The sequence below is a fragment of the Columba livia genome, chromosome 9, assembly GCF_036013475.1.
Source record: "Columba livia isolate bColLiv1 breed racing homer chromosome 9, bColLiv1.pat.W.v2, whole genome shotgun sequence".
Taxonomy (NCBI): domain Eukaryota; kingdom Metazoa; phylum Chordata; class Aves; order Columbiformes; family Columbidae; genus Columba; species Columba livia.
The window spans coordinates 16453873-17594239 of record NC_088610.1 but is presented as its reverse complement, the minus strand read 5'-3'; the positions used below and the strand labels follow the sequence as shown (position 1 = coordinate 17594239).

General features: G+C 39.7%; 13 protein-coding genes and 4 long non-coding RNA genes across 83 annotated transcripts; 9 read left to right on the top strand and 8 right to left on the bottom strand.

Annotated features, from left to right (window-relative positions):
- Positions 1 to 71600: 71600 nt before the first annotated feature.
- IRS1 (insulin receptor substrate 1) lies at positions 71601 to 386026 on the bottom strand. Of its 5 annotated transcripts, XR_010474710.1 has the most exons (6): positions 381248 to 386026; positions 289043 to 289141; positions 200684 to 200847; positions 88898 to 89074; positions 84645 to 84838; positions 71601 to 82419 (listed from the first exon to the last, which is right to left on the bottom strand). XR_010474710.1 is itself a non-coding variant. In XM_065074021.1 (2 exons), exon 1 carries the CDS (start codon positions 384868 to 384870, stop codon positions 381271 to 381273), a length of 3600 nt encoding a protein of 1199 aa, XP_064930093.1. In that variant the 5' UTR covers positions 384871 to 386025; the 3' UTR covers positions 333495 to 334546; positions 381248 to 381270. The 5 variants fall into 5 exon arrangements, 1 of the variants encoding a protein (XP_064930093.1); XR_010474707.1 differs by lacking the exons at positions 71601 to 82419; positions 84645 to 84838; positions 88898 to 89074; positions 200684 to 200847; positions 289043 to 289141 and adding exons at positions 333495 to 334546; positions 337581 to 337725; positions 340037 to 340208; XR_010474708.1 differs by lacking the exons at positions 71601 to 82419; positions 84645 to 84838; positions 88898 to 89074; positions 200684 to 200847; positions 289043 to 289141 and adding exons at positions 333495 to 334546; positions 378063 to 378108.
- Positions 386027 to 388113: 2087 nt separating this feature from the next.
- Positions 388114 to 411671, bottom strand: LOC110361143 (uncharacterized). Of its 2 annotated transcripts, XR_010474711.1 has the most exons (4): positions 406511 to 409366; positions 393438 to 405945; positions 392624 to 392945; positions 388114 to 391677 (listed from the first exon to the last, which is right to left on the bottom strand). It is a non-coding gene; the product is annotated as an uncharacterized LOC110361143 (long non-coding RNA). The 2 variants fall into 2 exon arrangements; XR_010474712.1 differs by lacking the exons at positions 393438 to 405945; positions 406511 to 409366 and adding an exon at positions 411437 to 411671.
- Positions 411650 to 442479, top strand: RHBDD1 (rhomboid domain containing 1). Of its 9 annotated transcripts, none has more exons than XM_065074034.1 (9): positions 411730 to 411781; positions 414038 to 414125; positions 419446 to 419964; positions 421447 to 421579; positions 422046 to 422134; positions 423756 to 423806; positions 427751 to 427870; positions 438491 to 438570; positions 440035 to 442479. In XM_065074034.1, the coding sequence occupies exons 3-9, from the start codon at positions 419532 to 419534 to the stop codon at positions 440116 to 440118; spliced, it is 990 nt and encodes a 329-aa protein (XP_064930106.1). In that variant the 5' UTR covers positions 411730 to 411781; positions 414038 to 414125; positions 419446 to 419531; the 3' UTR covers positions 440119 to 442479. The 9 variants fall into 9 exon arrangements, with proteins under 9 accessions (XP_064930107.1, XP_064930108.1, XP_064930111.1 ...); XM_065074038.1 differs by lacking the exon at positions 438491 to 438570 and adding an exon at positions 412936 to 413067 and having other exon boundaries at positions 411744 to 411781; XM_021292097.2 differs by lacking the exon at positions 411730 to 411781 and adding an exon at positions 412047 to 412215.
- Positions 442480 to 448631: 6152 nt separating this feature from the next.
- COL4A4 (collagen type IV alpha 4 chain) lies at positions 448632 to 519647 on the bottom strand. Of its 2 annotated transcripts, XM_065074020.1 has the most exons (48): positions 519044 to 519373; positions 513611 to 513811; positions 512169 to 512208; positions 510043 to 510120; positions 499322 to 499456; positions 498558 to 498602; positions 496937 to 497053; positions 494128 to 494196; positions 493869 to 493904; positions 493027 to 493089; positions 492513 to 492548; positions 492309 to 492350; positions 491283 to 491363; positions 489151 to 489204; positions 487881 to 487940; positions 487206 to 487250; positions 486080 to 486133; positions 482381 to 482450; positions 481111 to 481215; positions 480379 to 480543; positions 479765 to 479857; positions 479280 to 479443; positions 478502 to 478574; positions 476952 to 477058; positions 476220 to 476403; positions 475372 to 475440; positions 474132 to 474236; positions 473293 to 473511; positions 472238 to 472399; positions 471440 to 471610; positions 470436 to 470579; positions 469645 to 469752; positions 469207 to 469385; positions 467930 to 467993; positions 466253 to 466327; positions 465698 to 465805; positions 465258 to 465365; positions 461231 to 461302; positions 460323 to 460451; positions 458371 to 458478; positions 457344 to 457499; positions 456590 to 456688; positions 456294 to 456302; positions 455283 to 455414; positions 453051 to 453167; positions 452131 to 452319; positions 450073 to 450359; positions 448632 to 449456 (listed from the first exon to the last, which is right to left on the bottom strand). In XM_065074020.1, exons 2-48 carry the CDS (start codon positions 513664 to 513666, stop codon positions 449193 to 449195), a joined length of 5046 nt encoding a protein of 1681 aa, XP_064930092.1. In that variant the 5' UTR covers positions 513667 to 513811; positions 519044 to 519373; the 3' UTR covers positions 448632 to 449192. The 2 variants fall into 2 exon arrangements, 1 of the variants encoding a protein (XP_064930092.1); XR_010474705.1 differs by lacking the exons at positions 448632 to 449456; positions 450073 to 450359; positions 452131 to 452319; positions 453051 to 453167 and adding an exon at positions 519629 to 519647 and having other exon boundaries at positions 456294 to 456688; positions 519044 to 519131.
- On the top strand, positions 480537 to 489130 carry LOC135580246 (uncharacterized). The gene is made up of 3 exons (XR_010474713.1): positions 480537 to 485593; positions 488519 to 488762; positions 488879 to 489130. It is a non-coding gene; the product is annotated as an uncharacterized LOC135580246 (long non-coding RNA).
- Positions 499720 to 582458, top strand: COL4A3 (collagen type IV alpha 3 chain). 4 transcript variants are annotated; one of them, XM_065074018.1, is made up of 53 exons: positions 499720 to 499747; positions 504106 to 504197; positions 533014 to 533070; positions 535746 to 535835; positions 537511 to 537555; positions 538037 to 538081; positions 538377 to 538439; positions 539182 to 539235; positions 540057 to 540083; positions 540645 to 540722; positions 541625 to 541687; positions 542181 to 542216; positions 542334 to 542375; positions 543830 to 543907; positions 545422 to 545484; positions 545754 to 545810; positions 547833 to 547877; positions 549289 to 549342; positions 549731 to 549772; positions 551060 to 551147; positions 552193 to 552228; positions 552553 to 552717; positions 553657 to 553749; positions 554602 to 554697; positions 555051 to 555121; positions 555961 to 556149; positions 557059 to 557227; positions 558106 to 558198; positions 559272 to 559376; positions 560259 to 560356; positions 561734 to 561884; positions 562016 to 562129; positions 562860 to 563027; positions 564176 to 564265; positions 564612 to 564746; positions 565459 to 565557; positions 565938 to 566027; positions 566394 to 566533; positions 567611 to 567737; positions 568021 to 568101; positions 569063 to 569161; positions 570154 to 570204; positions 571149 to 571334; positions 571823 to 571953; positions 572372 to 572444; positions 573593 to 573664; positions 573781 to 573900; positions 575294 to 575392; positions 575998 to 576210; positions 576703 to 576880; positions 577860 to 577974; positions 579296 to 579468; positions 579734 to 582458. In XM_065074018.1, exons 3-53 carry the CDS (start codon positions 533056 to 533058, stop codon positions 579816 to 579818), a joined length of 4890 nt encoding a protein of 1629 aa, XP_064930090.1. In that variant the 5' UTR covers positions 499720 to 499747; positions 504106 to 504197; positions 533014 to 533055; the 3' UTR covers positions 579819 to 582458. The 4 variants fall into 4 exon arrangements, with proteins under 4 accessions (XP_064930090.1, XP_064930089.1, XP_064930088.1 ...); XM_065074017.1 differs by lacking the exons at positions 499720 to 499747; positions 504106 to 504197 and adding an exon at positions 518797 to 519151; XM_065074016.1 differs by lacking the exons at positions 499720 to 499747; positions 504106 to 504197 and adding an exon at positions 519237 to 519432.
- Positions 582459 to 585562: 3104 nt separating this feature from the next.
- Positions 585563 to 609344, top strand: MFF (mitochondrial fission factor). 9 transcript variants are annotated; one of them, XM_065074025.1, is made up of 10 exons: positions 585566 to 585786; positions 588471 to 588709; positions 590330 to 590547; positions 591427 to 591599; positions 592466 to 592554; positions 596499 to 596573; positions 600084 to 600242; positions 605564 to 605626; positions 608250 to 608334; positions 608689 to 609344. In XM_065074025.1, exons 3-10 carry the CDS (start codon positions 590331 to 590333, stop codon positions 608818 to 608820), a joined length of 993 nt encoding a protein of 330 aa, XP_064930097.1. In that variant the 5' UTR covers positions 585566 to 585786; positions 588471 to 588709; position 590330; the 3' UTR covers positions 608821 to 609344. The 9 variants fall into 9 exon arrangements, with proteins under 9 accessions (XP_064930096.1, XP_064930099.1, XP_064930101.1 ...); XM_065074024.1 differs by lacking the exon at positions 588471 to 588709 and having other exon boundaries at positions 585563 to 585786; XM_065074027.1 differs by lacking the exons at positions 588471 to 588709; positions 596499 to 596573 and having other exon boundaries at positions 585563 to 585786.
- Positions 606666 to 610616, bottom strand: LOC110361126 (uncharacterized). Its single transcript, XR_002417495.2, has 2 exons — positions 610153 to 610616; positions 606666 to 608553 (listed from the first exon to the last, which is right to left on the bottom strand). It is a non-coding gene; the product is annotated as an uncharacterized LOC110361126 (long non-coding RNA).
- A 43-nt stretch (positions 610617 to 610659) lies between these two features.
- MRPL44 (mitochondrial ribosomal protein L44) lies at positions 610660 to 613796 on the top strand. Its single transcript, XM_065074041.1, has 4 exons — positions 610660 to 610919; positions 611217 to 611685; positions 612083 to 612261; positions 613464 to 613796. The coding sequence occupies exons 1-4, from the start codon at positions 610753 to 610755 to the stop codon at positions 613633 to 613635; spliced, it is 987 nt and encodes a 328-aa protein (XP_064930113.1). The 5' UTR covers positions 610660 to 610752; the 3' UTR covers positions 613636 to 613796.
- Positions 613797 to 629702: 15906 nt separating this feature from the next.
- Positions 629703 to 663923, top strand: AGFG1 (ArfGAP with FG repeats 1). 13 transcript variants are annotated; one of them, XM_065073985.1, is made up of 15 exons: positions 629703 to 630180; positions 639450 to 639543; positions 648383 to 648498; positions 649033 to 649195; positions 650103 to 650259; positions 654953 to 655069; positions 655698 to 655769; positions 656632 to 656841; positions 657671 to 657854; positions 658507 to 658586; positions 658865 to 658957; positions 660501 to 660548; positions 661954 to 662112; positions 662730 to 662815; positions 663180 to 663923. In XM_065073985.1, exons 1-15 carry the CDS (start codon positions 630014 to 630016, stop codon positions 663237 to 663239), a joined length of 1806 nt encoding a protein of 601 aa, XP_064930057.1. In that variant the 5' UTR covers positions 629703 to 630013; the 3' UTR covers positions 663240 to 663923. The 13 variants fall into 13 exon arrangements, with proteins under 13 accessions (XP_064930057.1, XP_064930056.1, XP_064930062.1 ...); XM_065073984.1 differs by having other exon boundaries at positions 629705 to 630180; positions 662724 to 662815; XM_065073990.1 differs by lacking the exon at positions 654953 to 655069 and having other exon boundaries at positions 629705 to 630180; positions 662724 to 662815.
- LOC102095146 (thiamine transporter 2) lies at positions 639553 to 675285 on the bottom strand. 7 transcript variants are annotated; one of them, XM_065074010.1, is made up of 7 exons: positions 675146 to 675285; positions 674392 to 674467; positions 672992 to 673148; positions 669922 to 670726; positions 668382 to 668574; positions 667726 to 667867; positions 663179 to 667155 (listed from the first exon to the last, which is right to left on the bottom strand). In XM_065074010.1, exons 3-7 carry the CDS (start codon positions 673139 to 673141, stop codon positions 667033 to 667035), a joined length of 1413 nt encoding a protein of 470 aa, XP_064930082.1. In that variant the 5' UTR covers positions 673142 to 673148; positions 674392 to 674467; positions 675146 to 675285; the 3' UTR covers positions 663179 to 667032. The 7 variants fall into 7 exon arrangements, with proteins under 7 accessions (XP_021147801.2, XP_064930085.1, XP_064930082.1 ...); XM_065074011.1 differs by having other exon boundaries at positions 674392 to 674464; positions 675146 to 675284; XM_065074008.1 differs by lacking the exon at positions 675146 to 675285 and adding an exon at positions 674771 to 674910.
- Positions 674933 to 702354, top strand: CCL20 (C-C motif chemokine ligand 20). Of its 2 annotated transcripts, none has more exons than XM_065074014.1 (4): positions 674933 to 675269; positions 700545 to 700659; positions 701431 to 701508; positions 701807 to 702354. In XM_065074014.1, exons 1-4 carry the CDS (start codon positions 674933 to 674935, stop codon positions 701832 to 701834), a joined length of 558 nt encoding a protein of 185 aa, XP_064930086.1. In that variant the 3' UTR covers positions 701835 to 702354. The 2 variants fall into 2 exon arrangements, with proteins under 2 accessions (XP_064930086.1, XP_005505966.2); XM_005505909.3 differs by lacking the exon at positions 674933 to 675269 and adding an exon at positions 694221 to 700296 and having other exon boundaries at positions 701807 to 702344.
- On the bottom strand, positions 677202 to 688281 carry LOC102084357 (thiamine transporter 2). Of its 9 annotated transcripts, XM_065074001.1 has the most exons (7): positions 688128 to 688271; positions 686538 to 686673; positions 685329 to 685483; positions 683173 to 683977; positions 681461 to 681653; positions 679759 to 679900; positions 677202 to 678534 (listed from the first exon to the last, which is right to left on the bottom strand). In XM_065074001.1, the coding sequence occupies exons 3-7, from the start codon at positions 685476 to 685478 to the stop codon at positions 678355 to 678357; spliced, it is 1470 nt and encodes a 489-aa protein (XP_064930073.1). In that variant the 5' UTR covers positions 685479 to 685483; positions 686538 to 686673; positions 688128 to 688271; the 3' UTR covers positions 677202 to 678354. The 9 variants fall into 9 exon arrangements, with proteins under 9 accessions (XP_064930073.1, XP_005505965.2, XP_064930072.1 ...); XM_005505908.4 differs by lacking the exon at positions 686538 to 686673 and having other exon boundaries at positions 688128 to 688281; XM_065074000.1 differs by lacking the exon at positions 686538 to 686673 and having other exon boundaries at positions 685329 to 685494; positions 688128 to 688279.
- Positions 702355 to 712491: 10137 nt separating the features above from the next.
- Positions 712492 to 732528, top strand: DAW1 (dynein assembly factor with WD repeats 1). Of its 3 annotated transcripts, none has more exons than XM_065073978.1 (13): positions 712492 to 712665; positions 714094 to 714166; positions 716618 to 716762; positions 720107 to 720165; positions 720856 to 720978; positions 722631 to 722730; positions 724603 to 724710; positions 725704 to 725810; positions 728253 to 728355; positions 728761 to 728875; positions 729972 to 730048; positions 731308 to 731470; positions 732109 to 732528. In XM_065073978.1, the coding sequence occupies exons 1-13, from the start codon at positions 712626 to 712628 to the stop codon at positions 732141 to 732143; spliced, it is 1248 nt and encodes a 415-aa protein (XP_064930050.1). In that variant the 5' UTR covers positions 712492 to 712625; the 3' UTR covers positions 732144 to 732528. The 3 variants fall into 3 exon arrangements, with proteins under 3 accessions (XP_064930050.1, XP_064930052.1, XP_064930051.1); XM_065073979.1 differs by lacking the exon at positions 712492 to 712665 and adding an exon at positions 712676 to 712952; XM_065073980.1 differs by lacking the exon at positions 720856 to 720978.
- Positions 732529 to 736762: 4234 nt separating this feature from the next.
- On the bottom strand, positions 736763 to 809792 carry SPHKAP (SPHK1 interactor, AKAP domain containing). Of its 5 annotated transcripts, none has more exons than XM_065073974.1 (12): positions 808976 to 809792; positions 791746 to 791848; positions 785651 to 785761; positions 759353 to 759412; positions 756416 to 756550; positions 753155 to 753410; positions 749139 to 752874; positions 745758 to 745931; positions 743867 to 743953; positions 741829 to 741881; positions 741560 to 741744; positions 736763 to 738941 (listed from the first exon to the last, which is right to left on the bottom strand). In XM_065073974.1, exons 1-12 carry the CDS (start codon positions 809032 to 809034, stop codon positions 738798 to 738800), a joined length of 5103 nt encoding a protein of 1700 aa, XP_064930046.1. In that variant the 5' UTR covers positions 809035 to 809792; the 3' UTR covers positions 736763 to 738797. The 5 variants fall into 5 exon arrangements, with proteins under 5 accessions (XP_064930046.1, XP_064930047.1, XP_064930045.1 ...); XM_065073975.1 differs by having other exon boundaries at positions 741560 to 741723; positions 745758 to 745934; positions 808976 to 809788; XM_065073973.1 differs by having other exon boundaries at positions 745758 to 745934; positions 808976 to 809777.
- On the top strand, positions 806838 to 972804 carry LOC110361139 (uncharacterized). 7 transcript variants are annotated; one of them, XR_010474699.1, is made up of 11 exons: positions 808532 to 808664; positions 869149 to 869218; positions 955473 to 955783; positions 956750 to 956875; positions 961960 to 962119; positions 965358 to 965604; positions 966326 to 966422; positions 966545 to 966611; positions 967587 to 967636; positions 968927 to 969020; positions 970339 to 972804. It is a non-coding gene; the product is annotated as an uncharacterized LOC110361139 (long non-coding RNA). The 7 variants fall into 7 exon arrangements; XR_010474698.1 differs by lacking the exons at positions 808532 to 808664; positions 955473 to 955783 and adding an exon at positions 806838 to 806946; XR_010474702.1 differs by lacking the exons at positions 808532 to 808664; positions 955473 to 955783 and adding an exon at positions 806838 to 806946 and having other exon boundaries at positions 956750 to 956896.
- Positions 972805 to 1043993: 71189 nt separating this feature from the next.
- Positions 1043994 to 1131195, bottom strand: PID1 (phosphotyrosine interaction domain containing 1). Of its 3 annotated transcripts, none has more exons than XM_065073981.1 (3): positions 1131038 to 1131195; positions 1096190 to 1096336; positions 1043994 to 1045957 (listed from the first exon to the last, which is right to left on the bottom strand). In XM_065073981.1, exons 1-3 carry the CDS (start codon positions 1131065 to 1131067, stop codon positions 1045481 to 1045483), a joined length of 654 nt encoding a protein of 217 aa, XP_064930053.1. In that variant the 5' UTR covers positions 1131068 to 1131195; the 3' UTR covers positions 1043994 to 1045480. The 3 variants fall into 3 exon arrangements, with proteins under 3 accessions (XP_064930053.1, XP_064930055.1, XP_005505939.1); XM_065073983.1 differs by lacking the exon at positions 1131038 to 1131195 and adding an exon at positions 1127344 to 1127471; XM_005505882.4 differs by lacking the exon at positions 1131038 to 1131195 and adding an exon at positions 1097276 to 1097327.
- Positions 1131196 to 1140367: the final 9172 nt, after the last annotated feature.

Genomic DNA, 1140367 nt, shown 5'->3' with positions numbered 1-1140367 from the left:
TTATTTCTCACTGGATGAGCTGCCTGTGATAATGACCCTGCAGTGTGATACAAACTGAAATTCAAAGAACAAAGTTAGTATGCAATATGGACCTAGAGAGGTTTGCTAACACAATCCTTAGCTGCCTGCATGCCTTTTACACATTTTTTCCCCCTTCCTTGACACTGGACATTGTTTTACAGCAGGTCCCTTAGTCAATTCCTTGCTCAATCAATGATGAAGAGTGTTACAGGAGTAATGACTTGAGCATTCTTCTCTTAAAGCTCCTAATAGTTTTATCAGCAGCTACTAGAAACAACAATATGCATATTGCCATGAATTCTTAACTTCTGTGTATGAATATCAAAATCGAAGTATACTTGACAAGTACAGATGGTATCATTTTTATTGCCTGTTCTTACTCTATTTTTTTCCTATATGATTTTTTTTTTCCTAAAAATCAAAATATAATAAAATTAATTTATATTGCTAATGTCCCTGATTGGGCTCTGCAGTAATCTTGTAGTGGCAGTTGCTAGCTATTCCTGCTCATGGTCAGCCTGACCAGCCATTCCTCACTCTGGTATACAACCCTTAGGAGGTAAGAAGGAAGTTTCCTGGAAGGTTAGTTTTCTGTGTTTTTATTTGTGCAAGTTTAAAGCCCTCTCACTAATTATCAAAGGAGTCATGCAATCCTGTTGAATTACAGTATATGCACCTGTGAAACGTTCTGCTAGATAAAACAGATTCTCTCAAGTAAAACTGATTGTACTAATGTTAAAATCAGCTTTGTCTGTGATGGGGTGAAAAACTTTACATTAGTGTGCAACATTTGTTTGAGGGCATTCACAGCTTGTCACTAAATTAAGCACACCCAGGTGTGATAAAGCTGCCAATCTCAGCAGCTGGGTCTCCCTTGGAAACGGGGAGCTGGTCTTGTTAAGGGCAATGAGGCTCAGCTGTTGTGGGAGTGCACAAAAGAACCTGTGGGAGTACATGAGGCTGCTTTTGGCTTGGTGGGAGAGTGCAGCCAACGTGGGTGCCTTGAAGGTGAGGGGGTCTGGGAAGCGGTTGCAGTATAACAGAAAAGTTATACTATAGAGGTACTTCTCTCTAATGTGGTAAGTTAAAAATCTCCTGCTAAATTGCTAAGACAGCCTTTATTCTACTTTTAGGGAGAGCAGCAGATGTGGACCAAGAACCAAGTCACTTTTTTCCAGAGCAAGGGAGAATTGCAACAGAGCACCTGTGAGACTGAGAGTGAAGGTAAGTCAGAGATCTGTTAAAGTTGCTTACTTCAGGCACTTAAGATTCTTATCTTAAAAGGCAATATTATATAAAAATGTACTTTAGATTTGGTGTTCATTGGGGGCCATATGTGATTGTTGTCATGATACTTTTTTTTCCTTAGAATATCGGTGATGTATGATGTTTCCTAGGGAAACAGCTTTTTACCACTATTGCTTGCACTTCTCAGAACCACCCAGCCTATTTTTATTTTTCTTGCACCTTTCTGGTTACTTCTGGATTGTTTTGCTTTAGGTCCTTCCATACGTAATTCAGAATGCAAAGGATGCTGAAGCCTTGTGTTTTTTAATTAAGATGTGTACATTTAACAATATATACTATAAATTTAAGAGAAAAATAATGAAATTCCTCTGCTTGAAAGAAGGAGGGAAGGAAAAGTAGTGGTGAAAAAACTTATTCTATGGAATATTCTGATTCAAAAATAAGAACATCTCTAAAACCTTAAAGTTATGTGGTATGAACAGAAATATGCTCTAAAAAGTAAGGCCTCTAATTGAATCTTCATTATCTAATGTTGTGAGTATAAAAAGGTAATTAATTCAGAAAAGTGGTGTTATCATTCATTTGAGGTAGTTGAAGTGGATTATTAATGTTACAGCTGTTTTATACTATCAGTGATCTCTCAACTGTGTGAGTTCTTCCATGGTTCCTTTTGTCAGGACTTAATCTATGATGTATAACACATAGTAATGGATCGGACTTTTGGTGGTTTACATATTGCATATGGAGGAAGTGCTACTTTGTGAGTTAAAACTTTAGTTATTTACAACATTAGTAAATTCTAAAAATGACTTAGTTTTATCTAGTTTAGCACAGGACTGAGCCTATGTAGCTTCTCACAGTACATATGAATAAAAGCCAAGGTTTCTTGTTAAAAAGAAATTTTACAGAAATCTGAAAGACTTCTTTTTATCATGTTAACCTTTCTATTACTTTTTGTTGTTTCTAGCTTTATGGAAGTACTTGATCTTTTGTAGGATTATGTGGATTCTTACAATTTATCTAAAAATCAAATGTTTCAAAATTCAAGGTTTTTAAAAATATTATTCAATTTTACTATATGGTGTAATTTTTATGGGTCTTGATTTTAAGATTTGTGCTAAAGTAATTAAACTTTATAAAAGTCCTTATTGCAAAATTGGAGTATCTACAATATCAGTGCAACTTACACTGAAAGGCCTCAAGATAAAGACATGGTTCAGCCTGTTTGCTTGTGGGTTTGGGCTGCATATCAGTCTAACAGGTAGGAATAAAGAACCCACCTCATGTCTCTACCGGTGACTCACTCTGCTGCCTCTGCTCTTCAGTTTCCTGTGTGTCCTAAAATGGTAAAAATGACACTTTGCCCTACTTTGAAAAAAATCATTAGATATCTGACTGCAAGCCTTCTATAAGAGTTGAAATTATTTTCTAATGCTTCATAAGTATATGCATAAGAACAAGCCACAAGTAGTCAAAATAGCTGAATTCTGTAGGATGTAACATATGGCAACTCAAGAGTCATGCTTTTATGTTTTGCTATCACTTGGTAAAACTTTAGCACAAGTCTAAAGAAATGATGACTGAATTATCTTCTATTTCAAAACCTCTCAGCCATTCTGGAAAAGACACAAGTTCATTGAGATCCCCACAGTAAAAGAAAGAAGCCTGGAACCACAGAAATGACAAACATACAGACATCAGCACAAAATAACTGACTTGAAAGAGATTAATATCACAAATAGGTAGGATTGAGAGCTCTAATATTAGGTCATCTTGAAGTAAGTAATCAAATAATAAATTTCTTCTTGCTAATGAGTGCAGGCTGCTTTCAGTTACAAGAACAAGATTGTAGTGATGTGTTTGGCCTTTTTATTTTAAAACGTTTACAAAGATTGTCAAATGTAGGGCTTGACGCTTTCTTTTTTTTGTCCATTAATAAATAACAGAATAGGAAATGTGTATGTTAAGCCAAGCTCAAAACTACAGCAGATAAATGAACCATATAGCAAAAAGACAATAAAAATGAGATCTCTAACAGCCAAATCATTGGTTGGTAAACACAGTTCCCAGTACAATGCTGACCTTCACAGTAATTTTATGCTTTTGTTTCTTCACCTGGAGCAGAGGGGGCCAGAACGGGGGAGGAAGATGAGGTCTCTTTTGTACTGATCCCTTGCAGTTTCACCTCAGTGCCTAATGGGCTGCCAGTAGAACTGCTGAAGCTCTATTTCAGAAAGGCAGATGCACCTGCTAGAGCAAGGCTTTTCCCTATGTATTTCCCAGTTCCCTGTACACAGGGATACTCTTTAGCAGAAAGCTAAAATCTGTGATAGCTGTGCAACGCATTAAGTATGAAGAAATACCTTGCCAACTGCAGTGCTTGAGGCGTGAGTTTCATTTAATGAATCATCCTTGCAGTGTGTCTAGCTTCTGATTGTTAATACTAGCAATTAAGTCACCCAGATTTTTAATGGGAGCTTTGAACTTAGTTGCCTGGGATCTTGATCTGGTATTATGACAGTCTTTGAACAGAAATCCCCTAACCCCATGTGCTCTAGTGTTCTCCCTGTCAATTAATGAAGTAATTATCTTGGGTGACCATGAATCTGGAATGTGATATTACGGTAAGGCTGTAAAGTAGGCAATAAGACATCATGCCTCAAAGTATATTAGGAGTTTGGGTAGCCAAAGTCTGCACAAAAAGTATGTCACATTTCTGCCAATAATTTTGGTTTGTCCTCAGTGATCCCCTAGTGCTGTTTTTTTTTCCCCCCAAATGCAATACAGTTGCCTCAGACCCTGAAGTCTAAGTTACAAAAGGTGAGTGCAGTGTCGAATAGGTGTTAATCAGACAGCATGAACGTTTTCTAAATTTTGAGTTGAATTTTTTCTTTGCTTGTGTGAGACTAATGCCTCCTGTGTCCATGAGGTAAACACACAACTGATTTTTTCAGAAGTAGTGACTGAGTCTCACACACTGTAGCTGGTGCTGGCTTGCCCTAGGCAGAGAACTGGTGCACAGGCCAAAGGAAGGTGTTTCGCATATTCAGGCTTTTTTTTTTTTTTTTTTTTTAATAGCGAATTCAGCTGGAGTAGATATACGCACATGTATGTGTGTACATAAATAAATGAATGTATATGCACACACAATGCATAACCAGCTCAAGAAAAATCAGTGAACCACCCAACAGAACCAGAGACAAGAGAATGTGGCAAGTAGGGCATACAGATCTGTGGGTAGCTGAGGAGTGACTTCTTTCTTCAGTTTCCTGAGAGACATCTTGACATAGAAACAGAAGAGATCCTGGCTCAAACTAAGGAATGGGTTGGTGGGTGCTGTTAAGAGGGTTTGTTGCCATGCATAGACTTTCATGAGTTTTGGGGCTTTTATAGTTGTCTCTCACTTCTAAACAGCATCAAGTAGACCTCATTACTTGTTTATATTTATTTTGCAAAATACAGATCTGACTGGCAAACAACTTCTATCTTCTCAAAACTGACTTTGTGGGTAAAATAATGCCAAAAGATTGTGGTTTATTGTTAGGGGGATTATTTTTTTTTTTTTTTTAAGGGTTCTGGGAAGTGAAATGCATCCTAAATCTAAATATGACATGCCCAAATAAGAAGTTTAGATAAAACTGGGCATTCTAAAAATACTTGAAGTTGGTCTCACTACTGTTAAGGGTAGTTTCAAGAACTTCTTGTGTTTGATAACAAACTGACTTGTCTAGTATTAGACCTGGGGGCAATATCACTTAAACCTGATAAAGTAAAAACACAACAATTTTTTCTGTACTGGCTTGTGAAAGAAACAAAGAAAACTGTATTGATACTGAACAAAAATCAGGCTGTAGATGAAGGCAGTAAGTTAAGCAGTAACTATTAATGTTGAATGTTTTTAAATCCAGGATCAGGTGTTTTTAATCCTGTCAGCAGGAATTACACATGAAGATATCTATATACATCTTTAGTTGCTCATATGGTTTTAATTACTATAATGTTATAAAGCTGTTCTATTTAAATAATTTGTCATAGTTTCATGAAGACACCGGTTTGTGAGGGTTTGGTCACTAAGCATGAGCATCCATGTAGTAAGAAAGAAAAAGCCATCTTAGAGGTGTAGAATTGATGTGGCACCTTTGGGTTTGAAATTTCAGAGGATACATTAAAATTAAGAACAAGTGAAGAGAACTACAAAATTACTCTAAGTATGAGGACATGCTGTATATTGAAAGATGTCTGCTTGGTCTATTAAATTCTCCAAGTGAAGGTTAAGATGTGACTTACAGTAGTCAAGTGTCTTTATAGGGAAAAATAATAGATAGCTCTTACATTCACCTGGCAAAGGCACAGAGAAATCCAATGGCAAAATGAATCTATGTAAATTCAGACTAAAGATAAGGCAGTTTCTTATCAGTAAGGGTTATTCATTACTGGAACAACTTACCTAGACAATGTAATGGTTTCACCTCCACTTAGAGTATCTAAGGTATCACTGAAGATCTTAAAAGAAATGCTATAACTCAAATTATGGTCTTGAAGCATAAATTATTAGGTGAGGTTCATCAACCTGTGTTCTGCAGGAGGTCAGACTATACTGTTGTAATGGTCCCTTTTGCCCTTACTATCTATGAATAAGTAGCTGCCAGTAGGATTGGTGGAGGTATAAATCTATCTTAGATGACAATATCTATTGAGCTTGATGAATTTTGTATATATGCTTTATGGATCAGCCAAACAAAATAGCATGAGCACTTGACTGGCTCTCCGTGTAGGAAAAACTTATTCTTGTGGATTTTCTAAACCCCTCTTGTAGTCAATCCCAGTCCCTTAGAATAGTAAAGGTAGGAAAATTTCTCTGTTATTATCAACCTTGTTTGTTTAATTCCACAGAACTACCTAGTGAAATCCTAGTGAGGCTGCTGGCATGTTTACAGCTATCTGCTAAACTATTGCAGGATGATGGAATCTGAAGGACAGCTTAAAATATCAGTAAAAACACCAGATGTTGTATGCAGATGAATGTAATGAATTAACTGATGTCAGTTACAATTGATCGTTAGTGCAATAGCCCCCAATTTGCCGATACTTTAATAATCAGTAATGCATAAATATCCTTACTGAAATCAGTTGGGCTATTCATGTTGTCTAGTAACTTCCAGGAGCCTTATCTCTTATTCTATTTAAATAACTAAAAGATCTGACCTTACATAAACTTGTAGAGATTTGCATCCCCTTACTATATCAGACTCCCAACACTGGTACAAGAAATTCCAGTACTAGTGGTGATGCTTCTGAAAGCAGAGCTCAGTTCTATCTGTATTCTATTGTGAACAAGGAGTTCAAGGAATACTGCCTCTTAATGCATGATGGAGCAACAGATTTCACCAGCTAAAGATATAGAGGTCTCTTTAGCAAAAGAATTGTTGGCCTTGAGTGTGGCTTTTTTTAAAAAAAAGAATCTCAAAGGACATCATGTTCTCTTTAAGGTCAAACTGACATGACCAAAAAAAGTCTAGATGAGTTACATGAAAAAAAAGATTGTGCTCTCTGTACAGATTCCTTAAAGGAGTGTGCCAGGTTTGACATAACGGAATTCAAAACAAAATCTGACTCTTATTAACTGTAATTAAAATATGTTATTTGTGTCAGCTAAGTACATAATGCCCTTAAAAGATCGGTATCTTGGGATCTGCCAAGGTTGAACTGTCTCTATAGCAAAATCTGAGCGCATATTTCAAAACTTACTAGATCCCACTGAAAACCTGTTAAATCCTGGTAATTCAACACATACTGATTGTCACATTAAATTTAAAATAGGTAGTTATTTCTCTAAAATTATTACAGTCCATCCAGCAGGAGTAGTATATGCTGATTTAATTTGTGACTAGCTTAACTCTGCATCTGATAGCTACATATAGGATGGTCATACAGGCTACAGAACAGTCTTCATTTATTATGTTCTTCTAACAGTAGACTTAAACAATGAAACTTCCCAAGAAAGCTGGTGTGGCCTCAGCTGTCCCTGCTCATCAGGGTGATGTTTGTGAGTGCTGCGGACCCTGGCAGGGTTTGCTCCTTCTTCTTTGTGGTGCCTGCAAGACAGAACACGGTGCTGGGCAGCAGAGGCAAGAGTGGGGTTACCATGCTGGCCTGTGAAAGCAGTGACAGCAGCACTTGCCGTTCCGGGGTGCTCTCTGAGCCCTTCTGCTGTGTCACCCGAGTGGCAGGTACAGTCCTTGGTACCTCAGGATGTGGCTGGGGACAAACAAGGTTCAGAGGCAGGCAGGGCTTGCTCTGGAGCTTGAGGACTGCCTTGGTGCATTTGAGCTGTTATTCTATTGACCATTACAGGTGTGAGTAGCCTTTAACATGGTTTCCATTTATACCTAAATTTGTTTTATAAACAAGGGTAAAATTATTTAGTCCTAAATAAATCCTTGTTCTTCAGGCTGATTTGTAATCCAGAGGTCATCTCAATCAAAACTGAGAGCAATTTATATTCATTTCAGTCCAATTCTGAGTGCATTCCTTGAACATTTTCTTTCACTTAATTCAAGAACTGTTGTGAAATTTTCTGTAACTAATTTAAAATCACTAACTGCATTGCTAGATGGTGTTCAAATGTTCTTGAAAAGTCCTAGAGATAGATTCCTGCAGTGTTAGAACACTGGCCAGGGCTTTGTTTTGAAAAACATAGCATGTTCTTGTATTGGAATGAGGCATGCTCATTTATTTCATGACAGAATATGGGATTTGAGGATGGAGACCAATGTGGCAAAAGACAGGTTTTCTAATTAACTCGTCTCCAAACCCTATGGTAGGATCCCAGCCGTGGCTTGTGGCAGCACTCTAAGGCAGAGTTCTGGCATGCTGAAGTTGACTATGTAACAGTCTTTTCTAACTCCTTTTCTAAATAGTTTTACTGTGGATGAGCCCTTTTGCTCTAGGAAGGAAGTGATCAGTAAGTCTCAAGTCAATAAGATGAGTGTGCATGTGATATCTTTTCATGTAACTAAAATAGTTAGCTGTAGATAGTGACAATTGTTCAGAAATGCAAACTAGACTGAGGCAAACAAAGTGTCACTGCGGAATTTGAGGTAAATAGAAAGACATTTGGCATAAATGAGCTATTTATAGAAAAAGCAATTATTCAGCCTCTTTTTTTCTAATAACGTTTTATTAAACTTATAGATGGAAAAAATCTTTGCATAGTATACAATCATTCTCAGAAGGGATTATATCACAAGTGTATTTAATAATGTATATTGTTGCATTACACATTTAGAGGACAAATGGTCCTTTGTAACAAGTTTCCACAACATTTAGTGCAGCAAGAAAGGGCAGGTTTGTGATGTTGAAGCGAATGAAGGTGAAAGACATTATTACAGAATTATTTGATCAGTGATTATATGATCCTTAGAGCCACACTTAATTGTGTTCATGATCACTTCCTTACCTGTTTTACGGAGATGGGGGGAAGTGGGGGGTGAGAAGGAGCCTTTACATTTTTCTCCTCCAAAGCGATTGTTGAGCAGTTAATCATATTATCTCTTGTCACTGGCAAACTTTTGCCATAATGGGGATCAGTGCCCACTTTAAAAAAAACAACTAAATCCTTGGGGTAGTTTAGCATCTTGAAAGATGAAATTCCTGACAAAATAAGGACTTAAATGAAATGTAATGCAATCTAGTTAAAGAAACAATCTGTAGAAACACAGAGTTTCAGCCACTGAAGCCAAGGGCAGCATATCGGTTTTATCCCTGTAGAAGGAAGATCAGGCAGCTAGTTTTTAGATGCAGAAGGTTAATTTTGCATTACTGCGGTTATGTAGAAATTTGGTGAGAATAAGATAAAGGTTTGAGCTGCCAAATTAAACAGAACAGCTATCCAAAAGATGTCAGTGTTACTTTAATTTATCTACTACTTTTTAAAAATAGTTCAATGCTGTTTCTTGATGACTGAGGAGGAATGTTCTAACTTAGCATCCATACCCATGTGTACAATTTATCTCTAGATTAAATTTTGGAGTAATAAATCTTCTAATTTGAAAACTTCAGTGTAAATTAAGCTAAAAGTCATGATTTTAAAAAAGTTTCCTATTTAGCAAGTGTTTTGATGTTGAGTCACAGTGTTGCATAACTGAGCAGTAGGAAGAAAAAGAAAAAACATTACCCGCATCTACTTTTATTTCACCTCACACTTTTTTTCCATCAAGCTTGAAACTTGTGACATTCCTATACAGCCTGAGTAACTGGGCTGCATTGTGCAATCACAACGCTGTATGGCTGTAAGTGGGGCAGAAGGTAATTGCTTATACAGCTTCAAGAGGCACGGCAAGGATGAAGACAGTCTGTCTTTAAAGGACTCCACCAGACTGCAGGTGCCCAGAAAGAGTTGACAAGAGCAAGGAACACGGTCATCTTTAAATATAAATGAGAAATACATTTTCAAAGAAATACACAAGTGAGAATTTTGTTTCCTTTCTAAACTCTTCTAGCTATGTAATCTGATTAGGCACTTTGAAAAGCTGTTTCAACTAAGCACGTGCATCTTTACACTTCAAAATACTGAAGTTTTGCTTCTATGATCGGGGTCCCCTTTTTGTGTCTCCCCAAAGCTAAAGTCCTGTTTGAAAACAGAATATAGGTATGATGTGAGAATCACATGCAAATTCTACTTGTGACACTTAGAAGACAATGGGTTTTTTATTATTCTTTGCATGATCACTATTTTTAAAAGTGAGTTTAAACTGTGTAACAGCTGTGGAGTGTTGGTTTCTTCATTTGTCCAGACAGGCCACTGTGTGTCTTCCAGCTATGATAGTCCCCTATTTAAGAGTTAATAATTTTCATATAAAGATATTTTCTACCAGAACATCTAGTGGCAGTTTCTTGGTCTCCTAATTATTTGTTAGATGAATGGATTACATAAATATACACTATAAATAGAAAAACAATTGCCATGGAATGTTCTGAAGAAAAGAGGTAAAAGGAGTAATAGAGGTAATTTCCAAGGAAAACTTTTAGCTGTTTGGGATGGGATTGAAATCTTGCCTGAAAACCAGGAACTGATCATCTGGGAAGTGTCCTGTGAGCTTCTGAAGTTCCCATTTCTGGACTTACTGTGATGTGGGATGCAATTTCCCTGCAAAATACAGGCAAGTGACATCCATTCCATAAACCAGATGACACTGCAGACATTTTAAAATAATTTTAAAATCTTTGGATGAAATCTGGATACTGTCAATGTATACAAAATACTTTGTGGAGTGCAGGTTTGTTTCACACACACAGAAAGCTAGCTAAGCCCAGTTTTCCATCAAAAATAATATTTAGAAAGTTATTTTGCTGAACATAAGCAACTTATAGTAAAAATTGCTATAAAAACTACACACTTTATCAGGCCTAAATAAAAGCATTTATCTTCTATTGCATTATTATATATCAAAGATTAATTTTATAGCTTTTGTGTCTAATTCATTGCCATGGTCCAGTACAGTAAAATTTAGTATGAAATTACCCTTTCTGGTAGAACCATTAAAACAATGCATGCCAGAGTTTCTCATAACTTTATAACCACTTTCCTGGTCTGAAAGGCAGAACTTATTTTCTTATCCTTCTGAAGTAGCTCACAAGGTAATAACTGCAATATTTTGTATAATTAGACCAAACAGATTCCTCCCCTCCCCACACTGACTTCTTTCTCATGGCTTGTCATTGTTTGTAATCCTACAGATCAATATCTTGTAGCTAAATATGTTGTTTTCAGGCCAGTAATGAGCAATTGCACAGTGTATTCTGTAAGGTGAAGTAGAAAACATGAGAAATTGGAGTTCAAGCAGCAGATGAATATAAGTCTTCAAAAGAGTTGGAGAGGAAATATCAATAAATATCTGCCTGAGGTCTAATTTTCAGAACAGCAGTAGAAAGAGAAGACAACTAGTACTAAAAACTCACCTTCCCTATAGGGCACATTTGCTGATCTGTAAGATCCACCCTCCTTTCCCAAGGTGGGATCAGCTGTGCCTCTGCTGTTTCTGCCTGTATTTCTTTGCTGTAAAACCTTGCAGTGAAGGCTGCTTCAGTCCCTACTGGATGCACAGTCCTGCATTTCTGAACTCTGCCTTTTGACAGCTTTTCTTCAAGTTCTTTGGTGTCATTTTCATCAGCTGAAGCCTCTTAGCCCCTAGACCTATCTACTATGGGAATGGGAAGATTTTCTTTCTTGCCACAGTTCAACACATCTTGTCCTTCAGTATTTTTTTTTTTTAAGATTAAACAATTAATTTTTTTCCCCCCTCATGCTGTATTTTTCTAGGCCTTGATTAGTTCTCATTGCTTTTACATGCTCTTTCTAATTGGCCTAGATAATTCTTATGGTCTGGCCACAGTGGAGCTAGTCCTTCCCCTGTAGAACCTGCATGATCAGTAGAGCAAAGGGACTATTTAGGTAATTCACGCTTGCAATCTGCTACAACTCCCTGGTTCTTTTCTACAGATCAGTGACTTGTATTGTTAATTCTTTTTGCTGAAGAAGAATACTCATTCTGTTCACCTATTGAGTTGTACCTGTGGTTTTACTTTTTTGTTTGTTTAGAATTCGAACTTTGAACATCCAACTTTAAGTATAGTGAGTAGTACTAGAGCCAGTGTGAACTCTTGCAGAACTCTGCTTTGATATATACTGACAGTGAGCAACTGGCAGCTGCTCTCTGGGTATGATTTTCCAACCACATTCAAAATCCTTACTAAATTCAGGGCATGACATCTCCTGCTTCTCCTCTGTCCATAGCACCTGTTATCTAAAACAAATCATGTCAAACCAATCCATTTCCCTTCTGTTACAGGATGATGTCCAATGTGGATGTGTCAATTGCTGTGTTATCTTCTAAGTATTTCTAAAGGGTCCAAGTATTTTGCTGAACATTGAAGTTAAGAACGCTGATATATTTTCTTTCAGCATCCTGTCTCTCTTAAAACATCTGTTGGTATAACCGAGTACAGTTGCAACAGCATTCATATTACAAAGAATCTAGAAGTTTTGCACAGGGATGGATGTTTGACAGCAGCATTCACTTGCAGAAAGGACAAAGCAGTCCTTACGGCTGCTTCCTGTGTGTGACTTTATGCAGGGGCCTGAACTTACCAGCACCATAAGGAGAGTTCAACGTTCCTCTGAAGCAGCAGGTGCTAGCTACAACTAGGTGTGAAGCAAAGCCTGAACAATAGTTGAGTGTGAGTCAGTAAAAGCCATTTACAGCATGGTAGGTTTTCTTAATGCCTAATGCAAATCTTTAATTGCACAAATAAATAATCTGAGCTAATGCTATTTCTTCAGGGCTTTCTTCTCCCCTAACTGTGAGTTTAGTAAAAATAGTCCAGTATGCTAAAACACATTAAAAGGCTATTCATTTTCTGAATGAGTTGCTGTCAGTTTCTAAAATAAAGGGCAAAACAATGGCAAGAACTGAAGGCAGAGTATAAATGTTGTCTCCCATATTAAAGTAAAAATACTTTTTTGAATTCCACAGATTAACAGCTGTAGCTTATGTTGTGTACAGACAAGATGACTGTGTATGCTTGTCTAAAAGATTTCTTTGTGTTTATATAGAGGTGATAGAAGTGCCTGAAAATATATTACAGAGCTATAAGAGGAGGCAAAATTGATTATCATCATCTAAATGCTTCTACACTTGGCAAATAGGTATTGTATTATATATTTGCTAGAAAGCTTATATAACTCATGTAATTTGGCTTTCTAATTGAAGTGATTTTAGAAATTGCACTGATTTGTGCAACTGGATTCTGTTCAGCTACTGAGAATTTTGTATAAAATAACCTGCTTCACACTACATTTGAAAACTTCAAGTTTAAGTAGTGTTACATCCAATAAAGTTGCTGCTAGTTACAGACACTGTTAAAAGCTGCCTCAGTAAAATGGCTTAGATAATTTAAGAAAAATGAAATGGATGTAGTCCAAAAAAGCCAAAGATAGGACAGGCTGTGGGTGAATAGGTAGAGCCAATTTCAGTTCTTGGATATGCTTTGTGACTTCCGATCATGCACACTAGGGAGCAGAATTTGGGCCAAATAGTAAGTATTTAACTAGAAAATTGGATATAGAGAAGTACAAAAACAAGAAAAGAACAGCTGGCAAACACATTCTGTAAAACAAATTGAGAATGAAGTTGAAGACAATGCACTTGAACAAAATAAAACTGAATTATTGCATTCATTTCTTGAGTCTGTTTTAAAGGAAATTTGAGCACAGGGGGAAAATAATATACCCTTAAACACTTTCAGGAGGAAGATGATGTCATTATTGAGATTCAGCTTTGTCAGTATAGCCAATTCAAATACCAAGCTTCCATGAGGTAAAGTGCACTGTGAGAATAGGTACCTATAGGAGAGGAAGAAGTCAAGAAAAAACTGGAAATGAAAACCAGAAGTCTGATATGTAAATGTCTTGCACAGACTACTTATTATAATAGCAGAAATTCATTGCTTAACAGCAATAAAATACAGTAGTGTTGTTACAGATCTCGAGGGCAGGATGAAAAGGAAGATCAGTTGGCCAGCAGTGGTATATAAAATGGTTTGAACAATGATTGTAGGACAGGTCAATTATCCTGAAAATACTAAAAGGGGAGAACAACCTAGGAGTGAAAAGGATTAGTGTGAAGATGCTTTATTTTTGTTAACCAGTGAGGCTATATAAATCACTTATTTTTGGTCACTTTCATGTAGAATTTAGTAGATGGTGCTTTAGGACAAAATGGAAGATTGTTATTCTCGATTGGCCTCTTTGTGTTCAAAAAAACCTCAAAATCAGAGTAGATCTATGTTTTGATTGTCCTTTCTGTGCAAGGCAAAATAGCCCCAAGGAAATAGGAAGAGATTGACTATCATTGATTCAGTACAAAGCAAGGTTTGTGCAGAGCAGTTGTATCTCTTATTAAACCAACTTATTCAGCATACAGGGATGTTCTGTTTTGAGCAGTTTGCAAAGTGAGGTTATTCTGTTGGTCTGCTGCACTTGCATCCAGTGGACTTGGACATATCACAACGAATCTGTCCTAAATCCCAGCAACAACTTTGGAAGTGAAAGGAAATTCTCCTTGCCTGACTTGTTCCATTTTCCTCTTTCCTGTTTTGGCACCCTGAATGCTCACAGATAACTTGTGCTGATGTCCATGTGGTTTATGCAGTGGGTGAAGCATGTCCCAAGAAAATCTAGACAACATCTGATCATGTATCAGACTCCTACCTTCTGCTGACAGTCATTGACTACTCTGGAATAAAGCACGCTATTGTGTTCAGGTATAGAACAGGTCCTGTATTTGTAATTTGCCTGCTAGGAGCCTGGTATCTGTTAAAGCCATTCCTTGTCTAGTAGCATTTATCCCTTCACTATCTTCAAAGACAATTTCTTGGGAAAATGGAGCACTGAGGCATGCCACTACTTTACTGCTTAACCAGGATATGGCTTTGTGCATCATGTAGGACTCATGTGGCGTTCATTCAGCTCCTTGCTGTTGGTAGGCAAAGGGGATGTATGTTGCATGTATCCTCTGGTTAGTCTAGGGGAAAAAGAGCATGCCCATACTTAGGAACACTCCAAGTCAAAAGCCTGAGCTTGGATTCCTCTCGCCATAGGAAGGCACGTAACAGAACTTCTGAGCTTTCTGTGCTTTGCCCTAGAACCTGGCTCTCACAGCCTCTTTGGAGAAACTCAATATGGTCACAAAGCCTTTCTTTTGCAAACTGTCGTCTTACAATCTTCTTAAACTAGTAAATTACATACTTTTCCTTTTTAATATGAAACAGTTTAGTTGGACAATTTGATGGAGGGAAGGTACATAACCATTAATGACTGGATCAAAGAGAGTAAAATGAATATGCAGTAGGCATGTGTTTTTGTTTTTAAATACTGTTTGATAATCTTTTCATTATGGGACACAGACTTGTGAAACTTTTCCATAATGTGAAGGTGTAATTGAAGAGGTTAAGGAATTTGCCTGAATGAGAAGGAAACTCAAATTACTGAAGTTTAAAAGAAAATTAGAAATATTCCATTAATCTGTTTTATTGCCATTTGAATAATTTTAAATAAAGTGTGAATCTTCAAAACCTATAGCTCCTACTTCATATGTCCTTTTGACCTGGCTGAATCCAGAACAGCCCCACTAGATTAAGCTAATGGTCCCTCTGAACTAATACCTTGCCTTTGACAGCAGCCAGCCAGCAGTGCACGCTGAGAAAAGGAATATAAAAATAGGGCAAACATTTAACAGTACTTGGTGTAGACTACTAGTTTTTGGCAATCTGTAATTGTCCTAAAACTAAGACTTCATTTGCACCAATGTTTTTAAATAGTCCTTTGGGGCTTTTCTCTATGAACTTGTGTAAATGATGTAGAAGTGAATGCTTCTTTGTTTCTCTGTTGGCATTCAATGATTTAATAGCGCTTTTTTTTTTTTTTTTCTAACTTTAGCTGCATTGTATGGAAAAGGTGCTTCCTCTGCTTTTATTTCTGAGCTTACCACCCTGTATTTTCATGGCTAACTCCTGATAGTCAGGTGTTAACCTCATCCACCCCTTCAGTATTTGAAAGTCCCATTACATCCATGGCACTTTCTTCCAGCTGTTCTACCAGAGTCTTAAATTGTTGAGTTTCTCTTCACATGGAAGCTGTTACGAATATCTCAGATTATCCTCGGTACTCTTTTTTTTTTAAGTCTTTTCTGAGATGACTGTAACTACACAAAGTATCAAAGAGAAGCTGCACCACAGATTAGCATAGCAATGCAATGGCATTTTCTGTTTAGGTTCATTACACTTCTTATTGTGCTTCCACATCTTTTTGCCTCCTTGAGTGCTGCTGAGCATCAAGCTGTATTTTCCACACAACTATCTACATAGAATCCAATGTAATTTTAATGTTATAGCTAATTAACCAATGATGAATTCTAGTGTATTTGTTGCTTTCCCTGCACGTGCAATTTTACTTCGAATTTGATTTGTGACTTTATTGCTTGAGATCATTAAATCCCTCTGCAATTTTTGAGTCATTTTGATACCTGCCCAACTATTTTGTAGAGTAACTTTTCTCAGTCTTGAACACTTTTTTTTCCCGAAAAGATTTTGCATAGATTTTCTGGCAATTGAGCTTCCTTTAGAGCCCTTAATGCTGCTTGCTCTTTCAAGAGTACTGTGAGAAGATGCCTTGTCACTTGTTCAATACAATCTTCAGGTAACTCTTAAATTTGGGAAGCATGATATCCCTTTGTAAAAAGCATTCACAGCTCTTGCCCCTTGTATTAGTGTGCTAATTTTATTCTTATTGTTTCAACCATTTGGCCACATGTCAGATTTCCTGCTCCAGATATTTCTGGGTCCTGCCTGGAGTCTTCCTGAAAACTGGTGTCCCACTATTTTTTCTGATTGTAGTGTGGATCTAGGTGGCAGGTGAGGAACAACAGAGTGTTGATGCTGTACCGTCAATGTCAGTTAAGCATTAAATCTTGCCTCAGTAATTCAGAGTCAAGGGATCAGTACCTAAGCTGTTTTTGCAAGATAGAATGTGATGGGGAAAGACTAAGTCTTTTGGATTTCCAGCCTTCTTACCTTCTGTTATCTTCACCATTCACTGGTGGGCTTTGCTGTAGTTTTTGCACACTATTATTTGTTTAAACTGAAGTGCAGCACTTTAAAGACCTCTCCCCACCCCAAGCCATACAGGGGGACATTGGCTGTCTGAGAACCAGTACACTGTACAGACAAGAGAGGCAAGCAGTGCATCAGCAGGCCTTGATGTTCAGAGCAGGAGCAAACCGAAAGGATGGAGACACGGAGCCTACTGACAACTTTATTTGTATGGGAATTGTTATTTCTTTGTTGCCTGAATATGAACATTCATGCTTTCAGACAGCACATGTATTTTTATAGTTTCTTGCTTACAGAAGTTAAAGCATAGGCCATGCATTTTTTTGTAAACCTCATAAATGTGATTTATGTTGTTCTTGGATTTTTTAGCATTTTCACATTCAAAGCTGCTCTTGCTCACCCTTTAAGTAACCTTACCTCTGGTTCGCTAAGAAACATCTCTGCTTTATTTCTTTCTTGACACAAGTTTTCAAATGCTGAAGTCTTGCAGACAAACTCAGATGTCACTTCAAAGCACTGAAAAGGATCACCAAAATGATCACTGCATTTTATGACTGTTAAATGTCCGGTAGCAGGATAATACTTCCCCTGTGAGCACCTGGAATTTGAGTTGTTGCTCTTAGGGAGTAAGTGATTTTTCAGCAGATGGAGCTTCCATGAAAATTGAATTTAGAAAGTCATCACCTTTGTAATGGTATAACTTATTTGTCTGTCAGCGTATATACCTGCATTGTATTAACCAATGTCGATTTTCTGCGGTGTCTACACACAACTGAACCAGTTAAACTAATTGGCAAGTAATAGAAGTCTTACCGCTGTTGGTGTTTTCTTTTAACTATCTTATCTCATTTGATAGTGAAAAAATAAAAAGAGTTAATGGCTAATCATCTTACTATAATTGTGAAGGTGGAATCTTAGCAGCATCTGGTTTTAATCCTAGAATTTTAGTGGGAAATACTTCCTTTGAGCTATGGCTTTTGGCAGGGGAGGATGCCTCCCTAATACAAATGTAACTTGGTCTAATTCCTTTAATGTACTTGGAAACACCTACCTTCATGTAGTGCATCCAGTATCTCTACTCTTGCTTTATACTTTTGCAACTGAGAGAATAATGCCGTTTTCCTTTTTGTTTTCCTTTTTGTTTTCCTTTTTGTTTTCCTTTTTGTTTTCCTTTTTGTTTTCCTTTTTGTTTTCCTTTTTGTTTTCCTTTTTGTTTTCCTTTTTGTTTTCCTTTTTGTTTTCCTTTTTGTTTTCCTTTTTGTTTTCCTTTTTGTTTTCCTTTTTGTTTTCCTTTTTGTTTTCCTTTTTGTTTTCCTTTTTGTTTTCCTTTTTGTTTTCCTTTTTGTTTTCCTTTTTGTTTTCCTTTTTGTTTTCCTTTTTGTTTTCCTTTTTGTTTTCCTTTTTGTTTTCCTTTTTGTTTTCCTTTTTGTTTTCCTTTTTGTTTTCCTTTTTGTTTTCCTTTTTGTTTTCCTTTTTGTTTTCCTTTTTGTTTTCCTTTTTGTTTTCCTTTTTGTTTTCCTTTTTGTTTTCCTTTTTGTTTTCCTTTTTGTTTTCCTTTTTGTTTTCCTTTTTGTTTTCCTTTTTGTTTTCCTTTTTGTTTTCCTTTTTGTTTTCCTTTTTGTTTTCCTTTTTGTTTTCCTTTTTGTTTTCCTTTTTGTTTTCCTTTTTGTTTTCCTTTTTGTTTTCCTTTTTGTTTTCCTTTTTGTTTTCCTTTTTGTTTTCCTTTTTGTTTTCCTTTTTGTTTTCCTTTTTGTTTTCCTTTTTGTTTTCCTTTTTGTTTTCCTTTTTGTTTTCCTTTTTGTTTTCCTCTACACTATAAACTAAGTACCTTGTGTAGATGAGATTCTTAGGGATGTGGTTTAGAGGTGGGCTCAACTGTGCTAGGTTAATGGTTGGACTAAATTATCTTAACGATCTTTTCCAACCAAAACGATTCTATGATATTTTTTGTAATCAAGCATGTTTTACAAATAACTGTCAAGAACCATGTTTCAGAAAAAAATGTGGCTAACCAGTGGCAATGTTTTCAGTTGCATAGTCCATTTTAGTTTTGTGTACAATTCTCAGTCAGCAGTCTATTGTAACTTATGCAAGTTCAAAGTGAGTTTAGATGCTAAGATGAAAACGCTGCCTGTAAATAAAAGAATCAACCTCTGTCACTTAGGTCACTGCTTACTAAAAGTGTAATATTTTGAAAAACAATACTTTTGAGCATTGTCTTCAGTCTTATCAGTGCTTAGTTGTACCACTTAAGATATAATTCACACAATTATTTGAGCTAAATACTGTTTGTTTTGTTGATGTCGACATAAGATGCTGCTTAGACCACCTAGAATCTATAAACACACTCTCATCTTTTGAATTTACTGGGTGCAGCTGAAGGTACGACTTGATCCTGTGGGATTTTTGCTGAGCTCCAATTATTTTAACTTACAACTTGTAAACCAAATCATCAGGACATGTATGACCTACCTACAACATAGATTTTTTTTTTTTTTTTTTTTTAAAAGATCCATTTTATTCTGTTTCTTAAGTTAAAGCTCTCATTTCTAATATTTAATAGAATCAATTAATTAGGAAATATATTGAGAGATAAATGGCCATGCCAAACATGTCCAGTGTAATTCAAATGGAAATTTCTTATGTGCACACAGGTGTAAGATATTTGCATACTGTTAATATATACATAACGTTATCTCCCTACTCTTCTAAATGAAGTTCCCAGCTCTGTGTAGACATCAGCTACAGGTTCAAAGAAGCAACTATTGCTTTGAAAGGAGCACGTGGCATATGAAAACTATATGCTAGGTCTGCTCTTGAATGTTACAAGCTCTCAGGGCAGCACCCACGGGAAACAGCATGAGGCTAAGAGAGTGGACAGGCTATCCCAGAGTATCTGGGCAGAAATGATACTGTGGTAAAATATTAACTTTCTTTATGGTGGGTGTATTTAGCACTGTCTAGTTTTCTCCCCTTCTGATGACAAATAAAGATCTGACTTTGGTCTGAATTGTACTCCTACATACAATATCTTGTGTTACCTGGATGATATTTAGGTCTTTTTCACTTATAAATAGTTGCATGACTGGAGGATAATTTTATACTAAAAAAAAAAATCTCAATGTTTCTGGGAGCCCCCGCCCCATTATGACTGGGAGTATAATTTCAAAAGTAAATTAACTGTTATTCTATCCAGAATTCACAGATTCATTTTGCCTATAGCATGGTGTGCCAAGAAAACTTTGAATTAAACAAAACATAGTCTGGAGTGATGCAGAAGATCTTGTCCCCACTTGCAGCAGTCGATCAGCAAGCCCCCAGTTAAACAGCGTTTTAGCTGTGCAGGTTCAAATTCCATGTGTTTGAACAGAAAATGCAGAACTTGTTTTTGCATTCTTCAGTGAAGATACAGAGTCCAGACTTTCTGTGAGTGAATCCCAAAGAAAAGAGAGGTTTTGCGTGGGGTTTTTTTGGTGGTGTGTGGTGGTTGGATTTGTTGCTGTGGTTTGTTTTGCTTGTTGTGTTTTTTTTGTTTGTAGTCAGAGTAATGCAAATTCAAAGCCTCAGAAGTATGGCTGTGTGCTTCTGTTTAAAATGCTTTCACCAGGCAATAATGGCAAGGGTCTGGAAACTAATAAATATAAATAAATATAATGGAACTAAACATAAATAAATAAAATCCACCAAACACCACAAACTAAAGACACCTAAAAATAACTTTAAAAAACCCTGAAAAGAACTAAAACTAAAAAAAGGCATATGTTTACAGCAGGCAAAAATCTATGGCTAATACAAGAAGCAGGGCAGAGCTGAAGACTCACAAGATACCTGGCAACTGAGGGTGGGCAATAGGGAGGCAGCTGGAGCACTTTCAGAACTGTACTGTCACCTGCTTCCAGAAAAATATCCTGCCACAGCTGGCTGATAAAGGGGTGGAAAAAATTGTTGTTGGTCAGTGAATGTGAATAGTTATAATAGAAACTATCTCAAGATGAGATTCTTCCTGCACAAGCATCTCCAACATCACACCTCCACAGAGCTGGCCCAGGGCTGTGCTGCCAGAGGCCCTTTGCCTTGGATGAGGGAGAAGAACCCAGCTCCTTTTTGCACCCTAGCTATTGTCAGCTTGTCACACTTCCCTGGGACAGAGCCTGGTGAGATCAAATCAGGCAAAAGCATTACAAAAATGAGGGTGAACTTTTGATAGGAGAGACTCTTCCCAATCTGCAGCCCCAGGATGCCTCACTATCCCCTTGTGCAAAATGTTTAGTAATACTTCTTATAATTAGCACAGAGAATTCTTCAAGTGACATGCCTGATTGTCAGCTGTCATATGCTTCTGTAATAAAGCAAACAACCACAATGACTGGGCACTTTGGCCAAAAATTATCTGATTTTAAAATAATAATGAAAAAAAGCTGGATTGGGCAGAGTGTTTATGTATGTGCATAAATCCAAAAGATTTTATTTTACCTAAGTTTTGTTTTCTTCAAATGATAATATTTTTGGCCTGTGAACTTTGATTGTTTCATAAGGCCACAAGGGTCCACTCTGACTATCCAGGCCAGATTCTTACACAAGGCACAACACAGCTTCACAGGAATTGCTGTAACAACTCTTGCCTGTGGTTGAGACTGGATATTAATTTTAGAGTAATAGGGAACCCTGACTCTTCTGAAGTCTTTAGAAATAACATTACAGCCTTGGGCTTCATAAAGGCAGAGCTTTTTCCAACAGGCTTAGGTGAGTCAATAAAAGCGAGACATTGAACGCTCCTGGCTCTTTGAAACTTTAATCTTCCAGTCTCGCATGGGGGATGGGATATATTTGATTGTCATTTATGTAACAGTTCCTATAATAATTTCTCTGTAGAAAACGTATCTTGTTTTCCAATAGAAAAAAGATCAATCTGTGTTGTGTTTTCACGAGCTTGTGTTGGAGCCCTCAACTGTCAGGTGCTTTTACTGAGTACAAGGGCTTGGAAGAACCGACCAAGCTGCCCTTCTGTGCTTGGGTCACCCTCTCAGAAATCATGGTGCCAAGGTATCATGTAGGACAGCTGCAGCTCTTCTCATGCTTTCTGAAGAAAATCTCTCTATCATTTCTGTTCTCTATGGTACAAAGCCCTTGATACAATCTAAACCAAGTAGTAATTGCATAGTTCATAAAACAAGTGGGGATGAAGAGAAATCAGGGTATGAGAAAAAAAGAAGTTAAATGATGTAAGAAACTTGGTTGTCTCTAATAATTTAAGATTGTGGATTTCACTTAAACTAAAGTAAATTTGCTATACTGTCCTCTTGGTTCCCCATTATTATATTATGACAGATATAAGGACCCTGAATATCCTCACTTTATACTCCCGAGTACTGCATGTCTCCTTGATCAAATACTGTAGTTCCATTAAAATATTTTAACTTCACTATCCAGAGAATCCTGATCACATTGTGACTTGCTACAGCTGTCAAATCACCCAGGTCTTTTCTGCTTCAAGGTTATCATCCCTCATAGTGAATATGGCAGGTGTTTAAGAACTGGTAGCTGCAACTGGTATAAGTTTTCTATGGAAGACTGAGAAAACAGTGATGCTCTGCTGGTAAAATTCTGACTTTTGTTATACAGAATTTTCCCCTAAAGAGCCTGACTGATCTTGTCATGGTATCACCAACATCTCACTTGAAGGCAGGCAATAGCATTAAAATAACATGGTTTGCAGCTACTGTGTAATTGCTGTAATCACAATTGTTTTTCCCAGGTAAGATAAACCCTAATTTAAAATCTTTTTATGACAAACTGTTTATGAATCTCTTTTAATACTTTTTCCTCTTTTTCTAGCATCTGTCAGGAAATAGGTGTTCCACTTTATACAGTAATAATTCTTCAAAGTACCAGATTACTGCATATAATCTGCTAAGAAAACAGATTGTTTCACAATAACAACTAGCCTTTTATAATATAGGGAAGACACCTTTATCAGTATTAATGATACAACTCTTAACTGAGACTGACAACTGCTTTATCTGTCAGAAGATGCTAGAAGAAATAAATACGGAGAAAATACCTTTAGGCTTAAAAAAAAAAAAGGTGAGATCTTGATGTAACTGGAGATAATGCAAAAAAAAGTCCATAGATAGACTGGAATGCATAGTGTCACAGGAGGATGCTGTTTGACCACTGCTTGAATTTGGTATTCTCTGTAGTCTATTAAAAAAACAAACAAACAACAGCAACAAAAACCAAACCAACCAAACAGAAACAACAACAAAAAAAAACCCTGGACTATTTTAATCTTCAATCATAAGGGTAGAATGGCTAAAAAGCAACAAAATCAAGCTGTTCCATGGGCTGCAGGACTAAAGAAATCTGATGCTCCTACATTTGTCTCCCACATGGATTATGAGATGCATAATGAGTGAGCTCATTGTGCCATGTAGCCTTAACTGGGCACTCATAGGGTTGCTCTCTGGCACCCATCTTCTTATTTTTACTGAATTTGTAGAAACTCAATGTCTTTGGGCTCTCTTTTGAAATTGTTTAGTGAGTACAAAGTTACTGGGGTAGACCAACATACTTATACACACAGAATGATTGCATAAATCCCATTTCCCTAAGAAACTAAACTAAAAAAACTGCATTCCTAGAAATCCATATAGAGCAAGCCCCAGGCCCACTGACGTCTTTCCATTTGGTTTTAGTGAGATCCAGATTTGGTTGCAGAACTTTATCCTCAGTTGGAGTGGTTGCATGCTTTGGTATTGGTAGATGTGAAAGACATTTAAAACCATGACACCAGCTAGCTTAAAGCTTAATTAACTTCAGATGTGAAATCAGTGCTTGGTTTTTTCCTAAGTCCACAAAGGCAGTGTTAGAGATGGGCAGTCAGACTCTGAATTGTTCACTGCTGCCCCACAACATGGTCCACAGTGTATAGCAGAAGAGGGAGCCTCTTAAGTATAAGAGGGACCTATGTTTAGATGTACTTGGTGGCTCTATTCTGGACTAGTTTTTTAACTGTGCAAGATAAACATAAAGCTATGTTGCATACTGACACATTTTTGGCTTAGAAATTAAAAACAGTGGAAGCAGCAAATTTAACTACCTTGAACCAGGGAAAAAAAAAAACAACAACACAACAGTGCAGCTTGAGACACATAGGTATTGAAAAAGAGGGTTGGAGAGGAGATGCAGCGGAGGACCTTGGGAGACTTGCAACTTTTTAAAAGAGCAGTGTGGAGGCCAGGCAGGCTACTCTGGGTACATAGCTGGCACCGGATGCTTGTTGTCAGGCAAATAAACCAGTAACCACTCTTGACTCATACTTCTGCATACAGAAGTCTGATATTTGCAACTCTCTTCACTCCCCGTGCTCATAGCCAGTGCAAGAGTAAAGCAAAGAGCTTGCACCATAAAAGAGAAATACAAAGAAAGCATTGTGATATATAATTTTCATTTGACCAGGAATTATAGCCCTCCTTTATTCATGCAAAATGTTGGAACAAATAAAATTTACAATCTTTTGTTGTATTTGGAAAAGAAGAGTCTTCTCTCTTGGAACAGGATTGGAGTGAGAATCAAGAAAGCTGTGAATATCATGTACAAAAGGACGAAGGTGGTATCTGTGTGAGTGGGCTTAAATGACAGGTAGGAGGCTATCTCCTGCAAGGTAGCTTGTAACAAAAAGAAAGAAACAAAACAATCCCCTTTGAAATCCCCATGGGCACTTGTGTAACCATATAACACATCATACTTGTTGGCAAGTCCCAACAGTGGTTTTTAGCTGGCTGTTGAGTTTGTATTTCAGTGTGGCTGTCCTCCTGGGGCTCTGTGTGTCTCCACCACATCTGCTGGGTCTCAGCCACCCTGTAATTCTCTGGGTCAGACCTTACATATGCATGGGGTGCTGGGTGCTCGCAGTGGTTTCCCGGAGCCTGCCAGTTCTGTTGTGGGGACTTATCACAGTGCTGCTGCAGACAACATGTACCATGTTAGTTTTGGCTTCGTCTGTGTCTTGGGTACAAAAATACAGTCATCATCTCATGTCTAGGAGGCTTGCTTGTGTTTCTATCATGGTCTGTTGTATTATGGCACTTTTGCCAGAGTCCTTTTCTTTGACTTAGCTTTGACTCAAGCTTTAGTCAGCCTTTTGCCTTTCTGCTCTAGCAATTCCATGAAAGCATCTACACTGTAGGATATCTTACTGTGGTGAGGCTAAGTATGTCTTTGGCAAGTGCAGTCAGGTTTAAGAACTATGCATGGATCCACGAAGAAACCCAGAGTGACACATGTGTCCTAGTGCAGATATATTAACTTGATATGTTAATGTCTGTGGAGTTACATATAATTAAACAGAAGATGCATCTAGGCAAGGCAACCTCAACACACTGGAGACATAAAAATATTAAGGCAGCTTAGTATAGAGTGAGTTACTAAGTAAAGGGCTTGTGACAGCAAAGCAGCTAGGGCCACATGAACTCCACAAGCAACAGGCTCCCTGCAAAATGGATTAACGTCTGCTCTAAGGAGGGATGCTTAGTGTAGCCTGAGGTACTAAATCACTTTGAAGATCTTGATGTACGCACTACCTACTTTAATGCAAGCTAACGACAGTTGAAGTGTTTCAACAACCCAATGTAGACATGGCACAAAGCAATGCAATAAAATTCCCTAAAGCAGTGCAATAAAATTCCCTTCTTTTCCAGGCCATTTGTGGTTGTGTTGGCAGGTAATATAATCCTGGAGGTGGAAAAATTACTGTATTACCAACAGAAATTGAGAGGGGAGGTCAACTAACAACATCACCAGCATTTTTATTGCAGAATCAGCAATTACAATACGGTTCTCTTATTCTGGAAAAATCAAAGTGTGGATACACAGCCTCAATCCCAGGAACGTGCCATTCCTGAGAGCAAAGAATTTCTTGTTCTTAGCATGTGAAATCTTTTTGCATAATTAATTTTGTAAAGGGTTATTCAGACTTGTAGAGTGAAGCCTGTGTCCCTTGTTTCTCACTATATACCTTATTTTTTCAACATATTTCAGCACTAGCTATCTGCATTTGGGAGAAGTAACTTCATATATTTCAGCACTATTTATACATTCATAAGACTTTTAAGTGGAATTTTAATAACTTACTTAATTTTATGTTATCAGTTCCATGATGCCTTCTGCAGGATTGTATTTCTAATTGCAGTTCCCTGATGGGTTCCATGTCAGGGTTTCTTGTAATTACAATAAATTAATTAAATGATTGCTATTAATGATTAGATAGTGCAAAGGGAAAAAGGCATTTTTTTAGCCTGGTGCACAGAGGACTAGGGACACAAATGGTTCTGATGTGGCAGCTGAAGACTCCCTGTTTTGTCATGATGGAGCCAACACATTCTCCTCTATTCTGTCTTCAAACAGCAAGGGAGATCATTAGGTTTTGGTAACCTTGGAGGGTGTACAGGACATTTGCTTTCCTTACTGAGAACCTCCAGATAATTGTGAATATCATAAAAAATAAAGATTCTGGCCTGGGAAAAATAATACATGTCCTACAAACTTGTGATTTATCATGGTAAGGCAAACACTGAATGCCTTTTGTCTCTTATTTTCATACTTTGAAGTTAAAACGAGGACACCACAATTTTACCAGGAGTTGGACTTGATGATCCTTGTGGGTCTCTTCCAACTCAGGACATCCTATGATACCTTCATGTGAGTGTAATAACCATGTCCTGCCAGTCCATGTTATCAGCTAAGTGTATTTCTAGTAGACTCCAACATTTATTTATAGTTTTTCATTTCATCTAGTTCAATTATCTTTGAAAGCCTACACACTCAGTACTGAAGTGGTCCCTGAAGCATTGATTTAGCCCAGTGCATTGAGCTATCCATGCCAAAAAGGCTTGATGTCTAATCCATCCTCTGTGGAAATGGAGCCAGAGAACAGTCTCTCCTAGTTACAGATATGCAAACTGTTAGCATTGGGCTTGTAGCATCTAAATCATACTACTTTTCTTTAGAGACTTGAAGGCCTAGTCCAGCAGAATGATTCACTGACCTTTCAACAATGTAAGGGCAGTTTGGGTAATATCTCTGGTCACTTAAACTAAATTTAACATGTTTTCTTAAAAGTGAGATTTGAAGTGGATCAAAGAAAAGAAGGAAGGGAACAGAGGAGAACCATGGTCACCTAAACTAAGTGATGTGTGCAAACTGCCTGTCATTCCCACAAAGTTCAAGTGTGTGCTGGAGTGTGAGATGACGGTCCATATTATTCTAGCTGTGCAGTGAGAAATTATGAGTCAGGAAATACTACATGTAAACCAAAGGAAAATATACCACTATTTTTCCACTTAATTATATATGAAAATTAAATTTAAAACTTTTCTAGGTTCTGCAAGAAATAGCTCTAAAACAAAACCAAAGCCAAACAAACAAAAAACTAATGAAAAAAACCCCAAAACAACCTGAGCTGGTGGCTGCCTGCCAGTTATACCACTTTGATTGATCCATCACTAGAACACCTTCTATGATCACATAAGCTCATCTGCATTTCTAATCTGAGGGGCTTAATATTAAAGTGGTTTCCATAATAACAAAATAATCATTGAAGTGATTTCTTAAGAGTCTGGAGGGAAAAAAAAAAAAAAAAAAAACACCACCAAACACAAACCACTGATAATTACAGTATTTGAGGTTAATTAGTTGGAGCTTGCTTCCTTTCAAGTTGTATACATTTTGTATTCTCTAAGTATGTGCATAAATGGTGCAGCTTGTGAACTTAACAAAGTTAAACTCCTTCCTTCTGATTTATGTTTTCAATTTACTCTTAGACTTGTATGAAAAAAAAGTCTGCTAGGCTAAAAGAGAGACAAAAGAGAATGACTGTAACAAATTAATATGAACCAAAAACAAGAGGACAAAAACACTCCCAGGTTCACAGAGCTAATCGAGAGAAAGGATGGATGAGCCTTGATTCCTTATACACTGTCTTTAGACTCTGCACTGAGCCTGATGTGGCAATAAATTCCGATGTACTAAACACAGTAGTGTCTATAATATGGGAAAAATCATCTTCTGCCAGTGGTCTGTTTTAGTTAAAGGTTCAAGTTATCTTGTGATCTTTCCATCAGCTCTTGGGGACAGTAGTGAACTTCCTTGGTTTTTTATATTATTTCAAACAAGCAGAACTCCCAGTATGAATCCTGAGATAGTAGCAGTCTGGTAGAAGTTGGAGGCAGTTGATTGTGCTTCATTGTAACACTAATTACAGGTGTGGGAGAAAGAAGTTTGAATGGAAAATATGAGCCAAGTCATGGATATGTTTCATTTTATACCCTGTAAGTTGTATGCAGCTTGTATTACAAAATTAAGTGGGTGTGCATAGGCTTACTCATCACTGTGGCCTTATCTGTGTTCCAAAGCTTAGCTGTTCTGTGTTCTAAAACTTTTATTGTATGTTTACCTGTATGTTATAATAAATTGGATTCTTCTGGAGTCCAGAAGATGGCATTGAGTCTGACTCCTCAGGGCTCTCTTGCCCATTTTGAAGTTCCCTTCTGTATTTTTATAGTCAGACCATGCAATCTTAGTGATTCACTGGTTTAGTAATTCTGCAGGTTGTTTTTGAATTGTGCTTGTAGGGAATAAGACTATACAGCAGGAAGAAGTATACAGCAAAACTGCAGTCAGAAGCAGCAACCTGCAGATCAGCTGCACTCCCTGGCAGACTGCAGCTTTCAGTTCATGTTAGATGTTCTGTGCCATAAAGGACATTGTCTTCAGGATAGCCATCCCTAGCCTTTTAACAAGTCAGAGTAACTTAGGCAGTCTTGCATCTGAAATGCCAGAGCCACAGGTGCCAGCCAGCTATGTCCTGGTGCTCACCAGCGATGTTGAAAGAGAGAGCAGTGTACTCCTGTGATTTGTGTGCCCAGCCTGGCCCTAAAGTGCTTCCCTGTTACCCATGGGAAAGTTGAACTGGCTGGGCTGCAAATTCCTGGACCTGCCATGCTTACTAAAGAGCTTCACCCCAGGAGACTGTCTATTGTTCCTAGCTAGGTGATATATGAATAACATCAGGATTTTACTGCCTGCTATGTTCACAGGACCTTAAGGTAGTACACAATTTAGAAGAAAAAAAAAAAGGTTATGACTTGTAGCCAATGAAATTATGTGATCCTATTCTTACTTTTATGTAGGTGATCAAATTTTAAAATAGGTACATTCAGGCAAGTGACTACAGCAACTAAATGCTTTCTTGCTTGACAAATGTGTCTGGCTTTGAAATGAGATCTCTGAATTTCAGTGACAAAGGGTTCTTGCTGTTTGGTTTTAATTGTTTGTTCTGACCAGTCAATTAATGGGAGACCTAAGCTTTTTCCCAGTCATCTAAGGATGTTCTGGTTGAAGTTCAGGTGAAGACTTCTTTTCTTTGATTTACTAGAGCTGTATATGAATAGAACTATTTGCCAGGAAACTGCAAGTAGGCAGAATAAGCAATTTTCAGAGAGCTGTTGAGTTGAAGCAGGATGCAGACAAGATGAGATCTTGTTCCCCTGCAGCCTGAGCCTTTCCATATAGAGGTGAAAGTGATCAGAAGCATTAAACACACATTATCAGAATTTAACTCTGTTTCACGCCTGTAGGGCTGAATATAACTAAGGGCGATCTGGCTCTAGCTACATTTACACAGGCATACATTCATGGTTCATCCACTGAAATCAATAGACTTCAATGTAATTTACATTCAAATCACTGCCAAAGAGACCAGACTCAGGACCTACGGTTTCGACGTACCTCTTGAGAGTCTGGCCAAGCCAATTTTTGCATGGATTTTCACCTCGCATAGCCCCATTACATTCACTAGGACCAAACAAATGTAATTCAGTGAAAAGCTGGCACCATGTTTCCTGAAATGCAGCCTGTGAACTCGAGTTTCTGGGTGGATAGGCACATAGTCTAATTCCTTTTCTAAAAACTGAATGTAATTAATCATGGAAACAGAAGACATCTCTTTTTCCCCACTGGTATTTATAATGCTCTGACCCTTTTACACAGGGATAAGAGTTTGCTTTTGTGTCACTACTTAAAAACTTTCCTTCCCCACATTGGTATGAACATCTTGTGTCTTTCAAAAAATAACTAAATGTATTAGCACGACTGAAGGAGGCATTCATTTCATACTTTTTTTAATTAAAATTACTAAGTTTGTTGATTCTTCAGAGTGTTTGATACTCAGGAGATGAAAACTAGATCACTTCCATGGCCCTCCAGCTAACAAAACAGTTTAGTTAAATATTTCTTTATCAGGCTTTTGTCATTAGACTAACACATTTATAGTAATTCTAATCCACCAAAAGGTGCTACTTCATAAGGCAGAAATACTGTCCCATAGCTCTGCGCAACAAAACAAATATATTATGCAGGTTGAAATAGATGTAACTTTGGAAGCAGTTATTACAATGTCACAAACAAACATCACTTGGCAGCTGATTGCTTGCATGTTACTCTTTCTATAGATTAAATGAGGTTATACCCAACACGATCTATTTTATTTTCTCCAATTTTCCTAGTCGAATACAAGGTCCTGACAGAAAGTACTTCAGACTTTGTGTTGTGGGATGCCAAATAATTTTACCTTTGCCTAGCTACGTAGATTTTTTCATATCTGCTCTCCCTTTGTTGTTGTTGCAGGTGCAAAGTCGCACCTGCTTATTTCTCTGCCAAAGAGTGCAAGGGATTGTGATTGTTGTTGTTGTTTTGGTGTTTGTTTTTGTTCTGTTTGTGTGTATGTGGTTTGTTTGTTTTGTTTTCTCTAACTCACTGTGTAACAGCACAGCCCTTTGCACTGTTGCCCCTTCTTGGTGTGCACATGGAGGGAGTGCCCAGCTGGAGGATCTCCCTCTGTCCCCAAGGAAGGCCAGCGCTGCTGCTGGCTCTCCAGGCTGGCAGTCGGCACACAGACCTAGGAACTGTCATACCGTGGTAACATGCACAGGCTGCTCGGAGTGGCAAAAAGAAGCAAGCCACAAGATCAGCCATCAGCAACTGTAGTTAGTCCCATGGAGATGCAAATACGTTAAAAGGTGTTGCGTCACAAAATAGGGGAGAACAGGGCTTCAAAGGATCCAATTGCATTTTCTTGGAGCATGTCTCCATTGTGGGTGCAGACAGTTTCACTAAAGAAAAATGCTGTTCACACCTTGCTGATGCAAGGTGGTACCATCTGCTGGGTCCTTCCAGCTTGTTAATGATAGGGAGCCCTTACATTGCTTGACAAGACCAGAAATTTCACCAGTCCCTTATACAGGGTTGACTTCCTCTCAGCTCACACATTAAGCCTATTTGCCTAAGTGGCTAGATTTCACATTTGAGAAACGCAACCACATAATTTTTGATGACTGCTCTCTGTGGCTTTCCAGTGCTTTGGGTGCTGGTAGAAATCCAAGCATAGGCAAGGTTGTTCTGGGTGGCTTATAGAAGTGAGATATCACAGGACTCTTGAGATCACATGTTTTGGCTACATGAGAATAGGTGCATATTTTCCAGTTCCATATTTTATTCTTGAAACATTTCTATCATATTTGTAGCCCCACAAAATCAAAAGTTTGGAGACGGAAATGCTGCAGTTTTGTTGTTTTGACTCTTTAAGCTGTGCACAGTCTGTTTCTGTGGTCCCGGTTTAGTTACCTAGGAAACAGCTGCAGAATGGAATTTATTTATTCTGTCTGAATAAGTGTCTGTGTTATATACATGAGGCTTATCCTGCTTGTGTCTGTGGAAAATCAGTGAATGCTTTTAGTACTATTAGGCTGGTACCAGGTATCTCCAACTACATGAGAGCAATTATTGGTACTACCTAAATGGTTAACAAAAATTGTCTGCAATTCCTAAAAGAGAAGGCTCAAAGAGAAGGTTCAAATATATTATCAAGCATTTGTGACGTTGGGTCGGACAGGGCAGCCACAGGAGACCACAGCTGTCTGAAGCAAAGAGGGACCAGAGTCCAACTGGCCCCTTCCAAAGAAGATAGCGGCATGCATCTGGAGCATGCTGCGAGGCGGGGGGGCTGCCGGCAGCTCTCCAAAGCTGGAGGTATGGAGAGGATCAGACATGGGGTCAGATCTCCTTGTCCATATCACACTCCAGCAGCCAAGATAGTGAGTGTGTGAACTCAGTCAGCCCTGTCCCTAGGAGCCCTGGTAAAACGCCAGCTCTTGAAGGAGAGGATTGGGCAGAAGTCCAGGTGTTCTCGTATCCTGACTTTGTTTAGCTGTTACTGTAAAGCAGAGGGTAGTGACCCACTCACAGGCTGATCTGCAGGCATCTCCCCTTCTTTCACCTTTGCCCACGCATCCTCATCACCCCCTTCCATGCACAATGCCACGCCACGTGAAAAGCCTGTGTTTCTAGGCTAGAAGATACTTTCTGATTCATGCTGGCTCCCAGTGGGAACCATCACTCTGTTGGCTCCTTGCCTTCATCTATTTCACTTACTTTTTTGACAAGAACACAATGTTTTCCCAGAGTGGCTATCCCAACGTGCCCTGTGAACTTGGGGAAGGGAGAGAAGATCACCAGCCTGTTCCTTATCCTCATCTTTCCTTGCTTTCCCAGAGCTCCCAACCACAATGACCTCCACATGGTGAACCTCCACTCAACATCACACACTGGTACTCTCACACAGCCTGACATATACTGGTGTAGGTTTCATGTTTTATACTGCAAGGAAAAGTTAAATGGCAGACAAATTACAGCCCAGGCTTCATAGGGATTCTTTTTAAATGGCCATTTAGGCCTTGTTGGTAGTGCAGGAAGGGCTCCTCCAGCTCCAAAGGGTGATTGTGTGTGTAGCAGAGATGCCTATGTGTGGCCTTGGAACAATGCTGCTGAGGTTTTTCACTTCTGTTTCCCATTGTAATTAGTGTAGTTGGTATGAAGACAGAGCATCTACATCTACTTTTAGTAGCTGGTGTAGCTGTGGTTGCACTGGACACCAGCATTTTCTAAATCAGGGTAGTCTCAGCTGGATTTGGGACCTGAGTCCCTGAGGTTGAAGCTACACCTCCCACCTCACAGGCAAGGCAGCCCTACTGACATTGCACCCTGGAGTCAGTTGCAATTGCTGGTTCCTGCAATAGAGATCAGGCTTTTAGCTGCATTACTTTAGCCAGCGTGTTGGGACAAAAGTCTTCTATGGCAGTAGGGTTCAGTTAGATGGCACGGGCAAATCTTGTGTGAATACAAATATTTTCAAAGAATTTAGTTATTTTAATAGTAAATAACCCTTTGACTACCCACTTCAAACCCTCCCACTGGATGCACCAGGTGCACCCCTATTCTGAGATCATCCCAGCTGTGTTTTAGATTGGTGACTTTTATCCTCCTTTCATAAACTGTGATGCTGTTGCTAAGTGCAAAGAAGGCTGCTTGTTCTGCTCTGATTTATGCACCATGTAGTTCTGATTTTAATAGGATTAAGCAAGAGGGAAGTAAAGGCAAAATGTGGCCATTTATTGTATTTACTGTGTGTGTATCTTTATTGTAGTGTTTTGGTATTTCATCCAAAGATCATAAAGTGCTTTATAAAGATGGTAAAATTATGAGCTGTACTTTATGACTGACTCCAGTTAAGAGAATTTCACGGTGTCATATGAAGAGTCAAGAGCAGGAGAGACTCCAAGGTTTTTAAACTCTCCATTCCCCCTTTAATTGGTATATTATTTATTATAATTAATATAGGCTTTTCTTGATACTACATTAGCATAAAGCAATTCAAACTGCTCTCAGAAATAATTTTTTAAAAGCAGAGGAAACTGTTAAACTCATAGTGTGAGCATACAGGAAATTAAATCATGTAAGAGGTTTATGAATTTAACAGATGGCAATCTCTCAGCTCTTGGTACACAAGAAGCTATGAGTTTTTTAGGATCTTTATTTGAGAGGAACTCATTACAGCACTAGCGTGGAGTGTTCTTAAGAAAATCTTGCTTTTGCCTCTAGATGGCTCACCTGGAACTGTCATTGCAAAAATGTTCTCCAAAAAGGAATTCCTGCAGTATATTCTCATGCTATGATGATTTGCTTTTCCAGCAGCAATGGAGAGTCAATCATGTAAATGTATTATATCTGTGTAAAAACGTTCTGCCAAATTGTTTTGCCTTTTATAAGAACAAGAACAACAGATGGATTAGGGAAAGAGCAGATTTATGAGTAAAGTAACTTTCTATTAGTCATTATCATGAGTCACATCCTAAAATATCTTAGGGAGGGCTGTCTTTCTGGCTATAATAAACACTTTCCAGGTGCAATCCTTACTGTGGGGTGGGTGATACGTTAGGCAGTGATCACATAATCGTCTGTCTATTGTATTTTTGGCCTGTAAATAAGAAATGGCATTTTACTCGGGGGAGTAGGATGCAGGCTGTTGTATGTAGTCCCTTCAAATTATATAAAAATAATAATGAGTAATCTGTATTTAACCTAGTAGCATATAAAAAAATTATGAAAGTATTTGGGGAAAGAGCTAACAAGTTTTATTTCTCGTAGTAAGCAATATGGTTCATACAGATTTATAAAAGTCCAGATTAAAGTATATATTTCTTATGCCTATAATAATTCCCCCCAAAAATGAAAAAGGGTAGCTGGTGGCTGAGAATGCAGTAAAACCCACCCAGATTCCATGAGCAGAATTCAGAAAGGGCTATGTACACATCGAAGCTCACAGGTTTTGTGTTGTGAGAACTGCGGTGTTTAGGGGAGTCCTGTCACAGCCTGCAGGATAATCTGAATTTGATTTAGAGTGCTCAGGGGATGCAAAACCATAGGAGCAATACAGAAGTGACTGTCCTTCTCTAGGCGCTCCCAGGTACCTCACTGGAGTGTGAAATGACTTATTCAATATTTTTATATGCTATGTATTTGGGGTTTTTTTTAATGGTTCTTTAGGGCGAGATAAAAATCAACAGGAAAACTTGCTTACGTCACACCATTCTTCTGACTGCAATGGAGACTATTTATCCCTCATCTGCAGAACAAGAGCAGCCCCCTGTTTTTTGGTGGCGCCCCGCACTATTCTGCTTGCGCATTCCACCTTTGTTCTGTGGGAGGAACTCCCCTTGATGTCGTGGATATGTATTCCACACACCAGGCGAGTGCAGAGCAGGCTATCGACAGCCTCTGCACTGCAGCCTGGGGAGGAGAATATTTCTCCATGTCGTACCTTGCATTTTAATAGTATTGAGAAAGTAGAAATCTGCCTTTTCTGAAAGGGAGAGAGTAAATAAAGCATAAAAAGAAAGGTCAGATGATGAAGTAAGGATTAAATTAATATGTTGTGGGTTTTTTTGTAATTCTACTATTTAGTCACACCAACATCTGAGTGATATATTAAATGTTAAGAATGCAGCCTCAAATTGCATAGAGGAGACAGAGAGATTCACCAGACACTTTAAGCGAAGAACCAGGACACACAAATATCATGATGCATGGCCAGAACTATAGTGAACTGTGGACAGGACTGAAATGTCTTGCAAAGTCTCTCCTGCCTCTCTGGTGCATAACTTTTGGGGAGAATTTTGTTCATATAGAATCAAAACTGGAAAGAAAAAAAAAAAATCCTGGCTGAAAACTGACTCCATCCATCTCAGCCAAATTACTTGCTGTAAACTAGAAAAAAAAAAAAAAAATCATCTTCAAAACAGGTTGTGCCTGAGTAGCTATTATGAGCTTTGATAAATTTGCGTCCTTAGAAACAACACAAATTTGTTAGGGTGGTTCCATGATGTATATCAGTTTGCCTAGGTTGTACATCTTGGTCACAAGGGTTTTTCCACATATGCAGAACTCTCACGTTCTTTCCTCAGAATCTGGACTGCCAAGCTCCTACACACAGTGACATTCACCTCAAAAAAAAATTAACTGTCACCTCTGCCTTAACATAGGGACATAACATGCAGTTCAGTCCACAGACCACGATATGAAAGATGCTAGATTTTTGTGTCTCCCAAATGAGATGCTGAGAAACACCACCCAGAAGCATGTCTGCTGTGGTGTGCGTGTGGTGGTTGGTTGGTTGATTTGTTTGTTTTCTGGTGGAGCTCCACCAAGATGTGAACTGCAAAGCCCAGTTAATCTTTGTGGTGTTTTCTACTTGCTCAGGTCTGTAAGTTACAGTAAGACTGAGGTAGGCTCCAACTGGAAGTGTGACGTGTTTAGGAGAGGCCATTTATTACAAGAAATTCTACCTCATCCCCAACTCCCCCAGCACACATCAAACCTGAAATCAGAACAACCCTACTGCTCCTTGGCAACCCCCTTACAGTTCAGCACAACTAGCAAACCCAGCTCAAGAAAAGCCCAGAGCTACATTAACACAGAAATCAAATATGTGGTGTTGGGCTGTTGTGTGGAAGGGAGGGTCCCTGTAGGTCAAGGGCAACGGCAACAGCTGAGCAGAGATGTGGCTGCCTGCACTGTCACTACTGTGCCTTTTGTATGTACATAAAACTTTGGTTTCCAGGGGTTTGCAGGCACAAACATCCCCCTGACACCCAAACAAATAATCAGAAATAAATAACTCATGAAGCTGTTCAGAATAAAGCCAGAGAATGGCCATTCACAGAAATATGCACTACATCACTCCTTCTGACTGTGTGGTGATTCATCACCATTTCCCTTCTCTTGCCTTTTATTCTTTTGATTATCTTTGCTCAGGGATCCCTTAAACACTTTCCACCTAATTTTAGATACTTTTTTTGTTTGAAACACTAGATCTTGGAAAAAGCCCTTTTCAATAGGAGTATTTCCTATAAGTAGGTCACCGCAGTAAAGGGGTTAGACATGCAGCCTTTGCTCACAAGATACTTTGCTTTCTAAAGCACTTAACACTGCTTTTCAAAAAAGAAAGGAAGGAAAAAAAAAAAATGGAAGAAAAAAAAAGTTGACCTTTGTCTGGTGCTAGGTGAAGTGTCTTTCTGACCAGCTCAAGAGAGAGACATTAAATCAGTGATGTATAGAACTATATTTATACTCTGAATAAATAGACTAAAAATATCCCTTCAAACAGGGTAAGCTGTAATTTTAAATTGTAGCAGTTCTAAAGAGCTTTCACTGATATCAGACACTCCCAGGCTCCAAGCAGCAGGGTACTGCATTTTAATCAAATAACTGTGAAACCATTGCCACAAAATTGCAACCAAAATGTTTGTGTAATGTTATGTAGCTACGGAAACAAACTTGGGCTTCTACAATTACCTTATTAACTGGTTCATAGCAATGGGCTTATCGTAGGGTTTTGGCTGAAGTGCATGTTAGGCTGTGCAATTGCTCCCCTCACCTCAAAGATGAGTAAAACCTATGTGGATTCAGGAATGGGCAGGCATGAAGTGATTATAGGGCCTTATTAACTTCAGATTGATTAGGAACAGAACAAATTCCTACTTTACCATTAACAGCTGGTACTGGTAAATCAAAGGTTCTTGAATGCATACAAATGCCACATGGTGTTTACAACAGTATTTCTCAACTACTTTATGATGTAATCTTTCTTTTCAGACCTGCTTCATTTCAGTTCTAGCTACTTAGGGTGCAAGTATAAGTACAACCTCCTGGTTACTATGTATTATGCACCTCAGAAAGCATGACAAGTTCATAGAATCATAGAATGGTTTGGGTTTGAAGGGACCTTGAAGATCACCTAGTTAAAACTCCCCTGCCATGGGCACGGACACCTTCCACTAGACCAGGTTGCTCAAAGCCCCATCCAATCTGGCCTTGAACACTTCCAGGGATGGGGCATCCACAGCTTCTCTGGGCAGCCTGTTCCTGTGCCCCACCACCCTCATGGTGAAGAGTTTATTCCTTATATCTAATCTAAATCTACCTTCTTTCTGTTCAAAGCTATTACCCCTGGTCCTATCACTACATGCCCTTGTAATAAGTCCCTCTCCAGCTTGCCTGTAGACCCCCTTCAGGTACTGGAAGGCTGCTGTAAGCCTTCTCTCCAGGCTGAACAGCCCAAGCTCTCTTGGCTTGTCTTGTCTTCTTCTTGGCCCTCCTCCAGACTTGTTCCAACAGGTTCATGTCTGTCTTATGTTGGGGGCACCAGAGCTGAATGCAGCACTGCAGGTGGGGCTTCATGAGAGTGGTGGGGGAGAATCAACTCCCTTGACCTGCTGGTCATACTTCCTTTGATGCAGCCCAGGATACGCTTGGCTTTCTAGGCTGCAAGCACACATTGCTGGGTCATGTTGAGCTGGTCATAAACCAACACTCCCAAGTCTTTCTTCCCAGACCTGTTCTCAATCTGTTCTCTGCCCAGCCCGTATTTGTGCTTGGGGTTGCTCTGACCCATGTGCAGGACCTTGCACTTGGCCTTGTTGAACTTCACGTGGTTTGCACAGGCCTAGCTCTCAAGCCTGTCAAGGTCCCTAGGGATGGTCTCCCCTTCCATCCAATGTGTTGACCACACCACGCAGCTTGGTGTCTTTGGCAAAGTTGCTGTGGGTGCACTTGATCCCACTGTCCATGTCACCAACAAAGATGTTAAACAGTGCCATTGCAATACTGACTCCTGAGGAATGCCACTTGCCACTGGTGTCCACTTGGACATTTAGCCATTGACCATAACTCTTTGCAACTCTTTGAATGTGACCATCCAGCCAATTCCTTATCCATGGATAAGGAATTACTCAACTATAAGTTACTAGATTATTGTCACGGAGGTACCCCGAGGTTAGTTTAAGGGACAACAGGGTCCAAAACAACTTTTATTAAACCGGTGAGAAACAGGGTTTTAATACTCCAAAGTGACTTAAATAAAGGTTCAGATATCAGTTGAGGAAAATTATTAAGGGGCAGCAACTAATCAAACAGGCGGTCCACAGTGTGCATTCACGTGGCTTCACTCAAAACAATGCCGGAGCCGGCCCTGAGTCCCGGAGAAGTACACACTTGCCTAAACACGTACTCGTAGTGAGTACAGGAAGTGTACACTCGTGATTCTGCAAGGGTAAATTTATAATACACTCGCAATCCTACGAGGGTTAATTTACTTACACGTGCAAATGTGCACGGAATATTACACGTGCTTATGTGGAAGCACGGGAGGAAAATACACTCGCGATTCTGCGAGGATTAATTTATACGTGTGCAAATGTGCACGGAAAGTTACACGTGCATATGTGCACGGAAGGAAAATACACCCGCGATTCTGCGAGGATTAATTTTACACGTGCTTGTATTGAGCACGGAAAGTTACACGTGCATATGTGCACGGAAAGTGTAAATATACTCTCAATCCTGCAAGAAGTTTTACTCACAGCCGTGGCAGCGAGGCAAGCACTTCATCCTGGGGAGGGGGGCTCCCGGTGGCAGCATCTTGCTCGTGCTCTGAGAGACCCGCAACAATGGGTGGAGTCTCAACGAGAATCCCGTTTTTATATTGGCTGATCAGATCTGACTGTAGGCATTCTAGAAGCTTCTCTGCACCCCCACACTGGCTGTGGGTGCCCCTGAAGCCTCCAAACATCCCCCACACTGGCCGCAAGTGCCCAGCAGCTCACTGGTGCCTCAGCACTCCCTTCTCCTAATGGCCCTGGCCAGGGTGCTCTGGGGCCAAACAAAAGAAGCTGTTAGCCTCAAGTAGCAGAGAGAGAGGGAGATGTGCCTACTCCTTCCATACTGAAGGAGGGAGGGGGAGAGAGGGGGGTTTTGCATTCTGCCACAATTATTTTAAAAAAATATGGATTACATTTAAATTAATCTATTTACAGAGGCTTATTTATGTTCTTCCCTACCAAGCTCCATTTAGGCTTTATCAGGAGCTACTGACATCTAGGAGTACTCAGGGATCAGGAGCTCCCTCCATCCTTTTCCTCCTCCTCCATGCCCTCAAAATTTTGGTGACAAAGCACCAAAAATATTTGTGTGGACTACACTTTCTTGCCTTACAGTTTCCCTAAAACAAGACAGTTTAGTACAGAGTATTCATTTGCTTTGTGAAAAAAAAGCAAATACTAAATGAGACATTAAGTTTCTGCTGGGGATAACACAGGGCTATATTTCAGATTAAATCCACTCTTTATGTACCAGTAAGCAGTTTCAAAAGCCAAATATTCTATAATCCAGTCATGCAACAAATGAGTTTCAATATTATTCCACTATTTTTTTTCCTTTTCTAATCTGACACAAAATGTCTTAAATATCTATTGAAATCTTCCTGTATGGAGGTGGAAGGTAGAAGAAAATTGCATGTTGATGAGAGAATAACTTTGCATGATGTTTATTTAATGAATCTGTATTCAAGATTAAGAATACCCAGGCTCTAGAGTGGTGGCCATGGAGGTGCTCCCGCAGGCAGCAAGGTCCCAGCTCTGCCTGGCTGGCTCCCAGGGAGGCTTGTCTTGGTTTGGAGCTGGAGGGGGCTGGCAGCTTCTGATGATCAGGGGCCTCCTCTTGTTACTAAGCTTCCAAGAGAAGTACACAGCATGGGTAACTCTGCCTAGTCACAGTGCAAGCTGTGAAACAAAAAGTAACCCTCAGGCTTATTTTCATTGCCCTTTGGAAGCTGTCTTTCTGTTATTTGCAAAGTGTATGGATTAGCTGGTTGAACTCTCTTTACGACCAACTCATGTTGTGAGATGCCCTTGCCAAGTCATCTGCTTTCAGCAGATAAGAGGTAGCAACATGCAGAGTCTTTACCAGAGACAATTCTTCAAGTAAATGAGGTACCGGAGGTTCACCAGGCTCCACTCTTATCCCCAGAGGACTGCGTTCATGTCATCCCTTCTGCTTTAGCCTTAAGCATATGTCAGAGAAAAAGTGCTTGGTTATACTTATTTCCTATCTCAAGAGAGTAGGGAGCAGAACAGAAACTTCTTCTTCGCTCCCAGCAATATGAATATCAGACGTCACAGAAAGCCTCTGGAAAGCAAGGCATACCTGGGGAGCTCTTGGGAAAGTAAGCTTCTGCAGAAGGTCTGCAGATGGGGAGGCAGGAGAAACCCTTTGCAGAGCATCACAGAGGGATGCAACGAACTGCTCTAACAATTGCACTTCGAAGTCATGTTGTGGAGTATCAGGTAGATACTATAGTACTTGTTTCTTTACACCTGCTAAGGCAGGCAGACTGAGGGAGGACTACGAGTGAATCCAACACAGATCATGCAAGCCTGGTGTGGGACAGGGGTTTGTAACATGTATTAAATGCCCACCTCTGCCTGCCCTCGTGGTCAGGCCAGAGACCTGTCAGGAAGGTGGTTGCATGGCAAGGATATTGTGGCTGAGAAGGGAGCTATGTAGTGAGACCTGAAAGCAAAAGTCAGGGCAGTGGCAGTAATATCTGAGATGGCCATTACCCAGAAAGGTTTAAATCTTAGTACTCTCCCTTCTATGCCTGTTTTTCTCATTTCTGCCAGCAGCAAGAATTGACTATAGTTTACATTTAAATCTGGAAGAAACTAAGCATTAGCTCTTGGGTGGGAGTCAGAGAAGCTGAAGATACACATTGTTCTGAACCCAATATAAGAGCTCTCAGCACAGTGCTGATACCAAAGTCCAGTAGTGCTGATAAAGGTCCATCAATTTCAGTGTGCTTTGAGTATAAATGTACTCTGACTATAAATATTTACATCCTTCTCTTTAGATGTGGAAATCCAACAAGTGGGTCTTGATCCAGAAATAGGATGAGAAAAAGGAATTATTCATGACAGTTAGAAAGGATTTGTGTTTATGGTATTCACAAACTCATATTGACCAGTCATAAAACTGCAGCCCCTAAAAAACAAGTAAGCCCTACCAATTTCATATGGAAAATATGAAGACTTAGACATTAACATGAAGACTGTTTTGCAAAGCTGAAGTTAAGCATTAACGCTAAATCGAAACATTCAAATTCTCAGTCAGGTTCCCAAAACGTATGAGATTGGTTACAGTTTGGGATTTTTTTTTAAACATAAAGATTGTAGAGGTGGTTGTCTTCTAATTGCGGATTCTGAAATTCAGATTTTCAAGATTTCTCTGCAGCCAGAAGCTTACCTTTTCAAATGTGTAATGTGAGATTGTTATCATAAATCCAGGAGTTTAGACCTTAAAGAAAACATGAAATATTGTCAGGTTTATGATAAAAATCACAAGAGCTGGCAGCACTGCTTAAGCCTGCATTTTCTTAGCTTTCCTATGAACACAAACCACATCAAGTTCCTAAGGTTTTCCTGGAAAAGAGAATTATGCCAGGAAAATGCTGAGCCATTTGCAATGGTGATATTCAGACTGGTTGTTAATTTCAAAATTGGTTGTTAGTCTCCATAAATAAAATACTTAGTCTGTTGTGGTTTTTTGTTTGTTTGTTTGTTTATGTTTTGGGGTGGGTTTTTTTTGTTTGTTTGTTTGGGCTTTTTTTTTTTTTAAGATTTGAACTTCCACAATTACCATTGACTTCAGAGTCTTGATTGCTGGCACCTCTAAAAATCACACTTAGACCAACTTTTGTTTGTAGTAAGGACACGAGATCAAAAGTCTCTCCATCCCATTTTCTCTTTCTGACAGTGGTCAATAACCTTACTGAGAGCGAGCAGGGCAGGCACGCTTCAGTGATGTATTCCTCCAGAAACAAGCAGATCAGGAACTTTCTGAGCCACAAGCATCACCAATGCATTTTTTACAGCCCCTGATGGATGGTTCTTATATCTTGTGAAATTTAGGTATCTTGTACTACATGTTGTGTGAAGAACCTGCACTGGTGTTCCGAGTAGGCAAAAAGATGACCTAGTTCTATCACAGAAGGCATGTCAAGATTCATAGGTTCAGCTCCTAACTCTCCTGCAGCCATGTGGTTAAGATCATTGAAGTAGACACTAATTTTTCACACATGGGTTGGATTCCCTTTGGATCAGAGGATGATTAGAGTTGTGACATCTTCTGCATGCTTTTTAAGATCACATCTGTATCTTCAGCAGCCACGCTCATCTTCCCACATATCTGCTCTCTATTACACTGGCATCTAGTAATGCTTACCAGATGCAAGCACAGTATGTACCAAGAAAGAGAAGAGTTACCTAGGTAATTCTGTAAGAGAGAACCAAATGCACTTTTTCCTTGGGCTTATGCACCCCAGAAATTCTGGAGACAGATGCATTAAAGTAAAACTAGGGCACTTCTTACTTATGAAAGAGTAAATTGTTGGTGCTGTCATCTGCTTCACAAATTAGAAAGACTCAAAGAAATTTGAGACAAGCAGAAGCTACCTCTCCCTATAGATGCTGGAACATTGTTTGCCAGCCTTACAGCCTCTGAGTCTTTTAAGCAGGATTCCTTGTGAATATCCACCATAAACCTAGCCTGTTAGCCATACTCATCCAACTCTATGAAGACAAGAAAATTTATAAAAGACAATAGATAACAAAGTTAAGTGCCAGAACACATGTTACTCTTAAGAATAACTCCAATTTCTGAGCAGGTTTAGCCTCTAAGGGAGGCATCCTCTGACAGCATTCTCTACACCTGGCCTAGGAACAAATCTTGCTCAGAGCCCACAAAGCTCTTGGGCAGGAGAGCAGCCCTTCCCACTCCATTGAGGAGCAGTGACAGCAAGCTGTCATGGTGCCCAGCAGGGAAACAGCATCCTGAAATGGACTGGGACATCTGCAACGGGGCAGGCACACTTCCCTGAGTACATCTCTGTGAAAATTAGTGGATCTCACTAAAATTACTGAATGGGCCTTTGTAAAAGTTTAGTGTTGCTCCCAGGTGATGGAAGGATGGCATCTCCCAGTCCTGTGCCATCAGCTTTCTGCTTTAGGCTTTTTTTTTTTCCTAACAGCTTTCCCTTCACTCAAAGGCAAGCTGAAATCATCCAGCATGACTGGTGTGGGTAAGCAGTCAAAATCTTTTTGCAAGGACTGAAGAGACTAATTTCTGTGAGTAGTCTGACTGTCAGTTTTCATCCATGCCTGTGCACATAAGGAGAGACTCTGGCTGCATTTTATTCATGATAGAAAGGAAGGGTTTGTAATGTAGATAGACGATACCTTCTAAGGTAGTCACTCTGGGACATTTGATCATGTTAGTCTCAGTGTTCTTTTATAATTTTTTTTTCTAGAGTCTGGACTTATTTTATGTGGAGGTCAGAGAAATGGTTGTTTGCAATGAAAGTATGAACAGCAAATGTCACCAGAGAAACTGTGTGTTTAGTATCTCAGTTATCTACCTATGTTACATGAGGTTATTCTGGATTCTTTCTTGAATATACATACCCATGCTACCTCCTTTGGAGTGAAGTGTTAATCTTGGTTATGATTCTTAGCCTGAAATTATGAAGTTGTCTTCTAAAAATCTGGAAAACTCGTTGAATGTATGGTCACAGGCAGGCTGCTGGTTGTTGATTCCACACTAAACCTACACCAGATAGCACCCCTGTGGGTCACTATCAATGATTCATACCCACAAGCCCTGGGCTGTACAGCCGAACAGCTCTAAGTTGTTTATTTAAACTGTTCCTCTCTCATCTGTGGTAAAATGTTCAGCCCAAGAGATGTAGAATGGGAAAACCACCTTATTCTGTTGTGGATGAGCTACTACACTATGTAGTATTGTACATCAGCTGTGAGGACTTGTAGTGATCCTAGAGTTCATGGTTTATTAAAGATTGCCAAAGAACATGCCTGAAGTACTGTTTATCTGCCATAAATTATTTCAAGCACTAGTGCTGTAGGATTAATGTTCTATGTAATATTTTTATATAAATATTATGTTTATTGCTAGTAGCTTGAATAGAAGCAATGCATTCAAAAATTCTGGAACTCTTACAAAGGCAGCTTTTATTTCAGGAATCTATTTAATTGATTCATTTAGAATGTTTGCTGTAGATATATTTAAGTATGACTTAGATGTCTGTAAATGGATAACAATGAGCCAAAGCGTGCTACTGAAATTAAATTTTTAAATGCAGTGGCTACTAATGATGTGTTTTGGTTTTGTTTGTTTGTTTTCTTTTTGTTTTGTTTTGTTGTTGTTTTGTTTTATGGCATTTATTCCCCCTCATCAGGCCTCTTGGAAAAAAGAGACAAAATGCATGGGGAGGCATTTCCAGTTCTAGTGATTTCACAGAAAAAGTATAAAACATCAGAAGAGCAATGAATTATTTACTAAAAATAAATCTGAATTTTCCTGCAATTTCCAGCACAAGATAAGATAGAAAATGGCATAGGAGTTGTTGTGTATTAACCAGCTTTTTTCTTTCAATATTGACACCTGCCTTAGGCAGAGATCCTCTAAACACTTACTGTAATTTTAAGTTCAAGCATAAAACCAGTCACAAAATCTCTCTAATGGGAGTATTGACATGCTTACAGTTAGAAACACAAATATGTTTCCAGGCTCATGCATCTTCTGAAAAAGAGAATTCCAGGCTTTAAATCAAGACTGTATTTCCTCTTGTATGGCTGAGGAAATTAGTGCTAGATTGCTGTTCTGGGGAAACCATCTATAGAGTTATTTCCAACATCACTCAAATTGTGGGTCTTATTTTTCTTGTTCTGTGGTCCTTCGTGAATATTACCATATGATAAGAGTGTTTCACATGAATGTCAGTAAGGAAATGGCATGGTCATAAAAATCAGCTTTGCGTGCCTGTAGCCCTGTGCTGCACAAACAGCACATCTATCTCATTAGTGCATAAGAAATCAGTAACTTACACATTGTCCACAAGCAATTCTAAATAGAGTTTTTCAGTTTGTGCCAATTGAGTGGTTAATAGTGTGAGAGTTGTAAATCAGCACAAAATGTTATTTCCAGTGAGAAAATCTTATAAAGTCCCTTGGTTATGACTGCTTTGAGGCTACTCACTAGTGAGTGTGAGCGAACACTGGCAAATTACAGAGAGACTGAATTAAAAAAGGTGGCTTTACTTCTTGTTTGAGAGCCAGCACTCACTTCAGGAGTTGCTCTATATTGGGCTTCCAATCAAGAGACCCGGACCTTAGGTTTAAGACCCACATGGTGCCATCATGCATGATGAAGTTCTTAGCAGAACTTTTCCACAGTTCCTGAACTTCTACACAGTGCGTAGTGTCCTCCAGCACAATTTCTGCTTTTGAAGGGCAAAAAGTAGAGACACCAAGAAGCTAATGTTGTCAAGTAAAAGCCAGCCATGATCTTCTCTTGTGGGTGAAAGGAACTCACAATATCGTCTGTTGGCTTACATTTTATAATAATTTGCAAAAGTTGGAAAGTTACAGTATGACAGTCATACTAGAAGAGGACACCAGTGTGAGCCAAGGAATATTTTTGTTTGTCAGTCACAGCTGGCTTCAAGAAATCACCATCAAAGAATGGAAAGCTGAAATTGCCATTGCTTTTTAGTGGAGAGCACCAGCCTATAAACTTGTACATGAAATGCAATAACATATGACTTTTCCCCAGGCTTTTTCTCTATATCGCTTCCCTCTGTTTGTGCAAGACAGCCCCCTGCCTGGCATCTTGCATCCCATCAGGAATGCTTGTGTTCACACCCTCGCTGTGGTGAGCCCGGTGGTCAGGTGTGAGGGAAGTGGGGGGAACCTGAAGGGCTCTTTGGTGATGGTGTCCGCACATTTTGCTGGGGCTCCTTACATATTTTTTTCATTACCTTTTTCCTTACGTGAGTGCCCTAAGAACATTAGAAAATTTGTTCTCTGGGGAAAAAATTCTACAGGAGGGACAGAGTTTTCTTTAGATGGGAGCTGGAATAGAAGAAATGTCTTAATTCTTATTGGTTTAAAGTATTTGAAGTTCTCTTTGAATATTTTACTTTCAGTCATAGCAGTACAAATGATAGGTCCTGTTTCTCAGATAGTTGATTAAATATATAATAGTTGGATTACTTTTTGCCATTCATCATGTAACATTTGATTATTAAATACCTATAACTTACATTCTTTGCAAATATATAAATTGAACTGAGTTAATATTTGTTACTAACTGCAACTGGGACAAACGCATTATTTTGGAATTTAGATAAGTGTTGCATATATTATGCATACTTACCGGGACTTGACACATTGCATATGGAGTAATATTTCATATTCTGTGACAGGACTGGTCAGTTTGTTTAGGAAAGGACAGCGAACAACAAACTGAGTGGTTATTTCCCTATCCTTTCCATGAAGGATTCTATTTAAGCACTAATATTTTTATATTTCTTCTAAATGATTCTCCAAATCAAAAGCTTCCTACTCTGATAAATGTGTTTTTCCACCTGAGGAAGGTTTTTCCTCTTCTAGTCTGCATTTTGTGTGTTTGGTTGTTACTGAGACCTACACAATGACTTAATCAATACAAAGTACCCTCTAGGCAATGAGAGACCAGAAGAAAGTGCAGCATCATTAAGCTGAATTACAGACAAGCACTTAAGGAGACGAATTTTGTTACTATAAAGCTTCACATTTTATAGCTGTGATGACTGAAAATGTTTACAAAGCATGCATGGTACAGTGGTGGAAGAGGAAGAAGACTGAGAAAAGTCCTCCAGTTGAATGGCAGCACACTTCCGGTGTATGTTGAAAAACAGGTTGATGGCTGAAAACCAGAGCTCTCCTTCTTAGTGTCTGGAGAGTCACTGAGACACAGCCAGCCCACAGAGCTCTTCCCACAAGCAGCCCCCCAGCCTGGGGCTGCTCAAACACTGAGCAAGAAATGCAGTTATCCTCTGGTGTGAAAATGTCACCTCAGATGTGAAATTGAATGTTGGTCACCAAGGAGAAGTGCACAGGTCCCCAGGGACACCTTACAGATAGATAAGACATTTCTACTTTAAATACACAATTGTCTCCTGTTTTCTCTGTTTGTTTCTAAAGAGCTCTCACCTAGCTGTTGAATATTAATAGCTGTGATGATTTCTATTGAAGCAATTTGAAAAAGTCATCAACCATTCTGTAAAAAGTTGCTTGTCTGATTTTCAACATCCTCCCAATCAAGTTTTCCTTTTCTGTTACTTGAAAAAGAAGTAGTTAAATCATCCAGTTCATCCAAAATTCCCATGACAGAGCATGCATGTATCATCCTTCCTCATCTGCCTGCCTGTCTGTCTGCCAGGATTGTTTATGAACACCTTCCCAATAAAATTGAGGAGCAATACTGAAATCCCTACCTCAGTTGATGTAGCTTTTGGCTCATCTCCCTTTGTGGGAGATTAGCCTTCTGCTCAGGATAGGATCATATATTTAATCTTTATGGTTTGCAGCTGGCATAATTATTTAAAGCAAAATACTGAGTAACTTGCAAGATAATCTTAAACAAAGCACAAAGCTGGTCTGTGAACTAGAGCCTTCTTTTGTCTTTAAGGTTGTACAGCTGAAGCAGAAAGATGTCTTCATAAGCATAAAAGTCTCCTACCAACAAAAACTGTTTTATTCTAGCTCTCTTCCCCTCTACAAAAATATGTGGGCAATGGCTCATATATGTGTTGAGCACACATTTGAATTCCCCATGCAAAGAAATCAAATGCCTATTTCTAAAAGGATCAGGGATGTTGTCCATTTTGCTAACTCCATGTAAACCACTCTATCCTGTTCGTGCAGAGAGAGCAATTGCATGTTGGAACTGCGTATCTGCATTGCTCATGAATTTATAAAGGCAGATCCTTATTGGGAATTGAATGACTGGATAAGATTTTTGGGTGAGTTTTTCAAAACTGTTTAGCATTGGCTTAACTTTGCTTCAGTTGACAGAAATCCAAGAATTCATTATTGACTTACAGGAGACCAAATTAGGCTTGTGATTAATGTTCTGGAAAACATTTTTTTCTTGGTCATCACATGCATTCAAATTGTGATCCCAAGCCAACTAGTAGCCTCATGTATGTTGAAAGATGTGGCTATGCCCTTGGGTCTGGACCATCCTCTTCATTTCTGTCGATTAAACTGTATTGTGATTAGCTAAAAATTTTTTCTTCTCATCAGTTAATGACCCTGCGCCCACTGCCAGTTACTTATGAGCTTCCGTCCTGGGGAAGGAGCAATCGCTGGCATGGAGTCTGGGCAAACCTACAAAAACATGGATTCATTAGGGGAGGAACGGAGCTAAATGGATTTTTATCCTCTCATTAGCACTGGTGTAATACCTACCCCTCGGAAAACCCCTCTACACATTTAGTTACTTCCAGCTTAGAACCAGAGCTAGTCAGGGAGTGTGCAGGAGATTTCCCAGTTGCAGAATCTCACACACAGTTTGTAAAGAGCTGCAGAAAGCAAATGCTTCTGCCTGTGCCCTGGATCTTGCAGGCCACAGTCTAAATGATTATGATGCTCTGGCCATAATTGAATGCTTGCTTATACACACAGCCATATACTTTAGAAAACATACACCTAAATAACTTTTTTTTAATATAACTAACTTGGTATAGACAGCTGTAGTTGCTATACTATTGGCAGTTAACCAACAGGAAGGAGAAATGATCTGTGTTGGTCTCCTGTGACACAAGAGGTGCCCCATAGAACAAACTGTTAAGATACAATTCTTGCTGTGAAAATGTTCGGGTGCTCTCTGACTAGGCAATGCACCCCAAGAGGGAATGAAATGCATTGTGTGTTTAAACACAAGCACAATTGTTATTACTTATTAGCCTCACAAGCTATGGCATGTCTTTTTTTTCAGCTTAATTTGTAAAAGTGAGTCGGCTTAACAATATGATCTGAAGGATCTACAGTGTGTTAGAGCTGTCAACGTCAGTAAATATCAGACTTTGAATGAAATAACTTAGTTTCCTTACATTATGAAGGCAGGGAAGCCTTAAGAGGGTTTTGTTATTAGAAAAAAAAAATAAAATAAAAAAAAATTCCTAATTTCTATCTGAACGTTGGTTTTCTGTTCTGTTTCTGTCACTTTAAAATGGGTGAGGCCTGGTGAGAAAGAGGACACAACAGGTCCTATTCAAGTAGGTGTTCTGCTGGTCAATGCAAACTCGCATTTGTGTCAAGGTCATGGGAAAGGTCAATGACCTAATTTGTTTTCCTGCTCTCAGCAGAGCACTTCATGTGCTCTAGAAAGAGAAGAGAAAAAGGCTCAGCTCTTACGGGCAATGTCCTAGCACTATGAATAATGCCCAGTGTCATCCACCAAACCAATGTGCAGAAAGTCTCTCCTTTTCTACAGCTGTGAATATGACAAGTCCCTAGATCTCACTGCAGCCATTACCATTAATCCCTTACCAGCAATATGATGTGTGGAAAGATTACGGTTCCGCAAGGAATCCTGGTACAACAAAATGCATGTTTAGCAACTTTCTCAGAACTTTATTCATATCTGGATATTACTTGATCTATGTGAAGTGGATGTACTTAAACAGGGCAACACTATGAAAACACCTCTCAATTCTAGAGGAATTTGCTGGCATTTAGACTGAGGAAGAGAGGGAGTACCTTGAGGATCTCCTAAAAATTCCCTAGAATTTCTATGTGTGTCTTCTGTAAATCTAGCCTGATGTAAACAGAAGTGGCTCAGTCTGTACCTTGGTAGTTCTTCAGATTTCAGATCAGTTGCACACAACAGCTAAAAAGAAGGCTTAGCACTGTCAGCCCGTCAGATACTCAGGCACAAGGATTAACCCTCACTGCATTGACTTGTTACGCTCCTGTGCTGAATAGCATTAGAGTGAGGTAAAAAGTAAGAAAATGCCCAAATCACCCAGCATTTAGGTTGTAGGTGACATTTCTGCATGCCTCTGAGATGCACTTATTGCTTTCCCAGCACATCCTCCCCCAGGAAGGAGACCCTGGGCAGGGATCCCTCAGTAGCCCTTGTGATGCACAAAGTGGGGGAACAGCATCTTCCACCACACAGTGGGTCACAGACCAGGAAAAATTAACTAGCAGTTCAAGGCAGGTCTTTGGCAACTCAGGCTAATTAGAAATGTTGTCTATTGACTTTGCCATTAGACACCCCAGCTTTTGCCACTTTAGGGGCATGATCTTCTCTAGTATCAGTATTGCTTACAGTCTGCTTCTCAAATCTGGGGTTGTTTGCCATCTGTGAGATTACATATTTATGTAGATAGACTAAATAGCTTACTCTGACACACTGCTTCCATTTCTATTGTGCTAGTTTATAAATTTGCATGGTTACAACACTTGCTAATTCAGTGTTAAGAATAACATCTTTAGACACAGACGTTAATATTACTAACTCCTGCCTCCCCAAGTATGGCAAGCAACTATTAGTAGCATTAGTATTCTATTAGCAGACATTGTTCATAGAGAATAAAATTCACTTAAACTGAAGCTGACTGAAAAAGGTAATACATGCATTAAATATTAATATAATTTTCTCATGAAAATATTCAGAGGACACATCAGAATTGTCATTTCGCTTTCCCTTCTGTTTGTAGAATATCTGTGATCATAATTTTCTTCCATTCGTTCCTTATTTAATGAATTGATGATGAATATTTGGAAGTCAAGCTGTGCTGCTCAGTTGTTATTCATCAGAGAAGTCACGCAGTACTTTTTACATATTCAAGCATTTATGAAGCATATCCTCACATGTGCCAGTTTAAAATTTTGTTTCCACAAATTCTCTGTGATGCAGCTTTGAAGTTCCTCTTTTAAAAACAGTTGAACACAACTTCTAAAATTGACAGAAATTGTGCATTTGGGGGTGCATTCAGCAACACAGATTCTGCCAGATGCAAACATCCACGTGCAGGACTGCCCTAATAAAACAGTAAGACAGTGATAGAAATGCGTATCTTCCAAAGTGGCTGCTTGTGTTTAGAAGTTGAATTGTACTCTGTTTTTATGCAAATCTAGGGAGAGATTTACCTCAGATAACTGTAGCATTTCCAAAGGGCTATTCATTGCACCCTCTTGGACATCTCTGGATGCATCTGTCTCTCTGCAGTGAGTAGTGAGGCAGCACAAACAACCAGCTTAGAGGTGGCATTTTTAAATGGTTAATGCTGAGTTAAATGAATGTGGCTAAACAGTGCATATCTCAGGTGTTGCAGTGGTTCATTGTAGCATCCCTTGAAAGCCAAAAGTGAAGCCACTTGTCAAAAGTACTGCTTGACATAGAATTATCAGCATGTGCTTCTCTGTTTTTTTTCTGTTAAACTGGAATTCCTAGGGGATTCTTGTTTATTTATTGAGCTTTTCAAGTTCATATGAAGGCATTTCTGTGTACTTGCAAATTTATTTCTGTGTGGTACTAAACACTGCTTATTGCACTTGTCCAGACTATTTCAGCCTCATTATCTGAAAGTATTGGAATGACTTGCAAAATTTAAACCACTTTTTTTCTTCCTTTGAAAAAAAATCTGAACTTGCTATATATTCAAACTGAGCAATGGGGCTTCTGACTTGACTAAACAACTCCAAATTAAAGATATTTTAGAGTCTCATAGAGCCTCTGAAAGGAGTAGCAAATAATATTTAATCAATGCTGGGAGATATAATGGGAAGTAAGCTCTACAACATCTCTGAATATTATTGCATGAGGTTTTCAAGCACTATTATCTTCAGGAGCACTTGAAACATTCATGTATTTAGGCAATTGATAATTCTGGAGTGCCTCTCAAAATAATATTGGATTTTTCATTTAAGGCTTTTCAGAGCAGCAGAGTACTCACTCCCAGAACATCCAACATCTGTAAGGCAATTTAGGCTAACAACCCAAAAATAGAGGCACTGCTAGCCAATATTAAAAATGTAGATCTTAGCTACATTGCAAGGAATCTGATGAATTGTAGCACAGTGCACACCAAGATACTAAGCACTGATTTTTTTTTTTTTTTTTAGAACAGATGAAGCCTCATGCTGTTGAATCTTCATATTCAAATAGACACATGAGAAATGCGCAGCATTTAGCACATTCCTTCAGAGCAGTAACTCCAAGGGTGAGTTAAAATAGCTAGCATTATTTCTGACTGTTAGACAAAGATATACAACGTGAATATATTTTTGCTATCTCTCAGTACAGTAAAACACATTTATAGGGCTGCTCTGCTTGTTTCCTTCAAAGAATATGCAGTAAAATGCTTTCATTTGCAGTGTGGGCAATTGTAAGGACCGCTCACCTGCAGATCAGGGATTCTCTGTGCTGTACAAACAAGGCACAAGGACAAGCTGTCTCAATGGGATGAAGCAGACAGGTACTGTGTTTGAGCCTCCCAGTACTGTTCCTTTTAATAAGCATTTAGTTTTCTGTACAGCATTGGAATCTGCAACTTGCCTTTAAGAGTAACACAGAATTGAAAATGTGGCAAGGACCTTACAGACATTAGCAAGATGCATCCTGGGTCCCAAAGGGCTTTCAGCTTCACTAGACAACACAGCAGCTTCAGGGTGAGCATCAAAAGAAAGGCAGCCAGCCTGTCACCTGTCCTGATCACGACTCTCTTTTGTTGAATCTCCGTATTTTGATTAATTCCTTGTATTTAAATTCTACTGACAAACATCACCGCTTTCTTCACTGATTTTGATGCCTTCTTTTAAAGGCAAGTCTATTCTAAAGGGCTGATAGACTAGGAGCTGATAACTCCTCAAACAATAATGATTTCATGAGCTGCACAAACAGTGTGAAGTATTTCAGAAATAATGAAAATCTTTTTAAGGGACCATCTTACTTTTTTTTTTTTTCCATTAAAAAAAGTCTCTGGCTTTCAGCATTAGACAGCTAAACTGTAACTTTTAATCTGATAAGTTCCAGTCTCCATTTATTGCAGAACTAGGAGACACATTGGTTTTGCAGAATTTATCCACTATTCACAAGTGTTTAATGTTTGCAAAGTTGCTAGGTTGGCCAATGCATCTGCACAGCTATTTGAAGAGAGTTAAAGGCAACTTTAAAAAAATGCCTTATCTCTCTACTATAATATTATTAGATGCTCTATGGGTGCGTTATTGCTTGTCTAAAGTTATTCCATTCCAAAGACCTTATGTGTTGTCCTTAAGACACTGCTTTCTTGGGATCAGAGAGATGGCAGCAGATCATTGCCTTCCTGAATTAAATATTCAGTAATGTTTCTCAGCTCCCTCTGCCCCTCTTTTTCTTTACATCTCTCATTTCTAAGTGCATTTCTTGTAACCTCAAGACTGCTTAATATAACTGGCCAGAGAACAACTGTTCCATTCTATGATAACTTTAAAGGTCTCAAATTCTTTTTGTTCCACCCTGGAACAGACCAAATATGGTCTTTGGAAAATAACGCATAACAGAACTGTTGCATTTGTCTATTTTAAATTAGAAAAAAAAAAAAAAATACATTTTTTTGAGTCACTGTTTTTTCCTTTCTCTCTGGTTGGAAGTGATTTGCATCTAAGTAATTTTCACATTTAAAACTTGTTGAATCTGTACTTCAGGAATTTTTATGCTTTGACAATGCAGGCTAATCCATGGAAACATACTTAGTCATAAATTTATGGCCATCTCTTCTGTTTCAACATTGGGGATGGTCTAGTTATGTGAAAGGACTTCTGATACTTGCTGATGCATCTTCCAAGTGTGATCTCTCTCTCTGATTTATTCACTGGTTTTTACTGCAAAGTCCTTGTGTCACAGGTGATTATACCATCCTGCCACTTAAGGCAGTCTAGGACTCTTCAGGAAGAGCCTTTCCCTAGAAGTTAGCGGGGAAAGTGTCAGCCTGTTCGTTAGTCCTGGTGTATGCCAGTGTGTGTCACTCCTCACCAGATTAGAAATGAGATTAGAACTTTCTTAGGACTCACAATATTCTGTGATTTCTCTCCTGTTTGCTGCCTGAATGTGGGCTCTTCAGGCCACATACTTGTTTGTCTCACTTGTGCAGACTCCTGGCTCAGGGAGGGGTGGTCTGTGTGCTCCCCGAGGGTATCTGAGTGCTGCTGGCCTGGAGATACCACCAGAGCTGCTGGAGCAGGTGTCTCCTCCAGCTCTTTCTGGCCCAATGTTTTCTGCACCAAAATTTGAGCACACCTTGCTCCTTCCACTTCATCAGACACCCCCCAACCACCCCCAGTAGCACAAATGACTAACCAGGCCCACACACACTATTCAGTTTGCAGAAGGGACTTGTACAGCTGCTGTCTGCCATTCCCAACCCAAGCAGCAGTCCCAGGATGGAGACTGACAGGGGAGCCAAAGCGTCGACATATTAGCACAGTTGCACTCTGTGCAAAGATATGACTCTGCCTTTCCATTTGCCAGCATCTTCTTTCTGACCTTTCCATTGCTGGCACGTCTCATGGGCTCAAAGTAGCTCCCTGGACAGGTGGTTTAAATGCTACTCACAACTGTTTCTCCACGTGGGGTTGTGAGGCTTTTGTTTGCATGCTTGCTTGGACCTAACATTAGAAGAGGTTGGAAAGCCAACTTCTAAAATAAATCTTCCTGAGTGTATTTACTATGTATGGCAAATTTACACACATCTATATAATGAGGTGTGGGAGCTTTGCAGTGCTTCCCCACAACATGTAAGCTCTGTCTCAAAATGGCCACATGTATAAATAAATGTATACTTGTAAAACTGCAGTGACACTCATTGATCCTGTTACACCAAAGATTCACATGGCAGTTTACTGTGTTTCTGTTCTGGTAGCTGTATTCTTGCATAATTTCTGACAGTCACCTGACCTTAGTGTTTTAGTTTTGTTTGAAAAAAGGGGTGGGAACTTGGCCTTATTGACGTCAATGGTAAAACCCCCATTAAGTTCACCAAGAGAAGATTTTAGTGGCCCTTTTATATAGCTCTAAATGAGGTGTTTTTATATGTGTCTCCAGCAAAGCAGGCTTTTGCATCTCTAAAGAGAGCTGTGTTGGAAAGACAGCACAATGCTACCCACTGTAAATTATGTAAGGGGATTAAAGGTGATGGACCACAGACTTCTAAAGAGAAGCAAAGTGTGAGGGCTATTGTGCTGAAGTTTGTAGCACATATGGGATTCAGGCCAGGGCATGACCACATAGCTTTCTCCCTGCTTGCGTGAGTGATACTCACCAATGGCAGGAGTGTCTCATCAGGTCTTTGCTAAGGTTACTGATTTCAGAGAATGCAATAATGCATCTCTGATGGTTTCCCAAGAGATCCTAGATGGCAGATTTATCAATTGATATTAATTGTGCAAATTCACAAACCCTATAAATAAATGCAAACCTCTCCTCTGCTGCATAAAGAATAATACAACCAGAAGGACTTCTTTAGTGCAGGGTTTTCAGATGCAAAAAATGTGTATTTTGGTTTCAGTGCAAATGCTGATCTTCCCACCAGGCCCTGTTGTAGCCTAAAACACACTCCCCTGCAAGCAAGACAAGGGATCAGGCAGATGTACCTATGGGAAACATGTCTGTAACTGCAGACCCCACCTTGCAGACTTGGGAAGAAATTAACAAATGAAAGCTGTAGGAAACATCTTACATGGCTAGTGCACCAAAAACAATACCTGAAATCTTTCTTGCTTATCATTTGGCTATTCCTACATGGTGTCAATTTGAAGTTGGTCAGAATAACCTAAAAAGTGTAACAGCTGAAGAATTTATTGTGCATTCACTGGGAAAAGAAGGAAAGATGGCACTGAACTAGGTGATGAGAGAGAAAAAAAAAGACAAAGTTTGTGATTGCTGCTCACAATAAATGGCTTTGTACTATGGTGTATTTCAGGGGTGTATTTACCTTTGTCCTGTGTTCCACTTTGGATTACAAAGAGAGAGAAATTAGCAAATGTTTAAGCACAGATGATGTCTTTGTGGCAGAACACAGTTCTACAGAAATACTGAGACATGTGACCAAGTTAAAAATGTTTATTCCTACGCTTCATGTCACTGGAGTTTTTCTAAAATCACTAGAAAAATCCAGAAGTAGGTGCCAAACATGATTTAATAAGTAGAATATGTTATTGCTGTAGAGATATATCCTGCTTAGATACATCATTTAACTAAATGGGCAAGTAATTGCATTATGGAAACACTGTGACTGGATGGCTATGGATACTCACTATGCTCACTGCTTTGTCTTAAGATATCTCAGCACAATTTAGCTGCAAGACCTTTCAAGCTTGGCAGAACAAAAGCCATTACTTGGAGTCACTGCCAAAGTGAACTGTGGAGTCCTAAAGTTCTGTAACCATACTTTGAGGGTCCTCAAACTTTAGCTACAGAAGATGGAATTCAGCTCAGAGGCAAATGTGTGTGGAAGTGCACAGGCTCTGTCTGAAGAGGTTTACTGCAAGAGACAACAGAATTTGTGGCAGCAAGATGTCAAGGTTGTCCCTCACACATACAAGCAAATGACCATGATTTTCCCTTTATATCTTTAACATTATGAAATAATGAGCAGTCATGAAATAATCTTAATCAGATCCTACTGGGGGATTTTCCTAATGCAGAGTCCATGCCCCATGCACACACTTTGTCTGTACAGCCAATATTTGCAGAAGTCCTGTTCTGACTCCAAAGGAGTGACCTTTGTGGGGAAGAGCTGGGGGGGCAGTGGGGGCCCAGGGCCTGTCTGCATGGCCACAGGGCCTGTCTGCATGGCCACAGCCAGAAGGAGCTCAGGATTCCCTGCCTAGTCTGAGCAGCTGGAAAACATCAAGTCTAAAGGTGTCCTTCAGTTAATCATGCACTGAGCCACATGTCTTGTAGGGTCTGTAGTGGTTTCCTTAAGAGATCTGAGGCTGAAGGGCCCAACTTCTTTTTTCACCTAGGGATTTTTATGCCAGTCTTGTCAGATAAAACCTCCATAGTTAAAGGCTTACTAGCTGCCTGTTTTAAAAGATCTTCTGGAACTTTTAATAGATGTAGTTGTTCCCCAGAACCGCTAAAAAAGAAAAAACAATCCTGTAGACTACAAAACACAGTTCTGCATTGCCTAGGGCTGGAGGTGGCCACCACAAGTACTTTAGATAGCTGGGAGATGAAAGACATATCTCACAGCAGCAGTCAGTGCTATAAAGGGTTGCCCCAAACTTAGGAGAATAGAAAATAGGAGAATATAAATAGAACTAAAATTTAGCTATCAGTAGTATGTGAGGATGATTGCTCAACTGATTATGAAATGCCATAACTTCTTAACCTCGTGAGTTGCTTCATAAAGACTTAATGGGAAGAAAATTCTGTTTTTAGAAATCAGTTTTGCTGCATATTTTTGCACAATGTGTGTTAAAAGCCAAAAATATTGACCGACATCACTGTGATGAGGCAGACTACCAAAAAACACTGCAGAAAATAAATACTTGGAAGATGATGGGAAATATATTTGGGCCAATTTCCTTTTTATTTATACCAGTAAATTTAGGAGTTAACTCCAATCAATAATGGCATTAGAATTATAAAGACAGGAAACTAATGGGAGATAAATGAATTGATTGAAGCTTTTATGCACGCTTTTACTGATGCAGGAAGGTAAAAAGAAAATGAGCTCTCAGAAACAAAAATAGAAATATGAAATTGTGACATAAATTAAAATCTAGAGAAGATTGGCCAGAAAAATGCTAGACTTAAATGAGCATTAAAACAGCACCAGCTTGTTCCTGGGGGTCTCGTGCTATTTATTGCATGGTTTGCTAATGAAAGGTGCCAGACTCACTCTTCTTACTGTATAACAACACACCAAGGGGTTCTGGATAGAATACAGGATGATACTAGGGTGTCTCAGAAGCACAGGCAAAGCCAAATAATGCCATCTGGTAGCCAGGTTTCAGTGAGTAAATGCAAAAGCTAGCGGAAGGTTATGACAAGCACACCAAAGCTTAATAATGCAGATACATTAATCCCTTCTCCCCTGCCTGATTACCCCAGCAGAAAGTCTGCACCTGCCTGTTCTCTGTAAGTGAATCAATTTCTGTCATGTGTTTTTTTGTGTTTGTTTGGTTGTTTTTTATTTGTGTGGGGTTTTTTTTCCTAGGCATGCTTGTAAAGCAGTTAGCATGTTTTCAGTATTGCCCAAATAATAAATTAGCAACAAAATAGAAAAAAAAAAAAATCTATTACCTTGAACTCTATCTTCCCAAGGTACACTTTGTGCCTAGAATTAATTTTATGCAGGCAAAGTATACTCTTAAGCAAACAAGAAAAAAAATTTGTCTTCTCTGAGAAGTTTCACCAGGTATAAATATGGCATAAACAGTTGTGGTTTTCCTTGTGGTCGTTTGGCACAGTTCACTTCTCATGTCTATTATAAAAAAGTTTTAGTTAAGTCTTGGTGCTCTGACATGCTTGAAGGCCAGTGGAAAGGCTGCTGCACTTGCAAACCCCTACTTCCAGAAGAGTATTAACCACATGTTTCGAATCCTAGGATCCCTCATAATACAGTATCAAGACCACGGTGAAGATAGTTTGTGCAAACGCTCATCCTACTTTAAGTGCATCATCTTGTACCTGACATAGGAGGGTGAAGACAGGGTTTCCTTCCAAAGGAGCTGCTGGAGAGCAAGATCTGTTTGACTCTGGTGCAAATGGTACAGAATATTGGCTGCCATAAGGGATCTGTTAACTGTCTTGCTCCAAACCATCAATGTCATCCAGGGCTGGCCCTGAGCACGTGGTACCTGAACTGCTATACAGAGCCCACAATCCCTTCCCCTCTGCATTCGAGCCCATCTTGCTTCCCATGCACTGGCCACATGTCACTTGCCAAGCTGCTCCTCTGCTCTGAGCTGCCATTTGGCTGCCTGACATGCACAGTCAGGGCAGGGACCAAAATAAGCTGAAAAGCAGGTAATCCTCCCAGGACAGCTCATCCTCCAGGGATGGAGAGTCATTGTTGAGCTAGTCTGTGTTTGGGGAAGAATAAAAGCATGTTTTAACTTGTACTGGGAAAGAAGGAAAAAAATGACCATGCTGTGGCTTGAAGAGATGTTCTAGCCTCTGTTAATGAGCAGATAACATAGAGTGTTTTCAGGTGGAAACCTAAATCCATAGTGGTTGATTCTGAAACTGGCTGTGGCCCGTGCTGTGTTGTTCTCCATCAAAGGCTGCTAGACCACCTCCATCACTGGCTGCTGGAGAAGGAGATTGGGCCCTGACCGGAACAATTACATTCTCAGTATTCACCCCCTGAAGCATGAACCCAGACTAAACAAGAAACGCAAGTCCCTAGCAGAAACACCTTCACTGCACTTTTTTTAAGGCTCAAACTGTCCTTGTCCAAATGAACTCTTTGGTAGATGTAGATGCATCAAAGCTGGTAGATGGGCTGTGAGATCACATAATGGGAACCTGGGAGACAGGTCAAGAACTGTTCAGTGTACAGAGGTAGTGCCTACCTATGGCAAGCTTATTACCCTCACCTCTGCAACGTGTAGAAGCCTGTAGGCAATAGAATAGTGAGGTACATACTGGGGTGTCTATAAGTCCTTTAAATGTCCCCTCTGGCTTGCTGGATAATGCCCTTGCACATACTTGTAATTAAGAGTGAGAACTGAGTTGAATACTTCCTAATGATAGAAAATCATTTTGAGCTAGGCCCTGTTTTTTTAAAAAAGGGAAGGCTGATGTACCTGCCTGGAGAACATGTGCTCAACTGGAGCACATGCAGCAGGCAGAGCAAGCCAGGAAGGTGCCATTCCGAGGGCCCTGGGTCTGATGTGGGCATGTGCCCAGCAGCTGTGAGCTGGCCTCTGCTTTGGCCACTCACCCTGGGGGCTCAGAGCACTTGGCAGGGCTCAGGACCTGTACTGCTCTGCTAACAGGGCTCACACTTGGCACGTTGGAAAGTTCATCAGCCAGGCCTGAAATTCTGTGTACGGAGGTAACGTTCTGGGAAAACGGAGCTCTAGGATAAGAGACTCTAACAATTTTGTACAAAACGTGCCCTTTCAGCTAGCGGCAAACAAAGAGTATGTCCATGGCCCAGTGCTTATCAATGAAATCCCTGGGTTAGATGAGCACAAAATAAATTTCTTCTGCATTGGTCTGCCCAGCTTATTTAAAGCAAACAGTACCCTTGCAACTTCTTGCAGGTTATGTTTGTTGTTGGTTGAGAAGTCATCTGACATGAGGTCCTCAGTGTTTGTGAGACAAATTTTACAGAAAAGCATCCCAGGAAGGACAGTTTTGGACCTTGCAATTAACTCTGCTTGAACATCATTCATCTTTAGGTTAGCTACCCCAGCTGGATTTCAAGAGGTGATACCATAGCGCTTTACTTGGAAATCACGCAACACTGAAGAGAAACAGAACAGAAACCTGTCTCAGAAAACATACAACATTCAAATACTTCCAGGATTTTTATTGATAACCTGCAAATACAAATAAGCTTGTTCTGGAGTATCTTGACGTATTCAATAGGTTCTGACTCAATTGTGTTCCAGGGGAGCTGCTGTAAGGCATGGAGAAGTATGCTGAACATAACTATTATTCTCATCATGGAAAAAATGTGATATTTCTAACCAACCTATGTACTTCCATATCAGGCAAGAGCTTCTGGACATGTCACGTCAACATATGAAAGCCTCTCATTTTCTGCCAGAATAAGTGGAGGTAGTCCTGCATAGTTAAGTTTCCTTGGCACACACTTTTTAATCTATCTAGCACAATGTATGTAAATCTGCCCATCTGGGACATTCCTCCTCCCCTCCACACTTATATACTCTCCACACTAGCTTATGTTCAAACCAGGGGTGCTCCTGCAGCAGCCGGTTTGTCAGCACGCTAAGCTCTGCAGCGTGACCCCATGTGGGTTGTACAAGGATGGCTTACACCCCTCTGTTTTCCATTTGGGCCTACATCCAGCTTGCCTCATCCTTTTGCACCTATTTAATCTGGCTGTCTGAAGTGTAACAGACTCCCGACGTTATTGCCCAATGCCCTGGTCATGTGTTGCTCTGAAAACACTGAAGCAGGAATTGATGGTTGAGGTGTCTTTAGCTCAGCAGAAACTCTGGAGTCCTCCATGAAGCATTTCAGTGAAGCCGAGGTGATGGGTGGGAAAAGGCAGCAAGGCTGGGGAGGGCAGAATGACATATTTTTTGTTATTTTAAACACATGTACTTGACTTGATTCATAATGTGATTTGGGTGGGAAGCACAGCTGGGAGGACAGAGGGAGAGGCTTATTTTTGTTATGAAAATATGTGCTAATTGTGGCTTAAAGCAGGGAGAGAGGGTGGGACGGTATATGATGGAGAAGCCACCTGCAGTGGAGGTGGGGGAAGGAAGAGAAAAAGGGCAAAAGGAGACTACACTTTTAATATCCATTAATTTAAAAGATACCTATTTCTTCTCTAATGACTGAATACTAGCTAGCCAGGCAGTCTCAGAGCACTGAGTAACTCAGATTCAGCTGTGATTCTGGCAGTAGCTTTTATGGCTTGTTTCTAGCACCTTTTATTTAGACTCGTGTGAACAATTGTTTTGGGGTGGAATGAAATGTTTCAGTCGACCCAAAACTGACATTTGTTTTCACTCAGTCTTCTAAAAAGCATATTCTTTCCCTTTCAGGCATCAATTTGTATTATGTTTGTGTTTGTTTAAAGCCAAGTAGTGGAAATGCAGGGAAGCATGATCTAAACATGCAAGAAATTGGAAAAAGTTCTCTTCTTTCTCAACAGTAAAAAATCCAGGAATGTCCACATCACTCTCCCATGTTGAAAAAGAACTCCCTTGGAGTCTTTTACTTTCTGATAAACTTTTAATCCTCAGACTATAGGTGATTCTGAGTGGCAGGGTACCTGGCCGGGACTCTGTATTAAGTGCCTGACTACATATTGGTATTGATGCTGATAAGAAGTCAAGCACCCATTTGCTGCACACGTTGGGTATGTGTCCAAATGTTCTGCTTCTCAATAGCTATGGCAGAGCTCCATCTAAAACAGAATAACTTTATTAAGAGAGACCCATAGCGTGGTGTTAATTAAGCTGACATTATTTGGCAGAGATAGTTCAGGTGACAACTCAAAGAGCATTATTTGGCTTAATAAACTAATTGCTGCTGGTCTGAGAGTTTTTTTGAGCCTTGCTTTATTTTTATCAATACCCAGAACAGAAATGTGGGTTACTAGCACAACATTATCTAGGGGCCTCAGATGCAATCTTGTCAGGATGTGCTTGGAGGGGTTCTACCACAAGTGCCAGGAAAGATACATCTTGTTCTGCAGTAAAACCGTATAAACTCTAATGAGCCTGGTACCTCTTCTGAAATAATTAAAGAAGCTCCACTGCTTCTAACTGGTATTCTAGTTTCCCCTTAACCTAAACAATTCAGTCCTGCTTCTCTGGAAAGGGTTCTTAGGCCAGTGACCCTGAAGAGGAAATACAGCAGGAGATCTATATACATATAGATATATAGTCTTTAAAGTCTTATGGGCAGCTAAAAAAGCAGAAGGGCTCATAAGTCCCATTGAGTACCTTCTGCTTTTGCCTTTGAAAAATCCTCCTGTGATCCCAACTGCATTGTTTAGGTGTCCAATACTTTGAAATCAACTCCTAAAAACCACTTTATCCTTCACACAGTAAAGGGCAATATTTTATCCCTGGCTAAATGAAAAAAAAAAGGCAGTTAAGGAGCAGATGAAAAGTAAAATTTGGGTTGCTATTCTCTCAATTCCAAGAACCAAGAGGGGGTTTTTGTGAGGGAGGAAAGAAGGGAAGGAAAAAATTAGGGATTTACTGATATACTGATTCTGATCTAGTTGAAGATGTCCTGGCTCATTGCAGGGGTAGTGGACTAGATGATCTTTAAAGGTCTCTTCAAACCCAAACCATTCTATGACTGTATGGCCAAGTTTTTCCTACTTTCACACTCAAGTTCTCATTATCTGGTCCTTTATGTGAATTATCATTAACCACAACCTGACTACTTGATTCTGGTTACCCAGTAAGCACACTTAACAGCCTCTGACAACACTCACAACCTGCCTGTGTCTACTGGGACAATTTCAGTATGAGAAACACTATACAGAATAAAACGCTTCTTCAGCTCTTCTGATACTATCTGTCATGAAAACACAATAAATAGATAGATATAGCTAGGATTAATACACAAAGTCTCATAGAAAACATTTTTCTTAGGCATCGTGAAATGTTCTGTTAATTTTTTTGTTCTTCACACCCAAAAGTTGGCCGGAGGTGCTCTTGAAGAGCTTTACAGTGAGCTTCATTGAGCTCTACAGTGAAAAAAAGCTCCTAAGGGACCAGGCATGAAGCAATATAGAGGGTGAGTCAATTAGAAAATCATCCGTGTCATGCGATGCAGGAAGTTCTGTGGCTGGTATATATACTACAGTTTTCCCATAAATAGAAGTGAGGAAATTGTTGCTCTAAAACTTGAATGTGTAACTAATTTGAGCGTGATCTCACAGAGGGTTGTTGTGGAGTTCCTACTTGTTATTATTTGGTGATTAAGCACAGCTTGTACATCTGAAACTCTTTGTCTATTCATTCCGCTTTTAGACTTGTAGCAGCAGATGCCATACCAATTCACAGCAGAAGATGATTCAAGCCGAGATTTCTCTCTATTTTGGGGATTTGCAAAGGCTTCTTCAGTCCTCATAATTCTGCTCATTAATTCCTTGACTGCTGTCATAAATCTTGTATTGCGCTGTCATAAATCTTGTATTTTGATAACTCACTCATTATCTTGGACAAGCAATATGCAACCCTTGGCAGAGCTCAGGACCCATCTTCTATATAGCAGATAGAAAGCAACAAAATAGCTGGCTTCTTCACAGGAAATTCAAGCCTAATGTATCTACACTTTGCTTTTCATTACCCAGAAAAAGGTTAATTCTTGGATTTCCTAGGATCAGTTCTTTTTTTCAGTTAGGCTGCATTTTACCCTGGTGTACTTTCATTTCACTTAATGAGAGTTACTGTTTTCCCCTGAATAGAAGGGAATCATTAATCATACATTGTAGCTTCAAACAAAATCCACAGACACTTTCGTTATGCTAAAGAAAACCCCCCTTCCTCTCTGAAGGCCCACATTTCACAAAAGGTTTCCCACTACTTGGAGACTAACTGGAAATTTGTGTCTCTAAAGGCCATGGACTCAAGAAAATAAATAATTAGAATGCCGCCATCTGTTTAAGTTAAAAGTGATATAATTGTTGAGGTTTGTGCTTTGATGAACACAAACAAGATAAATATTTTTTTACGTACTTCAATATGAATTTTTAGTCAAGAAAACACACACTCAGAAAATATTTTCCAGCATGAATAAATGTTAAAAGTTTCATCTTTGGTGTATAAATTGTAGCAGACATACAGAAACCGGTATGAGTTTATCAGGTTATTTCATTTTAAATTGTAAAGCATGTCTGACGAAAATATGGTTAACCAGGAATACCAATAGCATCAATGAAGGCCAGCTCTTTTAAGGTACTGAAAAGCAAGCACTAACCTATTTGTCTATCACTTTGCAATCAAAGTTTCAACAGCAAAACTACACAATCTTTTTTTCTGGAATCTTGACGTTACAACGAATTGATTTTTCTCACATTAGAGAGAAAAAAAAAGGGGTTTATCTAAGCTCTTACATCTCTGAAAGTCTTCCTAAATCTCAAAGTCACTGTCCAAAAGGCCTGATTTAAAAGGGCTGCACAGTGCGCAAGGCCCTCGTTGTTAAGGTGCAAGAGAACAAGTTACTTGCATGCTACCAGTTATATGCTATTGTCAGTTTTTCCATTTGTTGTGACAAGGAACATGCTTTGATTTGGACATTTTTGGTCTTGGCCACAGCTGTTTTATCTGTTTCACTGGTGTTAATGTAGGTAGCTAAATGATTGCTATAGCACCAATATTTCTAACAATGATGAAGCTCAGAACTAAATGATATAATGAGTTATTCCCCAAAAAGTCCTGAGTGTAGCTTCTGAGGGTTTGCAAACCAGGTATCAAGTGATGTTTATGTACCCACACCACAGTAATCCACTTGGAAATCCAAACCCTGATAACAGAAGTTCATCTTTTACTTTCTTTTAGGTCAAGTAGAAGTACTGCTGAAAGTATTGGAGAACACCCTGTTTTCTCAACAGAAATTATATGTCCCCATACTGTCCTAAGGCTTTTTCCATGTCTTAGATTTTATGATTGACAAAATAATGACAGCTGTATCCCTTCTAATTTCTTAAGGGAATGCAGCCAACACTACTCAAAAGGACAAACAGCCAGGGTTGAAGGGAGAGAGCTTGCATGGTTCAGGAAAACAAGCGGTGTAAAAACTTCCTGAAAATATTCAACTAAAATATAATCACTAAAACAGCTTTGAAAGGAGGGAGTTAAGTTACTGAGTGTGGCTGTGATCATTCTCCTACTTTAAATTACTCTGGTACAAATGAAATGAAAGAGGACCTGGACTTTGCTAATTAACTACCCTACCCATGGGCTGATCACAATACGTGCCATGTAAGACCCCTGCAAAAGCAAAATTTATACACCTAGAAATGACAAGTGTGCGTATTAAAACCATTTTTGCAGTTTACAAGAATAGTAAAGTTCTTTGATAGATAAGCAGGAAAATTATAGTGTGTTTGGGGGGTGTGTGGAGGAAATTCTGCATACATTTAGAAGTAACGATTTAGACAACACTTCCTCTGAATTAGTTCATTTTTAGAGAGAACAAAGGGTTTGTCCTGCTGGGTAGCTTTTCAGCAGGGATGCCCTGCCTGCCTTATTTCAGATCTTCAATGTTATGTGGTTTCAATTAGTGGCAACACTTGCAAAACTAGTAACACAGACATTTTGGCATGAAATCTGACTCCAAGGCGGTGAAGGGTACTTAAGATCTACTCAGGAATGGGTGGAGAAATACAGTATATTTGAAACAGTGTTGATCATTTGTCATAATGGTGTCACTGCTAAAAACCTGGCTGTATTTTTGTAGGCCTGGCTTTTCATCTTTTGCCTCCCTGTTTAGAATTTGCATTCTACTTATCTAGCATCCCCATTTCCTGTCTCTTTTGTCACCTGTCTACTTACTAGGTCCTCAGTTAAGTTTTTCTTAAGGCTTTTTGGGCAGTCAAGTGTCCCAGCTAAACATGCTCAAAATATTACAGGACTTCACTTTTACAGAGTCCTCTTCACTTTCAGTCTTTTGCAAACACTAGTTGCAATAAGAACAGCCCTGCATTGTCATGGACTGACTGGTTTAATAGTCTGTCGCCATAACGTTGTGAAGCAATTACTATAATGAAATATCCTTTTTAAGGCAAACGTTAATTCCTTTAACTTTGCAGTCAGGAAAGCTGACTTCTCTTGCTATTCCACATCAATGTAAGTGCCTCTTGCAATATATCTGCTGACAGAAAAAAAGTCTGTGCATGAGTCAACAAAGTTTCCCAATCCTACTTATCCTAGATATCTTGATAGGCAGGTGACATTTTGATGAGCAAAATATCAAATGTCACTGCTGTGGTGATAGGCATATATAATATTCCAAATATCCACTGAAAGAGAAGTGTTTTAATACAGGAATGAAAAAGGCAACTGCTTGACAGGATGTGAACGTGTATAGCTATAATATTTTTAGCATTATAGTCAATAATTTGTCTCACTAGCGCATCTTTCATGGTGCTAAACTATTTTTTACCAAGACTTTCTTATATACTGCTCTGGTATGGTGATTGTCAACAAACACAGCATACCTGAAAGGAGAAGACAGCACAAAAATGAGGACTTCTTTTCAAGAGTTGCAATCTCCACTAGAGGACTTAGATTTGCTTCAGTGGCACTGAAGGTTGGAGATTAAAAAGGACCCTAAAAATTGCCATTATGTGTTTGTTTTGCTTGCCTAATGCTAGCAATAGAGTTTGCAAAAATCTTGCTTTAAAATCACCACTCATTTGGCAATGTTTCATTTTGATACTTGTGGTTGCTCTCAAGCTGAAACAAAACTTAGAGGCTGCAAATGGAAATGGAGTGGAAGTGTGACAAGTGCTGCTCATATCAAACCCCCCAGTGTTCATCTGCTGAGCTATTCACATGTCTGGTCAACAGCGTTTCTTTTCATCAGCACCCACCCCAGCCTTGCTTGCACAGCCATTCAGCCTGACTCTCACTTGCGCTCGGAAGCAACAACTTGAACTGAGCGAAGGAGGAGGGAGCAGAAGCATGGGACATGGTTAGCATCTCTCTATCTGATCCACTTAACAGAAATGAGAATATGAACGAGCAGTTAGGCCACTGTCATCAAACTCATATGCAGTGTAGTTATTCTGATTTAGAGCTTGGATACCAAATTTCCCCATACTTCTTCAAAGCCTCTGCAATGGAAGCATCTTCATTTGGTAACAGCCCTTCTTTTTCTATGACAGTAAATCCACAGTGATCCACAATCATACAAGCAGGCTTTTTCCCAGTGTCATTCAGACGGCTTAATAGCTTTATTGCAATTCTAGGAATAAAGATGATCATATTTCACTGACTTAAGAGAGCAGGTTTAATTCACTGTGCCATTTGCCACCATCCTGATGGGCCTTTTTTGTGTGTGTGATTAATACATGTATTAATGTTAATAAAACACAGAGTTTCCCAGATGTAGACATGGCCCCTTAATCCTGCCCTGTTCTGCCGAGCATAATCATTTTTACAACATGAGATCACTTGCACCAGCGAAGTGCATTATAACACCTTTTGCTGTTATCTATACGAACTGATGATCCTAACAGAATCCCAGCAGTGCATTTAAACTTTATTTCCTAGGTTAATCAGGCTAAAAGACAGTTAGCCAAGTTTCCCAAAGGGGGACTTCTTTACATTAAAAAAAAAAAAGGCTACTGGAATTGTTCATTACCAGAAATTTCACTCATTGAGAAACGAAAAGCAACAACACTATTAAAAGGGTGTTTTTGTCTTATAGTGGACAGCACGGCACACCAAAAAAAAAAAAGAGAGAGAGAAAAAAAAAAGATAAATATTTTCTGAACAAAGAAGTCAGGCGAGTCCCCCTCTTTTTTGATCTTTAATCCCTTCTCTCCCAAGTAGAATGGCAAAGGAGCCCTTCTCTCTTTCTAATAAATAGCTAGCAAAGGAAGGCATTCAATGCTATGTCCCTTTGATCAGCACAAAGCTGTCAGCTCCTGCTGCTTTTTTTTCTACTAGCTCTTGTTCCTGGTTAAAAGTGGAAGTAATACCCCCTGAAAGAAATACCCTAGGTGTCCTGCAAATCATCAATCCTATTTTTTTGCCTTGTTGTTTTTCAGTGGCCCACCCTCCTGGCCTGAGCACCCTCCTCACTAACACCCCTCTTCCTCTTTCCAGCCGTTTCCAGAATACCAGTTTCACTTGATACACAATTCAATGTGCCAGTCTGACCTACTGGGACCTTGCTGTCTGAGACTCTACCACTGCGCAGACAGGGGAAACCTTCCTTCTAGCCATAAACAATGTTTACTTCCAGACATTTATATTTCTGTTGAGGAATTTTAAAATATTTCTTAAACACAGCAGAGGGATTTGGGGAAATTAGCTTTTGATAATTTATAACAGAGCTCTAATTTAAAGGAAAAAAAAGCACAATCCAAACAACAAAAAAATTACAGGTTGTGCTTGACCGAGTGTCTGAGATCCCATTTTGCTCCAATCTTCAGGCTGCTGCGTTTCAGACGACATCATTGCAGCTCAGCAGTAAACAGTTTGCAAATATTGCTGCTTGCAGACAGGTCACTGCGCATTTTAAAGCAGGCTCCTTGTTTACTGCTCAGATTATCTGCAATCTGCATTTCTGCTCCTCACAGTGTCAGGATCTGAGATACAGTTTGCAAATATTATGCAAGGGAAATAATTCACAAAGGCAAACAATTACAATCAAGTGTAGAACATGAGACTGGTTGGTAATGGGAGACCAGGGTAGAAGCTTTGGTGCCTGTGTGTGTAAAAGGGTTGCGGGGGGGGGGGAGCGGGGAGTCAGGAAAAGCAACTGTACAAAATATTATTACTCGACAATGTCATATTCTTAGTGACATGTAATGATGTTTAAATACTTTGCCATTTTCCCCCAGTGACTGCTGCACTGGGCGTGTTCTATGTGCCTATAGAGAGATGTTTTTCAAAAATCAGGATGGAGTGAATGCCGCTCGTTGTTCTGGCTGCAAAATGTCAAACTGCAGTGGAAAGAAATACAGCATTGCAGTGGTGGTGCACTGAGGCCCCCGGTAGGAAAGCAGGAGCTATTAAGTGGAAAATTCCTGCAGAGGACGTGTTTCCATTTCTAATGCGAAGAAAGAGGGTGTTGTTTGAGGCTGGCAAGTCTGTGGAAAATACAGAAAACACAGGGAAGATGAGAAAATGACCTCATTGAACTCTGAGAACTTAACCAAACAAACAGCTTCAGCCAACATACCACATTCTCGTAGTGCTTCTGCCCAAACAACAAATTGACCTGTAAATTATATAATCACCCTGTGCCCCATGTAAATGTGGGGACGGAGCAGGGGGTCGTCACTGAGCAGGAAAACCTGCTGCATTAGAAACACTGTGCAGGGGTGAGCTCCCTGTGCCCAACACCCCACCACCTTCCCAGCCCAAATGGAGTACTCACATGAGGTTCAGGTTTAATTGTGCCCTGAATACCAGCAGAATGATGGCACTAATTGTTTATTATAGTATGAACTATTTCGGTACAGCATAAATTTTCCATTTCAAAGGATCCTGAATGCCTGCAGGGAAAGGACTAGGTTTTGTGAGCAGAGGGTGGCCTCTGTAAAAGTTGGTGGGGGTTTCATCGTAGGGCTGGTTAAAACTGCATTCTTTGAACCTGACTCGGGGGGCTCTGGGGAGCATGTTAGGGTCTGTGTTTCCCCCTATAGAGGCCCCCTGTAGCATTGACTTGGACCGCCTGAGTTACTATTTTATATCAACTGAACAAATCCTAGTGTAAAAATGCAAGGGCTAACCAAAGGCTGTGGGTTCTTCTGTGGTGGTTGTTGCTGTTGTTTGATACAGCTACAGCCTGGCAGAAAAGGAAGGTGTATGCCAGCATCCCCAGCATCTGACTGTGCTGAAAGGTTTGATTCACTGTACAAATGCTTGCCTCAGTGTATGGCCAATAACTAACTAATTGAACATAAGAGAAAGTTATTAATTGGCAGAATAGCTGATAAACTGTAATTCATAGTTTACAATAATGTTACTTACAGACCAGAAAAGGGCTTTTGTGTTAACTAAGAGTACATTTGCTGTGGGGACGAGTTCTTTGCTACCGTGTAATTCCAATGTGTACTTTTAAGGGATAGGGCTGCTTTTTTTTTTTTTTTGGATCTTGTTCACACTGTTAAAATCCTGTTCTCTCCCAGTTGCAGATGTTTTTATGCACATCCAGAACCTGCTCTACTGTCCAGCATTTTGCATGGACTTCACTTTACCTATGATAGGCAGGGTAGTAGATAGCATTTATATAGCATAACTATATAGCATATGTTATAGCGTAACTATCAACAGATAAAGTATTTGATCTTGAAGGTGGGTCTTTAAAGCATATGCACAGGGATGGACAAGGTTCAAATATCAGCAGCAAAGAAAAAGCAGCTGACACAAGGCACAAACTACAAATGCACCTTTGAATTTCACATAAGCTACTGTCGAGACGCAGTGGTGTGATCCATTCTATCATTAGATTGGGCACTATTAGCCATGAGGTATTAATTCAGAACGCCTGAGCAGCTGTGAGGATCTCACTAGATTCAGCTCTCAGCTTCCCTCAGCAAAAATTTTAGAGCAAGATAAAGCGAATTAAAGGTGGTTGCTGAGGAGAAAGTGAGACCATCCCAAACTTGATCCAAAGCTGAAACCTTTGCTTCTTGCAGGTGTGTGTTTTCCTTTTTTGTTTTGTTGGTTTTTTTGTGGTTTTTTTTGTTGGGTTTTTTGGTGGGTTGGTTTGTGGTGGGGTTTTTTTGTTTGTTTGTGGTTTTGTTTTGTGTTTTTGTTTTGTTTTCCCTGTTTGATATCTCCCTCAATATCTGGAACATAAGGCAAAAAATCACAGAACTACATACCACAAAAAAATCTGTACATACAAGACTTTCAGCTTTGTTTTGCAGACATACTTGAAGATGTTTGGACAAAGATCAAAAAAAGTGGGTGAAGACTGGGGCACACAGCTAAATCAAACTGAAGTTCTCCCACAGATGTTAAGTATTGCTTTTCAAGGCTCTAGATGCCACTTATTTCAGGTATGGAGGAGGTAGTGTTGTAGTAATACAAACAGGAAATAACTCTGATCTATGTAGCTCAGATCTGAAAACCAATTTGCCCTGAACCCAGCACTGTTTCGGTTTAACCCTAAATGCCTGCATCCTCTGCAGCACCTGTCCAAAAGACGCTCAAGAGCTCTGCAGCGTTCTGTTATTCCCTTTCTGGGAATGTTTAACCAGGGCAAACTATATAGTGCAGCATTTCTGCACGATGCCATGGATTCTGTTTCTCCTTTCTTTACGCTGTGTAACTAAGGGGCACTGTAAGGGGCGCATAACTTACAGACGGGAACTGCTTTCTCCTCCACACTCTGACAGGAAACAAAAAGCTCCCAAAAAACTCAAAATGAACTTTGTGTATTGCAAAAAGAAGCACTACCAAAACAAAAGCGTTTACCGCACCTAATAAAAGGGAAAAGGCAGATTTTTGGTCATCCTTACCTTGTGGCTACAAATAGCAAGAAAAAGAGAGATGTGAGGAGCACTTTGTGTATCGCTAGGCCTCTGGAGTTTAGTACCCTTTGCAGGATAAACTTGTCTGAGGAGTGCAGGGCTTTGTTATGTTTTCTCTGCTTTTTATAGTTTCTTTGTCTTTTAACTAGCAGGCTCAGCTCATATCAGAGATTTTGTTTTGCATTCAGTTTAGAAGACTTTAGATATCTAAAGAGAATTATAAGAGACTATTTTAAATTAAAACTTAGACAAATCTGAGTGATGAAGTACAAACCTGAGATGAGGAGACTGCAGGGAAGCCATGTCCAGCTCCTGCCAATGCACCTCAGTCCTGCCCTCAATTACACTTTCAGAAGTGTGCAGACATGCCTGGTCAAAGTAACCTGTGCAGGAGTTTCATGAAACACAGAAGTATGTAATAGAATTAACCTCAAAATTAATGCTTTGTGAGTTGCCCTTCTCTGCATTGCAGTATCAAAAGACATGGAGTAAAAGAGCCACAGAAATCAGTGAACAAGACTCTGCCTTTTTTTCTTTGTTCTTTTATTTTAAATAGTCAGTTTAATCACAGTTGGGAAACGCGAGCTGTCAGCGTGCCCAGCCTAGATTCAGCACTGTCTACTTGTTCTGACCATAGCGGAAATAGGATACTTGGCCTGTGACCACTGATGGAAGCATTGAATCCCCAGGTTTTTACTAACATTGGTCATAAGGCTCTGGTTTCCTATGTTTTATGAATCGTAAGAGCTTGAAAGAAGTTTTGAGATCATGTGAATCAGTCTTCCTCCTTGTTTAGCAGTTCAGGTACTCCCAGTTTGGACAACTGGAGGATGAGGACTGCAGGACATGCTGAAGAGTAAGCTTCCTTTTTTATCTGGATGCAGAAAGTAAGCCTGTTGTCAATGGTTTCATACTGAGGCAGAAACAAAAAAGGAAACTTCACAGTAGGATGTATGCATAGGACTTGCATGGATAAAATGTGTGTAACCTGCCCCAGCACTGACAAGATGGAGACCTTTGTCTGTTTCAGTAACCGTAGCTCAAGATGTGAGTCCTGCTTAGGAACCAGAGAAAGCAACAAGACTCATCAGGTGTTTAGAAATGATGCCTTGGGAAAGCATTGGGCTTTCAAGTGCTTGACGGGCAGCTGCAAAGAAGGTAATCTGTGTTTTCCATGTCCGTTGGAACAAAAAATGGTTCAAATTATAGTAAGACAGATTTATCTTGGACTGTGTTGAAAACCTGATGTTCAGTGATAGGAGGAGGTACAAGTACAAAACTGAAAGCATTCACCTGAATGCAGATCCTCCTACATACCAGAAGAAATATATAAATCAGTCAAAGTATGGGTCAGTTTACACTTGGAAGAAGGTTTGACTCAACTAGGGGTTGAGTGCTGCTTAGCTAGTTTTGACGCAACTGGGTGGTGCCACCTGTTCATGGAAAAAGCGTAGTGGTAGAACAGGCCCGACATTTGAGAACGATGGCATGGTGGTGGCTTTGGGAGGGTTTGGACCTTGTTGTTCCCAGCTTCTTGAAAGATTTAAGTCACAGTTGACCTCTACAGATATATATAGATATGTATTTTTGTTACAGCAATTGATCTGGCAGTGCAGAGTGCTTAATTAGACTTTCTGCAGACCAGTCTGTTCACAGTGCGAGAGCCTAACCATTAACTGAAAACAAGGCTAAAATTTGCCTCCTCTGTTGAAACAGTTGGTTTCAATATGACATCCTTCAGTTTTACACTAGTAAAGCTAAGTTAAATCACACATGAGGTAAGACAATAGAGATACTAGATATCTGAGTCAAGATCAGTCAACCTCATGATTTCTCTTACCTAAATCTTAAGGAAGGCTCCTCAGAAATCATTAATTTCTACAGTGTGTATTACTGAAAGAAGTCCATGGGAATCAGGGAGAAGCAATAAGGAAGGCTTTTAATATACTTCCTTTTCTGCTTTTGGCTGTGATTCACATAAGTAATGAGTATGATGCTAAATTTGCTCCATCCAGCATAGCAGGAATGTTACCTAGTGTCCCTAACAAGTATTTAGTCTGATTCAGCTCCATAAGTCCTTCTACCACATAGAGGATAATTGCACACATGAGGGCACACCAAGACACTCAAGCTCCACTCCTCTGGGCTTGGGGAGAAACAACACATTTAAACATTCCAGCTACAGTTCCCTTGGCAACGTACATAACAACAACTCAGTAAAACTATGGGTTTCTGTTTTCTTAACCCTTCAGGACATGGACTGGAAACAGTTCAGTCAAACAGATATACTCAAATGCTTTTAAATCCAGCAGGCCTTTTCTCCTCAGAGAAACAACAGCAGTTGAATTCCATGTCAAATTGATCTCCTCCCCTAGCATTAAAGGGTTTAATTCAAACACACGCATGTTTCATTAGCAAACCCTTCATAGAAGTCTGCATGAAAACAGACAGTAAAAACTAATCCCAAACCACCCATGTTTCAAATCATTATAAAGTTCCTGTGAATCAGAGGACACAGAGAAAAATACACAAGAAATTGTATAAAGGACATAAGTACTCTTAAGAAACAAAACAATTTGTGTATTTGTATTTGTGTAGATTATAGAATACAATATTGTTTCTGTTAGTTATAGTAATAATAATGTCTACAGCAACTTTATAGTGATTCCTCCGGGAAATTAAGATACTTCGTAAATATTAACTGATACTATGAAATGATCAGTTTTACACTATCTTTGAGAAATACTTGAGATCTGCCTGTGAGTTTATTCCACTGCCCAATCAGCTGGAGTTTCTTGTGACATTAAGGACATCTGCTCTTTAGCAGTGGATGTTCCTATTGCACAAAAGTGTGGAAGAGGAACCTCCAGCTGAAAGCATGTGCAGGGTGGTAGAAGTCACCAGACCTCACCTGCACTTCACGAAGACCTGGTGTAGATTTTGGGCTGTCACTAGTAGGTAGAATTAACTAACGTGCTTACAAGGCCTCAGTTAATAGCTGCAACACCAATGGTATTCTGCAGGTTTCTTTCAGACAATGGTCTGTCCTCTAGTGTATTCCTCAAAAGTTTAGGTTTATGAAAGCATTAAAACCCTTACCCTAGAGTGGGGTCATCAAATGATGGGCAGTGATTGCCTGAAGAGAACTTACCTTGCTTCCTCAGCATACAAGTGACCTGATCTAGCTTTTTAGCACAGCAAGTGAAACCATCAGTACCTATGATAAACCTATAACTATTCCTTAACTACCAGTGCACTGATGCATGCTTGCTTACTTAAAAGAAGGGATTGAAACTACAAAACTAAATCAGGGATCAAACAGATGCCAGTGCAGTCTAAAGCAATTACAGTTCATAACCCAGCTTTTTCCCCCTTTCTCCTTATAAGCTTTAATCTTTGTTATTTTCAAAAGGAGCCTGCATGACCTTCTCTTAGATCTTCTATCCCCTGATGGAAAGGCACCTTGTCACATTTTGTGGCTTCAAGCAGGTACACGAAAGAGTAAGTACACCTGCAAAATTGTTGAAGGCTCTTTATCCTTAAACTTCTACTGTTCAATCTCTCCAGCATTGTTGTTCATCAATGGAGAGTGCTCACCTTCTCCTCTGCAGCAACTCCTATGTAAATCTCTGGGAAGAAGTTCCCTCTGCCCCCACCTCTACGCTCTGCCTTAGTGCACAACAGTTTGTTAAAGATTATGCAGCATCCTCGCTAAAGCGTGGTTGCCAGGGCGTCCTTGTTCCCTAGCCAACTACTATAGTAAAGCTTTACTGGCAGCCATCCAGCTATGCTTCATTTAGGAACCTCTGCAGCAGTAAAGGATGTGTTTTCCCAATTTACTGGAGAAATAAGTCAGTTTATTGCTTGTCTCTTAAAGATCCTAAGCATTTGGGGAAGCAGTAACTTTTCTCAGAGGACTGTAAGACAGGGAGCCTCTCTTCTCCCTATTCTCCACAAGTCAGAATTTGCATCTCACTGTAGAGAGCTTGGATTTTGCCCTAACCCAGCTAGTGTGGATCCTAGACACGTCAGTGTGGCACTGTGCCCTGGCCAGCACAGGCACAGAGCCACACATGGCGATACCTTCCACGACTGGTAGCTCTTAGTTTTTTTATGTGCAATATATTGTCTTAGCATGGGTTGCTGTTTCTACATATCCTAGTTCATACAAATCCCAGCTAACAGTGCTTTTAATGTCACATTTTTTAACGTCACATTTCCTTGGGCCAACTGCATTTAAAATGGAAGGAGTACGACACCACTAGATAGCCACGAAAAGGCCTTGCTTGCCATTTCAATTAGTGTTAGTGACACCCAAAGATGTAGCAGTGCTATGGCCAGTTCCAGGCTGGACTTCTGCCCAGTGGCTTGAATGGGCTTTGGTTACAGCAGCTGATTGCAGGACACATGGTGCCAGCAGCAGGCACAAACGGTTGCCATTGCAGTAGGACATGTCCCGAGAGAGCAAAAGGCCAGTGCCAGGGCTGAATGAAAAGCCAGAAGAGGGTCACACCAAGAGGACAGCTTGACAGGTCTTCATTGCTCATGCTATGATTATCCCGTCCGTTAAAACCTCTAGGGTGTCACTGCTTTTGAATTTCTCATTGCTAGAACAATTAATCAGGTGCATTTGTGCCCTTAGTGCTATCTCATAGTAACTTTATAGTATTAGTATTCATGCAATACCAGATAAAGAAAGGAGGGAGGCATCCAGGTGGAGGTAGGATTTACTGGGTTATATATTCGTGCTGTCTCCAAAGCAGAATGAGGTTCCATACACTAAGGAAAGGATAATTTAGACCCAAAAAAAATCAGTAAAAGGCAGATGCTACCATTACTTCAGCTGTCATTCATACATCTAACAACTTCTATCTATATGTCAGTTCTTTATCTGAGAATTAATCCAACCTAAACCACAAACTCTGGAATAGCCAAATGGAACAGGCAAGGAAAGTTTCCTTTTTCAAGCTCTTTATTTTGAAAAGGTAAGAAATAGAGCCTTGTGTTTAACACCAGGAGAGCTGCCTAAGTTCCATATTTTAAGGTCTCTTTACAACTTTAGACAATTTGTTATAATTGCATAATTGCATTGATAACAATTTTGCTAATTTGGGCAGCAGTTTACAGTCAAATTCTGGCACATGCTACTTACATGTTAGCTTACACTCTGGCCTTAGCCAAGGAGAAGCCAACCAGATTCTCCAGACAGGTGAAATCAAGACAAATGAAAAACCAGATAACGTTTAAGGTTTCTTCCTGCAGGATGGGTAAGCCTCACTTATATCACTATTCTGAGACTGCAGGCACAGTTATTGAGGAGAGGCCAGGTGCAAGCCAGGTCTAATTCCCAAAACAGAGTAGATTAAAAGGTACAATTGCAGATCTAGTTAGGGAAACTTAACAAAGTTCGTAACCAGTGAGCTGAGAGTGATATGCATTACTAATGCATGCTAATATGTACTCTAAGACTACCTTAGCTATCACGTAAATGTGCTATATAATAGAAGTGGCTGATCCCAAACACATATATCACACTACTTAACAGACTACATTGGATATATATGTATAATTATACACAGACATAAAAATACATAGGAATTATATATGTATGTGTAATGCTTCTGGTTGCTAGTACCTGAACTGTTTGTGCTCTGGTCTCATTAGGGGAAAGGACGTTGTAGTTGCAATTCATTAGATCTTGAAAGGAATAGTAAACACCGTAGCTGTGTTATTAGGGAAATATATGAGGCCAGAAAAGCAATGTGATAGCAAAAGAAATAATGGCAGATGAATTATAGAGGTACATCAAGCCTAACCCTGATACCACCCAAGAAGGCCTGATCATCAGTATTCAGCCCTCAGTATTGCACCTTTCGCTTTGGTGTTTCAGACCTAAAAAAGAAAGGAAGAATTTGGCTTTTGTTCACTGTGTGAAAGGGGAGTGTGTAGCTCCTCACACAGTCCCGTAGGACATGCAGAATTCAGTGACTTGCTCTATACAACCTTTCACTGGAGGAATGTAGAGGCAGCAAAAGTATTTGTGATACTAATTAAAGATTAGAAAATCCTCATTTAGGAAAATGCTTCTTGGCAGGGTATTTCAAAATAACATATTTCTGTCCAAAGTGATGGAAAGGGCTGTATTTCTCAATTAGTTAGAGAAAAGGGGATTAAAATTCACCCTGGTTGGGGTGAAATGGGTTACAAAAATGAGACATAAAGCATTTTACTTCTGTGCCAACAAGAGACCAAACTAAAGAACAGTCCCTTAAGGACTGAAAAGTAACAGACATCTACTCATAATAAAGTCTCATTTAATGTAATAAGCTATTTGAAAAATTGGTAGCTCTCTTCCTAAAATAAATCAACAAAAAAAGTCTTTCTTTGTCACAATTAAAAAAAAAAAAGTGAAAAAATTATAACCAATATTGTGGTTAATTGGAACGTCACCTATAGTTACAGCATCAAATTTTACCAAAAGAAAGACTTTTAAAACTGAGATAATATTTTGAGACCATGTTGTACCCAAAACTTGGAACTTTTGACCAACTTCATTTTGTATGGACCTATGGACCTTGTCAGAGTAGGAGGGGAAAACAAACAAACAAACAAACAAACAAAAAATACCCCAAACAACATAACAAACAACAACAAAAACCACAAAAATAGCTAAAAAAATATTTTAAAATAAAGATAAATTAATAGAGTATCTGAAAAGAGCTGCATAATTTACAGTTTTTACTGATGAAATGTAATCCACAGAGCATGAATTGATATTAATAAGTGTACAAAATAACATAATATCCCTCATGGTATATGGAAACGTTGGCTATACTTATGAGGTTTTTTGGAAGTACTGTTGTCATGGTTACCATTAAGCTGTCTGTATGTTTTAATATGCCCTATTTTGTAAGGTTGAGGTTCAATTCAAGTTCATATGAAGCAAATCAACTGAAGTTTTCAGATGTAGTCTCTAATTTGATGTGCATCTTTCTCTTAGAGGCCAACTTGAAATGCTTTTGGCACGATTTTTAAGTGATGTCAAACGCCTTCACATGCAGCAGAAGTCAATGCCCTGTGTGCAGTGACTGAGTCATGATTAATCTGCCAAATGGCACAGGCCATAACAGACTTGTTTTAAAAAGCTATAAACCTGTTTCTGTTGGTATAGAGAATGGTTCTGTGCTCTTACAGGCTGAACCCAACCACCATTAAATGTACAAAGTGTCATTCTCTCAGCAGCATGTGTTTATTTGTTCGAAGCTATAGGAATGCTTAAGTGTAATGTTGTAAAACAGAAACAAAATTACTGTGTGTATCATCGATAATCCAATACTTTTGGCCCATTGAAATGGCAAACTCCATTTCCCCTTTCCTTTTGTGTATTTCCTCAGGTTCAAATGTTGTGGGAGGGGGAATGAAAGGCATTTTGCCTTTTGTAGTTCATTAAAAAGCATGGGGTTCAAACAAAAGTACTGAGACTCAGCAATAAATTCAAAAACTCCTAACCAGGGTAACTGAGAATTAGCTCAGGTAACTCCACGTGGGGTTTGCATTACACACAGGGTCACACTAATGTGTAAAATATCGTTTTTGCTTTTCTGTGGAAACAGATGGCCCTGCTCCTCAAATTAGCCTCTTTACCTTATTAGCCTTCAGAAAATTCTTTTCACCACCTCCGACAAACCACCTGGAACTGCAGAAGACTCCAGGAATGGCTCTTTCCTTGCCTTCCCTTTTCTGAATTTAGCTTTAGCTGAGCAGTGTGGCAAGGAGGTGTTGATCATCTTTGTATTGCAGTGCACAGAAGTGAAACCTGCTCATAGGGAAAGGAACTTTTGTGGTAAAGTTTCAATATAGCTATAAGCATTTAACATACAATTTAGAATTAATTTTAATAGCTCCTACTTTTCTCTTTGGTATGAAAATGAGAAAGTTCTAGACCAATGTCTCTTTGTATTCTAGGCTCATCTTTTGCATAGTCTTCCAGCTTTTAAGGCAAGCTAGCTGCACCCACTGTGTTCCCCATGGCAGGTCTGGCTGACTTCAGCACTCTTCTCGTAGAAGTATTCAAAGACTGGATTATTTTCCTCTTGATTGCTGGGCTGTTAGTTTCCTTCATTTGCTTTGTTGCCTTAATGAAATGGTCCCTGGGGACATCTCGCTGCAGCGGGGTGACCCAGAAGCATCTCTTTTCAGGTTGTCTCTACTCACTGATACATCTCACAAGTGCGCAGGATGCAATTGTTAATAAATTCTTGCCCTTTCCAACAGCTCCACGAGATTTCTGAGTCACTAATTTACTCAAAAAAGAAAAAATGAAGAACACAAAATGCAACATAAAACACAAGGAGAACCAGGTCAGCATTTGTGTTGTAGGAATATGTGTGTTATCACGTGTGCCTATGTGCACGTATACAGTTGTGTATCTGTCACGTGTGTTGGTAATGTCACAGAGACACGTAATAAATGTTACCATGGGCTTTAGAAAACACTCCCACAACCTACCTGCATATTATTTATTAAATTTATTCATTTATCTATCTTCTGGGGACCCATTCAGACATATAAGTAGAGTTGAGACATCTCTGGATGGGTGTGTATTTGTAATCAGAGATACTCAGTTTTATTCTATTTTTTATCAGACATCTCAACATTATTTCATTATTTGATTTCACAGTGTGCATTCTTTATGGCTCTTCACCTATTTTGATACTAAATGGGCCAGTAAATTATAAGCTTTATTGCCTAAGCATCATCAGAGAGCTGAAGATGACTTGCAAGCAAATTGGATTGAAGGAGGCCTCTTTGGTCCCCGTTTCCAATTCCAGTGTATGTTCAGATGAGTAGAAAATGTTTGCTGCTAACCTCAATGCACAAGTGATCCACTTTCATACACTTGATGATGTGGTCTCTGATCTATGGAAAGAGGAAGAGAGCTCTGAGACTCCAGATGTCCAGATGTGCCTATTTGTTATGCTGTGGGCTCTAGATACCTGGAACCATGCAAAATAGCATTTCAAAAGTCACTTTCTAGGTCACAGCATGAGATTGTAGTGATAACATCTCTAAACAGGCTGCCTTTGAAGAGAAAGGGTCACCTGCTTTTGCAGCATGTCAGACACGGAACTGATCAAGAGACTGGCATGGCAGGGTAAGCTGCCTCCTCTAGGATGTTTACATTATAGATGTGTGAGAATATTTTTATCATGAGCCCATGGTTTTAAACAGGTTATTAGGAAAGTACCAGCAGGGGGGCAGAAAAATAAAGACTGCCTCTCAATCTGTTGATTAAAATCAAATAATTATTTAGAGCCTAACTGATCAAATTTTGTAATTTTTTTTTTTTTTAAGTAGTCCTTATGCTGCCCGCTTGATGTTAAGTGGTAAAACAGTACAGGAGTGAAAATATCCTGGAGCCCTATATCGTCTTCATTATCTTCACTGAAGTGAGTGGAGAGGTGTGAAATTCCAGCAGAGAGGAACATGCTGTTTTAAGAGGAAGTGCTGACATACAGGCTACAATTAGACAAAAAATGACTGCTGACATTTAAAAATCATTACAGAGAGGAAATTGTGAGTGTAATTATGCCATCATTGACACTGTTCAAGTGTGCTGATACATTTTTGCTGATCAAAATCAAGTGTTTATATTTGTAAATAGAATGCACTTAGCAACTCTATCAATGGAAATGTTCTAGCCAAGAACTGAGGAAAATGGAGCCAAGTCACTTCGATGAAAACTTTTTTCCTTTTGGTTGATTTTCAGTATTTTGATTTCAGGATTGTTTCTTGCTAACAACATTGTTTCTTGTCATTCAGCATTTTCAATTACTGTTTGACAGGGTTTTGTGTGTAGGGTTTTTTTGCATAGAACAGTAAGAACGGCCATTCTGGAGCAAGCCAAAGGTCCGTGTTGCCAATATGTATCCTGTGTTATCCTGTGTCCAACAGTGGCCAACAGTAGATGCCTACAGAAGGATATAAGAGAACACCAAGTATAAAATTATATTGGCCAGACCAGTCTTCTAAAATGTGCTCAGGGACTTTACACACTGCTTATAAACATCAAAATAGTGCAGTTTTTCTGACTGGCTTTAGAAATAACCTGACAGTGGAACCAGTGCAAAGGGAGACATGATGTCAGCAAGTGGCAAAATATGTAAAAGTTATATACTTGGAGGAGTTTTTGTTACCTGTGCTAGTACTGAATTCTTGGTGCTGCATTATTTAACACAGTTCTGCCTTAAACCCTGTCACAAGTCATATGACTTATATTCCATGACAGGGAAAAGTGACCAATTGATGATACATACAAATGCTCAATTAGGAACAGGCAACATAGGTGGAAGTGTATGTTTCTGGCTGATTCCAAAACCAGATTATTTTTTTTTATTCTTGGAGATATGGGAGATTATAAACTTCATAAATGTGAAAGCAGAAGTGTTTATAAAGCCTTTTGAGGGAAGTAAAAAAAAAAAAAAAGTCTTGGCTTCTGCAATAAAACGTCCAAAACAAAAAGTGTCTACAAATGCTAGTCTTCCTGAGGATAGCAATTTGTTCACAGTATGCTGGAACTTGTTTATGGCAGAAATTAAGAAAAAGACTAAAAATGAGGACAAAATAAAGCATACTTATAATGAGATACTTCACTTTATCAAAACAGTTATTCTTGAAGGCTGTGGTAGAAATATAGATATGAATATTGAATGTCAGCTTCTCAGGTTAAAACTAACTACTCCTCAGCCTGCATCTACTGAGCTCTAAAATTCCCCTGAGTATTTCTTTGTTATTTTTATAGGAAAGAAATATAAAAATTGGTTTGTCTTTGCCTTTTCTTTTTTTTTTTTTTTTATTTTGCTGTTTATTGACTTTGCCCTTTGAGAAAGGGGATTTTTTTCAACCCATCTATTAATTTTCTGGATGTCCTCCTGCAACCAGGTTTTCTTCTTTTGACATTGGGTCCATCACTTTCCATCAGTGTCCGTGTTTCTTGGATGTCAAAACATATAACTGGTCAAATTGTGTTACCAGAATAACATCAAGCAACTCCATAGTTACTGCATCAGCAAAAGAGCTCATTTGATAATGTCATTTTATGATTGGATGAGTACTGTAATTCATTTTTAGAGTGATAATGATTTCCATGTCAAAACACAGAATTCTTTGTGCCATTAAAATAGTAGAAATCAGTAGTTAGGGAACAACCCATATTGAGTGTCTTGAGAGAGGCCAGTCCCACAGGTATTTCAGATGACTGCTTACTGCAGCAGGGAATACTGAAGAACCCATGAAACAGCGGGCTGCACAAATAGGGAATAAAACTTTACTAGTATATAAAAATCTGACCAAATAGTATGATACTACTGTGCTTTATAAGATTTACTTAGAAGGCTACTTTCATCTTTATCTCCTGTTTCACTAATTCATCCCTTTCTAGATTTTTTTTCTCTGAAAAAAAAGTTTTCCATACATTGTCTTTCTGGAAAGCTCATTCAATTACTGCTTAAAACAAGCTGAAGAAAAAAACATTTTCTTGTTCTCTGCTAGTTTTTGAAAGACAGAATTTGAGGAAAAATTCATCTGTGTCTGCACATTACACGGGTGCCACACACTTTCTCTTTTTAAATACCTTATTCCAAAACAGCTTGAATCCTGGTAAGATCTAATAATTTTTTTAGTCATCATTCTCTATGTGTATTTGAAAGACATTACTCTGTCTGAAATTCTACTAAATACAAGATTGACAGGATATTGCTGAGTATTGGGACTGTCAGTTAGTTAAAGCCTCATTCCTAACTAAGGGAGGCAAACACAAACCAGTGCAAATGAACAACCCTGTATAGTCCACCAAATTGCAAGGGACTCAGCACCAGTTCAGGATCTGGCCCTGAAATCAGAATTGGAAGGGGCTGTGAGAGGTCCTCTGGTGCATCCTCAACAAAGAGTCAAATCTATATGTTGTCTTAGCTTATAGCATAGTGGTGATTGTATTTTGTGGAAGGTGTTGTTGGTTGGGTGTTTTGTTTGTGTGGTGTTTTTTCTTTTATTTTAGTTGTTCTTTTTTTTTCTTTTTGTTAAGACCATGATGGGCATTCCACAACTTCCTGATGAAATGTATCCATCTCCACTTCTGAAGAGCTTTATCTAAAGCCTAACCTGAATCTTCCTTGACATCAGCTCTTTGAATACCTACCATGCAGTTCTTTTTGCAGTAGGAATCAGTCTTTGAGGTTAGCCTCCAGGAAAGCTTCTAGCCTCTGTAACACAGCAGCCTGCATTTTCTTCACTTAACAAACACAAGCAGTGCTGGTCTCAGAGTCTTGCTGGGTGCTTTGTGTGAGGCAGAAGGAAAAAAAACACTTCCCCAAATGAAACACTGCATCAGCACTGAAATGAGGAAAAATACTGTAAGCAATTAAAAAAAGCAAGTCCTTGAAGACTGAAGGGTATCTCCTTATATTGTCTACATTTGACAGTATACCATATACTTTATGCTTTCATTGCAAAACATTTTGTCAGTCTCTCATTTGCCAAGACATTGTCACTATAACATAATGCAAGCCATGAGCTACTGCTTTGATAGCCCAATTCTGTCAGTTGTCTCTATTTAAGCATAAAGGCCCCTTTCAACAAAAAAAAATTCAAAAGAAATCTATTTTGCAGTCTTTCCTCTGACCACTCATCAGTGAGGTGTGAGCTTCAGAAGTTGTGCAAAGATGAGTAAATGCTAACATTGAAAAACAGCTGCAGTATTGTTTTCTTGGACTGTGTATTATTAATAAAGCCAGTACAAACAGCAAGTGTAGTAACAGTGTTCAGAAGAGTGATTCTACTGAAGGACTTCGTGTATAGCAGTAGGAGAGACTATGTAGTAGTAATAGGAATCAATGCAATTTCATATCAGTTTGTTTTGATAACATGGAATGATCTACCCTGTCAGGTTTCAGACAGGGACCACATTTAAAGCCCTTTAATCTCCATTGTGAATAATAATCTATCGAGGTTGTCCTTTCTCATCACCATACCAAGGTATGTGATCTACGAATGCACCTAAACAAGATAGTATAATCATTAAAACAATGGAGCTCTACTTCTTGATACTACTGCTATATAAATGTAAAATAATAGTAACAGAAAAGCGTTGCCCAATTTTAGTGAAACATACTGTAGTAAGAATAATCATTCTTTGATCTGTTCCAGTTTGAAAGGCTTCAGCTGAGCCTGCAACTAAGTTACAGTCATAAATGAGACTCGAAAACTGTTAAATCTTTCAATTCCATGAATATAATATGCTATTTCTGCTGTACAATTAATTAAATGAATATATGACCAATGTGTACATAAAAACATGCAGTAGCAAGTCTGAGGATAATGCTGGATAAAATAAGAACAATTTAAATTGTAAAATATGATTTATCAACTAAAGATTTTCAGCTATAAAAAAACCTCATTCTCTTCCCCCACAGTCAAGTACCACCAAAAGGAAGATCGGGAAATCTCAAAACATGTGAGCAGAATATCAATCCAGCAGAGAATGGCACGAAACAAGAAAGGTAAGATACTATCCAAATTTGATGGTTGAAACATTTTTTTCTTCTGAACATACTGCTAATTAGCACTATTTACTTGGGTTTCATTAGTTAAATTTCAATTGTTATATGTGTGAAATACATTCTGCAGCCTGTAAATCTGTAAAAATTACATTGTTAATTGGGATAACTTTGTGACCATTTTGTGATGCCTCAAATCAGTGAAACAGAACTGGTGACACTGAATATGCACTGCTGGTACACCTTGATAGAATTGAAATGATTAAGTAAAGTATAATCTTTTAATTACTGAGTTTTAAACACTAGTATCCATAAACCAAGAAATATAGCAGTATTTGGATCTAATATTATTTTAATGCTTTGTGCAGCAATCGCTTCTGGTTAAGCAATTGATATTAATTATGTAAGCATGAATCATTCATACACCAGGGCTTTATGTCCATCACACCAGTGAAGCAGGTTTAGATTTAGACACAGACGCAGTTGGCAGAAGCAGCACTTGTAGTGCAACAGCTCAAGAGGCTTTGATGGTTTAATGTCAGGGCATTTGTAAACCTGGTAGGTTTACCACATCCAGATAATGTAAGTCAGCATTGCTTATAGACATTAAGACACTGGCATTGCTGGTGAAAACTGTCCTACCAGAGGGACTGAAAGAACAATATTGGGCACTGATAAGGCTTCAGTCCAGTGATGAGCACATGACTTCCAGAAAGTTGATAAGTGACAAGGGAAAGCACTATTAGCTAAGAGGTCTGAGAAGAACCAAAAAAAATCTAGAAAATACAACTTAAAATGTAAGATTGAATAAGTGGAGATAATTAGTGTGCTGAAGAGATGACTGGAATAACAGTCTGCACACAGAAAAGGCTGGTGTGAAGAAACATGCTTAGACAGTAAGAAAGGTGAGAACAACATAATTGGCAGTAAGAAAGACTCATACTGGGCATTAGCAAAAGCTTTCCAATGCTAAGAACCAGCTCAGACACAACGTTTTTTTGGGGAGGAGCTATGGAGATGCTCTGTCGCAGAGGTTTTAAGAACAGGCTGGACTAATGTCGATCAGAAATGAAGCAGATGTGGCCAGGCCTACACTGAGGCAGTCCTTAAATGACCTCATACATCCTCAGTATCTTAGAGTTTCTAAAATGCAGTAAGTGCTCTGAATTCCCGCTAATCTAGAAGTTCTTGCTTCCCTGCTGCTCTGCACCCTCAGAAGGGGTGGCATTTCTGTTGGGACAATACACAGCTCCCTAACACATGAGCTAAATTGGGGCGCTTCCCTGGTCAGTGTGCTGCTGCCCAGCATACAGTTCTGGATTATATTATTAAGCAAGGCTGTAGTACTGACCTTTTAAACACATAAACCCTAATTATACTTAGGCCTTAACCATGGTGTATAAGCTAGAACTTAAAAATACCAAGTTATTTTTCTGTTGGCTTCAGTGACATCCTCAACAAAAACTGAAATATTTTCCAGCTGAGGTGTGAGAAAGCTGGATTGCCCTCCCCTTGCAGAAAGGTAACTCACAAGAGATTCCATACACAGGTGTGCAGTCTTAGACCAAGGTAAAGCTGATGCAGATGCATGATCTCCACTAGAACCTATTTGCCAAAGTAAAAGGGTGGGATGCTGCAGATCTTTCGCAGCCCTGGTTATGGTTGTCTTGAAAGTTTTCATTGTGCTCTTCAAGTAGGCCACTCCACAAAGCAACGTTAAAATTGTGCTTCAGTGTGATCCTGAAAGCGGATTCACATACTGTGCCTTGCGTCTATTTTAAGAGCAGGCTCTTCCCTGGCCTGCATTACAGCACCACGCCAAATTCCCTTCAGAGCTACTTTAAAATGGTGTTATCTCTTGAGCTTATAGGTCTAGTAAGTGACTGAAATTAAAATTACAAAACAACAACAAAAACAAAACAAACAACAACAAAAAACCAAACCAAAACAAACACACAAACCCAAACCAAACAATGACAAATGACTAAGAAAGCCTTACAATCAAAAAGGTATGGCGCTTTTTGGGTTTTGCTTTTGTTTTTTGTCTGCATTTAATTCAGTATTTCAAGACATAAAATGAAGATTTGGGGAGCAAAGTTCAGAGGTGGTATAAACAATTTCCTGGCATCTCTCTTTTTTCTTCTTTAAGAGAATGCCTGGCTTCCTGCTGAGTAGAACAACTCTGGAGCATCACAGGAGAGATGCACCAATCTACTCGTGTTACTTGGTTGGGCAATACAGTGCTTTATTTCACTGCGGCTGAACATCTCTGTCTTTGACAGCCTGTTTTCAGCAGTCACTTTGTGCGTGAGGCCTTAGAAAAGCTTTTCTAATGATTGTAGAGCAAGCAGGAATATGCCATGAGTGTACTGGTAGGTAAAATGAATAACTATTCTGGTTTGATTCTGGAAGGCTGGCTACAAGTACTGTAGGTGAAGTTTTCAAAATATGCCTTAAAAAAAAAAATATATCCTTAGCAAGTGCCTCTTGAAAGAGTAAACAGCCAAAGTGGCTTCGCTTTGTGCTTCATTTGCAACAGTTATCTGACCCAGCCTCACACCTCCCAGCCTCTAAGTCGGTAACAGGTCACCTCAGCCTCATGTTACACGCTGTAACCTTGCCCTGCCATTCATGCTTAATGTGGTCACAGCTTGATTTCTTATGGCATGCTGGGACTCCTGGCCAGATTTCTTTGCCAACAGGGGAGAAAGTCAGCTTGACAAACTGAACACTTCCAGTGCAAGCAAAGGAAAACAGTGTTGCTTTTTACTCCAAAAATATATACACACACACACACAAACGTGTGTGTATATATATATATAGACACACTCATATATACATATGTGTATAATATCTTGCTAGATTAATGCTTCTTTATGTTGCATTTAAGACTTACAGTGCTGTTCTGAGAGAAAAGCAACCGTTTCCCTTGTCAGAGAGCTGCAACTCAGCCAGTCCATTCAGTATGAGAACGCCAAGTGAGCCATTTGAGACGTGTGATCTTTCAGCTGCACAGCATCCCATTCATCATATGCTTCAAAAACACAGTATGTAGAGCTAGAAAAAACAGGAGCTGCAGAGGCAAGGAAAAAATCAATTAGCAGGAAAGCCCATATATGAAATGGGCCCGCACGGAATCGCCCATTGCCATTTTGAATTTCCTGAATTTTTCTCTCTTCTTTTGGGTGATCTTGGAGCACATTCTCTGTATTAGGATGAGAGGAAAGGAGTCTTCTAGTCCCCTAATTATACACTGGTAATTTAACAGAACACTGAAGGACTCAAAGTATACAAAAGTAGCACTAAGCACAAAGTTGGCTTTATATCCTTTTCTCCACACCCCCTGCCCCACTGCCCCAACAAAAATTTCAGATATGGCAAGCCTCAATGTTAGGAAAGAGGCTGTTATAGTCTGCAAATAGTTTCCATCCTGGAAGAAGGCGCACCCAATGGAATTTAAACACACGCTGCAATCTCAGTTACAGTGGCATAAATTAGGATCAATTCCACTGAGGTCAGAATAGTTATATCAGTGTCAGACACATGAGGATTGAGCCCAATTAACTGCAGCAGAGTTAATTCTCATCTGCTTTCCTGTAAGTCACAGCAGGATCTGGCCCCTAGTTTTCAGCTGGACTCTGTCCACATGGTGGGCCAAATCTGGCTTTGAATTTCAAGAGAATAAAATAAATTTTATTGGACCTATTCCCAATTACAGTAGTGCAAATTTAGGCCCAAAGATTATTTAGAGTTCAAGCACTGCACAGTGGCCAGCAGCTGAGGTCCCATCAGACTTTGGCCCAGGTGGACTGGAACAGAGTGCAGACTGCAAAAGCATTTCTGTGTGATTTGAGGTACCATGTTTCAGACCTATGTTTGATCACAATTATTTCTCACATGGATGAAGGCAGCAATTCCAGAAACAAATCGGACATGTGGAATGCACTTATCTACCTAGTTCCCCTCCCACCCCCGAGAATATTTTTCAACTTGCAAACTGCTGGAACCCAATCCTCATGTAATACAGGAAATGTGTAACGGTGATACCAACGACCTTAGTAAAGTGCAAGCTGTGAATAGCCCTGGTAAAGCTGAGCAGCCAGAAAAGACTAAAATGTTGGTATGCGAGCTGTCCATTTCTAGTGCAGGTGAATGGCTTTTAGAAACATTTAAACCAGTTGGAGTACACTCAACCCAGTCTTTGAGTAATGGAAAAAAGAAAGAAGCAGGGCAATAAAACATAAGAAGTGCAATGACCACGTATACTAACATTAACAGCAAAAGATTCTTCTTTCAATGGCAGGAGCAGCAATACAGGCAGTGGCAGAGCTTAGCGAAAGGCTACAGAAGCACTGATGTGGGCCATAAAATGGAAATGGGCACTTGAGGAGGAGGAGACCGCCCTGTTTAATGGAGAGGAGGGAGCAGCAGCAGCTCGCCCTTTCTCCTTGATGGGTGACGGCTGCCTCCTTCCTGCAGCAGCTCCATGCAGCTGGGTGCTCTCCGGTAGGGCAGTAACTGAGAGTGAGAAATGTAGCTGTATACAATCAATTCCTTATTAAGCATTCTTTCCCATTATTTAAGGTTGAAGTGATGCAGAGCTTAATGAATCTCTGCTTTCTGACAAATAATAAATATACCATACAAATGAATTTCAGAGGGAGTGAGACTCTTCCTGAATTTGAATGGAATTTAGCAAATAGTCCCAGATGAAACAACGCAGGGAAAAAATTAAAATGTCAAAACACTTCATTTTAGCATTTTCAAAATTGAGTGTTTCATTCTAGCACTGCCAAAACACTTCCAAAAACTTTCAAAACAAAGCTTTTTAGCTGTCCATTTCAAAAATTGGCCTACATTTAAAAAGAAAAAAGCTTTAATATGTGTGAAGCAGACCAAGACAAAAATCAAGCCATTCCTTTGAATCTGAACTAAATATTTTGGGTTGAACAAAAATGATACATTTCCTGATTATTTTTCATTTTGCCAACATTTTTTAAAAGCTTGATTTGACCAAAACTAAAATACAATTCTGAAAAAAAAAATCGTTGTGAGATAAAACTATTGACTAAACATTCATGCATTACCAGACTCCAGTTGTAGGTAATCTTCTGCCCAACTAACGCCTTTGAGTTAACAGAGCAGAGTCAGGCCCATTACTTTACAAAAACTATTTAAGCTTATTGATTTATTTTTTAATTGGAAAATCTGAAGAGATTTCTTTTTATAATAGTGAAATAACAAAGGTTCTGTCTGAAAACTGCCCGTCAGAAACACTTCTCTAGCCACACAAATGGTAGGTGTAGACACTTGAAGACATGGCTGTTCTCTATGGCGCTGTATCGCAACCAGCCTTCTGCTCAGCCCCATCCTGGACCTGGATTTCAGCCTCAGCTCCTGGAGCATCCCCGCTGCCCCAGCCTGCCTGTGCTCAGGCCCTGGCCTTGCAGCAGCAGTGGAGGGAGAAATCAGCTGTCACCTGAATTGTGCCTCACAGGCAGCATTGCTGCCACTGCTGCAGAAGCTCCCGTCCCTTCCCATGGAAGGCAGTGAGGAGGTGGCAGCTGGGAGCCCACTCACAAAGAGCCTGGAGATGAAGCACCAAACTGCCATCCTCCCGAGAGGTCCGGCAGCAGCACTCCAAATCAATAATTTCAGCTAGGAAGATTTGGCTTGCAGGTGTTTGGCTTTCTGATGAATAGCTCTGATTTTCTACAGAAAGCAGATACTTTTTTGTGGAAAAAATATTCTCAAAAAATCCAATTTTCTCTTTAAGGAACAGATTGAGATGGAAAATTTTTGACCTATAAATTCAGCAACACATGTGATTTTTTTTTTCCCCCCCCCCCCCAGTCGTTTCTGCTTATCCATTGACTTGCCTTGCTACGGAAAATTGCACAGAGTGTCACCAGCTCTGAGCCCAAAACATTGCCCGCTTTCCCAAGCTCCATCCATGGGCTTAAGTAAAGATGTTTCTGTCTGTGGGCCTTGCTTTTTCTCATATACCAATCCCCCATCAGAGGTACAACAACATAGTACTGTATTGCATGTCACTGCATATTATGATCATGTTCCCATGTCAGCTAATGGAAAAAAAGGTTGCTTGCAAGGACCTGTAGACACAAAGAGCACAGAACAGGTCACCAGGAAAGGGGAGTCAGATTTCGTAGCTATCGTAGAAGTATGAAATATTTTATTACCAATACACATGTGCGGACATTCGAGAATTTATTTGCTTCCAAAATAAAAAGCAAAGACATATTATCATAATAGCAAAAGAAATTAATCTGTGTTTGGGATTTGTTATGATTCAATCAGCAAAAGAAAGGAAATCCAGGGTCAGAGAACACCCCCTCCCCACTGTCTATCACAACGGGTTACCATCCTTAATTTTACCCAACTGTGTCATATTGTGACCAAATATTGGAGGCTTGATCCTCAGCTTTGAAGTTTTTCTCTTTTGTGGAATTGAACCAGAACCACAAAATTTTTGAAAACGTGGTGCTCGACTGAACCGAATGCAGTTTTTCTCTGTGAAAGAAAAACCAAACAGAAAGATTTTGCCCTTCCAAGGGATGGTTTTTAAATTGTCTTTGACCCTTTTTCTTCATATTTATATTGGCTCTCATTGTTTTATTAAAATGATTCAATTCAAATGATTATTTTTGTTTTTAAAAGACAAATATGGAAACTTTGATAATTTTTTCAAATATCTACTGCCTTTAATAAATGCTTTCCAGATTTGGCTTGACATTCTTACAAATTTCAGGATTATCTGAAAATTAGTTCAAGTAATACTTTGGCCCTGCTTTTTAGTATTTTGATGTGTCAGTATTAATTGATTTTGAGTGTTCTCTTTAGGAACACTTGATATAAAATATAGATTTTGGAGATCAAAATCAAATATACAGATATACACCTATGTATCCCACAGAAATTAGTCATAAAAGTATAATGTGTGCTCAACTAACCAAATACAAGGAACACATCTTTCATTACTTTCAGAATTCTGTTGACCTTAGTGATGATTTTCCTGAATAAAGAATGTCCACTCTAGCCACAGTAAAACTTACTGGGTTTAACAAAATATTTTAACAAAGCTATGCCTAAATTCAAGAGACCTTCACAGAGGGAGGTTTTCAGGGGCTGATATGAACAAAGAAAGTTTTCATATCAATAAATACGGTGGCATCTGCCAGGTAAAATGCTGTAGTAATCCTCTGGGTGCTACTTCCCTCCCACTAATGTGTTGGACAGTTTAGATTAGCACCATATGCCTGTTCATAGAATGAGCTGGAAACATAAATACAGAGAGAGAGAAAGAGAGTTCATTTTGCAGCCTTGTTTTCCCTTTATTCCTGCTGTCCCTGGGCTAAGAGTGGGTGGTATCTACAGAATGATGGAGGAGGAGGAAAAGAGCCCCAGGAACAAGTGGAAGCACTGAGTGAACAGAACTGGGGCAGGGGGAAGAGAAAAAGAAAGGCAGGGAAAGAGTTATGGAGTAATTAGGGGAACTGAGGAGATAGTGGTGTTCAAAAATGACAGCAGTATGTCAGGACAGGGAATGGTTCCTGTGAAAATGTGGTAAGGAAGAGATGACTTATCTGTACATCTGGAGAAACATGGGTAATGACAACAGCACAGGAGGGAGATCTGGAGTGAAAGGAAAAGAATCAGGCAAGCATGAGCATCAGAGAAGTTATTACTCACTGTTAGAGAGCCAGAACAGGGCCCGGTGTGCCATGCTGCTCCTATTGCTGTGCCACAATGTGAGGCACAGGGAGGGAAAAGAAGGGAAGTAAACAACTTTGCTTTTAAGTCAACAATCCAAGCTTCAATCTAGATCCCCTTTAGCTCCTTCTTAGCTCTGAATGGACAAGTAAGTCTGACTTACCTGGCCATGGTGCAGGTAACCTTGCAGCCTCATCAAAGAACAACAGGTGTATTTAGGGAAGCTCTTTCAGCTGCTTTCTGATAGAGGCTTTCATTCCCTCCCATGGCCACTTTATGCCCTCTTCTAAACTTGCCTTGCCTTGCCCTCACATGGGTTCACATGAGTCCTCATGGGCTCAACAGTGTTTCTCTAATGTGGGCTAACAGCAGTCCATGGGAATTATTTATTACGAACTAGGTGAAATTAAAGTTCTTCTTTCCTTTGGGAAATATTTGTAGAGAGATCATTGTGTGGCATCTGTAGTTTTCAAGTATCCATATGCAGGATGAATTAGTCAAAAATCATTCCCTGACACTGTGTTTACACTGTAGTCTTCTTGGCAGAAAAGATTGTTTACTTATTTGTAGCAGTATAGCAAGACCTTTACCCTATTGTTTGCAAGCTTCAGCCAGCAGATGAGAAATAAAAAAACTACTTCAAATTAATACTTTTACCAAGCTCATTTATGACTGAATTAAATTAAAAATTCAGAAATGAATGTCAGAATTAGCTTGCACTGTGCTTCATTGTCACCGCTGTATTAAAATCTATGGTTTTAGGCCTGTCCACTTTGACCTATGTACCTCTTCATCAGCAGATGAGTTACTGAGTTACACAGACACTGAGATTCAGATAGAACTCCAGAAAATTGGCTCTGAACAATTTCTATGGATGGGCTTCTTTAGATAAAGGGCAGTGATGAATGCTCTGTTATATCAGACACAAAGATGTTTTCTACATGGACAGACACATGAAGTCTCCTTACATTGTTTTTTAAGAAGAGCTCTGGGCTCGTATGTTATTTGTGAAAATGGTTCCAACTTTTTTCCTCATGGCTTTTGTATTTGAGAACCTAGGACTAAGAGCAATGTTCTTTTCAGCCTTTAATGAAGAACTATGTTCCTAACAGGGGAGAATGCTGGAGTAAATAGTATCAAAGTAAGCAAAATATTTGCAGGTCAGCACATTGGTTCTGTTTTTAAAGAAAATGTGGGCTAGAAGCATTGCAGACAGCTTTACTGCAATCCATCGCTGGTAAAATAATTACAAAATACTCATAGTTACTCAATTAAAAATGCCAAAATTCAAACTAAATGTTATTCATAACAAATGGCTGAGCTAGCTGAATCCATGGTGTGACAGTGACAGCTATAATAAAAATCAGCAATGCTATGACATTTTTTTTTTTTCTTTTCAGAGAATTCATAATGTGTTTTTAATTAGAGGGAATCTAGTTTTCAAAAATCCTGGGATATTTCAGCGTAACCAGTTTGCCGCTGCCTGGTCCACTTACGGCAGCAGAAGTGGAGCATTAAAGCGGAGCCTGTGTCCCAGGGCCTCCAACCCCCAAAGTGGGGCATAGCTTCAATTCCAACATTGCAGGTTTTCCTGAGGAAAAGGTATCCTAAGAATAAAAATTGTTTACTAGACTGTAAATGAGAAGGTCTAACTAATGGTCCAGAATACAACGAACACTCAAATCTGAGGAAATTTCAGGCTCAGAGCTGAACTGCAAAGAAATAGAAGAATTGTACTTTTTTCCTCAAAACTGAAGGAGGGCAGGGATTCAATATTTTGTCTTAATCCTTGCTTAGATAAAATGGACTCCCGAGAGTTTGGCTTCAGTTCTAAACTAGCAGTAAAAGGGACAAAAAGGAGTGAGGAGAAGGGAAGTGATTTTCAACAAAGTTACTCCTAGCAGCCTTGCCAAAACCGTGCAGTGACATAGCAAGGTACAGTATAAAGACTGAGTCAGCTTGTTGGCTGCAAGATTTCCGTCTGAAGGCAACTGACTTTTATTTGGATTTCTATGTTCCTGAAGCCAGCAGGACTGTTTCCTAAGACAGCACATGGGGTAAGGGGAATAACAAACATGAACTGTGCAGCTGTCTGCTCCTGAACGTTCCCCAGAGCACAGAGGCTTGCCTGACAACAGAAGGAGCAGCTGTAGAAATTATTTGCACTCAAAAAATCAGTATTTCAGGAAATGCTAAGAGATTTACATTATAATACATAAAGTAATTTGGAATAGGAAAAATCAAATAAGGCTTGATTCTAAATTTTAACCCATTGTCCTTGTTTTACTCTTCACAGTTTAAACTCTTCTTGGTCCACAACCACAAGTCTTCTATGCCTATGTAAAAACCAAGGGGAAGCTTTTGACCTTAGACAGGTGTAGGACTCCAAGCTGGTGGTTCCCAAGCAAAGAAAATACCAAAGTCAAATCAGAGTCTATGTATCTTTGCTTAGGAAGTTCAGAGATAAAGTTTCCAAGTGAGAAGTGATATCTTACAGTCTTACACAATGACTTTGATCCCACTGACTGTTAGGCTATGATGGAGTTTGCACAAATGATGTTATTTTGTTAAGGTGCTTAGATATACACACTCACAAAGTGACAAAACTGTACCCTAATAAATCACTTCAATAATAAAAGAATTAGAGAATATAACTAAGATCTTCTTCTTAGGAGTGGTCCCATTTAGGTCAATGGTATGATTTGCTACAATAAGGGTTTAGAAGATCAAGTCTGTCTAACAACCATTTGTGCTCCTTAGGTTTTATCCTCAGATAAAATAATTCTCTAGCAACAGAAAGAAAATGCCACATTGACAGGTAACCCAACCTATTTCCAAACAGCATGCCAAGTTACTGACTGCTTGAGTGTGACATTTGACTGCAGTTGCTTTCACACTTTCATTTATTCTGCTACTCTCACCAGTGCCCTCTTCCCCCTGTGCAAATTCCTGCAGGCACACTGGCATGGAGACTGTCACACTGCTTGTCCTCTTGTCATTCAGCCAACACCCCAAGACTGACCCCAACCTAGGTGGTGGCTCTACACGCTACCTTCTGTGTGGAAAAACATGGCAGGATGACCCTTACCACTGTAGCAGTTACTACAGCAGAAACCACAAAACTGTTAATTGTTACTGTGAAAATATATCCTTATTAAGACACCAAATGTTGAGCCTTCTGCAATAATTTTAAAGTTATGCCAAGTAACCTTCATTACAGTATAATTTATTAAGTATAATAATAGCATTAATATTAATCAATTTTACAGATTGTCCCTAAGAAATGTTCAAAGGGAAACTAAGATCAGACTGCAGATTTTGGCATTTCCCAGTAGCCATAAGTAACAGGGTCTTTTTTAGGCAATGGTCTGTCCATATAATAGCAGTTTCACTGTAAGAATTTATAACCTGCTTCTGATCAAAGTATTGCAATATCATCCCGTACTTAAGGATTTTTGTCAGACGCAGTATGTCAAGCTTTATTTTAGTTTTACTTTTTAATAGTTTAACTTGCAACTCAGAGAGGCATTTTCTTAAAACCAAAGAAAAAAACCCTCCCTTTTGCCATGAGCAGCACAGACAGAAGAAAGGTTATCAGCAACATTAGCAAAAACATATCTAGGGTCATCATCACAGAATCTGGTGTGTTAGATATCTTTGCTAAAGAAAGTTTTCTCCAAGAACCTATGCAGAGAATTAGATTTCTAGAAAAGGGTACCAAAGGGAACAGCTAAGAAATAAGATGCCAATAACGGGGCAAGGCTTAGGTACCTCTTTGGTTCTTTCCTCAGGGACTTCTCAGATGTGAACTTTCTCATGGAGTGGCCCATCTGATGCGGTGGGAGAGGATTTCAGAATAATCAGCAGTTTCTTCTCAGAGCAAGAACTTCCTCACCAACTGAGTGCTCTGAGCACCTGGTAACTGGCTGAGAGACATGTTCTCATTCTGCTAGAACATTTCAGCCTGGTCTGAATAGCAAAAGAGTCACTGAAGCAGATAAAGAAGTATTGCCAACTTGTTTGGTACACTGGGAAATGGTGATTCAGATATCTGTTTCAGAGTGGAGCGGAGAATGTCTAGGGAGACAAAATAACAGAGCGGTAAAGTAGTGAGGAGCCAACTCCAACCACTCAGGAGCTTCAGCATGAGTCAGGGCACCTAGAAGTTAGTTAGCTGATGGTCAGTGTTAAAGCCTGATCTAAAGGGACCACAAGGGAACAACAGAAGGACAGAGTTATCTGTGTAGATGTACTGTGAATCCTCAGCAGTGTCATGCTCACATGAAACCTCATGTCTTGCAGGAGGGTTCCTGCTGCTTCCCATGGTGACTTAAAGGAAAAAGTTCATCAAGGAGAGTATGCGACCAGGGTGAGTCTAGAAGAAAAATACGTCATCATCCAGTGCAGATCCATTCAGACAACTCCAGCCAATGTGCCTACCAAGTTGTAAGATGAATGTGGGGAGAAATACAGTGAATAGTTTCTGGGTTAGGCGCAGTAGCACTGTAACATCAGCATAGTATTTCACATAGCTTCTGATTAGCATAAATATGTTATCACGGAAAAGTGTTGCTGTAAATCTTTAGAATTTAGAATTGAAACATTCCTTCTATTGCCTCCTATGAATGACGTGATGCAGAGCAAGGCCTGCTGTTGCAATGAGATAACTCAAATGCTGTGCACGCACACTGGAACTGAGCTTTCACTCTCACGTCTCTGTGGTACATGAGAAGGAAATAAACTACCAGGAAACGATAACATTGACTTTCAGAGGAAGAAATGCAGCATAAAGCCATGAAGTTTTGCTAGAATTGGTTAAGCTGGTCCTAGAGCTGTGTGAAGCTTACAGCTCTGGTTTACCTATGCTTCAGCAAATTTCACCAGTAGGCTGGTTTGCTTTGCTTGATTTCCCAGCAATGAGTTTCAGATTTACACGTGTTGGAAAGTCAGAGCTAGTGCTGAACCTAGGCAAATTTTGCACATCCCCTTTTCCCTTGCACATTATCAGCATGTGGTTAATCTCCTGCTGTTTCTGATAGTGTAGAGGAACAGTGATATCATAAGCTCAGAATCATCACACAAAATGTTTCAAGAGAAACAAGGAAAAAATCCTAGCGCTGACTTCATATAATCTGCTGCCACAGCACTTCCAAGGTCATTTACCTGTGCCTAGAGGCAGAATACAAGAGTTTTTGTGGATGAAGGACTTGCATGGCTGGAGGGATCTTGAAAGCTGCAGATCTATGCCCTCCAGCCATGAGCTTCTCTTTGTAAATACACTGCTCCTGTCTGCCAAAGAGCAGGCCAGGGGGCTGTTCTGGTGGGACAGAATCACCTGTGCACAGAGCTGTGCCAGGGTAACAGAAGGTGCAATACTGTCTGCTTAGTTACATTGTTTTTTGCACATGAACACATGGAATCATTTAAATCAGTGTTATGTTGGATCACATTGGGGCTGGATCAGGTAGAATTACCATCAATACCCCCTCATGCCATTGTACTGTTTTAACAAACAGAGCTCTTTCAGCTTAACTCCCTGCAGCTTCTGTGTGTAAAGAACCTTTTCTCAGCAACTCCTGTTCTAGCCCTGCAGGCCAGAAATGTGACTGGAAGCTGTCACAAGCAGGACACGGTGGCTGGTGTAACGCACTGTTCTGACACAAGTGTCAAGTAGTTTCAGCATGTCTCCTGGAATAGTTTAGGGCTCCATGTGCAGTAGTTAGCACAGCTATAGCCTGAAGTGGAGGCTTCTCCTTCCTCAAAGATTTTTGTTCCACCCATTCTTCATGTCCCCCACTCACAGCCCTGTAGGACCAAGAAAGTGCTTCTGGAAGAATGTTGCATCTTCCAGCAGCTGCCTGTGAACAAACATTGCAGTTACCAGCCTGCTACAGCAGCTTCAGTATGTAATAGCATTTCAAATCATCATGCTACTTTTTATCAAATGACTATATCATACATTTTGCTTGTACGAAAAATACTATTCAGTGAGAGAAGTAACCACTGGAAAGAACATTTTTAAAAGAATGTTTATATGTCCTAAGAATTAAAGAAAGTATATGACATTTTCCTTATCTATAAGCAACACAAAGTCAAGTAAGGTAATGTGCCAATAACGATCAAAATCTTGTTGAAAAATGAACGTGAAAGCTCGACTTTATAATTCATATTCCAGATTTTCTGTGAGAGTCAGACTAGGCTTTAAGATGTATCATTTGTGCAAGAGAGAATAATTATTATTCACCTCTTTTTCTGAAAATTAAAATCCAGAAGATGTACACAGGTAAACAAGTTTTCCTATGTCTTTGCTGCAGGAACTGAATCCATTGATTCTATTAGCTGTGGACTGTTTTCCTGGCCACTCTCCCACAGTGTGGAGAGCAATTCAAATCACGTTTCCTTGAACACTTAACAGCTGGCAATTGCTGGCTGCAGACTACCTGCCATGACAACACTGTGCATGCAAACAAAATACACAATGCTATACACCTACTTACATATACAGAACAGAATAGGTTACGTTTATCCCTACATTAATAAGTATATCAGCTTTCACAGTGCTGGAATGAAGCATTTTATTGCTTCAGCAATAAATTTACCACTATTTGCCACTATTACTGACTTTGCAGGATACATTTCACAGAATCACAGAATGTTAGGGATTGGAAGGGACCTCAGAAGATCATCTAGTCCAATCCCCCTGCCAGAGCAGGAACATCTCCATTTCTTGGAGAATGAGCAGTGGCTTCCAGTATCTTTGTCTACTGACAGTGCAGCAATAAAAATAATTGATCAGATGAGTACTGAAAAGGCAGTTCAAATGTACTACAAGTTTCTACCTTGACCATTCTAGCAATATAGACAGGAGAAATGTATTCTGTCTGTCTGATCACACTAAGGATATGGATCTCATACTGATACTAGTGTGGTGGGTACAAGAACGAATTACATTTGCATTTGTTCTGCAATGGTAGTTTCTTTACTTACTGCTCGGTTTTACCCCATACTGAGAATGGGTCCTGTGAAATCACAGCAAAGCAATGCTGTAGCACCTCAGTAGGCATTAAAAGGCCATATAAGCATACAGTGAATTACTGTGTAGTGCAGTGAATAGGAAACTGAAGTAGCTTTGAGGTGGAAGATGGCTAATGAAGGAAAAAAGAGTTCAAAATGGAGAAATCTAAAACTTACTTCTTAAGCTTAGCTACCTTTCTGAGACAATACCAAGTCCCTCCTTTAAAGGAGACCTACAGGGACGGAGTGATCTTCCCAACAATGCCAACACTAGGGCTTTGTGGTGAAGGCAGCCCAGCCCAGAGTCACATATTACCAATTTATTTCTTGGTGTTCAGCAATGGTCTCCATTAACAGTACTTAGGATCCTGGCTTAAGGCTGAATTGTGGTGAAAGCTGTGGCCTGCTCCAGAAGTGGTGGTGGACGTCACTGCACCCGACTAACCGACTGTCCTGGTTACTGCTCTCAGAGGTTCCAAGGTAAGGGTGTTTAATTATCAACTTTTCCATTAGAAGAAGCAGCTTACATATGTGCACAATGCCATGGTTCCCTGGTCTGGCACAGGCATGAGGGACTCTCCCCTGCCTGGTTCATCAGCTGCCACAGCTGCCCCCGACAGGATCCAGCCAGCTGTGGGATGTGATTCTGTGGTATTACAGAGTACTGGGTCTCCTTGGTGCTCCCCACCTCTCCGACATACACTAGCTAGGGAAGCCACAATTTGGATGTGGGTTCGTACTTAGAACTGCAACAAATTGCTGTCAATATTATTAAAAAATGGGTTAATTAAATACACAGTATGAATGGGAAATAATATTAGAGGTGACACTTAGACCAGGAGGCCTTTTTCAGGCTGTCGAAAAAAATAGAACACAGTTATTTTCCCACAGCTTGGAGAAGGCCTCATGTCCTGAATGTCATCTCTAATCTTGTTTTCTATTTCTAGTGTATATTACACCATGCTACAAGTGCCACTATAGTTAAAGTGGTGTCAGTGTTTCCATTTTAAACCCCTATTTTCAGAGGTTTGTAACTCAACCATAAAAATTTTGCTCTGGGCTGAAACTTGGCAAACAAGTTATAGGACTGAAAAATATTCAATTATTTTCTTACGATAACTAAAAATATATTTTAAAAGCAAAATTATGCAAGCCATTAGGCTATAAGAGAAACATGCAACATGCGGAATTTGAAATCACTCCAATTTGGATAATTCTTACTGGGATAATTCTAAGCTTTTTTAAAAAATTTAAAATATGGACATACTACAGTGGCATTTTCTTTATTTAAGAATGGATTGTTATACAATCAGGTTAAATCATTTGAGCTTTAAAAGAGTGAGTAAATATTTATATGACTGGGTCAATAATTGGCATTTTATAAAGGCATCCAACTACATACTTACATGACAAAGTGTAACAACACTGCATCACAGACAAATCAATAACATGCTTTTAGAAAACTTCATAAATGTAGTTACACAGGCCAACAATCTGCAAGGTTTCTTCACATAAAAAGGGCCTCTGTTTAGCTAAGAAAACCTTATTCATGCAGAAATTATCAGATCTCGTTCATCTGTCTTTGTTTTTTCCATGTGTCGTGGTAATGAAAGAGTTGTGTATATGGTTTGGCTAAGCTGGGAAAGATATGATAGATGGCTACCGAGGTTTGAAAGCACGCTATAAGACTGTGGAAGAATTATTTAAAGTGAGGCAAAGGGGTTCTGGCAAGGATCGTAGTAATATCATAAAAATATGACTACTGGAAAATAACCAGGAAATGCTGCAGGTGACTGAGGAGGTGACAAGCATGGGAATATCTCATGATTTGGAACATGAGAAATAATACTGAAGCAAATAATAGAAAAATATATTTGACAGGGAAGTGCCACTAGAAGTAGGCATTTAATATGTACATGCACTTTGCACTTATTTTCTGTGCTGAAAGACACCAACATTTCAGTTGACTAAGACTTTGATTTTGCAATTGGATCTCCACCAACGAATCCTTTTGGAAAGTTTTCTGGAGAGGACTATCTGACTCAGAATGTGCATATGAAGAGCAAGAGATTACAGTAATTTTCTTCACTGAGGTCTAAATAAAAACTGTGAATGGTAATCACTTTGGGAGTATTGCAAAATTAGCTCAAGGAGCAATCCAGAAGTGCTAATAAAATCAGAGAATAAATTTCTCTTCATAGCAAACTAGATAAAAACATCTTTGGTTTAAGGCATGTTTGTAACTGTCTGTATATTCTGTTGATCTCTAATGCATAGATAATTGTACTACAATTTAATTAAGACAAGTATCCTATCATTATTCTTTTTTCATAGCCTGGCTTGAATCATGTTGTAAATACCAGTATTAGCTATGCTTCAGGTGTTCTCCCTAATTTATTTATCAATAAAAAATTTATTTCTCCAGTAAAATCTCCATTAATGTTTATGGGAATTGTAAGCATGTATTCCCCTTACTTAAATAGCTAAGTTGTCTTTCATATCTTGGAATTTAAGACAAAGATTCCTGTTACGTGTATAAGTAGTTTGGTATAAGTTTTATTCAGCATAAAGATTCCATTGTCTTGGCACTAACAGGAAGATTCTCAACATTACTCCTGTTATCTAATCTACCTCCTTACCCCTCCAGGTGTCCCATTAACTTCAGTTACACTCCTGGAGTGAGGTACTACATGGGCCATGATATCTGATGATCTGATCCTTGACTGTAATTAAAAAGAGGATTATTCTTCTATCCATCTGTAAAAGGAATACTTACTTAGCGTCAGCTGCATTCCTGACTCTTACAGGAAATGTTGTATCTATTTCATAATTGACCTGGCTTGTAATGTTTTAAGTGGGTAACTGCTGAAAGACTACAGAAGCTATTTTTGAAAACGTGACTGAAAGCTTATTTCTTTGAGAAAAGAGAAATGGAAGACTCTAATCCTAATATAGTACAGAGTGAAAGAAATATCTGGGATATTTCACTCTTTTAATATGCTAAAACACAGGAAAGTATGCACACTATGGCCCAAATTCCAATCATGAAGAGCATTATTGGGTTTAAAGGGACCAGATTTTTTTTTTTTTTTTGATGTCTTATTCCTAGGTGCAGTCTCAGCACTGTGCAGCTCTCACTTTAACCACTGCAGCTTTCAGGAGGAGCCTCTCCATCTTTCAACATGTAAACATTTAGTTGTCTGAATTTATGATTGTTGGTTTGCCAAGAGATAGGAGGCAAACCTGGGCTCACAAAAAAGATGGATCCCTCCAAACACACAGTAAACACTTGGTGAATGAAAAGGCACATGACACCACATTTTGTTAAGGAATTTACAGCAAGTGACCTGACACTTTTCACAGTGGCAGCAACTGCATTATTCACTCCGCATAATGAATTGGTAGGTTATGCTGATCTAAAGAGGGAAGCTATCAATTGTGTATGTCCGGGCCATCTCTCCCATTGATTTTGTAATGAATGATGAATATACATTTTGGGAGGGAGAGATTGCTGAGGAGGGAACTTCATGTGCAGAAAAAAAAAATGTTAAAATAGCCTAATCAATTAGGTACGGTTCACAAATTGATACAGGATAACACTGCAAACTACTGTGCTTTAGTTGTGGTCAAAGAGTCAGAGTGAAGATGTCACACTATATCTGTATTAATCTTTCCGTGGGTTAAACATGAGCCATTGCATCAGCCCAACCATGAGAAAACTGTTTGGTATCTCAAAATCACGCGTCTTTGATGCTAACTTGAAACTCGTTTGCTTTGTTCACTGATAAAAACATTGTAACAATGCACTAGATAGTAAGAAGGTCACTTGTCATTTTAAGCCTGGTAACAGGGTTGAAAGCCATGTAGAATAGCATTTTAGGTAACAAATAGCACACTTCAGACATAGACTTAACCCATCTTAAGCATCAGTAGAAGACAGTATGCCCTTGCAAACAGGTAGTACATCCACTTTATGGATGCAGCCTGTGCAGAGGTTTATCTTTCCATCTCCATGACAGGCCTTTCAGCCTCTCACTGTACCAACATTTGCCACAGGGTGAAGTAACAACACATATAACCAACTTACTCAAATACTCAGCTTCAGCTATGCAGTGGTGTTGGGATGGACAATCTACACAGTGTGTTCTAACATTTATTCCCAACCAAATCTAGAAGGCTGCTACTAAAATGCAGCACAGTTCCTCAAGCGTGACTCAGGAAAATGACCGCTCCCTCCACGCAGCTCTCCACTGACTTGACTGCAATGACACAAGAATGATGGTGGTTGGCGTAACAGGGTCATGCCTGGGACAACATTTCCACAGCACACCAGACCGGGCAGCAAACAGCACTGCTTCAGTTCTTCAGGAAGGTTCTCTTTAATTTCAGGTGGGCTGAAGAGCTTACATATATGTGCGTGTGGATGTTTATAGATGTAGAATATGCACAACTTTCATTTCCCTCTTTTGACTTCTTTGGAAATACAAGCAAAACAAGTCTTTCAGAGTGACTCAGAAATGTGTAGGTGAGAGATCTGTCAGATCTTAATTGAAGGGTGGAAAGTGCTAAATTCTTACAAAAAGCATTTATTCTCCTGTAATGGTTCAGGCAAAAGAAGTTGTGTGACAAAAGCTCAAAAGCAAAGACATATATTCTCATCTGGACAAGAGTGACTTGACTTAAAGGACTTTTGCCTTAGTGCAAATGAAAATCAAAGTCAAGCACACTACGAGGACATGAAACCACTTATTTCAGTATATATCAGGGTTAACTTGTCTGATATCTACAATATCCTAAAAAAAAAAATAAAAATCCATTCTCATGTAATTCACAGAGTCCTTAAGAGAATTTGAATTGCTAAATTAAAACTGATGAAGCTGCATAATAATCTTCTACACTGCACTGTTCACCTTTGTATGCTGCAAATATCCGAAAAGAGGACATGTCTGGGGTTTTGGTGTGGATTCTTTGGGGGAAGGGTGGGGGAGTGGTGTGTGTTTGTCACAGTCTAGCCACCTGTGCCATGTCACTGCACACACAGAAAACAAGGCAATTCCATGTGTACCTGTACCACCTATTCTTTGCAAACCATAAAAACATGCTCATCAGGGAGTCCCTGCAAGGAACCCACAAACACTGGAAGCACTTTAAGGTAAGAGATCAGATCTGTGAAAATCCTGGCAAATGATGATCTTTCTCCAGCTGTGGAGCTCTGCTTTACATACTTTTCAGGGGCACATTGGATGATGACAACTTTTAAGTTAATATTTACTCTCACACTGGACCAAGGAGTTCTACGCAATTTGTAAAGAAAGGATATGATGAGCTGCGGGCACAATCTGGATTTCATTGACTGGAAATATTAGGCACATTAATGATATCTTCAAAAAGAATTGCTGCTCCTTAAAATAAGATGACCCCCCTCACATTGATGCAAATCAAGAGTAACTCATCTGAGGACAGTGCAGTTGCACTGATTAACAACTCTAACAGCAATGGAAGGTAAGAGAAGAGAGCTATGTGACTCCATCACGGTTTAGGTTTTTGTGTGCCCTATGACAATGTCACATAGCCTCAACTCTGCAGAAAGTAACTTCCCATTATTATACTTGTTACCTGCAGCTGGACACCAGCAATCTTTTTTAATTACAGGACAGCGGATCCCTGAAAAGGTATTCGTATCTACTGGGACGACAAACAAATATTATCAGTCTTTCTTACCAGTGAAATTAGTCAGAAATGTTATTAGTTTCAGTATGTAAGAATAGGTGCAATACTAACTGAGTTTTCCTATGTGTAAAAGGCAAAGAGAATAAGCAATATTCACTTGAGGACTTGCATTGAGCTGAATAGGAAATAAACTGAATTGTTTTCTGGTTTCCACAGTCCTAATTCTGTAATACGTCACTGTTTTCCTTGAACACAGGTAATTTGGGGAATATGGGTTTTCTTACTTTGAAATTTGTCTTTCTCAAAGTACTTTGTTACTGTAATGATACCCTTGTTTCCTAGCACATGTTGCTGAGTTAGAAGAGCGAGTACTAGAGAAGGAAAAGAAAGAGAGGAAAAAAACCTAAATATCATATTGAAGTTTAGAAGCCTGGAAGGCAGGAGAAGGATCATCACAGGATCCAACTCCAGAAAAATCCTTACCTGTTAGTCAAAAGTACACAGCAAAGAAATTTAAGATGGTTACTCTAAATATGCATAGGTATTTGTCCTGTGAGGTGGTATAGTAGCAGCTACAGGCTCAATTTATTTTCATAAAGCAGACTAATATGCAAATTAAAGTTTATGGGGAAGAAATAATAAAACAGACAAGATGGTGTTTATACCATCCAAAGAAAGAATGAACTGTAACTACTGGTGCATCTTTTCACATGGGAATTTGGGCATGGGAGGAAGGAGTTTGTTATTTGTTTTTACAGCTCTACCCCATTTCATAAACAAACTCCCATAAGATTATAGTGCCAGCCTCATCATATCTCCATGGAGAAAGTTTGTAAACCTTTGTTTAAGAGTTTCATAAGAGCTCTGTGCTATTTAGGTTTCCTTAACAGTGTATTTATGAAGTTAGATAAATCCATTCTTCTGAATTAAACGAAGTAGTGAAGTGTGCAGGAGTCTCAACTTTCACTATGACTTAATTTCAAGCTTGGGCTGCAGTGCCCAAGGTTAATTCCCCAGTGGATCCCTGGAGTTAAGAAAAGGAAATGAGCACATTTCAGAGAAGGGGTAAAAGTCAGGGCCAAGGCAACTACTTTAGGTAATACCATACAGGAGGGGGAAAATCCTTGGGAAGATGGCTAACATGTTCCTCGCACTTTACTTTTACTTAACACTTTAGTGGCATCAACTACAGCCAGCTGAAGTCATCATTAAAAAAACCCAACACAACAACAACAGATTGGGCCTTTCAAAGATCTCTTAGCCTCTCCTTGACACTCTGAATATGTGTCAAATATTGTCCAGACATTTTATTTTGTTAGTGTTTTGAGACACTCTTTACTTTTCAAGATTAGATACTATTCCAAAAGCTGCACTCTAGCTTGTGGTTTGAATAATTTTGTGAATTGCTGTGGCTCATTTTATTCATAGGGTCAGAGCAGATGATTATAGTCATCTCTTTTGCCCTTAAAAGTTAAACAACCCTATGCTAGCCAAGAAATCATAATGTTTCTAGTGGTAGAATTCTTTTTAATGAAACATCTCAGTAGTCTGTAATTTTCATAACGTGTCGATGAAAGTCAAAACATGATGGAAGTTCCCTCTGTCTCTTCTTAAAGAACACCCCCTCTGATAATGTATTTTGTATCAAGGCAGACATCTTTTCCCTCAGGACAGAGTTTTTAACTGGGGTGTCATGAGTGCACGATGCCAAACTTTTCTCTTTATTGACCAATGACAGAAACCAAGGGAATGGCAGAAAGATGCGCAGGGCAGGTTTAGGCTGGGCATCAGGAAAAGGTTCTTCCCCCAGAGGGTGGTGGACACTGGAACAGGCTCCCCGGGAAGGTGTCACGGCCCCAAGCCTGACAGTTCTTCTCAAGAAGAGAACGAACACCACCCTCAGACACATGAACTGTAGGGGTGTCCTGTGCAGGGACAGGAGTTGGACCCAATGATCCTGTGGTTCCCTTCCAACTCAGGACATTCTGTGATTCTATGAACTCACCACATAAATGACAGCACCTCTTCCCATAAACCTTTCTTTGTTTCTATCCATAGACTTTTATATTTATACCATTACTAAAAGTTCTGAAGTTGAGATTTTAAACTACTAAAAATGTCGAATTTAACAAACACAAATTTTATATTACCTGGTCAAAACCAAACCTTCTGAAGTGATTAAATGATGGAATAGAACATAGTAGCATAGAATGAACTATATTTTTGATGTTATTTCACACTAACAAATTAATATCCTGGATTCTAAAATATCTATTTGAAAAAGCACAATTGTTTGTTTTTCATTTCCTTAAAACATGAGGAAAAAAAAAATCTGTACATGCAGTAAAGTAAGATGTGAAAAGATTTCATTCTGCTTAGTCTAACTCCTCAATCTGTGAATAATTTTGAAGCTAAATGGATTAATTAAAAAACAATTCCTCCATGACACACATTTAAAATGCATTTCCCCTTTCTTCAGGTCAAATGAGGCAGTTTTCATTGGCTGTGATATTGGTAGAGCTAAAAAACTATAAATCTAGAATAAAAAGAAGGCTGTTTCCACAAAAACAAACAAAAAAAAACACAAAAAAAGGACAATCATGTACATGCATAAGTATATCTATATAAATGCTGCATACAAGAAAAGAGATGGGATTGTATAGAGAAACCTAGAAAAAGTCTGACTCTGCCTGCTCTAAAATGGCCCACATGCAGCTGATGAAATCCCTGCATTTGTTTTCCAGGAAAAATTGAAATATTTGGAAATTTCTTTTCATTCTAAATTCACAAATTTCAAAACGTCCTGCAGCATAGACACTTCAAAAAAAAATTTCCACATTAGGAAACATCAAAATGAGTTTCAAAATTAACACAATTCCTATAGAAGAATAAAGTGAAAACATCAGCATTTTGAATCTACTGATGTGAAAATTCTATATCCTTTTTTGTGTTTGTCAAAATCAGTACATTACGGTGAAACCTTTCTATATTAATATAAAATTATTTATTATATATGGATATAGGTTTCATATATATTCGCACATATATTACAATTGAATGTCCTGCTAGAAAATGTTAAAATTGATTGACGTGAAAGACAACGTTTACAGATCACACATTAGATCTGATCAAACAATCCTCTTTTACTGGGGCAGTTACGTGACTAAAACTAGTCCAGAATATTTTTTGAGTCTAGAACAACTAGAGGAGCTGGGGAAGTTGCTGTTAACTTATATACAAATGGTATGGCGATAACCCCTCTGCCAGCCAGACCATTGGGAGCAAGTGGAGGTGTCTGTTCTTATGTTTTCTCTCTGGAGCAACTGGGTAGGACTCGAAAAGGGTGGAGAAGAGACAAATTTTGATCATAAAATACTCACTACAGCAAGGGAGCTCATGTGTCCAAGCAGCTGAGGTAGCGATATTGAGTTTTAATTTGCTGCTAATATACAGCTGCATTGAAAGAAACAGAAGAATCATGTCTGGGCTGTTTTCTCTGATCCACAATCGCAACGCTGCGCCCATCACTGCCAGAACATTTCCTGGACTAGTAGTACAGTTTACACACTGTCCTTCCTTTAGATTTGTGCTTTGAAGTGTTAACCTAGTAAAGTAAATGTTCACTCTGCTGCTGCTGCAATATATTGCCGTAAATTAGGAAGTCACCAGTGAGCAATCAGAGCTGATCTTCCTGCAGCATTTTGTAACTTATTTTGTATCATCATTTATGCAGAAGCTAGATTTCTATTATTTTATCTATCTAGCTGCTACTAGAAATAACTTCACAATGAAGGAAACACTATGAAAATTTCTGATAGCTTTTCCTCCTGGGCATTACAATAGATTTGTTCTGGAATATGCAAGACTCTGGGTCTCACGGGTCTGTCAGCCGTTATAGTTGCTTGCTGTGGGTTTCCCCGATGCTGCACAGATATCTCATCTGTAGACCATACTGTAAAATTGCACTTTATCTGGCAAGGCAGCTTTGGTCAGTTAAAGACCAGGTGAACATCTGTTGGTTAATCAATAGATAAGTTTCACAGCATCCAAGAAAGAAAAGTTTCTCACTCCCACAGCCCAAATCCATCCTACACCCCTGAGGCACAAGAGCAGAGTGGTGTTACAATATAAAGAGAGCCACAGTGGATCACACCAAAGGTCCACTGAGCCTAGGACTTGTCTCCAGCACAGTTTCTAAGGAGCTGAGCAGGGAAAAGCAAGAAAAGGGCATGTAGGTGTGACAGTCCCCACAGGTTCTCCCACATAACAACTGGTTTTAGCTGCAGGGATTTTCTGAGTGGCTGCAGTTTCTGCAATTTAATAATTCTTAACTGATTTCTCACACATATGGCTGTGCAATCTCTCCTCGAACCCATGTAAACTTCCGGCAGCCTCCGTATCCTTTGGAACAAACTACAAATCTACTGCCTGTTGCATGAAGAAACCAAACTTCATTTGCTTTCTTTTGAACATGGGTCCTACTAGCTTCATTTGCTGGTCCTTGTTTTTTGCGTGTGAAAAGAGAGCAAAGAGCCAATTCTTGCCCACTTTGTTTATTCTGCTCAGCAGCTTGCAGGTCTGTCACATCCCTTCTAAATGGTCCCAGCATATGCAGCCTGTTCCTGCTGTGGAAGTCATTCCACCCTCCTTGCGCTTCTGTGGACATCTCCCAGTTGTACCACCTCCTACTGGAGATGAAAGGACTGAACTGCACACACTGTTCAACATGTGGGTGAACACTGATTCATAGGGTTGTTCTCCAGTCTTTTTTCTTACGTAACATTTACTCAACTATTTGGCTGTGACTTGTCACTGTTTTCATTGAACTATTATAATCCCGAGATTGTAATCCTGAATCATAATGGTCAGCTTAGAGTCTATCATTTTGTATGTGAATTTAGGATTGCTTTTTCCCATCAAAGTCAGCAATGGTATGAATAATTTTAATTAAAAATTTCCTTTTAACTTTAGTCAACATAATGAGACAACAGTAAATGGATCACAACCATCATAAATGTAAGTGGAAGCATCTCTGCTTATTTAACAGATTGTGCTAATTTCAATAAAGAGAAGACTGGGCCATTGAATTACCAGCTGCTTATGGGATTTTGCTGAATCCCGTTTGCTCCCTAGGAATCTGTAGGCATGGCCATAGGCACCCTGAGAGCTACAGCACAGCATGTGAGAGAAACCATCATCAAAAATGAAAGCCTGGTGCTGGAAAGAGCCTAAAGAATGTTAGAAACTCCTTAGTATCCCCTAATTCCTAAAGGTTCCCTAGAAATCTCAACTGGATTAGTAATGGATAGATGCTAAATTGGGAGGACTGGGGCAGTGCTGGATTCCCTACACCCATCCTGTCCTTGTTTCACAGAGGCATCCCATCCTGCTGCACACAACGAGCACACCAGCCAGGGCAAAAATGGCAGAGCAAACCGTGTTTCTGCTACTTAAGGAATAGTTGCCACTGTTCTCTTCGTAGGTTCTGTAAACATGCAGCCATGACAGGGAAGAACAAAAGATCTACAGTCTTCATAGGTGAAAGAGCTTCCAGTCACCATTGAGCATTTCTGTACATCCCCTTCTCGATTGCTAAGTAAACACCACAGAAAAAAAAAATAAAATAGCTTTTTCTAGCCTTCTCTCCTACCATGCAATAATCTAGATGTTAATTTATAATAACATGGAGAAGATGGATGTGAAAGTTTAAGTAAAAGAGAAATAGGAGAACAGATCTTGCAGAACAGGAGCTTAGTGAACAGGAACATGATATCTGTAACTCACTATTCTGAGAACATGAACATTAAATGGAAAAATGACTTCTAGGAACAATTTGGAGGCTGTGCCGGTATCAGTCGCACTCCCTCACTGAGGAACACAGGTACAGAGCACAGAGCAGTAAACACGTGGGCTTCCACTACCCTGCGCATTTTACTCGCTACTCCTACACTTATATTATTTAAAAAAGGAGAAAAAAGGTCTTCTGCTCTGTTTTTACCAATGTAAATACCTTGTATAGAATGTAGGTTTGTCCCCCTTTGCCCTTCTGATTTATAGGGGTGGGGGAAATGAATTACGGATTATGAAAAGGAATAAACAAAAAGAAGTGTATGAAAGCAAATGTGGCTAAGTACCCTGATTGTCTAAATTGTTATTATTATCAGGAAATAGCTCCCTTTTAAGACTAACCCTAATTGGCTGCTAACAACAGTAGCTAACAGTTTCAAGGCAATTAATAATATTTTAGAATAATTAGATGGCTAATATATTACATTAGAGCACACAGTAAGCAGAAGTCTTGCTAATTATATATATTATTCTCCCTACTTTACTTATTAAAGGTGTCTGGCTTTCAGATTAATTCATTCTTGCTTTATTTTTTATTTTTAACTTTTTTTTTTTTTAAATCAGTGTAACTAATCCTCCCACACACTATTGTAGCATTAAAGCAGAAAGATGAAGATGAAGCACTGAAAGAAACACGAAAAAGAACATAAAGACTTAGTTCCCCATTTCAGAAGCAGTTGCACAAAGTAAAGACTTATGATGTGGGAAATTATAGAGAAAGTGCAGAAGCCTGAGTCAACGTTTATTTGAACAGCTTCTGCCTAATGTTGAAAACATAAATCTCTACACAGGGGTAATCATATCCAGATCATCTTGATTTTCAGAACAAAGCAATTCTGACAAAAATATTACTAAATGTCTTAAATGATTGTTTTTCCTGTTTTCTCCAGAAGCAGAGAGAGGAGGCTGCCTTGGATAAAGGGACATTTCTTCCACATCAGGAGCTAATCTTTCAGGAAAGAATAGCAATGAATAAATTGCTTACAGTCAAAATCTTCTCATTTGTACTAGCCTATAACTACATTTCACTCTCAAATATTTGAGCATGTCTATGTGCTCAGCAACTGTCTGCTGCTGTGATTGCACAAGTGAATTACCTTCACTGGAAGCCAGAATATACAAGTTTCCCTGCCCTATGTACCAGGAACACACTGTGTCTTGCATTTTTACCCCCAGGCTCAAGAAACAATTCTGAACTCCCTGAGAAAACAACCCTTATTTCAGAGAGAGGGAGGAGGAGGAAGCACGTCCTCTGGTGCAGGGTCGCACACACACACACACGGAGCACACGGCTCAGGCCTCTACCCCAGCTCTGAGAAAACCTGCTCCAGTTTCGAGTGAGGCCTGACCAGCGCTGACTGGCTCGAGTGCCACAGCAGCACAAGGGAACACGAGCTCAGCCCAGCCCTTCGTTACCCCAGTGCCTCTCCTGCCTTTCCCTACCCGTTTGGAATCCGCTTTAGGATCCAGTAGGAGCTGTTGGGCATCACGAAAAACAACTGCTCAGTGAACAGAACAAAAGCACAAAACGGATGGTTTCAGTGTGGGGAATGTCTCAAATATCGGACCAAGGTCATGTTTTAGCTGTGAGGTTGCTGTTAACATATACGAATGGTGTAGCAATAACCATTGTCTATACTATTAAATATAAAATAAAGCCTTTACATCAACAATGCCTTGTGAGATTTGTGCAAAAAAGCACAGTAAATGCCCATGCCTGTTAAAGGAGTATATTTGTTTGTAAACATTCAGAAGGCACGCGTGCCCATCCCCAAAGCAGCATGCCCCTTAATTAAGTATCAGCATGGATTCCCAGACAAGCAGCTCTGTGCACAGCAATCACCCACAGCTTACCGTGTGCACACGCTTACTGTCTTTTGTCTTAGATCATGCCGGTCAGACACACAGAACATCTCTTTGTCCTACGTTTGCACCATGTTTACAAGGACGCAGTCTTTTTCCAAGACTAAGACTTCTCAAAATATTGTTCCGCCACTTTTCTTTTCCGTATTGTAACCATGATAATGGATGTTGGCTCTTGGGAACCAAGACCCAGGCAGGGCCATATGAGGCAGGTTAATAATAAATGAATACAGAAATGCTTCCTGGCTCTCTGAACATTATTTGTTTTATTTCTGTAGTAACTAGCGCACACAGAGGTGCTATATATTGAGATTCTCCCACCTTTCTGAAAAATCTTTGCACTTATGTTTTAAGTTGCTCAAGGCATTTTTTTCATGTAGTACTATGTAGCAGACAACCAGTTCCTTTCCTCATCAGAAATCCAAGGGATAGTAAGTAATACTGTAACAGACATCTAAAAGTAAAACTTACTAGTAAATTCCACTCTGATGTCTGCAGTCATTTCTCTTGGATACTAATTTGTAAAATTTTTTTCTTATTGTTTCTATTTAAGTCATTGGGGAATGCAATACTAACATGAGACATTTAACACACACATACTTATCAAAAAATAAATATATTACCAGTTTGTCGGAACATGTTGCAGTACGTACCCTGCTCCAGAGATAAAGACTAACCTTGGCCTGCAGATCACAGGGCAGCTCAACAAACTGTTGCTTTGTACCTTATCTGTCTTCAGTACCCACACATGGTCCCTTAGCCTCAAGCCAGCTTCAGAACTTTCCAGCCATCACAGAATAAAAGAGCAGTGCAGGCTTGAGGCAAGTGCTCAGTGGTCAATAGAGTGAGCAGCAGCTCCCTCCAGCCGAAAAACCCTGCTTTAATATTGTCTAATTATGGTCTTCTGAGGACTGATGTGGCAACAGGAAAAGGGGATATATTTATAGATATATTACATACACACCCTTTTGTGTAGGATATCAGTTTATCTGTATATTCTTCTCAAAAAAATGGGCAGAATCCAGTGAAGATAATGATGGAAAAAAATGTCCTTTCCAGTGTCTCCCATCATTTGGCAAATGCTCATTATTGAGCTGCCAGCAGAGAAGGGAGACCTTGTCCCCACTCCAGCCTCAAGGGCTGCCATGGGGCAGTGATGCTACCAGCTTCCCATTCAGCAAAACCTGAGAGAAGCATTTTATGCTTCCATCCCCTGGGAAACAGGCACCAGGGCAGGAGCACAGCCTTTCTTGCAGGCACAGAAGCCTCTTTTCCAAACAAGCAGAGGAAATGCCAGGTTCGGGGTTGCCAAGTACCTGATTTCAGGGTTCATTCTGTTACTGCATATAAATTTCTCTGGTGTGTGTTTGGCATGACATGTTATCCTAGACAGATCATATGTTCACAGATTGCAGAGAGTGTGTGAAAGCCTTTTTTGCTGTAGTTATTGGGCGAAGTCACGTCTGTTACCTGGTACTCATGCAGAGAAATCTGTAATCTGGGAACAGATGGTCTGGCTGAGTGAGTGAGAAAAAGAGAGAGAGACACTGTCTGGAAGACTGCAGAGTTTTTCACTCAGAGGAGATGAAAGAGGAATGAACAAACCCACCACAGCATGACAAAAACATGAAAATATAGAAGAATGTCAGTCCTGAAGGTCATTTCTTTAGAATTTGCCAACTGTCTATGCACCATATGTGCATATCAACACACCAAAAAGAGCCCACCATCCTGTTGCACAGAGCGGGAGGGAGCTCAGACAGCCAAACACTGCAGAATTGTAGATTTACCATGTAGAAAAGTGACATACTCTGTAGTCTAAGCATACAGCCTGAAAAGAATCCGAAAAAAAATACATAGCAACTTCTGCTCTGGATTTTTTACAAAATTTGATAGCAATAGACCAGAACAGAAAAATTCACATCCTAGTCAAGCACTGCCTTTGCGGGATATGTTTGAGCTTGAGACTTTTTCAACAACTTGAGAGATGCAGACCAAGCCTGGCTTTGGAGTCAGGGCGCTCCTGGAAGTGGTGACATCTGCCATCAGGACAAGCCTATCCTTCCCAGTTACATGAAACTGGCTATCATTACCAAAATGCAGTATTGCACTACTTCAAAATAAAATTAATTGGATCTAACTTTTCATAAGATCTTACTCAGCGTTCCTGAAAGTGGGAATTTTGATAATCAATAGTCTAACCAAAGCTACAAGGTGCTGCTCTGCTCACGTGAGCACCCACCTTGCTGGCCTGGGAGCCCACATCTCCAGGTGGGAACTCTGGTGCCCAGAGGTGGTGTAGCACACCTGGCTAACACAGGCACAGGTACCGTTGTAGCTGTGACAGCATAAAAGTCACCAAGGTTGAAAAAACTGAGCTCAGAGTCCTGTGGCAGCAGAGTCCTAGTGATCCCTCAGTGGCCTAGAATACACCCCCCCAGCCATCACCCATGTCAGATAGTTCAGTGCATCTCTGCTGCTTCCCCGCAGCTGCCATTGCATCCTTGGCCAGAGGAGACATACCCTGAAGAATAAGGGCCTCTTGCATTCAGGTGAAAACTCACGACCATCCCAAGCCCTCTGTTCCCAAAGATGTTGTTCGGGATATTTCAGCCAGAGGGAGAACAAACAAAGCCCCACACTAGAGATCAGCATCCCAGCGATGGCAGCAAGAGGTCTGCAGCGAGGTCTGGCAGGGCCGTGCAGAGCAGAGCGGGCAGGAGGAGCTGAGGGATCATCCCGTCAACATTTTGCTCCCAGAACCAAGATGCCTGTGTGTGACAGGCACTTAGGGAAAGCTGGACCTAGTGACAGAAGCCCTTCCACCCTGTGAATGACACACTGCAGGGACTCTCAGCATGGGCTCTGCTAAAAGCTCCTCGCATAAAACCTGTCCACAGGAGCAGGAAAGAGAGGAGAATCAAGACGTGTCTCTGGTGTAAATCACTGGATGAAATCGGTGGTATTACCCTCACATAAAACTGATTCTAAAAGATAATCAAGCCTTACTCTAAGAGGATGGTTTCACTGGAAAGGTGAGGGGTTGCAATCCCACCAAATTATGGTCTTGAATGAGACTGAATTTTTAGCCCTTTCAGCTACAGCTGAAAACTCTACTTGTAACACCTCAGATGAAGCCAATTTTAAGAACACTTCAAATTTTAGCCAGACAAGATTTTACATTTGGGTGCTATCCAACACTTCTATCTTTTTTTTCACAAGAAATCCGCATTGTCAGATATAGACAAGTGTACTGTATTTTACTATTTATTCTTCCAGCAATGTGTCAGTCAATTTGCAGAGTTAATTTCCAAATAGGACCAAATATTTTTTTGCATTTCAACAGAACTGAATGACTTCATCAACATCCCCTTTCCCTCTGCTCTTTCTGTCCCAGGGAATGGCAGCAGGGGAAGAGCAGAGTAACAAGATCCAGAATTAAACACGTTGCCAGTGGAATGAAAAAATCTATTCTTTGACAGTAACAAAGTGGTCTATAACACCTCGTGCCTAAGTTACTGAAGAAGACAACATCCTTTTGGTCAGTTTGTTATTAAAAGTTATTGCTTGGTGCCAAAAGCTGGCTAAGACACTCTGGAAAAGTATGAAGTATCTTACAGGAGAAATTAAACAAAATATCTCATTGTGCAATATAAACCAAAGCCTTTGACTGCAGCTTTATGTGTTTGCCAAGTCAATTATGTAGATGGTGATCATGCAAACATGCAAAAAGGGCAAATAGCAGCTTAAAAGCCCAGAACAAGCGTCTCTGCTCTTCCTCTAACTTGTGTATTTTTACCCATTTCTGAAGCAGGATGAATCCCTATTACCTGGGTATGACAATGGCTGTGTTACTTCTCTTTTCCTCCTCCACAGTTGTAGAAGACAGGACTCTGTCTTTAAGGAACAAGTTTCCCAGCCTCTAAAAGTCTAGTTAGGGTGCAGGGAAGTTTTTATTACGCACAACCAAGTGGAATTGGACACAAAGCAAGACAGATCTCTTTCAAGAAGTTTCAAACGTGGCACGCCACCACTGAACACAGGACACGGTACTGGGAGTAAAAACTATGTTGTCTGTTTTCTAACTGGGGGAATAGAGCTTCTGAAGCTTCACAGGAGCTGCAGCTTTCAGAAGATGAGAAAATGACTATGAGTTCACACCTTGAGGGTATTCACATACCTCTCTGATGGCTCTCACTATCCCCTACACTCTTTAAGCCCTAATTCAGACAATTGTGTGATGTTCACCTTCTACCTGCAAGCAGTGGGTGTCAGCAAACAGAACCCAGTCAGATGGCAGAACTCTGCAGGGAAATGGTTGGTTCAGAAGCACTGTGATGTTGCTGGTAATTTGCTGTTAATTAGGCAGTGGGATTACATACATCTGAGTATTGCATGCTCCACAAACATGAAACATAAAAAAGCTTCATTTTCAAACAAAAATAACAAGGAAGCAGAAGAGCCATCTTCAGCAAAAGCTGAACAGTCTCAGTACCTGAGCTGGTGACTGGGACCCAGGAAAAGACACTCGGAGAGAAAGAACAAAAGGACCCCAAATCAACTCTAGATAAGCTATCACAATTTGACAGACAACAGTCCCCCAGCCTGGGCCAATACCATAAAAAGTGGACGGGAGTGTGCCACGAAGGACATGAAAAAGAGAGTCCTTGAAGACTACACAGGACAGAGCGGGGAGGACAGCCCCCAGGGACCGGTTCAGCCTGCAGGCACGCTCAAGCACAGGCCAGGACAAGGCCAGACTGGGGATGGTGTCACTGGAGAAGGGTTTGTACTTGCCAGCAGAGTGGGTGCAGACGCCGGGCCAGCGGACAGCTCTGCTACGGAGGATGAATGTGCTGTCAGTCCGAAAGCAAAGGGCATATTTACTGTTTTTAAGTTCGACACTGGTGCCAAAACCAGCAGGTTCCAGTTGCAAGAGTGAAAAAGCACCGAGAGTTAATAAATAAAATGCACGTTTTTTATAAAGTGTGTCTCAGGTGTATCCTCTGTCAAGAAAGGGAAGCCCAGGCATGTCATACCACTGGTGTGAGATGAAGGTGAAACATATTTTGGAATAGCAAGGGGATGGAAAAAAGGCATAAGAAGTCTGCCATAGGAACACAGGTTTAGTGAGAGTACAGACCTGGATTGAAAGAGCCTAAACCAAAGCACGAGCTGTGCTATCTTGTTGCTCTGGAAATAGTAAGAGAAGAACCAACAAAACAGATGTCCTGAACAGATCCTGATCGGGAAAAGGGACAAAATTCTTTATTGTTACTGAGGGGGATAAAAAAAAAAAGAAAAAATAAAAAGAGACAAAGGGGTTAAATAAATAAAGAAGTAATAGAAGATCACCTTCCATTATCCATAGGGAACAGATCAGGGACATCAAGTGATCAAGTGTTTATTTACTTTTGTCATGGTCAGTGGGTCAGCAGACAAGGTCTCAGGCAGGACTGGAAGTTTCATCGCTGTCCCAGGGCAGCTGTACTGAAGTGGGGAATGAAGAAACCCAGGGTCAAAAAAATGGAAAAAGCAAAAGGTTTCTGAGAATCTGTGTCTGAAAGTTAAGTTTGAAAGCAAAAAAGCTAATGGGGCGAATTACCTACAAACTGTTCTACTAACAAGCTATAGCAAAGCTACTAACCTATTAGACTGCATAATTTGCGCATGAGTCTAAGAGGACAGATTGGGCTTTGCATCACACCTTGCAACAGCCTCTTCTGGCACAAGCATATTGGAAGTAAACCTGGGAGGCGCTAGAAGAGGAAGGAGTTGGAGGGCCTGGTGTTCTGCTGCTCTGACATCCCTTTCTGCAATGAAGCTCAGCTCTCCTGATGGTTGTGACCTTGCGTGTTCAGACCGGACAACTCATGATGCTGCTGAAGTCATTTTGGTTATACCCAGTTGTAACAACAGAGTGCCTGGCCTTTCACTCCTGCCACTGTCCCATGGAAATGCAGCAAAGCCTGAGGTTCTTAGAAAACCTTAGTTCTCTTCACACCCAAATTTTCTGACATGCAAGTAACAAGAAGGTGATTTTTCTGAGGGTACACAGTAGCACTGCAAAATATGGTGTAAATACAGAGGCCGACAAAATACAATAACCATTAGCTTTCCAGTACTTTCACAATCCTTAAGCTAAAACATGAAATAATTCCTGGACTCTTTATACCTGTTAATAGATCACACCTGGGTAACCCCTTAAATGCTGTATTATTTTATCAGTCAGTGCAACTTTGGTAGCAATTCTGACAGATACAATTGTGAATGTAACAGCCGGACGTCAAGCTCTTCACCACCAGTGCCAGCCACGCGTGCACACAAACACCCTGCAAGACTGTACACACGCACTTGAGCTCAATACTTGTTGTTTATAAGAAGTTACGTGCCTCAGAGTATAACTCCAACTCTTGGCAGGTCCTGGTGAGCCTGGAATCTGTAGAGGTTTCATTTTTTGGTGCTGATGATAGGCATGGGTTAAATTACAGAAACTGCAATTGCTTTTAACACTATTCAAGGGGAACGTTTCCAAAGAGATGACTGTTGCAAAAGCCGACAGCAATGTCTCTTCCAAAGTGTTTGCCATTTCAGACAACTCCAAGCTGCGGACATTTAAAGTGCAACAGTTTCATTAAGAGAAAAGAACCTGTGTTTGGTATTGAGCAACCTCTGCAGATCCCAGCTGCGCTCAGCACCTTGCAGGGCCAGCCCTAAGCAGTTTGTCCTGGCACATCTGGAAATTAACAGCAAGACCAAAGAACAAAATTTCTGTCCAAGTTTCATTTAGTGTAGGTTTGCATTGAAGGCCACACCAAATCCACCAACAAAGCAATCTTTTATTTCCTACACCCTCTTTATTTGTATGGTGGAAACTCCACTCATAAAACAATTATTCTAGGTGCTGTGCAAACACAGAAAACAGAGATGATCCCATCACAAAGAGCTATTTTATCTGCATCTCCAAGAAGAGTGAAAACAGAGAATGTCTTAAGCAAACAGGTAATCATAGACTCTGGTCCCCAGCAGTTGCACACTGGTGAGTTACTGGGAAAGTGTAATGACTGGGTGCTGGATTTCATGGGGTGCTTCAAGGCATTTCAAACCTTTATGGAATAAGTCGAAGTCTGTGTTATTTACCTAAATTCATTCAGTTTAAATCAATATAATCCAGAAGATATTTGATTCTCCATGTCACTGTTGAAAAACTTTAAGTTTAAATACATGTTTCAGTGACAGAAATTGTCTCATACGTGGCAAAAGCTGCTATTTATAACAGTATGAAAAAATTAGCATTTTCTAAGACTTCCTGATTTTATATACTCCCCAGAGGTGTCCAGAAAAATCTGCTATTCTGAAAAAATCCACGAGTCTCCAGATTACAGCTCTTCTTACCAGCAGTGCACAGCAACTGTTTTCTGAAAGATGACAAACTGATAATGATAATTCATTTAATATGTAGGATCTGAGCTGCTCAGGAAGACACAGCAATCATGAATCCTCATTTCATTTTGTGGGATAACACATCAATAGCAAATGAGAAATTAAGACCTGAGGTGAAATCTTTGATGGTAATACTAAAGGAAAAATGAGATTCACTGAAAAATAAAATGATGGTGATATGGAAAAGAGTAAATAAAGACAAATTATTCAAGAGAACAGGTGTGAATGTGCTCCTAGCAGACAGGACAGTACACTCTCCTCAGCTCATGGACACAGATCGTAAGAAGACACTGTGGTACTTGTGGCCAGTAGGAACACACAGTGATAAGTCAGTTCTCACTATTAATTTGCAGCATGTTCCAGTTCTGAGCACCCCCCACCCCTTCATGCTTCAGCATTTGCTTTCATCAAGGCCTTCCCAGGCTTCATATGAGAATCCACAGAACAGAGAAAAAGAGATTTTGCTGTCTCATCCATCATACATTTAAACTCACCCCACTAAGATGACAGAGACTATAACAGGATTTTATTCTTTTTCTTGAAGAGTAGGAGACAACAAAGCTTTGTGCTTTTTAGGACCCTGCCCTAAGTGGCAGCCAGTGCAGGGCTGCACAAGCCAGGGAGAGCAGAGAGATGATACCTTACCTCTGCAGCTTTGCAAGCTAAAACCCCTACTGACATGAGTATGGTCAGTATTTTGTGTTACTGTGGTGACCCCTCCTCTGTTCTACTGTACGCAGCTGTGGTACATTGTCCTCATTCAGATAACAAATCATTTCTAGCAAGAGCAAACTGTGAAGCATAATACATGCTCCTTCTTTTCCAAGATGAAGTACAACTCCGCTCACCCTTCTCACTTCTTCACAACATTTGGTGTCTGCTATTTCCCCAGCATTTTTGTAAAGGTGGCCCATTTAAACCACCCACAACTGCAGTGAGGACAATCATGGGTTTTGTATCAGATAGGAAAATATGGAGCTATTGCATGTAAAGGACCAGTAATATATGGTACCATTCACAGAACAGGCCATACAGAGCAGATTTTGCTCAACAGCACTATAAGGACCAGGACCTATATACACACATTAGAGGCACGGGTATTCTCACCGAACTTATCCAAGTCAGAACAAGTCCTGCAAAGAGAACATTGCACCAACTGTAGTTGGACATGGAGGTGTCTTTTGAATCTGCTGTTTGTTTGTTTACACTTGTTTCAGCAACTTATCTTGAGCTTTTAAAATACTGTACTTCTAAGACATTACCACAGTTCTTACTATTACAAAAAGCCAGTTTTGGAAGACCCAAAGATCACTCTTGTCTGCAATGAGACAACTAAGGTGGACTCTGTAGTGATGTTGGGGTTCATGTACTGAGTTTAGCTGTGAGAAACATGAATTCAATCCCAACTCTGCCAGTATCTGAGGACAAGCCCCTAGCACCCCTTCCTTGGCTGGTGGGACTGTGCATTCTCCAGCACTGGTGAAACAGAACTATGTGTTTGCACAGCTCCTCACAGACTCTGGTAATAATAGCAGTGCTGATTAACCTAAGAAAACAGCAGGCATGCAAAAGGAGAGCAGAATTTTTGCTACATGCAGGATTTCGCTTGACTCTTCAAGAACAAAGCTTAGCCTTTCTTCAGGGAAATTAAATCTTCCAAAATCTTTTCTTACCTGCTATACTGTTCCCTCCAGTCCTATTCCTATTGCAGCAGTATTGTGAAATTGCTGCTTCTACAGCCAGCATAGCTTACCACTCACCTTGCTGAAAAGCATGTCACAGACATTGCTTCAATCTCTGTAGTCACTCCCTACAATCTTTTATTACTGAGCAGTGCTGGCTCTTCCTGAGCTAAGGTTGTGATTTGTCCATTTATTGATTTAGTTTTATTCCCATCCCCTTTTTGAAAGATATACCTGAAAATGTAGCGGGTGTGAATAGCTCTGCCTGTCCATGGCTCAGGACACAGAATGACACCTCCTGATCACAGCCCAAAAAGATCGTCTTGCGCTCTCTGTTGCCACCCTGGATGGCAGCAGCACATATGAGTGAGTCCCCGCAGGGCTGGTCTCACAGGGTCTGGGAAAGCAATCCCGTGTATGGCAACATTTGAAACGTTGAGACGCATGTTGACAAAGTTGTTTAGAACACTATTAAACACATTAGAATGGAAGTCTTTCCAGAACTATCCCTCTAACTATTTGTATTCAGAAAATAATCTGGAGTGGTGTTGATCTAAAAAAATATTGTCAGACTGCTAGATGAGCTACAAATATCTAGTTCATCTCCACCCCCCCTTACATTCCCATCAGAAGGGAGCGGGACTCCTCTCACGCTCAGAGGGGAGCTGGGTAAGACGCTGGGTAATTCAGTCTCTAAGCACACACAGCCCGTGACATCGTGGCTGAGCTTGCCAGCAAGCGTAGCAGTTGTGAAAAGAGGTGTTTAACCCAAGTGATGCAACCTGCTACAGTTCACTTGGTGTCTTGCAGAGACTGTGGCTTCAGTTCAAAGCATTACAGTCCCTGCCCTGAAACCAACTCAGCCCAAAAAAAGAAAGAGTTGTTACAACAACGCAAATGGTGCCAGGATTGCACAGAAGGTTCCAACGCATTCTTTGTTATCATTATTTTTATTTCTATAGCTCAACAATGCCCACTGTGGGAATGCATGGGGACCCACTCTGATTTCATCTGCACTACTAAGAGTCAACGAAGCAAACTGCCAGCACAGCATAAACCGGGATAACTGATAACTGTACTGACATGACAATAATTTTATAGCCAGGTAGCACCTCAAAGCTCCAGCCAAGCCTGAAGCCCTGCTGGCTTGGCATTACACAAACGCCACAAAGGACAATCCTTGTCCAGGCATGCTTACAAACTAAACAGACAAGGCAGGCTATGTGTAATAGGGGAAAAAAAAAAAAAGGAATTAAAAGTCTGGCTGAGGGTTACACCAGCCAGCCAATGGCAAAGCCAAAAATAGCATCCAAGTTTCTTTGTCTACTAGTTGTGGCAATGGGAACTATGTGGCCCATCAAGAGCCTGATTAGTCCACAGTCTCTGGCAAGACCTACTTAAAGTCCTTCACTGACATTTAGGGACGTTATTTGTACTCTGCTCTATTTTGCTTGCCTTCTTTCTCCTCAGAATGGAAAATTTTTCTGTGAAGAAAACTGGAAGGAGCTCCTTCACATGAGTGAGGGAGTTCATGACTGCTATGGGATGAAAGAGGTGAATAAGTAACTACCTAAAAATCAATAAAAATAATACATTTTAATACAAAATATTATCCCTCTCAATGTTCATAATTGTAACTGTCAATTATCAAAATTAGGATGGAAGCTATTGTACTTTTTAATTTTTTACTATAAGCACATAGAGCTAAATGCAGTCTATTACTCACAGCAATATGAAGAGTAGCAGTCCACACAAACATGAGATTTTATGTAAGTCAATACATAGTTTTGAAAATAAGAGCCTATATTTAGACCAAAAATTTCTTTTTTAGGCCCTTGCTTAATTCTCAGGTGGCATGGCAGACCATAATGAGCATAGATTTAACAGCTTGACATTAGGCTGCTAATTTAGAGGGATCACTCTCATCCATACTGGTTACATTAGGGTGCTGTACGCAGGATTTTGAAAACCACTCACCATCCATCAAACTCCTCTCTTGCCATTAGGTGTCTGTAACCTGAGGTAGAACGAGACCAGCACTGAGACTTTTGGCAATCTCACCTGAACTGGGATTGCCGAATGACACAGAAGCAACCAAAGGATCTCTATACCCACTACTTGAGGACATGTGAAACCCAACAATATCGCTGTCAAACACGATACATATAATCCTAATGACTATCTGAGAAGTAATTACTTTATTTATGGTAATTTCTTGAATAAACCCATGTGCATTATATAGAAATGGAAAAATCAGGCCTCTTCCCCCTATATTCTATTAAGCATGCTTTAAAAAAAACCATACATCTTCTGGTTGCCAGTCATTTACGGTAAATGAGATTTGAATCCCAGACTCTGGAGTGCAGCCATTTAGGATATGCAGCTTTGGAAAGTATTTTCCACAATGAAATCTCCAATGATTTGAAGGTACCTCACATTAACCTAAAGCAATTTATTAGTGCAAAAACCTCTAAACTACTGACATATCTGGTCAAAGAAAAACACGATAAATCCAAGGCTGGGATTATAGTCATTATCTTGTGGTGAGAATGGGATTTTTGAGAAGCTGGGGGTTTTTTTGATCAATCAACAGAGTTCCTCACAGTCCAAAATGAAATTACAAATACTTTCAAGAGAAATAGGTGTCAACTCAATGCACAGGTTTCATGCGGTACAGGGGTGATTTGGAGTAACATGAATTGTTTATGTGGAATAAGCTGACAAGTCATGTCAATGAGCTATCTGGAAAAAGTCTTAACAGAATCTGATTTGCAGAATTGGGCACTTTTAACCAGAAAGTATAAGGTTTATGTCTACAGCTATATCTTTATAAACCAAAGCCTCCATGAAACATTATCACATTCTACGTTTTGTAGAGAGGGGCCCAGAGATATAATTAATCTGTAAAATTCAGACATCTGAGATTCGTGCAGCCAACAGTTTCCTCCTACCCAAAACAAAAGCTCATACGTGCTCCAATGATGCAAGGAATTCAAGTTATGACAAATCAGCTGAGCCATGGTAACTGTCTGGGTGAATTCACAGGCCTGCTGCAAGTTTAATTCAATTTAATTTAGCCTGCTATTTAAAAGCAGGCTAATCGATTTAATTAACCTGCATTACATTGCCTTTGCTGCTACTTAATACCACGCAGAAATAAATATCATAACTTGGACGATACATGATATCTTGTGAAACTACAGCACTTAAATTCATTTTTTAGCTAGATGTCTGATGTTGTGTCTATATATAGGTGTCACACATTTACGACAAGATGATGGAAGACTGTAGACACAAACTCTCTGAAATTTTGTTTGAAATCCAGATCCAGAAATACAAACAGATTCTATTGTAGCTTCAGCTCATACCTGATGTTTAATGAGTCCTGTGTTTCCAACAAAGCTGAAACCAAACCCCTTATTAGTTGAGAGAACTTAAGCTCATTTTGTTTTCTCATAAGCTATCTATTTTTCTCTCGCTATGTCTGACAGCTCTCCCTTTTCTGGTTAATGCATTCTGTGATGGTACTTTGCAGAAGATCACTTGTTTTATTCCTCTTTTAGGGGTTTCAGTCACAAGGAAATATCCTTTTGTCTTTCAGAGACAAGGCTGTTCTGATTTACGTGTAAATACATTTGCATTCATGACAAATCTTAAGTGGGGAACTCAAGATGGCACTAGGCCCAGTATAGGATGCACCTACAGGAAACACGTGAATTTCCCAGCCTCAGTGCTTCCCAACCATGCCCATGTTCTCATGCTATCAGCAGCCCAAAAGAAGGCAGTAGCTGAAAACCGAGCCTTAAGATTGGCATTGTGAGCAATTCTCAGCACAGCAGGATAGGAGATTCATGGGCCTGTGGTATTAATTGAGAGTGTGGCCATACATACTTGACATTTTAGAGTGTTTTCCATATCTTCCATAAGCCATAAGCTATAGAACAACTTACTTCCTTTCTGACAAATCTATTTACACAGACTTCTGCCAGACCACTCAAGGCTGCATTGGCTTATTCTACAGATAAGTGAATGCTTTGAGGACTTCCCACTGAGGGGAAGAAGTGTGAAGACATTATTAGAATATGTTTCGATAGTTTCACCCTCTCTCACTGCCTGTTCTTCAGTGAAGGATGTCAGGCCTTACATTCTAGGACCTTTTTCATGTCTATCAGAGCCTGATTCTCCATGCAATCAGCAAAGGAATACTAGGTGAAACATCACTGAAATCAATAGCATATGAACATAAATGGAAGTCCAAATTAAATTTTGATATACAAGAATATATTCCTGCACATTAGGCATAAGATGAACAGCTGTTTGGGTTTGGAGACAGTACAACCCTACTGTGGGCCAGCTTCCACGCATGGTCACGGAGAGAAGGTGCGACTGACTTGCTAGTACAGTTGCTGGGTCATCCCAGTGTCAGGAACGCCCTGCCCCTGCACCAAAATATTAAATCCTGAGACGCGAGGTGGAAAAAAGCCCCAAGCACTAGCTGTGGCCAAAACCTCAGAAATCAACCCTTCATTTGAAAGGAGCATAAAACAAAACATTGTACATTCAGGCTTTTTTTTTGTATGCAGCTAACTCACTGTAATGAGGTTAACCCAATGCTTAGCCAAATTCTGCAGTCCTTCAGCTCAACAAACTCCTTTTGAAACCAGAAGGAATTGTTGTTTAACACCCATCCACTTAGCCCTAGTGCATGAGGGCAAAAAAGAGCAAGGTTTCCTCAGAACAGAAGACAACTATAAGAGAATGAACATAGAGCACCTGGACTGAGGGACATCTGGTCTTCCGGCAGATGTTAAAAAATGCTGGAAGTCACCCATCCTCACTAAGTTTGTTTTCTCCCTTGTATCTGCGGGCCACTATAAGCAGGGGAGAAAATAATTACTCCTCTCCACATATCAGGCTTGTCCTGATAAGACAAATATTTTGTGTGATGCACTGTTGCAGAACTCAACCATGCTATAATTAGTGGCTGTGAAGAATCAACTCCACAGCTGTCAGCACATCCATCTCTATCTTCCAAAGGGCTATGTGATATGACTTGGAAAAATACGGACACAAAGGAATTCTGAGTAAGTTATTTCAACTCAAAGTGAAATATTACTCTGATAAGAATACCACAGTTCAGACCTTTGTAATACTTAGCCACAGCAGGCCCAGTTTAAGGCATCTAAACATTAATTCTAAAAAATCCTTGTTGTTTTGAAAGTTGCATTCCGTCTTGTACTACCACTTTAGCATGATTTTGATTGAACATAATCACTGACCTTTTTTTTTTTATAAAGTACTGCAGAAAACGACATTGGCAGTAATCTGCAAATACTATTTTAATGACCTGCCAGGGCAAGGAATTTCCTCGCTAGGGAAACCTGAGTCTCTGTCTGGCTGATATAAAAGCAGAGACTTGGGGAGCTCTGGACTCTTCCTCTGCTAAGACGGTGCAATGGCTGCTACAGAACTGGGGAGTGTGAACCAGGGCTTGGGTTCCCCAGCAGCCTCCATGGGGAACCAGCTGTGAGCCTGGCAGGGAACAGGCAGAAGGCAGGTGGGGCTCCAGAAACCCCCCAGCTTTGGTCCCTTTAGATAAAACCAGACTATATTTGCAACACAGTTCAGTCTTGAAGGCTCAGCAAACAATATGTGATTAAAAATTTTCTACCAACCCTGCGCTGTGTTATTCTTAGAGGCAACTACAGTATTTGTTAAATTCATCAGATTTAATCACATCCCCAGACCTAGAAATAATTTGAACCTGCATTCAAACTTCATAAAGCATTTAAGAATAGTGGAAACAAACTAACCAAAAAGCAATAACAACCAAAACTTTAGAAAGTGACTTTAGGACAAAATTAGTGATTTGGGCCAATTGTTATCTATCATACATTGTCCCCTCTGGATATTTGTTATGTTTCTAGATCAACTGAAACATCTTAAGAAGCATGTCTCGTATGTAAATTATCCTTGCATTCAACCCACTGCTAAAACCAAACTAACACAGTTGAACAATAACATGTAATATGTATATATAAATATATATACAGTAAATTGCCATGAGAAAAAGGGATCAGAAAGGCTTTAAGTATTGAAAGAAGCCGTGAGATAGTATTGGTAAAGGTGCGAGACTTTTGACTGAAGAGTCATGTTTCAAATGCACATGTCAGTACAGTTTTTCTTTGTCAGCACAATTTTTCCTTGTCAGCACACAAGAGTTTATTAGCTGTCGTGCAAGCTAAATATAGCTACCTATAATGCCCTATAATGTTCTCTGAAATATGAACAAACATGTTCATTTTAATAATATTCACTCCCTTCACAACACCATCACAATCAAATACCCACATTTTCACAACTGAAATTTAGAATCTGATTCTTCCCTGACTTAGGTGCCATGCTGTCGCTTGGCCTCGGCAATGGGCATACAAAACTTTCTCATGAGAAAAGCTTCTTATCTGCTTTGCCTGAGCAGAGATGGCTATGGAAACAGAAGAGCAGTGGTCTACATTTAAAGCAAGGGGTGAACCAAAAGTATGGAGTACGACAGTTCCACTGTGATATCTCATTGCATCAGGTTTTGTATTGTCTATGGTAATTCAGCTAAACCACACAAAGAGGGCACAGAAAAAGGAGGAAACACAATGAGGTTTCATTACAAGGTCACTATTTGCCTGTGAATATGATCTATAAAGCCAGTAAATATGATCTATAAAGCTACACTCGTTTGCACATTAGCAAAGGTAAATAATATTGAAAGATTTGAAGGAATAGTTCTGTCCAGCAGCATCTTACTGATGTACTCAAAAATGTAAGTTTCTCAATCACTGACCTTACTAAGAGTGATCTCCCAGAAATATATTTTGCCTCAAGCAACAGAGGCTCCAGATGCGATTCTGTTTTAAATGCGAATAATATGACGCATCTAAAGCAACTGTGAACAATAACTATTGCACTTTCTTACATGGACACTAGCAGAAGTTTTGCCATTGACTAACATCTGCAGCTCAATACAATTTTAGGCAGTCAATGTTGTATAATATTTTTTCAAGTCAAGGACAACATTTGCATCAGGGGTAGCACAAAATTCAGAGCGGAGTGGCCACAAAAGCATTATCACTACTCACATCCAGGAAATTAGATACCCTGACACAGTTTTGTGACAGTGGGTATTTAAATAGCTTGAATAAGATCTCCCTCAAATCTACTAAATCCTTAAGGAAAATCCCAGTGAGCATCACTGGGGGGTATGTAAAAAAGACAAAGGAAAAAGGAAAGTAATCGAGCATTGTGAGCATTTCAATATGTTCTAATTCACTTTAATTTTAAAAACTTAATAAAAATTGCAAATAGACATCCAGAAGGTTGCCTAAACTGTGCTAGAACAGACTAAGGTTAGTGTGAATTGGATAGTTTTACTAGTTGATGAAATTATTGTCTCATCAGACAAGTCAATTTTTCACATTTTTTATAGCTCACTCAATGCTCTTTTTGCAATGAAAAGCAGAAAAGTGGATGTGGTTAAAGCTTTATGGTTGTCTAATATTTGTGCCTTCAGTACTTTTAATTATTTTAGTAGGCGAGGTCACTGCTACCTCATAGTATTTGAATGATAATTTCTTCTTTACAATAAATCCTTTTTTAAAGAAATATTGCCATAATTTGCTTAACTCCAAATTAATACAATAAAACATCCAAATATCCAGTATGTTAACCAAATTAATAATAGAAAAACTAAACCAATCACTACACTGTAATTTAACTGAAGCTATAGAATGTAACTTTTCTGACTTGTTAATGCATTGGAAAACACACACGCACAAACAAAAACAAAACAAACAAACCAAAACACACACCAAAAACCAAACCAAACCCAACGACAAAACAACAACAACAAAAAACCAGAACCACAAACGTGATTCAGAGAAAGGTTTTCAAAATGTCTGCCAAGCTTCTCCACCCTGGGCTGACCATCACCATTAACTACTAACAGACAATAAATGTAAGCTGTTGTAGCACATAATAAGGCCAGGCTGCATTGTCGTAACCACTGCAAACATTAACAAGCTCTTTTTCCTGGGGCCTCAATATTAGCATTCCCCATGATAATTTCAAGGTGATGAAGTGAGACATGCAGGCTGTAATACCAGATATGGGTTGAGTGGTTGAGACAGGCCCATAGAATTGATATAGACTGGTAAGTCTTCTTCAAAATTATGTTAACTGATGGAGAGACCATTACTAGATTGAGTCATTATGACTGGTTAGGAAGTTAAAGCTCAGGGTTGGTTTAAGTTCCAGTTGTAATTTCTTTTTTGGCAGAGAAATTATGTTCCTCTGAGAAACAATCTGCTCCTAAAATGTATTGTTCTATGTTACCTATAGAACACCACAGGTTTACATGATATTATACAGGTAAATAGGAGAAAACGATGGTTCAAATTTGACGTTAAACAGAATACTGAAAGCACGCAATAGTGGTGGAAGCAGGAAGAAGAGATGCATTTTATCAATAATGGGTCAAGAAACTAGGCTGAGTCTAGGACTGGGTCCCACTGGACTTCCTTCTCAGGCCTTATTCCTCTTACAAATTCCTGAACACACCACCACAAATAGCCTCTGATTTGCCCCATGACTGCAGGAGGTTAAACTCACAACACAGGTGACATCCACAAGAAATAGGTCCAGGTGATGGCAGTGCACTGATAACTCCCACACACTTTTACATGTAGCCACTTGCATGAAGTTCATTTAAGGTAGAGAAGCAGAGTACAAATGTGCCATAACCAGACCATGAGGCTTCTGCAGCATCTGCAGTGTGGTTCTCTCAGTGCTAAGCAGCCTGGAAAGAGAAATGTTCAATGCTTGTGGCCTCTGCAGTTATCCTTATGAGCTGGATTTCCAGTTTGGCTCAGTCTCTTGGAGGCCCAATGTAAATGTGGCAAATAGGCGGTTAAGAGCATTCAACTTTAGATCAAAATCCCTAGCTCCACACTGTCTGAATTAGGGCTTTTTCCAGCCTTATAAAGTTTAGTCATTCATTTCATTCAGGACTTGACAGTATGTTAGGGAAGTCAGAAGACAAAGTAAAGGGAGAAGAAGAAAGAAAAGGAGAATAACACCTGTCTCTGCAGCTGGTCAACAGGCAGAGCTTTAATGTGCTGCCTGCTGGGAAACAGGGATGGTCTCATGTTACACTGAGCCTTCAGCAAAGGATGGAGTTTGCAGAAAGGAATCCTGCAACTAGAAGATGTGAGGCTTGGGCTTCAGCCAAAAACAATGAAGAACAGCATTAAATGAAAAGTTCCATAAGTCCAAATGCATTCAATCATTGAACAACACACAGCTTTGTGGTTTGAAAGAATTTAAAAAAAGAAATTTAAATCGTCACTGCAGAGCTACCAGTTGTTTCTGATTTTGAAGAATAATCACTATTTTACCCTTAACTACCTCCAAATGCTTCCCAGAGTGACCATAGTCACCCATAAACAGACCTAATATCTTCATTTAGGAAGAACAGACCAAGCCTGATAAAAGCTGATATGCTACACTGGAAATTGCTTTAGTGCCTGAAGCAGATTTTCATCTTTCACAGACTAAATTTACCCTAGTAAGCAGCACCAGTTTTGCTTTAGGTTACATCCTTAGAAGCTCATTGACTAAAATTGAAAAGTCATTGAAAAAGATTGATACCAAAAGGATAATAGAGAAATATAAATAATGGTATTACAGGAGACGTTTAGAGAGTATAATCTTAAGAACAGCAAAGAAAGGTTGTGGCAGAAAGCCGTAGAATAAAATAAAAAATAAGACTTGAGCTGAAAATCCTAAAGCAGTGAAAGCTGCATAGGTCTACCTCTGAAATGAAACAATGGAACAGCAAGGACAGGACTGCAGAACGTCTCACAAAAATTATGAAAGCACTACAGAACCAGGGAATAAAATCACATATTAGAAGCCAAAATGGTCTCAATAACACTGACTGCTAGAAAGGGATACAGGTATGTACAGGAGCAGATCAGTACTGACCTACATTTTCAGCAGTAACTTCTAACAAAGAAGAGTCTTTTTTCCTAAGGGATCCAAAGCATCTTAAACTCTCCCTCATTTTGGTAGGACATGAGAGGACTGTAACCTTCCCTGGCAAGGAAATGGGTGGGGGACATACCACCCCCAAAACGTTGTTGAGAAGTGAACTATTGGAATGACAATTTCACAATTTCAGGAACCTGACAAAACATTAAGGATTTAAGAAAGAGTTATTTAAAATCCTGTGATTTTTGGAAGGGTACTTATTGGATGAAGTAGAGTTTGATGTGCTAGAGTTTGAAGAATTAGTAAATATTTTAAGATCATATACAGGTAGAGTTTTTATTGGCCCATTCAAGTGAGGAACAGGATTCACATTAACAAGGCTATTTGCTTTATGGGGTTTCTTATTTTATGGCAGACAATAATGATCCTTTGGAATAAAAAAAATCCATAAGCTGTATTTCAGCTCTTTGTTTTCAGGTTCATTGCTAGAGATTCAATGACCTAAGATCCCTTTAATCTTTGGTTTTATGATTCTATTAAACAAATGATAAATAAAAATTTCCTCTAGACACATAGGGTGGGGGGTGGAAATCACCAAAATACTGGAAAAGGATCCAGGTTTTCAGTCAGTTGAAACCACCCTAATTGGCTGGCATGTTTTTCTGCACTTATTACAGTGAATGCTGCCATCTGTTTCTTACTTCAAAAGAAATAGTCAAAAAGATAAGCAAGCTAACAGAGAAGTAAGTCTTATCATGCATATAAAATATTTTAAAAAGCATAGTATCCACCAGCTCCCTGTGGATAGAATATTTTCAGTCTCAACATTATAATTACAGTTAGAAAAATTGTGAGAGCCAAATATTCAACCAGCTTCCATTTGTGATAATGGGGCATGTATGGATGAGATCATTTTGACTTCAGGTTTTCCATTACTCACTTTAGGTTCTACCTTTTAAGTATCACAGTAAGGGTGCTGCTTTGTGGTGAGCCAGGCTGTGCACTGCCCATCCATTAGATCACAGGTTGTTGACTGAAGATACTGAAAATTTTGCCAACATAAAGTGTCATGTTTAATAGCCCCAAGGGATTTCCACTAAGCAACAAGAGCAGCATGAAAGAAAAGACACATGCAATGTTAGGGTAAAGAAAAAGACACAAGAGAGAGAACATACATTCACTTCCACTAGACAGATAATGTATCATCAACAATGTCATCATCACAACTGATGAAATATGTATCACACTGGCTTTTTTCCAAATTATTGAGCATCATAATGAAGTATTGATACTTTAGGACTTCAGCATTTAATTCCATCAGCTACTGCTTGACCCGAGAACCAAAAAAAATGATTCTTTGAAAAACCAGTAGCGTCAAAGACCCCTTGCCTATGCATTAACATTGGACATTCACTTACTTGAGTGCTTGCAGACTATCCAGTGTAACACAGTCTATTATAGCTGTACTGTAAAGGCAAAAACCTGTGCCAATCTGTACAGGAATAGCCGTAATCTGAAAAGTCATGGAAAGAAAACTATAGCATACAGGATGTGCAATAAACCATGGTAGCTACTACAGTCAAGAAGTGACAACAGCATAAGTATGAAATGCAAGAGGGTGTTTCACTCACATGGAGCCTATTACGTATCTTTTCGTCCTGGCAGTGCAGTGGAGAATGGTGAGATTCACAGCTTCTCTCCATCCCATCCTTTTCCTGTCTGACCATGGGAACCCAAATCTGAATTTGAATAGGTTTGTATGAGACAAGGAGAAATAATAGATTTCTGCTGTCTGCATCTTATGGCAGGAAATAATGGATCCCATTGCTACAGGGAACAAAAATGATTTGCAAAAAAACCTGGGCTTGTATCATTCCAGTTTTGTGTTTTGTTTCCTGAAAGAACTTAACAATTCACATTTATGCTTTGCTATTTCTTCATATGCCAATGATAGTACCATAGTATTTCCTGGTTTTACAACTGCCCAAATAACAGAAGCATGAGAGACATGGGCCAGGGCTGATACACATACCCACCAGTAATTCCTTTCACTTCTATCTATAAGTCACAACAAAACAGGCAATTTTAGAAGAAACACGATGCCAACATATATTTTTACTACAGGATGTCCAGACTGTGGAGGTACCTGCTCAGGGTTTAATTTAGCAAGCGGGAAGAAAAAGAACAGAAAACAACACAGGAGCAGGGAGGTGGTGAGGGGAAAAACAAACAAACCAACCACCAAAACCAACAACAACAAAAACCACAACACAAAACCCAAGAGGTGCCTAACAGTTCATCCACGAACATTTGCCATCAGATCCCGTGGACCACAAAAGGTAACAAAGAAAGAACACATGAGCCTCAGACCAGAAAAAGAATCATGTCTTGACAATGTCACAGCTCAGCTTACAACCGTGACTGATGACTACAGTTTGTGTTTTTCATCCACTTTCTAAAAAAGAAAAAAAAAAGAAGGTACACACACACAGATTGTGGGAAACAGGAGAAGGGCCGCGAGCTGACGCGATAGCTGCTGGCTGTGCTGCCTTAAAAGGGAAACCTGAGAAAGTGCAAGAACAGCAGCACTTGAATCGCACGGGCAAAGGAGGCGCCTGTGCTATCGCACAGGAGGGCACTATTGCAGCCAAGGATTCAGCACAGTTCGCAGGCAGATGGACCTTTGAAAATACAGATAAATACAGGAAAGATATTTGAACCTATAAAACAGGGTACAAAAAAGCACGGGAATTCAATCAGCTCCTCTGTGAGCTTTGGTGACTACTACACAAGCTTGATCTGTCTTAGGGAACTGTGCACTAGGATTCCTAATACAAATAGTTCTTAACCTAAATAAAACAAAACAACCATAGCTTGGACTAATACATCTTTGGCTTCTAAAAGTGTCATCATTTTCCTGCCAAGAGAGAATACTTAGCACCTTCTATTATCAATAGGAAAACCTTAAGTTGGGCAGAGCTGCCTAACTCCGCTTGTCATAAATATGTCTTCTGTGCTACCAGAACAGTTTTTTGATAAAGTAATTGGCAAACAGCCTGTTTATACTGGATAATAAACAGCAAGTGCTGGAGGGTATTTAACACATAATGGATACATGCCACAGAATGCCATGCCCACTGCATGACAGCCACTAAGGAAACTAGCTGGGCATAAACTCTACAGTTTTTCATGGAAGGGAAGAAATGTCATTTAAGGTAATGTGTACAAGTGGTCAAATCAGTGCTGACAAAGACATTTGCTGACAACTTCAGCCCTTTTTCCAATTACCAGCTGTTTGCAAACAGACTACTGTTGTGTTTGTTATTGTAATTGTAGAACAGACAATTGAAGTGCCTGAGCCAAAGCCCCAAACTCTCATCAGCTTCACTGGGCTATGGGAAAGGGCTGTAGATGAACAAAATTTGCCCAAAGAATTTGTGAAATATTCACTTGGACTCTTTCCCATCTCTTATTTATGCTGTGTAACTGGTCATTCACATCATATAGATAAATTTTTTCTTCCAGACTAAAAATATTAAATCATTTAATTAATAGTTTCATAGCAAATAATTTTTACATATGAATGAGCAACCATATTCACATGAGACTAAAACAATGTGAAGAACAGTCATCATCCAAATGTTTATGGCAGTATAAACTGATACCAAAAGGTTGCAATAATTCTGAGATGTTCAGCATCCAAGGCAGTGTCTGCAAGTGTAGCTTCAGCCCATTGAAGAAGCCACTGCATGGATCATTAGTCTGAAGCAGAAGTAGTCTCAAAACAGACTGCGCTGAAAGCTGATACACCGAATGTTGAAATCAACAATTAAACTGTCCTTCCCATAAATAGAGGAAATCAAGCACCGGGATTAAACATGTAACTGCTTCCTTTTTCAGGATCTGGAATTATATTTTCTGCCTCTATAGGGAGAAGTAGTTGTCTTTATAATTCAGCCTGACTATAGTCTGTTATGGTTAACAACAGTAATAACATATCTGTTCAAAAGTACTCTAGGAAAAATCCTTCAGAGGATTTATCATTTAATAGTGAGATTATGATACACTTACCTTTACAGAATAACATCCTCTTTTCCTAATCCAACTGGCTTTTAATAGATTTGTCTGAGGACACATGGGACATGCCAGCTACAGAAGGATATCCTAATCTGATCCTTAGCATCTTCTAAATGTCTTAAGCAATATGGATCCTACCTGCCCCTCTCATTTGAGCACATCAGAAAGTTTCTCCTTGATATTCAGGCATTTTTAAAAAATATTCCCCACCTCTTCTGTTTATACAGTAATTTTTCTCCATCTTGGCCTTCATCTATTAAATAGTGAGCGTTAAGATTAGATTCTCATAACCAGGGTGTCATGAAGCAATCAATTTTCTTTAATGGGGCACTGTACAGAACAGTATAAACTACAGTATGTGTGCTGCAGAATTACCACCTACCAATGCTACATGTATGTGGAAATGTTGGACTACCTTTCCTTTTTCCCTGAAATTCCTTCTCCTGAAGCATACCTAATGCAGATCAGATATTCTATCATTTATATGTTGTCTTGCATAAAAATCCCTTTCCAAGAAGCATCTCATAAATACACGTTATTGGCCTCAAAGTTTGTGAGCAATTTGTTGAAGCTCTGAGCAACCACGAGACGCCTTGTGGCACACCACGAAGATGTTTTCTATCTCTTGATTCTGATGTTTATTTTTCAAGTATTGAATTAGAACATTTACTACAAGGAGTATATAAACACAATAAAATCAGTCATCTGTTTAACATAATAAATAAATCTAAGCTATAGATGTGCTATTCAATTTACATTAATTTGTTGCTTCTTGATACTATCTTGATAGCAGCAAGTAACAAATATGAAGAAAATAACATTGGTTTGACTCTTCAATGTGATACACAGAAACATTTTTATAAACTACCTCAAGAGCTCAAGGAAAAAGGAACTGGCAAATAACGTAGGGTACGATGAGCTGAGCCAAGAATGTGACTTTGGACTGTTTCCATTGCGGTTTTCACTTCAGAGTAATTTGTATGATTTGGAAAGCTAGCAATATAACTCTGTGTAGGGATGGGTTATTCAAGGTAACCTCTATGTTTAAAGGATGAGGTATCTTTATAGCCATGGACCAAAAATGAGGTCACATGCTACAGCTACCTAGAGCTGGGAAGGAAGACAGAGAATCCACTGTTTTTATTTTCTCACATTATCTTGTACCATACAGAGACATGTATTTTACTGTTCTTAAAATACATAGCTATTAATATGCTAATGGCATGAAGAGCAAAACAGCAAAGCCTAATAAAATGTCCCTCTAGCTGAAATGCTAACTTTTCATATTCTTTCTGCGTTCACATCGAATTCCTCAAGAAATGCAGTGAAGTAGAAGCATAAGACTGTAATATTTGGAACTTCTAAAATAGACTGGATTTGAATGCATTTCTAGTTCATGTGGCAGTCCAGCCTATTTAGTGCTAGGTTTTCTCTGTGATAGATCTTCAGCTAATTTATAGAAAATAGCTAGGAATTTTTAAGCTACTAAAAGTTAGAAGTTGTGGTTTGTACATAAAAACACAGTAACTGTGGGCTCTATACAGTACATAAAGATAGGACTACCATTCTTTAACATGTCTGGATGTAAACAAAATTTTCTCTAGCACAGAACAAGTGAAAGCTGAAAAATGTAAAATTCCCCGAAGAACCCTGAAATCAGCCCCTACTGGAAGGTTTACAGTGGGACCTTTTGAAGTCCAGATCCTCATCTGTAATGAAGTTTCAATGAAGGAGGTAGAAATACCTACTTTACATCAATGAAAAATTGGACCTTTAATTGCAAGGTCAAGATAATACAGACATTAAATTCTCATCTTACTCCCCACTGCTTGCAAAGAATAAAACACTTGCAAGATTTCTACAGGACCAATCTAGCATCAGTTCTGGAAATCATCCACACTTACAGGATGATTTAAAGAAATACTCATAGCGTCAAGGTCCCTAGACACCTTGATGCCCTTGGCTAGAAGCCAGGTGAATAAAAATCAAATAAAAAAAATTAGAAATAATGTAGCATTGTAAAGGAAAATTAAAGGAATGATTAAACAGTACTAAATAAATAAATTAGTAAAAATAACTAGCACTTAATAAACAAGAAATGTAATTTCCACACACTCCTTGCCACCTCCAGTCTCCCCACTCTGCCCCAGCTTCTTTTTTCAAAATGGTTCAACTGAAATTTTTATTTATTGCTTCAAAACAATCTTTCAATTTACTGACATTATCTCAGTGACAACTTCAATGATCTTCTGGCTCATTCCAACTTATAAAAGCTAAGAGATATGAAAAAAGGTCCTGAACCACACGGGCCTTGCATGAAAGAAATCCGTAGTACAGATGTTAGGCTCTTTTCACAGCCCTGCTCCTCACAAGCCTGTACCTCACAGAAGTCCTGGGTGGAAGAAGCGGCATCTGGGGCTGGTGGGACATTGCACTAGAACACCAAGAAGACAGGAGCATAGCTTTGTGTCCCTAGAATCACCCAGGCTGCTGTACTGCAGATCCCAACTGGGATAACATAAGAAGAAACTCAGATACAGGATGAGTTAAAGATTAGAGCGTGCATGCACAAACACACAGCTTGGAGTCACCCAGCCATCTCCCTACCTCTAGCAACGGGATGCCAACCTGGGCGGTGCCTCTGGTCAAGTACAGGCCTCAAACTTACCACAACATCCCAAAGCTAAGTTTTTAGATACTGCTGACCATCAGGCAACTTTCCCTTAAGCTTCCTTTTATTTCTCATACATTTACTACTCAGTAAGACTTTTCTCATTTCAAACTTCCTTTAGTAATAGCCTTTAAGTTAAGTAATTTCCCAGATACATTTTGCTTTTGTCCTCCACAGACACTCCATTATCTTTCATGCACTGTATGGGATCTCCAAGATTGCCCTTCCTTTTTCTCATCTCCACCTGACAAGAACTAAGTGGGTTTTGGTCTGGACAAGGACATGTAGTTCTGGCGACACGATGCTTTCATTACCTGATGCTTACTAATTGTGCTGAAGGTTTTATGGAGAGAAGAAAGTCTGATTTTTACAAGGGGCAGGTTAAAGTCCACCGGGGATAAAAGGATTTATGTTGCTCCAGGGAACGTTCAATGCAATAGATGTAGCCTTTGCTAGATCAAGATTTGACTATGAACTTGATCTGGATTGCTTAATTGGTACTTAAAATCATAGGGCTTCTTCTGGAAGACTATTTTCTTCTTAGATAAATTATTGAAATTGCTTTTTATAATGAAACAAAGAATTCAGCTAACACAGAAGTCAGTTGAGAAAATATTTTATGCCAATAGAGTGTTATCTAAGATAAATAAAAGCAACACTGCTGGACAGACAAGCCAGAGCACATGCTCTGCCAGGCACAGCAGCTTCCTTTATCCTTCTTGCCATGCAGCAATGCCACATGGGCAGGACTCAGCAAAATAGATAGACCAAAGTCCCTGTAATCCTTTTAGAAGGCTCTTGGTATTGTTTGAGACAAAGGAAAAGAAGATTTGTGGATAATCTCAGCTCATCTTACCTTCAAATGCCCAAAAGGAAAACGTGACTGTAACCTACCACATTTTACGCACACAAAAATCCCCTTGTTCTTTGCTCTTTTCTGGAATTGTGTAGGTCAGGCAAGTAGAAATACCATGGTGGCTTCTGGCCCACCGGATTTTTTCAAGTGCATCCAGCTTTTCCCCAACTGACCCCACTGGTGGGCTGTGCAGACTTGTGCTAATAAATCAGAAAAAATACTGTTCTGTTGTGATTAGAAACCTTTGATATGTTAAAATACAGCAACATATCTGCAGTTTGGTTGTTTGCCCTAGAGGTTTACACCAGTTGTTATCATAAGCCTTTCATTTCCAAAGCTGGTGCAGGAGCAACCAGAAAATAAACCAAACTGTCCAGAAACAGCCAGGATCTTACAACCTGTGAAGCAATGTAGCACTAAGAGGAGCTGATGCTGCCTTGCCTTCATTTTTTTTTCCTGAAGTCAACAAATAACAAGTAGAAAAAGCACTGACTGTCAAGTCTGAACGGAAGAGCCGATCAATAGTCAAGCTCTCTCATCTTCAGTATGTTCACTGAAAGTTCTGGTTTTTTTAAGGAAAGTTTCCCTGTTCTTACATAACCTTCGACACCTTGCTACAGCAGGCTACGTGAGGGAACAAGATTAACAGATACAAGATATTTTTACTGCTTCACCCAAAGATTCACAGAATTTTCTGGGAATTTTAACACCATTCAAAACAATGTGTGATTCTTCATGTTGCAATCAGTGCTAGGAGAGAATTCTACATAGCCTCTGAGTGATTTGTACTGAACAATTTTACATAATTTAACATTCATCTTCAAACTAATAAATCTACTAAATCATTTTTTGATAGGAACCAAAGTACTGTTATTAAATATCTCTGCAAAATAACAGCATTATCAAAGCGGAAGTCATTAAGCTGCTATTCCTACCAGCTCTTATGTATGTTACTATGAATTTAGCCACGACAAATGCTTTCTGAGTTAACTTACAGGACATATATTTGTGTCAATTAGCACAGATTATATGATCGAGGAACAAGATCAGTGAACCATAATGAATATGGTCAATGTATCTGCCCTAAAATATGGCATCTATTTATCTAAGTGCAATATCTCAGCTTCATTTACTTCATATCACTTCCTGTTTCCCTCCCTTTACTAAGCATTTATTAAAAACAATGCTAGTGTAAACAAAGTATGTATCATGTTTTTAAATGAACTTCTTACAGCACTGTTACCCACTGTTCCTATAATACTGTTTGCTTGCCTCACTACCATGAGGATCCACTGTTGATATTGTTACCAGCAAGTCCTCCAAACAATCACTGACTTCAGCTCACAAGAGGTCCACCACAAATGCGAAAATCTGTAGCATTTTCCCCACACTATACAGCTCCACCAAAGCAGATAGAGTGCCAGCTGTGCAGATCCGTGGCCCAGCCTGCAATAAAATCCTTTTTCTTCTCTACGACAGCTGTAACAATGTCAGAGATCCTTAGATACAGAAAACCCCTGCGATTTCGCTAGTGAGGGAAAGCCAGCAAACAGTCCTGTAACACAGAGTACCGTGGGCTGTTAGTTAGTCCAGGGTTCAAGAGTATAAGCCACAGGAGAAAAGTACTTGTGCCAGTTTTAAAGGTAAACAATGCAAAGCCTTCTGCCATGCATTAGGCACCAAAATCAGATCCACAGCCACATCCACATCACCCCAACTTCACCAGTGGCACTGGAGATCTGAGACTCAGTGCTGAAACCTCGTGCAGAGCTTTGCATCGACCGGGGGCAGAGCAGCTTTGTGCAGCTCCACATGGGAACGCTTTCTGCAGACGGAAGCAGCAAAGCTCACGTGCATGTCTGCCAGCAACATTCTGCCAGCCCAGGTCTGAGGCCAGAGCCTCTGCCTTTGTTGGCTTAACAGGGTGAGTAGCATTTACACAGGCAGCTGAAGCTGGGGTGAGAAGGGTAAGATCACCTCAACATTGGATAGGAAGATCTGTGCCTTGGAGTCACAACCCATACTGTAAAAATCACAAAAACACACGAGTCTGGGATTTCTTCAGTTTTCTGCTTTCAAGTCGATTCTCTAAGTATGCTACTGCATTTTTTATTCTGCTGTTACTCATAACATTTAAAAGCATCTTCCTTTGAGCTCATATTTTGAGATACAGGTCTGATTCTTGAAGGGGGCATGCTCATCACTTCACAGGACGTCATCAAATACACATAAAACAAACAGACATACCCCTAACCATCAAAAACTTGAAAACTTTAGTGACAAAAAAAGCATCTGCATATATACATGCAAAAAATCTTATTACACAATGTCCTTATTTCAAAACATAGCCACTAACACAGAATTAAGAAAATTTACCAGTAAATCTGAGTGTAACCATTCTTGTGCAAGGGAAGCAAAACAACTTCCACATGCTCAGCCTGCTAAAACACATTGCCAGGTACTTGAGAGCAAATCAAGGATTTGTTGCTATTGAGAAATGAGGTATGTACTCTTTGGAGCCAAAATGGTCACTGGCGAACAGTAAAAACCTAATAATTTCCATATTTATTAAGTCATCTATTGCTATTTACCCCAGAAATCATTGCACGAAAATAAATAAAAAAAAAAAAAACACAACAACAACAAAAAACCCAAACCAAACAAACCAGTACCAACAAAGAAACCTATTTCAGAAATCCTGATGTATGCGGCTATCCCCTTCTATGTTCTTCATAACGGACGTAATGAAAACTCACACACACACACAAAATTAGATTTCCTATGTTGTTATTTGAATAATGCAGAAATAAATTATTATAATCAGCTTATCTATCCTTTTCATTTTTTCTCCTACTGTCGCTATTTCCAGAATTTCTTGATTTAAACAAAGAGAATGACAGGTTATTTTACAGGGTGGAAAATTAAAAAAAAAAAAAAGAAAAAGGAAAGGAAGGGGAAGAAATCTAACAAAGAAAGGACGACGTACATGTATCTTTATCTTTCCGCGGTCAAAATAAAAAAACCTTTTTTTCTTTTAGTATTTCACAATAGTCTGCCAGGTCTGTTCTAGTCTCAGTGTACACATTACTTCCATTAGCATTAATAACTGATGTGTGCTCACATCAAAAGAGCACACTTTACTTTGTCAAGTCTTAAAACTGGGCAACAGATTTTAGAAAATGTAAAAAACTTGGAAAGGCTTGGAGACAAGTGGAGCTGTACATAACAGGTCTATTAAGGATAGTAACGAATACTTAGCATACCTAAAAGGACTTCACACCAGGGGTAGAAGGCCTAAATAAATTATGCAAATGAATGAAAGAGGACTGTAAAATCTTCATATTACAACACGAGGAGTAAATAGTAAAAACTGCATATAACGTTAAATTATTGTATTTAAAAGCAAGCAACTGAAAATAGCCCAGAGAACTTTTAAATATTTACAAAATAACTTATTCTGAAGAAGGATGCTGCAGAATGAAGATATTAAAAGTATCAGACAGAACTCATGGTCAGAATTGCGTACTTTTCCAGCCTTCAGTTCAAGTCCCACATGGTTTTAATCCAGTTATTTACATTCTTTGTTTCCCAGTTTTGTCTTCTGTAGTACAGCAATAATTTTCTCACATATATCAATGTACAGTCAGATACTTCAACATATGCAAAAACATTTAGGTCTAGGGAAAGATGAATAAATACAGATATTGATGAGCAGGAAAGAACAATAGTCAGTTGCATAGCATATCACTGTGTAACATGGCTTTTCCATTTAAAAAAACCCTTGTTGGCCTATAGGGCCCTGAGTTTACATGGAGATATGAGAAGTTTAACTGAGGATCTGTTCTTCAGATTTTGAAGATGCTGTCGCACAGCCTTTCGTTAGAGTTCAGGTCTACTTGATTTTTAGCCATTTTAACTGATTCCCTGAACAAGTCCCAGAAACAACAAATTTCTACAGAACAGCATAGAGTAAACTAATTGTTTTCATTTCTTTCAGTGAGCTGAGAACCTTACTTCATGGCACAGTAGAACCCTTAACATTTTTAACATGAAGACAACAAAGAGTCAGATTCTGAATATTATCTAATATTATCTATCAGGACACTTTGAGATACTCAACCACAGAACAAGGTTGTAGAGTTGCCTGAAAGATTTTGGTACATCCAGTGTGAAGAGCTTTAGTAACGTTCCCAGTTTCACACCACAATTGATTAAAACAAGCAATTCCTCTCCTAAGTAAACTGTGCTGAAGAGTCACAACATCAAACTCTTTCTTTAACTGAAACATCTTTCATTTTTTTCTTCTATTTCATCCTCAAACAAAAGTATTTAGTTTGGGTCAATCAAAATATTTGCAATTCAGGTTTGAAAATGCTTCATTACAGTATTGAAGGAGGCTTTTAAAAAATTATTAGTTTTACTAATATTAGCTTCCATTTCAAAGGCAACAGTGGTTCCAAAAACCCTGTAGAGACTTTTCTCTTTTGTCAATTTCTTTCAACTTTCTAAAAGTTGACCCACTGCTGAAAACAATGGAATGGCTTTGCATTTCCTCCCAAAAATGTTCAGCCAAGAAATTTCCATCCATCCAGATTAAGGATAGTGGGAACCTTCAATCATAGAGCATTTAAAAAATACTATCAAACACCAAGCAAAATATCAATAGTGCTTTTTCTACATCAATACGGCCTGCTTCTCTTCATATACATTTAAGAGAGCAGAAGCAGTCTACAGATTATACTTTCCCAATGACAACCTGTACACAAGACTTACAAGCTTTTATTCTAAGACAATTTTTTTTTGGTAAGAGGCCTATACACACACTGCTCCTTAATCTTTTCCTGGAGGCAGTCACATGTAAGACTAAAAAAGTAATGAGCCAGTCAATAGGCCTCTCAAGTGCAAAGTAAGTACCTACATCTTTTAGTAAGTCTAAAAATGCAGTTCAAATTTCAGAACACAGTATTTTTCTACACACCTACTACCTAATCCTGAAAGCAGCTAATTTGCCTGTGAACACTAATTGCTTCTATCCATGATCCAAGCCTTTTAAGTTTTGACATGGCTATAGCTTTGCTCCCTTCTTATTTATGAGACATATCAGTGTTCAGAAAGCTAGCCTCCCCTAGTCTGTCGCTACCTTGGACATAAGAGTCCATACAGATCCCGATGACAAACAGAAACTAGTTCTGCAAGAGAACCAAAATTCTCATTTTCCTCCATCCTACAGACACATCCAGAGAAGTTTCTAGAGGACCTTAGATTCTTAGAGGACCTTAGAGGTATCACAGGGCAGGGTGCTCTCAGGCCATCCTACTGAAGGCTAGCTTGCTTCCAGTGTTCAGTCTACCCCATGTGAATTATTAATCAGAATATAAAACATACTATAAAGTATTTTAGCTGCAAATCCCTCAGTATACATAGAGGACTGCAACTGCAGAGAACCCAGCTTGATTGCAGAAGCATGCAGAGAACACTCCAAGGAAGCATCAATATTAAAAGCCTTCCACTAACAAGTCTTACACATTTCATTTCAGTTGTAACCTTCTGCATTTGTAATACAAAGAAAATTGTTCAGGTCTAATTGGGATACTACAAAGAAAACTTTTCATACCCGTTTAGAATGAAACTAGATTTTGAACTCTCTGAATTTCCAGCAGCTACATATCATTGTCTTGATGAACCCTTTACTATAGGAATGCCACGCAGGGAGACCGAAGTATGGTCTTAAACAGGTTTCCAATGAGATAAAATTTCTGAAAGCTTTCCTCCTCCCACAAACACTTGAAGCACCTGCTAATCTAAGTTAGCAGGTATAGCTGGTTACAAGAATCTACCTGCATGTTAATAGGTTCAGGGAAAAACATAGTGAGACCTATATACAAAAGATCTACCTCCATTATGCTCTGCAATACAGCTATAAGCTAAAGATGCTGTTCCATGGTATTAGCTCCGAAAAAAAGTCATAGTACAACCAGAATCTGGTAAAATTTTTGTCAAATTATTAAGCAACAGCTCAGTGATGGAAGTTTGACAGACATGGCCATTCAAGCAAACTCAATATAACAGCGTGGTGTCCTCACATGCCACATAAGATTGGCACATTTTCTCAACACAAAATTGCACACACAAGTAAATCTGTAAGAGCGCTCTTGATTCTAGAATTCTAGAATCTATTATTTTTAGGAAAAATTAGAATGCAAACTCTAAGCAACAGCTTCAGCAGCATCAACAATTGGTACTAGTATGAGTGCTCAGACAAAGCCTATGTTGCATTGTGTGTACATGGAGTAAGCAAGGGATCACAGTTTGCCCTATATGCTAAGGAGATGTATGCATTATGCATAGTGTGCTCCCCCAGCAGTTGCAAACATAAGGAAACTCCTTGTGACAACGGAGTTCACCCCTGTCAGCAAGAATATGCTATGTGGGCATTTCAAGATAGTCGAGAAGTATCCCTTAACTAGTTGTGTACTGGCTTTTCTAGAAGTTGTGTTGAAGAGAATGCCACACTTAACCAGATTGAGTTCGAAGTCCAGCAGCATGGTGTCATTTGCAGGATGCTGACTACCATGTGTCTGTACATGTCTCCTGCACACACCACCTACTGCTTCAGCTGTCTCGAAGTCTTCTGCATGGGCCATGGAACAGGGACAGGTTAAGGGAACCACAGTATTGCCATTATTCAACCATTCGCAGGGAAATCTTGTTACAGAATAATTAATTCAGACAGAACACCCAGGCTTGTCACAAGTCTCTCCACACCATCAGTGAGCAGAGATATGCAGCAAGCTGCTTTCCTCATCAGAGTGGAAAACCCACTAGATTTTATTCACAGCTCTTGCAGCATTTGCTGGAGGTATAGCACCAGTTTTAATGTTGCAGAGGAATACAGAAATTATGTATATGGATTTGACAGCCTTGGTTCTTCTAACCATAACATTCAGGAAATGCACTTAAGAAAAGTCCCTTTCTCTTGTCTTGGAAAAATATGTAATACATGATTTTTTTCAGCAAAGGAAGTTTTGATGGTTTCCTGGTGAGATTAATTAAAATGAGTCCCACACCAGAACTTCAGTGGGACACCAGCATGAATCTCCCTTCAGTTTTGCAAAATAGTTCTACAGTTCTTTTTATGAGAGTTATGCCATTTGTAGCTTTGAATGCCAAGACATCAGTGATGAAATTTCATCCTCTGAATGCCAGTAAAGAATTTGACATATACAATACTGCCAGCTGACTAAATGCACAACATCCTTGCATGCTCTGACTTTACACTGAGATATCAGAAGTAATAAGAATAGCCTAGATGGACATGTTCTGTTGGGTTGAAAAGTTCTCTTAAAAATATAAGATCCAGGTTCTGAATCTAGGGGACAGTTCCACAATTAAGTTCAGAAAGCAGGCAGGTGCTCTCCTCCTTCTGTTTCTGTGTTACAGGTCTACTCCCACTTCCGAAAAGAAGCCTAGCAAACACATGTATCAAACTCCTATATACACATAGGTTTGCTAGTTAGTCATTCACCATCTCCTTTCTAGTCTGATGCACAACTTCCCAGAATTCTCTGGAATGAGTGTCATGGAACAAGCTGTTATCTGGGAATTTAATTGGAACACTAATTTCCCAGTTATCTCAGAAGAGATTAGCTGTGCTGCTGCTTTGCCATGGAGACCAGGACTCCAAAAAACAGACACAATTCAGAGTATCCAGTCCCTATTGCATGTTTCTGGTGAAAAAGCTAATTGTCAGAATGCATCTTCCTACTTCCAGAGACCTTTTCCACACCTCCTTTCCCCAGATGTTTTCTCCACATGCCTTGCTTGGCATCACAGTTATACCTGAGCATCTCCTCCCCAATTTACCGACAAAGTAAATTTCATATTGAGTTTTAAACACTCCCCTATTTCCTGCAAAGGTGGGTACAACTTTGAGGTCTCATTAGTCAGCTTATGACTACACATTCGAATAACTGTCACGATGAGGACCACTGTGTACCACACATGGAAGGGATAGCAATAAATGGCATCACAGTTCATTGAAATATTTGCTTCTGTATGCATAGACTTATCAGGCAAACCTAAGGTCCACCCAGTGTTTCTAACACAGATGAATCGTGTGCAGGTGCATCCATAAGGCCTGCGAACTGCAGAGCATAAGCTACTACTGCCTTGGGGGCATACTCTGTTTATGCAGAACTCCCAGTGGAAATCAAGGTAGCAGCAGTTAATTGCTATGTGTATTTTATAGGAAGCTGGGATAATTTTTCAATAGGTAACATATGCTGCACTTTGCAGTGACGTGGTACCTAGACTGCCACAGATCTCACTCAGGCAGGTGTGTTGGGAAAATGATGACAGTGTAGATGGGAGTGTGCATTTGGCATAACATGAGAGACATTTTTTGTTTTCAGGCATGCCTGTTCACCAAAGATTAACTACAAACCTTCCCATAGTCAATATCTCCAGTTGTCTTCTCACGCAATCACCACATCTTAGGATTCTTCTCATAAAACAAAGTAAATTGACCTTTTATGGGCAATCATGTTTTCTGCCCCTACAACTCTTGCCAGAAAACTGCTCAAGAATGCCTATAAATATTTTTTCTCATTTGCAGCCTAAATGTATTCATGGTCAATCCATATACTTGTCCCTGTGCCAATGCTGCTCTTCAGCCTAAGTAGTTCTTCGTTGTTGTTGGTTCTATGATAAGTTGCACTGACGACTTTTTCTCTCGTTTCAAGGAAGTAGATAGCATTGAAGATAATTAATACCTCAAATGAATATCTTAACATAGGAACCAGGCTCTTCTACTAAGCATTTACCTTTGAACTGTGGAAAGTGAAAACTAGAAATTTTGCAAAACTCAAAATTAAAACTAAATTATTAATTGTGAAAAGTCGTAAAATACAGGGAGAGGAAACTGAAGTTTCAGAAGAGAAAAATATCTTTCCACAAAATATTTAATTAGGTGTTTTTATACTCTACTCTGCCTCAATGTTGATTAGGATCCCCATTTTTCTATGTTTAAATGCAGAATTATTTCATCTGGGGTGAGATTTATTCCAAGGGCATTCAGAGACACCATGTGCAGAAAAGCTACATGATGTACTGACCTAATCATCACAGCCATGTTCCCTATACATTGCCTGCTTGGTCCACTTACAAGACACGAACAAGGTGTGTACTGGCTCTGGATAAGCAGTGCTGATGTTCTGATGCTGGTTCCAACTTTGGAGTCAATTCCTAGCTCCAGTAAGCAATCATAGGGCAATGCAGCAGGCCTGTTGTAAGCTCAGTTCATGGGATATAGATTTCATTTCCTCAACTCCTTCTTTACATCATTTAGATTGTTGTCTGAGTGTTCATCTTTTCTTCCTATCATTAATGTTGTCCTGATTTAATTGTTCAGAAACTAGTTCACTACTCTTCACTGTGAGGGTGGTGAGGCACTACCCTGAGAAGCTGTAGATGGCCCATCCCTCGAAGTGTTCAAGGCCAGGCTGGATGAGGCTTTGAACAACCTGGTCTAGTGCAAGGTGTCCCTGCCATGGCAGGGGGATGATCTTTAAGGTCCCTTCCAACCCACACCACTCTATGACTCCATTTTGACAGTAAAAATGCCACCTCCTAATGAATACTGATATGTCACAAACAGAAAAACTGTACCAAATTCATAGTGTCATTCCCTGGTGCACACTTCACTGCCTTAGAGGAATAAGCAGTACAGTACTAAAATAGCAAAGATGTGCTCTATGCTTTTAATCCTCCAGTTTACAGATTAAGTCATGTGCAGAACACATTCTCCCAACACATGAAGGACTTAGAATCAAAAGCTATAGCTGAATAGTACATAGTAAACTGATGGGGAGCGCTGGCAAGGTTGCAGGTTCACAAGAAAGCATTAGAAAGCACCTCTGGCTTTGCACTGACAGGAGCGAGGGGGTATCAGAGCAGGACGCTGAACACTCACTTGCCCCTTCCCTAGCCCTGCAGAGTACTCTGCACCTGAGCTTTACCTCTGAAGCCAGCAGACTGGCACCTCAAGAAGCAACTTTAATGCAGAAGTACTTCCTTGTAGGTGCTTTTCTGTTTCAACTTTGTGTAGAAGGAGCCCAGATCACCAGCTTTTAGATGGTTAAAGGTAGAAAAGAGAAATCCCACCTTCAGAAACTTCTGAAGATCTTATTTGCACCAGCACTGCATCACAGGTTCATGGCTTACATCCATTTACTTATTAGTGTACATTATCCCCCAGTCATACTGACTATGACAAAACTTTAGAGTCCTGAACCTTAGTTAACTGAGATCAAGAATATCATGAACAGCATGAATTTAGGATATGCTGTCGCTTAATAATTAGACTAATTTTTCATTGCCTGTGAAGAGTGGGAAGAGTTTTTATTGGAACCACACATGTTGCTAGCCATGAGGGTTTTGTTTGTTTGGTTTTTGGTTGTTTGGGTTGGTGGTTGTTAGGTTTTTTTGTAGGTTTTTTGGTGGTTTCTCCTTCAAAATCCATACAGAGCTTGGAACTCTCTTTGGCTTAGTGCACACTAATGCTCAAAGAAAAATACAAATGAAATTCAATGGAAAAAATTTTTATAGCCTGCAAGACTTATTTTTGCCTGTTCAGATGCGTTGTTCCAGATAAAATTACTTTGCATCAAGGAAAGAATGAGAAACAGAAAAGTCATTTGCAGAATTCTAATGCACCTACAAGGATGATCCTATTAATCAGCTTTCACAGTATTCCCAGTGACCTTTTTCTTCCCGTCACACTATTACCACATTACCGCTGGTTTTAAATCTTCCTTCCTGCATCACTGAATAGGAAGAAAATAAGTTAGTTTAGAACAGGCCACGACCCCAAGTATATGAGAAACAAGTGCTGACTAATGTTGATTTATTCCCTCTGAATCATGTTAACATTACTCTCCAGACCCCATCACTTCAGCTTGCAGTGACACACGCAGTGACTGCAATCACAACCTGACAAAAGTACTGGAGGGTAAAGTCAGGTCTTTTCTAATAGCCGTCTGTCTTAAACCAGAAAACACATCTTTGCAGGCTAAATTTTCTGTTAAGCATAGTCCATCTCCCATTAGCATCATAAAGGTATTTCCTGGTGGTCATGTCAACAAGACTATGGATTATTCCTATGAAGACAAACTTGAGGAAATTCTTAAAAGCTAAAAAAATCTTGCTAAGGAGGAGTTTATGCACCATAAAATGTTTTAAATGAATCATGTCTCACGGAAGTTTTGCATCTGCTGGTCTCATTTGCATGACCTATACAGGGATGTGACACCATGAAGAGCACTTCTGAAACAGATGAGCTGGGAACAAATAAAGACTAGTGGGTTTAACAATGCTTCTGACTGCATAAATAAAATTCTTGGAATCACATTAGTTACCTCATCTTAGTTGTCTTGGTTTTCTGTTCAGAAAGAAGAGATGCAATGTTCACTTCCAGCTGAGTTTTACAATACGATTAAGATGAATCAGGTGCTGAAAATACCCCTGAACCAGACCAGGATTTTTTTTTCCTCAGGATGTTGTGTAATGGACTGAGTTGGCAATTCTGCAGAGAATTTCTGTGGCATCCTGCTGGACTACACTTAGAACTTTTACATTACAAGTTTTCAGCATACAGAAGCAATTTTTCTTTGTAGATGTGATGAAAATACGTCCTCTAAAAGTGATGGACTCTAAAGTTACAGCTTCAGAGTCAGTATTTCAAGGGGATATCAAACTAGACTAGATTTGTAGCTACGATTTTTTGTTCTATGGGCACAAATATCTGAGAATTCATAAAATCCCTAAAAGTTTACATCAGAGATGTAAGTCTGTTAGACTGCAATGCAGCCATAATGATGTGTCAAGGTTCATCTGAAAGGCTAGAACTGATAACAGAAATCAACACCTCCATGTCAGTTATCACCCATTACCTTTCAGGCCCTGGTCCAAAATTCAACCCAGATTGCCACATAAAGCGCCTACAATCCTTAAATGGTGCACATAAAAAGTGAGGTGCCCCAATATAAGATGACAAAACACATACCATGCACTGATTAGGATACAACTGCTCCTTGCAAAAGCTCCTGCACTTGACTCTAGACTATACAGGAAGCATTTCCCTTTCACCATGATACACAGATCAAATATTTTCCCTTGGGTGCTAACATCAGTCCTTTCAGAAAATTTATAAAGAAATTGTAGCCCTATTTAAATACATTTTTCTGCCACTGGAAGAAGCCATGCCTCTTTTATTCAGAATCTTCTTTCTGTCATTGACTTGAATTCAGCCAAGGAGGAAGAAATTCACATTTGCTACCTCACAGCGGAGGGCTCAGGCCAGTAGGTTTTAAGTGAAAATTCATAGAGGCTCATGCACTGAAACAGCCCATACAACAAAAATGGATCACAGCGCAGAAAGGGAACTCAGGATTCCTGAGCTGGGCCAAAGCAGCTCTGGGGAAGCAAAATGGAAAACACCCAAAGAATATTAGAGGCATTAAAATCTCAGAGAATTACTATCTCTGTTACTAAGAGAACTTGATGATCCAAAGATTATCATACATCATAATTCCATCACTATCGTCAGACAGCAAAAACATGTAAATCCCAAACCAATAACCACTGCACATCATAATTTTCAAACTTCAGGGCTGCTGTTGTTAGACAACTGCATCTATGTTTAGTCACCGAAGTAAAAGATCTGTTAAGTACCAATTCATCTGGAAATCCCATCACATTTACTGTGAGGTAACACTGCTGCTTACCTCTGAAAATCAGATTACTTGGTTAGACTCATACCTTTCAAATTAGCTGTGCAGATTTAAAAGTGTTCCTCATCAGGTTTCTCATCAGGTTCAGTCTTATTCCCGCTGAGTTTCATGATAAATGTCTCAGAATCAATTAACTCGATGATTCTGAACAACTAATGACATACCAGACCTTTCTAATCCTGTTATTTGATACAGAAACCTCTCACACAAACAAGGAAACACTATCACATACTGCAGAGCATGGCTATGCATCTCTTTTTTGCTCCTTGATATTGAGCTTGTTAAACATCAAAAGGCTTGATCCAGTTCAGAAACAAGCACAAACTAATCATACAGATTCATACAGGAACATTTAGATGCAAAACTCCCTTATGCTGGAACTGTTTTTCAAAAAGATATCAACTTTGCATTTGACGCAAAATAGTGATAAGGTTTGACAAAACGATGAAGCACTGAGAGCATTTTGATCCCTGTGTCTGCCAGTCTGTATGAAAATCTGTATCTTCTTTTGTACAAATCACTTCCTAGTTTGGAATTTATAGGATCTTCACCTCTTCACACCTGAAACATCTGTATTTCCTTTCTAGATCCACTTCTTCACATCCCTAAGAATGACATTCAAAAATCAATATACAGAAATATATTTGTGTTCATACATATGTGCTTGTATATATTTATGAATATATGTATGTACACAAATATATACACTTATATGTGAACATGAACACACATATGAACCATAATACCACCAGAATGAACATAATTCTGATTACCCATTACACCCATAAAAATGCAGAGTACCCTTTCTGGTAGGAGCCATGGTATGATACATTTACAGGTAACACTTTTTCAAAACCAAAGTGATGCTGTACCAGTAGTAACTTAATTACATAGCAGTCAGCTTCCAAAGAAACTAGAGCTATTCTAAAATGTCATGAAAAACAAGTGTGACTTTCAAGCTAAAAAAAGCCACCTTGTGGAAAAGAGATACATAAAAATACGTGCTAGAAAGAGCCTTTTGAAAAAGAAAAGTTCATATAGACCAGAAGTAACTACTGTGTCTTTCATTCTCTGCGCTCTCCTGTTAAGCTTTTGTACCTGGCTTACATCATTTATGTCTCAGCAGGGACGGCAGCAGCCGCCTCTCTGAGCCAGCGGGACAGAGGCTGTCCCCATGCCCTGTGCTTAACAGCCTGCTTGGGCCATCTGGAGGATGGGGCTCTGGGAACCCCCTGCCACCAATCTCCCTCCAATTTTATTTAAGGTTATGATGTAGGACACCCCAGAAGCTCCAGCTTATCATTCTTCCACTCTTCAGAAGGAAATAGTATTGAGTTCCCTGCCTATCAGGAAGCCCGTCTGTGGAAGCAACCTACTAAATCTTCCATCACGGGACTCCCATTTTAAAATATCAATGGTGATTTTTTATCTTTGTGAGGAAACGCTCAGGCACTATTGGAAGTCTCTAGTGAAAAATATTTCCCACTTTTAAATATCTAACATTTTATTGTTAAAATATTAATAGAAGTGAGGAAATGTCAACAGAGACAGTGGCTCACGTTTTGTTAACACTAACTCCAGGACACTTTCTCAATGGAGACGGCTGCGCAGTCCTGATAGAGATGCCACAATAACAGTGACGTGCCAACACACAGCAGCTCCCCTCCAGACAGGGAGCCTGCTGTGTCAGGTGCTGTACGTTCACTATACATAACAAGGAATTTACAGATTTAGCTGTGATCCTTGAAAAAAAATCAAAAGGCAATTTGTTAAGACACAATAGTTCAACAAATGGTGTGAGATCCCCTATTTATCTTTGTGAAAAAATGCTTTCTTTTTAGATTGTAGTAAAAGCATTTAAATAATTCTGAAGCTATTTTTTAATTAGTCATTAATCAGCATAAAGAACACAGGTTCATCTTTATAACCCTGTATAACAGGTAATTAGCACAGAAGTATTTTCAGCTTCAGTTAAAACAGAGTTATAAGCCAGTGTCTGCTTTTAGAGCTACTTTAAATTCCTTTTTAAAATCTCGCAGCTGTGGAAAGGTAGAGAGTAAACACTTTCATTGACAGAAAAATCTATTTTCTGCAGTCTGTGTTATGCGAACAGATGTGTTTGCAAGTGTGTCCCTCTGTATCTGTTTGCATTTGACTGGATCTATGGTAAAGATAGAAACATTTGGTATAATCTAAACAAACATTTTCCATACACTTCCAGAAAACAAAACAACTCGTTTTCAGTGTGCACATTCCTAGAGGTGGCAGGTACAACATGACAGACATGGGGCTAAAGCTCGATAACGAATCCTGGCTCAAGTAATCAGGCTGTGTAAGCTGAGTAGTACAATCTGGTTTAGCTGTGCATATTATCAGCCAGGTGCAACCAACACCGAGCTGCTGATACCACGTGTCAATCTCACTATGGATTTCCTGGTGTGCACTAATCCATCTGTTCAGTCTCTGCACCACATGCCTGTTTCTTTGACCTGGGCCAAGGTATTTATATTGCTTGGGCCAGGTGACACGTTACAACGTAGTAAGTGCTTCGGTGTAGGCTGTCACATCCACACAGCCAGCTGTATGGGACAATCTCCTAACTGGTGGCAACTGAAAAGTTCCCATTGACTAAAGCAAACCTGGATCTAACCCTCCACCTTCAAGGAAGAACCTGCGCAGCCACCATCAGGTGGTGTTTTTCTCGTCAGGCTGCAACACCCACTTTTGATACAGATGGTAACTTAACACACATTTTTAAAACAGAAGATTTCTTACTACAGTCCTCCAACATTTTCTGTTTATTATAAAGTATGTGTATGCATGTCAAGTATCATGCATATGAAAACACGTATGTGTTCACTTTGGCAAGAATTACCAGATACACATGAAATCCTAACAAAATGAAATTAGATACCTAAATTTAAATGACCATAAAGCTAAATATTAAAGATGAACATGACAAAAGGCAGGCCCAGCACTGCAGGCAGCTACTGTGCCTCGTGCTCAGCCCACCTACCTCCAGGAGGAATTGCAGACATTCCAAACTGGGCAGGATTTGGGAAGACACCTTCATTCTAGCCCAAGAGCCAACCTGCAGCATGCTAACCCCATAGCTATCGGGTTTTGTTCATTTTAACCAGCCATACAGTCCTACCAGAGCTTTTTGTTTGCATTTAATGACTTTCTTTTATTGCTACTTTCATAAAAAGGGGAAGTTTTGATTGCTGACGCAGCCCATCGCAGCTGCTGTAGGCTTAGCACATCCATGGAAACAACTTTTAGCTGTTCATTATTTATGGGGCAAATTTTATCCAAAGTGATACAAAGCTGCTCATTTAGCTTGTCAGCAAGTTTTAGACAGGTTTCTGAGTGTCACAGTCATCTGCCACAGAGAAGACTGTTACTAAAAATGTATCAATAATAGTCCATGAATATTTGCAATGCTAAATAGCATATTGAAGCCTTTTTTCTGAGAGAGTGTATCACTTCTTTTAATTGCAAAGGGCATACAATAAATCTTCCATGTGTAAATGCAAACACAAAATTTTCATAGAAACCAATTTAAGTAAAGGATTAATCCAGGGGGACTAGTGTGATTATTTTGGCAAAGAGTATAGTGCAAAAAATAGTTTTTAAATACAAGTTCAATTTAGCAAATTTTTCCAACTGTAAAAAGGAATAGAAAATAAACCATTTAGGCTTTTTGGTTCAAATGACCTTTCTTAAAAAAAAAAAAAAAAAAAAAAAAAAGTTTTAAAAGGATAAAGCAATAAGAAGATGGAATGAAAGATTTAGTGTCATGACAAATTAAATGTTTCAAGTCAACCCAAAACATTTCCAGGCCAGAAACCATACAGAAATATCCTGTAATTCCATAACACTCATGAATAATACTGAAATAGATAAGGGTTATAAATATGAATACATTTGCAAAATGCAACACCATACTATTCTGAATCCGTTATCTTGATTTACAAATTGTAAACGTGCATTTTGTTCTATCCATTCTGTAGTTTGGTTCAAGTGTAATGCAACAATGCAACTTTCCATTGAAGCATTTGAAGAGCTTATTCTAGCATAACACAAAAAGGAAAGAGCCAAGTCTGTAGTTTCAGAAAATTATTTTTAGAGCAAAATAAGACTAATGGTTCATGATGGCCTAAAAGACAATTCTGCCTGACCCTCTGACTGCTTGTTATGGCTTTACTCTGGACTACTAGTAAGAAATATTGCTGTTACCAGCTATTCATGAAGCAGAACATGCCTAATATTTAGCCCCAAAAGGCATCACTGCACCCACAAAAGCTGTAATCGCAGACAAGTATGAAACAGCATCATATCCATTCAAAACCTACCCGCTACTGCTGCTCTCCAATGCAAGGAGGTGAAAAATCCCAAGCATCTTGGAGGGAAAGCACTAAAGTGGCTGGGAGACCCTGGAGCAAGGCAGGGATTGACTGGAGGCACAGAGTAGAGCAGATAGCTGGGAAGTGTAAACAGAAGAGGAAATATGTCTCCTTGTGCCTCCAAGAAGAGACACTTTATTCTACAGTAATGAAGAAGCAAGTTCCTGCCAATACAGACTAAGAACAAAACATATAGAATGGCCCTATTTGAGGAATACCTATCTAAATTATAGCTAACAAACAGACAAATGCTTCTAGAAAAGCCAGCCTCCATTCATGTGAAAGTATCAATGGCAAAAAAGAAGTTACTGTAAGGATGGCATATGGTAGAAAGAAGGAGCTTAATGCAAACAAAATGCTGTTAGGAAACAAATGAAATATCTAGGCAAGAACAGTCTGGACTCCACTGTAATAAGTTGTGATACACCAGTGTGAAGTTGATGTTAGAAGAACTCCAGACCCACGCAACACTGATTACTTTAAGAAGTATGGAAAAGAAACTCCTTGAAATATACAAACTGTAAAGAAATACTGTGGGCATATTTTAGGGTATCGTACATTACAGGAGGAAATGTAGACTTGAAAGACAGAAATCTGGGAATGAAATTTCATCTCAGCACCACTACAAAATTACTCAGCGAAGGTGAAATCCTGCCTCAGTGTTACCAAGCCCACCACCCACTTCCCAAGGAGCAGCTGAATCCTTCCCTCAGACTTGGCTTACAGCATGGGATGGGATTGCTGCCTCTACACTTTGTCCCTGCAGTGGAATAAGGCAAGCAAGGGTTTCTCATGCAGTCTTTCTGTCTAGAATACTTTCAGATCCATGTCCTGCTTATTGAAACCTACCCCAATGCTCATGCAGAACTGGTCTAATACACAGTTTCACTGTAGGCTTCAGGAGGAAGTACAGGCTCCCTGTATCATGTCTTCCTTAGCCACATCAAATGCAGTTGCACGAGTTCCACCTTGCTGGAAACCACAGCTATTTTGTTGTAGAGCAAATGTCATTCTCAAAAGTAAATGCTATCTTGTAAAATATTGCAATGCATACATCACCTTGTATGGTGCCATTGAATGGTTGCTAAAGACATTTGTAAGAAACACTGTGCCCTAACATACCAATCTTATTTCACCCCTGAACAGCTCCTTAGAGATAAGAGAAGAAAAATTCAAATGGTTTGGTCTTGCTGTGAGACAAGTCAATTCTATAAAAGCTCTGCCTGTCTGGGAATGAGGAGACCAAGAAAAACAAATACCATAGGTAGCCTGGAAACTCAAGAAACTCCAGGGAGCCACTGAGGTGGAGTGTCATCTGACAAGGCAGCAGGAGAGCTGGGGGGCTATAAACACATACCAAAAAAGTTGGGAAACAATTGAACTGAATTCTGGGCACCCACAGAGAGCATGAAGTAATGGGAACCTCAGAAGGTTATCTAGCTAGGAATGGTGAACAGCAGCAAAACAGAGCTATGGCAACAGAGCCCAAGGGTATGAGCTGGGGGCTCACCAGGAATGTCACACTGTAAGGACACACACAGGCCAACGGGGAAGCAGCTTTGTCCAAAATGAATTATTACATACGGGGGGCTGGAATCACTCTGTGGGTTCTGCCAGTGAAATTCAGGCTTACAGTTTCACTCCCATCTCTTAGGACATGTCTACATTACATATCTGGCCTGAAGCCTGAGCTCAGGGGCTTTGGCCTGGCCAGTCTCCCAACCGATTGCTGTTAGAGTCCAAATTAGCACACAGCCAGCACGCCTCCCTGCTGAGAGGAGGCAGCTGAGGGGCGACAGGCAGCAAGGAACAACTTCTTAACCCACTTCTCAGCTCCATTCAGAGTCCAAGTGTAAGAGTGCTCCTCCTCAGCTCCAACTCAAAGTCAGTACGGGTAAGCCCAACTCCCCAGCCCATGGCAGGGCAGAGGGATTGCTTTCCTTCCGCCAGGTAGAGCTGGGAGGCACCGAGGAGCTCGGCTGTACCACCTCTCGCCTGCTGCTTTCTGCCCTTAATGCAAATTGCTGTGTTGACATTGCATCAGGGCATCTGAGCACACCTCAGGTCCAGGAAGGCTGGACCTTTGCTTCTCAGAAGAGAAACCTCAGTGTCACTGACCAGGCTGAGGGCAATAACACTATTTATTTAACAGTGTGGACGGCTGGTAAATGGCGACATAAACATTGATTCAGGCCCAAGCCAAACACAGAATTCAAACCTGGCCCGAGTGAGGCCCAACTTACCAGTTATTTCACTCTGCCAAGAAAGCAGACCAGCAAAATTAAAGAGGAATGAACTGACAGTGGGAAAGCACAGCTAAACAAAAGGACACATGTACAACACACCATCACTGCTACAATGGACGTAGTACAAAGCAAGCCTACAAATAGTCTTCAAATCATGAAGATACTGGTTGGGCACATATATTTAATTCATATCAGGATATACCACAGCTGAATTAGCATTGACTGCTTCCACAAACTATTTGATTGGGTACAGTGCCCAGCAGCAAAACTGCACACTTTCCAGTTTCCAAAGAAACCTCTCCAGCCTCCTACTGCATTTGCCTTACCTTTTGACTTTCTACCAAGTAAGTTAGCAGACAAGAATGTTCCCAATAAGAAAAGAAGAATTAAATGTTGGAAGAATGCTGATACAAAGTAAATGGCAAATTAGTGATGATAAGCTTTCAAAGAAAACAAACAAACAACAAAACCAGTCACACACTAAACAAAACCACAAAAAAAACCTCCAAGAAACATAGCGTTACACAAGGGGTTTGATAAGCAACATGCGACCATGTAAACATTTGAATCTGGTTGACATGCATCTTATTTCAGGCTTTAAAGTGTTGTAAAAAACTGTGTGTTGGGTATTTACTGACCGAGAATAACTCAGTGAATAACAGTGAAATAACAAGCCAGTTTCAGAAAATCATGATGTTTGCACAGGATTAATGAACAGAAAAGATGTAAAAGTCACCAAATAAGTTATTTTTTTAGAAATTATTCACTCAGCTCGAGCCGTGATAATTAATTACAAAATTAACAGGCATGTGACAATAGGCTGATTAGATTATAATGTGCCTAACCTGAAATACAATTAATTAAGCAAAGACAATTGTGATAACAAGTAGCTGAGTTGTACAATTAAATTAGATCTTGTCTTTTAATTATAAGAAATTGTATCCTCACTAGTCTGTCCGACCACTCTCCAGGCCAATCACCACACTGCAAAAGAAGAGACAACACATTTTCACTGAAAGCATATAGAAAATAGAAATTCTTGTCAAAGACCACACACTGAATCTACAAATAGCACGTCTTATTCACTGGCCCCAGAGACTGAGTGTTAAATACAGATACTATGGATCAAAAAGACATTTTAAGAAAATAGTATACCCAAGGTTAGTAATTGTGTTTCCACTTGCAGAGCAGACTGCAAGGAAGTATGGTAATGATGAGAAATTTATCAGATAGAAATTAGGTATGCTCTCATTAGCCAGTGTACAGTATATCACACCTTAGTTCTATTTAACTGGTCAACATGAAGCAAGTTTACTACGATGGTTTCTTTTGCAAGAATTAAATGCAGCTAACTACAATACTTTCATATTAGATGTTGGAAACCGTCTTTCTTTAAGACTGACCATATACTCAGTGAAAATTTTCTCCACAGAGGAAGGGAAATGCACAAAAGAGAAAAAGTGAACAGCACCATGATATCAGAACTAATAAAATCTGCCTTCTTCAGCTGGATTCTGCTAACTCTTACGGATTTCTCAGAGTCTGGGACATTTATAAAGTATTTCTCCGTCATGGACACCAATGTCAAATAACATATGAATTCAGCATGTAACCTTTTGCATTGCTAGAAAACTCACAGGACAGAATTATGAGTCCTCTTTTATGTATACTTCTTTCATCTACTACTCAAACTTTTGGGAGACTATTGTTTTTCTGATATCTCATCCCTGTGAAACTGAAACAAACCACAAAGTTCAATCATGGAAGCTTTATTTCCTTAGGAGACCAGACTGCAAAGAGGCATTGAGATTCACTTGCTGCTGAAATTCTCACTCCATGTTCCAAGCTTTTCGGTTCATTCCTGCGAACCCAGGCAACTTGAATATTCACCTGAAAATCAGGAGTTTGGGGTTCTGGTCACATCACAAACTCAGGAGCTTCACAGATTCATTAAATGTCAATGAAAATACAACACTGTGAAGCAAAGCAAAAATTTGAAATGCTAGCACTAAAATCTCCACTAATAAAATATCCCAATATATTTTTGGATAAGCGCCATTCCTATGTTGCAAATTCACAACTATTTTAGGTTTTTGACTTTTTTTTTTTTTTTTTTTTCCCAAGGCTATCAACTCCATAGTTTATCTTGGGGATTTGCTCATTTTGATGCTTTTTTAAAATGTATCTGCCTTTACACAAATGTTGGATATCTCAGTTTTGCTTACACATTTAGTTCTCAGATGACTTGCTCCGATAGTGCCGGTAATCTGTGAAATTGAAATATGTGACAAAAAGCTCATGCGAAAGCCATTCAGAAATAAATCAGAAAAGTGGAACCAAGGCAAGGGACGATGACATGTCTATATACAATTTACAGAAATACAGAAAGCGTTGGTGGCCTTCAGTTCATCAGCACTCTCAAATACAAGGTGTGGGAGCTGGTTTATAATTTAACCTTACCCATTTGCTCCTGTAGCCGCTATGGCTCAAAGGGGATGCAAACTCAGAAAAAAGCCAGGAAGACTAAAGACATCAGGAGGTTCTGCAGCAGTACTAGAAGAGCTGCTGCAAAGAGCTTCTGCATCTCAAATGACAATAGAAAACAAATTATGATCCCCCTTTCCTGTGTTTACACAGGGCAGAGGATGGGGAATAAAAACAAATTCAAAGAAATGTCCATTAATAGAAACAAACATGCAAAAATATAAAAAGCTGAGATATTAGATTCTGTCACAAGTTGGTCTTCTGGAAATCTGAGATCTTCAAAATCATCATACTTCTTAAATTAAGTGTGAAAATTATTTCGCGCTGAAATAATACCTCTCCATATTTTGGTTTTGGGGAGCATAATTTTCACTTGAAACATCATTAAAATGAGAAATGCGTCATTTAGACACTGATCAATGGACATAACATTAATGAAATAGTGCACCTCATTTTTCTTTTTATTTTGACATTAAGAGTCTTGTGACAAGCATCTAGAGAGAGACAGTGCGCACTCTATCAATATTATCTGACGATGATGATCTTTCTTTGATAAATGCATGAACTAAGAAATTTTGGTATTTCCATGGCAACTTTAAGTCTTTGTTTGTCTAGTAAAGAAAAGCATAATCAGGAAGATCAATAGCAGGTCAGCTTTCTTTACTTGCACATAGGAAGAAAGAAGATGGAAAGAGTGAGAAATATGAAGACTGCCTACTTGACATTAACATTTTTAGTACGATAAATGGATTTCTAGCTACCGTAAGTACAAAAGTTACATGCTTCCTTTTGTATGAAACTTATAACTCATATCCATTCCCTGACCACTAAATTTTACTAAGAGCAATACAATTTTTTTGAATATTTGAGAAAGTTAAACAGGACATCGTTCTGCCAGGCTTCAAAGGAATAATGATTATTTAAACCAACTGCTAATTTAGTTCATAAAGGACTTAAACAGCAGGTAAAAATATTAATTACTCATTGTGAAAAATTAAAATTAAGTCCAAGAGCTCAAATATTTCTCTTTAAAATTAATAAGAGGAGGAGCCTGCTTTAGATATATTTTATGAATAATTGACCTAGCAGACTGGGGTATTACTTGTACTGTTGTAGATGATCACAAGAGCATGTTATCCCTGGAAAAATAATTAAACATAGCATCATACTCTTACTACAGCTCAAGAAAGGGAAGGGGTACACTAGAGGCAGGAGTCTTCAGTTTGATGGAGGACAAAGCCCTCATGGTTTAAAGGCTATTTTTTGTATTCTGTACTACCCAGTGGCAAAAATGCACAAATTGTTTCTGAAAGAACAGATCTCCCTCTTCCTATGTAAATACACAGAATATCTGGAGGAGAATAAGAGTCACTTTTTCTCTGTTACCTAAGGAATGTGGAGCAGAAGAATTCTGAAAGGAGTGGTGGAGCGAGATTGCTGATCCTCAGCCTCAGCCTCCCTGTACCAAACCAGGTTCAGAGCCTCCTGGGAACACACTGAACCCCACATTGGATCTGATTTCATGGTTTGCAACACAGGGCAAGAGCTCCATCCAGGACTGATTTACAAAGAAAACTAAATGGGTGATCTCCTTACTACCACTTTTCCCACTTGACTTTGGAGCTTGAAATACCGGTGCAGTTTGTTTCCCTTCACACATGTCACTGAGGCTGCATCTTTCCCACTGCAATTACAGAGGTAACCGATTGCAGGGAAGGATACACAGACCCACCGTGGTTTGTGCAAAGTCTTCAGTTTGCTGAGCTTTCAGCAGGCAGGCGAGCTGGGCTCTCACAGATCACCAGGTGTTTCAGTTCTGTCCAAGCTCAAGCACCAGACAAATTTCTGGCTAGCTGGCAGCAGCAGAGCTCAAAGTGAAACAGCAGCAGAACAACAAATGTTAGGGGAGCTTTCAAATGTCTGTCAAAAACCAGAGTTGGGCACCTCCCTGATGCACTGGAAGTAAAAGAGGGGTTTGAGAATGGAAGTTTGTAGTTTAGGAACTTATATTTACATTCAAAGGATGCATACCCTCCAAACCACTGCTAGTGGAAACTTAAGCACCTCATAAAATAGTTCTAAACAATGCAGAAGTGATCTAGCCATTTTACTACGCTTGTTCCACCAGAGCTGATTTACCTTGCTTATGCCAAAAAGGAATTCACACGCATCTATTTGTCCTGTCAGGCATGCATTCTTATCACCAGGATATAGCTGTTTGTTGTGTCTCTTCCACCTCCTTTTTCTGAAGCTGTTGTGCAGGCATTTCCACCCACCATTTGGACTACATTAGAGACACCATGCTTAGGTGACAGAGAGCCAAGGCGTCTTGCTATGGACCTAAAAGCTTTGCTCAAAGCTTTGTTCAAGGTTTGCTCACCTGAAAGGCTAATGCCAGTTGATTCAACTGTCAATGAATACCTGGTTATTACAGCTGAGCACACATCATTCCTTCAGGTGTTGTTAGCCCCGATGGGCCATATATTCTAGGGTGGGACTTTGAACTCTGTAAAACCCTACTTGCTGTTGCTCCTAACCCCTGCACAGTGGTTATAGACCTTCTTAAGTCCTTTTGTAGAGTTTTGCGCTTAGGGAGCTACATTCTGTCTGAAACATCAGTATTGCTGAGCTTATTGCACAGTCAATTGAAAATACTGCCTGTTGTTCCAGAGAATAACTTGGATTCAGACGGTAGGCTTCATAGGTCTATGATACCCAGGGGGATGAGCTGTGATAAGCAAAGAATAAACCATTCTATCTGAAGTTGATGAAGTGAACACTGTTCACATATTTCTGTGTCTCCCAAGAAGGGCAACACATATGCATTTATGAATTCTTCATTAAATGACAGGCGGGCTGTGGGGGGGAATATCTTCGTACCATCATACTGGTGATACAGACACTATTACCGTAATGGCTGTGAAAGTCAGGGCTCTATCTAGCAGAAAACTTCCGTCAGCTCAGTTAGTTGCTGTTCAGTTGTCTCTGCAGGTAGGATGATGATCAGTGGTTGTAGCTAAAGACACAGGACAGTTCATTCACTTACAGATCTGTTAAAGCCAAACACAAATACTAACAGTCAGGAGAATCAAGCAGATTGCAGATGCTCCCTAGAGAATAAAGCCTTCAAGATATTATGCAGTGATGGCTACTTGGCTAAAGAAATAAACCAGTACATGATTTGTATAGCTCATATTAAGGTGTAGGGACACGTCCTCATATTCCATACTCAGAAAAGTCCAGACAAACATGTCTCAGCCTGAAAACCTCTTAGAAACACAGATGAAAATGACTTTCCATCATCCAAAAAGTATTCACACCTCAGCAAGAAGCTAAATAAGGACACTGTTCTGGGAGTGTCCCAGACACTGAACTATTGTTTTTAATCCTCTTACTTAAATACGCACAAGCACAGAAATCTCCTAAGGTGCTTAGCACTCTATTTGACAGAAACAATCCATGCCTGTACAAAGGTAAGGGGAAAGGAACCCAGCAGACATGCCTGCATTCATGAGCAGAGAAAGTTCCTGGGCTGGGTGAGCAGCGTGCAGGCACAGAGCAGAGCAGCACCCAGGGTAGAATGTGTCCTGCCTGTCCCACAGCCTGGCTGGGGGTGGCTCGGGGACTCACACCCAGATGGGTTTAAGGTCCCACTGGGGTATCATGTGCAAAGCTAAGCTGGCCATCCCTGGCAAATCTGCTCAAGAGCCACAGCACAGAGGGAAATCATCATAGGAAGCAGATTCTAGACTAACAGCTAACTCTCTTTTATTCTTTTGTTTATTTTTTTATTGCTTTTTGTTACTGAAAAATGTCATCTGAACCTGGCAGAATTCCTGCTTGCAAATTCTGCTGCACAAAAGCAGCTGGATCCACCCAATATATCACTATTTTCCAGAGCAACTCAAACAGCAGCCAGAGCAAGGATAAAAGCACAGTTCTGTACATCTGTTTCCTTGTCTTCTTTGCCATTCTTTTTTTTTCCTCTTTCATTCTTTATATTTCATCCTCATTCTTTACCCATCATATTTTTCCCTCCTTTTTGCAATTTCACCTCCATTGCCAGCTCATCTTCCCTACCTGTGATGCTTCTAGAGTAGTTCATGCACAGCACAGAGCCACCCTGTAGCTAGTGCTATGTTTATTGGAGGCACAAACTTTCCTCTTGGATGCTGGCTTCTGCTTGGGCTTGCACCAAAATAGCAGTCTGGATTACTGAGATAAAACAGGAGAAATAAGTAAGACCAAACCCAGGTGCACAGGTGCATGACTTCAAATAGTAAATATGGTTTATTTGTTGTTTATTTTTTTGTGGTGGTAGTGGTGGTGGTTTTGTTTGTGGGGTACTTTTGTGGTTGGTTTGTTGGTTTTCTGGTTATGTTTGCTGGGGTTTTGGTTTGGTTGTTTGGGGGGGGGCTGGAAAGAGGGAAAGGATTTAGTTTGCTTGGTTTTAAACTCTTTTCTGTAGCTATAATAGGTTAATATTAGGAAAAGCAACTGAATACACATCCATGAGCACTTACAGGGTCTGAACGATACAATTTAGGGAAAACACATCATGCAAGACTTAAAAAAAAGACTTCATAAGTCACTACAAAGTATTGTCAAAACTTGGGATTTTTTAGCTAATTTTAATATTCTAATTTAGTTCTTCTACCTCTACGAAGATTTTTCCTAGGCCAAATTCTCATTGTGAGCCTGAGAAACAGCAAAAGTACATACAACTATGCACCATGAAGACATTTGTGCAGCTTTGAAAAATGTCAGAAATGAGCAGAAAATAAGATACGTGTGATGAGACCTAGAAAATCTGTTTGTTCCTGGTAGCTACTCCTTAGAAGCCATCAGCAATTCTGTTAAACCAAACATCAAAGGTCTGAAATTCCACAATGACTTTTGATGTCGGCACAAGTTCAGTAGTTAAAGTTGAAGACTTGTCACATGAGGAGTTTATGCCAATTATAAAGCATAAAAAAGAAATCACACACATGCAGGCATATGTTCATTATTAAAACAAGTCCACCAACTCTCCTTCTCTTCTGAATGTTTGGCTTATGTTATGAGAAAAGAAAGAAGAAAAATAGCTCCAATTTTCAAGGTAAAATGCTTGAAAGAAACAAATAAATGTCAGTAGTTGCTCTGCCTACATGTATAGTTCTTTCTGGACTCCTTTTTCTCCTGAACCGCAGAGGCACATTCTTCAGCTTAACCCTCACCTTAACCCACCCCATTTTTCTGTAATTTATACTTCTTTTCTCTTCAAATAAAAGGGCCTGGTTTTCTCTTTTGTATACCATTGCCCAATGGAGAAGTTGATTTCCCATGGTACACAATGGCATCAAACAATTTTCCCTATGCATTAAAAAAAAATAGATGACAGATTGTCTAAATTTTGCCTATTATGCATCTTCTAACTGCCCCCTAATACTGCTAACACTTCACAGGGCTGTAATTATCCCCTAATGAGTGAGCTGACTCTCAGTTGGTGCAAACTGGTACAGCTTTTTGAAAATCATTTTCCAAATGTTTTCACAGGCAAAAGCTATAATATCTTAAAGTTTATGGGTATATAAAGTACAAAAGTCAGAATAGATAAGCTGCAAAGCAAAAATGCAAACTGAATCAAGCCAAATTTCTCCACTTCCAAGACAGGTGATAGAGCAGGGTAGGGAGGTCTGTGTTTACCCAAAATGATTGTTAATGTACTCATTTTTAACCTCAAGTGAAATTTTCAAAACCATCATAACAATTTGGTATCCAAACCTCACTGCTTTTCTAACAGTTGCTTGTGAATGTCTTGCTGAAACAGCTTTCTGCAGAATACTGATGTATTAATATCTCACAGAAATGGTGTGACGTCTTCCCAAGACAGGCAGATTCCTGTTGGAAACACGAGTGGTTTCCTTCCACCTTGCCTGATATGCTGCTGCAAACCCACCTTCCCACATTCCGCATCGGACAACCACCTTGCCATGATGACCAACAGAACAAACCAGCAGGATAGTGCTTTGAAGCCTTCAAATCACAGCTGCCATACTCAGGGCTTCCCAAATTCCTGCCACAGATTTTGGAGCCTGACAGCCATCAAGGCTCCAACCTGAGCAACCCTCTGAACTTCAGGGAGCTTCCCAAGCTGCTTCCAACAGGACGGGAGCTTCCCAGAGTGCCCCAGGCAGCCATAGCAGAGCCAGAAGTCAGGAGTCATGACAGCTGCTGATTGTTTCATTTAGAAAAACTCAAAACACTTTTTTTTTTACTATTCCTGAACTGAAAATTTCCCCATTTTCCTTTGAGTGGAAAATATTGAAATGTCACTTTTTGTTCCAATTCAGTACAAAAAACATACTGGAATTCATGTCTCCTCTAGCATCCCTCCCCATCATAAAACTTCTGAGTCTCAGCTAGTTCTTCTGGTTTCAATGCCCTTATGCCTTTGAAAAATCACCCTCAGAGCTCTCTCTGATGAAACAGTAAGAGCAAGCATGTGCAACTATTCAGTCAAATACCAGATGTTTAAGTATTCTCATAATATTCAACACACAAATATCTGTTCAAAAGTTTTGGTTCACAGTATTATAGGAATGACTCTTCTTCATACAAATACCCATATTAGAATGCTGGAAAGATAATTCATGCATAAATAAGAGCATTTATGGTTATTCATTGTTTGCTTCATAGTGTTTATTATTCTTCTTGTAAAACAATTTTGTTTATCAAGCAAATAACAGCCTGGGATTTCTGTGACCAACCACACACTACACATAATGAACAGTGAATGAAGCATGCAGCCAATGTAAGTAACAATTTGGAAACTTATTTCCCCAAATTGATCTGTAAACACTTACAAAATTGTACCAAAGTTACTCACAGAAAAACAGTGAAAACTAGCTGCTAAACACTCTACTACCAGTTCTTTGACCTGCTTTAATAAAAAGAGCACACACCAGTGAGAAACGGGCTCTGCCACCTCTCCCCACTACCAGGGCTGTGAGAGGCTTTTCCACAGCTGCCTCTGTCTCCCACTGCTCCCTGGATCGTGGGAGCTGCAAGGCTACTGAGGAACATGCCATTTGTGCTGGAAAGTATCCTAAAGCTTTTGAAATCCCAGCTGCCACAGGCAGCTCTTGGGAAAACAGGATCCATACAATCTTAGTGCAAAATTGTGTCACCACAAAATAACACAAAAGGTTTTTGTGCCATGGTAATCGGATCCCATCTACAACATTCGCTTTAAGACAAATAGGAAGTGATGAATGAGACTCAAATTCTTTTTGGTATGCACCAACAGCCTGGATTTCGTTAAGACCAGAGATATGGATAACGAACGCAGCAGCCGTGGCTTCTTTTCCTATGAGCTGTTTTGAGTGGTTCTCCTTTTAGTATTTCTTTAGCAATGAACTCAGGTCTGCTTTTTGTTTTCTGGGTAATTGCATCACGTAGACTAAGATGAAGACAGAGGCCAGGCAAGGGGCAGCATCCTTTCTGTGAGCATCACACTGAGGGTGATGTGACAGTGACATCTCTGTGCGCTGTGCTTCACCTGCTGGCAACATCCATTCCTGGAATAGTTACACGTTCTTGGCCTCACATCTTTCAATACTGCTGAAGAACCTGGAGAGCCTGCTGGCTTTTATCAACAGATCAATGGTGCTGAGCAGTGCATAGGATTATGCCCTATCACATGCAAGAACCACCCATCACTAGCTAACATTTCTGTTTGCTATCCGAGCCCTTTCAAAATTTTTTCCCCCCTCATTTTCAGGAGGGGAAACCACAGACATTCCCCTTGCACTGGGAAGTTGTAAAAGAGAGAAAACCTGTACGAGGCAAAAAAGCAGGCAATGAGACAATGGGCTCATGAGCTCCTCTGCCTCAAATAACACCTGAAAAGTCTTTGGGGAAAAAAGAAGGGGAAGCAGAAATCGCATGTTTCCGTTGATCTTTGGAAGCCTTCCAACTTTGACTTTTCAACTGATTCAGATGCATTGCAGAGTATTAGTTATGGGGTTTAGGAGGGACATGTCAGGCTCCAGAGAGGCAAAAGCAAGCTGGGAGGCTGTTTGGCCCACTCTGTGCTGACTTGTCTTGAACAAGGAGAAGCAGAGTGCAGTCAGAATGCAGCCAGAATGCAGCCCCTGCCCCACCGGGTCCACAGGCTCCTCCTGCCAGGGGTCCTGGCAGCCTCAGCCCAGCCCAGGAAATTTAGGGCAGCATGTCAGAAGTTCAGCTGTGACTGAGCCTTATGTGTCCCATAGGAAACATGAGCAAATTTTCTATAATTCTGAGAAATGCACATAGCTGTCCACACCACAAAAGCCTCAGAGGATTATTTATCACAAATCAACAAGTCTATCCCAGAGCTGCAGTCAGAACGGCTTTGAGCTCAGTCGCAGCTCACCAGAGGCCTCAAACAACATCAGTGGCATATCAGAGAAGGTTTTGGTTAAGAGGGGATAGCAAAACTTTCACACGGGCTTTCCCAAGAGTTGGCATCAGTTTTTAAGCAGTTCTTCTTATGACGACCCCACAGAAAGTATAGGAATAGAGCGTAGGAAGTATTTTTGCTGCTTAGCATTTTACACACTGAAGAGTGGCTCTAGTCCCTTGGAAATTTACAGTTTAAGCCTTGGATTGTCAAGATATTATCAAGGCATATATCTGCAGCAGCAGAAATAACACAAACACAACATAAAACTTCAAACTCAAAATTTGGGTCACAATCAGATATTAGTTAAATATATTATTCAGCAACTTTGACAGATTTAATCATTTCACTGTAATGTAATATATCTGTTATTTTATTGCTGAAAGAATTATCTGTTGAAATGATGTTGTGCAAGTATTTTTGAATGTTCATAATAATATTAGTCAAGACCAAAACAATTACTATAAATCTAATTATTCTAAGAGCTGAAACACTAAAGGTCGCTAAGCCTGGCTGTTGGCAACTACATTTATTTACTTTCTGGTTTTTGACAAGTGACTTTCAGAAATGTCTTAGGGGTGCTTTCATTTTCAGAACTGTCCTGTTATGAGATGCAAAGCATGATCATTCCATACTGCCATGCAGGGCAGCTTCACAAAGAACGTTAACACTCTTTCATCGTTGACTACTCAACCCACTTTCCCTAAAGGATGCTATGCTGCTACTTATTCACTTCTACAGCTTATTTTTTTCCCTGGTATTCTGCTGCTCAGATTAGTGTTTTCTAAGGTGTTTCTAAGAGCAGAGAAGTTCCCTGTTGACTTGGAGCATTTTTGTTCTTTCCTCAGGAAGCCACTAAATTGGAACACTTAGTGTACAAAATTAGATCCTATGCCCTATTTAATATGTGTTTATGTTCCATCAGAATAAAGAAATGCACTACAGATAGTGAAATTCTGTTCATTAGCTTGTATTTATGATCACACTGCAGCTGTAGCCTTTGGGCTAGCTGACATACTTGAAGTGTTTTCTAAAATAATAAGTACATTGGAGAAAAACAGATTAAGCAACATGAAGCCAAATTCTAAGACAGTTACAACAAATGTTACCCTTATTTATTCAGTTAACTTCCTCAGAGTTGAGCTGACTTTAAAAGCAGAATTTGGGCTGCATACTTAAAAGTATGCTAATACATAGAAATAGAGCGTAGTACTGAGCTTTCTGATATTGTATAGACTCCCACCAGTGAACCCACATGACATAACACAATCCGTCATGTCACGAAGACTTAACAGCACAGGTCCAATCCAATCCAGTTGGGATTATGCCTAACCCAGGAATCTCAGCAGGGCCTATAGTTAAAGAGCCCTTTGCTGCCGGGATGCAGCCCTCGGTGACCTGGAACAGGAACAGTGCCACCAGTGCTGTGCTTCCCCTCTCCTTCCACCTTCATGCAAATGGAGTCAGCTCAGGCTCATTTTCAACAACTAATTTAAACTTGTTCTAAACTCCCAGAGGTGTGATCTGCCTTTTTGTTGTGCAGCAGTCCTGGCAAACACTGGCAGTTCAAGATGCTGTTTCAGGAGAAATACTGCCTAGTGGTAAACTAATGTCAGCAGTGATTGCTACAGAAAAAAAGGACAAGTCTATGAATTCTTGCAGATGATGTTAAACATGTTATATCTTCAAAATCAATTGACCAAATGGTAGAAAATGCCTGAAATAAGATTGCCTAGGAAACAAGTTTATTAAATGAAAGAAACAACAACAAAAACTATCATGCAGTTTCAAAGGCAGTAGGGCTGAACCACACAAGCGCTACACTGAGCCAAGCGCAGTGAAAGCACAGCTGAGAGCATTGGTACGTTGGCCATCTATACTGGCCAGCCACTGGAGGAAAGCTATCACAAGTGCTTTGACAAGGAGTCTCCACATTTTTATGACAAAAATAACAAATTTAAGTCTCAGGAACACTAGATATCACCCTTGCAAGACATGACTTTCCTATGATTGCTCTCAGTACCTTGTCATCATTTCTGCCTTCTTCCTGACCCAGGTGTCACTCCATCTATCCAAGCACTTGTCTCACTCCGCTGCTTTCAGCTAAACAACTTCCACCCCAGGTCTCTAACTCCTTAGTTGTTCTCATTTATGGCTCATCCACAGTCTTCCTAACTGTGTCATTTTCTTCCAGCTTATCCCCCAACAATTACTGGTTCCCGCTTGCAGTCTCAACCTCATCTTGTCAGAAGTGAACTTGCCTTGTCATCCAGCCTCAGCTTCCTCCTACCTTGCACAATCCTCAATTCTGGTCTCCTCGCCCTCATCCCACCAGTTCTGCTCTCTTTTTATCCTCGCTGTACCAGAATCAAAGTTTCCTATGGGATACGCTGTCCTACATCTACGCAGTGAGGAGAGGTGATCACAAGGAGAACGAGCACAGCACCTGGATGCCCTGGGGTGATGCTTTGGGCAGCACTCAACCTTAGGTGAAGTCACCTGCTTGTACTGAGCAATTCTGAACCAAAATATTTTGATATTTAACTTTGATCAAATCCATACTCTAATAGGTCAATGTTCTTGAAGGAATAGTAAAAGCTGTCCTTGATGTCCAAACCACCTCTGCCATTTCTGAAGTTCTCCTGAACACATAAAAGCATTTCAGTAGAAAATAAAGAGGGCAAATTCCTCTAACTTGAATGAATGAATAAATATTAGGAAAGGATTTTGGCTGAAATACATTACAGAAAAGGGGACACCAACCAATCCCCCCCCCCCACTCCCATTATTAACTCATCAAGAATACATTTATGGTGGAATTCAGAAAGTCCCATGAGAGAATCAAGGTTTTAAGAACAACTTCCCAGAAGGTTCCCTAACCTCCCCACACCCTGGGATGAAGAATCATAGGACGTACTTTCCTGAATGGTTTTGTGGAAAGTCAGACTCAACGGCTTAAGACAACCTTTCCTTGTTCCAAGAAATTCAGCCTATAGCAAACACTCAACATGATTTTTTTTTATCCTAACAGATAACGTAATAAGCCACTTGTAAGGGAGAATTTAGATGAAGAGTGTTAAGCAATCTTAAATATCACTGTTGCCATCAGGTCTACCAAAAAGATGCAGAAGAAAAAAGACAAATTCAAGAAAGAGAGGAAACAGATACTACGTGAAATCACCAATGGTTTTTGAACAAGTCCCAGACTGCCAGGGATCATAGTATATGGACATAGTATATGGACAATGTACTGTCTGGTAGGTTAAACTTTAAGAAATCTAACAGTAAATAGTGTCAGCATCACACACGTACATATCAGCTTCTTAGTCCAAATGGCCCATGTTGGCATTTGTAGGCTTCTATTTCATTAACAGGCAGAAAAACCTAAAAGGAACAAGATATTTCAAAAATCTCTGATCAGTCCCAGTACTGCCAGGGATGAGATGACGCTGTGACACAGTTGAAGTGTATCCTGGATGCACAATACGTAAAGATGTAGACACACTAATCACCAGGAGAAAACAAACAAAACCAAAAAAAAACCACAACAACAACTTAACACAATACACACCCATAAAAACGAAACAAAAACCAAACCAAACAAACCCACAGGTCAGGTTCAAAAGAAAAATCACTAGGTTTGTCCATTGCCTCTTTATGTTTGGCAAATATATGAGTGTTTCCTGGAGATACAGAGGTTGTGCTCAAATGTCAGGTATTGTAAGACCTACTGGACTTTGTAAGAATTAGTGGAATGGTGAAAACTCCAGAGGCATGACTACGAAACAGCTGAGAAGAAATCCAATATGCTTTCATTAACATCTGACTAACTTGAAACAATTCATTAGTATTTCAGATAGAAAACACACTCATTAAAGATTTAGCTGAGACATAAGAAATCACAACAGGCATGTTACAAGACCTAACGCCTCACTAGCAAAGAGCAGGTTTAATATTCCTGATGTTTTTCAGACAAAACAAATGGGGACCAGATGTTATTTTCCTCTTTCCAGTAGAGAAAATAACTGAAAGTTGAGTACACTGTTGTGCTTGAAAAAAATATTTTCTAATCAGAGACTTCTGGTTTGCTTCTTCTTAAGAAAGCTATTCATGCCTCTGGATTTGAAACACCTAGTACTGACAGTGTAAGAGTTAGTCCAAAATTTACTTAAATTCCCTGGCCTTCCACCTGCACATCATAATTTGTGGGGAAAAAGCTTCTTAAATGGTCAGTTTGATTTTTGAAATATCTTGTTCCTTTTAGGTTTTTCTGCCCATTAATGAAATAGAAGCCTACAAATGCCAATATGGGCCATTTGGACTAAGAAGCTGATATGTACGTGTGTGATGCTGACACTATTTACTGTTAGATTTCTTAAAGTTTAACCTACCAGACAGTACATTGTCCATATACTAGCATGTATGAAGATCCTTTGCATACGCATGTGTGGCTAAGATTAAAATCCTCATCTTCAGCCCTCAAATGCAGGCAAGCGGTGAGTATAACAATGTTGTCAGCAAAGACTATCAGCGTGCCAGTTAATTACAGAGGCCTACATATTTCATATAGAAATACATTGTATCCTGAAAGGAAGGGAGACATGCAAAAGCAGTAGCAGCTTAGTCAACAGCGAACAAGAGAAGCGCTAGACGGCAAGCTGTATGATCCACCAAGCCTTCCCTACAACACCTCTGGCCATAAATACCTGTGTGCATAAGCACTGGTCTCCAAGGGGATTCCTGTTCATTACACAGCCCCTCAAGCCTTTCCACGTCCTTATCTGCCCCGGACCTTTCTGGCTTAGACTGGGGGCTCTGCAGGGAGCAGCCCCCGCTGCCTGCACAGCACTCAGCACGCTGCCTGTCCTCTTCCATTTGAGATCCTTCTGCTGCTCCCATTGCCACATACGGGTGCAAAATAAAACAAGCTTGCTGACACTTCTGTGTGTATGGCACTGTGATGATTGTGTGGCAGGAAACTTATCACATTCTGTATGTACTTGTGAAAATCCCAGTCTCTACGTGCTGGCATTTATACGTATAACATTTTTAAGGAGGCCAGTTGATTACCAAGGGGAGGTCACAGTGCTCTGGGTACAGAGGACTATCGTCCATGCAGAACTACATGACTTTTTGACCTTCTTCACTTCAGGTGCTTACAAAACTACAATGGAGCCTGCTATCTCATCCCTGCTACCACCATCTGGAGCCCTTTCCTTTTTTTCATGTTACTCCAGAGACCCTCTGGTATTTTTAGGAATATCAATTTACTCTTTTCAGAAAAATATCTGTGGGAGTATGCCAAAGAAAGAGTCCACAAACCTAACAGATGCATTATGTGAAGACACCTTGCAGCCATTAAATGAGGTGACTGCTCTCAAGCCCATCACTTCCCACTTCTTTTCACATCATCATGATTTTTTGACCTCTCAGTCTATATCCTTTAACAAGGATTTAAAGACACTAAAAACAGCACAACACTCTCTGCCTGTAGTCTGCCTTAAATCTTTTCCGTTTTCCCACTGTAGTTTTCATTTTATTCTCTTACTCTTATTTCTAATGGCTTCTTGGCATCCTGTTTCCTAACAACATACTATTAGCACTTCTCTATTGTAATCCCCTCTTTAGCTGCCTAACCCAACATTAGTATTAGCATCAGCGTTATCGTGTTATCATGTAACATAGCTGCATGAAAAATTACAACACTTGTGCAGCAATTACAGTGTAATTACTTAGTGCCACTCAATGTGAAGTGCTGCAGTAATAGGTTGCGTAACCAATTAAAATTCTTAATTCTGCTCACATAAGAAACCTCTGAAACAATGTCACCATAGAGGTTTCTCAATCCTGTCTGCGACCGATTTGCACAAGTGGCGTACAAAAGGGAGCCAAAACCTGAGGTCTGATTCGTTTTTCTACTTCCTCCAATAGCATGAACAACATACTACTGCGGTCTTGTGAACTACCACAGTTATTAAAACTCATTTTAATAGGGGAAAAAAATGGTTGGAAAAAAAGAAACAAACAAACACAACAATGTTAGATGACAAAATTTATACTCTCCAGGCATGTCCTTCAGCCTTAGACACAGAAATCAAAAAGGAAGACTAAGTTCCTTTTTTCCAGCAGACTTTTATAATCAAGTTACTGTTTATAAATATAAATTGTATCCAAATGAGAAATGACTAAGCATTCTGTTGCCTATTCACGTGACTTGTGCAGTGTCTAGACACATCTGGAGAATCTCTGCAGCAGGCTGTTTTCATACATGGGACGGTTTTCTTTCTTGAATAAAAATGTTTTCCATTTTCCTGCCACATATTTGCTAATAGTGTGGAAAAAGTAATACATAGTATTAATTATAACACAAATACAACAATAGACTTGTAATCAATTTGCACTGGTTAAGAGTTAGTTAATTTCTTTACAGAGTCCGTAAGGTTCACATGCATCATACACAAATCTTATTATTCAGGAAAACATGAAAGATGCAAATTGCAGTTATCTTTCAAAAGGCAGAAACTCTAGTTTATAGATTTTCATTCCATGGTAAAGTGCCTGCACCTGTATTTTTTTATTAGAAAATATATACACACACACAGAAGACACATATATAATTTCTAGAAAATAGATACAAGTCTAAGTAACTACAAGATTCAGAGTCTTCAGTTGCTTCTGAATTCTTAACCTTGGATTCCCAGTTAGTAGCAGCAAGGAGAGAAAATAGTGGAGATTTTACTATCCATACCAACTTCTTCAGTGGTGTCAAACTCATTTTCACCGGGGGCCACATCAGCCTCGCGGTTGCCTTCAAAGGACCGAATGTAATTTTAGGGCTGTATAAATAGAACTACTTCTACATTTTCATTAAAATAAAGGAGAGAAGTAGGAAACTTAGTATCCACCAAATAAACTTTAGGATTGCCAGACATCAAATGAGGCAACATAGTTTGTAGGCATGTAGTTTTGTGGGGTTTTTGGATTTGTTTATTTTGTTTGGAGGGGCTTTTGGGATGTTTTTTGTTGTTGGTTTGGTTTTTGTCTGTTGGTTTGAGGGTTTATTTTGTTTTGTTTCTCTTCAGAATGACATAAAATCTGGAAAGGAAAATTTGTTTTAGGAGTGTTTAATGGAATATATCTTTTTACTTTTTGGTGGTGGTGGGTTTTTTTGTTTTGTTTTGGTTGGTTGCTGCTGTTGTTTTTAATATCCTATAGGGATATAGTTCAACATAACTTGGGCTAGGAAAAATATAAAGTTACCTCCTCTCCATCCTCCCCTCCATAACAAACAACTTTGAATTGCTTGCTTTATTTGCTGTACTGCTTATGTTAAATAGCACCACATTGTGAGGGGTCCCAGGGAATTAAGAGTGGCCAGTGGTGAGGAAAGCTGCTACTGCATGTATGCGTCGCAGAATCAGCCAGAAGAATTTAATCGAAGTTAGATTACTAATTTTTGATTTAGAATAGGCAGTCAATATCTGACTAAATCAGAAAGTATCGGGAAGACTCAGGACAATTACAACAGAGAAAACCTTTCTTAATAAAGTTCTTCAAGAGAAATAGTAATCCTTCTCTATAAATTAGGTGCTGCTTCTTGCACAACACCAAGAACAAATTCAAATCCTAGCCCAATACATTACCTCCTTTTGTTTCTAAAAGGATTTTTAGCTGCAGAATGACAACAGGTCATAGTATTTATATCGCTTGCAGATCTATGAAAACACAGCAATGGCTGATGGCTAAAAGAGACTTAGAGAATTAAAAAACAGATTGAGACTTCATATTAAGTTCCCTTAAAAAAGACATTAAGTTCAATCTCTGTGTTAACTGAGTAAAATAAAAATTCTCATAAATGGGTGAAGACTCAACTCCACAAGTTAATTTGATCAGAAAATTGTAGCCTCTACATTTTAAAGTGATCAGCTTTTCCCATGGCTCAAGGCAACCCAGAGATCACTGGGACTAAGGAATCAAGTGCATTGCTTTAGTTTATAGAAAAACCTCTCTGTTTTCCTTACAGAACAGAAAGACACAAAAATAAATTATTTGGAATTCTGTCTACTGCAGAGTTCAAGGAGTTTGGATATGTCTCTTCCTTTACTGTTTATTTCTGAAGAATTATATTCTTAGGTGAACTCTCTCCTTGTTGCTCCCTTCAGTGTCTCAGTATTTCTTCAATTTCCACCTTAACCTTTAGTTCATTTGTCCTCTGGTCTCTGTGTTTTCCTGAAAAGAGCTGGCCTAAGTGTCCTTCTGACTCCTCCTTGTCTTTTGAAGTATACTGCTGCTCATTTATGCCTCTAACCAACAACTCTTAATTAGGTGCTTATACATTTTTCCCATTCTCAAATCAGGCCTGGGGTTAATAGCCTTTTCTTTGATTCTTAATACTAAAGCAAAACTATGTCCCATCTCCAGCCTTTATGGATCTGCTGCCTTTGACAGTTACCACAGCAGTACATTATTTATTTAGTACTTTATTGCCTTTACATTATTTAGAAAGCATTTTCAGAAGCTGGGAAGCTTTGCTTCCCATAGACTCCTCTGGGAGCTGCAGAACCTGGTTGGTGTTCTCAACCGCCATCTCCTACGTTCTCCCTGCCTTGTCTAGGCAAGTTGATTTATTATTCTTACTCCATTCCCATTCAAAAATGAAGGGTCGAGACCTCTGGACGGACTTCTGTGTGTTAGGTGGTATTTCAAGTTCCGAAGTGAAAGAGTAGGATCCAAGCTTCCCTAAAGAAATTCACACTCATTTTGTCACTAAAGGTCTTTGGATGCATAAAGTTCCACTTTTTTGCATGACCAGAACATACATTCTGCAGATGCTAACAGGACTTCTCTGCTTGGGGCCTAGCTCATTATTGGGCCTACTCATGCTCCTGGTAGAAGTTCTTCACCTGTCTCCTGAGGAGCTGCATGTAATAAGCAAGTTATGATGCTGACTAGAGACACTCTCATGGAAACTGGTTTGAAAAAATGGGGACCACAACTCTTTCTTTCAGCCACACAATGGGAAGTGGTACAGTCATTATCCAAGACAGAGTTCAGTATACAGCTTAGTTTGAAGACGAAAGATGGAGGGTCAGGTCCCAACCTACCACCTGCCAGGGCACCTTCAGCACATAACTACAGATGCACAGTGTCCTCAAGCACCTGTGAAGAGCTGTTGAAGCCATGCCACTTTGGAAGAGTTAGCATTCATTTCACTAGAGAGAGACATCACAGTAGTGTGAACAAGACAGCAGTCTCTGAGAAGGAGCTTATCTGTATTTCAGTTATTCCTTAGAGAGTATTTCAATCTTCAATCCTTCCTGTTTTTTCACTCCTGTTGTGTGAAAAAATTTGCACCAAAAGGAAACTCTTCTTTCCCACATCAGTTCTGGTCTGTCCTAAAACTCAGTCTCAGTGCCAGCAATCTCTGAACTGAACACTGCCACATAGACATTAAATATAAGATTAAAGTCAAAAACGAATGTGTTTTCTCCCCATGACTTCTACATCTGTTCTTTATATGTCTTGATAACTTCCTCCAGCTTTTGCAATTACATAAAGAGAGGATCCATATATGAAATAATCTTACAATGTTCTATCTGTATTTTTAAAGCTTCTAAATGATTACAGATAACACTTGTATTTTGCTGTATGACAGGCACAGTATTTCTAAAGGAAAATTTGGAAAATTTCATGAAGTTATCAAAGAAACATTGGTATTTGCAATCAAGAAATAATTTTCTGCAAGTTACCCTGAGTTAACAACTCAAGGTCGTCTTCTGCACGCAATGTCTTTAGGCAGTCCTAGGTCAAAGTGAGGTAAAATATTTCTCTGATTTGTTCCTGCCCATATATCTGACTGGTGGCAGACATCAATAGCAGAGAGACCCATTAATGTTGAAATACTAGATTACAACCTGTGTTTAATTTGTTTTGCCTTTTTTGTCTGATTGCATTAGGCTGGCCTTGTTGCCTGAAAAATAGGCAATACCTTAAGTCTTCAGTTGAGCTTGATTTGCTATTTCTTTCCCTTTCCAGCTATTCATCCATGTGCAAAGTGATAGTGTAAAGCCATACAGAATCAGTACTTACATTCCCTAAGCGCATTTTACATGTATAGGGTGGCAAAAAAAACGCAGGCAAACAAAACCAAAGGAAATCTGCAACATCAGTTTTAATGAACACTAAGAACTTTTCAGTATTATTCCACAATTCAACATTCATCATTGGGGCAGATAAAGATATCACTGAGTAACTGGAGCAGATTTCCATGACTAATGTTGTGACTTGAGTCTCTTTTGTTTCCTTTCTCCTTTGGTGCAAATATGAAAATAATTTTTAAAACAAACCCAAGAAAAGCAGTTTTCTCTCACATTGAAGTTTTCAAACAGCTGCTCCCCTGAGGCTTCAGCAATAGCCCATTTATAACATAATTCAACTAGAGCAGTTAAGTGATGCTGTTGTACAGTTTAAGTGCCTTTACTAATTTTCCTGGCCCTGGGGGTTTTGTGTCATATATTTAATTTGAAGCTATATAAATTTCAGAGAGCAATCAGAAACATATTCCCTAAGGAGTGCAGGTGGACATCTGGACAAAGAGCTTCCTTTCATAAATACACACCCTGCATCTTTTGGTAGTCACTTTTGCAATAATCTCTACATTCTGTTCACTCTCCTTATTTAAGAACCTGCTACAGACTTAAAAACTAACACACATTACAGATATATTTGTGCTATTAACACACTTTCATATTTATGATCAAAAACACACGTGAAAATGAAATTAAGTCTTTTAGTTGGCAGAGTCCAAAAGCAAACAGTCTTCCTAACGCTGTGAACCCCATGGCTGAAAGCCACACACAGACAGCACTACCTCACAGATAAAAGGATGAAAAGTTCTAAGAGTGGTTTGCGGATTTCCTAGGAAATCCATCACGCCACTGTGGGATGATGGTGGGTTGGATGTGTGGTTCTGCGCCAGAATAACCCAGCAATACAGATCTCAACCACCCTACCTCATTCCCACCTTTCCACAGTTACGCATTTGGACTACCTAGAACTCCCTGGGTGTCTCTTTGAACACCAAGTGGTTCACCATGACCAAAAGGCTACTGAGCTAGAATACAACGAGCATGATCTTAAAAAGGACATATTCTAGTTCAACTGTGTCTTGTTGAATTGGTGCAGAGTTAGTGTAACACAAATAGCCAGAATACCCATTTCCTCTGACAACAGCTAAAACCATAGCAGCTCTGCATTGCTGTATTTTCTTCAATATGCTGGATACCTAGAAGGTGGGTATCCTACAGTCCTAGGCCTTGAGGACTCTTCAAAGTAGTAATGGAAGAAAAGGAAATAATTATTGTATTTATTAGCTTCCAAAGCTCAGTATTTGTTATATTGTCTGAAGTGGAATCTGGTGCCACCCTACACAAAGTGTACACTGAAAGCTTGGACTCAAGGATATGCATTTAAGGTATTGGAAGGCCTAAAATGTTAACGCTGCCTCTGAAAGGGGAAGGACAAATAGGTCAAAAAGACTGGCAGATACGCCAGGTGATTGTAGATGTACAGTGTTGTAGCTGTACAGACCCAAGGAAGCTCACACAGATGAGATTACTTGCACATTAAGAAAGAAGGCCAAATAGCATTCAGCCAAGGACTGTGGCAGATCCAAACAGAAGAAAACAAGATGGGAAAACTGTTTTCTGTTCTTCAGTTACAGCAACCCAGTAGATTAGCAGTATCCAAATAGAATATTAATACACACAATGAATTTCATGACCTTTTCTGTTTTCATTTTAGAACCATGGTAAAACAGATGGGCTCTCCTGCATGCCCTCTAGGTCAATAGATTTGTTGAATCAAAGATAGAGAAAATGCCAACAAATGCCCTTTAGTCACTTTCTGTGCTTCTCCTCAGTCTGCTGTATTTTTATTTTATCCCTTTAAAGATATAGCTAAGCAAGCCTAAAGTACTAAAGTCTGAGTATAAAAATAACCAAGCTTTGGCAATCTTCCATTATCCATATTATAGGGGTGAAGACAATTTCAGAACTAGAGGGAACTCCTCAGGTGTCAGAGAGCATATTGAAAGAGGAGGAGGTATGGGTTGTTTGTGTGTTTTTGTGTGTGTGTTTTTAATATACCTGCAATAGTTCTGAGTAGCACTGGCCTTTGAGATTAGCAAGAACCAGTATTTTTCTAAAGCAGCTACAACATTTCTCTTCATCATTTCCCTTTCCCTGGAGATGATATGGGGTCAGATCAGATGAGACCAGAAGCATGAAGGCTGAGATAGCATGAGAATAGCTGTTCTTGCAACAGGAGAAGTGAAACGCATTCAGAAGTCACAAGAGACGTGGCAGCAACACAAAATGTCCTTTTCAATTTAAAAAGTTTATTCCTTTTGGATGCAGCTGTTCCAAACTTCTGGGAACTTACTTGAATTAAACGTTTTAGTGTTATAAAAACACGCATGGTATCAGCCAGAATAAAGCAAGCTTGATTATTTTCCTTTTGAAGTTTAACACTAACACCATCTCTATGCAGGTTGTTTTTAAAATAATTATTTTCATGAAATAATGGTAATTTGTTCACTGAAATAACTGGGGAAATCCCTGTGTACTTCAGTGAGCACTGACTGAGGCCTCCAACACCAAATTCTATAATTTTAAAGACTTGACCCTGCACCACTAAATGTTACTGGGAATTATGCCATTGGCTTCAAAGGGAATAGGAACAAGCCCTAAGTAAACAAAACTTCTAGTTATTACTCCAACGGGAGTAATCCTGTCAGGCCACAGAATGTGCCTATATAAGCCAAAAATTCAACAGTGCTCTCTAAATTATATCCATACACTTTGTATGAGAGCACTCTGTATTTCCATGTGCACAAACCATTCAAATGTGTGTATCAGGCAATTCTACAGAAGAAAGGCACAGGGCACTTCTAAGAGAGCTTGCTTATGAACCTTCACTTGTGTGCCTGATGGGTTCAGAGCCCTTTCTTAATATTATCCCTCCAAAATATACATGCACAGACAGAAAAGGAAGTCTCTTCATGGATCAAATTGCCACAAGCATGTCACAGGAGTTCTATAATTGAACTCTCCCCATCTTCTGCCCTCCCCTGATATGAAATAAATGGAGGAGGGGTTGGAGCTGCATGAGATTTTTTTCCTTAGCAGTATTATTTTGACAACACCATGGACTGATGTGCTCACAAATGATGCAGATTGTGAGCCCACTGCCTTAAGCAGAAAAAGACAGAAGAAAAACCCATTTGCAAACACAATTACTTTGCAGGCTGGAGCTTGATATCTTTGCAATAGTGTTCATTGCCCACATAACGACACATGGCAGAACATCGAGACAGACGTGGCAAAAATCTGTAAGACTCATACCTGGAGTCTATGACTGTAGGTATTTGAAACTGGGATTTGAACTCTAACAGTGGGAAAGCAGTTATCAGTGCTCTAGAGAAGGTTCCAACAAGCAGGTAAAGCTGGGGGTGCTCAAATTACATCCCAAATAAAATAAGCATGTTTTAAAATCACTAAGACTCTGGTTTCCTTTTTTTTCTTCCTCCACTATTATTTCTGCCTCACCCTCACAACCCCAAAAGTCACCAAGGTCACAAAGCTTTATTGAACAGACATCTAAACTTTATTTGAATGCAATTTCTGGAATCTAGGATGCTGAAACAACCCAAACCTAAAATACTTTTGAGAAGTCAGGCATTACATTTTGTTTTTCTAAATCAAGTTAACATTTCCTCCACTTTACCAACTTCCACAAGGCTCAAAACATCTCCAGAATTCTGAACATTCAGCTTTCTTTTGGATTTCCCATTTCACTACAAACATAGTGTTATCCTGCACAGCAAAGGAATCAAGGATGGATTCAGTCCAGGATAAACTTTGAAAATATCTCATTGTGGGATTTTCCTCCTCATTTCAGAATTCATGACTGTATTTGAAAACCACAGATATGCAAAAGAATGATTCTTCTTGGTATGAAACAGCATGTTCAGGTTCAGCTTTTAACCTAAAGGAGTTCAAACCTGGTACTAACTTTTGGCATGAAGGGCAGTGATATCTAATATGCTGAATGAGTAGAAGAAAATCTTAGCAATACAGGAGAAAGGCAGAGAAGCACCTTATATATTTCTGAAATCATTATTTGTTAGAAAACAGGCCAGTTCATCAGGGACAGAAAAGAAATGCAAGAGGCTTGAATTCAGCAGCTTAGAAGTTAAACTTTAACTAACTAATGAGTTCCAAGAAAGACAACGATGGAGGCTACTAAATTTTGAGACACCTACTGTACCAAAATCCAGTCCTTTGCCAGAGATTCCTGCTAGGTTATTGATTCAGTGAGAGTGCAATTTTCAAAGGAAATTAAATCCTCTTGGAGAAGGACAGTGCCAAAACTGGTAGATAAGGATTATTGTAAAAGGAATTGAACACTGGAAAGAGAACATGCATCCACCCTGAACAGAGGGGATAGCACACAGCTGCCTGGAGGACAAGAAAGGGAAGGAAAAAGAAAGAAAAAAAAAAATCTTGTATGATGTTATCTGAGAGGTGAGAAAAGTGTGCTCTCATCTGGGGGTTATTATTGAAAACAAAGAACATGATGGACACACGCACATACTTTTCAAAGGAAGTTGGCTTCTCTTCCTCAACAAAACACCAAGGTCTCCACTCATACCAGTTTTATTAATCAAGATCTTGTTGGCTGACAAACCAGCTCAAAACCCCTCCCCAGCCCTGGAGGTATTTGCTCCGCTGGTAAGACAGAGGGCAAGGATTTCCCCCCAGTAACTCTCCAGCTGAACCAGCTGGAGGCCTCCCATGGCAGGAAGTCAATTTATAGACTCCTGACACACAGCAGCTGCTGTCAAAAGCTCCCCACAGCTTTCGAAGCCACATTGACCAGTGTGCCACCACTAACTCTTTATTTTAACAGAATCTTGAAAAAGACAAGTTCATGCCCAAGGGTTCAGAGACTTCTAGGGCTTTCTCTTTTCCATATCAGATCGTCTGTATAGAGACTATTACCTGAAACATCTCTGTGGATCTGCAACTCCTGCACTTTACGCCACTCCCGAGTGGTAACTGCTCCCAAGTCCTCTGTTCGATCACCTCCCTAATACCCATGCTAAAGGCAACACTTCACAACTAAGTGTCAGTTTGGGCAGCTGAGCTCAGGGAAAAAGGAACAAAGGACAAATAGAGGAAAATTTCTGTGTAGGCTTGTATAACTATCACAAAACCAGACAAGTTTAAACTGCTGTTTGAAGGAAGAAAGTTGGGATTTGGCCCATTCCGTAGTTCTAAAACCAGCCCATGCTGCCTCCCTACTTCAAAATAAATCCATATATTGATATGGAACTGCTTATCATCCATGTATTTTACTAATAGTCTGAACTTTGGATTCCCCCCCATCATCGGGCATATCCACCAGTACCCCTTGCATTACATCTTCAATGGTATCCCAACCAGACACATTATTTTTCTTGGAACATAATGATGCAAGAACCTGAAGAATTCTAAGAGTTGCTAATGCCTTTTTCAGTTCTGCAGAAGTCAGAAAGATTTTATCAGCTGGCATTTTTCATTATTCCCATCTCAAGGAACAGCTGCTTCCCCCTCTGCTGGCATCCTGCCAAAAACCAAAGCCACCATTAACACAGAACTGTCAATAACCCATAGACTTGAACCTGATAGAGTAATCAGGGAGGATATCATCAAATCAAGTCCTAATAAGAGTGATAAGTAATTGGAATTGCTATACCAGGTAAACGAAGAGGAAATATACCTGAAATCATTTAAACCAAGTTTGTGGAACACTGATGAAAACCTATCATGCAGGGCAGAAATTTTCCATGCAGGCATTCCGCATTAGGGCTGCTATTCTCTGTGTCATGTTCAATGTGCCAATTAGATGAGAATGTTTTCTCTCCTCACACCTCTCTTTAAATACCACAATTTTTCTTCAGTAATATACTAATTTCAGGCAGGCTCTTTGGAGATCACAGTTTCCCATAGACTGACCTAAAATCTTCTGAAAGCACCCAAGTGTCAGGCACTGTTGAGACATGCGCCATTAAACTTGATCAGGTAAATGGCCAGCTAAGGTTCCCAGCACCTGAAGCTTTCAGAGAAATACCTGTGGACCCTGCCAGAGCAAGTCACTAGCAAATACATGGTCAGAGTATGCTAGAAACTCCTGATGCTGTAGACTCAATTTCTTGCTATCCCAAAAAGACAGCAAGGCCCTTGCAAAATGTTATATGATCTCGTTCTCTGCAAACTTCTCTATTTTAACGTCCCAGCCTCTGTTCTTCTCTTTCCTAATTGTTTTAAGTCAGCTAAGCCCACTCTCCATCATTGCTTTTGTTCCATTCATCCTTCACTTCTTTTAAAAAAACAATTCCTACCAAGAATCTAGTTACTACTTTTCCTGGCTCTGATAATACTCTGCCACTGTAAGAAATAATGTCTTTTTTCACCTGCTTCTACTTCAGTTTCTTCATCCACAAAAACAAGTACACAACTTTCTGACTATACTCACAGTGTCTACTACTTTTGGATGAGACTTGTTCACAGTGTTATTATTGTAATTTATTACATCCCGTCCTCCCTAAATACCATTTTCCTTGCCGCAAACCAAAGATCTCATTTTCCTGGCATCTAGCAACCCTGCAGTATCTCTGTTGACATCCTGCCAAGATCTTTGCAGGTTCTCAGCAAATCTGTTAGTCTCTGCTGGGGCCAGCTGCTGTCTACAACCATCACACATTCTGAGCTTCGTTCGATTAGAAACACCCCTGAATATACTACGTGCTTCTGACCTCAAGGGTAATCAGATAGAAAGACACTTCTGCCAACCATTGCAGAAACTTTAGCTCATGAGTCCTGAAATTCAATTTGTATAATATCACAATGGGTGAAAAGAGATAGGGTCAGAAGAAGAAAGGAATTTTCATCCAAGTCTTCTTAAAGATTCAAGCTTGGCATCATGTCCAGAGACATTTATCCCACCCTCCCAAAGAAACAGATGAAATCTCAGAAGCTGATGAGACTTGAACTGTTACCAACTTTTAAAAAATGCCTCAGAGCTGTCAGCATTCCAGGTCCGATCCATCACAGACTGCAACGTATTCACATGATTCAGCATTGTTTCATGAGATGTCAAATTCTATACACATCAAGAGATTTCCTTTTGTTTTTTAACTGTGGAAAGGTTGGATTGTTTTTTCTTTATTGGCCAGCTAGGCTGCTCTGTGTGATGTGAAAGAAGACATCCAACATAGTACAGACGTGCCTGAAACACCAGGCTGCCTAATAGAGAGGTAACTGTTAAGCTACCTGGTATCCACAAGGTCAGCTGCAGCTACACCTACTGAGTCAGGCTCCGGAGTTGAAAGAAGCAAAAACTGTCCCTCAAACCCTAGATCATAAAAGCACATAATGTGACATTGCTTGTGAAAATGCAGGTGCTATGAAAACCAGTGGCTCTAGAACTAGATGAAAACTGAGCAGGACTTTAAGGGTCAGTATGGTGGATTTACATGCCTAACCTAGCAGTACAGTATCTATGTTCTTTATAGGAACTAGCCCAGAAGACCTCTTTCTCTGCAAAAAACATACATGTAACACAACATGGATTTTTATCATTTGTAGCTCAAAAGAAAAAAAAAGTGATCCCCAATAAGCTGAGTAGTGACAACTACCTATCATACTCAAACCAAAAAGAAATGAATAGCCAACACCGAGAAAACAGGTGCACACACACTCTCTAGTCATTGCCAGGGACACTCAGGTACTACAAACACCCACAGCCCCACAGTTTCAAGTCCAGGGACACTGCAGCTTTGTAGCTATTGCTGGGATACAGTTTTAAAATGGCCCATTTGTGGCCTTTAAAGTAGCATTTGGCTTCAAGGTAGCATTCAAGGTAGCATTTGGGTACTCTTTTGAACTAAGACAATTCCAGTATAAAACCATGGACTGCAGTTTTTCCATTGCTTGGATTGTAGGGCTGGATCAGACACCCCTGTGTGCTATTCTTTCTAGAAACCAAGTTTTGGCAGCTCTACCTCACCCCCTGGTTATTGTTGTTTTGCAAGCATATGAAAAATGAAAGAGGCTATAAACAGCAACTGAAGGAAGAAGCAAAGGGACTGAGCTAGTGGCTGGAAGGATGTGAAAACACTTGCTCCAGAGATGGGCTTTGGATGTTCTGGTTCCATGGCTCAGGGTGTGTGGATGCCACACAATAGTGAGGTTGCTATCAGCACTGCTTGTTATTATGGAATAGCACTTATTGCATGCTCCTGCCTAATGTGTCAGTGCTTAAAGCTGCATAGAGACAGCAACTTCCAGAAAAGTTGGCTTGATTTTTATCTTTTAAACAAAATTTAACAAAACTTTCAGATCAGCCATAACGCTTCACCACAGTCCTTTGTCATCACACTTTTTTTGCCTCCCTTTACTATTTGTCTCCCTCTTATCCCATGCTCTGTGTTCCCCAACACCTCATCCAGACACATGAAGAAGAGTTATTCTCTAGTTTTTGGAAAAAAATGGAGAATTACCAGCTGAGAATCTCAGTGGCAAGCGTCACAAAAACTGCATTTATACAGCTGTCTCCAGATCTTCAGGAAGCTCATAGCCTTACATATTTGCCAAATACTTCAAATGGAAATGCAGTATAGTTAGTGATGCAAAATACATCACTAGTGACACTACCAGTTACAGTGCATAATCTTAATACATGGCATAACAAACTGCGCATCAGTGCATCGCTGGCACCAGCTCTTGAGCCCTGCTGTGTATGTGTACCCTGTAGGTACGATGACATCATTTGTGCTAAATACCAACTGAACTCCAGACCTCAGTTCTCAGCTGACTGAACAACCCCACAACATATTGTGAGGGTACCAAAGGACATGCACATGCTCAGTCAACTCACAAACCTTTGCTGATGTGACTTCCCTTTCAATCCACATTACTTCCAGCTAGATAGCATTTGTCTTTTTGGAGAAACAGACCAGGCAAGTGAATTAAGGGGAAAAGACTGTACCTTTCTATAGTGCTGTCATACTGATATCATGAGAGTCAATGCAGAAGTGGGTTTAACCTAAGTCAGATGCAAGAGTGAAGTATTACTTCTGCAGAAGAATGCACATTGTCACTAGAAAATGTTTCATCTACAATAGCATAACTTACTTTGAGGAATTATATTTTTTCAGTGTCTAGGAAATAAACTGTTTCTTCTAAGTGATGATCTATTCTTAATTTAAGCAGCTCTAATGTCATCTTTAAGGTAAAATTATACCTAGAGAGTAACATAGTAGTTTTTGTATATTCTTGTAGACTCTTGAAACACTGCATCTGGAAGCATCAGGATACAAGCTCTTAAAGGAGTGCTGTTGAACAAGTCTGATAACTGTCTAAAAATAACTTTCACAACTTCAACAATTAAGCACTAGGCTAGAAGTTTGACTTTTTCACGTCTCAGACAAACGCAAGGCCGAGTGGCTTCATTTGAGTCTGACCATGCCAGTGTTCACACAGCTATTATAATAGGATGCACATGTGCATTTCTACTCAAAATTTGTTTCTATTTCCTTGTGACAGTACATTTAAAAAACAATACATTATCAATACTGCTGTACAACTAGAGGATAGTTCAGAACACATCCATTTACACAAGTATTTAATTTTTCTGGGCAGTTTGTTCTACACATCGTTTGCCACCCTGGGGGATGCTGACTCAGCATAGGCGCACACTCAACAGCCAGGACAACACAATTTTTTAAAAAGGTGGTTATCTCATTTGTTGGATCGATGCTTTGTTTACTGGCTACTATTTTCCAATTTTTCTTTTATAATGCCAGTGCTACTTTACTGTCCAGATACAGACAGGTGCTTAGAAATCCATAAGCACAATTTTTACAAAAAATATATTAAGGAAATCAAACTAGTGACTGTGGAGGAACGTGGCAATGGTATTCGACACAAGAGACTCCCTGCACAAGTAAACAGCATATTACAAGCTGCAGATTAACAGTAACATTGCCAAGGAAATCCCTTTTTTAAGGTTTTGTCCAGGGAAAAATTTAGGGTTTAGTTTTAGGTTTTATTCCAAGGTAAACATCTTTTGTATTAATTGGCTTTTTATACATGCAAGATCCTTCACCTGGCAGAATGTCAGCCACAGCAATATTTTTCTCCTCATCTGTTTTACAAATATTTCTCTCAAACATTTATGCACCTGAAAATTTACTCAGTTTGGTAAATTCTTGGTTCATTTTTGTTTCTCTGAGAGAACTTTCTCTGAAAGTTCTGGGTCAGAACTTTCCAATTTGATTCAGTGATGTTCATATGCTAAGTTTAAACATGTGCTTAGATATACCTTGGATCAGGATTTAAGAGAAGCAGCTATGTGAATATGTTTGTATATCCAGCACACCCAACTTATTCTCTGTTCCTCTGATCCAATCAGAATGAAAACGCTCACGTTTCAGATAAATTGTTCCAAAGATTTTAAGCGTATTAGGAGGATGTCAATCACACTAATTTAAGTCATCCTACTGTGCAAAAGAAATTGTTCAAAAAAAAGTCATGCTCCCTCTCAATCAGAAAGTACTATAAAGTAATCTAGCGTAACCAATTCAGAAAATATCAGACCCATAGCTATACAGTGTAAAATGTAGTGTTGATAAGATGATTTTTAATTAGAATTTAAAGCTCATATTGCAGTTACTCCATGAGACCCATTTCATCTTTAGCGACCAAGTATTGAAAATTAAAAATTTGCTGTGTGCATTAGTTAATAAGTCAAACACCATGAAATTACAAACGTAGATATGAGGGAGAATCCCTTACTCGTTAAAAAAAAAAAAAATCAAATCTAGAAAAGACTATAGACATATCAGGACCGATTGGAAAGGTTTCATTAAAACAGGTGTCTGTGCCTTATTCTCCTGCTTGACCCCCTCCCAATCCCCTCAGCAAATCAGAAAAACACCAGAGGCAAAATTTCTCAAAAGAAGATATTATCTGGGAAAAATGATACCTTATGAAATGAAACAAGTTCTATTTTCCATTCAAACTACTTTAATGTAAACAGGAGATATTACCATTTGTTCTAAAAAATGAAAGTCAAAATAAAATTTCTCTAACCACTGCAAGTCCATTCCTCTCTAGGGGTAGAGCAAGTAAGGAGAAGCGAGATTTTTGGTTGAGGAGAGTGCAAGATGCTGGGGTCCACCCCAATTTAGGATATACCTGTATGCTATATTTTAACAAATATCACCTTTTAAACTATATTTTAAATGTATCTTTCCATGAATATGTAGTTTTTTTAATGTAAAAAGGGTAAAGTGAATTATTGCAGATTAAACTTAAACTGAAAATCAAACTTTGGTTCCTCTTTCTTTTATTCTTTTCCACTTGTACTCACTGACAAGTTTTCACAGGGCTGAAAACAACAGAATAAGGAAAAAAAATATTCAGGGGGTCTGAATTCACCCACTCTAGACAATATGCAAAATAACATAGGCCTATACTCCTTCCAGATTTCCATCCTGCGATTGAGATAGTTTTAGGCAAGTCTGGGTCAATTACAAACAATTACTTACATTTAAACAAACATCAGGACACCATTAAGTAGAATTTGATTACAATGTCTATCCTCTTAAATGCATCCCCCTTATTGATATAATCTGTTTGCACATTTCAGAATCATATGCTCAAATTTCCTTTTGATCAGGAGATTTAGTAGCTCTCTCATTGACAAACCTCAATAATTTGTCTGGTTACATTTCAATATTTCATATTGAAATAGTGCTTTCTAAAAATCATAAACATCCCAGGTACATGATAAGAAACTGAAAACTTTGCTTTTTTGAAGATTTGAGGTTGAATCTTAATATAATGGTTACAGTAAAATCCAAGTTTCATAATGTCAGAAACAGGAAATCAAGAAATGATTGTTGAAGAGCCTGCTGTGACTTGGAATAAGACAAGCATAGGAAATCTCATTTGGGGAAATGTGATAGTTTAGTCTAACAGAAAACAGTTGGAGAAACTCATAAGACAAAACTGACAACATGAAAGGAAATCTCTTTACCTTCCTTTCCCCCCTTTCCTTCTGTCTGTACAAATAAATAGTGATTTAAATTAATGAGAAAACACTATTTTCATTCTTTCCTATCTGCTTCCAAAACATATAAAAAGAGATTTATTTTTTTCCCCCAACTGTTTCCCCATTCCTCAGTTTGTTCTGTAGACCCTTTTCTTGCACATTGGGATTCAAAAAAAAAAAAAAAAGTGGATATAAGAAAAGGGAAAAGGACTGAACAGAGGAAAAACCCTTCCCTGATGGATAGCCAGCGCTTCCTCGTTTTAAAAAGTTGTTTAAATTGAATGAAATTTTGTATTCAGAAAACTCTAGTTAGTAGGAAGCAAATCTTGCAGCAATGAAAAGCGTTTTCACCAGTGTTACAAAATAGCATTAAAAAAAAAATCCTTAGGCAAAATATCAACTCCTGCACTGGCTCTCTCCATTGGGTTTGGCACTTAATGTCCACTGGGAAGTGCTAATTGTAGGGCTGCTATGTCAGCATCTGCACCTGCCTTGTACCGCAACCTCCAGCTGCCTCAGTGAAGAGAACAAAATTCCCAGATTCAGCCACTCAAAGATTTTGACATCTAAGGATAAAATACATTTGCCGTTTACGAGCTGGCACAAAGCCTATGCACTATTTCAATTCCAATCAAGTCTGTTAGGATTTTTCTAAGTTCTCTTCTGGGTCTTTCCACAGATGTGATTTTCTTCTTCCCGGAGTAGGTTCCTGTACCTAACGCAAGCAAGCATAAACTCATAGGGAGATCTCGTTTGGTTTGACCGCATCAGAACATTACTGACTGCTCTCTGAGATCAGTCTAGCTCTGAAACTTTAAATATAGTTACTAAATATTGAAAACACCTAGGTCAGCAGACCTTTGTGGCTTTGCAAATTGACTCACATCTTTCTTTCCAATTTTCTTCCTTTTTGCAACTTTAAATGCCTGTGAGGGGTTCTTGTCAAAGTGTGTCAGTGGCAAAATCAGGGCACCAGCTTGTTAAATAAACAATCAGCCCCTAAGCCATTCCAGAAAAGGGATGGGATTTCTCATACTTACATCTTTTGTGAGTTAAGGTTTATTTAGGTTTTGAATCCCTTAAGGCAAGCGTGCAATGTGTAAAGCAGAAGCCTGTAAGAAAAACATTTTACTCCTGCTGCTTACTGAGAAAGAACAAGGCTTTTAGAACAGATCAGAATGCCATACTTCATTAAACAGCATTAGCTGTCCTCGTCTGATAAACTTTCGCCTTTATTTTTCAGTTACATTCATTTGTATCTATTTTTAAAAGGTCGCTTAACTTTCACATCAGCAAGACAGTTGGAGACCAATGGCGTTTAATGCTCATGCTGTACAAGGAACACCCAAACGAAAGGAATTTCTCTCCCTTTTTTATTTTTCTTTGGAGTCTAAGAATGTATAGGTATTATTTAGAAATAGTCCAGGCTGCGTAGTTAAATGTAACTGTTCTGGAAGAGACAATGAAAAATTACAGAAGGAAAAATATTTCTTTTTTTAAAAACACCTGGGTTGCACATACTGAAGGTTTTACTTAATTACCCATACCTAGATACATGTAAATGTACAAACAATGTTAATTTTCCATATGAATGCAAAGGTTTTCAGAAGGATGCAAACAAACCTGACGCCAGAAACCTTTCCCTGTTCCAGATTTTGTTAAAAACCTGACACTCATTTTAATGAAATGACCAGCTGAAGGTCACAAAGCTTGGAAAAAAAACCTTTGGACCCATTTTCAAGCAGCCACAGCTTCTCATTGCCATTAGAGATGGGTGTGAAGTTGGAGGATATTCAGAGCCAGGATGGAACCATAGAGAGGAAAGCAAAGACAGTCTGTGGGTCTAGATCTGAACTGCACTGAGTTCAAAGGCACATGGATCCCAGCTGTGTCTAAGAGCCCCTTTCTAGATTGACAAAAGAAAGGTTACTGAATGCCAGTCAAGTTGAAATGTATATATGAGGCAAGTTGAATTAAAATGTTTTTTATTTGAATACTGGGGTAAAATTTACAAGGTAGGAATTAGAGTTCCATTGTGACCTCCAGCAGAATAGCTGCATCTCTTACCATGTTCAGTGGAAGTTAATGGTGACCCACCACAAGCATGATGCAACTATGCGGTCTTCCTTGTGGTCAGGAAAGTAATTTAATTGTTTTTGTTTTGCAGTAAATAAAGCAAATTGTACCTTGTGCAGGTTTGGTGTGTTTTTAAAGGAGCAGAGAACACAAGTGGTTCTGCAGGAAAGGAAAATATCTATACATTCATTTCATTATTAAGGAATACCAAGCTTTTCTAGAAGTTTCCCCAGTGTCTCCTGTGACCACTGACTAGCTCAATACTGCATTATTTTGTGAAAAACAGAAAGAAACTTTTTATAAAGTTCACCACAATTTGTTACTGCTCAGTAGGAACATAATCTGGACTTCTTGCAGTGCTGTAACCCAATTTAATTTCCCTGTCAGAGTGCTTGATGGATGCGTCTATAGAGTTTTCAAACAGGAGATAAAACTTCTTACTACTGAAGGCAGAAAGTACTTTCTTTCCCTTTCATTTGCTATACACAGGTTCAACCATCGTCTGCTCAGGAAAAGCACAACCACACCTATGTGTGAATGGGAGATCCCTCTGAAAATATATTAAGGCATTTTAATAACAATAGGTTCATGATTATTCTTCCCAACTGTGCCAAATATCTGTTTTTCTAAGCCCAAATGCAGGTAATAACACACTGTGTAATGACATTGTGCTATTATTTACATGTATTTCCAATTTGTATAATAAATAATTTAATGTTTTAAATCTATAAAACTGAAACTTTGGAATTAAACTTCTACAAATTTGTGATAGATTGAATAGATTTTGCTGATAAACTGGTTTCAAGGGGAACATAGCTAAAGGCAACAGAACCTGACACAGAGCTGGCGGACAGAAATATCTGGATACACACATTTTATGCGTAAAGTATCATATCACCGTTTTAATTCCAATATATAGTGAGTAGAGGTGAGACCCTACTATTCTCCATGGAAGACAACAAAAGAGCAAAAACCAGCATCAAGAGTACCGCAGGAATTAAGGGCACAGAGAAAGCAACACCATAAACAGCCTGGGACATTGAAATGAGAGCAGCTTTGCCTTTAATACACTGATTAATAAGAAATCCAAGTGATTGCAAACAGGACCAAAAGGCAGAGGTGAGAATGTGAAGAACAACAGTCTCCTGACAGGTGTGTACCACCCACACACGCTGTGAAAGCTCATGTGGGAGGGCAGGAGGCAAAGCTTCTGTCATCAAACCCAGAAAGTCATCAAACACATGATCCCAGCATCAACCTGTTCCCATCCCACCTGTTGTGATCAAAAAGACACAATGGAGTAATGACACTGTATTAACTGAACACAAGTAACCATTTCTCAGAACACTTTACTGGAAGGTATAACACCTTCATGATCACCTGGTCATAACTTTAAAGCAAAAGGGCAGATTTCAAATCACAAACAAAATTCATTCCAGGAATTTGCTTTCAATACTCTTAAATGTATTTTCCTATTTTCTTGAATATTCCCCAGGACTTTAACTATTTTCTCTGAACCCCTTCAAGCACTAAATTATGGAATGTGAAAGACACACACACGGTTCACTCTTCCTTACAAGTTATCTGCTGTACATGTTCTCTAATAGAAGTGTAAAACCCGTTTGATACAAGTTTATCTCAATAGAGGACAAAAGAGGATGCTGGAGATGCATGTCCACTGTTCTGCAAGTACATCTACACGTACTACACCAACTTCTGTGTCACTATCAGTACCTTCATTTCCTTTGGGTGAATAAAATCATGTGACCCAATCTCAGGGTCAGAGTCACAAAACCAACATCTGAGGTGTACGGTAATGCCATGTCTGCCATCTGAAGGAACAGCTGACCATGCTGAGCTATTGTTAGACAAGTTCTCATATAATTGTGCAAGGTTTTGTTACAAGAAAAAGAGAAACAGATTAAAAAAATCATTGAGTTAATGCGAAAACACTGAGTAACAGCATGAGGAACAAGTCCTATGTTTATCTACTAAAGCAAAGAGCAACTGGCACCATAGGTAGAAATCACAAGATGTCAGATGTTTGTGGACACTTCTATCTTGCCTTTTGCCAGTTTAGCACCTGGTTTAAAAGTCCATGCCATGACTAAATACTACACTGATCTTTCCTCAGCAACACACACCAATTTCTATAATCACTGAGTGCTGCCCCAATTCATGAAATTAACCCCTTTTATTAAGGACTCAGACATTCACTTAAGGCTGGAGCAGAGGAGATCAGCCTTTGGTAGGAGTCCAAAAACAAGGATAAAATGGAACATGAAGGTGTTCTGCTCCTCTCCTCTCCCCCTAATCCTCTTCCCCAGCCCAACAGCAACACTGAAACTGAATGCAGATCACACTCCAGGGATATTTTTAGGTTTTTTTTAACATCCAAGCAAATATGAAGTAACTTTGCCTGTCTCAGATCTGTGTCTAATCTTTTAAATCTAAGAAAACACAACCCATAGCTTTACATGTTATTTTACTCCAATTGGAATGAACTCTTAATGAGTCACTGAAGAGTCCAGTTGGCTTCACTGGCTGTTAGATCAGATGAGGATCTCTTGCTTTAATGCGACATTTGCAAATATCTTCATGAAAATCATAAAGAAGGCAATGACTAATAAACAAAATAAAATCCTTCTCACTGAGACACTATTTCATCAATAAGCAAGTTAATTGCTTTGTGGAGAGGAAACTTTAAGGAGCCCAAGTTCTAAGTACTGTATATGGAAGTCAAGATACAAGACCAAAAATTATCACGTGTGTATATAGAAACACTGATTAAAAAATAACATATTACTTGGAGAACCTCAGAAAATGCATGCCATATGCACAGAAAATCCTGAAAAATGTATGGTAGATGCTCTGATTTTCATACCCAAGCAAATCTTCTCAGAAGTTGAGCTCTTGCTGTGCAAGCAAATCATATTCATCTTTTATGGTGACATTTCAGTGTCTCCAGCAATATATATGATTGTGAATATAAGGTGTTCCTCTTGTTCTCAAAAAAAAAGTCCAGTGCTCTTCGTGTCATATTTGCTTCTTCATTAATATATTGCCAATATAGAATTCAGCATATCAACAGCTGGATAATCTTCCAAACTTCTTGATATGGAAATAACACTGAAAGATGGCTAGGTCACTAGATTCATTGCATTAGAGATGATGTTGCAAAATTGGAAATCTTTTAATCAATTTAAGAGGCTCAATAAAGTTTGACCAACAGTCAAGGCTGAAAAGACTATGAAAAAAAAGGTAGTGGCAGAAAACAAGACACCATTGATTAAGGTACTAAAAGTAGAGATTTCTCTCTCACAATACCCAAGGGCAAAACATTTTCAAAATTAAAGGCAAAAAGACAGTATGAGATGGCAATTTCTCAGTTTTCCAGTGTAAACTGAATTAGGTATATGTATGTTTTCTTTCTGCCCATAAAACCTACCATCCCCCTCACCCAGCCTTCTGCATACTTTTTGGTTTTGTCATTTCCAAAGTATTTTGCCCTCCACTCCCACTGCTCTTCCCATTCCAGACATTCAGACTTGCTCTCAGTTCTCTTACTCTTTCTCTTAAATGTATTTTCTAACACACCTCAAATCAGAAATTGCACAACCCAATTCCTTCCTTACTATATATCTGTCTTAATCCTGAATCAGTTGAGCTTTCCTCATTTAGGTAAATGGGAATCAGTTTGGTACAAGGAGCGTGTCCTGCATGAAGGAGTATAAGACAGCTCTTCATTCACAGATTGTGCTATTTCAATATAAATTTATGTTTCATTTCTATGTAAGAGTGATCCATAAATTACAATTTAACTAACAAGAGATCTTGTTAATTAGGATACATTTAATCTGAAATAAGAATAGCCACACAGAACTCCATAAAATAAAGGGGTAAAAGAAACCAGATTTCATTATTTTAGCTCAAATATTGACAAATACTCACTTTGAAACACTATTAGGTATATTCACAATGCTGTAAAGACAGTACTTGCCACAAATAATATTATACAAATTCTGTAACTTTCTCAAAATTAAATTGAATTTTGCTATTGATTTTCCATACACATTTGTGAAGCTGTATTCAATCCAATAGATAAAACTTGAAGTATACTATTTTCTACACTTATTTCAAAAGTCAACAATTATCACAATGTACCTAGAGCTTAGACATAGTGAATCCATATTTATGAAAAACATACTACTTCAGATTTGAGAAGTAAAAAGCAGATATCTGAAAGTAAATAAAGAGTACATTAACTAGTTCAAAATCCATCAATATACGTGTAATATTTTTAACCATTTTCCCATGTCCTAGTTAAAAATTTAGCAGCTTTATTGCACTTTACATGGCTGGTTATTCCACAATTAGCACCAAATTAATATTTTTCCTTTTACAATGCCAACAGCCATCATAAGAAAAAGCTACACTACAAATTAAGAATGGGATTTTACAATAGACAAACACGGGAGTCAGTTCTAATGCATTTGTTGCTGTTAAAAAATATAAACATTTACAGTCTGTGCTAAATAACTTTACTGCTGAATTAATAGTACTCCTTACTCATACGCAACAGAAAAAATATTGTGAGTATGGCAGTAAAGTCAAACACTTCAGTGCAGCAAAGGCTGACACATTCTAAGACCTCCCTCTTGTCCTCCAGAACACATGGAGTTTTTGGGCATCTTGAGATCTATGTGCACTGGGTTCGGCACTGATACCCTCCACTATGCACCAACACATGACACAGCAGTTTAAGAAAGGCATCCTTATGTCAGAAATTAATTACACTAGTTTGAGCACAACATCCAAGTACAGCAGCTTAGTAGACCTGCCTCACCACCATACAGTAAGAATGCTTTGGTTAACAAATTCTGTCCTGCTACAAAGTTAGGAACTGGATATACTTAACTACCAGGGCACATTTTGCCAGCTCATCTGTCCATGGCAGTGGAAATTCAGCTTGGCCATGACTACAATCTTCATGTGTTTTTGCAAAATACCACGAAGCATTTACAGCTTGTATCAATAAACATTTAACTGTTTGTGTTGATTTTTTACCTTGTCTTGCTGCTGCCAATCCCAGTAGTACTTTGTAGCAAATGCAAGGACATGCCCAATTTGTTCTCATGAGGAAAAAAAAAAAGCCACAGCAAAATAAACAATGCAACAACAAAGCAAGAAATCCGAAGTCTTACCTTTCCTGAAGGCAACAGTAACTTCAGGATCAAGCCTGTGTGAAAGAAGAAAAGTATCTGATGGTGGAATCTGTGAAAGACCCACTGGAAAGGTTCTTTTTCCGCATCTTAGTAAACAGACTATTCATGAAGGTCCGGGCTGTGCTCGGTGCATAGGAAAGTGCCTGTCAAAAGAAAGAGAAAAACATGTTACACTTAACTGAGTGAACTCTGTTCACCATGTCCATTAGAGAACGGGATCCTCAACTTCTTGAATTCCTTCAGCTGCCATGGATGCCACCTAAATCATTTAGTTAAGACAGGATGAGATTCTTTTCTGTTCTTTCTTGGACAGGGTTATAGTTGTCATCTCTTGACACAAGAAGTCTTGGTAATTCATAAACCCCTGCTATTTACTTCCTCTTAATCATATAAAATCATAAGAATTGTTTACAATGTCTCATCAAACAGGTCTGCATGCTGTGGGTAATACTTAAGTTTGGCCTAAAAGTTAATTTAACATACAAACCAAACCAGATTTTCTTATAGCCATGAAGTATTGGCTAGTAACCTTGTCTGGCAGGAATCCAAAGTTTAGATCCCTGCACCATATCTCTTACTTGGTTTTAATTTTATGATTTAAAGGCATCCAGTCAGCCTCCTCTGAGATAACCATATTTCTGTGGTGCTACAAGATAGAATGACATCCTAACACAGACAAATACAAATGCTACTGCTCATCATGTCATAAAAACATTCCAGGACTGGATTCTAGGCTTCTTCTATAATCAGACTGAAATACTGCAATTTCTCTCATTTACAAGCTTTCTAATTTTTTCAGCCTACTTACCAACACATTTTTCAGACTCCCACTGGCACTGAACATTTTCAACCATTTCTTTTTTCTAGATGAGGAAAAGCATTTACTCCCAGCTTGCTGAGTGTGTGTGTGTGTGTGTGCACGCGCGTGTGTGTGTGTGCGCGATTCTGGAAGTACCATTTCATGAGCACTGAAGATCATGTGAGACATCACAGGTTCAGAACCTTGGAGTCCTGCTTGCTCTTTTCTGCTTAGTTTTGTGTCATGGAGAAGGATGTTGTATTAGAGTTCTGACACTAAGATTTGTTCCATTCACGTTGGATATAATGGTTCAAAGGCAGACCACCACAGGTTTTGAGGGCTTAAGTGGGACCTCAGGCCTTGTACTGGCCCTGAACACACAGATCAAAGGCTTCAGATCTGCACCTGTACTCATATTGCATAAGTCCTTGTAAATATTGACAAAAATAGAGAAGTTTGCTTCTAAACCAGGCAAAATGTTGCTACTACCAACACAAATACATTGCATTGAATGTGAGTGCACATGAGCATATTTTATATGACCATCTTCAAACAGCTTAGAAAATGTTTTGTATATTGAGTTTCCTAATAGCTTGACTGCCACATATACTACAAGAGGAAGACACCTTCTATTAACAGTGGATACATGCAATTGCCACTACTGTTAGATGAGATAGCAGAATACTAGGAGAAACTGAAATTGGGCAACTCACTGTGATCTGGTTCCTGAGCTACCCATGGTTATAAGTCAATACAACAAAACTAGTATTTACTGCATTACTTCTGACTTGCTCAAGTGTGAATAAATCTGGAGTCCTGTCCATGTGCCTAGAAGATTGATATACAGAAGCACCCGGTGGACCACATGACAAAGCGAATTTAAAGTTCCTTGTAGTGCTCAGCATCATAGTTCTACAGATGTAGATCCTGACTTGCTGCAAAGAAGCTGATCAGCCCTTCAATGATGGTTCACAAACCAGAGGCAGATGGGTGACAGTGCGATGGATATGTTCAAAATGCCCAGGCACAGTAAGCTGGCACCACTTATTCCTTCTAGGAGATGGTAATCAATGCAAATCTATGCATTAGTTATGAGATGTTTTAATTCCAATAATAAACATTCTGTGATTGATGAATTTTTCACAGCTGTTGTCTACATAGCTGTTTAATTAGAGCATGCTGGCAGAGGCTGTTAATTCTTCATCAAGTTGCCGACTTCAGTGCATTCCACTTTCTGCAAGGGAGAGCGACAGTTGGTAGAATGACTTGGGCGGCTGGTCAGGGGACCTGACATTTGGCAAAGGATCAACGCATTAGATGACAAGCCAAATTCCTTTAGCTTCCTAAAAATACTAGCAGCCTGACAAGCAGAAAGTGCTTTAATTGCTGGTGCTACTGTCTTTGATTTTCTGTTATTGGTGGGCACTGGATCTAAGTACACAGGAATGTCTACTTCATGATACTGTTGTGTTCCCAAAGCAGAGCACCAGCGAACCATACCCTACCAGCAAGGAAACAAAATCAGCCAAAAATTCTGGCATTTGCTTTAAGTATTCAACCTTCTGAATCCATACAACTCCCTTGCTGGAATATTCCATCAGGCAAAGGGAATCCCTATCTGGGGTAAGCATCATGTGACATATGCCTAACTGGGGCCTTAGAGATGGAGATTCCCAAATGAGTACAAAACAGGGGGAGCCAACACTACTCCCCCATTCAGGCATTTAAGACCTGACGCAAAGAATTACATCCAGAGGTCAGCAGGATGCTTATTTTCATTCACTCTGTGCCTGCATCACAAGTGCCAACAAAACTTCCAATTGTGAATACTGCTCCTGTACCAAGGATGTCTATCCATTAAAAGCAAAATTTTCCACGTTTACTCCACACACACCACCAAATAGTTTTTAAATGCTGTCAAGTTCAGCAATATTCACACTGGACGCAACCTAATTACAACTCCCTGAGCCAAATGGACATCTAGGACACTGACCTAAAACAGAAAACACAGTTCCATTTAATCTGCAGAAGAGAGTTAGAAAGCTTCCTGTAATTAACCTTGGTTTTGCCTTACAGAGGCTGTTACAGACTCCAGACTCTTCACAGTACCAAAATGTTCAGAATTCAGTCCCAAAACTGGGTCCCTGAAATCAGCCAAAGTTCTTGCAACAGACAAGTAAAACCCCTTATTGTATTGCAGCTGCAGGGAAGTTACCTTGCCAGCAGCATAATCTTTGATAGTGAATGGCATGCTCAAGTTCATCCGTTTGTAATTATAATCATATTGAAAAGTTTATGAAAAATTAAAGTGTATCTGCTTAATAGAGTAATTTTTACCTTTTCAGTTCTGCGTGTTTAAATCTCAGTGTGACACTAAACAAAGTTTTTGATTTCAACTAAAACCGAAAAAAATGCAAAAACTTTTCCCACTCAAAAAAAAAAATTCTCATTCCCTTTTTCAACAAGAAAATTACTCTATAAAAATCATGACTTACTGCTCATTGAGTAATGCCAACATACAGAAAAATACCTGTTTAAACCAACAGTCTTTTGGCACAAAAGACAAAAGCATGAAAATCTGAACTGCTGAAAATATAATCAAAATGCCACTGGTTCAGTGTAACCATATCTGAGGAGTAAAGGCATTTACAAAAACTAAACAGTTTAAAGTAAACTCAGACAACCTAGTATCAGTCTTTTAATGTGATGTGCTCTGAGCCTCCATAACAGAAGTCCTCTCCTTCTCAATATCCTGGCATTCCAATACGAAAGGTTATCCCAAGTCAGTCTGCTACACTCATTTTATTTTTCCTTCTCCATGATAATTTTCCTCATCAGGGCATTCATCTCTGTCACTTCGAGAGGCAAGAGCCCCTGTACCACACCACTGAAAAAGGCTCCCACTCCCAGCCAGTGTGACATGACCCTGGGACCACGTGCCCTGCTTCACACAAAACACCACAACTACCCTCAGGGGTTATGGTTCTGTACATGCGGTACATGCTTCAAAATAATGAATTAAATGAAATACTAGTCTCAGCACACACTTAACCATCCAGGTATTAGACATTTTGTCCAAGGTAGTGTCATAACGCCCTCATTTTAAAGAAAATTAATTAATAAATGCATAATAGATGGTTGTCACAAGGGGCTTAGATGTCTCCCTCCCTCATCCCTAAATCTAAAACATACAAGACAAAAACCTAGATTTAAATCGAAAAGAAAGATGCTTAAGACAAAATGATTTTCTAACCAAAGAAGAGATGGCAAAACTTCCCCCAGTTTTAGGAATATTAGGGTTTTTAGGCAAAGTCAGCATTTCACACCCAAATATGAATTGTACATATGAATGAAAAGCAGAGAGCCTGACCCTGTAAACAGTTCTTCCAGAAGTTTAGCATTTACTCAGTGCAATCTCTTTGCATACTTCATGCTTTTATTTTCTGAACAGTTGAGAAAAAAGAAACCAAGGAGGAAAAAAAAAGAAAGCTTGAAAAAAAAAAAAGTCAAGAATAAAACCCCACAAAAGCAAAATGAAGGGGATCATTTATTTGCTAGGAACTGATCCTCAAGAGGCAGCAGAAACCAGTTTCCTTGGTCACCAGGTATCAATTACAATATAAAGCATAACAAAAGAAACCCATGAGTACAACGTGGCACATGCTTCACAATTTTTCCATTAAGATCACAGGCTACTTAGAGTTCATTCTTATGATTCCTATATTGTCCAACACATCATTTAATACATACCAATATCTTCATATAAAAACTAGTTGTGCACTGTCTCCTACATAAGCTCTGAGATTACATCCATCTCCTGGTTTTCCTAAATGACTTAGTACACAGTACACCAGATATAAATGGAATCTTGAAACCAAAGAAATCACCACTTGAAAAAAAAATAAAAATAAAATAAAATTAAAATCTCTGCTAGATAGAAAATTCCAAAGATCATAACACTTCATATTACCTCTGCTGTCCTTCATGGCCTCCACAAATACAGGTTTTAGAACTCCTATGATAAATTGTGGGACAGTGATTATTCAGGAGACTTGGAAACAAGGATCTCCCATGTGCCTACTGTTGCCTTTTAAATCTACACGCTTATCACCTGTCCAGAAACAGTTGTTTTTGACGGAACACCAAATTTTCTGTGTAAATTGGAGGGTAAGGCATAAAGATTTTTCTAGCAATCATTGCTGTACAGGCGTGTCTTGATATCTTTTATTCTTCTAGCTGGAGAAGCACGAGAGTATTACTGATAGTGCCAAGTCTCAAAGAAGAAACAGGCCTGCTCTCGAGGTGCAAGTTACTGCTCCATGTCAGCAGCCCCAGGACAGCCAGGGGACCGGCAGCCCCCCGCATGCAGACCCCCCTCTGCCTCCGCTGCCATCGCCCCTCGTCTGACCGGGGCTAGAGCTGGGAGCAGCGACATCGCCTTTCCCCAGGATGGGATTTCTCATGTCCCTTAGGGCCATTTTGTCACACTGCTACATAGCATAAGCCAGAATCATGTTACTTGCCATGCACTTTTCAAAAGCGTGACATTCCTCATATCCTTGTATCTCCTTATTTTATATTCCCACTGCTCATCTAAGCCAAAGTTAGTGCAGGAAAAAAAAAGTAAGTCTGATTATGCTATATAGCATTTCAGAATCATTAGGTGTCAATACTAGCTTGACAGATGAGGAGAGGGATAATACATTTTTAAGTAATTTTTGGTTCATTTTTTTATATGTCTATCAAGATAAAGGTTACAATGGTTCAATTTTTAATGCAGTCAGGCCCTTCCCTACCTAGTTGCTTTGTCTGCACTGAAACATGAACTTTCTTCTCACAAACCACAAGATTTACAGTATTGCATGAAATTTGCAGAGAACTTAAAGGAAGAAGAAAAGAAGAGGTAAAAAGAACCACACACACACACCAAAAAACCAAAGACAAACAAAGATCAGACTGAAAAAGCCCAAAAAAGCCACCATTCTTCCACATCTTCTGTAACACACCAGGATGAGAGGCAGAATTTTATAGTCTTCTTACGGCAGCCATTGGAAGGCAGAGCTTTTTTCCCCTCTCTCTGTGGGACTACCAGTACAGCTGTGCCCTCAAAAGTAATACTTCTGTTGTTTCATTCCCTCTTTCAGAGACAGAAAGGAAAAATCCAATAATCATCCCAAATTCTGAACTCCCACAGGAGGGTAAAACAGCCTCTGAAGCAAATTTGCTAAGAATCTGAGTTGAACACCCACAGATCCAGAAACACCCTAGTAACATTTTGAGGAAAACAATTTCCAGCTTAAAGACAGATTTTGCAGTAGCACAAGATTTAGAAAAAACGCCTTCATGAAAGCAATCACTGTTTGCAAATACCAGACAACAAAAACTCAAGGCCAAAACAAAAACATGAGTTCATCCATTGATATTAACGCACATCAAAACATTATGTGAAATCACAATTCATATTCTTAACACATTGAGACTCTGACTCTAAACTTTCATGCTGGACAGAGGGGGTGAGATAAATTCTTTTCAGTTCCACTTGTGAAAGACTCCACAGATTTCAAGCAACTTCTACACGTACAATGCAGCACTTACTCCACAGGGGGCCAAAAACCTACTCCAGTTGCTACCATATATTAGTATCACTCCCTCACCTATAACAGAGCTTTGGTGCTCTGACAAACAGTGCTGAAAAGCCAGAGACAACCAGTTTGTCCCTGGATGCCCTCCTTGTACTCTCACAGTTTACAAGAGCCCTCTCTTCCCATGGATGTTGCTTGAAGTCACTGAGCTTTGTGAGGAAATCCCCAGTAAATGTGTGTAAAGAAAGGCAATAGTGAAGAGATTGTCAGCATACAAACCTTGAGTAATTCCTTTTGCTTCAACGGAGTTGCTACAGACTTAAAATAGTGCAAGTGGAAAATTAATTTTTTGTTCTAGAATTATCATTAAGCTAAAGTGGCCATTCTTGTTATTCGCTATTTTCTTTGGAATGAGGCAATATTATTACTTTGAAGCTTTTCTACATACAAATGCCCCTTGTACAACCAAAATATTTCTTTTGAGAAACCATCATTATAATTTTTGCTTAATTGAATTTGTCAAATTCATTACTTCTAACATTACCCAAAGTTACCTAACATACCAAAAAACTCTACCTGATTTTCTTGGTATAACACAGAAGCATTCAACTGAAAAGACAGTGATCATAGCATCTAAAGGTGTCATAGTGAAAAGGAATAAAGGGAACACAGAAACAAGGACAGCAAGAAATCAAAAATCAACAGTTACTTCCCACAATTATCTATTATAATGGGAACTCAGTTCAAACCACTACCAGATGGATATTACATGCTGCACAAACTGGCAAAGTTGACACCCAAACATTCTACATGTTAGAGAAAAATATTAACAGACCGGCTTTCATGCATATATATTAAAGACTTCCAAAAAATGCTACTCTTCTAGAGGGAAGTGATAACTCAAAATAAAGTTCTATTTGCAGGTGTCATTTAATATATTTATGTGGATTTATTAATATGCAAAGAAGAAATATACCATTTGAGTATTTAAACATACTCATATGCCCATGTGCTTGTATGCAGACTTTTTTTTTCTTTTTTTTAAAATATCTTTTCTTCATCACTTCCCCCCACCAGCTCCCTCTTATTGTATCCAGTCACAAGAGTTCAGTCTGAAATGTAGGCTTTCACCCATGCCATATAAAATACAACGACCACAAGCCATATTCCACTCTCAGTTACGCAGATTCAACATTTAATGTCAGAAGATTTGCACCAGTGTAAACCAATAATAGATTTTGGCTGCCCTGATGGACCTGATTTTGGCAGGTGGATGGAACAAGATTGGAAAACTGTATTTATTTACCTCAGGAAACTAGAATTCACATCCAGCTTAGAAGAGATTTGAAACAAGTTTTATGGTCCAAAAAGCTAATCTCTAATGGAATTCCCCACAGCATAAAATCAGTATAAAGAAGAGTCTTGCACAATTCATTTTTATACCCTTAATCCCTGCTTAGAAGAAGTCCAGGAACAAGCAAGCAGGATATTGCAGAGCAGAGCTAAGGTGTACTGGTAGCAAGGGCACTGGGGTAGGACTTGGAGCCAGCGCTACTGGTTGTCAGCCTGTCTGCTTGTGGAGGGCTGGCCATTCCCCAGGGGCTCCCCAGAGCACTGAATTAGAGATACAGCAGCAGGGAATGGGAAGGGAGGTAAAAATAAAGTGCCCTTTGAGAGTTTTTAATAAGCCTGACAAAGAAATCATGCAGCTTGGGAAGATGTAAATCACTTCTCAGCTGAGAAGCTTGTAATTTATGCAATATATACAGCTATTTCAAAATTGCCATGGAAGTCATTAGGAACAGAATTTTTAATTCAGTAACAAATTCAATATATGATGTATATAAATAAAACATATAAAATTGGAGTGAAGACAGAATTTCAATCCCAACACACCATTAAACTGCAAGTAACAATCAAGCTCTATACTATCATCAGAAGGTGGGCTGCTTCTTCAAATTAGTACCCCTGGGAAAGAAAATAACACATATCCAAAAAGGAAACTGCAAGCCAGTGCACCCTGAAGGGTTTAAGATCAGCCAACAGAGGATCACTGCAGTGAGGCAGAGTTACAGCATCAGTGGAAACATAACATTACTTCACCAAAACAGATATTTAATACTTGATAGCCAGAGCCCCCTATGAAAATGAATATGTTGGGAAAATAAATAATAAGCCTGTGTTTTAAGATATGAGATGTAGAGCAGAGGAAGATACCTGTAGGACAGCAACACAGAAAATGCAGCTAAGAGGAACATGTGGCATTAACAAGAGCACTTCAGAGCTTTGCTCCAAGTTGCAATTGGAGCCACGCTCACAAAAGTTTAGTGTCTGAACTCATTTAAATAAAAAGCTAATTAGTAGTACTTGGATGGTGACTGTCACCCACTAAGCAGTGATGCATTGAGATTCAATGTTTAAGTCAAGAGATTCACATGGATTATGCAGACTCAATTCTATTGAGAAGAATGGTGTGAAGTTGTTTAAATGAGCTTCCGTAAGACATCTTCACACTGCAGCTAAGATCTGGGGGTAGTTTTGCTTGACAGGGTTTTGCACCAACTCAAAGTTCTTTAGCTTGTCAGCATCGAACAACTCCAGTGCCATCAAGTCAGAGCTGTTCAAACAAGTGATCACAATGGAGCTGCTGAATTTATTTCCATGCAGTAAGGAAAAGCCTGTAGCTTCAAACTACGTAACTTAATAGGGTGGGCAAACAAGAACACTTAACAGCAGAGGCAAGCCAAAGAGCTTAGCTGGGATCAACGAGCCATTAGAGCTGACTATACACATTTGAAAAAAATATTACATAAAGTGATATGTATCTAAGGTCACTGTGGGAGCCAGGAAGTAGTGCCAAGACATTCTTGCAGGCTTCTCCCTTCCTTGGCTTGCCCTCATTCACGGCCAGAGAGCCCAGCCTGAGCCAGGGCTCTGTGCAGCTTTCTCTGGCTCACCCACCTCTGACAACCAATGGGTCATGTTGCAGAGTCACTTATATTTAGAAGAACAGGTGGGCAGCCACATTCCAAATTCAATCAACTTAACACTTTATATTTCTTCATGGTTTTCATAATTTTAATTAGCTTACTGTTGCAAACCAAGGGGTGGGCTACCCCAGCCTGCTAGAAGTTACAAATGTTATTTCTCTACAAACACTAACATTTTTCTTCTCCTTACGGGCGTAATTTTTAATGCATAATTTGCATGCACTGGCTTTTCTTTCACCCCACATGAAGATTTATCAGTGAAGAAAGCCCCAAACTCATGCTAAAATTAACTTTACTATGACAGAGAAGACAACAGATTAGCATTATTTTTATATGCAGAGCTATGTCTTAACCCCCATACCAAACACTGTCATTTTCCCACTTCCTACTGGGAATTCAAAAAGGAATTTGTTATCAATGTAATAACAAAAAGTTCAATCCCTAGAAACTGATGGACACCATACCCTCCACTAGATATCTCCACAAAGGCTAGGGAGCCATCGTGGGCCTCCCAGCTCCCTGTATCTGGAGATACACCCTGGAGATTCTCCCACACCAGATGACGAATTAGACCAACATTTCTCAACATATCATCCCACCAGGCTGGCAGAGGCCAAGAACCTCTCCATCCCCAGGCTGCCAGCATGACACGTTTCAGTAGCAGAGCATCCCCAACCCACATGTCTTTCTGAGAGGTCCAGAGCCAGACAGCACAGCCAGAGAGGTGACAGACACGCTCATCTCACCTGAGTGCATGACAGCAGACACACCAGCCAGCTCTGCTTGTTAGCACAGTCCAGATAGTGGTTTCACTGTTTTTATTCTACACTGGGCGTTATTTACATCATACTAAATATTTGGAACTGATAAATGGAGACAACAATGAAGCTAAAGTAGCCTTTTCACATGAAACTCACCAGCTAGATACTGGCATACAGTAAGGAGTAGGGTATTTTTTCCTGCCTGTATTTAAGCAACACCTCTATAGAAAGCACAACTGGTGCTTACAGCCAAGACTAACTTTCTGGTCTCAGAGATCTTTTTAATGACACCATCTCAGGTCCACTGTGGTAAGTTGCTTACAAGGTGTTTATGCCCTGTGGGAACTCCAAAGTCTAACTGATGGCTACTAACATTTTCCCCTCCGCATTTTTAAGTCTGAGGTACGATCATCCTAAAGTGTTGACAGAAAACTACAGGTGACGGTCTCCATTTTGACTCATTATGTTTTATGTTAATTTAAAATAATGTATTGGTAGTAAATGTGTTCACAAAATGACCTGGTGAGGGGGCGACTCTTCCCATAGCCCTGGTGACAAGTAGGGTTAATGTCAGCAATGTAAAAGATAATTAATCTTATCTGTCAGTGCAGCTGCCTCACATAATTTTGCCCTAGTAGTGAATATTGCATATCTTTGCCAAGCCAATTTAAAGGAGCAGAAACAGAATACTGCATTCAGATGTAGTTTGCTATGATCACTTCCACACTCAGTGCAGTGAATTCTTTAAATTCATTAATTCAAAGCTTTCTGGAGGTTTTTGTTCTTGTGAATATCTGAATAAAGCTGGTAAATTTACTGCCTCTGGTGACAGAAGCCTCTTTTGGGCCTTCTAATAAAGGACTTGGCCTTTGGAAATCAAGGTGAAGAATCTAAGTTTTCATCTGAAGTCTTTGCAGAAGATTTTTAAAGCAACACCCACGTGGCATCCAACTCTTCAGACACTCTGTGAGACTGGACCTTTGGAATTCTCCTACTCTTGATGACGTATAGTGTTAGACACTAACGTAGCCAGTGAAACTGATTTCTAGCATGAAAAAGAACAATTTCTAACTGGACCCACCATCCTGATGGAGCTGTTCCCCAACAGAGAGAAAGTTGCACCTCTATAAACCGCTCCATGAAACGTAAAGGGGACTTATCCTCCTTTTCACCATGCAGGCATTTATTATTTAAGAGAAAGGTGTAACGAAAAAGGCAGAACCCTTGAAAAAACGGCTTTGAGTTGCAAACTTCATAGACTCTCCCCAGAGGAGCCTGAAGCTGCAGGATCTCTAATGACTGCTACTGTTGCTGTTCTGCAGGAAGGCAGATACTGAGGATCCCAATCCCCATGTACTCTGGGCCATCCTTTGAGCCGATCGCATTTCACTTGGTAGCATATTTCTTTTCTATTGTATAACTGTGCAAAATACTGTGGCTAAGGTAAAAAGGAAAAAACTAAAGTTCCAGGGATGCAGAGTACAAAGGAAAAGTTTAGAAAGATCCAGAGATGAGGAATACAGGAGAGGAGAAGCTAATTAGGATTTAACCTATGTAGCTCCAGTAGCTCTGCATAGAACTACAGAAGTAGACCAGAAAACAAGAAATTACCATCAAGGAACCAGAAACAAAGCAGCATGGAAAAGTGCAACAAATGCAAATCTATTACCTGCTGGGTGGCCTGCATCCAAGTTAATGGAAAGCAGCAATTGGCTAGGTTTTAACAATTACTTACGTTTATGTTCCTTAGCTAAGTGGCAGATTGATAAGCAAAACTAGCTTATGGAGAAAGTGACAAATTCAGATTTTAAGGACATAATTCAGAACATATTTGTGAAGCATTTACAGGGAAGGTCACATTCAACATGGCAGCTTTGGGCATTGCTCCTGCAGGATTTAATGCTGAGCCCATGAAGAACAATGCTGACATCAAAAAGTTTTCTCACAGGTATATAGAGGTGCTGATGGATCCAGGTCCTGATGCAGACATGAAGCCATGTTCCCAGTGTGAGAGGACTTCGACAGTTGAATATAAGCACTGTCATAATGCTTGACAATTCTCCCACACTGTTTTGCTGAAACATGAACTTTTCACAGCCGAACAGCAAAAGATTAGCTAGCACCAGGATGCAAAAGTGGCCTGACTAGCACTGTAGTTCCACAAGAATATTAACATGCAAGAATAGAGTTAAAAGAAAAAAAAAAAAAAAAAAAAAAAAAAAAAAAAAAAAAAAACACACACCTTCAAAACATATATAGGTATCTCCTGCCACTGAGAGTGTGAGGTAATGCAAACAGGAAGCTTGAACTGTTAGAGAACTGCCAGATATACAAGACACCAATTAAATGCTGTAGCATTGCTACTGCAAAACACCAGACTCAGGAAACTGAAAAACCTGCTAAGGAAATACCTGGGCCTTCTAGAAGCAACTCACAACAGTAGAACCCATTAAAAACACCCAAGAGTATGTTAAGACAACAGATTTCACTCTCCCCCAAACCCCTATTTCCAAGAACATTTTAACAATTCTAGCTTAAACTAGCAAGTATCTGGTATAGTTAATATTCCTGTGAATATTTTATAAGCTAATTACTGAGGCCCAGATATTGCCAGAGCTATCAATCAATTTACATATTTGGGAAAAGAAAAAAAAAAAACACAGGCACTAGGAGTCTGTTTTTCTCCTTCATCAGAGGCCAAGAGTTTTACTGATGATCTGGTCCAGAAGGTATCTTTGCACAGAAAAATCCCATTCTTAGGAATGGTAATCCCATTCTTAAGAATGGTAATTTTTACAAAAAATAACAAATCTGAACAAACATGTCTTCTAAAGCAATGTCATGTTCTAGGTTGAGAAAAGGGTCTCCCCTCTACTGGTACCTGCGGATGCAGAACTCTGATCCAGGCATAGGTGAATGACTTTGACTTTCATCACTTAACTGAGGTAAAGACCACCAGACCCTACGTACGGCTGGGGACTTGGTCTAACGTAAGACTACACAAATGGACAGGAGAGATGAGAAGGCATGAATACAACTGAATGATAGAGGTTCCTCTCACCCAACTGTCATGGCCAGTGTTTATTCTAGATTGATGTACGTGTATTTCATGCTATATGCAGATTAGCCTGCAGAACTCTCAGACTAGAAGATTACCAGGAATTATATGAAAAAAAGAGCTATTGCATAGATAAGCACAGTAGCCATTATCCCTTTAAATATGATGAAATTTCATTTTTGAGGGGTATGTTTAGGAGCCTGAAGATGCTTCTTATGCAGGCACATTGTTCTACATTCATGTTCACTGAGATTCATTTAATGTTTCTAAAAATCAGACTCCACACTTCTCAGAAACACACCGTGACTCTGGATATTGTTAATATTTAGATGGCTCCCATCACAGCAGTATTATAGCACCTGGCAAACATTAATCACAGCACCCTGTGTCACTGTAAACACATTGCAGCTAAGGAAATGTAGTGCAAGAAGCACTCATCCAAATAGGAAATCCACGCTAAAGTAGCAAATTGATCCAGGGTATCCCAAATCTTCCACTAGTTCTTAAACCATTTGATTATACACCTCCTAAACTCTTGCGTAAACTGTGATATTTGATTCACATTTTTCAATGTAGATGAAACTAAATTCATTCTTAACTTCATATGCAATAAGAATACATTACAGTACTTTCATATGTACATCAAACAATAGGCTTCCAGAGAAAAATGTACCAAGTAAAAATTATTTCCTCAAAACTAAAAATAAAACAGATGAGGAATTCTCTTGAACAATGAGAATTGGCAATTGTTTCTCTCCCAAAACAAACCACTTACATTAAATAAACAAGAGCAAAACTGTGTCTGTGACTATGAAAAAACAGGAATCAAATGTGTTTCTCAGAAACCACCAACAAAATGAGAAGATTATGAAAATTTTGTTGATTAACAAAATATGATGCTGATCAAAGATTTTTGCTTCTCAATTTGATAATGATAGAATAGTTTGATCCCACAAAATAAAACCATCTTCTGTCATAACTTGCAGCTTTTGTCCTGTGCACGTAGGACAGTAAAGAGATGTCTGCTCCTCAAAGTCATTACAGAAGGTAGCAACACCTGAAGCATGTGAGATTTAGTTTTGTCCATACCAGAAACCAGGGACATTATTTACATACATGAAGTAGCAGCAGCGATTGCCAAGAATTAAGAAAAAAAAAAAAAAAGGAGAGACTAAGAATGAAATAAAAGTAATACGAATGAGGAAGCAAGGGCTGTGCATAAAGTAGTCTGCGATCTCACAAAGGATCTCACTTGGCCAGACTTGTTGGAACACACACAGAGTAACACTATTATTTAAAACCGCGTATTATTCACCAACGTCACCTTATTTGTGAAACAGAACCCACAAAAATATGAGAATTGCAGCTGAATCAAATGCAGCCGTACTATAAACACTGCATTTTAGCAGAGCCAGACTTAGATGTGTCTGGAAACCCAATGGAAAAGGAATCTAGTAAACAGTAGACACAAAAATTTCAAGTATTTGTTACATTATTCCTTTGTTAGCAAGGATTCTAGTCCAAACAGGACCTGACATTGCAACAATAGCTCTTAGCAATATACCCAACGTGAATCTATGACAACCAGGTAAAATAAATCTTGAGGTCACCAACCATACAGGTGTTAGAAAGATATTTAGGCCTTTCTTCTGCTATTTGTGACAAAGGAAGATAAGACCTCTTGACAGAGTTTGTACTCCAGGAAATACTGCTTTCCTACATGGGCAACAGTTGAATGAAAAGTTTCCAGCTTCTTCCTCATTTACCTCAACCAGAAAACATTATAGGCATGGTTCTATCTTACCTTCTGAACTTTCATTTGAACCTTTTTGACTTTGATATTGCCAGACTGTTGTTTGGAAAGTTGTGAATAATCTTTAGTCTCACTATTCACACAGAAAACAACTTCAAGGAACTAAGACTGCTGCCTTTAGGGAGTCTAGGATAGTCTCTTTCCATTGTCTCACTCAAAAGTTTGCCAGGTCTCTGAGTCAGATCTGGTTTTGCTCTGTCTTTCAGAAAAGAACTCCCAGCATGCATCAGGAATAATTTAAGAACATTTCAAAGCATAAGGAAGAAAATTCCTACTTAATACAGGTGCCTGCACACATGAACAAATAGTTAAATTTAACCTTATTCCATGAAGGTGGAAATCCATCTGCATAATTTAAACCTTTATTTCACACTTTATAAATACATAACGTGTAAGAAGGAAAAAATATCAGGATACATACTAATTGTGATTAGCAAAATGAGATTTTACCACTTCAAAATGCATTCTCTCATATGTATTGCATTTGCTTTAATGTTCTTGGGAGAATGATAATAGACTAGTTATTGGAGGGTTTTTTAAACTAATATCATATGCAAAATTTGTTGATGAATAATATGAACCGACAATCTGCATACAAGATGCAGATAACTAAAATGGATATTTAGAGTTAAAAGGTATCTGAACTTTGTAATGAGGACTCAGAAATTACATACCAAATCTTACATATTCATGAAAATAATTATTTCATAAGGCAAAAAGGAATATCACCTGAACAGCACATTCCTAAGCAGATGGAAACATGCTAATAAGTCTGCTGGGACAGACAGTGAATAACTATGATCTTGGACAGAAGTCACGTTTTCTGTCCTTTTAATAAGTCTAAACTCCCATGACAAGAAATGCTTCTCATCCACAGAAGAAGCACAGTCATCACAAGCTGCCCATAAACAGGCAGAGGAAGGACCACACCATTTCAGAGTTTCTGTTTCTTTGCAGTGCCCAGTTAATAGTGCCCATTATACTGTTCCTGTGGTACTGGTGTGGAAGAGTTATATGCCTAGTAGGGACTGAAGTCACTCTACCAATTCATGTTACCTACTAGCTGACCATCTACTTGCAGAAAGTAGTACTTACTCTTGTAACAGTTACATTAGACCAGATGAAAGACTGGATATCCCCTTCAGAAATCTGAAAGAGATATTTTGAGTTCTATCATTCAGTAAAAAAACAGTACCACATGTAAAGGGTGGATTTGCAAAGTACAAAATTCTGGCTGCAGTTTAGATCATCTTCCCTACTCAGCCACACTTTTATTCCTGAGGTCAACATTTAGCATGCTCAACATGCTTCAGTGAATAGAACAGACCTCCCACAGAAATGATAGAAAAAGTAAATGTAAGCATGAAAGAGAAGCATTACTACAGCACAGATTGCTTTCAAATTCCTAGCTTAATCTAACATTTTAAATCAAAGTTCCCTGAATATTATCTGCAAAGCTATCCAGGCAAATCCTGAAGTTAATACTTTGGAGGAAAGGGGTCTTAATGATGTGTGGGTATAAAATTTCCACAGACACTCATACATTTGCATATACATACTTAAATGCAATCAGGCATTAGAAACAGTTGAGAACATTCTTCATGACACCAGGCGGTTGTATTTCAGACAAATTCTGCAAGCTTGATGTATCAAAGGAGCGCTACAGTAATATTAGAGCTGACCATCTCAATCCTCCCAACTATAATATTTTCCACAGATACCTGGTAAGCTTTTTACTGCTTTTGTAATGGGATGTTGATGAATGAATACATTATTCCCCAGAATAAAATGCTGCGTGTTAAGGCTTTGAAAGAGGTACAATTGGTAATACAGAGAATCTTCTATAAGCATTCAAAAAACCTTGGAATAGAGATTTTGTTTAGACAATAATAAAATTACCCAACTCCAATAGCATCTCCTGTGTAGCTCATAGGATGTGAACACAGAGATTACAGTGGTACAAGTTTTTTTTCACTTAGAACAGCCTCTGAAACCAGGAGTTCCACATCCTCTCTTGAACTTCGCTTCCATAATATCTGAGTGCCAGACAATGCTAAAACTGCAATACCAAGGCAGGAAAAGCACAAGGAACAACCACATGACTGACTGTTGGAAGCCACTTACCACGTGTCAAAGTGCAATGAAGTTTTTAAACAAAACCTCCAAACTTAAGTGTTTCCCTGAAATACACTAAAAGACTTGTCCTGCAGGTCTTGTAGGATAAAACTTTCCAGAGTTCTGGAGAGCTACAGGCAGGCTGGAAAAAAAGCTCTGCCTGGGTTGTGAAGTGACCATTTACGTGTGTCAGCCTAGTGCTGAAGACGTGCTAAGATAACCTCCAGAATCTATTAATTGGACACTCTGCTGCACTAACATACTTCTAAGCTTGTAACATGATCAATTCAAGCCTGAATCTCCTTCCAAATGGTCATATAAAATATATACTTTGTTCTACACAGGAGTTCCACTGCAAAAAGATGGCAGGATTACAATCTAAGGTCCAGAGTCCTAAGAGCAATTTAAAGTCTAATCCCCATCAGAGTTGCATATATAGTAATCAAAAAACTACTTTCAAATTATTCACCTCTAACACACATACTGGAAAAATCTGTGAAAAAATTTTCCTGGCAGGAAAACCAACATTTCTATTTCTGGTAGAACCAGAGACAATGAATAAAAAAAATTAAAAAAAATAAAAATTAAAAAAAAGTGTGTTGTAGCCACTTAGCACTTCTTCATTGCAGAGTGGCACAAACTCTTTTACAGACAAACCAATCATTATGCAACTTAGACCCAAATCTGAATCCAAAAAACAGGCGCGATCTTCTGTGTGAGTGTCCAGGGTCCGTCTCTTACAATCCAGTCCTTTTCTATCAGGTAAAATATGATTACAAGACTTTCAAACATGCCAGCACAAACTAGAATTGCGTCTGTGTTGCGACTGTTGAATGTTTTTACGAATGGGTTGGTTTTAAATTCCCTTTATCTCTTTAGCTACACAGTCTTTAAAAGGTGGTACTTCCAAAAATGAAACCTTACTGACAATAGACCTGAAGCTGAAATTTGGACATCAGATGTTTAGCTTGTGTGCACTCGGCAATCTCTAACTCACAGGCTTCTCTGTCTGCCCAAAGATCACTCCCAGCCAGCCCTGGGAAAGTGCTGAGGATGCTCTCAAAATTGACACATTCATATGTTTGATTAAAATCTATTTCAGATTGTTGCCTTCTTTGTTAAGACACGATAGAGGTGGTTATGTACAGATCCGAGACAGTCATGACATTTCCACAGCTCCCTCCATGTCAGGTATAGGAACTGAACTTCAAGAAACAGAGCTTAACTCAAGCTTGAATGTATTCTATGTGCATTTAAGCCCAAATATGTTTCATGTTTTAAACAGGATTTTTAATCAGCAATAGATGCTGCTACATTCCATTAATTTCTCTACTGAGAAATAAAGTCAGCAGTAAGCTGCTAATTGAAAACACCTACCTCAATTCACTCAAAAGCACCGTTTTATAGTGGAAAACAGAACTTGCTCCATATGGGAGATGAAATAGGAGCTACAGCTCAGACACCTTCTCCTAATCTATAAAAACACTTGTGATACTTTGGGGTTTGTCTGGAACTGTGGGATCTCTCTTCTACTGAATTTTTTAAAGAGGGAAAATACTCAGTAGCCCCTACCTGGGGAAAGGGCTGCCCACAAGCTGGCATGTGATGATGCTATTGCCCCCCATGACGATCTCCTGCAGAGGAACGGGCAGTACTGCTCAAGGCTCTAAATTCCTGAACCATCAGATGTGTTTAGAAAAATCTCTAAAACCATTGAACTCTAACTGCTGTCACACTGTTTATTCCCAACCAGAGCACTAGCACAAGACTTTCACTCCACAAAGCCAGAGCCTGATGGTCATTGAACAGTGTGACTGTTCCCCATGAACCACAGTCACAGAAACACCTGTGACAAATGGCTGGAACTCACAGTGCTCAATAACCCTAAAAATCTTTTTTTTTTTTTTTTTCTTTTTTTTTTTTCTTTGTGTGGGGCAGGGGGAATAGTAACACACACATATTTGTTTGCAAGAAAATATGCCTAGAGACAGTTGCTAAAAGTTTCTTTGTTTTCCCTGCAGTAAAAAAGTGACTTACCTTTAATCTGTCAGCAGATGTTTATTTCCTTTTTGCATTCTAATGCATTGAATTCTTTACTGTGGCAAGATTAGCTATGTAAAGAGACCTGCTCTTACATGCTAGACCTGCAGGCTGTGAGACACCCTTTGTGTTTGAGACAGGTCAGAGGGGAGAAAAAAAAAAAAAAAAAAAAAAAAACACAAAAACAAAGCCACCCTCCAATTCTTTCCTCACATTGTCAAGATCACAGTTTAAGGACATTCTCTAGTAGCAAAAGATTCATCTTTTACCACCATAACCCAAATTTCAGATGTTAGATTGATTTTAGTTTTGCTGGGACAATGTCAATCCTGCACAGGACAGGGAAAGTGGAAATGAGTTGGTTGTACTCTGCAATAACTCTGGCAGTGCTATCAGACAACTGTAGCTTTACAGGCAAGTTACAGCAATCCAGTTTGCTATGCAGCTTCACGTTCTTCCTGCATCTAACACCAAATGCTCATTAGTATGAGGGAAAGATAGGCAGTCTAGGTGCATTCATTCTGAAATTCATCTTCAAGAACTTATCTTTCTTAAATAAAAACTTGGACAGAATTGATGAAAGCAGTGAAACAGGGAGGAAACAGCAACAGCAGGAGGTACCATGCTAGCTGGAGATGTGCCCACTCTCTTCATTTCAACTGACTCTGCATAATCTTCCAGCTGTTGGCCCCACAACTTAGAGCAAAACCAAGATTACTTTTTCCCCTGTTCATACTTCTAAGTTCAGGAGAATCCGTGTCCAGTGACAAAATTCACTTGACACCACCGAGTCTTCTCCTGGTATTCGGCAGATCTCACGCAGCGAGCTAGGTACCACCAGCATTCAGTACTGCCTGACTTGTTAATTGTTGGCTGACCAAGCTAAATTATAGTAAAAACAAAGTTCACAAACCCTTGCAAACCTTTCAGCAAACCATATCTCATGTCTGTAGCAAAAAGTCAGTGACATGCATTTCACATTTTCATAAATTCATGCAAGATAATGCACTGTGAGAAGAATTTTCAGATTGTTAGATCATGATATTTTCAACTAAAAAACTGATGTACAAATCTGTTGTGCAGTTTAATTGGAAAGAGATAATCATTCATCTGAATATTACATAAGATAACTTTTTACTAAGTAAATGCAAAAGCAAATATTATTTTGTAAATATGAAGTGAAAAAGAAACCATGAATACTGAAAATAAGAGGACACAAAAGCCACAGGTTTTACGGGCACATATGTATTTTGTCATAAGTAAGGTCATAGTAAAAGGCCTGAAATGAGTTATGATTGTGTTCTGAGGTGTTCCTGTCTCCAGAGCTCTTCCACCTTTCAGCCAAGCTCCTCACCTCTCCCCAGATGCCTATACCCTTTGACTTCTTTTAACTTCAAGCTTCTTATACCACCTGGCTGGGGCTCCATCTTCTGAAGGAGCAACATTCTTATATCTGCCCCATTTGGTGTTGCCCTATTGAGCGCAAAGGTGTGTGTCTTGTCACCACACACTGCCATGGTCCAACCAACGGCTAAGACTACTCCGTAAGTATTTTTTAATTCAAGAATTGTGCTTATCTTTTGATCATTGATATATTTTGGGAAATGAATTCAAACTCTTGAATTACTCCCTCCGAGCAAAGAAGGGAACTATTCAGTGAAGAGATCAGAACGTTCTTAGCAGCAGTGTTTGTGCTCATTTGTCTCAACCAAGACTTTTATTAGGATGAGTCTTTTATTGCCAGTTTTTATGTCATCACTGAATCTGGGCAAGAAAGTATTTGGTCTAGCTGCCCAAAATGCTGTCTAGCCTGTAATTAAAGGTAGTAGTTCACAGTTCTAGTTGACTGCCAAGCATACAGGGATCACATACATGGAAATTGACTCCCCCCCTTAAAAAATTAGATGTAGCTAAATTAAAAGTAAAGAAAAAATAATCAGATCTTATAAGGTATGAATCAGAGGTAATTTACAAAAGGGAGTAGATGTTATAAAACATTGCAGAGCAGGGGGTGAACACACAGCCTGCTGTAGGTTTGCTTTTAAGATGGTTCTCAGACCACAGAGAAAATTGGACTCCTGGGTGGGCAACACACAAGCGGCATGAGAATTAGTCAAAACTCCAGCAAGAGAGCAACAGCCAGTGAGCCTTAGAGTAGTCCAGGATGACTGTACAAATAACTCCGTGATGAAGCATTTCTGATGCTACGATATTCCTCAGCTTCCTCTGTGGGAAAAGACTCTGCACACTGACTGGGGAACTGAATCTCTGCTGCATAGCCAGGGAATGTCCTGAGTTTTTTATTTCATTCATTGTGTGGGTTTGTTTGTTTTTAATGGTGGTGTTAGTTTGTCATTAACACACAGCAAATCCAAGGATTTATTGCTTATGAGTAGCCCTGATCAGTACTGTAACCCTCATTAAGAATACCACATATTCAAAAGGTAACACAGTTTTTCACACTGACATTTCTCAACCCTTCATAAAAGTGGGAGGAGTTCCTAGTAGATGACTTGTTAGATCATCAAAAGGAAATGAAAAAAAAAAAAAAATAAAAATAAAATAAAATCACATGTTGTCGTTGTTCTCTAAATATTTTACTCAGCTGCCACCCTCGCTGTTCTGGAGTTACACAAGTCTTCTAAGAAGTGTCTCAGGTCTAATCCCCAGAGTCCCAAACCTATGATCCCCTTTCTCCCACCCATCTAAGACACCTCAAAGCTGAGTGAGGCTTTTCAGTCCCTGCCCATTTACATATTTATCTTGCTTTTCTGCCTGAGGCCCTTTCTGTCACAAAGCCCATGAAAGCTTCATTTGAAAAATCCATGAGTCAGAGCAGGACCAAGACGAATGCTATCCTTGGCTTGTCTTTTAATGGGCTCCACAGATAGTTTGGACTCAGAGCCCTTTTACTACTACTTAAATCTCTAAAATAAAAAGAGTTTTAGCCCAAACTGAGTCACCTAATTCCACTGTTTGTAAGAGGGAGACCTTCCCTTCTAGTAAAGTGCAAATCCAAGAGCCATTACATAGTACCAGCAATGACATTTACTATTTATTATGTACTGTGATATACCACATAAGCATAATAACAGAAAATGTATTAACATACTATTACTAAACAGTAATTTTTTTTACAGTGCCAGAAAGCAATATTATATAGACCACAATACTATGTTAGTTACTATGAGAATTGCCATCCTGAATTAGTTTGAAGGTCCATCAAGCATGGTATTGACTGACGCTAGTATCAGATGTTTAAGGAGGGAGTCCCTATGGGGCCAATTATAGACTAATTTACCCATCAAGGAAATTCCTTTTTAAACGCCATCAATTATCCCCTGAGGCACAGGGATTTATATCTCTTATGTTTTTAATCCTTTCTAACATAACTCTAGGTTATCTTATTACGCTTATAAACGTTTAACCCTTTTTCAAAGTCTACTAAGCTCATTTTACTTAGTAAAACAATTTTAAATTATGCATATCTGTCTCCAAATATGTGCAGATAAAAACAAAAATCTATGTTAACTGGAAAACTGTTAACAGGAATTGCTTAACAATCCATCATCTGTATAAATGAGAATTCAGCAATGATGAACATTCAACTTAATGTGTTCCAGTAAACTTCTGTGGATTAGATAAAAGCTGCATCTAGAATGGCAAAGTTGATCATCAAATGTCAAAAAAAATCCACAAAAAACAAAAACCAAACACCAGTCTTCGGTATGTGCTCAACAAATACCAGTAAGTCTATTTTTGTGAGTGTTTTTCCTATGTTACAGTGCCCCATACATCATCCAGCTTCTCAACACAGAATCACAGATGGAAGTCTGTTTTGTCAGACCTGTAATTCAACGATTTCATGGAAAGTAACACACAAGACTGCTGTGGAATTCAGCAAGAGACCCCGCGTTCACATGGAAAGCAGAGAAAATGTCTTTGGCATCCCCCTCGGTGGCCCCTCGACAGGAAGGCTATACACTGCTAAAGTTTCCTGCTTGCTGCAGAGCTGCTGGAAACACACCGAGGTAGGGAGGCATGGGAATCAGTGGACCACATTAACAAGCACTTTCCTAGGGAGCCTTGGGAGCTGAACAAGAAAGGTTTATAAAAAACAAGGCAGACGTCCTGCCTGCTTTGTGCATATAACAGGACACAGGTCACATCATGGGATTCAGCAAGGAAAACTGCATGCACAATAGGATTTACCACCTGACTAAACTTAGTTCTGGAAAACTGCTATATTCAGATCTGGAGAAAAATCTGAAATGATCATATAATTAATCCAAAATACACACAAAAAAATAGTACTTGCCCTTTTTTTAGTAGCTTTGAAACAGTACATCAACTTTCTAAAGACAGAAGAGGGATTCTGGAGCCACATTAAACCATTAACAACTTTTCCTCCAGGTACATAAGGCTACTGGGGTGGGGGAAGGGTTTTCTGGCAACAAGTTAAATACTCTTTGAGGAATAAAGCTCAGCTCCCCTCTGACTGCTGCGACTGCCAAGTTTTTCAAGTGTTTCCTCCTACTTTCCTACTTTTACCCAGGGAGCCTGACGGATGTGCAGCTACCGTTCCTAGAGGCCATTCACATCTGAACTACCAGCTCCGTGCAGGGCTGCTCTCTGCTCTCCTGTGCACAAACACAAAAGTGAGAGGAGCCTCTTCCCCACCCAAACTTCAATCAACCTGCACCAACATCTTCTGACAGGCAGGTAAGCACAGCAGAGACAGGTTTTGAAAAAGAGGCACATGTCTTTCTCCTGTGCCTTCTTACTGTGAAGAAGTTATTCCTAGCTTCTGCCAGGACTCAGGTAGACTCCAGTCTTGTCCACAGTTCTCAGAGGCCAAAAGTTAACATAAAACCTCCCATAAAATGCCTGTCTTTCTAACACAGCACACACAACAAAGTGTGAATAATCGATGTTATGGGTCACCAGGTGAAGAACCAGAAGTATTTCAGTCCCAAAGGTGAATTTATCCTAAATGTTATAACCTTATAGCCATTGTTTTGTTTGTTTTCTTACTTGGTTTGGGTTTGAAGTTTTTTGTTTGTTGGGTTGGGGGGTGCAAGGAGGACACACAGCAGTTAGTGGATTTTTAATAAAAGCTAAAGAACTAGATCCACCAAAGAGCGATTCACCAGGAGTTGGAATGATATACAGTTGTCACGGAAAATCCAAGTTCACATTCCCATGCTCAAGCAAGCACAGCAGCAATCTGAGCCCAGGTATCCTATATCACACTCCAGTATTGCAGCCAGGAGTCTACAAATTCTGAGGGTGGAAGGATGCATCGGCAGTACCTCACACCATCCGTGCTGGCTCTGTTATAAGCACTCCAGTCCTGACACGCTTTTCTTCAGCTGAAACCATTTCCTGCATTAGAATAATCTAAGGATAATTTCTCTGAAACAACACTGGGTTTTTCTAAGCAAAATCTATCATTAAGCAAAAAAAGATTGACCCAGCATGAAACTAAAGCTTTAATTCTGTAAAGGCAATAGGCGCAACTTTGGAAACAATATCAGTGGAATAACATAGAAAGGATTTTTCTGTGGTTTAGAACTGCTAGGACAGAATAGGCCATACCAGCTCTGATGGTGGGACTGAGCAGGGGAGCATAGAAGAATCTTCCTCACACAACAGACCCTCCCTCTGTAGTAGGTACGCACAGGCTGCTTGTACCTGGAGTGCTACTCACCGACAAGACAAAATACAACTAAAGCAGCACTGCCACCCCACCACCCCCAAAGAGAAGTGCCAGGAGCTGGAGGATGCAAAACAGATGCCAACAGAAGCAAGATTATGGCTACCTGAAATGTCACAGGCAACTCCAGATACAGACAATGTTTTGTTGTTCATCGACAGAACGCTATTCAGGTCAAAAAGCATTTCAGATGCAGCACACTGCCATTTCTGGAAAGTGTCTGCTGGCACTCCAGGATTTATTCTCTCTGAAGCAGGAAGAATATTATTTAGGAATGTCATTATTCGCAACATTTTGGAGCAATTCAGTGCCAAGATTTTAAAATATAAATAAATAAATAAAAGCCCACGTATAATTAAATCTCTCCCTTCCACAGCCACAGTGTTAAAAACAGAGGCAAAGAGGTGCAGCCAGATTCCAGTCCCCCGAACAAGGGGTCACTGGCAGGCACAGTTCACCAAAAATGCTTTTCGAAAAAATCAGAATAAGCCTAAATATTATTCAGTTCCTTAGTTATTGTTGCTAGCAAATAGATTATATTTTGTTGCTGGAAGACTCAAGATAAAACACCTGTCCCTATGGGATATCATCTGAATCCTAGCTGCTCATCAACCAGAAATATCCTTGTCTTTCAAATACCTGACAGAATGTTTCATTCCCCAGCAGAAAAATTCCTTCTCTGGTCGTAACACGTTTCCTAACAGGAACGCCACACTCCCTCTCAACGCTTTGCTAGGCTTTCCAGTTCACACACGTTCACCACGACTCCACGTGTTACTGTCTCTGAGGGTCTTTAGCAAGACGCTATGCACTGAACTAGGGCACCCAAGACAGCAATCTAGTCACCCTAAAAAGTCAAGGGAACTTTCTCTAGTGACACAGACTGAGCAGCCCAGAGGCAATTCAGAGACAATTTTTTTACGCATTTGTTACAGAAATACCCTAACACATTGAGGCTCTTGACTGAAGCTTCTCATTAAAGCTCTTAAATTAACCCACAATGGATGAAGATCTGAAGTCATACAATATACACCTGCTAGAATCCTAGACAGCAGCCTGTCAAAGAAAATCAGAAGTCCTAGCTGACTAACCATTACCTTCTAAGGAATTTCCAAATAAAAAATAGTCTGAGATAGCTTTTTAGAAGGGAAAACTTGCAACTCAAGTAAAAAGGGCAGTCAGGACACCTGACTGTAGGACACAGAATTCTAAGGAAGCAAAGGCCAAAAGTGTCCATCAAGGAACAGAGGGAAGAAAAAATTATCATGAGCAGTCACAACAGTTCCAACTCCCGTGCCCACAGAGCCAAAACAGTGTCCACATGGGCCAGGCGTGCAGGAGCTGTTCATGCCAACGGCACATCCCTGAGCTCCCGTGCAGCCAGACCCCGGCCAGCCAGGCAGTCCCAGAGCCACTGCTGCTCTCCCCAGCATGCACAGCCAGCGATGGGACAGCTGTGGCACTCGGGAACACGCTCTGGCACTCACCTGGCAGCAGCACTGTAGCCAAACCGCAAGAGCGGACTTGCGGGAAGGACCTTCAAAGCCTAGAATAACATTTTCCAATTTGAATATAGTTTAATTTCTGTGATAACCTAGAGAAATCCATGAAGAGTCTGACTGATGAATTGTGGACACTGTTTGTAACTAGAAACTACAGCTGTTAGTGAGATACATCCAAACCCCATACAAATTCCCACTCTTTTCACTGGAATCAAGTATTTGAACTGGGATTCATCCTTCAGTTCCCCAGACCTGATACTAGCAGGAATTGCACAGAAGGAGGTAGTTTTCACCTGTTGAAGCACAGCCACCAGAAACAGGGGGAAAGCATGGGCGTGAGAGAGGTTCCACTAAATATCACTTCCAAAACTCAGTATTCACAGGAATTAAATCAGAGTGCCAAAATAGCTGGTTTGTTGGCATTTAGACCTAATCCAATGCCTCTCCTTCCAGGAATAACATAAAATTTTAGTGGATAGACAGCCCTACTGCAGCATTTATGTCTATTAGCTTTCAACCATAGGAACACCAGGATTTTGGTTCACTGGACTGTATATTTCAGAGTTAACTTCACATTCTGCATTCTGGTAGAAGTCAGTCAAGTTATTGCAGGTGTATTAAAATGACTCGATCAATGTGTGCTGAGCAAGGTTTTAATTTTAATAGCATGGTGTGCATGGTATAGCAAGTTTTATCTTATAGCACTCTTGGCTGTTATAATCTTCATCTCATTGGCTTTTGAAATGCAAAATACTTCAGTTTTCTTCCATAAAAATCTTCTGATGTACCTAAAATTTTCATTATATTTTTGAAGGAGTTCTCTACTTAAATTTTTATTGAATCTTCAAAGAAGATTCCTAAATTTGTCCTTTAATTATATATGTAGCTTCCACAGATTTCTTACCTCTTAGAGTTCATTGTTCATGTTTCGAATTTTCATTTTCATCACCCCCCAGATCACTTAGAATTTCACCAGAATTTCATTCTAATTGATAAATAATACTCTCCTGATCTAAATTAATTTCTGCAAGCAATCAAAAAGAGTGAGTGGCATCAGGCTTTGATAGCAAATCACACTAGCGATGATTTAAAGAAATTTGAAATACATCTAATCGTATCACTCCATCTCGCTGTAGGTTACCTCACCTCCCCTGAATCCTTACTAAACTGAACAGAAGGTGGAAGCCTCAGACACAGCAGTAGAATTCCCTGTAGTAATCTAATAAAAAAAGCTAAGACTAAAACATGATGAACGTGTGGTTAGCACTGAAGAATAAATACTTTGGTAGTTTAAAAGGCCATCAGATACATGGCGTATGATACACAGAAAGTGGGCATCAGATAGGATGGACCAAGGCAAACTGAATATCAGAAGGTAAATACCTGGGGGGCCAGGGGGGTGGAGAGAAAAAAGAAAAAAAAAAACATAACACAGAAACTTCCTAAAAAACAAAATAACTGAGATCTAGAGGTCTAGCCCTGCAGCTGAGATCCCACGAACCTACAGACTGAATGACATAACTTTGCATCTCTACACTCCTCAAGAAAAAAAAACAACAAATAAAAACCAAACTGAAGTGCCATGAGTTCAAAACTTCTGTTTTAGCTCATAGCAAGACTATGAGACAAAGTTTTAACTAAAATAAGTAGTGAGCAGGAATGCTGGTCTCTTCTCAGCCACACCAATCTCCTTTCCGTTGTCTCATTCTGGAAGAGTGGGGACATCCAAAGCAAAACCTCCTTCATTTCCAGCACAGCAGTTACAAGCAGTGGTCCCTCAATGAGTGCTGCCATAAATATACCTTTTTTTGGACTAAGGCACAACTCAACAGAACTGTTAGTGATTCCAACACCATTAGCACATGCGGGGAATCCAAACAGGTGAGAAGGTGAGAACAGGCTGATGTCAGAAGACCCACATACTTCCTCACATGTTACACCTCAGGCACCGGCACCACTGCCTTTCTCATGCTTCTCATACCCACATCCACTAGGATCAGTGCCATCTGTCTTTATTTAGGGCAATCTAACTTAATTAAATGGATATATAGAGATGTTCATAAAGATGAACAGATTATATTAACATCTCCTACAGTACTGGAAGCTTCATTTAAAACCTCTTTTAAATTTATCCTTCCTTTCAGGCAACTGAAAAATCATGTTTAACAGAAGCTGAACACGCTAGTCAAGCTCAGGAAAGGTGTGGGGTTTTTTTATTCTTACTTTCCACAAATAACACCAGGGCAGAGGTGGACATTAGCAGCCACACAAAACCTCTGTATGCCAAAACTTTCCTTCTTCATCAGAAAAAGCTCCTGAGAGCATCAGGAACATGAGCTTGTGAGGAAACAGATTACTGAGATGATACCGTCAGTTTCCTTTTAACTGTCTCTAAGCCTGTAAAATTCCAACATTTTACAGATGGTAGATGTGGGGTTTTCACACTGAAACAAAATTCAGTTAGAGACAGTCTTCCCAATTCTATCCCCTAGTCTCGTTACCAGAATGCATCTTTCTTTTTAAATCCAATTTACTCATGCCACTAACCAATACAGAATGCTGTAGTGATGAGTCATAAAATAACGGGTTTTTTAATAGAGAATTTTCATCAGTCATGCACATTTACAGAGTGAAAAGGACAACTCAAGTGCAGTAATTTTCTATGAAAGCAGTACATTAGCTGGTCTGCACATGTGCATTCATTCACCTGTTTTAAACTGACTTGAGTCATTCTTCTGTCGAAGTGGTAAAAAACAAGGCCAACTCCATTCAAGTCATGCCACCAAATAGTCCCTTGTTAAGTGTCAAATCCAGGAGAAACGGGGAAGCTGTGGAAGCTGCAGCAATGGAAGAATTGCCAATAAACAGGCTGGATGATGGGGGCTCCCTGGAGCTGCCTGTAGCACAAGCAGCCTCCAGATTCTTTATCTGAAACCCAGAAGCATCTGGAAAAAGCCACATTTCAGTAGTGCAGTAGAAAGACACCATCATTCCTGCTGCTTATCTGCAGGAATCTCCTGGGAGTGCTTCTTCCTGCATAAACTGTAATTACAGGAGCCTAATCAGTAACTTCCATGTTATGTTTCATCTTGTTAAATGTCTACATTACTTTCAATCCTTCCTTCTCATAACAGATCTGACTGAATATGTAGGATGAAAATAACTGAAGAAACAAGCAAGGGCTCCCCTTTAAAGGGAGTGGGCTTGTTTCCAAGGCCACACAGAAAAATAGAGGGACATAATACTGTAAATGAACGAAAGCTGCAGTCACCTAATACATCTGCAGCAACTGTTTTGGCACCATGTGTTTGAGCCAACTAAGGCTTTATTAAACATCATTTGTATATACAACTTTCTTTAGTGACCTACATATAGGTTTCCATGATATAGTGGCTGCATGTGGACTGGGGAAAAGTTTGAATTATAGAAGCACTCCCTATATTTAAAAATAATAATAAAAAATAATTTTAAAAAAATAGTCTTCTCTGCCAGTCTAGTGAAGCAGCCAAATTGGAAAAGCACCTGGTATGAATTCCACAGCAGTATGTTATGCAATACCTGTTCGCATATATTCTGCGTTACATTGAATCCCTAAGGAACAGTCGTGTCCACCGTATTTATCTGCTGCCGTTTGGAAGACAATTCTTCCCAGCTCTCAAAAAGAAAGTAGAAAGGGAAGCTAATATTTATTCTGTTCCCTTCTAGATATCCACTTTTCAAACAGAGACCTCCTTTGTCACTGTTCAACCAAAATACACAGCAAGGAAGGAGAGGGGGCTGGCGGGAACCTGAATGAAGTTTGTTTTGTTGCTTTTTGTTTGTTTGTAGGGGTTTTTTGTCATTTTGGTTTGGTTTTTTGTTTGGTTGGTTTGGGTTTTATCTTTAAGATTTTTATACATTTACTTAATAGGATATGTATGTGTTACAAACTAAATTCAATACTCAGTTCAAATAGGAGTTAGTCTCAGAGACATCAGATACATATTGGGAGAGTTTTATCAGAATTTATTTTTCACAGCAAGGTTTTGGAAAAATCTGGCCACATTGCCAGTGATATTGTTACTTTCCCTTCTTTTTCATGAAGTTGCACATTAGCCAGAATCTTGAACCCATCTGTGGAACAACCTCTACTGTCTGAACAGATTTGAATCTACATCTTTCAGGTGAATGCTCCAATGTCTCCTAAGAAGCTGTCCTATGAATATTTAAATAGCAATTTTGCACTGCTAGCACCAGAAAAATCCTTCCCTAATCAGACCTTAAGTGTCTGTGGCCTCTTTATTGTTGTCCCATGCCCTTTCCCAAGTCTAAAGGGAATAAAATGAAGACAGAAATCTCAAACACAATCTCACAGCCACCCATGGAGACATCCTGCCAACCTGAACCGCATCTGGAAAACCGCAGGACAAAATGAGTTCATCCTCAGCAATTTGCGTATAAAAGTGCTTAGCTCATGTTACGCCACCACTCACTACACATTCAAGTTGACACATACTCAAACTGACCTTTGGGCTTCTAAAATTGTAGAAACACCTTCAGATTTCATAACGCTCAAGACTAGAAGACCAATTCAGATGACATCCAAAATATCCAGTGCTGTGATATGCCAGATAAGTCAGTTACTCGCTGATCTTCACCCAATATCTAACACTTTGAGTTGATCGCTATTTCCCCCATCGCTTTCCTTTCTCATGGAGTTCCCAGCTCAAGCCCATGCAGCCAGCTGAGCCTTGGGAAGGGCACAGAGTCAAATATGTGTTATGCAGACACTGCAAAAATGCCATCTATTTCACGATACTTTGCATCCCAGGATTTGCTGTAACCTTTCTATGCAGCACAGCATAAAGCAACACATCAGGGGCATTATACAAACGGCATCCAGGAGCAGAAAAGCAATCCAGACCATCCCATCAGATAAGTCGTTTTGGAGCTAATACAGAGATAATACTAAGGGTCTTGGAGAATGTCAACAATAATCAGAATTTCCCTGGATGAATTACTCATAGGAAATACTTCTGGAGTGAGAAATTCCAACAGTTTCCAGAAATCCTTGTATATTACCTGGTTATTTATATATACCTGATGCTTAGCCTGGTATGAACTATTATAGTAGCTGCAACATACAACCCAGGGAGCATTTTTCTGCTTTCCTTAACTCTGCATTTACACATTCATTCTGGAATTCAAAATGAAAAAGCAAGATTGATATGGGACTCAACCCACCTCTTCTTTTTATCAGATTTGTAAAGTTATAAGGATGATTACTCTGAAGGACAGCAGGGCAGCTTCATGTGTGCAGGTGGAATCTGCCCTTCTGAGCCCATCTCCATTGCCGTTCAAATCAGCAACCATTGGATGACAAGTTATCATAAAATAACATCCAAGGGTCAAGTTCTGCACTCAGATACCTCAACAACTTTTATCTCGATTAAACCCTGTGAATGCAAATATGAAACTGGCTTGTGGACATTTTTATCACAGTAACTTTCATCAGAAGCACAGAATTGCTATTTGGTTATTGATTATTGGATAACTTTCCACATTGACTACAGCTAGATTCAAAAGGGTAGGCATGTAAAAAATAAAGCAAGGCCAGACTAGTGAGAAGTCGTCACAGACAGCAGCACAAAAGCATTAAATAAAACAATGTTGTGCTGAGGAGTTCTGGACGTAGCTCTCCTAACTCCGAGGCTCATAATCACATTCTCCATTACAGATGTAAATATATTTATTTTGCCAATAGAGTGGCCATAATAACACACAATTGCTTTTGACACCAGCAATAAGTTTCTTGGCTTTCTCCTATGATTAACAAACAGAATAAGTCTCCCTCACTTTCAGACATTTAAAAAAAATCAATTTGCTCAAGCTTATTTGAAGTGTACTTAGCCACAAGCTGTCCTTTCTCACATTACACCATTCCAACTACCACCAGGCAGAACTTCAGAGGCTTTCACTCAGCAATTATAAGTCTTTTATTTTTGTATTATAATTCAAAATATTAACCATCATTTCCCTCTTAAGCAGGAAAGTGAAAAGACTCTGGCTGCCATGTATCTATAGACTAAATAATGCCCAGGAAAGTTAAGTTGCATTTGTGTTCCATTTAATTTCATTATTTTCCAGTGCTGCCATTTGCCAATAGGATGTACTTGAACAGGAAGATAAAACCCATGTATAAAATGCATTTTAGCATAATTAAATGATGATAACTATAATTAATATGCAAATAAATCACAGGTTAGCATCCCAACAATGTATGAAGTAATATTAGGCATGGATTAACTTCATACCCAGAGACATTCGTACCATTTAGAGAAATGTTAGTCATGTGTCAGTCAGTCCATGTCCCTGACAGTCCAGTGTGATGGCTTCCATGAGCAGCATGTGTAGGCAGGACCTATTTTACCACAGTAGCTTTACGATATGTTGCTGAGTGTTCTGTGTCAAATCAAGAATGAAGTCTCCAGCCAAAGACACACATACACACACAAAAAAAAGTGCTAGTCCCTATTGACTGTGGAGTGCAGGCTGGCACAGGGATGCCATGGTTAGTGATAAATAAAGGAGTGGAGTACCCGAAAGTCTCTAGCTGGAGCAGCTCCACAGGCTGCATCCATGGCTGCAGCACCAGAGGGGCCTGACTGCCATTCCCACTTCAGTGACTTTGCATCAACCAAGGATGGTGTCGCTCCCCACATGCTGCAGTCTGTAATGGAAATCCTAACTGCATTCTTAGATTTCCCTGCCTAGCGAATCACAACAAACTGCATGTCAAGCATTATTAGACACGAGCAGAGTACAGAAAAAAATGACAACAAGCTACGTTGCAACCTGATGCAACCACATCTTAAATATCCATGTAGTATTTTACACAGGCATGCAAGCACACACTCACCCAAAAAAGGTACAACAGCAATGGAAAAGGCTCACAGTGTACAAGAATTAAGGGTTGTTAAATGAATCTAAGGAGTGGCAGGTTCTAAACAAAGACAAAGATGTTACAGATACGTCACACAATTTCTAGTTAAACTATGGTACAGTCAAACTCCTGAAAAAGGATGTTGCAGATACCAAATTTAATGTAAGTTTAAGGGGAGACTGCACAAGTTAATGAATAAGAAGGCCCAAAAGGTTATTAAATAATAGAATTCATCTCTGCTTTAAAAGTCTCCTGAGCAGCAAACTTTTGAAAAGCTATCAAGTGTTCCGACAAAGCAGTCTATTCCTATGTACTTGCTCTATTTGCAAATTCTTTATGCATCTGCTTGTGGTCACCGCCATAGACAATAACTAGGCAAGGTGAACCTTTCATCTGAAATTGTATAGCTACTCTTATGTTTGTGTCCCGACAACAGTAGAATTGTAGAGCAGACTATCATGACAGTAGATTAATCCAGCATGATCAAGTAGAGCTGCAGAAATATGTCAGTATGGGCTTTAGCACAGAGTTCACATCCAGAGCAAATTAGCAAGTGGCCAAGAAGCCAGGAAAATCAGCCAGTGCTAAACTCAGCCCTGCTGGACCGGGTGGCTTCTGCCCACCCCACCCCCTCTCCAAAAAAAAAAAGCGTTCAGCTTTGGTACAATGGAATCACAGACCCAACCCAGTATTCTTTGTGAAGCATTATAGGAGAAACTGTAAAAGCACATAGAAAACAGAAGTAAAAGTTAAGACATGAGAGGTAAGGTGGGTTTTTTGTTTTGCTTGTTTTTTAAAATCAGATCCTATCTTTGAAGTGAGGATTTAAGACTCTCCCCATGCATCATTTCTGGCAAGTGCACTTATAACAGCTTTTTGACATTTCACAGCTATACTTCAGCAAATACTTCAGACTGTTGGTGATTATTTATTGTTAGACATACATCAACTGCAGAATGTTTAATTTCAGTACAATATTATTCTGGGAAAGGAGACCTGAACATGGCCTATACTGCAAAACACTACAGATAGCTCAATAAGGCAAGCAGAAGAGACTCCATGATTTACCTCTGTAAACAGTTACTGCAAACTTTTCTACTCTGTGTTCTTTTAAATCATGATGGCCACGGCCATATATAAAACTGTATATTCCCGTGCATCAATTCCTACCTGTGCAGATATATTTAGTATTCAAATCAGTCAAAAGTTTAATATTCTGCATCATTCTATGAAGCTGGATCCTGCATTCTGACATAAATGCTTCTGTAAAAGAATCTAGAAGATCTATGCCAGTTATCAACATTGCCAACCGTGACTATGGAAAAAGGAAAATTTTAAAAAGTCACATGACTTTTCAACTACCGTGCTGCTTGACCTTCTCTGCAATCAAGACTTCAGGCTGCTTTCTCTGGAAACTTCGTTTCTATGTATATTTGATACCTCAAGCTGTTTCTTGTGTTGTTTGTTTTCAAAGCAGAAGTGAACAAGAAGGCAACAATAACTGGTATTGTCTGAATAGGAAGTTGTACTCTCACATAGTCAAATAAAAAACCAAATGTGGCTATTGCTTACACATTATTCCTGCTAGAGGCTCACTCTGGCTTTCTCCTGTGCAATGGGAATACTGTCATTTGCTTCAGTGGAAGTAGACATGGATCTCTTTGGCAGGGTCCACTGAAGTCATAAGAAATCTTTCAGTTGGCTTGGACTTTGTGTTATTATATATAACACATTTCAGTGCAATTTCCTGACAATCTGTGCTATTATAAGTCAAAATAGTTTTGCCTGAACAAGACTGCAGACCAACATATTTCATTTCTACAACCTACAACTGAGTTATCCACTCCAGTTAGGCCCATTAATTACTACAATAACTGATGCCAGAATCATTTAGTAATTTAGTTTATTATAGGATAATTATTATTGTAAAGATAGCATAGCCACAATTCTAGCTCTATAAAAACTGCGTAAATCCCAGATTGAGATGGCAGCATCTTCTAACACCAGCTATGGGAGATCTAGCCACAAAGTAGCAAGTGTCTTCCTGGGGGTGGCAAAGTCACAACAACAACAGAAAATGTCCCTCTGGCACCATCTTTCCTTGTTGCTCTGGGGTGTTGAGATTGAGCAAGTTCCCCAATTGCATGATAAGCAACAAAGATGCTGCCAACGGTCTCACCCTGTGCCTGCTTCCAACTTCACCCTCCTGCTGCTGTCCTGGGAGATGGAGCAGCAGTGACCTGGGCTGAGGGATGCCAAGGGAACCCTCCCCACATCCCCACTGCTCCACCTGCCCCAGCCAGCAACTCTGTCCTGGCTGCGCAGCACCACGCAACACTGACAGATTTTGACCCTCAAGCAGGATTCTGTTCTCAGGGCAAGACACCCTAAGCAACCTTGAGCAGCCTGGAGCGAGCCCTTATTTAGATGTATGTTAACTTTTGGGTGCAAAAGGTTCATATGTACACATGTCACCCAGAAGATAAGCATTTAGATATAAAATGGTAACAACTGGATGTTGGTGACAGGTAGTAATTTGTGGGGTGCAGAACACTCCAAACCATGCCCCCAGGTAGCAGCCTGTATAAACAAAACCTGGACCAAAAACTGGGGGCTTGGTAGAGGCTCTCAGAAACAAAACCTTAAGAGTAGGAGTACATCTGCAATCCTCGACTGTCATCATTACACTCATTTCTAGCATGATTCCTCATAAACAGGTTTCTGAAAATGTGGATTTCAGAATCATCTCCTGGATTCTAAGGAAGAAAATGCTCTGTTATCTGCTTTCCCAAAGGCAATCAACAAAAGCACTGCACATTAAGTACTTTACTACCTCATGGCTAAAACTCCTCTTCCTTGCCTTCTTCAGCTCTCCACAAAAAGCAGATGGTGACTATCAGGCATAGTCTTGGAAGAAAAAAGTTGCTTTAGTAGCCAAAGCATTATCATTCCTTTTAGCCTTCACCGCTATTTCAGTATCTTTCATCAATTAACATACTCTGCCTATTAAGAGACCCAGGAACAGCTACAGAAAACTGCACTCAACTGCTTGGACTTGGTTCTTTGCCATTCCTTACCAAGAGAAAAGAGAACTGTGATTAGCTAGCAGGGAGTTCTCTTTAAAAGAGAAGATTATTTTATTTATGTATGAAATGACTGGTGTTTATGCCATGGATCCTACTCTTTGTTTTCCTACAAAAAGAAATATTTTCTTTTTCTTGCACTAAATCATGCACGCACTATGCAACCTGGCCTTCTTTCCAGGGACTTGACTGCATTTGCATAAACAATAACAGTCTAATGTTTATCAAGTCATTATTTCTTCATGAAAGCACACAGCTGTACAAAAAGGCTTTTTTCTCCTTGGAAAAATTCAAGTGTGTTATTAAAAAAGGAAACAGTTGCATGATTGTAGATCTTGTAGATTAAAGATCATCAGGGCTAGCAAATAAAGCAATCAAAATATAGAAAATTTATGGAAAGAGATAGATTTTCACTAATTTGCTACTTGTTCCTTACTGCACAAAAGCTGTATTTGCATACAAATATAATTCCAGATCAGAAATAAAACTTTACCTGTTGTTTTTTAAAACAAGTCAATTATGAAAAGGTTATTTAAATAGGAGACTTGCAGTGGTACTATAAAATAGTAAACCAGTAGGAAATTCTCAAACATGTTTGCCTAGAGCTTTTATAATTGAGTCAGTTTGGGTCAAAGAGCAACCTCTACATTTTTTTCTCTCTGTATTGTCAGTCTTCCCTTCATTATTATATCCTCTATATTCCAAAAAGGGTACCATGCTAAAAGCACAGAAAAAGACATCATAACTGTATGCAGATGAAAGTGATGGAACTTATGCACAAACTTCACTTTAAAAATATTTAGATTTCTCATTTAACAATTTCACAGCCTGCAATTTTCCATGAATTCTGTGAAGGAAATTGTTAGTAAGGGTTGAATGAGGACTGAAAGTATATTATGCTTCTGCTGTCTTCTCCCACCTTACTGGTGAAGCTTCCTTCTTCCTTGAGTACCTGGGAGTCACTCATATATATAACACATTTTTCAAACACTAACCTACATGAGTAGGTTAGTAATTGTATTTAAATGTAGAGCACATTTATACCTGCAAAAAACTAAAAGTAAACAATTGACTATCGAAGTTTATAGTATGCACTTCAGCTAGGCAATAATGTTGACACTCATCTCATTGGCTTAGCTCTTTATTTTATGGAGAAAACACGCAGAAAAACACACTCCATTTACCAGTCCTTTGGGAGATTTTCATTACTGGCCTTATATAACAGCAATTGAAGATAGAAACAAAATATTATTTAACAAGGTTTTATATGACAACATAAAGAGTGACTGCTAGTTGAGTGTTGATTCAGACATATTTCTGCCAAGGTCACTTCCCTGCCAAAATATACCTCCAATATCCTTACATGAATTTTATTTTTAATAAATAACCACTAAATGGTTGTATAAACAGAGTAAACTGTAGGTAACATTATAAAATGCAGTTTATAACGAATATCTGTTGCAGCAACATTAACCAATACCTCGCACAGACTAACTGCAAGTCAGTGCCACTGTCACTACCTTGTTGGTTGGTGGCAAACCAAGTGATGTTGGAACACATCAGTGGTTTCCCTTGGTGAGAAATCTACATCCTCACCCCATCAGCTTTCACAGTCTGAAGTATCCCTCATGTTTGTACTTTTCAGACATTTGGCTTTGAAAAGCTTACAATTTATAAAGGAATAGCCACTGACCTGGAAAGTCACTATGGCAAGGCTCTTCCCTATACCCTGCCCAAAACATAAACATTCTTATATGGAAGCTGTGTGGTCTGAAGTTTAAATAGGAGTCTAAGGTAAATAAAAATTAAAAAAAATTAAGTTACCGACTCCTTGTGCGACCTTGGGCAAGTCTTTCAACACCCTTATCCTTCAGTTCCCTAACCGTGTAACTAAGAGTGATGGAGAGGGCTTTGTGAAGGTAATTGATTGATTACTGTTTGCAAAGCCTGCTGAGATGCCACTGGGAAAAGCATTAAACTGTATGTGTTCAAGAGGATCGATGTATGTTATTACATTATCATTGAAATAATGGTAAATACATTGCAAAAAAAAAAAAAAAAGAGGAGAAAGGAACAGAAAAATAGTTGCAGGTCAACCTGCAAAAAAGGAGTTCTCTTTGGCACGTTATGTCTGATGTTGCAGCAGCAGTTAAAGAAAGTATAAGGAGACCCTTTTGTAAGACAGGCTCTGATGCCAAGGGCACTCAGCACCACCCTCACTCTTCTCAAGGACTTAGCTGGGAGCCACCCATTTCAGTCCACACAGTGGTGACCATTCAGACAATTTTCTTCAGGTAAATCACCCAATTCCCTCAAAAAGATGCCTTGTGATTTTCTTGGTACAAAATCAGTTTTATTTTTTGTGCTTTTCTCTACCACATGTATGTTTAGGTAGATTCTGATTTCCCACCTATGCAAATGCAAGGGGCATTTTACACTTTTCTTAAGTACTGACACATTTACGACTGCAATATCTCTAAAATGTCATTCAGCTAAGATTGATTATTTGCTGCACAGTGAGCGAAGGAAAGAAAAAAAGGAGCTGTCAAGCATTCTTGCTTTTCTCTTTAAGAAGGAGGGAAAATAGGCTTATCTTTGGAAAGACAGACCCTTTTATTAAAGGATGAAATGAACACTGAACAAATAGCACATGGAATTCCAGATATGCTGATACTAATGGAAGAAATAGTTAAGACAGCAGAAAGAAAACTTGTATTTTCAAAGACTTCAAATGCATTTGTAGAGGTGGGCATTTTCCTGGTGAGATTCCATTAACTGCCTGGGACTTGAAGACACATGTGGTCCGTTTGCATCATGGACTTAGCCCATTGCCCCTCCCCTCATCCCAATTATCAGGTCATGCTTTTCTTAATTTATTCCATTTCTCAAGCTTCCTCTCACATCTTAAAATAGTACAGTCATTCCTACTGCCCTTTGGCCAGTGAACTTCACCACTGCAAATTAGCAGTATAGTCTATCAGTATTCTGTTATCTGCTTGCTCTGCAATAATTACATAATCAAGATCTATAACAAGCTACATAGAATACAAAGGTGCCTTTCCTCAAATATTTATCTGTCAAAAACAAATAAAGACAGCTGCTTTGACTCCCTGTGACCCAAAAAATTGCAGTATCTGCTTTGACAGAATAACAGGATTCCTTTCATTTCTGGTGTTATGAAGCTTGTTAAAAAAAAAAAAAAAAAAGCCGAGGACCAGTTTCTGGTACCTTTATTGACAGAAAATAGCATTGAAATCTGAGAATCTTCCAATTGACTTTGACAACTTGCAGAGTAAGGCTGTTAAATTAACCAAGTCACATCTGTGAATTCTAAACAAAGACCTCAACATACAGTTCGATACCTTTGCCACTGCTGTTAGAAAACATATCTATTTACGTATTAAACTTAGACATTTAAATAGATTTATAGCCTGTTCTAACAATAAGAATGAAAAGTTGTATCTCCAATTAATTAAAAAACCCCTATAGAGCATATGTTTTATAGACCCAGATATTAGCCAAGATATGGGCATTTGCAGCACAATTGTCCCACTAAACCTATAACATCACCTTTAAGTGGAGCTGACAGTTCTTCCCATCTGTGGTAAGAACTCCACCTGCTTAACAGTAAAAGCTGTGGTAAAAAAACTCACCTCCTCCTCCACCTGTCTCATACAAAAACAGCCAAAATGTGCTCCACTTAGAATTTTTTTTTTAAAATGAAGTAATGTCCATTGAGGACTGAATAAAAACTATCACACTTCTTTTGCACAGGACCATACAGTTGATAGGTGGCCCAATATGTTTTAAACTAGAGCTATGTAAGAAATCAGATCAGCCAACTCCCAATATTTGACCTTGATTTTATATAATATATCCAAAGATGGATTCATTGAAATTTTACAAGGACTTTGCATTCATTTTCCCATTTTTTGTGGGTCACACTCAATGGCCATTATGCTTAGCTTAGGTTAGAATATTGTGTCTGCTTCTGAAGCACATTGGCTCTTTCCAACTCTAAATAAACCACTGAAAGACTGAAAGTTGTTGCAACAACTGGAAAGGGGTTTTGCATTGTGCATTTGATGCAAACTGTGGGCTTTAGGCAAGGCCAGGGAATTAGGGGTTTATTTATATATACAAATATATATAATTTTAAAGGTGTGAGGATCCTGTCTCACAGGCAATATTTGAAAAGCTGTCTAACAATCACCAGAAAAACAGTAGGTAAGATGAAGGAAAAAAGCTGGAAACCAAACTGCAGTGCTGTGTGGCAAATGCACATTCACAGCAAGTCCTGTGCAATCATTAGCGACAGCTGGCTGCCCAGGCAGCATCCCCTCTCCTCAAGACCAAAGCCACATTGCATTTTCCAACTCTTGCTCACAGTCCAGTCTGTATGAACATTATGGGAAACATCTATCTATCCATAGGCACTGAATCCTTCAGACTCAGGGATGTATGTATACTCTCCTAGCCCCCTGCAAAGAATGAAAACCCAGCCCTTCAGTACAATATTCTAATTTTATGTTTAGCGTAATGTGATAAAGCAAATGCTGCTACCTTGAAAAGCCATGGAAAAGTTCCCACACAGTTTTGAAAGCATCTCTTTTCCACACCAGCTTTCACAGCCACGCTCCTCCTCCTTCCTCCCAGGTTGCAGCGTGCCTGCCTGCCACTCACAGCTGCTTTCAGATTCCTGAATTAGAACACAGGTGGAGCTCAAGGCACTATACCGTGATCATTTCAAACATTACAACCTGTGTGGGTTTTGAACACTGGCACTGGTTCCAGAGGTGACTGTTAAAAGTACTAGTAATGGGGGAAGGCTCTTTAAGAAACAAGAAAACATGTTCGTATCTTCTCTTTAGAGTATTGTTTTTCACTCTGCATATTGTTCAATTAAAACAACAACTTCAAAGTATCAATGTATAATAAGCATCAGACAGAGGGAAAGGAGAAGATATGAGAACTTAATTCCAAGCTGCTGTGATTTGTCTTCATAACAAACTCAGGAGAATACAAGTCTTAAGGCTCTTTGAAAGGACAGTTTATCAAAGGTTGCGATTTAGCCCAGTTGGCTGACATTTTAACTCTCCATCCAAGCCTGACCCTTGGCAGACAACACAAGTTTCTTTTTCTCCTCAGTGAGGTATCTGGTATTCCTTCTGAGCATTCAAACAATTACACCTAAAGTTAACTTTTGCTGTACAGAACGGAATTATTTTGACCAGATAAACTACAATAAAACAAACAGGCAAGTTCTAATTTTAAAGCATGATATAAAGTTAGTGCTAAAGCTAAATGACAGTTAACATTCTCCTCACAAGACAGTAATTTCCTGAAGGTAAGAGCAGCGTTTGCAGCCTCAGACTCACCTGGTGCAGAAAGCAAGGGCCAGTGGCAACTGGGGCTCCTCAGGGCTGGGCCAGGGCAGCCCCAGCATCAGGCACCAGCACGAGGCCAGGCCAGGCAGGGCTATGGCAGAGCTGGGGACCAACACCACTATGGCATCACTCAGAAAGGGAGCTATGTTCTGGACTGGGCTTAAATAGGGTGCCTGGGCTGAGGGGCAGGTGTGGGGAGAGCCCAGGTGAGACTGATCAGGGTAATTAAGGGCCTCAGGTCCTGCCCATAGCAACCTGTTATGGAGACTTCCAGAGAGCAGGTGTGAAACATGGGCTGAATCTCACCTTCATTGTCCAAATGTAGCAGCTATCCCCTCAGAGCTTCTAATGACTCCCAGTTTTAAAACATTTTTCCTCATTTCTCCAATGGCTTTGCAATTATGCCTGATTTTGTAGGCATTGTTTAAGCCTGACAACTAACACGCAAATTTGACGTTGAACACGGAATCGGTTAAGAGAAGCGGTGAGATGGAAAATACAGAAAACACCTCCTTGCTTATACAGTGGATCCCATGCCAATGGAGAGTTGTTCCCAAAACTCTTCTGCCCTTTGAAACCACTTAAGCTATGAGACTTCCACCAGCTCCCTCAGGAGGTAATTTGACATCATATGAAGTGACGTTTCCTGATATTCAGCCTATATTTTTTTTGCTGAATTTCATGCCTTTATTCCTAATAATACACCCTCCAGCCATCCTAAAATTCTACTCTCTTCTTAACATTTGGACCCTTGCAGTATACTAGACAGTTCACATATCCTCTTTAGTCATTGTTTCCTCATTCAGATATTTCTTTTGGAAAACAAACTTGGCAGCGATGAGAAGACAGCTCTATTACCATCAAACCTCCTGTGAATGCAACTGGAAAAAGCTCCTCAGTTAAGTACTTCAATGTGCAAATAACACACTTTGGAGTTAACAGCAATCTCTAGAGTGGTGATTCTCAGAAGTTCTGTACGTGGAAATCTCACTCTGGGACAGAGAAGGAGCTTGAACCGGCTTAGGAACTGAGCATGCAGATAGTGCGTTCTCATCACTAAAGCACACGAGTTGGATTATCTGAAGCTACTTCTGGCTCTGCTATCAAACTACTGTGTGGTCTCCCATGCCTTTGTTTCCCTATCTATCAAATGGGTTTATGGGAATTTGGCTTCTATTTTTTTTTCCTCTTAGTCTTTCATTTGAGTTTCAGATTTCAACCCTGGGACAAGTAAAAAATGGAGGGGAGAAGAACACTGCAGAAAAGAAGTTCCCGGCAAAATGCCTTGAGACTAAAAGCAGGAGCTGATGTGCCACGTATACAGTTCAAATACTGGAGGAATTAAAAAGTTCCTCCTGCTCACTTGATTAGGAGGAAGCAAAATACTTCCCAAACTCAAGGAAGAATTTGTGACAAGGTCTGTCAAAGGTCTGTGGTGTGGTGCTAACATCCCAGGTTTGACTGGGCAGTGAATATGAGAATGGAAATCTTTCAAACGATATGATGGACTGCTTCCTTGCTCTCCATCCAGCACACAAGCAGATGTAAGTGGCAGCTGGGGCATGATTAGAATACCTTGTTTGGAAGCATTCTTACCACTTTCCAATTCAAAAGACCAAAGGCAGATACCTAGTCCATGTTCAGTCTTCAATCCCCATGTGTTAGAAGACATTACAGGAGCAACGTTAAACATGCACAACCAAGAAAAATTACCATCCAGTAGTAGAGATAAGACCTAATCCAGGAGTTTCGAGCAGTACATGTTTAAGTAAGGAATTAGCACTCCACATGAGTAATGCTTCAAAAATGGAATCTCAGAGGAGAAAAACGTTAGAACAGTGCAAAATGCTCCCAGTTCAGTTAAAGATGTTAACGAGTGTATATGTAAACATGAAATTTCAGAGGCTCTGAAATTTATAAACATATTCAGATGGTTACAGTTATGTTTCTCTGTGATTATGAAACACAAAGTAAAATTGTGATTCAGCAGGGTATAACTCAGTTTCTTCAGTTTCTGGAACCAGAAACTGGACAAGCCTTTAGCTTTGATACAGCATTAGAATTTTAACCTAAGGGAAATTTTTCACAATGAGAACTATCATCCACCAGAATAATCTCCCCAGGGAAGTGATGGATTCCCCAACACTGGACACTTTCAAGACTCAGCAGGACAGGGTGCTGGGTCATCTGGTCTAGACCATGCTGTTGCCAGGACAGGCTGGACCAGATGATCCTGGAAGTCATTTCCAACCTGGTGTTCTATGATTCTATGAAACAGAATTGTATGAAATGAATTCTCCTTTTGATAACCCTGCTGTGATGATTATGCACACTAAACTATCAATAACAGAGACACAGACCCCAAAACTGGAAATATAGAAGACTGAGGTCTGACCCCTCCTACCTCAGAGCCTGAAAAAAAATTCCTTCTTAAAACTGATTTATTTTTACAAGAAACAATGACGATAGAGTTGTGATCAAGCAGAAGCACTACAATACACACAGCAGGCAATTCTCACCAAAGATTAATGTTCCTCAGAAGGTAGAGAGGATTTCTTTTTTCTGCTATTAGAATTCTGCCTCCCTCTCTTCTTTGGCAACCATAGAAAAATGGCTTTTCTCAGCTTCACACTCACCATGGCAGAGGTTCAGCCAATAAAGGCAGAGAGTAACTCTCATAGTAAAAACATAGCAAAAGGCAACTGTGGATAGTTCAAAGTACAAGGGGAAAAAAGGCTGGGCCAAACATAGCCAGTTTAAAGACAGACTCTGACCTCTAAGCACAATGTATTTTGAATACTAATAAGGGTGAAGCTAAGCAATTCACATAGCTGGCAAAAAAAAAAGCATCATGTGAGCAAGCTTATGTGCTCTCTACATACACGTACTCATGCATACACACACAAACATATCTGGAGAAAGCGTTAACCTGAACAAGATTCCATTATTAGTCTAAGACGTCTTTAGCAAAACTTCCATTATGTTAAAAGAAAAAAAATGAAGCCACAAACCAGCATGCCTGTCAAACAAATGTATAAAACCAGCATCAACCCAGTAAAACACTGAACTTTGGTGTTTTTAAGTACTTTGCTGAATTAAGGTGGAAGAAAACATTTCAGAAGTTTTGAGCCCTATTCTGCTGGTTTTAAATGTTGTACTTAAAACTGTTTGGCAACATCTGAAAAATAAGATCCCTATTCACACTTATAATATTATAAGTGGCCTGGGAAAACTCAAATAAAACTAATTAAATGTCATAGCTAATTTATTTAGTCACTTCTTGCAAGTGAAATGAAAGAACACATTTAGTGCATGAACTTGTACATAAAAAGTCATCTATCTGTAATAAAACTTTTTTTTAAATCTCTTGAGCTGGACCCAGCTGCTTTTCATACATCTATAACAAACCTTGTGTCAAATGAACTGCTTATACATTTTTCTAAACAAGCCCCACTTTACTTTTTCCAATGAGTCCAGACAGATGGCAAGAAAACACTTCAGTGTCAATCTGGTGAAGACCGTCACTGAAGTGCTTTTGCCAAGAAAAAACAGACTAAACATGAATGAGGCCAAACAGAGAAGCTTGTTTTACAGGCTGGAGGTACTAAATTTCTCTGGACTTACAGAAATTCAATAGTAGCTTTAACATGCTTGTAAAGAAATGCTTCCCCACTTTCCTGTAGCACGTAGCAACCATATTCTAATTGGGGCAGCAATGTCCAGTCCACATCAGCAAGAAGGGGTAATACATTTCTAAAAACATAGGCAAGGAAACATTTATTTTCTTTCTTTCTTCTCTTAACATACACAAAAGTTTCATCACCCCTTGTAACGAGTATGTTTTCCATTAAAAAGAACAAACTTCATTAATCTGCTTACAATGTTACAAAATAAGTCGCTTCTATTGAAAGATCTTACTGTTGATTTTTTGAACACTCAGAATTAAGAACACATTGTTACACGTGTATCAACTCCAGACTAATCTCTCTTGAGCCTGCTTTTTGCGAATGAAGCTAATAATGCCAAGAAAAAGGAAAAGAGATTAGGGAAGATCCAAAGTAAAAATGCTATTTGACAAGGTGCTAGGTTTTGCCTACAAGACATTACTCAAGTTTGCTCTGTCTAGTATGCCTTGCACCTGAGATGCGGTACTTTCCAAGTACAGCAGTGTCATTGCTTATCACTTGCTAAGACCTGAGCAGCTCAGTAATCACTGAGGCAAAATTAGTCTAAGTGTAGCATATAAATCGGTTATTGCCTCAGGACGTTTCAGACAGGTTCATTAGGTCCTTGGCATCCAGGCTTCAACAACAGTGAAAGGATCAGTTAAGCAAGAATTTCAGAGTGTACAATACAGTTTTTAAAACAGTGAGTCACATTCAGTTTAAAATTTTATCACAGGAGAACCACCATCAGTTATCTATATGCCTCAAACTTGGGGCTTTTTGTAGAAGACACTCAAATACTGTTTTTATTGGTAAGTCTGAGATTCTCTTTCCTACGAATTGCTTGACAATTTGTAGTTCTGATTTAAACACACCTAAACGGCCATGAGAAGAGAGGAAATATTATACAAAGTGTTCATGCGCTATTCACATTAACACTGCCCTCTTCAGTAACTGCTCGAGCTGTTGTTGGGTCAGGATTGACATATAGACTTTTGAACAATCAAGGCAGAATTGCATTGAGCAGTTTCCAATGGTCAGAAAGATGCAAAGATAAAATGGGCTCACTGTATTACATTCTTCATGGCTTTCATCTTCTTCAGCTTTTCTTTTGTAATGCTCTTTCCTCATCTCGTCTTTTTTAATACAATGGCTTGTAAGTATTTTCCAATGACACCCAGCCATTTGAGGATGAATGGCCAGGTTCCATGTCCTCTTCTGTACATCTTAAGCAGTGGTCCAAACTTTCAAGGAGGCCAGGATGTTGGATGGGAAACATCTGGACACCCAAAATGCTGTGTGATGAGCACTGCTGAGATTGTGGCAACGTCTGGTGGAAGAGTAGCTCTTCAGAAGAGTCTCACCCTAATAATGCTGACAATTATTTTAAAGTCTAAACAACTAACAACAGACTGAATTATTTGCCCTGACTAGCTCATTATAAACTGGTGTTGTTTGCCTTATCTCCCCACAAGAGTATTTAGTTTATCAGTATATTCGCCAGACACTGTCATTTTATGCCAAAGCAGATACAAGTCTAAAGAAAAGGATCTAAAGATATAGATACAGATAAGTAATCAGGGATCAGTTTAAAAGATATTTCCAGAAGACAAAGCTTCAAAAGATGCTGTTAACTAGATTGCTCTGTGGTAAGGACTTTCAGTAAACAGATTATCTCTAATAAGCTTATCCTGTATTAAACCACTAATGAGTTGATGCTGTGATAAGACTGTTCTCAAAGGCAATGAATTATAGACAGACAATTGCAGGAAGGGAGCACAACGAGCTTTCCCTTCTCCCACACTGCTACTCAGTGGCTGCCTGCACACGCTCTAACTGCTGATGAACAAAGACATGTAGGTTGACACACCAGATAAGTAGTTTTGGTAAAAGCTGATCAAATTAAGCACTAGAAAATTGTTAGGACACTCTTAAATCCACCTGTAGAGTTTCCAGAACTTCACAGCAGCATGGGAAGAGCAAATCCAGTCAAAACTGCCTGGGAGAAGCAGAGTTTTCCTGCAGATATTTCATTGTGGAACAGTGATGTCACAGTTCCACCAAGAAACACTCAGAAGTCAATAACTGTATTATGATAATTGCAATAACTGCAAAACTCATCCAAGAATTGCAGTATGATTTTCCTTTCACTAAAATCTTCAAATCAACAGAATGAAATGATCAGGAGTGAGAGGGCAAAAATGACATGAACAGAAGTTGCCACAAAAGTCCAATTCAGTCAAGTCTATGGCATTTACAACCATTTCTTTGAGCTGAGAGATGCATTAAGACTCGCGTAAGTCATGAGCCTGCTTCTAATTTTCATAATGGAAGAGGTCACACTGTTTCTGGGGCTACAAAGCATTCAGTTCACAGAGAAGTCCCTAGACATGCTGCATTTGATTTCTGAATACAGAAAGAATCATCCAATTTGTTGAAAATGCTTCTATAACTGCAATAACAAAGTCAGCATTGATACAACATCATTTGCTGTAAGCTACAAGGAAATCATTCCATCATTTCCAGCATATGCCAAAGCATAGCTGATTTATGAAAAGGTCAGGGAGCAAAGAAATTCTCAAACCAGTGTAAAAACAAGTGAAATAATCAGAAGGATGTCCAGCTAAAAAGAGCAGTAGACAGGTACAAGAAAGAAAGAAGGCTGGTGAGCAGAAAGATTTGGGAAAGTTGAGGCAATTACCCATTAAGGAGTAAATTCTTGAGTCATGTTACAAATAGGCATGTCCTACCAAATCTAAGTAGGAATGTGCCAATTAGCAGAGCAAAGATTCCACTTCTGAGAGTATCTGGCTGTAATGGTGAATCTTGGAAGGCTAAACCGCAAGGTTGAAGCTGTGCACTCAGAGGATGGTACCAGAGCTCCGGCCAATTTTCAGGGCACCTTTTCCAAGTCCGATTAGGCACACAGCTCTAATGATGGCTGAGAGACTGGCTGTCACGCAGAGTGGTGAAAAACAGCTTAGTGTTTCCACAAGTTTTCACTACGCATTTTTCCACCCTCCAGAAAAAGCATGTTTGCTAAACACAAACCATGTAACCTTGTTGTCATGGATAATGCATTAATTACATAGTTCTACAATTAGCGGCTTCAAGTTAAAAATAAATTAAAAAGTTAACAGGTTTGCAGGCTGTCACAAGAAAAATCCACAAAGTGTTTCTTTCTGTTTATTTAATCTGCTTGTGAAGTTGCTGTGGAAAGAGAAAAATAATGATGCATAGAAAAAAAATCCTCCTGAGAATCCAGTCATTGATTAAAAAAATGTTAATTAAGAATGCATGCTTTCAGAATGATATCTACTTTGGCATGCAAGAGAAAAAGCATCTAAGAGAGAATTAAAGGCAAGTCCCATGATAAAGATGCTTTGGTTCAGATTAAACTGCTAAAAGCCTCAGACTTTAAACACTGTAGAAAAAAAAACATACCTACAGATACCAGAGGGAGTATTAGCATTGTAGGGAAAAAACTCTATACAATGTGATAGCTTATAATTGCAAAGATGGTGGAAATAAAAGGTTCAATAAATCATTTTTCTTCCAATGTTTTTACCTTTCAGAGTTTACTCCCTTTTGGCTAAGTACTTAGTTAAACTTAGGCTGTAGGATAACAAATCTTTATTCTGCAAGCTTCACTGTCTGGCAAGTTGTTGGAGAATGAAATCTTGATCTATAAATTTGCAAACTCAAAACCTACATTTCTAAAAGTACAACACATACCCTGAGGCATTTAAATCCCACAGCTGGTAGGTCAGACCTAAGTGTTTCTGTCATACTCTTTACCTCGAGCACACACAGGACAATACGAACCCCCTTCCCCATAAAGAGAATATATCAAAAAGGACTATCAAGATCCAGGAGCCGACTGTTTCCCCAAAGAGCGCAAGGGAAGGGGGAACATGCTTCCACACACAAGAAGCAAATTCAGGCTTATGAGTGCATAGAAAGGACCTATATAGACAGATAAATACTGCAATCTGAGAGTGTTTGAATGGAATTCCACTGCTCTCCTGAATCTTATATTAACACAGTACTGTACCAAGAAGATTAATAGCCTCCTGCACACACTGGTTACCACATACCACATTGTGCTGACAATCCATACACATTGCACAAGCGAAAAAGGAAATGGCTGATGCAGAAAACATTCCAAGGGTTTCATATTTGTGGAATTTCTCTTTCACATTAGGCAATTCCTTTATTTCAGTAATTCACAAAGAGGTTACACATGCATCCTGAAAGGGCAGACTCAGCCAAAGCAAAATGCTCATGTGAGCATCTTTATTTAACATCATAGACATAAAAACATTTCCAACCATGCTGGCATATGCTCAGTATCAAGTAGAAATGTGCCCCATCTTTTCTTTTTCGCTTCCTGAAAAGTGGGCAACAGAGCCACAGAGCGGGGCTGGCTGAGGAAACTATGCAACATATTGATTCCCCGAATTTCCTCAACATGGGTTTCTGTGGAAGTCCTATCAGCAACTCTGTCTGGTTTCTCAGTGATTCATCACCGTGCTGGCCCAGGACGCCAGGATGATGCAAGCTACACTGGGACTTTCAAGGAAGCATAAGGAGCATTGGCACAAAGCTCTCCTCAAATTTCAGATATTGGCTAACTCTCTTAGACCCTTCCAAAAGCCCCAACGTAGACTTCACATTTTAAGCACAGGTAAACCTTGCCTTCTGAGCATTAACTACTGCCAAAATAACAACTGTTGCATATGCTAATACTCCTTTTGAGAGTATCGGTGGACTCTGGGGAAGCAACCAGAGACACTAATATTGTTTATAAAGCCTGGGAGTAGTGAAACCAAACCCTTGCATCCAAATAACTGTAAACTTTGAGCTCAGAAGAAAGAAAAATAAAAACAAAATTTTCTTTCTGGATCTAGGTCCTTCCTTTAATGAGCTGAGCCCAAACCAGATCCAATGGTCTTTCCTGTTACTGACAGCAGATCCTGCTATAGAAGCAGGTTCCCCCTGAGAGAGGAGTGAGGTTCCAGAATTTGGGCAAGTCTCTACCTCTGAGGATTTGACTTCTCAAACTCATATAGTGACTTAGCAGGTCTGTACGCAGGTATGAAAGTTTTTCATAATGACACTTAAGGAAGTGAGAAGAAACTTGTTAAGATAAAGGGCACTTTTAACCGAGGCGCATAGAAATAAAGCATCTTCAGTCCAAGAGAATGTAGCTGAAATACTCTTGAATCAACCTTGTCGGGGGGAAAAACGTGGAAAGTTGCAAAATTCATATGCAAAAATGCCAAGTTAGAAGATTTCTGGGGCTGACTCTCATAGGCACCTACACTCTTGTGCAGTATTTTGTATATATACAGGAAATTTCAGTTTAAGCTCAGCCAGTAAAAAATCCTTCAGTATTGCCACACAGCTAATGATTTTCCTTGATTCTTTTTCCTTTCCTTTCCTTTCCTTTCCTTTCCTTTCCTTTCCTTTCCTTTCCTTTCCTTTCCTTTCCTTTCCTTTCCTTTCCTTTCCTTTCCTTTCCTTTCCTTTTCTTTCCTTTTCCCCAAAACACCATTGCCTCTTTTTTCTCACTGAGAACTATGAAACAGAGGCCTAAGTTTCCAGATTCTTCTACTAATGAGTTGCGGGCATAAAAAAATTCACTTTGAACATATAACAACAGTAAGGAGGAAGAGGGATCACAGTCATAAAACCCCCCAAATACGTCAAACTTTCCAAAAAAGATCAGACATTAAAAACATCAGTAAGGAAGTTAAGAAGTCTAGAGTATGAAATCCAGACCCTTTCTCATTTTTTCCTCAGTTACGGTCTCCAGATCTCCAAATAATATTATATTATGCTATAATTACACTATAATTTCTTGTAATGCTCCTCATCACGTCTTACCTCATCTACCGTGTTAATGAGCAGAGACACAACTTTACGTTACAATATTTCCTGAACACCTTAGTACTGGATATTTTCAAGTAAGCAGTTATTTCTTCATGGTTTAAATGTATACAAATAAAACAATCTTAAAATTCCTTGTTAACTCTGCATTAGTTCTTCTTCTTTAATTCATTCAGACAGCTAAGAATAGCATATGGGATAAGCAGATTCAAATGTATGCAAATGTATATATACATATTTACACAAATACAGCTGAGGTTGAGTAGATGTGATCCAGCAGAATGGATAGGAGACAAAACCTAGCTGCCAGCTTTCCCTGCAGTAATAGCTCCCAATGGCACAGGGAAAACATGAACTAGTGCCATCTTCTCCAAATTGTGAGCATCATTTCTGGTGATATGACCCTAAAACTGCCCATTTTCAGTGCCAGGACACCCACTGCACTGATATCAATATCAAGCTGGTTTCTTAATGCCTCACTTTTCTGACCCATCTCACCTTAGCTAATGGAGTTCGCTGCTGGGGGTGGGGGGGCAGCCCTGTGCGTGCCGGGGCCCAGGGAGGGCAGCAGCAGCCCTGGGTGCCGTGGGTCCCACCTGCCCACGGGAGGCTGCCCGAGACTGCTGACCAGCTTCGAAACATGTTTTCTCTTAAGGGTCAAAGACCTCCATGATTCTACAGACAAAGGAGAAGGGGAATACAGGGATTTGATGGAGATTTAATGCTATTTAAGGAATTATTTTCTTTTATAAGAAAGAGGGTTTGTTTGGTTGTTTTGTTGTTTTGTTTTGTTTTGTTTTGTTTTAAAAAAAGGCAGTGTGATTTTTCACTGTTACAATATTGCTAATTAAGTTGATTTTTTTGGTTGCCTCCCCATAGCCAGGGGGCCACAGGACTACACCAGTTAGGAGCACAACAGGAATCACAAAGGCTTGATCATGGCTTAAATGACATCTGCTAGCACAGGAAAGATCTCTGATACTTAGTGGAAGACACCACTACTCGCACTCCCCTGTGAAAACCCCACATGCATCTGCCACAGGCTTACTTGCTGGCACTCCTCACACCACCAGCAGCTTTGTTTGCTTTGATTTGCATCTCCTTTCTTTACTGCTGCTTTTTAGATGGGTCTTCTAGGGCACCCCTTGTTTACCAATCATTATGCTTCTAAAGTAATTCTGAAACGAATCATTCTGGAGTCAAAATTATTCAGACACTGTCTTTTTTTGTATTGCTAAACTGATTAGCTAAATGGCAAATGAAAACCATTACCTCTACCTTCTGTTGCTCTGTGGAGTGTGCCATACAGTACAGCTCATCTCAGATCCAAATGAGAGAATGTCTTCTCACAGGATTGTTCTGTGACTGCTGAGATTTATGTACCAATAAGCAAAATCAAGAAAATGCCAAAACAATTGCTGCTTAGTACTTTTTAAATGAAAAGCCATGAGGAGGACAAATATTTGCATCTCCTATTCTCACCATTCCCCTTTACCTTCTCTAAAACCTCAGCAATTTTGTCACAAGCAGAGACAGCAGTGATGTTAACGCTGGTAACATGAACACACTGAGTCAGCAAAATCGGAGGTAGTGCAAAACCTTTTTCTCCTCCATGTTGTTTAGAATGAAACAGAAAGGAAGGAAGCATGTGTCCTTTCCAAAGGTGCTTGCTGATCCAACATACCAGCAACACATCTTCTGTTAGCAGTAAACAAAGCTCTTAATATTAAACAAAGCTACTAAAGGGCAAAAGAAGTAACTGTTTACATAATACTTAGCCAAGCCAAGAGGTAGAAGCATGAGGAAAGAGACGACATTCCCCCTTTCCCAGCAAGACATCCTCCTCTTTCTGCCCTCCGCCAGCCAAGCCCGCAGGTCTCTGCTGCTGGGTCTCTTGTCACACACAGGAAGATCATAGGGCAGCTGGTCCTTTCAGATGAAAGAAGGCCACTGCCTGTGACTTGTGAAAAGTCATGTGTACCTACAGGACCCAGAAGGATGGAATGCCACCACGTAGTTTGTCCACAATGCCAGGACTGGCAAACAGGACTCAGCTTTGCCTAATGCATGCAAACAACACAACCACCATCTCTAGCCTTGGCACAGCATGGCCATCCCCACCAGCTGGTCAAAACTCTTCAGAGTCAGACTCTAGCAGCAACAAGGCAACGCTGCTCCTTGAAGGGGCAGCAGCACCAGAAACATCTCACTTTCTTTGCTGGGATACCGATGGCTTTGCAAGATGCCATTTTGGGTTACACAGCAGCTTCAGGGATGGTAGACTGCCTGGTCACTCAGCGGACGCTACAATCCATTCTTGGCTTGGGAGAGAGCACAGTCATCAGTCAGCACACACAAAAAAGTAAGGAATGTTTGAGAAAAGGAACACCACAAGACTGTCTTCTGAAACTGGAAAAGTTGTAAATTCATTCCTTAAACTGCTGTCATGATTTAACCCCTGCTGGCAACTGAGCAGCACACAGCCACTCAGTCATTCACTCCAGTCCAGTGGGATGGGTAGGAGAATCAAAAAAAGTAAAACTCGCGGGCTGTGATAAAGACAGTTTAATAGGATGGCAAAGGAAGATATAATGTTAATAATAATAATAAAGAATAAACAAAGTTAGTGATGCGCAGTGCAATTGCTCATGACCCGTGCTCATGATCCATGCTCAGCCTGTCCCTGAGCAGCGATCCCCGTGGCTCACTTTTCCCTAGTTAATATACTGAACGTGATGTCATCTGGTATGGAACATCCCTTTGGTCAGTTGGGGTCAGCTGTCCTGGCTGTGCCCAGCTTCTTGTTCACCTCCAGCCTCCTTGCTGAAAAGTCCTTGACTTGGTATAAACAATGCTTAGCAACAAACAAAGCATCAGTGTATTATGAACATTTTTTCTCATACTAAATCCAAAACACAGCACTATATGAGCTCCTAAGAAGAAAACTAACTCTGTCCGAGCTGAAACGAGGACAAATGCTTTTTCCAAAGAAGTTGACAGCTTTGTTCTGCCCTCAACACCCCTTCTAACAGGCAAACTCAGTGGCAAAGAGAAGCTGCTTTTAATTATATGGCTCCAGAGCTTTGTTGCCCCATGAGAAACAGCACCAAGTGATTTTCAAACCTATGAAAGAAAACTGAGGCAGGAATGGCCTTCCCCTGCAAGTTCCACCACAAATTCCTGCAAGTGGGAAACTAAATAAAGTATTCAGGAAATAAAGTGAAATGGAAAAGCTGAAATAAAATGTTCAAGTTGATATGAAAAAATGAAAAGGAAGTGTTAAAGTCAGAAAGTGCGATAGACTGCAGATTTTTTTCAAAATCCTCCAAAAATGCTTTGCCAAAAGGTTTGCCAAAAGTATTTGGTGCCAACAAATCTGTATTTGAGGGGGAAAAACAGAATGATCAGAATCATTCCAGCCAGTTTATACTGTAAAAGAACAAAGGTACTTTTAAAAATGTTATGCTCAATGACAACTTCCTCTGCGCTCAAAAGCACTAGCCAGTTATCATCAAGGCTACACCAGAAATGCAGTTTAGGATCACATGGAAGATTAATAGTTATCATGAATCTTCATGGGGTTAGTTAGTGGGGTTCCCCAGGGGTCAGTGTTAGGTCCAGTCATGTTCAACCCGTTCATCAACAACCTGGATGAAGAGACTTAGCGCACCCTCAGCAAGTTTGCTGATGATGCCAAACTGGTAGGAAGGGCTGAGACACCAAAAGGCTGTGCTGCCATTCAGCAAGACCTGGACAGGCTGGAGGACTGGGCAGGGAAGAAAGTAATGAAGTTTAACAAGGGCAAGCATAGGGTCCTGCACCTGGGGAGGAATAACCCCAGAGACCAGTACAGGTTTGGAGTTCACCTGCTGGAAAGCAGCACTACAGAGAAGGACTTGGGAGTTCTGGTTGACAACAGATTGACCATGAGTCAACAATGTGCCTGTGTGGCCAAGAAAGCCAACAGTATCCTGCGGTGCATTAGGAAAAGTGTGACCAACAGGTTGGGCGAGGTTCTCCTCCCCCTCTACTCTGCCATGGTGAGGCCCATCTGGAATACTGAGTCCAGTTTTGGGCTCCCCAGTTTAAGAAGGACAAGGAATTACTGGAGGAAGTCCAGCAGTGGGCTATGAAGACGATTAGGGGCCTAGAGCACCTTTCTTATGAGAAGAGACTGAGAGAGTTGGGTCTGTTCAGCCTGGAGAACAGAAGGCTGAGAGGAGATCTCATCAGTGTTTATAAATATCTCAAGGGTGGGTGTCAAGAGGATGGGACCAGACTCCTTTCAGTGGTGCTGGACAGTAGGATGGGGGGCAACAAGCACAGACTGAAGCACAGGAGGTTCCATCTGAATATGAGGAAAAACTTCTTTACTTTGAGGTGCCAGAGCCCTGGAACAGGCTGCCCAGGGAGGCTGTGGAGTTTCCTGCTCTGGAGACACACAAAACCCACCTCGACACACTCCTGTGTGATCTATTCTAGGTGAACTTGCTTTAGCAAGTGGGTTGGACCAGATGATCCCTTCCAATTCTAACCATTCTGTGATTTTGTAATCCTGTTCTGATGAAAACATCTTTCCATATTCTCTGATTCTTTTTCCAGTCTCACAGCACGTGTCCCAACTATCCTCAGGGCACACTAGAGCACTAGCATCTACTGCTATTACAATGACAGTTTATAGCTCTCTGTTTATACTAAAAATATAATTTTGTTGATGCTGCATGATCTACATTTTAAGACTACAGGTTTCTGGGTACTGGCACATATTTAATCACATGTTAAATCAGACAGTTGCACGCTCCCATCTGTGCTGCACAAGCCTCTAATCTTTGTTGGGTAGGTAACAGTTTTATCTGACAAATATTTTTAGAACATAGCAGCTGACCTACCATTTATTACCATCTCCCAAGAGGGATTTGACCTTAGGACCTCATGAAGTTCTGTAGCTGCTACTGTTTCCACAGATCCTGCTTCAGTCGTGAACAGTGTGACAGAATTGACTTTTCTAAGAGAAATATACCTTTTTTGTTTCCAATTTCATAGGAAAGCAATTGGAAAATACATCTGTTAATTTTAAATCAGTGTATTGAAAGTGTTCATAATTTTCTGCCACTATATATATTCCTACTATATGTTTTCATTTAGTTAAAAGCACAGGCATATGCCATAATTTCCAAGGAATCGAAAAACATCCAAGGAATAAAAAGGCAGATATTAAAGTCAGGTTTACTCTGTCAGAGTGAGAGGAGTGGGAATTGGGAATAGACCAGCCTTGATTTCTAGTGGGATTTTATTGCTGCAATATCAATGACCTTGATGATAGGGAAGAGTAATACTGAGGTGTTACTACCTACACAACAATCTCAGATTGGACTTACTGTGGGCCACAGTGGCAAAATCTGACACTTAATCTCCCTCCATTTTCTCAGCTGTAAAACTCTCATAATAAGTATTTAATTTCTTAACTACCTCCTGAGCATGTTCAGTAATGTTAAAAAAAATTAAAATGCCATGAGTTTTAGCAAAGGAAAAGTATCTAATGCCTTTCTCTCCCTGATAGATAGTCTCACCCAGTTCTGATTTTCACACTTCTGTCCCCTCACTCATTCTTTCGGTCCCTCCAGATTGCATTTTAGAATAATTTGTATTAAAACTGGACATTATAAACTTTTTACTATTGTCACCCAGTGACAATAAGTTCTTGTACTGGAGTTCTACTCTTTGTATGGCATTTTCTGAAATAATATGTAACTGGTTTTCAGATATAAACTGCCTGTCTCCTACTTTTCTTAGGCCTGAACTCTAAGTTCTTGGGCAGAACTCCCACTGGAAGATTTTGCATTTCCTGTGCATGTCAGTTGGCTGATACCAACTCCTGTGATGGGACTGAAGAATGTGCTGACTCTGCTGGGCCCAAACGCTTCTTCACTGAGCAATCTAAGGCTCTACCGGTTGTGACAGGAGGTTCAGTTCTGTGATTTCCACTGCTTCCCAAGTCCATCTGGGCCACAATTATATTGTGAACCATCTCTTTTCTGTTTTTTTGGCATCTACAGTTATAGCCTTTGTAAGAGCAGCTTGGTGCAGATAATCAAGCCAGTGAAAACAGCAATAAAAATATGACTCAAACATTAGCCCTCACTTTTCTTTTTTGTAAAGAAAAATAAAGCTTCAGCCAGAGATGGGAGAGATGGGCAGTGTAGATCTGTACTAAATAATATCAACTAGCCCATCTTCTTCTTGTTCATGTACCATTTGTACCTTGGTTTTGAGGGAGGAAGAACAGGTTATTGTTTTTACATTGCATATACATACTCCCTGAACAAAGGTAGAAGCTTGGGAGTCACTTTTCGTTGCTGACAAATTCAAAAGGCAGAACAGCAGGTGACTGACTAGCTCAACAAGCCTGTTTTCCAGAGATACAACTAAATGGTTTTGAAAAATCACACCAGTAGGAATCACTAGGTACTTTGGACTTCCAAGTTCTTGAGTTTGATCCGAAGCCTGTGGCAGGCAATGCAAAGACTGTCCTTGACTTCCACAACATTTACACTGAGCTCCTTCTGAAGAGAACGAACAAGGATTCAGGAACCCAAATTTAAACAGTCCTGCTTTTCAAAATCTTGGACTATATCTTACCCTTAATTCACTTTTCTCTGCTTACAGAGCTGGTGTGAAAACCTTATGGCATGTCTCCACTATACAATGCAGAATTCCCTGCACCAGCTGGTGTGAGTACCCAGCATAGCACCATGCTGAGCCATTAGCTTGAGTCCTGGGAGCAGTATAGATATATTAGCATGGCGTCATGCTCAGGCTAATGAGCTCAGGCTAGCTCTGCATTATACCGCTTTGTTCCAGAGCTAGCTCCTGTGCAGCTCTGCACAGCCCACACGGCAAAGACTAAACCTGTCTCTGTGCTGCTGAATGTTATCTGGTCCAGGTGTCAGAATCCTGTTCCTGCAGATCCGCTGCTGTTTCAGTGACATTTCTTTGTCTAAACACTCCAGTATGCAAAAGTCTCTGTTCCTAAAATGAACCTTATTTATCTATCCACATATTGCCATATACAAATAAACAGAGCACCCGCATCTCACCGCATTTCCTGTTCTATCCTGAATACTTCACATGCTTATATTGTGCCTGAAATATGGAGTTTTGAATGAATCCCAGTAATCGTCAGTTAGCTCATGTGCCTTTAGTTTTGTCTGGAGAGGCAAGAATTCTGCATTTTAGTTTCATAACCCAGGTCAAAACTTTGTTTCTTTAAATGAAACCTGTGTGTTCTCTCTGTTGGCAGCAGTTCATCTCTTGAATAGAAGGGAGTTGATCACTGAAGTAGAAAAAATCTCACTGGCAAGACAGGTTGACTGACAGCCATTGTGGTTAACTAGAAGATTTCAATTGTTACGTATTTCTGTGTCATTCGCAACAGTGATTATTAGGGGGACATGAACATATATGTACGTAACTGTATTTGTTACTTAGCAATTATACCATGTCGTCACTCTTAAGAAATTTCTTTCTTCCTGCTTACCTATTCCAAGTAACCAAACATATGTCTTTGATCTGCCTGAAAGGATAAGTATCTTACCAAGGGTTTGAGCACATGAATAGCTAAGCAAAGCTCCTGACACAGCAGAAAGCATTTGCACACACCTAAGTATAAATGCTGAAATGGAACGACTAGAATAGAAAACACTGAAGGGAGCAAAGTTGTAATTACCAACAGGAGCAACATCCTTTCCTCATCAATCCTCAGGCATGCTTACATTAAGCCATAAAGGGTTAGATGATTCTGGAGGGATAGTCTTTCAGGATTTTTTGTTTAATTCTTCGGAGCTAAATCATGCTTTTCTTTCCCAGGGGTGCACAAGACAAAGAAGAGGCCAGATGGAGCCCTCTTCCCCTCCCTACCACACCTGGGCAGGGGCCAGCCACAGCACGGTGCCCAGGGGAGCATGTGGATGCTGGCAGCTCAGGCAGCAGCCCTGGGGAGCGCTCCCAGCCCTGCCGAGGCTCTCTCAGCTCTCACCCACAGAAAGGAACCGGCGGCAGAAGCAAACACTCCTTCTGTTGTACAGCCATGCGTCAGGGCACCTCCACCCTCACTGCAACACTTAATACATTCAAGGGCCACAATTCACCCCCTTTCAAGCACTGACATCTTTCCATACTGCAGGCAGCCGTTATCTGGTGAGCTCTCTGGAGCCAGTCATGCCTCCAAGCACAAACACGGAGCCATAGCAGAGCCCCAGGGGATGTGCCAAAGGAGGACGATATGCCGAGCTCGCAAAGCCGCAATGGCTGCTGCCAGCCATGCTACCCAGGGACAGGGTTGCAGGTTCCCAGCAGGACACTTCAGAAGGTGCAGCCAGCAGCTGGAAAGACTTCAGAGGCATTTCCTGTGAGAGAGGGACAGCACTTGCAAGGGAAACACATGAGACAAGCTTCCAGGGCCACAAAACATCTCCCTGGAGCCCTAATAAACAAAGCAATTTAGGCCAAGAGGGCTTTATTCCGATCCGCGACACAGCTGCACAAGTGGCAGCACACTGCAGGGCTGACAGGAGAAACAGACCCAGCGCAATACACCAGTGCTGCATCACCCCACCTCCCCACCACAGCTCGGCTCCGGTGTCAAAGGTGCACTGTGCAGTTCACTGACTCCCAGAGTTAGCCCTGCACTCCTCATCATGATGGAGCACACGTGAGGGAACATACATGGAAAGGGAGAACACAGGTAGCAGGTCAAATCATACTCAGGAGGAGACCACCCTGCGGCTCGGCAACAAGGGCCGCCCTTGGCAGAAGCACACAAAACATCGTGCTGCCCACAGAAGACAGGAACAGCCGTTATTATAGCTACATCATATGCCGCTTTAAGGAGATACATATGGTCCCCATGCAGAGTCAGTCAGACCCACCACTTGCTGCAGTGAGAGCTGGGAACTCCTGAGACCCTTCTGGACTGCCAGAGGCACTGTGGGCCGAGCACAAACGGGATCGGTGCTCTGCGTGAGAAAGCTTGTTTACAGCGATCAGCTGCAACTTTACTGTGCAGTAAGAAGAAACCAAAATATAAAGAAAAATAAAGAGACAGCTAGAGAGTGCTGTGATATTTTGTGTCATTGATTATACTTTCTCTTTTCGTTTTCTTGTCATGTCACATAATGGAGATACTACTTTAAGCCAAAAAGAGTCTCAGAGTCCGTGCTGACTGTAAGAGAATAAAGACATCCTGTCACTCTGCCCTCATTTTAGCACTGATTTCACTAACCATGTTATTCTCTGCACAGCAAAGTGCTGCAGCCAAGTTACTTGGTACAATTAGTCTCTTCTGTTGGAGAAGTGGCTGCAGCCACTCTCCCAGTTCTCTCTTTTTCACAGAGGAGTACTCTATGAGTACTATACTTCACATCTAAACCAGAGCAGGGCTAGCACTTTTCCTCACGTAAACAATACTGTAACAGCCACTGCAGTGAGTACCAGCAAGCACCGGTACCTCACGTCACAGCTATAAAATTCCCGCCTGCTCCTCCTGAGCAGCAGCGCTGGCAGAGTCTGCAGGGCAGCCACCCCAGGGCTTGGACAAAGACCCTGCTCTACTTTGCCTGACTTCTTGTTTCTCTAGAGAGGATGAGGATGTTTCACAGGCTCTTTCAAGTACAGCTAAATCAAATGGACAAAACACATCACAAGACAACCTGGGAGGCAGCCATAGATCTCCAGCTTGACAGGAGCTTGAAAGAATTCCCAAGTCTGGATGGGAAATTGCTCAGTGCACTTCATTTGTGCTCAAAGATTCTCTTCACACTGCCACAGCATGAATTTCACCTATACAGAGCCCACTACAGGTTTTGCACTGGCATACTTCAGGCCCCTTTTCCTTTCTATTTCCTGATGCCTACTCAACTTTAACAAAAGTTTAGCACCTGTGTAACCTTTATATTCTGCAAGAGGCATTATGGACAGGAGCCAAGTACATCACACGGCACCTCTCAGGTGTGTTACTGACATGACAACCACGCTGATCACATTTGCACACCTGACTCCAGGAGTGAGGCTGCAGACCTGCTAAAGGTGAGCAAACCCACCGCTGTCAGCCAGAGCCTCCAGTGCTCTGCACCTTGTCTGGATCTCTGCTCACTGAGAGGGGCCTGACAGAGCAGCCACCCCATCAGCATCTCTGAAGGCTGCCCCTGGCCACTGGCAAGCCCAGTCCCCACAAAAGGAGCTGCTGATGTGCAGGTGACAGAAGAGGAACCAGTCTTAGAAACACAGCATGTTGTGGTTCAGACCTCTGCCCGTCCGACCAAATCCAATGCCACCTTCACATGCACAAACCAAGAGCATGTTCAATTGTTAAGAGGTATCTGGGCAAGGAGACTGATGTACAAAAGGATAAAACTCTGCCCACCCAGAGTTCACCAGGAAGGGCTTTTTCCTGTGCTGTGATTATTTGTTAAAATTAAAAATAAATCTGTTTGCTCCCTGTTGACAGCATCATCACCCCTATTTCCTGTCTCCCTTTCCCAAAGACCCTTAATAGCAAAGGTATTTCACAGGCAAACGTTTCTTTTTTAAAAGGCAGAGCTCATCTTTTTTTAGAACCCAGCATCTATGCCAAGACTTCACACTGAGCTGAATGCATTACAACATCTACCAAAAGTGCAAAATACATTTTAAATATGGTCAGGCAATACACTGAATAGTTGTGGTTTCTGAACACTTGCCAGTTTTAGTCAAAGGGTTGTGTTTTTTTTTTTTCCCTGTGTAACTTATGGGCACGTTGAAAAAGATATGTGTAAAGTGTTCTTGCAATCTACTCTATCAAAGCAAGTAGATTTGCAAATGCTTTATTCACGGAAGCACACCCCATCCAGAACTATCCCTATATTTCCCTTACTCGTGAATGTTGTTATTCCTTTTCAGCATGAAATACCACATAAAGAAGTTATCTTTGACAGTTCCAAACACCAAAGTCTAGAACACAAGAATCTGGTTATTTGGGGCAACGGTATGCTGTGACGAGCAGGGTAAAAGATACTAAGTTTTTATTAATTTTAAAAAAAGGATAAGTTAGCCCCTCAAAAAAGAGCAGGAATCACAATAAGCAAAATCTAGCCTGGGATGAGTCAGAATAACGTGAGTGGTTTGGTTGCTAGAATTACCTGCAAGTACTGATTTGCAGACAGTACTGCAAGCACCAACCAGATATAATCATGATCTGGACCTTTACTGAATCTCAATGTAATCTTGATTTGCATTTGAAAATAGGTTGGGATTATTTTTTTTTCCCCATTACGTTTTAGTTATGGGCACTTCTGGTGAAAAAGAGCAAAGAGAAAAGCCAACAAAGCTGCAGGCAGCCTTTGTGAAAGAGACTGAAACAGGATCAGGGTTCTCCCTAAGGAGAAAAAAATAGCTGCAGATGAGTAGAGTAAGAGAGAAATCTAGACGAAAGCAGAAGGCAGCTTAAAAGATTTTTAAAAGCCTAGCAGCAAGTACTACTGGAACCCTGATTTCATTAGGCAGATCAAAGACGACAGATCAGAGGGTGTGAAACCAGAGCGGGTTGGTCATTTTCTAACAAAGTTATTTTTCAAAAGAAAATGTCAATTAGCTGAAACCAAAGCTTTTGGCAGGAATATACACACTAACTTTGTCTGGAACATTTTCTTTGGTACCAGATGGAATTTTTGATCAGAGCAATCATGTCCCAAGCGCAGCCAACGACCCCATCACTAGGCCAGTGCCCTGGAATAGCATCCAAATCCCTACACCAAAGGTGAGGAAATCCCCAAGCTAGCAGTGACCCTTGGCAGTGAGTCCTCATGATCTCACACAGCAGCCTGGGGATGACACCAGCTCCAAAGAGCTTCATTCCAATGAACCTGTGCCCAAACTTATCAACCCAGGTGCTCTGCTGATGTACCCGGATCATTTTCACCAAAAACAACTCACACCAACGCTGTCTAGTATCTCTGCACCCACCTTCTGGCAGGAACTACCTTGAGTGTATCTGGACCCCAAACTACATCCAAGCCACTGGCATTCTCATAAGTGGGACAGACATCTGGAAAGACCCATACATCTTGATATCACTAATTGCTTCGTTTAAATTTTGTCACTTCATTTTGAGAATGTTGCTAAAATGCAAATTATATTCATATATTTGCTTATCCACATAAAATTTATTAAAATTCATATTAAACAAAAGTTATGAAGCTAAAAAAAAATTTCTCATGATGAAAACAAGAAAACCAAGATGAGATTTTACTTCACTTCCTTACTCAACATTTTGTTCACAGCTACATATTCGTGTGAATGCTTTGCAAACACTGATTTTCCATCTGATGTTCCATCTGAGCTCTACAAGTTAGAATCCAGTTCATGGTCATACCACAGATATATTTTTATATTCTCTGCATATTATTTTCTCTGTGTTTTCCAGTTTCTACTTCATCTTTCCTTCCAATTGTCCAGCAAGCTCTACCAACAAATGTTATGAAGTTGCCCTGAACAGAAGACAGTTATGGCTCACAGCAAAGGTGAGATTGCATGGTAGTTGAGTACCAAAAATGATCCGGGGTGCACGCAAACAGCCCAGGAAAGACTCAGTATGTGTACAGAGAAAAAAACACCTGCAGATTTCTTCCCTTTCTTACTCAAAGGTGTCTGGATCCCATGATTCTTCAACAGGTAGAACTCCTGAGGATTCATTGCCCTGAGCTGATCCCAGGCCACTGACTGCATTAGCCACTTCCTTACATTTTGAAACAGTACAGCTGCTAATTTAAATAACAGTATTACTCACTCCTGCAACTTAGCATGCTAGTTATTTAACAGCATAATTTACAGTTGGACCATTAGTCAGCTATTAAATTATGCCTCATGATAAAATAAGGTTCAGATCTACTTCTTGAACAAATATGATCAAACTTAGGAAAAGTGAAACCAGATGGGAAGTTCTGTTGCAAAATTGTTGCAGAAACAAAAAAAGGAAAAAAAATCAATGGTGTAATTTTGATGAAAATAAAATTCAGATGGAATGAGATAATGTGCAAATTATTTGGTGAAAAATACATCTCCAAATATGATTTAAGAGACATTTCAGTGCCATGGTTACACATTCAATTTCCAAAACCATGAAATGTTCCATTATTGTAATAGCTTTGATTGGCTGTGATTCTGCCAGCAAAACTACTACAGTATTGTTATAATGACAAATTTTGCTGCAAGCAAGGGCTATTATATAAGAATGACTCTTTCAGATATTTATAGAGAGTTTTTATCTATTTTTAAGAGGTTATAATGAGAGAGGCTGGATTGAAAACAAAGAAAGAAGGAAAATTGGGGCCAATGAATATAATGCTCTCAGTTAGCCCAAGTTTTTAATATTTTAAATTGTTTCAGGACTGTAGAAAAACACAGAAGGAATCCCTGGCTTTTACTGTTTTTCTTTAAAATGTGTGTTTTCACCTCTCTATTATAACTATTCCTTCCTTCCTTCCTTGCTTCCTTCCTTCCTTCCTTCCCCTGTTCCCACTTTTCAGCCACCTGATAATTTGGAAATGAAAATACATTTTCCCGTTTTCTTTCTTTTTTTTCCCCATTACTGGACAAGTGCCAAGAAAGAAACTATAAATACATTAGTACATTAATATTTAGCTAGCTAGCTAGCTAACCATCCATGTATATAGATAAACATTACTTAGATGTGTACTTCTGAGTCAAAATTAATGACAAAGGTCAGGAAACGTCAGACAATCCCACCATAATAAGCCTCAGGAAGAATATCTAAGAAAGGTAATACTACATATGAAGTGCAATAAAAATTTAATGCGGAGACGTATTTTCATTTAAATTTCACAAGTGTTGTGGGAAATACCTTCCATTATCACTCCTGAAACCTGAGAGCAAAACCACCACTTTGTGCTAGGAAGCTCAAGTGTAAATTTGTAAAATAAATCCTCTTTAGTCCTTTAGGGATAAACTAGATTAGTAGACAAAAGCAGCAGAAGTAAATATATAGCTACAAGTACATGCAGCAACAAATAAAGGCAACAAACAGGAAGGTGTATAATTACAAGCAACAGTCTGGTAAATTATATGTTCTTTTCTTTCAGAATATGATCAAAAAAGTTCAGAATTAGAATCCACTAATGAAGATGTTAATGGATTTGTGACAATCCCAGAGAACAGGCTTCATTGTGTTCCGCTCTCAATCTGCTTCTGTCGGTATGTTTTATTCACCAAGAATGTACCTACTTTTAATATCTAAAGGGAGATGCTGTATCTGGCCCAGTGCAGCCCTACCATAGAGGCAGAAGTCAGGCATCCACCCATCGACTATTAGTGCTCTTCCTGAAATGGCCAGGAAAAGATAAAGGCAGAACACCCTCACAGCTTTTGCTGTTCTCTCCAGATTGCCAAGCATGTTTTAAGACTTGGTGAGCATAAAAAGCACAATATACTTGGTGAAAGTCATAAATTTGCTCTACAGACCTGTCTCTAAACAAGTTTCCTTTTGAAACTACCCTATTGTGCGGTGGCAAGTTAAGGTGGCAATTGGTAAAAAATATTGCCAGAGAAGTAATTCAAGAGGTCTCCCTACCAGCCAGGTCCCTGTGTCCCAGTGATAAAGCATCAGAAGCCCTGAGTGTACAAGCACCCAGCACACCCCTGGAGGCCAAGGAGTCCCGGGGAACCGCTGTTTTTTTGCAAGGTGCTGAGCTGTCACATTGTCACCGAATAGTCAGAGGCAAGAACAGCTCTGCCACTCTTCACAGGGCTCTCACTCGCAGCCTGTGGCATGCTCACGTTCGTGTAAGTCTGGGCACGCCTACACCTCTAGTACCAAACTTGCTGGATCGAGCCCATCTGTTGTTGCCTTCTTCATTTTGTGGCTGTTTGGAGCCTGGACAGACAGCTTGCTGGGCCTCTCAAAAGATGGTGTAGGCAAAACAATGGCCTGCAGGACCAGTACCAGATTTATAACACCATCACCATGTGTCTCCAGTCAGAGCACACAGCATGTATGTTAAATCCAAGGAAGAAGTCTCTCATTAGACATTTCCAGGCACATCTTAGGCCTTTTGGACACACTTTTATCGCTCCCACCAAGTATTATGCACAGCTAGAGTCTTGGCAACAAAGTCCTTGTATTCACAAGTGGATAAGTATGAAAATTGTTCCACTAGTGACTCTGCACAGACACTCCTAACTACATTAACAACAATACTACCTTTTCACCCTACAGAGGGCTTAAATTAATAGATATGCATCCCACCTGTGTATTGTAGTCACAACCTACTTGGCTGAAGTGGCTACTTCAGCTCTTCACTGAACATCTCATACCACTGTTGCACACAGAGCTGAGTCAGCTTCCCTCTCAATGCCATGCTCAGCATGGCAACATTGTGGGACCCTGGAGGATGATGGCTTTCTGCACTGCAGGCTTTGAGAGTAAATTTATAAGATGATTCAGAATATGAGTAATTCCAGAAGAGCCTCTAGATTCATTCCCATCTGCCCTACTCCCACAGTACACTCAATGTGTTTCTTCCCACTCACTAATAACAGCTCTTGCCTCCTACATGCTATCAACACCTGACTGTCTTTTCTCACTGCAAAACAGTAAGCTCTTATAATGCATTCAAAGCACAATTTTGTCTGACACATTTTTTTTAGCTAATTCTGTTAAGGCTTTTTTTTTTTTTTCCTCCCCTGTTAGAACTGTTTCATTTGTAGGATCAAATAATGTCTCCTGCCACATCTGCTATCATCCCATTATTCAATATACAAGTCCAAAGCCTGCTAAAGGTTACACACCTCCCAAAGGGATTGTGTTTTCCCACATACACAGAACCTGACGAGAGAACCATGACCAGAGAGGTACCCCTCCATTCATCCCTTGGGTACCTGTTCGACATGCTGTGGCAAGCGAAAGGCTGGGAACTGATTCCTGTGTAGGCAACTCTTCCGATTTCCAACCTTGCAAATGAAATTCACAGACATCAGGCAGTACTTTTTTCTTCCCCTTGAAATACTTCTGCATCTTTCCCTTGTGCTTAAGTCTTTGTAGTCCCTATAGCCATCTAATAGTCCAACAGACTGGGTTGAAATGAAAAAATAAGACGGTGAGAACACAGTTAACACTGTCCCTGACCATGCTTGATACAGATCATGGCCCTACTCCAAGATATGGAGCATGTTTCCTTTCTCAAGTACCACTGTTATGGTGACTGGGACTCCTGGCAAGCCACAAAGGAATCTAGCTAGTCAGAATGCTTTAATGCTGTTTTAGGACCATAAGGAATCAGAAAGTTCTGCCAATATTTTTTTTTTTTACAATAAAAAAAGAAAAATCTGGACAGCAACATTTCCACACAAGCTCTATTTTTAAAATGTTCACTTTTCCCACCTAATGAGTAAGATCAACAAGGAAAAATTGGAGAAGATAGAAAAGCTAGGTTTGAAAATTTTCTGCATATGGAATTAAAAGTTTCAAAAAGCTCCAGGCCGACTGACATTGCCATGCTAGAAAAATTGAGAGAGAAATACAGGCCAGTGTGAACTCTAATCTTAATATTACTGCAACTTTATCCACATATTTTACCATGGTTTCCTAAAGAAGTAAGGCTCATACAGTCACATAAAGCCAGCTTGTCTGTGTCTGATTATAAATTCCCTCTCCTCCAGTAACTTCTGAAACCATTGGCCAGTTTTAACCAACTTTGCCAGAAAAGCAGAGGTCTCAGAAATAAACACCTCGCATTTCTAACAGCCCGATAAGTTAACACTCTCAGAAGAGCAAGGGCTTTCATTACGCTCCCAGTAGGAAGAAGACATGTCCTGGAAGCTTAGGGGCAGCTTTCTGTTATCTGTTTCACACAGTTCCGATAGGTGGTGAATAGACACAATGTTGGCAAACAGGATAGCTACAACAGGCACTCGCATTACATTACACACAAGACCTTGGCTATCTCCCATCAGCTAGACGGAGACGAAAACAAGGGAAGAGAGACATCCAGTCTGGTAAGTCCAGCAAAAAACTGTCACTGATTTCAGCTAGTTGGGCACAATGGGCCCTCAGTAATAAAGTGAGCAACTCCATCCGCTTTCTAAGGCATGTCAGAGCTGCGGGGAGATACTTTTGAGTCAAACTTTCCCAAAGCTGCCTTCATTTGGTTCCATGTTATTCTGTAGCACAAACTCAGCAAGTGCACTTTCTAGGCTTGACATCTGTGCTTGCAGGAGAGGGAAGCCAGCACTCGGGTATACACAGGTGTTGATGTTGTAAAGCATGTGTCCAAAAAGCTGAGTATACAAAAAAGAAGTGCCCTTTGTGCACTCTTCTGGGAGCTTGGAGCCACATTAGCAGCTGCACAATGGAGGGAGATTAAGCAAGAAGATCAGATAGGTCAGTTAGATGTATAAGTAAGTGAACAACCTCAGTTCTAAACTTTCTGTGGGACCCGGGTTCTGAAAGAGCACAGAGCTTCACCAGTTTCCCTGTTTATTTGGAATTATGCAGGTTTTCCCACAATGAGGATTTTCTAGCTCTTCTATAATCAGTGCGATACACATTCTCTTATGAGGCAGTTATTTCCTGTTTGGTTAAATACGCTCATTTTTTATTATAAATTCCACGTGTTTGCAACCACAACCAGCTGATCTCACCCCTTGCATATAAATCTCTGCAGACTTTAATCAGGTGTAAGAATTAACGGGCTCTACATTCACGTACACAGGGGAGAAGGAATACAGAGAAGATGAGCATCTCTCACCCCCACCCTCTAACCATGCGCGCTCACACGGCTGTGCCAGACAGCACTGAGCATCCACCCACCCACCCCAGCACATGGTGGCAGCACCCGGGCCCCTCCTGGCACGTCCTTCAGTTAGCTAGGACTTAGGATACTCAAATATTTCCACAGCATGCTGTAGTTTCTCCCTCGGTTGCAAGAAAAAGTTGCAGAACAAGCCAGCAATCAGGGCACAAACAGTTTTTAATTCAAAGAAACAAAGCTGAATTATTGAAAGTATGTGCTGAAGTTGTAGCAATACAAACAACTGTGCGTGCACCTCTTCCTCATTATATTGTGATTTCTTCCTCCATTCAGTTACGCTCCTCCTGAGCCCTCCCACACTGGATACTTACAGAATTCCTTTCTTACCTATCCACACCTTCATTTACCATCCCCTCCCCCCATTTCTGTGCGTCCCTGCTCCTCCATCCAGAAGTCTCTCCCATCCCTGAGACATAGCAATGCTCTCTATGTACCCAGAGTACCCAAGCTCTGGATTTCCCTGTCCCACTAACTACACCAGGCATAGGAATTCTGCTTTGCGATTATATACCTATGGACTTTTGCTACCACATGAAGGAAGAAGTTTCTCCATCCACAACTTTTCTATTTAAAACTTCCCTGTGTTAATCTGGACACAACTTTGTTCACTTGGGACACTGGTTAACCTCTTGTTGGGCTGTCATATCTCAGACAAGCTTTCATACTCCCTTACCCTGAAAGCCAAACAGGCAAGTCAACACAGCTTTAGGACACTTGAGAAAGCGTGATTGCTAGTTATGGTTCTGCCCTAATGGCCCTCTCAGTCCAGCGGCCACCTCAGGCCATGGCGGCCACCTATAACCAGGATTTGACTTCAGTCAAAATTATGCAAGTCACTTAAGCTTTGCAAAGAAAGCCAAAAAAAAAAAAAACACCAACGCTTCAGCACAGCTTCCAGTGAAAAGGCACGATATTGTTGCAGCATGAGAACAGTGAGAGAAGTTCCTTGTCAGCAGTACAGAGGTGGGGAACAGCATCCCCGCAAGGGCAAAGGCCTCCACACCTCTGGCATATTCCCTCAGAGAAAATGTGCTGTAAACTGCAGTTTCAGAACCAACACATCCCACCCTTTGTGACCCTTCACTGTTTTGCTGGCTACCTCAGTTCAATGTCATCCCAGCTCCGTGCCAGCAAGTGGGGTTCAAAGTACCCTTTGACCACTGAGAACTGCTGTTCCACACAGACTTTACATCAACACAGACCTTGATAGAAGCTGCTACTGCAAACTGAAGATAGCACCTCCAGAGATAAGAAGGAAGAAAGGCTACAGGAAGAGCAGTGTGCAGTTTCTGTTTTTATAATGAACAAACAACATGTCTGATTAGATGCTTTTTGTGAAGAGACTTGCGTCTTTTCTGCATGCTTCCCTAAAGCAAACAGACTCTGCTGTAGAGGAAAACCCCAGAAAACTGCCAGCCATGATTTCTTACCCTTACAAAATAATAGAACATCAGAGCATTGCACGGTCTCTGTTTTCATAAACACAGTTGTACAGTTGATTTACACAACATAAAATTAAACTTAATTGAGATTTCTTTGTTTTTAAATGGCAGGATTTCCTTTTTAAGTAACTCTAGAATAATCAAGCTTCCAGAGCTTAGAATTGGCAATTCTTCTGCCAGTTTTTTCACCCTCCGCGACAGTGTCTCTTCAGATCATCAGGAGCACTGTTACTCATTCCTGGGTAATGTTATATTTTGGGACACTGACCTGTCTTGGTTGTCTGGGCAAGGCTGAATCTTCTGTGCTCTAAGAAACAATCCAAGCCCCTGAATGCATTGCAAGGCAGACAGGTGTTTTAAATCTGTTAGAAAATTCTTCCATTCTGTACAGATTACCCTAAGTATACATTTATTTAACTTACTAAAGTATTACAGATAATCACTATAATTTTCTTTAAAGACATAATTTCAATCTCCATTTAAAACCACTTTATTAGTTTACCATTTAAGACATACTCAGCTGAAGCATCACATAAAATTGCTAGTGTAGATGCAAATGTCTTCTAAAAATTGCCAAATAACACTGATTTGTCATATAGATACATCAAACAAAGAGTGGGAATTAGTAGTTTCAAAGTATTTTTGGCATGCTTTCTTAGCAACAACATTTGTTTTATTCCAAAAATTAAAAAAATGACAAGTATTTAGTCTTGGGTACAGTGGGTTTTGTCTTTTTCACACTTTTTGCATAAAGGAAAGATATCTGTTACATGGTATTTCAAAATATTAACAATATCTCTTCCACAAACATCCATAGCACTGGACAAGAAAATCAACTTTTCCTCTGAATTGTATCCACAGAAGTTGTACAAACCTAGTAGGAAATCACCATCTGAGCCTGCGTGGCTCTTCCAACATTTCCTAGGACACCAGCGCTTAGTACAACAGGAATAGAGGCTATTCTTTTCCATGATATTTTCTAATGTAACAGAGCTAACATGCTATACTTGCTCTAAGTCTGAAGGATTCAAATAACAGAAAAGTGAGGAGGCAAGCGAAGGCAACCAAACCCTATCACCAACCCAAGAAAAAGGCCAGTTAAAAATGCACAGATCTGCTGGAAACAGTATTCCAGAAACAAGCATTTTCCAAGGGAGTTTTAAGTCGTACAGGAGCCAGTGATATGTGGTGGCAAGAAAAGCCTCCAAACCTACAGGAGGAGCTGCTGATGATTATACTAAGAAGGAGTTAATTTAAAATGTGAGAACAGCAGATAAGTTATTTATCCAAGATCTTTTAACTCAGTACCATAAGGAACATGAACATGGAGTACTCTGTCAGGAGATGTATTAGGTCCAGAAAGGAATTTGTTAGTATTGTACATCTAAAGCCTCAATGTAGAGGCAATGTTTAGAGGCAATGTTGCTCTCTTTGGCATCTAGTAAAGTCATGAATACAATAAAGTTCAGAACTTTAATGAAAAATCAATTTACAAAATCACAACAAGAACATCTATCATGTGGTTTGAAAAGGGCTAAACACCTCTGCTGTAAGCACATGATAAATAGCAAGGTATCAGATGGGGTCTACTGAGATTGCCAAAGTAGCAATAAAATAGTTCAGGTCTCCTTTAACCCTCATCTTTCTCAAAGAGAATATGAGGCACCTCGTAACTTTTGCAGTGGGTATAAGGCAGGGATTGCAAACAACAGCAAAAACTGGTCTTGCAGTAGAACTTTTTTGGAAACACTGGCCCTTTTTCCCAGAAGAATATCATGATAGTTTAGTCTCTGTTTTCCTAATGTTCTATTTTCCAAAGCTATAACAAGAGAGAAAAGCCTCAAACTACTCATGAGGATCAGGTGCCCCCAAAAAAACCAAACAACTATATTTGGTTGAAAAAGCAACTTTGATAGAAAATGCTTAATCCACCTCATAATAAAACTGAGGCACTCAATTTCACTCAGAGGAAAAGCTGAACCAATAAAAGCAGGTGGAAACACCTACTGAGAGTTCCAAAGCCTGCAGTGCCTCAAGATGCAGCATCTGCAGCATGAGCTGCAGATCAACTTGCTTTTTTAATGTTGAGGCTACAGACACACCTTTGCCATGTGAGAGGACCAGCTGAACTGATTCATCCCAAGAAGATGGGCTGGATGGTCAAGCCTTTAGCATGTCAGTCTGCAGCACGGTAATGTGGAAACATTGTTCCCCTGTCAGTGAAATGTTTGGGGCTTTTGTTCAACACAAGTGTTGATAACAGCATCTGCATCCCCAATAAACCCATTCAGAACTGTTGGAATAGCTGTCCATAAAACAGAACAAAATCACAGCCAGCAGAAGCAGATGAAACTTCACAGAAATGGTGGCAAGTGCCCCTTAGGCAGCAGTTCCAGCACCGATGGACTCAGGGATGACACATTTGCTCACACAAATCCTACCAGAAACATCTGAGTGGGTCTTAAAGATACAGGCGAACGAGGCAGTTTCATTTCAATCATACCAATCTTTCCCTGCCTAATTTTGGCTCCTTTCTCTCAAATTTCCCAAATTTAGGCATTTTCTAATAACTCTAGAATATAAGTAAGCCTTTTGGCAAGAAGTATGTATGTTCTTCAAATCCCAGTCTCAGTGTTTGAAACTGTACAATCCTAAAGCCTCAACCCTACAAAGGATTCCATGCTGTGTTTTTCGAGAATTTTACTGCTTCTTAAGGAGTCCTTAAAACTATCTTCATTGTTTAAAATACCTTTCCTCATATTCCTGTTTCTTTACCATGTTACTGCTGTCTCCACATTCTAGTAGAAAACCACTCTCGACATTCCTTTTCCAGAGGTGTGGAACCTATAACAATTAGCAGTTTCTGCTTGTCTCTGCCCTGCCTCATTCTTTCCTCCCCTGACAGTTGCTGCTTATAAAAACCTGTCCAATGCTTAAATCAGTTACTCAAAAATAAATTAAGTGCAATTTTTTAATGGGTACTCATTTGAGGAAAAAAATTATTGCATTCTAATATGTTTCATTTGATGCAAAGCAAGAGTATTTTAATAAATAATTCATATTGACAGAACACAAAATTTATTGGCCTAATACTTTTAGAAACACGAATACAATGAGACAGGATGTATGCACGCACACATGTACTCAGCTGTATTGTATTTTCAGAATCCCATTATTACACTATTCCTTATCATCTCTGATCTATGAGAGTTCCTGCCTGCACAAGGATAGAAGAGAGATTTCCTGCTAATGTACCTCACAGTAAATTAGATAAGGAAAAGCAGAAGAGAGCATACCATATACTCCTCACTCTGTAATTTGATCAGTTATGCAAATGCAAGTAACACCAAAAAGTAAAGATTTATGAAAAATTATCATCTGCAGTTCTGTTCCTTTCTAATTTACCCTGAAAAAAATAGGATCCATGGAGAGAGAACCGCAAAAGTGGGTCTATATTGGATATATACGCTCAAGCAAAACCTGCAAGTTTTCTATATGGCTACAGTTCCAAAGCACTGTCCAAGAGAAAAGGCTGAAATACAGGCAGTCCACAAACACTCCTAGCACAAGCAAGGATCCTTGCAACCCACAAAATACATACACATTTTAAAGCATTTAAAAACCATAGTGATAAATTAATTATTTCTGGAAGCATAAGTCAATCCGTGGGCACCACTTGAATTCTGACACTGGGCAACAAGATGAGCAAGGTCCACAGGCAGAACAAGCATGCAAAGAGCATCAGTGAACATGGGCCTGGGAACAGGCTCTATAAACTGAACATGGCACTTTGAAATCCTCAAGATGCTGCTGAGTTGTGAAGCATATGCACTCTGCTCCCTACTCCCAAAACATAAAATGCATCACTACACTCATTCCCAGTACTCGCTTGGCCAAGGACCTCAGTGAGAAGAGCGTTAAGTCCCTGTTGAAAATGCAGATTTGCTACAGAAACTCTATAAAAAGTAAAGTAAATTTATAAAAAAGTAAAAAAGCAAATGTTTCTTTCATCTGTTCCTATCTTCCTTATTATTTCAGTGTAGGATGTAGAAGAGTAAATAAATCTTATTTTATATCTGTGACACAATTCCCAGCTGTGGTTTCCTCAAGCCCTTCCAAAGCAGCTTTTTTGGCAACTTAAAGTGATTTGGCATCATCATAGTCACAGAAAATATATTTTATTCCTGAAAGGATTATTCAAAGTTTAACTGGTTGTTAAAGCACCACATCTGCTGAGACTCTTAGAAACTGAACCCTTAGAGGACTGATTCTCTACTGCCTGATGGACACCCCTCACACACGTTACGGACATTTCCTCCAGTAGCCTCTGTTTGGAAACTGGCAGCTTTTTTTCTTTTCTCCCACCCCACAAAGCAATTATCTCTGCGAGAGAGAGAACTGGAAACCAATAACTTGTCCAGGTCACTTAACGAAATGATGGACTGGGCATGGGGTTCCTGCGATGGTTGCAGAGCACAGGCTTTCCACCACCAAAAAGCAAAGGTACAACAATAGGTAGCGTGGCAGTTTTCATGACTGGGATGCTTGTTCACGTGAACCGTACTGAAGCCCCATTTTCAAGTGCCACTTAAATTTAGCAGCCATAATCCACCTCTGAGTCTGGATCCTCCTATGCTGAACCTAAACCACTGCTATGGGGTAAAATCCATTAACATCCTCAAACAGTGTTTCCATTGAGACTGTGACACAAGAATATTTCTATTTCTTTCTCTCCTGAATAAGGACCATTTACTTTTACAGTGCACCTCCACCGTTTCCCACACATTTACCAGCTGAAGAGAGAAATGCTCAACCCCATCCTGAATTTATCATCACAACACCTGCTCTCTGTCAAAGCTCACTGAGGTCCCCAAACAAACCATCGTCAATGGGCCTCCAACCACTTTGCAACTTTGTGTTGCTTTTCAGCACACCAGGCATATCCCAAACAGTCTAACCCGCAACCAGATGGTCAATACATAGGGGAAGACACCCACTGACTTTAAAAGCAAATAAACAAACAAATCAAAACTACCAGTACTTAGTATTTGTTTAGTGTTGCAGCATTTAGGCCAGGACCTTTAAAAAAAGAAAGCCTGAGAACACATTCACAATGTAGGAACCCATTCCCAACCTACAGTTTATTTCTGCCCACAGGTTGAGTGGGGGGCAGGGGGACGAATAAATCTAAAAAGCAATTCCTCCCCCCCTGCTCCACAAATGCATTATTCATAAAGCTGGGGATTTTTTTTATTACCTGGGGATTTCATTTTTATTATGTTCAAAGGATTGTTTCAGTGAACACTCACTCCCCTGCAGGCAAATATGTGGGGTTTTTTTACACTGTAGTATAAATTACAGTGAATATCTAAATAATACCGGCAAAACCTCAACAAAATCAAATAGCCAAAAACATTAGGGACAAATTGCCCTTGCACAATTTATTCCATTGTTTGTTGGAACTCCATAGAGAATCTGGGGCCCCTGGTATAGTGGATCTAAATTGATTTATTCTTGCTATCAAAGGGGAAGTCCATAAACTACTCCTTTGCATAAGTTAGACCTACATTAAAAAAAATCCTAAGAGGCTACACAAATGGCTATTCTTCCTTAACTTCTGAACAGAATGATTTCTACAAAGAAGTGAGGAGCATTAAGATATATATAGTTATTCTCATAAATCTGATAAGTGAAGAGAAGGAATAACCACATTTTAAAACACACAGAGAGAAAATGGTTTTTTACTCTCATCAGAACATACTTCTGATGCTACCTCTGCTTGTTGTAATCACATTTCCAGCCTGAATCACAAATACTCCAGTAATCTATCTTGTTCTGAACAGCCAAAATATTTATTTTTATTTTGACCTCCTACTAGGTGCCTTCATGGGAAAACAAATGGATTCTACTTGGGGCATGTCCATTTGTGCCTGTATCCCAGAAACCTGAAACTGGGCCAGCATTCTTCTGATTGAATAAAGCTGAGTTGTCTGGGTTAAATCTGTTGTCAATATGCCTCGCTTATACAGTGAAATACTTTCTTGTTAAGCAAGACAGAGATTTACTGTAGGCAAGATATGGACTTCAAATGCATCTGCATGGAAGGGAAGAAATGTATTAATTCTTTAGGAAACACTGGATAAAAGTGCCGTATACCTTAGCAGGAAGCTCTTTTTCTATGAATAATCATGATCTTGAGTCAACAGACTTTGCCTACTTAAGCTATCTCTCTCATCAGAATCCAATTATAGCAAAGCCTACAGAAAACAGGTTTGGCACACTTTAATATTTGGTATTGATGTAATTTAGCTCTGGTTTTAATTACAGTGGGGAGCATTTTATCAAGAGACAGACTTCATTTGTTGGACTTCGAATTGCCTTTTTCCTTATTGTCTCTGATCTCACTATCTGGGTATTTCTGCCACACTTATTGCTGCAGTTTTAGGGGTTTCACCCATTTTACTATAAACTTCTTTACAAGAAAGAAATCAAACTCAGCTTCTCGAAGTAAAAAAGAGAGAACTCAATACATTTAAAAACTGGGCTGGGGTTTCTGTAGCAACCATTCCACAGTGATGCAACTGAATTTGACATCAAAGAACAAATGTAACAAGTCATCCTGACAGCTGACATACTTGCTGTAAGAGAAGTGCATACATATATCTGGAAGAAAGACGGATTACCCTAAGTAAAATGAGCATTTTATTTAGTAATGCACGTATACTGTATCATCCTACTTCAGGCATCTTTTCCTCCATCAATGTGCACAACTGCCACAAAAATTAGCTGAAGTTATCCACAGAAACTGAGAGGAGAATAGACCTCTTTATTTAGTTTTCAGATGTACAGAAGAATTCTCTCATTTTCCATTTAATGATATACAGAAGATATATGGAAGTAATTTTCTTTCTTCCTGCTGAATTTGGCTTTAACTCTGCAGCTTTACTTTTTACATTCATCGAAGGGAATGTCATCTCAACAACCCAAAATAGTTACATGTATTTATAAACTATATTTAAGGAGTTACCCCTGGTTAACAATATGCACCTTTCAGCTTCAAAACCTTAAAGCCTGACAATAGGAAAAATTTGCTACACTATGCTCCCAAAATACAAATTGGACACGTTGATAATCTGGAATGTTTGCTGAATTAAAGGGGGATTATGAAATCATAGCAGTGATTAGAATCATACACTGCTGAAGGCAGATAGCTGGAGTGTTGAAATTTCTAAAAAGGAAGCTGTCAAATAGTAGGAAGCAATTTGCAATGATCCATAGCTTTGTGAATAAAATCGCAAACCTAGTGCTCTGTTAAGCTCCAAGAAGTGATAAAATTTGAATTCAGAGTTTATAACTCCAAAACAAGTCCATTTCATGGGCTGCCACAACTCCTAGGAAAACGTAAGACTTCACAGAGATAAAGGAACATTACAAACTCACTGTAACTGAAACACAGTTGCCAGTGTTTCTTCAAGCATGATAAGGCATGACACACGGGGGAGTCTGCTTTTAAAAGTCCCTATTGGTATTGCTAGATGTCAGATACAACTGTTCTGTCCAAAAGAGAAACATGCGGCACATCCCTCTCCAGTCTGAACCACAAGAACTGTGCAATTTTTTTGCTTGAGGTAGCATATACTTGTCACTTGCCTCTGATATGGAAAAAGAAAAACTCACCTGAAAATTGCAGCTTGTGCTTTTGAGTCTATTTGTTGATGAGTTTTGCAGGTAATTTTACAAGCCTCTCCCCTGCCAGAAAACACAAAACAGTATAATTCAATTGCTGGCATTAAAGAAAAAAGGTAACTAATACTCATTTTACAGACATTGGGAACAGCCCAAAGGTCTTTGCACAAAACACACATGGTAAAAGGATCAACTGAATTTGGGGTGTATGTAAAAAACAAATATTTAGAACGCAGTTAGAAAGAAACCTTGTTCAAAATAGTTCAAGTGCTTTTCAAATGTCATTAAAATAAAAACTTCTTTAGATTGCAATATGCCAAAGACCTTGTCAGCTACACTGGAAAAATGTATGCTCTCCTGTATAACTAATGCACCTGTAATAAGATGTCAAGTGAGCATTAGCCCAAAAGAAAAAGCTTATTCTATTCACAATGGTCATTTGTGCAAAACTCAATCCAAACAGGCTTCTGACAAGAGACATCACCTAATGATTCAAAGTTACAGTTTTAGCATACCTGCCTCCTGAACAAGGAAACACCTTTAAATTTGATCCCTTAACTGAAGAACCTGAGCGGCAACAACAGTGAAAGTGCCACGTCAGCACGTGCAAGGCTTCATCCAAAAAGCAATTATTTCACTGGAGCACATAGCAGGCACTAGCTATGGTGGGTGAAGCTAGAAAGAGGCCAACAAACATGCTGCAGCCAAGGTTTCTGACTCCAGATTTTAGTATTATATACTAGCCCAGGCAGCTGCTTCCTTCCCAGCTGCCCAGCTTACCTGGGCTGTCCTGAGTCAAGGCAGACACTTGCCCTGTGGCATTAGCAGGCACTGTGGAACCCTCTGGAGCCTTTCCTAGCCCACAGGCAATCACCCTGGCACCAGGAATACGTTGTAGCACGTTTGTGCCTGATTTGGCCCGCAAGCTCCAATCTGCAAGGAAGGTCGGAATAAACCTATCTCAGCTCCTCCCGAAGTCTGGCGTAAAAATATCACTGACTCCTCAGCAGCATCCTCCTCAACAAGCTCACATACATTAAAACACAATTCATCTTGTTCACCTGAGGACCTGAATTGCAAGAACTGTGCCAACTAAGGTATCGATTCTCTTTGTGAAGTTTGTTTTGAAAGGCATGGGTCTAAGGCCCAAATGATCTGGAAAAAGCCATAAATGTAAGGCCACTGTAATTAAAAAAAAAAAAATGCTCTGTAGAGTTGGGACACCCAAATATTCAGTTGGACACACGGGTGATCATAAAGCCCTCTAGTCCTCTGCCCTACACAATTCCCCCTACCACTGATCATCCCCTTCTGACTTAGCTTAACCAGCTACAGCTTTGGCTGCCAGTGCCTTGGCTGCCAGGGCCATGCCGACCAGGATGCAAAAAATTCTTCTCTCTCCTCCCATCATCTACAACATGGATGGCTGACTTGTGCAGGGAGAAATGTTGTGTCCAGCTAAAGAGTCAACCGGCAAGAACATCAGAGGATTTGTTTTGGCTACACTACAGTAGACGAGAACTGTCTCCCAGCTTGTTTGTCTTTAAAGAGGTTGAACGCATCTCCTCCTGAGCCCCTTGCATTCATGGGAAATGGCCAGCACTCCCAAGAGCCAGAAAAGAAGAGGGAAAAAAAAACAAAAAAGAAGAAAGAAAAAAGAAAAAAAGAAAAAAAAAATCAAAAAAATTAAAAAAGGACAAAAACAAGCAAGCAAGCAAGCAAACAAACAAACAAACAAAAACCCACAACCAAAATACTATGGCCCAGTTCAATTCCTGGACCACCAGTTGGCCATCCCAGATATGAAGCATCAGACTCTTATATCCTGTCCTCCATCTAGGACTCACTGACCTCACCCTCCACAAACTCTGTCAGCCCAAGGCTAACAGGTGCTTTCTGTACATTGAGATTTGTCCTGTCACAGCTACACCAAGGACTACCCTGCAGCAGTGAATCTGGGCTATTAGTCAGTGTAAACACAGCCTTGATAGGGTTGTCCCAATTTACATAAGGACATCAAGCCATTCTCCCTAAGTCAGTGATATTTTAGCATTTCAGCAAGTGCTGGATTTTAAGAGCCAGGATCCTGCAAGGTTTCAAGCAGTCTCAGAACTTCCCTGAGCTGTGAAGGGGCATTCCCAGCACCTGGCTGGCTCCATTACAAATGATGTGGTTGTATGTGTACAGGGAGGGAGAGACTTGCCAAGCTTCCCCTGTGTTCACTTTTACTGCTGCCATGCCCCAGGTAATGCAAATGCCATGTAATTTGAGCATTTCTGTCCTTATTAGTTTATGTTCCCTATGATTTCCTTTGCATAGCTGACATCTTGGGTAGCCTGAGGCCTGCTTCATGTGCAGACTTTATACCCATATAACTAACAACGCAAGGTGAGTGGCTTTTCTATTTCAAAGCAATTCATTCAACACTGCCTCTCAGGCAGACCCAGCTATGAGGGTGCCTTGCAGTACTGCAAAGCATTCCTCCTCCCACAGAGACAAACCATGCCACCATCCTCACAGGCCTGCAGCGTGTGTGCTGGGGGTTCGCAGCCCCCGCCAGCTGAGCACTTGCCTGAAAAAAAGAGCCACAGTTCTGTTGATAAATACTTTTGAACTACACATTCATAACCTCGGCATCAAAATGTGGCTGTGACATTTCCTTTTGTTTGCCAGGATAAATCCCTTTGTGCCTTGAGGGGTGGGAGAAACAGCATTCAAAAGCTGCTTCCTCTGATCCGGCCAGGCCCGCCAAGTGTGGCCCTCAGCCCCGCCACTGCCCCAGGCCAGGCAGGGTCCCCACAGCCCCGGCTCAGCTCGCCGGAGGCACGCACCCGCCGGAACGGGAAGGCCCTCATTGCACTCAATTGTTTTCCTGAATGCCTTTATGAACAACAGCGAAAGGAAATATTACAGCCTGGCCGGCGGCCAGGGGCCTGCTTGGTGCTGCAGCGCGGGGCTGGGAGCAGCCAAGGCAAACACGCTCCCAGCACTGCCGCAATTTTCGCCTGTGTTTCAAATTAACCGCTGCTCTCCAGCCCCGGTTTCCAGACCAGGGGATCGTGGCCCTTTTGTTTCTAACATGGCCAGTTAGTTACAGCACTGCTGCCAGCTCACCTTGGCCATCCAGGCACCCACCGCTGGGCCTCCACGCTGGGCTAGCCCCAAGCCCCACTGCCCCCTTGGGCCCCACTGCTGGATGGGCAGGCAGAGCACAGCAGCCAGCTGGGGCAGGGGGCAGCTGGGGGAAACCATGTGCCCCTCAGAGCTACATGCAGTTTCACTTTGAATAAAGGCCCTTCTGCAGCTTGGGAGGTAGAAAAATAAAAGTAGGTTCCCTCCCGTAAGTGCAGTGGGGCTGTGGGAGGGAGCACCCCAGGACACAGCCAGCCATGCCTGTGGAGCCACCATGAACCCCGCCACCCAGCCCCAGCAGGACCAGGTCCTGGGAGAGCCCGGCAGCAAGTCTGGACTCCTGCGGTAGCCAATGGCTCTTAGTGACAGGGGGAGAGGAGGATGAGGGCAAGTTATAGTTCTCACCCTTGCCTGGGCTGCCTCTACCTGCTCATCCCCTGCCTCACCCTTTCAGGGAGATATAAAGAGTATGGCTCCAGGGTGCCCCGTTCGACCCCCAAAACAGCCATGTCCTGGTCACCAGCCAGCTGCCCATGGAGCAAAGCTGGGCTAGGATTTCACCTTTTGAGATAGGCACAGTGGGAGCGCATGTGAAAGCAGTTAACTGTGCAGCTATTTGGTCACAGGAATTTACGTGCTCAGCTGCCGAAACAGAAGGTTGTGTGGTGAACAGGAGATGTTTAATAGATTTGTAGCAATGGGTGGTGGGGCTTTTAAATGTGGCAGTCTCTTCAGCTCCAGAATGAGAAGCACAGTGAGTTCATATCTCTAAACCCATTAACTTCAGAGCAAGGGCAATAGGGTAAAATCTGGCATGGGGCAGAGGCAGAACCAGCCATGCTTTACTCTTAAATCCAGTCATCAGTGGGATCAGAGTGGCACACAGGACGGCAGCTCACACGCTACCAGGAGATCGTTCCTCCCATCGTTTTCCAAACTCCACAGGCAAAGTTTGGGAATCACTATTTTACAAGCCTCGATAACATCCAAGAAATCTTCCAAGCACTACTAGCAACATGTTTTGAGTTTGCAAGAGGCTCTGTCACAGAGAGAGCTCTCTAAAAAATAAAAATTAAGGGGATCAAGATAAGAAAATAAATACTGCTGACCTAGCATTCCATTCCCAGGGTGAAACTCAGGCAAATCAAGCATTTCCTACAGCTCTTTGCAAACATTGCTTCTTTGGAGGCGGGATGAATGGAGCAGTGGACTGGGACTCAGGACACCTGGACTTCATTCCCAGCTGTGCCACTTATCTGCTGAGTAACCTTGGGATATCACTGTAACATGACACTGAAGTCCTCAAAATCTATGAATGAGAAGTGTTGCGCAGGAACTAGGCTATTTCACCATCTTCCCACAGCACTGACATGCAATCCTCTGTCACAGCTGGCATTTCTGTCACAGCTTGCTTACAGTCCTAATCCTGCAAAGAGTTCTCTGTGGAAGGGGCTTCTAATAGAGCAGTTCTGTTTGCAAGAAATGAGTCCAAAAGAGATGGATTAAGCCAGAGGCATACTTCTACCTGGATTTTTTATAGAGTTCTGTTCCATGTTACAAATTAAAATCCACAGAACCAAGACAGCATTCCAATTTCAGACACTCACTCTGTGGCACTGACATTGTTGTCTGTGTTTCTGAAGTCCCATTCACATGTGCAGCGATAGGAAAAAACAATAACAGTAGGTGATAACTAGATCTGTTCAGTCAGACAAAAGTACCAGTCAGATTCAATTTCTGTAAACCACTAGGACTTTTATGCCACTGGGAACAGTATCCATATGGCTGTAACACCAGCTTCCCCCATTCTCAGGTAAAAGCTTCACAGAACACCCAAAAAGGGAGAATCTGTTCAGTCCTGCCATATATTGTGCGCTATAGGACACCTGTTTTCAAGTCAATCCTTGGCTGAAGCCAGTGAACCAATGTGCCTTATACAGTAGGACTGAGGCCTACATTTTAAAATCTTGAAGAGACACTGAATTGAGCTTTATCATCAGGACAGGATCAGTTCAACATCTGAATCTCCCAGGAGCCATATACATGATTTATCTGTCTGAAGGCTTGGAATCCTACCTAGCCTAGGAAATGGAGCCTTGGACAGGCCACAGGACATATATCTTACCTTACGGTTTGTGAAGTGCCCATTGCCAAGTTCCTAAATGTTGAGCTTCAAAAATATCACTCAGAAAAAGCTAAGAATCACAGTTATCTAACCCATAAATATGAAATCCTTCATGATCTCTACCAGACTGGAATAACCAAACTCTTTTGTGACAAAACCTTTTTTTCTCTTCTGAAACCAATTCAAGTTTTTCATAGGTTTAGAAAGTGTGTTTCTGGCCAAGGTAGATAAGTCACCAAAACAGCAATGAGGGGCTATGTATACAGTTATACAGCATTGTAGATAATTTTATCTATTTGCACAAGGTTATTTATTACCTGAACATCACTGGCATGCACAGACTGGATGTAACTAAATCATTCGACCTTTTTTTCCATGTCTGCAAGTTGTCCACACATTGCAAAATTCTCAGATGCATCATGAAAGACCATATAGGTCTACATCTCAAACAGAAAGAAGTAAAAATGAATGTCAGATATGTGCCTTCAGCTGCAACTCCTTCACTGTAAGAGAGGATGGGTGCATCACTTATGTCATATCTCTAAGTTAAATGAGCCTTTCATTCAAAAGCAAATCTTAAGGCTGATATGCCTTACAGAACACAAATTCTGAAATGCATAGATATTCACTGGTAAAACCCTGAGTCACAATTACTCCTTATATTACCATCTGCCCTGGTGGAATTTAAAGAAGAAAATACAAAGAATGTCACAGACTGTAGGAATAGAAACATGTTCAGTTTGTTGTTGTGGCACTGTACAGGGCTTTGCCAAAGAATATACTCACACATGTGAAGCTGAGTATCTGGAACCTGTGAGATCTGCAAGTCTGAAGCTGGAAACATCATCAAACACAAGGAACTCACCTTCCAGAGCAAATCCCCTAGATGGGCTGCGCTTCTGCTGAGTTCCCAAAGTCTCCTGATGCAGGACAAGCCACTATCGGTCAGCCTGAGATCTGAGGCTCCAAGAGGCATTGAGATCACGTTCCCAAGATAGCCATACACCAGATGCAAGATTATATTATTTAGCAAAGCTGCAGCAATTCAGCAAAAATGCATGTAATTCCAAACATTTTAGCCTCAACAGATATGTGTTTGTAGACCTTGGCATCACTGGAACATTTCCAAACTGTTCCACTCCCATCGGCTCTGTTCATCCCAAATCTGTGGATTGTACTACACCTCTGACATACAGGTACACACAAGATAAAGAGAGCACATTGGAATAAGGTTATGGCCCAAAGTTTCAGTGGCATGAATGACAGAGGCAAATGATTAGATTAGACCTGGATCCAGCTGTGATGTTCAACAGGTCCTGGCTGACACGCTGTACTGAGAAGTGCTAATAGGCGCAGGCAGATGAAGAGACGCAGAAGAGGGAACTATCGGACTCCCCAGTAAATGCGTCCTTGCCGAGGTCATGAACAAATCACCAAGGTTATCCCTGTTTGTGGCATATCTAGAGACATCTAAAATAAGACTATATGAAAAAGGCTAAGATAGAAGAAGTTTATGTTTTATTTGGAGAGTATTTAGAAAACCAAACAGGCAAAGGGCCTTGTGGATCTGCTGACCAGCTCCGCCTATTAGAATAAAAAGGAGTTGTGGGTGTTACTAGCCCAGACTAAGAAACATCTTTACCTTGAGGCATCAGTGCTTAGAGGCCAACAGGGCATTTCAAGTCTTCCCCTTAAGTACCAGTATGAAAAAGAAGAGCAATTGATGAGAACAGATTTTTTTTGGTTGCACGTCCCAACAATGGAGCAAACTACATAATCTTTACTCAGGTAAAAGCCACAGACTTTAATTCTGCACATCATGGTAGACTATAGTGAAGTAAAAGAAAATGCTCCTGCTTTATTCTGAAATAGCAATCTGGACCTCATTTGATAAGAGAGTAAAACATGATTAAAGTAGTAAATCTTAAAAGATCATGAGGTAACCCTGCTTCTTGTCTACTAGAAGGGAAAAAAAAAAAAAAAGGCTGCATGTTACATTGCAGATTGTATTTCATCTAATAAAAAAGTTTTGTTGTTAGTCCACAAATACACAGAATGTCACGGGGAAACAATTTGTTCACCAAAACTGGTAGCAAGGAACAGCAGGAAGGAGTATAAGTTATTAAACTTTGGTTTGCTTCTGTCATTGCAGGAAGGGAAGAATTGGCCAAGTCAGGGCTATTTCCCAGTATGGCACAGGGACTTTGATAGCCAGCTGGTAATACATTTACCAGCTATCTAGTTTTACCAGAAGTGTCTTGACCTGAGCTGACTCATCTGTGTCCCAGGAGGATGACTAATCATTCTGATTTACTGTGCTGTGGCCTGCTAGCCATTTCAGTGCTGTTTACATTGGTTCCAATACAATATTTTATACAGAGGCAACTAGGTTCTCTATAGGCACAGTTATTTAAACTAGATTCAAAACTAAGAAGAATTCACCACCAAGCATCCACAAAATTGAAATAAGTACAAGAGGACACTCTGGGCAACCTTTGGAAAAAAGCTGAAACTTTAAAGGGCAGGCAGAGTCACAGACAAGCTAATAAGCTAATTAAGCCTGAAGTTAGTTGATAATTGAAGGCATCTTCCAATGAAGTTACAAAATCCTGAGGACTGCATGTAGTCTACAAAGAACCCACATGATTATTTTTTACAAGGAAGCAGTGGAGCACTGTGTTAAGGGAAACAATCTCAATTCTATTAAATTAATAGCTCTTGATGTTGAACACACTAGAAACCATGCTGTGGAATTAGCAAAAAAAGGCCTCTTGAAAAAGCCAGCTAATAGTTTGGAGGGTGTGGGTCCACATGCCTTCATTTGGGCCAAAACCTTGTTGTAAATGAAGCTCTATTCCAAAAAAAACCCATACTTGAGGTGGGCATCACTGCCCATATGTTGTTTTCATGTGATACTGCTATCACCATCAGGCAGCAGTCAAGAAAATTCCATTTGTGAGACTAAAGTAGACTAAGCAGAGGACGCAGCAAAGCATGAAAAAAGAGGTACAGCACAGCTGACAGAGAGCATTTTCCAGAAGCATCTAAAATCCACATGCTCAGATATACAGCAGCACCTCACTAACTACAGTAGTTTGGCTATTCCCACTAGTATTACTCTTGAGATTCCACACTGATTTTACAAATAAAGACACTGATTACATTTCTGCAGCAGACTACCATATTGCTGGATTTTCTGCCCCAGAATTTTATCTAGGAATGGAAGGAAGATGATGATTTTGCTTGCCCAGAACTCCTCTACTACCCAGTCTCAATATATGCACATTGTTCTTCTGAACTGGCTCTGAGCCCAAGGTGGAGAAGTATAACAATGCCCTCCACTCCCGTCCCGGCACACCAGGGTGAGAAGTGCTGTGGGAAGACAAACGGTGGGAAATGGGCAGGGAAGAGCTTTGAGTTTCTGGTGCAGGCAGAGGAACAGTGAGAGTTGGAGATAGGGTGGTCTCTGGAGCAGAAAAAGTTGCAAGTCAACATGGGCAGTTTCTGTTGAGGCACTTCTAACCAACCACCTGGTTAAATGATGGGTGTGTATGCACAAGAGTGTCCAGCCAAGTCCTTTCACACATCACTGCAAAGCCCCTTCACACACTGTGTCTGATTCTCCCTTTCCAGCACAGCACATCCTGTCAGCAACGTGGCTGCCGAGTGCCTCAGCACCTGTACTGTGCTCTTGGTAACACGCAAGCAACCTCAGGCCAACCATGTGTAACAGAGCGAGACTTTGTGTTCAGTTCTGTGCACAAAAGGGCACTGAATACCGCCCTCTTTCCCAAACCCCAGCTCTGAACAGTTCCTCCCTAAACAGCTCCTATACAATTAATAAGTAGTAAAAATGTCACTGTCATGAAAATCAGCAAGCTTGCAATACAAAGATGGGATGTACTGTGTTAAGGGCATCACTTCTCAGAGGAGAAGCACAACTTAACCCAATAATAAAAACTCCTTCAAATTAGTGGGAGGTGTAACAAATCCCACACAGAGCAGGACACAGCACAGGCAAACACTGACTCCCCCAGGTAGCCCTGGATTTCAAGCACAAGGGGCTAACTTTTCTGCTCCCTTTGAGCATATTAGTCAGAAGTTCTCTCAAAATCACCTGAGTAGTAGCTAAGTCTGCTCTCTGAATGCAACCTAGGGAAGAAAAAGAACTTCTGGGGATAAGTATCTTCCTCAAAAATTGGAACAATAAAAAGTAATTGCACCAAATCCCTATCTTAACCTCAAGCTGAGGGCTTTTATTTTATTTTGCACTTGTTTCTTTGAGGTCTGCAAGGAATCCTTACCTTTTACTTCTAGAAAGGCTCCTTTCTTCACCTGACCTTCTATTTTTGGCCAAAATAGAAACAAGAATTTTCAAGCCCAACAAATTCAGAAGAGTTTTCTCATACCGATCAACACTTTATGTTGTTCGCACAGACTTTTTACACAACACATATTGCTACTTGCATAGTCAAAATCTTCACAAAAACATAGATTTTTCTAAGCAGATCTCTTGTTTATAAATTAATTTGTAAAGAGAATAATATATTTAAAGAATTTGCCCAAAATTTGTAACTTCACACTCATTTCTGAGAGAACTGAATTGCTTATAGTGGCTTCCACGTAGAAAAATAATATTGATACAAACAAACATCTGCTAGCTGCACGTGAGAAACACTGTTTTATTACACTGAACTTTGTATTGTCAGTGATGTTACTAGTGACATCTTCAATCACTGATAAAAAAGAATTTGTATTTTCTCAACTCACGCTCATGAAATGGTCTTTTCAAGTGGATCTGTCATTGTGGTTTCCTGGATTTCTTCAGCCTTGCTGGAAACCTTGTAAATTCCCATGGCTCATGGTAAGCTAAGGAAGGAAATAAAAAATAGTAAATACCATTTCAGTGGTGTAAGCCCTTTTCTGCTCTTTTTTGGCTGAGAGTGCATTTTGGGAGATTATTATCGGCTTTTACACAAACTTCAGAACAGTTCCAGCTGGGAATCCCTCCGTATGTCCATTTTGCATCCTCAGTTAATCTCCCACCAAACCAGTCTTCACTAAAGATATATACTGGTAGACTAACAACTGGGTGAATTAAGTGGGTCTGAGCTGCTAGTTTATTTTACAGGAGTACTTGACAATATCAATACAATCAATGAATGAAGCAACAGGAAGGAAAATCACTCTTTAATATCACATTACTTCCTACAGCTACAGAACAGAATGTGTGAAAGAAACTATAAAATAAAATCAGATTATCTGTTTCCATGTGCAGTGACCAGATACTTAATATCTGTTGTTTTTTAATATTATTGTAGATGCTTGAAACACTGGAAACAAAACATATACAGAATATTTTTACTGCACAGAGGAACAACTGCAGGAATACCAGAGTGCTGAATGCTTTCTCAAGTTATACCTCTTTTTGCACTCAGATCGCATACTAAAATTGCTTGTGCTGCTTACTGTTTGTATTGCTGCAGGTGAGATCAGAATGCAATCCAGCACAGTTGTGGAGAGCATGAAATACACAACAAGGACTATTAGTTACTGAGTCCAGTTTCACTTTTCATAAAGCACCTAACTGTCTCATATGCTGTAAACAATCCCATGACTTCTGGAGAACATGAATAATAGTGGAAGGATCCTGCCCTCTGAACAGAAGATCCCAGATTTTGCTGCAGTTTTTCCAAGAAAAGACATTGGAAGAAATTCTGACTGGCATAATGCTGTTAGAGGAATATTGACGCTGAGTTGACCTGGTAACAGCACTCAGAACTGGAAAAGAGATTTAAATGGTGCATTCTGGTGAGGGGTTCAAAAGTCAGAAGTCATAAACCAAAATAATTGTGTATACCGGAAATGTAAACTATTTCACCCAGGGTCAGAATAAAGAACTCATGGAATTAGTTGCCAAGTATGAACATGGAAACAAGTACTGCAGTCTAAGTGGCCTGGAGACATCTTGGCACTTTTATGGAGAGAGAAGGGATTAAAGGATATAGTGACAAAACAGAAAACTAGGAGTTAAGAGAAACTTAAGGGGGGACAAGCCTGTGAGGTCAAGTGGCATTTTCATCTCCAGACATTTCTTCTATGTCATTCTTCCCAAAGACATCATGTCAGATTGAATAAACAATCACTAAAGCTTAGATGAGGAATGGACTTCTACTGGATTAAAACAAGGACGAAGCAGCACTATCTTTTCCTTTGCTCCATAATAAAAGTAACTGCTAACAAACAAGAACAGACTTCTTTATCTATATACAGTGCCATGCATTTGACCCACTCAATCCAATGTAGCACACAAGGTTTTCTCATATCAGCCTCTTCCTGTAACCTTATCTTCTCCAGTTCCATCAGAATACCACAACTGACTAGATAAAAAATTAAACTGATATAGCTTCATGTCAGAACACAACACAGCTGTCTAATGCACACTTCATTGGTGGCACAATTCTTAAAGACCAATAGTATTTCTATACTACCCAAGGAATTTGCAGTATTAGCATGGGCACGTCACATGCAATTGCAGGACGCACATGGAACTACCATAATATCGGTTTAAATGGCAAAGCACTAATAAAGGCACTATTTTAGACTTTTGTACCCTGCTCTCTTTTTAGAAGAAAACCTGTTCCCAGTAAGAGGTTGCATCAGATATGAAACCATTTCAATTGGAAGCTACATACCTATATAAAAAAAGATGTGTATTTTTCATTTAATGTGTCAGGTATTAAAGCAAGACTGTAGTAAAAGTTCTTACTATCTGACTCTTCTAGAAATTGTTCATAGAAGTGAATTAATTCTTTTACATTTTAGGTGCTTTCCTTTGCCTCTTGCACATGTTGTCACAAACTGCAACAGCTGAAGGCACAAAGATTTCTCTAACCAGCTTTGTACTGGTCTGTCCCCAGGACATGTGAGAATCTCAACTATTCTGTGACACTAGCTCACTGCATTGTGCTGTGTCCCAGTTTGTTGAGTTGGGCTCTAATTTCTTGGTCTCCAATGTGCCTACGAAAATAATACCCAAGAAGGAGAGTAGGTAGATTATGCCGGGGTGATGCTCATCATGGAATTATGAGTACACTGGTAAAACTGTCTTGCAACCTGACCTTCCTAAAGAGCATAAACCCAATCTCATTTTCCAGAGACAGGCCCAGCTGGATACATATCATCATATAATCCCACAGCCATTTCTTTTCCAAAAGACTCAATAATGCTTAACTGGGTTGTCTCCAGATCTTGCTTGCTGACAGGCTTCCTCACAGGCAGAGGCCCTGGATAGATTTTGTACCTTTCTAATGCTGAGGAAAGTCCCCAAGCGAGCCTGATCCATGGCAGCAGCCAGTCAGGCCAGACGGACAGGGATTCTTCAGCAATACAGGAGCTTGACTGGGAGGTGATTCAGATCAGAAGAGTGTGGTGCAGGCCCACATTCAGGCAAGGGGGTTTGTCCAGAGGTAAGAAAGATGTCAATGTTTTTCGAATTGCAGCAGATCTATAACTGGAACAAATCTTGGCACTTTTGGAGCATTGCAATCACTTTATCAGAGGTCCAGTCAGTTTTTACAAAAGGCCTAAAAAAGATTGTGTCTTACGCATTTTGCATAGAAACCAGCTCCAATCCTGGGATGTGGCATTAAAGAACGTTCCTCTGACTCTACCCACGGAGACAGCTTCCCAAAACCTTTCAGCTTTCAGTTACCACTTAAAACTGATGTCAAAATCTTTGCAAACTGTTTATTAAAATAGGCAAAGGTTTGTTTGTTTTTCCTCTTTCATCTTCTTGAAAACATTATAGAATAACACTTCTTTAAAACACCTCTGAGCTGCCCTAGAATTTCAGCTAACCTACATTTGTTTCTATCCAGTGTTAGTCTGACATCCCCTGTCTCCTCTGAACCCCATAGTACTATACAAAATGCCTTCAAAACTTATCTAGGTTTCATATAACAGAGAAACTTGCTATTTTGGAACTGATAAAAAGATAATTCAAATTGTAATTATTAACCATTTACCTCTTGTAAAGCTTACCCTTTACAGCATAAAGCCATTCTCTCAAATTCGAAATTTGTTTTGTTAAGCCTAATTTGGCTTCTAATTTAGTCTGCAACTGATTACTTCCAACATTCTGACATTTTAGGGCATCAAAGCTCTTCCTTAATTGAAAAGAACAATTAATTATAGCATAGTATACAATCAGAAGCTACGAATTGGTACTATTTTGTCTTCTGAGAGACCTGCTATAGAGACAGAAACGTATTTGTGGATGGATACTTCATAGAAGTAGATGCAAGATGCAGTTCACCTGTCTAGAACTTGTCCAGTCATGATTCTAAAAAAAATTACACACAGACACCCAGGCAGAGATTGAACAAGTTGAAGGCGGCAAAGAAAGATTATCATCTCCTCCTACTACAGTACATGGGTCACAGACCCCACACATCCTACAGATTATCCATCTGATAGTGTAAGACCCCATAAGAGCAGCCTGCAGGATGCACAGTGTGCTGCTCCATACGCACCCTCCATGCACACGGCCTGTCCAGCAGCCGGGAGCACGAGATTGCCTGTGCCTGGGGAGCCGTGCGGGCTCAGGGCTCAGCACAGGGCTCAGCACAGGGCAAGCAAATGGAAATGTGGGATTTTTCAGTGTTAGCTCCGAGTTCACATGATGTGTTTAGGGTCTCACTGCTGCATAGGCTCACTCCTATCTGCTCTGGTTTGCCATTTTGGTCCAAGATTTTGTATGCTCTGTAGAGATATGTCATTAATGCAACAACTCTCATGAGCATTCGTCTATATAGAAGATCAGTGCTCAAGCAAAACAAGTTACTATCCTCCCTGAATCCTCCCATACCATTGCTATGGTAAAGCAATTTGGAACAAAGGATTTGAAGCTCATTATTCAATAATGAGTGTCATTCAGATTTCAAATTCTGCCTGGTTCTGTTAATTACATGTCAACGATTTTTTTTCCTCCTTTTTCAGCAGAAAAATAAGGTGCTGCCACTGGCAGTCTGCCTGAAAGGTTCAAATGTCAGGGCAGTAATTTTGAATAGAATGGATTTGATTCAGCAGATGCAAGAATAAAAATAGCTATTAGAGATTCCCTGATAAGTTGCTGTGACAGGGAAAAGCTTAGAACTCCTTTCACCCACCCGCCTGTGTGACTTTGGCTCTGTCCTGAATGGTACAGCACAAAACACAACACCAGAAGAATAAAATACCTGGCCTAAACTCTCTGTGGCTTTTCCTTTGGCCAGGACTAATGGTTCCCTCCTTCACTTTTTCAGCTGAGGGATTGACAAGGGAGTATCATGGCCCTGCTTTGGCCAAGTGCTGAACACAGTGCACGAAGGGGCAGAGGGTGGTGGGCCGCAGCCAGCAGGACATGATCCTCCTGCATCAGGAAGGAAGCCCAGAAAGGGTAGTTCTGCTACTATGAGGCAGGAACTGCTATTTATATATTAATTGCAGTTAGGGGGTCAGAACAGGGCTCAGATCAAGCTGCCATTGAGCACCTTGTCCACTCTAAGAGCACACAACAGTGACTCAAGCTTCTGACAACCCAGATGTATATCTGACTTCAGTACCTCACTGATGCTTTAATGCACCTTCTATATTTATCTTATATATGGCTTTTAACAGCTCTTTCTTGTCCAGGTTATATCAAAATAAATTTCAAACACAGGAATGATTCTGCATTGGATAGCTAACACACTTCTGGTTTGCTACTTCTGGCTGTCAATAAAGGTCTGAAGAGGCACTGCATCTCATCCCTCCTGAAGGCTCAGAGACACACCAGGGAAGCAAGCAAAATTGCAAAAAATAAAATAAGAATAAAACAAAAAAAACAAACAAAACAGCATACCCCACAACTTTAAATACTGGAAATACGCAGAGAGCAAAGAGAAGGTTTTAAGTAGCTGGATGTTACTTAGCTCAGACAACCCAATATCATACAGCTTCAAGTCATATAACTTCTCCCATGAAGAGAAATAAGTGTCCCATGGCATTTCACTATTAACAGCATTTAAGGCAAGTACAAGAGAGGAAGTATCCCCGGGGGAAAAATTCCCCTCTTAAACATGTTCACCTTTTTCAGCATCTCTTTTATCTGGCAATTTATGAGGACAGCATGTAACCTGACCTGCCTCTAAAGAGAACACACATTGCCACACATTAAGTAGCTACTTCTGATGAGCAGTAACAAAGAGGTGAGGGGCTTTCTCCCCAGCTCCTCTGGTACCCTGGGCAAACAGCCTCTGAAGACTCCCTAGCAGAAACCTCCACCCAGGCACAGCAAAGGGGCAAGGATATTTTGCCTCTTTGGACCTCACCTTCCCTACTGTAAAAAATAAGAAGAGACATCCTGACCTTCACTGTAAAGCATTTGAAAGAGAGAACTGGTAAATAAGAATTAGTCATCATTGTTCAGTGAGGATTCAAGGAAAAGGTGAAACCAGGGTTATAGAGATAAATAAGATGACTTTAAAATTCTTGGAGAAGACTGCCCCAGGAGAGGGATATTTGAAGTAAGGGGCTCTGTATTCTCTCCCTCCTCCCCTGGGGACAATGGCATCAGAAAGTAGCAAAGATGCTGACTCTTCCTCAGAACTGCATGTCTTCACCATAGCAACTGGCAAATAAATATTGTTAAATTAAAAACAGACTGGGACAGGTATGTCTCAATAAACACAAAATAGTGATGCTGTTTGGCCATTTTGTTAACCACTTCATGTTTCCTTAATACAATCATTCACAGGCTGCCTGAGATCTTTATTTAAAGAGCTGTGAAAGGCACCACAAAACCAAAAATAGGACATTTAAATAGTTTAAAGCTTTCCTTGGAAAAGTACCTAGCTGCATAAGACCAGCTCATGTGTCCAGAACTGTCACATGGATAAAGAAGGTCCTTTAAACATTGAAAGAATGTGTCCTGTCTTCCACCATTATGCATTTTACTGACCTTTTATGGTTGTCTTCCACTATTTCTACACATGTGTTTTCTACCTACCATTCTCAAAAATTCTTCCCCACCAATGCTTTCAGTTCTCCTGCTATCTTTTGAGACTTTTGCCCTAGCTGAACTGTCACACTAACCTGGCTTCTCCAAAGGTGCTGCCTGCAGCTAGTTCTGTGCAGAAAAGCCACCAACCTGGAAAAGCAACAGGGAAGGTTCAATTAAAGGCAGTACAGAAGATGTGCTTCATGTGTGACCTCTCTCCTGCTCTCCAATGACATATCAGCCTCCTTGATTATACCTACAGATAACAGCAAAAACAATAAACGACACAAGAGAAAACGACTTGTCAAGATAGATCATGACCTGTGCCACCAATTTCCCTATTAAAGGGATGGTTTTGGTTTTTACTAGCACTTATTTTCCACTAGGGATGTAACAAGGCTCAAAATTCTCAATCTGTTTCTGTTGTCAAGAAAGAGATCACTCTTCTAACTTTTATTTCTGTGGTGGCATACAAGATTAAAAACAAAATTAATGACCAAAATCCTTTTGCCACCTGAAAGGACAGAATTTGCAGTCGAATATTTCCAGGATCTTTGATTTACAGCTCTGCCTCTCAAAATGTGTTTTTTCTTGTCTCATTTGGGTATCCCCAGGCTTTTCCAGGCTCTTTCTATCTCTCCTTTTCTTTTTTTTTTTCCCCAGACATAACCAAATGACACAAGGAGAGCAGCATTACCTGTTCCCATAAAGATGAAAGCCCCAGGAAAGTAGTGTATTTAACACCTTTCAAACAACCTAAAGAGCTTGAGAAGATGAGGAGAGAGAATTCTCTGTCAATGCATATTGCTCCACAGAGACCTTACAGCAGCCTTCCAGTACCTAAACAGGGGGCTACAAGAAAGCCAGAGAGGGACTTTCGACAAGGGCATGTAGTGATAGGACAAGGAGGGGTAATGGCTGTAAACTGAAAGAGGGGAGATTTAGATTAGATATAAGGAAGAAATTATTCACCATGAGGGTTTTGAGGCACAGGAACAGGCTGCCCAGAGAAGCTGTGGATGCCCCATCCCTGGAAGTGTTCAAGGCCAGGTTGGATGGGGCTTTGAGCAACCTGGTCTAGTGGAAGGTGTCCCTTCCAAGTCATTCTATGATTCTATAAGGAAAATCAACTAATGTCCACTGGCCTTTAGGCTTACTCGCTCTGGGTACAGGCTTATGCCACTGCTCACCCAACATGGTCTGAATTAAATTCCATGTAAAATGGTCAGAATCCTTTTGCACAGGGTCTTACCTTCCCAAAGGAGACAGCCTCTGTCTACTCATCCGTACGCAGATTGCCTGTACTTGGCTCTGCACACAGAGCCCTAAGAAAGTAATTTCAGAAACAGTGTTCTAGATTTCTTAAACAAACAGTATCCATTGGAATAGTTACTGCCAAGGATTAAAATAATGCCACAGTGATTTTTTCCAGGCACTCAACAATACAGCATTTTTTTTCATTCAACGGCCTTTCATGTGACACTTTTATATAAAAATGTTTACAGGAAATAGCAAACTTCCCTTTTATTCTTCAGGTTTTACGTACCTCCATAAAATGCAAATGCTGAGTGAAGTCATTGAACTACCTGACACTTAAAAATGAACACATCTAAGTATCCTGCTTAAGATCAAATGGTGGCTCCCAGCAGCTATACGGATATTTCAAACACTGGATAACTGATTTTCCTCCTGGCTTCCAACTGCCACTTTTAATGAGGAGTTAAACAGTGAATCTTTATTAGCAAAGACTGTGGGCATTAGGGGGTCAGACAAAGGTGCTTTCCATTTGCACTTGCGCAGTGCCATGTCCAAGCCTTTACCTTTGTGCAGACTTTTAAAACTTGAAATGAGGACTGGGGACTGTCACAGAGACAAAACACATCGAGGAACACACAGTCCTGCAGCATGCCGGAGTCCATGCACTTTCTACCAGACCTGTAAGAAATCTGGCAACAGCTGCTGTGGAGTGCCAGCCAAAACAACAGAATCCACTTCTGCAAGGGCTTTTCCAAAGAAATGAAAATGGTTCAAATCATCAGAGAACTTTCAGAATTCTCCCATCTGAACAGTTCAATAATGATGTAAAAAAGTCTTTGCATTCAGTTTTCCCTTCCTCACATCTTCCCCCCAAAGTTTTAGGAGGGGTGTTTGTCCACAAAAGTGAAAGCCAAAAGGCCAGAAAGCCTCAAAAATAAGTTCACAATGAACACCTTCAGTAGCAGCACATACAGAGAGAGGCACACTGAGCCTCTGGCACAACAAACCTGAAGTTCCCAAAGCCGAACTCACTGGACGCTGTCTGGTGAGGCAATTTCTGTGGTAGACTCTTAGATTTCCTTCTGTGCTGGGCAAAAGACAACACAAGGCCCTCCAACTGAGTGGAAGCAACTCATAAGCAAGCAGCAAAGCTCTCCTAAAAAACAGCTTTCCTAAGAAGGACCTATAATTTTCCTCTTTCATTCTTGGCAGAGAGTTGTCAGGGCTGTGCTTCCCTTCCTTCTGTCCTTCCTTGAATATGGGGTGGTTTTAGTCAAGTGATTCTATCATGGTCTTTTTCCTCTCATTAAAGAAAAAAATCCAACCTGTCAGCACACCGACTGTAATCACCTGTGAGAAGAGTGAACAGGAGCGACTCAGGACATGCCATGTTGCTTGGCCAGCTGATGAGGAGGCTACATGTCCTTGGGCTACACTGGCTGCCCAAGGTGTGTGTGAGTGCGCACCACAGCGCTGCCACTCAGCCTGTCAGGGACACAGGGGTACTCCGAGGGGTACAACTGCTGGTCGGATTGCACGTGTACTGGCTGTGTGACATGATGTCACCTAAAAACTTTGGGACAGGAACAATCTGTTGGGGCAGGAATTTCTCCCATGTCCTTTGCTAGCGGAGGAAATTCATCACTAAGCTACACAGAGGGTACAAAGAAGCTTCAGGCTCCCCTCAATGTCTTTCCCTCACTGCCAACTGTGGAAAGGGAGCAGTAGCTAGTAAGAAATGGGGCTTAATATTTTGCCATGTTCCTTATCATGGTTTTCTCCCCCTAAGGCCTTATCCCAGTTACTATGGGAGTAAACTGTCAGTTAAGAAATGCTGGCAGTTAGGAGTCCTATTGCTGTAGGGCTGCTCTGTTTCTCAGTGTAAATAGTCAGTATATGTTACATTTACCATCAGAGCTGCAGTCAGACACAAAAGCTACACTTTCAGCCTCACAGCTGCAAGGGGAGATCCCACACGTCTATGCAGAGGTGACTTTCTGGAGGGGATGCTGAGGTATCTGCTCTTGTGTCTCCCTGAGAACACCCAGGCAAAATACAAGGTTTCCAGGTAGCTGGGATAGAATCTGGTTCTTTTGCACAACAAAGCCAACTGACCAGCAATATGAAGTATTAGACATTTTAATTTGTCAGAATTTATCCAAATAAGATGGTGTCAATTTGAAATTACTTGTTCCAAATCTTCCCTAGATCACAAGCCAGTTAAGCCAGGCCCCAGCCTGGATTCCCACTTCAAAGCTGATGATCCTAAAACTGGAGGTCCAAAACCAAATTAAAAACCACCAACAAGAAAATTTTCTACAAACCAGAAACTGTTTTCCACCACCTTGGAATGTGTTTCATTGAATGTAAAAATGAGAATCTTGGCAAAGATACCAGAATTTTATCACTTATTTTTTCCAGAGAAGTCCTGCAATATTTATTACCTGCATAGGATGAGCAAAATGGAATTCATTCTAACATTTCATCCAGAAGAGAGTTCATGAGAAAGTAACAACATGCTTTTTAATGAGTAGAGCCAACAGAAATTTGATTGCGACTTTGCCAATTCAATTTTTTAAAAGCTTATCCATTTGCAGTCATTGTAAAGTTCATTTCCTCACACTCAGGGCGTGCACCTGACCACACAACCATACTGTACTTTGAAGTAAGGGTGAGCCTGCAGTCAGACAAACAAATTGCTTCAGCTCACATCGCTGTTTCTGGCATTTTTGTCTTTCTTCAAGAAACAAGTTGGATAAAAGCAAATCTCTTGAGGGGAAAAATATGTTTCCATTTAGTGAGGGACCATCACTTTATCCATCCTCAGTCTGAGAAATGAGCAGCGTTGAGCTCTAGGACAAGAAAAGGAATGCACAAATGTTGAGCTCTCAGATGAGCAGCATTTCTATGGGAAGGCAGGAAGAGTACCAAAATGCAAACAAATGACCTCTGCAGCCCACATGAGGTGTAGTGCATGGGGTTTTCAAAGCAAGCACATCTTGGGTGTACAACAGGAAAATCATAGTTCCTTTTGAAATAATATCCAAGAAAACTGACAGGACTTTTAGAGCCAAAAGTCCCACTGGGGGAAGAAGAAGCACCGCAGGTTACAGGAGAGATTCAGAGAAGCCAGGTACCAGAGAAGGGACCCAGCACAGCTGTCTGGATTCAAGCAAGCTCTGTCATACATAGTCATATATAGTCACCTGCCCTTTTGAAACAAGCCCCCACTCCCAGCTAGAAATAGGCCTGTGGGATGAAAGAGGGGGAGAGGCAGGCAGACAAGGAGGAACTTCCCTCCCCCTAGCCTGTGCTCGCTGGGTCTGCAGGCACGAGCAGGCCACAAGGGCTGTGAAGCAATAAAATACATGACTAGCTGATGACATGGTAGAGCTTAAAAATAACATTGCTGATTGGAAAACGTCAGTGTCCACTATGCAGGACACACTCTTTGGGCTAACCGCAAAAAGTTTCAGAAGTTCTCTGTGGAGAGAGTCTTGAAAGGTGGATAGTGACAGCAGATCACTTGGGAATCTTGTTGGTTTTTTCCCCAGGTTTATTCAGTCATCCTGAGGGTAGGCTGAAAATACCTCAGAGCTGCAAAGGGATAAAACACCGAGGCCTCCAACATCTGCATTTCTACAGATAATTAGACATTATTAAAGTGTTTAACTATACAACAAAGGAGCTCAGGAGAGCCAGAGCATCCAGGATTAAAATTGTTCCAGAATTTGGGCATGGTATATGGCTGAAGAAAAAGCCACTTCTACACAATCCAAAATATATTTTAATAAAATAGTTTGGGAAATATCTTGTTACTTTGCATGCACTGAATAATGGGTAGTTTCACAACTTCCAATGCCCATGCTTAAGAGAAGCTTTTACAAACCAAATTCAATGACTTCTGCTCAAGGGACTCTCTTGCAACACTGCGGAACATGCAATATCCACAGGTATTGCAACATCTAATTGCAAAATAAAGGCTGTTTTCCTCCAAACCTCCTCATGTACTCCTTTCAGCCAATGATGACAGTGTTACACAGGGATAGTTTTCTTTTGGGCTAGCGAGCTGAATCAGCTCAATAATCATCTGACAGGCGCCCAACACATCCAACTCAAGGGAAACAGCAGAATTGCAAGGCCAGGAGCTAAGAAGGGGAGTAAGGCCTCTGCTGCCAGTAGCGCTGAGCTACTTCTCGCAGCTACTTCTGACACTGCAGTGATATTCACAAACTGCTCAGATGTCTCCTTGGCTAAAGGAGAGAGTTCTGTGAGTCAGTATTGTGCCCAGGATCTCCGGCATGGGCAGGAAAGCAATGCTGCACTCATCATGCACATTATGGCCACAGTTAGAAAGATCAGGGAAAGGCAAAGTTGTCATGAACATACATTGGCCCAGAAAAAACTACTCTCTGTGAGTGACAAGCTAACAAAGGGATCTTTTAAATAAGTTTGGAGATCAAATACAGCAGTTTGTGACCACTGACCAAAGAACAGTGGGTATCTTGAAACAACTGGACAATGCAAGGTTTACTGGTACCTCTTCCCTTTCCATTCTCAGCTGGCCTCATGCTCTGATCACCTTTTCCATGCACACTCCCTATTTTTCCTCTATATACACTAGCCAGCTTCTACCTCTTTCTCCAGATTCCATGTCAGAATCATTGGGAATGAAGCATCACTGTGCCTAGTTATAGAGAGACAAAACGTGCTATTGAAACAGCTGATGTGATAAAGTGAACTTAGCCCCTGGTGATCGTAGGGGAAAAAAACGTATCTTTCGGAAGAGTTCAGAGTGGGACCCAGCTGAGAGTCAAAGGGCTCTGGAGCATCCCCTCGGTCCACGGGTCAGTGACGCAGCCAGGCTGATGCTGGCCGGCAGCTGCAGGACTCCTGTTCTCCCATGCTGTTATCCTCATCTCTGCCTCCCAGTCCAGGTGCCACCTGTGCAGCTCAGCCCATTCTGTGGCGGGAGCGCCACTAATTATCCAGTTCAGCTCATTGGCATGGCAGAAAACTTAATGTCAGTTGTTAAGACTTACAAAGTAAGCAGGCTGAGTAAGCCATGGTGGTGCACCAGAGCTGATGCAGCGAAAGCAGTAGGAGAAGGCAGTGAGGGACAGGAAAGAGCAGGATTGCTGCCTCTCACCTGGTAAACTGAGCAACACCATCACACTGCACGTGACATCTGCTGGTGGAGCATGTACTGGGACTCTATTTATATCTCTGCATAATTCTGTCACTTGGCACTCAGGCACCCCCAAATAAGAGTGAGAGGAAGAGGTTACCTGATCACAGAATGTTAGGGATTGGAAGGGACCTCGAAAGATCACCTAGTCCAATCCCCCCACCAGAGGAGGAACACCAAGATGAGGTTACACAGAAAGGTGTCCAGGCGGGTTTTGAATGTCTCCAGAGTAGGAAACTCCACAACCTTCCTAGACAGCCTGTTCTAGTGTTCTGTCACCCTCACTGTGAAGAAGTTTCTTCTCACATTTACATGGAACTTCCTGTTCCATGTTTGTACCCCTTGCCCCTTGTCCTATCATTGGTTGTCACTGAGAAGAGCCTGGCTCCATCCTCGTGACACTCACCCTTTACATATTTATAAACATTAGTGAGGTCATCCCTAATACTTGATCAATCAAGTATTTCCTTCAGCTGCAGTTCTTTTTCCTACAGGAAGCCCTGGCTTGTACAGGCCACTCAAGAAGCAGACATCAAAGGACTCCTCTATCACTTAGGGTAATAGACTGTACTTGAACTCTACTCAGTGAAGTGAAACTTCTTAAGCTGAGAGCTGAAGTTAAATTTGTTATTCCTGGCTAAGAGCCCAAGAGGAAATGGACCAGGGCAGAAGTTTGTTTGCTAGATAGCAGTGAGAGATTGACACATATAATAAGCCACAAAAGCAGGGAGAATAGAAAGAGTAGCTGAAGCTACTGATTGTTCTAAGATCTACTCTTAATGCTGTATTGGTTATGAGACCTACTTGTAGTAATTGGCAAATAACAGAAAGCAGAAAGCATGAAACATCAGTAAGAAGGAGTTGGAGCAAAGATTCTGCACGAGGCTGATTTAAAAGAATACGAGGAAAAAAGCACATAATCAGCCACATTAGGTCCTTTGCACACAGTAGTTGTTATTTCACAAGCAGACTGGGATCAAAGATGCTCCTTCACTGATGACACACTGTACTGACAGCCAGTCCTGTCCACACTTAGCATTTCAGACCATTGTGTCCCCATATCCCGCCCATCAGTGTAAAAAAGGTGCTGCAAGGAGCTCTTGGTTGTTTGATAACATACACTACAACATCCGGCTAGGATCCGACTGCAGGGTGCTGTCCTGTAGATCTGCTTGCCAACATGCCCAGAAGTATGTAAGCTCATGGACCCTCTGCCATCCTGTGGCAGACAGCCTCAGGCAAGCCAAGCTCTCAAAGCTAACAAAATGTGGACCTTGGTGAACAGCAGCAAAATTTGTTTCACCACACCAACATTCTTTGCTATGTTTCTCAAAATAACTGCACCTAACTGACAATCACACCTTATGCAAAACCATCACATGACCTTCACCCACTCATCTTCCAGGTGGAGTTCAATTAAGATATCATCTTCTAAATCAAAAATCTGAAGTTGCATTTTGACTTCTGGATTAACAAGGGCTACCTCTTTATTATATATTAACAGTAAAAATATTCCTTTGTAGCATGCTGTTTCGGGGTTTCCTTTAATGCAAAAGCATTTACCAAAAATATCAAGAGACTCAGTCTCTGCAGGCATTTTAAAAATATCTTTTTTTCCACTTGACTAGGCCTGGAGCATAGTTTAAAGAGCTGATTAGGTATATAGATTTAAGAACAACTCCAAATATGAAAAAGTGCTACTGAGCACATTTGGTAATGACTCAACCAAAGTTTGTTGCACGGATTTTGCAACATAGATGAATTTTAAATATTCTTATATCCCGTTCATTGGTATTTTGTTCCTTTGGTAAAACATTTTGTTTGCAAAGGCTTCGTCTAAAGGTTAAACAGTCCACATGTAATCTATGAATGAAACAGAGAAGCATGCTTAGATGTCTGGTCCCAACTGCCAGGGTCCCATACCTGCCACTACCCTGCACAGACACTGGCAGGTCCCACAGTACACTTGGCACATGGTCCTTTCCTTCCATGTGGACATGGGAGATTGGGATCCAATCATCAGGCCCTCTACAGACGCAGAAGAGTTTTCAGCTGACTACAGATATTCCTCAACTTAAAAAAAACAACCAACCAATCAACCAAAAACAAATGAAAAAAACCCACCAAGACATAAGGAAGCATCCTGTGGATCAGTGAGAGGCCATGAGCTGCCAAACTGACCCCTACTGGCTCTGCCACACACCACAAGATGCAACTCAAACACTGTCCAAATGCATTTCCTGTAGTTTCCAACTGGGCCTTGGAGAGATTGTCTCTTGGGAAGGAAAGATTAATCAGTAAGCATTTATCTATAATCATGTAAATAGGCTACTTGGACAAATTTAGTAAAATAAGAATAGCTAATGAATTATTTGTGTACCATAAGAAGACAAAAAGTAAAAAAAAAAAAAAAAAAGAAAAGAAAAGGAGGGAAAAAAAAAAAAGAGAGCAAGCACCCTAAAGAGAAATGGGAAAGCAAGAAATATTTTTGCTTTCTGCACGAGAACTACAGAATAAATTATATGTTGTTGATACATTGCTTTCGGATTCTCACCCAATAGCTATTATGATCAAATCTACAGCAACTCTGTATGTAAACACAGAGGGAACAGGGCTGGTGGAAACTGTTTGGTTCTTCAAAGCCAAAAGAGCTGTAAACAGGTAACATCTTTACCTTTAAATTAACAGTTTTAGCTAATGGGGCTGTCACTTTTCCAACTGCGAATCACTGAAGCATTCGCCCCCTGAGCCCAGGGAAAAACCCTCCAGAGACCATGAGTCAGTGAAAGAAAACTGTTTTGGGTCCCATGGCAAAGAAAGTACTTTGCACTCAAAAATAGATACATTTCTTGTGGGAAAAAACCAGCCCGGCTCCTTCCTCTCCCATAGATAATAATGCAAAATGTCAGACACCTCCCAGACTCTGTTCCCAGGAGATCAATAGCATTGCAATGATTACTTTGGTAGTTTGTTTCCTTAAAGGTTGTGTCCAATTGCAAATCATGACCCAACAGCCACCAAATACAGATAACTGCTTACGGGAGGATGAGGCGTGGGACATAAGGTTCAAATCAATGTTGAACTGCTACGGCTGCAAAAAGCAGCAGGATTTGGGCACTTGGAAGACACAAAGCTGGGGTGGGAAGGCAAGGCCAGGAGATGGGACAGGTTGGGTGCAGGAGAGGCGGCAGTGCCTCTGTTCAGTGAACAGCAGCAATGGGCTCCAGAGCAACAGGGAGGAGCTCATGTGCAGGAAAAACCTACCCACTTGCTTGTGTTTGCACTTAGGCAGCAGAAAGCCCCTGAGATTCATTTACTGTGCTGATAGTATGTCCTATAGGTTGAGGGCTGTACAGAGTGACAGTGGATCAGTGTGCTGCTAAATCAGGTTGGCTCAATTTGGGCTGAAACAGTAATGTGGAGTGAAACCCCTTTACTCAAAGATAATATTCAAGGGTAAAAAGTACGCCATGTATACCTTCTTAATTCAAAGGCTTTCAAGCAGTGGGTTCAGTGACCCTAGTGTAAGAGCACTTGCCACCTTTGCACATTAACAGCTCTGACGGTGCTGCAGAGCCACAGGAGCTGCAGCGCTCCTGGCCGTCCCATCTGCCACAGCACAAAGCAGCATAGGTGAGCCCAAGCCCCCTGGAAAACTGCAGTCCCAGCACAGCCAAGCAGAGGGTCCAAGATCATCCCACAGCATCATTGCAACACCACTGTGTCATGCCACAGCATTGCAACACTACATAAGGTCACAGCTCATCAGGTGCTACTGATTCTCAACCCTTCTTGGCCCCTCAGCACTGCACATTACACCTGTATTAACTTTGTGCTGAGTCTGCAGACAGTGACCTCTGGACCACAGACAGAAGCATGGACAGATGCAAGGACACTTCCCAGAAGTTATTCTGCTACATTGTTCTCTTTTCATTGGATAATTCCTACGTTAAATACCCAGGAAAAAAACCAAACAAAAACAAAAAAAACCCACCAACAACAAACAAACCACGCACACACATCCCAGACAGGCAGTTAAACTGAACTCCAGGCTGTCTGCTACCACAGCAGGCTCTGCAAAGCTCTTGCAGTCCCAGGGGAGTTAGGAAAAGGGGGAGGAAATATCACAAGAGATGGCTTTGCTTACATCATTGGCACAGACACACTTGTTTACATTGGATTGGCCTCATCTAAACTTTGCTGGAGGTTGACCATAATATTTACAAGCTAAAAGAACAATTATGTAGCTGAGAGCAGCTAAATGGAACAAAACAAAACCAGAGAGGCAGAAATCATGTCATTTGTGAAAGCCAAAAAAACAAACTGAGCCATCAGACCACACATCCTCCCCACGCTATATAAATTTACACCACAGCACTATTTGTGCTGCTTCACTGCAGTATGGATGTTCTTTGAGTTTATAAACACTTATGGTACTTATGTGCTCCATGTACTGATTTGCACCATAAAAATTTATATGAAAGGATATTTCCTATGCCTCATCTGTTTGTTTACAAAGTCTACCTTTAAAAGACCAATATTCTTTCCTTTGGGGCCTGTTTACAGCCTGCACCTGTGACGGTTTCTTCAGTTTGAATCTCATGGGCTGTATTTATTACATAACTGTTTTCCCTCTTTTAGACACCATTAATCATTCCTCTGCCAAGATCTTCTTCCCACACCAGGCTTTACTGTAAATTCCTTGCATTTTTGTATCATGATGTCAGTCCAGAAGTGGAATAAAGATAAGAATGGCTGAAGATTTTCCATCAAATGATCCCTTTTCTCCAAAGCTATATATAAAATAAAAACCTAATACTCACTATGGAATTCGGAATGGACCGGGTTTGGGGATTTGTGGCCCTCTCATATTCCATTTCCTTATTTCCTGAAAACCAAGAGACCATATGCAAAATGATTTTGGAAAAATGACTGCAGAAATACAGAGACCAAAGCAAGCACAACATGGCTTTCTAATCGATTGTAAGCAGCTAGGAGAGTATGTAAATTACATCTGCAAATGTTTTGAAAATAGTTTGTCAACTATGCTTGAAAAATTATGAAATTTTTTTCACACTTTTCAATGTTTGGAAAAGTGAGATTGTTGCATACATTTAACACTTGGGTTTGCTACTGTAAATTATTTCTTATGTTTTAGAATAGCAAAAAGAGAAAAATGCTGAGACACAATTTCCATCAATTTGCATGTTTCAGAGATAGGATGGAATCTGATTTTTTTATTATGATCTTCAGTTTTTGAAAGAAAGAGAATCCTAATAATCTGGCAAATCACTATTCTTGGACAAAGACTCAACCTCCTGTGGCTTTATTTGACTGAAACACTCAGAGTAGGGAGCTTCCAACTAAGTAAAGATCTCTGCCCTGTTTTGTCATAACACTAACACTGTAAAGAGTAAAGAGTCCGCGTAACATCATAGCAACGTATCACAAGAGCTGTGCTGTAACATGTCTGCCTGTCTAATATCAGCCTATAAAAATGCCTGGGCAGCTTTGCTCTGCTCTTGGAGTGAAGAAGAGAGCTGTTCGGGCAGAACAATATTTGTTTTATTGACAGATTTTACTGTTATCTGTTACCCACCAGTGGGCTCCATTTGCAGTTTTCATCATAGAGTAATTGCTTATTAGAGACATTAAAAGGTTGTTTATTTGAAAACTATTATGCTAATAAGGAGCAATCATATTAGCAAGGTGTGCTCTTTACAACTTTATTTGTTTATCCTCAGGGACTAAACTTCTGAAATGCCAAGCCTTTTGTTACATACTGAAAGATGGGAAAGTAAAACGTCTGAAGTTTGTTTTTCACATCTGAGAAATTCATTCAATAATAATCAGTAGTTTTATTGCCATCATAAATAACAGGAGCTGTCTCTGACAGAAAGATATTCATAGGATTGAAGGCCTTCTGTACACAACCATTTACTTGCTAAGCAGCCTGGAAAAATTATGTTGCTGCTGTATTTGCATATTTTCTTATTATAAATGATACCATAGTTCTAATATAGCAACGATTATGAAGCCCAAAGGAAAGGAAGAAACTAATTGTAGCACAACTTCTAAGACTCCAGGAAAGCACCTGTTTCGCTTATCCTTTGAGCTTTAGGGAGTTTCTGACCTCGAACTCACCAATAAACTCTTTTTATGATAACCTAGATGGGATTAGTTATATTTACACATCTCAAGATGTCTAACAAACCAAAAAGTGCTTACAGCACATTCACACTCTTGCAAGAAAATGCCTTCACCGTGGTAAAGCTGAAAGTTTCGCCATGCTGTTGCTATTTATTGTTTTGCTGTGCTGGGGGTTATTTGTACTGTACACAGCATACTTTTCAGGCAAAAATTAAGAAAGCAGTCTTACAGTGCATAGTGCTCACAAGCATAGAAGAGCTGCAGTGATTTCAACCTGACGACATGCCAAAGCAGCAATGCTTATTGTTATTTATATTGCAGTAGCACACAGACCCAAATTTGGGATCAGAGCCCAGTACTACTAGGTGCAATGTAAACTTGTAGGTGAAGAACCTCCTGACCCAAGAAGCTCATAATCTAAAATGATTTAAAAAAACAATCAATGATCAAAAAAACCAAAAACCAACACTAAACCAAAACCCAACAAACTATTCAGGAAAAAAAACAAACAAAACAAAACAAAACAACAAAACACAGAAAGCAAAAAGGAAAGAAGTGCAAGCAAATAGCAGAGCAGGGGAAAAAAACAAGGAAAGAACTGTCATGGGGACTAACCACACACAACTCTGCTCACCTCCTGCCTGCTGGATCCCCTCGGCAGTAACTGAGTATAGGATGAGGCTTTGCATTAAGTAATCAGGCAAGTCTGTGTAAAAAGTAAATGAAAATAGGCAGGATTTTGTCATAGAAATATACAGACATTAAGAACAGTAAGTGCCATGGTGTATTTTCAACCTCCCTGTTTCTATGTACATACAGACCCACGTGTGCTCATGTATGACTCATGATATCGTTAAGGTTAATTCAATCTCATTGCAGTATAAGCAAACCACTGAAAAAAGAGGTAACGATGAAGAGAATCAGACATATTGTATCAGAATCACATCTGTCTGTGGGCGGGAGTCCAAAGCCAGCAATTCCAGTGTATTTTGGAAACTCTTAGACCTGAAATTGGGTAAGCACACCACTACCTGAACTTTCACTTCATTGACCTCAGATGAGGAATGAGGGGCAGAAGTAGATGAATTCTTAAAGCAAAACTAAAACTCTTCTTGCAGTAGTCTTTATAACAGCAATGGCAAAGGAAAGAGAAATACGTAAAAGACACAATGCTTTGTTCTGAAGCCTCAGCCACTTTTCAGAAGAGACCTATGACTCTACATAATACTTTACAAATCAATGCTTGCTTCAAAACATGTCTTTTGACAGTAAAACTTGCAGATCTGGCAGTCTCCCAGTCCTAGCGCTGCTTTTGTGCCAGAGAAGTCTCCCTGAGTAAAGGCTGCTTTACTTCACAGCAAGTCCAAAAAGCTCCTAGGGCTGAAAGCCTGGCTAAATATCTGTGTGCTGGGTGCCCTTCCAGCCAGCCCCTGCTCTGCCAGGCACTCAGTCCCCTCAGCCACGCCAGGGGATTCCCTTCTGTGCCACAAGAATACCCTGCATCTGGAGTATCAGGACAAAAGCCAGTTTTAGACAGCTGAGAGCACACCAGGGCATGCAAGGTAGTCACAGTTTTCAAGATATCATTTCAGCAACCTCTTAAAACAGGTCTGTGCCCATTAAGGTTCATTCTTCAAGTGTTTACTGTAAATGGTGTGCCTGTGCATACACTTCTTACATGCACTTCAGCAGGACACAGGGCTCACAACACACGATCCAGCAGAACCAGGAGCAGGACAGTCCTCTCTGCTTATCCCCCCTGCCCTGGATTTTGCAGGTTGCTTTGTTTCACCCTGCCAAGACACAAGGGTGGCAGCCTCGGGGCAACAGCTTTCCAAACTCTTCCTCAGATACTTACATCAGCTGGCAGAAATTCCTCAGAGATGGCAAGAGGGCTAGATATTTACAAGTGGTGTTCACTTTGCTGGAATAGCATGTGCAGTCAGCTGCATGTTCTCTTCATCAAAACATCTTGTGATCTGAATATCCTTAAACCAGTACCCTGTGTCTCTTGTCCCTCTTGATCATCTTAAAAAAAAAGAACACTGCCACTTTATGGTGTGGTCTTACAAGCACAGTCTTGTTTGTTAGCACACAGTGGGAGTATGGGATGGCTTTGTGAAGAGCTATCTATTCCAGCAGGTTTATATTTGAAGGTGACAGTAATGAATGGGCTCAGCCTGTTCCACACCAGCACGAGGCGAGTCCTGGGCTGAGACAGGCAGCATGGTGAGGCAGATTTGTGTCCACTTGTGCTCCAACACCACAGCTTTAAAGCCTTTCTCTTGGGCTCTCCCTCACTCCAGGTTGTTGCTACGGGAACTAGCATGTGGGGGGTTGTTTTCTTTTTCCATCTCTAAGCCATCAACTGTAGCTCTGGTCACAGCTTAACTTAGGAGAGCTGTATGTACTAGCTTCACACACAAATGACTACAAGTGAAAAAGTATCAGCAATGCCACAGCAGACTGGAACAGACGAGCTGAGACTTCGTAACGTGCCCAGAAACACTTGAGGGGAGCTCCAGAGGCCCGCGCTCTGCATGTGTGCCACCAGCTCTCGCGGCCACTGTGCTCAGGGGCTGCTGCTCTTGCACAGGGCATGATGGAATGGGAACACCTTCCTGCCTCGCACAACCACCAGCAAAAGCAGCTTCCTGCTCCTCTGCTTTGTCTCTCTGCAGATGTTAGATGGAAAGGCAATGACCCACCAGAGATGTTGTTAGTCTGCTGGGACATCCAATGTGTGAAGCATGACATACCTGAACAAGTGCAATGAGCCATCATGGCATACCTCAGAATTCAAAACCATAATTTTAATTTTTGCCCAGTAAGGTAAGTCTTCCACAGAACACATTGTTGAAATTAACTTTCTCTTTGTTCTCCGCACGTTCCAGTTTCTGTTTTCTTCCTTTTTTTTTTTTTTTTTTAATTTTATTTTGGAGTAAGTCATTCCTAGTGCACAGCCAGAACATTGCAGAGAAGGTGGAGATTTTTTCTAGCTGTTAGACTGGACCACACTTTGTAGAGCAGCCTGCAACCTCACAACTCTGGCTTTGTGTTACTGCTCTGCCTTCCTCTTGGGGATCAACTCAGCAGCAGTGTTTGGGTTATGCCCTGGATATAGAATTAGTTCTTCTCCACTTTTCTGTTCCTGCAACTCCATTAAATTTCCACTGGGCATTTCAAAATAACATTATATATGTATACACATATATACACACACAAACACACACATAAAACAGAGCTCTTAAGAGTTTGCATCCTAAGAGGAAGCCAGCATTGATTTCTTTAAACTCAGAGTGACTCCTGACTTATGAAGGAGGTCATGTGTCTGAGAAGCAGCAGTGGAAATTTGTCTTTCAGTGTTTCCTTTTATCACTCATCAAGGTTCTGGAGTACATTCACATCTCTCTAAGGGCCCTGAAGAAGCTTTACTGAAAAGCCTTGTTCCCATTAGCAAATCTGTGAAATTGTCTGAGAGACTGACATATGGGAATACAGAGAGATGCATCACATTCGCTGATCCTTGCTACCCAGCTTCCTAGCTGCAGCGCTTAGCTCCCATACAGCATCACTGGGTGTTAAAGCCTTGATATTTTATCCACTCTTTCACTTGTCACAATGCAGAATGAGTCTGTGAAGTATCAATATTTTTAAGCAAACACATGAACTCCCAGGACTGAAGAGAAATCTGGCAAAGGTGAGACATGACAGTCTAGGTAATGGCCTGATCTACCAAAGCGGTGAGGAGCTCAGGTAGCACACACACTGCAAACCTGCAAATGTGCCCCTCATGTCCAAAAAATAAAAGGCTACTGACAGAAATCACCTTGTTTGTGAAAATATTCTGAAATGACATCATCATTCTCTATATTAGGGAGATAAACGATCCAGTTTTTTCAGCCTCCCTCAAACTTTATCACAGACACAAAGAAAAGGGGAAGATGACAAAAAGAAATCTACCTGAGAAGCCACCTATTTTTAACTGCCTGGACCTCTGAGACACAGTTCATAGACATCTCCTCAGCACCATTCCCCTTCTTGAAGACACCACACTTAGGCAGTAAAGTATGTAATTTAAGTGAGTGCCAAAAAACTGGCAACTCTGCATTTCTAGAAGAGTTGAATGCGGTGTTGGGGCTAAGACACAAACTGGCACCCAGGTCAGGTTGCTTGTGGTGGTGGGTTTCTTTCATTTTGTTTTTTTTTTTTTCAAGGTCAGAATTGCTTAAAGAGGGTCTCTGGAGATGAAGCTTGGATAATTGACTTGAACTAACTAGGACTGAAAGAAATATGTTCAAAATGTACCTATATGAGGTTTGGTTGATAAACTCCCAGGACAGAAATGTCCTTTGCTCTTTGCATTTAAAAAAAAAGAAGCAGGAGTAGGGAACAAGGGAATTTCTATTTGGTGGGTGATGAGACACAAAAACAATTAGAAAGGTTGCTTTTACTACTGTCAGAGTTTCGGAGGAGATGGATCCTTGTCTTGTTATCCCAAACATCTGGGGCTCATGAGCAAGAACTCTATTTTGTCCTGGGCAGCAGAGTGGTTTTCAAAGCTGAACACCGAATGCTCAACCTCTGGTCACCACTTCTGCCGGCACCTGCCAGAAAAGTACTGGCCCCTGTACAAACTTCTGCAAACAAAACCTCTCAAACAGTGACAGCAGCAAGTGAGCATATTATAAACAGTGAAGAAACACTGAAAGGTTCTTTTCTACGCAGAAAAAGCTGTTGTCAAGTGATTTATTTTCCCTGCTAAATTGTATAGTAAAAAATCAATTGCATGTAAAGATCACATGACTGGGAAGGAAAAGAAGCCTCTCATTGAAAGCTTTCATTTGCCCTTTATCACACTGTTTTGCTTGATATTCTATAAATAGCTCATATGTGCTGTTTTTCCTTTTGGCTTCATAACTATGAACTGCTTGCTCACTGGCTTTGCAGAGTCTGAAGAAAATCTCCAGAGGATGCTGTAAGCATATTTGATAGAAGCTCACAAATGGATTAATTTCAAAGCAGGACTCAGTTGGCACATTTTAAAATATGTAATAATCAGAGCTGTTTGTAATAGATTCATCTCCTTCTGCAGTAGAAATCAGGAATCAGAGTAGCTTGGTTTCTGCAATCTGATTTTAGTTACAGTTAAGCTGCAATCTATTTTTAGTAACAAACTGTTTCCCCAAGACAGATTCGGCTGCTCATTAGCATTGGGAGTCTTCTCTACAAAAAAATATATTGTGAAGTTTCCTTTCAGCTCCGTGTAGACCAAGCCATTAAAACACAAAATCAGTTCTGCAAAGAGAGAGGAGATTTTACTATCCATCTTGTCGTTGATGGAAGATAAAGACACTGGAAATAAATTGTCCCTTTTCCCTAGATTTTTTGCTTACTATCAGCACACAGTTTCCTTCTAAAAAGGCAAGAAAATCTGTTAATCTGATACATATGTTAAGATCTTAAGGAAAAGAAGCATAATTGAAAAATGGTTCACATGAAAAAGAGTAAAATAGCAGTTGTGTTGAATTTGTGATTTTATACCACTTAACTACTTCATTAAAACAGGGGCTGGGGGAGTCCTCTGCAGTGACCCCTCTAGATGGGTCAGCAGGCAGGTTGAGGTCCAAATCATTGCTTTTACCAACTGGTCTTTCCAGAGGGAGTTTAATCTGCTTTGCTTCCCATTTCACCGCCAGTGCCAGTCCCTGCTGCTGCAATAGCAGCGTGTTTTGACATATTAATCGGTATTCTCCAGGCCACTATCTCTGCGCCACCCGTTCAGGTAACCTCCAGGCACCCAGACTTGGAAGGCTCCGATTTCCAGCATCAGAAGTGCCAGCTTGGGTCAGGCCAAGGGCCCCTCTCTCGCCTCCCCGAGCACCAGGAGAACTTGTAGCCAGCCAAGCCCATAGGCCATGAATGCCTGTTCTCCCAATGTGCTTGGTTATGCTCATTAGCTCTTAAAAGTTACCCACGGCAAGCAGAAGAGATTTACTTTGGCTCACTCCTATGGGTGATTAAAAATACCTCCCCTACAGCACACTGACAAACATGAGCAGATGGTGATCCTGACACAGAGCAAGCTCTCGAGTCATGGTCCTGCAAAACACAGCTCCTCGTGCCCTGAATTCTGGGGTAAAAGATAAACTTGCTTCTGCAAAATATATGCTTTACTAAGATGAATTCTACTAGCTGCTCAAAGGAGCTAACTCCAAAACCGCCAAGTGTCAGAGTTCAGATGTGCCATTTGGCAGATTTGGTGTGCTGTGGGTTTGTTTTTTTCTAAATTCTTTAGCTACTTTAGCTACTATTAATGAAGTGTCATGTTAGAAATTTTGCTCATTTAAATTATTTTCAAGGTAGTCAGCTTATTGCCTGCCTAAAGCTTCAAGTACTAAAATGTCCTGACAGTTCAAGGGTTCCAAGAAATGGTAAAATTTAAAGAAATTTACTCTTAACTGCTTTGAATTCCCAAGAGAATGAATACATTTCCATACAATTTTCAATAAAGATGTTTTTTTTTCCCTAAGAACAGTGTTTATTTTGGTTATGTTCAACCACCATTTTCATACCGAAAAACAAGAAATAAACCCCAATTTACTTTGAAGTATGAATGCAATCTTAACTTTAATTGTTGTTATAAAAACACCAGTGAAACGGGTATGAAAATTGTTCAGAGCAATTGGTAGAGCCTTTTCAGGAGCCAGTGCAACAACTCCTCCAATTCACACTTATTTACACACACAGTTGTCACATATATGGGTATGTTTGATTTTGGAAATGCATTAGCTGATGTAAGGGATGCAGCCTTCATAGATTTTTTTTTACTGAAATCACACTAGCTGATTCAAAAATTCTTAACGCTTTTCCTGTAACTAACCTCAGCCCTTCTACCCTGGAAGGTTTCACAGCTAATTGCCCGAGCCAACGCACTGACTTGAGGGAGAGATCTGCAAATTATGGATTTCAAAGAAAAACGGATATCATTTTATATTAAATATTAGTGATCTTGCAGGCAACAGCACCCTTCTGCTTTGTATTTGCCTTGTTTTGGTTGCCTTCATCCTAACTGCAATGTTATTCCAACAGGAATTTGCGTGCTTTGCCTCCCGGTGATAGTATCTATAGTAGCACCACAAACGGCTCTGCATTCCTGGCATATTTGGTGGCCTGCATCAGCCCCCTTTGGAACAAAAGCTCTTGTTTTGAACCCATCACTGCACACTGTTGCCTGACCTGTCTGCTTCCTTCTGAACGTCTAACAAATGACAGATCATTTTGTAGTTTTTAACAGATCTAGCCTCAGGAAACTCATCTGACATTGCCTAAATATGAGCTACGTTTGGCATCCAGGTTTGGTTTTGGGTTTTTTTTTCATGTACATCACATTCTCCAACACCTTAGTACCTAAAAGACAAAGAAAATTTAGACATAAACTCCAGCTGTGGGAGGATTTTACTTGGAACAGAATCTATATATGTGCAATTAATGCAAGTCTAGGTGTTACTTGAACAATTCCAAATGCTAATTAGGAATCCACATACACAACAACTGCATATGGTGGTTTCATTTGCAATGTCTGGATATTCAATATGGCCTACCTTTTCACACCTCTAGTATCTCCTGCAAAGAAATAGCACCTCTTTCTGCCCACACACAAGCTGCAATGCTGGCTGCAATGGGGCAGAGGACAGTGTGTCTTCAACATAATCCCTGTCACAGACAAACAGGGAACAGAAAGGTCGAAACCTTAGATACAGCCCTGGTGACTTTCTCTGCTTGCTAGGCAGACAATTTTGGTAGGAACAGAGAGTAACAATTCTGTTTTGAAAAGCAAATGAACAAATTTAATCCCCAAGTACCTCAAGTATCAAGGCAACGCGTTCCTCCTCAGAAGAAAAGAGATCTTAGAAAAAGAAATCAGATAGGGATATTGAAAGGACATCCAGTCCATCTCCCAGGTTGCAAAGTAGGAACAACTATCTCCATGTCCTTTCTGAGAGGTATTTGTCTAACCAGCTCTTTAAGACCATGACAGATTTCATAATCACCCAAGCAACCTTTTCCAGTGCATTGCTTTGGATAGCTGGTTCCACCCTCTCCCCTGCCCCCGCCTTTTTTTAAATGCCTTCTTTGACTCTTTTCTACTGCAATTTAGTTCTATTAATTCCTGCTCCTTCTACTGCAGAGCTTTTACTCTCTATAAGCAACATACTACTTTATTTTACAGCAGCCTTTTCTGTATTTGGGAGACTTCTGTAATATTTCCTCTGGTGTTTTATTCTCTACACAATACAGATTGTTTCAGTCCACCTTCAAGGTTTGTTTCCTAGTCATTTGATCATTCATATTTCGGAGCCTCTCCAATCAGTCCACGTCGTTCTCGAATCTACCATTCATCTTGGGATGTCCTCAGGGGACCTTATTATCACATATGAAACCACATTTTTCCAGCCAGGTTTTAAAATGACATCTATTAAGCTGAGGGTTGTGTCTTCGGTGCACAGTTAACTTGAGTTATTTGCACTTGAGTTAATATCTCCCCAGTTAGCCTCACGTCACAGAGTCGCAGGAACAGAGAAGCAGAAGGAATCGCAGGAAATCATCTAGTCCATATCCCCCCCTCTGAGGCACAATCAAGTGCCATATTATCTACACTGTTTTTAAAAGACTCCAGCAGCAAAGTCATCATGACCTCCCTAGGCAAACTTCAGATTAGAAATTCTAAATCCCCATCTGCCCATTCATCCCGGGATGTCTCAGGGAGTTGTGTGCCCACCTTACCATGTTTTCATGATAGATAAAACTAGCCTAATTTGCTTACGAGAATTTTGTGTGGGACTGTGTCCTGGCTTGTCTTTGGAAAAAGGTTCCACAAGATCTACTAGACCTGGAGCACCAGTACATAGTGGTACCATTATAGTTATTTATCATATTTGTAAGGACAAGAAAGATTTTTAAAGTATCATCTTATTATTTATGCCATTATTCATCTTCCATACTGAATAAGCATTAGCTTTCTCTAAATTCTCCACGGCTTCCTTCCCCTCAGCTGCCCTTGCATTTTCGAACATAGACAATACATTTACTTTATTGACATCATCAGGAGACTCCACATTTCTTACAGAGAATGACAGATAGTTTAATATTTGTAAATTTTTCATACTATAGGATATTGTATCAAATCCTGCTGATTTGCACAATTTCTCCTATCTATCAAGTACACGTGTCCTGTTCTTTTTCAGTCCTACTTTTATTAAAATTACCTGTTTTAAGCATGTGGTCATAACTCACCATTTCTGTGGTGGGTGAAAGGAGAAAGACATTAAATAGATCACCTATTATTTGGTCATTTCCACATTAAGTAATGAACTTCTACTTCCTTCCACTTTGATTACTCAAGTATTTCCTTGCTATTCTTCCTTCCTTGGCAGTTGCAATTCAGTTTTAGCCTGAGCTTTCTGACTTTTCCCTACATGTCCCTGAAAGCTGTCATATCAGTTCTCAGCAAGTACAAATGCCCCTTTTCCGTTTTTTTTCCCCCCAATGGAGTAAGACATGCTCATCTCTCACTGCTTGCCCTCTCTTTGGGATCATTAGATGAGAGCAGTCACACTGCAAAATGACCCTTGCATTGCACAGAGGGATTGGATTACAGAGCAGAATAACTGTGTTAGCAGCTGACAAACCACGTTAAATCAAGCTGTAGCCTATGTGACCAGACAAGCCAGTCAGTTCAAGTAAAAACAACCACCATCCTCATCTTAAAGGCTTCTGCATTCGGACAAGACTTGAACTGGGACAAAACTGAAGTTACGACTCAAACATTCTCCATAGTCAAGACAAGCCAAGAGAGCACTATGATGAGACAAGAGCGGGTATTTTCCTTCAACTCTGTTGAAATAAAACAAAAGCAACAGGTTGTACAGCAGCAACGGAGACCTCACTGCCTACTCACATTTGAGCTCTCATGAGAACGAAAAGGAGGAAAAGTTTGTCCCTCTGAAGTTGCTCCCTCTCTGCTTTTACACAAGATCCTCTGTCGCAGAGGGTGCACAGGAATGCTCTGAGCCCACAGAAAATCTTCACCTGTTAATGAGACAAAAGCTTTCAGGCCAACTCAAATGAAACTCGACAAAGCATAGTAACAGATGTTAAATAGGAACAAGGTGCAATAAATATTCTGCAACCTTAAATTAACTAAGAGCATTGCAGGCATCTTGCCGGTAGTTCTGTGCTTCACTTAGCTCCTACAGTCATTCAATCCAAAGAGCTTCAATGGAAAAGAAAATAAAGTCTTCAATCCTTAGGGAAAAGTCACAGTGTATCTCTAGAAAGCATGAAGCTGCAAATCTGAAAAGATGCCAAAGTTGACAGTTAACTGCCACATACTACTAAAGTATTTTTTCCCCTTTTTCTTAAACTCTTTCTTCCCATTGCCAGGCCAGACTCAAGTCTGGAAGTCAGTGAATGAATTCCACAAGTACTACAGTTTGTACTTTCTCAAACAGTTTAAAGCGGAGGTATCAGATTTCACAGCTCTGTGAGGAGGCTGGCACAACTTCAAAGCCCTTCTGAAATATCTGTTACTTTATTCTGAACAGACAATAGCCTCTCCATAGTGAAGGCTGAATCAGTCCTTCCCTTCCAAAGCTGATTTTGACATAGCTTCAGCAAAGTAACACCAACATGTCTGAAATTTCAAGACTGTATGCCAAGGCAGAACTTACCTGTAAACTCTGGAGCAAACCAGAAAGCATTTGAGATCTCTAAAGTTTTAAAGAGATCTTGGGCCTGTCACAACATAAAAATGGGTTGGGTTCAAATCCCATATTGGCTTCAGTGTGCTAGTCCTGGTGGAAAGCAGGTGCTTTTTTAGTTACTAAAAATAACTCTCTATTACATTATCAAAACTACATAACCTTTAATTTTTCCTCTTGACTGTAGTTAAATTTTAAAGAGACAAATATATCAAACCAGAATTTATAAAGACAGGTCTCATAAAAGGTTCCTATCTTGGATTCATTCAGGTACAGCTATTTTTAAAAGACATAATTTTTTCCTTTCTCCTTCGATATTAAGCGAAGTCAACTTTCATAGCTTCCTGCATAGATAAAACATGCAGGATTTTGTATACTTTTTGCCAATCGGTTTACAATCAAAGCCTTTCACCCAATCTTAAGAATGGTTGCAAATGTCACATCCCATAAAAGCAAGGGCATGCCAGAGAAAGGGATTTTTACTAGGAATAACAAAATGAAATAAGAAATAGGAATATATATAAAAATATATATAAATATCTCAAGAGCAGCAAAACTGACTAAGCAAATACTGTACTGAGAATACCCTTCTAAGCTCCAGGCCAATGGAAAATTTTGATTTACAACTGTATCATGTGCAACAGAGCTGCTACAATTCCAGACATGACAACTGGGTGATATATGTCATTTCCCATGTTCTTATATGTTCTAGTATTTCAGTTATTAAATGACAAGCTGAGAAACAGTAACACAGAGACAAGTGACAATAAAGCTGGTGAAAGGATGGTCAAAATTTGTCAAAGTGTGATGGAAACTATGGGACAAACAAAACATGAGCTGCATCGATGGTTGGAAAAAAATGCACCACAAACCACTTGAGAATTTGAACCAAGGACAAAATGAAACACTAGACACATTCATGAGGCGAGATGGCTTATTTTTGGGTGATCCTTGATAGAAAAGCTACAGTGAAAGGGAAAGGCCAGCTGAAAGCATGGCAGTCTAATGCTTCATCATTCCCTCTCCCTCTACAGAACCTACTGGAACAAACTCCATACAGGGGAGAAACAATCTCAGCATCGCTGCTTAATCATAGCTCTCCTTGCTGAAGAACAAGGGGAAACAGCAGTAAAGTTTTCATGGAGTTTATCAGGAAAAGGAACTTACCCTGATGACTTAATCCCCTTTTATCCTGTTGATCTGGTGCCTTGTACCTGCACTGTGCAGTGCAGTCCGTGGGTGACAAACTGTTCCCATGGCTTTCCCTCTGCCACTGCCCTCCATACTGCGCTCATTTCATCAGAGTGTTTCATTCACAGAAATGGGGGGAGGAGACTTCTCACCTAAATTTGCAGCTGGCTTTATCAACTTGTGCTGGTTTTCCTCTGTGGGGCCGGGCAGGTTTTGGTTGCTGAGGAATCCACCCTGCTCTGTCATTCCCGCCCATGACTGACATTAACTCTATTAATAAACTTCAGGTAGATTACGAGAAGTGTAGAATCTGCCTCTCAGAGCCTCAGCCTTTAAACCACTTAAAAGATATGAGCTGTTCTTAGGTGATGCTACCAAATTTGGGAGTCTGATTCCAGTACTGAATGCAAAGCTGATAAGCTCACTATTCAGTCCATCTCTTCCCCCCTTCTTTTCAATCATCTCATCACATAACCTTTATTTTTTCCTAACTTCAAATTCTGCAATAATGCTTCAAGCTAAACTACCCAAACACTGTAAGGTGAAGAATCTGCTGTATGTTCTATGAGGCATCCTACAGTCGCAAAATTCAATGGCAAAATGGAAGAAGAAATGTTGATGGAAATCTAGTTTGCTTTCTCTGACAAGTCCTCAAAACCAGCAATGGGGGAAACAAGTTTCAAAAAAAAAAAAAAAAAAAAAGAAGACAGAAAAAAGGGAATTATCTTGAGATGACACCTAAAAATTAAGGTAGAATCTAAAAAGATAGCAGGCAATATACATCAGCCACAAACCACAGTACTTGCTGGAGTTTAAACTTATTTAAATTAGGTATTCTGTCTCATCCCCAAATGCAGGGTCTATGGGACCATATATTTTTGAGCTAACTTTTTCCCATGAAACCATTCCCACCCCAGTTCAGAGATAGGCGTTATGGTCAAGCCATATTTCTAACAACACTGTTTGGTTTGGCAAGTTTTAGTGTGGTTATTTTGGCAAACAGATACTTTAGCCTAAGCTATTTATTTGGTCCCAGTACATTCTAAATTATTTTGATGAAACTTCAAGGGTGATATGAAGGGAAAGTGGTAACCAGTAAATCACCTGGCAAGTCCCATAAAGGACAGGTCTTGATGGCCTCACCCTGACAAAGAAACAACACTAGGATGCTGATCTGTTACAAATTTGAAATGCTTACAACAAAAGCAGGTGTTCTTTTTATTGCAAAAAAGCAAGGAAATATATACAGCACAAAGAAGAGTAATATGACCCTACAGCAATGCTCACCATAGAACAGAAGGGTCATAACTCTTAATAGCAGTCAGCACTTAAGTTCATAAAGTTATTGAGGCGGTTCTCACAGCATTCCTCTCTACTCTTTTTAAAAATTGCTATTTATGTGCATGCACAAATATGTGCACAGACACACACTTTTAAGAATGTGAACTATTAACTTAAAGGCAGGAGTTCAAACTCAGCAGGAGGAGAGGATTGTTTCTTTATCAGCACTATCTCCTTTCAACAGAACAAAACAGAAAAAGCACTGCAAATTGTAATATAATCAAAAGAAGACAGATTTAAATCCCCAAATGAGGCACGGTAATTCACACAAACATGATTTGTTGTTTGTTTTAGGTCTGTTGCTCTTTAATGCTGCTGTAAGAATTGCAATATTTTTCCTGAAAATATGAATTTTTGCGAGTAATTCACAATATCCAGGAATGATACAAATCACTTTTTATAGTCCTGAATACCTGAAGAAGTTGGTTTCAGAAGCACAGAAGTAGCTGCAAATGGCTTGGTCCTCAGAAATGCACCATAACCTCAGAGTGCAATGTAACAGACAGCATCTGTCATTGCCTTGCACTTGTGGAAATCAGGCCGATTCTAATGGCTGGAAATAAAAAATAAAGATATTTTCTATGTCTGTCACATTAAAGTAATTCCTAATTACATTATAAAAATCTCACCACTTTAAAAAACAATAAATATAAAATTTGTAGTGTTTAGTTCTGATTTGTATCCGTATAGTTTTTCCCACTAATGTTCAGATGCACCGCTCCAGCTTTTGAGCTGCCCTCAATAAGAAATGCAGACATGAAATACCTGCTTTTCATCTTCCTCCAACCCAAATGCTGACTGCTCAGGAGTTAAGAATAGCAGCAGCAAGCTGATAGAAAATGAGGAAAAGGAGAGCATTTGAAAATTAATGCTCAGATTCACGGTATTATCAGAATAGGCTGACTGACAGCTATGATAATCTCACATACAACTACAGGAAATTTCATTATTTAATTTCTTTCATTGCACATAGTATAAGTAGGAAGATGAATTAATATGCAATGATTACAGTTAAATGTAAATATTTGGCCTCTTAATTTTGTAGACATTCTTCAGATATCATCTAAATGGGTATCCCTCAAATCAAAGAGCAATAGAAGAGGACTATCTAATTTACTAAGCAGCCTGCTATAGAAGCAAGAGTCATACACCGACCTCTGTAACACTGACAGAGATCCAAGATGGGGATCACCTGCAGGGAAATAACTCTACACTTACCTTGGTTCAAAGAAACTACTGAACTGTATCCCACCTCACAGAAACAGGACTATGACTGAAACTGAATCCTGGGTGAATATTCAACATACTCTGAAACACAAATAACATTTCCTCCAACAGATATTGATCTTTAAACACATCCCATAGAACATGTGCATCACAACTACAACATAAAGCAAACCATAACTTGAGCCCCATAAAAAACCATCACTTCATGTAATCCACTAATTAATAAATGCCTACTAACAGCTTAAAACTGTTGTGGGATAAAAACATGATTGAGTTTGAGGACACTTTGTGACTTCTGTTGAGCTCGTGATCACTGCTGTTGGAGCATTTGTTGGTTTTACACACACATTCATACACACACACACACACACACACTTTATTAGACCCAGTCACTTTCTGATGCTTCTCCCATTTCCTCTTTCCTTATCTTCTACAGTGCAGTTCCACCTAATTCCCTTTTTCCTTCTTTTTATTTTCTTTTGAATAACCTTAGGGTTTTTTAGGTTCTTAAAGAAAGAAGAAAATAAATACAAATAATTTACATCAACCTCTGCATAGAGAAACACCATTGTTATGGATGCTGTCGTTCGCTTCCAGCAAGTCACTTTCTTTCAACAAGCTGCACTTTACCAAATGACTGAAAAAACGCATCTTAAAAACTAATTAATTAGCTTCCAACAAAATATTTTTTTTTCTTTCTGTACTTTTAAAGCTTTTATCTACATTTTCCTCTTTAACAGTAAAATTGTTTATAGTCAAATTGCATTTCTGTAGGCATGGATTTGCCAAAGCTTTCGATACAGCCCATTCTGGATGCACGAGCAGATAGGATGGATCCCGCCTGGGAAGCTGCCATGGGCTCCAGACAGCATTTGAAGCACAGTTATGCAATGGATGCCTGGGCAGCCAAATTATCCCGTCTTTACAACAGAGCTTTTTGGTAGATGGGTAATTCACACAGATCTGTGCTGGTGTCTGTATATAGAAACTGCATAACTCGCTGGACAAGGCGCAGTTGACTATGTGCTCAGAAGTTACTATATACCGACCACAGAAGTGGTCACTGGGAGTAGTTCAAAATGTTTTACAAGAATGCTTTGATGCTATCCAGAGCAGTCCTACAGGCCAGTAGCTAAACTATAATTATGTTAGCTGGATCGGAAAGTCAGGGTTGAGTTGCAAGAATTCCCTTCTCAGTTCACCCGTTCCAGACCCTGATCAAGGCCAATGTACTTTTGGGAAAGTTCAGTTGAGTGAAAATGTAAGGCTACAGCTAAAAACCTCTTGGGTTCAGTTTTTATTTTAAAATCTAGGTCACGTCACTCTAGGAGCTGTGGCAGACGTTCCACACAGGTGCAGAGGACGTGGGTATGCTCTATACACAAGAAGGTACAAACAAAGAAACGTTTACAAAAATCTAACTGTACATGTTAAAAAAATATTAACATCAATTACTTATAAGTTTGTCTCTGGCCTGGCTACCATCTGTGACAGGGATTTTCTTATGCAGTGAAACAAGGGCAAAGTAGAGATTTAAACGCTGCCTGGAGCACACAAGCCCTATGTTTATTCCCAGCAACATATTCATAAATTATAAAACCGAAAGAGGACCACTTTGAGTGTGAGGGCTATAGGAATTTACTTAGTCATGACATGTTCTGCCTGCTACTAGAACCAAAGCAGGCATTCAGGAGCTTGCAGACAAAATTCCCATTTGTTTTACTCAGGTATGTTACCACTGTATACCTGAACACCCACCCTAAACTCCATGCGTCAGGGAGGAGTGATTAATTGCACTCAGGTGGTGCCATACAAGAGCCGGGTTGGGTGCAGCCACTGCCAGGGCAGCAGACCTGTCACAGCATCCTTGCAACACCCATGACCCATGGGGAGGGCCACCAATCAGTGACAGACAGCAGTGACCACCAGCTGAGCCCTCCCATGGCAGAGTGCACCTTGCTCCTGAGGTCACTTCAGCTGAGAGAATATCAGATAAGGCCATCAGGGAAGGATCATCCATGTGGTGTGAGTGGGGTTTAAGTTCAGCATCCATGCTCTACTCTGATCATACCATTTCTACGGCCAAAGATCATAACTGTGCATTTTGTCAGGCTTTTTCCAGTCTTTGTTTGTTATGGTTTTTAACCCACTGTTTCCCTGCATAGACACGTCTCAGCTTGAGCCTAAGGCCTGGCTTTCACCTCCTTCAAATTTTGCTGGCATGAGGAAGGGTTGCTTCCATTCTCTGCTCTCTAAACTGGTTCTAAACCAGGGCATAGACAGTAAACAATAATTATAATCTGGAAAGTCTTTATTTGCTGTGTACCTCATGACATTGGTTTATGGAAGTGTGTGCGCAGCATACTCCCAACACCAACCCATGTACGGTTCCCATTATCATACAAAAAAAGCTGGCAGGGAAGCATGATTTTTTTCCCCTCGTCACCTAACAAAGAATCCTTATGTCACTGTACTCCCTTTAAGCAGCCTCATTTTAAGCCTTACTGTTTAAAGAAAACACAACGCAAACCATCACTCTAATATCTTACGGACCGCTTCACACAGCAGAGAATTATCTTCTGTTAATTCAGCTCCCTCTCAGAAATGAACATGTTCTTTTTCCTGTCTTAGGAAGTCCAGATACCTTATTGTGTCTGTGTATTTCAGTTCACTCTTCCATACCTTACCCTGATTAATTTTGGCAGTGACAAAGTTGGAGAAGTAATTTAAAATTATGATCATATGGAAGTGTTGTACTTTACTGCAGCAAAATGAGCACTCCTGTTTTAACTCTCCCGACCTTTCATTTCCTGTGAAGGGGCACAGGAGGCAAAACTTGTTTCTGAAGGCATGGCCTGTAGAGTTTTCACTGTTTTGTTTTCAAATTATTTTCCTTCATAACAAATGAAAATGCATACAGTGTTACACTTAGAGAGACTGCGATACAACCAAACAGCTGCACTGAAGATAGAATTAGACTAGAACACTAAGGCTGTTAAATCAAAGAAAGTCAAACAAAATTTATCTTTGTCGACCTTAAAAAACAATAGAGAAGAAACCAAGGAATGCAAATTATAGGCATGAGAAATCTGACTCTTGTCTGCTCGGTGAAGTTTGCTTTGAAAAAGAATATGCAGAAATACTGAAAACAACAAAATATGCAAAGATGACAAAGGGAGAATTTGAGCACTTTGGGCTTGTAATTTATTTCCTTTGAGTTTCATTTCTTGTTTCCTTCTCATTACAGCTATTGAAATACTTTTTAGGGAAGTATTATAACATAATGACAGTTACTATGTGAGTTGCAAGTCATTCATGGCTTAACTCCTCTTTTTGAGAATTGGCCTTCACTGTTTTCAAACTAAGCATGTACTTCCTGTGTTTTCCCAAAATAACTTCTGGTGAACAATGGAGCTAGAAAAGCTGCTGATTGCTGGAAAGTGACACTCGAAGTGCCTACACAAAGATCAAATGGGAATTTATTAGAGAGCACCTATTCGAATGTCTATAATGATGTGATCAATCATTGATTCTTCACTGACAAGCTTCTCAAAGTGGTTTCTGCTCTGCATGCACACAAATGTAATAAAGCAGCAAAAACCACCAACTAACCGACAAAAAAAAAAAAAACAAACAAGCAAACAAACAAAAAACACCCCAAAAAGCCATTAAATTCTTAAGAGATGTTGATCACAGCTGTCCTTAAAAGATCTAATCTATTTGACATCGACTTATATTACTATTATATGTATGACAAATACCCTGTTAAGAAAATGGACTGAAAAACCCACATCACTGTTATGACAATGTTATTTGCTTTGCAATGATACACAATTATTTTACAGTGATGGACGTCTCATTAGAAAACAATTTCACTGCATTGCCAGCTAGCAAGGTGTGTAACACATACACTGTGTGACAGAGACTCTCTTTAGATCCCATCAAGAAGAAAGCAGCATGTTCCATGAGCCGTTAGTTTTCTAGTTTCGTGCTTCTTTTCTTCTAAAGCCAGAGTAAGTTTAATAGGCTGCTATGTCTCAGGCTGGAAGGGTCCGCCTTTTGAGTAGTGTTGTTACCTGTGCAACCATGTTCTAAATTGTATTTATTAAATGATTTTAAAAAAAAAAAGTGAGTTCATTTTATATTTTGGAAGTCTTATTTCAAGGGAAATCATTCCACATATCTAGTCAGGAACAAAATGACTGAACCAGGCAAAATCCACCCAGATAGAGCCTTTTAAAACCAAAATAATTCTATAATGTGGAAAAACAGTCTTATTTTCTCAAAAAATTTATGTCCCTCTACTCACACTAAAATTGGAGAGGCTGCAGTTTCAGGATCCACTGCCTTTGGTGGCAATTTCAAGTTAAGGATTTCACACTTTCTCCTTTTCTTGGGTCATTTAAGTCCAAGTCAATCCAGTGACACTGCTCACAGTACGTCTCCTAAAAGTTTTCCTGGCATGTTGTGGTAGTGTCGTAGCAGCAGCTGTGCAGAGGGCAAGGTTTCATTAAGCCAATGCTGTCCCCAAAGTCAGCATACAGCAGCCAAAGAACATTCAGGTGCTAGAAGTGCTTCACAGAAAGAAAAAAATAGTTTCAGGAATGCATGAGTAGCTCACCAGTAAGGTGAAGAGACAAGGAGCTTGGCAATAACAAGCTCCATCCTTAAGATGTCCATAGAAAGAGGTATTAAGAGGAGGAAGAGGACTTACTCACTGTGACCAAGAGGCTTCTGTTTGGACAGGGCACAAAGTCAAGACATTAGCGGAGAAGAGCATCATATCTTCAAGGAAACTAGCTCTCACCATGAAACTACTGGAAAAATAACCAGACATCTCAAAGCACTTATATATTTGTATAAAACCATTCTTAACTTAAGGACATAATTGCTTTAAGCTTCTCTATTTAGTTTATAGGCTTTGTGTAGTAAAGATCACTTTAATGAATTTTCGGCAGGTATTGCACTGGTCTTCCCGAATAGCAGTGGTTTCCTGAGTCAGGGTTAAATGTGGCTTCCATTAATAGATTACAAAGAAGGGGTTTTGAGAACTGAAGACCTGGCTCAAAACACTTATCTTCTGGTGAGAACACATTGACTGTACAACAGTTATAATGAAACCCAAGAGAGGACGTGACTGCTGGACTAAACACAGAATGAAACCTTCCAGCAACCAAGTTTTCTGAGTACGATGATATTAAGAACAACAGAGGAAGCATTGAAGTGGACACTAAAATCCAGAGAGATAAGAAGGGCTGGATACCACTACTCTTCTGCAATAACCAAGTTTATGTAGTTTCTTTACAAGCATTTTTATGCTGCCCAACACTGCAGGAGTTGAGTACTTCTTATTCTTCACATACTCCTCCATACAACTTGGTGAAGAAGGTAAAAATCATTTTCATTTTGTATACACAAAACTAAGGCAATAATATTAAAACATTTGTCCACATTCATACAACGTTTTGGAACAGGTAAGAACAAACAGCTCACTCATGTCTCATTGGTAGCTCAGATTTTAAAAATAACACAGCAGGCAGAAGTCTCTTGATCTTTCACATACATGTGTCATGTTCAGACCCTTCTCCTTATCTTTCACCTCAGATGATCAGCCACATGACTGGGAGACTGGTGATGAGCCAACAGACTGGCAGGCCACTTCACACAGCGAAAGCCTGACAAGGAAGAAGCCCAGGCAAATTGTTTCCTGGCAGATTTAGGAAAGAGAAGTTCAGATTACCTTTTCCTGTGGGATCCCGCTGAGATGGCACTGGCCGCGTGGTTGAAGGAGATGGACTGCATGACTGAGGGACGCTGGCAAGAACTCCCCCAGCGGGCTGCGTTACGGCAGTAACAGATGCACCATGAAGAAGCTGAAATTAACGTCAAACAGGCCAGTGACAAAGGCACACTGACAGTACGAGCAAGATGACTCTGCCATGTAGCTGAGGAAAGCCAGATATTGTGGTAAAACAGCTGGCTAGGCAGCACAGCAACACCTTCCTGCAAAGGCCTGCAGTCAGTGCACGGGCCTTCAGGCTGCTCTGGAGAAAACAGAATTAATTTGAGTTACTGAAACCACAGGAGTATCTAGAAGTTGTTAAGAGGACAACCTTTTTTCCTCTGAAGTTAGTCATGGGTGTATTTAAAGGACAAATAAACACTTTTTGGCCCTTCACAGGCTCAATCCACATTTTGGGTTGAGACTGGTGACCACAGCAACTGGACACTCATCTTACTTCCACCAACCCTTTAAAAACAAAAGCCAATGACTTCTTGTTGATTTCAGAAGACATGGCCTAAGAAAAAATGAAAAATGGCAAGTTTGCCTTGCACCCACCTCAGCTGACTGAGAATCAGGATACGCGAGAAATTTTGTTGCTGTTCTCAAACTCCTGCCTTAATCGATTTCCAAACAGCGGTTTAAAAAAAATGAGATGCTGTTCTAAATTCACCAGCTGAAGGTGAAACAAGTAGATTGATCCATGGTTATAATTATAATTTCTTCTTTCAGTTAATGTTCAAAGAAGTAGAAAAACAGAGCACTACCGCTATGGTAAGGAAACCTAACATGGCAGTACCACTGTCCACAATAATCTGAGGAGAAAATTCCTCACATTTCAACTTTATTATACTTTACTGACAATAAATAATTCATGGCATAACTGACATTGTATTCAGTCTAATTAATAATCAGTTATTAAAAGAAAAACCCCCAAACAGGAGAGCGAGACACAGGAGGGGTCCCTTCCCAGCTGAGCTGAGGGCCCCTCAGGTGCCGCCTCCCCAGCCCTGCGCCGCAGGAGGGACATTTGGCACCACTTCCATACCTGGAGGGTTCAACCATGACATCAAACAGCCGATTTGTGCCACGCTAATTGTGAATTCTAAAAATAGATCCGTAAAAGAAAGGCAGAGATTGTGACTGATACAGACAATATACTGTAATGCCACAAGCCTTTGGGTAGTCAGACAGAGCTGTAAGGCAGAACTTTTCAAAAAGTACTGGAAAAAAAAAAATCAAAGACATTATCTGGTATTTTAGATTTTTTTATCAATTCTGTGGCAGCCTTGTTGCTTTAATGATTTTTCCTTGCAACACTCTACCCTATAAAAATACGGTAGGCGAGTTCTCTGGTCAGGTGTATTTCCTCTAAATAATCAGCGCTTCAGTTTCCACATGTAGAAGGATCCTTGCAGCCAGAGGGATACCCACCCAACAGAGCCTTTCTGTAGGTTGTGCAGCGCTCCGGGAATTCCCCAGCAGTCACTTTTCCATGACCCTTGGGTAATGCAAAGTATCAATTTTCAAACCATCTACCAATTCAGATCAGGAGTTGAGAACAGCACAGAACCTTTTACAGAAAACATCTCACCAGTGAGCTTTGTGAGGGGCAAGGGGATGGAGTTCCCCTCCCTCCAAGAGGCCTTGCACCCAGCTTCGCTGTCTCACAGTGCAGGGGAGAGTTCTGGGGTTGTTTCTGTAACATCTGAGCCTGCCCACTGCAGGCATACACTAACATTTTATTACCTCATTGCTGATAGTCCAAATGTAGAATACAAAACTCCACCCTGAAATAATTTTTATACAGAAGTTACAATAACACCTGTTTTCTCAAGTAGCCCTTGATTAGCCTCCACCTTTTGCTCTTAAATATGAATGTTCTTTCAAAACATGTATTTGGAAAGAAGCCAGTATGACAGATCATGGTCCTTCCCATCTCAGATTCCTCATTTCACTTCTAAGAACAGTATCTATCACCTTAGAGGTACAAAGACAAAAAAAAAAGAGCTCTTCCACAAACTGAAAGTCCTGAATTTTCTTCTACTCTTTTCCATTCTCTGTCCTACAGCCTGAAGAATTTCACACAGGCATCCGATAAGTTCACAAACAACTTATTTACAGTATCTTCAAAGTCACAGCTTAATGAAATTACTAATAGGCAGGTAAATACAAGGTGAACTGGACAAGGGTGAACACTCTCACTTTGCACCAATGAATTAGTCTCAAGGCTTGCAAGCTGAAAACAAAACAACAAAATAACAAAAAAACCAAACATCAGCTGCACCCAAACATGGGTTGGAGGTCACACAAGAGATGGGTAAAAGATTCACCCTAACTTCATTATTTTTAGTATCGCTTCTTTAAACTAAACTATCTTCTGTGGATTAAGCTGCAGAATGAAGCACTCAAACATCTATCCAGATTGATTCAATTAACAGTCGACACGTTGTACTTAAGCTGCTACCAAGTACTAGTTTCAGCTACTCAAGAGCAAACGTGAAAGCTGCTCATATTGCTGCATTAATCTGTTGCTGCAGAGTTGCTTTATGTAGCTGAAATATGGCAAACACTAAGTTGATAGGACCCATTTAAGCACATAGTACTCATTACACAGCCCTTCAGTGTAACAGAGGGCATGGATAATAGCTCCAGCCAAAAGTCAGCTGGGAGCAAGATGGACATAGAACCTCAGTTCTTAAACATGCCGAAAGTACAGCAACAGCACTAGAAAATGCTTATAAACAGGGCCTGAATTTCCTTCTTGCTTTCTGAATGTGTACTTTTGCTGGGAAACAAACAAACAGACAAAAGACATATTTTATATACTAATTAAAGAGGTTAATATCAAGGACTAGGAGGATGAAAATTTACATATTTAGAGTTCCACAACATACATGTCAACTCAGCATCAAACTGAGCTTGAACACAGCAATCCTTGCAAAAACCCAAGTGTAAAGTGTTGCTTGTGCTCCTGGAAATTGCCTCAAATGGTTTTTCCAATCCCTTTCATTTTCAACCAATAGCACTAATAAACGCATTCAGTATAGTTTTTGAGAACTGAAGCTGCCCCAGTAATGAAGCCAGAAAATAACTCAATAACCAGAAGCTTCCACTTGAAAAAAATTCAAAGGAAAATAAACTCTTGAGCATCTGATTTTTACAAGCTGATATGGGACTGATCCCATTTGCTCATTTTCAAACTCAAAGAAATGACAACGTGTTCTGTGGCAGGCAGAATAAAAGAATTCATAAAGGATAAGATAGGATAGCACCATATTTTTGAGGCATTCACGCTTTAATTTAAAAGTGTTTGGTTCATAATAGTCTATTTATTAAAGTTTGCAATTTAGAAGAATAAAAATCTCTGCAATAAAAGAATCAAGAGTTTCAGGTTTGGTTATGAATGCATTTTGCTTCAAAAGCCTTTTCAAAACATTTTCTAAACAGGCATGTTTAATTTCACTAGGAAAAAGATAATGATTAACATAAAAACAATGCACGTTAGCGTCATTAGCAAGCAGTTTGTCTGGCCATACATTACGATTAACATGAATGGAAACCCACCAGATCAGCACCATCCTCCCCCCACCATTCCCTTCCACAATGACCATCACCAATTCCTACAGTTTTTTAAAATTCATATTTTATGAATAAAATTTCTTCAGAGGTATCACTGTGAAATACTTCTATAGGATTAAATGTATTCACTATTGCCTTTTAAAACTTAACAGCAGCTTCCAGTACCTACAAACCTATTATTTCAGTAATTGCTAGAGCATCCAAATTATCTGAAACAATACAAAGCACAATGCCCATAAAATACTGTTCTATCCAGGGCACTTTAACATCAACACCAGCTAATATTTAGCAACGAACTCAACACAGTGAACATTTATGTTAATTCATTAAGCAGGAGAAGGCTGGGGGCAAAGGGGTTTGGGGCGAGTTTTTATGGTTTTACTTTAGAACATATGCAAGTTTTCATTGCAATTAAACCCCTTTAAAAAAAAAAAAAATAGAAGATCTTAAGATAAAATGAAAATGGGCAACTTAGAAATTTAAATACTGATCTGACGCATGTGTCTCTTTTAAAAGCAAGCACTGTCTTCTTAGATATTAATGGCTCTCTGGAAAAATACACACCAATGCTCATCAAGAGCAACCAGATCAACCTGCCCCCTCTGACATAAAAACAAGGCAAAGCCTCGTGTCTTTTACTGACTGGTGTCAGCCTCTTTGGGAGGAGACCGTTCTGTTAGCACCAGGCAGGGTTTCCAAAGGCAGCACCCGGGTGGCCGCGGGTCCCTCTCAGGCTGCAGCCTCACCTTGCAACACCCTCTCATCTGCCAGCACCACCACTCAAGCAATTGTTGCCAGTGATCTGGAATGATTTACATGCTCTTAAGCTGCAAGTCCTTTTTGAGTTGACAGGGTCCAAGTGGTTGTATATGTGCAATAATACCAGCAGATCTAAAGCAATGGTGAGCCTCCCACAAAAAGAGAGGTGAAAAATAGCTGTGCAATGGCCCCTTCACCTGTACTGCAGTCAGAAGAGGACATTATGTTAACCGCAGCCTAACCACAGACACCATAAACATCTCAGGGGAAAAAAACCCCTTCTTTGAGGGTTTGACAGCCTACCTGCAGGGAGAGCTGGTGCTTTGAGCACCTGCCTTTTCCTGATCACAAGAATCCTGTCAAATGTGCAGTGCTCCATGGAGGTGCCTGGCAGGAGTAGGAGGAGGGATCAACAGGGACCTGACATGGCTTTGAGTCCAATTATCACTTCAACAACCTTTCAGTGGGAAATCCGCAATCTCAGTATTTTTCACAGTCCCCAAAGGAATTAAGGCTCTGCAAATGCTACACACAAAAGAATTTCTATCTGCATAGAACCAGAGTGGAGCACAGGAGAGTCGCAGAAGAATTCTTCCTCATCCTTCCTCTCGCACCGATGTCCAGATAATCATCTGGGCTATTCTTTTTAAATTTTATGCTGAAGTCTTGGTATGGCTTCCAGTGATTTCACTTGCTGTGAACTCTTCCACCGACTTTGTGGAAGCAGGGCTGTATCCTGAAGATTCTCCAGAAAACTGAAACAAGAGCTTTAGTGAAATAATTCAAGGAAGCGTACTCCCTACTACACCTAATTACACTTGACTTTATTCTTAAGTTACGGTGATTCATGGCCATTCTCAATTACACACAATGGAAACACCAAAGAAACATGGTGAGATAATTTGAGATATTTGAGACAGTTTACCAGGAAAATAAAACCCCCAAAAAAACACTACAGCAGATAAAACAGTATCTAGTTTATTACATATAGAAAGAGATTTCCAGAATTTACAAACACCCACATTTTCATTCCAGGGAGTCAATTTCAAAAGTTCACCCTTTTCTGTTTTCATTTTGTTTTGTGGTTTTATGTTGGTTGTTGTTGGTTTTTTTCTTTACAATATATACAATGGAAGACTTTGATTTATTTATTCTGATTTTTTTTGTCAGTTCCTGTACAACCAATGAATTCAAGTTGACATTTGTAAATACCATGTACAGTAATGTTTGTCTTCATTGTAGTTAATACAGACTACTATTTTACAAGGAGTACAAAATTATTTTTCTTTTGGAAAGAACTCAGCTCAACATCAGGGTTATCTTACAACTGATAGTATCAGTAAATATGACTGTACAATCAAGGCCCAGGGACCAATGACTCATATTATATTATTTTCTGAATTACAATCTTAAAACAAGAATAGTACCCTAATCTATTCTTAAAAGCCTTGTTTTAAGTAGGTTTCCCACTCTGTTTACAACAGAATATAGTATACCTCAGTTCCACATCAAAAAAGATGTGCTGTAGGAAAACTTACATTTTAATTAAAAAAGTACATGTATAAATCAAAACCTATGTTAAATATTTAATACTCTTCAACCAACATTAAGTTTTGTATGCAATAATTTACAATGATGATTTGTCATACAGGTTTTCAGCAGCAAATGAAGTTGTGTAAATGTGCTAGTAAAATACCCATTCTCACCATGACATAGTGGTGGGCACATCAGTTCTTTGTGGCCAGCTAAGTCCTTATGGTAGAGGATGAAGTAAGAGACTCATTGTCCAGGTGTCACAGTGCTTCTGCTTGGCACAACACGGGATGTGCAGCTCAGTCAACTAACTCCTGAGGTTTGTGTAAAGTAAACAAACTGAACTGGATGCATCGTACCCATTTACAGAGGAAGAGGAGGAGGAGGAGGTGAGGTCCTAGTTGTGATAGCATGAAACATTTATAGTCTTGATACCCATGAGTTAAAAGAAGGATTTGCTGAGGTTGTATAGGTCATCATTCTGAAATTGAAAGAGAAAGAAAATTAGCATCATGGGCACTTTAAAAGCTTTTCTGTAATTACTTCCCTCCCCTTCCTTTTCTTTTCCTTCAAAATAATTCTCATCCAAACTGAAAACGTTAGTACCTTGCAAAATTACGGCATACCCCGTTGAACTGTACTCACGCATCTGAATCCCAGAAGTATTTAAAACAGATGTTGGCAATAAAATTCAAAGCAGTCAGAAATACATTTAAAACTTGCAAGAGATTCACCTAAGCAGAAACAATTTAAGTGTCCATACTGATTAACTCTGACAAGCTCCTGTGTCAAGAGAAAGAAAAGCTCAAACTATAAGGCTGCTCTTGGCGTTTTTACCCACTACAAAAAAGATTCATTAGATATCAAGTCTTCTTGTAGGGCCTTCTGGCCACCTGCAAACGCCACGGCTTGCATGAGAACGATAACCAAGGAATGGAACATCAGGGGTGCAGCATTACTACTCTCTAGCAACATAAAAATTAAAAAAAAAGATTGTATTCAGAAAATCCTGTTAAAGTCCCTGAATGTATCTACATTTTGCTTCTCTCTCAAAGAGAGGACTGGGTATATCATAAGGTCCTGCAACCCTAATCATGCCCAGCACAGGTTTACTGGGGAATACATGTCAGAAGCTGCCTTTGACCCTGTCCCACCAGTCTTCCCCAACTCTTGGCTCCATCCTCCAGTGCAACTCGCTCTGTCAAGACGACCTCTTAACTCTGCTTTTCAGCTGATTTTACACAGGCAAGTCATCAGTACAAGGACTCTAATCACGAGTGACACAGTGCACAGCTCGGAGCTCTTGGCGATGACCCGCCTCCTGTCCCACCGGCAATCCAGGGGCAGATGCTTCAGCCCCAGCGGGGCAGTGTCCCTGCTGGAGGACACAGGGCTGAGCTCACAGTCCGGGGCACCACAGGGTGCTCCCGCGGCACCCAAGGCCCTGCTGCAAATGGCTGCATGGGCACAGTGTCCTCTGCCCGCCTGCCATGGCATCGGCCATTCCCAGCCACTGGCATCAGCCACCGGTGCCAGCCACCCCCCGGCCACCACAGCCCACAGGCTTGTCCTCCTCTCTGCACACCACAGTTGCACACAGCCATACCCACTGGGGACTGAACAACATGAAATGAATACTGGTTTTGTTTTCACTGGGGTTAGAGGACTACCAGCATTTACATTTCAGGAGTTTCACCTAAAATCAGATCAAGCAAGACTTAGATTTCACATAAAAGTGTGTCTATTTCTATATTCGATATTAACTGTGCTCCTGAAAAGATGGGTAAACACTGTTTTCCTCAGTACAAATAAAGGCTTCCCATAGACACGCTGAAGTAAAAAAACTGAAAAGACCTCCTGTCTTATATTCTTTAATTGCCCAAGAAACAGAATTTACTTTGTGTGGTCCTTCAAGTGAAAGGAAAGCCTATCCCTGCAAATGATGTGTGGTATGCTGTGAAAACTCCCTGGAGAATTATCTCACAGATCTCTTATTTACTTTCAACTTTCTTCAGCACTCACATTGCGATCTACTGGAATGTTCCTACCCAAATATCTATATACAGCTTCACATAGCTTTGCAGCTTCCAGCTACGCTGGACCTAAAATTAGCCAGTAATGCCATACTTTATTAATAAAGATGAGCGACAAAGGAGAAATGTCTTCATTTAAATGGAGGAGCAAAGTGTGCGTGATTTGCGTGCTGTGTATCCAAGGCGAGTGTTTGGCCCCGGCTCCCATCGGCAGGGCGGGAGGAACAGGTGGGTGCCCCCCCATGGCCCCACCTGCCCTGCACGTCCAGGGCAAGCAGAAAGAAAACGAGGAACGGCTTTTCTGCATCACTAGGCCTTATTTTGCTAAGAGATTTTAAGTACATAAATAACAACTTGCAGTATCAGGGCCAAGTATTACACCCCTTCACTAGTATTCATGTCATCTAAACTGAAATACACCATGTATTAAACAAAATGGCCTGTCCAATCCAGCTCCTCACCCATTCAACCAATATGGCGAAGACGTCACTGCAACCACTACTAGCAGGCATTTATTCCTGGATTCAGAAACCAGAAGAGCAAAGGAAGAGAGGGACTAACAAGTCTGTTTGAAAAACAAAACACTTCCTAGAGGAATTCACTAAGAAAATAATTCTGAGGAAAGCCACAGTTACAGAAATCCAGATACTCACATTTCAAAGTCCTGCATGTGTGTAAGAACAGCAAAAAAACACAGATTAAAATATCCAAGAGTCTGAGACTTGGGGTGAAAAGCCAGAGTCATGTAGGACACGACCTGGTACTGCTACAGTTCATCCACAAAATAAAAATTGTGTAACTGAGAATGACAATCCATGCTACTATTACAGGACAGTGGTGCCGGCAAACAGCCGTAGCGAGAGCAAAGCTGCTTCTCCGAGGTCATTGGAAATACAGTCAACCTATAAGGCCTTGGATCCAGGGAATTCTTGTTTGTGTGTAACTTACACCCAAAGGCCCCATTCTCAATTTTAGCATATAAATGCTCTTTGCTGGACTTAAAAGAATATTTCTTATATTTTTGAGAAAACAACCTTCATCTCCTCTCTCCTCAGCGAACTATTACAGTATATTTCAAGGCAAAAGTACCTTATTGAGAATTGAAGTCATCGTCTGGATACCTCATTGTTTCTTATCAACAGCCATCAGCATTTCCTTAACAACATATAAAAACAGTGCAGAAGTGTTTTAATAGAGAGTGCTAGGACTGCAGCGAGCTGAGGTAAGGATCATTAAAACTACTGACATCACTGTTGGCAAGCAGAGAAAAGGGAAAACCTGTGTTTAATCTATTTCCTATTCACCACAAGTTTCAGCTGGAGTCCCCAATAATGCAGTTTGTGGTTGACTTTATGGAAAAAATTAGTGATGCAAGAAGAATGTACCGAAACAAATAAGCATCTTTAAAAGTTACTATGAGGTACCTTTGACAAGCAGTCTCTGTTCAACATCTGTTACAACACACATGCAGATAACACTCACGCACGTTCCAGCTGGCAACGCCTTCTTCTCAAATCTATTAGTCCAGGCTGGATACGACACAGTTCCTATTACAGTTGAACTCCCATTCTTAAATCCAGTAACTAAAAATGAGTTGATACTTCATTTTATTTCCATTATTGGGGAGCTGGAGAAGGAGAAAAGTACTTAAAATTTGAACTCTCTAATAGTGGAGTTTCTAGACAATCTAATAATATATCTTTCCTGAAGTTAACAGAATTTGCATACTCAAAATAGATGTGTCATTAAAATATACTTGAAGTGTAATCCTTACTCCTTCCTTACAGACCATTCTCTTTGAAAAGTAATCATGGAGGAACAAATACATCAAAGGAAATGAAAGCGAAAACTAGAGCTATTCTTCAAGCAAAAGACTTTCCAATAGCCAACTTAAACTTCTATTATTTGCTATTAAGGGCCAATAATGTGTCTTGTCCCTAAAACACGAATAGAAATGTCCTTTTAAAGGGTCATTTCACTTCAAAACAAGTAAAATGATGTGGAGTTGCTGTTGAAGCTCCTCAATCATTTCAGCAAATAAATGTAACTACTTTGTCACTGATTAAGAGGGCAGGGCAAACTCTGGTTCTCAAACAGCAAACCTGCTCAGCACGCTGTGACCCCCTTCCTGTGTCAGCTGGACAGCTGTTTAGGAAACAACTCTACAAGTAACAGAGTCAGGTCAATGAAAAGATGAGTCTTGACTGAAGAAAATGCAGATTTTTCCAGACCTACTGAAGGAGGATCATTTCCCAAGTCAGCCATCAACCTCACTAAACTAAACGTATTTTCCAAAACTGCACCTATCCCACCAGCATCTCATTTGAAAGGATGAGCAACTAGGACTGGTTGAAGACTCCCTGTCAAAGCTCCTAGTTATAAATAAAAGATTTTAAAAGTAAATGCATTTGTTGTTTACTTTAGGTTCATGCAGAGTATCCTATTCTGTCTTAAACAGTGATTTACTGCAAAACGAATGCATCTACCTAGGAAAAAACAAACAAACCGCTCAGTAACAAAAGCTCCAAATAAAAAGATAGCCATGATGGAAATACATCAGCGGGCTCGTGCAGAATCTTGCAAGTCGAGGTCTGCGTGCAGCCTGGGCACCTTTCGTCTGGGCAGGTATAACCAACTGTCTTTAAAAAGCTGACACAAAGTAAACACATTAAGGACTCCTGAAAAACTCATTTACAGCTCTTGTCTTGGTGACATTTGCATGAGTCATCACCCAATTACAATGAAAAAGTGCACACCTACGTAAAGCTGAAGTTATCCACGTGTTTTTGCATTAACCATACGGATGATCGTAAGTAGTGTCTGTTTACATATTTCTTGGCGTTACTAACGTGCACAGATATGGGAAGTATCCCATTCAGATAAATTAAAAACATCGACCAAAATTTCTTTTCAAAGAGATGCAAATATGCTGTACCGTTTCCCCAGCCTCCCAGGAACCATTAGAAAAGTAAAGGATCGCAAGCAGAAACAACGGTTGCTCTAGTCTGTTAATTGCAGCCTGAGTACTAACAAAAGGAATTCAAAATAGAACTAAACAAGGTAATTACAACATTGCTATTTAACTTGACAAGCTATAATCTACATTTAATAAGCCTAGATAAGCTTTTCTTCATTGTACCCCAAAATGCCTATTTCAGCTTTCTTGTGAACGTCGTAAGAAGGGAATTACTGACGATTTGGTTTCACCAAGTGCTTTCCTATCAGGCCAAGTAACCGGATTTGTTGTTTTCATCCCCTTTTTCTTCTTCATATGGGCAATCATTCACTGATGGAGATATCTAAGGACCAGTAATAGATGGTACAGTCTTTCTGCTGTGAGTTCAGGCAAAATTCATTCCCTTCATGTATAGCACTGAAAAAAGTCATCCTCACCACCCAGGAAGATTTTCCTCTTTGCCCCAGACACAGCAGCTGACCTATGTGCTGTTAGCAATTTAAACATACACAATTAAATTGGACCAAACTTGAGTGCACGGAAGCTATGCTCATATTGTATCAACTAAATTACATCAGCAGTGGAGCTCAGCAACATGTAACACTCAGTGTAGCTACCACATAATCCGAATAGATCTCAGCTGCTGCATTTTCCTTTTCATTATCCTTCTGTGAATTTGTATTTCACATGCCTTTCTGGCAGCGTGGTCTGGTTCCCCATTCCTGCTGCCAAACGTTGTCACTTTCTCCTGTGCTTTTCTGACCCGACTTTATAATGCTCATTTTCTGCCAACTACCGTGAAACTGTTCTCGTGATACACGCTAAATTGTGAGAGTTCCACCTGAAAGCAAGGATCCACACCACTCAGCTTAGCTGGAGCCATTCTGCTCCCAATGGACAAATACAGGGAAAAAGAAGAACAGACGGAAGAAAAATGGCATTTAAAAGGAAGCCCCGCAGGGGGATAACCTGGCCGGCTGACCTTCTCTTTGAAATTTTGCCAGTGCAAATTAAGTAGCTTGTCTGCAGCACTTCTGGCAGCAGCGTGGGAAGGAAGTTCTGCCGTGATTTGGGATGAAACACTTCCTCAATTCCCAACAGCAGCGCATTCAATATCAAAAAAACGATAACAAGGAGGTGCTGGAAAACACATTCTGAAAAACACACCAGGAAAATAGATGAGGGGATAAGAACAAAACAAATATCATAAAGCTGACAAAATTGTATTAATAACAACAAGTTTGGAAAGCCAAGGCAAAAGCAAGGCATCCATTATTTTGACAGTGTTTGCTATGCCTCAACACAAAAACCATACCGTACAGCAGAAATAACAGTTGAAAATTAGAGGTAGTGCTTTAATAAAGTAAAATGAAAAGGTCTCTGGCAAAAGGCAAAAAGCCATAGAAAAGTTTGGTACAACTTAAAGCTGGACTAGAAAAACAATCATTTAACCGCAGATCTTGCTCATCAAACAAATTACATCAACTGCTTTGACCCACTGTTTTCTCCTTTGTGGACCAAGAAGATAACAAACCTTACAAGTCTACATCATCTGACATAGATGTTTCAGCAAGAATGTATTTTCATGTACATCCCCATACATTCACAATTTACTTCCAGTTTCTAGTAAATTGCACTTACTTGACCTGACCTTTTTAGCTCCTCTTTCCCTGCTGTAAATTGCAAAACTTCTCTAGGTGTCATACGGCATTTTGCACTTCCCACCACTTCAAACTTGACGCTCAGAATCCTTTGACACTTCAGCTGACAAGTGACATCCAAAGCATCAGCCATGCTCCAAAGTTCTTCAACAACAAAGTGCTGTGGTTGGGGTACACAAACCAGGGGCAGGTGGCCAAGCACAGAGCCGGATGCAGAAACACCTGAAATCTGCTTCTGGCTTTGATTTGCTATATAGTTTTACTCAAGTTACTTCATCTTGGTCTCACATAAAACAGATAAGACATCTATCCATCTATTCTCTACCTGAAGTTTTCTTGGGAGGAGGAAGAAGTTATGATATCTCAAACGCACACGGTCACTATAACATCTAAGGAATTGTGTTTGTGCCTTAATCTTCCAATATCTCAGTGTCTTGACTGAGAACTGCGACCAGGCAGAAGAGTTCAGACTGTGCCGGGGGCCAGACAGCCGGGTGGTGTCTGGACGGTGTCCACATGACGGCAAGTGCAGGGCAGCATCTGGACAAGGTGCTATAAATAGAATATCAAGCCAGCCATACAGTGATGAGAATAAAAAGAACTGAAAAAATAAAGCTTCATTCCCTGAACAGCGCTTACAAACTGAAGAAGAATATATTGTACGTGGGAAATATTAGTTTCTTACTGCATGGTCTTAAACTACAAGAATGCGTAAGGGTGGGGGCAAAAGTATCAATGGTTAAGAAAATAAATAACATTTCAGAACTTTGTGGCTGTGTATATTGCCAAGCATTATTCCACATTAAAACAGATTTATAAAATTAAGTAAACTCTACATGCAAATAGAATTTTTAGCTGGAAAAAGAAACAAAATTCCAACATACAAAAATAAGCCTTTACTGGAAGGGCAAGAGCTCTACCCTTTTACTCCCACTGATTTAGCAATCAAGATACTCTGGACTGCAATGGGATTAACCTCAAAAACAACACTGACCACTTTAATGAGCTCAGGCATAGTTCATGCCTAAACTATTCATTGTACCATTTAAACACTGAAATACTTGTTTGTATATAGACTAGGTCTTCAAAACAATTGTCATACAATTTATTTCCAGAAACCATAGTAACAAGAAAATAGTAAATAGAGGGTAATGAAACACCACAAAGGAAATTTAATTCTGATTCAAAACAATGGAGTTATCTCAAGTTTGAAGCATATGGACAGAGGAAGCAGAACCTGGAAGGCTCCGGGGAAGGGGGGGCCCTATTTGGATACAGCTGTGAATTAAATCCAAATTATAAAGACCAATCACACAAAACAAGCCTTTTACTGCTGTTTCTTTAGATTTTCATTCCGTGAAATCCTAAAAGCCTGAATGACTGCCAATATTATATTTTAAAGTTACTAATAGCTTAAATGAACTAATCTTCACTTGTTCAGTTGCCATGATTTCAAACAGGAAACTAATCAACAGCCACATCAATTATCTGATATAATTTTAACATGAATGTAGTGTTATGAAACTGTATAATTACACAAGCAAAAGTGAAAGTAGGTAAAAGTTTTTCTCATCCCAGAATTTGCAGTCAGACATTTTAAATTGATAATTCTTACTTGAATTCTTTAAAAAAAACACACATGCCAAGTGGAAATTTTTCTCACGTAATAGAAGTTTTTTCACAACAGTATCAGTAAGAATCTCACTAGATGATAGCTACTGTGTTATTGTGACACATAAATCTTCCATCAGCTGTCAAATCTAGTATTAAGGATAACCCTTTAGAAGCTATAAGCCAATTGCAAATTAAAAGTGCACACACTACAGATTAAAGTCTTAGCATGCACACAAAAAGGATCTGTACATGATACCTTATCTCATTAAGATGTCTTGGTTAATCAGTGATTGAAACCATCCACTAAACATTAACCCTGACAAAATATATCAAAATTCAGCCTTATCCCACTGTATGGCTGCACTATATAATCTCATAAAATGGAAAGTTCTCCACGTTCTCATAACCCACAACATGACCATGTGCCATCAGCCAGCCAGTCTTCTTAACCGAGAGAGGAACTTTAACTGTCTTGGACTGCTGAGAGCCTCAGCAATTACAAAAGTAATTGATGCTACATTTAAACCTCTCCCCAAAATAAATTATATTAATCATCTTCTAAAATCAACTTAATTCAAAAAGTTACTCAAAGCACACATCCTCAGAACAAGATCTCTTCCTGAAACATGAAGTAGTTTAATATTACACTAGTTAAGCTCAATAATGGTATTAAAAATGGTTTGACAAAATAGCATCTGACAAGTAGTTATTGAAACTGCTAGTCTCACTGACTGTAGTAGTGTTTAGATCAGTGTTGATGATGGAGCACAGTTTCCTTGACATCCAAAACTAGGCACACTTTTGGCATTCAGCAGTCCCAAAAGGAAAATGTGCTATAAAGAGAAGCAAGCAGGATTAGAATAAAGGATGACCTTTGGCATGCAGAAGTAAAGGTTCTCAAGCCAGATTACTGAGTTGAACATCGCCTTGTGCTTCCTTTCACCATCAGCTCTTCCACCAACTGCGTATCCCACTGCTCAAGTCAATGTTATGGTTCAGGCACGCCGCAGAAGAGCCATTGACTAAAATACCCCCAAAATAACTACTCTAGGCACATAAATAGTCTCTTTTTATTCCGAATGACTGCTCAGCAGATTGCCCAGCTGGCAGCAAAACATAAGCCTGTCAAGGGGCAAAGATGTTCATCTGCCACAAAATAGAAATACAGTCAGCACAAAACCCAAAGATAGTGAAGTGACTGAAGAGGAAAGGGGGTACGGACAGCACAAGTAACATGGTCACCCAGAAGACAAAATATGTCATGCCATACTCAAGAAACCTTTGTTTGCACTGGTTTCTTTGATCTGGTTTCCTAAAGAAATGTAGCAGTGGAGGAGCCAAAGGCCAGCTCAGAGGTGTAAGACAAACCCAGAGCAGAGAGGGCTGCGTTAATTACACTGCTCACAGATCAGCTGTTTGTATAAGAGTCTTGCTTGGAGCAGTGTTTTGTCAGTACTGCTGCTATGTTATTCAAAGAATGTATTAAATTCTTAAATATTACATGAGATTTAATGGATTGTGTATCACATGTGGGAGGTCAAACACAGAGGATAATGCTCCACTCAGCCTTCTAGATATAACCTAAAAACCAGAAGCCTGCATTATACTTTAAGGAACAAGTGCAGAACAAACATGCCTGAGATGGGAAAAAGAAGCTTGAAAAAATCAGAGGGAAATCTTAAAATAAATTTTAAAATAATATACATTAAAAAAAAATTAAAAATGGTGGTTGTGACAAGCACCAGTGCACTTTTCAAGAAAGCTCTTGTCACTCTGATCTTACAAAGGCAGCCCAAACTACAATCAGACTGCAACCGAGCAGCCAAGCCACTGATGATACCTGGTAGTAACTTAATGCTAAAGTCAGTGCTCCACAGTACGGAAGTTTTAAAGTACAGTCCCTTTTAAAACCTTTTCTGCTTTCAGAAGCTATCTATATTAAATTCTCACTGTATCCCTTGTCCAGCAGAATATTGCATTTGGTTTTTAAGTTCTTGAGTGTGTTTTGAAACTCCCTGCAGCTCCAGTGGAAGGAACTGCGAATGTCCTTGCTACAGTACGGACAACACTCGAAGAATGACAGAAAGTATCTTGGCTTCTACTTTCCATCCATATCGTCACGCCAGAGCCAAAAATACTCTGAGTCTAATTTTAGATCCAGTTCCCTCAAATGAAGGCTTTAATTAAAATAAAGCTAGTACTTTTGTTATAAAACTTCAATTTTCATGGCCTTTTCGGAAAAAAAAAGTGTACACGGCATGGCAACCAAAGAGATCTCGGTCTACATTATTTTGTCCACCTGTTTTCTAGTAACAACAGATTTTTCATATTATTAAAAAGTTTTTTGAAGGTACATTTCATCATACCTTAAAGGAATTTTCCAACCTAATCAATTCCATGATTTTATTATTTTAAATCACAAAAGGAACAAAATAAAACTGCTTTGCAACTATGTAGCCATATGGAAAATACATGTATCTTGCAGCATAGAATTTTGTCAGAAGGTATATTGTTTACCGCACTTTTCTGTACCATCAGCTTTCTACTCACCACATGCACTGTCCAAAATATAAGAGTGTAACATTGCCGCCTCTAAGTATGAGCACACACAACACGGAGCTGAAGTAGGCTGTGGCAGCATGAAAAAGGAAGTTGAATTGCACTACTAGAAGGACAAAACCCCAAATCAACCAACCCAAAACACAAGCAAAAAACCAAACAAAAACCTCACAATCAACAACAAAACCTCTGAAAGCAGGACAGTTCCCTACCTCAGTTAAAAAACAAAACCAAACACCCACCCCCAAACTTCCATATTGTCAGACATGATTCTCACTTCAAATTCTGAGGACTCTTAGAAATAAGAATCATCCTGGAAAAAGGAGAAGGGAAAAACAAAGAACACTTGTTTTCTACAGATGAATACATCCTACATTGGTAATGATTGTTCTCTATTACATTTTCTGCCCTCTAAATAATTACATATTCACCTCTCTTTAAAAACATTCCACTTTTCAAACTTACTTCATTTCTAGTTACCAACTATGAATAATGCTTAATGCAATGTTTAATTTTAATTAAGAATCATGACAATTAGAAGTCAGAGATTCTGCAGTACCTGTGGGCATCTTGTTCCATAGAGACAATAGGAAAAAATACAAACACAGGAGTCCTGGTATTTCGGAAAAATAAAACAACCTTTCAAACTTTCTCTTTTGTCTGTGACTCTTTCATAGCTAAAAGTGCTAGGTGCTCGGAAAAGGGTCAGTGGCAGCACACAGTGGGAGCCACAGCTTTAACTAATAATAACAGAAAGCTGTAACAAGTTCTACTGTAAATGCAGCTTGGCGTTTTTCAGCTGCTTGGAGTATTGACATAACAAAGCATGGCTTTCAAACAAACACAACACCTGAAACGTAGCGATGACTCCCTGCCAAACTTCAAGGTCACTTCAAAATCTGCAAAACGACAGAACTCTCCGAAGTATTGGCTGGAAGGGATGAAAAAAGAACAGTGTTCTCTCGCTGAGGATGGTTAAACTCTTCTAGATAAAGCTTTCCAATAAATTTCAGCTAGAGGGGATTGGTAACAAGAATGGGAAATTTCAGCCTTAAGCACTGCAAGTTGTCAAAAATATGGGCAAATTAGATATTCTGCTATTTTACCAAACAAAACATAGACAATACAGACATTCACATTACTTTTTAATGTGAAAATCTTGTAACATACCTTTTCAAAAGAATGAGCAACTTAGCTAAAATACCCTAAACTTCCTTGAAGGGCACAACATAATGATTATATGAAAGCTAGCTCATCTTATGACAATCAGATTTTTGCTAGCACAACCTTTGCAGAACTGTAAACACAGCTTTTTATTAGAAATAACACAACCCCCCTCTTTTGCTACTATTTTTATTTGTCAAGTGTCCAAGTGCCTTCCAGATGGACTTAAGAATACATCCACATGATTCCAGACTCTTCTTTCCCTTTCTGTGCTCAGATGCTTTCTTGTTGCTGCTTTACTACTTCTCAGCTTAAAGATACGAGAGAGGAGGAAACAACCTAATTTCTCCACACTGTTCTTTCAGTCTGAGCAATCTTACGACAACAAAAAGTAATAATATACTCAGATGTGTGTAAAATTTCAAAGCTGTTTATTTTAAATGTTGAACTGGCCACTTTGGCTAGATGATGTATATGAAATATAGAAATATTAACCCACTTCACTAAACAAAAAGCCATGCTTCATCGAAAGTGAGATGACAAAATTAATGGAAATATAAGAAAGAAGAACAAGGGGTTTTGGAAACACCTCACAGTTGCAATTTCAATGCAGAGATTAAAGCAGGGAAGAACACACATGTCTGCTGACACTTCACTTTAAAAGGTCTAAAGAAGAATTCTCCCTTCACTTAAGGGTTTATAAATTACAGTTACAGGAAAACAATGCTGCCATCTTCATTTACAACCACCCCCAGATGTAGTAACCAGTAGTAACAAACAGATGTGAGCAGAGAGCGGGTACCTGAGCTGTGGCACCTGAGCTGCGGGCAGGGCAGGACGCACTGCCCCCCACTCCCATCCCCCTGCACCACCTGCTGCTTAGGAGCTCCACCTCTCAGTGCAAGCATTTCTATAAGCCACTATTGCTTTTCTTGCTTTTATTTAAGAAACCAATACGCAACCATAAACAATATGTTCATAAAATTATAATCTATATTCTGTAATATGTAAACAAGTACCCGTTAGAGGCCACAGATGAGCAAATTATTAAATAGAAACAGAAAACATCTACCTTTTCCTTTTCCATTTGTTTATATTTCTAAAGCATCCACTCCTTAAAATATTCTCCACACAAATCAAAACATATTGTGCCCGAATGAAGGACAAAACAGCAGCAGAATTTTTAAAAACATTGCATTTTCTGCAGTGCTATGCAAATCAACCTTCAGTCTGCAGTCTGAGCAGATCGGGCACTTCAAAGGGTGCAGCACCCAGAAAGGTTCCTGCTGGCAGGGAGCAGGGACGCTCCCCGCCCTGCACAGGGCACCCACACTGCCACCCAAACAACCCTGACACTGACATCATTTATATCCGTGTGCTTTTATGTGAGCTAGCCCACCTTTTGCCTTTGTTTGCCACAAAACACTTTTTATCCCTCTCCCCCTCTCTCTATATGCTCAGAGGTACACACACAGAGATACATACAAGTATATACGTGTGCACACATAACTCTACATATGCAAGCGCTCTTACTCTGTTGATATGTTAGCATCAAGCCAGATTAATTTCAGCATTTCCTTCAAACATCTCCTGTATGTGCCAACTTCCATGTCAGTACCAACTACAGATAAAACTTCTTTGCACAAATTTATTGATCATTAGAAACCACCACACTCAAAACAGATGATCCAGAAGCTTTCAAAACACTCATCACTCCTGTCCCGAAGCAGCTTACAGACTAATCCTTTGAGAGATAAAACAGAAACACTAGAATCACTTAACAGTTGAGGGACAGTCTGTGTGTGACCAACAGTGCTTCAAAATGTATGAAGTACTTTGAGCTCGCTTACCTTTGCTTCCATCTGCCACAAACCAGTGTTCAAATATAATGCCGTAGCCTGCACTATGGCAGTATTCAAAAGAAGCGAGGTTCGGCAAGAGACTAGGGCTCCCCAAAAGGGGAAAACAGATGTGGTTACAAACATGCAGATGTAATCTACTGTATGTCTGCAGACTCTCGAAAATAAAACCACACAGAACTTGAAGCTGGGATATCAGACATTTCAGAAATAATATCAATTCACTGTTTGCAAACCTATCTGAAGTCAACAGGAACTTGTGATTTTCTTTCCTGTGTATTCCCAAATTACATGTAGTTGCAAACAATCTCAGCTACCACCTTACAAAATAAGCTGCTGCTAGCAACTAACTGAGAGTTGGTAACTCACTTGCATACAGTGTTTCACAAACAATGTTTCTAGTAGTTTTGTTGATTTTAATTACTTGATAGAGTTTCTATTTTAACTTAATTAAAAACAAAAACTTGAAGCCCCTCCATCTTACAGGCTATAAAGACTACATGAAAAGAGCAGCCATTTATAAATCGGTGTAACATGGGTATACCAGAAGGGAACTCATTACTTGCTTTGACTTTGAAAAGAATTTATCTGTTGTTGGGATTAAGTTACAGCAGGGAGGCCCCTCCAGCCCCTTGTCACCTTCTGTGGATCTGGCCCTTCTCCAGCTCAGGAAGCGAACTGAACTCCCAGCGCCACAACGTGCAGCCCCTCATGCAACACCTACTTCAGTTTTCAACTTACCAGTTGGGTGGTGAGAAGCCAAAACTATTTGAATTAGTCTTTAATTATATTATCGTTTGTGGAAAATAGTCATTATAATTTTGAAAGACCATTACTAAACACTCTTTATTCACAGTGCAGAACAACTCCAACCAGTCCTCCACTTTACACCTTTGTGTCATCATCTCACGTGTACCCCTCTTTGGAAAAAGCAGGTCCTTGGGGTCAAACCACCAGACAAACACGAAGCCCCAGGCTACAATACCAAGTTAAAGCGGGGTGTGTATGCGCATGTGCCAACATGCACGCTTCAGCAGCTGGTAAACATCTGGACATGAACCACCACACAGCAGCTGTAGCAAATCAAATTCCGAAACCTTGCTGCACCTCCTATATGTTTTGGTATGCACTAACAATTATTTCTACACTACAACTAAACAAAGATCATACAGAGTGTAACCAAGCCAGATAGCTCTTCCAAAGGAATAATTACATTAATGTTTGAAACCCATAGCATTGGGTTTTCTAATACAGTGCATAATCATCAAATGAGGGAGTTTCTTTTTTTTTTAAGCAAAAATATAGTGTTAGTTCTGTTTCATATATAGCAAGATATTTGTATGTTACTAACCACATAAAGTAAAGAACAAGTAAGAGTATCATACATGTCACTAATATGACCATTATGCTGCAATTTTTCTAGTTACCACAAATATGCAAACATTTGCATGAAGAACTCTGAGTTATACTAAGAAGAAACATTAGTTCATGCCACTACAAAACAAAGCATTAAATAAGATTCACACCAGATAAGTATCCGACACCCATGTACCTCAACTTTCCCGAGCAGTGCTTCTGCCCAGCAACTGCTGACTGACTGTTCTGTTATATACCTACACACATCTACCAGTAAGTGTCCTTATCAACTGAATGCAACACTTGAGAGAGCCAGCTATAATTACTCCAGATTTCAAAGCAGGTCTAACAAACAGCCTGCTGGCTCTTCCGCCTGTCCCTGCACATCAGTTGGGAACCATCATTGTAGATGTATCTATATTTGTAATTTTGGAAAGACTACAGCTAACCCTCAGCTAGTGCAACTGAACTGCAAATTAATTTAAAAAAAATATTGGGATAAAAATAAAAGGATGGAAACTTTTGACTTTCACTGTATTTGGTTTTACACCATTCACAGAATATTTTGAAGGAATTCAACTTAATTTTTCTTCCTGTATCAGCCAAAGGCCCTAACAAGGCACTGAGAATAACTATCAATATAAAACATCACAGCCATACAGATATTTTCATTTTCCTTAAGATTCAAAGTCAAGCCACCATGCAATTATATTGCTCTCTTCTATAATTAGAAGATATGATAAATAAGACTACATCGCGCCAGCAGGCAGCCCCAGCACAGAGCAAGGGTGCGCTCGCAGCACAGCTGCCTGTGTCTTTTCCCGCAGAGCTTCCATGAAAACCAACCCCGCCAGGTTCCACTGCTGGCTTCTTATGTCAGACTAAAGTTAGAAGCCAAGTTGAGCACTACTCGGGGCTGGGGGGCGAGCGGGTAGGGAGGGGATTGGGCAGGGAGGTGTTAATACAAGTGTGTAGCCAAGTAAGAAGATGCAGGGGGAGCTACCCTTCTATAACTAATCTAAATGCCAATTATAGCAGACAATTTGGACTACATATAAAACCCCACAAATCTCACAGTTTGAGGTAACTTCCAAGGAGGTGTTAAAGTTAACTTTGAAACTAAACAACAAGGCTTTTCACAACAAACACATTATTGCAGAACACCCAGGAAAGGACAACCATGCCCATCAAGGCACCTCGTGATTCGTGGGAACAGGGAGGCTGTAAGGATTATGTGGATACTTCACATATTTCTCCAAGAGTAACAGAAGGAATTTTCTGCTCAAAGAACTTCAGAGATGAGAACTTGACTATACAAAGTATCAAAGGCAAGATTTAGCTAGCAGCTTCAGTAATCTCCGCATGTGTCCGGGCTCCTGTCACTCCTCACTGCGGCGGCTGGATTAGTGAGGCTGCCACGGGAATCCCACGATGTTTGAGGTTCTGCAGCACTAGCCACCTTCACCAGGGAGAGGACAGGGATCCAGCCTGCAGACAGAGGCTTACAGACTTCAGCACTCCATCCTTTCATTAAAATAATTCCTCCACTCTAACCTCAAATGCAACAGATAGGCTGCCATCCCTGCACTAGCCAGAACTTAAAGCACAGTTTAGATTACAGTTTATCAGATGGTTTTCTCCCATTCTAATGGGCTCCTTCTACACTCAATTCAACCAAGCTGCATCTTTTTGTTCATGGTGACGTACTGCAGCTGGCAGCAGCAGCTGGGGACAGTAGGTCTGTTTGTCCCCTCTTTCTGGCTGGTTTGGAGCTGCATGTTTTCCAGTGCGTCTCCAATGGCTGTTGCTGATGGCAGGATGCAGCTGCCCAAAGAGCCTTCCCGACGTGCTCTGTTATAGCAGTTACCTCATTATTAGAGAAGAGTATTTCAGACAGCTTTTGCCAGCCTTTCAAAGCTAGATCACTAAGCAAAGCTGCACATCCAGCTGCCAATAGGAACACGTATATATTAGGAAGTTGGATTGGATTTCAGTTTCTGCTCTAGAAATACAGTTGGAAAAACTCCAGCTTCCATAGAAACAGATAAACTGAACAAAGTTTTTACAGTTTTCTAGGCTGTGAGCTCTAGCTCTCTTCCTTCAGACATGATCAGGCTGCAACGTTATCTGTAAGCGTCCAGCCACACAAGAGTAATATCTGTGCTTTAAGTAGCAAGGCCACTTGAGTGGATGTTGAGAGCACTGAATTCAGCACGGTCGGTGTGCAGTTTACAGCTTTACTCAGCCAAAGAGAGAGAGAGCCCCAGCATCCTGCACCTCCTCTCCTCTTGTGCTGCATTTGTTAAATGCTCTCGGCACACTCAGACATGTACAGTCAGCTCTCCTTGATCAGAAGCCGTTGACATGTACTTGTATGCACCAGAGGGGATCAGATGGACCTCTGCTCCCTTCCCTGTGCCACAGAGCTGGGATCCATGTTACCCCCAGAGGGTGGCCAGCCACCACCAGAACCTTGTCCCTGCGCAGATCCAATTGTAGCAATATAATATTTCAAGGAGTGGCAGAACTACCAATGGACCAGCAAATCAATATACGGGGCTTTATACTGTGGCCTTCCTTAAAAAACAAGCAGGTTTGCAAAAGACTTCATTCCCCCACTTCCTTCACTCCTTACAGCCGATCAGTTCCAGGGAGCAAAAAGAAGTCACAGAATAAGCTACACCACCATCATCCTCTTTCCCCGTCACTAGAGCAACGACATGGTAATAGAGTGGGAAACCCAGTCTCTCCAGTCACTCAGGCAGGCATGTCCTAAGAAAGGACAAAAAGCAAAGGAGGTTTGATCAATATATTTATTTTGCCCTGTTGCATGCTGTGACTGGAGCCAAATCAGCCAAAACCCTAATACTTGTAAGCATGGGTCAGTGCTCATCATGTTACCAACCACTCTGTTTGTATTCTTCCAGGGCTTTTATTTTCCACCCATGAAGAATGGCTTTTAGATCACCTCATCAAAATCATTTAATGCAAATTAAAAGATTATAAATTACTAAATACAATACAGATATTTAGGAGTGTTTTCACTGCACTGGATGAAAACACTAGACTCTCAAAAATGGACAAAAAAGGCATAAAGCTGGATTAACCAGTAAATATTAAAGACTGTAAAGAATAGTAAATATGGACATTTATGATGTACGTATTTCATAATTTAATAAGAAAGTATTCTCTTGGCCAAAGAAGAAAAGCTGGTTTGGTTTTTGTGTTGGTGGTACATTGTTTGGTTGGTTGGCTTTGGTTTTTTGGGGCGTTGTTGTTGGTTGGTTTGTTCTGAAGTTACTGAGCAAACTTTACTTTATACACTTCCATTCAGTATTTAGAAAAAATATAAAATCCATCCCACCCCCCTCCCTCCTTCCCCAAACAGAGGCTCTTTTTCTTTCTTCTAAATAGAAGGGTATTGCTGAGATTTACAGTCTCTTTCAAGACTTTCATATAGTTTAGGATTAATTTACACTTTGAGCTATGAAGTTTTGCTGCAGAGGCATGGGAATGGAGGGAGGGGACATGGAAGGCAGGAAGAAAGCAGGATAAGCTCTCACCCGGCTCATAGGCTCTTCCAAGACATCTATGCCCCAGCAAGAAAAATTCAGTTGGATCCATCCACATGAGTAACTCCTCTTGTTAGTATAGCCTTCTTAGTCAGAGATTCTAGACCAGCTTGACACTGGGCTAAGATGAAGCTCAACTATGTCCAGATTTAGATATAACCTAGCTTTTTTCATTGACAAACTTTTCCTGCAGGACAAAATACATTGCAGAACATTACATTAAAAATGGGACATTTATTTCTCTTGTAAGAAACTGAAGTTAAAAATAAAACAAAACCCCACCACTTTGGAAAGGAATGTCCTCAACATTTTTTCTATTTTTCTTATGCCATTTTTAGCATTTGTTAAAAAAGTTATTTTTTTTAGCCTTGCAGTCTCTCCAGTCTTAAAATTATGCAAAAACTCCAAGTTCTCTTTATTAATCTTTTAGATGATTTCCACCCAAATTAATTCTAAAAATATAACAAAGAAAACCACTAACAGCACTAGGCTCACCATCTTCCAGTAACCAGTGGTTACCACCCTACAAGCCACTGCCATACTGAAGTTAACTTTGTGAGGATTTAAAAAAACCATATTTACTGGAAAATAGTGTAATATACTATCCTAGACTCTAACAAAAGAACTACTCACATTCTTCAGATTATAATTCAATGCCTTCCAGCTGTTGGTTTTGCTCTCATTCACAAGGAAGGTCCACCCACTATTTGCATCAATATGCAGCGTTGGTAACTTTGAGACGAGGGGGGTAAGGGCTATGAAGGACTCAACATTTCTCAAAGCACACTGGGACATAACCAAAAACCAAGGAATATGTCACACTGATGAAGCAATTACAAGTTTGTTTGGAGTCCTGTTGCATAAACAGCAGTGTACCTGCTTAGCACCAGGAACTGAAGGCAGCAAAGTCTAAATAAAATCTTATCACTAGCAGCTGAGCAGTAAGCTCTCCTTGTAATCTGGAAGGAAAATTGTGAGTGTGACCCAGATGAATCACATTCCCAGATGGACTTCCCAGTATTTTTTTCCTGGCTAGAAAGAAGGAAATTTTTTCCAGCTTACTATGAAGCAACAGTCCTCTCAGCTTGCAGTACCAATGAATTTAAGCAAGTAGATCAAGATTTCCCTTGGAGGTGCAGTTTACTGAACATGAAAAAAATAAAGAGAAGCTTCATGACTCCCATCCAGCCCTGCCATGAAGGAGAAAATAATCCTGAGTGAATGACAAAAAGATCCCACGAAGCCTGAGAACTCAGGAATATAAGACCCAGCCTGACCCCAGCTGGGTCAGACTGATGATTCATCTAGTCCAGAATACAGTCAATCCAAGGGGGCAGCAAAGGTGCTATTTAGAGAGAACCCACAAACCATGTTCTGTGGTCCATTCCCCTCACGCTCTACCTGCTGACCAGGAACTCCCTAACCCTGCTTTGAACCTGCCTACCTGCCTGTTTTCAAAACATCCTCTGGCTGCAAGTTGCGTAAGTTCAACACCTGCTATGTAAACAGATACTTTCTTTAATCTGTCTTAAACTGATTCCCAACCAGTTTCATCAAGTGTCCTGTAATTCTGGTACTGCCGGGTTTCTGTCAACAAGAGCCAGTGTTCATGTTAACTACCAACTTCATGATTTTGTAAACCATGATCACATTGACCCTCTCAGCCTCACATCTTCTAAATGAATCATTTTAAAGGACACAGCTGCACACCAGGCAGCGATACCATCCCCTCAGACTGAGGGTTGCCCTTCTCTGTACCTTCTCTAAACTAAAGGTACTAACTGCACCTTCTCAAGCCACGGACACAAAAACTGCACCCAGTGCTCAAACTGTGGTGGGCATGCCAATGTTTCAAATACCAACAGAACTATACCTTTTTCTTGTCCTCTGTACATTTTTCTGATGATACCAGAAGGCACTGCCTATGGTTTTCTGGCTTTTTTTTTTGCCTATTGCTGCTCCACATTGCAGACTAAATCTGGAGAACTGTTAATGACAACCACAAGGGCTCGTCTCCAAGTTGCAACCCTGAGTTCCAAGTTCAGCATCACACAAGCATGGTTTAGTATAATTTTTTCCTTACTGGAAAAAGCTTACATTTAAAAACCTATGTGTACCTATGCTGACATTGATCTACTGCGTTTTTGCCCACTTAGTTACATGACAGCCTTCTGGAATTCCTCAGCACTGACACAGCACCTAACTACCCAAAAGTAACAGTAACAGCATTTTTCATCAGAACTGGAATTATTTCGAGGTTGGTGCAAGTTAAAAAAAAGAAAATCAAGCTGTTGGTGTGAGTGATGTCCAGAAGCCATGGGGAAGGTAACTGAGATCAATCAAGCCCACTAGCGCTGGTTTTGTCACTGTGGGAGAATTATCAGAGGCAGGAGATTTATCCAGCAGGACAGAAATGAGGTGCAAAATTTAACCAAAACAAACAAACAAAACCAACCACCCCCAACACAACACACCTCCATGACTGATGATGGAGAACAGCACAAAACCTGCAACAGATTGTTCATAGAATTGTAGACTGTTTATGGATGTCACCACTTGACCACAATTCCGGAGGAAATGAGATCTCTTGTAGTACTAACCCTGGACAGCCAGACAGCAGGGTTCCTAATGTTGGTTTGTATCTGACAGCTCCCAGTCCTCACTTTTACCTCACATTGAACAAGGACAGTCCAGGAGATCTTCAAAACCACCTTTCAAAAGTTAAAGCAAAAATCTAACTAATACTGGAGAAAAAAAATTCTACTTTAAAAATCACACTGAAGATTGAAGCAGGATTCTTCTGCTAAAGAACTCTGTATTTGGGCAAAGCTGAATCACCACAATACCAACAGAAATTAAACAAAAACTTACTCATATTGGAGAGCTACATCAGCTATCACATAAGAAAATTAAAGACCAACTGTAAACAAAAGCCTTAAGAACTTCTGTGATTAATATAACATCTTAAGAAAGTAAGTATTTTGGCTCAACTGCATCCTAAGCAATGTTATACCACCATCTGAATCATCGTCTATCATGTGCAGCATTGCCAAGGGCTGTCCCCTGAAACATATCACAGAACCTTCTCGTGCTAAAAGTGACAGATATAAAGTTAAAAGAAAAATTACTGGTAATTTCCACTTCTGGATATGGCTGCAGTAAAACAAAACCAAAACAACAACAGTTGCAAAAATTACCCCACACCTTTATTCAGACTCCAAAGTTAATTTTACAGGAGATTTTTTTTTTGCCAGACTTAGTAGAGCTGGCAGTCTGTTTCAGGTTTGTTGGCACAGACTGCTTCCTAACAAATATCATATTTGTTTTGTATTTTTAATCTTCAAATATGTTTATACATTGCATGTAACAATTAGCATATATTGTGCTTACTTTAAAAATGCCCTAAGCCTTCCCCAAAACCAAAGAACACCCCTAACTTCCAGATTACAGAATGCAAATGAATTTCCAATTCCAACAGATTTTAGTTTGAAATCTACTTTCTCTGTCTTCCCCCTAATGTGTGTGTTGGGATTCTCTGAACGTTTTGCTCAGCACATCTGTTTTCAGAGGTTCCTGTTCTCTAAGAACCTTCCATCTGGGATCAGGTGATGGATAGGTACTGACTTTTGCTTCTTGAAACTGTGAGTGCCAAGCAGCCTTGCAGCAGCCCAGAACAACCACTTTGGGAGTAGCTGGTACCAACGGGGTGGTATCTTCTGCAACAGAAAGCACTGCACTTTGGTCAAGGCTACTGAAGCCTAGTCTGTAATTTGTCCTCCAGAGCAGCTTCCATCATCTTTTTTTCCCAGTATTAATGTAAAATAGGACATAATTAATAATAAAGGGAAAAAACCTATAAAAGAAGAAAACCTGCTTTTGGTCATCAAATCAAACTTTCATGCGCTGTCTCTTAAATAGCAGTTTTTTGTTTTGTTTTCCTGCAAGTCAGTTAGTCAGAAGTAACAAAACATGCCCAGTAACGAGTATGGCAAAGTCCCGCTAAATACGCAGAAGCTTTTGACCATGATTAGCAATGACCGCAGCAAGCCCTCCCTTCAGTACAGCGCAGACTACAGACGTTGCAAGTGTGCAGCCATGCAAAGCGACATCGCTCTTCTTCTCAGCTCTACTCTATGAGGCACCTGCTGCTCCAGGTTCTCCATCCATCTGTCACCAAATAAGCTGCATGATAAAAAACACTCCAGGAGAAAGGAACAAAACAAAAAAACTTCCACTCTTAAAGTATGAAAATGACTTTGCTATTAGTAACCCACTTCCACACAACAAGAAATAAATTTCTTTCCGATCCTTTCCTGCCTGAACGCTGGAGTGAGAGTTATGTTTCAGCTTCTCTCCTCTTCCTTCACCAGCATTAGTGGCCAGAGGGCTTTTCTGAGGAGTCACAGCTGCCTTTCGGTTTCCCAAGCAGATGACAAAGGCAAACCAGCCTGTGGAAGGAGCAGGAGAGTTCCGAACAGGAGCAAAATAAAGGCTATCAAACATGGACAGCATCAGTAAGTTTGGGGAAGAAGAAAGAAAAGAAAGGACTTGTGTAATAAGGAATTTTACAAGGTGGATTTTAATGCTGTTGCAGTGCCTACTCAAGGGAGAATAGCTTGAAGCGCTAAGCTGCACAGTTCTATGCGTTGCAGCCTCTCAATCTTGACCACAGAATCAGCAGCTCCAAATTCCTCTGGTAAGTATCTGGAAAGAGCAAGTCAGCTGCATTACTATTTCTCCACATAATGTGTTTTTATTTTCCAATTCTAAATAGAGAATGGTGTTTGCCTCAACATCTAAGTAAAAGAATTTTAACATTATGAAAGGATATACTTCTCTTAGGAAAAAACCCAAACATTCCTACCTATATAAATTTCTATCTTCCACTTTCCATATAATTTAAATAAGCTTTGTGCTCAGAATAAGTCTGTTTCCATTTTTAAACAAAAGGTGCAAATAGTTCATTAACATGAAGCCATTCTCAAATGCTGTTGGCTTTCATCCTACAAATTCTTCCCTACCTTGTCCAACTTCTGTGCACTTCAATCACACATCAGAAAACCTTAGATACAATTTCATAAACTGAAGAAAACATTAAAATTCCACTGAAAACTTCACCTTGTGTCTGTTGTCTTTTCCTTATGAACAGTTTAAGTCTTAAGAGGCAAACCTCTGAAAACTTAACACAGCTTCTACTTCAGTTCTTCAAGTTTTATTTTCCTTACAACTTTTGTATGTAGAATCTATTTTCAAAATATTGTGAAGCCTGTATACACAACAACAACTTGTAAGCAAGTAAGTTGCCAGTATACACATATTTGCAATACTAGCACGTGCTAACTCTGGTTTTTGGTTCTTTACCCTCCACATCCTGAGTTCATTTAACTTAGTAAAGCTGAAAAAGACTACTATAATCACATTTACCTTGGCATTTACCTTCCCTAAAAAGCAATCCCCCCCACATAAATCAGAGGCAACAAGTAATTTACAATCTGTTTAAGACAGGCAAGGGCTATGTGTCAAACATTACAGATCATCTCTCTTGTCCAATTCTCTGCTCTATTTATTAGATCAAATCTTTTGGTTTCTCAAATCTGCATTTGCCATTAAAAACATTAAATTCCCTTTAAAACATAGAGTACTTAACAAAAGAAAACTGAGGAGCTGACAAATGAAATTAAGATACTGCCTTAAAGCTGTGCTCATAACTTTGATACTTCTCGTTTCATACCTCCATACACAGGGACAAAGAAACATTCACAGCCATTTTACAGGCTCTGAAAGGCTTCCCTGGAAATGTTTGAGCTGAACACAGTCCATCCTGCCCATCTTCAGAGGTCCCTTTTCAGTGGTCAGTCTAGTCTCAGATCACAGACTAAACAGCAGGATGGAAGATGTATTTATCCTCAGCTGACTAGTAGTGGTTACGTGTTTTCACTTATATCTGTTCTATTCCACGTGAGCCAATTATTAATTTGAGGTTCCCTGGACTGGGACTTTCATCTATTAAGGCATTAAGTTATTAAGGGAGATGAGACACACGATGATGACAGGTTAGTGCACCTACGATGATTATCTGTTATCCTACATCTTTTATGAATTGTTCATACTTGACTACAAGGTAATGAACACAGTATAGAAGACTAAACTTAAAACAGTTTAATCCATGAATTTTCAGCAAGACCAAACTACACCATTCCGTCAATCCTTTAAGAGTATCTCGTAGGTAAATGATAACAGGTTTTGCTGGTAGGTCAGTAAATCCTAGTTATCAAGCTTCAGGAAACCTATAACATTTACGGAGACTGCATAATAAGAGATGTGCCAGTACATGTTGCTGAAAAGATGCTTCTGCAACTGAAACAAACACACACTCTTCACATTCCAGGCACAGCTTGGCCTACAGGCACCAGTGGCACTGATCCTGTCATGAATTAAGCTCACCGAGGTGGAGCGCTGTGTCTCCTGCTACAGATAACCCTGCCACTTGTTCCAGTGCAATATAAGGCATGTGATCTGCACAAACCAAATGCAAGATTTGATGGTCTAAGGAAGTGACATTTTGTAGCATGGGATAGGAATTCTAGCACTAATTTCAAAGAAAAAAATAATTACAATGTAAAACAAATTGCCGAGTTGCAAAAGAAACAGTATGTACGTTGCCAGTGATAATTAAAAAAATATTGCACATGCACTGTTAAAAAGGAAAGTTAATTTAGTGTTTATGAGGACTGTGCTCCCTCAAGTCTTGTGCTGCTTCAGGAGAATGCAATCCCCCACTTACCCATGGAACAGGTTTGCCTCCAACAGCTGATGCCTCCTACTTGCTCAAAGCTCTTTCTGGCCTCTCCAGCAGCAGCAAAAACAAAGCTGTCAGTTGTCCTGGCAGCCAGCTTTAGCATGTAATCATGTTTTAAAAACTGTAACAACTTAGAATACTAACAGTATAAACCTTAACAAAGAGGCTCAAAGGAGAAATGAAGTGGCGGGAGGTGCAGAGGCTGCAGGCTCCTGCGAGGGCCCAAACCTGGCCCTGTCCCCTGCGCTCACTGACCAGGCGTGGGGCAGAGGGCTGTGACAAAACCCAGCCACACAGGCACTGAGGTGTTCTCTTCACATCTAACCCTCGTAAGTGACACAATTCCGCTTAAGGATCCACGCCAGTGGAATAGGTAGCACCAAAAAGGATTTTTGTTCTGCCTCTCAGTGAGCCACCTCAGCCCTTCCGTTAAACATATCTGTGAAGAGAAAGCGAAGCTGGGCAGCAAATAAACCTAATTGAACAGCTTTTCTGTGCTTCCTATGGTGTGTGTGACCGTACAGTTCTTGAACTGAAGCATTTAAAAGTGTCTAACACCACCACAACAGAACACATTCTAAAAGTAAATATCTTATGATTTTTAAGCCACAAAAAAAAAGTTAAAAGGTTGATCTAGAAATATTTGTAGGTTAACTTAAGGAAGGCAAGAAATGGGACCACAGCTGAAGTAAAGGAAAAAGGAAAGCTGCATAGAAAAGTGAGTGTCCATTAATTCCCAGCTTTAAATTGTCCCCCACAAGTGTAATGGGTAGATTCTCTGTTAGTTCCTCTAAAATGGTTTATCAGACTGATATAGGCAAAGAAAGCTGACATGTACCCTCCAGCCCCTCAGGCCATCTACTCACAAGACACAAAATAGCCTTCTACTGCTTCTCTGAACACTTTGAAATATTTTTCCATCATTTACGTGACCTCATCCTTAAGGACACTTTTGAAAACAACATTCGATGCTTTCTGACTCACAGCCAGTGGTTTCACTGGCAGCCAAACACGTGCACTCCAAAACACTCCACAATCTAAATTGCAAATACAGTACAAGTATATCAAGTTCCCTTTACAGCTTACGGCTTCATATGTGAGTGGAAAAACCACTTGGAAATAAACAGAATCAAAGCTATACCCTACCTTGTGGAAAAGACTTCAGTTATACAAGGACTGTGAATGTTTTGTCCAAAAAGATAGCCCAACTGTCTATTTGTGCTTCAATAAAGCTAAGCAAACAGCTTTCAGCAAGAAACAGAGGGGATCTTTTACTGGCAGTGGGTAAAGAACCTGGTAAAAATTCAAAGTAAAAGGAAACACAGAGGGGAGGAAAAAAACCCCAAAACCTTTTATCCCCTGAAATACAAGATAAAATAAAAAAAAAAAAAATCTTCTGTTTCAGAATGATGGGTTTGGCATCAAAATTCTTAATTACCCTCGTATCTCCTCTCTCTCTTTTGCCTTTCTGAAATTCTAAGCTGATTTGAGAGCTCTCTGAACTTCTTCCCCAAGGCAAAGACACAAAGCAAATTTGCACTGGAAAACCACCCTGCCTCTTCTGCATGGCAGAGCACAGCTGTGGAAGGAAAGGGTGTGCTCCCTTTGAAGTCTCATTATTAGCCCTTGTATCTGTCAAACACAGCTCTCCCTCCTGCACGGCTTGAGTGATCGCACTGTGCATTTCGATGCCTGTTGCTTGTCTGTACCAGCTCCCTGACTTGTGCTGTATCTCAAGTGCCACCAAAAGAGGAATCTCCCAGACTATCTGGCTTCATCATCCCCGAAATCACAGAAGATTTACATTTAGATGACTGTGATCACCAAATTTAAATGCTTAGAAGCTCTTTCCCCCTCCTCAAACTGCTACAGTTCCAGGTTGTTTTACGGGGAGTGACTTGGGTTGGTCTCAGCTCTGCCACACAACGAAGCGGGGGCACGTGTAGCTCACAAGAGGTTCGCAGGGCTCACTACACAAGCCGTGTAACCACTGCAGGGAAAAAAGGTCATTTCCCACTTGCTTTTTAACAAAATACCACTTGATGCTAAAAAGGATCCCACTCCTATTAGATAATGAAAGTCGCGCATTTTAAAAAGATCGCTGTTGAAACAAATCACAGGGCAATGAAAGCAATCACACACGTGATTCTAAGTCAAACACAGAGGAAAGGAAGCTGGTGCACACATCATATGCCTGGTTACAACTCATATGATGTAGGCTTGAAAAAATCCCACTGCCAGCACTTCTGGACAAGTTTAAGCAGAAACAGCTACCAGTATGGAGAAGGGGGAGAAAGCCTGATGACTCAAGTTCTGTGAACAAGGTAAGGCTTATTGATTTGGGGTTTAAGAAGAGTTTGAATCTCAGCAGTGGCAGAATATGTTACATATTTGGACAACGCCCAGCCAGCGCTGTACAGGAACCAAACTGATAACCAGTGATAATGGCATAATTCGTATTGTTTGCACTGCAACAGCACACAGGAGCCTCAGACACAGCTGAAGGCCTCATAAGGCCTCACTTTACTGACCACGGAACAAACAAAGTAAAAATGACAGTCCCTGTCCCAGCAGACCTATAAGGAAAGAAAGAAAAGAGACAAGTACATACATCAGAGCGTAAGGAAATAACAGCATAATATTTCTTGACGTGTCATGAGCTGCATGTACAACCTACCAAAGGCCACAGTGGGGCCGTTTCTCACTGATGAATGAACACACGGCTGCAATCACATAACTATTCAACATCCTTCCTATACCTACATCAGAGAACTACCACCCCAACTCTGAGACCTTTAACTATGTCTAGCAGACCAGTGCAGGACATGTAACATTAAAAGAGAGAGTGCTTGGAGCTGGGTTTGGGGGCTTTCATTCCCCCTCTTCTCTTGAAAGTCACCATCATCACAAGCTATAGAAATACATCCTCACTATTACGAGGCAGCAGTTTAGCATCTGGATGGCCAGAAGCTGAGCAACGGGTTCAGTGGCATGCCTTCTATCAATTCCTTCATGGCCAGAGGCCTTAGATGATGTGGATAGTGCTTCCAAGCTCAGCCCGCGGAGTCCACGGCAGAGGTCAGCTAACAGGCATCCCATATGCGAATCTGTAGGTTTCTCCTTTCTAACTAAAAATTTCACCAATTAACTTTGGTCTTTGGGGATGGCTCTTTATTTGGCATTTCCTGAAAAGATCCAGAAGGTTTTTCTTTGAAGCTCATTATTTTTCCCTCCTCTATCCGTCTAGTCCTGGAACATGAGGAAAAATCTTTCTTTCTCCTTCTTTGAAACAATGCCTTGAGTTTTCATCATTTAATCCCTGTTACAAAAAACAATTAAGTGCACACCTGTTCCTAACTCTCAAACAAGTTGTAAGATGGTAAAAAGTAAAAATCAAAATACTTGCTTGTAGATCTGAGAAACAAAACCTTGAATCTGTCTTGTGGCACAAAAAGGTGTGTCCCTTTCTAGCAAAGTAAATTACTGATCTATTCCCTGCAATTCAAAGTCATATAATGGGCAAGGTAAACTACCAGTTCATCTGTTTGTGGACAATTACATGCTTACAAAATAAGCCTCAAACATTTTATTTGTTCTACTAACTGTTACAGGGAGTTTAGTGTGACACATTTCCAAAGGAGCAAGAGATTGTGCATTTCCACAAGCACAGAGAAAAAAGATATCCTTTCGGTACAGCTATTCAAGAGAAAACCATCAAAAATAACAACAACAAAGCCCTAATCTCACTATAGAATTCAGCACAATCACTCCCATTTCTTTTAATAACTGGAATAATTCTTAAAAAAAAAACCCAAACACAACAAACACAGAACTCTCCATAGCCGAAAGAGAGAAAAATTACTAGAGTAATTAACACGCGTAAGCACAAATTTAGGTTTCTAACCAGAGGTGCCCAGTGCCATTTCAGTATCCCTGACCTAGCAGGTACGAGACAGGACCATGTAAGGAGATGCAGACCCTTCTGGAGCTGGGGCTGAAAGCTAAACAGGAAGCCCAGGAGCTCCTAAAAAATGCATTAGACTAACCATAAAGGATGAGATTTGGCTGCTTAACATCAAATGAGTTTATACAAAAACAAAACAAATGAACCTTTGTGCATAAGGCTCACTTCCAGCCATTAGACTCAGAAAGTTTCACGATCCTAAGGCAGGAAAAGACCAAGCCCCTTCTGCTGCACACCACCAGTATAATGCCTCAAGACAGTTATCATCCTGCCCCAACAAAATGAGCACTCTGAAAAATGAATGAAAATGTCGCAAGCAGAAAATTATCATGGTTTCATGTCTACTTGAAGCCAGTACAAGCCTGTCCTGCTGTTGCCTTAAGTGTTCCCACCTACTTTACACAGCATCACCTCCTTTGCCCAGGCACAGGGGACCGCACGGAAGCATGATGAATTGGATCTGAATTAAAAAATCATTTCTCCCCTGTCAAAGGCGGGTTACTTTTAGCCTGCATTAGGTCCCTGATGTAGCTGCCTGCTCAGCTACAGGAATGCTTGTACATGGACGAAGGAGGTGGCAGCATGGGAGTAAGAATACTTCTTCAAAATGACGGCCTAAAAAGCAGCAGCGACAGGATGGTGCACAAGCACGCCCGACGCCTCGTGCAGATGCTCGTGTACGAGCCCCTTCCATGCTCCGAACTGACAGAGCACAAACTGTCCCTTGTCCAGAGACACGTCTGTAACCACACCTGCCCAGGAGCCCATTCTGCCTGGGAAAGAAGAGGTGCAAATCAGACAGTGTGTTCAGCTCAGCAACCTGATTCAACACAGGAATCTAATGTCACACATTGTGATCAGAACCACCAAGGGCTTACAGGGAGAGGGGGACAATCTGGTTTAGTCAAATGGAACTTGAGCTGATGACTGAACCTTGAATGGCTGTTCATATCTGTGGTCCACATAAGTAAACTAAGTCACTGAACTTACCCTAGTTAAAATTATACCCAGTTGTTAAAACAAACAAACAAGTCCAACCACAAACAAACAAAAAACCCATCACACACCACAAAAAAAAACAAACCTGATCTGCTATGAAATGACTGTGTCTTCCCCAAAGGTCTCAACGAATCTTTCACTCTGATCATTTTTTTTTTTGCCCAGACCTGTCACTATTATGTATAATATTAACATGCTTGTATTAAGATAACTTTCTTAATTCACAATTCTTCTTTCTCTGTGCAAGGTTGTACACAGGCCAGCCTTTAATATCATAGCATTTTTTTCTTGCTTAATCAAAGCCTTGTGTGTGAGGACATTAACACACAACAACTTGGTATTATTCAGCCAAATCAGAACACCCTATGTTCAACAAACTGATTTTACAGATATATGACATACACATCAGAAATATTTTGCAAGTGATTTTCATCTTAAATCTCTGATTAGCCATTTTCTCTGGAAAACAATGCTCTTGGGCAGATTGGCTTAAACAGCACAAGGTACACAACTCTCCAATGCACACACGCACTTCCACAAGAAAGAAAGAGCTAGAGAAAATAGGAGTTGAATGGCATACACTATCAGCTTTTAAATACTGATAAAGAACCCCCGTTAAAGAGCATTTCTGAACATACGGCAGCACTAGAGCCCTGCAAACCCCACCTACTTCCCTCTACTCTGCTTATACTACCGAGGAAACTCCACTCCAGTGAAGTCAATGGATGTTTTGTTACCAGTTCTTAAATGATAAAATACCTTGAACAGTGTGCAAAAACATTAGCAAAGTCACCTCTTTCTGCTGCCTTCGAGATAATGGTACAAAGGACTACCTGGCTTAAAAATGTAACTGTGGTAGACAGAAATCAAAACTAAGCCAGTTTTTCCAAGGCACTGCAATTCAAACTGTAAACAGACCCAACAGCAACAGTGGACACAAGGAAGAAACCCTCGGGAGATGTGTCTCAAGCAGAAGGTAAAGCTACTTCAAAAGCCAAATGTCTGGGCTGGGTGGCCCTTGGAAAGGAGATGCCACCACACAGCACAGGTGAACTGAGCTTGCACCAAACATCTGAAACAATACTTCAAACATCTCGGTCCAGTTTTTCTTATGCCTGGTTTCCATACCATTGCTAATAATAAACTGCCAGATGGCAGCTGAAAAGAGTGTGTTGTGTGACCTTCAGCTGCTGAAACAGAATGGGTTTGGGGGAATCCTGCCATTGACAGGCAAACACATCCACTAGAAAATGCCAAACATGTGCACTGCCAGAGCTACTCAAGGTGGAAGAAAACTACTCATCTACCTGGGCTGATGGATTTCCATGAGTCTGTGAAGAGGAGGAACATAACCTGAACACACTAAGTCAAGCTCATGCAACACAAAATTTAAGGTTCTTTTTCCAAAGATGCAAGAAACCTATGGCTGTGTTTTCTTCCATGTTTTTTGGAAACATCCATGACATACCTTTATATTAAAAAGAAAAAAAAAGGAGAAAGAACTAAGATTCCCTCACTTCCTTGCTCAGCAAATACTCATTGTTTGGATGAGCCACTAAATTAACTACAGCTGTAGAGAAAATGACTCATTAAACAGAACAATCAAAAATTTCACTGGAGAAGGGGGTGGGAGGAGAGGTAAGAAGGAACTTTAACCTTCCCCCTCTCCTGCCAAATAAATGACACAGTAATTTGGGAAAACAAAACACAAACACAAAAACAAAACAAAAACAAACAAACAAACAAAAACAACAACAAAAAACACCCCACAAAACAAAACCACCACCAAAACAGACCACAGTAATATTTCTTAATAAATAAGACTTAACACAGAAAGCTACAGAAAACAGAGACAAAGAAAAAAAATTCCAAGCTACAGATGACTGTAGTAGCTCTTGGAACATTTTAATCCCCCAACTGTACTCAAATACATCTGGAAGCGTTGCACGGCGCAGCGGAAAGGCAGAGCAGAGCTGCCTCTGAGAGGGCACTTCCTAGTGTGGAGAGTAATGCTACACGTTCAACAAATTGTTAAAAGCAAGTTTAGATTTTACAATCATGCATCTGCCGGACAGCACGTGTTCAGTTTTGTATCAGACCACAGGAGACAGAGTGCAAACGATTTTTTGATGAAAGAACAAAATATTTTCTTCCACAGAGTCATCTGAGTTGCTATGAGATCAGTAGGAAATGTTTCAGGGAAACTGATGTTTCCTTCTGCTGGAGTCAGTTACGTATTGAATCCTCTTATAATCGCTAAATTTGAAGGGGAAATGGGGGCAGAAAGGTGGGAACCCTGCCTGTTTCTCATATGACACCTAGAGCAACTACATCAGAAGGTCTCAAAGACAGCTGTCTGAAGCCTTTACATGTATTTTTCATTTTCACCTGAAAATGTTTTCCACATACATATGACCTTGTCTAAACCAGAAAGGCTAATTTGTCAGTGTGGATTTTGGTTTTGGTGCTAAAGGTTTGTTTGAGAATGTGACTAAGACAAACAGCTGAACTAGTGTGAATAGTAAAGCAGCAGGTGCAGATTTGCCAGTAAAAGATGTCTTTTCTCAGACACAGCTTACTATTTTTTACCTGAACCAAAACAAGCTATAATGGAGAAGTGGTTTTTTTTTCAACAGCATAAATACACCTATACTGCATTCTCATTTAAAAGTAATACCCCCCCGGGTGACTGAAGCAGCATTTCGACCGAACCTGCCTGAGTCTAACCCAGCAGCCCGGCAAAGGCTCCTGGGGCTGGGGGTGCAGCTGGTGCTGGTTGGGATCCCACCTGGCTGCAGGCGCAGTGTCACAGCACTTGTGCACACAGGCCACTTCAAACAGGTTTTGCAGTTGGCAAAATGAGAACCCAGACCAGAAGTAGCGGTACAAGACAACTGTGGTTTCAAGGCACTAATCCCATAAAGTTTTAAATAGTCCAAGTCCAGACTGGGGGGAAAAAAAGTTTAAATGATGCCTGAAAGATGAGGTTCTAACTAACCTAGGAGCAAGCTGTTGCCTAGATAAATGGTTCTGCATTCCCTCCTTAAACACATTTCCAAGCGCTTCTTTGCACTATTGCCTGTGAGCAACCACGGGTGATGCCAAAACCAACTCTCCATAGGAGCACATGGTCAAGGAGACAGCAACAAGGTGGCCTTCAATCACTAAGCTGATGGCAAAGCTGCACCCGGCACTCTGCTTCTGAAGTGGAGCGATTATTCACAGTTATCAGAGCTCTTTCTGTCATAAGTCCCTGCATGAACTGAGCCTAAAGACTCGGAACAGACACAGTCGCAGCAATGGTAGAGGTTTTAAGTATGACTATGGGATATGCAGATAAAGCCAGAGACATGAAAACAGATTCCAGATAGTGATTTCTATCACTCTCGACTTCATAAAAACAAAAACCTTCAAAAAATTACAGTGAAGATTAATAAGAAGCCACCATAGGAGTGTATCAGTTAAAAACACAAACAGGTTGCAAAGCTCCAGAAACAACAGGAGTCCTATAACACAAAGGCTATCATTAGGTCTTCTGTAGTCCTGTTTATTCTAAGCATATAACAGTCCTGCTAATAGTCTTTTGCTTTTACCTGTTCCTTACATGTAAATGCAAATGCTGAAATGTGACCCAAATCCATAAAGCACAATTAACATCACAGGAGTTATTTGATAAAGGAATAAAAGTTGATGAGCTACTCAAAACACACACAGAAGTAAACAAGTTTGAATTGAGACTGATCAAACGTCTTACCAGTCTTCAGGAGAAGAGTTTTCGGAAAAGATGAAATACCCAAGGTAGGAGATAAATTAGACATTGAATTACAGATCATTTTGTAGCACTTTAGAACTAACTCATTACTGTAGCTAATTAAAATTAATGGGGACTTGCTATTAATTCGAACAGAACAGTGTAGTAACAGCTTACAGAAAAAAAATAAAAGGAAAACAAAGGCAGAGGGACATACTCTAACATGAGGCATGTTGCCTTAGCCCCATCGACTTCAAGTAGACACAGCAATTTTTATCAACTGAAGATTCCTTTCTTTTCCTGCCAAGATGAGAAATGCTTCAGAGCACACTCGTGTAGAAGGATCATCATCCAAACCTTTCTCCAAAATACATTTACACAAATGTTACCAACAACTTCCACAATTTTTTCTTCTAATAATTCTTGGCACATCACTGCTTTCCACTGCTGCAATCCCACGTTATCAGCATAAGTAACTTCATTCATACCTATGTTTAAAATTTTAGAACTGCCTAGCAAGCTAAGAGATTATGAATCATTCAAGCCATTAAGGCCCAATTACATCAACTGAAATCTGAGCTTCAAAGCATTATTCCAATTTCTCCTTCTGCTCACTCAGCCCCTGCACCTCTTCGAACACAACCTGGTCTTCTCTAGGACCCACTAACTAGCCAGTCAGTTGGCACAGCCTGCCCATCACTCTCGTCCTTCAATGAATTTAACAACCACCTCTGTACCTGTGACTTTGTCCTCTCACCCTCCCAACCTCCTACCATTTCATGAACTGTGTGCTCCTCCTCCTCTGGATCAGACCAAGTCCTGTAACCAGGTCTCTTCTGTGCCTACACTTTATTTCTGCGTGCTCATATCAGTTCAGATATATTTAATTATCATGTATACACTGACACTTGGCTTCACGGTGGATTAATTCAAATTAAAGTGATTAAAATAATCAAATTTAGATTAGCACATGAGGAAACTTAACTTTTTATGTTCTTAATGGCCATTTGCAAAGTGCGATAACCACTAAATCATGCTGATCTGCAGTATAACCTTTTAATTTAGCATTTGGTATAGTCCCTAGTTAGACAGTACCATTCGTGTATACATATGCAGATTCTTAACATAAAATTAATGACCAATACAGGTCACTATTTACTAGCTGGTTAAATTTGATAGTTATGACTTTTCAAACTGTGCTTGAATGAAAATCAGGATGAACCTGCAAAATAGTATGCTCTGTATTTAGTTAACAGTTACCTAAAAACGAACAAAATACCCTGAACACGTAAAGAAGTTGCTTAACAAAACAGATCTTGCATTTAAAGACAATTCTTTTTTTTTTTAAACTCCTCTTTATTTAGTAGGTGAAGTTGAGTGGGTTTGGCTACTACAAACTTCAAAATTTCAGATTTAGTAGAGTTTTTGGTTGTTTATTTTTTGCTTCTGTTTTTACTAAGAAACTTCCAAAAGGAAATCCATTTTCCTATCTTTTCAGCTGACCTCACTCAACTCTGAATAAACCAGTCATGCAATTACGCTGGTCACATGCTAAAATGAAAATACATTTCTCTGAACTTCTACTGAAGCAGCCGCTTCCAAAATGAGTTTTTCGCACTTCAAACCCCAATTTTGGATGCCTCACCAATCACGTTCACTAGAGCAATGGTTTTATTTCCTCTAAACACTTGACAGTTAAATTGATTGAAATGTTTGTCTTAGTTTAGGCAATATTAGTATATGACAATATATTAAGTTCCGAATGCCGATTTATTTTTGAGAAAGCAGTAAGGAATTACTTCAACTTGAACCACTGCACTTTCTCAACCTCAGCTTGCCTTCTCCAGGTATGTGCTACCACCATCTCGGGGTCAAAACAGAATTTAAAAGAATTGTAAATATTTGCTCTCTTCATGGGAAAGCACTGCATAGAGAGGAGGGGGAAAGAGAGGATGTGCAGATAGGGAATTGCAGCAGAATAATTAGAGAGTTTATCAAGCTGGTAAATGCCTGTGTAGGCAGTCCCTTTGCTCTAAAGGGTATTTCCTAATTAAAAATATGCACCTCATTTTCCAGAGCCTTCCTACTGAAGAAACATCTCCCACCACCGCCCAATTAGATCGAACTGGGTGGCTGGCTGGTTTTGTTGTGTGCATGATAATACAAAGACTCTCCAAGTTCCTGCTCAACAAAGGCTTGTGTGAAACAAGCTTTGAAGACACAATAACATTCCTCTTGCGAGTTTCAAGCCCGGAGGCTAAAAGCACCAAGTAACTATTCATTCTTCCATCTTGAGACACATTCCTAACAGAGTTCAAAGGCCTGAAAAAACATGCCCTAGCTACGTGCCTGCACACCTTCTGAAGGGCTTTTCCCTCCTATCAGAGTTTGCTCGGGAAAGAAGTTTCACACAGAGAAGAATTAAGTGTATTTGTGAGTTTTGTTTCATTTTTAAGAACCCTTAAATTGTTTAAAGTACTCAAGACAGTCTTGCATAGAAATCGATCAGCTACGTTAATCCATTTAAGAATAAAGTTTCACCATCTACCTGTTTAAACTACAAGGTCCATACCTAGCGCACCGACAGCAGCAGATCCCAGCTCTGTAGCTGCTGCTGCCACGGAGCAGCCGTGCGAGGAAGAGCTGTGTGTGCACAGCAGTCCTAAGAGCAAGGGGGATGATTTGGAGCTGTTTGGTTTCCATCACTGCTCTTCTGTTTAGTTTCATCTGCCTTTGTTTTCATCTCAAACTGGTAAGATAGATATAAACCACACGTGGCTATCCACCCATATTGAGATATCCAAGGAATTCAAGAACATTCTGCATCACGTTCACCAGATGACGATAAAGTCAACAAAATACAAGATTATTTCCAAAATACTGACACTAAAACAAATATTAACTTTCAATGAGAAAAATATTTACAGTTTTCAACCTACAGCTTCCTAAATAAACTGAATTCCTCTTTATACATGTTATTTTGCTGTTTCTCAGAAATCTGCATGCCATTATCTACAAAATGAGGGAATACCAACAGTCACTAAATAATACATCAGCCTAACTATAGTTGCCATTAACTTGTCTGGAACCAGCGCAGAGGAACAGCAGAAGCAGGCAGGTGAGAGTAAAGGCAGGGGGCGAGACCCCCCTTTTCGGTAAAGCGAGCTGGTGAGATCTGCCCAAACATCTCGCAGGACCACACCCCAGATGTGCCAGCCAACCTGCTCCGTGAGATTCCTGAACTACACACGGTAGATAGCAAGTTTCCTTTGTTTGTAATGGTTCTCCGTACAACTAAGCTTTAGAAATGCTAAGGTTTCCTTACCTGTATTTAATTTTATGGATGTGATCAAGCAATGAATTATTTAGTACTCATGCACTTTATTTTTCAAAGGACAACTACTTATTATTCTGCAGTTTAGTTGCCACTACTTAAAAAAAAAAAAAAAATGAACTGTGTTCTGTGATACAGAAAATCAAAAGTGGATCAAGTGCTAAAAATACCATAACACAGCAAAGCATGAAGGGATGGCAGACTGTGCCTGTGCTTTGCAAGTAAGTCAAAAAGAGAAATAGGGTAAAAGTAGCAGGTTAAAGAGAGGCAATATTTTCATTTTTAGCAAAGCACTTCCTACCTGTACAAGATATATTTTTCATCCTCTTAAGGATTTCAGTTAGCCACTTGAATTTTCACCAGATGAAACTGGTTGTCTGAATTTACCACTACTACAAAAAGGTAAGAGTTGTTCATTTTTCCTTTCATGCAGCCATCGTGCAGATCTTCGTTCCTACCAAAACAAGCAATACATTACCTTACTGACACCTGGGAGCCATTTCAAATGCTCTGCACAAGCTGAGCTGTCCTACCTCTTTCAAGGGCCGTACAGCTGGGCTACGTGCTGTTGGCCACCCCCATGAAATACAACTGTACTACGAAAGGAAAAGCCTCATGGATGTATTCCAAAGTAGAAAAACAAGCAAACAAAACCAAAAGAGAACATTGTCTTAGCCTCAACTGACTAAACAACTTGTTAGTTTATTTCCTGATTATTCCACAACATTCTGCTCCATAAATGCCACATTTTGCTATTTTGAAGTATCAAGTAATTCAGAATTACGGGAGAGGAGTCAGCAATTATGACAGCACAAACCCTTCTGAGGAAAGGAAAATTACTCCCATCTTTCAGAGAGTGTTTGGCCAGCATCTCCATCATTTACCTACAGTGCCTGCAGGAGTAAGAAATGGAACAGCCATCATTTCAGCAGAAATGCCCAAACTGTACTTCTCTGGGTATCATCGTTAGAGAACAAGTACCATGAAAAAGCCCGTTGTACCACACCAGCATGAAGGCTCTTGCATACCACGTGCATCACAGCCGACACTGACTCCTAACACCCTGACGATCACTTGTATAGGAATCATCAAATTAAACTGGGAAGATACTGGAAGTCCACAGTTTGGTAATTTTCACGGTATTTCAGCAAAGTGACTGACGTTACCCTGTGCTGGGGCACCAGCACTCCCCTGGGGTGCCACACACACAGGGGTCTCCGAGCTCCCAGGCCGTCTCTGAGCTGAAAGGTCTCCCTGCCGCTTGTTCCCTGCTCCTCAGGGGTTAAAATTTCCTTTTCTAAGACAGCAATCTTCTTTTCAAAATGAAGGCCAGCTCCGCTCAAGATGAATTACCATCCAGTGTTTTAATCTAAAAGATTCCCTCACTGATACACATAAGCTGTCGCTCTAGATGTCTTTTTGCATCTCTTGTTCACCGCGCAGGGCACGGCAAGCTTGAGTCAGAGCTGCAGAAGTCACAGCTTCAGCCACGGCGCTTCCAGCTCCCACCTCCCTTCCACTCCTCTGCTGTCGCTACAAACTGATGAGCGGCGAGAGCCCAGCTGAGACATGCTGTAAGAGGAGCAACAAACCCCAGCTTATACCTCCCATCTCTGCTTCCTGGGGCTCTTCTACTGTCTCGATCAAGACACACGTCTTCTCCACAACTCTAGGCCCGGCATTTAAACCTGGATGTTAATAGTGATGCGCAGCCAGTATCTCATGAGGAAAATGAAGGGGTTTTTGGGTTAAGTCTACGATTCAGTGAAGTCAGGGCAGAAGGAAGCCATACAATCCCTGGCTTATTCTCCTCCACTCCACATGTTTGAGCTTTTAACTCCTTCAGGGAACTGTGCCATTGAAGGAAATCTCCCATGCACAGACTAGTTACGTATTTTATTGACTGGTAAAGCAAGCTTATGGAGTTCCTGCCCCGCAGTTATGTCTTAACAAACATTTGTGCACCATACTGAAAACCAGACCACTGAAACTGAAGAACCAAGGCTGACAGATACTTCACGTTTTTTAAAGCAAGCTTGTCCAATGCTGAGGTGCCCTTGTGGGTTACAAATATCCAGCCTACACAGATGGGGAGGGGAGAAGAAACAGAGTCAATTAAAGCTGTAGATGTTCCCAGACTACAACCTTCCTGCATTTTATAACATGTATCACCAGACAGTTCAAATGTACAAGTACACTTCAACAGCTCTACCAGCTGCAAAGCGTACAGTGCAATTCCATTCTTCTTGAAGTGTATCTTATTTGAAAATTTAACAGGTAAAAAAATGGATTTTTACAACAGTGGACAAAACGTACCCAGGGAAATCTTCTGTGATACACCATGAGAACGGTACATCTCACCCACGGCTCAGGTGGCTGACACCAGATCTTCTAACTAGACTCCCAAATTATTACAAGCAGTTGAACAAACACAAACTTTCACTGTCTCACCTACCTGATCAAAAACTACTCTGAAGAAAATACACTTTGCAACTACCCAAGGTTAAATCTCTAATAATAGTCTTCAGATAACATGACCTAGATATGTCAAACATGATCAGAGAGATATATATCAAGACATCTTTTTGTTAGTTAAGAGTGCCAGGTTTATTTAAATCTCCTTTATCTGTTCACACCTTGGCTTTTGTTAGATTCCCCATCGTTTCTGCAAGAGGCAAGTAAAGCTGTTAAACTGAAGAATCCTTCTTTTTTAAGTTACCAACGTCCCTTCTTTCTTTATTACCTCTATCTCGTGTATTCAAAACAACAATCATCACAATCACCATTTATCAAAAACCCAGAATGATGTAAAAGTAGAATAATGCCATTCACTCTTATGAACAGGTACTCTTACATATCAGGGCACACACGATGACCAAAAGCCCGCTTCTGGCATTGACAAATTGGCCATTCAGATGTATTTAATATTAATATATTTGTGTTGCAGCTCCCATACTAAGTGAAAAACGTGAAACCTGCTGTAACAAGCCACAATAATTTTGCCATTTGAAATTTCCTCTTACAAGATATTCTTTAAATTAAACAATTTTAAGGAAATCTATACTTACTAATCCATAAGATAAATTATGAAACTAATGAACCTCATTTTTAATTAAATGTAGAACTGTCCAAGCAGTAGAGTGTAAAGAACTAAATACTGCAGTTAAAAAACCTGTGTGAATGTAGTTCTCCTTTCATTGTATGTATTTTATTAAAGCAAAGGGGTTTAATGTTAAAATTCACTCATTCTTATTTATTTTACACTTAATTCAGATCCCTACCTGTGGTTTATTGCTGTGGTTGTGACAAGGATGCTACAAGACAAAGAATTCAGGAAAGAAGAACTGGAGAAAAATTCTGCTTACCTTACTATGCACATCACCCTGTTAAGGTCAGCAGAATATCCAAATAATATTAAAAAAAAATCCAAGAAAGGAACCCATGTACCTCCTAAACAGACTGTCTGTCCCAGTAATAAAGATGAAAGGAAAAATAGAGAAGTAAATTCACCTCCAGAAAAGTGCAGTCCATGCAAAATGGGCGCCTCTAGAATAAACTCTCTGTGTATATCCAGGCCCTTTGCATTTCCCCACACTCACCCTCAAACTTTCACGTGCAGCCATCGCAGCTCCCTTTAGATCACCAACACTTTGCCATTCTCTCCACCCACAACATCGTACCACAGCTTCTGTGTCCCCCAGTAATGTCTGTCTCTCATTTCTACCTCCCTTCCATACCAGTCTCGACAACCATTCCCAGCCTGTACCTCCAGTTTCCCATTATCTTATCTCAGCATCCCACAGTCTCTCCTCCGGCCACAGCACAGGTCCCATGAACACCATCTCCCCCTGCTTCCTCCTGTCTCTTAAGAGTGCTGTATTTCCTAACTCTGACAATCAAACGCAATAATTAGTTCCCAATGAAGCATGGCACAGAGGGAAAATCTAGTATGAAATTAGTTTTGGAAGAGAACATCTATTTCTCTTCCACATCACTGGACACCAAAATATTTTTTCAAAAGCATATGTTGACTAGTACCTTTCCTTACACAATAATCAGTACTGAACAAATCCACTTTCAGAGCTTCAATAAACTGAAAAACAAACAAACTTTTTTCACAAACAAGCTCTTATATAGTTGCTGCAACTTGTTCAAAAGAACATTCAAGTGCTTTTCACTTCCTGTACTTGCACCATATATTTATAAAGTCATTAAAACTGTACAGCCCTAATGAATATGAAAATTACAGCTACCATAAAGCATTCCTGAAACAATGCAACATACTGAAGGAATCGGTCAAATAACATTCCTGCTCCACAACTGCTCACTGCATTTTATTTAAAAGTTGCAATTCTCTATGAGCGTTATCTAAGGAAATATATGATCTCTCCACAATTGCTAGTTAAAAATGAGCATCATCCTTGCCCTGCTAAGTCCTATTTCATTTTCAAATTTAAACCACGCTCAGAAATCAGTTTAAACATTGACTAAATATGAAACCTGTGTGCTAAAGAAGTCCAGATAGTACTTCGTAATCAACCAAATTGGTTTATAAATCATACAATTCCAATTTTTAAGCCAGGAAAACAAAAAAGAAAAGTCCTAAGAAACTTGTCATTAAAATCAATGTGGGGGTGGGGGAATAATCAATACTACCATTTAATGTAGCTAGATTAAAGGAACTGATCTACTCTCTAAATCACAACAAAAAAAATATCCAACAAACCCTCAAAACACCTGAAAACATTAATTATAGGCTTGTGGTCTCGTTAAAGAGGAGAACTGCTAATACACAGGTATGTGGAGACACAGGCTCAATTTCGGCAAATAATTAGATACGGGGAAAAACTGGTGTGTGCATAAGTAAGAAATGCACTGTTTTGTCTAAAGTAACACCCATAAAGCATGGAAAACTTTCATAATTTCCTGGTATTTACCTTGGTCCTGGCCCAAAACTACAGAAACTTCTTTCAGGTCTGGAAACAACCTCCCCAAAAACCTTAATTTAATTGTACACATCTTCTTTTGGCATTTGTTGCATTTCAGTTTTTCCACCTTAACTTTTTAACTTGAGGAAACAAACCCAACTACTGAAAGCTGTTAAAGAAATAAAATTAAAAGCAAACAATGTGTCCCCCCCCAAAAAAAAAATCCAGGTATATTATACAAGAATTACATGAGTAATTTTCTGTTAACCATCTTGTATTTTCATGAGACTAAAACAAATGTTTAGCTCTTCCCCTCAGAAGTGCTTTAACTGGAACCAGAAAAAAGACATAACAACCACCCAGATGCCATTGCACTGTATTCCCATTGTAGTGTATTCCATTTTCTTACATCACCAAAAAAACCCAAACCACCCATGCACTGGGTAAAATAGGCATCATTAAATCTGCGAGTGAGCCAAGTTTCCACTTGCTCACACTACACATATTCTATTCGCTGTTATTAGCACTCACTTTCACGAGTTCTTAGACTCATCAACAAAATGGAAATGAGGCAGGGGAGTAATGGCTTTGCTTTGAAGATTCGGAGATCAAAGCCACATACCTGGATTCATGCTACTATCCTGCTACAGCCTTTCCTGTTTCTCCGGAGCCAATGTCTAATAGTTTCCTTTTTGGAATATTTTTTGACTATGTCCTCAGAACACAAGCTATCAGCGGTTCATCTTCAAAACCCCTGCTCATTCTAGAAGCCTTCTCACAACAATCCCCAAAGCAGGATCCACAGCACACCCACAACTGCTGCTCATTGCTGCATGCAAAACTTCAAGCAGGAGGAAAACACCTTCCAGCAGCAGGGCTCTCCCTGCGCCCCAGCTCTCGCCTCCCTGTCTCCATGCCACGGGCTGCTGCTTCCCAGCACGATTTGGCCACTGCAGTTATGTGGCCTTCCAGCTACAGTGTGAAAATGCACCCGGCAGAGGATGCAGGCACCAAGCAGCCACTGGCCAGCCTGGGCACAGGCGGCAGTGCGCAGCGCTCTGACACAGAGGGAAGCGCCTGAGCAAGGAGCAGGCAGGACTGTGCTGAAACTGCTGCACTTCAACAGGATCAGAGAAGAGAGCTGGACAGAACAGGGCAGAGCCAGCTAGTCCCAAACAGCCAAGAATACATGACAGCGGAGGCAATGGGATTGCAGAGTGCAGAGGAATGCTGTGGGTGCAAGAGAAATGTTTTTTAATTACCTTTGGAAAGCAATAGGATTATTTCAGCCAGTATCTTTAATGTTAGGTGAAGTAAGCACATTTGAAAGAGGTTAAAGTATTTCAGATTATAATGCCTCCGTAACTTGAGGGCAGCGGCGGCAGAAGACAGTGGAGCAGGGAAGAGGAGTTAGCTAGCTTGCAGCAAAGCAGCAACAATCATTTTACCTATTAGGAGATGAATGGCCAACATTTGGAGCCCTTGTCTTGTGGTCTAGAACAACAGAAAACTCCAGAATAGATAAAACAAGAGTTATCCAGATAGTTTGGGCCTTTGGGGTGGGGTGGAAGGCTGCTCTATGGAGAGGAGGAACAAAAAAAAAAAAAAAAGAACACATGCAGTCCCTTTGCCACTTCTGAGATTAAAAGTATAAATAATAACCCATGGAAGAGATGGGGAGCAAAGAAAGGGTACTTAACACAGCCTTCCCCATCCCTTGTTCTGATACCTGCAGCTTCATCTCTCCCTTCCCAGGTCGAGATGTTCTCTCTGCTGTACCTGCAAACATACCAAGGTGGTTTTCCTTCCTCTTGCACGCTGCTCATACACCAAGAGAAGAAACAACAACGGCAGCCTCCCCACTCTCAGCAGAGCCCAAGCAGCCTCACCTGCCAGGAGGAGCAGGGGGAAGCTGAGGCTGCGGCAGCACCGCCTGCCCAGCTGCTGCCGGGAAAGGGCCGGCAGAGCTGCAGGGGAACCAGAGAACCCTCACGGCACATGGAGTTCTCAGGAGAATGGCTTAGCTGAAGGTGCTCAGCTTTTTTTTGCTGTGTGCAAACAGACTGTTTGTAGGCCTGTAAATCACTCACCTCCAGGTGGATTTTCCCAAGAATGGCATAAGTCATAACCTACGTGGGCCAATTCCTCTGCCAAACTTAAGTTCCACCTCCAACACGAAAAAGCATGAGGACAAATCAATAAACAGCTGTAAAAATTGTTTAACACAGACAAAAACGTGGGTTTTTTTCCCTTGACACACTCAACAACATATGAGCTAGTCACACTGAATTTTTTGAGGAAAGTTTCAGGCGAAGGGGAGAAGTCTACCCTGGGAAATAAGAGTCCAAAGGGTTAATGTTTGAGAACGCTACAAGCAACTAACACAGTTTCACAGTGGGAAGGGAAAGGGAACAGCCATGGCTACAAACTCTACATATAATTATAACCTGGCTCTTCCCCTGCCTCCCAGAAGAAGCTGTGCTTGCTCAGTCCAATCCTAATTTTGGGAAATAAGAACTGCCATCAAACAGCAATTACTCTGTTAGAAACTATCTTTCACAATGCTGTTCTGAAAAACATCTGCATATTTTTCAGCATGATCTTATATCAGGTCTTTCACATCCTCATCCTCCACTCAACGGCACAATCACAGCAGGTGTGTCTACCTACCACCACGACAGAGAACATTGCCACAGCTTTTATGTTAAAGACAACACACAGGATCAAGTAAGTTGTCTACTGCAAAAGTAAACAGTGTATTTGGAAAAAAACTGTGTAAGTAAACAGTTATGACCCTGCTCCCCTCAACCTGCACTCTCATACTGTTGCACACGTTTATAATTTATCCACATGCTGACAGAGGATTTTCTCTCACATTTGTTCCCTCAGTCTTAGCATATAACAGGGCAGGGGGTGGGGAAAGTGATGCTCCTAACAATGTGACTTATAGCACAATAAGCCACATCCTCTGGCAAAAATCTCCTCCCAGAGAGTTCCAACACTGCCCTAGGCAGACACAGATTTCTAAAGTAAGGAGAGGGATCTCCAAGACAGTCTAGACAAGCTCTTGCAAGCACATCCCAGAATAGAGAAAGGGTGTGGCCGTGTAAATCTGCTCACAGACAATGTACTGTGACAGCCAACACACTCCTGTCAGATATCCACAGAAACAATCATTTCCTACCTGTTACCACTTGAACCAGGCCAGCAAAATCTGCTCTTATCTTAAAATTTACCTCAAACTTTAAAATTACCCTGGTCCTCATAGGTCACATAAGATTAACACCTAGCATTGCATTGTTCTACCTGGATAACTGCAGCAACCCCTAAGCAGCAAATGAGAAGAGGCTGTTTTGCTTTTTTTTTCAGGTTATAAGGATGCAAAATGTATAAAAATGGTGAACATATGATCCCAGGCATCTTACCAAGAGCAGCCCTCAGCATTTCTTTGAGCTGAGTGAACAAGCAACACAAATAGTAAGTTTATCACACTTATGAAGTAAAAGGTGGTATGAAATTCACCCCTTATACCGTTACACACATTCATAACAACTACTCATACTACTGTGTTTGTTGCTGCTCAAGTATGTAGAAAACTGCTAAAAATCAAGTGTTGCAACAAGATTAACTGGGTAAGTATCTACTGCTAGTGCTTGTCTGCACCAAAACAACCTTCACTCACACAGGTGCACTGTACTTTGTGAGCTCTAAACAAGATTTGGTATGTACAGCATAAAGTTTCCACGTACCAGAAACACCGCAGTGCTTGCAACTATGCTGCTACTCATCTTACACGCCTGTAATCAATGTGCAACAGCCTGGCAGAAGTTTTTCCCAAGTTAAAAATGAAAAGCCTCAAGGAAAAATAGAACACATCAGTCAACGTCAAAGACACAGTTCACACAGCCCATTTCTTATGCAGTTTGTAACACTGTTGTGAGCATGGGACAGCCGTGCTTAGTATCAGCTGAAACACAAGTGACAGATAAAATGCTCTGAAGGTTTTGAAGTTTGTTTTCAAATTCAAAGCACCTTCTGAACAAAACTGAATTAACACTCATCACAGCTCCGAGGCAGATGCCGTTAGCCGTGTTTTGCACTTGGGAAAGCAAGAGCTGGCGTGGCCACAAGAGTGACCAAACCAGGATTACAATGGGAGTTGCCTGTTTCCAGTTCCATGCTACACCTAACTCGCTTCTCTCCCCGACACACACTTTTGAAACACACCTAGTTCCAAAAAGTAAAGAAATGTGACAACAGGGTAAGCACAGTACTGTGTCCCCATCAGAAGAGGAGCATCCAGGTGTGCTCTGGAAACAACCCCGCCCATCCGTGCAGGTGTGGGCCAGCGGTCGGGACACCCGCAGGGACGCTGTGCTCCCGGATGCTTCTGCCACTAAAACATGCTGCAGATATTAAGGCAAAAACGCACGACGCTAATACCCTAACGTGTCACAGCCACCGCTGCTCTCCCGGAGGGACAACACCGCCAGCCCCGGCCGCCCCACGCTTTGCGAGCCCGCAGTGCCCGCGGGAGGGGATGGCAGCCAGCAGCCCTGGGCCGCCGCCCCCCGGCCCTCGCCCCTCACAGGGACGCTCGGGGCCGTTCAGCTCCCCCCCGCCCCGGGCTCACCTTCCCCGGCGGGCACTCGACTCCTACATCTCCTCCCGCTTCTGGAAGCTGATGCTGGCGTACGCGCTCAAGTCGTCGCTGGCGTGGCCGCTCCCGCGAGGCTGGCCCGGAGCCTTCGGCGGCGGCTGCTTCCCCCCCGGCAGAGCGGCGCCCTCGGCGGAGGGGTGCAGGTGGTGGCGGCGGTGGCTGCAGTCTTTCACCAAGTCCAGGTCGATGTAGTTCAGCCCGTTCTCCAGGGCGGGCGCGGCCCCCGGCTCCCGGCGGGCAGCGGGGGCGCCGGCCGCCTCCCCCGCGGCGGGCCGCAGCCAGACGTTCTCGAAGGAGGCCGAGCTGTGGCGCTTCACCTCCTCGGCGCCCCCCGCGCCGCCACAGGGGAAGGGCGCCCCGAGCCCGCCGCCGCCCGCCGCTCCGCGGGCTGCGCTCGGCGTGGACGAGAAGGTCTCGGAGCTGTGCCGCCGCCGGCCGCCCTGCGGGTCGGCGCGGATCACCTTGGCGCTCTGGTTGCGGCCGGGGCTCAGGCTGACGCGGGTGAAGGCGCTGCCCGCGCCGGGGCCCCCGAGCAGCGAGGAGGAGCGCGGAGGCGCCGCCGACAGCTCGGCCGGCGGCCGCGGCAGCTCCGGGGAAGCCGTCGGCGCCGCCGCCGGTGGGGGCTTCTCAGCGGCGGAGCGGCCCGCCCGCACGTCGGCGTAGCTGAGCAGGAGGGCGGGCGACGACGGGGAAGGGCTGTCGGCGCAGTCCAAGCAAGAGCCCCCGGCGGCGGCGGCGCCCCCCAGCTGCATCGTAACGTAGTCCCGGCCGCCGGGGGCCGCTCCTCGGCCGGGCCGGGCGGTGGGGGCCGCCCGCGCGGCGACAAAGGCGCCGGGGCAGGGGGCCCGCGGGGGCCCCAGATCCATGTTCATGTACTCCTCGGCGCCCTCGTTGCCCGGCGGCGGCAAACCCAGCCCCAAGGCGGCCGAGGGGAAGGCCGGCTTGTCGCCGGCGATGAACTCGATGTTGACGTACTCGCCGGGGCTCTTCGGCTCCGGGGGCAGGAGCAACGGGGGCTGCTCCCGGGCCCGCGGCAGAGTGCTGGCCTTGGGGCCGCCCAGTGACAGCCGCGTGGGTCGCGCCAGGCGGCCCTTGTTGGTCTGTACGGCCGTGTCCACCTTGCGCGGGGGCTGCGCTTGCAGCGAGGGGCCACCGTCGGTGCCACCACCAACGCCACCCAAGCTGTCGCTGCTGGTGGAGGAGGATGAGTCCTCAGCCGCGTAGAGGAGGCGACCAGAGCCAAGAGCGATGCGGGGCTGGGGGCTGCCCTCCTCGCCCACTACTGCCGGCCCGCAGCCACCCCGCCGATGCACGTGCTTGAAGGAGCGTGGCAGTGAGAAGTAGGAGTAGATGGGTTTGTGATGGGCTGTAGCAGCAGCCTCCTCAATGCCTGGCTGCCCTGCACCCCCGAAGTAGCAGTCAGGTGGGGTGCTGGTGGTGGAGCCACTGGCTGGGGACATGTTGATATAGTCACTGCCGCCACAGGGGAGCTTCCCTTCGTTGCTCTCCACTGAGAGTTTCGGGTGGTGCCCAGCGCCATTTGTCCAGATCTTGCCATAGCCCGCAGAGCCACTGTCAGGGGAGTAGCTGCTGCTGGGGGACATCATCATGTAGCCATTGGAGTCCACCGTGGCTGGAGGGTGGCGGCCTCCCCTGCCAGGGTTGATGATCTGCTGTGGGGCCGACACACTCTTAGGGCTCATGGGCATGTAGTCACCACCCTTGGGAGGCCCCTCACCACTGGGCACAGGGGCTACACCAGGTGACATGGGCATGTAGCCGTCGTCCATGTGCGGGGCAGAGTTGGTCCGATGATGGCCACTGTCCAGGTGGTGCATCTCTAGACACTCCTCTGGGTAGGAGTGAGTGGGCACAAAGGCCGAGTGCCGGCAGGAGGGCAGCCGGCTGCTGCCACAGGGGTAAGAGGGCAGCATCTCTGTGTACTCCTCAATGGAGGCCACTGAAGACTGTGAGGGTGTCTTCTGGTGGGAGATGGTGGGCGACGTGCCTGCAGAGTGAGTCCGCTTCCTAAATGTCTTCTCCAAGTCAGCAACCTCCTCGCTACCACCTCGAGGCGTACTAGGGTAGCGGGGCTGCTGCTGCGGGTGGCAGGTGCGTGGGATGAAGTGGCCATTGGGGGCTGCCAGGCTGCAGCAAGAGGGGGTGGCCTTCCCCCCCATGCAGATGTAGTTGAGCTCTTCATCGCCCCGAGCTGGTGGGGTGTGTCCCAATGAATCTGGGGTCACACTGCGGAAAGAGCTGCGAAAGTCACATGGGCTGGAACCATACTCATCAGAAGAAATAAATCCACCATCGCTAGGGGAGCCAGAAACTGAAGCACTAGACCTTCGTGGAAACAGGCAGTCTGATGTGGAGCCGTGGCCACTAGTGCTGCTGGATGACAGGCTGACGGGACTGGTGGCTGAAGGAGAGCAGCGCGAGGAAGGCATTGGGATGGACCGGCTGTGGTTGAGTGGAGGATGGAGCCTGGAGTTGCCACGGTGTCTATGCGAATGGGTTCGGTTGGCACTGGGACTAACTGGGCTACCATCCACAGAGGCAGGTCTTGACATCGTGCCCTCCCCGTCACTTGATGCCCGAACCCGGAAAGAGCTGGGTTTGCCACCCGTACCTCCACCCCCACCACCGGCAGGAGAGGTGGCCGTGACGCTCTCAGTCCTGGACCGGCGACTGAGCCCCACTTGGCTGGGTGGAGGGTTGTTGACATGGTGCCTGCTGCGAAGGGGCACAGAGATGGGATTGGAACAGTTTGAGGAGGACTGGCTCTTGCTGCGGGGCCGGAATTCCTCACTCATGGCTCGCATGGCCTCCAGGATGGTTTCATGCATGTTCTGCGCCACCACCGAGTCATCCACCTGCATCCAGAACTCACCGGGCCCAGTGACAGCCGAGCGCCCCACCTCAATGAAGAAGAAGTTCTCAGAGTGACCACAGCGGCGGATATTGAGCAGCTGCAGCACCACAGCAGCCGCATCTGAATTCAGTTTCACAAAGCTGATGGTCTTGTTAGTCAGGCACAGGCGGTAGATGCCAATCAGGTTCTTTGTCTGGCCTAGGCCCTTAGGCTTCAGAATTACTTGCCAAACTTCCTTAAAAGCTGGGCCAGGGGCTACCTCACCATAGCCATCCTCACCTGCTTCCCCCAGTCCAGCGCTGCTGCCTCCAAAGGTGACATCGCTGTGGTGGTGGTGGTGGTGGTGATGGAGGTGGTGGTGGCCCTTGGCCCTGTTGTGCAACTGCAGCAGTGCTTGGTACCAGCTCTCCTGTTCAGGCTCGCTGTCAGCTGCAATGGCAAAGTGCTCGTCCTTGGTGTAGAGGGCCACCAGGTGCTTGTTCTTGGAGTCAGCCCGTTTGTTGATATTGAAGCAGCTTTCCAGTGGGATGGAGCGCTTGGGGGCCCCTGACTTGTGTCTCCATTTCTTCTCATTCTCGTAATACTCCAGCCGGGCGGGTCCAGACTCGCTGGCTGCCCTCAGTACGAAAAAGCGTTTATGCATGCTCTTGGGTTTGCGCAAGTAACCCACCTTTCTGACATCTGAGAAGAAGCCCTCGTTGTTATCTGTGGGGCTAGCCATGATGAGAGGCGGTGGAGCTGCTACTGCAGCTAGCAGTCCACAAGACCCCAAAACAGCCAAGCCAGTCGGAAAAGGCAACCACCTAAAATAAAATTCATGCAACAATTAAAAAAAAAAAAAAAACAGGAAAAAAGGCAAAATAGCTCAGGATCCCCTTTTGAGGGTGGGACGGGGGAGGGACAGAAGCAGGGTGAGAGCAGCTGTTCAGCGGCAGAAGCAGCTTCCAGCACCAAATCGGAGTTTGCGTTGCTGTTTATGCCCAAATCACCCCTAGGTGGGTAAGCGTGCCCTTAAAAAGTCCAGTCCCGATCAGTCCAGACGAAAGTCTCGTCCCAGGAGCAGCCGCCGGGAAAGAGAAACGCATCTTCCCCCGCAGGGTCGGGCTCCGGCGGGGCCGGGTGCGGGCGGGGGTCCCTTCCTCCGCTCCCCGCACCCCTTCCCCGTCTCAAGTTTGCCTCCGAGAGTAGCGATTTCTGTTGCAGATTAAATATCCTCTTGGGGGCGGAGATTGTTTTGCAAAGTCCGGGGTTTGCACCCAAAAATACACGCTGCTTTCCCCCTCTCTTCCCCTTCACCCGAAAAAGAGAAAAAGCAAAAAAAAAAAAAGACAAAAAGCAGCCTCCCACAACACAATCCCCTTCTTCCCCAAATATCAGCGCTGAGGTTGCTGCTGCTGCCGCTCGTGTGCGCGGAGGCGGCTGGCGACCCCATTCAGTCCCATCTCGTTAGGCGGAGAAAGTGCCATTTCCACACGCGGCAGCCCGGCAGCGGCGGGAGGGGAGGCAGCCCAAGTGCCGACGGAACATCCTCTCTTCCTCCTCCTCTTCATTCCAGTCGGCAGCGCCTCAGCGGCCGGCGGCGCGGCCCCCTCCCGTGCCCCAGGCCGGCGGGGGAGCGGGCACCGCCGCGGCGACTCCCTCTCCGGCGGCTTCTTCGCGGAGTTTCCCGGCGCCCCGCACCAAAACAGGCGGCGGGGTCGGCGCTCGCCCGTCCAGCCCCCTCCGCCCGCCGCCGCGGCTCAGGCTCACTCCAAGGAGAACAACACGTGACGGCGCCAGTGCGTGGACCATCCCCGGAGCCGCCGCCGCCAGGCTCCCGGCCAGCCCAGCGCCGCGGCCCCGCGGCCCGCCCCGGCGCTCTCCGCCCTCCCTCCCTGCCCTCATTCAGCGCGGCCGCGGGGGCCGCCACCACCGGGCCCGGCCCCGCTCCGCACCACCCGCCGGGGGCCGCGCCCCCATTGGTGCCGCCGCCTGTCCGTCACGGCGGCGGCGGGGGGCGGCACCCGGCCAGGCTGAGGCGCGGCGTGTAGTAAGGAGGCGTAGACGCCATTCAGCGGCGTGTTATTTATAACCGCCGCCGGCAGCCTCTGCAGTGGCGCGGCTTGCGCCGCGGCGGGCCCGGCGGGGCGGAGAGCGTCCTCCCGCCGCCCTCCCCGCAGCCCTTGTCGTCGGCTCCGCACGGCGGGGCAGGCCCGAGCGTGGGGCCGCCGCCGGCGTTAACCGCCACCCCTCGGGGCGAGGCCGCCGCGTAGGGAACGGGGCCGGCGCGGCTGCAGCGGCTGGGCTGGTTCCTTCCCTCCCTCCCGCCACCCGGGGCCGAGCTGCTGGGCGGGCGGGCGTGCTTTTTCCGCCCGGCTGGGGCTCGTTCCGCTCCTCGGCAGCCGCTTCCGGCGAATACGTGTCCCGGAGCGGCGCGTCCTCCGCGCTGCCGAGGGGGTCGTTCCCCGCACAGAGCCCCGGCGAGGAGCGGGGGCTGGCCCTGCCCCGCGGCGTGCGGCTGCGGAAGGGCCCCCGAAGAGCTTCCCCCGCGTAGCGTCAAGCAGTTAACTACATTTCCCCGCATCATTATATGCTAAATTAAACTGAATAGTCAATGCAATCTGCTGTTTACAGGGCTGAAATGTACCGTACGCATAACTTCTACCGCTTTAAGTAGGAAACAAGTGTTGCGAGCTAAGTCTAAAAAAAAAATTGCTCAATGCTGCCATCTCCAGGACAGTCCAAAATGGTCCCTGTTCATCTCTGCAGTCACGAGAGAGGACCTGCTTCGACGTTTTACCTTCTGGGGTCGTTCTGTTTGGTGATCTCGGACACCCGCTGCAATGCCGTCGAGTTTTAATTTGCCCTTTGCCAGCCCTGCCCTGCCAGAGCTGGCTGCTTCCCCCCTGGTTAGAGGTGAAAGCATGACAGCAATGCTGCCGCCTTCTCTTAAGGTTGAAATGCAATATAAAGTGATAGTTTTGTTTAGATTTATAGAACAAGTAAGTTAAAGGCTTTTCTAATGCATCTGCAGTACAAAGCATGTTGTCAGGGAGATTGTGGCTGTGCAGTTGAGACCAGAAGTTAGCTGGTCAAAAGGTGAAAAACTCCCCTGAAACGGTTGCAGAAAAAATATGGAGAACCTAGAAAGGACAAGCAGCAGCACTGCAAGCCACCCCCTCATGTCATCCTATAGTTAACACCATAAACCACAGCACTGTGTAAAGGTGGTTACCAAACACAGGATGACAACTTGTAATGTAGGAGCAGAATCTAGCTGGTAAGACACAAGAAATGAGAATAATCCACGCTGTAACAATAATCTACATCATCTTCTCATTCTGTCTTCCACTCTGTAGAGTTTGTCATGACAAAGCCAAATATTTATATTGGAAATAAATGTTATACATACTTTGAGATAAAGCTTACTACAAAACAAACATATTTCCATCTTCAACACAGAACACCAGGAAGTTGCTCCCGCCTCCCATGTAATGGAGCTGCCAGACAGAAATGCAGCCTTAAGGCATTTTGAGATCAGCTACCATGGCTGTCACTAATGACAAGGCATGTTTTGGGGGCAGAGGGCACCCTCACCCCACACACGTTACACTGTACATGCTCAGAAGGTCCTGTGGCAAGAAGACAGCTCCTAAACCTCCTCTCCCTGTGCCTCCACAAGCATGGGAACCCATGTTTGTGCACATAATAGATGTAGCAACTGTGTTTTTTTAACCAAATATTTTGCACATAGCAGGTAAGGTTATTAATATTAAACAACAACTTGTATTGGCTCAGCCCCATTCTTTCCCTTGGCAAGTGATACACATGTAAGTGGAATGATCTTGATGGAGGGTAATAACCACCCAATTTGGATTGTGTTGCACGAGGGAACATGGATTTGAGGGGAACCAGAAGTGTTTTCAAACTTTATATACAGATTCATGTCCTTCATTCCAGCAGAAATAAGAGACAAAAACTAATATTTTCAGCATATTTTGAAAACTATATTTTTAGAGATAGTTTGCATCACACCAGGTCACATCTTTCTTGCTCTTAGAGTTCCAAAGCTCTAAAGTACTGCACTTCTCTGTAAAGTCCATAAATGTGCAAACCAGCACACCAGAGAAAACATACACTTGCTTTTTCCATTTAAATACTTCCCCTGCTTTGACAGTGAGCTACTGAGAATTCAGGTTGGACAATTAATTGAAAAGGGGTTCACATACTAGAATATCCTGGCAGAAAATCAAGACATTTCTTTCCCTATATAAATACCCATGGCTATCACACATCGCTATCTCTCTATAGGAAAAATTCAGTTTCAATAAACATGAATGAAATGTAGGTTGCTATTTTAGTATCCATGTCCAAACCCCAAAATCCATACAAGCAAGTTTCTGCAGTACCCTTCATCTCCATATTCAGATCACACACCTCAGAACATACTGGAACTAACCATTCTTTTGGAGACAATATATTCCTTTACCTCCTCTACATCAAATTAGAACAGAACAGATAAGGATCAAAGTTCTGATTTTTTATCTGCCTTAGTAAGTGGCTGAAGATGAATTTAGCATATGGTAATGCCATGAGGCACAAAATGCTCAAAACAATTAGTTCCTATTGTGTCACTACTGAACCTGGCAGAGTAGATATGTAAGGGCCATGAGATAACCAAAACTTGTGTTTTGGTGATCCTGCATTGGCAGAATGGCATCTCAGGAAGGCCACTGTGAGCACCCAAAAGTAATTAAACATGTAGTGCTGCTCTAAATTACAATAAAGACTAGTTTCTCTTGAAGCCACCTTCACCTGTTCACACATAGACTCTCAGATAGCCGCAAAAAAAAGAGGGTTTGGGTAAATGAAAAATGGAGTGAAAGCTGGAGTTAAGACTAAACACATGCCCTTAATGCAATAAGAAAACACCACCAATTTTCATTTACCTTTTCAGGTGACACTCATACACTGTTGGTTTTTCTTTTTCTCCACTGTCAGCTGCTTTTATTGCTCTTTTTTTTTTTTTACAGCCTTTTTCTCTCCTCTTGACACATCTCTATGCACTTCGCTCAGTTTTCTATGTACCTGACTGCTCTGTTAAAAGGGTGTTAGTCGTCTTCTTATTTTCTTCTCAACTTTTAGGGTCCACTGAAAGTCTAACTCAGTAGGACAAAAACCAAAAGAAACATTCCCCAAAGGCAAGGTTTCATCACTGTAAGCCTGTAAGAAAAGCAGCATGACGACTCTTTCATCAGCTTGGTCAATTCACCCTCCAGACCCAACTGACTGACAAAGTTTCTTAGTGTAACCCCCACTCCAGCTCTTCCTGAAACACTTGATCTCATCTTCCACATCCAGCTCCTCACTTAAAATAATTGTGAAAAACTCTACTTCTGAACAGAATCTCATGAAAAAATAAACAGGTCAGGAAATCAAAACTTTCTGAACATTATTTTCTTCCATTTCCTTCTGAGTTTGAGTCAAATTGTCTAGCAGGAGAAATGAGTCACTGCAAGGGAAGGGCAGCTGGGTGCCAGGGGCAGTGACCTCCCCAGGGGCAGCCCACTCCTGCTGCACACAAACAAGGTGAGCAGAGCAAGCCACTGACAGAACCCAGGATCACACAACAGGTGAGGTTGCGAGGGACCTCTGGACATCATCCAGTCCACCCTCTGCCCCCATTTTAAGCAGGGTAAAGCACAGCAAGTTACTCAGGTCCTTATCCAGTTGGGTTTTGATTACCTCCAAGGATGGAGATCCAACAAACTCCCTGGGCAACCTGCTCCAGTGTTTGACCAGCCTCACAGCAGGAAAGATTTTTTTTCTTACAGAATTCCCTGTATTTCAGTTTGTGCCCATTGCCTTTTGTCCTGACACTGGGCACCATGGAGAAAAGCCTGAGTCTGTGTCCCTCCCATCACATGGACACAGTTATGTTCTGGCCATCATTCCAAGGTTAATTTGATTGCATATTTTATTTATTTAAGCTCATTTGCAGTATTTGTTTTTCTACATTCAACATTAAGGATGAAACTTGTGTAACTCCTCCTTCAAAAATAGTGTAGTTGACTCTAAACTAGTTAAATCATTACTTAAGTAAACAAGTTGTTTAACTTCTCTGTTAAAAGAATGGTAGTAATATCATTATTACAGTGGAAATGCAGAACAACAGATCTTATGGCCCTGACTTCTACTGTCATCTCTTTTAGGTAAATCAAGAGCACAGATGGAATGACTAATTAGAATCTTCAAATGTATTACATTATGAACAGTAAGCATATCTGATTATTAGCAGCTGTATTCCACTGTATCACAGTAACTAGAACTAGAAGAGTCTAAGTCATCATTTCCCCACCTCACTTGTTAGGATTGTTTCTATAGTGTATTCTTCACCTCATGTATAAAACAGTTCTACTCATATCAGCATTTAGAGCACATACATCCATTATATGAAATATTTAAGTTATGTTCTAGTGATCGGTTTAACCAACTTTGCTCTTAAACACACTATTGAGTCATACAGATTTTTTTTTTTTTTAATTTTCCTACCTCCCTGTGTACCTTTGTATGTCTCTGAAGCAGCCAGAAAAGACCAAACATCATTCCTAGGCTTTCCATCAAGGAATATGGATATCTCACTGAAATATCACTACACTAACAGGAAGCTAAGCAATGCTTTGGGATAATTCCCAGACTACACTGATCAACCTTCAGTTCTGCATCTATTATCTTCAGATTTCCATCTTGTAATATGTTCAGAAAAGGTTTCAATGCTTCCCAGGCTTTTTTTTTGGCTTTAATTTTGTCTTCTTCTCTACAGACAAAATTGCCTGGAGCATGAATTTCAAAAGGGAAGTTACAGAATCTTTTATCCAATTTATAATAATTTTTGTCTGTGCATGGCTTAAAGCAATGGTCTCAAGCAGTTTTTGACTGAGAAAAGGAGTTTCATAAGTCCATGGGGTTTTATTTTGTTTTTTACCTCTGTGGCAAAGTCCACAGTGGTACGAAAATGAAAGCCAAATAGAAGGTTTTGCCCATGGTTACTTGGTGATAGCAGCAAGTCTTGATCTTACTGAGAGTCAGCTTTATTTCATCTTTTAGGTGTCGTAGTGTTTAATGAATGATAAATAAAGCAGAAGGTAAAGTGCATGCTACTGCCTGCAGTGGTATTTAGCAATTACTGAAGAAAAGGAGAAGAGGTGTTGCTCCCTACCAGATCCCATAGGCCTTCTGAGGCACAAATCAGCTCCTGGTCTGCAAGTGAATGGAGCCCAGCAGCGCTGACCCATCTGCTCATACTACGTGCCATTGGGGTGAGTTAACAGCACTTTGGGGTCTGCTGTTCCAGAAACCGCATGGAAAGCACGTGGCATGAAGTCAGAGATCCTTCCCTTGGCCATAAGGAAGCTGCCGGTGACCGATCATCTTTGCTGCTAGTCCCTGTGCTGCGGTCTGCTCTCAGGGCTGATTGCTTCCAAGCAGGACATGCTGCTGCTGTTGGATCCTTACTGATTCCTTGGTTGTGTCAGCCAGGAATGGGGGACTGAAATAGGATAAGAGAGAAAAAGAGTAAGCAATGGTCTAGAGAAAAAGAAGTATTAATGTGTTTTTCAAAGAATTTAGCAGTTGAGCTTATCTAAAGACCTGGCTTATATCCAGTGACAGGGAACAAAACTTATTGATTTTTATCAACCTGAGAAGGCACAGACTAATTTTGCAGGCTCCAGCTGTGATTCAGGGTTCCTTGAAATTTCTCTTGTGTGATAGGATCAAGCTTAATGATGGCCTGCTGATCATAAATGCAACATACTTCCTTGGTCTGTGTTCTTTCAAAGGATTACTAAAGGTTCAAAGAGTTACAAAAAACCTCGTGCTACTATGTGATGCTGGGCAATAAAATGGAAAGGACAACCACATGCAGGAAAAAGCAATTCTGAATTTACATATTCAGTGACGGGCTCTCAGTTCATTATGGCCGCTTTCGAAGAAGCTCTTGGAATTGTAAGAGGTAGCTCTATGAAAACATCAGCCCAATACTCTTATGCAAGCAAAAAGAACATCAGGAATTATCATGTAAAGGAGAGAACACAAAATAGAGAACAATATTTTTTAGCTGCATCATCTATTGTGCACCTTGTCCTTGCTTACTGTGGAAAAATTCTACTTTCTGGTCTTGAAAACAATACTAGAGAATGGGAAAAAGATAAGAGTAGATACAAAGACAGTCTGCTAACTCAGTTTGAACGAAGATTTTTCAGGTTGGAAAAACAGTGCCTGAGAAGGGATGTGACAGATATCCAGAAATATCGTTACTAGCATGGAAAAGGTGAAAAAGACTGCTTGTTCCAATATAAAAGATAAAGGACATAGACTAAAACTAGAGGGTTCAAAACAAATACAAAATTACTTCTTCAGACAATATCAGTGGCCCCAGGAAATAAATCACTGTCACGTGATGTTGAGACTTGACAAACCAGTGAATTAAATACCTGGGGAAAGCCTGTGCATACGATAAAGACACCACAGAAGTTCAGAGCTGCAGGAGGCTGTTGTTGTTATGAGAGATGGTCAGTGGAGTCCAACGTTCAGCAGGTTTTGTCAGACTAAAGAAACGTTGATATTCCAAAGCACAAGCTCAACAAGCTGTATCTCAGTAATCCTCTGGGCACAAGGCACAGCTTAAGAGAGGCAGCACCAAGTCCAGGCTCTGAGTAATCTCCAGAGTTAGAGCATAACAAATGATGAAGCAGTGCAGATGAGGACATCCCTTCCCATCTTGCAACAGTTACTGCATTGTACTGTTTTAAAACACTAAAGAAAAAAGACAAAATAGTTTCCTTCATCCAGGGAAATTCATAGGAATATTTGTAAAATTAGTTTTCTACATTTAAGAAACACACTGAGTTGCAAACAGTGATATTAATTTTACATTATTTAGAAAGGAACATTGAGGAGACTGCCAAATATCCTTTTAAGTTACTGCAGTAGGGAATCCACTGACTTTTTTAAAAGAGCTATTGGACAGGGAATGATTCAAAGTACAAATTAAATTACTTGCTTAGTATGGTTTAGGAGAGGTATGGGATTCTATCTCAGCAGTTTCTGGGATGAGACCCAGAAAACATCCATGTGCTTTGTGTATGATGCAAGCAGCACCAATGTAGTAACTTCAGTATTTACGCACTCTTCTTCAAACCTTTCAAACAAAAAGCCTTTGTGTACGGGAATCAATACCCCAGAAAATGTCATCATGACACCTTCCACAGCAAATGGCCTTTCTAGGATGGTCTGAACTGGACTCACCTTGGAATCACCTGAACTGGATGCAGCTGTTACCAGTCTCCACCTTTACCACTTCCTATTTGCAGATTTCTGCTCCACATTTTTAACTAGTACCTCCATAAGGAGGCCTAACATCAGGGATCAAGAAGTTGTCTGGTAAAACACTCAGGCAGAAGTTGTCACCCAGCCTCTGTTTTTCCTTTGTTTTCTAGATGTACCTGTTGCTGATTCAAGTACTGATCATTAGCTGCAGTTTTTCAGAGAGCCCTCTTTGAACTTTAAATATGGCATAAGTGCACTTATGTATGTTAATTCCTATGCTTTATGTTTTAGTTTGCTCCAGTTGCCAAAAGGCATTATCCGCATTGGGGAGGATTTGCAGGGTGGATGGGGGGTTGTATGAAGCACAAAAATATATATTTACTTTCACATATGCGCACTGGTAAGTGTGCCTGCAAGCTGATACGCTTTACCATGCAAAGTAAGGCACTGGAAGAATTTAAATCCCTTTTTCACATTATTCATTTTTCTTCGTATTTTCAGGACTCAAAATTTTCATGACTGATCGCAGACAAAAAGCAAATTTAGGAAATATTAGACAAAAATGATCAATTGTTTTGAGTTCTGTCTGCATGAAAAAATAACCCAAACTACATTTGTCTTTTTTACCACTATTCAAATGTTTCCTTTTCTAGCATGCTCTGAATAGTCTAGTCAAAACCCATTAATTTCTCTCAACTCCTACTTAGTGCAGGTTTGTTGTATAAAATGGAAGGCATCACATGCATTTAAAATGTTACCACAGTAATTACCACTTAAATGATACAAGCCAAATTAGAACAGTCATTTTTGGGAACGTTGCTGAAGAAACTGATTTCAGCCTAATGGAAGTTAATAGCTGCTACTTGGCACATTCTTATTATGACTGCCTAAATAAGGTCAAATTTAATTAATAGGTCATGAGCAAGAATATTCTCAAAAGTGATCCTGGTCCCTGCAAATACTTTACAGCCCCAGGTGAAGGTGCAGAGAGGAAGCCCTGCAGGGACTCCTCCAGAAGTACCACAGTCCTGTGTGGCCATGGACAATGCCCCCCAGGCCTGTGCAAACACTTTGGACATGCTGAGCACCCAAAATGGCACCAGCCACCCAAGAATGGGCACCTGCCCCAAAGCATTTCAATGTCCTGGTTGCCCCGAAGAGGTGATTTCTCAGATGAGAAATATTGATCTGATTCAAGAGCACAGAATTGGGTGTGAAGTAATGGGGTTTAGGGTTTAAAAGTTCAGGAACGCCAAACAAAATGGATTATGTTTCCAGAAACACGTCAGTGGGACTCCAATCAATGGAAACTGCTCTGTTCAATGGAATATTTAGTAATGGTAACAGCAACTTTTCTTTTTTTGTAAAGACAAATGACCAAGAAAAATCAACTGTGAATAAATCTTAAGTTTACCTGCCTCCTTAAAATGTTATTTCTCTTTACATTTTAGTATGTCAAATGTTTTAGACTTAAGCAAGAAAATCAGACACTTGGTCCCAGAAAGACATTAGTTTTGCCTTGTAGGCTAAAATTTCTAAGATTTTTTAAAAATCACTGTAGAATTGTACATAGATTAAATTACTGAAATACTCAGAATTAATTTATGTGTCTAAGATCTACCAAGTTTGGAAAAGTCTGTGATGAAAAATGTGTTTTGTTCATCATCTTCAATCCTCCATTGGAGGTGGTCTGAATTAGAGATGACTTTAGGACTATCGTAATAAAGGTCTGATTTTCATGTTTTACCACAGAAGCAGGCAACTCAAATACATGCAGCTAAAAGCCATTTACCAAGCCAGTATGTACATTTATTCCTAAATGAATCTGCTGAACAGTGCTGTTACATAACTTGTTTCTAGCAAGTACTTTGAAGAATAGTTATTTAACAGATACTGGAACTTCCTTCCAAAATTGCCTTTCGAGAGTTTTGGGAGCTTAATCATAGAGAAACAGATCGTTCTTTTTGAATATCAGAAACAAGAAGATAGGAAACAGCCTGTCATCCAAGTACAGTGTTGACCTAGCCATAAAACAATTATTGAGCCCATTTCTTTAATGTAAAAAATGGGGCTTTTTGTATCTCAGCCCAAACTCCATTTCAATAGTAAATTGGGGAGATCCAAGTTCCTGTTAATTCCAGGGCCAAGGTAAACTGTTTACCCTGAAAGCGTTCCAGCAGAAAAGTGTAGTAGATCTAGAAAGATTTATGCACATTATCTGGAAAAGCTGTATTAGTTGAATTAAGAAAAATCTCATTGAGTAGAATGAGACAAAGAGACCATTAACATTCACCTAATAGTTTATTTTTATTTTTTTTTTTAATTCTGATAGTCTTTTAGCAGACCTATACCATGTCACATCCAATTTACGAGCCTCTGAAGTCACACAATGAGGATAAAGGGGCTCTGCTCTTTCTGCAGGGGAGTTCTCCGGCTCTTGCATTCTCTCCTGTTTCTCAGCCAGGATCTGCACTCACACCCGGACATGCATCTTAAATCCTACAGCTATAATTGTAAATAAAAACTATCTGAGGAACTGCTATTATTGTCAACAGCAATTGCTCTTCTCAAAAATTAAGCCAAGTTATCTAAATTAAATGGCATCTGATCTTCTTACTGTGTATGCTAAAATTAGAAAAAAACAAACTTGTTTCCTAATACTGTACTGAGCATGATGTAGGTAATACAAAGCAGGATTTCCATCTCTTTCACAGACCAGTCCTATACATTTAAATTAAAAAAATGAGCTGACAAATCCATTTTCTTAGAACAAAAATAACATTTTTTCCTTAACTTTGGACACCAAAAGCCAGATATTTAAAGAAATCCAGGTGCCTAATTCTCATTAATTTCAAAGAGAACAGAGACAGTTTCCTGTAAGAAATATTGCCCATAAAAATGCTAATAAGTAATCTGTTTTGCTAATTCTAATATGTAAAACAAGTACATTTCTTATTCCTTTTGCTATGCACTCACATACAGCCACATATGCAAGTATTAAATAATAGTATTTATACATACAAGCTAAATACATGAATACAACATTGCTCTAGAGTTATTGCTATCGGGTGATTTTTAGTGCTGAAAATTACTTTGCATCTGTTTGACATGCGCAGTGCTACAGCAGCTTCAACCATTTCATAGTCTCTACTGACAAATAGGAGAATGTCTCCATGCTTATTACCCTCTGCTAGCTTTTCTAACCACTTTAACATATTAATTTTTGAGGATGTTTTAATTAATTTACATAAATACATCCTCTCCTCCTATTTTGTTATTAGATGCATTACATATCTATCTATCTATATATATTTTTACAAAGCATTACTGGGCATTATTAGTAGCTAACACATACCAGGCAACACACTGTCTTTGCCGTATGGTCCAAAAAAGAGAGAAGCTATCTGCACACTGTTTCCATGGTCTCCTTATCCAAATGTACATGCTGGTGTTTACACTGAAAGTACAGTGAGCAGCTGTTTTTCACCCTGGACATGACACCAGTTATGGAGAGGAGGGTCTCAAAGTGGGTAACATCTGCATTTTTTTCTTATATGGACATGGAAAAAAAGCCTTTCCCGACGGATGGATTTAGGTAGCCAAAAAGGAACCAGAGTCCAGTTAAAAAAATCTGGGAGAATCAGGATGATTATAAAATGGAGAAAGGGGGAGAGCAACTGGTGAAATTGGTTGCTTATATCTGATTTGCAGGGCTTCCCTTTAGATAACTCCCATGCGATCAGCAGATGCGCTGCGCAGCCCAGTGCACAGACTGGCAGGACTGTGCTTTTGACTTTGCACCCTGTATTTGAGAAAAGCCAGAGCTAAAGCTGCAAAACTCAAGGGCTGAATTGTAGAACACAATGCTGAGGTTTCCTCATGCCATATAGTTTGTACATACAAGTCTATTCCCTGCAGGAATCCTATCTTAGTTCTTTTTTTGAGGGCTCTTAGCTAAGGACCTCACTTCAAGTAAACAGAGTAGTTTCACTGATTTTCTCACCCAAGTTCTCCCCAGGTTCGCACCAGCTGAATTTATCAAGCTATGTAATTGCTTCTGTATTTATTGTTTCATGTTACAAGTACAAAACTAATGTAAATACTGTGAAGTCAAATATCCAACTTAATTCAGTATATTTTGCACCCTATCATTTCCTTGTTGTTACTGTCAGCATTTATAGAGGCTGGCTTCAGACACCCCTTTGGTGTCCACTTGCAGTTCCTCTGCTTGCTTCCTCAAAGATAAGCCTTCAGGACCACACAATTTTCCAATTTGAATATTGTTACCAAAAAGAAAATCAGAACATGCTACTAAGGATATGCCAATTTCCACAGATGACTATGTCTGCCTTACTTCTTCCCCCTTTCATAAGATTAAACTACAAATGCAAACATAGTAGTTAGACTGATTTCTCTGTTTCCTCTATTTCTAAAAATAGAACCCAGGAGATAGGAACGGATAAATCCTGAATTTCATATAGGGACAGGATACCTCTTGGGCTTTTTAAGCCTCTAAAAATTATTTAGCAGTGATGACAGATGCAAGACTGTCATCTCAATACAATGAAACCCTCAATTTATCCATGCTATCAGCAAGTCTCCAATTATATAGCTACACAGTTGGCTGCTGAATTAATACTTTCCTATAGAATAGTTATTAATAATCTCAGCTTCTGTTGTTTAAAGCAGATGTTTCTGGCCACACAATGACAAAGATCAATTCAAACACATGAACAGAGTATAAATAACATCTTCCTGAGTCTGCAGAACAACCTGAAAAAAAGTTAATGGAGAGGTTTGCTTCCCCCTAATCATCTGAAAGGGTTATTGAGTCTGGAACTGAAAGATAAGTTAAACTGTTGCCCTCAGTAATTACTTCTATGTGGAGAATTTCAGCAGAAGCATCCAGCTTTTGTTCTTAACCTCTAGTCCAAAGCCGCCCATGTGGTGGGAAAAGTAATAAAAAAATTAATATCCCAGAGGAACTCATTCTCATTATGAAATACTTCTGTATTTAACTAACTTCAAATGTCTTCTTTTGACTTTAATTAAGCTACTGTAGAATATCGAGTTCCTTATGTTACATTAGACTGCTACAGCAAACTTGGTATAAAACGGTCCAGCTTGCTGAACAGCATTAGTGTCCTGAACACATGTGCCCCAAGGTCCTGCATAGATGTGCTCCAGCAGAGTAAAGCTTCACCCATCTGCCACCACCTTGTCCTGATTTCAGCAGGAACTACCTTCACTACCTTCCTTCTATTGCCAGAGAACTCCAAAAACCAAGAAGGGAAAAGACTGTAGTCATGCCCTCCCTCCCACCTGAACCTGGTGACTCCAATACTGGCATTGGTCACTTAGTAAACCCATTGGTTACTTTATAGGTGTCCTCTGCACAAGGTTTACAGCTGACAAACTGGATTGCAATGGCTACCTCTGCTATCCAGCTGGAGATGCTCCCTGTGCTTCTTGCCCCAACAGAGCAGCAGTACAACATGGATGCCTACCCCACAGTTTGTAAGTCCTGTGTTTTATAGATATGACTTTTGCACATCAGAACTCATACAGAAAGCATGCCTATATGAAATAGGTGTATTATTTGAAGTCTTAGGACTTGCAAATGAAATATATCTGTTTAGAAGTGCAAAACCTTCACCAGAGAGTAGAATCATAGAATTGTTTCAGTTGGAACAGACCCTCAGGATCATCAAGTCCAAGCATAACCTAACTCTGGCACTAAACCATGTCCCTAAGAACCATATCTAAATGCCATTTAAACACCTCCAGGGATGGTGACCCCACCACTTCCCTGGGCAGCCTGTTCCAATGCCTGACAACCCTTTTCATGAAGAATTTTTTCCTAATATCCAATCTAAACCTTCCCTGGCACATCTTGAGGCCATTTCCTCCTGTGGGGGTTTGCTAGGGGAACTGGAGAACTGCAGTGGGTTCGGTGGAAGCACCCTTATACAGCCAAGATGCATTTTTAACCTGCGATGACAGTCTTCCTTGATAGCTGCGTTCCTCAGAAACGAAGTGACCACTGTCCTGGATGAAACTCCACTGAGCAGGAAAAAAAACAACTACCCCCCAGCTCTCCCCCCAAACCTGTTAGCTTGAAACTCCTCATGCAGATGAAATTAGAATGACCACAAATTCAGGTTTAAGTGTTAAAATAATTAACCTGTGCCTTCCCACAGCAACAGTTAATGGGAACAAAGGACAAAAATACAAAAGTAAGCGTGAAGTAGGAGCTAAGAAATACAGGAAACACTCTAAAGTCAGACATCACATAAGCTTGGCCCATACATATGCCTCCCCTTGCCTTGTGAACAGGAGAAATCAGGCCTTTGAATTCTGTGGTTTCTGTATTTGAGAACTGGGATACTATGCTACTAGCTGTGATTATAACATTTCATGTGGGTTTCGAGGTCGTTATGCACACCCAAGGTCTTTCACTATAGGAGCACACAATTCCCACTGAAGTCACTTCACTGGGAAGAGGGTCAGATATTATTCAGTCCAAGGAACATCCCCACTCTTTCGCATGCTTGTCTTATTCAGTTGCGAGTTGGACTATGCACAGTGAAGACTGCAAAAAGCAGAAGCCCACTGCGCAGCTCCTGGCTAAATCCTTTCCCACAATTACATGAAAGGGAAATAATTTCAGCGGAATCAGCAATGAGTTTGATTCAACATCAGTGCAATATTCAGTAAGTGTAGTCTTTAGTGCAGAGCGCGAGAGACAGATCTGTTGCCATCAACCTTAATACTACCGATTACCATGCAATTTGTTGAGTAAGCACTGTGTAAGTGAGCAAGTCAGAAGCATATCCTCTGAATAAAGATAAAACTACATCAATATGCCATTAAGATTACGCTAGCAACCTAAAAATATTTGTTAAAGTAGTAGAAATTCAACCATATGAAGCTCTCTTTCAGTTCAATTCTAGCACAAAAATTCTCTGCAGAGTGACCATGCAAGCAAAGACCGCGGGATCGTATAAACAACAAGCAACAGTTAGGGTTTGCACATATAATTGCACCTTTGTCATCTCCTGATGTTTATGAAAAAGTGTATTTTTTCCTAAGATATTTCAGTCCTTCAAAAATGTTTGATTGTGCTTAATTTCAGTCCACTAAGGAATGCCTTTGTGGGGACTACTTTCTCTAAGAATGATTTATCTGCAAAGCCAAAGACTTCGCACTATTACATGAGCAGATGACTTTCATCATAACATAGTGCTGAGTTAAATAGCTCTCAGTAACCTTCCAAGAAAACAAACAAGAACACATTGTATATTACTATTCTGAGGTTTGTCTACACAATACTAACAATGCAACATGACTGAAATGGGCAGTGCCACTTTCCATTTGTTGAAAATGCAAGTGGCAAAGGACCTGGAAAAGCAGTGCTGGCAGGGGTCACCTCACTGAGCTGTTTTCAAACCTTGCATAATTAAGTGGATGACACAGCCATTAACTTGCATATGGGTTTGTATATGTCAAAGCAGACCAGCTTAATCTAAAGGTAAATTCAATAATGTTATGCTGAATCGCAGTCCAAAAAAGCCTGCAAAAGCCTATGATTATGGGTCAGCACATCCGGCTTCTGATTTGATGTCAGCTGCTCACCTTTCTCTAACCTTATCCCCCGCAGACTTTCTAACTGACTATTACTAAGGATATTTTACAGTGTCATGTTGCTGACTTTCACTGTGCAGTGAGAAATACCATCACCTTTGCCAAATTAATCTCAAAACCTCTTCAGTGCACCTGGAAAACTAACATTTTACTTTAATTTCCTAAACCTGCAGTAAATTGTCATCTCACATCAGGAGGACATGAATGGAAATTATAGGAAAGCTTGTTTTTCCTTTCAAGATAACTATTTCATCCATTAGCCAGCATGATCTCTGGAGTTTGCATGCATTTCATAACTGCACTGGTGACAAAAAATTAATCATTCTTAGTGTACCTGTGTGGAAAAAAAAAAAAACAGCAGAAAATTTTGCTTATGCTATATAGGAAATCATTCACACTGTGTGAGATTTCCTACTTTACTGACTTTTATTGTTTTTCTATTTATTCATGTCTCTGTATTTGACAGGTTAGTGTCTCACTTCTGGTGTTGATAGGCTGAAGCTTGTTTATGCTTTTGAGTAGGGCAGTCCAAATCTGCCAAAAAATAAGGACAAAGTCTGTTGAGAGGCTGTATCCTTCTGCATAAAAATAGAAACTCTCTCTCAGCTTGGCTTTCCATTTGCATCAGAAAACAATCTCTTCATTAGAAACATTTTGTAATCTTAAATGTTTCTCTAAGCTCCATACTAACTGATTCTTGTTACAAAACAAACAAAAGTTATAATTTACAACAGTGAAAGGTAGATAATAATGGTAGTACACTCAGTTATTATGTCATTTCCAAGTACATAAAAAGGATATGAATGGTTTGAACACCCATATACAATAGCACACTTTTCTTCATGAGAGTAAATGAAGTTTTTCAGCACAATGAACATCTCAGTGCACCACAAAGACTTACTTGATAGTAGAAAAAAAAAAAAAACATGGAGAATTTCATACCTAAATATTTTAGGAACACTGATCAATTAGGGCACACCTTGGAATTGTTCACAGCATCCTCAGTTTTTGAGAATTACATGCTTTAGGCTGATGTACAAGAAAAAAGGAATTACTATTTGAAATAATATGCTAGCATTCACCAATTTTTAAAGTCTATTTAGATTTGTAAGAGCCTCAAAAAAAGTAGCTATTCAATACTGGAGTTATGCATTAAGATACATAACACAAAAGATCGGTTTTAGAACTGTACCAATTATCCCACTGATTTCACCCCTCCTGCCACATTTAGGGAAAATGGGGCTTAATTATAGAAGCTAGCAGCTGTTGTAGATCCATAATACATATAAATAATACACCAAAAGACTGAGGGGCCTTTTGGGGTTACTATTTTAATGAAGCAGTATCACAGTTCTAGCTTGTTCCTCCATTTCCAGTGTATGTATCAACAGTAAATCTAATCAACTACATGCGGCATCACTGAATAACAGACAAAACCTACTGGGATGTAGCTGAAACCAGTGTGAATTTAGAACTATACCATCCATAGCAGAAGCTGCAAGTTCTGAGCAGGGACTGGGCTTGTTGCATGCATCATGGCCATTTCAAAGTATCAAGTAAATAAGCATCAAGCAAATAATATTAAAGTTCAATAACTCAGTTATCAATGTGACTAAGCACAGCTTTCATAAACATAATAGATCCATGCCTGCAAAGCCTGATAGTCAGTTTGGTCTTTATTACTTTCAGCCAAAAAGCAAACCTTCATTATCACTTGAAGTCCACCTGGTTCTCAAAACGGGGCTTACAACACCTGTGCTGCCATTCCACAATAGAGCACATTTAGTCCCACCTCATTGTCATTTTTGTTAGATTGGAACTGCCCCCCAGTCTATCTGTCTCTCATTAACAAAGCCTACCCCATTAGTAACCAAAAGGGCTTTCTCATATATGGCAGATAAAGAGAATGTGAAGATATTTGCTGGATATCACACTGTCACTGACTCCTATGTCCACCTCAGTAATGCAAACCTTCTATAAGCATCAGTAACTGCATACACACAAAACACGTTTTGTTGCTTCCCATGCAGGCTCTGGTTGGCACATGCAGGAGTCTCATTCTATTTGTGTGAAAGTTTCATATTTTTTCCCCATTACTAGTCCCCACAGCCCTGATTGATAGTAGACCCAGCTGTCCTTTATAATTACATTTTAATGACTTAGGATGGTTGTTTGCATTTTGGCAACTTGTTTAATAGTGATGACATTTAAATTGTCACAACTAGGCTTCAAAGTTATCAATTTATTAGATGATCAGGAAACTTCACACCTATGCTGGTACAGTTTTTTGGCTGCAAACTCAGTAATCCATCAGCACACTGATTTATATGATGAAGGCTATTTCATAGGGATATGCTTTAGTTAATTCAGCCCTGAAGGGAATTAACTTGCACAAATTAAAAAGGTTCTGTTTACTTATTTATTATTACTTTAGATTGACAGATGCTCTAAAAACACACAGATTGTGTTTTATCTTCTGTTGCTTTCTTCATTTCAGTATATTGACTTTTCTACGCATACATCTTTATTTCTTCTCCTTCTGCAAATGAACCTGGGATTTGCAGAATCACATCCAATTCCTTCAGAGAAACACTTCTCTGATACATCAACAGAAGTACTCAAATACTGCATAGATTATACACTTGGTAGATTTTTCTGCTAAGTATTTCAACAACAGCACCCCCCAATGCTGCATCAAAACAGGTATTCAACTTCTTATATAAATGCAGAAGTCATGAATAGCAGAAAAATTAACCCTGATTTCCTGTTATGAATATCAGGTTCAACCATTATACTGTCAGAGCTGCCCACATTCTGCTTGTTTATCCCTCTCCCTGCTTTCCATTTCCAACCCAATGGTTTCAAGTCTCACCAAAGCCTCCTGCCCATCTGTCTTTGACCTACTGTCTAGGAAAAGAACTTCCACATGGTACGGGCCAATAAGGCTGAGCGAGCAAGCTCACAAATCCACCAATGCGCAGAGCCCCAGCTGCCCAGAGGGTATGGATAAAATGATCAGTGCAGGACAGGCCTCTTAGACAAACTTGGTATCTTCTGCCATGTCTCCAGCACCTAAACTCAGCTCTGGGATTTGCATGCACACCCTTGGCCATTCCCATCACACGGCAAAGAGCAGCTCTCCTCACCAAAAAGACTGACTGGAGGTGGTGGACCTGCAGCCCATACTTCTGGCATATGACACTGAAACTGGTCAGTTGATCCAGAAGTTACTGGGGGAGACCAACATGCAGGTAATTGCCACACATGAATTTTTCAGGAAATCAACTAAAATACACTTAAATACATGGCTGGTGATTGATATCAACATGGATATGCCAGTCATCACTGGGGAAAGCAGTTCAGGCAGGAGGGGGACTGCTCCTCACTGCCAGGTCCCCAGTAGCACAAATGCCACTGCTGAAAGGCACCATGCAGGTGCAGGGTAGCATCTTGTAAGCTAACACCTACCTCAGGGACTTGGCCCAGTAAAGGGTCTGCCATATAATTTTTCATCTGAGAGAAAACTGGTTTTTATACACAAACAAGAGAAAAAAAGAATCTAATGAATGTAGTTCTCTTTACATTTTTGACTGGCTTTTCCTCCTTATCAGTGGTATTACCTTCAAGCAAGCAATCATTAAGTAAACTGATCTCAAAGAAAAGTAATTTCAAGTACAGATTTCTTCCACTGAATTCTCTGGAGTGCCCACTCTGTAGCCCTTGGGTAAAATCCAGCATGAATTTATCTCAAGAATAAGTCGATGCTCATTAATCAAGTGAAGGCCTGGCTGAAGTTTTCACAAGTGGCTGCACAGAACGCTGAGTCACCTTGTTGTAACTGATTGAGGTACTCTGCAATCACAAAAGCCAAAAAGCTGCCAGAGATTATTATTTTACAGACAGAAAGCTAGTAAAGAGAACAAGGGAAGTAATTAAAAAATACATTTCTCAACCTCATTGGACATAGATAAAAATTAAAACACAGAGCGAATAATCAAAATAAAAGTGACATATAGCAGAAATATATTTTTCAGCTGCTGAAAGAAAAAGCTGCACACAGACTCAAGTTTTTAGGAGAGGATGAAGAGGTCCCTGGGGCAATGCCCATGGGAGTTATTTGACTCTGGGAAGTGGGAGGGTTAATTGCATTAATGGCTGAAAAACTTGCCCTTCTACCTAGAAAGCTGGAAGATCCCCAGAAACCTGAACAAGTCCTAGAAGGTTTGCATAAACACCCACGCAGATGGCTGAGCACTATCTTTATGCCCTTGTCTGTGCTCATTCCATGCCAGTTGCAAGCCCCCTGCCCCGACCTCTGCTTTGTTCCAGAAGTGGCCTTTGAAGTGTGAGATTCCCACTGTGGAGATGGCTGGTGGGACAGGACAGCCCAGGGCTGTGGTACTTGTTCTAGCTGGAGCTGTACTGTCTCCTCTCAGCACACACAGGGAATGGAGTGAATCCTGCCAGCTCCAGCCCCACCCAGCCCCAATCTGATCCCAAGCCCCCAGCCTTGTGATTTTGTTTAAAGAAGATTAAAGACCTCTATCAGCAGAGGGCTGACAGGCAATCATCTCCAGCAGAGTGGAAAATAAACCAGAATAGCAGGACAGCAACCTGTTGCAGCAGTTTGCACAGGCACAGCACCATGACATACGGTTTCTCAGCCTCAGCCGCGTGCGGTGAGAGGCAGGCACAGAGGTGTCACATGGAGGCACCTCCCAGTGCTGCCCCAGGTCTGAAGGAGGGCTTCCCATGAACTTGTTGATGCCACCACCGAGAGGTACTACATCTGTCTTCACACTTCTGGCTTTGTCCTAGGGAGACCAGTACACCTACAGCAGCCCTACCACAAAAACAGGTGAAACTTGCTATTTGAAAACAAGCTAAAGACTGATGCTTATTTCCAACACATACACAAGTGTCATCCCCAAACAGACTCACCAGTTATTTCCACCCAGGTGCTATGTGTAACTTCCAGTATACTTTAAAGTTAATCAAGAAAAATGGCCTTCAATTTTTATTTAAGTCCACTGCTTCTATTTCAGATCTGAATAAAGCATCATGCACCTGAAAGCTTGTCTACCTTTCCCAGCTACATTAGGTGATCAAATAAAATATATTTACCAGAAAACTGTGTTTTGCCAGGTTAGAGTGAAATTTCTGTTAAGCTAAATCTGTGTAATACCCAGCTACAAAATACAAGCTCCCAGATTCAGTGATATTCAGTAGTTTTACTTAAGTTTGATTATAAGTCACACATCATTTTCTATGCTAAAAATGCTTAAATGCTTCATAATAAGTTTGATCTTCATTTCATTTACCTTTCTACTACAGCTTTATAATTTCCACTGAATGTTTTAAAAACAGACTAATAATGAGAAAAAAAATAAAGTTTCGGTAGAACTTACCAGTTTTTAATCATAACTTTCAGATTCAATGTCTTTAATGGCATATTCGCTCCATTCCTTCTAGGGGACAAGCAATGCTAAGGGGGCCCAGTTCCAAGGCACCTGAGCACGGGGTAGAGGGTCCAGGGGTGGCAGTTGAGCCCAGCCAAGGGTTCAGGTCACAGACCAGGCCCACGACAATGAGGCAGGTTAGAGGCAGAACCAGGAGAACTAGACAGAGCCATCATCCCACAGAGGCCAGGCCCAGCTCAGCAGGGCTCAGAGGCAGAGCAAGGCCAGAGTAGAGCTGAGACTAGCACTGCTACAGCCCTGCTCAGGGAAGAAACAGAGGCCTAGGGCTCACCTTAAATGGAACCCATGGGCAGAGGTGTGTGGGAGGACACAGGTGATGCTGGTCAGGACAACTAAGGCCCATCAGTGCACTCTGGGCCATGACAGGTGCCTTTTCTAGGCTTAGTGTCATTAAATAAAACTTAGTATGTTAAAGATAGCTTTAGAAAGTCCATTAAGTTAAAACAAAGAAAAAACAAATAATCAGCTACCATTTCCTTGTTATACCATACTATGCCTCTTCTCTGAGATTCCAAGGGAAATACAGCTTCTTTCATCGTATGAAAACAGAAATAGAAGGACTAAATCATGTAATAAAATTTTAGGACCAGGTTTCCAGTGGTATCAGCCCATCTTCAAATGCTTCCCCACCCATGCTCTGCCTCTCCACCTCCCTGCAGGGGACATGAGTCAGGTTGGTGAGTGTATACACTGCAGAACCAAAGTCAGCATAAAAAGACAAAAAGCACGAATTCTATTCATATATCCATGAGAAAATACAGAGCAAGAAAAGACTTCCAAAAAGGGGCTTAATGTAATTTCTGGAGAAATTCCTTTACTATCTTTGACAAATCCCTCCTTACAAGGAGTGCCAGATAAAGCCCTTCAGTATTGCCTCTGGATTAGCCCAACTTTGAGAGCTGGGAATGTGGGAGTACTACAAATGGACACTTCACCTCCCTGGGGGAGCACGCTGCTTCCAATGTCCTGGCATCCTGCAGGCTAGTGGAGGACACAAAGATGTCACCAGATTATTGGTATATCCTTTCTATAAAGCAGTTAAAATTTCATAAAAAATTGGATCAAACCCCATGTTTCCATAAAGGAAAACATTATGTGAATGCTTTATAGAAATGGGAAATAATAATAAAATTTTCACAGCTACAGTATTAACAAAAATTCCCTGCCAGCAGCAGAATACAGTTTAACTTCATGATTTGTATAAACTGTAAGTGATGAGATGTAAATTATGTTGCCACTGAAAAAAATAACTGTATTCAACAGAGTATTTTCTGCCTATAGTAATATTTTGGTTAACAACTTTCAGACTCTTTTAGTAATGATTATTTAACATTCCTCTGGTCAAGCAAAATGAAGATAGATGTTTGCATATACATGTTTTAAAATAAATTTTAGATGACAGCAAGTTACTCTCTTGTTATTCCATAGCCAATAACTTTTTACGTTATAGTTTGCCTTCACCAGTGATCTCAAATTATGTTCTCTTTGATTTTGATATCTTTTTTAGAAAGCTCTTTAGTTGTATAGAGGGATTGCCTGGTACCATCATCTTGGCACATTTCACACATTCATTTCCTGAACATTAGCTTTTGGTCTGCTCTCTTCTGATCACATGCAACAGCTCAAGCTTTTGAGGATGAAAAAGCTTTGGTTTAACTGGAGTGTCTCAATGCAATGTGGAAGTATCTGGATAAGCAGGAGGTGACTAGATGATCAAAGGCCCCTTTGGCTGAAAGTGTTATGAAACCTTTTTGATGTTAGTCCATTTCTTCTAGCCCACATTCAGACCAATACACTCTTTTATTTTCCACCAGATGTTTCTCCTGTTTCTTCCGGCAGACTGTATGAACAGATCAAGAACCTCCAGGATATATTCCTTTTTATCTCTATAAGCTGGAGGGAAAGCATCTACATTTTTCACTCCACTTGTCCAAAGTGTATTATAAAGTTACAGTGTTGATGATGATGGCAGCTGAACTGGAGAAAGTGCAACACTAGCTAAAGAAAAGTGACCATGAGTGGGCTACACAGCAAAGACAACATTACTGCAGATCAAAGACTGCCAAAGAGTAAGCCCTGAAATTCATACAAAACTGTTGCTATCAGATTGTATTTCAGTTTGGATCTCTCAGAAGGGCTCGCCTCCACAGTTTCCAAAGTGTTGCGTTGTTTTCAGAACCAGAATGGTAACAGTGGTGCAATAGCTGTATATAAACTAATAACATGTTTAAACCAATCCTTTAATCATCTGTAATTTGTTAATTTTCTGTCAGACTCATAATATTCTATGTATCAAATTCTGGATTACTGCTTCTCTATTCTACTATTTGTAAACGCTGTCATGTACTGACAGTCCAGGGAAGTCACAGCTCCTTTACTTTATCCTTTGACATTCTTCTTACTTTTGAAGGCTAGTCCTAACTAGTTCCTGCAAGATTAACATAAACAGTGTTTCAAATATGCTGCTATCAGATTCCCAGCATTAATTTAAAAATATCCTTTAGATATGGATCTAATTTGCATCCATGTATTCCATAGTAGGCTGTTGCCTTCCAATTTTTTCATGTTGAAAAGCCTCAGTATAAATCTCAGAAAAATGACTGAGACCTACTCTACTGCTCCTAAAACCTGTTTAAACCTTGTGTTATTAAGCAAAGGAAAGATCTCAATGTCACTTTTTCATTATGAGTCAACATATGACTAAGCTGCATGTTTACACTGATAATAGGTGTATTATAAATATTTACACAGATTATATAGTTAGCATTAAGGCGTAAGCAGTGCTAACCCTATGCGTCACTCCTGTGCTACCTGTACAGGGGTTATGAAAATTATGTTTTTGTTTATTTCTTCTTTATTTTCTTTCCAAGTATTGAATTCTCTTTAGAAAGAGCCAGGCATAACTAGGAAACAGAACCTATACTGTTAGTAGTCACTTGAATCGAAAGGGATATTGTCTTATATGAACTCAACTAACCTTTTATGTGCCAGCCCTCCAGCCCAATTAAATTGCTATTCTTACTCAAGAACATATTTCCTATTGAGGAAGACCAGTAATTGCACATATGGGACGTGTAAGAGCAAGGATAAAGGAATAAGTTTCATCAACATTTGACTTTTTCCATTAAAAAAAGCTGTAGTTTGTGAACAGTATTTCTCATTTTATTCAATTTTATTGATAAGAAAAATGAACATTCATTCAAAAAGGTAAAAGAAATCCATGAGGTAAATAGTAGCATGAAATTAAAGAAAGAGAGCAGCAGGTCTGTTGTTTTATTATTTTCTAACCAGCTACTTATGTAAGCACAAAATAATTCAAAAGATCTGGGGTTTTCTAGCAAAATTTGTGTAGAATAAGAACAAATATTCAGAACTTAATGGGTATCAAATCCCACACTTGGGTAAAGAGTACAAGAACAGTGTATTTTGTTTTGCTTTTTAAATGTCTCTACATATGTGGCCCATTATTTCCAGCATCTAAACACATAGTTCATTTACTTAGCCTCCCACTTTTCCTGTGATTTCTATTATCCCTGCCATATCAACAAGGACCTGAAAAGATGAAATATTAATAAACACTTCCTCAGGTTGACCCAGGCAGAGAACTAGGAATGAAATCCAGCTCTTCTAGGTCCCAGAAGAGAATCACAACCTGGCGATTTCTACATCCAGTAATAAGATCTTGACCTGTACATAAACACTCCATCGCTAAGAATTATGGACTGGAATTATGATTGCATGAAAATGGAGTACATTATTACAGAAAATGGTGACAATTATAGAAAACGTCATGTATGTTAGAAAATCTACCAGTCTAGGCATGAATAACTCCCACATCCTGTGACTTCTATGAATTATTATTAGCATTAATTGAGGTAACAGATCTAAATGTGCCAAAACTACGGAGCTTAAGATAACGTGTCTAAATGGTGGCACACACTGAATCCACCCTCCTCTTTTGGCTTCTGTTCATTCTTGGAACAGAAGACTATGCTGAAGTTGCTTGTTTTGGCAAAGTTTGCTCCTTTAACTTGATCTCCACCCTATTTCTAGGAAGTCAGACCCTTTCATGCCTGCCAGTCTGCTGAGCTGTGTGCTGGTTTTGGAAGGGCAGAATAAAATTTTCTTATAAATTCTATGACATACTTGTATGAACCACCACAAGATTATATGAAACCTAAATGCCACATAAATGACAGCAAAATAGAGCCATTTACATGTAGCTTTGGCTATGGATTTTGTATGATTAATTTCTAGTCACATATTTGCACCATCGGTTTGCCAACATTTCCATGATAACCTATTATTTTAGCCATTTATAATTTGCTCAATGTACTCCCTACTGAATCTTAATAACAAAGCTCCCAGCCTAGATATCTGTATCAAATTCGGGGAGTAATATTTAACGCCAGTGACTAATACCCTACACAAGTGAAACTATGTTCATCTAACTGCCTTTAATGCATGAAAAAACTAAAGTAGTCGAACTATTAAACTTACAGAACTAGCTACTGTTTTGCATGTGCACTATGGCATTTTCAAAGGGAATATAATTATGGATTTTAATGGCAAGTAGTACTAGTAATCGGTATTTTGACAGATGTCGTTAAACGCAATCTAAAGCCTTCCGACAGGGATTGGGCACCTTTTATCACCTGTCCCGGTGTGTAACCAAAACGTTTTCACTGAGTATCCGGTGTGTTATCCACCCGCTCTTGCACACTCCCTCATCTATCTTAACTTGTATTAACTCTCTTAACTTGTATCTTAATTTGTATTCGCCTCAACGCCCTCCCACAGCCTGTACTGCAGATAAAACTCACAGGAGGGACTCGCCCCCTCCTCAGTAATTACCTCAGCTACTGGGCGGAACTTCCCTGAGCGACGCGGCGGCACTAGGCGGTTGCCGACTGACAGACGGCCTCCTGTCGGCCTGCCACCCTGGGGCTGTGCTACTCTCCAGGCCTGGCCACTATGCGTCAACTTTAACGCCCACGCCACCCTCGCAGCGGTGCCGAAAGTCTCACCGGCCCTGTCCCCTTGCCATCCTCCGTTCCCCTCACTGACCGACTGACTGACCGTCCGACCTGCCGGCCGCCCCCGGCGCACGCGCGGCCCAGGCACCGCCCCCCTCGCTGCTGAGTGGCGGCCGCGTCACGTGGTGCGGCGCGAGGGCCCGGGCTGCGGTTGCCGGAGAGCGTGAGTGTGGAGGCGGGAAGGGGAGGGGGTTCGGGCTGCCGGAGCGGCCGCTGCTCTTGGCTGCTGCCAGCTCCGCAGCCGTCTGCCGCCGCCTCCCGGCGGGCCTGGGCCCCGCGCCCTCAGCCCGCCGCGACGGGGCCCGGGGTGGCCGTGGCGGCGGCTGCCGGGGCGGTGTGAGCACCCCGGCGCCCGCGCCTCCATGGCGGAGGGCGGGAGTCGGCCGTGGGCTGCGGCGGCCGTGAGGGGCGCAGCCCGAAACTGGGTGTGGTGTCCGGAGAGCCGCCGCCCTCCTGTGCCGACGGCTGTCCGGTACGCCGAAACGAAAGCGCCTCAGAGGCGTTTGCGATGGGGAAGGCTTCCCCCGAAGCCGTGGGCTTTCCGGAGCCTGTCCCTAGCGAGCTGCGCAGCACCGGGAGCGGAGTTGGTGGAAACGAGTTGAGTTTCAGAAATAGCAAAAATGCTTCATATTTCGCACTAAAAACTCAGCGTGTCCTCCGGCCCCGTGTCTGGGGTTTGCTCTGGCAGAGGCAGCTGAGGCGGCCCCAGGAAGGGGTGCCCGTGCCGTGACACAGGGCCGGGCTGTGGCCGCCGGTTCCCGCCGTCCGGCCCCGCTGCCCGTGTTATCAGGAAACTGCAGCGGCACCTTAGTATGTGCTGCGTGTTAACTCCGGTAATAATGTTATTTATTTATTACGTTTCAGTAGTATTTTTGCAGGTTATGTAAATAATCGGAGAATTAAAAAAAAAAAAATGACCAGAACTAATATATCTTTCTTTCCTGGTGAAAATGGTAAAAAAAGCAAACAAACAAACTCAAAAACATGAAATAACTTGTACCTGTATCGAAGGAGAAGCATTAACAATGTACCTCAACTATATTTGTTAAACTTTCTTATGTGTATGTAAATACCTAGTTTAAGTAATTCAAATGTTTATAAAATTTATTTAATGATGCCTGAGTTGGTTTAATTTCCTGAGATAGTGCAGTGGTGTTCTTTGTGGAGTTGCATTTTGTTAATACAAAGAGATGTGAGGTCTTGACGAGAATTAACATTAATGCTAGAAAGTATATATTTCTGAATGGTTTATATATTTAACTAATATTATTTAAAATGCGTTGCAGTAGGAAGTAAGCTTTCTGTCCTTTCTCCTAGAAACTGCAGACAAATTTTCCCTCAAAACAACACAAATGCTAAACTTCTAAGAGCCTTTGTGCTTCACCCTTCTGAAATGGAGTCAGGGAAGCATGGGTTGTTTCATTTTAATTATATTACAAAATTCTTGAGGTAAATAAAGGAATATGCTCTTCTGATTTAATTGTCCATTTTTAGGATTATGCAAGTGTTAAGTATTGCAATCAAATTGAAAAAATCAAATAAAAACATCAAAACCCCTGACCCTAATTAAAGTAATTAAACATCTGTGAAGTTAAAGCTCTCTGTGGCCTTATCAGAAGTTGACTATTGTTCTGATGTGTCTTTATTTTTTAAGCTGTGACCAGACCTCACCTCCACTAGTACAGTGATATAACTATAAATAGTCACGCTGATTCTACTTCTCTAACTTGCATTATGTGTAGATGCATCTTAGCGTTTTGAGTGGTAGTTACTAATTACTCTCTATTATGAGATGAGGATAGAAAGAATATTTATCAAAACTTTGTGTCACTTTCCTTCCACAGAACTGGGAAGGGCTTAACATGTTCATTATCTGCACTCAAAAAGTTATGACAAAATAGTTCTAAGTGACTGCAGAGGTTCAGCAACAGCTGATGCTTCTAAGAAATAAATTATCTATTGAAATATTATTTTTCTTTTTAGCTTGGTCAAAAATGTTTATCTGTTTGATTACATGTGGCATATACATTTAGAAGTAGAGAAATCTCTATGGTGCTTTTAGGTTTTCTAACAAAAAAGAAAAACAACAACCAAAAAGTGTTAACACTCTTATGGTTCCCGTACAGATCCTGAAAGGATTTTTTTTTTTCAGTGAAGGAAAGCTTAGCAATTTCTAAGGAGAGTTGATAAAATGTAGACTTTCATAGGTGTAAATTATAAATATCTATGAAGGCTCCTGGTTTTTCTGTCTATTCTGCACTAAGGTGACATACTGATTTGTCGATTGCAGCAGAATTTCTTTTATATAGAACTTAAGTAAGCAAAAACTACTCCTTTTGATAGTGTATTTATAATCATCTTCTTGACTAGAATAAGGTATAACAATTAAAAGGATTTTTATTAGATGGTTCTGTTTCAGGAGCTGATTTCTATTGTGCTGTGAAAAGGCTGCTGTGATCTTTTTCTCCAGAGGAAGAACTAGAGTGTCTCCAGTAAATGTGTGACAGGTAAATCCCGTTCACCATAGATTAGGCCTTGGCTTTGAGGCATGTTTACAAACAGCTCCACAGGGATTGCCTACCGAAGGTAATGGAGAAACAGGTCAGAAAGACATGTGTTTAGTGGTAGATTAGTCACATAATAAATACATTTTCAATAATTGCCAGTATCACAATATAAAGAAGTTTTCAGTGATTGTTGTTCTGATTTTTCACAAGCTGCAGAGGTTTTGAAGACTTTGTTGCATGAAATAACATTTCTCATGTTGCTACTAGGGTTTTTTTTGGACCCTTTTTTTACTTCTGTCATTTATTCTTCTTGCAACTTGGGATCATGGGCTTTGTTAAGATTCGAGCTGCTTAAGTCATGGTTGTTTAATGTCCAATGTGTGAGTTGTCTGTAATGTGTTGCATCAGCTTGAAGGTCAATCTGGTGTCTGAAACGCTTAATGTAATTTCCAGAAAAAGTTTTCCTGTCCATGCTTAGTCAACGTTGTTGACTCTGAGGGAAGTTCTGACAGAGGTAATGTGGAGCTGATTCTCGCTGTACGTGGTGGGGCAGTAGCTCCTTAGAACTGAAGGACTGTTTGGACAATCAGTCTGATCTCTGCTGGTATTAAAACTTTCAAGTTTCTGTCTCCCTGAGAGTGGCCTGAGGAAGCCCATTGGATCTCCATGCTGTGTTCTTGTGTGGCGTGAGGAAGTTTTGTGTGTTATGAGTTCAATGTCATTGTAGCTGAGTGAGTAATCTGAAGACTTTGAATTAGAAGTGGGTGCCATGTAGGAGGTAAAATACAGTTATCTTAAACACATTTTAGAGATAGTGTTAGTAGTCTCAAATGATGACAGAGAATATAACTGGTCTGCATAATGATAAGCCTTAAAGAAAAGTCCAGTGGATACTTGTTCTGATGTTTAGCTTTCTATATTCATTCTTATTAAATATGTGATAAATATATATAAAGTAAATTGATTTCTTTTTTGTGAATGAAAACATTAATCCAAAATTGTCAAGGCTTCCAGTGATATTACAAGTTAATAACGATAATGAAACAATTTCAAGAACTCTGTATTTTAATTGAAGGAGGCACAGGTTGCAGTCTTCCAGTATTTTTCTTTCTAGATTAAATAGCAGTAGTCCAACTACCGAGGCAATTAGAAGTTTAAATGCATAGTGTCTCAGACGTTCATACTTAAGATGTGGGGCAAAGTATGAGATTTGATCTAGTCCGTTCCATTCTTTCCTTTGGAACCTGTCTCCTTGTACAAAAGCATTGTTGGCATGTATTGTTCAACATGTATATTTCAGCATGAATAGTATTTGTCACAACCTTCAGAACAAAATTCTAAGTTTCAAGTTGAATTTTGTTAAAGCCTTCTTTTTAGTGGTGCTTTGGAGGATTTAAGAACTATAAAGCTTTTTCAGATTTCCTGCTGAAGCAGACATAAGAGGCAGAGGAACTTCTTATTCTCACAGAAGACTTTGAAGGACATTTCATATAATATGTGACGTATTAAAGACTTGGTGATGTAGCTTTTTATGCAGTCATTTTACATTGATATTTACTTTGTGTTGTTTCCTTTCAGCAAGGTAGTTATGGACTTAAATGATTTTAAAATATTTGTATTACAAATGTATTACTTCTCATACCAAATTCTGAAGTGTGTTTTTTCAGTTTAGAGTTCAGTATTCCTTTGTGAATGAAAGCACATTATACCCTTTAAAGGCACATTTTATTAATCCCTAAGTCATTCTTTATGAAGTAATTACTTTTACAATTAGGTCAAAACCTTGCCTTTTGTTATGAACGATGTAATGGAATATACATTTCAAAGCTTATTGTAACTGACAGGTTGTGGTTGACCTTCTCCTTGCATACATATTAAATATAAACAGGATGATTCATTATGTTTCAAGTTTTTGAGTTTTTTCTTGTGTTGGTGTGGTGGTTTTGTTTTTTCTCTCCTGTTGTGTTGTGCCTTCCTTTTTCCATCACCTTCCAGAGTTTGAGGGCAAGAGTAAAAGGGTTTACAGTTTGTTCTGCTTCCTTTGCAGGATTCTTCTTTTGCCCTAAAGACACTATTCCTGTTTCGATCTTTATTTGGATAAGTCTTTATATCCTGAGACTGTATCTTCATAGACAAATAGTGTGTGCCTGTTGAGGGTTATCTGTAGTGTGGGATGGTTTATGCTCAGGACCTGTTATGTGCTTCAAGTATTTTTTAAATTGGTGCAACTCTAATCTGGACATGTAGGTTGAATGCCCGTTTTTTTTTCCCAGCACACTGGGTTCTTTGCTGGAATATGTATTCTGGTTTAGTTTAGTCTAAAAAGAGACTAGTTCACCCACACTTGAGCCACTCTATGTGTGACTTTTTGTGTGTGTGGTGGGGTTTATTTGGTTCGTTGTTTTGTATGTTAGTTTTAAGGGGAGATTGATTGTTTTAAGTAGAAGGGTAATGGGCTGGGCTTTCCTTCGCATAAACATAAATCAAAATATTAGGGTAGTTCTGTTGGTTTTGAGGGGAACAAGTGTACAGAGAGATTCTTTTCATTTAACTTCAAATTAGAGCTATAGGAAAGGCAGTTTAACATTTCATTTTAACTTGTATTTACTAACATATTTACTTTGTTACGTGAATTTTCAGTAATATGAAGTCATAATATTTTATGGTTGCCAAGTGAGCAAGGGGGCTGTCACTGTAAAATACAAGTTTAAATCCTTTGTACTTGGTTAGTACAAAACAAACAGACAAATTCCGAGAATTTTTAGTTCAGACATTTATCTTGAGTAGGTGACAAAAATGCAGACACGTGGCAGCCTAGATGCAAGACAAATGTCCACTTCAAGTCTGTTCTGGAAATTTGTACATTTTGAAGTGGGTGGCATGTTTTCAAAAAAGAAAAAGGAATAAGTGCTTATTTGTTTCAAGCCTCATTAGACTTTTAATAAACAGAGTAGAGGCTGAGTAAGAATGTTCAAAGAGTTGAAAGTCTTGTGTATTTCAAGGGAGTTGCATTCCAGAAGATTCTCAAATAACTACTGTTTTCTTTCTTATATATTTTTCATTTATAAACAAACATATAATGTAGCTGACGCTTTTGATTACTCCCAATAATGGGAATGGCTTATAATACTACTGTAATCATGGTGTAAACTATTTCCAGTCATGTTACAAGGTTATGGTACAGATGTGCTGTATGAGGGTTTCTTTTCCTAGGTACATGTGTCTTAAAAATATGTAAATTTGGTATCAAAAGGAGGGGTGGGGGGAGAACCTTAAAAAGTAAGACATTTGGCAATTTGAAAATTGTGGTATGGCAAGATTTTGGAGTTTCCACATAACTTGGGTTTAAATTATAGTGACTTTTAAATTCTAACAGTTTTATGTCACCTGTTCTGTGGTGGGGAGAAAATTTAGCAGTGTCAGTGGTATGAGAAAAGTCAGAGGTTTGGGCAGATGCACATAGGAACAGTTTAGGGATGTACCTGGGATTGGAGCATGTACTGTGGAAAGAGAGATTGACATTGACTAAACATTTGGTTATCTAAGTACTTTTTTTAACATTGACATGAAAAAAGTCAAAGGCTGACTATGCTAATTACCATCTGCAACAATCAATTTACACTTTAAGAGGTCGTAGCTCATTTGAGTTTTGTAGGGACTACAGCTGTGGTCTCTAGTTAAATTGTGAGGATTAGAAACTGTTTTTTAACTGTAGTTAGAGTTACATGTTCAAGAAGCCTGATATAAAGTGTGTTTCTGCTATTTACACCCTGTTTTGGGCAAGACTTAGACATTATCTTTCATCTTTGAGATTAGACTATGGGAAAAAATACAGTGAACTTTCGTTTAATGCTTCAAATACATTTACTTGCTTTCTATTCTGCTACAGTTGTCTTGAGGATTCTGGCATGGCGTGTTGTGGGGTTTTTTTGTGGTGTTTTTGTTTGTTTTTTCTTCCTTGGAGTGCTATAATAACCATAAATGCATTTTAGAGATAAATTCAGAGACTACAATAACTTAATTTGATTAATTAATCAGTGCCACTTCTTGTGATGTGTGTGAGGAGGTATGTGTTCCTTTCACTTACACCAGGTAGAGGAGGCAGTCTGGCCCTTAGATTGTGTTCTTTAATTTCAACCCTGTGCAGGTTTCATAGTTCTTTTTGCCATTGTAGTAAGGTGTTTGCAGGCATACCAGTGGTCTGTAGAAATGTGCAGTTTGGTAAGTCCTAATAGACATAATGTGAAATGTTAAACTTCACATCTTGAGCTGTTGTCCTTTTCTCTTTACAAAGGTGTAATTTTTTTTCTACTGTCTTCCAAAAGTATTAGATTGTTGCTTGCTTGTCTATTAAAATGTTTACAGAGGAAGCATTTGATGTGATGATTGGAAAGGAATTTAAACTAAATAAAAAGTATATTAGCAACTAATTCTAACAATTTTATAATATAATGGAGAAGGTGATGAATAGGGTGTTGAGATGTGGGAGAGGGTCCAGAGGAGCCACAGAAGTGATCAGAGGCTGGAACAGCTCTGCTGGGAGGACAGGCTGAGAGGGTTGGGGTGTTCAGCCTGGAGAAGAGAAGGCTCCAGGGAGACCTTATTGTGGCCTTTCCATACTTAGGAGGGGCAGGTAAGAAAAATGGGGACAGACTCTTAAGCAGGGCCTGTTGTTACAGGACAAGGGATAATGGTTTTAAATTAAAGGAGGGGAGATTCAGGCCAAACATGAGGAAGAAGTTTTTTTACAATGAGGGTGACTTCTAGTCACTAGTAAAGCACTTAAAAGCTTGCATGTAGGAGTTCTTAGGTGTGTCTCTGTTACTTTTTGAAATTGTAACTTAATTGTCATTCTTGGCTTGTGTTGAATATTTGTGAAAGATGGAAGGATGATCTTGAAAAACATTATACATGTAGTAATGATGTGACGCATGAAAACTGAGATTCTAGGGAAGAACTTTTAACTGGTTTCCTTCCTAAAATTTTAGTAATTGTTAGTGAATTAGGATATTAATAACATGCCTAGAACACCCAGGATTTTAACAGATGAAGTAAAGCCTGTCCAGGGACATGAAAGAGAGGTTGCAGACTTCTTTTTCTCACAGTGCTTGTCCAGTTTATCGTTTATCTGTATAAGTCCCTTTTATTTGTGATTTATGCTAGTTTAAAATTATGGTTCTTCCCCTCACCCTGAATTTTTGTTCTGATAAAAAAAAAAAGTCTCAGTTGATTAGCTTGAAGAATTTGCTTAAAAAGCAGTGATGAGCTTGAAAACACACATGTATATGTATAATAATGCAGCTATCTTTTTTTCTTTCAGAGTGTCCAAGGCTCGTATGGTTTTGAATTTGAACAGAAGATTAGAAATCTGAATAATCTTCACGTTTCTTTGATTAAGAAGTAACAATGCAACGAAGGCAGGGAAGAGTCAGTGCTGGACTACTTTTGCTGCTTTATCAAATTTCTCAAGTTGGACTCCAGAACATTCCCTCTGTTACCCTTGGGGTACTTGCACTGAATATTTTTCTCTTTCTGAATCCTGTGAGACCTCTGCATGAAGTGTGTATCAGTGTCAATGAAGGCTTCTACAAGAGGAACTGGCAGCGTTTATTGCTTTCTCCTGTCCACCATGCAGATGACTGGCATTTATACTATAACATGGTTTCCATGCTTTGGAAGGGGATAATGCTGGAAAAAAAGCTTAAGAGCGTATGGTTTGCGTACATAATTGCAGTATTTTCAGTGCTCATTGGGGTTGTTTATATGATGTTGGAATTCGTGCTTGTGGAAATCCTGGATGATCCTTCGTATGAAATGAATTGTGCTGTAGGTTTTTCAGGTAAGGCACATACTTAGTCCAATTTATATATGTAAAATTAATATTTAAAGTTAGTATATGGCAATATTTGTTGAATGCAGAAAATGGAGATATGTATATCCATAGGCATGTGTGTTAGTGTTGTGTCAGTGATTTTATTTTTTTGATTTAAAGCATGTACTCTGGTTATGACCATTGTGGTTGATTTCATGTTCTTGTGACCAGCAGTCTTTACCTAAGAACATGAAAAATATGATTATCCCAGTACAATCATGTTTTGTGTTTAATGTCACTGACTATTTGAAGTCTAAAGCTTTTAATTTTCCAATGTCAATAATGCTCATTAGGTGAGTTATTGAAAATCCTATCACTTTACTATGAATGTTTCTGAACATCTTTTCTGGTAACAGCTGTGCACTTTACAATTCTTATCTTCAAATTACAAATTATTCATGCTTGCCTTTGGAGTGACTCCAATAGATTTGCTTCTTCTAGAAACATCTAAGCACCTGATTTTGGTCATCTTCCAGTAATGGTCTTGTGTTTTCATTCAGGAGATCAAAGTTGTGAGTGAATGAACTCCTGTTTAGAAAAGACACCTGTAGTTAGTGGAGCAGTAGCGCCACTTCCCATGCCTTATGGCAAAAGGGACCAAGTGACTGAGCAGCAGTGGTACCAGCAGGCAGGGCGAGCACTGGTGACAGGCTAGAGGGGGTCCCCATGTCATTCCTTGCAAGAGATTCATGCCAGCCATGCTATCATTTTTTTACGTATATCTGTATTGATGTTCAACTCTGCTATCTTTTCCATGTCAAATCTTTTACTTGTGCATTTTTCCAGATTTTTTTTTTTTCCAAACAACTGTGTGAGCTTTCTCTTGAAAGGAACATTTTAAAAAACATTTTGGAAGTTACAGTAAATCATGTGAATTCATTCTGTCACATTGGCTATTGCTTGCATGATGAATCAGTTGCAATTGGATGAATCAGTCAGTTGGAAATGGATGATTATTTATTGTCATTAAAAGTGATTTATCTACTTTTTTTTCAGAACAAAGTGATTCTGGAGTATATGTAAGATGACTTCCATTAATTCAGAATTTGAGCTTGCTATTGAGCTTCACATGCATCTGTTTGTCTTGTTTTTAGTAATGGCTTTTCTCAGCTCATGAAACCTTTTAGTTCTATAATTTTGTCAATTACTTCAATTAGAATTCCCATTTAAAAATTGTTTGTATTGTTTTGAATACCAAAATAGCTACAGTGAGTAAGCATCTGAAAAAGCAACTTGTGTTATACATATATGTAATTTTTAATTCTTCTCTTTTTTAAATAAGTTACTGAAAATTGTCACTGAAAAAACGTCTTAGAACTGTTGTTCCAGCATGCTTTGTGGTGCTGTGAAACTGCATGGTACTTCCATTTCAGTAGTTACATGATTTGCATTTCTTTATTATTTAGGCACAAGTACTTCTCTCTTTATGTGATTTCTTCTTGTTTGCAGGAGTCTTGTTTGCTTTGAAAGTTCTCAACAACCATTACAATCCAGGAAGAGTCAGCAGTGTCCTTGGTTTGCCGATAGCCAGTAAATATGCTTGTTGGGTGGAACTGGTGGCTATTCATTTCATCTCTCCAGGGTGAGTGCATTTAATATTTCAAAGTTAGGCGAAGGGCTATCTTGAAGTAGTTTGAAATTTATAAGGAAGTATGTGTAGCGTTAGCTGGCATCCAAATTGAGTGTTGAGGTTACAGTCTGTTTTCTTCCTTAATATCCTCTATTTTGACCACATTTCAAAATGTAAAAAAAAGCCCTGAAATACTGTGCCCAGAAGATATGGTTAAGTATTTGAGGGAAGCTAACAAAAGTTGATGGGCAAGGAAAAGGGACATGTGATTTCAGCAAAGGAACTGAACATACACTGTAGTGCCGAGGGCCTCATTAGCAAAAGAGCATTCCACTGTTTGCTCGCTATTTCTGTCTACTGATAGTGCAGTAGAAAGTAGGTTTTTATGCTTTCACTTGAAACTAAATTATTTTGGTAGACCCTACCTAGACATTTCAGTGTAATTCTGTGGGTTTACAAGACTTTTCTTTTTTCATAGGACTTCTTTTGCTGGGCATCTGGCAGGGATTCTTGTTGGATTGATGTACACTATGGGCCCTCTGAAAAAGATCATGCGAGCCTGTGCAGGTACATAATTTTGTCCAATTTGTCAAATCTGTGTAAGAGACGCTTTTAGCTGCAAAATTCAGTAGGTCTTGCATATAGACATTCGAGTCATTCCTGCAAGCTTTTGGGCAGTTAAAGATATGCTGATTATTAAAGTGAAAGCAGAAGAAAAAGATCAACTCTTTTTTAATTAAACATGGATGGTAAGAACCAGTTAATGTGTCTTTCAGATATTTTTACTTAGAAGTACCTTTTACCCTTCTTTTTAAATGCTTAGAGAAAATGTTTCACATAAGATGTCAATGAAAACGTCACTTTAAATGAAGCGTGATGAAGCCACTATATTGATTTCTTCTACTTGGGTCCATTTTAGTGGAAGTCCCTACAATTTGAAAAAGGTTCTGGGATGCCTGAGAAATTTTTATTGAAATTCTGAAGCTTTCCAACAATGTATTACTACAGCTTTTCGTATTGTAGTTATACTTCTTTTTAAAAAAATATTTTATCTTTAGACATCTTTAATCTAACAATTGTTTTAAATATAGCCCTGCAATTTTTTTACATGAACACTCCCATAAGTTTCAATGTTTTAATTGGAAGTCTAAGCCATCTCATGACAGCTGTGCTGGGGTTGGTTCTCAGAATATTTGGTTTTTGTGTCTCACTACTTAATATGTTGAGTACTTTATTCATGACTATGCCATCAAGTTGACCACGGATATGAGGTTTGTGTAGTGGGAAATAATTTGTTTAGATGTATCTGCTTTTCACAGGAGGTTTTATCACAGTTTGGTGATAGTCTGTAAGTTGTGTGTTAAGCAGTTTTATGTGGAAAAATAGAAATCAAAGCATCAGATTTCCTACCCCACTGGTGTGAACATACGTAAGGTATCATGTTAGATGTTAATGTTGCATGTTTTTGTGTCCTGGGGGCGCTCTGATGGCTTTTAGGACAGTCAGGCATCAGAGCACACTGCCTAGGGAGGTTCTGCAGTCCCCAGCCTTGGATGTTTTCAAGATGTGACAAGATAAAGCCCTGACTGAGTAACCTGGTCTGATCTCATAGCAAACCCTGCTCTGAATGGGAGTTGGGCTTGGGACCTCCTGAGGTTCCTTCCAAACTGAATCATCCCGGGATTTTATGATAAAACCCTTGGTACTGTTAGTGAAATGTGCTGTGGAGATCCTGCTGCTGTGAAGGTGGTTGTGTGACTAGGACCTGGAGGACTGTTCCAGTACACAGGTCATCTTTTCCTCCTGTGTAGCACAGCAGAAACAGTGCAGTGTTATTCCAGTCCTCAGTCTTCTGTGTACTCACCCATTTTTACCAAGGTATGGTCTCAGTGCAGAAATTATTCATATATGTTCTGGAGAACATTTGTTAGGTTGGTTTGCGTTTTTCTAGTCTACGTGGATATGTTGCTTAAACACGGCACACTACTATAAAAGCTTACTACTAAAAGCTTACTAATACTATATTCTCTCACTGCCAAACAATTCATAGATACACGTGGTTTAATATTTGTATCTTAAGTAACAGACTCTGAAAGAAAGAGTGCTTTAAATTTGATTTTTGTATTTTATGAAGAAAGATAATGTGATTGTTTTATTCTACTAGTACCTGTGGTGTTCTTATATTTAGGTGGGATTTCTTCATTCGCTGACCCTGCCAGGCCAAGGGACTACTATTCAGGTAAGTACTCTCACCCACTTAGCTGAAAACTTTTTCCAGCTTTAAAAATAGGGACATCATTTTTACTAATGATTGAAAAGCTACAGAGGAGCTTGTTAAATGGAAACATATGTAATATACAAACTATTCTGCACATACGTGTATTTGCTAAACTTATTACTTTTCTGGCCATGTATCACCTTTCCTTTTTAGGGAACTGTATTTTGTACAAGAGGCTTTAAACCGCAAATTAAGGTCATGACTTTATAAAATGCTACCCTGGGGAAATACCATCCCTTTTGCAGAAGGTGTATTGGGGGGAAGTTGTGTCCATTGAAAGCAGCCCTTTGAACCTTGGTAAATCTGCTCTGATGTGTCAAATTTATCTGTTCCATTCTGGGGTGGTGGTTTTTTTTCCCCCTCCTCTGACAAGGAACTTCTTCCTTTGAACACTTTCTGTAAATCAAGTAATTTACACATAAAAAGCCCACCCCTCACGGGAAAAAATTCAGGCCATCTTCACAGTATATAGATGGATAGTTGGAATACTGGCATGCTTTGAATGTACCATGTTTGATTCACTTCTCATGCAGAAAATTGAGTCATTGTATGTGGAGTGTGTAGAATAATAGGTCTGAGAGGGAGGGTGAGAAGAGGAGGCAGCTGTGAGAAGGGCTGCGTGTTGGATCAAAGCTAAGGGATGCCTGCTGTATCTTATTTCCTACAGTGATTTATAGTCTCTCCTAGGCAGCTGCTGTAAGAACAGGATAAATATATATAGCGATAACTTCCTCAGATATCTGCCAGTGTGCAGTGACTTGTGGCTTAGATGTGTACTCAGCAGAAAGTTTTATGAGGGAATTTTGCCTTTAATAGCCCATGATAATTCTTCTTCCATGAATTTGTCAAAAGCATTTTGAATCAGCATGAACTCTTTTAACACCTACAACATCACGGAAGAATTTCACAGTTTACATCCTGGTGTAGAATCTGTCATTTTTATTTGTTTTGAACCTGCTAGCCACTAATTTCATTTGATGCACATTAATTCTTGCCTGTGAAGGGAAACTAAATCTTCATTCTTTACGTACTTCATATTCTTTATGGTTTTATAGATGTCAGTCCTATATTCACCATACTCATCTTTTCTCTCGTGTTGCAAAGTTGTAGTCTATATGGTTGCATATATGAAAACAATTTCATACCTTTGATCATTCTCACTGTTGTCTGATATTTAGTCATGCAGAGTTTTTTATTTTTGATAGTAATCAGTGAGATGTACTTACGTGAGCCACAGTGAGCCACGGTTAGTCTTGGGCAGTCCCCGAAGTGGCCAGGCTGTGGCGGTGAGTCCTTGTGGACAGAAAGGAGATAAAGGAGAGTCTTAACCTTAATTATTCTGTCTTCCAAACTTGGATTTAGATGTAGCTACGTATTATTTTTTTACACTGAATTAATTTCTCCAAAATGACGTACAACTGCAATTAAAATATATGTATATTTATTACGTTCATTCCCTGTGTCTATACTTTCTAATTGTCTTTCATCCTATTTGCTGAATTCTTTATGAAGGATTTAACCTTTTGCTTGATGTATGAGATATGTAATAAATTTGGCCATTTGTGATTTAAGAAAACTTTTTATAGTGTCATAGGTTAATGATGCATATACAGTACATCCTTACCTTGATTAATTTTTCATTTTCTGGTATTGCTGATTTATTACTGTCTTAAAATACCAATTTATATAGAAAAATAGGTGAAGTTATTATCAGAACAGATTTTAAGAAACAGTACAAGGGAACAGCTTTAGAAGAAAAAATATTTGAAGTGTAATTTTAACACATTTAGTGTTTAGTAACTGAATTAGTTTTTCTCTAAATGCAGTGCATGAATAAAGTATTAGGACATTTATTTTGATTAGTAGGAACACCTTGAACATGTCGATGTTACTGAACTGTTTATTCGTAAAATAAAGATTATGGCGTTCTGAGCACTTATAACTTGATGACAATGTGAAACATCAAACAAACAAAAATTTACAGTCATAGAACAAACTTAAAATACAACATCCTTTTTATTTCATCAGATAATGACAGGCTTATAGTACCAGAAGTTTTATAGTCTTCCTACATGTAGTTTTGACGCCTCCAGAAAATAGACTTACAGCTGAGGAAATGTTCGTTCAGATTAATGTAATGCAAAGGGGAATGAGGGAAAACATGAAGATTGCTTCCAAAGTGTACATATGTATATATAACAGCTAAATGGCAGCCCGCAGTCAGTTTTATTTTTCTGCAGAGTCACGTCTCTTAAGTGTAGCCAGTATGACTTAAAGACTTTTAACGTTTGGTGTAAAGATGACTGTAATTCATACAGATTAAAAAGTAAAAATAATCTCTTCTAAGCAGAAGAATTGCTGATCATTTGAGAAATGGTGGAATTTCAGGTTACTGGAGGATAATACAGAGTGTTCACTGCAGATACATGAAAATTCTCCCAATGTCAGTGGTATGTTCCAAAAATGAAAAATTTGCACACAGATGGAATTACTTTTTTCCCCTCTATACGTGTATATAATGTATATATGTATACATGCATCTGTGTGCACTTACTCATGCATATAAAGTACATGTAGGTATATTTGCATGGTACACACAGAGGAATAGATGTGTTCCTGTATAGAATAGTGTGTAGTTACTCTTAAATTTTCCCTGCCTTTCCTGTATAACTTTAAGATAGGATATTGCTATTTTCATTTCTCCTAAAGTTCTAGAGCTTGGGATTTTTTTCTTTAACACAGTATTATTTTTTAAAAAATAAAGTATTTATATGTCCTCGCTTCGTAATTTGTGCTTGTTACTAATCGCACAAACTTCACAAGAAGGTTATATATGGAATCCATATAACTAATTAGATAACTTGAGACTGTCATTGATGCTAATAATCTGAAGATAAAGGGAAATGGTGTGCTGTATTTGTTTCCTACAAAAATATTTCTAATTGTATTTGTGTAATATTTTGTATTAGTTGGAAGAAACTGGCTACATTTGGTCCTTCAAAATCCCCTGTCCAGCTGTCTGGAAGAGAAATTAAAATATCACCCAGAGCTTTGTATTTTGAAGATGCAAAAATAGAATAGAAAATTGGGAGTTTTCTCCTTATTTTTCTCTGTTTAGATTTTTCTGTGCTCAGGCAAGATCACGTTGTGTTTAAAAGAAGAGATTCTCATTCTCCAAGTATTGTTTTTTCTTTTAAATCCCATGTGTTTGGGTGGATGATGGTTTGTTTGTGCTTGGCTTTGACCGACTTTGCAAATGGTCAGAAATTCTTGGTTGTCAGCGGCGCAGGCAGCACACAGTGATTGTGACATTAGGTGTGATTTGTTTGGGGTTTTTTCTGAGCAGATGTAGCTGTGCAATAGCACAATATTAGCTGGATATTACTGCAAAAATTTGCCAGAACCTTTTCCTAGGCATTTCTAGGTCCAAACATTACTTGCATTTATGATGACATTGGCGTGTGTTATTTATGGACACTGGGCGGGGAAAAAAGCCTGAAACCTACCTGTTTTGTTGTTGCTGTTCTAGTGACATTAACAAGTTGCCCAAGTATTGACAATTAAATGTTAAAAGGAGCTGGTGAAAAGTGTCTTTCAATTTCTATGTGAAACTTCTTAATAGTTGCAATTCTATGACACTTCTAACAATTATAAAAATCTGAGATGTTTGATCCATGTTTTTTTGTTTGTTTGGGTTTTTTCTTCTCTCCTGTTATCGTAGTCTGACTTTGTAAGTTAGAAATTGATTAATGGCATATATTACATAAATAATCGAATCCTAATAATGTTTTCTTTCCCAAATTAAAATATTTTGCGGAAGAAAGGTAGTGTAAAGATAATATCTGATTTTACACTCTTACTGAGCAGCAGCAGTTTATTCTCTTTGTTTTGTATTCCATTTACAGAGTATTATGGCTATCCAGGCTATCAGTACAGCACACCACGGAGCTATTATGATTATACAGGTGGGCTTTCTGAAGAAGAACAGCTTGAAAGGGCAGTGCTGAACAGTCTTAATGAAAGAGGTAGGAATTTTATTGCATTTTGTATTTTAAGTGATAATTCATACTGAGAAAGGGAGTGGGGGTGAGCAAAGGGAAGATGTATTGCTCATTATTTTCAGTAGTTTGGAAGTGTCTTTGGAAAGAGATGGAAGTTCTCTGGTAGCATTTTCAGACAATGCAGTGTGGGGATGTGGTATCATTTTTTTGGTGTAATTGCATTTATTCATAATTGCTTACTGTTTGGTTACCTTGTTACTACTATAGCAAAAGTAAAATAAAAACACCTGAAGTAAACTCAGTTGCTGTGCCAAAAATACCTTACAATACTCTAAAAAATAGTATGAAGTGGTATAATAGAATAAATTATGTTGTCAGTGTTGAAACTTTCTGTGTGTATATTTTTGCTTTTTATACAAACTTAATTGACAAGCAATGTACTATTCACGTTGTCTGCCTTAAAGGAAGCCTATATTACAGTTAGCTGAAAGACCGAAAAAAAGATAGAAATGTTTAGAAATAAAAATGGTGTTTGTTTTCAACTGAAATTTATTATTTAAATTGGTATAAAAGACATTAATTAGATATATTATCTATCTTTTTGTAACGCAAGTGAAATCAAGAGGGAAATAATACTGTGTTTAATTTATTTCTCAGAGTATGAAAACTTCAAGGCTTGAGGGCAAATCTGTTTAGTAGTACTGGCAGCACATGATTGGAGCTTCATGTGTACAATTTACATCACACAGTTATGCAAAATTTTTAGATTGAAGTGATAAAATAAAGGGCAGAAGCAAACATAATATCTGTTGTCAGGTATAGAGTTTTTCATATCAAACATTGCATCCGCTTTAATCTGTTACACGTTAATATGGATTCTTCTGGGAATTCAGCCAAAGGCTTTAGGTGCTCCTTAACTTAAGAAATCTGAACGATCTCTTTTAAATTTGATGAAGCTGTAACATTTAATCTTAACAAAAATAATAACCCGACTGAATATCTTATCAATTTCATTTTCCTTGTTCATAATCTTGGTATTCTGTCTTCCTGGGTGCAAGGAAGCATTCATTGGGAAAAAAGATACAGAAGCCTCTACTTGTAACTGCAGCCCTTGAAATGCAAAGCACCATTCACAAATATCCGCTCAGAAAATTAATTTTCACCACTGTGCTATGGCTGTCAGAGAAATACCAGGCAAAATATGAAAATTAGTATCTTGACAAATCTTCATCACTTTTACTTTCACACCTTCTATGATCCTGTTTTTTGTTACATGTGCTATCTGGAAGATGGTTTTAAAAAGGCAGCAGATGAGGCAAGATTGTGATAGGAAAAGGCTGTATTGGGTCTGAGTAGCAAGGTTTTGATAGTGTGGGGTCTACAGAGGTGGCTTCTGTGGGAAGCTGCTGGAAGCTTCCCCTGTGTCTGCTAGAGCCAGAGCCAGCAGCTCCAAGACAAACCTGCTGTTGGCCAAGGCTGAGCCCCTTAGTGACAGTGTTAGTGCCTCTGGGGTAGCATGGTCAAGAAGGGGAAGAAACCCAGGCATCTGCACCCAGAGAGGAGTGAGAACATGTGAGAGCAACAACCCCACAGACACCTAGGTTGGTGAAGAGGGAGGCCAGGAGGTACTTCAGGTACTGGAGCAGAGATTCCCCTGCAGCCCCCGGTGCAGCCCATGGTGAAGCCGGCTGTCCCACTGCACCCATGGAGGTCCACGGTGGAGCAAATCTCTGCCTGCAGCCCAAGGAGGACCCCACGCCAGAGCAGGAGGATGCCTGAAGGAGGCTGTGACCCCATGGGGACAGGAGCCCAGGCTGGAGCAAGTTTGCTGACAGCACTTGTGGCCCTATGGGGACCCAGGCTGGAGCCACCTGTATCTGAAGAGCTGCACCCCATGGGAAGGACTCACAGTGGAGCAGTTTGTGAAGAACTGCAGCCCGTGGGAAGGAGGAGAGCATGAGGAGTCTTCCCCCAAGGAGGAAGGAGCAGTGGAGACAGTGTGTGATGAACTGACCACAGACCCCGTTCCCTGTCCCTCTGAGCTGCTGGTGGGGAGGAGGTAGAGCATTCGCAAGTGAAGTCAAGCCCGGGAAGAAGGGAGGGGTGGGGGAAGGTGTTTTAAGATTTAGTTTTTTTCATTATCCTACTCGGATCTGATTGGTAATAAATTAAATTAATTTTTTCCCCAAGTCAAGCCTGTTTTGCCCGTGATGTTAATTACCAAGTCATCTCCCTGTCCTTATCTCGACCCACAAGAGCCTTTCTTGTATTTTCTCTCCCCCGTCCAGTTGAGGAGGAGAGTGCCAGAGCAGCTTTGCTGGGCACTGGCATCCAGCCACGGTCAACCCACCACAAAGACTTCTCCAGTTTGAAAAATTCATTAACCTTTTTTTTAAAAGCAAATACAACTTTTGCTTTAAGTTTGCATCTCTTGTGACAGTCACCTAGAAGGCAGAAGTGCAGACTTCTAGGGAAACTAGGGGGTTTTAAAATGATTTTTTTAATAGTTATCTTCATTTTTGTGTTGAACTTTGTTCAAGTGTAATTCTGTCTAACCGTCGTTCAACATTGGGAAGCTAGAAACTTAAAAAATTCTACAGCAAGATTATTACTGTAATATATTTGTTCTAGAAAAGTTTGCAGTCTGAGCAGTCCCATTTCATTCAAACTGTACTGAAAACCTTAGAAGATAATGAGAATCTTAGCTTTCTATTTGAATCAATAAAATAGCATTTGGTTGATCTGGTTTGTCAGCAGAAGACAGTGAATTAGTTACTGTTCATGCCGTCTTATGAATTCTTAAAAATTAACATCATATCAATAAGCTGTCTTACCTAAGGACTAGACTTTGGGAAGGAACGGGTCTAAAATGAGCTTTATTGTAAGGAATATTTTTATTTTACTGTCATTTTTGCATGACATTTTACATAGTTTTTAACATTGAGCTTGAGAAAGAAATCATTGAAAGCTGTTAATATTAAGCATGCTGAAAAGTTATCTGAAGAATGAACCATGTTTGTGGGTTTGTTTTTTTCTCGAAATTATAAAGGAAACAGTACAAATAAATGGCAATATCATGATAATATGACTAGATAATATGCACTTTAAGGGCTTTCATGTATCAGTGTGAAATACTTGCAGCTTTCATTTGTAGCCTTAAATAATCTACATCACTATAGCTAAGTATTTTTTATCTGCTGCTTGTTTCTAAAGAAAGGTAAGTATTCAACTATAAGAGGGAATATATTCTTATTTGGAGAACACCCTTTGGAACATGAGAGAAGATTTAAATAGCATCTCTAGGTATATCTCGCTGGTAGATAACTGTAGCATACCAAGTCACGTTTTTAACTTCAGTTTGAGACAACAGCATTTCTTAAGACTATGGTACTGTTTGGTTTTGGTGCTCATTGTAGTTTTTAAGCCTCACAGATAAATGAAGCTGAAAAATGTATCTTTGTATATTGTTTCCAATATAGTTGTGTGTGATCAAATATCTACATAGATCTTGTTTAGAGTGGTTTAATTTTGCGCCTCTTTCTCCTTCCTGCTGGAGCGCTTCAGTTTGGAAAAGCAAGGCTTTAGAGATGATTTCATAAAATAGTTCCTTAAGCAGCCTGCTTAAAAGTTAAGCTTGCCTAAAGGCAGATGCCTTATTTCACAAAGAAAGTAATAAAGAGCATGTAATGGATCATGTTTTAGTTACAGAAAGGATGAGATGAAATTCACTGTGCTAACAAGCAATTAGGATATTCTTCCCTGTCAGTTAGTTTGAAAAATAATTAGCTTGAATGATCACTGTCCTTTGAACACAATACATTTTTCCCTTAAGAATAACATTTGCAGTTGCTTGCAATTACAGGGATGATATGGAGGTAATAACAGGTACCACAATAAAAAATGTAGGGTGCTCTTACCTTATTAATAGTTGTGTTTTTTCTTTTCCATCCATGAGGTTTAAACCATCCACAGTTGCTCCATTCCTTGGACAAAAAAGTGTTGTAGTAATTTTGATATACATATATATATTTTTTTTTCAAATGCAGTTATTAGGGTTTTCAGCTCCCATAATGTACCATCATGGATTTGGAATGTTGATGCATTGTTGTAAGTCACTGTGTTAGTATCCTGCTAAGCTATTACCCGAGTCAGTGTCATAGTACAGACTTTGCTGGTATCAGTTGTTGTCCACAACTGAAAACTAATTTTTGTTAAAACAGAGGTTGAATTTAAGCTCAGTAGTTACTCTTCTATAATCCTGTACATGTGTCATCTAAACCCACCGTACAGGTACTGAATTGCTGCTTATTGTGCATTCAGGCATCCCTGAACTGCCGTTTTAATACTATATCCTGAGCATTTCTTACGTCATAATTATAATAGGTATCTAATGCAACCAAAGAAATTACTAGGCTTGTTTATGGGATTTATTTAAGCATCATGTTTAAGACTGTCAGGACTGTCATAATGATTTAGGTCCATTTACTGAAAGGAAATGTTATTTGTATTCTTTCATTCCCAGTTTTAGATGTGTTGCCTCAAACAAAAATCAGTTCAAACAGTGGTGTTGGTTTTTTTTTTCTCCAAAGCAGTCGGGGTTTTTAAAAAAATTTCATTCCTATTCTCATAATTCTCTCTTGATTACAAGTTGCAATAATTCTTCGTTTAGTTAAGTCAGGAAAATAATTTTGGATTTAAGAGATCAAAGCTTTCGATATTTAAACTATATGATTTCACTGTTACGTTAATATCTATGGCTGCCATTTTTGTTTAATACTAGTATGAGCAACTTTCCTTAATGTAACCCCAGTAATGCCATAGCTCTTATCCGTTGTTTACTTGCTATTGTGCTCAGAAGAAATATCTTGATTAGTGTGGGATGTGGATTGGGATTTTTGTTGTGGTGGGTGTTGGGGTTTTCTGCGAGTTGAACTCTGAAGCGTCTGTGTTTTGATCCTGTCATGGTAGGAATCCCTTGCGAGCTCATGTCTCTGCACAGAGGAATTTTCCTCGTTTTTAAACACATACGTGATAGTCTATAATCTCTGATTAAAGAGAAATACCTGTAAGTCTACTTATAGATATTCCTCTTACATTTTATAATGAAACTCTCTATATGCATTTCCTTAGTTCCAATTTAAAACAAAAAAAAACCTCTTCAGGTTTTTAGATGGCCAAGTATGGGCTAGTCATAGGTACATAGGCAATGTATCAATAGTTATGAAATATCTAGGCGTTTGGCTCACCTTTTCTTTGCATTTTGGAGGGTTCCCATTTTTGTTTTACTGAGTCTGGACTTTTTGCTAGTAGTCTATGGAATTTGCCAAATCCAAATCAGTACATTTTTCATTTCTGTACAGAAAGTGTTTGTGTCTGCTCAGCGTACAGTAGCAGACCACTTGCAATGAGAAACATATCCAGAATTCTATTATAAATGTTCACTGAGCGTTATCCAGAATTCTATTACAAATATTTAATGACTGTATAGCAATATTCTTCCTTCTGTTGCTTCATAAAAATAGTGGCTAATGTAGGATAAATCAGGTTTACTGAAGATTAGAACCAAAAATGTCCTGATTCTCTTGATAATGGCCGTAAAAATAAGATAAAACAAAGCACTACTAAGCCTTTCACCATGAGCTTGTTTCTTAAAATGGAACCACAACCAATTAGCACCTGTGAAATACCATGGTATAAATAATAGTTCTTTAAAGAACTATGCTTAAGCTTTGTGCTTAAAAAAACTGCACTCATGTCTTAAGTTTTGAGCATTTTAGTGAGAGTTTTGTTGTTTGTGGTGTTTGATCGGTTTACTTTATTTTTTTTTAAAGCAATGCTAACTTGGCTCAGATACTAAAGTGCAGATAATAGTTTAGGACTAATTGTGCTTGGTTCAAGAAGATACATGGGGTACTTGATCATTGTGCTTAACTTTTAAATTGCATAAAGACTTTGTAGAATTAGCATAACTGGGGAAATGAGTTTCTCCTTTGTTTCCACTGTCTCTTCCTCTTGTCCTCAGTGCTACACATTTTACGTCATTTCTCCTACCTTTAGGTGTGTTGTTTTTATATGTGAATCAATGCAGACAATTCTAGGAGAGGCACGATCTGCTTTCAGGAATAGTGTGTGGAGAGCATTCCTGCAGATGTCTGAGGAAAAATGTGCTAAGAGAATGCTTTTGATGGACAAATCAACACCAGAAAAATGTTGTGCAAACTGCTAGTTATGGTCTTTAGTAGTTTGAATTTTTTGCCTTTTCTATATTCTGTCCATTACTCAGGAGTTCCCCGTGCATACTTTCTCCTGCCTTTGAAACACTTCCACATACAGAAGAAACTAGTTCAGCAGTTTATTAGTAAATTGGAAGACCTGTGTTCTGTTGAAATATCATTAGCAGAAACTTTTTATTGATCCAATGTACATTTATATAAAAGTTGGTTACGTGGATGGCTGAGACTATGTTCCCGTTTCTCTCATTTGCCTTTCCTGAAGAAGTCCTGTCTGTCACCACAGACAGTATTGCCTGTAGTTTTGGGCTTACTTGGATGCAGTGTTCCCGAGTTACATGTTACAGGGATTAAAAGGCAGATGCTATTAATTTAGAAACAGGGCTTCGTTCCGCATGGGTGATAAAGTGTTTGCACTTCTCTTTTTTTCATAATTTTTCACTTCAGTGATAATATTGAGTAGTTTAGAATGTAATTTCAGACAGAGTTTGACCCCCTTGTACAATGTGTATTTCAAGACTCTTTTGCTCTGTTTTGTCTTGGTATTATTTGCCTCACTCTGATTTGCCCTGGATTGTAGCACTGTGCTGAGGTTACTGTATTCCGTATTTAACATTCGGAAGGTGATGGTTTCTTCTGCAGTGCAGCACATCTGTCATTCCGTCACATGCTTTTTGGAAGCACTGCCTGACGAGTTAACTTCCTTCGATCTTTAGGCAACACGTTGACAGGGACATAGTTGTTCTTGGGTTCTGATTGTTGCTACGAAAGATTTTGATGTAAGAATTTCCATAATGATTAATTTTGTTTGCATTTTAAAAGTATATAGTACTGACACAAAGTATTTATTCAGATTTTCATGCTAAAATGTGTACAGTATGCTGATTTTATTTTTTTTGAGACTTCCTAAATAGGCAAACGTTTTAGAAGGTGCTGCCCATGCAGCTTTCCTTTGGATGGCTTCCTTCTTGCAAAGGTTTCAACTGCCAAAGACAATTAAAATAGGAAGAAAATGCTTTATTAAATAAATAGTTGAATCTTTGGTAGCTAGAGACGTTTTTCTTATATTCACACTACATCCATTATAAAAGCATAGTTTGCCTATGGAGGTGGATGCTGTTCTTGGTATTTTGATCCAAGGTGTAGCGACAGAAATGGGAGTCGTTGACTTCAGTGGTATCTGGATTTTTTTCCCCCCCTCAGTAACTTGAACGTTTTCGTAAAGGAACCAAAGTTGTTCCTTTCCCAGTGGGTTTGGCAGGGTCCCCTTGCTGGAGAACAGGCAGTTGTGCTCACCAGCTGTGGGCATAATCAGAAGCAGCTGTGTGGGGGCTGCGTAACAGGACTTTCTTCCACTGTGGAGAAAGTGGTGGTTGCTGTGGAGCAGCTCCCGTCTGCGTTAGTGTCCCCAGCGTCCAGCGGGCGTTCTCAGTCCTGGCACTGGGAATCAGGCATTGTTCAGAGTTCCTTTGTTGTTGGGCGGCTTTGTTAGGCAAGCAGAAATGCAGTCAAAGACAAACAAAGTGCTTGTTTACCATTTGTAATTATATGTATATTAAAATTCTTATGAACATTAACAAGCTTACTTTGGGGATGCTGCTAGTGGTAAACTAAGGTCAATGAATGTTCCAAATCTTGGATTTACCCATGATTTACTATTTTAACTCTTGTTGTTTTATCGTTGGATTAATTCTATAGACTGAATGTAGTTTATATTTTGTTAATTGGGACTATCTTAAAAATGATGTTCTGAATCTTTCTGAATAAATTTCTAGTAGTTTCAAGAAAACTATATATCTCCATATTATGTCTTATTGGCCAACATTGTGGCTGCATCCTTGTGGTTCTAAGGCCGTCTGTGTCCTGGTTTGCTTCTCTTCTATACTTTGTTTTCTGTCTGGAGTCTCTACCTTGCATTTACATTGGTAATTATTTTGGGCATTACATAGATTCCCTGTTGAAGTCTGCAGCAGTAGGTTTTAGGATAATGCTCTGAAGGAATACATAGGACAATTTTGTCTTTTGTAGTCAATCTAATGTGACTGTGCAATCTTGTAGACAGACAGGAGCAAGCTCAGCTTGCCCTGAAAGCTGGTTGGACATGAGCCAGCTCTGGTCAGCAAAGTCTTAGTTTCATTAGCTCAAGAAGTTCTGCGAACACAGTTACATGTACCAAGCTTAAGTACAGACAGATGTGATCCTTTCTGTGAAGGATTTATTAGACACCAGCCTCGGCTGGGTGGTTCAGATGTGGTTCACAGAGCGCTGCAGGATGGTCCTGAATGTCGGCACTTGTTAAGCCTTTCAGTGGCTCGGCAGAGGATGATGTAGAACCGTTTATATCCTGTAGTATGTGAAGAGGTGTGGCTAGCACCTGCATTTGATGAACCTGACATGACTTAAATCTAATTTCAAATGTGTTTTTTAAAGAGGGAAAAATGGTGATCCAGACCAGCATAACTTGGTACTTTTTGTCTTTATTCATTCAAGTACTTACATAGCTTCAACTTATGTTTAGTCAGTTTTCAAGCAGATTGCTATGACCGATGATACTATAAAGGATGAGTAATAAGTTTAGTTTAGTACTTTTAAAATCAACTTCATGTGAAGCAACATTGGGATGAAAATTAGAATTTAGTTGAAAAAATAAATATCCAGTTAGGTTTCAGGATACCTTTAACACCAGTTTTAAATGGAAAAACAAAGCCAGTTTGCCTTATTTAATAAAGAAGTTACTGTTTGTGTTTAAACAATTTGCCAAAATCATTTGTGATCCTGATGGTATTTGGGTTTTTTGGAGTTACTAGGGCTCACTAGGTAGCACTTTTTTCAGTTATTTGAAGATTAATATAGATTTCATTTTCATTTTCCACTTTATTTCTTTAGATGAACAAGTTAACTGAATAAACCGAAGTGTAAGGTCTCTTGCAGAGCGTGAGCTCAACAGGCAATAATTGATACATTAGGGCAGAAGCTGTTGTCAGATTTGGATGTTGGGATCTGAGCAAGTGGTCTGCACGGCTCTCTGGCTCACCTGCGGCAGTAAGCACATATTTCTTAGTTGTTTTTTTAGTTCAAGGGTTTTTTTAATAGTTTAAGAATACAGAGCTTAACAAGTCCTAAGGATTTCAAACAGGCTCTGTGAAGAGGAAAGGATATTTAAGTTCTGGGTTTAAAAATTGTCATTTCTTAATGGCCCTTCTAACACCAAACCTCAAGAAAGAATACCAGTTTAGTTGTCTTAGGAAACTTGATCAAGAACAAACAAAGGGAACAGTCAAAGGAAAATACAAATCAATATATAACTCTGCAAGAGGAGGAGGGATCGAAGCAGAAAATTAGTGTAACTTCACAATGTAGTATTCACGTCAGAGGGATAAAAGCTGGGAGGAAGTTGACTTACACAAATTTAATGTCTTTGTTCATAGTAAGTTTTGTATCGCAGATAATGGCAGAATGGGCAAGGTCTTCCAAAGAGATCGGGACAGACTAGAGAGCTGGGCAATCACCAGCCTAAGAAACTGAACAGGAGCAAGCGCAGGATTCTCGCCTGGAGATGGGCTGATCCCGGTTACACGGGCAAAGCAGGAGCCAGAGGCTGGAGAGCAGCCCCGCAGAACGAGATCTGGGCTGGGGGCTGAGGCAGCGACTCATGGTCTCTATGCAAGTTACCAGTGTCCTTTTAACAACTTTTTCACTTGAACTAAAGTTCATTATTTTGGTGATACGGATACAGCAAAGATGAGACTTAGAGGCACGATTAAAATAAATTTTAAAATCCTCATGTAGGAAGGGATTAAGAGACCCATATTTAGTCTTAGCCATCTCTTCTTTTAACAAAACAAATTATCAGGCCTTTCGGAGGGCATGGTTTTGTGTGTTTCTCAACTTTATCATCTCTTCTTTTAAAAATGAGAGACACTGTGTCCAAGATTGTCATGTGCTCTTCTAACAATCCAGCTGTATCTGGATTCATTGCATGTTACTTTCATTCTGACTTCACCAGCCACAACTAATTTCCTGCTAATTTGATTATTTTTTCTTTGTCAGCCGTTCCAAAGCACAGCACAGAAACAGTAGTTAGACTGATATTTCTCTTCTTCACCAGTTTGTGTTCAAGTCTGTGGATGAAGGATATCAGCACCAGGAATAATAGCTTGCTTCATATCATGACAAAATTATTTCATGCATGAACATAAACTTGAAGGGCAGTGTTAGAAACAATAGTGTGGGTTATAAAATGTGCTCTGCTTGGAGCTGAGTAGGAAAAAAAATGGACAGTGGTAAGTGCTAAAAGCCAAATCTGTCAGACTGTATAGCATGTCTGCATTTTGTAGAGGGGAAAATGAGGGAATAAAAGCAGATTTGCTGTTTTGTAGCTTTTCTTCAACTGTAGTTCCTCTCTGGCTTCTAGTGCAACACAGAACAGTGGAAAGGCTGCTGGGAGTGTTTCTGTGCCTCAGCTCTTTCTGGAAGCCTCCTGGTCCTTCTAAGGTATGAGAGGAGGAAAAATTGTGTTGCGCTTGCACTTCCTTCCCTTAGGAATCTCTGTACAGCTCAATAGATCAGAATGTAGTTGGTTACACTAACCTTAAGCCTTGACTGCTAGTTGGGTGGAAGGCGTGAAAGAACTACAGCAACCCTGGGCATTTGACTCCAGCTGCTCCCTGCCCTCCAGTTTACTTCTGCCAGTTCCATATGCATCAAAAATAGCTGGTTGGAGGACGCTCCTCTGGGTGCAAAACATTCTCTGTTTTCTCAGCTGAGAGGCACGTGCTCGTTCATAGTGGGGGGGAAATAGTAAAAAAGGAGGAGGATCGGTGTTGTCACCTTCATTTCAGGCTGTCTGTGATTAACCCCATTTCTGGTTTTGCGTGCTGGGTCACCTTTGAGGCAGTGCTTGATATGCCTATGGGGGCTGTACATTCAGACTAATGTACTGTCGTGCTTAACTACACCAAGTATTTTAGGCATGATAAGCATTTTTATTGAACATGTGGATTAAAATGCTTAAGATCATTAAAGCTTTACCTGTATTACACTAATACAGGTTTATTTAAACTAGTTGCAATTACATTGATTTTCTTGTTTTGGTCCAAAGCCCTATAATTGTAAACTTACAGAAAAAATAATCAAAAGCAACCCAACCCAGTGGCACAGAGTGCCAGGGCAGGTGTGGAGGGGCTCAGTCTTCCGCATTCACAGAACACAGTTCTAGTTCACCATAAAATTAACTTTGTGCTGTGTGATGGTTAGAGTTGTGTTCTAACATTTTTGTGCTACATCCTTTGGATTTGTCTATCATCAAATGTTACTGAAGTATTTAAAATACTTCAAATACAATCTTAAAATCCATTACTCTTGAAGTTTTTGCTGACGTGCTGAAAAGATCATGTTCTTTTTTTGCACAGGCATCCAGGTGCTGTTTCAGTTGTAGCAGTGGCCTAACTACCATGTCTGAACACTGGCTTGTACATATTTTGGTTAGATCAAGTGTTACTTCATTAATATTCCTATCATAATTGGAAAAAAAAAAGTGTCAGGGAACTAATTTGGTTCAAAGGATGATCTAAATATATACATATGTTTTGCAGTCTGAGATGCAAAACCAAAAGCTGATTTTGCCAGAAGTAACAACTGAGGACATTTAAATGGTTTAACAATCTGGAGTACAATGTATAAAGTAGGAATCACGAGAAATGTAACCTCCCAGGTTAATTCTTGTTAGATATTTGGGTGTTCTTTTGGTTGTGGTTTGTTCGTTTGGTGGTGGTTGGTTGTTTTTCAGTGGCTTCAAAAGCAGTTGCTGGAAGTTGTGATTGCCCTGGAACCATCAGAATTAAAAACATTCAACTCTTTAGTTTCCTTTTTGCTGTGATCCTTTGGATTACAGGATATACATGCATTTTTCTCATCATGCAGAACAAAGTAACAGCTGTTTTTCTTTGTGTCTTGTAGATTTTGGTGGAGCGACGTATAATAATGAGCGGCGACCCTATGGTTTTTGGTTTCCACCTGAGCGCCGTTCAGAAGAGGAAATAAGAAGGCACAGGCTTCGTAGGTTTGAGAGACGATGAAGTTGGCAGGTGTTGAAGTAAAGTGCTATTCGGAGTTATCAAAATATTTGTAAATATATTTGTAATCTGCAGATTCATTTGTAGTCCCTTTTCCTTTTTTTTTACTGCTAGTTGCAAAACTGCAGAGGGTTTTGTGAATTTGTGCTCCAAGTTGGGACTTGCATAAAAAGTGTGAGATAGGAATCAAAATGTGATCTTTGGCCATCTTAATGCACCTTACCTATGGCAGAAGACTGATGGTTTTACCAAACTGGCTTGGTTTTGGTTTTTCTTAAGTTCTTTTGTGCAGCTTCAAGAACTCCTTGGATTTTTGACTGTGGATATTCTCAGACAACAGGTTTTCTTCATCCCACACAGATGGAAAACAACTTTAAGTTTTCTATAGAATTTTAAACCTATGCAATTTTTCCTTAGAAACTGTGCTCTGTTTATAACCTTCCTTTATCTATGGTGACCAACTGGGTTTGGGGTTGGCATGTGAAATGCCACTTGAAAAGATTGCTTTGATGACAACACCTTGATCAGATGAGTCTAGGCTTAAGCTCTTCCAAACCGTGTGAAAACCAGGTGCAAGTGTCCTTATCCTAAGGAATTATTTAATATGACCTTCAGTGTTGCAGTCTTCCTTAAAACATGCCATTTTCCCTACAGCTTGTATGTGATAAAACCAAGTTGTAACTACTTATGATTTCCTAAAACCTTTCTAATATTTATATTTTAATTCAAAAAATGCTTCCCTTTGTGGAGTTGCAATAACTTGTTAGTTTTGTTGAAAGGGAGGTGGATATGCCATACAAAGAATATATTTATTTAATAACTTATACTTTTTTAAAGCGTCTGTTTCACTTCTTAAGAAGGCTTGGAAATTGTGTTAGGTATATGCTGTTCATGAAACTTTGGAAGTTGTGCTGTTTCTCTGTCAGTGTCTCATTTGACATCCAGTAGCAGCCGGCAGAGCTCGCAGACCTGCGGAGATCTCACCTCGGCACAGGCTGCCTTCAATTCTTCTTTTCTAAAAGGGGTTTCTCTACCCGACTCCGGAACACTTGACAGGAGACCAGAGAGCTCAGCTGTCGCTTTGGGCAGACCCTCCACTGGCCGCTTGTCACCCAGAGGCTGTCCTGCTGGTGGCACATCTGCCTATTCAGTGCCGTTAAATAATGAACCTGAAGGCTTCTAGTTCTGGTATCACTCTGAAAAATTACTCATTGCCCAGGCCCTTTTTCCTCGTAATAGAAGAGATTCTTCTGAAATTTGGGACGCTGTTCCGTAACTTTATCAGTCCTGGAGGGGTGTGATTGCACAAGAATAATTTGATGATTGGCTTTTGGCACAGAACTGTTGGAATCTCCTCAGCACTGATTTAATAGAGCAATAGGATGAGCAATTTAATGGTTTATTTTCAGGTACATGTGGTCACCAGTCTGTGCTTTATGAAGTCAGCTTCTCTACGGAGTTATAGTTTGAATGTAAAAACATAGTCCTGTATTTTTCATATGGAAAAAAGTCCTGAAACTAAGTTTTTGACTATGCTCTTTAAATAGAGAGTGCACCTTCTGGTTGTCACTGATGTAAGCAGGGGAAGCTGTTGTTTGCTGAAAAATGCACGAGCAGTTCTTCCTCTCCTGTGCCAATCGCGCTTTTACCAACCTCCTTACACCTGGTGTTGTTTCTGTGCCAAGAAGCAGCACATGATCGTTACACCAGCTGTGGGGCTCAAGCTTCTGAGTGCCAGAAGACACAGCTGCAGCGTGACTTCGGACACACTCGTTCAGGTAGAGTAAGAACACTGTGAATATTCTGCAAAGTGTTTTCTGGATTCTAAGACACTTTGTACATAAGGAATGCTAATTTTTGTTCTGTTCTTGGTTGTTTTATTCTATTGCTACTGCACACAGAAAACCAGCAGATCATTTTATAGCAGACTACCTTTTCTATGCCCAGTAAAAATAAGTATCAAAAAACTGCATACAGTTTGCATATTTGTCTCAGTGGTTAATAATGATGTGTAAACGAGGAGGAAGTATCATTGTTTCCTCAGACTAATCTTCTAATGCTCTGGTCAAAAGTTTCAGAGTAACTTGCTGTGCCTGTTAAGCTCTGTTGTTTTAATTCTTTAAAACCACTGGATTAGCCACCAGTCGGTTGAAAAATATACTTAAGTAAAAATATAAAAAAAACATTATTACAGTTTTAAAAGCATTTGTTTTTGTAAAGTGAGGTTAGAAATCCTTGCCTTTACATATTCACCAAAAATGTCAGTACTAATTGTTCAGCTTTTTTGTATACAAAATTGAAATAAACATTTTTTTTTTAACCTTTAAAACTGGTTTTCGTTTTAGTAATTAATAAGGCATATATTTTAAATTACTGAGCGGCCACCCTATTGTCAGAAATGAAGACTCATGATACCAAGGGTCTAGATAGATTATGGTGAGACTAATTTTGTTTCTTTTTAATTTAGTGGATGTTTTGGGATTGGATTATTGGAAAGTTCTGGTGCTTGGTAAGTTTATTAACAGAATGATTCCTTAGTAGGATTGTTAAAACTCCATGGGTTCAGGTTTCCGAGCACCGATGGTGGTAGGTGTGAGCTGCAGATGCGTTCCTGACAAATGCTCTGGTGCACTTTGTCTCTTCAGGGACAAAAAACAAGGGCGATCCCACAGCTGAGTGTCCCGCGTTGCGCGTTCTCTGGCACTGGGTACTGCCTGACTGGCTCTTCGGTAGAGTGAGGGTTCTTTAAGAAAAAGTAGTTTTGTATAAACCATTTTAGCATCTGAAGTTTGATTCCTTTGTTGCAGGAGTTGTGATTTCGTGTGAGTTTTTCATACTTTTTCTAAACTCTGTGATCAGGTACCGTGTAAGAAATTCCACCCCTGTCATTAATCTTAATCAGCAGACTTGTTAACAGGCACATTCTTGAAATTTAATGGTTGAATGACCTAACATTACTGCTAATAGAAAGGAGTTTCTCACAGTCCAGAATTAAGATGTGGTGAAAGAACTGGCTGTTTAACTTTTGAAAGTCCTTTCCCTCTTCTGTTTTGTCCTTAAGCACAAGCAAATTACATGTTCTTGCTTTTTTTTCCTGGCAGTACCACTTCTAACGGGGGATAAAATGCCCTTTAAAATACCGAGAAAACGGTATTCATATGTGTTCCACACTACAGTGGGAGGAATTGTGCTAGATGAGTGAAGGTGGAAACAGTGTCTCAATAGAGGCTGCAAACAAGATCAAAATCTGTCCTGCCCCACTTAAATTGACATCTTGGTGCAGGGAGAAGTGTTTGTGGGGCAGGGGGGTCATGTCACTTCTGCTCCTCCTGTCAGGGAGCTCATTAAGCCTGAAGCTTTGTTTTCCATGGTTCCCTTTCAAACAAGGTTTGCTTGTGTGCTGAAAATCAAAATCAGAATTTCATGGTCCATGTTTAAAAAGTTTGACTAATGCCACCTTATTTAATTTCACATGCACCTTAAAATCACTTCAACAACTCTGTTGGTTAAAGAGTGTAGTAGGAGACAGTGAGGGGACTGGCCACTTCAGAGTTTTGCCTTTGAGTTGTTTGGTTTTGTTTGAAAGGGAGAATTTAACTCTCTCATCATTAGATAATATTTATTCATACTGCATATATGCAGCTAAGGAAAAAACAGCCTAAATGTTGGTTCATTAAATTAGTGATACATATAGAAGTCCATGGAATGGTGATGTGTCTGGGGAGAGAAGGAAATTCTTTATTAAAACAGACCTTGCCAGAAGACTTATTTTAATTGAGCCAAGAAAGTCCCGGTTTTGTTAGCTCTTATGCTAGAAAAACAGAAAAGAAGAAAGAGCCCGTACCTGATAGAGGCAAAGTCTTTGTATCAACAGTTGTTATGGCAGATGACTTAGTTTTTATTTTTACATGTACATTAAGAAGCTTAAATTGCAGATGACAGAGCAAAACAGCTGTGAGCATTGTTAGTCCAAGATAGTTATTCTGACCAAATGAAGGCAAAATGACTTTTCTACTCTGTAATAATTACACGATTGGAAATGCCTGCAGGACTAAAGTAACTTGTTATCCGTTGTTCTCTTTAATTATGACACCCACACATGCTAAGTGTATATACTGTTAAATACAAGAATTAACAACTGTCAAACCTTTAAGCCTCTTGCTTGTATCTGGACCATGGAACTCAATAGGTGTACAATGTCTGAAAAGTGCACAGCAAATCTGAGTGAAACTTGAATGAACGGCTTAAAAAACAGTTGAGGCACAGCTGCATTGGTGATGTGATGGGAATAGGTGTTGCAGTTCATTTTCATTTCTGATTCTATGACTGAATTGTAACAGTTTTCACTTAGCACTGAATGACTAAGTGTGAATCACACTTGAACAAAAGAGCTGGCTGACATACTCGTGTTTATGTGCTGTAGCTTCTTGAAGGAGTGTGCAACATGAAGAACGGAATCGTTCTATGGTTTTATTATAAGCCACTAATTGTTTCCTATGTATATTAAAAATAAATGTGTTTTTTGTATTTGTTACCAGTTTTCTGAAGGCAAGGAGATGTTATAACAATTCTGAGCTTTCAGTTGTAGAACTCTTTTTTTTCTAAAGGAATATCATGCTTTCTAAAAAGTTTAAATCTTGTAATAAATACTGACATCCATTTGCTCTTTCCGAAACTGTGAGAATTGGAGAAAGACCATTTGCCATGCAAATTTAATACGGTTTGGGTATTTATGTTTACATGATGTACTCAGAATGGTGAAGCACTTGGTTTAGTAAAGATTGAGCATACATATGATAGCGGTCTTCTGCTGCATGTGAACAGTGAGACTCCATCTCTTTTGTCCACTGACAAGAAGAAATTGGGCTAATTTGCAGCAAAATGCATGTAAGCAAAAGGTTTCTAAACATGTATAATGTGAACTTTTCTAGTAAGCTAGGGATATTCTGGAATTTCCTTCTTTAGTCTTTTTGGAGCAGGTTAAACAAAGCTCTGTTTAGGGCTGTTGAGCAGGTAAGCAGTAAATGTTCTTGCCTTAGTGGAGAATGTTGGGTTGGGTCTGTCACCAAACTGTTCCTTTCAGGACCTGTAAGAGCCGTCGCTAAGTCACTTGGTGTGTCCATGTTTTCCTTCCCCATGGAACAGGTCAAGGAACTGCTCCTAAATCGGTGCAGTATTAACTATGGAATGACCTGTTTGCTGACTCTATTTTAAACTCAGTAACTAAGTACCCAGTTCTACATCTGAGAAGGCTATTATGTATTCTTTTGCCCAGTTAACAGGTGGATCATGTTGTCCCTAAAGAGAGAGACTCAACCATCCTGTTAACAATGTAACTCAAGTGGTTTGGGCAAGAATCTTTCATTTACATGAGTACAAAATGTGATTCAGCAACGTCTGATAAAACTTTAAAATATCTGGTGTGCAAGGGTCAAACTTTCCATTTTCATTTTGTCCAGCAATTTGAAAAAACAGCTTAGGTCAGAGCGGCACTGACTGGAAAGCTTTGCTGTTCAAAGCAGCACTGAAGGACGTGCTTGTGGAAACACATTTTCCTGCACGGGACCAGGGGCAGCGCGGGTGTGTGTGTGTGTGTGTGTGCCGCGCGGGTGTGTGTGTGTGTGTGCCGCGCGGGGGTGTGTGTGTGTGTGTGTGTGTGTGTGTGTGTGTGCCGCGCAGGGCATCTGTTGGAGGAATGAAGGTAATTGTTTTGCTGCTGTTTAGAGCTGAGGCTTCCGATTGCATTGGACATAGATCATTCATTTCTTTTTCACTGCTGCGTTTATCTACAGACTGGAAATCCGGAATGAGCAGTTAGCTTGTAATTTTGTCTCATGTGTTTTGTATTTCTGCTTTGCTTAATCTGTGCAAAACATTTAAATATGTGAAATCTCAAATACTACGAAGCTGAAGTCTGTCATCTTTTGAGGAGTGTTCGAGCACCATGTGGTCAAGCACAAGGTCAGATTTGCTACGAGGTGGTGGTAGATGCTGAAGGCTGTCGACATGAATACATTCATTCTGGAATGATAAATATGGAGTTGGTTTTTACTTTACACTTACAAAATATCACCTCTAATTGAACTTCACTTTACTGGATCTACACAAGATGCGACACTCCTGAATGCAATAGTAAGGCTAATTTGGACTACAAGGACGAGCACAAGGCCATCGCCTTTAGGAGCGTTTTAACTCTGATGAACAGTTTCAACAATTGCTTTTCAACCTAATATCATAATTAGGTCCCATATGAATAATTTAGCAATTATTTTCTGCTTAGAGTCACTGGACACATGATTACAGAATTAAAGCATATACTGCTTTATACTTTGGTCTTAGTTGCTTTATAACATTAAGCAATTTATCTATTATTTTATTTTGAATTATAATAGCATAGTATTTCTGACAAAGGCCTTAGAGTCAGCTATGCATGAAACAGGAATTTGCCCACCTACTAGATACTCTATCAGTGGCAGCTCAACAATACAGCTCCTGTACCGTATGTTCTTATAGAATATATTAAAATGTAACTGGCACAGGTGCAAAACCTTTGTATTGAAGTAATAGGAAAACCCAACTGTTTTACATGATTTTTTAAAACCAAACAAGCAAGATGGTAAAGTGCCATGAAGTGACTTATTTAGATTATCAGCTATCACACGTTTTTAAGATTTTTCTGTGTACTTGCTCAAGTTGAGATGAACACAGATTCAATTCCAAAATCCCATTTTATTCCATGTTATTTTTGTCCTATTATGACAAAGCTTGCAGTAACATAGTGTATAAGGGCTTCTGTACTGCAGTTAGTACCAAGAGCTATGCTGTAAATATTCCCAGCAAAGCATCTGCCTTTCTCCAGAGCGTTTCTAACCTGAAAAGAGGCTGCAAATGAGTCACAAGGAGCTGGTGAGTACTGTCAGGAAAAGCTCATGAGACGTTCATGTGGAATTACCTGAATCCACTGAGGCAACGGGGACATGACCTGAGGAAGGTGGGTATTTGTCTGCTGCGAACACCAGTGGAAGCTGTCAGCCCATTGTGGTTTTACTTGTGGCCTTTTTGGAAGCAGAGTTTGCACACCTTAAAGAACAGCTGACTAAGGCCCGGTCCTCCCCTTCACAGGCTGCTTTCTTCTCACAGGGGTCAGGTCTTAAGCTACTCAGCACCTCAGAGAGTCACTGCTGGTTTTTACTTCAGTCTGGAAAGCTGGTCTTGCCTGTGTGTGGGATGCTGTCTGAAGCAGGACAGGATTACATTCTTTCACCCCATTGAACGGTGGGGATTGGTGCCTCCTCAAAAGCTCCTGTGGCATGGCTGGTGTGCAGCGTGCAGCTGGCATCACCAAGGAGGGAACCGAGAGGTGTGTCCTGTCGTGTGGGACCAGACGGGAAATGTTGCCCAAGACAGGTGGGGACTGGGACGTGCCCCAGGAGGACTCTTGATGCTCTCCCGGGTGAAGAGCAGGGGGGTTAGTTGACCACCAAGGAGGCACAGCACATTAACAACGTGTGCCTGGTTTTGGCAGAAGGAAGTTGCGCACTCATGTATTTCCACTTGAATGGACTTACCCTCTGACTGCTTTATTTTCCCCTGGCTGAGACTGGAATGTTTCCTTCCTGCTCTTTGAGTTTGGGTATCCAACTTTTAAATTGGCTGATCAGCCCATTTTACTCGTGATGGCTTCAGAGGGAGTTTTCTTGGAATTAGGATTCCTGGACATGGATGTTGCCCTGAAAATCCTTTTGCTGGGGGCACCTTTCTTGGTGAACACAAATTGAAATTAACAGCGCTGGAAAAAACATCTTATTCCATTCTAGTAAAATGTAGCTTATTGAAGTGGTAAAAGGAGCATTTGTGACCCTTCTGCATGTGATGAGTTCTCCATTTGCAAAATGTTTTCAGTAGTTTCGCCATAATTCAAATATGCATTTAATAGCTCTGGGTTTATAGCTGAATAAAAGAGGTATACATGTGTTTATCATTTTAAAGAGGTGATTTGTGCTTTAGCGTATAAACATTTTAACAATCAATGCTTTAAAACATGAAAAACATTTCTAGAGCTGTGATTCCTTAAAGATCTTAAAGCTGATGGTTCTTTCTTTTTTGGTGGTCTATTAAAAAAAAAAAAAATGGCAAAAAATGAAGAAAATGCATTGGCTTCAAGTTTAGACAATTGTTGTAACGCTTCTTAACATCATCACTCGGATAAGTTCACCCATTTTACCACCATGCCACTATTTCTTTACAATTAATATTAGAACCTGCTTTGTTTCTTCAGCTGCTTGGATTGGAGCTTGATTTAATTTAACTGCTCTTAGAAATTAATTGCAAATGTAAATATAGCTTTTTAAGGATTTGTTATCTCAGCTAATTTTATTTTCTTACATAAACTGCTGTTAAATGGATTTGCAACTTTTTGCTTATGAAAGCCCAAGTAACAGTTCTTTTGCAGTTTGGTTCAGTACTGCAATGGTAAAAGACTTTGATCTTCATAGTTTTTATTATGAGGTTTTTTTAACAATTACATTTTCCCCTGCCCTCAGAAACAGCATGTGTGAGTTTCTTTAGCTTGGGAAATCCAGCTCTATGGCTTTCAGACATTTCTATGTTTGCACGTCTGTACCTATAAGGATAAATATTTATAATATAACATATAAATGCACATACTTTTCTTGTTATAAATGCCATTTCTAACAGGAAGTCCATCATCTTGCACACCATGTGTGGTTTCCTTGGTATTCTTGACTTGATTCAACCCTCCAGGCTCACCTTGTTACCTGTATATTGTGGCAGTAGGCTCCAATGTGCCAGAGTTTAATTTTTTTGAATTAAGTTGTTAATGGTAGATTTACTACCTGTAGATGTGTGTACATGGGTGGGTGAGGCTCAACAGATCCTTCATCTCTGTCTTGTGTATCCATTCAAACAAAAAGAACAGTGCTGCACACCTTCAAATATATTCAAATATTAAATACTGTTTAAACCTGTAGCACATTGTTCATCTTCATGCAAGTCCCCCTCCAGCAGGTTTTTCTTTGCTTGTTAGCCATGCCTCAGGCATACCTGGCACCTACTGATCTTTTTCCTCTGCTCTTGTCCTTCTTTAAGAGTTCCTGACAGGGGGGCTGATGCAAACTGCAGCTCAGGCATCACTGTTGTTAGCCAGAAACTGTATTCGTTAGCAAAGAACTGACACGTTCCCCGCTGACCCTGGCATTCAATGAATGGTGCTGATCTGAAGTCTTCTAGGCAACTGCCAGGTGACATCAGAGACTGTCCACCACCCTGATCACCAGATCCAGTGTGCTGGAAAGAACAATGAAAGAACTTGATAACTGTGCATGAAAAATAGGTGAATTACATTAATCTGTCGTTTTCTGACTTGATTTGCTTTTAACTGCACTATTTTTGGTGATCTTAAATTGGAGTAAGTCGTCTTTGCTGGAGAAAATCTGAATACGCTCTGTGACGAGTTAATCTCAAAAGTCTAGAGCAGCTCACTTATTTTTCTGGTATTTATCAACTGAAGAAAACAGTAACCCAGGTGGATTCTGAACAATGCTGTTATCTAAACTAGGGTAAATGTAACTGGAGGATGGCATTAAAAAGACCTGGATCTCTAACTCTGGAAAGTGTGTCTTCGTGCATGAAAATCCCACTGTTTATTAAAAACAAGCAAGCAAAATCTTTGTAATTTTAAGAAATGTGTAGCGTAAGTCTATGACTTCAGTCTGTATAACTACAGCCAGGTTCTGCAGTTTGGAACTAAGCCTCATCTTGTTTCTTTTTGTGAACTTTCCTTTTTAATGTTTGCAAGACATTGGATAGTTTACTTTTCAGAGCTAAAAATATTTGAACCTTTGGAACATGAAACACTTTATGAAAGAAACTTCTATATATGATCATGTGCCTGGACTCTTACCATCAAAAAAGAATATCCTATCCAAAGACTTCTCCAGTTGAGCGGGCAGGGAGGAATTGACTGATCCTGGCTGTGAACGGCCACCGCCTGAGCTGGGGCCTCACACACGGCACACCTGCTGATGTATGGCTGGATTTCTTCTTCAGAAAGAGGTGTCATTGGCAAAGGAGCAGCACTGGACAACCAGTAAGACTTATCATTTCGACTGGCATAGTAACAAACTTGGTTGATGTTACAGTAAGCAAAGGGCATGGTGTTAAATACGGGAAGACAAGATCCTGCCAGACCTGAAAATAATAACAAATGATGCAAATTACTCCACTTCTTTCTAGGTAAGTTGAGAACAATATTCTGGCCAATGTTGCCATAAACCTATGTAACAGGAGTTATTCACAGATCTTAAACCTCCCAGGCTCTTTACCAAAATGGCTAGTTATATTGAAAACAAACTTTTTTTAATAACAAGTATCTTCCTTTGATCAATAATATTTGTGTCACAATCTGGTATTTAAACATGATGTAGTTTGTCACCATGGGAAACAGTTATGATAACAAATTTCTTAGCTGTGCAAACACTGAAAAATAAATTAGGCAAGAGGTGGTGCCTGGTTTAAAGGGAGATAAGCTACTTACGAACTCATTAGGAGCAGTGAGAATCCAAATGCCAATGCTCGTAAATAGAAAAATTTTGTGAAGTGTGACAAGCAGTTGTACCAGTGTGTTAAGGTAAGTCTCAGTAGCTGTTCTATGGCCTTCCAGAAAGGTCTCACAGATTCTCAAAGTGAAATAAAAGGATTGAGGGATTTTGCAGAGCAAATCCTGCAAAATTCTCATCAGGCAGACATTAGTGGGAATTAAGAAAGGACTAGTACATACTTCAGAGGTGAAATTCTTCTCCTAGAACTGACCTCAGAACAGTTTCATGATGACCTATTTAGTTAACAATAATAATCACTGCATATATGTTCTGCCTTGAACTTTGTGCTTGATTTGTTATTTCTGTAATGCCTCAAAACCCTACTGCCTTCTTTAAAGACATGTGACATTTCTATACAGAAGCCAGTTTTGTTTGTCACTGGTAATTTTCTATTCTGATCTGGAGTAGCTTGAGTAAGGAAAATGCCTGCAAAAAGAATACACTGGTTACAGGAAACAAGGACTGACTTCTCTTTGAATTTTATTTTCACTACTGTTACAAGGTGTTCTCTTCCCAACCGGCTCTCCTGGGGAATGCCCAATAGTGAAAACATTTCAGAACAACACTGCTGTACTAAAATCTCTCTTCTTGGTACTCTTTTAAGCATATCTTTTTTGTCCAGCTTATTAGGTCCTTGATCTTTCCTCCTAGGAGGCTTCTCTGCTTCTTGTATAATGAGATAAAAAGAATTCAGGAAATTTCTTCTGTGCAAATTGGAGCCAATCAGTTCCTCACACTGCAAGTCAGGTTGCTTTTTTAGACAGCTAATTTTAGTTGGAACAGTAGAAGACTTAGAAGAAGTGACCTAAGACACCAAAAGGAGCTGTCTTTAGGAGAAATTTGTCTCTGTCTTTTCCAAAAAAAATCATCTGCTGACTGATTCTGCTGCATGCATCTTCCATAATTTTATTTGTAAAGCTTATATATATTACTGAACTGTAACCATCTACTTAACCAGCTCTATTTCCCAAGTTGCTCTACAGTAAAAAGGAGAAGACCCTCCAGGGAGCTATTTCAGAGTAGCCAAATGAGATTTCTGACCTAGGAAAATCTCACCGGTGAGTTCAAAGACAGCCCTACTTGACTGGCCAGGGTGAGTGAAACAAGTCACTCACCTCTCCAGCCTCTATTCTAAATTACTTAGAGAAACATTTCATTCAACTGCATAGCAGCAAAAAGCCATTTTAAATGGGTCGCATAACAGGGCAGCATAACCAATATAATTGTGATCAGTGTAAGTTAGTTTTGAGTCTGTAGAAAATAAGTGAGGATTCTATCGTGTGCTCCATTTGACTTTTCGTTGTATAGATCACACTGTATTAGAACTTAACTAGGGCGCAGTTATGTACCACAATACATACCAAGGTCTTGATTATGAGCTTTCTCTTGTCCTTCCAGGTACAGCAGACTATAGCCAGTCCATAATTTTGGCATCCCCTGTGGACAGAGTGGTTCTCTGTCTGACTGACTGTGCAGGATGAGCAAGAATCCACTCGCAGATCTAACATGAGGGCCTGGTGGTCCTGGGATGCCAGTCTGGCCAGGTGGACCTTATATATAGGAGAAAAGGCAAAAGGAATTTACTTGTATGAACACATAGCTAGTGTGAACTTTTCTCTTTTACTATATTTAAGTGTTCAGTAAGGAGTGTCTGACTGAGTATAATACAACTTCACAGCTTACCACAAGCAATAAAAACATCAGTAGCCTCATCTTACCCTTCTGCTGGGAGAGCAATGAGCTAGATTGCCACCGAGTGCTTGTCAGTTGGCTTTTCTGTTGTGCCTCTGCCCTGTGCACTATGGACTGAGAAATGAACTGAGGTGGGCAATGATTTCCCAAACCTACTAGGATGACTTGTCTGGACTGAATTTGAATCCCTTCAGTAACAGTCGATGCCCTTTCCTCATGTATGTATTAAATCATTAATTTATTAAACAGTAGGCACAGTTAAAATACAATTTTAATTATTCACATAGTTGCTCCATTAGCCCTGACTCAGAAATGTATACCTATTGACATATGGTGTTTAAGCGTGTGTGGTTATTTGCCTTTCTGGTCAATAATGGATGCTGAGATAAATTCTCTTCCAATAGGTCTTTTTATGTATTATAAAATCACTCACAAATGTCACATCAGTGCTTAAATTGGGAGGGGTAAAGAAATGTCATGGTATCTCAGGCTAGAGATGGATGTATCCATGTGTGAACTGGGGGAGTACAGCTTAGTCTATACGTCATCTCACACTTCTCTTCCCCGCAAAGTCACGTTCCATTCTTACCTTGTGGCCCAGCGTACCCTTGCTCTCCTACATTCCCCTGGTCACCTGGTGGTCCTGGTGGCCCCGGTAAGCCATCTTGACCTGGCAGGCCACATGCCCCTTCTTCACCTTTTCTTCCTAGATAAATACGAAGTATGCACTTTCTGTTTATATGGCTCCATTTAAAGGTTATAGATTGTCCAAACACCCACAGCATGTAAAGGGCCAGTCAGCAGATCTGACAGCACCAAGAAATGACGCTTTGGGACAGAAAGATACAGAAATGCTCTTTGCTGGGAATTGTATTTACAGCTTCACATTGTGACCACAGTAGTAGCTCAGAGGTGCAACTTCAGCAACTGCTGGAAAGGTTTTATGTCCTCCCTATAGAACTTGTGTGATTTACAGCAGAAATGAAACCACTAACAAATATTATCATGACAAAGCCCCTTGCAGAATTTCCATCAGTACCATCTGTACCATGTAATGAGTTATAACTCATCCTGTGCCAGTCCTTCATCTTTTAAGACTCAATTCAACAAAGTCTTTAAATGTGTAGTGAACTTCCTGTGCAGTAATGTATATATTGGAGTACCTACAGAACAGAGAGGGACTGCAGAACGGGACTACATCCAGTGGGGAAGGGTAAAGATATTTTAGGCTCCTGATGGCCTCACCTTTCTGTGATTTTCATATGTATGTGCATTTTTATACAAACAGATAATGAGGTGTGGCCATTACAGTAAAAGAGACATCTCATATACAGGGCACAGACAGCAATGGTCCCATTGACTCGCTGCTCTAAACATAATTGGAATTGAACAAAGTTATACTTGTCAGATATTAATGCCCTCAGCATTATTTTACCTCTTTTGTTAAAAAAGCTCACATGTGAGTATGTTTCTCTGGCACCACAGTTGTTTCCATTAATGGTGTGCTTCATTCCTTGCAAATTTTGCTATTTAACCTGCAGACTGAGTAATTCAAGGTTGTCTCACAACATTCAAAACTTCCTCATGCTAATTGTTACTAGATTCATTCTGAAAATCTAAACCAGTCAAAACAATTTAACAGCTTTTCGAGGTTGGTAGCACAGCTATTTTGCCAAAGCTCAAGTACACTGAAGTTCTAGTAATACACTTTTCTTTTGCCAGTAAAACCTCCAGTATGCCTTCTGAGCTGGGAAAAAAAAAATTGAATTCTGCTATCTTAATGAAAGGAAAAGCATTACTAAGTGTTTCTTTTATAAAACCAGTGCAAGTATGTATCATTGTATCATCTGGTTTTACAGAAACTGCTTTAATGCTATATATAATGGAAACACAGCAATTCAACCCCAGAAACAACTTTTAGTTGCCAAATCAATTAAGATCTGTAAAACCAGATAGTTCACTGAAAATTGCCTCATGTTCACTTTCATGAGGGGAATGAGTACTGCAGGGAGAAAATCACAGATTTTTCTCTCTGGAGACATAGCATGTCCAGTGCAGCCACCACAACAAACTTTGGTTTCCCAAGTAGGAAATATCTAAAACCACAGGAGCGATTCCACTATCTAAACTAAATATATCACCTTTAGGCACAACCTAAACTGAGGGCAACATGCAGACATGCTACGCTGTGTTTCCATGAAGATGGAATCTTCTCTGTTGGAATCATCAGAACCAGCACTGCCCTTGTTTTCTTTTTATCTATCAAAGAATGTTTCAGTCTTTCATCACTTTATTTTTAGTCTCTTCGGCCAGTTTTCTTTTGTGGTAACTTTTCATGTTCCAACAGATAAAAAGTGCTATTGTAGCCAAGTCTCTGACTTCTGTATCCTTTAGGATTTCAGTTAACAGAGCTTTGTGATTCATTATTGCTAAATTTTAAAGCATGTGTATTTTAACATCCTCCAAATATAACCTGTCTAAACCATAGGAGAGGTTTGAGGCATTGCTTTTTCATTGATTGGTAAAAAGGACAGATACTGTTTGAAGAATTGTTTTCTCCACAGTGCAGGATGCTTCTGCCTTCCCTGGCCAGGAGAAAGGAAATGCGGTGCAGGCAAGTGCAGGTCACCTGGTTCGGTTACACTGATTCATCATCCTCAGCATTAACCAGCCCATGACATGTTTCTGGAGACTGTTAATAAGTCTTTAAGGGGAAGAGACAGGGTAAAACATGGAGAAGTAACACTGATGCTCTGACCCTTTTCAATTTGTTGTCAAAATAGCTAAACTAGACATCCAGGCTTTCAAAACACAAGCTTACCTTGGGGTCCAGGGTGGCCTATTGGCCCTGGTAATCCTACAGAGCCATCGTGTCCTCTTTGTCCTGCGTCCCCAGGAGGCCCTGGGACTGCAGAGCACGAATCATCTATTTTTCCTGGTTCACCAGGGTCACCTGGAATGTGTAATAGGAAACAAAATTTGACAAAAGATTGCTTAATAACTCCCATGTGAAAAATCAACATAACTGTTAGCTGGTTTTGGTATTCAAGTGTGTACTTTAAGTATTTTAAAATCTTGAATTATTGAGTCTCACTGCTTTTAATTTTACTCTTGGTCTTTTAGCATGGCATTTTAATAGCACGGCAAGCATGTGTTAGCAAGTGCGTGTGTGTATGCTAGATGCTATGTTTCAGATATTTGATGTACAATTTCTGTATTAATGTGCCCCAAACTGATTTGAGTTAAAGCCTAAACTCTGCCCAATTTCAGCGCAAGCACCTTAGCACATGTGAACATTTACAGTATTTTGCCTATTCTTTGGCTGCAAAACCATCAATAAGCAGACCAAGGAAGCTAGCGCACAATATCCATTTCAAATAATTACAATAATAAAAAAAAAAAGGGCACATTTTATATATTGAAAGTTACTGGGAGCCATTGGCTATTTGCATTTTGGAACAAAAGCAGAATCAGATCAATTTAGTCAGATTAAGGGTTCAGTGTTTTACTAATCCAGTGTTAGGATATAAGGTTTTGCTAAGTTTTTTGAGTTTGTCTTGTGTGACAACTAAAACCCAAAATGATGATTTGAAACAAAAGTATTTCACAAGTTTGACATCAAAGCATGAGACACTTCTCAGTGTAGCATTATCATGATGTTGGTCTGCTTAGAAGTGCTAGCTACTGATGTGAAAAATCTATTAGAACTATGTTGTTTTAGCAGCATCTACCATCTAGCAGCCAAACCAAGAATAGCTTCTAATAAGAATGGAATGTATCTATATAGAAGGAAGCCCATGTGAAAAGAACAATAATTGAGTCATGAACTTACCTATGAAACCTGAAGGATTTGAAAAATGGAAAGCAGATTGTGGCCATTGTGGTGCACGTAGAAACAAGTTTCAGGCATGTAAATTAGAGTAAAGAATAAAATGAGAACTGAAATCACCTACATGAAGTGACATTAGAAACAAACACATGGTTCAGAAATTTTTACACATGAGACATCAGTTGTGTTTTTTCTTTTTTTTTTCCTGAGATTGTTCAAATTGCCTGTATGCAGGTAAACATTAAGATTATATATGAACAGAAAGATCATGATTACAATTGAGTGAGGTTCATAAGTACCTGTGGGACCTCTGGGACCAGGTTTTCCTTGAAAACCTTGGTCTCCTGGTTGTCCTATAGCACCAGGTGGACCCTGTGGGCCATGGATTCCCATAGGACCTGGAAAGAAAAGAGTTGTGCAATTACATGTGATTGTATTGTGGGAAAGTGAATATATGAATAAGATGAAGTCTTGGCTGCTTGAGTAAGAAAAAATTCTTGGGACAGCTTGGGTCTTGTTGTCTTCCAGAAAGAAATGCACATTTTCTTCTTCTCTCCCTGGTCTTGAAATGGATTGAAATTCAGGACTTTTTCTAGAGATTGGAAGGGATTATTGTAGGCAGGAGTTCTATGCAGTGTGTGGAAGCTGGGTATCTAGATCCCTGTTTTCAAACTACAGAATCTGTTGAAAGCACAATGCTATTGATGTGAGGCAGATGTGAGACTGTCAGTTCAAACACATCTGCATCTTTCATAGTTTCTCAAGCCTTCTGCAGAGAGGTCAAGGTTTGCTTTATCTGGCAGATTCAAAACTTTTACTGCCTCATTCTCAGTTTGGAAGGGGAGTCTTCCAAGAAGCTGTTGGAAGGAGTACATGTGACTCTGGCTCTACTCTGACCTTCTACCCCAGCCCTATCTTATCTGGAGGTGTGCAATGTCCAGCCTACCCCTCCTGCCTGGCTCAGTCTCCAAGGGCAATCCCCTGTACACAAGGCTCAGTTGCTAAGGACTGGCTGTAAGTACATGTGCTTGTTAAAGACATCTCAGACCATACCCTGTAGACCTCTTCTTCCTTGGTTTCCTGGAAAACCTCTGGCTCCTTGTTGCCCTCGCTGCCCAGGATTACCTGGTGTCCCTCGAATACCAATATCACCTGGATCTCCTCGCACAAAGACAGTCTCTCCAGGAGGACCAGGATTGCCCGGCTGGCCTATGGTAAAATAACTTTATTATATTTCATATTTTTAATATATGAACAAAGCATAAACTTCTAAAAATAGTCATGTTCTACTGGCTTTTTTGCTTTTGGGTTTTCTCCCTGGGATGTAGGAGAGCCCTTGCATGTCTTTGGAAATATTACCAATAGCCTTTGTCCAAGGCATTGTAAGGAAGACAATAATAGGAATAGCTCCCAAATCCCCTGTAGATTTGTGCAAGTAGAAGGCAGCAAGTTAATGTTATGGGTGTTGAGACGCTGTTACTCTATATTTATTACAGTGTTGCTTACACATCCAGTCTCCCTACCCTGTTTCATAATAGGAAGTAAGGACTGGTTCAGGTAATACTTGATGTAAGGGGCCAGAACAACTTGCAAGAGCTCCATTTGAGGACCCAAATCAATAGGAGTTGACTGGATCCCTTGGCAACCCCTTTTTGTAACAGAAGTGAGGTCTACGTACATGCTTACAAAAGAGTTGCCAGCTTTAGCTTTCCCAAGACTGGATTTAGATTGGAAAGCTTTTTGTGGGTTTACCAACAATGGCAGGCCTCTGGACAACATCTTTTATCCTTCTTGCAAGGAAGAGAGGCCAGTGATCTTATTTGTGTTGAAATTGAGATATGTTGTAGCAGCAGGACTTGTACAGAATTACCATACAGGCCAGAAAACTAAATCTGGAGATCTCTGTTTTATTCTTGCTCTGGTGATCTCTCCACTTCTCTGTGTATTCTCTGAGGTATTGATTGGTTTCTTTGTTCCCCTATGCACTTTTATCCATTGTTCCATAGACAGCAATCCAGTTACTCCTAGTAGCTTCAGGGGCTTTTTCCATTATCAAATTGGGTATTTTTCATTTTAATACCTCTGATGCCATTTAAACCAGGTGGTCCTTGATCACCTGGAGGACCAGGAGAAGCACTATCAGGAGATCTTCCCATAGGTCCAGTGGGTCCAACAGGTCCTCTTCTACCTAAGGGATCACATGTTACAAAACAAAGAAAGAAAAAAAAAATCTGAGGTTTTTTTTTTTTTACATTACAGAAATAAGCTACTAACTAAAGAATGCTGACATGAAGTCATGGAGATAATGTATGCTCTCACTTGTATACTGAGCGTACCAGTGATTAGGCTAATGAAGACATCTTGTGAAGTGAAAATATTTATCTTCTAAAATTTTTAATTCTTCCCATAAAATGTACTTAAACTAAAGAATGCATCATCACACCTTGACATATTGCTGCAAGTAGCTGCCTTCTCCTGAATTCTAACAATGGGAGAAATGGTAGAAATATGAATCAAGACTATAGAATCATTCTGCCCGGGACAGGATAAGTATTCACAGGTTGTTCCTAGCAAAAGTGAGTTCAGCCATTTCCTAAAAATGTTGTTGAATAAGATGAATTTACTAGCCTTAAACGTATATTCTTTCCCAATTTGTAATCTGGATTTTTTGAAAAAAAAAAAAAGACATTAGCACTTTTACGTATGGCAGGCAGAAAGAGTTACAGGTTATCATCCTCTGCATAACACTTTTGAATAGTTGCAGCTTGTTAGAACATGTGTTGTACTGTGGTGCCTTCTCTTTTCTACAAAGCAGATCTAGTTTCTTCAGTCTAGTTTTTGACCCCATCCGTCCATTTTCTCTCTAGTGAGTTCTTCCCAGTTTGTCAAAGCTGGACACAGGATACCATGGGAGGTCTTGCCCATCCTATGTCAAGCAGTGTTAATACATCTTAGAATAAAACCTCTTTTTTTTTTTTTTTTTTCCTCAACGACACCATTCTGTTGACTCCCCCAATTCACGAACTAGTAACTGAGTTCAGAAAAATTGTCTTCACCTTAGAATAATTCACCTCACCAGAATTCACCCCTGCTAGTTTTGTTCTGTATGTTATGACACACTGTGGCAAGGTTTGGTAGCACAAAGCTCATGTCATTTCTAATCACAGAATTGCTGAGGCTTGAATGGGCCTCTGGAGACTTTCTTGTCCAACCTCCTCCTCAAAGCAGGAGGCTAGAGCAGCTTGCCTAGGACTCTGCCCAGCTGGGTTTTGAGAATCTCCAAGGACAGACACTTCATAACTTCTCTGGGCAACCTGTTCCCATATTTAATCACCCTCACAGGAAAAAGAAAACTTTTCCTTATATTTCAGTAGAATTTCCTGTATGTCAGTTTGTACCCATTGCCTCTTATCCTGTCCCTGGATACCACTGTGAAGAATCTGTCTCCATGTTTTTCCCATCAGGTACTTATACACATTGATAAAATCCCTCCGGAGCCTTCTCTTCTGGAGGCTTAGCAGTTCCTACTCCCTCAGCCTCTCCTCATACAACAGATGCTCCAGTCTCTTAACCTTAGTAGCCCTCTCTCAAACACTTGCTTTTTCCTATTTCTATGCAATTCCTATCTCACCAAGGCTCTGCAACAACCACAGCAATCTTGTGATACAGTTCTATGCCATTTACATCAGAATAGTTGATAAGATTTACTGTATTTCTGTGACTACCAGATCTCTTACACTCTTTTTCTTCAGGAATTTCTTCCCAAGAGTCAACTCCACCTAGCAGTTCCCTGCATCTGTCCAAGTCCATCATTCTCTATTCTCATTCTTTCATTTTCTGTAACATAATAAACAAGAAATACTGGGATCTCTGAATCTACTCAAGAAACATCAGCATGTTATTGCAACAAAAATGTTGTTACGGAGGGGATCTTCTGGGTATGCATTAATGTTCATACTAACCAGGGGAAGACCCTGTATGAGCTTCATTTCAACTCCGCAGGGCATCACTAAGGAGAAAACCCTTTCTTACCTGGGAATCCTGGGAATCCCCTTTCTCCAGGGGGGCCTGGAATAGAAATACCAGGCCATCCAGGTTCACCTCTGTCTCCTTTTGGTCCAGGTTCTCCTGGGTATCCTGGGGCCCCTGTTTCACTTTGACCTTTATAGGAAAACAATTATGTACATAAAGTTTGCAGTGAGTACAAATACAGATGTGCAGAATAGAAATATCAGCTGCAGATGTTCTTCCTTGCAAGGGTTGCCTAGTGCTATTTTTCTGGTTCTCTCTTGGAAGTTGGATAGAGTTTTGTTGAATCTGGCCCTAATTCATCTCTTTCAAAGAAAGCAATCTTTTTGCTTTAATGCTCTTCTTCAGGGGTTATTTTATGATGCCACTACTGTCTGTAACTTGAAGTACAAACTGACTGTATGGTCCTAAATTTAATTTTCTACTGGCATAAACTTATAATCTCTAGAGAGATGGTGAGCACTGTTTAATAATGCTTCAAAAGCACCTTTTGAATGTTGCAAATAGATTAGTGTGAGTGAAATCCAGGTTCCTCTTGAGTTTGTGGCACAACTCCCATGGACTTTAACAGGGCTGGGATTTCATAAATCTTTTAATTTGTTAATTTATCTTTTACATATAAAAAAAAAAAACTGGAGACTTGGCTCTACTTTGAATCATCTGCACTGAATATTTTCATTTTATAAACAGCCTTGAAAGGTTCCAACAAAACTATGAGTAATGGAAGTTTTAAAGTTTTCCCCACAAATAACCGCAGGTGTGTCATTAGGCATACTTGAGATTCTGTTTGAAAGTTTAGTCTGGGCCTTAATATCTTCTGGGGAAGGCAAATATCAAAATAACGTGCATCATTCCTTGCACGTTCAGTCACTTAAGATTTTCTGTTCCACATAGCTATCCCGCTTCTTTACCTGGAGATCCTGAAGAACCTTTTTGACCTTTTAGTCCATCCAAGCCATCCAGTCCGGGCAGTCCGGGAAGACCTGAGAGGTATTACAGGCATGACTGGGTGCCACAATAATCCTTTAAAGTTGCAATTAAAAATTATGCTTTTTTTTTTCTGGGAGCACATTCTGGATCAAGGCAGGGTATTTGCTGAATTTGATTCCTATTGGCAATTGAAGATGAAATCACATTGCACCTGAATGCAGTCTTTTCGGAAAGGAAAATGTGAAAAATCTGAAAATAGCAATCATGATCCAGTTTCACCTCAAAGCAATTAGCAAACATACCTTTTAATCCTTTAGGTATTGCTATACTGCAGCTAGCAGCAGGAAGCTCAGTATGGGCTTGACTCTACAGTGAAGCTCCTGTCTGTGGCCAGACTACTGTTGGCTACAACTACTGCTAGCCCAATGCTGGCTGTGCTGTCACTGCCTGACCAGGTGACCTGCATGCAGACACTGCCTAAAATAACTGTAAAGCTGAAACTTCGCTGTTCCAAATATAAGTGCAATTTAATCTACATGTACTAGAAAGAAGATAATTTTTCACCTTGCTGCTTTCCCCCAGTCCTTCAGATTTCACACAGAAGACAATATTAGTTGGTTGGTTGGTTGTTTTTTTTCATGATGCTATTACAAAAATTCTTTAAACTGAAAAGCACAAAGTCTTTGAAGACAATGTATCTGTAATTGAGACCTATGCTGACATGTGATAGTATACAGCAGCTTTGTCACTAGTGATTTTCATGAGATGACCAGATCACAGGCTGAGTGTTCATGGTAGTCAAGTGTATAACTTGTACTTTATAATCTGTGCTTTTCTGAAAATTGCTAAAACACAATAAGTAAAAACATAGATGGCATTTTTTTATCTCTTCTTAAAGCTGAACTAATCTGGGATTGTGTTTGTTGCTTGCAGTAGAGAGTAAACGTGTAACGTCATTAGCACTTTGTAGTTTCCTAAGTTGTATAGACAAAGTATCAAATGTGAGGATGTACACCACTAAATGCAGACAGCAGCCTGTCACTTGCTGATAGGAACAGATCTGGCAAAACTGATGGGTCATTTTGTAACAGGTTTCAAAGAGGTTTCAGACAGAGGAATAGACTTGGGACATTTCTTGCCTCAGACAGGGACAGATAAGAGTGGACACCAGTTGTCAAGAAGTTGAACAATACTGGCAGGGCCTGTTCCTGTCTCTTTGCCATCTTTGTTCTGTCTGATTTCCCTCCCCACCGTGTCCTCTCCTGGTCACACAGGATTCCCCGTCCAGTTGCAGTGGTATTCCACAAGTCTAAATTATCTTTGTCTGTCTCCTTTTCCCTGTCTCACCAGTTCCTGGCATAGAAGATGTAGGTTCTCTGTTTCAGTTCCTGTGCTGGATCCCAGCCTGTTCTGCAGCACGCAGATCTGCTGTATATCCAGAGCATGAATCACAGGAGAATGTATTGCTCTACTTAAGCACATATGAATGGATTATTATTTTTTTTTTAAGTTTATAAATTGGGTCAAATTTGTCAGGGACAAATTACTGCAGGAATAGCAACAAAAATACCCTTCATTAAATGCTTCACCTTCCAAATTTAAAGGTCCCTAGTTCAAAGATAAGTCATCTGAGAAAGGAAAAATAAAAGGGCACTAGAGTCCTTTAACAGAGACACCAAAACCAATAAACCCATAGCTTTGTTCTCAGAAACCATTGAATTATTTTACTTAAAATTTAACAAAAGAATGAAAAGAAAGGAAAAAAATCCAGCCTGTAGCAAACACCGGTCTGGAAAAATTTTAAATCGAGAAGATTGTTTGAAAACCTGCAAGACATGGATAATATACTCTTCTAAGTAATCCCCTTCATAATATGGGATACTAGTACTCCAGCTTGTAATATCTTTTCTGCCTTTAATTAACTGCTCTTTAACTTTTCATGACATTCTAAGTTTCAGTCCTGCTCTCTGTAGCCTGCTTGTACTTTGGGGATATTCCCATTTTCAAATTGGTGTAAAAGCTGCATGCCAATTTTGGGAATTTAACAGTGGTATTTTAAAATTATTATGAACTTCTAATGATTTTTGGCATCCATGTCACCATTTAAAACTTTTTTTTTTTTAGCTCATTCAGTCAGGATTTGCTTGTTTTACTTGCTTTCCAGGGAATTTCTGACACATTCGCCAACAATCTATTATAATATCAACACATATAATTCTAGATTTTTGGATTCCTATAGTCCCATATTTCTAGGTACAGCTGAATTGGCTGACCTATGTATGAACCACTGTTCCTGTATTTTACAGCCCAATTCTGCTTCTACTCACACAAGTAATTCTGCTGATGTTCTTAATATTACTTGCTTCATCAAAGATTACTCATACAAGTAAGGCTTGCCAGACCAAGCCCTTAACTAGTAAAACTATCTCTGTAATAAAGAAAATGTGATTATGCTTTGGTAGGTGCTGTTTAACTAATTTTTGTAATGTAAAAGTTCTTCAGGCACAACACATTTAATGAAAATGACAAGCAATTAGACTAACAAGGCCATGTACTTTGATAGGAATAGCCAGTTAACCGTTTCACTTCTAATGCTAGGAAAAACATGTATTGAAAATGGCATTAAGATCTATATTCATCAATTTAACTGAAATACAAATTCCATTCTGTTTTCATTACTGGATATAATCTCAAAGGTGTCAACCCTCTTTTCAACTATGCTGGCAATATACAGAATCCTAAGGCTTAGCAGGCTACTCGGTCTCTAATGAATTACCATTTGGAACTGAACTTTCCCCTCTGCAGCACGTGTGTTAATTTGTTACATTTCCTGTGCAGGACTTGGAATAACTTCTGTGCAATATAGAAGTGGTTTACTACTTATGACAAGAAAAGAGATTCCATCTGCTACTAAGAAGTTTTCAGCAGAAGAATGCTGCTCTTTTATTTTTTTGCACCCCTCTCAATTTAGACATCCCTGTCACTGCAGATCTCTGCCTCTGATACAGGAAATATTGTTTGCAACAATGAGATGTTCTCTTGCAGATCATGCACCAGCAAGGAATCTGTTATGACAGTTTAAATTGGCACCATATACTTTACTGCGAGCAATCCTAAATGGTTTCCATTTTTAATGTAAATTTTCAATAGTTTATAGAAAAACCTCAATTTTTCCTTAGGCTGAATTTGAAAAAGTGCATGTTCCCTCTAAGCATTTATCATAGCCCCAAGTGTTACTTTACTGTGATTGCTGCATACGGGTCACTAATATTCTTCCTGTCCAGGAACTGCTTATGAAGCACAGTATAACACAGAGAGGATACAATGTACATAGCTGATTACCTTTCTTTATAAAACATTAATGCAGCTTATAACTTCAGTATGTCATTCCCAGTATAGCAAAGGTTAATCATGTTCTCCAACAAAAACAACTTGATAGATGAACTGCTGTTCAATCTAAACATAACAATCCTTGTGAATAAGTGTAAATTAGGATTTGGGGGAAAGGTTTCTACATTAAATGGATTAAAACTCAGGTTTTGGAGAAAACAAAACATCAAAACCACCAACAAAAATAACTCATGTTATCTTACGACAAATTGTTAAAACAAATTTGTAAGACAAAACTGCCTGCACAAGTTTGCTGGTTTTGTTAGAGTAACAGTGGCACTCCCTGGTGAAAAGGTAGAACACAGCATAATTGAAGTGAACCATCTGAATTACTGCAAACTCCTTTTTCTTTCCTTAACTACTGCTATCAGTTACATCAGCTGAGCCAGAATCTGTTTCTGCCTTTTTCCTTACTCATTTTAGGTTGCATCCCATTTTTCTGAGGTGGCATTTATGTTATTTTTCAAAGGCAATGGGAACTGGCTTAATTCTTCTAGCAGTTTGAGAGAATACACAGTCAAAATGTTGCTGACAAGCCTTTTCCATTTTCACTACTAAAATGGTATTTATGTCTGGTGCTGTTACATGACCAGTAGAACAGCACTGTATACTGTTTACCTTTTCTGCCTTGTGATCCAGGTAATCCTTGCAATCCTGGAGGTCCCAAAATTCCATGTTTCCCTTTTTCTCCAGGTTCTCCTGGCAATCCCTGATGACCTGTCGCTCCTACACACACACACACACACAACTATGAATGTGCAAATCTATTAAACTGTTGATTTATTTTTCTTTTTTATTCATGCTATGCAGCACACTGCATTAATCAGAGGTACCTGAAAGTGTATGGGAATGTATGAAGAACTGATGGATTTTGCTCTCTGAGAGTGAGCAGACTATTGCTGCTGTCTATGGGCATGGAAATAGCTTTCAATCCACACCTTCATATGATCTACGATTTCTCCAGCATCCTCCACAGAGGTGCCTCCTCAGCCAAATTTTCCTGTTCCATGTATCTTTTGAGCTGTTACATGGCACTATTTTTTAAACTTTGGCATTACCTGGAAATCCAGGTATTCCTGGGTATCCAGGGTCACCCTTGGATCCTGGTCGTCCAGGTTGCCCTTGGATACCTGGTGAACCCTTCTCTCCTGGGAATCCACAGAGTCCTTAAAGAAAAAAGAAAATCTAGCATTTATTTGTTTAAAGTTGCCCATTCTTCATTTCATTATAAGCTTACAAATATAAAAGTTCAGTAAGGTGTTTCTTGACTAGAAAAATAATTTTATACAAATAATGCTGGTCCTTGCATCTATATATAGCAATGAATTCTACCCATCTCTCTGGTAATACCTGAAAGAGCAGACATGCCCAGCAAGAAACAGCCAAGCCAGGTTTTATTCTGGTGTCAGTTTGTTGGTGCTGTACTAGACAACAGCCTCTACCTCCAATGTTCATCCTGGCTATATTGCACGTTGTGATGCCTCTCCAGTCCCTGGGCTTACAACTATAGAAAATACCACTCATGAATACACATGAAGAAGAGCTCTCTATCCACTAACAAAACTTAGAGAAAATAAGTTTTTATGCCCAATTTTTTCTTCAGTCAGAGGTACCTGGTAATCCTGGATCTCCGGGAGGCCCTTTTCGACCACGTGTACCAAGCAGAGGAATTGGGTCACCTCTCTTGCCTGTTGAGTGACAACAGCTTTCATTTCATACAAGTATCCTTTTCATCCACAAAGCCAAAGTTGGACAACTTTCTAAGATCAGATAATTTACTATATATATTAGCAGCTATAAAAGGGACTGAGAACATAGAATGAAAAATGCTTTGGCCCATGCAACTTATCTGCCAGCTCAACTTGTCTCGAAGTATTAACTCAATTTGTGTTTCGAATGACTCCTGGCAGCATTCATGTAAATTTTCCATAATAAAAAAGCCAAAAACAAAACCAAAAATTATGGGAACTTTACCAATACTGACAGCATATAATGAAAAGGTATTGAATAAACTCCCTGTAACACTTTATTAAACAAAGAGAACTCCTTATGTAGGTTTGTGAGGATATGCAAAATCAATATAGTGTGAGTCTATTTTACTCAGTAAAGACCTTTCAGGGACTCGCTGAGGACTTTAAGCCAGCACACCTTCTTCTCTCTGTCTGTGCTGAAATTCCTGTTTATCACGTAATCAATAATTCTGAGCAATTTTGCCTTAAATTGTCTGTACAAATGTCTGACCTCTCCTACCAACTCCTGCTGTTTCCAGCTTCATTGTCTGATTTTGCTCTGAAGGCTTAAGAGAAACTATCAAGTTCAAATGTTGCGAGAAATCCCCTGCCATAGCAACCCCCACCTTTACTGGCTATTTCCTGCTTTAGTTTTAAGGAAAACTTTTCCAGTAAATTTGTTTTCAATACATTTCATAGAAGTTTTCTTTATATTGACTATTTTACTTCACTTTTTCTTTTTTTTTCTTTTTTTTTTTGGTAGGGACATATTCCCTGGCTGAGAAGGTCTTGAATTTTTGAAGAAATGGAAACTGTAACTGAGAAAATAATTTCTCCTGTCCTCTTAATGCTTTTTTCCAAGCAAAGACTTAATTTTGTTATTAGTAATGAAGTCCTGCTTCATGGAAATTTGGAATATGATGGACAATACCATTTTGTATTTCACGGAAACACTTTACAAATCTAAATATTATAGATAATTTTTTCAGAATAATCTCTACCTATGCAAAAAATAATATGCAAAACTTTATCTTTTAAACTGAATAATTTTGCTTGCAGGGGTATGAACTCTGCCTGATTTCTTATGCTACACTTTCAGATGTTCCAAGAATGCAAAAATCATAGCCTGGAAAATAAGTGATATAAAAAAAAGATATAAATCATGTAAAATATTTTTAAAATTCCACATATCTGTATAATACTATACCATAATGCCATAAACAATTGCATTTTCTCTTATTTGATTTGACAAATTTTACAGATCCATAAGAGTGGATTTTTGCATGTGTTTGATGGAATATTAAACCCTATGAAATCTGACACAAACTTATCTTCTAAACTAGAAAGACCTACTTTAGAAGGGACAAACTGTTAAAGAATATAGCAAAACGCAAATTTTCTCCTCAGGTAAGTCAGACTTGTTTCTAATGATATTTGTGTTTTAATTCTTTTGACTTCTGTCCTGTTTCCCCTGTTCTAGTGAGTATTTGCCATCTATCAGAGCACACTCATCCTAACAATACTGCTCTTCTCAAAAGTACATCTGTTTGAACTCATTACCTTTAGATCCTTTGGGGCCAGTCAGTCCTGGGTTTCCAGGGATTCCTGGTAAGCCAAAATCACCCTGATTTAAAAAAAAAAAAAAACAAACACAAAATAATGATTGACATAGGATATGTGTAGCAGGAATGATCTGTAAGAGCATTTGGTTCTCTTACAGAGAACAGTTCTCTTACAGTAAACAGACCAGCAATCAATATGAATAGCAAAACTGTGCCTGAAGCTCAACAGCAAAGCATGCTTTCTTTGTTACATGTCTAACAGTGACCACTAACACTTCCAAGAAGCTGTAGATTAAACTTGCTAATCATTTTGAATTTGTGCTTCCATAGTTTATGCTAACTTTTGGCTTGAACAGCTTAAATTCCCCACAGATGGCTTTAGTAATTTGATTTAAAAGGTACCGTAAAAATGTACCAAATATTGTTGTATGTTGCCCAAAATTTACTATAAACATTAACCAGAAATACGTTGTACTGTAACAGTAAGAATGTAGAGGTTTCTCTTAGTTCTTCTTTTGAATAATGTCCTGTAATCAGCAAACATATTATCTCTTCAAATAAATATAATAAAAGCCAAGTGAACCAAAGATATGTCCCTTTACAAAAACAAACAAACCACAAAACAACTGTGCTTTAAGCTTCATGTAATCTCAAAACGTGTCTTCCTAGCATACAAGCCAGAGAAGAATTTTATCTTATATGTGATATATGTGCAGTTTTCTCTATTTGTTCTTAAGCAATATTGCCTGCTTGGGTTCTGTTTGGTGTAAGTCGTCAGTATGGGCACAGAAGACTTGGTTTGTCATGTCTATTGGCTTGGCTGCTCCGCATAGCAAGATATAGCTTGATATAGCAAGAAACAGCTATACATTTTCCTAATTTCATACTTGTGCTGCTGCTACATTATGATCTCTGCAGTAAGTGATTTGTCAATCTGTTCTTAGGAATCATGGTAAAGACTTGATTGTGCATCCATTTTTTTTCTCCCCCTAATTAGTGTGGTGTAGCCTGGACTTGCACCAAGTGGCCATATATTATAACAAAATCACAACATGCAGCTAGGAGGGAGGGTAGATGCCCTTTGTTGACTCTGACTACAGTTCCTGCTAAAATGTTATCAAAGGATTGAAGTGTTGCAGAAAGGAATTTTCTGACAGTCTGTTTTCAGGAGGAGCATCTAAAGGGTAAGTACAATAGAAGTGCCCTTCACCATGTTTCTTGGAGGAAGGAGATAACTGCAAAGTCCAGGACACTTCACTACCGCTTTCAGTTTACCTGGTCACCTGGTTGTCCTTGAAAACCTGTACTTCCTTTAAAGCCCTTTGGTCCTGGGAGACCCCGTGATCCTGGAAACCCCATCAGTCCAGTGTCACCGTGGTCACCTGGCAGTCCCGGGACACCGTTCTTCCCTGGAAATCCTGGAGTGCCTCTGAAACCAGTATTGCCTTTTTCACCTGAAGTTAATTGCAGAACAAGATAACAACCAATATAGTCGAGCTATGATTTGGCGCTTATTTTGCATATGGCTATGCATTCCCCTATGTGTATTGCCTTAGTAATTGTCCAAAGAAACTAGCCTGCTATTTTAAGAATCTGTAAACACGGTAAGGTAGCTGGGTGTTACTGCAACTGTGAGTCCAAACCTGTGAAAAACACCAGTGACTTACAACAGATGAATGTGTGTATATGCAGGGCTTTATTTTATGAACCTACCTCTTTCACCTTTAAATCCATCCTCACCAGGAAACCCTGGTTCCCCCTTTTGTCCTTTCTCAAGACGGAGGTTAATGCAGCCACTGTCTCCGGGAGGCCCTCTTTCACCTTTGAACCAAACATATGGAATGTAAGTAAATCCTCATGACATGTCCTGAAAATTAATTTTAGTGAAGACTTCCATAACAGAGACAGCTTTCAAATGCAGTTCTCAGTGGTTTCAGCAGGCTCACTGCTCGCACAATTTATTAGCCTTCTTTTTTTTTTTTTGTTAGTTAATTCACTAGTAACCCAGGTTATGTTAAATCAGAATTATTCCCTGCTTGTCTGGAATATGAAATATGGTGATTTTATTGTCTACTCCATAGTGTACTGTCTGTTATTGCACCCTGGAGTTGGTTGTTCTCTTTCTTACGTTAATATTTAGAGAGATTATTTCCTGTACGTTTTACATAGATTGAAGAACACAGACAATATAATAGAAAACTTGAAAAATCTAAAGTTTCAGATGTGTACAGGACAAAATTCAAGGTTTGCCTGAATAAGTGATGTTACTGTGTTTGATTTAGTGGTAAATGCGCCTATTCATCTGAGCAGAATTAATTTTTCTTTAGTTATTTTTCGTCATGCATTTGTAAGTGAGATAACTGTATCTAGAATTTAGTATCTCTGAAAATAGAAGTGAATATACCCTTATAACAAGAAGAAAAAGTAAATATATTCTTAACACAGTAGTAACAAAACTAAACATAGCAATAATATAACTACAGAGTGAAGTGATTTTTACAAACCTTTTATTCCCATATCTCCACATTCTCCACTAGGCCCAGGTGGACCCATTTCTCCTTCTTCACCTTTAATACCAGAGATTCCCATTGGGCCTTGTGTTCCTGGGAGTCCTGGGAATCCTTGGGGCCCATGAATCCCTTTGCTTCCTGGTAATATTAAATGCTTTATTTACATATTCAGCCTGCTATGCTGTGGCTGTCATATTCTAAGGAAGAGTGTAAAGCAAAAGGCAGGATGTTTAGCAGGTCTCCTTAGGGAATCAGCAAAGCTAGAGACCCAATAGCTGGAGCGTGGCTTCATGCCAAGATCAAACTTGCCTTGAAAACCAGATTGCCTTGAAGCAAATAATTATTTTCCCCCTCCCCGCTGCCACACTCTGGAGCTTTCAGCTTCACTCACTATAAAAGCAGCTATCCTCAGCACACCTCAAATAATATGCATAGCCTAAGACACCACCAGATTTTGCTTGTGGCTACTGGAAATCACGACTTCTCTGTTCAGATGACAGAAGAAAAGAGGATTTTGCTATGATTATTGAGAACTTTTGCCCATTAGCCAGCGGTGACTCAGGACCAAAATCACGTTTTTTTAATAAGTATTAGACAAACTGTGAAGCTATTTCTCCACTTACTAATCAGCATACAATCACAGACTGCATCAGTAAAGGAGATAGTGTGGATGTTATAAACAAGATATTGTTCTTATTATAGCATATTATAACGTCAACCTCTTACAAACAGTCAGGAAATAATATATGGAAATATGTCAGTGTTGTAAAACAACTAAAGCACCAGGATGCATCAAGCTATTTCCATCCCTTTGTTTTCATTATAAGAAAAAGAACAGAGGATGCTATTGTTCTTGCCTGTGCCCTGCTGCAGGGTCTTATTCTCGAAGCTGGAAAGGGAGGAGGGTGCAAAGTACTGCCTAGCTTTAACAGCAGTAGGAACAGCTCCCTCTACAGGAGAAGTTACAGATGAGGTGATCTGCAGGGTGTTTAACATACCTGTTTGTCCTGGGAAACCAGGGGGCCCTTTATTGCCTGGAAGTCCTGGAAGTCCTCGGGAGCCTGGAGGACCTGGAGGACCTTGTGAGCCAGGAGGACCTTTGAGACCTTTGATTCCAGGTGGCCCACTTAGGCCTCTGTCTCCCCTCTGACCTTTAAAGCCTGGTAAGCCTGAAGAAAAAGAGCTTTATTCTATGTATGTAAATGCAGGACAAGGGTTCAGCAATTGTATCTAAAAAGTAAAAAATGACAGATTTTGGGTTAAATTTGAATGTCATAAAACATGCCAAAATGACTTGGAAACTTTGCTACTGTGCTGAAGTCCTGACTGCCTAGGTTTTTCACCTGCAATGTTTTTCTTGTATTTCTTCAGTGAGAGACATATCAGTAGAAGCATCCTGTGAAAAAGCCCTAATTCCTAAACACTTTTGATGTGTATGTCTCCTAGCTCTCCATAAATAACAGTTCTGTTTAAGAATAAGGAAGATAAAAGTATCACAGTAATGACAGGACAATAGAATAAGAGTTACTCTTCTGTGGATAACTTGATAGCGAACACGCTGATTTGGCCAGTTAAGGAACAGTATAGGAAGGGAAGGAAACTTGGGAAACATTTGAGATGTATGCTATACATTCCTTGAGTTTAAGGAAATGTGTAAAACATAATGTACACCCCCACTAATGAGCAGCACTCTTGGAAGTATTTGTCATGACAGCCACAAAAATCATGTGATTAAATCTGCTAGAACAGATGTGCAAAACTTAGAGCTGTGAGGCAACCTGATGGACGTTGTGTACCTTGAGGTCCTGGCAGGCCTGCGGCACCTCTGAGTCCTGGTGGCCCTGGTAAACCTGGGACACATGGTGGACCAGGGAAGCCTGGACATCCTGGTGCTCCTATATCACCTTCTGGGCCTCTAAAACCTTTGGCACCTGGAAATCCTGGGGTACCAGGCTGTCCTGGAAACAAAAAACATTGTAAAACATTTTACTTCCATTACTTACCATCCCTCAGAATTTCTAATTGTAATTTTGAAATTACACATTCCGTTATTGTAATATCCTCTAGTGTTTGTATAGTTTCTGAAAACTGATGCTTTTCTGCAATTTAGAATTGGCTGCTGTGAAGAGCTTCTTTCTTTAAGGGACAAATTCTAATTCAACCCTCACCTATAGGTGAAAATTTTAAGGCACAAAAAGCTAGTGTCTGGTGTGTAGGAGCAGAATGGAAGGAACTCACTGGCATGCACCAGCTATGCAGTGCTGGGCTCAGTTCTATAGGTGTTCCCTGCACAGAAGGGGGTGTGTCTCTGCTCAGGGCCAGGCAAAATGAAACATCTGCTATGAAGTGGGAAGGAAGTGGCACTGTGGAAACACCTGCAGCAACCAGCAAAACTCCCCTGCAGAAATAAGGACTGTAGTGCCCAAGATACTGAAAATTATTATGTATAACTCTGGGCAAAGAATTTCACCCTTTCTCCCTGAGCGTTCTCCCACCTCTTGCCAGCCTTTTCAGGTATGAGTGAGCACCCTGAGGCAGGGCCTATGCGCATGGCAGAGCAGGAGGCCCTAAGCACAGATGGCCACAAGGCAACAAGTAACAGTAGTAAGAATAGGAAGTTGCACTGTTACTCCATGGACTGGGCAAAGGCAGCTTCCCCCTCCTGCAGTGCAGATCTCCTTAGTGGAGGATCCACCTTAACTTTAAAAATATAGGCATAAAAATAGGGCATACCATCCACAGTCACCATTAGGGATCCAGATAAGAGCAAGTTTTATCTGAATCGGGGCCACCTTTGCTCAGATTTTCCCCTTTGAACATACGGAAAAGCTTCATAAAAACTGATTCATACCTCGAAGCCCAGGAATGCCGGGATCACCCCTTGCTCCATGTGCACCAGGTGGCCCTGGCAGTCCCCTGTTGCCTGGGATTCCTGGAGGACCATATGTGGGATCACCTTGAACCCCTTTCTGACCATCTATGCCAGGTGGTCCTGGAGGGCCACTTCTACCATCAACTGTAGATCCTCTTTCACCTTCATCACCAGGATCACCAGCTCTGCCTCGAAAGCCTGTTGATATGATTTTTAAATTCAATTATGGCATAATTCAGAAATTGGTCAGAAGTTGGTTGGTGGTGTTTTGTTCATTGTGGTTTTATTTTTATTTTATTTTATTTTATTTTATTTTATTTTATTTTATTTTATTTTATTTTATTTTATTTTATTTTATTTTTTAACTTGAATGTTATAATGCAAATTTAACCAGAATTAAGTTATCACTTTGCAAAGAAAAATAACATCATACATTAAATTTCAGGTTTCTCATATATAGCTAATGGTACACAACCATTTAAGGAGGTAATTGTTCCTGTGGGAAGTGGCAGTGGTTTCCTTTGGGGCAGCATCTATCTTGTATACTGTCACTCTTGTCCACTTCAAACCCTTTGCTAAAATTATGCTAATCATTCTTAGTTTTCTGAGAATATTTCCTCTCTGGACACTGAACTTTAGGTCATTGCAGTACCTGCAATGCTGGAGGAAAGAAAGGGAAACAGGTGAAGATTCCTCTTCCATTAGCTTTCATGGAAATGTGCTTCCTATTCTGTTCTACCATGGCAGCTACCTTACCCTGCATGTACGCATTACAGCTTGGCTAGCAGGTCTCCTGGATTAAAAAAAGCACAATTCACCTTCTGGCCCAGGGATTCCTGCTCCTGGCCTCCCTCGATGGCCTTTTTGTCCTTCAAAGCCATTTGGTCCAGGATAACCAGGGAGTCCTTTTAAACCCTTTGGTCCTGGAAACAGAAAGAAAACATGTAAAATTGAAAAAACAAAACAAAACAAAACAAACAAACAAACAAACAAACAAAAAAACAAAACAAACAAACAAACAAAAAAACCAAACAAAAAAACCAAAAAAACCTCACCAACTGTCGAGAGTTCTAAAATGTGTGATATAAGGAAACAGTATTTCTTCTTCATCCCATGCAAATTCATGTACTTTGAAGACAAGTGGTTTTCATCTGTTTCTAAATATTTTGGGGATGAGGACTTGTTGTCCCTAATGGATTTGTTCCCTAACGCATAAACAGCAGACTGCAAATCACCGAGGTAAATTAGCAAAAAAAAATCTCCTGTAACATTAAGATCTTATAGGATATCAACGATATTCACCTAGTTAATGACAGGTGTCAACTTATTCTTATGTTCTCCTGTGCTATATGCTGTTTCTGGTATGGTGCAGATGAGCTCAATCCCTATTATTTCATGTCTGTATAAATATTAGCTACTGCCTACAATACTGATGTATTACCTGTGTAATACCATATGAAGGAGCATGAAAATCCAGAATCTCCCTTTGTTCTGATCAGGATTTCCTGAGGTATTTCCAATGTTTTGGAGGTGACCACAAGCAATATTTTGTCAGTTTCTGGATAAGTTCTTTGAATTTAAATTAAGTTGAACAAGTTGAAGTAATTGTAATAAGTATTCAGATTTTAGGGCTCAGTCACAACTTGCCATGAGCAATATAATTTTAGAAATTACAGATTTGCAGTGTATTTTTGCCTTGCATGGTTTTTTTTCCTGGTATCCAGATGTACCTATTCTAAGTCTTATCTGACTCTAGCCATCTGTGTATTTTAGACTCTCTCGTGCATTTTAATTGAGGCAGGACAGTTTCAAGCTACCTTCCTTTAGTCATTTCTGTGGTGGCAGCCTGCACACCTTTTGATCATGCAAATTATAGCTGTCTAGCTCTTGGTTCTATTAGATGAGTATGTTCCTGTGTATTTGCAGTTTTACATTGTGAGGCATGTATCTGCTGAAAAACTAGAAGAGTGTATCTTTTTAGGATATCTTCTTTTTTTAATGAGCAACCTAAAACTCCATTTCAATTAAAGCCAAAAATTTTCCCATCTGTAAACATACCTTGAACACCTTTAAAGCCTGGGGGACCTGGATTTCCAGGGTACGGTAAGGCAAGGCGGACAGTCTCACCTGAAGCAAGAGGGAGAAACTGGTCTGTTTGATTTCAGAATAAATGGAATCTGAACATTTACTCTAATATTTCTGTGGAACTAAACAACTGTGTGAAGGTAAAGAGACTGTTTATGCACATTCTTATTTCCATATTAATTAAGGTTTGATGGGGAATCTTAAAGTACTTGATGCTTATTTGGTATAAAATATTGGTAATGATTCAAACTGTTGTAATACAACTGCATTCTGTAAAGGCAAAGACTTTTTGGTTTTGATTGATTGTTTGTTTGTTTTTAGGTGCTGCAGAAATTTGTCTTTACAACAGTTTGTTGCAAGAAAGAAATAGTATTTTCATCTCAGTTCTGTTTACATTTCTGATTCATACATATTGCTATGAGATTTTTTGTTTTTATTTTGGTAGGGATTTTTTTATAACCAAAAACCAGACCAATTCCTAAGTATGAGATGTATCTCTCTTCCTTCAGCAAAAAAACATTGCCTTGCAAATCCTTACACTCAGGAATACTTTTCACTGCAGAAAACAATTCCTCTGACAGTGTGCAAGTGGCACATTGCAGGTTTAAGGCCCTTCGCAATTCGTATCTCACTAGTGTCTGCTGCTGAATGCTGATCGTATTGTACCTTTCAGTGACTGTATTTTACATGATCACGGAGCTGGCCAAAATTGATTTTCACTGTAAATTAGTAACTCTGTATATAATACACATGAAACTGTAATGGATGCCACCAAACATGTATTTTGTCATTTGGTTCTTAATTTAAACATTCAAAATTACCTTTCTGGCCCTTTGGACCAGGTGGCCCAACATTACCAGTATCACCAAAGTCTCCAGGGCTACCTCTGACTCCTGGAGGGCCAGGAAACCCCAAACCAGGGAATCCCATCTGTCCTTTTAGCCCAGGAAGTCCTGGCACCCCAGGGAATCCTTTATCACCCAGCAGTGGGACTCCAGAATCACCCTAAAAGAAATAAATTGTTGGTAAGAAATAATAAGACCTAATTCCTTTCCTGTCTTTTGATTTTCAGAAGCCATGTAGAGACCGATATGGAGAAACCGCTCTTCCACAGTGAAGTGACGTGGATTATATTAGTAGTTTAAATATTCAAGGGCAATATGAACAAAGGGTAGAGGTTTGTGGGAGTTTTTTTGTTTTGTTTGCTGTGGTTTTTTGTTGTTGTTGTTGTTATTGTTGTTTGTTTTGTTGTTGTGGTTGGTTTGTTTCTTTGTTTTGTTTTTTCCTTCTTCTTCCTGATCCATAGTATTGTCACATAGCATATGCAGAAATTATATTCAGGAATGACAAATAAACAGTAACGCCTCCAAGAAAATAATGTTTCAATGGATAAAAGCTATTATTTTTTTATCTAGGCTAACATAAAGTTATAAAAGTGATTAATCTGCTAGGAAATTGGAATAAAATTGTACTTTTCTTTAAGTAGCTAGCCCTTTCATAAAATAATATGTTAACTGAAATGGAAAAAAAAATTCTGAGAAAGTCAAGCGTACCTCAGCTCCTTTTTCCCCAGGCAATCCTGGTTCCCCATCTCTGCCATCATTACCTCTTTGGCCTGGAAATCCTGGAACCCCAGTAGGACCTCTTTCACCTTTTATTCCTTAAAACAATTAAAAAAAAAAAAAAAGTATAATATTTGCAGTAAGGTGTTTGATTTGTGGTAGGTTTTGGTGTGTTTGTTTGTTTGTTTGTGGGTTTTGTTTGGTTTTTGTTTTTTTTTGTTTTGTGTTTCTTTTGAGTTTTTTTTTTGGTTTGTGTTGTTTTGGGCGGTTGGCTGTCTGGGTTTTTTTGTTTTTTTTTTCTTTTGGTTTGTTGCTTTTTATTTTTCTCTGCTTAGTTAAATGCAGGGTAACCACTCATCATATCTGTATGATAATTTCCAGTTCTTTAATTCACCTTTCCTTAATTAGGCATTTTAGGCTTAGGAAGGCAGTATGTAGTTGGACACCTCATGGAACAACTTGATCTCTCTGTAAAAGGAGTGTTTACAGGCACCACAATAATGTGGCTTTTATTCATGCTATATACAGAATGAGAACATTTTGCTATTGAAACTAGTCAGAGTTTTACTTTTTATTTCAGTGAAATCAGTAAATAGCAATGCCACATGGTGCAGAATATTTGCATCAATACTCCCCAAAGCTGTGAGGTTTTTTTTCCTTTTTTTACCCCTAGGTTTCTCTTGCATTGATATTTTTGAAAACATAATTTTTGCATAAAGGACTATAAAACTATTCGAATCCAAAGATTCATTTTTCTGTGTCAAGAAATCCTTTGCAAATAAACAGTGAATGTTTTGCCCTGCTCCGACATCTGTAAACAAACACAGGCATCCAAAGCTAACCTAACTTCTCCTAAACAATGAGATGGACAATCTTTTGTCTGAATAATTAGTTCAGCATTTCTAGCTAAGCTTTGCTATCAGATTGCTGTAATTTGTTGTTGCCTGTTTCTTTTGCTTTTGGAAGTCGCAACCATTACTGTGGAGAGGTTTTGATCTATTTAATTACAATAATTTCAGTTGTGCAACTGGTGGCCTATTGTTCCTCTTCAGTGGTTGCTCAAGAGTAACTTTTAGAAATAGGAGCAGGAATCTGAATAGTCACTGAGTCTTTGAGTTTTTTCCCAAGAAGGATGTTGGTGCTTTATGTTGCAATAACAGCTGGTATACTGGAAGAGGACACTTCAGGAGGTGGCTTCTGTACAACATTATTTCTTCACGTTTTCACAATATTCTGCTTAGTCTCTGCTACACAGACCTCTGGAAGACTCTGATTATCAATCACATGACATAAAAAGTCATTTTTAGCATTAATGATAAGCTGTTAAACTGTTTTATGGCTCAACTGTAGGATAAAACCCACAACATCCTGTGTCATTCTTGTGTTTAGCAAGAAGAAAATGAATGAGATGGTACCAAGAAAGCAGTTTGGATATACATAACCTCTATGCTTCAGTAACTTACTAAACTAATGACGTTTCTCACACTATTGTCTAAGCATTGTATAGGAAACAAAAACGCTATGATAAAATGTGTGTTTACCTTTTATTCTAACTTGTCCTGGATCACCCTTCTCTCCTTTTTCCCCATGTTGTCCAGCAGCACCAGGTGTCCCCTAATCAATGACCAAAAAAAAAAAGTTGTCAGTTATCTCCAGCAAGGAAGGAAGTACGGGAATTGAGGGGAAAATAGATCTCTTGCTCTTGTGTTGTTTCCCAAAACCAGATCAATTAAAGTAACATTGAAAGATGTCTATAAAGAGGTGTGTGAATGGCACCTGCCCTTTTCAGCCTGACTCTGCTAAATGCACAGATACAAAACTATAAGAAATTTTAACAGTAGAAGAATTGGGTCTATGTCCATATACAGCTGTGGCTGTAAATGCGACAATATCAAGCTGCGAATGATTCACAAACTCTTCCCACTGCAGGCTTCAACCCACAATCCACCAAGGCTACACAGGAAGGGAATCTCCAGAGTGCAGTGGCTGCTGGAGGAGGCTGTGAAGATGGCCATAGGTAAGTGATGTTTTTTTTGCTGAGTGAAAGTCCACAAAGCTGCCAATAAAGAATTCATCTGCATCTAGTTAGGTACACAGCATGGGATTCTGTCTCTTGGTGTAAAGCTTTGCCCACTGCTGCAAGGGAAATCAGACAGAAGCTAATAAAATGCTTCCTCCAACCAGACTGTAAGAAGCAAAAGTAGATAAAACTTTCAGATAGTTTTCCAGGGCAGTTTCTCCACCATTCTGCTCAAATGTCTCCTGCGTAAGTGATAACTTGATGTTATTAATTTACGGAAGCTCATGAAAACTACTCACAGGGAGCCCTGGTGATCCCATTGCACCAGATAAGCCTGGATCGCCCTTTTCTCCATGTCTTCCAGGGTATCCCATTTGTCCTTTCCTTCCTTGAGTACCTGGAGGTCCTTGCACACCACGGGGACCAGGAGGACCAGCACCACATGAGCAAAGGCCTTGTTTTCCTAAGTAAATGTGTCAAAATTACATTGAAACAGTTGCAAAATTATTACACAAAAAAAACCCACCTTTTTTTTTCCTACATGAGCAGTGCACAGACCATGTTATCTCACTGTGGCCTTCAAAGGGATAAAGCATAACAGTCTCTCTTTGCAGTGCTGAAGAACTGCTGCACTGACATGTCTCTATTGCCTTAGAAGCCCCAGTGCCAATACACCATTTAACTCCACACTTTGATGGGCCTTATTCTCCAAGTTACCATAAACTTTTTGCAAATACCTGGCAAAGGTCTCTTATTCCAATTGTTACTATCCAGGTGTACTTACCCTTTTCTCCTTTTTCACCTTTTCTTCCTGGAAGGCCTATCTGACCTTTTGCTCCAGGTTCTCCAGGGATCCCTCTGTCAGTACAGACTACACCTTTGAAAAAACAAATTGTACAGCTAGCATAAATCAGGTTGACTGTTTCCATGCTTAGGTCACGTGTTCTCCTCTCCCTTATCTTGTTATCTTCACATGAAAAGCTAGAGACCTTAAGAAATACTTTACAAGTCATTGCATAGATCATACAAGAGTCAGTTTGGGTAGACTTGATGTTGACATATTGTTTTCTCATTGCCACTACTACTTATAACTCCTGTTTTTTTACTTAAGGATGCTGATTTGGGTTTCCTGCCCAGTTTGCTATGTTTTTAACTTCCAGTAATGTATTTTTAGGGACATTTTTCATATATGTTACTTTGTGGGTTTAAATCACTGAGAAAACCATTAAAATCTTAACATTTTACTGATCAACAACTAATAAGAAAAACTTGTTTTCTGTACATGTAAAGTTTGATACATCTGTCAAAATGCACTCTTCACCTCTGTGTTTTTAGTGGGACCAACAAAAGCAATGAATCTATTAATATTCTCAACATATAAATTGCTGATGAACCTACTCGGTAGTCCAGGTAAGCCTTGTCTTCCTGGCTGTCCTGGTAGGCCTGGTGGTCCAGGAAATCCAGGTCTTCCTGGGATCAATTCACCTGTTCCAGGGTAACCAGGATCACCTTGAAAACCCTGAGGTCCTGGTGCCCCACTTACTCCTGGCAGGCCAGGCAGACCTATAAAGATAAAAAAGGTATGTAGCCCATTCAGCTTCATAGTAACAATTACATCAAGATATCAAGGATGAAATTACAGACCATTCAGAACTGTCCTGAAGAAGAGCTTTTATATAGAAAGACTTAAATTTAAATCTTTAGGTTTTCCAGGATTCCCAGGGGAAAAACACTCCTGCTTTAGACCTTCAAGTGCCTCTTTTCCTCCTTCCCATTATCTTTTTTCCAGATATCTCAGTTATTGTAGGTCATTAGGCAGAGCAAACTCATCCTCATCACCTTCCTTTTATATCTTTTTGAGATGGAGAAGAAAATTTTTGCGCACAGCATTCCAGAAACAGGTATACCATGGATTTACAGTGCATGATAGCATTCTGCTTTGTCTTCTGTTCCTTTTCTTTTTTTTTTTCCCTCACTAAGTGCTGAGCTAATATTTTTATTGAGTTTTCTGTAGAGCTCAAATCCTTACTGCCAGAGATTTGCACCAAGCAAGAACCAATAACAGTTTTCTTTTAGCTGCTTTTTCTCTTACTGATATATAATTGCCATTTTATCCCCCACTTCTCTTACTTGTTCCATCATCTCCTGGTCTTCCTGGCAGGCCTGCAGGACCAATTGGTCCAACTGACCCTGAATCACCAGCAGGACCTGGAAATCCAGGATCTCCTTGTGGACCTACACAGAATTATAAAAACAGGTGAACTGAACACCTTATGCAACTGACATCTTAAATCTAAAACTGCAACTAAAATTATAATTTGGGAAATACACAAAAGTAAAATACAGCAACAACTTTTGTCTTTATGAAACATTATTAAATGTGTAACAATTTCATTTAAAGGTGGGAGGATTTGGTTAATTTTCTATGGATTCTTGCCCATTTCATGGGCTCGGTTTTAACTCTTTGTCACTCCATAGTATTATCTTTGCGCTACATATTTCAGAATATCAAGAGATGTGCTTTTCCCAAATAAATACATGTAGCATATAAAACAAATGTGCATCTCATGTTATGCACATTTGGCAGTGCACACAGGGAGGTAATTTCAGGATCATCCTAGTTGAAATTATCCAAATTTTAAAAAGTATCTTCAAAATTGCTATAATGAATAAATTTTAAAATTGCAATTACATAGTGCTAAAGAAAATCTGTATCAGATATAAAGGGCTTAATTAAATTACAATATAGGTTCCCCAAGTGTGAGATGCCAAAGCAAATCCCTTCCAGGCAGTAGGCTTGGCTGTTCCCCACTGCCTCCTGCTATGAAATAAGAACTTTCACGCATCTCTTCACCACTTAGATGATAAAGATGAGGATAAAAGGAGCTATGACATAAAAACCTAGCCTGAGGTTTAGACAGGAAGGTAATAAGATTGACAGGTATTCTGTTGGGAAGTACTAGTTCCAGGATTTCATCCCTGCTATGCAATAGAAAGCTCAATTGCAGTCTAAAAATCTGTGTGTTGTGGCAACTCTGAAAACAGGAATTCTAAATTACAATGGGAAGGCTGGTTTTCTTATTTGACATCCATTATCCAGAATGGGCTTATTTTTTATAGCTTTTTCTTAAATATGCCTAGGTTCAATAGCGAGGCATAGTCCTTGGGTTCTACCTATGACTGTATGCACGAAGATCTTTCAAGCAAACATTTCGCCTGAAACTTTAAGGTAGTTCCAGTAAGATCAGTGAGACACAAACAAACACGCAATGTGGCCCCTGGGAAGATAATGTTTTAGGATTCTGCCTCCTGAATCTCTAGTGATCACTTTCAAACACCTTAGCAAAATAGGTCCTATGCACTTTATACAGCAGAAAGACTAGTTAAAACTAGCTACAACCTTTTATAGGAAGCAGTGAAGTTCCAACAGCTCCAGGAGGACCTGGGGGTCCTTTTTCTCCTGGATCCCCCTGTAAAAGTCCAAAAATAAATTTTACTGATAGATACAAATACACAATGTGCAACCATATAATTGAAAATTACAACAATGGTGGAGTATGTAAGGATGTGAAACATATCACCTGGGAAACTCCATTTTGGCAATTTTCAGCATTTAAAACCAGACCAAAAGATATAAATATTCATATTTCAGGATACCAGTGACTAAACAGTAATATACCTACTGTTTGAGTCACCATTCCTGGAGGTGTCTAAAAGATGTATAGAGGAGGCTCTTAGGGACACGGTTTAGTGCCAGAGTTGGTTTATGGTTGGACTTGATGATCTTAAGGGTCTCCTCCAATCGAAATGATTCTATGATTCTATTGCACATATCTATTTGACTCTTCACAATTTGCGACTGCTGCATTTGACTTCATTCATGTATTGTAAAGATGAATCAATTATAGTAAATCAGTACCCTATTTAATGGAGAGGTTTTGATTTAACAACCAAGTTGTAATTCTTTGCCTCAAAATTCTATACCAGAATTTGGAAATTACTTCTGTGTTGACAGATAAGCATTAAGAAATGAGGTTTCACAGTCTACAGATTATCGATGGTAAGGGATACTCAAAGTTCTTAGAAGAAGTTTAAAACATCTGCATCAGGAAAACATAAAAGTGCCTACTAATGGCAAGGAAAATCACTTCTGCTTGGAGGATTTCTGAATTTGCTTGGCTTTTGATATTTAGAATTGCAAGCAAAACGGATTTTAGGGAGGTCTTTTATGTGGCAAATTGTATTACAATTTTGCTTTGTAGATTAGGAATCAACGCTGCTCTGTGCAGCAAGTGGGAACTGAGAAAACAAGAATGTGAATGTGGGAACTGTGTAGTGAGGCTGTGTGCCTGGGACTGGAGCTCAGGGCCTTTTAGGACACAGAGAAGGAAAATTGGGACTGCAAAACCGGATACCCATTCTTACACAAGTGAAAACAAGGAGTATGTGCCTCTTTCTAGCCCTTTTTTTTTTTTTTACATTGACATCTCTATGATATTTAAACAGTTCTGGAGCTGTCACTGACTGCTGTCCTCTTGACTTTTGGCTGGCCTTTTTCCCTTGACTGTATCTTGCAGAATGAAATAATGTCACTGTCTCATCTTTGGCTATTTTAAACAGGAATGTAAATTTGTCTTCCCTAATGACATAGAAGAGTCTTCTGTGTGGCAGGAAAGAAAAAATAAATGTAGCATTTTTCTTCCTCTGATAAACACAAAAATTATTATGAGATTTAAAATTAATTTAATTATGAGAAAAGTACCCAAGATTTGCACAATATCACACTGATTTTAAAATGACACAACCAGAACACAAGAATTAAAGAGTCAGTGAGCCAAGGTAAAAAATGACAGTTCTTGATATCTCATTAAGTGACAAATTCCAGTGGTGGCCTCTGAAAATATCTGTCTTTAGGCTGTTAGGTTTTATGACGCTATCTGGCTGACACCTTTGTACGTGCTCTGGTTTCACTTTTGCTACACTCCTATATAGTGGGATATATGTGTTTGGATTATTTTGTTGACTATTACTGCCACAAACATCCAACAGAAGCATATCTCTACTGTATTCTGTAACCTGGAATCTTCTTAAAATGAAAGCTTATAATCACTTGTCAGTTTTATTGATATCCCTATTAAGCATTAAACACAGTGTTTGTTCTGTAGGTTTCTATAGCTTTATATAATGTCAAAGGCCAAGAACATTTTGTACTTCCTATAAAGACCATTCATTATTTTAATGAGTCATTCCATAAGAAGCAGAGAAGAATGGTCTCTGATTGACTTCAACAGGACTCATATCCTCCATTGTATTTTGCCTGAATTTGCCTTCTGTCTTTTTTCATATTTATAACAGAAAGGATAAGGTTAGAAGGGATATCCGGAGGTTATCTTGTCCAACCCTCCATCTCAAGCAGGATCACCTAGAGCTGGTTGCCCATCACCATGTCCAGACAGCTTTAGAATATCTACAAGGATGGAGATGAGTGCTGAGGGCAAGGATCATCTTCCTCAGCCTGCTGGCAACATTAATGATTTTCCTAACACAAGCCAGGTTACCAGTAGCTGCCTTTGCAACAGGGGCATGTTGCTGGCTCATGGTCAAGATCCACACGGTGTTGCCAATGTCCAGACTTAGGGATGGAAAGGTAGGCCAACAACTCCTTCGAGGCTCTTCTTTGCTTTAAGAAACAGTTAACATGTTTTAAAGATGAAATCTACTTTGAATGCAACTGTTGTTTTCCTGAGACTGACTATTTTTTTTTCTTTCTTTCTTTTTTTCTCTCTTTCTCCTTCCTTCCTCTCTCTCTCAAATCTGAGTTTATTTTGGATTCTATGTGAATGTGTTTATTTCAGAAAATCTATGAGAGGATGGGTTATCTCAGGAGGGGTGCTAATCATATTCTTGTTCCTCCAGTTTATGTGATTATGAGATGAATAGCTGAAGCAGACTAGATATATCTTCACTTTTTAGGAACACTCAGATTTATCCAGTTGTTTTTCAAGCAAAATTACAGCATCTGTGCAATCATTCTGAATTTTGTACATCTGCCTGAGTTAACCTGATATTTTGTGTCCATAGTCAATTAGTTTTCTTTCGCTCCATGTGTTAGCAACTGGAATTTCATCTTTCCAAAGCATTACCGCCATCATTTAAACTCTTCCCTAGTACGATATACCAAGAAATAATTATTCTTTGCCTACTCTTCGTAGCGTTAATTGATGGCTTCTCAGGGTCTGGGCTCAATGGAGACTGATGAAGGCATGGTTCTGTCTATACAATGTATTGTCTCAACTTTATTAATGATCCCTCAAACTAAAACAATTTGCACATCATGGTGAGTACTTTTTAACAGCAAAACACTTAAGGTTTGATTCTAGTTTTGGGTAGTAATGGACTGTAATGATCCTTCTGTTACTAAATAAGATATTGGGTGTTTCTGTCTAATTAGTATCTAAATGATCCCGCATTGTTGTGAAGCTGCTAATGGGCAAATGGCAGAAAAAATAACACCTAAGGACATTTTTTTTTTCCCCAAGTACAACAACATAAATGAAATCTTGGCTGAAGAAGCTGATCTAGCACTCTCCTGGCAGTCCTACCTTAGAAACAAGTAAGCCTGTGACTAAAACAGATGTTTTTATTGTCTTTTACTTATTTTCTCCATGTGTCCATTTGAATCAAATTCTGCCACCTCATTTGGTGCCAATTATCATACTAGTTCATGGGCCAAAGCTTATACGATTGTACTGTTACCTCGCAGACATCTCTGCGAAATGCAGCTCAACCACGAGTACTACAATTCATGGATTAGATAGATATACTGATAAAGGTAACTATTGGCAATTGGGATTAACCAATTTCTATGGTATGCAAAATGGAGTTCACACACTCATATGCACCAAATAGGAATGGTTACTTACATTCTTATTTATTACCACAGTTGTTGAGTAACTATGACTATCATGAAAACAGTAAATCTTAAAAGTAATTACAAGTTTATAAAAGGAAATGGTCTGATAAGCAGATACATTAGGGAGGAATCAGCAGCATTAATATAGGGGTTTGTTTGTACATGTGTGTTTGTTGGGTTTTTTACCTGTATGCCTGGATAGCCAGGTTGTCCAGGAAAACCAGCAGCTCCTGTTTCCCCCTGGAAAGGATCGTGTAAATATAATTTGATTAATCTGTTAAGACATTAATTAATTGAACAAAAACCAGTAAGGCAGTCATACAACACCTTCATGTTCTAATAGTACCCACAGTTTGTTTCAGAAAATTCCCTGAGTGTGTACAAGAGATGGTATGTTTCAAAGAATCTCTTCCGTTTAGAAAAACCTACAACTTTTATTGCCAGGTTATTTAGACAGTGGTCAGTGCATTCAGTGTAGCTGGGGCACAGAACTAGCTGGAATACGTGCCATTAGAGTCTCATAGACTGTCTGCTTAATACAGCTGAAATTGGTTTGCTGCCTGCTGAATGACCCTCTTAAACTACTATTGCATGGAAAGCATCTGTGTATTGGCTCCTCATCTCCTTTTAGGATCTACTAATACACTCATCCATCCAGTATTCACACTCTTCATGTAGGCAGTGGTAAAAAACAAAGTAAAAAGTAATTTTGCAGATGAAACAGTTACCTGGAATGTAACTCTAGATGCAAGTATCTGTACATTAATCAGATTTATGAATAGCATGATCATTACCTTAACGACATTTGAAAATCAGCTGGCGAGAGGACATAAGAAAAATGGCAAGATGTAGATCTGTATACCTACATCTGTTGTTCTTTACTCTGGTAAGATGATGTAAGTTCATAACTAGCATTTAGCCAACTTAACTGCAAATTTCTTTGCTGGAATTTCTTGAGCCAGAGAGATGAATGAAACATTCATGTAACACAAAATTATACAAACAATGTCACCATGGCAAACAAAGTTAGCATGCTGTGTAACTTTTCTGTCACAGTATATGCATGTCCCACTGACTTTTCCTCCTGCTTGCAAATTCAGATCCCATTAGCCAACTTAAGCCAAATTTCAGAGTGGCAGAAATTCAAAGAGTTCATACAACTTCCCATGGCAACAGGTAGCAGGAGAGAAAGGAAGGAATGCAGTGTGAGCTATCAAGTATGTGGAAAGTCCAAAACTGCACAAACCCACAGAAACCCAAATCTCACTGCTCCCACTGTTCAGGGAGCTGCTTATACTTTATATCTACTTACCTTCATTCCAGGAAAACCTGCAGGTCCATAAGAACCAGGATTACCCTGATAAAAGCAAGCAGAATCTGAGCTAAAACAGTAACAGCTCCCTCAAAATTACACCTACTCAGAATTGCTGAGTGGTTAGTGTTCCTGAGATAATTATCACTTGGGATACTTCCCAAAAACTTTTCAAAGTTTTTGTAAATACTTTATACATGAGATGGGCACAAGTTTTAACTACAGACCAAGGCAAACCAGACAGGTCTCTACTCAAGTTTTTTATCTTATTGCACCAAGCACAGTAGTGGACATGTTGTTCCATGGGAGCAATGGTATAAAAATCAAACATAAACTGCTGTAAAAAACTGCTATTGGCACGTACGGAATACATTAAAATTAATGTGTTAGTACTGCACTACTCCAGAGAAACTTTGTGCAGGTCTAAATATTTAGAGGATAAGCCTACAGATTTACTTTCTTTCCAAGGACAGAAAGTCTATATGAGATTATGTTTAAGTCTGAGACAGGGTGAGTCCCGGGGCAGGACCCCTAAATATTCTACACAGAAGTATGACAGATTAGTTTAAAAAAATCCTTAAAATCTTCCTTAGAAATACAAACTTAAACTGCTAAATATATTATGAACCTAATTGCAGTGAATTTGTGAAGTATTTTTTTCTGCAACTTCCTTACCCGCAGTCCAGGGAATCCAGGAATGCCTTTTTCACCCTTTTCTCCTCTCCCAAGTACACCCTGGAGCATTCAAAATACTTTGTTTAAACAAGATGCTCAGTGAAGTTTGCCAAAAATTCTAAATTTTGTGCAGGTTTAATAAGTTATATATATATTAGGTTAATTGATCTTATACTTTCTAGGATCAGTCACAGGGGTTTGCTTCATACAGCACTGCTAACAACGCCTATCTAGTTTCAGTTATTCAAGGAACCTGCTATGATATATTTTTCAAGCTTAATGTACTTTCAGCAGTTTGTTGTGTGTGTTTGTTTGTTTTTGTTTAAACTGTGGGCATCAGTCAATTTCTCAGTTCCTGCTTATAACTAACAAGTGTACTCTTATCCACATGGACAGCTAGTAATGGAGCAAGCATGTAAAGCTCATCTTTTTCAAAGTAAATCTGATATAAGTAGATCTGTTTTTTCTCCTTTGCCAGTACTAAGTAAAAGTGGTCTTTTTATGGCGGAAAATTAATTCCTGAGAAAGTGCTAGAGTGGAACCCAGAAATGTGATGTTGAGGCTTCTCATTTCTTCATTTCTGCCTACAAAGCTAAATAAGTTTTTAACAGAAACTAGACTTATTCTTTTGTCCCCAGTCATCTTCTGGTTTTCTGAGATCTGGTAGTTCCCTGCCTGTGGATTATCCGTCAGCAATAAAGACTCCAGAATCTTTTTTGTGGCCGCTTCTGCTGAGCATCCAGGAACTCCTTACTGGGACACCAAAGTTTAACCATGCTGACAGAAAGGAAAGGAAATGTAGAATAGACAGTAAAGAACAACTCTTTCTCCAAGCAAGTGGGCTCTGCCTTTTCTACTCCTGAAGGTATCCATAACATGAAGGTAAAGTATTTCCCTAACATGGGGAAACATAGATCATGCCCCACTAAGAACACATACAGATCTTCTCTATTTCTCTTAGTGAGAAAAAATAATTTCTGCTTCTATTTTCTTCCCAGTCCGTTACACGTCAACAGCTCGACTGGAGACAACACTGATCTTTTGCTACCAGGCAACAGTCAATAGGTGTGTATAAAACAGATTCAGAAAGGTTTTCCAAAGGGTTTTGAAATATTTTTGCATTCACACTGATTTAGATGGCGATTAAGTTTTATAGCACAAGTGCTGTTGTTTTTTCCATCACCTTCTGCTTTGAAAGATTAACTTAATAACCACAGAAGGACCCTGCCAGCACCACGGGGGAAAAAAAAAAAAAAATCACATTACTTACTTTGGGTCCACGTGGCCCTCTGTATCCTGTTACCCCAGGTTGTCCTTTTTGGCCCTACATATACGAGGAAAGTATATTAAATGCAGGACATGCCTATGTGCTGATTAACTTTTTTAAAGTCCTCTTCTGAATTAGAACTGTTAAATAGTATTTTCTTAAGCACTGGAGTTGTTCTTCTGGGTGTACTAAGCAGAAGAAAAACAATTATGTACTGATATTTATTTATGTTACAGAATCACAGAATCGATTGGGTTGGAAAAGACCTCAGAGATCATCGAGTCCAACCCTTGGTCCAACTCTAGTCCGTTTACTAGATCATGGCACTAAGTGCCATGTCCAATCTCAGTTTAAAAACCTCCAGGGACGGCGAGTCCACCACCTCCCTGGGCCATTCCAATGCCTGACCACTCTCTCTGCAAATAATTTCTTTCTAATATCCAGCCTAAATTTCCCCTGGCAGAGTTTAAGCCCATGCCCCCTTGTCCTATTGCTGACTGCCTGGGAGAAGAGACCAATCCCCGCCTGGCTATAACTTCCCTTCAGGTAGTTATAGAGAGTGATGAGGTCACCTCTAAGCCTTCTCTTCTCTAGACTAAACAACCCCAGCTCCCTCAGCCTCTCCCCATAGGTCTTATGTTCAAGTCCCTTCACCAGTCGTATTGCTCTTCTCTGGACCCGCTCCAGCACTTCAATGTCTTTCCTGAACTGAGGGGCCCAGAACTGAACACAATACTCCAGGTGTGGCCTCACCAATGCAGAGTACAGGGGAAGGATCACTTCCCTTGTCCTGCTGACCACGCTATTTTTGATACAGGACAGGATACCGTTGGCCTTCTTGGCCACCTGGGCACACTGTTGGCTCATGTTGAGCTTCCTGTCAATTAGCACCCCCAGGTCCCTTTCTGTCTGACTGCTCTCCAGCCACTCTGCGCCCAGCCTGTAGCGCTGCAGGGGGTTGTTGTGACCAAAGTGCAGCACCCGGCACTTGGCCTTATTGAACTTCATCCCATTGGAATCAGCCCATTTTTCCAGTCTATCCAGATGTTAACACTGTCAAAGCAGCATAATGTCTGTAGAACAAGATAGATGTATCTTTTTACTTGCAGGGGCCTGATAATCAGGGCTCTGTTCCTACAAACATCCATGGCAGTAGGTCTGGGGTTCTTTTGATGGTCTATTTAGTTTTTTGATGCAAGTATTCATATGCATAAATCTACACTTTTGTGCATAGCTCCAATCTGAATGGAATGCGTGGCTGGATACATGGTCAAGATTATGTCATGTGTTGTACAGCAGCCTATGTCACACTTTGAATTAACATGGGGAATTTATAAAAGTTCTTTTGGTCCCTTCCCTTTTCCTCATACACCTGTATATAGAAATCTTTTGCATAATCAAAGACTAAGATCCAATATGTGAAATCTGTTGGTTCCTTGAATTGAGGCTGCAGGGGCTGGCAATGCCAAATCCACCTTTTCATTTGTATATTCAAGCAAATTGGACTTGAAGACATAATGACTCCAATGCAGGACTCTAATGCAATTTTTGTAACTTCTGTTCTTTTTAAACAAGCATTATAATGTTTTAAGGTACACAACTGTGGCTACAGTAGGTGTGATATTGAAAAAGTACAGTAAATAACAGGAACTTACATTAAAAACAGACAACAAAATCACACTTAATTTACATATTAAAAGAGGACTCTATAAGGGTTAGGGTTGATAGTTCAAAACATTACATTGGAGAAATCTCAGAGAGAATAATTGCCAAAGATCTGAAAAATAGAAGAATTAGTGAAGAGCCACAAAAGAGGCTGAATACCAGAGTAACCAGATTTACCTGAGATGCCTGAAATATGATTTACTAATCACAAAAAGTGAATAAAACCAAAGCAAGGGCAGTATGTCCTTTCTGCATCAAGACAGTCTTCCATCAAGGACATGAGCTCAAGTATGCATGGGCTCTCCTCTCCTGAAAGCCTTGGAGGAAGAATGCTGAGCAACGAGAATTCTGCTGAAGCTGAGGGTTTCTTACAGAAAGAAAGGTTGGTCCTATGCCATCCTTGCAAAAATTTCATTAGAGGATTGTACTTGCCAAGTTGAGCACAGTTAAATATGATGAAAAATGAACACCTTTTCTCCTTTGAACAGCTGAGCTCCAGGAGGTCCAACTAACAGCGGTGACCCAGGTGGCCCAGGAAGTCCAACATCACCCTGTGGAAGCCAAAGGAACAGCAGAGAAACATTCTGTTCCACACAGCATTTCAGTGAGACTCAGCATGTTTTCCTGTTGTACTACAACACTACATGTTTCTGTACTCATTGAATATGCACTTGTGCTAATACCTATAGATAAAGGTTTGTACTAAGTTCTGTAACCTTCTCTACTGTCTCCCAGATGAGCAAAGTCACCAATCTTAATCATATCCTATTCTCCTCAATCATTAAAAATAACATTATGGCTAAGGAAATAAATGACAAATCTGTACTCATGGCTTCTGCTCCGAGTCTGCTGTGGAGATACTTACAGGATTGTCAAACCTCATGTGTAAGTAGTCTGTCATGTTCCAGACCAAAGCCTTTGAGCACAAGGCTTTGTGAATGTAAAGATGAAATTATTACTTTGCTGTGGAAAATTATGCTTGTTAGAAACTTGCATGAATTCTAAGAAGTGACAGGACAAATTCATAGAAGAAAAATCAAATATTCCATGTTGGTTCTATAAGCCCTGAGCATGCTAACATGTAGAGACTGGGAGAGAAACTATTACTATGTGCTTGTCCTTTTCTTACACCCTTTCCTTGGCATCTGTTGCTGGATATGGTAAGAGATGAGGTTCAGTGACAGACCCTGTCACTTGGAGGGTACTGTTGTTATTATTTAGGCAGTGTCTGCACAGAAGGTAACAGAATGCTAACATATTGGTTGTTCCTTTTCAAAACCTCCTGTATGTAGCTTACTGAAATAATAACTTCTGCACAGAATTAATTGATTCAATAACTTATGTTATTTCTCCTTTCATTCTAACATGATTAGTGGGAGCACACAGTCACAAATTCATGGCTTCCAGGGAACTCAACAAAACTCTACCATACTTCTAACTCTACAGCAATAATATAATTTAATAATATTTGTTTTCTTTAATAGTTGTTTTCTTACCGGCTCCCCCTTTTGTCCATCCACCCCAATACCTGGATTTCCCTAATTGACAAAAAACATACACAGTGTGAAGAGAATAAAAAAATGCTGATATTAGAATTTAGTCAAGTAACTCTTTTGAAATCTTGGTACCAAATAACCATAAGGAACTTTCCAAATTACTCTGTTATTTCCCTAACAAATTCAGGAAAAGTCATTGCCTACCTGTTCACCTGGCAAACCAGGGTAACCTGGAATACCCTTTAAAAGAGAATGAAGACAAGTTAATATGCCTGATTTAGAGACAGCTTTGCCTTGAAAATTACCTCCTCTTGCCACTAGCATCCAGCAGAATTACCTCTTGGGATGTACCTGTCCTAAAGTGCCATTTACTTCACCTGGTCACTGCTTTCAGGAGGGCTGATCTCTGGCTTCCCACATCCCTTGTCACCCACAGCGTGGCTCAGTGAAAGGGAACAAGGAGAGAGCACTAGCAGCATTCCTCCTTGATCACAGACTGACAGGATGAAATGGGTTCACGCAGGCAAGGGAAGGAATAACATATGCTCCAATTCCTGAACTTCCAAACTCATAAGGTAAGGAAAAATCTCTCTTCTTATAAGCTGCATCAAAAATTATTTCTAGGCTTTGATTCACATTAAGGCAAGTTCAAAAATCGGTAGACCAGAATTCATGCATATCCTGAAAATGCAAGGCTGTGTAACTGCGGTGAGCTTACAGGCAAGCCTGGATGACCTGGGTATCCAGATGGGCCCGTTGTACCTCTTGAGCCTCTAGGTCCCTGGAAAAGATGGCAAAAGGTCTGTTTATGAAAATGCCAATAGCGTACCCTTTTCTCCACAAAACTAGTCTTGTCAAAATGCCTACGTCACTTGGAATCAGTCTGCTGGCCACTGCATTCCACCCATAGCCTGAAGTTTATACCATGCCTGAAACCTCATTGTCACTTGAGCAGCTCAGCGCCAGTTTCTGGATAATACCATACAGATCCTGTACAATGCACAGATATATGTTATTAATGGATTGAAAGAATACTTTGTTGCTAATTGTGGCACAGTGTAGGAACTTGATACAGTTCATCAGTGAATACTTTTTTGAAGGGCATATGAGAAACCCAAAGCCATTTAGAATGTGAGTCAGCAACAAAATTAAACTCTCTCTTCTTCTCATGTGTTTTCACATGTTTTTATGGCCAAAATATGCTTGTGTACCACGTGTTCTTAGGAGATCCACCAGATACCACTGAAGAAGGTGTCACATCTCTACGGATGTTGAATTTCATGGAGAAAATATTCTGCAATGTGAGTACCAGGGTGACAACTGCTCACTGCAAAGCTAATGCAGATGGGTGTAGTGTCTGTTTCTGCTCTTTGTCAGCCAGCATGAACTGGTCATGGGGACAGACTAGAGGGATGAAATGTTTGTTAGACTTTATTCTGGAATTTTGCTATTTAAGGCAGATAGGGAGAAACCCCAATATGTCTCTACTGCACCAAGAAGGAAAATTTGTAAGGTCTTCCAGACAAAAAGGATGTATAGAACCCCACTGAGTGTACTTACGGGCATGCCAGGGGGCCCAGGATCACCTCTGTCTCCCTGTAATAACAGTCATTTAACAAATGAATCAGTACAAGCTTTGTTATGCGTATTTTTTTAACTTTATAGCTTTTAAGATCACAAGCTATCTGTTCCAGTTGTATATTTGCTTTTAATCTTTATTTTGCACCAAGCTGTATTGAACAGCGAGGAGTTATAAGAACAACATTGTTTGCCATACATATTTTCCTACAACATATGTTTTTTTTTCACAGACACTTACTGGAGGTCCTCTTCCAAACTGTGCAACATACACCGAATTTCCTTTTTCTCCTTTCTGTCCTGGATCTCCCTTTAAAGAAAAAAAGTCTTTTAAAACATGATCCACCTATTGATATCCTAAATTTCTATGGAGATTGAATGGGAATTTCTCAGGCTGTCCTAGTGCCCATCATACAGCACTAGGTAACCCACTAGAACCACCATCACTGCATGAGCAATTTGCAGTTCTTTTATCTAACAAGACCCTTAAAAGTAAAATTGCCTTATGTACAGTTGAGGAACAGCTCCTCACAGCTTCTAAACTCCTGCTCTGTTAGATGCTCCATAGCTCTTGGGTAATTCAATATTCTACAGTCTTCACAAGCACTGCCTTTACTGTCAAGTGTATCAATATGCCTACCTTTCTGTCAGTGAGTCAGTGGCTTTAAGAACTAATATTGGCACTCTGCCTTCTCCAAAAGTTCATGCTGTGATTTAGAAGAATCTGCTGTGATTTTGCATATGGTTACAAAGCTGAAAGTATCGACCACGTTATGCACATAATCTTGAACATTTCCATCTATTAGGAAATGCGTTTCACAGTGTGTTAAAAAAAAATATCTGATGCCTAAAGGCCCTGTTTTTTAAAGATTAAGTTCCCACGGTACTTGCTGTGGAGTCCTTTATAAAACTTTGCCGATCTTAGCACCCTCAAAACCTCTAGCTGACTTAGCAGGAACAGATGACTGCTTTTGCAAAATTTAATTGTAGTGCTCAATTGACTGTTGGGAGCATGGTATGTACATATCTGAAGAACAGATATATTAAGGCATTATTTCTGAAGTTTTTTCATTTGAAATCCAAATGTACTGTACATAATTTAACTGAATCCTATAACTACTTAACTACTGCTTTCCATAAAATGGGATACTATTTTTCACAGAATTTAACCACTTTAAAACTGTACTGATTTCCTGATATGATAGTGCCTGTTCAAATCCTGAAGTCAGAATGAAACAGGGAAAGTACTTATCCCTGGAATGGTACAGTAAAAAAAACAGTTACAGCTGCCTGCAGCTGGATATAGCTACAGTAGACAGGATGCAGATTACAGGTCAAACAACAGCTGCTAGGGAACACATTAAACATATCAAAAGTTACATTTGTCTTTAGTTACTTTACATGTGATCTCTTGTGTAACAAAACATCTTTATTAGATTCAGTTTACTACCTTCTGCATGACTTAGGTAAGGGCTTGCATATAGAAACTGCTTCCTTTTCCAACTTATTGGTGAGGTAAATGTACAGATTCTACAAGGTAACAGAAGTAAAGCTGATAAATATGTACATAGTGTTAAATAAAATTATACGGCACAACGTTATAAATAAGAATAACACAAAAATGTTAGCTGTAATATATAGTCAAGTTGGTTCTTGTTGCCACAAATGGATTTAAAAATAGACAATCTGCATAGAGGGGTTGGAATAGCATTCTTGTACACAAGCAAACATGGTTACTATGTCTTGTTTTTCTGGGTAGCTAAATTAATTTGCACTGGAATTTTAGTGTGCATATCCAAGGCTACATGCCTATTGTGTTTCTCGTTCTTTGTAGGTTGCAAATGCTTTTCCAGGCCTGTCAAAGAGCATGCTCCTGGAACTGGGAGGCTTTATGCTGTAATTTGTCCCATGTCTTATTTTTCCTTTATGTCATTTGGCCAATTATAAAAGGCAAAACTCAATTTTTAAAGCTATAATAAGAAAGAAAATATAGGTAAAATTAGAGTTTGAGCAGAAGTCATTTTCCCATTTGGAGATTTAATGGGTTACTTTCACGGGTATAACAAATGAGGTTATTTTCAAGTTTTTTCTCAGGTTGTGTATTTCATGGAATTTATTACAAGTCCAAGACTAAAATGGTATGTTTTTTCCAATTGCTATACTTTGATAACATCTTTTCACTTTGGCACCCACTGCACATTTTTTTATTCCCTATGTCTGAATCAGCATCGTATTTAGCTCCTACTAAACACACTTGACTTTTCACGTAAATTGCAGTTGTTTTTATTGTTTTATTTAGAAAATTTCAGGGAAGCTCTCAGACCAACTAATCAGCTATTAGTCATTCAGAACTAAAACTTGTTTCCACAAGAAGTCAAAGACTGGGGACTAGATCCATTCAGCAAAATTTATTTGGAGCTACAGTAAGTTATATCCCTTACTGCTGTGAATCTGTGTTTTATCCTCATTAGAAAAGCACTGCTAATATAACTATTTAAACAATTTCAAAATGCTTTCCATTTTAATAGCAAAAGTAAACAATATTAAAGTCCTAATTTTAGATCTACTAATACACTTGTGTGATCAACCACTAAAAATCTTCAAGTGTTTAAGGACTTAGACTTGTTGAAGCTTCCACTTATTGCCAATTCATCTCAGGCATGTCCCTGCTATTAAGGCTTTTAAGAAATTTCAAGTATTGATAAATGGTATAATGGTTTCAAGCTACTCCTTCTCAGCTGTATTTCCATGAAATTGTATTATTTTGGTGTGGTTACGTACTAGGGAAACAAAGCAGAATTTAAATATCAAGGTAGACACGTATCCTTTAAGGACACAGGAACTTATTTGACATTCAAGCTTAAAGTTAATCTGTTAAGGCACCAAATGTCCTTCACTCCCATTAACCTTAGTAAGAATGCCTGGAAATTCATTGAGCATTGTAAAGCTAGTGCCATAGTCTAAAACTCCTTTCATTTTAAGCACTGTCAGCTTGAAAGGGAAATGCACACATAGAGTATTCACAGAGAGTAGGAATGCCTTTCACGTACGTAAGGACCTCTTGGTCCAAAGTAACCGTTTTCGCCTGGAAATCCTGGATCTCCTCTTGAGCCATTGCAGCCGTCTAAACCACGCAGGCCCCTGGGTCCTTCACCTCCTGGTAATCCCTGAGAGACAGTTGGATATTTATTAGAGATACACCACCGTGAATAGGAAATTACTTTTTAAATTAACAGAACAGTTCTGAAACAAATACCTCAGATCTGAAATGGAGGACATCTCACAGTGGTCCATGCTTCACAGTCTTTGCATTAGAAATGTTTTCTATTGTGATCAATAGAATGTTTTTCATGTATAAAAAAATGATACAAGTATTTTATATCTTGTTCTTTGCACAGCAAACATAGCAGGACAGCACTGGTTAAGAGGCCCGTACTAGACTCTCACTTGAGTCAAAAAATAATGTGCTGTCTTCTCAGAGAAACTCAAGAACTGAGGAACTGATTTTCTAATCAAGCAAGAATTAACCAGTGTCCAGATAGGGGTTAGTTCTACTGCAAATTAGACACTAGGCAATAGAAACAGTGAGATTTCCCTTGGAATGATCTTTTCATTAAAGGAAAAAATATTTTCACAGAATTAATCTTTTTGACACAATTTTTTTGAGGGGTTCTGAAAAATCATCAGGAAAGCATGCTGGCCATTTGCCTGAAATTTTATCTTCTTCCTATCTTTAAGGTTCTTCATCCTAATTTGTTGACACTATATTTTAATTAACATTTTTCATCTAAAGAATATACATTTCTTGGGAGCACTTTTTTGTTCTAAATTCTGGTCTTGTGTCATCTACATTACACAGACACTCTGGCAACAATCCCATTGTCAAGTGTGGACAGCTGACCAGCAGATGCTAAGACTCCCACTCAATTTCTGGTTCTGTTTTCACTTTAAAAATTCAACAATTCAACTTTGTTTGATCCATAAGAAACTAATAAGAGCATAGGAATTCAGTTCTAATAAACAGCATTTTTCAAAATACTGTATCTAAGACATACTATCTTTCTTTTACCACACACACTTCCACACTGAAGAAGACATTCAGAAAAATATATAATCACTCTCAGGCTTATAACAGTATTTTTAGGGACTCAGTTTCCTTCTTCAGTCCCTATTCAGGTTAAAATTACTGGACTCAGTGTCTGCAAAAGGATTACAGGCAAAAATTTGAATATTTGAACAGAAAACAGTACGTCATTTGAGATACTTTCAGAGATGTTAATAATGCAGCAAACAGACTACAGCCTACTATAGAGCCGGAGAAAATAAAGTCATTCTTTTTAAACCTAGCAGTAACACTTGCTATGTGGATATGGGCTAGTCTCCACCTTTAATGCCCCACTGAAAATGGGGCACATCTGCCCTACCTTCAATGCACCACAATGAAAATTATGCACTTACCTCACTGGGATTTTGTGGAGTTTATCAGTAGTAAACACAGTTGAAGTTAGCCTGGCTATTTTACATTTTTGCAAAACATTTAATTCTGTAGGTGATGTGATATCAATAGGCGTAAAGCAAAACAATGTATTAAGTGTATTATTCTATTAGGGGACTTGGTATGACTTTATAGAAAATGTAATTTTTCTAAAGCAATATTTATTCAATACTTACAGGAACACCATCTAAACCAGGAAATCCTGGGACTCCCGTTGGGCCCTAAAAATATGTGACACGAAAAAACAGAGTTGCTGAAGTCATTAAATCTTAAAAAGAATGAAAACCAAGAATATGTGATACTATATAGCAAGAAACAAAAACCAGCATTGTTTGAAATATGAATCAAAAGCTGTAGTTGCCAGAAATAAATATCTGAAAAAAATTATATGGGCTTAGCAGGAGACTAGTGCCAATAGCCAGCCATGCAACAGATGGTACAATACAGGACAAATGTCTAAGTCTCATATGCGTTTGTTCTCCAAAGATTATAAAATTACAGAGAAAGAGAAGTTGCCTGTAACTTATAAAATTAAACCCATTGGTAATTTCTCAGCCCTGCTCCTGTTTTGATAATAATACCAGCAGCATGATTTCTATTTACAGAACTTCAGGTGTTCTAGATACTGGCATTAGTGATTTCAGTCATCCACTGAAATCAGTGGAATTAGACCATTAAAACTAACATAAAGTACCAAGAGCCAAGCACAGGGATTGTACGGCTATGGAAGATATGGACCTGAACTGCAATTTATACTCTCTAACTGGTAACAAAATTCTGTTTAGTATACAGCACTTTTAAAAGGACCATACTGCTCCTTCCAGCTCCACATTACTCACACAGTAAAAGCTTTTTGATCATTTAGGTTCAGCTTTACTTGCCAATATTTAACATTACATACTGTATACACCTAAAAGAACTGTCTGTGGTGTTTTCTTACCTTATCACCTTTTTCTCCAGCTGGTCCAGGCTGCCCATTCTCACCTCTTTGTCCTTTTTCCCCTGGCAGACCAGCTGGTCCTGTAGATCCCAAGGACCCAATTGGACCTTGAGCTCCCAGCTCACCAGGCTGACCCTGAAAAGAGTCCAAAGAAGTGAATGACTACTGCTGTAGACCTCACAGCAGGCAGCATTTGGAGATGACTGTATGGATAAAATAGGGCTTACAATGTATACATACTCATGACTCAAACCAGCTTGCTGTACAGCTTGCAGATCTGTTTTATGCATTAGATGCTACAAGAACACAACTTTTATATGTAACTACTTGCTCAAAGTGATAATTTCTTTTTACTTTCATCAGGTGTCCAGAACCACCTTTCTGAGTTGCCTGGGATAAATTGCAAGTCTTGCTGATGCTACCAATGTAAGTAACACACCTTCTACAAGCATAAGACTTGTATTTTTGCCACCAGAGAAGTGATGTATCATTTTTCCACAAAGGGTGTTTGTACATAATTAGAACAAATCAACAGACTTCCCTCTTTCATTTAAGTTACACTATCTGCTAATTATCTTAAGTTTTTCTGTCTTACATCATCATTCTCAAATGTAAATGCCTTATTTAAAAGTTGTGAAGTTTCCTGCAGTAAAAAATGATAGTTATTAGTCAACATATTTACAGAATGTTTAAGCTTCAATAGATTGTGTTAAAATGGTTTAGGAGATTGCAGAATGTCATTTATCTACAAATAGTTCTAAATTGAGTATCTGTACCTAAAGTTCCATACAGAGCATCTCTATGTTTTTCTACTAACTTTTGCAAGCTAACATATAATCTCCTGAAGTAAAATTACTTCCCATGCCAACTGGATTTTTCAGTCTATAGCAGTGATGTGGAGTTATTTTGGATTTATTGTAGTTTTTGTTTTGTGCTACTAAACAACTATTGTTGTGTATTCAAAGGGCTGTAAAAAGCAAGCTTTCTAAGCAGACTTCACATGTGATCTGTCTCCACTTTCACCCTACAAAATCTACGTATTTACAGGTCTTCATTTCTCTTACTCATCTTTTTCATTCTGTATCATTACCTTTGTTTAGCTGTAACTTTTTTTTTTGTTTCCCAACTGAAGAGTGTTTTGCCCTCTTTTCAGAATTCATCAATTATACCACATTTTAAAAAGAAAGCAAAACGAAGCCCCATGCATTCCCAAGAAGGGCATATGGCTCTAAGACCACTTGAGGGCAGTGAAGGATATGTCACTACTATCTCCATTCACAGAAATGACAGACCATACCTTAATTTCCATGAATGGACTGAAGGAAAACAAAATGACAAAAATCAAAGTGATTGTAGGCAGCTCTGTTAGCTTTAGGAGCCAAATTATGTTGAAGCAACAGAGCTGAATTGCTTGTTTCTCAGTGTAAACACTTCAATAGACTGAATCTGTCTGAACAAAATCTTACCTTGTGAATTGTAAGTAGGGACCTAAACCTCTCTTTATTTACTCTCCATCTTTTCAAATGTCAATAAAATCAGTGTGATGTGACAGTTGGACACGAAGTGAAGAAATGTATGGTATGCATCATTCAATCAAATTAGTAAGGAAACAAGAATAAAAAAAAAGGTAACTTATTACATGCTTACAATAGGAACATACTATAGCCTTACACTGTACTGGAAGCAGGACTGGATCACCACTGGCCCTGAAGCTATGAACAAGAATTTAGTCAAGAGACTAGGAAAATAAGTCCTACGCTCACAAATAAGGACTACCTGAAAAAGTATCCTCATACACCTCATGTTCCATTTCTCTTTACTGGCTCCTCTCACTTAAACCTTGATCCTGCTTCCAGTGATGCCACTGGCAAATATTCCAGGGAGGAATCAGCATGTTATCTTCAGCAACAGTTACAATTTTTTTGATACCATAATTTGAGCAGTGTAAAATATTATGCTAATTAAGGGATACTAGAATTAAAATGTGCTGATTCTGCATCCTTATTAACAATGAATGGACAGTCAGGATTCTGCATGTTTGAGTATTTGCTTGCCTGACCAATTGCAGCCTGCCTGTTGGCAGTGCCTTCCACATCCTCTGTTGTAAAACTGAATTTATTCATTAAAGTAGTCTTAAAGAAGCTCTTACACCCTCTAAATACCTGATTAAAAAAACATGCAAAATGCAACATTCATCCACATGAAAAAAAGCATAAGGTATTTCTCACTAATGCTCTAATGCCTTTGTTTTAGCAATGCATTTTGTTGACAACAAATTTCTGCAGCAACTTTAATATTTTTAATTCATCTTGTATATGCTCTGCATTCCAGAGTTGAAAAAGAAAATTGTTGAATCATGTTATATCCTTCGGACAGCTGAAGAAACATGATATTGACAGTACGCAAAAAAAAAGCTGAGACACTGTTTGAATTGTATAGTAATTAATTATCCATCATATTTGACCAATAACCACTTCTAGGACATGTAGTCCTTTAGGTTGACAAAATGTCTTCGTTAGTTGCTACCCTGTGAATTTAATTGACACCACAGTTTATGTCTTCAGTAGGAGGTAGTGAAGTCATAAAACAGAGTCACTGAATCCAGAATTCACAATAGGTTTGACAGCTGATACAACTTTAGCATGCCATGTGAAGCTGGTGGATTGTCTCTCTTTCTTTCAGCTCACAGACTGATAATGACTGGGAGCTTTGTTAAGACCAAACTGATACCATCTCATAACATCTATTATCACATCTATTATTTGTGCCCATCCAATGTGACTACCACAGCATTACAGTCTCAGGACAGCTGTACAAATAAAGAGGATGAAGGTAGTCATGCTCATGTGGAAATGACAAATTAGCTCAGTTAAAATGAACAGAATATTATGCCTGCTCTGCCATCTGATGCCAATAAATTCCTTTAGGATTTCAATGCCTTGCTAATTGTCTAGGTCAGGAACTACCCATGCCAAGACTATGGTCTGTTATTCTAGCATATCCTGGGCTTGACCTGCAGTAAGAAACTGACTTTTGACAAAACAAGACTATATTTTTAAAAATTAAGTATGTTTCCTAAGACTGCAAATATTTCAGGCTCATGCAGCAAAGCATTTAATGGTTTGGACAAGGCAATGCCAAGGTTATTCAGAATTACATTTTTTGGTTGCCTGAGACATGAAAGAACACCTGATTTTTAGAGTGCCCCAAACACTTAGTTGTCTGAAAGCACAATGTTTTAAAGGAGTCTTTATTAGAAATCAAAATAACTGGTTCATGCTATTAGAGTGAATTCTGTCTTGCTTCTCATTATGAATGAAGTCAAAAGAAGTCCAGTTTCTGCGTTCAGTTAGGGCAGTACCCTATGTTACAGGCAGTGTGAATGTATCAGTAAGATGTGAAATCCCATTTACCTTCTGTTCACGTAATCAAAAATGAACATGCCCAGCAACTCCACAGAATCAGATTGTAGGGAAATAATATAGAAACCTTTTCCATGCTGCGCTAGACTCTGGTTTGTAACCAGTCTTTCTCATTTTACCAGGACAGAGAAAGGGAGGAAAGTAGAGCAGTTTGGGGGCAAGAGAGGAGTGCACACAAAGGCATGTGCAGACAGATGGGTTTTTCTGGTGATTTGCTTAGTGAGGTGGGACCATCTACTGCTACTCTAAGCTCCACCCTTGTCCTCTTCACTTTACAAGAACAGGTCTATTACACAGCAAAACCACAGCTCCCAGGGCCTGTAGGGGCGTCTGTTCTGAGAAGGTTCCACTCCAGCATTGTAACTGTGTGGGACTGGGACCAAAACTATTTCCAGTGTAAGTCATGGCTCCAAAACAAACCTCCTAAATATTAATTTTATCAAGATGAGATAAATTGAAGAAAGCACACAACTTGGCATTAAATCCACTCTCTGGTCCTCAATAGAACAATTTTTCTGTGACTGTCAGTTAAATAGTGAGTAAGGGTCAGACGAGTACATGGCATGTACTTCATTCTCAGTTTCTTCAGAAACAGCAGATCGCATAACAACTTCTTAGTATTAGACAATTTATTTTTTTATAGTGAGATTTTGAGCTGATTAAATGCAATAGTGACTCTTAGTGCTTGACTTCTCTCAGCATCTGGATCATGCTGCAAGCTACCAGAAAATTCTGTGCTCTTCTATCACATTTGTCAATGATCTAATATGCTACAGGAACATAGTATCTGATGATGCAGCTTCGTGTTCACAGTGGTACTTCACTGAAGCACAACAAATCACAGTGAAGTGCTGAAAACGTTTTTCACAGTGTACTTTTTGTGTTTTAACCCTGTGCAACCTTGAAAAGTATTCAATAAGCCAGTGGGTGTCACTATTGTGTTAAACACTGAACAAGACAGAATTTGGCACAGAAACTCTTAAGAAACATTGCTAACGGCTGAAAGCAGAGAGCTGCAAAGAGCATTTTAGACCACAAATAATTAACATCATATTAGCTAATAAAATAAAATTAACTTCTGCTCCAATTAATTTCATTGAAACAAGTCACTGATTGGCAATTTCTGGACGATTCAAATCTATGAAAAGGAATGATTTTGTAGAATTTTGTCTTGCCTGATGTGGCACAGCTTGCTGATCTGCAGCAACTGAGAAAATCACTATTTTTAGTATGGTGGGAAAGGGGAACCAGGAGTATTAAGGAAAGAAAGATGATCAAGAACAAAAGGAGGGATAATTTGATAAAATAAGAATTTCTGAAAAATTTGGGAACATGTCTAATATGAAAAATGCTAATTTACAGATGCTGTAGCTGGACATCGTATATGAAGAACAGCCTCAAAGACACCTTACGGTGAGGAGAATGGAGTGATCCTGTTCCTATTCTACATTCTGGTAAGCAGGCTCCATTCCCTACCAGTTCAAATCCTAACTGCTGGAACCAGAGAACTGCCTACTGTTCTGCCTAGTTATAAAAAAAAAATGTGGTCTGCTTCAGATATAAATCTCGGGGGTCTCATTTCTCTAGTCTGTTTTTCTGATTCTCAGTGAACATAAGTGAAATGCAACAGATATATTACAGAAATGGATAGCCAGTCTTGAGAATCTTCTATTTTAAAACTGCATCATAGCTAATTTACAGATGCTGTAACAGATGTACAGATGCAGGGAAAAGAGATCAAGTATGAGGCAAACAGTGGGAGAGATCTGGGTTTCCTCAGATGCCAGTGTGTGTACATCTCTGACAGTGGATTCAACTAAGCACATGTATTTGAGATCAAATAGATGGAGTCCACATATTCATGTCCTGAGTGTGCAGCTCTAAAATATAAATAAAAGTACTGGATATTCTGTGTGAATGACAGGCTGCCATTGCATACTGATATGTAAAAAAGTGTGATTTAATAAATGCCTCTTACTCCCCAGAACAGACAGAATTTGCAGTTTCCCAGTTAGAGAGTCTTAAATATGTTTACACTATGCTGTAAATTGGACTCAACCCACATGATCTACTAGGGAGATGTGACCACCCACAAGATCTATTAGGGAGATGTTACAAGAGAAGTGGTGCCAGAAAACAGAGCTACTGTACAATTAAATTTCACTGTTATTATTCCACTGCCCTGAAGTATACAGCAGCTGACTTTCTAACTTACTGGTGACAACCAACTGACTTAGTATCTCTTTTGAATGCTTACTCCTTACACCTCATATGCCAGAAAATGGCAGATCCTCCCTCTTGGACTTCTGTTTGCTAGGTTTTCTCCCACACCAGTATGAAAATAGGCCACTCGACTCATCTGCAAAAGAGTGAACATCAGTCTTGCTGAGTTATATTTATTATTCACTTTGCTCCAGGCATTTCACATGATCTCATAGAAGCTAGATCAGGTTGGGTCATGAATAGTCGCTTGCTTTCTAAATCTACTTAACGCTATAAACAAAGCCAAAGGAATTGAATAGGATCAAACTCTGGGGTCGGCACAGGACAGGTTTACAATCGGCCAGTGCTAACCACAAACAATTTTTTAACTATCTAAATTCTGTTAGAGCAGCCAGAATTTTTGGAGGCCTCTGACACAACACTGCAGGAGTTATCAAGGAAACAACTTCCCAAGTTAGAGAAAGAGGGGGAAATGAAGGAAAGCTTTCACTGTCTGTTTGACATAGCAGGAGGAAAGGGGAGAGGGGAAATTCAAAGCAATGAAGTTGCTGTGTGCCTTTAGTTGAAAACATTAACTGCTACTGCCTCCTGGAAGACCACATATCTTGACTGGGAAAGAAGAGGTGAGAGAGAGTCTCAGTTGTTCTGGGCTGGCACCAAGAATCATGTAGAACGCTTACTGGTATATTTACTTTCTCTAATGACTTTCTCCTGTCATTTATCTGTTCTGTAGTTCTTAAGTGAGTATGTATAGTAGCACACAGTATGAGCAAAGAGATTTAACAGCACAGTTTAGTGGTCCTTTGGAAGAAAGGGTCCTTTTGAGTTATGACATAAAAACAAGAGATAAATAGTATAACGTAAAACTAATTTCAACAAGGCTGTAATCCAAATTAAACAGAAGCTGAACTTTCATTGTGATGTGGACAACTGTAATGATATCAGAATGGGATATACTACTAGCAATACTGACCAGAATGTTTTTCAGTGATTTCTTACTAATGAATAGTAGTGCAACTCTGTTTATAGCACAGAGTCATCTAAGGTTGAGAAACATAAAAATCAACAGGTACACAAGCTCTTCTAAAACCCCATATAGCAACCAATGCATAAGTATACTAGTATCATATACATATTAAATAAAAGTTCAGCTAATTGCTTCTACTTTTCTTCCAGCTTACTCAGTTTCAATACATTCAAGCATGGCCATGGCAGTTTCCTTTTTTTACTCCCATGGTCATCTTTTCTGTAGCTAAAACCTCAGTGATCTTGTCCACTTACAATGAAGAAGGCTTTCTATGTTGACATTCAAAAGATTTTCAGATGGGCAACTATAAGAAAAAGTCTTAATTCCCATTGTGTTCACAGTCACCTGCACAGTTTTCTTACACTGTCCTGGTAACCACAGCTTTAACTAATCATACTTAAACTGCGTTCAGAAAAATAGATAGGAAGAAAGGTCATTATGCCAAAGACAGTAGGGCAAGACTGGAGGTCTTCCTTTCCTATGGAAACTTCAGAGTACACCACACTCCTGACAGCCATTCTACTTAACTCACAAACCTCAATATTATTTAGGAGTTTAATTTTAGGTTCTATTCTCTTATTACCCTATTTTTTTTACTATTTTAGTGGAGAGACATTGAGGGCTACGGTTATGTCATACACAGCTTACAATGTTTTTAGTTTTACAAAATGTAAACTCACTTATGATTGGTAACTACGAATAAACAAAGCTGATTTATTTCAGCTCTAAGACTTCTGTTCTACCTTAACTTTAGCAGAAATCTTTGTTACAGATTGATTATGAGTCCACTCCAAACATAGAAATAACCTGTTTGTTCACTTTACTAGCTAAATTCCAGTGAGCAATGCTTTTACTGAAACTCAAAAAAAAATCTGTAAAATGGCAATGTCATCAAATACCTGTCATAGTGGTTTATGTGTCAACAAAAAATCCCTCAAATGGAACTAGCAACAATATTTTCCTCACAATCTCCTGACAAAGTGAAACCCTTATCAGATTGGCACACCTTGACTTTGAAACTATAAAACTGCTGTTTTATCAGCAGACAGATATTCTGAGTTCTCTAAAAATCTCATTTTCATTAGTGTGTGGAGAATGATCTAGGAAAATCACCACTAGCAATGTGTGAAACAAACTGCTAGGTTCTTACTCAGATGTCAAACTATCACTTGTAAGTTGGACCTATGATATCTGTCTAGCACAAACTCTACAATATGACACAATGACCACCTTTCCTATGGATAATAATTCCTGTGCCTTCCACCAGATGTACTACAAATAATACACTTTGCCAAATAGCTTCTCCCCCAGTGCACTTTTTAGGGGAGATAAAAGTTAACAGAAACTTTCAGTTGAAACTGGAACTCTCTCTGAAAGTACTCAGCCAACACCAGGATTCAGAATAACATACAAATGGTCATGTTCCAGCTAGTCTAATGACGGATTTGGTTGCAGTTCTTGGAAGAGTTTGAATAACATGTTTAATCAATTCATAATAGGTCTGACCTTGTGTGTTTCTAATGTAATGATACCTCAGCAGTACAATGACGAGACAACTTGCCCTTGCTCCCCTGTAAGTCTTAGATTACCACATTCAGTGGAAGATCATGAAGGGAATACCCCACATTTGACTTCCTTTGGTAAAACAGATTAAAAAATAAACAACAACAAAAAATAAAAAGATAGGTGGACTAGTCTACGTATATAAATGTAACTCACTAAATTTACTGATATAGCTCACTCAGATGCTGTCTTATTCAGGCTCTGCAAAAGCCCCTGATTACTGCCGTTGGTTTAACTTTGAGCACTGCTGTAAGGTTGGATTTCCAGCTGGTCTGGGTGAGATTATTATTCCATTGCCTTTTGCCAGCAAGTACGTGTATTTTCTAGAATCTTTTTGTGCTCTCAGCAAATGTTTACTGAGGTAGCCAGCTCATCCTTAATTTTGACAGCTAGCCTGTGCTAAACAGTGAAAAAGGAAAAAATACGGTGCTAGACAATCAAATTGATACTGTTGCCCTTATCTCAGCTTCTTTACAGAGATGGACTATTTAATAAACTGTACACTTCTGGAATTTTAGGCTTGCATACTATATACTGCCAGAGGTTTCCAATGATCATTTACTTCTTGCACTTTAAAGACAGGATTGAGGAAACCCTGAGTAACAAGCCTGGGAGTAGGATTCAGACAGAAAAGTAGATAAAGCAGATGTTTTGCATTCTAGGAAGCTAACAATAAGATAAACAAATCTTTTATTTTGTTATGGGTAGTCTCCACAAATGCTAAGAAAGCAAAGTTAGTGTGTCAGAGTGTAAAGACAGAACACAGAAAAATTTAGAAATCAAGAGGATTGTAGGATGAAAAAGGATTAAGTAATCCTATAGAAAATAATTCATCACCACACATTAGTACAGAAAATATTTGCAATCTATCTGAAATGGTGTGTAATTAAGCCATATTTCATGTACAGTCTGATAAGTATTTGTATTTCTTGTATATTGATTAGTAGAAATTATTGCATGGAATTTAAATTCACATTACATTGTAGAGACTTTATCCATCAGCGTGCATATGTATTTTAGAGCTGTTTCAGAAAATGGTATAATTCTCAAACTTACATTTGCATAATATTGAATTTATTTTGAAATGTTTATGACACTTGTATTTGGCTCTTAGGTCCAGAATCTTGGAAGTATTTAGAAAACTAACTGCAAATGCATGAATCGTAGCTCAGTTTACCTGTGGTGGGGAAGACGGCTCAGGAAAGAGCCATAACGAGAGCAGTGAGTATTTATTGACTGATTAAGGGAATGTATATCAGAACTTTCAGGCTACTGAGACAGAACTAAAGTAAGAGAAATTTCCTCTAATTTCAGAGTCAGTTGTTTTTAAAAGGCACTTCAGACCACATTTTGGATATCCAAAACAGTCCATTCAGTAGCACTGAGAGACACTGCAATGCTGCTAGTGAAAATACTTTTCCTGGGATGCCCTTTTGTTAACACAGTGTTACAGAGACAGACACATCCTAGGCCCCTATTATGAAAATCCTACAGCATGGAGGACTTTCGTATAGACATAATCCTGGAGGATTAGGATAGCATCCAAGGACATCAGAGCAGTGATCATGACGCAGCAAAGCACACAGCTAACTGCAGACATACAGGAAGGAAAAGGTGTGTCTTGTTTTTGTGGCGACTCAGGTTGTACACAAGCAAATGGGGCATGCAGGTCTAAAAACTGACCCACCAACGCTAAACGTTAATAGTATTTTGAATGAAAACAATTTCCATCACTATCTGACAATTTTTTCAGTTGTTCACTAATGAGGAAATGTATCCAAATAAATCCTTTCCTCATATAACAATTAAATTGTTTGCTATCACTACATAGTAGATGTACTTTGAGAAAGAGCAGCCAAGATAACAAACTAGTCATCACTGGACCATATTTCCATTAACAAATAGCAACATGCACAGTTACTAGTTTTAGTGTATAATATGAAAATGCCTTGGCTTCATTCAATGTTTTACAGTTATTTATAAGGCAAAGACAATTCAGATTTTATTTTTTTTTAATACTTAGTGCATTAAATTAGTAAAATAAAAACTCTGCAACCTTTTCCAGAAACACCTAACCAAAATAAGAAATACGTACGTTCTCATAAAACTAGTAAATGGCATAGACATCCTCTTTTAACCAACCTCTTAGTAGAAAAGGAACATGGATTTCTAAACTTACATGTAGTAAGAATTACCACTGTTTAACTGTCACATTGATCTCAAAGAATCCTTAACACAAAAAAGGTACCATGGTTATTAGAAACCTAATTTACAAGCAAATCTGTTTACAGTCTTAACTTCCTTTGATTATACCTGTACTTTGGATCAGTCGAGAGTATTATGCTAGTTTGCTGTATCAGACTTTATGTCAAAATATTGATTTATTGAACATTGCTGCTTTGAAAACTCAGTATGTTTGACATAAATGTGTACAAAATGAACAGTATTTACAACAGTATTTATCATTAGTTCTAATCATTGCTTACCCTTGATCCTTTTTCTGGAAAGCACCGACAAACCGAACAATCCTGTCCTCCACATGGGTCAATATATGCATATCCTCCCTAAAAATTAAAAGTTTGTGGATTTATTAATATATGACAGACAACAATCACTTCAACAAATATTGTAAACTGGACATATTGTCCAATTAGATGGTTTTTAAGGCAAAAGATTTGGCTACACTTGCATAACCACACGGCAATTTACTGCTGATGAAGAAACTTGGCATAGCAGCAAACATCAGAATATCGTGTAGATCTTCAGCTTGACACATACAAACCTTGTCCAATGCCTGCTAAATAGAATACAGACATCAATACTATATTTAATATACTCCTTATCTTGGACCTCTCATCAGCATAAATATGCTGTCAAAATAGAAGCAATACACAAAAGCTTATTACTGTTGTTGTAGAAGGTGAAAGACATTGCCTGAAAGTTATGTTAAATAATACTAAGTATTACAGCTAAATACAACTAAGGAAACAGCTGCATCTAGAAATATTTTAACAGAATCAGAATTTAATTTGTAATAATGTGAAATTTGAAACCCATTACATTAGGTTGAGAGATTGATTATGATTAAATGATAAAAGGCAAAACAGGCTGAAAAGCAACAGGTTTATGCCATGGTAAAGCCTTGTATTTAATCCCTGTCTATTAAATGAAAGAAAGAAGTATGTGCATGGTGTAATCATGCATTGTCTACCATTAATTTACTTATTTCTTGTATTAAAACTTCCCATCATTGCCTTCTTAATAGCAAAAAACCGACTAGTTTGTTTCATCAAATTGCAACGGGAAAAAAAGCATATTCAAGGACACAACAACAAAATGTAAATTCAGTAGATGTAATGTGTGGTAAGTTAACATAATTTTATTGTTCTTTTCTATTACTCGAAGTGTAATGTTAAACATATACCAATTATACACACCATCTGCATTTATAAAATGCACTTCGATGGTTGGAACGTTTACTATGTGACATTATTTTTTTGACAAAATTGTGTAAATATCAAAGTGGTTTTGAAAAGGATAGCAAGGGCTTAAAATATTTAAGTATAAATTAGTTAAACAAGTAAACAGTGATAACATGAAAATATTTGCTCATTTCTATCAAGGTCAACATTGTTTTGTTACTGGTTTTAATAACTGACAGAACACAATAGGTTCATACTTCAGTTTTTCAAGGAGAAAACACTGATAAATATTAGATAAAGAGGAAAAATTCTTTTAATTCTATCTACAATATTTTTAGAATATGTGCTACTCTCAAACCTCAAAACAAGAAGGTATGATGGTCTCTCTCACATACTGCTTCTCTTTCACACACTGAATTTCCCATGAAATTACTAAACTACTCCACACTAGTCTCTCAGTTATTAAAAACTTGCCTCTACTGAAATATCAATGGAATGCAAGTTTCTAGTAACATATAAGCTGTTACGCTTTGTTCTAATTGAACACATTTATTTTTTAAAAATACTTAAGTATTTAACTTTTCAGCAGTTCAGTTTAAAAAAGTAAGAGTTGAGGGGGAAAACAACAGAGAAAAAAAGAGCTTTTAAATATTTGAAAGAAATTAAGAGGACAGACTTGAAAGAATTTTCAGTGAATGCATTGCAAACATAAGTTTAATATGGAGGAGAGTACAGAGAGGAAAATAAAGCAGATAATGAGACTATATTATATGTGAAATTTTGGCTTCAGAGAGATGGGAATGTACAAGGAGGCCAGTTTAAGATCTAGATTAACATACAGAGAAAGGCTTGAATGCTAGAATGAGTTTCACATATGCTGTAATGTAGCACCATTGAAGGGACTTAATGAGAAAGGGACAGTGCATGAGAGAGGGTTTTTTACATGCAGCTTCCAAAAGCATCTAAAGCTGCCAGAATTAGAATCTAGAAGAACACAAAGGAGAAAATTACAATATAGTAAATCTGAGCAAAAGGAACAGAAAGGAAAGTGAGAACTGCAGAAATACTGAAAGAAACATCACAGTTATCCCATAGAACTACAGATCATGTTGGTGTATATGGTGTTACTTGCTTGAACTATACCATCCTATCTATCAACTATCTGTAAAGTACATATCAATGTCACTTACCCCATCGATTTCTTGTGCTGAAAAAACAATCAGCAGCCACCTGATTTAAAAGAAGGAGAAAGCTAAATTAAAAGAACACTTCTACCATCCAGCTGTCACCAAAAACGTAGCCTCTAAAAAGTGAGAAGTGTGATTAAGTCTCAGTACAGGAAATATATGGACCTGTTGGAGAAGGTCCAGAGGAGGCCACAAAAATGATCAGAGGGCTGGAACACCTCTGCTATGAAAAAAAAAAGGCTGAGACAGTTGGGGTTGTTCAGCCTGGAGAAGAGAAGGATCCGCAAAGACCCTATTGCAGCCTTTCAGTACTTAGAAGGGGCCGATAAGAAAGATGGGGACAGACTATTTAGCAGGGCCTGTTGTGATAGGACAAAGGGTGAAAGATTTAAACTAAAAGAGAGTAGATTTAGATTAGATTAGATATAAGGAATAATTTTTTTACAATGAGGGTGGTAAAATGCTGCAGTCTCCCCTTTTTCCAGTCGTTTACAGCAGGCATGTGTTTGCCAGATTGTTCTCTGTCATTTCAAAATCCCTGCCTCCTGGCACCAGACAGACATTGCCTATGCACTCAAATCAACACAAGACTGTTAGAGGTAAGTCACTGACAAATAATGCAGAAAAATGACAGGAAGAGCTACCCTAGAGAGATGGCTGGGATAAAAGGCTGCTACATTGGGGAACACCTGAATAACAAGCAGCCTGGGTTTGCATGAACCAAATAAACATGAAAAAGACACTGGAGCAAGTTCAGGCATGTTAGCACAATGAAGGACTGCCTACCAGCAAGGGCGTCAGGTTCAAGCAAGGTACCTTTGCTGGGCCAGGTTCCCAGCTAGAAAAGCACAATTTCACATTCCTAAAGAGCTTGGGCATGAAGTTTTATAAAGACCTCAAGCAAGAAGGAAAATTACACGACTTGTCCTATAAGATATTATAGAGATGGAATCATTGATCCCACACGCTACTCTGAAAATTCCTGGCCACGCTGATCCTAATCTCCTTCTAAGGATCATTTTCCCCTGCCACAGCTGCTAGCAGGTGTTATCATCATAGTCTCTAAAAGTTTTCTTCATGCCTTTTAATAATTCTTCCTCATCTGTAAAATTATTCTGGGACAGGAATTCAGGTTTGGGTTGGTCATTACTTTTTCTTCTCCAAATATGTTCATCACTAGAATGTAGGTATATCTTGCCTCTTAAAAACAGAATCAGAATTGTATTTCCTGTTTCTTAGTATTTAAATAGCATAGTACCTGAAATGTAAATGGTTTGATCCTTATAGACCAGAAATCAAAATAAAATAAATTATTGTATAAGCTTATCAAATTTATGATAGGCTACAAATTATTTAACTGGTGATTTCTTATTACTGTTAATTTGATAGCTAAGAATATATCTCAGTGAGTCTAGTTAAAAAATTTAGTGATCTGTAAAACTCACCAGGCAGCTGTGATAAGCCACTTAATCCGTTCAAACGAATCCTTTGTTAATGCCATTCACGCTGATTCAGGATCTGTATATGCAGCACTTTTTTTTTTCTTTTTTTTTTTTTTTTTTTAAACAGCAGATCTTCTTTTTCCTTCGGTTTGTGGATGGTCTATAAACACTGTTCCATACTGTTGTTTTTTTTCCCCTCTGAACCTGTTTATATTAAAATATGCATCTGATGTACAAACATGAATAATTACCATATAACCAAAATATGTCTTAACCATTTACACAGGTCATACCGTACAGCTTTATGTTGGCACTACATTATATTATTCCTATTTATTTCTTCCTATATTATTCCTATATTTGCTATACTTTCAAGACAGCATCCTCTGCAAACTGGGCTGGACCAGCACCTGCATATACAACTGAGCAAAGGAGGACTACTCTGAAAGCAGAATATAAGTATATAAGAATATGTAAGAATACAAGCATTTTCAGCTTAAGAGTTCTACCCATATTCATAAATAGATGACACCATTGGAAATGCTGCTTAGATTTTTTTTTTTTAGCTCTATTTTTAGACCATTTTTTTCCACAGCTTTTGCCAAGATGGAGGAAGCTGGAAGCCCTAAGCACAGGACTGATCAAAGGCCTCTACAGCTCTAGAGTGTGAAATTTTGCATGCATAAATTAACTACACAGTGCATCTGTGACTCAGCTCCAATAGTATTTATGTAGTTTTATGTGCAAACATGTTGCACTGATCTTTGTATAAGCTCAACCTTCACAAGACCAGAGAAATGGCCCTCTCCTGTGCAAACTTTTACATCCTCAAAATAAGAAAAAAACCTGTAATCCTTTGGAATAAGGCGCATCTGGCAAATGGCTCATAGTGGTTATTTCAAACTGAGGGCTTAAGAGGCTGGGCTTTTCCTAGGACAGCACAAATTATCATAGGCTTTTATTTTTCAGTGCTGTAGTCTTCCAAATGTGGGGAGGCTAATTTTGAGGATACTGAACACTGACTAGAGAACTGACAGGGGTTTGCTTTGTTTGAAGTTTCCTGAATAAGCAAGACAACCACTCACTGAGAAGGGAGCAAAGATGTGAACCTGCAGCAAACTAGCTGCTCTCTGAGAGCTGTTCAACAAGCAGCCATCTCTTCTGTGTAAAACAAATGAGTATACAGTTCCTGAAACATTACTGTCTTGCTTTCTATTATTTAGACAGTGTAACATCTTTCTTTTTTTTCCAGAACTAATCTATAAGTAATATTGACTCCTCTGTGTGTGCACAGTATATCCACATCCCACAGTATGAAGAGGAGACTTCGTAAGCTACTGTACACTGAATTCTGAATAAAAACCCCAAGGGCAGCCAATCCATGCCGCAAGATCACACCCTCTGTGTGTACAGTACTCCATTCACATGCCACACTCTTGGTCTCTTTCTGTGGCCTACTTCCCCATCTCTTAAAAGAAAAATAAAATAAAAAAGGAAAACAAACAAACAACAACACTTCTAATAATAACATAATATTCTAATAACATTCCTACCTCACTGATTTTTTACATTAATAATACAAATAACATTAGCAAGATTGTAAGGCAATAAAATACTGCAGGGATGGATTGCCTCAAATGGAAAATCCAAGCCAGTCATAGTGCTAGACTTGGCAGAAATTTGTTCCTGTTGTTCCTTATCCATCTCATTATTTAATTATCCAAACAGCTTCTGAAAATAAAATGGAAATTGAAATTTGGTATGTTTGCTTCGTATTAGCAGACAACCTTTTATTTTCAAAATAAAATCTATTTTTGATCCAATCCATTGACACAGTTTGAAACCATACTTAATGCATGACTGGAAGACTTAAGCCACTCTACTTGCTATTTCACCATGGCTATCGAAAACCTATCAGTATCTGAACAACTTTCCTATAATTTGAAGTGTTTGGCAGCCAGTGCAATAGTATAGGGACTACAAAGTGTTATTTAGATTATCTAATTGATCTCATGTTTTATGTTTTGTAGTAATCACAAGTTACCTCAATTGAATTCTTACCTAATTCAAAAGAAGATAAAATATGCCCACAATAAAACACTCCATACCACCAAAGGAATAGATTTTACAAAAGTATCACCAAACCTTGGCTCATAAAATTCTCAAAAGCCAAAGGAAGAAAAGCTCTCACTGGAGGATAACCTAGATGTTTAGTTTCTTGACAAGGACCAAGAAGGAAGACAATTTCATTCCTAGGGACTCTGGACATGAACCATAGTGTGAGGCAGACACACAGCTACAGTTATTGAGGTATAAAATATTAGAGCAGCCCTAACTATATTCTCATTACATCGAAAAAGACCAAAATCATGTGTTACAAGGCCATTGAAGTTCAAGTCAAGGACTCAAAAGTTAGGAAATAAAAATCAGGGTTGTGTGCTAAATTTTAATGTGGTTATTTTATGCATAGGATTAGGATAGTTGTTTTAAGTACAGGAATGTATATGTTGTTTTCCATAGGACTTCTACATTACTCATGATGGATATATTCCATATTCTTTTCACCCTTTTCCTCAAGTCCCTTTTTTACTTTTACAGTGTCTGATGAAACTTTGCGCTTTAAACTGAATTCATATAACTGTAATGTTTCCCTCAAAAATATGCCATATCTGTAAAAAGAGATAACACTGTTATCCTTGCTTTACCATAGTGAACTGACAAAACAAATCAAAGCTAAAGTCATTAAATATCAATTACTGTTAAAAGAAACCCCAAACTTTAATTTGTTGCAGCTTTCTATTGTAGTATTAAGGTTGACCTCCCTTTTGTCCATGCACTAGTGCTTTCTTGTTAAAGTACACACAGGCAGATACAGGTATACATTTTGACACAATTGATGTTAAGCCTGCTTGCCCAGCTGTTTTGCCAGGCAAGACTCACTCTGAGTTTGTAGCTCTCTGAAGATATTGCGGACTACAACGGTATCAGCAACACAGTCTGCAGAAAGGTTTCATAGACTTTCTTTGGACAGATGCTATCAATTATGGTAGCAACAAGCAGTAGAGAGAACATCAGTGGCTGGTCTCACTTTTGTTCCAGCTCAGTGCTGCTTTGAAGTCACCTGTCCTAGAAGTTCACATAAAGGCATATGTGCTTTTATGTGACAACCTCATAACGCAACATTATTTGGTGATTCTTAACTATAACAAACATACAACTTGTCATCCAGCTGGGCCACACTCCTTAGCAGCTAGCTGCTCAAGGTCAGTGAAATAGGTAGGTGGTATTGGGATAAGGCTGGGCTTGAAGAGGACTTTCTTTTGCATCTTCCTTATTAGCGCTTTCCCATCTTTGCCTTGTGCTTGTTGACTTCTTTTGAAAGTCCCATGCAAGGTTTTAATAATTTGAAAACTGACTCAATACCTTTTTATTATAGCAGTATTTCATTCACTAGGTGTTCTGCACGTATTATTTTATTTATCCTAACAGCAGTTTGCCTGCTTTCTTCTGTTTCTTCCAATATTTCTTTGGGCTAGTATTCAAGAGCTTTCCTTTTAAGTACTATCTTCTTTACTCAGTGAGAGTTATAGTGTTCATCCTGCATCTGAATTCATGTCCTTTCTGAGGACTGACCACCCTCTTTAACTATAGTCTCGCTTACTTTGACCTTCTTGTCTTAAAGAACCTTGCACTTTTTGTTTTGGCTTTTGTATAAATGAGTCTCTGCCACCTTCTGTCTAACACCAATTATTCTCATGTTAAATTTCAGTGGCAGATTTAGGTACTTAAAATTTATGGGTGCCTACAGCTTATAAACAACAGTAGACCCCATTTTTATCCTTATTACAATATTTCTGCTCTAAAAAAATGTAGTGTTGTTACAGTAGACAGGTTTAAGAGTTTGACAAATAAAATGCACCCGTTTAGTGGTTTTATCCTTAAGATACTGTTTTTTCTACATGGTCACCATCAATCTGGCTTGAAAATGGGCCTTTTTTTCCCTTTCTCCCAATACCTGCCAGCTTGCTTTCACTGATGCTTGTGATTTTAGAGCCAACGTGATAACACCTGTGCTGACGTACAAGATCTTTGACACTGAATATAGTGTTCTGCTCTTCCAGAGATGTGTTCTTGCTGCTAGTACCAAACTTTTGGGAAAAGCAGCCTCTACTAACTAGCTTTCACAGCATATTTCATAGGGGGTTGACAGTAACTTCTATTGAATGAAGATCCAGGTCCACTCTTATGCCTGTAAGAGAAGCTGTGGTTGGTTTTATGCTCATGAAAGGTTTTAGATTTGTGTCTCATGAGTAGTCCTAAATAGATTTATACACATTCAGGGTGTTTCAAAAAGATGGACCCAATTTCAAAGCAGTATATTTCACGATGGCAACATGTTACAATTACACAAATATTTACAAATGGTTTAATGAAGCAGTAAGAAGGTTTCATAAAGCAGTAATCATTTGAAACTTTATGCACTGCCCTTTCAAGTGGTAAGAGTTGGATTCATGGGTGGTTCATGGTCACAGATAAACACTGATTTCAATTGGGTCCATCTTTTTGAACACCCTGTATATTATATTGCTGCTTTTTCTGTATCACTTGTAGTGCTTAATAAAACCTGTAACACAGGTTTTCCCATAGAGCACAAACATTACAGATAATAAGGTGCTGTGGCCAGCCTGCACCATCTCAGAACAGCACTTTATTCGTTGAGATGTTACCTTGAACATGCAGTATCTTTGTCAGTAACAAATGTGATAAACTTTACATATTGCCAACACTTCACAAATCACACTTCCATTCAATAAAACTTTATATCACGCTAAACTATATGGAAAGCCTGGGGAGAAACATTTCTCACTAATTTCCATTTATGCAGTGGGCAGCACTTTGTCCCTTCTGGGACTTCTTGGTTTCCGCTGTCTCAAGAAAAAACTTGAGGGAGAGAGAAGCGTTGCTGAAAGGAAAACGCTTGGTCAAGTGCCCGGGAGCGCCCCGGGATGCGGCGGGAGGACGCTGAGGGCTCGGGCTGCCGCCGGCCGCACCCGGCACCGCCTCGCCCATGCACCCAGGGCTGCCGCCTCTCGCCTCGCTCCCGCCCCGTTTCACCCGACCTTTTCTCCGCCACAGGTAGCCCCAGGCTGTGTCCTTGCCCGCGCGGTGCCCGGGGCTGGCCCGGGCGGGTCCCCGTTCCCGCCGCGCAGCCCGAGGCCGCTCGGGCGGCGCCGAACACCTGCGCCCTCAAGGCGGCGGGGGAGAAGCGGGCGGGGGACGGTGACAGCCCAGCAACCTGGGAAACCGCCAGCTGTCCCGGGACGCCGCTGGCCTCTCAGCGAGCTGCACGGCCCTGGCAGGCGCCGAGGCCAGGCGGGACGGCCCGTGACGAGCGCCAGATACCGCCACCCCGGGCTGCCCCTCCGCCGCGCTCACCTCAGCTCCCAGGCGGGAAAGCCCCCGGCTCCTCGGTCACTCCATGCCCGCTGAGGACGGACGGATGGACGGCGGCCGCCGGCTCTGCCTGAGGCAGGAGACGCGGGGGTGAGAGGAGAGGGGAGGAGAGGGTGGCACGACCGGCCCCGCCCCGGCCCGTGTCCCCACCCCAGGGCGCTGGGAGCGCCGAGGCGGGTGCGAAGCAGGAGCCCCCAGACCAAAAGCCGCGGGCAGGAGGGGGGTAGAGTCCGAGAGCCCCGGGCTGAGCTCCGCGGGACGCCGCGCAGGCAGCGCCGAGCGCGGGGATGGCCGGCGTGGGCTGCCCCGGCCGCCTGGCGCCGCTGCTGCTGCTCGCCCTGCTCTGGCCGGGCCGCGCCGTGGCGGCTGAGGTAAGTGCGCGCGGGGCTGGGGCGGCGGGGCGGCGGCGCGGGCTCCCGCAGCGACCGCGCTGTTGCCTGGTGCAGAGGGAGGCTCAGCTCCTCGGCTGTCTCTGCCAGCGCGTTGCATTTTGGTGTTGGTAAGTTGCTAGGAAGAAGAGGTGAATTCATTGTGTTCAAAATTATACACCTCAACCGCGGGAGGTACCTCGCAGCGGGTAGGGTGAGGTGAGGCGCATCCCGCCCGGCTGTGAGGAACCGTTACTCTGCGCCGCTGCCAGCCGGGGATACGCGAAGGCGGGGCGGCCCGCGCGCGCGGCATCTCCTCAGCGCCGGACTCAGGTGCGAAGGAGATGCGCGGCGGGGCGCAGGGCGGCTTCCCCCACTCCCCGCCGAGCGGTCCCGTGAGGGGATGGGGAGGCCTGGGCGAGGGCCTGTCCCGCGGGCAGCGCGTCGTTCCGCGGGGAGAGGGTGGGTGCGGGCGGCGAGGAATGCGCGGTGCGGGGTGTGGATGGTCTCTGAGGCGAACACTCAGAGCAGCGCTCATCGCCTGGACCACCTGTGCCGCGTTCGTGACAAACTTTACAGCTTGTCTTTGAGGTTTAGTGCTAAGTGTGCATCACTGTTGGGTCGATAAATTCTCCTAGATCACACCATAGTCTTTGCTGTTCTTACAATCTTTAGATTGTACATGCCCAAGTGGGAGAAGAGCAGTCAGCTCTGACGGCAGATGGGTCAGTGTAGCTCTCAATGTTTCTGACAGTTACCAAACAGAAAACTGACAGTTTCAGTAAATTTCTGATAGGCATCAAACACAGGAAACTGCCAGTTTCAGTACATTTCAAATTCTGTTTCTCCCTTAATAGTCAACAGTGTTAATTTCTCCTTGTATGTGTGAGTAAAGCTCTAACACAGTAACTCCAAATCCTTACTGCCTATCAAAACATTATGCATTTCACCTTTGTAAGAAAACAATCTGATTTTCTACTTTGTTCTTGCTAAATAGAGCCACATTCTGCTGTAATTATTCAAAGCAGACTAATTAGTAATAATGTTTATTCTAAAATATTGCAGTTCTTTCGCTAACCCGTTCTGGATAAAGTGTCTGGAAACAGCATAATCACCTCAGCAAGCGTATTTTCTTTCAAGGCACTCTAATTTGCAGTCAACGTTGGTGATTTAACAAAGATCTAATTGTTTTACTTGTAATGGAATTAAAATACCTCTCAGTTCTTGTGTAAAACAGAGGTACCAGATCTATTTGCAAAGCACACACTTTCTGCAGAGTTGTTTCAGGCTCTGCCTTCTTCCAATCCTTACTCTAAAGCAAGATGTGGAAGAATAAACTCAAGACTTGTCTCTCTCCTCTACCCAGTCTGCTGTTCTTTATTCCATTCTTCTCTTTGTCTGTTGGTACCTCCCATCCATTGCTGTTGTTACTCCCAAGAGCCAGACATCATCGTACATGCTTCTGGGCAGCTATTAACAAGTGCAGGAACTCCCCCCAGCCCCTCCCAACACACACGCTCAGACTTCTTCTAAGCCTCTCTTCTGGTTGTGTTGATCTTGTCCTGTTTTGTGTTTTTATCTACAGAGAAAGGTAAAGGGAGGTATGTCAACAAGTAAGACCCCACATATGGCCCAGTAAAGCATTTCAGCACTTTTTAGCAACCTCGGTAGGATCCTAGAGTGTTTGCCAACCTTGCAGACTCTTCTCCCTTAGATCATTAGCAGCCTTTATGCTTAAGGCAGATCGTGAAGCTCTGAGATACCAATTTTCTAGAGCGTTGTCATTATTATATCCTTATTTACACTTTGGTCTTAAAGAAAGGATTTGGGATGTTGAGAAGTGTCTTCTGCAGGAATCTTTATTTTTAAGCAAAGTTTGAACACAATGTATTGATTCAGTGTTGCTCTGAAAGTTAAGTGGATCTCAAATGTTGTTTGAGATTAGACTAGATTTGCAACAGAAAACACATCAGTTTAAGATTCAAATGTCATAATTTTTATTTTTGTATGACAATGCTGATATTTTCAAAAGAGAAAGCCTAACTAAGTTTTCTAGATGATGAAGGAAATAAAAACTTTTTTTAAAAGCAATTTTATCTACGCTCCTTATTAAATATTAGTGGCTAATGTTAATTCACATGAAATGATTGATGAATATATCAGTCTCTTGGCTGGACTGTCCATTGCAAAGAAATGGGTATTCATTGTGTTTTAAAATCATGCTACACTTTCATATGAAAATAAATTGATATTTGACCAGCAAGCAATATTTTTGCTGTATGCATAAACTTAAAAAATACTTCAAACATAGGAAAGTTTTGAGTGTATTTATCTTAATAACTCAATAAGTAGTTTATTCCCAACGGCAAGAAAGAAAATTGTTAATTTGAGCCTGCTGCTGTTTATACAGCAAATTATGGTCCTCACAGCCCTTCACAGAGTCCAGACTTCCGTGCCCTTAGGAGCCTGAACTTTCTGGCACCTGCTAGGGAGTATTATTATCTGCATTCTTGGCCACTGGCACGCTCTAATCACATCTTCTGAAAACTCAGCAGAAGTAGCATCTTCCCATGTCAAAAGCTTTTCAGCTTGCTTGATGTATTCCTTCACTCCAAATACTGATGTTTTAATTCTTAGGATTTTTCCACTGTTCATTTAAATACTTTAGAAGAATAATAAAAAATAACGATATGTTTTCTCAGGGAACTAGATCTTTCTCATTCCTTGTTTCTGTTTTTTTCTTCTCAGAAAATTTTTAAAAAAAGCTTTCTCATTGTGTAATTTTACTTAGCAGCACTTGGAGCTGTCTTGATGCACATGTGCAATCCAATTAATTCTCCTGAGTGTGTCCTGTCTTTTGATACCATCCGTGTACTCGTATGTCTTGAAATTAAACACTAATCTAAAAATGTTCCCTGGAATTTGCTGCTTCAAATAGCACTAATGAGAAAACTACCTAGGTCAAGTTCATTAGTACTGAATCGATGCTGCTTTATGGTGGCATTGATGATTTTTATTATGGTGTCATGTTAGCATGTGTTCAGAGCAGGAGAAAAGAAGGCTTCTACCTGAGCAAGATTATTTGATTGCAAGTTAGCTGCACTGTGTGTTCGCTACCATTTTTTTATTTGCATTGTAATACAATTGCAACATTGTATTAGCTCACAGGATAAAGTTGAGTGCTCTATATTCATTATTTGCTTCTGGCACTATTATTTTTATTTTTTCACCATGTGCTGCTGGCAAAGGAGGGGAGATAACAAGCTCAGTGACTATAAGACTCGAGGAGGTCTTTTTTGCATCCCCTTTCTTGCTTATGCTTGTCTGTGACTAGATGAAAGTGTTCATATTTGCCAATTAATTTCATTGTTTACAAATGTTAGAGTGTGTATAGAAATACCTATGAATTACTCTTTCTTTTCATGATGCAATATTTTTTTCCTAGTTATATGCAAACTATATTGCTGTTTGAAATATATCTTAATATTAATACATGGCTCTGGAAGGAAAATAATGCAGTATACTAGCTCAGCCATAAGCATCTCCAAGGCTACTAAGAATGAGATGCAGGCTGAATTGCTTTGTTTAACTACAAATCAAAATGTTGGAGGGACAAAGTGTCACGGTTAGAATCTTCCTTCTCTGTGGCCTTTGGAAGTGCCCAGGTTCTTTGTCGCGTAAGGCAGTTGAGGAGATGTGCACCTGAATATACAAAAGAGTTCCCTGAGCGTGTTAGAAAAACAAGTCCTTTGTGAAGTACACTCTTTGATTTGGTTAAAACGATCCCAGCTCTGAAGTCCATAGTGGTGTTACTCTGATAAGTGGGCCCAATTTGTGCTAGGCTGTTCTGATCCTGGTTGCCTCTATAATTAGTTGTAATTCAGCCATCATCTCCACAGAGAAACAGGCCTGTGCTGGAGCACTGCTGAGCAATGCTTTTTCTACTGGGTCAAGAGAGCATAAATTAGCAGATTTGCCGTAATGTTTGTGGATCAAGATGTACAGAGTTCTGCTGTCTCGCACCACATGAAGTCTTGCCTAGATGGCCGTGAAATGTTGTGTGCTTATGTGTCTGCTGCATCATACAACTGAAAATGATGAACCTCTTCAGGTGATCTTAGTAAACACCTGCGAAAACTGAACTGTTAGCACTTGATGTATAGCCTTTTTTGAACAAATCTGCAAAGTAAATACAATACACATTTAGGCAAAACTCTGTAATTCAAGTTGTTTTGCTGACTGAATAATATCATTAAAATGATCGAAGTAGACAGGCAAATGCTGGTTCTTTCTGTATTACTTTGCACTTCATATAGCTAAAACAGCATTTTATATTGAGATCTGTGCTAGCTTCTGCAATGCCTAGAGCTGATGTATCATAACGTCTTTGAAACAAAATACTTTGCTACTAACTGCAACTAGTATGGGATGTCCGGTCATCTGTTTTGCTGTCACATTCTCACCCTACTGCCTGACAAAGTAATACTAGAAGGCTTAGTATGTTGGCATGGATTACAGGAGCCTAGGAGAAAAGCAAAACACAAAAAGGCTTTTTTCTTCTTAACTGTTTACAGCCCTAGTCTCTTGTGCACACACTGGAAAAGTTCCATTTTGCCACAGTTTAGTGATAGGGTGCAAGTCTCACAGGTTTACAGGTTTTCCATTTGGCCTGTTTCAATGAATGCTTTTTAACTAGGCCTTTATGCTCCATTTTTCCACAGATCATTTTGGAGGAAGCTGCAAGAAAAAGTAACCTTTTTTTTTTTTTTTTTTAAATCTGTGAAATCACAGAGCCTTTCAAAACAGGAGAAACCAAAACAAGTGCAGTAAGCTTTCTCTGAACAAGCTACTGTTGCTTTCATTGCTATTTGCACCACTTAACAGAAGATGCACACCAGGAATTTTAGGAATATACAAATATACAGGCCTGAGGAGACAACAGTTCTAATGAATACCATTCCCACACTCAACAGTTAGGAAGAAATACAAATTGTGTGATGTAATGCTAACAATATTACGGTAGGTAAGCAAAAATTCACTAGTTAAATGGTGTGTATTCATTGTTATCAGACTGCTCTTTTAAGATGACCCTCTGTTAGAAAGAGCACGGATGAATAAGCTGATTAAACAGCCTTAAGAGTTTGTTATAAAAAACAAAATTCTGTGGCCTGAATTGCCTAATCGTTTTTCCTTGTGGAAGGGAACAATATTTATTTCTGCTGTCCCCATGTCCTGTTCAAGGTCAGGGGAAGGAACCCACAGAAGTCGGGTTTATAGGTCTGCCTTTGGAGATTTTACCCACCTGAATATATCGTGAACAGTTTGGTCCAGTTTCTGATAGTCCTCATCACAGTGACTTCCATCCTATTGAGATTATTTGTAGAGTATGATATCACTTTTCAATAAATGTAAGTATCAAAATTTTCTGCATTTTAGCAGAAAAAAGTAAACCATCTTTCTCTCCACTTAAACAGGGAGTAATTCTCTATCTTCTCTTTATAGACCAAAAGCAATTAAAAAACCCCAGAAACCAGAGATTCAATTGAGACCCTTAACTTAGAGTTTTCTGAAACGGCACACAACTTACCAGCTCTACACACATAGATACTGAGTAATTCTAGGCAGGTTCTACAACACAGGCCTCAGTGGTTATCAGTGCGGAGCTCATGAACAACTCGACTTTGTGAGAGCTCAAGATGTAGGGTTTTTATTTTAAGTTACAACATTTTATCTGTTTTGTCCTAATGCAATGATGATAACATAAAGGCACAGTGAAGATTGCTAGGCCCTACTGTTCTTGCACTCCCTAATTCTTTACTGTCAGTGAGTTGGAGAGAAGGGAGAAGCTCCATGTAATTAATTGTACTGTATCTGCTTGGAAAAAAATATGGTTGGCACCATGGGAGCTGTATGTGGAACTGTGGACAAGATGGCAGAACAGTGTGCCTCCATAAAAATAGTATTAACAGTTGTGTGATAGTAGTTTCTTGGAAATTCCATACAGACAGGCTTGTTCACAGCAAAAAAAAAGGTGTGCTATACAGTAAGTATGTTACCAAAAAAGAATTGCAGGGTGTTTCATGGGGTTTTGTTTTGGTTTGGTGGTTTTGGTGTTTTTATTTTTTCCCAAGCACATAGTTTATTCCACTTAAACACAGGCAAGAGATACCAAAAGTTCTATGAAAATTTTGTTTCCATATTTTTTTTATGCTGTTTTACCTAAAGTTTATGTTACTGTTTTTTAATTGTTATAGATGTAAATAGTTATAATGATAAGCTTTGGCTAACACTACAAAATTGTTGTTACACAAAGTTCTTATTGAACAGATTTTTGCGTTAAAAACTAAGAGAAGATTCTCAAAATGGCTTTGTCTCTGAAGTGAAAAACAGTTTTCATACATGTTCCCTTGACACAATAGAAAATTGCTTAAATGTTCATCTACAGCAGCTTCTTCCATTTTTCCATACCATAGTTGGTTTGCAACTACCCTTATAAATATATTTTTATATAAAAAAAACAAATCCTTTCCAAAAGAACTCCTGACAGTTTACAATTAAGGATAGAAAGTAAGGAAATTCTTAACAACTTCAGTGACACGTGTTGTGTGTTCACATTGTGCGGTGACAAATTGTGTGTCTCTAAGTTTGACACAAAACCCTGTTTCTGTGAGATATTATGAAGGGTTTTTCTATGATTGGAAATGCTCAGGACTTCTCCTCTGCACTCAGACTGAGAACAGCACAGAAGTGGTAATACAAGGCCAAGGCCCTTGTGACCAAGGAGGGATGTTGATTCAGTAGTTATTTCCCGAGCAAGGTTCCCATCACAAGTGTTTAATGGAGCTTATTCAACAACTGCATTGTCTGTAGCGTAACAGTTGTCTTCCACTGTGTCCTTTGGGAGCCAGTCTCCCTACATTAGACATTATTGACCAAGTTGTTTATTACTTAAAGTTACAGGTGTATTTCTTTAGAATGGAAAGTCAAAATACAATAGTTTTTGTCAGGTGCTAGGTATTCAACTGATAAGCAAAATGTGGGGAGTTCTGGTAGCATGCATGGCAGTTAATAGGAGTCTCCTAAGGTAGGAATGTCTGGCTGCCTTCCAGTTCACAAGTGACTACACAATGTTTCAGGGTTTGGGAACTGACATATTTTCCTTCATCTCATCATCTCCTATTTCTGCTCTATGTTGTCTATACTTACTGAAGGCTTAATAATGTGGTTTTGTTGTACTGGTCCATCAATCACTAAAAAAACACAAAGTTCTTCGTGGTCTTTGATAATTTTAATGAATTCATGTTTGATGCTTAGAATGCATGAAAAACTTTTAGTATACAGATTGTAATTGTGAGACTGGTATTTTGTTTTGATAGCAATGTTTTGGAGTGAGGGGACTTTATTCTCCAGTACCTTGTACGCATGGTGATATATGGTTGTGCAACATGAGGAATATGCTGCCAGGGTCACATATCTACTAACCATGTCTAGATAGAATTACTGACTATGCTAGTCTAGCTAAGTATCCTAACACAGGTGCATCAAACTCAGAAGAAAATATTTTCTTTATATGGCCTTTTTCACAGTGGGAACTTTTTTCTATATAGCTCTGCTCTCAGATCTGCTGCTTGAGCAGGTTAGGATAAATTTTCAAAAACATAACTTGGGTTCAAGGCAGGAGCTTTAGCTATCACCATAGTGTCCTTCAGAAATGGCAGCATACCTACCCCATCACAAGTCTGTACTGTAGATAAATGTTAAAGCAAAATTTGCCACGTACTGTAATCATAATGCTTTACACCCACTTTCATTAGATGTAATAGAAAACATGTAGTAGAGAATACTAGAGAAATGGGCCCTTGTAGTTTTAAGCTATATTAACATCAGCTATTTGAGCAATATTATTCTATGTGCTTAGTCGTAGTTTATAGACATAGCTGGAATGTGTAAAGTGATTGCTCTGCACTGAGACAGCTCAGGAAGAATTCAGAAATCTCAGTGTGTCAGCAGCCTTGAAAATTCATAATCAAGACTCTTAAAGGAGCTGGCTCACTGATAGAGAATTTTTAATTAGTATTGGAATTTAAGGGAAATTACAGAAAACTGGAAATTAACTGATAATTTACTTCCACTTATGCAGGTCATCACAGTGGTCCTTTCTATTTGTAGGCTGCTCAGGATACCATTGCTGAGCAGAAAGATGGAAAAGAAAAAAACCAACAAACTGGCATCACAGAAAAATAGATCTTAACCAGTAAGGCTTGTTCCATGTTTGATGGAGTTCTAATTTAGTGATCCTTGAAGTTAGAAGGTAAAGAACTAGTGGCAGGACAGGTGAGATGCTTATAAAATCAAGTCTAAATGAAAAATCAGGTTTGCATTTTTAAAAATGAGCCTGATCAGCCATTGGAACCACCAATGAAGGAAAGTGACAGCTTCACTGCTCACTTGAGAGAAGACACCTGGGCTATTTTTGCTGTCCACAGTAATTAATGGATATCACTTGCACTACTTTTAATTCATCTTAAAATTCCTCATGTTGCACAGTCATCTTTCATTTATGTTAATCATAATTTACTTCTGGTATCAGTGAAGCTCACCCATGAAATTAAAAGCCAGCCAGGCCAGAAGTTAAAACCCACTGCAACCAGATTATGATATTCCTACAGAACACAGTTAATTTCATCTCAGCTCTCATCTGAATATATTCATTACTCATCATCTTGTCTGATCTTGATGTTGTCTTCATCTGAAACATAAAGAGTGAGGTGACTGTTGCCTGAAGCAAAACATTTTGCTGCCTCTCTGTCCTGGATGCAGTATTTTTAATACAAATATGTATTTTGAAATCATAGCTGACCTACTCTGATCTTCTCTGGATCTGTAAAAGCAAACAAATACTCTGACTGTTCTGTCATCATATATGTCATTCCAAAAAGAGATCAATGAAGAAATATTGGCTCATCACCTTCAGTGGCTGTTTCTCTGTTCCCCATCTTCCTGCATATAAACTAATTGCAGTATGAGTGTATTGCCCCACAAATGTGACAGGAGTCAAAGCCTGTGCTATTGATAGAAATGCCTATCATTGCTTTATTTTTTTCTTACATTAATGCTTTGTGACGTCCTTCGACATATTCAGGTTTGATGACATCCCAAATACATTCTCTGCCATACTTCATATAACTAGCTCTGTTGACAAAGTTCTGTGAGCTGTGCGAGATCCTCTCTGACACCCCAAATCGCATTGCCACAACTCAATGGTGGGAGTAGCGGTGCCATGCTGAACCTGTATAAGGCTTTGTATAGGTGACAGTGCAGTCTGCAGTATGTTATTTTTGCTTTCTTAGTAATTTCTCTGAGGGATTCAATGAAGGAGAGGGCTAGAATACTTTTTAAGGAGTTGCTTAAGTTAGTCTCAGAACTGGAGGCAGGAAGAGGTCAGACCCCCACAGAATCCAATCCCACAGTGTAGCAAGGGCAGTTTGGTGTTATAGATAAGGCCGCACTCTCTGAACAAAACATAAACTGCTGCAGAAAATGTGCTTCAGTGTGTACAACTGTAATTATCTAAAGAACATAGAATACCACAACAATCACTCAAAACACCCTTGAAAGGAGCTACTCTGTAAGTTGCTCCAAGAGTGTTGGTTTTTAAAAAAATTTTGCTTCATTGCTGAATTAATTTGTTATTAATATAATGACCTGACTTTATCCTTTGGCCTAGATTTTTAGATCAAAAATCTAGTGCCATCTACCATATCTAAATATTTGAAATAAATGTAGATGATTATTAAAAAATCACAAAACTGAAAACCACACAGTAAACCTCTGGCTTTGGTAATGCATTTACTTGTGTAGATGTTATTGTGGATAAAATAATATTAACTAATAATCAATTTCATTATTGTACAAACTGGCAATACAATATTGTTTTGTTACAGTCCTTTGATAAAGGAGCTGCAGGCATCTTGCAAGGATGTGGAAACATCCAGCAGTGTAAGTGAGCAATGACTTTTTGGTTCAAAGCTCCTTTACAGAAGGCAGAATCTAATCTTATGTAAATATCATATGCCAAAATATTTAGTATTATCCAGCTAACTGACTGTGTAATGTAAAATCATCTTTGGACTTTTCAGTTTAGTTTAAAGTGATATGCACACACGAAAAGACCTAAATTGATCTGAAAGCTTACTAATGGCAAATTAAACACATTCTAAGCATTATGACTTCTTGAAGACCAAAAGCTCTTTTTCTTAAATAGTTTAATAACCTTGTTTAGTGATGTATGTAGCATCATAACTTTCTACATGTTCATGCATTTAGCTTCACATTGAATTATCTGTGATTGTAAGTTAAAAGAAAAAGTTTCTTCTGTGTCTATCCATATCAAGTCTTCTGCAGATTATACCTATTATAAGAAAGTAATTTCTTTTGGTGATTTCTCTATGTGTCCTGAAAACAGTGCTTTGCATAAAAATACTGTGAAAAAATCTGCTTCTAGCTTTACTTTTACAGACAGAAATAAGGTGCAACTCCATGAAGGTTTGTAGAATTATAATAGTAAATAACTGGCACTAGGTAGATTAGAAGCCAACTGGGGCTGTTTCTCAGAAAAGCTCTCCATGGTCAGCCAGGATGTGTTCCCAGTTACAATGAAGAAACCCAGAGAATTTGAATTAGTCTAAGTATCTTTTCCTCAATAAACAGCACCTTTCCTGGACTCAGACATGTGTCTATTAAATCTGTAGGCTTTCTTTGCTTCTGCAGTTGAGTGCTGAGTAAATGGGTCTCATAGGTCTTGTAATTAATTTACAGTTTTTCATTTGCAAGCCTTAAAGATGTGGTAGCTTGAGTCACTCACCAGCCCTGTACAGCAGTAAAATGCAGTGCTTGCAATTTAAGACTACTTTTATTATGTACTGTGTTTACAGCTTACCTTGAGATGCTGAACATTGAACAGTTACCGTTTTTATACTGCTTAGCAGGGATGTACCAACAACCTGTGTCATTTATTTTGAAAAGAAAACTTTGGGATGGAAGGTATTGTCATTGATTAGGAAATGAGAAAATGGATTGTCTTACAGATATAGACTGTATCAAATTCATTTTGAGATGCATTTCACTTTATCATTGGTATTTATGATTAAAGGCTTAAGATAGCTGTCATATAACTTACTTGGTGAATTTAGATTACCCAGCGCCAAACTGATAGACCTCACCAAGGATAAATCAGGATACTGTTTGTTAATTCTACACTAGTGTTTATTCCTATGTCTCTGGTGAAATAACAAAATTGATTAAAATAACAGTAAAGGTAGTATAGTCACATAGTTTCTGTTTTACATTACCTTTGTTTTCCGAATTTCTGATGCAGCACCACTTGAATTCTAGCTGTCGGATCAGGGGAAGAAAACATCTTCTTGAAATTGTAAAAGAATTAAGTATTTAGTGTTTGCAAGTTTTTAAAAACCCATCTTGAAACTTCAAGTAATCATCTCTTAATCTGTTTATAGAACACAGACAATAATTTCTTCGGGGATTTGCTTTTCATGGCTGACTGATTCTGATTTCTGTTTTATTTTGGAAATGAATGTTTAAATAGCTGTTCGCTTGAGGAATACCCTTTGCACCTATTTTTAAATTAATAGTTGGTGTTATCTCACCTAACTTCAGCCACCTAAAAGATGGACAGCTACTGTCAGTAATTGCCTAGTCCACAGACAACAGCAAGTACTTGCAGCATCTTTCCTCCATCCTAAAAGAGACACTTAAAGAGATTGGATGAGTAGTTCCAAAGTAGATGTCAAGTTTCCTTGTGCAGTCAATAGAAAAAGACAAACACCATGAACTGTGTAAGAAATGAAGGCAGCTAGCTGGTACCACATACCTCAGTTCTGGATTATAAAGATAAAAGAAATCAATCCTAGCTTATGGGAAGATGCTTTTTAATTCTGTAACATGTTTTACCTGAACAGATTGCTACAGGAAAATTTCATTTTAATGTCAATCTGACATCAGTTTAAAACGTAACAGAATATTTTTTTCCTCTGTCTTTTGTTTCCTGAGAACACCACTGGAAAAGTTATATGTTTGGAACAGTGCTGCTGTTGTGTTAGCCAGCTGTAGGGGTTCATTAATTCTGTCTTCAAGATCTAAATAGAAATTTCATATTTTACCACTTTAAAGACTTTAATCTGGTAACCGAAAATACAGCACTGCTTTTGTGAATTTTATGCAACCTAAAAAAATAGCTTCATAACCAATGTGGTACTTGTCCCCTCCTTATTGTCTGTAACTATACCATAGTATACATCTGTGTGATAAACTGAAAAATAATCTTCTTTCTACAGTGGTGCAATTGAAAAAAGTAATTTAGCAAGAGCTTCAAAAACAAAAGGAAGAACTTAAGTGTACAAAGAAGGACAGTAAATGCAGTTTACTCCATATCTTTATGAAATACATGGCTTCAATAACCTAAATGATATTTTAGTATGTATAATACTTCTGTTAACAAAGGATTATTTTTTTTCTCCTCCTCTCCACTGTAATAGGATATGTCTGCATGAGTGTAGAAGGGTCTTTTGCAGAGTTATCCCAGCCAGCCTGGGCTGGCTCAGGTGCTGAGTGCACAGCAGCTATAGCAGGGATAGAGCACAGAAGGGTTACATGTTCTATTAATCCAAGATTGCACATGCACTTTGCACCCAGTACATGAGATTGCTAATTTTGTCATGCTGTCCATCAGGTTACATACCAAATATCCTTATTTGGGCTGTTTGCTTGTTTGTTTCACTTAAGTGTGAACAATAAAAAACTGAATATCTGCTTATACTTGGTTAGTCAATGAACTTTCCCAAATCAAAGCTGCTCCTAGGTAGCCATGCCATACTCTGGCAGCTGAGGTCAGGGACTCAACACTCAGCCCTGCAAGGGGGCCCTCCAGGTTCACTTGAGGACACAGACATGATGGTAGCAGCTATAGCCCAGGGGTGGGAACATCCCTGTGTGAGGGCACTCACTGTCGCACAGCTTGTCTCAAGAAACATCCAGAATTAAAACACAACAAAGTTGAGGGGCTTTTGTAATTGCAATATGTACCACAAACCAGTGTTAGAAGGTGATTGCAGTCACAAAATCGGAAAATTATTGGTTAATAGATCAAAAGAAAAATAGTATCATTGTAATCTAAAACAACATCAGCATATGTGTTTGTTTCTATAGTAAGTTTTTAAAGAATCATGAATTTTTAATGCGGTGAGCCTAAACTCTTGAATTTTACAATTCGTACTGATAATATAACCCTGCTGGTGTTAAGCACAGCTTCTTGGCCTTTAACCCAACTACAAAGTTAAACTAGTGCCCTTATCTGTCTTGAAGGACAGTACAGAGGAATAATGAACTCTTTTTTCCTGTTGAGAATTGCCACTCTTTACCAAATCTTTTTTTTTATTATTTTTTTTAAGTTTTATTATCTGTGAAATAGTTACCTCCCAAAACTCCCAGAGATCTCATTTGCTCCTCACCAAACAGCAAAATGAGAAAAAGTAATTATAATATAAGGTTTGTCATTTTGTTTTTCAGAGCTGTATATGCAAAGGTAAAAGTCCCTGCCTTTGTGATAGCATGAAAGGTAATAAGGTAAGAACAAATACTTTCTTCTTTTTTTAAGATTAGCTTATACCTGGAAACTGTTAATACATTAGTTGAGTTTATATACTAAGCAAAACTGTGTTATGATGGTATTCTGCCAATAGAGTCTACAGAGAATTGTAAAAGGAATACATTACCTTACAAAAATCTGTTAAAATGGGTACACTGTTTAACTAGAAAGACTTACTTCTTTGTGGGTTTTTTTGTCTGTTTGTTTGTTTTTTAATGCACTCATTTGTTTACAGCATTGCATGACGTTTTTATGCCAACAGAAGAATGACTGTCTGAAGCACTAGGTCCCTTTCACAAACACCTAACAAATGCCCACAGATACTATTGCCCTCGGAGCAGCTCTCGTGTTACAAATTTCATAATGCCATCCAGAGTGTCACATTCAGTGCTTCCCTCTTTCTATCTGTGGACCTTGCCCGTCTTCCTCCCCGCTCCCCCCTGCCCCCCATTTTCCTGTTCCTGAAGGAAAACTACATGCACTGGTATCAAACAGATAAATCTCCTGCAGACCGACATGGGGGATGAGTTTCTGGGTCCTGATTATAAGCCCCTTGCCAGCAGTGAGGGAACAGCATCAAACCCATCAAAAGTAACAGAGCCGCAGCTCTGGCTGTTGCCAATAGCAGCTTGGCAGAGGCTCCGAGAGGCTTTTAGGCAAACCTGAATTACACAAATGCCAAAAATTCTTTCAAACTCCTGCTTGTAGTTGGAAAAACAACTGATTCACAAATGAAAGGGGCATTATTAAAGAAGTCATGGTTGTAATTCAGGCTAACTGTGAACACAGTGTTGCTGTACTAAACCTTATCAGTAGATTCCAGATCTCGGTATAGACTTATGGTTGTGATTACTTTCACCGATCGACACATCTGGCTGATAAAGAATTACTCACAACTTTCTTCCTGTACTTCTGTTTCCAAATAAAAAAAGTCATATAGCACCATAGTAGACACTGCTAGTCTTGCCTCTAGGAAGCTTCATTTCAGTGGTGGATAAAAGTTCTCTCAAAGTAAATTTCTTCATTATTAAAACGTATTTTCATAAGTGGGAAAGGAGAATACTCATGTCTTTAGTAAAATCTCAGGGCTTGTTTTTCATGTTTTCAGTTGGCCTAACTTGACTTTGTCCTGACCAGTAAAATTGAGACCAATTGAAAAATTATAACAAAATAAGCTGCCCTCTGAAAGAGAAATATTAACAAGAATGAGCACCCGCAGCTTGTTTTCATCAGTTCCACATTAAAGCAACTGAGCAATTAGTAGGTAAGAGTCAGTAATTGTTTACACTAATGAAATTTTTCAGGCAGCTTTGGAGTGTCAGGACAAATACATTAATCAATATGTTTTGACAACTTTGCGATGTTAAAGTCTCCAAGCTGATCAAGAAGAAGGTGTGGATAGAATTGCCTGTACTGTCTGGAGGGGAGCAAAGCTGTGGGGAGCCGGCGCTGCTCTGTCCCTGGAGAGCCCCGCGCCTGCGGCACTGGGGGATCAAGCGCTTCTTTCGTTTTTCGGTGATTTAGTACCGCACCCCCTCTAGCGGCACGTCTTGGTGTAGCAGCATCCTTTTTTTGCCTTTCCTGGGAGGCTGATGGATTAAATAAACGATTTGTTATAAAACGCTGTGCTGGTTGATGTTACAGATCTCACAGGCACTTCATGATGTAATTCTTGTTTTGATTTGTGTTAAAATATTCTGGGATTACATTCTATGTTGTTGTTTTTTTTTTTTTTTTAATTCAGAAGCTATTTAAAATCTCATGAGTTGTGGGATTTTGGGGAGTGAGAATTGGTGGAGGGAGAACCCAAGATATTTTGGCTTCCCTGAGGCTTCTTTTGGATCCTGTCTTGTCCATCGAATAATAAGACACCAGGACTTCTGTACAGCAAAATTTCAAATGCTTTTTTTGTATAGCTCTCCCTGCATAAAGCGATAGAAAGATTGACACTGAGAGAATGGATAACTCCATCCTGTCTCCCTCATGTCATGCCGTGGTGTAAAAGATCTTGAACAGGCAGCTCTTCACTGATGTAACATTGAACGTGCTGAATTGCTGCTATCTAAACAGCTGAAACACCTTTTCTGTGAGTTTCTAGGCTTGAAGAACTTCATGTTAACCAAGATAAGACTTGCATATTCATTATATTTAACTAAAAAACTGAAAATGCCCCTTCCACTGTAACTTACCTTCCTGTTTGCCATTTGTGTAGCTTTAATATTCTGTGTTTCCTTCCTGAAGAAGCTGTTAAGTTTGCCAACTACAAATTATGGCTGCTGTGATTTGTGTTGCTTGTAGGGACTAAACATGATATAGAAATATTAACAAGGGGTATGAATCAGCTGCTTTCTTGAACTTTCCATGCTGCCAGTTAACTTCTGTACTCTGCAAAATCTTGAGTACTGTTGTCTTCTGATATCTTCAACCATACTAACGAGCATGTTATTATGCTTCAATGGTACCATGTGGCCTGAACAACACTCAGGCAGGAGCACAAAAATAGGTCAGTACTGGCAAGGGTAGTATATCTGCCACAGTAGCGACACGTATGTAGAACTCAAGAGGTACTGAAAGCAATACATGCTTTAGAAATAGCTTATAAACAGGAGAATTCATTGATATTTTAAGAACTTCTTTATTTTTATATTTACAGGGTGAAAAAGGCTTTCCTGGTGTTCCAGGTCCACCTGGTCATAGAGGCTTCCCTGGTCCAGAAGGGCCGCCGGGGCCACAGGGGCCAAAGGTAGGTGTGTATGTGAGACACAGAAAAACTACCATGCCTGACTGTGAAAGTGAGCTATGACTGGGCAGGGAGTTCTGTTTTAAACAAAACAAAACCTGTTTTAGGGTCTCTGTTTGGTGAGGGATATTGTGTGGTCACCAGCTGCAGTAGTCACTTTTGACTGAGTAGATGTAGCTGATATAAACATGGGCTTTTATTGTCAGTTCTCCACTGGCCAGTGCTAAAGCACCTGAAGTGAGCTACCGGAAGTAATTAATGTGGATCTAAATATATTTTAGCAGCATAACATTGATTTCTGTCTAAACAGTATACTCTGATATCTGCTGGAATGAGAGAAAACAAGCTACTTCTATGATATATATGAAAAACAGATATAAGAAAATTTGAAGAGAAAGATGGATTTTTAAGATAAATCTTGGTCTGTTTAGGAAATACCTCGTTGCTTGCAGTATGGGAGGACTGACTTCAGTGACTTGGGCTTTCTTTCCTTCATGCCTACTCTGAGGGTGAATGTGATTTTTTCAATGACTTCTGCATGAGCAGAAAAAAAAAAAAAGTTGCTCATTAAAAACATGTTATTTATATTTCTCTTGAGGAACAGTATTCCTGCTGTCATTGATAAATCCAGAAGGTATTGCCACAATCGCATTATATCTAGGACCTGCACTAATGTGTCTCCAGCTCTTATCCATACCTTTAAACAACTGGTTTTTTTATAGTTTTAATTTGTTTGGGTGTTGTTGTATTATTCTGTCCTATCTCATTTTTACAATCCTTTGTTGAACTGATACTCATGGTTGGATCTCATACATGTTGATGAGCCATTTATTTGAACTCATTGAAAAGTGTTTAGTAGAGCATTTCCCTTTTAATAAGTGATAATAAATTATGCAAGAATGGCAAAAAGCAAGGATAATTTGTCTAGCAATAACATCTCAGCCTGAATGCCATCTATTATAATGTATTCCAGTCAGCTTTTCCTATTCAACGCCTGCACATTGTCCTAAACATAATGTTGCCCAGGATTTTGGGAGCTGTGCAGTTCTGTACATTCCCCATCTCCTTTCTGGGAATGATGAAAGTTTCTTATAATCAGTAAAGCTCTAAATGTCTTGAAACAGTTCCAGGAGGTTCTGTGTCAACTGTCCTGTGTTGTGCTTTGCTGTCTCCTTTCAGCCATGCTCTCCCATCCTGCTTAGCCCCCTTTCAGCTTGCTCCTGACTTCCCTTTCCATGCACATCAGCACAGGTGAGAGTGGCTTGTACATGCACATACCTGGTCATTATATGGACATCATCCAGATGTGGGAGCTGAAAAGTTCTCCTGAGTACTTGTGAGGGTTTCAGCTATTTCCTCATGGGGAAGCACTGCCAGGTCTCACAGTTCAAAGAGCTTAGTAGCAACTGCTTCCTCAACATACCCTGACTGTTACTTTTTGATAAACGATGAGATATATCCCCTGTAAACACCGAAAAGAAGGGCAAGATACCAAGGTTTATGCAAGTTGTATTCAATGCATGTGTGCTTTAGTGTCTGTAATAGGCAAATCACGTATTTATTTATATAGTTTTGTGTGCACCTGTGGGTATTGGTATTAATGATATTGCATGTCTTGTTGACATATGTGCTTTTTCTCCATTATATTGAGATATGTTGGTTTCCATTTGTGATCTAGGGTTCTCCAGGGCTTATGGGCTTAGCTGGACCCAAAGGTATACGAGTAAGTATTTGTATTTTAAACTAACTTGTACGTATTATATGTCATGTTAAATGCCAGCTTGGTTCAATAATTTGTGAAAAATAACAACAAAACATCACATATGATTTTAATGTATTTTTAACATTTATGGTACAGAGTATGCACATGTATTATCTATTTTTCAGAACTTTCGCCTTTTTTTGCTACACCCTATGTACGAGGTTCATGCTGTATGTGTTTATTATTGGGGTATGCTATGAAAAAGTCAGACTAGAATTCCATGAAGGGTTGGTTTTGTCTTTTTTTCTGTGGGTGAAACCAGTCTATGTTAACAGTGCATAAGCTATCATTGTATTTGGTTCATAGCCAGAAGGGTTAAAGTAATAGTGATCTTTTGATAGAATCATACTTACATTCATTCTTTTTATGATCAAAAGGAAAGCTGCATGATGAGCTTTTGCTTAATATATGTAATATTATTCCTTTATTGTTACATCATTAGGGACTCCCAGGAATACCCGGATTTTCAGGTCCCCCAGGCCTTCCAGTAAGTAAAAACAAAACTGATTTAACCATTTCTCTCTTGCTACACTCTTAAGTACATTATTATCTTCAGCCCAATGTGCTCGCTCTAGTCTCAACATCAGCATTGTCTCTGTCAATTAGCTTGGAGATAGCAATCTTAGCATCAGCAGTTCTTACTCATTGTAATGATTTAAGAACACATTGTAATCTGTCAAGTCTTGTGAAACACTGTTCCAACATAAACTCTTTCAGTGTTGCTGTAGGGTAATATGAATATACAAAAACAAAGCTTGTGTCAATTTTGCCCTTCTTTTTAGGGTGAACCAGGAACAGTTGGTCCTCCTGGGCACCCGGGTGTTCCAGGATGCAACGGCACAAAGGTACAAACCAAGCTGAATGTTATGGAGATTGTGTTTGGCTATGTTTAGGAATGGCCAAAAAAGCATTCTGAATTTTTTCCCTGATGCAACTTTGATTTTCCCCTGAAATAACTTTGATTTGTTTTGGTTTGTGACTTTATCAACTAGAAAAAACGTGAATCATAAGGCCAGAGGAAGGAAAAGTGCTACCTTTCTGTGTAAGATTGATAATTAAATTATCATGTTAATGGCCTTTGCTAAAATGTTAAGAATGTTTGATATCTTGACAGATAAAACTTTTTCATTAAATCCAGAGGACCTAATCAGTTTTGTCCAACTTGTCCTTCTGTTGAAATGTTATAGAAGAGACAGATAGTTAATTCATTTTATTTCACCAGTATCCAGCTTGCAGTTGACAATTCATCAGTCCAGAAAGCAAGTTAAAAAAAGCCTTAGAGTTACATGTTTATTAGTTTTCATTTGCACAATGACAAAAAGCTTCCAGCATTCTGAAAGGAGGAGTCAGAAGAATGCCTGCTACAGAAAAGCATATATTTCTAGTAAAACAGTGAACTGATCTGACATAGCTAATAAAGCCTAGCGTCTCAGAAGTCAGGCTGTGCACCTTCTAGCAAATACAGTAGTAATACGACTCACAATTTTGGTATGATAACAAAATAACTTATTTTGTAATCACATTTGCTAAAATCCGTCCAAATAATAAGTGGTAATATGCACTAACATTCACTCCTACTGCTTTCAGGGTGATCGAGGTTTTCCAGGTCCTCCAGGGAGAAGAGGTGCTCCAGGTGTTCCAGTATGTGTCTGTGAATTTTATGCTTTTGTACATTTCTACCGCATAAAGCCATTCACTGAGTGTAAAGACTCACATTAGCTGGTATTGACAACAGTTGAAATGTATATAGGTACCCCTGTTTTATTAATATGAAAACTGTGTGGTAAAGAAACCAAAGTTAGAAGTAATGATTTATCTGCTGCATATTTGGCCTCAACTTCTTAGTTAATGAGTGCATGCAAATTAATTGGCTGCTGTTAGTTCTTTAATGTCTCAAGGGATACTCATGGAAATTTACCATTCACATCTTTAAAGATTTCTAATATATATTTAATAGATTGCAGTTTCAGTTCATGCCTAATTAAGTCAGTAAGAGCCAGGAATGAAACCCAGAGCTTCTTATTATAGTTGCCTTGCTTTAACACTAGGATTTGTTTTTTTCTCTCTGTAGAAATGTGTTTTTAAAAGAAACTTCTGAACAACAAATGGAAAAAGAATGCTGTCTGTCAAGTTCCAATGGCTCCAAATCTAATAACTTGTAAACATGATTTTTACTGTACCAGCTCTCCTGATTTTATGTATTTATTTATTAAGGTCAGGCTTCGAAACTGTTACGCCTTCACTTGTAGAGTTGCTACTGTGAGACAGGTCTATTTTTTAACATTATGCCATTTCTTCTTAAATTGAAGTCTGGCACACTAAACCTGTACCTGGCTGTACACTGTGTCCGTGAAAATACATCATTTCAAGAGCACTGAGCTTGGAGAATATTTGGAATGTGTCCTTTTGCCATTGTATCTTTTACTTTTCTGTTTTAATAATATGATTTTTCTTCTCCCTAGGGTATTGCTGGCATCAAAGGAGAGAAGGTCAGTTATTAACACCATATTACATGAAACATTTATTGGCAATCAACAGTTTGTGTGTATGTTGGCTGCTGGAAAATAGAACAAGCAACCACCAACTTTGGTGCTTTGTCCATACCAGTTGCATTCACCCTAGGTTACAAAAGAGTATACAAAATTTTTCTTTTCCTTCAGCTACTGTTATTGCATGTAATGAATTTAACCCTTTCGAGCACACAAATAACTAAGCCCCTCCCCCAAACAGCTGATGAATTTTTCCAGAAATCTGCAGATGTACTAGAGAGTATTTTAAGGGGAGAAAAAGTACCAAAAAAAGTGAAGGTTAGGGCTGTGGGTGAGTAACGTAGGTATGTCTGAAATGAAGACTGTTCCTAATGGGGAATTGGAAAGGTGTGTTTTGTTTAATAAAATCTTTTTTAAAGGTAGAACTATCCGTAACGGACAGTTGTCACCATTATGCAATTCTGATGTTGCTTATTTCCCTACAAAGTGTGTTAGAAGATTTGTTCAGCTATAGAGTTCTACAGCATAACTTTTTATCTTCCTTTTAATATAATTGTCCAGGGGTGCCCCGCAGATGGATACACCCAGGAGTATGGTGCAAAAGGTGATCCTGGACTGCCAGGAATGCCTGGACTTCAGGTAATTCAGAATTAATTCAGACTGTGATATAAATATATAGATATATAAAAAATGCATATAATGTGCGTATATATGAAAATTACTTTTATATATATAATTTTAATGTTAGTATTGTATTTTTACAATTATTTCACTAGTTTCTGAACCAAGATGACTGTAATTAATTTGGCCATCAGAAGCAATAGTGTCCATTACGTGTTAGTAAAATGAGATGGGAAAGTCAGGTTGTAGACCAACAACAATACTTTAGAAATGGAGGAAAACTGGTCATAGATTTAAGGGTTTACCCCTACGTATGGAGTGGAATGGAATAGTTCGGTTACAAGGGACCTACAACAACCATCTAGTCCAAATGCAAAAGTTCGCCTTGAAGTAAGATTGAACAGATTAGACCAGCTCAGCTTCTAGAGGAATACTAACAAAGGATATGATGATCCTTATTTAAAACATTGAGATTAATAGGAGAAGGCAGAGCAGAAATTTCTTCTAACTGTTACAATAAATGGAGGACATTATTAAAAGGAAAATAAAAATTTTTAATTTTCTACTTCTTTGAGAATGAAACTTTCAAGTATAAAATTTATTGCACAGAATGTTTAAAAGATTAAAGGTTTATTAGGGATAGCAATAGGGCTATATGGGAATGGCCACAATTGCACAGGGCATATATCCTCCCTTGAAGAGTTTAGTTTTAGAACAGGTGTGTTTTCTCATGTTTCAAAACATATGCCAACCAATGAAGTAGTGAGGAGGAATTACAATGCTGCATTTCCTGAGGGAGGAAGAGGAAATCCAGAACTAGTGCTGCTCCTGTGTTTGTTATTCAGTTCATTGCATTTGGCATTGTGGTTCACTCATGATCTTGCCAGGAGATTTATGCCTTTTTCCTTTTTAATATGCAGGGTGCACTGGGTGCTCAAGGATATCCTGGGGAACTTGGAGAACGAGGCCCTCCAGGAGCTTCAGTGAGTATGAACTTATGTCTCACTTGTTGCTTTAACCTTTGTTTTTTTCCCAGAACCCGATGGAATTACACAAATACAAGTACCTGACTCTCCCAGACTTGAGGTCTAGGAACATGTGTATGTGAAATCCATATCATTTGCACATATCTGGGTTTTTTTTCAGTTTCTTTTGATTATTGTTATTCATGATAATTCCATGTACTCAGAAGCATTCTGGTCAACGTAAACAAAAATCTTAATTTTTAATTATCCATAAATTCACTTTATTTACTAATGTATATAACTGTAAGAAGGAAAGATGTGTATGTTTGCAACTGGACGATATAGACAATCTGCCACCCACTCACAAAAAATTGCAGTTGTAAAGGTGGAAGGAAGATTGAAAATAGTGATATAACTCATGTGAAAATTGGGTACTTCAAAACACCTATATTGGTGCTGAAGATTGTAATTTTTTAAACTAAGGAAGTTTTGTTGTTGTTGTTTTTTGTAGGGCATGCCAGGGAGAGCAGGACCTCCTGGACCTAAGGTAGTCTCAGATTGGTAATAAAAATGAAAACTTCTATTATGTGTAACATCAGTTAACTTATTTTGTAGGTGTTTTTAAAATTAAAAAAAATAATATTTGGGGATTTTTTTTTTACAGGGTCTTATGGGACTGAAAGTAATAGGAACCAAAGGAAGAAAGGTAATTGTATAAAATGCTTAAAACATTTTTTAGTCTTGTTTCTGTTTTCTGCTTTTTCTGATATACTATGGTGAAATGTTTGGGGAAGTAAGTACACTGAAATAAAAATTTTCAGTATATATGTGGAAGTCTTTTACTGGAAAACAGTGACATAGCAATTAATATCTAAAGATAAACTGTTTTCACATAAGAGCCAATGATATAAACTTCCTGACAGAAAGATAGAAAATTAAGAGGAGCCAGTAGTTAATATTTCCTAACACATAGCATTAAATTAATTTCTATATCATTTGCACAGTGTCCCTAAATGCTTATCTAAGCATATAAACATTGGTAAATATATAGTATGTGTAGACTCACAGCTTCTTATGGCCAACATCTTTTCGGTGTCAGCCTTTATGATGCTGGAAAACCTCCCAGATTTAGAAGAAAAATTGGATGATTTGTTGTCCATGTTCTTACTTTGTATCCCATATAATTGACATTAAGCTGGAAATTACTACGAATACATATATTGTCTCCCTGGACGTCAGCCTGCCAATGGAGGACCAGTGTGGTCAGCCTGAATGTCCTTACAGGACCTTTTCAAGAATGTGGGGTGTCTTGCAGTTGTGCTAACTGACCTGCACAGATCCCGCTGTGAACTGAAACATCACTGTCTGACAGTGGAATTGGTTTTAACTTTGTAATTACTACTGGGCATGCGCTAGAAGTTGATTATTGATTATTGGTCAGCATTAGCTCAGCTGACCGTGGAGCATCTTGCTTCTTTATGAAAGAGTGATGCATTCTTTGCTGTTATGCTGCAAATGCACACAAAGGCATTCCACTGGCTTAAAATCACTGAAAATTATGCATGTGTTTTGTTGACTCCCACAGGAAAGATTACATTTAGGACTCTCCCTGTTCTGAAAGATCCCTAATGAAAAAGTGTACTGTAATATTAATGGTTTTGGTTAATAACACATGAAATCTAATTTTATCTGTCAGCACTATGTTACAATCATATCCCTGTAACACACAGACTGCAGTTTTGAGGATGTCACCAAAGACAGGTCATGTTTTATTGATTGACAAATCGGGAGAAAAATTATAATAAAGGGGATATTATTGTTTGATTTAGAGTTAAACTGATTGTATAACTTTTAAGCAAATAGTATTAGAAATTTAAGCTAATTCTAGATACTTTAACAGAAATCAGCATATGCATTTTATATTTCTCGGCTTAAGAGAACGTTGTCATAGTCACCTGAAGTCCTCCATATGCCTTTTTCAGTGGAAGATAAATAGCAAGCAAAGAGAAACGTTAACTGTGTTGATGGCTAAGTGTAATAACAGAAGATTTTTCGTGATCTCAAAAGTATAGTGATGGTAATTTGAAACAATAAAATATGCTTGTAATTCTCTAATGCTTGTAATGCTTGTAATTCTCTATTTTTCTTTTTTCTTTCAAGGGTGACACTGGATTAACTGGACCCCCTGGACCACCAGGAACTGTTATTGTGACATTAAGTGGACCAGACAACATGACGGTAGTAAAGTTATTAAACATCACATTCAGATAATCCATTTTACTAGGTTTTACTTTCAGAGGACATTTTCATCTTTGTTGTTCTGATAACATTTCCTTTTACCCATCCTAACGTTTTTCGGACTTGTTTAGTTAGATATTAAGCTCTTCTTAAAGTGTGTCAGTACAGCCAGCTCAGCTGAGGCCTGTGTATTCACATGCACATCTGCACAATACCAGTGAAATGCTAAATGCTTATTAGTAACCCACCTGCTGTGGATCTTTAAGTACATGAAAAGTAAATCACTCCTAGCTTCACCAAATCAACATGGATTTTCTGAATGGCTATCAAAGCCACAGCTGTGTTGACCTCTGGGCATTGTCACTGAAAATATCAGGACTCTGAGCTACTGGAGTTTCATGAAAGCTTACAACATGTCCATGTACATTTCATAGTTTATTTTCTCTCTCTCATTTTTTTTTTTTTTTTTTTTTTTTTTTTTTTACTGGAACATGAGTAATCATGGAAAGTGTTGGGGAAACAGTGAGTATTGGAGAAAGGAAATACACCGCTTTGGCTTCCGTTTTAGATGTTGCTTTGTGAATTAAAGTTCTTGCATTTTGTTCTTATATAGAACTTAAGTAGCAGTAGTTGATACAGTTTTAAGTCATCACATGTTAACAGAACGAGTCTTCAACCTGTTCTTGACTCCCTCTTCACTATTTAATTTGCATCTAATCCATGAAGTTATCAAAACTCCCTCTCCATAAAGCGCTAAAATGAAAAGTGAATTTTGCACCAAGACTATATTGAGGCAGAAAGAGAAAGACTGAAGAAGCATGGTTCAACTTTGAAGCACAGCAGCTCTTCCATGTTTAAATCAAATCTGGACCACTTGGAGCACTTCCCAGTCACAGCTGTGACAGTTTGTCATGGGTGAATGGCAATTTCTCAGAGACATTGGGCATTACGGTTTAAAAAGCCTGCAAAACTCCTTACATAAATAGTTTTGAGCATGAGTCTAATGGAGTAATAATTAGGCAGTCCATAAACTTTGGCTTTGCAATGACTTCAGGATGTGGCCTAATACGTAACAGTACTGCACAGCAGAGCGGTCTAATCTGGAGCCCACAGAGGTTTGGATCATGTGGGTAGCCACTGCATTTATCTATTGGAGGTCACTATCTCCAGTGAAGCATCTAAGGTTTATTTGTTTTTCACTTGCAATTTATTACCATTTCTGGGGATATTTACTCCAGTCCCTTTGCATGCAATCACAGATAGGTCCTTTTGAACTCACTGTGTTCAGAAATATGTGCAGAGCCAGTTTCTTTTTCAAAGATCATAGACTTTGCCAGGAGTGCTGATATCCAGTTTGTGTTTCTTTTAGTCATGTAAGTGAAACCATCTCTGCTTGAAGAAGCTTGCTGGTCACATAAGGATTTCCTATTTGTAAAACCTGAGTGTTATGGAAGTACAGAAAAATCCAAGACACTATGGTGGTTTGTTTGTTTGTTTGTTTTCGTGTGTAACAGGACTTGAAAGGAGAGAAAGGAGAAAAAGGATCAAGAGGACTCCCAGGGCCAATGGGGTTTGCAGTAAGTGACCAGAAGTAAATCCCTTAAATCCAGATGTTCAGGCAGCATCACCTGGTAAATGCTACTCTTTAGAGTCTAGTATTTACACTACTTATTCCAACCTTTAATGAATAAATCAGAACTAGTGAATAGAATACCTCTTAATAGCATTCTAAATGTGGTTTATTTTTACACTTTTTTTTTTAAGATAACAAAATTATAAAAGATACATTTAATTTGGAAAGTGTGAGTCTCAAAATATGTGTATGTTGAGGGTGGTTTTGTTACAGGGGCCAGTTGGTGATTCTCAGAGTGAAAAGGGTGACCGAGGAGAACCTGGAGTACAGGTGTGTGCAAACAATAGAATACACATATGTTAGTCTTTTCTAAAAAGCAGTTTTGCACTAGTGTTGCTCTCCAGTTTTTATTTCAAGGCCGCTGAGAGCATACTTTCTTAGATTCAGACTCTCTTTCATCCGGTAAACCAGACTAGAGAGCTGGAAATCAGATCGCTGCTCTCGTAGGCTCACATGCCATGAATACATGAAGTAAAGGTCAGTTGATGGTGAATGCGCTTCTATTTGTTTTGCTATAAGTGTTCTACTCTTGAAACTTAGTAAAAAATTTTAAATAGTGCTCTTCTGAACACATACTGGCTTTATAGTGCTGGTATATCTGTAGAAAAGAATTAAAAATGTTGGATTTACTTAAGGCAGCAGACTTAAATTAGTATGCTCAACCAGCAGGTATATAGAGACGTGAAGAAAGTTTTCAAAAGAGAGTTATTTTTTAACAGGATAAAATGTTGCATAATTTAATGGCTGCATAAGAAAAAAATATATGTTGATTTGCTTGAGTTTATCTACATTTTCAAGAGAATTAAGTAGAAAGGTACAACTTCGCATTCAAATGGCTTTCAAACTTTCGGATAAAAACTACTCAATGAAAGATGCAGAATCTTGGTAACTAAAACTGCATGAATTCATAACAGTTTACAAACATGTAATCAGATGAGAACCCTAAAATATCCAAACAAATCAAAATGGTTTATGGCATTTTCTGAACAAAACATTTTGATTCCAAATACATTTTGGAAGCAATATTAAGAAAGATAATCTTCAAATGAAGTGTTTCATTCAGTCCAAACACATATATTTTGAAACTTTTCCCAGACTTCTGTGATCACAATAAATTTTCTTCCACAAGGAAAGGTAGCAAGACAAGACCAGCGCTACCCATAGATTGCTATTTCTTCAGTTGTATGGTGCTATAATGATGGTCATGCTATACAGCAGCTTGATTGTTATTTTTATTATTCCGATATATTTTGAAAATTTAAATTTCTGTTTGAGTTGCTGGTGTCAAGTATTAAAAGTTCTTGCTATCCAGTGTGTGTTATTCTTCTTTCATCTTGTGTGCTTCTTCCATATTATGTCTTCTGTTTGCAAACGCTCTGTCCTGTCATGCAGCATTTTTTCGATCTCTTCTTAATTCACCTCTCCCTTTCTTCTTTGTGGAGGAAGTAGTAGAGCAGTAGTAGAGTAGTTTCATTAATTTATTCAGTGCAAAGCACATTTCTAAACCTTACTTTCTCCCCTGTTATTCTGGGATCATAATCTTCCACCCCCCTTTTATCTTATCACTATCTTCCTGCTGTGGATTTTAATGAACCAGGTTTTCCTTCTCTCTGCCTTCAAAGTAGCAAGTATTCATATTCATATTCAAGTATTCATATTCAGAATGATGGTTTCATTTTCTTCTGTTTCTCTCCCCATTTCCCCCCATTCTCTCCCTTCCCTTTGTTGTCTTTTTCTGTTGTTGTTACAAATTGCTGAACAGCAGATACCCCTGGCATGCTCCCTCCTGTTTTCACTTGTCCATCTACTGCCCTACTTCCAGTACCGTTGATGTGCACTCCCTCTTCTTTTTCATTAAATAATTTGTCTTCAAGTCATCTCTTAACCCGATTTCCTGTAAGAGAAAAGTTTTCCTTCAGTATCTTTCCCTGCTCACCACTAGAAGGGCTGCTGTATTGTTTTAACATTTGTTTCGCTTCTGCAAGGACCTGATTTTGCACCAGGCTTTCTGCACTTGCCTGCCTCTTTGTGCAGGTGAAGTGTCTACCTCAACTAATTCTCCACAGGAGGAGGAATGTCCAGGGAATATCTTACTCCCTGTTTTGTAGAGTTTTATGAACATTAGTTATGATCAGAAATAATGAACATTTTAAAAATAACCTTAATGGCTTTTCAGAATTTATAGAGATGAAATACAGTTATATGCACAGCATTTAGTTGTTATGCTCTTTGAATTAAATGGCTCCTCTTTTGATCTTCTTAACTCTTTTATTTCATGCTTTTTCTTTGTAGGGTAAACCTGGAAAAGAAGGTGCCCCAGGCCCACCTGGCTTACCGGTAATGAAGGAAGCCTTTTAAATGTTTTCTAAGTAACAGTCATCTGTTTATTATGGTCATATATTCCTGTCACAGCTTTATCCCACTGCAGAATATATTTCAAAATGCTGATTTAAATACACTGTGAAATGTTTCCTTTCATGTAGCTGGCCTTGGAGACATGTCATGTCCTCAGATTTATGCAGGGGAGAGAAGCTCAGTTCATAGATATTGTCTCTCCTGTATAAAACAGGAGGACCTGTTGCTTGCTGCTGACTATCAAATGATTTTGAAACAGGGTCAAAATTATGCAAAATTAACTCTGCTGAGTTTTAAGTCTGGTTAACCACATTGAAATTTTTGCAAAACAGTATGCCTTCACCATAAATCAAGAAGCAAAATGAATAATTTTTAATTACTAGAATTAGAGACATACTTTTACAAATAAAAGTTATTGTCAAGGTCACAGCTGCCTTGGCCTGAAACAGGATGACTGATATTAAAACTGTCATATTGTCATCATGTGATTCTTAAAATACGCCATTTTATAACCAATATGATCTTGTTTGTGTACTAATTTAAAAGCTAAAGTTGTTCAAATGTAGTTGGAATATTGTATTCACTTGCTTAAATACCAATTATTTTATATTTACTTCAGTTCCACTTTAACATCATCATTTGGGGTCACAGTGACCTTAAAATATCTTATCAAAATTCTTATTGTCAGAATTGTCCATTTCTCGTATATCTCTCTAAAACATAATCTTCATCATGCCAAAATGACCTTCGCAGACAGTCTAAACACATTGCAGTCTTAACAAAGAATGTGAAATGACAGACCACAAAGCTCTACTGCCTCGGCTAACAGAAACACAACTTTCAGTCATGACAAGGATATGTCAGTGCTCTCTTGCCATTTCAGCTTTATTAACTAGCAGTGTGTTCAGCTGCAGAGCCTCTGAGAAGTGCCTTGTCTTTGCATGTACACATTTGCAGAAAGCCTTAGCAGCAGTCTACACTGTTTTCCCTCTTGGTCCTGCTGACTCCTCTTGAGATCAGCACCACCATGCAGAGTGATCAATTTCTGGAACAGGGAGTTGCTGTAGGTGAGAGTCTCATATTGTGCTCAGTTGCTCCCCTTTCAGAAATGGTAGTTTGTAGAGGGAGAACAAACCACAGTCTCCTACACTTGAGCTATCCAGAGCAGTTCCAGCTTGGGACTGGTGAAGTGGGCCATTATAAAGGCAGATTTGGATGAGAGACCTGCAGTATTTCCCTCAGATGTGGAACTATACCCCAGACAGAGTCTTCCCCTGAGCAAATTACATTCACCTTGTCATTGCCATGAAAAATAAAAGCTCTCCATTTTACATCTTACTGATGTCAGTGCTAAAAGATTAATTCTCGTAAAATTGTGTACTGTGACCTGCAGGGACCAAGGGGTGAACAAGGCAAACCAGGACTGGCTGGCAGGCAAGGAGCTAAGGTATTGTCTAATGGTTTTGTTGTTGCTTTTGAGGATGAGGATAAGGTATGTCTTGGGGTTAACATATTGTTTTATTTATCACCGTGTATACAATATGATTACCTAAAAGATGACAAATAACGATATCATGGAATAGGGAATGGATCAGTGGAAACAGATCATGTGTTTGAACTGGTGTCGCCCTGTCCCTGCTGATGTGTTCCTGTAGTTTTTGATGTACATGTCTGAATAGTCGTGTAAGGAACAGAGGTGGGGGTGGTGAAGGACTGGTCAGGAGCAGAAGTTCTTCTTTAATGTTATGAGCAACGTACTGAATTAACAGTGGGTACAAAATGTCATGTCATGTATCTTTTTTAATAAACAAACTCATCTCTGTCCACTCATGAAGGGGATGAAGGGAAAAGCTGGTCCACCTGGAGCTTGTGGTCGAGTAAGTGTAAATTATCTTCATCATATCATTTTTCTAAACCATTAGAATAAGAATAAGCCAGACTGACTGTAGGAGACAATAACGGGTGTCCTGTGATGCCGTAATCAAGACCTGGCTTTCTTAAAGTGCTGGTGGTGCTGGGAGTTCCACAGAGGTGGTATCTTCGTTCACGTAGAGGTGGATGCACGATCAGGGCCTGGTTAGACCTCACTCAGTTGCAGCAATTTTGGCAGGAGAACAGACTGTCACAGACCAGTTACAAAAATTCACAGGAGTTAATTTTTAAACCAATCTCCAATCGGTTCCAGAACAGGTGGTGTTAATTTTAAAATCCTAAGAAGAGTTTTTAAAGAAAGCAAGAAATCTGAGTACAGTTTCTGTGTCTAGTCATGCTGTGTAATTAGTGGTTTTCTTGAAGGTCCCGTGTGCACCTAATGGGAGGACTTCTGCCCAAATTGTTAAAAAAAAATAACTTTGTAAAAAGCTAAATCATTTGTGATATTGAGAGAGTATTAAAAAAAGCAGTACGTTACAAAAAATCAGTAGAAGAAAAGTAAAAATTTTGAATTTTAATATTAAGCAGTTTTTTTATTTCTTTTCAAACTTATGCATTTACATTTCAGTGTGATGTTTATATATCAAGGTACAGTACTTATTATAATACCAATTTGCAAATAATGGTGCCTATGTGAAATAATCCAGAAAAGAGCAAAATTGCATTTTCATTTTGCCTGTCATTTTTAGAAATTTGAAACATCATAATATTAAACTTTAATAAATTAAGTATTAATTTCTGTAGGAATGACTTTTAGTGCTCATGCGATTTAACTATTTGATTTTTGTCTATTTTCTTGCGTGCTGTAGTAGTAGTCTAGGTATAGCTGATGCTGTTTTGTGCCAGTGGCATAGACGAAGTGATTCCTAGAGGTTTCTTTCAAGAATATTTTCTATTTCATGCTGGTGTAATGTTTGTGATTGGGTCTCCAACTTATACCTTGCCTGTTTAACTGCATCTGCAGGCAGAGGAGTTTTCTGAGAGTTAAGGAACTGGGCTGAAATCCCAGCCCCATCTATTTGTACAGGTCTCTTGGCATTGTCTCTGTATAGCATTTACGATTGAATTTCTGGCTTCTTGGAATTACCTTGTGATTAGAAAGGTTTCATGGTGTCACAACATCAAAATTATGAATGAGATCATAACATTGTTCTAACCAAATGTTCAATATGAGGCACTGTGCTTCTCTCTTCACTTACTATTCTTTCTTTTCTTACCATCCTTCTCTTAAGACAGAGTATTATGATAAAGTGGTTGGTGACAAAGGAGATGAAGGACCCCCTGGACCTCCAGGACCAAAAGGTCAACGTGGCATGCCTGGTGAGTGGGACATGAAAACCAGAATCTTTTAGCAGGAGCTGTCCACTCAAAGGGCCTTTTGCAGGTGGGGTTTTGAGCACTCACCAACCTGCTTCTGCCTTCACAAGAGTATTTCCAAATTACTCACATCAAATTGCAGAATTGAAATATATCCTGAGACTTTGATTTATGGCCATATTTTCTTTTAAAAAAAATGAAGCTGGCACACTTGTTTGTGAAGATAATTGAGCTGAGCACCTAAGCTCACTGACATCCTGTCTCATCACCTTAGTGGTCTCCTGTATCAGCATGTTATTTGTATATGCTGTAAACAGACCATAAGGGCTTTAAGTCTCCTGTTAAAAGTCATGCCATTTTTTCTGTCTCTTTTTTTTTTTTTAGCTTTCATAGCTTGTCATATTTTTATTGCCCATCGTTCCAAAATAATATCTGCAAGTTTTTATTTTGTTTATTTTGGTCATGCTGTAAAATTAAAATGTACTGACTTATTATTTGGTTTGTCTCACAATATAACAAGGACTTGTGGGCTGAACTCCGAGGCAGCATCTTGTAGGGTGTATGTCATACTGATCCAGCAAGTCCTTTCCCTCCAAGTTTTGATGTTCTAGTTTTACAAATATTTATGTATGCAAGTGATTGTGTTGCATTCAGTGAATACTCTTTGTTGTAAATCTACTTACATACTTCCAAGGGATGGCAACAGGAAAGCTGAGCCTTGCAAAATAATAATGCACTGTTAAGAGGGAGTATATTTACTAGAGCAAATAATAATGGTAAAAAGAAGCAAGTTTGCAGGCCTGTAAGTCATTCTCAAGTAACTGAGTGCATCCCCAGCTAAGATAAATGCAGTGGATCCTGTTCATAACCTGTTGTTAACATCCATATCTCGCCAGTTTTCAGTGAGAATTGTCAGAATGCAACAGTTACCTAGGTAGTAAATTCCTACTCAGGCAGAAGCCCAAAATTTGCAGTCAGTGTGAATGAGTAGGGACTTTGCAGAGTATACAGTGGTTTAACTCAAGTTCTCAATTTATTGCTTTTGCAGGGCCACAGGGTCCTCCTGGAGGTGCTGGTAGACCAGGTACATGTAATGGTACAGTACGAACAGTAAAATACATTGCTCTTCCTGCCTGTTACACTGAATCAGCTTTGTGGAATCTTAACTTCTAAGTGGTAAACAATCGTCACCCAAAAGCATTGATGGACCAGTTATTTAAAGAGATGTTAAAGATAATTTTTAAATGTCTTTACATTGTCATTGTGATTATTTAATATAATAAAAGGTAAAGATTTGTGGGATGAAGTCAGTATGTTTGTCTCTCACTCATCCTATTGAGTACTTACTTTGCTTTGAAATTCCATTTCTTCTCTAACTTCATTTTTGTATTTTTACCTCTTTGATTAGGTGTGTCAAGACCTGGTCTGAGAGGTCCCCCAGGATTTCCTGGGCTAAAAGGAACAAAAGGAGAGAAAGGACAAATGGGCTTGTGTATTGTAGGCCCACCAGGACTACCTGGTATTACTGGCAGACCTGGTTCTGTTGGATTACCAGGTCCTCCGGGAGAACCAGGTGACATTTCAGTATTGTACCTATAATGAACAAGAAAAAGTCCAGAGTCATCTCAATATCTAATCTATGAGATTATATAAATACATTTCTTACAAAGTATATTTTGAGTAATATGGTTGAATTTCTATTTATATATTTTGGTTTAGGATATTAATGAAGCAAAGGTCTGTGCTCCATTACTAATGAGATTCTGTGGAGAAGATACAATGACTTGTAAATGACAGTGTAAAGATTTTTCACCTTTTTGTATAACTGTGACTATAAATATCTGCTACATGAAATGGGGAAAGACAAAGGAGAGAAAATCTGTTCTTAAAAAGAATTCTTCCAAAAGTTTTAGTGAATCTGTAAAACTAAATTCAGAAGGGGCCAGTCTGGAAGCTGGAGACTTGCATGTGTCCAGAGGTCTTTGTGGGCCTTGGAGCATGTTTGAAGTTCTGGCAGGATGAAAATAAAACAGTAGCAGTTTATAAAACTTCTCAAAAAGGTATTAACTAGGAATACCTCTTTGACTAGTAGTACCAACAGCATCATTTTTCTTTTCTATGTGGCATGGCCAAAACAAGTTTTTCTGAACCAATACCAAAATAGCGCTTTTCTTTCCTCTTTCTTTGAGAAATATATTATGTTTCTGTTGTTTCAAACAAAATGCAAATACTTTCCCCAGAAGGGACTCTGATTTTTAAAGGCTAAACAGTTTGCCGAGACTTACTTTGCATTACTATATTTATTCTCAAGTACTTCCAGTTACAAGTGTTTTGGATTTGTCCAGGTAGTTCTCTTTTAAATGTATCACAGAATCTATCAAGGTTAGAGAGGAACCATAAGGATCAGAATACTCTCTCCGAATCATCCCTCCAAGTTTTTTCTGTCTTAGCAAATAGAAAATTGTCTGAATAATCTGCCGATGTAATGGTGCCATGCTCGTTTCATTAACAGGTAGAGTAACATACAGAACAGGACTACCAGGACTTCCTGGAGAGCCAGGGTGTGCAGGACCTCCAGGACCTCCAGGAGACACTGGCATGAAAGGTCAGTTTCAGAAAAATATCAGTCAGAAGTAGATAGCACAATCCGGTAATTTTCATGGATCCTCATTAAATTTTGAACTTAATTTGCCTCTTACGCCATTTGATTAATACAAAGATTTAAGAAAATTAATTAGGCATAGCAAGATGTCCTCCTCCCCTTACATAAAGAGCAGTGCCTGTGCCAGTGCTGCACACCAGTTGTGCTGCACTGCAGGCAGGGTGTAGGTCTTCACTGGGACAAAGAGTTATTACAGGTTTGGTAGGGTTTTTGTAGTCTCCCATTGTTATGTTCCACACTAACAGTTGTTTTCTGAGAGAAGGTTCCTTCTGCAAATATCACCACAGGAGCTGCTCAATCTCTTTGCCACTTGCCGCTCATTAAAGTCACTGAGGCTGTTATGTTAGTTTTAAGCCCGTGTCTCTTCTTTTAGAAAATTTGGCTGATCAGTAGAGTGCCTATGTCCAAATAACTTACTGAAACTACACTTGAAAAAATCAGAGAGATTTAAACAAAATGTTCCTGCATTTTCAATTAAATATAATCAGCTCTGATTCACTGTCTGACCACAGGTAATTTTGTACTGTACTGGAAATGATCTTCGAACAAAATTAAGGCCATATTCCTACCACTCTCTGGCCAAAAAATCCTAGCCATCGTCTATAACAGGGGTGTCAGACTAATTTTCACCAGGGGCCACTTCAGCCTCACGGTCGCCTTCAAAGGGCCAAATGTAATTTTAGGACTGGATAAATGTAGGAGTAGTTACATTGCTCTATAACAAACTATGTAATACATTAGTTAAGCTTGGGAATGACTTATTGTGGAACAGCTAATGAATTATTTTCACTCTAGGTGATGAAGCTTGCATGTGTACTGATTGCAGCTATCTTCCGGGAATACCTGGTCTTCCTGGTCCTCCTGGGGCACGTGGTCTGGATGGCGTAGCTGGTAAATGATCTCGTTGTTGCTAACAGAATAGTAGGAATTGCCTATGATTTTGCTTTTAGCATGAGAATCGGGTATGGGCATGTCTGCAGCACGCAGCCCTTGAACTAGCCCTGATGTTGTGATGAGTGTGAGAGACTGATGCAACTCCATCCACTGATAGGAGCACAAGTCCTAGAAGGGGTGAAGTCAAAATGCTAATAGGCTTCAGTGCAGCCTGAAGCTAGGTCAGTCTGTGATGATGCAGTCAGTGTAACAAATAGAAACATCCAATGCTGCATGTGATTACCTGAGCTTGTCAAAATCCACATCCTTGTTTTCATTTTTGTTTACAAAATACACTGTTTCTTTTCCAGGTAGAGAAGGAACAACAGGTCCAAAAGGTTCTCCGGGTTCTCCAGGAGCACCGGGGTTTCCAGGAGCTCAAGTAAGCCTTTGTTTTTTCAGATTTTTCGTATCCCACAAGAATTATTTCAGATAAACCTGATGGCTGGTGTCATATGCAGTGTCATACTGAGCGATCTCAACAGTTTTCTTTCTGTAGTAATGAATGTGTCTGCACGGGAGGCCTGGGTAGAGCCTGTAATGTATGGCTGATGTAGCTTTACATGAGCCTCTTTTGCTCAATGTGGTGAGGGGTTCAGCCCAGGCAGTGAGGCAGGTAAACACTTATGTGATTATCCTGTGCTGTATTTCATGATGGCTAGACTGCTTCTTCTGCCTGGTATGGGTAGTTTACAGTTAACTTCTGTTCATAATTCTGTAATCATGGCAGTGGCTGTAAAGCTTATATAGAGTTTTTTGTGATCTTTGTCAGATATCTTATTTCTCTTGTTTCCAGTACACTCGGGACTGGCTAAAGACCCACTGTGCAGAGGAACTTGCTTCTTACAATATCCTCTTCAGGGGTGCAAAGGACATTTCCTCTTGGGAAATATTGTCAAGAGGGAAGGCTAACAGCTGCTGCCACAGACATACCATTTGATTTTTCTAACTTGTGCCTGTAGTAGTAATTATTTATGGGAAATGACAGTAGACGCTGTCCAATAAAAGATGTCGTGCACAAGTATTCATTGTGGTGGTTGCCGTACAGATGCAGAATGGAAGAGTCTGCTAACAGGCTTTTCCAGTAGGCTTCCAAGAGTCCATGAGCCCAAGATCACTAGAGACCAATATGCTTTGAGCTTGTACTGGTTTTGCCTGGGATAGAGTACCCACTTAAAAAAAAGAAAGCTTGAAAACACTTGATGTATTGCTTTGTTCCAGGGACCTCCAGGTTTTAGAGGAGATCAAGGACATAAAGGATCAAAAGGTGAGCCAGGATATGTGTATCCAGAAGGGCCAAAAGGTGAGCAAGGAGATCCAGGGACCAGGGGAGACAAAGGAAGAAAAGGTTCAAGTGGATTTCTGGGAAGATCTGGCTTTAAAGGATTCAAGGGTTCTAAAGGTGATAAGGTGGGTATGCACTGTTTGCAATCAATATAGAATTGATGAAAACTTAAATCAGTTCTAACTTGTAAAACAATCTTTTTTATCTATTAGCGGAGTATCCTCTATCTGACTTTGGTGTACTATGCTCAACTATAGCAACCAATATGCATAACAAATATGCTTGAAAGAATGAGAGTAAATATTGTTATGTAATACCAGAGAGAGATGAAGCTAGTGTTGATATATGTTGATGAAAAACCTCGGCAATCTATTGTGGTGATAATTCTCCACATGCAATAATTTAAATGTCCAGACTATCTTGGGTTCCCATGATGAATAAGATATTTGTAAAGTCAGTTTTCCTGACTACTTGTACTTGTAATGCTTAAAAGGCAATAATAATTCAAATAGTTCCCGTTCAGTTTTCAGGAGTTAATCTTCAGTTGAGGCTGAGATAAACCACCAAAGCTGGGAGGTCTGACCGTAAAACTAGAATCATTAGGGCAGAGCTCTTGGTTCAACAGAAACAAAAATAAGAGTTATTGTTGTGTTGGCTGAGGAACTGTGAAAATTATTCAGATACAACTGTCTCTAAGCCTGACTCCACAGTATTCAAGAAGAATCAGAGCTGAGGTGTTTGGTTGTTCTTACCGAACCTGTTTTGAAAGGAAGAAAAGTGTACAGTAATGCCACAGTGATTGAAAAAAATCAAGCTGTTTTATGTATTTTTACTATTTCACTATTAATAGTCTTCTAGCTGCAACCATTGGTATTAAATATTTTATTCTTTTAACTGCAAGTAAATCAGAGGACAAATTCCTCTTAATTTAGCGGGGCTACTCTGCTACTAAAGTAATGCAAGATTATAGTCAGAGAATTGGGCATTTTGTTATGAAAGCTGGTGTGGAAAGCAAGAAATGTTGTCATTAACAGGGACTGGCTGGTTCAAAAGGAGATAGAGGACTACCTGGTTTGCCTGGCAGTCTTGGTCTTCCTGGAGAAATGGGACTTCCTGGACTGCCAGGATATGGACCACAAGGAATACGAGGTTTCAAAGGCTCTAAAGGAATACCTGGTCCACCCGGATTACCTGGAGAAGCTGGTTTGTAGCTTCCTCTATTACCATGTTTTACTTAACGTAGGTAAGAGCACTTGATTGAAATTGCAGAGATAGGTTGAAGTCAAAGACATAAATTATGAAACATAGGAAGCTTTTCTTGGGATGAGATTTCCACAGTGTTGTTTCAACTTTGGTCCCACTGGAGATAATAGCAAAAGTCTTAGGGTCATAAGATAATTGAGGTTGGAAGGGACCCTATGAGGTCTTTAGTCTGAACTCCTGCTCAGAGCAGGGTCAGCTATGAATGAGATAAGACCAAGTTACTTAAGGCATTATCCATCTGGGCCTTGAAAACCATCAAAGACACAGACAGCATGTCATCTCTGTGCAACCTTTTTGAGTGCTTCGTTGTCCTCATCATGAAAAAAGAAGTCTTTAAATATGTATCCAGTCATCATCATTAGTGTGAGCTAAGTCATCAGGGGAAAATATGAAGGTCTTAAGCATTTTCAAGTGCTGAAAACACACCAGTGTACGGAAGTATAATCTGGAAGAACTCAGAGTTGGACTGCAGATATAGTTAAGGTTTCTTAAAGAGAATACCCATTACATCTGTATGAAATTAAGTTGCAGATTAAGCATTACTCAGTTGCATTGTTTTCTTGCTGACTTTGTACTTCTTTTTCCGTGTCTCCACTAGGCTGCAGGAGGGCTGAGAGGAAGGCTGCGGGTGGGCTCACTGTCAATAAAATTATTTCTTTTTATGAGGGCAGGAAGTCTGTTGAATTTTCAGAAATACAGAATCAGTAGAAAACTGCATTTCTAGCCAAGTAGATTTATCATTAATATTTTTAAATGCTTAAGATTACATATTGCCAAACTATAAACCTTTGTAATCTTTGATTATGTATTTGCTGAAGGTCTGAAAGGAGAGACCAGTAGGATAACTCCATTACCTGCGTTGCCAGGACCTCAAGGACCAGATGGTTTACCTGGACCTCCAGGAGTGCCTGGTGCGTACATCACCACTAATTGCAATAAAAATCAGAGATAATCTGATTGGGATTACTCTACCAGATCTGGACAGATAAAAACAGTTGCGTTACTTTGAAATAATGACAAAAAGAATTTCTGTGGTGCAGAAAGTATAGAATTATCTGTAACATTCCCTTTCTAGAAAACTAAGGGCAGTGTATGTGAATAGGAAGGGCACACAGGGCCATGACCACGGTGTGTAGTTATGACAGAGAAGCCAAGCAGTCCTGTGCTATGACTTCATTCCTCCAAGTACCAGAGACATCGGGTGCATATGCCGCAGCTTGTATAGCCAGAAAGGCGCCTCTGGCGTAATGTTGACAAAAGTGTACCCCAAATTATGCTGGGACTGCTGCAACCTTCAAAACAGAAGGAACAAAATTAGATTAAAGCATTCTTAATCTTCCTGGAGTCCTTGGCCCTTCTCATGCTGTGCAGGCACACAGTCAAAACAGAAACTGTTTTCTGGTTCCTTTTTGACATGACTATTACTAACTGTTGTTCTAAGATACTAAGAACCTGACTTTCCTTTTTTGGGTGGGTTTTGGGTTTGGGTTCTAGATGGAATTTTTTTTGGTTGCTGCTGTTTTAATTTTTGCAGAAGTTTTGAATGCACTGACAGTAAGTGACATTCAGACTAACTGTAAGGCATCTTTACTTTGGTTTTGTAGAACAATAGTCCTTAAAGATACCTTGAATAACATAGGAAAGTTCTTCTGTTCTTACAGTTGCTTCTGTTCCAAGCCTCACCCCTATAATGTGTATCTTCTCAACAAGGGTAAGATTTCTATCTGCCCATAATTGTTCCTAGAAGCTTGGAATCTGGGCAGATTGCATAAAAACTTGACTCAGACTCATGCCTGCTTTGATACTGTGAACATAATTAGCATTTAAACTGTGAAAACCTGCTGTGAAGGAGAAATAGTGTCTAAGTTCTAATACAACATACAGTGGTGTCCTAATTAATAATGATAAACTGTAGAATGCCTAATCTTACAATTTGGTGTTCCGTAGTGAGATACATTACAGTTTACTTATTTTCTTTGTACAGGTAGGGTTGGGGCACAAGGTCTGCAAGGTGATTCAGGGCATCCAGGGCCAACAGGTGACACAGGCTTTCCTGGGCTTGGGTTTCCTGGATACCCAGGTCCAAAAGGTAAAATACTTATTTTGATCTTCTTCCAAAAAATAAAAAACAACCCCCAAAAAAACCCAAAACAACCCACAACAACAACAGAAACCCAAAGTCTACTTTTTTTTTTTCAGTCCACATTAAAAACAATCAACAAGTTAAAAAGAAAAATTGATGACTATTAGTCAGACAGAAAAGTGGGTTTAGCACTCTTGTAATTTACTGCCTTCTGGCTTAAAAATTGTAAGTTTGAATTATTTTGAAGCATTTCAGAGAATCAACTATCAAAGCTGTCACCAGGAAAATAGTTTGAAAAACATTGATGCTTCCTGGAATATTGCCCAAACAGGTGCAGCTCATCCGAATGTCACACTTACTTAAGATGGATTCTCTTTATCTGGATGTATGTTACATATACAGAGCTGATTTTTAATTAGTTTTGGTTATGTGCAATGGAATACCTGCTATAGCATGCAGGTAATAGAAAACATTTTGAATACTGTGAATTTGGCCATTCTTCATGCAAAGTCATAAGCCCGTTTGAACACTAGAAATACTAAGAAATTCTCAGGATGGAGGAAAAAAAAAAAAAAGCTCTGATACTAAAACTACTACTAAGCTGCTTGTTAAAGAAAACAGTGGGGACCTGACATCAGAATAGCTTCACTTAGAAAAGAAAATCTATTATTTGAAGCAAGTAACCAAGCAGTGTTACAGCCAACACTGAGTGAGTATGTGAGGAACAAGATGCAGCATGTCACATCACCTCTGAAATCCAGAGGCTGTATTCAGCTCATAATAAGCTACTTTAGTGTCAGAGGTTCGTAGCTGCATCCATACAAATATCCATTTGTAGAATAAAGTGATAACCATAGCATCTCTGCTGCCATTTAATTCCTTTTACAGGAGAGAAAGGACTTCCAGGAGGCAGAGGGCCACCGGGGTGTGAAGGAAAGACTGGAGATCCAGGCCGAGCTGGAAACCTAGGACAACCAGGAGAAAAGGTTTGGTTAGAAATACAGCACAGTCTTTTCCGTAGATCCCATTCATTAAATACGATGCTGAGCAAATAAATTAAGTGTGAGGAATATAGGAGCTCCTGTATTTCCTGACCAGTGATGCATAAACTATGAAATTAAATTGTTTTTATAAAATGGGTCTCAAGCCAAAATTTTAAATTCAGATACAGGATTTCAGAACTCCAAGTGTTTGGGATGTTTGGTAGTTCAGTTTTCAGAGCACAAGGAAGATATTGCATTGTTTACAGCAGAAAATTAAGGCCACAGCTTTGAAAAAGATGGGTATTCAGAAATTGCAATTAAGCACATATTTGATGGAGGTCAGTCACTAGTAAATATTCATTTAGTTTAAGAAAGTGCTCTGTTGAATTCAAGCATAAAGGAAGTAGGTTGTAGGTAATACTGCTGCCACTCTTACTGATTAACAGGAGCTAATCTACTGATGGCATGTGTAAATGTAGGATTCTTGACTACTCTGTAATCAGGATTCAAATTTCAACAAAAAATAATACCTAAATGTTTTGAAAAAGCATCATTTCTTTTTTGTGTGCTCATATGTCATTCTTTTGTGTGTGTGTTTTCACAAGACAAATTGTAGGGTTTGGGATTGTGTTGTTTGTGGTTTTTTAATTATTATTTAGTCTGTGTTTGATGCCACAGAACAGCTGAATGTGCAGTGGGCTTTGTGGTCCAAGTATATCATCAGTGACTAGTATGACAGCTCTACTGACCTGCTTCATGAATGTATTGACTTGCTGGTACTCAAAGCTAGTACTTGAAACAACCAGTAGTTCAGTCTCCCCCAAAAAAAACAATTCAGGGAATAGACTTGGGACATTTGTGATAAAACCAGTCTTCAGAGAAAACAACGTTCAGAAGAATTATTTAAAAACCCCAATAACTGACTTTGAATATTCTTAGATATATCTGATTATTTAAATAAATATTTTTATAAAAATATGGATATCATATGAGGTAAAGTTGTATTTACACAAACTTCAACCAAATTTTCAGATGCAAGTCCAAAGCTTTTCACAGCTACAGTCAGCACCACAATGCAGTAAAGGCCAAACGGATAGAAGTGCCTTGAATTGCTCAGTAGCAATCTCATGGAGTTAGGGGGCAGAATTCAGAAGCAGTTTAGATGAATTACTTCTCTGGTGTGGAACCTGCAGCTGGTCAATAAGAAACATCCAGTGGTCTGCTGAATTGGAGCTATTAAAAATTATGTGAAAGATCCTCAGGAATGGAGAAAATTGCCCTCATAGAAAAAGTTAATTGATCACACAGTAGAGAAAATATTTTGGCAGATTTACAAAACATAGTACACATAGATTGTTTACATTTCTCTCTGTGTTGCAGGGTGACCCAGGCACAGTTATTCCTGGAGAGCCAGGTAGACTGGGTTTACCGGGAGATCGTGGCATTCCTGGCTCAAAAGGTGATACTGGATTTCCAGGACTTCCAGGCCTACCAGGGCGTGCTGGACATGATGGTGATGATGGCCTGAGAGGTACTGTTGTGAGACAAGCTCAAGGAGCACAGCAAGTTATTATAAGAAAAAGGAAGCCAAGTCAAACAATGCTCACTTAAAGCCTGAAACTTCTACTGAAATCATTGTGAATCCAGTCTCCTTTCTTTTAGGAGATCGTGGCTCACCTGGAGTTCCTGGAGATCCAGGTTTTCCAGGGAAACCTGCTGAATGTCTTATTGGCCTGCCAGGTTTGCCAGGTGGCCAGGGAGCTACAGGCCCACCAGGTAGGGCCTTCTGAATCAAACATTCCATTTGACTGGATCGGTCTGGGTTTTGTTTCTGCCTTGCAATGGCCTGAGGGAGCTGAAGTTGTTTCTGAATATTTGCTATAGGATAGTATATCAGAAAATTTGAGCCCATTTAAAACATGCACTTCCTGCAGATGGGAGGAAACATGCACACTGATTAATATGGACTGAGATTCAGCTTCCACTGTACAGTGCAAACAGTAGTCACAAACTGGCCCAAATTCCACAGGAAAAAAAATATTTCAGTCATGTCTCCTAGGTGGGGTTGAATTTAGATTCCTTGCTGCAATGTGATTGTTAAAGAAACAAAACAGAGGAAGAGCTCAGCTAGGTAGAAAATCAGTTTACGTTTTCCAAAGTACCTGCATATACTGTGTTTGATTTTTGTCCAAGAGAAACACATTTGGGTACCCAGCACAATTCTGCTATTCATGATCTCAAAAGAATATTTTATTTATTTATTTATTTATTTTTAAGAGAGAATTAATGCAGAATTGGTGGGTTTTTCTGAGAAGGAGCAGAATTGTCTACTCTCACCCAACACACAGCTGTTTTAAGATTTCCTGAACATGTGGTCTTACAGGTCGAATATTTAGCCCTCAGGCAGAGTTCAGGAAGAGTTTTATGCTCATGATGGCAAGATAGAGATAAAGGTTCATTTTTCCAGACGGATGTACCATACTATACTTTCATACATTTTGCCTAGGAGGAAGAGGTTTGCAAGGTTCAAAAGGAAAACTAGGTCCTCCTGGCTTGAGTATCCCAGGAATCTACGGAAAGCCTGGGGAGCCTGGATTAATAGGTCTTCAGGGAAACACGGGATTACCTGGTCCCAAGGGACAGTCTGGAAGGCCAGGAATCTCTGGTGTGCCAGGTAAGGATTCCCCAAATTCTTGTTTTGACTTAGAAATTAAGTTGGTCTCTGCAAAAAGGTGTCAGTCATGCTTTTTCCAAATTGAAGATGCTGAAATACAGAGTGTTTCAAAAAGATGGACCCAATTTGAAATTTCTCTGCTTTGAAACTGGCTCCATCTTTCTGAAACACCCTGTATTTTTCCATCAACAGCTTTTATATATTACTGAGATCTATACGGAAAACAAATAAATCATCATTCCCTAAATTATGATCGTATTTTGAAGTTTTCATGACACAGTACTGAATTTTCTATAACAGTCTTCTAGGAACAGAAGACTACCTTACATTGGTTTTTGTAGAGTAATGTCCTTGCAGTAGGACGTGAACTAGTTAACATTCAAAGCAACTCCAAAGCATAATGGAAGTGTAAAGTGTTTAGTAGGTCTTACTTAGCATCCATTTTCAAACAGATAGCTTGTTGATGCTATCATCTTTTTCTTAAAAAGCAAGTTTGGATCTGAAGTCTGGCAGAGTTGAGTCCGATCAAATTCTGTCACATTAACCAGAGCTAACTTTAAGTAAGGTAGGTAATCCCTGTAGGGTTTTTTTCAGAAATATGTTCAAATTTTATTTGTAGAATAAAAGAAATCAGGTATTAAATGCTTCTTATCTCTAATAAATATTTTTCATTACTATCAAATCCTCCATTATACAGTGGAAAGGAGATGGTATGTATCTTTTTATCTATACAACCTATAAAACTAATGATAAATGCATAGCACTTGTTCAGTTACACCAGCTTAAGCTTCTGATGTCATCTGAGGGAAGCTGTCATGTCCCAGATGGACTTCAGCTCCTGAGCCAGAAAGGAATGTGTTTCCCATACATCCTCCCATCCTTTTGTGGACATCTCAGATACATTGTCCTCACTGACAGCTATTTCAGTCAGTGATAGCAGCTGTTGCAGCTACTAGTCTAGGTAGCTCGGGGGTTACTATATGTGTAAGTGCTGTTCGTGTGCTTAAAGACAGGAAAACTGGCTTTGACAATGTTGTGGAAATGGAGAAAAAAAACCCACACATTTATAACAGGCACGTGTATAGTGTAGTGTTCTATTTCACTGATGAAATACTAACAAAAATGTTCCTATTGCTTCAATTCCACAGGCTCGAGGGGAGAGCCAGGTATAATGGGCCTATTAGGATTTCCTGGACCCCCTGGCATGATTGGAAGACCCGGCAGCCCGGGTATCAGAGGCAAGTGGCCATAGTATTGGCCTTCATTATTGCTGAAGTATTCTGTGATCCATCTTGATATGTGTTATCACTCCAGAGTACACATCATACCAGAATTGGAGTCTTGGTAAATCTTCCTGGATATGTGCAGTACAGACTGAATGACAGCATTATATTTTTAGCAGTTTTGAATCACCACCTTTTCTGTTTCACTGGTGTTTGTCAAAGTGGCTGGCAATTTGCTAAATAAAGAGCAGACCGCTTCTTTACTCTACTTTTTTTTTCCATTCCATTCATATTCCAATCATTGTTGTATCTATTCAACAGGTTTCTTCAGAACAGAAAATTTCATTATATTTTCTTGCAGGTTCTTCTGGCTTCCAAGGACTAAGGGGAAGAAAAGGATCTCTTGGAGCAAAAGGCGAACAAGGTGATAAAGGTTTTCCTGGACCATCTGAGACCTTGGTTGGTATTGGAAATAAAGGAGAACAAGGCTTAAAAGGTATGTGTTCATTGTTCTGTCATTCAGAAGTAGTTAGGGTTGTCATCTATGTTGCAGTTCCAGTGAACTCTAAAACATGGAAGAAACTGTCTCTACTACTGACAATATTAACATGGCTTTGAAATAATGATTGTTGAATGCTCTGTCTTTTTATTTATGAGATAGCTGCATATTACACAGAATATTTATCTCCATTTTAACAAGTCTATATTCCTTAAAAAAGGTTCTTATTGTAATGATAAACCAGTAATAATGTCAGTAATACTAAGATGCTTATATACATATACGCTATACATTCATATTTTTACACATTTAGTAGCCTGTGAGCACAGAAATGGACATGCTTACCAACTAAATGTTGGATTGCAAAGAAATAGAGTCTCGTTAAAATACTTCACTGTCAGAATAATTCCTTTGATTGCAATATTAATATAGACTATGTATGAGTTGTGCATACTTAACTAATGCTATCTGGCTCTTTATGGAAACATTTTCCTACGGAAGCTTTGAGAAACTTCCTCTTGTCTCCATATGAGACATACAGAAGGCATTAATTGTGAGCTTGTGTCTTGTTTGTGTGTGTTCACAGAGTGAAAATCCTATGCCCCACTTCTGCTTTGTTAGCTTTAGGAGTTATAAAACTTCAAACTTTACATAAAAGTTATATTATAAGATGTTTTGTAATTTTTTTTTTAATGAAACTTTGGTTTAGGAGTCCAAGGAAGAATGGGTCTAAGAGGAGAAAAAGGAGATGCTGGTGTGCAAGGTCCCCCAGGTCTTGATGGGTCTGAAGGAATACCTGGTCTACCAGGTATGGAATTAGCGTATTGAAAATTACTGTATCACATGGAGGGTAGGGATAATATTACCTCAATGCCAGCACTTAAATTCAGCTCCAGCAGCAGCACTACAGTCTCTGTATTAACTCTGAAGCTTTTCTGAGAATTCTGGAACTGAGCAATTTCAAAAGCTGCTATTCGGAAATCATAGCAGCTATGAGTAGGTAACTCTTTGTTTCTTTCCAAATATAGACTGTTGTTTGGGGTGATTTATACTTTCACTGCATGTTGATTTATAAAATAATAAAATACTAGGACAAGGTGTGAGGTAGAAGATTCTGTATTCAGGACAGCTCTACCAGCCAGCCACAAGCACACATGTGAAGATGACTCTTATGTCTTCATTTTGCAGGTGTCAAAGGATTTATGGGTCTGCCAGGGATTCCTGGAGCACAAGGGTTCCCGGGTGCACCAGGAAACAAAGGGGATATGGGAATTCCAGGTAATTTTCTATTAAACCATTTTACAAATTCATAGAGCTGTATAGAAGCATTTGCAGAGATCTGAGCAGTTACTGTAAGCGGACTGTGCAACACTTGGACTGGGATTTAGTCTTTGCAGTACCTCACCGCCCCAGCATTTGCCTAACTTGCAGAATGCAGTTCTTCCTCTCTCTAAATGAAACAAAACTTCTTCAATTTAAATATTGTTACATGTAAGGAAGTTTTCTTAAAGTGTTTAGAAATAAAATCACTAGCTGTGTATATTAATTAATATCTGACTGTACAAGCAGTAGTTCACAAAACATGAGGTGTGGTGTGCAATTATGATCCTTTTAAGAAAGGTATGAGTATCTGTATTATTCCAGGTCCAAAAGGACAGAAAGGATCTCCAGGCTTTCCAGGACCATCAGGTGACCCCGGTCCACCGGGCTATGGTGGCTTTCCAGGTGACAAAGGAGACCCTGGGTACCCATCTGCTGGGCCTCCAGGAGAACCTGGTCCAAAGGTATAAAGGCAATGGAAACATTGTCATATTAGGCAATAAGCAGAACCTTTGATTACAGAAACAGAATAGCACGTGAGCAAGAGCTGCAGAGTTTGCAAAAGCAGATGATTTATTAATGACAAGAAATATGAAAATCTTACTGTGTCATTACTCAAGAGAAATTTTTGAGTTGATTATACTTCTTTTTTCTCTTGGTGCCAGAATTTCTTATTTGTAAAGATGGAATAGCCTGGAAATAACTTTGTTTCTGTAAAAGTTGCTAATCCATTAAGACCAAGGACTTGCACTTAAAACGTCAGCAAGAGGAATACTTGTATGTTAAAACAAGTACAGAAAAAAACATAGTCATAGCAAATGTGAAAGTTCTGTAATCTAAAACTGTACTGTTGCTTTTTGACAGTGTAGTAATATAATTACACAAGATGAATTGGATTTTTTTCTTAGCAATATATATAAATGAGCTTAATATAAATTGCTAAGAAAAAAAAGGGTTTCTTTTGAGTTAGGTAAATTGCATACAATTTTACTCCACATATTTTGGGTGTAAACAACTGGGAGTCTTTTTACATATGAGATTATGTTAAATACGTTATTTAGGCTGTAAACTGTACTAAAAGTCTTGTAATTTCTCTAAATTATCTGTTTATTTTCTGTATTAGCTGGGTAACCACAATGAGATTACTGTCGTGAAAGTCAGTAGGAATTCTAGGAAAAAATGCGTATTTCAGTATTTTGTCTAGCAGCATATTATGTATGGAATGTATGCTTGAATCAAAAGAGGAGCTGTTAGAATAAAATTGAAAGGAAGTCTATGTGCAGGTGAAAACTAAAGACTGAAGTTGGCTTGCGCAGGTTACAGAAATCTTTCTTTCTTAGCTATGTCTAAGGGATGAGTGGTATTATGAGAAGACTTTATATTATTCTGCTTTAAGTTTTGCCTGAAAATCATAAGAAACCATGATTACACTTACTCAACCTTTAAAATTGTGTAAATTTTTTCTATTGTTCAAATATGGAATGTAATTTATTTAATGTGAAGTGATTCTCACCTGTTTGTGTGCAACTGCTATTTCTCAGGGAGATCTGGGGCTTCCAGGAGTTTTGGGCAGCAAAGGAGAAAAAGGATCCCAAGGTCGTCCAGGACGTGAAGGAATACCAGGACCACATGGCATCAGAGGGGAAACTGGAAGTGCAGGAATCCCAGGTATGGGAGGTTTGGTTTTGTTTTGGAGGGGTGGGGAGGTGTTGACACACTTCTAGAAGATAATTTCTCAATAAACTACACAGGGTGCCTGTGAAGTGGTACATTTATATTCACGTGCTGTAAACCTAAATGGCTCTTTTGTAGTCAGTGCAGCCAGACTAGCTTACGTCACCTAGAGATCGTTTGCAGCTGTCCAAAGCTGAAATGATATCAAAGTTCTCAGACTGAGTCTGGACCAAGTGCGAATGCCTTTTCTCCTTTCCCACACTCTTTCTTCTAACAGGGAAGCTTGGACCTCCTGGAGATACTGGTGTTAAAGGACGGCAGGGCCGCCCAGGACAACAGGGCATTGCAGGCCCTCCTGGTATGGTATACAGCATCTCCCCAACGCCACTGCCGCCTGGTTTATTTTCTTTGTAATGAGGCAGTTGATATTCTTCTGAGCTTTTAAAAATTTAACTGTTGTAGTTGCAGTCTCTGTTTATGTTAGTTCAAGGCTTTGTTTACCTTCTCTGGTTCCAGCTAAGATCTAAACAGCGTATTTCCAATGTTATCGGTTCAGCTGCGGCAAGAGGTTTTAGTTTTGTTTCACTATTGTAAAGCTTTTTTCTTTCATCCAGAGGTCTCAAGATATGATATCCAAACAACTGTAAGAAAGGCTTGTTCTACCTCCTAAAGTAGGATAATAGATGTAGCTAGATGAGGAGAAGAAGAAAATTAATTTGAATGGAAAGACGGGGCAGAGTTGCAGTTTTTTGTTAAAACAACAGAAAAGATCCAATCTTTCAAACTATGTAAGGGGCAGTGTGTAAATACGCAGCAACAGACGAGTATCCAATGCAAACTTTAATAAAGTGAGTGCCAGTCTTTGTCTCCAAAAGGAACATTGAATGCTTTTATATTCAGAGGTGGTCACCAAAGTTATGACGTTGTAGTTTTGTAGACTTCAGTAAACTTGCACTGACTTATCAGCAGCTAGCAAAGATCAGATTCTACTCCCTGTTTAGAGAAACCTTGAATTTGTAATAAAGCCAGGGAGAAGAAACCCCGCTGCCTGTATGGATTCCCACCAGTGCGGATTAAATCAAAGGCAGGGTCCTAAAATGTCTTTGAAAGACAGAAAGTTATTGTCTGTGAAAATTGTGTGGGTGTTAAATCCATTGAAGTCCAGTGGGCTCAGCAATGTTTATATACCAACACAGGTTACATCTATCTTTGAAGTAGCTCAACTAATTACATTTTAATAGAGAGGACTCATATCTTCTCCCTTTGAAATGCAAAATAATAGAGGTGAAAATGATATTGTGGTCCATTACAATTCACAGGTGCTGTTGGAGACCCTGGAAAAAATGGGCTTGTTGGTGAAAGAGGTACTCAAGGTCAGGATGGTATGCCTGGTCCCCCAGGAGTAAAGGGAGAACCAGGTAACACCACTGAAATATTTTTGTTGTATTTTACAATTGCTTTTTTCCATAGTTAACCTGACAAGGACTATTTGGGAAGGATTAATAAGGAGCTTCTGTGGAGCCAAAGATAACTTTATAAGTTTAAGGGGTTTAATTTTTACAGAATTCACAGATTTTTCTATATAATTGTTGTACATGCTGTTAACAACCCAAAAGTGTATGTCACTGTTCTATTACACATGTGATTTGTTATAACTTCCCCTAAAAATGTTAAACGCTGCAAGAGCCAAAGTACTACTGTTCGTAGTTCTTATGTGTTTAATCTCAAAGAGATTAAAAGAACCTAAATAATTTTAAAGGAGTCTTGTCTCTTTCGTGGAGATAAGATAAAATGAATCACAGTGTTTACTTACGTAAATAGTGAAAATTTCCATGACCTGGCCCTTGGGTTATAAAATCTTTCATTTAAATGTCGTTCTTGATGTCATCAACATCCACAGATAGATTTAGTCTTCCACTGAATTCTGACAGAAAGTGGTTTCATATTTCATAGAGAAAATATTTCTTTGCATATTAGTATAAAGAGGATATTGAGAAGGCATTCATAGTAAGTTTTTTCATGTTAAGTTAGAAGTAATCACTCAACATATTTTCTGGTTTAGGTATTTCCATTTCTTTTATTTTTCTCAGTAACTAACTTAAATGCAGATGTTTATTCTGGTGGGTTTTTTTATTATTCCTCTGAAAAAAAGACAAATCTTATTATTGTAGAATGTACCTGAAATATGACTGATCAATAAGAGTTCCTACTATCTAGAAAAACTCACAAATTTAATATGTATTTCTGAGTAGAAGAACTGGAAATAACCAATAAATTATATTTTACATATAACTAAAATTTACACTTTGATTCAGTGAATTCTGAAGAAATGTGTCAAGTATTAGACAACTATGATGTTTTCTAACAGTTTTTCAGGACTTTGAGTATAACATTACCTAATATTTTATAGGAGCACCAGGGAGAGGAATCCCTGGCCTTCAAGGTATTCCTGGTCGCAGAGGTGAGTTTTATTTTCAGAAAGTAAAAGCTTAATTTTTAAATACCGGATTCATTATCCTCATCTTTAAGTCTCCTTCTGTTTTTGGATGCTTGAAATGGCACTAAGAGTGTCAAAGGAAACCAAGAGTGATTCTGTGCTTCTGATCAATTATTGGGTGCTGTATATTAAATGTCAAGAGTTCTTGCCTGTAAAGACTATCGTAAAAGGGAAATGAAGCAGTTAACTTCTGTGGTTTTTGTGAAGGTGATATACACATTCTAGAGCTTTTGAAATTTTATTTTGATACATAATTTGATTAACAGAGTACGTTCTAATGAAAAACAGATGATGATGATGAACACAGTGATTGCATTTTAATTTTCTTCATCTCCCCTTTCATGCTAATGAAGAGTTGACTGAGGGGACTCTTCCCATTGTTAAGGTTTCCATTGGATTTCTAGTACTGCTAGAAATCCACTGATCTGTTTTCGCTGAACTCTCTTCATACCCTCCAGATATAGATCTCGTACTTTTAGAATCAACCTTAGAAAAGTACCCTTTGAGAGTAGTCTCTTATTTTACTATTCTCATATTTGTGCTTTGAGCTGGAATTTAGTTTAAAAGGATTTTCCAGTTCTGATGTTCAAAGCAGCATTTCTTCTACTCATGCATTGAGAAATAAGCCCTGTTCTGGTCTTTATACCCTCTTTTCAAGTTTATTCCTTTGTATGAGCAGTCTCTGAAGTGGAGTTTAAGAAAAAGGAGTGGTGCGTACGCTGCTTTGCAGGGAGTCCTGTTTTCTCACAACTGTTTTGCTCTACAGTAGCAAGGAGGCTTTGGAAACTTCTCTGTACTAAAAACAAAGGCTGAATTCCACCTTTGTGGTACGGTGAATGCACACATTCTGTGCAGTCATACCGTTTTACTGCCTTGACAGCTCTCTTCATATTACTTATACTTTGCAGGAATCAAAGGGGACATGGGACTGCCTGGTTTTCCTGGGCCACCTGGTGTGAAAGGTCATCAGGGTGATCAAGGACCCATTGGACCCCCTGGCTTAGTGGGGTTACCTGGATTTCAGGGCACAACAGGCATGGCAATTACTGGCCAAAAAGGGAACAGAGGTTTTCCCGGTGCAGATGGAAGAACAGGTGTGTTTATCCTTATTTATTTGAAATGACATACTGATATTTGAAAGCAGAACTCAGCCTGTCCAGAACTCAAGGTTGAAAGGGGCCTTCCCCTGAGAGAGCTTCATAGTTAAACAGGTAGTTCCTTTACCAGTTAATGCAGTGTTACCATTGCAAACACCGTGATGGTCTATATAGAATGTGGTCTGTAGGGCAGCTGAGATCCAACTTTAAAGAAGTGAGATAGCATGAGTGTGATTACAGTCATAACTACAACTGGAGGATATTTAAAGAAAGGTAGTGGTATGGAGTACTGCAAGAACTCCGCTCAGATCTCAGGTTATCAAGCTAGGATAAATGAGTTGATTTTTTTTTAAATGGGTATATTTCCTTGGGAATCACTGAGGTAGTAAACATGAGTACCATTAAAGTTGTTGAATGTTGTACTGCATTGCATGTAATGTATGTGAAATTCTGTTTGCAGTCTTTACCTTGATGTCTTTGTACAGGTGCTCCTGGTTTTCCAGGGCCTCCTGGTCTTCCCACTCTCAGCATGAAAGGAAGCAAAGGTGTTAGAGGGGCAGATGGCATACCAGGGCCAACAGGCCCCGCTGGCGACACTGGTCCTCCTGGTCCCAAAGTCAGTGAAAGGAATATTGTTTGTTTCTTACTTTACTGTTAATTTTGTTCTTACCATGAAAATAACAGCCAGGACAATTTAATAACAATAACAACAACAAATCCCCATATCCTCCAAAAACATTTAATAGAGGAAAGATATTGAAATGGATATGAAAAGCAGTTTTTCTGGACTTAAGTGGACCATAAAGAAATTATTGTGAATTTCTGGCGTGTCATTTCCTTCACCATTCTCTATTACAGAGTAATATTAACAATGATATGACTATTTCTAACATCCTCACAAAAGGAACAGATTATTCTAGTTACAACATATTCTGTGAATATAGTGCTTTGACTATACTAAACAAAAAATAAAATGTACTTCATAGTGTGCAGATGCTGCTTCCTGTTTATTTTTGGTGTTACCTGGTTTGCAGGGAATAGAAGGTCGAGCAGGTTATCCTGGTGCTAGAGGGGACCCTGGATTTCGTGGATTCCCAGGTGTAAAAGGTATTTATTACATACACTTTTGTGTGCCAAATATAATCATTACATATTGTGTTGTAATAGCATGTGTGTAATAGTACCAGATGTGGTCCTAGAGACTTGAGGTTTCTACATCAAGAACAGGGTGTAAGTCAGCTATAAATGAAAACATGCACTAAGGGAGCATTTTCTTTGAGTTAGTTCCTATGGATATGTCTGAACTGATGTCAAAGTGAGGAAGGGGTGAAACTTCAATGACCTCCATTCCAGGCAAATTCAAAACAAGTTTGTCTTTAGTGACTAATAACCTGTAAGGATTTTGGGACTGAGTCTACTAATTAGAAATGCCACACCACTGCTAGATGTGACTTTTTGGCAACCTCTTAGCTATAGAACTCAAGAGCCTTTAGTCAAAATTACAACACAGAGCACTGATTTCTCTGTTTGCTGTAAGAACAGTCCCAATTATAATCTTATCAGCAGACAAACTGTTAAATGCATTAGCTTCATTCATTTCATACTCCTGAGGGTTAGTTGGATCAGCATCTGGCTAAAAATCCTTTTAATTTAGACATTTTCCTAGTGACTTAAATCTCACAGGGGTCTGCATTACTCTAATATTGTCATTTTTCAATTACATGATTTACAGTGATACCGAATTGCTGATATCTGTTTAACCTACTGGTTTATGTTCCATGGTAATTATTGTGTATTTTAAATTTGTTCTAATTTGGCAAGTCACAGTACAGACAGTAATTATACTTTCTTAAGTGAAAAGCTCTTATTTATAAAAAATACTTTTTTTTTTTTTTAATTTTCAGCAGAACTGTGGAGAGCAATCTGGATGTAACCTTGTATTTTCCACAGTGAAAGGAATTGCTTATTAAGTTTCAAATACTTGAAAAACTATACAACCCTCCTAACAGTTATCAGCACAACTGACAGTAGGGTGTAAAGGGAGTTGAATTTCACAGCATCACTGAAGGTCGCCCTTGGCCTGCAAACTCCGTGTCAAAAGCACATAAGATAAAAAGGACATAGTCTAAAGTTCAGATTTTATGCTAGGTTTATGGGACTAGCCACTATATGAACATCTTATAAACTGACTGCACTCTGACAATTGTTTTTACAACGTGAACCTGACAGATGTATCTCCAATCTTTTTTTCTTAGGAGAAAAGGGTAATCAAGGACCTCCCGGACCACAAGGTGCGGAAGGCCCAAGGGGACCAAAGGGCCAGCAAGGTAGCCAACCCTTCTCATTCCAATACCACCTGACTTAAGTTAATTTGTTTACTTTGTAGCTTGTTTGCTTTCTTTTAATATAAAGCAATAGCTTTTCATTATATTTTTGCTGCTAGGTCCACCTGGCGTCCCTGGGAGAACATTCTCCATCCCAGGAAGCAAGGGTCCTCCTGGACTGCCAGGAATACCAGGACCACCAGGTGATCAAGGAATTCAAGGCATTCCTGGAATACAAGGTGGTTTATGTTTTTATCTTTGTACATGTTTGTGTATGCTGCTTAGTGGAACATTTTGGTTTGGTGGGAAAACATGCTTCTGCATAGGAAATTGATGTGCCTTTAAAAATACCTATTTGTATTTTAAAATAGTTCTTTGTACCTTGGTAACAATCTTGTATTTATAACTGGGCCCATTCCACCTGCCCTCCATCCTCACAGTCAGTGAGTAAGTTTCTCCTTCAACATAAGCCTGAGCAAAATAAAGGAATAAAAAGTAAACTTGGAATAAAACATTCACCATTTTCATACAACCAGAACCATGCTCAGGATGTTTGTCATTTTGAGGGGAAATTACCACACGTAACAAAAGTACTCCAGATGTGCTACAAGGTGATTGTGTCTGTCACAGTCTGGTGGTATGAAGGAAAAGGAGAGGCTGGCTACTTCTCCACTGGTACTGGAAGTGAACCCTGCCACAGCTGTGAGAAGTGGGGAAGTGAGGAGTAGGTAGGATAAGGTGGATGCGCAGTGGGTACTTGGCCACCCTTCTCAGTACCACAGCTTTCCACTCCAGGACAGGAGCTCCTCAAGGGCCACAGGCTTGCTAGAAGGTGTGTCCCACTCAGGAATGACAGTTGCCTCCAGCATAACAAAGCAGGCACTAGAGAATTGTTCTACACTTCCATTAAAGCTGTTTTGCAAATGAACTATGTTATTTATGGAATTACAAACCGTGACGTGTCGTGGTTGAGATGGACAAATGACATAGACCAAGTTCTTCCAAGATGAAAGTAGTAGATGCCATTTATTACCATAAGTGCATTTTTATACAGTTTTACCAATTCATGTGTCTCTTCACTATTGGTTACAAGTTACGGCAGTAAAATCTCAGTGGCTATTTTTGCTGTCATCAATGTTACTCTTCTACAACCTTCTCTCTCACGGGTACATCCTTAACATCTCTGGATACTCCTTTACTCCCATCTTTCTCACAGGTAGGCCTTCATATCTTCAAGGCTAATTTCTGTTCCCATGCCCTCCATCAGGGAATCCATGGACCCACTGTAGTCCCCCACAGTGACGAGATGATTATGTCTTGTTGTTATATATTTGAAATATTTCTATTGTATGATGCAAGCTAAAAGAAAAAGCTATTTGCTTTGGTTTCTGTAAACATTTCCTATGAGAAAAAATATTTTTCTGCAATACATCCAAGATTTCCTTGCAGTCATCCTGATAGGAAATACGGTGACAGTAACACTACAGTCTCAAAAGTTAGTAAATTCATGCTGTTGTTTTTATTCTAACACAGGTACATTTACATGGGGATTTTAACTTCATTCATTAACAGTTACTAAAATCTAGAATAACTACCGCTATATGATTTTGTTTTTTCTTGATTACAATTTAGGACCTAAAGGAATAAAAGGTCTGCCAGGACAATTTGGTCATCCCGGTCAACCAGGACTGCCGGGTCCAAAAGGAGACAGGGGATTTCCAGGACCAAGAGGTACAGGAAAGCAAAAATCTCTGTTTGACTGAAACTGCTGAATTTACAGATAAACTTGTATTCCTGATTTCTGTGAATCCTTCCTCTTGTGTGTATTGAGATTGTTGTAACGTTTACAGTAGCATTGGGGCCACAAGCACACATTCTTAACTTTTAAAAGGTGCACATTCCCAAATGAAATAATAGTTTACAAAAAAATGCCTTGACTGTGCTCCTCTGTTATTAACCACAGTGATTCATCCACTTGAAATCCCTAGGTATCAGCGTGCCTTTTTATGACATAAAAATAGAACTAAATACTTTTATTTAGTCATCAGAAAATATTTTTACTTCACAACTTTTTTGCTCATAAAAATGGGCATGTTTCTTTAAAATTTCTCACTATTCCATGAAACTATGCCATGTAACTTACATATAACTTACCACATACCTGAGCTAGGTCTGAAGGTGTTAATACATCTAGCAACAAATACTACTAATTTTCAAGTTGCATCTCCTTATTGATAATCTTTTTGTTAGTTTTCAAGTGGTTCCAAAAATTTAAATGAAGAAAAAATTCAAACAAAACTATAATATTTACAGTCATATTTCTTTCCCTTCCACAGGGCAACCTGGACTGATTGGCTTTCCAGGTCTACAAGGGTTACCTGGATCACCAGGTACTATCAGTGCTGGTCCAACAAGAAAAGGTTTTATCTTTACCCGGCATAGTCAATCTACAAAGGTTCCTTCATGCCCACAAGGGACATCGCAGATCTATGTTGGCTATTCACTGCTTTTTGTACAAGGAAATGAACGAGCACACGGACAAGATCTTGGTACTGTATTGGTAATACTTCTCCGATCATTTTCTTTAGGGTCCAGTGATGTGAAGATGCCATGCAACCAAACTCACAGCAAGTGTCCAAGATGAACATTGGTTTCAACTGTCAGTTTCCAGAGTGGTCTGCTGCTCTGAGTCAATTCAGGATAGATGTCTAGGATAAATGTTTACAAAAACTGCACAGGGCTGGCAGTAAGAACACAGGATCTGAGAGAGAATCTTGCTTTTTGGAGATGAAGTGGGATGCTTTAGGGTGTCAAAAATGGCACCAGAAGGTTCTGTTTAAGCAGTTGAGTTCCTGCCACTGTGTCAAGGACTGACACCATTCAATAATACATTATTATTTTAAAATATTTTGTTCTTAGTCCTTATTTTTTATATACTCATACCATAAGCATTTTGCTTTTGTATAATTCCACCGTGCAGACACTTCTCTTTTGATAGTTACTAAAGTAACCAAGTTACCTCTCTTTTTTTTGTCTTTTAGGAACAGCGGGTAGCTGCCTGCAGAGATTTACCACCATGCCATTCTTATTCTGTAGCACCAATGACGTTTGTAGTTTTGCGTCTCGCAATGACTATTCATACTGGCTGTCAACTGCAGCAGTAATGCCAGTAGACATGGCACCGATTTCTGGCAGGGCACTAGAGCCCCATATAAGCAGGTGAGAGTATAAGAATTTTAGCTGTTCTGGCCTGAAACCACAAAGGCATCATAAATTGTTTCAATGGCAAATCTTAGGCAACAACCTCCCCATCTCAGCCAGTACAAGCACTGTTTTTAACCACCCAATTTTTGATTACTCGCCTAAATATGTCAGATATTCAGTGATACTCTAAGACAAGGATCCCACCACAGGGCTTGATCTGTATAGCTGACATAAGAAGATGGCAGACAATCTTACTGATTGCAGTGATATTGTTTAAAAAACCTATTGTTACATATATGAGAGGTAGACTGAAATGAAATAAAGACAGCTTTGTATTTGGAATACAGTACAAATCAAGTTCTGCTTTCAAGTATATGTGATACATTTATGGTAGCTGGTGAAGAACATTGTAAGTTGAAGCAGAAGATTCTTTGCTGCGAAACATCCTTGTGAAAATGTAGGCCTCTCCAGTTGCTTTAGAAGAGCTGAGAAGGATGAAGGGCATCTTAAGAGGAAAGGCTCTAAAAGCATGAAAGACCAAGAGTAGCAAAATCAAAGATGGAAAGACAAGCTTTGCACTCTGTCTTCCAGCCTACCCTACCCAGTCGTTGCAGTCTAGTAGCACAGATTCGTAGTTTCTTTATTTAGGAAATAAAGATTACTTTTTCTAGTCTCAACAAATAAAGCTACAAAATTTTGATCCAAACCATAACAATGTAAAGTAGTGAGCACATGAAGGTAAAATTTAGCTTGCGGCTTGTTACTTCAGTAAAAGCAAAATCAGGAAGCTCAAATCTTCTGGAACTAATTCCCATCTTATACCAATTTTTGTCTGGTGTTACAAGTAAAGATTGCAAAGCAGTTGCAAAGCAAGGTATTTGGATTACCTTCAATTTATTTATCTCATTAAACAGAGAAAACCTGTATGAATTGTAACAGGTATAGTAAGTCCTGCAATTAGGTAGCTACTATCCATGTGCCTTTCTTCTTACAGGTGTGTTGTTTGTGAAGGAGCTGCAATGGTAATAGCAGTTCACAGCCAAACAGCTGTAGTTCCTGCATGTCCAGAAGGCTGGATATCTCTCTGGAAGGGCTTTTCTTTTGTTATGGTAAGGATTTAAAGACTTGAAATATTAATGTTGTTTCCTCTCACTTTCATTGGCCTTTTCATCTGCTTATATCTCATTTGTCTTTTTATAATTCCTGTTTTTTTTCCCTTGCTAAGCAGTAGACCATAATACTATTAACTCCTATTCAATGCTGGAAGCATAGGAAAAACTATTCTGATCTGTACTCAAAAATATGTGGGAGGAGGAAAAGGGGAGAAGATGAAAGTAGAACCATAGGATTTTAGTCTGACAAAAATAACTGCCGGCTCTCATTTTCCTGTGTCATGCTTAAGATCTAGGAAACAGGTTTCAGCAGTGGAGTGGTTAAGCTGGTTCTAAACACAAATACACAGAAATAACTGACTCGCTTCCATGCCAGGCAGTTCTTTTATAAATCAGATCTCGGGGCTTTACTCCCCAGAAAACTAAAATCAAATAAATGCAGTACACTGTCTACCAAAGGCTGCCTCATCACTTTTGATGCCATAATGAGATATGAGTGAAGAAAGTTCATAACACGTCTGCAAAGGGAGAACTGATTAAGGGAATAAAGGTGTATCTGTACTAAGGGACGTAGCACTTCATCTTTGTTATCCATGCCTGTGGGATGTCATAGGGATGCTAGCAAATGAAGGTAAAAGACAGAATTTAAACCCCGCATTCCCCCCCCCCTTTTTTTTTTTTGCATTATGTAATGTCCTTTTAGGTCTAATGTGAAATTTGTTATCTCTTTGGGGATTTGGCCCTAAGTAGTAATAATAATAATAATCTTGGAAAATAATGAATTTTTGCAGCATCTGGTTATTGAAAGAATTTGCTTGTTTCCAACATCAGCAAATTTAAATGATATTTTCTTGCCAATTTTCTAAAGTCACAAATTATTTTAAACTATTTCTACAAGCACTTACCAACATCAGAGAAAATGCTGCCTTTGCTGTTTGGGGTTTTTTTGGAAAAGCAATCAATGGATCAAAAAATATCAACACACAAATAGGGGATTTGGCTAATTTGTAATTCAATTACTGTAGTCCTCAACTGGACAGAAGCCAGCTACTTTCTAGTCTTGGTACTGGTTTCATGCCTTTTCGTGGAACAGAAAAAGGCCTTTGCAGGGACTTAAATGCCATAACTGTACTTGAATTTTCATATGGCCTCTGTGCTTCATTATAAGTTTGATAAAACTAACCTGTGTTCATTTTTTTTTGTCCGAAATATACCACAGAACATATGGTATGTTTTAGAAAGAGACTCTTTTTTTTTGCCTACAGTTTACTAAAAGCTGATGGACAAGTTCTCATAAAAAATGTGTTGGTGGTTACAGTATACGAGTGCCGGCTCAGAAGCTTCTGGCCAAGCATTGGCATCTCCTGGATCTTGTTTGGAAGAATTTCGAGCCATCCCATTCATAGAGTGCCATGGCAGGGGGACGTGCAACTACTACACAAATTCCTACAGCTTCTGGTTGGCGTCGTTAAATCCAAGAAGAATGTTCAGGTAAACTTTCCTGCATCCATATGCATCACATCCATGCTGTAAGTGCCCAGGGAGACAATAACTGCTGCATAACATGTGGGAGTTCCCCTAGTAATTCCCCACAGTTTAGACATCCCCCTTTGTCAGGATTAGGGTCTTTCTGTAGCACAAAGATGCCTTAAGTGAGCCAAGGATTTTAATGTTGTTAGTAATTCCAAATCCGAAGTTTCATCATCTCTCCCTGTTTATTAAAGAAAAAAATAAATGTATGTTTTCTTTCTCTTAGGAAACCTCTGCCACAGACTTTGAAAGCAGGAGAACTAGAGAATATCATCAGCCGTTGTCGGGTCTGCATGAAGAGACCAGTCTAAACAGTGGCCACTCTTGATGGAACATGAAACTCTGCTTCTATTACAAAGATTTGCCTAACTCTGAAGAGCTATAATTTATTAAAGTCCAACTGCATCTGGAAAGGAAATTATAAATTGCCCGTGCGGCACTGTGGTGAGTTAGGGCAACAGTTTGACTTTTGTCTTTGGCAAATGACAAAGCACTTTGTTGGAGAAAGGTTGTTATGGCAGCCTGTGGGGCTTCTGCTGAACTGCGTCATTTCTAAGCTGCATCTTCATGATAAAACTATGGCATCGCCACAAGTTTAATGAAAGGTGTTAATGCTGACTTGTGTCATGTGCTTTTCAAACTGCAAGACAAACTAAATGCTCTAATATCAGTTTATATATGTTCAGTGTTCAAAGTGGATATAATTTAAGATGAAAATCTGGCACGAGATATAGGGTTAAATAGTAAATATCTTCAGTGCACTTTTAAATACATAACAATTAATTTAGGGTTGTTTTGTTTTTCTTGTCTAATAAACAAGTATCTCCCCGCTTACCTCACCCTTCCTCTGGCTGGCAAACAGGAATACAGTCTTTTTTGTGTCAGTGCAGTAATAATGGTTCTTGACTAGCCAGAAAGGGAGCAGCGCCGTGCATGGGCACTGGCTGTGTTCTGCAGAGGGGCTGTGGCCAAGGGCTGACTAACAGACAGTCCTGGAAAGTTTTCATTAGAGTCCATAGCTTTTGACACAGATTATGAGATCCTTTAAATTCTTCAGAAGCTGGTGTGATTGGGCCTCTATTATGATCACGTTTTTGTCTCTACTGAAGAACAACTACTTAGTATATCATAATTTGGGATTTGGATGGAATTAAAAATTATTCTATGGCTCAAGGCCTCCCATGGCTTTATCAGGTTATCACACACCCATCAGGACATGATCTCTATTTGATTTTGAATAGATAACAAAAAAATATATTCACATTTTATAACATTCCATATTTAAATATTTATCACAAAGTATATACTTTATTTAAATATTTATCACTATTTCTGCAATTGAAACCATTTATTCCATCCAGTTAAATGCATGCATCCAACATTTTTTTAAAAGACTGATATTTAAATTGTACCATCTGAGCACTGACTTACACAAAAGAATCCAACTGTAAACAAACATAAATACTTGAAAAGCACTTTCATTTATTCATATAACTTATATAAAATTGTAGCTCTGAGGTTTTTTATATTTATAACATTGCACTTGCAAGGCTATTTAAAATTGTAACGTTAACATTTAAAATGTTAATATTTTTAAATACTTGCACAATCTATCAGAATTCCAGTATTTAGTTTTATAGAAGAAAGCCTAATTCATCTGAATAGTTCTATAAATGCATCATTTTAAGTGGAGGGTCTTGCAATTCATTGAAATAACCAAGATTTCTCATTTGGATCTTTTCTAAGCCAGTGAAATTTTATATTGTTTCTGTTAAAATACTTGCATTGTGTTTGTCTGACTGTTTAAATTTTCATTGTTAACCTAACTAAGAAAAAGTTTCATCTGTGTTCCACGCCAGTATCTTCTGATGGAGCTAACGTGAAGATACCATTTACATGAACTGAATGGATATTTTAGAATTACTGTTTGCCTGAACAGTCATAGTACTTCTGTTTGCAAGGCATAATTGTGAATTTGCAGGTTTTTATGAAGAAACTCTATGCAGATGCACTACTGATAAGAAGGTATTATATTAATGTCAAGTTAATATTTAGTCTTCTGTTTGAACCAGGTTTGGGGAAGAGGGCGTGTTTTCCTTAAAACAATCACATATTAGATTTTTCCATAAACCCTGAAGTTTGCTTTAAATACTCAAGGAGAAAATCCACGTGCATTGCTTGTTAGCTTGTTGGCTTTTTGTGGTTTGGTTTTGGTTTGTTTGTTTGTTTTCCATTAAGGCTCATTGCAGTCACCCAAAAGCATTGTATACTGTATACAATTGATGACTGTGGAGACCCTCATGTAAAACTTCTGATAAAATGTAAAATGTAAGTACCTGAGGTAGGAGTCTGCTGGAAATGGTCAGTAGAGGATAATGTGTAAGGAGAAGGGAATGCAGTGTGGTTTTCAAGTCCAAAGGTAAGTTACAAAGAGTTATGTCTCATAGTATAGCACATAACTGGAAGTGATGCCTTGTTCCCAGTTTTGGATTCCGCTGCTCACTTATTGTGTGGCCTTCGACAAGTTACTAAAGATTTTCAAAAATAGTATTAGATTTTGAGTGTTCGAACTCGGCCTTTCTCTTCAAAACCATGAAACACAACTGCAGGAATACATAATATTCATCAAGCCCAGCATAATACAAGCTGAAAATCAAAGAAAAGCTTGAAAAAAAAAGATGATCTTAACTTCTCTCTGCAGATGCAGACCATTTTACTTCTCTACTGCTAATGACTGTTGTGAGGATTAGTTAACTCACGTCTGTAAATGCTTTGAGAGCCTCAACTGGAAAATGCTCAAGAGGTGCAAGGTGTTAATATATTGTACCGAAAGAATGGAAGCATGAGAAACCAGAAATGATGAGCAAATAATATAGACTGGGGAGGGGGGGATAGAAGAAAGCAAACCTTCTGCTAAATACAGCTAAATAAAAATATTTTGACTAAATAAAAGACCCATTTCACTGTTTTTCTGTTCCTTCCAGTGCTAATGATCTTTTCCACTACCTATGCATAATGCTATTAAAAAAAAGTGTCATCTGACTAAAAGCCAGTAGATGGAGTTTGCCCTCAGCAAGATGCTCACTCTCCTACACTAGAAGTCCAGCACTTCAGGGTGGATACCCCAACTGATGTCGGCATCCTATCTTTCTTCACTGACAAATTTCTACATCGGATACTGCGACGGGCTGGTGACAGACAATGGTTTTGGTCTTGAACAACTCAGCCATGTTCTTCTCTTCTACTGCCTTCATTCACATTTTCTGCTGGATTCATATGCATGAAGCACAGGTGCATGGCAAGTTGCTGTTGACAGAAATAGTATGAGAGAAAGCGTTGTGATGACACCGAGGAAAAAGTAGGAAGATGAAGGTCAGCTGATGGGGCCGCAGGCACAGCAGCAGCCCCAAGTGCCCTGCCCAGCTGGCAGCCTCAGCACACAGGTCCAGGTGGGACATCCAAGCTCCATCCCAGGCCTTGCCTGGGCTCTGCTGTAGGTAGGGCCTGAGCCCAGCCTGCTCCCCTGCTGCTCCCAGCTTCTTCACTTGCCTTTGACCTGGGACCTGTCACCTTGTGTTTGCCTGATGGTTGCTGGACAGTCAGCAGAAGCTTTTATTGTCACCAGCCCAGCTCCATGTTGCCATGCACAGAATGGTGGGACTGTGCCCTGCCTAGGCTGGGGTTGTCTTCCTCCCTGGAAGGAAGCCGCTCCTGCAGCTTGATGACAAACACAGCTTGCCTAGGGAACCACTGTAAGTCCAGGTTCAAGAATGAAAAAGACTGGCCACCAAGGAAGCTAAAACCTGTAAAAACTAGAGAAAAGGACTTGTATTTCCTCAGAAGACAGTACCAGCAGTATTCTGTAAGTGCATGCAGAGAGACAAGCAGATTATGTGCAGCAGAATGAAAAGGACACACCTAAAATTATTACCAAGATTTCGGTGTGAAACTAAGGAAGATGTATCTGAAAATCAAACTGATGGAAGTGTTGTACACAACATTCTTAAAGATGGCCTTTTAAATCACCAAACAAGAAAATCAAGGATATCTGCAGAGATGTGAAAACTGTCAAATTAATTGTGCTAGGAGTTACACACACACACACACACACACAAAACGGAAAAAGCCTCCTGAAGGGGATGAGAGAGTAAAGGAGTAAAGCCAGAGTAGAGCCTGCTGTAATTATTTTTGACATTTGACAGAAGATGTGGGACCTGGACAGGGTGATGTAATCATGATCTATGAGTAGTAATTCATAACGTGATTCTACACTATAATCATTGCCAGGGCTTTCTGGAGAACTTCCTCTGGATTAGAAGAACCCAAGTGACTATTCTGTAGCCATTTTTATTGTGTGACCACTCAGTTTATGAACAACAATCATATATCCCATGGAATAAAAATAGTTACATAATAGATCTCAGCATACATGGAGGATATCAGGAGAAGGACCATATCTGTAGTATGCTTCAAGAACCAGTTCTTAGAATTTTTATAGATTTTTTTTTTAAAGACTAAACTCCTTTTGATATTTTATAAATCTTCAAGCCTGGAGAAGGTATAGAACTGAGGATTCTCCTAAGTGATGGAGATTGCCTGGGAAGATGTGCTCAGGCCAACAATTTGTGTTTTAAGGAGGCCAAATGGAAGATCATTTATCTAAAGGCAAATAATGTCTAATTTCAGTGTTGCATAATACAACTTTTATTTAGTAAGAGATCATATTTCAGACCACTGGCCTCTGCAAAACAGCACTGTTGGCATTTCTGAAGAGCTGAACTAGCAAGGGCTTGGATCCATATACACTTCAATACTTCTGGCACACCTGCTTGCTCAGACCTCCAAAACGTTATCGTGACCATAAATCAAAATCTGAGCTCTCTTTAAAAAGTAACTGAAGATATAGTAGCAGTGTTCATTCTATTTTAGTGTATGCAACTGGAAAATTGAGATACCCACACAAGGAAACAGCTGTTCACAGGCAGCCCCTGCTGTGAGTGAGGCAGTCTCAGGAAGGATAACCTACTGGGGCCCGTGGCGGTGAGGAGATGGTGCTCTGCTGGTCAGAACTGACGTGCACGCTGGTTTTCAGCAGGACAGGCAGTGGATGGCTCTGCCAACCACATTGCTGACCAATCTGGTGTAATGCTAATGGGATGGTGGTTGATGTAGAAAAGACACTGTTCACCAGGACAGCCTTTGTGAAGTTTACCAGCCGGTAAGACGTGAAGTTTCATTTGCACCTGGGTTTTTTAAAGTGTGCAGTTGCTTTTGAGTGGTAGGTGGGCAACTACCTGCCTTTCAGAAACGTGCCCTGAAGGGCCTGGCCCTTTCCGCTTGCACAGGAGGGCGTTATCCCTGGTTCCAGATTTTCCACCCACTTAACACATAGTAGATCCTCGTGTTTCCATATTACAAAGGCATGTTCATCCACCACAGCACAAAGACATAAGCAGAGAGTGAGTGCTCCACAAAACGCTCTGCTTCTTGACAGGCAACACGTAGGACGCAGGCAGGTTTTGAGAAGCGGTTTCAGCAGGACCGAGCCCGGGGCAGGAGCGGCCAGGCGCTGGGGTCGAGGCGCTGAGGTGGTCCCTTCGGGCACCACCAGTCACTGCGAGGCTGAACCGCGGCGCCGTGGAGCACCAGACCCCGGCTCCAGGGCAGCTTCAGGCTCCCGCGGCGGCCCGTCCCTCACGCAGAGCGGGAGAAGGCGACGAGGAGCCGCGGGGACAGTTAAACAGCGTCTGTCCGCGCACCGGCCTGTGCCGCCAGCTGCCGCTCTGCACGCCCGGGCTGGAAGCGGGGCCGGCGCCCGCCCACTCCTTCCAGCCGCGGGCCGCCGTGCCAGCGGCACCGCTCGCTCAGCATCCCCCGCCGTCCGCCTGTCCCCCCGGCTGCAGGGCAGCCCCACGCCCGGCCCCACTCCGTGACCTTCCACCGCGGCCTGCGGGTACCCCCAGCGCGCCTGCGCCGCGCCGGCCTGCCCTCACTAAAAATGGATGCCCTCCGGCTGTCTCGCACGTGAGGCACCAGCGAGAGCCGCTTCCGCCCTCTTTCGGTCACATGACGCGCGGTCGCCGGCTCGGCAGCCGTTACGGGCGCCCGATGGGGACAAACCGGCCGGTGTTTGCGCCTCACCTGAGGAGTGGGTTGCGGGCACGCCGCGCTGCCTAACCGGCCCTGCCCGCGGGAGGCAGTGCGAGGGGCCGGAGAGCGGCAGCAGCGGGCCGGACAGGGTAGAGCAGGGGCTCTCCGGGTGCCTTCCCGCCGCTCTGGGTGAGTACGGGCTGCCGGGGCCTGGTGGCAGCGTCTCCCGGTTGTCCCGGGGGGTTAGCCTGACCGCGGGGCGCCCCTGGCAGCGGGGAGCGAGCCCGCCCGCCTCCTGCCGTCCCTGCCGTCCGCCCCTCAGCCGGATCGTTCCCCAGGCCGTGTCTCTCAGCCCCGCTCCCCGCGCCGCGGCCTTCCCCCCACACACACCTCGGGCACCCTTGCGGCCCGTCGCCGTGTCAGTGGCGGCCCCGTCCCTCCGGTGCCGGCTGTCGCTGCCCGACCCCTGCGGCTGCCCGGGCTCGCACGCCCGGTGCTCCCGGCACCTCCTTCTCCGCGTTCCCGGCTGGAAACGCTTGAGCAGCGGGACCGGCGCCCTCGCAGCCGCCCGGCCCTGCCGGGGGTTGGCAACGGCCCAGGGCTGGCGTTTCGGAGCCTCGGGCTGTCCGGGCTCGGGCCGCGCGGCGGGCGCTGGTGCCGGGGACACCGAGCGGTGCGGAGCCCGCTCGCCGTGCGCCTGAGGGGGCAGCGAGCGCTCTGCATGCTGCCGCAACAACAGTATTTGGCTGTTTATGAGAAATGGTTGACAAGACTGACAATTTTTTTTTTTTTTCCTAACGTTTCTAGTATTTTTTTCTGTGAAAAAAAATATTTTGCATTAAAACCTTCCACTGGAGCAAAACAAACTTGAAAGAATGCAGCCTTTAGGATTTTGTGATCCCATGGCCTTGTTGATGTATAATATTGTTTTTGTTCACATCATCCTGGTGCCAAGGAGATGGAGTAGGGTATTTTAAAAGTTCAGCGTGTGTAGCTGCACTGTTCAGAACAGCTTTCAGCATTTAGCCTTCACCTAGCTCTCCTTTATTTCAAATTGTTCCATCAGAAATTTGTTATTTCATAGTATCTGATCCTGAATGCCTTTGTGATATATGTTCTGACAGTTTTAGGGTCCCATAAGAGGGTCCTTTCGGTTTTACAATACATTTGTTTATCTTTGTTCTAAGTCCTCCTCTAGCACTTTTACTTACCAAAGGATATCCAGGCGCTTGCCAAAGCAGCGGTTTGTAGCTGCCATTCTCTTGAACAGGCTGTAAAGTAGCCGCATCGGGACCAAGCAGCACTACAGCTGGAGAAGTGACAGTGGCTTTGGTGAGGGCTGTGACACCAGCTCTGAGCCCAGTGCCGGCACAGCCATGCTGTTACCAATACTCATCCTCGTATATCTCAGTAACTCAGACATCACGCTGTGCATAACATTCCCGGTTGCAGCACAGATATGGCCAATGTCTGATTATAGCCAGAATCCTGACAAAAAGTCATCCTTCAGATTCACGTGCATTGCTTCATCTCTGTCTCCTCTGTTCCTGTTCTGGTTTAGGAGACAGGGGAAGGAGGAATCACTATGTCTTTCTGAACATGTGTAATTCACCTTTTATCTCTTTCTCTCTTCCCTTATCCTCTGGATTTTTCTCCTTCTTTCCTTTTTTTTTCGTTAAATGTCACTGATGCTCATTTGTGCTTCAGCTGCTCTCAGTCCCTTCTTTATCCTGTATTTGTGATTGTATTTTTACTGCCTCATCATTCTCAGACTTCTATTCTCATGGCTCTTTAGAGCTACTTAGTTCTGTAAATATCAGTTTTAAAATCCTCCTTCTCTCTGATTTATTATTAATGTCTTCTGTAAAATGCTTTGTGTAGCAAGGACATTAGAGAAAACAACTTTGAATTCTGTTCTCTTTAAATAGTTGGGGGGGTTTTAACAAGCTTCATTTAAATATTTTTAAGTTTTCTGTTGCTGAAATCTCACTGTTCCTTGTTTTGCTGTTCTCTTGTAAAGAGGGGTGAAATTGAAATAACTGACAGAAAATACAATTCTCAGTGACACAAAGTAGATGAGAAGTAGGCAAGAGTAGGAATAGGTTGAGGTATTGGATCTATAGGTCCTTGTCAAGTACAGCTAAACACACACAGTGATACTTACTTTATAAAGAGTTCATAAAGTGACTGTTCTAATGCTGTCCTTTTGTGTGTGTGTTTTACTGGACGGCTGGAAAGCGGTTGTCATGCAGACTTGGGTACAAAAGCAATGCCAAACTTTAGGGACACTGTGGTGTAAACGCTGCTGCAGTGTAGCGATACTTGATAGCAAAAATTAGAACTGTACAGATATTGCAAAATGAGAAGGTAAATAGGCAGTGAAACAGTTTTTCTCAAGTCTTATGAGTAATAACTATTATTTGAGCTGCTGCCAGTAGATATTCTGGGTGCTTGAGGTTCTTAAAATTCATCCTCTTTATTGACATTATGATTATTACTCCTATCGATCTGGAAGTGCTTTACAGATCACAGACCATGTTTTGAAATGAAAAGCACCCTTTTGAATGTGGAAATGTCGGAAGATTATGTACTTTGGTCACACCACTGCCTGATCTGGCCAGTGTCTTGCTAGAGGGGCAAATGTGGCTTGCAAGACCAAAGGGCAGGGCCCAAAACATCTCAGTGAAATCTTAAGAATTTTGAAGTGACAGAGCTGTTTAAGCACCTCTTGAAGTCCTATAAAGTGTTTATTTATAATTAAGCAGGTTGTTCCAGTTCCTTTCACTTGACACATACAAACAGTAAGAATTAATACAGATAGGTTAAATCTGCATGACTTCAGGTATTTCCTTTTTAACTATTTTTTTTTTAAGTTTACACAGAATGGTGACCTTGCCTTCTCCCTGGCCCCCAGTCCTCCTTCTGTGCTGCAGTGAGACTTTGAGATGAATGAGATTCTTCCACTTGATCTGTGGTGACAGGAAGTCCTGGAAATAACACTGAGGATCCCTGGATGGATTGCCAAGTGGATCTCAAATATGCTAAATGTGTGCCTGTAATACAGTGTTACACAATCAAGATCCTTCTGTGTTCTTCTTTCTGCTGTCTGAAGGTTACTATTAGATTGAGGTTTTATAATAAATATGGGAAGTATTCCTTCTGCATGACAGTGAGAAGAATGGCTTGTGGTCCATCTCACCTGCTGCGTAGCTGGTCTGCATTGAGGCACTTTGTTTGCAAAGTTCTGTGTGTTCTGCTTATGAAAGCACACACACAGCAACAGACACAGCCTTGCTGCCAAAAATAGTAACAGAATGTAGTTGCAATTATAGTGGCAAAGCCTGCCTTTTTGCCAGGGTAGATTACTTCACATAGGCAACTACTTCAAGCAATACCACTAAAAGATTTCTTGCTAGAGTAAGCTATGCTTCCTATAGGCAAATTTGCCAGGGTAACTATACTTACATATTGTGTGCGTGTACATATATGTATAGAAATACATATTTATCTCAATCGCAACCCTAAAAATAATGGTTATCTCAGTCTGAGCTGCTGGCAGAGCGCCCCAGCCATCAGCCGGATAAGAAGTTTCTCACAGCCGTTTATTCCCTGCAGCTCAGGGGCTCTTCTGGGAGCCTCTTTCCAGCCCCGCTCTGACTGCAGCTCTGGGTTGTCCCTGTCTTAACTGAGCCCCTGACCATAACCTCCGTCTGAGCCATCAGCAAGGTCCACTAACCACTACTTCTGACAGCTGTGTGTGTTCCCTTCCAGCCCACCTCCAAGTGCAGCTCTAGGATTTCTTTTTCTTTCAACCTTAGATCTAACCTCAAGTAAACCCGGTTATCTTAGTCTTTCTCTTCGATATGGCTCCCAGCAGTTGCCACATTAATAAGTTTCTCACAGCCCAGTTTCTAGGAAATTCGCCCACTGCTTCACATGAAAATCCCTTTGTTTTTTAGGAAAATGTGTATATGAAGTATTGGGAAAGCCTTTTAAGTTTAAATAAAGTCTTCTTCTCTCTCTGCCCGTCTTGCATCTGTTCTGAAAAAGTAAGATTTTTATTTACAGAAAAATTCAGAAGTGAGAAGTTTACAGAATTGCTTGTGATGGGAACAGGTGATGAATATGTGAGGTTTTCAAGCTGATTTGACAGGCTTTTGATAGGGAACTTTGTCCACGTAAGATGGAGTGAGATCTGGGTGACTGACAGCAAGCAGAAGGCTGCCGCCCAGGCTGAGCCTTTTCTTTTGTTCCCTCACATCAACATGCAGTTTTGTAAGACTTCATCCATTTTTCTCCAACACTGGTTCACTGGATCTGTGTAAATACAGATGAATATTTCTGATGTCTTACCAGTCCTGAATAGCTTTCCTACCAATCCCAGCAATTCTTTTTGGTTTGTTTGATTTTTCTTTTTCTGCCAACCAGCATGGGAATAGTGCGTTACATGCAGAATTTCCACATTTTTTGGTCACAGCTCAATTTGAAGACCCTCAGTGCAGCTCTGAGCGTTGCCTGCAACATCACTTGGTTCTTCTGTCAGTGCCCTCAAATCTCAGCTCCTTGGGACTACACTTCCTATGAATTTTGTTGTGTAATTTGTTTCTCTAAATAAGTCTGTTCAGTTAGGATCATCTGCCACACGCCCAGTAATCAGAACAAAGAGTTCCCTTTACGCACTTTCTGCTCGTTTCCTATATTGCTATCACAGCTTTTGGTTTTCTCTTCCCAGAATGAGTGGGGCCGCGTTCCCATCTCCAGCTGCCGAGATGGCAGAAATGAATCGTCTTCAGTATGAAATGGAATACACGGAAGGAATCAGTCAGCGCATGAGGGTCCCAGAAAAGCTCAAAGTAGCTCCTCAAAATGCTGACCATGAGAAGGGCATCCAAGAAGGGTTTCCAAATGCCAGTGTAACTATGCAGGTTCCAGAGCGGATTGTAGTGGCAGGTATGTCTGCATCTCAGTAAAAGAAGGATAGGTTAAAATTTAAATTAGTTCCCCAAATTTCTGGGTGGAAAAAATATATATTGATACATTTTTAAGATAACCCATAAAAGGCTTTCTGGTTTAGAAACAGTTATTGCTCCTCAACTTAGGAAGTTCCTAAACTCTGAAAATGTTTCATGAATAGTTTTGCTGTAGCTTGTCGTAGAGACAGTTAATGAACTAATTGTGAAGATAAGTTTAATTTCTGACTTTTCAACTTACTAAACTCTTTCTGGAGAAAAAAACCATATTGATTTACACCTAATTTTTCTTAATTAACTATAACAAGTTTGGGGGATGTACTCTATATTAGCCATGCAAAATGTATTTGATTACAATCAGAATGGTAATTATGTTAAGGATCTGTCTGCTATTTGGTGCACTCTATTAATACTTTAGTATTTGTAGTCATGGGCTTTACAGTGAGAGACCTGGAACTGCGGAAGGCCTTACAATTTGCAAAATGCATGACACGCATGTATTTTATGCTTTCAAAGAGTGGCATCTTCACATCCCTCGTCACCATATTTCTAAACAAATACGCCTTTAATAGGACTGTGTCTTGAGATTAAAAGTGCCCTCCTTGCAGTAACACCTGATGTTGCTCAGGATTACTCGGGATCATTTTTCTCAGAGAAACTGCTCAAAAAACTGTCAATTAATGTGGTCTTTATAAGAGTTTTAACCAAAGTTTTTAACATACATGCCCTGTTAAAGAAAGGCGTACTTAATTATTTAGCGTAGTCAGGGGAAGTAACTGATGTGATGTCTTTGAACTTGAGCATTAGCCCTCAGGCCTCAGAACAGCTTGCTTTCTATTGACAACTGATGTTCTTGCAGGTGATAGTGGAGACATTCCATTTTCCAGACCACCAGACCTTGACCTTCTTCAGTCTACTCCATTCAAACCACTGGCATTGAAAACTCCTCCCCGTGTTATATCTCTTAGTGATCGACCGCTAGATTTTTTGGACCTAGAAAAACCTCCACAGCAGACACCTCAGAGTGAAGAGGCTAGTACTTGCTTTGCTTTTTCCTTAGTTGAGAAACGTCCACTAAAGAAAGTGTAAACACCAATGAATTCTCTACTGTGTTGCAGATCTACTTGGTGCTACCATTAGTTGGGAAAATACAGAAATAGTTTTATTAGCAGTGTAGTAGTTCTAATTATGACTTTGAAGATCTGTATTTAACTGGAATATGGAAAGGGGTTTGCACATCCAGGAAGATTACCCAGTACTTGCAAAAATAAAGTCATTTTTAGAACTACTCAGAATACTTTTAACAAAAAATCCTTTTGATTGAAGAGAGAGCTGCAAGATTTCTTTAATTTGCGGGTTATCAGAAAACAAACTCAGATTCTTTTAATGTGTAAACTTAACCCTTGGAATTCACAGCCAGCTGATATAACAGCACATAGAATTAGTGAGTTTCGTTAAAATTCTGAAAACTGACGTCAGAGAATGGTGTAACACTGGCATCCAGGTGGATGGTGTGTCGTTGACATCTTGAAAATTGCAAAATATTTATGAAGCTTCATATTCTATGGACTCATAAAATACAGTAGAAATATATCTAGTGATAGGAAATAATGTTAAATATAAAATTGCTTTCTTACATAATCAAAGTTCTGTTTGTTCATACTTTTGGCATCAGATCATATGGAGAGATAATGACAGGACTGCAATAAGTTTGGACCTTGGTTTTGCAAGAACCAGCATCAGATCCTGTCATCGTTTTTTTTCCTCCCAATCACTGTGAAACCCATGAAAGCCTTTGTATCAAAGTCAGATCTAACTTACAAATCTTCAAGGCAAGTTATTAAGTGTCTCCTGGAATTCCCTGCCTTTTATCTCCCTCTTTCTCCCCTTTTACGCAGGTCCGCTCAGTGGGAAGACTGAAGAGAGAACGTTCCATGAGTGAAAATGCCGCTCGACAGAATGGCCAACTGGCCCGAAATGATTCTATGTGAGTAGAGCAACAGTGTCCAGGGGCAAAATTACAGCTTCGTTACATATTTTCACTGTTCCTTATCTCCTAATTTTTTTTTCCAATTTTGTATATTGCGGCAAGTACATAATTTTAAATATCATAAAGCCAGCATTTTTCTTAATTTCTGTGCTTTTTGCTTAGTGAGGCGACTCATTTGTCAAGTGTTTTCTTGCAGTGGATGGGTGGGAGTGTTTGTGGGCTCACAGTTGGTTTCACCAGTTATCACAAATTGTTACTGCAGAAGATTTTTTGGTTTCTGAACTGGTTTAATATTTATTTTTCCTCGAATTTTCAGGAAATGGAGTTCTTTGTGCATCAAAATATTCTCAGTTCTCTCACTGTTGCTATTATAGTGGTTTTCATTCATATGCATTTCCTCATAATCATTCCTCAGAATAAGTCATTTTTCTTTGGTGTCAATGTACTCGATGTATTGGAATCTGTGAGTATATGTCTTGATCTTTTGAGACCAAAATGGTAAATAGCATTTAGGATTGGAAACTTCATCTGTTTATACCATCTGAGGTAGGAAGTCTTATGATGCTTTCTGAAGACATACAGATCTGTATATTTTTATTAGATATGATAGTCTTTGATTAATCACAGTCTATTCTGAGCGCCAGCATCTTTTCACCTGGCTAGAACTATTTTTGCAATGTACCACTTAAAACTCATGTATAAAAGATTGCTAATACAGCTACCATCAAGAATACTTCCCTTGTTGAAAGGATCTTAGATTTAAGACGTAAAAGATGGTATTCATCTGTCCCAGTGTAGACTGTATGACACTATTGCTAAATCACCATAAACTTAATTCTCAGTAACTACAGAGAAATAAGTGCATGACCTACTTAGGGTCTACCTATTATAGCCTAAAATAGATCAACTGCATTATGTCCTAGAAATGTCTGTTTTCCTATGTTTACAGCAGGGGCACTAGGAGCTACTATATCTACTACATATCTGTCTACTCGTTGGTTCATTTGTCTAGAACTGGTTGAAATGTACATTGATGCATGTTCTAGACATAATTTTCCTTCCCTTCCTCTAGATCTTCATGGAAATATTGTTGCATATCTTCCTCTTCTTTCTTAATCAGACTTTTGGGTCGTACAAGCTTAGAGATTGCACTTGTGTCAGTACTCAAGTCTGCTCAGTCATATATATTCACTGAGCTGGCAAAACCACATTTACATTCTTAAGCTCCTGATCAGCTCAGTCTCCAAATGTTCCAGTGGCCTACTAAGTGCCCAGGTTCCCTGTGGTATTGGTCATGCAGTTATGTCCCATTGGACTGGAAATACTGGAGTTTCATTGAAGAAATGGCCTTCACATGCCTGATAGTTTGCATGATGCACGCTGGAATAGATGGTCTTCATCTGATGGTAGCTGCTTGTGAAAAAGTTTACTCCTTAGATGTTACGAGCTCTGTTTTGCCATTCCACTTAAAGGAAAAACAGCTGGAACGTGAATTCTTGCAACATTTTGAAATCACTTTATCCTTGATCCCCAGGTTAGTAGTTTTCCAAAAGTCAGGGGCTGTGTCTGCCCAGCCAGCGAGCTGGGAAACTGGCAAGGTCAGCTCTGACTTGATGTATCCAGTGGCTGTCATGTTTTTTGCATACATTTAGACTTTGAATCTCAATATTCTAAATCTGTAAAACTCGCCTGTGTGCTTTGTTGTTGCTCAGTAGCTATAGATAGAATTACTGTTTTATAATGGTCTGAATATTATTTGCTGTCATTATTAATCTACTAGCAGTCCTTCAGTGGCTTAGCAATACAATGTGCTCCTGGAATCCTCAAAATATAAAAAGCATGTGATTAATGGCCATATAACTGGTAGCATGCATGACTCAGTTTATCATTTACAAAAGCCGGGAGATTATGACACATCTGAAGATTAGTTTTCCTCTCTTGATGCCCATGCTAGTGCCTGCTTGATGTCTGTCAAATGAATCAAACTTCCAATGCCAAGCCGTTTCTATTATGTGTCTTTAGGAAAATTATATAAACTTTAGATTGATCCAGGATCTCTTCTCTTTTGTTTGTATTAAAAATGATAGGTGCTAATATTGAGCCTGATGTATCTCCACTCTTCACTGCCCATGTGCAAGAAGCTTTCTTCACTGCAGCATTCCACGCTTGCTGACCTGCAGATAATGTATTTTAGTAGGACTTCATCTGTCTCTTGTCCTCTCAAGTACTTGTTTTCTTGTGACAGAAGTTACGCTCTGCCTAATGTGTAGATCATCTGCTTCAAAATCATTGAGATTCCTAAAAATGGCTTCTTTTTCTGTCATTGCTTCTTCTGACTCGGTGTGTTCCAAAAAAATAAATCACTTTGATCATGCTGCAGCATTCTCAGTGATGCCAAGTCTAGAATTCCTCCCTCATGGATGATTTGTCAGTCTCCAAGTGGAGAATGTGTCTGTGTAGCTGGTGAACTCGCAAGAGAATATTCTGTGAATCCAGATTACGAAAACACTGTCTTCAAGGTGGAACTTGTATGGCTCACATAACTGCAGGAAAGCCAACTCTCTTGTACTTGGTGAAAAAGGCTCTTGGCTCTTTTCACAGTATGGGCCCACAGGACATAGACTGTAAACTGCAAAAAAAATTGCAAGCTTCATGTAAATAAAACCAGAATTAGCGTTTCTACAAACAAAACTGATAAGGTGGCATTTTGTTTTCACTGTGGTAGCTACTTAGAGAAGCTCCCCATGTGGAAGTGTTACTGCATGGCACAAAATAGGCAATATAAGCAAACAAACCTGCTTTATGTAAGTGATGCTACCTCAGGTGGTTTTGGGTATCACTTAGCTCGTAGACTACTATCCTTTTGGAGGCTCATGGTAAATGTGACGCATGTCTTCCAAGTTTAGCTTCCTTGTTGATAAATTAGATCACTTAGGTAGTTTAATTCTACTATAGCTGTATTCTTTGCACTACAGAAAATGTAGTTGTACACCTATTACCTCATATCACATTTAAATTTCCTTACCATGTAGAAATATTATCTTTTCCAGTGGTAAAAAAACAAAACCAAAAGAAACCAGCTACTCCTAAAGTTCTTATTTCCAGTGTTGTTGGCTGAAATAAATAATCTTTGTTCTAATTACAGTAATGATACATTTCTGATTCATCAAAACTGTCTTGACTTTTAAATTCTTATCATGTCTAAGTATTTTACTTCTGGAGTAACAAATAGTATGGTACTTGACAAAGATCAGCTCTTCATTTCCTGTGCTTGTGTGAGTCTGGTTCACATCTTCGAACAGGAGGGTCCACATTTTACTTAAAATATTTAATTCCTATCTACAAAACACTTTTTTCTTTTTTTTTTTTTTTTTTAATGTTTATTACCTCCTTGATTCAACTTTCTAATAGACGTGATAGTCTACTTGGGTGCTGTGATGAGGACGCCATTGAAAAGGCACATGGGGCACTGCTTTTTAAAACCTTTGTTTTTTCAACAGGACTATAATACTCAAGTTGTAATCTGGGACGCTATTGTCCCCCTTGGACAAAACGTTCAGAGGTACTGCACAGAATTCTAGAGCTTGACCTACAAAGTGACAAAATAAAGCATTCCGGAATAGGTTATCAGACTGAAGCAAAAGAGCTGGCTGGGCTCCCTGTCACAGTGATGTCTATGTGGTACGAATAGTTGTTTCTTTTCTGTTGTTTTTCTCTCCTTGTCATCCAGTTGCCTGCAGAGACAGTTCTGAGAAGTTTCTGGGAGTTGGGCTTCACTAAGGACAGTAATTCTTAAATGCTTTTAGAAAAACTGAAACTAACAAGCAGGCATCTGCTCGTACAGTGACTATCTGTCTGCGGAGCAATGATGACAGTTCTCTAAATTACAATCTCTCTATTTGTAAGGATGCTTACTTAAGACCTTGCAATTATTATTCAAGGTGGTACAGATCAGATACTGTCCCAAGAAATAAAATGCCACGGTTCCAGTCACCTCTTTCGAATAAGGATTGCACGTAAGCCTAAATGTTACCTGGTATATGAAAATCAAGAGTGGGTTTAATTACATAGCTTTCTGCAATACTAATTTTCTGACAAAGTATCTGTAGTTTAGAATATGAAATTTGGAACAGCCTTTGCTACACTGAATGTGTGATTTCTAATTTTGCTTCAGGGTTTCTCAAACTTTGCCACGTTGTTTCCCTGTTAAAGAACATAGGGAAAAGTACCACTCAGCAAAAGAGAAGGAACAGTTTCAACTAAGAATGTATTTGTAAAGAAAAACTAAATTTCAAAATAGCTTTATTTTGTTTGATTCTTTAGCTGGTTTTGAGTAGCTGGAGAGACAAAGGTTTGTTTTGGCCGTCACCAGCCAATGGCGAGTGCAAGGTTTCCACTTCTGCACTGAAATTCAACAACCACCAAGAGTGCTTTTTCCTTTTCTGCTCCAGCTTTTCCCTTTGAAAAACACACCTCTCCAGAGAGTTCAGTGTAACAGTTTGAGAAATTCTGTTCTTCATGCAAGTCATGGGGGAAAAGGTGATGGTGTGCACGTCTTTAATGAGAATTGACTCTGTCTGTGTGATTGAATTTGAAGTAACCTTGATTAGTTAAATCTGTTTACCTCTCATTTGATTCTTCCAGAACTGTAAGTCAGAGAAATATCTGAAATAAACTCTGTACACATCACAAATGTTTTGAGAAGGTTTAGGGAAGATTTCTGCTAAGCTAGAAACTCTGCATATGTTCCTGTGCTCTTCCATGGTAATTCCTGTAATTCCATGTTGTTTGTTTTGATTCTAAACTCTGGAATTAACTGGTGTTTGTAACCAGGGCGTGCTAAAATATGTTGCTGGAGCTGTATGTAAGAATTCTTTTCAGAGATTTGAAACAAAATTATACCTAGGGCCAAGATCTAGACCTAAGACTGCAAATGGAAGAGAGAAAGGATTCCCCCTTCTACAATTTCTACATGTGTACAATGTCTAGCGATAAGTAGTCATACTAAATGTTACAGAATTTTCCTTATGTTAGAAATTCTTTTTCTTATGTCACCTTGGCTGATTTGTATATCAGATACTTGCTTCATAATACTTCTTCTGCATGGTCTCTGACATAGTCCTAAGGACTACTGCATGTTTACAGGACAATAATTTTGAATCCTGAAAAAGAAAGAAGAAAAATGTGGTTTCTTCCCTTCCACACCCCTGTGTTCCTTAATCCTGACATTTGAGCCCTTCGAAGAATTATTCTCACTTTCAGTCAGAAAGGAAGAGAGAGATCTCTCAAACTACACACTTTGGAGGGTTATTAAAATTAGCAATAGCCTTTATGGAGAAAATGTCATCAATTTCATGTAGCTGTACAGCTTAGCTCATACCCAGGAGCAAATAGATTTAAATAATCTTTTAATTAAATAATTTAAGAAACTAAATAATCTCTTAAGGATTCAATAATTTCTGAAAATGAATGAAGTAATCTCTTGTAACTGCCTTTTCTTACAAGCCACCTATAAATCAAAGACCATGAAGTAGTCCAGGGGCTAGACCGTGGGGTTAGGAATTATCTAGTTTTGAAGTCTGCCTTGATTTTTCTTTATTTTCTACACTTTCTATTTTACCAGCACATGTAACTTTATTCTAGACAATTTTGTGCAGGTTTAGTTAAGTAGCGATTTTTTTTCGGTATCTACTAAAGACTTTCTACGCAAATAACATTACTGTGGTATTTACAGTAATACCGTTCTGGACAACAGGAATTCAACAGTATCTTCTGATTTGCAATATGTCTAAATCCTGTTTGTTACCTTTTTTTAAGATGTTTTTTCAGTCTATTCTTTAAATCTTTGAAGTGATGAACAGGAAAAGTTACTTTTAATGTAAAATATACTGTGGGTCAAACCTTCCGCTCTTCTGTCACTTCCCTCAAGCCAGCAAATCCACAAAGGAGTAGCAATTTTCATAAATTCACTTTAGTGGTAGTATTTCCATACTTGCCCCTGCTACTTGCTATTTTTCTAGAGAATATTGGCATTTCCAGTGCAATTCAAGAGTAAAACGTGTGAGTGTGTGTGACCACCACCAATCGATTGCAAAGCAGAAGTCGTCATAAATATATTAAAGAAATACATAAATATATTAAAGAAAGATGTATTCTGCAAATCTTGAGGAATGATAAAAGCTGTAAAGAAGCAAAGTAGATGTTTATTTGATGTCTCCTGCTCCTTTTTACTTCCTCTTGTCCAAATATACTACAGCAGCATGAAAAATATTTGCTGTGTAGGTAATAACTAATGAGCAGCATCAGTGGAGCAGCAGCCAGTGCTGTCCTTGCCTGTCTGCTGAAGCGCAGGGTGGGTGAAGTGACATCCGTGGAACCTGCTTGCAAACTGTCTTTCAACTGGATTTTCTTTCCTACTCAGTCAGCTGCAGAGTAACTCTATTCAAAATAAGATTATCCATAGAATTATGACCCATCTAGAGATCATCCAAATATCAAACCAACTTCCAAGCACTCAGCCATTAATGCTTTGCTTCATTTTTTAAAAAACCAAGAGTGGGAAGATTGTCATTGTGATTCCAAAAACTGTTGGAACAGAGCACAAGTGGCAAGAAAATAAAATGTGTTGAATCATGGATGCTAATATTGGAGTAAAAACTGTCCTAAGATTTGAAGGGTATAGTGACTCACACTTTGTTTTGCATTTGTGTTAATATTTACAATTAAGTTAAAACAAATTACTTCCTATTAAAAAAAAAAAAATCACCTTTACCTAAAGTTTCCTCATTTAAAAAAAAAAGAATCTTGACATCCGTTTGAATGTAAATAAACAAGAGCAAATCCAAGACAGTTCATCAAAACTAATTTCTGTTTCATAGAGATGAGGTTTGTATAATCCAAAGGGTCACGTTTGAATTTCAGTCCTGTGTATTTTAAATACCATTTTTGCATGATAGTCAAAAACACAGGTCATGTAATTTGTTGTTGCTGGGATATGAATTCTCTGCTTTTTTGGGATTTCTTGTAGTTGTCTTTTAAACTTTGTTCATGTGCAAATCAAAATGCTGTCTTGATCTTTAGTCACAGCTTGAAGAAGAATTTTTGTTGAAGAGGCTCTGTGTGAGATTGGCCTTAATGAAAAAGGCTTGTTTTGAAAAGTGATTATGCATATTTTAAAAATTCTGTGTTTAAAAGACACTTTTCTCATTGATATCACTGAGGACTTGAATACTGACTTAACAGGTACAGATTTAGCTGGGCAAGGACTTTCTAAAACTAACTTGTATAACATCAGAACTGTGTCCTATTGTTATTAGTTGTGTTTGTTTCTGAATAACATATATAAATGTAGCTCATAATCCCTACGCTACTGGAATTTGGGAGTGTTTCCTTATAGTGCTGGGGAAAGGGTAAACCAAAACCAAGCAATAAGCATTTTGGAATGGGGTCTATCTGAAAAGGGGTTTTTTAAATTTACAATCTGACTGTAGTATTTCTCTCTTCATTTACTATGCTCGTACGAACAGTGTGACACCATCACTGCAACAGGCCCGTGTCTGTCCTCCCAATATGTTACCTGAAGACGGAACTAATCTTTACTCTGCTCGTGGCATTTTGTCGTTTATCCAGTCTTCCACTCGTAGGGCTTACCAGCAGGTCTTGGATGTGCTGGATGAAAACCGCAGGTGATTGGTTGTCACTGATTCTGCCAGCTTTTGCTGCTTTTTTTTCTTTTCTTGTCTCCTTTTTAGTCGAGTTCTGTTTCTGTTTACAAAATAAGGTGAAATTACTTGCTTTTGCTTTCCTTTGCTTTCACTATTCATAAGCAATTTAATTGTCCAAAATTCACATTTCAAAAATGCTTCTGTTTCAGTGAACTATAGCATTGTTTTGGTTTCCTTCCGAATAAAAATCAAAATAGGAAGTGTTAGTCCGTGACTGCAGAGGATTCTGCTGTTCCCAGATGATCAATGTTTTTTGCAATTGATACTTGATACTGAGCCTGCGATTTATTAGCCTTGTCTTCTGCTTTTCTGTTGGTGAGCAATGGTGCAAATCAATAAGATTGGGTTGATGTTGTCATAAAGCATTAAAACAAATGTGCAGGAACAGGGTAGAATATTATACAAGACATTGTAGACGCTGCCATTGATAACATGTCAAGACTTCAGGCTGATTCAGTTTATATTGGGAATAGTTATCTCTGGTTGATTCATGACTGATGGTGATGACTTTTCCGGATGCCGAGAGCAAGAAAGGCAACGTATAGTGAGAAGCTCGCTGCTCCTCTGATTAGTGGTTGTCTGGTTTTATGGATAAGCTGAGACTTTGAAAGATAATGAGCCAAAACGAGCCTCCTGGCAATCATCGTGTAGTGTTTCCATTCTCTTCAGCGGAGTTTTGCCCAGTTGATCTATCCTTGCACTGTTTTGTTTTGACACTTCCTAGCATTATAAGAATGGCATGCTTAACACTATAGAAACATTTGGAAAGATGATAATGGCAAGGCTAATTTACCAAAAGCAGTCTTCATTTCAACAGTATGCCAGCACAGAGGCTCAGGTTAAAACTGCACAGTTAGTCTCTAGTGCGGGGCTCGCCAGGAGCTCAGGTTAGAGGAGATGCTCGGGAGGAACCCTGGGAGGAACTGCTCATTCCTGCTGCCGCCCTTCAGCTTGGCCTGTGCCAGGAGCGTCTGTGCCACTCGCCATCTGTCTCTGGTTGCTACTGTCCCAGAAGCACTCTTAAGATTTTGTAGTGTGAAGTTAAAACAATTTGCCTGCTAGTTGTTTTGGCAATGTGACTATCAAGCCAATCTTATTGTGAATATCTGTTTGTGGTCACTTAACAAACTGGCACCTCCCGTAGCTCACCATGTTTGCTGACCTGGCAGTGTATAAATGCAAGTTAGCTGCATAGTTTCCCTTGAAATTCTGTGAGTTGGATTATTAACCCTGACCATGAAAATTCAGGCTGTAGCTGTTAAAATGTTGATGCCTCTCAACAGTTGGACAGCAATACCTTTTTTTTTCCCTTGTCTATATTAAAAATTAGATGGAATTACAGGTTGGTTTTGTTTTACAAAATTAAAGCTCCCATATAAGGAGGAATTCTGCTGTCTGTTAACAATAGCGCTTATGGATACTGTGCCAAGAGTCCTTGTTAAATATAGGCTGAAATTCCAGCCCTTTCCCCAGTCTGCAGTGAAGCTAATGGGTTTTATTCTGGCCTCCATTAAGCATGTTGTGGGAAACATACACATATCCATACATACACTTTCAACTTCAGTTGTCAGAAAATGTCCAGAGTCCTGAATACTTCAAGAGCTGCATTGCTCTTCCTGGTTCAGGTTATTTTTTGACATGTTCTTACTAACCTTCCTGGAAGAAATGGGAAACCTGTTTCTAATCACCTGTGAACAAATAGGTGCCAAAATAATGAACTTTTCAATAAGGTGAAAGTGTGTTCCTTGTGGCTGGGTGTTTAGATACCCACCATTACACTACAGCTGGTGTAGGAATGTGAAATTTGGATGATCCACTTGCATGGTTGCAAAATATTGTTCATTTTAAATTGCTCCAAACCTGCACTTTGTTCTTTTGCTCTGTGTAATGTGCTTTCTATCTCAAACTTTATCTATTTTAACATTTTATGCTTAATACTAGAAGAGATCTTTTAAAATGAACAAGATATGTCTATGTGTTACTCACTGGAAGTATTTTTAAATTGTTTCATGGCTTTTTTTTTTACCAAACGTTTTCCAATCTACTAAGACTGCTAATGGTAGGTGCTGATTGTACTGCTGCAGGTAATGAATTATGCCTAATTTAGCCAGCGTTGCTCACATAATAGGTTATTTAAATGAGCAACAATTTAATGATCACTGTTCACACTATCTTTGCTCCTGCATTTCCTTCAGCTTGGACAAGGACAATAGGTCAGTTTTGGTTTTGAGTTCTAACTATTTTTCTATTTCAATTTCTGTCAAATGACTGTGGGGCAAATCCCTGGTGTCTTTTAAAGACTGATCTTTCATGCTCTAGGCAAAAAAAAAAAATCAAAGCTGCATTTAAGGAGATTTTAGTAATGTATTAAATGCAAGGGAAAAAGGCAATTTTATATCTGAATAGAATTGTGAAATCTGTATGTTATCTGAACTGTTCTTCATCTCTTGGGTCAATACCTTTTTATTTAGCAGAAAAAAGTATGGAAATTTATTACTCTTTCCTTCCTTTGGAATAGCCCTTTCTAAAAAGCCAGCATCCTTCTTTAAAAGCCAAACTTCACCCACATAATCTTATCGTGAGGTGTTATGGGATCACTCTTTATGTTGAGCAAGTGAATGATATTTTCCTGGTAGAACTAAAATGGGATGTGAGTTAGGACCATTGAAGAGGGCTACACAGGACTTTGGATTGGGGTGATATAGTTCAGAAGAAATGAGGCTGGTCTGCAAATGTGACGGAGCCTGGGAAAAGCAGTAGCCTGTTGCTTTATTGAAGTAACCCCTCACAGTGCAGAGAGAAGCGAGGAGAGCAGTTTCATCCAGCCACTGAGTCTTCTACGTGCCAATACTTGCTGGACTTCAGAAGCTGAGCTTTACACCCAGTCCACATGCAGAACATGTCCATGAAGTCGTAGTGCCCATTCTTACAGCCTTTCTGAGATTTCCAGAGCTCTTTCAAAGTACAGCAAGGGGGGAACGTAGCTGCTACCTCTGCTGCACAAGGAGAACGTGCTGGTCTCAGTCTCCTGGGCGCATGCACAGCAAGTGTAGGAGTTGGACCCGGGTACCTGGATTGTCCACACCTTGTTGTTCTCCTCCCAGACCATTGGTTTGATTGCATCATTACTGTGGTATTGACATCACTTGCTCTGTTCTAAGCAGCGGAACACAGCCCAGGACCATTCGGTCATTGTCTTATTGCCTCTTTTCCCACTGTTATTAAATTATATTCTATGCATTCTCATCATGTTTCAGGCTGCCACTGTATTTGCAGTGAAACAGCTAGGTGTTGAGTATACATGGCCTTGCAGTTATGGCTTCTTCTGATCATGTGTTAATGTTTAGGATGGAATTGACAGGAGTAGCCAGAAAATTAAAAGATTTAATGTACTCAGTTTTTTAAAGAAGGCCGTGTATTTAATAACTTGACTATATTATACTAGTGCATTATGTATTTACCAAAAACTTGCTGCTGATTTTGGGGCAAGGTGATCCCAGTTATGAGGCCGCTGTGATCTATATAATGATCTTTTTTTTCTTGATCTATAAATACAAGCAAGTAAAAAGGTGTGGGAGGGGCAGGTGATCCTTTGTGGCCCTCCTGTAAAGAAACCTGAACTGCAAAAAGCAAGAAATCACATGCAGCTTAACAGCCTGGCTGTGTTGGGAGGCGAAGACTAGACTAGTTTAGATTAAGTTCCTGATTTGCACAGATCCCAGCGTGCTCTAGTTTTGTTCCTTGCTGTCAGCCGCAGCTATCTCCAGGCCTGTGGCTTTCCTTAGGAAGGGTAGTGTGAATTAGTTAGTACTGATTAGTTCTGCAACAGCTATGAAACTTTGTTTGCCACAAAACATCACAGGGGCCAAGAATTTCGAGAGCAGCTGAGACCTATTGTTGTCATTACACAAAATTCAAATGTTGTCCTGGGTCAGTTGGCGTGGGAAATGCCCGCTGCATACTGACAAGCTGGTGTTCACCTGCCTGCCAGTTAATTACATGTGATTTATATTTGCACAGAAATTCTGCAACCTGCTGCATAGCTCCTGTTTGCTGAATCTCTTGTGCTTTCTCAGAATATTTAGTTCTAGCATCTGTCAGACAAGACTTTAGACTAGCTGAATTATTTCTCTGATTAAAAAATAATACCTTTTTTGATAACTTTCTGCAAGACTTCATACATTTAGGTGAGAATATTCTTTTATTGTATGTATCAGGAATGAGGTGGCTTTTCTCGTGCGCTAGACAGAAAAACATCATGATGTGCACTTATGATGCTAATCATAGTAGGACCTAGTCCCAGTAAGTATTGTATCACATAACAGAGTTTCCTACAGCTCCTAGATCCCGATCATTTTAAATTAAATTAGTAGTTGTGGTATTTTTGCATGGTTCTTGCTCGTTTTCAGGCCAGGCCATGATGTTCTCCCAGTCACCTCAGCACCAAGCCTCTGCCTCCTGCATGTACCTGCTGTAAAGTTCTTTATAGCTAGATTCTTGTTTACTTTCATTTTTATCTCCTGGAGCATACACGGCTTGAATGCTTGGTACAAATACCTCCTGTTAGCACTGGGAAAACAGAAAAAAGATTTCAGGCTCTTAAACAGTTTGTTACACATCGTGGATACAGGACACTAATCATTCATTACCAGAGTTACTGAAAACACATAGTCCTGGCTTCCTCAGAAGGTACTGCTGCTATTCACATCTTCACATCCAGACACAGAAACTTCCTGTTGCAAAGTTAATGTGTATTACATAGTTGCAGCAGCTTTAAAAGCTCTACCTTTCTTTCTTTCTGGCTAGAAAGGAAAGCAAAAGAAATTGAAGGTTCAACACTTTTAAGCCTGTTCACACCATCTACTTGAAGCTTTTAGTCACTTCTTCCTGGAGAGATCTACCTCTCTTCAGACGATACACAATTCTTACACTGCTAGCCCCAGTTTTCTGAATGACATCTAGCATAGATGAGTAAAGAAAAGACAAATCTCCCCTTTCCCTAGAGGGAGGAGAGGCTGATTAAAAAGGCTTTTGTAAGTATGTCTCTATTCCAACAGCTATATCATCAAAACTTACCTGTGTTTTTTAGCTGCATAAACATTCACTGTTGATTAAATTTGAGTAAGAGAAATATGAAAGTGCAATTTACAACAAAATAGATAATGCATTGAAACGTTATACAAGTAGAAGTGTTTTGATGTTCCTTTGTTCTGTGTTTTACCTCTTATCTCTGTCGTTTCCCGTTTCTGTCTGCGCTCTCTCTCTACAAACACCTGCTGTAGGCCAGTGTTACGTGGTGGGTCAGCTGCTACCACTGCCTCTAACCCTCATCATGACAACACCAGGTAAAGAGTATTTTTTTGCTAGTCATGATCCGCTAATTGAGAGTCTAAAGTTCAGACTTCCATTTCCCTATTTCTAGTGTCCTTATTTTAAAGCATAATGCTCATTTCTGTCCTCCCTCTCAACTCTTGAGGTACTTCAGGCCTTTTCCTTACCCATCCAAACCACCTGCCAAGACCTCACTTGTCTAATAGAGACAATGTGCTGCAGAATTCTGGCTCAAAGGAATGTGTAAGGGGAGACTCTTAAATTACTTTAGCAGTATACCTGAAGTGTTTTCTATTTAGTAGTGAGCTTCATGTTTTTATTGCTAGAAAACCTGGCCTTGCATCACCTTATTTTTCCAGGTGTTCTCAATAACGTGCCTATGATGGTTAGTTGGGGCTGCATGCCTTTCCACCGCCACTGTCTCGGGAGACTGATGTTGTTTCAGTGGAACTGGATATAAGATTGACACGTAATCTCATAGTCAGGATGAAGGAAAAAATAATTATTCCCTTCCGCATCTGTTCCCATTTCCCACTACTGTGTTTTTATTGAAATGGAGATTATATTTGTGCCATGCAGGTGATTCTTCTCTAACTCAGGAATTCAGTTTTTGTAACAGTCCAAGAGGTTCTCTCAGGGGATTTCTTGCTGGTAACCCTCTTGATTTAATACCTGGAATAGTTTGCAAGTTGGTAGAGCAGCAGTGGTGTACTATAACTTACTGTGACTTTAGATTAAATGTATGTGACCTGGGAGGGAGATGCGCCCATCTCACTGGAATTAGGAGCTTCTCTGCTTTTCACAACAGGTAGAATTTTTTTACCATCTACTACAGATTTTAAAATGGCTACAAAAAAAGCCACCTCAAATCTTTTTGGCTTTCAGAGGAAAGAAAACATGCTTTATTTTTGTGTGTGCAAAGCTTCAGGCTTTTTGAAAGTAGAATTGTTCAGATTGTTTTATAATTAACAAGTTTATTTTAAAATAACTTTGATTAGCAATATGAGCTCCACGGCACTGGGGAAATAAAAAATAATTTAAAAAACCCCACACAACAGTTTTTGTCTTTTTAATGTTGCCCAAACTGAAAGAACTACAAGTAGTAAATAGCATAAATTACAGTTAAGTTAATGTTTGAAGTCTCTTTTAGAATGAAAAATGAATAATGGCTTTAATGAGAAAAGCTTTTTCTAACAAAACTATTTGCCAAAACTGTTGTTGGTCTCATACTGTGTTTTTGTAACAGCAGTGACTCTGTTGACAGACAATTGCTTATTTGACTATTCCCTTACTAAAAGCCGTTTTTATCCTGGTGTAACCTGGAAAAGGTTTCCCTCTCCTCTTTACCCTTCAATCCAAAAAAACCCCCACAGACCAAACATAATTAACTTCCTATCTTTTATAGTGCTGCTCAAGGAGCTCCTTGTTATCTAAGTGAGGACTAATGCAACTCTCATCTAGAAACAGCAGTTCTTATTTAGAAACAATATGATACAGAGAAACTTCTGACAAGTTTTCTGCTGGGGGTGTGGAGTCCTGCCTGAGCTGGGCCTGTTCTATAAAATTTGCTGCAAGTGATGAACGAACATTTAGTGCAGGAGCAGGATCTGCACTGAAGTGCGTTCTGCAAGCTCCAGGAATTCTACTCATGTTCACGTTAGTTGAAGTTGTCCATTAACTGTCATTAAATGCTGAACATTCTTTTAGATGTATTTTGTTGTGTGGCATTATTTTCCTAAGATGTTAACGTGTCCTGATGACAAAGCGAATCTAGGGGAGCTAACACTGAAAACCAGCTTTAAGTTCAGAAGTGAGAAGCGCAGTGGTAGGTGCAGCATTAGGAGTTACTTTTACCTGCTGTTTGCTGGAAAAGAATCTGGTTAAGAGGTAGCATTTGGATGATCAAAACAGATACTTTACGTAGACTTTCTGCCACTTCCCAACTCATTAAAAAAATGTGCTGTGTTTAATTACCTTGCCCTGGAGTTAAAATAATGCTTTCTCTGAATTGCTACATTAAGAAAACTGAGAGGTGCTCTGGAAACTAACTTTTCAATGCATGCAACATTCAGTAAGTGGTGACTCTGCACCAGATGATTTATTTGCAAGGTTCTGTCTTTGCCTAAAATACTAAGATTAATGTGACTGAGATCATTAGTCTCAGTAGGTGTCCACTTGGGATATTTAAGGACGTACTGAGCATAAGACACCCAATTCTTTCCCAGTCTTCATTTTATTTTTTTCTAATCTTTTGCAAGTCTCTTGCAACTTCAGCATTTTAGCTCATGCAATTTTCAGGTTTCATTAATCAGTTAAACAACTGGAAACAGTCTTTGGAGAGACCAAGTGACGGCAAGAAGTCTGTCTGCATGGACAATCTTCAAAAATATCAAAACGTGGAGAGCAATAAACCCAGATTCAGTCAAGCACTTACCCACTTCATATGTGTTTGTGCTTTATTTGGTTAGGAACCTGTTGAAAAAGACAACTCTGTAAAAGCTGGAAAATTTAAAAAAAAAAAAAAAAAAGGTTCTCTCTGTCACCACAAAAAATACATCTACTAGAATGTGGATAAAATATGGTACTTGCTAATCTTTGCATGGACGAGACCACTAAGCTATCTCCCTTACTTGATAGGTACGGTCTTTCCAGCACGGATACTCCACTTGAGGGAACACCAGACGACATGACAGTTGTAGATGCCGCTTCCTTAAGACGACAGGTATGTAAAACACAGTAGCTGATTATATTAAGAAAAAGCTGCAGTGGTAAAATGGGGGAGCAGGTCTTCTGTCTGGCTGCAAAGGTGCCTGTAACAGATGTGGTGAGGGATCCCCTCAGTACCTCTGCGGTGCTGCTCTCACGTGCTCTGGGGATCTGCAGAGTCCCACTCCAGATCTGTTCCTCCTTCCCAGGGACAGTAAGCACTGATCGGTAGCGACTGAAGATAGAAAATCAAGTTAGCAAATGTCTAAAGTCCTTCTGTCTGAGATACTAATTTTACATGGCTAATCAGAAGCTTCTAGAAAGTCCAGCAACTTTTAATGAAGTAATAAAAGCCTTTATTTGTTTTTAGATAATCAAACTTAATCGGCGTCTACAACTTCTGGAAGAAGAAAACAAAGAGCGTGCTAAAAGGGAAATGGTCATGTATTCAATTACTGTAGCTTTGTGGCTACTCAATAGCTGGCTTTGGTTTCGGCGCTAGACACAGCTCTGGGAGCAAAGATGAAAATATAAGTTGCAAAATCCTTTGTTTCTGTTTTTGAATTGCATTCTGTTTTATAATTCATACACTGGAAACTTCCACCACAGATAAAGAATTGCAGTGTTAAAGGGACACGTTGTTCAGTTATAATGTATTTAATAGATTTGCATTGCAAACACTTGCAGTTCCTCCTTTGCATGCTTCAGTGTAAATATGGATCAGCCGATATGAAGTTTTCTTCATGCAATGTAAGGACAGTGATCTACAGGAAAAAACACTGGATGTTTTGATACCGTGGGAAGAAAACCAATGGAATGGGTTTGGAAAAAATCTAAAAACAAAGGAGCAAAAATAAGTTTTTATTGTTCTGTTGTTAGATGCAATTAAACATGATTGCACTAGTTTTCCTTTAGTCCGAGTAGTTTGAGGTGTGCCATGTTCAAGGAGTGTGTCCCGTTTCATGAGTATGTTCCTTGTTTCAGCACATGTTCAGGTCAAATAATAAAAGGTATTCTTTGCTAACATGCGGATTGTTCAGAGGTGTGTAATATGTTTTTTTTTTAGCTTTAGTTTTGCAGATTTTTTTTATAAACTACATTTTTAAGCAAGTCAATCTGTGAGTAATCAAAAGATGATGGAGTAAAAGATACTGATGTAGTCTATTTAATAAAACTTTAAAAAAAATCTCAGACCATTGTTTAATATTATTTTATGAAAATTTGAGGGTTCATCTAAACTACGCATCTTTGGAGTAAGTAGCAGTGATTGAAAACTCAGTGATAGTTCCCTGCAGGCTGCAGCCCCTGCGTGTTGTGGGGTCGCTCTTGGGGCGTGTGGCGAGTACGCAGGTACGGGAAGCCAGCCTGGTGTCCCCATAGACTATGGTCAGGTTAAACATCGCCTGGCCAGTCCCAAGATCAACTTCATTTTTGGTGGCTGCTGTCTGAGGGAGCACTGAACCACACTGGGAGCTGCTGAGGAGACCTCGGCCTCCCTGTGTGTTTGTGGCAGCGTTGATGTGTGGGAGAACGTGCAATGGTGCCAAAACAGCGCTTCACGGGGACCTTTCCTGGAGCAGCCAGACCTGGGTTATGTGCAAGCCCATTTCTGAGCTCTTGGAGTACACAGACTGGTGAGGAGGCGATGATACCCGGGGCTGCAGGGGAGAAGCCGAGTGGCTGCTGTCGGCGCCGCGCCGGCTCGCCCTGCAGCGGCCCGGGCCCGGGAGGCACGGGCTGGTGCTGCTGCCCCGAGCGCGGCTGGGCGCAGCTGCCGCGGCGTTTGTCCGGGGCTGTTTCACCGTGTCGCACCTGACCGTGCGCGTTTTCTTACCGTGGGTGTCAACGCGTGCGCCTTTGCCTTTCGGCACAAGACAACACACGGGAAGGGCCGGCTTGGCGCATTTTCTGTACGTTCATCCATTTTATACCGTGACTTGTCAGCTAAAGGTGCCCCGTGAGCTGTGGTGAGGCAGACGAGGGTCAGAGCCAGTGCAGACTTCACAGAGCTCTGCGGGTACCAGGAGGAGATACAGCTGCTTTGAAGGGAACAGACTTTGTCTCGCAAGTGGAAATAAAACCCAAATAACAAATAAAGAGCGGATTTTTAAAAAACCCCATAGTGTGCGCTGTGGCGCTGAGCTGCCCGTTTTCCTCCACCGCGGGCAGGACGGGGCAGCGGCCGGGCCGGCGCCGGGTCCCACCTCGGCGGACAGAAAGCTCCGCGGCTCCCGCTCTCCTCGCAGCGGGGCGCCGGGCGCTGCTGGGCCGGGCGGAGGCCGCTCCCTCCTCCCGGCATGCAGCGCGGAGCTGCGGCCGCCACGGCCGTTTCCGCCGCCGCTGGTGCGCCCGGTGCTGTCCCCGGCCAGGAGCGCTTCCGGCCGGATCTGGCGGGGCGGGCCGCGCTTCCGTCAGGGGAAGGGGACGCGGCGCCATGGCAGCCCGGCTGCTCCTGCGGGCGCCGCGTTGGCTGCTGCCCGCGGCCGGGACCGGGCTCGGGCTCGGGCGGGCGGGGGTCATCACCGCGCCTCCCCGACAGAAGAAGCGGTGGCTCCGCGCATACCTGGAGCAGCAGCGGCTGCAGGAGCCGCCCCGGCGGCGGTGAGGAGCGGCCCGGCCGGCGGGAGCGGGCGGCGGGCGGTGCCGTGGGCTGAGGAACGGGGGAGGTCGGAGCGTTCCGGCTCGGCTCGTCACGGCGCGGGCTGTTCTGGGCTCCGCGGGTCCCCGGCGGGGCGAGGGAATGAGCCCCGTCTGGCAATAGCGCCCGTGAACAGTGGGTCTGACATTCAAGACCAGCTCAGTTTTCCCGTTCTTTCGGCCATGCGGAGGGCACGGTGCGGGCCGTGCAGGTCGCTCCCTGTTCTCTTTCTGAGTTTGTTTTATTTTCCGTGTCTGCAGCTCAGAGAAGCCCAACTGGGATTACCATGCAGAGATACAGGCTTTTGGCCACCGGCTACAGGAAAGTTTCTCTTTGGATCTTCTCAAGACTGCATTTGTTAATCGCTGTTACATTGAAAGCGAAGAGGCCAGACGCCGGGAGCTTGGGCTGGACAAAGAAGCGGTTGCTCTTAATCTACAAGACAACAGTAAACTCGCTGAACAAGGGATGTCTTTTTCGCGTTCTTACCTGACGCAGTGTTTTGAAGGAGCCTACCCGGATTTACCTGCAAAAGGGACAGAAGCACTTGTTGATTTTCTTACCAGTCAGGAACTTGTTTCTTATGTGGCTCAAAACCTGTCTGTACAGGACCTGACGCTTTGCAAAGAGTTTCCCGTCCCACCAGATGTGCTACAGAGGACGTTCTTTGCTGTAATAGGAGCCTTGCTCAGTAGCAGCGGGCCTGAGAAAACAGGGATCTTTGTCAGGGTAAGTTGTTACTCATGACGTATTTTTGCATTGACAACAATAAGTTCTAAGGGTCTCAGTTGGAAGTTACAGAAAAAAAGGCAAAAATTAAATATTGTCTTGTACCTTGATATCCAGAGAGGTTGGCAGAAGTTCGGCAGTACCTGTGAAAATACAATTTAGCAATGGAATCAGTTAGTTGGGTGGGGTTTTTTGTTTGTTTTGGTGTTTGGTTGGTTTGTTGTGTGTTTTTTGTTCTCTTTTTTTTTTTTATTGGGAAGCACAGACTGGATGTGTAGATAAAATCCTATACTTCTGTTTTTTAATGGTGATATTTTAATATTTGCTGACACTTGCTAAGGGAAAACGTTATATTCCTTGCACTATACTAAGTATCAAATAAATATTTTTTGTTTAGGATTTTTTTATCCCCCAGCTGATTGGAAAAGACCTGTTCGAGATCTGGGAAGTTGTAAATCCTATGGGCTTACTAGTGGAAGAACTGACCAAGAGGAATATCCCATCTCCAGAACCAAGAATTACCAGACAGCTGGGAGTCAGCACAGTTCTGCCATTGTACTTTGTCGGGTTGTACTGGTTAGTACAATATTAATTTAAAGTGAAATGAGTTTAAGCTGAGGGAGGAGGGAAGATGATCTTTTACTATTCTACTTGTGCTCTTTGGTCAAGTTATTACGGAAAAGACACCTTGCAGTGACTTCCATATCAAATCAGCTGTTTAGCATTGGCAATAGCTTGCTGTAATGATGCATGAAAAGACTGACTAAAGGGCTTCAAAGTCTAAATCGGGCACGTGACAGTCTGGGTGTATGTTCTGGGTGACCTGGCGTAGGAACTTTGTGAACAGCATCACTGGATGGCTTTGAAGGGACCACCAGTGTATCCAGGTTTAGGGACAGGTAGAGACACAGACATCAAGGGAGGTGGGATTGAAGAGCGACTTAGTTTATATTCCAGAGAAGCATTTTAGTTTTGAAGTTATGGGCACTGTAAACTGGCAAGAGGAGTGTCTGTATGCAGGTGAGCCTTTGTCCCTGCTGTGCTTGTGTCAGGCATTGTCAGTGCCTGTCCTGGTCTCTGGCCTGGGGGTAACTTTGCTCCTCTGGAGGAGAACAGGACCCCCTTCCACCAAAACCCACATCACTGATGCTTTGCTAAATGAGCTGCAAATAAACATCTGGGAAGATTGCCTTAACTTGTTCTGGATTATCATGCTTTGGTTTATGTGCCTTTTAAGATTTATTATCTTATATAAAAGAAAGGAACCTTGATTATTTTTTCTTCTGGAATCCGTGGTTTCTCTTCATGAACTGTTCCTGTTCAGTGCCCGTAGATGCTGATTAACCAGAGCTGAGTACATACTTCATAACAGAGATTTCTGTGTGAATCCTTTTGAAGAAGTTTTAAAATGCTTTCTTACCAGGGGGACAAAAGACAGAAGGTTTTCACTTCTTTGTTTAAGCTAAACAGAGTAACAAATTTGCATATTTTTAATAGGGCTAGAAATTGAATGCTGTGAAGAATCAGTGATATGTTTGAAATCTAAATGAGCAGAGCAGTGTTCTTCCAGGAAATGATTTGAGTTTCCATTGTTGAACATACAGTCACTTGTCTTTGCAGGAAACACTGACGGAAATATTTACACTTGTGTGTATATAGAAATTACCTTCAGTATTCACAGACATCGGAGAAAGCAAAAAAATAATCAAGTAGCCCTTATTGATGCTATGCAGTGGTGCTCAGGATTTCTGATGAAAATGTTTTGTTTTTTTCCCAAGTGATAAGAAGATTCTATCTGAAGGTCCTGGTGAAACGCTGCTTGCTGCAGAGGAGGAAGCCGCCCGCGTGGCGCTGCGGAAGCTCTATGGGTATACAGAGAACAGGAGACCTTGGGATTACTCAAAACCCAAACAGGGCCTGGCAGCTGAGAAGGCTCTCAGCAGTAACTAGATAATAAAAGACATTTCGGGTTTCTCCTAAGGATTAATGGCTTCCATACTGAACATAGATGTATTTAGGAAAGCAAAATTCAGTTTGGTTTTCTGATCTTAAGTGCTTGAAATTTTAAAATCAAATATGGTATTAAAATAAAGTCTTTTCCTTTTGCACAATGTTTAATATTTGCTCATTTTCCTAATCATAACAAAAGTACACATTTTCTGAATTCTTGTCTTTTGGTTGAAGAGTTTTTCCATACAACACACAAGACTGTTTTTAATGATGTTTAATAGTGAGTGACAAAGTCTCAGCGTGTAGATAAAGGTTTCTTAAGGGCTTCCTTGGGGATTGTTTTGAGGGTATTGCTAATGAGTTAAATTACGTATGCAACATTGGTCCTTGGATTGCATCTGGATTCATTTGACCTTGTAAAAACGTAAAGGTCATGTCAATTATATTGATGCTGTTTGTGGTCCAATTTTAAAAATTATAAAAAGGAAAATAAGGGTCATGCAGGCCTGAACCATCCAAGGCCATTGTTTGATGCTAAGCTACAGCCTTATAACCCTAACCCTAATGACCCTAACCATAGCAACCCTAACCGTAAAAACCCTGACCCTAACTCTAAAAATGCTAACCCTAAAAACCTTAACCCTAACCTTTATCCTATTCCTAACCCTATCCCAAATCCTAACCTTAACCCTAAAAACCCTAACACGTAGCCCCTAGCCCCTAAGCGTAAACCCTAACCCTAAAAACCCTAACCATAAACCATATCCCTAACACTAATCTTAACCCCCAACCCTATCCCAAGCCCTAAACCCTAATCCTGTACAGCCTTATATGAGTAAATAATTGGATTCAGTGTTTGTTTTGTTTGCGCTGTCTGTGGCTGTTCGAATGTGAGTCCAAGTAAATGAGAAGTCACTCAGGACTAACTCGGGTACCTGCACGATTTCCTGTTAAATGTCAGAGAAGCTCAGCGTGTGCACCAGAACAGCAGAGGCACGAGGGCTGTGACTCTTTCAGAGTTGTTTCCTTTAAAACTGAGTAAGTCTATTACAAGCTGGGACTTAGACCTCAAAGGAAGGAAAGGAAAAGCTGGATGTAGGACAGTGGCTGAAAAAGTGTTCCCTGCTTTGTCCTGTTGTGAGCACCGCTTTTAATAAGGCAACAGGTAGATGTGTCTTCCCTGTGCACAAAACCGCGAAATCTTCCCTCTGCGTTCAAGCATGGGAGGTTACATGTGTGAGCTCAAATGTCAAAAGGAAAGTAGAAAGATCAGACTGGCATAAAATACCCATAAAATTCCAGCTAGTTAATCTGTTATATAAGCAAAACCAATAAGGTCACTGTATTCCAGGGGAATAAGAGCAAAAGCTGAAAAGAGGATAGAAATTACTCATGCTATTTTTAGTTTTCACATGAGGTATTTCTCTTACCTTTACCTATTTTAAAAGGACAATAGTGAAGATGGGTTTTTTACATCCAAAGTGTGATCTACCTACTATTTTTTCTATACATAGTTACCTATTTTGAGAGAGAAATAAGCAGTTTGGTGTCAGTTTACCTTAAAATAAGATCTGCTTACTATGGCGCTGCAGTTTGGAATATGGGCTTAAGTCCTAGGTAAGTAGATACTGAATAGTGTGCTGGGGGAAAAAAATGAGCAGTGCAAGATAAATCGATTTATTTTGTAGTACATGTATGGAATACCTGGAGGTCAAATGGAAAGACAGTTTAGAAACACGGAAAGGACTGGGTTTTGTAGAGGTGTGAGTGAAAAGGTAGTTTTTATAAGAAAATATGTCCTATTTTCAAGCTTCCAAAGGTCAGAAAGGCATTTTACATCGTATCAATGCTTTAATTTTTGGCTCTCTGACATATATTCAAGGTTTTACCATTGTAGTAGTGGGGTCATTTACACACTTCAGAATAATAACTTCCCCCCCAAATCAGTAGCTGTAAACAATGTCTAAGGGGCATTAAAGATTGGTTAGATTTACAGAAATCAGTATCTACAAAGTCTGGTAAAAATGGCAGCTTTTCTTTTACTGGAAACATTCACGAAATTCCACGGTGGTTCTGTTGTCTGAAAAGTTCTTTGTAAGCTGGTCCTGCCCCAGGTGCTGGGTACAGGTGCATTTACATCTCCCAGTGGTTGTTCCTTTCTTACCTTACATTTTATTTATGTTTCAGAGAAGGCCACAGGTCCAGCAGCATGTCAATAATTGACTGACAGACAGGAATCAGGACAGTTTATTCTTGCAACACGTTGAACAGCTCATTGATTATCATGATTATTGTATTTGTAAACTTACTTAACAGTAGAGCAGTTCTTTAGCATGTACGGAATTTTGGAATAGGTTAACATCTCAAGAATCAACTTTGATTACGTTCTTCTGTATGCTTTTAACCTTATCTGACACATGTATTTCTGTTACTGTATTTGTGTTTATCTTTCCTTTAACTCATTCAAACCTTACCTCAAAATCCAGATTTTTTTTTTAAGTGAAAATTATAACTGGCAAACCAGAACACAAATGACAATATTTCTGCACTAGCTTAAGATATGTGTGTACTAACAGCTACATTTTGACAAAAGTACAGGAGTATATGCTAACCCTTTTTTAGATTTCTTTCTTGGTCTTTGTGCTAATTCTCATAAGTATGCTAATATGCTTGGACAGATATAGGTCAAATTATGGAATAAATGGTTGACTAGTAGTCAATGTATTAAAAGCAATGGCAGTTTTGCTATTGATTTTCATCTAGACTTCATTTTCCTCCAAATATTAAATAAACTCTATGTGAATAGTCTTGGATTGCAATGTCATCTAGATCCTTTGTCTTTTTTTTGAAAGTGTTTAAAAAGTGATCTTATTTTGAAAAAGGTAAGAGAAGTTCTACTGTAGTGATCCCAGCTAAGTGGAGAAAAACTTTCATGGGCTTTCCTGCACTTTTATTAAGTTACTTCTGTTCTTGGTGTGTCCCTTTGCTCCCGTGTCTTGAGCTGTTCAGTAATATGACTGAATGCTCGCTATTATGTCCTTCCTTTCAACTGCGGCTTCTTCTGGTTACAATAACCAGATGTTTTGGTGTAATTTTCTCTTAGAAAACAGTCCAAGAATAATTCGTGTGTTAATTGTTTCTGTCACCTAAAGGCAGGAATTTAAAATACAATCACTTTACAGTTATCTCCATGTTTAATCAGTTTGAACTTGTCAGTGAGAAGTTAAAGCTTTTATTGAAATTTCTTATACCAAGCTCTTGGTTTTTGATGATAAATCAAAAATTTAAATAAGGTGCTCTGGTGTTACGTTGCTATAAAAAGCCATGAAGAATTCAAAACATCAAAAGCTATGTTGTCATTCTGTTTTGCAGGACGGGGAGAGGGATGCTGCAGTACAGACACATTAGAAGAGCCCTACTTTTTCTTGTCCTTTACTGGGTGCTGTGGTAAACTTTAAACAGGCTCTAAACTACCTGGTTTCTCTTACATCTGAGCTTTGAACTTGAAATATTAAGAAATGCATTTAATGTAGAGAAGCAAACATCTAAGGACATATTGGTTTTATCTTTTCAAATTGATTTCACTGATCAAATGGCTCTAGTTTTGTTTGTTTTCCATTTCAGCTTGTCTATGAAATGGTTGATAAAGAAGGAAGACAAAATAGCCACCAGCCGGTCAGTAAATAGGCACTGAGTGTGAAGTTGCGCAGTGGAGACACAGCTGATCCGTGTGACAGAATCAGAGCACTGGAGGCTGTTGGTGACTCCGCAAACCCCGGGCACGCTGCAATGCAGCTCTGCGTGGTGCACCTGAAAACTGGGGCTGCTCTGCTTTGGAAAAAGAGCGGCTCTAGGGACAAGGTACACGGGATCAGCCCTTCCTGGGTTTGTGTAGTAAGTATAACGTTTCGGCTAGTCTGTGGCAGTCAAGCTTGTGACTAGGCACTTCAACTTCTAGTTTGACGTGCAACTTTGTTAGCTGAATTACTACAATGCAGGCATTGTATGACTGTCGGGGACCTCCTGGATCACCAAGACAGTCCATTGCCACCACAGCTGTGTCTTATGAATCTTTTCCTAGGCAGACTTGGCTCCATTTTAGACATGTTAGATCTTTTGCTCCTGTTGCTCCAGCTGGGGACAACTATAGAACCTCACTGGTCTGATATGGAAGTTGAAAATTGCACCTTAGCTCTGTAAGCATTCATTGCCAGTTGTGCTCACATGTTCCTATACCAGTGGTTTTTAGCAGAAGAAATCTTGGTTTTATTGACATTGGGAGAACTTTGCATTTAATTCCAGTGAGATGAAAATTTCATCGAGTTTTGAATGTGCTTGAGAGTTCCCCTTTATAGGGCATCTCACTAGCTCTGCACTCCTGTGTTTTCCCCTAATTAGACTGGGATCCAGCAACATTTATTTTTGTAACCTGAGTAATATGTGTTAGATTAATCATTACCTGACATTTGTAGTTTAATACTCTGTCCTGAAGGCATGATTTTGGTTTAAAGTACTTAATTTTGATACTTTATATTGGCAACCAAAATGAATCACATCAGTAGGTGTGTTTATTAAAACCCAGTATTCTCAGTAGTCATTCAAATGATTTGGTCAATTTTTGTGTGGCATTTCTAACTCTTAAAAACAAGCATACTTGCAAAAAAAACAGTCCTGAAAAAATGTTGTGATAACCAACTTCAGAGAAACTTTCAGACACTATTTAATGCAAGTTTCAGTAGAGAGTGACAATAGTCATGTATAATCTTTCATTTCTGGCAATAGATTCTATAGTTTCATGATTGACATATTTAAATAGGTATTGAATGAAATCTTTGGCTTATTTGTCTCTCTCTGTAGGCTGTGCCTGGTACTACAGTGGGGGAATAAAAAACTGCTGCTGGCCATTTTTCCACCTTCTAGAAGTGAGAAAATAAATAGTTTTGACTGATGCGGGAGATCAGTTTCTGAAGTTTCTAGGTCTGGAAGTTTTAAAATATTCTGCTCTTGCCTATTTGACCATTTCTAGAGAATGATGCCACCATTTATTAGTACATAGTAAGTGATAACAGACCCACTGCCACATAGAGCTGACACGTGTGTGGGGACGTATCTAGATTTGTGATTAATATATCTGAGGTAATGCATGGGATATTACCAGATCAAACAAATAATTAAGCCTACTTGAATGAAAAACTATTACATGTTCCTGGAGCCTGAAGGAAGCACACTAGGAACATCACCATCCTACGTTAGACCTGAACCTATGAGAGAAAATTCAGAATAATTGGAGTTCAAAGATACCATTTTCCAATCTGTTCTTGTGGAGTATCTCCTTTGTGGAGGCAGCCCTGTGTAGTTAAGAAAATACTACTGAAATGGAGAAAGTCTTACAGAATTAGTCATGCAAGAGCAGAGGATGAATTGGGGAGGGGAGGCAGGGGAAGCAATCCCACCACTGGAGGGCACAGTTCTGGCTAAAAGTTCTGGCTTAGTCCAATAAAGAAATTTGGTTACTTTAATGCTAATTTAAATACAAAGAAGCAGGAGGCACAGCTTTATCCTCTAAGTTATTGGCAAAAATATCAATGCTTAGAACCATAACCTGACAAAATGATTTGTAGAAATAATTCCAATGAGAGAGAATGTTTAAGGAGGAAGAGTTCAGAAAATGGCTTCATTTGCTGAATGCTGATGAAAATCATTCTCTTTAATTTCAAATGACAGGAGCTGAAGATGTCTACAAAAGAGCTTCTTTTAAGTCCATCAGAAAAAGAATGGTTGTCTAATCTAAAAGCGTGTACCTGAAGGTTGTTTATTCCATTACACAGAGTTCCTGCATCAAGTAGTGACTGTGGCAATGAGCTTTGTAGAACTACTTTTATAAATTTGATTGGGCTTTCATCACAAAGGGGCTAATGGTTTTAGATTGGAGTGACTCACCTATCATTTTCTGTTTATAACATCAGAGTACAGCTCAGTTCTGCTTTGAAGTTTCTTTTGCAGTAGAAGTATATATTAAGTATTACATTTCTCTCTCAGATGTCACGTGGTGCTCTTTCAGCATGGTTTCAGTCAGGCAGGCGTGTTCTACAACCTGTATCTGCCAGGCAACGTAAGAGCCCTTTGGGAAAGAAAAAAAAACAGAGAGAAAGACAACATTCATATCATCATTTGGCAGATGGCCACGTGGCAATTCTGGCAATTCATTATTGCTTCTATTGCTGCTTTTATTACTTCAGGATGAACCTACCCTAGATGCACGTACCCATATAATTCCACTTCCAGGCCCTTGGCCTGTTTGTCTCCCAGCCACTGGGAATCTGCACTGACGCCCTGTGTCCTGTGACTTCAAGCATGATGTCGGAGGGCGGTGTGTGATCATTTCTTTGATTCAGCCCATGTGTTGCATGAACAGCAGGCAGGCTGCAGAAGTTCTCGGAAATCTAGGCAGTAGCAGACCTGTTGATTGTTGCCAGGTTTCAGAGGTACGTAATTTGTGTCATCGTTTATTTCTTTGACAGAATTCTCTTGAATTTGTCAGTTGTTAATTGGTTATTTCAACTGCCTACTGTGAGCTTGGCTTAAGATCAAGTGTTTAGGAGACGATTGTGGATCAGATTGAATTTGGTTGATCTAATTACCTCATGAGAGATAGAAACAAGCAATTTAAAAATAACAAGTTTGAACATTTTTTGTCTTTAATATAGTCATCATTTCCTAGTAACCAGAACTGTCAGGGACTAGATTAAAAAAAAAATAAATAACGTATGATAAAGGGTAGAATGAGCTTTAAAATTTTCCTCTAGAGAAATTTCCCCCAGCTGTAGAAGGGATTTGCTGTTAGCAACAGAATCCACTGCTGGACTGTCTGACTTTTATCAGATCCTTTTTGAAATCTGCAATGCTTTTCATGCTTCAACGTAATTTCCATTTTTGAAGGATAACAATACATCTTCTTTATGTTTGTATTGACAAACACTTATTTTGATTTCGTTGTAGAAGGGGATGAAACTGGCTGTAGGGAAGACCGAGGGCAATTGTGGCCACTGCCTGGCAGTGCAGAGAGGCTCCCGCATGGAAAAAACCACACGGTGCGTCAGAGCAAAGCCAGGATTCTGCTCAGTACTCTGCAAATGCACTGACTGTTAGGTGCTCTGTTTATAATGAGGGTAAAATAGAATTAATACCTTTGGCAGCTGGCTTTGTCCTGTGATCTCTATCAATGATGGAAAGAGCAGGAGTGTAAAACAAGAGTGCCCTTGCAAATGGCTAGGTCAGTAACAACAGAAACTTTTCATTATTTTACTATGAAACTTTTCTCTGTTAATCTTTGCTTTTCTTAAATTGTCTTATTTTTGAATGACTACACTTGTAACCCTAACTCTGAATTAGCGAAGCTGTGGTCCAGGCCCTGCACCCAGAGCCAACTGCACTGAGCAGCAGCTGTTTGCTAATCAGCACAGCTGGACACACACCTCCCGTATCTGCTGCCTGCATGTGCCCGCCTGGCTGCTGGGCAGTTATCTGAGTGCACAAAGGTATGTACAGGGAGGGGAAAATGAGCTGAAGGATAGTTTTGGCATCAGAGCAATATTTGTAGGCTGTCTATGAACACATTGAACCTGAAAAACTGGAAAGCTGGACCTTAACTAGTAAAGTACTTCAGTCTGAAACAACCCCACACAGAGGAGCAGGATGCAAAACCCCCTATGTACTCCTAAAGTGGTTCCTGATAATTTAGGAAAGTCAGGGTAGACTTGAAGAGCTCTAAGCAAATTATACTAACAGTGTCACAAAGTATAACAATTACAAGATATTTGATTAAAAGTCAGAAGTTGTAAGAAATACTAGGCTTACCTAATGCTTCTGAAAACACTTTTTTCCATATTTATGATGATTTATTAACTGTGAGGTTCCTTTTCCCTGCCTATTTCCCTCATCCATGGTACTGTGGAGGAACTTTTTTTAGGTTTTAAAAATTTGTTTAAAAGTCTCTTGCCAATTGGGGGTTGTATTTCTCAGATTCCTGTGTTTATGTCAGTAAAATACTGATCTTTAACAACTAGTATATTGCTCTGAGTGGATATTATCCCAAACTTTTCATTCACTTTGCTGTTTGAGTATTTATTTATTCCCTTCCACTAACTCCCTTGTCCACAAACCAAATTAAAAATACAAACCCAAACAAGGTTTTGTCCTAGTTGGGCTGCAACAAGGTTCTGAACACCTTCTCTTTCCCAGTTGCCCTAACACAGTATGTGGAATATTATGATGCCCACCATGCCTTAATTGTTAATTTGTTTCTGGTTTGAGTTTTTTGGGGTGGTTTGGTTGGTTGGTTGTTGGGATTTCTTTAGCTTTTCCTAAAAAAAAAAGAAAGATGTTAGCAGTAAATATTAAATATTCCTATAATGTAATTAAAAAAAGATGCTTCTTGATGTCAAGTCATTTTGGTTAAATCACATGGTAATAAGCATTTCTCTTTTCCTCTTGGTTAAGAAAATTTTTCTAATTGGCGAATACTTTCAAAATCTGCATTCTCCATTGGAATTCACACACATGGTTTCCGAGAGACATACACGCCACAGCCACTTCACCAGAGAATGCGTTCTGGAAAGAAAGCTTTTTTTTTGAGCTGGCTGTATCTACAGCCGTGGCTTGCAATGTTGAAAACAGTTCAGGGCAAGAAACTGCAGGTGCTCTGGCTGTACAGCAGAATATACAAGAGGTTGTAATATCAGGGGATTTACTTTTCTTGTTTAATTATTCTAAACAATTTGATGGTTTGTCCTTTTACTTCTAAACGAAATGACATAAAGTGCTAAAATGTTACTAGTTTTAGCAGTATTTTTCCCATGTATGGATGGAGATTAGGCTTCTCCTTCAGAAAATGTCCCTTAAGAGGATATTTGCAGCCACCAGGGATTATCTGTACCCACTGCAGCTGCACTGGCCTGTGTCACATTCTCCTGGGGACTTTTGTTTGTGGTGCATCTCGTTAGTGCTCTTACTTTTAACCTGTTAATAACCATTCATTAAAGCCCTTCTCTCTCCTTCTCCTTTAATAATGGAACTGTAGTTTGGACAAGACAAATTCTCAGGGATTCATGGAAAAAATCTCTGTGACAGTATCTCAGGTTTTAAAATTACCATAATGAAAAACATTATACTAAATTTGAAGGATCAGGTGGCCTTTCGTAGTTCACTTCTAAAACATTTTGTTTCAGAAATGGGGTGACTGTAGAAGTTCATTTTCCCTTATTCACATTACGTAGCTTATTTTCTTTATTCTTCTATTTGAATGTCTAACATCTGAAAGCTCTGTTTGCCAAATCTCTGTTTTATGTCCTTCACCGTTGTTTTACACTGAGATACTGTTCTTTTTCATCCCACTTCATATCCAAGTGGATGTTACCATGATTTTCAGTTACTCTGATACTTGTTCTGTTCTTTAATTTGTTCACTGCAGCGTACAAATCTCTTTGTTTATGTGGCAAGATTCAAACACTACTACATTGCAGTCACTGATTTACCATTTCAGTGTTTCAGATAACAGAGTGCAGGATAGGTGTTTCATGGCTTGTCTTGGCATCTTTGACTAAGCCCACTTTTTCATTCTTTACACATTCAGGTTGACTTAGAGAATTATAAAGTTTTTGGACCTGTTTTCTGTGTGTAGATTCCAGTTGTAAACACTGCTTCAGGATTACCATGAGCACTAAAAGACGCCTGCTCAGAACAATTAATTATACTCGGATGTTCCCCAAATCAGCCCCCAAGTGATGTTTATTAAAAGAATTAAAATTTTAGGGAAGTCTGAAGAGGAATATGTGAATTTTGTAACGCAGAACACTGGTTGAGAATGTTACTTGTGTCTGTTTTAATATTGTGTTTCCCTCACTGAAGATGCTTGTCAAATTACCTATAATTATTTTTGCCAAATATAAGGCAGTTCTAAGACCACACTAACTGATAGTGGTTTCCACAAATGAGACTGACTAATCAATAATGCAGATTCATTATTGTGAAGGAACAAAGGCCTCTCTTCATTCCCATGGGAGTTTTACAGTAAACAGGCAGGGAATGCTCATCATCGAGTGGAAAAGGTTCTGAAGAACTGAACTTGAAAATACACTGGGCTTTAAATACAAATCTCATTCATCAGTTTAGAAACAAGTTATGTCACATAAACTTTAATGTAAAAATTAAGTTTTTCCTGTTCAGAAAGCTGGGAGACCATTTCCTGGTTTAGTACTTTATGTAGCCAAATACTACAGAAATTGTTGGTGGTTTAGATATCTATTTAGATTTTTGTCTCCCCCTCTCCTAATTTAGAACAAATAGCTAGACAGAGTTAAACTGTATTTCCACAATCAAGGTCTGTCTTTCAGCTCTTTGTCTCCTCAGGTCATTTGTTTGCTTCCTTCTCACTTAATTTATATCTGTTCCACAATCTCTCTTTTCTACCTGTAGGCTCTAGGCTGCATTCTGTATTGCTAACATTTCCAAGGGCACTTCCAGCAAGTGTAAAATATATGGCTTGCCAATAGTTTTTTTATTGCTGTTTATATGATTGAATACAAATAGACTCCATTTTCAGTTTAAAGGGTTCCATTCTCCTCTGGCATGTTGCTCTAAAAGGATGCATAAAACAATCATTTTACAAAAAGTCTTGCAATTTGTGCAAGAATAAAGGCAATGTAAAGATGAACTTTGAGATACATTCACCGCATGTACAAGATATTCCTATGACAGATGTTTTGCCCTCACTGCAACTGTATATAGGCGTGTTCTTTCCACTACCTAGTCTGTGATTACAAACTGGAATATGATCTTGTACACTTAAGGCATGATGGAAATTCAAGAACTGTGTCAAATAAAGGGGCAAGGTTGAAATATTGATAACCTTTCAACATCACTGACCAAACCAGAAAGCAGGAAAAGAATAATACCTCCTCAGCTATCAACATTTTTCTCTAAGATTAAAAAATGAAAAATTCCTGTGACTTTGGAACAAGTCAATCTGCTGAAATGTCCTCCCTGGATATGAAAAACTCCTGTTGAAACAGAATGGATGACACTTTGAGCTGGGACAATCCTGGGCTAAAAAATCCTTCACCAAAAAAAAAAATCTGTTCTTCACTGAGCATGATGCCTGAAGGAACGTGGAAATCTTAAGGCAATTGTAATCATAGGGAAGACAGGCTCACAAGGTCCCCTAGAAGTTCCAGTCCAGCCAGGAGAGCACAGTGTTTAATTAACAACTGTAAGCACAATTTAAGTAACACAGAAGTTGCTCAATCTTCTGAACATCTTTCTACATAGATAAAATTCAATTATATATATTTTTTTATCTTATTAATGGATACTTTTTTTTTAGTTGTATGACAAGAAAATAAAAGTAGAAGATGAAGAAAAACTAAGGAGGGCATTTCCATGAGAGAGATGTTAGTAGTTTAGTTAACTTGAAAAAGTGAAGAGTCAGGTGTGTAGAATAACCAGTGCTACACAGGAGTCCGTACAGGAAATCACAGTCCTTCCCATTGAAAAACTTCAAGCAGATTCAAGTGAGTTACGAGGTAATAGATTTAATGAGTAAAAGGAAGCAAATCTTTAACAACACTAACTTCAGGATGTCACTGATTCATTTTAATTCAAATTTTCCATTCAAACAATTTAGAAAAATTAATGACTGCAAGAAGCTCATCTAAAATATCATTTACTTCTCTATTAGCAGTTATCACCAAAAGCGGAGCATCAAGCTAAGAGGAAAGATACTTAAGGGTTTTTTAACCACCTCTGATGTTGATTTGTTGTGTTAACTTCGGAAAGACATTCTATGCCTTTATGGTGCTCTTCTTAAATCCTGCCTGGCTTTTTCAGATTAATAGGAAAATTCTAATTTTACTTTGCAGCAAGGAGACTGTGTCTTGCTATCGATGCATGATACCTGGCTATGCACAGCTTCAATCTGTCTCACTTGGGAACTGTAAAAGCTCTTCTATCAATAAATATATAGAAGATAGGTCACAAACTGTTGAAGGAGGAGTCTAAAGAATAATTGCTTTTTCTGCCTAGGGTTTTTGGTCTTTTTGATGCTTCCCACTCTTCTGCTAGCTCCTGGTTTTGTGTCTCTCACCCTATACCTTCAGTCTCCCCCATGTCATCCTTCAAATCTCAGACTCTCACTGCTGCTGAAAATCACGTCCTACCCTGCATTACTCAGAAGGAATTAGGTGTAAGTCACAGAAATAAAACATGGCATTAAAAACAAAACAAAAGAATAAAGACCACTAACTTGTGCACTACCAAAAAAAACCCAACCAACCAAAAACCCAAGCTGATGTGACTGTGCCTTTCTCTTCATTGTGAAGTCTGTTTCCTACGAAGAGCTGCTGTGGGTAAAGGCAGGGCTATCGATCATTTGCCTTTTCTACTGTGTTAATGTCATGGGAGTGAGTGGGAAATGCCAAAGGGAAATGTCATTTCAAATAAACACAATTTGGTTATTCAATCATATTTCTGACTATTTCCTGCAGCTAAATTTTCTAGATTTAAATAACTGCCAAAAATCAATAATTATTTAAATTAACATTATTATGACTTTCTCTTATTTGGATCTCTTACTAAAACATATCTATTCTTTAAGCTACTGCTTAAATAAGGCCAGGCACAGACACGCTAATCTATGCTCAGTTGACCGAATCTTTAATAGAGCACATCGGTGTATGTTCCTGCCAGATAAACTTGCCATGTTCTTTCTTAGCATTTTCAGACAACCCTTCATGGACAAATATTGCAGGAGCAGTTTACCACAGATCCGATATACCTAATCCCAGGATTAATTTTGTATGCCCATCAGTAGTGAAGCAAGATGGATTTAATAGCCCATTAGTCTTTCAGCATGATCATTTTCATGTCACTTAGACTGCTGGGTTAATTGCTTTAAAATGGATATTATTGACCTCAATCCTAGTGACAAATGAAGAATGTCTTATTCATCTCCCAAATGTACATTCTTAGACTCTTGTTTCTTTTGGTCCTGACAATAAATCCCCTAGATTATGTGCTTGTATATTATAATTTATACCATATTAGCCCATATTTAAAAGCTTACTGAAGCAATATCTTTCAGATATTATTACCCATGATTGGGCTAACTTTCAGGTTCTATTTTTTATGTAAAGAGTAATATTGCAAGTATAAGAAATAATTGTTTTAACATTTGCTAATAAATTAATTTTAACGCTAAAAGCTGCAGCAGGTGCGGCAGGGATAAAACACTTTGGGGATAAACAGCTGGCCAGTATATTTTCAACCACAAAAGTCCGGTCATTAGGAGGAGAGAATGAAGAATAAATTTGGACAGAGAAGCTGTAGGGAAGTAAATTCAGGTCCTAGGGTAGAGAAACAAAAATATGTCAGGGAAAGGAAAACCAAAGAGCAGAGCTGAAGAGTAAAGGTTTTATTCATGTGTTTTATTTGGGGATTTTTTTCCTTTAGTAATTTAGAGAAAACAAAGCAGAACACACACACATACAAACAAAAAACAAACAAGACATCTGCTTTGAGAAAATTAATGCTGGCTGTGAGCAGCAAAAAAATAGTGAAAGAACAGCACAAGTTACATTATTGCTTGTGGGGAGGTGAAACGGCTGGAAGTTAATGCAGCGTTTCCAAACCTACATATGTCTACAGTATAACACATATATTTACTCATAGGTAGTTGTATTTCTCAAGCACTGGTTCCTATGGGAAATAAGATAAAATATAGAGCAGGGGTGTCAAACTCATTTTCACCAGGGGCCACATCAGCCTCGCAGTTGCCTTCAAAGGGCTGAATGTAATTTTAGGATTGGATAAATGTAGGAGTAGTTACATTTATACACTCCTAAAATTACATTTGGCCCTCTGTAGGCAATTGTGAGGCTGATGTGGCCCCCGGTGAAATTGAGTTTGACACTGCTGGTATAGATGTTCAGTTGTAGAAACCTGACATTTGGAGCAGACAAGCTCAGTGTCTCTAGAAGAATCCAAATCCCACAGAGTTTCTGGATATTTGGAAAGGGTGTATCCTCACAACCCTCTGAAGTACCATTAGGTAGTTTCTGGGGTAAATCATCTTTCTAAGATATAACATGGAGAGGCTTGGTATTTTTAAAAAGTTACTTCTAAACTAAATCGATGTTAATAAAGGTTATCTATCTACTAGCAAAAGCCCATCTTGGTGCTGACCATGAATAACACCAGAACTGTTTCTTCGTGAAACAAAGGAGAGCCTGCTCCAGTGTGATATGACATCCATGAGGCTCCTACTGAACTTTGTGAAGGACTTAAACAGCACTAGGATTTTCCCTGGGAGCTCAGTTCCACATTTAAATGTCGATGAAAACTTCAATGGCAATGGTATTGCTTTTATTAACAACTACTCACGTAAGTACATTCGTGATACAAGCAGTTGAAGTCGGACTTTCTCCTGGCAGTTACAAACCACCTTTGACTCTCACTGAAACAAAACCCAACCGTATGTAGCAACTCTCTGCTACAGCAGGTGATGTGGCAAATCATTGCTCTCCAAAGGATTTTCCAGGAAAAAAAACCTTGCTTTTTAACCTTTAAATTTTCTTTTCCTAAATTTAGGTCATCTGCCTCAGGCTGCCTAGGTCATTGGCAAATCACCAATGTCAGCATGTTTCGAACAAGGCAAAAAAAGAGAGAAATCTTCTGAAAAACAAGAATGTCAGCATTTCAGAGACAAGTGAAAAATTAAGAGGAAGCAGTGAGAGTTTGATCTTTACAAGGCTGGAGATATATCATGTTTACTTTTACGAATGCTGTTTAAGCATTTGTGATTATTTAATGATTTAGTGATGTTTATTTTTCACTACGAAAGGCTCCTGTCATCTGTATTAGAAAAAATTGAGACCAGTGCATTATACTCTGGGCTTAAAACTTAGAACTGGTTGATCAACTCACATAAATCCAGAGGAATCGGAGAAGGAATGCGAAATTACTGATACTGAATACCTAGTCCTAGTTTTTTTTAACTAAAACTATGAGGAAAATAGAGTGGATCAGATCTTGCTCCTACAAACGCTGGTGGTAACACAGGTTCTGACGTCAGAGGTGCAGAACTTGACCCTAAATACACAGCACTGGGAACCATTAAACCTTCGAAGATTTTGATCATACGTAGTGTTGCTAGGCAGTATTGCAAATTAAATCACCAATTTTTAAAGTACATTGCATTTTATTTTTATCTAGAAGTATTTCGTGCTCTGTTCAAAAATATTCCTCGAGGCCGGTTTGTAAGGAACAAAAGCATGTTTTCTAGATCAGCGGCAGATTTGAGCTCAAGCCAGAGCCAAGGGATATCAGCAGATAGATGTGACTGCTGGGTCTTTTCTTTCCTTTGACGGGGAAAGTGTTCAGCCGGGCACCAAAAGCCAAATTCCCGAGGGGAAACTGCACTTCTCATCTCCATAACAAAAAAAGACGGAGACCCAGAGCAGCGTTCTCCTCATAGATCCCGCTGCCCTGTGACAACCGCACTGACCACGCTCGCGGGGCCCCTGGGAAGCACCACGGCCACCAGCGAGGCCCGTGTTTGCTGTTTTATGGAGGAGACTCCCCTCCGCAGCTGGGCTCAGCCCGCGCCCAGCGCCTGCGGCTGAAGGCGTGTGGAGACCGGCGGCCCCAACGGCCCCAACGGCCGCGCCTCGCGCTCGCCCGGGAGCCGTGGACCAGCGCGCCCCAGGCACGCCGCGGGGAGGGGGCGGCCCCTCCGCCCCGAGAGCAGGCGAGCCGTACAGTTCATTGAGATTTTTCCATCGAGATTCCCGACCAGACTGAACCCCCGTTCCCCCGGCGTTGCCTCCGGGGCCGCACCTCTCCTCGCTCCCCGGAGCGAGCCCCCGCCCCGCCGGGTCACGCCGGGCGACGCGGTAGCTGCGCCGGCACCTCCCGCGGGCCGGGGTCGCGGCGGGAGGGCAGTGCGTCCTCCCGCGCGAGAGGGGGCGCTGCGGCCGGCGAGCGCGCTCGGCTCCGCCGCCGCCATCTCCTTCTCTGATCTCATAAAGGTGTCGCGCAGGTTCCGCCTCGACTCGTCATTCAGCCGCCCCCGGCCTGGCGCCGCCGCCGTTCTCCTCCGCGGCCCGGCCCGCCCCCTCTCGTGGTGCAGCCGGCCGGCGTGAGCGGTGACCGCGCTCCCGCCCCAGCTCATCCGCGGCACCGGTTTCCCTCCCCGCCCCTTCCTTTCCCCCCGCTTCCCCCCCCGCCCCAGCTCCTTCTCCCGCCGGCCGGGCCCCGGAGCGCCGCCGCCGTCGGGGTGTGAGCGGGGCCCGGCGCCGTGCCGGGCCGTCCCTTCACCGGCGGGGCCATGGCCGCGAGCGCCAAGCGGAAGCAGGAGGAGAAGCACCTGAAGCTGCTGCGGGAGATGAGCAGCCTCCCGCCCAACCGCAAGTGCTTCGACTGCGACCAGCGCGGCCCCACCTACACCGACATGACGGTGGGCAGCTTCGTGTGCACCTCCTGCTCCGGCATCCTGTGAGTGCGGGCGGGGAGGCTCTCGGCTCCGTCCCGGGAGGGGGAGGGCGGCCCCGCTGCCGGCGGAGTGACCTCCGCCCCTGGCCGGCCTCCGGGTTTGCTTCGCCGCCGGGAGACGCGGCTGCTGGGGCGGCGGCATCGCAGCGAGCCGCTACGCGGGTGTAGCCTCTGGTTTGGCTGCGCCGGCCGCTTCCTCTGGGGTCTGCTCTTCCTGCTGCCGCAGGGCAGCGGCGGCTGCTGGGGCAGCCACGTCGGAGGGGAGCAGGCGGGCGGTTTCCCGGCGAGGGGGATGGGGCGGCTTTCTTGGGGTTTTTGCTAAACGTCCCCGTCGGAGTCCCGGCCCAGGGGATGGCGGTGGGTGTCCGGGTGTGCGTGCGGGGAGCGGGGCAGCCTGGCAGGCAGCAGCGCTCCGGACCCGTCCTGCCGCCGTTCCCGGGAGGTGTTTTCCTGCACGTAGGGAGTGGAGGGGTTTGCCTGAGAGACGCACATGAAGGGGGGGGCTCCACCGCCACCCTGGAAATCACTGGGGGGCAGTTAATTAAACAAGTGTTTGGAGAATAGTTTTGGAAAGAGAAGGGGGCACATGGCTGAACAGTTAATTTTCATGGCAGTCTTGAAGACGTGGTGAAAGTAACCCTGTCGTGAACACGCAGCTTAACGTTTAGAGATCTTACTTTAATATTAAATCGCCAGCCTTGCCTTTTGTGTATCAAATTATGCTTGATAATAGTTTATAAGACAGCTCAACTCTAGCTTAGAGGATGAACTCTATCCTAATAGTTTAATATGCTTGATCAGAGAAGTAGTAGAAGGTTTTTTTTTCTTGCATCTCTTGCTTCCTACAAACTATATATATAAACCTTAGAATGGGATTGGCTCTGATAAAGTGGATTGCATTTTTCCTGTTCCTCATTCCTGCATGGGCCTCCCCCCTATGTCTCCTCCCTTTTCCACTCTTCTCCCTCTGAGACAGTGTGTATGAAACTAAGAGATCAGTCAGTTCTGAATTGCAGTTACATGTATGTAGCTTGGGGAAAAACCCTACTGTCTTCAGTGTTACTGTTTCTGTAGCAAAATCTGTTTGCTTGTTTATGCTTCTGTGGCACTGTGCTTATAGAATGGAGTGGCCAAAGTAAGCAATAAATAGTATGTCAAAGGATACAGATCTGTGTTTGTAAGGGTTTGAGTTCATAAAAGGCATTCAGGAGCCTGAACTAGCTTCTGTCCCCTTACTAAGAAGGACTAAGTACCTCACACAGGCCTTCCAAGTAAGAGGTCTGGTGTTTTAGAACAAAGTTGTTAATTATATTGAGATTCAAAACAAAGCGAACATGTTAGTTCTGTGCTGAATTTACATGGAACAGGCTACCTTTTATACTACTAGACTGCTAATTAGTCTGGTGGGGTTTTTTTCTTCTTACTTCTACTAAGCGTAGACTTTTGAACAGACTTGACTCAAATACAGAAAATACATTTGGGTTGTGGAACTGAAAGATTCTAGTTTTTAACTAGCTACATGCTACTTAATCAGCCAGCTCTGGCTATTGTTTGTTCTGTTAGCAAACTGTTATTTGTGCTGGCATGCGAAACTATTTTAAGCTACTGCACAGAGCTTATTTAATGGTTGCACATGTTCTTACTGGTTAAACTGACAACATGATAAACCTGCTCCTTGAGAATATGTTCCTTTATTTTTCAGGCTTCTTGACCTTAATAGACAAATATATCATGAGTGCTGCTGAGATTTTTGGTGTGCTCTTGGTAGGATTTGTTCCTTTTGTCTGTTGGCTGGGAGGTATGGACTGCTGGAGTCCATAGTCCAGTGTACAGTAACCAAAGGGATGTACATGCAGCGAGCTGGGGACACTCTCACTTGCTGTGAAGTTGGCCATGTTTGGATGTTAACATGCTTAAAGCAGGAAGACTTTTCCTGAAGAACAGTTGTTAATGTGTTGGTGTTCTAATAAAATGCAAATAGCTCTTGCGTTCTAAATATGCAGTGTGTTTGTGTTGCCATAAAAAAGAAACCACAGACAACATTTTTGGTTGTTGCAGCTAGTAACACCTACTCTTAAAGCTAGAGTAAAGGACTGTTAAGAGGACAGAGTTTTCTTCTGAAATAAATTTGGGCTCATTCTTTCATGTTAACTTGGAAATGCTTTCATAAATTGTGTGTGCAAGATCATGTGTATTGGCTAACACCTTAGAACCTAGCCAGTGATCAGACTTAGTGTAGAGAGAGGTCATGTCTGTTTCATAATTAGAAACTGTTATTTTTATCACTTCTGTCAGAATAGTCCTTCATGCAACTTGTTTATTTCCAAATGCTTTTCGCTGTAGAATTCCACAGTGGAGGGAAATGACTTAGAAAAAAACCACATAGTGGCAAATAAGTGTAAAAGTAGTGGTGCTTCTGTAATGCTTAATGGCTGCTTGCATTCTGCTTCATAATACTCGCTTTACTATAAGGCTTTCATAATCTTATTACTTCATCTTGTTTGTATGCTATGTGAATGACCTGCATTGCTGCTTGTTTTAATTACTTTTTTTCTAGTCCAGTACAGGAAGTCTTGTTGGAGTCACATAGACCAGTCTTTTCAAGTATGTAGTGCCCAATGCAAGATTAAAATACTATTAATTCACAAGTCTCCTTCAGAAAGGTCGCTCAAGTAATTAAAAGTGGTTGCTAACATTGATATAATCTTGGACAGGCATGTTGTTCTAGGTACAGTTAACTCTAAACTTTTAAAATCTGAAGAGTAGCTTGTTTTCTTTTGCGAGTTTTCAAAGTGTTTATTCATTGTCCTGGCAAGGACAGTCTATTCAAACCCAAAACCTTCATTCTGGATCTATTATTAATTTCTATTAATGATTCTATGTGTAGACAGAGAGTGATACTGTTTATTACTGGGCTTAGTTTTCAAATACTACAATTTTCTTAACTGTTTCCAAAGATAGTATGTCTAGCTTGTTCAAGTACTACTTAAAAATGATGAGAGAACTAGTGACTTTGCTATGGAGAGCTGTTTCTGGCTTTAGTGTTGGAGGTGACTCTTGTCAAGTTAAAAGTATGAATAACATAGGTTGAGTATTCACCCTCTTATATAGGGGGTGTGATGATTATGGGATGGATCATGAGGGTCTGTCGGCTCTTCGACCATGGCCCAGGACCCTGTTTGTCTGCCTGTCATCTACAGGTCTCAGGCCCTGCATCCCTACAACCAGTTTCAGGTTTGCTGTGAAGTCCCATCTGTGACTTCTGGGGGACTCAGCTGCAGCTGCTGGAGCCACCAGCTCCGCACACCCTGCTCCATCACTGCTGGAGTGATGCCAGCTCCACATGGAGCATTCAAGATTGGTTTTGTATATTTTGTATATGTTTTCTATTTATTAGTAGCATTGGTAAAACCCTTTAAAACCTTCCAACTTGAAGTCTAAGTCTCTTTTCCTTCCCTCTTATCTTCCCTATCATCTTTCCGATCTAAAGGAAGGGGTGGCGGGAGGTAGGAGGGCAACAGGGAGTGTCTGACACGATTTATTGCCGCCTTGCCTTAAACTTTTGACACCTTTTCTTATCCCCTATGTTTAAATTCTCTTAATATAGGAAAAAAAAAAGCACTCTAGTATCACAGGCTGTGCATAATTCAACTTTTTGGTGTTGCACAAGAATATAGGATATGTAGAAATATGCACACAATTATTTCTTCACTGAGAGTGGGAGGAGATGCTCTAGAGGAACAGTCTTCTTGAGACAAGGATTGTGGTAATACAAAACCAGGAGACTTCTCTTTATTATAGCAAAACCGCATCTCAGGAAATGCTGGCAGAGAGATTCCTTGGTTTGACAGGAGTCCTTTGGTTCAAAGGATGATGTTGGTAGCTGTGTGTGTTGTGTTTCTGCATGCTACCACGTGTCCTGCTGACAGTGACATCCTTCCGTTTGTATTATCAGATGCCTCTTTGCCTTGTGTCTCAGCTGTCTGTGTGTATCTTTGCTTCCAAGCACTTCTGTACTGCTTTCAGTCAGCCCTCTCCTAACTTTCATAAAAAGAACAAGATTTTAAATTCTTGAATGGAAAATATTCCATTCCATCCTGAGTCCCTTCTGCAAGTTTTGTACTACAGAAATTTTTTCTTTAATATTGACTTTTTGTAAATCATCTGCTGATGTGATAATTAGGATGCTCCTACCCTTTCCCTCACTGCTGCCCTCCTTGCTCCCTCCCTTCCAACGTACCGAGGAAGTCACTTGTTCAGATGTTTGCACTTCTAGCTTGTGTCAGGAAGGAGCAACAAAGAATGTTTAGAACATGGTTACTGCGGGGAATGCGAAAGCCCTTTTATGCTATTTCTTAAATTATTAGATCACATGGCCTTCTTTTGGCCTCTTGTAATATTCCTAGTTGAAATTTTAAATTTTCCTGGAGAAGGGGCTTCTGTATCAAACACACTGGAGTATTTGATGGCAAATACTAGTAACAAACTGAAAAATAAGTTTTGTGCAGTAGTGGTGAATTACTGTCCCTTTCCCAAAAAGAAGTTTTGCAGAAATTAAAATAAACAGTGTTACAATGAAGGTGATTCTAGCTGTGTCAGCATGATTTTCCAGCGCTTTTTTTCCTTTGGAGCGTGTTTGGAATATGGCTCCATATTGTAATGTTTGTGCTTATTTATATATATATATATATATATATATAAATATTTAAGGGCATTTCCTATACTACTATATTTTTTGTTTTCAGCGTCATGGCTGGAGAGCAAAGGAAATGTCTGTACCACAGTGAATACTATGCAGTTCAGAAAGGATGTTGTTTTTTCTTAAGAAAAGAGTTAAATTAACCTTGACTGTGCTTCTAAATGTGTGTGTGAGCCTTTTGCTGTTAAAAATAAATGAGCTCGTGAGATGGTGGAGGGTCTCCAGGGAGGTCTACAAGTACCAGGAGTGGCCAGTACTGGTTATATTCTTTTTTACTAATAACAGTAGCATAGAAATAATAAGGAATGCTATGACATGGGGTTTTAAAATTGTTTTCCAGACACCTGGGGTTGTAGGATGCTCTATGGTGGCTTGGCATTTGACTTGCCTCATTAACTTCCTGCTTCTTAGGGGATCAGATTTTGCTGGCTTAGACTTGAGATCATGTGAGAATCTGACACAGGGGATGTTAGTGCTGTTGAGTTGCCACCTGTCCACCCTTCCTCCCACAGAAGTGACCCTCTCTTCCACTAGAATCCACTCTTTAAATGTCGTGGTTGTTTTTTTGTGGTTGGTTTGTTTGTTTTTTCCCCATCCTAGCCTTGGCCTTTGCAGATAACTTTACTGACATTTGATTGAGATGAATGCAAGAATGGCTGCTATGCCAACAATCACAAGTTCAACCATAATTTGCTACTAAATTGTGTTAGTCAGAAATGTTCACTGCTTGTTGACAGTGTTCTGAATGTTTAATATTTCAGTTGCCAGACTTGAGAATCTTGTGCCCGTGGCCCTAAAGCTTCCTTTGTTTGGGAGAGCACTGGTTTTAACAGTGCTCTTTGAAGAACAGAGCTCTCCCGTTCTGCTCATGTTCTCTGTCGCTGTCCGTATGACAGGCTCTGTCACTAGAAGATTGGACTGATTCAGTGCAGAACAGTCTTATAGCTGGAAGTTCACAGTGCTGGAAGGTCACAGTGCTGTTCCACAGAAATAACCATTGCTGAGTATGAAGAAGCTGGCAGCAATGAGTGGGATCTATGTGTGGGATGTTCTAGCTATGGTGTGCTGCATAAGTGCAGATGGCAGAATAGTCTTACTCGGTCATCTTTCCCAAGGGCCTCTTAGGAGACAGCTGCCATCTGGGTTAAGTGCTGAGATAGCATTTGGTTACTGTCTTCCTCAGGAACTCTGTAGTAGAGAAAGGAGTAACTGCTACTGCTGCTTGGGTGCAGGTTGCAAATACTTGTTCAGGGTCAATTACATTTATGCATTATTGGTTTGGACTAAGGGGCTATAGTCCATTTTGTCCCCTGTTAAATGTGGAATACTGTAAAGCATTACAGTTGTGCAAACCACTTGTCAAATACATGGAAAGCAACAAAGCAAGTGGTAGATACTTCCCCCCCACCCCATAAAAAAGGTCTGTTAATTCCTCATAATTGATAATTGTACTTGGCTGTCTACCAGTTAACTTCCCCCATATGTAGATGAGTTGTTTGTGAATCATTTGGGTCATCAAGTAATCTCTATAGGTAAGAAAGAGTATAAAATGTCTTAGCTTTAGTACTTAGGCTTGGTTCTTGAGTTTTGCTTCATAAATCCCACAACTGCTCTGTTTTAGGGAAATTCTAGTCAGTTTGTAGGTATAATGTTATTGAAATGGGCTCACGCTAGTCAGAAATCATAAAAAAGGGGTTTAGCTGTTCTAATGGTAGAATCAAAGTAATTTATCTAAGAACACAATGCACATGTTTTGGGTTGTATTTGTATGCTGTATAATACAGCATCTTGTCTTGAATTCCTTCTTCCAGTCTGACTTATGCTGCTTTAGCATAAGAGGAGGCTTTTCTGAAGCTTTTTCCCGCTCCTTGGCACGTTAAATAAACATAAAGGTTACTTGTATGTGTAGTACTGCGGCTTGATAGTTAACTTTGCATTTATGGCTATTAAAGTGGCAGTCAGGATTTCTAGTCTTCCTGACCCATGGATGTGGTGGTGTGCTCTCATCATGCAGGACATCTGCCACTTCTGTGTTGTGAGCAGACCTTTAGGAGTGGGGCTCACATGGAAACAAGAACAGGAGTCTTCCTCCTTTAGCAGGAGGGTATAGAAGAAATGAGAATTCACCTTATCCCACATCATGGGTATAATGTGTAAATCGGTGAACTTCATAACCTGAACCTTAAAACTTTAGAGCAGTCTTCATTGGAGGGAGTGCCATGTAGGAAGTCTCTAGTTAGGCTAAACAAAATCTAATCTGTGCTTTAAGTACGTTTAATGTTACTGCTTAACAGAACTGAAGATACCTGTTTGCTGATGTAAATGCTTTGAAGAGCCCTAGTAGATCAGTGTAGAGTGGGTGCTCCTTAAATAACTTGTGCAGTCCCTTTAAATTGTAAATAGCACTTAGCTATACTTACTGTAAAAAATTAATTTCTAGCCCAAGATAGTGTGAAAGCTTAGGTATACTACCTGTGCTGAAAAACATGTGAATAAGTTAGTGAATAACCCTAGCTTTTAAAATAGTCATTAAATCATTTACAGATATCTAACTGTGCATCTTAATTAGTAGGAGGAGACAGGACAGTGATTGCTATAATATTTGATAGAGCGTATTTATGTGAAGTGCCAGGCAGATGCCAACTTTATTTCTGAGCTGTCACTTAATATGCAATTCTACAGTCTCGCTTAGTGACATGTAATCACTCACATGCACAGACCAAGAAGGTGTTTAAAAAAAAAAATCACACCCCCCCCAAACCCTAACAACCAAATCTAATCCTAGCACCAGCTCTGAAACAATTAATTTTAACTGCATGGAACTCTTACAGATTTTTTTTTTTTAAGTTGCATCATCTTGAAATGAGTATTTGCTTCAAAAAATCCCAAACATCCTAGAAATTGTTTTAACACAGAATCAGAATTGTATTCTTACAGGTACAATATGAATTCATGTGTCAAGGTGAATTTGCAAGAGAAATGCACAACAGTTTTTTTTTATTATACTTACTCAAAGTGCTAAAAAAATTACTTAAAAGTTGAGAAGAAAGTGTTAATACTTGGAACATCAGATTTGTGTCATTTGCTGTTTTGATGGATAACAATTTGACTTCTGGTTAGTGTTCTTGGAATAATCAATAGTAGTCATCTTTAATTGGACGTCAGTGATTTTGTTGTTGTTAATGTGTTTTTTATTTCTAAAAGCAATCTGAACCAAATTTATAACAAAAGTGAAGTAAAGAATCTAAGCGATTAAGCTAACTTGTAGAAGTTGATTTGTCAGCAATTTGTTAGCCCCTTGTTACATCCCTGGAAAGTTTCCCCCAACTTCCTTTCTGGAAACTTTCTTCTCATATACATAACCACAGAATTTTGCATTCTTTGGTATCTCATGATTAATGTACCTTTTTTGTTTGGTTGTTTTTTTTCTGGCTTTTTGTTTGGTGTGTTTGTTTTATTTTGTGTTTTTTTCTGTGTGTGTGTTTTTGGCTTTTTGTTTGTTTGTTTGGTTTTGTTTGTTTTTTTTAAAGATGGTCTTGCAGAAATCCAGGCCTGATTAACTTAAGTGTTAAACTAATGCTATTGCATTGCCTGAGTTAATGTGTCCACTGTTTGGCATATGTGGGATGTAACGTTCTTGTTTCCATTGAGCAAAACATGGCTTGATTTTAATTGCAAGTATTTGTGGGCAAAAGCAGTAGTTAGCATGCATTTCAAGAAAAAGCTTGAAAAGAAACAAAGCTTTTTCTTATACTGGGAGTGTTGCTATCAAGATTTTTCTCTATGCTTGCAGGTTTTGACTGAACTGGGTTTGACAATGTCAGGCTTTGGCAGAACCAGGGATTTGAGTTTCTGTTGCAGGTGGCTGTGGTGTGGGTGCAAGAATGGCGCCCGCCTTTGCTTAAGGGAGAGCTGCTGAAGTTTGGAGCTATTGCATTAGTCATGGTATCTCTCATTTGAGAGCACAATAAAAAGATTGTCTTTTTGTTGCTGTTACTTGTGTAGTGTTCAGGAGGAGGAAGACAGACCTGTGGATGGAGGAGCAAAAAGTAAACTAAAAAAAGGTGCTGGCAGGAAACAGGAAATATAGGTTAAAGCAAGAGAAAAGGAATCAGAGCTGGGGAGTTTAGCTTGAAGAAATTTAGTCTTTGGGTAGAAGTTGCAGTAAGAATAGGTTGAAGTGAGGGAGGAGTTAGAGGGAAAGAAATCTACAACAGAGAGGGCTCAGGATTGAGGGGGGAAGGGTAGAGACAAGGGTGAATAAGTATGGGGAAGCAGCTCAGGATTTCTAAAAAAGTCTGTTTTCATAAATATGCATAGAAAGGGTCAGAGTGAGTTTGCCTGTGCAGTTGTAGACATCGGTCTCCCCTAAAGCTCAGTTATTTGACTTTGCATGCTGGAGGTTATTTTGAGATGAGCTTACACAGCCTGAAGTTGTATGGCAGTACTAAAATAAGTGTGTTTTGCAGAGGTGGCTCCTGAATTTAAAACTGAGTGACTTTTGGTTATAATGTGATTGTATGATGACAGATTTCCTGAATACTGACTAAATACTTCTTGCTGCTTCTTTTAGACGGGGCTTGAATCCACCCCACAGAGTGAAGTCGATTTCAATGACTACTTTCACACAACAGGAAATAGAATTTCTGCAGAAACACGGAAATGAAGTAAGTATTCTTTGGAGAATATCAAGTGTTTTTGGCACTTCAGTAAACTTTAAAACACTACTTAGGAAAACTTTTTCCTATTAAGAAGTAGATATAAGCCTTTTAAAGCCAGCATAATTTTGAGTTATGCTTCTAAAGCGCTTGTTTCACTTAAGTAGCTGCTCATCATAGTGTTGTGTTATTTCCCAATGGAGACAATCTAGATTCACATGATCAGTGTTTCTGAATTGGTTTTTCTTTTGCTTTTGCGCAAGACAATATGCATCTGTCTTTTTCTGCAAGCCCAGACCTTGAGACTGACTGCAGCAGTGTTTCTTGAAAGAGCATACCATGACAAAAATAAATCTGTTGCTTGTAGCTGTATTTCTTCAGAGTGGGTGTCAGAAAGTCTTCTAGTGGTTTCAGTAACCTCCTTCTTTAATGGAAGTATATCAATGTTGAAAGTTCTGGAAGAGAGGAAGGAAAGGAAGAATTTTTTCCTCTAATGATGTTATCTAATAAGTGTTCATATGTTTAGAGTGGCTTGGGACAGCTTTGAAGACACAAAGTTCTGCCTTTTTGTTCTTTTTAATAGATGAAAACTGAATATGAGGTAAATGCTAGATTTGCTCTATGGAGACACATGGAGCATGTGAACCCTGGGATGTGGCTATTGCTGTCTGCTATTTGAGGATGAAGTTTTTATACCATACTATAGCATTAAGGATTTTAGAGGCAGCTTTTACTTCTGTTCTGAATTAGAAAATATTCTATTTCACTTTGATTTTATCTGTGTTCTGTTTTAGTAGAACTATTGATTATAGGCTAGAGTGTCTTATCAACATGCACTTGTGAAGCTTTGTGGGGTAAATCCCATCATTATTTAAAATGCTGATACTTGACTTTCTTAAACTTGGCCCATTCATAACTGTCAGGTTCAAGAATGAAAACAGAAGTAGCAATTTCTTTTTCTGTCCTGGTAGATATGTGTTATTTGTTGAAACGGCTGTTAGAGGCTGATTCCTCTAGGCAGAGCTGGAACAAGGTCGGAACTCTTCCAGGCACTATAAAATACTCTTAATGGCTTTGACTGTTTTTTATTTTTGTTTTGGCATATTAAAGCTGTATAACATTGCATATATATTTATATACTTATGTTTGCATATATATGTATGGCATATTGCTGACTTTTTGCATAGGATGAATAATAAAAAATCTTCCATGGGTTCAGCTATAGTGTGTTGGAGTCTCTTTTCCATGAGAGTAGCTTGCAAACTCCAGCTTTGCTTTAAGTTTTACAAGTGTAAAGTAAAATGTATGTGTGCATGTGTGTCCCTCCCTCTGTTCTTCCATGCATCTGTTCTAACTTCAGTTTTTCACTAAATCTGCAATGGCCAGAGAATGCTACCAGTTTTATTTTTCACTGACCTGAAACCTTAAGTGATCCCTGTTCAGTTGATTAGTGTAGCTGTCTTTCTCATTATAGACCTGACTAGTCTGCCAATCATAATGATTTAGTAGATGCATAATTTATTATTGACACAAAAAGGTTCATAGATCTCTGCAATGCTATACTGTGTTTCAAAAGCAGGGGTCTTTGTGTTTGCAGTGCTTATTCCTCTAAAGTATTACAGTAATTTAAATGAGCTACCTCATAAATGAAGATGTCCTCCTGAGTTTCGTTTTGGGTTGTTGGATAGCAGTGCATTCCCCTAATTCTAAGGTAACACTGAACAGATATTTGTAATTGCAGATGGTAGATTTAACAGGTGCTCAAATACTGAACAGAAATGATATTCTTTTAAACACTGTTAGAAATTAAAAGTTTAAACATGTTTCCACTTTGTCATGCTGTATGTTGTAGTAGTTATTAATAAATTAGCGTTTCGCTTTCTCTTGTTGGTATTGGACTTCGGAATGCTCACCTGCAGATAAGATAGTATCGGCCAGTTGAAGTTCATCTGACCTCACAAAAACCCTGCTTTGTTTAGCTTGCTCTTCAGCACAGATGGCTCTTGTGTATACATTAAGAAACTAAATTTTCTGCGATCTTGTTCAAACATGGAACTGTCCAACGTTTTTAGAATGTGGACATGTGAAAAAAGTACAGTCACTGAATGTTTTAGATGTAACATTTAGTTATTTTAGTTCAGCTATACATATTAAACAAACCTCAACTTTTTTTTTCTATCTAGTATGTTTAACTTCCATTTTTCTGTAGCTTGTAAAATACTTTCATTCCTACTTTGTCTTCCCAGTCTTTCTCCACCATGGCCAAGGCCTCTGTGGTAAGCTTTCTTGCTTCCAGATGAGTAGGTAATGGTGTACAATACAGAACTTGTTCTGAATAGAAAGGAAAATAGCAAGAAAGCTTCCCTGAGATAAGGTAGTTACTAAGGTGGTGAGTTGTTCTTACGGGAAGTAGTTTTCCACTCTCCTTCCAAGAGGATAAGGTCAATGTGTTGTATGGGGTTGAAGTTCTCTTAAAAAAAAAAAAAATATACAATAAAAAAAATCCTAATCTCTGGAATGGTGATTTTTCCCCAGTTGTCACAAATTGCCGTTTTTGGCACGTGTGGGTAAAACATTTAGTTACTAAAGGGCTTCCACAAAGTGATTGCTTTGAGAAGAGATGATTATTTGAAGCAGCTTTTCTTCAGGTGAGAGATACCATCTTTTTCCTGTATATATGTCTCCAAGGAAGGTCTTTCTGGCACAGGCAACTTGAACTTTTTTTCAGATGAGTTTTTATGGCTTCAAATACAGATTTAAATCTTTTTACCACATTTGAAGACATCTATATTTTGGTGTTGCTTACTAATCAGCAGGTATAAACAGATGTCCAGATTCTGTTTTTGCTTATGTTGGAGTTAGCTTGTTTTTGCAGCAAGAATAGAGACATCTTGAAGCTGATATTCCTCAAGTGCTTTCTGAAGTCCTTTTGAAGGATAAAGACAATTCTGACTCACTGGGTATGGTCCCATTCGTGTGAGGTATTCTCACACTGTATTTTCATCTTAGGAATAATGAGGGGAAGAGTGATACGGACATGGTTCTGTTTGAATGCTCGTTATCAAATGATGCTAATGTTGATTAGATCTCTGATTCAGTAGTGCAATGATAGTAGAAAGTGAACTCACTGCAGAAAGTGGAGGTGGCGCTCATCTCATGTTGCTGTTGTAGCTGTGAGTATTTATTCAAGAGTTTTTCCCTGAAGCTGGAAAATAGTATAATGAGGAAAACCTGTTAGTTTATTTTTCTACCACACTTTTGAAAAGTGCCATATGTTTTTATGTTTTAGAACCTTCCCAAATAGCCTATTCTAATATGCATATGGTGGAAGAAAATTGTTTGGATGGTCTTGTATTTGGAAAAATCTGTGTTTATCTGGCAGCAAAGGTCATGTTTACCTGAGCTAATGAGTAGAACGCTATGCAGCTATGCCCAGCTGCTTGGGATTAGTTTATCAGTGGTTAATTTTGATTTTGTGCCAATCTTCCTGACTCTTGATAGCACCTGTTCAAGTGTTTCTTACCAATTTCGTGCATTCTAGATTCTAACAGAACCTGCAGTTGCAGAACCAGCAGCAGTATGGAGCTGGTTCAGAGCTGGTGTTTGGCCTGACCAAAATGCTTTCCTAGAATCTCCTTTACTATGGAATGTGGCCCAGAAACCCCAGTTGTAAAGAGCAGCTGGAGCTGATGAGTCCTGACAGCATGAGCTGTGCAGTCAGGTGTTCTTGTAGAACATCCCTGGTTCTACTAATATGATATAGAGATACGTGAGCTGATTGTGTGTAGAACAGTGGCTTTGTTAGCAGGATTTACTAGCTTGGACTCTGTGCTTATAAAAGCGGATGTAGCTTCTGGACCCAGACTAGCTTGGAAATCAGTATGCTGCTGGTATAAAATTCTTCTAACCTGCAGAGATTAATGAATAATATTGACATCAGAAGTGCTGAATTACTAAACAAAGCTATAAATTGCTTACATAAGGGAACTGTTTCCAAATCTTTCTTCCTGTGGCGAGTGTTGTGTTTTGGAAAATAGTTTTGTTGTGTGGTAATCGGTAATTCTTTGCACTGTCAGCATTATATTTAGTGCGTATCTGAGGATATTTTTGTTGGCAGGGAGGGAGAGAAGAAGAAATCGAATTTGGCATTTAGGCGCCTGAAAGGTAATAAGTTGCTAGAGCTTTTTAAACTAGGCTGATGTGTAATCTTCCTATGCAATGGTACATCTGGGTCTGAACAAGAAGTGCTCTATGCTGTTGGTTTTCTAGGTAAAGTGCAGCTTCTCCCAGCAGAAGTACTTGTCCTATTATAGCTTTTCCTTCCCATTTTGCCTTCACCATATACAAGAGAAGGCAGCTTCATGAGCAAAAGCTTAATTTTGCTGGCCTAACTGAATTTTTATTATGCCTAACTAGCACAACTATGCTAACAGGAGTTTTTGAAGTGTGGTGGCTCGATGTGTTGTGTAAGCAGAAGGCCTTTGTCTCTCCCATATCCGCCTTCCCACACACACTGGAGATTTCTATCAGTGAAATAGTTAGGCATGGTAAAGTGTTGTTTGGTAGCTGAAATATGTAGCACTGGAATATAAACAACTGAAACCTCAGATTGTTTGAGGCTTTCTGCAATACTTGGTGGATACTACTGATTTTGGTTTTTAATTGGAAGTTTAGCGTGCCTGTCCTTCCCCACCTTCCCAACTCTGTAAAAACAGACACACAAAAATCCTGAACATCACAACAAACCTAGAAATAAACCCAAAAGCTAAATGTTTGTGGAAAACAGGTACGTTTATGTTCTTTTTAGGCTGGCTTTTAAATCAAAAGCCTTTCTGGTCAGCTTTATTTTGTGGAGTTACCAGATGTGCAATGAATGGGATGAGTTCTTTGTTCCTTTCTGTCAGAGGTGAAAACAGGGGTAATTACTCAAACTGTAGGACTACAAATGTAAATAGTACATTGTATTAGTACAAATGTAAATAGCACAGTCTTTTATGGGGAAAAAAAGAAAGGTAAGTGCAGTTATTCTAGGGGAAACAGTTTCTCCCTCAAATAGGTAGCTGTTGAGTACAGATGCAGAGAAAGCAATGGTATGAAGAGAAATGTAGGTAAAGATTTTATTATATCATACAATAAGCAATTGGCCCAATTTCTGCTTTCAATGATATATTTAAGCTATGGCAACTCACAGTTTCTGCCTTGCTACCTCCTGGGTTTTTTAATCTAGGTCAGGGTGAGTAGGTTGAAGCTGGTTGTGATTCTCTTTCCCTCTTTGCTTCATGCTGTACTTACTGATCTGATTCTGAGCTTCCCAGTATCTTCTTGCCAAATGTCTAATGACATCCCTTGCAGGACTGAAGCTTGTTGGCAGAGAACAGGTACTGTTCTTCCCAAACCAGTTGTGAAAGGATTCTCATGAACTTTTAAATATCATGAAGGTAACTGCTGAATCTTTTACTTATTGTTACCTGACAAGATAAAACTTTGCTTTGTCATGCTACTTCGCAGCTCCCACAATGTAGCAGAGGCAGGCAAAACTTCAAAGTCTTGCTTCCATCAACCCTTCAACAAAAGTAGATTTTCAAATGCTGCATACGCACAATCATTCCGACTTCAATGCTGGTATTTTTTTTCTTCTTTCAGCATTGGTGAACCAGTGGGACATGGACTAATTATACTTTTCAGTGACAGCAGACAATAATTATGGATTGTTGGATATATTCCACTGTTTCTAGGGGCTTCCACATAACTTGACTGTTTACTCTTGGCTGCAGATTTCCAGGCTCTTCTCTGAGCAGAGCATTTTATTTAATAGAGCTTTGGTTATCAAAAGGGGTATAGCAATGCCTCTTGTGGATGAACAAAACTTTTGAGCAGATGCCTACTTGTGCTGCTGTTGCAAAAAGAACAATATTAATACTAAATGGCTAAGCCAGGCTATGCCCAAGAAGATGGTGTGATGTTATAAGTATTTCAGAAAGCTATAGTATTTTTAGGCCTGATATATTAATAGTAATATTGTGGAACTTCTGGTGAATTGGGATGCTTCTTCATGTATTAACAGTAATTCTCATTCTTTAGTTTTTACAGATAAAACGGAGCTTAAGATGTATTGTGGAACTTGGGCAGTAGCATTTTCTGAATCAGCTCTGCAAGTCTGGTTTATGAATGTGATAGAGAAAATATGTGCTCTTTAGGATATTAAATTCAAATTTCTCAAAGTATATGTTCTGAATTTTTGTTTCTTTTGAAAATATTTTTTTTTTTCTCAAATAGTAAGTTTGTTAAAAAACCAAGAAGAAAATTTTGTGTTTAGCACAGCGACCAGTAGGTTAAAGCTTGGTTTTGTGCAAATTTATATGACCTTTACTGTCTCTTTTTCCCCATGTCCTGCAAGTAATGGCTGGGTAAAAGTCAACACATCTGTGAATAACTGTGTGCTCACTTTTCCAGGTCCTGCCTGGGCAGCTGGCAGAACTGAAGCTCATGTTGAAGTATTGGCAGCTAAAGTTGCCAACCTGATTTTTCTACCTTTCCACTAATTTCTTTTTTTTTTTGTTACAATTAATCTTTTAGTGTCTCAAGTGCTGTCACATTCAGATAGTGGATATAAGAGCTGTGATTAGCTATGTCAGGGTACCAAAGAAGCAAATACTGAGTCATCATTCCCCACCGTAACTCAATATGTTGTATGGCATAAATTTCCTTGGTCTTTATCATAAGAGTAACTTTTAAACAGCTTTGAAGTAAAATGGGACAGCCTGATCAGTAGAAAAATTCACAGTTCTCCCAGCAAACTCTTCTTTGCACAAGATTTGGTACTGTTAGTGACTTGTTTTAAGACCACGGAAAGATAACTTTCAAAAACCAACAATTGTATATGCTGCAAGTTCTGTCTCTGACAATATTTTTAAATTTTAATTTCCAATTTTGATTTTATTGTATGATATTGTGCCACATGCTGCCATTTTCTTTTTTGTAGTTTGCTTCATGTGAGCCAGAAAACGGTTTTCAGCTTAATCAATGCAGTATTGTGGGTCCCTGTCAAGTCAGATGATAGTAACAAAAGTATAGCTAAAAAGAGCGTACAGGTCACCAGCAAACAGGGAAAGACAACGGGCCTTTTATTGTGTTCTGAATGCTGGCTTGGAACGGCTGCTGGTGCTCAAAGCATTGTGTGGTGCTTCATACAGAAGCAGACAAAACTGTGCCTTTTCGTAGTTTTTGTGTGGTATATAAAATGTGTGGCTTTATAAAATTCGGCTTTCTAAAGGACTTGTCTGCGTTTAAGACTTTAAGAAATTGTACTTTCTCTGAGAACTTTTTAGGTAAGGAGACTTATGTGAAATTTATTTTGCATCTCTGGTGTGGTAAAGTAAATGTTTTAACTTGTGTTCATATAGCTGCTGCTGTCAAACTGTTAAAATGAGAACTTCTTGCTGAAGCATGAGGGATTAAGTCTAGATTCTTCCTTGCTCAGTGGTTGTGTGTTGTCCATTAGTCATACTGTTTTCTGTGCTAGCAGTAACTGGACCAATAAAGAGTGCCTGGCAGGTTTAATTAAGTGAATTATAATAGTGACTTCAGGCATATTGCAGTTGCTACTGCTTTTGTGTATAGGTATTTAGAAGAAGTTAGTTGCTTCAGGAAACATTTTTGGAGGTCTGCTTTCTGAAGGTTTGCAAACATGGAAATGTGATGCAAGAACTGATGCCTTTAAAAAGTTAGCATCATTTTAAACCAAGAATGTGTTAGGACAGCACAGTCCTTCATACCTGTTTACGTATTCATAGAACCGTTATCTGCCATAGCTTCCAGGGCAGTTGGCTTATGCAGCTCTTGCCTGTTAGAGTATGTGCTTCCTCTGAAGGTCATGGAGACAGCGCTGAGAACCTGACGCTGTTGCAGGGGGAGAGGACAACGTTTGTAGGAGGCATGTAAGAGGGGCGGTCAGGTCCGCTTCAGAAATGGTGGGCATCGGAAAAAGAAAGCTTTTTTGGCTCCACTTCTTTGGAAGAAACCTGTTCTAAAATGGCAGAGTGTGTTTTTAGAGGGTGGCTAATGTTTAGTATATTGTTTGAGTGCATATTCAGGTTACTTGCAGAGAAGCCTTAAATGCTTAAAATATTTTAAGGGTGACAACTCCTGTGTCTTGTTGAGTTTTGAGAACAGTCACCATTACTCTTGTTTAGGTCAAGAATTGAAGCTGAACATGCTGAGAATTTTGCAATTGTTTCAACTTTTGCTCACACAACTACAAGTAGAAAAATCAAAGCAGAGCAAGAGTACTTCCCCCCTTGTCTTGTATCCTCACTCAAACTAAATATATATGATATCATAGAAATTCCATCATGGTAAGAAAGGCTGTTTAAAAAAAAAAAAGTTCCTATACTCAAATAGTAATTATAAGTATAAATACTAAACCTCAGATCCTATAACAGCTACTATTTGGGGCTTGTGGCATATGGAATCTGTTGAAACAGTTTAAACCCAGAAGTACAGGTAAGGTAATGTGTGGAATTAGGTAAAGGAGAAGAATCTTAAAGATCACAAGTGGAAATCAGGTACTTTGCCTCTTTATGAGTATGTACTACAAATATTTTGTAAAAGCAGTATTCCATAGTGAAACTGGATGCTAGGATTTTCTTGCCCTGCTGTGACAGATGGTCTTTCGACTTTAAGTATTTAGACCAGAACATGATGCACCAGTCAGTTGTTAAAACAGCTCGATCCGGAATAAAAAATGTGCAGCCACACACTTTAATGGTTTGATGTATTAACAATTGTAACTTAAATAGGTTTTTCAATTAAGATATTTTCTCTGATTAATCTTTTTTTTTTTTTTAAGGTGTGCAAACAGATCTGGCTAGGCCTATTTGATGATAGATCATCAGCAATTCCAGACTTCAGGGATCCACAGAAAGTAAAGGAATTTCTACAGGAAAAATATGAAAAGAAAAGATGGTAAGATAGCTTTACAGTTATAAAGATTGCCTCTATGACAAGATGGACCGTTATCCTCACATTCTTGAGTGTGCTTTCTTTCTTGTGTGTTCTTTGGACTAGATGACACAGCTCTGAAAAGGAAAATGATTTCTGGGCTTTATTGAGAGCTCCTACAGGAAGCAGAGAAGACAAACTATTTAAAGAAGTCTCTCAATGTGTAGTTCATATTGATAGAACAGAAATGGTTTAAGGGAATGTCAACAACAGTGTAGAGTAAGGGTTTTGCAGGCTTTTATTGGGAGGTGAAAGATGTGTGGCTTGTATTAAATAGATGCTATAAAAAATGATGATTTAGAATTCTAGTCCCTTCTTAAAGGAATAACTGCCATATTTAAATAATAGGTATTTTGCAAACTACTGTTAGGATTTGTTGCAGGGTCCTTGGTTAAAATAGCAAAGTTGAGATCTATTGGTTCTCACGCTTGAGTCTTATGAATGTTGAGCAGAACTTTTCCTTAAACTTGTAAAAAGCATTGCTCCTTTTGAATGTAGGTATGTTCCTCCGGAGCAAGCAAAGGTGGTGGCATCAGTCCATGCATCCATATCAGGGTCTTCTGCTAGTAGTACAAGCAGCACACCTGAGGTGAAGCCACTCAAATCTCTCTTGGGAGAAACTGCACCCACACTGCACTTAAACAAGGGCACACCGAGCCAAGTGAGTAATAACACAGCTGAAGAGCATAGAACTGTTCAGCAGTGCTTCTTCTCTTTTAGTGGCACAAGAATTCTTGCAATAGCAACTGTTACCTAATAATATGATTGCTAAAGACAGCTTTATGTATTTTGTTGAAGTATACAGGTGTTTGCAGGTCAGATTCTAAATTAAGCTTGTTTCTATTGACCACATTGATTTTATTTTTTTTAATGATTGTTTTCAATAAGCAGAATTTTCCAGTGTGATTGACAAGTTTAATTCTGTTTGTCTTTTGCTTAAATATCTCTTAAGGTTTGAACCTAACCTGATATACTTTCATTTTGTGTGGTTTGTTTTTTTTTAATTTGAAAACAATAGAATGACTGATACTGTTAACCATGACATTAGTAGTCAATATGTGCACGTTCATTATTACTTGCTATGCATTCTCTATCTGTCTTATCAAGTGGGTTTCAGGGTGTCTGTATGCTGTTATGTAAAGTCAAACAATATTATGCACTTAGGTTTTGCAGGGAAGACTTCTTTGAAAAACAGTTTTATCTTTAGGATACAGGCAACTCTTGAATTGACCTTTTATGACTCAAACAGAAATTTGCAGCTTGGAGCCTTTATTGCTTGCATTAGTACAATACTTGCAGTTTTAAATACATAATTTTGAAGTTGTTTGTATGTTGTTACTTTATTCTTCTAATCCATGGAAATCTGCTGCATAGTTCCTTTAACAGCATAAATTGGTAGTCTTCTTCATACTATAGGAGGAGGGCCTGTGCTCTATACAGCATCTTAAGCTTCAGGAATAAATGGCTTGTTAAAGAAATATCCTTAGTCTATTCTTCTAGTATTTCCCAAAAGTCAGTTTATAAAATATCAGCTTTTTTGTATTGGCTAATTGAAATGTTGTTTGTAGTCTCCTGTTGTAGTTCGATCTCAAGGACAGCAGCAACAAGAAAAGAAACAATTTGACCTCCTCAGTGACCTTGGCTCAGATATCTTTGCTGCTGCTCCTCCTCAGTCAACTGCTACAGCAAATTTTGCTAATTTTGCACACTTCAACAGTCATACAGGTAAGTATTCTGAGCAGGATATCTCTCTTAAATGTATAAAATGTAGCCTTAAATTTTTTGATTGCTTTAGACTAAACTTTTTAATGAGGTATGTGTAACTTCTGTATCTTGAGAACGTTGTATTACTCAAGATTGCCTTTAAATCTTTATAAAGAAAGCTTGAAGACAGGCTGATAATCCTGCTTTTGAAGTGGGAGTTGCTATAGCTATTTTCTATGATATGTATGATCAGACTCTTTCTGCCTACTACTAGAACTTTACATTTTTGGGGGGAGAGAGTGAGAGGATGAGTAACAGAATGTAGGGAGAAGCTGCTATTAGACCTTCAATTTTATTTCTGAAAATTATTAGGAAGAGCATTTGTGGGAAGAAGATATAATGACTTACAGGGAGTTCAAATGCATTGACAATAACTGTCAATTTAAGAGGAAAACAAAGGCTTCCTCGGTTTAAAGAATGACCTCTTATTTTGTGTATGTGTCTATCTGAAAGCTGAATGCCACCCATGTGGGTAGTATTCTGTAGTTTCAGGAAGAATAAATAAGCTTTGAGCATATGTGTTGACTGAGGATGCGGGTAGGCCTTGAATTCTTAAAGAATTGTTTCAGTAAGATATATTGAGCCCTCAGGATATATTTTCAGCCAAAGATCTTGAGACATAGTCTATCCTAAATAAACAGGTGATTCTGTGGTCACTGAAGTATGTTGTTTCTAACTTGCATTGTCATTGTGGGAAAGTACCTTTGCCTGTCTTGTCTGAATTGGCTTTTCATCTTGTTTTTCTGAGAGAAACCGTGATGCTGCTGAGCCAACAAAAATAAGAGAGATTTCTTGCAAATCAGTCCTGAAATTGTTAATAGCTGAGAGGAAACATGATGGAGGGGACTTAAGGCACATCTGAGGAACTGAGCAAAGTATCAAGGCTTTCTCCAAGTTAACTTTCAAAATAAAAGTTTGAAAATAATAATATAGAATAAGAATTGTTGTTGCAGGGTATTTTTTAAAATAAGATTTCATGTTAGTCATCTTTTGGAGGTATATTTAACTGGGAGAACTTGTGCTGACTGGCCAAAGTTGTACAGTTTTACTGAAGAGAGCAAATGTTTAATTTTTTATAACAACTTATTCTTTCCAGATTTGTTGATGAATGATTTTATATGTATATACACTTAATTGCTCTTTGTGGGTTTCAGGAGATGAAAATTCTGTTAAAGAGATATTTCAATACTATGTTTCAAATCTAGGTAAAATTCTACTGCATATCTGCTTTTTATCCTTTTAAAAATTACCAAGCTATATGAACACTCTGGAATAAATATAATGTTATGAAAGAGTATGTTAACTTCTGGTTATAGTAAGTGCTGACAGTCAAAATGGAGAGAGGTACTCAGCTGTATGGGCTACTGGTCAGTTTCAATAGTTAACCATTGTGGTCATTCTCATTACTCCTTTCCATAAGTTTTAGAATCCAAAACAGTTTCAGGGCTGGTAAATTGGTTTCTAAAAGACAAAATGTCATTTTGAGCATGCAGTAGCTGAATGTGTATTGCAGACTGGTTTATCTGAAGGTATTTTCTGACTCACTAGGGTAAAATACTTGTAAGGCTTGTTCTGTGTGCAGTAACCACAGAGTAGTGTTAACTGAAAGTAATAAATGTTGGTCTTGCCTTTGGAAGACAAAGAGGGTTAGTCTATCTACCAGGTTTGGCAAAAATGAGTTTTAAATGCTCATTTAAGGAGCTGTATAAACATGTAATTCTTGTTAGCAATCACACTTCAGCAGAGGATGGATGAACTTGTATTTAGTCCAGCACTACTTTCTCAGATTTTATGGTCTGGTGTTCTTGTTTTAGGGCTTGATTTAGCTGTGCCTACAGGGGATGGACCTTTATGTACACTGTGGTTAACTAAAGAAATCACTGAAGAGCACCAGCAAATTTATTGTCTTCCAGTATAAGTGCAATTAAGGCACAACTGAGTGCAGCAGCTGATAGGAAAATATTAACAAACTTGTGCTGTGAGCTGTAAAGTCTTGATGTGAAGCTTGAAAATCATGCAGAAAGTGCAACTTCTGATATGTTCCCCTTTTTTTGAGTTTTCTAATATACTAAGCTGGTTCGGGGCATTGTATGTTGACAGGGAAACGTGCTGACCTTATGTTTATTGCCTGTATTTACAATGTTCCATAATTTCTGCAAAATGAGATTTTGAAGATGATGGCAGACAACTGTTCTGTTGTTTACAGACTAATAGCAACAAAAATATTTTTAAAAAAATTGCATGTAGTCTAATTGAATAGAAGACCTGCGCAAAAGATTTTTAAAAGACTTAATCACACAGCATAGCTCTTATCATGGGTAACAAGTGAAAAGAGTCTTTACCCATAAGAAAAAATAGTATGACAGTTATTGTCTTCTAGAGAATTATTTTCAATTTTGTAGTTGAATATATGTGGACTTTCAGGTTTTGTTTTGTTTTTTAATTTTTCATGTACTAAATGTAGTGCAAACCTTACAGAAGAAACTTTAGGGGCAGCTTGCATTGCCATGGCCAGTGCTGTTGTAGCAGAGCTAGCTTGGGCCAGCTAGCTTTTGTACTGCCTTAGTGACCTGCAGGCACAACAGCAGTTGTGCATCTATGCCAATCTGCAGTACGCTACAGTTCCTTAACTTACTTAGGGTTGTCTTGGGTTTCTGTGTGGAGAGCTGAATTTTGGAATTGCCAGTCCATCCTTAAAAACATGGTACATGAGAGTACAAGTCTTACATGGTCTTTACCTTTGTGCCACTTTTACATAGGTTTAAACTTCACCACATAAAATAAAGCAAGATTAACATCTGAATACTCTGCAGAAGAGTCTCTACAGCTTTACTGTTTTAACATGGGCCCACTTGCAGATCATACTTTCTGTGCCAGCTGATGCAATCAAATTGCTAAAAGTGGCCTGAAATAGAATGTGTTCCAGTTTTTAATGTAGACCCAAAAGATATTTAATTTAAGATTCTTGACAAAGTATTTGGTTTGAGTCATTTTAATGAACAATTTTGTCACTATTCTAGGAGCAATATTTATGTACTTAATCTTATTTGGTCAGGTAAACATCAGTCTCTGAGTAGCCCCCATCCAATTCATGCATCATGATGAAAGCATCACTCCCTCTTTGCTAACCTTGGTGTCTGCAGGGTTGTTTCTCTTGCATTTTCCTCCCTCCTCACTCTCACAGCTGCCTCAGTGTTTTTACCTTTTCTTACGTATGTTACCACAGAGGTGCCACCAGCATTGCTGATGGGTGCAGCTTTGGGCAGCAGCAGGTCTGCTTTGGAGCCAGCTGAACCTGGCTGTTGGAAATGGGGGCAGCTTCTCAGCCCTTCTTGCAGGGGCCACCCCTGCAGTCCCCAGCTACCTAACCCAGCCACATCAACCCAATATGCATGGACACTTCCAATAAAAAGTGATATCGAGTCAAACCTCACACTCTCTCCCAGTATCCCCTGTGAAGGGAAATACTTTCATTTATGTTAGTAGCAGTGTGAAATGCAGTAGTTTGTATAAAAGTGACCTTGTAGTTTATAAATCTGTACTATAGATGCTTTTTGAATAGAAATTATGTGACCTAATGCAACTTTAGCATTACCTGCCTATTAAATAACAGTACAATCTCCATATTTTATTGTTTTTATAATATATGTAATCTGCAACATTCCTCCAGAAAAAAAAAATCATGACCCAAAAATACAGTGTATTGCAAACAGCTGTTGCAGAAGGTGTTTTGTGGGCTTTCTTTAGATAATAGGGGTTTGAGTTGCATTTGATTAAAACCATTTTTTTTTCCCTTATTGCTGCCTTATAACAGTGCTTAAGACTTTCTGTGGAACTTAGCAGCTAGGCACACAATTCCTGTTGAACCTGTAGATGCTTGAATGTCCAGCTGTTTGAAATTGGATGGGTGTTAACTTTCATTTTCTCCGATAGCATGACACGAAAGGAAGGCGAAAACTGAAATGGTTTGAAATTTCCTTGGATTTTATTTTGTGGATACACTATGAATGCTATCTTCTTGACATTGGTATCAATTTTCCATATTTCTGTACTCTGATTTATTAATTTTTTTTAAACTGACTTTTCCAGTGAAATGAATATGTAAACCCAGCCAAAGCTGTTCAAGTGGTGCCACACTAAATTCACCCATGGAAGAAGCACTTTGTATATGAGGAATTGAAGTTGCCAGTGTGTTACAAGAATGCCTTCTAATTTTTATTCCCAAAGAAATGTTCAGTTAGGCCACAAATTCTAGTTTTGGAATCCAGCGTTTAGAATGGTACCCGGTTTGGGTTCTACAGGTATACATCTGGTACTCTGTACTTTTTGGCTGGTTTTCCCTGACCAACCACCCTTGCAAACACTCTGGGGTTAAGCTGAACTGGACTTATCAGGTTATGCAGTTGTGAGTAGTAGCACATGTGAGGAGGAGAAAAGTAGCATTAACTGGTACAGCTCTGGGAAGGTGATTTGTAAAAGTTTGTTCAAAGATTCTATTGTAGAGTATCATGTATAATTTTTTTCATGTAAAAAGAAATTACAAGGTAGGACATAACCCTTGGAGGCTGTCATGACCATGAATTCAGTTAATACATCTGTTTTTGTGTTTATTTCCCATATCCATTAACATGTTTTGTTCCTTTGCAATTTACAGCGCAGAACTCTGCAAATGCAGGTTTTGCAAACTTTGATGCATTTGGACAGTCTAGTGGCTTGAGTAATTTTGGAGGTTTCCCCACAGCAAGTCAGTCTTTTCAGCCCCAAAATACAGGTAGAACTCCTAGCACTTTTGATTAATACTTAATTGAAATAATCCTTACCTTTATGTTGGAAGGTACTTAAGCTGAGTTTATTTCTTGCATCTGCCTGCTTTAATGCAACCAAGCCATCAGAAGCTCTGGGGAAACTCAAAATGAATTCCTTCTGTTTGGTGTTGATTTTTTTTCTAATGCTACTCAGAAGTCTGATTTATGGCACTGTTTTTGTTAGCTCTACACCTGAAATAACTGTGAAAAAAGTAATCCATACTGCTTTTGATAAATACCAAATTGACTCTCTATCTTGTAAGAGAAGTGTTTCAGTAAGAACCAAAAGCACATCACTGTGCCAAAAAAAGTGTGTCTCTGCATATGTATAACATATGCACACACTTCAGTATATCTGACTTCATGTGTAGAGTCTATTGCTGAGTTTTATTTTGCTTTCCTTTCATTTGATCATGCTTTAGAACTTCTGCTTGAGCTTACACTTGCTGTTTGTCTAGATCTTTGGCTGACTGACTTTCTTTTCCTTTTTTTTTTCTTTTCTTTTGAGTGTGGTGTTGTGTTAAACTTTTTTTCAAATTTTCTTTTTCCCTTCTTATGTTAACTTTAACCCACACACAATTTCTGGCTGTCCAGCGTTCAGAACGCTTTCATCTAGCTGCAGTTTTGGTGAATTTACTTCAGCTTTTCCTCTCCAGGCTGTACACAGTAAGTTCCACACAGTGGAAAACTCAGCTTGCTTCATTTTCATTGTAGTATAGCATTTTCATTCCTACTTTTGCATATGTTTTAACTTATTGATTATGCTGTTAGAAACTTGTGCGTTCTGTAGTACGAGTCAAATCCTCAACTGTTATAAAATGTGGAACACTTAATGGAACAACTCCTTTAAATTTAAGTACGTGTCTGGACACTGAAGAGATGGAAGCTCATGGTTTCATGTTTGAAATGAAGTTCAGTTGTGTGGACATAAGTCAGATCTTTAACACTGATTTATGTATTTCTGACATCAGTGGAGACTTAGTACAAAAAGGGCTGTGTTGTGTCTTCTCCCTCACCTCTTCCCTGATTGGATGTAGTAGAACCAAACTGTCTCTAAACCTTGGCATGAAATCATACTACCTTTTGACGTCTAGGCACTGTTTTTTGCTTAGAATGATTACTGACACTCCATGTGGCTAAACATTGTACCATTAAGTAAATGCAAATAGGAGGTATTCATTAGACACATGACAGCAAAATAAAGCTGCTTTATTTTGAATGTAAAGATTCAGGCAAATATTTATTTTTCTAGCAAAATATTGTTGTTGAAATTACTTCAACAGCTAATAAATAGCACATAGTTTTTCCAAGATAAAATTCTGATTATGAAAGAAAAGTTATTCTTTTTCTCATGTCCCAATGAAATGTTGAAGGAAAGGGGAAAGGGTCTTAAACCTGTGGGATGGGGTGGGGGAACACATTGCCTCATATAACCAGAAAGAGGTGGGATTATTGTGCCATCAGTTGCCATTGGACACACTTTCTCTAGCTTTGGAGTGTTGATCATGTTTAACTTACTTTGTTACAGGTGGAGGTGCTGGATCAGCGAATGCTAACTTTGCTCACTTTGACAACTTCCCCAAATCCTCCAGTGCTGATTTTGGAGCCTTCAATGCTTCTCAGATTAACACAACAGCATCTGCAGCCAGTAAAGCTGCAGTGAATAAACCCAATCTCCAGTCAGCTGACAAATATGCAGCTCTTGCTAATTTAGATAATATCTTCAGCGCAGGGCAAGGTATTAAAGTTTATTTTCTGAGGTGCTTATTCGACCTCTGTATACTTACTACAAGGATGGCTGTGCTTGTCAACATAATAACCATATTTCAAAATGTCCTCTCTTTAAGTTATCAGTAGAATTTCACATCAGTGTACCCCTAATGTGCAAGATGTAAGTTTAAAGACTAACATCACTCCAAAAGGCTGTCATCAAAGACTGATTTTTAGGAACCTACTTCCTATCAAGATGAATAACTCTTAGTAGTAACATCTAAATAGTTACTGCAATGATGCAAAAATATAAAAATATATTTTGTTTGTGTTAAAACCTTTAGTGAAGGCTCTTGAATGGAGAGCTACAGTTGTTGTGGAGAACTGCCAGAGTAGCTTGCCTACCTCTCTGCCACAAAAAGATTTGGCTTTAGTTTTTTATGAACTAGTAGCAGTGATACTTGGATTTGCTTGATTTTTAAGTCAGGGAGAAAAAACTAGTTATTCTGTAACTTTTTTTTCTTCCTAAATGGTGTATAAAAACTTGCAGTGGTTTATAATGTAGGGCTTTGTTCTGAAATGGATTATTTGTGGATATGTGCTTTATTGAATTTTCTAGTTGAAGATGATGGTAGTACTGAATCATTATTTTCCAGGGAAACTGGAGGCTCTTTGGAGCTGCAGAAGCATGATGCTTTGGTAATAGCTAATGGCTAATATTTTTTCCTGCATGTCCTAGTGCGTATTTAATTTTTAAGTCAAACTTAAACTGTCCATGAACTTTAATTTAATTCTCAACATTGGCAAGGCATAAAGTGAAACTATCTTTACTTTTAATCTGTTTTCTTTCTTTGTAGGTGGTGGTGAGCAAGGAAGTGGCTTCAGTACAGTTGTGTCAGCATCAGCAGGTCCTGCGTTGGCAGCTGCAAATCAGTCAAGTGCATCTTCAGACAAGTATGCGGCTCTAGCAGAATTAGACAGCGTGTTCAGCTCCACAGCAACCTCTACTAACGCATATACTTCCCCCAGTAATGTTAACAGGTACATGTTAGACGTAGCTGACTTTCTACATTGCCTTCAGCAATATGAGTTCAGAGGTATCACTGAAACTGCATCCTTTGTTTAAAATAGTAGCAGTACTGTCTGATAGGGTATTACAAGATAAAGTTAAGACTACTTTCTGTCAGCAGAATGTTCTCTGCACCTTCCTAGTCATTGCATGCAAAACCTGTTAGATGGTAACACTTTCCTGTACAGAATATTTGCATGCATACTGAAAATCATAGCGTTGTCCTTGGCAAAAAAAGAAATTCAGATATTTATAATGTAAATGGTGCAAACCAGTACTTTTTTAGATCATAAAAGTAATAGATACCAAATGTCTGTTATAGCTTTGCCTGGTATTGCACGTGCCCCTAAAGCTTCAGCTTTGCGACCTTCATCCTGATGGCCTCTGTTCAATATTCTTTCCCCTGCTGTTGGTGGTGAGGGCTTTTCATTGCTCAGCACTGGTTATAGTCTCTGAGCCTGGCATCAGGGACTCAGTTTCTGGCATCGGTGAATTACATTGCAGTTTGCAAACTGCACGCAGGCGTTCCTTTTTTATTATTTTACATGCCAACAGTAATTGTAAGTTGTATTTAATTGTTAAACAAGCAATTCTGACTTCACTGAATATATGAATTATTTTCAGCAATGCTTTTGGAACAGTACCCGTGGCTGCTACTGCACAGACACAACCTGCATCTTCAAGTGTGCCTGCTCCCTTTGGAGGTATACAAGTGTTACTAACACCTTTTGTGGACTGTACCCAAGCATCTTACTAATTTTTAGTTGCTAGTGCTCTACTTTGACACTAGTGATATTGAAGCTACTAAAGGATGCCAAAAAAGTAATGTTGTTGTAATGCATTTCAAATTAAGCATTTCATTATGAGTTCCTAATTTTTCATGTAATTTTAGATAGCTATGTGTCGCTGTATAAACTTACACATAAGTCAGAATCTCTACTTTTAAAGGACTTCATTAAATAAAATGTTTTTCATCTTTCAGCAACACCTTCCACAAATCCATTTGTAGCTGCCCCTGTTGCCCCAGTGGCACCTTCAACAAATCCATTCCAGACCAATAGCCGAGGAGCAACAGGTTAGGAACAAACCACTAAGTGTCTGAGGAACTTTCTTTCAAGACTTGCAATGATTTTTTTTTTTTTCATAGCTATGTAATTTGTTTCTTAAAGATTTTTCTGTGTTATCTGTCTCTAGTCTATTTGATGTTGTGTGTGTGTTCATCGTAGAGTCCTGTATTTATGAACAGGCTTCAGAAATCAACTTGAAATATTTTTTTTTTTCCTTATAGAAGTGATGCTTCTTCTTGGACTGAGGACACTATTTTCCTGTTTCTGACTCAATCATAAGATTTCAAATGATGGACACAAAAAATGTCAAAATGATCTATTAAAGATCTTCTAATACTACCTAAGCTGTTTTAGCCTGTGTATTACCAGTTGGGTACCTTCCAAGAGTGTAACCTTGGCTTTGAAGTATGTTTCATAGCAGGTTGCCCTGAAATCAGGGATCTTGAAAGCCCTGCTGCTAAACTGGGACACTTTTAAAAATTTCTTTCTTTATTTCAAACTCCTGAAAGCTCTCAAAAGCAAAGAGTTGGAGCTAGAACCAGGAAAGACAAGGCTGCTGAGCTATTAGCTGCTCACCAGTCCACTTATTCAGTATGTTGGTGGTATCCTTTATTTTTTTTCTTCTTTTAACAGTAAAGCGTATGTTTAAGTATAATCTTTACACTCAGCAATTACACTAATTTTCTGGAGGAGGATTCTGTAGAATCATAATTCAATAGACAAAAACTTCATCAGTTTTTAAAAAGCAAACTTGTCTTTAAAACACTGAACTCTGATTTATATGACTGCTAGATTATGCTACATTTTTTCTCTGCAAAGGCACTACTACATTTTAGCACTTTTATCTATTAACTGGACTTCCATAGATTTAAATCTGCTTGCGTATGCTTTTTAACAGAGTTGTGCTTTGCTCAAACTTTTAGGTAGGTTGAATTAAGCTGATCAGGCTGAGTTAAAACTGAATTCATCAAATTCACGTCCTCTGCTAAAATGAGTTCTCTTTCCAGTCTGTTTTGGGATATTATGCAGTTAAACTTGTCTTAATACCACAAATATATTTTTCCTTATTTTAATCTCTTTCCTGACTGTGCTATTTTGGATCATCATTAAGAACTTGTAGCCTCTTTAGATAAATTTGTTTGAATATGGCAACTCTGTTCTACTTTCTGAACTGCTGAACTTGGCTTGCAGAGGTTCCAACCCTTTGGCAGCTATTCTGATGTTATGTACTAGGCAGCGGGGATGATGACAATAAGTAAAGATAATATTCTACTCCTTTAAGTGTAAGGTGTAAGCTTGTAGCTTGTCCTTTTATGCTAAGCTTTCTTTCTGCATGAACGTTGCTATTTATTCCATGGGAGATCTGTTTTGTAGCATTTATTTCTAAAGGTTTCCTTAGCTTAATCTATTGCTGGTCATGCTATGGATGAATTGTTTGGTACCTGTGTATATTTATATCTATATGTATACATAGATATATAACTGAGAAACAACTGTTCTAGAGTGTATAAATGACTTGACGTTGTCTGGTCTCTTTGTGGCTTCCATAAGGCCTCTCGGGAGCAATGCACTCTCACATATTTCCTCAGGCTCATTTTGGTAGGTGGCCACATTTGGTATCAAGTTTCTTGTGGCTAATTGTTCTTGCTTGTAAAAGCTTATTGATAGCTATCTGGTTCTCTGCACGTTGAATTTCAGAAGACTTTCCATGTTTTAAAATGGAGTGGATGCGGGTGTTTGGCAACTGGGCAAAAGGAGAGCAGAGCATAAATAGACAACCTATTGAGTGACTAAAACAAAACCATTATTGACATCCTCCATGGTCACAATCTAATGATAACAAGTTGAGTGACTCTTGAAGTTTTTACCAACAATAGTTTGATGCCTTTTGGGATATCCCATGTCACTGCTCACTCTGTGCTTTTGTTTGCTCTTTTAGCAAGTTTTCATGTTGAATAGCTTCTCTGCTAACCACAACTTGACAACAATGTCAATACATTAGTTTTGTGCATACTTTGTCGACAGTTTACGTATGTATAACATCTTTCCCTTGAATACTTCAGGGTTAATTTTTTCAACTGGTGATTAAGCTATGTTCATTTTTTTTTTTTAAACAGTTGAGCTTGCATAAAATTTAACTTGTAACAATTCAAAAGAAAAGTCCTGTCTTGATGTTTAACTAGAATAAAGTGTCTGGTGTCTGTATCTGTACCAGAAAACCTTCTATATGCTTCTCCTTTAAAGAATAACTCCCAAAAGACTGAATAATGGTTTTGTTACTACAGTTTTGCACTTGATGTGCTCCTGTTTATTTGCTGAAGGCATGTGCAATTGCATAGGAACTGTGTTCTTTACTTGAAATGTTCAGCAGAGAATCAGATGAAAAGTTTTGGATTTTTAAGTCTTACCTCAACAGTAAGAGTGTTTGCAATATGAACTTTGTATGCAAATAATGTGCATGGTGAGAATTGCCTTTAAAGTGACATTAAGGATGGGATGAAGAGAGAGGGGATGCATGTATCCCTTTTGGTTTGGGGTGGTGTTTTGTTTTGGTTTTTGACTTGTAGCTTTCTGTAATGCAGCTTGATGTAGGAAGATCCTTTCATGCTTTTCTCAGGAGGAGAAAAACAAAAGGGCTTATACTGCGTGAAAGTGCTTGTGTCTGATGGGTACAGAGTTTTACCAGTAAAACTCTGGGGCAAGTATATGATACTGTAGAGAACGTAAAACAAAATTTCCTTTTCAGAAAATGTGTCTGAATGTGCTGAACCTAGTAATTTTTATATTGTTTCATTTATTTTTTTAAAGTGCAAAAGTAAACTATGTACCTAGCTGGTGGCGATCCAAGCTAACAAATCGGCTCAATGGCTGTAGAAATAGAATGTAGCTTTTGTATGGTCACTGAGACATTAGGAGACTTCTCTTAATATGGCATTATAGTAAATTGTCTGATGAAAAAAAGTGATTTCTTTCAAATAATTGAATGTTCTTTTTTGCCTGCCAGCTGCAACATTTGGTACTGCATCCATGAGCATGCCTGCGGGATTTGGAACTCCTGCCTCCTACAGTCTTCCTACCAGCTTTAGTGGCAACTTCCAGCAGCCCACATTCCCAACCCAGGCAGCTTTCCCTCAACAGACTGCTTTTGCGCAGCAGCCAAATGGTAGGTCTATACCTTCTAGATAATATTGTTTAAATTGGAAACATGAAGAAAATTATCTGTCTTTAAGTTAGCAATAATGGGTGCATATTTATTTCTGTTATGAACTTGATAATAATATTGATGAAGGGTTCCCATACTGTTTTCGCTCTGTAGTTGAACTTTCTCACTTGGCTGTGTGCAAAGACTTAATTGATATTTTATCATAATCTGATACTAAAATGAAAAGTATTCCCAGGATTAAAGGGTTTTTATGTAAGGAGGATCATTCTGTTTCATTTTTGGAGTGTCTGCAACCAGTTATAACACTTTATTGAACTTCATAGAACACAGTCATGAGAAGATTGGAAAGTACTGTTTTCCCTAAATTTAAATGATAAAAATAATATTGAAAAAAGTGCCTATGTAGAAAATGGAAATTGATTAGTTCCAACCAGTTGAAAACAAACAAAGCTGAGCCATGGTTTTTACCCTTACATTCCTGATCGTTTAAGTAGTATCAGTCCTAGTGATTGTGCAGGCTCAGTGTCCACTTATTTTTGTGGGGGAGCTGCAGCGAAGAATTCTTTAAAAATTGGTTACTAGAGTTAATATTTTTCACTTATCTTTCCAAGGAGCAGGTTTTGCTGCATTTGGACAGGCAAAGCCTGTAGTAACTCCTTTTGGACAAGTTGCAGCTGTTGGAGTATCTATTAACCCTTTTATGGTGAGTTGTTGCATGATATTAATAACTTCTGTATTCTGAAGAGGCTTAATTTGTAACACTTAGTTTAGAGAAACACAAAGTGGTTTTTTTTTAATTCAAATAAGGGAAGGCAGCATGTGAGTCTTGTAAATGCCATTCAGTATTATGATGACATGGCAAAACAGAAGTTCTTGTATGCCATGCTCTTACAGTAGTGTAGTTTCAGACAATCACCAAAAAAAAACCAAACCCAAAACCTGCATTATAAGTCAGAAATATTTCCCTGTAGGTTGTTTTCTTTTTTGTGTATCTTGAATTAATGATTTCCAATATGGAAAAACATCTTAAATATTTGTCTTATTTTTTTTCTTTCATTTCCTCCCAGGCTGGTGCACCAACAGGACAATTTCCAACAGGAAGCTCTTCAACCAATCCTTTCTTATAGCCTTATAGACACTTTACCCAAAAGAACTCTTATGTGGTCACATAACATCTCTGCGCCTCTTGCACTGTTGTCTTGTTTCACTGATATTAGCTTTAAACACAAAAGAAGTCTTTAAGAAGTATAAATAAAAGCCTGCATTGTGTACCTTTAAAAACAAAATTAAAAAATTTACACAAAAAAACCCAACAAAATCACCCCCCCCACCAGGTAATAATGTGCAAAACAGAGGGCTGTGGTAACATCCTTGAACCTATGAACTGGCAGGTAAAAAGTAGCGGTATCATGTATATTAAAATTGGCTAATAAGTTATTGCAGATACCACATTCATTATGCTGCAGTACTGTACATATTTTTCTTAGAAAATAGCTATTTGTGCATATCAGTATTTGTAACTTTAACACATTGTTATGTGAAAAATGTTACTGGGAAATAGATCAGCCACCCTAAGGTGCTGTTGTATCTCTTGGAATGAATGATCTACATCATTTTAACCATTGGTATTGGAGGTCATGAAGTTAAATTGAAGGTTCGTTCATTTCTCAAAACGTTTTTCTTTCCTAAGAGCTCTTCTATTTATACATGCCTAAATCTCTAATGTTAGAGGGATACCTGTCTGCATAATAAAGCTGATCATGTTTTGCTACAGTTTGCAGGTGAAAAAAAATAAATATTAGAAAAAGCAATTGTGTAGCATCGTTTCTGTGCAGTAATGTTTTATGGGGTTAAAAATGTATGTAATTGGTGAGTCTCATACACAGATGTGTTATCAAAAGTGATATGCTTAAAGGTGAGTTAAGCTTAATTTTCGTCTGCCTCACTTGGGTATGTTTCTTTGTGTCCCTGTGATTAAGCTTGCTTTCTGGCACAAGCACAGTGACATAGCGAACAGGAAAATGTGAAGTGAACTTGGATTAGTTTGACAGAATAGCTGTGTGGGGAAGTACACTGGAAGCACTGAGGAGTGTAGTTACTTGAGACAACTGCAAAAGACATCATTATGGGTAGCTAATGAGAGTCTGGGAACAAGACTTAGTTGTGATCAGGGCGGTATGTATAATAGCAGAACAAGGTACCACAGATATAATAGCAATCTCTTTATTAAAAATTGATATATGTTATAAGCCTTCTTGTGGAATATTAAATTCATCAATTACTCTTTTATTTACTGGAATGTTTCCTGCCAAACTAAAATAGAATTTGTAGAGGGGAAAAAATATCTGACTTGTCTAGTCTGTAGTTAGTAAGGAGGTTTCAGAAAAATATAACTCTGCGTTAAAGTAGTTGGTGATGGTGTTTTAAACAAAGATAACGTGGCTTAAGTTCAACATAATACTGGAACTAAGCAAATAATGTCAATGTATCATGAATACATAAACTGCAAGATTGAAAACAAGTTTCTGACCAGATGGAGAGAAAAATTCTAACACCTTTCAAGATAACAGGAATAAATAAGATCAGATTGATTTTTGAGAAAAGGATGTGTGAGACCATTTGAGAGAAACATGAAAATTCATGAAGGTAAGTAAGACATTTTATGTGTAACCTGAAATGTGTAGCCTGAATGTTAGATCTGCCTGTGTCTAGGGAAGCTGAAATGCTTGACTGCTGTTTGTAAAACACTTAGACCAGTGATTTTTGACTTCTGTTACCTGCCTACAAGGGGGTTGTAACTTCTGTATCTTTTTTTCCCAAAGAAAAGCTGCCTGGGCACAGGCAGCTTATACAACAAGTTACTTATAGTAGCACTCCTCACTTAAATGTCTGGTTTTGTCCTGTTGGCATACTTAAAACAGACCTGAAGTCTGTCTTTTCCTTCTGATGAGGACTGCTGGATAGAGTATGGTGTATAGTTTAATTCCCAAGATTCTCTGGAAAATTCACTAAACAAATCCCCAGCAATAGAGGGTTGCCAGGATGTTGGCAATGCCCTTGCTCTCACCACAGTATGATAGCTGTAGTTCTTCCGTGCTGTTAATCTTACCTGTTTTAGGATTGCAACGTGAATGCAGTAGAGAGCAGAGAACTGCAAGGCTTCAGAGGACTTAAGGACCACTTAAATATGCTTATTGCAGGGAACTGGATCAAATCAACAAAATGAACAGCCTTGTAGAAGGGGAACAGTTCTGTGTTCTCTTCACCTAAATCGATGTAAATTAAGGTTTGGGCAATGGCTAATGAGATCAGCATCTATTGAAGTTGTTCTGATCCAAATGAAGCTGATTACTGCTAAGAGATGCTGAGATTCATTTATATATGCAAAGCATGTAGCTTTAGATGATGCTGCAGAAATAGTGGAATACCTTATTTTTCATAACTAGCTTGAAAGCAGATACTGGTTGAGGTTGCCAAACCTTTATGTTCACTAATTTTAAGCTTGTCAAATTCCAGACAAGTGGTTGAAGATGTATTGTTCTGAGTCTCCTTTATATTGAACAGGAACTGACACTGTAGCTGTTTTGTTGATTGGATTTTTTTTTTTTTAAATAGCCGTATTTACAAAATGAGTTCTTCACCCATTACTATAAATGGTTTTATCTCCCAAATCTCTGCAGTTGTTCATGCAAGTAGCATAGCTGCACAAAAAATTATACTTCCACTAGCTTTTCAGTATCTTCTTCTGCTTTAGCATCAAAGCACTTCATTTGATACAGAAATTCATTTTGAGACCTTCTAGATTAATACTTTTAATCCTAACATGTCAGCTCTAACATGCATAAGATGATGCTGTAAGAGGTACATCCTGAGTTCTACAAGGCAGATGTGATGTCCGGGTACTGCAGTTCAAAGTTATTTAATGGCTGCAAATTACCAAGCACTGGTGAAACAAATATGAGGCAAAAAATACATTTGAAAAGGACCAAATTGGGTTGGAATTCCTGAAAGAGGACTATAAATATGATCCAAGTATTTTGCTTTTTTGAAGTGTGTCATCATGGCTTAAAAATAAAGTGAGTTTAGGAGTTTTTTTGATTCCAAAGATAAGTGTGTGGGTCCTGGCAGCTGACAGGCACTCGAAGGGAAGTTTGTGTTGTATTCATACATCTTCAACAAACTCACAGTAAAACTGTCACTGTACCGGTAGCAGATTATCTGCAGATAAGACATGTCCTGTAACTTCAGATTCCCGAGGAGTGTGGTGTCTGTCTAGAATCCGAAATGGCTGCATTTGGCCTTTAGTAAACTGAAGTGGCAGTATTGTTATGCTATGTAGCATTGTACTAATCCACCTTTGAACATACAGAAGTAGCATCTTTTGGAAAAAATAGGTTTATTGGTATTTAACTGGCTTTAAGAATGCATATTGCAGCTTCCAGTTGAAAAAGTCTTAAATAGTCAAGAGGCTTCTGTGGCCAGCTTCCCAACAGATCATCTTGCTGCTGTGGGACAACTGCTTCTTCACATTCTGTAAGAATTTTTGAAGGTCTTATGGCTACTACTAAAATGCCTTTAATTGAAGAACTCAAAAGTGAGAGTTCAAAGGTTGCGTTCTAGGAGTTCTGTGTGGTGGTCAGGCATTTGTATGTACTTCTTGTTACGCTTATTGAACATTAATAGGAGTTTTGGTGTTAGATGATTATATTGGAGTTGAAATAGACGATTGTTGGAGGGTTGGTGAAGAAAATGGGCAAAATGCATTGTTGTGTCAACACAGCTCTTTCTACTGTAGGCTCACAAACAGCCTCTTTCACCATTGACCAGTCTTGCTTGATTGAGCATGATTCTCCTAATTTGGTGTGCCGATGCTGCAGCCTTCTGTGCTATTGCTTGCAACCTTTCTTTTTGTCTCTGTGGTTAAAGATCAGTACTTTCACCAGCCTCACTGGTATGTCTGCATTTGGTGGAGATAATGGTGTACATGCTTCTGATCAGGAAAATGCCAGCTATGAATGCGAAGTAGCTGCCATAAATGAGAAACTGAGAAATGGAGGTGGGAAAGGAGGAGGAGGAAGAGTCAAAAATTGCTGTTAAGTAATAACTTCAGGGGTTGCCCCTCCACTGCCACCTTCCCTGTCACCCGTGCCCTCAAGTGATCCCATCTTGAAAGGATTCAAGAAGTCTGGCTGCTTTGACTTTTTAGTGACTTGCATAGTTTCAGTGGATGCGTGTTTAACTGAGAATTACCCTAGTAATAGACACACAGATTGCCTTTCAGCTTGCTTGCTACTTAGGGTATTTTGTGAATAGTAAACCTTTAAAAAACAAAAAAATCTCCACACCAAAAAGCCTTCAGTAATAGGTGGTCATCTTTCCCTTCTGCTCTATGCAAATATTCTTAAAATTACTGCAGAAATGCAAAACTGGCAGGACTAGAGGACAAGTAGGTTGTAGCCACTACTGCCAATTCACTTTAAATAAACCCATTTTTCAAGTGAGTAACTGTCCTAAGCTGGCACATTACCTTGTGTCTTGCCAAAGGCTACTCTTGGAGTAGAACTGTCTTTTGGAGGAGAGCAGGGGAACTGTGAGCAGCGTAATGTAGCTTACCTGGGTGCTGATATCCAGACCCAGACCTCTCGAATCTACTACAACAACAGTTATAATTGTCTGAATCACCAGTGCAGCAAAGTTGTTGAAGCCGAACATCAGTGCGTAACGCTCCATGCTTAGATTGACAGCAATCTGAAACCTGGAAATGAACATATGGGTTAACTAAACTATGGAGAACAAGGCTGTTTGCAGTTTACTTATGGGAGGAAATTTGGGAACAATTTAATTTGTACAGTGGATTCTTCAAAGGATAAAGCCTCTTCAATCTGGGCTATTAAGCTTTAACAGTTTCATTTTGGCAGAAATCTCTTGTTTTACTGGATTTGGCACTTTTGTGCATCCTACTTTTACTTATTTGAGTGGATATTTTTGCTAAATAAAGACCTGGATGTGTTTATTTGATTATTTAGAGAATACTTGATCACTGAACAGCTAAATGCTGAATAAAGTAGTTTCTGACTTGGAGTAACCCATGGTAATAGGTCATGACAGCACTACATAATCTAGTTTATATAAAACTATGCTTAAGATTTTTAAAGAGGTCATATAATTTTATTTCTAGGCAGACTTTCAGTAAAATTTTGATAAATTTGAAAATTGAATCCTTAGTGATTTAAATACATTTAATTAGAACAGTTGTGTATAATACTTACGTTGCTATTGTTATGAGGAGCATATAGCATGCTTTAAATGCAAGGTAACCAGCATAACATGCCCAGATGTTGTCAGTAAAGTGCATGAGAAAGAGAGCGCCAGCATCCATTGCGGAGAAAATTCCCAAAGCCAGTTCTCCAGAAAGATCCCAGTTTACTTTGACATATCCAACTGCCATGGATGTTGCTGAACCTAAAAAATTTAAAGTAATAATTAAAACTCTACAACATTATCACCCTTCCAGAGCCATTGCCTAACTCTGTAAATAGACCATGCCAGGAGCTCTTGAGACTGTTGCAGTCACAATGCACTTCAATAATGGTGTGGCTTATATTTTCTGTTAGTGGTGTGGGAGTCTCCTGTTTGGTTGGGTTTTTTTCTCCTTGCTTACAGAGCCTTCACAGACTGAAGTGCTCTGAGAAAAGTGCCTCATGCCTAAGGCTGGAGGCAGCAGTTTATGGTCTATTGTTACTCCCTCTTTTGACAACTGAGTACAGAGAAGAACAATCCCACCAAGCATTTTCTGCCAAAATATGCATAATGGAGTTTAATTCTTTCATGGAAAGATCTTTATGAAGTGAAAATCTGTTGCAGTCATTTGTTTACATTTTTTAATGAAAGCATCTTTCCAGTTTTTAGTGCAAAATCTTATCAACTGAATTTGTCAATGCCTTATTGACCATCACATGTAGTAAAATCCCTTATTTCAGTGTCATATCCTACAACAAACTCCAGCACTGGCATTCAGGTTTTGAATGTCTCCAAGGAGGGGGAGTTTAGACCTCTTGCCAACCTGTTCTAGCATTAAATCACCTGTACAATAAAAATATTCTTGTATGTTTAAATGGAACTTAGGAAAGAGGCATGGGGCACGGATTTAAACTGTCTTGAGGCACCATTGTGAAGAGTCTGGCTTAATCCTCTTTACTCCTCACTTTCAAGTATTTATGCACTTCAGTAGATCCCAGTTTTCTCAAGGCTAAACAATTACAGCTCTCTCGGCCTGTCCTATATCGCGTACAGAGGCAAATTCATTGATCAGGATACAGATGCAGTCATGAAATATTTGTTCAGGAGCACACATCCTGTAATCTTTCCACTGCTGAAACAGACTAGAGCAGTGTGTCTGTTAATGTGCTCTTTTAATTCTTAAACCACGCAGCCTAAGGGGCATTTGAGGGAGGAAGAGGCAAAGTGTCATTGCACAGAGTTTTTGAACTGCTTACTTGGAGTTAAATTCATGGTCTTAAACAGAGCTCTGAACTTAAATCATGGAAACGTTTCGGCGGAATGAGGATCCCAGAAGAAGGAAAAGCTTTTATCTACATATTTTTTTAAGGTCATTTTTAAGAAGACCCCACTGATGAAGTTGTACAGTAAAAGTGTGCTTTGCACACTGATTGGTACTATATATTGGAGGCTGTTGCTGTTGACCTGTGTCCTCATAGTAAATAAAGACAAAGGCACCAAAGACATTGCTGAAGAATGCCATCAGCACAGGATGGGTTAGAAATAGTTGTTAGTGATTTTTTTACTTACCTAAAAAAGTTGCTATTGCTTCAACAGCTCCATTGTACACGGCAGAGCTGTGAGAGGGGGCTTTGAAGTCCCACAGCACCTGGATGTAATTCACAATCTGGTTAAAGCCTGCTGTAGCCAGAGCCCACCACAGGGACCAGTACAGAAGTTTCCTTGAGCTGTAGCAATCCCTCAAGTCCTTGCCCAGCTGCACCAGTACTCTGAGCACGTGGTTCTGGGGCTTGGCATGGTCAGCCTGTGGCTCAGGTGTTGGTCCCCTGCCAGCAGGTGCAGAGCCCTGGTCCTCTTGGCACCTCAAGTCAGCTGTAGCCACAACTTTATCTGGGCCTGGGAGTGTTCCTGGGATGCCTTTCCTGTGGAAGAACATGCTCTTTTGAGGCATTGGGAGCAGAAAGGAGCACAGGAATGCCAGGGACACGGAAGCCAAAGTAATGGCGTTAAGGTGAAAGTAGGATACATCTGCTAAGGAAACCAGCAGCTGTCCCAGCACGGCAGCGACGGTGGCTGCAGCAAGAGTGATACTTCTGCAGTAGCTCGTCACTCTCTGGTAGTGCTCGGTGCTGACGACGCTGTAGATGTAGGCGTAGTAGGCGACCTCGGTGGCTGTCACCATCCCGTAGAAGAATTCCACCACCTGCATGGCCACCACTCCATGTGCAAAGAGGAGCAAGAGCCACGTGGTGATGAAGCTGATGCCCTGGAGGAGGAGGACGGGCTTGTAGCGCACATAGTCTGTGATCAGGAAGACTGGGACAAGGAGTGCAAGGTAGGAGTATGTCCAAACAGGGAAAATCTGGTTGGTAACCTAGAAGAGAATAAAAGAGAAAATACTTAAAAAAAAAAAAACAAAACAAAACAAAACAAAACAAAAAAAAAAAAGCAAACAAACAAACAAAAAAAGCAAAAAACACACACACACAAAAACAAACAAAAACCAACCAACCAAACAAAAACACACAAAAAACCCCCAAAACAAACAAACAAACAAAACCCACCAAAAACAAAACAAAACCAAACATTTAAAATGTTGACTTTGAAGCTTTTTGGTGGTTTTGAAGGATCATATTTGCATCTATAGGAAACACTGAATTGTTGGAATTGTGCAGACTTAAGCTGCCTTAAATTACAAAACTGTAAGTGTATTCCTTAAGAGGCAAAGATAGTGATGCCTGGCTCCGCTACATAGACAGGTTGTCTGGCTTAAAACATATTTCTAGTGAAGGCCTATGAAGAAGGCAGATTTTGGTGTGTAGCTGTCTAAAGCAGCTGTAACAGTATTTATGTGACAGGAAAGTCGGTCTAACATCAAATCCTATTCCCTGCAGTAGCTGAAATTGAATATCTATTTAGTTTTAACTCTTATGTGAGTCATTGTATACATTTGGTTACTTCTCTCCTTTGTTAGAATTAGAAAAAAATGCATATGCCTCTTAAGATGGGGGAACTGAAACTGAACGTAGTGACTGTGTAGCTATTGTTTCTTCACCTCCTACATTTTCTTCAAATTTAATGTCTAAGAAGTAAGCAAGTCTTTGATGGAACAGTATTTCATTAAGTTTCAGTTGGCCTTCAATGCACAGATGCACTGAAAAGAAATTCTCCGTTTCTGAAGCTGATGTGCGTTCAGGTTGGAAGGTGCTGCTTCCTGTCGCTCATTGCTTGCCCTGGCAGCTTCACTGCAGCTTTAGATACTGTCCGGGAAAAAGGTCTCTGGGCAAGCTGCCTGTTTTGAGGAGTTTTTATCCAGCAGTTGCTGGACCTCCTAGCGTATCTCTTCATGATCACTCATTCTCTGCTTATGGAATTAGACTAGAAAGGAACCAGTTGTAGCTGGTTACCTTTTTACTTCTGAACTGGTACTGGAGTGAGTTGCATTGTGAACACCAGATTCACGATGTCTTTATGGGTGACTTCTTTTGTTTTTCCTGAATTTTAATTAGAATTTTTAGGCGTTTGACTGAAACTTAAGGAATGAGTTCCCCAGAGGCGAGCTTGGCTGAAAGAGTCAGTATCTGTACTGTGCTTATTTTTGAGTTAAGCATTCTTGTTGAAATCAGAATTAAGGCATCCTATCATGCTGTTTGTCTGTCTCACATGAAAGAAAATTTCTCTTTGTGCTTCAAAAGGAAAGGGGGGGGGGGGGGGGGGAGAACGGCAACAACCCAAACCATTAATTCTGTTTTTTTTTCAGAAGAAACCTTGGGATCGCGCTCTGCTAGCAGATTCTGCTTTAACATTTGCTACTGCGCATCAGGAATAACTGTTCTTCACGTTAGCTGTCTGTGGGTGTACCAAGCTTGTGTTTTCTAATTATACCATTAGCTCCATGACTCAGCCACTTGTTAACCATGTCCCCTTTTGTTTGGCAGCGTACTCCTGAAACAGGCAGTGCTGAGCAGAGGAGCCGAGCAAGGAAACTCACAGTGAATGCGAGTGAACACCAAAACAAAACTACCACACAGACAAAAAAAACCCAAAACAAAACAGCAACAACAACACAACCCCCCAAACAACAATGAACACCCTGAAGAAAACAAAAACAGAACACCAAAAAGAAACAAAACCAAAAAGAAAGAAACAAGCAAAAAACAAACAACCCCAACAACAAACCAACGACAACCTTTTTTTGAATGTGAATCTGACCTCCACAGGTTAATGAATGCATAGATCAGCCCTGTAATGTGGGTCATAATCTTAACAGCTCATAAAGGGAAGCCTGCTTGGTTTTGTTATGGTTTGCAACCATTACATCACTGTCAGTGTAATCAGCTCCACATTAAGTATAAATAAATACTAGTGTTGCTCCTCCTCTGGGGTTCTAGGTGGACAGAGGAACTAGCTGACCTGGTTTTCCTGAAAGTTTCCAGTTCTTAAATGGCTAAAGTGGTTTCATAGTCCTAAAAATATATGGACTTTTAAAGAGTCCTTACTCTCTTCCAGAAAAACCTTAAATATGAGTCTCTAGATAAAATATACCTGTATTATCGAACACTTTATCTCTCCTTCAGTTATTGCTGCAAGACTTCGTGCTTTAACATTTCAATTATTACTTAAGAGAGTAGTTACATACCTCTTCAATTGTTAAGTTTTTGTCTGGTCCAGTTAGGTAAGGAGTGAGAAATGGTTCTGATGGCCTCATTGTGGAGAAAAATCCATTTGCACAGATGATCAACGTGGGATAAATCCAGCTGCGGCCTATGACTCCCTTCCACCAATCCATTGTCTACCTAAGAAAAAAGGTGGCAAAGAAATGAGCATGCCAGGCATTTTATATGCTCTTCACAGCTTGTGAAAATTTATTTGTAGGTTTACTTTTTAACTAATGCTACTTCGGCTAATGTTTCTTCCTCTAAACCTGCCTATGATGGGAGATGCAGCTTGTAAATGAACAACTTGGATCAAGGTGCATTGGTGGTAGTAAACCCCAGCCTCTGTATTGTCTGTCAAAGGTTGTTCTTAATGACATACTTTAAATTGAGTGGATGCATTTTAGCAGCAGAAGAAAGTTCCATTAGAGATTCATTTCCAAATAAATGAGTGGGCAAACTGAGATTAAAGCTCATTCTCAGCATGCTCAAGGAGGCTTTTTTCTGTTGATTTGCAGCCTGAGAACCAAGTGGAACAATAGAAATGCAAGCCTTTTTGCAGACAATAAAAGCCACCAGCCAGCTCAAAACCCATTGTGAGCTCAGTTTCTTCAAAATGCTTTAATACTCATCATATTATTTGCACTTCAGTCGTTTGGGTGGGCAAAGAAAGATGCAGAAGCTATCTGCTCATGGTACCTGCTCAGGCTTAGAAAAGGGGAATCTTGACTTCACTTTGGAAAGTGATCATCAAAGGAAAAGAATGAGCCTTGTGTCTTCACTGTAGCTGTCACTGAATAGAAGGCTAAAGAGATCAGGGGTTTTTTTTAAGCTGTTTTTACTTATTTTGCATTAGAAAGTCAATTCCACTGTTCTTGGACAACAAGTGAAACAAGAATGTTCTGAAACATAAGAGAATGAAAGCAATGCGCTGACTGGTGTTTAATCAAGCTGTTACAAGCTATTTATTTGAAATGGTGGAATTCCATTTTATGGCAGGCACTTTTGAAAAAGTGCTTCTACTTGCACTGTGAGATGGTATTGATTAAAACTTAGCATAAATAGTATGTTGTTATGGCAGTTTTTCTGAGACCACAGAGGAATGTTACAAAAAACAGCCCTATTCTTGAAAGTTCATTTTAAATTATTGTCTCCAATTATTATCTTTATCTTACACATAATTGTATATAAAATATAGCCTGTATTATCCTTAACTCTGTATCTGCTTTGAACTCTTTTGATATCTGTTATATTTTTAAAAATAAAAATCTATTAAACCCTGGACTGGTCAATAGTATTAACATAAATCTTGCACCACTTGCAAACGCACTGAGCAAGTGAGTGGCCAGCACACTTCCACATAACTCTGAAAATAGCGAATTACCTGTCAAAATTCTGGCTGTGGTGCATTTGCTGTGGGTTCATGTGCAGTTTCCTCCTAGGGCGATTTTTCTGTCCTGCTGAAGTCAGAAGTCACACTTTGGGATTGGAGGTAGTAAGAAATTTGTGTCTGTTTCCTAAAAGTTCTTTCTAAGCTTGATAAAATGTTAACAAAATTTAAATAATAATATTTCATCACAGCTCTTCTTGCTTGCAGAACTTGCCCATGAAGATTGCAGGGGAAGACTTCACCTTTACAGGTTTTGCCAGCAAACTGAGTTCTAATTTTAAGGTAAAAGTTTAAGACTCAGAGTAGCTAATGATTAATAAACTGGCATAGCAAGAAAGCAATCACTTGATCAGTTTTTTCTGTTAATAAATACCTTTAAAAGCTCTGGTCTCCAATTCAGAGATAAGACACAGCACCCATTTACAGTCGGGGCTGACACTGTCCCCGCTCTGCACAGCACAGGGGCCGCTGGGTTCATGGGGTCACTTCTGCCTTGTCCTGGCTTTGCTGGGGGTGTGGGGAGGTAGGATGTCAAATGCCATGGACTCTTTGGTCCTTCCATAGAAGTAATTCTTGGACAACAATCTGTCACTTAAGGGTAAATGGACAAGAAGATAAGAAGCTTCTGAATTTAGCTTCTAAAACTGAAGTGCTTCAGAGAAATGCTGCTGCTTTGCTTTCCTTTGCCTTTTTTTTTTTAGGCTGGACTCCCTACATCTTCCAGAGTTCATCAGAGGACAGAGCTCACCCTGAAGCTTGTTGGTGGCTGCGGGGTGACACTGGGAGCAGAAGCTCTGGCCCTGGCAGGAGGGGCCTCATGTGCCACCTGGAGCAGCTTTGTGAGCTGGATGGAACCTGGTCTTGTTCTGCAGGTACGGAAACTTCTTGCACTGCTTGTAGTGTGTGGTGCAACCAGGCAGGTGAGTGCTCAGAGCAGCCAGGCTTGGCTCTGCTGCCACGGTTCAGGCTCTTCCTTTACCAATGGCTTCTGGGGAAAGAAAACAACCATGGGAAAGGTGCTGCTGGTTAGGTTTACTGGCCTGCTGACTGGCATTTCCCTGGTAACCCACACAGTGCTTGGTAAATACCTGCTTGCTTTGAGTACAAAGATAGAATTTACTTGCTGCCTTGTTTGCCAAAACTGGCCTTATCAGTTTGCTGGACTGAATAGTCTTGGAAGACTTGTGCCTCAAACCACTAATGTTCCGAAGGCAGTTAGTGTTTTATGTAGATGGAGTTGTAGCTATGGGGAGATGTGCTTAGCTCTGGTTTTTCATAATTACGTGGAATCCTTTGGCCTGCCAGGAGAAAGATAAGCACTTAATACTAAAAGCTGCAAGGAGAGGTGGATTTGTTCAGTTTCCTTTTCCTGCAGATTTAGAGAGCCTGTGGTTCCATCTTTGCTCATAGCCTTAACTTTGCCAAACCTCAACTAAGTCCTCTTCAAAGAGTGTGTGTGTATGTCCACAAACACATAGGTGGATGTGTGCAGTTTACTGATTTGGTTTAAATTTCTAGTTGCTGGGTTAATACTGATTTGTTGCTGAAAACACGGGGTAGGGTAAGACCTTACATTTCTCTTGCTGTTGTTTCCACCTGCAATGTGTCATGTCCTTTTTAACGCTCTAAAATGCTGCTCTCTTCTTCCCTGATTTCCCACCCTCGACCTCCTCCAAACACTGCCCCAGCTCCCAACCTCAGAATATTTCTTTTGGAAATTTGAGAGAATAGGAATATATATACATATATATATATATATATATATACACACACACACACATATATATGTATGTGTATATATATATATATACGTGTTTGTGTGTATATATATATGTGTATATATATATACACACATATATATATGTATGTATGTATATATATATACACATACATACACGCATGCATATGTGTGTGTATATATAAATATATGAAGTCTTATCTGTTTTCAGGAGTTAGTATTGTCTACAGCTGAAAACCAAACCCATTGTGTCTGCCTGGCTCTTTTGCCTTAGTGCCAACCCATATATGCAGAAGCCAGTGAGCACTGACCAGCTCAGAACTTTTATGGTTATTTCGAAAAGTTTTTCTAGCTCATTTTCTGCAGCTTACTAGTGTCATTATTTTTTTTTTATAGCAGAAATTTCATGTTTGTGATTCTTTTTCTTTTGCCAGATCTGACATAGAGAGAAATATTTAACTTTCCATACCAAATTTGAGACTGTGAATCTGGAAACACCAAGTTTTTTCATTTAAACACAAACTCTAGTTAGCTTCCAGTCCAGGACTCACATCTAGTTCTTCAATTAAATGCCTAAAAAGAAGATTCCTGCTCATGAGGAAAACACAAAATAGTCCTTGGTTTAGTGGACTTTGTCCTAGTTTCTTCAGGCAGGAATATCGTGCCCTCAGTTCTGCAGTAATAAAAGGTACTTAATGCTTAGCAGAAACTAAGTACACCTTTCACTTTTACAACTGTATTGGTTATGATTTTCTGTCTATAGCCAGTTTACAACTGAAAATGTCCAGACAATGCGCAATAGCAAACAAAAAGCCTAGAAAATAAGTTGGGTTCATTTGGTCAAGTCCCATCAATATTTCTTGTGACTTGAAACAAATTGCTTCTTTCCTATCTGCTCTTGCCTCTGCACAGTTTGTCTAGTAGTGGTATGTAACAATTTTATGAAAAGCACCTATGTCTGTACAAATGAGAGCTGGCATCACTACAGGAAAAATATTATTCTGTAAATGCTAAGTATTTTCTATTTTTATTAGTTAGATGTAGGTATTGGAAGCTAGAAGCAAACAGCAGTATAGAAATAACTTTAATGTATGGATATAATGCTTATAAAATTAGGCATGCAATAGGCAACCTCAGTCTTTTTTCTTCTCCTGGACCGTCCTTTGTGCTGGACTAAATTATCCATAGCGGTTGAGGCTTCTTGATAAATTCTGAGATGCTGACCTGGCCAAATTCTTGGCCAAGATCAGTGGACCTCCTCATTTGGCAGTCAAAAGCACACGTGATGCTAGTTTTTTGTTTCAGCGATAGGTCTTCTTGGATATTCAGGTTACTCTGGAATTTTGCTGTGTGTAGAATCAGCCAAATTTACCCACAGTGCACTTCTCTGGTCTCAGTGCACACTACTCACTTTATATATTTTATTATTTGCCTGTTGAAACAGGAAGACACTCATTTCTGAATTAAATTTTACTGGATGCACAAGGAAAGAGTGGGGCTCTTTAATTTTGTTTTGAGTCTGAAGTTTTTCCCTGCTGGGCTGTGATTGCTGTGGACTCAGTGCAGTGGGTAGGTTGCAGCTTTCAAATGTGGGCCAAACAACAATTGTGGCTTAGCAGCGTTTTAGTGAACCTTCTAAAACAGGTTATGCAAACCCTGTTTTTCTGCACCATTGTGTGCAAAAGGCCCGTTTCTGACATGGGCTTTTAAATTGGAAGGGAGGAGTCTGCCACTGAATCGCCTGTCCTTAGAAAAGAATATTACGATGCAAACACAATCTCTTCTTCCTTGGTTCAGAAGAAGAGATGTGCAAAGGGGGATAGATCCTTCACCCACATGCATGAGCAAATGCGTGTGGCAGCAGCGTGATAACACTGCCCACCAGAGCTGGAAAAAGCAAGGCAGGGTGAGCTCCGGTCCTTGCCACTGTGCACGGCGGGATGCCAAGGTGGTAGGTTCTTGTGTATAAATTACTGCTGCTAAGCTATTTATAGGCAAGTGAATAAGAATCTAAGGCAACTTATCTTTTTTTCTGTCTTGGCACAGTGCCACGCTGGTGATCTCTTGGCTGGCATATGTTGTAATTGAGCGCGGTAATGATTCAGCGCAGCTTTTCAGGGCTGTGTTGTACCTTCATCTTGCGCTGCCGTTCCCTGCGTGCTGCGGTAGGAGCTCTTCTCCCATGAGGGCCTGGCCACCTGAGCCTGTCTGCCTGGCTCCTACAGCCACGTCGTGTAGCCAGTTACAATCTGCTCTTTGGATTGGTGTTCAGCGTGGTTCCGATGATCTTTGCAAGACCTTGCTAGTTTCCTTTGGCATTTGCTTGAGACAAGCATGCATATGCTTCGGATCAAGAAAATCCCAGCTATGACTGCAAAGTAACTGCCATAAATTAAAAACTGGGAGGGGGAGGAAAAAAAGGCAGAATAATTAATGCAAAACACTTCAGGGAAATGTTGTTCTTCTGGAATTGACAGGCTATTGTTTTGATTACCTGTGTTCTGGCACAGTTTCTCTATGTTCAACTTTATGCTTTGTAATTAAGCAAAACCTTAGTTTTTTCCAGCAAAGAGCAGATCTCTGAGGAATAAAGAACTGCCCTTTGCTTCCAGTCCTTATGCCTCTTAATAAACAGCAGAGGAGGGGAAGGAATAGGAACAGGATATTTTTCTACTAGTGCAAAATGTAGAAGTAGATTAATTACCCTCATAGTCATGAATAATGTAAAAGTGAAGAGTCTTGAGCTGGCCCTTTTTTCCTCTTACTTGCACATTTCAGTGCTATCACCACAGTAGCTTCAGTAAATTTGCTATGACTTTGCATCAATATCTCCAACAACAGTGGCAAGGCTATTTATGAAGTCCTACATACTCCTTTAAGTTTAAAGTTTTAATTTTTAGTGTTTAATTCAATATTTAATCTTCTAAAGTAACTTTTGCCTTCTCTGTGCAGAATATCTGAAGAGTGTTAGTCTTCTTCAAATCCATGGGATTAAGAAGCTGCCTTAATTGAGATTCCAACTGAGAAAATGCAGAAGTCAGTACATTTCAGTGGATGTGGAATTGGGCTGACTGAATTTAGGGACACTGTTGTGAGATACGATATCCCACCCCATATTAAGTGCCCTTACTATGGACAGAAAACTCTATTATTCATGTTGAGATGCAGACCAGGTTTGCTTCTGAGCTGGAATTAGAAGACATATGTCTTTGTCACTTGAGCTGAAATAACTCCAGTAATCCAGGCTGTGCATCATGGTCTTGGTCTCCTCTGACAACATGTGATCTCATTGGTTTGGAATCTGAGAAAACCACTCTGAATTTTTGGGTAGAGAGGATGTTATTCAGTGTCCTATTAATTAGCAAAAGCTGGTCAGATAGCAGTGCTCTATTGTTTACATTCTGGTGTATCTGCCCTTAAAAAGTCAAACACCAGCATCTGTAATCCTAGTGCTGCACTAAAAGGCAAAAGGGAAGAATGACAGCTGACACAAGGGAAGAGCAAGAGGTCTAGATTTCTGTAGAAGAGGGAATTAAATTGTCCTTTGGCATAGCAATTTCTTCCTTGTTAAACTTTTGAAGATGAATTGGTTAAACAGTAAATATGAAGTTATTGGCACTTACCTGAGTCACTATGCCCAGTCCCAGGCCTTTTGAATCCACGACGACTACTGTAAGAATGGTCTGAATCACCAGCGCAACAAAGTTGTTAAATCCAAACATCAAGGCATAGCGCTCCATGCTCAGATTGACTGCGATCTGAAACCTAATGTGAGACTGGCAGGTCAGTTACTTCACACTGAGTAGAAGGTTGTTCCTCTCTGTTTAGCTGATGAAGAGAAACAATTCATGCAGATGATATATCAAGGATGGAGTAAATGGTGTTTCATTTGTCTGTTTGCTTCCTTGTTTGCTCTAAACAATGTTCTGACTACCATTGTGTATTTTGATAGGTTTTTCACTTGCTTGTGTTGCTTTTCCAAACAATGTTATCAGGTAATCTGCTTTATCCCATTAGGAATCAGATCTCTTTAATTATCCCCTTTATTTCTTCTCTGCCTTTACAGACCATGCCAGACAGGTTGTTAAGTCTCCATAGAAGCTTTGAAAGACATGGCCAGACCATACCATGACCTGTCTGGGACATGAGAAGGACGTGAGAAGGTCACCATGTGTGTTTTCTAACTAGCTTTTCTATGATTATGTGAATCGCTTATTGCTTTGTGGGATTGTCAGTGGAGGTTGCATACCATTTATTTCTGTTAAGAGCTTGTAGTTTTGCCTTGCAATATCATTTTCAACAATAATATCTTTCCTTGCAATATTTACCTCCAGAGTTCCTATCTGAACAAATGTGTGTTATTCCTGCAGCACTCTTTTAATTGGTTTTTATCAGGGCTTTTATTTGTGCAAGCTTTTACTTCTTTACTTTTTTTTTAATTTGTTGAGGTAGTCCAGGTGTGATCCACTATAATGTACTAACAATTCACTAACATGAAAATAGAGGATTTGCTTGACTTATTCAAGATAAGCATAATTTTGTCACGCATTATAGTTTTAGCAGATTTTTTAAATGTTATCTGAATAATTTGGGGGTTTAACATAAAAATTCATTGGATATTTTTGTTAATGAAATAGTGTGGTATGTCTAAAGACATTCCAATCAACATAATAACTGGAGTAACAAAAATGTTTTATGCTTACTACACAGATTATATATTATATTTTTATTTATATTATTTTTCTGTTTCTGACAACAGAATAGCTTGGTCTCCTAAGAGAACTTTTCTGATTCTATATGTCTGATGTTCTCTTTTATTCCTTGGTAACTTCATAATATTTTTAAGGATCATGTATATATGAAGTTATGTTGGGGAACATGCTATGCCAAATCCCTTCTTGCATGCATGCAATTCACAACTTGCTAACAAGTATATCAGCAAGCTGGTCTAGGCATAAGCGGACCTTAAAGGGTGGTTGTCTGGGCATGCTAGTCCCACCTGCTCACTTTTCATCTTCCATGCCAGGAAGAAGGAAAACAGCTTATATGTTTTACTGTTACCCCTACCTTTAGTAATAAAGATACCTTGTACGTTGTTTAATTTCTGCCTAGGCGCATGTTCAATGTCCGTCAGATAATTTTTCTTTTATGGTTGTTTAGAAGAATGAAAACCACATAGCTACACATGCCAGTGTCCTTGTGTTTAACTAAACAGTTACATCTAGCATTAAATCAGCTACCTCTGAGTAAAAGGAGGAATGCCCATACTTGAAGTATTGTTGATATTCTGTGCATAATAGCAGCAGTATAAGGTTTTATACTTACGTTGCTATTGTTATGAGGAGCATATAACATGCTTTGAAAATGAGATAGCTGGCATAACATGCCCAGATGTTGGTAGTAAAGTGCATGAGAAATAGAGAACCAGCATCTATTGCAGAGAAAATTCCCAAAGCCAGTTCTCCAAAAAGGTCCCAGTTAATTTTCATATATTGTACTACAAAAGATGTTACTGAGCCTAGAAAAAGAGAAAAAAACAATAAGGTAAATGTTGTATCTGTTCTATAGCCTGTATCACCACGTCTTGCCAGCCTCACATGCTGAAATGCAATGCGGCATAATGAAGCAGAGTAGTTCTGAAACATTTTGAAAGCATTTCTAACTGCTTCTGCAGTTGCAGATGACTGGTCATTTTTTGACAGCTGCATAAATCAAGTCTCTGCCATTTCTTAATGTTTTATGCCACTTCACAGGATAAACTGTTATGTAGAAGGATTCATTATTTAGCTGTCTATAGCCAGCATGTACCTCTGGGGAGAAAATTAGGAACATGGTTTGGAGCTCAAGAAGAACATTTCTTCCTGCTTCTACTAACTAACTAACTTCATAGCTAAGCTAGTAAACAGTTACCTTCTAGTTCAACAGTTCACCTCTCTGCAGCTTTTAAAAGGGCCAAGCTCTCAAAAAAAAGGGGAATTTTATGAGGTATTGAGTGAGTATATTCAGGGAAATGAGAAGTGACAGGCACTGCTTCCTTTTGGTGGGCCTGCTACAAAGACGCACCTGTTGCGAAGGTAAGCTACCTGACTCCCCATCTTAAGGGCCTCATAGAATTTTAAAACTTCTGCACCTCTACGTTGAGAAATAGGCTATTATAGGAGAAAGAGCAATTCATCAAGGAATAGACACTACAGGACCTACATGTTTCTAATTTATTATTCATTTGGTCTATGTAGTTGCCTACCTCAAGACAAGAGTAATTTTTAGTCTTAGAAGTATGTGTTTCTCCTTACTGTAAGGGTAACCTGAATGACCAGATATGACGTAGACATATTTATTTTCCCTGGTGGATCACACCCCAATGTCTTGTGCAAGTTCTTTACAGCAATACAATATGAAAATGTGAAACACAGCCAAGTCAGGGTGGTGTCCCCTGATGTTACCTTTTGATACCGTCACTTTGCTTGTGCAGTGCGGACATCTGCTTCCAGTGCAACAGAGTATTGGTTAATGTCAGGACACAATGAATTCAATAAGGTCTTTTTCTGCAAATCTGCCTATCTTGGAATGACTAAAATTCTTTCTTCCCTCCTGCTGTGCAGGAGTATTTCACTAGAGCAAGATCTTAACAAGAGGGTTATGTTCTTTTTGTGTAAACATACTCATGGAAATCGTCTGCATAAGCTGATACCATTGTTATGGGAACTCTGCGATACTTGTTTGGGGAAAAAAAAAAAACAACCCAGCAACCTCATCAAAAGAAACACAGGTGCCTCTGAATGGATTTAGCAGTCAGATGCAAAGTCCATGTGACCTGTACACTCTCTGCTTACTAGGAGGATATTGGGTGTCCCCATCCTAAACAAAAATGGCACAGCATGCATTTGAGCTGTTTCGTACACCAAATAACTAGATTTTGAATGCACAATACATACACTGGCTTCCTGGATCACCTGCAATGGAATGGCACTTTAAAAATATTCTGAAATAAAGCTTCAGAAGCTGCCTTTCTGATTGATGCTTGGACACCAACTTACTCAGAAAAGTTGCTATTGCTTCAACAGCTCCGTTGTACACAGCAGAGCTGTGAGAGGGAGCTCTGAAGTCCCACAGCACCTGGATGTAATTCACAACCTGGTTAAAGCCTGCTGTAGCCAGAGCCCACCACAGGGACCAGTACAGAAGTTTCCTTGAGCTGTAGCAATCCCTCAAGTCCTTGCCCAGCTGCACCAGTACTCTGAGCACGTGGTTCTGGGGCTTGGCATGGTCAGCCTGTGGCTCAGGTGTTGGTCCCCTGCCAGCAGGTGCAGAGCCCTGGTCCTCTTGGCACCTCAAGTCAGCTGTAGCCACAACTTTATCTGGGCCTGGGAGTGTTCCTGGGATGCCTTTCCTGTGGAAGAACATACTCTTTTGAGGCATTGGGAGCAGAAAGGAGCACAGGAATGCCAGGGACACGGAAGCCAAAGTAATGGCGTTAAGGTGAAAGTAGGATACATCTGCTAAGGAAACCAGCAGCTGTCCCAGCACGGCAGCGACGGTGGCTGCAGCAAGAGTGATACTTCTGCAGTAGCTCGTCACTCTCTGGTAGTGCTCGGTGCTGACGACGCTGTAGATGTAGGCGTAGTAGGCGACCTCGGTGGCTGTCACCATCCCGTAGAAGAATTCCACCACCTGCATGGCCACCACTCCATGTGCAAAGAGGAGCAAGAGCCACGTGGTGATGAAGCTGATGCCCTGGAGGAGGAGGACGGGCTTGTAGCGCACATAGTCTGTGATCAGGAAGACTGGGACAAGGAGTGCAAGGTAGGAGTATGTCCAAACAGGGAAAATCTGGTTGGTAACCTAGAAGAGAAGAGTAAGTCTCTGTCTTGTTATTCTTGGAGGGAAAAGAAGTTAATTTCTTTAAAATGAAATTGCAGAGGGAAGTTTTTGTTTTGAGAGAATTCATAAAATATATCACAGTATCACAGTATCACAGTATGTTTGGGATTGGAAGGGACCTCAAAAGATCATCTAGTCCAATCCCCCTGCTGGAGCAGGAACGCCTAGGTGAGGTCGCACAGGAACATGTCCAGGTGGGTTTTAAATGTCTCCAGAGAAGGAGACTCCACAACCTCCCTGGGCAGCCTGTTCCAGTGTCTGTCACCCTTACTGAGAAGAAGCTTTTCTCAAATTTAAGTGGAACCTCTTGTGTTCCAGCTTGATCCCATTACCCCTTGTCCTATCATTGTTTGCCACCGAGAAGAGCCTGGCTCCATCCTCATGGCACTCACCCTTTATATATTTATAAACATTAATGAGGTCCCCCCTTAGTATCCTCTTCTCCAAACTAAAGAGACCCAGCTCCCTCAGCCTTTCTTCATAAGGGAGGTGCTCCACTCCCTTAATCATCTTCGTTGCCCTACGCTGGACCCTCTCCAGCAGTTCCCTGTCCTTCTTGAACTGAGGGGCCCAGAACTGGACACAATATTCCACATGTGGTCTCACCAGGGCGGAGTAGAGGGGAAGGAGGACCTCTCTCGATCTACTAGCCACCCCCCTTCTAATACACCCCAGGATGCCATTGGCCTTCCTGGCCACAAGGGCACAGTGCTGGCTCATGGTCATCCTGTTGTCCACCAGGACCCCCAGGTCCCTTTCCTCTACACTGCTCTCTAATATGTAATTTCCCAACCTATACTGGAACCTGGGGTTGTTCCTGTCCAGATGCAGGACTCTACACTTTCCCTTGTTAAATTTCATCAAGTTATTCCCCGCCCAACTCTCCAGCCTGTCCAGGTCTCGCTGGATGGCAGCACAGCCTTCTGGCGTGTCAGCCACACCTCCCAGCTTAGTGTCATCAGCAAACTTGCTGATAGTACACTCTATTCCCTCGTCTAAATCGTTAATGAATATATTGAATAATATTGGCCCCAGTACTGACCCCTGAGGCACTCCACTAGATACTGGCCTCCAACTAGACTCCGCACCATTGACTACCACTCTCTGACTTCTCTCCTTAAGCCAGTTTGCAACCCAAACCACACTGAAGCAGCATATGACTGTTGAGCAGGAAAATGGATCTTAAATCCATTAAATGGATCTTTTATTTATGCCATCTGTTGCAAATTGGAACCTGCCAATGGCCTTTATTTATTTGTTTATTTAATTTATTTTCTGCTCCATATAAAGAAAAGGCAGATTGAAACCATACCTCATCTATGGTCAGATTTTTATCTGGTCCTGTTAAATAGGGGGTTAGGAAAGGTTCTGATGGTTTCATCATGCAGAAGAATCCATAGAAGCAGAGGATCAGGGTGGGAAAAGTCCAGGTGTTGCTTTTCTCTGGCTTCCAGCAGCCCATGGCCTCTGCAGCAAAGCTCAGGACAAAGTTCGTTAGAAGGATGATATTGACCATGAAAATGCAAAGACATCTTGTAATTTATTTTATTGGGTGGTTTCTAATGCTAAGGAGTGCTCTTTAGAGGCCAGTGGTTGGAAAACATTTTTCTTCATAACTTTTAAGTGAACAGTTTTTCCTTACATTTGTCTAATGTTTCTCTGTAGATAGTGTATAAAGAATGACTTGGAAGGTCTTCAGCTGGGAAACAAATTACACTGTCGTTCAGTCTGCACTGACCAAGCTAACCATGGGAAAAGCCTTTCTAGACAAAAGGCACTGAAGACAGCTGAGCACTGAGATTTCACTTGACACCATGACTGATGACAGCCAAGCACCTTGTTGAATGACAATTAACTAGTTCATAGTCACTGTTTTCACTCCTTCACCTCCTAGACATGCATGGCTTCACTGCTCTGCAGAGCTGGTCACTCTGGAGCCCAGCAGTCGAGAGTCACTAATAAATACAGGAAAGATGTAAAACCAGATCCTCAGCTGGAACTAACTGCATCAGAAGTCCAGTTTGGATACAGACATCCATTTTCAACATATAAAAAACATTCCCGGTCATTGAAAGTAATAGTTCGCACTAAAATGAAACAAAACTGATATTTTTACCCTTGTCTCCAGTGGAGACTTATGGACAGAGCCCAAAGAGAAGTCAAAATGGGTGTAATGGGGGGGGGCACACAAAGGAAACAAACAGTAAGTTATACTCCATAGTCATATTGGTGTAGGCAATGTCAGTAATCTAAACACGTACAGTTTATCTTTCTGAGCCCTCTGGAGGGTGCTTGTTACAGGCTGGGATCTCCATCACTCTGCTTTTCACTTTTACCTATTTACTTTCTGAGAAGTCTGGGTTTTTTTGTTCTTTTTTTTCAGGCCACATTTTTAATCTTAAAAATTAAGTGTTTTGCAGGCAGTGTTTTTTCCTCAAACTTTTTTTTTTTTTTTTTTTTTTTTTTTTTTGTAAAAGCTGAAGGAAGTTCTCTTCTAAAACACCCAAAAATGTTAATGTACCTCTAATGTAATGTAATCACTCCAGACTGGATGGGCAGAGGGACTCTCTTATACGGTGTGATATGTAAGGTGTAAGGCAGCAGGCATAACACATCTTTTCTAACTTCACACGATGATAACACATTTTACTAATGGCCTGGGTGCAGATCAAAGGAAACTTGAGTTATTTCATTTTAGGCATAACAGCTGAAACTGTTCACAAGATTTACTTCAGAAAGAAACACAGCTCTGTAGTGTGAACCACTAGAGGGCAAGATGACCCCAGCAAAGAAAAGGAATGTATGGGAGGAATGTGAGACACGTTCAGGGTGCTCAGGGAGAGGCATTTCTGCCCCTCCTCCCTGCACAGTTGTTGTAACAGCTTCTGCTGCAACCTTGGCTTTGGCAGGACCAGTTTTGGCCCTGCCCAGGATCACACTCCCTTAGTCACCCTAACATCCCCTCGCTCTCCTTTCACATGATAATCATTGAAGTGTTACAGCACCCCAATGCCATGTGAACACGTCATGTGGTACCGAGATACTCTGAGACAGACATCAAGAAGAGGAGGGATGGAGAGCATCTCTAGTGCTGTAATGAAGAACAGTTGAACAAGTTAGCTCTGTGACTCAGTCAGGTTATATTTTTCACTTGCCTTGACTCTCTGTTACAGCCTGTTTCAGGTATTGCCGTGTCTGCTCTCCCCCAAGCAGGCTGTGTCACACAAAGGCTGCAGGTCTCACAGATTGTTTCAAAATGTCCCCCACCCTGGGAGGTGAGTGGGGCACTGCTGTGTTTCCAGGGCTGGCAGGGTGCTGTGTGCTGCATCTCTGATGCTGCCCATTTGTGGCAGGGCTGTGCTGTCACGCACAATAATTGCTGGTTTGAGCTATGTGCAGAAAAGCTTGAGGCATGCCCTCCAGTGCCAGCGCAGGCACCATTTAAGGTTTTCTGCTAGACGTGCACCTCTTTTCTGTAGGTTTAGTCTTTGTGTTTGCCTGGCAAATAAGTCAGATGAGAAGTTTCACACCTGATTTAAGCCTCTGGGAAGGAGAAACCTGCCACTGGTGTTGAGCTGGGAGGTTCTGTGGGCTGAGGGCTCACAGGAGCAGCCCTTGCTTACCCCTAGGGAGCGGGTCCTGCTCTGTCCGCAGCAAAAGGCACATTCGCCTCACACCCCAGCTCTTTGCTGTCCGTGAGGGGCTTTGCTGCAGCCCCAGCTCAGCTCTGCCGGTCGCTGGTTATAATTGCTCCTTTCTGCATTCTTAAGCAGAAACCTCTGACAACAAGATCTGTACCTTCATGCTTAAGGGGGAGGGTTCTAATTTATTCCCATTCAGTCATCCCTTATGGTCAATTTGCCTTTTATAAATCTAGGTTGTTCTTAATATTTGGAGAGATGGTGGGATGCCTTGGTGGTATTCTGCAGCAAAACAGTCCTCTGTTTCCCGTTTCACTCATCAATTCTTGGTTAGTGCTGGTGCTGTCAGCACTTCTCCCACATAGCCTAACCCAGCCCTGCTGTTCCCCACCAGGCTGCTCTCTTCTTTCCTCCCTGTTGCCCTTGTCGCTGCAGGAATTCTGATTTGTGAAGTTCATATAGAATCATACCTTGTTTGCTGGAGCTCTTCCTTTCTTGCTTCCAAGGGAAAGTCCCCTTTTAGTATCTCCAGTCTCTCTTCTGGCTGTCCTGTGTGTGTCACAGCTACTGGACTCTACTTGGGTTTAGTGCTTTTCCTGTTCTTCTGGTATTTCAGCTTGCTTATATGACACCTCCTCTGAAAACATTTCCAGCTGGCTTTCCTTCAGCATCCACTTCCAGTATCCTTAAAGGAACAGCCAGATAATCCTGGTCTGTCTTTGCCCAAAGGCAGCAGTAAATCGAGACCCAAACTATGGGTTTGGTGCTTGACTGGCACAAAAGCAATAAAGCTAATGCTATTACCAAATAGTATTGGATCTAGTGGACAGGGTGCCTGGCTTAGGACCTGTGCCTGAAACTGGTCTATATTAAAGATGGAACTGTGGCTATTTCTGGGTAATGACAGGGATAAGGGAAAACAAATACCACTGTTATAAGATTTAAATGCTTCCCCATTAAATACATGAAGTTTCATACTATTCTAGCATGTTTAAAAAGTAAAACTCTCTGCTCTGCTTCCCCTTGACTGCTGTTCGTTAGCAAATTTCTCAGCTCTTTTGCTTAGGCAGGTTCTCACAGTCCTACTGAAGATGGAGATGTCCCTATAGTCACTGTTAGTAGATCCTGCAGGACTCACAACAGTGAAGGATGCTATCTGAAATGTACAAATCTGCACAAAAAGTATGTACCTAAGAATCTAGATCCACCTTCATCTCAGTCCTACAACATACAAGTCCAGAATGAAGGATATAGTAATTACTTAGGAATCTGACCAATACAGTAGGAAAATGATGAATTTGTAAGTAACAGAGAATTATCCAATAATCTCAGAAGAAGGTAGCTTTTTAGTTCATATACAATAAAATGGCACAGTAACTGTAAAACAGGGAGATGTGCATGAATAAGGAAAACATACAAAATTCCCTACTGGCTCAGGTGAGTTGCCCAACTAGGCCAATATTTTTCCTTCAGCCTTGACCACATTTTGCAGCCTTTTTGCCTCCTACTCCTCAGCATGCAAAATTAGGGGATTAGCAATGATAGAAGAGCCATCTGTGCCTATTGCCTTTATTGCCTTGATAATTTGTTTGTTTATCTGTTGTCCATGAATCCACCCAATCCTGCCTGGGACACTGCTGTATATTTGTGTGAGCTTTTGTGATGTATTGAAATTAAAGGGTGTAAGGGACGTAATTCCTTTTGGTGCTTTCCCAGCCATCAGTTACTGTCTGACACTAATTCCAGAGCTATTTTGGTTCTACCTCACTGCATGTTTAATTAACCTATAGCTTTGGGATGTGACAGCCCATGTGAGACTGGCTTTCGATTTTGTCCTCTAGGGCTCTCGCTAAAATGCAGAGCACTTCTATTGAAGTGGATAGCATTACTCTGGGTTTGTATTGACTTAACCAAGATAAAAATCCAACTCAAATTTCTCAGCACTGAAAAGAAAAAAACCCAAAACGATGTTTTTCCTGTGATGTAATAATGAGAAAAAACTATTTAAGTAACTTCCAGTCATAGATGTTTGTTTTTTCTTCTTTCAGATCCCCTTTTATCTGTTTTTTCACACTTCTTAGTCCATCTCTTTTGTACCTAAAAATTTGTCCTTTTTCACCGACTGACATTGGAATGCCAAATGGAAGACAGTAAAACTATGACAATGACCAACAACTTACACAAATTGTTGGTTGAATTGAGCCCTATGTCATAAGCTGGCTGCCATAGAGCTTAATTGCTGTGTTTGAAGAGGACCGTGCTCTTTTAGCTGTGTTCTATGTGGAGGGTGGGCTGGCAGAGCTGTTTATAGCTGATATCCCAATCCTGTTCAGTTGGGAAAAGGAGGACTCTCTAAGACCTGGAGCAAAGGTGAGTTTTATAGTAGTAGTGTTGTACCCTAAATAGTTAATGCAATATGGTCTCTAATGTATGGCAGAAACAGGAAAATTCTGGGAGAAGGGGAAAGAAAGGCAGTAAGAGAACAGGACTGCAAACTTCAGTCACATTGGTACCTTCTGCTGCCTCTTGGGTTCAATCCTGATATTTTCTCTGGTGCTTCACAGGATGGCATGCAGGCTGAGAGCCTCACCTCGGCTGTATGAGGTACATTGCTCTCTCTCTCTCCAGTTTTCTGCTTGGGTGCTGACTGAGGCACTGACTTTCAGCTCCCCAAAACACATCTGTTTCTTGAAACCTGCATAACTGAGGAGAAGAGACATTGCAAATCAAACGGAAGTCTTATATTTTCTGAAGAATGTGTACTATACTCCCTTAAAGAGTGATAGCAAAGAAAATTTACTGTGGCTAATACCGGATATTTTTCTCAATTGGTGGTCAAATACAGCCCACACACAGAAAGGTTGCAATGGCAGTTATGAAGATTAAACTGCCTCTTTGTTCGATTCCTCAGACCCAGGAGCATTCACAGGCCAAGTTCACTTTTAGATTTATGCATGAGCAAATCTTTGTATTTTCTTATGCACTACCTGCCGATTTAGGGAATGAGCTACTGTTTGCAGCCTGAGCCTGAACGCTGCAGTGTCTGGGTGAGGGTTTCTGTAACTTGCCTCTCAGCAGAATCTCATTCAGGGTTCCCAAGGTGGGGAGACATCCACAGGTTGGGCTCAAATGCTTTTAATCTGATACACTTAAATGCTTATACAAAGTCTAGTTTAGAATATTTAGCTACAAAATACTAAGTGCATTACTCCAAGGGGTAAGTTGGAGAATACATTCAATGAAGGAGTGCTTCCTTACTAAAAGTAATGATGTATGGTTATTTTTTATTACACTGCTACTTAGTAAGGCTAATGCCCTTCCTTTTTATCCAGTCACTCTTGTCACTAGAGTACACATTGCCATTTGCACCCCTCAGCTGGGAGAGCAGAATGTGCTTCATGCCAATCAGAGCGAGAAAGTAAAAGGGGGGATCTTGCTCACCCCACAAACCCAGCACTCAGACAATGTGAAACACCTTTACTTCAAAACCTACCAAAATCCCTGACAGGTTTTCACCTCTTGGTATAACATGCTACCAACACAGCATGGAACATGGAGAAGTTTTGCGATGAGTTTATAAAGGCCAGTTGTGAACCTATTTTGCCTGCAGAGCCACGCTTTATATTGCATTTTGTATGCTACTAACACCTTTACTTTGAAACCAAGAGGTCCAGACTTCCTTGTGCAAGCATCCAAGTGTGCCACCAGTAAACCCATCCAAATGTCCAGGGGTGATGATTAATGACACAGCTGTTACCTCCAGATCCTGCAGTCCTATCAGCAACTGCTACCAGCACAGCTACCGTTGCATCGCAATGACCTGTGATGGTCTCTGATTTGCTCCGTGTCTCTTGTGAAAACCTGTCAGGGACTTCGGTAGGTTTTGAAGTAAAGGTGTTTCACACTGTCTGAGTGCTGGGTTTGTGGCGTGAGCAAGATCCCCCCTTTTACTTTCTCACTCTAATTGGTATGAAGCACATTCTGCTTTCCCAGCTGAGGGGTGCAAAGCAGAGTGGTCCAGAGGAGCCACAGAGCTGAGCCAGAAAACAGTCCAGCAGGTGAAGGTATCTGCTGATACTGTTCTGCTACAAAATTCATTGTTCAAACTGAAGCTGTTTGTGATCTTTGCGATACTTTCCTCTTTGATTTATGGGTCTGAGAATGCTGGAGAAATAGCTTTTAACATTTTCAACCTTGTTTTTCATGGTTCAAAACTACTTTTGAGCAACAACAAAAATCAAGCAAGTTGAACAGCTGATAAAAATTTGAGGATTGAGCAGACAGATGCTATCTCATGTGTGGTTTCCCTCCTGGCACCAGGATATATTTTAGCCCTAACAGCCAAATTTACTTCTGTTGCAGTTGTACCAGTAGCAAAACACTGACTTGAAGTTTTTAAAACAGACAACCAAAATCCAAAAATAGTGTGTTCCAAAGTTTACTAGAAGTTGGAGAAAGTCTTCCTGTTGCATTCAATGAACGTAACAGCAGGGCAGGAAGGCTTGGAGACTAAGAGGTTACACCTTAAGTAGTTCCTTTTGTTGTCCTTACATTTTCCTTCCAGGTCATCAGTGCAGAACAGGGACTTCCTCTTTGTCAGTGGGATTTTCTGGGAATTTTCTTGTTATTTAAAATTTTCTGTGGTCGTTGCTGTAGGTCTGCAGCTGACTTCTGTGCAAGTGCTGGCTGTAGGGGGGTGCTCTGGACTCTGGTTTCCCTCTGCCCCACACACATTATGTCTGTTAGCTCTTCTAATGGCACAGAAGCCATCAGTGTTTAAAGGAAGAGCAGCAGGTTGGTATTTCTGGGTGAAGTGGAGGATAAATGATCCAGTGAGAAAGAAGTGGTCAGATTTTTGTTGTGACTACAAAGCTATCTTTCAGCATCGCTTTAAGCTTTCCAGTGTGGTTCACAAGTTGGCTTTGAGCTCTTGACTTCTGCAAAATGTGGTTGAGGGAAACATCTATTTTCTGTGGCTAATAAGAACATTTCGTTAATACTTCCTTGATATGAGCTACATGTAAGAATGAAACAATCGCTTTCATAAAGTACTAAATGATCTAAAAGCTGTGGCCTGTTTTCTCATCAGTGCCAACCACAGATGACTCCCATGACAGCCATGAGCTCCACATGACCAATGAGGCAGCCAAGGTCCAGGAGGCAAATAGTCTCTGGATACAGAGCTTGTGTCAACTCTCACTTTTATTTTTTTTTTTTAATAGAAAACCTCATATTTTTAATTCAGTGCAATCATTGTTCGATGCTGTAACAACAACAAAAAAATCAGTAAAAATGCCTTTAGGAGATGAAGAAGAGAATAAAAGAAGCTGTCAGGCTTCACCTTTAGAATTTGGAGGGCTCTTCAGCCGCAGATGGATGGGTGTGGTATGCATATCCCATATCTCCAAGTTTGCTGCTTCATGATTGAACCTGGTGACTTTGCCATCCTGTTTCTATTTTTTGTAATGATGCTACACAATTTAATTCAATGTGTGTTCTTAGCTTGTGCTTTAACCTTTCTTTGGGCACTTCTTCATCTCCACTTAAGTAACAAAAAGGAAATGATATGTATGTCAAAGAAATCTTATTTAAACTCATTAATACTTTCAGTGACTAATGGTGACTTACTGTGGATTACCCAACACAGACAAGAGGAAAAACCTGAAAGGATTTCTAAACAAATTTCCATGTTGAAAGATCACTTTCTGAGGTGTGTTCCCTTGTACACTTATCCTATAAACCTCTCACTAGTGGTTGATTTTGCCCTGTCGTCATGGATGATCATCTCTTTTCAGACATTCAAATTCGCATTTGCACAATTAGTGTGTGTAGGCAGTTTCAGCTTAGCACCTCTGCTCTACCTTTTTCTTTTTTGCCCTCACGGTGTGTCTCATGACAGACACTATGAAAGACTTTAAATCATTGCAACGGCACAGGTAAAGTCCTGCTGGAAGAACATTTGTCACATTTTGACAAATGCACGTTACTAGCTGGACGCTTCACTGCTTCATTTAATGCTAAATCTCTAACAACATTTGAGAGAGTCTTAAAATAAATGCATCATGCTGATAGTGTTTGCTTGAAGGTAAGAATTCTTCTACTCAAAATGCCCTGGATTCTTCTAATACGCTGATTTCTTGCCAGCTCAGAAGAGTTTGGATAATAGAGTCACCAAATGCTTCCAGTTTTTTTTTGTCTGTGTTTGCCGTGCCCTGGCTCCCAGTGTGCTGGGGTTTGTCCTTTCATTAAGAAAAATGTGGGGTTTTTTTGTGGTCCAAGATTTTCTCCATGTGCCTTCATCTACGTGTTAGTCCTTCCAAAGGCAGCAGTTACAGTGTATGTGTTGGATCCTGAAACTCTGACCGTGATTCCCAGGTCCCTCAGTGTGTAAAAACATGGAGAGAAAAAGGACAGTTCTCTGATCTGAGGAAGGCTAAGTCTAGTTACTTAAGGTGAAGATTTTCTTGTAAAACACAGTTTATTTTGGTTCAGCAGATTTCTGTCAATCCCAGATTGCTTGACCTAAAACATCCTGAGTTTGAGCAGCTTTTCTGGCACTGGTTCTTGGAGAACAAGCTCTTGTTGTTGACAGGAGCCCCTGAAGCTTGTGAAGAGTCTTGTGTGGTTTGGAACAGCACTTAGAAGTCCCAGCTGTGGCTGACTGGAGCTGTCAAGTGAGCAGACTGGAGTTGTCTGGGACAGCAATAAGGTGAGAAAGATGTTGAAAATGAGGACAAGCAAGATATGCTTGAAGCAACCAAGAGGAACCCTGTGGAAAGAGAAAAAATGACCCTGGCAGATGCTCCCTTAATGGAAGCTAGGGCAAGACTGCCCTGGCTAGGGGCCCCAAATGCCTCTTGTAGAAATCAAGAGGTAAGAGATAAGGTTCAGAAAAGGAATTTTAAGGGTACAGGCTAGGGGTGTCAAACTCATTTTCACTGGGGGCCACATCAGCCTCACGGTTGCCTTCAAAGGACCAAATGTAATTTTAAGACCATATAAATGTAACTACTCCTACATTTCCCTGGTGAAAATGAGCTTGGCACCCCTGGTATATGAGGATAAGAAAGGCAGTATATACTCAGCTGTGTTATGTAAAAAAGCCTGTAAGAGTTGGGACGGAAGGGCCCCAGGCTGTGGTTTCCCTGGAAAAAGAGTAGGACTCTTGGACAGAAGGAAGTCCGAGCTGGTTGGGGCAATCGTGGTTTAAATCTCCCTACAGGAAAGTCCCTGTAATGCAATAGCGTAGCGCAACTGTGTAGTGATGAAAAACTACAGCAGTTGCGGCACTGGCCTTGAGCAGGTCTGTGCCCATGGCTACTCTGCCACTGTTTGTGACACAGCCACTCGATAGTGTTAACTAATACCTATTAAAACCAAATTTGTTTGGTTTCTGTTTGGATATTGTTCAGCTAATATTCCAGTAATACATGACAAAATGCCAGCTCTGTTAATCATGTACTAAGTAGTCCAGGGTGACAGAGCTATACACGTCCAAGTGGGATGTAGTAAAACCTTCAGTCAATGAGTTCTCCTGGTCAACTTAAAACTTTATCACTTTGTGTCACTTAATTCTTCTTTCTTCTCTTTTTCTTTTAGGTTCTGTTTTGTTTTAGGCTAACTTGAGGAAGCAAATATAGTACACAAGAAAAAAGCAGCTTCACGTCTTCTAAATTATTCTCTACTAATTTTTAGACAAAACTATTCACCATATTTCAATTGAATTAATGAATAGTTTCATCCCATCTAAAACTGCATTTCTAATGTAATTTTTAAGTGCCAGAGTTTATTTACCCCACCTCTATTCATATCTGGTATTTGTTAAAATCTGGAAAATGTCACATATCTCTTTCGTAATCACCAAGGTCTAGTATATTTTTCTCCTCTTTCTGAGTTAAATACTCTTTAAGTGCAAACCCTCACTTGTTAGTACTGGAAGGCTGCTTGATGTTCAGGATGTGGATTTTTACCCCAGCCATTCTTCTCTCCCAGGTCTTCTTTGGGATCTGTAAATCTCTGGGAAACTATCAGCCACACCACAGCAGTGCAGAAGCACTGACCAATGTGTGTAGAGCTGGTAAAGTGAGGGCTATAGAAAACCAGAAGCTTCAGGCTTAGTTTCATGGGATTGTACAATGACTCTAGTACTAAAAGGTTGCTGATTATTTGGGGTTTTTTTTTGTGAAGATTCCAGGATGTTAGAGCATAGTAAATCACAGTGCTTATTTTTGTAAACAGGTTCCTTTTTGTCTGCAAATGACACTTGGTGGTCTCAGTCCCTTGCAGGAGATGGGTATTGTTTCCTCTCAAGTAATTCCTTCCCTTCTTCCCCAGTTTTGTAGAAGTTATGCAGAAAATTGGCACGTCTTGACTTTGCTAATATCAGAAACTTATTAGTCTAAATGGGTTTTTTTTGTGTTTATTGTGCCTAAAGGCACATAACAATTTAGATTGAAAGGGCAACAGAGCTGTAATAAAGCAAATTTAATGTAACTTAGAGCTCAGCTTGGTACCCAGCTTTTAATTGTTTATTCTTTTGACTATATTTTAAATTTTTCTTTCCAACCATAGGCTTTTGCCCTCAACTTCAAGAGGTCAATTTCTGTGAAAAGGCGGTTGACCACCACAAAGGGCTATAGACAGAGCAGGGTTAATTTTGAAAGAGAGAAATCTGCCCTCAGAATACTGGATATTCAGCTCCTGTATGTACGTAGCAGCAAGCAACCAGCAGTGCTACGATGGATGCTGGGACGTTTACTCACAGCAGATGCACTGGTCTCCTCATAACTTGCACTCTTGATAAATCAGATTTCTCCCAGCAGGCATATAATTTATCCATAATTGCATCAAAACAATGTCATTCCATAGTATTTCTAGATCTGTTCCTTATGAAGTGCAACATATCATTAGTTAAAATTGGTTTCTTCCTTCTGATAAGGATTACTGTCAGTCATGCAAGTGAGTATCACAGCCTCTAAAGCTCTTGGAAATATTGAGCAAGTTACCTGTGGAACTTTTGTGCTTGGGACTTATTATGTGTTTCATCATCAGGGATTATGCAATGATGCATTTGGCATGTTCCTTTGAACTAGTACCTTCTCCTGCCCTTTGCTTTGTCAAAGGTGTCCTAAACCATTGGAAATTACAGAAGGGAATTTCCAATTTGATTCTGTTCTTCCTTGTTGACCAGTTGTATTGCTATAATGTATTATTTTCACTAGTGTGGGTCAGGGCAGTAATATGTAATAAAACAACATATATTTGCGGGGATGAATATAAATGGAAATTTGGGTAAACTGCTGCCAGTCAATTATAAATTGTCAGTGTCTGAGGGAGAGCAGGGTTCGTGAGGGGATCTGAGGAAGGCAACCGAAGGCAGGGAAGTTGAGAATATTACAACAAAGTCCGAAAGAGACAAATAAGTTAGGAAACTAAAAGAAAAGAGAATTAGACATGACAAAACCAGAAAAAATAATGTGGGTTTGACTGTGGCTTGGGAAGGAAGGCAAGTAAACGATCATGCTCAGGGAAGGGCCACATCCAGCTGAGGTCTGAATTATCTCCAAGGGTATTCAAACTGGGCTTTCACATCCTCTCCTCGGCAACCTGTCCCCGTGCTTCACTCCTCTCACTATGAAGAGAGTTTTTCACTATGTCTGATGAGAATTTCCCTTTTTAGAACTTGTGTCTGCTGTCTCTTGTGCTTTGGCTGTGCCCCTCTGAGGTGAGTCTGGGCACAGCCCTCCCCACACAGCCGTGCAGGCCCCAGGACGGGGAAATAATGGCCTCCTTCAGCCTGGCAGCTGCCCTGGACCCTCCATGTGCAGCCTCCTAATTGCATCAGTATTAGGACACTAAACACCATGTATTGGCCCAGCAATGATCACCCACAACTGGCTGGTGACCACCTTGGAGCCTGGTGGCCCAGACTTCCACGCATGCTGCAGTCCCCTGGCCAGTCCATATGGCCCTGTGAGGTCATGCAGGCACTAAGGGAAACCACGATGAAAGTCTCACTGCAGCCGGGTGGACAACAGTCACCATCCCCCCGTCCGCAGGGAGCAATCACTTCCCTTGAGAACATAAGCACCTCTGTGTTTTTTTTTTGCCTTCTCTTTTCATGATGGACTTGTAAATATAAAGACTGATAAGATATGGCTATGAGTCATATTAGGACCTAGCAGGTAACGTTCTTTAGCCGATTGCATTAGAGCTGTTTAATTTTTTTTTTTTTAATTACTTTGTGCAAATAAACTGAAAGTACTTTGAACACACTAAGTAGAAATAAAAGGACAGCGCTCCTGAAATTGAGGCCCTCCTGATGGCTTTTGTTCTAAATCTTAAACAAATTTCCTAAATCAAACAAGCCATGAGATAAAACCAGTATTGTGAGCAAGACTCCTGCTGTGACACAAGGTGCAACACCAGCCATGGCCTGTCATGGGAACCAGAGGTTCAATGAAAACTGCCTGAAGACAGAAGTATGGGGTGAGCACTGACGGGCTGATGTCATTGCTCTGATATCCAAATTGCTTGTGCCTAATTAGGAGCAGGTAGTGGTGTCAAAGCTCAGGTGAGAAGATTCTGTTCAAAAAGGACTGAATGGAGAAGAAATAGAGCTGTAGAGTTGAAAGGGAGACTTGAGATGCAAGGCCACCTCCATCTACATAACAGTATCAGGAATCACATATTAAGCTGTAATTGCCTTTTTAGAAGGCTTTGTTAGCAATTTTTAAAATTGTGCTTTTGATCCTCTTGATGCTAGACCACAGATGAGAAGATAAGGTTACTATCTTGACAGTCTTAAAAAGTTCTGTTTCCAAAGAAGCTGAAGACTTTCCTAGTACCAACACTAGAGTGGAATGCGAGGGTGGAAGTGGAAGAATGCAGGTTGATAACCCAATGCCTAATTTTCATATCTTATTAAAGGCCGTTGCTTGATAGACTGGATGGTGTGAACTCTTGCTTATATCCCAGGTTGTTATTGGACAGCCAGTTAAAAAAAAAAAAAAAAGGTGCTGATGGAGAAGATAGAGTATTGTTTATTGTCAACCTGATGCTTCTTGATACCTGTCAATCTAGAAATAGTTATAAGTGATTCATGTTTAAACTACTCCTATCTTTATGGAAAGGAAAAAGCTATGAAGGCCAACTTCCATCATTTTAGGTGTTATTCTAGTTAGCTATTTTGTAGCATTGCCTAATGCTGACAGATAGTCCTTGAAACAGTTCAGAGAGAGCTGTATACTGAAAGCATTTATCTTTATGTATTTTTCATTTCACTATGTATTTTATGTATTTCATCATCTCCCTATGATCTGTAAAGCAGTTACAAAAAGCAGTGTACATCAGGATATGGGATCTTCTGTGAAGAACAGAAGGCGTGTAATTATGAACTGACCATGACTGTGTCCCTGAGTTCTACCTTAGGAGAAGCTACTTAAAGCTCAAGTTACTCGACAACCACCTGGAGCTGGTAGTAGCTCCTGTGTACACCAGCTGAGTGGGAATTGGCCTGCAGCCATCCATTCATTTCACCCAGGTCACTAAACCTTCAGTAGCAGCCCAAAGAGTGCACTTGCAGAGGTGAGAGAACCTCTCTCTAGGGGTTTCTCCTGAGCCACATGAGGCAGTTTTAAGATGGGGTTTGTTTTAGTTGAATATTAGGAGTGGCAATACTTGGGTACAGTCTGGCATGGGAAAGTAACAAGATAGAGCGCTATCACTTAAAAAGCAGCACTGATGCATTCTGGGCAGTACAGATTCAGTAGAAAATACAGACCTCATTTCAAAGTGCTTTTAAGCTAATTCTGGTTCAGATGAAATAGTTCAGATGCGTGGTGAACTGGCAGAAAGTGATGGCAGTAAATGTGTATGGTAAAAGAAACTCTAAAGAAAGACATTTCCATGAATACTCAATATTGCCTACATAGCCCCACCAATACTGCAATCTATTGCTCAGAAAGCGGTAATCTGGAGAGCCTGATGTTACTATGTTGGCCAAACAGCAAATGTCAATGCAGTGCTTTGGTAGCATTGCAGATAGTTACCCAGCTCCTGTGAGCTTGCCAAACTGAAATGAATCTGGCTGGGTTAGGTGACTCTCTCTTGGCCCCCAAATTTGGTTTATTAAACTAGAGCACAGCAGATAAGCAGTTTCTATGGGTAATGTTGAGAAATGCCTACATTTGACTTTCCTCATTTCACAACCCACACTCCTACCCCTAAAAATACACATGCTTCACCCACAGAACCATTACCTCACAACCTTTTGTTTCCTTTTCTTTTTGGCTGAATATTCTAACCTACATAAAAAAAAAAAAAAAAATCCCCAGCACGTTATCTCCGCTTAAAGCACCAGGAAGGTGTGCTGAGGACGAATTGGGCATAATGGAATTTGCCGTGGGGAAACCCGCTGATGACAGTGGAACCCGCCCGCGCGTGAATTCCTGCGGCTCCCGCCACCCCTTTATAAGCAGGTGGAGGTGCGGCAGGGCCAGCAGGACGAGCAGGCAGGACAAGCACTCACTGGAGCACGGTCACTGCGAGGAGTGGAAATGGCTGGCTGCAGCAGCAAGAGCTTGGTCCTGGTTTCCCTCCTGGGGCTCCTGATGCTGCTCCTGTGTGGCCGCTCCAAAGGTGGGTGAGCTGGGGCGTCCGGCCCCTGGGAGCTGCTTGGCAGCCACTGCGGGTGTGTACACTCACTGATGGCACCAGGACAAGGGTGAGGCGAACGGGAATTGTTTCAGCAAAAAACACTGCCTAATTCTCCTCTTTTGTCGATGGGGAGCTGGATAGTTAGAGGGCTGAAAAGCGAGTACACCGGGCAGCCCAACAGTGTGGTCCAAATAGGTTTTATTTACTTTGTCGTTTTCCTTTCATTCCAGCGCAAAGCAACCAGGATTGCTGCCTGTCTTACACCAGAGTGCGTCTGCCTCGGTGGGCCCTCAAGGGTTATACTGAACAGCTCTCCAGCGAAGTCTGTGATATCAATGCAATCATGTAAGTTACTTTTCAGAAGATCCTCTGTTTTTTCTGACATGTGTTAACCTTGGGATGTCTGTTTGAGCAGAAACAGTTATTTGAATATTATAAGCATGATTTTTGTATTACTTTTTCAAAACATTATATTAACTGAATAAATTGTGTACAATATCTGTAAACAAAATACACAACCTCTACTTGATAGGGACTACTAACTCTTAGAACAGCTGTACAGTGTAAATAATAATCATGACTGTTTAGGAATCAGCTGTTCAATTAAAGCCATGCTTCGTCTCCAGCTGAGGGCCACTCTTGCCAACACAGAGTGTTCCCTTGCCAAAACCTGTTGAGCGACAAGATTTTTCTTAGTTTACAGAGATCAGATTTTTATTTTTCCCCACAAGGTTTTAGCCCTCATAAATGTTGATCTGTCACCTTAGCTGGACAACAACTATTCTCCTTAATATCACAAATTATTTCTGGCATCCAGCAAAGTTCTTTGTCTCAACAGTTCCAATAAATTGAACACAACTTTATGGTGCCAAAAATTATCCCTGAGACTGAAGCAGCTGTTACATTTAAATTTCATTAGGTGTTTCTCTTTGTTCACATAGTATTGGAGTGGTTGTGGAGCATCCCATGTCTAAGTGGCATTTACAAAGCAGTTGCTTATTGTTTATTATATACAGTAACTATGATACATATTTTTGACCAAATACATCTTCACAGTATTTACTAGCAGGGATTTCTAATGATTTACTGATCTCTTTATCATTATTTCTTTCCTAGTTTCCACACCTACAGTGGGCTGAAAGCCTGTGTAAATCCTAAAGAAGGCTGGGTGAAGAAGCATCTTCTTTTCCTGAGGTAGGAAAATAAGAATTTAAATACTACTAGGCTGATGAAAATGGAACATGTATGAAAGTGCGTTTCTTACACCTCCTAAATGCCACTTTGGATGGCAATGCTGTGAACACATTTGTCTTTCTATCTCCTGTCAGACATAGCTGCTACTTTTTAGACTCTTCTTGGGACAGTCATGTCACATGTCCCATTTTCTACCTGAGCTATTCTCTCAGGAGGTGCTAAATCTTGGAAAGAGAAACCTATAATTGATCTGTGGCTGAGGTCATTATTTATGTGTATTCTCTTGCTCTTTCAACAGCCACAAGCTCAAGAAGATGTCAGCGTGATATGGTTTCCAGCAGGGAACTAAACACAGATGTGACTGAAGAACTACTAGCTTCAACCTTTTGGTTGTGATCGTCGTGTTGTACACTGTTGTGTGCTTACTCACTGCTATCTCTGGCTTCTTTGGAACCGTGGAACTTCTTGAGTTGATTCATATTGCATCGCTGTTTTGCTTGAATTAAGCATTTGGTTAAAGTTTCTATTTTTACTAATATGCGTATGTTACTAATATGACAAGATTGCTGTTTAGTAAGGTCTAGCTTAGGCTGTTGTACAGAGTATTAATTTTATTAAGTTTAATGCATGTTATTTTTGTTTTGTTCATCATGCGTAAAGTGGGTTATTTATTCTGTATATTTTGTTAATACTTTGGCACTGTCTTGTGCCAAAATGTTTCCTTTTAACTGTTGTTAGCGTTATAATACTTCTTGAACTATTGCTAAACAAAGTGCTTTTGGAAAAAATGGAAATTGGAGTTTTAAAAAAATAAATGTTAAAATTTCCACTCTCTGTGTGATATATTTATTTTTTTAATTGAAAAAGGTGACTTCCCCTTGAAATGAATTCCTTTGTCTATAAGCCTCCAACTGAAACAATTACTTGAGTGTATGCATATCTGTTAAAGCCACTTTCCGCCTTGCTCACTTTGTTTGCCCTATGGGTAGCTATGACCTCCACAGGATGTAACTCCTCCTTCCCCTGACAGCTGCTGTATATGAAGATTTTGTTTAACCTGAAGACCTGTTCTTAGCTCCATTTCATGTTAATCAGATGACAGAGTTTCTTTCTTTATTTATCAGTTTATTTATTCAGGAGAAACCTTACACATATTGTTACAGGGCAGCTCCTAGCTCGGCCACTGAGAAGGATTATGGTTATGGTAACACAGCCTGCTCTCCACTTGAAGGGCTATCTCTAGAGGAGAAATCTGCAGTGCTTTCCCTCCCTTTATGCATTTCCTACATTATTCTATGATTTTCAGTGTAACGAGGTTTTTCTGATGCAGGATATCCTGATGAAGGTCTGCAGACACTACTGCAGTACAAATGATGCCTGGTAAAAACAATGGGACTGCATGGAGTAGGTAGGACATAGATGCAGGTTGAATGGTCAAGGCTGCTCAGCTTTTTAGGTGCTATTACGTGGCCCACATGGACTTCAGGGATGTGACTGAGTAGGCCGTGTAGGTGTAGTCCTCTTGTTGACAGCACCGGTCTTACAGATAAATCTACACCTTGGCTTTTTGGTACCTTTTAGTCATAGAGATAGAAACATTCATTTAATTTTAATTTAAACATAAAGGTAAAGCATTTTTGGTGTCCTTGAGAGAGGATCTGAGAGGTCTTAGGTTTTTAAAATGGTGTTCATAAGTGTAAGGCTGTTATTTTCTGGCGTCAAAGCTTGCTAGAACTTGAGCAATCTGCTTGTATAATAGCTCTGGGAACTGGCAATTCTTTGTGGGTGAAGCTCTGAAGGTGCAAGATTAATTGGCTTTAACTTATATCAGGTGGATTCCATGGTCCTGATATAAAGGATATCATGTAAAGCTATGAGCATCCCAGGGAGGAGTAATTACCTAACATGTTCCCTAGGATTTCCCCAAACTTTTGGGCAAAGCTGCAGAGCTCTGCCTCACACCTGCCAGCACTGCTGCAGGCTCCAGGCTAAACCTGGCACCACCAAAATGGTACAGACACAACAAATGGATTAGTGTTAAACACAGCAGGAGGTGAGGGTTCCCGAATCTGCCTTGGGAACAGGTGGGCATCAGTAGAGATGTTAGGAACCAGAGCTACCTATGAACTTGGTGCAGAAAAGCCTGAAGTCCAAGCTAGTGACTTCAAAGCAGGGGAGCAAAATGAGAAAGTGAAGAGTGATGTGTGAAACTCTGTGGGTGGCTCTTTGTACTTCCAGGTCGAGCCTGTTAAAAGTTTTGTATTGCATCTGTAACTTGTCCTTCTTCTTGTCAGCCATGGCTCCATCCACAACGCTATGAATAGTGGGACATTTTTTTAGTTCCTCTTATTCTGGTTGAGTATTTCTTTCTAAGCAACCTCATTGAGGAAAAGAAAAAAAAAAGTTGAAAACTGGTTTTCATGTTCAGTAAGAGAGATTGACAAGGCTGTTATGTTACTGGTAGGAAATCACATGTAAAAATAGCATGTCTGTCCATCTATTCCTGAAGATACAGATAGGTATTATAAGCAATGCTGTATCTCCAAAATCATCAGATCAGAGGCACATTTTTGCAAGCAACCTTAAGTGGCCAGTTAAAAGTTCTGACAGCTCTGAAAATCACAGCCGTATCTAGGAAAAGCTGAATCCTGTTTTCTTTGCTGGGGCCGTTCTGCAATATGGTAGGTAAGTTTCTTTCTCTTTTCTATCTGTGGCCCTCAGCTCCTAATTCAGGATGTGCAATTTTGTTGAATGATTTGAGATGAAATAGTAGATGGTCATTTGGGTACATTTCCCTTCCATTTATTTAATTAAAAAAATATTTTTCCTTGCAAAATATCAATGAGGCTTTTTATTGCAGCTTGAACATCACTTGGATAACAGGTGTGAAAGCTTTCCCTTCAAACTCTCAGCACAACTTCGTACTTCAGTTCCGAATTCTCTTGCTCTCACTGTATTGAGACCAGTTCTCAGTGATTCTTGCACCTGCCAGAGTATTATTATTGAATCCCATTTGTGCATATTTTTTCTGCTTCTTCTTGTTGTTGTTGTTTGGTTTTTGCCCTTTTTGTTGTTTTCCCCTAAAGCAATCTCACATCTTTCCCAGTCAGGACATTGCATCATTTCATTAGCTTGGGATTGCTGACAGAAAACTTTCTCTTCATATATGGAATCCTAATTAGATTAATTCATTTCTTAGTATTTTCTTTTCCCACTCCAGCACAAAGCAACAAAATACCAGCATTGTATGGGCAGTAATTTCGTAAAGAATAGCAAACCTTCTGTTGATTTAGTTCTGCTGTTAAAATGCAAAACCTGCCACATCTCATCTGCTGGGCAAGTATTAACAAGTTATTTGTTGAATTGCTGTTCAGCTGATGGTAGCTCCTAACTGTCAGTTGAAGAATGTTTTTTGTTCCTTATCTCTTCTTTTTTCCACCTGCCGCACAAAGGGGGCTATAAAGCATGTGCAAATCCAAGAGACAGATGGGTGAAGGCCCTTAGCCTGTGGTATGCTTGTTTTCAAGTATATCTAAAAACCAAGCATTACTGGGTGTGCTTAGCGACAACGACACTTCTAGATCTTCCATAGGGGTGTTCATAATTTTTCAGCTATTTTCAATTACCAGTACCAATGAGCCCACATGTACCTGAACTTCATTCCTGATGAAGTGGAACATATCGTTTGGCTGGAATTCTGTTGAGAAGTGAACTGAGGAATTTGTGAACCAAGAAGGGCTTTAGGCTTATGACACTGTCACTCGATTTTCATGGCATACAGCCAGCTGGATAAACACTAAACCAGTACAGATGATCAATTGTAACAAACCCTTGGTATGCTGAGCTCATCTGTGCTACGCCCTGGCAATCTTATTCCAAGTACCATGCTACGGGCACCATCCTTTGCCAAAAGATTAATCACAAAAGAAGTTTATATTCTTCAGACTAAAATGAGTACATTGTGTATGCTAAGTCTAGTACAAGATTACAGTTGTATGATTGTACATAAATAGAAAAATATTATCTATGTTCTTGTGATCTCGTGGTTGCTCTGTTCTGGGACTTGTCAGCCTTAACTGTCCAGTGTTGCAGTCCTAACTCAGCTAAAGTTTTTTAAATTGCTGCATTTATTTCTTTTGCACTATCAATTGCAGACAGCTTCTAGTCAAAGCTTACCATGAGTTGTTGGTGATAGAACACTTAAATATGATATACAATAGATACTATGTTGTGGCTGCGAGTCTGTATTAAGGATAGTGTATTGCTTATCTAGCTCCTACAATAAATAAACCAGGCACTTATTTAATCTTTTAGCTTCTTTAAATTCATAGCATTATTCAAAGACGATACAATCCAAAATATATATTGGATGTGAAAGCATTGGATGAAGTTTAGAATACTGTATGCCTAAAAGCAAACATGCCACAGGAAAAGCAGAAACTCAAGTACTCTCAAGAGTACTCAAGAGTATTAACAGCTATTATTGAATTTACAGCAGCATTTCCATAGTTTTGCTTCCATGACTTCAGTTACAATTTTATTTGTAAGCATCTCTATTTCCATGTTCCTGACATTTTGCTATTCGCTGACTTTAAACTGAAATGTTTTTGTTCGTTTGTTCAGCTTTCTTTCTATCAAGGAGACAATTGATGGTCTGGGTTGAGATCCCTTGAAAAATTGGTGTCCAAGGAACATGTGAGATGTGATCGCTAAGGTTTTATATCATTAATTCCTACATGTTTTAATTTACAAACCTAACCTCTCGGTTAAATCTGTTTGTATGGCCTTTGTAGCCAATGTACTGCAGTGTACTAGGTGTTCACAACACTCTACCTCCTGGAGTATCTTAATTAAAAATCTAAGTTTCACATTGATTCTTTTTTCTTTACAGAGAAAGCCTTGGAAAATGAAAGGTGCAGAAGTACATCTCAACAGCTTTTCACACCTAAGGTACATGGTATGATGTTTTGATATCAACTCATGTTTTTGAGTAGCAGCTGTAGTAGTAAAATTTAAAGGGAAGGTTATTGCCACGTTTCTTGCAGTGAACACTACTTTCAGTTATCAGAAAATAGGATCTTGAGACACTTATTCAGTGAAAAAAAGGTTGCTGCTCTAGCTGAGGCTGAAGATGTGTATGTTCTTTCTACCTGTTTGGTTTATAGGTGGTGGGTTTCCTTTCATCCTTCCCTTCTTTACTACTGGAGATGGATGTAATGGCCCACAGGCTACAGAGAAGATTCAGCTTTCTCGAGGGCAAACATTACCTGTTTCCTGTGCCACAGTGAATGTGAAGGCACACACATAAGTAACATTTCAGATGCATTTTTCTATTTGTTGGGGTTTTTCAGCCTGTGAATACCTCATGTGGTGAGACATGCTCATGGTAAAAATGAGGGAGAGAGAGAAACCAGCTTCTGGAAACGGGAACAGTGTGGCCCAGTACCTGGTGAAAAAGTCTGAAAGATAGGATCTGTTTAACAGATAGTTACAGGATAAAGCAACTTAGGAAACAAGAAACATTGAGAGAGTACAGTTGGGGCACCACGATTAGCAAAGGCATGTACCCAAGTGTATGAAAGAGAGCACAAAGTATTTCTTATTTGAGTCGAACTTTAGATATATTTGTGATCCAAATTTTAACTGTCTTCTCTTCTGGCCATATGCCCATAAGTCAAGGCAAAACATTTATGTGTTGGCAAAATTATTATGTGTAGGATGGTCTAGTACAACCAAATTATACTAGACTCCCCCTTTATGTTTCAGATGTTAGAATCTAATCAAAATATAAATTGTTCTTGAAGGAACATGGCTTGCAAGGGGATAAAATCTGTACCAAGAATTCATTTAACAAATATTGAGGTGACAGTAGATAGCATCATTAGGTACTGAGGGAAGAAAAACATTACAAATCTGTAAGAAGCAACAGACTCATCCCTGGGGGGAGTGGATAGCAGGGTGCTGTGCACTGATCCTTCAAGCCATCTAATTAGAGTTGTGTCAGCAGAGATGTGTTCAAGTGGCCCAATCTGCAGTGAAAATTGTCAATTACAGTGCCAAGATTAAACTGTTGGTTTAATATTCTTGCAGCACTATTGGTCAGGCACAAAGCCAGTGAGAACACTATAAACTTACAAAGTAGGTAAATGAGAATTTGAGAGTGATAAATGTAATGTAGCAGACAAATCAGAGCTGTAAAGTGGTCAGTGTGGTAACTTCAATTGTTCACTCAAGTGTGGCAGTATCTCACATATGAATAAGCTTTGTTATATAACTGAATTTAAGGAACACAAATCAAAATGTTCATATAAAAATTTGTCATACATATCTGAAAAATAATAATAATAATAATATTTTAGCTGTATGCCTTACTACAGTGATTCCTTTTTTAAACATACTAATTATTACATATTTACTAGAGCTGTTTGAAAAACATGATTAAGTGTTCCAGTGGGCATCTGAAATGTTTCATATTGTTACAACTAGAAATAAATGGTCAAAATGTCCTTCAGAGACAATGCAAATTTCAATGAGTTGCTCATTCTATAACATCCTCCAGATTGGTACAAGAACAGGCAAAAAGGTTTTAGGAATTTGGAAGTGGGTAGTGCTGTGTTAATGCTAATTACAATGAATGAACAATATACATATAAATTGTTTTGCACATCCATGTATCAAAATGATGGTGAAGAAACGTAGAAAACAAGAAACACAGCGACAATTCAATAAGACTATTGCACTTAGTAAAGGCATATGGATATTTAGAAAAGGTGGTGGTTTATGTGAAATGCCTAATGAATCTTGCAATTATAAAAATGAAATATAAAAGCCCAAATGAGTTACTTTGACTTTTTTATTAAAAACAATGGTGAGACAACAATACTTTCACTTGAATGAAGTTGTGTTTTCTAAAACTAAGTGGCTTTCACTACTTATCTTTTTCAATTCTACTGTAGCCTTACGAGAAATCCTGTTATTTATCAGGAGCTTTTTGCTTCCTCCTGACTCAAAGTGGTTTGACTCAAACGTGTGTTAGGTATATGCAGGAGAAGTGCTCCTCTGTTTTCCTCATTGGGTGCATCCAGATAACTTGGTGGCTTTCATCTTGCAGCTCAGACAATCTGACTGCAAAATACTTGTGTAATTACATCATACTTGTCATCTTGACTAGAAGATACAGAGCTCTCTTTAACAAAAAGGTCTTCAGGCCCCTACAGTCTGGACCATGGAAAGAAAGATTCTTCTCAGAGAGGGTAAAATAGATATAGATATAGATAAAGTACACATATTTATTTATTTATTTTTTTAATTGAGGTTTTTTTGTTGTCACGTCTACCCATCAGCTTGGCAAGGTTAAGAGGAAAGGCTCTCCTTAAAAAGGGAGCAAGGAGTAACTATTTTCAGCTAGGTTAAAATTTGACAGAAACATGTTAGAATGTATGGAATTTGCCTGACTACATGGGATATGTAAGTAGTTTGGCAGAAATGGAAGATGGAAGAAAAGGGCAAGGTAGAACTACTGCTCCTTTCTGTCATTTATTATCTCACTGTAGTTAAAAACCACATATATCTATTCACGTGAACAGAAACTTGTAGTGACACACTTTCTAGGCAAATAGCAACCAGGGTTTTTTTTTTTTTAATTTATTTATTCAAGATAACTTTAAATTGATGAAAACAAACATGCAAAAATGAAAAACAATCTTTGGGAAAGAGAGTACTTTGTTCTATAACACACTGTCAGCTCTTTCACCCAGAATAGCTCTTACCAAGCAAACAGCAAATTCCCAGAAGATCATGTTCCTTATACAAGTAATATAGTTTTAACTTTTTTTTCTTTTTTTTTTTTTTTTTATGGCTGTGGTGTCATGACTAGCATTGGAAATAACAGAGCAGAAGTGAGAAGGAGCTCTAACAATGCACAGTGTAGTGTGTAGCAGTGTCTGTCTGGGCAAGAGGAAGCTGGTTATCTACACCAGAGTAAAATAACCTTGAAAAAACCTACCTATCCCCTCAAATTCACCAAGTAGAAATAAGGAAATATCTGGACACAGTCCTCCGGCATCCGACAGATGTGACACTTATGAGAAAGGACAGCACACAAGAAAGGACAAGCATGCAAAAACCCCCTTTAGTAAAAACTCACTGCACCCATTACTAACATAACAGAAATAGGAAGTGGCTTTCTACATCTTTCCCTTAACTCAGACTACTCTTGGGCTGGCCTTTCTCATTTAGTTCAGCATACCACAGACTGACCTACTTCAGAGCAAGTGGGTCATGATACAACTGAACCCTGCTCTTGTCTGCAAGCAAGAGTGTGTCTGAGTCAGAAACACTTTCTTCTTCTTATCATTCTTAGGATGGTACTTTGGCTTAAGAAAACAGTGATTTTTCAGAACCTGTGTTGGCAGGAAGAACCCAGGCTTCTCAAGAGGAAGCTCTCCATTGTAACTGTATTAATTTTGCTTCATATTGTCCATCACGGTTATCGCCGGCACTCTTGATAAATGTATACTGCAGCTTTTCAAAGGCTTTTGAATATTGACTGATAGTGACATTTATGGTACCTTAACTCTCTGCCACTCCTGCAAACTGCTGACATAAACAAAAATGCACAGGGAAAAACGGATGTATAAATTATTTTTCCAGGCTGTTATTGGCAATACCTTTGATCTCTGTACAGAATAAAGGATTATCTCATCCAGAGATAAAAATTGCTGGAGATCCTGTATGAACATCTCTGCACTCCATTGTTCTTTTCAGTGGAGATTTTTTTGAACTCTCTATGGTGCATATGCGGATTCTTTGAGGGTGGTCTTTCATGGCTTAGAGCCTGTGTGCACTCTTTGGATGCTAAAAAATATCAGGGCAACAATTTTGTCCCAGCAGCTTAAAAATTTTCCTTCTAGAAGTATTTGCTAGTTGCCCATTTCCCTGAACACGAAAAAGAGTTGCATTTCTGCTTAACAGTGAAGGGTCAGTGGTATGGACTTCAGCTGAGTCTGCTGCATCATCAGAGTCTCCGCTTGACTAGTCCTCAGGTAATAAGCTGTGTTTAAGTCCTTCCCTTCACTCCCTCACTACAGTTTTTACTTTTGCTGCCTGAAGTCTCCTTAGGTAGTCCTACCTGTGCTACAACTCTGGTTCTGTTTTGTCAGAAAGACAAAATGTTAGTTACTATATATTTACTGTGCAGACAGGCCTGTCCTGGGTGCCACTCTGGGAAAGTCTTCTCAGCATAGTGTGGGCTCTTTGTTCCCCACTCAGGTGGCCAGCAGTTTTTTCTCGTTACTCTGTGGGAATAGAGCAAGTGAGGCCATGACAGTAGTGCCTCTTTGGGACAGGCTGGATAGCAGGCATGGAGCTACAGGGATTGACTTCTGCCATGACTCCACTGCTCCCGAAACTTTTGCTGACAGAAGCAAGGAAAGGAGGCGAGAGCTGAGGCCCCATTTGAGTATCATCTTTCAATGTCATTATTGCCTCCTTGTCCCAGGGGATGACAAGCCGTGAGGCTGCATGTTCAGATGAAGCTGTACAGCAGAAAGTGAGGAGAGAACGTGCTGAACTGCCGGCCACTGATGTCACGGAGCTTTGTAGCCTTTCCACTTCCCTCTGCCCTGTTTAGATTGGGCCTGTATTTTCCCTTTCTGTGTCTCATGAAAAAAAAATGAAAAAAAAGCTTGTTGGCATATGATACATATTGAAAAAACGATTGCTAATAATTGATTCAATGATGCCAATACAACTCTGAAGTGCAGAACTGAAGAGATGCTTACTATATAAGTTATAGTTGAACTACAGATACTCCTCATTTATGCTGCAGAAAAGTATCAAGCCTTTAAATTTGACTAAAAAAGTTAAATGTAGCACTTCTACTTGGTGTTAAGTAATACTGAAGGCTGCATGAATGTGTTTTTATGAGGAACAAAGAAGGTGTTAACAGAGAAAGCAGTGTCTGTGCCATGTTCATTGTTCACATCACTTAAATTAAAAGGACAAAAAAATATTTATATTCTGAAATGATAATCTGGGTGGATATGTATTATGCTAAATACAAAAAAACCTGTTAAGAAACTGGAAACAACCAAGACTAGGCGTTGTTCAAAATGTTAATTTTGAATAGGATTGGTCCAAATAAGTCAATTCAATTGGGAAGCTGCTTGGATTATTTGTTTTCAATAAAAATATTTATCTGCTTCAAGACTCTCCACATGCAAATAAGACAAAAGATTTAAACAAACAAATGGGAATGAAAAACCCAGAGAGCACTTTGTCCCCCAGTCATGTCCCAGAGTAAATCTAGAGTTGGCCATTGTGTTTTACTTCCTTGCTTTCAAAATCCAAAGGACTGTCTTCAAAGTGAAGCTGTAGGGGGCCATAGGGGTGTTTTTGGAAAAGTCACGTATATTTAAACACTGACCGGGACTGTCTTCTGTTGACCAGTTGTCAACAATGTGGGCTATGAGGAGATCTACTAAATGAAAATGTGTCTGCTGCTTCCCCCTATTGATGCTCCACAGCCATTTCTGCATAAAGCTTGACTAAAATTTTTGGTTCTATTAATGCATTATCTTTTAATGAGCATATATTGGTTATAGTTTTTCAAATACATTTTGTTGTCTGTCTTTGATGAGACAGTATTTTCATACTTGTGTATCTATCCTGAGTTTCTCCTTTAAAAAAAAAAAAAAAAAAAAAGAGCCGATTAAGGGTTTTTTTCCATTATTTAAAAAATATTTGTCCACTTTCCTTAGTAGACACGGGGGCTCATGTACTATTTGCTTTTCAAACAGCTTTCATGTATGCTGTTACTTATGGCTCCTTAGCGCTCTGAACGTTATCTTCTTTCAGCGCACTCCAGCCTTTGAAGTTCTGGTACTTTCTTTTCTGTGGCGTAAATGAGACGCTCTGTATGAATTACACAGCGCGAGCAGTTCCGGCTGACTGGTGACAAGGGCCGACCCCCAGGCACCAAGACTCCCCGCCACGTCTGACACACCGTCACACGAGGCCGCCCCACCGGCGCCCTCGGCACCGCCCCCGAGGCTCGCGCAGGCGCTGTTTGGCCGTTGCCATGGGATCGGGCTCGCGTCCGGGGCTGGCGGCGCAGGATGGGGCTGAGGCGGCTGCTGCTGCGCTACTACCCGCCGGGTGCGGAGCGGGGAGGCCGGGGCCGGCTCCGGCGCTGTCAGGGGCTGTGCCGGCTCGGCGGGGACGGGGCCGCGCGCGGGCGACAGTCGTTGGGCGCGTGGCGGGCGCCCTGTCAGAGACGCGCGGGGTGTGGGGGACTCCTGTCACGGGGGGTTTCCTCACCCCTGTCGGAGGCTTGCGGGGGGCTCATGTCACGGGGCGTTTCCTCACCCCTGCCAGAAGGTTGCAGGGGGCTCTTGTCACGAGGGGTTTCCTCACCCCTGTCGTGGCTGGGGCGGGATGAGCAGGTGGGTCACACACCTGCAGCTGGGTTCACTTGAGGTGCAGGTATTTTGGCACTGCGGTTGATGACTTCCAGCTGGGCATCGCTGATCCGAGCTGTAATTAATGACTTATCATTGCAAAACCAAGGCAGTCTTGCTTGCATTGCAGTAAGGAGTTTAGAAAGTCAAAAGTGGCAGTTGTTGGCACCAAAAATTCATAGAGTCATAGAATGGTTTGGGCTGCAAGGGACCTTTAAAGATCATCTCATCCAGCCCCTCTGCCATGGGCAGGGACACTTTCCCTACCCCTCTCCTTTCTTCAAGGTACATGTGTTATCGAAAGGCCTGTTGAGCAAAAAGTTGCCGCATTTCTTATTTTTCTTTTCTTTGAAAAGCTATTCTGCTAAGTACTCTTCATAATTTATTATGAACTCAATCAGGAGACTTAGTGAATTTTCACAGGTGAAACAAGATGGAGATGGCTGGCTCAGAAAGTGTGTTGTAGTAACAGATCTTTCTTTCAAATTAAGTATTTTTCTTGCAGACTTGGTAAAATGCAAACTGACATAAAAATTCTTCTAAATTATCCTTTCCCACAGAAAGCCAAGGAACAGCAGAACTCTTTAACAACTGTTTCAAAACAGGAAACAATGCGGTTAAAGATTTTAGTACTTCGGCTCAGTAAAAGATGCAGAGGTGCCAGAACATACCTAGAAATTGAAAGTGTGTTATGGTTTTCTATACGCTACTATACACAGGCCTTTGCAAACATTGAAATAAATGTAACAGGTTTTGTAAAATGTGTTTTCCAGTCTTCTTGGAACACCAAACTACCATATGTATCTTCAGGACAGCTTCTTTGAAAACAGAGCTGATGAAAGCATGCAAAAAGTTGTTGGGGAAAAAAGAGCTTGTGAATTTCCAGAATAGAAAATGGCTCATAAATAATAATGTTTAATATCCTTTATCACATAATCATATCAGAGTTGCTCATGACCCTGCTAACTCTCAGCAAGAACAGCCAACCTTCTCCTAGTTACTGGAAGTAGGGCTGCTGAAGTCAGTGGAGCCATAGAAGTGGAAGCATTGCACTCTATAGTGCAGGTTATAAAATCCCTGACATAAAACTAAGATATTTTTAAAACTTCTGTTTTGTTTTTTGAAGGAATTATGCTGGAATATGTACAAGATGGTGAGCCAAAGACCAAATCTATAGATTTACTCAATCTTAGACCTGAGTAAGTACGATGCCATTTCAGATAACAACACTCTCTGCTGTTTTATAACATGCTCATCTGCAACTCTATTTGATTGTTTTAAACATATTTGAGGTCAACTATGTCTTTGTTCACTGAAACACTCACACAGAAAAGAAAATAACGTAGTTCAAATAATTCTCCTATTGTTTTAAGTACGGAATCTTGCATTCCAGCTGTTTTTTAACCATCATGCTTTTCTGTTCAGAGTTGAAGCCTCCTTTTGCTTGTAGAGTTATGGGTATCGAGATGCTTGTACAAAGCCATCAGAAATGTACAGTGCTGAACTTTGTGATGAATGACAGTTAGTTTCTGTAATAGTATTTCTGGTCTTCAGAATGTGTTCAAAAGTGGGTCTAACTCAGCCCACAGTTTCATTGGTTTAAATGACCTTTATGTAAATAGCCGAAAATAACAACTAGACATCAGTTCAGATCTCTCCTGTTAATTAATTAATCCTCGTAACAACCATACGTAGGGAGATGTAATCTAGGCAAGTGATTCCCTCACATATGTTCATGTGGCAAAACTATGTATCTACTTCTGTTGCAAGTAATGGAAGTTTTCTGTTTTAGATTTAAATTTGATAGGATAGGTTTAGGTAAGATAAAAGGTAGTGGTCACTTCATGAGGAAGCAAGTGAGACTTGCTATGTGGAGGACAATCCTCAATCACATCTGGCTCTGCTTTTCAGACAGCTGGAAGGCACCAGTCTGAACTTCTCATACGTCTTCCTGGTGAGGAATGGAACAAATTTGTTGTAATGAGAATGTTGACTTGACAAGTTACTATGCTGAATTATCTTTAATACTGCTACATGTAATTTATGCACCAGTGCTTGGGAAGTTATTTGACTGACCGTTTTGTGCACTCAGTGACAGAATATAATGGTACGTCAGAATCAGAGAATTGTTTAGGTTGGAAGGGACATCTTGAGTCCATCTAAAGAAGGGTCAGCTAGAGCAGACTGACCAGGACCATGTGTAGCTGGGCTCTGAGTATCTGCTAGATGGAGACTCCTAAACGTCCCTGTGAAACCTATTCTGGTGTTTGACCACCCACAGAGCAACAAAGTGTATTTTTGTGCTCTGATGGATTTTTTTTTCTTTTGCCTTTTTTTTTCATTTGTGCTCCTTGATGCTTTTCTTCTCAGTGGGCAGTACTGAGAAAAGTCTGGCTTCCTCTGCTTCATTTTCTCTTGTCATTTATTTGTACACATAATAAATACGGAATATTTATTGAGTTTGCATGTCATATCTAGTGGTTTTTTAACATAACTTTTTGGTTGACATCAAACACCGTGGAAAGATTATCAGGATTTATGCAGCTCTCAACTATTTTTTCTGCTTTCCTCCAGCTAATGTCTTCTTCAGGCACCCAAAATAAAAAATGAAAAAAAAGCTGGGAGCCTTAATGTGGAGTTTTTTAGGCAGAAGGGCATGAAGTAATATCAATATTGACATTGATATGGGAAAGTCCTTGCATGTAGGCTAAAGTTAGTAGACAATGTAGGCTAAAGTTAGTAGACAATGTAGGCTGTACATGCAAGATGAAAAATCCAAATTTATAAAATATATATTTTTATCTACCTGGAAATGCCAAGATCAATACTCTGGATAAAACCTAATGAGTCACTTTATGAAAGAAAGAAGTTGTCTGCTATTAGTTAACAGGAGTATAAACACTGAGAGGATACTAATTTATAGGTATGTTAGTGGCTCCCACTTAGAGGACTGATATAGAAAATCCCCTTTAGATGGCAATAATTTACATACCAACAGAAATGCTTGGTTTTCTTGCTAGGACCAGTTTTAAATGTATTTTGGTGTTTGACTGCTAGGTATTGTCAACCCTCAGTTTCTCATGGATGGCCAGGAATCAGACTGTGGACCACGTTTTAGAAGTTATTCTCGTAACTGAGGGTTATAAGAACAGGCATAGATTTGTGAAGTCACAGACAGAGATAATTTTAACACTTTACGTAGATAAGTTATCTTGTTGCTACTTCATGGGCAACTAATTCAGAATTGATGACATTCCACTTTAATTTGGATATTTATTCCAAAGCTACCAGTTTTGGATACACATCTCCCTTGTCTGACCCTCAGTGGAAGCCATTTGAAAAGGTAAAGTTCTTGCCAAGCTAAAATTTGTAAAACTTTCAGCTTAATTAACAACTTCAGTAAGAGAGAAAAGGAAGTATAGAATCCAAGAAAGATTTAGCCATATTTCTTTAAGCTCTTACAGAATAAGTGCATATAATTAAATTGCTTGTTTTGATTTCTCTGCAAGTAGATAATATTCTTTCTTTTATAATAATAATTATTACCAGAGGATGAAATCTGGTGAATTTGGTGATTTTGTTTTTGTTGTTTTTTTTGTTGTTGTAGTAGTTATTTATTTATTTATTTATTTATTTCCCCTCATAATTAGCACAGATGCCATAGCCTTGGTAGAAGAAATTCAAAGAGGAGAACCTCTCATCACAGCTTCATGCAAGGAACATGTAATACATTTAGTACGAAGATTGCAAGAGAAGCTAGGGGAAAATGAGGATCACAAGTTCCATTTTTTTAAGGTCAGAGGCATCTTTAAAATAACTTGGAGGATTTGGGAGTGTTTCATTTGTGATGTTGCATGTCTGTTTCTACTGCTGCATATTGTGCCTGAGAGCAAAATTTGGACTTTATGACCAATTTCTTGGCTTTTTTCAATCACCTCTGCACTGTTTAGAGCAGATGTGTCAAACTCACTTTCACCAGGGGCCACATCAGCCTCGCGGTTGCCTTCAAAGGGCTGATTGTAATTTTAGGACTCTACAGATGTAACTAGTCCTACCTTTATACAGTCCTAAAATTACAACAACTGAGTCTGGCCTGGTTATGTCAGCCGGGACTTCCCTCTAAAGGGATGGGAGGTACAACTGTTCCTAGACATTGTTTACACAGGCTTATGTACAAGGGTGTGTTTTGGAGAGAAATCATTTTCCTTGTTGTCAAGACTCTGTGAAACAGCAACACCCATAGTCGTGTTTAAACAAAACCTGTAAATAGTAGCTTAGGTTCTTGAAAAGGCCCAGATTATTTTCATACGCTTGTCTACTTGTTCGTCATTTTGTGAAAATTGTGATTATTTTAGGTATTCTGCTACATACAGTATTACTGGTTGTCCCTACTTTCTACCATTACTATTATGTTTGACAATTGGTAGTTTGATCTTCATCTGACAGCACCTTGTAAATTTCTGTTCAATGAGTAAGAATTTTAAGAAAAAATATTAGAGAGACATTTCAGGACTTCAAATCCAGGATTCAGTGGATCAGGAGAAAATAGGTTTAATTGTTTTTAATTGTGGAAACAAAAATAAAATTGCTTCCAGAAACGGCATGTTGAAACCTGGTATAATTCAGTGTTGTGTCTTTATTGTGTCAGCAGATGGCAATGTGTAGCTGTTAAAAATTGCTGGTCAGTACCATGTAATTGATTGTTATCTCACAGCGAGAAAAGAGAGAAGTTTTGTCTTTATTTGCTTGGCTAAAACAAAATCTTACCTGTTGCTAGATATAACCTGGTTTCTTTTAATCAATGGTACAAATCCGGCTGAACGCTACCAAGATCTGTGCATTTAACCTTGAAAACGGAGCTATGTAATTAGACATCTTAAAAAGTTGCTCTTCTCAGGTATGCTCTCAACTGAGACAATGCTTTTCTCAAGCTTTTAAAATTATTTGTTCATCACAGAGATTGACAAATCACAAAATGCGTGTCCAAATTTCAGTGTAAATAATGTATTTGTTTTTTGTTGGGTATAGTGCCATGTTTGAACTTCTGTATTTGCAAAGACTAGAAGCAGACAAATCCAATCAATGTTGGCTTATTTCCTTTACTCAAGAGTAGCCAGAAGTGTGTAAAAAGAACTTGGTTTATATTTCAGTTCCATTTAATGCTTGTAAATGGAACATGAGGATCAGCTGCTTCTGAGATACTAAAAGAAACCACAAGAGGTGGGTGGGAGTGGGGATTTTTTTTTTCCCCTGACAATGTTCCATGTGTTTGTACTGTTTGGGAATGAATATTTTTTCCTGTTGCACTGGAGCATAATCTTAAATGAGTATATAAGCCTGTCTTTTTGTTATTTCCAGTAATTGTGGTGACGATGTTGTCTTAGGCACTCTGCAGAGAAGCAAGCTTTTGTAACAGTTTCTCAGGTTTTAAACTGTTACATAGCAGGGGTATGTTGTAGTGATTTGCAGTTTTATCGTGGGGACTGCTGTAGCAGATTTTGCAGAACCAAGGTGTATTTTTTTAATATTACCTTATGATTTGATTATTGTATCATCTACACAAGCCATTCTTGCTGGCTTAAAGTTCTGTGGATGAAGCAGCTGCAGCACTGTGCTTTGGAAGGACAGAATTACTGCAGTGAGCTGAAACTGAACATAAAGCCATCTCGTTTTCCTCCCTTTTTTCATAACTGATAAATATTTTTGTTTTTCAGAGTTGCCTGCGTGGAGCCTTAAAAATGTCATGGATCAAATTTCCATAAATTTCCATAGTTATCCGTTCTCATGTACAGATATTTGTATACTGTGGCTGTTTTTAAAAAAAGGCAAAACATTTTTGCCTTTTCCACATCTTGGTTGCCCATTTCCACTGCTGTAGCTGAAAGTACAACTTGTCTTACTTTCTCTAGAGAACAGAATTTGCTGTTTTTCTAACATAAAATACGTTTCTGTTTCTCTCTCAGTCCTTCACTTAACCATCTTATTTCTTTTCCATTTTGATCAATCCCTACTCTTCTGAGCAGAAGATCTCTGAGCTCTCATTTTTCTTTTGGAGACAGGCAGCTGAGAAAGCTAGAGATAAGAACAAAAAGTTGAAGCTCTGGTAATATGTCAGTGATTAAATGGCATTGTTCATAAATAATTTCTTCTTCATTCTCATGCTAAAGAGAAGACCTAGTGGACCATTTCTGTATTCTTAACATCCCTTTACTTCACTGTCAGCAATTGCTGTGATTTCCCAGGTTATGTTTCTATTATGCTCAAGTTGTGAATTATTGTGCTCAAGGTGAAAGTTGTTCAAATGCAAACCCTGTTACACAGTAGCCACCTTATTCAAACACAAACCACATTACATTTATTTTGGTCATTTACAAACTGTCCTGGCATGCTGACTTTCATTGGCAACATCTGAAACCATTTTTACCTACGTTTAATAAACCAGAATATATATTATTATGGGTGTGAGATAACTTACATGAAACATACAAATTGTCTGATTGAAGTGCCTTAGAAAAACAACATTAGAAAAACAGTTACTTCCATAACCTAGATAATACAGGCAGACATAAAATTTGAAATTCTGCCTTTGAATTATGCCTTGATAAGTATCTTTGTCATGGTTCTGCACGCTGTTTTTGTCATGACCTCATTGGATGCAGATGTAGCTTATTTCTGTTCTCCTTTTTTAAAACAAAATCACATACTAGCTGAAAGCATCCTATAACCTAGAAGACTCAAAATACTCAATTCAGCTGGATTTCTTGAATCACTATATAAGGCCTAATGTTAGTTGGGATTTCTTTCATCAGTGATCTCATCAGGCATGGTCTTCTCACTCATTTGTTTTTGCCCTTGTGGCTCTGTGCCAGGGTTACTTTGCTGGTCTCAGATGGAGAAAAAGCAAATATGGAGGAAAAAACAGTTCATTCAAGTAAAATATTAATTTGAAATCAATACTATATAATATCTTCAGTGATAACCTGCTGAGACATGAGTCAGGTTTTAGTTAAGGATTAATGTATTACAACTGTAACTGCTAATCTGACAGGAAGAGGATAAAATATTAATCTATTTAATATTTTGAGCATTTTTTTAATTGCATCAAGTATTTTCTTCTCATTCCCCAACTTCTCTTTCAGGTACTTAGAGCACATATATTACCGCTGACTAATGTAGCATTTAACAAATCTGGTTCCTGGTAAGTTGTTTTCAAGTCAAAATACATAATCGCTAATCAGAGTTTTGTATTTTTTAATTAAATTGTAAGGAAATTTCAGTGCTTTTATCTTGCTGCAAAAAGAATTCAGCTGTGCTGCTTCTAAGCATGATTGTGGATGAGATATCAGGCCTTTGTGGAAGAATCAATGGGAGATGCAAAAAAATAGTGGGTCAGATTCAATTTATGTAGTTTTTTTTGGCCAAGGTGATAGTTTGTTGGCAACTACCATATTTCAGAAAGAAGCACCTTTATGGCAATAAAATGAATATTACTAAAATCTAAATGAATCTTTGACATAAATTAATTTGGGACTTTCACTGTAGTGGCATTTCATGGTAATTGCTTTCACTATGGGCATATGCCTAACCATGTCTTGAAAGCAGCAGCTTGCTTTTTAGTTGAAATACATTAAAGATTAGAAACAAGATTTTGTTTTTAATGAGTAGTATTTAATGAGTAGTATTAAATGAGTATTTTAATGAGTAGTATTAAAAAAAAAAAAGAAAGAAGAAGGAACCTCTGTAGTTATTAATCTATATTTTTGAAAGAAATAAGAAATCGAGGGTCTGAGACAGCGCTAACTGAAATCTATGGAAATGTCTCACTTGACTATGTACCAGGATCAGTAGGATATTACTGTACTCAGAAATTAATTTATCTTTACTTCAGCTTTATCACTGGAAGCTATGACAGAACCTGCAAAGTATGGGATACTGAATCAGGAGAAGAGCTACGTACACTGGAGGGACACAAAAACGTAGTCTATGCAATAGCTTTTAATAATCCCTATGGGTAAATATATTTTCTCTGAGATGCATCATAATTGCTTATCATGTTATTTTGCAAATACAGAACTGTTTCTCAAACTTTAATATAAAAAAGACTATCTCAAACTGAAATAGTTCAAATTCTGAATTTGTAAAGTTCAACTATAGCTGATCACCATCATATACATCACACTGTATATTATTTGTATGAGAGAAATATTCAAGCATATTTTCTGCTATAATTTTTAAAAATGAAATTTAGAAATTCAAAATATAAATTCCATTAGGAGTTCAATGTCTTGAAAAATACATGTATATGTTAATCTGTGTTTCAATATATTAAATTAATTTTGAGAATATCGATATGATCATATCATGTTCTGAATGTTAATAATTCTTTACTGCCTCCATGTAATTGTATATGATGTGAGATAATAAGTACTTACTACAGCTCGAGTAGCTTCAGTTAAGGAGAAAGAACATTTCTGTCATAACAAAAGTGGATTTCTCCATTATTATTTAGGACATGATATAGAAGTGTCAGAGCTATTGAGTAATTTTTATAAAATCCACAGGGTGCCGCTGTATGAATGTCAAATATGAACCTGTGTAGGTACTTTTTTTCTACAATGACTTTTTGTCCTAGGTTAGAATTGCCACCTCTTAGGTGGAGGGAATTACATGTTAGCTATTGAAGTTTCATTGTCACTTGCTTCCTGAGAAAACTGTAATGTGTAAGCAAATGATTTTGCTTCTCTGTAAAATAAGATAAATTAATTCCTATTTTTGTATTTAATCACATTACCTCTTTCACAGTCAGATGCCTTATTTGTCGGTCAAGCAATACACAGTTAATATCAGGAAATAAATGTTAGAGACTAGTTCTTACACAATATGGAGCATCATCATTTCCTTCTAAATGAAAAGGTTTTATCTAGCATAGAGCCTGCTATATCAATGCCTTATATTGTTATTATTCTTTACTTTAAAAAAGCAATTAGTGAAACGCTTTCATATACTTCGAAGAAACTAAGGTATGACGAAAATCTGTTCAAAGACCAATAACTAGACCATAACATAAAAGTGGAAAAGCAATATGCGAGAAAAAATATCTGATGAGAATGTTGAGCTACTTTTAAATTAAAAGTTCAGTTAAAAAAAAAAAAAAATCTGCTAATCCTTAGGTTTCAATACAGTCTCCCTTGCTACTTTTTCTTAGTACCTCACTTCAGTCTTTCTCTGTTTTTGGTCACAACGCTTCGACTGACATGCGTGGGAGTGGCGTTTGACCTCTGCAGTTTGGGTAAACTACTTATAAAAAGAGTTTATAGCTGTTGATAAACAAACAGATACTATCTGATGAAATGACATAACTTTTAAATACACCTGGAAGTACAGCAGATAACCTCATCCCTAATATAGGTTAGTCACCAGTTATGAACACTTCTGTGCTAATAGGTAGGCACAGTGGGTGTTACAGAAAGTAATGATGGCGGCTAATATTTTCCCCTAACGTAACTTCTGTTTGTCAAGTCCAGCTCCAGGATCTTGTAGTGCAGCAAAATGCACCAAAATGCATGCAAACTCTGATGACGGGGTATTGTTTCTGTTAATTCTACTCTCTTTGAATTCAGAAGTTTTTTTCTAAGTCAAAATGACGGGATCTTTTCCATTTAGTGACAAGATTGCCACAGGATCTTTTGATAAAACCTGCAAACTTTGGAGTACGGAAACAGGAGAATGTTATCATACTTTCAGAGGACACAGTGCAGAAGTAGTGAGTACTGGTGGATGTTTCTTATTCCTTTATGCTTCTACACACCATCATGGATGGGTGTGAGTTCCATGGCTGATATGGGAAGGGGCAGCTATTCTGCTGCATCTATTCACACATTCAGACATTGTGAATATTTCTGCATTGCAAGAAAAAATAGCCTGACAGTTCTTTAGAAACAGAATAAAACATTGTATACAGTTTGAAAGGATATTTTTATTTTTAGTTTGTTCCAACTTCCCTTGTTGGCTGAATGTTTTTGAAAAATACCATAAGAATCACAATTTTCAGTTTATTGCACGTATTTATTCTTTGTTTATATATACATTTTTTTTTCTAGATATCTTACATTGCTTCTCATATTTGCAGTACTGAATACATAATAACATCATTATTTATATTACTGTCTTTCACGCTGAGATCTGTACTTTATGTACAGGACCAACTGGAGCCATAAAAGAATGAATTTCTGAAATTTTTAGTGTGTTAACTGGGAATATGTGGGATGCCAAAATGCAAATATAAACAAAATGAGAACAGTTTAATCTTAAAAATGATTGGTTTCCTTTCCAATGAATTAGAAGCCCCGTTAGCAATAACAAATATCTTGGTGCACAGCATTCTGATTTAAAATATCAGGGCAAATCCACTGAGAATTTTAATGTTAATGCAGAATGTATTTTTTAATAAAAATAACTATTTAATCATTATTCAATAAAGCATTTTGGAAATTGTTTCTGGAGGAAATTGGAACTTAATTTGTAGATTGTGAGGCCAACAACTAGTGTGAGAAAATAGTAGTTTACCTTAGTGGAAGGTGAGATTAATTCCAGTGGGTTTTTTATTTTCTGGATACTTTGAAAGAGAACGTTTGCTTCTTGCTTTGAAAGAGAACGTTTGCTTCTTGAGACAGGCTGCAGTGATTTTGTGTCCACAGATCAGTTAGATAAGTATTTAAAGGCCTCTCAATTCCTTCTGGCTTCTGTAGGCATTAGACTAGCCACAAAGTGTTACGACTTGTGCTAGCAAGTAATTAGTAGAAGATAACAGCAAGCAGAAAATGATGTGTTTCTCTGAATGAAGTCTGTTTCTGAAAGGCCTTTATTGAATATGATTCATTGCTGGAGAGTGGAGAGGACATGTCCATAGATATTCAGTATGAAAAAAAAAAATAGACAGTTCTCTGGCACGGATCAGCAGGTTGTAGGAAGTACCATGTGTTCTGCTACGGCCGAAGCACTCGGGTCTCCTGGAGGAGGTGTGAGCAAGTACTCCTAGGAGAGGGGAGTACACTTGTGACACTCTCATCTTGTAAGAGAGGATGAGTGTGCATGCAAGGGTATGCAAATGCGTGTGTGATTAACAATTCTTGGAGTTACAGGAGGACTTTTAGAAATTTGTAGCTGTTTATTAAGATTGCAGAAGTTTATCTTTGTATTACAGGTACTGATACTGAATATATAGTTCTCTGCCAGTTTTGTGCTGTTAGGAAATTAACAAACTTCTTCAGTCTTGATTTTAATGAAAACATTGTGAACTAAGTAATTTCTCCTTGTGACACAAAGGGAAGAACATAAATAGAGAATTTTAATCCAGACTCGGAAAATAATACAAGAGGTCTTTCAGTAAGTCTTTTTAATGCATTGCCATCACAAAGCAGCCAGTGAATTAATTTCATTTGAGTAGTCATCTAGAGCTATGTCATAAGGATTTGTTGCCCTTCCAGTGAGTTGTTGGAAGAATGCTACAATTTTTCTGTATTCGATAAAATATTAAGTCAGATCTTTAAATTATTTAAAAATATTAATCTGACCCATTGAGAAAATTTATATACTCTTCTTTCCTACTTTTTCCATCCAACTTTTCTTGCTACAGGTGTGTGTATCATTTAATCTTCAGAGCACCTTGGTGGCAACTGGAAGCATGGATACCACCGCCAAATTATGGGATATAGAGAAAGGAGAAGAAGTAGTCACCTTAAGTGTATGTTTGCCTTCCTTATGTATTTAAAGATGTTCCTTGCTTTCTTAGTTTTCTGAGATAAATAACAATATAACCATTAAAACAGTTTCAGTTACCAGGTGGGTCCCATGGTGATTGCATTTACAAAACAGATTAAGAAAACTTGAAGGGAATTATAAAGCTGTGGTGTTTTATAAGAAGTCATATTTATCAAAAGATGGATTTTCTCATTTCCGTGACATTACTGCTTATAGATTGGAATGCCTTCCATTGCTCATTAAAACATGTGGCCACAGTGTAAATTATGGCCTCCTCTGCTTTAACATAAAGTAATTCTGAGAACATTAATGTCGGATACTACCTCTGTCTGGATCTTCTTCCTGTAAGCATCAGCAGAGGAAAGATATCTAATTACCTCCAGATCGTGATGTCTCTCTGCTCTATGTGCCTTGCTCAAATTTCACAGCTTCAGACTGGCCTGTATTGTTTCAATACATTTCTCTCACATAAATCCTAAATAACAGAGAATGCATAAGCTTCCCTTAGGTGCATGTGGCCTATAGAGTGGGAAAGGTGTTTTCTCCTCCTTGCCTTTTTCTTCCTCAGAGCCCTGAGCAGAGCAAAGAACAGTGGAATTGTGAACCTTTAGCTTATAAATATGCTTACCTTCATTTTTCCAAGCCTCTCCACTAACACTGGTGACAAGCTGTACTGCAGTTTACTGTAAATGAATCATCTGGTTTCAGTATGTATTGGTGAAGAATGTGATTCTGTTTAAATCAAATATGGAATATATGCACTGATGACATCATTGGACAATTGGTCATTGCTTAAGTGATGTGCCTGACAATAGGTCTTTCTGTCAAAATTGTGATATACATGACAAGACAGTAAGTAAGATATTGCAAGGTTATAAAAGAGCTATGCTGCTGAAAAAAAAAGCTACATATTGAACTACATTAATGGAAAAGTGATAATTTGCTTTCTCATACTCCTTCTATAAAATGATTTCAGGGGCACTCAGCAGAAATTATTTCTTTGTCTTTCAACACCACTGGAGATAAGATTATCACTGGCTCCTTTGACCATACAGTAGCAGTGTGGGATGTTGGCACTGGCAGGTACTAAAGTACTAATAAATATAATTTTACATTGCATGTTTTAATGACAAATGAAAGAGACAATGTTGAGCTACAAATTACAGAGCTGGTCCTTTGGCTTCACTTAGAATATGCGTTCCTTCATCTTATCATTTTATTACTCCTGTTCCCTTTGTTCTTCTGAAAAGGAATGCTTCCCATGAAATGCTTTTGTACATGCTTTTTGTTGTATATTTCCATCTTATTAGCAATGAGGAGGCAGACAGAATGGACAGGTTCTGTGTATGTTGCTGATGAATTCTCCAAACAGGAAAATATTTTGTCGGTATGGAGCCTCATTGGTTTTGAAGGTGTCTAGAATTTCTAGATGGAACAGACTATTCAAGTAAAAAGAAAGTATATTTTATGTCATAGAAAATAAGTCTGTTCATATTGCCTTTCTAAAGCATAGGTCTGTCTTCCTTTTCGCAGTTCTTTATGTCAGTATAAATTTATAAAGAAGAGAAAATTTGGCCTCTCTGTCTGTGGAGAACAAAATGTCTTTATAATTATGCTAACAAATAATAGTGTAGTAGCTAGATATGAACTTATTGTGTTATCCTGAAAAATCCACTTGTTTTTTCAACTGGAAACCCAGTATAAATAGAATAATAAAATGGTTGCCCTGATTATTGACAAAATAATTTATGAAGACAACAACTCCATTATGTTTTCAGAGGTCGTGTCTTTTTTCTTTTTGTGAAAGCAAGTGTAATATCTCTGAAATGTATATATAAAAAGAAAGTGTATGTTTAGTGATATCTTGGGGTAATGTGTATAGATTCAAAATGAAAGTAAACACGTGATTTAAAAAATAATGTACACGTAGTACATAATTTAAGGTGTGACCCTGTAAGGTTTGAGCTTGTTCAACACCAGCAGTTTAATATTTGGCATGTAAATACTTAGGAGGCACTCATTCAGTGAATCAGACCTTTGGATTCAGCTTCATTCAGCCTGTAACTGGGGTCAGGATGCTGGACACCACGATGCTGAGAGACATTTTCTTCTTATTTGGAATTATGGTTCAAATATTAGAGCTTCCATGTACATTTCACTAGAAACTGAAGGCTAAAGCAGTATTATCATGACTGAAACAGAATTTTTTTTTTTTTTTTAATAATTTAAATGGAAAAATTTTATGTCATTTCACAAGTCAGTTTTCTTGGTTCTTTCTAACTGACTGTCTCACAGACTGTGGTTTCTGTGAGATATTCCACATGTTATTTATTCTGCTTATTGATCAGATATTTACACTGAAGCTTAAAGCCTGAACTGTCTTTTGAAATTTGGAAATTAAAGCTTTTAAAGTAAGACTTTTTTCATTGTTAGGTATTTTGCATATTAGGTATTACAATAACAGCAGTCTTGATGGACAAATAATATGTTCACATATTAATTCCACTGTTTTTTTCTGCTTGTTGATTTTTGGTTTTACCGTATTAAAGTCTACACAATTACAACAGTAATTCTATAAAATGACATGAATGGCATGAATACAATAATGTTTTTGTTATCATAAACAAACAGAAAATTCAATTGCTCAGGAGATTTGCTTTGCTGTTCATTTGGCATATATATTAGTTTAGCTATTCATATATCTCATGCAATGAATAAAAACATTTCTGTTACTTAAAGTCAGTTGTTTCTCTAGTCATTAATTTATCCATTAGTTAAGGCAGTTTTCTATTAATGATACAGTGATATTAGCATTGTGATAATAAACTAATTTACTAATCCTTTAATATATATAGAAATTAATCTTTTTTAGGGTTCATTACTTTATAGGCCATTAATTCATAGGAAGCAATAATGGCCAATTGTACCCTCTCTATTAGCTAAAGCTGAAGGATTTAATGGAACTAACATTGTCAGGCTTTGTGTAGGAAAGAGTTCAGGATTAATGAGGATTAGAAATCATATTTCAGTTTGGCCGTCATTTGCCTGTTACTTGGGAACATGCTAACATTAAGTACCCGATTAAGTTCTGTTTGATCTTCAGTGGATTTTAGAAAAGGCTTAGATTATATGGAGTTCTAAAGATGTACTGTTTACAGTTTCTTTAAGTAGGATAATAGGATGCATGTGCTTTGTATGTAGAAGGATAGAAGAAATCTGTCTCTGGCACTGGAAAGTCATCATATTTCACTGGAAATACATTCACTAAATATTTTTGAAAGAGAAGGGCGGATTTTTCTATTTTATTCCTTACTGATTCATTGTCTCAATGATAAAAAATTGAATTGATGTAGTATTAGAATCCTAAATTAGCTGTACCACTCTGTTTAATTGCTTTAATAGAAAAAATGGTGAAGACTTGACACCTTTACTATCTCATTTTATTATGAACTTACTTACAGTTTATATTCATTTATCAAAATACAGACTAAAAATATATATTTTTTTTTTAATTTTTTTTGGTAGAATGTTACATAATTTAGTTGGTCACCAAGGAGAGATTAGCAATGCACAGTTCAACTGGGACTGTTCTCTCATTGTCACTGGATCAATGGACAAAACATGCATGGTAAGAACATTGAGTATGTACTGAATATGGCTACTTGATAAATAAAAATATATCTTTTGTAAATGGACGAACACTATTTTAACCTAGTACATGTAATTCATTAAAGAATTTACAACTAAATGTGAAACCTATAAGCTTAGTCACGTCAATGAAGTCCAGTTAAATAGCAATATATATATTTTAAGGCTCATTTAATAAATACACTGAAATAAAAATAAATACATGGGACTTCATTAAACTGACTAAACAGTGACTCTTTATTGATTGATATCTCCCTTTCATGTTGATACCTTCAGTCAGACATCAGAAAGGACATATACGTTTTGCTTTATGGATCAAGTAGAAATCTATCAAGTAAATTATTCAAAATAGGCAAAAAAAAATTACCCTTATTTATCTACGCAGCTGTGGAATGCTATGACTGGGACACATATAGCAACTTTAACAGGTCACAGTGAAGAAATATTAGATGTCTGCTTTGATTATGCTGGTCAGCGTATTGCAACTTGCTCCGTTGATGGTAAGTGAAGTGACTGGGACTGCTGTAAAAATTGCAATAGTAGCATAAAACAACTTGTTCTTTTGGTTTTGCTTTGAGTGTATCTTGATGGAACTGGAGTATCATGACTCAAAACTATAGATCAAGCTAAGTTTGTTGCATTGTAGGAAGTTTGGCATTAAACTTAAGAAGTTTTCCCCAGTTAAAATTTTCTTATTTTTCACACTTTAATCAACTCAATATGTCTTCCCCTTTAACTTCAAACTTGTAGGGAAATAATTCACTTCTGGCTGGAAATGTATTTTAAATGTTTAGGTAAGTAGCTTTTGAGTGAAATATTACTTGGGTGGCTCAAATTTAGGCTTAAATGCAAAAGGTAGTTGGAATTTTAATGGTGGATTCACTACTAGGCTTTCCAAAGGCACAGCAAGAGAATGGACAATAAAGAGGTACTGAAAGAAGCAATTCTGTTTTGTTATTGGTATGCAGCGGTTTTGTGTGCTTATTATTTTTTTAGGAATCACAATAAGTATTTTTTGTATTCATCTGTATAGTGTTATATTATAGCACAGAATGACAATACCATATTATTTTAATATACATATGTGTTTTGATTTGCACTCTCAGAAACAGGATGCCAGACTGGATGTGGGACACTATTTGCATCTGATTTGCTGTAGTTGCTAAATTAAGACATAAGACAATGTAAAAAGTTTCACGGAATGTAATCAATAGCTTATGAAATACAATTAATATATTTTAAAATAGAATTAATATCTGAGTAATAATTAAAGCTTTCTGAATATATTGTACAGACATTCCGAAATTACAGACATTCTGAAATTACAGACTTCAGTGGTCCATGTTCTATGTGGACATTTGTTTTCACATATTAGAAGTTTTCCTGCAGAAACTATTAAGAAGTCAACCTTTTCCAATCAGATTACAGATCCTTTTTGACATATTTTATTGTTGGAGGAAACTGTGCTAAGATTGTCTTCTATATCTTTTAAAATTAAACCTGAGGATGAAGTCCTTTCTACCTTATTAAAATGTTCTTATTAAAATGCATGTTTAAGCATCACAATCACAAATGGCTCCTAATCTACTACAACAGGATCAGCAAGAGTCTATGATGCAGAAACACAAAAGTGCATTGCAAAGCTGGAAGGGCATAGCAGCGAAATTTCAAAGGTAAGTTGTCTGTGGTTTGCACTTTTTCTTATTTGATTATGTGTGACATCCAGGCCACCAGTTATTCCATGACAGAGGAATACCATTAAAGAATGTAGTGGTAAAATTGTAAATTTTTAAGATGGAGAGGTCTGGTTAAGAAATTGTCTTTACTAAAAGAACATTACTTTTGACTAAAAGCTATCGGTCAGTGATTGTTTCCAAGTCCCCACTTGTGAGCCACGGTAAGACTGGGTGTGCCACTCCTAAAGGCTCCACCAAGAGCTATCTCTCCACATTGCCATGTTATCTACTGTTTGATTCCTTAGAACTGGGAAAGTAAGCAAGCTACTTGAGAAGTCTGTCCCTCCCAGGGATGGATACCTGGCTTACTTAACATTGAAGTGATTGTTTTTCCTTATCTCTTTCCTTTTTCTGAACCAGTAAACAGGTTGGGTCTCTGCAATCACTTGGCAGAGGACAGGGTAGCAGAGAGGGAGATGCTCACTGAATGTTCTCTCACTCTGATCAGAGTTAATAGTTTGATCTGTCATTGGTTGTATTCATGTTATTACACCCTTGGAGTCTCCAGATATTCTCACAGAATAAGCACAAGTTTTTTAGTCTCTTGATAACATCTTAAGGCTGTTGCCTCTGAGGCTTTTACCGTCACTCTTATTCCTTGATTCTACCAGATCTGCCCCTCTTTACTTTTTTTTATTTCTCTGCACACCCAATTTATGAAATGGAACAGAAAAAAAACATATTTCTGTGGCAGAATACCTGAAAAGTCTTATTTTTGAAAGTGCATAAGGGACTTGAAAGTATAAACCTTGTTTCAAAAATCACTTGGTCATGAAGAGTGTGCTCATGTACTTTGCTAGAAGTCTTATCTGGCTCAATTTTGAATGCCAAAGTTCAGTTCCAAATATACCCAGTTACTTCCAAAATTGTATGTATTTTTCAAACTTTGTTATTTAATGCTTGCAACTTTTCATTATTCTTTCAAATGGATAGTTTTCACTAGCTTCCAGGCTAGCACGCTAAGTCTGTGCTGTTTTTGTTTGATGTATGTTATAATTGAAATGTGACTATTTTGAAACTAGGATGGTTCTAGTGAACAAAACTCACATGCTTTCGTTGTATTGATTTGGCTATTCTGACCACTGAATGCAAGAGTTGCTGGTTTCTATTTTCACTTTTTAATCACTAGATATGCTTCTTTTTCTAAGCATATTGACTTGCCAAGTAATATTACCCCTTTTTATATTTTTTTAAAGATATGTTTCAACTCTAAGGGCAATCGTATACTAACAGCCAGCTCTGATAAAACAGCTCGACTCTGGGATGCTGCTACTGGCCAATGCCTTCAGGTGTTAGGGGGTCACACTGATGAGATATTCTCCTGTGCTTTCAATTACACAGGCAATATAATCATTACAGGTAACAAATATATTCCATTCTTCTTCTTTTTTGAGACATTTTGTATCTTATCATGGTAAAAAAAAATAGTCTGAAATGTGTACCGGGGCCATATCTCGAATGCAGGTACCAGCAGTGACTTAAAATATATTAAGAAAAAGCTAGAACCTCACTTTGGAACTGAGGCTTAAGTAAATATGGTCATGAACAAATTTGTATAACGGCATGGGCAAACTGTACCATGTGTCCTATGGGCATGTACTAGCCCCAGACCAGTGACTAAACCATTTTCTTGCAATGTATTTCAGTGAGGGAGGTCTGGATGAGCAAAATGCAAAGCTTTTTAGATGGGAGCACCCTGTTGAGTATTTGGCGCTGCATTCTGTTCAGGTTTCATTGACTTCACACAAAAAAATCACGGGAGTGGGAAATATGAACAGAGTATTTGTTTCTTTGATCTTTTGAGTGAAGTACCAAAACATGGGATGCAGGATGACCTCAGCTAAAAATATTGCTGTAGGTCCTGCTGTCTCTTCCTAGGCATGGACAGAAAAATATTTCTCTGGCTCCAAGTAGGTAGTTGGTGTAGATCTTAACAAAAATGGATAAGTTGTGCAATACAGCTAAATGATTGCCTCACAATGTGTTTTTATTACTAGGGAGCAAGGATAACACCTGCAGAATATGGCACTGACTGAAGACAAGGAAAGATCCAGTTCAGTATATCCCTACTTCATGAGTTTCATAGTCAATAAACTCCATCTTGCAGACGTTTCCTTTCATGCTCTTTATTCAGCTTCAGCTTTGATGAAATAGAGAAGTTACCTAGATTTTGATAGGTTTGACTTTTCTGATGTTTAGTAGATATGGAATAGTTCTTATTTTTAAATTGAATGGTTTTTTATATTTCAATTTGTGCATTTTGGCTCTTTGCATACTGCTGAGAAGAGTCTGGCTCTGTTATCTCAGTCACGTGAGAGAAACCATGAGTAGTGTGAATGAATCCAATAGGATAGCCCCATTTATTTGTGTGCAATTTTTTCCTTGTAACCCTTTTAATAAAAACTAGCATTATGATACTCTCAGGTGTGAAAGGTGTGTTGTTGTATACCTGCTGTAAGTACTTTTTTTTCTGTTGTTGCTGCGTTATAACTTATTGAGTTAAAATGCCAGTTTCACTACTTGTAATACAACGTCCCTCTTCATATTTCTGGGGAAAACCAGTAACTATTTGTGAACAACATTGCTATTAACTGTTGCATGCATGTTGTATTTAAACTCACAGTCACCCCACTTTTATACTTGTTCACATCTTTCCATTCATTCCTTTTCGCTCATCCCTCATTCTTCTGTTTTAATCTGAGGTGAAAAAATGAGGTGGGTGGTGACTCCAACTCTGAATCCTGGCCCAAAGAATATGGCCAGTATGAAGAAACTACACACCAAAGATTTGGAGCTAAGGATTGTCACATAAACTGAAAAGTAGATGAGGAACTCCTGTGAGTTATTTACCACCATACAATGACCTCTAACCCAGGTTTACGTCTTGCCAGCAATTGCCAACAGGCTTCACCTGTGCAAACCTCTTGCCACCTCCTAGCATGGCTCCTCAACCTGCAGTTGATCTTTGCAGGGGAGTAATGAAGGAGCAGAGCTGACTGGTCTCTTCCAGCAGAAGAATGAAGAAGCAAAGAGGGCAGAATTGAGTGAAGTATCTGTGGTGACTGGGAGACAAAAGGAAGAAAGGAACTGTACAGCAGAGAAGGAACTTGAAGGTGTTTTGTTTATATTGTATATTTCTGGGTGGTTATGGACTTGAATTCTAAAGATTGTTAAATTTAATGGCAAGTTACTAATGCTGATGTGTTCTGACTACCTCTGAGTGTTTGCCAGAATACTTGTTTGTAATGAAGAGTCAAAAATGCCTGTCATCACTTGGCAATTATCCTAGTTGTTTCAAGTAGTGTCGTGTTGTGGGAGAACTAGGCAGGGTGCTGCAGATCATTTAAAATGAAACCTTTACGAGTAGGCAAAGTGACTGACATTAATGCTATGGGGATCATTGTGGTGTTTCCTGTTGTTTTGTGCAAAGACTTCTGAAATCAGAAGAGTATCTCAGGAATCCGGAATTGAAAGGGGCAGGAAAGGCAGTGCAGTTCTGTGCTACTTTAGTATTGCCCTACCTCCTTAGGTCAGTTTGTACTTAGAGATGTGATGTGGGGGATTTCTGGCTGACAAAAATGTAGGAAAATCAGTGTAACGAAATGTTTGCAAATACTGCTGCATAGTTAAGAAATGAAATTTGACTTGCTGTGTAAGCATCACAAACTAAAAAAGTTCTTTGGACTGTCGTTAGGAAGTAGATTTTCTTTTTGCTTAATCTTTCAGGTTGGGTTATTTTTTGTTGCTTTTTTCTTTATGATTTTCTCTTATACTATACTAGTGATTCATTGAATCAAACATCTGTAGAAGCTTTTGGCTTTGAGTTCTTGTCCTGTTTTTGTGCAAAATTGTGAGCTGAGGTTTCATAGAATAAGCATTGGACTGGGAGGCCAGCTGGGCTCTGTTTCTGACTCTGCCTGGATTCCCTGGGTGAGCAGGATTGCATTTCAGGCTGTTACCCAGGTTTCCTGCTCATATGTGCAGCGCTTCCACGTCTGGTGTGATTCACAACACTGCTGAAAAGTGTGCTGGCTTGGCCCTCCTAACAATTTCGGTAGTACTCTAGGTACCATCTGATGAATGTTTGATATTATGCTCTCTGCACCTTGGTTTACCCATATGTGTAGATTTAATAATTATAATCCTGAAACAATTCTATGTTTTTGCTAGCAGCTTGATCCTTTAATTCCGCTTCAGTCCCTGCAACCAAAGTAGCGCATGTGTGTGCTCTCTGTTGTCTGGTGCCATTTTAATCTGAACAAAATAGTTGGCTTCTACATACCTTACACTCTCCAAGCTGCTGCTGCAGCCTCTGGGTGGTTGGAGTGGCCTTTGTTGTTATCCTGAAGTGCTGGAAACCTTGCTTCCCCATGACCTTATTGAAAACGATTGTGTCAGGAGACTCCTGGTTTGAGCTGCAGGAAGGACTGTCTCAGTGGAAATTGTAGCTGCTGTATTGTTTCTGTCCTTTAGTCCTCTGGATCCTTCTAGTACATACCTCTGTGAATATACAAGCTTGTCTTTCTGGAAAAGAAGCCTTCAGCTTCTGTCATGTACCTTCCCCAGGACTGAATGTGCATTTTACAAGACAAGGAAAAGGATTTCCATGTAAGCATACAGATGCATACTCGGACTCTTGACTTATGCTTTTTGTATCTGAGATTATTCTTTTCTGAACAGGTGAGGATAATACTCTTACTCATGTATTAAAAGTGGCATTTTGTGAGACATTTTTGTCTCCCTCTGTGTGATCACTTACATTTCCTGGGTAGTTTGTGAAAGGATATGAAATACATCCTGCTTGGTTATATTTTCCAGTTTGCTGCGCTTTACTAATTTTCATCTGAATCTGGGAGAAGGTTACAGCATCCGTCAGCCAGACCTGTCTTCACTGCACATTGTTTTAATTAGCTTGATAGTCCAGCTGTCTAATTTAACTGTCCTGCTAAATGCTGTGGAGCTGCAAGTTGCTTTCTGAGGGCTTGTTGCTCATGATGACTGGGTGACTGGCTTTAGAGTGGGTTTGAAAAATTGAAGTAGTGGCATTATGAGTTTGCTTAAACAAGGGATGGGAATGGCTCTGGCTTGAATTAAAAATCTTAAGTTGGCTAGTGTGGATGTGCTTTCCTTCTCAGATGGAATTTGTTTTATTTATTAAGTGGCTCATGTGGCTTCTTTATTTCAATGAAGTGGTGTCACTTTTCCCCTGACATTGTGAATATCAGAGTGCAGAATTCATGGTGACATACTCATGCTTGTCTGTCTTGCAGCTCTGCATGAAACTGGACAAAACAAAGAGTAAAATTAGCCTCTCCATAAAAGTTACCTGCTGAATTTAATAGGTTAACTGTAAGCAGGTGACCATTTTTTCATAGCCCACAATAAAATGGTTAATTTACTTGAAGACACTGTGAAAATCTTCATTGTTGCAACAAAATGAAGGAAGATTATGGTTTTTCAGCTTCTAATAATCCCACTATTAAAAGCACCCTCAACAAAACCAAACTAAAAATGAAGGGTTTAAATACTTATTTTTCAATAGGTAATTTTCCTGTGTTTGAATTAATGTATCTGCAGGTCGAATTCTTCTCTTCACTAGGTGGGTGCTGGTGGTAGCACCAGGCCGGCAGGCACCTTTCCCCAAAACCTTCTTGCAGAGCAGAAGGGTGAGTGCGGCTGCTCCAGCTGAGGCCAATGGCTGCCGCTCCCACAGGCAGCCACTGATGGCCAGGGCATCTCCTGAGCTTTGTCTCATTTAGCAAATAGTGGTACATCTCTTTCAAGTACTTACCTGTCTTCTATGTACAAGTTTTGCATCCTCTCATTTGATAGTGTCACTTTTTTTTGTTTCCTTTGACTCTGGCTTGTACAAGTTCTATTTGTTGGGTCCCAGCTTTTGCATTGGGACAGGCGGTGAGCAGCCCCCTCTCCACACCTTCATGATATTAACAACCTGCACCATGCTCTTGTAGACAGAGAGGCTGAACTGCACATAATTTACTCAGATTTTTCTACCTGAAATTGTATATAGTATGAAGTTATCATTTACGTGTAATTAAAGTTGACTTTATTTTTTTTCAGCCTTTTTAAATGGTGGAAAAGTTGTTCTGATTTACTCAGTTAGGTGCTGGTTTCCTTTTCTGTTTAGCAGTAGAAATACCTTTACAGCTAGGCAGTAGGGCAGTAAGTATCTGCATAAACTTCAACAAGCAGAAGAAACTTCTGAACTTGTGTCTCCCTACCCCCTGCCCACTTTTACAGGTACTGAAAGCAGCTAGAGTAAGCACTGCTGGAGATCTGGTGTGTTGGGAGTTATTCTGGGGGTGATTGTCAGCAATGAACATGTAATTTCTCCTTGTTTTACTGTGATAAGAATAACGTTACAATTAGCCTTGTGTCACTTAAATGGGTTGTGGAACCAGAGTGAAGCCATGGCTTTGGTGCTGAGGTAAGAGCTGGAGCTTGCTCTCACATGTCTTAGTTTGGGCCGTGGGTCAGTTGTCATTCAGAAGCAGAGCTCTGAGAAGCTACAGGGATGGCAGGCAAATCACAGAATGGTTGGGATTGGAAGGGACCTCTGGAGATCATCTAGTTCAACCCACAACAGTTCAATAGAATGTTCATGCGTTTTTTAGAAAAGCAAAGAGGACACACATTATAACATAAATTTATTTCTGAATAAATTGCAACATTAAGAACTACTGTACAGAGAAACTGCATCACACTGTTACACCTCTGTCATGATACTTGTGCTTTGTAGGATAAGTAAACATTTATTCTATCACAGCAAAAAATGGTATACTGACAACTAACTGTATTTGGTTTAAAAATAAATACACTTTCCCATTTATTAGCTCAAACAAAGCACTCAAACAACAGTCTATACATGGTGCTTTTTAGTAACTTTCAGCCTCAGAAATGCTGAGCATTCAGAGCTGCCACTCATGTTGGTGGGAGTTACAAATGAACAGGCTCAGGGGCTGCACAGTCACGCTCAGTGTGTGCAATAAATTGACCTTTATCTTGGCAGTAAAGTGACCTTCGCTGTTTTGTGTACACGGAAGAGTAGATGTAGAATTAGTCATCCTGTTTGACGTTCCACATTAGATTTTGATTCACTAATTTTTATTTCGTAACAAATGAGTGATGCAATCATGCAAGTTTAGGAATGGTTTTAAAGATAAAATTGAGAATATGGCTCTTTTTCATAAATTATTTAAAACTACTTTAAAATTTTCAAAAATATTTAGTGCAAAAGGGTAGGGTTTTTTTCTGTTTTTTTTTTTTTTTTTTTTTTTTTTTCCTCCAAGAAATATTACAGAAGTTTATACTGCTATGGAAAATAAAACATCTCTTAAATATTTTATTGGGAAAAGCAGGCAGGTTTTCTAGTATGCTATTCACGTAGGGAGAGATGAAAGAGAAATATTTTCAAAGAAACAAATTGCAGAAGAGCTGTGATGTGATAAGTTATTTTTACCTTTAAATTCAAAATGAATCTCTTTGGCCAAGTCAAGAGAATGTATAATTAAGTGCATGATACTAACAGATCATCTCAACAAGACGATACCATAGTATATCTTATCAAACAGTTATATAAATGTTATAGCAAGATGAACTATCACATATAGTCCAAACACTTATATCCAAAATGAACAAATATGTCTGTTGAAATTTTAATAATCATTTTGCTTTCTTGTAAGTTACAAAAATTAAGATTTTAATGATGAGATGGTACTCTCTTCAGGTATGCATTTATTTACCTTATTAACAACTTATTTGATTAAACTGAAGTTAAAATAGTATTGTCTTTTTTCACTGATTTTAACTGATATGTAGTGTGTTACATAGTGCTTTGAACAGAAGCACTTTAGGTAACAAATGTACCACCATTGCTCCCTCTAACCAGGCAGGGACGCTGAGGCACAGAGGTGAAGTGACTCGCCCAAGGCCGCGCAGGTCTGTGCTGGGATGGGGCTTGGAAACCGGGAGCCCTGCCTGGCAGAGCTGCAGCTGTGCTGAGCCACGCTGCCTCCATGGGAGAAGGATGGAGTTTGGGAAGAGTAATAACTAAGAGTCTAGATTTTATTTCCTTGAGAAGGCAGAAATGGGGAATGGCCATGGAAGAGAAATAATCACATGGAAAGAAACTAAAATGCGTTTTCAGCAGCTTTTCGTAGTGTTGTCTAACTGCAAAGTTCTTAAGTGTTAAAAAGTTTTTACCCCTTAGCAAATTATGGGGACTAAAAAGAAAAAAGAATGTAGGGACATGGGTATCTCTAGGCATCCTGAAACACACTCTAGTTCTAATAGTTAAATTGCACAAATATTGGTGTTTTAAAACTATATGTATGATTTAATCAAATGGATGAAAGTGGAACAAGTTAGTACTTAATTAAGCCTTTACTGTCCAGTCCATTAATTCAAAAGGCTATAAATCCATCCCCTCCTACTACAGTAGCTCCTGTAGCACAATATGTCAGGAGCCTCTCGTGATACAGACATATACAATACACCTTGGCTTCACTTTGCTCCTTGTTCACTTGTGGAATGGACTTGTGCTGTTTCTGTAGAATTTGTATATCTTTGCTCATTTTATTCAGTGATGTTCAGAAATCAGAGTGTTATACAAACCACTGCTTACTTAAACTGGAATCAAACAAAAATGCTGCACAGGTGAACCTTCTTAACCCAATTCGAGAAGCCAGTCGAACAGGCTTGGTGCCATCTCTCTGGCCTCCTCGCTGAGCTTGCAGTACTGCACCACGGCATGGAAGATATCCCCCACCTTCCAGGACTTCCGTTGAACTAATTGCACAACATCTAAAAACTAAATTAAAACAACAACAACAAAACACAAGAAATCAAAACAAAAAAAACCCCAACAAAACACATTTAGAATTTGGTTAACTTTCTGCTGAGGTTTTATTAAATGAATACACACAAACTGCTGTAAGGCCAGCCTTTGTAAATGCATTGCTGTGTGAGGCAGGGGACACAATTCACTGCAGAGCAACATAAAGGTTCTTTCTATTTATAGAACTTCATTTCTGAAGTTCCATGGTTCTCCAAAGACTGGTCAGATCTCATGACATTTTCTAAATTAGCGGCTCTTGTCAATTATTTCTTATTTATTGCAATGAAAGTGAGATTGATAAAGGATAACAACTTTCCCTTGTTATTGACATCTTGCTGTCAAAGTAATAGAAGTGTGACTATCCATTTTAAAGAAAAATTTAAAAATATCCTTTTTTGTTACATCTAGCTATATTTTAATTGATATTTAATTTTCTGTATTTCCACACATACATCCCACAGTATTTTAAATATTCACACAGTGCTGGTGAGAGGGAGTTCTGGGTGAACTTCTGCCGTATGAAGACAGTTGTGATTGAATCGCAGAGAGGATCTATATTTGATATTGTTTTTTAACTTCCAGATAAATCAGAGGTTAAATATATGTTCTTAAGCAGCTGTAAAAAATCCTGCATGTTGCCCAGTTTGTACATAATAATGGGCTTCACAGTGTCATACAGCTGGTCTGATTTTTTTTTTCTCGGAAGCACATAAATGAAAATCAAATCTTTTCATTTCTTTGAATTTCACAATCAATATCTAATTAGCTTGCTCCTTCTACATTTCCAGTTTTAAACCACACAAGAAAATATTGTGTCTAGTTAGTGTAGCTGTTTGCTATTTACATACTGAAGCCTAAACTTTTCGCATGTATTTTAATGATATTTAATAGGCACGCGATTTCCAAGAGCGCTGTTGTAGGCAGGATGTGCTTCATTATTCTCTAGTGTATTTTTGCAATTGAATTAACTGTTTGCTAAAGCACATGGGTAAAGCTGACAGCTGTTTCTTTAATTAGATGCAATTTGGACTGTTGCTGCTGAATGCATTTTAAATGATGTTTATGATTCCCAAATGCATGTACTCAAGGAAATCAAACAATATCTCTGCTACTCAGAATGATCTTCCCATAGACCTTATTTTAAAAGACCAAAATACTGATTTGTAACACTTTTTTCATTAATTGGTTTGAATACTGTTGCACTTTTTGTAAGCCTTAAGGTTTGGGCTGTTCTTGTTGACCTTGGAAAAGGGGTTGGTTTGGTTATTCCTGAAATATTGTAGGTGGCTTTTGGTGGTGTCTACAATGGAGCACTAACCAATCGCTCAGGAACAGTCTGTGCTGCTTGTGGCTGTTTTGGACTTCAGTGTTGCTCTTGGTGCTCTGGCTTGGACTACTACTTCAGAAGGTTTCTTAGTTCTGGTAGTCTGTGTCTGTCTGTCCAGAAATAGACTTCTGCTTTCAAAGTGCTGCCTGGCAGTGGCTGAGCTACACCTGAGCAGGAGCAAGAATACTGGCACATGTAACACTTTTTTGTTGCCAAGCCAGGGGTGGTGCTTCATAATTTCCATACAATGATGCAAATATTGCAGTCAGTCTAATTTTCCAAGTAACAGATATATGATTGCAAATATGGCTCCACTGGTTGGTCACTGCCTGGGCTAAAACTGTCTCTCAGGGTAGTAATAATACAAGGATGTGCCTCCACAGCGGGTCCATCCTGCCTGTCCTCTGAACTTTCAGCTCTGGTCAGAAGTCCTGTAGTCTTGGTATGTGAGACTCTGAACCTGAGCTAATACAGATTATCTTTATTTTGCATGTTGTTTCTTCTGTACATTTAGGCAGTGGGCCCATTCCTTGGTGAGCAGCAATATTTTTCTGAAGCACAAAGTGACTGTAAAGCTAGTGCCTTTGGCCATGGTAGATCTTACATAGATGTAGGAGGAGCTGTTAGGCCCCTGTGGTACCCTGCTGTACCCCCAGCTGTAGCAATTGAACAGCCACGCACAAGTTCAGACCTGCCTGGGGCTTCCTAAACAGTGTTGCAGGCAAGGCAAAACCTGCATAAGGAGTAAGGAATTTCAAAGCTGCAAATCTTAAGCACAACTTCTGTCTTGTGGCTTAGTCAGCTCTTACTGTCACCAAGTAGCACAACTTTGTATGTGTGATGTCTAAACTTGAGTGACTTCTATTTTTTAAGCTGGATGTTTAAGCTCCATGTAAGCCACCTGCAACCCTTTAAATGCAGCCACATAAGGACTCTTTCTGTTAATTCTGCCTTAAGCATTGATACTTAATGCATCATTGATATGAAAGAGCGAACAGATTCATAAAAGCATGTTATAGAGGGTTTGGAGATGGTCCCATGGTGATACTATTTTTTTGTGCCATGGACATCCTAATTTCTTATTTCACGTACCCTAAACTCTGACACATTTAATCCTCTCCTCATTGTAATAAACAGTAGCATTGCCATCTTGCTGTAATGAAGATGTTTTTCCATCAGCTTTTAAGCTCTGTAATCTCAATAAATCATAACTGGTACTGTGATTAAAGTGAATTAATAATATGCCCAATTCTGTAAATACTACCTTTTCGATTCTGTTTTCCTGAGATTTCTTAAAATAGATGGTTGGAATTCCAAGTTCAGAAGCAGCTATCCACTGCAGGGTGGCTCGCAGTTCCACATCGGGGCACTCTGGTTCCAGATCGAAGTTTATCACCAGTAGGTCCTTTTGGCAATTGGCTGTTCCCACTGAAAGTGCAGAAGTACTTTCTGGAAAAATAATCCCAACAGTTACTGTGCAATTACTTGTGTTAACTTCAGATTGTGTGTTTTAATTGATATGATTCAACTTACCCTCTGTATTTTCTGTCTGTTCTTTAAGGAAAACCTTTTCTTCTACTAATTCACTTAGAAACAAACAACAACAAAGCTTATTAGTGACATTTAGGAACAGTCTACAACGTTGCTTCATGATGGATAAACTTCTCCCTCAATGTAAGACCTAGAAAACTGCAAGAAGAAAGTTACATAGGATGAAACAATAAATGAGGAATATATTTCCATTGTTTAATCTGTAAATCAGGAAAAGCTGTTGGAATTGCACCATTATTCCTGTAATAGGATGAAGTGGCTGTACAGGCTGCACTGTGTATTACAGTTCACTAGGATCTGTGTATGTTTACAGTTTATATAATGACAAGCAAATGACAGCATGGTAAGACCCAGCAAGTCTCATAACCTGGGGGGAAGTACTGAACTTCCAATGTCTGCATTTTGCAGTGCTGCCCTCCCTGGCTGAATCTTTTCCAGTCTTGCTTTCTAGTTTAATCTTTCACTGTTAAATGCAGTCGTAACTGCCAATTACTTTAGCTAATGCAGGTTTCAAATATATTAGCTGTTTGGATAAACAAATTCTATTTACACCTTGCAAAAATTTCCAAAGGTCTTATTTTCTTATGTACCATCTCTTTCTTGTTAATCTACAGGAAACAAACTCCTGGCATGTGGTTACTGCTTCAGCTTCCATTTCTGAACACAGTATCACATGTGGCAGGAGACTGCAAACTTACTTGGGATGTAACAGCTATTGATTTTGTTTGCTTGCTCCTGAAGGGACAGCACTTAGAGTACACTTTTAGAGACTGTCCCATTCTATCCTCAAACAGGGAAATGCTGCAAGTGTAAGATTTTGTTTCTGCCATGGCAAGACGCAACTCTTGCCACCCTCATTCACAGAATTCAAAATCTCCTCCAGGGCTTCACAGAATCCAGATTATAAATACTCGGGCACTGGTTACTGCAAAGTGTGAGAGGAAAGAATAAAATGGCAACATACAACAAATGGTTTGTCATGATGTAGAATCATAAGTGCTTAATAACTTCCTGTAATTTTTTTTCCCAGTTTTCTGTTTGAACAGCAGATGTATTCTGTGCCTTGACTTTGAGTTGTAGAAGTACAAACTCCTCATGCCTATTGGGTAACACCTGAGAACAGACCCTGAAACCTAACAAGGGGAGTCCAAAATGGATCCCTTTGGCCCTTGGGAACATGAGAGGTGTCATCTTTAGGAAGGTGTGTAGGAGGCATCAGTGCCTGCTGTGAAGATGGGAATGTTTTAACAAGGTTAGTCTCCAACTCAGCACCCGAGAATGTGTGTAACTCCACAGAAATATGAATGGCCAGATTTCTTGCAAAAAAAGAGCCTCTTGGAGGCAGGACAGCTGTAGCATAGTCTGGTTATGAGCTGTGAAGACGTTTTGATGTCAATGACTTCACAAAGTTCCCATGTGCAATGTGTGATGTGCAGTCCCTACACTTCTGCAGTGGCCATGCCCTGACTGCACTGTGACGTTCACCAGCTGGCAGGTTATGCCATGTTTCAGGGTACCAGGACCTTTAGGCAGGTACTTGCACATCTCTTGGTAATGTTATTGCATGCTCACTAGAAACATGCCAAGGAATAATAGGTAAGATATACTTTGGGCCAAATTACTGTTATTCTTGGAAAGAATGCCATAATATTTTTTCCTTTGACTTTAATTGATCCTTATTTGCTTAACCTTGCTGGCTGTTACAGTAAAGTTTTGATAATCTATGAAGTTATTCAGAGATGAAAGCTTGAACAATGGGAAACTGATGCTACAGAAAACTGTCTTTTAGGCAGGGCAGTTGGTGGGTCCATATTCTCTTGAGAGATCCACCTGGGTGGGCTTTCCTGTACTCTTTCACTGCCTAGAGCTGTCCCCCTGCACAGACAACAGCACATACGTTTTTCTGAAATGGCAGGCTCAGCAGCAGGTGCAAAGCAGGGCTTGGCACATTTTAGATGGCATAAATGATTTGCAGTTATAATTAGACTAAACATGAAGTCTCACTTCAGCGACTACTTACTTAATCACAGGAGAAGATGGCACGTTCTCCTGATAAATTTCCAGGTCCATAATGCCAAGACTGCTAGTTGTACTGCTGTTGCCATTGCTGACAAAGCAAAAGTTTAAATATTAGTGCCAAGCTGCACTGAACATGTCTCCATACATCCTTTTAAAATTGATTTACGTACAAAGCAAAGTGAGGAGGCTGCCCCCTGTTAACGCCGTGTTTCACAAAATCAGTTGTGCTCAGTAAGTGGTTACCAGAATGAGGCTTTTCTTAAAATAGTTCCAGATGGAACATGTATCAAGTGGAGGAAAAAAAAAAAGTGGACTATCTTCTCATGAATGGTTTATGCAATGAACATTTGTCCTCAAACAATCAGTCTGCATGAGTCCTTGAAAAGAAGGATTATCAGGTACAGAGATGTGCTGGAAAAAACCTGCAGAGATTCAGATACCTCTGAATGTTGTGCATTATAGCAAGGCATTTGGTTGCCCATTATATAATACTACTTACCTGCTGGGTGACTCCGTGCCTGTAACCAGCAGCAGTTTCAGTGTATTATACTTTGTACCTCAAATACTATCGGGGATCTGGTGGAACCCACAGGTACAGTGACAGCCTTTTATGTTTCTGACTACTCTGAAAGACTGAGATTTTAATTAAAGCCAGTGTTCATTTGGACCACTAATACATAGAAGTGTTCTCTTTGACTTCATACAAATGAAGTATTACATCTTAGAATATTTGGAAAAAATAGTGCCAGTTCACTTTATAACATCATTATAAATTCAACAATGAATGTTTATGCAGACATTGCAATACTCTGATGAACAAGGTGATGAATTTGCTGTCTGCAAGTCAATTAGCACAAATACGTTTTGTGTGGTGAGTCAATTTTTACTGGAAAAGCGACTAATAGTATTTTTCCTTACATCAGAAGGATTGACTAGACAGTTCCTTTCCCCATCAGGTTTTTCACGGCAGAACTAGCATGCCATGCATTCGGACTTGCTCTAGCAATTTCTGTTTCAGTGCAGAGCCAAAAGGCACAACACATTAGCTCTCTCAGACTAAGGACTTTGTTAAAAGGTTGATACTATAATAATTGGATGATTGTTCACGCACACTGACAGACAGGTTTTGTTCAGTATTTTTTCAACTAGCCAACAGTGCTTTCTGACAGAGCCTCTTTCTCTTCCCTGCTTCATTACCATATTGTCTTCTCTCCTTGTCATTTTAATACTGAAGAGAAAGGTGTAATTACTTGACAATATTTTAAAGCCCAATCTAAGAGCGTGTGAAGAAAAACCTTGCTCAATTTGAATTTGTGAAAGGGCTTAACTCAAACTAACATCACTTTATATAAACTATAAGGATAACATCTTTAAACACGTCTTCACTTGAATGGGAACAGAAAGCAGCACATTGAATCTGTGCCTCCTCAGGGGGAATTCAGTCAGTCTCTGGTGATCTGCTACCCTGTACCAGGGCTCTTTCTCTGCTCTCAGTGCACAGATACATGGTGGGAATAGCAGTCTCACAGGTCTCAGCTAAGGAGACGCCAAAATAAACATTATGCAAATAGTAGCAAATAAATCAAGGGAAAGACTGTAGCAATTAACTTGTCCAATGACCCTTTCACTGTAGGTCTGAGGCACCTGAGAGGTGCCAGGAAGTTTTTTCTTTGTCTGAATCTGGCTGCTTAGCAATAATAAAAAGACCCAGCTAAGAATCAGGATATGGCTAATTTTTTAAAAATAAAGAGATGAAATCTGTCATTAGGTTTTCTTTACAGTATTCTGAATAAATCTTGAGCTGTTGACGTTCATTATTGATGCATGGTAGTCAAATCATTGGCTTGGTTGATTAGATCACATTGTATACGGAGAACAGATAATATGGGTACCTCAGGGATCGCTCGCTGAGTTGTAAGTAGCTACTTGTGTCGTCAGGATTGTCCTCATCATTAGCTAGCTGGGACCAGCTGCCAGTGCTTTCTTCACTGCTGCTGAGGTGGTGTGGAAATTCTTCAGCTGTTTTTGTCTCTCCAATGATTTCAGCATCTGGTCTGCTCTGAGGACTGCTGGTGGTGGGGAGAAAAAGAAGGCACATTGATATTGTAATATAGGCAAAGAAACTGCTGCCACCAATCTTCAGGCAATGCTGCTCATTCGAGTTAACCAAGCTGCGAGATTATACAGATGTAAGAGATTGTAAGCTTATAATTTAATTGTAAGCTTTTAATCTATACACAAAGTCCAGTTGCACGTTTGGTCTAAGACAGTCTTAAAAAGGAATCTTCTTATGACTGCTATAAACAAACACAAAGTAAGGCTTATACTGAAATACACATAGAAAATATTTAATTTGTACAAAAAGATTTTACATGTACAAAATGAACTGCTCGATGCATAGGCCTGTTGCTTCATGCACTTCAGTCAATCAGTGGTTGAAATATGTCGTAGATGTTAGTGCACAATGACTGTGTTTCTTGGAAATATATATTGGTACTAAATCCCTGTTGTACTAATGGATGAATAAGTTTCTTGCCAGGATTTTCTGTTCTGTTAGCATTGTAGATCCAAAAGAGGTCTAGAAGTGAGAACAAGAAAGTTTTGTGGGTTGTGAATCGCTAATGACTCTAGCCTCCTGTGTTTCTTAGGATCTTTGCTGCTTAGGTTGGGGAAGGATGAAGTATTCTTTTTTTAGGTAGGTATGCAACAGGTAGTTAGAAAACAGACTGAATATGGATCCCAGACTGAGTCTAGAAAATACAGGGTTAATGGGAAAAAGCTTTGTAATACTGCATATTTTGACACATGTCACACACATATATACACACACATACTCCCACAAATGCACACAAAAAAAATAAAAACTATGTGGTATATTTTTGGAGCCAAACTGGGCTTTGTGAAACTTATTGTGGGACTTTTGGTATGTAGGCAGAAAAGTGTATAATAATCCAAACCCCCTTCTTTTCACATGATAAGAAAGAATTGATTGTATCGGTGTGGTGCCAGAATAACAATTAAAGCAAAACTTTAGTTTTGTTGTATTTATTGGATGGTCTGCATTTTCAACTTTGTGATTAAGACAATGCAATATGTACTGCCAGCCCTCTGCAAGATCCCTTTAGAGAAGTTCTCACCTACAGACTTTTATCTATGGTTATGGCTGAGGCACCCTATCTTCAGTTAGGGCAAGAGACCACCCCCAAAATTTTATTGCTCCCAAGTGATTAACCTGATTAAGAATATACTGAGACAATATCATAGTGGATATCTCCCTTTGCCACGCTCTCGCTCTCCAGACAACTGAGAAGCTGCTGTGTTGATGCTGTATGCTAGAGGGAGAGGCAGCTCCCTGTGCAGGGAGAAACTGACTTGTTTGCCTGAGGGACACTGCTCTGCCAGGTGCTCAACATCTGTCACATCAGCACCCCTGTCAGCCCTGACCCTCGGGTGCAAAACTCACCATCTGGAGTAATATCGAGGCACTGAGTGGCCAGTTTGCAGGGTAGTGGTGTTTTTCAGATTTTTTTTAATACAGAGCAGGTAGCACCTAATGCTTGGTCCAAAACATGAGAGATTTTTGTGGGCTTTGTTACTTGGCATTTTGGGTTTTGTTTGATTCATTATGCAATTATAGCTCAGACTGGTGATGCTTTGAACTGACAGTTCCCTACTTCTGAACAGTTGGTTGGAATGTTTTCTGTGTATCTGTGACAGTACTGGGTCTGTTGCTCTGCCTACGTACAAGAAACAACTACTTTTCCTTCCTGAAGACCTTTCCCCCCCTGCCTACATGGTGCCATGTTTTTTTTCCTTCTCTCTCCTTTTTTTTTCCTCCTAATTTACTATATGTATGTTTGATATTTTGCCTGGAATCCTGTGTGCCTGTATCTACAATAGCAATTAATTTCATGCAGGAGGAGTGGCCCAAAGCAATAGGTGATGATGCTTTTAAATCTACATTATATGTATTTTTAGGTTTTTGCTAACTTCCCACGGTCATTTCAGGAACTCTGCATCAAAAGCAGAGGAAAAGTTGTTACTAAAGGGCCCACAAACTGCGTGACAATAACTTCATTTTCAAACAGTCAAGTTTCCAAATTGGCAGATTTCTAAACGTATCTTATTAAAAGCAGGTTGTGCTCAAAGGGAGAGGAAGGTTAGTGGGGGAGAGTCAGTATGAAAGAATAGTGACACAGTGATAATTATCTGCCTCATTGCTGCCATGCACAGGAAAGTACATGCTTTCCCACTTCAAGTAGAGCTTTCTCAAAGGCAAAAAGGGAGCACTGCCTGGAATAAAATGAGCTACAAAATGGTTTCTAACACTAGCATCTGCAGTCTTTCTAACCCTCTGAGATAATGGGGTGCTGCAAAGCTCTGAGTGATCGGCAGTTTAGATACCATTAAAGTAACAGATATGATGAAGAAGTATAGCTAAAAATAGGCAATGCCTTGAGAAAGCCTTGCTCTTAATCTCATAGCATCCACAGTGATCCTCTGCGTTTGCACTGCACTCTCCTGCTGGGCTTGTGCTTTGCCTTATACAAAGCAAGTTGCAGATTTGTCAACAAAAGGAGTACAGCTGTAAGGAGAGGGTAGTAAGCTGTGGTATAAACTCAATGAAATTAAATTAAAATGACATTTTATTATTTTCTCTGTCTAAATTCTGCCAGAGAAATATTGAACCAAAGGAGGTGAGAGGTACTTTTAGTTATTATTTTATTTCCTTCACTAAAGAATTTTTTATTACTTGTAGCTCCAGACTGGAACACAAAGCTGAACTTCAAACTCTCAGAAGTCTGGTCATGTTTCCAGGTATGCAAAGCATTAGTTATATGGACAAGCATAGCCAAGAACTACAGGTCAAATTCTGCTATCTTGTCTTTTACTCTGACACTGATTTATATTTATTTATTTAATTGTTTCTAATTGAGATCTCAGCCAGTGCTAAATCAAAGTTCAAACTTTGTCCATCTTTCCTGTCTTGATTATGGAAGACTTAAATATCTGTAAAGGGAAAACTTACTTGTCTGTGCAGTGTTAGATTTGAATCTCAGAATCATGGTATTGTATTCAATGTAAATTTGCCCCAGAAATCAGCACTGTTTATATACAACTGGGTGATTTTATGTCATTAGAAACTTGTAGTCAGAACTTAACTTGTTTATTTCTTTAGAAGTGTTTCTCATCTTCTTTTGTCAAAATAATTTTTACTGGGAAATTAAAGCAAACTCCAAAGCAATGAGCTGATTGGCTGTTTTGTCACTTACCTGTTTAGTAGGGAACTGGAGACTGTGTGCTTTGCATCAAAAACTTCTGGAGGCTTTTCTTTGCTTTGATGTTCCATTCCAGAAGGGTCACATGAAGTGAAAGACTCTGAGTCTTTATCTGGCTCATCTCGCTGATCGGTTTCTATCTGAATCAAAGGCACTTCCCTGTGCTGACCTGCGGGGAGGCATGCAGGGCTCTTCATATGCTCTTTTTTCTCATCCAGATTTACTTCATCCCTTTTGGGTTTTACCTGAATTGGAGTTGCACTTGGGGGATGTTTACTTTCCAAGATGTGTTCTCGGCTTGTGTAATCAAAGGAATCCTGCTGGACAACTATTAAATTTTTACCACTTTCAACAATATTTGCGGCCAGTCTGTTTGCATATTGTTCCACGTGTGGTGGGGAATCACTGTGAAACTGGTCTGCCTCTGCAGCCTCTTCCTCGTCTGCTATGATTTTGTTCTTGCGCATTAGAGATTCAATAGAACTTGCCCATGTCTCGTGAATCAACATATCTGTTATTTGGTCAGCCTTGCATCTTTGGTACAGACAGGAGTCAGACTTGCAAAGACCTGAAGAAGCCCCGGTACTGACTGGCTGTACACTTAAGGAATCTTGGTGATGGTGGGCAAATCCATCTAATGAATTTGCCTTAACTGGGATGTTAACCGTGAGCCTAGAGCCTGATGATCTGCTATCAGGCATCGATGACTGCCTGAAGCAAAAAGGTGATCGTAGAGAGGGTGGTAGCAAACTGCTGCCCCAGTCCTTTGAATTCCGAGGGGAAGATGCATTATCTTTATTTTCCTTTTCTATTTCTCTTAGCATATACCTATAAAACTCTTCCGTTATGCTTTCTGTGCTGGACTGTTTGGATGGGCAACTTGGTCTTACATTAAGATGACCATTTTTCTTGGCTACCTGTTGTAAGGCGGAAGTTAAGATGTTGTTTGCATTTTTTCCTGCATAGTAATCCAATAATAAATCAAAACCTCTTCCTTCATTTTCCATCTGGTTCACCATAAATCTTGAAAATTCATCTGTAATGCTTTCACAGCTAGACTGCTTTGAGACAGAACTTGTCTGGCTCACAGACTGACCAAAGGTGTTCATTAGGCTTAGGGTATTGAAAGGGGCTTTGGAATCTGAGTCCTCCTCTGGTATGCTCTCACAGCTTGAGGCCTTGGCTCGGCTCCATCTGTCACAGTGCAGCCTGTTCCTGGGGTGGTTTGGACCTTGCCAGATGCTGTCGGCCATGGAGAGTTCAGTGAGGTTCATGATCTTGGCAGCCACTTCATTTGCAAAGATATTGACTGAATCTGGTGTGTCCTCAAGGTTTATAGATTCATCTACTACCCGATTCATCAATCTTTCCTTTAGCTCAGGATGCTCATCTGTTTTCCTTTTGATCTCACTAAGTCTAGGTGCCCTGTGCTTCCGAACAACTGAACCATTAGCATGGGTTTCCTTTTTTCTTTTCATGGTTCTGCATGATAAACTCTGGGTCACCAGATATTCATTGCCTCTCTTCCATGCACAGAACCATGGTTGCTTTCCATTTGAATTTTCAAGACAAATGGCGGCTATTTCTGTTGCCATAGAGACAACTGTTTCTGCCAATTCTTCTGCAAAATCTGTTATACAATATTTGTCCCTTGAATGTTTCACCTGTAGCACAGGCTGAGAAGGAACCAACACATTATTTCCTAATAAAGACAAGCTAACCTGAACATCATTATTTAGTACAGCATCATGCTTAAGCTTGGCCTGGTTTTCTGCGTTCATGGTGGCACTGGAAGACAGCTGTTCTTGAACGCCATGCCTGCATTCATCATTTGCAAAGGCATTTTCTCTGTCAGAAAATGATCTGTAGTCTTTCTTCTTATGATGATTGTTACCTTGATTTGGAGATTTGCAACAGTCTCGTGCAGTTCTTTTCAGATATCTTTTCTTGGGAGATGTCTTTGCATTATGCCCTGCAGCTCTACTTGTGAGTTCTGAACTCAGTGTGGCACTTTCCTTGGTGTTTACATCATTCATACTACTTTTCCTAATGTTTGTGGCATTTCTAGGATCTTTGCTATCACTAGTGCTGTAAGAGCTACTAAATGACTTAACAGCAGAGTGATTAAGGGGGCCACGTGAAGTTTCATGTGCTGTTGCCTGTGATGACCATCCTTCTGCTCTTGTTACTTTCTCTGCTTTTGTACCCTCGGAAAAGAGAGGAGAACACTCTTCCACTTGTCTAATGTCATTCATTTTCTTGCAAGTGAAATATATTATATTAAAAAGCAACTCATTTGCAGTGTCCATGAAAATGTCTTGCGTACTTGAGCCATTTTCTGAACAGGGGTGTAACTGTCTCTTCTTCCTAACCGCTTCAATAGAATGTCGTAGAATAATATTGGATAAGTTTTGTGCAAGCTCATCCCTGATTACTTCATCGTTGTTTGGAATCCGTGGTCTTGCTGCAGTTTCAATAATTTTTCCATTTATGGATTCCATAAAATGCCCTACATTTTTATATGTGTTAGGTTTTGTCAAAATTGTTGATGTCTCTTTGAGAAGTGTCTCTGCAATGCTATCATTTAGCTTCTCCATGCTGCTTCCTATGGCTATGCTGCAATGAAGAGTAACAGCTGCAGAAGTCTGAGCAGCAGACAGGAGTCCACTCGAAGTTGCAGGGTACTTCTCTTCCTTTGTTTCCCCCAGACCACAGACGGCTACAGCACTTGCTACTTGAGTCATGCCACACAGTGCAGATGGAAATGAATATTCTGTGCCAGCACAGTCATCAACTATCTGTGAAGGTGCTGTGTGTAGCTCTTCATTTCCAACCGCCTCACTTTTAGAGTCTGTGGCTTCTTGATCCCGTCTGAATTTTTCTGCAGCCTGGGGACTGGAAATGGTTCCGATAACAGTGGCTGCACAAGCCAAAGCCACTTCCAGTGCACTCTGGCCATGTCGGTTTGAATGTTCTTCCTCAAAGTAATCTGAAACTTCAGCAGAACTTTCTGATTCAGTCCAGTGGCACAGGTTGGGGAAGGCAGACCCTGGCCAGTCAGATACATTCTCAGAACTGTCTGGGCTTTGCACTATGACAATCTTGGGGAGTTCATTCCAAGATCGGGAGCCAGATACATCATCTGACTTACAGGAGCTTCCTACGGAGATGCTGACTGCTGCCTCCTCACTAAAAGTGGGTTGAGACTGTGACAGTCTAATGAACGCATCTTGAAGAACAGATTCTGCTAAATTTGTGGCATACTGACCTGTAGTTGCCCGCTCATTTTGCAAGGGAGGATCAGTTTTCCCAATACCTGCGCAATTTTCTCCATCTGTCTTACTGTTGTGTATCGCTGTCGGGTCATGCAGAGGCTCCAGCTCCTCTTTAGCCATTTTGGTTAAAGATACATCTTCTAACATGCACACTAAGTGGGAATTTTCAACCTCACTAGCCAAATTAGTAGTGCTAAAGGATGAAGTAGCTCTTCCAGCTAATGCCTTCTGCCACAGTATTTCCTGGTCTGACTTATCTTCAGGTTGTAAGATGTGCTCTTCAGCCACAACATTCACCACTTCAGAGACTCCAGTAGCTGAATTATCTTTATTAATGCAGTTCCCTTCAAGAATGGATGGCAACCTGGCTTTTCTGTAGTGGAGATTTTCAAATCCCTTTCCTTTATTTTTTTTGACATCTGAAGATGCTTCTGAAACACTTAATTTTTCATGACCTATTAAAATAAAAATAAGAAATTAGTTTTTGAAGACTATTCCGTAACTTTAGAAACAGCTACGCAGCTGTGTAACACATTACTGCTCTGTAAAACTACTGCACAACCATATATCCTTGTCTTTGAATAACAATTTAAAAATATGAATGGCTGTTCATTTTCTAAACTACAAATAAATATATGCATGAATTAACATCAAGCGCGCTTTCTGTGTGCATTGCCATGGCTATTTCACAATACTAACAATAGCATTAATTATGATCAGTCCTGTCACTTTTACCAGTTTTATATTCTTCAGCTTCATTGTCATCCTCGAGGTGCTCCGATGCTGTGAGGAAATCTTCCTCTATTGAGGACACTGAGCAGTTTGTGTCATCCTCGGGCTTTAAGACATGAGCTTCAATCTGCAGCTGTCTCTCCTGAACAAGCTCAAGTCCAATCAGAAACTTGTTTATTTCAAAAATGATGCAGCTTGTGCTGTTTTTCCTGTCCCCCCTCGCACACTGAACCAGGCAGACATCTGCCAGCCAAGGACACTAGAGGGGAAAAGAATCTCAAACAGTTATTTAATTAAAAAAATGAAACCTATTTTAAGCTTTCCTTTCTATAAGTATCTCAGGAATGTTCTAGTGCAAAGATGCAATACAATTTGTCATTTAGATATTTGTAACACAGTATGCAGTTACATATATACCAAAATAAGACTGCTTGGACTGACAGCTTTTGTTACACAAGCATTTTAGTAGAGAACCCAGCTGTATCACAGGAACATCTTTATTTTGTTGAAATTACCAAGATGTTTGTTTTCAATCAACTTCTTCCAATGACAGAGATGTACTTCCTTTTAGGCATGTTGGAGTGAGCCAGCAGACATGCTGTTATGGATGGTCCCACACCACCCAGTATTACCTGTTTCTTGAGGGAATTGTTTGTGGGCATGAATTCCTTTTCAGGATAGTGTCTTTGTGTCTTTTGCAATGCTAGTTTGAAGGCAGCCCTATAAATACTGCCTGGTGAGATTGTTAAGAGCAGGTCACTTTCACACATTCATACAGAATGTTTTAAAATAGTGGTTTATTTTGTTTCTTTGGTCTTCTTCCTCTCATTCCTCGTGCGCCGAAAGCCCCGTTATTTCAGACCAGTACAACCTCCCACTGGAAATGGGGCTCCACTGCACGCTGTACTGAGCCTTCCTGTAAAACTGTGTCACCCAGAGAAGCTGTACAAGTTGAAGGCTGGTCAGAAACTGAAAGGAACTCTTGTAATGCTCATTTTATTGATATTAAAACTCTTGGATATTTATAGAACCACAGATCTAAGCTGATAACTCTGCATGGGACTACATTTGTGGTGTGGATGTACTCTGAAGTAAAGCCAAGCTTTTGCAGCTTGTGATCTTATGCTTTAATTCCAGGCCCCCAGGAAGGAGCCAGCTTGAGTGGAACCAACTTTGGATTGAGGCAATAGATTTTAAGCTGTGCAAAAGATGCCCCAAACCCCCTCTGCATTTGCACAGTATCTATCATAACATAACCCTGTCCTAGAGCTTTTGTCTTTGAGTGTGAATGCAAATATCTAGTAATACAGGGAGTGGGATGAGTATTTTGTTGGGATAGCATGTTTTATTAGCCTGCTCTTCCTATCTGTCTAACAAATGTGTCTGAGCAGAAAACCAGATAAATTGATGTGCTAAAAGACAGGCAGAAAAGACAGATTTTTTTTTTTTTTTTTTTTTTTCAGTTTTTTTGAACTGGTTGCTAAGTAATTGTTGCTGAATCAGACTTGACCATACACTGCATTGTGAAAAATGTTATTAGAAACAGATGCAGCCTTAGATCAAACATTTTCCTGCTCTTTCTTCAGTCCACAGTTTGCAGGGTTGTACTTGTGAAAAGAGCTCAGGGGGAGCTGAATAAAAATCCTTGTATGAAAACTATATGTTTCTCTTTACAAACGACATTGTCTGGAAAGCCAAACAAATGTAAGGACAAACATAGCATGTCTGGCCAATACATTGCACCTACTCTCAATGCGAACTTTACCCATCTTAGAAGACAGAAATTTAGGTTATTTCTCATGTGTCTCTTGCCTGCACTCTTTCTGAGAGGGCTGCTGGTCTCAATGGTACAGTCTTGTGGAGATGGGGATGACTTTGGGTACTCGAGTTGTCTTGTCTGGGCCTCAAAACACTCTTGTGTGTATTGCATCTGGTTTTGCACCCCCAGAAGTGGGTTTTGGAGCTCCAATGCTCCCACAACAGGCTTGTACTCTTATTTTTTTTAAATCTAAGTTCAGTCCCAAGTTGCAAGAAAGCTCAATAACCAGGCAATTACTCTCTTTAAAGATCAGCTTATTGGTATAACATAAACATCAATGATCTTTGCAATACAGCTGTTTCATGGCCTGCTTCAGGAAGATTTTTGTACACAACTTGATTTCAGTGAAGAAAGTTTTCTGCCTTTTTTTTTTTGTTTTCCTGCAGCAGATAAAACATGAACAGGCATCTCCAGTTTTAAGTTTGATGAGACGGTTTTGTACTCCAGAATAAGTCTGCAGCTTTAATGAAACTGTCCTCAATTCATGCTTGGCCAAATGAGATCAGAATCAGGCTGAGAAATACTGAAGTATTTTTCATTCTCTTTCTGTCCACATATATGAACAGGAATAAAGAATGATAAAAATGGAGAGGAAGAAAATATTTTTTGCTACAATAAGGACTTAAGCTTCTGGAACTTATGTATTAAAATGCCTTTAAGCAAATGTTATTGTTTGCTTCTTTTCTCTATGTGGTGCCAGTAAGATGAATTCTTGGCCTCCAGATCACAGATAGGGAACATTTCACTGGCAATAATGGGAGTGAAGGAGTTAGCATGAAAACTTTGCCTTTAGCTCCTTTAAATGTTAAGTTTTAATTAATGCATTAATTACTTTTTAAGCTGACAGAAGCTAAATGAGGTATCAGCTCTGATATTGTTAATATAGCTTGATATTTTCCATTGTCACATTCAGGCTTACAGTAGCCCCTAGGATCTTCAAGTATTACCATCAGTTCTTTTCCAAGGTGCACGCGTGGGAGAAGACGGGTTGGGATCAAAAGTGGGAAGTAGCAAGACTTCACTTGAGAGTCTGCAGGAGCTGTGCCCCAAAAGTGTTACATTTTTCCCTTTCCCCCGCTGTGCTGCCCTTCTGACTCTGCTATTCTTGAAATCTGGGCTTATGAATCATTTCTGCCATCAATGCTTGTCTTCCCTGAAGGATCAGCTGCTAATGTGGCTTAAAGTATTATCAGTTGCAACCCAGACATCCACAGGATCTAGAGGGAATAGCAGGATTGCTCTCCTGTCCTCCTTGTCCCTGCCCTCCTCACCACGCAAGCTTAACAGACTTTTGTTAGACCATTTTTTTTGTGTCTGTGTGTATTTGCAGACTCCCACTCATCTTTTAAAGTGGTGCAAGGCCTTTGCTTTCAGCTTCCTTTTTTTCCATTTTCCGAATTCCTTGATAAGTGTGATGTGATCTTAAATATGAGTTTGATTCCTACCTGGGGAACTTCATAATCAGCCTGAAGGTTTCCTGATGCTAATCCGCTCAGGAGGACTATTTCATTTTCCTTTGGTGGCTGCACGTTCATCGAACTGATGAGTTTGGGGAGATTTGGAGAGACGCTGATCAACCTCTGCAGTATGAAAGACAGATTTTGCTCTCAGGTAATGAAGTCTGAGTTGCGCCATTATGTTCACAAATATCAAAATGAAATACCACTTATAGGCATCACTTTAGAACACTAAAAATAGAACTGGCAGGACTAAAATGCACATTCTTTCTTTTGAGCCACTAGGCAAGACAATGACAACAGTATAAACTTCTGCAAAACTGTCCAGTGGGACAGTCTGTCATCTCTTACACTGTCATGTGCTCAACAGCTTGATTGTGTTTGTGCACCTAAATGCTTGGCTTTCCTATTAGGAGTGAGTTCCTAAGAGACTGGGAACACTCTGTTATTGTCTGAAACAGAAAAGATTCATTAAGTATGGTAATGAGAACAGCGCAAATCTTCCCGTTTTCCTCTAGGCACATGACAAGCAAGAAGCAAAAGGGAAATTGGCTTGAAATTGCTGATCAAATCGATGTAATGCTAGACCTGGAATAACGGAAGTATTTAATACATAGATGAAATATGCATTTCTTTGCTGTTCCGCTGAACACCTTCAAGACTTTTCATTTGTAATGGTGCAACCATTTTCTACCTGTTGTATATTTGCTAGAGCCAAAAGTGGTAATAGTCATAATGTCAATGATGCTATGTAACGTAGGAGATCTGTGTTGTGATACTGCTAGGAGTCCCCAGTGATGTGCGGGAGGCATCTGTGCTCCTTTATGTGCAAAGGCCAGACCAAAAGAACAATACTTACCCTAAAGAGTGCTTACAACTCTCTTCTGCCAAGGATCTCAGTGTGCTTGCTTTATGAACAGGGAATCACGGATGACCCCTTACAACAAAAGTAAATATCACCTCCATTTTATGCACAGACACAGCCCATCAAATGGCAAAGACATCAAAGGAATGCAGATCTTGGGCATCCAGCCATAGGCTTCAGTTACTATGCAATTCAATGACACTTAATTGTTTCCTTTTAATTTTCAAAATAATAAGTTTGCAGTACTGTTATTTTTCCTCAGCATGAATTAGATATAATAAAACTTTTTGGCTAAGCAAATCTAATTCAACTTTGGGGAATAATTCACTTTTCAGTAGACTTAGCCTCTTCAGATGAGGCTAAGTATTTATATTTGACATAACTAAATTCAGTGCTTCAATTCAGTTTGACATTTCAGTATAGAACAAAAACGTTCTCATACTTTTCTTTTTTCAAATTATAACCTTTCTGTTATCACACACATTTATCTATGTATCTCTATTTTTCTGCTGCTTAAATTAACACATTTTATCAGATTTCATAGATAGGAAATCATGGCATTTTGTATATCTTTTACTTCCATTCCTTTTTGTTCAGAATAAAAAAGGAAAAGTCTGGATGATTTTACACCAAAATTTAACTCGTTCCAAGGCTCAAAGGGCAATGCAAAAATCCTTACAGTATGTATTAGTAAATAGTTATACAATTCATATGAACAGTAGCTGTGTTAACATCTTTAAAATTCTTCTGTGAAATGCTTTCACCACATCAGTCTTTTGAATAAAAATCCACCCCACGCAATGCTTATTTACACAAACTGCATATTATACACAAAAATTGTGATGAGTGAGTTTCCTCTTAGAGAAGGATACACAGTACTTGTGCTAGTGGTGAATTTTTATTACCTATGCTGAAAATTAAAAGTATCATCTCCCAGTCACGGCTAATAAATTTATTGACTCTGTTCCAGAAACTATCTTCCTAAAACGTGACCGAATGTTGCAGCCTCTCCGTTATAAGCCCCCGGTGCCAGGCAGGGAGCGCCAGCTGTGGGCGTGTCGGGGTGCAGTGATTTGAGGTGCAGTGCTCTGGGAAACCCACAGGTTTTGCAGTGCGGGAAGAGCTTGGGACTGGGAGAGGTGCCTGAGTGGTGAGTGCATCGCTGCTGGGTGGCTGAGAGGTAATGATCGTGCAGCTGCTTTTAAAGTTATTGGTGCTCGTGAGCAAGTGGTCTAATCTCCTGGCACTGTAAAGGGTGGCTACATAAAGCTAGTTTCACTTGACTTTTACAGATATCTAGCTCTAAGACTGAGGGAGAAACTTTTGGTATTTCCTTATGACTTGCTATAGGTTTTGTTCCTTAATAATCACTGTAAACAACAATAAAACCATTGCTTATTAGGAAACAACTAGTGCTTCTGTGGATTCAGTAACATTACAGCTCTCAAGCTGTTCCACACAGTTAACCTGCTGATTCAACAGAAATATAATTTTGCTGCAAGAAGCCATATCTATTTTCGACATCTGAATTTTCACAGATCCAGGATGCAGAAAATGACACAGAAAAATAGTTCCTGCGAAAGAACCACTAGCAGGAGGCAGCAAGGTCCCAGCATTGGTTGTCCTCCCATGAGCTCAAAGTGGTTTCAGTAAACTAACTGCAGTGGTTTACTGAGGAACTCCCTGAATATTGTCAGGAGATTCTACCTTTGTCCACTTACTATGTATTGCTGTCATACTGTTGTGTTGATCGTAGGCACCTGGTAAGGATGATGAAAAGGAGCTGATAAAGGAAGATGTAAACTTAAAACTGACACTAGGCCATATCTTTAAAACGTGACTTCCTCAGATATTAGGGGGTTTTTGTATGTATTTTAAATAGCATATCATGATGTGGTGTTTGTCTTGGTATTTGTAAAATAGCCAAGCTTTTCTCATTTTCTTAAAAATGCAAGGCTGGCCTTATTTTGTCCATAGGATTTTGATCTGGGTTTATACTGGAGAGTCCTGTTACACCTGACTAGACCCACTGTGCATGATATTAAGACCTAAACCGTTACCTGTTTCACTTGCTCATCGCTGCAATCATCTCTGTTTGCATCTAAATTCACAAAACAAACCTGTAATAAAAAAAAAAAAAAAAAAAAAAAAAAAGAAACAGCAGTTTATAAAGTCATATTAGAATGGCAGCAACCCGTTTAAAGTCAATATATGTTTCTTTTCTAGCCTTGTAGCTGAATATGCGAAGTCTTTTCTAACTACAAGAAAGGTTGGAAGGTTAGCAAAGAGAATAGCAGACTAGATATTAGGAAAGGAGGTAAAAAAGGAACAAAAGTAAGAGTCATGACTTCATCTGCTTTGACAATTAGCTTGTGTGAAGAACAGGCAAGTGTTGCCGATAAACTGTAATGCATAGGATACTATAAAATACAGATGAAATGTAAAAAATGCATTTGATTGTGTACCAGACAAACTCTTCATGTCTTGCTTTTCCAATGATGACTTCTTTTTAGACACTTGTTGCTAAATGTTTCATAAGTGCAAGTACTGATATGTGTACAAATTGGGAGTTGCTTTTAGAGTTTTATCCACATCACATAAATACTGTAGTTTCTTTCTGACTTCCTGGAGTTCCTAAGTAGAAGTTTTAGACCTTATAGAAATATTTTTTTTTAACCTTGGTTCATGAGCCCATATGCAAGCAGAAGTTTTTAGCAGTGCTAACTGGGCACTACGATAGGTGGCAGAACAGCTCACTTTTTAGTAAGTCTGTATGTGATTCATTGGGAAGTATTGCTTTCAATGACAAGGTGTCTTGCCCTTTCTTTGATCATTATGGGTTTCAGCAATGCTTTAATGGTAGTGTCCAGAAACTTCAGAGCTAAAGATCATTTCATTTTTGAAGACATTTATTTTTTAACATGACTGGAAGGCCATTTTCTATTTTTCACAAGTAAGAAAATCCCTCCTCCAGCTTTATTTCTGAGTTAGAAGCAGGAACTCCGAAGCCAGGCTGAATGTCCTACTTCTGAGCGCTCTGGATATCGCTTTAGAAGTTTGTAAGAGGTTGGTGTTGTCTTGATCTAAACAAAAACATGGCATAGATTCAGGGCTGGGCTGAAGCCAACACCTGATTCCAAACAAATTGCAGATCTAGAATTTACTTGCTAAGACATGAGTGATTTTTTTTTTATCTTTTTCTTTTTTTAAAAAAATTTCTGGCAAACAGTAAACGTTTATTTCCCTAATTCTATGTAAATTTCCCCTAGAAAAATAAAATGTTCTAAATGATCCCCTTCACCAACACTCTTCTGTTAAGCATCTGAGTTCCTGTTGTGTGCCTGCTTTTACCCAAGACAGCACTGATTTCAGTTTATATATGCACATACCATATGTACAGATTATGGCCATCTGCAGTAAAAGCCAGCACAGCAGATGGAAAGATCCAGCCAGACCTCCCATTGTAAACCAAAAAAGCCCTACTGAAAAAGAAAGCTTTCTGCCTTTTAAAATAGTTTAACAGCCTCTTTATATGAACTTGAAAACCTATTTTTCAATATTTTTACAATTTTAGGAAAAATATTTATCTGCCTGACAATGCAAACAATCAGGCTATGCTACTGTCATCTGCATTTTGTGGCTGGCTAACTTTTAAGAAATGGTTATAAAAGCTTCTAAGCTATACAGTATTAAAAATACCCTCTAGCAAGACAATGTGGTAGTTATGTAATGCCCTAAACACATTACAGTTAATTATACAGATAAAAATTTGTCTTGCTTTCCACTGGGATTTTACATGTAGGCTTTTTACGTATCAGCAATAGGTAGTTGTTACAAAGCATTAGAAAATCAGGCTCTTGATTCGCACATGTACTCACCCAGTGCCCGCAGTGACATGTGGTTTTGATTTCACAGACGCACTGAGGTGCGTTTGCTCAGGCCAGTGTTAATTTGGTAACCAGGGCAGGGGTGCTGGAAGGCCTGGGTCTGGTTTCTGGTCCTCTAAAGCATGTTCACAACCTCCCTGAGGGTAGGGCTGTTACTTAAGAGCTTTGTTTGCAAGCCCCCATGCCAGAGTGGTAAGGACTGTTTTTGTGCTGGGTCCAGTGTGACAGCTTTGTGTAGGAGCTCGGCACACACCTTCCAGCCAAGCACTCCGCACTCTGGTAAACCCTGTTTTGTCCTTTACTACCGACTGGTTAGTACAATGGTACATGTCTCTGCCGTGTTGCATGCAGGCGTTCCTACCACTGACACTGACTACCATCCTAAAGGTATGTATGCTCCTTCTGAGCAGCCAGAAATTCACCATCTCTGTTTCATGTGGTGTGGATGGCATATAATACACTAATGCCTCACTAGAAGAAACAACAGTATAAGCAGGAATATCTGTTATTTAAAGTCATATTCTCTTCCTTTCATCTGGGTTTTCTTTTTTATTTTCAGAACACAACTTGTATTATAAAACCAATGGCAGTTCTGAATCCAGTTTCCAAAGACGCTTGTCAGATTCTATTGACATTGACTTATTATGCTGCCAGTGCATTCTCGTAGTGTTTTCCTGTTCTGTGGACTTTGTGGTTTCAATTATAGGCAATTTTTAGAATAAAATAGTTCTGCGCTGGTAAAAGACAATGAAGAACCCATTTACTTTTTCCATTTTGCTGTTTGCTTTGAGATCAGCCCTGCTTTGAGCAGGAGGTGGGACTACATAGCTCCTGGAATCATAAAGTAACTCTACAGCTCCCTCCTGGCCGGCTCTGCACTAGTGCTGCCATCTAGGAAGTTCACTGTGAGGATAGCTTTCCTGGAGATACTTCACTAGACGTGCTCAAAGAGAAAAAGATCCATCTGAAAAATCGCTGTTTTCTGCTTATGTAATACAAAATTTAAGCTCCCTCTAGTTTGCATTGCTTGATGAACTTCTAGTAATTATATCAGAGACATCTCCATCAAAACAAGACAAAATAAGACTACAGAATAATTCATAAACTGTAGGAGGGAAATATATTATGAAGAAAGAGCCAGGGTCAGGTCAGCATTTGTTAACCTCAATTTAATTCTGAATTTTTCCTTTGGATCAGATGCAGTTTATTGTATTTTAACTTGGTTTAACTAGAATCTAGCTTTGTGCTAATCATAATATCTTTAAATATCAGGTCTTTCCCATGCACTTCTCCTTTACACCTCACATGCTATTCTTTCCACAAACATCTTTTCACTTCCAAAATGTGCCTCTTTCCATTCATTTAGAGCTACTCTCTGGAAACCATGCAGAAATGTCAAGATATTGCCTTTCTTTCTGGCCTAGGAAATATTCATTTTGGCAGGGAGAAAATAAGAAATAAAAGGTGCTACATAACACAAAATGAAAAGAAGAAGAAAAAAAAGCCACCATCCAAATTCTGGCTTCACACAACTTCCCTGTTAGATGCTAATACCTACTTTTAGTTCAGTAGTGTTTCCAGTGTAGAAATTCTGTTTGCTCAAGTGAGAACAATACTTTTCTTTTGGTGAATGTGTACCTCTGCACTCCAATCTAGAGTCTCAATACTGGCAGAAAGCAGTATGCTGCTTATCCAGAAACAATTTAGTACACAATCACATTGTAAATAGCAACTCTTTAACTATGCAGATTCTTGTACATGAATAACACCACTTGGGCGTTGACCCCAGAGCCTCCTTTTCATAAAACTCTCCAAGCATTTCTGCTAGGACAGTAGCAGGCAGATTATCATCACTAACTTGCTGAGCTTTGATCTTGAAGAAGGCTTTGCTTTCTAGGATCACATAAAAAGCAAATAAAGAAACATGCTTTTTATTGTTTTCCCTATTTTGCCTGATAATTTTCTGTGACTGGTAAGAGGATATATAGTATGAATTCTCTAGATCAACAATTTCAAGTCCTGAAATCTACTCTTGAGTTGGTGTAGAAGCTATGCAGACGCTTCAGCATCTACTGCCTGCAAATTAAGACTATTGCTTCCTAAAATAACTACATGTTAAATAATTTGTTTATGAAGCACTTAAGGATATAATGTGCTATACATACAATATATTTTACTCATTGACAGATGGCCTCAGGGAATTGCTAAAAGTGTAACACTGTTCTCTCACTGTGGAAGAGTAAAGCAATTTCATTCCTTTCCAGAGTACCAATGCTGGCAAACAGCTAAATGACAAGCAAATAAATGTATTATTCTCTATATTTTACTTATTGCTTTCACTACAGCTTGTTTTAACCAAGGTTGGTATTACTGGCATTTTAATATTCCCAAGATTAAAAAGCACGTTGATGGCAAGAAAGAAACACTGTCTCAGAGGTATAATAGTAACAACAGTAATTCGAAAAAGCCCTGTGTGTTTTTCCTAAGTGTCTGGTCTAGGGCGACATCTATTTAAAATATGTATTATTTTGTCCAGATAAGAGGTTGCCAAACTACTTTTTTCTATTTTAGGAAGTGCCTCTTTCTATTGTCTGTATCAATGTGTGACAGTAAGCTAAGGCTTTTTCTTTGTCTTGTGAAAAACCGTATAGCTTTCGGTGAGATTAAACCAAGCCCTAGCTTGTGTATTTTTTTTTTTTTTTAAATAAGAAGAAAATCTATTTGTTTTCCAATCCTCATCTATGCAAAAAAACTAACCCAGCAGAGATGTGTGAAGGCTGGGCTCATTCTGCCACAATACAGCCGCTTCTTGTCCAGTGCTGTAATGGCCAGGAGCTGCTAGCAGCTTTGGAGAGGAGAAACAGCTTGGAGAAGCCTGGTCCCTTTTGTCCCATGAAGCATGAGTTCTTCCAGCTGCTTCTTAGGGAAGAGATTGAACTGATAATCCATGATATTCCTCCCTCTGACTGGGGTAATAGCTGTCCCTTGCACCTGACTGATACAGTTAGTCTGGTAAGCGAAGTGAGAGCCATAGTCTTGTGGTCTGCGCTGTAAAGGACCATGATCAACACTTGTTTAAAGTGCTGCAACAGGGGTTTCCTCCCCCATCCTCCCCAAATTAAAACACACATATATTATATACCATCCTCCCAAATAAATTTCAATATCTAATTTAAAAGGAATTTAAACTGAAGAGACAATACTTGAAAATTAAAATGGTACACAGATAGCTTGTGCAACCTTAATTCTACCTTAAACGCACAGGTTTATGCAATGCATTTCTGCCTGATTCAGTGAACAGGAAGACTGCAAAAAGGTGCAGAATTATGAAGAAACAGAGTAGTGTGTATCTGCCTTTTTCTAACATTTGAGGTTATGACTTTGTAATCTAAAGGACACTCTTAAACATGGTTTGTTTCTAATCTATGTCAGTTGATGGATTACGATCACACAGTTAAAGATGGTACCAAAATGCCAAAATGGTGGCAGGACAACCTTCAGGTGGCACAAACCAGTTCATCCCTGTCAGTCTACTCTGACCTGGGTGTCACTAGCAGGGTGGGTTTGGTGCCATGTACCTGAGCATAGGCTAAACTTCTATGTATGTATTTGGATTTCCAGGGGAATTGTGCAGAACGCACCATACTCTGTGCTGTGCTGTTTGGCATGTCAGTATGTAAATGCTGTCTGGAAACTGAGCCTATAGGGTCTTCACGTCCCAGGTATGTGTTGCTCTGCTTTCTCCATCCTCTCTCCCGTCTTCTCTCACGATACCAAGACTACTTAGACATGCAAAGTGCTGATTCAGACAGCCCAGGAGAGATTAGAGGAAATAACTGGTTTGGGACTGCACTGCAACCTGCTTATAAAACTCATGTTTAATTCCCTACAAACAGAAGTGAAAAAGATAATTAGTCCCAGGAGAGATCACAGGAGAAAATAATTCTGAGCAGGCAGATCCTGGGTGCAAAGAAAAACATGGTTTAAATGCCTAAGCCTGAGGAGGTGTGGGATACAACTGTGTAGCCTAGGAAGCTGAGCGACTGCTGAGCCCAGGACTGGCAGTAGTTTTGTATATAAAACCAGCCGAAGCGCTGATGAGAACGCAGTCCTCAAGGGCAAAGAACTGAAGCAGTGGCTGTATCTGCACAGCAGGAAAGGCAAATTCAAACTGTGCTGTTCTTTGCTCTTCAAGTTTTCATGATGACACTCAGTAGTTGTTTTGTTCATTTTACCAGTTAGCATCTGTTGCTGACAGGAGTCCAGTAGTGGGAGCACAAAGGTAGCTGTACGTCAGGGCAGTCGGCTGTGTCCTCTCTGTCCTGCTTGAGGTGATGCAGGTGTGAAACTCTCACAATGTAACTTTTAAATTACTATGTATCTGCCTGCACTTATTTGCATCTTCTGCCCAATGTGAGTAACATGCATCTTACGTTAATGCAGTGATGTTCTGATTATTTAGCAATATCCTTTGAGTAATTAAAGGTTTGGCATTTATTTCCACATCCACACTATTTTCCCCCTATATTTTGGGCAGGTGTTGTTTGTTCTCAGGGTGTGTGTTGTTTATGCGCCGTTATGCTACTGAACCCTTTATCGCATTTTTAAATGTAGAACTGTGGAGGAACAGTTTGTGAAGAGGGTTGTGAAATTTTAGAGCAACTATAATTTCTATGACAGTTGTTTTTAAGGGTTTAATGGAGTGTCTGACCTCATTCATTTCTGCTCTCAGCAGTAACTCTGTGATGGGATGGCAGTTTTGGAATTCTGAGTCCTATTCTCATCCTAATTTCATCTGTGCAAAAGCAGCAAAACAATACAGTTGTTCTAAACTTTTATTAGAGCAAAGTCCTGGCTCTAGAAAGATAGTTTAGATCACCACAGTTTCCCCACAGCACAATAACTATATATAGCTGCTCCAAGGCATCACTCACTGGGATGCGAAGTGGCTGTTTCATAGAACGTACAACTGCATGTCCTGCTCCCTGAGGAGCTGAAGTCAGCAAAAGCCCAAGCAAAAATTATTGGTTTACTCCATATGTCCGAGACAGAGCAAACTGTAACCCACAGGAAACATCAAAGGAATGGCAACATAACATATTTTGTTCAGAAATTTTCTGTGAGCTCTGCCTCTTTGAAAATGACCAGTAACATTCACATATTTTTGGTATAAAATGGCTTTTCCAGCAGATTCTAGCAGTGCAGCTGTCTGTTTTTTTCTGTACGTCTGACAAGATCTTTTTTTTGATGGTTATCAAAATGCTGATCTGCAAAGCTCCCAAAAAGAACCTTGCATTTATTTTCACTTGAATTATTGATGCTACTGTAAAGGCTAAACAAAAACTCTGGACTTCTTGTGGTATATCCTGTCTATAAGGACTCCTAGTTACAGACCTCTCTATTTTTCAAACTTGCAGCTTCTTGAGTCTTGTAATCCCAAAAGAGTTTTGAGTACCATTTATTTATTTTTTAAGAAAGACAAACAAAACAGCTGTAAAGTGATGATTTCTAAAAAAATATTCTAGAATGCCACATGGAATTACCCTTTAGCTAATAATTAAACTACCTCAGAATTTTGGAGATCATAATAATTTTTTTAGCATCTAGGTTTGGTAGGACTTGCATGAAAGGAGGCTGTTTGTGTGAACTTTTTGGGAAGCTTGTGGCTTTGGTAATTTCACCATAATTATTTACTAAAAGAAAAATTTCCTGACACCTGAGGCCGGTATGTCTGCTCATCTCCGTAAAATTTCTACAATAATTCTGATTCATGTGCTGAAAAGCTGCTATCAGGTTTTCACTGTGACTCAGGCTTTGAAGAATAGAAGTCCCTCTATATTGCAGCTTCAGAAATTTAGGGTCTTGGGCAAATTCATTGCATTTGATGGAAATCTTGTTATCAACAGCTCAGTAACTACTTAAGTGAATATGCACATGTTAGGTGTAAAACTCACTCCACAGAAATGACTCTGCATCCATTACGGCTGAAAGCAATATCCAGCCTAATATTTCTACCTGTTGCTTGTCTCTCATTAGTATTAAAATGTTTATGTTTCTCTGTCACCATTTTAATATACAGACTGGGATAAAAAGTAGTTCTCACTGCAGAATGAATGTTTGTGTGAGACTACAAAATTAATGGACATTTCTGTAAAATCTTATGCACCTGCATTAGTCTTCTAAATTACTTTTTTGCTAGGCCCTATGCTTATTTTGTTTTCTTTCTGTACCTATTTAAATGTCAAGTAGAATCTCAGAGGACTAGATAATATAACCGTGTCAGTTAACAAAGCTGAGAAATCTGATTTGAAGGCCAGTCTAAATAAAGCAATGATAAATATAAACAAGTAACTCATAATTGATACCATCATTTAGCTGTGTTCAGGTTAATCTTGCCTTTTTCCATTTCCTATATTTGAAGATTGTTGGTATGGAAAAAATATGGTTCTATCAGACCATTGCAGGGGATGTTATTTTCAAGGAAGTTTTTTTTTTTTTGAGCAAAATAATAACTATGAACCTGAGACCAGTTGGTGGGTTGCACAGGAGCCAATCCTGCTCCTTCCTCTTTTCCTGTATCCTTTGATCTCCTACTCAGCAGGGCAGGTCAATACCTGCTGCCCAAATATCAGCACGGCCTGGAACAATGTGTCAGTGACATGGCTGCTCCAGAAAGACAAAGATAAATCTTTACAAAACAATACTTCCATGCCCTCAGACACATAGCGTGAACTGGGGGGCTGTCCTGTGCAGGGACAGGAGTTGGACTCAATGATCCTTGTGAGTCTCTTCCAACTCAGGACATTCTGTGATTCTATGATTTCAGTCACTTATAGAGAAAAGATTTCACAGAAATTGTTGAAACTTTCAGTTGTCAAAATGCCACGGAGTTTTAACTGTTGTGGTTAACCATAGGCCAGACTCTGCTAAATAACTGCACCGAAGAACAAAAAATACTTCGTGGTTTGGAAAAAGGAGCTATTGAAAAATGAAACTGAGATGAAAGACTGACTCCCTGCAAAGCTAAATTCTGATTGTCTTGGCAGTGTCTGCCCAGGCTAGCCTTGGTAAGCTGAGAAATATAACTGCCTGTAGTCTACAAAGCCAAACAGATGCATTCTTTAATCTTATAAACAACTGAAGTAGGGAATTATTATGATGTTGGTTATATGGAGAACACTGATGCTGCATTACTAAATGGATGTTAAGATTTCTGGGACAGTTGAGTATTTGCCTGCTATTTTTTTAATACACTTAGTCTCGTTTGGTACAGTGTTTCTCTAAACTACTATAAAAATCAATTATTTTTCCCGAAGACATTTGCATGTCATATAGAAGCAAAAAGGGAGATTAAAAAGTACTTAAATCCATTCTGTTTATCCACGCTTGTCAAACAGTTCTATAGTGCTCTATAGGCATTTTCAGCACTTGAGGAAGTAAATGCTGCTAAGCCTCATTTAAAAATGCAGATGATTTTGTAAACAAAGATGCCAAGTGAAAATATTCCATAGTGGTCACTGTGAGAGAATTATCGGACTCAAGTTCCACCTGCTCCAGGTCTCTGGAGTGTACGAACGAGGAGATATTACCAAAACATAAGTATACCTATCAGCTGGATAGACAGAGTCACTTGTACGTTATATAGCTAGATATAAGCTGTTAGATCAGAAGCTGAAGCAGCAATATCTGGAAAAGTGGTTTGTTTGTTTGTTTTTAAACTGAATGAAATAGTTCTTTCTTACTTTCCTCTACTACTCAATAATGCTCACTTCATCATGATACCCAATATGGGTTTTTCCCCACTTTTGTAGTATAATGTTAGTGTGTGTAATAGTTCAGACCATGCTTCTCTTTTTCATACTGTTTTTCACACAGAAGAGCAGGTTTGCTATATATTGCTTTCCCCTGGGCTTAGGTGTCTTTATTCTGGACTACAGAAGGGGAAGAAGGAATAGGGAGATGGTACTTCATAGGGTGACAGACAAAATCAGCAGATCTGTGGTTGTTGTGCCTCTTGAGAGGTCTCCTGATAAATCTGTACTCAAAGCCTGCTGTGGAAAGGATTTCCAGACTGGATCCAGTGGATCAGAAACTATTGTCTCTAGCTTAAAATCAGGCCCCTTTGCTCCACTGGTTAGCGAGATCCTTCTGTAGTAAAAGCACACCGTCCCGTAAGTTCTCTCTGATTTGAGAAAATGAGGTGGGAACTAAGTAAGCAAACACATGGGTCTGATGATGGTTTTTGACTGAGCTCAGTTGTATGATAAATATTTGTCAATATACACATTAAGAATGAAAATCAGATTTGTAATATCTACTGATTGGAATAATGCCCTAAATTCTTTCTTCTCCCCACCTAGCTCATCCTAGCCCCAGTGCTTCTTTTTGCTTTCTGGGTTATATGATAAAATTCTTAAATCAAGATGATTGTGTTTTCTACTCTCTGAAAAGAAATGCTTCATTCTTCCCTTAGCAGTATTTGCATTCAGCACACAAAAGATCCAGCTACAGCTGACCAACGTTACAAGCAACAGAAATTACAGCTTTATAATGGGTAGGATTTGGTGATAATGTTCTTAGCTCCATGCACTTTTGTTGTCAGTGTCTAATGGAGTCACCCTGTAGAAATCTCTAGATTAAGTACAAATAAAAAAATCCACTTGTTCTGTGACTGAAACAATTTGTACTTTAGAGAAGTTTTCCACATGAAAAAAATTCTTAGCAACTAGCTAGTGGCTTCCTCTGCAATTCAGAAGATAGCATACCCCGTTCTAAACACTGAGTTCACAACACATGGCATAGCCACTAAATTCAGCAATTTGTAGTCTCTAAATACAGCCTTAAATCTACTAACCTATGTTAGTTCAGTTACACAAGGCCAATAAAGGCAAGACAAAAACGGCTAGGAAAACAGCAACAAGAAAGCAGAAAACCAGAAATGTCAGTGCCAGGCTTGTCAGAGTCAAGGTTTAGCCCTGAAGAGCAGTGATGCCTTCTGCTTTGTGTGTCCCCTCTTTACAGTGTGCTTCAAATAAAAGGCTAAATGCCCAACTTCACCAGCTCCCTCTTTCCCTGTGGGCTTTGCTCCTGCTGTGGCCTACTGATCTTTCTTTTCATCACTTCTGACTGAAGTTCTGTGATGAAGGTAACATATGGTTGCCAATGGCTTCAATCATTTCAAACTAAACCTTTAGGGACTGACCTCTGTTTCTGCTGAAGGAGACTTGCATACTGTCTGTCGGCTCACGCGTGCTTTACAAATTCCAGGGCAGCTCTGCCCCAGCTGTTAGACAGGTTATAAATAGGTAGAGCTCTAAAGCAGTAAGATTACTTGAAAAAGAAGAAATATTACACGTTCTTGTTCTTATGAAGTGGTCTGTAAAACATTTGATTTTTTGATTGGCCATGTGAGTGCTGAGATTAGAAAAGCCTGTTTACCTATGTATTAACATTTCAAGGTCAGCTTTTCAGCAACTGGAGGTATAATCTCTGACTGCTACTTTCTCCTCAGTAGAGTGTTTATGAAGGTGTGGCTTTGTCTGCTGTATAAAGCAAAATTTGAGTTCACACTCAGCTGGTCCACCTACAATCTCCCGGTTTCATCTGTATTCATGAAATCTCTGGGAACTTTTATCTTGGGGACCTTTGGGTTGTTGTCAAATTAAATGGATTTCATCCAGCAAGTTCGAAAGTGACTACAGATTGTCACATGAAGATCTAGACCACATGCACTCATTAACCATGTCTTGATTGGAAATGAAGATCTAATCTCTAGCACACAGAATGGTAGCTTTGTGTGGCACATCAAGCACATCAGATACCAGATCCTGCAAACTGCAGAGGAGCCACAAGAAGAACACTGGTGGGGCAGAAGTACTAGCTCCTCCTTCGCCCACTGTCAGCACTGGTGGCAACACAGTCTGTCTCCTTACCAAGGATACACACCCTCCAGCCTTCTTTGTTCTTCTCACCTGCCTCCTACAGACCACCAGGGCTTAAAATTTGTCTTGAAAAAACTGAAGCCCTGTGCTTGCTTCTGCTGATGGAGTCTGTTGCTGTGGGAGGTTGGTTGACGTGGTTCTGTCAAGACACTGGACTCCTCTGTCTTTCTATTTAAGTGTCTCAGAGCCACTGGGGGAGGCTCTGTTGCCAAATGTGTCCCTGAAAGGAGTGGGCCTGATGGTCCATTTGCTTTTGCATAAGTAGGGATATACTTTGGTGATGTCCTCTCTTTCTCTCTGCCTATTTTTAGAGGGCTGTTTTGTGTTAGCATCCATTAAAAAAGTGTCTTCTACAATACTACCATCTTGGATCCCATATTTTTTTTGAAAATGAAATAATGAATCACCATGCCTACCATGCTTGCAGAATGTGTTGTTCAGTCACATTAAAAAGATTCTTCAAGTCAGTTAACTTGACATCTTAACTATATGCTCTCAAAACCCTAAATGCCACTGCATAATTAGAAAGCAAGCCTTAACTGAACTCAAAAATTTATTTTTTTCTCCACTTCTCCTTTATTTGCTCCCCACTCAACTTGAATTTGCTTTCATTGCTCTCAGTTAAGCCTGAAATTATTTCTGTTGGTAAACAGGCAGCCAGAAACTATAACTATTCTTTTTTTTTTTCCCCGGAGGCTGTAATCCTAGGTATTCTCTTGATTCTTAAAAAAAATCACAAACCAAACCAAACACTAATTTAAATCTAGTTCAACGAGTTTGTCAGACTATTTTTGTGCACACAAATATACTGAAGCTTTGGGACAATGTTTTGTTTGACAACATGTAGTTTTTGATAGATTTAAGTCTTGCTCCATTTGAAGTCTGATCTACCGCTTCCAGAATCTGGTATGAAATAGTAAAGATGAATAACTTCACAGAGTTCTTTAAGCACCTTACAGGGAGAAAAAAACAAGGGGGTGGTGGGTGTACTCACCCATTCTCACAGTCTCTGTATTCTCAGAGCCAGACCACACAGCTGCTGAAATCACGGATGATTTCTGAACTTAAACAGCAGCAGACAGAAGTAAAGAACTTTAGATATTTCTGTCCATGAGTCAGTTGGACTGTTACTTTTATCATTACCATTTTTAAGATCTGCAGCTTAAAAAAATGAGTTGTTCATTCCCCATACTTATTTGTGTTGTGTACTGATAAGGATCATGGCTGAAAACATTGTGGTGAAACTAGTTCATCCAGCCACAGGAGATGACACACTCAGTATAGGGTGAACTGCGATTTACATATCAATGACAAGCTAACGAGCCACAGCCTAGGCCGTCTGGCTGACACCTGAGGTGGGGTATGAGCCATAGGGCACATAGCTCCCTCTTCTGATATGCCCACCTCGACAAACAAAGGAGAAAAGCTGAAACCCTTCAACATGGCCCGGGACTTGTCCAGACTTGTCGTTCTTTCACAATCACTCCTTCCCCTCAGACTTTTCCCTACTCAGATTGCTATATAAAAGCTCACCAAAAACAACACTGATAGGGAACCCACCACCCTCAGGACCTTCAGCCCACCAGCATTGCCACGGGAACCGGACCAGACACTGGAGGACACTGCGCTCCTGAACTACAAATCCCTGCATCCTTGCCGCCGGACACCGTGGCCACGCGTCATCATACAAGTCTCGGCATCCACACTGTGGAGCCGTAAGAGTGGTTGGATCCCTCACCCTTTTCTTTCTTCCTTTCTCTCTGCTCTTTCCTTCTCTCCTTTTTCTGTATCTCTATTTCTTTGTCTCTCCTTCCATGATATATTACTCCCTTTCTCTCTTTCTTATACCTTATTTTTCCTTCCCTCTCTATCACTCTTTCTCTCCTTTCCTTTTGAACATATAAGAGTAACATTATCTTAAGCTCTGCTGTTGGATTCTTGTTAAGTCTTGTATTATAGCTACTAATTGCCAATATATCGCTTGTAGTAGGACTTCTGCTGTTAATGCGTTGGTAAGTTCTGTGATATCATAAAATACTTTTGCCAAGCCACTATTTGCTGTAACTAGTATTCCAACACGTACTTTTAGTAAAACTCATAATTGAATTGGACCCCTGGAGTGATTGTCTGTCATCCACTTCACATGACCGCACAGAATTAACCCAGAGTTAACTCACACCTGGTCTCATCTGTTGAGTCAGGGTGTGTGTCGCATTCAGAGTTAACTCATCCCTCTTCCCATCTGTTGGGATGGAACCTCTGTATATGCAGTTGGAGAAAAAAATACATGAATAACACTTTTGTGGGGTTTAGAACAAACTCCTTAAATAAAGCAAGAATCTCCTAGCTTTAAATTTATTATTTCTGAAACTATGAAGCTTGAAACAAAAAAGATTTTGTGGTCTGAACTTTCTTATTTTTCTAGACAAGCTTCTACCAGGACATCTGCTTTCTTCACAGCCTTCTTAAACCTCTGGGTCCAGGGTGGTCATAAGAATGGGACCATGAGGCTCCCTGACACATTTGCTGTGGCATTATCCCTAAATTGGGCTCATATTATAGAAACAAGTCTAGAAGAAGTGCAGTCATGATTAAAGTCAGCGTTTTTGTAGCTTCCAGTTTCTTTGTGGAAGAGCAAAGACATGAGAAAATCCTGGAATCCAGTTGAGGATTGCACTGGATCTCTTTGGAAAAGAAGCTTGTAAACCTCAGCCTGGGACAGTTTCCCTGCTTATGCTCACCCCAGTAACTTTCTCTTAGTGAGGCTAGGGAAAAAAAAGCCATATGCTAATACTATGAAGCTATTATAAAATGGATGTTGTACGGACGGCTGTAGTGGATCTTTCAGTTCAAAGGGCACATGAATGTACAGTTGGACTATGCAAAGTCCTGAGTTCTGGAGAAGATGACACGTATGGCAAAACACTCAACTGTAGCTAGGTGCAATTTTCAGTGGAAGTTAGATTTTGTGCTCTGAATGTTAAGAGCAGAAAGCTACTGTAGTACATTCTTCAGGTTCTCACTTATGCTGTCCTTGGGCATGTGTGTTTATCTGTGTAATAAACAACTGCTCATTTGACTGAACAGAAGCTCCACTGCTGCAGGCAGCAGCAGACTGAACCAGAACAGAGGCAATTAGACAAGCTGCCTGGGGGCAGACAGTCTTTGCACTCACTCCAACCCACTCACAAATTTCTCAGCTATTTAAAGATATAACTGTGCAGTCACACACACCCTAATGAAGAGGAAATTAGGATTGTCTGAAGTAGGAGTGTGCGCATGTGGCTTTCTTGTGCATACGGTTTCATAATGCCTAATGTGATCTTCATTCAGCTTCCTTCTGGTTTTATACTGTGCTTCTTTAAAAGGCCTTCCTGCAAAGCAATGAGGCCTGTGAAGCCTAGGCTATAAAACACGTAAAGAAAAAGATGCTTTCCAATGGTTTCTGGGAAAGAGGGATATCCCAGCTGTTCACAAGCTGCTAGCTGAAATTCGATGAGTGTCAAGCAATATTCTATAGAGTGTTCTCTCGCCCTTAAAAAAAAAAAAAAAAAGTATTTTATTACTATTATTAGTCTCCTATTGCTCTACTTCCGAGTGGCTTTGGAAAGCAGGCAGGAATTTTTTTCCTGCCTTATGATTGGTGTGCTGTCATGGAATGGAGGAACATAATCAGCTAATTCCCAAGTGTTTCCCTTCCCTGAGCATAGCGATAAATACCTGCTGAAGAAAGATGGGTTATAAGGATTCACATCTCCTTTTTGTAGAGATCTGAGATATTTCATAAGAAGTAAGTAAATTGAAAATTACCAGTTGTTACTTTCATGTTGCAGTTATTTGATTTTAGATTGCAGCTTTCTTTCCCCACCTGATTGCATTTTTGTAACTTATTTTCCCTGCCATTAGTTCTTTTAATTTCTTTTTGGAGTCATCAACAGTTATAACTAAAATGCATAGCTCAACTTTTTGTTAGAAGACTAGGAATAGTATAAGAGTTGTAGCTCCCTCCTATGCACATGGTAGAATTTGATCCTTTATATTTAAATGGTTAAAGAGTAGCTTGAGTTATACGAGGTGTTTGGAATAGCCTGATAGTGACTCAGAGTAAAAAAGCTTCTTCTGGAAGACAGAACTAATTATCCATTAACATTTGGATGCCGTGTTTGTCTCACATTAATTTCTATGCTTGCCAAAATGAGTCTGGCAGAGGAACCAGCTGTAAAATGTAGAAATAAAAATATTAGTTTAGAAGTACTAGATATGTCACGTAGCTGCTTGCAAAAGGATGTACACAAATGGAAGTGTGAGACAGTAGTATGACACAGGAGGGAGAATTTACAAGTGATAACCACAGAGTATGAAGAAGCTCAGGCAGACCTTCTGCACAGTAATCCAAATACTCAGAAGGCTTCATTCTAGGTATCCCTCAACTACACAGTGGAACCTTCCTTATCAAAGTGCAGACCATCCTTGTCATGGTGCTCTACTGAGCAGTTTATCTGCCCAGAACTTCAACAGGTTGCAGGGCGGCTTGGGAAACATCAACCTGAAGCCAGTTCTGGGCCTTCCTTCTGTTGTAGTATCGTTTGCGTGATTAGAAAGTGATGATTTCTGTCTCTAACTGTGAGTGGAGAAAGTCTTCCCATTCTTCCCCTGTATTTAATTTAGGATGACCACAAAAATCACATCACTCCTTTCAGATTCTCTTCCATGAGCTGTATAACTGCTATCTAACATACAGATGAAGTTGCCAACTGCTCTCCTTGCAAGCCTTAATGGAGCTTTTCCAGAAGCAGACAACCCAGTATATACTGTCTTCTGTGAGTCACTCAAGTTTATCTAAATAAGGTCCTAGCATGACTTTCCTGTCTCGCCAGCACAGCCACAATTCTGTTTTAGGTACACATTGTATGTTGTCAGAAGGATGTGTTACACTGCTCTCCCTCCAGCATTTTTAGCAGTCATGTATCTGAAATTTAGTCCCAATTACTCCTCAGAAGGTACATATCTCAAATGACTTGGTGGATTTATAGGTCTTGATGTTTTGGAGACTATCCCTATTTTAATGGCTAGATTGCATTAATGAATCATTCAGAGTCATCTCTTCATAATCCATTGCTTCACAAACAGCTGTGAATATTTTCTTTCCATTAAGGCTTATTCCTTTGGGTTTGATGTAATTAATTGTCACTTATGACTTAAAGAAAATATGCCAATAAATATTTATGCCACATGCACCATCTGCTTTCTCTGGTGCCCTGTATACTTAACGTTTAACAAATTTCTATAAGCCTCACACGGCAATTCGTGTTAGAGGGAGCCTGTGGCTATAACAGCAGCAAGCAGTTAGACATGTCCACTCTGGAGGCAGCACAAGAATCCCATTTCTTGATAAAGCAGACCATGGAGGCACTGAGAATATGTCAGTGTGAAATGCTGAAGGGGATACAGCTGCAATACCACGCTTGATCCTCCCAGTGTTTATTTATAGCTTTGTCAGAATAAGGCTACGCATCTGGTTCTCTTAAATACAGATAGGAGAACACTGCTGTATGAGAATATCACAAAGGGACAGGAAAGAAGGCAGCAGATATAGACAGAAGATTAAAGAGTGTCCAAATCTGAAGTTACAGGGAAATAAAAGAAAATCTATTGTCAGTTTTCTCCAATCTGAAATTCATAAGACAGCTTTTGGCTGCTGTATAAAACACATATGCAGTACTGAAAATGTGGAAATACAACCCTTTAAGGACATATTTAATTTCTGCCTTAACATTAGCTCATATGTGAAGATGTATGTTTCAGAGCCAAGTATGCACCAGAGCAAAAAGAGAAACATATTTTACAGATTATATAACTAATCCTTTCAGAGGTCTTTTAAACTAGCACTCAGTCTGCCTGCACTGGGCTCCATAAGGCAGTGAGTAATTGGTGAAGAGGAGGGTTTCTGATTTCTCTGTGCAAGCGAGAGAGGGGCTCTCTGGAATATACAATTCTTTACCACAGCAATATGAGCACCCACACACGCCTGAGAAAGGACTAAGACTCAATGCCACAATTTAGCCTGCAGCTGTTGATTCCTGCTCCTTGTCAGGTTATAATTAAGGTATAGTTAGGCTGAATAGGAAGATGGGACTTAAAACTAAAAATATCTCTAGTAATTATGGCTTAGATCTGGAGAGCAACACATGTATTTCGATTTCTGAAAGAGACAATGCTGTTCTTGAAAATGGTTGAGTAATTACTGAGTGAAAGGTAAAATAAATACTCCTGTAATCCCCTGTGTATGACACACTGCTGAGGGTGTGCATGCAGCCTCATGAGGAAGGGCAACCATCTTAGTACATAGGTTTGCCTATTTTTTTCAGACAAATAGGGCTTCCCTGTGTTTACTAGGAAATGTAAATTTTCATTCAAACACAATAAAAACAAAACAGTGTTTTCAACTGAGTACGGTCACTATTCAGGAACATATGGTTTTGATTAAAAAAAGAAAGCGAAACAAACACCACCAACAAAACACTCCAAAACCTCCTTTGGGATTCAAGAATGCACTTCCATACTTGGCTGTGTAAAGAGCCTTGTTGACTACTACCAGTCCTAGGAAGAAATGTCCTCCTTTCTGAACTCCTGTAAGACTAGATGTCCACCCTTCAGTAAGGGCACGCTTTCATTCTTTGGAGCCTCTGAAGAACATACTGGAGATAGGAGCCCTGATTAAGAGATACAAAATGTCCCAGTGCTTAGATTTCAGCACCCTGACCCAGTGTCCACTCTATCTTTAGCAAGTTACCTGAAAGTAACTCTAGTATCAAAGACTGATGTAAAATATAAATCTCTATATTTGTACCTCAATGTCTAACGATGTAGTGTCAAATCTTTAAAAAGACAGGTGAAGAAATGAATGAAACCCGGTTATAATCTACTTCAATTCAAATGAAAGCTGCTCTCTTTATTTTCCTCAAAATACACCTTGCCAAGTATTTTCCCTTTCTCCATATGTTATCATTCAGTTTGAATTAATTTGTGGGAGCTGTTCCCTGGATGTTTTTGTTCCATCACTTGAGGGAGCACTGGCATTTGTCTGACGACACAGTGAGACAATTCAAGGAAGAATTGGCTAGGAAAATTAATTTCTTAATTTTGTAGTAACTTTTCATAGTAACTGACTTACTGCACATTTGTAGAAATGCCAGGGCAGTAAGAAAAATGGAGTAGGGGCTGGAGGAGGAGGTAAGACCAGAGAAGCCCTCATTTGATCAGATCAGATCAAATTAGTGCATAACAGCATTCTTAAACTCCTCATGAATCTGTTTAAAAGCTTGATGGCTAAACCTCAGTGAAATGGAAAATGCTCAAGTACCTGCTTAGCATAGCGAATTTATGCAGGTACAAGGTAAGCAGCCAATTCTGAGAATCCAGCTGCTATGATGGCAAGATGACATTCTTCATTATCTCCCTAAACAAAGAGATCATAGACAATCTGATTCTTAATTACATCACCCATTTGCTTTCTTCAGAATCTATTTCTCACCAAGCCAACAGTCTTGCTGCCCTTCACTAATATAAGCATTGCTTCCTTTCCTTGAGATGTTAACGTCTGTCTCCCAGGCTGGGTATCTTCTCCTGTACAGCTGACAACCCTGAGCTGCAGATCTTCTTCCTTCTGTGCTGTGGTTGCATTAGGAATCTTCCATGTGCCACAAGGCCACCCAGTTGCTGGTCACTGTTTCCACCATCCTCACTTCCCTACTCATGTTGTCCTCCAGTCTCCTTTGTGCTACCACCGGCTCTCACCAGACCACTTGGAGAAAAAGAAATGTCACAGGGTCAGACAAAAGCAGCCAACGATTAAATGAGAGGGTACTTTAACAAGATTGAATTTGACCAGAGTGTGGGCTGCTGTCTTTTCCTTCTACTCTGGGCATGTGTTTCTGCTGTTCTCTTGGGCTGGATCTAACTGGTATAAAACTGTGTATGTCTATGCATATAGCCTATGTAATATGTGTACCTGTATAGAGTATTCAGGCATGACCATTCATGTTTTATAGAGTGGAGTACTTGCAAATGGGAAACTTCCAAAATGTTTCAAATCTTTAAACCCTTCGCTGAAGCTGTTTTCTCACCCAGCTGCCTGCAAAGCCAGATTTTTTTTTTTTCAGCTATAAGGAGACATAAAATGATACAAAAATGAACTTTAGAGCCCTTGACACATCCTGATTCTTTGAAATCTTGTATCTTGTTGTGCTAAAGTAGAAAATGAGCACTGTTTTTTACTCCTTTGTTCTAACTGAAAAGCAGAGATTTCCAGCTTTCCATATCTATCACTGCCATTTAGTGGTGTAAAGTTTGTTGTTACTTCTCCAGGGTATGCGACAAAAAGTTTGCAGCATTTCTGCCAAAGTCTGGAAATTCCATTATTCCTCACACGGAGGCACACTGCATGGGGAGGGAAGAGTGTATTTTCCTAGATTGGTGAATTTCAAGTGCAGTTTCTTGTTAGGCTGTGTGGAGCGGGAAGGTCTTCTTCCCAGCATCCGTGGTGGGACAAGATGATCATGTGAAAAGGGAGAGGGAGAGATGTTGCATTTTGTGGGGAGATTATTAGAGTCTGGGTCCATTTTTAGAGGAAATATCTTTTTCAGTGCCAATATAATTTCTAATGGCTTTTCTGGCTATTGCTGGTTTAGAGTGTGAAAGTCCAGAGAATTTCCCAAAAATTCACTGCTATGATTTATACATCTTGAGGGAGATGAATGCCAAATATCTTGCAGGACTATACTACCATCTTTGACTTTTTTTTTCTCTTTTAGTTTTGTTTTGTATTCTTTCTAAATAACTATTTCACTAAAAATTCCTAAAAGACACTTGAGATACATCTTTAGCAGTGTGGCAATACCACCTTAATCGTGCTGATCCTTACCACACAGACATTGAAAAGAAAAATGTCAAATCTCGGGAAATGCTAAGAAGAATCATAAATGACTTTTCTGTGTGCAAGATGAGGACTTTGCACTCTAGGAGATTCCAATGCTAGAAGAAACTATACATCATCTAATTAAGGAAGAATTTACATTTTTTGTACTAACATAAGCCAACAGCAAATGTTACAGCACTGGTAATTAAATAATCTAGATCTTTGGAGGGAAAGTAGGACAAAGTATTGTTTTTTTTCTCTTCAAATAAGATTTGTTTAGCAGCATGTCCAAAGCAGGGAATATTTGATGTAGGTCCAGAGAAAGATAGTTGGCAATAATGGACTGGACAAAGATATATGTATTTATGTGAAACTACATTTATTTTATAAGATTTCTCTGTGGGGTAATAGGAATGTCACTTTACAGATATTTTAATTACATTTTTAAGTCACTATGTGCAGCTTAGGAATGATGTCTCATGAATCTATGTGTTTTATTCTGTTAGATGGATTTTGATTAAGTTTCATTCAGTGGAAATAAACAAAACAAGACTTCCATAATTAAACTACCTTTAAAATGTAGACTATCTAATTATTATATTAACATGAAGCTCTGTATTCTAATCTGCAGCAGTAAACTGTTGCTAAACAGTATAATTGTTAGTTGCGCTAAGTTTAATTTCATGTCTAACAATTACCTAAATACTCTCTGAAGAGGAAAAAAACACTCATAATTTCAATGTAGAAGTACTTCTTTGATGGAGTTTAACCTTTTTAAGCAGACAGCATGGCAAAATCAGATAGGATCACCTGAAATAAGGAGGGTAGCATACTTCAACCCAGGGATGTTTTAAGGAGAGCTGGTAGGATGTTTTATGCTAATACAGAAATGAAAACAAACAGCGCTACTACCTAGGATTTACCTTTGTCCTCCCACTGTACCTTCACTTCGAGCACACAGAAATCGCTTTCAGATGCCCCTTCCTGTCTAGCTTCTGTGGGACGTCACCCTAGAAAGCCCTGATAACATAAGACAGTTAGCCCCGTCTCCCAGACTCAAGCCCAGCGCATCTAATCTGATTTCCTAAATCTGAACAGAGAGAACTGGACAAAATTAGTATGTATGGAGAGTAAAAAAGCAAAGTTAGGACACGACAACCTTTCAAACTCTGTTCGCATCATACTCACTCATTATACATATAACACTTTTCATAGACAACTCACCAACATACCACTAAATTGGTATAAAAATGGAGAACAAACACCTAATCTTGCTATTTTTTTTCTCCCTATAATTTCTATTGTTCATTCTTGCAGATGACCAGAAATACTACATCAAATATGGACACACTAGCATTTCTCCTATTATGGCACCAGAATTTAAAATAACCATTTTCAGAGGTCAGGAGAAGATTTTCAACTTAAGCAAAAATGAAATACTGTTGCTCTAACAAAATTTATTATTTTCTTATCATAATGGCTGCATTTTCATTAACCAGTTTGGAAACGAAAGGACTATTACACATATCAAAATGCCTGTTCCACTTAAAAAAGCCTCTCTCTTTGAAAAAGTAGTCTGCTATAACTGAGTTAAATGTTTAGTGCTTTAGGAAAAATATTGTTAGTATACTTGGTGAGCATATGTAAGGCAGCCATGAGTATATTTTTACTTGTACTGTGCTAATCTGTAATGGCACATAATGAAAATAACATTTATGAAAGCTATGTTAATATGGTCTTGTTGCATTTACAGTTACAGTAAGATTAGATGCCTTATAACTAAACATGAAATCTTCCAAATGAAAACTGGGCACTATAGCTAAATGTATTACCAGCTATCTTTGGGAAAAGCAATAGTTAATGATATAGTGCATTTGAGTTTTCTTTATTCCTTCTGCAAACCTAATGCCAGTGTTCAGAGGCAGTTTTGTTAAAACATCCCTGGCACCACTGGCAACAGCAATTTATAAAATCTTCCACATAGAAGTGAAGATATAACATATTTTCTGCTAAGGGCATTCTGGTTTGCTTGCTAATTGAGAAGCTAGTTTTATATCCTTCTTCCTCTCTCATTCCTGCAGCTTCTGCTCCTTTAGTGTCGGTCATTGGGAAGGACTCAGGATGAAATTCTTTGCAGGTTCCAAGTATGATACTGAACTAATGCTTAATCCTCGCATGGTGGTTAGGTGTTCCCTGCTTTGGTCATGTATTGGGCACAGACAAATGAACCATCTACGTATCTAAGACGGGGAGAGCAATTCTCAAAAAAAAAAAAAAAAGTGTTTGCTCTCTGATCCACATGTTAAGTTTGATGGTCGTCAAATTTTTCTAGTTTACTGCTTGTATTTACATTAGGTGTGCAACTTTTTAGATACCCAAATGAAAATTCTGTGCTGTACTACCACTCCGAATATATTAACCAGGAATATGAACAAAACTTAGCTCTGCTCCTAAAAGTTTATGAGTAACTATTTAACAGTAACTTGAAAACGTAATTTCCAGGGGTAGATCAAGAATTAAGCTTCCAGGTCACCAAATACATTTTCTCTTGACGTGATCAGGTTTGTTCCAAAATAGTATTTAACTTCTCAGCTTCTAAATTAGTGCTTTCTATATATGATATTTTAACTTCATTCAATATATTGTTGTACATTCCACTTCCTTCTCTTTCTTTCAATATAATAACTTTTCTTCTATAGTGATAACTGTAAATTGTAGAATCAACTAGGTACTAAAATTGTGCTTTGAAAATGGCAAAACTTTTTGTGTATGTAGAGTTGGCAGCGTTCAGAAATCCATACAGGGAAAGCTGGCTGTCCTATATGCACACTATGGAAAGAGTAGGCAATGGATGAAGGTTTCAAAGAGTATCCTAATATTCCTCCCATATGAGAAGGGGGTCAGTCAGGGTCTTGTAGTTTAGGATGGCATTAGGAACAGTTCTGTATCCTGGAAGTCTCACAGAGCACCTTTGGCTACCTTCTGCCTACAAGCAGAACTACACCATCACAGTATAGTAACACAAGCCTTTTTCTTAGGAAAGAGCTTTGTCTTGTTTGTCTTTTCTTTGACAAAGAGGGGATTAAAAGAAAATTATCACCTTGCATGACTTTGCCAGGGATTGTAGGCATTCAGCACATGTGAGATTTGTGTCTGTGACTTGCTGAAACTCCTTATCTCAGAATCTCCTTTTGGGATTTAACAAAAAGTCATTTCAGTACTTTTGCCTCTCCTCTCACATCTGCAGAAAGTAAGAGTAATGCTTATTTACCCTACAAGGTAACTGACCAGGGCTAGATAAAACCTGATCTGTGCTTTCAAGAGGAAAAGTGTGTGTCAAGCAGTTATACTGGGTATTTTAAAATCAAATCTTAGTATAATCTTGTTTTAACAAGCTATGTTTTCTTGGTAGCTCCATCCTATCAGAGACAGATATAATTTCCTGTAAGATTCAAAGAAACACAAAGAATGAAGTCAAAGTTCAACATATAAAAAAGCAAGTCATAATTCATTTTTATATTATGATCATAGAATCATTTTGGTTGGAAGAGACTCTTAAGATCATAAGGTCCAATCATAACCTAAATCTAGCACTAAACCATGTCCCTAAGAGTCTCATCCATACATCTTTTAAACACCTCCAGGGATGGTGACTCAACCACTTCCCTGGGCAGCCTGTTCATTGCTTTACAACCCTTTCTGTGAAGAACTTTTTCCCAATATCCAGTCTGAACCTTCCCTGTTGCAACTTGAGGCCACTTCCTCTCACCCTATCACTTGTTACTTCGGAGAAGAGACTGACACCCTCCATGCTACAGCCTCCTTTCAGGGACTTATAGAGAGTGAGAAGGTCTCCACTCAGCCTCCTTTTCTCCTGGTTAAAGAGCCTTAGTCCCCTAAAGTGCTCCTCATCAGACTTGTGCTCCAGTCCCCGCCCCCCCACAGCTTCAATATCCTCCTCTGAACTCTCTCCAGCACCTCAATGTTTTTCTTGTAGTGAGGGGCCCAAAACTGAACACAGTATTCGAGGTGAAGCCTCCCCAGCGCTGAGTACAGTGTGAGTAATCATTTCCACTGAGAAAATAAGTCTTTTTTTTTTTTTTTTTTTTTAAGATATGAAATACTAAATAGTAGTGGTCAATGTTTTCTGCATTAAAAGCCATCCTTTCCCACGTCAAATAACAAGGATACAAGGATACCACTCATTACCTGCCTGATGACACCATTCTGGTTAAGAACATATTCAGGATACTGTTCAAGTACCAGCATTTCATCTGCAATTGAACAATGTTTACACTTGCTAATACAGTGGCCCTTTTGCTTGACAGAATATGTGCAGAATGTTCAAAGGATAGGCAGATACTATTAGTCTAATTTTGGGAATCTAGAAACTTAGTATCACTAAACATTACTCCTTAATATCCCCTTCCTTGTTTATCCCAGCATCATCCAAAGTAGACACAGGAGTCTGTTTAGTTTCTCACCTTGTACCTTGTATTGTTGCTTACTAGCACACTCTGACTAGGTTGTGTATCTTACTAATTCTGTCTTGTGGAAACTGATAGTCCAGTGAACAGCATGACAGTGAATTGAGCCTATAATATTTGACCATATTCCTAACTTTTCACTGCTGCCGTGACACTGTTGTATCACTTCTGCTGGTCTCAAGCATGCTGCATCACCCCCAGGCGAGAGACAAAGCCTCCAGTCATCTCCACTGTGGGATGGAGATTCAGTTTCTTGACAGCAGGCGTCTGGGTTCAGCAGCTAGATCTGAAATGTCCATGTCCTTGAGGGAGCCCCAGCAGACTCCGTGAGAACCCTCAGCTGGTGTTTAGGTTGTGTTCAGCAAAAGCAGTGCTGGAAACCTTTCGCCTGAGATAAAACTGCTCTTTTCTAAAGCCCTTGTTGGATCACTGGGGCCAGGGAGTAGCAATCAAATGGGATTTTGAGCAAGGATCTGCTCTCCTGAGTCCTTCATCAAATAAAAAACTATTCTATCACAGCAATGTACTTCCATGCAGTTTCATGTAGATATTGTGTAAAGCATCATAACAGCTCTTATTTCTTCATGTACACTCTTAACCAAAAGCTGTTTTTAATTGCATTGTAATCCACAATGGTGAGAATTCAATTTCATTTCATATGTAAAATAATTCTATTTCAGTTTTTTTAGCAGCTTCTCACCTAATATGGAAAGACTTTTCTCTTTAATTTTATCTTTCTGCCTTCAAGAACATTAAGCAGCCTTTTAAACATCTGCTCTTTCCAACCTGCCACTTAACAAGTTATGGTTTGGAATAATTTTCTCTTTGGTTTATTTTTCTCTCTTGTCAGTTGCAGATTATGGAGAGCCACAAAATCTGTAGGCCAAACGTGGAGAAACCTCTGCAGTAAACTTTATTAACATGCTCCATATAGAAATCTGCATGCATTTTTGCTTTGCATGTTTTCTTTTAACAGAGAGCTGGAAATTACAGAAACTATAGATAGATTACTATGATTTCTGTGTCAGTCATAGACTTTTCTAATTTAACATGTACTGTGGTTACCCCACACCCTACCCAAATAACTCTCAATGGACTTTTTCCCAGAGGAGATCACAGTACTTACTGAGGCACAGTTGCTTTCTGACTTGTCTTCCAGAAAGCCGATTTGGCATGGTGTCCTCTGGTTCTGCAGCCAGTAGTCTGTTGATTCTAGCAGACTGTTACTGCAGAGAATCTGTTAAAATAGTTAAAAATTGTTAAAGTAATTTAAAAATTTATTCAGTCCTACTGTGATTTGGGGCCTGAACTCTATTGTTGTAACTCAAAGGAAATCTTGCCTACAAAATTGAGGGGGGGGAGGCAAGACTGGGACTCTTCTTCCTTTTGGACCCGTACAGTTAATGCATCTTCAAACATGTGATTTTTATACCCCCTAAATTATTAGCCTATTTTCTTTCAGAACTGAGAATCCCTGGAGATACTTGAAGGAGATGCTTAAACTCAACAGTTTTATTGGAAAATATTGCTAGGAGTTTTGTTCTGTGTTAAAGTGACAAACATAGATGTTGGGAAAACTAATTATTTAATTTTACCAGAGTGCACAAATTTGCAGCCTTTATGATTTACTGTACCTCTCTCTGCAATAGATCAGTATTATCCATTCCACTAGCAGCCTCGTTTCTGGGATTGCCCAGGCAACAAACTCTTTCTTCTTAAACACATTTTTCTGCTTTCTGAGAAACTGAAGTACTTAAGACCTGCTGTAATGAGTACTGAGCTCAGTCAGTACCCTGAGGCCAAAACTTTGCATTTAATCTCTGTTTTCACTCAGTCCTACAGCTTATGCCACAAACTTTTCTCAAGCAAAACCAAAATGGGGCTACAGATACCCGTAGACTATAAAGAGGCAAACCAGTTTTGCAAGTCTGATGTGTAGATTGAACTAAACTCCTTACTTGCTGCCTCTGTACTGACATTCTTAGGAAGAGAAGAGAGAAGAACTGATGAGGCCTCTTCATTTCTCAGGGAAGATGAATGACTGTGGAAAGCTGATCTGGCCAGCTGACACAAGTTTCTAATACCCTGGAGCAATCCAGAAGTAAGCTTATTACCACCCACACACTAACACCCACTCTAATTTTTATCTTTCTGGCAGAAAGCCAGTTAGATAGTTAATACTGTACTCCCTGTATTATTCTATATTGATTTCTGAATAAACGTCAGCAGAAGATGGATGAGAAAGTAATGGGAAACACCACAGTCCATAAGTTTGGCCTGCTTCAATGTCTCTGTTTGTTGCCCTTCGCAAAGGCTTTGCACCTTTGGGGTGGTTGTTTCTCAGTACTCCAGTCCTGCTATGGGATTTCTTCCAAAGAGTTTCTGAATAGAAATTTAGGGTTCACAAAATACTTGGAAAAAGCACTGTGCCCAAAGATTTTGCTCTGAGAATGATAAAGGTGCATGAATGCTTCACATCAACACCAGTCTCTTCTTGGAGGCTGCTGGCTAATCTTGTCTGCCAGTTGAGTGACTCTGCATTCAGTAAATTTTATAACCTACTGTCTCAGTGCAAAAAGATTCTTGCCACATAACAAACTCGGAGAATAGATGGGGAAAATAATATAGTTCATATCCCAAAGAAACAATTTCCTGTTAGTGTTATAACCTTTTATTTTTTAATATACTAAACCATTGTAAACTGGTTGGTAAAATTTAAAATCAAGCATTTTTTTCCTCTTTTCCAAAAGTTATCATTCTCTAAGGCTATTATGAAAACATAAAGAATTGAACGTATACATACATGCACACACACATGTATATTTACACATATAGATATTATTTCAGATTTCATCTGATGCTAGATCTTTTCTTCCTCAAGGGCTGAAGTCTAATTACCTGTTAAGACATAATGTCAAATACATAGGAAACAGTTTTCTTTAGCTCAAATAGCTCTTGCTTATAACAAGCAGTCTTGTTTCATTTCCTTAAAAATCACAGTGAATTTGTCTTCAGCCTTAATCACTTTAGATCTTTCTCAGAGAGTTTCTGAGAAAACTAGAATAGGCAGAAATTATCATGCAGGAACAAGCTGCAGAAATCCTTGGTACCACTCTTTGTCTCATAAGGACTTGGGGTGCTCACCCAACATTTCAAAACATCTAGATGATAGCAGATGTATATTTTAGATGATAAACCCATGAAATGAGCTCAGCAGTCCGAACTTCACCTAGTTTTCCTCCTGTGTGTTGTTAAACGACCCCTGGCAGCTCTATCTTTCTTTCAGAGGATGTTTTTTATTGGGAAGCAAATACTGGTAAAGCACCAACAGAAGAAATAACTCTCTTGAAGAAATGTTTCAGTCAGGTCATGGTTGCTGAGCTTGGGTCACTCCAGAATGGTTTGTAAGTTGCAACACTTTATAGTAGGTTTAAATTTTGTATGTGGCTTTTTGTAATAGGCTTTGAAGTCAAGGGTAGAAATCATTACATCTAAGTTTTGGACAACACGTGACTTTTAAGTAACCTCAAGGAGACGAACAACATTAGTAGGATGATGTTTTCCCTGGGCTAGATTCTGCTCTTATGTGTGCAAAAGTAATTCTACACACACACTTGCAGCCAGAAATGTGAAGAAAGGTGCAATTGGCATAACATTTTTACTACGGGAGGTTGGAGAAAATAATTTGCAGCAATTTAGATTTGAAGAAAACAGGTAACAAAAACAAAACCAGATAAACTTGAGTCCACACAGCAGAAGTTGGTGGGGGTCAGCCATCTAAGGAATAGAGGTTAGCCTAAGGTCATCTGGAAATCCTCTGGAAATTACTCAGAAACCGTGGGAAAGGGATGCATGTAGATATATATGTGGGAGTGGCCTCTGTGCATATGGTCTGGTTTTATACATATCTCAATGGTGTTCAGGAGACAGAATTTGAATAAGTACATTTGAATACATTTGAATAAGTAGTGGCACTAATGAAGGGTAAACTTTGGATAAGTTTAAACTCCACCTTATGAAATGCAAGTTTCTGTATTAGGACCATTACAGACATGTTATTTCTCAGAACCTTCCCATTAGTACTTCTTTGGAGGAAGGATAATTTGGGCCACCCTTCAGTACTGATCACAGTAGGGTTACACATGCCTGCTAAGCGAAACTGCATATATAGTAGATGTGTGAACTTTTGGGCATATTTCTTTGGTAACAGACAGCAATATTATCAGGGTCAAAGATAAACATGCAGTAAGAGTGAATGTAATACTTCTTACAGCATCTTGCTATTGGAAGGCAATTCTCCCTGGTAACTAGGTGTGTGTGTTTATATAAGGAGGGAGTTGGCATATGTATTTAAACTTGTCGGGATAATCATGCCTTTACAGGAAAATACTTAAGACCTTATAGTAAAATAATGTATGATTGCAATTATTGAAAGTGTATAAGCTTGAAGGAGCTAGCCTAAATTAACAGGGCTAATTAATTAATCAAATGCAATGTGAGAACTGGTATTCCTCAGAGATGTAACTCTACTAGTGCATTCTGATTGCCATTTTTGCATTTAAGCATGTTTTCAAAATATACTAAGCTGGTCTATACCAGATGATAAGAAACCTGAACCTGCACTCCTTCAGCTCTCAGTCAGCTTCTATATAGCCTGCATTTTTAAGGCAAATAGTATCACTTGCCAAAATTTCATCCTCCTGTCTTGTAATTCTCTTCATTCTTATCTATTTGAGACAATTTCTGGGCCAATCCCACTGTTGTATATTGTCAGCAATTTTGCTGAATTCAGCGAGTTTACTTTTCATTTGCAATGGCACAATTGAGAGCAGAACTTGATTCACTGACCATACTTATGTGTAACAGCTGCACACACCATACTGCTATATATCTGGTTCAGAGCAGGATCATCACACTCAGAAAATAATTCAGGAAGAATTTGCATCATGCACTAGATGTGAAATCAGCAGTAATTCATGGTTCTAAAAAAAAAGTTTTCCACTCTCATCTAGAGACTCAGCCGTCAGCATTACTCAGTGTGTTTTGAATCAATGAACTAAATCAGCCTCTAGCAGAGTGTGGATTAGAAAAGTCACTCTTTCCCAGAGGAAAATATTGCATACGAGTTTAGTATAACAGCTTCCTGCTCCCTGATTTAGATCATAAGACATTAAAATACTGTAAATATCTATAACTGAGACAACATTAAAAGGGCTCTGTTCCACAAATGAAACATCTGCGTCTTCATGGCTGATCATCTTAATTGCTTTGGTTAATTACTACTCATCAAAAAATATATGAAAGTGGGACATACAGAATAATATGAGATATCAAGGGGCACATCTTCTGTATTTGTTCAGATTGGTCTGTGTAGTAACAGGCCACATCTCACATGGTTCCTGACAGGAGCCATTCACACTAAATACAATGACTCAAACCTGCAAGTCAACCGTTTAAACTGTTCTTCTGCAGCAGGAAGCCACAGTGTTTCACTCCACCACCAATTACACATCTAACTTAAAAATCACTGTAACAGAAGCTAAAGAGAAGGTAATGGCCTATTTTTGCTAATTCTTTATCCTTTTCTGCATAAAAAAAGAATGGTAACACATTATGTGACAATGCTGTAAAGAAGCCCAAAATATCCTGCTGTTTGTCAGAAGTGAATCACTTCTTTTCGTGTGCTGACAATCATAAAATCAACAATGAAAATTTCAAATGTAGGGGATCAGATAGCTGAAGCAGCTCTAAATCATGTGTCAAAGGCTAGTCTATAAAAGAGAGCGCTTCTTCTGAAGGCGACCAAGCTGGAAGCATTTCTAAGCATAGTGGTGGTACTTCTGAGTGCTGTGCCACTGTCCTTCAGTCTTACATAAAACAGATAACTCTGAGATTAAATTAAAATTCAAGATGTTCTCCCACATGATGGATTTTCTGTTTATATGAAGATTCCCGTTACAATCAGCAGCATTTTTTTGAAAATCAGGTATTCTTTTGCAAATAAGCAGTTTCATAAAATAAAATAGTGACACTTTTTCTTTTAGCTGTATTGGAGTGAGCTGGAAAAGCCTGGTCCCAGCATACACATCAGTCTATTCAGTTTTTATACCTTATACATATAACAAAGTTCTGTAGACAGACAATACTCACCCCCACACCTGCAGTGTGGTTTTCAGGATGAGGAAGATAAATCTTTATCTTCTACATGTTTTATCTCTATCTCTCTCTCTCTCTGCTTACTTTTATGGATATATATTGTTGTTATTTTGAAAAAAAGGAAAAAAAGGAAAGCATTATTTTTACTAGTGGAAGGAAAAGGGAAAAAAAAGTAAGAATTATGGGAAAGCTGAATGAACTGTAAAGTTTCATAACATTTCTGTGTTAGAACAAATGCTTTCTTATCAGCTTGAGAATTATGCCTGTGGGAGACAGTAGGGATGTGAGGGTTATTGCAAAGTGAGAGATGAAAGATGACCTGCCCTCCTCAATAGGTCTTTGGTAGTTGCCCCATTCCTTCAGTCTGTACTGCCATAATCTGGCCCTGGGGTGGAAGAATAAAAGGAAGCATGCATGATCTTCACCTGTGTATTCTCAGTTGTACTGAAATTACCTGCATACCTAAAATGGCAGTCATCTCTGACTCCTGCTAGTGATATACGTACACACGCAGGCACCAGTTGTTTGTTTTTTTTTTTTCATCCACATTCTTTAAATTAGATAGCTATGTAGAAACCCATTTTGAACCAACAAAACCAGCAATGGTCAAATTTGTACTCTCTCTTGTGCTGCTGAAATCCTTCCATTCAGATACTAGGGAAGGCAGAAAACTGTTTCATGAAGGATGCTCCATTGTATTGACCTGAGAGAAGCGAGGCTCTGGATGTTCAAGCTGAGTCCCAGAAACTTGCCAGCTATTGAGAAGCAGTCCTGAAGGTGTTCACGTTAGGCATATTGTCAAATAATAAGGAAAAATAGGAATGTCCAGGGGGAGTTTATCTACCGTATATCTATAATGCATTTTGAGACCAGACAAGTATAGACCAGGAAGACAAAATTGCAAAATACCATAACAGCACCCAGAATTTATTTTTCTGTTATCAGTCCTTTTCTTTTTTAGGTATCAGTTAAATGTTGTATTCCCCAATGAAGATACAAGCTAAAAAGGAAAGCCATAACCTGGGATATACCTGCCTTTGAATATAACATAAACTTAGAAGTTACCTTCTTACATGCTGTGACAGAGCTTCCCAAGCTGCTTGCCGAACTGTCTGTGCTGCTGCCTTGGTGCTCTGGGACTTCATGCATCAGTGGAGATTCAAAGTTGCTGAAGAACAAAAAAGAAACAACCCCCCAAAAAATCCTTTCCAGTGGCTCAGCTACATAGGTAACTCAAATGATACCAAAATACAGTTCAGTAAAGAGATGTAGCTTAGGTTATAATAAGCTGTCTATACTCTCCTTGCTGATGTTACCAGTCTATTTATTAGCTTAGTTTTACCTTTTTGGAAGACTCTTCTAAGCTACATATTTTGGATCTAAAGTAGCAGAACAACACCTTTGAAGTCTAGAAAATAGCATATAGCTGCATATAACCATATCTGCCTGTCTTGAATGACACTGTAAAAAGTGGTAGTCTTGTTTTCATTAGCGAGCAGCTTAGAGCAGCAAATGAAGCACTTGCTGCATTAATTCAGCTTGGTAGATAAAATAAATGTTTACTACATTTTTACCTGCCTGGATAGAAGAAAACGGGTAGTGACTAAAATGTAAAAAACCACAACAGGAGTGGTTGAATTTCTTAATCTAGATGGAATAGCTTGATACACTGTAGGTTTAGAGCAAAGGTAAATCATGCACATACTCTGTTTTGTGAGTCAGCTGTACACAAAACCAAGCTCTCTCAGCCAAGTTATTTGCATGCACAGCTGGTACCACCCCTCACATTTTTCTTTTGGAATGGTTCAGGCCAGTCTTGTAAGATCTTCCTCCATATAATAATCAAACTGTCACAAACCTAGTGAAGCTTCTCTCTTTGGACATGATGTGATTGCACTTAAAGACCACAAAGTGTTAAAGGGCTGTTTCTCCAGAAACGTGATAGGGAAAGAGTATCCTACATGACCAAGTTCTACTTCCCAAATTGGGTCTCTAGAGTACCTTTAATTTATTGCAAGTCATCTCTGACAAGAAGTGGAACACGTTGTGATAGACCATAAGTGATTGCAGCACCATGGCTTAACTAATAATCTTTCATCAGTTCCAGTGGGATAACGGAGCATGTGCAATTTTCTGGTACGCTCAATTAAGAACTAAAATGCATTTTTGTAAGTCACCTTCACTGGAGCTTAAGTCAGTATGTTAAAAGGAGGCTACTTTCACCCATAGCCCAAACCCACAGGCAAATATTGTCTAAGTTCAGTACCCTCCTTGATAAGTCCATATTTAGATGTGGCCTCTGCACTAGGTACAACTGTGTACTCTCAGCAGAAGCTGTGCACTGCCTCTTTTTATAAGATGCATCATTTCTGCAATCTAATAGTAAATTACAAATCAAGTCTGACCTTCGGGTTGAAGTACAAAGCCCATTGTTTTCTCCTGCACTACAATGAGAGGAAGACCGAGTGGCTTTGCCACTTTGTCCTACAGGGACTTGATATGCTGATAATGAATGTTTGCTTTCAGTTACACTGTGTGCAGGGAACCAAACTTCTTGTACATAAAGTGTTGCTGAGTCTAAAAGCAAGGAAGATGATAGTGTAGCCATTAACTGAAAGCCATTTTGAACTTTAATTAAACAGTACAAATAGAATAGTACAATAAGACATAGCTGGAAAATATAGATAAGGAGTCACATTCTGGAGTACTAACAATTTTGTGCTGTCTCTGGATGATAGTCCACTAAGGGGTAGCATATTATATGTTCCATATAGAAGTAAAGCTGTCTTCCTAGTCATGTGGAAGGCAAAAAGATTTGTAAAATCTTCTTAATCCTTTAGAAATCTGTGTTCTTAGCAAAATAAACCCACTTTTCATTTGTAATTATAGAAAAGCTTGTTAAAAGTATATGATAAGTGAAATACATGTAGAATGACATTAAATGTTTTGAATGAGAAAAGGCTCCACCTCAGACTGAATTTCAGATAGGCAACATCAACTGCCTTTGGTGTTACTGAAGTCTGGTAAACCTAAATTCTCTTGTCAGCTATCCTAGTCCTCGGAGCTGCATTTCGTGTCCCATTGATTACTCAAGAGCACAGGTAAAATCAGCGACTGTGTTTCACAGGACAAGGGACAACACATTTACAAATATCCGTAACACTTTCAGAGCTCTTTTTTTGTCTTAGGATTTATGTTTCCTATGCTGTAACTGTAGAGCAGAACCCTTGTTCCCATGCTGCATTGCAGTTCAACTCTAGCACCGTGCTATTGATATCAACTCCAGGCTCCCACTGTTTGCAAACAGGTTCATGCAATCAGGGTTCACAGTCACTGAAAAGCCAAAGAATTTAAACATTCTTTTAAAATTCTTTAAAAATTCTTTTAAAATTCTTTAAAAATGCTAAGTTATGAGAGCTACTTTGGGTAACAGTTTCAGATTCCACAGCCTTTTCCTCAGTGAGTTTATGGGTATGCAATTTCTAAAAGAAGTACAGAGAAATGCATAGCCTCACACCTTGGTGACCATTGACGGTCAGCTACAGGAACATCTCTGGGTATCACAGAAAGGTGACATGCAGCAGTGCATACTAACTGATGGAAAAATGAGCACCTAGCTGAGGTTCTTTAGGCTGGACATTCAATATCACAAACCTGAGTCTTCCGTAACTCAAGGAAGTGCAGTGTATGAGGTTTTGTCTAGATATCTTCAGATTCATGGGTCTTTCAACATGGAACACAGGTTCAGCTTTTCAACATATCTTTCTCAGTTATCTCTCAGATCAAAGCTTCCTCTTTCTTAATTCTCTGGGCACCCTTTCTAAGCTTTAATTTTCAAGATGAGATTTCTTAAGAGACCCTCCTCAGGCCATACAGCTCTGTCACCTTCGCTCTGTAGCAAAGTCAGCAAGATAAACCTACTTTTCATTAGCTCCCCAGGGAAAAACTATTCTGTCTTTGAGAAACTGACTGTTCTCGTTAGTTCCTCAACAGCAGGAAGCTGAAAGAAACTGCTGCAGAGATGTAGCCATCTCATCATCAAATGATAGCTTTGCATTCACGTACCCTACTCATTACTTCACATTAAGAGTTTACACAAAGCACTAGTCTTTCAAGGCATCTGGCAGAGATTGGTGCCTTTTCACTTCAAGATAAAGCAAGCTGTTGAAAGTTTCAGGTCTTAATTCTCACCTTTGCTTGGCTCCCCTTAGATGTGCTCATTTGATTTAGAGCTATCACAGGCATAACAAGGAATCTCTGTTAAAGATGTCTCCTTTGGTGTGAGAGATCTTAATTGACAATTCACCTTTTGCAACTGAAGCTGGGAACTTTGGCCTATGACCCAGTGTTAAGAAGTATGCCATTTTCATTTTAATATTTTCATTAACAGGAGTCTCCACAGTCACTTATTTGCCACCAGGGGCTGTCTTACTGATTCATGAATGATGACTGATACTTTTCCTGCAAAGCTAAATGCTCTCATGAAGAATGCAAACAAATTTCTTGGAAATTAGAGGACTGTAGTAAATAGCTATGAGGTTTATGGCACTAACTGTAATAACAATACATCCTTTATCATTGACCAAAATGCAAGCCAACTGCTTCTATTTTCCTGCATGGAATAATTCAAAAATACTGACCTTGATGACTCAAGACTTAATCAAAAATACACAGCTGCTCCTAAAAATAATTATCTTTGCAGATGTGGCAGATGGTGCTACATCAACTACAAAGAGGTAGTTTAAAGAATTCCCCAGGTTATCACTAAAGAAAATTAATCTTGTGAAACAATATCAGAAACTCCAATTTCCTACCATCTTGAACAAGCATAAGCAGTTTCCAAAATCTTGCTGTTCAAGAGTCTTTCCTAAGGAGCAATTTCAATAAATAACAAGTCACCATTATATATATATTTTAAACAAATCCTATTATAGCCTAGTGCTTTTCATCTCTTCATTATGATTCCTCATCGTAGCATTTTGAACATACAAAACATACTGATCCATGAAAAAATTAATCTTGATGAAGGAAGCGAACAGAACAAACACAGTGAGGTTTCTCAGTGCAATTAATTCCAAACTATAGTCGGCTACATATCTAATGTTTTGCTAATATTTTTGGTGAACACCATGACCAACAAAAAAAGGAATTAATCTCATTTTGAAATAGAAATATTAGACAAGTGAAAGCATAACAAAATGCTTCAGCATATTCTTACCTTCACACTAACAAATAAACATGAAAGCTACACAGAAGCTGGGGAAGGCAGCTGCCTTAATCGAGATCCTAAGCAAGTAGCAGTTTTGAAAGGCTTGCAGCATTCAAACGGCATCCCTTAACTTCAAAGCCTTTTTGAAGTGGGCAGACTAGTTAAACTCTTTCTTCATGCTGCCTTTCAGATTTTACAGTTTTAAAATTTACCTTTGCATGTAAACAGGTCAACAAACTCACTAACAGTAAAACCTTTAGATATAACAGTGTCAAAGTTACTATTTTGATCCATAGAATTGTTTTTTATTCAGTCTGGATCATGTGTGTACTTCAATCAGAGCACACAGATGGTTAGTCAAACAGATGCTCTATAAATACCTCAAAAAAACATCTTTCTGATTTTGTTATGGATTTGGAACTCATGTGCAGAATGTAATTGCTGGCAATATCAGGGTCTGATCTTGTAAGGTATTCATAGACTTGTTTCAGTCTCCCTTGGCTGCTGTTGACTTCACTGACAACTGACAATACCGAAAACCTCCTGTCCTTATCAGACCCGAGTGTTTATGCAGTCTAACAGGTACAGGATTGGGTTGCTAGTTTTACAGATCACTGAACTAAAAAGAGTAGAAGTTTAAGTGCTTTATACTCAGATTGCTCATTTCATAATATCTATTGGGTACTCTTGATTTACATTTCATTTTTATCAGTGATACAGCTGCAAGAAGGCCAGGTCTTTAGCTACATGCTAGTGAAAAACAGGAACAGAGAAAAGGCAATCCATACTGTGGTACACCACACAATAAAAAAGCCTTTTCCTTACACGTTCACAGAGCACTGAATGCCCTTTATTCTGCTCCAAATTTAAAAAGTGCAAATAAATCAGAAGCCTCTGCAAGCACTAGCAATGATCAGCCTTCTTTCAAATCATGTTTTAAAAAATTATAAAAAAACAGACAAGTTTTATTGAAGAATAAATGTAAACAAAAGTAACTACATTTTATATGATCTACTTAGAAATATTCCTTCCTTCCTGTATTTACTGATCAAATTATTAAAGGAAAATAACAAAGTTTTATGCACAAGTCTGATAAAGTTCTCCACATTCAATAGCTATGGCCGGGTATACTCAGAGGAAAGAGTTGACAATCAAATCAAGGAGTTGGCAATCAGGAGCTGAATGACAAATGATTGCGGGGGTTTTTTTGGTTGGTTTGGTTTTGGTTTTTTTTGGTGTCTTGTTTGTTTGTGTGTTGTTGTCATGTTTGGTTTTGTTTGTTTTTGGTTTTGGTTTGGTTTGGGTTTTTTTTCCTGTTTTGTTTTTTGTTTTTTTTGATGGTTAACTATATTTCAGGAGTTTACAGACAGAGAGTCAACCTGATACGATCTGGGCTTTTGACAACAGCTGATAAGCATCCTTCCTTTTTCGCATCAATCCCTGGATTTGACATGACTTTAGGACAATTCCAGGCAGACATTTGTTATGCTGGTAGAATGGCTACTTACTAAGGAAACCTTCCAGAAATGACAGGTTTAGACCTTGGTCAGAAGAGATTACACAAAAAAGCATGTGAGGAACCATGAGATTTCTTCCTGGTAGGGTGCATAAGGCGAAGAAAGAAAATGTCTAGAAGGATATATATGATGCAGCATTGGTAGCAATAATTTTTGAAGAGTTCTCTATTTGGAGGATTTTTAGAAGGTGTGAAAAGAAGCCCTGGATCAATAACTAGGAAGCAGACAAGGTCTGATGAGAAAAAATGATTAAGATTAAGGGAAAGATTAAGGAACAGACCCTTAAATTCATGCAGGGCTAAAGGACTGCACCTTATAGAGATTGACAGAAAGACAGCCAAGACTGCTTCTGTGCCCCAAAAGCAAGGAGCCTGTATTTGGCTCTGGAGTGCCAGCTAGGTGGGGAACTAAGGCACTGTTGAGGGTTTGACTGCAGGAGAGATAAGAAATCTTGTTAAAGGAAGGATTCTCCAAACTAGGTGGGCACTGCTGATCAGGAAGATGATTTTAAAGAGAGATTGAATTCACTATGTCCAGACACAGGTATCACAGAAAAAACAGAATAAGGCAATTTCATCTCCTCTACAGCAAAGCCATGGTCTTGCTACTGTTTAAGACTACTAAGTCAGTAAGAAGCAATATAAAGTCAGAAATATCCTCAAAAAGATGTCCCACAAAAAAATTCCATATTCACTTAGTGTATGTACTTGTACTGTATAATAGCAGCTGTCATTGTGCGGTAGAAAGGAGAACAAAGAGAAACACTTGTTTTTCCTCTTAAACAAGAATGTTCATGACTGTGTGTTTATTAAGCAACTTACATTATTGCTGCACTTTTGATGGCGATGCCTATGCTTAATATAGATTGTGTTGTTAGTGCAGCACTGTAATATTCCAAGCATATGATGTTATCTGATCTTACTTCTTTTAAAGATAATAGAAAAAACATTGTAACACAGCTGGAATCTGGCGCAATTTGGTCCAAATTAAATACATAATAAATGTGCCAGCAGCTCCCACAGATTTCAACTAGAAATGGAAATTCTCAGCATTTTTCAGAATGAAGTCAAGGATGTTACAAATTAGGCTCTCACGCTATAAACCACTGGGAAATTTTTAAAAGTCTATTTTAAGTGTTTTTGTATCTGACAAACAACTTGTGTTCTCTGACTGCTCCTCTCATCCTTTTGCCGTGTACAAACTGCCAGGTGGGCATTTCAGGAGAAACAGTGGAACATGACATAGGAAGAAACAGATGATTTCATGTGGAGGATGTTAATCTTGGCTTAACTAGTTTACTAAGTATGTTTTAGCACCATGTTTATATTACATAGCCAAACTTCACAGTCAAGCCTCCAGACCATCTTTTGCCATTGACCCGTGTGTTTCTGATTCTGAGTGTTAGAGCAACAAGACTCAAATACTGACAAAACAGGCCTCAAAGTGCAGCACGTGCAATCATGTATTTCACTGACAACTTTTCTTAAAGGTTAGCTTTTAAACATCTCAAATATACTCTATAAAAGCTTTTCATTAATTAAATTCAAGACAGATACTAAGTATTTCCGAAAGGAAGAGAAATGTGACAAAGATGTTCATTACTTAAAAGCAAGTGCGTATGTCATGATTTTATTTGAATAGAAAATACATGTAGTTAATCAAAACTTGCTAGCTGTTCCAGTGTTTTCCTTTTTAGATTGATTACAAATCAAACAGAAAGTGTGACTGAAACATAGTAGGTACTCAGGAGTATGTGCATGATAGGAAGGTGAACATTACTTTCATGTTTTGAATGGCATGTTTCTAATGTTCTGCAGACTTTCTGAAATTCTTTGTCCCTGTTCTCCTCAGAAATAATAACTTTGGCTTTGGAAATCTGAGATTAACAAAGGGCTGACTTGTTACCAGATATTTAAGAGAGAAGCTTGGGAATTTCCTACTGTCATAGAATCACTTCCAGGGACTTTTGAAAAGGTAAATGGCAAAGCTGTTTGTTAGTGAAAATGCACTAGTAATACTGGAAACTCAAATTTTTAAATACAGAATCTGAATTATGGAACAGCTTGAAGTCCTGGGAAAAAAAAAAAAAAAAGAACTATGTGTAATACCAGCCGAGAGGCCATGATATCATGCTATACAGTGGTCTTTATTACAAATCATGAGATGCTAGAATTAACTTCAGCATAGTATAGTTAAAGATGCAGGTTTTCATATCACAGACATTAATGTTTCTGAATACTAAAGGAAATTATAATATTTTTTTTTTCAAGTGCCTGAGGATTCTTTTCCTTTTTTACCCCCCCCCCCCCTTCTCTTTTTGGGGGCAGCATTGTTCTAATTCATGAAGGAGGTAGCACATTAAGTGGAATGGTGAGATAACCTTCATTCTCAATATAACAGTGGCTTGCAGGTAGTTTGGCAGCCCATCAAAGACATTTTATTCTTATTTTTGGCAGAATAGGAGATCTAAGCAGGTATTTTGAAACCACCTGCTCGAATTCCTCTTTTTTTGTCCAGCCCTGAGAGAATTAAGACTTTGCTGTTGGGAGCAAAGTCAGAACCTTTGGTAGATATTCTTCCATGGAGACTCTACCCTTCTTCTTCCGTTCTCAGAAATAACATTACGCAATTGTAAAATAATTTCTACAGCTGTAAAAATGAAGACAATTCATAGTCTATTGTAATTAATTTCCTTGGACAGGTAGCTTCACCAAGGCATCTATATATTAAAAAAACAGTTGGTCAAAACTACTCAACATAGTTGTGATGTTGGTCCCTATTAAACTCAGTTTGTCTATGGTAAATATTTTATTTTAACAGTATCTAAAGTACTTTCAAAAGGACCTATCTAGTAAATGTATTAGTTCTTCAACTCCATTCTGGTTTCAAGCCATTTTTATTTGAAAAAAAGCCAAATTGGTTTAGATTCCTGCTAAATATTTCAAAACACTGTTTAGGATTATAATAGTGTTCAGAAACCAGTTTGTTTTTATCTTAACTAATGATACCGGAAAAGTAAAACAATAGTCTAAAAATAAGCATCTTCATTTAAAATATTCACAGAAATTTCCTATTCTCTTTAATCCAGTATTGTTTTTATGACCACCCGCAGTTATATTCATAAACTATTTAAAATGTCAGGGTACATTCTGAAGTTATTTTAATGCCAAAGAATACATTCTGTCACTGCTTCTTCACAACAAATCTTATTTTAACATAATTTACACGCCTGAAATATTCCTGAACAATTCTGATTTGCTACTAATATCCCAAAGGAACACAAATCTTATAAATTTTGATGTTAAGTTAATATGTCAATAAGTAGCAATCTGTGACAACTTATAGAAAACAGGGCCACTTGTTTAAAAGTATGAGTTTTTTAAATGTCAGAGATGTGAATAAAATGAAGCTGTCTCTAATTATCTTGGCTTCTAATATGATAAAACATACTTTCATATAATTCTATCAAGATACTACAAGCATTGTCTTTGGTTCAGCTTGCTTGAGTTTGTGAAACTTTTTTCCATGGACTGTAATGTGATTAACAGGATTGAGTATAATGGCAATATTATCTTTTTTTTTTCCTAACTTATACCAGTGTCAGGAAAGCATGAGATTTCAGTCCAAGAAATTATGATTGAATTTTTTTGACCAGATGAGTCCTTCTTCTTTCTACCCCCTAAAACTGACTGCCTTTCTAACTATATATAAGGAACATATGATATTATCTCTGACAGTCTAGAGGTGCATCTGATCAATGAGTTATTACTTTAATTAATCTAATTTTTTTACTTGGTGGCATGATACAGAAAAACTGCAGAGCTTCTTCAGCCACTGCCTTACAATGAAGTTCAGAGTAACTATGAAACTGTTGTGATAACTATGTTTGAAATTTTTGACTTGTTCTTGCTGTGATGTACAAGGTCCAGCAGGACTATCTGTACCATTGACTGAGCTCAGATTAAGCTCTCAGACAACCTTATCATTACTTGCAGTGTGATTACTTGAGTACTTGCTAAATTGGTATTCTTACATTGACACCTAATGCAGAAAATATAGACCAGACCATGTGTAGACAGGGATTTTCAGTTATCTACCTGGAAATCAAGAGGAGATTTTGTTGCGGAGAATCTGAGAGAGATTAAATTGCTCTTTGATGCCACTTGCCCTTTTTAATGCTTGGTCCTTACAGACAGAAGTGTTTCTATTAGATGTTAGTTCAGATACAGACAGGTTCACTTGCACCATAATCTAGGAATAATCCTGCAATAACCAGTAAAGCTGACCATGTAGTTGTATCATAACAAAAAGGGTACATAAATTGACCATCTGTATCATAACCATTAGCTTGTCCAGGCTTCTTTTTTAAAAATAAGAATAATGCAGCAGCATTAATTTTTTGTATTTTGTAATGCATCTGGAAGTGCCAAATGGCTGTAAGTCACAGTACAAAGGAAGCTGAAGGTGGTCACTGTCTCTGGGGCAGGGACGTTACCCCGCCTCAGCAGAGCCTAGCAGCAACCATGTTCTTCCCGTTAACTTCATTAAGAGCAGAGGTTGCCTCTTGTTTCTTGTGTTTAAGTTTTACTCTGATCAGCCCTGCAAACACTAAGCTTTTTTGATACAGAGGAACAACAACAACAAATGATGTATATGCTTAAATCCCAGGTTTTGCAAAATTACTCTAGTATTATTAATGGGGGATCACTGTAACAAATTCAGCTGAAGAAAGACACAGTATAATAGCGAGGTCTAGTTCTGTATACCCCAAAAGCAATCCATGCAAAAGTAAATCTGGTTCTATGGCTTTTTTTTTTTTTCTTTGATTACTGCGTTGGATTATTATTTGTATTATTTGTTATGGTATATCTCTAGTTTCTCAGTAGTTACTCAATTATTTTTCTAATACATGATACCTTAAAAGCTATGCCTTCTGAATCAGAAAATCACCTGTTAAACTCAGATATTATGTGTTTACTTATGAATTAATTTTACTTCTATGAAATAAAAATCTGCTCCTGATGATAGTACCCAGCCCAGAGACACCTCTCTCTCATACTTGGATGTGTTATTCCATAATGTACAGTACTGATTTCCATAATCTTAGAAATATGGCTATGCTTCTAGAAGTATCAAAACTTTGTATTTGGCAACTATATTAACATTTAAAGTACATCATGCAAACCACTGATACAGTTCATATATGCTACTTGCTTTTAAGAATGCAAACAACGTGGCCATCGGATTTCACTGGGGTTTTTTTTTGCATATAAACTCTTTAATAGTCGTGCTATTACTTCAGTATTTTTACATATTCAAGAAGCAATTACATTTTTTCTAGTTGAGGGGAGGGCCCTATTCTAAATTTTGTGTGAGAATAATGAGATTTTCATTTCAATATCACAGCATGCAAATATTTTCCTTTTAAAAATAAACGAGCTGTTCCTTTTTATTGGATGTCTACAATGGTAATACAGATATTTCACTGAGAAGGAAGACATTGCCTTGACGACACAGAAAATGAACAATCTATAGGCACGTTATTGAACTGTTACCCTGCTGATTTGATCTCTTCCTTTTTCAAATTGAAATAGCATAGACAGTTATAAATTAATCTTGGAGGAAAAGGATTCAGACCTAATTCAAACACGGTTCTGAAAACTGAGAGACACCTTCTCTTTTTCCCTTTAATATTCTGAAGAGCCACTGCATGTAATGAACAGCTTCACTTCTGGCAGAGATGTGCTGTGCCTGGTATGTGAAATTGTGATAACTGTGCTATCTCACAAGGACTAAATGAGGACCACTGAAGTTTTACATTTTCAAAAGAAAATACAAGTCCAATCCTATGCAACATTCTAAGTAAACTGAGCCTTCACTGAAGGGAAACTACAGTGCCCAGGTAATTTAAGATTACTGCACAGACAAGCACTGCAGCCCCCCTTGGCCTGAGCACTCGCTCTTTTCCCACAGGTCTGTCGCTGAGGTGGGTGGTTTCACCCAAGCTTTCTGGATTTACCCTGCCCATACACCTTGTGCTGCCTCTCCAACAAGAACATTAACATCCATGCAAGAAAATACCTACAATTCTAACTGGTTACATAGTTGCTACTAAATAACTAACTCTATACTATATCCCACCACATGGGTGTCTGGCGTATCTTTGGGAAAGCCGATCATCAAAGTTAAACTATTACCCAAATCGAGGAATCCTAACCTCTGTGCATCTTCTTGTTTAAAAAGTTTTAGCTGTAACCCAAAGATGTCTTAGTTCAATTAATCCTGGTTTCCAGCAATTTATATAATCAATCAAAACTTCTCCAGAAAAAAAACAACCTTCTGTAATGCTCAGAAGCTGGTTGTTGCAAGTGCATGGAAGCAGCTCAGAATAGAGTGTACAGGGTTAGCCCCAGTCTTAAAAGTTACCACTTAGGGTTATACAGGACTCACTGACCACTTTTGAATTTCCCTATCTGGGAAACATGCGCTGCAGCATCAGGTTCTGTGTTTTTTAAAAGTCCTCTTTCTTTCAGCTATAAATTAAACAAGATTTAGAAAGGAAACATCCTTTGATAAACACCAACTACCTATTATGTGTCATGGGCATTGGCAGCAGCCTGATATTTGATAATAATCAGGCAAGCCTTGAAGTGAAGAAAATTAATGAGGGAAACCAAAGAGATTAATGAAAACAATCCAAGCTTGAGAAGACTAAAAAAGAAGGTTTAAAATTCACACTGGGCACCAAATATATCCTAGCAATCATGGTATTAATCTGCATGTACTAAGTTTGTACTTGTTGCTAAAACAGAAATACCCAGTATAATTTTTCCCCTCTGTTTTCAGTGAAGCAGAAGGAAAGTATATTGTACATGCAGTCTGAAGCACTATCTAATCCACTGATAAGCAAAGAACTGTTTAAAAAATTGGGAAACAACCCCAAGTTTCTTACGTGGAGCTCCTGAGAGCCATGAAGTGTTTCACAGTGCCCTGTGCCTCCCGGTGCCAGGCAGGCTTGTGCTCCTGCTCCTCCCCAGAGAGCACAGCCAGCACCGTGCTTTGATAATTTGACAATTTAGGTTGCTTTTGATTTTATTAATAGCTGAATTTTTTCTCCCCTCACCTCAGTGAAGGAAAACATCTCTGAGAATTGTTGCCTATGTTTGACAACATAGGTTAGCTAGGTTAGTGAAGTCTAAAATAATTCCCCATGAAAACAGGATGCAGCATGTCAATTTCAGAATTCCCGCCACTGACAATCAAACTGACATTGTAAGGAGGTAGTGAATATCCAAAATGATAATGTCAGATATTTTTTTCTGGCTACTTCACTCAAAGCATCTGTAAATTCTTCAGCCCATTTTTATTTAAATAAGATTTATTATACAGCTCTTTCTCTTTTACAGAGATGGAAAAATCTGGAGAACTGGTCTGTAAGCTATGTGGTCAGTCTCATCAAATATCACCCCTCACCACCTGGGTAGTTGTCTTTGCTTATTTCATTCCACTCAGCACTGACAATTGTCCAAAATAAATTCTTAGTACTGATTCCTGCTGGATTATATGATGCTTTTCTGTTTGTTTGGGGTTTTTTTACCTTTTTTTTTTTTTTTTTTTAATGATTTTTAAAAAATGATTTCCACCAAATCTGTTTTCTCTGTTATACAAGATCTGGGCTGCTTTGCTGGACCACAAGAGCAGCTGTCACCTGAAGCCTGTGACATTAGTGTTACTGTCTAAGTGACCAGTGGCAATGAGTGTGTGCCACGTGCCTGCTATCTGTGAGAAAGGTCTGATAGAGCTGCAGCTTTTGGATCTCTTCACAGCTTTGAATATCCTAGCATATTCATCAAATGTAAAAAATGTTTGGTTTCCAACTGGACCCTATAAAACCAAAAAGGCTTTTCATAGCCACTCTCTGTGCTTTATTTGCCTAAGTTTTCTGCTACACCAGGTATTAGTGAGATGTAGCAAAGATATTTCATTTTGTGTTGGTGATACAAAACTTTTTGTACTACATGGAGAGTTTCATAGAAATAGTCAGACATTCTTTGGGCTTGTTGTTTCACTGTTTAAAATATAAAACTGGCTACTTCTCATCTCTATTGGGTGGATATGCATTTTAATTCTTCTGAATTACTGTTCAGTCTGATGTTGTTTTTAAGCCCTAGCACTGCTTATATTTCTGAATTGAACAGTATTTACAGTGTGTTGAAAGCATGTGCCAGTCCAGAAGATGTGTCTGAAGACTCTTATATTCCAGCTAGGACCACTTTCAGATAAACAGGTTTGGCCAAAAATTGCATATGTGTATAGGTTTAGTTTCATAAGCTTGAGCAGAGGAACAGCAGTGTTACCAAAAGGGGTGGTTGGATTTCCTTAGGCAGCTGTGCAACAGCAACCTAAATAGTCACCATCTTACACAGGGAGACAGAAGCATGGAAGTTCCTGGCACATACGTAAAAAATTCAAGTATTTTTCTTCCTGTCTCTCACCTGAAGAGGCAAAGTGAAAGCTGATTTGTTAAAGGTCTTAATGTGGTTTTGTTACTCCACCATGAAAAACCCAGTAATTTGTTATAGACCACAGTTCCAGCTTCCTGACTGTGATGTGCACCAAAAATGTCTTAGCTGCTGGAAGAAAAAGTGACAGCTACCAGTACTGTGCAGTTCTCTGCAGCTGCTCATCTGATCCCCAGGGTAAGTGTTCACAGCAAGAAGCAACTGCCAGAAATGGTAATTTATCAGTGGATAAACAAAGGCCACTAGCCTGCTCTGCTGTGCTCCATAGTGGCTGCAGGCATCCAGACCCAGGGCTTATGGTTTTGCCTTCAGATATGGAAGCTGAAGCAAGGGAAGGTATCACGCAGGAGTTAAGGTGCACCTTGAGTTTATGTGGAACTCATATAGCAATTGCAGTGTGTGATAGAAGAGTCAGAAAGGTGAGCAGAGCTGTGGCCTTCGTTTAGGAAGTTTAGTGTAGATAAGGTGTGAATAGCTGCAGAAACAGGCCAGTGCCCAAAGTGATTCTGTAGGGAAGATGCAAAATACTGTCTGATTTATAACAGTTTGATGGAGAAAACTTTCTTTGGTAAGCTAACTCCTACATGTTATCATTCATTGTTTGTATTTCTTGACAGCTGCTGTAACTACTTCCCAATTAAAGTTGCCCAATTACTGTGTGGTGGGCATGATGAGCTGAAAGAGTATGAGGAAAAGTTATCTGTCCCTTGGCTTCCCAGGTGTGCTTTTTCCCAAGGTTTCCTGGTGAAGACAGAAATGGCCTAAAATTACTCACTGACCTGGTCACCTTCTTTCCTGGAGTCCTCTGACCCTTATTCACAGACAGAATGTATGAAGCATACATAACTGTTCAGCAAAGAAAGGGTTACCTTGATTAACAGATAACAAGCAGCTGACAACATACCAGCTGCAGGAGATAAAAGACATGAAAAAGAGAACAGTAGTTCTTGGTACAAGGAAGTCTGACTTGCTTGAACTACAGGAAGAAAATCTCTCATTCTTCAAGAAGAAGAGAAAGGTATGTTGCTCACAAGAGCAAGATAAGCCTTGGCCTTGCTACAGAAATAGATAATGTTTTCTGGGTAATAGAACTAGCTGGTGAGATGACCAGATGGCAGAGCTCTGGAGTGGAGTAGGATTGGTTTCCTCAGTTTTATACACTGATGAAAAGCTTAGCAACAATTGTGTGGATTTGGAAGGTGGTTGTATGCCTATGAGGAGGGAAATGTGTAACAATGAAAACAAGACCACAAGTAAGGAAAGTAACAGCTTGTTTAATTTGTAATACCTTCTAAGAATGTCTCTTTGGAATATCTGTTTCATCCTAACCCAAGTTACTGGGATGAAGATTATGTTCTACCTAATTTTTCTTGTAGAGTGTGAAATATAGGCTGTCAGATCAGATAACTTAGAAGTCTCTCTGGCCTTAAACTCTGAGTCTCACTTTTAGATTGTGGCTTCCCACAAAATATTGAAGTTTGTACAATCACCTTGGTATTCAGTGTGTAGAAATTGCATATAAAATTACTATCCATGATTAACAACAACATAAAAAAAAGGAAAAAGCTGAATCTTGTTCATTTCACTCTGAAATACCAAGGGAAAAATCGGGAAGGGCTATTTCTAGGTCAGGCAATTCAGATCAAAGTGCAGAAACATTATTAAGTACTATTCAGTCAACTCTCTTTGAGGGGCTGCTGTACAGCTTTTTGTTTCCTTCAAGTGAATAAAAACAATTTCTCCTGCAAGTAATTATCTCCCACTTAAGCCTCTCCCTTCCCCAACCAGTTCCTCTTGAGTGTGCAGATAGTTATATATCATTTCACTACCTTCCTTTTAAAGCCTGTGCTTTCTTAGAACTTTTTCTATCCTTTTTTACGACTTGTCTCTCATTGGGACACTGCACTGGAAACAACTGTAACAAAACAAATTGTAATAATTTGCAACATAAGCTTTTTATCCCTGGTAGTCTTTATCATACTTCAATGGTACAATTTATATGATACTTTTGTCTGCCTCCTATCATCAAAATGCAATTTACTTGTGATTGTTGAAAATTATGCTTAACCACATCTTGCATCTCCGGTAGGCTGCTTCTATCTGTGCATCAATTTCCGTCTTGAAGGAAGTTTTCTGCTAATCTGTTGTTCATAAGTGCTATAAATACATGTTTGATGGAGCTGGGATAATAAAAGTACAGTGCTTTTTCGGTTTTCCATCATTGTGAAAGAATCTGATTTACTAGGTAGGGTACATGCATCGAAGTGATTTAAGAACGATATTCCAAAGTTATTTTATTAAGCACTGATTATAATAACTTACCCAGTTTCTTAAGACGCTACGGTCTGAAAACAAGCTGTTATAGCGAAAGTACGTGACAAAAATCTACATTTTTCTTCTTAAGAAAAGCCCTTTAGTTGTTGCTTTTCGCGTAGGAGCAAAGCCTTGACCACCTTCTGACAGGTAGCAGCGCATCCCCAGCCTTTCTGCAGCTGAACGGTGCCCGTTTCGGCTGCTCCCTCTGCTCCCAGCCCTCGTCCTCCCCGGCCGCTTCCGCCGGCAGCGGCTCCGAGCGGCCGCCACTGCCTTCCCCGCGGCCGCCCGGCCGCGCTCCCCCTCGGCCACCACAGAAGCGCAGCCCGGCGCCTGCGACCGCCCCGCCGCGGTGTGACAGCCCTCAGGCGGGGGGACCCCTTCCCCGCGGGCTCCCTGGCTCCTGTGCCGCGATAAGCCCAGGTAGAGGTCCCCGGCAGCGGGCGTCACCCGGAGGGGACCGGAATCGTTACTCACCGGGCAGGCGGTGCGGACCCGCGGGCGCCCAGCGCGGCTCCTCACCGGGCGGGGACGGGCGGCACCCGGAGCCGTTATCCACGGGAGAGAGGCTGCACCCGGAGCCGTTATCCGCGGGCGAGCGGCTGCACCCGGAGCCGCTGTTGACGGGCAGGGACGGGCGGCACCGGGAGCCGTTACTCAGCCCCTCGCGACGCGGCGCAGCTCCACGCGCGCAGGCGGCAGCGCGCGGGGAGGGGCGGGGGCGCGGGCCCTACCTGGCAGCGGCGCGCGGGGGGCGGCCGGGCTCGGCGTCGGGCGCGGGGCGGCCGGACATGGCGCGCGCGGCGGCGGGACCCTCCGCTCCGGCGGTGTCGGGGCAGCTGGAGCGCGGCTGCGGCACCTCCCGGCCCTGCCCTCTGCCTCACTCCGCCCCGGCCGCCTCCCCCGTCCCTCCCTCACTGCCGGGCTCCGCGGTGGCGACGGGCCGGGGGCCGCGCTCCCCGGGGTAGCGGTCAGCGGGTATCCCCGCCCGGGGCGGTGCGGGCTGCGGCGGGTTCGAAAGCGGCACCTCGGGCGCGGGCTGGCCGGGCGAGCGGTGGTCACGCAGGGCAGCGCCGTCCCTGGGGCTCTTCACACCTGAGAAGCGCTGCCCGGCAGCGGGTGTCGAGCCCGAACGCGTCGGGAGGCGGCGGGTCGGGGTTGTTGCTGTTCCGCGGGAGCGATGCAGCGGCTGCCCCGAGTTCGGGATGCCAGGAGAAGTTGCTGCTGTTGTGCTCGGTTTGCGGTGTGGGAACTGGAATGTGACAACGAAGCGTTGAGTGACTCCAGCAAGGATCGTTGCTGACTCCTCGTTATGAAAGTCATGATGTTCTTGGAGCCCCAGCCCCGTAAACCATGTGATTTAAATGATGGAAATGTCTTTCTTTCTTTCTGTCTTAAATGAGAGACTCAAGAATTTAGAAAAGGAGCCTACTTAGTTAAGTATCACTTATGTCTCGTTTTTGGCTCCTTTAGACTCTTTGATATTGTTACTCGCAATAGCAGTCGTCCCCACCCCCCCTTTTTTTTAAAGAAAATACTAAGTGTCTTGTGGCTTGGCTTTGTCCTGTTTGCGCACCCATGTCTGACAATCTGTGCAGTAAAATTATTAGAGTTGGTCTCTAGTCATGCAAAGGTGAGATGAAAAGCATCTGAGTCACAGATGATGCACAGTGCAAACATAAGTTATTAGCGAACCCTGAGCTAGGGTGTCTGCAGAGCCTCCGCGGTTCAGTAGCAGTCCTTTGGCTCAGGTGTGAGATTTGCAGGGCTGGAGACAGCTGTCATCACCTTGTAGTTGCTGGCAAGGTCCCCCTTTTACTGAGATTTGTTTTCAACACATTTATGATGTAGGTCAGAGCCCAAGGTCTGACGAATATTTTACTTTTGTTAGTTACGTAGCACACTCTGCTGAACAGAGGACTTCAGCAGTAAAACTGTGGCAAGAACTTATAGATATCCACAGATATTGCTGGAAGCTTGACTGCTGTATGGTGAGCCCTGCTCTTTAGTCATTGCTGACTTCGGAGGAATGCTGAGTGAATTCAAAAGCAAAGAGGAAGGGCAGGTGGCAGGGGTAACTAAATCCATGCTTTGACAAATATTTTTTTTTCTTCTGCAATAAAGATTCTGTGCTTCTGTCCTTTAAATGCACCATTCCGTTTTTTTTATTTATACACCTTGCTATTCCCTTCAGTTGGCACAATCTTGTGGAATCAGGAAATTTAGTGAGTTTTGGAAGGGCCTGGGGCATGTGGAGGGAATTATTTTATATATTAAATCAGGTTTTGTTCTCCGTTCCAATTTACAGTGCAGAAAGTTCTTAAGCGTACTTTGCAGCCAGAGGTGTGGCGTCATTTAACTACTGAACCAACGTTTTTCACTGTTAAGAAAGGCTACCTGAAGGGTTTGCTCTTGATTACTTTTTCATAACCAAGAGGAGAATGTTTCTTGTTAATTTTTAAACACCTCTCAAGACTTTGTGCTAAAGATATGGATTATCCCTGCTATTGTAGCAGTCATCTGTCAGTTTGTGAAGTGACAGATGAGAGATGGCAAGGCTGATAGCTACATCGTGGTGGTTAAGGGTAAATGGGAATCAAAACAATGGGAAGTATTTGGTTTTAAATGTAAACTGGAGAAGCTGGGAAAACTAAGAGACACTGCAGCCTCTTAGGGGAGCACTTGAGATATGCTGGCCAAAAGCCAGCCCATCTGACAGCATAGAGACCTGAGGAGTTTTTCCAGGCTCTGAGTGAGTGGAAAGTCCTGAAATCCAGAGCCAGATGAACCAGAGACTTTATCTGCCCAGGCTGGTGTTGAAGCTGACTGTCTGCACGAAACGTTACCAACTCTGTTTAATGCTTGAATGTCAGCCCCTCTGCTGTGACTCCCTCAGCACTGTGCCATGCCTTTCTGATGCTTTTACAGTGCTCTTGCACCCCTTCATTCCTGGAAACAGGCTGTAATGCACTTGCCGCTTCCCCAGTTCTTACCATGCATATTCCATGTTCTGGGGTCACTCAGGCTCCCAGGTCTACTGTGTTCCTCAACCCTGTTGACTGTTTCTCATCAGCTCTTCTCTAACAGACACCATTGCCCTACCCATGTAGCACTTAATATTTTCTATCAAGCTTTCACTTGATCAGTTACTTTAATTTCACCTATGTTCTCTAAGTTGTTTGTACATGACTTTGCATCAGATGTCCAATTTTGTATTTTAAGTATTCTCTTTTCTCTTCCTTGTTGTGGCACTCTGATAAATTAAATGTTGTTGCCACCAAGCTTCTAATCTTTCACACATTCTTCCTCATTCAGTAGCTTGTCTACTCCTCCTTCTCTGTCATTATCTTATCATTTTCCTGCATTTCTTCTGCCCTAGATATTTACTGTGATCTCAGTTTGAGTCCACATGTGACCCCTGCTTAGATGTCTCTTAGATTGTATTTAAGCTAGTCATTAAAGCTGGTCAAAGCCTGTTTGCTGGCTTCATGGACACAGAGTTGGGCATGGCTTGTGCCTAAACTGGGTGAGGTCACACTTGCTCTCAAAACTAGAGGAGTTTAGGCACAAGCCATGCCCACTGTGGTGTGTGATTTGGTGTGTGGTTGATGTTTGTTTGTGTTTGTTTTTCTGAGCAGAAAACACTAACAATTAAAGAGTACAACTGATCCCAGAGCTGTGTCTGGCTCTGTTGACACACACACACAGAACACATGTAACACTCCTGTGTATACCAGTCATGAATATGCTGGAATTTCTCATCTAACTTCTCTAATGCCTTCCCTTGAACACATTCTGAGCATGGCAGTTTCTTCATTCTGTATACCCCTTCTTTTGTTTCATGGTTTTATGTGCAGTAGTTACTTAAACCTTGTCACCACCAATGGTAAGGCAGTTGATGTAAACTTACCCCTGTGAAATTATATTTTACTTACCTTCTTCATAGCTTTTGAAGAAGAGGCTCAGACATTACTTGCCTACAGATGTTCTCTTTGACTGTCTCACACCACCTCCCATCTTTAAATCTTCTGTTACCCTCCTTTTCCCTAGGAGCACACTATTCTTTTCTCTCTGTACCTTTTCTGTTATTTCACTTCTTTTATTTATCTATTTTTTTTAATTTATTGTTGTGGCTGGTGGATTGTTTGTTTGTTTGTTTGTTTTCTCCCTTTTGGCTATTCTGCTTTAAGCCCTTTAATTTTATAAGTATGGTTTTCACATTCTTGTTACAGCTTCTGTGGTATTGTTGAGATTCTTTGTTGTGAAGGAAAAGGACAGAGAGACTTTCAGCTAGGGACAGTTTAGAGAAAGGAAATGACCATTTTTTGTCAGTGATATTTGCACTCCAGAAGTTTATAACGGGTTTTACACTCTCTAATTTCAGATTATCTGCTCTTGTGAGTTGTCAGGAGGAAGAGATCTGTGACACAAAAAGAGGGAAGGAGATGTTTTTTCCCCATTAGAGGCGGGGGTATTTGTTGCTCAGTGTCACCTTTACATTTGGTCTTTGTTCCTGACGTGATATGGCTCTGAACCATCCTTTCCCCATCAGAGACAATGCTACTCATCTGTCCCTTACTCCAGCTGATAGCACTGAGATTACACACTCACTGGTTCTTGCATTGATTTTTATTACATCCTTATAGTTGATGCAAAGCCCTTTGATTCTCATCTTGTAACTTGATTCCTTGTCTCTTTTTTGCATTACTCATTCCTTATTTTCTGGGTCCATCATCCTGCAAAAACTTCACAAACCTGTCATGTATAGACATGGTCTCTTCTGTCGCTTCTATTCACCATTTCAGAGCCTGGTTTTGAGCCAGCCATTATCTCCTGATTTTGTCACAACCCACCAGAAACTTCCTCATTTCGGGAAACTGGCTCTCCTCTTAGCTGAAAGCTGGTAATCTTGATTTCTGGGGGAAACAGCCAAGTACAACTTTGTGCCATTGTTCTTATTCCTTGACAATTGGCACATAGCCTAGAAAACTTATTCGTGGAACCTGACTTGACAGAAGAGAACTGATTACTGTCACACATTGACTTATTTCAGAGCTGTCACTCAGAGTGTATTTTTCCCCCCAGGTTTTAGATATCTATTGGCAACGGGAAGAGACTACTGTGGCATTTTAGCTAGCTAGGTTTGTCTTTTATATGTCAGCCTAGGACACTGTTTCTGTAGTGGATAAAAAAAAAAGTTAATGGCCAGAGAATATAATATTCTTATATTTCAAGGTTAGAGTATTGCAGTTGTGTACCTTAAGATTTTGAGGGTTTAGACTTTTGTAAATATTCAAAGGGGTTATTTAAAAATAATTAATCAGCCCTTCTGATAGGAAGTTAGGCAGAATTGAGCAAACTGCTGCAGAGTTTTTAGTTTGAGCTGACAGCAACTGAAACAATAGCACTAAACAGAGCTGATTGTAACATGAGAAAGTATGTCAATCATTCCTGAAAAGGCAGAGGGAGCCAAACTTACACTAAGTCTTTAATTTGGCTTGAGCCATTCTTGGAGAATATTCAAAACCCTTCTGGATATGGTTCTGGACAACCTGCTCTAGCTGACCCTGCTGAGCAGGGGGGTTGGACTATGTGATCTCAAGAGGTCCCTCCCAACCAAAGGCATTTGGAGCTTTGTGTGATTCTGCACTTCTGTGACTTTGAAATTTTGCTCACTTGCAGTGAAAAACTGCCCTCAAAAAGCGTGCTTATGCGTGACTTGGTTTGTCTCAGGAAATCTACCCAGTCTATACTGATTCTGTAACTGGATGATGTTTTCTGGAATAGATCAATGTTGTAGGGGACTGGGGAAAATGGTGTTTTGCTTTTTGCTTCCTTTTGCTTGTCCTATGAGCTGCTTTTTACAAAACTCTGCTACTTAGAAATATGAAGGTGGAAAGCTTAGCATGTGGTGCATGTTTACAAAAATAAAATCAAAAATGCTTTGAACATCTCAGCATTTTCTGAACAGAGGCACAAGATTTCCAGCATAAATATCATATAGTCAAATCTCCAATACAGGGACCGTCTCTCTTGCATAATAAAAAACTTAATCCAGTTAGAACAACAAGGTCCTAATCCTAATAGAGGTCTTTGGGCACTAGTGTCAATCAAACAATATTTTTGATGCACGTTTGTTTATCCTCCTTCTCTATGTTAGCTGTGCAGTTGGTGTGTTCACACAGATTACTGTCTTGATGGATGTATAGCTTCTCTTTTACAACTAAAGTAACTCCCTTTCCAAATGAATGTGAATGGGATACTACATGGGGTTTGTATTGTTATTTTTAGTATTTTTAATAGAGATAATCTAACATGGCTTGTATTTGTCTACTAGATGTTTGTTTACTGAAATGGATATTGCAGTTCACTGTATTACTGTGCAGTGGATTATTGTGCATAATTTATTACCTCATATGCTATCAGGTTATTGATGAGGTTGTATAATTCTCTTTATGTAGTTGTTCAATACACTGGTTGAGTTCTGACACTGTTGACAGACACATTTTTAACTGGAATATCAGTTGAGTAGTTGCGTTTTGCTCGTAGAGTTGCCTTGGTTAAACTGTTCACATTGAAGATCAGGTAGTTAGCTTTAATATGTTAATATGTTTAGGATTTTTTTTTTTTTTCCAATTTTGGTGTTCTAATTGATTGTTCTGTCAATCAGTGTCCTTTTCCCTTTGAGATAGATATTAGGGCTGTTACTAAAGTACTCTCAGTTAACAAACCAGCATTAAAGAAGTGTCATAAAGTGTTGCAAGAAATAAGTAGCATGTCTTAATTTGTTTTAGAACAGATATAGCTCAGAAGGATCTCATGGGCAATGGCCACAAGTTTGAGAGGAAATGGTCTGACAAAGGCAGCTGTCAGCTGTAGTCAAAAGACAAGGATTGGTGTCATTTGCCACTTAGCTTCAGACTGCATGACATGCATAGCTTCCCATTTAAGAAATGTGGATTATTACCATAGAACATGGGTGATAGATGTATTTATTTTTCATCTATATACATATATTTAACTCCAAAGAGAATATTTTCTAACATAACCTCAAAAATTTTGAGTTAATATACAAGTTTAAATATTAAACCTACTCCTTCAGTCTGTCTAACTCCCAAGCCTACACTTTTCAGACTACTTGCATTTTTAGAAAAGATGGGAGAAGAGAAGAAGACAGGAGATTGCATTTAAATTCTGGAAGATAAATCAATAATATTAAGTTGTTTCCAGATTTTTGAAATTCAGAATGGTTTGTTGTCAGTCTCATTCCAGTAAACTAGAGAGTGTTTCAGCTGATCTCAATTGTATTATTCTGCCAGGAAAGAAGTTGGTGTTTGCAATAAACTCAAACTGAGCCCTTTAGTTCCTTTGAGATCAAAACTAATGTGCTCACTTTTATTCAGAATTGGGCTAGAAGCTGACAACAATTACCAGCTGGTAGGCAATGAGCCATGATGCGTAGCATTAACTGGGATCTTCTAGGCATCTAAAGGTGGTGATACATAAAGAGTAAAAAGTAGGAGATGTGTTCACAAATACACTCTTTGAGTTCACCTATGCTGTCCTGGGTTTTTGGATGAAGATGAAAAAATGCTTTTGGCTTCCCCCACTCTCTGAGTATCCAAACTTAATGTTGCATGAGCTGGGAGAATTTATTGTACAACTGCTGTGCTCACTCTTCTTCCCTCCAGAGGTCATTCAAAGTTGATGGCACTTGCTTAAAAGACTGTGACTATGTGGGTCAGTTTTGTTTTGAGAATACGTATAGAATTTTTAAATTATTCTGAATAATTATTGAAGATGGGATCTGGAATTCTGAGTCTTCCTGAAAATCACTAGAATTTTTCATTACTAAAGTATTTTTTGAAATTTAATCTTAATTCTAGTTGTGATACTCCCACATAGTGTTTCCCTCATGCTTCATATTTTTGACTGTTCTCTTGGGTGAAATTTTCAAGTGCTGGGAGCAGCATACTTTTTAAACAAGAGTTATATTTTGTATGTCCCTAGTAAAAGAGGTCAAGTCAGAAAGATATATTATACTAAAGAGGCCTCATAGAAACTATGAATAAGAACTATCAATTTTTTCTCATGTGGACAGGCAAGCAGAAAACAAGAATAATTGGAAGACATCAGAAAAAGAGGCCAAAAAAGGGAATTCAAAGATTGTTGCAAATAATATTGTAGAAAGGGTGATTTAAAAGGGTTCTCTTTAGCTATAGTGTTCTGTGCTTTCTAAGATGGCTTTTGAGGCATTAAAATCACATAGGTGGTGAGAACAGACAATTAAAATGTGAAGGAAAATGGTTTACTTTTTTGGTAGATATTTCATATAAGCATACACCAACTGCTGTGTGATAATTTTCTGGGTGGATTGTATATTCATGAGATGCAATGTAACAAATTGCTTGTGCATTCTATTTGAATAAATGGCAGGATGTACTGACAATGAAATGCAGGTGTATGAAAAGAGCAGGGCAGCTACTACCAGTAAAAAACTCCAAAAATAAATTCTTCTTGACTGTACGCTGTCCTTCAGTCTCATTTTGGACACCTCTGGCTGAAATCTCAAGAAAAAACCAAAAAGCTAGCAACCTTCATGCAAGACAGAAGGACTTAAATAAATGTGAAAACACTGACCTTTCTTGTTTTTGATACTTTCTGGTAAATTACCATGTACAATTGTTTAAATAGCTGCAGGAGGGGTGACTGTAAATAGATGCCTACAGTCATGTACAAAATCCCATAGAGTTAAAAGTTTGTTTCAAAATTACTATGAAACCAATTTACATCACCATAGTAGCTAATGGTATTCCCAGAATCATAAATACCAGTTGTTAAACTGAAATGCATATTTCCACTGTAATAGGTACAGTTGAGCTACAGGCATGAAAGCCTCTCTGCACAGCCCCTTTAGTGTAGTTCAGACCAACCCTGTTTTCTGAGGAAATTTAAATAACACAGTCCCCGCACCAGTAATCCTCTGTATTTTCTCAGAAAGCTTGTAAAATTGCCAGTTACATGATAACTTTTTGAGGATTGCATCAGAGCCTAAACTTGCAAGAGTTTAAACACTTTTAAATGAAAATTTGCTTGTAGACCAAGGTAGGAATAAGACAGATGTGTAACTTTAACAGTAAGGCACGTTTTGGGAAGGTTTCAAGAGGGCAAAGGCAATTCCATTTATGATTCTGAAGGAGCACAAAAAGTTTATCTAGATTTGGAGGGAAGGAGGGAGTGTTTAGAGCTTGATGAAGTCCTGAAATAATTTTGTTTCATGAGGAAAAATCGAAATTAGGATCTTATAACTGCATGTGAAGGCAGGCATTTAATTTCACAAATTTTGTGAATGTGAATATTTTGCGAATATATGCTTTTTGATGCAAGCTTCATCCACTAGGTACATAGTAGAGTGAACAACTTCCTCTGAGTCCTTTGTCAGAGAAGTGTGGAAAGTGCATAAATAGATCAGGGTAGGAGGTGAAGATGAAAGTAGCCTAATGAGCTTCTGATCTCACTTCTAGATGTGCATGCATTGATTTTGCCTTGGACTCTTCTCAGATGGTTAATTTTTGCCTGGGTGGATTCATCATTTGTCAAATATTTCTGTATGTTGGGGAGTCCAACAAGAACTGCTGTACTGAGCTTCCCCTGGGCTGCTGCCTGCTGGAAACCCCAGGTGTTCCTACAGTGCACATGTGGATGAACCACACAGTGTGCGGAAACTTTTAGTTTATAAAAAAAGTTTTACACTATACACTTGATCACTACATTCAGAGTATGTTTAATGTGTGACAACATTAGATGTACAGTGTATGCCCAGACTATGTGTATGGCACATGTACGTTATGTCTGGTTCTACCTGGAAGGATTGCATTTCTGCTGCCTACATTGAGAAATTCCAGTTGCAAGCATGACAAGCTTCACCTAGCCCTCAGTTTCCACAGGTTATGGAGAGAGAACATATTAATGCAGGCCCTCCGACTTCAACAATGACAATTGCAGGATTTATGGCTAATATTTAGCCTTATTTTCTATTTTCAAGTGAAGAAGTAATGTTAAAAATCATAAAACAATTCATGTTGGAAGTGACCTTAAAGATGACCTAGTTCCAAGTCCTCTGCCATAGGCAGGGACACCTTCCGCTAGACCAGGTTGCTCAAAGCCCCTTCCACTGTGACCTTGAATGTTTTCAGGGATGGGGCACCCACGACTTCTCTGGGCAACCTGTTCCTGTGCCTCACCACCCTTTGGCTGATAGGTAAAGTCTTTCTAATTGCTGATGATATTGTTACAATTTTTTCACTGACTACTAGTAGCTGCTTATTGGTTGTCCATGCAAATTAATTATTGCATCTTGGAAGCTTCTCTAATTCTGTCTTAATATATTGGATTAGATTTTGCTCACATTTGCACCAATGCATTTCTGAAGTGCTATAACCAGGTAATAGCATCTTTGGCTCTAACCATGAAGAAACTATTACGGAATTGGAAAAATGACTGTTACTTAGAGGTTAGAAAATATGCTTTGTACGAAATTTTGTTTTGCAAGAACTAATGCTTTTTGGTTGTTTTCCAGAATGAATTTATGTCTTTGGTATAGGATGAATAATTCTTTGAAAATTAACATAAAGTTTAATGTCAAAGACCCCCGCTAGAAAATGAATTTCTGAGGTTTAACTCATATTTATAAGCTATGAATTTAGATGACTATAATTTACATGTATATCCAAGAATCCACTTCCCCCCCACCCAGGGTTTTAATAATACAGTAATGCTAATATTACCCCTTCTGATGCAAACGTAAAATTTGGTGAGTCTGAACCAGCAGATCCTGGTTAGTGTTTTTGGTTGCCTTTTTTTTTCCCCATAGAAGTGGACCTGTCACAGTTGTGGAGAGGCTAGTTTGTCACTAGTTTGCTCTGAGAAACAAGGTAAGGTTAGTAACTGGAGAAAGCCATTGTGAATGTCGGGTTTTTTTGGTTGCGCTTTGGAGATTTCTATAGTACAACTGAAGCTGGTTATGTGAGAAAGAAGCCATTCAAATTAATGAAATGGAGCTCTGAAACACAAAGTTCTTAGAAGTCCTCTCAAGAAATTGTAGCTATTGATGGTCAAGATCTGTGTGATTTTTAATCTAACTTCATTAGGTGGTGGGTTTTTGTTGTTCTGAGTGTGGTGGGTTTTTTTCTGTTTGTTTTTCCCCAGAGGTGTCTGGGACCAGCAGCCTCTTGAGCAGTGTGTGAGTAACACCCCAGGCTCAGACTGCACTTGCTGCCACACACGTCTTTAGAGAAGCCAGGGCTTCTCATTTGCCACTGTACAAATACTGCTTGTGTATACTTTTAGCACTTCTGCTGTCTTTGAAACTTAGATGGATCTGTCAGTAGGTGATAGTCTCTAGAGACTCATCACCGGAGTAGCCATGTCATTAAACTTTAAACACGCCACAGTAATTCAGTGACAATAAAGATGTGTGTTAAGAATAAGCTTTCAGTCTGAAACAAAGGAGACTGGCTCTGTTTAAGGAGCTACAGATAATATGAAGATTATTATTAGGAAGTATATTATTGTGTGTTGATATTCTGATGGTGAAAGTACACAATAATATGGCAAAGGGTCTGACAAAAGTGGAAAAGTATTATTATAATGAGAAAGACTTCTTATAAGGATTAGATTTCATGGTGACTGTCACTAACCTTTCGATTTTCCAAAGCTGAGCTGTGTTTATTTTCAAGTAGATAAGCAATGGCTAGTTACTTGTTTTATTTTGGAATAGGAAGGATTAGAGTTTAAATTGCTTAAAAAAAAGACATTAATTAGTAGGTATTTCTTTTTCAAATGAAAATATGGTATCTAGGGAAAAGTATTTTGCAGAACTAAAATAAATCAAGATCACAAACGATAACAGAATGAATTTGTAAAAATATGTCATGCACATCTCCTTAAGTCTATTAAAATCAGGAAGAGGTCTTTTTATTGTTTAAGGATTATTTTAAACTTAAAATGTTGCAATGTTGTTACTTACTGTAGTTTGTAACATGTTACCGCATAATTCATTTGAAATTGATGACAATTTTAAATTTTAAAACCACTGTAAATGTCGAGATTATTCCCGTTCTAATGGCTCAGATGTTTTGTGTGAACCTATAGAGAACTACAGAATTCTACCACACTCACATTTTGCACTGAGTGTTTATCATGTGTAGATTTGGCTTTTACCAACATGCCTGACGACTTTTTCTACTTTTCCTGTACTATGTTTTTCAATGGAGAAGATTTTTTCAAAAGCAGTTAGCATTATCCACACTCTCCATAGTGACTGTTATACTGGACCAATGGGATTTTTAGGATTTCAGCTGTCAGTCAGTAACTGATGATTCAGTAATCTCAAAAACTGTCTCATCTTTATCTTTCTCCATAAATTTTTCTTTGCCATTCTGATCCACGCCTGATCACTTAAAAGCAGGAAAAATCTTCTGCCAGCTCTGCTACTTTTTGCAGTGTGAAGCTGGACTTAAATTATTACCTTCAGAACTGGAATTGCTAGTTGGTTGGGAATCTGGAAAATGCTTTATTCTATGCAAGCCATTTCATAGGCACAGCAGACCAATTTTGATCCTCTGCAGAATTAAGGTTTTTTGTCTTCTTCAGAAATTGCACCTCTTCTCTCTTCTGATTGGATCTGCTGTACCACAAAACTGCTTTGTGTATGTGTGCATGCTCTGTATCTGTACAAGAGTTCAGTGCACGCATGAGAAATAACTTTACAGTTTTTGAGTTTATTCTTTATGTGTTCTACTACACTTCCATGTCAGATCCTTTTGTACCCTTTATTTGCTCTAGGAAAGAGTTTGGTTGGGTTTTTGTTTGTTTGTTTATGAGGAGACAGATGTTACCAGTGTAATTAATCTGGTCCACATCTTTCTCCCTGAGTGCTCTTAAGATGTTGTCAGGAAAGAGAACAGATAGCAAACAGACTCCTTTTGCATTGATGTGTGCATGCACATATATGTGCTAACACTGCTTTTGGGCTTCTTGTCCTTAGTGACCATACCACCTGCTGGGGATATACTGGCAGAAGTCAGAGCTCCTAGTATAGTTCCTGACATTAATTATCATGTATGATTTTTGAGTTTTAAATTCTGATGGTGCTGCCTGAAAATTTTGCACTAACATCTCCACTTCCGGCTCTTGGAGACATCTGTGCAGTCTTGCCAAATGCATCCATTGCTGGGGGTGGCTGAGTAGAGACAGAGCACTAATACAACACCCATTCCTTTCTTCTAATTTTTAGTGCCATTCACAACTCCTTCTAGACAGCTGGCATACAAAATAGAATAGAGCTTCTATTTGATTTTTTTGCACATTTTTGGCTTGCTAGAACTTTTATACTTCAGAAATGCATAGACTATTTCACTGCGCCTTTACAGGGACCCAAATTCCAATTCAGTATTGATTCCTGGTTAGAGAGGGAAATGCAAGAAGCCTAGATAGGGTTGCAGTAAATGCAGTGTGACTGGTGATCTGAATGCAGGCTGGAAGGCTGGGCCGGTCATCTTCTCCTCTCACTGAAGTCAATGCCAGTTTCTTCAGTTTCTGTTCAAATTGGAGTGTACCACCTGTTTTCAGATTCCTAAAATTTATAGCCAATTTTAAAATTAAAATTTCCTGCCAAACACACCAGAGGTTCAATTCATGCAGCTCTCTGGCATCTGCCATATTAATAGCTCAGTGTACTTCCAGATGCAATTCAGACAACCTGAACACCCACCAGGTAGCTCAGACCTCCAGCGCAGCAGCAGTGGCGCTCAGATTGGGATTTGGGCTTCAAGTTTCTGATTTTTTAATTTATTTTTTTTTTAAAGCATCTATTCACTTAACATTCAGCAACATACTGGAAGGCATATATAGATCTCATTAAGGATAGTCCATTGTTACAACTAAAGTATGCTTAAATAATTTCCTGAATACAGGCCTTGCATTTCACCTTTATTACAAAAAAAAAAGCACCAAAATAGAATAAAAGTAGAGCCATACAAAACCAGCTTTGTTGAACTGAGTTAGTAGTTCAGTAATTTAATTAAAGCTTGATAAAATTAGACCTACTGTGATGTGTTTTTTTTTTTTTTTTCATGTCTCTCAATTACAGGTTCTTAAACCTAAGCTAATGGTAATTGTGTCATGTCTTTCTTGTCTTAATGATTTATTTTATGCCACACTGAATCAATGTCTTTTTAGTTAAGCTTTATATATGCATACTATAAAATATTTGGACTAGACCTCAGGAATATGCATTTACTCACTGCTCCATGGTACACACTCAAATTTCTTTATCACCAGTCTTCCAAGCCAAAATCCATGCAACCATTCCCCTATTCTTTATATATAGCTGAACACAGGGTAATATTACCAGGTCCTGTGCTTATTATGATATTTTTTCTGTTGTTGAATCCACTTGAATATCCAGTCTCACTTTCTCCAACACCAATGGCAGAACTCTCTTCAATTTTCCTAGCACAATTTGGGTCTTATAAGTAAATACTGCCTACCTGGATATATGAGACTACTTTATGAATCTCTTGGGACAGCCATACTATTTGAACTTCATAGGCTGCATTTAAACGCATGTGGTGGGGAAATCGGTGTCATTTCAGTTCCTTCAAACATCATTAAAAATGCACTTTAATATGTGTTGCCTAATCTGAAGGTCATATTTTAGTATATATGTAAGTTTCTGCATAAAATATAAATATTTGAATGTATATTTACATAAATACAATCTGATCTCTTATAATTGTCATCAAACCCGATATTTATGCAATGACTTTACCATGCTTGTTTGGTTGTAGTTTATTGATCTCGTTTGTCAGTGGAACATCAGAATGTTTTGTGTGTTGCTTAAACTCTTGCGTGTCAGATGTCAGGTATCAAAAGTTTGGAAATCCTTGTGACGAGGGCTCTCACTACACATTTATGCACACAAGGGCTTGACCTTTGTGCCTCTGATATGGTGATGAAGAGTATGATATTGGTCACAGCAGGTTTGGTTTTTATGGTTGGTTGGTTTTTAATTCATCAAAAGGACAACCACAGGGGAAAAAAGGTCCCCCTTATATTCTAGGTGTAAGTGGATGGCTTTAACTATTGTTTCATTGTAACAGTTCTATCATAACACAGTTTTTAAATAATTTGTCTCTTGGTGGAATATGAACATTGATACTTAATTATGGTTTCTCTAGGAAGAACCCTATTTTTTATTCTTTCAATACGTCATACAAATGCTTTTAAAGACTCAAGTGATATGGTCATAATTCTCAGTGCTGTCAGGTTGGATTGACTTTCCCAGTGATGAGCATTTGGGAAGGATGTGTGCAAGCTTGGGCAGTGTGGTTATCCTGGTGTCAGGAAGGATATTCTGAAGGGTTAGTATTAATATGTCTCTATATGCGGAATGAACCAGGAATGAATGCAAACCTCCAAGTCACTTATTAAAGCAGTGGAACCAGCTGTTTCTAGTTCAGTCGGTTCTTAAAAATTCTTTTTGCTGTTTTCATCTAAAAATTAAGTTCTTTTTACTTTCAAATGTGGCCATGAGTTTAAATGGAGAATTCTTTTCATTTTATGAAATAAATCTGAAAAATTGCTATTCCGCCTTAATAAAGTCATTTAAAGCTTGTCAAGACACTCACATGAAAACTCTATAAGGTCTTTATCAATTGGATTTTATTCATTCTTGTAGGTGAACTCACAAAATAATTATTTTGGTATATTTCTTTAAAATCATAATATACAGAAAAATGGCAATAGAGCTTTTGCAATAAAAATTCTTTCATTCAGCAACTTTCACTTCAGTTTTGAATAGTTTAAGTGATGTAATGCCACAAAAATACCCAAGAACCTAGATCCTTCTTTCAGTTAAAAAAAACAAGTGTTGACAACCGTGTTGTACATGGCGGTGAGGGTCAGAGAGGGCTCAGCTATGTGTGTAATACTGGAATTTTGGCATAGAAGTTTGGTGGTGTAGGTTTGGTTTGTGTGTTTGTTGTGTATAGTGGTTGGTTGTTTTGTTTGGGGGGGGGGAGGGGCCTGGAGGAGGGTGTGTTACTTCTATTTATTTATTTTTTAAAATGTATTTTTCATTTAAAAATTTCTGGTTCATCTAAATGAAAAGAGCAGGAAACGAACTTAAGGCTGAACTAAGTTTTGTGGTGTTCAAACTTGGCTGATTCGTGATTGGAATACAAAGGCTACTGATGCCATGTGATTTAGAGGGAACTTCTCCCTGGCTTGTATGAACAAGTGCAGGTCACATGAACCTCTTAAACTTGTCTGAGCTCTGTTTTGTGTGAAATAAGGTGTTTGCATGGTTTTCACATCTCCATTCAGTTCTCAGCATCTCCAAATCCTTCTTAACCTAAGGAGTAAGAAACCAGAAACAATGATAATGAGGAAAGAATAACATTGACTTCAATATTTGGGATATTGGCTATGTAGTCCTTAAGCTTTAGAAAAATAAATAGACTAGTTTTACAGTTTTAATGGTGCTTTTGGCATAGCTAAATTTTGTCTGTCACTAGAAGCAATTTCCAAATATTTTTGTTCTTATGGAGTCATGAAGCTGTTTTTCTTGTCAAAAACACTTGCTAAGAAGCAAATTCTAGAGAAAGAAATAAAAGTATTGTGTGGGTTTATAACATGCTGTAAGTACATGTAAATTACACCATTTACCAAAAGCTCATTTATACTAGTCAGATTATGAAGCTTATGAAGCCAGTTACACTGAAGATTGAACTTAAGAATGTTGCATTTTTTCTAAGGTGATAATTTTTTTCTTTTCCCCTTTATGTTTGTGCTGAGATCTTGAAGCCAACTCAATTTATTACATACTCATAATCTATTATACATAGAGAAAAGTGTTTACCATCCCACAAAGTTAATTACATAAAAGTTTATTGTTGTAGCAGCCAAGCTGTTACTTTTATTGCAAATGAAAATTCTAACTTTTTTTTTTTCATTTTTCTGAAGGTTTATCTGTAAATACAGTTCAGTTAGATGTGATCTTTCAGAATGATAAAACTTTTTGGACGAATTCTAAACACATAGAAATATCCAATAAAATTCTTAGAATGTGGTGCTTCCCAGAGGAAAAGAGAACAGAAGAGAGAAATAGAGGGGGAGTATAAGCAGACCACAATATGGAGGAAAACAGATGGGAGATGTTATATACACACCAAGATTAAGGGTATGAAATGTACAGAAGACGCATTTTTATATGCGGGCATGTACCAGCCTCCTCTGTAGCTCTCCATTTGTGAAACTTTGACCTCTAAATCACAGTGATGAGCAGAGGGGAACAGTCTAATATATAGCAATATGTACAGCTATGCAGAGAATCAGAGGAAAATTCAGGCTGGAAGGAACTTCAGAAGGCTGTGTGGTCAAACCAAATCCTGAAGTATCCAAACTGCTGCTGTTTTATAAATTTGTACTGTGGCTTAAACGTTGCTATGCTGTGAAATTCTACAAAATAGGTCTGGGAAAAACCATGAAAGATAATCCCCTTCTCTGAAAGTAATGTCGACTATACTTAAGCAACTGTCAGAAGCAGCTAGTCCAACATATTCTTAAAAATTCACACTGCAAGACATTTCCATAACTACTGCACGTCTGTTCCTGAGCACGGGATAGGCAACACACTTCAGCATTACAGCAGTTTAAGATGTCCTTATACAATTTAGAATTACAGAGTGCTCACTGTATTAAAACAGCAGGAGACTAGTAGGCATAGCTTCAATTATCTATTGAGTTCAAGACACTATCTGACTTCCATGTTCCGGAACAGGTAAATTCTGCTACATTTATGCTGTGCTTTGAACTACCTATTGTCATAGTAGTCACAAAAGTATTTATCTCAGGATGTTTCCGCTGGAAACATTTAAATTGAGCCTAATTGAGAGAGGGTGAAAAAAAATAATAATAAAAGGACTGATTCGAAAACAATTAATTGTATACTTGGATAATTATGATCCTACATTAATTCAAGCACTTTTAGATGATTAAATGAGTGGAATTGAGAGAAGTATTTGCCTGGATTGTGATATGAGTGCTGTTATGCTTTTGAAAGTTAAGCAACTGTTAGCTGAAGTAGCTCATACAGCTGTGAAAACAGCTAATCCATGGAATTTACATTTGGTCAGAAAGACAGAAGGCAAAGGTTGGTGAACAATAGAAAAACTGGGAGAATATCTGCACAGAGGCTTGGATTTTGGGAAGAAGTGCACAATTCAGCCCGTTAACTCCTGTGTAAATAAGCCCCTCCAGGCTTTACAGAGCTGCAGAGCTCAGCTAACACCATGATTTTGTTAAAGGAAGGTTGTCCTCTTATGCTGAAAAACACCATTTGATTTCTACAGAGTGGCAGCGTAATGTCATAAATGCTGCAAAAGCCTCTGTGTGAAAGTCTCATCTTTAGCCCTTGTTGCTGCTAGGGGTTATCACGACTTGCTACTTTCGTGATGTTGTAGGCAAAAATATGCACCACTAGGTTATCAGTTATCACTGTCACAGCCCAACCCTCTCTGCTGCTAGCATGGGATGTAATTATAAACATCAAAGAAAAATCAAATCAAACTGCCTACTGAGTGACTCAATTGCATTTTCTGGTTATTAGATGTGACGTGATGATAAAATACCATCATTCCTGGGCAGTCTTCAAGCAGTTTTATTTCATGGTCCTCTCTTTAGGCTCTGTCTCTATTTCCAATCTGCACAAGAAGGGGTATTTATTTGCCTAAATTTAGCCATTTTGCTTGAATTTCTGCATTTGCCAGCTTGTCTGCCTAGGAGAGATGGAAACACCTTCAGAAGATTTTTGAGTAGGTGTTAAACTCTGAATCACTGTCTGGGAGAGCCTACTGAAGCTTTTTTTTCCTCATTTTGTTGAGCAAGCTGCCTCCTTTACATAACAGTTGAAAATTAGGGTGAGTGACTTTCCCCTGTGACATACTGTGACCCTTCTGGCTCTAAGCTGATAAACTCCATGCCACACTTCTCCTTTCCTCCTTGTTGTTCTCAGGATGAGTGAATGTATGCAAGCAGCAAAGCCAGGACAGACCAGCCCTTGGCAAGAATAAAGAATATAAGATGATACAATTCAGGACTCCATTAGATGTCTTCTGGGACCTGTCTACTTTAAGCCTTCTTTAAATATCTGGGACTTCACAAATAGACATATTACTTGTTTTTTATGGCTTACTATCACTTGAGAGATAACAGCATGGAAATAAATGTATAAAGAGATTTTTTTTGAATTTTTTTTTTTTTTTTTTTTTTTAATAATAAAAACTATGGCTCAAGGTCCTGCCTTCAATAGAATTCAAAAGCAAATGTCTAGGACAGAACATGAGAACAGGACAAATGTATATGACCAGCATCCTCTAGTAGTTTCCCCGCTTCAAGTATTTTTAATACAGAAACACCCTGAGGTAATATGGTATCTGTGTAGTCAGTAACTGCTGATGGGTATCTCTTCCATGAATTTGTTTTCTCTTTAATCCATGTGGCAAGCAGATACAGAGCTCTACTGATTTTGTATGGAAACACAACGCTTTTTATTTGTTTTGGGCTTGGTTCTTGCTAACTTCATTTGAGGCAACTTGGTTCTTGCACTGAAAGAGATGATGAATGAGCCATCTTGTACTATCACTATGCCAGTCATAATTCTGAAGCTCTATCTCATATGTCTGATTTTTCCTTTTCCACATTCAGCCTTGGACATTTATAACATGCATTTCCCTACCTTCTAAACACTGTGAGTTCACTCTCTGTGGGTTTTGTCTAGCCCTGCTTTTTGAGAGGAGATCAGAACTGCCCACAATACTTCCCACTACCTCCTTCACCCCTTTATCCCATTCAGCAGGTTTCAAGGTTCATTTACCTGACATCTTTTCGAAAGTTTAGTATTTGTGCAAATTTGAAACAGCATAAAGTATGTGTACAAACATGCTGTTCTTCCAAATTTCAAGTTGCTGTTCTAAAGCCTGGGAACACTGAAGACTGGCAAGTGAAATATCACTAGGATAGTCTGGGGAGTCCATGTGTGTGTACTTTAACAGTTTTTATGCATGTTTTTTGTCTTAATAAAATCCTCAAGAATGGTTGAAATAGAAAATGTTAAATTTCAGCCACACACAGATTCTAGCAAATTTCTGTGTAGCTGAATGAAGGTTGTGGATTGAAATGCACTACCACTTCATTTGCTTTTCTGAAATGGAGCTGCATGTAAAAAATGAGCTGCCAAATATAGGCCTCCTGCTTACTTTGTCTGACTTCTTGGCTGCTGTCTCTTTTTGTTCAGTGGGTGAGGAAGCTGGTGAGACAGTTCCAATGCTCTCCCTCTTTCATCATGTTCCTGCAATGCAGTCTGAATTTGCTACAGCACGTGTGCTTTTTATAGGAATAATAATGTTCAAATGACCTCATGCAAATCAATGCTGAACCTGGTTACTCTTCATACTTTTCCTGTATTTAAAATTTAGTGCAGTGAAATGATACACCAGCTTATTTTCCTGTAGTAAAAGCTCTCTGGACTGAATTCTACAGGGCTCCTATGTGAACTGTTGCAGAAGGGTAAATCCTATTATGGGATTTCTGAAGCCAGACTGAAAAGCTAACAAAAAGATGGGTCAGTTCAACTAATCAGCTTTTTAAATGTATTAACATTACATTCAGGAGAGGTGGCCTAGAATGGTCAGTTGCCTGCAGTGTCCCTAGGACTGACACAAGCACAGCTGTGGAGACTGTTCTGCAGGAGCGCACGTTGCTTCAGGCATGTGGGTGCCTGTTCATATCTTTCCATGATGGGCATGAGAGACGAGCACGGTGACTTCACAGTTCAGTAACACTCCCATATCTTGCTTTATCCTGTGATTAGACTGAAAAGGCATCTCCCAATGGATTTTATTCAGTGATCTTCCTGCAGAGGGTCTATGTGAAAAATACCTAATGCTTGACAGATGTGTAGCTGCTGTCCTGATTGCAACGTAACTGCAGCACAAGGCATGCAGCAGCTATTGTGTTCACATGAGTGGCTTTAGCATAAGATGGCTACAAGCATTTTAATTGCTCTGTCCATCAGAACTTCACTAGTGATGCAGAGATGCTGATAAGGCACATTTTGGTGCTAATTAGCTGTGTTAAAGCCAATTTCATTGAAGTCAGAACCACCACTGTTTGAAATGCATGTGTTTGTGCAGAGCCAGGTTCCAAGTGATTAAATAACTACAGGTTTCTCTCCTAATTTTCCTTCACTGGCTTCCCAGGCTATGGTCTATGAATTTGAACAGTCATTAATTAGATCACAATGGTCATACAACCTTCAGAAATGCAAGTATAAACTTGCAAAAGAACCATGGCCCTATGATTTTGAAAATGGGAGCGCTAAGGGTTAATGAAAAAGGGCTGCTTCCTAGAAGCAGTAGGGGATGTGCAACAGTACTAGGCAAGCCCTTAGCAGCAGTTCACAGGTGGTCAGAGATGATCTGGTGCCTTCAGTGATGATGTGGCTCAGAGAAAGCAAGAGCTACAGCTGCTCATGTAAATAGAGTTGAATAGAGATGTCAGAAATTCTGAGTATACAGAGGATTTGTTGGATTATTATTTGTGTAACAGCAAGCAGGTACTGGATTTTTGTATCTGGGGTCACTATCCTTTTATTTAGCCAATATCAAAGACAAAGAGAAGGATGAATGAGGTGAAAGATAGCAAATCCAGGTCAAGATCAAAGTATGTGCGTGTGGACTTTATTTTTTTTTTTTTGGGGGTGGGGGGTGGGGATGTATCAAATGTGTATATATAGTCCTGGTAGTCATTTATATAATCGCATTGAGTCACTGTTTTTGATGCACTGAGTTTTCCTTCCAAATGCATGAAGTTGGAGAGGATCAAGGTATATTATGTGACAGTGAGTGAGGTGTAGTGAAGTGGGTCTGTAGTTCATTGGTCTTTGGAGAAATGAGGAGCTATGCCAAAACCAATTTTACATGTTACTTGTGTTGGCATGGACCACTTTAAAGCTAGTCCCGTGAGCAGAAGGAAAAATGGTTTTATACTATAGGCTAAATCTAGTTACAGTTGAGGTTAACAATCTGCTACTTCAACATTATGAATGTCGGTCATGTTAGACAAATAGATATCTGGGTTGCATGTGCATTTCCAGTGTGTTAGTGATGCCAAGGTCTCAAAAGGATTTTAGCACAGAAGTACCATTTCATTCTCCACTCCTCACCTGCCTGATCACCTATTGTTGCAATAACAGGAAGCCATTGCACATTTTTTAACATCATGGGTATGCTATGAAAGATGTTTACATCCCAATAGAGGAGTACCTAGGTCTCCTCTTGAACTACGTTTGTTTGTATGTTGTTACTTTATATTGAAAAGCTGTATTGAGTAGGGACACAAACCCATTTTTTTTTTTTACTGAGAATGCAGCAGATGCAGATTCCTACTTATGTGGAGTTTTGTGCACATTCACAGTGGCAGATGAAGACATGATTATTTAAATGGTCATCTTGTCCTGTAAGTCAGACAATGTACAGAAAAATATAGACCAAGAAAAGAAATCTGGTAAAATGTTTGACTTCATAAGACAAATGTTATGTAGGAGGATGGTAAGGTTATGAACTTAACAGTCAAAACTGTACAAACAACAAAAAAAAATAAAGTTACTTTGTGCTTTTAGTTTTCCACCCGCAGCTTTCTAGTTTCAGCCCATGCTTCCTTCCACCCTCTCCTCCTGGCTCTTGTCCCACCTGCCACTCAGCCTCTAGTCAGGGGAGCAGAAGCATTGAAACCCAGAAGCGAGAGAGCGTTTCTGCTTGTGCTTCTGTGCCTGTTGCGTCAGCAGCTGAGGCTGGAGCTGCTCAGTGCCAGGAGACCAAAAATTCATGAACTGCACAGGAACAGCTAAGTAGGATTTTTCATAGAAGTGGTGAAAAAATGAGTTCCTGGTGACAAGGAACACTCATACATAGCAAGCTGCTAAAGAAAATGGTTGTATAGTGAATTTTGTTAATAGGGGCAAAAGAGGAGTTTCTACCAATGCTAATTTTTACAAATGACTGAAATTAATCTGATATAGCGTCTCAAAAAAGCTCCACTAAAAATTGCCAGCATAGGACAGATAATGTGGAAATCCTAATCTCCGTTTCTTGAAATATGTCAAATATGACAAAGTTCTAAAATTGCCTGATACTTCCATTATAACTGTTATACATTGCAATGCTAGACACTATAATGCTACCTGTAGGCAGCATTGCTTGCTCTGATTATTTTCATTTACATCCCTCTGCTGAAATTCAGCTCATGAGCTTTCCCAAAGTTTTTCGGCTGCATGAATAGCTGCTCATTGGGAACTATTTGCTTACTGCTATTTACTGAGTTGCTTATAATCAAGAATTTTGGCATGAGGAAATGAATATAGTTATGTTCTGTGTTTTGGGGAAGGTTTAAGGACATAGATTTCTCTGTACATATGACTGTATATCAAACTATTTGTTGAAAGAAAGCAAGGTTTGTTTACTAACATTCTCATGACCAAAAAGATAAAAATAACCAATATGTGACTGTGTGTAGAGTCTCGCTTTGTTTGTTTTTAGTAGCAAGCTGTTTTTTTTGGCGAGTTAAACTACTTTATGAACCTTCCTTTGGGTAACTGTTGGAATCTGTCGTGTTTGTGACATGAAGACCAGTGCAAAGTAACAAAACTCTTGAAGCAGAAGGGATCTCTCATATTTCTGAGATTTGATCATCCATACACTAACAAGTGAATTAAGTTGCATTCGTACTAGTTCTATTGGAAAGGATCTACAATAAAATTTCAGTATTAGCTACTTCAAGGATTAAAACCCACTACCTAAGTATACAAGATTGTGTAAACAACTAGGATATTAAACAACCAAAAAAAAAAGTCATCTTCTTCTGTGTTCACCTCTAAATTTTTGTTGGTCTTTGAATTTTATTTTTTCTCCCAATCATGAACTTTACAGTGTCTTTTGTTTTTAACAAAAGCTAAGGCTCTCTATTAATGGCTCATGTCAGTAGCTATGCCTTTCAGAAACAAACCAAATAGCACAAAACTTGAAGCAGAATAGAGAATAAACAACACTGTCTTGATGTTGCACAGAAGTGTTTATTAAACAGCTCAGCCAATATCATGCTTCCAGCCTTGCTCTACACTCCTGAATCACTGGTAGGGTGTGAGACATGGAGTTTTTAGCAGTTTAGCTGGGTATGTGTTTACCTTTCATAGAAATAGAACAATCTTGCTTTTATTAAATGACTGACATATGAATTCAGGATTGCAAGATCAGATGTGAGGGAAACAAAGATATTTTAGCAAACTAAGGTCCTTTTTTCTTGTCTTCTCTCCAATTGAGGCTTGCCTCTATAAGTGCAGAATTTTATTCTGTCAAGTGAAAATTCAAATTCGAAGTTTTATCTTTAGATAACTGTCTTAACCTCCTCAGAATACTTCCATACACAGTATTTATTTTGCTCTTTAGGCTGGTTTTACAGAGATCCAAATCCTCTCAGGCTGAGTTCCAAGCTCCTCCAGCTTTATGGAACATTTCCACAGGAAATGTTAAATTGGATAGATTTCATGTCTCAGTTGCTTGCCATCCCAGTAACAAGTAGCTGGTCTCACTGCTTGTTTGTAAATTATTTTGGTATTTTTCGATATTTCTTCTGTGAACTTGCTCTGAATTCTTGACCTGGCTGAAGTTTTCATTGTCTTTTTGGGTGTGTAAACTTACAGAATCAGAACCAGCATCTGCTATAGTAAAAGTAAGTTCCGTGTAAATAGCCAGACTGAAAACAGCTGCATATCTCTTCAAAACAAAATAGTACAGTGAATAATATGAAGTGGTTTTTTGTTTTGTTTTTTTTTTTTTTTGAGCTAAGATAACAACCTGAGAGCTGAGCAAGTCTCAGCTATAGTAAGCTGGCCTACCCAACCATGAGGCCATCAAGGGAGCAGGATGGTAGTGGCAGGTAGGTTTTGTTTGCTGAGGACTCTTGAAGATGCTTGGCTCTGACAGTCCTAGCATGTATGTTGTGGGGTTGTTTGGTTGTTGTTGTTTTATTTTTACTGTGGCACCTGAATTAATAGACACTTTAAAATTTCTCCAACAATGTTCAGTTCCTATCTGTCATTGTAGTATGGTACTTTTCAGAATGATCAAGAGCACAGGGGCAAGGGAGTCACCAGGGCAAAGATCCATCTGAGATCATGTCACCTAGAGAGTCAGAATCTCTACTGCTCTTCATCTCAACCACAGTGCTAAACTCCCTCGGTTATGTCTTAGAGTTGGGATGTGGCATTATTGCAAGAATCAAAGCCTACTTTTGGCAAACAAAAATACTCTATTCCCTCCCTCGCTCCCCAACACTAAGGTGTGTGAAACATGCTCAGGGTGTTCACCTTACTTGCACAACAGCCTGATGACTACCCTTCTGTGAAGCAATTTCCTGGCATAGATGAAGTATAAAAGGTGGTTTAGAAAGGGATTTAATTAAATTTATTTGTTTCAGAGCCTCCTGCTGGCTGTAGCTCTGTAGTGCTAAGGATGGACTAATTACTCTAAGAGCTTTTGGATCCAGTAGAAGAAACCCATGGTTTGCAGTTAGTGATAGATCTGATATGTGTTATGTTAAATATGTTCTAAAATAAATGGACATAATGTGCAGTGTGTTTACTAACAGGAAAAACCTTAATTGTACTATTTAGAATTTTTGCAGAAGTATGTACATGTCAGTTTATTTTCTCAGCAATTTCTAGTAGGATTAACTATTTAAAATCCATCTGATCTAGTTTTCATCTAAGGTGGTAGTGTTGTTGTGTGGTTTTCTTTTTTTTTTTTTTTTAATCACTAATTTTCATGTAAGCAGGGCCATAAACCAGAGATCAAATATTTGCATATTTTTTTCCCTCCATGCCCCACACCCTCTAGAATAGAGACTCATGACCCACAACAGCGTATGTTTGTAAGTACAGTATGTAGCAGGTGTCAAGTTAATCTGCAAAGCTGTCAGTCCCCTTCCCAGTGGTGGGGCTTTAATTGCATATCTCCTGCTTTGTGCCATGGCTTTCCTTTAGGGGTCTGAAAAGGGATCCCGTATTCCAAATTCCCTGGGACAAACATTGAGTTCCCAGCAGCTTCCCTTTCCCTGTGGGGCCTCATCCACCTCTGTATATAAAAAGAGCACATGTGATCCCTTTGGGTACATGTAGTGTGTGAGACTAGAGGACTGTGATCTTTGATGGAAAAAATAACCTCTGGTTATCCTGGCTGGAAGGAGCACCTTCCTCAGAATATAGCATAGTCATTAAAGAGTTGGTTTATAGGTTCACAATAAAAATGAATCTGTAAAAAAATCATGCAAAAAGACAGAGGAAATGGATGTGCCACCAGATTAAATCTTCACTGAATGTTCTGAGGCCAACACTTGTTTGATACTCAAAACGCATTGGGCAAAAGTACACATTTTGTAGAAGATCTTCCATTATGTGTCCTCAGACCTGTGGCAGCAGAAAACAGGTTGTGCAGAGACTGTATTGGGCAAATGATGGCTAAAGATGTCACAGCAGCCACTGCTGTGTCCCGGGGGCTTCCGAGCACTGCCACCCCTGCAGCACCAGCCCCTGCCCGCCCACAGCCTCCTTGCTGGAGTGGTCTTGGGCCTGAGGTCTGAGGACTCCCCTTGCTGGCGGTCCCTGAGGTTTTGCCTCACAAATCCTGCTCATTTACAAAGTTATTCCTAGAATATCAAGGTCTTTCTCTTACCTAGAAGCAAGTCCCTGGTTGCTTTCTTTTAAAAAGTTTTATTTCTTTTAAAAATCCAACCTATCGTTGCCTACCCAGTTTCACTGGAGACTGGGGAGGAAACATGCTTTCCCTGAGTCACAAACAAGACTGGTGTGTGGGTGAAAGTAGCTATTTAGATAAATAAATGATTCCCTCCCTTAATTACAAGGGGAAAAGTCATGTGTGTTTCTTTTGTAAACAATCAAGAACAAAAATGTGTAACATAACATTATCAGAAAAGGCTTAAAATCTGTGGGATTTTAAGGCAATTAAAGGAACATTGCTGAACATAATGACAGAAAGGGCCTTAAAATGCCTTTCATTGAGGAAACATTAATTCTTTGCTTTTCTACTTCGTTGTATAAAACTTGCAAATAGCAGGCAGTTATGTACTGGCAAGGAAGCAGCTGTGACAAGCTTCTCGGCAGTGAATATGAGAGTCAACAAATGGGGTAACATCATGGCACATGGCTAAAGGACTTAAAGCTGTGAACTGTGGCCCAGAGTAAAGAACAAGTGCCAACAACTGCAGCTTCCATAAAAACTCTTTCAGGTAATTTCAAGGGCTGGGTAGGCAGATTAAAAATATCACTACAAGCTAAAAGTTCTGTTTTTCTGCTTCAAAAAACCACAGAGATCCACAAATATCTCCTGGCAGGTGGTAATAATGAGCTGATGACTTAAAACTAACTGAAAAGTCTGAGTATGATCTAAAAATTGTTGTGAATTTCATTCTCTTGAAGATTAATGGAGATAGTTTTCTCTCTCATATTGATGCCCTCATCAGTGAATGTATTTACTGGAAGTCTTACCTGTAGAGGCAGAAATTGCCTGGTGCGTGTCACACTCTAAAATGTCCCTCGCTGCTTTGGCACGTGCTGCTGTAGGATGTTGATTTATTTATTTATTTATTTATTAAGCTAAAAAATATTGTCTTCCCTGAGGATGTCATCCATAAATATGTTGGAGTCTTATCAGAAGAAACAGTCTTAAAGACAGAGTAGTTCTGGGGTTGTCTTGTGTGCTTTTTTTGTTGGCTTTGCTTTCGTTGTGGTTTGTTTTGGGGTTTGTGTTTTTTGTTTGTTTGTTTGTTTGTTTTTGTTTTTCTTGGTGAGAGGTTTTGATACAAATTCACATTATTATACAGCCTCAGAAGAGCTCAATAGGCAGCCTTTAATTGTTTTAATTCAATTTTGTTGCTGTCGCTGTGGTAGTTGAATCTGTTGTATTCCATACAGAGAGTGACACTACACTTACCCAAAGTATGACCTCAAGCTAACATCTGCATCAATGTCAGTTAGAGATTTCAGACCTGACTTTTTGTTCAGTGTTTGGTCTGGAACTATTTTATGAAAAAATAGCTCACCTACTCCTTCTGCATTAACCTGTGAGACCCCTCAGTCCCTTATTCCTCTTTATGCAGGAAATAACTCTTTAATAAAGACATTTATGACTTTTCATTACTGTAAGTGATAGACCTGTCTCTGTGTTCAGAGTACATCTTGGCTGAAATGTTCACAGTCAGCTGCTCTAAGAATACCTTCCCCTTAAAGTCTGTCTAGATAAAAATACAATTTCTTTATTTTGATGCAGTCCACAGTTTTCATGAAACAAGTTAATTATATTCCACAATTACCTAAATGTATTTCCTCCAGTTTGTTACTTGTTCTGGGGCAGCATCTCAGACAATATTTGTCACACTCGTGTATTCAGTTCTGATCCTGCGCTTGCTGGGTATGCAGGATGATCTTCAACAAGTGAGTGGAGGTCAGATATACTGAAGATTACTCATGTTCGTTAGCAAGAAATTGCTTTAGCAGAGCCCCCAGCAATTGATCAAAATGTGGGAATATGTCACCTTGTAATGTTTGTCCAGCAAAAAACCCCACAACAGTTTTTATCAGAGGTTGGATAGCTATGGGTTGAGGAAATAATGACAGTGATAGGGATGTGTGATCTCTAATATAATGAAAGGAATAACCTAAATACAAAGCTCTTTAGCTTTATGCAATGCATGATGGTAAGACTAAGACACATTTTCTTGCTTTACCATATGAGAATTGGATTTTGGCATGCACTAGAGAAATGGGATTAGCTGCAGCAAAAATAAACTTAAGTAAAAAAAAAAAGCCCAACTTTTCATGCTTTATTGGTCTGAAAAGGTTCTCATATATTCAAGAGAAGTACTATTAGAAGAGCTGAAAAGGAGGATTGGGGAAAACATTGCTTACCAGTAGGCTGAAGCCATGGTCTTGGGCCATCCTGGCAGGATGGGAAGTAATCTGGGTGCAGAACTCTTCATGGCAGTCAGGCATCCCATATTTTTTCTCCTTTGACCAGATGTGGTCAACTTGGTCCCTTGTCAGAAAGGCCACTAAGTGCGTAAAGAGAACTCTGACACTAAATGGAGGCCGTGTTTTAGAGTATCTGACAAGCAGGCTTGGAGAGATTAATTCAAAGGTGGATAGTACCTCTCTTCTTCAGAGTGATAGTGTGATAAGACTAAGGGAATATGTTTAGTTCTTCTGTACAAGCAGATGCAAGCTCCTGATATGGAAGCTGGCTTGTGTGACTTGAGGAGGAGGACCTGTGTTTTACGACGCTTCTCTCCATCTTTCTATTCCAATCTTTCATTCTAAGAATGCAGCACAGAGGGAGGTGACCTGCTGAGCTTCTCTCAGCTTGCTATTGATATCCTTTTTTTGCTTAAGAACCGCATCAAAATGGAAGTGATATGTTTAGCCCATAGCTGCTGTTGACTCATCATTAAGAATCACTTGCTTCCCCATGTTAAAAGGTTGGGGTTTTTCTTCCTAATTTAGTTGATTTAATTTACATATTGACTTCTGGTTTAACTGCACTTACAGGTGCATCATAGTATCTCTCTGTGCCTAATGACTTCAGGAGAATTTACAGAGTTCTTGTTACTTCTTCAAAGAAACAAGATGTTACAAGTTGATTTAAATGAAAATATTAATGCATTAGAGTTTTGCTTGTGCAGAATTTGCTGTGACTTCTGTAATATTTGTATTTAATTTTCATATGGGGAACTTCACCTACTCACACTTGATTTATCAGCATGTTCAATACAACCCTCAAAGGTTATAGTACTTGGATTTTTGTTTCTGAGCATGACTTGTGTTTCTGCTATTACTGGGAAATTAGTTTGAACATAACTTCTTTGAATTTCTTTCTGTCAGAATCAGATGTATCATTTTGAAGGAACAAGCCCACAGGGCTTCCAGATTTTGCCAATGTGCACCAAATAATTTCATGAGCAATGTCTTTAATTTTAAATCTCTGCTCTGGTATTTTAATATTCTTAAATTTTATTGTACAATAACATTTCTGACAAGAGTGATTACATTTTTGGCATTAGGACAGAAAGCAACAGGCTAGATTTCCTGCAGTATTTTATCTGTTATTCTCAACTCAAGAAGGATTACAACATGCTCTGTAGGTTCACCTAAGAACTTATTCTGGCAGTTTGAGTGAGATTATCAAAAAACTTTCCTTTAAGTAAAATTATTAATTCATAAGAATGTTAAGAAAGCTCACCTTTTCCGTAGAGGCATCTGAGGTTTTGTGATTAATTTCTGCAGCAGAGTGCTACTCCTCTAAATTTTTCTCTGCCATGGAGAAAGAGAGAATACAAAGGGATACCATCCATCATAGCTTGCATGACAAAGATTTATACTTTTTTACTTTGACTAGTCCAAAAAAACTTGCAGAAAAAATAATTAAGACTAAGTGTTTCAAACACGTATGCTTAAACCTAAACACACTCACAAATTTAGACTGTCGTTCTTCAGTTTTATTTTTAGAAAGTATCCAGTCTCCTGTGGATGTCCTTGGAAGGCTGAGCTAAACAGCTTTTATGTACTGAAGTCCCCTCTTAGAGTTGTTAAGCATATGCAACTAATACTAGTTCTAGATATGTACCTACCCGATTTTAAGCATCCACTTTGAAAAATGTACTGCAATTCATGCAGAAAGCTAGTTGTAGAGCCAATCTTAGAGAGAAACTTATGGGTTCCCTGTGTCATGTCATTAAGACAGACTACCACTGTCCTGATCTATTTGCAAAATCTTATATTGAGATTAGTCCTCGATTTGGTTATTTGAGCAAAGGGAGGAAGAAAAGTTGCAAAAGACACGACATGCAGGAATCTAAGCCAAACTGTAGGAGAGGTTTATGAACAAAAGGCCGTTTTGATTTGATCGGTATCACAGGAGAAGTCCAATGGAAATGCTACATGTGACTATGTGTGTCTGGAACACTTTAATGCTTCAGACAGCTACAATGATCCTGCGCATACAACATAAACCTTATTAATATGTTCTGAGTTCAGGTTCACCTTTTGGCACTTGTAGCATTAATATAGAAGACTATCTTTTATACCTTGACAGTGCTATTGCTATAGAAGATTACTTCTGTTTTTTCCTTTTCCTGCAATATTTAAGGAACTCGAACTTGTCAGCTAGTCTCTCTCGCAATGACCAGAATGAAGGCACACACTAGTCTAGACTGCAGTAACTGTTTACTAGACCGCAGTAACATTGTTCCTCGATGTGGTATGGATGGCATGGATGAAGTTGGAACGTTATTTTTGCAAAAAGAAGGGACAAATGGCTTCAGTTTTATGTAACACACAGGCTGTTTTTGTACTAGGTCATGTGCATCCAGCCACATGAGCCTAGTGTTTCCAACACTGATGTTCCACCCAGGTACCCATTTTAACCCTTAAGAACAGAACAGGTCATGTGTAATTTTAATGCTTCCCTGAACAGCAAAACATTGAGCACAAATAATTTTCTCAAATTACATTTATGTTTGTCAGTCTATGGACTCACTCATGTATTCATATTTTGTGTTTTGCATTTTGTCTCTCTTCCATGTTGCAGGTAGGAGTGTTTTAAAAGTTGCACAAAAATGGGTGTCCGAAGTGTTAACTTTATGATGGCTAGCCCTTTCACACCCTTCTTTTTTTTCCTCAACAACAGGAAAGCAGTTGCCCTGAGTAACACATGAAAATTGGCAGGAGTTACAGATGGCACTGTCAGACAACCAAACAAAAAAATAATATCCCATCTACTGCAATTTGTCTGGCAGAATTTAGGATGCTTCTGTCATATCCCTGACACTCTGCTATACTTATCCAAAGCACATGGACACAACTTGTCATTTAGATAAAAGCCAAAGTGAACAAAGAAAGCAGAGCCACAGTAAATTTATTATTTTGGATTGAATTCAGAAGGAAAACTGCTGTTGAGAGTTTTGATATTCACTTTATGTGATTCTGTACTTTCTGTGAACTATAGTGGCTTCGCTCAACAAGGATGTTTCTGTTTTTTTTTTAAACATCCTTTTTTTCTCAAGTTAAAATGCAATATCTCTTTGCACACTTTGTAAATGGCTCATCTATGCTCCTTATAAAACTGTGTATAACTGTGGCCTCAACCTTGCTTCTTCTCGGTTTTTAAAAAAACACCCAAATAGACGGGGCAACACCTGCAATCTGTATGTTAGATGCACAGAGTCAATTTCCCAGCTTTGAGCCTTTTAAAGTTCTACACTATGTTCTGTACAGCAGCCGTATGTCATTTAAAACAGTGTGTTGCTATTTCAGGTGTAATTTGGTTTATATCACATTTATTTTTGGCAAGTTGATGTGCACAGTATCCTAATTCTTCAATAATTAAAAAAAAAAAAAAAAAAAAAAGAAAAGAAAAAGGCAGAAGCCCAAAACAACGACCAGAAAACCAATCACCAAATTTGGAGTACAGTGAAAATTCTGTAATCATTTATGTTGGAATATATCCAGAATGTTAGTGGAGAGAAGTATTGAAAGGATTTGTGAAGAAACAGGTTAACAGTTTTGGAGAAGGAAACACAAATAGGAAAGCCTATTACATTGTTATTACAAGACAGGCTGTCGACACAGAGGGGGAGGATTCACCCTGTGTTACTTGGATCCTGAGCAGTCCAAGCAACTTGAGGGGAACTCACTTGTTCTCTGTGACCTTTTCTGGTCCCCCTCCGTGCTCTCTATATGTCAAGCCTGGTTGGTCAGATGCCACCTCAGTCAGAGGTCCATGTGGCATTGCTGCTGCTCAGCTGGAAACTCATCACCTGTGTAAGGAAGCAATTGAAAGCTTCATTTTCCCATTCAGGAGTATGAACCAGAGTCGTAACTGGTATTTTTCTTCAAAAACATTCTTTCTTTTCTCCAAAGAATTATCACAATGTCTCAGTATCTTCCTTACTCTTTAATTTCTTCTTAAGTTTGTAAAATATTAACTTCCTGGAGCTAAAAGCAACTAGATACTGGTGGGATTGGTCATAACAAAAATGGAGCCTTGGAGAAATTGTGTAGTGTGGGTGGAATTAAGTCTCTGTAGCTCAATATTGAAAAGAATAAAGGGAGTAAGTATGTAATGGAAAATAGCTTGAGAGTATATCATTAGTAGGAACAAATGTAAGATGATGAGGACATAAATCCAAAAACTCTGAGAAAACAGGAAGGAGGAATAAGTCAAGCAACTCACTTTCTATATATGACACTACTATTTTGTTCTACTGCACTCTGAAGGCCAATGAATGCAGTAAGAGGCTGATGTGGGGCTATATCTTTCTTTAGAGTGCTCTCCCTGGAGTCAAAGTGAGAAACAATATCCATATTAAAAGGAAGAATTTGAGCCAGAATTTCCAACCCTTTACTTTTAGATTCATTAAAATGAACCAATGCAACTAAAATAAGTGACTCAAATAAGTGACCAAAATTCTGGAATAACCTCTGGTTGTCTAAACTTCTCCCACATAAAATCCAGTCTTTCCATACAGAAGTTAGGATGCTAATTGAGCCTGATGGGGAAGGAGAGGGGGTGGAAAAAGTAAGCTTGCTGTTATTTTTTTAGGAAAACTGCTGCTCTATATCTTGAGGGAGGAGAGTTATAAGTAATTCCTCCCGAAACTTAAAGATATCATGTGAGGAAGAACTAAATGCAATTGTTCAGTTTGCTTCCAGTTCCCTGTGTGCTCATGGTAGCCATATGTAAGTAGATGATGGGGTAGACAACAGAGGCACCTGAGAGAAGGAAGGTTGCCCGGTTACCTGTCATACCTGCCTGTGTTCTGGTACAGCCCTACACAAAATGAATGAGTCCTTTGCAGTTGGTGCTTTCTAGAGTGTTGTGCTACAAATGTTTTGCACTGGCTTTTGTAACCTGAAAAGAGAAATTATATGAAAATTTTTGTGCATTCAGGCAGAGAGGAAATGCTGATTAGAAGTGAACATTTATTTTCCATGTGATAAGCTGCTGTCAGTGGACAAAAGTTGTCAGTAAAGGTTTGGCAGGGCACAGTTTTGACTGCAAAGGCTCCCTTTCATGTGAATGTTATGTTTTTAGGCATGCACTTGGTAGTGATAATGATATGACTGCAATTCTCTGTTTCTCTTCAGAGTTAGTAAGTTTGATAAAGGGGTGGTATCTGCTTCTGGTGGTATCAGCTTCCACTGCTATAGTCCACATTGTGAGTCCCATCTCACTGGCCTGTTCCCCTTATTGTATTGCAATGCAAAAGGATAATTTAGTCTCAAAAACAGATAGCATATGACATAAGAGGTTGTGGTGTTGCCCAATTAAAAGCCACTGACTGTAAGGCTCTATTGCAAGCAAGAAATATTTTCTCCACAGGAAAACATCAATATTAGTATCTTCCCTCTTTTTCTAGGAAGAGGTTATTTTTCCAGAATGTAATAAGTCAGATTACTTCTAGTGAATAGGATGAGTTGTGGGTTTTTATTTTTTAATTTATTTTTTCGTTGTTTGGTGTGTGGTGGTTTTGTGTGTGGTTTTTTTGGGTTTTTTTTTTTTTTTTTTTCTTTTTCTTTTATTGTATTGCCTATAGAGGAAATACAAATTTGAAAGCAAGAAATCTTCTCTTGCTTATTATAACTACCAAAGTTTTTCCCTGGTAATTTTAAAACTTTTGTAGTCAGAATTTTCAAAGTACATTTCACACTAGTATTGGAATGGTTTTAAACTTCCAGTTAGAATTTGAGATTGTAAAGGTACTATTTTCAAAATAACTGTTGGGAGGAAAAGAAGTTATTTTAGCAGGAAAGTAACACATGGTGTTCTTCCAGAGGTGTGTCAGCAAATATTCTATTTGCTTGGTGATTCTCATGCTGAAGTTACTACTTGTTCTTCTCCCAACCCACTGTTTCCTGTACCCTGGTTACTTTTTACTCATTAAAGTTGGCACCACTTCCAATATCTATTAGTTTCATATCTCTTCCTGTAATTTGTCTTCCAGCTGATCAATTCTAGGTAAGTGTGGGGGTGATGTTCACACTGAGGCAAGAAACATCCCCATGAGTGAATGCCATTGATTTTTGTAGCCTCTGGCTGCAAGGAGACTGACTGCTCCTTCCTTCCAACTCTGCTGCTTTTGCTTCACTTCCTTTCTCAAGGCTGACTTTGCAAACTTGAGGAGCATGTTTTACAAGGAATTGCATTTTTTCCTTCTGTATCCTATGGGCTAGCTTTAGTAGCAAAGGGTGGATGTTCACTACCATATTTTTCATCAAATTAATGTTTGTTGGCTCTTTTCATCCTATTTGTTTGTAGAAATCTTGCCCTCATTGGTGACATTTAAATAAGATATGTATCTATGATATATGCAATCCAGTTGCAAATATTTGAGAAGAGAAAGAAAAGGGAACTAAAATTGATTATGTACATTTATTAATTGTTTTCTTGACTTCAATTAATTTTTTTATTTTTTTAAGTATGGGCAAAACTGTGCAAGGGAGTGAGCTTTTTCATTTTTCACTCCCTTTGCAATGCAATACAAAATATACTTAGCTATAGCCCATTGGCAAGCTGCCTTATAAGTAATAATGTGGTGGCAGAGTACTGCTGGAGATATGCAAGGCAGGATTAAATCCACTGAGTACATATTCATACATAGTAATAAGCAAGGTACAGTCCTATCCACAGCAGGATGTAAATAATGGGTCCTGTGCCTTTGGCCATATAGACAATATAAATGAGAGAAAGCTACTCTGAAAGTACTTAAAACACTGGAACAGTCCCTCTGCACTCTGTGCTTGAAGTAAGGTATGTGCTAATATTCCCCCTAAGAAATAGTAACTTCAAGATGAAGCACAGATTTTACTTAGAAATATCAATCAGGCAGAATATTTAAAGAGGCCAGCAGTAAAGTCTGAACAGGAATGTGCCATGGCTATTGGCTCAAAGAAATGCATTGGTAAGTTAAAACAGTTTGGGAGGCACAACAAGTTTCTAGAAAAAAAGTGGTTTAGCTATTACTTATTAATATATAGTTACTCGTCTTAAAATTACCGGCATGGATTTCAGACTGAGTTTACTTGAAAAAATGCACAAGAGGTGGCACACAGCTCTACTCAATGAGAGTTTCAAATTTAGTAATAGAGTATTAGTAAGTATGGCATATATGAATAGGTGACAATTTCTTGGTGTGAAGCTAACTTTACTCACTACCAAACACCTGACAGGGGTACAGTCAAGAAATTTGAGTTTATTTATAGCATTTGACATTTTACTCCACTGACATTTCATTCTTTTAAATAGAAGTTTTAGATGCTGCTACATTGTACCCTGAATACTTATGTCCAAAAAATAATTAACAGTTGTACCCAGATGGCATATTTGCTGAACAGCATAATAGTGCTGAATTTATCTATAATGCCATCTTAAATCAGTAAATGCAATGTGTTTTCAACATGCCAGTTTCAGTTTCTTTACTGCTGGAAAAAAAAAAAAAATAGACATCTTTCCAGGTTTTGAAACATATTAAAAACCATCACTCACCCACCCACACTTTATTCACAAACCTTAACTAATCAAAATCCCTTCCTGGACAACATATCCTGCTGCTTGGTGTGGGCTGAGGCTTTACATCAGCTGATAGCGTGGAAGATGTTCTGTTTGAAGGGGAGGCTTTGGCACAGGTCTTTTATTTCCACACTTCATTAACTCACCTTTCAGGGAAAGAACATTGTTTATCTCTTGCAACAAGAGCCTCATTTCAACCAGCCTACGATGAAGATTCACAATTCGCTCACCAAAATGCAATTAGAGTGGGGGAAAAAAATCACATATCACTTCAGTAAACTTTTCATTTATAACAGGTTTAGTGTGGTTAGATTACTCACAAAACAAACTTCTGAAGACAGAAATTCAGCATGTTACCCGGGCCGGTGCTGAGTGACTGAAAACTGGGAACTTTGTATTAAGTTGACATGAAAAATTTATATATAAAGCATACTTTACTTAATATTGGCTGCATAAATAATTCAGCTGAGAAAGAAGATGGAATAGTAGATTTGACAAGTCTGATTGTGCTCACGAAAGTGTGTGCATACACAGCTTAAAAAGAATATGGTCAGAACAGGCATCCTAATGACACTGTTATCACAAGTTACTGAAATGGGAGAAAAGCAGCCTTAGCTTTTCTTTGCTAATAAGATTTGGGTAGCAGCAGCAGCAGCAAAACCATCAAGTCTCCTGTGCCCCATTAGTCATATTTATTGTATAAAACGGTGTTTGATTACTAGACTGATTACTTGTGAAGTGCCTCTGTGTATGTGCACACTACCTAGAGCTGGGCTGCAAATACCCAATTGCCATGCTGCGTTTGGATTTTGCTCCTAATTGGATGAAGCTCTTGTGGGCACTTGTGCAAATAACTGTTTGCAAAGAAAGTCCATTTCAGAGTCTGCCTGGCCAAATCACAAAATGCACCTTATTACTTTTTCTTATTCTAACATGGGAGCTAGACTCAAAACATCTGAAATCACAGCAAGCTCATGTATATGTTTTTTCAACATAAAAAATTCAATTTCTCAGATTTTGTTAAGTTTTTCTGTTGTTAAATGAGCTAATGAAGAGGAGCTCATGAGTAAGGTTAGTCCATATCAGAAGTTTTTAGGGAAAAAGAGATACTGTCTTCAGCAAAATGGTCCCAAACGTGATGTTAAAAACCTATCTCTCTAGTTTATGTCCTAAAAAGAATGTTATAAGGAATTCTGCCTTTTTCTCTTTGGCTTATGCAGATTCTGACTTTCTATACGTACAGTTTGTATACATTTGGTTTTGCCTTCAGTGAGTCTGCAGACGGGTTTCCCTTCTGCGAAATGGCTTCAAGAGGGAGCAGCCAGGTGCTGGTGCTCCCGCAGTGTAAGGAGGGCAGGAGAGACACAGGCCACGTGTCCTGCCCAGCAGAGCTGGCCTGTCCCGCTCCTGCCTGCAGGGTGGGAGGGCTCCTTGGGCAAAAGTATAGCTAACCAGCCCACCTCAGTTTGAGACAGTTGTTTTAAAAGAGCAGAATTTTATGCTTTGGTTGGTTTGGGTTTAATACAGACTTCAAAGGGATGGTTCAGATTTCCCCAGTATGGGGAGAGGAAAACATAGTTTTTACCATTTTCATTGAAGTTTGGCTCCCTGTTTTGCACCAGAATAACTGCCAGTATTAGTATCTTATTCCTTTCATCTCACTGCTCAGAGCTCCACAGCCCATCTGGAATAGGCAGGAACACAGACTTTTAGCCCCAGGTCTGTCAAAGAGAACTTGGAAAGATGGTTAAGTAGAAGCTGTTCAAGTAACACTAACATGCTGAATCTGTTTTTGTGTCCTAGCTTGACTCCTCTTTATGCAGCTTCTGTTCTGCAGCTGCCTGTGTCACCTCACTCCTGGGGTTTTAGTCCCATGTTCATGTCCAGGGCCATGTCAGGACCAGCACATGGGCTGCCTTAGGGCTCAGTTCCTCAAGCTGCACACATGAGGACACCCGTATGGAGAAAGAGGACAGAAGGACTGACCTGTCTTTGAAGATCTAACCGGATCTTCCTCTAATTACTTTAAAATATTAGAGAAAAGTGTATTGTTCAGCTTTCCAGAATGCCTGAGATGAAGGCCAGCACAGAAATTATATAAGCTTTCTTTATGAGGGGAAAAATTATAATTTACTGTTTATTGCTGTCATATGCAAACTTCAGACTGGGGATAGTTTCACTGCAAAGTGAAAAAAGAGGTGAAACATTAGAAACACTCTCATTACTGAGATAGTATTCTAGCACATGCTCAAGGAGGATACTTTTGAGTATACTGTGTGTTTCTATTAATTTAAGGTTGGAAAGGAGGTTTGTTTTGTTTTAAAGGTATTTTGTGTAAATCTGTGCACTTCTAGTCATTCAGTGCTCTCAGTTAAATAGATTTGAACATGCTCATCACCTCACAAGAATGCAGCCAATATTCCACTGCCACCTGAATATCTCTCATTGTCCATATTTTGTAGTACCCTTCATCCTTTAGAAAATTTTAAAATGCTAAACTTTGCTGCAATGGTGATGAAAATGAAGGCATGGTATGTTATATAAAATGTAATATACCAACACTCTGTGGAAACTTTTTTGTTGGCCAAAAGTAAACAAAGTCTTTTAAAGAAGCAATTGTGTGACATAAATAATATAGTAAAACTGTATAGTCCAAGCACAGAGACTGAAATGTTCACTGCAAGAGCTTTGTTGCCACATACAATCAAATTCTGAAAAATTTGGTCTCAAGACTAAGGTTAAAGGCTGAGATAATAGAGAATATTTGTCATACAATATTGGTGTATTTTGAATTATTTAGCCATAAGCCAGATGAACCATTTCTAAATGGATTTTGCAACCCAAGAATTGAATGCTCCCATTAACCTTTTCACACTAAAAATGTCAGATGTCACATCATGCCCTTGGCTTTCTTGGGTAGGCACTTTCCTTCCCACAGAGCTCAGTGCTTATCCATATATATAACACAGAATGCAGCAGCAAAGCTTTATATTGACTTTTAATGGATACAGTGTATTGGCATCCACTCCTTAAATGCAGGATGATAGAGACTTACTACATTGGCTTAAAGCCTCAGATCTTTTTAGAGTTCTTATATATTGCAAGTGATAGAGGAAAGAATTGAATTATCAATTGAATTATCTTTTTGTCTAAATAGTAATATAATAATACTAGCATTAAATCAATGTACTTAATAGTTACTTATTTTTCTGGCAACCTATTTCCACAGCACAAACTTTTTTCACTAACCAGATTGGAAGGAGCTATGTGAGATTGCTGAGAGTTCTTCCTGGTGAAGATTTGCCTCTGCAGCACAGTGTGCTATTTGCAGACAGTCCAGCTCTTAAATAGAAATTAAATGTGGCGGTTGGGAAACTGTGCTTTGAATGTGAAACTAACTGAAATGGCATTAGGAGTTTGATTATACCAAAAAGGGAACTATGTGAAGTGACCTCATTTTGTGCCCTGTCTGCTCTTGGACTTTTAATGCTCCTGGTCCTGTAGGTTGAGTGTCTGTGGGCAGTTTATTTGAGGTGCAGACAACACAGCTTTCTGGGTTGGGAATCCTGCTGAGCACACACTGCTCATGCAGCAGGTGTCCTGGCAGGGCAGGTGTGCCTGTGTGTTGCTTTGTTTGGTACACACAACTGTCTCCAAGGCCTGATTACCATCTTCTTTATTATTTTTGAAATTTTGATGATTATGTTTTCAAAAGTGGCATCATTCTTGAACTCTTGCCTTTTATTTCTCCTGTAGCTAGATGTGAGAAGAATACTTGAGCTGTAAAGAGAGCAAATGTGATATGAAATTCATCAAGAGGCAATAAACATAAACTTGATAATGTAATTGGATGTGCTTCTGCATTAGGCATTATTTTCTGACTATAACTGCAGTTCAGCTCTGAACTCTCACTCAGTGAGGTCATTAGTGCTGCTGTTAGTGGCTGCACTAAGACCAGCAACAAGTCCTCAAAGGGGGAAAATTAAAACAAATGCCACTGACTCAACAACTAATTGGAGCTTTTGCAAACTGAGAATTTCAGCAAATTGCTTCTCTGTTGTATCCTTTCAAAAGCTTGAAATTATAACTTTTTTACTCCTCCAGTGATTTTATGGTTTTCCATTTGGAAAATTTTGACTCTTTTCTTCCTTACCTTTTTAACGGAAGATGAAGTTGCAGGATGGTTTTATGTTATTGAACAAGCTGAGCCTATGCTTTATCTGTGGCTGATCATGAATTATCAGGATATAAAATATCATAGATCTTTTGTGTGTATGGGTTATCGTTTAACTGCTGTTTTCATCACCCTTTTGTTAAGGCAGTAGATGTGAAATGGTTAGTCTGCAGATTATGTTGTTCAAAGTGTTTGTGATAAAGAATTAACAGTTTAAGCATAGGTTTATGTATAAATATTAACAAGTAACTTGCCAAATTTACATAGAATAATAGTCATGAAATAAAAGGTCCCCCAAATAAATTATTTCTTACAACAGTGCAAATTTAAAGGTTATACAGTGGGAACTGGTTAACACTTGAATGCATTTTTAAATTCATATATTAAACTCTTCTTATTTTTATAGGGCAGTAATTAATTCCACACAGGTCTCCAGGAGGCAAGATGCTGTCTGACATGTATAGGAGTAAAGGCAGAGCTAAACCAGAGGTTTTATGTTAGCAGCTGTATGAGGGACGGAGTGCATGAGGAAAAAAGTGTGAAAATGGTTTGTGAAATATAGGTAGTCTTTTCTATCATCAGACTTTTCTCCTTTGTAACTCTTCTACAGAAAGGTTTCTCCAACATTAAAGACAAATCTATGGGAGCAAAGGGAGATAGAAGGGACCCTCTGCCACCTCCTGGTGCTCCACTCCCCAGCACCTTCCTCATTTTGTTCAGCTGGCAGATGGAGAATCAAATTGGACCACTGATGAAAATGTGCAGCAACACTGTCCAAAAAGAGCGATACAGCTAGGCTACTGTTAATTTATAATGTTAATTCAATTTTAGTTTGTAACTCCAGTAATCTCTGAAATGAATTTTGTCCATAAAAATCACATATAAACATACCCTTGGAACTCAGAATGCCCTTCTAGGCCAGGTGCCTGGCAAACTCAAGGAGGCCAGTGAAGAAGTTCTGGCTTTGTCCTCTGGTGGCATTGTTTTAACTGCTTGTGAGTATGAGAGTCCTGTTCAACAGCGATACACAGACTCCGTGACTGAGGGAAAAAATATCAGTACCACAAACTGCTCCAAAACAATTCAGCAAAGGAAGTGAAGCAATTCCAGCTCTGGGATGAGTAAACTGGCACTTAAGAGCTTCTGTCTTTGCATTAAAAATGATAAAACAACAAAATGCACATTTTCAGCAGCTTGGAGCTCTAGGGGATTTGAACTATGCTAATCTGTCTGTTCCTTAATGCTAGTTGCAAAGTACTGGGGACCTATGTTCTAGTTAAGAAAACATTTAAATCTTCTTTTTGCTTCTAATAGATGAATAATTTTGTTGAGGTCCATAGGGTGGCTTTAGACCTAAACATGCAGAAACACTGTGCTGACATCTTTACTCTTCCTGTTTCTTCTAAACTCACTGGGGCTTATGTCAGAGGTTGGGATTAATTCAGTTGCAGAGACTCTGGTCAGGCCCTTTTTGTCACAAGCCATGCTAAAGAGCTGGTGGCTTTTCTGTGAGTGGCTTAGCAAGTCCTGACAGTGCTGCAAGCAGCCCCAGGCAACAAAAGGGTTTTGGGACGAGAGAGTAGAGAGGAGTGAGAGCTGAGGGGATCCTGGGTGTGAGCTCATGACTGCCCATCCTGCCGGAGTTCAGCCAGATCTGGGGCTGCAGGAAAGGCAAGTAAGATGTGGAGGGAAGAAAACTGGTTTTGGCTGACAGCTCTGCATTCTTACCTGCAGCAAGGCTGTAGGACGGGTTTTCTTGCCAACCCTTTTTTTTTGCTGACATGCACCTCACGAAGCATAAAGCGAAATGCGCACAGCAAATGAACACTGGGAATGAGCCTGTGGTGCTAGCATAATTAATTTTCTTGTCATGTTACATTGACTGAATTGTAAACAACATGACAACCACCTGGTAAATTATTCCACTTCTCTTGCACCTAAGGGAGGTGGAGATAATAATTTTCCTAGCTTGGCTTAGTTGCTGCTTCTTCACTGTATTGAGGTGGTATTAAAGGGTTTCTGCAGGTCAGGAATATTGAAGCATGACTATTTTAACACTGGGTGGCACATTCCTTGCTATTTGTAAGTATTTAGATAATGGAATATATCAGTTCCTACTTTGCACCTTCCTGAAATTAGCTAAACTCTTTAATCTGCCTCGTGGAAACCACAGGCATAAGACTGCAAACTTAAATCTTATTGTTTATAAGATTATGCTAAATTTTCCTCTGAAAGCAATATAGGTGGCAGCTGCTTATGCCTGCATAAAATACGGAGAAAAAGACGAAGTTTTTGTTTTCAATTTTATTCCTCCTTGTCACTGTAACTCTCTCTTTCAAGTTAGACTGATAATATCACCCACCTGTCTTTTGAAATCTATGGTTTTAGTACACAAAGATGATTTGGTTTCCAGTTGGAATTACTTCTATATTAAAAAAAAAATCCAACCAAATAACAGCCTCCTCCCCAAACAAAACAAAACTAAACCCAAAACAATAACAAAAAATATCAAACCCCTGAAGCAAGAAAGCTCCCACAGGGAGAGCATAAAATATGCCTTTCTTTTGTAGTGGCCTATCCCCAGAGCAGGAACTGTCCCTGCACAAAGAGACAGAGGTTCTTGCATTTAACAGCCGAGTTTGAATAAACACAGTGTATTTGCATCCTAGTTTATGCTTTGATGTTTCACTCTATTTTCTCATAGTTTACAATCTCAGTTAAAGAGAATACATAAATCCTTGACTTTCTGGATTGCTGTCATAAGGCAGGCAATGGCTTTGTGAATTTTTCAGTACATTTCCCCCCAAGTACAAGTTTATAGAAACTAAACTTTCTGTGGCAATGGGTGTGTTTTGCCAAAGCTTTTGTCAGAAGGATCTTTTAAATTCTAGCATGGAGTTCCTACCTATTCTCCTCTCTTCCCTGTTCCTGAATAGTCTCTATGTTGCTCTAATATTTGCAGTTTTCACTTGGTACTTGGAACTCTGGAGCCTTTTCTGCATTGCAGATGAGTGCTGGAGTTTGAGTGCTGTGGAGCAGCTTTTTGTTTTGGTGCAAATGGAAAAGAAATGTCAAAACTTTGCTAAGTAGGGGTTTGGTTTTGCAGGAAATTTTAATAATGACAATTGCAGGATGAATCTTTCTACTAATCTGAGACACTCATCTGTTCATCTTATTACATCAGCAGAATTTGGAAGTGGAAGGTCAGGGAAGTGTGTTTGACCAGCTATGGCAATGTTGCGTGTTGCTTACAATCACCAGATATTGAGAGGAAGGCATATAAACCCCTATTATAGGCAATTTTGCGATGACATTAGATTCTTTCTTAACATACACACAAGTAAACTACATCCAAGGCCACCTCCTGTGTCTTGTGAAAGATCTGGAAAATGAACTCTAATCTTGCACCTTGAACTGTTTTTTTTTCTGCAGACCACCTCAGTTAACTGCCTCTAAAGCCATATTCTGTGCTGTTACAGGTTTCAGTGGAAGAATGGGCATCTGCTTTGCCTTTTGGTGTTCTCACTCTTATATTAGTAGATCTGTGTTAAATTCTCCCTTTTCACAGGTTCAGTTTCACAGTTTCTTCTTGGTTCCTTTCCTGATCTGTATCACATAGTATAATCATTGTCAATGAAAACAGCATCGAAAAACGGTAAAATACTAAGCTAGTTACAGCAGGAAAGTGAAAAAACAATCCTGACTTAGCAATGCTCATCAAAAGATGTTAGTTTATTGGTATATTTGCATGTTCTACAGGGAAGTACATAAAGGAATTAAATGTACAGGTTGTGTTTATAAAGCTGTGAAGTTTAATGACATAATCTTAAAGTGGAGATGTCATAGCAGATGGAACCTTGGAGTAGCTACTGTACGAATACTTGTATCAGTACCACCAGCTGTCAATGTTTTTGGATCAGTTTACAGAGTAACTTCTCCCCAGTCAAGAACAAACATATCAGGCTAAGAATTTTGCTTTCAGAAAAAAAAAAAAAAGCATTGACAAAATTTAACTTTATTAAGTTGAAACAACTTCTATAGTAACCTTAAATAACTGCAATAATTCATATTACTTCAACAGATTTTATACCAGTCTACCTGCCTAATATTCAATACAATTGATCTTTCTACATGAGGTATAATGACTTCTATGGGAACAATCTGATTCGTGTGGAAGGCATATAAAGCACCACAGGCCTACACATACAGAAACCTCAGTAGTCTTCCTGCATCCTTAAGATTGCTTTTGTGTAACTAAAGTCTTTAATTTTGAATTCTTTCATCTATTTGTCAGTACAACTCCCCTTATTCAGATGGTCTCTCTAACGCTGTTTTTCCCTGTGCTATGCTTACTGTCAGCATTCAGTATTAAAACATTAAATATTTGAAGAATTTTTCTGTGAGAAAGTCCATTGGATCAATGAGGCCATTTGTAGTGTGACAGAACATGGAATATTTATGCCTTAAAAAGTACAAAAACTTGCTCCTTTTCATCTTACAGTATGTGCTCTCTGTTATACAACCAGCCTGGTTCTGAATGCACCCAGGGAAGCATTGTTGGAAGAAGTTTTTAGTGTAGATGGAAAAGGCATGAATGGTGAAATGCATTGGGAAAATAGGGGAAAGACAAAACTTTTTCTTCCCTTTTAGGTCAGAGGAAGATTTTGTGTGTTGCAGGAGAGAGAAGATGGTGGGAGTAGCCCTTGTGTGTGTGTGTCTGTATGCATGCGTGTACATCCAAATGCTAAATGAACTTTATCCAAGTCATTGAACCTTGAGTATCTATGCCTTTATATCCAAACTGATGAAGTGTACTTTCATATTATTACTGCATTATCAAATCACATGTGAATTTAGAATAACGAGCTTATCAAATGCCTTTCTAATATGTGCTGAAGAATAAAAAGCTGCCATCTGGTGAAAGACAACTGAGATGGGTGTAGTGTTCTTATGCTGCTGAAATGGTATTATCCTTGTGCTATGGAGTGCCTCAAACACAGCAAAAAATGGTACTTTACCTAATTTTTGACAAAGAATGAAGAGCCATACAGAAGAAGCAGATTTACACAGATAATTATGAATTTATTATTTTTTTGTCGACAGGAATCCAAATCAGCAACTTGCATGAGTTATAGTGCATGTATACACATCACGGAAGGACACACAAAGATAATATTTGAATAGAAATATAAGTGAATTTGCAGTAAATGAAATTAACCAGGTGTCAAAAATAAATCAGAATATTTTATTAGATGCTTCATAATACACTCGTGTGCAACTGAGCAATTGCACTTACAAACAGAGCAAAGGCAGCTATAAAAATATAAAAGAATATGTGGTAAATGGAAAGAAGGAAACAGGCAATGAAGACTTAAATTAGAGTCTCAAACGTAGACTATTGATTAGATATGCCAAATGTCATGAGAAGATATATATCTGTATGGCCAAAGAGCAAAGGATGATATTGAATCTAAGTATATAGGGAAAAAAAGAATTCCAGCCATTCCTTCAGCCTGTTCTTGAGGTATGTTGATTATTTTTTTTCCTTACCTGGGGCTAAAAAAAAAAAAAAAAGACAATATTTTATCAATATAGGTACTAAAAGTACCAGAATTCGCATCTTAGAATGAGCTGGAATTCCCTAACAAACTCACATCAAAAAGTTTTACGAGGGCTGCCTGAGGAGCTGTGCAGCCTGCTGACTATTAATCTGTTCAGCTCATTTCAGAACACTGGAATAATTGCCTAAAGTGAGGAAAGCTAACTCTGTGTGTTTGTGTGGTGGCTGGAGGTAGAAAGGAACAATCAGTCATTGATCCCTTGTATAGTTTTTGAATAGTTTATATAGGATTCAATAATAAAGCATTAAAAGAAGGTTATGATAAACGAAGAAATAATTTTATTGCTAAACAACCAGAATGCAGAGTTAGTCTGAAAAATGTCTCTTCTGACTCGGTTACAAGTTTAGCTTATGCAGGCAATACGGTTGATATAATTGTTTTTACAGAAAGTATGACCTGATAATAGTCAGCATTTTGACTATGAAATTACAATGATATAAAATTAACCTGGTACCTAGAGAAGGGATTAAAACCTGGATAATTGTCAAGTAGCAATCACTGTCAGGGAGCTGCCTTGGTGGTTCTTGCAGGCTGTGCCATTTGGCATTGTTGTTATTTTCAAAGTAGTTAATGGAATATAACAAAGTTTACATGTGACACAAAAATGAACAGACAGTGTGACAGGACGATGTCTAGTCCTATGCCCAGGCCTGAAGTCCTTAATGGGCTGCAGTGATGAAAAGGACCCATATGATCATTAGTTGTAGAAAAAGAGAACCTGTCTAGTAGGAACAGAGGTTGCCCTTTGTGTTTAGTAGTGGTCTCCTTGTTCCTGGAGCATCATGTCAAATCCTGGGGCAATAATTCTGGGAGAATCTCAATAGGGAATGCTCAGCTAATGGTGGCAGAAGACTAGAGAGGTTTCACAAAATCAACTTTCTCCTAACAGTCTTTTTTTTTTTTTTTTCTTTCCCCCTCTCCCTTTAATAGACAAGATAATGTATCAGTGTAATAATGAGTGGGTTGAGGTTGATTTTCCACTGCTGGCAATTTTGAAATCAGGCTTGTGTGTTGGTTGGTTGGTGTTGTCTTTCTTTCTGCCTGAAAATTAACGTTGAATTTTGTTTGAACATTAGTCTGTCTTCAAACCATGTTTCTATATTCAAACTCTCATCCCTGTTACTTGGGAGAGCAAACTATACATTAGCAGTGTTGCCCTCTACCTTTTATGTCAATGTGAGCCTCCTCAACCCCCAAATCAGCAACTCATTTCATCTGAACAAAATAAGGTTCAGAATTACACCTAAAGGTGAGATGCCATAAAGAGTAAGCTGCTAGTTTCTGTCCTTCCATCAACAAAACATAAAAATGTCCTTTTTTTTTTTACTTCATAAAGTCAAGTTATTACAATTCTGTTTTGCACTCTCTTGTTTCTATGGAAACAGTCAGTCTAATTTTAGGGAATACTCTTCACTCCTATCATTCAGTAAAGCTTTACATAAATCTATGTAGTACCAATGGTGTCTGTTGCACTGTCATCAAGGAAACTCAAAATGAGGTTGGAGAAAATGTATGCATCAGATTTGAAGAATGCAAGTGAAACAGCAACCACAACAAAACAAACCCCAACCAACCGGGAAAAAATTAAAAAAAAAAAAAAAAAAAGGAAGAAGAAAAACAAAGACAAAAAATACAAACAAAAACCAACCCAGAAATCCAAGCTGTATGAGGAAGCCCTGTATTTGTCTGAAATAGTACTAAAGGAAGAGAGAGTCTAGCAAGAAGCAGATCTTATTCAATTCAGATACATAGTAGACCTCTTCCTTCTGAATACCTAAATTGTAAAATAATTAAAATATCTAGCATCACGTTCACATATAGCAATCAAGTACAAAGGCAAATTGGGTGAGAGAGACAGTGCCGTTCAGTCTCTAAAGACTAGATAACTTCATCAGTGTTTATTATAAAGATGAAGTTACCCGAATAATAAGACTTATAAAAACTCACCTATGAAGGCCATGCTGCTTGTACTAAAACAGCAGTGCTAGTGTTTTGCATATAAAATGCTGAGGATTAAGTATGACGGAAAATGTAATCTTGTCTCAACTCTCAAGGGACTATTAGGAATGGAATAGAATCATCTAATCCAGGGTCAAAACCAGGAGCAACATCTCTGCTTCTGCCAAAACTGAAACAGGGACCGCCAGTATGAGGGGCTGTCAGAATTTCCTTGGGAAAATGGTGCTTCCAAAGGTTAGGGAGACATGAGAGAGGTTTAAGAATTCTACCTTTAAGAATGGTTGTGTCCCAGGTTTTAGATAAAATATTTGTAGACAAATATTTCTGCATGCTTTAGCGGTACTGATGATACGCAGGACATAGCATTAGAAGCGCATGGAGTGTGCCTATAACCTCAAATTCTTTGTATTGAGAGCAAAAAATCTGTGTTGTTGAATCTGAAAGGAGCAGATATAATCTGTACAAAATTGCATGCAAGGAGATTCTCTCACTGCCACAGAGTAACAGAGCCAATTAGTTAATCTGGTAATAGTAGGGGGCTAAAGAAATCAGCGTATGCATTTGTGCTTGTTGGTTTTGGTTCATGGCCGAGCCCCAAACAGCTCTCAGCAACCCTGAGAGCACTCAGGGTGTCTTATCGCAGGCAGAAAACAAATGCTCATCTATAGCACTGCGTGTCTGCATGCAATTATAATAGCAAAGCTCCTTCAGTTACTTCTCTAACAACAGTAAATGGCTGTAGAACATGAAATCACAGTGAATGTATTGTTAATTATCGCGTGCTTAATCTAATAGCATTATTGTAGAACTAGCTATGTTTATCCTCTTGTTCTCTTATTTTTAATTGTATTATGAACTAAAAGGAAATTTAATTAATTGAATGTTTTCAGTTTTGTTTTCTTTTGGCTTTGGCATGTTATTCTAGATATTTGAACATTTATGAGTTGCAAACATATTACATCATATGGAAAACAGCATTATAGAACATGCAGATGGAAAGGATCTTCACAGGAAATGTAATGCTGCTTCACTTACATTTGCTAATAAGGAATTTGGGATTAACTTTTACAATACATTTTGGAGAGTTAACATAGACCTCAAAATACATGTATCAAATTATTCTTTTCCTTGAATTAATGTGAACGCAGTGTCTCATTTAGCTTTACATTCAATAAACTGAGTAGTTTTAAAATGTTCCAGCTAGAGATTAATTACTGTTAACATTTTAGGTGGGAATATGTCACGTGACTGTCTCCCCCAGTAGAAGCAGACATTTAGTTTTCTAAAGTATAAAATGATCTGAAAATATAAACCATTTAGAACTTCATCTATTCCCTATGCTGAATTGGGGTTTTGTATGTAACTCTTTTGTGTTGGAGACCGATTGTGTAGAGACCTGTTGTACTCAGCTTAGAGATCCATCTGAATTGCACAGAGACGTGAAGTAGCATTTATGCCATGACCATGGTAGTGTCTTCACTTCTACATTAAGTTAATTCACAGTGAATTCCTTCTAGAACTCCCAAACAACCGAGGGGTTTTAATTAATTTTTAGCAGCTGTCCTGTTTCTAGCTGCATGTCTGGCCACGAGTCTCTTCTTCCTTTCTGCTCGTGTTCTAGCAAACAAAACTTTTCTGTGCATGTCGAGCTGTTGCAGTGCTTTAATTCATAATTTGTGAAATACTGTTTTTGGAAGCAGGAAAAGCTGCCCCCAGAAGAGTACAGTTGGTGCAAGAAAGACACAGAACTGGCAGCAGAACAACCCACTGCTGGGAAAGCATCTGTGCTCTAAAAAGTAGCATGGGGATGGAAGAGAGCTGTGTGGTAGAAGCTGTAGTTCCCGACTTATACCTCATACAAGGTCAAGATAATAAATTAAAACACTATAAAAGGTTTTAGTTAATTTTTTCAGTTCTATTGTTTTTCCTGTTTTGACAGGATCAGTGGAACTGATTCTTTCTGAGGGCTGCCATAGATGTACTCAGGCTCAGATGCTCAGAGAAGTCTTTAGACCGCATGCTGAAAAGCTGAGCTTGTGTCCTGACCTACCCTGTGTTGCCTTCTGTTGCTCTTCTGACCAGTCCCATTAAGTCATACCCCTCTCTGAAGTGTATATAACTCTCAGCAAGACATAGCTAGATGTTTGATCAACTCTGGTACCTCTGTTCCCTTTGATGTGTCCTGACAAATGCATGGAAGCTGCTTCCTCTAAACCGATCTATGCATTTGCTAAAAGAGGCAGGGTTTGTTTAGTTTTTGTCACAGATACATACAGTGTTTGGTGGGTAACAGTAAGAGAGGACTTACAAAGCTTTGCTAGCTCTTGGTTTCCCAAGAGCTTCCCTTGCCAGAGGAAGCTTTGGAGAGAGCCCTGATGTTTCTCTGTTGGCTGTGATTATGCTCTCAAGCACCGTAGTACAGTGCACTGACAGATAATCTTCTTAAGTATACCAAATAATGATGAAAAGTCCAACATGGAGTGTGGCCCCATTTGTGCTGTCAGTTGTATAAGTGAATGGCAAGAGTGGAAACCATTATGGAAAGCAGAAAAGAGCCCTGTGGTTTTTGTCTTTCATACTGAGGTGTTCTATGGAAAGACTATTCCACAGCTTCCACCCACCTTCCTCCACCTGGTATTTTGGCTTCTGCAAAAACACCAAACAAAATGAACCAGCCCCTGTCCCAGCCCCCCCAAACAGAGTGTGGAAATCTCTGCTGAGCTGTTGTTAGTTACAGAATGCTCTGCACTTTTATTTTTTTTTCCTGAAAATACTTAGTGGTGAAGAGTAACTTTTAAAATTTATAATGTCCTTAGGTAGGAGATAAATATTTTACATAGCTCTGATAAGCCTTTGATTTTTTTGTTTGTTTGGTGGTGGTGTTTGATGAAATGAAAGCTACACAACCCCTGCAGTTACTTGTGGTTCTCTGTCTGCATCATTTTTCTCTAATACAGAGCCTAGGGTGAAAATCAAGTGAGCTACACAAGAAACGTAAATGCTGTGTAGAATGCTTAAAATATTTACTTCTGAAGTACTTTTACAAAATAGAGTAAATAACAAAGAGAAGATTATTTTCCTGTCTGTAACAGCAGAATTGTAATTACATTTAATTCTATTATTCACTCGTTGATGGGCAGCCTTTTCTTTCCCACTCTTCACCTTAGAACTTGGTATGCCTCTTACGAGGACATTAGATTCATTTTCAGAAAATTTGACTTGTTTCAGAACCACTAACTCTACATCTAAACCTAATATGTTATTTCTTTCTTGAGGAACTCCCCATAGTTTTATTTAGCAGCCTGATTTTGAGAACAGACTAGAAGGAAACTTGTTATGACTAACTGGCCGAATTTCTCAGTAATTGAAGAGGAACCTTTGCAAAAGTAATGGATTATTTGTAAGGTGTAGGCATGTGACTGAATGTGACAACATTGCAGTGACAGAACAAGTCACTGATCTTTAGCTGTGATAGTAAAGGTAGGTGTAATAAATAACTATATAGTTGTTTGCTTTGACGCTGTATTTTAGGAATATGCAGTATTTAAAATTTTTTTCTATGCGTGGTTAAATATTCGTGGTTACATGTAACAAGCATAAGTTAACCCATAAGTAAATGAATAATTCAGGTGAAACCTAGCTGTTAATATAATGCTTTAGAGAATAAAAATTGCTGAAACCTCATGATAATTTAAGTTTTTAGGCTTCTTTTGGCTTTAGTCAATGTGAAGTTGGTGTATGGTCAGAACTGAATCCAGAAGATTTTCATCTTATACAAAAAAAACAAAATAGCCCTTCAATTTCATTTTAAAAAAACAAATTTCTTCTATATCTTGTCCAACTTGACGATGGAAAAATCCACATTTCCTGCATATTCTTATACCTAGCAACAGATAATTTAGAGTAGAATTAAAGGCCAAAACCTACAAAACCTTTTTAATGTTTTCAGAAGAGTAGCATGATGAATTTTACAAAAAGAAACATTGCGTACCAAGCTTTAAAAGTGTGAAATGGAATAGTATTAAAGTAGACAAGAATGCCTGGCATCGAATGGCATCATCCTTGTCTTAGCAGCAGATTCACAGGCGCTCTTGGCTGCCTTACAGACCTGAGTTTTTCTCTGTTAGTTGGAGAAGGTTCTTAGCAAACTCTGTCAAGAATCAGAAAACTGTTGGCAGAACAAGCATTTTAATGTGTTTGTAATACACCAGATAATCCTGATAGATTTTAGTTGCAATCAAAGAAAAAAGTATTTCTTGTGGAACTATTTGTCTGTTTACTGTGAAGCTCACATCATAGAATATAGGACAGTTAATAAACTTACAGAAATAAGGGATGCAGCAGAAGGCGGGTTTCTTCCTTATGTGGAAAGCCAGATCTCAGCATATCAGGTCTGAATAGCTTGCTATTATTTTATTTGCAATTCCAACCAGGAATGTAAAAGAGAAAATTTTACAATACCTTTCCAAAGAACAGAATGATGGGTGATTGTTGTACTCCATTTGCATTGTCACTGAGCACTCACCATAATGTTCAGGGAGTTCATGGACTGATGCTGAGATAGGACAGACCCACAGCTTCTCCACAAGACTCCCAGCATTGGTGTCAAACAGGGTGTAAATATATCCAACTCTGACATATGATGTGGCATAACTGAAGGACTGCAACTCAGGAGATGGACTGTCTTTTTCTGCTGTGTGGTTTAAGAAGATGTATGTTTCTGAGAAATATTTTAAGGTAATTTTGTTATACTTGAGTGTGAGCTGATATTTGCAAGCCTAAAGTATGGCTGTGTCTGTTCTTCCCTTGCCTGGTACATACTAAGCTAAATAAAACATGCAAGATATTAGTAATATGTCATTATGATTTGAAAGGCCCTCCTCTAAGTAAAATGTGGTGTTGGGCGACATATTCCAAGTTATCAATTGTCTGTCCCTTAAAACAAAAGATTTTAATATGTGTGTTCTTGTCTTTGTAGGTAAATGAACACCTGCTTTTTACTTTTTCTTCAGTAATGTAGCTATTCTGTAAAAAATGAATAGAATGGCATGTGAAAAACAAAGGCAGCCATAGTAACTGTGGTGTCCCTTATAGCTAATTTCCCAGCAATATATGTTTTTAACTAGAAGGTTCGGCATTCAGCTTTCACCACGGTTGTCCTGTTGCTACAGGGAGGTTTTGCATATGTTGTGTGGAAAGCTGACATGTAGAGGCCAGCTTCTGCATTGCCTTTCAGCTATCTTCTTAGTCTGTGGAGAAAACAGATGCATTTTTAATCCTTTTCAACTATTAATTGCAAAGTGACAGTGTGTATTATGTAGGTGAAAGGGAGGACAAAGCCTTTACGTATTTATTGTACTTATCTTTCTTGGGTCTTTTTTTTTGTTTTGTTTTAATAACTGATAAGGCTGCTTTATGAGTTGAGTTTCATTTGGACAAGCAAAAAACTCAACTTCAGTGACGTTACCATTATGAAAAATGGATTGAGGTTTCAGAATGAAACGTGATGTGAAGAAAAAGGGGAAAAATTCTTTTTACCAGATTCCCTTTATGAAAGATACATTTGCTTGAAAGGAGAATTCTTATCAGGGAAGTATCTGTGATGTTTTCCCAAAGAAATCACAAGTGATGTCTATAGAAAAGAGTGCTATGTAGTGATAGTTTGCAAAAATAACAACTGAAGTAATACTTCTTAGTGTATGACAAGGCTGGGACAAACAGAGAAGTTTTAGGTTCTGGTTTGAGGATGTGTGTATGTTTACATGCATGTATTTGTGAGAGAGACAAACATTAATGGATTTTAAAGTATGCATTCACATTTCTATTTGGTTATAACTGAAGAGTAACACTAGCCCAGGATCCTATACACTTAATTAATTTAGTGTTAAGCTGCTTTTCACAAATCATGGCCTTTATTAATTTCTATTTGCACAGCTACAAGCAACTGAAATATGCAAAAACCATTATTTCTGTTCATGCATTCCTTTTGATTCAATGCAAGAACATGCATGCATGTTTCCATAGGTAAAAAAAATATTTGCTTGCTAACAGAGTAGCAGAATCTTGTCTGGTGCAAGATGAACAAATTTCACTATTTTCTATTGCTAGCATGTTGAGACACAGAAATATCCAAATTGTAGTTTTTGTATATGTATCATCTTTTTAGAGACCTCATATGTTTGCCAGAACAGGCATGAGATTGGAAAAGTTTAATAATTTTGGAATGCTATATCTTAAATAATTATTTTCTCCAAAGAGTCAAAACCACAAAATGTTTCAAGGAAAGAGCTTTCCAGAAGAAAGCCAGCTGCATTGCTATTTGTTTGATGAGAGTGAGGACAAATGATGTAGCACTGACTCTATGAATTTACGGAGGAGGAAAAGCAGAAAGTCTCTCTAATATATTTTCTGAAAGCTGGAGAAAAGCCAAGTGGGATTCTCAAGTACTTCTGGTGATGAGTCAAAGGCCGTAAGCCTCCTCAACTGGGTCAGAGAGAGAAGTGTGAGCTTGTCACTGGCTGGTAATAAATAAAGGAAAAAATAGGAGAAGGACCCATTCTTTACCAAATGTGTGTGTGGGTGAAAGTGAATCCTGCTGTTCATCTTCACAACAGGCCATAGTATATCATTAGACTACTTCTCATCAGCTACTGGGTTTCACAGATGAAGAACAGATTTATTTGTTTTTCTCTGAAAAGTGTGGTTGAGCAAAGATTTAAACACACACAAAAATGTTACTTTTGTTTGCTAATGTAAAAAAAAAAAAAAAAAAAAAAAGAAAGAAAGAAAAGAAGAGGGGCCAGGCAGGACTGTAGAGTCAGTTTGTAAAATTAAATTACTCTCCTTCTGCTTCGCTTCCCCCAGTGCTCTGGCACCACAGCTGTCAATAAGTGTTTTCTAAAGTCAGTCTATCAAAACATTTAATATCTGCAACATCACTGTCAGTGCTGGAATACATCTGTGCAGTGAGATTTAAGAAAAACAATGTGTGTTAGCCCTGCGAAGATGCAAACTGCAGCCAGCTCACGCATGGGCCCATGCCGGTTGTGCTTCAGCCTGGGGGAAAGTGCTCTTTGCAACTGGGGATGCAAAGAGCAAATGTGCAAAAGGCCCAGCTGGGCTTGCCTGGAGCTGTTTTGGGTGCCCATGCCAAGGAGTGGCTGTGTGCAGCACGTGTGGGGCTCAGTGGTGCTGGATGAGGCTGGCTGGGCTGCTCAGGACTCTCTTGTGTGATGGCTTGTTCTGCAATTTAGGTTGCAACGCTGCCGTGCTGGGTTACCCGAGTTAGACTACGTGTATTCTTTTGCAGTTGCACATCTCTTATTCTACATACGTGTGCTTTATTTGTTATTCAAAATAATTGTATGCTGGTGTGTTATACTTCAAATACAGGTCTGAAATTATAACCGTGCATTTGTGTCCTACGAGAATCAGTAGATCTTGTTGTCTCAAAATACATGGTTATTTTGTACAAGAGATAAAATGAGCAAAAAGGCACTCTCATTAATCTGAAAGCTGTATGTAACAGCTGAAGTACAGAAGTCTGTAAGGTTTCTCCATGTAGTAAACTTTTTTGAGAGTCAATAGTAGATTTATCTGGAAAAGAAGTGAATAGGAAACATAGGGTTTGATCAAAGCAATGTTATTAACAATAATCTTATTTATGATAACTTTATTAGTCTTAACAAGCTTTTATTAACACGGTATTTAAGTGAATGTTCACATACTAGTTTTGATCTTCTGTTGCCCATTTTGCATGTTCTGTAGTTGTTTTCCACATGTATGGTTACTGCTTGGGTAATATGTCTTAAAATGGACTGAGTAGGTAACTGGAGTCCATGCAAGAGAAATGTAGTCTGCAAAAAGCACTTGGATGCTTTGTTTTCTCTCCTCCTGTTCCTTCTGGTGCCGTATAGGGGCTCTGTGTTCTGTCACAGAACTTTTTTTTTGTTTTATAAGCCCTACATAGGCACCAGAAGGACATAAGAATTGCCCTAATTGCTCATCAGTTGTGTCTTGGAAGGATTTAATATCTTGCTGCAAATGTCAGCATTTGGAAAAAAAAGAAAAGAAAGCTTTTGTTTTCCTTTTGTTTTCCTTCTCTTTTTTCTTTTTTTTTTTTTTCCCATTTTTCTTTACATATTTCAAACATTCACCCTTCATCCTGTCAGTTAAAGCTCTCTCTGGTGGAGAAATCATCTGTGTGTGTCCATGTTAAATGAAGATTAGAATTTTGCAGTTGACTGAACAGGAGAGCAAATTCACTACTCATATTAATTAGCTATAATTTTCCTGAGTTAATTTCAGAGAAATTAATCCTAAACCTACACAATAAGATGCATGTCTCTAAATCTCCACAGAGTTGTACTGATAAATATTTTAGAAGGAAATTCTTAAAAGATGTTTAACATAACACTAACACTTTTCTTGAATGCATAATAGAAAAAGAGACAAATTCCGAGTATGTCTATGAGTTAGGTTGAGCAGAGTCATTGCACAGAGTTCAGGGAAAAAAATAAGAATTCTAAGCTTTGAATAATCCAGTGTTCTCTTAATTCTGCTCCAGCTGAAGTCAGTGACTCTAATGGAGCTGCCAGTGCAATGAGGGGGGGTTGAATCAAGCCTGTCTCCTGGCAGCTCGAGCTGGGAAAGCGAAATGGTGTGCATAAACCAAGTTAGAATTCAGAAGTTCGTTCTTTGCCAGTTTTTTCAGATTCTGTGATCTACTACTTCAGTAGTGGAAGAGAGAGGTCTTTTCTAAAGGGCGGCAGACTATACTTTAGTTAATGGGCAAAAAATGTAATTGCACACTGTCAAAGTCAGATATCATAGCTGAAGTACTCTGTGCCCGCTGATGTGGAATGTGAGAAATGGAGAGTTTCAGAGCAAGAGGAAAGCTAACACAGATGTGTAAAGACTGTTCTTGCAGTGTTGGTTGGTGTATTTGCCATGAGGAAAACTGACTGTTCGGGGCTTTATGTTAGAATATGGTTTCCTTACCAGTTGAGATGAGAGACCTACATATTTAGCCTGAGCTCGGAGCTAATGTGAGAATATACCCATTTTATGAAATGCTTTTCCTTGCTTCAGGCTCTGATACTTTATTTCTTCTTGGTATTCTCCCTTACTATTTAATACTCTCATTGCTGGCTACCAACCAAAGAGAAGCAGTCATCCTAACGGGCTGTGCTGACTTTGGCTGTTTCTTTGCCTTCACTTCTAACACCTTTTTGTTGCTTCAGTTTCTCACTGTTTCTTTATCTCAGATTATTAAGAGTGATCAGGAAGTCCAAACTATCACTGATGGATTCCTTTAGAGATAAATATATTTGGGAAAACAAACAAATCCCACAAAACAAACAAACTCAAAATAACCTGTACATATGTTTATGGCTAGCTCCTCTTGATTGTAACATTAAAGAACACTGAAAGCCATTGCAATAAAAGACTAGGAATTACAATTACCTTGCAGTTTTCTGCACTTCTAGTACTAAACCAGTACTCTGTATCTACATAAATCAGCCAGTTACTAAAAGCCCTAGGAGAAAGGGACTGATGGAGCTCTAGAACAGAAGCGTATTAGGGCCCCACTGTTTTCCTGTTTATTTTTGCACAATCACAAAAGAATAAGCATTTTAGATAGTCAAAGAACATATGTCATTGATTCACCTTTCTTTTTTTCTTTTCCCCCATATTTTTGACTTACTTTTCTTCTGCTGCCAGGTCAATTACAGGAATATTATTGAATATTACTCTTCTCTCCAGTAGAGGTTATCCCTTATTTGAAACAAAAGTCTTGTACTTCCATGTAACCGTGGCAGAATCCCTGTGCATGCCTTTTGGGGTTTTTTTCGTTGGTGGTGGTTTGGCTTTTTTTTTTTTGACCATTAGCTTTTTTATATTCTGACTCATAAATCACAGAAGGGGTAAGAGACAAATGTGTTTATACTGTTATCCTTACATAGTGCAACATGAATTGGGCTTTTGGATAATGCAAATATATGTATTCCCTGGGAATTGTTCTGCTCCTCATGAAGACTTGGTCATTTTCAATTTAAAAGACATTGTTTCTGTGCTTTGGACCTGTGTTCTGGTGGCCTGAATCATGTTTCTTCACTGATGCCTTGTTGTTTTGGCTAGGGGATTGAGTAATACTGCCATCCCAGTTAGCTAGGGAAGAAGCTTAGGTCTGATATTCAGCTTTTGACACCTGATCAGATAAATCAGTTCAGAACAACTGAGATTCTGCCTGCTGGGCTAGGGTTGCAGGAGCTGCTGCTATTTTAGGATGATACACAGTAGATTTAGCATACTGATGGCAGCACTGCAACTGGCAGTGAGTCAAGTTATCTCTTCTAGGAAAGGTGGTTTCAGGTATCTGAAACCAGCACACCCCTACATTATTTTTAGCTTTTAATGCATGCAAAATGATGGTGAAAAATTATACTAAAGTTGTAAACTTAAAGTGGATCACAGGGATCCCTTCTTTGTGTGTATGAGCTAAATACTAATCCCTTAATGGTATTAATCTTCTAAAGCAGCAGCAAGCAGGTCTGGTGTCCAGGATGTGTTGGCATCTAGTATCTGCTGTAAGAGGCTAGCAAAGTGGTGTTAATCTGTGCCAGTTTTTCCGTGCACACTTTGCTTCTCTACCATATTAGCAGGGTTATTAGGCACATACATTGATGCTTTTAGCTAACACTGTGTACACTCTATGGGGAAAACAGCAATAGTTAAAAAATACTTCTATGATTTAATTTTCTTGGGCTTTGCTTCATTTTTTTTGTTTGTTTTTTTTTTTTTTTCTTGATGGAGTACAAGAATGTTACAACATGCTATCCAGTGTCCTGAACAAACAGACTGAGTTTGTTAATGAACATGCATAGGAACAACAGATTATTCTAGTGTTAATTAGACCTCTGTTTCCTCATGTTAATTGCAGGGTCAAATCAGGCAACTCAGCTGCTTGAAACTCTGATTTGTAGGAGATTTGCACGATTTCGGGCAACCTAGATTTAAGCAGCTGAGTGACAATACCTGTAACTGCAGATAGCCCTGACCAAAAGAGGTGATCATTGTATAGAAAAAATGAGCATGAACAAAAAACCCCTCCTATCATCAACATTCAAAGTTATTCCTCTGTTGAAAGGGAACATATGGTTTGCAACTTGGATCTACTTCTCAATGTCTTGAAAAAAGAACCATAAGAACGAGCAGTTACAGTAGGACAGGAGAAAGGCACATAAAAACCCAGGCATTGTTGGACAGAATAATTAAGACTCGAATTTGTCTTCATACAAGAGTAGTTAGAGAAAAGTTATTTGGTCTGATGCACTCTCTGAAGGCAGAATTGTCACATATCAAAGACAAACTTGCACAACCTTTACAAATCTTGCTGGTTGGCTGGCATGTAAATTTTTTGTTATTTGAGTCTGCTTTGGAAGCAAAAATTATTAATATATCTATAGGTGGGAAACCATCTTTCCATTCGTCTCTTGTCACGTACTGTCTGTGACACCCAGAGCATGTAGTACTTATCTGTCGATGAACTCTGCTGTTAAAAATATGTTGAAGACAAGCTACAAGAAGATACAAGAAAGTATCTTTTAGTATGGCAGTTAGAGGAAGGTGCTTACGGAATTTGAGCTGCTTCACCTTAAATCTAACTGAATAGGGCAAGAGCAGAGAATGTATATGACACAAACTTCACTGCAGGTGCTCAAAGACCCTAATCTGTTTGCTAATTCATACAATTAGGAAGACACAAGCGAAATGGCAGGTGTAAGGAAGCATGGAGGATAGGAGGAAAAGAAAGAGGTTAAGCTCTTTGCAGGAGCTGAATCTAGGATGTGGCAATGGATGTTCTGTTTCTTCAAAAGAGGGACAAAAATTACAGCACGTCACCCTTGGGAAGGGAAAGGGAGAGGAAGAATCCATGAGACACCTTCTACCCCTGCTGCCCCATCGTGTTTCCCAAAAATGTTATTTGCACCCAGGAACACTGGTGATCTTCCCAGTCCCCCACCTTTGCTCACCAGAGCCTGTTCTGCAGAGCATCCTTGAGGCAGGAAAATCAGTTGTGCTGCCAAGTAAAGTAGTGCTGACTGGGGTTGAACAACCCAGTGTTGCTGTACCAGATCATGCCTGAGGAGAGCTATTTGCTGCCCACTCCTGCTGCTTCTAGCAAATTATTGCCTCTCCTCACGTCTGAGAGTAAGAAGAGTTGTTCAGTGTGGCACTTGTGGTAAAAGCAGAATTTTATGCCGTATTTTATGTATCTAACTTTGAACTTCTGCAAAATGTAATTACCAGTTCATAATTCAGCAAAATATTTGAAAATTCTAGGACCATGTTAGTTCTCTACACTGCTAACTGAATCTGTTGAATGTGTGTTACAGGTATCCTTAACGCTACATGTGCTACTCTTCAGTCATGACAGAACAGAATTGAAACTCATGCCTAAATAAGGTGAGTCATCACTGTTTAGATCATATGCAACACTGTGGGTCTACTTTAATGCTGAACCGTATGCTTATGAACCAACTGTCAAATAACCAAGGGCTCAACTATGTGTACATTTTTGGGATAATGTTTTGGGTAAACTGTGTCCCTAAAAGAAGATGGAATGTCAGCAGATAGAAACAGAAGATGAAAAAAGATTGTTAACTATTCCGGTAGTGGACTTCTTGTACTAATCATCTTTCACGGTTTACCGGGCAGAACCTGAGGTAAAAATACAACGTTGAGGCCTTGCTATCTATATATGCATATGCTTCAACCGTGCTCATTGTCCTGTTAAGGTGAATTAAAACTCTTCGTAAGACACGTTACAAATCAGATTTTGTTCCATACGCATAAGGGGCTCATTAGCAGAATGACTGCCTGGGTGGCAGGTGATGCTCAGAAGCATTTGATTATCTATTCCTAACATATTTTCAGGCAGCAAGAAGCATTGTATAGGGTCAATGTGGGACATGTGACCAGCTTGCCATAATTTTTTTGCTTTCTAAGGGTCTCTGGAGTGAATTAATAAGGCTTTTGTTTAATTATAGTGTTGCTGTTCAATATTTTTTTTTTGAAATTTCATCATAATACGGTGTTCTGTGTCAAAAGTGAAGTGTATCAAGTAAAATAATATTGTAAATAAAACTAAAAGCTTAATTCAGGCTAATGATAAATCAGCAAAGTTTTTATGAGTTGACTTTAATTTGCTTTTATCCCCCTTTTAATTAATTTCTAACTCTTTTTTTTCCCATTCATTTCACTGAAAGGGCTGTATCTACTAGGTAGAAATCACAGAAAATTATCAACAGGGAGATGTAAGATTATTGCTGACTGTGACAAGTTTAGAAGATTTATCTGGGGGATTGTTATACCTGGAGGCACTGCAGGCTGGAATTGTTCTTGCCTCAGTACTCTCAGAGATTAAAGAAGGAAATCCCATCACTTTTGAAGATTTGCTGTTTTCCTCTTCATATAATGGTAATTACTTAGAGCATATAGTAGGAGATAGGTCTGAACCACAGATCTGAAATTTGAGAAAAAGTTTCATCTGGGTCAAAATTTTGTTTCTACTTCAGCTATACAAAAGGACAGTGAAAGCTATATTGGCCTTCAGCTTTTTCATAGAGGTGAAAAAGTTGGTTGGATTAAATGGAGGGCCTTTCTTTCTAATGTGACTGGAGTGATTCCTCTTCATTGACTAAATAGGAAGATTTTTCTTATTTAATTTAAGGTTTGTAAGGTAAAGGAAATAAAAAGTATGGTGAGATCAGCTAGGAGAACATGTAATACCACAGTACTTTTTCTCCTTGAAGTACAGTTCTTATTTTTGAAACTGTTTGCTTGTTTAATTATCTTTTAAATTAATCCTTAATTTATACAGTCATTACTGAATCACAGCAAGAGACCATACAGGATGCATCACATATTGATTTAGCATGCTGCCATACTGCGATACCCTTGTTACTGTGTTTGACTTTTGATCTTATCCCTGCCAACTCAGACCTGACACTGTAACATTCTAGCATAGCATATCATGTGTTTTGTCATCTCTTAGATAAATTTAGAACTACTTAGGATGTCTCTCAGGGTTTCATTGCTGTCTGCTGTTATGAGGTAATCCTGCAGTCCATTCAAGTTTTCACATGGCACAGATTCGTGGCAATATTTTCTGAAGAGAATAAAATGCACCAGATTAAATGAGGTGTTGCAAGTGTGTGTGTTCCTCAGAATGTCTACCAGAATTAAGGGCTTAGCTCAGATGTACAAGTTACTGTACTCAGAAATATTGGTACAAATGAATCCAGAACTCCTGTATTCTACTATTTTTCCAAGCTACAGGAGCTTGCTGCCAGGAGCATCCATTTTATTTGATCTGCTTTGCAGCAGAATTTGAAATACAAAGAAACAAATTATAAAAAATATGTCATAGAAATAAATCAGTTGCAAAAAAAAGTGGGACCTGTTAAAATTCCTGTAGCAATCCTATAAAATTTTTTCTTTACTGATTTCTGTGTAGGAACAACAGAATTCTTGATTGCCCCATGTTCCCTGAATTTGCTCTACAAATACACTGAAGAGTCTGTTATAATTGAAGTAAAGGTGCAAGAGTTATCTACTCATAAGTACCCATGTTTATGTAAACCAAGTGACAGTTTAGACACATTTATTGTTTAATTTCTAATCTATGAACAAAAGTAATGCTGTTTGAAGATCAGCAAAGTATTTTTTACCTTTGTAAGTAAATATTTGTTGGTGTATAAAGGAAGTACTTGATAATAAGGCAAATATTTCTAGGTACTCTAGTTGGATTTTTTTGTTTGTTTGATTTATTTGTTTATTTATTTAATTCTGATGAAAACACAGATCAGGGCTTTGGAACAAGTTTGCTGTGTTTGTTTCACATTAAGTTACCCTGTAGATTAGCAGTATGAAAAACTGTTTGAATGCTGTACAGTAGTCTATATCACAAGAGGAAAGATATATCTTGTACAGTATTTTCTATAAAAGCTGGATCAAATGTCCATGAACTACTTGCCACATTTCGAAGCCTATTTAAAACCTCTGTTCTTTGATGGTCATTTTTCATAATGGGGTCAAACAACTTCAGCTTTGCTGAGCAGCCATCTCCTTGATAAACAGTGATTCTCCTCCAACTACTAAGTAATAATATTCTCTACTAAGCTTCCAGAAGCTGTATTTTTAACATCTATTGTATATCCTTAGGAGTGCAGGAGGCTGAAACACTAGTGGTATCCGAGACGATACGACACTGTAGACATGACGCTTGGCTTGACGGGTTTTGGATTAAAAAATCCAACCAAACAAACAAAAAGCTCAGCAGCAGAAAAACAGGTCAGAACTTGATGAGTTTCAAACTGAAGATGTCTCTATGAAATTGTTTTACACCTGTGGTGCACCATGGGTCAGACTTTTGCTTTTTTTTCTGTTGTTGAACAAACTCTGTCTTTAATTGTGTAACAGTGTTCTCACTATGAGTTACACAGCTCTTCACTGTTCCTCCCATCTGGCTCAAATACCTATCAGATTAAGTCTTTTCAGAAGAACATTCCATCTCAATTGAAAGACAAGTAGAAAGAATGAATTACACCTGTATAACGCCCTGGTGGAGGGAGTAAAAATGAAAATATATATCATGGGCAAACCAAGTCTTCTTCAAATATTTTAGGAGCCCTAACACAGTATTTAAAAACAGACTTTCAAGGACTTTTCCAGCAACAGCTATTTGCATAAAGGAACATGATAAAAAAAAGACAAAAAAGAATCCACAGGTTTTTGACACTGCTCATGTAAGGTCATAGTTCTTGTAAATTTTCTTGGACAGTCTTTCCATTCAGTGTCAGGCTTTGGATTATACTGGCATTTAAACAGTAGAACTTAAAAATCAGGAAAAATAACTGTGCTGTTTAATTATGTATATAATATATCAACAACAACAAAAACTTGAGACAGATCTTTGCATCTATTAAAAATAATAAAACCAAATAAACTTGCTGGATTAACAAGAAGAAGAAGAAGCAAAAGAAAAAAACTGAAGTAAAATCATTTGATCATGATTGTCATTTTACATTTTCACATACTGTGGGAGTTCTTAGTCCTTGCATATGTTCAGCCCAATGAAGAGTGTGCATCTCAGTCCACCTTTCAAGATGAAATATGTATTGATTTAAAAGGTGAGATGCAAGAAACCCGAACAGTACACCAGGGAGCAGCTGCTGGTTTGAGAGGAAAGGTGGGAGAAATCTGGAGAGAGCAAATTAACAGTGAATTGGAAAACTATCATATGCACGTGCACAGTCAATATTGTCAAAGTAATTATATTAGGGGTGTCTTGCAGTAGCAATTTGATGAACAAGGCAACATTATACCGGTCATATAACCAGAAAAGGCTGTTGTTGAGAGGTTTGTTGAGAACTTGAGTTCTGGGAAGACAATCAGGAATGTGTTAGAATACTTCTTAGACTTTTTTTTTTTTTTTTTTTCTCTAGCCTACATTAGTGTGAGAAAATCTTGGGAAGCATGAAATTCTTCCAAGAGAGGGAAAGTCTTTGTCTCTTAACCCTCCTGTTGTCCTCTCCTTTCCTCTTCATCCTCTGCTAGTAGCAGCCCATGACTTGGACAAAGCAGTAACAGGCACCTTCTTGGCTTCATGCTCTGAACAAGTCCCTGTTTCTGTAACTCTCTCCCCTGCTTTGCTTTCCCTCCTTTGAAAGGAATCAAATGCAAACTATTTGCTTTTGGGAGTCTTCTTGAAACTTTCCTGCCCTGAGGTTTAACACTTGAAAATTAATTCTTTTAGTTCACATTTTAGGGGGGCTTTTCCACATCTCTGATGATTCCTGGCAGTACTATTAGTTTAGACTCTGGGTTTTTTTGTACTTTTAGGTGGGAATATAGTTCTCTCAATGGTCACAGAACCTTGCTGAAGACTGGCACCATCTCCTGTTACATGGCAGGCAGAAGCACCCATACCATTAAAACCCAAGGGCCACAGGAATAGCTCAATCTGTTGTACTGAGCCGTGGGCAGGGAACTTGGCCCTTCTGGATCAGGATTCCTTAGCATTGTTTGGATCAAACTCACTGCAGCTGCTGTGAGACATGACTCTGGTGTGTGTCATTAATGTGGTATTTCCTACCTGCTCAGTGAATGTATTACCTACTGCGAGAAGAGTTTATGCAGAATTTTAGATGCCATTGCTTTTTTAAATCCAAACAGCATCTGTCTGTGTGTAAACGGTAGAACTAAGTGGACACTGGCTGTGTTCAGATACCCTGTGTATCTCAGTGCACACCTTAGCATATCCTGGTAACACCTAATAAAATCATACCTGGACAATTTGACAACTTACTTTTGGGTATGTAATGGCTATGAGACCTGGAATAACATCGAACTTGTTTATATTCATGGGCCTGATGTAAGCGAGATTTTGAAATTAGACTTCTAAATGTACATGATTGCATAAAGATCCCGAAGGGATTTTTTTTTTTTAATACTGTGTTCTTATCTCGTAGCCAATTAATAAGTACCTTCAACTGTAAGAAGGAATCACTTTTCTACCAATGAGTCTGTTCTAGAAATCTTTACTGAATGTTTTCTAGATTTGATGCTTTTTGTAAATTCTCTTCCCTCAACACGATAAAGAAAAATGAATGAAACACAATGAATTCAGAAAAGTCTATGAAGAAATTAACAGTTTTGTGGCAAACCCATAATTCTCCTATTTTGTCTTCTATTCTTTTGTAATTTCATAACTCATTACCTGTCTCCTCTGTTATAAGTTTGGGTGAACCCCCAGCACCTTCTTATTAGAAAAAGAAAAAAAGGAATAGAGTTTTGAATTATTTCTGCAACATGGACATCCTTTCTTTTAATAAAACCATAAGACTGCGCCCATGAGATTCAATTGTCATTCTGCCTTAATGTCTGGAGCTGTTAGAAAAATACATTTAGATGATAGAGTTATATTTTCCATGTCTAAGTTCAAGCTATTTTGAGCATCAGGGTTCTGTGAAATGAGGATAAATTGCCTACCTTGTTTTAACACCAGTTTGAACATTTTTGCTTTGCCAGTGACCCTGGTAATAATCATCCCAACCTCACAAAATCTGTTATCAGATTTTAATCCATTTGGAGGATGAAAAAATAAAGCATGTTTAACTGTAGGGTATGTTCAAATATTTTGTGTATTCTTTTTGTTTGGGTTTATGAGGACTCTTCTGGTGGTAGTTTGTTTCTGTGAGGGGTTTAGTTGGTTGGGTTTTGTTTTTATTACATCCCAAGCTGTGAACTGATTTGGAAGAATAACCAGTTTTTCTGGCTTGAAATGTGTATGGTGTCAGTGCTAATACCATTGCTATTGACATAGCATGTAACTTTAGGGATTGTACCAATGCAGTTAAGTAGTTATTTACAGATATTTTCTTCTGTGCTTCTGTAAAACACAGTTAAAATTATATGTAAACAAACACAGAAGATCTCCTGTGTTTGGTAATGTCAAAAAATGCATAAAGAATTTTATGGAAGGCTGACAGATAGCCAGAACTCCTCTTTCCAATGCCTTTCAGAACAGACTGCTTTGTGATCTTCTTTATATTTAAGTGGTATAGAAAGTCTGGGTTTTAGTGGTCTATATTATCATTATTAGTTAGCATAGAGTATCTATACAATCTGATGGTTTAATCTTATATTGATAATAAAAGTGGTGAGAGGAGGGCCAAGACCTTTGTGTTTACTTCATTAGTATCCTCAGATACCCCTCCTTCATATTATGTGCTGAGACACGTGTTCTGTAACTTGTGACTGTTTAACGTTTAAACATTTGAAAGAAATTGATTACATTGTGAGCAGGGTGATATTATTTCAGGATGGGATCAATACACTGAGAAGCTATTATCATTTGCATTTCTTCTTTTTCTGTGAAATCGGGAAGTTCCATTTCATGGTTTTGGTTTTTTTGTTTGTTTGTTTTTTTTTGAGAGAAAGGTGCAGCTGTTTGATTTGTACAGTTAACCACTGCCGTCAGATTGACTGCATCATGTAATATCTTCTCCATTGGGCAATGCAGGAGGGAAGCTCAGGAAGTAAAAGCAACTGAAGACATGGGACGTGCAGTTTGCAGTACGTTGCCACTGTTTGCCAAGCCGCTAGTAATTGAGCATGAAACAAATTTGGCTTCAATTCAGTTACAAATGTCTGTCAGCAGAGTGAAACCAACCCACTTCTCAGCACCTGGCTTAGCACAGGCAGAAAGTTGCTGTGAGGGCAGCACAACATATCCAGGGGAGACCACTGGTGTAAATGAAGCTGTTGTCCCTGACTGTGGTCATTTCTGCTCTGACATGCTCTTATAGGGAGGCAGGGTTGACAATCCAAACCAATTCTTTTCCCTTCTTTTCTTTTGACCGGTGAGCTGACAAATCAACTATTCCCACCGCTCTAATTACAGTTCACAGAATGTATATTTTTCAGGAAGTAAAGTTCTTGCCTCAGCCACCAATTCCCTTTGGGCTTTACCTTTTCAAAGCAAAATTGCCAGTTGTTTGTTCTCTCAAGGCTTTCAAGTTGTTCAACCAAGTATGAAATGACTGGGAAGTAGTAATGAATAAGTGAGCCTTTCAGCTTTTACTCAATCTACTCACATAAAGAAATTTTGTTTCCTGTGTAATTGCTGTGCAAAAATGGGGTTTCACTGCTTTGTTCGGTTCCTCTGCTTTAGAACTAATTTCCTTGATGAGGCTGTACTGTGGACTGGACACTTTGGCTGGTGGGGGTGCTGCTGGAATAACTTGTTTTACAAAGTAGGGAAAAAGTCCAGCTCTCTGACTCCTGTGTTGCAAGTTCAGCCAGTCCTTGATGTGAGTCGGAACAAACTTAGATTTCTTTGCAGTCAGCAAGGCTGCCAGCAGGGCAAACGAATGTTCTGGATTTGTTTCCTCGGTTGAACACCAAGAAGGCAGCAGGAATAGAGACCCGTGTGGTGACTTTGCACTGCACGGGGACTCCTGGATGAGAATGTCCTTGTGGGACACGAAAGGCAGCTGTGGCAGGAACAACAATCCAGCAAAGTAAAGCTGTTTCCTTTAATAGCTCCATTCTTTCTGTTCTAATTTTTTTTGCACACTGTCAGAAATAATTAGTATTCAAAGGTCAGTAGTGGTTTCCACTTAATTAGTTCTGTAAACATTTTTTAAAAGGGAAGCCTAATGGGATATTTTCCAAACACGAGTAGGAGCAAGAAGCAGCGGTAGTGTGGAGTGGAGCTCCCCTGTGGACCCCTCAGTGCCAGTGCCCGCTGCTGCCCTGGGATGCGTCTGGGCTGGAGCTGAACCCCAAACTCCTGCCTCTGTGCAGCGCTGCAGCCTCACCCTGCTCACCGGGAAGCTTTCCTGGAGTGGAACACTCATGGCACATCCTCTAAGGACTTCGGTAGGAAGCTGAGATCAGTATAAAGGACTATTGAGGGTGTCCTGCTGTCCTTGGAGGTGTTCTAGCATCACTTAAAATATATCTCTGTGTATTGGGTAGTGTACTCAAAACTCAGCTGTGTGTGGACAAGTAGGCTGAGGCTTAATGACTGTTGCTATTTAAATAAATGCCAAAAGATTTAAAATGTGTTGAGGGAAGGGTAGGAATTAATTCTGTCCACAACACAGCTGACTTTGTACATAACACAGAAACTAACAATGGATTCGTATTTTCAACAACATCTATTGCATTTACTCCTCAAGATAACTCTTATTTAGAGAAAGTGAGTATTCCACTGTATCTTTTCTGTATCTGCAACATTCTTCCTACCACGTTTTTGTGGTGCGTCTGTTTAATGAAAAAACATCAGTTTAGAGAACACTTATATTATTATTTTATTACTTCTGCCATGTATTTTAGGTATTTGTGATATAACTAGCTACCTAGCAATCATTAATTTCAATCAGAGTGAGAAACCTGAATCTTGTCTGTCTTTCCCTTATACTCTCTATTTATACAGACAGATATTAAAATAACAATATATTTGTGAACACCCTGCCAATACCCTCAGAATCGGAGTTGACTCTTATAGACAAAAGCCCCTAATTGCTTTGTAAATTGCAATAAACTTTGTGCTGAATATTGAAAAGAAGTTGATGTTCTCAATTATTTCAAATTGGCCTGTCTCAAAGGGAGTGGCTTTAAAATTGAACAAAGAAATTCATCAAAATGACTGTAAAATTATTAAGAAAATAATGATAATTGTACATGCACAGGTAACTACATTTTCTAAAATGACATGTGAAACTAAAACTTCTTTAATTGTTCTTTGGCTGTTGTACCAGTTTCCTGCTAAATAGTTTTTTTATTAGCTTTATCGAGTTATGTATTTGGAGTGTAATTTAGTTAAAGTATTCCTGCTGATCTAGTATGTTTGCATTTATCCAGGCTTTTCGTTTGTCTATCTCGGATAATCTCATGGGCATTAATAAATTAACCTTCTAATCCTGAAACCAGTGAGAAGGGATTAGCACTCCTGTTTCATAACTGTAGACTGAAAGTAGAGCAAGGAGAGAAATATGTGTTGCAATTGGTAATTAAACATTTATTGTGTTTCTGGAAGGTATTTGCAGGCTTTGAGACCACTGAACAAATATATATATGTATATATATATACAGTAGAGTAATGAAATTTAGTGGCTTAATAATGACCAAGTGTTAAGAAAGTGAGAGACTCGGGGACAGAATTTATAGTAGAATTCCTGGCTCTCAGTAATTTAAAAACAGTAGAGTGCTACTTTTCATTGGTTTGAGGTGTTATTCTGAGTGGTAATTCAGGTGTTAATCTCTGGGTAACAATTTGCAATGGAGGGATCATTTTGATTAAAATCCATTAAGATAGATAGTTGGGAGGAGCTTATAAAGAGTCTTTTTAGTGCTGAACTTTTTCAATGCATATGGAAAATAAAGGAGATTAAAAGTTGCAATATTGTCTTGCATGCAGTTTGGATAAGGCATATTGAAAAGTGAAATTTATGGGTAAATAAATGGGTTGAACAGATGCTCACTTGTGCCAAGTTATTATCATTGACATGCCTTATACTGTGGAAATCCTCAACTCTGTTTATGCATGTAAGTGCAACTCCTTATCTGAGTAGTGCAGATTTAGCCAGAACAGTGGTGATATGCTTCTGTCAAATAGACTCCCTCCTTTTTCTTTCCCTTCAGAAAGGTCTGTCTCTTAGAAATTTAGGAGACTTATTTTATTAGTGTTGATACTCAGAGAAGGTTTGTTCTATGCACTGTGCAGAGACAGGATGGGTTGCTTTGTGTTCATGGGGCAGCTCCACTGGAATCCACAGTGCTGCATCCATTGCAAAAACAGGGACTCTGGTCTAGAAATATATGTTCTATATGCAAATGAACCATGCAGGTTGTAAGATAAAATTTTGATTCCAGATTTTTTTTTATTTCCATAAATAATGTTTTGAGTGGCAAGTCTCTATATTGAAAGGTTTGAAGTGGATCTTTCTCTTGATTTTCATTTTTAAAAAAAGGAAAAATAATTACAAGAGCTGCTACTCACTATTACTGCAGATTTGGATGCCATGGAATTGCCAAGATGGTGCTGCAGGGTGAAAGCAAAAGGCCAGATACGAATAATGGGCACACTGATATCTTAAATACTGTAGTTCAGCTGAACCCAAATCCTCAATACTGCGTTTCAGCTGAAGTGGTCTGAGGTTCTCCCTTTGCAGTCCTCCTGGATCTCCCTCAGGAACTACTCGTTTTTCTGGTGTGTCCCATGAATAGCCAGACGCACTAACACTTCGACAGTAATCTTCAGTGAGTTGGCACCTGTATTCCTTTGCAGATCTGACCTGAATTTCCCGCCTGTCTTTAGTGTTTGCTGTATTCATTGGGCCAAACCATGGAGTCTGTTTAGTGCTAAGGATATGTAGTACTATAGTAAAATATGCCCAACTGATTTGCAATCTACATGCTAGTGCTAAACATTATATAAAGATATAAAGATATAAAGATATATATATATAAAGGCACTCATCTCCACTGTGTTGTGGTAGTTAGATTAGAGGGCACTTTGCCTCAAAGCCTCTAAGAAAAGCTAAGGGAGCACAGAGGACTAAATGCTGCTTCTGCTGCCAACCCTAAATAGCTGAGCTTGATATAGAGAAGGATTTCAGAGTTGAGGGTCAGGGAATCCTTCCTGAAGGCAGTGGAGCTGATCTGTAGCAATCACTGCAGTAGTAACAGCTCCTTCCATACGCTTTCCTGCATCTGAAACCTCCTAAGAAAGCAAGCAAATTTGCACGTCTTCTTCGTCACCTCCTCTTTCTCCTGCCTGCTAAACTGTAGGTACAACCAGATATGCAGAGTTCCTGTATTCATGGAGAATGTCAGCCAGGCAGACCCCCTGAATATCACATCTGTTTTGATATCTGAACCACACTCCACCTGCAACCTGAAAGACAGCAAGAAGGGTTCAGGACTGCCCCAGAATGGAATTTCCTCAGTAATAAATGGATACAATGGATCATTCAAAAAAAGTTTGGCACCAGAGGCTTATAAATCTAACCTTCTCGTCATGTAAAAGAAATACAGTTTTGGACAAGGCACTTATCTGTCCTATGTATGCAGTTGCGCAACAAAGCAGATGCAGAACCACATAAGAATATAACAAGAAAGAAAGAAGGAAAGAAAGAAAGAATGAACAACATCCCCCCCGGCCCCCCAAAAAAAAACAAAACAAACAAACCAAACCCTGAAGTATAGAAGTACCAAGAATTGCTCTACTCCTGTGTTTTAAATGGTCAAAAGATACCTGAACTGCTTAGATCAAGGGGTGTCAAACTCATTTTCACTGGGGGCCACACCAGCCTCGCAGTTGCCTTCAAAGAGCCAAAGGTAATTTTAGAACTCACAGAATCACCGAATGTCAGGGATTGGAAGGGACCTCAGAAGATAATCTAGTCCAATCCCCCTGCCAGAGCAGGAACACCCAGATGAGGTTACACAGGAAGGTGTCCAGGCAGGTCTTGAATGCCTCCAGAGTAGGAAACTCCACAACCTCCCTGGGCAGCCTGTTCCAGTGTCTGTCACCCTCACTGTGAAGAAGTTTCTTCTCAAATTTAAGTGGAACCTTTTATGTTCCAGTTTTTACCCATTACCCCTTGTCCTATCATTGATTGTTACTGAGAAGAGCCTGGCTCCATCCTTGTGACACTCACCCTTTATATATCTGTAAACATTAATGAGGTCACCCCTCAGTCTCCTCTTCTCCAAGCTAAAGAGCCCCAACTCCCTCAGCCTTTCCTCATAAGGGAGATGCTCCACTCCCTTCAGCATCTTTGTTGCCCTGCGCCGGACTCTCTCCAGCAGTTCCCTGTCCTCAAAGTGAGGGGCCCAGAACTAGACACAATATTCCAGGTGTGGTCTCACCAGGGCAGAGTAGAGGGGAAGGAGAACCTCTCTCGACCTACTAACCAATCCCCTTCTAATAGATCAAAATGTGGTGCTTTTGTTCTTCTGTAACTTTACAAACATTTTTACTCTAGGAGTATTTTTGGAGCATAACACTTACTAGTTGCACTGCGGTGTTCTTAGTTGGTCTTATTGAGAGCTAAGAGTTCCAAATAACATGTCTTGAACAGAGATGGCTACAACTTTTTGAATGCAAACAGTACATGGTTCCACCCTGTTGCCAGAGCTGGCATAAAGTTGTTGGTGTTTATCAATGTGTTGACAAGGGACTTACTGTACTTTGAGGGAATTCTTGTTTTCATTTTTTCATGGTAGGATGCATTTTTCTTCTGCATAAGAAGTATGTTATGTATACCATTATTCTCCCTTGCTTGTATATGATAGCTTGTGAAACGCAGTGTTGTTTGGGTTTTTTTTTATATGAAACTGGAATTTGCATGCAAAAATGTCTTCTATTTTTGTTTTTAATTAGGTCTGTGACAAAAGAGAATCCTGTCAATTGTCTCTGTTTTGTAGAATGAAAGTCTATGGTAAACTGTTAATGTAGTGGAAAAATACCAAGTAAAATATACTTGAAAGAAGATAAATGTCTGATGAGGCATCCCAAGAATTTCTGAGCTTTTGGCATTTGACTCTTCCAAATAACAAGCTGTTGTAATTCCTTATTTTTCAAAAATGTCAGCTATTGAAAGAAATAACACGTAAACTTCATTGATGGTCTTTGGTATTTCAAAAACACCCCCAAACAAACAAGCAAACAAACAAAACCACCCCACCCCGAAGTTCCCAAGTTTACTTTCATTTTTCTTAATATTCAAACAAGATAGGTGACTGATAGTAGTCTGTCTGTTTGAGCTGGTCTGTCAGTTAACCTGACAGTCACTGATAACCATGAAGGGGAAATGATTTTTTGTGTCAGTGGAACAGTCAGTCTTCCAGAACACATCATCATTTGAATTGGAAACAACTAACTACAAATTCATAATGTTCTAAATTATGCAATACTGCTGCAAGCAAGGCAGAGTGACATGCAAATGTCACTAAACAAATGAAATAATTACTCAGGAATGTGAAAACCTGATTATTTTGAGAAATAATGTGCCTGAGCTCACTTCGGATCCTAATAATTACATTGTTTTTCTTACCAGGTTGCTCTGGAAAGTAGTGTCTGAGACTGTAATGATTTTCTTCCTGAATAAAATGGAGTTAATTTTCTATAGTCTGTGCAAAGCACTAAATTAATGTAAAATTGTAGGGAGCAAGAACAATTTTAAGACAAGGTTTTTCTGAAAGAAATATTTCAATGAATCCATGCTTCAAACTTCCCTGTTTTTCTGTATTTCCTGGCTTAAAACAAATATACAGCAGAACTGTTGAAAATTAAATTAGCTGTACTTGTACACAGGTTTACAGAAGCTCTGTGTATTTATGTCTGAGTATTGCTATTGTCAGCGGTATGAGCTACAGTCTGATTTCACCAGGTTCTGCTGAGTACTCTATGTTGCTTCTGTTGGTAGTTGTTCTCCTCTACTATTATGACATTTTAAAGCTTCTAATAAAATCAATTAATGTGCAACATCAAGTGAGTAATGCAGAAGAGTTCCAGAAAAAGTTCATTGTTGTGAAACAGAATATTTATCTTTCTTGTGTTTCTTAGTCTTTGAGTTTAGGAGCAGTTTTAGGTCCTCTAGTCTGAGAACAAATGTGTCATAGGACATGTCTACCCAAATCTTTTGAGTCTAAATGAGCAGTCTCAAGTCATATTGTAAATTAATGAAAGAGACACAAAGATCAGGTCTACACGCTTGAAAATTATCTGTAATCTATCTGCCTAGATCAGTTAAAGAAACTCTGATGCTCAGCAGTTTTCACATTAAAGAAATCTTTGAGGAAGCATCTGCCGGTTATGTGTGGATTGCTGTGTAACATTAGTGAAAATACTGTTCCATTTTACTTTCTAATCCTGCAACCATTGCCAGCTGTATGTAGTAATAAACATATGACAAATGTAATTTGATCCAGTGCAAATATTTGTGGTTTTAGGATGAAGTACAGGCCAGAAAAATTGTAAGATCAAGGCAGCTTTATAGGAAAATAATAGTTATATATACATCTGAGATTTACTTAGTAGTCTGAACTGCTTCAAAGTTGATAAAATACTCTGGGAACAATCTTGCAAATAGTGAAGGATGCTGCTCATTGCTTACATAAACAGGTTGTGTATATAGGGGAAAAAGAAAAAGCAAACACCCATACTTCTTGAGATTTCAGTTACAGCTAAAATTGTCCTGAGTGTCAGGTTATGATAAATGAAAATTGTTATGGAGAGGGGACTTCATAGACTTCAGCATTAGCTTCTTGACAAAACTGTTAAGTGCTACTCACTCCTACTTTCATAATACTGTTTTGCATCTATCTTGAAACCTCTCTGCACCGCTATTAAAGCCTGATTTTGGACAAGACATAAGCCCATGCCCTTAGCCCATGTGGTCGTCAGCAGCAATGTCATGCTGAGCAAGGGCTTCTTTATGTGTCTCTGGGAGTTTCCAGGTATGAGTAAACCTGTGCACTGCACAGCATGTAGCCGATTAAATCAATGAGACAAAACTTCATTTTTCATCAGAAGCAGCGTTATCGGATTACTGAACAGTTCATGTCCTCCCATGGAAAAACAAAGTAAAAAAAATGTCCCCATGGTCTGTGGTTCACAGGGCAGAAAAGCAGAATCTGGTGAAGAGTGTCGGGTATAGGTGTGTGTAGGGAAGGGAGAGGGCAAAATAGATGCAAATCTACTCACTCAGTTAACTGGAAAGCTTAGAGGTGGATTTAGAATGGCAGGTGTTTTCTCAGGTCTGTTTTCTCAGTTGCTAAGTCATGGTGATCTCAAAGTCAGAAAATAGTCACAGATATATATTCTCCCCCAGATCTGATTTAAATTACAGTTTCACTTGTTTGTGTGTGTATAACATGTCCCCTAGTTACTTGCAGCAAAACTTAGTTTTAAATCTGTGTTGAAGAAATATATGGAATGAATGCAGAAATTATGTACATAGTCTTCAGAACAGTTGCCCTCCCATGAGCACTGAATTGGGCACTAAACTTCTAAATTATTAAAGAAGCGCTGGCTGTACTGAGAGTTGTTAAACTAGAGTGATCCCCAGATCAATCTTTTTAACTAGTGTAAAGAATGTATTAGTTGGATCCAGGCTCTGAAACAAGCCTTAAAGATTTAATCACATTTATTTTGAAACACCAATGGTGGTGTGACTGTGTTGACCACAAAATGGAACACGTTGCAATGAATTTCCAAAGAGATGGAACACAGCAAGCACACAGAGATGCCACTTGGTTCAGAGTCAAAAACCTAGAAGTATATATAGAAGTATATTAATGCCAATGAAAAAATTTAATGCTTGATCTTGCTTCATAGGAAACAGTCATTCTGCAGAAGAATATTCTTGTGGCATCTTATTCTGAGTCTGTCGTGCTGAGATATCCTGGATCGTAATTAATTGATTTACTACTTTCCCATTTATTGATACATGTTGGGGTTATCGTCTGGAGCATACTCATTAGCTCTTTGTTTAGATTACACTTTATGACAAGGTCCTTAATTTTAAGGTTATTTTAGCTATAGAGCTTTGGACTATCTACAGCAAATCCACATGGTGAAAGAGAATAAATACTTTGACCTTGCTAAAAAATCACATTTGTGTAGCAGCCTTCCATCTTTTTCAACTTCTAACTTATGAGAAAAAATGACTTTGAATGTGAGCTTCAGTATATGGCTTTATGCTGGCTATTGAAAGTAGTTTTGAGTAGGGTTTTTTTGTTTGGTTGGTTTGGTTTTGATCTTGTCTGAAGGAGACAAATGAGGAAAATGTGGCAGCAGTTGCCATCAACAGAGTGAGTTATAATTTTTTTGGTTACTTGTAATGCCAGGATCAGCAGCTTTGCTTGTTTTGGAAAGCAGCTAATTTGATAGTAGGTAAGGAATTGGCAAGTGCAGCCACATGTTGAGTATAATTGTAATGCCAAATTAATTACAGTGAGAAAAACTTGCATGTGACTATAAAACATACTGCATATTGATACTGCTTAAAGAATTTTCCCTATAGAAACTAAATGAGCACTGCAGCTGGTATATCATACTGTAAAATAATTTAAGGTATAATTTGTGAAATGCATTCAGATTGGTTCTTCTAAGTTAGCAGGTTTGCAAAGCATTAATTTTACTATCCATGAGGGAGAAGTATGTTGGGTTTTTTTTGGTATATATAAAATCTTCATTTGTTCTGTCTTTCAGATTTTTGAAATACCTAATTAGAAACCTATCATATGTATATTACACTAAAAGAAAACAGATTTTTAAAAAATATCTTAAAATAAATGATTGTGTGTTAACCAGTCTATTATAATGCTGCTTTATATGTTGTTGGTTCTGGCCATTAGTCAGCATCAGCTTGCTGATGTAGTTGTATGGGATGGATTTAGATGCTTTATTAATTGGTCAACAACACCATGCAACAATACATATTTGATTCTTTTAAAATTAATGTTATTTTCTTGACTATCTTGCTTAATGTGCTGAAAAGAGGATGTGTATTTTTTAATAAGGCTATTGATGTGCTGAGTTTGCGAAGTGTTTGTATGTGACTCCTGTAAACTGTCCCCACTAGACACATTTGATTAAATCATACTAACCTGACCTTTTGGCAGGCACCGTGATTCACATGGCCTACTTAGAACTTGTTATGAAACTAAACCTAGAAAATACTCAAACTTCTCTCATCCTAGTTGCGTTCAAAGAAAATGCTTGCAAAAAGAGAAGATATTGCTTTCTGAAACTGTACCAGCTGAAGCAATTGTGTCCCTAAACAGAATGTGGAGTTGTTATCTCCCAGGGAATGAATAATTTAAAAACTGGTTTATGTTTAAAGCCAGTGAGATCTTTATTTCTACCTGCTGTTGACATCCAATCTGATATTCTGATTGAACAGACTCAGAACCTTGCTTTCCTTGCAAATGTCATTGCGTTGTCAGAGACACAGAGTAGCCAAAAGGCACCTCTCCTCCACAACTCAAAAACTCTGGTCCCTTTTTTGCCTTTATTCCTCACACTTGTTGGAATTTTGGTCATCTTCTGAATCTGTTTTTTCTGCCATGACACTGCTGCCCTTCTCCTAAACTTCTAGGCCCCCTAAGTTTCCTGGGTTGGCTTTGGCAGCTTATCTCTAGCCACCATCTACTAGTCTGCTCATAATAGGTCTGGTCAAGACCTGAAATATACATGGGAAATGTGAAGAATCTCAGAAAAGATAGATTAGTGCCCATGGCCAAGTTTCAAAGCAAATTTATCCCCAAAACTGATGAACGGAGTCTCAGCACTCCGAAGTCAGGGCTCAGTCTTTGTCATTGACACAGTTTTTAGATTCTGGGAGAGAGTTAAAGATGCCGTCACTCTTCTCCAGGTGCAACTTACTGGATCATCTTCCCTTTGAATGGTCCTATGCCCTTTAATATCCTCTTCGAAATGCTTACAAAGTTGCCAGGCAACTGGATTGGTGACAGCAAGAACCTTGTCAGTGTTGCTATTCTGCATGGGTCTGAAGGCAGCTCAGTCTGTAATTTCATCTGGGAAAACCAGGAAGAGCTGCAAAGAACTGGATGTATGTGCTCCTGGGGAGGTGGACCTGTAGGTTTATGTTAGAAAGACTGACTGTGAAACAAGGAGTAATGATCTTGTTTGTTGTTTTGTTTGGTTTTGTTGTTTGCTTTATATTTTATTTCCTTTGATGTTTGTTGCCATTGTGTGGGTTTCTTATTTTCTTGTTTTTTAATCTTGTGCCAGTGCTTATTTTTTTCCTGTGGTTTTCTGTGTTGATGAGGAAAACTTCCTAAAATCTACAGGCAAATGTGAAAGCAGGTTTATTTGGGCCCCACCTGAATGCTTTACTACCTGTTCACAGTCTGGGCTGTTCAATGGTATGTTGCTTTGTTTACAGGTATCTGTGCTTAGAGTGTCTGTGTTAATATGTGAGCGGAGTAATGCATGCATATATCTTTTATACGGGTCTTCTATGACACCCTTTGGAGGCTGTGTGACATTTTGCATGACGTTTTAATCTGAAATTTCTGAAAATGCCATTTAGCTTTTAGGTTAGACCTCCAGCCAGCATTAATTAATTTGAATTTGGCATTGGTTTACTGAGGCTACAGGTCTGGGCTATTCTTTTTCTGGAATGATGGTGTGAGTTGATAGAAGGAAATTCCCATTTTAAACTACTGCTAGATTAATATGACATCATTCAGCTAATAGACATCACAGTGAAATTGCGATGGTGGTCAAAGAACTCACATAGCTTGAATTGCTTGCATGATTTAGCTCAGCCCACTGCATTGATTTCCTGTGTATTTGTTAGAAACAAACATTGGGCTAAATCCAGCTGATCCTGTCCCTAGTTACAACCAGCCATACACTCACCTTGGCTGCATTCTCTAGTGGAAGTCTTATCTTAATGTGGGGGAAAAAAAATACAGTCATATGCAGCAGGCAAGATGCAAACATTGTTGTTATGTCATGACATTTTTTAGTCACTCAGAATTTAGCAGACACTCTATTAAAAGAAAAAAAAAGCCAATTTGGCAGCAGGACTCAGGCATTCTCTAGTTGTATCAGCAGAAAGCCTCTGATACTGGCTTCATTATATCTGTAGTTACTGTGGACACTTTCATTTAACACGACCAGTGTGCATCATATATTTCTCACAGCAAGGGACTGAGTCTGAGGGACAGCGAGAACAAATATCAGCCATAATCTTGTTATTACTCAGCTAAATGCAAATGAATAACAAACATCTAAAACAGACAGGACAAATTTCCTGCTGGGTCATGTTGCTGATCTTGCAATAAATTCAGTGGAGCCACATTAATTTGTGCATACTGAAGTTCTTGTGAAGTCAATATTATTTTTAAAATGGATTTCCAAGCCACTAGAAAAATAAGAGTTTAGTGGCCATGGAATGAGAAATAAGAACTTCTGCCTAATGGTGCCAAAGGAAGACACTCCTCGAATTTGGAAAAGAAACAGACCCAACATAGTTCTGTAGTTCAGCTCTGGGTTACAGCTATCCACTGTTTCCATGGGTAATGTGGGGTGTGAACTTCTAAATGGTTGCTGTTGTCAAGCCTTAATGTCAGTAGAGTTTTCTGATGAAGAAATGGGGAAGATTTGCAAATGAAAGTGAGTCTTTTGAGAAAACGGGAAAAATCAGCTATTGTATGGGTTTCTATAAGTTAAGATGTTGATTCTTCCACAGATACCATTTGTACAGACTGTGGTTCTGTGTAGAATGATTGCCACTGCTCAGAGGCAAGAATGTGCCATCACACAGGACCAATTGACAAAGCTTTTGTTGACTTCGGTGTTAAGCATTTTGGGGTAAGTTGCAGCTTCTACTGTGACAGAATCACTCGAGGGCCAAACCTGAAGAAGAGGCAAAGGAAAAATGAAGCAACCAAGTGCAGAAGTTTTCAACACAGAGTTTAGGAAAAAAAGAGGCTGAAAAAATTACAGCCAACTTCTAAAAAGACAGGACCCAGAGACTGGTTCTTGCTTTTAGGGCCAGCTTCCAGAATCTGTCTGTAGGAATGAATTTTTTGGCTGAAAACTTTTCTCTTTTGATGTCAGTGGCAACATTTCTGTGAATTTCAGTGGACCAAAGATTTCACTCTGTATATTCTGGTAAATTTTTAATATAAATGTCACAACATAATTGCTGTATTTTGGGACCTTATTCACTTTACCACAATGAAATAAAGAGAATATTTTTTCTTACATTAAATGCATTGAACTGAAGTTTGGCACGTAACAGAAGTGCTATGTTTTTACAGTATAATGTCCTTCTCATCAGATTTATAGTATTCCTGACTGCAGAGGTCTCTATGCAACACTTACTTTAGCAAATACTCTATTTTTAGATCCTGTTTATTTCAAAATCTAGGTCAGCTTGCTTGGCAAATTGATGAGAAGGATATGCTGTAGGACTAGAATGTGTAGTTCTTCCAGAGAATACATTGCATTTTTCATACTGGTGATACCAGTTTTATTTCTAGATTAGAAACTTCTGAAATCTTTTAGGATTTATATGTTATTACTGGAAAGACAATAATTTGGCACTGATATGTCTCCATTGCAAATATTTTTTTTAGTTATGCAAATTCCCAACTTCTTTTTTTATCAGAAAATATTGAAAAAATATTTCCAGAAGAATTTACTTCTATGAAAAATTTGAGCAATTGAAGAGGACAATTTGCAAGACCAGATTCTCAAAGGAATTTGTAACTGTTAAGGCAGGCTTCATCTGTGGAACAGAAAAGACATTGTATTTCATGATGTTAAAGAAATTATCATCTTTCACTTTTTCATAATCTTAGTCTGTATAACCTGCAATAAACAGGACAGTTAATTGTGGAAGTGGTAGCCAAACTTAGCATAAGAGTTTCTGAGTTCTCCAAAAGCTTGATGTTGCTGAGGTTGCAGTTAGGCTGGCTATGTATGTCATTAATGAAGATAGTAAATAGTATTGATCTCAGTACAGTCCCTTAGGGGATACCACTCATCACTGGTTTCCATTGGACACTGAGCCGTTGATCACAATTCTTTGCATATGGCCATCCACCCAATTCCTTATACATCTAACAGTCCATCCATCAAATCCATATCTCTCAAATTGTTTGGCTTATGCCTGCATTTTTTGACTAAATCTTTTTGGATGCAAGTGTATTCTTCAGTTGTCTCTGGAAGATACTTTTCCCTTGCAGCATCTTGCTTGGAATTTGATTGGTCCAGCTGCTTTTGCCTAACAGAAAGCTTCTTATTTGACTGTGTGGGATTCTTTTTATTCACAGTGGTATTTTCTTCCCCTCCTTTTTTTTTTTTTTTTTTTTTTTTTTTTTCAAGTTTCAAAGGATCAACAGATGTTCATGGAAACAGGATATTTCTTTCTAACTATCCTCTCTCCTTCTGCAACTCTTCTCCGTTTGAACTCGACATCCCCTCTGTAGCATAATAGTCATTTGCAGAAGTCAACTCTGGCTTCAAATGAAGCATAAACAAGAAGAACATATGAGCATTAAAGAAGCATAGATCACATTTTTATGCAAATATACTACTAATAAGCTGAGGGAACAGCCCTCCTCTTGAAAATAAACATGTTAGTTGGTAGAATTAGCATCTAAATTAAACCTTTTCCTAATTTTTCTAAAAGGTTATAATTTGTTTTTCAGTTCTACCCCATTACATACAATTTAATTTGTTATAGGTACTGCAGCCTAAGTGGCTGATGCATCTTTTTTCTTTTTTGGAAAACACTATCAATCTTGGCATATGAACCTGCCATCATAGGATAATAGGGTAATTCGGCTGGAAATGGACCTCGGGAGGTCTCTTGTCCAATCTCCTGCTCAGTCAGCTATGAGACCAGACCAGGTTACTCAGGAATTTGTTCAATCTGGTTATGAAAATGAACAAGTATGGAGAACACATAGCCTCCCTAGGCAATCTGTTCCACTGCTTGATTGTCCTTGAAGTGAACCATTTTTCTCCTTTCCTTATATTAAGGCTGAAGTGCTCTTGTTTGAATGTATGTGGGTTGTCATCTCATCTTGCACCATTGTGAAGAGCCTGAAGAACCACCACGAAGCCTTCTTTTCTTCAGGCTCAACAAGCCAACTTTTCTTCAGCCACTTCTCATAAGGCTAATGCTCCAGCCCTGAACATCTTAGCTGGCCTTCCACTGAACTCCTGTATATTGAAGTCTTCTGCCGGTGTGTCCAGAACTTAATTACTATCTGCAGGTTTTAGTTTACAGAAATGATTTTGTACTCCTCTTTCAATACTTTTTAGGTATGCCAACCCTGGAACTCAGAATTCAGGTATTCTAAGAACTAATACTACACATATTTCTGTATAGACAGGGGGTTTTCCATATTGTGTTGTCATTTAAACCATGTAAAAAAATAATCTTGCTGAGTGATAATCCAAACAGCAAGTCCAATTCTGACAGACAGGAAAAACCCTTAGTGAGTTTTATATCTAATGAGATAATACAATTGGAGCATGCCAATTGCTGTGTCCACTGAGGAAATACGGCACATCTGCTCTCATGACTCCATCAAGAAACCTGGCCATATTCTACACCAGAGGTCTTTTTTCAGTACTATTAAACAGGTTGTCATATTGATCCTTATCAGGTCGAACTGAAATCAATGGAAGGACTTGACTCAGACTTGAAATCTGCTATTGAGAAACTTATTTGCTGACCTGCCTGGAAAAAGAACCCTTGAACAGGGAGATAGGAAAGTTCTTTGTTTTTGTTCCTCCTCTTCCTGATCGTTGTAGTTATGACTGATCCTCCCGAGAGCTGCTGGAGCTGTGGGGGAGATCAGCAGAGTGCAGTGGGCAGCTCAAAGGCTGCCAGCCTTTGGGCATCGCTTGCGTTGTGCATCCTAATTTGCCAGATCTCACTCCCTGCAGTTTTTGAAGTCCTATATGCACAAAAGGAGCTAGTTATGTTTTCTTGTTTGTGCCCAGGACATTTTTGGAAAGTGAATATCCCAAACTGGAAAGAACACTTTATAATAATGATTAATTTCTTTTCAGTTTGTTGCTCTGTATCTTTTTCAGCCTCTGTCTAAAATATTAGAAGTGAAACAGCAACTTGAATTTCTGCTTTGATTCTAAAAAAAGCCTCTGAAGAAATAGCAAGCTAGAAATCCCTATTAGTGCCTCGGGTGTTGTATTCCACCTTTGCTAATCAGACATACATGAAAGTCTTTCCAAATAACCTTTGAAGACAGAACTGAAGCAATTGATGTATTCATTTCTACCCCGTGAAAATGACCTTTTGCAGGGTCTGAGACATTTCCATTACTGGATATTTTTCAATAAGGTGTTTCATTTCTTCTGGGGTTTTTTTGTCCTTTTTAGTTTTCAAAGGCTAACTTCTCATGTGCCTTGAAGTTCAGGTCAAAATATTACAAATTTTCGGTATCTCCCTAAAATAATTCAAAATCTTGGAGCTAAATAGTACCTAATGGTCTTCCTTACTTAAAACTTCCCAGGATCTTCTATAGGTTAGTGTATGAGCTATTTCTATATTTCCCTACAATAAGGAAGTTGTTTTTATTTTTTTCCTCTCCCCTGGTGAATGGAGGATGGAGTCTTACTTAAGGAAGTCTCTCATTACAATCTGAATAATGACCACACAAAATCACTTTAATTTAAAAACAGTTTACAGGGTGGCCATGATTGGGAAGTACAATGTTGCCTACAAGCTTTGTTTTTTTAACTCGTGCAATACAGAACCGATGTTCTTCTGCTCTCAGATCACAGTATTCTGGCAGAGCTACTAAGGAAAGCCTTGCTGAGTACCAGTAAGCAGCATGGAACCAGTTCTAAAGTTATTCCACCCTGAGAGATGATTTAGTTCAGTCTGATGTCCTTGTATCTGTGCAATTGAGTCATGCATGTCTGTAGATACAGCATTGTGGAAAAATCAGTTTTACAAAGCGTCCAAGGATGTATGATACGATCAAAGCCATATTTAGTCTATAGAAGTGGTATCTGGGGAAGGGTGTTAATGCAAATAGCAGACCAAAAATCCTCATCACCTTATTCAGTAAAAGCAAATCTCTTTTCTTCATCTGACAGGAGGAGAAAAACAGGTGTGGAAAGATTCAGAATAAGGTTTCGAAGTTGAAGTTTCCTTGAAAATTGGTGGGATTTTTTTTCATGAAAACTACATAGGCATTTTAGAAAACCACTTCTTGATTAACATAATCTGCACTGTATTGACAGAGCTGAAAGAAAACTGTATGGTATCACACACATACTTTGCCAGCTTCACTTTCTCATTGCACGGCTGTTAACTGGTTGAATACCAGAGAAATTATGCGAGCTGCCACCTCTCAGTTCAGGCATATGAACAAAACCTCTGTTTTAACATTAAGAAATGAACTTTGGAATGTGTTATTCTGTATAGTAGAAATGCCACCCTTTTATTAAAAAAAAAAATTGCTGATACTAGACCAGGCATAATGCTGTTCATGTACTGTGGGTCACTCATACTTTTCTATAGATCAAGGACAGGCTGTGATGTTGGAGGATGTGCCCTTGGGATATACTGTGAGAAGAATATTACCTTTTAGGCATTTTTTTCCTTGCTGTGTTCAGAGGACAATTTTGATCAATGCGTTGTAAGAAAGATAGCTTAAAATATTCATTTGGTTCAGATCAAGAAAGATGACTTCTTTATAAATGATGCTACTTCATACAGATTTCTGAACGCTATTTTCCACCCATGAACATGTCATTCCTTTTAAGTCATAATGCTTGTTTCTCTGTTCAAAAGCCAAGATGATAATTTGGTTAGGAAGTTATATTTGGGTGTTTTGTTTCTACTATATAAAGTTAATGGGATTTATGCAAAAATTTCTTGATTGCTTGAATAAATGGGAAATTTATTTCTCCCAGGGAAATAAACTTTGATGTTAATCTTCACATATAGATTTGTAATGCCCTTGGCAATATACATCTGCATGCATTTTCTATTCATTGCTTTATAATTGGAAGTTTCATTGAGAATTCTAGGAGTCTGAAATGCATTCCTGTTAGGTGCACCTTGTAAATCTTACTTTCTATTTCATAATTACCCAAAGGTTAGCAAGTCCTGTCTGTAGCAAAGCAAAAATAGAGTTATAAACCTATACTCTATCTTATTTTTATGAACAAATTTGCTATAGGAACATTTAGGCTGTTAATTGCCTGGCCTTACTGAAGCACAGCTAGAGTGTTCCCAGGTCACACGTATGTCCTCTTGAACGCTGGTGGTGGCAGAGATAGCTGAGTGCTAGTAGGTGTGAAAATCCTGCAGAGGATAATGTAGGAAACAAATAATTAAGGAGAAATACGCTATTGCTGCCAGTGTTGGAACAATGCGTCTGTATCCCTCTCTTGTTTACCTTTTCCACAAGATGGTTTGCATTTTTATACAAGAGCTGTGAATGTATAACTCGTAGATTATATTTAATACAAATAATCTTTTTTCAGAGGATCAAGTCCAAAGTAGTTGTTAATTTTCTCTGTTATTAACAGGCAAAGTTTTATTCCTTTATGAGGTTAGATGAGGACAGAACAAGCTAGAATTGGAGGGGTTTTTGTCTTTATCTGGCAAGATGCTCCTTTCCTGCAAAGTCCATTTTCAAATTTAAGTTTTGAAGTAATTTTATAGCAGTTGTTGTGCAAATCTGGTATTGAGGGGGATTTTTGGTCTTTTGCTTCTTGAATAGCTCACCTTGTAGTAATTCAAAATGAAAATGTAGATTTTGAAGTTCAAACCACATTTGCTCGCAAGCCTGATTAGAGTTCTTGGAGCCATGAACAGTGCCTTAGCAACTTACCTCAGAAAGCAAAATCCTGCTGAACTCAGTCTTTTATTAAACTTTATACTTTCATTATCAAAACTTTATAGCTTGTGAATTGCAATCAGAATATCATATTTGGTGCCCTCTCAGGCCTCAGTAAAATCAACAAATCCTTTTATGGCAAATTATTATTCACTTTATATCCTTACATGCTGTGATCCCTAGCTTTCAAACCTCCCTTTTTATACAGTATCATCTCCTGCCTCTTTTTCATTTTGGTTATACAACAAAAATAGGTAAATTCTGACTTTTTATTGTGGACTCTTTAAGATGTCCTGCATTTCTGTGCTAAACTATCTGCATCTTTTTTAGACCGCCCTATAAGAAGCTGAAGGCATTCGTGTCTGTTTTGTCAGCTGAGTTAGGAAAAAAAAAATGTGAGCCATGAAAAGACCTTTAGAGAGACAACTCAGTGCAGCTATTTTAAGATATATTTAAGATGTATTTACAGTGGACACTTAGTCCACTAGCATACTCCCTAGGGAGAATTTCAGCGTCTGTTTCCCTTTCTCTCCCAAAATGACTGTCTCCAAGGAGTCTAATAGTCCCACTTATTTTGTTAACAAACTGATTTACTATCTCTTGATTTTGTTGCAGGGCTTGTGACAGAAGCCAGTGGAGCAGAGTGCAGGGGCTGCGGTGTCAGCCACTGAAACAAGCTCTCTTGTAGTGTGAGCTGACAGAGCGCAGGGCTGTGTGTTACTCTTCTCCCCACTTCCCTCTGTCTTTCTGCCTTATGGTAGGTAGGGTTTATATAGACATAGTATATTTTATTTTCTGTTAATGGAATGCAAGTTGTGTTTGTGCCACGTGTTGGCTGGTACATCTAGCGTTACAGGAGCCTGCTTGGGCACATGTGAGGAAAGAGATGAGTCTTTTTAGCTTCCTGTTCTTAATGGCCTCAGAACTGGTACAGAAGGACTTGGGGCTTCACTAGGCAAGGGGATGGTCTGAGGGAGGGGGGTGTAAGGAGGGTGCAAGGCTTGCTGGGATGCTAATGAACTACTGTGTAGATCAAAATGTGTTCAATCTGACAGCATCTTTCCCATACTCTCTGTACAGGACAGTCCTTGGAACCAAACTATCCCCAGATGAACTATAGCACTGAAAGGAAACTGGTTCACCCAGCCCAAAAATAGGATCCAAGCACAAACATAAAATATACATGATCAGAGAGGATCAGGGCATGGAAAGAACTGAATAAAGTAGTTGTGACAAGGTAGTTGTACCTTTTATCTTTGAGGACGTGGAGTTTCTGTCTCCATCAACAGATGAGATTAATCTTCTTTTTCATCTCAGTGGCTTTAATTTTGTCTCTAATTTCTAGATTCGCTTTGTTTGGCTTCCAGACACTGCTTTTTGTTGTGATGCTGCCTGCAGGAGTAGAGATGCCTATCGTGGCTAATATTTTCTTCCTGAGTGAGCTCTGTTCGTTGGTGTGGTGACTTGATTAAGTCTTTTTGTCTGATTAACATTTTTAGGTTACCATTTTCTGTAATCCTTCTGTTATTTCTGTGACTGTGTGACTGTGTTTGGTGTTGGGTTTGGTTTTTGTTTGTATTGGGGTTTTTTGTTTGGTTGTTTGTTTTGTTTTGTTTTTCTTGCCCAGTTTATTAACATAATTCAAAAAAGAATGGATTGTGTGTAGTTTCCCACATCTGCTTACATGCCCTTGTTATGCACAGTATGCACTGATGGCTGACTGGCTGGAAAGAGGCTTGGCACAACAGTTCCTGCAGGCCTTGATGAACACTAAGTTAACCGTGAGCCAGCAATATGCCCTTGTGACAAAGGCAGCTAACAGCCTCCTGGGCTACATTAGAAAGAGCATTGCCAGCAGGTCAAAAGAGGTGATCCTGCTGAGACACGTTTAGATTGCTGGTCCAGTTCTGTCTTCCCCACTCCAAGAGCGACACAGTCTTACTGAAGCAAGTCCAGTGAAAAGCCATGAGGATGACTATAGGCTTTGTTCACCTCTCATACCAGGAGAGGCTGAGAGAACTGGGGTTGTTTAGCCTGGAGAAGAGGAGTGTCTTAATGTGTCTCAAGGGAGAGTGTAAAAAGGATGGAGCCAAACTCTTCTTAGGGATATCCAGAGACAGGGCAAGGAGCAATGGGCCCAAACTGAAATACAAGAAATTCCATTTGAGCATAAGAAAAGCCTTCCTGGATTTCTCTGTGTGAACAAAACCACTTGAAAGTCCCAGTTTTGTTGACAAACATTATAAAAATTCATCTTTGAAACTGTGAACAGAAGGAGAGTTTACAAACATCAGACCTGACTAGCCCTAAATAGCTTTTTGTACGTAAATTGGTATCAGTTATAGAGCGTGAGCACATAGCAGCCAATTTCTTCCAGAGAAATTTGGCAGTGGAGAGTACACAGCAAGAAGATATTTAGGTAATCTTTTTCCTGCTCAAGTAATTTGACAAGTAACCTGGAAAGGAGCAATCAGATTCTGTTCACCGCAACAGTGTAAAAAGAGAAGAGCTTCTCTAGAATGCCTCTGTGTACCTCAGAGCAGAACTTGCTACTCTGTTCCTTCTCTAAGGACCTTATGTGCTGGGTCTGTGCTTGTCTTCCTGTGGAAATCTCTCACAGATAAAATATTTGTGGTTTTGCAATTAGGCCTGCATCTAATTGTGTCTGCTAAACTAGTTCATCAAGAAGATGTGACTAACCTTACTCTGCCTCTGCGGATTTACATAGGGATTGGAAGCTGATAGAGCTTTAATCCTTTCACTAAAACAGGAAGGTGAGTGGAGATTACATACTGGACCATGCAGTCTCTCCTTGTGTATAGTCCACCCTGCAAATTATTTATAACTGTTAAATCCTTAAGGGGTAGGGACTGTTTATGTGAATGCACAGTGTCCCTGGTAACTCTGGGACATTCCATACAAGGTACAGGCCAAGGATTTCAGCTCCCACCTGGATCTTTCCTTATACAACAGATACCTTTTCAAGATTTTCTAGTACGAATTTTCCTGAAAAATTGTCTCTGCAGCTAGTTCTAACTTTTGCATAAATTTCCATAGGAATTTCAGGAGATTACATGAAGTTCCTACCTCATTTTGTGTTTTCCTGCTTCCCTCTCCCGACAAATAGACCTGGAGTAACGAGAATCATAGAGCAGGGTTGGGTCAATGGTATGCTCTTTTTCACAAATAAAAAGTAAGGTGAAATGCACATAGCACTGGATCTATTCAGTGGGCTAAACATGTAGTGGAGTGATGTAGATGACTAAGTGCAAGAAGGTTAAGCTTTCTAAGCACTCCTGAAGATCAATTTGCCGGACACCTGCTGTTCGCTTTCTATTTTATGGAAGTAGGTCAGGAAGCGACTAATGGACATCTCATGTGCTTGACATTTATTATTTTTAGTCATTTTTTTGTTCCATTTATTGATGGCTTTTACACACTTGGTCGTGTTGAAAGCTGCCCTGAAGATATTTGTATTTGAATCAAAGTCTGGCTATTCAGAGAGAAAGCCAGGTCAGATAAAAGTCAAGATGTCCCTTCACAATGAGACAGTTTGCTCTCTGAAAGAAGCCAATAACCCACTCACTTGACAGATTAAAATGACAGATAAAACGCCTGAGGCACAGTCTTATTATGTGAGTTCAACAGACTGCGGACATAAATGGCTTTATTTTATACCTACATTTGCCCTCAGGATGCTTTGCTTTTCTTGAAATATGAAGGTCGAAGCAATGATATTTATGCATCATTAGTTCTACGGTAAAGGTGAGAACTCAAGGAAGTGTCCACAGGCATGCTGTGTTAGGGTGTCAGTGATACTGGCTAATTGATATTTTTAGGAACTCCACAGATCGGTTGAACACACGTGATACATGAGCTAACACGGGGGAAAAATGACTGCAAAACAGATCTACACAAATACAACACACTAGCTTCCAAGCAGGGCAAAACAGAATTGATGTGAAACTGGAAAATCAACTATTTATCGGGAAGTGTACAACCTCCTTTTTTTATGCCAGGAATCTATGTTGTAGCACTCCTCGGCAATAGACGTGAGGTGGCTAGAAAGCCTATGTGATGCTGCACCAGTGCCTGTAGCCAATCTCTCTCTTCGTGAGAATTCTCAAATTCCACTCACAGCATTGACAAAAGCTGAAGATTTTTAACTTATGTAAGAAGACAATTAGACCTTTTTATATTTAGCTCATTCTCAAAGAGTACCTCTGGGATGTAGCAATGTCATTTCTTCTTATCTGCATTAGCATGTGATAACAACATAATTTGGTACGGATGAAACTAATTGTACAATTTATCCATCATTCAGCAGTCTAAAGATTGAGGAAAGGCATTTGAAAATTCACCCTGAAAAAGCATAAAGAGAAATTCAGCACACCCAAACTCAGCCATGTATTCTAGAATATGCATACTGCATTGATGACAGAAGTGCTGTGGAATACTTAAAGAACGTCTTTGAAATCTAAATAGTTTGAAGTCTAGTTTGAAGTCTAAATAGTCTAAACACCTGAAGTGTTTATGTAAATACCTAGATATGTTGGTCGTGATGACATCCATTGTGGATGCTATGTCAGAATCTGGAATTGAAGGGCATCAGGTGGAGGTTGGTTTCTAAACAGATGTTTTACAATGCCGCTCTGAGGTAATCTCATTTGTGGCCAGATGAACACAGGCTGCCCTACTGACCTGTCTCCTGTAGGCTCCATTTTAGTTTTAGCAAGACAACATACCTATCCCATTATTAACACTTCCACTTCTCTGAATAGCTATAAATCAGATTATATTTTTTAATAAAGAAACCCTAGATTTTAAAATAGGAAAAATGTAGGTTTCTGATACTTAATAGGTAATTGTTGTAATAATTAACCAAATTAAGATGTGTCCCATAAACTGTCAAATAATCCTAGCTAGAAATACTTGTTCTACACAGCCCTGAGTCATGAGAGCTTGATAAATCATTAAATATCAGTCTTGACTACCTAAGCACACGACAGTATATTTTTATTTTTAATTCTTTCAGGCTATATCATGGCAATCGCGTAATGTTAGCAAAGGGCATAACCAGAATTACAGACATGTGTAGGCAATAATAAGAGTACTGCTGTAACTTTTTATGAATTGTCTTTTAAGGGGAAAATATGACCTTAGTCACTTTGTGGAAAACATAGTATTTTTTTCCATTTTAGTCAGTAAAATACCACTAAGAAAGGCAGTTAAGCAGGTTTGTAGAAAATAAAGTGCAAAGATGACAAGAATAGCTTTGTTGAGAGAGACACTTTCCAAAGCTAAAAAGAGAGATGGTTGAGGAATAAGAGTGATTTGAAAATATTCGAATTCTCCTGGAGTGCCTTGGCTTACACGTGTTTGCTCCCAGCTTGAAGGTGGCACTTTCTTCAAACAGTAACAGAAGCCACATTTGTTGTCATCTTGTGACCAGATGGCTGTTTGTCCTGGGTTGTCTTTGAACCTGTCCAAATGTATAAGGGTAAATTCATCTGAAAAAAAATAGATCGGGTGAGATACTCTCCATGCTGTTTGTTATTTAAGCTTTAGGGCAAGGCAGTGTTGTGGCTGTAATGTAGCAATTACTGACCACATTTGAGATTTTATGTAGCATGTACTTACGTGCTGCCTTAACATTGGCATGACTGTGTAGAGATACAGAGGGCATTAGAATAAAGACATGATAAATAGACACAAGTTCTGTGTTATGCCTTGACAGCATGTCAGAGCATGGCACATAAACCTTTAGTAAAAATAGGCACTGGAGCCGCTTTGTCCGTGTTACAGGAGGACAGCAATCTGCAGAGATAAACAGCAGCCCATCACTTCAGTTTATGGTTTCTTGCTTCACACCTGAGCAGGTCCAGAGCAGCTCCTGGGAATAACTTCAGCAGCCTGAATCTCTCTGGCTGTTTCTAAAAAGAGAGATCAGATGAGCTCTTCAGGGGGAGAATGGAGTGAAAATCATTCTGACCCTTCCATGGGCTACACATGGAAGGTCTTTCTCATTTCTCAGGGTAACAAGCCTCATGTATAGAATATCATGCGGTATTCCAGTGTTTTTTCTAACATCATTCTTGGAGTCCTTACAACTGTATACACTCCAGCAGTCTGACTGGGTCATTAAAAATCTGTACAGTATGCAAGTATAGACATCGCTTTTCAAAAGTAGCTTGGATGGACTTTCAGGGCTATAACTACATACCACAGCATCTGCTGATGTGATGTCTTATATCACGTAGGTGATATGTTACTGCTAGTACTGGGTGCTCTTCAGTTTGTGGCTCCATTCCCAGCACGGCTTCCTGGGCATTTTTAGGCCTGTCACTCTCAGAACCAGAAAAGTTTAGACAATATCGCAACCTTGCTTGGGAAGGGTGGCAAGGCACCAATCCATAAATATCTGGATGTGCTCAGTTTCTTCAGTTGGTGAGGAAGCATTTGCTGGGAAAGATTTGCCCAGGGAGGTTTATGAGTATTGACTTTCTGGGCTGAAAGCAAGACTTTGTCTTCACATGAGTAATAATTGGTACTCTCGCCCACCCAAAAGAGAGTAAGGCATCTCAGTCAACTCAGGTCTTTCTCTAAGTTGTTACAAGCACTTATTTTCTGCTAAGGAAAACAAAACAAAACAAAACTGAACAAACAGCAATAAAGTATTACTGAAAACTGGCAAGCTATATGCACTTTATGAGTTTTGAGGAGAGAAATTTCTCCAGCAGTTTTTAATAAAATGTATACACTGTCCTACGGCGTGTGAAAATACCTCCTTTTTTTATGGAGAAACGGCTGTTACAGTAATGTATTCTGAATAATGGTCTTAATATTAGGATAGAAACAGTCACTAGTTTCTTGCTCTCATTTTGAAGGTATGCTTAAGTAATATTGAAGTTCCTTTTCCTCAATCAAATCATATTTTATTCTTACTAAGAAGCTGGTTCTATGGAGTTTTCTGTTCCTGCAGATGATTTAACACTGAAAAGAGTGATGCCCTCAGCACATTAGAAACATCTATCAGCACCCAGGAGGAGCAAGTTCTTAATTTTTGAAGACTTCATTTATTTATTTATTTGGCTTCAAAAGAAACTTAGAAGTTTAGAAAGGCTTTGGCTGATTCTGTGTAGGACTCAGGGATGTGTGTATGTGAAATCAGAAGGAAAACAGAATAGAAATGAAGCCTTGGAAATTGGAGATGCCTTCTCTTGAAATCCAATTATCTGCTGAGAAACAAGAAACGAGGAGAATAATTGAATGGGGCAGTAGAGAAAATCTATCATTGTAGCACATTGAGCAGGGTGTATTTCAGCTGCCTGGCTGTTACATGAGCATCGTCATTTATCTGTTGGTAGCTTGCTTCTGACATTATCACTGAATTTGTACCACAGTCTGCTGTCCATCATCCACATTAATTTTAAGATACAGCATCTCCTGCTTGGTCTCTTTTACTTGAAGAGCACAACAAACCAAACAACCATAAGTTGCCTTGTAAAATAACTCAGCTCCCAGAAATTAAACATGTATTTGCAAAGTCTGTTTAGTCATTTAGAGTTTTTGTCTCAGAATAAAATACTCCTCAAATGGAATGGTTTTTAAATTTCAATTTTATTTTGGACAGTAGGGTCCTGGGTGAAAAGAGCAGCTCAGTGCCAGCCTGCATTGGTGTTTTGAGGAGGGAACACTTCAGAGAGTGTGAGAGACCTAGTGCGAGGGGCACCATAAGATATCACCTGGTGGGTCAGAAGCACTCAGTGCCCAGAAGGGTCACACTAAGTCATAGCCAAGCTTTAGTCATGTTGTTACCTTTCCATAAGCTGCAGTGAGGTTTGTGCTGTTAATGCTTTGCTGGGTCTCTTCTCACCATCTGCCTGTGCAGGCTCTCAAGGCTTTGGAAAGATCTAATGTAAAAGTGACACTGACACTTGTATTGAAGCATATATTTAAATGTCACTCTGAAAACCATTAATAGTTTTTTTTTAATTTTTTTTTGAGGGGTGTTTCTTATAGTGTTTAATAAAGAGCTACCAGACATATTCTCTGTGTTTTACACCATCAGCAGAGTTTTAGCATGTGTTAAATGGTAGCAGTATGGAATGATGCAGTAAAACAGTCTCTTTGAAAGCTGAAAGAATAAGCAACAGCAAAATTTACAAGGACATTCTTTAATAGGGTGAATTACAGGTTTTTCATGCTGTGATACAGCACACTGAATACACCAGTGCAGCTGTCAGGGCTCTAGAGGCAGCACAGCCATGATGTTGTGGTGCAGAGTACGGCACATCGGCTCTGGGATGGATTCATAGATGCTGTGTTGATGGGGCCAAGTACAAACACAACCTCAATGCTCCAGGTGGACCCATTAGCTTGGATTTAGCCCAATAGCAGTTATTGGAGCCCTCAGACTAGTAAGGCATAAGAGCAGGGAGGGTCAGGAACATTTATTAACTGACGTGCAAAGTGGTACCAACCCACGAAGAGCACTAGTAATGCTGCTGAGCCTGAGTTAAGTAATCTGCTCAGTATCTGAAGAACTGGGAGGCAGCACGTGGTCAGACCATGGTGTGATATGCTGAGACTCCTCCGTATCCATGTGGCTCATTCGAGCTGTGCAGCTGTCCGCAGCACTGGGCAGGCACACAGGCCTGTTTGGGATGACGTATCAGCTCTGGCCTTTATCTGTTGAGAAGGTATCGAACAGGCTTCACAAGAAAGTGGTAGAATCACTGTTCCTGGAGGTGCTTAAAAGATGCATAGATGAGGTTCTTAGGTACATGGTTTAGAGGTGGGCTTGACAGTGTTAGGTTGACAGTTGGACTTGATGATCTGAAAGGCCTTTTCCAACCAAAACAATTCTATGATTCTATCACAAGGTCAAGCCAGATGCCCCTCCAGCTTGGTGTCCTGCCTTCTACAGCAGCTTCTCCCAGCTGGTCCAAGGGCTTGAGAGAAGCAGAACATCTGTATTTGGTGATTCACCCCTGGGAAACTCTCTCAACTGGACCTATGGGGGAAGATGGAGCAGTCTATACCTACTGTAGTTCTAGTGTGGATAACTTATTCCCAAAGAAAAGCAGAATTTGAGGCCAGACCAGCTGCCACCTCTGCCCCAAGTCTCTTTATTAAGCAAGGCAACTGTAAGCTTCTCTTGTCCTCCCTGTTCCTCCAGCTTCTGGGATACTGCAGATGCATGTGTATTTCTGAAAATAGTTTTATTTTGTTTTGCAAAGTTTACATGAAAAGATACTGCACAGAACTTTATTTTATTCTGGTAGATTCATAATGGCCGATGGTTTACATGGCTACTAAAATGTGATGATTAAATGTTGAGCAAAACATTGCTGCATAGATTGAAAATGCTGAATTTTTAATAGGGTAATACATAAAGCTGTTGTCATCTAGTTGGTGATGACTGGAAAATGGAGGGACGAGAATTGTCATCATTTCAGCAAAGTTATTCTTTTCATTGAATTGTTGTGCATGTTGTCACCTGTCTCCAGATGTATGTACCTGTATATTTCAAATGTAAAGGAAGACTAGGAAAGCTATGATGCTGGCAATGATGTGGAGAGGTACTGTAGTCAGGTGGATTTATTCGTACCTAAAATGTACAGTTAGAAAATAAATCAGCAGTTATTTAGTTGAGCAAAACACTGGTAACAAATCTTCAGTCTGAGAATAGTACTTAAATCTTTGCATTACTAGTAATGTCACATTTTTGAAAATATGTTGTTTCAAAGGAAGCACAGTGAGCCTTGAATAGATTCAACGACACACAAGTTTCCTATCCCCTAATCTCTTTAGTTAAATAGATAAGACTGTCAAGAATGGCTTTGCTTTGAAGAGTGCTTTAAAACAAGATCTGATGAGCAGAATTTAGTTCATATGAAGTGTAAAGTTTTGAATAAAAACAATCTATTTCATAAACAGGAATTGACTTTTTTAGTATTTATCTTTGGTACTTTTACTAATACAGATTCTGGTGTGCTCAAGTTTTAAACCACATTATTCAGTATGCATTATAAAGGATGTAAAGAAATGGGATAAGAATAAGGTTAGAATACCCAAAAGAGCATGCATTTATCTAAATTTTGATGCAGGAAATTTGTCTCTTCAGTTTGATCTGATGCTGTGGAAAGCAAAGAACTTCAGTGACTGACCACACCAGGCACAGCCCAGCCCAACACTCAGGAGAGCTGTTTGGGAGGTGTAGAATGAGGACACTCAGTGACCCCAAAACTGCAGAAAATAAACATTTACTCTTTTGCAGCACAACCAGTCAGAATCACATCAGCATCTTGGATTTAAGTGGTTTGTCTCTCTTTTCTTCTTTTTCTTTTTGAGTAAGTTGAACAATAACAGAGGTAGAGCCACAGAATACTTTGTAGGTCTTGTGTTCTAAAAAAGTAAATGGTAATTTGCTTACATAAACATAAATAATAAATATGCACTACCTGTCAGTGTTTAATAGAATAATATTCTGGTTTGGTGAACCCCCAGTGGCATGTCACCCCTGAGCAATGGAAATATACATCTAAAAAACTCCTTGGGTGAGCAAGAGTCTGCCAAATATGGCACTCAATCTTTACACATAACCTAATCATCAAAGATAAAATGATTTCATGAAGGACAAAAAGCCTGATGGGTTTTGCTGCTGTATTTACATTTCCATCTGGAAAATAAATTGTGCTGAAGAGTGTGTTTGCTCAGTTCTTTATGAAGCTGCCAATGCTGAGCTCCTATCAGGCCAAGCAGCAGTTGACTCATCTGACCCTGGAGGAAAAATTGCTCAAAGCTTAGTGTACTTTTAATGCTCAGTCAAGGATTACATCTGTGCCAGCAACAGCCTAGAGTCTTGGCTAGCTTATCAAAAGCAGAGATACTGGAAGGTTTCTTTCGGTAGATTTTCCTGTTAAAGGTATTATAAAGATCCTTGGGTCACGTTGACAGAATGAACAAGACATATTTTCATTTTCTGGATGCATAAATGGCTCGTGAGATGCATGCATGCATGATTAGATATTTGTACATGAAGGAACAGTATATGTAATTCAGGTGGAGAGCAAGGAAACTATCTGGAATGAGGTCAGAAGTAACAAGGTTTAATAGATTGTAAAATAATATTTTTTTCAAACACCAGTGAAAACTAAAGTACAGCTTTTTATATAGATATCTCTGATTGCAAATACAGAAACAATCAGGCTGACTGTAATGGAGAGCACAATTTTGATTTCTTTGCTTGAAATTAAGCCAAGTAAGTCTAGATTTTCAGGGATGATTAGAAGATTGGGCCACATAGTAAAAATTATTGTCATAATGTGACAACAAGAATATACATTTGCAGTTCCCCATAGAAACAAATGAACATTATGAAAACAAAAGAAAAGAAATGCTGCATTTCTTTAAAAAAGTTTTCTTAGTGGATTCTGAGAGTCCTGGGCAGTGGAACAGGTACAGCCAGGAAAATGCTCTAGCTACAGTATCTACAAACATTTAAGCTCAGGTTGAAAAGGGCCTTGGTGGGAATGGCACACATTTTGAAACTCACACTGGGGAAAGCTCCACATATTTAAATTTGTAATCTTAACTTGCAGATTTTAGAGCATATTTGGAAATATAAGTTAAGACTGTGTGATGCTGGAGCTCTTCCATGCATGCATTTTTGCATATGTTAAAAGGAAGGTAGCAAATTCACTAATATGACAAAAATGCTCTCTACCCTGATGTCCCACCCTGGAACCATGGTATAGCAGCTAAGGCAGCCAGATGAATTATTTAGTTCTAATAAATTGTCAAACTTGTCTCTATTTCCAGATCTCTTATAAGGGAAATCTTGTTTTTTTATACTACTCACATTTACCAACAAAATTACTTCTGAAAGTTGTTTTAAATTAATATTTGGGTAATAGCAATTGTTACTTACATTGCTTGATAGCATCTTGCTGGGAGAATTTGCGGAACTTCTAAGCAGCAGATTCATGAAAGATGAAAAGGTGATAGTGAGCAGTTAATTTCTAGTCTGAATTATATGGTAGCATTCCTGCTAGAATGCTTTTTTTTTTTTTTCACTTAATTTTCCTCTTGAAGAAATCCCCCTTAATTCAACAGCTGCACAAAATAAATACTTCAGCCAGGTGGAAAAAAACTGTGCTTCTCTTTTCATCCCATGAAGCAAACTCTTCACATCTCCAGTCATGGGATACTTCTGAACCGTTTGGCAACTGATCCATTTTTCAGAGAATCTTCTATTGGTGGTGTTTCTGTGCAGCTGTGTTTGGCTGCAAAGTATGTATGTGTATATTCCTCTTTACAATCAACACACAGTTTTGCTTAAGCAATGAGGCACTTGTCTGCTTTGTATTTTAACACTGCTGGCAGCCTACAAAATGTTTATTCTGTATGTTCCCGTGCATCTGCTTGGAGGGATATGTAATACCTCACAAGTGTTGATGTTGCCTCATAGTAACAGATTTCTTTCAGTCTTATACCTCTTGCAGTAGTAGTAAACACAACGTTCTCAGCTTTACTGTTCATCTTTGTTTTCTTTAAATCTTACAGCAGAATAGATCTGAAATCCATTTGGTTGCCTTTTACATTGCAGCTGACTACACTCACATTTTTGTCACTCTTGTGTATTCTCAACTGGCATCAGTGATATTTCAACCTCTTCTGTCTGGTTACTTTTCCATTGCAAATATTTGAAATCATGTAAAGGCAAAGGGTTTCATTTTTGTGTCTGTCAGAACTCAGCGATGACTCTGTTTTGCTTTGATTGATTTTTCTGTTTTAATTTGGAGAGATGGACAAGAGATGTTTTTACTATACCTTGTTAAGAAATAAAGTCTATTTTCCAGTGGTGGTAGCTTTATAGTCTTTATGCTACATGGGAAGATTTAGAATGCTCAAGGACTCTTTCTGCCCAGTGGGAAAACTAAAATTCAGCTTCTTTGCAGTATTTGAAAGCTGTTTTGGTATTTATGGTTTTGTTTTGTTTCTCTTAACTGTGCGTGAACCAATAAAAATGAACAGTTTAGTTTGTCAGTGTCAATTCCAGGACCAAGAGGTTCCATATATGATGAATTTGTGCAGTTACTGTCACCTAATGAATTCAAATGTACAGCATTCACAGAGAATTTCAAGCCACGCCAGCTCTAATTGCCTTGTTAATCTTACAAAATGATGTCCTTTTCTAACTTTGTTTAGATTCAGTCAGCATAAAAATATTCTTCCTGCTGAAATAACTTCATCGGCAAAGTTCAAGTGAGCAATTAGTGATTGCATCTGGTTTTGAGTTATTTTCCCAGCTTGTGGTAGTTCAGTTAATAACCTTCTAAAATTCTGAAGTATATCCCCAGGCAGCTGTGTGTCTGTTTCCCAGATCTACTGCAATGTTCGGAGTGTTTGCCTTTCTGGGACCATCTGCTTCACTTCTCCAAAGACTCTGTAAAATCTTTCCTAACACAGAAGAGCGCAAGGTGAACGCACAAACAGAAAACTTATGGAAATAGTCTAACTCTGATATTAAAGCTGGTTTGCATTATATGACCATTGCAGGAATAAATTTTATGCCTGATAGCACCTTAGTGAAGGGTTATGTAAGTTTAGCAGCAGAGCGTGTAAAAATCCATTCCAGGAATGACAGCAAACTAGCTAAAATTGGCGTGCCATGGTCAAGTATCTATCTCTACACTGACTTTCATTTGACAGAGATATATAATAGCTAAAAATCATTGAGTCTGTGTTTCTTAAATTATTCCACAAATAGATATAAGGAATCATTCAAAGACTTTCTCTTTCTTGTAGTATCACTGTGCTAATTACTCTTGCGTGTAAGACCCCTGGTTGCATGCTATTTGACTTGATGCTGAGACTTTTCCTAGATGTTGACTACCTGTTGGTATTGACAATCACAGCTTTTCAGATTTATATAATTTTGAAGTCATGAGTATAATAGATCAAAACAATGTTTGAGTATACTAACATAAACTTAAAAAATAGTGATGAGAAACTTCTGTTCTAGTTAAAATAAATTAAATGGCTATTAGTGCATTTCAAAAGCTGTGCTATTTTTGCAAACACATAAAAATAAATATTTGGAATCTAAGAATTTTCACTGCACACTAAAGCTTTAGTATGAGTTTCAAATCTGCAAGTGAACTGTGTACTGTCTGTTTAACTGAAGTTTAAAGTACCCAGGTTACCCAGCTTTCCTCCTCTGTATTCCAGAAAGCTGATGAGCAGCTATTTTCTCTGAGATGGTCAGCCATCCACAGAAGCTGTCTCTCTATGAATAGACTAATTCAACATTTTGCTGGTTCTGAAAATATGCTGTCAGTTCTGTTGCCATCCTGACATTTGTTAGGAAAAATGACCTTTAAGATCAGCCATTTTTTCCTAAAAAACAATCAACTTTTTTATTTTTCTATTTTTTATAAAACTTTAGCTATGCACTCACTGAGTTGCACAAGTAGCATTTTCTTTTATGTCTATGGGAAGTAAACCTTCCTGAATAATTGTTCCTGCACTGCATTTACTACTCCTAGGAATTCAATTAACTTCAGATCCTTGAATTATATAACTTTCTGATTTTGATTTTTCTTCTGTAAATCCACCATGAACACACAGAAGAATAAAGAACATGATCCTGTTGCGTTTGACCCATTATAAATTCATGCTGATGATTATTTCATGCCAGTATGTCCCTTTACCTTTGCTGGGTCTATGAAACATCAGGGCAGGGTGGGTGTTTGCATCCTCAACATCAAATGTTTGACTGAGATCCGAAGTGCAAGGCACTCAAGGTGCTGATATCCCTGGGCTCTCCAGCTGTCATTTGTGGCTTCTCCAGGAGGCCTAACACAGTTAGACAGGCTTTTGATCCAAACTATTGTCCGAATGTAGTTATCTTTGTTCATTGATTATCCAGGGAAATTGAGGAGACCAGAATCCTAACGAAGCCTCAGATAGTGCAAATATTTCCCTTATGCAGATCCTGTTGGTCATGTAATCGTATCCTTTTGTTACCAGTAGTTTCTCACAGGCAAAGTTTCTCACCTATGCAAAGTATGTATATGTGTGTATGTATAAAGACATGTAAGTATACAAGCAGCATTTTTCAGTTTCTAGCAAAGTATTTTTATGGCTGGTTTTCTCATGCAGCAATATCTAAGAAGACATTCACAAGTCTATAATGATCACTTGTATAACCAGAGGTCAGGTATGTAGCAGGGTGCCCTGGCTCAGGTCCCTATCTCCATATATTTAGGCAGTGCTGCTAAGAAAAGCTCTGCTTTCCACCCAGGACTGTAGCCAGATCCTTTGTACTGCAGTGACCATCTCACACTGCGAGGACCCTGTGGTGGGCCTTGCACAAGAGTGCTTTTGATTGAATATGCATTCCTGCTGATGGTATAATTTGGCTTTGAATTTGTGCAAACAGACTTTTGTACATCCAGCTCCTCTGCATTTCATTTCCATTGCTCACTCAGGTGTGAGATTGCTACACACCTCTTGGGGAGTCTACTTTCTTTTTAGTAGTAACCTACCTTTCCTTACCATCAGTGCTCTGGATCTAAGGTAACTCACTAGTACTTCTTCCATTGGAAAACAGATTTTTGCTACGTCTTTCCGTGACGTCAATGAATGAAGGAACTGCTTCAAGCCCAGACTGTCAAGCCAGCCTCCCTGTAATGCATAGGAATCCTTCCATTGTCAGCTAGTGTGGCCCTCACCTTTTATTAAGTGTAATCTTTCTTTTCAGTTTTGAAAAAAATATTGCCTTATTAAGACATTAAAACAATAATGTATTGTACAAGATGTATTGCATGAAAAAGGACTCGTTGGTGTGTACCACATGTCTTAAAGCTCTGTTATCCTCCTTGCTTCATGCTTGCTCATCTTGGAAAACCTCCCTGAGTCTGTGGTGTGTGTCCCTGCCATTGAAAGTGGGATGCACCTCCTACCTCTCTTTTCTTTCAGTCTTTCCTTCCTGATCACTTATGTAACAGGAATGCAATTTTAGGAACACAGATTAGTTTTACCAAACCCTCTCCCCTCATCATTTGCCCAACCCATTTGCTCTATGGAGTTGTTAAAAAATACAAATGTACCCAAGGGGATGCTTCCTCCTTCTTGGAGGTTTCTCTAAATTGTTTCAAGATTTTTTAAATCCTATCTCTTAAGACGTATTTTCTGTACTTTTATCTTACCGGCATATAGGTTTCACAGACCAGACATGACAGTACTAGCATTTGCCATGCTTTTTGCAGTCATCTTCTACTTGTTATTACTTTGGCAACCCAGGGAGAGGTTACATGAGAGTGCCCATCTTCCTTTGGGAGAGAAGATACTGGTTAAAACAGTGATATGAGCAGGTTGAGCGCCCCATGTTTCAAATAACATTCTTTGTTTTATAAAGAAGAACTTAGAATTATGGTAATAGAGACTGTGTCATTTTTTGTCCATCCACCAGATAGTAGAAAATCTGAGAAATACATAGATCTTTGAACATTCTCTGTGATTGCTATCCTATTTCAAGAGACGCGAGTTTTCCACTTTAGATTGCAAACATGCAATTACATTCATGAAAATGAATGCCTCTATATGGAGGTAGGTCCTCTGAAACCATCCCACTGGGATGAAGGAAACACATTTCTATTACAGAGGAGGCAGTGGGAGAGCCTGGGGAAGGAAATGTGACTTGGAACAAAGGATTTCTTTTTTTCCCTCAGACTAATTTCAGATCTGACAACTCTGGCACTTTTAAAACTAGTCTTATCCATTTCTTTTATTTATCTGTATTATTCAGTCTCTAGACCTTGTTTGTGGTTCCTTATGCAAAATTCAACACAGTTGCTAAATTTGTGGACCTTATGTTTGTGTTTCATTTTTGATCAGATACTTTTTTTGCATCAGTCTTATAAAATATTCTCAAAGGGCAGAATTAATATTTCATTAGTATATTCAACTACAGCTAACATTACTTTTTGGGAGTTTTTTTTTTATATATACTAACTGTGCAATTGCGGTCAGTGTGATCTTTATCCAAAACCTGTTGAGCAGAAAATGCCCATGGACTTCAGCAGTCTTTGACTATGTGAACATTTCTATGTGTATCTGACAATTAAGCCTCTTTCAGCCCGTAATATCTCTCTCTCATGCAAGACTAGGGTATATACACTTTTAGAGAGAAAGAAAAGGTTAGCTTAAGGAAAAAAATGAGACCAAACTCTTGCTGATTGTATATGACATTTACAATGAAACAAACAAAGAAAAGGCATTATTTATCTTCCTCCAAATACTGTTAGATTTAAAATAGTATCACCTAGATCTTTTTTTAAAATTTTGACACAGAAAGAATAATTGTTGATTTCTACCAAAATGCATTTATTTGAAAACTAGGATGTTTTTAAAATCTCCCATACCATTCATATTTATTTATGACTTTTATGAAAATTAACTAGGACAAATGTTAAAACTTGCATTAACTAGCTGTGCTATAGATCACATTTCTCTACGGAAAATTCAGTTTTCTTTGAAAATTGCCATGATTATTTAGGCTAGCTGTTTGAACAGTGCTAAGGACAAAGTGTGATCTTTTGTCTCTAAAATGTAATGTAGATAATAGTGAGCATGTGGATGATGGCCAAACACACAGCAGGTGTGAGAAGGCACACGTGATAGAGAGGCAGCTGTTGATAAGCAAAGCCAAACAGACCCTTACTTAGGTAAAAGTGGTCTAAACTTTCATGGGCATAGAGAAACAGAAGATGGTTAATGTGAACAATGTAACCGGACTTTAGAAAAGTATGTATTGAGCAGTGTAACAAGTGACGGAGGAAGTCAAGCCAAAAGTTACTTGGTCTCAGAAGGTGCAGTTGCCGCAATATTAATATTTTTCAGGCTTGTGGTATACTTTTTCCTAATGATTAAAAAAATAATCTTACATTTATTTGCTGAATATTGAAAATCTTCCAGCTGTGGACACACTCAAGGCTCAGTAGGGATGCCTCTGGCTAACTGATGGTTGGAAAATCTTATGATGATGAAGTCTTTTCAATTCAGTAGAGTTCTGATGTCTGATAGGGAACATTTTTGTCACTTCAATATTAATTTTTATTGGAGGTGTTACTGACTTCCAGTGACAACATGGAGGGCTGTTTCAGAATATGTTTTTTTCACTATGGTCCTTACAAAAAGAAGCCCTCTACCTCACTGCAAAAATCTTTCCTCAAAGTAAATTAGCATTGGCTAGACAGGTGTATCCTGCAAGTAAATACCTATTCCTACCTGGAGTCCTGTTGACTTCAGAACATCAATCTGAGCAGCCGGGTTAGACCCTTGAAGAACAAACTTTTATGTTCACATCTTCTCATTCTTTCAACCAAAACGCTCTACAGTTTAAGCTGTGCTGGCATAGATTTTGATGCAAAGAATCTTATGAAATGTGGATATCAAAAGGAAAAGCAAAACAAAATATTACATAAGAATAGAGTGATGATTGTTGATACACGTTTTCAAATCTTCTGCATTCTGCTGTTGCTAAAAATCCCAAACAAAGACAACACTCAAGACTTTCTGAAGAGCTTTCCTGGCTAATAGTCCTGAGTTTACCTTTACTTAGCTAACAGGTGTCAGTGGCACCCGAAGATTCCTTGACTGTAAAGACAGAAAACGTCAACTTAAAAAACAAACAAACAACAAGAAAAAATGAACAAACCCCCAAACACCACCAAAAGTCTTTATCACAAAAGTCCACTCAGTAGCAGATGGATAATTTTAAGGAAAATACTAAAACAGGAATCAGTATCTCTGAGCTAGAATCTCTACACAAAACAAACAAACAAAATATCATCTTTTGGGGATTTTCCTGTTAAAGACATTGGCAGTTTGTCTCCCAGTGAATACATTATAATTTAAAACCTTTCTTATTTTGTGTGCAGTGAAGCTTGTGCCAGCACAGCCTCTAATGCATTCCAACACAACTGAGCATGGATGGGAGCAGAGTCAAATACAGTTTTCCCAGATCAGCAAAAGATCGAGGCTAATCTTAGTGACTCATTCAACATGAGATATTACCAACTAGTCTCAGTGATGGAAAGTTTTAATTATAATAAAATTGATTCAATCAGGCTCTGGAGAAACTCCTGTGATCCCAGAATAGCAGCTGAACTGCATGAAGGGTTTTGGTTGAACAGGTCTCTTCTCTGTTTTTAAAGCCACAGCAACCTGGTTGCCAGCACCTCTTGCCTGATGGCAAACTGTCTTGTCATGCCTGTTATGCTTTCATGTGTTCACCATGGACTAATTTAGCTCCACTAGCCTTGGTATTTGAAACATTTGAATCATGCAATCAAGAAGCAGCTCCCAAGATTGTCCCATAAGGATCTTCTTTAAGGTTTTAGGTAACTTCTTTGGTCCCATTTGTACATGCTGCTACTGAAACAAGGATACTAGATTTACCTGAATTATGGGTCTGACCAGGATGGAAGGAGTAACTGCTATGAGTCATGATAATTTTCTCTAAGGGAGGAAGCTGTTTGTCTTCTATGTGTGTTAAAAATGTAATTTATAATGAGCTCTAGAGACTCAGGTATATTTCTGAGGGCTTTCTCCCCACTGGCTATGATGGTGTTTATCATGTTAGAAAAGATCTCCACAGAACTGAGACTTTGGAGAACCCTAAGCATGCATTAATGAGCAGCTATTCATTTTTTGTAGAGGCTCTTCCTACAACATCATCCTTTCATTTGGTGGATGGTCTATATAACTGATTCTGTCTCCATTCCCCTTCATTATGTGCAATCTTGCTAGAAAATCTGTTAGATAGGAGGCACTATCATTGGGATGTCAAAACAGCTAATTGAATGCTTTCATCTCCATGACTAATGAAAGATTAAGTTACTGCAGAAATATGTCACAGGATTATACAAATTGTAACTAAAAATAACAACCTTGTTAAATTTAAAGACAGTTAAATGTTAATACAGGAAGCGTCTCACCACAGAGAGCTTTGCAAATGCTTAAGGACAGCACCATCACTGTACATTTTGGTGTCTTAAAAAGTCTAGACTGTTTTTAGGTAAATTCCTCTGAACTGGGACCGGAGCCTGTTTGTCTGCAGATGTGCCAGTGGATTTCCTGCAGGAACAAAGAATCAGTTAGGCATTAGGAGGTTTTATCCAAGAAAAACAATTCAGTCCATGTCAGCGAGTGTCATTTAAGAGGTAGTGTGTTCTTCTGCTGCTTTACATTTTATTGTCTGTAATATTTCTTTCCTCCTCCCAGGCTCTGCAGGGTTCAATATAACCCAAATCAGAAAATGGATGTTGTATGTATTCTTCAGAGGAATTGTGTGCAAGTGACAGCTCCATGGCTGCAGTGGCAGCTGCGTAAGCATAGAAAAAAAATCAGTCTTTCTTACAAACCAACTAAATTCATTCATCCTATCTGGAAATCTGTCCTCTTACTGTTACTGCTAAAACTCATCACTTCGCCCCTATCCACTGCTCAACTCTCTTTTCATGTTCTTCTTTGTCTTCTTCATTTTGCCAACTCTCACTTTTTCTTTGTTCCCTTCCCTTTCTCCTATCTGTGATGCCAAGAACTTGTAAACTATATTTGCTTCTTTCCTAAAAAACATATCTCTACCATTTTGTTTACTGCAGAAGTGTCTCCTGATAAATTACTGAAGGGCCTTAATTTTTGTATCAGGCTGAGCGTGCATCCTCTCCTGTTGACTGAAAGAAACCATAGAAGGTGTATGATTCCTGTTTGTATGGGAAAAACTGAAGTGGATTGTAATATTCTTTGGCTAAATCCAAGTTCCGTGAGAATGAGTGGTTGCCTTTGGAGGCAGAAGATGGTTTAGAATTCCACTGAGAGAATGGAGCTGGGGTTGATAGTGCTATGTGTACCCTCTCCATGCTGACAGAAAACACATAATTCATACAAATTCTGTATAAATACAGTGGAAATTTTAAGATTTTCAAATAATTGTGCCCATAAAGGTAAAACAAATTCTAAAAAATCTACAGCATAAGTCTATTTTCTACGGTTAGTTACTGCCTTATTCTGTGATCCTAAACCCACTCTGAATAGAACCAATTCCCATAGCAAGATAAAATTTGATAAGCTGTGTATTCACTCTTGGCATCATTTTAGCTGCCCCTTGGAAAGTCACAGTCTGATAATCAAGACAGAGGCATAGATTTTAAGTAGAATTCCACTGTTTTCAGTGGGCTTTTGATGAAGGCCACTGTGAGATGAAAGTGTTGGTGACATGAAAGATATAAAAAGGGTCAGAGATTAAGACAAGAAGGGAAACCTTCTTCTCCATTCCCATTCTACACAACCTTTCATATCCTACATAGGGATATGAATCCTTTGTATTTCACTTGCATTGCTCTTCCTTAGGAAGATAAAGAGTGAAAAGTTTGAAAGCAGTTTTCCAAAAGTAGTTCTTTTAGCTACTGCTTGTTTGCAATAAGCATACAATCTTAGTTTCTATTTCTCAATTATTTACTTAGTTCTTCTTAAGTTTTCTCCCAGGTGGTTTGTTCAGCTGTTGTGGGATGTATGAAAAGCACCTTTAATAGTTTTCTCTTAAGAAATATGATTCTTATTTTCCCAGAAGTCACCGCTAATTTTAGATCTGTGTGATTCCTTTTTGTTTGTCATTCTGTGTCTAATTTAGTTGTCTCCCAGCTCAGATGTGACATTTCTGGAGTTACATTAATGTGTACTGATTTTCTCAAATCCACCCACAGGTAGTTTTGCTTTCTCTGCTTTGATGGACAAAAATGCCAGCGGATCTGCTGAGCTGGCAGAATTGAACTCAGATCATCAAGCAGTTTGGGACCATGTTATTGGGGCTCCACCTTACGGCAGATCAGAGCAGAATGGCAATGGCATAACTTCCTCATGTTGCAAGTTAGGGAGAAATAAGGTTGACAATTGATGTGAGGAAACAATACCCTTTTGACAACCATATTGCCTGCTTCTGTAAAGATATAAGTGCAATGCCTTTACTCTTGTAAATATCACAGAGAAGAATATGGGAACTTAAATCTTTTAGATGTCTCATGGAGTGGGGTATTCTCTGTACCTTGTTCTAAAATTCCTTCCTCTGTCTTTGAAAAGGTCTTATTTACCAGAGTGGATTATAAAACAATATGAAATATTTGTTGCTGAATAGGAAGTAACTTTAATTTCTATTTAAAACTACAATGAGTTGAGTGGAAATCAGAGACACAGTGTTTGTGTGCACACGTGTGTGTGTGTGTATATATTAAAAAAAAAGAAAGCAGGTTACTTCCTGAATATAACTGAACTTTGGATTTTGGTTTGATGGGTTTTCAAGATTTAATAGATCAAAGGTTTCAATGATTGCTGTACGTAAATAATAATATTTATGTCCCAGATAATAGTGGAGGGCTGTCAGGCTGTCCTGAAAGCCAGAAGATTTCCTGTTACAGTGACAGCGGATCCACTGGCATGACCTTTGATGCATTTAATATGTGACAGCCTGTGGCGGGAAAGCCTGAGAATGAGAAGTGGTGTCCTACATTCCCAGGTTGTTTGCATCTCTTTCCTGTAGTTTTCTGTACTTCAGCTAACATAGAGTTTATAAATTTATAAATTAATGAGCTGACTTTGGGCCAGATTTTCCTCAGACTTAGTTGTGTTGTAGATGAGTTTGCAAAAATCTGTAATGCTTATTGAAATGTTTATTGAAAACAGTCAGTGATAAATTTTGCCCTTCATAAACTCACTTGGATCAGAAGCTGTCAGTGTGTCAAATTCTTCACCTTAGCTACACCCCAAGGTAGAAACTAGATTTTTCATTTACTTGAAAGAAGCAGCGGTAAACAATTTTGGTTTTGCAGAATGCAATTTTGCTTACTGCCCAAAGGTTCAAACAAAGTAAGAGTGTTTGTAACAGTGTCCTTTTAACAGGATCTTACATAATAATTATTTATTTGGCCTGAACATCACTGTGCAGACAATTAACAAAAAACATCCCTTTTAAAGATAATTTGCAATCTATGGAGCATAAGAACGAACTCTTGATTATCACATTAAGCATTTAAACAAAGAACAAATAAAGAAGATTCCAAAACATAATAGCGATGGTAGCTGGATATTTTTTGCATCATTACTTCCATGCTGGGTTCTTATTGAAGCTAAATCTCTGAGCTTTTTGAGATTTTTTTAGGCAATTTTAATTCTTGTTAATATCTGTAACTTCTAATGGGCTCAAAAGGTCTGTTTCTCCATTCTTCACCTAGGCCAGCTCTAGCCAGACATACAGTAGCGAAAACCACACTGTGAGTAGCACAGGGTTACAAGGAGCTTTGCAGTACTCCTGAAAGCCGTGTGCCAGGGATAAAAATCTAAGGATAAAGCTATCAAACAACTGGATAATGACATAGAAAACCTTAATTACTTCTTTAAATATTGACAAATTTTTATTTTCTTGCACTTCATTTGTGCAGTTTTGTTCTACACCTTTAATTAAGAATGATTTCTAGAAGACTGATTTCCCTAAGGTTTTTGTAGAGAGTATGAACAAGATTCAATTTCTTTCAAATTCTGATGCTAAATATAAACAAGCTAATGAAAATTGGTTTAAAAAGTTGATGGTTGAATTCTGTGTTCAGGTTTCTGAACAAGGCTTATAGGACCCTCTGTGAGAGTGGTACGAATGTGGCTGTGCTCAGAAATGGCTTAATATTTTCTGTGCATGTTCTGTGAGCATTTGTCTGACTTTACATGCATCGTAGTAAAGTACAGGACAACATTTGGCTCATGGGGCTAATGTCACAGTATCACAGCATCACCAGCTCCATCTGAGAATTAATAATGACATTTATTGTTTTGCCGAAAGCTTTAATTTCATTTTTACTAGCTATTAATATCTTTCTTCTTTTGACATCTTGATATATTAGTATCTAGAAATGATGTCCACTGAAAAATCATATTCTGTTGCTAACTTTAATTATTTACTACAATGTAGGTAGCCATTGTGAGTAGTCTGATGAGTGCATTAAAGAGCTCTCTTGCTTTCAGACCCACTCTACCCCACTCGCCTTTTTTTATTTACTTCTATTAAATGAATTAAAACAAGTTGTTCAAAGAAGCTGTAAGTTGCTCTGTGTTGGCCCCGCTTTGAGTAGTGGGTCAGTCCAGGTGTTTTCTGGCCTATATTATGTTACAATTCTGTAATTTCAAGTTAACCAAGGTCCTTAATATCCCATTTTACAATGCAACCATTTAAATTATGCTTGATCTAGTTTACTATGATCTGTTAGTTTGCTATACTCTGGTAAAAACCCACCACTTGGAAATATGAGGCTCAGTCCAGCCTTGAGAAGTCCATAGGAAGAGATGCTATAGGATATTATATATTTTTTTTTTCAATTATATGATTTATAAAACAGAAGTGAGCAGTCAAACTGCTTCTGGAACACAATATAGGGCAGAAAAATAATTACACAACGATTTCTACTTATAGTTCAAATTGGAAACAACTGTGTCTAGTCTTTGACTTACCCACCAATTGCTATTTGAACAGATTAGGCATGTCATTTATTCAGTGCTTAGGGTAAATGGAAAAAGTTTCAGTTAATCTAGTCCTGACTAAGACTTGTGCTTTGTCTATTAGAGGAGTTATCCTGTGAGTTCTAAATTGAAATAACTTTTTATTGAAATGATTCTGCATGAGATTCTCCAAAAGTCAGGAAAGACCAGTTTAATTGTTTTAATGCTGATCCTGACATAGTTTATCACATGCACTGTGAATGACATTTTGTGCATAGCTAACCAGTGAAATGGAGCAAAAGGGAATACAAAATTACCTGTCATCACCTCTGGCTTACACTTAGGGCTCAACTGTGTATTTTAATAGTTGCGAATTCCTAGGGAAATAGAGTTGCAAATTTTAAGATGTTTTTCTAGTATTTTATGTTGAATATAAACTCTGAGTGTGAATGCCTCCTAATGTTCAGCTCATCAGTGTATATTTCAGAAATCTGGTGAATGCATTTACTTCCGACTCAAAAGCCTGTTGGAATACAAAACTCAATTTTCTTGTGTGTTTGTTTGTTTTTCCTGCATTTGTAGTATTATTATGTGGACCTTTCCTAGATGTTTGGGGTTTGCATCATATGATCTCTTTGAAGAAATGCTTCAGCTTTCAAAACGCTGCAGAGTTTAATGCTTTGGGGACTACACCTGATTTCTGTGGAGTCCCTGCTAAGCACCTACTCAAATTGTGAGTCAGTGCTTTAAAATGGGGATATCTAAGATGTGGAATTCAGCTCTCTGTTCATGCAATTGAACAGTTCACTTATTTTTCACTATCACTGTGCAACTTCATTGTTTTTGGAGGATAAGAGTTCTGAATTCAACAGAAACTATTACATGTCTCAAAGTTGCATTCAGGTTTGAAAAAATTTCTTATGGAAAAATGTGCCTTGAGAAGCTTACTTCTTCATCTCCTTTAGGCAAAAGCAAGTGAATAAAATGATGTTTAATATGTAGTCTTCTGGACTAAATATGATCAAGCCCATTGTGGTGTCGAGGGTTAAGATTGCGGGGTGACAATAAAACCCTGGCAGATGTATTGTTAACACCCTCTCCCCCCCCACTTCCCCCTTTTTGCCCCTCCCTCTCCCCCCTTCCCACTCAGGACAGGTGATTGGGAGGGAAAGAAGGACAGAGTGAAGAGAGTTGGAAAAAATTAAAGATGTTTTACTAATGCTACTAATAAGAATAGAGAAAATAATACAAAATATACAAAACCAATCTTGAAAGTCTCAGCAACTGCAGAGCCGGCACCTGAAGTCCTGGACTGGACTCTGCAGTCAATTGGAGCTGGATTTAGTCTCTCACTAGGCCTCAGTTTGCAGGGCCGACTAGCAAGGTCCTCTCCTAATGTCGGCCATAAGGAAAAAGAGAAAAAGGGAAAAAAAAGGGACGAGATCCTCGTGATCTCCCACTTTTATATGAAGTATTCACGTGAATGGAACGTTATACACAGTTGGTCAGTTTCTTGGTCACTTGTTTCTCATTGCCCCTCTCGCAAGATGTCCATCCATGCTTATCAATAAGTTTGCATTCCATTGCTAGGTTTACCAAAACATGTGTCTGGTTCTCCAGGAAAATGCAGTTAATATGAAGGCTTTAGCTGACAGACAAAATTCACTAAAAGAGAAACTTGGTTTTAGCAAAACCAGGACATGTGGGAATCAAGGAGGGTCTGCAAACGGCTTTTGTTAGGAATGCTGACACTGGCCCATCCTGCTGCTGAAGTGCTGAGCCACATCTTCCACTGGAGCTGGCTCCTGGGGCTGAGAGAGGTTTGCTGAAATCCTAGAAACAGCTGACCAAACTGTACTGCAGGCAGTTCAGAGAGCTTTACAGATGATGGGGGTATTATCTTTGCAGTGGACCAGTGCAGAACATCTGGTTTCTTTCTTTGCTAATGAAATAATCCTTTTGTTTTGGTTTGGTTTGGTTTGGTTTTACATTAACATACAAAACCACCACCACTTGAGGCAGTGTAGTCTCCATGGAAGCCCTCTGTGCAGCTTTTCAGAATGGCAGCTTCTCTTAAAATACAGAAGCAGAATTATTTTTTTTTTTTTAAAGGCAGTGTATACAGCAGAAATCAGAGTAGATTCACATCCAGATGTATAGATACATTTTACTTAATAATTTCCTTATCTCCTTATCCTGGCATATTGATGTAAATTGAGAAACAGCAGAACTCTAACCTTCACTAGTGTTATTACATGGTGTTTTCCTGAAGTAAACTGGTCTGTTTGCCATTGGTTTCTTCTTATTTGTGCCACGCTACTATTTTTTTTTTTCTTTGAGGTTGATTCAATGTTTTTCTTGGGATTTTAATATAAAATATTCTTGTGGAATGGAAAAATGAGGATACAGCACATAGGTGTAAGAACAAAGCTTTAATACATTTTCTTAACACTTTCATTTGACATGGGGAAAATAGTGTAGTCCAAGTTATTTAACTTTTTCTCTATTCCCCCAGGTCTGTTCTTCGCCCCTCACTGTTACCCATACAGGCATTCAGGTTCACTTAACTCTCTGAAATTTGAAAGTACCCTAGAATTTATGCAGTAAAATATAAGCATTACTTCATATTACCTAAAGTAAGAAAAATGAGATAAATGACACATGGCTGTTAAGAGATTGGAATTTGTGTCTCTTCTGACTTTTGGTTGTTATTTTTGGCAGTCTCCCTTGTCTTGTTTTCCTCCTGCTTCTGAGTCAATAGGGATTGAACTTGCTATTAAAAGGACATATTTCTATCTTTCAGTCTTAGCTGACTACAGAAGCTGTGACACTTTTGCCACTTACCTAAGGGAGCAGCCTCCTTTCCAGTTTGTATTTGGCTCTTGACATAGAGGAGAACTGTTTGATCTCCAATACATGTGGTGCTTTTTGGCAGTGCCCCTGCATTGCAGGGGCAAATGTGCTGCTCACTGAGAACATAATGAGCATTGTAGGAGGTGACAGTGACTTTGTTTGTATTCTCTTTTTCCTGTAATTCAGTTTTTTGTGACTCTGAAGTTAGACCAGTAGCAGTTAGGCCATTTCTAAACTCTTGTTTTTCCCAAGATTGGTGGGTATGTCCAGTGCACAGAAGATTAAAAGTGAGCTCAAGTAAGGTCTGAATCTGTTTCCATAAACCACTGATCAGAAGTTCAGAGGTTCTTCCAAGAGAGTGTAACATTCTGGAGAAGCAGTGTCTTGGGTAATATATTGTTGCTCTCTCTTCATTGTTACTCCAGTGTCTGGCACACAGATACCCTGGGGTATGTTTGTTCTTTGCTGGGCGGAGTTGAATGCTTGAGCACAAAATGGTGAAACTGGAGCAAGGTGCATGGGAATTAGGAAGAGCTGCCAGGTGGAAATATGAAATTGTGGCTCTTAGAAAGACAGCTGTCTGTTGCACAGAGGAGCAATCTATTCCCTGTGAGTAGCAGAGGCAGATATTTCTCCTGGATACTTGGGATCAATATTTTTAATGTGCTGGGTCCCTCTTTTGCTTATGTTGTAGTTGTCAGCAGCAGATTGGCACATGGAGCATGAAATAAGACACTTAATGCTTTTAACAAACAGAGTTTTAAGTGTTTCTGTGATTTACTAAAGGATCTTGGATACTAGTTTAGTGGTGTTCCACACCACAGAGAAAGGACTAAGGTGCTAAACACTTTTCCAAAATTAAATGGGATTTAAGTGCTTCATTCTTCTAGAAAAGGAGAAATTATTCAGAAAAGCCTGCCTGTGTAACAGTTTCTCATGAGTTGCTTTTGTTATGAAATACTTTATAAGCGTATCTATCTGTTAATGATATGTGATTTCTGGCTGGGAGTCATCTTGCTATAAGAGGCTAGGGTATTATTTGAGTTCATCCTTAAATGCCATTGTTGATACAGAGATTTGCCCTGTTTGTTGTCCTCTTAACTGCCTTTACCTGAGGTAATGGACTCTAAGTCCAGCAAGAACAGAGTATATCTGAGAGGTGTTGAGCCTGCGGTACCTGCTTTGCAGACACAATGAAGAATTCACTTTCTACTTAACCATTTCCAGCAGCCTCCTGTTTTAAGCTACAGGTATTACTGTCATGCATTATATTTAATGTGGTGGAGTCTTATGAGAGAAAGTACATCTGCAAGTGTAGAACAAAGTAAAAAAAAAAAAAAATAAAAATCAAGAAACTATATTTACACGTCACACTATTTGTTGCTTTTGCAAGACTTAAACTTTTTATCTAGCACATCTTCCTGTGGTGTACTACTACTCCCTTTCCTGTTTTCCAGACAAACTCATAGAAAGACCTCTTGACTCAAAGAGAAAATAGTCACAAACATGCTTTTCATGTTTCTGCTTTGTAGTTCCTGGATGTTTGTCTGGCTTTTAAATTCTGAATGAAAAGAATCATAAATTTCTTCTATGGGCAACATTTTTGCTATTAATCATTCATTGGAATTCAGGAATGCTCACTCAGAATTTTAGATGTGATGTTATAACTCTAGTCAGAATTATAAAGTCATATAGCCAGTGGTTGTAAAGTAAGCATATGATAAAGGTAGGAGATCAGACTGGCCTGATTTAATCTGGTTATTTTAGGAGTTTTTTTCTTGTTGAGACGTGCTATGCATGCTCTGTGAGACTGCCACATAGGTTTTCTGTAGGTATGTGTAATACTATATGAAATATACACATATATGTTCACCTGCTAAAAAATGCTAAAAATGGGGTGAAAATTTGTTTTAAAGATCTTTATAGAGTTAGCTGTGAGTTGCTTCTTTATGTGTAGTTTTATATTGTTATGATTCTGAATTTCAGTGTTTTATAGTGTATAAGCCTTGAAAATACAAATTTATTCTTTAAGAACATATTGCACCCTGATCTTAAGAATTTGCGTAAACTACCATGTTTCGAAGCATCCTCTTCAGAGTGCAGAAGTTTACATCTCCAAAGTAATTCCAGCACTTTCTTCCAAGAAAACTGTCACCTTTCTCAGAAATAGTGTTGCCATAGTGTAGTCATATAAGGTATAAGCAAAATAGGGTTCTGTGGAGAGACAATATCCTGTGTTGTTTAGAGTTGGGGAAAAGAAAAAAAAAAAAAAAAAAAGACGAGTTTTTTGACAGGACATCTTTCATTAGCACCAAAACCATCATTGAAATGTATTCTGTGCAATAAACTCCCTGCTTCCAAAGGTCATAGATTGTAAGGTGTTTGCCTCTTTCTGATGGAAGGTTTGTTCAGGAAATTACCCAATTAAAACTTTTCAACAGAGAATTTTGAGCAATAATTATATACTTGGGGAAGGAGTTCCAAAAATGTAAAATGCAACCCTGGGCAAGCTGGAGGTTGGCTGGTGTCCCAAGAGGTCAAAAGCCAGCACTAAGTAGCCAGGGGATGGCAGGAAATGTCTATGTCTAGCAAGAAGCATCTGAACAGTACTGGATAGGCAACATGATCAGAGTGAGATGGCCAAGGAAGCAGGAAAGCCACATCTGGCAGTCAACAGATGTGCAGGGCAGCTGCTGTACCAGTTTGATGTAACATTTCCCTGGATATGGCATTTTGTAGTACTACAGTCATGATTAAGACTCAGCACCCAGGATGGGGCCAAGGTCTCCAACTTGAACAGAGGTGCAGCAGCACAAAGAATAATGAAGGCAGAGTCTTTGAGTTGCTGTGTCTATGACATTTCATGAGCCCCTCATCAAGCTTCGCCCCTTTCTGCTGTAGCATCTCAGAACAAGGAATATTATCTGTTGTTAGGGAGGTGAAATCTCTGTTCTACTTTCAATTTCTCACTGTAAATCATCGCTAAAGATGGAAGAGGTATCTTGGAAAAGGAACTTATTCTAGTTTCTTGACACTTTCAGGAATCTTCACCCGAGCACACCCCTTAACCTCTTCACTCAGATGTTATCTCCCTCTTGCTTTGTTGTAATCCCTACCAGCACTTCAGTTGTCAGTGAATTACTAGCAGCCACCCTGTTTACTAGGTATCTTTTCAGAATTTCTAAACAAAGGATTTTTGTGACAGCCTCAAATAGTGGACCCATAGCTGACTATGAAAGCACTTCCTCTTCTACACTGAAGAAATGTAATAGGCATTGTTAAAACATGTAGGCATCCCCCTCCCACCTCCAAACACTAGAGGAGGCTTTACTGAACATAGAGCACAAGAGGCAAACTGTAGAAAGTGGAAAGAGGGTCAGTAGCGGAGGAGTAGCTACAGATCCCTGCATAAGCTGCAGGATGGAATAGAAGTAATTGTTTCTTAGTCATTATGGGGTTTGCTATACATACTCCCCCCCCCCTTTTTTTTTTTGGATGATGAAAGGAAAATATTTTGTTCACAATATTTAACTATTGTTTTCTAGCCATTAGGATTATAAATATTCATAGGCCTTGAGTATACAGAAATCAATAAATATAATAGTGCCTTTATCCTGATATTTGTACTAGGTTATCTGAAAATGGGCAACTAAATGGCTAATACAATTATATTTAACTTTATTGTAATAAAAATAAATGGAACTTTAAGACATCTGGTAATGTACCTCATTTTTCCTTTTTTTTTTTCACCAAGATAACCAGAAATATATTCAGTTAATTCATTAATATAGCTTCAGTTTATTGTTTCAACCTTATATCAACACATTTTAATGCTGTACTACTGACACATTCCTTCTTGATAATGTTTATCAGCCTTCATTTGCCTTTGCAAAACCTACAGTATTCTGCATTCTGACTAAATTAGTTTCAGTTTTGAGTATACTTGGTACTCTAGGACAGAGGAACATGGATGTTCAGTAATGACAAGAACTGTTTATCTGTCAGCCAATGATAGTCTCTGATTTCCTGCAGTTGTAAGTGATCTATTAGTAAGACAAAATACTGCATTTCCCAACAGGTTTTATTAGATGTGTGTTTCAAAGACAATCTTTGGGATGAGTCACGCGTAGATTGTGCACCATTTATCCTTTATTAACTCATCTAGAACACCACAGTGAGTAATTGGGATTTTTCAGTGGTTTGTGATATTGATATTCAGCGCAATGTGTAAAAGCCTAGTTGGTTTTAATTGAGCAGTAGTACAATAACCATTTCCTTTCAATTCAAAAGATCCTTTTGGGTCAAAGGCAATCAGAAATTCAAAATGCTTTTTATGATTAATTTTCCTCTGTTTATTTCAGTTTTGACAGTTGGAGCCTTTTCCTGCTGACAGGCTCCAAAACAAAGTATTTTATTGTTCTCCTGTGGATTATTATATGTTTTTGAACTCAGAGAAGGCATACAGTTATGTCATGATATCAAAAGAACTAAGTAACTGTGGCAACACTTTTTAATATATTATTTCAAGCACATGCTGCTAAAACTTTACTTTGCACAGTCAAATGAGCTAGCAGAAAAAATGGAAAAACAGTGGAAAAACTATTTTGCCTGTATAACACTGTTAGGTAACACCTAAGTGGTTTATAGATTTTGTAGGATCAACAGCATAAAATACTGCGGAGCAGAAAATCAGAAGTTTTGTTTCTAGCAAGATAGCCTGTGCACCAAAGACAAGCAAATGTGAACCCTGCACTTGCTGTAAGACACAACTGTGTGCAAGGAAAAAAGTGGAAGGAACATTGCACTGAGACTTGCTAAAGGTGGGAGGGAAAATTAGCCTTCAAAGTGAAATATTTTGCAAGTAAGCCAGCCAAGAACAATACTAAATTCCCGCACCGGGGTCCTAGGATAGCAGAGAGATGTGCCAGTCATACATGGAAACAGAGGCAAAGCAGAAGCAGACTGGTTCTCAGTGGATGTGTACAAAAAGCTCAGGAAGATGTTTGTGTGCTGTAAGGGGTGCCCAGACAGGCACGTGGAATAACTACTCCGTTCAGTTAGCTGATAAGCTTTGCCTTTGTTTTGATGTTTGTTGCTACTGGATCTGCACTAGAGATGGAAAAGCAAATGTTTCCAGGGCACAAAGTCTGAGGAAGGGGAGAATACCCTGGAAGAGAGGCTGTGTCCTTCCTGAGTTTTGTGTTTTTCTCCACTGCCCCTTTTCCTGGGAGGCAGTTTGCCCAGCTGGATCTCAGTCCATCTCCACGCATGGTCCTGCAGACACGGGACTGGCCCCTGGGCCCCCCTTACACCCCACTGTATCTCATATTGGAGATGTGCTTATGTCTTATGGCAGAGTGTTTTAATAGGATGTTTTTCTGTCTTGGTTTCTGTTCCTTTAATTTCTATGTCTTTCAGCTATTTAAGAACCATTTCCTCTATAACTGAGAATTATCCACTGTTCTTTACACACAGCTCTTAGAAACTGAGTTTCTGTTTGGAGAAGTGCAATCGCTATCTGGTTTCAACCTGGTTATTGAGAGGGAAAAATGCATTAGTGAATTGTAGTGAAAGCTGTTTAAAAAAGGAGTACTGCCTCACTCACTATGTGCACATAACATTCAGGTAAACTTCTCATTCCGTTATTTGTGTCTCACAGCTGACTTACCTTAGCACAATTACCCTTTTTAAAAGTTTGGTTGGATACTGAGACTGCTTCCAATTTTATTGGGATGTGAATGTTCCAGCACTTGTATTTGGACTTTTGGAGTCAGGTCTGTTTTGATGCTTGCCTTTTTATGCTCTTCAAGAGATCTGAACAATAATTCATTTTATTTTCAACACTTGACAGTCATTTAAGTTGAGTCCTTTCATGTGAACAAGGAAGGGGTTTTTTTATTTGAAATTCAGTTTTTAAGAAAATGCTAATGGGTCTGGCAGCAGTGAAAAACATAAACCATAAACTAACCAAATTTATTCCTCAGAGAAGGGGAAGATGGAGGTTGTTACCATGGACACGGGTGGAGCACAAGAGACAAGGTGGTTGTGTGCAGAAATACCTACAAAAATATTCAGTGCTGTTCTTGGGCTTAGTATCAGGATGTTGGGTAACTGAAGCAGGAGGAAAACTTAGGGAAGCAGAAGGACAAGTGCAGTAGAGACGTGAGGCTATGGACAGAAATTTGTTCATTTAGAGGTTGGCTGGGTGACAATGTTGGTCTCTCCTCAGTGCCCGGCTGCTGGAGGTGCAGGGTCCTGCGGCAGCCTGCAATCTAGTAACCAATTGCAAACAAAACTGTGAGTCTGATTCAAAACAGCTGATTTAATTGTTTATATTGTTACACTAATTTGTACTATTACACAAATTGCTGCTGGCTGCTTTGCCTGAAAGGCACTGGAGAGAGAGAACATGCAGCTGCTCATCTGCAGGAAGGTGGTGACCTCTCACTGGTGAGCAGGACAGAAGGGTCACAGGCGGCAGTGTCTCACCTTGTGCCAGGCTACAGCTTTAGCAAACAGGGAAAAGGATTAATCGTAAATTGATACAAAATTATTAATCCTGATTATTACTGTAATGTCCAAGGGTCTATGGAAAGAGCTGCCTGCTGAACTGGCCACTGAGCCAATTTCTCCTGTAACCTGGAAGCTGCAGAGAGCAGTAGAGGCATTGTCACAACCTGAGTGCCATGAACAGTAAATAGGATATTTATCTGTGATCTTTTTTCAGAGAGGTGTAGGTGTCTGCAAAGAGTGATCTAAGTAATACACTTGGATAAGTGAGATGATGGGCTAGTCTATTTTAGGGTAGTTTTCCTTGTGTTGATTATTGTACTTTGTCCTACTTGTCTGAGAAGAACCTCGGCTTTACAGGAGGCATAGAAAAGTTTATTTTAAAAATAAAGTTACTGTTTGGGTGAAATAGTTTTAACAGGGACAGACTGAAGATTTTTTTTTCATCTCGATGTCTTACTCAGCATAGGCATTTTGTTCCAGGATATCCAATAAATCCATATAATGTGAAATATCCATGCATGCATCATATGAGTAGAAGGATATGCTGGCACAAACAGTTCTGTTGTAGTCCCCAATTCAGAGACCAAGGCACTAAAATATTGCAGCCTTCACTTGTATTACCATTTTGCATTATTTCTAATGAGATTAATAATCCTACAAAGAAAACAGTATGAATACAGTTTGCCATATTTGCAAAGCAGGAAGCTTAAGTATTATTTTGTATGAAGAATACCTTCTTTCACAATAAAATTAATGTTAGAGGAGCAGAGAAGTGATAAAGGACACTATTTTATGTGAACTTGTCACGGGCAATGGTAATTGGTCAGCTCCATGGGCAAGAGAGAATGATGGAGCATGAGATGTTTCTGAGGACTTTGCCAGCTTGGATTTTCTCTCACAGCTGCACACGGCTTTGTGTTGCTTCTGTTTCTCAGCCTAAGGAGGGCTGCGAGATCTGAGGGTTCAGCTATGGCTTAGTCAGGCTTTTTTGTAGCTTAGAGACTTTGTGTCAGATCTGTATCTTCATCTTCATACTGTGTAGTTGTAGAGAAATGGCTTATGTTGTCAATTGAACTAGGCCAGACAATATGTCCTAAATTAATCACTTCTTCAAATAACCGAGCAAGCAAAATCAATTGAAGAGTTCATTGTTGTGTTTGAGTATTAAACAGGATAGTGATTTTGGAAAATCCTGTTCATGCAGTGTATTGACACAGATTTCAGAGGCAGAATAGCTGGTTTTGTTCCTTCCCAAATCTTGCAAGTGTGGGTGCCTGTGCTCCCAGTGTTAGGAAAGCTGTAACCTCAGGCTTTTGTGGGTTTCTGTGAAAAGAACTACGAGGAACATAGAATAAATCAATTTAATATGGTCAGAAAATGGAAATTATATTTGGCATTCTAAGAATCAACAGAAATAAAACAGAAAGGACAGAACAGTTTGTTTTGTAAGAAAATGAACAGGAACTATCTTGAGTCCCATTTGTTATGGCCAGAAGTTGATGTAACATCCAATACCATCACCAATGCTGTACATGCTTGTAAAGTTCTGCTAATCATCAGTACTAAGCAATGAGAAAGTCTGGCAGGTAAAGGCAGCACAAGGAAAATAACTTCTATTAACTATGCAAAACCAGTTTCAAAATTGCATGTGTTTTGTGGGAGAAGCTAAATGATTTCTAAACCAGACAGTGGACTTCTTTCTTGCAGGAACTGAGGTAATAAAGCTGCTTTTTCCCTGAAAGTATTATCTCACCCAAATTTCTGTATATTTTGTTCAAACGCCTTAGAACTAGCTCTCTATTTTATTCACAGGAAAGTACCAGAACAGGATCTCAGGTCATTTCTTAGCTGATTTGATTAAAAAACAACATTCAAAGATAAAATGAGCACACTCAGGACAGAAATCACAGAAGGTTATGGGAATCTTACACCAACTAAGATGAAAGATTTTTTGAAAACTCAGATGCCTTATTTATTCTTGATTATTTATTCTTTTTGCTGGTAGCACCCAGACAGCTGTATCAGGATCTGTGCACTATTCATATAGGCTCTGTACAAATGTGTGGATGATCAGTGAGTGAAGGCCCATGTGGGCTGAAAATAGTTCTAAAGTCTTTGCAAGACACTGCCTGGACATATCATGTGCTTTCACTAAAATCTCTGTGGGAGAAAGTAAGTCCTTAGACAAAAAGCCCTAGAAAATTTAGTTTCTACTGTTTCTGTCTCATTAATAACCAGGAGAGGGCTATGGGGCTGCAGAGAAGTTGTGGTGCAGTTTCTCTACCCAGAGATCTCCAGGATTTCCAGAAACAGGTAGACCCACTCTTCTCTTTCACTTTTCCCCCAGACGGTCCCCCATACTATGTCTGTGTGTTCATGAATCTCACATTCCTCATACAGAGAGGAAGGGACATGCAGCATCAACCAGCTGTAAGTTATATCACATTATTAACAAGATAAACTCAAGTTCTCCAAAGTCAGGCCATCTGCACAAAACTCTTATTATTTATTCTTATTATTTATTCTCCTTTGTGTGAACTCAGCTAGAAGATAACATTTTTACGGCTACAAATTTATTTCCCTTTTATTTTTAGTAGCGAGACAAGAGGACTGACCATCTGAGGTTATAACATATGAAAAGAAAGTGTAAGAGGAATTTAAAAATCTGAGATTGTTCTGTGACATGAATCTAAATGACCAAAATATGAAAAACAAATTGTGGCTTTTTGTTGAAAGAAACTATAGTTTCCTTAAGATTTGCTCTCTCATCCACCCACTCTTACCTGTTTGATGTAGCCAGTGTTAGTTAATTATGGATTATTGCATTTACATGTAAAATCTTTATATTATTTAAGTCTGTAGCAGTTTGCCATTAAATATAACATGAAATGATAAATAGACAAGCAATTCCACTAATTTTCTCCAATTAGGATATTAGATTATGAAATGGAAACTATTTCTTCAATCAATGACATTAAACACAATGGTGCAGATGAACACAACGGACATTTCCACATTTTCCAAATAAATCATAAATTAAATATTAAAAAAATGAAGTAATCATGTCCATGAGGAAAGACAGACACGATATAGCATAAGACAGCAAAAATAAACTATGGAGCTGAAAAAGTAGGTCTGAAAAAATTAGGAGAAATTTAGCAGTATGTGCAAGACTTGCATTTCCTTCACCTGACAGGATAGAACAGCCTCTGCTGGGCAGGACCTTTCCAGGGGGACGTGACTTTGGGTTCTCCTGCAGCAAAAGCCAACCTTGGTCAGCAGTTGGGTCCAGCCTTGGGAACTTCTCTGAACCCCCAGTCCTTCCCCACTGCTCGTGGGTCTGGCCCCCTGAGTCTGGAGCTTCTCCTGGATGCATAACCGTGGGAGACCTCTGTGTGTGCTCCTCTTGCACAGCGAGAAACCCTGAATTGGTGTGGGGACAGAAGTGAGTTACCAGCAGCCTTGGCTTTATGATTTTTATGGTAATCTGTACATTTTGAATTGATGTGCTGTCCTATACTGGAACAGTGGACTTTCCTAGGAAACCTATATTTTAACAAGATTGTTAAAGGTCAGTCATTGTTTCCGAATTTTTAAGGGCACAAATATTAGTAAAGCTTTTACCTAGTTACTTGGCACCATCTTCCCTGATGATTGATGTATTGCATGCAATGTTTCTGCCACAAGCACAGCACAGCTTTCCAAGTAGCAGCAGGGGCTTGAAGCAAGATGCTAAAGAACTTTCGTGCATACAGCATTTACAGACTATTTAGAAAAACATCTGATTTTTTTAATGCAGAAACTCCACTAAGGAGGAGACCAGGAAATAAAAGAAAGTAAGGCTCAATCATTTTGTGAGCTGGAGGACAATTATTCAGTACTCTGATGGGATGTCTCCTGTGCACTTGCAGGACTGTGTTTCAGTATGGTAGATAATTAAGTGTATGCATTAAACATGAAAAAAAATCACCTACTCCTTTTTGTAAAGCATTCAGTGTAGGAGAACATTAACTGCAATATTTTTTTAAACAAAAGGAGGTGGCTGCATGGTGAGTGATAGAGGACTAGGGAGGAAGATGTGGCACAGAGCTGGGGTAGGCTGGATGGCAAGTGAGGGCAGCAGCTTGGGGAGAGGCAGCAGAACCGGCTGCAGCCTCAGGAGAGGAGCTGGGGACCAGCAGTAATTATTTGTGTCTTAACGAGGAGAAAAAAAAAAGGCAATTGAAAATTCACTGCAACTAATGCACATTTGTAGGATATGTTTTTAAATAATGCTTCTGAACAGCATAAAATCAAATATGTTATAATGAAATAAGATACATCACTCTTTGAATTAAATTGCTTGACCTTGATAAGCATTTCATAAAAAGCTCATTAAAAATAAGTATTTTCATGTAAATTGCTCAACTCCTTCAGAATTAGTGAACTGAAAAATCAGTTAATAGCAGATTTTAGTTAAAAAAACTCAGGTATGTAAAAAGGCTTGATGAATAACAAATCTGTGAACCCCCTTTCTGCTACTGTACAGTGTTTGAGAGAATTGGGTTAAAGTTAGCAAATCCATTTCAAATTGTAGATAGGGATTACTGTACCCTTTCATGCCTGCTTAATGATTAAGCTTGTTCTGTGTTATCAAAGGACTTCTCACTGACATAAACATTTCTTATATGTTAAGCTGGTGAACTGTTATGTTATCTCACCCTCAATATGCATTTACTCTTCTTTAGCTTACTTATATACATGTATTCAAGGTTATTTCAGAAGCAAAGGATAAGCCACCAACGTGTAGATGTGAAGAAATGGGGAATTGTTAACAACAAGAAAGAAAACTACAACAGTATTCTTTATCCTTTTTGTGGGTCCTTGTGAAAACAGAACCCTCAGCAAACATCTCATCTTAGAAATTTTTTTCTAGGACAGAATTGGTGTTCCTTTGATGGAAAAGTTTTCCATTAATATTTAAAAATCTGGTATTAGAGACAGATTTTACTTTGCAGAACTGACAAATACCTTTGTATAAACTTTTAATGGCATTATCATAAATACAAAGTTGTAAATTTCAGTTATGAATGAGCTTCCTTGCTTTCAGTCAGTCTGTTTCCAAGATAACACAGAGGAACTGAAGAGCAGTTCCACATATTTAAGTATAGTCATATGATGAAGGACTTGGTTTGCTCTCTTGTCTGGAGATGCTGTGACTCCTGATCCAGATCGTGCCTTCAACATTTCTCATTTCAAACAACAGTGTTTCCAAATTAGCTCAAAAGTTAACTCTTCAGAAGAAAATCTGTTTCAAAGGTAAATGCTGAGACTTTCTGATACAATTCCATGTTAGAGGCAATTTAGGAGTTTATGAAGAGTGTAATGGATCAGGAAGGTATAATACTGCACAAGTGGAAGTAGCTGTTGTAAAGCCCCCAGGACAAACACTTTGGCTTTATTCTTACACATTTGGCTTTACTCAGACTCTAAAAATGAACTGAGTGGCTGAATTCTACTGTGTTGTATTTTCAGCCTAAGTTATGCGATGCCATAGTAAAGGGTTTCCTACCTACATGAAAAAAGAAAATAAATTGCTGGAATTGTGGCCTGATTCTTTGGATATATTTGAGAACTTTAGCAAAATGAGTCAGGGATGAATCAGCCACAGTTCACTGATTTAATTGGAAAAATGATCTATGGTTCCAGCTATGACACAGAAAGACAAAAGGTCCACATTAAAACTAAGCTATTAAAAATGAAAATAATAAAGATTTTTAAAGCACAATGAATAGTATTTTCCACAGAAAATGATACCACTACTAATTTCCAGAATCAGTTTGCAAATGCAGCCGCTGAATTCTTAAGACAATTTTGTATCCTGAAAAAAAATTCAAAATATTACAGTTTTTGATGGCTACACAAAAGATGAAGACATGGGACAAACCTGATTTTTCTCTAGTCTGTGATAGCAACATAGCTGTCCATATCCATGCCTTTTCAGCTGTGTAAGTGCAAGGTCCGAATGCTTTACATACAAAGACAGCTGGTGCAAAAATAACTCTCATCATGAGCATATACACACTTGCTATAGCACAATTGTCACGTGGAAACATATTATTGCTAGAGGCTGTTTATTATTTCTTAATAAAATCGAAATGCCAGTATATTCCAGAGGCTTTCTTGCAGAGTCATCCTGATTTATCGTCAGACTTGTCAAGCTTTCTTGTCTGTGGTTGAAAATAACCCAAGCCTGGTCATTCATTCTCTTTCTATGATGTTGTTTGACATCAGCACTTTGCTAGTCAAAACAGTGCCATAAATAAACATGAATTATTTTTAGTTATGAGAATAACAGTAGTTAGAGTTCAAAGCTGATGCTGTGAATGAGCTCAAGTTATTTTAATGCACACTGGAAATAGATACAGAAAATGGAAATAGAGCTCTTTGACAAGAGCCCTGCTCAGTAACAGCTCTCATTTATAACCGCACTGTATGGTACAAAGGGAAAATAAATGCAGCTTTATCTGCATAATCACTGAGCCATTTGGTGTTAGCCTGCCTCTTTCCTTAACTTGCTATTTCCTTCTCTCATTTGTGGATTTGGGGGTTCCTGTGTGTCTGGGGTTCACTAAGACAAGTGCAACACAACTAATAAATTTGGTCCAGAGAGCTGTGAGCAGAACCAGAGCTGTTTTTCCCAGCCACCGAGCTCCCACACTGATGGGGGGTGGCAGTCACTGCTCCAGCTTGTCTGCTCCTTTTATATCAAAATAAAAACCTTCTATCTGACTTTTTTCTTTTTTCTTTTTTAAAGTCTCAAGTGTATCTAGTTGAACAGTTCCTCCTGGATTTTAACCTGCTGGAGCAGGATGTGCAGCAATCAGTTGTTGCTCAGGGACTGAAGACTTTTTCACTCAATCCAGTCGACTAATCAGCTGTTCAGAGTGACACTAAGTGCCTCTTCTCTACACGTCTGCAGGGTCTGCCTCATTTATTTCAGTAGGTATCGATGCCAGTGACCTTTATTGTGTGGTTACAGTTCCACTGCTGGCCATATAATAAATTACACCTTTAGCTAAGTGGCTCCTCATGTGTTGGAACTTAAAAGCTGGATAACTAGGACCCTTGATTTGACACCAGTGGAAAGAGGCTGCAGCGCCGTCAGTGCCGGCAGCTCCCAGCCACCCAGCCCGGCATCCAGCTGCTCCAGTCTCAGTGCAGCCCTGGATACAGCTGACAACACGAATCCCAGGTTATACATTTCTTTCACATAAGTATTTTTTTAGTTCTGCTGGAAAAGTCTACATTTTCCACTGAAGTTCTCAGTACCTTCAGCATTATCTTCAGATTTATTTCATTAAGCATAATCTATATGATATTAGAGTCTTTAAAATGGAACAAACCAGTTTATTTAAGATACATCTACAAAAAGCTCCAGTTATCCCAATGTCACTTGTGAGAAGGCGTCTGGGAGTGAAATGTCTATGAACACATGCAGCAATGTATGGCTCTTGCCTCAGTGTGAGGAAGTTTCCCCCAGTAGACTGTTGGCTCCAACTCAACAACAGGCAGATGCTGAACCTTGTGTTCTCATGGAAGCCTGGTAATGCTTTACTTGATACTTTGGAAAGACAGATAATGTGAGGAAAGTAATATACAGTTTATTTTAGTGATATCTAAGGTAAGAATCTTCCTACAAAATATTTGTTTTCAGAGTATTGTATCTTTTTACCATGATTATGTGAACTGCTTAAATTAAACCTCTGCTTTGAGGTTTTTTCTATTCTAAAAGCTTTGAAACCTTTTCTGTTTTCACAGGAAATAACAGCATTTTCTCAATTACTTTGGTTTTCAAGCCATGAAGAAAGTTACTAAAATATCTGTTGCTTTGTACCATTTTTAGCAGGCTCATGTTGGCATTTTAGAGTATTTTCAGCAGAAAGGCTGGAGAGTGTTCTGGCCCTAGGATTTTTTATTTCTGATTTCTGTTCTTTGTTTTGCTGGTGGTGGGGACTGGGGGGTGTTTGTTTGTTGAGGGGGGTGGGGGGGTGTTGTTTTTGTTTGTTTGGGGTTTTTTTGTTGGTTTTGTTTTGTTTTATATTAGGTGGCAGAAATAAGTAAAAGGTAGGAGGAAGAATTAATTTCTTTCCTACTGAGTAGCAATGTTGCAATATCAGGAACCACTGCAAATGGTAATTTCATAATACTGTCATTCCTCACAGTAGTTGTGGAAAATTACATGTTTAATTTTATGGGTTTAATCTTGCTTACTGAGGCAATAGAACTTCAGACCTGGGTGTTTTTTCTTGAGGTTAAATATCAGATCAGTTTATTTTTTTCTTACATATAGTTACTGAAGGATAAGCTAAAACTAAATCAGCAATAAAACTTCTAAAGCCCACCCCCATCTACTTAGTTCTATGTGGTTTATATTTAATTACACTTTTTTTTTTTTTCCACATTTCATCTGGAACTTAAAATATTGTTCAGTTATGATGGCCATTATTTGCAACGGTAACAAAAGAGGGTTATAAAAATTTGGAAAGAACAAAGAAATGCTAATTGGCATCATTGGCAGAACAAATACATTGAACTAAATATGTTCCATATTCCAGAGATTTTGATGCCAACTTTCTTTGAAGATAAAATGATGAAGTTATAAGATATGTAACCACCAGTAGTAAGGAAAAAAAAATCTTTAGAGCTCATGTCTCTGCAACTTTTCATATAAGAATTTTTCTTACAATTAAAATGCAATTTTAAACATTTTTTACTATGTCTATAGCTATCTGTCTCCCTATCTGATCCCTGTACATTGTAAAGCAATTCAGAAATGTGCCACAGCATAGTTCCTTTCTTTTTTTCAGTGAGTGGAGAATATTTTCTTTATACTTAGCCATTCATTCAGCGGAGGAGAAGGGTTTCGGAAGACCCACTCAGAGTATAACAACAGGCTCCCCAAGGGGCTGCTCTTCATAGGAGTGAACTGGTGTTGATGCATCTATTTAATAACTTGATGTTTGAAAGAGATATTCAGCTGATGCTATTTTAAAAAATACCTATGTACAGGGTGTCTCTAAAAGATGGACTCAATTTGAAATCGGCTTATCTCTGCAACCACAAACCACCAATGAATGAAACCCTTACCTCTTGAAAGGGTGGGTCATAGAGTTTCAAATTATTACAGCTGCTGTTTGTAAATGTTTATGTAATTGTAACATGTTGCCATCATGAAATATGCTGCTTTGAAATTGGGTCAATTATTTTGAAACACCCAGTATATAGAAGACTGGAGGACAAGGTGACAGGTGTGTCATATATATCTTTAAATTTCACGCTGGAGGAAGGAACATTTCTCATCATATTTGAACCCAATCCCACCTGCCAGAGACTTGAAATAAATGGAGAGTCAGTTGTCTTTTTGATGTATCTTGTCCATGGTAAAGTTAAGGACAGGGTTAAAGTGAAAATCGTTAATTTTCAAGTGGAAAGCTGATTGTGTGGTAAGTCTGGCACAAGTAAAAGACAGAAATCATAGCCCCCGCCCAAGCACAATGTTTAATTGGTATGTCCTACACAGGCTTCTCCCAGAGAACTTGATCTAGAGCTTCCAGATAAGAAGCGGCATAAATAAATGGATGGGAAATTTATCCACCAATCTCTATTGAAATTTTAATGTGCAATAGTTGCTAGGTGTACTGTTTGTCGTGTACTACTGACTAATGTCTTCAGTTTTGTATCTGGACCTGAAAGCTGGTTTTATTTTATGATTGTTTTATTAGAGTTTGTCATCCAGAATCTGATCTGTTAGGTATTGAGCTCACTGAGTAGTAAGTCAAGGAAGAAAATGCTTCATTATGAGCTAATTGCCTGAAACGCATTCAAATAAATCACTTGGTGAATATTTATAAGTTAGCTCTTCATTTGATTTACTGAACAAAATGCAGATTCTGATCTCAAGTGAGTTTTTGTAGATTCTGCTAAAGTACTGGTAACATAGGCTACCACTGAAATCCACACCACCATTTCCAAGACAGGTCAAAATTCCTAACACTTTGGGAACAAAATGAAAAATAATTATATTTAAGAATCTAAAGGAGAAAGAAAATTTGTTCAGGTACAGAGAATTATTATTTAGTTTCAATTTTGTTTTTTGACTAGGCATGTGCCTTCAATTCTTTACTCCTATGAACACTGAAGAGTAAGATAAAGCTCTTCTTCAAAGAGCTTTAAGTGAATGTATGTAATTCTCAGGAACGTATAATGATCTCCAAAACATTTAAATTCATTATTAATAAAAGAAAGTGCTTCATGCCTTTGTGATGGCAGTAAGGATTTTGAATGTGAGATTTTTCTGAGTTTCCAAGCTTGTTTTAGACCATAATATGCTTAATAATTTTGGCTAGTTATTTAATTTTCTTGAAATTAGTTTCTTATATGAGAATATTTTCCTGATCCTTAACTTTTAGTTTACTGTAGTAAATAACAGTGAAAAATTTTACTTTAATCACTTTGACATAACTCAGTTGACAGTGTGTTTTAGATAATTAAGAAATGTATGAAGGGGGTTAAATTATTGCCTCTAGTAACTGCCGAGAATAAGAATACTCTTTTGACCCAGCAGTTCCAAGAGCATGTAATGGAGTCTCCTTGGGCGCTGTCAAAGTGTCCACTACTGTCTTTTAATGGTATTTTTGGAATAATTAGACTACTGGATGATCATTCTGTGCAATTTTACTTGTCTGCTAAGAATTTTTAAATCTTCCAAAGCTCTCCTTTAATTTCTAGAAACCGTTTCTCATCATATTATTACAGAAAGTAGGATAATGTAGAAAATTTAGTAAAACAGCGTTTTGGTTTTGTTATGTTGGAATCATTTCGTTTCAGCTATTGAATTATTACCTTCCTTATTTATGGTACAGGCAAAACATGTAATAGGTATGCATAAACAAAAGAGTTTGTAATAGACTTCAATTACACTGACCCTCTCGATAATCCCAGTGGGTTTTAGTAGGACCAGATACAGACTAGGATGTTGCCCAGTAAAAGCTGGCCAGAAGGCTCACTGAGTTTGTTCTCGCAGTGCTGTTAAAGCTTTGCCTGTCACAGTCAACTGTTGTAAATTAATTTCAAATGCTTCTTCCTATGACCTATTAGAGAGCAGTGTAGGGGAAAGGGACCTGGGGGTCCTGGTGGACAGCAGGATGACCATAAGCCAGCACTGTGCCCTTGTGGCCAGGAAGGCCAATGGCATCCTGGGGTGTATTAGAAGTGGGGTGATCAGTAGGTCGAGAGAGGTCCTCCTTCCTCTCCACTCTGCCCTGGTGAGACCACACCTGGAATATTGTGTCCAGTTCTGGGCCCCTCAGTTCCAGAAGGACAGGGAACTGCTGGAGAGGGTCCAGCGCAGGGCAACGAAGATGATTAAGGGAGTGGAGCATCTCCCTTATGAAGAAAGGCTGAGGGAGCTGGGTTTCTTTAGCTTTGAGAAGAAGAGACTGAGGGGTGACCCTATTAATGTTTACAAATATATAAAGGGTGAGTGTCACAAGGATGGAGCCAGGCTCTTCTCAGTGACAACCAACAGTAGGACAAGGGGCAATGGTTTCAAACTGGAACACAAGAGGTTCCACTTAAATTTGTGAAGAAACTTCTTCACAGTTAGGGTGAGAGACACTGGAACAGGCTGCCCAGGGGGGTTGTGGAGTCTCCTTCTCTGCAGACATTCAAACCCGCCTGGACACCTTCCTGTGTAGCCTCATCTGGGTGTTCCTGCTCCAGCAGGGGGATTGGACTAGATCATCTTTTGAGGTCCCTTCCAATCCCTGACATTCTGTGATTCTGTGATTCTGCGACCTGACCAAAAATATGGACTAATCATTATTATAACCCAAACACTATATGAATAATTTAAAACAGAAGGTAGATTTTTATTTTTGTTTGCAGTAAGTATTAAACAACTGGATTTGATGAAAGCTGTGTGGCAGAATAAGTTTAGAGTCTTGAATTTTGTCTCACATAAAATATGCCAGTGTTAATGCCAGTGTAAACATCTGCGGTTTACAGGTGAATCATTCCATTAATTGCTGAGGCTGTGAGTGTTTGCAGAGCATTTGAGTTCTTACCAACAGTTACAGGATAGAAGTGTATATTTGCATGTCACTGAGTTCTCTGCTTCCATTTCCCTTCTGTAACATGAAGCTTCCAAAACATTTTTTTTACACTTATGAAAATGGTATCATCTTTTTCTTTGTCTTTCTTAGCCTGCCTTGCTTTCTGTCTCTCATAAATTTCTACCAGCTGCCAGTTGGTAAGGAACATGGTAGGAAGGCACAGCTATAATCGATAAAAGCAGAGATCCTTTAGTCCTGCTTGGTCACTCCCAGACAAAAAGGAATTCATGGTGACTTTCAGAAGAAGATTTATTTTCTGAGACTAAAATAGATAATTTTTCACCATTATGTCATTTGTCTTTAATCACCAGAGACTGGGTTAAGGCTGAGGCACATCTTACTATCCCTATCAAAACTGCTTTCATTTTTTTTTTTCATGTCAACAAGACAGAGGGGTAAGTTAGACACAGCATGGAAAGAGATCTTACACTGAAAGCGAAAATCTAAAGGCAACAGAAGAATGTTGTTGCTGTATACATATATATATATAATTAGGCTAGAAGAAAGGTGGGTTAGAGTTTAAAATTTCCTTGTCTTTTTGCATCAAGTTTAGTATTTGTTATAATCAATCTTTCTTTAATTCACTGTTGCACTCTACAGAAAACGAGATGTGTAGTTATTTCTATGTCGTGATTAAGTTCCATTTACTAAGGTAAAGAGCAGAAATTCATATGATTAATTTTGGTTACACTAAATGCTTAGATCAAATAAAAATATGGCATACATTAGCACTGGCAAAAAATACCAATTGCATATTATGTTCTATTTTTCTGGTTAAAAAGGGACAGTTTCTTCCTACCAAGGCATTTTGCAGGGTGCTTTGTCATTGCAAATGCTATTGACTGCATTGCTGAATTCCTTGGTGTCGCATTACTGCACCCATGCCACCCTCTTGTCTAGACTGTAGCCTCCTATGACAGATTTTCAAACAGATTTCATCTATGCGCCATCAAGGGACATCAATACTGACCTGTAAGGTCAAGTCTAAATTAATGACACATTTCTCTTTTTGCTATGAATCCAGCAGAGCAAAAAAATAAAATAACAGGCTGATATTCTACTTAGGATTTGTATATTTGTGAAGACAGCACCTTTCCTCTGGGGTCTGGTGCCCCTCTCTACCCAGTCTCTATGTGCCACCCACTGTTGTAACAAACACTATGCAGATTTTGAGGAAAAACAGCCACAGTGCCCCCCAGTAAGTGGCCAGCTAATTGCAAAGCCAGGAGACCTGTTAAATCCCTCAAAATATCAAACAAATTAGTGAAGAGTAAGCCAGCTGCTTTTAAAAAGTGCAGATTATTTCTATTGTGCTTCTGACTCCTGGGCATTGCAATTCAGAGGATGCGAGGTGGAATACAAGGAAGTCTTTCATGTCAGCATGGTCTGGTGGGGCTCTGGTGAGACCCTTCAGCCCTTATGCCTCTCCTGTTAATGCCTCTGTCTATGGAGCACTGAGGAGTGGGGCAAAATCTTCAAGGAGTATTTTTGAAGAGCAGTAGCAGTAAGTGGCACATGAGGTCCCTCCTGCTGGGGAGAAGCAGAGTGGGGGCAGGTTCCCAGTTACACACATTGCCAGCTCCGGTCTTTTCTGCTGATGTTTCATATCTGGAGACTGAACACTGGGACATTGAATACAGCAATTTTGCAGGGATATTGTGAATGTCAGTGCACTAAGTTCTCCTGCTTGTGAACAGGAAAAACTGCAAATTGGAACATAAGTTATTTGTCTTAAGTAAAAGGCTGGAGCAATGATCAAATACTTACAACCCAGTCAAGTATCCTCATTAAATGCCACTCATTCAAACATTTTTAAGAGAGAAAGCATGTCTCTGGCCTCCTCTCTGAAGTGTTTCTCCAAGGCTGGTGTGTCTCCGAGGAGACTTTTGCTTTGCTTTTGCACTTATTGCTTTTAATAAGAAAGTTTCATTTGACTCCAGTGGTATAAAATCAGTCTTTCAGATTTCCTCCATCAAAACTGTTCCAGATTTCTTTATTACAAATTGATATAGCAATTCCTCAACAAGTGAACACTAACAAAAAGTTTAAGATTCATAGTACTGGGGTTGAGAGAGATAAAAATAGATCATAAATAAGGCTAAATTCTACAGGCTTTAGCACATAGCATTCCCATTGAGATAAATATAAATTCTTAATTCAAAATTTGATCCTGTGAGACAAATTGATTTCTGATTCTTCTGAGAGAGCAGCAAAATCAGAAATACAGTTTATATCTACTCTACAGCTTTTTCATCAATGTTGGGAGAACAAACGATTTTTTAAACTGAACTGCAGTTGCTCTTGGCTGTATAGATTAGTTGTCAAAAAGGAAGAAAGGTCTGTGTCCCAGTTTTAAATTTTTGATGTCTTTTACTGGTAGAAACAGGTTCATAAAAGCATCAGATGAATTATGTTTAATGACTGAAATAAAGTGGGTTTTGTGCTTGTTCACCAGCAGTCTATTTTAACATGTGTAACAGAAGTTACCATTCGTTGCAAGGGACATAGCAATGAGAAAATTTCACAAATAATCTCCAACTCTGTAGTTACAGAAACTTGATCATCAAGTGTTAATCTTGTGTATGTTTATGTGTTTGGTTTTGTTTTGAGGGGTTTTTTTCTCCTCTTTTCTTAAGTAACTATTTTGTATCCCTATTTTTTAAAGTCTCAAGGTAAAAAAATATTTTTATAAAGCAGAAATACCTTGCTGCATTGAAGAAAAAAATAAAATAATCCTTGTTCTATTTCTATCAATCATTTCTGTATTTATTACCATACTTATCTAAGGAGGAGGAACATTAATTTTGAGATTCCTTGAAGGTATTACATAAATTTCAGTATGCTTGATGGTCAATGTATCGAAGAAATAAATGTTATGACAAAACATTTTCAACAGAGCGGTCAGCACAGACCGTGGAGCCCAGTTAATCCTTACCGTCCCACTGCTAAAAATCAGAGACAATGACCACTACACAGCAATACAAATGAGAGCAGAAGCTGTTTGTTCCTGCTCTTCATATCTGGAACAGACTATTAGTAAGGCTGTGTTGATCAAGAGGTTGCAAGCTGTTACTGCATGAGAAAGGCACCACAACGCATGGTTTGGTTAATGCTGACCACTGATACGGTTTTCCATTTTCAGAAGAGCACCTAGGGGCTATGTGGGCTTTTAAAGCTAATACTAGTTAAATGAAAAATTTCCACAACCCCACCCACTTTCAGCCTCCCACGCCTCTCAGCCTTTACTTCCAGCCTCCCACCATGTTTCAGGCTGTGACTGAAAGGGAGTGGGAGGCTCAAAGGTCACGGGAGACCAGAAATAAATTAGTCTGAAGTGGGTGGTAGGCCTAGAAATAAAGTCTAAAGTGGGTTATCATTCAAAATGGGGCTGGAGCCTGGCAATAAAGTAGAGGTCCAAAGGTTTGGGGAGGGAGAAGAGAGGTGGGAGGTGAGAAAAAAAGCAGAGGTCAAAAGGGGTGGGAGGTCTTAAAGTGGAGGCTGAAAGGAGGCCCAGAGTAAAGTAGAGACTGAGAGGAAGAGGAGGTTAGAAAAAATATTTAGCAATAGAAAGGAGTAGGAGGCTCCAAGTTTGTGTGAGGCTGGAAATAAAGTAGAGACAAAAGGGGGTGGTTGGCTGAAAGGTTTTGGAGTTCCAAAATAAAACAGAGGCTGAAAGGGAATGTGGGACAAAATGAGACAAAGACATAAAAGAAGTAGAGGCTGAAAGTGGGTTGGTGTCCCTAAAATGGTGGGAGGCTGGAAGGGATTGAAGGCTGTAAACAGAGGCTAAAGGGGGTTGGAGGCCAAAAGGTGGTGGGAGCCCTGTGTTTGCAGAAATCTGTTTCTGCAAAAACTACCCCTTGGGCAGTCTCCCGGTGTTGGATGGCAGCTTGTGTTACTTGATTCCTTTTTCTGAATAACTGCAGAAAATAATCTGCATTAATTCAACCAGTTGCAACTATTGCTCACTTTATCCTTCACATTCCTACTTAAAAAGCCTCTGCTTACTCTTTAGTTTGGGAATGGAGCAATAGCAATGGTTTTGTTTTATTGAAAAGGTCTTAAATATATATACTTTGCTATAGTAGAAGAAACTATCCTGGCCCTCCTTTAAGCACAGAAATTGTGTATCTGAGCAGCTATTATAAAAGCTGTGAGTGTACTGGTGCTCGCTGGGATGGAGTTAACTTTCTCCGTAACACCTCATATGGTGCTGTGTTCTGTATTTGTGGCTAAAAGTGTTGATTAAACACCAGTGGTTTGTGTATCGCTGAACAGTGCTCACACAGTGTCCAGGCTTTTTCTGCAGCAGAAAATCTATCACTGTAGACACTTACATGCCATACGTAAGAACAATATAGTTATAGATGAAGCATTTGACACTGGCACTTATGTGTTGGTGGTGTCAGTGCCCTGGGCAGAGCCTGTGGCAGCAGTAACCACTGCTCAGTGCAATACTTTTGAGTTATTTCATGTCCAGGTTTTAGGTTATAGTGGATAACCACTCTTGTGCACCACAGAAGGGGAAAGGATGAGAATACAGCTTAGCGCAGGCTGGAGGTGATTGAAAGTACTGTGTCTTGAAGCAGATGTCTGGAAGTGGACATTGCCTCTCATATAACCAGAATTTCATAGTGAAAATCTTGCACTGTTGATTCCATCTGGAAAATTAATACTGTTGCTAATCCACTATCTCTGCTGTGTCATGGAAACCCCACAGGTCCTCATTTATTAAATGACTAATATGTCCTTGAGAGTCCAGAGGAATGAAAGACAAACAAGAGGCCATCTGAGGTAAATTATGGGTTTGTGTCCCCCTTGTGTGTGTGGAAAGGATGAGAGAACAGGCTGTTTCAGGAGAGCATGCAGAGTTGTCATGATACCTTTCTCTCTGAATTATTAAGACTCAGAACATCTGTACTGAAGGAAGCATGAAGATTTTCCAGATTTAGAAGTCAGTGTAGATCACATTTTCCTCCTGATGCTTTCCTGTGGCAGTCAATTTAATTCCAGCTGTCAGCAGGAACAAATTATGTGTGCTGAATAAACGTTATTATATGAAAAGTTTTCTCTGTTAATCTGTAATGTCTGCATTTCTTGAAAAAAAAAAAAAAAAGTAATGTTTTGCAAGAAACAATGTCATAAAGGAATATTCAGGACCTTCCACGTTATATAGAAAGGTGTAAAAAATTAGTTTTATTTTAGAGAATTAAAGACGGACTGATCATCTTCTGTTTCTATTCGGTTGCTTTTAGTTTTAAGCTCTTATTTTCTACTATGGAGAGGACACATAGAAAATGTTTTGTTTAACATTTTTAATGTATGGACACTAAGCTCCACCAGAACTGCCACTTCTGTTCAAACAAGACAGATGTTTCCAAGCCACCTTGCCTGTCAAATCAAAAGTGAATCAGTGTTTCCATGTTTAAAATGTGCTAAAAATACATCAGCCTGTAAGTAAAAATAGTCTTTATCCTACGCCCAGAGCATATTTGTATCCTGTTAGTGTCTCATTCCTTAGCCTCAGGAAACCAAGAGACAGGTATGTAACTAGTTGCCTGCTTTAAACACATAAGCTGTCCACTCAGCATCCTTGGGTAAAAATAGCTATACATTCCCCATAAACCCATAAAAATAGCAGTACAGGCCAAGGAGCCATCAAGCTGAAAAGTGGCTAGATAAACACTGCTAAGAAACTGAAAACTCCCTAGAAGACTTTTCTGTGGCAGTTGGGAACAGCAAGTGCATTTATGGAGACTTATAAGCAATTGGTGAAGGGAAGAAAGGATTGAGTTATCAGTACACGATATTGCTAAGCTATTTTGACTGCACCAGTCCTTGAAGTAACAGCCAGACCTGTGCAAAGCAAACTGCTGTAAAGTATGCAGAGGAACCTTGAAGTGCATAGGTGAGTAGAAGGTTGAAGCATATTCCTTGACCTTCTAGAAGCACATTATTTCATGTTTTCTTATGTTGAAAGGTTTTTTTCTGTGGCAGTTATTTCACTTGACTATTCAAGAAGCTTGAGTACAGAGGAGCACTGGGGCACACTGGAAACTGGCTACGTTTTAGTTGGGAACTTGAGAAGTATAAACAACTTTTCAAATCATGTCCATCCTTATTAAACTTACAACCAAAGGCTGTGCTGACTATTGTCATAGTAAATTTAAAAAAGCTAATCTTAGCCGTGGAGAGCTCAGATCAAGGATGAGCACCTTGTTACTATGTATTTTAACTGGAAAAGGAGATGGATGAAAAGAAGAAAGGACTTGCTGACATCACCAGTTTTGTCTTTAATATATATTGGCTTGCCATGTGGATACTAACACACCAATCTATAAAAGCCTTGCACAGGGCTGACTTGCACTAAACCAGCTTGGATTCACCATACAGCCTTACAAGCTGCTGCTTCTTTTTATATTATCAGATTTTATTTGCTTATGGCTGTCCAATAGTGGATAAAAAGCATACCCAAACAACAACAGACTGTAAAGTATTGCAAAGTCTAATTGCTTTGTTAATTGTTGTGGTATATTTGTGTAGAGGTCAACTGTAGAGATCTTTGTTCAAACCAGCAGTACTAAATTTTGTGTAAGTAGAAAAAAAACCCCACAATTCAAGGCAGAAGTCTAGATAAAACCAAACAAACCCAAAAAACCCACCTCATCACCAAACAAAAACAACCAAAACCCACAAAACACAGACAAAAAAACCCCAACACACACACCTGCACATTGTCCATTTGCACATTACAAGAGGCCTTTTGAAAATACTTTAACCATGTATTATTAAAATACTCTTTTGGGCAGTCCAATAAAACTGATTTTGTCTGGTGGCATAAAATACTGTGAAACTATTGATGTGCTTATCTGTGACAAATTTACAGGAAAATCAGATAAAGTATACATCACACTTATATTGAGAAATAATCTTCCAGAACTCTTATTCCAGGATATTATCACATTTGCCGATTAAATTAATTTCTGTTGCTGCAGAAACACATTTTTGTGCTGCACTGCATGAATCATAAAGTTCTGTGTCTTACACATGTATTGTGAGTCTTGTTGACATTGACTTAAATATTGCCACAAGAGACCAGGGTACAAGTCCTGAGAGTTTCCTTATGCATAATGCAGTTTGTTTAATATATACAGATTAAGGGCTTGATTCATCCAGGGATTTAAATGCAAGAGTCTCATTTGAAGTGAACAGGACTATCTAAATTGTTGAAATAAAGCGAAGTATTTAACATCTGAAATTGAGACCTAAAATAGGAGTCTGGAAATAGATCTGTGCCTGCAGTCCTCTAAACTTTCTCTTTTTTTTTTTTTTGTTTTTTCTTTTTTGGTAGTTAGTACAGTTTTTGCATTCATATTTTAAAATGCAAATGGAAATCAAACTTTAGGTAGCAGAAATGCCAGCTCAGCACCTATTTCCCAGTGCCAACTGCACAGAGCCCAGGGGAAATGGCAAAGTGAAGACCCACTGGCAATGGAAAGGAATTCAAGCTGCAGAACATATGGTCTCTGTTTATACTCTTTTTCTACAAAATTGCATATTACTTTTGGAGGTAAATGATCCAAATATTACTAATTCTTGTCCCTCAAATTCCCTAGAATGGACAAGTTATCAAATAAAAAAGGGTAACTCTTGCTAAAAAATGGGGTGTTTGTACAAAGAGATATCATAATAGTAGAATAGATTTAGAGCATTTATTTGTTTTAATCTGAAAAATAATTTTAAAGAAATCTTTCCTACTCTGTAAATCTGTCTGAAACTCTACAGAGAAGTCAGACTTATTTTTAAGCTTTTCTTTTTTCCATAGCTTCATTTGGAGTATACGTCCTCTGGGAAATCAGTGAAGAATCACAGTATGAATCTCCAGTGTTTACACAGTGCAGTCTAAGTTCTCTTAGATGTGGATGAACCCAATTGGACACTGGGGACCTTTCATGAGAGACAAATGAAACTGCTCATGAAATCTGTGCAGAATAGATGATGTATTCTCTTTATTTAATTCACAGTTTATTTACATGAATTATCCTGTTTCCCAGTGCTTGTCTATGAATCAAGCAGACTCCAGTGTGGTACTCAGTGCAATGATGCCCTCACATCCACGCTGGAAGCAAGCAGCTCTCAAAATCCCTAAAAAGAAGTGCACAGCACCATTCTGGAGGAACATTTTCTGTGACTGGGGAGTCTTGGCATGCCATAAGTACCTCATGTCTGGTTTTCCCTGGGCAAGTTCCCATGTTGTGACCTTTCCTTTCATTCCTAAACTGATTGAGACCCTTGTCTCTCATGTGAGGATGTGGCCTCAGTGGATAAAGCAATGATTTTTTAATAGTTGTTATAATCCCTCTAAGGGTGCAACCATCATGCTATATTGATACTCATTTTCTGAGGATTTAAAACATTATTGCCACTGAGACAACATCAGAGTAACTGCAAAATTCACTTAGTTGCAGTGTTCTTCACGAGTAAAACCATGATGTTTAAACCACAAGAGTAAAGGCTTTCAACATCTCTTCTACAACCTTGCGCTTGCTTCTGAGGCTCTCTGTTCATTTCACTACTTGCTGTACCTTGGTCTAACTTGAGTCATCAATTCTAGAATTGTTTACTCCATCCTGGTTGTTTCTAGGACACAAAATCATATCTAAAATCTATGATCCATCTGGTGATATAACACAAATTAGATAAATTTCAGAGTTTGTTGTTGTTGTTTTCTGTATTAAACATTGATCAATTAAATAGATAGTTCAAATGCAAATAAAAAGTTCACAGAGGAACTGAACAAAATTAGAAGTATTCCAGGCATTCAGGAGCTACCAAGTCAACATTCTGTTTCTGTGAAACCTGTGAATTGCTTTCAGGTATTTTTGAGTAAAAAAAAACCCAAGCCAGTAAATGAAAATAGTAGTAAGCTCAGTCAGCTGAGCCACTGATGAAACCTGTGTTTCGATACAGCAAGATATCCCTTTAGTTTTGTAATAATTTGTTAAGGAAATTCACAACCAATATTAAAGCATGTGGCAGAACATATGGCCATCAGGCTTCACCATATGGCTGAGCCCTGACTTTACCCTGTTTGCTATCTATCCAGAGGCAGAATCAGGGCTAGAGTAACTTTTCATGTTCAGTGTTGGAGAGTCTGCAGTCCAGACCAGACCCCTTTGTGTCATTCTGCAGTTCTTGAGATGAAGTTTATCTTTTGCCCCAGCTGTTCTAATAGGGAAAACTGCTGGCTAGGGAAGAAGCAGAGCTCTACCTAGCCTAATGTATAGAAACATATAAAGGCCACCACTCTTACCTCAAGTGAAAGTCCTCATTTTGGATTTCCTACAAACTTTTTCTGTTTGAATACAGACAACTGAATAAGTGGGAATGTTTGTTTTGTGAGTATATAACAAAACAAAAATATGAAGTTTAAGGGCAGCAAACGAGAAGAAAACATTGCTTGAGTTAAGACTTTCAAAGCACTTTTTGTGTGCTTGCAAATGAAAGCTTATTCAGCTGTTTCTTCTCCAATTAAATATATGAAGTCTCCATAGCAACAGCTATTTTGTAAGATGCACATATTTCATGATGTTCCAGATACCAAGCAGCTAACTAAAGGAGAAGGGGAAATGCCATAACCACAAGACAGGACTTTTTAAAGTACTTTCTAGGGAAAGAAACAGTACTTACTGCCACAGAGCAACAATTTTCCTGACAGTAATGTTAATTTTTGAATTTTTTCTTTTTTTAAAAAAACATATTGTGCATTTCCTTCTCTGTCCTTTTTTGTGCTATATTGTATAATGAGATGTGAATTTTAAAAGAGAATTTTACACACAAAATTAAAATAAATTTTAAAAATATGTGTTGCAAACCATGATGTTACAAAGCTAGATTTGCAGAAGGTCAGAGTCCTTTATCAATCACTGGAGACACTGCAGAGATACCAGGTTGTAAGACTTGGGGCTCTGCAGTCAATCTGTTACAAACACGCTGATATAAGCAGCTGAAAAATATTGTTTCTGTAGCACAGCTGTTTGTCACAGCTCAGCAGGTGCTGTGCGAGGGAAAGAATGCAATAGCTATCCAGAAAATATTTTTAAACTTATTTTGATAATTGTGTTTGTTTTCAGTCATGTGAGGACTAAATGCTACACCTTTTCTGCACAGTGCTCATACACAACTGGCATAGCATGTAAGAGTAAAGCAGTAACAGTAAAGACTTGATCCAAACCCCACAATTACAGAGAGGAGGGTTTTGACACAAGCTTTGGTGCTATATATGTATTTACAATTTAAACCCCACCCAATATTTTATCATAGAATCACAGAATGGCTTGTTTTGGAAGGGAACTTTAAAGATCATTTAGTACTTGGTGAGACCCTGGCCCTGTAAATTCAGTAGCAATATAAATCCTGATATAAATCTGCAGCAGTGCAGAGAGGGAACACTAGACATGGATTTTGGTCAGTAATTCTAAAGGCAGGTTTCTCTGACAGTCTTTTGTCCAGATGCTCTATGGCATCAGGCTGATATATGCAGCGATATGCAGTTTATCTTCCAGTTTCCTCCAAATGTCTGTGTTTTACCTTTAAGTATTTCTGAACATGACATGAGGAAGGACACCCAGCAATAGGAAATTATTGCTGCTGCTCTTCAAGGGCCTTTTGAAACAGTGATGCTCACCATATATACCTGACCACTTGTGTTAGAGAGTGATGGATATGAACTGAAACCAGTGAACAAAAGTGTTTTTGAGATGACCAGGAACGGGAGAGCTGATTTGGCAGGAAGATCAGGATAACCTTGGCTTGTGTAGCCTGTCAAAACAGAGGCGGAGGGAGGACAGGTTTGCTTGCTATCAATATTAGAGATAGACGGCAGGCTGGGGTAGTGGCTACTTAGGCTGGGTAGCAATGCTGAGCACAGAAACACATTTTTTTAAAAGCTGAATATAAGTGCACTTTGAATGAAAATTGGAATTAAAATTCAAATTTACTGCAAATCTGAGGCTCTGGAACTGCTTTCTAGCAGGAATATCAGATTAAAACATCTGATCAGCTATAAGGTATAGCTGGCTAAGCTGATGACAGGTGCTAGAAGGTAAAAGAATGAAAAATATTTTTTGATAAAGAGATAATGTAAACCCTGTGCTCTGTTACATTTTAGTGTCTACAAAAGCAGCCCTGTCCCCTTGTTCCTGGTTCAGGGTGATTGGGGTGCTTTTGGAAGGTCACCCTTATAGCCAGGGTGCAGCTAATGTCAAGGTGCTGTTATCAGAAATTTTTCATGTGTGTGTGTGAAGTTGCCTTGGAAGTGGACAGAATCAGTGCCCACAGACTCAGGGTATGAAGCGGTGCTCATCCACAGCTGCATGTATGCCCCAACCTGTCTACAAAGACGGACTTTCCTCTGAGCTGGATTCCATGGTGCTCTTTTATTCTCACAGAACGAACCGAGGTCCTGCACAGTTTTTCCACCCCTTCATACTATTAGTTTTTCTCATAGGCAGCCCAAGTAGCAGCCTCGATTGTTCAACTGGAGTAGCTGACAGCTCAGTCTATTTCTCCGTGGTACGTTGTGTTCTCCATAACAACATTAGGTCCTTTTTCTCCTCTGGTGTGAACAGGCCAGCTTCTGCCCTATTTTTACTACAACATCAACAACAAATTTGAACCAGGGGGAGACCTGTTCAGCATTGGTAAGATAACTGAAGCATGACTTTCTTTGAAATTAAGGAATTTAAAATGTGCCTTTCCTAGGGGAGCTCTGTTATTTTTTTTTTCCATAAGCTAATTTGAGGTTTGTTTTCCCTTTCTTAGCATGACAGTTTGAGTGCTAATCCTTTCACTTAGGCCCCATAAACTCCAACAAGAACACACGACACCTGAAAATACCAAGTGCTATGAGTGATATTTCTATTGGAATGCATGCCTAGCACAACTAACCAGCTAACTATGGGGGGCTCAAACAGAGGATTAAAATGTTCTGTCTGCCAGGAATTGCCACAGGTACTTGTATTAACTGGATTATTAATCTCTGTAAAGTACATAATAGCTAAATAGAGGTTTCTGTATTTTCAGGTATAGTATTCTCTAAAATGCCCGTGTGTCAGATTTTCCAAACCAAAGGTAAAATGTCACCAAAGCATTTCTATTAAGGGGAAGATGGGACCCCGTCATATTAATCCAACTCTTTGAGAGGCTGAAAATCTCAGGAGGTGAGCAGAGCATGAGCCACTTTCCAACTTCTGGAAAGTAATTTTCTATCTTTCCCACTGCATGTTGGGGCTGAGTGCAGGCAATAGTCCAGTCTCAGACAGCTCAGGGTGAAGTTGTGGGTGTCATGATTTCTTCTGACTAGAGAAAGACCTTTGTGGTAACAGCTCTTTACCCCTGAGAAAGCAAGCAAGCCAGCCTGAGCTGGATGGCAGGATGGACTCAGCTCAGATCTCATTCTGAAAGTTTTTGGCTTACTGAAATTCTAGCCTGTGGTAGTATTTTATATTGACAAGGTTCTTCTTTGATAGTTTCAGCAACATTTTATGCATTCTTTACCTCTTCAGAGGCCTTACTCTTTTAGATATTCTTGAGGGAATTTTTCTCAAATATCTTTTCTGCTTCGGGAAACACCTTTAACCTTAAGTTGTGACTATTTTCTTTTTCTACCCTGCTCCTTCACTGCCTGGAAAAATAAAATACCATTGAATTTCTCCCCACAGTTTAGAATATTTAGACATGACACACAGTTTCTGCCTGATTTCTGCTTTGCGGTACTTCTAGTCTGTGGACCAGAAGGACTCTGTTCATTACTTAGGCAAATGTGTCAGTGCAGAAGAGAGGTTTCTTGAACTTTGCTTGAGAGAAGCATTGTCATCATGATTCAGTACTATACAGCGAAATTACTTTAGTTAAGGATCATTTGATAACACAGCAGGTTGTAGAGCAAACTACTGGTTAGAAGTTCCAGGCTAATTTAGACGACTAGAAATCATGATCATTTTCTTTAGAGAAAATTACATTAAGTAACTCTCTTCCTGCGTCATTTGTGATGCTAAAATTCTTTAACATTAACTGTAACCATGGCAATTTTAGTGGATGTACAGGGTACTACTCTTGGGAGAAACCCATTGAAGTGTTCCATAAAATAATGAAATTTCACTTGTTTGAATCACATTAATTTCACAGTTACGTAGAATAAATAGAGACATTCCTTTAACGTGTACCATTATGTTACTGTAATTTGTAACGTGACCAACTACTCTAAGTTTGTCTCTGTGTACTATCGGTGTATGAAGTGTAGGAATAATAGTATCTAGTTTCATAAAAGAATGACAGATCTGAGTATTTCTAGTTCGGAGAATGGACAAACGCTTTTTCTACATTCATGGCATAGTACATTCTGCACCACTTTTTACTGAAATTGAATTATTAGCATTAAGGTTGCATTTGCTGTTGCAGTCTTTCTCCCTGGTATCACTGCCCTTCAGCTTGGTCATTTATGACAAACTGGTTCAAAAGTTGATTCTTGTTAGCAAGCATTAACCGATGGACCCTATTTTACTGTCCTCACCTCTCCTAGGTAATCCACGTGAAGCCCAATGTGTGTTCCCTGTACACATATACTGCGTCTTTTTTGTTAGCTTGGTCTCATGTGAGTTGCTCACCTTCTACTGTGCCAAAGGCTTTAAAAGAAACAGCTGTTCTTAGTTGATTATCACTTCAGTAGAGCTGTATTCCATGGTCTGTGCTACAAGTGAGAGAATAATAAATCAAAGTTGTGACTTCCATCATAACTCAGTTTAGACAAGTCAGTACCCTGCCAGGTCTGGAATATACCCTTCTTAAGGTATCTTAAAAATAATAGTGTTCTTCAGCCTAAACACCATAAGGTTGGGTCCACAACTTGTAAAGAGCATGAGCACAAGAGGTGGCTGGTGGGATGGGCAGCACATATTTAGATTGTATACTGAGAATTATCTACAGTTATGTCTGTGTTGATTTTGTGATTTTTTTTTTTTTTCTTTCTCTCTATTTTGCTAACCCGGCTATCGATGACAATGGGTTTTCTTTATGGAAAACAATTGCTCATCAGTTTGAAAGATATGCTTAAATAAGGATTGTAAGATCTGGATACTTAATCATGGAAGCTGCCTTATTTATAGCATTGTTGCTTCTTCAGATCGTGGAAAGAATTGTTACAATGACAAATATTCCTATTCTGTAACTATTAACATGTAGGTTAAAGAAAGCAGCCTTCAAAACCACCTGCACATGAGCTATTGATGCAAACTGGCACCCAGATCAGCAATACATTGTATACAGATTCTATCAGGCTTAATGTGTATGTGATATAGAAAGATTTGCAGACCATGGTCAGCATTTTGACAGGATTTCCAGCTGTCCAGCAGCATCTATCTGATAATCTCAGAGAGCATCTCTAAAAGCAGAAAGGCTGTTTGTTGCTGCTGGAACTCACAACGGTAGAGTGACTTGTGCAGGAGATCAAAGCTCCCAAAGTCAGCATAACAGCACTTTGATTTATAAATGAAATTTAATGGACTTTCATTATTTTTACTTTATCAGGAATGATTTTTTAGCAAATACATGATCCTCCATCCCTGTGCCTTTGTTCTGCTCAGACACTATGGGAGAGAACACAGGAATGTTATCAAGCTTTACTTCTGCAGGTCTCGTCTGCCTGGTGAGGAGCAGCTTGACACCAAATCCATTAAGATTTGTTCAGGTGGAGAACTGATATTCTAAACAGGAAGAAAACTGTGGCAGTGATGGACAAAGCACAGAAGTGGGCTTGCACTGGGCATACAAAGATGCTTTGCTTCGAAGGGCACGTCATGCAAGATAATTGAGAGTATGAATGGACATGGACAGCTTAGAGTCAAATTAGATTAGTGCAAAGGCTGTCCATAAATAAGACCTGAGGACAGGAAAAGGAGGAGAACTAACAAGAGGAAACAAACTGTTCCTAAAAAACAAAAAGGTACAGTATTGTCAGCAAAATGAAACAATAATCGAATCAATGCTTTCAGAAAAAGTTCTGGTGCTTTTTAAATATGAAGCATAGATCACGTGTGACAGCAGTACCTTCTGGACCCACAATCTCTGCTATAATTTCTCATTAATATCATCTTAGATTAATTACTTCGCCCGTAATATTATTAGAAATAACAATGAAAGCAATAACATGTAGCCTCAGGGTTGACGCAGGCTTCAGACCTTTAAAGACATATTTGTTTGGAGCATTTTTAATTGCTATCATAGCATTCACACTCCTTTCAGCTGACCAAAGCTAGGAGAATATTGTTTTTTTTCTTTCTAGCTGTGCTTTGGTCACATTCTGGCACATTCGGCTGCTTGTAGGAAATGTAAAGAAATCTTGACCACTCCATCTCCTGGAGCCCTGATTCTCTGGGCTAGAACCCTAAGCATTGCGTGCGTTATGAATGCAGCGTGGTCTCAGCCCACATGTTGCTTCCCTCGTGCTTTTTTAACTTCCCTGATCCTGAGTTATCAGCTACAACACATTTTTTTTTTGATAGAAATGCACTCAGCAGGCTGAATCACAGTGAAATCAATAAAATATTATAATTAAGGATAGATCTAGGTAAATCCTATAGCAGGGTTTTAATCTCAGCAATTTGAGATTATGAACCTCCATGACTCTCACTTAATTTAGGAAAACAAAATAAAAGGTTATATATATTGCTGCACTACCTTAAATCTGTGTAAGACAGACCTCCTAAAGAGCTGCTTGTAACCAGCTGAGGTTCAGCTCTCAGTTCCAGCCAGGCACCCTCAGAGATCAGGGCAATCAGGAGCACCAGGAGTAGGAAATCAGAAGGAAACAGTTCAGGCTGTTACATTTGTCCTTAACGTTTTGTGACTACAATTCCATGTTTTGTTACTTCATTTTAGTATTGCATAAACATTTATTTCATGCTCCTAGGCCTCAAAAGACTGGGATCTTTGCAAACAACTGCAAAAGACTTGTCTGCTTCAAACTGCTTGTGGGTGAAACTACAGCTGGATAAGAAGCACGGTGAAGACCACCAGGGAGATTATCCTTCATTGAGTAAGCAATACTCACAGCCAAGTGGGTGTCTTTATTTTGCTCTGACTCTGATTTTTCCTAATTCCTTGCCTGGGTCAATGTGTATCCTCAGTTTTATTGTTGGAGCTTTCTCTTCTGCACTAAGGAACAGTTTGACCTCTTAGCTTCTCCTTTCAACAGATATTTATGTGAAAATATCAAAACATTGGCTGCACAGCACTCTGAGATAAAATAGCCCCTCCATGAAAAAAAGAGGTATGATGATTATACCTGATAGGGTATAATTGGTTCCAATACCAGCAACATCACTTTTGGTATGCATCGTGTTCTCTGTGAAACCATGTCCTTATCGAGATCTTGTTTATCTGGCTGCAAACTGACCTGATTTTGGTTTTAAAGTAGGAGGAAGGAAAAGGGAATAAAGTGATTGTGCCAGTGATAATTAGCAACCCAATTAGCCAGTCTTTCGGAGCTGTTATTGCTGCTGTACATAAGGGAGAATGTTGTAGGTAATGGAGCAGGGTTTTCTGCTCCTCTGGTTTTCCAGTTATTTTGATGCAAGTTGAATATTGGCCCCTTCACACCTTCAGTCCATCTACAGCCTGTCTGTCCCAGTGGGGAGCACTGACAGGGCGAAGATCTGTTTATGACATATTTTTTGTAATTCATTAAAGGTGGGAAATGAAGCCTGTGTGAATTAAATCATTCTGTGGCTGAATGCTCTCCAGCAGTTTATAAACCCATCCCCTAGGGTTTGAATGTTAGCCAAAAGAGAACAAGCATTTGTTTTTATGTTGATTTTGTACATTCCCAGAAAAATAACAAAAACAAAACAAACAAAAAAAACCCTTATTCTTTCATTCTGCATCATGGTATTTCAAAAAAGAAAATATTCACGTCATTTGTAATAATATACAGAAAATTATCTGATCGCCTATTGAGGTGGGATGATTAGTTATTGCCCTTGTCTCCATGTTGCTGAGTAATTAAAAACATCTTTCTTTATTGATGGATGGTGTCAAGGCCTGAGAAAAATATCATTGTGCTACACCTGATTTTTTTATAAATAAATAACAGAAAGTGGGCTAATGATAGTGTTACTTAGAGTAATTACATCAATTAAAATAATTAAACACTGCGGGAGCTTCATCTCTAAAGTTGTTCTTCTTTTAGATCCTGAAGAAATTCACGGTAGGTCCAGGGCTCTTGCTCAAATGGTTTGGATAAAGTTGAAAAAAGTAGGATTTTGAAGCAGTTATGCAATAGTAATTAGGTATTTAATTACTTTCTTTCTGTTAGATCCTGTTGTTAAATGCGCTTATAAGGAGATAATTCTTCATTACTCATGTACATGATGGTATTAAAACAAAAGAGCACATTTAAAAAAGAAAATTACAAGAGATCCCTTCAGTGTTATTTCTAATTTGTTCACTGGTTTCTCATTATTTTTTGAGAGACAGCACAAGGATCTCAGCTGTATTTTAAAAGCAGAATAGTTACGGTTCTCTCTAGATTAAAAAGAAGGCTTACAAATTCAATTTAACAGGAGATATTGGCCAGATGCTAGTAGCCTAACTATCTGTGCAGGACCTGAATTAAAATCTTAGAGCATTTGAAAGCTACTGTCATGCAATTAATGAGATGTTAAAAGTTACAACCACAGCCTGTAACCTAATCTTAATCCAGTTCCTAACAAAACGCAACTGAGCGTTTAGGTGGCTAAAACTAAATCCTCTATCCTGGACTACAAAGGCAGCAACCTCAAACCAAGGCAGATCGAGAAACTTGCTTAGGCAGAGATCATTAACTGCAGTGATGAACCCCTGTAGTACATATTATATATATATGCAATATATAGGCTGTAGCAATGTTCCGCTAAGGAAAGATGGGGAGATAGGGATGTTGGGTGCTCTGCAGCCTGGAGAGCAATTCCAGCTCCACAAGGCACTGCAGCTTAGTCGTTCTTACACAGAGTAAATCTTGATAGTCAGGCAAGCAGCCCTATCAGGTTTCCAAAAGGGGCTCCATAGATGGATTAGGCTACTTCTGATAAAAATAACCTCTGACTTGAGAGAGCCCATCCAAAGCACATCACCTTTCCTTCTGCAGGATACAATGCTAACATTTGGCCCAGCTCTAACATGGGTTTCTACCTGAGGCCACTAACAATGTAGCTCTCAAAAGTTAATATATTGGCCTGAACCACAAACTAAATTTTTAACTGAGTATTAACTGGAACCTTGAAAACTATTTTCAGCAAATGAGGTTTGTATTGAATAAAATGGCTGACATGGAAGTAGCACAAATTTCTTAGTGAGTTTGCTTTAAATGTGCCTCAGGAGCTCAGTAATATAGATCATAGTACTTCCATTATTTAATTTTTAATCTCAGCTCTTAATAACCTCATAATTCACTGTTGCTTTTAATTACCATTCATATCTCCAATAACAAAAAAATAGGCTCAAAGAAAAAAGAAATCAAACATCAGAACCTGGTTTTGATTTAGAAACATTCATAAAATAACATACAAATGTTGCTCCTAGCTATACTGTTTGAATTATACATTAACTCATTTCATCTTGTTTTCATGGTGCTATTTTGATTATTCTTCAACCACTGATTTACATTTCATGTGGAAGCTGATATTTCACTTTTAATATTCAAAGATATTAGGTCAGCTGTATAATTCGTTAATTCATCAAAGTAAACACCATATTCTACTGAAAGTGTCTCTTGTTATACTGGCTGCTTACTGACTTGTAAGTGCCACAGGGACAGTGAATCAGAACATTTCCAAGGGGACTGCAGAAATCCAAGATTCAAAAAGCAAATGTAAATCCTGGTGCACTGTGGGTGACAGTCAGCCAGAGGGCATGTCACAGCCCAAATGGCGTCCTGAGGCAAGGATGCATGCTGTTAACTGTGCCGCTTCAGTGTATACCAAGAAGTAAACTCATAATAATAATGCTTTGTCAGTCATTCATTTTTTCCCTAATCTAAACTGCAGCTGATATATCTTGCATTGCTATAGAATCTGGAATGCATTGAAAAAATCCCTGATCCACTTCAATGTGAGTACAGCTAAGACAAACTATTCACTGTAGAGGAATAATTTGAATTAAACTTGACATTTCTTTGAGTCTAGTAGTGATACACTTGTTCTCAGTTCACTTTTTTGTATTTTACAAGTAGCAAGAGGCAAGGAGGAGCCCCATTTTAATTTGTTGTCACAACTAGATTTCTCTTCAGCTTGTCTCCCTGGTTCCTGCCTTGGAGCTGGCTAGAAACTGTCATGGAGAACAGCAGGGAAGGGAGGGAGGGAAGGACAGCCCATGCACCCAGGGGAGTGAATCCCTAATGCAAAAACCCCTGAGCACCATCCCCACACGGTCTGAATCAGTCCTCCCTTGCAACGCTAACTGCAGTTGTCTTTGGATCAGACATCAGCAGGGACTGAACACAGCTGCTTCAATGTTAGGAGTTGATAATGATGGATTAATTAATTAGAAACGAATCCGCTGTCATCACTCTTCTTTCCTTTCCGTTAGGACTACTTCTTTGTTCATTTCCAAAAGCAATCTGCATGAGCAGAGCAGAACTCAGACGTGTAGCCTGCACGACTACAGTCAGAAGTAGATGTGGGTATCAATGTGTATACACAAAGACATATGTTTTTAAATACATGTATATACATAGACACATATACACTGAATAGTTGCCACTATAAATAAATACTGTAAGGAAATGCAATGTTCGCATATAAATTTTAGATCATAAGCTCTTACTTTCCAGAAACTGAAACAACAGCTTTTCTGTCAAATTCAGAGGAAAAAATGCAGAAAAATACGGATTTATCGCCATCTGGAGGGTAAATGTGCTCTTCACCTGCTCGTAGTCGTCACTCTGGGCTCCACAGTACAGGATGTGTGTGGTGTCCCCGAGGACATGGGTCTAATCCAGTCAAGGAAATAAATCACTGCCATTTCCCAGAGCAGGTGTCAGGCTTGGCAGGCCTCCCAAACCTGCCGCAATGTGCCACCGACCTGGCACAAAACACGGGAGCAGAAGCACCCAGTCCCACAGGTCAGACAGGTGTAATACACCTGCGTAAGCAGTTCTGTCTTGCCAGGGCTCAAAGTAAATGTGAGCAGCTGGGGGCAAATAATTCATATAGGAGCCACAGAGAAGCATACCATGAATCGTACTGCCTGCCAGCTATGCGTAGAGGAAGAGAAAGAGGGAGACGAAGGGCAGCAGCTTTGGCAGCCACACGCTCTCTGCCCCTCGCCGCAATTTCTGGTCTCCTGTGCCACCGCATGGCCACACGAAGAAATGCAGGTCTGAAGAGTAAAAGGGACTTCAGTGCTCTTTCCCTGTGATAATCAGCAGGAAAAATAAATAAAATTAAGCAGGCTGTTAACAGTGAGAGCAAAATGATGTGCAGACGCAATTTCAAATTAATTATAAAATTTTATAAACACACACACGTGATCAAGTGTATGTGCAGGTCCTCCCGTTATAATATTTTTGTACCATGGTATGCTTTGGGGAATTAGACTTTTAATAACATAAATTTGTTTCATAAAAAGAGGTTAATTTTTTTCCTGATCATTAATGAAACCTTTATTTCATTTATTTTTTATGTCTGGACAGATGGCAACCATTCATAAATACATCTTTACAGTATTAAAAATAATATTTAAAAAATAATTATAGCTGAAGGTAATACTAGGTTAAAAAAAAAATCATTTTGTTGCATTTTAATTCCTCAGAAAAGAGATGCCAACACCTGCCGTACAGTAGCAAAAGCATAGCACACCTCCTGGTGTTAGCTTAGATGTTGCATGGTGGCAGTCAGCCACAAAAGATGCTTCCCTGCAATTATTGTACTTACCTAGGAAATAACCTGAAAATAATCTGACAGGCAGGATGCCATCTTTCTATTCCTAAGTAACCCCTGATACCTCTTTTTAGGAGGACTGATGAGCTTCCTAAAGAGCAGACTGCTGAATTTAAAGCAGCTTTTTTTTTTTCTTCTGTATTTCTCTCTCTCTTTTCTTTTCTGTTTTTATTTTTTTGTTTGTTTGTTTGTTTCCACACTACAGATCACAACTAATGGTGACCCTGCGCTGACAAAAACTGTGACTGGGAAGAGCTTACTGGGAAAAAGACTAGCAAAAGCTGAGCTGCATGCTGTAGTCAATGAGGCAATGCTGATAATCTGATAATGATGGCACAAATGACCTTCCAATGTAGCTGACAATGGTAAGGAAAATTAAATAGACCTCTGCAGAAAATTTGGGCTGGAAAGAAAAAGTGAGAGAAAAGTGGGAGGAAGACTACATCTTCTTTACATTACGCCCTGCTGTTCCTATTCATCTATTTGGCTTTATTTTCTCACTTTTTCACAGCTCTTAATTGGCAAAAGCAATTCAACAGCATATGTATTGTGGTTCAACATGTACGCTATCCCATTGAATTCAAAGGGACTCTTGTGGCACCTGCTTTAGTCACTTGCTCAGATAAGGTCATTAGTGCTGCTTTTTAACTGGTTCCCTGTTTTTCTTACTCATCTCTAGCGTCACAGGTTTCTGCCATGGTTTGCTCTTCCAACAGTTCTCACTTAATTAAGTATATTTTAAACAGTGTATCTATATTGGCATTTCAAGACAATTATTTTTGCAGTGGTGTTCCACAGTGTGAGAAACGTACCCGCTGTTGTCCGTCTCATGTTGGCTGTCCTTTGCTCTCACTAGATGCTTCCTTGAGCATTTTTGTTATGCCATGAAGAAAGCAGAGGTGGGCACAGGGTTTGCCTTTTTCTTTTTTATTAACCATAAGCAAGGAAAGGGTCTTCACTCTGTTTCCCATGGGTAGTGCCCACACTCATGTCTTCAGGTGGTGTAGATAACTAAGGACTCTATCAAAATTTTCTACAAACAGGTTCAGATCTTAGATCAAGCTCTCCCACCAGTGAACAGAGAGGATAGCACAAGATATTCTTCCTTTTCCTGCTTGCCCACTACCTTCTCTGTCTGCATACTACTAGATGGATATTTAACCAACAAGCTCAGTTTAGCCTCTCGAGCTCAGTGGCGACTTAGCGGACATTACGCTATAAATAAGAACATTAATTTCCACTCTCTAAGCCTGAAGTATATACTGAAGATAAAATCTAGCTCAAATATATTAGTGCTCAATTACATTCATGGTATCACATTTATTAGTACCAATACAAAAATTTTCAGATGTGTAAAAACAATTTTACTGAACAAAGCCATATCTGGAAGGAAGAAGTGCCCACACAGGATGTATTCACAAATATCTTCCCCATTGCAATGAGTACCTTCAGTGAGTATGGCTTGAGTTTTACTGCCTTCTTGCTTTGGTGTGAATGACAGTATCAAAAGCACTGGTCAGTATAGGGGCAAATTTTAGCATTGTGGTCAAAGCAGCTGCTGAAATTATGGTCAGTTTGTGCACAATTTGAAAGTATATAGCAGAGATAAACTCATCAGGTCAATTAGGTAAATAAAACATATCAGAGAATGGTGCAAGGGGAAATTCCTGGCAAGAAGGAGTCTGTAAGGAGCCAGAGGGTTGTCCCCTGTAGCTATTTACCTTTATGGAACTACAAGTTTCTCAACCAAGGTCTCCCACAGGGGGAAAAAATCTTTCTTTTGTAACAGACCTCAAAATAATTCAAACTGTCTGCCGATAATTAAATCCATGACACTAGCAACAGGTGGTGAAGCTGTAATTTTTTCACATCTGTTATCATTTTCATGAGTCAGTATGTATTCACTGCAAGAGCTGTGCTGTGTAAACCACCGAGCAGAGAGAGCTGGGCTGATGGCTGTCATCCAGGGAAACGCTGTGCTCACTCCTGTACTGATCTGAAAAGCAGAGCAGAGAGGATGTGGGAATATGTGACAGGCAGCAAGGGGTTTGGGCAGGAAGGTGGGGATTTAAAAGGGAGTGAAGAGATTTCATAGGCTCTTATTAGGTTGGGAGAGGAAGGGAAGAAAGAAAAAGGAAACTTGGGTTTTGTTTGGAGTGTTACCTTGATGTCTGTTTTGATTCCCTGCTATACCATAGACTTTTCTTGTAGCCTGGAGCATGTTCCTTGGTCATTCTGGTTTGGTAAGTTTAAAAATTAAACTCTCTGGGAAATTTCATTGTCAGTGAGGGTGATAGGCATAGAACAGCTCACATGTATGTTCGTGAATTTGTCTCAGTCTCCAAACAATGTGTTTGTGCAAAGTGGCTGTTGGGAATGGTTTACCATGGTGAAGAGGGCTGTGCAAGTTGCAATATGAATTCTGAATATTGAAGAGCTTGCTAAGACAGAAAGCTTCTCTTAATGCAAAGAGCACGTGGAATGGCCACAGCTCTGGGTTGAGCTGTGCTACAGCTGGTTGTACAATCACATCTGTGTAAGAGCAGAAAGGTGTCCTACTGCCAAGATGTACTGAGTCCTCACATAGGCTTTAGAGGGCAGCTGCAGCTCATTTTGCTGTACTTCAGGTCGCTGGACTTTCTAAGAACATTTTCCATATCTTTTCCATCTTCCTCTAAACCCCACTTCTCCTTTCACTCAGAAGAGAAAAGTTCCATAATTTTGTAGAGCCATCTTTTCCTTTTCTGAATACTGAGAAAAAGTATGTATGGAGAGGTGTGAGAAGTTCACAATCAATTTATTTCCATCAGTAGTGATACAACATTTTCATTTAGGTTTAGGACAACCTGCCTTTATACTTCTCCTCAAAGACTGTTTCTTCTCCTTGCATGAAACTGTTGTGGACAGTTATTATTGTATTGAGCTGCTGTTTGTGGTCAGTAAATTATTGTTCACTGAAAGAATCTTTAAAAAAAAAGAACAGTTTAGAACAAAAGTATCTAACAATTACTTCTTTCTGGAGTAATTTCTTCTTCCATAACAATGAATAGATTACTGTAATTATTTTCAAAGGATCATCATTTAACTCTACCAAGCTTGGAACAAACAAAGTGTTGCAGGTTGTTTTATGTTAATAACTGTAATTAAGTTGAGGTTACTTGGCTGAGATCCATTGTGAGGGGCAGGCTTTACCCAGCAGATCTTAGCCTTGCTGGAAGCTCTCTTATGGGCAGAGCCTCACATAACTCAAATCCTACCTGTGTCCTGGTGGAGCTGTGTCACTATAGACTCCCATGTGGTCAAAAGACCATCTTTTTCTCAATTGATAGAATTAAACAGACATACAAAATTAATAACCAACCTTTAAGCTATCTAAACCTCTTAACTACTTTGTGGAGTTGTGGATGGAGATAGAAATGGGTGCAGACCCAGTCAGTCTAGGTATCTTCCCACGCTCCTCCTTCTCCATTTCACATCCTTGATTTTGCCTGATCTTGGAGCTGAGCTTGCAGGATAGAGTTGTATTTGTGTAGGACTGTGAAGGTACTGTCACAGTCACAGTCTCCTCTTCTGAACCTCTATTTCTGCTCTCCTCCTGGCCAGGTCCTCTGGATACACTAACAACCCAGTCATCTCCTGTCAACACTGCGGTCAGCCTCACAGCTTAGCCTCTCGCCCAAAGACATCCAAGATCTGTCTGAGGTCCCCGTGGACACCAGAGCATCACCCCAACTTCTGGTGCAAGTGCTGTTTCCAGTGGTGGCTCACACTGACTCATCTGCCAGAGCAGCAACAGGGCCCTCAAGCAGCCTCCTCCTGTTATTCTAAGCAGAAAAGCAGCAGGAGAAAGGTGAGACTCCCTGATGCACCGTTGCCTCTTTCCCAAAAACTAGGTAAATAGCCCTTAATTTGTGGACAGTATTTGCCCACAGGAGGCCAAAGTCTTGATTCAAGTGCTGTTCTTCACTGAAACCATTAACTTCAGTGTTTTTTGTGATGCCATTGACTCACACATGGCGCCTCCAGCTTTACAAGGGAATGAACCAAAGCAGATTCAATGGTCTTTGGGGAAGGGTAATTTATTTGTGAGGTTTAGCAGTGTTATTTGATTATTTGTCTTCCAGGGTCATATGGTGGAGACAGTCTTCCTGGGAAGGCACTAACTGTTGCTCAGTGATTCACTGACTGCTGGCCAGAGCACTGTTTGTAACTGATTTATCTGAATCCTTTTCACATTCTTCTCTCTATTAATGTTTCAGCAGTTCCTTTCCTTTGTAAATTCATGGTAGTTATGTGTTACTTAGGATGATTGTCTGAAAATCATTTCAAACACAATGATTACATACTGAACAGATGAGCTGTCTTGGGTTTATGTCACAGCCCATCTGCCTGTTCTAAACAGGCTTCCTGCATCATGCCTTTTCCTCCTCATCGGGTAGACAGTGAAAAAGGCTGCTAGCACGTAACATCTGCATTCCGTTTGACCTTTCCAGAGTGTTATTTCACATGCATACTTCAAAGTTTGCATTTCTTTCTGCAAATATAATTTGAACCTCATTCTATTTTGGCAGAAGGTGCATTGCAACGTAAGCTGTTCTTTCTTTATCCCACTACCTGTAGTATGGAAGTTGAAGTACAACATGTCAGCTGGAGGTGTTTCAATCTGAGGTAAGCTCAGGGAACGCACTTCAAGGCTGAATTCCACAGAGATCTGAGTTGTAGTTACAGTGGGAAATGCATAGGTCTTGGCCCTGTGTTCAGCACTGAAGGACATGTATACTTTATTTCAGAATGGAATCGGACTAGAAGTTAAAATTGGGTTTGATCTAGACACCCTTTGTCAGGCTCTCATGCACTGTGAGTACTTGAAAATATTTGCCCTACAGGTTTTATATTATAAGCCACTTATTTACAGTAGCCTGGATGAATACTCTGCACTACGAGGAACCAACCACAAGGTGTCAATATAGTGTAGCAGATGTTTAGTAAGGTTTTGTTGCTACAGCACCATTTGACATACAATTAAGACCCACCTTCTGGTGGGTTATTTGAATAGCTAATTGCAAAAATTCAGGTCAGATTGCATCTTTTGTACCTGATTTATTTAATCAATGAAGTAGTCTCATTCTATGACTAGGGGCAGAAGAAAAATTAGTATAAATGGCTGAAGTAAAAAGTATGACAAGCCATAAGCTACAGCCTGCAGATAATGTAGCACTGTGTTTTAGACCAAAAGGCTGACAAAGTGAGATGTTAGACTGGTGGGGGTGAATCAATTTTTGTCAAACCATGAGTAGCTACCATAAGCAAGAGACACAGCATGTAAATTAATTAACTCTTCACAGTAAGGAGTCAAAATACCTAGATGAATTGATGCCTGTGCTCATTTATAAGAAGCATAGTGGCTGGTGAGACAGGATAAAGATGGAAAAGCAGTATTGAAGAGTTCCATTTTGTCTCTTTTAGACACACATCTTCGTGCATCATTACATATAAAACAAGTGTCTCAAAAGAGTCAGAGCTAAAGCTGAGGTCTGAATTACAAAGGACATGGAAGCACTTTGTTTTTGCACCCAAACAGGGGTTCAGAATCTAGGGAAGAAAGGCCTGTTAGAAATGAGAATGAATAATGGTTAGGAAAATGATTCCTAGAACTGTGAATATTATTTCTTTGAAGTATGCATTAATGGGTTTTGACTAAGAATTTTCAAAGGGGTTAAGGACTTAGCTCCCATTGAATGTCAGTTGCTTTTGGACACTTCACTGTCATAGTCGGCTTTGAAAATCCCAGCTTAGAATATTAATTTTAACATATCTTTTCCACTTCAATAGGAGGGAGCAGATCCATGACAGAGAGAAGAACAGAGAAGCTATGAAAGAAAGTAAGTTTTTTTGTATTACAGTCTTTATAAATTATTGTACTTTACCTAAGCTACTCAGTCAAGTACAAAAGTATATATTATAGGTGGCTGAACAGAAGATATTACATTACATGACATCTTTCACTTGTGTTAATGACTCTCTGTATTGTGCTTTGAACAAAGTGGAGGGCACTGCCCAGCAAATCATACAATAAAAATATAGCATTGGCTACATTTTTTTAAAGGACAAAGGGAAGATGGAGCCTGTTTATGCAAAAAGTTGATTTTCTCAGGTTCTAAACCAGCTGTGACACCATGCTGTCCTTTGAGAGATATTTTATTGGGCAACAGATCAGTGTTGGAGGTCAGAAGAGCAACAGCAATAGATGCATCATGTTCCCTGGAGCTCCCTGGGGGCAGGTTGGGACAATGGTTAGAAAAACTGCAAAGTCTGTAGGAATAAAACCCTTGCTGTTCTTGTGCTTCTCTCTTTTGCATTTCTTTTTGATATTGTATATCTTAATGAGAGGAAATGCTGGTGTACACAGTACTGGCATGATGGTGAATAAAATGCTACAGGACAACCATAGCTCTTCAGAATGAAATATGTTGAAAAGGTGGGTTTGCTTATCAATGGTGGCAACTGGAAGTGTTGGAAAAGCCATTAGAGAAATACCACTGCTAGTCCCACATCTGACCTCATTGTCAGAGACTTGATCTTCAAGTGGAGGCAAGAGAACATCCTTGCTCCCCTTTAGTGGTCTAGTGACAGTGTGGGTTTTAAATACTCTTTTAATTTTATCTCTCCTCAAAGGAAAACAAGTCTGAGTATTTTCTTTTTTTGAATAAACTGAACAAAAGCTAAAACAAATTACCAGTGATGTGGTAGTATTGAGTTTATCATACAGTGTTTGGGTGTTGGCTTTTTTAATTGCTGTTATGCTGCAGACAAGATAAATGTGTGTTCTGTTATGAGGATATAAGTGAAGAAATTAGGTTGACTGGGAGATCATTTTGGGAATGGGAAATTGAATATAGAAAAGCCCATGTACCAAAGCTGGGATGTAAGAAAGTCCCAGTGAATACATAATTTCCAACAAAAGTTTGTCACTTCCAGATTTTCACCTTTACTGCCAGTGTAAATAGCAAAAAGGTTTTTTTTAATTAAAAAAATCTTAGGCCCACGATATCCCATAGTAATTAGTTACTATGATTGAAGTGCTTGTTCCTAGACAAAAGCCCAAATCAAAGGCTTAGGTCTGTGTAAATCCAAAATGATTGTCTGTACAAATCAAATTCCTTTCCTGACAGATGCACGGGTTCCGCTGTGTGTGTCCTCATCAACCTGTCACCAACCCCATCTGGTCTATCTGCCTCTGAAAAATGAACACCACTTCACAGCAGAGTAAGCACTGAGCACACGGTGCGGCTCGTTTGGGTTTTGACTAGATTTAGCCAGCCTGGACTAAGGAAGCCATTTTGTGATATTATGAGGCTGATTTTCCTTCTTTTACACTAAGAATACAACATGCTCAAGAGACACAAACTGTCACCTGAGCATCAGTAAGGGGTTTACAACACAGTGGAGATAAATGAGAACAGTCCCTGACATAAAAAACTAAGAAATGAGTGGTGTATCTGAATTACCTGTTATATCCAACCTGGTCTACTGCCTGCCATCTTGAGGCATAGATAAAATTTGCTCATGTTTGTCTACAAATACATCTATCCTGCAGGATGCTGATCAGTCTCCTCCAGCTCTTCCAGGGCTGCTCAATTTGTTAATGTTACTATGAGAGCATTCATAGTTTTATACTATCATGCCTGGGGGCCATTTCCTGGACAATTATTTTCTTGGCTGTGAAAATAGTGTGAGATTTCTGGCCATGCTGCATTTATAAGCTCAGAAATAACACAGGGATCCATGGAGCTGGGACACCACATGGAAAGCACAAGCCAATATTTGATTAGCACAGATAACAACAGCCCTAGTGCATCGCCAAGCTTAACCACCATCAAATCTCTGGAAGGCAAAACGGAGTGCTAGGGAAGGGTTGGAAAGAGATATTATTATGACTTTGTTGATTGAGTCACATTGGCCATATGGAAGAAAAGCACAAGGATACTTGTGAGAAAACCTAACAGCTAAGTAATCAGAAAGCACACTGGATCTACCACCTGTGAGGTGTTTTAGTGCTTTGTTGGCTCAGGACCCAGGTCTGTTGCATCTTGAAAGAACAGAATTTCTATTGAAACAAGAGATTATGAAGTGGTGAGTTTCCAAACCTGTATGTCCTCTGCTACTACAGGTACTAGCTTTGTGGCTTTTAGTATTTAACAAGAGTCAACAATGAGGAAAGGATTTAACTTCCACCATAACCAGCCACTTCAGGCTTCAAGTCACCCTAGGCTTCCCGCAGCTTGGAGTGTTTGTCCTAAGAATGTGTTCCCTCAAAACAAGGCACCAACTTTAAATTCAGTAGGTTGCTTTCTTCATAGATTTTAGTGTTTTGGCAGTTCAGGAAACAGAAGGAGGCACAGAAGGAGGTTTAGAAGCACTTGCTCTTCTGCTTAATGATGTTACTCAGATTGTAACCTTAAGATCTCAGAGGCTTTCTTGCAGCATTGTATGACTTTGTGTCTGTCGGCATCTGTAGAAAAATGTAATGAAAAAAATGTAATGAAAATGTTTATGATTCCTTTCTCTTCATACTCTTTCACAGACATTTTCTACAATTCCTGACTTAGAGCATTGTTTATAATTTCACTGTAGTCCTTAGAGAAACCTGTGAATCATTCCTGTGGCTGGTGTTGTAAAGATAACTAAATACACAACGAGAACGAGGGAAGGAGTGTTTGCTGTTGGTTGGATCTCAGCACAGCTTTTGATACTACCTCAAATTGGCAAGGAGACTGTGAAGGTAACTCAAAGATGACTTTTATTTGCCTATATTACAAATAGTTCACTTTCTTCCTCTTAGCCTGAGGTTCCTCCAAGGTGTGTTCTGCGTACCTGCAGTTAGAACTACTTATTCCTTATTCTCCTTGCCTAAAATGCCAGTTTTCTTGTGTTTATTTATATTCCAGTTAAAAAAGTGGGAATTTTGGAGGATTTGAGAGTTGTGGGTTTTTTTGTGGTTTGGGGTCTTTTTTTGTTTGGTTGTTTTGGGTTTTTTTGGTTTGGGGTGTTTCGGTTTGGGTTTTGTTTGTTTCTTTGTTAGAAAGCCTAGATCCCCAGTGCCTGGCCTCTGGTACAGTCATGGCAAGCTGTGCAGCACAGACTTGTAGCATTATTGTTTGGCCAGTCTTGCAGTTCCTGCCACTCACACAGCACTGAAGCATGCAGGGATATGCTAGCAAGGAGGGCTATAGGCCAAGATGCTGCTGCAAAGGGTAGGAGAGCTCTAACCCATGCTGCCTTTTTGCCGCTATGTTTGCTAACAAGTAGAGGAGATGGAGGGATTAAAATAATTTTTACTGTTATCTGCAATTATATATATACAATATAGCATATACATAATATTTTGAGGGCATTTCATTTTGAATTCTTGCTATGGTCTGGAACCACTGGTGAAATTTGGGAGAAGAGGTCTTTGCAAGTGTATTTGAAACCCAGCATTTCCTTAGCAACACGCTGGTTGCACTGCAATAACGTAGCACCGTGACCTGAGTGTGTTCCACCTTGACCTCATGACCATAAGAAAAATGATCAGAAGTTGTTGTTCCTGAAGGCATCATTCAGAACACTGCCAGACTTGGTGTCACTAACCATGAGTCACAAATCTGATAATGCAATTTAAGATATTGAATCATACCCTAAACGTGTGATTCATTATGGAATTTAAATGCCACAAGTGGTGTCCTGGACTCTATTCCAATATATATGAGTTCAGATACCCTTCCAAAATAAACAAGTGACTAAGAGCCATAAATTTTGTTCACCTCAACCACTAATAGTGCCCAGAAAGATTATGCTTCAGCTTTTCTGGCAAGGACAAGGTAATAAACATTCCAGTACATACTGCCCCCCACTCCCTGTTTCTCTCTGAGGACACTGAAATGAAAAGTTGAGCATCTCTGGCAGGGGGCTTAATTCTACTTCCAGCAAAGAGAGGTAAAGTGACCTTACAGCTTTCATTGACCCCTATGGTAATCCTTGCTTTCTTGAGGCACAGTCTGATAATTGTGTTCATGGCAAAGCTTATGGGAGAATGCAAGTGATCTGCCCCACATGTGCTCCAAAGGGAATCTGAAGAACCTGAAGCACTGGAAGAAAGAGGACTTCTCCAGAGCAGATCTGACACAGCACTCTGCCTATGTACATGGTCAAAGTACTGCCTTCAGCTACTGAGAGTAAAATACTATTTGCTGGAAAGCAACCATTGCCCATGAGATGCAATGTCTCTTTCAGAGCAATATCTCTAAGTTTTTGTTATTGGTGCACACTGTCTACCTCCAGAAAAAGTCTTTAATGGTTTGGAGTTGGTAGAACCATCACTTTGAGTGGAATATCTCTTACTAAAGTTCAACACCTTTTGGGTCTGTGTTCAACGACTTGCTGGGTCTGCCCCTGTCTCTCAATATTATCGTCTGCTGGATAAACTATATTTGTAACTACTCCATGCAGTCCTGTGAGTTGTGTTGGTTTTATTTAAACTTGTTTGTTTTCAATAGACTCTCAGAGCACTGTATGCCTCAGGACATAGATTCCCACATTGCTGTTTCCTCTTTTTAGCAGTTCCAGTAATGACTCCCAGTTACTCAAGCCTGTATACAGATGAGGGATGCAAGCATTCTGGTAATTTGAGCAAGTCATTTTGACAGAGGACCCATTTAGCAAACAGCAAAGAAGCAGAAGGTCCAATTGCTAAAGACGGTTACTCACACAAGAATCACGATCACCTGTACACACCAATAAAACAAAAAGAACGTTCATAAACCAGCAAGAAGATGTTACTTGAGATCACACTCACACTTTTAAACACATAATACTCCAAATATGATAGTTACAGAGTTATTTTAAGTGCCTTCAGCACTTTTGCATTATAACAATATGGGCTTTTTAGAATTGGAAGTTGATTTTGGCCATGTTCAAATATTGAAATATAAATATAGAGATTTGTTAGAAGAAATCTGGGCAAAATCATGTAGGATCTCAGTTGTGAAATAAAGAAATATTCTTGCTGAAAGAAGATGGATTTTTGTATTCTATGACTATTTTTAATGTCTGTGCACTTGCTTACATCCTTGTGTTGTATAAATTGGTTATTAATACCTATTAATGAAATGCAATAATTGATATAAAGAGCCAAATACACTGGATGTGAATGTGACTAAAGACTAAACCTTGAGGCTACAGTTATTCCGTCTCTTATAACTGAATCTAAGGTATAAATTCATGGCTTTACAATAGTTACTCTGGAGTTATACGTCTGGAAGTGAATGGAGAGTCAAGCACAGCAAATATTAAGTACAACTTAAAAAAACCAAACAAACAAACAACCACCACCCCCCTATCCTTCCACACCCCCCCCCCAAAAAAAAAAAAAAAAAAAAACACCAAACAAGCCAAAACTAAATAAACCTGCCAAACATCCCCAAAACACAGTATGACCATTAATACAGAGAACTGTTCAAATCAAAGCCAAATTTCATTTTGGCGCAACCAGCACATTTCATGTTATTAAATTACATACAATTTCTGATGATTTTAAAATAAGAAGCAAAGATACAGCGAGGGTTTTTTGTAGATATTAACAAGGAGAAAACAAATTCATGAATGTCAACATTAAAGCAGCTGAGAAAAACTTGAATACATTTGCTTTTGTACTCCTGCAGCCAGAACAGTCTGTCAATGCCTGACTGAAATGCACTGGTTGCAGTGTGTATCTATCATCACAGCAGGTGCTGGGCTCATATCCGATATAGTATTTTGTGAAAAACTGAAAAGATAATGGAATTGCAGAAGACCTGTGTAACAAGAGGTTTCAGCACAAGAGGGATGACTAATCGCCATGTCATGTGCAGGACCTAAATAGAAAGGATCAGAGTACACTTTCAAAAAGTCAGAAACAAGAGGAATTTAGGGAAAACAGAAAGTAATGCTAATGTGCTCATAACAATGCAGTGTAGCTCCAGAAAGCACACTGTCAAGCAAAAATGACATTCAAGGAACAGAGTTTGACTAGTATCAAATAGGTGAGCCTGAGCAGGGTATCAAAGTTCATAATAAAACTCCCTGAAAAGGGAGATGACGAAGGCAATTCTGTTGCTGAATAATGCTCTGGGGGACAGTAGCATCACACTGGATATAATGAGAGATGGAGTGGTGCACCAAGGGTCTTGGCAGAGCTGCCCTTCCCTGGAGCCAAGTCCAGTGGTGCCAGCTCTGGGAGCAGGTTAGAAATTGTCCCCATGGTTTGGCATGCCCAGGAGCAGCTCATATAGATTTGGTAATTAGTATCATCATTTCTTCTCACAGTATGAACAATAACTGTTTAGTTGCCTTTCCAGGAATGTTACCTGCAATTAGCTCACTGAAATGTCGACCTATAAATAACTATCAGAAGGAGGTTTCTGACAAAGAGTCTCAAAGCGCTGAATGGCAGGCGAATGGAGGCTGGTTGAGGCTGTCCTTACACACTGTTGGCAGAGGATCTATTTCAGAAGAAAGAAAAAGAAAATTACACAATGAAATAAAGAGAGTCCAAAAGGTTTGAGCTAAAGTTACGCACATTTCTCAAGCTAGTTATACAACATTATGCAGCACCCACACTAGAGAGCTCATGCTCATGATAAAAACTGTAAAATTAAATTTGACAAATGAGGGAACGACCTGGAAGTGCAGCGTGTTGGTGACCCGTTTCCACTGCTTCCCCTTGCTCCATGAAGTCCATGGTCCAGCCCTAGTACAATGCTGCCAATTCTTGTCCATTAATGGCAGCTGGGACCCAGTAAAGTCTTGCATATGCTGGGCTTCCACTCCCACCTCCCCTTAATTGATTTCCTTTTCCACCTGAGTTAATTAATGTTATTTTTCTGAAAAGAGAGTCTAGGAAAAAAAATGTATATGATTTGAATTGCATATTTTCTTAAATTTCATACAAAGTTTATACCATCATACCAAGGATAGTTTTGGGGGGGTTTTTTGGATGATTCTCATTTTCAGTAACAGGATTTCAGTCAACTTGTGCTCAATCTAGACATTTTTCTGTGGTTTTCCAAAAGTATTGGGAATATGGCACAAACTGCCAAATCACTATTTTCAATATTTACAATGTGTTCCAGTGTAAAGTATATGTATGTGAAAGCCTCAGCTAAGCTTTACTCTCTCGCATGTGCCCAATTTTAAACAGGGAATTAAGCTCAGGCTGTCAAGATGGAGTTAAGCAAATGCTAACTATTGGCTCAGGTGCTGCCAAGGCACAGGCAGTGCAGACATATAAAACATGCAAAAAGAAAAAAAAAACAAGCAAAAACAGAACTGCAGGATTTCATGCACAATTCTGAGCCACGCTGCTATGGCTTTGTAAGGTAGAAGCTAGCAAGGCAGGATTTCACTTGTCTCTTGTACTTCTACACATGTCACTTCACTTACTTTTAAATTAGCTACTTCCTTTCAAAGGATACATGAATTCAATTACAAATTAGATTTTTTTTTGCATCTCTAACTTGACAGAGCAGTTCTCAGTTTCAGCATTGACAAGCTCTTCTGCCTAACAAAATAATTCAGTGCAAAAGATTTAATATGACCTGAGAGAACACTGTGAAACAGTAAAAATGGCTTTAAAAAAATAGTGTCTCATTCTGTCTCCCAAAAGATTACAACAGGATGTGTTTGACAGCCTTGGTTTATAAAATCATTCTAGTAACAGGTACATGTACAAGAATTGTCAAACTTAGTGGTCAATTTTTCCCATTCTCACTTAATACAAGTGTAAAATATAGGTGACAAATTTCATTGTAGCCTGACAGTTTTAGATGTGCAGTAGATAAAATATCAAAAGTATGTCTTAATCTAGAAGTGGCATTTTAACGTTTCTCAGCTGAATACACATATTTCACAATGTTTTGATCATTTTGTAACAGGACATGAAAAATGTACACCAGAAAGCTGTCTCGTTCTCTAACAAGCTATTTCCTATGAGCCAAACATTTTAAATGCTGCATTCCTTGTTACTTTGACTCTGTGTGATGATAGGAACAAGACTTGAGAGAGTTCTGGCAGACTCTAAGACACAGAACATTTCAAGCAACTATTCAAGTTCATAGTTTTCTATGATAGTAATTCTAGTCTCTCCCTTTTTCCCCCTGTTGCTTTATCTCGCCCTGTTAAAAGCTCACATGGTTACAGTTTCTTATTCTGATCCTAGCATTTGGTAAGGGTGAGCTCAAATCCCCCTGTATTCATCTTCACAATGGAGCTCTAGTGACCTAGAGAATCAAGGAATCTGCAGAATTCTTAGATAAAAGCGATCTGAATAAAAGGGCCTTATGCAGTGCTTGTATACCATATCTCCATAAATTCCCCAAGAACTGTGAAAGTACTGATGGTGAATATATATCTTCCCTTCGAGCCCCTTTCAAGCCCTGTTGTGTGAGGCAGAGGGAAACTGCAGAGCTGGTAGTAGTGACATACAGAAACAATTCAGTAACTTAATCTCTACTCCGTATAAGATGCACATACACACACACACCTACTTTAGAGAGTCCAGAATTCTTGACACAATGAATTACCTGTCACATTCTGATTACGACTTGGACAATATCTTTTCTGCAGAAGTTTAACATGTGAGTGAAGAATATATTTCTGGCGACACTTAAAGAGGTTTCATATTTCACCTCATGCCTAGATGGAAATTGTGTTGATGCCAAATTTCAAAATCTTTTAAAACACTCTAATGGGACAAAGACCATAAAATTAGTTCCACAGCAGCATGGAACACTCTTATATCCCACATATTATTACTAGCAAACTGAAGAATCCACCATTTTTTTTGGCAGTATCTTTGCATCTTTTTTTCCCCCCATGAATATATTTTAAAAGTATAGGGGAAAGTTTTGATCCTTTTAAAATAAAACTAAATACCTAATTGTTTTACTGGCCAATCAGTCAAACCTTTAAAGTCCACAAGCATTTGTGATGCTTCATGGCAACCCTGAGAAAGGGGTTTGCCCAGTGACTATTAGGCAGGATCTCAGCACACAGATACGGTGAGCATTTTTCTTATCTGCCTCGCACATGTCGATATTGCATTTGGGTCAGTTAAAATTCAGTTGCTTTGGAGACAGAGAGACTGAAATGCATCCGTACCTCAGGATTGTCTGTCTTGACAGTATATTAGTGACCATCATTCAAGAGTAAGGCAGAAAGAAAAAGCTTTTAGTCATGAATCTTAAGAAACCTTTTCAAGTCAATATTTGTAAGTGGAACCTTTACAGATGAGGAAGAAGAAGGAACAAGATCATGTTAGCATTTCGTCAATATATATGTGCCAAATGAATAAATGAATATTTTTTTCTTTGCGCTTCTTTAAAAATAAAAAAAAAAGAACAGTCATTACCGCATCTTATTTTCACATTCAAAAAAAGTGAATCATAGAAATTTTTGCAGCACTTAAATGGTTTATTAATATTTACAAGATTTTTTTTTTTCCTGGAATATTATTTATATTCATTTTTTCTCAAAAGAAAAGAAGTTCCTTGGTCATTCATTGAAAAATTACCTCACTAAGGTACAACATCAAGGAGAGACTTTTTGCCATCAAACCTGCTCCCATTTCAGCCACTGAAGCAGGTAAAAACTGCGCTGCTGCCCAGCAGCCCAGCCTATTCGTTACTATCAGCTGAAGAAAGCTGTGGGCACTAGACTAAAAGGTTCCTTTCATTTTTCAGTGTGAGCACTTTTTTTTCTGGTTCTGTGCAGTTGCCAGCCTGTCTGCTCTCCTGAACACTGCGGGACTTTAGCAGAAGCACATTTACAGTGTGCATGGCCTCTGCTCTACTTAATAATTCTTTTTGACAAAATGAAGAGAGAGAGAGAGAGTAGCATTTTTAATGGGAGATGTATTAACTGCTGCATCTTCCTGATTTTGGAACTGGTAAAAATAATCTCAGATTTATTTAATTCAGTCTAAAATGCATTCTTTACATAAAGCTACCAAGCAAATCAGAGAGCTGTGTTCAGCTGGAATTGTGGTCCTGAGCTGCTCTCAAAGGATGCACAATCACTTATACAAAACTGATACTTCTAGAAATACTGTCTGAAATCTGTAGGGCCACTGTGCCCACAAGAGCAGGGCAAGAAAAGTTCTGTTAACATTGTCTGTCTGAAATTCTGAAGCTGAGAAGTTCATTACTGATGTAATGTAGATAGGCCCCAGCTACTTCTCCATGGTCCCCCAAATGTTATGGGCAGTGAAGAACCACTGAAGAACTGAGCATCAACCAGGATTGAGCATGCAATAAAGTCACATAAAGATGTAGGCTGAAAAACCTCATACTACCAAGTGGTACATGCTAGCAAATAATGACTTTTTAATAATGGCCACCTACCATTAAGATACGGTCCGGTTTGACTGTTTTTACATGCCTACCTTTGTCACAGGAGGAAAAGGACATGACTGCTGTTGTGAGTGTTCGTGGCATCTTCTCTGATCTTCTGCATGGAGGTTCAGTCCCATTATCTGAAGGTTTCTGTCACCATTGTAAAAAGTTCCCTTTATGTCTTTCTGTCAAAAAACTGGGGAAAAAAAAAAAATGCATCATTTTTCTTATTTCTGCATTTTCAAATTTGATGACTGTCTCTTTCCACAATTCCTAATGGAGCACAGGCTGAAACAACACTCATCTGTTCATTCATCCATCCAAGCAGCAGGATCGTTCATTCTTTGAGCATGAATGCAGCCTCCTGCACTAAAGCAATACAACTGCTTTGCTCTGCATCACAGAAGAGATTCATATTTATTCAGATTTTTAGGTATTTATTTATTTATTTTGGCAAATGACTGGTAGAATTATACTGAGAGGATCAAATACAGATATAAAGCCTCCAAATCACTCTTTAATTGAGAAGAGTCTCCAAGTTTAAACACATTTAAACAACGTTTTTTAAATTATTTGTTATGGAATTGTTTTTAAACAGTGCTACTGATAAACTGAAAAATTGGACTTTAGCACATTGCTGGCTTTTAGGGAGGTCTTGACTGAACACCCAAGTTGTTGTATCCTGTCAGACCCCAGTGCCTTAAAATACTCCGAGAAGACTTCACTATAAGAGCTCTTCTAAGTTGGGAGGATTAAGTATTGAGTTCTGAGATGAACTTTCTTGTGTGGACATGTCACTAATTATCATCCTGGTAGCAAGTTTTGTAACAAAAGTGAAAAAACATCCCCACACAAATCCTGGAAAATCAAAGGTTTTTGTGTTCAAAAGGAACTACAACTTTTCAGCAACACATGCTGTTTAAAGAAGCATAGGCTAATAATGAAAATAATGTCTACAGTCTGGTTACACAAGCAAGCTATTTTAATTGTTGCCTTTGGAAGACAAGTATCAGCATACTACATCTTAAATCATCTGGAAAAATGTATTTCTTGGCTTTTTTTCCATTGAATGAAATGTTGTTTAAAACAGAGAAAACAGTTCTACTTCCTTATACGTTTTTGGTGTGTCTTCAGGGCATTGCTATTTATTTTGCAATGTCAGAGTAACTGCATGTTGTTCATTTCACTGTATTTTGGAAATACAGCCTAGCAACTATGAATTAAAGTGACTGATTGACTAAAGTGCATAGTACGTTTGTCTATTATAGCCTACAGGCACTGATATTTCAGAACTATTTGTTTTTACATCAGTTCTCTACTTGGCTACTTTGCTTAATTGTATCTTTAAAGGCAATGGATTTTGAACAAATTCTAAAATGCAAAAAAGGGTCCAGATTAAAAAGTAACAGCTGAGTAAGAATGATTATAAAAATAAATAATGAAAACAAATAAAAGCTAAAATGTCACATAGTGGTTTTCTCTAATTGCCAAATAGCACTGACAAAGTGGATTTCTCAGTAAAACATCTCCAAGCTTTTGATACTTGACCATAGTCTTAACGGCAGCACATTGAAAAATGGACTTCTAGATTTTGGGCCAGGTTGTATGCATATTGGAGAACTACTGAGCCAGTTTTTAATGGAAGACAACTGGGAAGGTAATCTAATCTTCCTCTCTTTGTTTGTTTGTTTGTTGGCTTTTGTGGGATTTTTTTGTTTGTTTTTAATACATTTGCTCTTGCTCTGATTACCATCACAGACATGTTCAGATTGCCATCCTAATATATTTGTTCACTCAAACCTGCATCCCTGTTACTATGTTCAGGTTCACTATCTCAGAATTATGACTCATAGAGGACAAGAAGCCAGACAGGAGACAGTGGCTTGCTGGGGTGTTTCTGGAAAAGCAGTCTCAGCATAATTTTGTAGTGCACACTTGGTAGATGTGGTCACTGCCTATCCTGCAGCAAGTTCCCATTTTACATCCTCCAATGTGGCCAGTTAGCACCATTATTTTAAGACATATTTCCATGTCTCTTCCCCATCCCCACTGCCAACAGCATCCCTACTCTTCATAGTGTCTGACAAGTTCATAAAATAGGTGGATTATGTATATAGATGTATGTATAGGGGTGCGCCACGGCCGTGTGTCAACAAAGACGTGTTCTGTTGTGACTGTGGTAAGAGCAGCCCACCCCTGCCCTGGAGCCGACTAGATCTGGATTCCTCCCACTGTAGTGGGAGGTCATCAAGGACAAGTGAGCTGGATGAAATGAGAAGCTGTACTGGTGCTGACCCATTAGCCTCCCAAATTCCTGCCTTCTCCTTAGAAATTCAGCCCGTTGAGGACGTTTGAAAAGTACATACAGTGCAAAGCTAATTTTAGAACTTCCATGGTTTAACCTCTGTTGGCCAGTCTAACAACTAACTGTGCTCTCATTTATGCTGAACATTTAATTAAAAGCAATTTCAGATTATTTACTCCAATAGTTCAAACCATGAAGGAGGTGATGTGGCAGAATTCCAGCAGTGATCCTTCAAGCTGTTTGGGAGCTGCGGGCCCCATCGTCCATCTCCACAAAGCAGGCTGAGCAGCAAGGTGTGAGAGGAAAATCCCCAAATCTGGGATGTGTAGTTCATGGGTAAAAGACTGCAAAACAACTCGAACTGGTAAAGGAACACAATAGATGGCAGGCAAGCAGGAAATATCCAGGAAGAGCCAAATGTTTCAAATCCCATATTCTAGTGTGAATAATATAATAAACAGAAAAAGAGGCAGACTGATAAGAATAAAGACGTGAAAGGGAGGCAATACAAAGTACAGAGAAAAAAAAAATATATATATATACCAAAACCAAGACCAAGTTGTTGTAAAAGGTACGCTATTTGACAGCAAGAGCTATTCAAATGCCATAAGATATGGAGAGTATCAAGCCCTGCATCATAATATCAGAAGAGATTTTTTTTCAAGTTTGCATCAGTTTTGTACTGAGGTCCATGACATCTGCCTAGTGCATGGCTAAAGAAGTATTCACATGTTATTTCCAAACAGTTTTTCTCTCTTGGGTAGTCTCTACTCTGTATTACCATATGAACGTAAAAAAACTGACTGTCATCTATTGAAAAGAGAATTTATCAGATATTTCTAATTATTCATTTATTATGTATTTTGTTATATTTACTATTTGAAAATATTTTTATTGTCATGCTGGATTTCTAGATAGTCAAATAAATTAGCAAAATAAGCTTGAAAAAAATAGTCCAAAATAACTTGCAGATTTAAAAGCACTGCAATCTATCAAACAAAAACGTACATTTCAGATGCATCACAAAGCAAAGGTTCTGAGAATTATTTATTTTTTCCAGATTTTATTCCTCTAGTAACTGAAAGCAAACAAAATTTCTAGGCAGATTTAAAAGCGGCGTGTCTTTTACAGGAGATATGATTTCAGGAAAATGGGTATCCTTTTCATTTTCACAAAAATTATGTGCATCTATAGTTGATTTCAGTAGCAAATAGGGATAGTCTGCACCTCTGAAACTCAAGCTGAAGCTGGTGATAGCTGCAGCATTATAGCACCAGCGCGAATAACAGCTACGGACACGCAGACCAAGCAATTAGTGCTGGGGACCTAACACCATGCTCTACATATCTCAGAGGTTTTACTTCAGGTTAACTGCAGCTTGGTCCTGTGGACCGAATGCCAACCAGTTGCTGGCACACAGGATTTGTGCTCAGCAGGAGCCTGGCCATGCCCTCCCAGGCCACCATGCACAGAGCACCAGAGCAGACTAGGTCAAGGTGATCAGAAGTCATGTTTCAAGAGCACATTCTTGATCCAAATTGAAATATTTTTGCAGATGCACCTAATGCATCTGAGAAGCTGGCCTAACTGTAAATTTGAGATTTCTTCAGACTGTTCAGAACTCGGAACAGCCTTGCTTTGGCCCTTCTGATTTGCCAAATCCGACTCGCAGTATTTTATTCATAAATCTTTGTGGTTCTGAGAACTCTCGGCTCCTACTGATTCCAGCAAGAACCGATACTCAGTATCTCACAAAACCAGTTGCTTTATGCCTGTGGAGAAAATTATGTACTACCTTAACAGGCTTAACATTCATAAATTCTAACAGCAGACTGCGCTGGAGAGTTGGTACATTTGTAATACTCTTCCTTAATGCAATACTTAAAGTGAGAGGTACTACAAAAAACACTGCTGGACTGGTGATAGTGCAGTATTTTGATGGATTTAGATGAGATTTAGATTTAGAGAGAACAAACAGGGAAAAGATGCCCATGTAGTTTAAACTGGGATTGCTGAGCAGAACAACATCACAGCAGTAAAGCTGTAAGAGGTGTTTTCTGTCGCTAGAAACACCAGTAGCATAGGACTGGAGCAGGGCAAGAAACCAAACAATCAGTTCAATGTTCACACACAGAACCAAAAACAACAACAAAACCAAAACCAAATCAAAACAAACAAACAAAAACCCCAACAACAACACGCAACCCCCCCCTACAAGCAAACAAAAAAAAACAACAACAAAAAACCCAAAACCCTTTTATGACATGGAGGAAAATTTCTTGACAAACATGCTTGTATCATCTTGAAGTCAGAAAATTCATGTTATGAAGATGAAAGAGAGCAATAAAAGCAGTTGTCACTAAGGCAGCCAGTAGTGGGATCATGAACATGACCCTCTGCTCAGAGGCAGGAGATGACTCCTGTCATTGTCCCTCCCTGCTCCTTGTGGCCTCCAGTCAAGCACAGCCAGCCTGGCCAGACAACCTGCATAAAATAGTGGTGAGAACAAACTGAGGAATTTTGCAGGTTATAGCATAGTCTCAGCAGTCTAAACACATAACAACTGTTGTCGCTTGCTGGCCTAGGAACAATAAGTCACTAAATAAATAAATCATTATCCCGCTCCACATTTTTTCCTCAACACTGTACAAGCCCATTGCTAGCATGGACAAACAGATCCATCAGCAGTTTCCATGAGGCATATCCTCTGCTCCAGCCGAGGTGAACATGTACGCCTGAGCTGGAGTTCTGTCAGCAGCAGAGGTGGTTGCACAGCAACGCAGAGGAGGTTGAAGAACAACAAAATCTTCTTTATTTCACTCCTGTGCCCGTGCCACAGACTCTGATCCACACTAGTCATCCTTTGGAGCAAGACTCACAAAAGAGCAGAAGATTTTGGACCGTGTAGACCTGCAGTCCCTTTTAGAGGCTTTTTTCTCCAATTGCATCCAGATGAAATGTCCAAGATGCAGCCTACCAGACAATGATGAAACCTCCATAACTCAGCAACTGATATTCTCACAGTGAACAGAAAAGCAAAGAAATTAAGTGTATAACTACACTGCTTCCTCACACTAACAGCTGGGTAAAGGAGCAACTTGCCAGTCTGCAGTGGACCCCGGGTTTTCCCTAGCTAATTGGAAAGAGACACGCTTGCTGGCACACATGCTGTGCTATGGACTGGCTACATGCAGGCACCCATGCTATTAAAGGAAATCCTCGGACAGAGAAATCAACAGCTTCAAGCTGTTGGGACCAGTCACATTTTTAGTACACACTGCTTGATGATGTGAACAATGCAACAGGAAATTCTGACTCCACGTCTCTTTCATTAAATAACTTATTTTGTCATTATTTCTAGCTAGCAGAATAAATAAGCATCAAGTTGAATCACTTCTGAGCCAAAAATTTGCACTTAAATATATATTTTTTTTTGTAAAAGTCTGGAAGCCGCTGGTGAAAAACAACTGTTTGTCTATCCAGCATCTTCTGAAGAAGACCACTTTCCTGAATATGCCAAACCAGCTAACACAGTGAAACTCTGATGAACCCTAAAAGAACAGAATGTCTCATTCATTTACATACAGTAAACACATGTTCCATCCAAACACAATTGTGAAATAGTTTTGAAATACTTCTTTCATTGCAGTTTGGACTCTGTTGCCTAACAAGAGTCCCAGAAGGTTGTATTGTCTCTTGTTTACACGGGAGATCAAATTACAAAAAATGTTTTGGAAAGATCATTTGTCTTTTGTTTCCTGAGCACTTTATTTCCATTGAACTACTATTTCCAAGATTAAGCATCAGGCACCTTCAGTATCTATCCAGTATAAACTTAGTCTTTAAAGGAAGACATGCATAAAATCTGGCACACATAATGATAGTCTGTCTTTATCACCACAGTCTAGATAAAATTTAGAAGCTGAAAACACAGCTGTCTAGCAGTCATAATTCTGTCTGCATTTATCTGGCACCAGCTTCTCTTGCTCTTTCTTTCAATTCATTCTGCATTTTCTTCTCCAAATATTTTCTTAGATTGAGTACCTATAGTACTAATGCCTGACGTGCTGAGTAATTCTATTTTTGGCCACTTATTGAATAACTGTTGAGGCTGTGCAAGACTTCAGAGAATCAAGCCCAAGAGACAAAACTCATACAGATTGTAAAATCATCATAGCAACAGCAAACTGATCTTCTATGAAAAGCTGTCTTGGAGGAAAATCTGTCTATGTCAGGGAACAAGTCTCAAAGTTTTCCAGGGATGGATGCTGCAGAGCGTTCCAGGTGATAAGGCAAGAAAAACAAAACCAAAACAAACCAACATCAGAGCTGAGTAGATTAGGTATTAAGCCTTTACTTCGAAACCAGAATTTAACTTTGAAATAGTTATAAGTGTAATGAGCTTAGTGGTCTCTCCTCTGTCCCTGGTGGTTGCGGGAACCCACACCATGGAACAGCAGCTGACACAGGCAGCAGCCGGGGCACAGGAGAAGCCCCCACCAGAGCCACCACAGCTGTCGTGCACCTTCACTGCGTGTGCTCTGGTCAGACACACCTGGTTCATTGAAAACCATCTCTGTTCACAAGAACTAAATTCCACAACTGTCCCAACATCAGTTCAAGCAGCTCTCACAGTCTTTAGTGTTACCTTTTCCTCAATGAACTGCTTTGGTGAGAGCTTGTGTGACAACCCATGGACTATGACAAATGGAGCAGGTGAATTGGCCGCACACAGGACGTCTTCAGAGAGAGACCAACTCCTGTGCACCCTTCAATCTGTCTTACAGCACAAATTGAGTAAAACTGGAATGGAGGCAAGAAAGGACAACAAATAGCAGGAGATGAAACCAGGCACAGCATTTTTCAGCTTCAGAAGTAATGCTTTGTAATTTCTGTAATGGGCTTCACTGATGAGCTTAAAGAGAGCTGTTAATGAGTTACTTAACTCAGGTAATGTCTTTGTGGCATACCAGTATTACATTGATCTACAAATGAGTAAACTGAGAGGCTGGGAAAGCCCATGACCTGGCCAAACATGCACAGCCTACTGGGGAGCAATGGAGGGGACCCACAGGTGCAGCAGCTCCTCCCACCCCATGGCACACTCCACAGTTCCTCCTGGAGAGAGGCAACATGACAAGTGCTTCCCTCTTCCCTTCCACACTTTCTCCTGCTCATCTGTTCCCTTCAGTTCCTGCAAAATTCTACCTTTTGTTTTTAGTTAGTTGTAAAACAGAATAGGTCAGAGCTACTACCATCAGGTTTAGTGGAAGTAGCACCAAACCTTTGAGCATCAATTCTCCCTGAAGTATGTGCGTGGTGTAAGAGAAAATCTAACCCAATCCAGCTCAGTGCCCATACCAGTCAGTTATCAAAATCAGCAATCATCAAAAAGTCTAGTAATGTGGAAAAAAATGTATCATTTTATGATTTGCCTTTACCAAGAGAATACGTCTTGTAAAACAGGCACCAAATATCATTTGTTTCTACTTAAATTGTACTTTTGTGCTTCCTTTTTCTGAATAAAATCTCCATTAAGTATTTGTGGAACAGCATGAGTCAGAAGAAGCTTGCATGGGATTCATAGTAGTAGAGGACTATTGTTTTAAAGTCATCATCTGGGGAAGGCTATCAGCTCACTAAGGATGACCTGCAAAGCCATGAAAAAGGTAGATTTTAGCCATGACCAGCACTCGACTTGGAATAGTTGCCAGACTGAAACTTTTTATTCTATGAGTAATCAGGAACCACAGAAATGTTGATGAAAGCAACAGTGTAGTGCTGCTCAGTTACGGTGTATGCATAGACTTTGATGGATTAGCTCTGAAAATTCTGCTGATCATTGGAGGCAAGTGGGAGCCAAGCAAATGAAAAATAAATAGATAGAAATTTTCAGCACTTAATCTGGATGTGCTGGTCCTCACAGAAGAAGAGCAATTTAAACATCTGTTACTGTCTGGTCCAATTTCCATCTTCAGAAATCAGTATCATAAATTTCTTCAGGAATGGAGCCTTGTGTTGTGACTCAGTAGTGGGTTCAAGCTGTACTTAATTAGAGTAAATCAGTACAGCAAATGTCTGTTACTTCGAATTTAGATAGAAAGAATGAAGCTCAAATGTAATTTGATTTACAGCTGATGATCACCTCGGGAGGTGCTTTCTAGAAGTCATTCCATAAGTCCTTAAGAGAGTACTGGGGTTAAACATAGTCTGAGAGAATTATAAGGTATTTCTTATTGGCAAGAGGTAGAAAGGTCAAATCAAAGATTCTCAATACAAAGGCTGCACTCAGAGAAAACAGTGTGACTATGTACTCATTCCCTAGCAAATTAGATGTGTGGAACTGGCCTTACTACTAACAAAAATCCAGTTTCAAGACAATGGCTGCAATTTACTTCTTCTCATAGTCAAGAAGACGTGGTCAGAGGGACACATGCTCCACAGAGACACACCTCTTGTCTGATGGAGCTGCTGTCTGCATACTTTTTCAAATCATTATTTTCCTACACTACAGCTATGTTAAACATCCCCAACATTTCAACTCTGGCTGAAACGAACTTTCACAGCTGATCTTAGGCCCTTAATTTGAAAGATTTTCAAAGGAAATAAATCTGAGAGGTTTTTTAAAACCTCTCTTGCTTTACCTTTCAGACAATGTCTCTGTGTTATAAGTGTATTTCTGCTTTGCTGAACCATGGACTCATCAGCAATGCAGCATCTCAGCAATAATTCATTTCTGCTTTGCCTAAAGTTTAACCTTTTTTTTTTTTTTTTTCTTTTGGGCCTAGCAGGACAGAAATAGAGCCTCTTTCTACTTTAGAAGCGTAACAGAAAGGGCCATTCATTGCACATGTTTCAGACACTGGCTGGTTTTGACTGACACCACTAACATGGTGCAGATCTATGCATTTTCTCTCCTTTATTGGGACCATTCCAGCTGTACCTTGGGCTGACTTCTACCACTACTGTAGCTTAGCTGTGCAGGTAGTTGTAGCACATGAGCAAAAATAATAAAAAAAGGTGAAAGTATATTGAAAGAACACCACAATATGAAAGCAAATCTTGACTTACCTTCTCTGTGGCAAGTGTGAATACCTTACCCATGAAGAGTATCTAGGACATGTTTTGCATGTCAAAGCCAAAGACAGGGCATGTGGTAGGTACTGAAAGAGGCACCGTATCACTTCTGATTGCTCGTGGTCACCCTACCAAAAATCTCTGTTCATGCTTCAATTTTAACACTTTCATTTTCTTATAATATACAAAAGAGAGCATGGAACAAGGAGCATGTGCCATATTCCAGCTGGGAACCAGCATCCCTGCAGGTGCTGGGTGCTGACACCCACCCAAGCCTGAGCCTTCCCAAGGAACCCCAGCAACAACTTACCCAACTCTGTTATATATAGAAATGTTCAGCTCCCTCCTTTTTTTTTTTTTTTTTTTTTAATTTGTTTCTCTTACTTTCATTTAATAGCCAACCACCCTGTGCAGTCCCCATGGGGACCTAACTCAGAGGCAGCTGCATTTCACACCTCTGAGAAAGTCAGAGAATTGTGGGGTGATAGGACCAGGAAGAGCAGGTGTGCCAGCCAGAGCAGATGTGCTCAATTGCCCCATGTTTCTGCCTCGGGGTGTGGGAGGCTGGCTGGGATCAGAGAGAGCACGGCAGGGTTTGGCCCAGCCTGAGAGCTCGCCAGTGTTTAAGGATCAACCAAAGCTCTCGTACGAAGAACTGAGAGAATGGTGAATTGTTTTTCTTGATGCGTGATGCTTGCTTCTTGTGTTTCTTGGGTTCAATACCTATGCATAATCTCTTCAGTGATTTGTTACAGCAGTCTCTGAATTCTCAAGTCTTCAAGGTTTTTAGGGTTTTATTTGTTTTGCTTCTTATTTGTGTTGCCTTTTCTCTTTGACGTTCTGTTTTCCAGTGGTTCTGTTACGGCGTTGTAGGTGTCACCCAGAAATCACAGCGTCTCTCTTGAGCATTACATAACAGTTGCACCAGATATTGCTGATATTTCCCACTGTTTACAAAGCAAACTTGGTTTCCTATTCATGTTTTCCAGTATACAATTGTCAGTTTACAAATGAGCACCGGCTGAGTCATTTTTGCCGAGCTATCATCTTTCCACTCTCTGTATCCTAGTCCCAAGTGACAGGGAGCACACAGTAAGAACAGTAATACCAGAAAGGGCAGATAATCTGCTGCTGTAGAGAAGGGAAGTTATTTTGACTTGATGTAAAAGGTTATGAGATTATTGCAATACTAATAATGTCTTTTAATTTGGCAGTATTTATGCAGGACATTATTTTTTAACTGGTTGCTTTCTTTTCAATTTCCAACATTAATTGCTAGAAACTTAATCTCTGGTCCCAGTAAACTAACACTGACTTCTCTAAAGTTACACTGAATTATACATGCTGAGGCCTTCGCCCCATATCTGCAGCCATGTATTTTGAAGGAACAGCAGCACTTACTAGAGTTTAAAACTAGAAAAAAATCCACTGATTTTGCCTCCTGTGTCCTAACCCAGAGGTGTGACAGGGCATACGCAGCCTGGTTGTATGTCAGTCAGCTGCACTGTTCTGCTCCCGTGATCCTGAGCCGCTCTGGGATGCAAAGCAGTGATCCTGAGTGAGCCATAGCTGGCCTTTGTGCCCAATCCTGACTCTTTTCACTGAAGATTTACCTCTCTCAGTACGCCCCTTGCCAGCCCTGGCACAGCCCTTTTACATGCACATGCTTTGGAAAAGGGACGAGGTGACATACAGGAGAAGAAATGCGGGCTATGCAGAGTATTTATTGTCCTGGGTCAGTATTTCCTAGCATATGCTATAAAGGCAAGTGGAGCTGTTTCTCACATACTGCAGCTTTCCATCTAAAATTTTAAAGTAATGAACAATAATTTTCTCACACAACGGTTTTCCAGGCTATGCAAGAAGATTCAATACAAAATGCCAGTATGCTAATCTGCTTTCAGACAGCTCTCCACTCCACTCTTATGCATTTCTAATAGGCACAGTAATGATGCTGTACCAAAAACACTACCCTGCCCTTTTGATTATGGATGTTAACAGTTATAAATAATCATTGAATCCATGCTAAGAGGAGCCTATTCTTTTGCAATCCCAATAGTGTGTCACACCGTGATACATCACCATGTCTCATAGAAATGAATTGGTCTTTTCTCTTTTCATTCATGCACGTTAGCAGCCATTTGCATTTCCCTCCAATTAATTTTATAACCAGGTTCGGTGACAGCTTCTTTACAGAAGCAGTTTCAAATTTTCCAGGGCACCATGGAGAGGGAAGGATGTCACACACAGGACTTCACTATTGCTAGGATGCTTTCTGGTTTGCAGTGAACTGAAAATGTTTTCATTCTAAAGGCTCAGCTTTAGAAGAGTGATTTCACTTTCTGTGTTGCTAATGAAATAACTACATTTATGTCAGATCGAGGTTGGTACTGCACACTAAAAAGTGACATGAAACAGCTGTGTTTGACATTATGGCTTCCACTTACAAAAGGCTTTCCTCCTCAGTTCACAGAAATTCGCGTGGAATAAGTGAAGTCACAGTTATACATCTTTGAGAGCGTCAGTGTCCTCTGTTACACACTTTTCTCACAGTTTGCTCTGAGGCTGCATCGATGAAAAGCAAAGTACTAGATAGAAATAGTTGTCCTAATTAATACTGTTCTCTCCTTATTTTTTTCTAAGCTGATGATCAGACGTTTGCACTTAAATCAGACCTAGTTTGGCTGCTTTGCTTGGTTAGGGTTTTGCTCCGTTTTCTTTAATTTTCAAGAACCCTTGGATGACTTCATAAAATCTTAAAGAAAGAAAAAATCAGAAGTAATAAACTAGCTCCAGCTTACACATGCACAATGACAACTGTATTAACGACATGGTTCCTTTTCCTACTACTGTGATAAAAGAGTGTTCAGCATCATGCTCATCAGTTTCCCGGTTGTACAGAACTACCATGGGGAGAAAAAATGACCACTCCCTGATGATTTTGCCATTAAAAACATTGCTTAAGGAACTCTCTGCATAAACAAATAGGGCTTTGGGTTACATCAGTGTTTTATCCAGGTGTCTCACTTCAATCTTCCTTACACACACTTCACTCTTTTCTCTTTTGTGCATCAGCAGAACTGTTAAATTGGACACTTTATCATTTGCAAAATACTTTTAACATTTCATTATGTATTTTCCCTATTCCTCCCCTCGTTACTGTTATGTTGTCTCAAACTATTTCCCTTCACACCAGTCCAGAACATCCTGTGAACTTTTGGTTTCTGAGCCCATCAGTGACACACATGGCTGAAACGCCATCATTTGACACACTGCTTTGAATGCTTCTATCCAATAAAATCAGCCATACCCTGCTGCACACAATTACTGGAAGATTATTAAATTGCATTGCCTGATCTTTTTTCACAATCCATATTGCAATTTTCTTTGAGGAAACCTGCCCTCTGGCATCACCACCTTTCTATAAATCCATTTTGCCATTACTCCAAAACTGCAGTGATAGCAAAGTTTGAGTGTTGCTTCAAGTAATTAAAATCGTGCCTGTCTTGATCACTCCCGTCTCGGTGTTAGCAATACACTTAGACTTGTATGGCTTCACCTAACACCAGATTGCCTGCACTGAGATGTGGTTCAAGTGTTTGCACATGGTCCCCCAGGACTTCAGCTGGCACAATGCCAGCCCTTCGCTGTTCTCAGATAGTTTGACCTCTGCATTTGAAGTAAGCCAGGAGAAAGGTGCAGCCGGGGTATCTAGCTGTGTCACAAGCAGCTGCTATGTAGGATCAGAGGAGGCGATAGGAATGGTTTTCATGTTTCATGAACTGTATTCAAGTTGCTTGCAGGATGGGAGCAGTGAGCCTGCATTAGACATTATTTCCTTAGGAGCAGTCAGGAGCCCTAACACACTTGGATTAAATGTGGGCTTGGGTTATGTGGCAGTTATGTAGGCACTCGCTGCAGTTTATCATCCATAATTGAATTTCTGATCTCATAGCAAATGGCTTTCAACATAATCTTCTCCTTAACACTTATGAACTCATTCGCTGATGGTTACCAGTGTTTCCTGGCTCCTTGCCAGCTTTGAAGAAGATGAAATCCTGCAGTCTAATGTAGCAGGCATTTTTTTTGGCAGGAAAAATATGCTAATTTTTTTGCAATGGGTCATTCGTCCCTTTACCTGTTCTCTTTAGGTCTGCAGAGCAGAAAGTGCCAACCCCAGGTTTGGCAGAGAAGGCAGCAAATATAACCCACGGCTTCATTAGAAAAACCACATTGGGAGTTAGGAATCAAAGCCGACTGCCTATTCAGCCTAACAGGCAGAGCCCACCTCCGCATTGTTCACTGTATTGAGCCCATGTGGAGTAGGCTGTTTGATGTATAAAACATGGAAGCCTTTTTTTGAGTTCTGAAACTGATCTGTAAGCCTGCAGTTAAGTACCTTTTACAGACAAAGGAAATTTTCCCTGAACTTCACTGGATTTGCTTCATAGTAAAGTGGTTTTCATTTAAGATGCCTTTGTGTGTTGACAACCTTGTCTGAAGGTTATTTCATTGTATTCTCCCTGATCAAATGCTATTCACAATACAGTGGATGTCATGACCCAGTAATCCCATTTAATGACATTCACTGTCTCCTGACTAGCTATCAAAGGGAGATCCCATTCAAACAATTATCAGACCTTAGCATTCAACTTTGTGACTAATATCAAATCAGAAATAACTCTTACTCTCCTCCTGTTCACCTTCAGTGAGTGTTAAATTGATTAATCTTGATCTAGATATCATCAAAGTCCTCAGAATCTGCACACACACTCTAATAAAGGTAAAAAATAATTTCTGATGGGTACATTTAATCCACCTCATAAGGCATCCTGTTAATTCCCTTGTTTCTTCAGCTATCTAAAGCTGATGATGTTGCATATTTGTCACTGCAAAATAATTAATTCTTATCAAAATCCACTATGCTTCATTTACTCAACCATAACAAGCTGTTGCTCACAACAAATGGTTTGTCTTTGATATCAGACACATGAAAATTATGTGAAAGAAGGAGGGTCTAGATCCCTAAGTGAAATTTAATCTGAGCCTTGCAATACCCTTATCTTGGTATCCTGCTCCCTTGCTACCATGACCTTGAGGGAGTTTCCAGACATGGGAACTGTAACATGCCTAACAACATGGTCCACAAAAAAAAAGCAGTACCCTACGTCAGCTTCTGTTTGGAGTACCTGGGTCTACCTCCAGGCCAGACAGAAACACGACCTTCCATGCAGGATCCACAGCTACCAAAACACTCGTAAATATGGGAGCCAAAGTCAGACTAAGTCTCTCATAGAAAGAATAGTGAAACTTCTGTTCTCTCAATTTCTCAGCCCACTGAACAGATCTCTTAACTATTATAGGATATGGCAAGTCCCATTCTGAATACTTCTGATATAAAATTTGGCACAGGCATTTGGACTGGTATTTCCCAGGGCAATTATTTCAGCTGGTGCATTTGTCGAAGAGCTTGGGTGGTAAAGCTGCTCACTATGGCCCTCACAATGTGCAGTACTAATTTGACTCTATGGGGAAAATGGGAGCAGCTTCAGCAGAAGAACGCGTAACACAAGATTACCTATAAGGAGACATTCTTCTCCTGAAGTTGCTCCAGTTTTTCCAATATTAAATACTCACGGAGCTGCAGAGAAAAATACAGCTGATAAATGAGCTGTTAGGTCCCCTGCATGGTGGCAGATGGGAGAAACTTCATGATCAACAGGTTACTCTTTGGACTTAACTAATCATCTGCCCAGTCTATAGGAGACATTGAGATGCCCAGATATCTTTTTTTCAATGGGAATACAAGTGTCCCAACAGGTCATTTTTGATGTGAGTTTCATATTTGCACAGTTAAGAGCTGATGTGGCTGATGCATCTAATGACTAAGAAGGTGATCAACTTTTATCATCAGTACAGCAAGAAATGTTAAGAGGTTGCTAATGTTGCTAATGCCTGACATAAACAAAAGTGGTTGACATTTTTGTCAACAATGTCTTCGAGCATTTTTGGACAGGGAAGGTTATTAACGTCTGTGTAACAATGACAGCACAACATGGGTAATTTAATGCAGCCTGCCATAAACGCCCTGGAAAGTCAAAAGAAAAGGCATTCTGCACTTCCTTTTCTCAAGGATCACATACAGCTGCTGTGTGTTTCCAAACAGCTGCAACATTTGTCCAAGGAAGATGCAGTAATCTGTTTTGTGTCTGCATATTTGTCTGAAGAGTGCTTAGCAAACCATTGTGATGATGAGCACCTTTTAAAAGTACCTTGCTATGGGCTAATTCCTCCTCCATGTCTCATGCTGCAGAGACCTCAAATACACATCTACTGTAATTTAAACCTAAATCTGCAGGGAGGATAACATATACAAATATTCAGCAGTACCCAGAAATGTGCTCACCACTGTGGCATAAGGTGGTAAAACAATAAACCTTCCATGGGTTTCAGTGCACAGATGTTACAGTTAAGCACTTTTGAAAATTTCCTTCTCCAAAGTCTTTAAATACCTGCAATTACCATCCAGCACTTCTTCAAGAGCTTATGGTGACTTATAACAACTTGATTTGTATTCACACGGAGAATTTCAGGTACCAAATTCATGGCTGCCTGCTGTCCTAGAGCTGAATCTCTCCAAACAGAGGTCAACCTGTCTTTGTAGCCACAGTGGAGTTTATCACTGACAGCTCTCTGCCAAAGCTGAAAAATGCTCCACCGCTCCTGGTGTCAGAGATGCCAAGCAGGCATCCTGTTAGCCCTTCCCACTGGGTCAGTGTCCAAGTGTCCCAGCAGAGAGGAAGGCAGCCTGGTCAGTCAGACCCATTTCCACCCATTAGTGTGATGTCCCAGCACCAGGTTAACCTCATACACCTCAGGTCAGTGCCTGTCAGTGGCTGCCTCAGAGCTTTCCCACCAACCTTTCCCTCTAGGATCTTGTACCCACCTTTCTCCATCTGTCCTCTGCCAGGTTGATGGACTCCAAAATAAACTTCAGCCATTCTCTTGTGACCTCTTCCTTGATGGACAAGGCATGTCCACGACAGATATTAAGAAAAGCAGTAGTCTGTGAAAACACTTGATGAAAGGTGACCATAATGGCCGAACTACAGCTTGTGATAATTAATTGTAGGAGTAAGAACAGGAAAAATAAATATTAGCAAAGTAAAACATTATTTTAAAGTTTAAATAAGTCTAAATGTGAGTGAATTAAACATTTAAGTGAAAACTTCAAACAAATTAGCGTATTTTTCCCTTTGGATTATGTAAATGCCATCTATATTTTACAGCTTTAACAAACTTTAGAATTTTATGGCGGTGCATAAATACAGGCACATGTTGAAGCTAATTAAATAATTGTCCATGTACATAGGTAAACCACCCTAGAACAGCTAAAGCAATTAATGGAGGTAGTAAAGGCAGACACAACAGCATTCAAAACAAACCAAGAAATTAGGTTATTTCTAGATATTAGGTTCCAAACCACTTAGTTAGAAAGCCACTCTGCAGCTCTCTTACAAAAATCTATTGTCACCCTTCTTCCTTCAGCATCAGCAGAAAATCAATAGACACTTGCTTGGTATGATCATATAACTTTTCCTGGGAAGAGAATCTGTGTATTACCAAATCTAGCAGAATGTACAGGATATTACTTCTTCAGTTCCTTATTCAGCACTTTTATCCACAAGCCTGGTACAATGAATTTGTATTGACAATATCTTTGTAGTGTGACTGTATATTTCAATAGTTCTCAAGCTGTTACAGTTCACTACTTCCAAAAGCAGCTGAACAAATAAAAACAAAACAAAACAAAACAAGCCTCATACAAAGTTTTTGCCTTTGTTTTGTGATGGATGTGAATGTCATTGCACTATGAAGAGAAAGGAAGAACCTGAGAATAACAGTGGTCATTACCACGTCTTTGGACACACAATGTCAGCCTCAAGTCTGAATTGCAGTAATTAAATAAACAGGGTTTCAATACGGGATTTGCTGTGGAACAATGTTTTCAACCTGACCCTGAAGAAAACAAGTGGGTTTTTTTCCTAATGGATTCACATAGGACCTCAATGCTGCAAAGCAGCTTATTAGTTTTGGTGTTCAACAAAGCATTCTAGCTCCTTTAGGCCTCTTCCCTTACCAAGCCTCACGTCCTCACCAGCTGGCTTGGAAGCTGCAGTCAGCAATCCCAGTTGGACCCCAGGAGCAATGCTGGTTACTATCCCACTGGTACTCCTGGCCTTTGTTCCTTCCACAGCTCCCTGGAGATAGTCACTGCTGATATCAACTTCAGTACGATTGACTTATGGTTGTTGTTGGCCTGGGGAGGAAGAGACGGACCAAATTCACTGGCATGTCAGCCAAGAGAGGTCAGATAGAGCCAATCCACCCCTTTCAGCTCAGTCCTAAAAATACTGCACTGAGCTAAAGAGATCAGTGCAGCAGTACGTGGGATCCTATGCCACTGTCCTTGGACATCCATCACCACCACTGAAGGGTGTATGGAGGGCTCACAGCTGGGCTGGATGCAGGGAAAGGCCAGGAGTAAGTATTTGTCCTGGCCAGCAAACTCTGTTCCTTGAACTTCTCTGACTGAAACCACAGGCACAGGAAAGTATCTCAACTATCCCAGCTGGCAAACATTTATTTTTTCCTTTTGAGGAAACAAGTAAAATACCGTTAATTAAAGAATATTTAAAATATCATTCAGTGTTTGTTTGGGTGGATTGTTATAACAGCACCATGTGGCTGATGGATCCCTGGGGTAAATGAGCCATTTGCTAGTGTAGAAAGGTATTTCTGTCCTGCCGATCTCATCCTGCTCTCCTGACTGCACTGACAGATCTAATAAAATACTTCATTGTGTTCTTTCAAAAGTGAACAGGAAAGGCATTCCATGACCAGTGAAGACATTTCCAAAGGAAAACACTCACTATATATACCAGGTTTTGGGGGATGAGTGATATTACTATACCAGACAATGACTGGACAAATAAAAATATCTGCTTCCATTAGGAAAAAAAATACATAGAGGAAAAAAAGAGTTCTTCAGTACACTGATAAAAAAAATACATATTCAAGAGAGTTGTAAGACTATTTGTTTATAGCATTAAAAAAAGAAAATGCTTTCATGGCTAGGTTTTTCATACTTGTTTATGTAGCAACTATATGACATATACACATTATGTTTGCATTTTATGTGTATGTGTATGTATATATAAAACCTGTACATTTTTAAAAAACTAAGTATTAATGTATTGTCTGGCATGTCTTCAAGCCCTGGATCACTTCTAGACAGAAAAAAGGCAAACCCTAGAAATCTGCATACTTTGAATCTGGCTTCTGCCGCTCCTTGATGGATTACAGATAACAGTGTCATTTTTAAGAGGCTTTCAGATGAGATAAAAACCTGTATATTAACTGTCATATTTCTGTGCTACATCAGAAATGTAAGAGACAGGGTTTGGCTGAAAATAAAATTACCCCCTTGACATGTGCTGATATCAAGGAATATTAAGTGTTTTCTTGCAGCTCACTGGGCCCTCACAGATTTAAGGCAGGCTTGTAGAGCTGTCCACAGCAAGGTAATACATAGTACAGGCCGGTTCTGAAAGAAGTCTAGGAGATAGCTGGCTTGAGAAGAAATGCTGAGATAAATCCAACAAAATATAATTGCCACTTCTCTGCTCATTGAAACAAACCTTAGGAAATCAAAGTGAAATCAAGTATATGAAGGATATATTTGATGAGTTTGGATCAGGTGACTATTTATTAGAAAGTACAGTAGATGCTGAGTAACGTTATCTGTCCTAAAACAAACCTGAGTTGTAAGAATGTCAATCCACACAGAACAGTCCTTAGTATGAAACTACTTGAATTAATTTTCTCCAGACTGAAAAGTGCCATGTCATTAAAAGCAATATGGATTTGTGGATAAGCGCCAGACATACTTTGCTCAGGATAGAAGAAGAGCAATGCAGAATTATACGCCGTCACTCACCAGACTGCTTAAACTCCTTTTACTTAAATAGAAACCCATAATAATATTACAGAATACTTTTAAAATGTTCTGTAATTAGTTTCCAGAAATAAATTAGCTAACAGGGGATGAATCACAGACTTTTTTCTGCACACTCCAGGCTGATCAACCCTCAGAGATACTTGAGCCTGGAAAGGTCACAATTCAATGCAGTGTTACACTATTTCCAGCCCTGCACAACTTTCTCATCATCAAGACCTGGCTTTCATTCCTTCTTCCTGATGTCTCTCAAGACTTCCACTCCTGTTGGCACAATACCTTGCCTTGCTTTTCAGGAGTGATGTGGAAGTGTAACAGGGTTGTGCATGGCTGAACACAGCTTCCAGCTCCTTTTGAAGCCAAGAGACGGGCAGACTTTGCATGTGAGAGAGTTCCTCCTATTGCATTCCCCAAAACAGCACTGCTTGTGAGCTTGCCAATGCTGAGCAGTTACCCATTTAGCGTAGAGGACAGCAGCAGCTGCTGGGCACATGCCAGTTCTTCTATTCAATATCAACAGTATCACCACCTGAAGCCACCAAGAACATGGCAGAATTAAAAGGAAAATGCCACGAACTCATCTATACATTTATATCCTGTGTTGCTGCTGGCAAGCTGCAATAATCACTTAAGCAGCCATTCAAAGCAGGGCTGACAATAAAGTAACTCCAAATATAATGCAACTAGGAGCAGAGGTGAACACAATCTTCCAAGTGACTGTTCCCCTTTGGGGTTTGCTTCCAGTTTTCTACGTCTCAAATAACTTTGCTGTTGCTTTGAAAACTGCTGATGCTGTCACTGTTGAAGTATTAATCAGCAGTTTACTTATTAACATCCTGAGTGGGCCCAACAGCAGAAACACTGGCTGGTTTGCTTCTTACAAAGGTTGTAAAGAAAGGAGTCAGGGCGGGGGAGCACAGAGCACTTCAGTTTTGCTTCTGGAGAGCAGTGAAGATCACCTTTTGTAGTATCACAGATTTGATACAGGGCCTCCAGCATACAAAGCTGCATCCATGGTTATGGAAATTAAGCCAGAAGATGCCTATAGGACTTGCGCAACACATCTGAATCAGTTAATTAAAGACCCCCCGCCCCCCCACCTCCACTACTGTCCAGTGGTTGCAGACCTCTGCATTTCTGCTCACCTTGGCACATATTGGGGCAATAAATACTAAGTTATCACATGAGATTCTGCAAGATTTGCAGTAAGTAGTTTTATTTCTTTCTTTCTCTTTTCTTCATACCACCTATAGTAATGAAGTCAGGAAATCGTTGCTTTAATCTAACTCCCATTTTGTCCCATCTTGCAAAATGAAGCAAAGCAATTTGGAGATATCACACTAAAGTACATATCCTGCTACGTTACACCAATGCAGTCAATCATCATCCTCATCACAATGCCCACCGCCATTTTTCAGTATGAAGAGCTCCAGCCTTTCTGTCCAAAGCCAGTCCTCCATGTACCAAAGAAATTAAAGGAATTTAGCATTGTCCTCTTCCTCTGAGCAGGCAAGAAGCCAGTGCTGAGGGCAGAAGGGCAGGCCCAGCCTCCAGGGCAGATTTCTCTCCAGTTCCTAAATATCTCTGCAAGACCTTTCTGGCAGCAGCTGTTACCAGAGTAAGCATCTGATTTGTAGTATCAGGGGCTCCTTCACACAGCAAGAACTTGTTGTAAGAAATCACCTGAGATGCTGACACCTGAGAACAACCCCCTGCACTTGACCTGACCCCCAAGGTGTGCACCAGCTGTCAATGGAGGAAGCACAGGGCTGCCCATGGGACACCAGAGCCTCTGAGAGCTGCTGGCTTGCATAAGATCTTCCTGAGACAGACCCGTCTCTGCGGAACCAACACTGCCTGCTGGAGTGTTCTGCAGCATTTCCTCCTTCTTATGGTAGGAAATATCTGAGATCATGGAGTCTCCATGTGCATAAACGCCAGGAGCAACTCGAGCTCGAAGAGACCTCTCAAAAGCCAAGCCCACACATTTCAATGGCAACTGTTTTCCTGGAGCACTGGCAGAGGCTGTTGTACCAGCACAGCTGCACTCTCAGAAATCAGACATTCAGATTTAGGTGCTAAACAAAGAACTTAAAAGATTGAACATTGCTGAGGGAGGGAGAGAAGCCAAGAGAGATTTCAGAAGGCATTTATGTGCTTGAAGTTAAAGACAAGAAAATGCTACTCATCTGGGAGACGCAATCCTTGGAAAAATCCAGACTTAGTTATCTTACTTCTACCAAGTCTGCAGATGTTATTCTGACTACTTTTTTTTTTTTTTAGAAATAAGATCACATCTTTGTAAGAATTTAAAGTATCTATGCACCTAATTCATATTGTTTATCTGTGTTATGCTATGAAAAATGCATTATACATTCAGAACTTACCAGAATGGCTGCAGAGTTTAATGAAGGCATCACTGATATGCTGCTGCAAATGCCAGCTGGTTTCCACAACAAAAGATGAGCTGAAAAGAAAAAATAAAGTTGTTTTCCTGATCTTATACCTATTTTGAAATGATTATTAAAAAGCAGCTCAAACACTGTGTTAAGGAAGTGGATAGATGAGTACCAAATACTTTTTCCTGTCCTTATGAATGCCTGTTAATAAAGGGCAATTTTAAAATGTGAAGTATATTGCAAGACAAAAAATATTTTCACACAGAAAAATTGTTTCAAACATATAGACAGGCACTGGTGAGAGAGACAGGCACTGTCTCTCTCATAGACATATAGACAGGCATATACAGACATATAGACATAAACATATAGACAGGCACTGGGGTGAGATAGGCTTTGTATGTGCATGTCATGGTGGTACAAAAGGAATGCTATGGGAAGTGGGTGACCCGTAGGTCATTCATTGAATGGGATTAAAAATTGAAATGGAGTTGAAGAAGCTATAGGAAAAAAATGGGCAATAAAGGGTACTAATACCATAGAATAAGCAAGGGTAGCAATCCAACAAGAGCGGACCATTGACACACTATGTATCACAGGCAGCAGCAGAGGCAGAGTACTAAACTCCTCACCTGAGCAGAAATGGTTATCACACAGAACACAAGTGGTATGAGTGAGGAGTGGGTCCATTAATAACTGCAATGAAGATTAAAAGAGCAGAGAATCACAAAAAGTCTGCAAAGAAACAGCCTTTGAGAAGGTGGAGTGCCAGGGTGAGCAGTGCAGTGTGTGCCCCCTCAGCCTCCCCCGGGATGCTCCAGTCTCTGGTCCCCATCTGGTGGGTGATCTGGTGCTGGGTGTCCCCAACCGCAGCCTCAGGTGCAAGGACACAGCTGCTGGGTCATTCCTGGTGGGAGAGCAAAAGCCTTCATGGAGCCACTAAGCCAGCAGAGAGAAGGAAAACATGTGTTTGCATCCTGTACCCCAGCATCTTTCATCCTGCCCTAGGCCATATCAGCCACAAATGTCAAGCTAATTAGGAGAAAACATGATCTGACTTGAATCCCCAAGCTGAGACTGCAGCCTCATCAAATTCCTCCTGTTGTCAGCAATTTGTGTGGTGGTTTTTTTTGCTTGTTTGTTTGTTTCTCTAGCTGGTCTGAGCTGTCTGCAGGAGGGGAAACAAGCTCACTCTGAGGATATTTCTTGGTTATTACCCCTAATGTGCCAGTATTGAAGTCTGTCTGTTTACATTAAAAAGCACCTGATCTTGTTAAATAGGCTAATACAAGCTGCAGATAAAATCCTAACTAAACCTCAACCCTTTGGATGTTTATCTACTGTGGTGTTGACTTCAGTGTGTAACATCTGAGGTGTGCTGCCAGTGGTGGATTCAGGTTGTAAACTCTGCAGGAGGGGAAGCCAAGTCTTCTTTTGTGTGAAAACTGGTAATGATGATAATGGCTATCAGCAAAGAATAGCTAATCCTGCTAATAATGCCAGCATCAGTTTCTTTACTGTACCACAAACCATCCTTAGGAAAGAGTTGTAACTGAATGTAACATCTCTCTCTCTCTCTTTCTTTCGTTTGTTTTTTCCCCTCATTTATGTAAAAATATTCATCTTGCAGGACTTAATCCAATTAAAACCTTTTTTTTTTTTTTTTTTTCTCCTTTGTAAAGACATCCAAAGCATAAGATGTTCTACCCAGGGATGCATTTACATTATAAGACCTGCGTATTTGCATGTCTTTGTTCTTCTTTTGCATGTCTTTCTTCTTTTTAAAAAAAAAAAAAAAAATGTTATTCCATTTGAATAGGAATTTTAGGCAGCAGAAATATATTTTACACATATAGGTAAACTCCAGAAATACTGGCCATGTAGTCAGATATGCAGCTTGACAGATTCTTGCCTCACAACATTCAACCTGCACACTAGCTGTGAGTGCTTAAATCCCTATTGGTCACAAACACTCCTGAGCTTGTGTCACTGATGTGCTGTAATACAAAGGCTCACTGTCTCTTCATGGCCTATCAAATTGGAAAGTATGATACTACTGGAAAACAAAACAAAACAAAACCAAAAAAAAACCAAAAGAAAGAATGCAGCTTAATTAGTACTTATGTCAAGGATTTGCCATATCTTACTATATTTTCCATGCAGTATTCACAAAAGATTGCTTGTTTCACATAATTAATAATGATTCACTGAGGAATGGATTGGAAAGGTTGAGCTATATGATGATAGACTGAGTTGTGTTGGTTTGATTCCTTCGTGCACGTTTCAGCAGTGCATCAGCAGCTGGAGGATATACTTCTGGTACCAGAATTTATTGTCTGCTGTTATTCATTAAGCCATACATATTTAAATAATAGAAAGTACCTGTAGACAATTAGCAGTGTAAATTATCTAAAGTAACATAGTTAAAATAGCTTAGAGGTAGCTATGTGAGTGGTATGTGAGTGTGACTGAGAAGACTGTTAGGAAAACAGAGTTAATGAAACATCACTTCACGTTCAAGAGCCAAAGCACAGGGAGTGAAGGACTCATCAGAACAAACTGTAGCAGCACTGCATGAGGACACAGCTGGAATGGCACTGGAAAACAGGACCTAATACCAATTGCAATCTGTGCCATGAGATAATGTCAGATGTCACTATAGTTGCTTATGGGGGTCTCCATCATATTTTAGCAAAACAGCCCCTGTGACCCAAAAAATCTATTTAGCACCAGCTCACCTCTGCAGTCGGCTTCCCTCTCTCTGGCATTTGCTCCCAGCCTGCAAGCTTTTTAGTATCTCTTTTATAATATTTGCATTGGCTACTTTGTAAAATAAAGTCCATGACATCATGTTTCTTGGATACATGGTCAGTGAAATACTGAATAATGACACAATAACAACCTCGTACTTCTCCAACCTGGCAAATGATGACTTTGTTCAAAGCAGACTTGCTCATTTGGGAGGTGGCAGAAAACTTTAGGGGAGAGAGCTCAGTGCAAGCTGATCCCACCAACCTGCCACTGGGATAAGGAGCATCTCTGTGCCACCCCAGCATGCCCACTGTGCCCAAGGGGCTATTTGAGACTCAGGGCAAGTAACAGTGCAACCAGAACTCTGGAGGTGTTGAGGCAATATTATCACAGCATATTATCGTATCTCCCAGGAAGGGCTCAAAAAAAATCCTTGCATCCTTTCAGGGAGCTGTCACAAGCTTGCTTCTGTCATGAGAAAGTGATTTATACAAACCTAGTGTGATGCAGCATCAGCAAGGAGAAAGACGAGCTCTGCAGATTGGGAGGGAGCCTTCATGAGCCCAGTGTCATCCTTGCCTCCCAACAACAGCCAAAATCCCCATGGGAGCACGCTAGCCTGGTGGCAAGGGAGAGTCCCAGCTCCAAAGGCATTGCCCAGGAAATCTTTCAGAAGAAATCACCTGTGCAATATTTAAATTGCTTTTAACACCAGCTCTCCTTGCATCAAGACAATACTGTTTATGTGTACCCACACCTTGCTACAAAAATAGAAAAATAAAATAAACTCAGAAACAATAAAGAGGTTCAAGTTTCTTGATTTCACCCACTTGTTTTAGTTATTACCTCTGTTTTCAGCATTGTCATCTATAAACGATCAAATCCTGAGGATATAATAGAGATAGTTCTTTTAATCATTAAGCAGTCACAGAACAACACTGGCTGTGCTATGCAGCCACAATTCTCAGAGAAGAGTGGCATTATTTTAAGAAATAAAATTGCATAATTGTGTGTTTACTGTTCTAGTTACCGTATTTACAAAAGTTGTATCTTTAAAAAAAATAATAAATAAATGAGAAAGAGAACGGTTTATAAATGACCCTTTCCAATCAGATAATAAGCAGCAGGAGACAAAGTGAAGAGTTTATTTTATGTACAGTAATGAAGGAAAAGCAAAATTCCCATGACCAGCCAAATATGATTGATGATGAATGCAGGTAACTCTGGGGAGGTACCCAACAAACCAGCCACAGGGGTGAAAAGGGTATTCCAAGAGAATTAATGTAGTGGTTTATTTCTGCATTATTTCATACATATCTTTCCTGTTGCCTTTTAGTGTGTTTCCTTTCATTTTTTTATTTTTGTTTTGGTTTGGGAGGTTTTTTTTGGGGGGTTGAGGCTTTTTTCTGCTCTTTCCATGACTCGATGGACTGCTGAGAGTATGAAAAGCGAGTAAAGTTCCTGTATCACCTTGAAAAATTCACATTATTTTAGTAAATTATACACTTTTATTTTGTATAGGGTCTGGAGACTTACAGATTCCTGTAAAAGACATTTCTTGCTTTGCTCATGTAAAAGTTTACTATGCTTAGAACCAGGAATGTTTTTGTTGTACAAGACCAAAGCCACTCCTTGATAAGCTATTTGGAAAAAATGACATTGAGCTACAAACCAAACAACATGTTGCCTTTCTATGTTTAATGAGAGCTTCATTTTTCTTACCTTGCCAAGTCTGGGATGCTTTCAAAACTAGATGTCGTTCCTGGAGCTTAGAGACTTTCAGGCTGGGGTAGAGCCAGACCTAAGTGAATCAGAAATTAAAATATTTATTGAATTGTAGGACTAGAAGTAGAAATATATAAATGCTTCCAAAAAAACATCAGAAGTCTTCCCAAATGGTGCATCACACTGTAGCAACCAGAGGCAGATTGTGGCCAGAGTATATTTAACAAAATGCAGAAAAAGCTATGGAGAAAAAAATCAAAGCTTTCCTTGACAAAGCCCTTGACTGATTAAATGCACAGCATGGGGTTTGGGGTTTTTTTGGCTTTAATTCATTGTGATGTTCAGATCTGTGGAGTTCAAATCTTCATGCAGGCTTTTCCTGTGTGTTTAGGGAGTCACACCTTTGAGAACTATTTTCAGGGAGACTACAAAGTGGCCCCAAACTCATGTGGTTTTGTTACTTCACCTTCTCTGTTGGCAAATGCAAGATCTGTGATCAGTATCTGCGTGGTCTTCTCCATGCTTTGCTGACAAGGGCTGGATGGGGCCCTACAACAGAGACCAACCTCCATCTGTGGTCTCTGCTGCAGCAGCAAGTGCTGGATGGGCTCTGGCCCCACGACGTGCAGGTGGGTGCTGAGTGTGCACCTTTCCAAAATGGAGTGGTGCCAGTCAGCACGCTCCTCTGTGGTGGAGCAGACTAAAGAGCAGTGGGAAAGAAAATATGAAGGAGGCCAGAAGCAGCTGGGGACAGTCATCTTTCCTCACGTCATATCACTGTGTTGGGAACAAAAGCCCGGCTCTGTGAGAGTGCAAAGCTTGCTAAAGAGATGCAAAAGCATTGATGTTTTCTGAAGGTAAACCCTTACTAAAATCAGCTGCAGTCCTGCAGAGGACACCACGGGCACTGGCACGTGTGTGGTGGGGGCTGCTGCCAGGCCAGGGACCGGCACCACCCAAGCTCCCTCATCTGGGCTCCAAGAGACTCATTGACTGTAGAGATACATTTGGAAGCTTTTGTCTCATATCTGTCCCTGCAACGGCTGAAATGATTTTACAAGGTTTGGAAGCCTCCATGTAAGCTCTATCCACCAAATGAGCTCCAAACTTCCTCAAATCTAGCAAACCCATGTATTATTCCCTTTAAAATTTAGAAGTAGTCAACTGGAGGCGCTGTCCCTGCTTTCTGCTAAGCAGACTGCTTGATGTACTCAGTACAATGTAGCTCCTTGACACGGCCCTACATGGCAATAGAAACCATGGGTTGTGCTTGGAAGACATTAAACTAAAGGGAAAAGAGGCATTACTGAACACTACAGGAGTACAGTAGTTTTATCTCTCTGTTCTCACATGCTGTGTCTCTCAGGCTGTCCTGGCTCTGTGGCAACAGTTGAGGAAGAGCAGCTTCCAGCAGCTGCAAAGCTTCAGCCGGCACGGGAGCTGCCAGTGATTGCTCCCCTCTCTGTTTTACGGCGGGATGCATAGTTGTGTAGTGAGAAAGTGGGACATTCATCCAGCTACTTTTGCAAAAGAATGAAGACAGTTCTCAGACAAACACTTCAACATCCAAATATTAGCAACAACCACATAACCGCTTCTCAGACATGTGTCTCAGAAATATTATTTTGATAATAATGTTTTAAAAGAAAAGCCAATGGTCTTCCTCTCACAGAAACAACATTTTTCAAAAGTGCATACAGCATGAAGAAACAGGCTCCCCAGTGCTTCTGGGCAAGGCTCAAGGATGCTCAGGCTCTGTCAAGTTACACATAACACAGTTGTTGCCAATAAGTTAATCTGTGTCAAGGCTGTGCCCCAAAATCCCAGGTGAAATCAAGAACCAGCAAAACAGACAGAATGTAAACCACTGGGTAATTCCTACCCTGACGTGTTGCCAGATGAGGTAGCAGTGGAAGCAAGCAGTGCAAGTTATCGCTGTCCTTGACCAACAGGTGAGGAACCCAGACAGGGAGAAGGTGATGGCAAACTCTTCTTTCCTACATGCAAAATCAAAGCAGAATGAGCTGAGCTACTAAGGCTTGCAGGGAAGAAATCTGTGACAGAGCTCAAAATCATAACCCCATCTCCGAAATATCTGTCCTGAGACTGCAGTAGCCAGCCTCAAGGTCTGACTTTCACAAGCGAGCAGGAAGGGTCAGAAACTGTAGCTCATCGTTCAGAGCTGCCGATGGGTTTGATATGCTACTTCATTTATTTTGAAAAACTGAAATTGCTATCAGGAAGAAAATAGCTATTGAAAAGAGAGGAAGGATGATGTGCCCTCCAACACCTTCTGGAATCTGAAAAACACTCTTTTCTTTGCTTTTTTTCATTTTGTTTTTCTTTTTAACCCTGTCATTATTGCTCTGTGAATACTTACTGCTAAATATTGATTAATTTCAATGGTTTAGACACAATCCTTAGACCACACTCAAAATATCTCTTATTTTCCAAGACCTTGAATAACATTAGCCAAATTCTCTCTTTCTGATATAATTCAGCTGCCTTAGAGGAGTCAGTCATACTTTATAGCAACATAATTGAGAGAAGATTCAGGTTTAATGCTTCATTTTCCATCCACATCAGAAGTTGACTATCAGCTTTACTCCCTAATCCTGCTGAAAGAGCTGATGATGGTGGTATATGAACAAAGGCGCCTTCACATGCAGAGGGTTGTGTGTGTTGTTGTTGTTGTTAAACAAACATGCCCATATTAACTTCAGCCTCATTAAAAATACAAGAAAAACATTCATCTTGGGATCCCAGACAGGCAATTGGTACAAAAGGATGTGTTCTAAGCATTAAAGAAACACAGAAAACACTCCAAAACAAACAGGGAAAAAAAAAAAGCACTGTAAACCTTAAAAATGAAAACATGTTTTCTGTGTCCTGCCTAGTCTGTCTTCAATCATGGATAAAAGGATTTAACATTTTTTTTTACTCTATCCACTTTTAATAGGAAAATCCAGGTGCAGATGTGGGCTTGATTCCAGTGCCAAGCTGCCTGCTCTGTTTAATAAAGACTTTAATACAATTTAATCCAAAGAAGCAAAGAGCCCTAAGACACCAGCCCTAGAGATTCAGAATCCTAATTAATTTTGTGTTGGTCACAGTTGTCACAGAGATCCCCTTGCTTGTGCTTCTGTTAATATGGTTTAAAAAAAAATAAATTCAATGAACTGTGCTTGCACTCAGTTGTGACTCCTAGTGAAATGATTAATATTTGTATAAGAAAATAGAATATTACCAACCAGAATTATTCAGTTATCTCCTTCTTCCCCTTGCTTCATCCCTACCCATGAGATCGTGCTGACACTAATGAAAGGATAAGCATAAATGCATGGAAATACCACTGGCTGAGTCTGCCTCATAGTAGGCTGCTGTTTAGGAATGGGAAGCAGAAGCAGATGTTCTCACCTCTGCAAGCAAACCTGCAGCAAGACACGGCACAAGAACCTTTCTACCACATGAGGGGAAACAATTTCAGGCTCATGAAGATGAGTAGGGTATTTGAATTTTGTGGGCTAGTGACGCCATTCTGCAGGAAGAAAGTGTGTGCCGTGTCATGCTCTCCTTGACCTGGAATAAGTCATTGACAGAAAAGCCATTTATTATTGCACGTACAGCAGCCACTGTTCTCCTGCCATGCGACACACAGCCAGGTGACCCACAATCTCCAAACCTAAATGAATCAGGATGATAACCAGCAGCAAAATGGCCTTACAGGAGCATGCAGTGGTGGCATGAAGAAATTCAGCAACCCAACCACCACGACAAGGAGAAGATAACCGACACATCAACCAGTGCGACAGACTGGAACTCTGGTTTTGTACAGGCAAAGGTTAACCACAGCTTTTCCTGGGAGGCTGCAAGAGGCTTTCCCAAAGTGTTGGACATGTTTGCAGATCCTGCAGGCTGTATCTCTCACCCACGTGGAAGTGGGCAGCAGCCGCCTGCATTTGGGACACACAAACCCACAGGGGCAGGCATGGGGCTGGCCCTGTGCTCAGCACACCTGAGGCAGCTTGTCCAGCATCCACACACGGTGATATGACTGTTTTAAGCAGCCTGTTGTTTCTAGGAACACAGACCATACACTGGTTGCATTTCGTTCTGGACTAGGATGAAATTCTGATTGAGAAAAACACTGACAGGAATTCAAATAATGTATCATAAATACAATATACTTGAGAAAAATGGACAAACACCAGAATTTCTGACCTGTTGTCATAATATCACTTTTGTAATATGATGACACTGCACCACGTTATTTTATTTTCTCCTGATTCAAAAGCCAAATACTATTTGCTGAAAGCCAGTTCAGTTTGTCTGAAATTAGTAAAATATCCTTCTGCAACAAAGCATAAGGATTTTCTCCTGAAAGAAGCTAATAAACACTTGATAATTGAAACAAACTGAACCTTGTTGAAAACCTTTGAGTCTCAAGTATATTGCTTTTTTTTTCTTACCCCCAAAATCACAGATTTTAATAAATGACTGAAGCAGAGCACGCTATACAAAGGGTTGTTATTAAACAGATTTGGAAAATTACTAAATATGCAGTGCATGTCTGTTCACTGAAAACAGTTTCGTTATATTAATTGGTCTCACCTTTATAATTTTCACTCTCATTTAAAGATACCTGAAATAAATTGAGTTCCAATGAGGACAAAAGTACTGACAAAGTACCTCTGTTCCTGTTCAGTGGAAAGTGATTCCACAGTACTCCAAACCATGCATAGAGCAAGAGATTTTATGTAAGGGATTCCTTTGGATCTGGAGAAAACAGCTGAGATTGTGGCAGTCCCACTGCCCATAACTACAGCCATTCTGCGCCACAGGAGTTTGAAAATGTTCAGCTCTTGAATTTGCTCCATCCTCTGCTCTCTACCTTCCCTAGAAGGCTGAAGAAAAAGTTACTGCAAAGATCAAGAGACTATCACTAGTGCCTCCTATCCTAAGAAATTTGGCAAAATTTAAGACTATTACAAGCTGGTTTTAAAATAAGCATTTTCTAACTCTTTTCCATGGGAAGACAGAACCACTAACTAAGCACAAGGCAATCACTATACAAACAAACTGGTTTCCATACTGCAAAGGCAGCTATCAAAGGTTTCTCCTTGTCTACCTCCCTCTATTTATGTACAGTAAACTACACAATCAAAAACCAATTAAAAATAATAATCACAAAGCCTACTTCATAATTAATTTCAGGAATTATGCTGGGTTATTGTTTTGTTGTTGTGTTTGGATTTTTTTAAATTATGCATGTGATGACCAGTTTTTGGAGAGTTACAACTCTGGTCACAAGCAGAAGATTTAATTATTCTTTAAAATATTTAAAAGGCAACGCCATTCTTCACCAGATAACAAACCTGTAGATTACTTCCTTGGGGACTTGCATTGTTCCACTCAAGTTCACAACAACCTGGAAACCTTCAGGTCTGATCTGTAATGGCAAACACAGAGTCACTATATGTGGGCAAGGAGCAATGATGAAGCAGTGCTTGAGGCTGGATCTCCTTCTCCATCTCTCTCGACATTACCAAAAACATCAGCTGGTGCCAGAGCTGGAGGGTCAGACTCTTTCTTTGCAACTTTTCTCCTTTTTGCTGCTGATAGAGCTGCAGGACTGTAGGACTGCAGGACTGTAGTTCTGGTTGCACTAGCAGAAAGCCTAAGTCAGGGCAATACTCTGGGTTTTCCTACAGACACCTGGTGATGGTAGTCTGCCATCACCTTGTTTTAGAGTCCATCACACCAGGATGCTGGTGGGGGAGACTTTTGGGTACACTGTAACAGTATTTAATATGCCATGAGAATATCTGAGTCTGTATTTTGCTGTAAAGCCCCAAGACCCACAGAGAAGCATCATGCAAAACAATCAAACTGCACTATTTCACTGCTGATGAGTTTCAAATAAGCTACACATAAATACTGAGCTGTTTTTTTAATGACCACCTAGAAACAGTGGCAGGGCAGCCCCTGAGTGAGGTGTCACCTGAGTGCAGTTGGGCTGCCCAGGAGTTACTCAGCATCTGGAAAGATTGCACAAACCACTTAGAAAAATGCCTTTGAGATTTCCTTGTTCCAAAAAGAATGGTACCTCTACAGACTATGAACATCAATTCTCTCCCCATCAAAGGGAAAAATGATGTATTGTCCAGAATGACGGTGACAGAAACAAATGTTTTCAGATTACTGAGAGGATCATACGCAATAAGAAAAGAATTCAATTTGAGGTTTTATTTCAGAGGCAAACCCATTAAGTCCTGGTCTTTTTCCCACTGATGCCTACAGCTCTTTGCCTGTGCTTTCAATGTCAGCAAGACTGTGCCACTGTTACTTGTAAGGAAAGACTCACTCTGTGATGATTACAAATGGAAAGACTGAATAATATGTGCTGCTGAGAGTCTCGTGACTGGGAGATATTTCTCACATCTCCTGCTGCTATTTTCACCATCATCATTTGGGCTATTTGATCTCACAGTAGCTCTCATGGGGCCAGTTGATGCTCCAGAGGCCAGCTCTGATGCTCCCAGCTCCAGGTCTAGTGCTGTAATTGGAAAGAGAAGAGCAGGTTAAGACAAATCCATCCGAACAGAGAGCTAAGGACAGCCAGAGATGAAGCCCTGTGGTGATGGTGTTGTCCCAGCTTGGCTGCTACTAGGTTGCAATTTCCTGCAGACATACAGGAGGAATGGGGGAAAAACAACTTATATGTGTTCCAGTTAAAACCAATGTCCTGATCTTTATGTATTTCAAGATGAAAAAATAAATCTCAGAGTATCCGAATCCAGGAATGCATTTTCCTTCTAATTTCACAAGACCTCCATAACTGCAATTAGCAGTTGAGACCATGTGTCTTTTCTTAGTCCCAATGAAGTATCCAGCAGCAATGTTCAATATCAATGCAGATTTAGCACCTCACCATTTTCCCTTTCAGTTTGGTGACAGCATGTCCCTGGGTGTTGGTGGGAACTGAAACAGGCTCTGGAAGGAGTCGTGAATCTCTGTTAAGCTAATTTCCTTCTCTACAGAGTTTTCAAATAATCACTGTTTTAATCATATGATATTTTGCCAAGAGTTCTTTGTAGCAATTTAATGCACTAAAACATATTACGAGATGAAAATTATCAGAAAAATTCACTAAGTGCCAGAGCCAGTTCACTGAGTTGCTTTAAGACCTGATAGGGAAGGAAGGTGCTTACGAAAATGTAGATGAGTGGCTCTCAGGGGCCAGGGTTAAAACCACCAGCAATCAGGTGAAAATTCAACTGTCTTGACAGATGGGCAAGGATGGCTAAAATGTCTTATTTCAATTGAAGACATTTTTTCTAGGCAACTGGTGTTTATATGTTTAGGCACAGAAGAGACATAAAAAAATTAATGTACTGATTTTTTTTGCAGCAGGAAACAGAAGTCTACCCTGCAACAGAAATCCATCTCTATATTTTTACTACAGTGAAAAAGTGACTCCTCTCTTTTCACTGACAATATTGTACTTGTCAAGCAAAAGTCGAGTCAATAGCTAATAGCTTATTGAAACATAAGGTCTTGACATGTAAGGTCTTTGCCTTCAGTTAATGGAAACAGGCCATCACGAGAGAACTCGACTGCACTCTCCTGGTCTAATCCACCTCAAATTGCTAAAAGTTGGTAACAGAGTGAGTGGGAATTGAGTATGGCTGTCTGGGGCCAGACTTGGTCCCTTCAGTCTTGCAGAACAGAAGATAGTACATTCTTGCAAATATATTTGTAACATTTTCTCTTCTCCCCATAAACTTACTTTTCCTCATTCACACTTGCCCACTAGTAGCCTACTCATGCCTCAACCACAAAATTTTCCACCAAGACTTATGTGAAGGTTTGCTGCAGAAAGCTAAAGGGAAAAAAAATAACATGGAAAAGGGGAATTTTTTTTTTTTTTCCATTGTTACGGATATTCCATGCTACTGCTTCCTACCAAAAGCCACTTTCAGGCTTATCAAAATGGGATAGAGATGGTTTCATCAGTGTGCTGCTGCTCCCTCGGCCACACTCTGACCTTGGGCAGGTAATTTATCTGGTCTGTGCATCAGTTTTCTCATCTACGGGAAGGGGGAATTGAATTTTACCTTACAGGGTCATGCTGTGAAGGTGCAGAGTTTTAAAGCTGACAGGAGCAGACCTGATAAAGGGAGAAGATATAAGTCCCTGAGGCAGATGCAGCTCTTAGGTGCATTTTCCGTTACTTTGCCCTCACTGTGTATTTTGCAGGCTGGGCTCAGCTCCCAGTCACCAGTTACAGTGAACGCGATGACGTCCTAAATTGCAACAAAGTCTGCTCAGGGCCCTCCAGCACCTGAGAAGGTCCCAGAAGGTCTCCATGTGGTGGTGCCACCATCCCAGCAGAGTAGCAGTCCCTGCCCCATGCATGGCATCCCTGGACCACTCGCATCCTATGGGAATAATGATTGGTAACTGTCAGTACATAAATAACCAACTGCGTCCTCTCACCAGGCCAATCTGCTCATTGATAGAAAAGGGAAAATCAATGCACTCCCAATAGGAAAGAAGAGGAACAAGAAATATGAACTGGATCAATCCAGAGACACCTTCCTCACTGGCAGATGGGCATGTACCTCCATCAGAAGCGTGTGTATATGTCCATGGCCCCACTCCACGACCATGGAAACAAAATATCTCTGGGACATATCAGATCTCTGCCCTCCTCTCTGGCTTTCTGGAGGAATTTGGTTGTTTGTTTTTTGTTTGTTTTGGTGTTTTGTTTGGTGGTTATTTTTGGTTTTGTTGGTTTGTGTTTGTTTGGTTTTTTTTTTGGGGGGGGGGGGAGGAGTGGCTATTTTTTTCATTTTTTAATGATAAATGTCTAAAATGGCTAAATATCTTTTTCTCTTTTTTTCTTTCTTCTCTAAACACTAAGACTAATTTTCAGAATCTACAGTTCAAAAGGCATGAGAACGTTGAGATGGGTCCTGCAGGAGTGAAGCACATTGCCTGACAAGGGACAAGGGCAGCAAAGGGTCTCTGCATGCTGCCAAATCACATGTGGCTGGGTTACAAAGCAGTCAGTGGGACAATACAGCTTTCTTGCTGTAACTAATACTGCAAAGGCTCCCTGAAGGGCCCACTGATCACAGCCGTTTTGATGTGCAGAATCATAAACCTGTGCTGTTTTCTGTTCTTCTCGTCATCCCATTCCTCTTGGCTCTCCAGGTGACCAAGTGGTCCCTCTGAAATGTCTTGTCCCAGAACATTCATTGATGGCAGTTTCTCAAGCAGCATTGCTTGCCAGATATTATTTCTGTTAATCAGACCTCTTAGCTGCTTGATATGCCAGAAAATTCACATTTTTCTACTCTCTTTCTCCTGCTTTTGAGTTGTTGCATTTATTCAAGATGAAAGCCAGATGTTATATTAATAAGAGAACTGCCTTTTCTAAAGGGAAACATTCATCAGTGCAGAAGCAGACGTAGCTTTGCTGTGAATTACTTAAATTCCTTCTTTTGTTCCTTCTGAACAGGAAATCCAAGAAGATGTATTTGAAAGCAACAGTATTGTGTCTGCAGAATAAAAGCCATTTACCCTAAACCCTTTAAAAACTGGTAACAGGGATTTAAGTGTACTGAAGTCTAAAAATTTGAAGGACAAATATAAATCCAAAATATTTGGGGAAAAAAAAAAAACAAACATGTTTGAATGTTTTAAATAGCAAATACTTTTCAAATACAGCAGAGATGATTACTATCAAACCAGATGGATTGTTTTTTTATGCCCAGTGGCTATTGATTTTCCTACAGAGCCTCTTCTCCCGAAGCCAGGGTCTTAGCACAATTAGCACAAATGAACTTAAATGACATTTTACTTTATACTGAAATGAAAACATTCTGCAAAACAGCTCCTCTGGTATTGTGCTGGATGGGTATATTGTGATTATTTTGATAGAGAGGATGGAATGGGTTGACTTGGGAACAAATCATTTGTGCAAAGATAAACTTCCCCATGGCAGGGCCCAGGCAGGTTTTTGGGGGCTCAGTGTTTCTGACAGTTATTGTGGAGATGTGCTGGGTTCAACTCTTGGTCCAGCTCTGGAGGTGCAATGTGCTCAGTGGATACCTATTTTTCCTCTCCTTCTTTTATTTCCTTTCACGGTGACAAAAATAACACCCACAGGAAGTACGATACAGAAGAAAAAGGCAGTGTTTTCTCAATATGAAGATTCATTGGCCAATGAAAAACACTTTTCATGGAATAAAAGACTTTGCAACTGACTGACGGCCACAGCACTTCCCTGCAAGTGGGAGCAAAAGCAGCCTCATATATCACCCCACTGCTCACCCCTGCTGGCGTGGGCGCACTGCTCATACTCATGGTCTGCACCCTGTCTAGTGCCAACTACAGCTTAGAAATTTAATTTTAAGAGTGTAATTTAAACAAAGACCCAAACTTCTCTCACATCCAAATTAACATTTTGAAAATATCCCTCCCATGTATGAGCTACAGGTTTAATATTTAAAGAAATAAGGTACATATCCATGATTTCTATTATCATATGTTCATGAAAACAATCATAATCCTAATACTTCACTTGGCAGCTTTTGGAAGACTTGTTAAAGATCTAATGCAATTTTCTGTCTGTATGAAATTTTATATATTTATTATTAAATATTTCCATTATGCCACTGTCAGAATATTTTTGGAATTAATATAATTTGTTGTAATATAAAGAAGAATACTAGCATAGCTATTTTACAAACTATGTTCCAGTTGAACGAGCTAATTAGCTTTTAATAATGAGACCCAGCCAATGGATTCACAAAGCAAGCAACTGGAGCTTAATGATTTCAGAAGCTATCACATTTACAAGTTAATGGAGTGTAAATTATTCATGAGCATATTATAAATAAGTATAATAAGTTATTTCCAAGGCTAATGTTGCCTTAGAATAAGATTCTTCTGAAAAATGCCTTTAGAAACAGAGCTTTGTGTGACCCCAACCTTACTGTCTTTTTTGCTATTTTCACATGAAATTGTAGAAGTTTGGAAGAAGAAGGTCATTTACCTGCCCAGATTTCCTTCAATCCACCTTTCTGCTAAGCCCAGACGATCCCCTTGCATTAGGAGCAAGCAGAGGCACCTGAGACAGTGCAATACTCAATATTTCCTGATTCCCTCTCTTAATAGCATACAGTTAGGGCTACCAAATCCGGAGAAGCCTCTTCTCTATCAGCAGCAATATTATCTTTGGCTTAGTGGCAGTTCATGGCACGCAGAATTGAAACAAGAGCCAACTACAACAGTGTGTTGCTATCTCACACTGTGAAAAGCCCTTGCCTTTCTGCCTCCCCATACCTCCAGCAATACAGAAAACAATTCCCAACACTGGACCCAGGAGAGCTGCACAGAGACATCAGCAATGCCCTTACCATCCACCACCCGGCTCTTTCTTTGAGAAGCATGTTCTGGCTCATCCAGAAGATTGAGCAACTCTCACCTGAGTGCAAAGCACCTGTGAAAAGTCAGTAAATTTTGTGACAAAGTCTTCCCAACTCAGGCTTCACCAGTCTCACCCTGGGAGAACAGCAGAGTTTCAGTGTCAAAAGGTGAATCAAGCTTATAAAATGTAAAAAAATGGGGGTTGGAGCTGGTTCAGGAGAAATTCTACAGGCAACAGAGAGTTTTGAACTTGCAGGAGAAATATTAGTTTAGAGAGAAGGGTCTACTAAGAGCAGGAGGAGGGAAAGGCTGTCTTAAGGTGTTTATATTTCCAGATAGCCTTGCTACAATTGCCTAGCTTGGCCTGGCTCACAAGATTCCAATTATCAACAGAAAAAGGACGTCAGCTGCAGGTGTTCAGGTTAGGACCCCAGTTTGTATCACCTGTGGATGCTTTTCTTCAGTGCACAGAATAGTTAAGCTGGTTCATCAAGAAATTGCTTTAATATGTGAGAATATTTGAAAGTCAAATCTAGTGTAGAATCACCTCTGCCAAACATTTCTTTTTGTGCAAAAACGTTCTAGCAGAGATTTTTTAAATTCTATATACAGTACATAAATCTACAAGTTCTAATTGTAGCTTAAGACCAACAAAGACACAGCAAGATTAAGGCAGGAAGGCTTTCCCTGTTTAATTGCCTGTCTGAGTTACGTCTTAACATAGTTCCTTATGATTTATTTGTTTTCTTATGGATGGTATTCTAGAAATTTTCTCCATTTTGTTGTTTCACTTACCAATATGGCATCTTAGATTACTAAGAAACATAAATTCCTGTAGAACTGCAGACTTTCAGAAGAAGAAACTCCCCCTTTCCATTCAGCTGTCATTATTTAGGATTGTTCTGTTTTTCCTACGTTTGCTAGGGTTTTGAAGTCACAGCTAGCTCTCTTTAGACCCCAGAAGGAACTATGTGGTCCTCCTCATATTTCTGATTTGAATAATTAGATACAAATGGTCTTTTTAAAGAATAGAGGAAACAGCTGATTTCACAATTGCTCATTGAGAGACAGAGAGTATTGTATTTTCCCTCAAAAAAGTAACTGGCAAAATTTATTTATATTATCAGGAAACAGGATGGGAAGAAGAAATTGATGAACCGTGTTCCTCTTACTCACTTATTACATGAAGAAGCTGTTCAGTACAAATTTGAATGAGTAGAGGTTTGTTAATCTCAATCTTAAAAATCGAAAGTTTTCATTACCAAAGTTCATTTCCACAACAGGAAGAGACAAGCATGAATCAAAAGATTTCTAGCAAACCATGTGCTACTTACAGTACAGATTTTTCTCCTTGGAGGTCACCTCAGGAACATGGAGTCACTCCTCAAGAGATGCTAATTGTTACCACTTAGCTCTCCAGCTCCCCGTATCCATTTCAGCTACATTTTAGTCCTATATAGTACATAGAAACCACAACAAACTGTGACAGAAAGGCAGATATGTGGACATAAATATCCACGTGTGTGACTTGCATGAGCGCAGACACACCACACACATACACAATACTATAAAAGTCCAAAACATCTCCCCATAGGAAAAGGAAACAAGAGCAAACATCATTCCACTATTACTTAGGAATTTAACACTACATTTTTAAAAGGGGACAGAAAGGCATACAAATCTGTGAGATTAAGTCTTCCACTCAGGCACCTTCCTATGATCACCTCAAAGTTTCTCATCCAGAAAGTCAAGACCCAGTTTTGCAGCAATAGCAAGCAAAGCAGATGGGTCAGCTAGTCTGCAGGAGGGATAAGGGATGCCAGCAGTTAAAATACTTCTCTGTATTTGTTTTAGAGGTATGAAAAGATATTCAAAGCATCCTCCTTCAAAAAAACTTTATGGATATTTACTGCTTCATGAACACTGTATTCCCTATCACCTGGGCTTTGAGACAGCACCCCCTTGACGCTCTGGTCCAAAAAACAAATTGGTGTGATTCACTTACAGGGTGCATAGAAATCGTATCACCACAAGCAATACCAAGGTCCTCGAGGAAGAGATAAGGATAATTGTCAGTACTTGAGTATACCTATCAAAGTACTTTCCATAAATATCCCAAAGCCACGTTTTAAAACAAACAAACAAACAAAAAACCAAAAACAAAAACCACAAACAAACAAACAAAACCCAACAAAACAACAACAAGCTTTTGTCAAACAATTCAAAATCATTAATTTACAAGATGTTGGAGGAAAAAAACCTCACATTTTTGCAAATTTTTAAGCCCTGTTTTTTCTCCTCCTTTCATTAGTAATGTGTTAAACATTTAAAACCATTACAGTTCGCCAAGCAGTTCCAGTGAGCTCCATCCATTAAAAAAATCCATGAGTTTTCAGTCAAGTGAGGAATGAATGAGCAATGTCAAAGAGGCGTTCAGCTAACAGGAACCAGGTGGTGTTTGACACAACATTTTCAAGTTGTGCGTCATCATGTCGCATTCTTGAGCCTGCTGTGACTTCCTGGGAGCAGTGCCAAGGTCAGGCAAATCATTAGTTACAAATAATGACATTTTTAAGATTGTATACTTTTCAATTTCTCTTATCCTTGTTTCTTTTGAACTAGTCTTTTTCTTCTTTTAGCTTTGACTGTCAGCGCTTTGGAAAAAGGATCATTATTTTCATTGTTTGGAAAAAAGCCAGAGTCTCCACAGATCAGCCTTCACACTTGCCCTCACCAGGAAACAAATGATGGTTTCACAGACATGTGAAACAGTGCTTTCTTCTCCCCAAGGAGAGGTTTATTGTTCTCGAGCTGTCACCCACCATGAGGTCCCTCATTCACTCCTGCAGCACAACTCAACTCAACACCTAACTGCCTTTCTGCTGTTCCTCAACCACTGCATTTCTGTTCAGAATAAACTCTCAGCCACTCCCATCATTCCTAGCACCTCCTCCTCCTCACTACAGGCACAACCCTGTCTAGCAGAGCCCAAATCCACCTTCGACTCCCTTTCCAAACCTTCTTTACCTGCCTCAGTCTCCACTGCAACCAGCACAGTCCCCTCCGGCAGACAGACCTAGGACCTGAGCGCAGTTTCCGTCTTTCCTTCTCAGGTTCAGGGCATGGCTTCATTTTGCAGATTCTTGCTGCATAATATCTGTAAGATAGAATTTTCTTATATATTCAGCCATAAAAAAAAAAACAAAACAAAACCAACCAATCAAACAAAAAACCCACACACAACACTTCACCAGCAATGCACCTTGCATCTGATTCAATCTTGCCTCACAAACACAATTTTGGTGCTCATCCCTTTCAGAAACCTTTCACGATCTGCTGCATGGTATATACCACCCACCGGCAAACCCAGCCACCCCCCACTGCCTTGTCACTCACCAGTTTCCAGTTGCAGGCAGACATATTGCAGCATCACAGACAGAAACCTTTGTGTTTTTTCTTATTGAGCTCCTTTTGCATTGATTTAACATCTTATAACAGACACTTTTAAACAGCCTTTTGGCCTGAAAAGCTTCCTGGGTGCCTGCACCATTACCCATTTGCTGTATGTACTCTAAACATCCCAAGCCATCAACAGAAAAATCAGATTCTTATTTCCTGTGACCGGGGAAATGAGCTGTACTATGGGAAAAAAGGAAAAAAGGTGGTGGTGTCTTGCTGGAACACAATGTCAGGAACATGAAAATCAAGGGAACACACCAAGTGGACATGCTTGAGTATAATTTCCCTAATGCTCTGTTCAAAGATGGGCTGTTGATATGTGTCTTCCTTGTTACAAGCACTACTTGAAGAATATTTTTCTCTTTGTCCTTCTTCTTAAAAGTCTTCAAAAGTTTGCCATTTTGTAAGTATTTTATTATCTCCCACATTTGTAGTACATTAAATCTGTCATTATTTGCTTATCCACCAGGAACTAGAGATGATTATCACTTTGTTACTTTGAATTTTTACTTTGATGTGATAATTTACTGACTAGATATTAACAATGATAGCAGGAGAAGGCAGCCTGAACACCCAGGCGAAGGATTTGTGGCTCTCCTAGTCAGTTCTTTAACCACTGATATGCCCATGCAGGGGCTTCACGTAACCCCCCCTGAAGTACGTTGTGGCACAGATTGAGAAGTGACTATTCCAAAACATTATTTTTGAGTGTCTAAACAGCATCTACCCCCCATATGGGAAGGGATGGTAGCAAAGGACTTGTTTATGGCCCTGAATGCCCACTTCCTTTGGAATTTATTAAGCAGCTAAATGGCACAAGTAGTAGTCAGAGCTTGTGTTTTATGTCCTGTTGTAATTCAGTTGTAACTCCTGTAAAAAGGTTGTCAGCAACCTTTGCTAGTTCGTAGTGTATATCTCAGGGAAGAAAAGGGAGTTTGTTTTTCACTACAATTTATTCATTTATTTGTTGAATAAAAGGCTAAGGATAGACAGGCTTCCCTGCTAGCAAAACATATCAGAGCTGTAACTGAGCAGAGGAGTAGCACTAGAGATTTCTGTTTGGCCAGTCTTTAAGAAGATAACCTCGTTTATTTTTGCAGGCAACACAAGCAAAATTCAGTGATCCATCTTAACAAATGTTCACCCCACAGTGAAGGTCCCTGTACTGACTCTGTATCTCACGGTGGGTTAGGAGAAGCGAGGTGTGTGGTGCCTCCTCGCAGCACATCCCTGCCAGCCCTGGCCTTGGCCTCAACCTCCCATTGGATCTGCAGAGCTGCCAGAGGGAAGCCAGGCCTGAGCCAGCACTATGGTTACAGGGGGAGATTTCTGGATTTGGCGCAAGCCTAGGCTAAAATAATTAACGTCCCTTGTCAGCTGCATGCACAGAATGTCACTGTCACCAAAGCCAAATTCCCATCATTTTATAGTCCCCAAAACAGGCTGCCAGACTGCACCTGAGGCAACATTTCTACGACCCTTTGCCAACATTGGCTAAATATATTCACAAGCAAGACGATGACAAACATGAAAACTGGAAGTAACCATAAAATTCAGCCTGTTTGTATTTTTCAAGACAATTCCTGTTTGTAAAAGTTCCCAGTTCCTGGACTCATCAGCTCAGCAGCTGCTTGTTCGGTTGCATAGCAACTTTCCCTTCTGCCTCTGCTTGCCAGAATTAAAAGGCCACATGCATGTTGCATAAAATAATTAAAGTATTCCTTAGGTCAGAAAGACCAAAGTTCAAGCAGGCTGGCTGGCACATTGTTCCCTGCACTGCTCTCTGACCCCAAACTCCCACCTTAATGACAAGTGACATTCATAGCACTGAAATCACAGACCTATAATTTGCCCTTTTTTTCAGGGCACGGTATGGTCCTTTGTGTCACTGGATATCTCCTGCTCTGAAGCTAAAGACTAAAGAGTCACCTGTTTAAGACGATGATAATGCAGCATAAAGTGGGACCATCTTGCTAGAAAACGTGGGTTTAGTAGCATCTTGATTAGAAGACCCAAATGTCTCTTGGACTTCCTCAGTGAGACACGTGATGGCTTTTTAATACTCCGTAAAGATGCAAGAACTGACTGCGACAACAACCTCCTCTCTGAATGTCGGTCACAAAGGTGAAGGCAGTCAGCTCTAAAGCCCACGAAGAGCACAGACAAGCCTGGGCTCACTGCCCTGGCATGGCCAGACTGTGGCATTCTATAGCCAGATGATATCCCATCAAAATATTACTGACACAGCTTCTGTCAATTTGGTTGGCTTTAGGACAAGACCAGTGGTATCTCAGCATGTGGCTGAAGCACAATGACCTTTCAGGATGTCTCACTGGCTTCTTGCAGGACTATGCTCTGGGAGGGTGGTGGGTGAACACCATTTTGATGGCCTTCACCTGCGCATGTCCCCTTCAAGGCCACACTCCAACAGCAGCCTTTCCAGAACAGAGAGACCCAAGCTGTGCCCTAGTCACTGCTCTATTTTGTTTTGTCCATAAAACTGGTAAGGGTAAACAATTATTTCAAATTCCCCCCAGCTGTTGCAAGCATAGCCACCTTTAGAAGCAGACCAATTTTCAATAGAAAAAATAAAAAAGATCACCCTAAAATTTACTTTTTTACAGGACCTTTAGGGCAAAAACCTGCACAAACATCAAATGACTGCATTCGATGGAAATGTATCCATACAAGGACCCAGCCCTAATGTCCTGTATCCCTGCTGTTCCCGGCAAACAGGTCCATGGATTTAACACAGTCATTGTCTCATTTGTCTCATTTTATTTGCTTTATAATTAAAACTTCCCCACATATTTTTTGCATCTCGTAATTTACAAAACACAATGTCAGCAGAAAACAAATCACAGTGGATGGTAGCTCCATCCCTGTGGAGCAAGCCTGAGTTGCCTGGGCAATCCAGTCTGGTCCTTGCCTTGCTTTTGAGCTAGTCCATCCATCACCAGTGCCAGTGCTTGCTGCCAAGCGGCAAAGAAAAGCTCTGGCCTAGCAAGCAGCCATAAGAGCTTACATCAGCCAGTCAATCCTCACTGCTTCGTGTGAGGTCAGCTGGCAAACGCAGCTTCCTGTGCCATGGACATGAGCAACACACAAAACCTCAGTGGTTTATGGAAAGCTTCACAGTGGGTCAGACAAAATAACCAGCACACAGATTCTGAGCATCCTGCCACTCCTTACCAGTCAAGCCAGAATTGCCTCCTTTTCAAAACCCTGCACACCCACCACCCCCTCCAGTTCTTCTCCCTGAGTCCAACCCAGTTGCTGAGATGTAACCCACTGCAGGAGCATCAGCCCTGTCTTACATCTACCCATATCCTCCCATGAAGGGCCTGCACCAGCTCCAAAGGAGTCACACTTAATCTCCATCAGCTTGAGTGAACAGAGAAAATCTGGCTATTTCCATCATCCATTCATTTTCCTAGCATAAAAAAAAACTGCTTACCTTGTTGGAAATACATTGAAACCCCAGATTTAAAACACCTAGGAGTTTCTGAAGATGATTCCAATGCTGGATTTGATCTGAAATGAGCAATGAAGAAAATAAGGGCAAAAGCTCAAATCTTTCTTCTTATTCTGTATTCACCACTAAAATACACATATTTGAAGGCTCTCTTTGCATTAATTTCATTCTAATTTTGTTGCCTTTTTTTTTACATGAAAGAGGTGTAAAAACCTTTTAAAAACACCCCTCAAGAACTGCTGCTTACAAACAGCCTTCTCACTATTTTTCTTTATTGATGAGGGAACAGAAAATGCAGAGAGCACTCGAAAATCCAATTGTCAATCTTAATTACATCTACTTGCTTTGAAAGAACATATAAAGAAGTCTGCTAGATTTTTACTATAGACGGAGTAAAAAAATAAAATCATTGATCTATTATCCCACATCAATTTACAAGAAAATTTAACAAAAACATTTTATCATAATGAATTCAGATATATATTGCACAGAAACCCACCACACCAGGATTTTTATACATACATCTGTCCAGATGAATGGAAAAGCAGATCAACATTATTCACAGGCACGGGTTCTGTGGACAGGAGCAGGTACCTGGTTAGTATCCAAATGCCCTCTGACAAGCCCTGTCCTTACTGCTAATACACAATGAATCCATCTCCTTCCAAAACACTCTGAAGTCATAGTGTATAGAGCCTGCTGGAAAGGGAAAAGGAGGTAATGGAAAGACCAGACTTTACCAACACAGTCCTGATTTTGGGTGCCTGCAGTTTGTACAACCACCCACAGATGCCCCAGGTTTCCTTTTCCTGCATCTCAATTCAGTCTACTGGCAGTTGGAGGCTCTTCAGTATTTCTTACTAAAACACCAGCTGCGGTGTATCAGCATCGATCTGTTAGCCAAAAGAAGTTGGTGCCTCTGAGGAGTATGCACAGATCTTTTTTTTCTCCCATCAGAAAAGAAGAAGGAAAAAAAAAAGAAGAAGAAAAAGGGAAAAAAAAAAAAAAGTAAACATATGCATATTATGAACTTGTTCAATAAAGCTGCACTAAAATAGGTAACATTAAGAATATGAATCCTTGCTGCACAGCTAAGAAACAGGGATAATCATATGCCATCCCATAACCTCCTGAACTCCTCTTCTGCCCTCGTTTTACTCCAAAACAGAACACTCCGGTCAGAAAGCAAAGCCCCAAGAAGCAGAACCCAGGTTAGCACAAGGCCTTCTGAGAAGGACATACCAGCTAAAGCTGGGAAACACAACCAGAACCTGCCAGACACAAAAGGGAGAAAGAGCTTTTCACCTAAATAAAAAAAGAGGTTCAAGCTGTTTCATGCTGGATTGAGGTTTATGCTCAGCAAAGACAGGCATCTCAGCCCTCTGACACACAGTGATGTGAACATCCAAAGCAGCAAAGCAAGTTGTCACCTACTGCCATACCATCACAGGCATGGGCAGCTGTTTGCTCCTGCCTCTGACTCCCTCCCCGGGGTTTGTCAGGCTCACGTTTTGAAGGGAATTACACCTTTTGGCATTTTGCATTCTCTTTTCCATACTGCATCATTATGAACAATCATCAGCTGTTTTCAGGCTTTGTTTTTCAATTTAGCACTTAATTCAAAGCTTTATACATTGATGTTTGACTACACTCAGATCGCCTTATTTCAGCTGGGGAGCAGAAGGGCTTCAAGCCCCTGCTCTTTCCTGCATTAGAAAAGGGAAAAGTTGCATGACGTGGGGCCAATTGCCTCTTCCCAGGTGTAGGTGGAAACTTGGAAGGAGAATTGTTCTCTTTGCCTTTTCTATTACCATTTCCCCTTAGACACCACAACAAATTCCAGGGAAAAAAGTACTCTCAAGCTTTCCAATCCCATTAACATATCTTCAAGCAGGCAAAGATTAAATTTTGAGAGGGAAAGGACACAGTCAGGTGACCTACCCACCTTATAGCAGGGAAAAGCGCAGCTGTGTGTGCACCTAGAACAACCAGCACCCAGGAGTAGTAATTTGGGATGCTAATCAGCCTGCAGGTACCTTCTCAACTCCTCTAACATAACTCTCTAAATAATGTCTGGAGACCAAGGCATACGTTTGTGCAGGGCATCAGTAATATGAAATTTGTACGTATGTGTGTGAAACTAAATACATTGCTGGCTAGCAAGTATTGATTTTAGAGGAAATTAAGTATCTAAATATTTTTTAAAATCTGGCTTCAGCTGCAGGATGTAGCAATATTCTGCTCTGAATATCTAGCAGTGCACAAAATGGCTTGTTCTTAATCACCCTGAGGACACAAAAATGATTAAAGATTATCCCAGAAACTGTTTGTTTCAATAAAAGCCAATAGGCTGCAGAAGATTCTTTCCACCCACATCTCTTCCCAACTGTCTGACACCCATAGAGCATACATGCACACACAGAGTGAGCAGGAGGCTGACTGCAGTTTCTTGAGAGCTCAGCATTTAGATGAAATGGTTATAAAATTCTTCAGTCATCCTTACCACTTACAAAAAAAACCAAACCAAACCAAAACAAAACAAAACAACACTTTCTTCTCCCAGCTTCCCCTCCCAATGGAGATCCTGGTGCCCAAGTGGCGATGTGCCCATCCCTGTGGCTGCAGGGTGACTTGCCATCCCACCATGTGCTCCTGGGCTTCCCGTGCCCTCAAGCTTGCCCTGGGTGCACAGGCTGTTTGAAAGGATTCAGGGGAGCACAGCCAGAGACTGCTCTCTCTCCCTGCCTCAGGGGATGCAAGGATGTATTTCCTCCGTGCACCATATATTACTTTGGAAACTACATGACATCTGATGGGGATTTACACGCAGCCAGGATGTTTCACTCATACTGTGAATATGCCTTAAATCCTTCTGTTACTTCACATAAACACTAGCATGATCTAGTCTGAAAGATGTGCTACAGCTCCTGCTGGTTTGGCCAGCTGTGCCTAGAGCAGCCCACAACAGACAGAGATGGGGAGACACGCAGGCTAAAGAAATAGTAAAACAATCCTGGACTTTGGCTCTTCAGCTGGGGTAAAAACCATGACTGAACAACTTGTATTGGCAAAATATACTCCTGTGAGCAGACTCCTCTGTGCATACAGGCCACCTGAGGAAGAAAACGGGTTGTTATTCTGAGAAAAAACACCATATTTTCCTTCTCAGGCTCCCCTGGAGTGGAGCCACAAGGTTTTGGCTGCTCAGCATCTGCAGGCATTGGGGCTGCGGGCAGTGAGTCAAGCTCAGCTCCTGCTGCCATCTCCTTGCTGAACCCCCAAAAACCCCTCAGAGAGCAGCACAGAGCCACCACCCGGCTTCGTAATTCAAACACACTTGTGATGGCTAAATGGGGAGGATCACCCTTCTGCTGCCGAGGCCACCACGTACCACAGGGTTTTCAGGGACTTCCCTGTACGTGCCTGGCCCTGAGCTCCCATGGTGTGCAGGACCACTCATCAGAACTGAAACACTGGGTGAGCAATATAATTTATAATTTCCCTCCTTTTTCTTTTTCTTTAATGAATGGAACAATACCAGCATAGCTATGATAGAAGGTTCCCTCTGGCAAAAGAATCATAAAATGGGAATATGATAAATGCTCTGTCTACTCACAGCTGTATATTTGCTCTGGCTATTTTTTTTTTTAAATTCCATTCAAAAGTACATAAACTTGGGCCAAAGCTTATAGAAGTTAGTTTATTGACCTTGAACAGAATTTGCTCCTGTGCAATGTTCATTGCAGCTCCTCCTACTTCAGACTTGCAGAAACAGACACAAAGCCATAGAAAAGCAAAGATTCCTCATGCCATTACCCCTAGCATCTCCATAGGGGCAAGAAACAGTCCTGCTCACCTTCTTTTGATCATCTTTCCACAAGTATTGGGTTTAGGCCGTCTATTGCATACTGAAAGTGTATCAGCAACCCAAGACCACGTGAGAATTGGAAAGTGTAGCAGGGCTTTGCTGTATAAGAGCCATCATTTGGAGAGACATTAGCGTAAGACAAACAGCTCTCACAAGTTTAAACACATTTTTAAAAATAAACTCTTAGGAATAGCAGCACGGTGAGGTGAAGTCTCCAGACCTCACTACGTGCTGCTGTTTCACACAGTGGCCCAAGCGCCACAGTCACCAGCCTCAGCCTCCCCTCCAGCCGGCGCTTCCCGCCAAGCAGGGTTCTGCCTCCCCCACCACTGAGCAGCTTTAGTTTTTCCATCCATTTCTCAGAAAAGAAAAACAAGTAGAAATCAGCCTGCAAACTGAGGAGGGATGATACAAGATAGTGCTGCCCACATTGCTGAAAATCAGGACTGAGCAAAGAAGCATGATGGAAAGGAACCTTTTCTGTCAGGTGAGCACAGGCTTTCCTAGCACTGACTCTGCAGCTGATAACTTAAAATACAAATGACAACAGTGGTCTAAATACATGCTTGTAACATACACCACAGAAACATGCCAGAAAAGTTCCTGTGCTTAAATTGTTTGAAGCTTCTCTGGGATGTCATTTAATGGTGATAGCACATCTGTGGTTACTGCATAGCGTTCAGGGGAGTGCTGTATATTGTGCTATTCTTCTGAATATTTAAGAAAAGTCAAAAGCAAAACACTTCAAAACAGTCCCCCAAACACTTCACAAGCCTTTGGCAGAGCATGGGAATCAATCTGAAGAAAAAATGGTAACGCTGAAGGCTGCTTGATGCAAGATTGGATTTAGAGAGTTAAATGAAAGCACTCTGATTTTTAGAGACGAAGAATACAGGGGAAAAAATAAGGACTATTGAAAGCTGTGGGAGATCAGCACTTCTGAAAAACAGCCATTTTATTGCAGTATGGTTATTAAATTAATATTCAGCCCTAAGGCCTACATTTTGTCAGCATGTAAATAAATCATGTATGTTAGAAATGGTCTTACCCAGCAGTGATGTTTTGCATCAGAAATGGGTCTGTGTGCTGAGCTGCGGGTACAGCATCCAGCACGGCCACTGAGGGGAAACAGCCACATGCTCAGACCATAAAACCTCCACATTGCTTTTAAATAGATATTCATTAAATATAATAAATTTTAAAAGCTACTATTTGATCAGCTACCATAACTGTCAGGTAGGTAGAAGGCTGCAATGTCTTCAAGATCAACTGCTCACCTTGCAAGAGGTACATGTTGGCATTTGCCAGAGCTCTGCTTTACGGCTCAGCCAACAGCCAGTGGCTTCACTAGCACCACCACTGCCCACATTTCCAAAAGTATGATTAAGAGTAAGATTAAAGGCCAGCAGCCAAATCCTGCCACTCAGGACAGTGGCAGGCAGTAACAAAACAGCAACATGCTGCTTGACTACAGGATACATTAATATTATGTCACTCTTCACATTTTCTGAAAGTGTAAAGGTTTGATAATTTTGTTTTCTGCTTTTGCTTCTCTGAGTTGCTTTAGGATTCATTGTATAACAGTTATAAACTGTTCAATTGCATTACAAGATGTTGATTACTATTTGATAAAATATTCATGAAAGAAAAGCAGTAAAACAGCAGAGCTTCAGAATTTTTTTCCTTGAAAAGCCTTGAGAACAAAGAAAGGCAAAACAGAATTATTAATTAACAAAAATAGAGTTCTCAAGAGAATAGAAACCAGACATTTTTTTCTGAAATCCTATTTGTTTTGTGTCCTATAAACTCAGATTTTAAGAGGAATGTTTTTTACAGCTAACAAAGTGAATTGTGGTTTACATTTATGAGGCATAAAAATTAACAGACTTTTTAGGAGTGCCTTTGCACGCTCAGTCACAAGAATTTTTATATCATCTTACTGCAGAAATTGAAGCAATTAAGTGGTGCCACATCTGAACACTTACTGTGTCTCACTAGGGACAGGGCTGTGGCAAGGGGGCTCCCCATGGATCTGACCCTGCACTTGGAGCCAGGCACGACCTTCACCACAGGTAAAGGTGGCTTTACCTGCCCATGGTGACCATTAATGGAGCAGCCCCATAAGCTGGTGTGAGGCACTGGCAAAGGAACAACTTCAGTTTTGCAAGGGTAGGGTCTGAATCTACAGTCTTTGTGGTGGTTTTAAGAGATTACAGAGATGAGGTAGGGAAATAAAACAAATCAGGATGTGTTGCACTTTTTGAGATGTGATGTAACAACAAACAGGCCAGGACACAATCTCTAATTCTATAAACAGCAATAATCAAGTCTTTAGGTCCCCATGAGGCTGTAAAATATTCCTATTAAAAATATCATGCCCAAGTGACAAAGAATAAAAGGTTAGAGGTTAAACAACTCACTCATATCAAGAGGAGGAGGCTGGGAGATCTGCATTTTAATCAGCATAAGAAACTAGTCACACATAGTGCTGACCGTCTTCAGTGAAGTCAAAACCTTGTGGAAAAGTTCTGATGATCAATCCCATTTCTTATCATTCTTTTCTACACCAGCACCACTCCTGTAAAAGAAGCAGCCCAAAATCATCTGCTACAATTATCAACCGTGTTGCTTCATCATTAACATGCATAAAATCACTCATGATGTTTTTAAGAGCTGTAAGCTAGTTCTTGTTAGCTTTGATGAACTGTATTAACCAAAATTGAAAACTAAAGTAACCATTTTCAGAACAACATGCTAATATTTCACTGCAATAAGTGTTGTTTTCTGTCGGTTTATTGCTTTGTTTTGGTTTTGTTTGTTTCTGTTTTGTTTGCTATTGTTTTGGGTTTGTTAGTTGTGTTTTGATTTGTTTTAATGGACATTTAAGAAATAATAGTGGCCTTCAATTATCTAATACTCCAAAATGAAAAATGTTGTCATTTTGAGATACAGTGGACAGGGAGAAACAGGCAAAGTGGAAGGCCAAAGGAAAGATCTCCACATAAATAACAACGCTAGTATTGTTGAATTTAGTGGGAGTCCTAACAAAAATCTAATCAGAGGTAGCTTTACGGAGGTGAATTAAAATCAGTGCACAAATATGTAAAAAGAAGTTACCAGTCATTTTAATGCTAACAGTACACAACCTCTCCTGACATTGCTTCCAGAAACAATATTTATAAATTGGCCCCGTTGTCTGTGGGTAGGAAGCAGGGAGAAGACAGACATTCTCTGATGTGCCTGTTACCTCTGTTGGTTGGGAGAAGGTAGAATAGAAAGGGAACAGACACTGCAGTAACTTTTCTTCCCTTTTGCAATACAAAATAGCCATTTTTAGCATTTCACATCTGCTTCCAGTGACTGGGATGTTGTGACTTCTGGTCCTACGTGGCCCTGCCCTGACCACTCACCCACTAAATAAGTGAGGGGGAAACCCGTTGAGAGGATGGGTGGAAGGAAGGCACGTGGCACTGTGTGACACAGCAGTGACACCATCAAATCCTCTTGTTCCTCTTCAGCCAGCATGCTGGGTCAGGAAGAGATGGGAAGAAAGTGGGACTTAGCCTCTGATTTTGTCAGCTGTCATCAATATGACATGTTTTTACATGCACCCTGCTGTGCAAAAGTCCCCTTGCACCAAGACCCTGCTCTGCAGGCAGAGCTTTTGTATTTCAGGGAAATCCAACTGCAGGCAGCAGTACTGGGGCAGAGGGACACTATGACAAAGGGACACTGTGACCACTGGTGCCTCTGCTCAGCACAGCCAGTGACAGCCCAGCTGCTGCCCACAGGCTCAGGAGTGAACAGGGGGCTCTGGGCCCCTGGGGAGGGCAGCACGGGGATTGCCACAGGGGCCTGGGGAGCTGAATCCTTTCTCAGTCTCCTGCTCTGTCACAGAGGACGATTCCTTGGCTCTGAGATCTGTGACTCAGGAAGGCAATGAGCTCCACGGGAAAAATGATTCATGACATAAATATTACTCAGTGGCTCTTCATTGCCCGTGTGAGCTGTGCAGCTGCGGGCTGGCACGCAGGCAAGGAGATGGCCTGGGCAGGCGGGGAGGATATCAGGAGCGATTTAATCCTCTCTCCAGCCGTGGCTTGATACAAACCCCAGCGAGAGCAGACAACTACTGCCGCCAGCACGGACATACTCTGCAACCTCGCTGCAGCTCCTCCAGACACTCCTGGCCAGGCCAGTGGAGAGAGTACGTGTCCAGCCACTGCTGGTGTCTATTCCAAGACTGCAAAAGGTACAAATTCGTTTCAGTAACAGTGATCTTGGCAGGCGAGAGAGGCAGCTCCATCATGCTTTTTTATACATACATAATTTGGACTCCCACTGAGAGTTATTAGTTATTAAAAAGCAATCAAATGAGGCTGGCTTTGGAATACATTTGTTAGCCATATGACATCAATTAAGCCCCAGTCTCCTGACTGCAAAGAATTGACATTACCTCATACACAAGCAGAATTAAATTCCTTCTCTCCCTCTCCTCCTCTTTGAAGTTGGTAATGCTAAATATCTCTCACATTCCTGGGGAAAATGTTGCAGTTATCCTGAATATGTGGATGCCTTCAATTCGTAACCAATAGAGCTATGCAGCAAATGCTTTTGCTGGAGTATGTGGCAGCAGTGAAGGATTCGCTTGGCTGTACAGTACTAAATAACGTGGTTATCAGTCCATCAAACAAAGAGGGGCCAGTGATCTGAGCAGCTGCCCCTCAAGTTCCAGGAAGACTGACAGGTAAGATCTTATGTCACTTATTAATCACTGGAAAAAGTGAGGGTTTTCTTTATTTGCAAATAGTGGGTTGCCACTAATGGCCAACCTGCCTTTTCTCAATGTTTTGCTAACGCTGCAAGCACTCACTCCCATGTTGTAGACTGAGACAGCCATTCTGCTGTCAGTAACATTACATATGGAAGGTGACCACAGGGGTGGACAAGAGGCCATAAACAGGACACTAAGCAGGTAAAGTGCATCTCCAGCTTGGCAACAATGAATAAAACTCATATCATCTACTAGATCATGCAGAGGTAGGAAATGAGTTGAAAGTTTCCACCCTCCCATATTAGAGAGGAGTTCAAATCTCAACCGCTGTACTTGAAATCAGCTGGAAGCCCTAACAGAAGGGTTAAGACTTATTTTGACAAGGGAGGAGCGAAAAGCACATTCCCATCACCCACAGTGAACACCAATGGCTTGGCCACACTCCCATGATGAAAATTGAAAGCCCAGACCTCATGTGGTGCAGTGAGTGCAGTGTACAGGAAAAGCAAGCAACACAATGAAAGAAAATCTGGATTGGGGGACTTGATTTATTTAAAAGGAAAGGACAGCATAAGGGGGAGAAGAAACAGAGGATGTGAGAGGACACAGGAGTTGTAGAGTCTTCTGACACCTGCGTTTGAGCAAGGCAACGGAACAAGCTCCACAATCTTGAATGTAGAAAACCTGAGTGAGAAAATCATGGAGGAATCAACAGGCCAAAAAACGGTATCAACAGAAAGCAGCTTCTGTAAAGACACAGGCATCCACCGCAGCTCAACTCATTATTACATTACCTCAATGTCAGGGTTTCCTGCCCGACATAAACCTATTCAAGCCAGGTCTACATTATATTTTGGTCACAAAGGGGAGGTTTTTAGGAAGAATTCTCAGGAGCCAACATTGCCTCAAAATGCATTGCCCACCAGTCTCCAGGTACTAATAGCCATATTTCTCCTACCAATGCTCGTTGAGCATGAGAAACTGCTAAAAAAACCCCACAAAGTTTTCAAATGCTCTGGATGACTTTAAGTGTTTCCACTGGTGCAAGTCTATAGCAGTCTCTCTAGTACCAAGGCAGAGGATCTGCCCAGAATGGAAGCACAACTCTAGGAGAAATACTGAGAGTTTCATTGCAACTCAGATTGAGTGGTTGGTCCGTATTACAGACAGCACAGAGCAGAACTTGGAGACCAGTCAGAGGAAGGAAATAAAAATCAGCCATGATATGCTAAGGTTTTAATTTGGGGCAGACAGAAGCACAAGGGCACATATTCAGTTACATAAATAATGACAGAACAGGAAAGAATGGGGTGATTTTACACATTATCACTATATCAGAGCAAAGAATGGTGCACAGGGGAACAAACATATTTTAAACAGCTTTCAATATTTACTACTGATTTAAAAAAAGTTGCACAGCATGTGCATAACCTATTAACTCATAGCCACATGTTATCATTGTATTTACTAGCTTAATAAAGTTCACATTAGGCATTCCCACAGAAAACGGGAACATCAGATGGTCCTGAATGAGGTAAACAGCTTTAAAAAGATGTAAACACTCATATTACGAGGCAGACTCATGAGACAGGAGAAAAAAGTCCTCCAGTGGGCAGGTATAGCATTACAGGACCATCACCTGTAGCCTGGAGCACAAGCCACTTTCAAAAACCTGACAATGCACGAAAGGGACCACTGCTCTGCCTGGTATGGTAATTCACCGTTACTGAAGAGACTCATGTTACATTTTACTGTGTCTTCTTACATTTACATCTGTGAAAAAAAAAAAAAAAGTATTTGCCATCCTTTAAGTGCACACAAGAATTCTTGGCTGCTTACCTACATAAATGTAAAATTGCACAATGTGCCTTGGGTTTTCTACTGGCATTATCCTGCCTGTGCCTGACATCTCTGAGCTGCTTCCCGACAAGAATTCTTGATTCTCTGGAGTGAGCTGATGGTGAAGCACAGCACACCAAGCCTCAAAGCCATGGTTAACCCGTAAATTCAGCAAATTGCTACCACTATCTCAACATTTCTAAAAGCATTGATCTGCAGCCCAGCATTATTGTCATTACCTTATCTCTGATAACTTCTAAAATCCAGTGCCTTGAAGCCCATTTATTCACATGCTTTCAGAGGGGCCCTTGGGCTACCACCCCAAGCACTGAAAGTCAGAGATGGGACTAACCTAATTAAACCCTTCTTCTGACTTCTTAGCAAATGTCCTTTAATACTGGCACTGTCACCAGCCCATGCAAAGAGGTTTTGAGAAGGAAGAGGGGACAGAGAGCTACAAGGAGCCTTTAACCCTGTCCCTCTGCAGGTCCATCTGACCACAGCCCCACTGGATCTAATCCAGCAGAAGCTGAAATCACTTACCAATGGCTTGCTCTTAGTCTTTCGTGTAAGTCAATACTTTACATAAAAACTCACAGTGCAAAATTACCCAATAGATCTATTTGTAATAAGTACCTTTCTGTAAAATGTTGAGCAAATAAGCCCTTATATTTTTAGGAGCATTTAAAATGTTTACTATAAAATTTTATTATGTATTAAACTTAATTACCCAAATTAAATCCTGTACCTGTGCATGCTGTTTTACTTTTTGCTTCACTAATGTCAGATGGTATAGCTAATAATTTTTATTTTGAAATTTTGATTGCATTTATTCAGTTATTTAGTGTTGGTGGTGAAGTAATGATAGAATCCAGTCAAGCTTTAGTATTATGGACAGAGACCGTGCAGGCTATATACTGCCAATCATGGCTGGCAACATGCACTGGGACTTTTTTTTGAAGAAAGGCTGCAGTGATCAAACAAATGGGACTGAAGAGTACTGTCTGCTAGGACCTAATCTTGAATCAAAAGCAGATTTCCATTTTGGAGCCAAATCTTTCTTGAAACCAGATTTGCAGAGATGAAAACATTACATCACCTTGGGGGGAAAGGGAAAGGATACAATAAGAAATTTTAAGGCAAATAAGCATTATGGTTTGCCAAGCATATGACTGCTGACAATTAATTTCATTTATGCATTTATGGAACATCTTTTACATTTTTATATTAAGCATAGTAACTTCCTCTCCCTATGCCCTGAGCCTCCACCATATTAAACTACTGAAATAGGAAGTTACATTCATGTTCTTTTGATTTGAAAATGAGTTTCCTGATTCTCTAAACATTGTAGCAGGCATATATTTTCTGGTAAGCTTAATAATGAGCTCTGTCAGCCATACAAATAATACAAACATAATTCCCTACAAAGATATGCCCCTTTCAGAGACCACTTCATTTATTCTTTATAGTAGCAAGGAGCTGAAAAATCCAGGCATGAAATCATGTTTTCCAGCTATGCATTTTGTTATATTTATGGTCTCTTTGGTAAAATCAAAGGAATGCATCCCTATGTAATGGGGCATAGTTTGAATCGCACAGTAACCATCACACCATAAAATGTAGAGTTGGGCTGCTTGATTACAAAAGCATGTCCTCGCTCCAGCCTTTGCACAATGCAGCTCCTTAAATCACTGGGAGTTTAAAATTGGAGTTACTCAAGAAAGGAAATTGCATGTGATAGCAAAATGGTAGAAGACATTAAGTCCAGGCTGCCAATTTCAGAGCAATTTCTAGAAGTCTGAGAGTTTCCTGATGAAGTTATGGGATGTAGAATGGGCAGCACTCATTAACCTAATTTTCTTTTGCTTGACACTTCACTGTGGGACTCCTTGGATGCAGAAGCAGGTACCAACAAAGGAGAATGGGGTAATGAGATTTTGAAGAATGGAGCCTTTAACTTCCGATGATTTTCTCCTGAGATATGCTCCCTGCTACTGCATGTTCATTTATTACAGTGTGAGACAAAATCTTGCAATCCCTACTTGGTTTAAAAATGTTCATGAAGTGACAATCTTATGTAAATTTTCAAGTAGGTAACAACATGCTAATGCAATGATTGCTCTCCTTTTAGGTGATGTGCCACAGTACGGCATCCCAGGAACATTCAGTCAGACAAGGGACAGGGATTACAACATCTGGTAACTCATGCTGACAGAGGGCATCAACACAAAGGGCTGGAGCTCTGCTGTGACCACCAGGCTCTGTGCAATGGGCACCAAGGTAATGTTTTTCCACACGTCTGCCGCCTGTTTTTATGTTCACGTTTATCTGTGCCATGGCTTAGTTTTGACAGTGGAGGCATCTCCGGTTGCATCATCTCTGGCAGGCAGATGGGGACCTGGCTTCCACCACCATGTCATCCCCACTGGGAGCACATGGCAGAAAGACCTGGTGAGACGACACCTCACCACCCATCACAAGTTACAATAATGGCCTTGTTATAATAAACTACAGGTGTTTTTTCTTGTATTTTTCATGCTCCTGTACAGAAACACCCAAACCATATGGGCTGTCAAGTATGCCCAGGAAAAGAGATATTGTGGCTCAATAAAAGTCGATAAATCCAGGCTTAATAACGTGCTTTTGCTGCTTTTCCAAACTACAAATACTAAAGAGCCCTAAATCTTTTTCTCAAGATAATTCCCAGATTTCAAAAAGACAGCGAAGACGATACTCCTCCACCCATGCACTACACACTGAAAACACACTCAATACATTGAGTCTTATCAGAAATACGTAAGAAAAATGCTGTCAGTACTGACCTAATGTCTAACCATTGCCTCCTCAGGGTGACATCTCAGGGACCCAAAGCATCAGTTACCTCCCCTGCAGGGAGGTTTCTACAGGGCAAATGCTGGTGTAGAATCTGTCCTCCATCGTTCCTCAAAACAGCTCACACAGTTTCCACAGGAGAGGCAGTTTAAGGATTACCAGACACCATCTCAAGTCTGCTTCTTCTGTTTTTCCTATGCTGTTTAACCCTCATCCCAGTTGCCAACAAAATGTCAGTAAATTCAATAGTTTCCAAAAGCCTGTGAAAACCATGTGACACCTGCAACAGCACAAGGAGGAGGAACATGGCTCACAGAGTGGTCCTCCTTCCTTACAACCTCAAAACTGTTTCATTAGGAAATGAGTGGAAAGCCATTGCAGAACCGAAGTATCACAGGGAAATAAGAGTACAATACATTTTCCTTTTCAGCTGTCAAATGGCTGTAGGTTTTTTTTTTTTTCCAAATTTGCAGCTATTGTTTCTCTAATTTTTATTAAATCTTGATGTATATGAGTTCCAACCATTTTGATTTCCACCTGCATGAAAGTTACATGCATCCTGCATGGTCTGACATCTCTTTATCTACAAGATTAGAGTTAATTCTCTGTTTTACCTAATTAATTCTGCTGGACTGACCACACTTACTTCTCTCTCTAGCTAAGATGCATGCAGCTGCTCATCTAAAGCACACAAATTATCTCATAGCCTAGTTATGCTGCTGACACGAGGTCATGAAAAATGTGCCAACAAAACAGAATCCCCAGCGTTCCAGCAGACAACAGCGAACCTCATATTTCACTATAACTTGGCAATTAAGTTGGAAGAAATATCTCGGGAGAGGAGACGTTCTCCAGGATCTCAAGCAGAACAAACCACTGCTGATGAATTAGCTGAGACCCACTGCAGAGCACAGGCAAAATGTGAAACATGCTGAAATTCTGTTAACATTTCTAATGGCGTAAATTAGGATTTCTGTAAGTAAGGTACAGGGAATGCATCAACCTGCAGCACAAGACCACACTGCCTTAGGAAAGCTCAGCACAATTCAGTATTACTTCATCCTGCAAACAGATGAAGCACCATCAGCCTGTTGGGCATCCCAGCACAGGGCTCAGCTGAGCCACGAAAGCCTCACAAGCCTTCTGCTGTGGCTACTGGTGGTTGCTGTCCCAGAGATACATGTACCCACTGGGAGCACCCATCCTGGCCCAACCTGCCTGAGGTGGTACAGAAGTGGTTCACTCACCACACGCACACCAGCAGAGGCCTGTAACGAGTCCATTAGTGAACGCTGGGCAATTATTGTTGCTCATCTTTCTGCAAACTGCAGGAAGGCAGCTGTGGCCTTTCCCCCTCTGCTCAGCACAGACTAATGCATTACCACATAAACACTTCCACAGCACCGGTAGGAAAAAATGTATTTTTCTGAAAGGTCACACAAATTTAATCAGAGCATGCTACCTGCAGAAGACACCGCAATGGCCCAAGCAGCAGAGCAGGGTTCATTGGAAGTGACAGTGACCTCTTCCCGGGGACACCGAGGGCTGGTGCAGCAGGACGGCTGCGGGCTGGCAGGGCAGTGGGTGCCAGGATCACGCGACTCCTCTCACAGCAGACCTGACTCCAGCTTGTCCCGGGCTATTCTCTTGCTACTGGATAGCAAAGACTTTTAGAAACAGGGAAGGGAGATGCAAACACCTTTTCTTTCAGCGGCCAGACTTTACTTGAAAAGAAAACAAAACAAAACATAAAGAAATTCAGCTGGAAACTCCAAAGAGAATCAGGTCCCAAACCATTTAGGAGAGCCTGGGTAGGTGTGAAACATGGTCTATTTGTCAAGCACAGTTTTATATTTCACCTGTTTCTGTATTAGGATAGGCCTGACATATTTTATGGATATAAAAATATCCCACAGTTGACTATATCATCATTTAACCTCGTTTTTCCTTTCTAGAGGAGTTGCCTTTGAAGTTCCTCTGCTTATTTCATTAGTGTCTTGGGATCTGGAAAAGCTGTTGTTATTTGAAACCACCAGATCTGGAATCCATTAAAGATGAGACGGAGCCAGGGAGCACTGGCATGGTACTAAGTACTCAGCCACAACAATTCAACCCAACTGTGCAAGAAAACCTTGATTGATTATATCCTCAGTAATTATGTCTAAAACTATTTCTACTACCTCTAAATGAGAGGTAAGTAATTTGAGATAGCAATAACTTACTTTTTCACATGCACATGACCCATATAAACTTTGAAAAATTACTCTCTTTCCAAGAATAAAATCCACTTCTGTCCATCATTCTCAGAAAATCTACACTACTCACAGAAAAACACACCAGCCACATTATGCATTATTCATAGGATTATAATGTTTCCTCTCCTTCCAAAAGCAATGTAATTTACAGAAAAATAACTGAGAATGTAACATACAAGGCAAATTGAAGTATAATAGATAAAAGTTATCTAGTACTACCTTCCCACTCTGATGGTGGAAGCTGGGAGAGGAAAAAGATGCTCCAGTATGCACAGCAATAGCCTCCTTGTGAAGGGACGTGTGGATTTCGTACCCACGTAGGGTGCACACTAACTAAAAGGCGTTCCTTTATGTCAGAGATGGGCTGCTAGATTCTAAGGGTACATTTTCAATAGGTGTTTTGACCTTGCCAATGTGAACGTTCAAACAAGTCACTGCATTAATAAACAAGCAGTTTTCTCCTGATGAGAGAACATTAACAACCTTTTCAAATACACCTTCCACCACAGGGACCAAAACAGTCTCCACACACCCCTTCCCGTCTTTCTAGGAATAACTGGAAATTACAACTACTGCCTACACAACCTGTTGCTAAAATGTGCCTTTGCCAGGTTAGCATGGCATTAGGATTATCTTCAAATGTGCTACCAGGACCTTCTCAGTAGATAGAGATTGTTACTCCAAGCATTTTTGACACCTCCTCAATTGTGCATTATAAAACTACTTTCTCACTTCCAGTTTTTTCTGAAAAGAGCATGCAACAAACCGCATCTTTTGCTGAGATACACTATTTGAAGCTCCTGTCTCTTTCAGGGGGCAAATCAGGTATGTAACTATTTGAAAGCAATCAACTGATGGAGAAGAACGGACAGAGACTGTTCCACTCAAGTAGCCACTGAGCACCCAGTTGCAGGCATGTCCCACCAGAAGGCAGCAGCTCACTGCTGCTGTGCACCCACAAAGTCCAACACGGGGCAGGAGTCCAACCTGCACAAACTCAGCTACCCCAGGTACTGGCCATACCAGAGCATCCCTAATCCTGTTGCCAGCATGGCAGCTGAGCACATCACGTTTATTCACTCTGTGAAGATTTTCTTATCACTCAACTGAACTGGGGATTTCTGCGGTACTGGTCACAGAAAGTTCTCCCACAGCTTAACCTCACTCCTCAGTCTTCACTGAACTGTTCAGTTTGGGGAAGCCCTATGAAGAACTATGAACTACCCAGGTTTTCACATATCCAGTTCATGCTCAGAAAGCAAAAATCCCAGCCTGGACACCTCCATTATCTCTTAGACACATGTTTCCCTGCTGGGGCCTTGCCATGCCCTTCCATTCTCCACACAGCTGTAGCTTTAATTTCATGTGCAGCACATGGCCAGCACGTGCACTGTGTCTCTGCTTCCAACATATTTCACAACCCTTTTTGGGAAAGAAACCACAGAAGACAGGATAACATCTTGCCAAACATACAACTATTTTCAATAAATTATTGCATCTGCTCTAACAGCCTTGATCGAAATTAATTACAATGCAAACTGAAGGTATTGTCGTGGCACTTACAATGAATTACTGCCATAGATGAGACGTCTTCCCAAACTTCAGGCTCAGCCTGCACAACTTAGCTATAAGAATTCAGAATGACAGCCTGACCCAACTTTCTTACAGGGTCCCACATGTACCTGGGGACTCCCTGTCCCAGCCCAGCCTCTGGTAAACCCTGTGCCCAGGCACACACACTCCTTGTGGCTGCAGCAACAGGGACAAGGGTATGAGCATCTGGCCCATGTTCCCTGATGGGGCATGGGGAACGATCCCTATCTTTCCCTCAGCCTGGCCCAGGGCAGGGTGGAAGTCATGTCCTGGAGATAAAAGAGTCTTGGGGTGATGAGTAAAAGCAGACAATGATGATCAACTGTGCAATGAAAGGAAGGAAGCATTTTGGTGGACTTTAACAAAAAAGGAGCTTTCAAAAAACACTCTGTTTAAAATTACATTGGAAAAAAAAGGTATAATGAATGTCCCTATTTTCACAAAAGGATATATCTCTTACTGTAAACTCTTGGCAGGCTGAACACTCTAGTCTACAGGATAACAACCATACATTTAAACTATCACTTCCCAATTAGACACAAATTAATAATTCACTGCCACAGTGGAAAACGAGCCAAATCGTACATCATTCTTACAGCATCTAATTGGGCATGGAGCAGGCCAGCTCTGGTGGTAAATGGTAAATAATGCATATCATATATCAAACGTTGCATGTAGATAGACAAGTTAAGTAAAGAAAAAGAACTTTTTAAAAAGTAGAGCATTTATCTCAACACTAACATGCAAGACTGCCTTCATGCATACACCTACCATTACATATGTCCATCATACAGAAAATATTTATCAACAAGCATCATGTTTCAAGATCTGTGTGTCTACATGTATGTCCATATATATGCATACATCTGTATATACAGGCACACAGAGAACCTTGCAACTAAAAAAAAATTCACTGTGAATACACAGACATGGAAGTCTCAAAGCTTCCAAGAATAACATATATATGTAAAGTTTTCTAAGAAGCTGATATGGGGTTGCCTCTGTATCAAAGGCTTCTCAGCCACATGCCATTTATTTGCAGGTTTTAGAAAAATTAAACACAATTCCTTGGCAATGTCCAACTGCTTTTTCATGTAAAAATGAAGCCACTCACTACTGAAGAGTTAGCAAGTGGAACCAGCTGGAGAGGGGTTTTTTGTTTGGTTATATTTTGGGTGTTTATTTTAAAGAAAACATTAAGCTGTTCTTAGTGACCTTTGAGTTTAAAACATGAAAGAAACGTCTCTCTGTTTTTCTCCTTCCCCAGAGGCAAAAAAACCCCATACACATCTAAGCAATTCTCAGGTAACCTGTGCTCACTGGTGCAGCATGTTGATCTCCCCATCACACAATCGCTTCTGAGCTACAATCATTCACTCACAGCTCCACAGAAGACTTGGTATGAACAGAAGATATTCAGACTGCAGAGCTTGAAAACTGAACAAACTTAGTCTATATAGAATAACACTTTCTTTTTTCTTAAGGTAGCTAGCAAAACCATGAAAATCACCTTGACAAAACACCGGTGATGTTGCATATTGATGTTGAGGTATAATGACCTAAATGCTCTCTACTTTTTCTGCAGTTCTAATAACACACTTTGATATTCAACCCTTTTCTACTCTTCCCTAAAAACAGAAGATGGAAAGAAATCCCTTACGTGTTTTCCTGGCTGACACCGAAGGAACTTGTCAACCCACAGAGGGATGCAGTGAGATCCAAAACTGCACTCTTTGTAGCTGAAAAGGAAAGCCTTTAGCCAACTGGAAGTGACTTCTGATGGAAACTTTATGATTTTTCTTTTCCAACAGATTAATTGAAGGAAAAGTTTAACTTGACGTTTCATTCCGGTATCTATTGGCAACTGATATTCAGTGATAACTGATATGTTTGCAATTTAAAAGCTTTTCTCCTTCATGCTCATGGCATCATACATTTGGTATTGATAATGCAGAGGGATTTGGCCTCAATTCCAAGTTATCTAAGGATCCAAACTCATGATACTGATTATTTTTCAAATCTTATGTTTTCTAAGACAAAATGGACAACCTCATATTCCCTTGCATGTTTGAACCCTTAGAAAATAGCTGGTTTGTATTTCAAAGAGTCTCTTTTTCTAATCACAAGGACTGGAATTCTTTGTATTTTATTTTCATCATTCAAAATTCTCATGTAATCCACAGCTGAGAAATTATTGCAGATACCACAATATCAAATACCTTTTGAGAACTCCTCAACCCTCCGTAAATCAGTGCAAGGTCAGCAAGGGCTGCACACACGGCAGCCACCTTGCATAATGGTCCCTTTAGCGTCCTAATCAGCACCTAGTAACAAACTTCCAAATGCACATAGGCAGCAAGAAAACAGGCAAGCCCTGTGTTCCCAAAAGCACCGAATTCTCTGACATCAAGCCATGGAATAAGACAGTCCAAAACCACAACTGAGCAACCTGCATCCCCATCACTGAGCGAGTGCACCACAGTGCTGATAACATCAACGTGTGACGCCATGCCCTGGCATGGAGCATCACCACAGACAATGATCTGCAAACAAAACAGCTTAAAATCACACTCCCAGATTATTCCTGTTCTGGGTAACACCCTGTGGCTGTGGGCTACCAGGGGGAATAATGCCAGAGCCCAGGGCTCTTGCTGGCAGATGCTGCCAGTCAGCAACGTGACAAGGGGAGATGCAAAACACCACTTCAGGGAGTAGAGTAAAAGCACATTGTAGCAACTCTTTGCATTTCTGTCTATGGTTCCTGTGTGTTGCTCCCAAATAAAGGCAGCACTCTTTGCAGAAAGAAAGATTGTCCTTATTAAAAAAAAACAAAACAAAACAAAACAAACAAACAAACAAACAAAAACAACAACAAAAACTGCACCAAGGTTCTTTGCATAACCCACACCTGCAGGTAACTTAGGGCAATAGGATCTTTTCAGGAGAACCCAGGATGTTAGAGCAAAGACCATGATTGAAAATAAAACAGCGATGACACAGCTGTGCTCTGGCCAGACTGCTTGGTGAGAAGGGCAGGTGTGTCAGTCAGAAGGATCACAGCCACCCCACGGCAGGAAAACAGCCCACACTCCAGAAGTGGAAATCCCAAACCCAAACCACCTGCCACAGTCCTCTGTGTGGTGGGCAGGACGCTTCTCAGCTCCGGGGTGTGAGGAGCGCTGGTACCCTCCTCCTTCTCCCACTCCCGCACCCCAGCAGCTCTCTGTGAGGAGCTGGGATTCGCACTCAAACCTCTCTGTTGTGAGCAGGGCCATCTGGCTGAGAGGATGGAACCGGGGATTTCACACGCTGAGTCACAGCAGCCTTGGTGGCAGAGCATCCAAACGAGTAAAGAAACTAACACATGATTACAGCTCTGAGCAAAAGAAAATTATGTGTCAGAAGTTGAAGGAAGTTTTGCCTAATTTTGCCTTTGGTCAAAAAGACAAACACATACACGGGAGGACTCAGATTTCTTGGTTGTTTTGTTGGTTTTTTTTACCAGCATATAGCCCATACAACCTTCCAAATGAGTATTCTGGGAATAAAAATTAAGCCATTTCTAGAACTGTATTTGGAAACACTGGATCATGCAAACATACAGAAACAGTTCTGGAAGCTGCCGGTCTGGCGTTTTATCCCCCATCCCAACACGTAATACTGCACCCAAGCCACTCTGCAATTTCTGTAAGCAGGGCAGGATCCTGCTCCCACTCAGCAGAGGTCATTTCAACTGGCCAGATGTGTGCGGGGGGGGTATCTCTGCCACCTCTTGTAAGGCAGAAATTATACGTCATGTCCACACATAGCAAAGTTAAAAATAGAATCTCACAGCAATAATTTACCTAAATATTTAAAATAAAATAATTTCAAAATATTAAAGGTAATTTGCACGTAAACTGATGCAATACTAAAGGGGAATAAATTAACCTTTTCACTCTACTAAACGAAGTGAACACAGTACCCGTACACATAAACAAAACCACACGGTTTGCATTGGAAAGACAGGTTAAAACTCCCAAGCTTTAACTCAAAACATTTTTTTTATTAAAGTATGAATTCATTTATGCTGGAGGATAGTTTTCATACATTGTAAAGCAACAAGCATACTTTCAAGAGGTGTGGGCCCTTCTCAATATGTCTCCATGCTCATTTTACATGCTTTACACTGGACTCATGCGTACACTCTCACATACGAACATATAGACCCACAAAACACAGACACAGCTATCTGCTTCGATTAGTTTTCTTTTAAGGCTTCTGTAAGGTGCCCTAGTGCCCCTAACATTACCATTATTACAAACAAAACTGTATAAAGGAGCAGCATTACTTGCAAACTATTAATCTGCTCTCGGCCTTAAAAAATACCAGGTGAAACAAATTTTTCCTTTTATTTGAGTTTTATTAAACATCTGCATTTAAGAAAGGCATGACTCTCTATATCTGTGAACAAGAAAAGATACGGGAATCTTAATGTGAGGTTCTCAACCAGAACAGACGTTCAAACCTGACTCCTAAGGGATTGTTTCCTTTGATTTTTACAGCCAGGCAGTCCTGGCTGTGCAACGAGGCACTACCAGCTCCACCTCGCCAGGGCCACCCAACCAGCAATGTGGAGACCAGTAACATGGAGTTGAGGCTCCCATGTTCATATCACTTCAGACCTGAGGTTGATGAGAAGTCACAGTTCAAACACTGACAGACCCAAGTGTCCCTCAACTCTTACCAGCAGGCGCCCCCCCAGCGGAGAACATCAGGGTTGCAAAATGCACAGACAGGGCTGCTGACTCGCTGTACCCCTGGCCATTAGGGAGTATTTTTGCCCACCCTTTTTTGGTATCCTGCAGTATATAGTCTGAAACTGCAACTACTGGTGTTGGGTGAAATACGTGGCAGCAGGTATATTAAGAAAATAGGTAAAATGAATAAAATAAAGGATAGCATATGATATAATGTGTACATACAAGCATCTTCTTTCATTTTTTATCTGTGAAATATGAATTAATTGCAGAATGCCAGGCCATTAGTCTAAAAGGCTACGTATGGCTGTCTTAGCCTATGTATAGTCAAAGGATTTTTGTGATGCATCACAGAGGAAGATTCTTCGGGAACCATTAGGGCTTTACAGGTCTGCTTGCTCTTGTATATCAGCCCCCAGCTAGGAATGCCAGAGAAGACACCAATAAATTTGACTGACCAGTCTTACAGGACAAACAGAAATGATTCTACTTCATGGTGTGCACCTGAAATACAGAGACAAGAAAGGAGCAGTGATGGGCAGGTAAGGGAGAAAGGGGAGGGAGCTTTTTGCAACAGCAGCAGATTTCAATGTAATGTAATGACTTTGATGATGCATATCAGTAAGTACTGAATTGTTCTTTTGATTTTAAAAGCTGGTCAGACAAGTGTTTGGCAGTCCTTTCATTCCCCAATTTTAATCGTTGCTTATTCGTTCATCAGCTCTCATTCCCTAGGCCATTTCTGCCTTTGCTGAACTGTGAATGAGTTCAGTCAGCCATCGTCAGATTCAAATTCATGAGACATTTCCTCTGACGAGCTGTTCCTGTGGATCCGGCCATCGCTTTTCATGCTGTGAAAAGTCTTCTTAAAGGCCTCCATCATGGCATGGGCCAGCTTTTTGGCCTCCAGCTTGCTCTCACACTCCACAGCATGGCAGTCCATCTGGTAGGACAAGTCATCGTTGATCTCCCTATAGACCCAAGCAAAGATGTTTGGACTGACATTGTGGTCAGCAGTGCAGTAGGCTATACGTGCTACCTGAAAGGTATCCATGTGGACTGTTGCCTCGCCTTTGAGGTCCAGATGATGCAACCAGACTTGGAAAGGGCGAATTTCCAGAAGGGCGTTAGCTGGGTAAATATCCTCCCTGGCGAGCGTGTGCTTCTTCCATAATTCAATGACTGGTTTCTCTGTGCAGCCCGACAAAAATTGCATCCCTGTTGTGGAAACCTTACCCAAATATGTAACCTGCAAAGAAGAGCAAAGATAGGTGAGACGCAGCAGTAGAGTCCAGCATTGTTTCCTGCCATCCCATGGACCTCGCTTTTGCCTGGAAAATAAAAGAAACCCCCTTTCACTGTCTAATTTCCCCATTATCTTCAGCAAAACAGTTTTCAAATTGCTTTCTAGATATTTGCGTTTTGACATGCTGACATCACCATTCAAACTCAGATATTAAAAGTGTTCATTTTCCTAATTTCAAGGGATTTCACCATTTTCAGCTCCCCTGGAAAGCCCAGCTTTAAAGCCCATGACTGCATCCCTAAGCTCACGTTAGCAAGTCTAAGTGCCAGTAAAGGATGCCTCAGGTAGCTCTGATCTTAACCATTTTTTAAAATTTTCTTCTTTATTCAGATTGTTTCTTTGCACCTTATTTCAAACATTAATACTAGGGAGACTGAGACATTCTCAGTTTGATAATGCAAGGCTGTGGGAGGTCAGAAAAGCATGGTCATGGCAGAGGATTTTAAACTGTCTGAATGCTTTTTTCCAAAATGATCCTGGTTTTCCACCACTTCTGCTGTTTGTATTAAGCCAGGAATAGCTCGAAGCTGTTCAAAACTCTATCTTTGAGCAGGGCTGGGACACTTATTACATCAACTTAAGAAAATATGCTGTTAAAGAAAATCTAGTAATAAATCTCCCTTAGTTTAATCACATAATCTCTGTGCTTTTCTGTCTGCCTCTTTTGAATAAATATCCTATTATTCAAACTGCACAGGAAAGCAAGGTGTCTGCTTTCCTTTGGTGTACTAGCCTTACCATATTTTGTTCACCAAAAAAATCGAATTTACTGAGAGGTCCATATCAAAATTCTGTATTAAGTCTGTGCAGAAACATTCCCCTAAATCTGAGTAGGTACTAAAGAAGGTAGGTACTTCTACTTACAGCTGAATGGAAGATTGTTTTATCTGGGAGAAGAGACTTTCTCTAGAAAAGACAGATCAACGCTACATAAATACAATTATGGAGATTATTCTATTTATTGCTGTTGCCAGAATGGTGCATTTAAGAACAACTATATGAAAGCAAGTCTAATTTGTCTCTTGCATCAGTAACTGCTTGAGACAGAATCTCATGTCTCTTGCTTGACGTCTTATAACCTCATGTGTATTTTACTCTAGGCGCTTGGAGAAAAAAAAAAATGTAATCACATGCACTTTCCAAATGAATTTCTTCAAAATTCTGTATTAAACACACAGTACCAGTTTTGTTTGTTGTTTTTTTTTTTTTTTAATTTTGTATATGCTTTAAGAAATGCGAAGAAAAAATATGGGATTTCCACATTTAAAGACATTTTAAAAAAATCACACCCACAAGGAATACAGGATTTGTATTCCACGCAAACAAAATTTTCCACAAAAAATATTTTGCTGCAAGCTTCATAGGTTTTGCAAAACTCAGAGACCTAAATTAAGCCATAATTAAGGAAAAAGCTTACAAAACATTATTGGAAGTCTGTGTGGCTTAATCATGTCTGCCAAAAAAGCAATTTCATAACACTGGCATTTCAAAATAGGAAGTCTTATTCTTTACCTATAAATATTCATGCTTTGCACTGGGAATATGTTAAATCTTATAAAGTTTTATATTTTTTGAAACAGTGGGAAACACAACAGCTAAAACTGTTAACAAGGCAAGACCTACCCATGTTTTGCTTTATTTTATTAGTTATGAGAACTGACTTCCCCAAAGTACTGTAGAATTACTTAAAAGCAAATCTCAGAGCTCATAGTTCCAGCTAAACACATACAAACAGCACATATAAGACCAAAGAGGAATGTGTCTGCAACATACTGGGGGGTATTTCAACATATATCCACAGCCATATTGCTTTGAAAGATCAAGATCAGTGTGCAAATTTGCAGATTCAGTATATTCTCTGAAGGTTCACTCGGCATCAGTTCATATTCATAAGCTAACACACGCTATAAATTAACTGAGCATTTGGGGTTAGATTCAAAGCCCATTGCAGTAACAGAAAGTCCTTCACTGACTTCAAAGAGATTTGCACAAAGCCTTTAAACCCTAAGGAACAGAGAATTAGGCTCTTGCTCATGCACTTTGTCATTGCCCAAATACAGTTTGGAATCCCGGGCCACAGGAGAGATGCTGCCACCACCGCAACACTTTGGACCCCCAGCCGCTGTTCGCAGAAGACCGGCATCATTCAGAGTACACAGAAATGAGCCCCTCTCATTACTACATAACACTAAACACAGGGAATTGTTTCATTACAGGCTTGTCTGTATGAGGAAGCTGTTGACTGTTGCAATGGCATGAGGAATGGGTGAGGGGAGGAAAGCAAAGGCAGCTACATCCCACTTAGGAAGCATCACTGAAGGTCTTCCCAGGCAGGTAGTGCTGCTGAGCTCAGCGCTGCAGATTCACTCCCAGCACACAGAGCATCAGCTTTGCGGCAGAAACAACACCCAGGGGATGCTCAGGACACCTCTGGCAATGGAGGAGCAAGACTGGATCGAGCTGTCACACAGGAGTGTAAACTGAGTTTAACGTTCTCTCAGTTCCTTCACTGCCACTAAATGCAACCCCCTGTTGGCCATCAATCCATGCACAGCCTGCCTAAGTGTGAAGTTACAAAAAATAACCTAACTCCTCACAAATAAACTATTTTTATTTCACGTAGAAAAGCAGAAATTTACTCTGAAAGCAGCCAAGGCAAAAGTAACTAATAAGAAGGATGGGATGATGGCTTGTTTACCAAAATGGGACATAATGGTCTGATTTACTGTCCCAGTTCTGTCACATCATCACTGCGTAGGAACCTTTGGAAAGTTACTTACTTTAACACCACTTCATATCTCCATTATATAAATTTCATTTTCCTTTGAGGACACATTCATAAATATTTATAAGTGCTTAGACATTACAACAAGGAGTTCACAGGAGAGAGAATAAACAAAACCTTTGGTTTAGAGTCTTTTCCGTGCTGTGTCTTACACAGAAACATCAACACCTACTAACATTGCTATTTTTTTGTTTCTTTTTAAACAAATGATCTTTTTTTTCCTAGTTGAGATACAAGCATTTCACAAGAGTAGCATTACCAAAGCTCTTAGTGAAGACAGATCACTTCATGGTCTCCTGCTAAATATAGAACAGGGATCCACGGGCTGGTGAGACACCTCGAACACTAGACACAAAAAAGGCACTATCTTGTTCAGAACAAAGTTTTCTTCATTATTAAATATCATCTACATGTTATCCATTACATATTAACCCAATAACTGGCCAATTTAGTAACTTCGATATTAACATTTGCATAATTGCAGGGACAGTTCTCGTATGAACTAAAACTGGCAAAAGAAGGATTTATAGGGCACTTCTCACTGAGCTCCACATTACAATGTTATTCCATGAGCAATGCTCCCTGCATCTTGGCTCCTACCTCATCATGTCTCACAGTACACCCACGTTTATTTAAATGCCCAGAAACCACTGCCCACATACATCATTAGACTAGAGCTGTCACAGTACAATCACCTTCCTTTCCGATTCCCAAGTTTGCCAACCAAAGATGAAAGAACGGGTTACTCTTTTCATTATCAGATGGAGAAGAAAATTATTTTGAGGCAAAAACTCCCACTGGTGGTCTTTTCCATTAAAATCCGTTGTGTCATCAGTGCGAAGCCAGCAGGAAGTATAAAAACAAAAATAATTTCCTCTTTAATACTTGTAAGAAGCAGATGTGAAGGCCACAGAAAGACATTATTATTATTATTTTTTTATTACTAGTGCATGTGCAAACACACACTGAAGAAATGCCTTAACAGAATCAACTGTAGAGCCTCGTTAACTAGAGAATTATTGACAAGGACTGGTGATAACTCAGGCTGAAAGCTACATCTGTGATAATACAGCCCTGACCACAAGGCAGCCCTCACCAGGACTGAATAATGCTTTTCCTTCCTTCAAAACACTGGACAGAGGTCACTGGGCAGTACACATCAGCCCAGGAAGATGACTTGCGACAGCATGGCATGTCCCATAGCAAGTGTCTTTCTATACACACCAACATCAGCAGCCACGTTCCCTCTTCTCTAGCCTCAGTGCAAAGCAGATGAGTCACAGGTTGCAACATGTAGATTATGATCAAAAAGTTACAGCCTTTACTTGTTTTGGACAAGGTATTTTAAGTGAGAAAAGGAACGGAAAAGCCAGCTCAATGCCACTATGTTAACCTTAAGCCATATAGGCATTTCATATCAATCATATCATATCAATCTTCTTCTAGAGGTAGGAATATATTTCTTCATGGCACTTTCAGTCCTTTGTTTTGAGTGTTCCATCTTTCCTATGGATTTCTGCAAGGTACAACTCACAACAACTTCTCGTGCATGTCGAAAATTATCCACATCTTTGCAACCTTTCTATGGCAAACTGGCATTTTCCATCTGATCCTTCGCTTCCTAGCAAGCTGCTGTCACCCAACATGACATAAAATACACTTGTGGTTTCAGCACTTCTGTGCTTGCAAACATTTAAACCTTTAGCAAAAGCCAAGATGCAATGAAGAGCTCCTTATTTCACCCTAGAGACTTGACAACAGCAGTGTCAGTATCTGACAAAACTGTCCTCAACAGAGAAATGCTGTGCCTTTGCCCTTTCATAACACAGCTACAGCCATCTGACATGTAGAGATGTCTCATGTCAAAGGACATGAAGATTAATCGATGTCATCTTTCATTCATTGTCCTGGACACAGAAAAACATTTGAGTATTTTGACATTGTTGTTTTCAACCCCTTTAGTCCAGAAACATGGAGTAGAAGTATCTTTTAAGAACTAGGCTCAAGAGCCTAACAGCTTTGAAATGACCAATACAGCAGCTGCCACAGACATTTTGGCTTCTAGCACAACATGATTTGTCAGAAGTAATAAGAGGGTTTTACTTTTCACACTCAATTCTTTATCACTGACCTCACATTGTTTATTCACAGCTCATATGAGATAAAGAACAGCTTAGCTCCTGCATGTGTCGATCTACTTCAGATCTGACTCCCCTATAGACCAGAAGTCCATACGGCTCCTAACTCACAAGCCCCATTTGGGCATCTAAAATTAGGTGGCCCAATTTCTTTTTCTCCCTCTGTTCCCTGGCACTGGCCCATAGATTATGATTGCTCCAAGAAAGCAGATCCAAGTTGTAAAGATCCACAATTGCTACATTACATGAGGGCAGATGCTCTCTTGGCACAGGAAGCTGGCATAGGAACACGTACGCACACAGGACTCTGGGCTCTCTCACTGTTCAAGACCATGAACAAAGGACCATATGGAAAATTAACTACTTAGTCACTTCTGTAATGTAAGTATTTCTTCCACAGCAGATAATGATGCTCTTTGTCAACAAAATTAGCAAAGAAAAAGAAAAAAATAAAACAAATAGAGCACAGAACTTGAGCCTGCAGGTATTTACTTTGCATATTCACAGACATTGGAAGATGCCCCAAAGGATTTTGAATCTTATGCAAATCTTAGTAATAGGTGACTGACTTTTTTGTTGATCTGTGTTTTAAAATAAACATGCTTTTAGCCTCCAAGCTGGTCTAGTTGCAACTGATTATGTTTGATCCAGGACAGCAAGATATTCCACAGTTAAAGGTAAGGCAAGTAGAGCTAATGACATGTTTCTTTCTGAAATTAAAAGACTTTTTCCTGTGGCAACTTCATGGCGCGTGGTGAAGGAAAAAAAACTCTTGGAAGGGTCTGTGTCAGGACGCACAGGAATAGACCCTTCAGTCAGCAAGTAAACCATCAGCTTGTCCCAGCCAAGCAACAAGCAGCAGCCTAAAGATCAGGTAAACTCACAAAAAATATTAAAGAGAAATTCAGAGGAAACTTGAAGAAAGAAGCAGCCAAAATCAGGTTTGAGAGGGCGCATGCATGTCTTGTTATGAATTGCCACTGGAACACAGATAAACATGCAGAAATTGTCTGGGTTAGCAATACAAAAGCGCCCATGGGATGAGAAAGCCCAGGCTTCACCCAGGCTCCACGTACATGTTGTCAAGACCAGAGCAAAGCTCAGTCTCCACATCCATCATTACCAGGTCTGGAGAACTCTGCAAGAAGCTGCTACTCAGAAAACCTGCACTCAGGCCAGGGAGGGTCAGGGCTCACCAGAGGGTCACACAGTTTCGAGCACAGAAACTAGATCTTTTTACCCACAGCAGAGCTGGGATACGAGCAGTACAGACCTGCAGCAAGCTGCCCCGTAGCTCAGTCAGTCATGGAGCATCTTTCATTTCAGTAAAAGCAAATTTAGCTGTAGAGTCATTTGCCACATCTTTAATTAGGCAACACTCGGTGCCAGTCAGGGTGGCTGTCCCGCCACACCAGCTGAGCTCCCCTCGTCCTCAGGCGCAGTGACTCTGCCTCGGGCTGGCGGCTTTGGGATGTAGAGCCAAAATATGCTTTTTGGCTCTGCAGGAAAAACAAAAATATCCCAGACATTCCATTGGATCACTGAGCAAATACCGTAAATGATTGCTTAAGTAAGACCCAACAAACTCAGTTAAGGAAAAAGGCTGCACAGTTTCCCTGTGCCTATCGCTGCTCTCTCACCTACGCTGCTCACCATCCAGCCAAAGCCTTCACAGCACAAACACGAGGGTCTTTGTGGAAAACACAGGGCTCCTCAGCACTCAGAAATACTCAGTAAATGCACTAACATGGCTTAAAGAAAGATGTGAAGAACTGTTTTATTTCGGAGAAAAAAATTCAGAGGGAGTATAGACTGAGCTGGGCAACCATTTAATGGAAAATAACCATCGACTCTGACGGCTACTGTCCAGTTTAGGAGGGAAGAGAAAAAAAAGTCAGTATTTAAGGTCTGATTTATTCCAAGGAATTAAAGAGTAGCTCCAGAAAAAGCTGAAAGTGTCAGCACGCCTTCAGCAGTTAAGTCAACAGCCAGCATCTGACTCCTTTAGTAGGAATGAAGCTGAACATAAGTTTTAAAACAATGCAAAATTCTCCCTCAAAAACAAAAATAACAAACAAGCCCAGCAAGAAATGCATTCAACTCTTCTTTACATCTTCAGAACTCCTTCAGAAAAACAATCCTGGGTAGCAGCTGCTCCTTGCTTCCCTCTCTCTGTCCGTCTGTCCCCATGTCTATGCTCACAGCAGCCCTCCACAGGTGCCTTTATTTGCCCACGTTTCCCAGCTGTGACCGTGCAGCAGATCCTGCCTTAGCTCAGTCCCAGGAAGGGTTCATCGCACAAGTAGGGCGTAAAGTGATAGCACGGGGCAGTCACTTTGGACATAACTTAATCCTCCAACTAAATCCCTTTAAAGGACACAAAAGCTCTGGTGATTTTTAACCCATCATTATTCTTCCATGTGTTATAGCCTCTGTGCTTCCAAGAAGCTGTAGCAGGTGAAGAAGGAAGAGCTGGGGCACTGTGAAAATGCCTAGGAAAGCTCTTCTTTAACAGAGCAGCAGACAAAGTAGATGAGTTACTGTTGTGCAAGGTGGGTGTCCCAAGGCCCAGTCCCATATTTACCAGGGCAGCATCTCAGGCACAGGACTTTTCTGACAGAGGGCAGAGCTCACCCACTAAGGACTTCTCACTCCTCAGATACCCAGCAGGACAAGTACTCCAGCAGTCGTGGATGACGGACAACAAGCACAGGACACATCTCTGAGATCCTGTCCCAGCTCTGAGTGAGACACCCAAGAGCACACTGACGTCTCAGAGCCCCTTTTCACACCAAACAGAACCCCAGTCATCCCAGAGCAGAACCCTGGCAGGCCTCTGCTGATGGCACATGGGCATGGCAGCAAAAGACAAAAGCCTCTGCAGAGTCCCCATGCGGGCAGAACTCTCCTTACCCTGCATGGCCAGGCCCATAACCAACACCAAACCACACTGTGTGGGAGCGAGAAGAGAAAAACCAGTGACATTCGGCAAGTTTAAGATTTAGTAAATAAATGTACTGGAAAGGAAAAAAATTACCCTTGATGGCTTAATATGTAAGCTCTGAGAAGAACAAAAGCAAACAAGAAAAAGCCCGCTGGCTCTCCAGGCCAAATGGCCAGTGCGGGATGAATAAGGCAGCAAGCAGAGTTCTCCTTTGAAAACACAGCCCTAAGAAAGGCTACAGCCTGAGCTTTTCACCTTTCGTTACATTAGGCTGCTGGCTCAAGAAGCCTCTTCATAAACTATCCTGGGTCTTACACTACTGTCCTCAGTTAAACCAAAGAGCATCTAACATCCAGCAATCAGGAGTCTCTGGCTAATTGGCAAAATGATTAACCAAGCCCAAACACAACCTGAGTGAGAGCCAGCAACCTCTGCAATCTCCCGTTAACAAAAAAAGGATCGCCTCTTGCATGCCATTTTCCACTGGACAAGAAGCTCTGTTTGTGGTTTGGCTTGTGGGGATGAGTCTGAAAAGAAATCAAGTGGAACTGGCAAACTGCAGCTAGCTTGCAGTCACAGACACATGGGTCCTGGTGTGAGTGGAAGATTTACGCTGCACTATTTTAAAACTCAAGAAATCAATTTAAAAATGTTGCAGTGCAAGACGTGACTGAATGAACAAATACATCGATCATATACAACCTCAGCAGGGCTGCTGTACGCCCTACTGTATAAGTTGATTACTTTTATTTACACTTATTTTCTTTATGTTGTTATTTAGATCACTTTATTCCTTTGTCTCCTTTCATTGCCTCATGTAACTTCATTCCTCTGTGCCCAGTTACCACTGGGTTGAAATTAATTCTTGGGTAAGCCAGTTCATTTCCCATTGTCCTTCTCAGGGTGAGGAGAGATGGGGGGCCAGCCAGTGAAGTGAGAATAAAACCAACCCACACTGCAGTCACTAGTTGCAATTACTTGGATTTTCCTTCACACAAAGTCCTTCCAAGACCTCTCTTCTGCCACCTCAAAACCTTTTACTTTGAGAAAGCAGCTTCTGCCAGGAGAAATAAGTTTGTATAATCATGATCTCCCCTAAACCAGACATCTACCTTCAGATTTATTTTCAAATTACACACAAGCTTTTCTCCCTACACATTCTTGATTTACATGAGGTTGAAACTGAACATGGAAATCTGATTAAGCAACTCATCATATTTCAAAAAACTTTTCAGTGCTGGGCTCCTCACAGCTGGTGTCTCAGAGCAGAGGGAAGGAGCCCACTGGCTGGGGGGTGTGGGAATAGGCTGTTTGCTTTTGCTTTGTTCCCCTTCCTTTCCAACCCACAGAAAGCTCACTTTGGCACCAGTCCTACAAAAACTTCTCCAATTTTAATGGAGCATGCAAAGGGCGAGTACAGGAATGGCTATATAACTTGGGCCACCGTTTCCACCAAGGCATGTGCATTTTACACACTCTCCAAGGCTTTGGACACTGGAAGTACTCCCAGAAAGCCACGCAGAGCGTACGTTTGTCAGAATCTTTTTTGGCTAAGAGATCTGTCCTCAAGGTTCCCTTCTTTCAGCATTCCCCATGAGATCCTTGTATTTCCCCTTTACTTCTTCCTTTTAAAAGAAGGTGCCAAGTAATAAAACTGAACAAAGCCTGTGTTACTAAGACGTTCAGTTCTGGAGACCAAACATCCCAACTGCACTTGCTTCCTGGCACAACTTGACAACACCTGAAATTAAGAGCAAAAGGGAAGGGAGCCAGCTTCAGGGACCACCGAAGATGACTACAAATTGGCTTTGTATTTCCAGAGAAGACTCAGGCCTGCATTGCAGGAAGAACAGAACAGAAATAATGACAACTAAACCATTTCAGTTCTTCCTCCCCCTGAGTGATGTAAGACCAGTAACTTTAAAAGAAAAAAAAAAAAAAAAAAGAAACAAACCACATACATGAGAGACTCCAAGAAACAGCAGCAGTTACTCCTTCTGCTATCCTCCACACACTGTAAATGAAACATATTCCCTGAAGAGAACAAGGGAACACAGAAATATCAGCCACCATATAAATGTAACATTACCTGCATCTGCAAAGTCTCTTATTAAGGTATTCAACCATTAGTTTTACATCTCCTTCATGCATCACTATGTGAAATGAGTTCCATGACTTAGCAAAACCCTTAGAGACTTTTCCAGCTCTGACAAGTTTTAGTGTCTTGAGGAAAAGTCTAATTCAAAGAAGAAACACAGTGCCTACACTGGGATGGAGATTTTACACTGCAGCAATGAAAAACAGACCTTGCATATTACAATGCAATAGAGAGCATTAAATATATTATTAAAAAGAAAATATGTTTAAACAACTCTTTTTATTGCTAAATGTTCTTAGATAAATACATGTGATTTATCATTTATGTTTGTGTTACCAAATTCTGGATCAGGGCCAAGGCAACACAGGGTCTGCAAAGACACAAAGAATACAGCGTTTCTGCCTCTAATGTTTATGACACTATATCACACCTTAACCCAAAATTTCCCAGTCAACAATGCAACAGCATGTTAGCAGACTAAACAAAAGATTTTAAAAGAGCAAATACATCCCATAGAGCATAATGATGGAGGACACAGCTTTTAATTCATTTCCAAAGCCATGGTTCACAGTGGTCCTGATTTCACAATGGATTTAGGGCTGGCCTGTGCCTTCAAAACAGTTTGGATTTGAATGGTACTACCATTTGCATGATATTTTTCCAACCCATACAGAAAGATCTGAAATCGATCCTTAGCCCAGGTGAGCATGGAGTGAACTTGGCCTTCATGCAGGCTAACGGGGCTCCGGAGAGGTTTGTCTCCTGGGAATTTCCCCGAGCAGCAAGAGGTCTTTCACAGTGACACAGAGGGAGCTTCTCTCCTTTTCTAGCTAATCTAATCACAACATCACCTATGTGCCTCTCCAAAAACAGCTACATTGCCTCCAACCCATTCTCTTGGAATGTGTTTCAGCTCTGCGGCGATGAGCCTACACAGCAGCCAGATAGCATAGTCCTTAACCACCTGGAGCAAAAAACAAGACATGGAGGCTTCTATGGTGCTGGTTTGAGCCAAGATGAAAGGAAAGACCAGGCCTTGGTTTGGAGCACCTGGAGGGTGGCACCCCAAAGTGGAAGTCTGTCCGGAAGAAAGAAGGGGAGAGGGGCAAAGGTCTTCTTTTCTGAGGACAGGTCTTCTTACCACTGCTGCAATTCAGATCGTCTCTTACAGCAGCTTGCACCCAGTACAATTCAGATGGCTGCAGGTCAGACTCAGTCACTATTCACACCAGTTGTACAGTGAATTCCTAGGAGCTCCCTTCATATCCACAATTCATCTCTCTGGTATTACAGAGGCTATGGCTTTTACAAAGGGCAGATAATTCATTTTCATAGTTTCCAGTGGCCCCAAAGTTGACTTTGCAAAGACAACATCTATAGTGAATAGCCCTGCTGTCGATCTGTTTGAAGAACAAACTGGTGCACATTTTAGGGAGCAAAAGAAAAAAAGAAACTGGAGATGATGGAAATAAATAGACCTTTCACTGTTTTTGTTGACACTTATTGTCTTTGTACAACAATAAATATCTGCAGCTAAAAATATAATAATCAATAACATTATAAAACGGCCCCAGTCTTGCTGTTCTCAGTTAACCCAACCAAAATTGCCATCTGAATTTTAAAAATTGCTCCAATTTATATTTGCAGAGGACTTCTGTATTTGTATGAACAGTAAAAAGAAAGGATATAAAGATACAAGAGCAAAACACAACGGTGGAATCAATATTGATTCAGAGCAACCACTGAACCTGCAGAGCATCACATTAATCTACTCTATGTAGCTTTAGGAGAAGTTAAGGTAAAAGAAATATAACAGCAGCTGCACTCGTTCCTATTTTCTGTCTCCCTCTCCGCAGCCTGGCAGTGACTGGGACCACAGGGCCAAGCCATAGGGAGCAGAAACCCTGCCAGGGACTTTGCACTGAAGTTCAGGCACCTTTCCTCCAGTTGCTGCTTGGCCCACCTGGGGACAGAGTGCCAGGCCTGGGTATAACAACAATAACTTCCTGAAATCATCTTCAATGTGACAACAGAACACAGCTTCCTAAAGTAAAGAACGTTAGAGGCTGCCTATGACACTGGCTCTAAGTAAAATACATCCATCCTACACAGCACAGGCCATTCTTAGCATAAGCAGCTCAATGAGGTCTCACCACTGAAAAATTAACTTATTGCTAGCTATGACTGCAATACATATCTCGTAAAAATCTCAGAAGTCTGATGACTATTTTCTGTATAAACAATTACTCAAACACATTCCACAAACAAGGTGTTTCATAGCTCTGTAACAAGTACTTAGTCTTCGCCATTTATCATCATCCTACACTTTTAATTTTCCATATAGTTATTAAAATTATTTAACAGAATAAGCAGGTTTTTTTAAGAGCTTAATAGTTCTTGCTCATATCAAACTAAGAGTCCAACCAGCACATAATATTTTCTCCAGCACTTTCTGGTATCAGACAGAAAAGGAAGAATAAAGAAGCAGGGTCTGAACTGACAAAGCAATGGCCAAGACTGGAATAAACTGCCCACAGGGGAAGATTTCTCTTCAACAAACAGCAGCAACCAAATGTTTCCAGGCATTTCAAGAAAGCCCATGGGTTTAGAGTGCTCTCTCCCTTTGCTCTGAGATATTGACAGAGATTTTCAAAAGAGCATAGACAGCAACACATGCTGAGCACTTTAAGAAAAGCTGATCACACTTTCAGTATCTAGAAATATGGGCAGAAATTTGGCAATAGATATCAGTGTGTGTATTAACGAGGAATAAATGAGGAATTACTTTTCTTTTAAAAGGCTGTAGCTTTTCCTACCCAGGCTGAAGCAAGCCAAGTCAAAGTGCTCCCATTCCTGAGGACCCTGATACAACACTGGTATGGGACACCGTTGTACTTCCACTCACAGGATTAGAGCCCTTGCTGAGTCTCTCTTAATGGTCTGGTTTCCGACCAAAGCTATTATTACATTGGTTAAATAGTTGTAAATAGAAAATAACATATCTTTGAGGTTAAATTACACATGAGCTTAAATATGACAGCACAATAGAGCTAAAAACAGCATTTTGGGTAACATACAATTTACTTCATGCTAAAAACGTAGATATTTACAGTAAAGGCACACACTATATTATTTGTCCCCTATCGTCTGTCTCTAGCTTTCTACCCTTTTCCTCTGTTGCCTCCTCATTAAAACAAGTTGGTATCTCTTGTTGGGCCAAAACCAAGTAGAAGATTCTTCAATTACAGTGAAAACCCAGAACCAGCACTGAAGTTCCAGCCATGTATGCACAAATCTGAACAGGCCAACCTAGCTATTTCTGTGAGGGAACCTTACTTATAAGAAAAAATCCTGCTTCTACAAGACCTCCCCTGAGTCCCTCTACACCTCCTCCCCACCCCGCAAAAAACACCACCACCACAACAAAACACACACCAAAAACACCACACCACAAACCTAGTATTTCGTACTCTAGGCAAAGGCAGCCAGCACATGATGTTTCTTTGGAGGATCTTGTTTACCTTTGCTTTGTCAAGGAGAAAAAGCTGAAACAGAAGTTAGACCCTACCTTAAAAAACAGGTACTATGACAGACAATATAGATTATAATTTGTCTTTATGTTTTGTCACCAGCAAGGTAAAATTTTTATTTTCATTCAAAAATTGTAGATACAAAACAACTGCATCGCCCTTCTCACAAAAGCACCGAAGAGAGATTATTAAAATCTTCTCAGTTAAAACATGGCACAAGTGAGGCAGTCCCTCCCATGGCAGCAAGATCATACAAGTGAATCGTACTAGTGAATTGGAGCACAGCCCTTCTGGGGATGAACTCACTAACGCCCAGAAATGGTATTAATGCATCATCTTGTAATGCCTGTGACAGCCTTAGGTTTCTAAGATGCCAAATTGTTCAGCAATGCACACAGACAGCTTCTGATCTGCACGCCTAAAGTGACACTATGCTATTCTAACAGGATATAATATACATATATATGTACTACAAAATAATTCAATTGAATTATTTATAACACCTTTCTTCTCAAAAAAGCATTTTGCAAGCTGTATCATTAAAACATAAACAGCGGCTGCCTACATGTCCCTGTATACCCCAACTCCAGAGTTTAGTAAAGGAGGTGATGAATACTATTACCGAGAAAAACTGCAAGGGCAATTTATGAAGGAGTAGTGTAATAAATGGAAATGGAAACTGTGCTTTAGCAGCCACCTTAACAGTGCTACCCTTGCAAAAAGACAGTTTTCCAATGACTGCAGCGCTTGGGACACTGTCTGCATCATTTACAGTGCCACTTGGAGTGGTGTCTCCCAACAGCACGGGGGAGCACCACCACCTTTATACCACCACATTTGCTGCACTCCCATTCACTTTGCAGAGCAGGTCCTGGCTACATAAACATCCAAGAATCAGTACGTGTGAAGGAAAGGTGTTCATGAAGCAAGGTAACTATGCTACTTCCTTGCATCTGCCTCTGTTCCTGTGGGCCCTTTGCTCCTCTTCCTTCCTTCCCTCCCAGGAAAATGCAGTCCCAGTGATGGAGAAGTGCCCCACCAGCACTGCCCACACCGGCTGGGTGATGGAAATAGGTGTGAGCTGCTTCCCATCTGCTTGAGACAGAGCCTGGACAGCGTGGAAGTTATGAAAACCACAGCAAGTTGGAACTTTATACAGGGAAGACTGGAAATGCATGGAACAAGGAAAGAGGAATGATATGACCGCGAAAAAGTTCTTCCTGGATATGTAGCTGTTTCCAGCATGGATCACATACCAGAGCATACCCTTCACAGGAGAGTGCATGGATGTTCCCAGATGATTCACAAGGATACCCTTAGGCTCCTTGTAGCCACTCAGATGAAGTTAATCTGGTCATAAACCGATGACTAGAATAAACCCTAAAAGGTTTACCCAAACATTTTTAATTTAAGATATTGGAAAGAAATTTTAGAAGGTGAACAGAAGAAATTCCATGGAGCAGTCCACAGAAAGTGCATCTCAGGGGTGGGTCATACCATAGAGGTTGTAAGTCAGAAAGGCTAATAAAAATAGAGAAGCTGTGAAATCCCAGCAGATGGGCCACCTGTGCTCTCCTGGAGGTGGTCCAAGAGGATGACAGCACGGTACCACATGCCAAAGCACAATCTACTCTCCATTGTATAAGTCTGCTGCACTTTGGAAAAATACTCAACCAGCACAATTAGATTTATCAAGTGAGAACTTGAGAGAAGGCAAAAACCACTTTGGCTACTACTTATAGATTGGATTTAGACTTGTATTACAAACTGACTGGAAGTGATCAGGAAATCAAACAGTTCTCTGATGTAGAGCACAAACTGCTCTAGAGTTTCTTTTTAAAAGGAAACCAGCCTTTTCCTTTTATGCCTTAGACAAAGAAGACATAATGTCCTTCATACTTTCCAACTAACACTTAAACTCTTCCACAAAACACTGTCAGGTATAGCCAAGATCTTGCATTTGAACTAATTAAATCAAGGATGCAATGGCAAGAACACGTTTCATCTTGCTTGTGTTCTTCTCCAATTCCAGCAACTAATCTGCCACCTTCAAACACTTTTTTTGAAATGAAAGTGAAGTAAATACACACTGTAAAGGACAGAATAGAAATTTGTATCCAAGGGTATCCTGCAAGAGTGGAAAAGGAGACAAAGCTCTGGGCTTCACCAGATGGCACATTATCTTAGGTGTGGAAAAATTCTGCAAGAATCAACACAACTCCTTCCACGTAGATGGATAAAGACACACACAGCAGGTTTCATAACACTTATGACCTTTACTTAAGTACACATACAATCACTCTGCTTGATCACTATGTAACCTGTTAGGGAATGCAAATTCTTGTAATCCCAGTTTTTTGCTACTTCATATGCACCTCTCAGATGAGCAAAGCTTTGATCGCAGCTGAAGGACATTATCACATGTGTAGCACTGCCAGAAAACCAAATACCTCCTGTTCTGAAGACCCGCTGATTCCTGGTTAGAAGGAGCCACTACTCTTTTCCAATAGATGATCAGCTTGAAGTTACTAAGAAATGACTTCTCTTTTTTTTTTTTTTCTTTTAATCAAAAGATAGACTGTTGTCTGACTCATAGCAAAGCAAAAGACAGCAGGAACTCACTAAGGTCACAGAACAAAACTGACCTTGGGCTTTCCAGAGCTCCCTGTCAGCCCACGTGGACATATCATGCGCTTTGGCAGCAGAGCGCAGCAGAGCTCTTGCCCACTCCACAAGGAGGGACTGCATGCAAAAGAGCAACAGCTGAAAGGAAAATGTAATTTTGACACCCTTGAACAAGAAAAGGTATAAAAGCTGGTCAGGATACCTGGGCCAGGAAGAAAGACAAGGGCAGAGCTGGGGGCCCTGGGAACATACATGAGGTAACTCCTGCTAGAAAACACCACAGAGGGAAAACAAACAGTCCTCTCCTCAGCAACAGCAGTAGTAATACTTTTCCAAAAACTTTATGAGTCCTGTGGTATGGTCTTGTTTGATCTATCACAATGAAGATAAACTAGCCAGTAAAAAACTTGAAGCAACTGCAAAGCCTTGGCTCTGGTTCACGGCTTAAATACCAAGTTGTCATATGGACATCTATCTGAAGTATTTCATACAGCCCCAGAGTCACTTTTAGCCATTGCCTAAGCAGAAGGTTGTCTGGGCTTTGACCCGCTCTGTGCTCAGTCACCAGCATTTGTGAAGTGGAAGAAACAAATATGATTTTAAACCCTGGCACGGAGTACAGAAAGCAGAAACGTGGCAGCCAGCACAGTCACTTGTGCCCTGATGTCTGTTGTTTGAAGCAATCCCTGTTTTTTGACAGTGAAGCCTTTTTAATGTCTACTCCTTCACCACCTTCTTCAGCTGCACAGTACATGGCCACTCACATGAAAGGACTGGGACAGAAATGCAAATCTGGAAAGCTCACAGAGACCTGACAAAGAAGGCTTCATAAACTGTGTTTTCAGTGTGAAAAATCTGTGTTTAGTACATACTACACACCTGATACACCAGGTTTATGCATAGTGTGGTAGAATATCAATGTCACATAGGGAAACGTGGAACTACTGCAGCATCTCCCCTAACAGATGAGAGCAAAGCCATGGTGTCATATGGTGAGTGAGAACCAGGAGCCAGGATAAACACAGTGCTTGTCCCTAAGGTAGCTAAGGCACCATTGTAACAGCTGTGTTGCACCAAAACAGAAAGGGAACAAAATCCATTCTTCTGGCTTATAAAGTCTTCCAACGTGATCAAGCCTATTAGGAAGCAAAGCCCATGGCCGTACAGTTCGATCAGTGAGTTAACTGCAGCAAAGTTATTGTGCAAGGCATGTGTGATCCCTCTATGCTGACAGAGGAGGAGAAGGATGGCAAAAGGACGTTGTATACTAAACCAGAGAAACCAACATCTGGAAGTCCCAAGAGATCAGATGAAATGTTTACCACCACCACAGCACTAGTACAGCTGCAGCATGAATGTAACCTCCTAACTAGCTCTCAGTCACACCCCACAAAACATTTTGAACCTCTGTGGGTTGGCCTGTTGTGAAGGATGTTGCAGGTGGGTAGCACTACCCCACACAGAGATGGAAACCCCAACTACCCCCACCCTCCCCAGCACCCCACACTGCTGCCGTCTTCACCCAAACTAGGCCCGAGTAAGAGTGGCCCCACAGTCCCTGTCTGCTGGGCGGTAAGCAGGGTGCTCACCCAGATAGCAAGAGCTGGGGTTCATATGTTGTTGCTCCATCACCCAGCATGTGCCAGCAGAGCAGCTCCTCGGTCACTGGGACGCAGGCTAAAATGTAAATGCAGATTTCTGTTGTGTAAATATCAGACACTACCAATGGAAACTCATCATAAAGAAGTGAAGGAGCCCACTAGGTTACATGGGTGGAATACTAAAGGTTCCCAAATATTTGGCTTAACTTCCTGAATGCCTCTTTCAACCCTTAAATCTTCACTGGAAATCTGGTTCAAGAACAGAAACTTAGTCATAAATTTTCCATACCAGTTCACTAATACTTAGAAGGAAGGTATAAAGTGTTTTCTTTGTTTGTTAAGATAAAAATGAAGAATGGCTTCCCATCTTAAGCCTCAAAGGATAAACTATTTCTGTTGCACTGCTGTTAAACATGTTTTATCGTTCTACAACCATGAAAAAGGAACATCACACTTCCAATATGATTGCAATCATCAGTCATTAAGGATACAGCTCATGATGCAGTACAAATCCCATGTAAAATATCATGCCAGCTGATAATGTTTGATTTTATCTCAATTAAGCAATAGGCTAGAATGTAATGGCCTTCTTTGCAACTTGAATACAAACCAGAAAGCATATAAAGATTTTGTTATTGATGTGTTTGCATACCAATCCCTAGAGTATTTAATGTCACAAAAAGATATCTCTGCAGCTAAGCAAGAACTACAATTCCCTCTGGCTCATGTCTGTCACAGAACAGTATTACATTTAATTACATTACATTACCCCGTGGGTACCCATATACAGTCATTTGTGAGATTAACTTATATAACTTAAAAAGAATAAAAAATTCCTGAAAATATCAAGTCAACAGAAAATACAATTGGCATTTGCAGTCAAAAAAACCTGCAGGAAAGGATTCTGAAACACTGAAGTTTTGGTCCTGATCTGATACAGCCTCCATCACAGGAACCTGACATTGAAAAGTCTGTTTAGAGAAAGCTGGGTGATGTCTGTGCCCAGTGCCAACCTGCAGCCACACAGACATCAGAGGAGCTGCAGTGATCTACCCCACCGGGGCTGTGTGATCACCACCAGGCATGATGTGAAACAAGGACCTGCTGGGGATGGGACCAACTTTTCCCTCTCCCAAAAACAGTTGTTAAATGTAATACTGTTCTGTGACAGACATGAGCCAGAGGGAATCATAGTTCTTGCTTAGCTGCAGAGATATCTCATCTTCATCAGGAACTGGAGCTCTGCCCATGTATTTACTCAGAAATATAGCTAAAGTTCCTCTTCCAACAGCTACCTTCACAGTCACATATGTAAAATACTAGACTGGAATTACACATGAATCTCACAAAAAAATAATTAGATTGATGTCACATAGTTTGAATATTAATTATAGCATGAGCTAGAAATTGTTCATGGTAATAAAATGCTTATAAACAATTCTAGATCCACAGAGTATGATGGATGATTTGTTATGACAATGAAAAATGTTTTAAATGTTGCATTGTCTAAATTCCAGCACACAGGACACTATTCAAATTTAGGGTAACTCAAATTTGATTCACAGCAGAGGTTCCCTTGACCCATAATATCTTAATTTTAAAATATGGACACAGACAGTTGCCCACAAATGGTTTTGCCAACAAGGTCAATTAAATGTGATGTTTTATTCAGATTTTGCTTGATTAAAAAACTTATCTTGGGCAAGCTACAAGGAGATTTTTGTCCTGTAAGCATAATGCAATCTCAAAGTGTCAAAATGAATCTTGGAAGCAACACTAAAGCTGGATAAAAAAAATAGCATGGCCCAAACTACAATATGTTATATCCAGCAATGGATGCAGCAGCTTGAACATCTGCCTCCAACACCCTTCATAAAGGTACTTTCTGGGAAACAAATATTCTAGCAACACAATCAAATACCATTTTCAATGGACATTTTTAAGCTTGAATTCACCTTTGGCAAACAGCTATTTTTTATGATTCCTCCTACTATTTTTCTGGAGTCAAAATGATGGAAAGATGTTGGATAATTTTTGTTGCTGCTTGACAGCTAATCAAATTTGATATTTATATTGTACTGGGATAATGACATGTCAAGCTGGATATTATAAAAACATTTCTGAAGATAGTAATTTAACCTTCAGCAATTCAATTTGTTTCAATGGTGTCTACAGTCTTGCAAATAATTGTATATTAGATCCTTGCAACCTGATGGCAGAAATAGACCCTTCCCCTGTTAGATTGCTGGATCTGGAGTGCCACTTGGTGGTTGTAGTAGACACCTATCTAATACCAGTCATGTGGACATACAACGCATCACTGTAGTCTGGAAGAGTCTACAGTTTGGGATACACGAGATTCGGAAACAATCGTTCTGGAGTTGCTTATATGACAGCCTAACACAATAAGAAACACTTTTCTTCCTCATATAAACTTTGGTCATAGGACTCTGGTAAGCATCAACACACTCTCGGTGAACTGGACAACCTCCAAATCTAAAAGCTGAATCTCTCACCTCTCATGCAAAAAAAAACCAGCTCCAGAGCCAGGCTGTAACAAGCACGTCCTCTGTGCACCAAGCATAGAGCGGGCCCTGTAACCCATCTGCACCAGTGGATTACTTTGGATCGTGTAGCACTGGGGAGCTTGTATCTATTTATTTTTTTTTTTTAACCTAAACATTCGGTTTCTTCACATAAGCCAATACGCCTATTTTAACAGAGAAGAAATCAGAAAGTAAGGCGGACCATGCAAGCAGCAGCTTATAAAGCTGGAAGCATCTCATTATGGTACTACTTGTACGCTGCCATCACAGGAGAATAATTACTATTTCTTTACTGAGGGTACCTTGTGACCACAAGCCTCATAACTGAACTTGCATGAGTCTGACCTCTCCGGTCTCCAGGGTAAAGCACTCCCTGCACCACCAGAAAACCTCCGCTTCCTCTTGCTCAGCTGCCCCCCAGGCACTGAGATGCAACAGGGATTTCTGCGTTCCTACTTGCTTCTTTACAGAAGCAGCAGCACTCCAGCAGCACTCCCGTTCAGCACAGGCACCACTCAGCAGGCAGATGGTAAAGGAAGAAAATGAAGAAAATTAGCTAATGCTTGACTCTCATCTTTGGTCCTTCAGAAAACAAGAAACATTTTGAGTAACACTACAAAAATTTGTTAACTTCTTTACAATCACCTAAGTTAGTTTCACTGTTCCTTTTCCTCTTGGATAGTACAATATACCAGAATGGAAAGCAAAAGTGAATGTCTTGGATGAAGAATCTTAATTACAGAAATGAGATTTTATTATATCAAACAATGTCAAACATCCATTATTATTCATATTTTTACTATGAGCTTTCCAAATTTCTGGCCAGCCTCCCAGAACATTTTTACCTCTTGTTTTCTCTCAAAGATAAATGGCTCATGGTAATATTTAACAAATCCAATCAGAGTGCACTTTTATGATAAATATTGTTATCTGAAATCCCAATCAGATCAAATCAGCTGAATATTCAGCCTTCTTCAATAACCCATCCACATCAGCTTAAAGAGATGAAAAAATACTACCTTATTATAACTTAATATCAGACCACAAACAACTGTTACATACAACACAAGGCAGGAAAAGACAATGAATTCTTAATTCAGCAAGACATTAACTCATCTTGCATCAATCCATGCCACTGGGCAAGGCTCCTGCCCTGACATGACTCATACACAGGCATCAGTCTGAAGGAACAAGAAACTGCCTGCAAAGCCCGAAGTTGCTGCATGAAGGACTCATACCTGTGTGGGAGAATCTCAGGGGCTCGGGACCAACTGGAAGGCACGTTTCCACCACTGCCTTCAGCTGGAAATATTTGCAGTGACACCAAGTAAGGTCACTGCAACTGTGCCTGCACTGTGGCAGCACAAATGTATTTCTTTTTAAAAAAAAGGGGGGAAAAAGGAGCAAGGTTAAGTCATCAGAAAAAACCCGCATGATTTTTGTAAGCAATCTGGGAGCTCACGGTTGCCTATGATTTCATCATATGAGGGGGCATGAGAAGGAGCTCTGGAATGCAGAAGGTTCTTTGTGGCACCATTTTCTTAAACCAGGTTAGAAACAGTTACAGCGTGCTGAAACCCCATAATTCTTCCACAGAGGTGCTAGCAAAGTCCACCGAATCAGCTACAAAGCCATCATCTGGTTTTGTCCTCAAAGATATCAAAAGCTGTATATTCCAAATACCTTCAAATCCCTGTGTCCTAATAAAAAAATGTGGTCTGACCAGTGAACTTCTGCAGGGGGCTGCATCCTGTGTTATTCAGTACTTGAAAATGGAGAAAAAAAAAACAGGCAGGAGGGGTGGGTGACGACAGGATTTCCTGAGAGCAAGAGAGCTACGCAGCTGAGATGTGACACGTGCCACAACCACATTTCAGGGAGATTGAAGTCCAACCAGTTTCACGCTTGGAGGGCAGTGGTGGGCTGGGACAAGCCCACAGAGCCCAGTGCCACGGGGATGGAAAGCTGTGCCCAACTGGTCGAGTGCCCAAGGAGCAGCAGCAAGCAGGGCTCACCAGCTCCTTACGCTTCTCATACAACTTCAGTGAAGTGCTTAAGCTCAGGAACCTACCACATGCTCTTTGTATAATAGGAAACATTTACTTTTGTGAATGATTATAAACAGAAGGCTCTTGAAAGAGCTTACTCTCCATCAGGACCCCTAAATATTTACATTCTGCAGCAGGAGTGTTTACCGCCAGGGCTGCTGTCCCAGCTGGGAGAGCTCGCACGCAGCACCCGGCTGTGCTGCATCTGTCGCAGTGGGGGCTCAGCTTTGGAAAACAGGCTGCCACAGTCCAGCTTCAGCCTAAACTGCTCCTGAAGTTCATTTGCAAACAAGCCACTCGCATTTTTTCCCTCCCAGGACATGGCTCAGCCACCATGTCGAATGTCCCTGAGCAGCCCCAACTGGGGACTGGATGAAACTCTGCCCTCCACATCGCACTCTTCACTAATCAGCAGAAATAATTCACTGCAACAGACAGGTCTTATGGGTTTTTTGTTTTCTTTTTTTTTTTTTTTTCTCTAGGAACTGAAGCTGGCTGTCAAAAGAAGCTTCTAATACAGCCCTTCCTCCTCTCCCAAATGCAATCAGTATATTGGTAAACAAGAAAACAAAGATGACTGAAATGGGGAAGGAATGAAATAGAGACATTTGAGTCATTTCTGTGATGTGACTGGAGCTTTTACTAATTGTGAAAGTGCACAATGCCCATTCATGTCCCCATTTTTCAGCTTTCCATTTAGAAAGAGAAGATGACATTTAACAAAAGCAAACAAAAATCCTGAGAATTCACAATAGGTGGTTCCTGTTCTGAGACAGCTCTATCTTATAATCTTTTTTCTTTATTGCTATTTAATGACTCATACCATGCAACTCTTTCCCCATTCCTAATGTCTGCTGCTGAAATCTCCTCTAGAGAGATAGCACTTGGATGCCTGAGGGAAAGTCAGAGAGAAAGATAGCTACAAAAAAATCACAGGAGTCATCATTTCCAAAGTCTGCACTGAAGCAGATAAAACTTCCATTGCCAAGATTAGCTCATATTCTACAATATATGGGGAGACAGACAGATCTCTTTACATGGCATGATAGGATGAATCTTTCCATCAGACATATATGCAGACATATATGAAATAACTTCTTTGAAATCAAGTTGAATTACTTTGGATTCACATCCAGAAATCTAAGGTCTGAAATGAGCTTGCTTTGTGACTTGGCAGCTGAAAAATTCAATTGATTGTCAGAGGGAAGGTGCATCTTCTTTTGGGATAAAGCCAAGAACTGTAGGCAGAAAAAACAAGACCAGATGTTATCATAGCATAAAGATCTATTGGTTATTAACTCATTTCATTCACGATAAGCTGCTAAACTAAAGCTGTAGCTGTCAGAAATGCTCCTATCCCTATTTCATCCTTGCAGGTTATTTGATTCATCCTGGCCAAATACAAACCATACTGTAATCATGAACAAAGTTGCGATTTAGCCCAGCTCTTCACTTCCATATATTCCATAAAGAACACACAGCAGTCCTAAACATTTTTGTATGGGCTGTTTTATATTATAGCAACTAACATAGTTGCCTTTTTCTCTCAAATCTTTAAGTAATAAATCTCTGTTTCCACAAATGTGTATTATCTCACTGCTGGCCAACATCCCTGACAGCACAGGTAAGTGAAGATGTTTTATACAGTACATAAAATGGGAAATGGGAGATCTATCCTGTGGAAATCAATAAAACCCACACAATTTCACAACTAGGCTTGCAGAGATTCCTCAGGGATCTCCCTGGAGTGTTATGGCTAAGAATTTAAAAACTGAGGATACTGTAAAACCAATACTAAGGTATTTTCCAAGTGGGCAGATAATTTGGGTCATAACATTGCTGTGCTTGGTAAAACACACACTATAGGTAAACAACAAGAGAAACTCATACTGATGTAAGCCTGGCTTATGCTCTTTAACCAGTTCTACACAGCTTTTGACACCCAGCCAACAGAACTGCTACGAGTGGGTCACATCCTCCGCTCCTGCCCACCAGCACCTGCCTCGCAGCCCTGCACCTGGGTACCTCCCTGCACTGCCCTTCCACAGGCGCTCTGCAGTACAGTGCCCTCCTGCACAAAATCTGCTGCAAGGTCTCACTGGTGGCTCAGAGCATGGTCATATCCTCTGTGCCGCCCCCGTCATGTGCAACACAGGGATTTCCCAGGTGGCAGTCTGCAGAAAAACGAGAAGGAGAGCTGCATACTAGCAATTCTGTGCTCAAAGAAACTGCAGAAAGTGGTAGAGAATAGTTTTCATGTTTCCTCATGAGACTGCAGAAGTCGCACAGAAAACTTCTGGCTCCCACTGAGAGAAACTAACTGTGCTTCGCAGATAACGCCTTCAGAAAGAATTGCACAGAAATAGGAATATATTCTGCCATGGACTGTCTGAAGCAGCAGCCTGCCAGCCTGTTCATTGGCAGGCTGGATGAACTGCTGTAGGAAATGCATTGCAGAGGTGAGCCCCAGGCTTCCCCCCTCTTCTCCAGGACAGCCTGAAGCGGTGGAGTGCTGGGATGAGTCGGCATGCAAGGACCACAGCTAGACCACATGCACTGCACTCCTGATGCTCCATTCACACCTGCTCTATGCAATACCAATGGCAAGTTTGACAGAAATCTGCTGGGATTAAGATTTTTTCCTCCACTCTACTACTCAACAGTTCTAAATCTGGCTAGGTTTGACTGTAGTTACCTGCTTCCCCACTGCCTGCTGTGACTGCACAAAGGTACACATGAACAGAGAATCCTTTCCTCCTCCATGCACCAGCCAATGCTGCCTGTCCCTCACAGCCAGCTGAAGCTCTACCCGCCTTTGATGCTCTGCCATTGCCAAACAAAGCCTCCAACAGCATAATCAAAAGATTCCCCAGCTAAGCAGGAAAGCAATTTATCCTTGCAGTTATCAGAGTGCCTCACAAATCTTCCAAACCCCCTTCAAACAGCACTGCATTTGCACTGACAGAAAGAGTAACTGATTCCATTCTGGCAAAGGTGGAAAATTCAGGGACACGTTAGACTGCAGGTTAACGCAGCAGGGATGGGGTGCCCTGAGGAACACCCTCGGTCCTCTCTGGCTCCAGTAACAAAACCATAAATGCTTCACTGCTAAGCTGCTGGAGATGAGCTCCTTGAAATGTAGGTCTTTCATCACAGATGCCTATTTGATAACCGTCAGTCCCTAATGTAAATAACAGATTTCCATTTCAATTGATAAATGCCATTTAGTGTGCATCAAAAGGACCTCTATTGGTAGAAGGGATTAGAAAACGAAGACTTGACTCAAACATGCTTTGAAGCTTTTCCCTGATGAATTTCTTCTCCCAAATCACCATCATTTGCTTATTTTCATCTTCATAAACATTATATTATCCATCAAGTTTGGCAAATTCAGGTACCTTTGGTAGCAACTCTCCTCAGGTGGGGACCCCAGACCGAGGGTTAAACAATGTTTTGCTAATTTTGTATCATCATGAAAAATCAAGGAAAAAAAACTGTGTTTGTGTGACTTTGATGTGAAATTCATTTAAATGAAGAAGTTTAGGCTGAGCTTGGGGCAAAATTAGAAATCCCACATAGAACACAACCACACAGGAAAGCAAATTCAATGGGCTTTGCAGAAATCATTATAGTGATTCAAGCAAAAAAAACCCTAAACAACCCAACATTGTTAACTTGCCGTAAGAATAGCAAAATTACAAAGACAACAGTGAAACATTATCATCAAAACACGTAATCATGAAAGCATTTAGAATTTTTCCTCAAGGCTGCTGCAGCCCAGGTCCCTAGTGGCTCTGTGCACAGAATTTATATTGTCTTCAGCAGGAGACTTTTGTACGTAAAATCACTAACTAAAGGACAAACCTAACAAGGGCAATTCTTGAACCAAAACCCATTTGTTATTTTATGTACTGGTTATAAAGTACAAAGACATTTTCATAACTAATTTGACACCAAATTAATTTGGGGGGGAAAGGAGGAGAGAGACCAAACAAACCCAGAGTAAACTTAGGAATGGAAAATGGAAAGGATTCCATAAAAGTGTTTTTATACCATTGAAACAGGTTTAAAATGTTTATATATAAATAAATACATATACACAAATGCATACATTTACAGAAATACACATACATAACTTTTGAAAAGTCTTCAAAACCAAGCATTACAATAAATTTTCTCAACTACGAGAACTGGAAAGGATACCTAAAATTGTTATGAAAAGAGAAACTAATTTTCCAGAAATACAAAATCGTATGTAAATATATTTTAAAAAATACTACTTCATAACTTCTTCCAGAATTCAGCTTATCTGCTAAATACTCCCATTTCTACTACTTTTCTTTTTCTTGAAACTGTTAGAAAGAAAGACAGCCTACCTCCTTTCTAACTCAGTGAGGAAGAAAGCCATCTGGCCATATGTGACAACACCTACTCTGATATCAGAAACCATATTCTTCTTCATTTTGAAAAGCACCTTTAAAAAATAAATTGCTATACCCTTACTGTGCACTTCAGGACACCTCCTCAGACCAAGAGTTCCTCCCCAGCAGGGCTGAGCCCAGTTGCCTCAACTTGTCACCTCAGCAAAAGAGTGACCCATAGAAGGGACCTGTCTGCCCCACGACTGCAAAGATCCCAGGAAGAAGCATTCATCTCAGTCCACACTGAATTAAGAGATTTGTGGCATTCTAGTTATGGTAGTTTTCAATCTGTGGATGGTTTTTGATACTTCCTGAGACTAGGAGAATGTTAAAATTAAATATTGATTACCCTCAGTGTTTTGTTTAGGAACTGCTCCTTAAATAAGACAAAATTACAGTCAAACCAACCAGGATTTATTCATTTGGGTAGTGCTTTGGGATGAAGCCATTCCACCATTGTGACCCATGGCCACGCTTAAGCTGCAGTTTGGGGAAATGAAACAAGAAGAAAGGGGAAGAGAGGGAAAAAAGAAAAAAAAGAAATTCTAAATGTGGTTGCAATCGGTTACCATGATCCAAAACTGCATGCCAAAGAACACAGAGAACTGACAGCTCATGTTTGCAACCTGCATTGCCCATCAGCCAGAACTTGTTGAAACAGAAACAATGCAGAGCACCCTAAAAGAAGATGTTCTGTGTGTTTGCATTACTGAACATTCATGCAGCCTGCAAACACCACCTCTTCTGGGTGTCTTTTATCCTGCAAAGCAAAAATCTTCAGCAAGACAAAAGGGAAGAAAAGGCCCAAGAACAGGTACAGATGCTCTGTCCACGGGCAGCTCTTACCATGTCCATGGTGCCATGGCCATATTCCTATTGTTGGATACACAGAGGAGTAACATGGAGAAAGTAAACACATAAGTAACACAGATTCTGATGTAAAAATAGTTAATATAAGTCATAATTTTTCTATAAATACCTAATATAAAAACAAATGTGTTTTATTCTAAGCATCATTAAAACATAATGCAGTGCGAGATAAAGTAAATTAGAACGAAATCATGGAAAGCTCAGGATCTAGAAATAGCAGTGTAATTCTGTACCAGATTTTGATTCAGTTACTGCCCTGGAACAACTCCAGGTTTATACCAGCCTGTAAGACTACAGTTTGCAACCACATATGTGAAATCTTCCTTTGAGTCAGTGTAAAGAAACACTACAAAAAGCCTGAAGAATTCCAAGAATCTCTGTACAATGAGAAAGGTGCAAAGGGGAGTCCAAGAATCCTAAGCAAAAGTATTTTTTTTTGTCCAAGTACACACATGTGAAAAAAACACCTCTGAAACAACTGCAGTTTGCAAAACATCAGCACACAGAAGTGCTGAAATTACCTCTCCACACAAAAGCGAAGAGTTTGCAGCTGCTGCCGTAGCCAGTTTTGGTCGGTAAAAACCTGCGTGCTGCACCCCCTCCTCTTCTCCTGCACCTGGAGTGGAGGGAGAAGACAGAGCCATGACCTTTCTGTCTGCTTTTGGCTTTTCAAAGCATAGAGCACCGACTACGGTCTTTCAAAAAAACAAAGCTGCATGTGAAGAACTGAAACTCCTGTTCTTGACAAACTATTCCTTCCAGACCATGTCACAGAAGACTGCCTTCTACTTATTAAAGTAGGTCCATAAGACAAGCTGTATTTCAATCAATATTTTCTGCCCAAAAAATATTTTTCTCTGAGGAGTGTTTTCCCCTAGGAGACTGTCCTATAAGAGCTACCAAATATTGTTTCAAAACTAGAGGTTTTCAGGACCTCAAGTATGATCTTAAAAACCTCCTGCTTCTGGCTTCACAATCTGTTTGGGTGCCAGCCTTAGCAATGGCAGGGTTCGGCCGAGGGCAGGGACAGACGTGCAGACAAACAGCTCAGCACTCCTAGGTGGCACATGCTGGGAAGAAATACCTCAAAGTTGTTGGCAAAGCCCGGGGCAGCAGCAGCCCCTGACCATGGTCCGAGGACAGGCAGCCCCAGCCTCTCCGAGTTGTGTCACTGCAGGATGCTCTCACTCCTTGGTACCATGGGGCTGCAATTTTGCAGTAAATGAGTGATTTCTCATACAAATTTGGAAGGCCATGATGTTTGTCTTGCTTGCTGGTTTGCATATCCAGAAGCAGTAAAAGGCACTTTCACAACTCTGCTCTCAACATGATGGAGAAGCAACAAGCTCCAAAGGAGAGGGGCAAGGAAAACCCTGGATGGCCTAGCAGTCATTTTAATTCAACAAGGAATTGGTAAGAGTACGGGGACCAACCAAAACTCAGCATGCACATCAGACATAAAGGGCATATTCTGCTCAGCTCCAGCCCCTTCATGCCTTACACCAAGCCATGCCCACAAAAGCCAACTCAGGAAAAAAATGAAGTGATGTGACAGTGTGGGTGCCCTTGTTGACTATCCCTTGTTATTCTGTTCATGAAAGCTATCTATAATTCAGCATGCCCAGATGACAGCAAATCAAGAAACACAGCACAAGAGAAAAGCAAAGGACATTTTCTCAAATAAGACAGATGTGTCTAATAACAGTAGCAACAAGAGGAGACTGTGTATAAGCACTGCAGGTTAACAGACTTCTCTGTGAATTCCCTCCTGCCCTATTCATATGTTTGAAAGACAAGAATATAAAATCATCCTGAAGGAAACACTCATCCCAAAATGATGATGTTCTGACAGTTGTCACATAGCTGCATTACCCTTCCCCTCCCTGTGGGCACTCAAAAACTTCTCTCCTGTTTTGCATTGTGTCTAAAGCACATACACAACAGGTTCATACTTATGTGGAAAAAACTGCTTTTTTTGGCAAAGTCTCCTAAATTGCTTCTATAACATCCTACATGTGGAAAAAACTGCTTTTATTGGCAAAGTCTCCTAAATTGCTTCTATAACATCCTACATGTCGTACAGTGCCCCTTGTTTTTTCACCCTTCAGATCACTGTCAGCTCGGCTCTTTGCTGTGCTACGTCAGTTATGGGAGGGGAAAAGAGGGAAGGAGGAGGGTCTGGTTCTGGCTCCAATTCGCTCTTCCCCGAGCAAAGAGCCTGAAAACAGTTTGGGTCCTGCTGCAATATGTGCTATGGAGTTGATGCTGCAGGAATTGTAGGAAAAGCAGCTCTTTCCAGATCAGCTTGGCAACTCAGCAGCAACATGCATCATTAAAAACCCCTATATCTACCTGTACAACCCCCATCTGGGGTGTCATGTTAGGAAGTGTATTATTGCCTGAATGACTGGGAGAAAAATGGTGATTTCATCTGGATTACTTACTTCAAAACTCCTGTAATTATTCATGCTGCAACATACTCAAAAAAACATGCAGCACTGATTACAAAAGAGAATAAATAACACAGTGATGTCCCAGGTTCACAAACCTTACAGAGAAACCAGTCACTGAATTCTACAGTCCACATTGACGAAGGATCTTCTTCTCTTGTCTAATTCCCACACACTCCTTGAAACTGCGTTACTGAACTCATGCACTGGACAAAGAGGTACGCCTGCATGTGTGAAGTAAAACCTTAATAAATCATGAGTCACACAGAGCCTTAGGACAAGGCAGAACGACATAACTAAATTATTTGTAGCTGTTTCATAAGTGGACGCTGACTGTGATCCAAAGATGATGCTTTGGGTCAACGCTGGATGGCTGATTCCTTCCACGCACTAACTCAGGGGCCACTGCCATGTTGAATACGGCCCCATGGTAGAGCCTGAGAACAGTCCCACCATGTCCCGCTCAAGGGGCTGAGACAGTGTCCCCATCCCTGCTCAGTCTGTGGTGGCTGTTGTGACAGTGGCTGGAGCCAAAGACACAAAGACCATTTTTAAACATATTTGTTATGTGTGGTCAGTGTATCTTTACTTCTGTCATCTGTATGGAATTATTGCCCCTTTCAAATTTGAAACCTGGTACATTTTATTTCAAGATGACTTTACAAGTCCTTCTATGTGATATTCATTTCAACAGCACTCTAATATTGCACAATAGTCATATGATCCAGTGTGTGTGTTTTATGAGACAGACATGACACATGAAAATTGAAAACAGGTTCCTCGTCTGGAATACAGAGAGGAACTGCAGGGGAAAAAGGAAAAAAAACAATGAGAGCACGCGCCCAGTGATCAGGGTGGAGGGAAGAAGGGAGGAAAAAACAGGATGAGACATCAGAGTCATTTCATCCTGCCCGGAGTGAAAACAGCTTTCATCAGTATGACAGACAATTCATTTGCATAAATTTACTGCAGAATACAATTGAACTGTGCTGTTGCATTTCAGGACTAGCACTGGAAACAAGGATTGCTGTGCCTATGGTTCAGTCATTTATCAATAATTTAAAATATTCCCTTCTGCCAGAAAAACTCTTTAATTGCTCTTGCACTTCAAATGACCTTTTCTGTAGATATTACATCCAAGGAGGAATAGAGAGAATCAGGCTTTAAATGCACAAAATGTGATGTTTGTTTCATAACCCATAATTCAACTATTTAGTGAAAACTTGCAGGTTATCTTCTGTGGTTGATAATACCCTTCTATATGTTCTGCTTAACATAGAGGACTCAGAGGCATTTTATACATCTCAGCCCTGATGTGAATGCACCCCTCATTCAGACTCACCCTCCATATTGCATGACTGAAGTATTTATAAGACCATCAGCAGGTGCAGTCTTTTTTGTCTGTTTAACTTTGAATACATTTGTATTGCCCTGTATGCATCACATATTATACTGGGAACAGCAGGGGCAGAGCAGGGCACCTCTACCTGAGGAGCGGTGCACAGCAGCTGTAATCTATGAGCTTTTGCAGAGGTCACAGCTGGAAAAGTCGCTTTTACTTTGTCCTGATGTTGCTGGCTGAGATGAAGAGGCTCCTTCCTTTAACCAAGTGTACTTCCTTGGTTAAAGGATTATGAAATCCGGTAATTTTACAAAGTTAGGTAACACAGCAGGTGTTATATTTACAGCTATGTGAGCATGAACGGAAAGACTTGAGGTAATCAAATCTCATGCTTGAAGGATGAGAAGATCCATAAGAAAATCACCCGCTGAGATCAGGCACAAGCTACTTCATCCCACACCCTTTTAAACACTGAATAATTGGCCAGGTGCAGGCACTGTTCTTCTTGTTTACTTTCCAGTTTCTCCTTCAAGGCATCCACTGCTGTAGGTCAAATACAGAACAAGATGATGATCCAGGTCCATTTGTTTTACCCCATATAAGCAAGGTGTGGATGAAATGCAAATACCTCAGCACATACAGATAGTGGGGAGGCAAGCCCAGACTAGTCAAAATGCTTGTACTTCTCTGTATGTCTCAAACACATATCACAGGATTACATGAAACTAAAACCATTCCTCCAAACATGCAAATGATCCTCCACTTTTGCTGCCCCTCTCATTGGTAATATCCCCAATGGTTAGCAACATTCATTAGGTAAACATATGTTGTGTTGTATGGAGGTAAACCGTTTCTCAAATGAGTTCACCTCTGTGGGGTTTTCTGGAACATATAATTTTAAATTAATACCATCACATTCATATGTGTTTTATGAAGGTCTGCCTTTAAAAAATATTTTTAAACATAGATGTTGATTTTATGGGGAACTGAATACCAAGAAACAAATAAGTATAAAAATACATAACAAAAGAACAAAAGCATTTCCTTATAGTGAGAAAAGCCTTTGGAAACAAACTCCTAAGAAGTCACTTTTATAACTTCTGTTCTACAGACTACTTAGGACATGCAATACACAGAACATCAATGGGCTTTGCCTGCATATGCAGTTACCGCAACTGTGGTTGCAATGGAATATTTCCACCGGTAAACAACCACTACTGTGCCCGTTGGGCCTCTTTGCATATGCATATATATATATATAAAAAGCCCCCCACACCACACAACCACCAAACAAGTACTACAAGAAGTATCTGATCACTCTGAATTTTCAAATTGTCTTACTCTGCTTTGCAGCTTCTTCTGTTAACAGCTTTAATGACCAATTTAGCTTGCTTTCTTCTAGTATCCATGTATCCACAAAATGCCATGGTCAGCATCTGCATGTCAAAGGTATGCTACTTAATGGATAGAAAAGGAAAAAACAGACAGGAGTCATAAATGCAGTAGTAGTCTTCACAAAAATCTAACTACTACCAATATCAAAGGAAGATTCATCACGAACTTCAAGTAGGACTAAAAACTGTATCTAAAACTATGATGAAAACAGCAGCTTCCAGACAACAAGAGAACAGGAGAATTGACTGTATGAACAAGAAATAGTATCAGTAAATTGACTTAATTGAATGTACATTCCTTGATAATCAAGATCACCACTGAACCGCTTGCTTCATATTCTCCACTGCTCCTACCACAGAATATCACAGAATGACACAGCCTGTTTTTTCTCATCCTAGAAGAGCAATCAATCTCTATTCAATCTAAAGAAAATGACACAGAAAAAAAGGCAATAACTGATTTTCTTCATGGCACTCTGCAAACAGGAACAAAAGAGCCCTAAGATAGTATTATTTCTGTGGGCTTCAAAAGAAAAAAGAAAGCAATCTTTATAATGTCTGTAATTTATTTTCTTTGTTTTAAAAAAAAAAATAAAAATTGTAAAATTGTTTGTTTGAACCAACATTTTGGAGAATTTGTTAAAGGACTGTTCATAAATATGAAAGTAACATCTCCAGTCAATGCTACTTGTCTAAGACAAATCCATGTTGCTCACAATGCTGCAAAACTGCCTTTCTTGATCTGCTGTGAGGCAGGTGCCCATTTTAGTTGTCTTGAAGGATGCTAAAAATAACACATAGAAAACTGGAGTTGTGCTTGTGTGCATATAACCTTTTGCATGTATATCTTGCCTCCAGAATTTTGTGCTTAAATGTAGACAAATATAACAATGTCTTTCTTACAAAAAAATAAAAGGGAGAGGGAGCAATGCCCACTTTTCATCCCTCCATGTTGAAGTGATACAGGTAAATCAATTTTGATTCACCAAAACTTCAGTAAAATAAATAATTTCATTTATCACCGTAAGGAAACCATGAGGATTTAGTCACGGTACTGATATTGGAGTGTAGTTATATATCCGGCACAATCACTCTCCTACTTTTTCTGTACAGCCCCTGCAAAAGAATTCAGAGATGGGCTGTACTATATGGCCGGGCTCTGTATCCTCAATGCAAAATCTGAACTCTAAAGTCAAGCTGCCTGACCTTACCAATAAGTGATCAGAACAGGAGATCTGTAGGGACACACTTTTAATCATGTGAAACCTGGAACCGCCCTGGTGCCATTCAGTGGGTGTGCAAGGGAGCTGGGCATGGGGACAAGTCAGGGTTCTGGGCATTACTGATACTATATAAGGGGATCAGGACAACAGTGGCCTATACTATCTCACCTTTATGTTTAGAATGGGGAAAATGAAACACTGGATTAAGTTAAGAGTAACATATATATTATTTCTGAGGCATGCATGGCTTTTTGGGGGGTTTCATTTTCTACTGAAGATCCCTGAATTTTACAATTGGGGATAGCAGCCAGAGCTGAATAAGCATCTTAAATATCTTAGATAAATGTTGATTATGTCAAACTGTTCCGGACATGAAAAGACCATTACTTGGTTTGTGCTATACTGCAATGGCCACAGTCATTTATATGATCTAGACACTCAGCAAAAGAAATATAAAACAGATTTCACTCGGTAGAATATGAACAATGTGTCTCCTATATTACATAATATGTTAGAGTTTTCAATGTAGCACTCCTCTCATCTTGGAGAAACTTAAAAGAGTGCTTTATATTGCAGTGGTGGGATATCAGAGCAATTCCATGGGTTTAGCACTGTTGTGGAGTTATTCTGCTATAAAGCGAATAGGGAATTTGCTTATGAATATACAGCACTCTATTAAAAACATCTTTTCATATCTGTATAACCACATAGCACTTTCACCATCACCTGACACATGCACCCTAATATACTTCATGTTATTCAGTGCATCAGCTTTGGGAGAATTAATTGGAAAAATAGCCTTGAGACATGAACCAACACACCAGCTTAATCAAACCCAAAGGTTAAACGACAGGGCATCACCAGCTCATTCACGATGGTGACCCTCATTTATATCAGCTATACCTCCTGTCAGTTGGCAATAAAGAAGCATTGTTCATATCTTGAGGCTACAGTCAGGCATCACTACAGGGTAATTTATCTATATACTGTCTGATTTCAACAGCAGCATGAGATACTAGGGAACTAGGCAGTTTTTTTTATGAATTCACTGCTCTCTTTATAGCCTTCTGAGAGGAAAAAAACACAAAACCAAATCAAACAAAACACCAAAACAACCACCACACCACCACACTAAAACTCCTCCTTATCACCTTGGGATCTTATAGAGAAATGCCCTGCACTTTAGGGGTGACATTTCTGACACTTCCCTCTCAGTTACAGCCAGCAGTCTCTCTCACTTGCTCCCCACCCCACATGTGACAGGGACAAACAACCCAAGCACCATAAAGTTGTGACGCAAGGTCTCATCCAAGGGTCAGATTGTGCCACTGAAGAACTACGGAGTTAGGTACATGTTTGGGTGTTTTAATTGCAGTTTCTTGGCCTTTAAAGACTACTATGGAAAACGGACTGCTGACTGTTTTAAGTGCAAACTTCTGGGAAATTAGTGAAGGACATTTGGACATTTCAAACACGGATCAAATCTGGCACGCCTGCATTTTTGCATGGTCATGCCCTTAGAAGAAGAAAGCATTTATTTAAAAAAAAAAAAAAAATTCAGTCTCTTTTTTCTTGAGAAGAAGGCAAGATTTCCTTTCATGTACTGAGAAATGTCACCCTTTGTCTATGTAATTATCCTAGTACACCAACAATGTACTTGAAGTAGAGAAGTCAATTAATGTACAAATTACTTAATCCTTTATAGTTGTCCATGTAATAAACAACCTTATTTCAATCCCATAAACATCCCTTCATGAAAGTTGTTCTAAAACATACCATATAATCATTGCCATAACTTCCACATTGTATTCTGGTTTCCTTTCTGAGTGAAGGTAGTGCTGCCTTGCAAAGACAGATAGGACAGGACAGAACTGAATTACCTTTGATTCACTGTGCAACTACAGATTAGTCACTTAACCTCTCTGACTTTCAGTCTGCCTGTGGGTATAATCATGCAACTCTGCACAGGATTGTTATGAGGATTAACTAACTGACAGTAAAAGGCTTTGAGACCTGCTCAGTAAAAATTATTTCTATAAAAGTGCATATGCATAAATAGCTAATTGATGCCAGCTGGCCTTTCATCCCAGGCAGCAAAAACAGCTCCTTACCACACACATTTCCTTTAGTGGGCACCAGCAGCATATTTTTTATTTCTAAATTCCTGGGGTTTGCCTTAAAACAAAAAAGCCATTTGATTTTCAGGAATACTGTAATACAATTAGGAGATTGATGCAGTAATGTTTTTGAGTGGTTACCTTGATTAACCCTGCACAGGCAAGAAGTGTAAATATTGCAACACCCTTTGAACGGAGAAGTGAGCCCTGTTTGCAGTGTACAAATGCAGATTCAGGAATTTATATCTCAGAGGGTCTGCAGTGTCCTGTTCATTTCCTATATGAACTTGACAATCGAGTTACAACAGCCCTCGAAATGAAGCAGAAAGCTGCTGTTCCTGGACTGGCTTTATATGACACGGCACCATAGAATTAAAATACATAAGTAATTATTTTTCATTTGATTTTCCCTCTGTGCCATAAACAACAGTGTTTTCTGGAGCCCCTCCCTCAGCTGCAGAAACTTGGATGTGCTCCACCTGCTTATGTTTGCTGAAAGACGCCAGAGGAATTTTCACTTCATCTGTTTCACAGATGCTCAGACTCTTTTCTCAAGACTCGTCATACAAAAATGTCTCCAAAATAATTAGCAGGATTTCAGTCGGCATGACTATGATGGCTGCATGTAAGGTAAAGCTCAGACAGCTCTTAAGAAATTGCAGCTCTGGAATGAGCATCTGGGACCTTAACAGCACTAATTTAAATCTTCTACATGACACATTTATAGTTTTCTATGTAGTCAAAAGGGCAAAGGGGTTAGTATGCAGAAAGCTGCTACAATGTGAGAAACATCATGCACTTTCGTAACTTCTTGCACTCGTACTGACACGAAGGTAATTGCTAATGGAGAGCAAACACGCAAGTTAATTCAAAGGGGGGGTAGGGGGGGTGGGAATTACAGAAGGATCTCTGTAATCACAGTCTCTATATCTCACTCCAAGATAAAATTCACTCTACTGAGGAACTAATTGGAATTAAAATAATCTTATGAAACATGTTGCAAAGTAGTATTTTAATATTCAATTGAAAGATGTACCTCCCTTGGCCATTTGCCTTGCAGCACAAATGTCAAGCAGGGCTCCTGACCATCACAAGCCTATCCCTGCCCCGCTGCTCCTCACCCCTCCCAGCAAGGCACTGTACTGAGTCACAGGCAGGAGATGACGACAGGACTGAAAATAAGGGCACGCTAACAAAGAGACAGCAAAAGTGTCTCATGATTGTTCACAAGGCTTACGCTACGAAGTCCAGGGGCTATATTACCTGAACTTCTCTCCTCTGGTTTCACAACAGATTTTCAGAGGGGCCTCTAGTGTCACAGTGGAGGACTCAAATTGAAACTCTTTTGTCTGAAATGACAGGAATTTAATTCCCACTGCATAAACTCTTGATGACAGTATTTCACATGGCCACAAGTTACCAATGTCTGGTTTCAGGCCTACAGAGACACACAAGCCTCCTTGAAAGGACCAGCCAGGTGGACCCAAGGAAAGGGATGGCTGCTCTGGCCTTCCCTACACCCAAAGACACCCCAGACAGCTCTCCTCTCTTTTGTTTCTTTTTGCAGGAGTAGGAAGGCTCTACTGCTGTTGACTGAAGTTATCAAGACGACAGAGGTTGAAGAAAAGCTGCAGGTGCTTGCACTGCATCCCTCAGCCACAGGCAGCTGCCTATTTTGGAGATGGCAACAGATGGCAAAAGTACACAGGATCCTCGGGATTTGTCCTGTACCAGTCCCAGCTCCTTGTTGTGGGGCATTTCTGGGGCCTGGGGAAACCTGGGACCGGTGTGGGTCTTTGGAGCCTAGAACAAGGCCGGACATGTCCTCACCCTCCTCTGTTCCCAGGTGGCAGAAAGGACCACCCAGCCCTAAAAGATGGGGTCACCTGAAGGTGGCAAGCACACAGAAAACACCCTCACTCCACTTGACAAGGCCAGCAGCCACCGAGAATCAACCAGCCCCAGCACAGCCCTGAGGCAGAGCCCAGCAAGGGGCCTGGGGCAGCCCTGTCCCAACAGATAGGGCGAGCAGGCCAGAGAAGCGCACAGAAATCCCAAATCCATGGTCTGTTTGATTTCCATTTATTTACTAATTTAAACCCAAGTTCATTTGCCTATGACATTACCACACACAGAACCTGGAAAGTTGACACAACCACAGCTGCTGAGCAGAACCAGGCCACAGAAATCTCACCATATGGTTTTTGTGCCAGATTTTATTTAGTCTTCCCCCCCACTCAAAAAAAGATCACATTTGCACCTTATGTAAATATGCACGAGAGCATTCAGTCGTGCAACACATCAGTGTCAGCCAGCGGCAGTGTGAAGCCATGCCTGGCTGCTGGGGCTGGGCGGGAGGTCACGCGAGTTCCTCGGGGGCTGAATCAGTTAAAGGAACCCACTGAGACACCGAGCAGCACCACCCAGCCCGGGGATGCCCAGGCGCCATGCCACACATCCCACGGGGAGCTGCTGAGGGATGGGGGAGGTGGGACTTCAGGGGTGGCCAGTGCCCAGGCGGCCACATCCTGCCTCAGAGCAGTGGCATGGAGGTGTCAATGGAGACGTACCTCCCACTCCAGACAACATTCACGCACCCACGCGATGTTAAAACCCCTTCAGAGCACAGCTACAGCAACAGCCGTATGCTAGTCCCCTGCTTTCAGACAAGTTTCACCCTGGAGATGCACACTGTTGGCATGAAAATGATAACACTGTAACAAAAACCTATATACACAGATAAGGAAAGCCTTGCAGAACAAAAGCCTTAGAGCAGTTAATCAGTAAGTCACTGATAATTAAAGTCATTCAGTTTATCCTCTGTATTTCTAAGGAAGTGCTGTAAACTATTCCAAACTTAAATTATATATATGAGATTAGATGTGTATCATATTTCCCACTTGGGAATGCAGAGTCACACAATTTGTTTGGCCTTCTATGAAGACCTTCAAATGCAACCCAAGGAAAAGCTCTGGGGTTAAAACACACCTTTCTTTAAATTACTGTCAAGCTGTTTCATAAAAAAAATTTCAAGAATTACTTAATATTTTTAACACTTCTGCCTAATAACAAATGACAAAAAGCACTGGTCCATATATGCTGTACTAAACTACTTTGATTTCATTAACAGACCACTTTCAGTCATTAAGAATCCCAAGCCACATGTCAAACTAAAAGGCCATGGCATTGTCAAAATAACCATGACACACATATTATCTTACTTTATTTTGTCTTTTCCTTATCACTGCTCCCAGTTTAATACTCTACCAATCTTTACACAGATGATACTTCTCTGATCTTGCAGGTATTAATTTAACTCTGCTTCTGACTTTAAACTTGCTTTTTCCCCTCCTATTTTCTCTCTGCTACTGAAAAACAAATTGGAGGACAGGGGTAAACCACAACACACACCGAAATAAAACAAGACCCCGAGGATGAAAAAAAAATCCCACCAAATAACTTCTCATTAACAAATCTTTCTCAAACAGTTCAATGACTCTTCAGTGAATTTTATGTTGTACAGTTATAAAGACACTTTCAACTTGCTCTTCTTCCAAAATTTACTCATTTAAGTTAGTTTCCTTCTACTTGAAATGTTTGTGTATGGGCACTTATTAAATGTAAGGTTATTCACATCTCAAGTTTGTTATTATCAAGTGCAAGTCACTGACATGCCATTTAAATCATGGAGCACTTTAATCAGAAGATCATGTCATCATGGCCTTAGAGGCGAAAAAGGACTGAAGAGCTTAATGAATTAAGACCATCTTCCAGCTGATTAACTCATTAATTTTTTCCTCCAGTATGCTACACTCTAGCAATCAGAAAACAACCTTGATATCTAACAGGCAAATGAAAATCAGCTGCCAAGAAGGGATAGACCATACCCTCGGTGGGTCTAAAACAGTATTCTGTTCCATCAAAGTTAACAGAATGCTACCAATTCAACATTAGCTTTTTATTCACTGATACGACTTGATAAACTTAATTCCAAATGTATATTGCTGTGAAATTCAGTGTATTTTTTTCTGTGACAACATGTATAATTTAATAGGATCTTGCTGGGAAATGGTTAAAGGTGAACACCAGAAATTCTTGAGATAGTAGTCCGAGGGAAGTTCTTAACCTAGGAGCACTTACTGATTTTTCCAAAATAGACTGTAAGCTTCAAGAAAGGAAGCAGATCAGTTTTAAAGAAAGAGTTATGAACTTTAAATTAATTTAAAAAAATCTTTTAATGAAAAAACAAAAAAAATATTATTAGTCTCAGACACAGACATCCAACCCCAGAAATGAAAAAATTTCTTTCATCTTCCAAGTTAATGTATTGACATCACGCTGCATTGCAGACTATATTCCAATAGTATGAGGAGAACAGGATTACTCCTGGGACCAGCAGAATCAGGGGTGCCACACAGAGGACAGACTTTTCTCTGATGATGTAACATTTTTATGATTGCAACATTAATCTACATTCCAGTGGCCTGTGCATCTACGAACATGGCCAACAGTACCTCCTCTACAGAAGGATGGATCTGTAACCCAGTCTCAGCCTCCTCTTTTGCCAATGTCATTTCCTTACTGGGAAGCTTTCAGCACACAGGATCAACCCCAAAATACGAACTTATGGTTTGCAGAACAGTACGGCTGTAAACAGAGATTACGAATTCCTGAGCAGGCTCGTGTTGGCTCAAACTAGTGTGAGCAGTAGCTACCCAGTGCCAAATGCAAATTTTGCAGTATTTTAATGGAAATCAAAGAAACAATATCCATGGCTTCAGGGGAAGAGGCACAAAGAATACCTCCACAGAATAAGCACGCATGTCTTGGGGAAAAGCACGCCTAAAAAGATTTGCCAACACACCTCCCCCTGTGTTTCATGCTGCTGCTGAGCGGGGAGGTGCCCACTGCAGTAATATGAGGGAACAACAGCCACAGAACCAGAAGTTCTTTGATTTTGTTAAAGAATAACTTCATGAGCTATGAAGAAAGGGTGCCACCTCCTCCTGGGAGCCAGTGCACAGCAGGGCCCCTATGCACCGAGGGCCATGGAGAAGCACCAGCTGCCCTGAGCTCCCCTGGGACACGAATCACAGCTCCATCCTCACACCGAGGCAGCCGCACCAAGATAGGAACGTTTCTCAAGGACACACTGGAACAAAACAATTGACAGTGACTGCAGCATCTGCTCGGCATAACCACCATAATAAATTTCAATCTCATTTTAATTTTTATACATCAAAAGCTATTAGGTCTTAGCTATTTGAACCTTAATTATTATGGAAGCAATTAGCTCTCATGACCAGAAGGCTTTGCTTGAACATTTGTGATGAGCACTATATTTTCTACAGCACACACACACAAAAAAAAAAAAAATCCTAACACATCTGTAGCTATCTAGGACCTTACAGTCGCCACTGTGCTTCATATGGGTATCTCAGCCTTCTGCCAGGTTACAAAAGACAGAACTTATAGACACGCACTATATGACATTGTATATTTGTGTAAACGAAGATTACTTCCTAAGAAATTCTGGAAATTTAGAATTTCAACATTTAATTCCCTCCATCTCTAGAGAGATTAAACTGTTTTTAAATATTTAAATATTCTTTGAGAGAAAACTATTTTGGTATGCTATCTCTTATAAAGACAGCCCTAATTAGGCAACAGCTCCAAGTAACAGCAAAAGTGAAATTTCTAGAACTGGTGAAAATACCCTACACATTTGAGTTTCAAGATACAAAAGTATTCCATGGAGTTTTACGAATCAATTGGATTTCATAGATATATATTGCTTTTTAGTACCTTTTTTCAACGCATTACTACTTAGCCGAAGTATGCATTTTAATTCCGAGTCGTCTTAGTTTTCCCATAACACGTTTTATCCACAGTGCAGCATGCCCATGCAGCCTTCCCCCAAGCTTTGGTGAGCTGATATGACCTCGGCATACAGGGCTGCTGGTCGAGAATAGCAGCTGAACAGCAGGGGACAACAGAGCTGTTTTAGAAAGTGTTTTGGGATCTTTCTGGGTGAGAAATACTACACAAGTACAAACAACACATAGTAAAGAGCTACCAAGCATTCACCAGCATGCAGGGCCTGGCCTCCTTGGTACCTCACAAGTTTCCCAGTTGCTTTTATAAGCAAGGGTGAAATCCTGGAATGGCCGGTGCTCATTCTTAACCAAGTCACAAGGAGCATTTTCAATTCCTATATATTTGCTTTTGACACAGTGCTGTTTGGATGTCAGTCACTATCTTGTCCATAACTAATTGAAATATAAACTGTTTAGTGCCTTGTTTTACATTAAGAGGTTTGATTTAGATTACTTCTGCCGATAAACACCATTTGCTCACAAAATTAAGGACTGATGACTTCCAATTCAAGCTTTTGTTGAATCAGAGGCAACTAATAACATCAAAGCTCTGAAGCCAAAGCAAGTGCTTGATTCCAGCCAAAGGGATTTCTATTTATATTAAAAATTCTTTAAAATGGTTTGTGACACACATTCCTAATTAAAATCCAAAAGTAAACCAAAATACACAAAACTATTTTCCTTTAATTAATATACATATATTCAGAGCAAAGTTACTCTACCATACGTAGAAAACAGCCATATACTTTCTCCTGTAAAGGTAGTTAAAGCAGAAACATGAAGCTGACTGAAATACCTGACCATTTTTAGATGGGATGTAAGAACTTCCTGAATAACAAGATGCCCTTTACTTGAACCATGGCTTGAAAAATGTCACCAGTGCAAATGCTAGGAAAAAAAAAAATACCACCAACATATCTGACAGGACACAACTTCCACTGCTTTCAGAATACATTAGTCTTACAATGCCATTTTACCAGTAAGCAAATAAAATTATGCCAAAATACATGCAACGCAGCAAAACTGAGCACTGCAGAAGGCCCTATTTAAAGCAGGCTCAGTTTAAGATTAATTCAATTGCTTTAGCCAATTTATATTCTCCACCTAGGACTCCTGGACTTCAGGAAATGAAGAATTATGACGCTTTAACAACATTCTCCACTTACATCTACCCTTCATATTTCTATTAGCCTCTCCACAGTCATTGAAAGCATAAATCCTCACTGACATAAATGGGCTTTCCATGCATGTAATAAATAAAATCATATGCAAGAGAGGTCCCCTCTGAAGCTTAAAGCCGAGAGCAGCCAGTGCCAAAGACCACGCAGTGTGTACATGGCTCATCCCAGCCTGCCCGCAGTGGAGCCCACAGCAATGGGGTACAGAACAGGACCTTACCATATGGGCATGTTTTGAGAAAGAAATGAGCACATGCAACTCTCCATTTTCAATATTAGAACGAGACTCAGCCAAATTCTTAGAGCACTCTGGGATACAGTCATGTGTGAGGCTTCTGCAAGCAGTTTACTCTTCCTTAACTTTAGTATTAAGCATTTTCTTTTTCATTTCTGTAATACTACACGAAGAAAAAGTAAATGAAATACTTCATCTTCACACAGCATACTTGTTAGGCACTAGTTTATTTGATGCACTTCACTTTTGGAAAACACATCAAAGCCTCTGTATCTCTCGCCAACAAGCACTATATCTAAATATACTGAAGCTATTAAGATTTGCCCCATGCAAGAGTTCACATGTATCCTTTTGCTTCATTTGATGAGGACAGAAAGAAGCAGAAAAACACGCTTCCAATTCACAGTACCAATGCATAATGCTTAAGGATAACAACAGAAGACCTTTAATGAGGCAAGAAGAAAATAAGCCCTATGCTTCACATTCACATTAAACATGGTGGAAAACAGTAGGCTGGGGAGTGATGGTACAAGTTTAGCTTGTCGCACTTGTTTGATTTGTTTCTTTATTAAAGTTAATGGCCATCTTAACATCACAGGCTTACAGAGCAGTAATGAAGACCAGGCAGCTAGCTGAACTTTTATTTACAGCTGGATAAACCTGCACTCAAAACAATCACTCATGACCGTGCTATAGCTGTAAAGAGAATATTTTTATTCAGCTTTATAAGAATGAAGTGAGGTGGTTTTATAAATATGTGCAGCTTCCAACTAGCTATGGTTTCAGTAGACAAAACAGCAATAAATGTTCAAGAGGAGTAGGATTTTTAAATTATGTATGAGAATTTAAGTAAAACACTAGATTATTAACCACCCATTTATGCCACCTGGATTTCCCCATCTCAGAAAGTCTTAGGGCAGATTTTCAGCCCTTTTGAGCCAACGGGACAGTACAAACAGGAAAGAAAACCTCGGTCTCTGGGTATGGAAATGAGAGACAATGTTCACTTTGCATCAATTTTGACTGATTCAGTACCAAGACACACAAAACCAACCCACACACAGTAACAGTACGGCAGAGGGGAGCCATTTGCCTAGTTTTCAGCTGGCTGGAGCAAAAGTTTTGGGGCTGGGGAACAATGAAAGGGAAGAGGCATGAGGCTGGGGTTGCAGCAACCAAAACTACACTGTGTGGGCTGCTGGGCTGCGTGAAGCTGGGAGGTTGGTTCTTCAATTTAGGAATTTTCTGACTGTTGAGGGGCCCCTGGGCCCAGAAGGCGTGGAGCACAGTGTCTCCTGAAAGCTAAAGCGATAAGGTATTTGGCCACTACCGTGGCTGAGCTGATTAGGATGGGACACAAATGGCTGAGGTTGCATAGGACAGAAACGTTGAACAAAACAGCCTGGGACAGTCTGATCTAGAAGGAAGAAAAAAAAGTTAAAAAAAAAAGGTAAAATAAAACACAGTCTAAGTTTTTAAGCGCAATGACCAATGAAAGCAGCAACACAGCATTTATGAGTTAGCTGTAGAGGCATGTAGGTTAGAGAAGAAATGGGGTATTTTGCAAGTATGCGGTAAGAGACAGTCCTGATGCAAGGCCTTTGCCATCAAAATTAACAAGGCATAAAACTGAAAATAGGCAGCAATGTCTGAGCAGACATTATACTTAAATTACTCTCTTACACAAAGAATTATAATCAGGCCTAGCATGGCAATTTGAAGACTATGATTTATTTATTAAATAAGTATCCCAATGAGAAACATATTATTTATATGGATAATCATTAGATCACAATCAATATTACTATTCATCCTATAAACTTATGAGTTTTCCTTTGCAGACTAATTTCCAGTCTCTGCTACTGGTGTAAACCCTGATGCTCAAAGCACGTTGAGACAGTTTCACATTGCACTGAGATTTATTAGTAGGGCCCACAGCTGACAGCATGCAGCGTCTCTGACGGTAAAGGTCAGTTTTAAGAAAATAAGAAAAACAGAAGAAAGAAAAAAAGACAAAAGGGAAAATGAAAACTCTAGGCAGCAGCCAGCAAGGCCAGGAGAAGAGCAGCAATGAGGGGAAGATGCTGTGCCAGGGGTTTGGTGAAGGGCAGAGAGCTGCAGCCTGAGGGCAGGAACGCAGGACCTGGGCATCGCACAGCTTAAGGCACCTCAGGCACTGCCCAGCTCTCCCAGGAAACACCTCAAATCCAGTTACTAGGTGGGCAGAAGCATAACAACTTTGGGTGTGTCCCAGAGTTGCAATAGCCAAGTTGGGTGCCAAACCGCTGACACCACACTGTGCCAGGGAGGCCCAGATGCAGCCATGGCCCCTTCCTGACACATACGCACCAAATAAAGAACATCATCACCAGCCCACAGCCAGCCAAGGACAGGAACCGTTTCTTTTTGCTTTGTGAGTGAAGCGATTAAGTTATTCTGAAAGACCAAGCCCCATTTATTTATATTGCTTCTCAGCTATGTGCAAGATTTGATTTGAAAACGTCACTACTATTCTAATGCCATTTACAAATTGCTAAACCAGATTTTAATCAGTCTTCAGCTAAGAGACACAATAGCAGAAATGTCAACATCATACCTTCCACAAAACCTGAACTAATTATCTCACCAATTCAAACCAGTAAAACAGGCAAGCACTGAGTATCATGCCTGCAAATGCTGTTTCATTAATATACATTTTCCTGTTTAATAAAAACTCTTGAGGAGGAATTAGATAGCCTGACTTCCTGACTCAAGTGGATAACAAGGTACTGATTATTGAGCACTGAATTCACTTCGAAGAGCCTTCCAATAGAAAGAAGGGGAAAAAAAAAAAAAAAAGTTAAACCTATGACACTACTTCAAAGATTGCAGGCAGCATTTTTAACCTCTGTCCTTTTGCATTAGTGCAGCAGTGCCTGGAAAAGCTACAGCAGAAGAGAGAGTAATTTAGGCAGTTCCTTTCATGCCACCACCATAGCTCAAAGGGACAGAAATCAAGAAACATTAGAATCAGTGTAAGCCGATTAGGACATTAAGGAAGAATAAACCACACAGAACTTAAACAAAATCTGTTAAAAGGCACAGAAAAAGCACACGTTTCTGAGTAGAAAGCAACTTCTTTTCTGGAGATACTCCAGATTTCCATTTTTCATCTGGTAGTACTTAGCATTGTGATAAGGGAAGAGGAGGTTTCCAGCTGAAACACTAGAGTGCACCGCATTTGACATGAAAGACCTAAAGGCAGGACAGCCACAGTCGAACCAAAATCCTTAGGATCTGAACAAGAATTGACACTCTTACCTACACACACCTAAATCACACTCATGTCTGTGTACAGATATACGCTGTCTTTAAATAAGAGCAAATTAGTAACCTGTCATTGAAAGTATGGTCCAGCTAAGAAGAACGAAAGACTTAGCCTCATTCTTTTTTGTCATTCCCCAGCACAAGCTGGTTTATCTTAAACTGAGATTTGCCATTTACAGGTATACAATAAGCCACTTGGGTTTTTTGGTTCTTCAGAGCGGCTACTGACCATGACACTTGGCACTCCAGCATTCACGAACACTACACCCGTCACAGGGAAGAGGCAAGATGCACACAGGTGTTCAGCCACGGTTGCCAGAGACATGACAACCCTCTGGGCACCACGTCCCACTGTCCTGCCTCAGCTGGAGGAGGGCAAGAAGCTGTGGTTGCCCTGGGGCCAGAGACCTGCCTCTCACTTAATATACACTGTGGCTCCGATGAAAGTAAACAAACCCTCAGGAAAAAGCCAAGAGTCTGAGTATCCCCAAATCCTGCTCTGTTTCAGGCTGTCTGCTGAGTGAGACTGCAACAGTCCAAGCCCAGGGTGCAGGACTGTCACTCCCCGTTTGCAAACAGGACTGGTGAGGAAAGGAGGGGAAGGGGGGCAAGAAGGTGCCTTTTGGGATCTACATCCTCCACGTCAACTCGTCTCACTGAGCAACCAGCACCACAGGCTCCGAAACGTGTGCATCTAAAGGTCTGTGCTGCAAATCACTGCAAATGCTATGTATTTCTCCTGTTCAGTGAAATCATGCCCATGAGTCTGGAAGGGTGGGAATGGTGACAGCACAAACAGGTGAAGCAAGCAGGTGTAGATGTGCAGTAAGAGGAGAAACAAGTCTTAAGCCTTCCGCTGTAAGTAAAAAAAATATATTTCAGGAAACACAATGGCAATAAAGTTGCATAAGATCTGGAACTGGGCAGGAAAGAGAAGCTCTCTGAATTTGTTCAGTTATTTAACTTACCAGATTTTGTGGGGGTTCCCCCTAAATTACTTCAAGCAAGACATTTCTCTGCTGTTCTTAAAACCAACCCATTCAATTACAGAATGACGTTGGATCCCAGCAGAATACCAAATGAAAGAAAAGCGAAGCCTGTCTTGTGATGAAAGGACAAGGAAAAGAGCAATCACATAAAAAACCCAACACCTAGACCTCTGAACAGCAAAGCAATTGCATGTGTCAAGTTCCCATAACAGGATGGTGCCAGCTGAGACTTATGTTAAAACTGTGCAATAAAATCAGATGTCTGGAGTCTCTGTCAGAAGAACAATGCTATTTCATTAATGGGATTACATAGAAAAATTGGAGGGATTTCAGTCGAGAGGAATAAAACGATTAAGGATCAAAAGAGTGTGACTCATGAAAGAAAGTAAAAACTGGATGCTGTGCTCTTGCCTGAAAAGCCCACGTCTCAGAACCAGAGACGCTCAGTGGTACCAGTGACACCAAAGCACCTCCCTTCTTACATCTGGAATAAGAGTGACAAATCAGACACACAGAGCAAAAAACTTGTAGTATAAAATGGTGGCTTTGTTACAGCAACACTGTTGTTGTATCACTCAGCAAGGAACTAATAATCAGTGAGGAAAGAGGAGAGGAAGGCTAGTTACCTATAAACAGCTGGAGGATAGAAGCCCTGTAATGGAAGAATCCATTTAGTCGGGGAGGGGAGGGCGGGGGGGGGGAAAGGAGGAAAAAGAGAGACTGCAGAGGATTTCTTATCCATACGAACACCACATATGCAGAATTATCTTCCCAGGATGGGTATTGGAAATCACAACTGCTGAATCATGTGAAGAGGGACTGGCCACGACCCCAAAAACACCATCATGAGAGTCCAGTGCTGGCAGGAGGTGAACTAGCTGCAGAGGGAAGAAGAGAAACAGGGCAAGCAGAAGAAGGGAAGCATTGTGGCAGCAGATGTTCCCTAGTCACCAATACTATGTTATTATACATTGCAGGAAAAAATAAATGAATAAATGAGATCTCTAAATACAGAAATGAGATTCCCTTCACTGAGGGTTCAAACATCTCTCTGCAGTCCATCTTTTCCAGTTGAAGGCCTGCAGGTTAAGTAAAAAGGTTCATTAAATTCTACACACATTCACAGAGATAAACTGATTTCAGAAAGCATTATTATCTCTGAACTCTCTCTCACCAGGGGTGAAAGCCAGATACTTTGTGAACCATTTTTATGATGGCTAATATTCTCTAAAAATTCATCAATGTCAACCTAGAGGACAAAAGACATCACCGTGGAAGAGTAGATGCTACAAGGTACTGTACAAAGCATATTAGGGTCACTTGCCCTGCATTCCTCTGCATCAGCACAGGGCAGCACTGCTTCAACACCCAGTCTTTTTTCTTTGCTATTGTGGCAGGCAAACAAGTCAGACAAAAATGATGCTTCTCAAGAAGAAACTTTGCTGAGGAAGTGCCAGACCTGAAGGTGCCCAACCAAGTCGTTCACAGCACACCCCTGCCATCCACACAGTGTGCCAAGAGATGCCGGGAACACATCAGGAAGCAATTTCTTCCAACCCCATCTCACATCAGATCTCCCAACAAGGCAGGGTGTGTGTGCACACGTGTGTGTATACACATTGGCACAGGAGGGTGTTAGGACATTTAATTGCATTTTGGACCTTACCCAGTACATGTGGCATCAGGCAATGGCTCTTCTAGAGCTGACACTTTACAGAGCAGTGGAGGCTAAAGCCCAGTTCTCTCAATTTTCACCAAGACCCTCAAGGATGAGTGGATAGTCCCTACAACTGACAGCCAGGCTGGGTGAAGGGCATGTGGCTGCTAAGTCCCAACCAGCAGCACAGGTCTAACTGGTACCCAGCTCAGCGTACATGGCTGCCCGTGGCTCTGCAAGGCTGGGTGAGCTCTGCAGCCAAGGAAAATGGCTCCAACAGAAGATGCAGAGAGCAGATTTGTTTGCTATTTTTATATGGTTTCTTACCACAGAAGAACACACTCAAAGCTCTTAAGCCATTAAACTTTAAAGAAGAGAAGCTTTTTCAGAAACTGTGCTTTGATGTAACTGGGCAAATTCATTTAGTTGCTTAACAAAATCAAAAGCTAAGTCTCTTTTCTGCCCCTCTTTTCCCCTCTCTTAAAAAACAAACAAACAAACAAAAACAAAATAAAACAAAGGCAGTGTTTACAATAGGCAATGTTCATTGCAGGCTGCTAGAAATCCTCCGCAAGTTGCATTGCACCGCACAACTCAAACCTCTTGTTCCTGCAGCCCAAAATTTCTGGTCAGAAATGCCCAATGACTGTTTTGATTTAGAAACTTTACAGTAACAGTAAGAGTTAATGGCATTTCCATAACAACAACGACCATGTCAGTTACTTTGGGCTCTTTAGAGTCCTCACACATACACAGGGCACCTTCACAGTGGTCTGTTCCTTAAGTTTATACTCCCAAGTACCTTGCATCCAGTGTGATTGCGGGTCTTCATGAGGGGAGTTGTGGTACAGAGCTCAATGGCTTCTGGCTCATGGAAGATCACTGTTGGGAGAGGCTCCTTCCGAAGAGTGAGGACATTCAGCTTAGTCTTTAGCATGGTCTGAAAGTGCTAAACAGAGAAAGAAAAGCAGTTAACTTCAGCTCTAGTGCAGAAAAATGAGAGTTACTAGCTGGACATGTCTGTGTGTTACACTTGCTGTTCAGTGCCTTGGAAGTTTCCACGGGGAGAGTTAACAAGTTCTATAACTTGAGACAGTGAACATTCATTATTACTATTAGAGATGTGGAGACTGTTTTTAATTTAAAAAACATGGGATCTGATCACTCCCAGGCACATTATAAAACTGTTCATAGACCAAGATCCTCTACTAATGATCATATGGAGGGAAGAACAGAGGACCAAAGACTATTCAAAGAACTATGGATTCATCCATTCCTGTTTTCTTTCCTCTGTACTCAAATCTCATCCCATTGACCTCTGTAGATCTTACCATTCCCACTGAGCTGAATGCCTCAGTGGTTTGTCTTCAGCATGTGAATTTTACATTCTCTTCCTTTGTAATTAATAGTTGCTCTAGCCGCCAATGTAAAAGCCACTACTGGTACTAACAAACAGATGTCATTCAGAACTTTTCAGATGCAATAACAGACAAAAAATAACTCCCCAGGCTTGAGTGAAGAACTATCCAAGCGGACAGTAATGTCATTCAATGAAAAGCTTCTCAGCAATTGCTTAGAGTGAAAAAAAGCCAGTCCTCGAGAGATTTCCAAATCCATTTTATGGAATCAGAGAAGTCAGAGAAGTTTTTCAACATTTAGATGTTTCTTTGAAGCGACCTTCATTTGAGAAACTGCTTGCTACTACATATCTAAGGTGAAAAATATGCAGATATAAAGCAAATCAATGTAGTATTCCCAGCTAGTAACATACTGCAGCAATATCTAAATAAATACAATTCATAACTCGACTCTCATAAATCAGCAGTTATTAGACACATGTGCAATGACTTCAGATCACTTTTCTCAAAACCAAACCATTTGTTCTGACTTTTGGTGGGAGATTCTTGTTTTGCAGTCTATCCTTCCCTCAGCCTCCTCTTCACCCCTGGAAGGCAGAAAAACGTGATGGGGTCTGGCTCGCAGAAAGAGAGATGCTGAGTGATTTCCCAGAACACTACAAGAAATCCCTGTCAGAGCTAGAAAATCAGCTCAGGTCCTCACTTTTCAGTCCTGTGCTTTAGGCGACGAGAAGGTCTATTAAACCTTTTATTTACACACAGGGGATGAATGAAGTGTTTAGATACTATGCTGTTTTCACAGCAATTTTTGTGGGTTCAAGTATTCCATTGAAAATGCAATAGAATTTCTTGGAAATAAACTTTCTACATAATTCATAAATATTTTATCATTAGCTAATTGAAAGCCTGCTAATACACTTCTAAAACAGTTTAATCCTTAGCTCATCAGAATTTAGGTCTAATAATTGTTCTAATACTGGATCTACAGCACCTTAAACATGCTCACAAGCATATTCAAGGCATAAACACTAACAGTCTGTGAAAATAGTACTTGTTTTTCCACGTCATGCATGAAGTTAAAGCAATAATTTAGGCCTTGGTGCTGATTGTGCAACCATTCAAGTTTCCATCCCAGTGAGCAAATCTACTCATATTATTTTTCATCTGGCTCATATTACACATTATTCCATTCACTCTCCCAAACACAGCTCCAGCAACAGAGCACTTCATTTAAGATTATTATACATTAAAGAATATTCTTTGATACATTTTTCTGAAGATAACAGAGCTCGTCAGACAGGATTACTAAATTAACGAAGAAAACCTCTTTCATTTTATCTTTCAGTTGTGATTAACTGCCTTTTGTTTGGAGTTCCGTAGGCTTTTCTGGTCAAGTTGTTAGCAAAGGCTAAACAACAAATAACCAACCATGACAAGTGTAAAGCAAGATCAAAGTCTGAGATCTTGAGTCTGAAGGACCACTGATTACCAGCACTGGACTTGCTGGCCCCATTAACTAATTGCTGTCTGCTACAACCATAGTTCTCTTTATTTGCTTGACTTGCTTTTATATATAGGCTCTAGGTCTGCTGACTGGCTGCAGAGGGTGTATTTCTAGAGTAAATAAGCAGAACAGTGAGGATGCTGGAGACCTGCCATGTGCAGGTTGTGGCAATTCCCAGCTTGTGATCAGCCTCTTTTCCAGCACAGGGAGCTGTTGTCTCCAAGGTCATCTGCTGCCTTGTGTGTGACAGGTGATGGGAGCGGAAGGCAGAGGTGGAAAACTCACCTAAATGTATTTTTAACTTGAACTTGTACTATTTTGCTGGTGGACCAATTTCAGTGAAACCATAAACAATGTTTGCAGAATATCAGTTTGAAGAAGATCCCATCCTAGCATTTAACTTCTCCATCCCTGTGTGCTGAAAGAGCTCCGTTTCCATAGATGATCTGTTTACAGAGCTTCTCAAATAAAGAGCAGTGCTTCCATTAGGTACTCAATAGATCAAAAGACTCCATTTAGCCCCTCTGAGTACTGAGCTTGGACCACCAAAATGGTTCGTCTCCTCTGCTAGCAACTCTATCAACTTCAGTGGGACTACTGACAGAGAGACCACAATTTGACCAAAATGACAAAAACTGTGACAATGACCTAATTTATTTCATGTTGTAACAACCACATATACAGTCTGAAACAAGGAGATGACTACTCTGCCTTACAAAGGCAATTCAATACTTGTATGAGCAGCAAGTTGGAGTGGTTGGGTGCCAAAAACACGAGAGCACAATTGGCAGCAAGCAGATAATTAGTTGCCATAGAAGTGCAGGACGGACTGGGGGGGGAACACAGAAATAGCTGTTTGCTTTGCACTGCATGGCCAGCACCCCCTGTGCCCGGGTCAGGTGATGGTGCCATAGGAAAATGAAGCCTTTGCCAGCAGATGTCACGCAGTGAGCCCCCCAGAAAAAAACGAAACAAAACAAAAAGTTATTTAAACACATGCCTAACTTTCACTATGTGAGCAGTCCCAGTAAAGCACACGTGGTAGTCAATGGGATTACTCTTCTGCTTTAAGCCAAGAACAGGATAAAGTGCTTCGCTGAACCTATTTCTTAGTTTCCACTCCAAACTGGCATCTCCTGTGGAAACTGTTGGCAAATGCTGACCTATAACAGTAGCCAATGTATTTTTGGAGAAGAGGCATTAGCTCTCCACTGCTGTGAACCCTGAATATTTCTTTAAAGTGCTTTAAGTTCACAAAGTTCTTGAAAAGCGTAACTTGGGTAATTCAGTGAAGGTTCAGGGAGCATTATACCATTCACATTTCATGTGCCAGAATCACTAGGTTCATTTGTTAGCCTTTATACTGAAAATCCTCAAAAGAAAATATTCTTTACTGCCATGATTATAACAACAGCTCAAAACTGCATATCACTCATCGTTTATCTGTTTAGATGGTGTTACAGATATGAACTTTATGTTTGAAAGAAATGGAACAAGCAACATAACAGTAAGAAATTGGCAGCAAGTTTTAAAATTCCTTGAGCAAACAAAATACTTTACCAAAGAAAGGATCAGAGCTGTAATTAGCATTCTATTTTAGCATTAGCATGTAATTAGCATTCTATTTTCCTATTTGCTGAACATGAGTAAAATTTCAGTAGAGCCCCTAACAATGTTGCAAAATTATATTAATACAAAAACTATAGTTTATATAGTACATTGCTTATTCAAGGACTGAAGTTCATTCAATTTCTTTTGCTTAGTTTGCAAGTCATAATGGCATCTTTTCATTCTATAGAAGAAAACTGAAGGGTGTATAACTGGTAGCCCAAATCCATACCAGGCCAAGACTGCCCTTGCTGACATTCAAAGTATTCCGTTTCTGTGAAAACCCTGTCATCACTAGCCCTCTTAGCTACATTTTAATTGAACATAGGAATCAAGAATTTCTAAATTGTTTTCAACATTTATTTTGTTAGCAGCTCAACAGCCCGAGATTAGGTCTAGATTAATTATTTCAAAATATTCATTTTGCAAATTTTAGGTGCTGTGTATTTAGTTCAAGTACAATTTCTGTTGCTGTTAAAACTAAAAATTAACAGCACTTGCACTTGGGTTTAGTTTGTCAGCAAAAATACAGTCACTTCCACAAGCCAGGCCAAATGTATTGGAGAAAACAATTGTGTCTCTATACAATTAAACGTGCCTTGAAGGAAAACCGTATGCACTGAACATTTGTAATAATAATGCTTGACACTTCTGCACAGCTCTTCATCTTCAGGTCTATAACTAAACAGTCACTGCTGTCCACAATATTAAGTACTCAGCAGCCAAGCCAGGGCTAGCGGATCTTTTTATTTTCATGATGGAAATAAAACAAAGACTCAAATTCAATAAATCTAAGAAAGGGTTATATGTTGGATATGAATACAAAAAAAAAAAAAACACATCAAGAAAGAGGGGACTGTAACTCATGGTAATCTATAATCCAGCAAAAGGGGATGAGAAAAATGAACACAGTTTACAGGCTAATTGGGTTGTGACACCATTATCTCTTAACTTCAGCATTACAACCAACATACAATGGCATAACTGGCATCACATTTCCAGACAATCCATATTTGGCCAGATTTTGCCAAATACATACATTGAGTGCACACTCCAAAATGACAGGTTGTTAACTTGTGAAAAAGAGTTATTCTAAAAGTTCAAAGCCCCTGAAGCATGTTTGCCAGAACAAGAAGCAATCCTCTGGTCAACTCATCCTTCTACAGCATCTGCAAAGGAATTCCCAAATGAAGTCTATTAGAGCATCAGCAAAAGGTCAGTCCCTGGGAAATTAAAAAATAATCTCTCTAATTTACTACTTCATTGCCTTTGAAATCCATTCAGTTCTGGTAGGAAACCAAAACTTTTCCACAGAATCCCACAGCAAGACACAGCAGGCTAGGTAGGGAAAGATACAACCAAGTGCAACAAACTGCAAGAGAATGTTAGAAAGTCCAAATGTCCCTTTTCGCCTATTCCCAGCAGAGTTTGACTACCAACATATCCAGTCTGTAGGTACAAGACCCCACTCTCTTACTCATGGTCAGAGGAGATGACAACACAGCAATCCTTTAGCACATGGTTACACCACCAGTGACACGAGCGCAGCTGTGACCTGAGGACCACCTCACCCCAAGCTTCTGGCTTTTCGGCAAGAAAATAGTTCTGATACATAGGAAAACTGATCCATTTCAAGACTTTGTTTTGTTTAAAGCATATGCTATCCAGTACAGATAAATGTCCATTCTGATTCATTTCTTGTTAAACAAATATTGCTAATACAGTTCAAATACATTCCCCTCCTCCATATTAAACTATACTGTGCTGTATTTATTTATCCTTTACTAGCAGTTCATATAAACATTGTACTGGACACTACAATAAAACCTTCTACAGAGGGGATGGAAGCACTTATCAAAGTCAGAAATCATCCCATCAGCAGCCTGCTCTGTAACACAAAACTGATTGGCATGCAAAAATCCAGGATCACATCATGACTCTTTATACTCAAGCAGATCCAGCACAAGTAATCTTTTTGAAACTAATCCAACTCCAGAAATCTGGTTTGTAAAGGCGTATCTCATCTAGCATGTCAAAAGCTATATTTTGCCAGCCTATCAAACCAAATCCATTCAATCTCTTTCAGGTGACAAACGCTATTAGGTGAAAAAGCTGACAATTATGCCTGAATTTACACCTCTCAATCACAAAGAAACGGCAACAGGCATGAGGGTAAGACAGGTTTGCCTGCAGGCACCCTACGAGGCATTCTGGAAGTAGAGGAGCTCAGGCAGGCCCATGGCACAACTCGGCATGACTTGGGTGTGCTGAGGGCACGGGGCTCCCTAAGGTCTCAGGGCAAAGCAGCAGGGAAATGTCGTGCCACCAAAAAAATAAGCAAACCAAACTAAACCAAACAAACTACACACACACACCAAAAAAAAAAAAAAAAAAAAAAAAACACAAACCAAACCAAAACAAACAAACAAAAAAACCACCAGGGCCAGGACAGTCACCCCCAGTGTACTGCCGTGCAATGCAATGCTGCCTGGCACAGAGGCCCTCCTGGGCTTGTCCTGACATTCCTGAAATGCAGCAAAGGAGTCAAGCATAAAGCTCTGATGGCAAAACCTATAATATACAGAAAGAATGCATAGATAAATGGAAGGAGGACACAGGACTGCAGATAGAAAAGCGGGACAAGGACACAGGGAGCCTTTTAAGGATGGCAAGTCCAGCTGCAGCACGTGGTACAGAGGAAACCAAATTCAGTCAAGTGTCAAAAAGACTTTCAGCAAAGATGCTACTGGATCTTTGCATGCAAGTACCTCACTCTATCACCAGTTTCTCAGGGAATAATCTTTCTCCTGCAGTTATAAGACATATCTCTTAAAAACACACAACTATCAGGATTTCATAAATAAAACTTACACTCCCTGTCAATAGCCCTGATCACACAGCTGCCTGCATGACAATGCGCACTCACAACGTCTTGTTTTCTTACAAGTTTAAAGAATTTCTGTTTCCTCACAATTTAACTCATGTGAAACGTTTTGTTCTCAGACCCTGTGTACTTTGAGTTTGCTCTGGCTGGATGCCTCCACTCCATTGCCAAGCTTATGTGATTCCAATCAGCAGGATCGCTGCCCAAACAAAACACAATCCCAGATACAAACACCCTCCAAACTGCAGGGAACTTCAGAGTGAGATGAGAATTTCATGACTGATCCTCTAACATCTCTCTACACTTGGCCAAACTAAACCCCTCAACCTAAGCAAATCTGAGTATACTGGATATTCGGAGACTAAGTTCCCAGTTGAGCTGAATTGCTCAAAACCTGAAGTCCCACTAGAGACATCACCATCAGAGTAGGAAGGAGTCAGTATTTCAGGACACTCATAATCATGAAAATAAGACCTCCATAAAACAGCAGTGGAGGAGGTAAAAGAAGCCACAGTACTACAATAAAAAGTTCTTGATCAGTCTCTACCTTACAGTTCCTAAATTTCCCGTTCATAATTTAAATGGGAAGTAGCCATGCAGATGGAAGACAAACATCTCAATATGTCTATTTGGATTTTTACAGTTTATTATTTACTGATGACAGTTAAACATATTTTGAAATTAGTTGTAGTTTCCAGTGCCTGGTGTTCATGGCATATATTTTATACCAGAACAACGCTCTTTTTTTTTAGATTCAGTAGAAATGAAGTATAACAACTTTCACTGATGTATCAACTGAGCTGCTGTCATAAATAACTACTTCCCAAAATTTTCGCCCCAGAAATCAACTCCAGAAACCCCCATCAACTCCAGAAATTAACTCACAAATTTTAATACCATTCTCACTACTGAACTAGCTCTCATGCCAGCCAAACCCAATTAAAAGATAGTTGGATTGTATGTTGTATTAAATGCAATCATGGTAAACATTTACATTTGCAGTAACAACTCTGCCTCTTTCTTTCCATCCCATCCCTGATGATGTTGGTATTCAAAATATGTTCAGAAGTCCAGCACACAAAACCAGCCTGGGAAGCACAGCTCCATTACATAGCACTGGAGAAAAATAAAGTCATCCTCATTTTCTACTGTTCATCTTCTCATCACCAGAGCAGCAGTACTTTCCCAAAAGCTTTGTGCCTGTGTGCAAGCCTAGAATTTTAAACTAGATTACAATCTCAGAAGTCTTGGCTTGCCAGAATTTCTCTGTGCAAGCACAGGTATTTATCAGCCCCAGTATTTTTCAGGACAAATGGCAGCCAAAACATAACCCCAAGACAAGACAAATATGTTTTGGTTTGGGGGTTTTTGTTTGTTTGATTTGTTTTGTTTCATTTTAAAAGAAAGGAGGGAAGAGTGGAAATAAATGAAGCAATAGGAGCTGACAAGAAGAGAAAGAACAAAATAGGACACGCAGCAGCATAGATATGTCAAGTTCATTCACTTTGGTTTTGAGCTGACCCCCTAGTTGCTTTCCAACATATTTTTCCCCTAACATGAGTTTCCAGTAGATGTACTATTTGGTATAGTTGGCTGAATATTAAAACAATGGAATCCTGCAGCATGAAGGCGGCTGTTGCTTTTTCAATTTGCTCTTGGAGGCCTTCCAATAATTTCTGTGTCAGAGGATGCTTTAAAAAGTTCTTTCTCCTCACTCTGCGCCTGGCAGAGCAAGCCCATTTCATACAATACCTGCCAGCAGCCATTGCGTTCCCCAACACAGCCCTTTCAAAAACAGCATTTCTGTCTCTCCGTCTTCTCCTTCATTTTTTGAAAGAAATCAATAACTTGTTAAGCAGTTACATAGTTCAGTGACCTCTCTCTTGCCTTCTAAGTCTTGTTCTCTGAGACAGAAATATGGACTGGATGACATAAGTGCCTGCTAAAAACCGGGAATTTGCCCCAATTATTTGCTAGAGGTAACATTGTGCCTAATACCAAGCAGAGACAAAGGGTGTATATTCTTGCCAAAAATGTTTATGTATTGCTTAAATACAAACCAAATGAATTTTTGGGATAAGTCTAATGAATTCTTGTATTTACAGCTACAAGATAATGAGAATCCATTCCTTTCTCTAAAGCTGTCCATTTTATCACTGACTCTTTTGATGTTAATTTACAGCACTGCCTTTTCCAGGGCTGAAATACCCCCAGGATTTAAGTCTGGCATCCTTGAGAATCTCTGAGAGGGGGTCCTCCTGCTTCCCGAGTGAACAGACTTGCTTCTTCATCAGCAAGTCAGACTTTTTGGAAAGCCTCCATCAGGGTGCATCCACTCAAGCTTTGTAGAGGGCAAAGAAAGCAGCCTGGCGGCTTTAGCCTTCCCTCTCTCCACACATCCCCATGAGCACTATCGGTACATGCTCCAGAGCAGCCCTGGGCAAACTGTGTCTGGCCAGCACTGCTGTCCCATCATAGGCACCTTCCCAAGGAGACTTCCCCAGTCCCAACTACACTCACAGGCAGTTCATCTCCTGCAATATTTGTTATTCCTTTCATGCTTCCACCAGCAAATTATTCACCGTGAATGATGCCTGCCAGGATTTACAGCTATACAAACCTTCGAGCAGATGATGCCGAATATAGAGAAAACATGGCTCTCACTGCAGTGCAAATGCATAACCCCTAACCACATGCAGACTCCACACAGTAGGTCTTCTCACTTCTTAAAACCATGAATAAGAGCAGCACACCAGAGCATAGGAATAAGGGAGTCTACAGAAAGTGATCAGAATGCCCTTCTACAAAGTGTCTCATTAATTCAGCAAAGCTTTAGAATTGGACAATTGACAGGACTTGCAGCAAGAAACCTTTACAAAAGAAAATCAAACCAACTCATTTACATTCCTGTTTCTCCTGCAACTACCTTACTGGTTAAGTTGAGCCAAAACAGTTAGATGTAAAATTACTCGGCATTTCCAGTGCAGAACGAGTCAAATACAGAGGCTGAGGACAGTGCTCCCCGTTGCCAGGCTGACAGTGCAGCCCCCTCAGATCCTTGTTCTCCCGATATAAATGTTAAATCTGCATGGTGTTTTCGAGGTTTTTCAAAAGTAATTAATCTTTTCTGACGTTTCTATTTTTCTGATTTTCAAAGGACAAGTCCTTAGCGACTGACGAGAAGGGAGATTAAACTTCCAAGTTCTCACAATTTAAGCACCCAAACCCAGATATATTCAGAAACTCCAGTTTCTCTGTAAAACCTCAGTTTCTTCCTCTTCTCAGCAAAGTTCAGGTAATTTTGCAGAAGCCTAACTAATCCCTCAGCGGAATATGAAGTTTCAAAATGCTAGTGATTATATACATACATACATATCCACAGCTCTTAGAACAAAACAAAACAAAACAAAAACAAAAAAAAAAAAAAAAAAAAAAAAGGCAAATCCTCCAGAAAGAAATAAAATATGCACCATGAGATTCAGCCAGACGCCGTTATCCCCCCAAGGCATGGTTAATATATTATCTGCCAGTACATATGGGACCAATTAAAAAGAGATAACTCCTCACACAGGCACTGCAGCATCACTCTGGAGGAACCCACAATTGATTAAACAAACTCAAGTAATTCCATTCTGGAAACACGTGCTCATTCATAACCAAATCCCAGTCTTTAGGAATGCCATATGCCATGAATATATATATATATATATATATATAAAATCCCTCTTCCACAGAAATCTATGACAAAACAGATCTGAAGTTCAACAGGAATAGAACTAGTCCCCATCTTTTCTGCTCTTTTACATGTGCTACTACATACACCTTCATGAAGAACTATTACTACTTTTTAGAGTAGTAACTAAATTGCTATTTCAGCCTTATGATTCAACATTGCCAATGAAATGAAGAGCACTGAACAATGGAAATGTTAAATTGTTTAACTAAAGAAAACAGAGAGCTCAAAACTATCCAAACATTCCCTTCCAGCAAGACCAGTAGAACTTGAAGACTTCAAGCCTGTACAAGCATCATCATTCAACCTCTTTCCACTGTGAAGGCTAATTCCTCTTTTTTTTTCCCCAGTATTTATACTCTCACTTTTGTCCAATCGGCTCCAAACTTTGTGCAACACAGCAATGACTTGCAAGTTTTCGACACAGAAAACAGCTGCAGAATAAACAATCCCACAGAGCGACAGACAAGGAAGAACACCCTCAGCACAGCCTCAGCTTTCTTCCCTCCTGCATTCATTGCTGACCACCTTAAACAGCATCCATTCTCAGCCACTTTGCAACTCACACAATTTTGCATCAAAAAAAGCCAGTCAATTTTGAATCTGCAAATTTGGGCTCAACTTTGAGAAATACAGTCACAGAAGAAATAGGAATGTAAATGAGAGGGTTTTTTTTATTATTATTATTATTGAATGTTTCTTGGTACAAACCCTGTAAATTATTGCAAACAATATTTTAACACATTTCAGGCTAAGGGGAAAAGAAATAATACAGAATATCAACATCCAGGTAAAAGCCTTCTCTAGATGCAGACCTAATACATATTCCTGTAATACAACATGATGGAAGTATTCTGAATACCCATGACATTTATGGTCTCCAGTGTACCTGTGCCAGGCAGCTAGTTAAACAGATGTGAAAGAACCAACAAAATTAAAATAAATGAACTGCCTCCCCAGCATTTCCCCACTGTCTTCTTCCTTTGCCCCTTTCAATTTAACTTAGAAGCATTTCTGATGTAGTAATTCCAGCACTCCTCAAAGCACATAGAGCTGTAATTCTCCAGGAGAAGTTAACAAGGTGGCTTTTATCAAACTTGATGCATCTGAAATCTAAATTATTTACCTTGAAAGAAAAGGGAGTGAAAGAATTTAGGGGCCTCTGATAAAATATTAAAGTATTGAATCTTGTGAATAGCAATTAGTCATTCCTCTGGGGAAAAAATGTTTCAAGATAAATATTCCTTTTAATCAAAATAGGCATGTATTTGGCTGAGTAACAAACACACAACTGTGATGCAAAATGTTTAAGCAGCTTTAAAAATTCAGTCCTTTGTAATTATACCAAGACTACTAAAATTCCACTTTCACAACCATCACAAATAAATAATTGTTAAAATAAATCCAGTAGATTACCATACGAAAATGTGTCTTCTGCAGCTCAACCTTGCAATAATACTTTATATAGCATGTCTCTCTGCCTAGTTTTGCAGCTTTTGGTATTTGCATTCTGACCACTAAGCACAAGGGTTATCCATCTTATAATTCACTTTTTTTAATACTCAAAATTCTTCATGATGCAGCCCTACTGATGGCTTCTCAACTATACTTATCTAAACTATTTGCATATATAAAGGCCATACAGGTATTTCAAAAAAATCTCCAAGCCGAACTAGTCTATGTCAGTGACAGTAATCTGGCCAAAAGAAAAGAAAAAAACATTTACAGATATGGCAGGAACCAGGTAGACTGCAAAGACAAGGCAGATGGATGCATGCACATGGGGATTCAACATGAATCTCCAGAGCTGCTTCTGTATGAGTCAGCCTCAATTCTGCAAAGGAAGAAGGATCTACAGAGGAGTTTACAAGGGAATCTGTCAAGTTTCCTGGTCTCTTCCTCAAGTACATGCAGGAAAAGTAACTGTCTAGGTCATAGTGTTTAGTGCAGCTTCTTACCTTTGGAAAGCAAGGATAATTTAGAAAGCAATTGAAATAAACACCAACTCATGAGTGAGGATCAAGACCAACTACTCTGATGGAGCATCATCATCAGAAGGGAACCACTGTGGAGAGCTTCTATTGGTGACACCATTGGGCATACAGAGAACAACACAACAGCTTCGCAAGGCTCCTGTCTCATCACCACTCACTTCCATCAAGGTTTTCATTACAGCTGCCAAGATCCTCAAGACTGCCCACTACAAAGCTTCTCTGCCTACACAATAGGCAAGCACATTCTGCACAGAACATTCCACATAGGCACAAAATAAGGCTTTACCTCTAGGTCTCCACTTGGTAAGTCAGAGGGCAGTCAGAACGCTCAAAATAGACATTTATCTCCCTGAGGGCTGATTCTGAGCTAGATGTCATAAGGCTACTTTCCTGCTTTCCAAGTGTTGGCATTATTTAAATGAAAGTCTGTAAAAGTGTTTGTACTGTTGGTAAGTTCCTTGGGAGACCACCACAACTAAAATATTTTTGTTTAGAAGAAAAAAAAAAAGTCATTTCAGTCCAGAAGAAAAGCTTGAAACAGATAACCTCAAAAGTGGAAAGTCTGGACAAGCTGTTAACTGAAGGCATGGATTTTTGAGAGGGAACTTTATGTCAATTAATAACCACTAGTTTGCCTTCACTATACCAACATTTAATCCAACTACACTATTTTCAGTCTTAGTTCCAGTAGCAGAATGCATCCTGGTTTGATGTTTGTTCAATTTCGGATCCCAGGTTTTCTGTCTGGAATAGACTTTCAAATGACGTTAGGAAAGCCTCTGAAATAACATCAGTAAAGTTTTGCACACACAGCTATTTGCACAAGCCAAATCTACAGTTTTAGAAGACAATTGGCCAGATAAACATTTGTCTGCTCCATTCTGAGCAGCTGATGAGCGCAGAAGACTTTGATGTTTTGACAAAGCCTGTTCTCTCCTGGTGCCATCCAGCATGTACCATAATTGAAGTGCTCCAAGTTGTGCTTTTTCTCATCATCGAGCACCAGTTGGGTATCACATGCATCTCAGCATCACCCACAGCACAATAAGCACAACAGAGAAAATCAGAAGTTGTAGAGCTACAGAATCTCTCTGCAGAAACAGGAACACACACTACCAACATTTGCTGTTGTACAAACTAGCCCAGTGTATGCAGCAGTGCTCCATAAAGGATGACAATGGGTTTTGACTGTGGCACAATGAAAATAGCTATATGATGAGTGCAACTGCTTAAGCACCAATTTTAAAAAATAATTAATTTGTAGAAATAAAGTTCATAAATAATTTGAAAATGTGGGCCCTTCCCAGAAGGAAACGTGAGACCTGGTTACCCAGGCTATGGAGAAGGCTGAGGTACTCAATGACTTTTGCGCCTCAGTCTTCACTGGCAAGTGCTCTAGCCACACTGCCCAAGTTGCAGAAGGCAAAAGCAGGGACCGGGAGAATGAACAACTGCCCACTGTAGGAGAAGATCAGGTTTGACACCATGTAATGGACCTGAAGGCACATAAGTCCATGGGACCTGATGGCACACGACCACAAGTCCAGAAGTAACAGGCAGATGAAGTTGCTAAGCCACTATCCATCATATTTGAGAAGTCATGGCAGTCCAGTTTAGATATTAGGAAGATATTCTTCACCATGAGGGTGGTGAGGCACTGGAAGAGGCTACCCAGAGAAGCCACAGATGCTACAGTCCCTGGAAGTGTTCAAAACCAAGTTGGACAGGGCTTTGAGTAGCCTGGCCTAGAGGAAAGTGTCCCTGTCTGTGGCAGGGAGGTTGGGACTAGATGATCATTAAGGTCCCTTCCAACCCAAACCATCCTATGATTCATTCTATTATTCTGCGATTGCCAACCCAGCAAAGTAAAGCCATTCCTGAAGCAGGTTTGGGATTGTCTTTCCTGCTTACACAGTAGACAAATCACAAATGCAATTTACTGTGAAGCTGCCAATATTTAATAGTGTTTAATGGTGCGGTATGTCTCTGAGTGGGAAAACGGTGCAAGCATCTACCTAGAGAACAAATTAGTTCATCAGCTCCAGTAGAGTTTCCCTCCTTGCCTTCCTCCCTGAATGTGTGCTGCTTGTGGTCTATTTATTTGCTGAAATACCAACACAGTTGTGACAATTTTAGGGAGGAATCAGGAGACAATTCTGAAAACAGCATAAGTGACAAATGCACTATTGAAGAAACAAGACGCACAGAGGATGCAGCATTAAGTCTCAGTGGTAACTTGGCAGAGCTGCTTACAGCAACCCCTGCCACCTGCCTTGGGTTTCACAAAACATGCCTAGAGTACTGCTGCCCTGTAGTAGCTTAGATTGTAGCTAGCCCAACGGCCCCCAAAGAAGCAAGGTTGTCTTATGTATTATATTCACTTAATAACCATAAGCATTTTTTTAGATAAGTCTTCCAGGTACAGTTTTAATGTTAAAGCAATTCCTGCTTCATTTTAACCATCCACTGGTACAGAGCTGATAGCCCAGTACATTTAAAAGTATGAGACACTGTTTCAAGAAATGCCATGATTTATCTGGCAGCATTTAGTCACGCTCCAAACAGTAGCCTGGATGTACAAAACCAACTGCCTCCGATGCTTCCCGAATTCAGCACTGAAGTCCCTCGGTTTTGGACTCGGCTGCCCATGGTGCACGAAGTCACACAGCAAAGCTTCCTACAGCGACCAACACGTCATCTTCTTCCTGCAGTTTTACAAGAGGCTTGCCCACATTTAAAAATACATGAATCCCACTTGAGTGATAACCCTTTCTTCATGGTAAGCATTTGCACACATTTAAGCAGTTACAAAACTCATTACATGGAAGGATGGTTGGAGAGATGACAAATATTGCAATCATTTTTTTGGAAAATTTATGATATTTACATATCATGAAAATTCATACAGTAGTTTGTTTAAGGATTTCAGTCCAAAACCATGACAGAGCTCTCACTTTGTGCTGCTGGACATTGGTTGTTGGTCAGTTGATCTGATGTCCCAGTGATTAGATCCCACACCTAGACCGTACAAATCAGGCAAAGCAAGGAATTGTTATCTGGGATGAGGTCCAATATAGTCCCCAAATTATTTTTTTGAGGGACTGTGCTTTATTTCCCCAAAATTACGCCCCAACACACAGGGCAAATTGGTCTTTGGACTCATGTAAGATGGGAATGAACCACTTCTACTCACTGGTAGGCATCTTTTGAGGAAAGAGGAAAGTTATAAAGCCTTCCTAAGCACTCGTTAGGAAGGTGCATATTTGAGACCATACAATATATTGGCAGCCAAGTGATAATTTCATCTGGAAACCCAAGTTGTGGCTCTGCTAAATGAGGTGCTACACCCAAACAAGATGCTGCAATCCCAGAATACGTTCCTGATCCACACCAACTCTGCAAACATCCCACTGCTCTGCTCAAGGCTTTGTGTCACTCTTTGGAAGAAAACTTAATTTTTAAAATAAAGCCCACTAGAAGGAGATTAACTGCCCTTAAAAAATACTCAACTTCTTTGCTTGTTATCAAGTGGCCCATACATATGTCAGATAAGCATTGTAGGTGCCGATAATGCATTAAATAAACACTTATGTTTAAAATCCATAAGCCAACTTATTACTAGTTTGAGACATTCAAATATCTACAGCTAATTCAGTTCAAGAATCCTCTGCTCTCAAAATGTCCATTCAGCAGCCCTGCCAGATACTGTTTCACAATACTACAGGCTCACTTATTCACAAACAAATCATTAACATTCTTGACAGAAATCCATAGCATACAACAAATCCCAGCTATGATAGTGTTTTACTACATTTGCTGTGCCTATCATGAATGGAACTTCTGTTTTCACAAAAAAAAACCCACCCTCAACAAATAAAAGGCAAATTATTCTCTGTGAGAAAACCACCAGGATGAAATGCCTGTGCACGTATTACAAACTAATTATCAAGTTCATATAGTAATAAACATGACATTCAGTAAGTGAAATGGGCTGCCACAATTTATTCAAGAAATTTTCTTGCTAGAACCCTAATAATTAAGAAACTCTGATCGTAAAATACGCCATTACAGACTTTTAAAATTTCATCAGCTAGAAGGGAAACCTCTTATACATCCCCATTTCTCCACACACGGGCAGAAGAATCATCTGAAAAGACCCTTCTAAAGCCCTTTGGCATTCTCTTACTGCCAGGGTTTTATTTACAGCCCTGGACTAGAGGGTTTTAGCCAAGCCCTCAAATGATCAAGGCCCATTTTTACACACATACATCACAGCTTAAATTATATAATTAAAATGAACAGAATAGTTTAACAAATATATCGGGACCAGGCTTACTCTCTCTGAATCCAAACTGCATAGATGGCAGCATAGAGCAATAGCCTAAATCAGGGTTTCCCCCAAAACAGTCCACAGGTAAAACCACTGCAGGTGCCCCAAAAAGGCTCTAGCATGCAGGCAGCATCCCCTGCACCGAGGGGCAGGGGGGCACAGTGGGATGGGACCTCCAGCCCAGGGCTGCTCCACAAAGGGGCCCGGGACAGACCGCACATCTGCACACAGCATCCAGCCACCAGTCCGCTGCCAGCAGAGCTCCAGAAATCACACTCTTTACCCTTAATTCACTAATGCCTTCCTCACCATATTTGAAGAATTAAATTCCTCTCTGAATGGCCATATTTAAATAATTTTTAAAAAAGAGAGGGGAATATAGTTAAACTTTCTATTGATGGTCTTGACATATGACAAATACGCTCGCAAGAGCTGGACTTCTCCCTGGATAGATAAACATGAAGCAAACTGCCTTCTGTGCCGGCTGCAGCTCAGCGCAGGGAATAAAAGATGTTTTCAATTCCGGAAAAGATACATGTGCACTGAAACACTGAACGTTTAGCAAGGCCTCAGTCCTGCAAGAAATCAAACCTTACTTACCATGCTGTGCACAGGCCTGTGGGCGCTGGTGGCTGCTCGGAGTAGGTAAAAATGAGCATTATAGCTGAAATTTTTCGGAAATCAGACCTTTGTTATTGCTGTAATTGGTATATAGTGTATTTAAAATTACACTACAGCATTTACTAGGGGCACATCCCCTCTTGTTACTGTTTTGATTGGCACAGATTTTCTGTTTACAGCTTGCATTAGTTCCAATTTTGTGATAAATTAACTTCAGCACTCCCACATACTAATATAGGCAGCATGAATAGCTGGCAGTCCTTAAGTCTGACCTCCTGAGGGATGCTCTGCAACTCAGGAGAGCAAGTTAACAGAACCTATTTATGGGTCTCACTCTGTACCCAGCCTTCAGAAACATTTCAAACCTGTTTTTGCCAAAGAATGCAGCTACCCAAGAACCACTGTGTGTGTCTAGGCTGGGTTTTGACACCACAGACTGCTCTTGCTTCCACCCCTGATCTCCTAAAGTTGTAACACTTTTGTTAGTACAGAAAAAGTCACAACTGAAAGAATGCAATGGATGAATACATTTAGGAATCTTGCCATTTGCCTCCAGGTTTTCTGAGCATTTCTAAATCACAGTTTTAGACGTTGTCTGCAACAGTAACAGACAAAAGCCATCTTTAAAAAGTAACAACAATTCAAGGCAGAAAAATCACATGTCTATAGAAAATGAGGCACAACAGAAATCCCAGATTATGAGGGCCAGGCTAAAGTGATGCATTATTTGAGAAAAGGCAAACAGCTCTGTCAGGAATCAGCAAGCAAGTCAGACAACAAGTTAAACAGCCATTTGCCCTATGATATAACAGCAAAGCGATACTGAAGCCTTAGTGCCAGGACACCTCAGGAGATGGCCACGCTGCAGAGCCAACCAGGCAGCACTTGGTTAGGAAATACAGACTGCACAGCCTTGCTGAGGGATGCCGGGAGAGGGCAGGAGTGAAAACATCTACTTAGACTGGAAAACTCAGAAGGAAAAGGGTACTCACAATTGGGAATAATTTAATCCTGCTGAGTTATTGGCAGCTGAGGGCGCAGGGCAGCTGGCTAAGGGGGAGTGATGCCCACAAAGTGTCAAAAGCCCCTGCACGGACCCTGGAGAAGTGCAGCTGGCACAGCCAGAAGACAACAGCAAAAGCCCTGCATCAGCAGGAGGCTGGGCAAAAATCCTGAGGACTTACGTGTTTGCCACCTTTGATTTCTCATATTCTGGAAACACCAGTATTGCCAACCTCAACTTTCCTACACTGACCAGTGACAGCATGAAAAACATCATCTAAGCTCTGCAAATCAACAGCTCTACATCTCCTGGTACTCCTAACAGTTGTTCACTAACCTGGTTTTAGAAACTGAAATAAACACTACACTTTTGTTTCTAAAATAAACCTGTCTGTCACTGGTCATGCTCCAAAACACCTCTCATGGCAAACTCCAGCTTGTGCACACCCTGTGCATGGTGTTCCTGCAGACACCCTGACCTACCTGCTTATCATCTTCAATGCACTAATGATATATTTTGCCCACTGATCTAGTTTTGGGTTTTCTTTTTAAAAAAAAAGAAAAGCCAGTGCACAACCCTCAGGCCCCTCATCCAGCAGCAAAGTCATCAGTATTTTAGCAGTGATTTCGAACAGGAGCAAAGCCAAGCCTGAATTCTCAGGTTATCCTTTGCAAAATCCCAGCATTGTCATTAGCAAAAGAAAAGATCAAACAGGTTGGCTCAGATGGTCTGTTATTTCTGTACCTGCGTTTATTAACACTAGGTACATAAAATTTAAAAGAACTGAGGAAGTGCTAGAAAAACACGTAGTGATGTTAACCACAACGGCAAACTAAAAGTATGTACCAATCCTTTCCTTCAGCCAGGAAATATTTTCAAGCTGTTTCTTTTACAGCGAGTCACTGGGTAGGAAATGCTTTTTAGACAGAAAAATATTTTTTTTCCACAAGACTCCATAAAATCCACACAGAGAGCACAGTGTACATTCTGACGAGAATTAATTACTTGTTTACTGTGGTAGTTCAATACACAGCTAATCCCCACACATTGGCTAAAGAACTTATTTCCTCCGGTAAGTGAAGAATGGTCAATAGAAACAAAACAGTCTGATTTTTTAAAAAGAAGAGGCAGAGCACTGGCAACATCTGGCAGCTGCACACTGTAAAAAGCTGAAGAATTACATTAGAGAATACAGGACGATGCCCTTTGTGCACCTTCCAGTTTTTTGTAAGTGAAGGTATTCCAGAATAAAATGTTACCAAATTTAACGGAATTGAGATGTTCCAATGTACAAAAATAATGTCCTGAGCCCAGAGCTATTAATTCTTAAGAGCTGTGGGCTGTAGCTTATCATTATCATCTAGAAGTGAAGGATGGTTGTAACAGTCAATTCCATTTCTCCCCAGTGACTGAATCATGTACTAGCTAAATCATTTATTAATGTCAAAGCCTGACATTTTTCAATTAAGATGATGTTCTGGAGACTCTGGCCATCTGAACCCTGTAATCCTGTTTGTGAATACGCTGTTGCCAACAAAAAAAAAAAAAAAAAAAAAAAGGAAGAAGGAAGAAGCCTGACAAACACATTTCACTTGAACTGAGTGCTAATAATTTATCATTAGTCCAACCATATATATCTACAGCTACATATCAACATATCAATAAATATTTACACCAGTAACCACATGGTGTTAGGGGTTAACAAGACATCAATCAAAACATGCACATTAGAAACTGAAGTCATCATGCTCCCCGTTGTAACTCTTCAGCTCCTCAGGTGAGGACCCAGCCTTTGCCTATCCAGCATCTTGGCAGACAGACACACAGCACCTGGCTGCTCTGGGAGGAGAGGAAAGGGCAAAAAAGCCAAGAGAGAAGAACAGGGACATGCTTGCTCACATGGCAGAGAAGTGAGCAGCCTCCCGACCATCCAAAGTGCCCTGCTGTTCCCTGTCAGGTCCAAAGGAGAAGGGCACATCCCTCCAGCAACAAAAATATGATCCCTGTAAGTGAGCATGCTGCCCATTAGACATTTCACTGTTAATTTCAAATGAATTATCTATAATGTAAATGCTGGTAGCAATGACCTTTGTTTGGTTTGGGTTTTTTTGTTTGTTGCTATTTTTAGGTTTTGCTTGGTTGGCTTCTGTTTGTTTGTTTTTTAAATCCCAGCTCTCCCACATTCACTGTTTAAAATAATTCTTTATCTTGACCCACTCACCTATGAGAAAAAAACACACCGAACAACCAAAAACACGCAGTGAAAGTTAAGATGAGCTACACAGGGTAAAACTCCAAAATTCCACCTAGGTTCAGCAAAATCAAGTCCGAGAAATAACAGCACTGGACTAGTTTGTCCAGACGTTACTAAGAGCTGGCCAGACTCCACACACTTTTCTCTTTGCTTTATTTTACTTACCATTAGTTTGCAAGAGATGATGATTAGCTAGAAAAACTGCATTCTCTTTTGACTTTCAGGTGTACAAAGCAGAACAGCATCAAATATTTCCTAGAGCAAACCTTAGATCTGTACGCAGGGTATAGTAACCACCACGTGCAACAACCAGCCCTGGCGATAAATCACCACACAGCACTTGCAGCACAGACTCGCTGTGCATCCCATCAGCTCCTGGTCAGATCCATCAAGACCAGCAAGCAACTGGAGGCACCGAGTGACACAGCAACCTCAGGCAGGCACCTGCCTCCAAACTCACTTTCAAAGCCTTGTTCGAAGGCTGGGCCTGTACATATCACCACATACATAAAAACTTTACAAAGCATAAGATTACAGCCCAGTGTGAGCTGCCAGCCCAACCCTCTGCTCTGCTGGAGATCTAGACTTTATCATCTCTTTACCATGTTCGTGTTCATACACAAGAAGGATTACAAGGACAAAAGAGTGTGACAATGATGCCAAATATTGTGAATCACTCCTACAAAGCAAGTGGTGTCATTCTGGTGCAAACAGCATCACACCCTCTCTTCACCAGGGTAACGTCACCACGCAGTGCAGAGGATCCAGGGCACATCACCACTTTGGCATTGCTGGCACTGCAGTCACCTCCTTCTGAGGGGAAAAAATGATCACATCATAAGGAGGGGATTATATGCTTGAAAGTCATTCCTCCACATTTCCAACAGACTGACAAGTTGTGCTGTGTCAGTTTGTTCCCATTGCAAAATAGTCTCCAAGTCCCCTGGAGCGGTCCTGACAGCCCTGCTCCCTCCCAGCCAGCCGGTCACGCTGGCACTGCCAAGGGAGCCTTGACCTGCTGCTTCAGCCAGAGAGCCCTAATAAAAGGGCATTCATGAAACGATCTTAAATAAAACCGTACTGCTGCCTGTTGACACCTACTATAATAACTGAAATGCTACAAAGACTGTAACTTTTCCGGAAACTGTATTACATAGCCGTAACCAGCCTGCACTGACAGCTCTGTGGCATGGTTGCAGTGATTAACAGCGACTAACTTTGTTATCTGACTCCTCAAACTCACAACACCACTATCACTATGGGAAGCCATGCACAGCACTCTAAGGACTAGGTCATTTTAAATCAAATGTTTCTGTCTGATTGTATGCAGGTTTATACCAAATTGTAAAGCTCAGTAAGGAGACCAGATTTTAAAACTTCTCAGAAAGTGTTTTAAAAAAAAATTAAGAAGCCACCAGATAGATTTGGGGCTCATAGGGAAGAATACGACAGCACTTTCATATCGTCCTGCATATGTATTTGAGATTATGGAAATGTTGAGAACATTGTTTCTTTCCTAGGATGAGGCAGACTGCTCTCTAGCCTCACCTCTAATGACAGCCACTGGGTAAGAAACATTTCTTTGTTGCTGAAAATTTAAAAAAAAAAAAAAAAAAAAAAGAGAACAGGGGGCATTTTAAATCCATTTTAAATCCTTTGGAGAAGTAAATATACAGGATATTTCAAAAAGATGGACCCAATGTCAAAGCAATGTGATTTCAAATTGGGTCCATCTTTTTGAAACACCCTGTATTAAGTTTTCACAAGAAAATATGAAAAATAAGAAAAGGCCTCAGAAACAGACTGGATTCCCAAATAAGAAATACAGTTTATGAGCTGAAAACCAACATATATTTGCCAAAGCCAGACAGGAGCCCCAGTGCCAGGCAGCAGGCCACACTGGGCTGCAGCTTTGGGCACACGGGGCCGACAGGCAGCGATGGTCCCAGCCCGCTGCCTACAGCAGCCACCGTGGCCGTGCACCAACCCTCCTGCCAGGGACCCACGCTCCCTTTTCTCCTCACAGAGGACAGGAACCATGGGACTGTGAGCCTGATTAACAGGTCCATAAATATTTTGTAAAGTGGTTTTCCCCCCAGGCTGCCCCACAGCAAGCAGGCGGCGAGCTCGCAGCACAACTCACGCTCTGTGGGATACGCAGCAGCCCCTTACGCAAATAGCGTTAGGGCTCGGTCCAGAATGACTTCAATAACGTATGTTTTCCAAGAAGAGTAATACAGAAACATTCAGTTCATTGCTCTTAGACATTAAATCTTGTCACATATATCTACTCTTCAAGAAAAAAGGAAGGAAAAAAAAAAAAAATCCGAAAATATTTGGACTCTTAAAAATACATAAAGTAAAAGAAATGTGGAGTAACTCCACTGGCATTAGCGATGGCTGTTAGAATTACACCATTATCAAGATCTGAATCTGGACCAAAAAGACTACTCACATATAGACGACGAGCAAAATTTATTCCCAAGTGAACAAAATGACATCTCTTTAGACATTAATGGCTTCTGAAATTCTCTAGCTTGATACAACATTAGTGATTTAATTGCCAAACCACATTCACCTCATTTATCTTGGAAAGCTCCGCATCCATCTAAGAACATCCTTAAGAAGACAACAGAGGAACGAAAGGTCAGGCTGTTACTTCCAGAAGCAGGGCAGTATACTTCAGAACAAACAAGGTATGGGCATTTCCCTGGTCAATGCCATGTGGCTGGTTTTCTAATATCATGCGAGCAGCATGAATAAATTCTGATGTTTAAAAATAAAAATCCTAATCTGAAAGGCCAATATAAGTGTCCTCTGAAACTCATTTAAAATATATGTGTTTCTTGTAACCAACCAGAAGCAAGGTGCATCAGCACAAGGTTTCTGCAGATGGGTCTCCTGGGCCGTGCCTGCTCCCAGACCTCTCCTGTCCCCAGCTTCAGACCTGCTTCTCCTGCCCCCAGAAGTTTTACATCTCTACAAAGCATTTTATATTAGTTCGAAGCCTCCCTAGATTATGCCTTTTTGACAAAGATCCCCAGGTACCTCCATCTATGCAGATCTTGCTACCCCACACAGCTGAACCTGACCTGCTGGAGCCCAGGCCCTGGGATGACCCTTTCCAGTTGGCGATCTTGCCATAACTCAGCTGTCACTCGCAGCTCACAGTCTCTTCAAATGTGATTCTCCTTTGGGCAGATGAGCTCCACCATTCCTGCAGCCTGAAACATGTCAACATTTTAAATGCAAGAAGGATGTGGGAGAGTGGCTTCAGGAAAGGATTGATTAGGCAGTGACTAAAACTTCAGTGAATATTTTTCGCTTTTCTTAAGAGCCAGGGCTTTTCGGCACCCTTAACTAGAAAAGGCATTTGCCTCGTTCATTTGGAGACTGGTTGCAGGCTTGCTATGATGCACAGAAAGGCCACCCCTCACGCTGCACACCCTGCAGCAAGCCTGGTATTTCTGATGGGGCTGTTTCCTACACCAGGCAGCCCCAGTCCCCACTGGACACCTCCAAGGAAATTATCTGAACTGCATCTGTGACAGCTGTTGAGAAAAACAAAATCCCAAGTCTTTGTAGCAGGGTAACTCTAGCGAGCCAGGAACTGCAGGATTATGAATAGAAGCACAAGGAACCACACGCAACTTCAGAGCTACCAGAAAGAACTGAATATTGCAACATTGATCTGCAGGAAAAGGCAACAGCAGGAGGTACCTGGGCTCCTGTAACCTTTTAAACTGTGCAACTCTGCCTTCTGTAGCAACTCTGTATTTTGGACATACAAGATTAAAACATCACGCTTTGAAAATGTTACACATCCTAGCTCCAAGCTTTAGCCTCTTTAATGAAAAAAGAGCCTCTTAACACCAGATCAAAACAAAACAATCACTCACAGACAAACGCTTCCCAACATTCCTCATAAACCACTGAAAAGTTATATGTCCATCTCAAATGGCAAATTAAAACGAATGGATTCAAAGGCATGGAAATAAGACTGCATTCTTAAATCTGAGCGATTTAACACACGTATCAAACCGAACTGCCCAGTCTCGTAGAAAGTAACATCCTTTCTGCAGACCTCGGCAGGGATGTGCCACCAACAAGAATGTGACAGAGGGGGCTCCACTTCCTCCATCATCCCAACCACATTTCCAACTGGCAGCTCTGTTGCTGGCTGTGCCGCACAGCCAGGTCACAAACCCACCGCTCCCAGAGGAGACAGCTCAGAGCTGGGGCCAGCCTGTGCCTTGTCCTTGGCTGGAGGATCACCAGGCTTCAGATGTCTCAGGAATCGCTGCTGGGTTTGCTCTTCCTTGCCCACCAAAAAAAACAACCACCCAGGACCCTTTAACAGCCCTGTACATCCCTCCAGCAGTTCGTTTTAGCAGAAGACACGAAAGCTGTCTTTACTATCAGGATTTTCTCAGACACATGGTACCAAGCTTAAAAGGCCCTTTCAGCCAAACTATCGAGAAGACAGGCATAAAATTTCCAAAATATCCTTCCTTCTGACTCTAATCCAAACAACAGAGCACAGCTGTGAAAACTGAAGCCCGTGCAGATCTGCGCTGTATAGGCCCCTTCCTAAAAGCACAAGGACAAGATTCAGGCTTCAAGAAGATTTTCTGCTTCAGATTTGTAGTCAGGCACAGAAATTTCCTGTAGATCCAGGTTGGGGGGTGGGGAATAAAACTGATTTAAGATCAATCAACAATTCTGGAACTGGCAGCACAGAAAACATTATGGACACTATGGAATAAGCAAGCCAGCCACAGAAATATCTCACTTCATCCTCTGCACATAAATGCAGATGCTTATAGGTTAGGATTCACCCCTGCCTTAAAATAGCTGCATACGACAAACCTGTTCAATTGCCTGTTTCTGTACCTGAAGTTATACTTTCTCAGTTCCCTCACAAACAAAAAACATTGCTCAACCCATCAGACAATTTGAAATTCCCAACTGCAAAGCAACGCACAGCCAAAAACATCTCTCCAATCTTTGCACTGACTTACTCCTGTTAATCTGATGCTTAAACTGACAATTTTCTCAAAGATGAAAGAAATTCACTGCCATCTTCTGCAGACACACAGCACAGTGAACTGGGGCAGAGGTGAGGGCTGTGCCCTGACACCCAGGCAGCTCAGGGAGCTGCAGCTTGGTGTTTGCCTATGTTCCACAAAGTACTTTTTCTGGTCAAAAACTGGAAAAAAAAAAAAAAAAATCCAGATGGAAAAGCTAAAAACGGGCAAAAGGTTCTGTTAAATAAATACTCTCAAATCAGGAGAAAAATATTAAAACCTTGTTTTTAAAGTCTGAAATACTTTTTTTCTGACAATTTTACTGTTTGTCTTTACACTGTCCAGCTCCAAGCCAGAGCCAGAAGAACCAGCACACCATGATGTAGCTCTTCGTGTAGTGTTCCTCTCCCCAGCAGATGGAAATACTATAATAGCAAACTGAGGACAAGATTTCTTAATATAACACTAGAAACCAAATTCAGCATATTAATTTGGACTGGATAGTTTTAATAAATAATAACAAAATTTTTCTTTGCCTATTTTTTCATCCAGAATGACTAGGGGGTGGGGTAATTCCCCACCCCAAGAAACTATACTATTTTCAGGTCAGTATCATCGTCATCAGCTCAGAATGCACAGATTAATCCTGACAGCAGGAAAGCTTGTCCCCAGCTACAGGAAAGCTGCAGAGCAGTCAAGGTTCACTCCAGAGAGCCTCCCCCTGCAACCATTCAGAGGAAACTCTGCATCTACCCATCCCTCCTGTCCCTCAACACCCAGGCTCAGGGAGGGAATGGAGAGCTAGGAACTTGCAGACTCAGATAATATATTTCATGTTGACACCACCACCAGGGAAGTCCCATGGCCTTGGTCCCCTGCAGACCCCCAACTCATCTTCCCTGGCTTCCAGCCCACAGACACTTTCAGGAAGAAGCTTTGTTTGTTTTAGATGAGACTATACAAACTTTCTGGGTCTCCTGTAACAGCCCAATGGGCAGGAATGCCATCCTACTCTACAGTCTGATCAGGCTCAATGCTGATACTGACCCCAGTGGAGCTTGGACCAGATCCCACCACAAGATCATCAGAGCAGCTACTCCACCAGTGGGACCAGACTCTGAACATCACTTCTCTTCTCCAGGCACCGACTGAGTGGGCAAGTTTTCAGAAGAGCTCAGTCCACCAGGTAAAACACTCTCTGTAAAAGTCTGGCCCTAAACAGAGGCTCTGAATACTTGGAAATTTACTCCAGGGTCATTCTGAAAGCCTCACACAAAACGTATGGAATAATGATTTCTCAAACCCAGAGGGAGCCTGGCACAGGAAAAAAGAGATGACCACAAAGCTGAGCTTCAGGACACTTAATTAACTTTCTATCTGTTCTCAGTGTTCTTGGCAGTTCTCGTCAAATATATCTAGAGAAGATGTTTTCACATGAGGAGACATTTGAAAATTGTCTGGTATGACGCAGACCCAAAGCCCCACAGGGGTATAGTGCAAGAGCGCCGACCACTCCGGTGCTATGGCACAGAGATCCCAAACCAAGCACAGCACTCTTGGCATGGCTCAGTCAGTAAAGCTCTTTATTAGTAACTCAGGTCAGAAATGTAGCTGTTAACATTGCCTGGAAGCACAACCAGCCATTGAGCTGTGGGAGGGGAGTTAAACAGCCCAAAAAAAGGCCCCCAACTTGCTCCACGTCTCCCACCCTTTCCCTTGAAGTGCTCAGCACCACAGAGCAGGGGAAGCCTGCAAGGGAACAGGGCAAACAGCCAGAATCTTTATATTTCCAAATCAATAATGACATTTTTAGCACTGATTATCATTTTGTAAGGAAAGTGGTTACTGTTTAAATGTTCCTGATGGTTCTTCAGAAAGAGGTTCTTCAGAAAGACCAACGCTTCAGAAGCCATCACTGAACTGCTGAGGGCAGCGCAACCAGATCAACTTAATCGCTGAGGCTCTGTATAACTTTATTGCAGCATCATCAAAAGAAAATAAAATACCAGCAATATACAATTTTATTTTTTAATTAAGATTATATGCATCAAAGATTTATATTTGCCACTCCATATTTTCAGTATTTCAGCAGGAAAAATGAATCATGAAAAGCCATATTAGGTCTTCTCAAGACACATTTACAATAACAGACATTTTAAATCTTTGGTCAAAGAGTTCTGATGCACTTATTCAGAAAGAGTCCTGAAGACTAACACTACTGTCACCCGTAACTTTTCCACCTATTATTTGAAGTGCAAATAAGTTCAATTATTATACATGAGCCACTAGGGATGAGGGGGGGAGTGGCCAGGGTGGGAAGGCAAGTACAGAACATTGCTTAAGGGAACTTTTCAGCCACACTTTTACATGTCTCTGGGCCAGACCCTCATCTTGCTTAGAGAGCCAAATCCCCAACAAAGTCACCACCGTGCTTCATTCTATGTGAGGATGCCAGCAGAAGGCCCCAGCTGAAGGTCTCTGCCGCAAACACAGCCACGCTTGGAAGGAAACGCTAATGCTCTGGACACACCACTGCTGCCTGTCATGCTGCTGCCACCAGGGACGGAGAGAAAATAAGAAACGGGCAGTCAAAATTCTGCACTACTTAGACTGAATGCTTTAGTTTGTTTTCCTTCAAGGAAATTACTGCTTTTTATTTTTTTATTTTTGTTGGTCATCAAACAGACTGTCAGTTTCATAAACAGAAACTAGTAGTACACTATAAACGAACCCTTAAGATCATTTCCCAGGGGTCTTTCCACAAGGCAGTCACTGATTTTGATTTTCTTTTGGTCATAGAAAGCTTCCCAAAATTAGCATTTTTCCAGAGCCATTCATTTTCTACAAAGAATAACTAACACAGAAAAAAGGAACTGCCCAAGCTAAGTGGTGCCAGATGAGCTTGCTGGAACCACAGAGCTTTTTTTGAAAGATCCCTGATCGCCGTAAAGGCATAGCAGCAAACTCATGCAAAAACTTTGAAGCCTTGAAAGATATCCTGAAGGTATAGAGTGCCAAAAGAACTGGGCTGTAAGACTTCCTGGACGTTCGCGTCCACATGACTCAAGCTTAAATTTCAAATACTTTTCACTTTTTCCTTCTGACATAATATTTAATAAAACCAGAGCTCAGTAGCAGTATCAGTCCTGCTACATATGTCTTGCAGCAGTTTCTGCCTAGACAGCTGCTTGTGTACTTTACACTTACAACCTGTTTGTGTTTGGTTTAAAGAAGAGCTTTTCCATATGCTTTTAAAAATTAAAAACTCTTGCTCTGAATGCCTGTATACTGCATTTTTTTAATAGATGCATGCATCTAAACACCAGACATACAACAGAAAGCTATGTCCATTTTGAAAGCAACAACAGCACCTAAAACCACATTACATCTGAACAGATGCAAACAAACATCAGAAAACCAATGCACCCATGATTACCTTGAAGTCATCACACATGGGTAACACTGCCCAGAGGTGACTTCTCTCAAGTGAAGAGTTTCAAAATTGCTGACATAGGAGAGGTGCTTGATGTGTATACTACGTGGTAGTGAATGCATGCAATATGCATGTCCTTAGCAACAGAGTCTACCATCCCAAAACCTAAAAATTACCAATAGATTCAAAATGCAGTGTTGCAGAGCACAGTGACAAGTCCCAACAAAATGAGCAATGTGTTTGTGAATCCTCAGCAGGCAGCACTCATGAGCAGGAACACCCCAATACTGCTGCCTTCCATTTTTTCACTTCTACCAAAACCCACACTGTGTTTTTACTGCCATATCTTAATGATGCAGAGGTCAATTACACTGAAAATTCAAAGAGTACGCTAAAACAACTTTACACAAAAGTACTTCCCATGGACTTCACATGGGCTGTATAAGTTAGACAATAGAAAAATTAAGCCTCCGGGTTCAGGGAATCAGATCCCAGGGTTCAGGTCCCAGTAAAGGACCTGAAGCTTCCTGCACTCCATCACCTACTTTGCATCATCACATCTTGCCCACTGTATTTCACAGCACATTAGAAAAAGATGTGGAACTGTGTTTTGTGAAAGACACAAACTCTAGCAATATAAGAATAAACCACAGCCATTCACTATTAAATCCTTGCGCAGAAATGGCCCCAAACTGTGGGTATTGGTAAAAATATTGAATTTCCAGATAAGCAGACAGAGAATCAATCAAGTCCTACCATGAATACTTGGCTGTTTGCACATCCTTATGAAGCCACTTCACCACATGATGTCCATTCCTGCAGCAGGAGGGCAGCTGGCTGGGCGGGGAGCCAGTGGGTGGCACAGGGGTCTCTAGCTGCCCTGCAATGGTTTGGGCAGGCCCAAATGATGGCAGAAACCAAGTGACCACTTGACAAGAGGCAAATGCATGGCCAAGAAAAGCATCTGAAACCTCAGTGTTTTCTTAGCTGGACCCACAGGCAGAGGCAGGATGCAGGATGGGAGCGGGGTCCACAACACAGCACCCCATCTGCTTCCCAGCACCTGCTCACACGAGCCGGTGGCCAGGCCACCTGCACAGCAAAGTGAGGGCTCGTGGCCACGGCTCAGCTCAGGGATGCCCAGTGTCCCAGCACAATGACAGGCAGCACCAGCACCACGGTGTCTCCCACTCCAGGAAAAAATTTGGATGTGGCTATCCCCATCACCCACACACATTAAGGGAAGCAGGAAAACTTATGAACAGGGCTTATAAACAGCATGACCTTGGAAACTATGCACCCACTGGGATTTACTATCTAGAAACAATGTCTGGCATCAAGCTTCCAGGAAAAGTTAGGTTTCAAAGCAAGTAGCAGTCATGTCTCAGCCACACAGAACTGCATGAAGACCTTGTTTTCAAAAACCACTTCAGAGTCCCATGGAAGCATTGCCAGAGCTGGCAGTTCCAAAATCCCAGCTGCACCGCCGAGGGCTCCTGACCCTTGTGTCTCAAACAGGCACGAAGGGCACATTTGGAAATAATTTTAAAGAAAGATTTTAGAAGATTTTCAGCATCATTTCAACCAGTGCCACTGCCACAAACATCTAGCCAAAAATCAGAGCATGATGCTTGTAATCATTGATAAGCTCTGCTGCAAACACGGCCATGAAAAACATACGCCAAAGGTTCAGCAAGTCCTGGGCTGCACCCCAGCCTTCCCACCAGGGAGAACAACACTTAAATATCCAAATGACCCCCTGGTCACTGCTTCAGTAGAGGATAAGGGGAGGTACTCGCGTGTTTGGTACACTCGCATTTTACTGAACGCAAACCAGGAATGCCACAACAGCAATTACAGGGGGAAAAGTCTTCAGAACAGGAACAGTCCCAGATCATCTCTCTTACATTATGCATGAATAATGCTAGTGCCTGTGTTAGCTGCAAAATCACAATCTTCTTGAGTACTGCCCCAGAGACTCACTGATCCCTATGGTATATTCCTGTAACACCCCCAGCTGTGCCATTTCCCATGTAACAGACTGTCCTGCTAACTTTGGAGAAAACACACCTAACTGTGACATTGCTATAGGTAAAAGAATCACAAAAGGGGGAAGGGAAGGAAAGGAATAGCAGCAGAAAAAGCAGAATTCACCATGTTATGATGTCAAGGAAATTCCAGAAACCTGGATATTTATGATTTTCTACCTTATTTGTCTAATCCATTGAATCCAATTCAAGTCTTCCAGAAACAGTGAGGCTTCTTCATTAAGCAGCAGGATAACAGGAAAAGCTTCCATCAGAAAGAAGTGGAGAGCAGAGTGATTTAAAAAAAAAAAAAAAAAAAAAAAAAAACAAAAAAAACACAGCCTTTTCCAGCAAAGCCAGAAACCAGTGTCCCAGCTGGAGATGCCCAGCTCATGCCCCAGCTCACCGCATTCTTATAACCCAGCTGATGGTGACACTTCATCCCTATTGCGTATGCATGAGCTCTGCTGCTGACCTCACTACTGGAATCGCATCCGTCTAGTCAACGCCAAAAACTTCAGAACAAACCGTGAAACTTGACAGGATCAAACACATTTGGAACAAAAGTAGCTTTTACATGAACAGCCACAGACCAGGAACGCGCAGCCTTGTTGTACACCCTGTGAGACTGGGAAAGGAGACCCACAAGCCACAGATGAACGTGTCAGAACATGACAGAAGTCTTCACACCACAATGCTCGCTCCCATTTAAGTTAAATGTATGCAGTTCCCCTTCGCAATGAGGGCAGGACCAACCCACACCAACAGGCAGTCACTTCCAAAGGGTGTTCATACTTCCCCTTACTGAACCAGGCCAAAAGAAATATTCTGAAAAATTAAAATATTTTCACTGCCGTTTTTACTTAGAATGGAGCTGCACTTCACCATGGCTGGATATTCACACAAGATGCATCCAAGTCAAAATTATGCCACATACAACTCACACATGAAAACATTAAGAAAGCTGTGCCAGCTTCACGCTTTCTGTACCTATACATCAGCTCAACAAGAACCTATAGAAGAGAGGGTGAGACCTGTCATTGTACATCCCCCAAACAGCCTGCAGTAGTGACTTGACATAACCCATAGTCGCAGAACACATGAATAAAGAACACAAGGCATCATCTACTCTACCTATTGACCAAATGCCCCCCTGTTACAACCAAAATCCCATGCCCAGCACCCGCCCAACACATGCTTGCCAGTCAGGGTGAACACTCATGACATCAGCAACAAGCAAGAGGCACCCACTTTCAGCACCCCAAGATTTTTTTCACAGCAGCTGGGTGCCAGGAGGGAGGGAGCCTGGGACAAAGAGAGCAATATGAGACACCTGAAACTGAATTCAGATGTCAGGGGAGAAATAAGCAAAAAAATCACATATTTATGCCTTGCACAAGCTCTCCTTGCGGAGCGTTGGGAGCAGGGGTGGGTGGGAAGCAGTGCCAGCAGCTCTGGACAGGCTGTTGGTGTGGGTTGGTCCTGCCCTCATTGCGAAGGGGAACTGCATACATTTAACTTAAATGGGAGCAACATGTAATTCTTGGAGGCAAAGGGGAGAGCGGGCTACTTGGTTCTTTAGCAGAAGAAAAATTCAAAGGGGTTGAGGATATTAGATAGTCCATTGCCCATACAACTCTGGCTTGCATGTATGGATTAAGACCCAGTCTTCAATTACAGCATCTCATTCTAGATACCCCCAGCATCCTTCCACTCACCACATTCGTTTTGTCCACTGTTCACTATGTTGTTATTTAACCTCTTGTGTGACCGCAGAATTATTATGGGCTTCTTGTGTCTTTTCCAAGGCTCTCCCTTCTCCCCATTTTTAGGAACTGGTACAAACCAAATACATCATTTAATTCTGTAATTTTGGATCTCTCTAGCTTGTTCTTTCAAAGCACCTACAGCCCTTCATACAGCAACTGCTGTTGGCAAGAACTGCATTTACAGGCACTCAGCATTTTGGGAGGCATAGGACACCTGGAACCTCCAGCTAGAGGCAACCAACAGCAGGTTGCACAACATCAGTGGCCATTGCTGACTTCAGTGATCATGGCTCCCTTCCAGCAACAGGGAGAAGGAGCATGGGCTCCCCTCACCACAGATCTGTGTTGTGCTGCAACAGATAAGCGAGAGGCCCAGCAAGCTCATCTCTCCTTCAGGTACCCGTGGGTCCCCACAGCACCTGACCTTTCCCACCTGCTCCCAAAGGCAAGACCCCACCAGTGCGCAGGATGTGTGAGGTAGCTAAATAAGGTTACGCTCACAAATTTATTCTGCAAAACATAAGCATTTTATTCTCTTCAGCCATGTGTGCTTTTGTAGGCAGTATTAGATATTTCTGATATTAGTATCTTGTTATTTTTAATACCTTCTAGTTCCAGAAAGGAGGCACGTAGCCAGTCCATACAAACCAAACCAGCACATGGCTATTAACCTCAGCTTTTCCTCTTCTTTCCCCTTCTCCTTTGCCCCAACTGCTGGGTGCATGGGAAACCATGCCCCCCTGAGCACAGGTGATACAGATACTCTCACCTCCACAACCAGCCCAAGATCATTAACTCCTTAACACAGGTGATCTTGCTACTTGTGTTTAGTACAGAGATGTTTCTGGCCAATGTAGAGAAACAAATATATGATAACACATTGACATAGCTTTTATCTTGGAATCCATAAACTATGGATGTGGCACGGCATTTCTATTCACTAAAATCAAGTTTCTCGTTGTAGACAAGAGGTGTCAAACTCATTTTCACAGGGTGTCACATCAGCCTCATGGTTGCCTTCAAAGGGCCAAATGTAATTTTAGGACTGCATAGATGTAACTACTCCCCTGGTGAAAATGAGTTTGACACCCCTGTTGTAGAGAAAAGTATGTCTTTTTAAGAACAGGAATTATTCCCATTACTGGCTGGTGCAGATTAAAGCTCACAGATCTGCTCAGCCTGGCTTCAATATCAAATCAAATATCTGAATTTTCTATTTGATTGTATCAAAGCAAATTCTCAATCTGAATTTCAAAAGCAGTGGTAACCTTTTCTTGTCATCAGCTAAGTCCATTGATTCTTACTTAAAATGTTTGGTTCTCTCTCACTAGACACTTGCTCTGGAAACTATATGAAGTCTACACAGTGGAACTACAAACTGAGTTTTATTTCATCTTGCTCACTGGCTGCCTCAGATTTCACCCTGAATATGAAATATCCATAAAAGCATAAATTTAAAAAAGACAGAGCCCAGGGCTGGCAGAACCCGACCCGCTGCGGTAGGGTGCAGGCTGCCCTGCGGGCACAGAGAGCGGGCGCAGGGAGACTTAAGTTCCCATAAGTCAACAGGACCGGTAGATTTGGGGGTGACAAACGGCTCCCGCGGGATTTTGTGTCCTCCACGTCCCACTCCGCGGGTCCCGCGCGGCCACGGGGGGTCCCGTCCCGCACCACCCCGCACTAAACATCCAGGCGGTGGCCGGCCCGGCGGCGCTCCCCCTCAACTAAGGGGTGCGTAGGGAGAAGCCCCAAAACGGAGCTTTCTCCGCCGAACCCCCCCGAGCGGCGCCGCCTCTCGGGACCGGGGTGGCCGCAGCCGCAGCGGTGCCCTCCCCGCCTGCCGGCACCAAAGCCGCGCCGGGAGCGCCAGAGTCGCCGCTCAGCGGCAGCCGGGACCCGGGATGCCGCCGGGGCAGCACCTCCCTCCCCCCGCACTGTGCATGTGTCCCCCCTCGCACACCCACCCTCGGAGGCAGGGGGACAAGTTACAACAAACTCCCGGTACCGGGGGGTGATGCTCCGCCGGCCCCGCTCCCACCGCCACAGCCCCACCGCCGCCACCCTCCCGGCCAGCTCCGCGGACTCGGACCCCCGCCCGGCCCTACCTGCAGCCGCTCCGTGGCCGGCTGCCACATGGTGCCGCGGCGGCGGGAGGCGCTGCCGAGCGGGGCCGAGCGCTGCTCTCTGCGGGCGCGCTCCCCTCCGCGCTGCTCCCGCCCCGCCGCTCCGCCCACGCCCCGCCCACGCGTGTCCACCGCGGGGCGGCGGGGCGGGGGCCACGCGCGGACCCACTCGCCAGCGCGGGGACCGGCTGCAGCGCGGCTGCCCGGTGGGACAGCATCCATCCCCCGCGGGGTGGCCTCCACCTGCAGCCGCTCCCCGGGGACACGCACGGGAAGGGGAGCAGGGCAGACACCCCCGCTTGCCCACACGCTCCGCTGTCCCCCCGGCATCGCGCTCTCTGGGCAGAAGTGCCAACCTCCCCACTTGCACTAGCTGTACGCTGCCTGGGAGGATGGAGCCCCCTCCAGAGGCAGCTGAAACTTTTTCCTCCTTTTCTTCAAGAGGTTCACACCACTTCCAAGTCAGCAGAACACTGTCCTGCCCCATAAGGTCCTGCCTGTACCTGTGGCCAGGCTGCTGCTGGCATTGAAGGGGCACAGAGCACAGGGAGGCACTGGTTAGGGTTCAGATCCCTCCTGTCCTGTCAGCCCCAGGGTGGCAGAGGGGTCTCTGCAGCACACCAGCATTAGCCCATGCTCAACCACTTCACAGCACCAGCATCAACAGCCCCAGCAGGACAAGGACAGGCTTTGGGACTTGCATTCTACTTCTCTGGGCCAGTAAAATACTCCATGGCATGTCTTGACCACCATTCCCCACAAAAAAAAAAAAAAAAATGAGCCTCTGCTGCTACATCTGGGGTGCAGACAGAGGACTACGGGTATAGTGCAGTGGGGAGCTGCCCCAGCACTGCCAAAGCTGCACTCAGCCTCACCTCGCAGCCCAGGCCCCAGCTGCGCTTCTGGCTCCTCCTGCCCCCCACGGCCCTGCAGGAAGCCTGAGCCACAGGTGTGACAGAAATATGACCATTTCCATGTCCTGAAAAATAGAGAGCACCAGATTAAGGTGTAGCACTTGCAGTAGACAGACTTGTTTCTGAACACTGAGGTACAAAACATCATGTCCCCCTCGTCCCCAGCCCCAGCTGTACTCACTGCACGCACCCACCCGCCTCCCTCCCAGACCTGCTGGATACACCTGCACTACAGCTCACCCAAGCCACAGCACAGCACTAGCCACAGATCCAGCCACCACAGGGGCATATAGGGAAAATTGTTGTCAATGTTATTAAAATAACATATGAATTGCAACATTCATATCACCCCCACAATTACCTGAATTGGTGTTTCCATCTCCTTAGACAGATCCGCACTGCAGCGCTTGCCAGGCAGGAGGGTCAATGTTGTTACTCACCCCAAACAAGCCTTACAGCCCAAACAGCACCTTACACTGGCATGGGACATCCCTTTACACAGTAAAAGGCAAAAAAACAGACCTGAGCCTTCTTTTTGGTATTCCGGAGATTAAGAGCAAAAGTTCCAGAAGTACCTACATGACCTTGGTGCTTGGGACACTTTTTAAGACATGGCAGCTGGTCCCCACTCGTGATCAAGGGAGCAATGCCAGGAGTGCAGTGCAGCCCCCGGCCCTGACAGGAGCAGCGGGGTGGTGGCGTGGGCGATCTCCCATGGCTCTGCCCCAGCACTCAAGGACATGTGCACTCTCTTCCCGGGCTTGTAGAGGGGCATGTAGGCATTGCTCTTCCCCATGGAGATCAGAAATGTCACAGGAAACGGAAAGTCTCTGCAGCCTCCTGAACTGCACCAAAGAACACACTTTCCAGGCACAAAATCTGTCCCCAGCCCCCCGTGGTGACCCCAGGCATCTGGGGGACCAACACCAAGACACATTGCAGGATCCAAGCACAGCTGCATCTGGTCAGAGTGAGGCCTCAATGAATGTGAACTTTTAAATCATTTCTGAAAACACTTTGCTGTTACATGCCTTAGCAGTAACGGCTTAATTAAAGGAGTTCAAGTCTTGCAGCTTCATTTATTAATACATCACTGCCCTCTCTCCAGGAACGGAAGCATTAACCCTGCATCAGCTCCTGACCTAGGCACCTACCAGAGCTCTCACCAAACAGTGTGTCCCTGTTACCCTCCTGTTTCTTCCAGCTGATGCTTACAGTCCTGTGCAAGGGAGGCATTTTCAAAAGGTCTCACTGTTCCTCAAATAAGCCTTGGAGCAGCTTTATTGATCCTTCCCATACAGGTAAATCCACCCGTCACCAGTGCCTGAGCCAGCTGGGAGCAGGCACAACACAGGCTGTCAGCAGCGGTGCACAAAGGAAGTTCAGGATCTGCAATTAGCAGGAGACCAACCCTATAGCTAGAGGCTGCTTCTTTCCCAGTTTACATTATTTTATACAAACAGAAACAATTGGGGGGGAAATCTGCCTTTACTGCAAATGGGTAGCACCTTTTTAGAACAAACAAGCAGAAACAGTAGCTTACTCAATTTCCAAAAGGATGTGAAAACAGAAAATGAGTGCTCCAAGCTTCAGGCTGAGGTTGTAGGAAAGTAGAAATATGCTTGTGGGTAGGAATGAAACTGATTAAAAGCAATCTGTGAGCACCAGGAACACCACCAAGCATGCTCCCCAAGCCTCACCCCTCACCGAGACAGTGAGCAGGGCTGCAGGGAGAACACAGCTATGGAAGCACCCTGCTTAGGTTTTGTTAGTCTCCAGGGGTACTTGAGCATCACCTGGGTTACACTGTGTCAGGAAACCCAGCCCTGCTTTTGCCCTTTCACCATGCCCCAGGATGCCTCTACGGGAAACTCACTTTTTGGCTGGACCGGGTGCTGCTGGGGTGGCTAGGGCACCATCAATTAAACTCGAGTGACTTCATGTCACAGTCTCACTAAGATGAGGTCATTTTTACCTAGACTTCCCAGTATTTTAATCCAAGGATAATTTTTTATTGTATATCTAAGCTGTTTTGCATTAGGTAAGTTCTGCTCACAGCCAGCCAGAGAACTTTTGGTTAAATAAATAAAGTTAATTCATATTTCCAGGATGTACCATGTTCCAGAATGTGCTTTTAAGAAAATACAGATATTTTTACTAATAATTTTCCTTTTACTGTGCCAAATTGTGGAGTTTCTCTTCTTGTAATGAGTTAATATTAAGACAATTCTTTCTGAGTACTGCAATACATTATACAGGTTGGTCCCACTTCTCTCAGTCTCCTACACTTCTGTGGTTGCAAGACAGAAATACTGGAGCCAGGAGAGTTCTCTTATTTCAAAGAGGAGTATTTGATGCAATAAGACCAGTTTCACTTGTGTTCACACAGTAAAGTTTGAGCGTTTCAAGTGACTCCAGGACATTTTCTCTTTTTCAATGGCTCTTAGTTATTTACTTTGTCTTCCTTTAGCACAACCTTATACCCTAATATAAGGTGTTTACAGCAACATGGCTCTTCCGCATTTGAAAACAAAAATGAACTCAGGGGTTTAACTGTAAACATTGCCTTTTTAATTAACTGAAACTGTTTAATTGCTGATCCCAATTAATTATTTTACTTCACAAGCTCCATTTAGCTTTAGAAGTACTATTACTTCTCACTGAAACATCACTAAAAAAGTCAATCAGTTATGTAAATGCTGCTTCCTCAAATATTGTGCAGACTTTGCATGTCCTGTTTCTAAGATCCTCTTTTAGATTACGCAAGTTTACAAAGAGTACACGAGTCATTAAACACATCTTTCTTCTCTTCCATAAGAATTCAGTTTACCGTGGGTTTGTTTTTGGAGGGTAAGTTTGCTTAATTAGCAAATTTAATGTTCTGTAAAGTGCTGTAATTAATAACACACTTGCAAAATCTAAATATGTTTGTTACTCTTAAACATGTCAGCTTGTTCCAAGCAAATGCAGCATCCTTGCACAGATGAAGGACACCAGATACATTGTATGAATTTTCTGATAGATTTCTGAAAAAATGTTTTATGCCTAAGCAACCCAAAATACCCAAATACCAAAGTAATTCAAACTGTTTCTTTTGACAACTTTGGTATTTTAACGTTCCAGTTAAGAGTAAATATATCTTTACATAGAACTTCACCTCTTGCAGAAGTCAAAGCTAGATAGGATGCCAGACCTCAACTTCGTGTCTAACTGGTATAAACACAGCAGAGTTAAAGCCCAAGGTGGAGATTTCCAGCTCCTGTGGCAGTGTGCGTGCTTTGGGGACTCGGTGTGGGGAGCTGCTCAGGGTGGATATGGCCAGGCTGGATGCAGGTGGTAGCTGGGGCTACCATCAGAGCATTGGTGGTTTGCAAATGCTGACCATGAAAATATGGATTTTGAGGGGACTCAATCATCTGCAGGGCTCAGGGCTATTGAGAAACAACCTGAATTACAGTGACATCTAAATGGCAGATATACACCCTTTAGTAAGTACAGCAGCATCTGGCTTTGTATTCCAAACCCAGGAGATGCTTAAAGCCCTGTTGCTGTTGAAGTAGCAGCTATTCAACAGCAAAGATGTTTCATTCAAATGCTGACAAATTCAGTTCACATACATCCAAGTCTTGTGTTTTGGTAAATTGAAAGGGAAATTTACTTACATACTTTCTAACCATAAAATCCCAGTGGTGCAGTACCATTATTTAGGTAGTCATTTTTATTCTGATTATGTAGGTGCATTGGTGCAGCTCCACCAAAAGTGGTTCAGCTGAGGTCGCTCCTGCTTGCAATGCATCTGGCTTATTATCCCCTTCGCAAGTATTTTAAAATAGCATGGGAAGATGCTATAAACCTGAAGCATTGCAGCGTTAATGATTTGTGAAATTGAGGCAGCAGCAAGTATCCCAGGGAAGGGAGATAATTCATGTTCAGATACGTCATATTCTCCCACCCATCTAGACTGGACTTGCCAGGTATAACGAAGTTCTGATTTCCAAGTTGAGAAGCTCTTGCTGGGGTTCCCATAGCAACCAGGTGTCTTTAATGACCTGTGCTGGTGCCAAAAGAGGTTGCGTTTCTGATTACCTCTTCAGCTATAAGTACCCCACCACCTTCCCCAAGTACCAGGGTAGCTACTTCTCTTCCTCTACCAGAAATAACTGGGAACATGATTTTCAAGGTGCCTAGACTAAATAAAGGTATGCAATACACAAGTAGTGACCTATTTGGCTGTGTTTATGTGATCTCCCTTTTTTCTTCTCACCTTTTGGCCTCATCTGTAGAAAGGCAGGTACTTGGTCTCACTTCTCCCTCGTGTGGGCACCGTACCAATCCTACTCACAGCAGCAGAGAAAATAAACGACCAAAGCCGTGGTAGGTCAAGAAGTGCAGAACGGCGGTTGCTGAAAAGGTCTTGCATGGATTTAAAAGGCCACCTCAGTTCTGTGCAGGACCAAATATGTGATAATAAAGGGCAAAACAAGTTTTATTCTTAGTATTCCCATCACCTCTGCTGGGCAGCATCTCCACCACGGCCTGCTTGAGTCGCGGTGAGCGAGCAAAGCCAAGCTCCAGCCTCCCGGCAAACACAAAGCCGCTCCTTTGGAGCAGCCAGCCTGCTCGAATCAGCCCCGCACATGCCCCTTTCTCTCTTAACCAGCATGAGGAAAGAAAGGACGAGCCCGCGGACTTTGGCAGCGGCCGCGCGGCGGGGGAGGGCTCGGGGGCTGCGGCGGCTCCCGCGCCAGGCGGCCCCTGGCCCCGCGCCAGCGGCAGGAAGCGCCGTGCGGGGGGAATCGAGGCCACCGGAATCTGGGCCGTGGGGGCGGCGAGAGCAGCGCCCGGCAACGCAGGGGGGCGAGGGTGCGGCGCGGAGGCTGCGGGCCCGGCAGCAGCGCCTCGGTGGGAGGCGGGGGACAGGCAGCTTGGGGACAGGGACAGGAACGGGGAGGCGTTTCGGCAGGCAGCAGCCTCCAGCTGCGGTGCCAGCCCGGGCACAGGGCGACACGAGCGGGCTGTGTCCCGAGGAATCCCTCCCGAGGAGGGAGGAGACAGCGAAGATGAGAAAGGGGGAACAGCCGAGGCTGGGAGCCTCAGAAACCCAAAGGACAGAGAGGGTTTGGGGAGGTGATGACATGATGGGGCAGAGGAAAGGCCGGGCAGACAGGACAGAAGTCCTCACCTACCCAGGGAGTGCTCCCACCGCGGGACCAGTGACACGGCTGGTGGCCAGGCACCTCCTTGCAGGGACAATTACATTTCCCACACAGCTTCTAAGTAGCAAATTTTGCATTGACATACCTAAATAAGCCTCGGTCCAGCTCTTAAAGCAGCAATTAATCTTGTAAACAGAAGAAAATAACTGGCATAAAATCTTCAGGCTGACACGTGCCAGACATCTCCATCTTCACACTATCCTACATCCAGAAGAACTAGAAATAAGACCTGTTAAGAGCCCTGTCAGCTCTGTACACCTTTGACTGTATTGTATCTGTGAATTACCCCTGATGACTTTTAAATATTTGTTTGTCTGTAATAAACAGAAATATTTACCTCCACAAATCTATACAGAGATCATGATCACACTACACCTGGTTTACACTAAGCTAAATCCATTACTCTTTTCTGAGTTGCACAGATGAGACTCCGTGAACTTAGTTTAAATTACTTCTGATATTTAACAACGTAAGTGAGAGGAGAATCATGTCTATAAAGTTAAGCTGTTTTTAGAGAAAGCACTGAAAACAATGGAATTCTAAAAAAGGAATGAAGAATCATAAGTGACAAATAAATATTTAGGCAGTTTAATATATACTGGATATTTCCTCCAAATAAGAAAGTTCACCAAGAAAAGAGACATTTGACAGTCTACAATTAAAAATTTCATTCATAAACCATCACTAAAGCAAGAAAAAGGTTTGGCAATCTGTCATCTAGATTTCACAATTTCCAACTACCAAGTTTATCTGTGAAAATAGGAAGTTTACTAGAAGCCACACTTCCTATTTCAGTGCATGTGCCCACGAGTTATTTATAGGCATTAGGAGATGGCCCAGCTGTGGCAATGTGGGAGAGGTTTCTCCTTCCCCCACTTGAGCACAGGGATGTAAAGAGCCACTGTTATAACCACCCAAATTCTCCTGGAAACACCTGTGAATACAAAGGTTCTTTCACAGCTAAAACCAGATAATTTTCACGTTACATTGCAGAGGTGTTCATGGCAGAGAGTGGAATAGGATGTGTAATGGTATCAGTGTCATTTGTGTAAGGCACTCACTGTCCTCCACAGTCAGCAACTGGTACCGATAAAACACTAATACCAGAGTAAGTCAAAGCACATAAAGGGGCAGAAAACTAGAAGCACTGTAGGACAAGAGACAAATGTGTGAGATGGGCAACAGAGCAGAGTTTGGGGGTGAAACCATGCTCCAATTCACCCAAGTTCTAGTTAAGAAAAGACAGATGGCTGAGTGGGCTGTGGAGGAGGGCCCCCTTCTTGGTCCAAAACCTGGGCACAGCACTGAATATCTGGAAGATTTTTAACACATGTGCTGATGAGTGGATGTGAACTGTTTTGCTGGCAAATACCTGTAGTGGTGGTAAATATAGATTTACAAATAATCCAGAAGAGCCCAGGAATCATCCTTTTGTGTACAATAATTTAGTGGGACTCAAGTCCCTTCTAAGTTTTTGAGAACCAGAGTGAATGTAAAGTCCTCACTGAAGGTATAAAGCTGATGCTGATTTTACCAAGTTTTGCAACTCAAAGAACTCTACAGACATATAAAATGTCTTAAACCCCAGAAAAGGCAAGATTACATATCAGAAAACTAGCAAACCTCAAAAGTCATTCATTAAGCTCATGCTTAAATTTCAGAATGAGCAGTCTCAGTACAGCAAGGCAGCTGGACTCACATGCTTTGCTCAGTGCCGTCTGGGAACTTGTTTCAAGCTGAAAGCAAAAGATGGGGTAAACAGACTGACCCATCAGAGTCAGCGGTGCTCAATGGATCCATCACACAAAATGCCAATGCAATGTTGCTGAAGCAACTTTTGTGCAGGTAACATATCTATGTGTAATTTTGAGATGGATTATTATGAGATGGGTTTTGCATTTTTCCTTTCAAAAAGCTTATTAAGCATTGTTTTTTTAAAGAAATCTAAAGGTTGTGTGCCTCTGGTGTGTAACACAGGAGTACGTCCCCATGCTGAGATAAGGGATTTGCCAAATATTGCTACAGAACATTATGGAGAAAATTGCGCTCATAAATCACCCCTGACAATGAAGTTTGAAGAAGTGAGATGTAAATCAGAGACAACACATGAAAGAAAAAGAGAGATAATGAATTCTCAGAAATCTCAAGGCTGTGTTGCTTTCGAATGAAGAACACATTTAACTGTTAATTTGAAGTCTGATATTATTTCTCTGCCCACAATTTCTGCCCTTCTTGAGAAGTACTGCCAGACGGAAAAAGAGAAAACAACTATACTGTTTATGCAAAATCAGGGCTTCTTGAAAAACAATTGAAAAAACACGGGTAGGGCCAGCCCTACTGCTAGGGTGGGGAGGGTAGGGCAGTAGTTTTGTTGGGATATTTTGTTTTGCTCTGCAGACTGAAGTCTCCTGAAGTGGAGTGAAATTAGAAAATATTAACAAATGTGTAGAGAAATTGCATACGGAAATTTTGTACTGTATTGCGTGAAGTTTTAAAATGTCATCACCTTTACTATAATATAATATAATAATCTATCCAAGTGATATCTTTCAAAATTCAGCAACCTATATGACTAAGTAAATCACAGCTATGAGACATTTTGATTTAAACCTAATATGTCAGTCAATACTGCAAGCTTACCACCCTATTTTAAATCTCACATGTATTAAAATATAGTAACTCTTCAAAGCTATCAGGAATTAAGGCATCTCCATGGAATTGTAAAATGCTCTGTCTGTGGAAATGAAATTGGTGGAAGATGGAGGAAAACTGATAAACTCTGCACCTAATTCAGTGCTCTAAAAATCTCCTCCAGGCTTTGTCCTTATCACTGCAGGACAACACAGAGCATGGGGAAAGAAGGGAAGCAGTGTGCTGAGCACTGGAGATAAAAATAACTGGTCATCATCTTTTACATGTAGAACAATCTCAATTTCAAATTCATGGCAAGTTGGAAGGGGAATAGCATAATAGGCACATGTGAAAGCAGATCTTATTTGCATGACATTTTGCTGGTTTTGTTCTGACAGAACGTTCCAGCAAATATCATACAAGGGGAAAACAACTGAAATATATGTTCAAATTAAAATGACGGGGTGTATTGGTGTCACGTTCAGATCACAAATAAGACATTATGGACAGCACAGCTTATGTACAAAATCCTTGAAAGAAATTATTCTGCA

Bases quoted from the DNA above. Each gene is read 5' to 3' on its own strand.
- IRS1 (XM_065074021.1), bottom strand. From the start codon at position 384,870: ATGGCTAGCCCCACAGATAACAACGAGGGCTTCTTCTCAGATGTCAGA.
- RHBDD1 (XM_065074035.1), top strand. From the start codon at position 419,532: ATGCAACGAAGGCAGGGAAGAGTCAGTGCTGGACTACTTTTGCTGCTT. The intron at 421,580-422,045 runs GTGAGTGCATTT...CTTTTTTCATAG, and splicing joins ATTCATTTCATCTCTCCAGG to GACTTCTTTTGCTGGGCATC. The intron at 422,135-423,755 runs GTACATAATTTT...TCTTATATTTAG, and splicing joins GATCATGCGAGCCTGTGCAG to GTGGGATTTCTTCATTCGCT.
- COL4A4 (XM_065074020.1), bottom strand. From the start codon at position 513,666: ATGGCATTAACAAAGGATTCGTTTGAACGGATTAAGTGGCTTATCACA. The intron at 510,121-512,168 runs GTAAGTGACATT...TTTAATTTTTAG, and splicing joins CAGCACAAGAAATCGATGGG to GGAGGATATGCATATATTGA. The intron at 460,452-461,230 runs GTAAAGAAGCGG...TTTCCTATAAAG, and splicing joins AGGTTCTTCAGGATCTCCAG to GTCAAAGTGAAACAGGGGCC.
- COL4A3 (XM_065074016.1), top strand. From the start codon at position 519,349: ATGGCCGGCGTGGGCTGCCCCGGCCGCCTGGCGCCGCTGCTGCTGCTC. The intron at 567,738-568,020 runs GTATGGGAGGTT...TTCTTCTAACAG, and splicing joins TGGAAGTGCAGGAATCCCAG to GGAAGCTTGGACCTCCTGGA. The intron at 569,162-570,153 runs GTAACACCACTG...AATATTTTATAG, and splicing joins AGGAGTAAAGGGAGAACCAG to GAGCACCAGGGAGAGGAATC.
- MFF (XM_065074024.1), top strand. From the start codon at position 590,331: ATGAGTGGGGCCGCGTTCCCATCTCCAGCTGCCGAGATGGCAGAAATG. The intron at 590,548-591,426 runs GTATGTCTGCAT...ATGTTCTTGCAG, and splicing joins AGAGCGGATTGTAGTGGCAG to GTGATAGTGGAGACATTCCA. The intron at 592,555-596,498 runs GTGAGTAGAGCA...TTATTATTCAAG, and splicing joins CTGGCCCGAAATGATTCTAT to GTGGTACAGATCAGATACTG.
- MRPL44 (XM_065074041.1), top strand. From the start codon at position 610,753: ATGGCAGCCCGGCTGCTCCTGCGGGCGCCGCGTTGGCTGCTGCCCGCG. The intron at 610,920-611,216 runs GTGAGGAGCGGC...CCGTGTCTGCAG, and splicing joins CAGGAGCCGCCCCGGCGGCG to CTCAGAGAAGCCCAACTGGG. The intron at 611,686-612,082 runs GTAAGTTGTTAC...TTTTTTGTTTAG, and splicing joins AAACAGGGATCTTTGTCAGG to GATTTTTTTATCCCCCAGCT.
- AGFG1 (XM_065073984.1), top strand. From the start codon at position 630,014: ATGGCCGCGAGCGCCAAGCGGAAGCAGGAGGAGAAGCACCTGAAGCTG. The intron at 630,181-639,449 runs GTGAGTGCGGGC...TGCTTCTTTTAG, and splicing joins ACCTCCTGCTCCGGCATCCT to ACGGGGCTTGAATCCACCCC. The intron at 662,816-663,179 runs GTGAGTTGTTGC...ATTTCCTCCCAG, and splicing joins TATCTATTAACCCTTTTATG to GCTGGTGCACCAACAGGACA.
- LOC102095146 (XM_065074010.1), bottom strand. From the start codon at position 673,141: ATGGATTGGTGGAAGGGAGTCATAGGCCGCAGCTGGATTTATCCCACG. The intron at 668,575-669,921 runs GTAAGTAAAAAA...TAAATTTTTTAG, and splicing joins AGCAATAGCAACTTTTTTAG to GTTCAGCAACATCCATGGCA. The intron at 667,156-667,725 runs GTAAGCTACATT...TCCATTTCTCAG, and splicing joins GTCTGGATATCAGCACCCAG to TTTCTCATTTATGGCAGCTA.
- CCL20 (XM_065074014.1), top strand. From the start codon at position 674,933: ATGCCATGGACTCTTTGGTCCTTCCATAGAAGTAATTCTTGGACAACA. The intron at 675,270-700,544 runs GTACGGAAACTT...CTTTCATTCCAG, and splicing joins AACCTGGTCTTGTTCTGCAG to CGCAAAGCAACCAGGATTGC. The intron at 700,660-701,430 runs GTAAGTTACTTT...TTTCTTTCCTAG, and splicing joins TGTGATATCAATGCAATCAT to TTTCCACACCTACAGTGGGC.
- LOC102084357 (XM_065073999.1), bottom strand. From the start codon at position 685,532: ATGGTCAATATCATCCTTCTAACGAACTTTGTCCTGAGCTTTGCTGCA. The intron at 681,654-683,172 runs GTAAGTTGGTGT...CTCTTTTTCTAG, and splicing joins AGCAATAGCAACTTTTCTGA to GCTCAGTAACATCTTTTGTA. The intron at 679,901-681,460 runs GTAAGTATAAAA...GTCTCACATTAG, and splicing joins CTCCTCATAACAATAGCAAC to GTTTCAGATCGCAGTCAATC.
- DAW1 (XM_065073978.1), top strand. From the start codon at position 712,626: ATGGGGCTGAGGCGGCTGCTGCTGCGCTACTACCCGCCGG. The intron at 722,731-724,602 runs GTGAGTACTGGT...TTCTTGCTACAG, and splicing joins GAGGACACAGTGCAGAAGTA to GTGTGTGTATCATTTAATCT. The intron at 725,811-728,252 runs GTACTAAAGTAC...TTTTTTTGGTAG, and splicing joins TGGGATGTTGGCACTGGCAG to AATGTTACATAATTTAGTTG.
- SPHKAP (XM_065073973.1), bottom strand. From the start codon at position 809,034: ATGTCCGGCCGCCCCGCGCCCGACGCCGAGCCCGGCCGCCCCCCGCGC. The intron at 785,762-791,745 runs GTAACTTCTAAG...CTATTTTAACAG, and splicing joins CTGTCACAGCATGTAAGAAG to ATTCTCTGCAGTAACAGTCT. The intron at 752,875-753,154 runs GTAAAAGTGACA...TTATTTTAATAG, and splicing joins AGCTGAAGAATATAAAACTG to GTCATGAAAAATTAAGTGTT.
- PID1 (XM_065073981.1), bottom strand. From the start codon at position 1,131,067: ATGTGGCAGCCGGCCACGGAGCGGCTGCAG. The intron at 1,096,337-1,131,037 runs GTAGGGCCGGGC...TTCTCTGTTTAG, and splicing joins CGGCCACGGAGCGGCTGCAG to CACTTTCAGACCATGCTAAA. The intron at 1,045,958-1,096,189 runs GTACTTGGGAGT...TCTTCTTTGCAG, and splicing joins GCAATCACACTGGATGCAAG to GTTACATATTTGGGTAAGGT.